The following is a 1153433-nucleotide window of genomic DNA, read 5'->3' as shown; positions in this document are numbered from 1 at the left end:
GTTTTCCATCTTCTCTTACCATGTGTGGTTGAGAGCTCCTAAAGCCTTGTCTCCTGATTCAGTTTCCCCCAAAGCCTGTTGCCATGGTGAGCCCTGCCTTGATGTGCTGCTTTGCCCTCCAAATCTGCTCTGGTGCAATAGATATTCTGTGCTGGACAAAAAGTTATTTTGTACTGAAAAATACTTTTCTATGTTCTATTCTCAGAATTCATTTGGGGGTAGTTTTTATAGGGTAATTATGAAGGTACAGGGGAGATCTGTGTCCCTTTTCCACCATCTCTACTCTTGTTAAAAGCAAAGATTAAGTAAAAGAAACTAATCTCTAATTCTGGCAATTTGGGGTTAATGAACATTATAGAACCCTACAAACAAATCACAAGTAAGTAATGAAATAATCTATGTGGAATAAGGTCAACTGCCTCATTATGTATGCAAAGTGCTTTACAACCCTTAAAATCTATATACGTGTGAGTCATAATTACTCTAACTAGAGACCTGTTCTTATCCTATCTCATTAGAAGCATTTTGGTTTCTGTGTTCATTTTAGTTATGAACAATCAGGAAACATTCTCATAGATGACATATCTGGAGTCTAGAGTGTTCTAGGGGCAGCTTAGAGCTTGCTTTGCCCCAAAGTTCAGACTCTGCTATCGATGGACTGCAATAACTAGGATCAGCCCTTGCTCCTTGGATACTAAATAAATTAGGGGGATAAAAAAGAGCTGTTACACATCCAACACAAACTTCGAAATCTTTACTCAATGGTACCAACTGTGTTTAGTAAACCTTTGCCAAAACAATCTGTGTCTCTGTGTCCCTGGGCAGAAGGAAGGAATTTGAGTTCAGTGGTGATTTTGAAGCAGACGATGGAGATACAGCTGTGGCTTTGGCAAAAGCAAACATTTAGCCAAAGGGTCTAGATGGTGAGGATGATGACTGGATAAGGAACATTTAACTTCTGAAACCCCTTGGTCCATGAAGATCTCAGTAGAAAGGAAATGAAAAGTCATTTGGTATGAAAGGACTGATTGTTCTCACAAAGCTCAGAGGGTACCAGTGTTCAAACCTCCTACCTGCCTCCAGTGGCCAGGATTATTATACGCACTAAAACTGTGGCTGGTTTGTCAGATTTTGGCATCATTGGTATAGTATAAGAGAAAGAACTCTAGACATTGAAACAGAAGACAGGCTCTGCTATAAACCTCTGCTGTCTATGTGACCGTGGACAAATCAATTAACCTTTCTGAGACCCTATTTCCTCATTAGCAAAATAGAAATAATAATACTTGATTGTTGGACTCTGTAATAGTAGAATTATAGAGATAAGAGTAAGTGTTAAGAGAAGTTGAAGGTTGTCTTTAAGGTGCTAGCATGGACACATGCTAGGAACTTTGGAAAGAGGATTCTGGAATGCAGGGGGCAGAGGAGGAAGAGTTTGTAAGGTACAACTGGCATTTCCTGTACAAGCTAGAAGAGGACGAGTTGCTTCTGTAAGCTTTCCTACCTCAAGCTTTTGGTGGACAAAGGGAAACTTTCAAACCATTTTCCTGAGGTTCCTGTTAAGTTTATGAACATCCTGGAGAAGAATTAGTTATCCCTGCTTTGTGTGTCAGCTTGACTACCAATTTTACATTGAAATCCTGACTCGTGGGCTCTGAGGATTTTCTTCAGGGTTCACAAAGCAGCTGGGTGGATTCAGCCATCTTGGGTACACTCTTAGCACAATTTGGAGACAACTGTGGGAGAAACAACTGAAGCAGAATCTGAGGATTATAGTCAGGTATATAGTCAGATTGGGGGAACATTTAGCCAAAAATAGGGAGCTTATAGGGATCCTGAAGACCAGAAGTGTTCTTCTTGTTATGAACTTAGTTTTGATGGGTGTAAGTTTAGAATATTAGATCTAGAGAAAGCATTTTTGCTATCCTCACTTCCTAACCTTGATCTATAATAAAATAGATAATGTTTCTCCCTATGACATCGTCTTTAGAGGTTTTATGTGCTACTGACCTCATGAAGGAAATCTGCTTTCCTCTCACAGATAGGGAGCGACGATACCCAGAGACAACAACTGGGTATCTAGGCAGCTCTCTAAGGTGGATTACACCATCTATCCACCTTGGTCTCTCAATTAGGGACCTGTTTTTTCACCTCCCAGAGTGTTTGTGAATAAACCTGAAATACCCATAAACTATGAGCTATGGAGTCTTTTTCTATAGCAAGAGTCCAAGTATCATGAGAGGGTTGGTATATAAATCTTGTTATCAAATTGAAGGAAATGCAGTAATGTCTCTTTGAGATAAGTATCACAATGAGGATGTCCTTCAGTGATGATGAACACTTTTTTCTAAAAATTTGTTTCTAGAAGTAGAAATTATATCATGTGATAGAACTAGAGCCAGAACAAACTTTCAATGTCACCTAGTAGTTCAACACTCTCATTTTAGAGTTGAAATTGAAGCACATAGAGGTCACATAGATAACAAGCATCAGACCTAGAACTATGAATCATTCAGACTACAAATTCAAATATGATTTCTCCTGTACCAAACTGCCTTAGAATAATGATATTTGTTTCTGAAAATAAGGTGGAAAATGTAGTAGATACTGATACTAGGGAAATTATGGTAATGGGGAAATATTAGAAAGATAATACCAGGAAGCAAGCCAGGGAAAAGACTGGATCTTGAGCCTCTCCCCCTGCATTACTTCCTGTTCCCTTTCAACTGTCTTAGAAATATTCTCCTCACTGATGATAAGCTTGAAGATTTCCCCTAATCACCAAATCCCACAATCAAAACTTTCAATTAAAGGTCCTTTATTCTTTGGGTAGAGGAGGGAAAGGAGAGGGGAGAAGTGAGAAGAAATTAGCTCTCCCTAAATTTTCTACATTATCCTGTTGATTAAAGATTTCAAGATATATTCAATTTCAGGAAACACTGAAATGCTAACAGGTGTCTTCTGGGCTAAAACCCAAATGTCTTTTCAGCTCATAGTCTTATGGATAAGACAATGACTAGAGAGTATCTATCTTCCACCTTCTGGTCCAACAGCCAGAGAAGGAATTCCTCTCAGCCATCTCAAGCTGCTTAACTGCTTATTCCCAAGGTTCCATGGGAACTGTCTCTCCATCTCAGTTTATTGGCATTTCACAAAGTTCTGAGCTCCTTTTATTTTTGCAGATGCATTTTGTCACTTCTCAAAATCTTCATTTACAAAAGTTAGTGACGAGAGATATGAAAATATAATTAATTATAACTTGAAATAGCATTATAGTTTTATAAAAAATATTCAAAGGTATTAGAGGCAGAAAATTTAGATTGACCTGTCTGGTATTTTAAATCATTCAATCCCTTTGGTCTCCAAGTTTCTACTCTGGGGGAAAAAAAGAGACAAAGGTCTTGCAATGAACTCTATTTGGAGGGGTTGTTGATTTAAAAGACCAACTTGTAAAAGATGGGCTTGTGATTCTCAGTTCTAACTCCCACTGGGGGCAAAGAAATGGTTAGGACTCTAGAGAAACACAGCTCAGAGAGGGTTCAACAAAAAATGTGGATTCAAACAACTTTGAATAGAGTGGTATGACATCATAAGAGATAGACAATGAACAAAAAGACAAAAAACAAATCATCCACCTTCCCGCATTATAATTAGAGGGTATTTTCCACTCTACCTCTCTGCTACTGTTGAGAATTGATAACACTGAGAAGTGATGTTAGATTACCCCATAATATATAAGGAGTAAGAAAAGGAATAGAATGAAAATATTTTTGGAAGCAGGTATTACAAATTAATGTTACTAAAGTAGAAGAGATGGGTAAGAAGTGTAAGGATAATTTTATAGTTATGACTTAATATTTAAATTAATTATTGGTTGCCATGGGATATCCCAAATAATAAAATACCCAAGACAGCTGGAAATTATGGTGATTTTAATTAATATAGAGAGAAGGAATTAAGGAGAAGAGAGACAGAGAGAGAGAGAGGAAAGAGCTAATTTAAACTGCTCCAACTAGACTTAACCAGGCAGGAGTTAAAGGCATTGGCCAAAGAGGCCTCCCCTGAGCCCAAGGAAAAAGGAAGTAAGTCTTATCACTCACCATGAGACTGTCTCAAGGAAGCTGTCTAAGGGAGTTCCTCCAGACCTGAGTTCCAAGATCAAACTGGTGTCCAGGCTGCTCACAGGAAGTGATCAGCCAGATCCACCTCTCCCGGGGAAAAGAGCAAAGAGAGGAAGTGAAGGGCCCTTTATTGATGCTTTTACATCACTTTCCTGCATCTTATCTGTACCAATGGTAGCTTAGCTTGACTTAGGACAGAACAGGGTTCTGTCAGATGTTTCTGCACATGTCTATCAAAGGCCATCCTCTTAGATACTTAATCCTTAAATATGGGTGCAGACATTCCTGACATTGTTAAACTAAGTAGGGTGGAGCAATTCAAAATTCCCAAGACATTCCTGATTCTGTTAGACCAAGTATCTCCATTGTTACAGTCAGGAAATAGCTAAATCAAATCTTCTAAAGTATGGTCTGAGTAGGGTGGAGTAGTTTTAAAGTTCGCAATCCTCCCCTGATGATCATTGGGAGGCTAGTCTCCCCATTGATCATTTAACATAATCATCTTGTAGTCCTAAAGCACTTCTAACTACAGATGTATACAATATTCATTTTCTAAGAGGAAATTACAATAGTTAAGGAGGAATAGAAAAGAGAGAAAGCAAAATCAATCTTTTGCTAGGCGCATTGACAGAAAGCCAAATTAGGGGCAGTCCCCTTTTGGCATAACAGTATACATTCAAATAAATGTTCAATCAAACTTCAGTTCAATCAACCACACCCAAAGTTCATTCTTGATCTTCTTGATGTAGTGTAGGTTTTCTGGCATCTTTCTGCAACAGTTCATTCTCTGGATTTAGGAGTTAGCAAGCTTCTTCCTTGAAGATCTTTTCTTGAACAAAAATTCACAATCTTGGACATTTATTAAAATACAATCCCCCCTGAAGTGGGTGTTAAGAAATATCCAGGGGGAAGCTGGGTAGCTCAGTGGATTGAGAGCTAACCCTAGAGACGGGAGGTCCTAGGTTCAAATCTGGCCTCAGACACTTCACAGCTGTATGACCCTGGGTAAGTCACTTGACCCCCATTGCCTAGCCCTTACCACTCTTCTGCCTTGGAACCAATATACAGTATTGACTCCAAGACAGAAGGTAAGGGTTTTTAATAAAAAAAAAGAAATATACAGTTCAACTCAGTATGCAATGTTGAGTTTTGGGGGTGTATGAGTCAATTATCAAAATAAGAGAAAAAAATATAAAGAAAAAATGGAAGAAAGTTAAACTTTTGGGAGAAAGAAAAAAATTCAAAATCAGAATAAAAATACTAAAATCTGTGTATATAAAATGTTGAGTAAGCAAGAATAATTTCATACTAGGCCCTTGTATTAGGGTTCAATAAATTTATATCCCAGAAGTCTGTGGACAGAGTGCAGTAATATTTCACTTACCCATTTGCAGCCAAGACTACAGGAAGTTGCCATACTATAAGAAGAAAAAGAACTAGAATTTTATTTTGATAGGGAACTGTCATTTCCTGGTCTGATTTTTTTTTTCATTCTCGGGGATTTAGGGAGCCAGGATGATAGTCAAACTTTGGTACTTGTCTGAGTACTTCACAAAAGGTGTAGATACAAGGAAGTTTAACAACTTAGCATATGTCAAGCATTGCAACCTCAAGTCTCACACTAGTTTTTTTCCTGTGCATTCTTTTTGGCACTACTCAGGTTAAGTCTGCACTCCTTGTTTTATCTCATTCCCTAGAATTAGACACAAACATTAATCATGGTCCCATAACATTTCATCAATAAATGGCAGATTCCCACAGTTTAAAGCTTTGGGATAGGCATTGATATTAGAATACATATATATATATATACACATATACATATATGTATGTGTGTTAAACATATTACTGAAGAAAAATAATATTAATTGTATGTACCATTAGTACAAGAAATGAAAAAAGTGACAAAATCAAATATTCTAATCAAAAGAAAAGAAGAGCAATAATAAAAATAAGGGGGGAAAATCGGGAATTCAATGTGTTCTTGAAAAACAGTATCCACTTGTCAATGGATTATTATCTCCAATGCATGTGATAGGATACAGTCAATCAGTCCCAACAGCAGATGCTCTCTTACATGTGAGCAATGAATCCAAGAGTCCTTCTCTCCAATCTTTATAGTTAACAATATTTGGAATGGACCTTTCCAGGAAGGTTGAGTTGCTCCAGTACACTGGAAATTCTTAATATACACCTTGTCTCCTGGGTTCAGGTCATGAAGTGAAAAGTCTAGTGGTCCAGCTTGTACTACAGCTCTGAATTCATGGAATTCGTGTAGTTCATGCTGTAATTCCTGTATATAAGAAGCAATAGTTGTCTCTCCCCCTAATAGTGATGTATATGCAGGGGAGAAAGGTTTAGCCTGTATAGGTGGATGTCAAAAAAGCATCTCAAATGGTGAGATGTATAGGTCCTCTCTAGGCCTGCTTCTAAGATAAAATAGGGCCAGAGGGAGAACTTCAGGCCATTTTAAATGTGTCTCAGTGCATAATTTGCCAATCATAGTTTTAAGTTCTTTGTTCATTCTTTCAACTTGGCCTGAGCTCTGGGGACAATATGGAACATGGAATTTGGGAATTATCCCCAAGCAAGAATATATCTGATTTAGGACAGAATCAGTAAAATGATTTCCTTTATCTGAATCAATACATGCTGGCAGGCCAAAGTGAGGAATAATTTCTTTTAAAAGCACCTTAGCAACAAAAGCCACTGTGGCTTGGGTCACAGCTCAAAAGATGTGTAAGCCAGAGGATGGCCACCAAAGGCTTTGCCACAAAGGGCATGTTGGTTATATGCTTGGCAGGTAGAACAGGCTGTACATACTTTAGAGGCTATGGTAGTTATACCAGGAGCTATCCATACTCTCTTAACAGAATTCACGATACCTTGGGTGCCAAAGTGGCTATTTTTATGAATATATTGGCAAATTTGGTGATAGAAACTTCTAGGGAACAGGGGTTTTCCTTCAGATGACACCCATACTCCATTAATCTGTTTTGCTTTGAATTTTTGCTTCCATTTTCCCACTTCCTTTTCATTATAGGAAACTGATCAATTTAAGTCATCAGTGGTTAATGTTAAATGTTAAAATGAATTCAGGCTGCTAGGTATGTAGCGGCATCTGCTCAATCATTTCCCCTAGAGACAAGATCAGTGCTACCTGTATGGGCAGAGCAATGAACTACAGCTAGGGCTTCAGGCAGCTGGAGAGCAGAAAAACTTCATTAATAATTTCTGCATTAGTTATAGATTTTCCATCTGAGGTTAAAAATCCTCTCTGAAGACATAGCATCCTGACTGAGTGACAAATTCCAAAAGCATATGTAGAATCTGTATAAATTGTTGCCTTTTTATTCAGAGCTATGAGTTCTGCCCCTTGAGAGCTAATATTAGAGGGCAATGAACCTGACCACTCAGTGGCAAATTCTGTGACTTCAGCAGCTCCAGTGTAGCATATGCCATCCCTCATAAAAGAGGAACCATCAGTAAATAAGACCAGATCTGGATTGTCTAAAGGAGTGTCCAAGAGATTATCTCAAGGCTTTTCTGCCATGGACACTAGTGTTTCACAATTATGTAATGGTTCTCCTGAAGTTGGTAAATCTGGAAGCAAGGTGGCAGGGTTAAGGGTTGAACAGCATTTCAAGGTAATGTTTTTGCTATTTAACAAAGTTATTTCATACCTTGTAATTCACTGATCCAAGAAGGCCTGTGTTCTATGCCTTAGCAACAATGCTTCTACCTCATGTGGGCACATAATTGTTAATGGGCATCCCAATACTAGATCAAAAGTTTTTGTCACTGGTATGACTGTAGCAGCTACTCCTCTAAGACATGGTGCTGTTCCTGATGCTACTGGGTCCAGTTGGGAAGAATAATAAGTAATTGGATGCTGAGAAGGCCCCAAAGTCTGAGTTAAAATACCTGAAGCTACCCCTCTTAGCTCATGTACATACAGAGTAAATGACTTGTTGTAATCTGGGATTCCTAGGGCAGGGGCAGACAGGATAGCCTATTTTACATCTGATAGAGCTGACAGGTGTTCTGGCTTTAATTTTAGGGGTTTGGGGACTGAATGCCTTGTTAGTGTTATAAGGGGTTTACTAATTTCCCAATAGCAAGGAATCCATTGTCTGCAAAACACTGTTGCTCCTAATATTTCTCTCAACTGTTTCATAGTGGTAGGAGCACTTAAATTATGAATATTTTCAATCCAATTAGGAGAAATAGAGTGGGCACCCGCAGTCAGGATGAACCCCAAATATTCTACTTTAAGGAGACACCACTAAACTTTATCCTTCGAGATTTTATGCCCTCTTTTGTGCAATTCCAAAAGAAGGTGTTTACTATATTCCTGACATGCTTCTGCATCTGTTGAAGCCAAGAGTAGATCATCTACGTATTTGATTATTTTCGTATTTTAAATGTTATATTATTTGTGTCTTGGCTCAACATTTGATCAAATAAACTTGGTCTTTCCATGTAACCCTGGGGCAGATGACTCCATGTATCTTTGAGCCCTACCAGGTGAAAGCAAAGATATGCCTGGAGTTCTCATGTATGGGTATGGAAAAAAATGCAGAGCACAAGTCCACTACTGTAAAGTATGTAGCTGTGCTAGGAATAGAAGAAATAATCATATGTGTGTTGGAAACTACAGAATGTCTCTTTATAATGTGGTTGTTCACAGCCCTCAGATCCTGTATGAATCTATAGAGATGCTTGCCATTGGGCCCCCTTTTTGGTTTTTTATTGGTCTGGATGGGCATGTTATATTCAGATTTACAAGGGATTATTATTCCCTGGTCAATTAATGAGCTTATTACTGGGGTAATTCCCTCTATAGCCTCTTTTGAGAGGGGATTCTGAGTAATTGAACGAGGTGCCCTAGATTTAGTTTTTATCTGCACAGGAACAAATGATTTAAGTAAGCCTACATTGGAAGAAAATGTGGCACAAAGAGACTCCGGTATATCTGCAGGTATTACAAAGGAGGGATGTTCTTTCTCCTCCTGACTCTCTGAGAGAATTACAGGGAGTAAATTTAAAGATTCCTCAGGTATTTCCAATGATAAGGAACCATACGGGGAGTAAGTTATTTGGGCTCTGAGTTTGCATAGAAGGTCCATCCCCAGCAAAATTAAAGGAGAGTCAGGCATCAAAAGGAAGGATTGTTGTACCTCTAGTGGTCCTACAGACACCATTCTAGGGGAAAGTTTTTTAACTCTTTGAGGTATTCCTTACACTCTCTGAGCCAACGGAATAACAATGTAAATCAGGTGTACTCTTCAATACAGACCTGGAAGCTCCAGTGTCTAAAAGATAATCATAATAGGTGTTACCCACCTTTAAGGTAACATGGGGTTCATTAGTATATAGGGGGGCAGTGGATAGGGACAATAGGTAGTAGGACATCAGGGTCCAGAAAATCAAAGGTTGTATCCTCTGATTCCTGTGCCCCAATCCCCCCCTCCCCCTGGACACCTTCATTGTATTTGGGAAGTTCCTTGGGCACCCCCCTGAAGGGCACCCCCCTGAGAGGCATTAGCACCTTGAGTATTTTTTGGGCGATCACCACTTAAGTTATATTCTTGAGGAGTCATTTGGTTTGAGTAATTTTCCCAATATCTATTCCTATAGTTATCATTCCTAAAGTTTCCATTATCATTATTATAGTTATTCCTATAATTATCACTTCTGTAGTTGTTATTAAACTGCAGATTCCTTCTGAGTGCCTTGAGTAAAGTTCTACACTCTACCATTCTGTGGCCCTTCTTCTCACATTACTGTTAAGATGGCCTCTCTACAACGGTATAGTTGTAGATAATCCTCTGAGTTGTTATAAATCCCATTCAGGATCCTGAAATGGCCAGTGTGCTACATTGCACCCCCAGGTTTTGTTGACATGAGCAATTATGTTATTTTTCTCAAGTTCAGTTAAAAAACCATGTAGCAAATTCTCAACGTCTTTGTAAGATGGATTATATTGAAAAAAATATATGTCATCTTTTTTTTTGTTACCAGAAAGGGATCTTGTTCATATGTGGGAATATTTCGTGTAAATTCATTTATTTCTTGGGGAGTAAAGAGTATATTGTGCCTTAAAGTCACCACATCCCCGTTCTGTCCTATTCAGGTACTCCTCTTAGAGGAAATAGGCCTCTAATTGAATTTGGTACCTGTTGGTCAGTTTGACTAAGACGATTTTCTTTTCTTTTTTTGTGTGGTTTAGATATGTGTATACACACACACACACACACACACACACACACACACACATATATATATATATATATATATATATATATTCCATTTGAATAAGTTTATTTAGTCAATTTAGAACATTATTCTTTGGTTACAATAATCACATTATTTCCCTCCCTCCCCTCCACGACTCTTCCCGCAGCCAATGTGCAACTTCATTGGGTATTACTTGAGAACCTATTTCCATGTTGATGTTTACACTAGGATTTTCATTTAGAGTCTACATCCCCAACCATATCCCTTTGACCCATGTATTCAAGCAATTGTTTTTCTTTGGTGTTTTTACTCCCACAGTGTTTCCTCTGGATGTGGATAGTGATTTTTCTTGTAGGTTCCTCCAAGTTGTTCAGGGTCATTGCATTGCCACTAATGGAGAAGTCCATTACATTAGATTGTACCACAGTGTATCAGTCTCTGTGTACAATGTTCTCCTGGTTCTGCTCCTCTCACTCTACATCAATTCCTGGAGGTTGTTCCAGTCTCCATGGAATTCCTCCACTTTATTATTCCTTTGAGCACAATAGTATTCCATCACCAACATATATCACAATTTGTTCAGCCATTCCCCAATTGAAAGGCATCCCCTCATTTTCCAGTTTTTGGCCATCACAGAGAGCGCAGCTATGAATATTCTTGTACATGTCTTTTTCCTTATTATCTCTTTGGGGTACAAACCCAGCAGTGCTATGGCTGGATCAAAGGGCAGACAGTCTTTTAGCTCCTTTTGGGCATAGTTCCAAATTGCTCTCCAGAATGGTTGGATCAATTCACAACTCCACCAGCAATGAATTAATGTCCCGACTGTGCCACATCCCCTCCAGCATTCATTACTTCCCTTTACTGTCATGTTACCCAATCTGCTAGGTGTGAAGTGATACCTCAGAGTTGTTTTGATTTGTATCTCTCTGATTATAAGAGATTTAGAGCACTTTTTTATGTGTTTATTAATAGTTTTGATTTCTTTAACTGAAAATTGCCTATTCATGTCTCTTGCCCATTTATCAATTGGAGAATGGCTTGATTTTTTGTACAATTGATTTAGCTTGTCGACTGGGAAAAACACAGAACTATTAAATAATCAAAAATCACTCTTTAATCGAGGGCAAAAAGGGGTTTAGCTCTAGTAGGCCTCAACAACAGAGCTGCGTGCTACACATGACTGAACAGAGTCTGAGGATTGAACTCTGGCTGCTCTGGTTACTGACCCCTGGGAGTGCCACCATGCTAGATGACAACTTCAGGGAACAAAAGAATTTGGGGAACCTATATACTATTTGGGGGATCCAGGGACAAGGAAAGATGATTGGCATCACTATAACTACAAAGAAAATGGGAGTGTTCAAACTATATTGACAGGATACATTGAAGCTTGGGAAAGGAATCATAGCTAAAGGCTAGGCTGTAAGAGAAGGGGCTACTTACAATGAGTATTAAAGCCTGTTACCTGCCCAGGTTATATTCTTGAGAAAGGGTCTGATACAATAAGGGAGACTACCTAAAACAAAGATGGTCCTTAGCATATGCTTAGTCTCACCCAACTACAATTGTCATTCCCCTGAGGGTCTCCCATTCAGTCTGAAACTTAGTCATCATGAGATTCCCTTCAGGGTAGATTCTCCTGTGAAAAGTGTAACAAGAACAACTTTGGGGTCTGCAACCTATAAGCTAGTCTTAAAACTTGGGGTTCACCAAATCCCATTAGGCCACAAGTTTGGGGTTCCTAGATTCCATGTTGACAAGCTCTTTATAAATTTGAGTAATTAGAACTTTGTCAGAGGTTTTTGTTATGAAGATTGTTTCCCAATTTGCTGCTTCCCTTCTAATTTTGGTTGCATTGTTTTTATTTGTACAGAAATTTTTTAATTTAATGTAATCAAAATTATTTATTTTACATTTTGTGATTTTTTTCAAGCTCTTGTTTGGTTTTAAAATCTTTCCTTTCCCAAAGATCTGACATGTATACTATTCTGTGTTCACCTAATTTACTTATAGTTTCCTTCTTGATATTCAAGTCATTCACCCATTCTGAGTTTATCTTGGTGTAGGGTGTGAGATGTTGATTGAAACCCATACTGTCTTCCAATTTTCCCAGTAGTTTTTTTTTTTTATCAAATAGTGGATTTTGCTCCCCGAAGCTGGGATCTTTGGGCTTATCATAGACTCTCTTGCTGAGGTCACTTACCCCATGTCTATTCCACTGATCCTCCTTTCTGTCTCTTAGCCAGTACCAAATTGTTTTGATGATCACTGCTTTCTAGTGTAGTTTGAGATCTGGGACTGCAAGGCCACCTTCTTCACATTTTCTGCTCCTTTCGCTCTGCATCACTTCCTGGAGGTTGTTCCAGTCTCCATGGAATTCCTCCACTTTATTATTCTTTTGAGCACAATAGTATTCCATCACCAACATATACCACAATTTGTTCAGCCATTCCCCAATTGAAAGGCATCCCCTCATTTTCCAGTTTTTGGCCATCACAAAGAGAGCAGCTATGAATATTCTTGTACAGGTCTTTTTCCTTATTATCTCTTTGGGGTATAAACCCAGCAGTGCTATGGCTGGATCAAAGGGCAGACAGTCTTTTAGCTCCCTTTGGGCATAGATCCAAATTGCCCTCCAGAATGGTTGGATCAATTCACAGCTCCATCAGCAATGAATTAGTGTCCCTACTTTGCCACATCCCCTCCAACATTCATTACTTTCTTTTGCTTTCATGTTAGCTAATCTGCTAGGTATGAGGTGATACCTCAGAGTTGTTTTGATTTGTATCTCTCTGATTATAAGAGATTTAGAGCACTTTTTTATGTGTGTATTAATGGTTTTGATTTCTTTAACTGAAAATTGCCTATTCATGTCTCTTGCCCATTTATCAATTGGAGAATGGCTTGATTTTTTTGTATAACTGGTTTAGCTCTTTGTAAAGTTGAGTAATTAGACCTTTGTCAGAGGTTTTTGTAATGAAGATTGTTTCCCAATTTGTTGCTTCCCTTCTAATATTGGATGCATTAGTTTTGTTTGTACAAAAACTTTTTAATTTGATGTAATCAAAATTATTGATTTCACATTTTGTGATTTTTTTCTAGCTTTTGCTTAGTCTTAAAGTCTTTCCTTTCCCAAAGATCCAACAAGTATACTATTCTGTGTTCGTCTAATTTGCTTATAGTTTCCTTCTTTATATTCGGGTCATTCACCCATTCTGAGTTTATCTTGGTGTAGGGTGTGAGATGTTGATCAAAACCTAATCTCTCCCATACTATCTTCTAATTTTCCCAGGTGTTTTTTTTTATCAAAAAGTGGGTTTGGGTCCCCAAAACTGGGATCTTTGGGTTTATCATAGACTGTCCTGCTAAAGTCATTTACCCCAAGTCTATTCCACTGATCCTCCTTTCTATATCTTAGCCAGTACCAAATTGTTTTGATAACCACTGTTTCACTCCTCCTTCCTTTGCATTTTTTTTCATGATTTCCCTGGATATCCTAAGACGAGTTTCTTTAGAAGGATGAAATTTCCCTGGGGCTGGAATTGGTTTTTGGGGTAGGAGAAGAAACAGGAGAAACTGGGATTTCAGGAAAAGGTTCTTGGGGATTAAGTTCAGCCAAGATTTGTAGACCATGAGAGAACAATTATGTTAGCTGAACTATAGGAAAAGTATTTTCCATCTCCATTTCGGGGAAGGGAAGTTCCTCATTCAGAGGTTCAGAAACATGACTGTCAGGTTCAGACCTAATTTTGGTGGGGTGGATGTTTGCCAATTGATCCTGTAAGAAACATTTAAAATTTTCCAATTGGGCTTGCACATTCTTCTGTATTTTAGCCTCAATTTTTTCCTACATTTTCCTGTGTTTTATCTTCAGAATTTTGCATAAATTCTTGTATTTTAGCTTCAATAATTTTTTATGTTAGCATCTCTTAACACAGTACTGAGGAGTACAAAAATGACATTACCTAATTACATAAAAAATTGGAGGTATCCTGAATTCCTCAATGTTTCTAATTCTTTAACCACCATATAAATGTCAAAGAATGTAGTATTCATTTTTATATATAGTTTTTGTAAGTATTTTCTTAGCTGGCTTCACAAAACATGTGGGGAGCAGGACAAGGCCAAAACTCTATAGATTTCCCTCACTCATAATTTAGGCAGTTGTTCCCAAATGAAAGGAGATTTAGAAAAAGCTCTCCCAGCCAGGACCTTAGGGCCCTGTTGCTAAGATTTAAACTAGCTGTGTTCTATCTAATTTAAGGAGAGAGGGGGGAAAATCCAAAATTACTTCCATAGCTGAGCAAAATAAGCTATTAAAAGCTGTACTTAGGGATAGTTACAGTAAAGGAAAAGTTTAGGAGAGTTAAGAAGATTGAGGGTATTTCATCACAACTGACATGGTCAGCCAAAACTGTAAGGATAATTTTATAGTTGTGACTTAATATCTAAATTAATTATTGGTCATCATGGGATATCCCCAATAATAAAATATTCAAGTCAGCTAGTAATTATGGTGATTTTAATTAATATAGAAAGAAGGAATTAAGGAGAAGAGAGAAATAGGGGAAAGAGTTAATTTAAACTGCTCCAGCTCCGACTGAGCCAGGCAGGAGTTAAAGGTGTTGGCCAAAGGGACCTCCCCTGAGCCCAAGGTAAAAGGAAGTCAGAAGAGAGGAGGATTAGATACCTTATGATTCAATGAGCTGAAAGAAAGAGAGACAAAGAGACAGGGAAAGGTAGACAGAGACAGACAGACAAAGACAGAGACAGAGACAGATAGAGACAGGCAGAGAGACAGAGACAGACAGAGACAGAATGATAATTAAAAGTAACTTCAGGGGGACAGTTAGGCAGATCAGTGTATCGAGCCTTGACAGGAGGTCCTGGATTCAAATCAGACATCAGATACTTCCTAGATGTGTGCTTATGAACAAGTCACTTAATCCCATTGTCTAGTCCTTACCTTTCTTTTTCTTTGGAACACAGTATTTATTTTAAGATTGAAGATAAGGTGTTATTTTTTAATTTAAAAAACTTGGGATTCAGCATGGTAAAAGAAGAGAGAAAAAAAACTTTGAGAAGGATATGATCATGTTGATATTAGTATAAGCAAAACAAACAGCAAAAATTGAGTATTTATTTAAAATAAAAGAAAAATGTTAAGATGTAAAGATACAAATTATACATGTGTACATTTAATGATAGAAAGAAAAGACCTATAAATAGAAAACTAAATTTGAATGGATTAAATTATCCAATAAAAAATAAGGAAAATATAATGATAAAAGTTAAACAATCAACAAAATATGCCCAACAATAACTAAGAAAAAGAAATGCACTTAAAACGTAGAAGACACATATGTAATAAAAATAAAGAAGCACAATGAACAAAACAACTGACAAGCATTCATTTACCATTTTTATATGTAACATAACAATAATATACTATGTAGGATTTGTTATAAATATTACATGAATCAGAAAAATGTGTTTATCCACTTCTCCAAGAGAAACAAATTCTCACATTAACTCTGTTCAAAAATGTCTTATTCCTTTTTTTCTCTCCTTCCTATTGCCCCAAGAAGAGAAGTAATATGGCAAAGGTTGTACATGTATTATCATATAATACATATTTCCCTATTGGTCATGTTGTGAAACAAGACACATATTGGTTACAGTATGACACTAAGAGAAGCAATTTTAAAAAGAATTCACTATGTGCAAGGTACTGTACTAAACATCTAATATATGAGGCACAAGAAAGAAGTCCTTTCTTTAAGGATCAAGGAAAGCAGCATATTATATATATATATATATATATATATATATATATATATATATATATATATATATATATATAGTGAAGAAAGAAATTTGAAGTAAAAAAAAAATGACTGTCTTCACAGCAACAGTAGGCAGACAAATACTGAAAGGCTTCATGTAGAATGTTCCATTGAGACTGACTCTTGAAGTAATCTGGGACTTCCAGGAGGCAAAGGTCAGGAGATAGCATGCATGGGGGACAGCCTATGCAAAAATTCCTAAAAGAAAAGGTGTCACTTTTAAAAATATATTGATCATATTACAATAACAGAAGGATTTTTATATATCTCTTTTCACCTATGGATAAATATAGTAGAAAGATAAATAAATGAGATGAAAATTATAGAAGTAAGTACATGAATTTCTTGGAGGAGGTCTTGTTTCACTTCTGAATGAGGATAATAATGGGGAAATTACACTATTTTATCACTGGCACAATATCAATTTTTAATCATGTGCCAGAGTCTAAAGAAATTATTAAATTAAAAAAAATACAAATGCTTCCTTTGTGGGCTGTAAAAATAAAAATATTAATGAATAAAAAAATGTGAGCCAAAATGCAAACCTAAATGATAATTGAATAATGAAATTTGGAATAATCAGTAGGTCAAAGAATAAATCAGATAAAAAATATCTAGTTATGCTAAGGATAAGGATAATAGTGAGAAAACATATCAAAATTTAAAATATACCTAAAAGAGTGATTAGAAGAATATTTAGGACCATAAAGTATATTAAATAAAGAGAAAAAAATAGAGAATCAAACTATGTATAGAGTGAAAAATATATTTTAAAAAGCAAATTAGCCAGCGCAATAGAGTATATATTTTAAAATTAGAGAAATATACACTAAATTTTTAATTGTTAACATTACAAATAAATCCAAACATTTTCTTTCAAATGTTAACAAAATTAATAAGCCTTCAAATGGTTAGATCAATAAAAGTACAGAGGAAAGACTATTAAAACAAGGTGAATTCACATCATAAAGAATAGAATTATCAAAACAATTATACCAAAATATAAACCAAAAAAGTCACAATTTGAAATAAGCTGATGAACATATACAAAATATAAAATCCATAAATTAATAAAAACAATAAATAAAAACCTTAAGTAGTTCTATTTGAGAAAAATAAATCATGTTATTCATAAGAACTTATAAATGATTCCTATACAATACTTAAAAGAAATTAGTAGAAATACTACGAAATGTCTCAAATTAAAGAGAGAAAGTGTTTCACATAACTTGTTTAATGAGACAAATATGGTACTAACTCAAATTAGAGTGAAGCAAAATAGTGAAACCATTTTAATGGATATTAATTTAAAATAAATGAATGAAATCATTGTAAGAAGATAATATATATTTATCCAGAATATAATTGACTCTTGTTGTTTTGGATTCTAACCAGGAATATAGTAGGGAAATATTTAACAAAATTAGTCACAACAACAAAAAAAATAAATTTTTAAATGTACTGAATTCTTCAATAGATTCAGACTTTTGTTGGGGGAAAAGCATTTTTATTTTAAAAACATTAAAAAACTCAAAATGAAAGTGTCTTTCTGTGATACCATGAAAATGTATATTTAAAATCAAGATCTAGTATCACTTTTAGTGAAGTAGCAATAGAAGCTTTCCCAATACAACCTGAGTAAAGCAAGGATACCAAATATTTTGCACTATTTTTTGAATTCATTCAAAAATGCTCACTACCAAAATAAAAAGATCAAAATTAAAGCTAAGGAAGTCAATAAAAAGAAGACAAAATTATCTCTATTTTAGATTATGTAATGATAAGCTTTTAAAAAACATAGAGAGTAGTCCAAAACAAATTGAGATAATTGATGTTGGATTAAGTTAGCAGAATATAAAATAAATTCATAAAACCCATCAGAAATATAAAAAAATGTAGCCTATAATGCTAACAAAAAGGAAGAATCAATAATGATTCCATTCAAAATAATAAAATGAATCCAATATCTGGGCAATAATATATCAAATTATTAAGATTTTTTATAAATATGACTCAAAAGATTCTATATTCATGATTGAAAGGTTGGAGGGGTTACCACTACTTATAAAATGGTGATACTACATAATTTAAATTGCAGATAGGGCTATTCTAATAAATAACAAAATTCCTCTGGCAGAAAAAAAGAAAATATAGAACCTCCAGGAAATAAGGATAAAATATTAATGAAGTGGACATGCTATTATTAAACTTGAAATTGTATTATAAGGCCAAAGTAATTGAAAATGTTTGCTTGTGGTTAAAAAAAATTAGAAATCTAGACCAGATTAATTAAGTAAAAATTTAGAAGCAATAAAAGACAATAGCCCAATTTTTTAAAACTCAAGAATATAAATGATTACATGAAAAACATCTTTTTATAAGAAGTGATAGAAAAGTAGAAATTCGTTAAATAGAAATTCATACCAAATATTACAAAATTTTTAAAAATGTGACAATATATATGTATAATAAAATATTTTTAAGGTTAAGATTAGGTGCCTTTTTCTACTATCACTAAGGGGGATATTTCTTAACTAAGTAGATAATAGAAAGGAACATTAATGATAACAGACAATTTTTATTGTATAAAAATTTAAAAACTTTGTCTCAACCTAAATTAATTAAGATAGACTAAGAAGAAAAATTGCAGCATGGGAAATGTGTCTAATTATGCGTGTATGAGGGGTGTGTGTGTATATGTGTGAGAGTGTATACACAGAGAGAGACAAAGAAAGTGACAGAGACAGAGAAACAGAGAGAGAGAGACAGAGAGAGGGGGGAGAGACAGAAAGACAGAGACAGAGAAGAGGGAGAGGCAGAGTTAGAGACAGAGACAGTCAGACAGAGGTAGAGAGGAGACAGAGACAAAGAGAGACAGAAAGGAGGCAGAGACAGAGACAGAGAAAGACAGAAAAAGAGGAGACAGAGACAGAGATTGTGAGGAGACAGAGATAGAACAGAGGAGACAAAGACAGAGACAGAGAGGGGACAGAGATGGAGACAGAGGAGACAAAGACGGGGGGGGGAAACAGAGAGAGAAAAGAGAGAGAGAGACAGAAAGAGAGACAGAGACAGAGAGAGACAGAGAGACAGAGACAGAGAGAGCGGAGACAGAGAGAGAGAAGAGAGAGAGGGAGAGAGACAGACAGACAGACAGACAGACAGACAGACAGACAGACAGACAGATAGACAGACAAACAAAGGCACAGACAGAGTCTTGATAGAAAAGCATGACACCAAGAGCTATTCCCCAAAAGATATAAAGTCAAATGTATTGAACAGTTATCAACAGAACTCCAAAATATAAATGACAGAATGAAAACAAAGTAAGAGAAATGCAAATGAAAACAACTCAGATTCTTCCTCATTCTCTATGAACTGGAAAAGATGACAGAACACAGAAAGAGAACTTCTGGGCTAAGATGGCAGCAGAGAAGAAGGAAGGGGCTCCCTCTCCTTACAACCAACAAATACAAAACATCTCAAAGGGACAAAAACCAAAATCAGACGAGTGAAGGGGCTCTTCTGTAGGGTGCATCCTTGAACGTAGGCAAGGTTTAGGCATTTCTACACTCTAAGGGGGAAAATGACACCTACCAAAGTGTGAGATGATCACCCCTTCCCCACTTTACCTACAGCGCCCGAGTCAGTGAGGGCTGGGGCAATCTCTAAATTCTTGGGGGCTGGCTGAGGGCACCACAGACTTTCCTTGAGGGCAGTGCAAGGCCTTAGTAAGACTTGGGACCCAAGGATAAGGAGCCAAGAGAGGACCAAGATGGGCTTCCCACAGCAGAGATAGGAAAGCTAGCCTCAGGTCTGTTAAGAGAGTGTGTATTAATTTCTCCCTTTTTCTACTTAAGAGGCAAAGGAGTAATAAGATTTCTTAGTAAGAGACCACCTGTTGTGCTGCTTGTCAGTTGGTGAACCCCTGATTTTTGATGACAGAAGAGTGTGGCTGAGGGTGGTTTGTAAATTGCAGTGTTGGAATGGGTTTGTTTTTGTTTTTGTTTTTTTGTCTCTGAGTCTCCTGGGGGAGGAGTGTGTGACTACTCTCTCTAGTTGGAGACAGAGAAATGGAATTTAAGGCCTTAGGCTTATTGATCATTAATAACTTGGCTAGATATGTAGATAAACAGTGGTTATATTATTAGATAGAAAGAGTAATGAGAGTAGGTGAGGGCTTCAGCCTAGCAGAAGATACTACTGTCTAAGACAGATGTAGGGTTTTCTAGAAAAATTTAGTTAGCATTGGGATCTTGAGTATAGTTATAATCTATTATAAGATTACTTTCACTTTCCTCCTTCCTATTTCCTATCAATATTTCCTAATAAGAAACTAAGTATTTTGCTTTAATAAACAGTGCACTGGCTTTTGATCAACCCCCCCCCCCCCCAAAAAAAATTTAACCCTTCACAGGGCAAAACACTTTGTAGCTCCCTATAGGAAGAGCTTCCTGCCTTCCTCACTCAGACTTCTTCCTAGGAAGGGAAGATAATAACAGAGAGAAAAAACTAACATGAATGGTTACTAACATGTAGAAACTACAATCCACAAGTACCAAAAGAAATAAGATGCAACAGAAAAAGCCTTTGACACTGGATAACTTCTATGGAGAAAAAGATCAGAATACAGAAGTGATAGCAGAGAGTGACAAACAAGCAAAAAAAAAAACAAAACATCCAAACTTTCCAAAAAAAATGGAAGTTGCTCACAAGCTCTCCAGGGACTCAAAAAGGAGTTCAAGAACCAAGTAAGAAAGATAGAAGAAAAGTGAAAAGAAAAGTAGGGAATAGAAATGAAAAGCAATTTAAAAAGAAAATAATAATGTAAAAGACAGAATCTCACACTTGGAAAAAAAAACACAGGAATCACATGAAGTAATAAACAAATTAGAGACCAGATCTGACCTGTTGGAAGCCATGAAAAGCAAGATATACCAAACCAAAACAGGAAAATCAAAAGATAATAGCTGAAAACCAATCTTTAAATACTAGAATTGGGCAATTAGAAGCTAATGATCTCCCAACAGAGTAAAAATTAATAAAGCAAAGCCAAAAGAATGACATGAAATATCTCCATTGAAAAGAAAACTGACCTAGAAAACAGATATAGGAGAAACAATTTGAGAATTCCTGGTCCTTGAGAAAAAATATATATAAATATATATGTGCATATATATATAAAATGCCAAAAGTTAAGGTTACTAAGACAGAATATCATTGTCAGATAAGATCAGTGTTGTGTGTGCTTTTGTTTACTCCCCTTTCTGTTTACTCAAGGTAGTGTATAATCTGAAGGGGGAGAAAGAAAGGAGATCATTTTGTTTTCCAGAACAAATTATGGTAATCTATAAATAAAGGGCACCAACAAGATGGACTTCATGATACTGAGGTCCTATTTAGTGCTCAATACTCTGAGTAGTATAACCTTAAAAGTTTTTTTTTTTACTTGAGGATGTTAGGTGGCCCAGTGGATAGAATACTGGATATGGGGCCAGGAATACCCAATACTAAATCCAGCCTGAATCACTTACTATCTGCACAGCTCTGGATAAGCCCCTTGAGCTCTATCTGCCTTGATTTTCTCATCTTAAAATAGGGATACTAATAGAACATAGATGCTGTGAGGCTCAGATGAAATAATATTTGCTAAAAAACTTAAAACTTTTTGGGAATGTACAAATTAACAGCTTTTACAGACTCAACTCCACATGAAAAAGTAGCTACCATTTAGTGGGAAAAGCATTGACTTTGGAGTCATAAAATCTAAATTCAGATTGTTATTTAACTAAGGCGAATCTTGTGGGCAGGTGGGTGGCTCAGTGAAATGAGATCCAGGACTAGAAAAAGGAGGTCCTGGGTTCAAATCTGGACCAAGACACATCTTAGCTGTGTGATCCCGAGCAAGTCACTTAATCCCCATTGCCAAGTCCTTACCACTCTTCTGCCTTGGAAAAAATACACAGTATTGATTCTAAGACAGAAGGTAAGGATTTTTCAAATTACATTTTTTAAAATAGTGGCTCTAAGAAAGTCTTTGAATCAAAAAATCTCAGTGCTAATCTCAGAGACCACAGTGTATATTTCTGATCAAAATCTCCTCTATAACATAATAAGCCTTTGTTGAAGGTTTCTAGTGTGAAACATCCTGTTGCCTATTGTAATAGCTCATTCTACCTCACCTGAGTACCAATTGTTGGAAAGCTTCTCCATCTGTCAACCATAAATGTGTTTCTTTGAAACAGCCACCCTTTGCTCCTGATTCTATTCTCTGTTGACATAAAACACAAGCCTAGTTCTTGTTACATGGGATATTACTTCATATATCTGAGAGCATCTACAGTGATGCCCCTGCCTAGTCAGCTCTTCTCTAGGCAAAATGCTCAGTTTCTTCAGATGACCTTAATACTTTGCATGACTTTGAGGTCTTTCATCATTCTGTTGACCATCCCTTGGATATTCCATGGGTCATCAATGATTTCCCTTAAAAGAGGTCCCTGTACTAAGCATCATAACTTATTTATTTATTTTTAATTTTTAAAAAGCCTTACTTTCTATCTTAAAATCAATTCTAAGTTTTGGTACCAAGGCAGAAGGGAATCAGAAATAGGTAATTTCCATTGTGACTTGTCCAGGGTCACATAAGTAGGAAGTGTCTAAGACCAGAATTGAACCCAGAACCTCTTATCCCCAGGACTAGCTTTCTGTCCCCCGAGGCACCTACTTGTCCCAAGCATCATGTTTTGGATGTGGTTTGACTAGGGAAGAATATATTAATAATGAATCCCATGCCTTTTTTTCTGAAATTTAAGATTATACAATTTTTGAGCTATTGTATCACACTGTTGACCTAGCAATTGACTATAACTTCCCTCAATTCTATCAGAATTGTCACAACCTCTTGTTTCCTCAGTGTTTTCATCTAGAAAATAGTAATAAATTATGTTGGTACAACCAACTTCATAAGACTCCTGTGAATATATATATATATATATATATATATATATATATATATACAAGGTGCTTTTTAAAGCTCTTCAGAAGTAGCATATATTAAAAGCATATCTAGGTAATCAACCCTCACTTGTAGCAAATTCATTTTGGAGGAGTGGTGGACATGAAGACTGAGACAGTAGTTATGATGCAGAAGACTTTGGGGCTATAGGAGTACTGTTTCCTGGAAGCATCTAGCCTATAATTTCAAGGAGGCTGATGGGAGGAGGCAAGTGGGAACATTGGCCATAGAAGAGAAACCCTAATCCAGTTCCTTGGAAATGACTTCCCAGGGGCAGTTATAAATCATAGCACTGGAGGACCATGAAATATAAAGTGAAGTTCAAGTGAGAAACAAATGCCCCAATACCCTGGGACAAAACTATTTTGCCCTTTTCTAGACAGGGCTTTGTCAACTATTGGGTTATTGTACTATTTTTTATACTAACTTCTCTTTTATTCTTTGAGTACCAGTATTTGAAATTCTAATTGAACTTAGGCTTTTCTCATGTGGAATTTCACATATATACATATATATATATACATATATATATACATATATTTCTCTACATATAATTTCATTAAACATTCTCCAATTAAATGTAAAATATTCTCTTTCAAAAAATTTTTTTATTTCCACATTCTCTCTCCCTCCCCTACTTTTTACCTGCTTAACAAAGGAAAAAAATTATATTGGTTATGTACATAAAATCATGCAAAACATTCACATATTATCCATCTTGCAAAAAAAAAAGTACCAACATAACCCCAACATAAAAGGAGGAACTAAAGAGAGTAATAGAAGTATGCTTCAATCTAAATTCTGAGATCATCAGTTCTTTCTTTGGAGTCTACATTTTTCTTCATGAATCTTTTGTTTGTTTTGGATCTTCATCTTGATCAAAATAGCGATGTCTTTCACAGTTGATCACTTGATCAATATTGCTGTTACTGTATATAGTGTTTTCCTAGTCTGCTTAATTCATGAGTTCATATAGTCTGCCCAGGTTTTTCTGAAACCATACTGATTTTCACTTCTTTTAGTACAATGATATTTCATCACAATCATAAACTCTAACTGTTTAGCCAATCCCTAATCAATGGACATGCCCTTGATTTCCATTTCTTTGTTTTCACAAAAAAGAGCTGCTATAATATTTTCAAACAAATAGGTCCTTTCCCCTTTTCTTTTATCTCTTTGGAATGCAGCCCTAGTAGTATTGTTGGGTCAAAGGATATGCATAATTTTAAAGCCCTTTCATTATAATTCCAAATTTATCTACAGAAGAGTTGGACTAGTTCACAGCTCCCCAAACAGTGCATTTGGTGTCCCAATTTTTCCACATCTCCTCCACCATTGGTCATTTTCCTTTGCTGTCATGTTAGCCAACTTGATGGGCATAACTCAGGGGTTTAAGTAACTCAGCTACTAGAGCTCTGGCCATGTAGTTCAGCAAGACCTGAATATTTAGTAGCTATTGAGTCTGTAAAAATCAGTTTCCTCATATATAAAGAAAGTAAGGATAATAATAGCACCTAACTCCTAGGACCATGAGGGTAGAAGGAGATAATATTTGTAAAGTGTGTTTTAAATATGAATGGTAGCTATTATTAATAGTATACTCTGGACTGAGCTGGAAATTGCCAGATGGAAGGGTACTAAAATTAAAGGAGACATCTCCAAAGAACTATTACAAAAATCCTCCTAACTTAACCTGCTTTGGTCTGAAGTCATTATACCTGAGGTCTCAGAGATATTCCTTCCTTCCTTTGTCCTGCCTTTCATTCCCTTGTTTGCTCTACTCCTCCAAATTCTTATCCCCAAAGAGTTTTATTTTTTTAAACCCTTACCTTCCTTCTTGGAGTCAGTACTGTGTATTGGCTCCAAGGCAGAAGAGTGGTAAGGGCTAGGCAAAGGGGTCAAGTGACTTGCCCAGGGTCACACAGCTGGGAAGTGTCTGAGGCCAGATTTGAACCTAGGACCTCCCATCTCTAGGCCTGACTCTCAATCCACTGAGCCACCCAGCTGCCCCCCAAAGAGTTTTATTTTTAGTCCTGAGTCTTCCCTTGTTCCAGATAAAACCTATATATAATAAATGTTGCTATTGCTTGATGTAGTACCAGTCTCTCTAATTCTTTTTGTGAAACCCTTTCTAAGTCTCTTAACTACTGGCAAGGATTTGGGAATAAAGATTTTTCCCCAAACACTTTGTTTTGAAGCAGTTGATTGGATAATTGCAAATCCTATTTATCTGTTCCTTATAACAGGTACCCAAACACTTCTATAGCATTTGGAAAAACTTTCTTGGACCACTTTGAGTTTGATGTGTATTTAAAAGTGCTCTGATTTCATTTGTGTTGGGGGTCAGATGGTGCTAAGTTTATTGGAAGTGAGACATGTAAAAAAAAGAGTTAGAGAAAGAAAATTGCAACTCTAAAATATTTTTTAAAAATTCTCCAAAAGAAACAAAAAAGTTCAGACATGAATACAAATAGGGCAATTTTTAACACCTTGGTAAATATAAGAAATTAACTTTATATAAGATATGTTCATAGTTTCTTATTCAATCACCTTGTCTTCTTAGAATAAAATGTATTTGTAGATTGTTTTCATAATAAAATAAATTAAACTGCTTTTCTTTTTTTAATCTGTAATTTAGATTTTTTTCTCAGAGTGTTTCCTCTGAAATCAAATGTGTAAAGTATCTTTGCTTTTTTGTTTGTTTGTTTTCTTTTGTTTGTTTTTATTTAACTATAAATGTAGTCTACACAGGGTGTACAGGTTTGAGAAACTTGAGAAGTCAGGCCCAAGAAGTTTCTCTTTATCAGTCTCAAGAAACAGTCCTGAGAATAAGTTGACATTTAGAGTTTCAGAAACTATAGCAAATTCTGGATAAACTGAGGACATTTGAACTTGAAGGAATACTACAGGCTACTTGAGAATAACTGGGCTACTAGAATATGAAGGCTGCTTCCAATTCTTTGAGTGTCCATCCAAAAAATGAATCCCAGCTTAAAAAAGAAATGTAGAGTTCCAAGTTTAGTCTTTTCATCTCCTTTATTCTTGGATTCAAAGATGCCAACAAACATTTATTTCAAACATCTGGTCCATTCTGTCAAATGCAAAATGATTCCTAATAGTTTATATTCCATCCTATTATTTTTTCCATAGAAGTGCATCACTAACCATTAGCCAGGCTGCTGTCTGTAATGGTATAAATTAAGCTTGGTAGCTATTGCCTTAAATTCTGAAAAGTTGCTGACGAGTACTCAGAAAGCCAAAAAATCATCTCACATCAGGATTTACTAAACTCAAGCCAGATTTTTCATGGTTCACATGTCAGGCAGGTATGTGAGAGGGCCAAGGATCAAACGTCCTACCAACTCCTGCAGATGACTCCAAAAACAGTTATAATGTTTGATGCAACTTGGGGCACTGTGATGAAAAGATGAAAAGCACAAGGTTGTTTTTTTCTTTTTTCTTTTAAAATGATGGACAGGGTTTTAAAATGAGCCCAATAGGCTGAAAGATGGTACCTGGATTTCAAGACATAGACAGACTATAGAATAAAATCACAGTCTAAATCCTAACCAAATATACAAATTTTTGTATATTTGAAACTCTTCAAGAATCCAAAAGTTCAGCCTTGAGAATACCCCCCCTTGGTGTTCATCCCTCCTTTTTACATTAGTAAAAGGTCTTCATGATTAAATGAAAAAAAATTCACTATATGACCACCTTTCTAGATTGAACTTAAATGGGCTTCTCCTTGGATGACAGTCCAGAATCCACAGCAGGACCAACATTTGAAGTTTTTTCAGACTGCTAGAACTTGTAAAAACTTGTATGCCACTACCATGATCTTCAGTTACCCAAGATCACTTCTCCATAGTGGGAAGTAATACTGAAACTTAGGGGAGGATACAAGCAAATCATAAAATATCAGGTAGGCAGTGACTTTGAGTCAGATATAGCCTGACAGAGAAATTGTTCAGTGCACCATTTTTTTTAAATTTTTACCAAGCACCAAAATAAGAATAAGCAGAATTCCAACTTTTTAAATTTTTGGTTTTTTATTAACAACTTTTGTTTTTATGCCACCTTCATTTCTGAAAAAAAAAAGGAGTTTAGCAAAGCAAAACAACATATAACCCATAACTAAAAATATAGGCAGTACCCATACCCATACACCTTTTTCAAGAGAGAGAGATCTGATCTTCTAGGTAAACATGTAGCCTGTCTAGACACAGGACTCTTCCTCTCCTCAGCACTTACTGATATAGACTACCTCAAATGGCCAAAGAAAACCAAATTCATATAAACGAAGGGACTCTACAGTAGGGTACCACATTGAAGGTAGGTGGGATTTGGGCATTTCCACACCATAAGAGTGTAAAAAAGCTTCCACTTAAACAAGAGCTGGTCTACCCTCATTCTACCCTCCCCCACCCTACCTACAGAGCCAGAGTCAGAGCCAGCGCATGCTAGAATCAGTGAATGCGTGATGGGCACCTCTAGAGCTAGTGAGGGGCACCTCTAGGTCCTTGGCAACTGACTAAGACAACCAAAGACCTACCCCTGAGAGCAGCTAAACCTGAAACCCCATCAGGCTGAAGAACTCAGCTTGTGGGCACCCAAAGGGAGATAGCACAGAGAAGTGCAGCAGCAGTAGAAGCTGCAGAGAATCAAGAGGTAGCCTCAGGCAAAATCCTTGCTCCTTAGCTCCATACACAGAGAGCCTGCCCTCCTCACTCAGATTTCTGACTGACATCACTATAGTGATGGCAAACAGAACCCAGGAACAACTTCCAAACACCAAGAAAAACAAGAAGGGGTTGACCCTGGTTAATTTTTACTGAGGAAAAATCCAGACTACAGAGAAAATAGCAGAAGAGGAAATAAAAATAAATGCACCAAAACCTCCCCCCCCCCCAAAATGGAAATTGGCTACAAGCTCTTGAAGAATTTAAATTGGAGCTTATCAAAAAGATGGAAGCCTTCTGGCAAGAAAAGTGGGAAATAGTTCAAAAAGAAAATAACAGTTTAAAGGACAAGAACTCCCAATTGGAGAAACAGCTAGAAGTCATAAAAAACCAGGATAGACCGAACCAAAAAGAAAAATCAAAAGATTATTGCAGAAAATCAAAAGAATATAGCAGAAAACCAGGCCTTAAAGAACAGAATTGGGCAACTGGAAGCTAATGATCTTGCAAAACAGCAAGAATTAATAAAGCAAAGTCAAAAGACTGACAAAATACAAGAAAACATAAAATATCACATTGACATGATGATAGATAAGGAAAACTGATCACAAAGATACAATTTGAGAATTATTGGTCTACCTGAAAATCCAGAAATAAACAGAAATCTTAACATGATACTACAAGAATTTATCCAAGAAAACTTCCCTGATGTTCTTGAACAAGGGGGCAAAATAGACATTGAAAGAGTTAATAGAACACCCTCTATACTAAATCCTCAAAAGACAACTCCCAGGAATGTAATTGCCAAATTCCAGAGCTTCCAAATTAAGGAGAAAATTTTACCAGAAGCTAAAAATAGATAATTCAGATATCAAGAGCACCAATAAGGATTACACAAGATCTGGCAGCTTCCACACTAAAAGACTGCAAGGCTTGGAATATGATATTCAGAAAGGCAAGAGAATTGGATCTTCAACCAAGGATCACCTACCCATCAAAACTGACTATATACGTCCAGAGGAAAGTAGGGACATTCAACAAAATAAAAGATTTCCAGGTATATGTAAAGAAAAGCCCAGAACTAAGTAGAAAGTTTGATATCCAAACACAAAAATCAAGAGAAACATAAAAAGGTAAATATGAAGGAGAGGGGAAAGGGAAAAATGTTTTTTATTTAAACTTTCTTCTTTATGGTCTTCAATAATATCACATTGTTAATATTAATATGTGGGGAAATATTATTTGTAACTCTCAAAAATTATATTCACTGTCATAGAAATTAGAAGAATCATTCACAGGAAGAAATTGGGATAATAAGTTGTATAAGATGATGTGCAAAAAAATAAAAAGGGAGAGGGGAATCAGATATGGTACCAAGAGAAACTTGAAGAAATAAGATAAATAGGATAATCTATATCACACAAGGAGGCATATGGGAAGGGGGGGAAGAATATTATAAGAAGGAGATAAAGAGAGTGCTAATAGGTAATACTTAAACCTTACTCTCAGTGAAATCAATTCTGAGAGGGAAGAGCACCTAGATCCATTGGGATAATGAATTCTATTTTACCCTATAATGAAAGTGAGAAGGGAAAACTAAGGGGATAAGGGGAGAGAGGAGTACAAAAAGGGAGGGAAAGAGAGGGGGGAAGTAACTTAACAGACCTAAAAAATAAGAAGAAGGGAACAAAAAGGGAGAGGGCAGAAAGGGAAGCATATAAAGGGTGGGGGTTAGGGTTACTGATTAAAAGCAAACCACTGATTTAAAAGGATATAGCAAAAGAAGAAAGGATAGAACTAGGTGAGGATATCAAAATGCTGGGGAATACACAACTGGCAAGCTTAACTTTGAACATGAATGAGACGAACTCACCCATAAAATGAAAACAAATAGCAGAGTTGATTAGAAACCAAAATCCTACCATATGTTGTCTACAGGAAACACACATAAGTCTGGTAGACACTCAAAAGGTTAGAATTATAGGTTGGAGCAAAATCTGTTGGGCCTCAACTGACAGAAAGAAGGCAGGAGTTATAATCATGATATTTGACAAAGCCAAAGTAAAAATAGATCTGATTAAAAGGGATAGGGAAGGTAACTACATCCTGATAAAAGGCAATATAGACAATGAGGAAATATCAGTTATCAACGTGTATAAACCAAATGGTATAGAATCCAAATTTCTAAAGGAGAAACTAGTGGAGTTAAAGGAAGAAATAGATAGTAAAGCTATACTAGTGGGAGATTTGAACTTACCACTATAAAATCTAGATAAATCAAATAAAAAATAAATAAGAAAGAGGTAAGAGATGTGAATGTAATCTTAGAAAAATCAGAGTTAATAGATATATGGAGAAACATAAATAGGGTCAAAAAGGTATACACTTTATTTGCAGCAGCACATGGTACATTCACAAAGATTGACCATGTACTAGGGCATAAAAACATGGCAAACAAGTGCAGAAAAGCAGACATAATAAATGCAACCTTTTCAGTTCGTGATGCAATAAAATAATAATGGTATAGATAATAATCAATAAGGTTGCATGGAAAGCCAATTCAAAATTGGAAATTAAATAATATGATTCTATAAAATCAGTTAAAGAATAAATCATAGAAACAATTTCATTGAAGAAAATGACAATGATGAGATATCCCTTTCAAAATCTATGGGATTCAGCCAAAGCAGTATTCAGAGGGAAATTTATATCCTTGAATTCATATATTTACAAATTGGGGAGAGCAGAGGTCAATGAATTGGACATGCAAATCAAAAAACTTGAAAGAGAACAAATAAAAAAAAACCCAGATGAAAACTAAATTAGAGATCCTAAAAATTAAAATAGAAATTAATAAAATCAAAAGTGAAAGAACCATTGAATTAAGAATAAGACTAGAAGCTGGTATTTTGAAAAAAAAACAAAATAGACAAAGTACTGGTCATACTAATAAAAAAAGGAAAGAAGAAAATCAAATTAACAGTATCATAGATGAAAAGGGAGATCTCACCTCTAATTAAGAGGAAATCAAGGCAATTATTAAAAACTATTTTGCCCAATTATATGGCAACAAATATGGCAATATAGGTGATATGGATGAATATTTACAAAAATATAAATTGCCTAGATTAACAGAAGAAGAAATGGAATTCTTAAATAATCCCATGTCAGAAAAAGAAATTGAATAAGCCATCAAAGAACTCCCTAAGAAAAAATCCCCAGGGCCTAATGGATTCACAAGTAAATTCAAACAAACATTCAAAGAATAACTAATCCAAATATTATACAAACTATTTGACAAAATAAGCAAAGAAGGAGTTCTACCAAGTTCCTTTTATGACACAAACATGGCACTGATTCCAAAGTCAGGAAAGTCAAAAACAGAGAATGAAAACTATAGACCAATTTCCTTAATGAACATAGATGCAGAAATCTTAAATAGGATACTAGCAAAAAAGACTCCAGCAAGTGATCAGGAGGATCATTCACTATGATCAAGTAGGATTTATACCAGGGATGCAAGGATGGTTCAATATTAGGGGAACCATCCACATAATTAACCATGTCAACAAGCAAACCAACAAAAATCACACGATTATCTCAATAGATGCAGAAAAAAAGCCTTTGATAAAATACAACAACCATTCCTATTGAAAACACTAGAGAGTATAGGAATCAAAGGTCCTTTCCGAAAAATAAACAGTATATATCTAAAACCATCAGCAAACATCATCTGCAATGGGGATAAACTAGATGCCTTCCCAATAAGATCAGGAGTGTAACAAGGATGCCCATTATCACCTCTATTATTTAACATTGTACTAGAAACATTAGCAGTAGCAATTAGAGAAAAAAAAAGAAATTGAAAGTATTAAAATTGGCAATGAGGAGCCCAAGCTATCACTCGTTGTGAATGATATGATGATCTACTTAAAAGAATTCTAGAGAATAAACTAAAAAGCTATTGGAAATAATCAACAACTTTAACAAAGTTGCGGGATACACAAAAAACCCACATAAGTCATCAGCATTTCTACATATCTCCAACACATCTCAGCAGCAAGAATTAGAAAGAGAAATTCCATTTAAAATCACCCTAGACAATATAAAATACTTAGGTATCTCTCTGCCAAGACAAACACAGGACCTTTATGAACACAACTACAAAACACTTTCCACACAATTAAAACTAGCTCTAAATAATTGGAAAAACATTAACTGCTCACAGGTACGATGAGCTAACATAATAAAAATGAACATCCTACCCAAAGTTATTTATTTATTTAGTGAGTATTTACTCCATGATCAGCTTCAAACTTCAACTCAGAATCCTTGTATGATCTTTCTACTTCATTTACTTTGCATAAGAAACAGCATCTTTGCATCCCTCTGCCAACCATCATCATGGTGCTGATCTTCAATTTTATCTTGGAAAGAACTTTAAAAAAATTCAATCATTTGGAAAAAATGGTTCATACACTTTGGTACAATCAAATGTAATGGACTTCTCCATTAGTGGCAATGCAGTGATCCTGAACAACTCAGAGGGATTTACAAGAAAGGATTTTGAGTTGAAATTTGAGACATTGAGAATGAATAGAGCCTAGAACTATGTAATCTGGGACACTTGAGAAAGGACAAGAGGGAAGGGAATAAGCATTTATATGGCAGCTACTATGTGCCACACATGTTACAAATATATCATATGATCATCTGTCAAATGTTTGCCCTAATTCCTCCCTTATCATTATGTCTCTATCTTTCTTCTTCTCTGCTCCCTTCCTTAAGCCTATAATAGATATTGCAGCTGATCATGGAGTAGATACTCACTGTGAAGGTCACATATGTCAGGAAAAAGCATGATGGGGATTTGAACACCTTTGAAAAATCCTATACATTACTTTGGTACCAAATGAATGTCACTCAAACTAGATATACTATGATTTAGTAGGCTCTTAGAAACATTGTCAGAGAACTCTTCATTTTCAAAGGGAAACATTCTCAAACTGGAAATTGAAATAAAATTTTATCCATTTAAAGAGGCTATTATCAAGTTGGTCTATTATGATGATCTAATTTATCTCCTAAATCAACCAGTCCCTAAAATGCCAGCTAGAAGCTTGCACATCTTAATTTTAAATGTCTTAATCAAAAAAGTTCATTTTTTGGGATCTGGTAGGTATAAATCTATCCTTGTATAAATGTAAATGACTTTGCCAAAGACCTATTTTTTTTGTATACCCTTGGTTGTGTGTATGTGTGTTGTTTTTTTTTAATTCTGGCCTAGTATTTATCCCAAGTCTAAAATACATTATTTTATGTGCATCTAAATTCCTGTACAAAAATCAAAATAAACACATTGAATTAATCAAATTAACAAATTCAGTTATAAGATTTTTAATGTTGGGTTCAGAACAATGAAAACAATATCTCTGCTACTTTTTTGTCTGAAACCATGGAGTAAATTATATTTTGGCCAAAACAAAGTGGATGGAACAAAAGAAGACAGATGAGATGTCTGGATAGGATGTGAAAAGAGTAGTTATATGAGTCTGGAATAGGATTAGAAGTTGGTTTGGTGTAGCTCAGCTTGCTTTTGGTAAATAAAATTTATGGGAGGGACTTGTGGAACACTTTAGAACAAATTTATGCAAAGCAAGTGAAATAAAATTATCCCATTCTCTAATATATTACTCAATTAGGTCATTTACTATCAGAAGCTAATATTTGAAATGGAATAAAGTCCTACTTAAAGTTTCTTAAAAATCAAACTTTTCTAGAGTTATGAGTACCATGCAAGTCCTACATCAACTGAGATTTGTATCTAAGCCTAAAAGCTATTTAAATCATTTTGACTGAAAGTTATTTTTAAGTTAAAGAAATAATCTCATGACCACAATGTCTAAAAAAGAGAAACTAATTGTGCTTTTCTTAAAACTCTCAAATTAATGATTATGTAACCCCAAGTCATTTTAGTTAATTTTTTCAGTGGTCAGAATCTTAAGTATCTCATATTAGGAAATTCTCTCATTGAACTCTAAAGGAAAAATACACAAAAACTCCACCACTATCCAGGCAGGAAGTGTGGCATAGAGTGTAAGTGCTATTTTTTAAGGCAAGAAAACATGTGTTTAAGTCCTACCTTTTATGCATGCATGTTCTATGCCAATCATTTCAGTTTTCAATGTTCTGGATGTTTCTATAAGACTGAAATGATAGAGGGGGTCTCCTCACCTTGTATTGTTATTCAGTTGTTTTGAGTCATGTCCAACTCTTTATGATTCCATTTGAGATTTTCCTGGCAAAGATGTTGGAGAGGTTTGTTATTTCCATCTCCAGCTTAATTTACAGATGAGGAAACTGAGGAAAACAGGGTTAAGTGATTTTGTCCAGGGTCACATAGCTAGCAAGTGTCTGAGGCCAGATTTGAACTCAGGAAAATGAGTCATCTGGACTCCAGACCTGGCACTCTAATCACCTCATCACCTATTTGCTCCAGGAAATGAAATTATTCTCCTCTGAATACCTAATGACAAGAAAAATGGAAACTATTCACAGGTTGATGAAATAACAAAAATTGGCTATACTTGATCAACCTTATCATCTGAAGCAATAGTCATCCTATCCCTAATGGTCTTCTTCCTCAGTGATCTCTCCTTCCTATGTCTTCAGAAATTCCTCCTCCAAAACCATTTAAGACTCTACTTTAGCAGTACTCATGCTATCTTTACTAAGGCAAAGGTAAAATCATTCATAGATTTACTCAGTCAACCTGTAAGTCTTACATTACTAAGTAGAGAATGAAAATAACTAGTTCAGGGCAGGTAGGAGGCTCAGTGTATAGAGAGTCTGGTCTAGAAATGAGAGGTCCTGGGATCAAGTTTGACCTCAGACACTCCCTAGCTATGTGACTGGACAAGTCACTTAACTCCCATTGCCTAACTCTTACTGCTCTTCTGCCTTGGAATCAATAATCAGTATTGATTCTAAGGTGATAGGAAATTTTTTTTAAAGGAAATGACTAGTTCTCTTAAAATGCAATACTAATTTATGAACTGGATATAAAGATAGTTGATCTGCCTTTTTTCATTGTTAAAGATGGCATAAAGATATCATTATCTTAGCTTTGAAGAAAGTTTGTTTTCCTTCTTCACTATTTTATAATCACCCAGATTTCATTCATTCAACAAAATTCAATCAAATGGAGTTTCCCCTATATTGCATATTAGTTTTTATTCATCCTATGCTCCTAAGGAGTCAGGTAGTAAAGTGCATGGAACACTGATCCTAGAACTAGGAAGTCCTAAATTCAAATCCAAACTCGGACATTCACTGAGCTATGCAACTATAAGAAAGTCACCTAATCTGTCTTCCTCAGTTTCCCACCCATAAAATGGTGATAATAACAGTATTTGTCTTAGAGAGTTCTTGTGAAAATCAAATGAGATATTAGTTTTAAAAAATAGCACTAGACCTGGCACATAGCTGGTACCAGAAATTTTTTCTTTTTTCCTTTAATTTCTTCTATATAAAATATAATAAGCTTGTGGCTTCATAAGAAATGTTCATTTCTTTTTCTAGGATCAATTAAATCTATTTTTTAAACCATCTGCATCAATATTATCACTAAGTTCCATCTATTTTGTACTTTTCTCCAAAGGTCTTATAGCACTTGGTAAATACAAAATCAATACTGGTATCTCTCCTTTGAGGAATGAGTAAGATTTTCAATGTAACAGAAAGAGGAGGAAATGGAGAAATCTGAGTGAACTAGATCATGGTAAGGCCACACTTATTTCTTGAGGGGAAAAAAAAAGTCCTGTCACTTTTGCAATACTGATTTCAACCACTGGGAAAGTCTAATGGGTGTATTTTTCCTGATGCACTTCAGTGATCTCCTACATAAGGTGAAGATTGGGTTGGAAGATGAACCTGTTTTGTATTACCAATGTAGTGCAGGAGAAATGGGGATGCATTTCTAATGAGGAGATTTGTTCAGTTTGTCTCTGTATACTCCATGCCTTTTACTTAAAAAATCTTTTTGTCTTTGTCTTAAAGCAGCTGGAAAAGAAATTGTCGATCTCCCACTCTGCCTGGAACTGATCCTATACAAAACATATGTAAAGTACTTTGGAAATCGATCATTCGGTTAAACAATGTACTCATTTTAAAAGAAAAAAATAAGAAAATATAATTGGAGATTATGAAATGAGGCATTTTGATGAAAGCACAAAAGGAAAAATGATAGAAGAGTTTAGTGATAAGTATGGTCCTCTGCACCAGAGTGTATTTGGGTGTCCTCCTTCCTAAGGAAGCTAGCAAAGAACAGAGAAAAGGCAGCATTACTGGTTTTAAAGGTTTGAGACCAACTTGGAGGATGTCAGTCCTCAATGTGCAGAAAGAACAGAATAACTTGTAAATATAACCAAATATGACATTATGATATGTACCAAGTTTATTATGCTTTTTTCCTATGTTTGTTCTTAAAGGTATGCCTATGGGATTTCATTCAATATTCTAAGTTTTAGTTGTAATAATGAGATTTTTTAGGAAGCCTGAGTTAAGTACCTATTTTATATACCCAATTTAGGGACTACTTATAGAATGGAAAGAATATTGGATTGAGAATTTCTTTGATCACTAACCAGTTACACTTTTCTTGACTTGGACAAGTCACTCAAACTGTCTTAAGCCACAGTTTACTTATCTGTAAAATGAGGACAAGAAGCATCGTGGATAGGGTAGAAAGAGAGTTATCCTAGGAGTTCTGAAGATCTACCTAGTTTTGCAACCTGCCTCTGCCCCCTTTCTGGCTAATTGACCCAGGAAAGTCACTTAATCTATCAGCGTTCTAGGTCACTGGCACCAAACTCAAATATTAACTGGGACCCTAAACCATACATACGTGGCCAGATATAGATAGATGTCAGATAGAGAATTGGGCCTGTAGTGAAGAAAACTCATCTTCCTGAGTTCAAATCTGGTCTCAGACACTTAGTAGCTATATGACCTGGGGCAAGTCACTTAACCCTGTTTGCCTCAGTTTCCTCATCAATACCTTTACTAAGAAAATCCCAGATGGGGTCATGAAGAGTCAGACATGATTGAAACAACTGGATGACAACAACACACCAAATATAAAAGTCTCTGTGGGACAATGAATTAGAAAATCATATGTTAATATTATATTTGTATATAATATTATATTAAATTTTTAAAATTTTGCTAACTATTTCCCAGTTACATTTTCATCTGTCAGCCAGGACTAGGGAGTACCTGCAGACCTTATGTTTGATACCTTTATTCTAGGCAACTTTTTAAAGCTAACAAGTAGGAGACAAGATATTGATCTAGTTTAATACATACATACACTAATGAAGTTAAAAATAAAGAAGGTAAACTTTAAAAAAAAATAAGAACACTCATATTGTCCCTCTCCCTGGGTTTTTTGCGATGGCTTATAAGCTGAAGAGAATTATAAACATGTGTAAACATTTCTTTCTTATTCTTCTTTCTAGAAATAGAGTGACAGAACAGAGGACCAGTCATAGAAGTCCAAAAGAACTGGCTAAAAATGTTTGCTTCTGACATGTGTGCTCTGCAAATAAGGAAAACAATCCTGTATAGTAAATAGGACAGACCTTAAAATTAGGAAGACCTGGATTTGTATTATGCTGCAGACACTTATTTATTGTGTGACCCTGAGTAAATCATTTAACCTCTTTGAGTCTCAGTTTCCTCATCTGTAAAATAAGAGGGTTATTGTGATGACCTTTAAGTTCTCTTCTAGCTCTAAATGTATGTTACTATAGTATTATGACATGGAGAAATAACTTAATCTTATAGCAATCTATGACAACTCTTTAAAGTGGTTCACTACAAAGAAATTGCAGATATTTGTCAAGATTGATTCAAGATCTCCAAAGTGATGATAGAGCAAATTAGGACCAAAAAAATCAGAATCACTATGACCATTATAACCACCATGACCAGCAGCACCACCACCACCATCATCAGAAATGGTTATAGAAGTACTATTAGAATCAGACAGATAGCCAGAGCTTTTGACTTCTAAGCTCAGAACCAGCATGAACTCTCTTTTACCTTCAAAGATGAATGTGCATTGTTGAAACAGTTATAGAAATGAACAAATTAGTTTCGGAGGTGGTGAAAGTGTGGTAGAATGCCACAGTGAAAGCTTGCCAGAATAGCTCATTAAATTTAAGATATTTTTTCCACACTGAAGGAATCAGTTAATGTTATGAACAGAAGACAGGCATTCATTTGTAGATAACCAGAACTGTCTCTTCATTCTCTGCACTTGTTCATTTCTTGGCAACATGTCTGAAGACAGGGATGAAAATATTTTACTTACAAATGATCGCAATTGTAGAAATCAAGGTACCTCTAGATCAGCTTGCTATCTTTCTTCTTCCTACTTGGGCCAGCCTTCTGCCCACTTGACTCCCAGAATCCATACTCAAAATTCCTACTATAATTACTCTACTGAGCTTTGAAAGTCCTGCCCCAAGGCTGAAATGATCTCAGATCAGAACCAGCATTCCATTCTGCCAGCTATCCAATCAATCAATAAATCAGCATTTATCAAATGTCTCCTTCATGCCAAGCAATGTGCTAAAGATTAGGGAAACAGGGAAAAATACAAAACAAAGCAAAATATACCTTTATCATTACTTTATTCCTTATTATTAACTTATAAGATAGTTTGTCAGTTTGGTATAACAGATTCCATTTTATTCTAAGCTTTCATTTGGTGATTGAACTGTTTTGTGCATGTAGATCCTGTTTGAGGGGCTATTGTATTCATATGTTAATAAAATTTGGTTGCATGAATTGAGAAATATAAGTAATTGGTGTTTCTGTTTGATAGCACATATACTGTTAAACTGGCTCTGCATACACTAATCATTAAATTCAGTTCTTGTGGTAAAATGGAAAAGAAGGATGGCTTTGAGTTCCAATGAGCTAGGCTCAAGTACTGCCTCTATCACCAACTCTGTACACAAGTCATTTAACCCCCCTTCATCTCAGTTTCCCTATTTGAAAAATGAAAGTTTGACTTAAATGGCCTTTAATTCTGGGGTGTTCAGGAGTCAGATTATACCAGATCATGAGACAGAATTGTTACATTTTCACTGTGAGCCTTGATATCTCAGAATTTGGCAAATGCTACGAATCAAGGCTTGATTTAATGTTTCCTTGACTGTCTAGACTTAATGAAGTGAAGAACATAACATTAATACAGATTAAATGTAAAGGTGTGTCTTGTCACTTTTTTTTATCAAGATTCCATCAGTAAAGATTTACCAGAATACCCCTACTAAAAGTCCTTTCTAGCTCTTGATTTTTAAAACATATAATCTCAAATTTACAATCCAAAAATACACTTCTTGTTGGATTTCTCATACTCTCACCATCCCGCTTTCTCACCGGGCAATGACTAGAAAGAGGGCTAAAACTGTTCAACAAATTCAACTCGACAAATATTTATTAGTTACTGCTATGTGTAAATCACATACTGTTTTAAAATGGTGGTTATTCCTGCTTGTGGACATTAGACTCAAGTGCTCTCATCTAATAAAATAGACATGTAGATCTTAACCCTATCTATACAAATTAATCTCAAATGTTAGACATTATTTTTAAGCCTAAAGATTTCATCCTTTCATTTGTGTTTTAGCATATACTTTTTTCATGTAAAAAGACATATATAAAAGGACAGTTATTTGTATTTTAGTGCAAAATTGAATTTTAAAAAGGAAGGCCACAAAACTTGGAAAAATATACAATCAACTTAAAAACTGAGTAAGCCTTGTGCACCCAGTCCATGTTACCTAGCCGTTTAAAAATCCTGAATAACCATCATCAGCACACAGAAACCTTAACGGCTTAGCTATGCTGCATAAGGGAAGCATAACTAAATAACCTCTCTGTTACATGTTTTCAACTAAGAAGTCTTTGTATTTTCTTAAGTAATTAAAATTTTTGTGGCTCTGGATACTTGATAGCACCAAGCCAACAATCTCTTTACCCTTATTTTCCTAATTCTCTTTCAGATATTCATTTTTTGTCACTAAGGGCTTAAAGTTTCATTTTATTGGAGCACGTACTTCCATAAATGTTTAACATAAAACACATGTTAACCTCTGGACCCTAAAAATTCAGAATGTATTCCATTCACTGGGCAGGGAAGGTAAGAGAAACATGAAAATGCCACACCCTTATAAAAGAATTTTTGAATGAGTACGTTTTCTCAAAGACATTTTATTATGAACATTTGCCCTGTAACAGGTTTCTTAAGGTATCAGGTTAGTATAAATAAAATGAGGTAACAATGGGATATGTGGCTATAATATTCCTGGGATTTACAGATATTCCTCCTATTAGCTCTGGCAGGCTACTAGGAGAACTTAATGCATTGCTGCTATGGCCTTTCCAAAGGAAGGAATGCTGCTGGGTCTTCAATAGCCCTAATAATACACCAAATTCAAAAATCCCCAGGTTGAAGGAGCCATCTGGTCCAAATCATACTTGAATAGATATGCACTCTACAACATCTGGCAGATGGTCAGCTAGTTTTGCTTTAAGATATCTAGTGAGAGAGAAATCTGTATCCTCCAAAGCTTCACTTTTGATTTTTGAAGAATTCTCCTTGGAAAGTAATGCAGAGTAGACCTTTACTTATAATAGGTTCAACTCTACCTAGTGTTCCCAGTTCTGAGCTCTGGTTGCCAAGCAAATGAAGTCTTTCCATTCATCATGATTTTTTTAGGATCATAAATAATTAATTCCAAAATCACATTCACCAGTTCTTTCGGTATCCTGAGATGAAACTGGTTCAGTTCAGGTGACTGGAACACAGGAAGTGGGTCACCCCTAGGCAAATTTCTTAACATGTATTTGCATTAGTTTCTTCATATGTAAAATGGAGATAATAATAGCACCCCCACGCAGGGTTGTTGTGAGAGTCAAATGACATAATAGTAATCAAGTGTTTAGCATAGTGCCTGGCGCTTCAAAAAGCACTGCACAAATTTTAGCTCTAAAAATGGAGGTTTGAACCCCAGACTTCAATCCCCAGAAGTGCTTGGCAGTTCCCAGAACTCCTTATAATCTCACCTGAATCCCCACCTGGCCCGAGAACAAAATTTGTATTTAAACTGACTGTACTGCCTACTTAGTCTCTCTGCTTCTGCTTCTAAGCACAGGAGTCTCTCAAGATGTAGTAAGTGAAATTAAATGGGCTATGTGCCCTAGGCATGGGCTTTCTTATTTTGTATTTCTTTATCCTTGATTTCTAATATTCTTTAATAAACCTCTAAAAATATAATATTTTTAGTAGAGAAACTAATTTAACTGTTACATAGCTATTAACACTGTTAAGCAAGAAACACTGGGTTTTGCTGCTCCAGGTGCCTGATGCTACATTTTTTATGTACTCTCTGTCACCTGCCTTTGTTTTCTCCTAATATTTTTGTACAGCCAGCCTTTAGCATAGGGTTGAGCACATAGTAGGTGTTTTAACAAATGCATGTTGATTCATTAATTATATGAGGTTTTAATTTGTTGCTTTGTTTTATCTGTTACTTGATGAGTCCTTTGTACATTCAAGTATCACTTTCAACTCTCTTGTTTCTTTTCACCCTGCACTTGTATTTTCACAATTTAATTCTCAAAGGCTTCCTGTGCTAGCCTTTCTTTTACTTCCCTTCACAGGCTCAAATTTGATCTTAAATTAGGCAAGGGAGTTTTTAATGCTAGAATTTTAATGACTTCAGGACTCAGGTTTTATCTAGAGCAATTAACTATAGGGACCCGGGTCCCTTATGGTCAACCAAGTCCATAACCGGACATGAAAAGATGTGTATTTCCAAATCCCATGCTAATGGCACTTCTTGTTTGCAACACAATTAATCTACCCTTGTCTTCCATTTCTGTAGCCTCTCTACCTGTCCAGTTCCTGCACAAGCTCACAAGCTCCTCCTTTCTGATCCCAGGTGCAGCCACTCAGGACAATTAAAACCTAAACTACCCACTACCCACAGCAAATAAACAAGTGGCACTGGAAAAATATATTCTCATCTCCTGGCCTATAGATTACTTCATGACTCTGGTTCCTTTACTCTCTGGGGATCAACTGCTAAGTAAAAGCCCTTTCCCACCTTTTTATTATTAGTGGCACAGAGTTACACAGGATAAATAAGCCTGGATTTATCGTGATCTGAATCTCAAACATTATCATGTTAGATTTATCCAAAGCACCCACAAAACCTTTCTTCTGAATGTCCCTATTAATCACCTTTTGACATAGAGTTTTGTTATATGGCATTTTCCTCAAATTTTCATTCTCTCTCACCTCACATGTCCAACTAGTTTTCAGATATGGTCATTTCCACCTCAGGATTCTTCTTCTTTTCATTCACAAAACCATCACCTTAAATCAGGCCCTTATTTGCTCTCATCTGGACTACTACTCATCTCTCCACCACTCCCATCCATTTCCCCCCAGCTGACAAAGCTATTTTCCTAAAGGGTAGGTCTAACATTTAACTCTCTAACTCAATAAAATTTAAACTCCAATGGCTTCCTATTATTTTTAGGGTCAAATATTATTTCATCTTTTTCTTATTCTATTTCAATTTCAATTTTCATATGTTTTATATTATACATAATAATACAGTAATACAAGAATCTAATATATATAAGTAAATATACATAAGTCAGGGATGAGTTTTCAAAAAAATTTGAGTGATTAAAAAGATTGGAGATCATGGCTCTAGAAGATGATAAAGTTAGGTATTCAATCTTGACTTCCAGAAGAGAACTTTAAGTTATGACAAAGCTACAGGAATGGAGAGCTACCATGAAAAGCCTTTCCAATAACTCATTGGCCTCATCCCACACTCAGTTTTCCACAGCAACACTGCAATGCCTAACAGACATTACTGTCAAATCAGTTCCATAAACCACAATCTTCCCAATGAAACAGGCTATGAAATGGCTAACTTTCACAACAAAGGGCATGGGAAAACCCACACGACCTCTATCTTCTTACAATAAAAGGAACCAAAGTCGGATCAGCCCTCAAAGAAATATGGTAATCTCTTCAAAAAACGAGTACCCCCACTTAGAGGAGAGGTATAAATTCTAGTTGCTTAGTAGATGTATTCTCAGGACATTAGAGGATATAACAATAAGCTAAAATTTCCCTAAAGGCAGTTAGTAACTACTGAGTCAGGTCTCCTGTTATGGTGCAATCTTACATCCAAGATTTATGGAAGAAACCTCAAGGTCACTCCTCCAAAAATGTGGTAGACCTATAAAGCAAGAGTTCACTACTGTAAACTCTCTAAATACTACTCCATTTATAGTGCTTTTCCTCCTCACTTTTAGCAAGCCTGCAGACTTTCAGAAGCATTGTGACTAAATGGCTTAGCTTAGCTGGGATATCCTGTCAAAGGTCTTAGATAAACAAATAACGGGATGAATTAATAAATGTAAGACAACTTTAATCCTCCCTCAATACCATATTAACTCAGGAAGAGGAAAAACAGCTGAAGCCAAAGAAAAGAGATCGCTGCAAAGTCAGCTTGTGTTTATTGGCTTTATAAGAACCGATTATGGGGTAATGAATGCAGCCTTGAATACAGGTCACCAATAGGTCTTACTTGCAAGAGCCATTCACTCTAGTCTCCCACCCTCTCAATGCAGTCACATATTAAAATCTTGGAGTCTCCTGATGCTTAATAGCACCACTAAAGAGAGCACCACAAAATTAACTTCTCTGGATGTAAGCATAAACCATAACTCTCCCCCCTAAGTCTTATAGAACCTATATAGGTGTGACTGCTGCTCTGGAGGTAGAGAATATGGGTCACCAGGTAATGATTTTTTTTTTCCTTTTAACCATTAAATCCCAGAATCTCAAAATCAGAGAAAACTTTTGTAGGCATCTGATCCAATATATACCTATCTCAGAATATCCTCTAAAATATAGCTGAAAAATCATCATTTATTTGAAGTTCTCCAGGGAAGGGAAATGCAACATCTTCCAAAGTAGCCTGTTCTTCTTTGGGAAGGCTCCATTTTAAGGATTTTCTTCCTTACTCCTATATGGTGAAAGAAACATTTAGGGTTAGGAAAGTCTTAAGTTCAAGTCCTGCCTCTGACATATAATAAATCTATGACCAAAGACAAGTCATTTAACTCCTCAATATGATCAGATAACTCTATAAAATTACATATGGAAATAGGCTTTGAACAATGATACATGCAAAAACCAGTGGAATTTCTCATTGGCTATGGGAAAGGAGAGGGGGGAGAGGAGGGCAAGAACATGAATCATGGAATCCTGGAAAAATATTCTAAATTAAATAAATAAATAAAAAATTTTAAAAAGAATATTAAATATATGTGAATTGCTGATATGTATCACTAGAGAGAGTTTCCTATACTAGTATATTAGGGTATCATGACCTACTTCTACCAGCACCAAGATTCTTTTAAATCATGACTAAATTAGCTTCTTTGTTGTTTCCATATATAATTTGTAGCTCTGTTCACAAGACCAAGCAGGACATATATAGCACCTCTTAAAAGCTAATATCTCTCAGAGATCATCTAGATAGAGGGGACTTGATATAATCTGGGACAGTAGATGGAGTTCCTCCCTTCATAATATTACCCATTTTTGAAATATCAAGTTATGTATGGGGCAAACATTGCCAATCAACTTTTCTCTTCTACTCTGGTAACCAGAGCTATGAAATGCTACCTCGGTCCTAGGCATGTGAGGGCACAAGATCTGAGGGCCTGGTAAATGCAGAGAAGGAAGAAAGGATCTCTTTATAGATTGCATTAAAGGAATGACTCTACTACATTGCAGTGATGAAGACATAGGAAACCTATCTCCATGATCCTTATTATTACTGTTTTTATTATTATTATGGCATGATCAATGAAGGAACAAGTCTCTGCTTTTAATCATTTGCTCTAATTCTGGACAAGAGCATCATTTTATAAAACAATGTTAAAGTCAAAGTGATTTCTACTAATTTATTCTATAAATATCCCCATGATTCTTTAAAAAAGTGGCAATCACTAAATTTTTAACTAAGAAAGACAAGTTTACATGGAAGTGAATTAAGTTGACTTGTTTAAAGTGATTGAGAGAGGTCACCTAATATTAAACTCCTAGGTTTAATCAACATAAATTAGGTCCAATATTCCCCTGTTATGCTATTATTCCATTATATTTTGTGATTCTAACAGTAGGAGAGCTGACCAGTTAGCCATTGCTATAAGACCATCAAAAAAGAGCAGCCAAGACTTATCAGTGCTATCTCTTACCCCTTTAGCAAAGTGGAAAAGTCAATCAATAAATATTTACTAAGGACCTAATATGTGCTAGATACTGGACTGTGCACTGAATGGAAAGAGAAGTTGCCCTGGGATTAGAAGTTCAAAACTTGTCTCTGACCCTTACTGCCTGAATTATCTTGGGCAAGTCACTTTCCTTTTCTGGGACTCAATTTCCCAATTTGTCAAATTAATGGATTGGACTAGATATCCTCAGAAATCCCTTCCAGGTTTGAAACTATGATCTCATGTTTTCATGCTGTTCTTTCTAACCACACCACAAAAATCCTAATCAAGACCTTTGTCAGATCTCACCTGGATGTCTACAACTGCCCCCAATTGTTTTTCCTGAAGTCAGTCTATTTCCTCTACAATCAGTTCTCCAGAAAGCGTCCAAATTGATATCTGCAAAGCATAAGTCTGATCTTTTCGCTCCTCTGCTCAAGAAGCTTCCATGGCTCCTAATGAGTACTAGGCTAAAATGCAAACTCCTCTGGTATTTAAAGACCATCACAAGCTGGTTTAACGGCTGTAGGTTCATTTCACATTACAGCTCTTGTTCCAGCCAAGCTGTCCAATTTGTTCCTTCCCAAACATGACCTTCTATTTCCCTCTCATACGTCTTTATACAAATTGTCTCCCCCACAACCCCTCCTTGACCCAAATGCTCTCCCTTCCATATCTCTATCTCTTAGAAACCCTGGGTCCTTTCAAGATATTTTACCTCTTTCAACAGAACTTTCTTGATCATCTAAATTGTTTATCCTACCAAAAAAAAAACATTTTTAAGAACGATTCACTACATGTTCATTTTGTTTGTATTATCTTTTTACTTTTCTTTTAACCTGTGATCTTCTGTCTGCCACCATGAAAGTGGAAGTTCCTGGAGAGCAGAACTTTCTTCCTTTTATCCTGTGTCTTATTGCCAAGCCTCACACACTAAGAAATGTTTAATTATTGATTACTTTTTAATAATTAATTATTGATAACAATATTAATATTGGGATGTGATAAGTTTTAGGATATCTGCAGTCCTGAATGTGGCTTCAGAGAACCTTGAGCTTGAGTCCCATCTCTGCTAATTTCTATCTGTGAGAATAGCACTTTGGGAAAATGACTTGACATCTCTTAGCTTCAGTTTCTTCACCAGTTGAATGAAAGTTAGACTAGAAGGCTTCAGAGTTTGCTAAGTTAGGTTCTAATATTCCCATTATTATAACACAGTTTAACATTAAAATCTCCACCCAGTTCCCCTTTCTTTTTTCTACACCTTTATCTACTATCTTAGAATCAATGCTGGGTATAAGATCCAAGGAAGAAGAGTGATACAGGCTAGGCAATGAGAGTAAAGGCATTGGCCCAAGGTCACATAGCTAGGTCAGTGTCTGAGGCCAGATTTGAACCCAAGACCTCCCATATTTAGGGCTGACTCTCAATCCACTGAGCTACCCAGCTTCCCCCATCAATTCCCCTTTCAATTCAACAGCCAGAATCTTCCAGAAACAATCCTCTTACATGCTACAGATATTCCACATGCACTGTAGACTGTTGCTTGCTAATTTTGGAAGTCCTGTTGCCCAGGTAATACACATGTTAAGACTGAGAAGAATTGATAGAGTTTACATTGTATAGCCCAGATTTGTAGGCATTTCCTAAAAGGTTGGGAGTGGAGCCTTTAAGGCCGTACATTATGAACCTGAATTGAAGGAGTGTGTTTTTTGTTGGTTTTTTTAAAAATAATCTTCCTAATAATGGGACTGTGGAATTTGGGAGTTTGACAAGTACAAGGAGAGGGGTCAGAAATCTGGTGATTAGTTAGCTTATTAATGGATAAAAAGAAAGAGTTTCTATCCATTATTCATGGAGAAAATATGAACTGGGATTTTTGATATCAGATCCAGGCAGAATCTGGCCTGGCACAGGGGTTTCATCTGCCCGCCAAGCCATAAACAGATGTCCTGAGCGCTAGCGTGGGGGCTTTGAAGATGGGTGAACCTGCCAATTTTCACTTCTTTTTCAAAGATAAAACAAACCTCGTAAGCTGATTATACAAAAGAAAAAGTGCTCAGCCTTCCCTGACTGAAACTTAACAAGAATAGAAAGTCCAGCATTTCTAGCCCAGGATCAAATGGAATGAGCTTTGTATTGTTAAAACTTTAGCCTGGAAGGTGCCTCATTATGACTCTTTCAACCAAGAAGATTTATATCTTGCTCTAGACAGAAGCACTTGTGAGGTGGAGCTTGATTCTGAAGAAGAGGTCAGGTCAATACTTGCCTTAAAATATGAATTTTATTGACTTTTTTAGTTTTTACCTCATGATCATTTCCCAATATGTACCATATCTTAAAGCAATGAGCATCCTGTTAGAAAAAAAGAAAAAACTATTAAGTAAAGCCAACTGGCAGAATAACTTCTTTTTTAAGTGTTTTATTTTTTCCAATTACATGTAAAAAAATTTTAACATTCGTTTTAAAATTTTGAGTTCCATATTCTCTCCTTCTCTCCCCTTTCATTGAGGAAGGCAATCCCTTTTATATAGACATATCTATATGTATATATATTTTATATATTCAGTCATGCAAAACATACTTCCATATGAGTCACGCTGTGAAAGAAAAGAGAAAAAGAAAGTTTGAAAAAGCATCCTTCTGTGACAACTAGGTGGCTAACAGTATACAGAGACAGGAGGTCCTGGGTTCAAATGTGGCCTCTGCCATTTGTCCCTAGACAAGTCACTTAACCCACATTGCCTAGCACTTACCACTCTTCTGCCTTTGAACCAATATATAGTAATTAAGATGGAAAGTACGATTTTTTTTATTGTATGTGTCTATTTGCAATTAGACTATCGATTCTTTTTTTTGGTGATGGTTAGCATTTTTCATAAGACCTTTGGAATTGTCTTGGATCATTGTATTGCTGAGAATAGTTGTCAGTCACAATTTGATCATTGTACAATATTGCTATTGCTATGTACACTGTTCTCCTCATTCTGCTACTTCCGTGTACATTAATTCATGTAAACTTTCTAGGCTTCTCTGAAATCATCCTGCTTGTCATTTCGTATAGTGCAATCATGTTTCATTACAATTACAGGCCACGACTTGTTCAGCCATTGTGCAGTTGAAGGGCATCCCCTCAAATTCCAATTCTTTGTCACCACAAAAAGAGCTGCTGCAGATATTTTGAACATAGAGGTTCTTTTTCTTTTATATCTCTTTGGACCTGTGCTGGATCAAAGGGTGTGCACAGTTTGATGGCCCGTTGAATATAGTTCCAAATTGCTCTCCAGAATGGTGGCATCAGTTCAAAACTCCAGAGTGATTTTGTGTCCCAATTTTCCTATATCCCTTTCAGCAGTTATCATTTTCCTTTTTTGTCATATCAGCCAAGTAGTATTTTATAGTTGTTTTCATTTGTATTTCTTTAATCAATAGCAATTTAGAGAATTCTGATAGGACTACAGATAGCTATGGTTTCTTCATCTGAAAACATTCATATCTTTTGAGTTTTGACCACTGCACGATTGAAAGCAACAGATTTTTGTACTAGAAGCACTGCAATGATCCAAGATAACACTGAGGAACTTACAAGAAAGAGTGCTAACCACATCAAGATAAAGAGCTGTGGGAACAGAAATGCAGAAGCGAAACATATGATTGACCATGTGGTTCAATGGAGAAATGATTAGGGTTTTGGTTAAAAGATCATTCTATTGCAATTATCCATAATACCGAAATAAGTTTTGAGCAATGATACATGTATAACCCAGTGGAATTGCTCATCAGCTCAGGGAGGGTGGAGGGAAGAGTGGTGGGGAAAATCATGAATCATGTAATCAGGGAAAAAAATTCTAAATAAATAAATATTTTTTACAAGGAAAGTAGCTGACGTCTTTGGGTTTATCTTTTTTTTCTTTGATACTGCAATAGATCCATAATCTGTGGGTACTTCTTCCAATAATAGTAATCAAAATCACCCCATATCTTCTTACTTTGTTTCATTTTTGCCTGTCTTCTTACCTCCTGGTTGTTCTATGAATAAGACTATCTCTCAGCTTTAGGCATTTTTTTTTTCCTGGCTGTTCCCCATGCCTGCAATTTTCTCTCTCTTTTGCTCTGACAACTGACCACCTTGACTTCCTTTATGTCATCACTAGAATCCCAGCAATCTTGGTCTGCATTAACAGAAGCTAAATTTCCATGGGTATGGGGTGATAATTCAACTGTACCTTGTCCTAATCAGATCTCATCTGTAGTTGTGGGTTACATTTTTGGTGCCATGGTTAAAGAAAGATATGGATAAACTGGAAAATCCCAGAAGACAGAAACCAGAGAGATTAAGTGTCTTATTAATATGGCATAAAGTATAAGTTGCAGAAACTTTCTTGTTCAGTTCAGAGAGGATTCAGGAGCAAAGATAGGAGGAGGGGAGTGGATAACATGGCTTATGTTTGGAACCAGATAGCAAAATCAGAAGAAATAATTTGAAAGTTGAAAAGAGGCAGTTTTCAACTTGATATTGTAAACCTCAAATTTCCTTAGACTTATAAATGTTGGAAATTTCACCATTGGGATATTTCATACTTGGAAAATTTCTTACTGATAGTCTATTGGAATGGGAACCCCATTGGCATGGGAGGTTCCTTCTCTTCCCTTCTTAAGATTACTTTAGGACAGAAACCCTTTGCTGAACAATGGAAAGGACTTTGACCTATGCTTAAGCATAGAACAGGAATTTCTTTGAGTCTTGATTGATTTTAGAATTGATACAATGGAGATACTTGGAATAAATCTCCACCCTATTCAGTCCTAATAGGATTGAGTAAGGGCTGCAGCCTAGATCAAAATTTAATTATTCCAATCTCTACCATACTCAAGTTAACAGGATTTAGAAAGGGCTGTAGCAAAGGAGTAAAGATTTAATCATTTGAAAATATGACCTTCAACAGACATGTGCAAAAGCCAGAAACCTCTGGGCGGTCCTGGGTTAAGCTAGAGCCTCCATTGGCACAGGGAAATTGATGAACAGTGATTGGTAGATGGGAGAACTGAGGAAAGGAACTTGGATGGTTTCCTAAAAGATAGGGGGTCTGGAGACTCCAGGGAGGTTGAGGTTTTGGTCGGTGTGGTTCCTGGGGTCTGAGAAGGTTTGCTCTGAAGGAAGCTGAAGGTGGGGGCCTCTGAGACTGTTTCTCCATTTTGGACACGTGAGTAATAGGGACTGATCTCTTTTCTTTGCCCCAGCTATCTAAGGGCTTGGGCCTTTTGGCCCAACCTAAACAGAAGGGGTATTTAAGCCCTATTCCCTTCTCTCCCTTTTTTTTCTCTCTCTATCTCTAATTCCTTTCTTACTCCTATTGTAATTAAACTCCAAAAAAGGCTGACGGCTGACTTGAGTTTTTCATTTAGGAATTACATAGCTGATTCCTTGGCGACCTTAAATTAATATATATCAGTCTTTTAAAGTGATTCCCTTGTAACAATATCAGTAAAACCTTCCCAGAAATGAGAACTATCCCAAACTGGCATTGGCTGCTTCAAAAGGTGATAGAGTCCTCATCCTCAGAGGACTTCAAACAAAAGTTAAATGACTACTGGTTGAGCATGTTGTAGCAGGGATCCTTTCATGTATGAATTGGCCTGGATGATCTCTGAGAGGTGAGGTGGGCCTAAACTTAGGTTGTGGCTGGATGAAAGGAGACCTATATGGAAAATATTATGAAAGTAGAAATAACAAGAGTTAACAATTTGGGGGGTATATGGGATGGGCAAAAGTAAAGAGTTAATTATCACCCCAACTACTTCCTTATCAGCTACCCTGACTGTACTCCCTCCACAATCCTGTTTCTGGTTCTGTCATTGGTCCTATAAATGGTATATAAATTTACTACTCTTTGGTGCTCTACTCTTCATCCTGTCAACTTTTCAAACCAAAATAGCTCTCCCTAACCACTACTCTCATGTATGTGTTGTTACCCCATATTAAAATGTGGGATCCTCAAGGATAGAGACTAGATTCACTTTTGTATTATTTGTATCCATAGAGTTTATTTACCATAGTGCTTGGCCCATAATGAGAAAGCATAAAAAGGCTTTTTTTTCTTCCTTCCTTTTTATCTTTCCTTCCTCCTTCCTTTCTCTTTCTATCTTTCTCTCTTTCTTATGCCCTCCTTCCTTTCTCTATTTCTTTCTTTTTTCTTTCTTTCCTTCTTTCCTTCCTTCTATCTTCCTTCCTTCCTTCCTTCCTTCCTTCCTTCCTTCCTTCCTTCCTTCCTTCCTTCCTTCCTTCCTTCCTTCCTTCCTTCCTTCCTTCCTTCCTTCCTTCCTTCCTTTCTTTCTTTCTTTCTTTCTTTCTTTCTTTCTTTCTTTCTTTCTTTCTTTCTTTCTTTCTTTCTTTCTTTCTTTCTCAACCAAAATGCTGGTCTATTTAAAGGCCTTTGGAATCTTTAAATGGTTTCTTCAAAGGTATAGCATACAGGAGATCATATTTCTTTAGCATTACTATTCACTATATCTATAAATACTTGGGTGACTATTCTACCATTTGGTAAAAAGACAAGTGTGGAAGTAAGACCTTCTCCAAAAAGGAATGAGAACTTTGGAAAAAACAAGTTATAAATTTTATGCTCTGAGAATAGGAGACCATTCCCATTTGTCTTTATGCTATATGCATTTGGGCAAGTCATCTTTTCACTGAGCAAGGTCAGACCTGGGAACCCCAACCAATTAACCCATAGGTTGGAATTTCCTTTTAATATCTGGAATTTTTTAAAAATCTCTTGCTGTCATAAGATTGATAAGGGTTAATCTGAGTTGGAGAACAAAGGCAGATATTCATTTGATCCAAGACACCATGAGTCAGTGGTATGTTCCCTTTTCTGGTTTGCTGGCCAGTTTTCATTTGAGTGATATACAGGATGCCTTTCCTCCAAGTAGCTATGAGTCACTCTCACTGGCTGTAGAAGGCCTTGTGAGGCCTGATCCTCCAAATCTGCAATGTTTTCAATCCCTTAAATAGCTCTTATATCCAACTGGCTCTCTCACAGATAACTCCCCAAAGAGGGTCTGAGCTACTCTCCTTGTGGTCTCAGTTTTAAACAAAAATGATGGTGATGTTCATTCACTGAGCAGTGTTTTATTTTTAAAAGCACTCTGCTCTTCTCTGAAAAATCGCCCACACAACATCCTCAAGAGACATGAAAGAAGCTACAATTCATATTTTGACTGAATTAGAGCAAAATGGTCGGTCAAGTTAGATGTTTGGCAAATGAGCCCTGTTGAAGAAGGGATATTAATGATGATACATTTCTGATTGGAAAATCAGAATAACATCATAGATTTAGAATTTGATTACTGCTGATCATTGATTCCATTCCTCTCATTTTAGAAATGGGAAACTAAATCCCAGAGCAGAAAAGTTATAGTTAGCTTGGACTGAGCTCATCCTGGGGCAGAGAAAGAGAGAATGGGAATTACAAATTGTATTGACCAGGAGTTTTCTGATTCCCATTTTGTAATGAAATGACTTTCCTTTCCTTTATTATACTATACATTGTCTCACAATTTGCTCTCTCTCTCTCTCTCTCTCTCTCTCTCTCTCTCTCTCTCTCTCTCTCTCTCTCAGAGGACTGTTTATTACCTTCTAGAATGAATATATTTTAATCTCACAATTCCTCAATATTAGTATTGTTAAGTCAATCAGTCCTCAAAACATAGATCAATGTCTTCTTATCTTAAAATTTCATCTTTTTTTTCTTTCCTTCTCCTCACAGTCCCTTGAATAGAACTTTAAAAGAACTGTCCCTGTTTCACTCTTCCCTCTCCTTCCTTTCAATATATGGATTGTTTTATTTGTTTTATCCTTTTGAAGGTTTCGCATATTGTACAGTCTCCCTTGATGTAATCAGACACATTTCATTTTCAGGATCTTCTTTCTTGATGTTTTACTCCAAAGAATTCCACAAATATTATAGAGTTCTGCATTTTTGCATCTATTCCAAAGTCCCTTTGGAATATTTCTTTTTCTACAAGAATAAAACTCTCTTTTGTAAATTTGATGAATCAAAGTCTATGAGGTGCAGGATGTTTGCCGTTGACTTTTTCTCCATCTTGCTTTGTAAAATCCTTTTCCTATAGGTGCTCATTCACCTGAGAAATTACCTGGCATCCCATTCCAAAGATCTTTTGGCTCACAAGCCTTCAAAAAATAATGGATTAGATTTAATGAATAAAAATACTATGCAAGCCTGCCCCTATAAAAAGTATGTATATTCTAATAAATATATGACCAAGAAGTTGTTTTCTATGTTATTTTAATTAATTCATCCATTTATTTATAGTTTTTGTATGCTTGTATATAATACAATTCTTTGAATGTAAACTTAATAAATACATGTTGCCTAGTATTCCAATTCTAACATTATATAATTCCATAACTCTTTTTTTCTTTTAAATTTATTTATTTTTGTTTATTACATTTAAATACACTGTTAACTCTCTCTCCCTATCCCCTCTCACCATTAGATAAGGCATCATTTGACAAAAAGATAATGTATATATCAAACTGTCGTGCTTATTTCTACTCATCAGTTTATTTTTTCCTCTAGAGGTGGACATACAAAAGTCATTCTTCAAACAATATTTCTTCTGCTTTATATAATAATGTTCCCTTGGTTTTCCTCATTTCACACTTCGTAGTTTCATGTATGTTCCTGTGTTTTTGTTTCCAAAAATTAACCTGTTTATCATTTCTTATGCAGCAGTAGTATTCCATCACAATCAGATATCACAACTTTTTCAGTCATTCCTCAACTGATGGGAATCCCTTCAACTTCCAGTTCTTTGCCACCACAAAAGGAGCTGCTATAAATATTTTAGGACATATATTTTCTTTAGCTTTTCAGTTGATCACCTTAGGAAATAAACCTAATAGTGGTATTTCTGTGTCAAAAGGTATATACAGATTTATTTTTCTTTGAGTTCTCGATTGGTTTCCAAAATGGTTGAATCAGTTCACAGTTCCACCAACAGAGTATTAGTGTTCCCATTTTCCATATCCCCTCCAACATTTGTCACCTTGCTCTTTTATCATGTTAGCCAATCTGATAGGTAGGAAATGATATCTCAGAGTTTCTTCAATTTGCATTTCTCTAATCAGTAATGACATAGAGCATTTACAAAGTTATATATAACTTTGGTTTCTTCATCCAAAAACTGTGTATTCATATCTTTCAAATATTTAACTCAGAATGGTCATCTCCTAATGATGAACCCATTTACCATATATCATTTATATGAAAACACTTTCACATTTTACCTTCTATTGTAGGTATTTTTCATGTGGCACTTTTCCACTATTATACTTCATTATGTTATAGAAGTAACTCACAGTTCTATAAAATTTATTATTTTATTTTCTAACCCAGGGAAGATCCCATTTTTTTTAAGGAATATAGAGGGGTTATAATTCTATGATAACTGACCCGTTAATTCCATTAAGTTTAAAGAATTATTAAGAAAACATAAAAAATAGTTGGTATAAACCCCTCCCCCCCCAGATCCTGGGGCACACTCCTCATACATACACATAAGTCCATCAGAAAAGTAGATTCAAACTCAGGAGACAATGGTAGGTACCCTATAGCATATGCATGTAGCAAAGACATTACTTGTAAATCCTCTTGTTTTATGCAATAGAAATCCCTTTATGAATCCTTACCTGCAATTCTTCACTAAGGGATCATACTTCTTAAAACTTCATTTAGTTGACTATCTTTTTGCATCTGTTTTCTATATTTTGTGTGACCATGTTCCCAATTCGCATCTATTTCTGCTTCCCTATCATCTTTGCCTCTTGATTTCCCTGCTTTCCTTCAAAACTCAGATTGAAACCCACCTTCTTCAAAAGGCCAACCCCAAACTAGTTCCTACCCTATAGCATCAACTGTCATTTGTACTGTAAATATCTTGTAAATACATTTTTTTTTTGCATTTTGTTGTCCTTCGTAGCATGCGAGGTCCCTGAAATCAAGTGCAAAATTTTAGCCTTTTTGAGTTACTAGCACTATGAGTGGCATATACCAAGCAGTTAATGAATAGGTGTTAACCTTGGGCTGTTTGCATTTGTTTGTATTGATCCATACTTTCTAATATCATGATTAATGAGGGAAGGATAAAAGGAAAGATGAAAGTGGCAGAGAGGGACACACAGAGAGTAACCCAGATTGAGAGACTCTCTTTTCAGAAGGACTCCACCTCAGAGATAGTTCTAGAATCCTCTGAAAAGCAGCTCTTTCACCATTAGGCTGTTGGCATACATAAATCAAGAAGTGGCTAGGAACAGTATTTGGGGGGAATGGAAGGATGATAGCTTACAGTAGAAAGAAGGTAGAGGAGCTCACTTCTTATTTTGCTTCTATTTTCTACCTCTGGGAAATGACCTTTGAAATGAAAAGAATATGGCTAACATAAAGTTAATACCGAAGATAACTAAGTAGATCATAAAAGAACATTTAGTTACACTTAATGAAATAGAATCATCTTACCCAACTGAACTATAGCTTCATGTCCTAAATGGAAAATATTCTTTCGTTACTGTTAATAAAATTTGAAAAAAGACATATGTTCTAATTTTCAATAAAGAGAAGGAAATAGGGACTCAAAACTAGCAGTCAAATTAATATAAATTCCTTGGAAATTTCTAGAATAGATCATTAGATAAATAATGACCATATGAGGTGGAAATTGATGGCTGAAATGGCTAGTATAGTTTCATCAAGAATTAATGCAAAACTAAATGTTTTATTTTTTAAAGAAGTCTTTAAATTGGTGGGCCAGGGTAATGTTAGAAATGTAATTTTTTAGAATATATTAAGGTACTTTATAAAGTATCTTATACTACTTTTGTGGAAGAGATGGGACAATATGGGCTAGACCACAATGGGTTTAGAACTCTACTGGGCATCTGGACTCAAAGACTAGCCACTAATAGTTTAATGACAATTTGTTAGGAATTCTCCAGTGGTTTGCCCATGGATCTGTTCTTGGCTGATGCTCTTTACATTTTTTTCTTGTCAATCATTGTGATAAAGAAATAGATGAAAAGGTAATCACCTTAACCAATAACACAAAACTGGGAGAAATACTTAACATATTGGATGACAGAATCCGTATAAAAAAATATTTGGCTGGAGCACTAGTTTAAATCTCATAAAATGAAATTCAATAAGGATAAATGTAGAGAGTTATTCAAGATCTCAAAAAATCAACTCTCCAATTATATGATAAGGGGAAAAAACAGTCTATCTAAAAATTAAATAGCTACTTTTTGGATTTCAAACTAAATTCACATCAGAAATATATAATGAAGCACACACAGAAGTTAATGAAATATTAATCTGCATTCAGAGAGACATACTTTGTATGAATAGGGAAGTGATAATCCCACTGTGTTCTACCTGGTCAGTACTCCAGTTTAGAAAGGATATTGACAAGTGATCAAAGATGGTAAAGGGCCTTTAATTCATGTTATATCAGTTGAAGGACATACGGATTTTTATCCTGAAGAAGAGTCAGAGGGCACATGATACCTGCCCTCAAACACCTGAAGGGTTGACATGGCATATGAAAGACAGAATAAGATTGTTTTGTTTGCCACCAGGGGGAAATTCAGGAGAATTAGGTGGAAATTGTCCAAAGGAAAAATTTAGGCTTGGTATCTGGAAAAAAATCCTCCCAAAATTAAGATTTATTAAAAAAGTAGAACAGGTTGCTTCAAGAGATTATGGAGTCTCCATCATTAGCAGTTCTCAAAGAATGCCTGGATAAGTGCATTTGGGGTTCATTCATTATAATGAGAATTTCTTGGTCCAAGTGGCTTCTCGAGTCTTTTCCAAAAATGAGATACTATAATTTTGCAATTTAGATATGGAAGAAAAGTGTGAAGATTTATTTTCAACTGCCTTGTTTCATTTCATTGACTACAATATCATCAGGATAGTCCCTATGAGGGGGGAAATTCCTTATTTAATGGCCACGTGGTACACTATTTGTTTAGATTTAGGCTCTGTGGTCTCAATACAGGTCTTTTTAATTTCAATTTGTTATTCAAGTTATAAGGTATCAGAATCACCCAAAATAAAAACAAAGTCAAGACTTCTTGGAATACTTCAAAGTTAAACAGTTATACAAAGGTAAAATGTGAAAAATTATCTTGCTCAAACCAAAAGTAAACACCTTTTCCTTAATGCTCACCAAATACTCATTTATTTTCTTGAAGATATTTTTGGTATAACACAGAGATGTCTTTATCCTCTTTAGTGTTGTGACAGGAAGAAAAACTTGGGCAACTTTTTGACTCTCCCTAGATGGAATAACATTGATAAAAAAGAAAAAAAGACAAGCAGGATAATTAAAAAAAAACAGTACCATGGAGCTGTTCAATAACATCTTTTGAAGGGGAGACCACTATCATCAACATGGTAGAATTAATCCAGGTCCAGCAAATTTGTCTCAAAGGAAAGAGTTGGCCACAGAAATTAACTTTTCACTAGAAACAATAGAATAAAATTGTTTACCCAGTAAATATTAACAGTAACATTGTAGCCAGCCCCAGCTTTCAGGCTGTCTAAAGAATTCTAGTCATCAAATGTGCTGTTCTGTGCTAGGAACTACGGAGATTAAATAAATCAACAATAATTTACTAAGGACTTACTTTGTGTAAGGTATTATGCTAAGTTAGTACAAGAGAAACAAACACAAAAGTTTCCATACTCTCAAGGAGCTCACATTCTAATTAGATATAGTTCCTATCTCCAAGGAGATTACAATCTAGTAGGAGAAATAAAACATCAACATAAGTACCTTTAACACAAATAATGGAATGATTCCAAAGGAGAGCTCCACAAAATGTGACATGAAAAATTCCAGGTTGAAAAGATCCCTTCCAGTTAGGAAGTTCAGGGAGGACTTAGAGAAGGAGGTTTGAAATGGGTCTTGAAGGAAATAAAATATTTTAAATATTGATGAGGTACATACAGTTCATTTCACACATGAGAACAATGGTCAAAGAGGTAGGAGAGAGAACCATGAGCACTGAAGATGATAATTGGTCCATTTGGAATGGACTAGAGGTTGCATGCAGGGAGGAATTGAAAGAAGACGGAGAAAGAAGAGTAAGTTAACTTGTAGGGATCAGTGAATGCCAGAATAAGTTCAGCTTTTATTCAGCAGGCAGAGATAATCATGAGATGTTGTTAAACAGTCCTTTTGGCTGCTAGGTAAATGATGAAACAGCATGAGAGTTGATCTGATCGAGGGAAAAAGACAAGTTAGGAAGCTATTACAAGAGGACAGAAAAGTAGAGTTTCAGGCGTCCTATAACATCTATGGCAGTGGGAAAAAAGAGGATTATTTAAGAGTGATTTCGGATTTGAAACTGGCAAGTCTTAACAAATGATTGGCTATGGAGAGTGAGAGAGAAAAAATTGCCAAAGATCACTCTAGTTTCAAGTATGGGTGATTCAGAGTAGTATCAAATATCTATCAACAATTGGACTTATTAGCAGAAAGAGCATAATTTTGTAGGTAGAAAATAATGAATTATCTTTTAAAAATACTGAGTTTAATTGTCAGCATGATATGCAAGTAGAGTTGTTTAGCACATAGTTGGAGATAGGAAAGGGGAAGGGAATATGAGCTACTAATACTATCCTAAGAAATTTTATAAATATTATCTCACTTGATTGTCATAACAACCCTACAAGATGCTATTATTGACCATATTTTATAATTGAGGAAACTGAGGTAAATAGTGATTATGATGAAGTTAAGTGACTTGCCCAGGGTCACACAATTAGTAAGTATCTATGGCTGGATCTGAATTTGGACTTCCAATTCCAGACCCAGGATTCTATCTACTATGTAATCAGTTACCTGAAAGCTAAAGGTCTTAGGTGAAATTATGGCTAGAGACATAGTTTGGATAGTCATTCTCATAGAAAGAATACTTAGAAATGTAGAGTTGGCAGGAAGAAAACATTTCAAACCTTAAAGAACTATATAAATATGAAGAAATATAATGTATTAGAATGACATTTCAATGTACTGTTTAATTCATAAAGAGTAGTTTATTTAGTCCTGGGAGGACCCAAAAGGAAGCACTTTTATGTAAAGAAATTTTTATCAATCATAAAAGTATAAAAGATGTTGCTACTATGGTAGAAGATTTTGATGACCCCAAAAAGTATATAGAACTTTGTGTTAATAAAAGTTAAAATGTATATGAAGGAAATGAACTGCAAGGTAAATCTAAAGATTCAACTCACCTTGTAAAATATGTGGGATAATGCTTTGCTTATATTTGAACAGTTTGGTGATCTAAAAGGTGGAAAGAATGAACATTTATTTCTTAAAAAGAAACAGAGCTTAAGGACAAAAATATAGGTTGGGGGACAGCACCAAAGAATTGAAAATCATAGGCAATATGTTCTCAACCCAAGTTGTACACGAAAATTTTGTGATGAAAGAAAATATAAGTAAAACAATGAGAAACATAAAATTTGGAAACTGAGATTTGATTTGAAAGGTATTATTGATTTCATAGGGCGAATTTTGAGAAGCTTTTACCTCATAAATCATTAAGAACTTGGATATTCTGATTTATTTCAGTGAAAGACATTGAGACATAGAGGTATAAGGGATATAAATAAAAAAGAAAAAGAGTCTGAGACAGAAGAATTATAGAAATTGAAAAAATTCCACAACATTTGGCACCATTGCTTCCTATTAGACTAAATTACTACACTAGACTGATAGTGGCTACATAGATATAAAGAATGAAATATTCAAACAAGATATGAAAAAGAATAAAGGAGACCAATAAATTTGTCAGTAATGTGGGGCTATAAAAACCTCTTGATTTTAGAACTAGAAAGGTTCCTCAGGTCACAAAGTCTAACTCTTCATTGTACAAATGAGAAAACTGAGTTCAGTGATAGTGAGCCTATGGCATATGTGCCAAAGATGCTACACAGAACTCTCTCTGTGGGCATGTGTGCCGCCACCACCGCCCAAGTTCATTACTAGTGTTAAATTTTTTTGTTGGTTGGGACTCTTAATATATTAATTAGGTGGTCTCCAGGGATTTAATTTCCAAATCCCAAAAGGAATTACTAAAGTAAATGGAATTTATGGTAGTTTATTTACAATATTTACAGTAGAAGTAAGATGTTAAGGAATGAGAGAGAAAGAGAAAACTCTGGCTTCTTCATATATCAATTAGAATATCTAAGCCTCAGTCAGGGGAAGAGAGTCTCAAAAAGATGGGGCTTACTCTGAGGCTTCACACCTCCAGAAAGGCGGGGTCACTAAGTCAGCTTTTCACTCACCAATGGTAACAGTCTAAAAGAAGTCTGAGTGTTGGTCTTCCAGTCACTCCTCCATACTTCACTCCAAGCCCAAGTGACTGATTATCCTCTTCGGTTTTTTTTCCCTCTATTTAAAGACCTCTTGTGTCACCTCCTCTAAATTTCCACATCTACCAATCACACCAGATGCTTTTCTCCAGGACTGTCCTTAATTTAGTTCTCACCTTCTTTGGTTAGATTTTATCTTTTTTGATTACTTAAATCCTCTTTTGTTAAGTTCACCTTTTGTAGTTACTTAACACCTTTTTGTAGTTAAAATCTAAAAATCAATTGTAGTTTACAATTCTAGCTTCACTATAAAGGAAGAGCTAAGTATCTTCATTGCTACAATTAGGAGATAGCTAAATCCAATCTTCATGCTATAAAGGCAGAGGGACTCAGCTGAAGTTGCTACCTTCCCTGCTGCCACCATGCTTCCCTGCCCATCTGCCCAGCAGCTCAACTGGAGCATTGCACTAGGACACTAAGGAACCCAAGCTGTGATCAATTCAGTGAGACAATTTTGGACTGCACCAGGAATATCCTCATATGCCATAAGAGTCTGTCAAAAATGTAAAATTTGTCTGGAGTTCAATCAGGGAGTTTATAATAACAAAGGGTTAGGAGGTTGTCTCTTAGCATATACTCCATCTGAATGTATATAAGTAGATTTTATCAACATGATGAAAGATAAAGGGTTTAAGTATTGCCTTATCATCATAGACAGATTGACAAGATGACCAGAAATTTTTCCTGCCAAAAAGAACAACGCAGTGTTTGTGGTCAAAATCTTATTAAAAGAAATCATACCTAAATTTTGAATTCCCACAAAATTGGACTCAGATCATGGGAGTCACTTTACTCAGTCAATATTAAATGAAACTTATAAAAATCTAGGAATACAAGCAACATGCCACACACTGTATCATCCCCAAAGTTCTGGGTAAGTGGAGAGATTAACTAAAGACATCAAAACATTGGTAGGAAAATTTTGTGCAGAAACATACCAAAAATGGAAAGACATTCTACCATTAGTTCTGTTCCATCATAGAACAAGACCCAGTGGAGATCTGCACATCTCTCCATTTGAAATGCTATATGGACACACAATTTGGCAAAGAAGGACTTGTCAACCAACTTACATTGCAATGATAGGTGGAGATTGTCAATTAACAAAATATATACAAGCTTTACAAATAAGAATAGCAGAGTTGCATGAAATGGGCTTGATACAACAAACAGTACTTCTGGATTCTAATTTGCACAACATCAAACCAGGAGACAAAGTATACTTTAAAATTTTCAATAGAAAATTGGCTACAGACATAAAATGGACTGGACCACATGGAATATTGCTTACTACCCCAACAGCTATAAAAATTGCAGGGAAAAACTCATGGTTCCATAGAAAAATTGAACATCACTGTAACAAACACAAGAAGAAGAGAGTTACAAACAAGATAGTGCTGAGAAATGAAAACAAAAACTGATTAACATCAAAAAGTACACCATAAAAAACAATAGTGACACATCATGTTTGAGACAACAACATCCCAGCAGTCAAGCATGCAACAGTGAGAAGACAACTTTCCAGTCCAGGGGAAAAGCATCCCAGAGGAAAAGCATCAAGAAAAGTTGCTAGAGAGAAGAAACACAGAGGAAAGCTGAAATGAATAGCTAAGACTTTAAACTTTGTAAATTTGTTTATATAAGAAGAGGACAATCAGAAAACAGGACTTATATGTGAGCCTGAGTGCAGCAAAATCATAAAACAAAGTTAATTTCACATAATAGGGAAATAGCATGCAACACTACATAACTTGGAAGAAAAAAGAGATCCATCAGTCAACATGAGAAGTGGAAATCTGAAGAAAACTTGAAAAGTATTAATTCAACACAACACTATTAGACACAAAACACAAAATCACAAACTGACATATATTGGGAGACTTTGTTTAAATAAACAAGTGTATGAAATTGTATTTATGCAAAATGTAAATACATATATAGTTAGTTCCATAAGGTCTTAAGCAAATAGAAAAATCAATAATAGATATTTCTATTAGACTGACATAAAGATTAGGGAACTGTATATATTATTGTATTATATTTAAATAATCTCTATAAATAATGTATATACTATAATTATGTTAGTAACATAGTGATAGAGTCTGTAAATATGTTGCAGAGCATGTATATATATTGTACATGTTACAAGGGAATCACTTTAAAAGACTGATATATATTAATTTAAGGTCGCCAAGGAATTCAGCTATGTAATTCCTAAATGAAAACTCAAGTCAGCAGTAAATCTTTTATGGAGTTTAATTACAATAGGAGGAAGTAATTAGAGAGAGAGAGAGAGAAAGGGGAGAGAAGGAAATAGGGCTTAAATACCCCTTCTGTTTAGGCTGGGCCAAAAGGCCCAAGCCATTAGATAGCTGGGGCAAAGAAAAAAGATCAGTCCCTATTACTCATGTGACCAAAATGGAGAAACAGTCTCAGAGGCCCCCACCTTCAGCTTCCCTCAGAGCAAGCTTCTCAGAGCCCACACGAACCACACCGACCAACTTCTCCACCACCCCCGAGTCTTCAGACCCCCCTGATCTTTAAGGAAACCATCCAAGTTGCCTCCCCTCAGTTCTCACATCTACCAATCACTGTCCATCAATTTCCCTGTGCCAATGGAGGCTCTAGCTTAACCCAGGACCGCCCAGAGGCTTTGCACATGTCTGTTGAAGGTCATATTTTCAAATGATTAAATCTTTGCTCCTTTGCTACAGCCCTTTCTAAATCCTGTTAACCTGAGTAGGGTAGAGATTGGAATAATTAAATTTTGATCTAGGCTGCAGCCCTTACTCAATCCTATTAGGATTGAATAGGGTGGAGATTGATTCCAAGTATCTCCATTGTATCAATTCTAAAACCAATCATGACTCAAAGAAATTCCTGTTCTATGCTTAAGCATAGGTCAAAGTCCTTTCCATTGTTCAGCAAAAGGTTTCTGTCCTAAAGTAATCTTAAGAAGGTAGGAGAAGGAACCTCCCATGCCAATGGGGTTCACATTCCAATAGTCAAGACCCACTATCAATAGGAAATTTTTCAAGTATGAAATTTCCCAATGGTGAAATTTCCAACATTTATAAGTCTAAGAAATGTTGAGGTTTACATACATAAGATTAGGTTATAAATTAGACTAGGGATTTAGATAATAATTATATTAAGTAGGGAATAGATTAGGAGTAAATTAAGTTAAGCATAGCATAGACAGTTCATTATACTTAGGAAGAGGCTTAAGCTGTATTTGCAGTTTGTTGTAAATCTGATGCTGAAATTGTGTTTAATGGAAATATACACAGATAAAATAGTTTGCAAATAATTATAGATATATAAAATAGGAAAATGTTTGTATTAGTTTAACTTAGCAAGAGTAAGTAGTATTAGCACTAAGATTCAAATTTATTTGTAATGGCTTTATTCAAACATTTATTGTACTGAGTTTATTGTAAAACCCTACAACTACCCTTACCCAAACTTTCCTGCATAGAATTCCTTAGAGTAGATAAAGTTAGTGATAGAGTGATTGAGTAATTGAGGGAAGTTTATTATATTGGGGGAGTAGTTAGTAATTAGATTTAGTAGTTTAAATATAATAAAAAATAAGTGACCTTGGGGAGGACACAACAAAAAAAGGGGAAGATTGTGAAAAGGAAAACTGAATCAAGTTTTGGACTTTCTGCCACTCAGGTGGAACAAACAGCAATTGGAATGTTAGAGAGAAGATAATGACAAGAATGACAGTTGGTGGGGGGAGGGGAACTTGGAGAGGGACAGTTGCTCTGGAAGGACTTTCTTTCCTGGTCCTCAGACTAGAAGGAGTGTTCTATCCCTGTCTCAGGATAGAAGTACCTCTATTCCTGATTTTCCCAACTGTGTGCTCTACCTGGATTCCTGTGATCATGTCATCAAACAAAAGGATTTAAGGGGAGTGGTTTGAACTGTAAGGCCAGTCTTTAGGGGCATCAGCCCAAAGAGACAGGCCCAACCAGTTCTGAAAGTAAAAACTTTTTCTTCCTCTTGCTGTCTACTGCTAAAGACTTTGAACTTAAGAAAGCTGGCATAGATTAGCATAGACAGGAATAAAGAAATGCTCCATCAGCCTGCAAGGCCTGGTCTCAGCTCACAAGCTGAAAGAGACTCAAACCCAATCTAAGGAAATCCCAATTCCCTCTTCCCTGATACCTCCCCAATCTAAACTTGCTATTAAAATTTATCTTTATTTAAATAACCACAGTCAGATAAGAGGACTATCATTTCAGGGGACATAGAGAGAGCTGAACCTAAGGACAGCCATTGAACCATAAACAGTCCTTATTGGACCCATGCCAGGTGACCTTGGTCCAGGGAGAGGTTTGTTCCTCGGGGGTGGGGTGGGGGGGGGTCCGTGCTTACCTGCTCTGAGGTATCTTCAACATCCATCAATAAAGAAGACATTCCCTCAGGTTATAATAGGTGGCCCATTTCTCAGGAACCCCAAATTTCAAAGATAGCCTCTCAAAAAGTGTATCTCTCTCCTTGTACCTCACCAGCAGCCATATTTCCTCTCTCTCTTCAACTCCTCCATTGCCTGTTGCAAACCTTCCTTATCCCCTCTTCAATATCTCTATAATCCCTTTTAACTATTACAAGCATACAGGAGGTAAGGTGGGTAGTTCACAGGCAGAAGAGGTGGAGGGGAGTGGAGCACTAAGATCACACCCCTCCCCCTCTCTATATTCACTGGGGACATTCCTCACTTCACCTGCCCCTTTACCTTGCAGCCTAAGAGGAGGGGTTTCTCCCTCTGTATGAGGTAGTGAGGAAAGGGCCGGGGAATGCCTGGCACTCAGGGACAGGGCAGTACACAACATATGGTCTCTAAAAGGTTCACCATCACTGACATAGGCTATACGTCATGTTAGTTGCAGAGGTGAAAAAGAGATTTGTGATCCCCTCCCCTTCAGTCCAACACTATTTTCTCTATAGCATATGTTTTAATGTTTCTAAAAATTACTTCATTTTGGTTTTTATATTCCCAGTACCCAGCAAAAACATGATTAACAGTAGACATTTAATAATTTTTGTAACTTAATTCTAAGCAAATTTTCAATATTAAATGTCAAGAAGGAGTTTTCAGAATTTTTGAAGTGTTTTAATGAGTTGAAAATGGTAGATAGATAAAAGAAAACCATGAAAAATATACACTCAACATCCTGAAATACAATAAAATGTTTCTTTTAAATAGAGAAATATAAAGCTTTGTTTGTTCAATCACTTTCAGAATTATCACAATGCTGGCAGAGATTGGGTATGGACCAAGATCTCACATTATACACTAAGATAAATTCAAAATGGATATTTTATCTAGAAATAAAGGACAGTGTCATAAAGAAATTAAAGGAACATGAAAAGTTTACCTGTCAGACTTATGGAAAAGGGAAGAATTTATCACTAAATAAGACATAGAGAACATTACAAAAAATGAAATAGATAATTTTTATTACATCAAATAAAAAAGTTTTGAAGAAATAAAAGGAATTCAACCAAGAATAGAAAGGAAACAATAAATTTTGGGGAAATTTTATAGTAAATATCCCTGATAAAAGCCTCATTCCTCAAATATATAGAGAACTGAGTCAGATTTATAAAAATGGAAAACATACACTATTCAAGAAATGGTCAAAGGATATGAATAGTCATTTCTCAGAGGAATAGAATTAAACTATGCATATTCATATGAAAAAATACTCCAGATTAACCATAGACTAGAGAAATGCAAATTAAAACTCTGAAATACCATCTCACACCTATCAGATTGGATAATATGACCAGAAATGGGAATGCTCAGTATTGGAGAGGATAACAGGAAATTGGGACACTAATACATTATTGCTGGAACTATGAACTTATTCAACCATTCTGGAGAGGAATGTGGAATCAGCCTCAAAGGACCACAAAACTATGCATACCCTTTGACCCAAAAATAACACTATTGGGTGTGTTTCCCAAAGAGCTCAGAGATAAGGGGAAGGACCCTTACCCATGCCAAAATATGGTTAACAGCAATTTTTGTAGTGGCAAAGTACTAGAAATTGAGGGTTTTCCATCACTTGGGGAATGGATGGACATGATGTAGTGTATTATTGCAATGAAATACTACTATACCATAAGGAACAATGAAAAGGATGAGTTCAGAAAAACATGGGAAGATTTATATGAAATGATGCAAACTGAAGTGAGAAGAAGCAGGAGAATAATGTATACAATAACAGAAATATCCAGTGCCCAATTGTGAAGGACTAAACCCATGTTGGTGAACCTATGGCATGTGTGTTGGAGAAGGCTGCTCCCCTCCCCCTTTCTACCACACCTGAGAACACTTCTTACATGACCTAACCCCTCTGCCCAGCAGTCCAATGGGAGTACTTCTTCCTTCCCCTGTCTGGGGTAAAGCAGGGGCTCATATGTGGTGTGAAGGTTGCAGTTTGGGCCCTCGGTCTCCAAAAGTTTCACCATCACTGAGCTAAACCATTATCAGAAAAGCAAGTCTCAAGGGAAGTGAAGTTAAGATGGTGGCTTAGAGGCAGCGAAAGTTCAGACCTCTGAAAACCCTTCCTTACCAATTACTAAGTAAATGCTCCTTGGGGCCTGAAAATCAAACCTAACAACAGGACAGTGCTAAGGAGCCCTCCTGCTGGACTCAACTTAAAAGGTACCCCCCCCAAAAGCCTGATTTTGAGAACACTCGGGTTTAAGGGGAAGGAAGAAAGAATGTCCTAGGACCCCTCACCCACCTAGAGTGCTGAGTCTCCAACAGTAGCTGGAACCACTGGGCAGGCAAGGGTGCTAGTCTGGAGGGAGTACCTTACAGGCAAATCTGTGCCAGGTTCAGAGCATCATACACAGGCAGTGGGGAAGCAGTTGGAGATGAAGCTCAGAGTGGGCAGCCTAGTTGCAGCAGTGGAGACACTCCATATTGCCTCCCCCCTACCCCCACCATCACCCCCCCCCCGAGGTTTTAGTCTCAGGTAACATCCAGCTCCTCAACTCAGCTAGGCTTAATCTCATCAAAGCCTTCAGAGGGCAGGGAAGATCAAGCTCGAATACCCCTCTCCCACAGACTGAGCTGAGAGATGTGCTGATTAAGGTCCAAGGGTGAAGGCTGACAGAAAAGCCCAAAACCACAGATTCAATACAAAATGAGAAGAGCAAAAGGCCAGGCAAGTACAGGGAGTAAAGAAGAGGTAAATATGAGTGAACAACAGAAATAGAAAAAAGAAATTACAATTGAAAGCTTCTATCCAAGCAATGAACAAAGAGCAAATGGAACAGAGAAGGATCAACAAACACCAAGCCAAAAAAAAAAAAAGAAAGTCCAGCAAATTGGATACAGGCTTTGGAAGAACTCAAAATACAATTAAAAACACAATTAAGAGAGGCTGAAGACAACTGGGAAAAAAACTTAAAATGCAAGATAAGTCATGTGGAAATAGAAAACAGTGTCTTGAAAACCAAAACTAATCAGTTTGAAAATGAGGCAAAGGAGATGAAAGATCAGAAGGAGGATGACCAAAAAACCAGGGATGAAATTCAGTTTAAAAACCAGTATACAACAATTAGAAGCAAGTGACTTCACAAAGCAGCAGGACAGTAAAATAAAGTCAAAAGAATGAAAAAATTGAGGAAAATATGAAGCACCTCATTAGCAAAACAGAAGATTTAGAAACTCATTCCAGGAGAGACAACTTGAGAATCATTGTTCTACTGGAAGACCATGACAAAAGAATACACCTTAACATTATACTACAAGAAATTATCCAAGAAAACTGTCCCGATGTTCTAGAACAATAGGGAAAAGTGGAGATTGAAAGAATCCACAGATCACCTCCTGTACTTAATCCCCAACTGACAACACCCAGGATAGCCAAAGTCAAGAACTATCAGACCCAAAGTCAAGAACTATCAGACCAAGGAAAAAATATTACAAGCTGCTAAGAAGAAGTCATTCAGATACCATGGAACTACAGTGAGGATAACACAAGATCTGGCTCTGTCTACACTGAAGGACCAGAAGGCAAGGAATATGATATTCTGGAAAGCAGGGGAACTAGGTCTACAACCAAGAATCAACTACCCAGCAAAACTGACTATATTCTTACAAGGGAAAGTATGGACATTTAACAAAATAGAAGAATTCCAAGCATTTGTAAAGAAAAGACCGGACCTGAACAGAAAATTTGATGCCGAAACACAGAACTCAAGAAAATCATCAAAAGATAATTAAGAAAGAGGGGGGAAAAGAAAAAAAATTAAGAGACTCAAATAGTTAAAATGATATGTATCCCTATAAGAAAAGGAGTCATTGGTACGTCTTAAAAACTGTTATTATCACCTGGGTAGCTAGAAGAATTACACTTAGAGGGAACAGTGATGAACTGTATAGGATGAAATGCCAAGACATAAATATGTATGTAGATATATGTATCCAGAAATACATATATGTATATATGTGTTTGTGTGTGTATATATATATATATATATATATATATATTATACAACTAGAGCTAAAACAAGAGGATAATACTAAAAGAAATGGGAAAAGAAACACAATGGGGTAAATTTATATGTCACAAAGAAGCACATGGTGGGAGGAGGGGAGAACATCAATATACTGGAAGGATAAAGAGGTTGGAGATAGGAAATACACAATTCTTGTGTGCATTGAAATTGACTCAAAGAGGTAAGAACAATCAAATGCATTGGGGCAGAGAATTGATTTGCACCCTAAAGGGAAGTAGAAGGGTAAAAAATGGACTGGTGGGGAGGGAAGCAGTTCAAGGGAGGTAGAGGGTGGGGGGGTAGTTTAAAAAGACTGTAAAGAACATAAGAGGGGAATAAGAAGGGAGGGGGTAGAAAGGGAAGTAAAATGAGAGTGGGAATTAGGGGTACTTATTAAAAACAAAACATTGGTATAGAAGGAAATAGTGAAAGAAGAAAAGGCAGGAACAGGAGTAGAAATCAAAATGCTGGGTAATACACAGCTAGTAATCATAACTCTGAATGCGAATGGCATGAACTCACCCATAAAACACAAGTGAATAGCAGAGTGTATTAGACTCCAAAACTCTGCCATATGCTGTCTACAAGAAACGCAGATGAGGAAGGTAGATATGGATAGGGTGAAAGTAAGAGGTTGGAGCCAAATCTATTGGGCATCAACTAATAAAAAGAAGGCAGGAGTTGCAATCATGATATCCGACAAAGCCAAAGTAAAAATAAATCTAGTTAAAATAGATAGGGAAGGTAATTAAATCCTGATAAAAGGCAGTATAGACAATGAGGAAATATCAGTACTCAACATGTATGCACCAAATGGCATAGCATCCAAATTTCTAAAGGAAAAACTGGTGGAACTCAAGGGTGGAATAGATAGTAAAACTATACTAATGGGAGACCTGAACCTACCATTATCAAATTTTGAAAATCAAATCAAAAAATAAATAAGAAACAGGTAAAAGATGTGAATGAAATCTTAGAAAAAATAGAGTCAATAATATGGTGAAAAAACAAATAGGGACAAAAAAGATTACACCTTTTTAGCAGCACATTGTATATTCACAAAGATTGACCATGTACTCAGTCATAAAATCATGGCAAACAAATGCAGAAAATCAGAAATAATAAATACAACCTTTTCAGATCATAATGCAATAAAAATAATGATCAGTAAGGGCACATGGAGCAGCAAATCTAAAATTAATTGGAAATTAAAAAATAAGATTCTCCAAAATCAATTAGTTAAAGAACAAATCATAGAAACAATCAATAATTTCATTGGAGAAAATGACAATGATGAGACATCTTTCAAAATTCATGAGATGCATCAAAAACAGTACTCAAGGAGAAATTTACATCCTTGATTTCATATATTAACAAATTAGGAAGGGCAGGGGTCAATGAATTGGGTATACAAATTAAAAAAACTAGAAAGTGAATGAATTAAAAATCCTCAGATGAAGACTAAATTAGAGATCCTAAAAATCAAAGAAGAAATTAATAAAATTGAAAGTCAAAGAACTATTGATTTAATAAATAAGAGTATAAGCTGGTACTTTGAAAAAACAAATAAAATAGACAAAGTACTGATCAATCTAATTTAAAAAAAGGAAAGAAGAAAACCAAATCAATAGTATCCAAGATGAAAAGGGAGACCTCACCTCTAATGAAGAGGAAATTAATGCAATCATTAAAAATGATTATCCCAATTATATAGCAATACATATGTCAATCTAGGTGATATGGATGAATATTTACAAAAACATAAATTGCCTAGACTAACAGAGGAAGAAATAGAATACCTAAACAACCCCATATTAAAAAAAGAAATTGAGCAAGCCATCAAAAGACTCCCTAAGAAAAAAACCCAAGGACCAGATGGATTCAAAAAATGAATTCTATCAAACATTCAAAGAACAACTAATTCCATTATTATACAAACTATTTGACTGAATAAGCAAAGAAGTTCTAGCAAATTCCTTTTACAACACAAACATGGTACTGATTCCAAAGCCAGGCAGGTCAAAAACAGAAAAAGAAAACTATAGACCAATCTCCTTAATGAACATAGATGCAAAAATGTTAAATAGGATACTAGTAAAAAGACTCCAGAAAGTGATCACAAGGGTTATTCATTATGACTAGGTAGGATTTATACCATGAATGCAAGGATGGTTCAATATTAGGAAAATCATCCACATAATTGACCATATTAACAAGCATATGATTATATCAATACATGTAGAAAAGGCCTTTGACAAAATACAACACTCATTCCTACTGAAAACACTAGAAAACAAAGGACTAGAAGGGCCTTTCCCCAAAATAATAAACAGTACATATCTAAAACCATCAGCAAACATTATCTGCAATGGGGACAAATTAGAAGCCTTCCCAATAAGATCAGGAGTGAAACAGGATGCCCATTATCACCTCTATTATTTAACATTGTACTAGAAATACTAGCAGTCGTAATTAGAGAAGAAAAAAGAAATTGAAGGCATTAAAATAGGCAATGAGGAGACTAAGTTATCACTCTTTGCAGATGACATGATGGTTTTCTTAAAGAATCCTAAAGAAACAACTAAAAAGCTAGTAGAAATAATCAACAACTTTAGCAAAATAGCAGGATACAAAATAAACCCACCTAAGTCATCAACATTTCTATATATTTCCAACACATTTCAGCAGCAAGAATTAGAAAGAGAAATTCCATTTAAAATCACCCTAGACAATATAAAATACTATCTACCGGGACAAAAACAGGAACTATATGAACACAACTACAAAACACTCTCCACACAATTAAAACTAGATCCAAACAATTGGAAAAACATTGACTGCTCATGGGTAGGATGACATAACATAATAAAAATGACAATCCTACCCATATTAATTTACTTATTTAGCGCCATACCCATTGAACTACCAAAAAACTTTTTTACTGAATTAGAAAAAACATAACAAAGTTCATTTGGTAGAACAAAAGATCAAGGATATCAAGGGAAATCATGAAAAAAAAATGTGAAGGAAGGTGGGCTTGCAGTCCCAGATCTCAAACTACACTATAAAGCAGTGGTCATCAAAACAATTTGGTACTGGCTAAGAGACAGAAAGGAGGATCACAGTGGAATAGACATGGGGTAAGTGACCTCAGCAAGAGAGTCTATGATAAGCCCAAAGATCCCAGCTTCGGGGTGCAAAATCCACTATTTGATAAAAACTACTGGGAAAATTGGAAGACTGTATGGGTTTAGATCAACATCTCACACCCTACACCAAGATAAACTCAGAATGGGTGAATGACTTGAATATCAAGAAGGAAACTATAAGTAAATTAGGTGAACACAGAATAGTATACATGTCAGATCTTTGGGAAAGGAAAGATTTTAAAACCAAACAAGAGCTTGAAAAAAATCACAAAATGTAAAATAAATAATTTTGATTACATTAAATTAAAAAATTTCTGTACAAATAAAAACAATGCAACCAAAATTAGAAGGGAAGCAGCAAATTGGGAAACAATCTTCATAACAAAAACCTCTGACAAAGTTCTAATTACTCAGATTTATAAAGAGATTGTCAACATGGAATCTAGGAATCCCAAACTTGTGGCCTAATGGGATTTGGTGAACCCCAAGTTTTATGACTAGCTTATAGGTTGGAAACCCCAAAGTTGTTCTTGTTACCCTTTTCACAGGAGAATCTACCCTGAAGGGAATCTCATGATGACTCAGTTTCAGACTGAATGGGAGACCCTCAGGGGAATGACAATTGTAGTTGGGTGAGACTAAGCATATGCTAAGGACCATCTTTGTTTTAGGTAGTCTCTCTTATTGTATCAGACCCTTTCCCAAGAATCATACCTGGGCAGGTACCATGCTTTAATACCCATTGTAAGTAGCCCCTTCTCTTACAGCCTAGCCTTTAGCTATGATTCCTTTCCCAAGCTTCAATGTATCCTGTCAATGTAGCTTGAACACTCCCATTTTCTTTGTAGTTATAGTGATGCCAAACATCTTTCCTTGTCCCTGGATCCCCCAAATAGTATATAGGTTCCCCAAATTCTTTTGTTCCCTGAAGTTGTCATTTAGCATGGTGGCACTCCCAGGGGTCAGTAACCAGAGCAGCCAGAGTTCAATCCTCAGATTCTGTTCAGTCATGTGTAGCACGCAGCTCTGTTGTTGAGGCCTACTAGAGCTAAACCCCTTTTTGCCCTTGATTAAAGAGTGATTTTGCCTATTTAATAGTTCTGTGTTTTTTCCAGTCGACAAGCTAAATCAATTGTACATAAAATCAAGCCATTCTCCAACTGATAAATGGGCAAGAGACATGAATAGGCAATTTTCAGTTAAAGAAATCAAAACTATTAATAAACACATAAAAGTGCTCTAAATCTCTTATAATCAGAGAGATACAAATCAAAACAAATCTGAGGTATCACCTCACACCTAGCAGATTGGCTAACATGACAGCAAAGGAAAGTAATGAATGCTGGAGGGGATGTGGCAAAGTTGGGACATTAATTCATTGCTGGTGGAGCTGTGAATTGATGCAGCCATGCTGGAGGGCAATTTGGAACTATGCCCAAAGGGCAATAAAAGACTGTCTGCCCTTTGATCCAGCCATAGCACTGCTGGGTTTGTACCCCTAAAGAGAAAATAAGGAAAAAGACATGTACAAGAATATTCATAGCCACTCTCTTTGTGATGGCAAAAAGTGGGAAAATGAGGGGATGCCCTTCAATTGGGGAATGGCTGAACAAATTGTGGTATTTGTTGGTGATGGAATACTATTGTGCTCAAAGGAATAATAAAGTGGAGGAATCCCATGGAGACTGGAACAACCTCCAGGAATTGATGCAGAGTGAGAGGAGCAGAACAAGGAGAACATTGTACACAGAGACTGATACATTGTGGTACAATCGAATGTAATGGACTTCTCCATTAGTGTCAATGAGTGATCCTGAACAATTTGGAGGAACCTATGAGAAAGAACAATATCCACATTCAAAGGAAAAACTGTGGGAGTAGAAACACAGAAGATAAACAACTGCTTTATCACATGAGTTGAGGGGATATGATTAGGGATGTAGACTCTAAATGAACATCCTAATGCAAACATCAACAACATGGAAATAAGTTTTGATCAAGGACACATTACCCAGTGGAATTGTGCGTCAGCTAAGGGAAGAGTGGAGTGAGAGAAGGGAGGGAAAGAATATGATTCTTGTAACCAAGGAATAATGTTCTAAACTGACTAAGTAAATTAATTAATTGGTTAACTTTAAAAAAAGAAAAGCAAGTCTCTAAGAAAACCACAAAACACTTCTTATTAAAATACTATCCACAGCTAATGAACAATTGGAAGCTGAATGAAAATCAAAGCATACCATCTTCCACTACATGTCCTTCAAGAGGTTTCTATTGTATGGGTGATGTGTATCCTCTATCATGACATGAGGGAGGTGGAAGGGAGTATATAAAGAAAAACAATCTGGATTTTACAATGTCAAAAACAATTGTCAAAAATTGTTTCTACGTGTAACTGAAAAATAAAAACAAAAAATAATGATCACAATTCTATATTGCACTATGTTGAAGAACAAGAAACAACTTTCTCAGAAATAGATTTTTTTTTCTTCAGGGAATACTCTTTTTCCATTAAAACACACTGAGGTCACATGGCCTACAAGATGAGGATGAACAATGTAAACCACTTCAGCTTTCTAACAATATATTCCCTGTTTGTTACCCCCAAAGGTATTATATTGCATATGTAGAAAAGTTATAGCTAAATATACAGAAAAAGAATTTTGGAAAAAGTAATGATTCTTTATTAATTAATATGATAGTAACTCTAATACTTAAGAAAGTACACTCAGTGACCCTCTCCAACCAGTATCCACATGTCCTATAAAGAGAGTCAACAAGAAAGAGGATTACACTGAAATCCTCCATATTTCTATAATTCTGTCCTGAAATCTCCTGCCATTTCTCACTCATTCTATAAGAAATAGAAGGTATTAATTATACCCAACAACATAAAATAAAGGACTTTGAGGGTTTTAGGGGTGTGGGAGACTTGGAATCAAGGAAGTTGTTGATTATGGGTGCTAAGCCAAATATGATGAGAAGGCAACTAAAATTCACTAAAGAATCCCTAAACATTACTCAGAGTAGAGTCCTGAGTTAGTGGGCCCTAAACAAAGGGGCCTAAGTGTGATATTTATTGGGAAAGGAAATGGGGAGGATATGAAGAACAGGGGTAATAGGGAGGTCTGTAGTAGGGTATGGAGGAGTTGAGGGGAGAGAGGGAATATTGCTTGGTGAGGCGAAGGAGAGAGATGCCCCTTGCCGAGAGGAAGCAGCAGGGGTCCGATAAGGACTGTTTGTCGTTGAATGACTGAACTGATGTTCAGCTCCCTCTATGCACAGAAAAGATAGTCCACTTTTCTGACTGTGAGTTCAAATAATATAAAGTTTAATAAACAGTTGGGATTGAAGTTTTTTTTTTTTTACTCAGCTACAGAGCTGAGGCCAGGTCTCATAGGCTGGTGGCGGGTTTCTCCCACTCCCATCTACTCTATATCAGTCCTTGATTTGTCTAATTCAGAATCTTAGCAGTAGACAGAAAGCAAACAAGAACAGTTCTAACCTTCAGAAGCCTGTGTCTTCGGGCTGAACAGAGTAAAGGTACTCCATTCCAGACTGGGCTGAATGAGCTCCTCCTTCCTCCAACACCAGGAAGGAAGAAAAACCCAGCAGGAAAGAAGTGCTAGTCCCAAGACCCAATTGCCACTCCCAGCAGGAAGGAAGTGCTAGTCACAAGACCCAATTGCCACTCCTAGTTGCCCCTTCCCCCACCAACTGTCAGTCTTGTTTCCTTTCCACATAAGGAAGTCTTGTAAGTTAACTAAAGACTAGAGTATCTGCCTAGAAGCAGCAAAGTAAATGAAAAGGTACCAAAAATAAAGATGAGACACCAAAATTATTAATAGAAATTTTGATATTCAGTTGTTTTTTCAGTTGTGTCAAATACTTTGGGATTTCATTTGGGCTTTTTTGGGGCAAAGATACTGAAATGATTAGTCATTTCCATGCCCAGTTCATTTTAGAGATGATAAAACTGAGGCAAACAGGGTTAAATGACTTCCCCAGGGATCACTTAGCTAGTTAGTGATTGCGGTCAGATTTGACCTCAAAAATATGTCTTCCCAGTTCCAGACTTGGCGTTTAATCATCTATGCCACCTAACAGCCCTCATATGACCTTACTAAAAACCTAGCATACAAGCAGCTGAATAAATAAGGAGTATCCTAAAATGAGAAGAATGAATAAAAAGAAAAAAATAAAATTCAGAAAGAATACTATGATCATTTATGAAAGAATATGAATGAAAATAAACTAGTAATACATATGAATGACAGTCCTGTGAACTTCCCAAAGCATAGAATAACAAGACAATCCAGAATGTTTCAAGAGAGAAATAAATCCATTAGAATGAATTTTGGAAAAGATATATGTTAGGGAAAAAAAGAACTTTTTGAGAAAAATTGTTAAAAAATTATCACAGTTGAAAAAATTAAATTGAGGACATAAAATTTCACTAAAGAAGTTAGAGATTATTACATTTATAAAACAAAAATACAGAAGTAGAGGAAATTTTGCCAGAAGAGAAGCCAAAGACAACAATGTTATACCAAGTTTTGAATTCTTTAACAGCCAAAGTGATAGACCTAGGAGAAAGGGCGAGTAAGCATAAATAACTTGGGTATCCTAGGTCTGACAGTGAATTATAGGAAACCCCACATTTACCCCTGTTCCATGTGAACTTGCCTTCGAGAAACTTTCAGACTGACCTTTGTCCCAGACTGAACAATAGGTCATCAGGTACCCATTGAGCACCCTGAATAAGAATGCTGAATGTAGTCAATCCTTAAGAACTATTTTGTCTTAAAAGTTTCTCTTATTTTATCTAGGCTTCTCCCAGGTATCAACCTCTTTCCCCAAACTCCACATAAGCAAGTCAGTTGTCCTTTCTTTCCTATGTACTCCTTAAAGTATATATTAGAACCAATGTTCTTCAGCTGGATGGAAAATTCCCATCCCTGATATTTTTCCCCAGAGACATTGTTCCCAGAGTCTCAGATCTTGGCTCTGTGTGGTAGTGGTGGTAGTGGTGTGAAATAGAGAATTAAACTGAGGGAAACTGTTTCTTCTTGCAATGACTGCTATCCTCTGGCTTTGACTAGAGAGGGCTGCTAGAGGGAACCCAAAACTGCTTGGTTGTAATGGAGGTAGGAATGAGAAATGCTGAAGGATGCTAGTACAGGGATGCTGCCATCCAGGGCAACTGCTCTGAGGAATTGCTTTAGGGTTTGCCTATTGATTCCTATTGATGGTTGATGGATCAGTCTCTTTCCTAATCTCCTCCCCTCTTCACTCCCTCCCTACTCCAACCCTCTCCTTCCTGCCTCCCTCACCTCCCAGTTCTTCTTGAAGCCTTTGGCTTCTTCCCTCCCCCCCTTGAGTAAACTATAAAGATACTCTTTTCTTTTCCTTTTTCAAGTCAAGGGGTTTATCAGGATAACAGGGTGGGAAACTGAGGTTAGAGGGATGAGGGTGTCCCTAAACTACAAGGAAAATTTGAGGGATTGTGAAAATAGTCCAGTCATAAACTGTGACTGGATGACTGTTTAAAATTTTCTTTCTTCTTCTTCACAAAATCAGCTAGGTCTCTCAGCTTAATTTCTGAAGCCCCGCCCCCAAGGGTCATTCAATCTGAGACAACTCCCCAAGAGAGAAAACAAAGTCCACAAGTCTCTCAGTTGGTCGTGGTGGTGGTGGTGGTGGTGGTGGTGGGTGTGTGTGTGTTTGTTGGCCATAAGAGCATGGCCTCCCATGTCCTAATTAAAGATATATTCTTTTATAACTTCTTTGGTGATTCTGTGTTTTTCTAGGTTGATAGCTCTTGAGGAAGAAAGTGACAGCATTTTTAAGTACTCAAAACAATAATATGATTCTAAATCATCTAATTAAATAAAATTTTAAAGGATAAAAACCAATAATATAGGAAACAAAACAAGCAAATTGCTCAGAAATATTGAAATCAAATAAATAAATGTTATTCAAAGTGATCTGTTCATAATATTGAGGATTTTTTATAAAAGATACCCATATTTCAAAAAGCATTTAACTAAATCTATAAGATGAATATAAGCTACATAGGGAAGGTGATGTCTGCCTTGTAAACAAAAATTTGGTGCTTGTCTTTGTAAAGGATTTGGGAAGTAATTGGGAAGATGAGATGCGTATGAACAAAAGAGTTAAAGAAGAATTCATTCTGGGGGTTGACACCATCTGTTGGGGCAATAGGAACGAGTAAGATTTCTCTTCTCCTCACCATGACCACAAATGAGGGAATTGTCTGAACAATACATCTGGGGGAAGAAAGGAAAACCATAATTAGAACTTTGAGCAAACCTTGTGACCCAAATGGCCCTGGTTAAGTACTTGATCTGGAACTTCTTCTACTTAAAAAAATAAAGTGTGAGCGGCAAGGGGGCAGGGGGAGTGCTATGTGAATAAATGGGCAATTAGTCAAAAAATGATTTAGTAGGAGGGGGACTATTTTCCCAAGAAGTATAACTGAGTCGCTAATATTTTCTTGAATTTTTTTTTTAGAAACATGTTCCAAAAATCACAACTTTCTTTTTAAGTTCAACTCCAGCCAAGCATTGAAGACAGCCACTGATAGGTTTTTTTTTTCTTGGTTAGTAAAGAGGGAGAGAGAGGTGGTTAGTAACACTCAAGTATCACTGTCTCATAAAAATATATATACTGAGTGAAGAGGGATGTACTTCAATGAGTTTGGTTCCTGCTCAAGTTTTGATTTAAGCCATTACTCTGTATCCAATGGAAACAAAAACAGAGATGTGTTGTTTTAGCTGATTTTCATTACTAGATTTAGTCAGCCCACTGCTTCACATCACTACAAATATCCAACACTCAAAGCAAGGGACCAGAAGGACAGGAAGCAATATATCTTAGCATCATCACTGATGCCAATACTATTTACCCAAACAATCTTCTAGCCAAATTTACTTAATGTTTGCTTTGAGAAAGCTGAAGCCTAGAACTTCCAGAAAGTAAAGGGAACCAGCAGTTATAAAGAAAAAAATGTCTAGCAAGCCTTCCCCAAATCCTCTTAATATAAGTACCTTCCCTTTGTTAACTATTTCCTACTTATCCTTTATATAACTTGTTTTATATGTATTTGTTTGCACTTTATCTCCTTCATTACACTGCAAGATTCTTGAGGGCAGGGAGTGTCTTTTGCCTCTTTTTCTATCCTCAACACTTAGCCCAGGACCTGGCATATAGTAGGTGCTTGTTGATTGACAAATAGAGTGAAAGGTGATAGGATTTAAGTTATTTATTTTTTGATTGGGTTTTGATACCCAACCTAACTCCAAAAGAAAGTTGAATTACAAATTTAAACATATTGTAATTAAGAATAAAAAGGAAATAGACTATTTAAAGATAACAGGAAAGGGAGCAGCTAAGTGACTCAATGGACAGCTAGGTCTAGAGATGGGAGGCATTCTGGTTCAAATCTGGCTTCAGACACTTCCTAGCTGTGGTACCTTGAGCAAGTCACTTAACCCTCATTGTAATACACAGTTTTGATTCTAAGACAGAAGTTAAATGTTTTAGAAAAAAAGTAAATATAAAAGGAGCAAATTCTAACAAATCCACAAGGTGACCAAATTATTATAATAGGCACTGAATTTAGTTCTCTATTCCTTAGAATTTAACGAACAAAATGCTTTTTGCATTTTCCTTCATAAAAGATTATGAAAATCACATTAATAAAAAAAATCACAAAAAAGCACATTAATTCAACCCCAAAATATTTTTCCTTGCAATAAAGCTAAAAAATACATTGTATGTGTGTCTGTCCATCTCTGAATAGATGATCCAAGAAATTTATGCTGGGGATATTTATAAAAGAAACATGAAGAAGCGTACTGGAATATCTTCAACTATAGTTTTGCAAAAGATACAGAAACATGATTGAAATGGACAATTCTTGTATTGATCCTCAATAAAAGCTGAGAATATAACATCAAATTGCAAGTTAGCAAAGGCATTGCTTCTGCTGGGGGCCAAGAGGATATGGTTCCAGGAATTTGTTTTCTGATAGCCCATTGGTATAGAGAATGTAGAGAAACAAATTGCAAATATCAATCAGTTTATGGCCACAGTTCAACTCAGTTTTACAAACATTTATTGCATTCTTATTATATAAGAAGTATTGTCAATCTGATATCTCAGTATGCTGTTCTACATAATGAAAGTATTTCTCAATAAATTCTATTTCCTGTTGCAAAGGTAGGATAAACAGAAGAGGAGAAAAATGCCCTGCACACAATATCAGAACCCTCCCAGGTAGATCATGTGATCCAGGCCATGTATCATTTCTCATTATAGCTAATGGAGGCCACAGTTGGTCAGCTGCATTTACTTGGGTCATCTATACATAGTCAATCAGACACAGACAGACAGACAGACAGACAGACAGACAGACAGACACACACACACACACACACACACACACACACACACATAACCCATTCTCATAACATCCAGGATGGATATTTTCTTTTCTCATCCACACAAAGCAGGGAATGATCACACAGTGGCAGTACCTCAGACACACATTCCACAAAATAACACCCTCTGAGAAGCATGGCAATATAGAACTCACTGATTCCCATGGATCTTTTCCCAATGTGGAATTAAAGAACTGGCCCTGTTGTTATTAGTACAACATACATAGCTCACTCAGAGAATGCTTTCTTCCCTACAGGATCTCATAGTTCTCTCTAAACTTGACATCATTCTGAAGTCTCCTATAACCACTTTTTAATATCCCTTCCCAGCTCTGTTACTATGTAGTTAAATCCCTATTTGATTTATGGGATATTCAAAAGTGCAGCAATTCTAGTCCAAACTGTAAATCCCTGGGAAAGGCACTTGAATAAAGTGGTGTTGGAGGGATGCTTTTTCCTAGTTCTGGAACTTCTATCTCAAATACTCAAACAGAATATGATGATCTCATCAATTTGGGAGGTCCCCTTAACTCTATAAGTTGCAATCTATTCCTGCTGGTACATTTCTGATTATTATCCATGTTCTCTGACTAATTTGCCATAAGAGGCCCACCCAAACTGATAGATGCTTTACACTCTTTCCCTTGGCATCACTAGATTACAGTGGCACTTAGTAGCTTTCCACCTGTCATTCTTTGTCATTGTTGTGTGGTCAATACTTTTCTTCCTATCCTATAATGTCTTTTATTCCTATTCTTCAGAGTTTCTCTTTGGTTCTATGGTGAGGCTTACATCATGAGACTCTACATCACCCTCTGTATGATTCTTCAATTTTCAATTTTTAATTTTTCAGAAGCAGATGTAGTCTTGATACCATATTCCTATAGAATGTTAGTTTTTAAACTGTGTGCTTTTGCTTTCTTTAGTGTGTGGGGTCAGTAAAGGAGTTTTGCAATTTCATGAAAGCAATCTAGACCACTCTCCTCTTCCTGTTGAACTCTGAGCCAATGGGGTATCCTTATTTACTAACAAGTAGATTTTTTTGATTCATGAACAATGTCAAGGAAGGTTCTAAGTCTATTGAGGCCATAGCATTACTTTTCAAAGCATTTAAACACAAAACTACTGGAGGAATTGGGATGGGAAGGAATGAGGTTGGTGAGGAAAATAGTTTAAGTTGTGAAAACATAGATTTTGTGCTTATAATCTCACGCTTGTAATCAACATGATGACAGAATACTTTGTAGTCAGACTAGACTCCCATTCCCTTCAGGGGGTCCATTAATAAAGTGTTCCCCCCAGGGAACTAAATAGCATTCTGGTGACATGAAGGTTTAAATGTCACTTTGAAACAAAAACATTTCTGCCTTCCCAATAATAAAGAAGGTAGATATAAAAAAATGAAAAGAATGAGAATATTCAGGGACCACCTTTGGGCTTTATCATTCTATTAACTAAATGCAAGAGATCTGAATGCTTGTTACCAGATCCATTTGGTGAACTTCATATAGGGAATTTATGGAAGGTCTCACAGGATAGTCAGACATGAATGGATTATAATCTGCTGAAAAGAGTATTCACATCAATTAAATTACAATGTCATCAAAGTTTAGAAGCATGACTTAGTAGAGATAAATTCTACTGAAGAGATTTATATAATGTAAGAGTGAAAATTATGAGACTGGCCTTAAATTAATCATTTTGTTAAATCAAATGCAGTAGGTGGAAAAGATGGAAAAATAGGAAAGAGATACATAGTTTACCTTCCTTATTGCTTCATTTAACCTGCTTCATTTAAGTTGCCATTAGGGCCTCCTAACCACATCACAAGGCAGAGAGGAGAGGAGAGGACAGGACAGGACAGGACAGGACAGGACAGGACAGGACAGGACAGGACAGGGCAGGACAGGACAAGAGAGGATAGGACAGGAGAGGACAGGACAGGAGAGGACAGGAGAGGAGAGGAGAGGACAGGAGGAGATAAGGAGAAGGAGAGGAGGAGAGAAGGAGAAGGAGAGGAAAAGAGGAGAGGAGAGGAGAGAAAAGAAGAGAAGAGAAAAAAGAGAAGAGAAGAGAAGAGAAGAGAAGAGAAGAGAAGAGAAGAGAAGAGAAGAGAAGAGAAGAGAAGAGAAGAGAAGAGAAGAGAAGAGAAGAGAAGAGAAGAGAAGAGAAGAGAAGAGAAGAGAAGAGAAGAGAAGAGAAGGGAAGGGAAGGGAAGAGAAGGGAAGAGAAGGGAAGAGAAGAGCAAAATCTGCCCTTGCCTCAGTTTATCAAACCTGTTTTCCTCCCACTAACTCTCCCATGTGATATCTTGGAAGCCAACTATGGTTTTCTATTTTTCCTGTGCTACCTAGGGGGGCAGACCTGGGGCATTGCAGGAGATATCACCCTGCCCCTTGTCTAGTGATCTCTTGACCCCACTGCTATATTTTTCAGGCTGTCATTCTACCTCCTGAATCAGTTCACCCAATGATTTCCTTCATGTAGTTTCTGATTTAAATCTTCAGTAGCAGATGAGATCAAGGGTGCAAACCCAGGAAAGTAATTTCCTTCACACAATAAGAATGGGATTGGTTTCTCAGAAAGATGAACAAAACTGAATAATCATAACACAAGTTTATATCTGGAAGAGTCTTTAGAGGCCATCAACTCAAACTCTCTCACTTTATACATAAGGAAGCTAAAACCCAAAGGTTTAAGAAGCTTGCCCAAGGACACACAGCCAACAAATGTCTAGGACAGGATTCACGCAGATTTTCTTGACTCCATACCCAACAGACTTTATCACCTAAGTATCTCATCTGAGGAGAGCATATAAGATAATAAAAGGGAAGATTTTACACAGAGTTGAAATGGAATGCTAGAGGAGCAGGTGTGACAGAGAGGGCAGTTGGAATGTTTGGGGGAGGGACTTCTGGGACCAACAAACTCTCAGGAGTTCAGTTCTGAACCCTGGAGCAAAGAAGCTCCTATTCCCACCTTAGGATTGTAAACTCACCATTTCCTGAGGATTTATCAATCCTATCTGATGCCCACAGTGACTGAACGGATCCTGCTGCTCTGTTAATTCAAGACCTGTGTGGACTGACTGGACATTTAGCTGCCTGAGAGGGTTATACCCTGAAGGGCAGGCTGAGTCAGTCCTGAAGCCTGAAAGGTCTCCCTCCGTGCCTGCTATATCTAAAGATATTTGCTATTCTTTAATATTAGATTAGGGTAGCCAGCAAAGGAGCACAAGAAGATAGAGAAAGCTTCCAGGCCTGACCTGGTGGTTGGCCAAAGTCGAAGGACCCACCTTCAGTCTGTGCTTTTAGCTTAGGGAACCCCCTGTTTGACCTCTTCCTCAACCTCACCCTTGCTATTTTATCTCAAATAAATAGCTCTTGTTCACAATTAGCAGTCAGATCTTTAAAGGCAGAAGAAGGAAGGTTGGTAGCTTTGGATCCGGGAGGAAGATCTCCATCAGAACCAGGTTAAGCCAAGTCTTGGTGAGGAAGTCATTGATCTTCCTCCAGCAAGAGGTTTGACCAGAAGGGCATCCAGGGGGGCTACGTTTTGTAAAATTTCCTAACCAGAGGTCATTTTCCCCTCCTGTGGTGTTCCCTAGTCTGGAATAGACCTCTGCATTTACCTGTGCCTTCGCCTTACAGAATCAGGGAAAGAGGGCAGCCATCAGCTCTCTGTCCTGGCAGGGAGGTAATACTCTCCTGGGGTTAGCTCACTAGACACTCTGACTAACCATTTTACCATCATCCCAGGGGTTCTCCTCCTTTCCTTTCAACAATAAGAATACTATGAACTGAAACTACTTAAGTACAAGGCCAAAAAAGCATGAGTTCATTTAAAGCAGTGTAATAGTCTTTATCCATTATTGGAATGCTGTTAGTTGGGAGGGAGGAAGATTTTGGAAGAAAGAGGCAGGGAGAGGAGAAAAAGCTTTTAACCAAAACACCTTTTTTGAGGAAACTATCTTATCCTAGCCATTTAGATTTTAATATGATTTTAAAACAAATTTCTTTCAGAACAGTGCAACTCTGAGACAGGAGAGAGCCATTTGTGATTTGCTGTGGTTTTCAGCATTGATCACCCCTCTGAGACCAGCAGCTCTCTGAGCCATTAACTTGTTTCTCTGACTGCACAGTTAATTGAAACAAAGAACTGATAGAGTAGGATAATAAAAGTTTATCTGCAATGAGGAAACAAGATTTCATTTTATTACTATTATTATTATTAAAGCTCATTTTGAAATTTACTATAATAAGTCTGGGAGCCTATTGTCTTCTCTCCAAGCATGTAAGAAGTATTCAGCACACAAGAAGACCCTCGGCAATCCGAAAGATGGTTACTCCAACTTTCTTCTCCCTCAAAGAAATTTCACATTTTCTCTTCTGTGGGTGGGCAAACACACACTCTATTCCTTTACAGTTGCAAAGTGTTTTGCTAGCAACTTTTCTATCTATAATCTATTTAATGGTCCAATTATTTCTAGTAATACTTTGTTTCATTAGGACTTCTTAAATACCTAGCCACAGTTACTAACAGGTATTATGAGGGAAAAGTAAATAGTAGTGGTAGTCTCTCGGTGACAGAGAATGACTATTGTCTTTGTGCATTATCATCTATTGATGTACCCTCATGTGGCTTTGGAGTCCAAAGGCTGAGGCGCAAATTTTGTGGCACATGGGGCATGGGACGCCAGTTGTTACGGGAGGGGCAGTTGTGGCCTGGTGTCAGCGTTCACGCGCAGTGGCAAGACATCGATGTCGTTCATCTTCAAAGGTGGTGATGGCATGGTTAATGTGGGTTCGCCAGCTGCTTCTGTCAGAGGCAGCGAGTTCTAGTTGCTTTGGTGTAATGCCGGCCCACTTCAAGTTTGACTTTAGCTGATCCTTGAATCTTTTCTTTGGTCGGCCTTGTTTCCTGAGTCCAGCTGACAGTTCATCATAGAATACCTGTCTTGGTATTCACTGTGGGTCCATGCGGATGACGTGTCCAGACCATCGTAGTTGGGTTTGGAGAACCATGACTTCGATGCTGGTGGAGTTGGCTCTGTCGAGGACTTCCTGATTGGTGATTCGGTCCTGCCATCGGATCCTCATGATTGACTGGAGGGAGCATTGGTGGAATAGCTCCAACTGCTTCATGTGCTTCCGGTACAGTGTCCATGTCTCGCAACCGTACAGGAGCGAGCTGAGGACCACTGTGTTGTACACTTTGAGCTTCGTCGCAGTGCTTACACCTCTGTGTTGGAGGACTTTGGAGCGCAGCCGCCCAAGTGCCTGGCTGGCCTTTTGGATCCTGGCATTAATCTCATGGTCTAGGGACCCGTCGTTGGCAATGGTGCTGCCCAGGTACTTGAAAGTGTTGACATTAGAAAGCTGCGTGCCATCAATTGTAATGCATGGCTGGTTAGTTGGCCTCCCTGGTGCAGGTTGGAACAGCACCTCTGTTTTGCTGAGGCTGATAGTCAGGCCAAACAGTTTTGTTGCAGTAGAGAATCTGTCCACAATGGTTTGGAGATGATTTTCTTGGTGGGCCATGAGAGCACAGTCATCTGCAAAGAGAGCTTCCAGGATGAGTCTCTCTGTTGTCTTTGTTTTTGCAGTCAGGTGGCTAAGGTTGAATAGTGAGCCATCCAGTTGGTATTTGATGTAGATGCCCAGGTCTAGATCCATCACAGCATGTCGTAATACTTGGGTGAAGTATAGGTTGAATAGTACCAGAGAGAGGACACAGCCTTGTTTCACATGAGTGGAAAATATAAAACTGATCTTCTTTTAAATGTGCATTATTAATATTTTTCCATTTCTTTCTTAAGTCTAGACAATCATTAGAACAATAAACTAAGCCCCAATTTATAGCTTGCAGATTTTCAAGGAATAGATGCTCACAGTGAAAGTTTAATAATCAGCTCTCTTATAAGAGAGATGAGTTAGCTGAAACACACTCCTGTTTTCATTCTGACTCTAATGCTTTTTACCTGGGTGACCTTAGTTGAAGAAAATCTTTAATTTTCCTGGATTTCAGTTTCTTCATCTATAAAATGAGAGATTTGGACCAGACAACCTCTAAAGTCCATACAGGATTGAGATAGGGAATCTCCAAAGACAGGCACTGATAAATAGTAACATTCATAGGTTCTTATAGATAAAAGAAAATTATTGGAAATATTGAGTGGGCTGAAGATGAAAGACTAACCAGAGTATCTCATTCAAATGGCAAGAATATAATTTGTTCTGTCTGCTAACTATTTTTGATGGCTTTCCTGGAATATGAAAGTCACAAAATTTAGCTTCAGGTTTTTAAAAGATCTTTTACTATAAATAATAATAACATAAAACTGACATTTATGTAGTACTTTTAAGGTTTGCACAATACATCTAGTTTAACCAAGATGATTATCCAATGATACTTAAAAGACCTACTTCTATTCAGCTATAACTTAACCTTAAAATTGTTACCACCTAGATGCCATCCTGACAATTGCTTATGCTTACTCCGTTATGTAATGGCTGAAGCAAGTAATATTATAACTAGTCTTTTGTTCAATTAAACACTGGCAAAAGTGATTCACTATAGAAGAAAAAAATTTCTAAAGGTGGGGGTGGGTAGGAATAAATGGCTCCAGATGTAGCTTTTAAAAAAATCTGCACAGCAAATAAATTAATGATACTTGAAACATGGAGAACAAGAAAACTGAGATGAGCACAAGGTTTCTCATAAAAAGGAAATGTCCCAACTTTTTCTTTGGAAATAGGGGCTACTTTGTCCATAAGGTCCAAGGCAATGGAAAATGTTACATTTTCAATGGAAAAATGACTTTTCAAGAACTCACATGTTGTATCCCTCAGGGGATACTGGAGATGAAAGTCAAGGATTAAAAGAAATCATAAAGTTTAAGAAAATCCTGGCAATCTCCCTCTTTTCCGCCCCCAACCTTGTTCCCTAACTACTCTAGGAAGCTGAGCCATGAACTGAAAAGAACTTGGAATTGGAATTAGAATGCCACCTTTGCCATTATTTTCTAGATGAGCCCAATCAAATCTGTCTTCCTGATTCTCTGTTCCTCAGGTCTAAGAAGAAACAACTTAGTATTTCTTTAAAAGAAATATTCATCATGTTGCTAACAAAAATTAAAACCTATATAAAAATTAATTCCTGATGAAAATAACAGTGGAAGAAGAGAAAATTTATCCAAAACTGAGACTATATATGAGAAAATTCCTGTGATGTGTGGATTATAGGAAAATATTTTCAATTTTTTAGTGGAAAATAAGGAGAATATATAGGGGCTTTGAAGGATAGCAATTGCAACATAAATAATCAGTGCAATATGGTCATGTCAAAAAGAAATTTTGATATTAAACTACAGTGAAAGCCATGACATCCATAATATGGAATGTTTCATAGCCCTACCCTACCCTTGTCAGACTACATATAGATTATTGTGCTCCATTCTGAACCTCAGTATTTTAGGAGGCAATGGAAAGATGGAAAGTACTCAGAGGAAAGTGATCAGAATGGTAAACAGTCTAGAGATCATGCCATCGGAGGACTAATAGAAGGGAACGGATTTTCACACTCTCTTCCACTATAAGGATGTTTTGTCTCCAATTAATTTAGCATTATATATTTAAGATAGTTTTATTACCACTAGTTCTTTTTTTCCTCACCCTCAAGCCTCTGCCTACATTTTCTTTCCTTAGTTTTAGAGTTCTATTTAACTTATTAAATCTTTAGTTATTACTTTTATTCATCTAATTCTCATTTTTCTCTCAGTAATTGAATAAATTTCCCACTGCTCTCTTCATCAATTTGTTTTGTTTGTTATTTCATTTTATTCAATTGTAAAAATTCTCTTCATTATTTATTTTCTCATTCCACTCTCTGCTTTTATTCTTTGATTCATGGCCTTCATACTTATTCTTTATTTAGTATTTCTGTACCTCACAGAATTAAAACTTCAAAGGCATATATTTTGAATTCCCTCTTCTTAATAATTTTGTCATTTTCAGTTTTGGGAGTCTAGCTCTATCATCTGTTTTTGCTGTCACATCTCATGCTTAGAAATACTTATTCTTGAAGGTGATAGAAAGGATATACATATTACCTCAAAGAAAGAACTTTCCTGTGTAATTATAGAGTTCATTATTATGTTTTGTCCACCACAAGATATTTATATTTCCATTTGCCATGAAATCTCTTCTCTAGGATCATAACTTCCCACTCTTGTGGGTGTCATTTCCCCAAGTAATTCTGATTCCCTTTCTTCTAAGACAGCATGAATGATTTTCTATGCACTTTGAAGATTTTACCCATTGTAAGAACCGCATCTTCCTTTAGAGAATATCTCTCTTACTCAATGGAGTAATCTTACTCTTCCCCACCACTAAAATAAGACTTCAGCTTTCTTTTTCTCTACATTAAACTTTTTCTTCATCCTCTCATCTGTCCCTCTTATCTTTTTAGAGATTAGAAGTGATCATTGTTAACCTCAACTTGATTATAGTAAATCACATATTTTCACATTTCTTCTACTCTCCCCTATTATGCATGCAAGCAATCTGCAGTTTAATTCCATAGAAAGCATTGATTCATCTACAGATAAAGGCAAGGATAAACAGGAGAGGAGTTGTGAAGTTTTATCCATGATACTTCAGAACTAATTTCTCCACTATCACTTTTTGTTATCTTTTTCTTTACTTTTGTTTCCCGATGTATTTTTAAAAATAAATCTCTTAATGGTCTCTTTCCTTTTTATATGCTGTTGTTAACTTCATAATATATTTCTCTTTTTTTTCATTATTAGGTAAATGGAATTTTAGTTAAGTTAAACATGGAGCATACTGAATGGGAATAGAAAGAAGTATGCCTTTTTCTCAGTTGGACATGTATATGTACAATGCAAAAAAAAAAAGAGAGAGAGAGAGAGAGAGAGAGAAAGAGAGACCAGGAATTAGGGCATAAAAAACATCCCAAACACAGGGAAAAAAATTAAATGAACTGTTTTCAGACCATATTACATCCAAAATCGTATTTAGTAAATGGTTGTGGAAGCATAGATTAAAATTAATTTTATACTAAAGAATCTAACCCAAAAGAATGAGTAGGTCAAAGAACATATCAAAAAACAATCAATAATTTAACTAAAAATGTCAAAAATGAAATAACATATGAAGCTTTGTGAAATACAGCCAAAGTAGTACTGAGGTAAAAATTTATATCTATAGAATATTTAAATCAATGAAACAGGAAAAGAACAGATCAATCATTTGCACATACAACCAAAAATTGAGAGAAAAAGAACTTATTAAAAATCTTCAGGACTTCCGGGTAAATATGGCTGCAATCTAGACGTGACTCTCTTCCTCTCCCTGGCACATAACGAAATAGATTACCTCACAAGGGCATAAAAATCACCTTTGGAAGAATGGAGGGACTCTCTAGTACCCCACAGAAATGAAGGTACGTGGGGTTTGAACATTTCCACACTATAAGGAGGAAGAAAAGCTTGCACAAAAATGTGAACTGAGCTGCACCTCCCCCCAACACTCCCATCAAACCAGAGTAAGCTATCAGAGCACTCACTGGGACAGTGAGTGGGTGAGGAGCATCTCTGTCTAGGGGGGCACACCAGGGTCCTTGGGATCTAAAGACTGCAAGGAAATGACCTCTCAGGGCAGTTTCACGGGAGAATCCTGCGCTGAGCACATGAGTGGAGTGGAACACCTGGGCAAGCCACGCTGAATACCTGGGTGGTTGGGCTGAACAAAGGGGCCTGTGCTCTAAGAAACCTCAGAGGCTGAGAAGAACTAGTCTGAGGCAACCTAAATTCACAGAAAACCTGCCCATATCACCCAGACCCCAGACAAAAAAGGAAAGTGGAATAAAACCACCAAAGGGATGGCTCACACGGACCAAAATCAAGCCTCCAAGAAGAAAGGGGGAGGGGGGAAATGACTATTGAAAACTTTTATGGTGGGAGTACCCAAGGAAAAGAAGAGAATAAGGATGAAATCCAAACAAAATCAGAACATGCCTCCCAAAATGGAAACTATCCACAAGCTCTGGAAGATCTCAAACTGGAGCTTACCCAAAAGATGGAAACCTTTTGGAAAAAAAAATGGGAGAAAGAGATCAGCAGTCTGATAGAAAAGACTTCACAATTGGAGAAAGAGCAGGAAGCATCTAATAGAAGGGCAGACAAAGCTGAAAAGCAAAACCAGTCCCTAATGACCAGAATTAAGCAACTGGAAGACAGTGAGCTTGCCCAAAAGATGGAAACCTTTTGGAAAGAAAAATGGGAGAAAGAGATCAGCAGTTTGATAGACAAGACTTCACAATTGGAGAAAGAGCTGGGAGCATCTAATAGAAGGGCAGACAAAGCTGAAAAGCAAAACCAGTCCCTAACGAACAGAATTAAGCAAATGGAAGACAGTGAGATTACAAAACAGCAAGAATCAATAAAGCAAAGGCAAAAAATTAATGAATTAGAAGAAAACATAAAATATCTCACTGAAAAGGCCACAGACTTGGAAAACATAGGAAGAAGAGACAACCTCAGAATTATTGGTCTCCCCGAAAAACCAGAGATAAACAAAAAACTCGATGCTATTCTACAGGAGATTATAGAAGAAAATTGCCCACATGGTCTGGAGCAAGGGGGCAAAATAAAAATAGAAAGGGTTCATAGAACACCCTCTATACTAAATCCCCAAAAGACTATCCCCAGGAATATAATCGCCAAATTCAAGAGCTTCCAAGAAAAAGAGAAAATCCTACAAGAAGCCAAGAAGAGGAGCTTCAGATATAGGGGGACTCCCATAAGGATCACACAGGATTTAGCGGCTAACACACTAAAAGACCGCAAAGCATGGAACACGATATTTAGAAAAGCAGGAGAGCTTGGTCTCCAACCAAGAATCAACTACCCAGCAAAACTGACTATATACTTCCAGGGGAAAGTATGGGCATTCAACAAAATAGAAGCTTTCCAAGAATTTGCTAAGAAAAGACCAGAACTTAGTGGAAAATTTGATATCCAATCACAGAAAGCAAGAGAAACATGAAAAGGTAAATATGAAATAAAGGGAAAAGGAGATAAATCTTATCTTTTTCTTTAATTCAAACGCTCTTCTATAAGGACTACATTTATATCAAATTATATATATATATATATATATTAATATGTGGGGAAAATGTATTGTGTAACTCTCAAAAATTGTATGCATCATAGGAGTAGTTAGAAGAATCATGCATATGGAAAGATTGGGGCATCAAGAAGATTTGGTGAAAGGGGGGCACAGAAAGAAAAAGGGAGGGGGGAATCATCGATAATACTGACATTTACTTCAAGAAATGGGGGAGGGGAATAAATAGAATAATCTTTCCCATACAAAGATACACATGGGAAGGGGAGGGGGAAAACTCTCATATGAGAAGGAGAGGAAGAGAGCGTGAAGTGGAATTACTTAAAACTTACTCTCAGTGAAATCAGATCTGAGAGAGACGAACATCTAGATCCAGTGGGATCCTGAATTCTATCTTATCCAACAGGGTAAGAAAGAAAGGAAAATCAAGGAGGTGGAGGGGGGAGGGAGTATAAAAAAGGAGGGAAGGAGAGTGGGGAGGGGAAGGGAGCAAAAAAGGGAGGGGCTAGAAAGGGAAGCATATCAACGGAGGGGACTAGGGGGACTGACCTATAGTAAATCACTGGTTCAAAAGGATATAGCTAAAGAAGAAAGGTCAGAACTAGGGGAAGATATCAAAATGCCAGGGAATCCACAAGTGACATAACTTTGAACGTGAATGAGATGAACTCACCCATAAAACATAGACAAATAGCAGATTGGATGAGAACCCAAAACCCTACCATTTGTTGTCTTCAAGAAATACATATGAGGCGGGTTGATACTCACAAGGTTAGAATTAAAGGATGGAGTAAGACCTTTTGGGCCTCAACTGATAGAAAGAAAGCAGGAGTTGCAATCATGATATCTGACAAAGCCAATACAAAAATAGACCTGATCAAAAGGGATAGGGAAAGTAAATATATTCTGTTAAAAGGGAGTATAGACAATGAGGAAATATCACTAATCAACATGTATGCACCAAATGGTATAGCATCCAAATTTTTAATGGAGAAACTAGGAGAATTGAAGGAGGAAATACACAGTAAAACCATATTAGTAGGAGACTTGAACCAACCACTATCAAATTTAGATAAATCAAACCAAAAAATAAATAAGAAAGAGGTAAAAGAGGTGAATGAAGTCTTAGAAAAATTAGAGTTAATAGACATATGGAGAAAAATAAATAGGGACAAAAAGGAATACACCTTCTTCTCAGCACCACATGGCACATTCACAAAAATAGATCATACACTAGGTCACAGAAACATGGCAATCAAATGCAGAAAATCAGAAATAATAAATGCAACCTTTTCAGATCATAAAGCAATAAAAATCCCAAGCGGAAAGGGTACATGGAGAGCCAAATCAATAATTAATTGGAAATTAAATAATATGATACTCCAAAATCAGTTAGTTAGAGAAGAAATCAGAGAAACAATTAATAATTTCATTGAGGAAAATGACAATGGTGAGACATCCTTTCAAACCTTATGGGATGCAGCTAAAGCAGTACTTAGAGGAAAATTCATATCCCTGAGTGCATATATTAACAAATTAGGGAGTGCAGAGATCAATGAATTGGAAATGCAAATCAAAAAACTTGAGAACAAACAGATTAAAAGCCCCCAGAAGAAAACCAAACTAGAGATTCTAAAAATTAAGGGAGAAATTAATAAAATTGAAAGTGATAGAACTATTGAGCTAATAAACAAAAGTAGAAGCTGGTACTTTGAAAAAACAGATAAAATAGACAAAGTACTGGTCAATCTAATTTTAAAAAGGAAAGAAAAAAGGCAAATTAACAGCATCAAAATGAAAAGGGGGACCTCACCTCCAACGAAGAGGAAATTAAGGCAATCATTAAAAACTACTTTGCCCAACTATATGGCAATAAATATACCAACCTAGGTGATATGGATGAATATTTACAAAAATATAAATTGCCTAGACTAACAGAAGAAGAAATAGATTTCTTAAATAATCCCATATCAGAAAAAGAAATCCAACAGGCCATCAAAGAACTTCCTAAGAAAAAATCCCCAGGGCCTGATGGATTCACAAGTGAATTCTATCAAACATTCAAAGAACAACTAACCGTAATACTATACAAACTATTTGACATAATGAGCAAAGAGGGAGTTCTACCAAATTCCTTTTATGACACAAACATTGTACTAATTCCAAAGCCAGGCAGGCCAAAAACAGAGAAAGAAAATTATAAACCAATCTCCCTAATGAATATAGATGCAAAAATCTTAAATAGGATACTAGCAAAAAGACTCCAGCAAGTGATCAGAAGAGTCATTCACCATGATCAAGTAGGATTTATACCAGGGATGCAGGGCTGGTTCAATATTAGGAAAACCATCCACATAATTGACCATATCAATAAGCAAACCGACAAAAATCACATGATTATTTCAATAGACACAGAAAAAGCCTTTGATAAAATACAACACCCATTCCTATTAAAAACACTAGAAAACATAGGAATAGAAGGGTAATTCCTAAAAATAATAAACAGTATATATCTAAAACCATCAACTAATATCATCTGCAATGGGGATAAACTAGATGCATTCCCAATAAGACCAGGAGTGAAAAAAGGATGCCCTTTATCACCTCTATTATTTGACATTGTACTAGAAACACTAGTAGTAGCAATTAGAGAAGAAAAAGAAATTGAAGGCATTAAAATAGGCAAGGAGGAGACCAAGTTATTGCTCTTTGTGGATGACATGATGGTCTACTTAAAGAATCCTAGAGATTCAACCAAAAAGCTAATCGAAATAACCAACACCTTTAGCAAAGTTGCAGGATACAAAATAAACCCACATAAGTCATCAGCATTTCTATATAATTCCAACACAGCTCAGCAGCAAAAACTAGAAAGAGAAATCCCATTCAAAATCACCTTTGACAAAATAAAATACCTAGGAACCTATCTCCCGAGACAAACATAGGAACTATATGAACACAACTACAAAACATTCTCCACACAACTAAAACTAGACTTTAACAATTAGAAAAACATTAACTGCTCATGGGTAGGACAAACCAATATAATAAAAATGACCATCCTATCCAAGCTCATCTATCTATTTAGTGCCATACTCATGGAACTTCCAAATTTTTTTTTTTTACTGATCTAGAAAAAACCATAACAAAGTTCATTTGGAAGAACAAAGGATCAAGAATATCCAGGGAAATAATGAAAAAAAAAATACAAAGGAAGGGGGCTTTGCAGTCCCAGATCTCAGACTATATTATAAAGCAGTGGTCATGAAAACAATTTGGTACTGGCTAAGAGACAGAAAGAAAGATCAGTGGAATAGACTCGGGGTAAGTGACCTCATTAAGACAGTATATGACAAACCCAAATATTCCAGCTTTTGGGACAAAAAGCCACTATTTCATAAAAACTGCTGGGAAAATTGGAGGAAAGTGTGGGAAAGATTAGGTTTAGATCAACACCTCACACCCTACACCAAGATAAATTCAAAATGGGTGAATGACTTGAACATAAAGAAGGAAACTATAAGAAAATTAGGTGAACACAGAATAGTATACATGTCAGACCTTTGGGAAGGGAAACGCTTTAAAACCAAGCAAGACTTAGAAAGAGTCACAAAATGCAAAATAAATAATCTGGAATACATCAAATTAAAAAGTTTTTGTATAAACAAAACCAATGTAACTAAAATCAGAAGGGAAGCAACAAATTGGAGAAAAATCTTCATAGAAACCTCTGACAAAGGTTTAATTACTCAAATTTACAAAGAGCTAAATCAACTGTACAAAAAATCAAGCCATTCTCCAATTGATAAATGGGCAAGGGACATGAACAGGCAGTTCTCAGCCAAAGAAATGAAAACTATTAATAAGCACATGAAAAAGTGTTCTACATTTCTTATAATCAGAGAGATACAAATCAAAACAACTCTGAGGTATCACCTCACACCTAGCAGATTGGCTAACATGACAGCAAAGGAAAGTAATGAATGCTGGAGGGAATGTGGCAAAGTCGGGACATTAATACATTGCTGGTGGAGTTGTGAATTGATCCAACCATTCTGGAGGGCAATTTGGAACTATGCCCAAAGGGTGATAAAAGACAGTCTGCCCTTTGATCCAGCTATAGCACTACTGGGTTTGTACCCCAAAGAGACAATAAGTAAAAAGACTTGTACAAGAATATTTAAAGCTGCACTCTTTGTGGTGGCCCAAAATTGGAAAATGAGGGGATATGCTTCAATTGGGGAATGGCTGAACAAATTGTGCTATATGTTGGTAATGGAATACTATTGTGCTAAAAGGAATAATAAAGTAGAGGAATTCCTTGGAGACTGGAACAACCTCCAAGAAGTGATGCAGAGCAAAAGGAGCAGAACCAGGAAAACATTATACACAGAGACTGATACACTGTGGTACAATCGAATGTAATGGACTTCTCCATTAGTGTCAACGCAATGTCTCTGAACAATCTGCAGGGATCTAAAAAACACTATCCACAACCAGAAGATAAACTATTGGAGTAAAAACGCCGAGGAAAAGCAACTGCTTGACTACAGGGGGGAAGGGGATACGACTTGAGGAGAGACTCTAAACGAACACTATTGCAAACACCAACAACATGGGTTCAAACCAAGAACACATGTGATACCCAGTGCAATCGTGCGTCGGCTATGGGAGAGGTGGTGGGAAGAGGGGGGGAGGAAAAGAAAATGATCTTTCTTTCCAATGAATAATGTTTAGAGATGACCAAATAAAATAATGTTTAAAGTGAGAAAAAAATCTCCAATTAAATACCAAAATAACAATCCTAAAAGTAAGGAGAGATTAATTAAATTGAGAGCTAGAAAATTAACTAAGCTAAAACTAAGATTAGGCTTTATAAAAATCAAAATAAATGAAAAAATAGCTAATATTATTTTTAAAAAGGAATAATAAAACCAAATTACAATATCAAAAGTGAAAAAATTGAATGCACCAGCAATGAAGAGGACATTAAAACAATTATTATGAGATATTTTGGCCAATTTGTGCCAATAAAACTGCCAATCTAAGTGAAATTGGTAGATATTCACGAAAATATAAATTGTCTAGATTAACAGAAGAGGAAATAAAATACTTAAATAACTCTACCAGAAAAAGTAATTGAAAAATACAATATGGCTTTGATACCTAAATCAAGGAAAGTAATAAAGAAGCAAAAAAACTATAAACCAGTTCCCTTAATTAATTACTGATGCAAAAATAAATAAATAAAATACTAGGAAGGAGGCTACAGTAAAATACCACAAAGATTATACACTATAGCTTAGTTGCATTTATACTAGGAATATAGTGTTATTTTAATAAAAGGAAAACTCTAAATATAATTGACCATATCTAATAACAAAACCAAAGATAACAATTTTATTATGGACATAGAAAAAGCTTTTAACAGTATAATTATTATCATTATCATCATCATTACTATTAACCAGTGCTATTATTAATCATTCTAATTAAAGGTACTAGTAAACAAAGGAATAAATAGGGCTTTTCTTAAAATAACAAGTAATATCTATATAAAGCAAAGAGTAAGAGTTATCTGTAACAGGAATCAACTATAAGGCTTTCCAATAAGATCAGGGATGAAGCAAGGATGTTCATTACTCCACATATAATAGGTAGAGATATAGAAATGAGACAAGAAAAATAAATTGAAGGAATAAGATTAGGCAATGAGCCAATGAAATCACAGCCCCAAGCCTCCTAAAAGAAAGAAGTAATTTAAAAAATAGAACTAACCAAAAACATAACTGGTTGTCTTATTGGATCAAAGACTTTTCAAAGGAGGTGGCACAGTGGATAGAGTTCCAGATCTAGACTCAGGAAGACTAAAGTTTAAATTTGGCCTCAAACTCTTACTAGCCATGTGATCCTCAGCAAGTCACTTAACCCTGTTTCTTCATCCAAGATGAGTTAAAGAAGGAAATGTTAATCCATTCCAGTATCTTTGTAAGAAAAACCGTAAATGTGGTCATGAAGAGTTGAACACAATTGAAAAATGACTGAAAAAAAATTTTCCCAATGAACAAACATTTATTTTTTCTTTTTCCCACCTATCTCCTTCTAGATCACTGAAAAAATAAAAAATAAAATATATATAATAATCATAGCTAAGCAAAATAAATTCCCATGTTATCCAAAAATATTGCCCTTATTAAATGTAATTAGACCATCATTACTCTATTAGAAAGTAACATTCTGCTTCAGCTAGTCATGATTGGTGATTGCATTGATCACTTCTTATATCTTTGAAATTATTTATTTAACCATATTGTTCTTAAACAAACTGTTCTCCTGGTCCTGCTAACTTCACTCTACCTTGGTTTATCCAAAGCTTTCCAGGTTTCTCAGGAACTATCTTCTTGTACTTATATTTATACTTCTTATATACTTATATTTGTTATAACACAAGAGTATTATATCATATATTGATTTGTTTCAAGCATAAGTAAGATGACTACTCATCAAGAATGGTATAAAAGGGACTTCTATTCACATTTGGGTTGGAAATGACCTTTCCTACCTGAAATTCTCTTCATCTATCTATTCATCAAAAACTTTTATGAGTGCCTAATATGATCCAGCATTCTGAGGATACAGAGAAAAAACAATGAAACTCTGCCCTCAAAGAACTTATGGAAGAAAATTAATGAAAATAGAGATAAGTACAAAACATATACAGAGTATAGAAAAAAGCAAGTTTCATTGAGATAGGGGGATAGAGAAGAGGATGAAGAGAACTATCCCCTGAGGGGGAATCAGAAAGGCTCTTTTAGAATAGGGGGTAGCATTTGACATTAACCTTGAAATAATTATAGGATTTTATAGCTTGTTTATTCTGGGGCAGCTGGGTATTGAGGTAGATAGAGTGCTGGGTCTGTAGTGAAGTGGACTCATCTTTCTGAATTCAAATCTAGTCTCGGACACTTACTAGCTATGTGACCTTGGGCAAGTCACTTAGTCCTGTAGGCCTCAGTTTCCTCACCTATAAAATGAGGTGGAAAGGAAATGGCAAACCACTTCAGTATCTTTGCCAAGAAAACCCCAAATGGGGTCAAGAAGAGTTAGACATGACTGAACAAAAACAAATTCTGAGATAAGAAAAGGTGTTGTTCATTTTCATGATTAAGAGTTCAGAGGAAAAATTTCTTTTTAATTTCCTGGATGAAAATAAGAGGTATAAAGAGAGAAATCACCAGGTTTTTTCCCTAGATCCGTGTTCTTACTCTAAATAATGTGACTCTGAGATTTTTAAAAATATGTTAGTAACTTTTTTCAATATAATTTGTTTCCTTTGTAATCCTTTGTCTTTTTACCACCAAAGGGACCATGACACCAAAAAGGTTAAGAAACTGTTGTTAAACTTTTCTTTCACAAAAGAAAGAAAAATTTGGAGAAATAAGCAGAATAAAAGAATTAATTTTCTTTCACATGAAAGAGAAAAAGTAAAAGCCATAGCATATTCTTTTCCCCCTCCTTCCTTTTGGCCCCTTCTTACTACTTGCTATGACCTTTTCCTGACCAAATAAGCAGGATCATTACATTATACCACTGACCTATCTCTTCCCATGGGGACATCATGAGTAGAGAATGAAACTTTTGGGTGGAAAGAATGAATAATGATTCTATTGGAATAAGCAAGAAATAAATGAAAATCCAAAACTAAGCCTGGAATTGCATTTAGTTCTGATGGATTTCCCAATTGCCACATAGAGGATAACAAGATCCTCTGTTAAATAAAGGTTACTTAGTTGCTCAGGCTCCTCTGAGCATGAAAAAAATTCTCTTCTTAATGACTAGAATTTGCAAACTGTGAAAATGCCCCCAAAATATGATAAAAACATGACAAACTTTCTTCTAGATCAGAGGTTTTTAACCTTGGGCCAATAGACCCTCGGAGTAACATCCATGAATTTGGATGGGGGAAGGTCATGCCTTTATTTTCACTAACCTTTAACTAACATTTTAGTATTTATTTCAATCATTAAAAAGGCAACAAATATTCTGAAAAAAAAAAGATTCACAGGTTTTCATGAGATTGTCAAAAGGGTCTATGCCACAAAAAAGGTTAAGAACATCTACTCTAGGTAAGTGTAGATAACTGGATGAAAGGAGTAGAAAGTCTCCAGAGTTTAAGATTAAAATATAAGTAAAAAGTCAGTAATGCTTTTTTTTAATTATATGGAAGAAAAATGTGAACAATACAATTGATGAACTATTGCATTTCACTTCTTTTTTTTTTAGTTCCAACTGGGCCTCTGATAAAAGATTCAAAATGGATCTAATTAACTCTACCTGAATAAAGCCAGGAACCCATCCTCAAAGAGGGTTAAGGGAAAAGGTTAAAATCTTTCTTGTGAACTATTGTTATTAATTGATTTATAAAATTCCATTTGCATGATCCAAAAGTTATACGGAAAATTCTATTTTTATCTCAAGGGAAGTCCCTATTAATATTCATGGTGATCATGATGGCAAAAGAAAGACCTACTACTCCTACTTTGGTCAGAGATCTCCAAAACGAACATTTTTTTTGGTTCTTCTCAAAAAACATTGGAAAGATTGGAGAAAAAACCTGTAAAGACTTATATGAATTTTATTCAGAGTAACATCAATAGTATACAATGACCAACTGTGAATGACAACTATTATCCTCAATGCAAGGATTCAAGACAATTCCAAGAGACTTGTGGCCAAAAAAAAAAAAAAGGTAATCCAGCACCATCCAAGGCACTGATGAAGACTGAAGCATAACATTCTTTACTTTATTTTTCCTTCATGCATTTTTCTCTAGTATAAACATTATTAAGCATTATGTCTTCTTTTACAACATGATGATAAAGGAATTATGTGTTACATGATAATTATATGATAAGGATAATACAAATTACATAATATTACTTGCCTTCTTAGGGATGAGAGAGATGAAGGGAGAGAACATAGATCACTGATTATTAAAACTGTATCTACATGTAATCTGGAAAAAAAACAAAAAAGATAAATAGATGAGGGGAAGGGAAGATGTCATGGAGTTTCCACTCTTTTTATGATATTTAATTTCTCTAGGTTTGCCTGATGCTTAGAGAACCAAGAAAGCAACATTCTTTATGGACACCAATGATGTCTCTAGCCAAAGTCTTGTCAGATAATGAAATTTTTCATAATAATGACAATAGCAGTAACAATAATTATTGATGGTGACAATATACACTAGCATTTATATAGTACTTCAAAGCTTTCAAAGTGCTTTCCAAATAATATCTCATTTTATCCTCATAACAGTTATGAGACATAGATCCTATCATCATCCCCCATTTTTTAAATCAGGAAACTGAGGCAAAGATTAAGTGACTTATCTGAGGCTACACAGCTAAAAATTGTTGGAGGCCAGATCTCTTTCTTATTCATAACAAGTGTGATCAGGATAACTCCATGATCTCCTGGACATGGGCATTAGTCATTTAACTGGGCATTCAATCAAATATCACAATAATATAAGGAAACAATGCAGCAAATACTCAGTACTTAGTAAATAAAATAATTAAGTGAGAATGTAAATTAGTAATAACTGTACTTGGCAAGACCTATTCTATGGTATATGCCCAAAGCTAGTAGATCAGGGAATTTTAAAATGGAATTCTTTATTCTCTCTGAGTTTACATTTGCAAAAGGGAATCCTTTATTTCCTTTGTATATTTTGAGTTAACACTTTGGTTAACAATAACTTTAGTACCTCTCCAAATTGTGAAGACAGGATTAACTCTCCTTTGTCTATTTTTGAATTAAATCAACAAAAGCTCAAATACCCTAATTTGCATTAGGTAGAGGAGCTTTCTACCTTTTCAATTCAATCAGCCAGGAAATGAGAATTCACACCTCAATTAGTCAGGAATCTGTGAACTCTTTTGATGAGTATTCACCTCTAAAGAAGGTAAAAAGTGGTTCCCACAAACACTGCCCCCTGGGTAGTTCTGGGCTATTTGGAGGCTGTGATTGGCCCATGGGGAAAGGGAAAGGGGAAAGAAACCAATGTAAAAAGGCCTGAATTTCTGGGGCTAGGGAAGTTGACTCCAAGAAGGAAGTAAGCTTTAAGAAGGAGTTGGACTTCCAGAAGGAAGTCAGATTCAAGAAGAAGGTCAGGTCAAAGAAGAAAGTTGGCCTCAGGAATCACCTTCAGCTTGAGTCATTGTCTTTACCTGCCTCTTGGAGGAAACTTGGGTGAGTGGATAGCTGGCTTTCCCTTCCTGTCTTCTGGAGAGAGTTTAATTCCATTTGAGGGTCAGAGTCCTGACTGAAATGATCACCAGAGCAATATTTAGTTAAATAGGCTAGAATATCTTCTCATTCTTTTGTAATTTTCTACTTTCACTCTTTCCACCTCTTTTGTAAATAAAAGCAATTAAAAGTCATTTTGACTTTGAGAAATTAGTGACCCACCATACTATTTCTAACCTTATATATTTTAGTCAAACCATTAAAATTTAATTCTTGATTCGTTGGGAGACTAGTCTCCCCAATGAATCACAGAATCAGCTTTATTACTGTCAATATAAGTTTAAGGCATTTGAGAATACACTAAGTTATGAAATTATCCTTCCCAGAAAGCTGGGCACTGAAAAAAAGTAAGATACAGGACAGTTAAATTTTGATGGAATAGGAGAAATAAAAGATAAAGGCACAAAATGCAGCATTGCCCAGGAGAGTTATTACCATAAAAAGCTCCAAGAAACCAGAGAATAACATCAGGAAATAGATCACCTTGGAAAGACAGGTTAAAAAAATAGTAAGGAAAAACAGTCTGAAAGGTGCTGAAAACAACTTCTCCTTATATCATCAGTTGGCTGAGGAAACCTGTAGAGGACAATACCATATACTAAATGGAACAGTATCAATATATTTAGAGACTGAGGCATAGTATCCTAAATCTAAAAAAAAAAATTAGAAATGAAATAGCATCACTCCCTTATAGATCAGTAAACTGAAGTCCCAAAATAACATAACCTAGACCAAATTAAGTTGATTCTGGGATCTAGTTCTCTTTCTCCTGATCCATATTTGATCATATGGAAGCTCATTGGACCCATTGAAAAGCAACATCATATCATTGAAATAATTTTGGGTTTGTGTTCAAAAGATCTGGGATCAATTACTTTCTTTAATGTTTACTATCTTTGTAACTAAGAGTAAGTGACTTCCCCTACCTGGGACTCAGTTTGCTCATCTGTAAAATGAGGGAATTGTGGTAGATAATCTCTAAGGTTTCTCAGGATTAGGTGATGCAGTAGAGAGTGCTATGTCTGGCATTAGGAAAACCTAAATTCAAATCTGGTCTCATATGCCTACTAGCTATGTGAGCATGGGCTAGTCATTTAACCTCCATTTGTCTCAGTTTTTCCATTTGTAAAATGAGAATAATAGTATCAATTACCTCCTAGGGTGTGAGGCTTAAATGAAAATTTAATTATAAAATACTTGACAATGTTACTCACAAAGGCTATCTGAATTTCTACTTGAAGGAAAGTAGGTTTATTCAAGTTGATTCAGGATAAACTGTGGCTAAGGGACCAAACCCAGGGTGAATCAACTTGACTTTCTCTCAAGAGGCTCAGGCTGCCCAGGCCTGAGTTCCCCCCAATCTCGAGGAGGGAGGGAACAGGGTATTAGATAGAGACCGGGACCCCCTTTCCCCCACTTTGCTCTCTTTTTCTTTCCCTGCTAGATTTTCCTTTGTATTACCTTGATTGAGTTTACATTAAAAGTTCTGTTCCCCAAGCTGTGATCAAGTGTGAATGAACAGATCAAAGGTCAAGATCAAAGACTCTTTGGTCTTGAGTAGCAGAGGGGGGACAAGAGGGACAAGAGCAAATCTGGGAGAACAGCCTTAGCTAAGGAGGGAAGGCAGAAAGGGGAAAATCATCAAAACCCCCTCTCCTCCCTCTGAGCCAACCCTAAACATCAGCTGTCTCCCATGAACCCTGCTTTGAGAAGGGGGGGGGGGCTTCTCCATTCTTTTCCTCTCTCTCTATTTTGAAGACCTTAACCCCTTGACTACAACTTCTGAATAATAGTTTTTGCTCCAGAAGCTATTACTGCTTCCATGGATTTCAGGTCTGGGGTCTCCTGTTCTCTCAGTCACCAGTGAGAGCAACACTGCTTGAGTAATATTTATTGGGAAAGATGGGGGGATTAGAAAAACAGGGGATAAGGAAGGTTTGTATCAGGGAATGGAGGAGTTTAAGGGAGAGAGGGGATATTGCTGCTGGTGAGGCAAAGGTAAGAGATGCCCCCTGCCGAGAGGCAGCAGCAGTGGGGGTCCTATAAGGACCATTTGTCATTGAATGACTGAGCTGATGGTCAGCTCCCTCTATGCCCAGAAAAAATAATCCACTTATCTGACTACAATATTCTAATAAGATAAATTTACTATCTGGTTTGGATTAGAGATATATCAGGGGAAAAGGGAGGTCCCTAAATAAGATTGGAGTCTTTCTCAGCTTTGGGAGCTGAGGCTAGGCCTCACAGGCTGGTGGAGGGTTTCTCCCACTCCTGTCTATGCTATATCTGTGCCAATTTTGTCAATTTAAGAATCTTAGCAGTAGACAGAAAGCAACAAGAACAGTTCTAATCTTCAGAGCTGGTTGGGCCTGTGTCTTTGTGGTGAACCGAGTAGAGGCACTCGTAATCCAGAGTGCAAAGCCAATGCTGCCCTCACCTCCAACACCAGGAATGAAGGAAGCCCAGCAGGAAGGAAATGCTAGTCACAAGACCCAACTGCCACTCCCAGTTGCCCCTTCCCCCATCATCAGTCTTGTTTCCTTTCCACACTTGCTATTAGAGTCCTGTAGCCCATAATTTTTGTTATTATATACTTTTCCTTGATAATATGCATTTTGACCTTTCCCATCTCTCTTATTTTGGTCCTGTTCATAGCGATGTTTCATCGGGCAGTTTCTTACTATGTGTCCTTGATGAGAACATAAAAAGCAAGTTCTGGTGTCTCTTTGCACCTTCTGTTGACTTTGGGGTTTTTCAGTTATATGTCTTAAATGAAGCCAGGTTCTTAACCCCCTGTAATTCTTTTTGCCTTAATATTTCAGAGGTTTCTTGGAGCTTTTTCTTTAGAGCGTCCTTTTCTTTCTCCTGATCTACTTCGTTATCATGGAGATAGGTGACAGTGTCTCCAAGTTCATTAAGTGAGATGGTGTCAAACTAAGGGCATATAGTTCCTGATGAAATCCCTCAAGTGCTTATCACAGCCTTTGAGAAATTGTCTCCTCATGTGTGCCTCTGATTCTTTTGAATCAGGGTTAAAGCCCAACAGCTCTGTGTTTTTTTCAATATGGCTATCGATAAATGAACTTGGCTGTTCATTTTTTCTTCAGATAATCTGTCAAAATTTCCCCATGCATTTGGTCTTTCTGACAATTGCTTCATTCTCTGCAATAGATCCTCACGGCATTTTCTTAGATAAGTCATTGATCTTAGATTAGAAAAATCCAGATCCTCAAAAACTTCTGGCCAGCTCATGGGTGAGGAATCTTTTCTAGTTTGCTCAACAAAGTTTTTATGTTCCTGGGGCATAAAAAGTTCAGATAAAAGAATTTCTACATCCTCAAAATCTGGTTTATAGAAACGAAATGTTCTCTTTAGTTCTTTAATTGAGAGATGAGGCTCTAATAAAAACTTAGGCATTCATTTATGTAAAGACTCTAAGTCATGGGTGGTGAATAACTTATGAACTTTTGCATGTAGAACACCAGAGTTATCAGTGACTTTAGCTACATCACGCAAAGGCATAATCTTTTGAACCCCTAATGCATTTGCAAGATTGTTAGCAGATGCATTAGTTTCTGCCTTGTTGTTTTGTGCCTGTATGTTATTGGTAATATCATTTCCCCCTATTGCCCCTAATGGTGTCCCAGTATTAGTATTAGTAACTACATTCTCCTTATTAGTCTGTCCTGTCACGTTCCCAGTCTCCACGTCAGTTCCCTTCCCCATGCCTTGTTTTCTCTGTGTAATCCTGACATATCTCAGTTATAATAGGGATCTGACCAAGCAATTCCTCTAATCTATTATCAATGACTGAAGCATGTACAGTTTTCTTTTGGAAGATCAGGTTGGCACTAGCTTTGATGTACTTTAAGATGTTAGTCACTGTCACGAAAACAACATAGACTTGGAGTATGATTTACCAGAAGTAATTTACATCTAGATAATTCATTGGTAACTGTGTCCATCCCATAATCATAATGGTTAATGTCCCCAGAACATTGTCTATCATCCCTGCCACTGTATTATAAATGATACCATAGTTCCAATAAATTGTAATTATTCCTACCACAGCTGACCATAGTATTAGTTGTAACAAGTTCTCCATTAGATCTTTTCTATGTTCTAACTGACAGGAGCTAGCAGTTAGAAAAAGGTTGTTATCCCCACAAGCTTTGCTTCTAACCAGGATCTAAGATAGCTAGATCCTATAAACTTACAGCCCTAATACAGCCTTCCTTTTACAATAGACTCTCTTCCTCAGTTTTCCAACTGACCCAGATGGCAGTTAGTGAAAAGCTTCTACTCCCCATACTAGGAATCAAGATATCTTGATTGATCAAGATGTCTAAGCAGAGCCAGTGATAATGACTGCTAGCCTCAGGACTTACAACTGACAGTTAGTGACAGTTGGTGATAATTGGTCACTAAAGTTTTTTTATGGGGGTTCTTTTAAATCTGGGGTGCCAGTTGTAGTAGAGAGGTTAAGGTCTTCAAAATAGAGAGAGAGGAAAAGAGTGGAGACCTCCCCTTCTAAAAGTGGGGTTCATGGAAGACAGCTGATGTTTAGGGTTGGCTCAGAGAGAGGAGAGGGGGTTTTGATGACTTTCCCCTTTCTGCCTTCCCTCCTTAGCTAAGGTTACTCTCCCAGATTTGCTCTTGCCCCTCTTGTCCCCCCCCCCCGTCCACTACTCAAGACCAGTGTCTCCCTTTGATCTGTTCACTCACACCTGTTCACAGCTTGGGGAACAGATAACTTTTAATGTCAACTTAATCAAGGTAATATAAAGGAATAACTAGCAAGGAAAGAATGGGAGAGCAAAGTGGGGAAAAGGGGGTCCCTGTCTTAACCCTTCAACTACACCATCTAGGTCACTTGGGAAAATCATTTGACTTCCTGGGCCTCAGGAAAATGAAAAAAATTAAGGTGTCAGACTATGTGGCTTCTGGAGTTGCTCTCATTCTTAGATACCATAATTGTTATTATCTGAGACACTGTTCAAGAAATAGAGATAAGATGTATTAGTGACTCTATTAGCCTTGATTCACAGCTGAGGTCTGTGAAGGTTATAGAATTATGGGAATTTTGAGAACCAAACTGATTCCATTTTTGTAAGACTGACTCCATTTTGAGTCTTGCTCTTCTCCTCCAAACTGTGGGAACTGAGTGACATCCTGTTTCACATCTGGGAAAGTTCAATGGCTTGCTCTCTCCCAACTCAGAAAGCCCCTAATCTCTACTACAGCAAGAAATTAGATTGTCTAATCCTATATTTTAGTTTATATCCTGTTTATTATTTTCACATAATGTATAAATATTTGCACAAAATCTCTTCTGTGGCCTACTTCCTTTCAATGGGAGCCTAGTTCCAATTTGTTATACAACTACACACCTTACCAATAAATCAATATGTTTGAATATCTTGACATTTTATTTGTTCAGTGATTGCAGGATTCGTTCTATGAAGGGGAAAGATGAGAACTGTCCAGTGTCAATGTTCCATAAGAATTTAGCAGAGTCAAGATGAGAAATAGCATTGTTATACTACTGAGCCACTATTCAAAAGTACATTTTCATTCCAATCAATCTCTCTGAAGAGATAAGGTCATTGCAGTTTTTCTCAAAGAGGAAAATAAATTCTCTGTAGTACCTGAACTCATTATCTTAGGAAATAGTGTCTCTTACAAGCACATCATAGTAAGAAAAGAAAGAAAGCTAATGACTGAGTGTTGTAACAACCAGATCCTCAAAGACCAAGAAGTTAAGACATTTCATAACCAAAGTACAAATTATTTGAAGACATTTTACCCAATTATTTTCTTTTTATCTCTCACCTGCCATCCCTGTCTGTCTCTGTCTCTCTCTATCTCTGTCTCTTTCACTCAGTCAATGTAGTATTATGTGCCAAGCACTGTGCTAAGTGCTCAGAATCCAAATATCAAAACAGAAAGACAACATCTTTTTAAGTTTAAAATCTAATGGGGAAAGACATCTCTCTCTCTCTCTCTCTCTCTCTCTCTCTCTCTCTCTCTCTCTCTCTCTCTCTCTCTCTCTCTCTCTCTTTCTCTCTCCCCCCTCTCTCCCTCTCCCTCCCTCTCTCTCTCTGTCTCTCTGTCTCTCTCTCTGTCTCTGTCTCTCTGTCTCTGTCTCTCTGTCTCTCTGTCTCTGTCTGTCTGTCTGTCTGTCTCTCTCTTTCTCTCTCCCCCCTCTCTCCCTCTCCCTCCCTCACTCTCTCTGTCTCTCTGTCTCTCTCTGTCTCTGTCTCTCTGTCTCTGTCTGTCTGTCTGTCTGTCTCTCTCTCTCTCTCTCTCTCTCTCTGTACTTATTTTACAAATAGAGAAATTGAAAAACCAAAAGAAACTAAGTTGTCTAGTTGTCAGCCCCAAATCACACAGTAGTATGAATTAGAGAGGAATTTAAACATAACACCACTGACACCAGAACAGTGAGGCTCATATTTTCATGCATGTAGATACAGGAAAAGAGTCTTCTTACTATTGGGGGTTGCATTGTGGTCCTCTGTTAATTGCCTAGCTTTTAAGCAGAGAGGCTGAAAATGCAAGGAAACCATCATTGGTGAGAAAAGGCCCGCAGATCAACCAGGAAGCTCTAAGGCACACACTAGCCTTCTTGACATTTGTTTTCAGGTGCATTAGCACAAACCATCAATACTGTATGGTCACTGGGAACACAAAAGAAACTCCCATTAAATGTCTTCTGTAAACGCATTGAAGCATGCCTAATGTTTTCAGTTAACAACAGGAGTTGATTCTACATTTTCATGAGTCCTCTTTAGTGTCTCATAGAATGATGTACTTGAGAGAGCTAGTGATTTCCGCTAGCATAATAAAAACATAAATAATTTAGATTATTTACTTTGCTCCTTCCTTTAACAGTTCCTATCCAAGAGGATTATAAATCGTTTGAATAATGATGCCTTTTTGTTTGTTTTTGGTAAAATCAGAAGCACATTATTTAAATCTAAATACCCTGCTAATAATAAATAGGAACCTGCCTGGCCTCTAACCTCCCAACACCATGAACCACTCTTTGCACTATTCAATAATACTTAAGAAAGAGCACAGTTTTCTCACTTTTTTTAAGTGGTAAGGAATTGTGAAGTCTAGCCTCAAAGCCACAAGGACCTAATTCGAGTTCTACTTGAGACACATATAGATTATGTGATCCTGGGCAAGTAATTAGAATGAAAGTAGCTGGAAAACAGAAACTATACAGACTCCATTCATATCAGATCACTTTTTTCTTAGGTTCTGTGGTTGACTTACCAAATACAAAGACAAATAGTAGCACGGTCAAAGTCATTCACTCTTTAGAATGATATAAGTCCTAATGTAATATCTACCTTCTATCACTTTCTCCAGGGACAACTTGGTATGTTGAAAAATGTCCTGAAATTGGAGGCAGAGGACTTGTGTTTGATTCTTAATTCTATCACTTTCTATGAATGTGACTTTTGAGCAAGTCACTTACCATCCATGAGCATCAGTTTCTTAATCTGACAATAAAGTAATTAAAATAGGAATGTCTAACTTCCACTTCCAAATTTATGATTCGATGATGGAATGTTTCCCTAGCCTTCTGTGCGTTAATTTCTCCATCTGGGAGCATTACTACAGATTCCTAATTCCTCTCTAATCCTTTGGACTTAATTACCCCTATGATCTTTCACTTGACCCCACTCAGCACTCTATTTACTAATCCAGTTACAGTTCGAGTCATTTCTATTTTCCTCCTAAAAATTCTCTTCCTCAGGCCTTGTTAATTGATTTTAATCATCAATATGCATTGACATTATGGGAAAAAAGACAATGTTCAAATGTTTCAGCAGGGGTTTGTGGGGGGAAATGGCAAGATGTAGCAAATGATTGGATACATGGAGTGAAGAAAGGAATGAGAAGTCTAGCTTAATGCTACATCTATAAATCTGGGGAACTGGAAGGAGAATGGTGTATTGGACAGAAGTAGAAAAGTTTGGAATAGAAAAGATTTCAAGGAAAAGATACTGAGCTCAGTTTGGGACATGTTAACTTTATGATGTCTCTAGCATATCCAATTTAAAATTTATAACAGACAATTAGTGATATTGGGATTCAAGTTCAGGTGAGATATAAAGCTGAATTTTTAAACCCATAATTCACGATTCGACTATTAAAAGAGAGTATAAAAGATAGTGAATATCCATAGTTAGGGAATATAATGTGGATCGTAAGGAGAGAGAGAGAGACAGAGAGAATAATCGGATAGAAAGAAAATCAATAAAAAGTAGTAATATATGAGTTCAAAGAAGAAAAGGCATCCAGGAGTAGAAGATGGTCAACCCAATCAAATATAGTACAAGACATTGTTGGTAACTTTAGAAAAAGCAAGTTGTAAAGGGTTGAAGATTGAAAGGATAGGAAGTAGATACAAGAAACAGTCTTCAAGAGTGTGAAAAAGTGGAGAAATATAGTGGCACTTCAATAAAACACAGAGTATGTCATCCACTAATAGATGACAAGGAAGAGGTTTTTTTAATGGTTTTGGTATACTTGAATGAGTTTGAAGGTATCAAGAAAGGAATTCATAGGTAAAAAAAGTTAAATATTCAAGCAACAGGGTGAATATTGAGGCTGAAATCTGTTGGAGAGATAGGAGGGATGGTATCAAACACAAATATCTAAGTTAGCTTTGTCAAGATAACAGCCATTTCAGTGTCAGAGAACATGAGGAAAGAAATAATAGGAAATTAAGTCAAGGGGCTCTAAGATAGAAAATGAGAGAATAAGGCACTTGGATAAAGCATTTTCATTTTTTTCAGTAATTTAAAAGTCAAGATCCTCTGATGATAATGAAAGATACTGGAAGATGTGGGAGTTATGAGGGAGAAAATTTGGGAAAGCTTCTGGGAAAGAATGAATAAAGGAATCAATTGTAAAATAATATTTGTAAAGTACTTAGCTTTATAAATGCTAGTAGTTAAAGAGGGAAGAAAAGATTGCATTATTTCTTTGAGGGCCTGTTTGAAAATGGATAACATTTATAGTAAAAGTACTTAGGCAGCAGAGTTGTATGACATCCTCCAACATATGCTTCAGTCCCATTAGTAGGAACAGAGTAGGTCTGAAAGGGAGAAAATTTAAGTTGCAGCACAGCTAATGATCTGAGAAAACATTGAGGAATTGATGGCAAAATATAGGTTAGAGAGTCCTGAAGTATAGGAAGATATGGAATGAAGGGAGATTATAGTCAGATAAAGGAAATTCAGTTTCTGAATGGGGAAGTGGAACACTTCTGGGTAATGAATCAATATAATATGTGACCATCCCTTTGTGTGGCTGAAATGAAGAAGCAGATTGTGAAATTTAAAGATATAAAACAACATAAGTTCAAAGGACCATAGATATCCTCTAAACCAATTCCTTCATTTAATAGGTAAAGAAAATGAATCTTATAACAGCTAAGATAAAATCTAAAATTCTGTTTGCTTCTTTTAGAGCTTTTCATAACCTAGTATCCTCCTATGTTTCCCATTTTCTTATATCTTATGCCATCAGACCCAGAGCTCCTGAAGAAGAAAAGAAAAAGAAGGAGGAGGAGGAGGAGGAGGAGGACAAAAGGAAGAGGAAGAGGAACATTTATATAGAACTTTAAGTTTTGTAAGTGCTTTACAAATATTATGTCATTTTATTGTCACAACAAACTTGTGGGGTGTATGTTACAGTTGTCCCCACTTTACAGATGAGAAAATTGAGACTAAGAGATCAACTGACTTGCTCAGGATCCTATAGCTATGTATGTGAGTCAGGATTTGAAACTAGACCTTCTGACATAAATCTACCATTTTTTCCCTCTATATCAGAATCTCCCTCTCATTCACATTTCAATTTCATTTTATATTCATGAGATTCTACATTTGTAGGTGAACTATTTAGTAAATTCCCTATAAGTCGAGATGTATGCTTGCCTTGTGCTTGCTAGTTGAATGGATATAAGTGTCATATTGATTATTTATTATAAGATAGGAGATGCTACTGGGATTAGAAACGGATTACATAAGTAAAATCATGTGACTAGTGATACAGTGGATAAAACACTTGGCCTTGAGTCAGAAGATCTGAATTGAAAGCTATCTTCAGACATTTAATAGCTCCTGGATAAATCTCAACCTTTGTCTGCCTCAGTTTTCTCAAATGTAAAATAAGAGTAATAATAGACCATACTCACAGAGTTGTTGTGAGGCTCATATGAGATACTTATAAAAAGTTGCTAGCACAGTACCTGGCCCATGGGAGGCACTATATAAACGTTCACTCCTCCCTCTCAGTGAAAATGTTTTTTAAGCAAGGTGGATTTGTCAGCCCTGATGGCTTTGCAAATTATTTTCAAACCCTACTTCATGATGAGATCCTCATGGAGAAGGTTCACGACGGTCAATCAATTCAGGGTGTTCCTCCCCATCCCTCACATTAATTCAATATGCCATCCTAGAAAGAGAGACAAAATCAGGGTTTCTTGATGATGCCCAATGCTGTGAAAACCAGAAGGAATTGGCAATATAAATGACAAGCGAGCCACACTTACAACAGGTCTGAAGAACCTTCATTTCCATCAGATTTTTCAACAATTTGGAAATGTGTAATGTAGCAGTACTGAAGAGTTGGTTAACAATCTTCCCTCGACCCCAAGGTTGCAGCTCCCAAGTGCCAGCCATTTACCAGGATTTAGAGCAGTGCAATAATACTGAGGGACAGAATAATTTTGAAATCATTAAAGAGACCAAAACCTAGAGGGAGAGGAAATTGTAGAAAGATTGCATTATTTATAGAGTTAAACCATTTCCTGGAATGCCTCCAAGATAGCCGTTATTGAGCAGTGAGACCTTGACTGCTATGAACAAGTCTCTCTGTTCTATCTCAAGTAAATAACAGCTGGTTCTAGTCAATGCTTATGATAATGAATTACAAAAAAATGTGCAGTTATGTACTTGTTGGAATTTGTTATTCTGTAATCACTGTCCTTTAAAATATATACAAACTGTTATTTACAACAACCAAAAAAAAAAAGTCAGCAGTGTTTTTAACAGGATTTTTGCCCAAGTTTAATTAGACTTTTGTGTAAAGAGGTAACTCTTCCAGCCCATAAGTTATATAGTGCTGATCTTCACTGGCCGATGGAGTTTCCTCATTGGGGAGTTCCCTATACCAGTTAAGTTACAGGACCAGTACCTACTCCTGTATCTTTGTTTCAAAGTTCAATGTCTAAATAAATAAAGGAAGTTCAATGTCCACAACTGCTCAGCAATAGGAAGAGAAAGAGAATAAACATTTATGAAATACCTACTATGTGCCAAGCACTGTTTATTAGAAATGTTATTTCATCCAATCCTCACACAATAACCTTATTAGATAAGTACTATTATTAACCCTATTTTACAGGTGAAGATGTCAAGACAGAGGTTAACTGATTTGCCCATAGTCACACAGTGTTTAAGGCTAGATTTGAACTTGTGACTTCTTGACTGCAGGACTAGAACTCGATACACTGTGCCACCAGCTGCCTAAAAAATAACTCTATGTGTCTCAACTGTCACTGCTTCCTCTCATCTTTGTCTCTCCTAGACCACCTGGTGGTGGATTAATATCTGTATTTCCCCAAAGAACTCAGACTAGGATGAAATTGATGATGATAATGATTTGGCTCATACTCAAGATGAAGATGTTAAAAATAATACCTAGCATTTGTGTTGTGGTTGAAGGCTTACAATGTGCTTTACAAGTATTAGCTTATTTTATACTCATGGCAAGCCTAAGATGTAAACTCTTTTATTATTTCCATTTTACAGATAAAGAAACTGAGGAAGACTGAGGTCCCAGGATCACATAGATACTAATTACACAGGACTTAATTTAAACTTAAAGTTCAATAAATGGTCTTAATGATTCAAGGTCCAGAACTCTATCCCACCTAATTACTCTGTTACTTCTACTATTTCTGCTACTGCTGCTGCTACCACTACTACTACTCTACTAACTACGACTACTATTACTATTGCTACTACTACTAGTGTGGTGGGATGAGGGAGCCCCAGGAAATCTGCGAGACCTCAAAAACAGCCTATTCCCTGACCTCAGAAATTTGGTTTGGTCAGAGGACCAGCCCTGCTGCAATGTAAACACTGAGGTCTACAAAAGAACAAAAGATGACTTACATGTATATGAGCTTTTTGCTCAACCCCAGACATGATGATCCTTCATAGGAATATATGACAACTTACCCCCACGTGGATTCCCACACCTACATGCGTCAGGACTCCTCAAGCCCCCTCTGCTTCCCCTTCCTCATTCCTCTGTATACCCCTCCCTTGTCATGTAATCCCCTATATTTATAAACTATATAAGCTCTCTTCTTTCCCTCTTTGAGGAGGCAATCTCCATCTTGCCTCTCAGCAATTTAACCTTTTTCTTAATAAATTTCTCTATTTTCTAAGATTTGTTTCAAGCCTTATAATTCTTTAGTGAGTCAGCCCAACTGAACCAGGTTGAACTTCCTCCCCCAATGCTACTATTACTACTACTACTAATAAGAAGAAGAATACCACTACTACCATTACTATTACTAGTACCATTGCTACTACTACCACTACCACTATTACTACTACTACTATCACTACTACTGTTACTACTACCACTACTTCTTCTACTACTACTACTACTATTACTATCATACTATTAAATAATAAATAATATTACACTACTACCATTACTACTACTACTTCTACTACTTCTATTACCACCACTACTACTAATACCAATACTTCTTCTACTACTTCTATTACCATCACTATTTCTATATAATAATAGCACAACATTAAATAATAATATCACACTACTAAATAACAAAAATATGCCCTCCTAACAAACCAAACAAGGAATCAATTGTAAGTTTTATTTTCCTTAAACATTTCTTGAAAGTAATTTGGTCAATTTCTTCCCCTCAGGATCCTTGCCAACTTAAGATTCTGAGGCAAATGTCTTTGATAGATTCCCTTTTTCTCTCTATTCAAAACCAGAAGACTACATATCATCGATAGAACAACTTCCTGAGTATTGCACAAGTACATCCAGAAACAGACTTTCTCCACCTGGATCATGCATGTACAATTCTTGCAATTTGAAGTCTTCCCCTCAGGCCACCACAGCTCAGCTATTTGTCCAGTTTCTTCTAAAACTCCTATGAACCTGTTCTACCCTACAATTTAAAAAGCCTACAGGCTAACTAAGGCATCTGATTCTTCTTTTCTCCTCCAAATTGGCTACACCTTCAAAGAGGAGAAAATATATAGCTATAGGGAATAGGAAAATAAGATCAGATTGATGAAAACAATGAAGAGAAACAGCAAATATGCCAAAATCACCCCTTGAAATAATGAGTTTCAACCATCATCTGCCTTTTTTAATTGGCAAACATTCAACTGAAATGACTCATTCACATAATGGGACCAAAAGAGCCCCAACAATGATTGTTTGACATAAATCCTGTGCAAAAGGAAGCTTGGGGCAAAAGAAAACTGATTCCTTTCAAACCAAAGGAAGATGCCAAACAAAATTCAGAGAATATTCTTCGATTTGAGCTGGTTGGGCTCCCAAGTTAAATCAGAGGGGGGTGATTTTAAAGTGATTTACTTACCATCTTTAAAAAATTACAGATTTGCCTTTAAGAGAAAGCTTCATTTCATCCTAAGGAGGAGATATACCTCCTTGGCTTAGTTGTCCTCCACCCTAGCTAGCTTTTTTAATGGATTGTTTGCTTAGCATATAGTAAAAAGACATTTCAGCAAATTTATTTTAAGCAGGAAAGACTGGAAGCATACAGACATACAGTTAAAGGCATGAAAAATTCAACCCTGACTTCCAGGGAATTAAGTATCATAAAATAAAAGCTTTCAAAACTGATCTAACTTTCATCACATAAATAAGGCTGTCTTGTTTTTTTATTAAAATTTCTTAAATGCTAACCTTTGGTAAAAGTTGTGCTGAGATTCTTGTTTTGGTTTGTTTGTTTAGGGTTTTTTTTGCCATTTAGAATTATATTTTAAGTCACAGGATGCCTGCTGGGTTCTCAGGCACAGTATTCTAAATAGTTTGTTAATGTACTTCCCAAATAAAAGCCAAGGGTATGTGAAATGATATGAAAGCAAATTCAGAAATGCTAGAGAAAAGGAGGCTTGTAATAAACAAACAAAAACCCTCTGACTACTCTTATTGGGACACAGGAACAGAAACATAATACTGAATACACTAGAATTGGTTTGAAAAATACCATTTATCAAGAACTTAATATATTCCAATCAGGAAGTCAGGAAGACCCCAGTTCAAATCAAGCCTCAAATATTCCAATAGCTTTGTAATGTTGGGCAAGTCACTTGACCTCTGTATGCCTAGGAGGCATCTAGGTAGCTCAATGGGCCTGGAGTCAGAAAGAATTGAATCCAGATCAGCCTCAGATACTTCCTAGATGTATGACTCCAAGTAAATCACTTAATCTCTGCCTAATTAAAAAAAATCCACTGGAGAAGGAAATGGCAACCATTTCATTATCCTTTCCAAGAAAACCTCATGGATAGCTATGGTCTATGGGGTCAAGAAGAGTTGGGCACAACTGAACCACTGAACAACAACAAATTCCAATCAGGCAGCTAGGTGGCTCAATGAGTAGAGAACTGAGCCTGGAATCAAGAAGATCTGAGTTCAAATGCATCCCCAAACACTTAATAGCTGTGTGACTCTGGACAAATCACTCAATTTCTGTTTACCTTAGTCCACTGAAGTAGGAAATGGCAAACCACTCCCTTTTCTTTGAAAAGAAAACCCCATATGGAATCACCCCATTTGAATGAATTTAGAAGGAACAGGAAGAATGAATGCCTGGCTGTAGAATATGTAGAGGGCATTAAGTATGAGAAGACTGGAAAAGAATAAAGGGGCCAGGTTGTGAACGGATTTAAGTCAGTTGATTTTATAGTTGATCCTGGGGATGAGAAGGAGACTCTAGAATTTATTGAGTAGGAACTGAAGTGGTCTGACCTAAGCTTTTAGAAAATCACTTTGGCAGCTGTGTAGAAGATAGATTTTAGGGGGTGGGGGAGAGGCTGGAAGCAGACTACTGCCTCTGTGTGAACAGAGAGAGAATGGAGAATGTATAAGAAATGCCCGGCATTTAGAAATGTCAATCCTGGGCAATAGATTTTATATGTAGGGTGAACAAAGGTAAGTAGCTGAGAATAACACTTCCCTTGTAGTTTTGGGTGACTGGAAGATGGTGGCCACCTCTAAGGTAACAGGGATGTTGAAACCTAAAGTCAAAAAAGATAATGAGTCCTGGGGTAGAATTGTTGAGTTAGTGATACCTACAAGATATCCATTTCAAAATGTCATTAGGCTATTGTTATGCGAGATAAGATAGGGCTGGGTAAATAGATCTGAGAATTATTTGCACAGAGATGAAAACTGAATCCAGGAGAGGTGATGAGAGATTACCAAAGTTTGTGTAAGACTGAGGACCAGGGTGGAACAAGCAGGTCTTTGCCTCAAGATGTCAAATTTAGTGATTATTGGATTTAAGGGTCGCTGGCAACATTTGCCTGTTTGTTTTTCAGAAATGTGGAAATAAGAGGGCTTAGCCCCTAGTTAGCAAAAATAATTAAAGTAGGAGGTTAGGAGATGGCACGCTAAGGCGAGTTAGTTTCTTCCTCTAATGTTGCCTTTCTAAGAGCATTCTCACCAGTGCCATGGAGTATCTCTCTCTCTCTTACATAGGTCAGTGTCCTTCAACTCCCCCCACACCAACTACCAACCCAATCTAAGCAACCTTTACTGTACTTTCTTTAGATGCTAAAATTCCTTATTATGATTCTACTATGACATAAAAGAATTTGAACTTTACTTGGTAGGCAATAGTAAGCCATTAAAGATGTTTGGTCAGAGAAGTGATCTGACCAGATCTATAGAAGAACAATTATTCTGACAGAGGAACGAGATATAGTTTGAGGTGAATGGTGGAGGTGAAAGAGTACAGATAGAGGCAGTGACTGTTAAAAGACTTTTGCAAGATGTCAGGGAATAAAGCAGCTAGGTGGCACAATGGATAGAGCCCTGTACCTCACCATGTTGTTATAAGGATCAAGGGCTATGAAAATTTGTAATATATGGCCTCTTGTTCACAGGATTCTAATGTACAAGATGGTTGCCCTCCCCCCCCCCTCCCCTGGTCACTCTCAACTGCCAGTTGTAACTGTTATGGTGGATTCTTTGTCCTCTCACCAGGGTGCCAAATGTAATTCATGGCCAGAAAGAGAACATACACATGGGAAAATGGAGGGAGAGAGAGAAAGAGTTGAGAGAATGGAGAGGGGGAAGATTGACTTTCCTCTCACTTCCCTTTGGGGGAAGGTAATCTAGTCTTATCTCCCTGAGGGAAAGAGTGTGTCTCCTCAGAGAATGGTTCTGGAAGATGGAGGTTAAGAACTAGAAGGAAAAGCTTTGGTAAGATGACACACTGCCTCCCTCTTTGGTCTCTGCTATTGTTGAGAGGCAGGATGGACTCTGACTCTGTACCTTAAGGTACACAAACAGTCACTTCCCCTTCCCCCCAAGACCTTGGGTTACTCCATGGCCCAGAAGAGATGGTTCCTTGAGTCTGGTTGTTTGAAGCCCTGGGATCCTGAGCTAACCCTTCTTGTTGGAGAGAAGTATGGTTCTCCCCAAAACTTCAGCCCCCTTTCCTAGTCTCAGAAACTAGTCAGATTCTAAGTAGTAGACATTTTATTTAGGTTCACACAGGGAAGGGAGAGGTAAGGGTATCAGGTAAGGAAAGTGGGTGAGCAGGAAGCCCTATTGACTGGCAGACTGACCCCCAAGATCTCAGGCTCTCAGCTTTGACCCCTCTTCTGGCCAGCTGCTGGTTTGGTTCCTACTACTGAGCTTGAGTACTGGAGTTCAGGAACAAGTTGGTGAGAGAGATGGAAAAATAGAGATCCTTGAAAAGGGGGGTCTCAGAGGATGGCTTTTCCAAATCCCAGTCCCCAATATTCATTCATGACCCTGAGCTGTTGTTGAGAGCTGATTGAGAGATATTCAGGGGTTCACAGGGAAACAATGATCTCCAGAGAGACCCAAGGTTCTTCCTAGTCAGAGAGAGCTGCTTCTACCCCCTGGCTCCTAGCTAGAAGAAGTGAAGTGATCAGTTGGAGTTCCCAAGATTCAGATTCTCTGATTGGAATCTTGAGTTTTTTCTTCTCCAACCTCTCCCTCTCTCTCTGCATCTGATTTCTGTCTTGTACATATTGGATTTGATTCCTCTTTTACAAATTGTAAAACTTTTTGCTAGCTTCATAGTGCTATATACGTACTAGCTATTATTTTTAAGGATGCTTCATAAGGTGGTACCAGTGGAAATTAAAATGAGACCTCTAATAGAGGGTATTTTTCAGTTGATAAATTAGAAGGTAAATTAGAATTAGAGGGAGAATAGATTTCTCTCCCCCTCAATGCAAGGCAAAGGAGGTATCTCTGTTGTTAAAGGTGACCCAGAAGGAGGAGGGTGAGTCGGTTTGGTTTCCCCTTCAAACTTCCCTAATTATGGCCCCTCACCTAGCCTACCAGATTATTACTCTCTATCACTTTGTTGCTGTTCAGCAAGTCCCTCTTCCTAGGTGAAGAGAGGTCACTTCATTCCCAACTCGTTTTGAGATGGCCCTCACTCAGTCTTCAGGCCAGTTAATAATAAAATCATAAGCTTATTCTACTGAGGTAATAAACAAGGTAGAGTGAGAAAAAGGGAGTGAATTGAGGTAAAGGAAAGTGGGGGAAAAGGGATCCCTAAATGTTTAAACCCCTTTCTCCCAAAGTTCAGATGGCTTGAGCTCAAAAGCCTCAAGCCCCTGAGGGGTTCAAGGTGGTGAACCCTGACTTTTAGCTCTGCCCAGCAGAAACCTCAGTTCAGGAGAGGAGACTGATTTCATCTTGTAAATTTTCCTTCTTTCTCAATCTCTGTCTACTTCTTGAAGGGTTTGGGGCTGGGGGAGGGTAATAGGTATCAGGAGTCAGTGAAAAGAGAGGTTTCTTCTGTACCTTCTCCCTAGCTGTCTCAAAGCCCAATGACACAGGTTCCAACTGTCTTTCTGAATTCCTTTCTCAGAATTCCAAGATCATTTTGCCATCCCCCCTGCTGCAGCTGTGATCTTTTCATCCATTCCAGGTTCTTTACATGACCACAAAAAAGTCTCTAGATTCCTCCTCTTCCACAGACCAAAGAAAGAATTGTTGAGGAAGTACATCAGTAGGACCTGATCATTCTTTAGCTAATGTTGATGATAATAATAATGTTATCATAGAATTAACATTGGCTTAATGCTTTCCTTACCAAAATCCTAATATCATTATGTTTATTGTACAGTTGTGTAAGCTGAGGCCATGACTTATTAAAATGTTGTCTTCAATGGGCTTTGAATATGGATTGACTGGCCAGGATGCCTTCTATTCTCCCACAGCTTCTTCAGAGAAGGAAGTATGATAAATAATCCTTAGTTTATTGAACTCAACTTTAGGGAGAAAGTACCCCCATGCTAAACTATGACTTCCAAGTGACTGGGTCTGTAACAAGGTGTGTACTTATGGCAAATGAAGTAGTAATAGTCTCTCAAATGATGGAAAGAGCTACCATCTCCTGTGCCATCTTTGGGACACACACTCTCACATGTCCATTAATCCTAACCACTTGAAACAACCAGTCACAAGCATCATTATAACTTAATACTAGTTTTCTCTACTTCAACTTTCTTTTGGTGATCGCCTGAATTTCCAGTGATGCAACATATCATCTCCATGAAAATGGATGAGTCTTTCTTGACTCTACTCCTTTAATCACTTCACATGTCCAATTAATCTTGTCATTTCTACTTCTAAGATATCTCTGGTCTCCATTGTCTTCTCACGACTAACATGGTGGCCACACTAGTCTTTTCCAGACTGTTGCAAAAGCTTCATAGCTGGCCTTCTGTCATCTATCCAGTTCAGTCCCCATGCTCATGAAGCTTTCATGGTTCCATTTACTACTAACTCATTAATTTGGTATTTAAAGGTCTTCCCAATCTGGCTCTAAACAAGCATTAGTTTCAAGTCTAGCACTCATGTATTCTGTCACAATGTCTCCAGAGAGGAAAGTATCAGAGATAATGAGGTTAATGAACTCACAAACATTTTAAAAATTTGAAAATTCTTTTGGCTTCTGCAGGCAAATTATCTTTTTACTACCTAATGCTGTTTCATTCACTCTCTGCTCCAGCCAAATCTTTCTGCTTGCTGTTCCTCGTACACAACATTCCATTTCCTGGCCTGAGCTTTTGCACAGCCCAACCCCTAAACCTGGAATGCCCCCCCCTTCTCTTGTCTCCTCTCCCATTCTCCTAAGATTGATCTCTACCTTCTACTACAAGCATCTCAAAAGGTCTGCTGGACCTGTGGTGCTGCCTTTCCCTAGACCAGCACCTCAAACTCTATGGACCCCAAACCAAACTCAGCACCTTCTCTCCTAAATTGACCATTGCTCCTAATTACCAATCCAACTATCCTTCCAGTGGCCCACGCTCAGAGCTTCAGAGTCATCTCTGCCTTTTAGCTCTCTATTTTGAATTCCTCTCAGGACACAAACCTGAGTCTTCCTGACATCAAAGTCATCTTCTTCATTCATTATGCCAAAGCCTAGCTCTAGGGACCTCTCCTCTCCTTTGCACCCCCCCCCAAGCTCCAAGCAGTTACAAAATCTGTCAATTCTAACTTAAGGAAATACAGGAAAAGAATAAGCATCTATTAAGCACTTACTATGATACCAAACACTATAAATATATTTCACTTCCATCTCCTCTTCTCCATTCCCACTGTGACTTCTCTAAAGATTTCATTGCCAAAACTCCTTACTGGCTTCCCCATCCTGTGTCTCTTCTGGGTTCAGAATGCTATCAGAATCATCATTCTAATGCAGAGGTGTGGCCATGTCACTGTTCCTGCTCAAAAACATTTAGGGTCTCCCTATAGTTTACAGTCAAACACAAATGTCTAGGTCTGATATTCAGAACACTGACAATGTCTCCAATTGGCCTTTCTAGCTTATTCAATGCACTATCCTTCAAGTGTTTTGTACTGAAATAAAACTAGACAACAGTTGCTCCCCAGTTTCATTGTCCTGTCTTCTCCTATATCCACACAATAAGAAAAGCTAAGAATCAAATTCCTTCACATCCCTCCCTGTGGAATTTATCCTTTCTGTTCCTTGAAATAGGCAGTATGGCATGAGGCAAGAATACTGGCATTAGGATCAGAGAACCTGAGTTCAAATCCTGATTTTGATACTTGTCCCCTGTGTGACCCTAGGAAAATGTCTCTAGATCTTAAGTATGCTTATTTTTAAAAGAGGTGGTTGAATGGGAAAACTTTACATTTCTCAGTCAAAGATCTAGGGCCCTCCTAGTTCTGAATCTAGGTTGCTATAATTCGAGATTTGGTGATATCAGATTCATGAGTCTTCCCATTATTCTTTGAGCTAAATATGATGCAGCCTTCCCCAAATTTCTTCTAACTTTGCTGGATTTCTCCTATGCAAATATCATTCTAAATATTATCACATGTTTGTATACATATATTGTCTCAAATTATACCCCTTCCTCGAGTGGATGTGTTGTCATCTCTGCATGGCCATTACCAAAGATAATTTTCTGCAAGATAAATTTATTTTTTTAGAAAAGAAGGAAGCAAGCAAGGAAGGAAGGAACAAAAGAAAGAAGGAAGGGAAGAAGGGAGGGAGGGAACAGCAAGAGAGGGAGGAAGGGAGAAAGGAAGGAAGGAGGAAGAAAGGGAGGCAGAGAAGAAGGAAGAGAAGGAGGGAGGAAATAAGAAAGTTTTAAATGACTATGATATGCACAAATATTATCTCATTTAATCATCCAACAACCCCAATAAGTAATATCTAAGCAAAGTACTTTGTTGATGCTCAATGAATGTTTATGAACTAAATATATATGTAAAAAAAAGCCTTAAATACTACCAGTGATGAGATGAAATTTTAATAAATTTTTTCCACTTTGGATAAAAGGTAATCCCAAAATACACAAGAAAGAGAAGAAGAGGGGGCAGGTAATCCAATTAACAATTTTTACAAAACATTTAAGAGTGAATCATTTCTCTGAGAAGCTGTTAAGGTAGAAATTAGATGAATCATTTTCTCTGTACTTTTAAGTCTCATGTCACTGACCTACATGCCTTTCGACAAAAAAAAAGTAGTAACAATTAGGTATTCTTTTTTTTAGACCTTTACCTTCTATCTTAGAATGAATACTATATATTGGTTCTAAGGCAGAAGAGTGGTAAAGGCTAGGTAATGGGGGTTAAGTGATTTACCCAGCTAGGAAGTGTCTGCAAACAGATTTGAACCCAGGACTTTCCATCTCTGGGTCTGACTCTCAATCCACTGAACCACCTAACTACCCCTACCAATCAGGTATTCAAGAGCTTGATCATTTATTTGTTCACAAAACAAACATTTTGAACCAAACAGTAAAGAAGTAGTGGTTTGCACATCTTTTCTTTAGGCTTCATATTCTCCACTGAACACCAAGTCAACTGAAAGACACTAAAATTAATTGGAAAACTTTAAGATAAAGAAAAAGATAGGCATCAGAATGATGAGGATGGGTTATTGAATTTTATGTTACATATATCTAACCAAGAAAGGAGGCTAGGCATGAGTAGAATCATTCCAAAAAATCTAAATGACCACAGAACAAGACATTTTCTGACAAATACAAATAGCAAGTGAATAAATCCAGAAAATTTTATTTTAAAATCCCAGAAAAGAAAGATATAATAAACTCTGGAGTAAAGATGGAAGGAGAAAAGTAAAGAGTTAATAAATATGCTATTTTCAGTATGACCCAAACTGAAGCCAGGAACACTTACCAAAAGGGAGTTACAGGTATTGAGTTAATTAATGGCCAACATCAGAGTTTTCATTACATTGGAGAGAATTATTCCTTTAGTTAGGAACTTGACCCAGAAAAACTCCTTCCTTTAAAGTCCTAAGATCAAAATAATACCTCAGGGTTCAAAAGCTGTTTTCTAAACCAGGATTGAGAGCCATTAAAAAAAGTCATCTTACTATTTGCTTATTCTAACATTAGGTGATAACTATGGAGAAACCTTTAGATTCTAGAACTGTATTGGCAAAGCCATGACATAGGTGTTGTGGCCACACCTAATCTGTTCCACCTCTCCACAGCACCCAAGGACATTTTTGTATGTTCCACCACTCTGTCCAGCTGCCCAATGCAAGCACTTCCTCATTCCACTGTCTGGGATAATGCAGGGACCTCACAGGCTGCTTGAAGTTACACTTTGGGCACACAATCTTGAAAATGTTCACAAACCTGGTTCTAGGAGAACCTCCTCCTTACTTACACTTACTTACACTAGTTACACACAGTAGAAACCTTCAAAAGGAGCATGTATTTAATCAAGGAAAACTAAACTACCATTGGGTAGTAGCAACCATTTTATCACCATTATCTCTCCTTTGTCTCCTCCCTTCTTCCTCTCTTGGCACAAGTACCATGTCAACACTGAAAATATGGTGGATGACATGGCTGAAATCCTCTATATCAACCCAAGGTTATTAGGCTATAGTCTCTTCTCTCCTCTCCTCTCCTCTCCTCTCCTGCTCCCTCCCTCCCTCCCTCCCTCCTTCCCTCTCTCTCTCTCTCTCTCTCTCTCTCTCTCTCTCTCTCTCTCTCTCTCTCTCTCTTTCTTCTTGTGGAGGCAGAATATCTTTGCTGTTCACCCAAAAGGGAAAGTGCAACCTGGAAATGGAGATACATTCCTCTGGCATAGGCTCAGAGGAAAACTGAGAGAATTATTGATCATGATTCTGGCATGCAGAGCATGTCTTCTGGCTCTTTTCCAAAGGTGTATAGTGATGTGCATTTAAAGAGAGATTAACATCATGAAAATGGCTTTGATGGTATAGAATGCTGCTATCTTTGGAATTTAGATGACCTGAGTTCAAGTTCAACCTCAGATGTGACTTTAGACAAGACTTTTCTTCATCTGTTTCCTCATCTACTAAATGAGAATATTATTGCCACCTAACTATAAGTTTGTGGTGGTAATCAAATTAGGTAATGTATATTAAGTGCTTCACAATCCCTAAAGTTAAATATAATCTATTATTATTAATGCCACCTTCTTGCTTCTTGGTAACCACCAGAGGGAGCCCAGAAATTCATGCCTTAAGGCTACACCCAACAAATTCCAAAATAACCAATTTTTAAATCCACTTAAATCAGTATAGTCAGGAGGGGAGAGGAAGCTTACATTACTGAATACAGCCTTTTCTTTTGCTAAAAATCAAGCTGGTCTTATATACTAATTCTTATTTATGTTGCACTTTAGAGGGTATTTCCCCAAATTTTTCCTTGCAACAACTCATGAGGTAGGTAATACAAGGGTTATATTTTTTTCATTTTACAAATTAAAAAATTGAGACTAAGAGAAATGACTTGTCACTTGACTGTGGCCACTTCACTGATAGGGTCACACAATTTGTTAGTGTCGGAAAGTGGATCTGAAGCTAGTCTCTCCTGACCCCAAATCTAGCACCATTGTTATAACATCATGCTGCCTCCTTAAATGGGCATCACTACACTATTCTGAGAAGGGGCCAGAAGGCATGTTATGCATACCAGAATCATGACCAGTAGTCCCTCCAATTTTCCCCTATGCCTGGATCAGGACCATACCTCATTTCCCACATTTTTAAAAATGCAGAATGTATTTAGTCTCCAACAGAGTCTCAAAAGAGAAAAGAAGAGTGGCAAATAATTCACTTGCCCTGTGCAATTGTAGAGCTTTGAACATCATTCTATAAGGATTTTCCTTTAGAACACAGCATCAAGAAGAGAGCAAACAGGACAGAAATTCAAGAATAAAGTACTTTATGCCTCTCCTCTCCCTCTCAGCTTATGAGTATCTTAGTCTCTTTTCATTCATGACAACCATAATATTAGGGGCAAATATACATAAAATGAACATATCTTAGAACATCTGGAACATTAGTACTGCACATCCAGAAGTTCCATACTTTCCTAACAAGCTGAAACCATGTGCTATGCATTTCTCTCTGTAATTTTTGATTTGTTTGGCATTCACATCTGGGTTTAATCCTAAAGCATGTAATCATTAGGTGATACAATGAATTTTAAGTCAAAGTAAAATCTGTAAAATCACAGTCTATCTTGACTCGGTGCATTTTTCACAAATTCTTTGCATTTATATTCCCCAGCTGCTAGCACAGTGCCTGGCATGTGGTAGGCATTTATAAATACTTATTAATCAAATGATAATTAAGCTACTGAGTCTAACTACTCGTTTTTGTTTACTGCCTTTGAAAAGATAGATAAATAACTAAATGCTTTGATTTTCTAAATGGATACGAAAGGGCAAAGCTGTCACAAATATTTACATTTGGTGAGGAAGGTCTTCAAAGATCACCATAAATGATTTTGAAAAGAAGCAAAAACAGAAGCATCATAAGAGTAAGGAGGGGCATGAGGGAGACAGAGAGGAGACAAAGAGATAAAGAGGAGAGACAGAGAGGCAGAGAGACAGAGACAGAGAGGGACAAAGAGAAGAGAGAGGCAGAGAGGGAGAGAGTCAAAGAAAAAGACATCCAAGATAATTTTGCATTTTTCCTAGAACAAGTTTTCCTGAAAGGAGGGGTAGAATGGCAAGTAGAAAAAGTATTTATCCTTTAGATTCTAGATAGAATTCCTGAGTTCAAATCTTGGTCTTGTTACATCAGTACCTGTGTGAATTAGTCAAGTCACTTAATTTCCAGGGGCTTTAGTTTCTTCACCTGTAAAATGAGGGAAGATGGCTAGATAACCTCTATAATTCTGTTCAGTTCTAAATCTATACTCTCTGGGATATTCATAAAGAACCTACATGAAATATCTGAAACTACTTATGGGGAAATTCAAACCAAAAAATTGTTTAGTTCCTCAAAGACCCTTTTGCACACTATTTTACCTTTATTAAGAAGGTGGAAAAATATAAAATAATTTTGCTTTCCTACATCCAATATATCCAATATCCAAAATCATATATCCAAACATATGATTTCTTGAGCCACATGACATTTTCTTTTTATAACCCTTACCCTTATTATTGTCTTCATTTCAATTCTAAGACAGAATTGCCACAAAAGCTAGGCGATCCAGGTTAAGTGACTTTCCCAGGGTCCACACTCAAACTTACAGGGGAAAAATAAACAACCAGCTACATTTCTTTTTCTAGGTATCACCAACTCTTCATTTCCAAAGGAGTTAGTTCATATATTTTATGATTCAGAACAAAGCTGGGATTTTGTTCTTGAGTGTGGTTATTCTTCCTCAAAAAGGCTTATAGAAACAGAAAAGGCAATAGATCTTTCTGGAGTCAACTGAGCCTGAGATTAAACTTGTAAAGACTCAATACTTTGGAGTAAACAGTCTCTTACATTCAAACTACTGCAAATTTTATATAGCAAACAAAAAAGCAAGGAATCTTTGCTGCTCTTTCCAAACTTCACTATACTTATATATTATTTATAGAGCATCAATAAGAAAATATAAATCTGCTCTCTGAGAGACAGTGATACCTTTCCTACCTACTTGACTGAGTTTAGTGAGGATCAAATTAGATAATATATGTAGGGGGCTAAATTAGTTCTAAAGCAAAGTTGCAATGGAAGGTGTTATTTCTATTATTGTTTTCATTTTATTGGTAGTAGTAGTAGTAGTAGTAGTAGTAGTAGTAGTATAGTAGTAGTTTTCAAGTTTACAAGTCACTTAGCCCCATTTGCCTAGCCCTTGATCTTCTGTCTTAGAGTCGTTATTAAAATAGAAAATTAGTTTAAAAAATATGAAAGAAAAAACTTGCATGTCCTGAGCCCTGGTCCTCTGTGGGTTCTGAATCTCTTTGAAATTCTTAATCTAACAGTTCTTGATTCTCAAAATTCAACTGAGCCTAGAGGGTCATGGAACATGGAAAAATAGAGAAACAATAAAAACTGAAAGTACTAGGCACTTCTGGCAAGGATTTAAAGATCCTCATCTCTAGTTGGCTCTAAAGGTCCACAATGTATCATAAATTAAGAGCTGGAACCAACTTCAGAGGCCATTTAATCTAACCCTTCCCCACTCTTTATTTTTCACAGGTAAGGAAACTGAGGCCCAGGAAAGCTAACACATGTACCCAAGGTCACTAAGACAGTGGATCAGAGGCAGGATTTGAACTTAGGTCTTCTGAATCAAGAGTCAGTGTTGGAACAGCTAGCTAGTTAGGGAAGTCCTGGGTTCAAATTTGACCTCAGACACTTTCTAGCTGTGTGACACTAGGCAAGTCTTTTAAACCTGACTGCCTAGCCCTTACTGTTCTTCTGCTTTAGAACTAGCATTAAGACAAAAGGTAAGGGTTTAAAAAATAGAGTAGGTGCTCTTTCCACTGCATTAGGCTCAAAGGTTATGCCATGGATATGGTAGAATGTTATCACTTTTCTTGGGAATAGTAAAGAAGGTCTGCAGGATGATAGGATCTTCATAAATCATGCATCTTTAATTCAGTTATTAATACAGAAGACAACTCCCATTTACAAATCTTTTTTCAGTATTTTCAAAGTCCCAAAGCTGTTTACTAGGATTGACACTTAAATAGAGCACATCTAAAATGCTGAGAAAATGATATTTTAAGAGATTATGTAATTTTAAACTCTGTCACACTTCCATGTTAGAAACATATGGCCTTCTTTAGAAACACTTGAGGCTGGCACTTAGTTAGCAAGAATAATTTATTAAAATAAGAAGCTGCCAGATGGCTTGAATCATTATTAACACCCATCTATGAACCAGTATTGTGGTAACTAATCCCCCTTCCCACTCAACTAAATTTGTTTTAGTTATTTCTTGCATCTTTTCCACATTATGAATTACAAAGTTGATTTGAGAAAATGTTTCTTTCTTGTAGCTGACCCTAGGAGCCAAAGTTTAGTTTTGGTTCTGCAAAGTATTTTCCAAGATACTCAAAAGACAATAAAGGAATTGGAGTTCCATATCCTCATCTTCCAGAAAAGGAAACTGAGGATTAAAGAGGATATGCAAATTGCCTCCTCTCACAGAGCTGGTTTTGATAGGGCAAAATCTGTATGCATATCCTGAGTATCTAACATTCCAATAGCCATTGATGTCTGCTCTGATGAACCCGAATCTCAGAGTTGACCAGCACCATGTTTTGCTATCCTCAACATGCTTTGGTAGCCTGAGTTAATCACACATGCCAGAGCTCCTGAAGATCTTCTTAGAAACTCATGTCATTCATTGTACCTCCTCTTAATTTCAAGTTCTGGTTCTGACAAGTTTAAAATGTGTTAGTCAATGCTTTGAGCAGGAAGCTGTTGAAGAATATTATCATTATCAGATGCCATCATCCTAACCAGTTGTCCACTTTCCAAAACTGGCTCTGTCTCCAGTGTCCTTACCTTCAGTTGGTAGCAATAAGGAAAACACCACCTGTGTCTTCACTCTTAAAGTCTTCCACTTTCTTGTCCCAAACTTTATAGTGGGAGACTCCTCATAAGTCATCCCGAATAAGGAATATTTGAAGGAATCAGGGTTCTTTATCCTCAAGAAAAGTGTTAGCAAGTATTTCTTATTCTGACTATACTGTACACTATGCTAAATGAAGAGCAAAACAAGAAAGGCAAAAATATTACCTGCCCTCTAGGGTCTTAGAGTCTAGTGAGGAAGGAAAAAAGAACCAAAAAAAGGCATGGTCTTCAAATATATGAAAGACTGGCCTGTTGTAGAAGAATTATATTTGTTATGGATGGACCCAGAGGGAAGAACTAGAAAAAAAGGCTGGAAATTACCAAAAGGCAAATTGGGAATTTATGAAAGGAATTCTTTCTAAAAATTAGGGATATCGAAAAGTGGAAGAGGTTGTCTCTGTCTCTGTCTCTCTGTCTCTCTCTCTGTCTCTCTCTATCTCTGTCTCTGTCTCTGTCTCTCTCTCTCTCTCTCTCTTGCAAGTGGATCATAGTGTCTAGCAGCTACTACTAATATGGAATAATTTCTAGTATAGACCTAGTGTTAGAATAGATATTTTCTATCCAATGACCAAATTACCTAAGTTTGTAGAAATCTACCATGAGTTTAGACACAGGGTAATGATTGATGTTTGTTTGTTTTTTTAACCATAAATATTCTTGAGTGCCATTTCTTAAGTCATCGAAAGATTTACACAGCAAGGGAATCACAGACTATTGAAGTAGGGAAGTAAGAACATTTTTTTTTGCCCTTGGTGGCTCAATGGAACCCCAATCACCTCTATAGCAATCAAGCTTGTTGCAGTTTTTTGTGAAAATTTTCAAATGGCTAGGATATACACATTTTAAAAGGAAACACTTACCATCATACAGCCCATAGGTTGGCATCAACCCCTTTTTGTCAGTATGCCTGTGCTGTGGTTTCATGATTACTATTACCTGTATCATCAATTTGTATTTACTACATTCCACTCAAGTGAAAACACAGTTTACTGAATAAACCACAAAAGCCTCTTGATATTCTTTTCAGCTGGGTATTAATAATGCATCATTCTGATGCCTTGCTCATAATTGCAAGTGCATTTACAAATGGCACATTAACCGTTTATGATTCCATAGCATTTGCTTCTGTCTTGTCAGAACTAAGAGAGATGGAACATGTCTCCAAGGACTTTAGGCCCAACAGCTGCTGCAGCACCCAACTATTCTCACCAGAGTGTTCTGGAGTTGACCGAAGAGCATTTCTTGCCCTACTTATCTTCTCTATGCCTCTTCAATTTTCCTTCTTTAGCCACTATTCTACATTAGGCATTATGTCCTTAATTCTAATCAATTTTCCTCTTTTCATTGAAAAATATAAGTACTTGAGAAATGTGACTGATTAGTTACCCTTCATATGAAAAACAAATCCAGCATCTATAGGACCAGAAATATAGAGCCAAAATAATAATAGTAATAAAAACTAATATTTATATATCACTGATTAAAAGTGCTATGCACTTTTAAAATATTGTCTCATCTTATTCTCACAATAATTCTTGGAGTTAGATGCTATTATTATTACTCTCTTTTTACAGATTAGGAAAATGAGGGAGATAGGGGTTAAGTGACTCACCCAGTATTGTACAATTTGTAAGTGTCTGAGATTGGATTTGAACCCTCATTGATTCTAGACCCAGTGGTCCTCACAACCTAACTGTTTCTAGACATTATGAAGTCTAATGTCAATAAAGACACAGAGTTTTAGAAAGGTTAAATGACTTCCCATGATAACGTAGCTAGGAAGTGTCTGAGGTAGGATATGAATCCAAGTATTTCTGTTTCTAAGTCTAGTATTACTATAATAACTTACCTGAGTTTGAATTTCAGTTTTTTTCTAATTACTATCTGTGTTACTTGCCACGTTACTTTACCTCTAAGCTTCCTTATTTGCCAAAATAACCTTTTGAGTGTGTTGACTTCATAGGAAACCCAACCCTGATTTCTCTGCTTTTTTGGTTTCTTTAAATGATTTATCCAGTTTTCTCAATCAAATGTGTTCTTGGCCATTTTTTTAATGTAGATATTTCCATCAATCTTCATTTGACCACTTGAACTCCAATGAATAAACAAAGCTTTGTTAAAGAGAGAGGAAGAGATAAAGACATCAAACATACATTCTCCCAGAAATTTCTTCCTTAACACAAACATACAAATCATCAAAATCCCTCATTTCTCTACTCCAGGTAAAGTCCAAGGTGATCTGAGAGAGCATTTCTGCCTGTCTCTGGACTACCAAAGAAGGCTTACAGAGAAAAAGAAGAGCAATATTAATTCATGATCATCTACCTTCTAGGAGAAGAAGGGGGAAAAAAAAACAACAAAGGGACACTATTCAGAAAATCTGTGACTTTAATTATCTCCTGCTTCCAGGCTAAACATATTATAAGGTCCTGGTAATTTTCTTCCCTGCTAATCCTGCTTATACTCAGTTTCCAAAACAGTCTGGGGAAATGTCATGACTTTATTTTCCAAAATTTATGTCAGATCCAAGTATTGGTGGAGGTGCCCTCCCCAAAATATTTGCATGTCATAATTTAGTTTGTCAATGTAGTACTTCCTTATTAACAAAAAGTTCTCTTCCCCCATCTTGTACTTAACAAAATTGAATTTTAATCAAATTCCAAAATATTAAGGTCAGCCTAATGTTCTAGCCTGTCCAAATCTTGTTAGATCTTAAATATCATCCAGTGCTTTGGCTATCCCTAGTAACTTTGTGTTATCTACAAATTTCATGAGCATCCATCTATGCCTTCATGCTCACAGCATACAGACAAGGATGGATCCCTGATGTATTTTGTTAGAGACCACCTGCCACCCTGACTGAGATACTGATGATAAACACTACATAGGTCTGGTCATTCAATCATATCCAAATCTAGATTATTGTACTATTGTCTACAACACCTATCTCTATCTTTTCCACAAAAAGAAAATGAGATGGATAAAAATTTATCATATATATATATATATATATATGTGTGTGTGTGTGTGTGTGTGTGTGTGTGTGTATGAAAAAAATATATATATATATATACACATATATATATGGAGAGAGAGAGAGAGAGAGAGAGAGAGAGAGAGAGAGAGAGAAAGTATTCCTCTGTAAAACATACCAATTCAGCAGTCCTGTCAACAAAAGAAATAAGATCAGTCTGGCATGATTTATTGAGGAAGAAGAGCCTTTTCCTTTTCTACCTGACCAATAAACATTCCTTTAATAATACACTCTAGAATTTAGCCAGGAATTTGCTTCTTTGTGTAAAACAAACTAAAACTCTAAATGTTTCAGATATTATTATTATTACTATCATTACTATTATGTTCCTAAAACATTTCCCCAAATATTTTATACTTCTGGTCAAAAGTTTTCAATAGTTTTCCACAAACTTCCAAATTAAGTGCATATTTTTGGCATGAAAGTCCCTCCATATTTTGGTCCCAGTCAACCTATTCAGTCTTTTTTTTTCAAATATGCTAATTCTATTTTATTTTCAGGTTCATAATCTATCCTTCCCATTCCCCATTGAGGAAACAAGAAAAACTAAAATCATTTTTGCAAATATATATAGTTAAATAGCAGAAATTTTCCTTTATCCATGTCTGATGAGTAGATAGATAATATATTGCTAAACATGATATTCCTAGAACTAGAATCAGGATATCAGGATGTGGGCACCATGTTTCATTGTGAATCATCTGGAACTCCCAAAGTATTATTCAATATTAATATTTTGTTTCTGCCCTAAATGAACACCACACGCCATCCAAAATGTACTCCTCCTTCCCTGAACATACTCTGTGCTTTCCCACCTCTATGCTTCTGCATTGTCCTTTTCCTCTACCAAGAATATTTGGTTGCAGATTTTTGTCTCTTGAACTCTTTAAACATCCTTTCAAGGTTGAGCTCAAATATTGATTACTTCATGAAAATTACCCTTCTCTCCCAATCCAAATGTGATCATTCCCTCCTTTAACTTCATGGCAACTTTTTTGCCTCACTCCTGTGTCATTTATTATATTTTACTTGGCATTAAAATTACCTGTATAGTGTTATAAGATTAACAAAGACAAGAGTCATAGCTTATTCTTCTTTGTTTCCCATCACTTCCTAAAAATACTCTAACAGTCCCTAATACTTGGGAGATGCGAAATAAGCTGCTGAATTGCTATGTTGAATGTTTTTGAAGTACCATTCATCTTCTGGGAACAACTCTAAGTTAGAAAGCATTTTTGAAGTCACCTGGCCCAACCTATGGTCCATAAAAGATGCTATATAAGGATTGCTTCATAGGACAGCATCTACTAAACAAATAGATCTTGTAATAGTTAGCTTGTTTTCTCTTGTGGGAGAACAGTGAAAGGTTTCACAACTTTATTAAGTAGTTTCTCCTTGTTCAGCAGAAATTTGATTCCTCCTATTGCTCTGGTAGCAAATACAAAATATTATTAGCATTTAGTTATTCTCTAATTGCTTCAGACATACAACTACTCTCACAACTCCTTATATCTAATAGCATCTACCTCACAACATTGCTTTCAGAGGGAGAAGTGAAATGGGGCCTTCCATCTATGAGTCTTCTATCTCCTGCTGTATTTAACTCCTGTCTTACTTCCAGCTGCATCTGGGGATAAGAGTGGCAACTTCTACTCAATGATTAACCAGCTTAAACCTAGAAATACCTTAGGCATCCCAGTAATTCTGATTATCTTGTGAAGTATAATAAAACTGCATTCCCCATCCCTCTCTTCCCAATTCCTTATTTCCTTCTCCATCAATTTTTCCAACCCAAAGTCTCAACTAAAAACTATCTACTCCTTCCACAATGCCCTCTGGAATCTCTATCTCATAGACAAAAATAATAAGAGTCACATTTATCTTAACTAGTTCCATCCTCTACTCCAGTTTTCTAGTAATCACCAAGATATGCTTTCAATGATTCACCAAGACTTGGCTTCACCCTGATAACACAACCACCCTCGTGAGCCTTTATACCACTGGCTACACCTTTACTTATTCCTCACAGCTCACTGGTTGAGGTGAGGGAAATGAAATATTCTTTGCTCTCCACTGCCATTTCCAGGTTCTTTGCCTCCTTTTCTCAGAATCTCTCTTCCTTTGAGGTCCATACAATCCATGTTTCCCTCATAATCAAAATCCTTCTAGCTTGTTTACTGACTTCTAGGACACTCCCCTTCCTTCTTTAATGAATACATCCTTGCTGGCAATCATTGTCTTCTTCCCAACTCTTGCCTTCATATTAAGGGACACACAAACTGACCTTCCCTCAAATATATTAATGGCCCAGTTCCTCATCCTATTCACTTTTTGCTACCTATTCCTACTCATTACTCCCATTTAGCTAAACACAAAGATGGCCATGCCCTTGATCTTGCTGTCACCCACAATGTACTACCTCCATGTTTAAGAATCTTGAAATCTCTGGCTAGTCCATTGGATTTTCACTTCTCCCTTTGCCTTCTCATACAAACCCTATTCTCCATCCACACAGTAAGCTCAAATTCTTAAACCTCTCAGCTGAGGGCCTCTCTGAAGCCATTACCCTTATGCTAGACATGCTTTTTTTTTCTCCACCTTGACCTACTAGTGAATCAGTAAAACTCACTGTCCTCTTTTTCTTGATTCCCCACTCCCCTTATCATATCACTGATTACACCCTACCAAGTCCCAGCCTTAGATTTCTCCTCACCAAAACCCACCTTAACTCCTACACATGAGGCTGACCAAAAGTGGAGAAAAACACACAACAATTTTTACTAGGTTTACTACAAATTTAGATTGTGCAACCTTAACTGGACCCTAACTGCTACTAGACAATTCTATATATCTATTTTTCAACTCACTAACTCATTCTCCACAATGGCTCTTCTAAAACCCTTCCAACCCTCCTCAAATTTCCCACAACTCCCTCTCTTCTCACTCTCTTAGCTGAGAATATTGCTTCCTGTTTTACCGAGAAAACTGAGGTCATTCCCCATAAGTTCTCTCTTCTCTCCCTCTTCCTAGTATCATATCACCCAGGTGCTCTCACTATCTTCTTCAGTCCTATCTCACATAAAGAAAAGGCTCTACTCCTTATCAAGGCAAAACTCTCTGACTACCCAAACAATCCTATTCTATACTCTTTCCTTCAACAGACTCACCCCCACCACCACCCCATCATCCCTATTTTCTCATCTATCTTCATTCTCTCCCCATTTACTGGTTCCTTTCCTACTGCTGACAAACATGCCTAATTTCCTCCATCCTGACTTGATCTTTCCATTCTAGGTAACTTATAATCATATATTTCTTCTTACTTTTGTAACTAAACTCCATGAAAGGGGCATCTACAACAGATGGCTCCAATTTCTCTCCTCTCACTGTCTTCTTAACCCCTCACAATCTGGTTTCTGACTTTATCATTCCACCATGTATTATTTCTACAAAGTTATTAATGATCATGTGCTTGCCTAATCCAATAGCCTTTTCAGACCTCAATTTTGTTGACCCATCTATAGCCTTTGAAACTGTTGCACACTCTCTCCTTGATATCATCCTCTCTAGACTTCAAAGACACTATTCTCTCCTGGTTCTCCTGCTACCTATCTAATAACTCCTGAGTCCTATACTAGATCTTCATTCAGATTATGCCTTCTAGCTGTTAGTGTCCCTCAAGATTCTGTCCTGGGACTTTTCTTCTCCCTCTATACCACTTCACTTGCTGATCTTATCAACTCCCAGGGATTTAATTACCTATGCTAATTATTCTCACATCTATTTATCCAGTCTCTCTGCTGACCTCCAATCTCACATTTCCATATGACTTTCAGACACCTCAAAATGGATTGCCAGTAGATATCTTAAAGTCAAATGTCCTAAACAAAATTCATCATTTTCTCCCCAAACCTTGCCCCCTCCTAAATTCTCTTTATATTGTTGAGGGCAAGGACCTCCTCCAGGTTCATACTAAGGAATGTTATCTTTGATTCCTCACCAACCTTCCCTTGCAAATCTAATCTGTTGCCAAAGCCTGTTAATCTTAGCTCTGCAATATCTGTGGAATACTCTCCCTTCTCTTCTCCTTTACTGTAACCACTGATTCAAACCTTCATTAGCTCATTCTCAGACTACTGCAGCAACTGACCCATGGATTTTTCTGCCATGTCTTTCTCCTCTCTGACCTATCCTCCATTCAGTTGCTAAAATAATTTTCCTAAAGTGAAACTCCAACCATGCCATTCCCATGCTTAATAAAATCCAATGGGTCCTGTCAGTTTCCAGTATAAAATCATCTTTTTGGTGTCCAAGACCTTTTATAATATAGCCTTGCTCCCCCAAATTTTTCTGGTCTTATTATACCTTACTTGGCTTGTTTTGTCAATACCTCATGGAAAATGTAGTACTTGGAATTGGAGATGGTGTTCCAAACAAAATCTGAACAACACAGGATTTGTTATTTCACCCTCATACAGACACTGCATTTCTACTCAGGTGGCCTCTCATTGCCTCATCTGCTGCCCATGGATCTTTTTAATACAAATTTTGATATAAATAAAACAAATCCAGATGCTCCTAATCAGATACCTGTATGTGTCTGTGTGTCTTGGTGTTTTTTACTTCAGATGGGGCATCTACATTCATCTTAGACCTTTACAATTGCTTCTTCACAGTCTTGTCTCCTTCTTGGTGTTCCAGTCTTCTTACACTTTACGTCCCCCTCTATGCCCTTTGCTAGTCACTTATAGCAGCCAGTTCACAGGTCCACTCCTTTGCTTTTGTTTCCTCCCATGTCTGGAGTTGCCCCTCTCTCCTTACCTCTGCCTCCTAGCTTCTATGACTTCCTTTAAGACTCACCTCAAATCCCATATTCTGCTAGCAGCCTTTCTGAGTCCCTCCCTACACATTCCCATTCTTTATGAGGTTACTCTCTACTTAAATTATGTATATCTCGCATGTGTCTAGTTATTTTGAATTTGAGCCTCGGGAGGGAAGCGACTAGGCACTTTCCTTTCTCCATAACCTCAACATTTAGCACTGTTCCTAGCACATAATTTGTGCTCATTGACTAGATGACTGACAGCTAATCGCTTTAGTAAAGAAGAATTTCTAGTGAATCACCCTCAGCATTGATCTCTGGGGGAGGGGAGAGGGTATCTCTGTAGTGATCATTGTGGATGAATGAGTGTAAATATTAGAGTCCCTGAGAGAGAAGGCTTCTCTGAAATGTTCATAAATGCTGGAGAACAGGGAGTGGGTGTGAAATCTCTAAGTTTGTAGATGATAGAAGACTTTTGTGGGAAACAGAATGCTGAGCTGATGGAGAGAAACCACAAGAAGAGCTCATTAAACTCAGTGAGGGGATAGAAGAATGGCAAATGAATTTCAACTGGAGCAAATGTGTGGGAGAGAGGAGGGAGGAGGAAATCCCCATTGGTATGTTCATAATGTGATCTGCTCTGAGGTATCTAGCCTTTATGGCCCAAGAAAAGAATCTTAGAGTCAATGTAGAATCTTCCAGATATATGTGTTGGCATTTGTACATATGTGCATGCATATGTATAAATACATATTTATAGAATTATATTAGTCGATATAGTAATCATATCAATATTACATTATATAAGCACATTATAAATCATAAAATATATGTAATTTTATACCTACATGTGTATGTACACATGTATGTATATACGTGTGTGTATATGGGGTGGAGGTTCAAGAGAACTCCCCCATCAGTTTGATGAGTTAACCACTTCCCTGTAGAGTATGGGCAGGCCAGATGTTCATAATGGAATTTGGAAATCCCTGGAGAGATCTCAGTAGTTGGTATAGCAGCACGATGAACTGGTTTTTAGCCACTCTTTGGCCTGTCCTAGAGGATGAGTTTCAGTGTCTGACACTTTTTTCCACCATAGTTTGCTTGGCTAGGGTATCCAGGAAGTTGAACTCTCATTGAAAAAGCCTTCCTTCTGTGACAACCTACAAAAATAACTTGTCTGTTTGACAAACTGTTATTTCCAACTAATTCTCTCCCTTTTTATCCTTTTTACATGAATTTTCTGTTATGCTTTTCTGCTGAAATACATTTGGAATGGGATTAGGGATTTTTTTTCTTTTGCCTTTGAAAGGAGCAGCTATGGGTGCCCCTGGAGCACAGCCATGTCTAGATACAAGTGCTTAAGTCCACATGGCATAAGAAAAGAGTTCCTTCTCCCTATGGACATACCAGTTGACCATGCCTGCCATAGCAACTGAGGTGGTGGTGTCTTCATAGAAGAGATGGTGTAATAGTAAAAATCCCTAAGGAAGCATATGGCAAAAACAAACAAACATGTATAGTGTTCACTAGGACCCAAGAGGGTAGTTCCTAAACTTCATCCTCCTGTGAATAATAATAATAATAATAATAATATTTACATGGTGCTTACTATGTGTCACACACTGTATTAAATGCTTTGCAAATATTATCTGATTTGAACCTCACAACAATTTTAAAACATAGGTGCTAGCATTATTCCCATTTTATGGTTGAGTAGATTGAAACAAATAGCATTTAAGTGACTTGCCCAAGGTCACACAACTGGTAAGTTCCTGAGAGAAGAGTTGACACCAGGTCTTACTGATTCCAGACCCAATATCCTATCTGGTGCATCATCTAGTTGCCTATAAGAGAGGGTATTTTAGATAGTGTGATATCAAATGGAATCTTTGGAAGAAGGAAGACTTTGGAAACTTGCCTCAAAAGTTTAATAATTTAAGTGCTCTGACCTTTTGAGAAATAAAGTCTTCTGGAACAGCATAAATCTTGGGAAAGACTGCTGCCATGGCCCCTTAACTTGATAAAGTCATGGTTCAAGTCACATTATGGTGGAAATGAGGGATCTGAACTTTGATATTCCCCATGATTAAGAGGAATTATTCAGTCAATGATGGTTTAATTGGAATGGACTTACTGGTCTAGTAGCTCTGAAGGATATTTAATGTGTGGGATCTAAATCATGGAATGTCATTACAAGTCTGAGACATATTGTGTAGAACTCTGCAGGAGAAATGGACCTCAGTGGAATTTCAAGGGATTACCTTAACAGCAACCACAAGATCAATTTACTTTAGAAGGAAGCTATCAGGCTATGATGTATGGTTTATGTTTTTTCTGCATCTGTTTATGGGTCCCTATGAACTCTTTGCAATTTCTGCGTTGTCCAAGACAAGAAATAAAATTATCTTCTACCTGATATCTATTATTTTGAGAGCTTATCTAGAAAGTGAAGTAGCTATTGTCCTGATGATGTTTCTGGATTGCAACATATTTGGAGATTTCCCAGAATAACTTCTGGCTAAAGGTAGATTTTTGACTTATTAGCCAAAGTGTATTTTTAAATGACCCTCTTGGACAAAAACTTTTTTTTATTTTAGTGTATTCAAAATTACCTGTTTTTAATTTCACAATACTCTAAATGTCTTGTTAACTCATAAATTCCTCTCCCATCCACAGTTATGACAAGTAGTATGTTCCTTGTTCTTCTAATTTACTTATGGTATCTCCTTTTATGTCTAGATTGTGTTTCCATTTTGATCGTAACCTAGTGAATGGAGTAAGATAGAGGTCTGTATCTAGCTTCTGCTAATCTAGTTTCCTGTTATCCTAACAATTATCCAATGGTTTATTATCCGCAGATCCTGGATCCATGGATTTGTCAACTATAAGGCTATCATAACATTTTATTACTATTTGTTATGCATCTTCTCTGTTCCATTTGTCTCACTTTCTATTCCTTTTATAAAATAAGTGCTGTCAAGATTAGAAGGAAAACAGAAATTTTGGGAAAACATTTATGGACAGACCTTCAGATAGAGGTCTCATGTCTAAAATATATAGTGAACTTTGTCAAATTTGTGAAAATAAGAGTCATTTCCCCAATTGATAAATGGGCAAGAACCATGAACAATTTTCTGATGAAGAAATTAAAGCCATATGTAGGTATAAGAAAATATTATAAATCAATACTGATTAGAGAAATGCAAACCAAAACAACCCTGTTATGTTACCTCATACCCACCACACTGGCTGAAGTGAAAAAAGGGTAAACTGATAAATCTTGGAGGGGATATGAAAAATGGGGATACTAATGCATTGTTGGTGGAGCTCTGACCTAATTCAACCATTTTGGAGAACAATTCTGAATTACACCTAAAGAGTTATATACCCTTAGTCTAAGCAATACTATTCCTGGATCTATTTCCCAAGGAGATTAGGAAAAAACAGAAAGGAACCCTATGTTCCAAAATATTTATTTATAGCAGCTCTTTTTGTGATGGCAAAGAAAGGAAAGCTGAGGAGATCCCCATCAATTGGGGAAAGGCTAAACAAATTGTGATATATTATTGTGTTGGAATATTACTGCACCATAAGAAACAATGAAAAAACTAATTTTTATGATGAACAATGAAATGAATAGAACCAGGAGAATATTATTTACAGCCATAGAACTAATACTGGAAGAATAAATTCAGAATATTACCTTCAGAAAGTGATCAGAAAGATAAAACATGAAAGTTTTAACTTATATGAACCTGTTGGCCTCCCTGACGGTATATGTGATATAGGGAGGACATGGAGAGGTTGGGACACTTCTTGGTGGGGTCTACTACATATATATGAAGAAAAGTAATTTAAACATTTAGCTTTGTTATTCCATTTGTGTAATATATTCTCTCTATTTAAATGTGCAAATGCTTATTTTGTTTGGATTTGTAAACATGTAGAAAAATAATATTAATAAAATAAAATAAAATGACTCTCTTGGCAAAAGGCCCAATGGTCAGATTCAATTCTCATGAGCATGACTCCAGAGTATGGGTGTTCCTGAGTAACTGGTTAGACACAACTACATACATATATACACATGCCCACACAGAGGCATACACCATTTAAACACATGTTGGGTGTTACCGGAAAGGATGTTATACAAAAGATTAACATTACCCTTCTATTATGGCAAGTCCTGGTTCATGTTCCATTATAATATTCTGTACTATGCAGATCTCAAGAAGAACATTTCCAAACTGGAAAAGAAGAGTACTAGGGAAAAGTAATTAAAACCATCTGGAAAAGAAAGGTAATTTATATGCACATAGACCCCAAAAAAATCAGTATTCTAATCTAGCAAGTCTTTTTTCCTTTTCCAACAGCTCTAACCACTGGATTTAACATGTCCATGATTATCCCTCCAGGAAAAGTACATCATCAAGAAACTTGTCATGCTCAAAATTGCATCAGCTCTGAGACTTACACCTTGTTCCTACCTTCAGTTGTCTCTGCCCCTCTGCTTGAAGGTCTACAAGGCAAAATTTTAAAAATTCCTCAAAAAGGTTCCATTTAAAAGGGATTAATTAGCACCACCAATTTTTCATTTCCTACCATTGCATTCTTTGGATTTGACTCTACCATCATCATTCTCAAGAACCTTCTCTCCTCCTTTTCCAGCTTCCTTGTGTGTTTTTTCTTCTTTCCTTAGGATGTAAGCTCCTTGTGGACAGGAAACCTTGTCTCACTTTTTCTTATTTGAATCCCCAGCTCTTCACTCTGTGCCTGATACATGCTGCTTAATAAATTTTTTAATTATGTTTATTAAATTTCTTATTTAATAATCAATAAATTTTCTGAATTGGATGTGAGACAATGTTCAAGTAGAAAACCAATGATCATTTGTCAGGTGTTATAGCTAATTGATACAATCGATAGAATGTGGGACTTTAAAAAAGTGAGTTTGAAACCTACTACAGATACTTAAAGCTCTGTGACTCTGAACAACTCACTAAATCTCTATCTGTCTCAGTTTCCTTATCTGTAAAATGAAGATAATAAGAGCACCTACCTCCCAAAGTTGCTATCAGGATCAACTGAGATAATAGATTTAAAATCATTTGCAAATTATAAGCACTATATAAATGCTGGTTATTTTTTGTAGAAGGACTTTAGGGGGGAAAGTTGGACTAAATTGTTTTTAAGAATCTATTATATCATAAAAGTTTATTACCTTATAAAAGACATAGAAGAAGTGAAAATGAATTTGTTCACCAAGTCATAGGATATTTGTACCAAGATATACTATTCAGAGCTTAAAGGAGGTAGTTTTCATAAAAGTCTCATAATAAACCAGGGATGGTTAATATGAAAAAGTTGCAGTCCTTTGATCCTATCAATTTTCTTCCCCAAAGCCTTCATTAGCCCTCTATTGCCTTTTAAGGAAAGGCATTTTACATCATGGTTTCCAGCCTTCGTAATTCTAGTGCTACTCCTCTTTTAATTATTTCCTATTTATCCTAGATAGCTTTCTTGTTATATGTTTGTTTGTATGTTTTCTCCACCATTCATTTCTAAACTCTTTGAGGACTAGGATTATGTTTTGCCTCTTTTTTGTATCCCCAGCATTTAGCACAGTGTCTGGCACATAGTAAGTGCTTAATAAATGGTTATTGATTGATTGATCATGGTAAAGTCCCTTTTAAAGACAATTTCAGCTCTGGCACTAATTATGCATTAAGCAAGGGCCCCTCAGCCGAAGTAGATGTTTGAGAGTTCATAGACAATGCTCTAAACTTCAGTTTCCTCATCTGGTAGTGCCTTTCTCTCTAAGGTTCTTTTCTATTTCCTCTGTCATTAATTATTATTATTTATTCCTTTTAACTTATTTATTTTATCATTATATTATTTTCTTTCTATTTCCTCTGTATGTATCTTCAATGTATTGAGTTTGTTGAGTTTTTCATATTTTATTTCCCCCTTCAAAATGCCAGTTGATCCTTCATTCAACATTTTTTAAGCAGTTGGGATGCATCAGACTCTGTGCTAAGTACTATAGATACAAAGGAAGACCAAAATATGTTCCATCATTCCTCAAGAAACTCACATTTTAATGAACTCAACAATTAGCAGTTGAGGAAATCAAGAAAGAGCCTCCATAGAGAAAGAAAAATTTGAGCCACATCTCAAAAACAAAAATACTAAGAGTTAAAAGTGGACGTAAAAATATAGGATATTCCAAGCATTGGGGACAGACAAAGAAAAATTATGGGAGATGGAGCATCCTAATCAAGGAACAGCCTATAACTTCTTATATAACTTATATAACTTATAATGTTCCTCTTTAGGGAAAAAAAACTATTTTCTTCTGTCATTTTTATCCTCAGCATTTAGAACAATATGTGGCATATAATAAGTACTGAAATGACTATAGACGAGCTGATTGATAGTTACAAAGAATATTATACATAAACTCATTAAAGAAAGAAATCTGTTTTAGGCAGCTCCTCAAATGCCCAAAAGAACAACAATGGGAGAAGACTGCTCTAGAAGATTTATAGCAATCCAATAGACAGAGAACTAAACAAAATTAAAGTGAAGAAACAAACAAATGGAAAAGGGTTTGAGCCAAAATAGCTAAAAATACTGCTAACATGCTTGGTAAATGGCTCTGAGATACATTCATATTCCTGAAAACTGTATGGTTTTCATTTAATTCTGCAAATATTTAAAGAAAAAAAAACTTCCCTGTTATGAACAGCCTCTGAAAGACAGTAATGCACACAGCCCCTTTGGATCACTCCTTTATTAAATCTCTAATTCATGACAAATACTGCTGTCAAGTTAGCATGTACTTTACTGTAAGCAATCAGCAGAAAATGAGCACTCCCTTCACATAAATTATACCTGTGGAAATCCTTATCATCACTGGAATTTACTTTCTTCTCTTGTGTGAAAATAATAAAGTCTGTACCCAGGAGATCAAGAATTTCCATGTGGATTTGAGATTTCTGAAGCACATTTGACTCATAGCGCTGTCCTTCTAGTTAATCTGGCAGAACTCCTCTGGACAACCAACCTCTTATCAAGAATGCTCTCAAGCAGATCTGTGAATTATGTGGCATATTAGATTAGATTTTAAAGGTCTTTTTTCAGCTCTAAAGTTTTTAATCTATACTAATAACTCCTATTTGACCATGACCAGAGGAATCTCAAAGCTTTCGTCAATGAAATGTCAGCTCTACAATAATCTACTGAGCTGTAACACTTCCAGTGTTATCCCAGCTGGGGTCTGAAAGCAGTCTAGGTATGTCTGGATATGTTCATTTTCAGTAGGTGATGAATTATTTAGCCGTGAACTAAAACAGGAGGCTCCTTCACTGTGAATTCCTCATATACAAGGATCATCTCCATCTAGTTCTCTATCTAGGTACAGTGCCTACAAAGTAGCAGCAGCTGTTACTGTGATTCATTCTTTATTTTTGAAGAGGTCCGTTGACATCATGGTGGGATGGCATTTTGAATTACCCATAAATTGGATTAAGTGAGACAGTTGCACAGTCATCAACCTCATTCTCTTTTCCAGAGTCATCAAAGTCCAGTGGCAAGACTGGCATGACCTTGAAGTCTTCAGTGTCTTACACCAAGCTACAGGTGCTCTATGGTGCCTGTTTGTAGTTGCTTTTGTGGATATTGGGACAAATTGGTCTCATCTGCCCATTTCCTGAGATAAGTCTTCACATGCTTGAGGCAGACATATCCCTAACTCACTGAAGAGTTTGAGGCCTGTCAGTTACCTACAAACTTGTTTAAGCATATTGGCCAAAAGGGTTTTATTGGGCTGTGGCCTCTGATCATCTAAATCTTCTTGGACCACGTAAACTACTGTCTTGGTGAAGCTCATTGGTTCATTAAACTAAAATGAGTGCTTTGTACACCAAAAATGTTTTGAATTCATCCTTGTGATATTTTTCTCTTTTCCTGAGTTTCAGGACCTATGATATCCATGCCTCTGTGATAAACATAGTTCAATCATGTTCTGTCTCATTTTAGATCATTCTGTCCTACTTCAGTCAGTAAAGTTTGTCTATGAGTAAAATGACTCAGCTTGAAACACATTCTGAAATTTTCACATTTTCTTTTTCAGTAATGAGAAGATTATAGGATGATGGTATGACCTTTTTCTTCAATACTGAGGAAGATGTATCGTGACGTTAGTCTTCTTGAGACACTGCCTCAGAAATAAGAAATGCTACATCTGTGTGCCATGTGTCTGACCCACTGCCACTGCTAGCCATCTCAACACATTTTTCGAAATGGAATGTATCAACAAATTCCATTAACAAGGTTTTCCTTCATTCCCTAATGAATGAGAGGTTGATGTAGGAAGACATCCATTTTTTCTCAATGGTAAATATGCTCTGCCATGTTTGTATTAGGAGGCAAAACTAGGATTGTGTCTTTTGTGCTTATGAATAGATTTCAAATAAATATGTACGGAACTTGCTTGGATATGATCTCCTAAACTGGAGACTCCCTATGTCACCTTTCACATGGCTGGGTTTAACTTTCTTTATTTGGCCATCTAGATGGAAAGGTTGTGTCTTTAAAACTGACCAGACTGAGTCCTTGTCTTTCCTGTACCCTTTCCTGCTGTGCCCAGAGGGCGAAAATCACAGTAGGCCAATACCATGGATGCCATGAACTGAAAGTATAAGAGGGGAAGGAGATTAGCTAAATAACTTAACTTGGTTTGTATATAGCACAACGCCAAGTTCCAAATCGAAAGGCTCCTTTGGGTTTGAGTCACAGGCACTCTAGCTTCCTCAGGCTTCTCTTCTAGGCAAGCTGGGTGGCTTCAACATCCTGCCTGCCTGGAATCTTGGCTCCAAGGTCTAACTTCTGGGTAGTGGGTCAAGTGAGTATTATCACCTATACCTAAAATTGAGAAGGAAAAATGACTCAGAACAGTAACTGAAACCCCAGGATGAAAGAAACCTCAGAGACAAGGAGAAGGAAGGAAAAAAGAGATAGGAAGCCTTCATCTTCTCTCAATTTTAGTCCATGGCATCCATGATGTAGATGAACTGTCATTTTTACCCTTTGAACATAGCAAGGAAGAATAAAAAAAAAAGTCTTGTTTTGTTTTCTAAAAGAGTGGCTGTCCTTATCTGGCTGGTGCTTACTAGGTGTGACAGAGGCTGGCACTAGAGGAAAGTGCCAGGCTGAAGAGTATGTGAAATTGATCACCTCGATGGGGGAGGGTCCCCAGGAGTAGATTCCAGAAGAGGAAGAGACTGGCTTGGAGAACAGTGAGGGTCTCTTGGTCTGGAGAAGCTGAAGAGAGAAGTTGAAAAAATACTTTCTCCTGAGGGTTACCCACTTTTCCTGCTGGTGACAGAAAATCTTTCCCCCCAACACTTCCCAATTGAAGGGACTTCTGAAGAGAAACCTGAGCAGACTTTACCTCAACTTCTGTTGCCCAGGGGTGAGTCAACCTGACTTTCTCTCAGGGGGCTTAGGCTGCTAAGACTTGAGTTCCCCCCATACTCGAGGAGGGAGGGGAAAAGGGTTTAGATAGAGACAGGGACCCCCTTTCCTACTTTCCTTTTCCCATTCTTCCCTGCCTATTATTCTTTTTGTATTACCCGATTGAGTTAACATTAAAAGTTATCTGTTCCCCAAGCTGAGTGTGAGTGAACAGATCAAGGGGAGACCTTTGTGGTCTTGAGCATCCCCCCTTGAGGAGGGGGGATAAGAGGGACAAGAGCAAATTCGGGAGAACAGCTTTAGCTAAGCAGGGAAGGCAGAAGGGGGGAAATCTTCAAACTCCCTCTCCTCTCTCTGTGCCAACCCTTTACATTTGCTGTCTCCCCTGAACTCTGCTTTGAGAAGGAGGTTCTCCTCTCTTTCCCCCTCTCCATATCAAAAGTCCAAGCTTTCCTCAGGGCACAAAACTTCCCCTCTTTTATCTTTTTTAATACAGTTGGCACCCTGGATTTAAAAGAACCCCATTTATTTAAAAAAAACTTTAGTGACTGTCACCAACTGTCATCAACTGTCTGTTGTGAAGTTGTTGTCAATTACAACTTCTGAGGCTAGCAGCCTTTGTCACTGATTCTGCCTAGCAGTTTCCACACAGAATCAAAAACATCTTGATTCCTTGTAGGGGGGAGAACAAGTCAGTTACCAACTGCTTCTCTGGTCAGTTACAAAACTGAGTGAGAGTGTCTATTGTAAAATGGAAGCTATACTAGGGCTGTCAGCTTATAGGATCTAGCCATCTTGGATCCTATCTAGCTAGAAGCAAAGCTTGTGGGGACAACCACCATTTTCTAACTGCTAACTCTTGACAGTTAGAACCTAGAAAAGATATCATGGGAAACATGTTACAACTAATATTTTGGTCTTCTGTGCTAGGAATAATTGCCATTTACTGGGGCTACTGTATCATTTTTAATACAGTGGCAGGGATGATAGACAGTGTTCTGGGGACATTAACCAATATGATTATGGGATGGATACAGTTGCCAATGAATTATCTAGATGTAAATTACCTCTGGCAAATCATACTCCAATTCTATGTTGTGTTCTTGGAAGTGACTAACATCTTAAAGAATATCAAGGCTGGTGCCAACCTGATCTTCCAAAAGAAAACTACATGCGTTAGTCATTGAAAATAGATTAGAGACATTGTTTGGTCAGATCCCTATTATAACTGTAATATGCCAGGATTACATGCAGAGAAAACAAGGCATGGGGAAGGAAACCAACGAAGAGACTGGGGACAGACTAATAAGGATGATGTAGTTACTAAATACTAATACTGGGACACCATTAGGGGTAATAGGGGGAAATGACCTTGCCAGTAACATACAGGCACCAAATTAGTGCATCTGCTAACAATTTTGCAAATGCATCAAAGGCTCAAAAGATTATACCTTTGCTTGATATAGCTAAGGTCACTGATAACTCTGGTTACTAGGGTTGGAGTCATGTCTACTTAAGGCAGATCCACTTCCAAAAAAGACAACAACTTTTCTGGCTAAGTAGCTAATTAAAAGAAGCTAAAGCCACCAGTGTGGTAGTGTATAGGGAAATTCTGTGTTAGTCATTCTGGGCATGTCTAGGCATGCCCACTACAAATATATTATCGTTCATGACAACATACACTGAAGCTGAATTAGTGGTTCATCCTAACTGGTTAATGGTGACTAGTTACAGAGATTTAATAAAGTACCTAAATAACCTTTAAATGATTCTTTGAGGAATCAGTAGATAATAAAGTATAACACAAAGCTTCAAAGGATTTCATACATGGAAGGGACTTGAGCGATTCTATACATTACCTAAAAAGAGAAATTGAGAGTTAGACAAATTAAATGGCTTCTCCAACGTAACCCAACCAGTGACAGAAATAGATCTAGAAACAAAGTCTTCTCTCTCCCCCCAGGAGATAGCTATTATTATTATTTCCATCTTACAAATGAAGAAATTCTAGTTCTATCACTAGTTATGCTATGAGTGTGCAAGTATAACTCCCTATGTATTCTGAAGAAATCATTTTGAGTACCTTAAAATGCTAAATAAATATGAATTTTATTTTCATTATCATTGTCATTAGTGTAAAGGTCTAGCTCTAACATGGTTTGGGGTGGGAGAAGGTCATAAAAACATACAGAAGTATTTCAATGCAGTGAATATTGCATAAGTTATAGCCTGCAAGTATGTGTATTCCATATAGGATCAAATATGGCTTACAAAGAAGCACAAGTAAATATCTCTGGAATCTTCTGCCCCTCACTCTTAGGGAAACAGATTGCAACTTTGAGGAGAGCAGAAAAAGAGGTCATGTAGCTGGTCATTCTGTCCTCCTCTGAGAAAAGGAGAACCCAACAAGCAGTAAAGCTTGGTCAGGATTATTGTAGCTTTAAATAATGCAAATTGGATTTAGGGTGAGTTTAAAAAAAAGGATACTAGGTCACACAAAATATAAGCCAAAATTCCATTAATACTGTGAATTTTAGATTACTCCACCCTACTTAGTCTAACAAAAACAGGAATGTCTACACCCATACTTAGGGATTAAGTATTTAGGAGGATGGCCTATGACAGACATGTACTAGCAAATTGGCAAATCAGAAACAACTGACAGACCCCTGAGCTGTCCTAAGTCAAGCCTAAGATATCATTGGTACATGTGAGATGCAGGAAAGTGATGTAAAACCGTATGTATATTTCACATCACTTCCTCTCTTGGGCCTCTTTGACGGCAAAGAGGTGGCTGGGGACAGCTTGCTGAGTGTGTCAGCATCTTGGATGACGACTGCTATTGTCTGGGTTTAGTGGTGAGTTTTCCTTGATACCATACTGGAAAAAGTCTAGTAACCTAGTTCTGTGAGGCTCTTCTCTGAGATCTCTCAGAGTTTAGGCTGATTTTCTCTCCTTTACCTTCCAAACACTATCCTCTTAGAGAAGCCTCTAATCTTCAAGGGTCTCATGGCTAGCCTGGCACAGGCTGGACAAGAGAAATCCTATACCTTTTCCCTCTCTCTTCTCCTTGATTTCTTCCCTATATATTGATTTAACCACCATATATTTCCACCTGACTTGGGTATTTTGTTTGGGATATCACCTGGCTAACAAAAATCAAATTTAGATTAGGTCACAACCCTAAAGTATCCTTAAAATACAACAAGCTAATCTAGAGTTTGAAAACACTGCTACATCAGTCTCCACATACCTATCACATACCTATCATCAGAATTGGATATAATATGTTGTGTATAATTCTAACAATAGTTGTGTTAATTACTAATATTGATAATTAGAATAAGAATAATGATAAGAATAACATTTATATAACATTTACTATGTTCTAGTCACAGTGCTAAATACTTTTATGATAATGAAGACAATGATAGTAATGTTAATCGCTAACATTTGATTCTTACAACACTAGAGATAGGTATTATTATTATTATTCCCATTTTACAAATTAAGAAATTGAGACAAATGGGTTAAATGACTTCCCTCAGAAATTTTAGTAATTATCTGAGACTGAAATTAAACTGTTCTTGCTAACTACAATTCCAATGCTTAACCAGGTCTGAAGTCAGTACTGTTTAAAACAGTTAAAGTTTAAAGTAAAGTTTAAAGGAGATGGGAAAGCTGCCAGTGGAAAAAAAGAAAAGGGCTTTGTTATTAATTATAAAATGATAAAATTATATGAGATGACATTGCCTGAATGAATTATATGAAATATTATAAAATACACATGGAAATTGTTTTTAATAGGCAAAGTTACATCAGATTTTTGTGATTTGCAAATAATTATAAACAATAGGAGTGTTACTGTGTTAGAAATGTAGTCTTTTTTGGTTGTATGGATAGAAGACTGAAATCAACTTTAAGTCAATGAAAGAAAATGAAAATGAACTGGACAGTGAAGAAACGGACTGCAAGTGTTGATTTCTTCTATTGCTTTAAAAAAATCAATTTATATTGCATAACATTGAAATGACTGCAAAGGCAGCTAGTACAGATACAGATGTAGCACAGTAACTAAATATCCTAAGATTGGAAGAAAATAATCAAAGGTGGATGCATTGATTCACAAAATTGTAATGTAGGTGAAGCAGGTTAATTCTAAAAGAGGATGATTCCAGAACTTACATTTCAAAGAAAGAAAACTTAATCAGAATTTAAAGTGGCTGTGTGCCTAACAATTTATTGAGAAGTAAAGCAAAAAGAGATTTTAAATTAAAACAAATGCTTGTTTACTGATCTCCAAATCCTCACACTCTGAGAGGCTACAGCCATTAATTGCTTCTATTTCTTTGGCTGTCAAATAAGAAAGAATGGATTACTAAATGTGTTTATGAAGATTGTTTTTCAAATTATTCTAGCCTATTTGTTAAATAGTATTGCAGAAGCTCCAGGGATAGAGCCAAGGTGTTGGAGTGAATCAGAACAGCTCCATATAGCCATGAGAATCCTCTCTGACCAAGATTAAAATATTGCAACAAAACAAATACAGGAGTAAAAGAACCAGCAAGGAGATAGACTGAGGCAACTTGCAAGAAAAGAAAAACCAAAAAAGTAGGCAGAGGACATCTGGGGCACTGGGATTAGAAGAGAACAGAGCCGGAAAGAGGCTCTAGCAAGGAGTGAAGAGCAAGCCAAAATAAGACACATACCTTCACCCCACATCTGCTGTCTTAAGTTCAGAACCTAAGCCCAAGGTAAAATTCAGATGCTAAGATCCTGTCTGGGGAAATAGTGGTACAAGCCAACCCACAGCTCTTGAAATTTTAAACCTGTGGAGAAGTCCAAAGTCTCAGCCCAGGGCAGTCTGGCCTTAAGTGGGCTGATCTATGCGAGCCCATTTGTGCAAAACTAAGGGCAGAGCTCCAGCATAAGGCAGTAAAGGCTGTAACTGATTGGATTAAGTACCTAGTGAGACCAAAAAATCGAGCCTAAGCATGGGGCTAGAATTTGATCAGCCCCTGATCTGATCAAATTCAGAGTGAGATCAAAAGGTTATGCCCAAGTCTGAGGCAAGTCTTTAAACTATCAGTATCTCAAGGGTCTATTGAATCATCAGGGAGAGAGAGCTCTTAGGGCTCTTAGCAGTCTCAGCCCTTAGACCATCACATCATCCTAGAAGCACTAAAACTGGTAAAAACCCAGAAAATAAGCTAAACATAACATCAAGCAAGGACTGAACTTTAAGAGGGTAACCTAAGATTCCAGAAAACAGATCCTACCTATAATTATTCAGGAAAAAAGAGCAACAATAACAACAACAACAAAAACCACACCTAACTCTAAAGAATATTTATGGAGACAAAAAGCAAGGTGCAGACACAGAAGGGGAGATAATTTGAGAGTTATTACACTACTTTAAAGCCATGATAAAAAACAACCTTGGACATCATATTACAAGAAATTATCAAGGAAAACTACCAAGAAATCCTCAAACAAGAAAATAAAATTGAAATTAAAAGAATTCACAGGTAACCTCCAAAAGGAAATTTTCAAATGACAGCTTCCAGGAATGTGATAGTTGAATTCAGCAGCCACAAAGCCAAGGAAAAAATACATCAAGCAGCCAAAAAGAAACCATTGAAATACCATGGAGCTACAAACAGGATCACATAGGACCTAGAACCTTCTACATTAAAGGATTGAGAGGCATGGAATATGATATTCAGGGAAGGCTAAAGATTGAATTTACAACCCTGAATCACCTATTCAGCAAAACTGAGTATATTCTTTCGGGGGGGGGGGGGGATTGACATTCAATACAATAGAAGATTACAAAGCATTTCTGAATAATAAGTCAGACATAAACAAAAATTTAAAGTCTAAACACGAGACATAAAAGGAGGCCCAAAAGGTAAATAAGAAAGAGGAAATTTAAGGAACTCATTAAGGTAAAAATATTTATATGTCTACACAGATAGAGGATATCTGTAATTCTGAAAAATTACTCTTAGTAGTAGAAAAGATAGAAGGAATTTGTGCAGAAAGAGGGTATGGAAGTAAGCTGATTATAATGTTATGATGTATATGATAATATGAAATGATATGATACATATGGAAATGTGATGATATGAAATGATATGTATGTAAAATATGTAAGTATATGAATGATATGTAAAAACATCAAAGGGTAAAATAAAGGGTTGCTCTGAAAGATATGGGAAGGAAGAGATAGAATAGGGTAAATTATATAACATAAGGAGATGTGAAAAATCATTATAGAGAGGGGAGGATAAGGGTAGTGACATGCAATGCTTAAAGTTTACTCTCACTGTAACTGTCTCAGAGAGGGGAAAACAAGTATACTCAATGGGGTAAAGAAGTCTATCTTACCCTACAGAGAAGTAGAAGGGGAATAAGACAAGAGAAGGGAGAGGTAATTGAAGGAAGGAAGAAGTGGGGGAGGCGGGGCGGGTGACCAAAAGCAAAATACTGATTAGGCAGAACAGAGTGAAAGGGAATAGAACAGCATCTAAAGGGGATAATATGATGGTGGTTAATACACAATTAATAATCATTACTCTGAATGTCACTGATTAAAAGGTAGCAGATAGCAGAGTGGATTAAAAAGCAGAATCCCACTACATATTGTTTACAAGAAACACATTTGAGGCAGGGTGACACACACAGATGCAAGGTAAAAGGTTAGAGCAGAATTTATTATGTATCATCTAAAGTAAAAATACTAGGAGTAGCAATCATGATACCAAACAAAGCTAAAGTAGAAATTAATCTGATTAGAAGAAATAAGGAAGGAAATTACATTTTGCTAAAGAATACTATAAACAATGAATTAATATAATTACTAAACTTTTATGCATCAAATGGTAAAAAGGAAAAGGAAAGGAAGGAAAGGAAAAATTAAAGGAGCTCAAGGAGGAAACAGATAATAAGACTATACTAGTGGGGAATCTCAACATTCCCATTTTAGAACTAGATAAATCAAACAAAAAAAAATAAATGAGATAGAAGAAAGTGAAGTGAATGGAATACTAGAGGAAAATAAATGAACAGGAATAAAAGAGGAGTATATCTTCTTCTCAGCAGTATATGGTATATATACCAAAATCAACCATGCACTAGAACATAGAAATATTGCAAACAAATGCAGAAAAGCAGAAATAATAAATGCAATTTTTTCAGATCATAAAGTAATAAAATTATAATTAACAAGGGTTTGTGGAAAGGCAAATTTAAAAATAATTGGAAACTAAATAATCTAATTATTCAGAACTGGTGGGTCAAAAACAGAAATCATAGAACTAATTATGGACTTACTTAAAGGGAATGACAATGAGGAAACAACATATCAAAATCTATAGGATATAGCCAAAGCAGTACTCAGCAGAAAATTTATATTGCTGAGTGCCTATATCAACAAAATAAAGAAGAAAGAGTTCAATGAATTGGGCTTGCAACTTAAAAAATTAGAAAAAGAAAAATTAAACATTCCCAGATGAAAACTAAATTAGAAATTCTAAAAATCAAAGGAGAAATTAACAAAATTAAAGTAAAAGAATTATTGAACTAATAAATAAGACAAGGAGCTGGTACTATGAAGAAACAAATAAAATAAAATACTTGTTAATCTAATAAAAAGGAAGAAGAGAATCAAATTAGAAGTATCAAAGATGAAAAGGGTGACCTCACCTCTAATGAAGAGGAAACTAAGGTAATTATTAAGAATTATTTTGCCCATTTATATGGCAATAAATATAACAATCTATGTGAAAAGGGTGATTATTTACAAAAATATAAATTGCCAAAATTATCAAAACAGAAAATTAGAATACTTAATTAATCCCATCTCAGAAAAAGAAATTGAATAAGCAATCAAGGAACTTCCTAAGAAAAAATCCCCAGGGCAAGATGGATTCACAAGTGCATTCTTAAGCATTTAAAGAACAACAAATCCCAATACTATGCAAACTATTTGACATAATAAGCAAAGAAGGAGTTCCTTTTATGACACAAATATGGTACTGATTCCAAAGCCAAGTAGGTTAAAAACATAGAAAGAAAACTAGAGACCAATCTCCTTAATGAAAATAGATGCAAAAATTTTAAAAAAGAATACTAGCAAAAAGACTCCAGCAATTGATCACAAGAGTCATTCATTATGATCAGGTGGGATTCATATCAGGAATGTAAGGATGGTTTAATATTAGGAAAGCCATCAATATAACTGACCATATCAACAAGCAAACCAACAAAATTACATGATTATCTTAATAGAAGCAGGAAAAATCCTTTGTCAAAATACAACACTCATTCTTATTAAAAACACTAGAAAGTATAGGAATAAAAGGGTCTTTACTAAGAATAATGAGCAATACATATCTAAAATCATCAGCAAACATCATCTGCAAAGGGGATAAATTACAAGCCTTCCAAATAAGATCAGGAGTGAAACAAGGATACCCATTATCACCTCTATTTTTTAACATTGTACTAGAAACACTAGCTGTAGCAATTAGAGAAGAAAAAGAAATTGAAGGTATTAAAATTGGCAATGAGGAGACCAAGCTATTACTCTTTGGAGATGATATGATTGTCTACTTAAAGAATCCTAGAGTATCAACTAAAAAGCTAGTGGAGATAAGCAACAACTTTAGCAAAGTTGCAGGATATAAAATAAACCCACATAAATCATCAGCATTTCTATATATTTCCAACACATCCAGGCAGCATGAGTTAGAAAGCAAAATCCCATTTAAAACCACCCTACATAATATAAAATACTTGGGAATCCATCTGCCAATACAAACATAGGAATTATACGAATACAACTACAAAACCCTTTCCACACAAATAAAAGTAGATCTAAACAATCAGAAAAATAATTAATTAATCATAGATAGGATGAGCTAAGAGCTAGCTTTTTATGGTTTGACTTAATTGATTTAATTGGTGGTCACCAGGGATTAATTTCTAAATCCAAAAATGAATTACTAAGGTAGAATGAATTTATGGTGGTATATTTTTACAATAGAGGGGAGAGAGAGAGAGAGAGAGAGAGAGAGAGAGAGAGAGAGAGAGAGAGAGAGAGAGAGAGAGAGAGAGAGAGAGAGAGAGAGAGAGAGCAATCTATGGCTTCCTCAGAGCCATGTAGAAATTCTAAGCCCCAGGCATGGTAAAGGAGTCTCAAGATGATGGGCCTTTCTCAGAGTTTCACATCTCCAGAAAGGCAAGGAACTAAATCCGCCTTTTAACTCACCAGGGTGACCTTTCAAAAGGAAAGCAGTCTGAGGTCTCCTGAACAAGCTCCTCCAGGGGTCCAGTTCCACAGCCAAGTGTCTTCACTCCAAGTCTGAGTGTCTGTCTTCCAGTCTCTCCTAAAGTGTCTCTCTTCACTCCAATTCTGAGTGACTCTCTTCACTCCAACTCTGAGTGACTGAATGATCTGATATGGGTTGAAACGTGTGTGCCTCTGTTTCTTCCATTTAAAGACATTTTCCTCTATTGCCACCTCCCCTAAATTTTATGTCTACCAATCACAGCAGACGCTCCTCTCCAGGACTGCCCACTCAATGTATGAAATGAGTGTTCACACCTTTTGTAGTTAGTTAACACCTTTTTGAGATTAGTTAACACCTTTTTTTGGTTAGTTAATACCTTTTCGTAGGTAGTTAATGCCTTTTTTGTTAGTTAACATCTTTTTGTAGTTAAATGGGTAGATCTACTTTAAATACTGAGTTAACACTTTGGTGATTAAAATCTAAAAGTAGACAGAGGATTACAATTCAATCTTCACAATAAAGGAAGAGCTAAGTACCTCCACTGTTACAATCAGGGGAGAACTAAATTCAATCTTTTTTTTTTTAAAAATATATTTTATTTGATCATTTCCAAGCATTATTCGTTAAAGATCATTTTCTTTTCCTCCCCCCATCCCCCATAGCCGACGCGTAAGTCCACTGGGCATTAGATGTTTTCTTGATTTGAACCCATTGCTTTGTTGATAGTATTTGCACTAGAGTGTTCATTTAGAGTCTGTCCTCTGTCATGTCCCATCAACCTCTGTATTCAGGCAGTTGCTTTTCCTCGGTGTTTCCACTCCCATAGTTTATCCTTTGCTTATGAATGGTGTTTTTTTTCTCCTGGATCCCTGCAAGTTGTTCAGGGACATTACACCGCCACTAATGGAGAAGTCCATTATATTCGATTATACCACAGTGTATTAGTCTCTGTGTACAATATTCTCCTGGTTCTGCTCCTCTCGCTCTGCATCACTTCCTGGAGGTTGTTCCAGTCTCCATGGAACTTCTCCACTTTATTATTCCTTTTAGCACAATAGTACTCCATCACCAACATATACCACAGTTTGTTCAGCCATTCCCCAATTGATGGGCATCCCCTCGTTTTCCAGTTTTGGGCCACCACAAAGAGCGCAGCTATGAATATTTTTGTACAAGTCTTTTTGTCCATTATCTCTTTGGAGTACAGACCCAGCAGTGCTATGGCTGGGTCAAAGGGTAGATATTCTTTTGTCGCCCTTTGGGCATAGTTCCAAATTGCCCTCCAGAATGGTTGGATCAATTCACAACTCCACCAGCAATGAATCAATGTCCCTACTTTGCCACATCCCCTCCAGCATTCATTACTTTCCTTTGCTGTAATGTTAGCCAATCTGCTAGGTGTGAGGTGATACCTCAGAGTTGTTTTGATTTGCATCTCTCTGATTATAAGAGATGTAGAGCACTTCTTCATGTGCTTGTTAATAGTTTTGATTTCTTTATCTGAGAACTGCCTATCCATGTCCCTTGCCCATTTATCAATTGGAGAATGGCTTGATTTTTTGAACAATTGATTTAGCTCATTATAAATATGAGTAATTAAACCTTTGTCAGAGGTTTCTATGAAGATTTTTTTCCCAATTTGTTGTTTCCCTTCTGATTTTAGTTATATTGGTTTTGTTTGTACAAAAGCTTTTTAGTTTGATGTAGTCAAAATTATTTATTTTACATTTTGTGATTCTTTCTATATCTTGCTTGGTTTTAAAGCCTTTCCCCTCCCAAAGGTCTGACATGTACACTATTCTGTGTTTACCCAATTTACTTATGGTTTCCTTCTTTATGTTTAAGTCACTCACCCATTTTGAATTTATCTTGGTGTAGGGTGTGAGGTGTTGATCTATTCCTAGTCTCTCCCACACTGTCTTCCAATTTTCCCAGCAGTTTTTATCGAATAGTGGATTTTTGTCCCAAAAGCTGGGATCTTTGGGTTTATCGTATACTGTCTTGCTGAGGTCGCTTTCCCCCAGTCTATTCCACTGATCTTCCTTTCTGTTTCTTAGCCAGTACCAAATTGTTTTGATGACTGCTGCTTTGTAATATAGTTTTAGGTCAGGGACTGCAAGGCCCCCATCGTATGTGTTTTTTTTCATTATTTCCCTGGATATCCTTGATCTTTTGTTCTTCCAAGTGAACTTTGTTATGGTTTTTTCTAAATCAGTGAAGAAGTATTTTGGTAGTTCAATGGGTATGGCACTAAATAGATAAATAAGTTTGGGTAGGATGGTCATTTTTATTATATTGGCTCGTCCTATCCATGAGCAGTTAATGTTTTTCCATTTGTTCAGGTCTAGTTTTAGTTGTGTGGCGAGTGTTTTGTAGTTGTGTTCATATAGTTCCTGTGTTTGTCTTGGGAGATAGATTCCTAGGTATTTTATTTTGTCTAAGGTGATTTTGAATGGGATTTCTCTTTCTAGTTCTTGCTGCTGAGCTGTGTTGGAGATATATAGAAAAGCTGATGATTTATGTGGGTTTATTTTGTATCCTGCAACTTTGCTAAAGTTGTTGATTATTTCAATTAGCTTTTTGGTTGAATCTCTAGGATTCTTTAAGTAGACCATCATGTCATCCGCAAAGAGTGATAACTTGGTCTCCTCCTTGCCTATTTTGATGCCTTCAATTTCTTTATCTTCTCTAATTGCTACTGCTAGTGTTTCTAGTACAATGTCAAATAGTAGGGGTGATAATGGGCATCCTTGTTTCACTCCTGATCTTATTGGGAATGCATCTAGTTTATCCCCATTGCAGATGATATTAGCTGTTGGTTTTAGATATATACTGTTTATTATTTTTAGGAATGACCCTTCTATTCCTATGCTTTCTAGTGTTTTTAATAGGAATGGGTGTTGTATTTTATCAAAGGCTTTTTCTGCATCTATTGAGATAATCATGTGGTTCTTGCTAGTTTGCTTGTTGATGTGGTCAATTATGTGGATGGTTTTCCTAATGTTGAACCAGCCCTGCATCCCTGGTATGAATCCTACTTGATCATGGTGAATGATCCTTCTGATCACTTGCTGGAGTCTTTTTTGCTAGTATCCTATTTAAGATTTTTGCATCTATATTCATTAGGGAGATTGGCCTATAGTTTTCTTTCTCTGTTTTTAACCTGCCTGGTTTTGGAATCAGTACCATGTTTGTGTCGTAAAAGGAGTTTGGTAGAACTCCCTCTTTGCTTATTATGTCAAATAGTTTGTATAGTATTGGGGTTAACTGTTCTCTGAATGTTTGATAGAATTCACAGGTGAATCCATCAGGCCCTGGGGATTTTTTCTTAGGAAGTTCTTTGATGGCTTGATGGATTTCAATTTCTGATATGGGATTATTTAAGAATTCTATTTCCTCTTCTGTTAGTCTAGGCAGTTTGTATTTTTGTATATATTCATCCATTTCTCCTAAATTGGTGTATTTGTTGCCATATAATTGGGCAAAGTAATTTCTAATGATTGCCTTAATTTCCTCCTCATTGGAGGTGCTGTCCCCCTTTTCATCTTTAATGCTGTGAATTTGCTTTTCTTCCTTCCTTTTTTTAATTAGATTGACCAGTACTTTGTCTATTTTGTTTGTTTTTTCAAAGTACCAGCTTCTTGTCTTATTTATTAAATCAATAGTTCTATCACTTTCGATTTTATTAATTTCTCCCTTAATTTTTAGGATTTCTAATTTGGTTTTCTGCTGGGGGGTTTTAATTTGATCGCTTTCGAGTTTTTTCAATTGCATTTCCAATTGATTGATCTCTGCTCTCCCTTGTTTGTTAATATAAGCTTTCAGGGATATGAATTTGCCTCTGATTACAGCTTTGGCTGCATCCCAAAAGGTTTGAAAGGATGTTTCGCCATTGTCATTTTCCTTGATGAAATTATTAATTGTTTCTATGATTTCTTCTTTAACTAAACGGTTTTGGAGTATCATATTGTTTAATTTCCAATTGGTTTTAGATTTGGTTTTCCATGTACCATTACTAATCATTATTTTTATTGCCTTGTGATCTGAGAAGGCTGCATTCATTATTTCTGCTTTTTTGCATTTGTGTGCTATGTTTCTGTGACCTAATGTATGGTCAATTTTTGTGAATGTGCCATGTGGTGCTGAGAAGAAGGTGTATTCCTTTTTATCCCTATTTATTTTTCTCCATATGTCTATTAATTCTAATTTTTCTAAGATTTCATTCACTTCTTTTACCTCTTTCTTATTTATTTTTTGATTTGATTTATCTAAATTTGATAATGGTTGGTTTAAGTCTCCCACTAGTATGGTTTTATTGTCTATTTCTTCCTTCAATTCTCCTAGTTTCTCCATTAGAAATTTGGGTGCTATATTATTTGGTGCATACATGTTGATTAATGATATTTCCTCGTTGTCTAGAGTCCCTTTTAACAAAATATAATTACCTTCCCTAGCCCTTTTGATCAGGTCTATTTTTGCATTGGCTTTATCAGATATCATGATTACCACTCCTGCCTTCTTTCTATCAGTTGAGGCCCAGAAGGTCTTACTCCATCCTTTAATTCTGACCTTGTGGGTGTCAACCCGCCTCATGTGTGTTTCTTGAAGACAACATATGGTAGGGTTTTGGATTCTAATCCATTCTGCTATTCGTCTACGTTTTATGGGTGAGTTCATCCCATTCACATTCAAAGTTATGATTGTCATTTGTGGACTCCCTGGCATTTTGATTGCCTTCCCTAATTCTAACCTTTTCTTCTTCGGCTCTACCTTTTAGTCCAGTGATTTACTTTGAATCAGTGCCCCTTGTCCCCTCCCTTGATGTTTCCCTTTTTAGTCCCTCCCTTTTTCTTCCCTCCCCCTCCCCCCTCTCTTTCCCTCCCTTTTTGTTCTCCCTCTCCCCCTCCCCCCCTTGGTTTTCCCTTCTCCTTACCCTTGTTGGGTAAGATAGAATTCAAGATCCCAATGGATCTGGATGTTTTTCCCTCTCAGAGTTGATTTCCCTGAGATTGAGGTTTAAGTAAACCCCCCCCCCTCTCTTCCTCTCCTTCTTATAGGAGTTTTCTTCCCCTCCCCTTCCCATGTGAATATTTGTGTGAGAACGATTATTCTATTTGGTCTTTCTTTACCCCCTATTTATACATTACATTTTCCCCATATATTAGCATACATAGATTGATATAAATGTGGTCCTTATAGAAGAGAGTTTGAGTAAAAGAAGAAGATAACATTTTTCCCCTTTCCTTAATATTTACCTTTTCAGGTATTCCTTGCTCTTTGATTTTCGGTATCAAACTTTCCACAGAGCTCTGGTCTTTTCTTTGCAAAAAGTTGGAAGTCTTCTATTTTGTTGAATGCCCATACTTTCCCCTGGAAGTATATAGTCAGTTTTGCTGGGTAGCTGATTCTTGGTTGGAGACCCAGCTCTCTTGCCTTTCTGAAGATCATGTTCCATGCCTTATGATCATTCAGAGTAGAACTTGCAAGGTCTTGTGTGACCCTGATTGGCATTCCTTTATATCTAAATTGTCTTTTTCTGGCTTCCTGTAGGATTTTTCTTTTGTTTGATAGCTTTGGAATTTGGCAATTACATTCCTGGGAGTTGTCTTTTGGGGGTTTAGTGTAGAAGGTGTTCTGTGAGCTCTGTCAGTGGCTGTATTGCCCCCTTGTTCTAGAATCTCTGGGCAATTTTCTTTGATTATATCTTGTATCACCATGTCCAGTTTGGTGTTTATTTCTGGCTTTTCTGGGAGTCCAATTATTCTTAAATTTTCTCTTCTCCCTCTATTTTCCAGATCTATCACCTTGTCGGTGAGATATTTTATGTTCTCTTCTAATTTCTTGGTGTTTTGGCTTTGCTTTATTAGTTCTTGCTTTAAAGCCTGGTTTTCTTTTACAGTTTGGTCAGACTGGTTTTGTGGATGCATGAATTTGTTTTGCATTATTTCCCACTTTTCCTCCCAGAGGGCTTCCATCTTTTTGGTCATTTCTGATTTAAATTCTTCATGGGTTTGTGGAGAGTTTCCATTTCCTTTGGAAGATTTTGGAGAATTTTCTTGTATATCTTCTTCTATCTGCTCTGTATTTTGTATTTTGGCTCCATAGAATGTGTCCAAAGTCGCCCCTTTCTTCTTATTTTTCTTGGTATTTTGGGGCTTCTGTGCTTCTGTGGAGTTTGTCATCTCTGAATGTGGAGGATTAGCTTTTCTTATCTCTGTCTGGTGATCAGAGGCTTTAGTCCTGGGCAGATGTTGGTTCTATGAGCTTTCCCTGGGTTAAACTGAATATGCCTCACTGGAACTGGAATGGAAGGGTCGGACCATGAGGCCACACTCTCCTCCCGGCTCGCTTTCCGGAAGTTGCCTTCAGAATCGCTGGTGGTTAGGCTGTTTCGTTGGCCTGCGGGGGGATGGGCTACAGCTTCCCCAAGCTCCAAGGGCAAGGACTTTCACTGAGACTTGGATAGCAGGATCCAGCCCGTGAGGCTGTCTTGCCTGCCCTGAGGGTTGCTGTTGTTTCGACCAGCTCTCTGCAGCGGAAGCCCCAGGCAGTAACTTTCACCGGGACTCGGGTAGAAGGCCCTGAGGGTTGTTGTTCCGAGGACCCTGCTCTCTGAGCCCGGCCAGGCTGCGGCTTCCGGGAGCCTTGGACTCTGCGCTCCTACCCCTGAGGTCCGAGTGATCTCGGGTTCTGGCTTTTGAGGGGAGCCGTACCTTTTGAACCGGGTCCAGGTCCAGGAGGAGGGTTCCCCGGGTCTGTGCTGTTGATCGTTTTGAATTTCGGCGCCTTAGGAGCTTATATTTTGAGATCGGTTGGGAAGGGTTTTCCGGAGATCTGAGCTTTAGCTTTCTCTAAGCCGCCATCTTAACCGGAAGTCCTAAATTCAATCTTCACAATCCCCCCTGATGATTATTGGGAGACTAGTCTCCCCATTGATCATTTAACAGAATCATCTTGTAGTCCTAAAACCTTCTAATTACAGATGTATACAATATTTCGAATTCTAAGAGGAAATTACGATAGTTAGAGAGAAATAGAAAATAGATAAAGCAAAACCATTGTTTTGCAAGGCACATTGACAAAAAGTCAAATTAGTCCCCTTTGGAATAAAAGTGTACATTTACAATAAATGTTTAATCCCCTTTTGTTCAATTGATTTCACCCAAAAGTTCATTCTGGATCTTCTTGATGCAGTGTAGGTTTCTGCAAGCATGTTTTTTCAAAGAGTTCATTCTCTGGGTTCAAGGAGTTAGCAAACTTCTTTTCCTGAAATTCTTCTCAAATAAAATTTTAAATCTTTGATTTTATTTTTAAAAAATATAATGCAATGTCCCCTGAATATGGTATTTATCAACACCCAGATCAACTCAAAGTCGTTGAGTTATGGGATATATGAATCAATTATCAAAAGAAAAAATCAAAACCAAAGAAAAATAGAGGAAAACATTAAACTTTTGAGAGAAATAAAAAGCCAAAATTAGAATCAAAATATCTATCCATCTATCTATCTATCTATCTATCTATGTATCTATCTATATCTATATATCTATATATACATATATATATATAATTTCTGAATTAAAAAATAATAAATTCATAACAGGTCCTTGTATTAGGATCCAATTAAAGTAATTTTTATCCCACAAGTAGGGGAAAAATCAATAATGTTTTATTTACCCATTATAAGTCAGAACTACAGGAAGTTGCCATATCTTAAGAGAGAAAAAAGAGAAACTAGATTTTTGTGTGTGGTAGGGAAGTGTCATTCCCTAGTCTGATATTTCATCATTTCTCAGGGATAGGGGAGCCAGACTAGCCAATTGTTAGGTACTTTCATAGAAAGTATTTTACAAGGAGTATAGTTCAATGAGTCCTGTGTCTTAACATATGTCAAGTGCCACAACCTCAAATCTCACACTAGTTTCAAGTTCTTTCATATTGGCATAGATGTTCATCAGTCCCACATGGATTGGTTTCCTTTTTACCTGTGTGATCTTTTGGCACTTTTCAGGTTAAATCTGTGCTTCTATGGCACTACGAAGATAAAAATCTGTGCTCCTTTTTTTTATCCCATTTCCTAGAATATGACACAATCATTAATCATAGTACCATAACATTTATGAATAAGTGGCAGATTTCCATAGTCTAAAGCTTTTGGGGTATGTATTTTTATGCTAAGCAAATGGATATCTTAGCTTATTGCAAAAATCAAAAATAGTTAAAAGAAAATATTTTCAATACAATTACATGTGCTTCAAATTCAAAAATGAGAGAAAGAAAAAAATAAAATACTGTATGGCACAAATAAAGTGCAATAAAATAGTACAGATCCATCAATAGGGAAGTCTTATAATCACTAGTTAAATACAATCAATATAGTCAATTATTCATTATCAACAGAAGGTATAATCAGTCACAGAGGTACTGTATTTTAAAAATCCATTTCTTCTTCTTTGCTCCTATTTGGAGGGGAGACAAAACTGAAAAGGGTTAATATCAACAAAAACATAAGTTTAAGGGGTACCACCTTCTGCCCCATGTGGAGGGTTAGTAGGACCCTGAGTATTTTTTGGATGACTCCACTTAAATTATACTATTGTGGAGTTAGTTGGTTTGAGTTATTGTTTTCCCAATTTCTATTTCTATAATTTTGATTTCTAAAATTTTAATTCCTATAGCCATTATAGTTATTTCTATCAGTTCTAAAGGTGTGATTTCTATGTTCATTATTATAGTCATTTCTATAGTTGTGATTTCAAAAGTTGTTATTATTTCATTTTTCCCATATCCAGTTCTTACAGACCATCATTACATGGATTCTTTTTTCCATAGTAAAGGCATGTTATTGATTTATTTGTGGATTCCTGCAAAGGGGTTATGGTCTCTCCCTGATTTTTCAGTTTTCCCTTTAAAATTTAAGTTTCTTTCTGTAAGTCTTCCACTGATTTACTGTTTTCCTCACATCTTTTTGTATGGCCTTCATAAATGTAGACTGCTACTCTCCTCAATTCCTCAAGGTCCATAGAGTCCCAATTCAGGCAGCTAGTTTTAAAGTATTCTTTTACCACTGAACAAGAATTCTTAACAAATTGTCTACGTATTTGTCTAATGTCTCTTTCTCTGTATAGATCAAAGTCCACATATATGTTCCCCACATCAACAAGTCTGTCCATAATCTGGAATGGAGTCTCATCTATTTCTTGTTTGGTGCTTTCAAATTTAGACCATGAATCTGGTCTATCAGCGAATGCTCTCATGGCTGTCAATAATGTTTCTCTGGCCTGGTTTAGTTTTGTATAATCTGGTTCAATATTGGGGTTCCAATGTAGATTTTCAGTTGGCCAATAATTTGCTCCCTCTGATTAGCTCCTTCTGATTAGCCAAAGAGATGACTTTATTTTTCTCTCTGTCAGAAATTTTTCTAATAAATTTTTGACATCTATCCAAATGGAATCAAAAGTATTGAATATGTTCTCCAATCTTTTTATAATTAATATTGGCTTTTCCTCAAATGAGGGAAGGTCTTCCTTGAATTTATTTCAATTCTCAGGACTGAAAGTGTATGTTGTCTATTAGATACTAAGTTCCCATTTTTATTGAAAGTTGGAATTTCCCTTAAAGAGGATAAACTTCTATCTGAATTTTATCATGTTTCTGTCTCTAGGCTTCTTGTTCTGTTTTCATTGGGGTAGGTAAGAGGAGGGGAAGGGTGGGCAAGCTGAAGGGGACTGGTTGTGGGCTCATAGTGACAGAAGGATGAGAGGTAGGAGCAGTATGGGAAATGAATTGGGTAGGGTGGGAAGGAGGGGTAAAGGAAGAAGGGGCAGGGGCTGGGGGGGGAGGATACAAAGGGGGCAGGGCAGGAGGAATGGGAAAGGTGGGGGTTAGGGTGGAGGGGGTGGGACAGTTATCATGCCTGTGGGGGGAATGGGTCAGGTAGTAGGGGAAGGAGTAATTTGGGTTTGGGAGGGGATGGTTTGTGGACTAGTATTCATATTGTCTAGAGCAGGGTGAGTCAGAGATTCTAATAATGAGGAAAGATGGAGAGATAAGTCACTCATACTATCCAATAATTTGCTCATTATCAGAATCTCTGTCCCACCCTGCTCTAGACAATATGAATCCTAGTTAACACCTTTTTTGGTTAGTTAACACCTTTTTGTAGTTAAAATGGGTAGATCTACTTTAAATCCTGAGTTAACACTTTGGGGATTAAAATCTAAAAATAGACAGGGAATTACAATTCAATCTTCACCATAAAGGAAGAGCTAAGTGCCTTCATTGTTACAACCAGGGGCAAGCCAAATCCAATCTTCACATAACATAATAAAAATGACCATCCTACACAAATTAATTAACTTATTTTATTACTTATTATTTTATTATTATCTATCAAACTACCAAGAAACTTTTTTTTTTTACCGAATTAGGAAAAACTATAACAAAGTTCATCTGGAAGAACAAAAGATCAAGAATTTCAAGAGAAATAATGAAAAAAAAATCAAGGAAGGGGGCCTAGCAGTACCAGATCTTAAACTGTACAATAAATCAGTGGTCATCAAAACAATATGGCACTGACTAAGAGACAGAAGGGTGGATCAATGGGATAGTTTAGTGACCTCAGCAAGACAGTCTATGATAAACCCAAAGATTCCAGCTTTTGGAACAAAAATCCACTATTGACAAAAGCTACTGAGAAAATTGGAAAACAGTATGGGAGAGATTAGTTTTAGATCAACATCTCACACCCTACACCAAGATAAATTCAGAATGGATGAATGGCTTGAATATAAAGAAGGAAACTATAAGTAAATTAGGTGAACACAGAATAGTATACTTGTCAGATCTTTGGGAAAGGAAAGAAATTAAGGTAATTATTAAAATCTATTTTGCCCATTTATATGACAATAAATATGACAATCTAAGTGAAATGGGTGAATAATTACAAAACTCTAAAATTGAACAAGCCATCAAGGAACTTCCTAAGAAAAAATCCCTACGGTCAGATAGATTCAAAAGTGAATTCTATCAAACATTGGAAGAACAAATCCCAGTATTATACAAAGTATTTGACAAAATGTTGTTTGGGGAGAATTCTAATGGTGACACAGAGCTACTGAGGATTATTCCACCACCTTGGCTCCACCCAAAAAAAATTAAACTGTAGACTTATCTTTCTATATCTATTCAGTAATTTTTAATTTTTGATTTATTTAACTACTCTATCCATTTGTAATAAACCTGAATGATAAAATTTTCTTCTTCTATTATATTATTATTGTTTTAAATATATATTAAAGTATATTACATATTTGTTAATTTTGTATTAATATTGTTTCTGTTTTACTGCATATTTCTATTGAGCTGAAACCACCATATTTTACATATAATTATAACCTCCAATAGTGTAAATTCAAATAAGACAAATATTTCACAAAATTCATTTTTATACACATCAGGAACTAGTCATGTATCATTTTTAGTATGTTCTAGGACCACAATTGGTTTGGAATAAAGCTCCTTCTACACTTGCTATCCATTAAAGGAATAGAATAGCCCTTAATGGTTTGATTTCTTTCCATCAAATGCTATAAACAATCACAAATGGTGAATCATGAATAAACAACAGAAATCAGAGAAGTTGTGTAATTTATAAAATAAAGCAAATTAGCTCTCCAGTTAAGAATAATATATCAAAATCTCAAACCAAAAGAAAAAAGGTTTTCATCACACCCAAGGAAAATTTCTCCAAAATCTTGGAGGCAAGATGGAAGTCAGAGATATGTTGAGAAGCTAGTTTACTCTACATATCTGTAGTTTATAAATTCTTTTCCTCTCTCCTTCTATGTAGCTAAAGACAGCTTCAGAGAGAGTCAGGATCTCTATCTTCTCTCAATTAAAAAAGAAAAATCTTTCTTAATTAAAGTTCTTACAGCAAATCCTAGTAAAATCTGGAATTTATATATTACTTTATATTTGTCATCATAGTTGATCCATTTGGCTCCATTGTGAAATAGACAGAATTATCCTCATTTTATAGGTGAAGAAGCCAAGGCTGATAAAGAAATAAAAGGATTTGCTTGTGGCCCTGCATTTGGTGAATGATAGTCCCAGGATATAAACTCAACAATAAATGTACCTTAACATCTTTATTAAAGGTAATTAATGAATCATCAACACTAGGCTCCATTTATCTTCCCAATGTTCATTGAAAATTCACAAAAATATGATGAACTCACAGTAGATAATTAGTGAAGATCTTAATGTATCAAGGAATGCTAAAATTTATCTTCATCTATAACTATAGGGAGCTTCAATTTCCACATTTGTGGATTGAGGTGGCTAGACTAGATGGACTTTAAGTCCATCTTTCTTATAAATATATGATCCTAGGATTTATGTCCTGTTATTTGGATGGATATCAGAAATATTAAATAAAATGCTTCAAAAAAGGAAATATGATATTATCCACAAAAAACAAACAACCCAAAGGGTACTAGTTTGGATGAACATGATGATATTTGCTAACACAGGAACAATAACACTAAGACCATCCCTGAATCTTTTGTAAGCATTTTAAAAATATGGGTAATGGTAAGTGACCAAGTTGGAAACTTGACAATTCAGTTTTGCTTCTATGACACAAAAGGCACAGGGCTTTCAGCAACCATTACTATTTTCATTCTTCATTTGAGATCCTTCAAGACTTGATTTGGAATGGGTTCAAAACAACAATTAGAGGAAAATGCATCAGTTCTTCTTCCTATTTTAAGCAAAGAAATAATCTGTGATTCTCTCAAAGGCAAACTAGAACCTTAACTCAAAATGTCCATAGAAATTAGAGTGGGAAGAAACACCAAATTTGTCACCAGACCCACCACAACTAAGGGCATTCTTCCCTATTTGCTTTACCTCCCAAGCTACCCCTAACATGAGCCATCCAGAACTCATCTAGGGAAGAAGACTTGAGCTTACCCTGGTAATTCCTCCCCTCTTTCCTTCCTTTCCCCCATCTTTACTAAAGGTAGATTGTGAATAGAGCTCTGGACTTAGAATCATGAATTCAAATATGACCTTGCTATTATGTGACATTGGGCAAGTCATTTCACCTCTGTCTGCCTTAGTTTCCTCAACTGTAAAATGGGAACAATAATAGCATCTACCTCACAGGCTTGTAATGACAAAATGAAATATTTGCACTTAACACAGTGCCTGGCACACAATAGGTACTTAATAAATGTATGTTTCCTTCCTTCTTCCCCTAGTCCCAGGCTTCCTACAATCCATGTAAACTGTATGATTTATTACATTTTATGGACAAAATGGAAGCCACTAATTCTATTACTACAAATGAGATGGAAATCCAACCACTGGGCCACCCAAAGTGCCCTTGCCTCCATTCCTCCCTTGCCCTTTACCCTTTCAGACCATAACATTGTTATCTCATAGTTTGTGTAACCTCATGACCTCTCAACTTTGCCCGTTGACCACTGTTGAATCCTTAAAACCTCTAGCCCTTTCTAGCCAAGAATCTAAATTTTCTTTCATGTTCTATGTCTCCCAATTAGAATGTGAGGACTTTGAGAATAAGAAACGCATCACTTTTGTTATTGGTATTTCCAATGCTTAGAACATTTCCTGGCACATAAGGATTTAAATGCTTTTTCATTTATAGTTTCATTCATATTAGTCTGTCAAATACAGGCTATTCTCCAAATTGGCAGGGCACCTAAAATAAAATCTCTTTGAAATGGAAAAATATAAAGACATATGCTTTAAAAAAAAAACACCCACTGATAAAGAAAACTTCCAGTTTTTATAGGACAGATTGGGGAAGAAAATGTTGGAAATATGCTATAAAAAGTCAAAAAACTATGCACACCCTTCGACTCAGTGATACCACTATTTCTAAGAGGCTCTCCAAATCAGTCAAAGACAGAGAGAGATAAAACACAAAATGACTTTTCTTTTGAGTGTCCAGAATTTTGCATAAAAGAAAAGAAAATAGATACTGTGGTGAGTCAAAGATGAAATAACTAAGGATACAAAGATTCAGGCTTTAAGTATATGGTTTATTACATAATAAATGGCAATTGTATAATAAATTGAGACCAGGCCTCATCAGCTTTAGCACTGGTCCCCAAATACAGGGGGAGGCAGATTTTTTTATTCACTAAAAATTACCAAGACCAATTAATTAAAAGACACAATTAACCAAGATACAAAATTGGGTAATCTGATCTATAATGTAGGAAAGATTAGGGGATTTCCAAGTTGGGAGGGGGAGAACAAACAGGTACGATTCCCAAAATCAGAAAAAAAAAACAACTATCCCACTCCCACCACATATCTGCATGTACCTCTTCTAAAAGAAGAATTACATTCTTAAAGGACATCCTCTAAGTTCTTTAATGTTGTTCGAAAATAAGTGTAAAATTTGCACTGCCTAGTTGTTATCCCTCATTCTCACTACATACATCTCATTGATAATATTTTGTGTGCTGTCATTGTCCCTTAGATGTAATATTTGCAGCTATTTCATACTCATTATGTACATTGACCTTTCTCTAGCCCTCAATATTAATTTTTTTGTGAATTTTTTCCTCTTTCTTGGGCTGAAGATGGTACTAATGGGAAATAAGCTTAATCAGCTCTTCACATAAGACAAGGATTCTGCTTTCCTCCTTCCAGTTTCCAACAGTTACAATGTTTGTCGCTAATCAAATTTCCTCAAATCAGCTGTAAGGCCTGACCATTCATTAGCTGTGTTTGGTTATTGTCCACTTCATGTATTTTTCTTCTGTAAATAAGCTTCTCTCTTCGCTTTATTTTCTTTTCTATCCCTGATTTTTACTCTAGATTCTTCTATATTTTACTAGTCTTCTTTCTGGATTCTAATACCCTAAATCATGACCTCATCATGATTTGAGTAAGACCCATGTCTTACTCAAACTGAAAATCCACAATCCTATCAGGTAAAGTGAAGACAAGATGCACATTTTCCCACAGTCTACAAAAAGCTCTTTGATTTATATGTCCTCAGTTAGATTCTTCAAAACTATAAAAATAGTCATATATAACTATTAGGCAACAGTGATTTACAGTCATATCCACCCCCAGTAAGAATTTTTGCAGTTAAGACTGTTTTCTCTCCAGTCCTCTCAAAATGATCTTTGTCTTCTCACAAACATTTTTATTTGATGTATTTTTTTCTTTTCAAAATTATTTTTATAAGCATTCCACACACAAATGTTTTTTTCTGCTCCTTTCAACAACCAAAATATCCTATAAGAGAGGGCAGTACCTTATTATTAACAAACAGAAAAGCACTGAATAAAGGCTTTATTATTATTTAAAGGTAAGAACTATTTTACCTAGCATAGTCCCTGGAATATAGTAAATATTTTTTAAATGCTTGTTGAATGAATGAGAAACCACTTACTGAAGAGGAATCTTTAAAATGGCATTTTGCTCTAAAAATAAAATTTTTGTAGTCAATAAAGAAGCACAAAAGGATCTTATATTTTCTGTGTTTTTCAGTCAACTGCAGATCCTAAAGATATATTCTATCATGGAATCCCAATTTTGAATGCTTACATAGATCCTTCCCCTGCTTTCCTCAAGGATGTCTTGAAGGAATGAGCAGTTTATTCTCATAAAGAGTCTATATAGTTAGGAAAGTAGGCGTATATACCAATATACACTAATGCATACCAATATCTATTTTGTATTTTCTTGTCACAAAAAGGCCAGTGATTTTTCTACATGCTTTTCTATTCCAGATACTGTATTAATAATCTCTTAATGCCCTCCAAATTGTGCTACTTCTAGAAGACTTCTTCCGTGTATATTAAAGCTAGGAGAGGGGATCTTCCCATCATCTTTTTAAAATAGCAATTGTACTTCTTTTATTGCTCCACTATCATTAATGGGAAGATTAATTTGTTATAAAAATCATTATAAAGATTTTTTCATTTTTTCATCTTTTTGCTATTCTCCTCCTATTATAATACCTAAATATTATTGTGATAATCTGACATAATTGTATTTCTCCACATATTTTTAGAATCATTTACTTCCATCATTTTATGAAATCATATTACCCATAATCTTCCACTATTTTCCTTCATCTGTTTTTGAAATGAGTTCTTCATATTCTAAACCAACATAGTAGCTGGCTTTCTGTTTTGGTAAGGAGATAAGTCTGTGTTGGCTAAGGCAGTTTCTAAGCTCTTTTGTTCTCCTTATTGTGGTAATTAATTTATAGTAGTTAACTTTTCTTTGGAAATTGTGAAAGCCCTTGCTGATATCTTTTATCCATTTCCCATTTTCAGCAACAACATCTTTTTAAAAGATCAGAACCAAGTTGCTTCATATATGCGTTGTCTTCTCATTTCTCCACTTTTCTTATTTGATATTGATTTTTATCTTTGCCCTAACTGTTGGTGATCTGACTGTACATGGTAGCTGATTCACATTTGACTGGCTTCATTGGTATTTAATTAATGTTCTTTTTGACAGAATGAGTACTATCTCCAATACTTTCTAACATTTCTCTTTAGGAAGGCATTTTTTATATAGATTTGAGAATTTTACATGGTCGACAGAGCTTTTGTCTATCTCATTTCTTACTCTTGAACCATCTTTTCTAATATAGTTTTCTCATCCTTTCCAATCCCCACCTTTGTATCAAAGAAAACAAATATCAAATTATTTATTTTTAAAGTATTACTAAATTTGTGGGGGGGAAGAGTTATAGAATTTCTAAAGAAGGAGGGAAAGCTTTACCTCTTAATCCAAAAAGAAATGTTGTAACTATTCATGCAGATATTTTAGAAAATACTTTTCATAAGTATTAAAGTATAAGATAACTGAACTTATTATTAAATGATGTTTCCTTGTCACCCTTGGATAAATAATAAAACCAACTCTGCCAAAACTTTTTATTTAGCGTGGGCCATCATATCTTTAAGTTGTTTCCTTTTACTCAGTTTTATTTGTAGCAAGAATATAAAGAGTGATTATATTTAGCTTCTCCTTCAAAAGGATGTCCTTTCTGTCCTTGAACAAGGTTCTCTCCTATTTAAAGTATGCATAGCCAAGTTAATATTTGCATAAGATATAAGATTTATGTGTTTCTTAGCAACCTTTATCACCTTTTCCTTCCATATTGCAGAAATGAAAAGGGTTTCTGAAGGACCAAAAGGCATTTGGCATTTGACACTTTACTTCAGTGGGTTGCCACAAACAAAATGTCTTCACCAAGTGGACCAATAAGTGGCAAGCCTTTTTGTTTTTAGCTGGATAGGCCCCTACAAATTGAATATAATTCAGTACCAGGACCATACACAACAGCTTTTCCAACTGGATAGAATCTATCAGAGCATGTACTTCCCCGACATAGTCTTTGAGAACTCAAGCTCATCTCCAGGCCTTGATAAAACATCAGAAAAATATTCTATGATGATCTATGAGGGAGGAAAGCAGACTATATCAATGACAGTGAGAAATATAGAACCATAATTGTTATAATTTTGACCATTACTGGGATGGCATCGTTGCCTTTGGTATAGGGACAAGTTAAGAGTAACAAGATTTAAAGTGCTAAAAAACTGATGGTGGCTTGTTATCAGTTTCCCTACAGATATCTTGGCCTGAATGCAAACCTCACATGTGTCTGATATTGTGTTTGAAACATCACCACTAATACTTATGAGTAGTCAAACACAGAATTATGCTAGACCATCATGAAAAAATTAACTTCTCAGCTTGCTTTTGTGGGAGATATGTATTAAGTGGAAATATGCATGAAGGAGTTCCTTAAATATGGATTCCCCTCAAGGAGTAGATGAGACCATTTCTGCAAGACCTTTACCTTATTGGATCTAAAAATCTCAATTTTGCTGGACTATGTTCAAGGTAAAGAGATTCAGGCAAGACTGGGTTATTATAAAGTTCTCTACATATTAGAATGTATTGGTGGTGGCATATGGCTGGCTACTCATACTATAGTTTTCAAAATAAAATTTGGGCTCACTGATTCCAGAAAATGGGTATGTAATGCATTTCAGTATCAAGCTGGATAAGAAAATATGATATATTGAATTTGACTGTGGTTCTTCTTGAAGGTTATGGCATTTGATCAAGATTCTGATGATCAGATTAAACACTAAGAGGTGGTGTGACCAGCCCTTGAACACCATTTTGAAAGCTTATTTCCCTGGAAAAGGGTTACCTTGCAGAAATCCTAAATGACACATGGGGGTATATCAAAGTTCAGACTCAAATAAATGTTTTTATAACACCATTGGAGGCAAATGATTCCAATGAAACAGCTTTGGGAGCATATATAACACCAAATCTCATGAAAATGCTTTCTAGCAGAAAGTGTCTGTTTTCTCTAAGTCAGCAAGGAATGTCTTTTGGGAGAACCATTTAAATAGTAACACGAGCTACCAAAACCCCAACCCTGCTGTAGGTCTTTTGGCTTTTCTAGGGACTCCCTATGGCAGCTCAAGGGCCACCTAGCATGAGTTGATTGATACCCCCTGCTAGCTTATGACATGTCTCAAGAATTCTATCTCCAGGGAAAATTGGAATTTCTGCTCTAGTGAAGAATGGGTGTTCTCAACAGAAAGGTAGTACAGTCAGGTATAGTCAAGACGAATTAATGTTCTCAGAAGTATTATTCTTATAGGTCACATACACCTGGCCCCACAGTTCATAAGAGATAATGTTCTTAAGAATCTAGAAAGTAGCAGGAATCTTATACACATTAAATAAATTGTGACTTATTTAAATAGGTTTTTTTTAAACTCTTACCTTCTGTCTTAGTATCAGTTCTAACAGAGAAGATTGATAAGTACTAGGTAATAGGGGTTAAGTGACTTGCCCAGAGCCAGATGGCAAGAAAGTGTGTGAGGCCAGATCTGAACCTAGGTCTTCCCAACTCCAGTACTGACACATTATTCACTGTACTTCCTTTATGCCCCTTAAATAGGTCTTAGTAGGTCTGAAATGTGGTTTTCCCCCCCTTTGCTTTTATGTTTGTGTATCAGTCTCTCTGGCCTTACAAAGAATGTCACCAGCAAAATTCAGTAGTCTGTGGGTCAGAGAACTGATAGTGGTCAGTTAAGGTCTTGAGAGTTGACAGTGACTAGCATGGCTCACATCCAAAAAAGCCCCCATTTTATATGTCTCCAAAATATTTCAAGAAATTTAGAGTCTTTCATGTGATTAAGAAGTAAAAGGGCTAGTTGAGTGTAAAGATCACTTGAAGTCTTCTTGCTTATCTTTGTCTAAACATTGTTTTTTATATCTTCCATTTTGAATTCTTTGGTAACAATCCTGGAATTTTCCTTGATTTGGTAACATTTTCCTGGCTTCTCCTATTTCTCCTGCAAAAACTCTCATTGTCATAAGTTGACTTTGAATAGGACTTATTTCTATCACAATTTAAAATTCCAAGCTTAAAGACCAACGTGCAAAAAAGCCCACCTAAAGAATTTCCAGGAGTACTAACAAAGCAAAGAGAGTATCAAATGGTTTATAACATTGGCTTGGAAAGTCACTAGACTTCATACATTAAAATGCTCTCTAGGTCAACAGAATAATGTTTTCTTTTGCCACCTTAATCATCTCATTGCTCAAAATATTAAAATCTCACAACCACATTACTACTGGAGAATCATATTGTTTGGAATCCTATGGGTCCTCTATATAGGACTATAACAATGTAATGTTGAGTTTCTAGAAATGATCATTCAAGAATTGGAAGACAAGAGTCATCTTTGGAGTTCATTGATCATTATTAACAAGGTGCAGAAACCAAAAGGAAGTTTCCAAATTTACATTTCATAGTTAAATTAGGAGCAAGAAGAAGCTTTAGACTGAAGTTCCAGCCAAAGTATGCATCTTGGAATCTACTATTCAGGAGCATACTTTGGAATGAACAAACAATGATTAGCTTAGAAAGAACACAAAGAATAAAGAACAACCTGGAACTAAAAATGTTAGAAAAATTGGTTTGGGAGTATACATTTAGACCAATCAAAAACGGCAGGTTTCTGTGCTCAACTCATGTCACAGTATGGCATCTTTTAAAACAATTTCCGGAAGGCAGCTGAGTGGCTCAGTGGGTTGAGATTCAAGCCAAGAGGCAGGAAGTCCTAGGTTCAAAATTAGCCTAAGACATTTCCTAGCTGTGTGACCCTGGGCAAGTCACTTAACCTCCATTGCCTAGCCCTTACTGCTCTTCTACCTTGGAAACAATACACAGTATCAATTCTAAGATGGAAGGTAAGTGTTTAAAAATGTTTTAAACAATTTCCACCCTTCCTTTAGTCTCATGAAGCAATAAGCATGTGAGAAGCCATGATATGGACATTTCTATTTTTGTTGGGCACATCAATAAAATGTTGTATAGAGTAGTTTCTAGAAAATGTATTGTGTACATATAAGTTCCTTGGTATCATACCCATACCATACCCATTCTCAGATGAGTAAAGAATACTGTACTAGGAGTTAGAATTCCTAGCTTTAAATTTTAGCTCTGGTAGATTATTAGTTATGCATCCTTGGACAGGTCATTTAGCTTTAATGGGACTCATGCAGTTTTCTGATGCATAAAAAATGAAAGGGTTGTATTAGTCTCTAATATTTAATGATAATGAATCATAGAGGTAGGAGGGATAACATCTTATCCAATCGGATCATTTCACAAATGAGAAAAGCCCTGGGATTTTTAAGTGACTTGCCCAAGGTACCACAGATAGGAAAAAGTAGATCCAAAAAAGGACGCCAACATCCTTTTTAGTATGCCATTCTGTAAGTAAAATGATTTTAGACCAGCATATAACATGCAGTCATTTCACAAGTTACTCCTGATTTTAGGTCATTCTTCTAATATGGTTTTTCTTTAAGATTCTTCCTAAAAATGACCTTACTTCTCTCTTCCATTTGAGCAGCCATCCACTAAATCCTTTTCTATGTCCAGAATCCAAATATACAATTCCCCTAAAGGTCTTGTTCTTCATTCTACTTTAACCTCACTCACCTCTTTCTATTTTCTTGGTGCGAAAGGTATCAAACAGGAATCAAGGAGCCTAATTGTCCTACCTCCCTGGCTGGTATCCAGATATTAATAAATTTTTCTTTACCAAGATTTCTACAGAACTTTTAAGGTAATAATATAAGCCTATAAATATGGGAGGCCGTAGGCATTAAGCCCCTGAATTTACATTAAGGCTTGTAAAATAGATAGAAAGCTGGCCTATGATCTAGCAAGAGGAACTTGGGCTCAAGTCCCACCTTTGACACATAATGACTGCATAATTTAACCTCTCAGTTCTCTGGGCAACTCTCTAACACTACCAGTTTCACAAAATGTCTCAAACTGCACTGGGAGTTCATTGTATCAACAACAACAACAACAACAGCAACAACAAATCACAGGTCTATTCTCTATCCCAATTTAAATTACATTTCACAATTTAAAGCAGCACATCACACAAATATAGCACCCCAGTCATTTCATGTGAAGTATAGCTAGAGAATGTGAAGAGCAACCTGGGAACCTTTCCCCAAAAATCTATTCCTCTCCCAAAACTCTCTATTTCTCTCCAAGACACGATTGTTCTTCTAATCTCCCATAATGGTAACTTGGCATTATACTAGAAATGTGACAATCCTTGAATATCTCATTATAATCAGTTGCTAATTTTATCATTTCTCAATCTATAACATTTCTCTCATCTGACTCCTTTACCATATGCACAAAGCCAGCAACTCGGTCCAGATATTCTTATTACATTATTGCAACAGCCATTATGAATTGATTAATCTCTTTGGTTCAAGTCTCTTATCATTTTAGTCTATTATAAATATTTCTGCCAACAATTTTCCCTAATCATATATATAACCATGACATTCCACACACAAAAAAAATTCATTGACTCTCCACTGTCTTGAAGATCAAACATTCAGTCTTCTCAGCTTTCAAAGAAGTTCATAATTTATCACCACTAACTTTCCATGCTTATTACATATTATTTTCCCTCCCAAATGCTATAATTCATGCAAATTGGTCTTCACTCCATAACTTTGCACTGGCTATCCCCTGTGACTGAAATACATGTCTTCCTCATCTCTTTCTCATAAAATCTTTCTTCCTTCAAGACAGGTTAAATATCACCTTCCATATGAAGCTTTTCCTGATCCCTTCCTCACCCCCAGCTGCTGGTACCCTTTTTTCCTAAATCTCTTTTATTTAACTAATTTGTGGGCAGTTAACGCTCTGGACTTGGAGTCAAGAAATCCTGAGCTCAAATCCCACCTATGACTCTTCCTGTTTGTGAGACCCTAGATAAGACACTTAACTTCCCTCGACTTTAGTTTCCTCATTTGTAAAATAGAGATAATAGAGTTGTAAGCAGAGTTGTGAGGGTAAAATTAGGTATCTATAAAGCACTTTAACATCTTAAAGTACTATGTAAATGCTAGTTATCATTATTTGTATTTTTGTCCTTACCTTTTACTATGTATACACTGTAAAAAATTAAAAAATAATGGCAAGCTAAACAAAATTTAGTTATAAAAACTGTTCAATATAGGTTCAAAACTGTTCAAAACTATTTAACTTGCCAATCAGGTTCAAACTGTTTGGATACTTTTGATAGATGTAATCTAAAGTTGTTGATTATTTCAATTAGCTTTTTGGTTGGATCTCTAGGATTCTTTAAGTAGACCATCATGCCATCTGCAAAGAGTGATAGCTTAGTCTCCTCCTTGCCTATTTTGATGCCTTTAATTTCTTTTTCTTCTCTAACTGCTACTGCTAGTGTTTCTAGTACAATGTCAAATAGTAGAGGTGATAATGGGCATCCTTGTTTCACTCCTGATCTTATTGGGAATGCATTTAGTTTATCCCCATTGCAGATGATATTGGCTGATGGTTTTAGATATATACTGTTTATTATTTTTAGGAACGACCCTCCTATTCCTCTGCTTTCTAGTGTTTTCAATAGGAATGGGTGTTATATTTTATCAAAGGCTTTTACTGCATCTATTGAAATAATCATGTGATTTTTGTTAGTTTGCTTGTTGAAATGGTCTATTATGTGGATGGTTTTCCTAATATTGAACCATCCCTGCTTCCCTGGTATAAATCCTACTTCATCATGGTGGATGACCCTTCTAATCACTTGCTGGAGTCTTTTTGCTAGTATCCTATTTAAGATTTTTGCATCTATATTCATTAGGGAGATTGGTCTATAATTTTCTTTCTCTGTTTTTGATCTGCCTGGTTTTGGAATCAGTACAATGTTTAGTGTCATAAAAGGAGCTTGGTAAAATTCCCTCTTTGCTTATTATGTCAAATAGTTTGTATAGTATTGGGATTACCTGTTCTCTGAATGTTTGATAGAATTCACTTGTGAATCCGTCAGGCCCTGGGGATTTTTTCTTAGGGAGTTCTTTGATGGCCTGTTGGATTTCATTTTCTGATACGGGATTATTTAAGAATTCTATTTCTTCTTCTTTTAGCCTAGGCAGTTTGTATTTTTGTATATATTCATCCATATCGCCTAGATTGCTGTATTTATTGCCATATAATTGGGCAACGTAATTTTTAATGATTGCCTTGATTTCCTCTTCATTGGAGATGATGTCCCCCTTTTCATCTTTGATGCTGTTAATTTGCTTTTCTTCTTTCCTTTTTTAAATTAGATTGACCAGTACTTTGTCTATTTTGTTTGTTTTTTTTCAAAGTACCAGTTTCTAGTCTTATTTATTAAGTCAATAGTTCTATCACTTTCTATTTTATTAATTTCTCCCTTAATTTTTAGGATTTCTAGTTTGGTTTTCTTCTGGGGGGTTTTAATTTGATCGCCTTTGAGTTTTTTAATTTGCATTTCCAATTGATTGATTTCTGCTCTCCCTAGTTTGTTAATATATACACTCAGGGATATGAATTTACCTCTGATTACTGCTTTGGCTGCATCCCAAAAGGTTTGAAAGGATGTTTCGCCATTGTCATTTTCCTTGATGAAATTATTAATTGTTTCTATGATTTCTTCTCTAACTAAACTAAACAATTTTGGAATATAATATTATTTAATTTCCAATTAATTTTTGATTTCTCTAACTAAACGATTTTGGAGTATCATATTGTTTAATTTCCAATTAGTTTTTGATTTGGTTTTCCATGTACCGTTACTGATCATTATTTTTATTGCCTTGTGATCTGAAAAGGCTGCATTTATTATTTCTGCTTTTCTGCATTTGCATGCCATGTTTCTGTGACCTAGTGTATGGTCAATCTTTGTGAATGTGCCATGTGGTGCTGAGAAGAAGGTGTATTCCTTTTTGTCCCTATTTATTTTTCTTCATATGTCTATTAACTCTAATTTTTCTAAGATTTCATTCACTTCTTTTACCTTTTTCTTATTTATTTTTTTATTTGATTCATCTAAATTTGATAATGGTTGGTTCAAGTCTCCTACTAATATGGTTTTACTGTCTATTTCTTCCTTCAATTCTCCTAGTTTCTCCATTAGAAATTTGGGTGCTATATTATTTGGTGCATACATGTTGATTAGTGATATTTCCTCATTATCTAAAGTCCCTTTTAACAAAATATAATTACCTTCCCTATCCCTTTTGATCAGGTCTATTTTTGCTTTGGCTTTATCAGATATCATGATTGCCACTCCTGCCTTCTTTCTATCAGTTGAGGCCCAGAACGTCTTACTCCATCCTTTAATTCTGACCGTGTGGGTGTCTACCCACCTCATGTGTGTTTCTTGAAGACAACATATGGTAGGGTTTTGGATTCTAACCCATTCTGCAATTCGTCTACTTTTTATGGGTGAGTTCACCCCATTCATGTTCAAAGTTATGATTGCCACTTGTGGACTCCCTGGCATTTTGATATCCTTCCCTAATTCTAACCTTTCTTCTTCAGCTCTACCTGTAAATCCAGTGATTTACTTTCAATCAGTCCCCCTTGTCCCCTCCCTTGATATGTTTCCCTTTCTAGCCCCTCCCTTTTTATTCCCTCCTCCTCCCCCCTCTCCTTCCCTCCCCTTTTGTTTTCCCTCCCCTCCTCCCCCCCTTGGTTTTCCCCTCTCCTTACCCTTGGTGGGTAAGATAGAATTCAATATCCCAATGGATCTGGATGTTTTTCCCTCTCAGAGTTGATTTTCCTGAGAGTAAGGTTTAAGTAAAAACTCTCTTCCTCTCCTTCTTATAGGAGTTTTCTTCCCCTCCCCTTCCCATGTGAATCTTTGTGTGAGAAAGATTATTCTATTTGATTTTTCTTTTCCACATTACATTTCCATATATTAATATATATAGGTTGATATGAATGTAGTCCTTATAGAAGAGAGTTTGAATAAATGAAAAGGTAACAATTTTCTCCTTTTCCCTTTCCATCATATTTACCTTTTCAGGTTTTCCATGATCTTTGTTTTTCGATATCGAACTTTCCATAGAGCTCTGGTCTTTTCTTTGCAAAAACTTTGATCAATCAGTGCCCCTTGTCCCCTCCCTTGATGTTTCCCTTTTTAGTCCCTCCCTTTTTCTTCCCTCCTCCTCCCCCCTCTCTTTCCCTCCCTTTTTGTTCTCCCTCTCCCCCTCCCCCCCTTGGTTTTCCCTTCTCCTTACCCTTGTTGGGTAAGATAGAATTCAAGATCCCAATGGATCTGGATGTTTTTCCCTCTCGGAGTTGATTTCCCTGAGATTGAGGTTTAAGTAACCCCCCTCCCCTTCCTCTTCTTCTTATAGGAGTTTTCTTCCCCTCCCCTTCCCATGTGAATCTTTGTGTGAGAACCATTATTCTATTTGGTCTTTCTTTACCCCCTATTTATACATTACATTTTCCCCACATGTTAGTATACATAGATTGATATAAATGTAGTCCTTATAGAAGAGAGTTTGAGTAAAAGAAGAAGATAACATTTTTCCCCTTTCCTTAATATTTACCTTTTCAGGTATTCCTTGCTCTTTGATTTTCGGTATCAAACTTTCCACAGAGCTCTGGTCTTTTCTTTGCAAAAAGTTGGAAGTCTTCTATTTTGTTGAATGCCCATACTTTCCCTTGGAAGTATATAGTCAGTTTTGCTGGGTAGCTGATTCTTGGTTGGAGACCCAGCTCTCTTGCCTTTCTGAAGATCATGTTCCATGCCTTACGATCATTCAGAGTAGAACTTGCAAGGTCTTGTGTGACCCTGATTGGTATTCCTTTATATCTAAATTGTCTTTTTCTGGCTTCCTGTAGGATTTTTTCTTTTGTTTGATAGCTTTGGAATTTGGCAATTACATTCCTGGGAGTTGTCTTTTGGGGGTTTAGTGTAGAAGGTGTTCTGTGAACTCTGTCAGTGGCTGTATTGCCCCCTTGTTCTAGAATCTCTGGGCAATTTTCTTTGATTATATCTTGTATCACCATGTCCAGTTTGGTGTTTATTTCTGGCTTTTCTGGGAGTCCAATTATTCTTAAATTTTCTCTTCTCCCTCTATTTTCCAGATCTATCACCTTGTCGGTGAGATATTTTATGTTCTCTTCTAATTTCTTGGTGTTTTGGCTTTGCTTTATTAGTTCTTGCTTTAAAGCCTGTTTTCTTTTACAGTTTGGTCAGACTGGTTTTGTAGATGCATGAATTTCTTTTGCATTATTTCCCACTTTTCCTCCCAGAGGGCTTCCATCTTTTTGGTCATTTCTGATTCAAATTCTTCATGGGTTTGTGGAGAGTTTCTATTTCCTTTGGAAGATTTTGGAGAATTTTCTTGTATATCTTCTTCTATCTGCTCTGTATTTTGTATTTTGGCTCCATAGAATGTGTCCAAAGTCGCCCCTTTCTTCTTATTTTTCTTGGTATTTTGGGGCTTCTGTGCTTCTGTGGAGTTTGTCATCTCTGAATGTGGAGGATTAGCTTTTCTTATCTCTGTCTGGTGATCAGAGGCTTTAGTCCTGGGCAGATATTGGTTCTATGAGCTTTCCCTGGGTTAAACTGAATATGCCTCACTGGAACTGGAATGGAAGGGTCGGACCATGAGGCCACACTCTCCTCCCGGCTCGCTTTCCGGAAGTTGCCTTCAGAATCGCTGGTGGTTAGGCTGTTTCGTTGGCCTGCGGGGGGATGGGCTACAGCTTCCCCAAGCTCCAAGGGCAAGGACTTTCACTGAGACTTGGATAGCAGGATCCAGCCCGTGAGGCTGTCTTGCCTGCCCTGAGGGTTGCTGTTGTTTCGACCAGCTCTCTGCAGCGGAAGCCCCAGGCAGTAACTTTCACCGGGACTCGGGTAGAAGGCCCTGAGGGTTGTTGTTCCGAGGACCCTGCTCTCTGAGCCCGGCCAGGCTGCGGCTTCCGGGAGCCTTGGACTCTGCGCTCCTACCCCTGAGGTCCGAGTGATCTCGGGTTCTGGCTTTTGAGGGGAGCCGTACCTTTTGAACCGGGTCCAGGTCCAGGTCCAGGAGGAGGGTTCCCAGGGTCTGTGCTGTTGATCGTTTTGAATTTCGGAGTCTTAAGAGCTTATAGTTTGAGATCGGTCGGGAAGGGTTTTCCGGAGATCTGAACTTTAGCTTTCTCTAAGCCGCCATCTTAACCAGAAGTCGGCATAGTTTTCAAGCCATACAATTCTAAGAGAAATAGTTATTGGAAGTAAGTATTATTCAAAGTTTTGAGGCAGCAGTTACTCATTTTAATATGACAAGCAATAGACTATGAGAAAAACAGTATATATTTCAATGATTTGTAAATGAATGATTTAATAATTAGAGTTCTTTTAATACCTAGGGATATATGGAAGAGAGAATTATTCTATGATCATGAGAAAAAAATAACTTACCTAATTAGAGAAGATTTATATTTGATTATTAAACAGAAGAAAAGGTGGGTTCATTGTCAGAGAAAACCCAGAATCTGAGCCCAGAGAAATGAGAGGTGAAATGACATATTTCAGAAATATGTCATTAAGTTTGGAACTATGAGTAAAGGGCACAACTCTTGTTGAAGAATAATTTCAGCTGAGCAAAGGTGCAGCTTGCAAGCAGAAAATCAAAGTCAAACAGCAGTTCAACTACTTTGGCTGAAGCTTAGTTACTAATAAAGTTAGAGAAAGGAAAGGCTTTCGGGGAAAAGATGCATAGTTTGATTTTGGACCTGAGTTAAAGATGTTTGCAGGATATGCAGTTTAATTAATACATCTAAAGAGCAGTTAGAGATATGAGAGGTTAGGGCTGGGTAAGTAATCTTAACTTCATCAGCATACAGATAATTGACTTCAGTTGAGCTGATAAAGTCATCAAGAGAAATTTTATAAAGGGAAAAGAAAAGGCTCAGGTCTGATCCCTATTGGATATCTACTGTTGCAAGTGGGACCTGAACAAACATCCACTAAAGAATGAGAAGGAGAAGTCAGATAGAAAGAGAATTAGAAGAGAATAAGTGTCACTATGACCTATAAGGAAAAAAGGCATAGAGGAGTGTGATTAATGATGCCATAGGCTGCAATAAGGTCAAGAAGAACAAGGATTGAAAAAAAAAGTTATTCAACTTGGCACTTAAGAAATCATTGGCAGCTTTGGAAACTAGATTGTAGAGAATTAAAAAGTAAGAGGAAAGAAAATGGAATCATATTGAAGAAGACCTTCTCAAGGAGATTAGCTACAAAAAGGAGGAGAAATGTGGGGAGATAGCTAACAGGGATGATATGGATCAAGTGAGAATTTTTTTGAAGATGAGGAAGTCATGAGAATGGAGGTAGTAGGGAAGCAGCTAGTAGAAGGGGAGAAGAAATCAATGATAACTGAGAAAGTGCAGATGCCATTAAATTACTCTTCATAGATGGAAAAACATAGATATAAAAGACTTAAATAACTTTCCCTGGTTTAACCAAGAAATCAATAGCTCCAAGAGCAGAGCTCAGGTTGCTTTCTACTCCATCCAGTTTCAACAAGTATTCATAGATTGACTGCAGGGTGCAAGGTTCACTTGGCCTATTACTACCCATCCGCCACTTGAGGTCAGTCCCTGCACCCCTCTTTGTCTTTTGTCTTGGTGACATAATGCTAAAGTATTTAAAAAAAACATATATGAAAACATCTGAGTTTAAAAAATTTCAGACTTCTGCTTTGCTAGTTAAACAGAGAATGTTTATGATGGCACCAACTAAGGCTTATAACTCACTACATACATCAGACATGGGAATCAAACAACATGAAAGGAAAGGGGCAAAATTTTCACACAAAAAAAAACTATCTCCAAATCTCTCATCACTCTTAAATGACCATTTTGTTGAAAGCAATTGCAAACTGTGGTGAGACTTGGAGATTTCGGCTACATGCCCAGTAGGTTTGAGGTGAGTCCATTAATCAATCAGCCAAATACTGAATGCAGGCTTTTATTTGATTCTTTTTTTCAGATGAAGCCTATGAGAAAGAAACTGCGCAGTGGAGCACAGAGGACTTTCGCCTTATCATGTTTTTCTTTCTTATTCACTCTTTCATAAATTCATGTGGTCACATGGTCTCTGTGGTGCCAAGCAGAGAACACTGGGGCATATTTGTTCCACCCTGTAATAATTCAGTATTTGGGCTGCTAGAAGTTTGTATGTCTGCTCTTTCAGTCCTCTGTGTGGTTTGCTACATCACCAGAATATCTCAAATGCTGCATTTAATTGACCAGACAATTTATTTCTTCATTTTTTATGTGAATCCCAACAGGCAAAACCACCTTGGAAAGAAGAAATGACATTTTTTCTGCAAGTCACTAGTTTGTTATTTTATCCCCACAGAATTATACCAAGAATCTTACTTTGGCTGTTTTGGGAGCATTAAAGAAAAGCATTTATGTTTGCTTTGTTTTTCAGAAGTCATCAGATGACTCTTAACTATGTTTGAATGAGTACAGGAAGCAAAATATAGAATATCATATCCCTCGATTCCCCCACCCTCCCCACATCATGAGTTGACTTGAAATAACAAGAACTTACATCCATAGAGCACATCTACATACCATGCTCTTTCACTCCAACCATCCATCAAGTTCAACTTAAAACTAAAGCTCCTGCCCTGGGCTTCTAATTGGTGAGACTTTAGAATTTCTAGCCTGACCCAAATCACCATTGTCACCTAGTCACCTTCAGGCCATGTACCTCATCTCCTAGCTTTCCACCTCTTAGCTCTGGGCACAGTAATCAAATAACTGAATAATTGACTCATACTAATGTTACAGGAAAAGTCGTGGCAATCAATTTCTCTATGCAGCCATTCATCATCCCTGTGACTTTCCTGACCAATACCCATCCTCCAGACCATCACTCTCCTATAGCTCTTATCTACCCCATTAGAACAGAAGCTCCTTGAAGGCAGGATTGACTTGTTCTACTCACATAGCTACTACCCTAGAATATACTCTAATCACCTTTTTCCTGGACTATCACAATAGCTTTCTAATAAGTTCCCCACTCTCAAGTCTAACCCCACTCTAATGTGTCCTCCATTCAGCTGCCAATGGGATTTTTCCAAGGTCTAATTCTGACCATGTCTCTCTCTAATTTACTAAAATTCCAGAGGACATCTAGTGGACTCAGTGGATAAAGATCCAGGCAGGAAGATGGGAGGCTCCTGGTTCAAATCTGGCCTCAGACATCTAGATGTATGATCTTGGGCAAGTCACTTAACCCCCATTGTCTAGCCCTTACTACTCTTCTGCCTTAGAATCAATATATATAATAATGATTCTAAGAAGGAAGGTAAGGATTTTTTTTAATTCCATTGGCTTATTATCACCTCTCCCATGTCAAACTTAAAAAAAAATCTTCCATTTTTCATCAAAACCCGTTCACAACCTAACTTCTTCCTAATTTCTAGTCTTTTTGTATTTTGTTCCCCCCTAAGCATTCTATGATATAGCCATACATTTCTACTTGTTATTCTTTATACATGAATATAGTGTGGTTGTCCTGGCTATTCCTACATGCTCTCCTTCCCCACCTCTGTCTCCTGGCTTCCTTCAAGACAGCTCAAATCCCATCTTATATAAGTGGTCTTTGCTGATATACCTCCCACTCTGAAATTGCTCTTCAATTACTATATATACCCTGCATATGCATAGTTATATGAACGTAATCTCTCTATTAGAATGTGAGCTTGACTGTAAAAGGAACTGACAGAGTCTGAATACAGATTGAAGCATTCCATTTTTCACTTAAGTTCTTCGATGAATTTTTCACTAGTGTCACTTTCACAACATGATGAACATGGAAATATGCATTATATAATAATGCTTTTATCACCTGTAACATTTTATTGTCCTCTTAGGAAGGGAGGAAGGGAAGGAGGAAAGGAAGGCGCGAACATGGATTGTAAAATGTCAAAAAACAATTATGGAAAATTAAGTAGATGTAATCAGGAGAAAAACAAAAGAACTAATTTTTTTTTAAAAAAGAATGTGAGCTTGAGACCATGAACCATGTTTTTCTCTTTCTTTGTAATGCCAACAGTTAACAGAGTGCCTGGTACACAGTAAGCATTTAATAAATATGTGTTGATTTACTGAAGGAAGGTATGTTTATTTATTTAGAAATATTTATACTCTTGGTCCTTACCCCAATGCCTGCTACATAGTAATCCTTTATTGCTTTTAAATGTATCTATTCTCCACTTACAAACCCCAATTGCAATAGGTATAAATATTATTAGCCTCATTTTAAAGATAAGGAAACAGCCTCTGTAAAAAATAGACTCGAATACAGGACTACAATCCCCATGAGCCTAATTTCTACCTGCCTCAGTCTCCCCATCTCCCCTAAATTTTAATCTTTACACCTCAGAAAGGTAAGAGTTGCCCGTGGTCATATAGCTGTCATGAAAGGGTATATTACTAGGAGTAACCTGCAACTGTATATAATTTGATTTAATGATAGCATCAGTCACTTATGCATATTTCTTTAGGCACTGAAGGTGACTTCAGACACTAGGATGATTGCTATGAATAAATGACTTTTACTTGTTAAAACTGAATTAAAATTCTTTCATTACCTTTGAGGGAAAGGCTTGATGAAGAGGCTTATTTCTCTGTCAGTTGACTTCTGAATTTCATGCCATATATATTTGATTTCTCTCTTTGGTTGTGTTTTTTTTTTAATTTTGTGGTTGTAGAGAATAGATATTACTTAAGGAAAATATGTAAAGGTTACAATTCTTAAAGCTCCTTGAGCAAATGAATTGTTTTTTTGCTTTTTTATCATTAGCGCTTAATACAGTATCTCACATATAATAAGGGCTTAATAAATGATTGTCAAATGATTTACTAAAAAGAACATATTAATGACAGTTAGAGATATAGCAGTTGTTGGTCTTGGGAAGTCTGTAATTTCAAGGGTCACTTGTCTAATAATGAAAAAGAATCAACTGTATCCAAAGACAAAATAAAACGTGGTCAAAAATTTCTAAACTTTTGCCTGAAAACACTATGAAATCCTCAGATAATAAACAAAGCCCTTCAGAGGAATTTGGAAGCTGGCTAGGTTGGTTTTGATTCCTTTGTAATTTATATTAATATCTTCTTGAAGCTGGCACAATACAAAGATCAGAGGAGAAATATAGCTGAAAATCATTTCATGAAAAAATCATCACACATCAGATAAAACAAGAATTAATGTGCAAAGTGTTAAAAAAGATATTTTTATGGATGAAACTCATATTTTTATGCAGGACTATAAAAAAAACAATTATCAGAAAAAGTCCAAGTGACCCCTCAAAATCTTGACATCTGTAAAATTTAAAATTATATTTCAAATAATAAAAATTTTATATTTTATAGGAGTTTATTAAAGATCATTAGAAATCAAGGAATAAAGAGGATACAAAATAAAAAGCACGTGCCCATGGCTGATCAGCCAGTTCAAAAGCTTGCCTTACCACCACCAAGCTTGGGACCAGAAGTAAAAAGGTGGGACCTTCCACATCCCTGTCTAATATCCCCTATCTACAGGAAGTACATAATGACAGGAAGTCAATGCACTCCTGGGAAATGTAGTTCTTTTTTAGGGTAACAGATTTTCAATTATACATTCCCCTGTAGGATCCGTGCAAGACTGGTCTCTCCAATGGATCTTATAAACGTAACCAACTTTGAAATTTCAATAATTTGAGGATAAAAGGAAAAGAGAACAAAAGCAATGATTGCTAGGCACATTGACAAAAAGTCAGTTAAGGGCATAAGAGTATACATGCAAAACAAATGCATTCAACCCCACACAGTTCAAATCACCACATCCCAAATTTCACTCTGGATCTTCTGGTACAGCATGTGGTCTGTGCAAGTATCTTAATGGTGCCTTCTCCAAACAGTTCACTTTCTGGATTTGGAGAGGTAGCATGTTTCTTATCCTAAAATTACTCTCAAAAAGAATTTAAACTTTGCAATTTAGAATAATAATAATAATACTTCCTCCCCCTAAAGAGGGTGTTGAAAAACCCAGGAATCACTTAGGAATGCATGGCTGAGTTATGAGATATATGAATCAATTGACAAGAGAAATCAAAAACATCAAAAAAATCCAAATAAAAAATGTGGATGAAATATAGACTATCAAAATCTTATGTGTAAAAATTCTAAGTAAAAGAAAATAAACCTATAACAGATTATTGAATCAGGGCCCAATTAAAGTAATTTCTATCCCACAAGTCTGTAGGATAAATGCAGTAATATTTATTTACTCATGTGTAGCTAAGACTGCAGGAAGTTGCCATACAACTAGATTTTTTCATATGATAGGAAAGTGTCATTCCTTAGTCAGATTGTACCTTCTCTCTCAGAGACAGGGAGGGCTGGGATGACAGCCAAACTTTGGTACTTGTCTGTGAATATTTCACAAAGAGTGTAGAACAAGGTGTCCTACATCTTAACATATGTTAACCATCTCAACCTCGAGTCTCACACTAGGTTCAAGTAACACCACTCGCCCATATGTAGTTGCAGGGCTTCCTGTTAATCTCTGGGGCAGAGACATCCTAGCCCAGATGTGACTTCTCATGGTTAGCCCTAGCGATCCTGTCACCACCATGATGTTAGAATCTGGGTACCTCCCAGGGAAGGGCCTTGGAAAAAGGGAACAAGGCCTCCCCCACCCCATATCCTTTCGACCTCATAAGGACAGGGAAGGTCTGGGGTTGCAAAGTTTTTCGCAAAATTTTTCGTAAGGGCCACTGATCCCCCTGCACTCCAGGCTGATAAAATCATGTGGAAATCTGACTCCCCTGTCTGGATTGATCAGTGGCCTTTAACATCTGAAAAGGTTCAGGCTGCCATAACACTGGTGCAGGAGCAACTTTCCTTGGGTCACCTCGAACCTTCTACCTCCCCTTGGAACACACCCATTTTCGTCATCAAAAAGAAATCTGGGGGATGGAGGCTTTTGCAGGACCTAAGAGAGGTCAATAAGACCATGCTTCCCATGGGGGCTTTACAACCAGGCCTTCCATCTCCAACTGCTATCCCAAGAGGTTTTAGTAAAATAGTCATCGATATCAAGGATTGTTTCTTCACCATTCCCCTTGACCCAGCCGACAGTCCCCACTTCGCATTTTCCATCCCCATAGTTAATCACATAGGGCCCAACCCTCGGTTCCAATGGCGTGTTCTCCCCCAAAGAATGGATAATTCCCCCACCTTATGTCAAAAGTTTGTAGCCCAGTCCATTGACCCTGTAAGGACACGATACCCTTCAGCTTACATCATCCATTATATGGATGACCTCCTGATAGCAGCTCCATCCTCCCCCTTAGCGCAAACTATAGCTCAGACCATCATATGTGCACTTCAAGCCCGCGGCTTCAGAATAGCCCCTGACAAGGTCCAGACCCAGTACCCCTTCACCTTCCTGGGATTCCGCCTTGAGCTTGACTTCTTATTTTCACATAAGGTTTCACTCACACGCTCCACTCTCAGAACCCTTAATGATTTCCAGAAACTTCTAGGGGATATTAATTGGCTACGCCCCTATTTACAACTTGCTAAGGCAGATCTTCGCCCTCTGGAAGACATCCTTCGAGGGGATGCTGACCCCTCCTCTCCTCACTCCCTAACCCCAGCAGGCGAAGCTTCCCTTAAGAAAGTAGAACAAGCTATAGCTACACAGAACATTGGATACTTTTCTCCCCAACTTCCCCTCTACCTCCTCATCTTTCCCACTGAGTTCTCCCCCACGGGACTTCTATGGCAAGATCCTTCTCCCCTCATTTGGGTCCACCTCCCTATGTATAACCGGAAGATCCTTGCCCCTTATCCTGACCTGATCGCCCAATTAGCAATGATGGGCATCCGTCTCTCCACCTGGCATTTTGGCCGCTCCCCTGACCATGTGGTTTCCCCCTATAACAGGGAGCAACTTGACTGGCTCAAATCTCAAAATGATAATTGGGCTATACTCATATCTACCTACCAAGGCATCTTGGACAACCACATGCCCAGTAATAAATTGTTGCAGTTTTTCTCTCTTACCCCCTTCATACTTACACGCCAAACCCGATCCTCACCTATCCCGGGGGCACCCACGGTCTTTGTGGACGGCTTTAAAACTGGCCTTGCCGCCATCGTTATGAATAACCACCCCCGCTCTATCAAAACCCCTTATGAGTCCGCACAGCTGGTAGAGCTTTATGCTGCTCTAACTGTCTTCCATTCCCTGCCTGATACCCCATTTAACCTCTACTCAGATAGCAGATACGTTGTTCAGTCCCTGCTCCGACTCGAGATTGTTCCCGCTGTTCAGCCAACAACCGCCACCTTTTCCCTTTTTTCCCAGCTTCAACAAGCCATTAGACGGCGGTCCTGTCCCTTTTTCGCGGGTCACATACGTGCCCACTCCGGCCTCCCAGGCCCTTTGTCTTTCGGGAACGATCTTGCGGATCAACACACTCGCTTAGCTACCTTGGTTACCGCGACTACCCCCTCTCTCCATCCCTCAACCGACCCTGTCACCCTTGCAACAGAGGCACATAGACTTCACCACCTCAACTCTCAAACCCTTCGCCTGGCCTACAAAATCACCAGGGAACAGGCCAGGTCAATTGTTAAAGGTTGCAAGAATTGTCTTACTCTCTTGCCTGAGCCCCACCTAGGAATCAACCCCCGAGGTCTTCTCCCCGGCCACCTATGGCAGATGGACATTACCCACGTCCCCTCTTTCACTAGACTCAAATATGTTCATGTCTCCATTGATACGTTTAGCGGCTTTCTTTTTGCATCTGCGCAATCCGGCGAAGCCACAAAGCACGTTATCAAACATATGTTCCTTGCTATGTCCATGATGGGGAAACCCCTCTCCATCAAAACAGATAATGGCCCTGGCTACACCAGCCAGGCCTTTAAACAATTCTGTTCCCAGTTAGGCATAAAACATGTCACAGGTATCCCTTACAACCCACAAGGACAAGGTATTGTTGAATGGGCAAACCAAACCCTCAAGAACACCCTTTTCAAACTTAGGTCCCAAGAGACCCTTTACCCACTGTGTGGCAATCAGACCCTGCTTCTTGCACATGCCCTTTCTGTTCTTAACTTCCTCACACTGGACGAGGAGGGGCGCTCCACCGCTGACCGCCACTGGCATCCACATACCACATCTGATCTGGCAAAAGTCCTTTGGCGCAACCCCCTCACTGGCCATTGGCAAGGCCCTGACCCTGTCCTCACTTGGGGAAAAGGCTCAGCTTGTATCTTTGATGCCAAGGCGAACAACACCCGTTGGGTCCCCTCCCGTCTGATAAAGACCTTTGATTCCCCTGCCCCTTCCCTTAACACACACCCTCCAGGGGTCTGCCCCTGAGATTTCTTTTGTTTATTTTCAGGAAAGTACAAAATGATCCCGATTTGCTTGATCCTGTTCCTGAGCATCTGCCTCTCGTCAACGAGCCCTGAGAGCCCTCATCTTCTCGTACACCAAACATGGGAACTCATTAACCCTACTAATCAACTCACCATCACCTCCATCTCTTCCTCACATTGGCCGCGTGGACTCTGGTTCCCCGATATCACAGTTGATCTTTGTACCCTTGGCATTCCCTACATCTCGTCAGTTCATTATTGCTCTCCCCTCGTGCCTGGCACCCAGATTCAGGATCAATGGGCCCAGTATACCCAATTCCCACTATACGGGTGCCCCGGCTTTGGACAGCCCGCTCACTGTGGGGGTCACTCAGACGGATTCTGTGCCACTTGGGGATGCGAAACGATTGGCACAGCCTATTGGATTCCCCAAGATAAGGACCTTATCACACTCACTCGCTATGGCCCCAAGCCCACCCACTGCTCTTTCAACCTGCCCAATTGCAACCCTCTTATTATTAAATTCACCAACAAAGGAAAAACGGATCCCCGTTGGACAGATGGACTCACTTGGGGATTGCGCCTTTACAAAACTGGCATTGATGATGTCCTCCTCTTTACTCTCCGACTGCATGTAATCCCTATTACCACTCCCATGGGCCCTAATTTTGTTCTTACCGACCAACGCCGCCCCTCATATCGGTACCCTCAGCCCCCCCGACCCCTCTTCCCTACCCGATTCCCCTCCTCTACTCTCTCACTTGCCTCTACTCCCAGAGTACCTCCTGGGACCACTGATAGACTCCTTAACCTTATTGATAGCTCCTATTTAGCCCTGAATACTACCACCCCAAACCTTACGATCAGCTGTTGGCTATGTCTCCACCCGCAGCCCCCATACTATGAAGGAATCGCTTTCACTGATCACCCTCACAACACCTCCGCCCCTTCCTCTCGCTGCGCCCTGTCCCCCCACCGCCTCACCCTTGCCGAAGTTTCCGGCAGAGGCCTCTGCCTAGGTCACCCCCCTTCCTCTCACTCCCATCTTTGCAATGTTACCTTTCCCATCTCCCACTCCCCTCATTATTTAGAAGCCCCCAATAACACCTTTTGGGCCTGCAACACCGGCCTCACCCCCAGCATCTCCCTTCAGGTTTTTAATACCCCCTCCGAATTCTGTGTTCTTATACAATTGTGGCCCAGAATTACCTATCACTCGGATGCCACCTTGGGTAATCTTTTGTCTCCATTCCCTCGGGTTGTGCGGGAACCCTTCTCTACCCTTGCTATCATTCTAGGCATTGGGGGTCTTGCTGCCGGCATTGGTACTGGCACCACCGCTCTCCTACAGACTCAACACCTCGCAGATCTACATTCTGCTATGACATCTGACCTTGTAGCCCTAGAAAAATCTGTCTCTGCTTTAGAGAAATCCCTATCCTCCCTCTCGGAAGTTGTACTAAAGAACAGACGTGGCCTCGACCTGCTTTTTTAAAAGAAGGGGGATTATGTGCAGCCCTTAAAGAAGAATGCTGCTTTTATGCTGACCACACGGGCATAGTCAGAGTCAATGGCAAAATTGAGAGAACGCCTAGCCCTTAGAAAAAAGGAGGCCGAGGCCCAAGAAGGATGGTACAACAACCTTTTGAGAGGTTCCCCTTGGCTTTCTACCCTAATTCCTACGATACTAGTTCCCTTTATTATCCTCCTCATAATCCTTACCTTTGGCCCTTGGGCTTTCCAACGCCTGACTGGATTTATCAAAGGATTTATCAAATCAAATATTGACTCAGCCCTTGTCAAGTTCCCTATGGTCCAATACCATCATATTGAAATAGCAGATGTTGACCAACCACACACCCCATTTGATACTGATTGTCTCCAATTTACTAGCAGGGCGGTAACCCAATGACGGGAATAGCACAGGTCCTCGACCCCTGATGATTGAGTAACTCCCCCTGTGTAGCCTAAGACAGGGGCCGTCGCTGAGGTCCTGATTTAAAAACCTTCCCTCTAATAAAAAAGAAAGGGGGAATTGTCAGAGACCATATACAGGGAAAACTTATGACCAGGAACAAGATAAGGGTTTCTGAGAAACCGAACAAACAGGTTACTACCTGGAAATAGACGCGGTTAGACCAACGGCCACAAACCATAATAATTCTTTACATTCCTTCCTCATTCTTTCCCCAACTGCCTCCCCCCACCTCATGTGTATATATTCTTACCCTGCGCCTGCAATAAACGAGCCTTGACACCATTAGACTGACTCTGTCTTTCTTGCGTGCTTGGTCTCCCCTCTCTCCCCCTACGGTCTTTTAGGTGGCTGCTTCATGGACCCCACAGTTGTATCCGGCTGGACCCGGATATCCTTTCATATTGGCTTAGAAGTTTATCAATCCTACCTGGATTGGTTTGGTCTTTTTTGACCTTGTGTTCAATTGGCATTATACAGTTTAGCTTTGTGCCTCTTTGGCACGGTGCAATGGCTCTTTTTGTATTCCCTTCTTTTTGTATTCCCTTCTCCTGGAATCAGACAAAATCATTAAGCAAAGTCCTATAATTAATTTTTTAAAACAATCAATGGCATCATTTTTATAGACTAAGGCTTTGGGGTATGCTTTGACATTAGGGCAAATGCATTTTAAACTTACATTACTGCAAAATAAAAAAGTTAAAGAAAATCTTAGTACTGGGAGCATATACTTCAAATACAAAAAGAAATAAAAAATAAAACTGAAATTGCATATTAAAAAAGTTTAAAAATTAAAAATATATAGCTTAAAATCAATGACACTCTGTGTTAGCTAAGGAAAGATAGAATACAAAGGTTTCTCACCAAAAAAAAATTAGATCCATTTCTTTTTTAACTTAATCACTGTGTGAATACAAATGATTTTCAGAATAAAACAGTAATACAGTAGATAATACACATTCAAAGAAGTACCAAAGTCCCCAAAATTCATAATAACCCAGTTAATTACAATAGCAAACAAACTCATTATCATATTTCATTTAAGTTTGTCACAATTTTTATAGATGTAGCAAATCTTTCAACTTTGGCAAATATTTTTTAAACAAAGTAAAACTTATTTGGGTCTAGAACATCACCAAGAAATCTAGATTGTTCTGGTGGAAGTGAATTAAACTGAAGAGTTTTGCAGGAGCTGCTGCATTTTTCTTTTCCTACTTTTTGCAGGTTGCTTGCTCTCCCTACTGGCTGGGTTATTTTTATCTGGAGACTCTTGGCAAAAAAGAGATAAGCTGCTTCTCTTGCCCAACTGCTTGAGTTCATGTTCCTCAGTTCCTCACTGTTGACTCTGGTGTTGTTGATACTACTTCCTATTGACCTTCTTGATCCAGATCACTCACCTAGCCCTAGCCCCAAATCCCAGGCTGCTGGTAGGTGTCTCTGTGTCTTCAGAATCACAAACCAACTGGTAAAAACTGAGCTGTTCTTTCCTTCAGCCTCCATGTAGCTGGGGACTTCAAGGGCAGAAGGGAAGGAGGAAGTTAGTCTTTCAAACAGGAATTTGATTACAAAAATTGTCCATTCTATGAAAAAGCAATGCATTACTTATTTCAAACAGCTTCCAGCTTTAGGATTTTTTTTTTATGAGTGCACTGATCCTTTCACTTATGTTGCCCAGGATTCAGGAGAGAATGCAACTCTTTGCCATTTGGGCCTGCCCAGTTTGAGATTCCTAAAACCCACATATTGGAGATCCCACAGTGCTGACAATGGGGATCCGAATTTTAGAAAAAGGAAATTTAAAGGGTCTGGAGGTGAAATATTAAGCCTTTTCAGACTCCTTTTTAATGAAAGTCTCTGAATCTTATTGTATTTGGCTGATTGATTTGTTTAAGATTTGTTGTTTTAAGTTCATATATTAGTGTATTCAATACTATTCTGTTACATTGAATCAGTTTAATCTACTGTGTTTTAACTACTGTTATATTCTGTTACCTTTCCCCTATAACTATACTGAACAAACATTATTGAATAAGCCCATATTAAAAACATTCTTTTTTTTTTTCTATTTTGACTTTGTAAACTGTCACATAGATGATGATGGATGGATTTCAACAAAACTGGCTAAATTGTGTGCAACCTTTGGAGAACTTAATGAGCTAAGAATTTAAATGGTAATTCTAAGGGGTCTAGTTTGATAGAGTGGGTGGGAGGGGTGGGCAAAAACCCTTGGCAGGAGGAATGTGGCTTTAAAAAATTATCTAGGCTATCTTAAAAAAATTGAGAGAGTTTCTCATCCCTTTGTGGTTGCCAAATGTAAAATTTAAAATTATATCTGAAATAATAAAAATATTATATTTTACAGAGGTTTATTAAAGATCTCTAGAAATCAAGGAATAAAGAGGATAAAAAATAAAAAAGTACATACCCATAGCTGATCAGGCAGTTCAAATGCTCACCTTACCACCACCAAACTCAAGACAGTAAGTAAAGAGGTAGGACCTTCCATGTCCTCACCTAATATCCCCTATAGGAAGTACATAATGACAGGAAGTCAGTGGGCTCCTGGGATTTGTAGTTGTTGTTTTCTTAAAGTAACAGATTTTCAATTATACACACCTAAAAAAGATGTCTACCCTGGGAATTTTTAATTTCATTGCACCTAGAAGTCTAATCCTCAATAAGGAAATGATAAGTTCATAGGTCATGTTACAGTATTCCCTCTCAATTTGTAAATGTTTGTACTTTCATAACAATTTTGCTTCTAATTATATTAATCCATAGATGAAGAAGAGGAAAGGAAAAGAGACAGAGAAAAGGAAATAAGAGAGAGAGAGAGAGAGAGAGAGAGAGAGAGTGAGAGAGAGAGAGAGAGAGAGAGAGAGAGAGAGAGAGAGAGAGAGAGAGAGAAAGAGAGAGAGAGAATAAATTAATATATTTGGGACTAAGGCAGATAACAGATAGCATCTGACTTGGGATTGTCTTAGATCACTGTATTGGTAAGAAGATTAAAGTCATTACAGTTGTTCTTCAAAATATATTGCTCTCACTGTGTACAATGTTCTACTGGTTCTGCTCATTTCCCTTTGCATCAGTTCATCTAAGTTTTTCTGAAATTTCATTTCAAACCCAAAATAACAAAGGCGAAAAAAGCCAGCCTAGAAGCCCATTGCCTTTTGTCTTCTCGTGAAAAAGATCTGGATATATGCCATTAATTATTATATATACTATTGGAAAAATTTAGAATATAACTTTGTGTTTAAACTGCCTTCTTCCCAGATATACAGGAGGAAGAGAATTCAATACTCATTGAATGGTATAGGAGAGCAATATCTCTGACACAATGGCAACTCTAGAGAAAGTGCCTAATTGACCCCAGAAGAAATTAAGCATACCTGCAAATCACAAAGCTGATTCTGTTAGCCTCAGACATTTCCCACAACTATGATATATCTGAGATTTAGACTTTTTGAACCATCTGAAATATCTGTTATTCAAATCAAGCCACATCTGTAATGGTTTCCCATTCATCCTTCCTTGACTTGTTCTTCTCACAACCTCTCTTTCTTATAAGATCACATAATTAGTGACTAAGAGCTGTCTTTCTTTGAGTAGCTGAGACTAGGTTCCACATCCACGTTTGTATTTACAGAAAAAAAAGCACCATTGCTATTGCACCAGTGGAACTTTATTTACTTCTCTTGATTCTTTAGGGTTATTCAGAACCAGATCCATTAATACTGTGCAGATTTCTGAGTGCTGTGGAAAATTCTAGCAATTATCACATCAGCCACACATGCAAGTGAGACAATAGGATAGTGGCAGCAAAGTCCACTCCTCGTTTTGAAATCTTGCTATGTTTTGGTTTTTCCCGAAGTATCCAATCATGAAATGAGACACAATTCAAATAATTCTAGAGAATGGCATTCACACAGTATCTCTTATCACTAATATTATGACAAATGTGCCTAAGGGACAGACCTTTCCCTTGGTACAATTGTGTTCTCCCCAGATGCCTCTTTTTCTCATTCAGAGAATAGTCACAGTTCTGTATATGATCTTATCAACCTCTGTTGGCTATTTGCATCAGCTGGGGAGAACAAGTGGGTGAATTTATCTACTCTATAATATCAGTGTGTTAGAATGGGAATAGACTCTTTCCCTGCATTAACTTTAAATGGCCTCATATTCTTCATTTAGCTCAAAAGGAATACTAAAAAATTATATTAGTCCAGTGACAGCTCTATTGAGAATCACCCAGGGATCTAAGAATCAAGGACATAATTTTTTAAAAAAATTAATATCAGATCTGTTAATATAAGGGTCTCTTGCCTCTCCCTCCCAAAGACTTTTCCAAGGTCTTAAAAGCAGTAGTTGCTATGAACAATGGTAATTATGCCAGGTCAGAACAATTCTCCCTCCCTGTAATTTTTTTTTTAATTTTCAAATACTAGATGCCACATAAGTCTAATGGTCACATAGGCAATTGAAAAATAAGATTCGATATGATTTGAGACTACTTGTCTCTAGATTCATATCCTCCTCTCTTTTACTGCATTAAGTTTTTAGACCTCTTCCCATCTCTTGTTAATTGTTCTCCTCATCTCACCAGGTTAAAGTATTACTATGAGAACTACCCTTGGATGTTTTTTCTCATTCTAGAATTTTATGCAGCAATTATGATTAACAGGGTAAAGGAGAAGATACCAGGGTTATAGCCTGAACCAATCCCTCCATATCTTCTTACAGAAAAATTAACAGTCCCAAACAAAGTAAAAAAATACATTTTGGAAAATGAGAAGAGAAAGAAAGAAAGAAATAAAATTGAAAACTAAATCTATAGAGCCAATTTTTCAAAATCAAGAAATGGAGATAGAGACAGCAAGTACTAAGAGAACTACTAAGTACTAAGAGAAAGGCACAGAAAGAACCCTTCTACCCACATCAGCACAAAATATAAAAAATAAAAAAACCCTAACATATTTAGATAATACACCAGAATCCTGATCAGGAAATTTAAAAAAATCAGAAAGAGTCATTTTTCTAGCCCAGGTCAACACAGGGAGGTATACAAAGAGGTGATTAAAACCTGGCAACAGGATTTGTCCAAGAATCCACTGTGTAGAGCATTCTAGCAGAGGGAGAAGTTGGGCACCATGACAAAAATGATCTGAAATTTAGCAATGATGAGCCTATTCTTGTGTATGATACAGGAATAGATGCCAAATAAAAACTCTGTTTATCACTACCCCCCTTTTCCAAGCCATCAATGCAGGGTAGAGTCAAGAGGGGAACTTTGCCTCTGGATGATAATCCAGACTAAAGGAGCTGGATTTGCACTAAAATATGAATTTCACAAGCAATGTAATATTTAAAATTGGTTTTGACTCAATATGAGAGTTAAAAAATAATATTGTGGTCCCCATATATAAAATATTAGCCCCTAAGTCAAAACTGCTGTTAGTAGCTTTTATTAACAAAAAGGTAGAGACAGTGAAAGTGGGAAATAAAGAAGGAGACAAAGCCTGGTTTAACCTATCAGGCCTAAGTGGTGCTCTTGTAATGTCAGGCTCATCCCCACCCCACCCCCAGGGGTTTCCCCAAATTCTGATCTCCACATGGATTTAGTCCTCATCCCAGTGGTGTCTTCAGCCAGAGTTCTACCAACAAAGAATGACTCCAAGGAAAAACATGTCTCTTCAGCTCTACTCACCAATGCAGAATCCAAGGGAAGAGTCTCTCCAAAAGCCAAGGAAGAAATGGTCTAGGAGGCATGTGAAGTGAGAAGAAAGAGAATAATTTATACGACTATAATTTTGTAAAGACAAACAATGTTAAAAGACTTATTTGACCTCATGATTACAGAGCACAAGTAATGTGCTCCTCCTATTAGTGAGGTTGAAGATTCAGAATTCAGAATAAGACTTGTTTCTTCATTTAGATCAGTTTGGTTTTAAACATTAAAATACATACAATTTTTGTTGATTGTGTATATTTGTAAAAGCTTTGTTTTTCCTTCTTTATCAATAGGAGAGATTATAGAAAGCATAAAATGCAAATTTTCTATGACTAAAAAGATTGAATGTTAAGAATTGTTCTTAAAGAAACAAAAATAAATTTTAAGCATTGACTAATTTTATTTTAAGAGAGAAAAAAACTAGTAAAATTCTAAAACTGATCACAATGATTTGACAATAAATCAGATGGAAATAATGAAAATCATCAAAAATTATTTGCAATTATTTATCAGTAAAGCTGAGAACTTAAAGTAAATGGATGAATAAGTACAAAAATATAAAGCATGGAAGTTTTAAATATAGGGTTTTAAATATAGGATATAGAAACCTTGAACAAATCAATCTCAGAAAGAATAATTGAGCAGTCCATTAATGAACCCCCAAAATGGGGCAAGAAAACTTTGGAACCAGTTAAATTTGCAACCATTTCATCAAAATATTCTCATAAATATGAAAAGAGTTAATTTCAAAAAAAAAAAGGCTATTATAGGATAAAATACTTTTGCACACATAAGTAAGGAGATCCAGCAAAGAGAACTGGGCTTTTAATTTTTGTTTTTATATACAATATCTAGCCCCTTGATTGCATATGGTAGGCATTTAAATATTGATTGAAGCAAATTGAAAAGTTAATTGAAATGAAAAATTGTTCAAAGAAAGGATTGAGAATGAAAGGGAATTTAATGTAGTAAGGCATCTAGGAGACAGTAGAAGGGATGGGGTGTTGAGGAAAAAAGATAGGTCCAGGATGAATAGAAATGAAAATAGAAGGAATGTTATCCCTGGGATAAGGCTCAGACTTATTGTTGAATGACAGCAGTTAGAGGAGGAGGAAATGAAATAGCTCCAGTGTTCCATTTATAATGTTGGTGCAATGGCACTTCAATCCTGTAGGCCTATGAGTATAGAGCACCATTTATGTCCCCTCACTTAACAAGTGAAGTTTTTTTCTTCAAAGTCATGAAAATAACTATTATGTATACAACTAGATGCTGGTAAGGAAAGTTGTCTTCTGACTTGGATAGGAAGAGCTGTTTGGGTTTAATTTTTAAGTCCAGGACAAAAAGATGATAATGAAAGTCATCTTCCAAAATGCTAGCGCTTATGAAAATGAAAACAATCAAATAGTCTGAGTAGTCAAACCATACTTGTAAAGATGTGAGGGATTTGAAAGCCTGTGTTTTTTGTTGTTTATTGAAATACTCAGATGGTTTCATGGATTGTTAATATTCCTGTCCCATATATTTTTAGATTCTAAGACACCAAGTGAGACAGGTTTCCCCATATCATCTACAACACCCAGTTCTTCATTACAATATTTATCTAGCGCTTCCATTATGTCATGGGACCAGAATGGCTTGTCTAAGGATTCTGTGTTTCTTTGTGGTTCTGAGGTAAAAGGGAATATTTATTTCATTGCCGGGAATCTTTGCTGCTATCAGGATAGGCAGGCAATGGCAAACTTCCAATGATGCTCTAGCCACAGCACAAACTCAAACCAAAACTTCAACCTTGAATGTATGCTAACAAATCATCCAAAGTTGTCTCAACTCACTTCTGGCCATGTTTAATCTTAGTTTGTTCTCTGCCTTCTATTTCATGCATCCCCCCTTATCCAGATAGGCAAGAATACTGCTTTCAAACCATCAACAAATATAGTGAATCTAGGAATGGGGCAAGGAAAGATCTCCTTAAAGTTATATACTATAAGAAAGTCAGGATGGCTCCCTCTGCCATTTACCTTTATGTACCAAAGACCTAGATCTGGCAACAATAGTTGCAAGGATATTTGTCCTTTCTTGATACCACAAGACTTTTATCTTCATCTTTGGTTTTCTTTCTTATTCTCCATAATAAATATCTTGGCCATTATTGATCATGGCCAAATAAACATGGACAGGAGAAGATATATTATCAAACTTACTGCTCCCAGTGGTATCACTGTTCTAGCTCCCATGATACGTAAGCCTATACCTCAATAAGCCCCAAGGATGACCTATTCCTACTTTCCATGAAAACAAAATAAATTGAAATTTAGAAAGGCAGAAATGCCTACATGACCATGCATCAGGGAGAGTAAGGGTTAATATTTAGCTCCACAACATTGCATTTCCTTTAGGCATCTAAAAAGTGTGCAGTTCAGGAATATTGATCACTCCAAAGTATACTGCTGGCCTTTAGTAAGCAATAAAAGAAAAGCATAAACAATCTCCTCTCTGCCAAAGAATTTTGTTTTATTATCTAAGCATCCCATGACTTTGTGAAAGCCTGTACACTATGCCATTCAGCAGGCCCTCCAGAAAGAATAGTGAATTATTTAAGAAAATAAAGGGGAGATCAAAGGTACCTTACTAATGAAGCAGCAAACATTTTTTTTCAGTTTCTGCTTCCTAGGAAGAGTAATGATTCCACTGCCTGTGGTTACAGTAAATTGGAAGCCTGCATGATTCAGTGACCTTTTCAAGTAGGATGAATGATGAAAATGTCATAACCAGTTCACACTATTCAATACTCTCCCCAACCTAGTCCATTTTTTAGACATTATTTGTCTGATAAGGATGTGTCTCTATTTTTTAAACAAAAAGGGCTATAGTTAAATATCTTTTTTGGCACTGCTGGTCACATCAAAAGAATATTTGCTAGTCAGTTAGTGTATTAAATGCCAGCCCACACTGCCCATACATGGTGTAGGAGAACATTAGCAACACATCCCAACATTTTGAAAAATGTTGACCTTTAACGAGATGAAACCACTTGATAGTTATTTTCACAAGATGTAGCAGCATGTCAAAGAATTATAAGATTATCAGTCCATTTTCAGTATTGATTGATGCTGGGGTAGTCAGTCCTATGACCTCATGTGTAGACTACCTCACTCTATTAAATAAAAGAATTTTAAAAACTGATAAAATAGAATTTCTGGGGGTGGAGTCAAAATGTCGGCTTAGAGTCAGTGAAAGTCGAAGATCTCTGTGAAAACTCTTCCACACCAATCAAAAACAAAGAGCTTCAAGGGAGGGGGGTATAAAACTAAATAGAACAACAGGACAGAGCTGGGAGACCCTCCTGCACAATTCAATTTAAAAGGTATACAGAGAAGGTTGAATTCTCCGGTTTAAGGAAAAGAAAGAAGAAAAGTCCCAGGAAGCTTCCCCCACCTACTGTGCTGAGATACTGAGGTAAGAGCTCCAGCCTGGAGGGAGTGCCTTGCTATCACAGCTACCCAAGGTTCAGGGCTCTGACCACAGATGGCAGGGAGGCAGCTAGAGGAGAAGGGCATAGAGGAAGACAGCCTGGCTACAGCCTTCAGCCAGCACTTAACCATCTTGGACCTCTATCTCTGGAAGATTTAGCCTCAGGGCATATCCAGCTCTGCAGATCAACTTGACCTACTTAATTCCATCTACCAATAGTGTGGATAAGAAGACTTCAAAGGGCAGGGAAATTCAATCTCCAACACTCCTCCCCCACCTACTGTGCTGATACCTGAGGAAAGAATCCAGCTGACCGGGAACCCAGGGTGAAGACTGCACCTAAGACATGGTACCTTGATACAACATGGGAACCTCAGGGCTCTGACATGGCAGGGAGGTTGCTGGCAGAAAGGACTAGAGAGGAGGACAAGGATAACTACCTTCAGCCTTCACACCCTCACTTTCACCTTCAGCTTCTGCTGGCAGCTGGGGAAGATCTAGCCTCAGGTAGGTCTCATTAATACAACACTCAGGACAGAATAGCCCAAACCCACAGATCCAGAAAATAAACAGAGGAGCAAGAATACAGTCAATGATAGGGGAAAGAAGGGAAAAAAATATGAGTAACAACCAAAAAAGAAAATTGACAGCTTCTATCCAGGTAATGAACAAAGAACAAAAAGAACAGTAAAGGACCAAGGAACACCACTCAAAAAATGAGGAACTCCAGCCAATTAGACACAGGGCTTTGGAAGAACAAAAAACATAATTCAAAAAATAACTAAGAGAGGCTGAAGACAATTGGAAAAAGAACTTAAGAAGCAAAATAGGTTATCTGGAAACAGAGGTACATAAAGAAAATAGGGTTTTTAAAGCCAGAACTGACCAGCTTGAAAACAAGACAAAAAAAAAATGAAAGGTGATCTACAAAGAAAAACAGACCAAAAAGAAAAGGATAACCAAAAATCTAGGGATTAAATTCAGTCTTTAAAAATTGGAATCCAACCATTATAAGCAAATGATTTCACAAGGCAGCAAGAGTCAATAAAACAAAATCATAACAATGAAAAATTTGAGGAAAATATGAGACACCTCATTGATAAAACAACAGACCTGGAAAATAAATCCAGGAGAGACAACTTAAGAATTATTGGACTACTGGAAAATCATGACAAAAGAAAAAGCCTGGACATTATTCTATTGGAAATCATCCAAAAAATTACCCTGACACCCTTGAGCAAGAGGGTAAAGTAGAGATTGAAAGAATCCACAGATCACCTCCTGCATTAAATCCCCCAATTGGCAATGCCTAGGAATGTTATAGCCAAGGTCAAGAACTTCCAAAACCAAGGAAAAAATACTACAAACTGCTAAAAAGAAAACATGCAGATATCATTGAGTCAAAGTTAGGGTAACACAAGGTCTGCCTGTATCCACACTGATGGCCTGGAAGACACCGAATGTGGTATTTCTGAAAGCAAGGGAACTGGATCTACAACCAAGAATCAACTAAAAAGCAATGAAGAAAAGAGGGAAAAATTTTAAGGGACCCAATAAGTTAAAATGATTTGTACTCCTATAAGAAAAGATGATATTGGTAACTCTTAAAGACTGTTATTATTATCAGGGTAGCTAGAAAAAGTATACTTAGAGGGTATAGTGACAAACTGCATAGGATGATGTGTCAAAAATATATAAAAAACTAGGGGCAAAATGGAATAATACTAAAAGAAATGGGATAAAAGATAAAATGGGGTACACACACACACACACACATATATATATATTTCACAAAGAAGCTCATAGGGGGAAGGGGAAGAAAACCAATACAAAAGGTTGGAAGAGGTTGGTGACAGGTAATACTTTAATCTTATGCTCATTGGAATTGACTCAGAGAGGGAAAAACAATCATATCCATTGGGGCAGAGAACTGTATTGTACTCTATAGAGAATTAGAATAAATGGTCTGGTGGGGAGGAAAGCAAAACAAGGGAAGAAGAGGCTGGGGTTGGATAAAGGGCACTATAGTAAGAGGGGAATAAATAAGAGGGGAGGGGTAGGAAGGGGATTAACATTAGGAAGAGGAAAGGGGGGAGACTGACTAAAAGTGAAAAGTTAGAGGTGAGGGTAAGAAGTATAAGAGAAAATGAGAATCAAAGAAGGAAATCAAAATGGAGTGGAATACATAGACAAAAATCATAACTGTGAATATGAATGAAAGGAACTTACCAATAAAAAGGAAGCAGATAGCAGAATGGATTAAAAATAAGAATCTTACCATATGTCATCTATAAGAAACACCCCTGAGGAAGGTAGACATACACAAGGTGAGAGGGTACAGCAGAATTTACTGGGCTGCAACTGAGTCAAAGAAGGCAGAAGTAGCAATTATGATCTCAGACAAAACTAAAGCAAAAATAGATCTCATTAAAAGAGATAAGGAAGGTAATTACATCTTGATAAAAGGCATTATAAATAATGAAGAAATATCAGTACTCAATATATATGCATCAAATGGTACAGCATTCAGATTTCTAAAGGAGAAACTAAAGGAGTTTAAAGAGGAAATCGATAGTAAAACCCTACTAACGAGGGACATCAGCCTTGCCCTATCAGAACTACATAAATTGAACCAAAAACCAAATAAGAAAGAAGTGAGGAAAGTGAATGAAATATTAGAAAAATTAGAGCTAATAGATATCTGGAGAAAAATAGGGATAAAAAGAAATATATCTTCTTTTCAGTAGCACATAGCAAATATACAAAAATTGGCCATCTACTAGGGAATAGAAACATTACAAACAAATGTAGAAAATCAGAAATAATAAATATATTTTTTCAGACAATTATTCAATAAAAATAATGATGAATAAGGATTTTTGGAAAGATAGATTTAAAACTAATTGAAAACTAAATAATCTAATTCTTCAAAACTGGTGGGTCAAAGAACAAATCAAAGAAACAATTATTGATTTCATTGAAGAGAATGACAATGAGGAAATAACTTATCAAAATCTATGGGATGCAATCAAAGGAGTAATTAGGGGAAAGTTTATATCCCTGAGTGCATATATCAACAAATCAGAGAAGGAAGAGTTCAATGAATTGGGCTTGTAACTTAAAAATTTAGGATAAAACAAATTAAAAATCCCTACAAGAAAAACTAAATTGAAAACCCTAAAACTTAAAGAAAAAAATTAATAAAACTGAAAGCAAAAGAACTATTGAATTAATTATTAAGACTAGGAGATGGTACTTTAAAAAAACAAATATAAAGTACTGGTTAATCTAATCAAAAGAAAGAAAGAAGAAAGTCAAATTAACAGCATCAAAGATGAAAAGGGTGACCATACCTCTAATGAAGAGGAAATTAAACTAATCATTAAGAACTATTTTGCCCAACTATTTTGCAATAAATATGACAATCTAGTTGAAATGGGTGAATATTTACAAAAATATAAATTGCCTAGATTAACAAAATAGGAAATAGAATACTTAAACAATCCCATCTCAGAAAAAGAAATTGAAGAAATCATCAAGGAACTCCCTAAGAAAAAATCCCCAGGGTCAGTTGGTTTCACAAGTGAATTCTATCAAACATTTAAAGAACAACTAATCCCAATATTATAAAAACGATTTGACAAAATAAGCAAAGGAGGAGTTCTACCAAATTCCTTTTATGACACAAACATGATACTGATTCCAAAGCCAGGATGATCAAAAACAGAGAAAAAATGTACAGACTAATCTCCTTAACAAATATAATTGCAAAAATCTTAAGTAGAATACTAGCAAAAAGACTCAAGCAAGTGATCATTAGGGTTATTCAATATGATCAACAACAAAAACAACAGAAATCATATGATCACCTCAATAGATGCAGAAAAAGCCTTTGACAAAATTAACACTCATTTCTATTGAAAACACTAAAAAGCATAGGAATAAATGGGCCTTGTCTAAAAATAATAAAAAGTATATATTTAAAACCAACAGCAAGTATCATCTGCAACGGAAATAAGTTAGAAGCCTTCCCAATAAGATCAGGAGTGAAGCAAGAATGCTCATTATTACCTCTATTATTTAACATTGTACTAGAAACAGTAGTGGTAGCATTTAGAGAAGAACAAGAAATTGAAGGGATTAAAGTAGGCAAGGAGGAGACTAAACTATCACTCTTGACAGATTATCTGATGGTCTACTTAAAGAATCCCAGAGAATCAAGTAAAAAGCTACAGGAAATAATCAACAATATTAGCAAAGTTGCAGGATACAAAATAAACCCACATAAGTCATCAGCATTTCTATATATTTTCAACACATCTCAGCAGCAAGAATTAGAGAAATTCCATTTAAAATCACCTTATACAATAAAAAATATTTAGGAATCCATCTGCCAAGACAAACATAGAAATTACAGGAACACAAATATAAAACTACATTCCAAACAATTAAAACTAGATCTAAATAATTGGAAAAACATTAATTGCTCATGGGTAGGATGAGCTAACATAATAAAAATGACCAACCTACACAAATTAATTTACTTATTCAGTGTCATGCCTATCAAACTACCAAGAAACTTTTTTTTATTGAATTAGAAAAAAATAACAAAGTTCTTTTGGCAGAACAAAAGATCAAGAATTTCAAGGGAAATAATGGAAAAAATGTGAAGGATGGGGGCCTAGCAGTACCAGATCTTAAATTTTACTAGAAAGCAGTGGTCTTCAAAACAATATGGTACTGACTAAGAGACAGAAGGGAGCATCAATGAGATAGACTTGGGGTAAATGATATCAGCGATTTAGTGTACTATAAACCCAAAGATCCCAGCTTTGGGGACAAGAACCCACCATTTGACAAAAACTGCTGGGAAAATTGGAAAACAGTATGGGAGAGATTAGGTTTAGATTAGCATCTCACACCTTACACCAAAATAAACTCAAAATGGGTGAATGACTTAGAATATAAAGAAGGAAACTATTAAGTAAATTAGGCTAGTATAGGATAGCATACCTGTCAGATCTATGGAAAAGGAAAAAAAATTAAGACCAAACAAGAGATAAGAATATTAAAGATGTAAAATGAATAATTTTTATTACATTGAACTAAAAGGGATTTTTTGTACAAACAAAACCAATACAACCAAAATTAGAATGAAATCAACAAATTGGGGAGATTTTTAAAACAAAAAACCCTGACAAAGGTCCATTTCTCAAATTTATAAGGAACTAAATCAATTGTACAAAAAAATTAAGCCATTTCCCAGTTGATAAATGGGCAAGGGACATGAATAGGCAGTTTTCAGATAAAGAAATCAAAACTATCAATAAAGACATAAAAGTGCTCTAAATCTCTCATAATTAGAGAAATGTAAATCAAAACAACTTTGAGTCACCACCTCACACCTAGCAGATTAGCCAATATAATGGCAAAGGAAAATAATAAATTTTTTTTGGGAATGTGGCACAATTGGCATTGCTGGTGGAGTTGTGAATTAATCCAACTATTCTGGAAGGCAATTTGGTTCTATGCCCAAAGGGCTTTAAAAGAATGCCTGCCCTTGGACACAGCCATTCTACTGCTGGGTTTGTATCCCAAAGAGATAGTAAGGAAAAATACATGCACAAAAATATTTATAGCTGTGCTCTTTGTAGTGGCAAAAAACTGGAAAATGAGGGAATATCTATCAAATGGAGAATGACTTTCTGATAGTGATGGAAAAATATTGTCCTGTAAAATAATGATGAAGTGGAGGAACTCCATATGAACTGGAATGACCTCCAGGAATTGATGCAGAGCAAAAGAAGCAGAACCAGAAGAACACTGTACACAGAGACTGATACACTGTGGTACAATGGAATGTAATAGAGTTCTTTACTAGTGACAATGAAATAATCCAGGATAATTCTGAGGGACTTATTAAAAAGAATGCTACCCATATCCAGAGAAAAAAATATGGGAGTAGAAACACAGAAGAAAATCTTATGATCAATTACATAGTTCAATGGGGATTAAGTGATCTTTCTATTGCAAATATATAATAATGAAATTTGTTCTGAACAATGATACATGTAAAAACCAATGGAATTGCTCATCAGCTCCAGGAGTGGAGAGGGAAGCAGGGAGGGAAAGAACATGAATCATGTAACCATGGAAAAATATTCTTCATTAAGTAATTAATTTAAAAAACAATACCTCAGAGACAACTCCAAAAGCTGCAGAAAGAGATATGATTGGGAGTGAAACAGAGAAACCAAGAACAACTTGGGAGAAAGGTCTCTGATCTCCTGGTCATAGTCTCATCTGATTGAAGATTAAAGTGTGGATACTCCCAAATAATATCACAGAATTAACAAGCAGAAAACCTTGGAGGCAGGTATTCAGGAGGGCAGACTGAATTAGTTTTGTTGGTTTTAGGTAGGAGCCAAACCCTGGTGGCAGATACCAATAGAGTCAACAAATAAGTCTAAGAGCAGCTGTGTGTGGATTGTACCCTCAGTTCCAGAAATTTGTACCATAAAATTTTGCACCTTGGTTTTTGAAATATTTTTGAAGCTCTTCCAAAAACTATTGTTGCTTATATTATTTTCTCCTACCCTAGATGATAGAGAAATTAGAAATGATATTTGGGAATTAGCAGCTGACCAGGGAAAGACTTTAGAGGCCCAGACATTCTGACCAAATACTACTCTTCCTAGGCTATCACTTCAGGAGAAGAAGAGTGAGGAAAGACTGTACACAAATGAGTGTGGTAGTTGAGGGCAAAGGCCTTGGTGTCTGTGGCCACTTCCAGGAGAGTAAAGTCCCTGTTTGTGGTTCCAGGAGAAAGGTGAACTGGTACTTACAGACAGCTGGGGATTTCAAGGAGTAAAGCCATTTGCTTGAAATGGCAGAATTAATGAGAAATCCTGGTTGGTGCACCTGGGGTGTGAGCCAGGGATAACAGGGAACCACACCTGGCTCTGGATTATAGAAACTGGAAGAAATAAGTAGGATTCAGAAAATAACAGAATTTTAAAAATTGAAACCTGAGCTCTCATTCCCACACACACACTCTGAGAACAGAGTCTACCTCTAGTATAAAATTATTAAGCCCATTGAACACTATTTTTTAATGAGTAATAAAAAGAGAAAGAACTCAACCTTAGGTAGCTACTATAGAGATAGAGAAGATCAGGGATAATATTCAGAGAGCAGTGAAATTAAAATGCCTTCTTCTAAAACATAAGGGGAAAATGTTAAGTGGTAAAAGCCCAAAAAGAGTTTTTGGAAGAGCTTTAAAAAGACTTCAAAATTTAAAAAAAAATTAAAATACTCAGATAACTCTCTCCATTCCTTCCCTACTCCTATTAGAAAAGATATCATTTGACAAAATATCTAGATATATATAGAACTCTGTCCTACTTATTGTTCTTAATCTTTTTTATGCCAATGGACCTCTTTGATAAGCTAATAAAGCCAAAAGGTCATGCCCTCTAAAAAAAAAAGTTCAAAAACCATATGAGAGAGAATGAGGGAAAATAAGAGCAATGCAAGAAAATAAAAAAAATTATGAAAGAAAAGTGACTCAATTATAAAAGAGATATAAAAATTCACTGAAGAAAATAATTAAAATTGTATTTTGACAAGGAAACTAATGATTTCTTAAAGCAACAAGAAATAATAAAACAAAATCAAAAATTAAGAAATAGCAGAGAATATGAAATATCTTATTACAAAAACAACTGACCTGAAAAATAGATTGAAGAGAGAGATAATACAATAATTGTTAGACTACTAGAAAGTTATGAAAAAAGCTTGACATATTCTACAAAATTATTAAGGAAAATTGTCTGAGGTTCTAGAAAAGCAGAAAATTAAATGTATCCTATTCAGACCATAATGCAATAAAAATTATACATAATAAGGAACCTTCGTGTTCTAAAATACATATAGCAACTCTCTTGGGAATGGCAAAGAACTGTACATTGAAGGAATGCCATTAAATAAGTCGTGGCATATGATTGTGATGGAATACTGCTGTTTTATAAGATATGAAGAACAGGTTAATTTGAGGAAAACATGGAAAGACCTATAGGAAATTATGACGAGTAGAGCCAAAAGAACATCATATGCAGCCACATAAATATTGCTTGATAAATCACTGATGTATGTTTACTTCCACAGAAAAGACTGTTAAATACAAATAAGTAAGATATAATTTTACATATACCTGTATCATTTGGGCAAACAATGCCTTCTCTAATGGGGGAATGAGAGGGAGGAAAAAAGTTATGTGGGAATTTTAATGCAATGAACAATAAAATAAGCAAATACATTTTAAAAATAAAAATCATAGGGACTTCCGGGTAAGCATGGCTGCAGAGTAGACGTGGCTTGCTTCCTCTCCTCAGACCCAACAACACAGACGACCTCAAAAGACACTCCCAAAATAAAAAACAAGCATCCTCATAAGATCAGAAAGACCCCACAACAAGGCGAAGCTCTGACCGTAGGTGGGATTCCGGCATCTCCACAATATAAGGGAATGAAAAGCTGACCAACCCTCCCCTCTCTCACCAAACAGCTGGAGCCAGAGTTAAAGTCAGCACTGGGCAGAATCAACAAGTGAGGGAGGGCACCCCAGGACTGAACAACAGGCATCCACAGGTCTGGGGACCTGAATAAGATAAGGCCCTTCTCCTAAGGGTACTAACACCTGAAACCCTGGCAGGAAGGTTAGGGGAGCACAGATCTCGGGCACCCAGAACTAGTGCACTATAATTACCGATTGTAAGAAGGGATCCCCTGACATGAGCAAGGGGCACCTACAGCCCTTAGGAGTTAGCTAAGAATACTAAAGACTTCACCTGAGAGAACTAACTCCCAAAACGCAGGCAGGCAGGAGAGGGCAATCCGTGGGCCTCCCCAGGAAGACAGTGCAGCTGCAGAGAACCTAAAATTAGCCTGAGACTAAAGCCTTGACCATTAGACCCTTATACTGAGAGCAAGTACTACTGATTCAGATTTCTGACTGGAAAGGGGAGGAAGAAAAAAACAAACAAAACACAGAGATGGCAAGCTGTACCCAAGAACCCCAACACCCCAACACGAAGAAAAGCAAGAAGAAGGGGGTGACTTTGGATACATTTTATGGAGAGAAAACACACAAAAAAACAGAGGAAATAGCAGAAGAAGAAGCACAAACAAATGCTCCAAAACCTTGCAAAAGAAATGTAAATTGTCCACAAGTTCTTGAAGAATTTAAATTGGAAGTTATCAAAAAGATGGAAGCCTTCTGGCAGGAAAAATGGGAAATAATTCAAAAGGAACTCAGCAATTTGAAGCACAGAAAAACACAACTAGAGAAACATCTTGAAGCCTCAAATAGCAGGATAGACCAAACTGGAAAGGAAAACCAGGCTTTAAAGGTCAGAATCAGGCAACTGGAAGACAATGATCTTGCAAAAGAGCAATAATTAATAAAGCAAAGACAAAAGACAAAGCAATTAGAAGGTAACATTAAATATCACACTGACAAGGTGAAAGACCTGTAAAATAGAGGAAGGAGAGACAATATGAGAATAATTGGCCTACCAGAAAAGCCAGAAATAAATAGTAATCTTGACATCATAATACAAGATATCAACGAACACTGCCCAGAGATTCTAGAACAAGGGGGCAATACAGGCATTGAAAGAGTTCACAGAACACCCTTTACACTAAATCCCCAAAAGACAACTCCCAGGAATGTAATTGCCAAATTCCAAAACTTTCAAGCAAAAGAAAAAATCTTACAAGAAGCCAGAAAAAGACAATTTAGATATAAAGGAATGCAAATCAGTGTCACACAAGACCTTGCAATTTCCACTCTGAATGACCGTAAGGCATGGAACATGATTTTCAGAAAGGCAAGAGAGCTGGGTCTTCAACCAAGAGTCAGCTATCCATCAAAACTGACTATATACTTCTAGGGGAAAGTATGGGCAACAAAATAGAAGATTTCCAAGTTTTTGTAAAGAAAAGACTAGAGCTCTGTGAAAAGTTTGATATCCAAACACAAAGAGAAAGGAAAACTTGAAAAGGTAAATATGAAGGAAAGGGAAAAGGAGAAAAATATTATCTTTTTTCTTTTATTCAAACTCTCTTCTATTAGGACTACATTTATATAGAATTATATACATTAATATGTGGGGGGAATGTAATGTGTAACTCTCAAAAATTGTATGCATCATTAGAGTAGTTAGAAGAATCACACATAGGGAATTATTAGAGCATTAAGAAAATATGGAGAAAGGGGGGGTGAAAGAAAGAAAAAGGGAGGGGGAAAATCATTGATGGTACTAAGATATACTTCAAGAAATAGAAGAAAAAACTAAATAGAATAATCTTTCTCACACAAAGATACACATGAGAAGGGGAGGGGAAGGAATTTCCTATAGGGAGGAAAGGAAGAAAGTGCTAATTGGTATTACTTAAACCTTACTATCAGTGGAATCAACTCTGAGAGCTTAGAACAACTAGATCCATTGGGATCTTGAACTTTATCTTATCCAACAGGGTAAGAGAAAAGGGGAAATTAAGAAGGGGTGGGGGGAGGGAGTATAAAAAGAGAGGGAAGAAGAGGGGGGAGGGGAAGGGAACAAAAAGGGAGGGGCTAGAAAGGGAAGCATATCAAGGGAGGGGACTACGGGGACTAATCTAAAGTAAATCACTGGTTTAAAAGTTTATAGCTAAAGAAGAAAGGTCAGAATTAGGGGAGGATATCAAAATGCCAGGGAATCCACAAGTGACAATTGTAACTTTGAACGTGAATGGGATAATCTCTCCCATAAAACATAGATGAATAGCAGAATGGATTAGAATCCAAAACCCTACCATATGTTGTCTTCAAGAAACACACATGAGACGGGTAGACACTCACAAGGTTAGAATTAAAGGATGGAGTAAGACCTTCTGGGCCTCTACTGATAGAAAGAAGGCAGGAGTTGCAATCATGATATCTGACAAAGCCAAAGCAAAAATAGATCAGATCAATAGGGATAAGGAAGGTAAATATATTCTGTTAAAAGGGAGTATAGACAATGAGGAATTATCACTAATCACCATATATGCACCAAATGGCAAAGCACCCAAATTTCTAATGGAAAAACTAGAAGAATTGAAGGAAATAGACAGTAAAACCATTGAAATTCATTAACTATCAAATTTAAATAAATCAAACCAAAAAATAAATAAGAAAGAGGTAAAAGATGTGAATGAAATCTTAGAAAAATTAGAGTTAATAGACATATGGAGAAAAATAAATAGGGACAAAAAGGAATACACCTTCTTTTCAGCACCACATGGCACATTCACAAAGATAGATCATTCACTAGATCACAGAAACATGGCAAAAGAATGCAGAAAAGCAGAAATAATAAATGCAAACTTTTCAGATCATAAGGCAATAAAAGTAATGATCAGTAAGGGTAGTGGAGAGCCAAATCAAAAATTAATTGGAAATTAAATAATATGATACTCCAAAATCGGTTAGTTAGAGAAGAAATCATAGAAACAATTAATAATTTCATTGAGGAAAATGACAATGGTGAGACATCCTTTCAAACCTTATGGGATGCAGCCAAAAAAGTATTCAGAGGAAAATTCATATCCTTGAGTGCATATATTAACAAATTAGGAAGGGCAGATATCAATGAATTGGAAATGCAAATCAAAAAACTTGAAAGCAAACAAATTTTAAAAACCCAGAAGCAAACCAAACTAGAGATCCTAAAAATTAAGGGAGAAATTAATAAAATCGAAAGTGATCAATCTATTAAACTAATAAACAAGACTAGAAGCTGGTACTTTGAAAAAACAGACAAAATAGACAAAGTACTGGTCAAACTAATTAAAAAAAGGAAAGATGAAAGGCAAATTAATAGCATCAAAGATGAAAAGGGGGGCCTTACCTTCAATGAAGAGGAAATTAAGGCAATAATTAATAACTACTTTGTCCAACTATATGGCAATAAATATACCAATTTAAGTGATATGGATGAATATATATAAAAATACAAACTGCCTAGACTAACAGAAGGAGAAATAGAATTCTTAAATAATCCCAAATCAGAAAAAGAAATCCAATAGGCCATCAAAGAACTCCCTAAGAAAAAATCCCCAGGGTCTGATGGATTCATAAGTGAATTCTATCAAACATTCAAAGAACAGCTAATCCCAATACTATACAAACTATTTGACATAATAAGCAAAGAGAGAGTTCTACCAAATTCCTTTTATGACACAAACATGGTACTGATTCCAAAGCCAGGCACATCAAAAATGGAGAAAGAAAACTATAGACCAATCTCCCTAATGAATATAGATGCAAAAATCTTAAATAGGATACTAGCAAAAAGACTCCAGCAAGTGATCAGGAGGATCATTCACTATGATCAAGTAGGACTTTAAAAAGGGCTGGTTCAATATTAGGAAAACCATCCACCCAATTGACCATATCAACAAACAAACAGACAAAAATCACATGATTATCTCAATAGATGCAGAAAAAGCCTTTGATAAAATATAACACCCATTCCTATTAAAAACACTAGAAAGCATAGGAATAGAAGGGTCGTTCCTAAAAATAATAAACAGTATATATCTAAAACCATAAACTAGCATCATCTGCAATGGGGATAAACTAGATGCATTCCCAATAAGATCAGGAGTGAAACAAGGATGCCCATTATCACCTCTACTGTTTAACATTGTACTAGAAACACTAGCAGTAGCAATTAGAGAAGAAAAAGAAATTGAAGGCATCAAAATAGACAAAGAGACCAAGATATTGCTCTTATCAGATGATATGATGGTCTACTTAAAGAATCCTAGAGAATCAACCAAAAAGCAAGTTGAAATAATCAACAAATTTAGCAAAGTTGCAGGTTACAAAATAAACCCTCATAAGTCATCAGCATTTCTATATATTTCCAACACAAATCAGTGGCAAGAATTAGAAAGAGAAATCCCATTCAAAATCACCTTAGACAAAATAAAATACTTAGGAATCTATCTCCGGAGACAAAACAGGAACTATATGAACACAACTACAAAACATTCTCCACACAACTAAAACTAGACTTGAGCAATTGGAAAAACTGCTTTTTTTTAACTGCTCATGGGTAGGACAAGCCAATATAGTAAAAATGACTGTCCTACCCAAACTTATCTATCTATTTAGTGCCATACCCATTGAACTTCCAAAAAACTATTTTACTGATTTAGAAAAAACCATAACAATGTTTTTTTGGAAGAACAAAAGATCAAGGATATCCAGGGAAATAATGAAAAAAAAATACAAAGGAAGGGGGCCTTGCAGTCCCAGATCTCAAACTGTATTACAAAGCAGCAGTCATCAAAACAATTTGGTACTGGCTAAGAGACAGAAAGGACGATCAGTGGAATAGACTTGGGGCAAGTGACATCAGCAAGACAGTATATGATAAACTCAAAGATCCCAGCTTTTGGATCAAAAATCTAATATTCGATAAAAACTGTTGGGAAAATTGGAAGATAGTGTGGGAGAGATTAGATTTGGATCAACACCTCACACCCTACACCAAGATAAATTCAAAATGGGTGAATGACTTGAACACAAAGAAGGAAACTATAAGTAAATTAGGCAAACACAGAATAGTATACATGTCAGACCTTTGGGAAGGGAAAGACTTTAAAACCAAACAAGACATAGAAAGAGTCACAAAATGTAAAATAAATAATTTTGACTACATCAAATTAAAAAGCTTTTGTTTAAACAAAACCATTATAACTAAAAGCAGAAGGAAAGCAACAAATTGGGAAGCAATCTTCATAAAAACCTCTGACAAAGGTTTAATTACTCAAATTTACAAAGAGCTAAATCAATTGTACAAAAAATCAAGCCATTCTCCAATTGATAAATGGGCAAGGGACATGAACAGGCAGTTCTCAGCCAAAGAAATCAAAATTATTAATAAGCACTTGAAAAAAATGTACTACATCTCTTATAATCAGAGAGATGCAAATCAAAACAACTCTGAGGTATCACCTCACACCTAGCAGATTGGCTAACATGACAGCTATGGAAAATAATGAATGCTGGAAGGGATGTGGCAAAGTAGGGACACTAATCCATTGCTGATGGAGTTGTGAATTGATCCAACCATTCTGGAGGGCAATTTGGAACTATGCCCAAAGGGCAATAAAAGACTGTCTGCCCTTTGATCCAGCCATAGCACTGCTGGGTTTGTACCCCAAAGAGATAATAAGGGAAAAGACTTGTACAAGAATGTTCATAGCTGCACTCTTTGTGGTGACCAAAAATTGGAAAATGAGGGGATGCTCTTCATTTGGGGAATGGCTGAACAAATTGTGGTATATGTTGGTGATGGAATATTATTGTTCTAAAAGGAATAATAGGGGGCAGCTGGGTAGCTCAGTGGATTAAGAGCTAGTCCTAGAGACGGGAGGTCCTAGGTTCAAATCTGGCCTCAGCCACTTCCTAGCTGTGTGACCCTGGGCAAGTCACTTGACCCCCATTGCCTAGCCCTTACCACTCTTCTGCCTTGGAGCCAATACACAGTATTGACTCCAAGACGGAAGGTAAGGGTTTTTAAAAATAAAAAAAAATAAAAATAAAAGGAATAATAAAGTAGAGGAATTCCATGGAGACTGGAACAATCTCCAGGAAGTGATGCAGAGCGAGAGGAGCAGAACCAGGAAAACATTGTACACAGAGACTCATATACTGTGGTACAATCGACAGTAATGGACTTCTCCATTAGGGTCAATGCAATGTCCCAGCACAACTTGCAGGTATCTAAAAAACACTATTCATGAGCAGAGGAGAAACTGTGGAAGTAGAAACACTGAGGAAAAGCAACTGCTTGACTACAGGGGTTGAGGGGACATGTCTGAGGAGAGACTCTAAATGAGCACTCTAATGCAAATACCAACAACATGGAAATGGGTTCGAATCAAGAACACATGTGATATCCAGTGGAATTGTGCGTCGGCTATGGGAGAGGTGGTGGGTGAGGAAAGGGGGGAGGAAAAGAAAATGATCGTTGTTTCCAATGAATAATGTTTGTAAATGACCAAATAAAATAATGTTTAAAAAAAAGAACTTCCAGGAGTCCCCCACAGCCTTTCAGAGGGTCCCTAGTGTTAAAACTATTTTTATAATAATACTAAAATATTATTTGCCTACTAAAATACATCTTCATTTTTTAACTACATATCTGTGTGAGGCCAGAGTTTCTTCATAAACAAAAATACATATAGCAAAAGATTAAATGCAGGGACAGACAGAATCCAGCTATCTTCTATTAAGTCAGATATTAAAGAGGCTTGCAAAATATATCAAAGAATGCCACTCAATAATTTTTTTGGTTTGGGAAAATATAGCTATTTTTTAATTTAAAATGTTGTTTATAAAAACATGTATGGACTTGTGAATTAAATAAATTTTTAAATTTTGTTTAAATGTCCAAGTAAAATAATGTTTAAATTGGAAAAAATTTAAAAAATAAAAAATAAAAATCATATATGACTATGGACATATAGGACTATGGAGAAACAAAGTAAAAATTAATTGGAGACTAAATAGTTTAAGCTTAAAGAATGAGTGGGTTAAAGAACAAGTCATATAAACAATAAATAATTTTATTAAAGAACATGGTAATAATGGGACATCATACCCAAACCTATGAGAAATAGCAAATAGAGGAGAATTTCTATTTCTATATACTTAAATCAATAAAATAGAAAAAGAATCTATCAACGAATTGGGAATGCATTTTTTAACATCCTCAACAAAACATCAAATTGGAGATCCAAAAAATCAAAGGCAATATCAATATAATTGAATGTAATAAAATCATAGAATTAATAAATAAAACTAGGAACTGGTTTTATGAAAAATCAGAAAAAAGTTAACCCACTGGTTCATATGACTTTTAAATGAAAGAAAAAGCATATCACATTAAAAATGAAATATATATACCTTAATGAAAATGAAATTAAAGTAATTATTAAGAGTTGGTTTGCTAATTATGTTCCCCAAAATTTAAGAATTGGAGAATACTAAATTTTAAAGAATTATAAAAATTTAAACTGCATAGACTATCAGAGGAGGACATGGAATATCAATATAAACCTATTTTAGTAAAGAAAATTGAACATGTCATGAATGAACTTCCAAAAATAAAACACATTAAGACCATATGGAATTCTACTAAACATTTAAGGACTAACTAATTCCAGTATTAAACAAATTATCTGAAATAATAAGTAAAGAGTCTTACCAAATTCCTTTTATTAGACAAATATGGTGCTGATATCAAAACCAGGAAAAGCAAAACCAGAAAAAGAAAATTACAGACCAATTTTATTAATGAATATGTGTTCAAAAATCCTAAATAAAACACTATCTTTATCACAATAATTTATCACAAAGATTATACATTGTGACCAAACAGGATTAATGACAGTAATACAGGGATGGTTTAATAGAAGGAAAACTGTCAACATAATTGATTATGTTAATAACAAATATAACAAAAATCATAGATTGTATCAATAGATACAGAAAAAGATTTTTATAAAATTCAACAATCTTTCCTACTAAAAAAGCTGCAATACATAGCTGTAATTGGCTTTTCTCTTAAAATTATACAAAATAAATCTAGCCTCAGACACTTCCTAGCTGTGAGACACTGAGTAAGTCACTTAACGCTAATTGCCTAGCCTTTATAGCTCTCCTGCCTTGGAACTGATACTTAATATCAATTCTAAGACCAGAGATAAGGGTTTAAAAAATTAATATTAAATGTCTACTTAAAAACCATCAGCAAATATTATTTGTAATGGTGAAAAGCTAGAAGCTTTCCCAATAAGATCAGGAGTTAAACAAGGATGCCTATTACCATCAATATTATTTATAATAATATTAGCAATGTTAGTAATAGCAGTAAGAGAATAAAAAGAAAACGAAGGAATCAGAATAGTCAAAGAGGTAATAAAAGTATATCTTTTATTATGATATGATGGTATGTGTGGAAAATACTAGAGATTCAATGAAAAAAGATAATTAAACTATTGAAAATTTTAGCAAAGTAGCAGGATTTTAAATAAACCCACATAAATCATTAGCATTTTATAAATCAGTAACAAAAATCTTCAAGAAGAGATGAAAAGATATAGATACTTCATTTAAAATAACTACAGATGAAATAAAATCCATTGAGTATAAAGACAAAACAAACCCCAAAACTACAAAAGCATAATTATAAAAGTTTACATAAAAATTAGATTTAAATAATTAAATAAATATTAATTGTTCATACGTGGCCAGAGCCAATATAATTAAAACAGCAATCCTTAGTACACTAAACTATTTATTCAGCACCACCCAAATTAAATTGGAAGAAACTATTTTATTGAGGTAGACAATATAATAACAAAATTCATTTGGAACAACAAAAGATCAAGAATATCTAGTGAATTAATGAACAAATGTAAAGGAAGAAGGTCTAGCAGTACCAGATTATAAACTGTATTATAAAATAATCATAATAAAAATTATCTGGTACTACCTAATAAATAGAAAGATCAGTGAACCATGAAAGACAAACAACAAACAATTGTGAAAGATTAGACTATTATTATATTTTACAAAATTATAGATAAAAGTTTTGGAGATAAGAACTCACAATTTGGTAAAAATTGCGGAGACAATTGGAAAGTTGTTGGGCAGAAACTAGGTATAGATGAATATCTTATACCCTTCACTAAGACAGGATCAAAATGGATACTTGATCTAGACCTAAAAGGAGATAGCTTAAGGAAATTGGAAGAATAGGAAAAGACAGATTTAAGCATAGGAAAGACATTTGTGAGTGAACAAGAGATAAAGAGCCTTGTGAGATTTAAAATGGATGATTTTTTAAATTAAATTCTATTTAAAAGTTTTGTACATATAAAACTAATGTTATCAGGATAAGAAGGAAAGCAGAAAATATGGGGGCAGGGAGAGAGTTTTTAGAAAGTTTTCTTGGAAAAGGGTTTCAAATCTAAATTATATAGAGAATTTTGTTAAATTTGTAAGAATAAGAGTCAGCCCCTAATTGATAAATGGTAAAAAATATAAATATATAGTTTTTGGCTTAAGAAATTAAAGTCAGATATAGGTATATAAAAATGTTCTAAATCATTACTGATTAACCAAATATGAAGTAAAACATTTTGAAATATCTCACATCTATCAGATTGGCTAAAAAAAAGGCAAAAATGACAAATGTTGGAGGGGATGTGGGGAAATGGGGCCCTAATACACTGTTAGTGGAACTGTGAACTGATTCAAGTATTTTGAAGAAAAATTTTGAATTATACCCAGAAAGTTCTAAAACTAGGTATAGCCTATTGTTTCCCAAGGAGATCAAGGGAAAAAGGAAAGAACCTATATGATGTGTGTGTGGATAGATAGATAGATAGATAGATAGATAGATAGATAGATAGATAGATAGATAGATAGATAGATAGATAGATAGATAGATAGATATGTCAGTTCTATTTATGGTGGCAGAGAACTGGAAACAGAGGGGATGTCGATTCTTTGGGGAATGACTGAATAAATTGTAGTATATGGGGGGCAGCTGGGTAACTCAGTGGATTGAGAGCTAGCCCTAGAGATGGGAGGTCCTAGGTTCAAATCTGGCCTCAGATACTTCCCAGCTGTGTGACCCTGGGCAAGTCACTTGACCCCCATTGCCTAGCCCTTACCACTCTTCGGCCTTGGAGCCAATACACAGTATTAATTCCAAGACAGAAGGTAAGGGTTTAAAAAATCTCTTGGCGCTAAAATTATTATGAGGTTAATATTTTAAAAGTGTCAAAGCAATGAATTGAAAATGAAAGCTTCTCTCACTCAAATAGTCCCTTGATTTCATAATGGGAATCAGCAGAACAGAAATAAGAGAGTCCTGGTTTTGAATTCAAAAGTTAGTGTTGAATCCCAGGTCTGATATTTAATTTCATGAACTTGCCTCCTCTGAGCTCATTTTTCCTGTCTATTGAAACAAATACAGTAGGAAGAAAACTGAATTTATCTACTTTATTAGATGTAGGTAAATATAATAGGAAGAAAAGTGACTTCAGCCACTTTCAGGATGTAAATATTAAATAAGATATAATTACTTGAAAAATTCTAAAATGCTATATAAATGGTGTCTATTATAATTTTATAATGCCAGGAAATGGACCTGGGCAAGTTCTATTCAATTGACTAATTGACTGAATTGCTTCATATTTGTTGTTCTTTTGGAAATAATATTTCACATCATTTAGTATTAAATAAAATAAGTGCCTGACACAGGATTTTATCTATAACTTCAAAGAAATTTGCCCTGATAACCAAAACAACAATGAAGAAAAATAACTTTTTATACTCAATAAATTGATTAATTTTTAATAATTAAAATAAACTCTCAGGTAGAAAGTCTAGCTTCTTCAGGAATCTTTGGAGTCATTAGGAGAGTAGTTGTATCAGAGTGAGTGAATCCCAATTGTACAAAGAAATTTGTGAGAAAACCACTGCCTTACTCATAACAATTAACTTTTCATAAACTTACTGGCCATTTATTTTTCTAAAATACTTAAAGACCTTTTCGGTTTTCCAATTCCCTTTAATTGAAATAAATGTCACAGTTATATAGGCATTAAAGAAGAGAAAATATCAGTCCAATTTAAATCCAGCAGATGCAAATAAGGCCAAAAGTGAACAACCAAACAATAACAAAAATCCAAATAACTTCAAAGAATAACTTAAAAATTACAGAAAAGGAAAATGGATTCCAACCAGCCAAAAGCAATACAGAAATAATAGAAAATAGAAACCAAAAGATGCCATTCTTCTGTTTTGAAATATAAACCTAGTTATGTGACCTAACATTTCCAAAAAGAGGTACTTAACATAATGGATAGAGAGAGACACCTGCAGTCAAGAAGATCCAGATTCATGTCTTTCCTTTGACATGTACTGACTGTATGGACCTAGGCTAGACCCTCCCATTGACCTAGATAACTTTCATCTAAGACTGTAATCTGCAAATCAGTTGTGGAAATAGAGCATTGTTGAACTAATCCTATGTGACAGGAAACCACCTGTACTTGCTGTACAGAGACCCCCCCAACCAAGCGCCTGGGTTAGGTCTCTAGATAGAGGTGAGGAGTTTTCTTATAATTGTAAATCTAAGCTACTCTTATGTCTTATATGAAAGGTAACCCCATTCTTATCAACTAGTTATTGTTTCTGTGTTCCTTTGATTGTGTACAGTTACGACGTGGCATTTCAAACCACATCAGTTTAGGCTAAGTTACATTGTTTTAAGACTGCCTTGAAGAAAGAGGCAAGGTCTCTCTGAATTACTTTACTTTGCAAATACCTTGAAAAAACTCAGACAGCTAAAGAGGGCTGTTCTTGTTATTTCTAAACCATCATCGCAGAAGTCGAGACTAGCCCACAGAACTATAAAGGAAAACTACACTCATCAATTCCCATCCTCCTCTTAATGGTACAGGTTCTTAACCTGAGATCCAGGGAGTCACTGAATAAATTTGAGGGAGTTTCTGAACTTGATTGGGAAAAAAAAAACTCCACACTTTTACTTTCATTAACTTCTAACTACAATTTAATATTTCCTTCAATTATGAATATAGGCAAAAAAAATCCTTTAAAAGAGCCCCCAGTAGACTTCACTAGATTGCTATAGTAGTCTTATCACACACACATATAGGGAGAATCTTTGCTTTATGCTATCTTCACCCTCTATTCATACAGGTTTCTCATACTGGCTCAGATATCCAAATACTCCATCCAAAATTATTTGTTATACTGAGTCCTAATCATCCCTCTTTCAACCCCAGTTCTTGTCAAAATTTACCCAACTGATTTCCTGGTGTCTTAGGGTTCTATTCTCTCCTCATCTGACAACTGGTGCTAAAGGATTCACCGTAGTGTAAGTGTATGAATAGATTATTGTAGTAACCTTAGTCCTGCAGAGAAAGTTGAAATCACCTTGCTCTTAATTACTTCAAGATTCTTCCCCTGCCAGCATCACTCAGATTCCTCTTCTCCTTTGAGGTTCATTTTATTCAAATTTATCATCTAATATTTATTCTTACAGCTGCCAAGCCTCCAGGTCATTCTCTTACTTTTTTCAAGGAACCTAATCCTTGGCTAATGGTGTTCCTCTCTTCCCCAAATCCCATCTTTTTCTAGATAATTCCTATACACCTGTTAAAGCTCCCTCCAACCAGGGCTTCTGTCAGTCTCAAATGAAATAGTGGAAGTAGTGCATTTTGTGAACCCTACAGTTCTATATAAATATCAGTTGTTAGATGACCTCTGCTCTGGTGATGGCCATCCACAGAGCATTTTACAGCACTCCTACTGAGCTTGAACAATGTTTATAGAGCAATACAGTGCTGTATTGATAAATGGTTTTTTAAAAATGGGGAAATTGGCTGTGTGACTCTGGGCAAGTCACTTGACCCCCATTACCTAGACCTTACCACTCTTCTGCCTTAGAACCAATACACAATATTGATTCTAAGATGGGAGGTAAGGTTTTTTTTTTTAATGGGAAAATGCATCCACCACTAAAGTTTAAGTTGAATTATTAAATCTTTTTATGGTCCGGACAAACAACCAAAAATAAATCAGGTCATTGTTTGTATAAATTTCCTATTTCTGAGGAGTAAATACACTGAAAATTTAACAAACAGCCCTCAAAAGTCTCTTAGAGCTGACTCCAGCATACCCCTGCCTCAAATACACCAGTCTCCATTTACTAAATTCCAAAGACTTACTCCTCCTCCTTAGTAACACACAGCAATGACCATTCCCTTGATTTTGTTACCATCTAAAAGAGTTTCCATTCTGTGATCAAGAACTTAGAAATTCCTTTATCTATTCATAGCCTCCTATCATTCTCTCCTAAACTGATTCTTGGTTCCTCACTCTGACCACCACTTCTTAATGCTTTTTCAGTTCAATATCTCTGCCTTGAGTTCACTTTCTTCCCTTTCTAATCTTGACCCTTTAGTTAACTAATTTAATTCTACTCAGTCCCCTAATTCTCCAAACTTTTGATCTTTTGTCTTATTGATGTTCATATTGAGCCAATCCCTAATATTGTATTATTCACATCATCTGCTTCCACCATGTTTATTTTCATTCCACTGAACAGAGCTGGAAGAGATCATACCCATCTAATCTCAGCTGGGCTACTTACTAGCTGCAACAAAGTAGTCCTTTAATAAATCCTTTCTAATTCATTGTTCCATTCCCAGTAGTGGTTGTTCTAAACCTTCTCTTCTCTCTTCAAGCCTCCTGTACCACCTCTTTTCCCTACTCAGCTGAGGATCTTGTCTCATGCTTTACTGAGAAAATAAAGATAATTTGCTGTAAAGTTCCTTTCCTCTTTCTCCATGTCACCTAACACTTTTATATCATTCCTCATTCTTTATTTTACTCAAGCCTCTAATGATGTAATGCTATTCTTCTCAGTATGGCCAATCAGAATGTATGCACCCACCCCATTCCATCTTCTTCAATGGGTTTTCTTTCCAACAGTGATCCTTTCCCTTTATCTACAGTCTACTAGCACTTTCCTTACTGCCTTAAAATATGTTCAGTTATCCTTCACTCTTAAAAATACATGTTTTTTAGCTGGTACACTATATCTCTCCTCCCTTTTGCATCCAAACTCTTGGGAAAAAAGTTATCTAAAATCACTGATTCAACTTCCTCTCCTTTAAAACACTACTCAATCTTTTACAATCTGGCTTTATTACTTAACTGGAATAGTTTCCTTCAAAATTAACAAATGATTTTTAACTTGCCAGATCTAATAGTCTTTTCTCAATTTTCCCTTTTTTTCACATTTGACATTGTTTACCAACCTCTTCTCTTAGTTAATCTTTCTTCTTTGGGTTTTCTTAATGCTACTCTCTCTTATTTCTACTTATTCCTCTCAGGCTAATCATTCTAAATTCTCTTTTGCTCTCTTATCATTCATATCATAGCCAAATGGAGATATACCCTCCAAGATTCTATATACTACTCCTTTTTATCTCTGCTATCCTTTTGCTTGGTGATTTCACCAGTTCTCATAGGTTCAGTTAGTACTATTAGGCAGATGACTTGCAATCTTTAGTCCCTCTCTCCCTCACTTTTCTGAGTTCCTTTCTCATCTCACTAATTGCTTATTGAACATTTTCAGTTGGATATATGCAAGGAACTCAAATTTGGCATGTCAAAAATAGAACTCATTTTTCTCCCAAAACTCATCACTTTTCTGAACTTAGTTTTCAATTGAAGGTAACATTAACTTGTTAACTAGGCTTGTAGTCTTGAGGTCATCAACTCTTCATTAACACATCTCACATGTCCAATCAGTTGCAATTTGTTTCATTGCTTACTCATTCATATTTCCTACAACATTTTTTTTCTTCATCCTTGTACCCATGTACCATGTACCATAACTAAGGTCTCATTCTCACTTGAACTACTACAGTGGTCTTTATCTTGGTCTTCCTATTTCAGAAGTCTATCCCTAATCAATACATATTCCATATACTTCTTTTGTCTCATTTTATTTTTCTTAATTACAAGTAAAAATATTACTAAAATCCATTTAAAAATATTGAATTCCAAGTTTACTCTCTTACTGCCTCACCTCCCCCTCCTTCAGAAGACAAGTAATTTGATATAGGCTACATATGCGCAGTCATGCAAAATATATTTCTATTTTAGCCATGTTGCAAAGCAAAACATAAACCAAAAAAAAAAATAAAGAAAAAATTTAAGTATCCTCTGATTCAGACTCCATCACTTCTTCGTCTGGAGATGGGCAGAATTTTTCATCTTACATTATTTTAGAATTGTCTTGGATGATGGCATCGCTGAAAATCATTAAGACATTTACAAATTATGATATAATATTGCTTTTACTATGGACAATGTTCTCTTAATTATATTCACTTGATTTTGCATCAATTCATATAAGTCTTTCCAGGTTTTTCTGGAACCATTTTGCTCATATTTCTTATAGCAAAATTGCATTCTATCACAGTCATATACCACTCAGCAATTTCCCAATTGATGGGCATACCTTCCATTTCCAATTCTTTGCCACCATATTTTGGTACATATAGGTCCCTTTCCTTTTGATTTGATCTTTTGGGATATAGACATAGTAGTGCTATTGCTGATTTAAACGATATTCACAGTTTTATAGGCCTTTGGAAATAGTATCAAATTGTTCTCTAGAATGATTGAATCAATTCACAAATTCATTAACAATGCATTAATGTTTTGATTTTTCTATATCCCTTCATTTTGTAATTTTCCTTTTCTGTCATATTAGTCAATCTAATACTTCAAAGTTCTTTTCATTTCTATTTTTCTAATCACTAGTGATTTAGAGCATTTTTCACATGCCTATAAACAGCCTTTGTTTCACCTTTTATTCAGTGGGAAATGATTCATATTCTTATAAATTTGACTCAGTTCTCTTTATGCTTGAGAAATGAAGCTTTTATCAAAATAACTTGCTATAATTTTTTCCAGTCTCCTGCTTTCCTTCTAATCTTGGCAGAATTATTTTCTTTATGTAAAAAAACTTTCATTAAGTAATCAACATTATTCATTCTAAATCCTATAATCCCCTATGTCTTCTTTTTGGTATTAAATTATTCGCTTATCTATGGACATAATATAAAATTCCTCATTTTCCAATTTTTGCCACTTTTTAATTTGCATGCCCAATTCTTTGGCTGCAACCCATAAGTTTTGAAAGAATGTCTCATCATTGTCATTTTCTTCAATGAAATTATTAATTTTTTCTATGATTTTTTTCTTTGACTAGCTGGTTTTGGAGAATTATATTGTTTAAATTCCAATTAATTTTTGATTTACCTCTCCATGTACCGTTACTAATTATTATTTTCATTGCATTGTGATCTGAGAAGGTTGCATTTATTATTTCTGCTCTTTTGCACTTCTTTGCAATGTTTTTATGCCCTAAGACATGGTCAATTTTTGTGAATGTACCATGTGCTGCTGAAAAGAAGGTGTATTCCTTTTTGTCCCTATTTATTTTTCTCCACATATATATTAACTCAAATTTTTCTAAGATTTCTAAGATTTCATTCACTTCTCTTACCTCTTTCTTATTTATTTTTTGGTTTGGTTTATCTAGATCAGATAGAGGAAAGTTCAGGTCTCCAACTAGTATAGTTTTTCTATCTATTTCATCTTTGAGCTCTAGTAGTTTCCCCTTTAGAAATTTGGATGCTATGCCATTTGATGCATACATGTTGAGTACTGATATTTCCTCATTGTCTATAACCTTTTATCGGGATGTAATTAACTTCCCTCCCTTTTAACTAGATTTATCTTTACTTTGGCTTTGTCAGATATCATGATTTTGACTCCTGCCTTCTTTTTATAAGTTGATGCCCAATAGATTTGGCTCCAACCCCTTACTTTCACCCTATGCGTATCTACATTCCTCATGTGTATTTCATGTAGACTGCATATGGTAGGGTTTGGGATTCTAATCCACTCTGCTATTTGCTTCCTTTTTATGAGTGAGTTCATTCCATCCACATTCAGAGTTATGATTACCAGCTGTGTATTTCCCAGCATTTTGATTTCTACTCCTAGTTCTGCCTTTTCTTCTTTCACTATTTCCTTCTACACCAATATTTGTTTTTAATAAGTCCCCCTAATTCCCACCCTTATTTTACTTCCCTTTCTATCCTCCTCCCTTCTTATTCCTCCCCTTATTTTCCCTGCAGTCTTTCTAAAATTACCTCCCACCCTCTACCTCCCTTATACTGCTTCCCTCCCCACCAGTCCATTTGTTACTCTTCTACTCCCCTATAGGGTGCAAATCTATTCTCTGCCCCAATGGATTGGATTGTTCTTCTCTCTCTGGGTCAATTTCAATGCACGTAAGAGTTGAGTGTTTCCTAACTCCAACTTCTTTACCCTTCCAGTGTATTGATGTTCTCCCCCCTCCTGCCATGAGCTTCTTTGTGACATATACATTTACCCCCTTTTTTCTTTTCCCATTTCTTTTAGTATTAACCTCTTTTTTAGCTCTAGTTGTATATATATGTAGACACATATGTATATGTATTTATGCAAACATATATCTATATACCTATTTATGTCTTGTTATTTCATCCTATACATCCTATACATTGTTATACATCCTATACAGTTTGTCACTGTTACCTCTAAGTGTAATTTTCCTAGCTGCCCAGGTGTTAACAACAGTTTTTAAGAGTTATGTAAAGATTAAAATTTAGGGGAGACTGAGGCAGGTAGAGATTAGTTTCTCTCTGCAAGGAGTATTAAATTTTTTAGAGGTTTATTAAGGATTAAGGATTAAAGAAAATACAGGATAAAGAAAACGTGCCTAGGCCAGAGGCCTAGACAAGACCTCACCTACATTATGGAAAAGCCACATCTGCTCCAAAACGGAAGTCCAAAAAGAGAGCCAAAAACCTTTGCCACCAGGTTAAATGCCTTCTCGATCTCGGTCCACCTGAGAATTTCCGTGAGATTACAAAGCATTTTGGGGAAGTGGAGCAAAGGCTTGTGGGGATTGTAGTCCTGTATTTGAGTCTATTTTTTACATTTACCAGTGACCTCTTTTCTTATAGGGGTACATATCATTTTATTTTATTGTCTCTTAAAATTTTTTTGTTGTTGTTTTGTTTTGTTTTTCTTTTTTAATTACCTTTTGATGATTCTCTTGAGTTCTGTGCTTGGACATCAGATTTTCTGTTCAGGTCTGGTCTTTTCTTTACAAATTCTTGGAATTCTCCTATTTTCTTGAATGACCATACTTTCCCCTGTTTATAGATTTAGTTCCCTTGCTTTCCAGAATATCATATTCCATGCCTTTTGGTCCTTCAGTGAAGAGGTAGCCAGGTCCTCTGTTATCCTCAGTGTGGTTCCATGGTATCTAAATGACTTCTTCTTGGCAGCTTATAATATTTTTTCTTTGGTCTGATAGTTCTTGAATTTGGCTATAACATTCCTGGGTGTTGTCAATTGGGGATTAAGTACAGGTGAAAGAATCTGTGGATTCTTTCAATCTCCACTTTTCCTCTTGTTCTAGAATATTGGGGCATTTTTATTGAATAATTTCCTCTAGTATTATGTCCAGGCTTTTTCTTTTGTCATGGTCTTCTGGTAGACCAATAATTCTTCAGTTGTCTCTCCTCGAACAATTTTCTAAATCTTCTGTTTTGTGAATGAGATGTTTCATATTTTCATCAATTTTTTCATTCTTTTGATTTTGTTTTATAGTGTCCTGCTGCCTTGTGAGGTCACTTAATTCTAGTTGTTGATTCTGGTTCTTAAAGACTGGATTTCATCCCTGGATTTTTTTTCATCCTTCTCCTTCTGGTCTGACTTTCTTTGGAGGTCATCTTTCATCCTCTTTGACTCATCTCTCATCTCCTTTGCCTCATCCTTCATCTGCTTTGACTCATTTTCAAACTGGTTGATTTTGTCTTTCAAGACACTATTTTCTGTTTCCAGATGACTTATATTAGTTTTTAAGTTCTTTTCCCAATTGTCTTCAGCCTCTCTTAATTGTGTTTTGAATTTCATTTTGAGTTCTTCCAAAGCTTGTATCCAATTCACTGGGATTTCTGATTTATCCTTTGCTGATCCCTCCCCCTTTGTTCCATTTGCTCTTTGCTAATTGCCTGTACAGAAGCTATCTATTGTAATTTCTTTCTTATTTTTCTGTTGTTTTCTCACATTTATGCCTTCATTGCTCCCCGTATTTGTCTGTGCTCTTGCTCCTGTCATTTTTTTTTTGGTTTTGGGGGTTTCTGTCAGTCTCCCCTCTTGGAGCTTTGACAGAAGATCTCTCCCTGCAGTTTTTGGGGGAGGGGTGTTAGAGTTTGAGTTTCCCTGTCCTCTTGAGGCTTTTGATTAGATTAAATTAAAGTCAAGCAGTCTGTGAGGGAAGGGTGTTGGAGTTTGGGCTTCCCTGACCTCTGAAGACTTTTGATGGGATTAAGTTCAGCTGGGTTGGGCTGGATTTGTACTGAGGCCAAAACCTCCTGGAAGGCTGGAGCAATATGGAGGGTCTCAGCTGCTGTGACCAGGCTATCTGCTCTATGTTCCCTCTCCACCTCCTTCCCTGTCACTAGTGTTAGACACTCTGAGCCTGGCATAGCCCTTGCCATAAGGTACTCCCTCCATACCAGTGCCTTTGACAGCCCAGAGGTTCCCACTACTTCTGGAGGCTTAGCGCTCTAGGTGGGGGCAAAGGGGTCCTGGGACCTTCATTTTGCCTTCCCCTTAAACCTGAGTGTTCTTGGATTCTGGCTTTTGGGGGGCATACCTTTTGGATTGAGTCCAGCAGGAGGGTTCCTTGGCCCTGTCCTGTTGTTACATTTGATTTTCAGTCCCCTAGGAGCATTCAGTTTGTGATCGGTAATGAAGGGTTTTCAAATGTCTGGACTTCTGCTGCTTCTTAGCCACCATTTTTACTCCACCTCTGCTTTTTCCATCTTTTATTGATGTATGCATTAAGTGGAATACATTTTCCCCAAGTTCTGCTTTGAATGCAGTAATAAAACCTCATTGTTTCCAGTTCTGTCCTGTAGCATGACATACAGAAAATGCATAATGAGAATGTATAAATATTTACAATTTTACTATCAGGTAGAAGATATGCTTGCTTTAAAGCAACTAACTCTGCCCTGTAAGCACTAAGGTTACTAGGTAATGACCTATACCACAGTGTTTCAAATTCTGTGACAATGGTAGCCCATCAACATCTAATTCCATTACACAAATATGAACCATCAGTGAATAACACTAAATCTGGATTTTTGATTGGAGTGTCTTTTAAATCCATCCTAGGCATATCCACTAGTTCTACTACTTCTACACACTCATGTAATGATTCACAATTCTTTGGCAAATCAGGAAGAAGTGTAGCTGGATTTAATACACTACACCTTCTCAACTGAATGTTTTCACTACCTAGGTGTATAAGTCCATACATAAATTTCATAGATATTCATTGGTCTGAATATGCTTGAGTACAAAATTCCCTCATGAGTGCTTCTATTTGATGTGAAAAATATACAGTCAGTGGACATCCAAAAACTAAATCTGCTGACTTCTGGACTAACACAGCTGCAGCTGCTACACCCCTTAGACAAGGAACTGTACCAGCAGCTATTGGATCAAGGTGACAACTATAATATCCAATTGGACAATAACTATGTCCTAAAGTCTGTGTCAGTACACCAGAAGCAATATCTTTTGTTTCACTGACATATAGTTGAAATGGTTTTGTATAGTCCAGGATACCTAAAACTGGTGCAGATAAAATGGCTTCTTAAAGCTTACTTAAGGATTGCAAATGTTCAGGTTTTAGTTTCAGAGGTTCTGGTTCTGTTTTCCTGATTAAGTCTGTTAAACACTTTGTTAAGTCATTCTATCCAGGTATCCATTGCCTACAGAAACCAGTTGTTTGAAGAACAGCTCAGAGTTGCTTTTTGGTTGTAGGAGCACTCAGTTTCTGGATGTCTGCTATTCTTTTCTGTGATACTTCTGGAACCCTCTGAAAACACAAATCAAAGATATTGTAGTCAAGGCAAAACCCACTTTTATTTTGCCTTGGAGATTATATGCCCATGCTTTTATAATTCTATCAAAAGTATCTTCCTATCTCTGAGACACATTTTAGCACTTGGGGATGCAAGGAGGATATCATCAACAAAATGAACTATTTTACTTTCCTTGAATGTTATGGTTCTTAGATCTCTATTTAAAATTTGTGAGAATTGGCTCAGTGAATCATTATGCCCCTGGGGAAGACAAGTCCAGGTCTACTTGGTTTTTTCCCATGTAAAAGCAAAGATCTTTTGAGAATTCTCGTGAATTGGTATCGAGAAAAATGCTGAGCATAAATCTACCATGGTGAAATATCTTGCCTGATGTGGAATGGAAGAAATTATAGTAGCTGGACTTGGCACAATAGGATGTGTTTTTATCATATGATCATTTACAATTCTTAAATCCTATATGAATCTATATACTACTTTGCTATTTTGATCTAGCTTTGGATTTTTGATTGGAAGTATAGGTATATTATATTCTGAGAAGCAGAGTATTATGATCACAATGATTAGTCTTATACCCACTATGTCTTCTTTACTTAAGGGTTATTGAGGTACATAAGGAACTGGTCCTTCCTTAATCCTCATCCTTACAGGAGTAGCTGATTTCAATAGACCTACATCTGTGGAAGACATTGACCATAAATCTTCAGGGATATCCTCAGGTATAGTATAGATTGAATCCATGTCATCCTCTGTATTGACTGAATCTAAGAACAGCAATGGAAAAGCTTTCAGAGATTCTTCTGGTAGATGTAATGAGATATCACCAGTATCAGTAAATTAGATTGTTGCCTATAATTTACATAATAAATTCCTACCTAGAAGATTAATGGGACAATCTGGCATACAAAGAAATGCATGCTCCACTGATAAAGGACCTAAAGTATCATTTTAGGTTGTAATTTTGCTACTCTCTCTGGTTTTCCAGTAACTCCCATTACTTCCATTGTACCCACAGCTCTACAATTCTTAAGAATATTTTGCTGATTTACTGGTTTACTGTCTCCAGTATCAACCAAACAATCATATATCTGATCTCCTATAGTCACAGATACATATGGTTCTGTGCTGTTTGGAGGTTGAAATGTTTCTAATACTGGTGCTAGCACAGTAACATCAGTACAAAACTCAGTCATTTCCTGTCCATTCAAGTTTACATCTGCTTGAACTACATGATATTCCCAGGATTTTGTATCTTTAACTCCATCATCATCTTTTTCACTGCTTCCTTTTGTCCTTATACTCTCCATCTTGGTATCATTGTTCTCATTTATAATTTTGTTATCATTATCCAGTTTACATTCTTCACTATTTTCCCTTATTTTACATTCATTAAAATTTTCTACTAAATTTATATTACAATTTTCTTTTTCTCTAAAATTATTAATAATTATTATATTATCATTTGATTCAATCAATTCATCTATATCTTCAATGATCTTATTACATTACACTCACTTTCATTTACTCTCAATTCATTATTCCTTGATTTAATTACAGAAGTACATTGGGGAAACCTTCATGAGGAACATGCTCCCTTGCTCTGATTACCCTTAACCACCTGACTATATTTAGACCTTGCTCCAGTCTTAACCCAGTCCTGCATAATGTTGAGGTCTGGTGCTTGTGATCCTTGACAACAGGCATTTTGACACACATTTCCATTAATTTTTCTTGAGTAGTTATTATTCCATCCATTATTGTTATTATTATTATTATAGTTACTAGAGAGTTACTATATCAAATACCGGCTGGATAGCTCACTATTCGACCTTGGCCGCCTGACTGCAAAAACAAAGACAACAGAGAGACTCATCCTGGAAGCTCTCTTTGCAGATGACTGTGCTCTCATGGCCCACCAAGAAAATCATCTTCAAACCATTTTGGCCAGGTTCTCTACAGCAACAAAACTGTTTGGTCTGACTATCAGCCTCAGCAAAACAGAGGTGCTGTTCCAACCTGGACCAGGGAGGCCAACTAACCAGCTGTGCATTATAATCAATGGCACACAGCTTTCTAATGTCAACACTTTCAAGTACCTGGGCAGCACCATCGCCAACAACAGGTCCCTAGATCATGAGATCAATGCCAGGATCAAAAAGGCCAGCCAGGCACTCGGGCGGCTGCGCTCCAAAGTCCTCCAACACAGCGGTGTAAGCACTGCAACGAAGCTCAAAGTGTATAACACAGTGGTCCTCAGCTCGCTCCTGTACAGTTGTGAGACATGGACACTGTACCGGAAGTACATGAAGCAGTTGGAGCAATTCCACCAACGCTCTCTCCGATCAATCATGAGGATCCAATGGCAGGACTGAATCACCAATCAGGAAGTCCTCGACAGAGCCAACTCCACCAACATCAAAGTCATGGTCCTCAAAACCCAGCTACGATGGTCTGGACACGTCATCCACATGGATTCACAGCAAATGCCAAGACAGGTATTCTATGGTGAACTGTCAGCTGGACTCAGGAAACAAGGCCAACCAAAGAAAAGATTCAAGGATCAGCTAAAGTCCAACTTGAAGTGGGCTGGCATTACACCAAAGCAACCAAAACTCGCTGCCTCTGTCAGAAACAGCTGGCGAACCCACCTTAACCATACCGCCTCCACCTTTGAAGATGAATGATGTTGACGTCTTGCCACTGCGCGTGAACGCCGACACCAGGCCAAAACCACACCTCCCGTAACAACTGGCGTCCAATGCCCCATGTGCCACAAACTTTGCGCCTCAGCCTTTGGACTTCAAAGCCACATGAGGGTACATCAATAGATGATAATGCACAAAGACAATAGTCATTCTTGGTCACCGAGAGACTACCACTATTATAGTTACTATTCCAGTTATTATTCCAATTATTATTCATATTAAATCCCCCTTATCTGTTCAATTGCCTTGAAAATTGGCCTCTATATCTTCATTCTTTTACAAAATGGCCAACCCTGTTACAGAGGAAACAACATTGTGGACCTGATCATCTATCTCTTGGCTTATAATAATTATTATTATTAGGCTTCATTAATCTTATTGCAGCCACTGTCTTAACCTCTTTTATTTCACTTTCTTTAGCTTTAAGTTCTGCTTCCTTAAGCTTTCTTTTAAGATCTTCCATTGCTGTATCTCTATCTTCATATCTATCATCATTATCCATGGTCAAATATGTTGCCTTTTGCCTAATGTCTTCCAACTCCATTTCCTCCCAATAAGGATAGTTATTTTTAAAGAATAGTTAAATTTTTGGTATGGAATTTTTTACAAAGACCCTTGTTATATGGAAAATTGTCCCCTCTTCAAGTACATCCACATTAAGATATGCCTTGGCAGCCTCAGTAATATAATATGATCTAAAAATGACACTGGTGTTTCTATGGGCTTTTGCCTTATTCCGTCTTTTGGTATACCGATCCATGACCGCCAAAATCGCTTGCCTACATTCTTTCATTACATCATATTGAGATCTATCATTCATGTCCATGTCATATCTTTCTGGCCAGGATACTAATAGAGGGTCTGATCTGGTCTCCTCTATAAATGTATTATGTTCCCATTTTGTTAATAGTTCCTTCATTAGTAGTGCTTCATTATAATTGGGGTCAAATAGGTCTATAACCCTCTTCATCTCTTTTATTACACAATTGGATTCATCCACAAAGGCTGGGATTCTTTTCTTTATGGACTCCAAGTCCTTTGGGCTGAATCTTTTGTGTGTCTTGACCTGGAATATTTCATTCTATGAGACTATAGAAGATCTCTTAGAGGAAATAGAATAACCATCCCTCTAGCCTCTTCTTGTTGTAGCCTGTTTAGATTTTCCTTTGCACTGGTGTTTACATTTTCCCCATACCCATATTCTGTGTTTATAAACTTATTATCTTTCACATATAGTTCCATTTGATCCAGTTGTTTTTTCATATGTATCATCATTAGTTTGAGCTCTGAATCCTTTGTTAACCAAATCATAATTGCTTTAAACCATTTGCCAACAAGAAAGAATGCAAGCCTAAGCTTATACAGGACACAAAGACAGATACAAACTATGGGGACATGAGACAGAACAGTTTGCATTATGATATCCATAAAAGGTTTCATCCATCTATAATTCAATCCTACATAATAAATATTAGGGAACAAAACAAACACAATGTATGGGATATACAAAATGCATTCCTGCAATACTATCAAAACATCCAATACCATATCCCCAGACATGTTTACATTTAAAGACAATAAAGTATATCCAAGTGAATTTGAGTTGTAATAATCCAGTATGAATAACTTTTACAAATTACTAAATTACTAAAAAACAATTACTTAAAGGGAAAACTTGAAAGGAAATAAAATTTCCAATATGACCACCTAAAGCATGTGGCAAAAGGTATTTAATTATTAAATACCTCTACCTGCTTAGCTGGAGTCTTAGAATTCCACTGGCCCCCACCCTTGAAATGTATCACTCTCAGAGTGATGATGAACTATTACAACCTTAACTTAACTGACTTCCCTTTAAAAACTGTTTTTTTTAAATAAATAAAAGTTAATTTCCTTAGATTTCTTAAACCTACTTAGCTCTACCAACTGTTAAAAGTATATATAATTTGGATAGGGGGAAGGAAAGTAATACAGAGAGAAAAACATATAAATATTGAATTTATTTAACATAAAAGGGATAAAGGTAAGGGAAATGGGAAAGGGTGAAATCTGAATTCTTTAACCCACAAATTAAACAATATCTGACTTATACTAAACTAAAACTTAAGTTATCTAAAGGGAAGTTCAACAGGGGATCAGTCTCTCACAAAGAGTCTTTGGTGAAACAGGAATCCCAGGTGTAATGTCCACAGATGGTCTTTTCCAAGTAGATATTCCACTCTTCAATCACTATCTGCAGAAGACTGAAGAATGACTCTACACTGCAGCCAATATCTTGATGGATGGGTTTCAAAATGATTCATAAATATACCTGTCTCCTTCTTCTCTCAGGTCCAGAGCATGAGTTGATCAACTGTCCCTAGGAATTCTGACCTAATCAGGCTCAGGAAGATTCAGATCTAATGGCCTGTTAATCATTCTCTTGCACCCTGTAATTTCCCTCGCTACACTAAGTACTGTTTTGAACACATCTCACATAACAACATTGTTCAAATGCCAAATACACATTTGCCTAAAAGGCTAATTTACAGAGAACTCACACAAAGCTAGTGCTTACCCAGAGGTCAGAAGGAAAGTAATATAAGGACATTCACAATGTCTCTCTGAAGAACTACTATATCAATTGTGAGATGTGGGAGACATTGGCACAGGACAGTCAGCATGGCATGCCCACACCAAAGAAGGCACTATGTTTTATGATCTAAGTAGAATTTCAGTAGCTTAAAAGAAACTTGAGATGCAAAAGTTTAGACATATCTTCATCATAAATTTGTAGACAATTTGTGCCTAACCTGTGATAGAACCTTCCAACCTCATATTGGTCTGATTAACCATGGCAAGACACATTGTACATAGACCTAAACATAGTGATGTCATTTTCATCCTCTTTGGGTTTGAAAGGTCAACCAACCAACTTCTTTTAATAGCTCTAATAATGACAAGCATTTTAGGAGTTACAAAATGTTATCTCCTCATATAGAAATCCAAACAGTTTTATTTTACTGAATTCCTTATGGTTTCTCTTTCATGTTTACCTTTAATTCTTCTCTTGACTCTTGTAGTTGGAAGTCAAGTTTTTTAGTTAGCTCTGGTCTTTTTATTAGGAATGCTTTTCCTTACATTCATTGAATATCCATTTTCTCCTCATTATACTCAGTTTCAGTAGGTAGATTGTTCTTGTTTGTATGCCTAGTTTCTTTGCCATCTGGAATATCATATTCTAAGAACTCTGATCTTTTAATGTGTTATATACTAAATTTTGTGTGATCCTGACTGTGACTCCCTAATAGTTGAATTATTTCTTTCTGGCTACTTCCAATATTTTCTTTTAGACCTTGGAGTTCTAAAATTTGGCTGTCATATTCCCAGTAATTTTTATTTTGGGATCTATTTTAGGAGATAATTAGTGGAGTTTTTTTATTTCTATTTTGTTCTCTGGTTCTAGGTTATCAGAACAGTTTTCCTTTAAAATTTCTTGAAAACAGGAATTCTATGAACACAACTACAAAAAAATTTTACACAATTAAAACTAGATTTAATCAACTGGAAAAACATTAATTGATCATGGGTAAGATTAGCTAATATAATAAAAATGACAATCCTACCCAAATTAATCTACTTATTCAGTGCCATACCTATCAAACTAAAAAAAAAACTCTTTTATAGAATGAGAAAAAATTACAATAAAGTTCATTGGGAAGAACAAGAGATCAAGAATCTCAAGGGAAATAATGAAAAACATGTGAAGGATGGGGGCCTACCAGTACCAGATCTTAAACTGTACTGTAAGGCAGTGGTCATCAAAACAGTATGGTACTGGCTAAGAGACAGAAAGGTGGAACAATGGAATAGACTAGAGAAAAATGACCTCAGTAAGATAGTGTTCAGTAAACCCCAAAGATCCCAGATTTGGGATAAGAATTCACTATTTGACAAAAACTGATGGGAATACTGGAAAACAGTATGGGAAAAATAGGTTTAGGTCAACATCTTACAACCAATGCCAAGATAAATTCAAAATAGGTAAATGACTTAAATATAGACTGAAATCATAAACAAATTATGTGAACGTAGAATAGTATACCTATCAAATCAGTGGAAAAGGAAAGAATTTAAGACCAAGCAAGAGGTAGAGAACATTGCAAAATATAAAATGAATGACTGATCATATCAAATTAAAAAGCGTTTGTAAGAATAAAACCAAAGCAACCAAAATTAGAAGTAAAGCAACAAAGTGGGACAACAATTTTATAACAAAACTCTGACAAAGACTTAATTTTCCAAATAGAGAAGGAACTAAGTCAAATTTACAAAAAATCAAGCCATTCCCAATCAACAAATTGTTAAGGGATACCAATAGGCAGTTTTCAGATGAAGAAATCAAAACTATCAATAATCACATGAAAAGTATTCTAAATCCCTCTTGATTAGAGAAATGCAAATCAAAACAACTCTGAGGCATCACCTTACATCTAGCAGATTGGCCAATATGGCAGCAAATGAAAGTGATAAATTGTTTGAGGGGTTGTGGCAAAATTGGGACACTAATACACTGCTATTAGAGTTGTGAATTAATGCAACCATTCTGGAGAGCAATTTGGAATTATACACAAAGGGCTTTAAAAGAATGCCTGCCCTTTGATGAAGCCATACCAATGCTTGGTTTGTATCCCAAAGAGATAATAAGGAAAATATATGTACAAAAATATTTATAGCTGTATTCTTTGGGGTGGAAAAAATTAGAAAATGAAGGGGTATCCATTGTTTGGCTATTGACTGAACAAATTGTGGTATCTGATGGTAATGGAATATTATTGTGCTGAAAAGAATGATGAACTACAGAAATTCCATGTGAAGTGGAATGACTTCTAGGAATTGTTGCAAAGCAAAAGGAGCAGAACCAAGAGAACATCGTACATAGAGACTGATACATTATGGCACAATCTAATGTGATGAACTTCTTTACTAGTAGCAATGAAATGATCCAGAGCAATCCTGAGGGACTTATGAGAAAGAATGCTAACCACGTCCAGAGAAAGAACTGTGGGAATAGAAACTCAGAAGAAAAACATATGATTGATCATGTGATTCAATGGGTATATGATGGTAGTGTTGACTTTAAATAATCACTCTATTGTAAATATTAATAATGTGGAAATAGATTATGAACAAAGATACATGTATAACCCAGTAGAATTGCTCTATAAGGGGGGAAAGTAAGAGGGGAGAATCATAAATCATGTAAGTATGGAAAAATATTCTAAATAAAAGTTTCTTGAAATATGATGTCTTTTTTTCATGATTTTTAAGCAATCCAATAATTCTTAATTTATCTCTCCTGGATATATTTTATAAGTTATTTGTCTTTGCAATGAGATATTCCACATTTCTTCTATTTTTTATTCTTTTGACTTTGTTTCATTGCTTCTTGATACTTCATGGAGTCCTCAACTACTACTTGGTTTATTAGTGGGGAAATTGAGAAGGAATCAAAGTTGCCAGATACTTGGGAAATAAATATAAAGTAATACCACTTCCTTCCTCCCCTTCCCCCTAAGTTGTGCTGTTAACAAATGGAGTCAGTTCTGACTGGACTGAAAGGATAAGTAAAAATTCCCCTCAGCCCTCCTTCTTTAAATGGTGTTCTTTGAATCTGATTGAAGTCTCTACTAAAAATCAAGACATTTATTTATTTAGGTATAAAGGACTGAGGAGTAATGAGGACTGAGGGAAAAGGACATCCCTAGTTAATTCCCTATACAAATCTTGAGGGTTCTTTAGAATAAGCTCTGAAGTTCCCCTAAGGGAAAAAGTCTTTATCATAAAGGTGTCACCAGTTGAAAGATAATATCTTCTGTTGCTCAGGCAAAAGGATGGAGAAAATGTGTATCTTCACAGCAAAGGGTAGTTCTCTCTCCTCTCAGCTCATGGAGCAAAGAACCCTTGGTTTCTCAACTGCTGCCTTTTTGAGCTTTGCTGGAAAGTTCCATACCATCCCCCAATGTCAGCTGAGGTTCCATCTCCTCTTCTCCTGAGACAGTCTTTCAAATTCAATATTCCCATTGCTTCTGATCTTTCCCTCTTATACATTGCCTAATTCTAATTTTTAAAGAATTGGCTTATTGCATGATTTTTTGTGATTCTTTTTCCATTTGGCCAATTTTGCTTTTAAAGTTCTTTTCAATGAATTTTTATACCTCTTTTATAATTTGGCAATTCTGTTTATTAAAATGTTATTTCCTTCAATATCTTTGTGACTCAACATATTTTTGATTCTCTTTACTCAACTTTCTTGCATCATTCTCATTTCTTCCCCCAATTTTCTTCTATTCTTATGTAAATTTTTACAATAATTTTTTAGCTCTTCCAAAAAATTTTAGGAGATGCAACTTGTTTCTAATTCACATTTTTGAGACTTTTTGGTAGTTGTTTTGATATCGTTTTTTTCTCCTGAGTTTGTATTGATCTCCCCTGTCATGATAGTAGCTTTTAATGGTCATGTTCATTTTTTACTATTGGTTATTCGGTTTTATAGCCTATTTTTAAATTTTTTTATCTTTATGTTAAATATGGGCTCAGTTCTCAAGGTGGAGGAAGCATTCTACCAAGCTTCAGGTTATCTGTGCTGATATTTTCAGAGCTAGTTCTTGATGTTTGTAAGTTTTCATTTCTTCCAAGGTATTGTGATCTAAGTAGAGGTGTGGCCACTGTTCTTTTGTTATGTTCTCTGGTCTTTACCCATAAAAGAACCCTGTTCACCTTAGCCATAAGTCTAAGTAGTCCTCTTGGCCCTGGAACTATGGCCAGGTCCCTTTCTTTCCTGTTGTCAAAAGCTCTAGTTTCTTTCTGCCTTAGAGCTGAGACAAGGGTATCTACTCCATTGTGAGGGACCCGAAGCACTTTTCTCCACCCTGAAACTGTGATTAGAGTCCAAGCTCCTCTTTGTCCAGAAGCTCTATCAATTCTTTTTTTCAGTCCTAAAATTGTGATTAGAGACCTTGCTCCCTGTGGCCACAAGTACTACTGTTCTTCTCCATTCTGGGACTGCCACCCAGAACTATAGATAGGCAATGCAATAGGGTCTTGAACCCAGCACTAGCAAGAGATTCTCTTTCTTTAAAAAAAAAAGTTTATTTTCTTTCTTAGAATTGATACAAAGTAATGTTTCCAAAGCAAAAGAATGGTAAAAGCTAGGCAATGGTGGTTAAAAGACTTGCCCAGGATCATATACCTCAGAAATGTGTGAGGCCATATTTGCACCCAAGACTTCCCATCTCTAGACTTGCCTCCCTGAACTCTAAGCCACCTTGTGCCCCTGTAATCTCTTTCCTTTTTTTAAACCCTTACTTTCCATCTTGGAATCAATACTATTTATTGGTTTCAAGGCAGAAGAGTGATAAGGCTAGGCAATGGGGGTTAAGGGATTTGCCCAGGGTCACCCAGCTAGGAAGTATCTGAATCCAAATTTGAACCCAGGACCGCCCATCTCTAAGCTAAGCCTGGCTTTCAATCCACTGAGTTACTTGTCTGTCCTCTCTGTAATCTCTTTCTAACCAGTTGTCCAATCTCCTTACCATCTTTTGGCTGAGATCTCCCAAGGCTACTGCTGTTGCCGATATAATTGCCTATATGCATATGTGCATACTTTTTTTTCCCTAAAAGACTAAGTCACCTGAGAGCAGTAAGAATTTCACTTATGACTTTGTTTATGTAGAGCCTAACAGTGCCTGGCATAAAGTGAGCATTTAACAAATGCTTGTTGATTAGTAAGTTATTGTGCTTGTTGTTGCTGCTTTAATAATTACTTTCTGAAGACAAAGGCTTTACCCAAAGATAGAAATCTAGAGACGGGAGCAGCATCAGGAAGGAGCACTAGTGCATCAGAAATATCTGAATTCATATCTAGACAAGCCTCTATTTCCTCTTCTTGGCCTTCCTTTCTGGCTTGAATGCTATGAATTTATATTAATCTGAAAAATAGAGATAGAATTTTTACCTATCAACTTACAGGACCCTTGTGAGGTCCAAAGGTGACCATGTATATAAACTTCTATGCCCTATATAAATGTCGGTCCTCATTACTGGAGGGCATTGCAGACCCCATGAAAATAAAACCATAGGATCATAGGTCCCAATTTGGAAGGAGTCCAATATATAATCCATTGGCAACTTGCTACAATGTCCCTAAATGAAACCAAACCCAAATCAAAATGTAACTGGGAAATATTTAACATAATAAATAAAAGTACATAACATATAAGTGTAACGAAGTCAATATGAGGTCTTTATGGATGACTCAGTGACCTCATTTTTATTTTTGCTTTGATACCAGTGGTCTAATCCAAATCTCATTTTACAGATGACAAAAAGGAAGTCTGGAGAGATCAAGTGACTTGGCCATAATCATAGCAATTAAGCTGCCTTTGGGCCAAATAATAGGAAGAGAGTGGCCATCCTTTCCACCCAATCAAAGGACCCTCACTAAAGTAAAATACTTTCAGGAAGAGCTATAGACTTTTGCTAACACTCAGTCCCTTTACTCAGGCAGAATACATAACCTGCACATGGAACTGTCGCCAAAACATGACAGAGAGATACCAAGAGGAATCTGTAATTAATTATTAGTAGAAAAGGAGAGACTGAGGAAAAGTGCTACACTGAGAAAAATAATTCACAGATAACATAATGCTCAATATTCACCATGGTCTTTTCTTTTCTTCTAGACTATCTTTTCAGATTAACCAAACAGCCTTGGACACATAAGCCAGAGATTTCAATTTGCTGGATGTGTAGGCAGAAGAAGCCAAGACAGACATTATTTGGCTGAAATTCTGTGGGAGGAATTCTTTAAACTATTACCTTAAGAGGAAGGAAAGTCCAACAAAATAGGGATCATCTCCAAATTGCAATTCTATTCATGTTCTCAAGGCCAAAATCCAATGGCAGGGAAATGCAATTGTTTTGTTTTACAATTTCACCTGCATTTTAAGCTTCTCCAAACTGTCTGAAAGAGTATTCCAAAAGACTTTGGGTCAAAGGTCCACAGAGAAAAAACTCGAAAGCATTCAATGCTGTCTCAGTTTTTAAGTGCATAATGGAACTGTGGCTACAAGAAATGTTGGCTTTTTTCATCTCTGTACAAATATGGCAGATGATTCATTTAAATCAAGTCATAAATCATACCCTGCCAGCCAGATTTGTCAAGCCAAAAAAGCTTCAATTCAAGATAACCACCTCTTCTTTTTGAGCTTAAATCCACTGAGGATATGTCACCCAGGACCTTGATTTCTGAAACAGAAGTGTATTTGGGCACATTAGGAAATAAGGAGTCCCACACAATTGTGAACTAGTGAATGTGAAGGCAACCCCAAAGACAGGAAGACTTGACTTCAGGTCTTCTCCTCTGACACACAATGACTGCATGACCCTGAGTGAATAACTTAATATTTCAGTCCTCTACACAATGCTTTAAAATTATAAACTGCAGGACAGCTAAGTAACTCAGTAGATTGAGAGTTATGCCTAGAGATGGGAAGTCCTAGGTTCAAATCTGGTCTCAGACACTTCCCAGCTGTGTGACCCTGGGCAAGTCACTTAATCCCCACTGCCTACCTCTTAACACTCTTCTGCCTTGGAACCAATATGCAGGATTGATTCCAATATGGAAAGTAAGGTTGTTTGTTTTTTTAAAGGCCATAAATCCTTGGGGAAGCTGTGGATTGAAAGGCAGGCCTGAAGTCAGGAGGACCTAAGTTCAAATCTGGTCTCAGAGCAGTTGAGTGGACTTGAGCAAGTCACCTAACCTTGTTTGTCTCCATTTTCTTAGCTGTAAAATGAGCTGGAGGAGGAATTGGCAAACCACTGAGTACCTGTGTCATAAAAACCCCAAATGGGGTCCTGAAGAGTTGGATATGACAGATAAACAACTGAACAAATAGTGCTTTATTAAAAACTGACTGAGTTAATTTAGTACAAGAATGCACTATTAAATGTTTTACAATCAAATCTCCAAAAATACAGGACATACTTTGAAATTTAATCTACAGTACTTTTAAGTCTAGAAAATAAACAAAATAATAAACTAGTCTCTGATTTGTAAACATTTGCTTTCCATGGTATAAATTTCCATGGTATAAATCTTTCTCAAAACAAAAATGGACTCTCAAGAATCATTGATTGAGTGTCTCCAGTTACATTGGAGACAATTCACCCCTCCTCTCTCATTTTTATTTAAGTGGTAAAGATACACTTCCTTGGCAATCCAGAGCTGCATATAACGGAAAGTTTATTCCAGTTCTTATTACCTGCAGACTATTGCATCTAGCCTTTAGAAAGTATAGAAAGAGGGTAGCTACCTCTCTTGGTATATTGAAAACCAGGAATAGAGACAGAAAGATTTGAGTTCAAATTTGGTCTTAAACACTACCTAGAAGTGTGACCCTTGGTAAGTCACTTATCCCCACTGCCCAGACTTTACTGCTCTTCTGCCTTAGATGCAATGCACAGTATTTATTCTAGGACAGAAGATAAAAAGTTTAAAGAAGAAAATTTAGATAAGGAGATCCTTATCTTTATAGAGCTCACTCTTTGGTAGTCTGTTCTCTTTGTAAAAATAACAATATAATATTTTTTTTACAATAACAAAATAGTATCAAAAAAATGCATGGGGAATGCAACACAGAGATGCAATCAAAATTCTATAGGAGCTCCAAAGGGAAGCCACTTGGCTTTAAGGTTTTTTGGGAAAGGAGAAAGGAAGGAAATAATGATTTATGTAGCACTTACTATATATTGGCATCATACTAGGTGCCTTACAAATATTAACTCATTTGATCCTCACAACAAACTCATGAGATAGGTGCTGTTATCTCCATTTTACCATTAAGGAAACTAAGGCAAGTAATCTCTCTAGATTAAGTGATTTGCCCAGGGTCACACACCTATTAAGTATCTGAGACTGAATATCATCTCATCTCCTTGACCCCCAGGTCTATATATATGTGTGTGTGTGTGTGTGTGTGTGTGTGTATGTGTGTTTGTGTGTGTGTGTGTTTATATATATATACATATAATATAAATTTATATTTGTTAGACTTTTAAAGAAAATCTTTATTCTATCCATTTGTGCATGGTAATTTTTTTTTGCAAAGATATTCAAGAGGTTTGCCATCTCTTTCTCCATTTAACAGGTGAAAAACTGAGGCAAATAGGAGTTGTCTTGCCCAGTAAGTATTTGAGAGTTGGATTTGAACTCAGATCTTCCTGGCTCCAAGTCCTCTCTCAATTGTACTACCTAGCTGCCCCTGCTATTTGCTATTTTTGGTCAACTCATCTCAACAGGACCATTGTCATCTACAAAATTATAAGATTAGGCTAAATGACTTCAAATGTTCCTTCCATTTCAAAGCCTGAGATCCCATTAAAACTTGAACAACCTCTTAGAATCATAGAAGTACCTCAGAGCAGTGATGCTCAAAAGGTGTGCCTTGAATTTTGACCAGATGAGCCATGAATTTCATAGAACTTAAAAACATAAGACACATATTCATGCCAAGTCTCCCATCTCTCCCAAAGTATGTCAAGATTACTAGCAAAGGAATACACTGTCATGAGCAAAATAAAGTGAGACAAAGTCCTTACTATAGATCATCTCTAACTCTTAATTTAATAGATGAAAAATTAAGTCCCAGAGAATGAATGAAGGGAAAATGTACACATTAAAACTTGCCAAGCACTTTGCTATATGCCAAGGATACAAATAGAAAAAGAAAAAAATCTGGATTTTCTAGCAGCTCACACACTTATTGGAGAAGACAACATCTGTAGGAAAATCCAGATGTAGGGCAGAGGCAAAAGCATAAAAATCCTAAAGGTAGAACAAAAGAATGTATGGTAAAACCCAGGAATCTTTATGACATATCTGCAGAATAGATAGCAGGCACTGCCTTCATATCTGAGGAAGTGACTGGGTGGTACTTGAATCAAATAAAACCAATTAAGTTAATTTTCTTATCATTTCAAATCCATAGCCATTCAGACCTATTTTCCTCATCCTACACATCAATACTTATTTTATCTAAATGATGAGTGCATTTGTATTTTTTAAATGTTCAGTAGACTGTGTAGATCTCTTCCTGCAAATGGCCTTATTTTTGAAATATATTAAAAATATTCTCTTCATATTATTCTACAAGAGAAATTAATTTCTAAAGAATGGAAAACGTTTCTCTTTTTTTGAGGGGGGTAGAAAACAGTAAATGATTGTTGTAGCCTTATTTGGTTTGTATGTAATCTAACCTGTTGCTTAGATTTGGCAGACATTAGGATTGAAATATTTATACTGAATACATCATATTAAGCTTTCTTTCAGATCACTTACAGAATATTACTTCAGTAATGAGTACCTTCATCACTGACTGATAACTAACAACAAAAAAAGAAAGACAAGCACAAAAGCTGAGGCAAAATCTAGAAAAGCATAAAAGACTTTGAATTGGAATCCAATTCTTTCTAAAATCTAAAAGTTTCCCCAATATTTTCTTCTTAAAAAGAAAAAAAATTGAATCCCATATTCAGACTCTATATATTTAAGTGGTTTCATCCAAATTATTTCACAATAAAACATATTTGCATCATGGATTCTTCCATGGAAAAATATATTTGATACTTAAATCCATTAACATCATGTAATGGTACCAGAACTAGAGTCAGGAGGACCTGGATTCAAATCTAGCCTCATAGACTTCCAACAATATTACTCTGGGCAAGTCACGACTCCATTGTCTAGACCTTACCACTCTTCTGCCTTAAAAATCAATATTTAGTATCAATTATAAGACATAGTGTAAGAGGTTTTTTTTTTTTAAATCAAGTGATGGAAGAACCATAAAAAGTTATATTGATATATGTAATTGATAGATTATATAATATATGCATTTATAAATTATATATATATTGATATATAGATATAAAAGTTGTTTTCTGGGGAAAATATTACACATACATATATACAAGTATATATGTGTATGTTTGTGTGTATATTATATATATATATATATTTTTTTTTTTTTTTAGAAAGCTATTCCTTTTGTTCCCAGAGTCACTTAAAAGAAGTTCCCTCTCCAAGGAGATTTAAAATCTACTGAATCTTGGGCTCCTATCCTATATGATGTAGATCCAAGATTTTGAATTGTAACTGTCCCTTTGTTCTCCATCTTTGATGGAGTAAAGCTTACCTTCCCTCTTTCTGTTCTCCTTTGTGATCTGTATCATCCAAGAAAGTAGAACTAAGGTCTTGGGTAGATATTAAAGAGGCAAATTTAGTTTCTATTCAAGAAAAAGCAGGTTACCAAATAAAACTATTCAAAAGTAGAATGGGCTGCCTAGAAAGACAGGGAGCTCCACTTCACTCTTCCAAGCAAAGACTCGATGACCACTTGTTGGGTATGCTCTAGAGGGAAGTCTAGTTGTAATACAGGTTAGATTACATATCCTTTGAGATACCCTCCAGTTCTGAAATTTTGTGATTCTGTGCAAAGAACCAAGATAGTAAATGAGAATTAGAAGTTCATGCACCAGTCTGACTTACAGCATATAAGAGACTCCCAAGTAGACCCAGAAACCAATTAGATGCCAAGTAAGTGCAGACAATGCCCACCTCCTCAATGAATTTGAATAGGAACTTGAATAGTTCAAACAATAACATTTACCAGGTGCCAAATAATTATCTTCAGCCACTGATAGCGTTTGGTTCTTGGCAAAGGTGCCAGTATATTTCCAACCAGTCAAATGAAAAATAATTTCAGTAAGCTAGAATATAAAGGATAAAAGAATTTGCAACTGCATTGCCTTACACTTTGCTTTGCTTGTGGGCACGTGGTGTCAGCTCAGATGAGTTGGCACTTGCCTATTCAATTGGACTATTTTTTTTCCTGAATTGGAGCCTCCATTGTGTTGCTCTATGTCCCACTGGTGTAATATAATAGATTGAACTCCTTCACATTTAATAACAAGTATATCACAACACAACAGTGAGTTATAAAGAGTTCCTTGGTGCTGGCACAGGTTCTATCTACCTTTTACCTGCCCTTTGCCACTCTAGTCATCCAGTAAAACAATTAGGAAGTATATTCTAGAGTACACTAAACTGTGCATAGCATACTCTGACCCATTGATACAACTACTAGACCTACACCCTAAAGAGATGAAAGGAAGAGAAGGACCCATAGGCACAAAAATATTTATAGCACTTCTTTGTATGGTGGCAAACTTCTATGAACATCAGTTGGGAAATGGATGAGCAAATTATAGTATATGAATGTAATGAAATATTGTGCCATAAAAATACCAAAAGGGTGATTTCAGAGAAACCTAGGAAGACATGTATGTACTGATACAAAGTAAATTGGGCAAAACATGGAGAACAATTTCTATTAACATTATAAAAATGTAAAACTTTGAAAAATTTAGAAACTCCAAAAGATTTAATGATCAACCACAATTCCAAGGGAACGATGATGATACATGCTATCCATTTCCTGACACAGAGATGATGGATTCAGATGGAAGAACAAGATATATATTTTCAGACTCAGACAACATGGGAATTATTTTGCTTGATAATCTATATTTGTTACAAATATTTTTTCTTCTTTTCTCTCTTCTAGGGAAGAAGGGAAATAGGGAGACAGAGAGGAAGTAGAGATAGGATTGCTTACCTCCTCCCTCCCCATTGGGACCATTCCCCATTTTAAACAGTGAAGCTACTTAGATATAAAATGTGAGAACTCTACTTAGATCAGAAATGTGAAGACCTCTACTCCACCAATACTTAAGACTGCTTTAGGGGAGAAAACTCCTTGCTGAATAATGAAAAGTACTTAAACCCATACTTAAGCCATGCCTATTTTTAGAATTAATACAAAGGGGTGCTAAGTATCTATAAAGGTCAGGCAACTTGTGAATTTACAAGGAACAAAGAACTGGGAAACTTACTCAGAGCTTTCCTGGTGTGAATTACTCAAAAATCCACACCTTCTTAGGTGTGGACTAAGAATGGTCTGTCCTTTGAAAAATGTCTATTGTGATTGGTAGATGTAAGGACTTAGGGGAGGTGACATAGGAGAAATTGCCCTTTAAATAGAAACTCAGATAAGAGCTCAAGGAACTCATTCTGAAATATTCAGATTGAGGATTGAGCTGGTGAAAGTAGCTGAAATGATGCTGGCCTGGTGTCACCTGAATCCTCACTTGAACAGATCTTATAGGCCTGGGTTGGCCAGGGCTGCCTGGGCCGGCCTATTCTTTTCTCATTTATTTCCTTCTTCTCTCTCTCTCTTTTTCTTTGATTCCTCATTGTATTATTAATTACATTCTCTATAAAACCCAGTTGACTTGGGTATATTCATAATTGGGAATATTTCCCTGGTGACCACCTTATATTTGATTTGAAACAAGACACTGTAGTGAAAACATATTTTCTGTGGTCAAATTTACTCACCCGCTCTTATATCTACTATGATTTATATCTTCCACCACTTTAACTCTTACAGTTTATGGCTCCCACTCTTTTAAATGCCACAGTTCCACTCTTTTAAATATCACAGGAGGTAACATTTTCAGATCTGTGCCTTCGAATTTTGACATCTAAGGAGAGGATGGACTGTAGTGGAAAGGCATTTGAGTGTGGAAAACCAACAGAATATTGCAGAAAATCAGTTATGAGGTAATGAGGAGCTATATTAAAGAGTTTTTGCTTTGTTTTTGGCAATGCCTATATTTAACTACCTGCTTAAGAAATTGGCTTCCATAAGCCGCTTTCTTTATATTTAGCATAGAGTTCTATTTTGAACAAATAGTGAGTTAATATTTTTAAATCAAAGTAGATCTGATGTTTCATATAAGGAAGAATGACTTGAAAAGAAATAAAATGGAAATATGTTCTAATATTCAGAATTTCTCATATTATCTTGCTGCCCAAAATCCACAAAAAGAAAGGGTGCCAAAAAGAAAGCTCAATGTTCTGTCTTTGCATCAAAAATATGAGTCATTGGCTCTCCTGTTAATACAGCTCTTCCTCTAGACCTTTCTTGGGAAATGAGTCTCTAACAATCTCTGTGGTTTTAATGTTGACAGTGATACCACAAATGATTGGAAAGTGATTTCCATTTTCCTCTTGATCATTTAATTCTGTCACACAGAAAATCACTAAGGGAATGTCACCTTCTGTCTGCCAAATTTAATGAAAAAAAAACTGAGGAGTAAATTTGGACGATAATTTGCAGTTATCATTGAAACCTCCAACTATAAGCTTCTACTCTGGGTGTGATTAGGAAGGGTTTTATGAAATTCATAACCTAGGAGCCTTCAGTTTGGTGCTAAAAAATCACAACATATCATCTAGGTAGTTCTATTGCCAGTGTATGTTTTAGGAGTACATTGTAATGTGGGTTTTAAAATATTGTAGGGGAGAAGGGAAGGGGTACTGCATCCCCCAGCGTGCTCCAGGGGTCCCTCTCACCTACCTCCTGATGTGGGACGGTCCTGAATGAACCAATCCTGTGCTAGGGAGGGACCATGCCCCCTACTTCTGGGCACGAGATTGGTCTATATAAGGACCAATCCCTTGCCAAGGAGGGGATTTTGAATCTGAGAAGATTTGGGATTTAGTGGGGTTAGTTAATTTCAGCCTAGGTGAACTGCCGGACTTTTTCTCAGAAATAAAATTTTTGAAAGATCAAAGGCAGATAGTTTTCTTTCAACTCTTCAGTAATAAGTAACTACATTACCAGAACCAGAATGGAGATGGAGCCTCCAAGGATGGGAGTGAACAAACAATGCTGCCCATAGACATGGAACATGTTGCCATGATGTAAAAGGAGCATTGATACTGAAGCTGAAAGGGAAGGCATTTCTTGACTTGACCATAAAGGCCCCCCTTGGTCTCTGGCTATAGATCTACCCCCCCCCCCACAAAATGGTGAGGCAGGGGAGGCATTAAACCAGTATCTCAGATTTATAAATAAAATAGTACTGTCCAACAAAGTCATCATCTAAATAAGAAATAACACTTGTTCTAGTGACACTAGCCTTTTTCAAGACAGTGTGGGGATTGCTTATTGGAGATTTTCTTAATATTCACTTTAGAATCCATGTGAGAAAACCAATCTTGACACTAAATAGTCACACCTTGTTTTGAACCCCAGTTTTTATTTCTGCTTAATCAACAGACTAGTCTCCTCAGGCTGTTTCCAAAAACCAAACACCCAGAAAAGAAAAACATTCATCACTATTAAGAACATTCAAGAATGTGACCCAGGTGGTGACATTAGTAATGCACGCTCATGTCACATTGACACCCACCTCTTGGCCAAACATGTCTCAAGACCACCTGGAGTTACAGAATAATCAAGAATCCTCAAATGAGATTTAAATATTGGCCTTTTCAGCTGCTTCACTGAGCTAGATTAAACTAAGAACTAATATAATCCTTAAAAATGAACAATTAGCTTTCTAATTATAGATATTTATACACATGTCATGTGCATATATGTATATATGTGTGTATGCACACATATCTTGAAAATATAGAATTTACATATCCACTTTAGAGGGATACCACGTTATAATGGCATATCCTGTCTGTGAAGTCAGAACTGAATTCAAGTCCCTGCTCTTCCATTTACTAGCACTGGGATTGTGATCAAGTAATCATTTAATAACCCAGAGCCTCAGTTTCTTCATCTTTAAAAAGAGATGCTCATACCTGTCAAAATAACTTCACAGGGAGCCAGCTAGGTAGCAGAGCAGATTGCACACCAGCCTTGAAGTCAGGAGGACCTTGGCTCAAATCTGACCTCAGATCCTTGCTCATGGTGTGATCCTTGGCAAGTCACTTAACCCCAATTGTCTACATTCTTGCCAGTTTTCTGTCTTAGAACTGATAATAAGACAAAAGTAAGGTTTGTTTGTTTTTTTTAATCTCATGGGATTTTTCTAGGGTTTTAGAGAACTAATCACTGCATCCCTCAATATAACCATTATCCATAAATGCAATAACAGAATGAGCATTTTTGAGCTAGAAGAGACCTTTATATCATTTGGGAAGAATATGTGTACACAACTGAGTATTTTTAAAATATAAATATGAGGCATATCATAGAATGAAAGCATATGTAATTTATACATACACATATATGCAATGAAATTATCTATGCTTTATGGTATGGCATCATCTTGAGGTGCTAATAATAAATTAATTAAACCATTGTTTCTAATATTGCATGTGGGGTTTTTGTTTACAAATAAACTCTTGAAAAGAAAATTTTTGTTTACAAGTATAATGCATTGTGTAGATGTTTGGAGGTATATTTTTGTAGTATGTTATATTATTTGTCAGACAAGTAAATTGAATATCTCTAAGGTTTTCTGTGTCAAAATAAGGTACATAGTACAGCATCTTATTTTTCAAGATGTTCTCAAAGGTTACCCTTAAAAAGTGATTTAATACTCTTGCAATATTTAAAATCAGGCAGATGTCTAGCAAGGAAAAAAATGAGACTTCTTCTGAAAGCATGAAGCTTTTCTGAACCAAATTGGTTGAAGTGCTTCTCAGCTCCCACAGGAAAGGATAGAAACTGCTGACAGCCTGGAAGTGAGACAGACTAAGTACACATTACTAAAGGGAATCAAGTTGTCTTGCTCCTCTGGGCTGTGTGGCTCCTTTTTTTTTTTTTTTTTTACAAAATCTTAGTAATATATTAAGCACAGCCAACTTCTTTGCCCAAATTTCACTCAGCTTACTATGAGACATAGCAGAATCCAAGGGGGACTGGCTTACCCAGGTAACCACATGCACATAAACACATAGGAACATTCACCTGCACTCAGAGCCTATTAAACTTTTCAAAAACCAAGAAAATAGTTACGGTTAAAATAAGACTCCTTTCTTCAATGCTTATCTCTTTTCCTGGTTCCAGACCTATATTTCCAACTTCCTGCTACAGTTTCTGAAATCTGGGTTGAAAGCAAAACATGACACCTTCCCTTTTCCCCAAACTGTTATGCCTTCTCTTCTTTGTCTCTATGAATCATATCATTGTCATCTCAGTTCCCAAGATAGAGGAGTAATGATGCAGTATGGTGCAATGTCAAGAGCAATGGACTGTGAATCAGGCAGAGGTTTGCTGGGAAAATACTCAACCAGCTTTCAGGGATGGGGGGGTGGGAGTGTAATCATAGACCACTTTTAAATTTAATCTGCTTTGTTAACATTTTTTTTCATTGCTTTCTTAAATCTAGACAATCAACAAGACAACATATTAAACCCTGATTTTTGCAACTGGCAATTTCTGAGTTATAAATGTTCATATTGAATATTTTTCTCCAATAATTCTATCATTTTTCCCAATTACATATTGAAACCATTTTTTGATTCTATTTTCTGATATTTTGCAATCCAAATTCTCTCTCTTTCTTCTTCATTTGTCCCCTCCCAGAGATAGCAAATAATCTGATATGGATTATATTTGTGCTGCCATATTATATATATATATATATATATTTCCATAGTCATCATGTTGTGAAAGAAGATATATGTTACACATTCAAAGACTCTTGAAGGAGATAAAGTGAAAAATTGTATCAATCTGCTTTCAACTCCATCATTTCTTTCTATGGTGGTGAACAACCTTTTTTGTCTTGAGTTCCTTGGAGTTGTCTTGGATCCTTGCACTGCTGATAATAATTAAGTCATTCAGATTTGATTATTGTACAATATTGCTGTTACTTTGTACATTTTCCCCTGGTTCTGCTCACTTCACTCAGGTTATATTTACTTAACAATGAGTTCTTATCAGGTGATCAGAGTTGGTTCAATACACCCCTACACGAGGTCTAGTTTCTAGCAAGGACCATACTCTCTCCGTCTTTGTGTGGCCTCCTGCAAATTATTATTCCTTTCTGCTTCAATTACCCACATATAAAATGACCAGATTTGACTAGATATTTTATGATAACTTCTGTCTCTGAAATCCTGTAATCCAAGCAAAACAAGTCAATAAATCAGCTATGTCTGAAAATGAAATTGATATGTTTGATTGAAAATATTTTCTAGTTATAAAAAAGGGCATCTGTCCCAGTTGGGCTTGGAATGGAGAATTGGTGGAACTTATAGAGATCCAAAGATAAAGAAGAAAGAAAATAACAAACATATTTGTTAATATACAGAAGGGAACAGAAAGAAGGATAAAAGGAAGCAAACCCAAATAAATTGATTCTATTACTATCATATTAAATTTAATAGACTTTTTAAAAAACAGACAAAAGAGAAAAATTAATAGAAATTCACAGTTCCATATACAATCCTCTTTTACTCTTCTTTATATGTTGAAATATTCATAGTTGTTATTAAGTTCACAATTTAAAATAAAATAAAACAAAGAAATCATGATGGTTTTCATCTCTTTCCATTCCCTCATCCCCATAGCTAATCACTTATAAAGTCCTTTAAATAATATCTTCATAATATCCACTTTGACTTCTCTTTCAATTTCTACTGCCAAAAGAGGGAGAGAACATGAATTGCAAAATGTCAGAAAATGATTATTTAAAATCATATCAACATGTAATCTGTAAAAAATAAGAGTATTTGTAAATGAAAAAAAAAATTTTCCATTGCCACTATTGGAGTTGAATCAACCCTCCTCTGTCTCTCTCCTGGTTTATTATTATAGCCTTATACCTGGACTTCCTGCCTCTAGTCCATAACTCCCAGCTTATCCCAACTCTAATTTTTAATTATTGTTTTTATTTTTCTAGATTACATGTTGATACAATTTTTAACATACATTTTCTGACATTTAGCAATCCATATCCTCTCCAATCCTCTCATCCTGCCACCTTTCCCAAGAAGGCAAATAATATGATATAGATTGTACATATATTATCACATAATATATATTTCCATGTTTGTCATTATGGTGTGGAACAAGATATGTTGTTTATGCTAGAGAAAAACTCATGAAAAAATAAAATGAAGAGTCATATTATTGAATCTGCATTCAGACTCCATCTGTTCCTTCTATAGTGGTATCCCAATTCCCATTTAAACTACATAATTCTGCTAATATAACCTTCTTAAACACACCTATGATCTTGTAACTTCTCTCTTCAAAAACGTTCAGAGGATCCCAAATGCAGACAGAATAAGAAAGACCACATAAAAAGGGAGTTATTTATTTTTTGCAAAACACTTTAGGCCTTTTCAGCTTTATTTTTCAGCATATCTCTAGCATCATTCATTCATTCAACATTTATTACATTCCAGCTATATACAGAGTTTTGTGATTGGTGTTGTGGTGATGCAAAAATAAATGATATGGAAAATTTAGCCTCAAAGCACTCAGAGTCTAAAGGAGATGATTCTTGAACACAAATAAAGGATATCTCATAGAATTGTTTTCAAAAACTATTGTTTTCTTCCTAACAAATAACCTGGTACCAGCATTACAATTCTCATTGCACAATAGAAGGATCAGAAGATTAGAAAGGTGAGCTGACCCACTGAATGCCACACAGTGTGTCCAAGACAAAATTCAAACTCAATCAATGCCAAGAGAGAGTATAAAGTTATACCAGCTCAGAGGAGGAAAAAATCACTTTCGGGGGGGGGAAGGAGGAAATTAGGGAAGACAACATGGATGAAATGGCATTTTAATTGAATTTAGAAATTTAGGTACTATGTCATCAGACAGAGAGAGGAGAGAGAGTTTCTGGTCTTAAAGTGCACCAAAGCATAGAATCAAGAAAGAACAAATGTGTAGAATGAAACATGGAGATGTGAAGGGTTGTAAAGTGAAATGAAAGCATAAAGAAAGGAAAGCTATAGGCACAGATGAAGGTCTTTGAAATGGAACTTTTCCTTAGTTTGGTAGGCAATGGGGAGCTGTGGAAGGTTTTAGAATAGTGAAGTGGCATTACTATCTTTGTTTACAATTAAATGTATTATTAAGCACTCATTTTGTGAAACTATACGGTTCTAGGAACTAGATCAAAAAATAATCTGGCATAAATATGTAGTATAAATTGGAGAAGGGCAAAACTGAGGCAGGAATTAGGGTTGTTATTGATAGTCTAAATGAGAAGCAATGAGGACCTGAGCAAGGTAGTAATAGTAGGGAATGTAAGAGAGGGACAAATATGAGGAGCAAAACTGATATAGAATTGATGAGACTTGGAAATTGATTACATATATGAGGAAAATGGATTTTTGATTTAAAAAAAAAACTTTAAAATCACAAAACACTAGAAGTAATAAGATATAATGTATTAGTCATTTTGCCTTGGTCTAAGAAAGGGTTTCCAGGTGTAACATTTAAAATAGTGTATGGCATAAACTGTTACAGATAAAAGAGTGGTGGCCTTAAACTGTGACCACAAAGATGTGTTTTTTATATTAAAAATAAAGTGGTCGCCAGGGAAAAATTCCCAAATGTGAAATATACCCAAGTCAGCTGGGGTTTATGGAGATTTTAATTAATACAAATTAAGGAATTAATGAAAGTGAGAGAGTAAGAGGAATCAATGAGAAAAGAGATAGGCCGGCCTGGGCCAGCCTAGGCTTTTAAGCCTTAAGAGAGAGATCAGTCAGTCTTTTATCCACTCACCACAAGATTTGTCCCAAGCAAGATTCTAGTGTTCAGAGAGACACCAGATCAGCTTTGGCCAGCTCCATCTCAGCTGAATCTACCAGCTGAATGATTCCAGAGCCCTTTCTGAACTCCTTTTTAAAGTGAATTTTCTCCTGTGTCACCTCCTCTAAGTTCTCCCATCTACCAATCACAGTAGACGTTTTCCAAAGGACAGACCATTCTTAATTCACACCTGAGTAGACTAAACTTTTGAGTAATTCACACCTGAGTAGACTAAAACCTCTGAGTAAGTTCTCACCTCTTTGCCACTTGCAAGTTTACAAGTTGCCTGACCTTTATAGGTACTTAGCACCCTTTTGTATTAGATCTAAAAATAGGCACAGCTTAAGAGCTTTTGCCTTACTATAAGTATGGGTTAAGTATTTTTCATTGTTCAACAAGGAGTTTACAACTTTATCTTCCCCTAAGGCATGCTTAAGTATGGGTGAAGTAGAGGTCTCACTTTCCTGATCAAGTACCTTCATTGTTTAACCAAGTCTTAACCAAGTGTTCTGAAGTAGGGTCTGAGAATTTTTAAGTTTCACACAGGAGATAGCTGGAAAGTTTACATCTCTTGTGCCTATTAATAGCATTTGACTGAAGCAGTTATATGGGTCAATGAATGGAGTGCTGAGTCTGAAAGCAGAAGGACTGGATTCCAACTCTAGCATAACTAATTGTATGACCCTAAATCACTTAAACTCTTTGCCTTGATTCCCCCAACTATAAAATTCAAATAATAATGGCACCTATGCCACAGGGTTGTTGTGAAGAGTAAGATAATATTTGCAAAACTTTTAGCATGTTGCCTGGCACTTGGTAGGTGCTATAAAATGCATATCCCCTTCTTCATGATCTGTTTCCTAAATCAATACCCAATTTTCTCATCCAGGCTAGGAAATATAACTCTTAGAATATGAGCATTGATGACTGCAAAAAGGGTGGAGCAATGAATAGAGATCAGAAAGTTGCGTAAACTCCATTAATGATTTTAGAGAAATATTTTTATAATTATATTTCAATATAATTGGTTTCCTTTGTATTCCTATGTATTTTATTATATACATTAAAAATACAGGTTTAAACTAACTGTCAAAAGTGTTTGTGACAGAAAAAAAGATAAAAAAGTTGAGACGCCCTGCTATAAAGTCTTCCTAGAAGTTATTGGACATGTTCATTTCAGACTGAGAACTAAGCTGATCTGTAAACACTGACTTAGAATTATCCTCAAATCATAAAATTTTGTCAGAAAATGGCTTCTCTTTTGTTTATTTTTTATAATCCAAAAGGATGATTCCTTATCAAGCAAGAATTTTAAAGTAACTTTCCACTCATTTTGCTTCTCTGAAGTAGGAAGAACAGAGACTTTTTTCGCTGAGTTCCACAATTTATGATTCTTGCCCTTTCCCTGGGCATTCATGAAAAGAAAAAAAAGGAACAGGGATTGAACTTTCATAGATTGGTGTCTCTGGCTTGAAAAGAAAGTGCCTCAAATACAGTCTTTGGAAGCCTTAAAAAAATCCACCTAGGTGATTCAAATGAGATAACACTGAGAGCTTCATTGGTACCCTGGCTTCAGGAACCTCAAAGCACCCATCACATATTATTTCCATTCCATTCAATAAGATTCCTATGCCAGAAAAGATAGAGAAGCAGGAGCTAAAATCTTTGGGAGTACAAGCTGTGTAGTGGAAAGCCGCAGAGGGCCAAAAGCTTGACTGTGCCAAGAAAGACCCTCGCTCTCTTCTAAGGGAAAATAGCCCAACTGAAATGAAGGGTTTCAGTTGTCAAAAGTGTTGCCAACACTAATACATGGTATAACACATACTCCTTTTGAAGTCTTTTATTTTTTTTTTGAGAAAAAGAAGATCTAATAAGTCAACAGTAATCTGAAGACTTTTAAAAGAAGAGTTCAGAAGTTAATCATAATAAAAATTATAGTTAATGTTTTGCAAACTTTCTTGCTGTTACTGGATCTGAGAATTACCATAACCTGCTGGGATTTTCCATGTATTTAATATTCTTCCTCTTGATTTAATTCCCTACTTAGGTTCAACATTTATGATATAATTCACTCACAACTTAATCACCATGAAAGAAAAAAGCAAGAGGCCTAAGAATTGAATATAAAATTTAAACGAAGTCAGAAAAAGAGACTCCTCTCACCCCCAAATCAATTTAATTTCCATATCCTTTTCATATGTTTGATTTCTGGTTTTGGTTGAATGTATGTTTGCCTTTTTATCTTGGCTGCATTGATTTTGTTTGTACAAAAGCATTTTAATTTAATGTAGTCAAAGTTATCTATTTTACATTTCAAAATGTTCTCTATGTCTTGTTTTATTCTAAATTCTTCCCTTATCCATAGGTGTTTCAAGTAAAGTGGTAAACAGGTGAAATATTTTTAAATCTTGTATCCATTTTGACTTTACCTTGGTATATGGTATGAAGTGTCAGTCTGTGCCTAATTTCTGCCTTATATTCCAGTTTTTTCAGAAGTTTATGTCAAATAATGAGTTCTTCTTCCAAAAGCTTGGATCTTTGGCTTTATCAAACATTAGTTCACTATGGTCATTTACCGTTTCACGTTGAGTGCCTAGTTTACTCCATTTGTCCTCCACTTTATTTCTTACCAGTATTGTTTTGTACCAGTTGTTATATACCAGATTATTCATTTCTTAGTATCCAAAAGAATCATTCTTTATCAAGCAAGAATTTTAAAGTAACTTCCCACTCGTTTTGCTTCTCTGAAGTAGGGAGAAGAGAGACTTTTTGCTGAGTTCCACAATTTATGATTAGTGTCCTTTCCTTGGACATTCATGAAAAGAAAAGGAAAAAAGGAGGGAGATTGAATTTCTGTACCAGACTATTTTGATGGTTGTCATTTTATAATATGGCTGAAATTCAGTACAGCCAAGCCACCTTTCTTGACTTTTTAAAAATTATAGTTTAATCTATGAATGCTCAAGAAAGTGAAATATGCTATCTATTTGCAAGCTTAATAATTTCCATATCACTGAGAATGGGTCCTCATGGTTCCATTAGGATGGGATTTCCTTGAAAGAAATTTCTTAATCTCAATATCCTTCTCACTAACACTAAGTGGCATTATCTAACATTGTGAGGACAATGAGCAACCTTAATACATTTATGCCATATTGGTAGTTTTGGTCACACCTTCAGGGCAAACTTATAACTATGAAAAGCAAGCTATCTCTTCATAAAAGGAAGACAGCCTTAGAAAAAGAGTGAGAGAAAGGCAGACACAGATATAAACAAGGTAGAGACAGAGATGGAAAGAAAAGGATAGAAAATTGGAGAGAAAATCCTATTTAAACTTGATCTTTGTTCATAATTTTCCACAATCCATAGCTGAAGTAATATTTATTTTTTAGAAACTAGTCTATAAGTGTAAATAGGAAATTTGTGTATTTATACACACCATATACCCTAAACCTCTTAGTGTGTAGATTTAGCTCAAACTTCACTAAGGCATTTGGGATACCATGTATATATTATGGAAAGATAGATAGATAGACAGACAGACAGATAGATAGATAGAGAGAGAGAGAGAGAGAGAGAGAGAGAGAGAGAGAAAGTTAGAGAGAGAGATGATAAATAGGTGTGTATGCATAAATATATATGTATGCCCTAAAATTTTATGTGCATATATGTGCATATAGATACATACATACATATATACTATTACATAAATGTATGTATATATGTGTATGTATAGGTGTATGTTCAAACTGGCCTCAGATACTAATTGTGACCCTGGAAAAATTACCTGACCTTGTTTGCCTCTGTTTCTTCATCTGTAAAATGAGACAAAAAAGGAAATGGCAAGCTATTCTAATGTCATTGCCAAAAAAAAAATGCCAAATGGGATCACAAAGAGACAGTCAGGCCTGAAAAATCATGTATATGACCTAAAACAATGTTAATGGAAACAACAGTAAAACAAAAAAAACATTCTAATTATAATGACCAAGTTTTGCTCCAGGAAAGAGTTAAGAAAATCTATCTCCCGGCTTTCATTGAAGAGGTGGATGATTTTTAAAGTATATTTTTTTACAAATGAACCTCTTTTTACTTTTGTAGTCTTCTTACATTTTATTCTGTTCTGAATAATCAATCTGCACTGCTCTACTTGCTATTCCTCATACACTACATTCCTCTCTCATCCCCATGCCTTTGTACTAACTGCCTCATACCATGGTCTCTTTCTTACCCCTGTCTCTGAGAACCCTTGGTTTTTATTAAAAGCTTAATAAATATTAGATGGATAGATGAATGGAGAGCTGATAGATAGATAGAATAGTATATGTTGTGTTAGACAGACAGTTTTGTTACAAGAGAATACATCCAAGGCAGAGCCAGGGTGAAAGATATAGTCAGAAAAGAATGTGATGTAAAAATAAAAATGGCATCAGTGAAATAAACAAAAGAGGAAAGATTTAGTTCAATACTTTTATTGTTTAAGCCCTTACCTTCTGTCTTAAGCGACTTGCCCAAAGTCACACAGCTAGGAAGTGTCTGAGGCCAGATTTTCCTGTCTGTAAATCTGACTCTCAATCCACTGAGCCACCTAGATACCACCCAGTACTTAGATTTTACAAGTGAGGAAACAAATCCAGTGTCCTTACTGATTTTTTTTACCCCAGGGACAACATCCACAATACTGCTAATGCTACTTGAACTAGATTAAAATGTAATTCAGAAATATTTAACAAAATAAACAAAAATGCAATAAAACATAGATAACATTTGATGTTAAAACTAAGAATATATGACTAATAAGTGTCCTCGTGTATGAATTAGTGCTCCCCCTTTCTATTTGACTTTGACACCACTAATGTCATTCCTGTGAAGCATTTTGAAAAATGCTATATAAATATCTTGCTATTTTTTGACATGTTCAAAACCATATGTACTCCTTCTTTTTGGCCCATGGGCAACATCCACAACAATCTAATTGGGAAATATTTTTAAATAAATAAAATACAATTAAACATAGATTCCATTTTGTTTTTAAATTAGGAAGATATGACTTATAAACTCTGCCCAAAAATATAGAAAAACAATTTTAGGAAAGGAAATAAGAAATTCTTTTCTCAGACAGGTTTGACAAAAAGGTGATTCTTCTGAATTTTCACATCTGTGATGTCTGAAAAAAAATGGGAATTAAATGGCAGCACCAAATAATTCAGACCTCAATTTTACTGATACATAATAATGAAGCATTTTCCCAAGCTAGCAAAAGAGAGCATCAAATTGACTTTCCAACATTTGAAATAAAACAAATATAACCTACTATTCAAAAAGACAGATTTTGAGTTGGATCAAGGAGACAACAAAAGAAAGACTGTAAAAAATGTAAGAAAAAAAGATGTACTAAGGAGTTTGTTACTTGTTCTTGTTTATTCCTCTCCTTTCCCAGACTAACATGCTCTTTCCTCAAGCTTACATCAGCAACTGAACATAACCTTTTAGTGTACTCTTCATAATCCATTATTTAAAGCTCCTGTGCATAATCCATCACTAGTTACATTGCTCCTCTACTATTCTGCTTGCACGTGCCATATTACTGAATAATGAATTGCAGTAGGGATGGACATGAAGAAAATATCTATATTTCATAACCAATGAAGGTAACTTTGACGTTCTTTCTGATACCTATCTGAACTTGAGTTTATATGACTAATGAGGAATTAATACCTAAGATAAGCAAATAGTAGATAAGAAAGCACCTAGCTGCCCTTGATGACTTCAAATCTTCAAGCTAAAATACATGATATAATAAGTTACTATATTAACTGTCAGGGGGGCAGCTGGGTGGCAGCTGGGTGGCTCAGTGGATTGAGAGCTAGGCTTAGAGATGGGAGGTCCTAGGTTAAAACTTGGCCTCAGACACTTCCCAGCTATGTGACCCTGGGCAAGTCACATAACCTCCATTGCCTAGCCCTTACCACTCTTATGCCTTGGAGCCAATACACAGTATTGACTCTAAGACAGAAGGTAAGGGTTTAAAAAAATTAATTAACTGCCAGACATGATTAATGAGGCATTTTCAGTGAGCTTCCAAAGACTAAGGAAAAAAGGAGAGAGGCAAAAAGATTAGAGAAAGATAAATGTTGAACTGATTTTCCAAAAAAAATGGTAAGATAATATAAACTGCAAATTACAAGACTACAAGATTATCTTTGGTTCTTGCCAATATTTTAGAATGTTATAAAATAATGATCAATTAATATCTAGAAAAGATAGCATTCACAAAATCTGGATGGATTTCATGAGATCAGGTCAGGCCAAAGACAACCCATTTCCCTTTTTGCTGGATTATTGGACTAGTAGCTCCAGGAATACTGGTTTATTTAGATTCTAGCAATGCATTTGACCAAGGCTCTTAAACCAAAATGAAGAGAGGTGGGTCAGGCAAGTGCTGGAACCCTGATAACCAATCATTAAATTTTCAGGGTGAATATGCCCTGGAAATTGGCAAACACTGTAAATTAGAATTTAATTTTTATTTTGTTGATTTTCTATACTTTAAAAAGTAATAGTGAAAATATCAATAATATATTTTACACTTAAAAGAGTTTTGTATATACTTCTGCCCCACCTCCAATCCCAAGAGCCAGTTGTTAAATTCTTGGAAGTGGCCTAGAAGATAATATATATCAGGTGAAACTAAAATTGGTCTAATGGCAGAACCAAAATATATACTGGTTTCCAGTATAATATATTCTATTTAGTATAGTTACTTTAAATATGATGAAAGATCCTCTAAAAGATTTATATTCAATGTATGTTGAAAGAGTAATGTGAGCACAAGAAAAATTAATAGAACCCTGGGCTAGGATGGAAACACAGGGCCAAAACAAGAGGAAATTTTTCCTAGTTGTACACATTTTACAAAACTGAGATATCCACTGATATTTTCCTTGATCTATGACTCACACCATTCTTAAATTTCAGTTCAAATAGTCCTTGCTAGTAATCATCACCTTTCCCCAGCAAAAAGCTATGATAAGTGAAAGAACATTGTACCTGAAAGTAGAAAACTTGAAATTCATATCCTGATTTCATTGCTTATTAGCTGAGTATCCTTGATCAAGTCAGTTCACATACATGAGCCTCAATTCCCTCAACTTTAACCTTCATTTTCTGTCTTAGTAACAACTCTAATTCATTCAGAAGATTGTGGCAAATTCAGAATTTTCAGAAGAATGGTAAATGCTAGGCAGGTGAAGTTAAGTGGTTTTCCCAGGAACACACACCTAGGAAAAGGCTGAGACAAGATTTGAAGCCAAGTCCTGCTAATTCCAGGTGCTCTATCCACTGAGTCACCTAGTGGTGCCTTTCTCCTCATCTTTAAAAGAGACCAAATACACTATGACAGCAATGGAAAGTGATAAATGCTGGAGGGGATGTGGCAAAATTGGGACACTAATACACTGCTGGTGGAGTTGTTAATTGGTCCAAACATTCTGCAGGGCAATTTGGAACTATGCCCAAAGGGTACTAAACAATTGCCTGCCCTTTGATCCAGCTATAGCACTTCTGGGTTTGTACCCGAAAGAGATAATAAGGAAAAAGACTTGTACAAAAATATTTATAGCCCCAATGTTTGTGGTGGCAAAAAAACTGGGAAACGAGGGGATGTCCCTCAATTGGGGAATGGCTGAACAAATTGTGGTATCTGATGGTGATGGAAAACTATTGTGCTGAAAGGAATAATGAAACAGAGAAATTCCATGTGAACTGTAACAACCTCCAGGAATTCACCAGGAGAACAGTGTACACAGGGACTGATACATTATGGCACAATCAATTGCAATGAACTCCTCTACTAGGGGCAATGCAATGATACAAGACAATTCTGAGGGACTTATGAAAAAGAATGCTATCCGCACCCAGAGAAAGAACCATGGGAATAGAAACAGAATAAAAACATGTGATTGATCCCATGGTTCAGTGGGGATATGATTGGAGATGTAGATTCTAAATGATCACTCTGTTGCAAATATTAATAATATGAAAATAGGTCTTGATAAATGACACATGTAAAACCCAGTGGAATTGTTCATTGGCTATGGGAGAGGGAGTGGGAAGAGGGGAGGGAAAGAACATGAATCATGTAACCATGGAAAAATATTCTAAATTAATTAAATAAAAAATGAAAAAAATAAATAAAAGAGACCAGTTAATAACTATCTTATTTACCACATAGGGTTACTATGAGAATGAGATGGCATAATATGCACAAAATACTTTGAAAACCTTAAGGTATTGTAACAACATCAGCCATTAGTGTCATGTCTCTGAGCTTGTTACATCTTCTATAAAATGAAAATAATGATTATGCTGGGCTTTAACCAGGTCTTGAAGCAACCTCTCACTAAGACTTGACTGCTATATGAAGAAATCCCAATTGGACTCATTGCCAAGTATTTTGGAATAAAAGCAATTTTAGGGAGGGACTTAAACACTCCTCAGTCCAGGTGAGATCCTCCCATATCACACATAGATATTGTTCCTTATCATCACATTTGCATGTACATCATATCATCATATATATCATAGCATCATAATCAGCTTATTTCTCTACCCTCTTTCTGAGTAAATTCCTTTTCTCTTCTTTACTACTAAGAGTAATTTTTGAAAATTATAGAAATTCTCTTTTCATGTAGACATATAAACATTTTGACTTTAATGAGTCCCTTAAATTTTCTCTTCTTATTTACCTTTTGGGGCTTCTCTTGTATTTCATGTTTGGACTTCAGATATTTTTGTTTTGGTCTGGCTTATTCCTCAGGTATGCTTGGAAATCTCTCTTATTGGATTTTTTTCATTTTTTTCTTGAAAGAATAAAATCAGTATTGCTGGATAGGTGACTCTGGGTCATAAACCCAAATCTTTTACCTTCTTGAATATCATATGCCATACCTTTCAGTCTGTTAACATAGAAGCTTCTAGGTCTTGTTTGATCCTCGTTATAGCCCTTTGGTATTTGAATGGTTTCTTCCTGGCTGTTTGAAGTATTTTCCCCTTGGCTTGGTGGCTCTTGTATTTAACTATTTCATTCCTAGAAGTTGTCATTTGGGGATTTCTTTCTATAGGTGATCTGTGAATTCATTCAGTTTCAATTTTATTTTCTTGTTCAAGGATCTCTGGGCAGTTACCTTTAAAAAATTTCTTATAATATGATGTACAAGTTTTTTTTTTTCTTGATCATGACTTTCAGGTAGTCCAATAATTTTCAAATTACCTCTCCTAGATCTATTTTCTAAGTCAATTGTTTTTTCAATAAGATATTTCATGTTTTCCTCTTTTTTCATTCCTTTGATTCTGCTTTATTGTTTCTTGATTTCTCATGAAATCATTAGTTTCTATATGGTCAATTCTGATTTTTAAAGGCTTGATTTTCCACTGTCAATTTTTGGTTCTCCTTTTCAAATTGCCCATTTCTTCTTGCATCGCATTAATTTCTCTTCCCTAATTTTTCTCTGCCTCTTTTAATTGCTTTTTGAAGTCCTTTTTGAGTTCTTCCAGAATCTGTGTATACAATCCATATTTTTCTTTTGGCCTTTGCATGTTTCCTTTGCTTTCACTGCCCCCCTTCTGTGTCTGTACTCTGCTATTTGTCTCCATAAAAATTCTTTAGTTAGGTGCTTTTTTGGTTGTTGTTTACTCATTTTTCCTTTCTAATTATAGGTAGACTGGGGGGTTATATGATGGTCTGAGGGCTGAGAACTCTGAGATCCCCCCCTGCTAATTCATTTGATGCTTGAGATCTTTACAGCTTAAAGAATTTCCTCAGGCTTAGGTTTAAGCTTTTGATTTCACTCTGATCTTGATCAGGTCAGGGGCTAGATACTTGATCCAATCAGGCACACCCTTGATTGTCCTGTTTTGCAGCTCCACCCTGAGCTTTAGGCAAAAAGATCAGGATGCAGTACTATCAACCATCACAAAGTGTAATCTAAGACCTTACCTCAAGCCCAGACTAGAATTTCCTGGTCTGGGACTTCGGACTTCTATATAAGTTTGAAATTCAGGGTGTATGGGTTGGCTTGGACCACTATTTGCCCAGGCAGGATCTCAAGATATGGATGTTGGCTTGGGGATAGGTTCCAAACCTTGCACAGCAGATGTGGGGTGGGGGTGGGGAGTTGCTTGCTCTTGACTTCTTCTTCCCTCCTTGCTACAGCTTCTCACTTTACTCTTTGCTCTCCTCTCACCCCAATGCCCCAGAAGTTCTTTGTCTACCTTTTTGGTTTTTCTTTTCTTGAAAGTTGTTTCACTCTGTCTTTTTGTTGGTTTTTCACTCCTACATTCATTTTGGGGTGATATTTTAATTTTGGTCAGAGAGGATTCTCATGGTGGCATAGAGCTGCTCTGGATTACTCTACCATCTTGGCTCCACTGCCCAGATATTCCTGATCAAGAGAATAAAATAGAAACTGAAGGAATACACAGAACAGTTCCAGAAATAAATCATCAAATGACAACTCCCAGAAGTATAATAGCCAAATTCAAGAGCCCCAAAGTCAAAGAGAAAATGCTATAAGTAGCCAAAAAGACACAATTTAAATACCATGGAGCTATAATCAGGATCTCACAGGACTTAGCAACTTCCACATTAAAGTGTCAGAAGTAGTAGTGGTAGTAGAGCAAATAGAAGGAGTATACTTAGACAAAGGGTAGAGAAGTAAGCTGATTAGGATATTATAATATGCAAAAAGGGGGGTGAAAGAAAGGATTGCACAGACAGAAAAGGAAGAGATAAAATGGAATAAATTATCTCACCTAAAGAGGAGTTTAAAATTATTACAGTGGAGGAGAGGATGAGGGTAGTGACAGGCAATGCTTAAACTGTACTCTCATCATAACTGACTCAGAGAGGGAATAACAACCATATTCATTGAGGTATAGAACCCAATCTTACCCTATAGAGAAGTAGGAAGGGTAATAAGATAAAATAAGTGGCATAGTAATAGAAGGTAGGGGGAGATAGGGGAATGATAAAGAGTAAAACACTGGTGAGGTGGGACAGAGTGAAAGGAAAAAGAACAGGAGAAAAAGGAGAAAATAAAATGAAGGGGACTACACAGATGGTAATCATAACAGTGAATATGAATGGGATGAACTCACCCATAGGATGGAAGCAAATAGCAAATAAAATTAAAAACCAAAATCCAACTGTATGTTGTTTACAAAAAACACATTTGAGACAGGGTAACACACATAGTAAAGGTAAGGAGCTGGTGCAGGATTCATCATACATCATCTAAAGTAAAGAAAAAAAGCAAGATGGGAATCATGATCTCAGACAAAACTAAAGTAAAAATAGATCTTATTAAAAGAGATGAGGAAAGAAATTACATCTTGCTAAAAAGGTACTATAAACAATGACATAATAGCAATACAAAACATAGATGTACCAAATGATATAGCCTCTAAATTTTTTAAGGGGAAACTAAATTAACTTCAGGAAGAAATATACATTAAATTATACTAGGGGACTTCAACTTCCCCCTTTCAGATCTATACAAATCACACCAAAAAATAAAAAAAGGAAGAAGTGAATGAAATCTTAGAAAAGTTAGAATGAATAGACTGGAGAATGAATAGCAAGAGAAAGGAATATACCTTCTTTTCAGCAGTATATGGCTCCCACACAAAAATTGATCATGTATTGGGACATAAAAGCTTCCCAAAAATGCAGAAAAACAGAAATAATAAATGGATACTTTTCAGATCATAATACGATAAAAAATTATAATCAGTAAAGCTTCATGGAAAGAGAAGTCAAAAATTAATTAGAGAATAAATAATCTAATGCTAAAAAGGTGAGTCAAATAACAAATTATAGAAATAATCAATTTTATTAAAAATGACAATGAGGAGACAATCTTTCAGAACTTATGGCATATAGCCAAAGTAGCATTTAGGCATATCCAATCTGTTGTCAATTAGTATTGATTTTACTGTTACAACATCTCATAAATATGCCCTCATTCTCTCCTCTGACACTAAGGCTGACTTAGGACTGACCTTCCTCATTTCACATCTAGACTACTACCTGCTGGTGGGTCTAGTTATGTCTTGTCTCTCCCCATTCCCGGCCATCTTTCATTCAGACTCAAGTGATTTTCTTAAAGTGTAGGTCCAATCATGTCATCAACCCCACCTAGTCAATAAAATCCAGGGGCTCCTTATTGCTTTCAGAATTAAATACAAAATGTTCTGTTTGGCATTCAGAGTACTTCATAACCTATATATTTCCTACCTTTCCAATTTTATTACACCTTAGTACCTGCCATGGATCCTTTCCTCCAGAGACATTGGCCTTCTTTGTTCTTCCATGAACAAGCCACTCCATCTTGCCATTCTCTCTGGCTATCCCCAACACCTGGAGTTCTCCCTCCTCTGCTCTTACTACTAATCTTTCTATCTTCTTTGAAGTCCCAACTAAAATCCTACCTTCTACAGGAAGCTTTTCCTAATCTCTCTTATTTCTAGCATCTTTCCTATATTAATCATTTCCTAGTTATTCTCTATATCACTTGTTTGAATATATTTGTTTGCATTTTGATACCCCTCCCTAGATTGTAAACTCCTAGAGAGCAGGGGGCTGGCTTTTCTCTTTATATACCCTCAGTGCTTAGTACAGTACCTAGCATATAATAGGCACCTAGTAAATGCTTATTGGTTGATTAATTGGAACTAGGGTACAAAATAAGCAATAAATGTATTGCTTCAGAAACCATGGTCAACTAGGTACCTTTAACTGTCCAACCTTAATGTTTTGTCTTCACTTCCTAGTGATTATAAAAATTCTCTGAATATTCTTATTTTACTCTCACCACCCAGATTCATGTGGCTTTCCCCATGGCCTTTTCTTTTCAGGTTGTATTGCAGAAGTACATAGAAAATGCTCAAACTCTAAGAAAATATAATGGGATGAATGTTTACACCAATCATCTTTTCCCTTTGATGTATTTTATTGTTTTTAAGACATATTCCAGTCATTCAGCAAATCCTTATAGAAAACTGGGATGATTTCCAAAATTGGGTCTGAAATGTAAATCTATAAACCACAGTTCACCTCTCAGCCCATAGTCAAAGGCTTTTCCAGACTCCCCACCCAAGCTCCAGATAAACAGGGGAGGAAAGGAGGCACCACCATCTCATAACACTTATCTCTTCCCACTCTGGGGGAGAGGGAGAGAACAAAACATTCTCTCAAATGGCCTAGAGTAAGACTGAAAAGAAAGAAGGGCCATGTTACAAGTCATTCCTCCTTCTTCATCTAAGTGCATTGTTGAAAGATTGATGCTTTTAGTACTTTGATGTGACATCACCAAGCTGATTCTGTGGCCATGGCAGGGATAGGGAGGACACAAATTATTTTATTCTGTAACACATTTTGTTGTTGTTATTAATATAATGAGTACTCGGGAAAGTAGAAGGAAGTCATACAGAAGTTATTGCATCTGATGAACCTGTGTATTTTAGCTCTCTAACTAAAGCAGCATAAGAGGGTGGTTAGAACACTAGCCTTGGGAGATTTAGGATGAAATCCTGCTTTAGACATTTTTTTGTTTTTTTTTAAAGGAATACTGTAAAATTTGTTTCTTTATTTATTTGTATTTACATAAAAATATTAGAACATATGTCCTTGCTCCTTAATGGGGAAGAGAAAAAAGAAGAGGTAATAATCACTTCTAACAAGGGAAGTAGGGAAGGAAGAGAAAGAGACCATATGTCTTTAACATGTTAGCTATTAAGAATTCTAGAGAGATCTTTGTTTCCACTGAATAATGTTTGGAAATGACCAAATAAAAATTAAAAAATTAAAAATAAGAATTCTAGAGAAACAATGAATAAAGGAAGGCAAGAAAACCTTATAGAGGTTATCCAGTTCTTTTTTATTTTTATTTGGTCAATTTCAAACATTATTCCTTGGTTACAAAAATCATTTTCTATTCCTCCCTCCCCCAACCCCTCTGATAGCCAACACGTAATTTCACTGGGTATCACATGTGTCCTTGATCAGAATCCATTTCCATGTTGTTGGTGTTTGCACTAGGATGTTCATTAAGAGCCTACCCAGCCATATCCCCTCGACCCATGTAATCAAGCAGTTGTTTTACTTCTGTGTTTCTACTCCCACAGTTTTTCCTCTGAATGTGGATAATGTTCTTTCTCATAGAATCCTCCCGGTTGTTCAGCATCACTGCATTGCCACTAATGGAGGAGTCCATTACATTCGATTGTGCCACAGTGTATCAGTCTCTGTATACAATGTTCTCCTGGCTCTGCTCCTCTCACTCTGCATCACTTCCTGGAGGTTGTTCCAGTCTCCATGGAATTCCTCCACTTTATTATTCCTTTGAGCACAATAGTATTACATCACCAACATATACCACAATTTGTTCAGCCATTCCCCAATTGAAGGGCATCCCTTCATTTTCCAATTTTTTGCCATCACAAAGAACTCAGCTATGAATATTCTTGTACAAGTCTTTTTCCTTATTATCACTTTGGGATACAAACTCAGCAGTGCTATGGCTAGATAAAAGGGCAGATAGTCTTTAATTGCCCTTTGGGCATATTGGGCCTACTGGGTCCCAAATTGCCCTCCAGAGTGGTTGGATCAGTTCACAACTCCATCAGCAATGAATTAATGTCTGGACTTTGCCACACCACCTCCAGCATTCATTACTTTCCTTTGCTGTCATATTAGCCAATCTGCTAGATGTGAAGTGGTACCTGAGAGTTGTTTTGACTTGCATCTCTCTGATTATAAGAGATCTAGAACACTTTTTCATGTGCTTATTAATGGTGTTGATTTCTTTGCTGAAAATTGCCTATTCATGTCCCTTGCCCATTTATCAATTGGAGAATGGCTTGATTTTTTCTACAATGGATTTAGCGCTTTGTAAATTGAGTAATTAGACCTTTGTCAGAGGTTTTTGTTATGAAGGTTGTTTCCCAATTTGTTGCTTCCCTTATAATTTTTGTTACATTGGTTTTGTTTGTACAAAAACTTTTTAATTTAATGTAATCAAAATTATTTATTTTACTTTTTGTGACTCTTTCTAAGTTTTGCTTGGTTTTAAAATCTTTCCTTTCCCAAAGATCTGACATGTATACTATTCTGTGTTCACATAATTTACTTATAGTTTCCTTCTTTATGTTCAAGTCATTCACCCATTCTGAGTTTATCTTAGTGTAGGGTATGAGATGTTGATCCAAAGCTAATCTCTCCCAAACTGTCTTCCAATTTTCCCAACAGTTTTTATCAAATACTGGATTTTCATCCCAAAAGCTGGGATCTTTGGGCTTGTCATAGACTGTCTTGTTGTGGTCACTTACCCCAAGTCTATTCCACTGATCTTCCTTTCTGTCTCTTAGCCAGTACCAAATTGTTTTGATGACCACTGCTCTATAGTATAGTTTGAGATCTGGGACTGCAAGGCCACCTTCCTTTGAATTTTTTTTCATTATTTCCTTGGATATCCTTGATCTTTAATTCTTCCAAATTAACTTTTTTCTAATTCAGCAAAAAAAAGTTTTTTGGAAATTCAATTGGTATGGCACTAAATAAATAAATAAGTTTGGGTATAATGGTCATTTTTTTTTTGTTAGCTAGTCCTACCCATGAGCACTTAATGTTTTTCCAATTGCTCAGATCTAGTTTTAGTTGTGTGGAAAGTGTTTTATAGTTGTGTTCATATAGTTCCTTTGTTTGTTGCTTTAGATATTTGTATAGTTTGTGTCCCCCAGGTAAATCACTGATGTTTACTCTGTTTGAACTTCTTCATCTGTAAAATGATCAACTTGTGCTACTCATTCTCACATTTAATATCATCATTCCAAACTCTAGTCTAGAATAATCCAAAGAATATATTTGGATATTTCCTCATTAATGAGTAAAATAGCAATATCTCTCCCAAACAATGAAACTCAGGGATACTACCCTAGTATGTTATTATTTATTGTGCATATAGAAATTTACTATAAAATTTAATATATTATAATACATATTGAGATAGTATACATAATAATAAATATTCAATAATATATAATGAATATATTATTTATTATTTAACAGACTGGATGAATTTCTTTTCCTCAAATTAGTTACTGTGTTCACTCATATACATATACTTATATGTGTTTATATGTATAAGTATATTATTATGAACACATATATACACATAGATATGTGTGCATATATAAAATCCCATCATCTCCTAGAATTCAATTTTCTGAATTCAGCAATTATTAACAATAAAATCAATAATAAAATAGATGAGTATTTATAATATTTTACTATTAGATTATTCCTAGTTATGTCAAATCTCATAGTTCCTGCAGATGACTTCTATTTATTTCTCAGAACATGGTTCTACACCATTTAGTTCATTCAAGGCACTAAGAAAAGTCTCTTCCAAGAAATTTCTTCTTCATCATGAATGTTTTTTTAAGACTCTTCATAAAAAGCCCTCTCATTGGGGGCAGCTGGGTGGCTCAGTGGATTGAGAGCCAGGCCTAGAGATGGGAGGTCCTAGGTTCAAATCTGGCCTCAGACATTTCTCAGCTGTGTGATCCTGGGCAAGTCACTTCACCCCCATTGCCTAGTCCTTACCACTCTTCTGCCTTGGAGCCAATACACAGTATTGTTTCCAAGATGGAAGGTACGGGTTTAAAAAAAAAAAACGCCCTCTCAGTCCTCTTCCTTTCTGTATTCTCCAACTTCTTTCCAAACATAGGAAAAAAACAAAAAATCAAAACCCATGTACAAATAGAGTCAAGCAAAACAAATTTCCATTTTATACATATTCAAAAAAATACACGTCTATTTCTGCACCCTGAATCCATCACCTCTCTGTCAGAATGTAGGCAACAAACTTCATCTTCTAGAATTATTGATGGTCATTGCATGCAACAGAATTCTTGGACTTTCCAAGTTGTTTGTTTTTTACAGCATAGTTGTTATGGTAAAAAAATGTTCTCCTGCTTACTTCACTCTCAAGTTCATACAAGTCTGCCCACTTTTCAGTAAAGTTGGGCATTTCATCATTTTAAGGTATAATCATATTCCATTTATTTTACATATTGAAATGTATTAGATAAGGCATTAGTCAATTGCCAGGAACTTCCTTATTTTTCAATTCTTTGTTACTATTTTAATTAAGAGTTTAAGTTGCTTTTTTGTAAAGAATCTTTCCTCCTGTACTATTTATACATCAGTCTCTCTCTCAATTAACATTCTCTCCACTGACCCCAGTCATGTGCCAAACACTATGCTAAATACTGGGGGTACCAAAAATAGGTAAAGAATAGGAGTCCCGGTGAGTTTTCAGGATTTCTCTGATTAAAGGAGGAGGCCACATGAAAGCAACTCTGCCTAGGCAAGATATATATACAAGATAAATTGAGAGTAGTCTCAGAGGGAAGACACTGAGATTAAGGAGGCTAACTTGCAAAATAACTTAACCTGAAACATGAAAAAAATATAGAGGTAGAGATGAAGAAGGCCAGTGCTTCAGGGATGGGGGCACCCAGTGAAAATTTTCAGTCAGGACATAGAGTGTCCTTTATGAGGAATAGCAAGAAGGCCAATGTCACAGTCACACAGAGTATGTATTTAGGAGGAAGGTGTAAGAAAACTAGGAAGGTCTTTCCCATCTCTTCCCCTAAAGACTATATTTTATTTCTTTCATCTCTATTTTGTTTATGCTTATGTTATCTACCCCAAGAATGTAAGCCCCCTGGAGCCAAGTACTACTTCATTTTTGTCTTTTGATACCTGGCCCATCACCTGTCACTTTCAAATATTTGTTGACTGATTAATTAAGTAAGCTTCATAACAGTAGGGATTTTATATAATTGTACTCTTCTCAAGGGACTAACACAATAAATGCAATAGATATTTAATGTCTTACTGTGTTGAATTGAATTAATAAAATAGAACTTAAGCAGAAAAAAAGAAAGAAAGAAAACTGGGAAGGAAGGATAGAGGGTTATTGAAATATGCACTTGTTTTCCACACAGAAAAAAATCAATTTGGGAATGGGAGAGACAGCTGGGGAAGTGAGTAGAGAAACAGTCTCAGGGTCAATATTGGTGAACAAGATTTCTCATCAAGAACTTCTTATGCCAATGAAATTAGAGGCCCTGATGCTCCTGCCCCCTCAAAAAATTGGGACCTTGACTTCCGGGTAATCATGGCTGCAATCTAGACGCCACACACTTCCTCTCCCCAGCACCAAACGAAATAGACTACATCAAAGGAGCATAAAAATCACCTTTGGAGGAACAGAAGGACTCCCCAGTACCCCACAGAGGCGAAGGTACGTGGGGTTTGAACATTTCCACACTATAATAAGAAGGAGGAAAGCTTGCACAGAAACGTGAACTGAGCCGCCCTTCCTCCACCCCACCTCCCCCACCAAACCAGAATGAGCTACCAGAGCACTCACTGGGACAGTGAGTGAGTGGGGAATGTCTCTGTCTGGGGGGGGGGGCACTCCAGGGTCCTTGGGATCTAGGGACTGCCAGGAAAAAACATCTCAGGGTGGTTTCATGGGAGAATCCTGTGCTGAGCACATGGGGCCCAGGGAGCCATACTTGGGGTGGTTGAGCTGAGCATCTGGGCAGAGCTAAACACCAGGGGTGGACCATGTGCTGATTATCTGGGCTGAGCTGAACACCTGGGCGGTTTGGCAGTGATCAGGGGTCCAGCACTCTAAGAAACCTCAGAGGCTAGGAAGAACTAGTCTGAGGCAACCTAAATTTACAGAAAACCCACCCATATCACCCACACCCCAAACCAAAAAGGAAAGGAGAATAAAACAAGCAAAGGTATGGCTCACATGGCCCAAAATCAAGCCTCCAGGAAGAAAGGGAAAAAGGTGACTATTGAAAACTTTTATGGTGGAAGTACCCAAGGAAAAGAAGAGAATAAGGATGCAATCCAAAAAAAAAAAAATCAGAACATGCCTCCCAAAATGGAAACTATCAACAAGCTCTGGAAGATCTCAAACTGGAACTTACCCAAAAGATGGAAACCTGGAAAGAAAAATGGGAGAAAGAGATCAGCAGTCTGACAGATAAGACTGCTCAATTGGAAAAAGAGCTGGAAACATTCAGTAGAAGGGCAGACAAAGCTGAAAAGCAAAACCAGTCCATAACGACCAGAATTAAGCAACTCAAAGAAAGTGAGATCATAAAACAGCAAGAATCAATAAAGCAAAGCCAAAAAATTAATGAATTAGAAGAAAACATAAAATATCTCACTGAAAAGGTCACAGACTTGGAAAACAGAGGAAGAAGAGACAACCTCCGAATTATCGGTCTCCCAGAAAAACCAGAGATAAACAATAAACTCGATGTTATTCTACAGTAGATTATAAAAGAAAATTGCCCACATGTTCTGGAGCAAGGGGGCAAAATAGAAATAGATAGGATTCATAGATCACCCTCTATACTAAATCCCCAAAAGACAGCTCCTAGGAATGTAATTGCCAAATTCAATAGCTTCCAAGAAAAGGGGAAAATCCTACAAGAAGCCAAGAAGAGGAGCTTCAGATATAGGGGGGCTCCCATAAGGATCACACATGACTTAGAGGCTAACACACTAAGAGACCGCAAAGCATGGAACACGATATTTAGAAAGGCAAGAGAGCTGGGTCTCCAACCAAGAATCAACTACCCAGCAAAACTGACTATATACTTCCAGGGGAAAGTATGGGCATTCAACAAAATAGAAGATTTCCAAGCATTTGCTAAGAAAAGACCAGAACTTAGTGGAAAATTTGATATCCAATCACAGAAAGCAAGAGAAACATGAAAAGGTAAATATGAAAGAAAGGGAAAAGGAGATAAATCTTATTTTCTTCTTTAAGTCAAACTCTCTTCTATAAGGACTACATTTACATCAAATTATATATTAATATGTGGGGAAAATGTTTTGTGTAACTCTCAAAAATTGTATGCATCATAAGAGTAGTTAGAAGAAACATGCATAGGGAAAGATTGCGGCATTAAGAAGATTTGGGGAAAGTGGGGGCAAAGAAAGGAAAAGGGAGGGGGGGAACCTTTGATAACACTAAGATTTACTTCAAGAAATAGCGGGAGGGGACTTAATAGAATAATCTTTCCCATATAAAGATACACATGGGAAGGGGAGGGGAAGAACTCTCATATGAGAAGGAGAGGAAGAGAGCGTGAAGTGGAATTACTTAAACCTTACTTTCAGTGAAATCAAATCTGAGAGGGAAGAACATCTAGATCCAGTGGGATCCTGAATTCTATCTTATCCATTAGGGCAAGAAAGAAAGGAAAATTAAGGAAGGGGAGAGGGGAGGGAGTATAAAAAGGAAGGGAAGGAGAGTGGGGAGGGGAAGGGAGCATAAAAAGGGAGGGGCTAGAAAGGGAAGCATATCAAGGGAGGGGACTAGGGGGACTGACCTAAAGTAAATCACTGGTTCAAAAGGAGATAGCTAAAGAAGAAAGGTCAGAACTAGGAGATGATATCAAAATGCCAGCAAATCCACAAATGACAATCATAACTTTGAACGTGAATGAGATGAACTCACCCATAAAATGTAGACAAATAGAAGATTGGATTAGAACCCAAAACCCTACCATTTGTTGTCTTCAAGAAACACATATGAGGCGGGTTGACACTCATAAGGTTAGAATTAAAGGTTGGAGTAAGACCTTTTGGGCCTCAACTGATAGAAAGAAGGCAGGAGTTACAATCATGATATCTGACAAAGCCAAAGCAAAAATAGACCTGATCAAAAGGGATAGGGAAGGTAAATATATTCTGTTAAAAGGGAATATAAACAATGAGGAAATATCACTAATCAACATGTATGCACCAAATGGTATAGCATCCAAATTTTTAATAGAGAAACTAGGAGAATTAAAGGAGGAAATAGACAGTAAAACCATATTAGTGGGAGACTTGAACCAACCACTATCAAATTTAGATAAATCAAACCAAAAAATACACAAGAAAGAGGTAAAAGAGGTGAATGAAATCTTAGAAAAATTAGAGTTAATAGACATATGGAGAAAAATAAATAGGGACAAAAAGGAATACACCTTATTCTCAGCACCACATGGCACATTCACAAAAATAGATCATACACTAGGTCACAGAAACATGGCATTCAAATGCAGAAAAGCAGAAATAATAAATATAGCCTTTTCAGATCACAGGGCAATAAAAATATTGATCGGTAAGGGTACATGGAGAGCCAAATCAAAAATTAATTGGAAATTAAATAATATGATACTCCAAAATGAGTTAGTTAGAGAAGAAATCAGAGAAACAATTAATAATTTTGTTGAGGAAAATGACAACAGTGAGACATCCTTTCAAACTTTATGGGATGCAGCCAAGGCAGTACTTAGAGGAAAATTCATATCCCTGAGTGCATATATTAACAAATTAGGGAGGACAGAGATCAAGGAATTGGAAATGCAAATCAAAAAACTTGAGAATGAACAAATTAAAACCCCCCAGAAGAAAACCAAATTAGAGATCCTAAAAATTAAGGGAGAAATTAATAAAATCAAAAGTGACAGAACTATTGAGCTAATAAACAAGACTAGAAGCTGGTACTTTGAAAAAACAGACAAAATAGACAAAGTACTGGTCAATCTAATTTAAAAAAGGAAAGAAGAAAGGCAAATTAACAGCATCAAGGATGAAAAGGGGGATCTCACCTCCAACGAAGAGGAAATTAAGGCAATCATTAAAAACTACTTTGCCCAACTATATGGCAATAAATATACCAACCTAGGTGATATGGATGAATATTTACAAAAATATAAATTGCCTAGACTAACAGAAGAAGAAATAGATTTCTTAAATAATCCCATATCAGAAAAAGAAATCCAAAAGGCCATCAAAGAACTTCCTAAGAAAAAATCCCCAGGGCCTGACAGATTCACCAGTGAATTCTATCAAACGTTCAAAGAACAGCTAACTCCAATACTATACAAACTATTTGACATAATAAGCAAAGAGGGAGTTCTATCAACCTCTTTTTATGACACAAACATGGTACTGATTCCAAAGCCAGGCACATCAAAAATGGAGAAAGAAAATTATAGACCAATCTCCCTAATGAATATAGATGCAAAAATCTTAAATAGGATACTAGCAAAAAGACTCCAGCAAGTGATCAGAAGGATCATCCACCATGATCAAGTAGGATTTATACCAGGGATGCAGGGATGGTTCAATATTAGGAAAACTATCCACATAATTGACCACATCAACAAGCAAACCAACAAGAACCACATGATTATCTCAATAGATGCAGAAAAAGCCTTTGATAAAATACAACACCCATTCCTACTAAAAACACTAGAAAGCATAGGAATAGAAGGGTCGTTCCTAAAAATAATAAACAGTATATATCTAAAACCATCAACTAATATCATCTGCAATGGGGATAAATTAAATCCATTCCCATTAAGATCAGTAGTGAAACAAGGATGCCCATTATCACCTCTATTATTTGAAAATGTATTAGAAACATTAGCAGTAGCAATTAGAGAAGAAAAAGAAATTGAAGGCATTAAAATAGGCAAGGAGGAGACCAAATTATTGCTCTTTGCAGATGACATGATGTTCTACTTAAAGAATCCTAGAGATTCAACCAAAAAGCTAATTGAAATAATCAACAACTTTAGCAAAGTTGCAGGATACAAAATAAACCCACATAAGTCATCAGCATTTCTATATAATTCCAACACAGCTCAGCAGCAGGAACTAGAAAGAGAAATCCCATTTAAAATTACCATAGACAAAATAAAATACTTAGGAATCTATCTCCCGAGACAAACACAGGAACTATATGAACACAACTGCAAAACACTCTACACACAACTAAAACTAAACTTGAACAATTGGAAGAACATTAACTGCTCATGGGTAGGATGAGCCAATATAATAAAAATGATCTACCCAAACTCATCTATCTATTTAGTGCCATACCCATGGAACTTCCAAAAAAATTTTTTACTGATTTAGAAAAAACCATAACAAAGTTCATTTGGAGGAACAAAAGATCAAGGATATACAGGGAAATAATGAAAAAAATACAAAGGAAGGGGGCCTTGCAGTCCCAGATCTCAGACTATATTATAAAGCAGAGGTCACCAAAACAATCTGGTAATGGCTAAGAGACAGAAAGGAGGATCAGTGGAATAGACTGGGGGCAAGCAACCTCAGCAAGATAGTATATGACAAACACAAAGATCCCAGCTTTTGGGACAAAAATCCACTATTTCATAAAAAACTGCTGGGAAAATTGGAGGACAGTATGGAAAATATTAGGTTTAGATCAACACCTCACACCCTACACCAAGATAAATTCAAAATGGGTGAATGACTTGAACATAAAGAAGGAAACTATAAGAAAATTAGGTGAACACAGAATAACATACATGTCAGACCTTTAGGAAGGGAAAGACTTCAAAACCAAGCAAGACTTAGAAAGAGTTACAAAATGCAAAATAAATAATCTGGAATACATCAAATTAAAAAGGTTTTGTACAAACAAAACCAATGTAACCAAAATCAGAAGGGTAGCAACAAATTGGGAAACAATCTTCATAAAAACCTCTGACAAAGGTTTAATTACTCAAATTTACAAAGAACTAAATCAATTGTACAAAAAATCAAGCCATTCTCCAATTGAGGCAAGGGACAAGTACAGGCAGTTCTCAGCCAAAGAAATCAAAACTATTAATAAGCACATGAAAAAGTGCTCCACATCTCTTATAATCAGAGAGATGCAAATCAAAACAACTCTGAGGTATCACCTCACACCTAGCAGATTGGCTAACATGACAGATATGGAAAGTAATGAATGCTGGAGGGGATGTGGCAAAGTGGGGACACTAATTCATTGCTGGTGGAGTTGTGAATTGATCCAGCCATTGTGGAGGGCAATTTGGAACTAAGCCCAAAGGGTGATAAAAGACTGTCTGCCCTTTGATCCAGCTATAGCACTGCTGGGTTTGTACCCCAAAGAGATAATAAGGAAAAAGACTTGTACAAGAATATTCATAGTTGCACTCTTTGTGGTGGCCAAAAAATGGAAAACAAGGGGATGCCCATCAATTGGGGAATGGCTGAACAAATTGTGGTATATGTTGGTGATGGAATACTATTGTGTTCAAAGGAATAATAAAGTGGAGGAATTCCATGGAGACTGGAACAACCTCCAGGAAGTGATGCAGAGTGAAAGGAGCAGAACCAGGAAAATGTTGTACACAGAGACTGATACATTGTGGTACAATCGAAGGTGATGGGCTTCTCCATTAGTGGCAATGCAATATCCCTGAACAATCTGTAGGGATCTAAAAAACACTATCCACAAGCAGAAGATAAACTGTGGGAGTAAAAACACCAAAGAAAAGTAACTGCTTGACTACAGGGGTTGAGGGGATATGACTGAGGAGAGACTCTAAATGAACACTCTAATGCAAATACCAACAACAGGGAAATGGGTTCAAGTCAAGAACACATGTGATAACCACTGGAATCATGCGTCGGCTATGGGAGAGGGAAAGGTGGTGGGAGGGGGGGGGGCGGGGAGGAAAAGAAAATGATCTTTGTTTCCAGTGAATAATGTTTGGAAATGACCAAATAAAATAATGTTTATAATTTTAAAAAATTGGGACCTCACAAACTTTCAGGGTGAAAGCAGAGGGGTTGGTTTAGAGAATATATATCTTTATATCTCTATTTTCATAAATTGCCTTTGAATTGCCTTGTCAAGGAAATTCTTTACCATATCCATTCAGTTTTCAAATATAGAAATCAAAGTGCTGATCTTACAACTTTCTTCCAATCCTAACATTCTATGATTTGCTATGTTTCAAGTTGATTGTAGCTAGTCAGTGGCCTTCTGACTCCTAATCTAATATTGTAAAAATTTTTTTTTTTAAATTTCCATCTAAAATCCAAGTGTGATATTTTCCTTGGATCAACTAGATGCTAGAGATAATAATGGGCATCAAGATGTTAGGTAGAGGCATTTTAAATTATTTAATCATTATCCAAAATAAAAAAATGTTTAAAATGTTTCCTGAAAATCATGATTTATTAACTGCCAAATATATATCTTATGAGTAATATGATCATTAGAGAGGGCATAATGGACAGGAAGCTCAACTGAGATTCCAGAACATCTGCATATGAGTCCCACATTCAACATGAGTTATATGTAATTAGAAATAAGTCACTTAATCTCTCGATGCCCTAGTGGACTTTCTAAAATCATTCCATAAATGATGAAATCAGAAGTAAGTCTCACCTCTCCAAAAACAAGAAGACCCTGTTTGTATTTTATACATCCAAAAAATAAAATTAAATAAGATCATCTAGCATTTCCTAGAGTTCTAAATAATCAAACAAATCAGGAGACAACTTCAATCTTTCCATTCATGTTCATTTCGATATTTATTTTCCACATTTCCGCCCCCTTCTTGTTCTCACCACAGATAGAATGTAAGCTCTTTGAGAACAGAATTGTTCACTTTTGTCTTTGTATTCCCAGGACTTATCTCACTTCATGGAACATAGTGAATATTTATTAAATGTTTTCTGTGGTTGGTTCTGTGATTAAAAATACAAAGTCACTAAAAGTCCACCCTCAAACAATACATCTTTACAAGTATCTAGTTCTTTCCAGGCTCAGCCACCCTAAATATTCAATAGTTTCTAAAGTTTTACAACAGTGAACTATTCCACTCCCAGTTCCTTTAAAGAATAATCTGAATCCCAAATGCAGCAATGTTGGTGCTAAGTGGTTCTGACAGTCCCTTCAGAGGACATAAACAAACATTTAATGTTTTCAGTTGAAGACAATGCTGTCAATGTATTGTTTCCAAACAACTTGGAATACACAAAGATCCCTCAAGTAGAATCTCTTATGAGACATAAAACCACTGGCACAAAGGATAATTGAGTTTTACTCCTATCACTGAACATTATCTAATATTCCTTAGGGTTTTTATGAAGCCAAGGAATCATCTATCCCAATCATGTTTATTCCTGAAAGCACGAATACTGGTGTTACAGAAAGCAAGATCGTTATTATGGCAGAGAAATACTCAAGGGAGTAAACAAGATTGTTCATTCCTAGGAAAGAGCAACAGCTCACACGCACACCTCGTAAAGAATTATACTTTTGGTTGCCTTAATTAAAGAGGCAACACAGAGGACCAGATAATGTGACTTTAGAAAGACCATCTATGTCATGATCATTTATAGTAAAGAGTTTATTAATCACAGTTTGAAACAGAAAACATTGAACCTGGAAAGAACCTTAGCAATCCTTTCATTTCATCTCTGCATTGTACAGAAAAGAAAACTGAGGCCAAAGAAGTCAACTTGGAATAAGGACAAATAGCAAATCAGCAGTGGAACCAAGATAGGAGCTTGGGTCTCCTAGCTTTCAACCAAGTGCTCTTTCACCACATCTGTTTTCTTATAATCCAGAAGTCTCCCCATCCTCACACAAAGACCAAAAATTTTTCTAATTTTTTTGCATTACTATTCAAGGGCCACTGCTTGAATCTGTCTTCAGATTTAAGTTTATGTTGAGAATCTTCACAAAAACAAACGAACAAACAAAAAAACTTCAATGTATATTTTCTCACATCATATTGGATTAAAGCCTTCACACTACTGAAGTTTGCTTTAATGTTTTGTAAAAGTTAAAGTTAAATCTCAATAATAAAAATATTATATTTTAGAGGTGTATTAAATGATCATTAGAAATCAAGGAATAAAAAGGATACAAAATAAAGACCATGTGCCCATGGCTGACCAGCCAGCTCAAATGCTCACCTTACTACCACCAAGTTTGGGACAGGAAGTAAAGAGGTGGGACCTTCCATGTCCCCACCTAATTTCCCCTATCTTCAGCAAGTATGTAACAACAGGAAGTCAGTGGGCTCCTGGGAAATGTAGTTCTTTTACTGTTTTTTTTTTTTGTGTGTGTGTGTGTATGTGTTACAATTTGCATCCCATCTTAATCCTTACCACTGTTTTTTTACTTTTGAGTTGGTTATTTATTGTTCAGTATTTTGGCCATTTTCATTTCCATTTTCTTTTAACACACCAGAGGAAGGATCAATCATTATTGCTGCAAAATTGGAAGAGATATTAGAAGGCATCTAGCAACACTACCTCATTTCACAAATGAGGAAGCTGAGAACCAAGAAGATTAAGTGACCTGCCCAAGGTCTCAGAGGAAATGAACAAAGGAGGCACTATTCAAATACAAGACCTCAAACTCAACTTTCTACTGTATCATGCTGACTCATGCTGGAACAAGGCCTTCATAAACCTTTGGAAAGATTTGGAAAGTTTCATTTATACACGCCCCCTTCTTGCATCTGAAAAATTTATATAACTTTGATACAATTTGATATAACTTTTATGTACTGTGTTTTATATGCTACTATCCAATCCATTTTGAATCTTTAACTCATTCAAGTTGACTTACTTTAGTATTTCAGAGGGCTTGTAAATTTCAAAACTACTCAACCTTATTCAGACCATTCTTTAGAATATGGGATTTAGCTATTTCCTGATCAATAACAATAGAGATACTTGGAATAACAGAATCAGGTCTTGAAAACTACAATCTCCACCCTACTCAGGGTAACAGGATTTAGGAAGGGCTGCAGCAAAGCTCAAGATTTAATTATTTGAGAATATGACCTTCAACAGACATGTGCAAAGGGGACAGACCTCTGGGTGGTCCTGGGTTAAGCTAGAGCCACCATTGGCACAGGTGAGACACAGGAAGTGAGGTAGAGGATAGCTCAGGAGTTCTAGGGACTTCCTGTGTTGAGGGAGAGTGGTGGTTGGAGCCTGGTGCTTGGAGTGGAGGAGCCCTCAGACTGTTTCTCCATTTTGGTCACGTGAGTGATAGGGACTGAGCTCTTTTCTTTGCCTCGGCTATCCAGGGCCTTGGGCCTTTGGCTCAACTTAAGCAGAGTGGGTATTTAAGCCCTATTTCCTTCTCTCCCTTTCCCCCCTCTCTCTCTTTCCGTCTAATACTTTTCTTCCTCCTGTTTGTAATTAAAACACCATAAAAAGGTTGACAGCTGACTTGAGTTTTCATTTAGGAATTACATAGCTGAATTCCTTGGCGACCTTAAATTAATATATATCAGTCTTTTAAAGTGATTTCCATATCACAGGCTGATTTCACCATTGTGAATACCCCATGCACCAATCATTCCACATCTCCCCGGATATTCTTCATGAGTTGAAGTGACTGCAAAGTTGAATCATTCAGGAGGCAACCATCTGGTGAAGATTGTCTCCCAATCTGGTCAATCTGGTCCTTGGCAAGTCACAGAGAGTCCACCACCAGGCACACATACTGGCAGGCTTTCATAACTTTTTAGGACCTTGCCAAATTCTACATTCTAGTTGCATAGCCTTTCAAAAACAAGAGTCACCTCCTTCGTATCATGATAAAGAGTTAGTATAGGACTTTAATGGAAAGTGACTTGGTCGGAGAAATTTCTGACATTAACAATATATGTATTTATAAAAAGTAACACTAAAATATATAACTTATTGTAGGTCTTCCCCTACACATTCTAATCTACATGAATATCTCTCCTGATTTCTTCTGTTTGAGCGCCGATTTCAAGAGGGAAAGGAGTAAAGAGAACTTCCATTAATAGAATAATCACTATGTAAACTGTGCCACATAGATATAATGGGATATTATTGCCCTATAACAAATGAGAAATCTGAAGAATTCAGAAAAACATGAGAAGATCTTTTTGAACTGACATGGAATAAAATGAGTAGAACCCAGAAATAATTATAAGCAATGACAACCAAAAAAATAGCAATTTAAAAAACCTGACAGCTGTGTAATTAATGGCCCCAAAGAAAATATGAGGAAATGAATTTACACTCTTCTTTTCAGAAGTAGGGTACTTGGGCAGGGAGAGACAGTGAGAAATAGAGACAGAGAGGTGATATTTGAGTTTATTATCCTCAGCTATTTGATATCTCTTATATAGGTTTTATTCAGAAAGTAATGGAAATAATTAGAGGTTAGGACCTCTGCCTATGGATTTCCCCCATTCATGCTACCTTTGTTTTCCATTCACCTAGGTGAATAAAGGTTAATTATAAGTTTCTTCAGCATTATTGTCAATTATTGTCATTATTGCAACTGGGCAGGTGCCAATCATGTCCCAGGACACATAAATTTAGTGACATTAAAATGTTTTAATAACCATCTGATCTAAGAGAGAGCTATATATACTTATAAATGTGCTTAGACCTTCATCTAACTTACTAATAATTGTTCATATTGAGCCCCACCAACAAAATGAATTATCTCTCTTAGCACTAGTAACTAGCATTTATATAGCTACTTAAAGTTTGCAAAATGCTTTACTAATGTGGAAACTGAGGCAGAGAGAGGTTAGTTGAATTCCACAGAGTGACACTGCTGGTAAATATCTCAGGCTCAACTTAATTTTTGATCTTCCAGTTTCTTGGACCAGGGCTCTAAAAACTGAACACCTAGACGCCTCTCTTGAATTTAAGAATTTATAATTTTTCAAAAAATACCCATCCTTGGGGGCATCTGGGTAGCTCAGTGGATTGAGAGCCAGTCCTAGAGACAGGAGGTCCTAGGTTCAAATCTGGCCTCAGACACTTCCCAGCTGTGTGACCCTGGGCAAGTCACTTGACCCCCATTGCCTAGCCTTTACCACTCTTCTGCCTTGGAGCCAATACACAGTATTGACTCAAAGATGGAAGGTAAGGGTTTAAAAAAAAATACCCATCCTTATTCTCTTGGTAAGTGTTTCAGGACACCAATCTTCTTCTTGCTATCATGAATTATCTTTTCCCAGAATAAAAAGAGTGGAAATACAATTTGTCTAACTACAAATATATATATATATATATATATATATATATATATATATATATATATATATATATATATACTAGATATACTATACAAATACACACACACACACACACACATGTTCCTTGCTTTCTCAAGGAAGGGGCGAGGAAGAGAAAGGGAAAGAATATGGAGCTCAAAATTTTTTAAAGTGTATGCTAAAATTTGTTTTGCATATATTTGGAAAAAATTAAATATAAAAACTGAAAAAAAGAAAGTGAGTTCCTCTTTAGAAAGACTTTATTTAATTATGAGGTCTGGTTGAACAAATGAGTATGTATGAACTGTAGTGCTTCAACTTATATTTATAAATGTCAAATATTATTGTTATTATTTTGGCATGATGCTAAACTGAGAATCCAGCCCCCTTCAGCAGATTGTTTCTTTCTTTCTTCAGTCACGAAAGGTTCAGAAAAAGAAAAACAATAGACAGATAGATTGGCCTTGGAAGATCTCTGGCAACTACAGCTCTGCTAAGCTTTCAGATCAGATTAATTAGTCAATCAATCAATCAATAAGCATTTGTTAAGCATCTGCTTTGTGGCAGGCTCTGTAGGAAGTGTGGGATTAAACATCTAAAGTCATGACTTCTAGCACCTGCTATTCACATTTTACTAGAGAAGGTAATATGCAAATAACTATGCTTATTAAAAACATATATTTTAAGTGGAAGTTAACCAATCTGGTATGTGGATAAAAGAGATACTATCATTTATTTCACCTGGCCTATATTAGAAACCTTCCCAGCTTGGAAGGATCTGCCAATGCTTAGGCTTCATTGATATAACCTTTGAGAACCCCATTGCCTCCATGCAATGTCAAGGTTCACTTATCGTGGCTTCACTGTTTTATGTATATATACATACATATATATATATATATATGTATATATATATATATGTAAATTCTGTAACGTGGAGTTACGCTTATCCTGACATACTATTGGCTAATGGAATGAAAGGCAACCAACCAACCACAGCACTGTGTTCTGTATCCTGGGCTCTGATTGGCTTGGTGACTGTAGGTTAATAAGAGTGTGGAAAAGGTTTATAGGAGAGTGGGAAGGGTTTATAAAGCCTTAAAATGTATATAAATAATAAAATAAATCTAATGCTGCTACTTCTCAGATTTTCACCTATAATAATGAAATGGAAGAGGGAAATAGAGAGAGAATGAATGTAGGATTTCTCTCCTCTCTTACTGATGGAGAGAGGTAAGCCAGGTACTGTCTCAGCTGGAAGAATGTAACTCCAGAGAGATGTTGAAAAGATGGAGTGGGGACAGGAGATAGGGTTTGAACAGGTTGATTCAGTTGGGGTAGCAATATGCCTCCCTCAGGGGAGTTCAGGACCCCTGAGACTGAACCAGCTTCAGTGAGGCAAAATGACCCCCTCAGATCCCACTTTTCCAAAGACACTTTAGCTGCCAGCCCCTTGGTGTTGTTATATGGCTTTAACTGTAAAGGAAAAATGACAGTGATCCTTTGCTGGCAGCACTGTGCCAATGGAGTTCAGAATCAAACCCCTTCTCTGTGGAGCACTCATTAGTGAAAGTTAAGATGCTAGATTATAAAACAGAGGTGCCAAATACTGGGCATTGAGTGTGGCTCAAACCAGATATAAATATAATTGGAAATTATTTAACATTTAAAAACATTAAAAAGATAATACATTTTAAATGAAGTCAACCTGCAGGGATACTTATGTATGAATTAATGGCACCTATTTCTATTTGAGTTTGACATAGCTGATGTAAGAGATTCATAGGGACAGCTAAGTGGTTCAGAGGGTGGAGGTCCTGGTTTCAAATCTAGCCTAAGACCCTTCGTAGCTGTGTTGATCCTGGACAAAACAATTAACCCCAGTTATCTAGTCTTTACACATTTCTCCCTTGAGACTGATATTTAGTGCCAATTCTAAGATAGGAAATAAGATTATCTTTTTAAAAAAAGATGAAATTCTAAATAAAAATTCAAAATAATGTTATAATATATTTCACTTTACCTTGGTAACTACAGTGCTTCAGAAGTACTTCAGAAATAAATGACAATAATAATATTTTCAGTTTAATAGTGCTTTCAGATATGTCTGATCTTCACAGTAGCGTTATGCAGCAGGCAGGACAGGGGTCATTCGACTGATGAAGCAAGTGAGACTGAAAAAGTAAAGTAGACTGTTGTAGGTCACATGGCTAATAAGCAGTCTTAACTTTATTTTTATTTCTCTCTTTTAATTTATTTTAATTTCAATGTAATTATTTCATTAAAATTTTATAAACTTAAATTTTAATTAATTAATTATATGAATCATTAATTTTAATTAATTTGTTTTATATTAAAATTCTCAGGAATCTCCCTCTCTCCCTCCCCTCCCTACACTAGAAAAGATATAATTTCTCTCTCTCTCTCTATATATATATATATATATACATATATATATAACTCTGTCGTGCATGTTTCCATTCATCATTTTTTTCCTCTGGAGTTGGGCATTCACAGTTATTCTTCAAACAAAATTTGCTTTATAATATTGTATTGGTTCTGTTCATTTTGCTCTTCATAATTTCATGTAAGTTTTTCCATTTTAAAAAAATTAACCAGTTTGTCATTTCTTACAGTGCAATGGTATTCCATCACAATCGTGTGCCACAACTTGCCACAGTCATATGCCCATTCCCCAACTGATGGGCACCCCTTCAATTTCCAAGTCTTTCCACCACATAGTGAATTGTAATGAATATTTCAGAATACATAGGTTCTTTTCCTTTTTTCCTTAATCACCTTGGGAAATAGGCATAATCATGGTATTTCTGCATCCTATTTTCATTTCTCTTGTGTAAAAAAACAGAGAATATTACTTGTATACAGCTGTCTAGCAATATGGCACAATGGTGAGGGCTGTGGGTTTGGAGCAAGATGACCTGTTTGCATACCCTGTCTGTCACTACCAAACAAGTCCCTCTCTGAACTTCAGCTTCCTCGTCTATGATATTTGGAAGTTCACCTTCCTCTTAGGGGCCCCATTGACCTCCAAGATCCTTTCTTATTCTAAATTTATAATCCTGAAATAGAAAAAGAATCATGGTTTAATCCATACCCACTGATCCAGATGTCCCTTTATTCCTTCTACAGCAGTAAGCAATTGCTTATTCCCATGTATATCTGCTTAAGTCCTATAAATGCAAGCAATGGAGACAGACATGGGCATTGCCTGCCAGCTCTGTAAGAGACCTTAGAGATTATCTGGTCCATGCTCCTGATTTTACAGATGAGAAAAACTAGAGCCCAAAGGGGAAAGGTAACTTTCACATGGTTCACAAATAATGCCAACACTGGACCCCTGGTCTGTAACTCCCAATCCAGGTCTCTAAATTGCTCTGGCTCTTTTTATAAAAGAGCGTGATGTGAATGAGTCATGAGGGAAAGTTCCCCAGATGTCAAAAAGGGCAGGGGCAGGGGCCAGAAAGCAGTTTCAATAATATTTCTTGTAACATACAGATGCCAAAAAATGCAAGGAAAAAACAATTATCTTAACTTTTATCACCAAGCTTATTACCTCATCCCCATGAAACTTGCTCTCAGTTTTCTGCTACTCTGCCACAAATGTTCACAAAAATTTCAATTAAGTAAGTCCTGATGGATATGTGAATAGAGTAAAATCACATCATTATAGCTGGAAGGCTCCTTTAGAAATGCTCTACTACAGACCCCTCCGGACCTTCTACAATGACCCTGAGATAGTATAAGGCAGAGCTGGAATTCAATACCAATCACCTGTCTCCAAATTCAGTGATATTTATTAGGAATACATCTTAATAATCCTTATGAGTACATTTTCATACTAAAAGTCCTCTCTGGCATCAAAGCATCTCAGAATATTAGCTTTGATTTCCTTACTAAGTTCAACTACATCAAGCCATAATTTTTTTGTTAGTTTAATTTGATAGATAAAATATAAGAACCTGGCTCTCTCAGACTCGTTTTAGTTTATGTCAGCCTTAAAAATAATTTCTGCCAACTTTTTTTTCAGCTTACAAAAAATCTGTCTACAAAAAAGTACTTTATTACTGGTCCTAATTTCCCAGTGCCACGTGTGTTACTCCTGCCTTCTTTGACTGCATGGCAGCAAAATTCTCTGGGTTTAGTGTTTGTTTCCTATGAATATAATAACCATATTTTTGAAACCTAAAATCAAGACATGTGATCTAACAAAGGATATCTGTTTTACAAAACCCCGTTGGAGTATATTTTCTGCTTTTGAAATCATGGGCATCTGCATATGGTTCTGAATCCAAAAGAAAAAGACCCTTGAGCAGGATACTCTCCTGCCAAAGAAAGGGCTCCTGGAACTCCAGAGGGACAGCTATGTTGTAGAGCACACTATAATTTGCATTTTGTGTGACTACACCCACAAACCAGCAAAACAAGACCCCATATATCTAAGGAATGGTTTATGAAGCCAGGGTGTGTTATTACATTAAGAAAATTGATCTGTCTCATGACACACAGTACTTTTGGATGAAAGGGTCGTGATTTATTTAATATGCACCCACAACAAAATGCCTTATGGATAATAGGGAGCAGACTTTATGGCCACGTTGTAGTCACAAGTGGGACATCATAAAACAATAAAGGCAAACACAGGACACTCTTCTGTACCATCTCTAATAATTATACCTTAGAAATGACAGTGTATTGACCCTCCCTTCTCCAACTCCACCATGCTAAGATATTCTCTGCCTTCTTCCAGCGGAGTATGATGTGTCTCTTTGTTGAACGTCCCCTGATTGGTTACTGAGCTAATGACACAAAATATCACATCTGGTAAAAGAGTGGGTGAGTTTCAACTGGGACCTTTTGTATCTAGCCAACTAAGAAGGAAGATCTGATTTCAAGAAGTGATTGAGAAGGATGTCCTTTACCTATTTCCAGACCCCTGGTTACCATTTCTTCCCTTGAGACATTCTTCCTTTTAGCTTCAACCCAACAAATATGAAAAGATCTGTATGGATTGCGATGTCAGTCACTTCCCTGGTACCTGAGAGAGGTCAAGATGCCTAGGTATTGGTAGGATTGGGCTCATGGCAAAAGTTTATTCAGTATCAGAAAGAGGTAAAACTGTGGTTTCAGCCAAGAAAATTACACACTCTGTTCTTCACCTATCCATTACAGTTTTCCAAGTTTTTTCCCTTGGAATTACCTGATCAAACAGCTAAACATGACCTTTCCAATGACCTCTCTCAGGCTTTCTGATTCTTTAATTTTAGCCCCTTCCAAGAAGTCTTAAAAATCCCAAGTTACACAAATAAATTCAAGCTCCTTTTAGGAGGGAGAGAACTCTAAGGACTGGGTAGATTAGGAAAGGTTTTCTGTAAAAAAAAAAATGACATTAGGCCAAACCTTGAAGGAAATTAGAAATCCTAAGGGGCAGAGATGAGGATGGATTATATACTTGGCATAGAGGACATTCTGAATAAAATCACAGGAGTGAGAGATAAAATGTTAAGTTTGAGGAATAAAATGTAAGCCAATTTGGCTAGAACATAGAGTGCATGAAGAGAAGTAATAAAAAAGTAAGTCTACAGTGTGGTAGGCTGGAGTCCAATTGTAGGGGTTTAACTACAAGACTGAAAAGTTTGTACTTTATCCTAGAGGTGATAAAGAATCATGAGGTAAAGGAGTCTGTCCACCTGAGGCAACAAGTGGGAGTGACCTCACCTCACACCCTAGTCCCTTGAGCCCAAAAGTCTCAAAAATAACAGTACTCCCATCCCACTAGTCCTGTTTCTAAGCCTTCCCTTATGGCCACAGTTGAAGAAATCAACACTTATGAAGTAGAAGCCTACTATTCCTGCCACTACTAACACCAACTACTTGCCATAGATTTTAAAGCTCAAGAATCCCAAGAATAGTAGTTCGCCTACACAATCAGCCCTGATTCTTTTTTTTAATAGTTGGAAATTTTTATTGGAAAATTAGAAAATTAATTAATTAGAATATTTTGCCATAGTTACAAGATTCATGTTCTTTCCCCCCCCCTCCCCAATCCCCTCCTACAGCCAATGAGCAATTCCTTTGGGTTTTACTTGTGTTATTGATCAAGACCTATTTCCCTATTACTGATATTTCACTAGGGTGATCATTTAGAGTCTACATCCCCAGTCATATCCCCATCAATCCATGTGATCAAGCAGTTATTTTTCTTCTGTATTTCTGCTCCCACAGTTCTTTCTCTGAATGTGGATAGCGCTCTTTCTCATAAGTCCCTCTGAATTGTTCTGGATCATTGCATTGCTGCTAGTAGAGAAGTCCATTATATTTGATTGTACCACAGTGTATCCATCTCTGTGTATAATGCTCTCCTGGTTCTGCTCCTCTCACTCTAAATCAATTCCTGGAGGTCGTTCCAGTTCAAATGGAACCTCTACTTTATTATTCCTTTGAGCACAGTAGTACTCCATCACCAACATATACCACAATTTGTTCAGCCATTCCCCAATCAGAGGGCATCCCCTCATTTTCCAATTTTTTGCCACTACAAAGTGTACATCAGCCCTGATTCTTATTCAGCCTTTAAGAGGTGTATTCCTTCTAGAGAAAGCATCTCCTTTCTTTGCCAGCATCCACTGTTTTCCATATGCCACCACCAAGTAACTAAGTCTGAGAACCTTGGCAATAGCAGTATTCCCTCCCCCTCCCCCCCATCATTGATCCTGCCTCCAGCCTGATCCTGGAAGACATAATTCAGTGAAACAACCCTTTTAGAGGTATAATATAGCAATTCTCTCAGTCCTTTCCCAAACCACAAATAGTAAAGCACTGAAAAAGAAAGTTCTTACCATTAAAGTCTTTGTCACTACCAAATATATGCACATCTGAAAGTTATAGAATTTTATTGATAGAAATGACACTAGAAAACATGCATTACTGTCTGCTTTTCTACTATACCTTAAAGATCATAGAACTTTTCTATCTGACTTACAGCTGAAATTTGCTTTGTCTTGTCTCTCCATATTAGAATTTAGGCTCCTTAAGAGCAGGGACTACCTTGCTTTCCTATTTGTATCCACAGCACTTAACATGGAACTAAATGAATTCTTTTTCATTTATTCATTTAATTTGGGGTATGATCATACTTGTATCTTAGAGAAATTAATTTTGCTATTGTGTGGAAGGTGTATTGGACAGAGACTTGAGATAAAGCTGAAAGAAAGAAGAAGTTTAAAAAGTCTTTATGAATGGTGATATGGAGTTGAACTCTATTAGAGGTTCCTTTGAATATTTGCTGTTAATGTAGAATTGACAAGATTTGCCATACTATTGGATATAAGAGGTAAAAGAAATAAATGATAATGGAATGTATAATGCAGGTTTATGAATTTGTGTTCCTAGGGTTGTACTGCACTCAAAAGAATTAGAAAAGTCTGGAGGAAGAATAGAGTTTTTGGGTAGGAGAAGTCAATAGAACAAGCTCCATTTTAGGCATGTCAAGTTTGATGGGTGGATGGGCTATCCAGGTGGAAATACCCAGCAAGCAGGTGGTTGATGACATGATACTGAAGTTCAAGAGAGGGATCAGGACTGAATCAACATAGATCCACATAGAGATAAAAATTAAGCCCATGAATTATAACTGATGAATTAGTTATCACAATAAGATGAAGACCATTTGGATAGAACAATAAACTTTCAATGCAATATAATAAACATTTATTAAACATCTATTATATACCAAGTGCTAGGGCAACAAAATAGATGAGGTGTTTAGGAAAAGTATCATAAACTTAGCATTGTGGCATGATATAAGGGGATGAAATATTTCAATTATGTAGACAGCTACTGGTACTTTCTCTCAAAAGCAGAGTAACTAGGATATTGGTGGGCATATTATTGTTTTCTTCCTTCAAAAGGCAGAGGAACCAACAATGAGAATTTCAGTTCTTGATCTGATTCTTATGAATAGAAAGTTGTTGCTAGATGATAACTAATGTCAGCCTTGGAGGGAAGTAACTATTTTATCTTAGAAATTGTGAAAAAGGAGAAGAGAGTAACCAGAAATAGTGTGACTTGTAATATAGATTTTGAAAGAAGAGAGTTCAAAGGGTTTAAAAGGATAACTAAAATCTTGTGGACTAAAACCCTACAGTGGAAATCCATCAAGAAAAAATGAGAAACGTAAGAATGAAATAATGAAAGCACTAAAGAAAACAATTCTGGTGAGGAGGAAAAATAGGAGCTGCATAAATGAAAGAGAATGTTGTGACTACATCAGGAGCTAACCAAGCAACTTGGACTTTTCCTTTAAATACCTGTATAGAAGATGGAAGCAAGATGATGTAAAAAAAGTGATGTGGTTCTATAATAACTGTCTGGAAAGTGAGAACTCTGAATGACATTAGACTGGCAAGTAAGTTCAACAGAAAGGGTTGTGTTTGTTTTTTTAATTATAATGGAGGAAAAAAAAAGAGAACCAAAGAAAAGATAGAATTGCTGCTCAAGGCAGATGGATAAGTGATGACTGAGAGAAGACGTAATGGCTCAGTTTTTATTTTGCTTCTGTTTTCTCTGCCAAGAGGAATAATCTACATTAGAAAAAGAAAACAAAAATAGCTATCAGAAAATTGATAATTAAGTTAAATAGGGAGATAGTGTGATCCAATCTTCTTCTCTTCATGAGGTCAAGACATGTTTCTGATAAACTATACCCTAAAGCATGGAAAGAACTGGAGAATAAGATTGCTGAGTCATTTTCAGTGTTTTTGAAAAGAATGTGGAGCATTAAAGAAGCCTTACTGGATTGGAGAGAAGCACATTTTGTTCAGATCTCCAAAAAAGAGATACTTGGAAAAATTCTAAGACAAATTATTAAAAGAATACACAGTAAACACCTAAAAAAGGAAGCACTCATCACAAAGTCATCCTAGCTTCATCAAGAAAAGATTATGTCACTCACCTTATTTCACTTAACAGGATTACTAAACTGATTGATCAAGAGAATGCTGTAGATATAATTTACTTAGACATTAGAAAAGTTATTGTTATATTTGTGCTATTATTATGGAAGAAGTTTAAAAGATGTTCTCTGAATTAGATAATATAAGTAGTTGGACTTAGAACTGGCTAACTAGCCCAACACAGAAAGTAGTTATTAATGGGTCAAATTCAACTAAGATGGAGGTGTCTGGTAGAACCCAGAAACAACCTGTGCTCAGATCCTGGAAAGTTTAACTCCAATCCTGACCTTAAACATTTACTAGTTATGTGACCCTGAGTAAATTACATAACCTTTCTTTGCCTTAGTTTCCTCATTTATGAAATGAAGAGTTTGGAACTGATGACACTTAAAGTCCCTATGAGCTCTCAACTCTTATATACCTGAAGACAAATGAGTATATCATTCACAAAGCTCATGCTTTAAATGATGCTTTATACTTTACAATGCACTTTCTTCACAACTACCCTGATTAGCAAATAGTACAAGAATGTTTGGCCCCAGGGCTTTTTTTCCTCTAAATTGACTAAATAAAATTAAAAAAAGAAATAAGTAAATACATACATAGAATTTTATAAAAAGATAAAGCAGTGGGGCCAGGATATGTATAAGAGCTTTCTGACTTTATTATATTGTGTTACAGATATGATGGCCATTAATTGAATGATTCATTCATTCACCAACTATCTATTAAGCATCCCCAATAGTCAAAGCATTATGCCAAGTTTTGGCAGTACAAAAATATTTAAGATAGTGTCTGAATTGCCACCAAAGAACCTGGGCTTTAATTAGGTTAGGTGAAGAAGGGGAGAATTTGCTTGACTTCTTCCTACCCCACAGATTGGAAGGTCTCAACTCAACAACATCAATCTCCAGTTTGTGGCAGGTCAATTAATGTTTATTGGTGGATACATTCCAACCTTCCCACCATACACAGTAGCCCTTTCAACATGAAGGGAAATTCACATAAATTTTGACTATTGAGTTGATTTTTCTTAATACCTTCCCATTAAGGGAAATTTTCTATATCCTTAAAGTAATGCTAAGCTGCTCGTTTTTAGAGGTCCCTTAAACTTCCACATTAACTATAAAATGAGGATAATAATATGAGCCTCAAATAAGATAATGTTTATAAACACTGACACAATGCCTGACATATATACTAAATAGATATATAATAAAATTTTGCTTCCCTCCTTCATGAATGAATAGGTATTTATTTTATTACTAATTCCTTACTATTAAAAGAATTGAATATATATATATATATATATATATGGTGTAGATAGTACCTTTGTTTTTCCATTTATGTCCTCAAAGTGTTTGCTCCTAACTGTCCATATCATTTATCTCTAATATGATAATCTTTGGTTATAGATAAAACTTCTCCCAAAATCCTCCATTCCCTTTTGGTAAGTCAATTTTAAGAGTCTTTGTTGCTGCCACCTAGAAGGCATGGAAGCATCTCCAGTTAGGGACAATCTTTTACACTTCTCCCAGAAATCTTAAGGGCATATCTGTGAATAAAACAGTACAATTTTATTCATGAATCAAGAAAAATCATTAATCTGTTTCCTTCTTAAAGTCAATTTAAAACTATTGTCTTCTTTTGCCAGAGACCATACTGACAAAAGCAGCACAATGTGTTGGAAAGAGACTGCATTAGAAGAACTAGAGTGTGAATCCTGATGTTCTGTCACTCTCCAACTATATAACCCTGGGCTAGTCACTTATCCCTGTGGGCCTGATACCTCTACTCTTCATCTCTAAAAAGGAAGCATTAAAATAAATTATCTCTAAGGTCCCTTCCTTTTCCATTCTAAATCTTATGGTTCCCAATGCCTATAGCTATCACTATCTTCATTCAGAAAAGCCTTAACAAGAAAAGAAAAACTATAACCAGAAAATGGAGTTGTTTAGCATCTTCTGAGAAGCTAAATTCCTCTATTGAGAATCAACAGAGGAATGATGATTAAAGAGCCTTAAAATTAATTCCTACTATTACTCTTCCCATAGCTTTCTCTTCTTTTCAGAGTCCCAGTTTTCTCTTTCTATGAGGTCTTCTCCTTTCACAAGGTTGGTGACTTCTTGAAAGTCCCTAACTACTCCTTTTCTTCCTCTCATAATAACAAGATTTCTAAGTAGGAAGGGACCTAAGAAGTCATCAAATCCAATCCTTTCATAAAGTATGAACACTATCCATGACTTTCCCAACATGCAGTCATCTAATTTTTGCTTAAAGACTTCTAGTGAGAAATATCTCATTGATCCCTTGGGCAACATAAGCCATTGTAGGACAGCTCTCATTGTTAAGAAGGCTGTGGAAAGTGTAGTGTAGTGGATAGAGTGGTGGAGTTGTAGTCAGGAAGACCAGAATTCTGATCCTCTCTCAGACACTTGCCAACTATGTGACCCAGGACAAATTATTTTCTCAGGACAAGTTAACCTTTCTCAATCTATTTCTTATTCTGTAAAATGGGGAAAATAATGGCAACTACATCCCAGGATACTTGTAAGGGTCAGCTGAGACAATATACAAAATTTTTGGTAAAGCTTAATGTGCTATGTAAAGTTTAGCTATTATTTACTAGTTATGAAATAGTTATTAAATCTTTACTTTAAATGAGTTGAAATTTGTCTCCCTAAACCTTTGCAAGTTATTAGATCTCTCCCTCCTGAGACCAAGAACAAATCATAAAATCATATCTTTGGAGCAAGAATAGACCTTAGGTATTGATTCCAATTTCACCCCTTATTTTATAAATGTGGAAATAGGCTTCTGGAAATTAAGTAACTTGCCTAAGACCTCAGATAAATTTCAAATGTTAAATTTGAACCAAAGTCTTCCTCAAAGTCCAGTCCTTTATCAACTAAATATTGCTACCCCTGATCCTTTTATTATATAAAAAGGCTTTAATACTAGAAGAAAGCGATCATGTCCCCCCTAAATATTCTCCATGCCTAACTGCTTTATAACTTCCCATTTTCTCTCTTTACACTAATTTCTGAGGAAGAGCTAGTCCTTCCCTTTGCCAAAGTCAAGCCCTCTCTGCTCATGAATTTGTCTAAATTCATCTCCTCTGAAACTGTCATCTGTAATCATTTTCTCTCATCTTCAATTCCCAGTTTCCTTAACCAAAATCTAGTATTAATGTTTTAAAGTTTTCTCACTATCCCATATACTTCTCCTCTTCCTCCTTTCCTATTCCCTAAATTCAGAATGCCATACTCTGCATGCAAAGGATAGGCTTTTAGGAAGATTGGAGTTTCAATTAAATTTCCATAAAAGTTTAGAAATCATTAAAAATAAATCAAGGGGAAATTAATAATTAACTTAAATTCAAATTATGTAATATTTCCAGCCCCCCCTTTTTATTTCATTTTTTTAAACACTTGGCTTCTGTCTTAGAATCAATACTCTGTATTGCCTCCAAGACAGAAGAGTGGTAAGGGCTAGGCAATGGGGTTCAAGTGACTTGCCCAGGTTCACACAGCTAGGAAGTATCTAAGGTCAAATTTGAACTTAGGACCTCTCATATCTAGGTCTGGCTCTCAATCCACTGCGCTATCCAGCTAGCCCTTTGTCCCTTGTTTTTTAAAGAAAGGATTCCCCCTACCCAACGGGTCTGTCTACACTAAGCAGACACTTAGTAGCTGGGTGACCCTGTGCAAGTCACTTAGCCTTCTTTTCCCTAGTTTTCTCATCTATAAAATGAACTGGGGAAAAAAATGGCAAACCACTCTGCCAAGAAAACCCCAAAAGGAGTCATGAAAAGTCAGAAATAACTGAAAAGACTAAATAAATGCAACAACAAAGCCTTTTAGGATCCAGACTGATATTATACCAAGGACTGACAACTTGATCTTAATCAGCGCCAAACTTTTCACCTGCTCAAAGCTTCTGACCAGAGCCAGTTCAGCCCTCCTTTGGAAGGCCAGTTGCCCTCTCTGGTCCCAAAGCGTCGCCATAGAGATGCTAGACTGAATGTGAAAGCCCAATCAGTTTCAGCACTACCACTCAGAACTCCCAAGCTCAAGTGATCCATCCCAAACTAAGTGGTCTATCAATCCACATGTAGTCATCTGTCTATATATACTGTTATCTATTAATGTGCATATTGTCATCTATCTAGACATACTTTTATCTCCTTATCTATATAAACTGGGATCTGTCTATATGTATACACACCAAGTTATCTATCTATAAATGTCATTTATCTATACGCACTATTATCTATCTGTATACACTGCAATCTATCTATATACTGTTATCTATATATATATATACACATTAAGTTATCTATCTATATACACTATTATCTAGCTCTACACACTAAGTTATCTATCATTACACAGTTATCTATCTGTTATCTATCTATACAAACTGTCATCTATGATCTCTATATATAAACTGTGGTATATATCTATCTATATATATATCTATATATATGCACTGTTATCTATTTATTCCTATATATACACTATTTATTTATATATACACTGCTGTCTATATGTCTATTTCTTTATACTGTGTGTGTGTACACTGTTATCTAGCTCTACCCCCTCAGTTATCTATCTGCAGCTTCCTCTGCATCTATACACACTGCGTTGGTAATCTCTGTGTCTACATGCTTCTCCCGTAGCAAGGATTAGAGGTATATACCCCTCCTCTCAGACTCTGCTGTTTTCCCCAAGAAGCAGAAAGCGTGTTCTTGAGAAATCTATCACTTAAATAGCTTTAGCTAAGAACGTGGCTCAGTGGCCAGATCCGCATTGGCTGAGAAAGGGAAACATTCCCTTAGGTTCAGTAAGAAATTGGAATCTTGAGGTTTACTCTACTCCTACTTTGTCATTGTGGTAGTAAAGTAAACCTCAAGATGCCTTCGCCTTCCCAGTCCGAAGCTCATTTTGGGTATTGTATTCTATTTCACTTCCTCCTCTGCTGGGCTTCAAATACATGGTGCCTTAGAGTGACAGATTAGGATAAAAGTGTCAATTAAATCCCAATACTGTCACTGACCACAGACAAACTGCACAGAAGCCATAGCTGTGTGGGCATAAACTGATGAGCAAAGTCCTGACTAAGGGCTCTTCCTCCTGTAATTTGAGTCACGTGGAGGTTCACCAGCTACCCACAGACAGCCTGAACTCAGATCTCCTTTCTGCAGATGGGCCTTTTTAAGGTTTTACTGGCATTGAAGCTTTTTTACTTCTGGTAATTGCTTTAAAAGAACAAAGCTCTTTGTTTAAGGGGAGCCCAGGGAGCTCATAATTGCCATAAGGTACAGGGCAAGTTCCAAGTATTTTGAATTGCTTCTCTTTTGACATTAAATATTAAATTCCTAATGTTTAGCCAAAATGTCTTTATTCCCTAGGGAAGATGAATGAGGACATCAGGAAGCACATATAGACCCAGTAAACTCCATCTCCTGGGTGCTTTGCACAAGACATGCCTAAAACCACAATGAAAAATGCACACCTTGCATGGGTTGCCTGGAAAAAAGTAGCTAATGTACTGAAGGCAGCCCCGCCATGTCAGGAACTACCTTGGAATACTATGTAAATACTGAGCTTGCCTCTCTCTGCGGTGTCTGAGGTTTCAAGGTTGACCATTACTATGATACATCAAAACAGAATGGATAGATAGATCCATTTGAATGGACACTGACAGAACGTCAAATCAATTCTCAAAAAGCTTCATACGCACAACTTATCCAATGCTGGCGATCATTTCTGCAAGTTCTCCTAAGGTCCATAGTGGATTCTTTTCATTAGAAGGAAATGTATGCCCCTGTAGACAGATTTTTTTTTCTGGAATACATTCAGAGGAAGCTTTGAAGACTTTCACTATGATGTCAGAATCCCAGAAGGAAGAGCTATGTATGTGGATGGACATTTTCCTCTGTAAGCTGAGTATCACTCCCTTATCTATCAAAAACCATATCTATCCCATGTTGATTCACATTCTGGTGGTAGATTCAGAGAATCTAGGTGGTACCATGGCTAGAGTGCCATGTATGAAGTCAGAAAGACTCATCTGCCTGAAATCAAATCTGTTGGCCTTGGACACTTACTCACTGTGTGACCTTGAATAAGTCACAATCTCATTGGGCTTCATTTTTCTCCTCTATAAAATGAGGTAATTGCACCTTATGACTTCACAGATCTACCACTCTAAATCTATGATATCATGTCTACAGTCTGGTATCCATATGATATATGTTTGTGGAAGGAAAAAGAACAAATTCTCCCTTTTATTGAAGTCTTGAAATTAATATTTTTAAAAGCTAATTCCCTACTTCTTAATCTTTACATTATTTGACAAAAGGGCATGCCTTCTTGCCTGAATGTTATGCAAATTATTTACTTGTCTTAAATATATAAATATCAATTTCTCACTCCTAGATTAATATGATAATCCTATTTTTCAAGGAACAAAGGATGCTTTCAAGGAATATATTCCATAATCCTGAGAGCATCCCCTTGAGCATTCATGAGACCTTTCCTTACTTCTTATTGGAGATAGTGGAAGGTAGACATTGAAGATCTCAGTCTCATATCCCCCACTACTTACAGAGGGCTCTCAAGGAATCACCTCATCATTTCCCCACCTAACTTCTTTCATGGACTTCATGATCCCCAAAACTCATCATTCTGTAAAATGAAATCCGTTCTGAATCTCTCATTTTCTCAGATCCTTTCCCTCCCAGATCGCAGGACTTCATCACACCATCTCGCCTAGCTTCTTATCTTCTGATTACATAGTGTGTTCCCCCACTAGATTATAAGCTTCTTGAAGACAGAGACTATCTCATACATTTTTTTAATATCTCTACCACTGGCACAGTGCCTGACACAGAGTAGGTGCTTAAAAATATTTATTGTCACTGACTCAGAGATTTATATTGGTTTTTCTGTGACTCAATTCATAGTTAAGTTTTTATAATTAACCTTGGGACCAGTAACATAATCTCTCTGGATCACAGTTTATTGATATGTAAAATATAGCACTGATACTAGATGATCTTTAAAAATAAGTGGGCCCAAATGTTTTATGATTCTATTAATATTTAGTCAATTGTAACATGTCATGTTGTCTAGAGAGTGGCCTTCAGAGTCATGAATAGGGGTTCAAATCCCATCTCTGACCCAGATAGGCTATGTGACCCTGGGACTTATCAATATCCCTAGGCAACTCTCCAAGTTTATAAATTACAGGGAAGATACTACTTTGCATTGGCAAAGGAAGCTTCTTCACTGATATTTCCTACACCAATGAAATTACAAGCATAGTATTAAAAAAGGCACAGTTGTTTACATGGTCATCTACATATTGTCTCCCTCATTAGAATTTGAGCTTCTTGAAGGCAAATTCTGCATTTGTAACTTTCTTGTATCTTCAGTTCTTGGCACAATACTTAATATATTTGTTGTTCAGTCATTTTCAGGTGTATTTGACTCTTCATGATCCCATTTGTGATTTTCTTGGCAAAGACACTGGAGTGGTTTGTCATTTCTTTCTTCAGCTCATTTCACAGAGGAGAAAACTGAGACAAACAGTGTTAAGTGACTTGCCCAGAGTCACAGAACTACTAAGTATCTGAGGAAACTGAGACAAATAGGGTTAAGTGACTTGACCAGAGTCACAGAACTACTAAGTATCTGAGGCTGGATTTGTACTCAGGAAGATGAATTTTCTTGATTTTCAGGCCTCCTTAAACTACCTACTGCATCAACTAACTGCTCCTTCACATATAGTAGTTGTTTAATGTTTGTTGTTAAGAAAGAAGAATATGTAAAAATCTTTATTTCATTTGATAATTTGTCATATAAACTCTAAGACTATCTAATGGGCATTTTTGTGTTAAAAAGAACCTCAGATGTGTGTATATTATATATGTGTTTATTATGTATATTATATTATATATTATATATGTATATAATATCTAGTAGGCATCTTCATGTTAAAAGAACCTCAAAATGGGAAGGAAACTATCATCCCCTCAAACCCACTCATTAGTATTGGGGCACTAACCAATGTGGAGAAACATGGAGATTAAATCAATCCCAGATCTTAGCTTTGGAGAGCCAGGAACCTCACCTCTACCTAAAAACCAAGATTCCTCCTCCTGGAGCATGCCAGCTGCAGCTGCCAAGCCACAAACTAGACCCAAAACAAATATTTTAAGGATGCTGAATTAAATCAGCAACTTCTATATTTAGATATTAAAGTCCCCACTGTTGAATTATTCCTTGGTTCATTCAGTTAATACTGAGATCTAGCCAGATAACAAAACTGACAGCCCTTAAAGACATGACTGAATGACATTTGGGCAATGAGCAGTCTATGATCTCCTATCTCAGGAGGAAAGCCCTTTCCATCATCTGTGACCCACTTCTAGAGCTACAGAAGGAGGAAGTCATTAATGTACCAGGAATAGCTAAAATGTCTCCAATGTTTCTTCAAACTGCATAGCACAACAACAAATTTGGATATTAATGGAAGGTTTACAGGGCATTTCCAATAGTGTTCACCCTTTCCCTTTTCAAGTCAACTGAGTATTTTGCTAAATCTGGTGTTTGCAAACATATCCCCAGCCAATGAACAAGCATTTGATAAAAAGTATGTGTAGAGAGTACTATGCTAAATACTGCAATACAGATATAAGCAAAAGAAAGATAATCTCTGCCCTTAAGGGAAGATAGCTCAAGAAGGAAAATTAAAAGTTGGGGAAGAGAAAAGAAAAGGAGAAGGTATTATGGAGGAAAAAGTCTGAAGAGTCAGGACCAGGGGTCATAACGGGGTGAAGGAATGAACATGGCTGAGCTGGAAAACTCAAAATAGAGGCTCCAGAATGCTAAGAAATCAATTGGAGGAGGGTGCTCTAAGGGCAGAGAAGGGGGAAAAGTGAGGAGAAAGCCTTGGGGATGAAAGCATCTTCCAGGAAAGCTAGAGGGAGGTAATTCAGATCATTTTGTTAGTCTCTTAGCCTTAGACATTTGCTAGCAACATGACCCTGGGCAAATCATCTATACTTTGTCTCAGATTCACTATTTAAAAAATGAAAATAGTAATAGTATGCCTTTTGTACATTTTGAATTATCTGAAAATGTTGTTATAAGGATAAAAATATTTACAAAGTGATTTGCAAACATTATAAAATTATGACTATTATTGTTGTTGTTATTGCTATGCAATCTATGCTGTCTCTGAATTCTCTCATGTCACCACAGACTCACCCTTCCAAATGGTTGATCTCCTTATCCATTAGCTATCATACTATATGATTTCTGTCAAAGGAAGGAAGGAAGGAAGGAAGGAAGGAAGGAAGGAAGGAAGGAAGGAAGGAAGGAAGGAAGGAAGGAAGGAAGGAAGGAAGGAAGGAAGGAAGGAAGGAAGGAAGGAAGGAAGGAAGGACTTATTAAGCACCTTCTATGTTAGGCACTGTACTAAGCACTTTATAAACTATTAATTTGATCTTCACAACAACTTTTAAGGTAGGTATTATCATTATCCCCATTTTAGAGTTGAGATATCTGAAGGACATAGAAGTTAAGTGACTTGTCCAGAGTCACATAGCTAGTAAGTATCTGAGGCCAGATTGAAATTCAGTTCTGACTCCAGGCTCATTGCTCTATTCCCTCCACCACCATCCACAGAGATAAAATAACATCAGTACTTATCTACAATGGAGCAACCTTACCAAAACATAAGCAAGATGGTATAGTAGTAGTCTCTCGTCTTTGTGCGTTTTCATCTATGATAGATGAGTGTGCACAAAGACACTTGTGGGTGAGGGAGATTTAAGTGGAAAAGCCGATGCACAGAGACAGTCCCACTCTCTCGGCGTTGGAAGCCTGGGTCCAGTGGCACGAAAAGTCGTTACACCTGGAGACTACCTCAGCTGCATTGCATGGCCCTGTTGTCCTTTGTGCTCCAACACACCCTAAGCACTCCACAGTGCTTTGCTGCGTCGCCATCTCAGCCATTGAACATTCTTATTGGTTTCTTCTGCTGTGAGCAGTCTTCACATGCTGGGTGAGCAAAGCCCTGGTTCACCAGGGGTCTACCACCCGATGGCTACCCTCACAAGGTTTAGCCAGCCTATCAAAGCCGTTGCCCAGGGTGTGGCCGCTGCCGCATGCTAGCAGCTATTAGGAGCCACAAGTGAGAGCTGGGTGTCAGGTGAGGGTCAGAGGCTGGAGAGCTGCCCTAGGAGGGCACGACAAGCCCTCCATACCAGAGATACTACTCCTCCCTGAACAGGCTTTATGTAACTCACAAGTATAAAGTCAAGCCCTTTCCACTTGCCAAAGATTTCCCTGAATTTATGCTTTTCTCTTGCTATTCCAAATTTTCCAGAAGCAAATGAGCTGTGGTCAATCTTCCAGCCACCAACAGTAGTAATAATCGCTTTCATTTCCCTTTCAATGGCTGAGCTACATGTTGATGCCATATATTGGAATGGTAGTATAGCCAGGCCCCATATATAGTAAGGGCTGTCCCTCTGAATGTAGTATGGGGATTATTGTGTGACTTGAACAAAGGTAAAATAGATATTACTGGCCTCTTCTCCTCTTCCTGTTCCCCAAAAGAAACTTCAATTCCTTCCAAGAGAGGACACCAGTCTATTCCCTTTAGAAAAATGGGGCTTTAATTATGTTTCTTTACTCTCTTAAATACTATCAATCTAGGGGATATAATCAGATCCAAACTAATTTCTGGTCACTATTATTCTTGAAGGAGGACAACCTCAAATATAATATCTAAGTCTCAACCTCTTTCCCACCAAATACCAGTTCCTCAGTGAACATTCATATTTTTGCTATCTGTTGATGACCAAGAAATCAATTAATCCAAATCTCTAGTAGAGAAAGTGTTCATAGGAAAATATATCAGAAAATACAGAATGAAGGAGCTTCCTTGTGAGGAGTGAGATACCTTAGCTCAACCAAGAGAAAGAGTTCTGGATTGCATCTAAGAAAAAACTACATAAAATCTGTAGTGTAACAAGCTGAATATAAAGATATGATAGAGGCTTCTGGCTCTTTTCATAACCTCCCAATCTTTTACCTCATCAAATTGAAGTGAAGTCGGTTTTTTCCATCTTCCTTATCAAGCTGGAAGCCAACACCCAAAGCACGTAGTACCCAAAGCAGATAAAAATCAAAAGAAATTGAAGGTTAGTGCCTTCCTACTGTCACCATCTCCATTATGCCCTTCACTCAGGGAAGGGCCTTTATCTCGACCAATGAAAAAATGGGATTTGGAATTCAGGCTACTTTTACTACATTTTCACATGCCTCCTCCACACACTTCTATGTTCTTCTGGTTGCCGGGCTAACAAATCCACTGTGATATGTAGAGACTATAGTACTCGTTTCCCAAACACTTTAAAACAGAAATGGGAACCATATGGCCTATGGTCAAGGAGTTGAAGCCCACTCCCAGCTTTCCCCAGTATTCTACTGTCTTTCCAACCCTTCTGTTTCTTATTAGCCCTCTCAAGATCTACTTGGTAACATCTTCTAGTAAATTTTTTTCATCACTTCCCTTAGCTTACCTGAGTTCTTTTACCCACACGGAATATTGTTCACCCTGGAGAGAGTCAGGATTTCTCAAATGAAGCAATTAATTAGAGTTCATGGTGTTGACCGAACCTTTCCCAGTTGGAGGAATTGTTGGGGGGAGCAATTGAGAGAAGAAATTCCTTTGCAGTTAGTGATCAGAGTTGCAAGGTGAACAAGCCAGAATTAGAGACAGAGTGAGCAAATTTAAAAGCTGAAAAGGGAAGAGCCAAAATGTGGTATCTCTTTGAAGAGGAATAAGGATCAAAATAAGAAAATTATAACAAATAGAAAGAGGGACTTAATGAGGCATGTCATCCTAGAATTTAGACTGCAACCAATCTATGCAAAAATGACAAAAGGATCTTTAAAACTAGCATGAGTTATTTAAATTTATTATTTGTGGGTCTTTTATTTTATGAATGGTTAGATACTATATATAATTACTTTTAAATTTCTTTCCACTGGAGAGCTGCTGTCACTACTTGCCCTTGTTGCTCCCCATGGCAATGACCAAGGTCATGTGAATCAATGAAATCTCAAAAATACAAGACCTCTGAGGTGGAAGAAACCTCATAAGCATTCTAGACTGGCCAGATCATGAAAAAAAAATTCTTACTACAAAATACACAACAAGCAATCATCTAGTATTTGATTGAAAACTTTGAAGAAGAAGGATAAATCTGACTTCTGAAGCAGGTCATTACTTTTCAAGTAGCTTTTTTCATTTTCATTTCCATTTTAAAGAGCAAATTTTTTTTTCATATTAAGCCTAAATCTGTTTCTCCAAAACTCCAGTCCATTGCTATTGGTTCTTTTCTTTGGAGCCAAGAAAAAGAAGTTTCAACTCTCTCCTTTTTTCCACATGACAACCCTATTCATTACTTGAAGATGTTGATCATGTCCACAGGGCTCTTTGGTCACCCCCTCAAAAAAAAAAAAAGCCTTCCCATGAGGTTTTCCATGAAGCAAAAATCCCACAAAATTAACACATCAAGGAGAAAAGTAGATCAGATTCAAATACCATCAAAGCCATGGCAAATAAACTTATTCCTCAGATTCATTCTATTCCATATCCCACATAGTACACCTCAATGATGCCATCAGAGCTCTTACATATAATAGTGTCCTAGTTTGGAAAACTATCAGTAAGGGCTAGCTTCTAACCATGGCCCTGGGCATCAATGTACTTATTCCCTGCTCCCTTTCCCTCTCCCCTAGAATAATAACCTTCATATTATTCATATCCATATTATTCTAGGATAATGTTTCATTCAAACACAAAAATGATCCCCTACTATTGTAGAAGACACTTCTAGCTTTCATCACTAAAGTGCTCTGTTAATTACTGTAAAGAGCCTAGGACTGTAGGTCTAGACCTTAAAAGCTATCCATTTTATAGATTTTTAGGAAATTCAAGGCCAGGGATGTTAAGTGACTCATCCCAAGTCACACAGCTAGTAAGTGGAAAAAACTGAGAAACATGACAGTCCAAAACTAGCACAATTTTCACTATACAATGCTGCTTTGCAGAGGAGTTGAAATCTGAAAAGTTCTTAGACTTTGGACTGTCACATACACTCAGGAAAGTTTGGAATGTGTAAAGAAATAAAAGTAAAGATTAAAAGCCTTTCCTCCTGAGTTTGACTTTGTCTCTCTGTATTCCTTGCCTTTGTTTAGGAGAGTGAAAAGGGTTTTGAAATTAAGAAGCTGAATGACTCTAGACTCAAAGAATTCTGGCAGTTTTGTTGGAAAGGCAATACAGAAACTTATTGGGTGTTTCCTAATCATCAAAGTCAAATTGGGAGAATTGGGAAATACCAACATGAAACTAGAGTGAGGTCTCTGGTGGGGAAGCACATGAGTATAAGGGCTGCAATTCTGAAAGGATTGTGGTTACCTACAAAACCTGAAAACTAAAAGAATATGGATGTGCTCACTCTTCTCATGAGCTGTCAGTATAGGAAAAACTATAAACTGTAGTCTCAAACTAGAAAGACAGAAAAGTTCCACATGCTTGTAACCAGAGGAGTTATGCCTAATGGCATTCAAGAGACAATGTAGCTAACAGGGCACTATCTGACATAAACTATATGTTTAGTAAAGCAGCATCTTGTGATAACATTTCCTACAAAAAATGACTTCTCAATATAGTTCGGAAGAGAACAGACTGGAATGACCAGAGTATATCAATGATCTTTCAACATCTGATAGTTGAGCTCCCCCTCCATATATGTGCTCTGATCACACAAACCCCCTATATTCCATGCATGCTTCATGTATGTCTATTCTTCCCAGGGATGATGATGATGATGTGCATATTGTGGGAAAATGTGTCCCAGATCTATGGAGGGATATTTTATTGCTACTTTTCTTGCAGTGCTGTCCATCAAATCCATTTTCATTGAACTATTTCTTTCCTCTGGTTCATTTAAAAAGGCAATCACTCCAGTAGGGGCTTCTAAGTTATGGCATTGATTGGATATAGAACCATAGAATAGTCTTCTGATAACCTTTTCTGGGAGACCCACTCAGTTGAAAGGATGCAAGTAATTGGTACACTACTCTTTTTTTTAATTCTCCAATTTTGATGTTGTTGATATATCTCTTTAGCATGATGTAACTCAATTTAAGTTAATATTCAACATGTATCCAATAGCCTCTAGTTGTGGTTCACAAGCATAAATGCACTTATTGTACTTCTATCCTTCCTATCTCTCTTCATCTCTTTTCATGAGATTATTTGCATCTACTTTGCTTTTAACCATATATTGTCTTGCTCTGTGTTAAGACCTGGAGATAGAAAAACAAAATTGCTTTGTCCAATAAGTCAACCAAAAATAAAATGAGGTCATGTATCTGCCATATTTTGATTGGTCAGTCTTAACTAATTACAGAAATCTATTAAGATGGAGAGAAATCATGAGAAATAAATGTAGACCATCATCAGAGTATTTGTCAGTCTTGAACATTAACACATCAGTCATTGTAAAGACTCAAAGGCATGATATCAGTCTTGGAACAAAGCACCAAGTTTAATGTGCTTCTCTTTGCTTGTATGGTCCCATATGCATTCTCCATCAGTCTTCATTGACTCTTGAGACATATTATCACAATCTTTTGTTCATTTAGTTGACTCCTATGCAAAGCATGAAAATTTAGTAAGTTACTATTAATAATATCCTGAATTACATCTTTATGTAATAATATATAATTGTTAGATGCTTTTAAAAACTCTTACCTTATATATACATATATATTTATTATTTATAATATATAATTTTATTCACACAAACCTGTGAGGTATGTTTCTATTAGGTATTGTCTAACTCTATGTGGCCCCATTTGAGGTTTTCTTGGAAAAAATAGAATGATTTGTCATTTCTTCCTCCAATTCATTTTATAGATAAGGAAACTGAGGCAAATAAAGTTAAGTGATTTTTCCACAGTTGCATAGCTAGTTCGTGTCTGACCCAAAATTTGAACTCAGGAAGATGTCTTCCTAACTTCAGGCTGGGCATTCTATCCACTGCACCACCTAGTATTTTTATGTTGTTTCAGTCATTTTCATGTCTGACTCGTTGTGATCTGGTGGACCATACTTTCCATGGGGGTTTCTTGACAAAGACACTGGAATGATTTGTCATTTCCTTCTCCAGTAGAGACACCAAATAGGCAGATTTTTTTAGTAGTTTTGATCTTCCTATTTTGTTCTCCCATACTGTAGTTCACCAGAGAATAGGCTAGTAAGGTAAGTCAAACTGTTGAGGAAAGCCTATAGAAAGGAAAGCCTTCTTCTGTCTATAAGTGCCTCTGGAATGGTCCTCCTACAGTTGACATTGAACTGGCCCCAAGGCAACTAGGTGTAGTAATGAATAGAGTGCTTGAGTAGGAAGCAGGAAAACCTAACTTAGAATATTGTCTCCTGATGTATCTATGGGATTTGGGGGAGCCAATTCTCTCTCACCTATACTTAAATGTAAAATATCAGTGCTAGTACCTTCCTTGTGAGATCACCTCCCATTTACATAATATATAGTTTGGATCTACATAGTTATTTGTTATTGTCTTCATTAAAATATCTGCTTCTTGAGGGCAAAGAACTCTGGTTTTGTCTAAGTATCTCCAGATCTTAGTACAGACCACAAAATATAGTGAAAAGACTAACAATTGCAGCTACTTTATAGCGTGTGGTGATTATCAAATGAATCTTGTATGTAAAGCTCTCTAGAAAAGTTATTTATTATTTTTATTCCCTCATGAGGGGACCAAGCAGTATAGAGGTAAAAGAGACAATATGAGCTCTCATTCTATCTAGGTCTTTCTCAGGCATCTAGACTAAAAACATCCTAACTTGATAAAGGAAGACTTACCTTTAGGATAGGTCTTATGAACAAGCTGCATAGTCTGATTTTAGAAAAGTTTTCCCTGTGCAAAAAGGAAAAAAATTCCCCTTCTCTTTGCTAATGTACAAAATTACTTTAAGAGGGGATAAAGAAAGACTGGATTCTACTTGCACCCATCCTTTGAGAGTTAATGCATTCACTGCCACTCATTTATACTATCTGTAAAACTCTGGGAAATTCACTTTATTGCTATTAGCCTCAGTTTCCCCAAAGTAAAATTGAGATAACAACAGAGCTTACTTTGACATATTGTTGTAAGGATCAAATGAGATAATGTTTGGAAAAAGCACTTAGCACAGTGTTTTAAAAAATGTAAATTCTCTTCTCTCCCCTTTCATTCATATTAATGTATGTATAATATATCTAATTCTTTCCTACCATAGGACATAATGCCATTCAATGACTGAATGATTAAGAGTATATGAAGGAAATTATTGAGGAGATTTTGATCACAAGGATAGAATCTAAATTCTGGTGCCCCCTCGGGTCAACAGGAAAGTCAAAAATCAGGGCAGGAGATGATGAGGCAGGAGGCAGGCTGAAGATCTCCTGGGCAGCCCAGATAAAGTAGAAAGAGCAACTGTTGGCTCAAGAGGTATGGTGTGTGAGAGTCAATGGATGGAGAGAAAATTAGATAAACTGAGGCTCAACCGGATTTCACTCTCTGGCTTCCAGAACAAAGATAAGAGGAGATGTACTTGGAGATAGATACAGTAAAATGCGTAGGCTTTAGTCAGTTAAATAGAGGCTATAGATTAATCTCTTGTTTAGGAATGATCTGTTTCCTCATTCTTCTCTTATCCTTTCCTTTCTGATTAATAAAAACATTGAAAATCTACAACCAGACTCCATATTTTAATCTTAATAAGGATCAGGTGTTCGGGAGGAAGTAAAAGGGAAAAGAAAGAAAAAACAGGATCTCTGAGGATAAACATTGCCTACTTCTCTACTACAACTTTAATTACTTTCATTAATCTAAATTGTAGGTGGACAATCCTCAGAGCCATGAATCATCTCTGCATGCAAATTTGCAGCCCAGTCTTCTTGACCACAGGTCAAGTACTCACCTACCATACTATGCTTTGGAAACATATTTACCTTTGCCCCACACACATCCTTCATAGAGCAGAGTTTCTTAACCTCAGGATGACAGATCCCAGTGGATACATTTCTAGGGTCCAAACATCTTGGATAGGGGGATAAAAACATTTATTTTAGCTACCTCAAAATGAAATTTAGCATTTCCTTAAGTTATTTAAAAATATTACTCTTAGAATGAGTCCATATCCTTCTCCAGGCCTGCAGCTGTTAGCATGGATAAATGTACCAAGAATGTCAGAATGGTTGACAAATATGGAATATGTTATGGTGCAACCTTCAGAAAAATTGTGAAGAAAATTGAAATTAAGCAGCAACCAAGTATAGCTGCACTTTCTGTGGAAGACCAAAATGAAGAGGCATGTCATAAGTAGCTGGCATCATGGATCCTATATGGAAACAGTAGTTGGTGGTGAATAGAACTACAATCCCCTTGCAGGTACAGTCAAATCTGCCATCAGAAGACTGAAACAACTTAAAGACAAGTAAAATCTTCTCCTTATGAAATATCTGTAGCCCACACTCCTCCAACAGATGGATTAATTTATGAATAAAAATCACTTTTGTTCCTTAAAAAATGAGCCCAGATGCTTCATTAGACTGAGAAAGGGGGTGTACAACACACACACACACACACACACACACACACACACACACACACACACACAAGAAACATAAGAATCCTTGGTTGGAAGAGAAAAGTATTGTCTAATCAACTTGCATTAGTTGGTAGAAACAACTAAGCTAAAGTTTTCTTTTTTTTATACCTTTACTTTCCATCTTAGCATTAATACTGTGTATAGAATTAATACTATGTATTGGTTATAAGGCAAAAGAGAGGTAAGGGCTAGGCAATAGGAGTTGAGGGACTTGCCCAGGGTCACACAGCTAGGAAGTATCTGAGGTCAGATTTAAATCCGGGCCCTCTTGTCTCCAGGCCTGGCTCTCAATGAGCTTTACTTTTCAATAGGGATGCTGGAGCAAACAAAGGAATAGAGAGGACTTGTTGAGAAAGAAATCCTTAAAATGCAAAGAGTTATCAAAAAGGCAGGAGACCAGGGTCTTTGAGATTCCTGAACATTAGCTAGAGATTGTTGAGGGGAACCATAGGCATACCCACTGATGACAGAGTAAATTAGCCTTCACCTTCCAAAGTGCTACAGCTGGCACAAAGTGACTAAAGCACACTAGGATAAATCAAGCCTTGTCCAAATTAGACACAGCCCATGAGACTGGCTAATTACATCCTCATATTATGCTATAATTTGTAATTGTTGTAGCAATCAGTAAGAAAGGAAAGCAGAGAACTAGGAGTAATCCTTTGCAAAACTTATGCAGCCTACCAATGATACCTTTCACTGTCTCAACAAGGCTGAGGAACCTGCCTGGTAAAAGGTAATTGAGGGCAGACAATCTCTGTACTCCGAATGAAAGAGTCATTTCACTCAATGATGGGGAAATTCAAGCATGTTGTAATTGAACTAAAGGCTACAAAATCTTCCTCCGAGTGAACGGTTTTCCAGGCCATTCAGATGAATATTTGTCAGTGTGAGGAGAGAGAAGTGGGGAAACATATAGCAAGGTATAGATCACTTGAGATGAAGCCAGTCATAGACAACTGCCTGGGACTTAATCCCTCTCAAAGCCAACACAGAAACAAGTACATTCGGGGATTAGCTAGAACCATGCTATTCTATATACAAAAGAAAGCAAAAATTCCAAGAGGGTATTTCATCATAGAAAACCTATGGCTCCTAGGACATAGCCAGCTTCTGGCCTCAGGACAAGAGATCAAGAGCCAGAAAGCAGCCTGGAGCTCTATTAGCCCAATCCTCCCCATCTTAAAGATGAGGATCAGAAAAGTTAACTGACTTGAAAACAAACTTCATCTAGATCAGTTTATCTAAATATGAGGTAGCCATGTACAATTAAAATCACATTGGCATAAGGAGACTAGAGGTCTAGTTTAGAGTCTAGGTTCGGCCATTTATTTGTTGTGTGACCTGGAACAAATAGCTTCTGGTGTTTCTGGCCTTATTTGGGGAATTGGGGAATTTGGGATCTAGATCTGATATTTCACCGGCATTAAGAAATCCTAATGCAGAACTCCTTTCACTGAAGCATATCTGCACTTGTATGAGATTATTAGTCTTAAAAAGTAGCCTGAGGCACTGATAGGTTAATTGATATGTCCAAGATCACATGACTTACAAATGTAAAAAGCAAGATTTGAATCTAGGTCTTCCTGGGCTCCTCTATCCACTGTACCACACAGACTCTCTAAAAGCCTAGGTTCTAAATGCATACCTCCCCACTGACCTTAACTTTCCCTATCCCTTGCCAAATAATAATAATAATAAATAATAAACTATAAATTTCCATAGTAGTGGCATACTAGTCTCCAGTTTAAACCCACAGAAGTAGAGACATGAATAATGGTATCAATCAGGAAGCATGGTGTGGTGAGCTTTCTGGCTCGAGATGTCAACAACTTGGGTTTAAAATTTGCCTGTTGTTTATTACCTTGTAAACTTGGGGAAGCCATAGCTTTCTTTGGCCTCAGTTTCCTTATTTGTAAAATTATGGAATGGGACTGGATAGCCACTGAGGTCTCCATCAGCTTCAGTTCTATGAATAAATGAATGAATGAATAAGTGAATGTATATCAGAATGAATGGATATATAGGTAGCTGAGTGAATGAATATGTAATAAAGCTCATCAAAATTCATCAAAAATGGTCAAAATTCTGTCCTCCTCCAGGATGCTGGGAAAGAGACACCTCCACCCAGCATATAAGGGCTATCCCCATGGCTAAAGACCTTTCCTCTAAAAGTGCTGGCTTACCAGGAAAGGAACAAGGCAGTCAGGACACAGTATCTCATGTATGCTCACAAGTGCTGGCTCTGAACCATTTTCTCCTAACACATTGTTAAAAGTAGTACATCCTGCCCAGGTCTCACTCTCTTCTAGACAGAAGGTTGGGCTGGTTTCATCCCACTGAGGAAGAGCAGATTTTGAGAGAAATCAAGTCCAAGTGTTTTTCCTCAACAGTGTTTGGTTTCACTTAGATAATTCTTGGCTAAAGGAACCTCCCTTCCCAACTGACCATGTGGCCTAAAGGAAATTTGAGGGCAATACATGTATAGTCTCTTTGGATTTGAGGCTAGAAAGGATCTTGAAGAACCATTCGGGCTAACTCTCCATGGGACTCCCCACCACCATAGAAGGAACTGATGGATTGAACTGATTGATGCAGATTGAAGCAAACAATTTTTTACTATATCTCCACCATGACTTTATTTCTTGTATAGTCAATGTGTATCTTCTTTCACAACATGACAAACACTGAAATATGTATTGCATGATAACAAAAGTATAGTTTATACCATATTACCTGATGTCTCAAGGAGGGGGGAAAGAAGAGATAGAACATGGATTGCAAAATGTCGGAAGATTATTATTTAAAATTGTATCAACATGTAAAAATAATTAATACTAAAAAATTCTTCATGGGGTATAGTGGATAAGGAACTGGTCTTAGAGTGAGAAGGAAGAAAAGAGGAAGAAAGAAAGAAAGAAAGAAAGAAAGAAAGAAAGAAAGAAAGAAAGAAAGAAAGAAAGAAAGAAAGAAAGAAAGAAAGAAAGAAAGAAAGAAAGAAAGAAAGAAAGAAAGAAAGAAAGAAAGAAAGAAAGAAAGAAAGAAAGAAAGAAAGAAAGAAAGAAAGAAAGAAAGAAAGAAAGAAAGAAAGAAAGAAGGAAGGAAGGAAGGAAGGAAGGAAGGAAGGAAGGAAGGAAGGAAGGAAGGAAGGAAGGAAGGAAGGAAGGAAGGAAGGAAGGAAGGAAGGAAGGAAGGAAGGAAGGAAGGAAGGAAGGAAGGAAGGAAGGAAGGAAAGAAGAGGAAATCCCTGCTCTCAAAGAACTCACTTTCTAGTTGGGAAGATAAATAAATGAAAACCGGAAAGAGAGGAAGGTAAATATTAATGCCCAAAATAGGAGCAAAATAAAACTCTGAAGTACATCCTAGAGAAGAATGAATACTAGGTTGAAAAAAAAAAACTAGAGAAAATAATTGAAGGAAGAGAAAAGGAATGAAGATGCTTCCAACCATAACTAGCACTTCCCACAAGTTTAGGAGCTTGATGGATTTCTCTTCAACTATCTCTCAAGACTCTAGGGTCTCTCTAAGTGGCAATCTGATTGGGTTACTAAAAATCTCCAGAACTGCTTCCCATACTTCTGGGATGTGACTAGGTAGCCTTATACTCCCAAACATTACCAAATGTTGTCAAAGTAGGGGGGGGGGGAATTCCAGTTTGTGCAGGTTTTGTTTTTTTCTTATAAGTTTTCTAGAAAACAAAATAATATCAGTTGATTCTTTACTTACTTTTTTAAAATTCATTTTCTACCATCAAATCCCTTCTTATCATGTGGTTACCACCTGATTAGGTCCTCCAATCAGCTAATTTACAGTCTTAGTTCAAGCACTCAGATTTCATTCCCAGTAGATTTTTTTTTCTAAAAAAGAAAAACATATAATAACCCTGTAGTCTCCAAATGACTTTTATCCTCACAAATACTGAGAGTCAAAATTAATGTGGAAAAATTCTCTCTCTTCACATAAAGACCATGAGAAAAATCAAAGTATGAACAATCATAAATCCTTCAACACACCCTGAAGTGAGTTGTGGAAGTGACAAACAAAAACTAGTCCTCAGTAGAGATAACAAATTCATTCATTTATAATATGACAGTCTTTTATCACTTTACTAAGCTGCTGTCACTGAGGAGCTATCTCTCATATGTCTCTCTAACAAAAAAAATCACACCAGGAAAAATCATCAGACTCTGGCCCTTGGGTAACCTTCATCTTTAGCCACAGAGAAAACTTTCAGATGATAACTGACTAACTGGCTTCCTTATGATTGTCACAGACCTTTCTCCTCCAAGAAGGTTACTCAGCAACTGCTTCCCTGAAAATTGGGAAATCCATCAGATCCTAACAGAAGAATTTAGTCAAATCATTATAAAATCAGTGGTTGATTCATTCATTTTAAATACCTTTAAAATTTTGCTGCCTAATGAAGCAGTGGGTAGGGGTTTTTTTGTTGTTTGTTTGGGTTTGTTTTTGGTTTTAGTACAAAATCATTCAGTAAAAATTAAAGAAGTCAGGATCTCAAGGTTGATAATGAGCACAGGGTAGGAAAGAGGCAGGGGAAATGGTGTGGAAATGGAAATTGACAAATTAGAATCTAGAGTTTGCACTTAACCTTGGGCAAGACTCATGGACACTCTCTATATCATAATCTCTTCAGCCATAAAAAAAAGAATGGTCTCCAACAATCTTTTCCAGCTCTAAGATTCCATGGCAAAATATTTTAGACTCTGAAATAGCAACGTAGCAACAAGCATTCTAATAGCATTTTACAGAGCTTTAAAGTTTCCAAAATGCTTTCTCTATATTTCATATATCAAAGGCAGTTCTTCCCTCAGGTCTTCCTCATTGCAAACCCCACACTTTATCTATATAACCACCTACCCTGAATTTGTCACATCCTCTTCTGACCCTAAAAATAATAGTATTTGGTCTACTATCTCTTGATATTTACATGTTATGTCAGTTATATCAGGAAACATAGGAGAAAAAAGGAAATTCATTCATTTGCTCATTTATTTATTCATTCATACATTCAACTAATATCTACTACATATATGGCATAGGTGGGTCCTGTGGAACCTTACTTATACAAAGATAAGTAAGACATGGACCCCTACCTTCAAAAAGCTTACAAAATGGATTTTTCAGTCACATCACCAGTACAATGGAGGTCAAGCTGCTTTCTTCTATCCTTAGACTTATCAAGCCTCTCCAAAATATGAGTTATTCAAAACATTATGCAATTTTATGTACAAAAGATAAAGCAATTTTAACTGTCTTCAAGGTTTAGCATGCCAAGAACTCAAATGGGGTAAAAAATTAATGAACTAACAAGAGAGAAGTCTGATAACCCAAAATCCCCTCTGCAGTCATGTACCCACTCCCTGTGACTGGGGCTTGCAACAAAATACAGCTTTCTCTCTCTCCCTCCCTCTACCAAAAACCAGGAAACTTGTTCTGACTGGAACAGCAGTAGTTTGGCAAAGCATTAGGTACTTTATTTCTTAAAGGCAATGATTCTCTCACTTTTTGTGTTTGTGTCCCCAGAAAGCACTTAACAATATTTTTTTTTTCATTCATTCATGTGTAGAATTCTGCTCTTGAGTCAAGAAAGATCTGGGCTCAAACTCAGCTGTATAAATACGAACAAATCATTTAGTGTCTCTGAGCCTTAGGTACCTCACCCATAAAATGGAGATAATAATTGCAGTTACTACTTCACAACTTTACCCTAAGGTTCAAATGAGATAACATAACATATAATTATTTTCAAACGTTTAAGTGCTCTGTTATTAATATTATTGTGGTTTTATGGATTTTTCGTTGGTGTGGCCATTTCCTTTACCAATTCAGTTTGCAGGTGTGGAAAGAAAACTAGAAATAAGTTCTGAACTTTCTGCCACTATGTTGGAACAAGCAACAGTGGGAATATCTAGAGAGACGAAATTGTCAAGACTGACAGTTGATGGGGGGAGGGGCAACTGGGAGTGGCAGTTGGGTCTTGTGACTAGCACTTCCTTCCTGCCAGGCTGGTACTTCCTTCCTGGTGTGGGAGGTGGGAGGGGCATTGGCTTCCCAGTCTGGATTAGAAGTACTTCTACTCATTTCAGCCTGAAGACACAGGCCCAACCAGCTCTGAACGTTAGACTGTTCTTGTTTGCTTTCTATCTACTGCTAAGATTCTGAAATTGACAAAACTAGCACAGAGGATGGAAGTGGCAGAAATCCTCCACCAGCCTATAAGGCCTGGCCTCAGCTCTGAAGCTAAGGAAAACCCCAACTTTATTGAGGGAAATCCCTCGCCCCTCTTTCCTGATACCTCACCAATCCAAACTGGTTATTAAACTTGTTCTTATTTGAATTCTTAGTCAGATAAGGGGACTATCTTTTCTGGACACAGAGGGAGCTGAACCTCAGTTCAGTCACTCAATGACAAACAGTCCTTATCGGACCCCTGCTGCTTCCTCTTGCCAGGGGGCATCTCTCTCCTTTGCCTCACCGAGCAATTTTCCCTCTCTCCCCTCAACTCCTCCATACCCTGATACAGACCTCCCAATATCCCCTGTTCTTCATATCCTCCCCATCTTTTCCCAATTAAATATTACAGTTTTTAGCCGAGCCAGCTAGGTTTTCCAACCTATTTTGTCAAGAATTTGGGAAAAAGAAGTTAGTTGGAAGTGTCAGAGAAGTTGGGCCTATATACATTTCAAAAGCCTGTGTGACTGTGAAAAGTAGCCATTTTGATAGCAGTGTGGAGTGCAAGTAATCTGCCTAGTGATACCACACCCAAAATAAACCACTTGATCCTGAAGGGAGGAGGCGACTCTTAAAGGGCCAGACTTAAAAACATTTTTCTGTTACAAAAGGCTTTTCAAGATACAAGATGGTAAAGAAACTATTACTTTCCATGGGTTATCTAGCCTGGATTGAATATTTCTTTTATATGTTTTACACCTTATTTTTTGTCAAGATTTCAGATTATATTTATTTTCTGCTTAGGATCTATGAAAGTTTGCAAAGGCTGAATATAAGTATATAACGCTTGATTTCATTCATTCCCACTTATGCTGGAGCATTATTCTTCTTAATCCAATTATACTATGCCCTAAAAAAGATATGCATTTAATTTATGGGAAAAAAGCAAAAGACAATGAAATGACTGTGATGATTTTAGCCATAAGGGAGGAGATTATGCAACTAAAGCAAATGATTAAGCAACTGACTGAAGAGAAACAATGTGGCAAAGGTATTAACACACAACATGACATACCTAAAAATAACAATGTAGTTCATCAAGAAAATACAGATGGAAAATACAAGTGGAATATAAATTCCAATATAATACAGTGGAATATAAATATTGCCACTAAGAGATCAAACAAACCTACAACCAGATAGTGGCATAATTCATATTAAAACACATAAACCATTTACAACAGCGGACCTTGAAAGTCTGAAAAAATGGATGCCTTCCTGGTTTTCAGAACCAATGAGATGTTTGAAAGAACTTAAAAAAGCAATTAGACTTTATGATCCAGATTTCCAGGACACTGAAATTCTTCACTCAGAATTATTTTCATAAAGGGAAAAACAACAATTCATTGATGAAACTAGAAACAATCTAAATTTAACATCATGGCCAGAGGAAGGAACAGACTTAGAGTTATCTAATAATGAAAATCTACATTATCTAAGAAAGGCCAGAGAAGATCTATTAGACGCAATGAAAAGTTTTTCAAAAAGACCAGATACTTGGGGACAATTTGAGAAATTGAGACAGGAAAATGGGGAACATCCATCAAAGTTCCTTGATAGAGTGATTGAATTAGCAGGGGATGTGCTTGAATTTGAAAAGTTAACTGAACAAAATCTCCAACACATAAGGAAATAATTTTTGAAAAGCAGTAGCACACCTATAAGATCATATTTTAAACTTCAATGCTCAGACTGGGAAACTCTGTCTGGAAGATTTAAGAAAAACTTCAACTTACATATTTTCAGGACATAAAGAAATCCTAGAAGAAAAGGATAAAATAATAAAAGAGCTTAAAGCCAAGTTCAAGGAGGCAAATAGTTCATTTAAACATAAAGTGTAGCAGTCCACAGCTGTGTTTACTCAAGACAGATAATTAAGTCATAAAGTTAGGCCTGAGAAGAGCGTATTCTCTGCCCTGCACATGGCCAGTAAGGCAATGAACTTTGATCCCAACTAGTTTGGGTGCGAAAGTAGGTTTCTTTGTTCTCCCCAGGCTGAAGAAGGATCCGCCCTTATCTTATGACAATTTACCTTTCTACCAATGATAATCCCCTATGTCATTAATTACTATGCATTATGTATCTTTGCATATGATAATCAATAAATATACGAGCCCACAGGCCCAGCCCAAGCTTTTACCACTCATCTTTCTTCCTGACTACTATCTCTCTCTCTCTCTCTCAGGGAGCAGGCCTCTGGCCATGCTCCATCTTTCACCTCTATTGCTCTTATCCCTATCATTAAGCCATAACAGTCAGTGCTAATAGCATGGGTCTAAGGACTGTGGCTTGTCTCTAATGATCACTAAGCTTATTTCTGATGCCCATGATGTTATGTTGTGGTCTTCTCACTGTCTCATGTATCTATAAAGTGGAAGGCCAGAGCTTAAGTCTGTGGAGCTCAATTTATATATGATTCGATGTCTGGTTCTCTCTCTTGCCATCCCTCCAGCTTCAGATCCTTGTTTCCCCCAGAGATAAACTTCTATCTATCTTTCCTCTTGTGTGTGAGGGCTGCTGGCCAGTATCTCGCCTCGTAAAGAAATTGAAGAAATAAAAAATCTAGGCACTCTGCAATCATACAAACCCACAAGAAATTACACACAAAGCAATCAAAGGAGAAATGTACCCAAATGTTTCCCATGTGGAAAAATGGGTCACATGATTTGAGACTGTTATTTAAAGGCATAATTAGTCTAAGCTAATAACAAACAGAAGTCCTGTAAAAGCAGCATAAAGTATAGCAGCAGTAATACACAATTAAATACAAAATGCTATGATTGTAATTGCAAGAATTCATTGCAAGCACCAAATTTAGAAACCATGGAGAGATATATCCAACAAGGAGCATAACCACATTATTCCCAAGTAGTCTCAGGTGCTGCCAGACAAAGTCAGTTATGAAGCCAGGTGCATGGGGTAACATCAAAAGGGAAAAATGGGAAAGGAAATGGGGAAAAGGAAAAGGAAAGAGACTGCATGCAAATAGAACTTGGGGTTCCAAAAGCACAAAATAAAACTAAATAACAGATAGAAGAAGAAATCCAATTAGACAATGATGTTACAGAGATTAAAGAGAAATTTTTTGGAACACTGGAATAAGCTACAAAGAAAAAGGAAGGAACAGAACTGGCAACAGTATGTAATACACAAACTGCAAATGAATTAATTGAAATACATGAGCAAACAACAGAAAGATCCAATGGGCAGGAAAATGCAATAACAGAGAACATTCAGATTAGCAGACCTCCTGGAGACAATTACATAGAAAGCAGGGATGATATGACAAAAGAAAATACCAATGGCATAATGGAAAAGTCAACTTTAAATCCTTATGCTGAAGAATTCCAACAAATAGTAACTGCACAAGAAAAAGCAAACACAAACATTATTATGCCATTCTTAAGTTTCCATGATAATGCAATTCTATTTAAAACTGATGATGTATTGCAAAATGAATGTTCAAAGCAACAAGAAAAGTTTGTAGATGAAGAACAAAACTGGGATTTGAACAAAATGGAAATACAGGCACCTATGGTCCAAATATGCCAACAAAATGAGAACACGGAACCAAGGGTCATAATAAAAGTGGGTAATGAGATCTACCCAGCTCTTATAGATAGAGGGGCAACAAAATCTGTTTTCAAAACATCTCCTGAAGACAGCCAAATCACAAGTTACATACAAATAATGGGGGCTACAGGGGAAAAAAATGGAGAATACCAAAACTAAAATAAAAAATGGTAACTCTAGGATCCCTAATAACAGAACACATTCTTGTTAACCCCAGAATGCCCAATCAACCTTCTTGGGAGAGACTTTTTGTGTAAAATTGGAGCAACTATTCAATGTGATAAATCGGGGGAAATCTTTCTACATCTACCCAAAGACTCTTTAAAACATTACCCATTGCTGTTCATAGGGCAAGTGGATGATGAACAAGTTCAGAATGAAGGCACAATATTTGAAATACCATGTGATATACCTGAAGGACTTTGGGCTACACATTCTTCAGATGTAGGGATTCTAAAGTCATCAACACTAGTAAAAGTAGAAGTTAAAGAAGGGACACCACCAAGGATACCACAATACAAACTAAGTAAAGAAGCCATAGATGGAATCAACCCAATTATCCAAAGCTTGTTGGATCAGAAAATTTTAATCCCAATAATTTCAGAATATAAGACACAAATAATACCCATAAAGAAAACAAAATGTGATTCTGAAGGAAAAGTTCAATGGAGACTGGTCCAAGATTTAAGAACAGTAAATAACTTTGTGAAAAATTCCCATGGAGTCATTCCAAGCCCATCTGAAATAATTTCAGAAATTTCAAGTAACTCTAGATATTATACTGTCATTGATATGTGTAGTGTTTATTTTAGCATTCCAATTTCAAAGGAAAGCCAAAAAATCTTTGCTTTCACTTGGAATGGGACTCAGATGAGATGGGGAAGATTACCAATGGGATTCTGTGATAGCCCAACAGCATTTTGCCAAATCTTGCAACAAGATTTAAAGCACATCCGATTCAAGGAAAGCAAAATCGTGCATTTTTCTTGCATCCCCATCTGCTAAAGTTTGTTACCAGGAGAGTAAAAATCTCCTAGAGCTATATAAGAAAGGCCACAAAGTTTCCAAATCAAAGCTACAATGGGTCATGCCTAAAGTGGAATACCTAGGATTTATCTTGGGAAAGGGGACAAGGAAGATTTCGAAGAAAAGAGTAGAGGACATACAGAAGCTCAGTGTGACAAAAACTAAGAAACAACTGAGAGCCTTTTTAGGAGTGACAGGTTTCTGTAGACAATGGATCCCAGGCTATAAACAAATAACAAAATGCCTTATGGGTCTAACCAAAAACACAGTCACAGAACCTTTGAAACTAATGAAAGAGCATCTCCAAGCCTTGGCACAGTTCAAAGAAGCAATCATAACAGCTCCAGCCTTAGGTATTCCAGACTACAACAAAGAATTCCATTTCTTTGTACATGAAGCAAGAGGCATAGATTCTGGAGTGTTAGTCCAAACTTTAGGACCCAATTTGAGGCTTTTTTTATTTATGATTTTTCATTGGTGTGGCCATTTCCTTCACCAATTTAGTTTTCATGTCATGAGATTATTGTCTGTTTCTATATCAGCTCTCCCTAGAGGATTCACCCAGCATGCTGGAGGTACTGATGGACCAATCAGCCAGTTTTTCATTATCACTACATGATTGCCTGGAGCAGCTAGGGGGCATAGAGTACAGAGTGACAGGCCTAGAATCAGGAAGACTTGTCTTCCTGAGTTCAAATCTGGCTTCAGACCCTTTCCAACTGTGTGACTCTGGACAAATCACTTAACCCTGTTTATCTCAGCTCTTCATCTGTAAAATGAGCTGGAGAAAGAAATGGAAACCACTCCAGTGTGTTTTTGTTGAGAAAACTTCAAGTGGTCAGGAACAGTCAGATATGAATGACAAAGTGAACAACAATAACAATAACATGATTGGTTCATCTCATTTCTTAGTCACACATGTCCATACTAACACTTCATATAACATTCCTCATACATAGATCCTCATTGTATGTAATGTATGCCCGTGTCACATTGTTTTTCCTAATAACCTTCATTTTCTTTGTGATTTGGGGGTCATCTGAGATTGTGGTATAAGTGGCATTTGCTATTTATCATTTATTAATATGTTTTGTACCTAGTTTGATGAAGGTAGAAATTATCTAACCCCAAAGAGGCAAGGCAGACCTCAGAAACCTCACAGGAAAGCCAGATGGACACAAGGATTGCTTAGATCCCACCCAGATCTTGAGTCCACCCAATGGTTGTTTTGGGTTCCCCAAATTTGAATGTTTATGCTTACTGTTATCCATCTCTCTGGACCTTTTCTGGCAATGGCCCTCTTTACAAAGTAGCTTACTTGGTTCATGTGGTCCCTGTCCTGGTGCTCCTCTCTGAAGCCCTAGGTTATGTATATCTCATTGAGACTAAGAAAGGAGCCTTCTTCTGACTTTCATTCTCTACCAAATGACAAAATAAATTTCTTCCTAAAATTATTTTAGATTTTTGGGATTCACTCTCATCTAAACATACCTTGATTTTGAGTCTTGTGGCATCTTCCGGAAAATATTCGTGATATTTTATAAATTAGATGCTATAGCTATGGATAGTATGACATTATTGAGACTGCTGAACAATTTTCTAAATTAAAAAAGCCCAATTTCTTCTGCCTTAATCCAGAGCCCATCTCCTCTATATTGATTGGTGAATTTTATGGTCTCCTCGTCCAATTGCCTGCCATGTTCTTGGCAAAATGCAGTTTCATAAATTTTTTATTTTGCCAGTCTTGATACTTATACCAATCTCTATCATATTTCTTTGCATTTAGCTGAGTATGTTTTATATCATTCTGAGTCTTAATGTAATTAGAACAATCTCATCTATATGTTAGAGAACCTTGCTGTCACTGGAGACTATTTCTTTGAACTTTGTGCAGGATATTTTGTAAGACTTTGATGAATGTTTGAATGAACATAACATTTTAATCTTCCCAATGGGTTTATGCTCAGATGACTGATGAACAAAATTACTTCCCCAGTGGCATCTAGCAAATACTTTTTTAAACCCTTACCTTCCATCTTAGAATTAAAACTAAGTATTAATTCAAAGGCAGAAGATCAGGAAGGGTTAGGCATTTGGGATTAAGTGACTTGCCCAGGGTCACACAGCAAGAAAGTATCTGAAACCACATTTGTACCCAAGACCTCCTATATCCAGGTCTGGCTTACTATCCACTGAGCCACCTAGCTGTTCTTCCATCAAAACTGACATTAATTGGTTAATGTCTACTCCTTCTGTCGAACCATTCAGTCATTTCAGAATCTACCTATTACTGTGGCCCTCATCACTCTGTCTTATCTCCTAGGATAGTATGAAAAATTTTATTAAATGGTTTTCAGCTGTCTAGGAATATACCACTCACTGTACTCATGAAGATAGTGCCCATTATATATAACAATAACTTCCATATAGTATTTTGTAATTTGCAAAGCACTTTGTATACATTATTTCATTTGAAAGATAACAACCATATAAATTAAGTTCCATCAATTATGTTAATCAAATACAATGAAGTATTATTATCATCATTTTATTGATTTAAGAAAATATCAGAGACTAGATTCAAACCTATGTATTCCTGACTCTGATCCAACATTCTATCCACCATGCCACCCTGTCTGTCAACCAGAAGTATTGATATACTGAAAAACTAAGATTAGTTGGGAGAGGAAAATCCCCAAGGAGGGCTTTAAAGCCTAGGGGGAAAAAGTATAATGCAGCATGTCTTTCTTGATACAATATACTTTTCTTAACTATAAAGGAAAGAATGACAAAGACTGTCAAAATAATAGTAAGGTGAGGTAAGAAGGATTCCCAAATGGACTGAGAAAGGCAACAGTTAATGAAAAGAGCAACAGAAAGCAAATGTTGGATTAGAAACAAGCCACAAGAGACAAGTTCTGTTGTTTTCAATAGAGAGTCTGTTGAGGTCCTTTGTTGTTCATGGGCCTTAGTGAGATAACATCTGTGAGACACATTGAACGCCTTGGAAGAAAAACATTACACACACACAAGACATATTGTTCAGCATTTTAAGTATCACTGATATTTTTAAAAGGCAACCCTCAATTCATGTGAGCTGTCTTGGAAACTTTCATTTAAAAACATGTAGAGTGATTCAACAGATCAACAAGAACAAGTCTTTCTTCTTAGTTCTGCAGCTAGTCAAGTTCCAATCTCTCTCTTTCGCATTTAATATGCCCTCCATCCCAGCCAAGACTGACTTCCCAAGGCACTACTGCCATCACCTAAGTCCACTGAACAATAATCTGACAAAAAAATGTAAATGCAACTATTCATTGAATAAATCCATTTTATTTTCCCAGCTTTACATCTGACATCATCTTATTTGTTATAGTGACCAAATAAAAATCATAAGGTACTTACTAGGGTTACATTGGGAAATTTAGTCACCAGATACACCAAAGGCCTTACAAGTTGAAGTTGAGTAATTGCAGAAGGGGTGAGGGCTTAACCGTGGTACTTAAGTCTGTAATTCATTCTCTCTGAGCCAGGGATTGTCTTCAAAGAGGAGATAATCTAAGAAAAGTGGTCTGCTGGGGTTTTTTGATGAAGTGTAAAATGGAACATATTCTACCGAACAGACATTTAGCAATATAGTATTAAGAAAGAAAAAAAAAACCCAATTACCCAGATGCCTTGTAAATATTCCATACTACATGTAGCATTGTGAGAGATGATCACAGTTAACTCACAGACTGCAGCTGTACAATGCAACAGACAAATTTGTTTAGTTGGCAAGTATTCGGGAGATGTCTCCTAACCCATTCCAGATGATAGTTTTTATCCTCTTTGATTTGAGGATTTCTATCATGCATTAGAACTCCTAAACTGTTGGGTTTAGATAGTATTTATAGGGGTCTCAACAAAAATTCCCTTAATGGGGACTGGTAATTGCATGCCACATTTTTTTTTCCAGTCACAACTTTTTGTGAAGATCAGCTTACACCAGAAGGTGATTGAACCTTTGCCCTTTAAATTGAGAAAAAAGAAAACTTAGTTTTTGAGTTATAAGGAGAGAATAGTCATGATGACTACTCTCTGGAAACTCTGGCTAGTGATCTTACCTCCTTGGAATTTACATTTATCTTTTGTAGAAGTCATTCTACCCCAGGCATTCAATTGTTCTAAGACTTGGGTTTGAAGACTAGAATTGCTGGGTTCTAAACAAGTTTTTCTCTTTTTATTCCATAGCCCTTTCAGCCAATAAAATAAAGATGGTTTATAAATTTATCTGTCTATGGGAGTTTCATTGTCACTTTACTCCTCTCAAAAAACTTGAAAATGTAAATATTTCTGTGATCTAAACAATGAGGATATTCTCTTCGATTTCGAGACTATTACCTGTCCATGTTTGTTCGTTCTGTGCAGCACTTGTCCCTATCCTCCAATACTTTCAATACATATGTCTTGAGGACCATCCCTAATTTCTCTTAACATTACTTGAATTCCAGTGTGGGCTTTTTATTCAGTTGTGTCCAACTCTTTGTGACCCCATTTGGGTTTTTCTTGGCAAAGATAAATGAATAGTTTGCCAGTTCCTTCTCTGGCTCATTTTACAGATGAGGAAAATTAAATAGAAAGGATAAAGCAATTTGCCTAAGATCTCATAGCTAGAAAGAGTCTGAGGACCAATTTAAATTTAGGAAAATGAGTCTTCCTGCCCTCAACTAGCCCTCTTTACTGTACCACATTCCTACCTTTACAGACTTCCTATATACTTTACTCCCCTGGTATGCCACTCAATCTAGCTACAATGATGATGTTTAAAGTTCTTTTCACAGGACACTGTATCTATCTCCTTACTCCATGTCTTTCCAATAACTGACACCCATGTCTAGATTTCTCTGTTTCTCTCTCCTCATCTCGAACTCCTGGCTTCCTTGACCTCCAGAAGATTCAGCTTAAATATTGCCTTGATTTTTCACAGATGTTCCTTCCCTTCCTATATATCTAATATGTACACAATTTTTCTATCTCCCTCATTTAAATGTGAGCTCCTTGAGGGTAAAGAGTGTGGTTTTGTCTTTCTTTTGATCCCTAGGGCTTAGCAGAGTGCCTATCTCTCTTAGTAAGTACTCAGTTAATGCTTATTGATTGAACATAGACAGCGTGACAAACTGGAACATTCAAGGAAGAGATTTCCCCAAATTTGATAGCTCAAGTTTAGAGATAGATTATTAGAGATTAGATAGCTCTTCATGTCACATGTACCTCTCAGAGGCAGTCTGATGTAATAGAATGAGAAGCCAGAAGATCACATTTTGAATCCAGGCACTGATATGTAATATCTGAATGAAAGAGGGTATGTCACTTCTCCTCCCCAAGTTTATTCTTTTATTTTATCATTATTTATTAATTATATTATTATTCATTATTATTATTTTGTTATTATTCATTTATTAAATGGAGGTAATCATATTTGCATTTCTTTTTGCACAATGTTATGAGAAAATGTGCTTTATAAATCTAAAGTCTGATGCTTAAAATATCATAGAAATGTGAGTTATTGATCCAACAGTCATGTCACATCATGAGATTTTTAATCTGCCAAACACGGCTTATTTTCCAGTTCAACATTCCCAGGATTTTCAGTGTACAAATGGGCATAGGGTCTGTACCGAGATGTGTCCATAAAATTCTCACTCCTATGATAAGAGCTCCAGTTTCCAGATCTAAGCCAGGTCCCTTGTATAGATACTCCACTGAAAAGAAGTAAAATGATTCATAGCCTATCTAAGTTATAATTCTTCTTGGTTCAGGTTTACAGTTTCAAACATGATCATGTATTTAGCATTTGATATTATCCCAGCTGGGCATAATTTGATTTCAGATGCTGGTTGAGCACAGCATTGTTACATAGATGATCTTATTTATTTGTTTTTAATGGCCAGACCTTAAGAATTAGGTCTTCTATATGAAAAAGGTCTTTCATTCTTTCATTTTGATCAAGGCTTGCCAATGAAGATATCAAAGAGATTTAAAACAGCCTTAGATTGCAGGCAGCTAGGTGTTATAGTGAATAGAGAACCCAAGACCTTAATTCAGGAAAATCTGAATAATACAATCTCAGATACTAACTGGAAGACCTGGGACAAATCATTTCATTTCTGTGATGAGGATGAAGGAATAATATAAAACATTTAGCACAGTTCCTAGCACAAAGTAAGTAAATATATATCTTAGTTATTATTATTATTCCTGTGTAACATCTTTTTCTGACTGATATTTAATCACACTAACAACAAAAGACTGAGGCAGGCTCCTTGATTGTTAATAAGCAGTGAAGACTGGGCTGAGTCTGAAGAGAGGGAGATGGATTTTGCTCACTCATAGGTCCAATAGCCTCCAGTGCCCAGTGAAAACTGGATGATCACGAGATGAGATAAGAAGCCAACCAAAGCCCTGCTGAAAAATATTTGGTTCATGAAATGCTTAAGTATCTTTCAACTGATCAACATGAGAGAGACCATAACAATAAAGTATTTATTTTTTGCCACTCTGCTGAGCTGGAGATGGAACAATACAAGTAAGTAAGAAGAACTTCTGTTTAAATGGGGAAAACAACACATAAAGAGAGCTGAAGAAGGACAAGGGAAGACAATCAACAAGGCAGAATCATTTAGAAATGGTCAGGAAGTGATATGGAGACCTAATACTGGGCAAATTGTTACCTAGCGATACCCAGGGATACAGGGAAAGAGTCCAGGTGGTTCCAATGGGAGGAGATTAAAGAAGATGGTCATGGTGAAGGCAGAAGTGTTTGGAATTGACCTAGATGTTACAAGGAAGCCTGGACCTGAGAAAGAAAATGTAATCCTCACCTAGGGTGAGCCCAGGGAATGAAGGTCAGAGAACAAGTGGTTCTGGTGGGAGAAAGTCTATAGTAGATTAAATTTAAAAGTGTGGTTGCAAGACATTTTTCCCAGTTGTTAAACATTTTTGGCATTCCTTGTATGTCTATAAATGCTGCTTGAGCTTAGCAGGAGTATAGTAGATGGATCAGGGAATAAAGCCATTCCTAGATTTGGGGCCTGGCCTAGATTTGGGGGAGGCTAATAATAATAATGGGGGTAGCTAGGGTCACAATGAATAAAATGGTGGGTCTGAAGTCAGGAAGGCTCTATTTCCTGAGTTTGAATTTTTCTTCAGACACTACTAGCTATGGGACTCTTGGCAAGTCACTTAACCCTGTTTGATTCAGTTTCCTTTTCTATAGAATGAGCTAGAGAAGAAAACGGCAAACCACTCCATTTGTTTTTCCAAGAAAATTCCAAATGAGGTCACAAGAAGTAGGATACTACAGAACAACAACAACAATGATAAGTAATAATAATGATAATTATCACTGGCATTTATATATCCCTTTAAGGTTTGTAAAGTGTTCTATTATATCTATTATCTCATTAAATTCTCACAATATGCACCTATTATGTGTTTAGTATTGCAAGAGGTAATGTTTCATAGTAGATAGGGCTCTGAGCTCACCTCAGGAAGACTTTGGTTCAAATTCTTCCCCCGCACATAAAGTCTATGTGGCTTTGACCAAGTTACTGAATCTGTCAGTGCCCCTAGGAAATCCTTTAAAGTAACAAATTACTGTACAAATGATCATCTGTTAGAAAGTTTCTTCACTAGCAATCACAAGTTCAGGCAAAAAAGGGCTCAATCCTTGGGCTAGGCACTAGGATACAAGGGCAAAAATGAAGCAGGATTCTTCCTCAAGAAGCTTACATTCTGTTAGGAGAAGACAACATATAGATATAATTTTATATAAGGGTAGGGAGTACAGTATTAGGAGCTTGGGGTTGGGGGTGGGGGGTGAATCTAAAAATAGGTAAGCTATGATAAGATTTGAAATCAGAGGGAAAACAATTGTTTTAGATTCCCTTAAGCGACTTAATTTGTCCAATGAGATCTATATATGAGAGACAAGCACAATACAGGCACCTCAAAGACTGGATAGTAAAGCCAAGATCAGCTTGATATATGGATTTCTTAGGAGTTTTCCTTCCTCACTTAAAAATAATAGTTCCCTAATTGGTTTTTTCTTCCTTCCTTCCTTTCTTTTTTCTTTCTTTCTTTCTTTTTTTGCTAAGGTCATCATCATTGATTTTCACATACTAATTAAATATAAAGTGACCCTTTTATTATCTATAATTTCCTTTGTTATAAATTTACTCCACTTGTTACTTGCAATAGATTCCATTAAAAGAAGAGAGAAAAATCAAAAGTTCTTAAGGTTCATTCATCCAAGCTTATTCAGTCTCCATTTATACATTACTTTGCACAAAGTGGGCTTGTTGACTATCTTCCTTTTGTTTGTTTGTTTGATACACCACCATTTAACCAGAACATGTTTACTCCTTTAAGAACAGGAACTGTATTTCTTTTTCATATTTGATTTCCTCACACTTAGCACAGTGCCTGGAACATAGTAGGCAATAAATAAAGATGTATTGACTGAAGAGTTGTATGGTGTATTGCATGTTCTGGGAGCACTAGAACCTCTGGTATGAGAGCTTACAGAGCCCTTTTCAGGGCTACACTCCACCTATGGTATCCACCTGTCACCCACTTTCACCTGTGGTTTCAATAAGCAGCAACATGGGCAGCAGTCATATTCCAGTAAAACTGCCTCAGCAGATGGGCTTAGCCAAGTTGAGGATAACCAATAGACCTCAAATCCATAGATAAGTTAAGGACAATGTCTACCCCAAGCAAATGAAGATTTCCATCTTTGGAATGAGCAAATGAAAACAATTCTATCCAATAGCTATGAAGGCAGATGAAGCAGGTACTTATTATATCTTGGTCAGACATCAGACACCAAGATCATCCACTTCATCTCTGAGCATTGCCAGTTGTCTTCACTTTTGTCCTGCCATTGGACTTTGATGACTTTTGTAGAGAGAGTGAGGTCAATGACTTTATACAACTCTTCCTACTTTGAATCCATCCCACAACTTAGCATAGTGCCTCATGATATCATTGGTCTCCTTTGAAAATCAAGAACTAACAACATTAACTGAATGACTGACCAAGTGTGTTAATTCTCAATGGTGGAATTAATTGTGTCCAATTAATTTTTTAATTTATTTAGTCAATTTAGAACATTATTCCTTGATTATAAGAATCATATTCTTTTCCTCCCTTCCCTCTCCCCACCCCTCCTGTAGCTGACGTGCAATTCCACTGGGTTTTACATGTGTCTTTGATCAGAACCTATTTCCATGTTGTTGATGTTTGCACTAGGTTGTTTATTTAATCTACATCCCCAACCATATCCGCTTGACCCATGTAATCAAGCAGTTGTTTTTCTTCTGTGTTTCTACTCCCACAGTTTTTCCTTTGAATGTGGATAGTGTTCTTTCTCATAGATCCCTCTGAGTTGTTCAGGATCACTTCATTGCCTCTAACGGAGAAGTCCATTACATTCAATTGTGCCACAGTGGATCGCTCTTTGTGTACAATGTTCTCCTGATCCTGCTCCTTTCGCTCTGTATCACTTCCTGGAGGTTGTTCCAGTTCCCACAGAATTCCTCCACTTTATTATTCCTTTTAGCACAAGAGTATTCCATCACCAACATATACCACAATTTGTTCAGACATTCCCCAATTGAAGGCCATCCCCTCATTTTCCAATTTTTGCCACCACAAAGAATCCAATTAATTTTTTAAATCACTGAAAAGAAGGATTGATAACTCTTGGGAAAAATAAACTGAGTCAGTCTAATCCCAAATGAAATATTTAGCTATCCCTAGTCACTAAGCTGAGACACTTCAGGGTCCTCTTAGGAAAAGGTACAAAGGCCTTATCATTCAGGAAAATACAGACTTTTATTAGACTCCAGAAGGAATGGACTCATTTTAAATTTTCTTGGGAGAAATGGGGCAAAGTTTCAGAAGTTTTTTTTTAAAGGATATTTGGTATTAGCAAACATCCAGATGCTCTTCTACCAGATTTGAAATATTTTTACTATCAAAAATTGTCCCCTAATATACCTTGTATTTATCACAAAAGAGAATTTGAAGAACCCAAGTCTTTTGACATGAGACCAATTTTAGAACTCCCTTGTAGACAATGGTATTCATAGGAGATCCCATATTAGAATCTAAAACAATATTTAGTACTTTGTCATTTTTTCTGGGGCAAATCTAATTTTCTCCTCCAAAAAGTATTCAGCAGCAGTCTGTGCATATGTGTGGTATTATAAAAAAAAATCTAATTGTCCGTAACCAATGATAGACTCTCTCAGGGCATATAGTTAATCTTCTGTGGAGTCTAAGTCAACATGGAATGAAAAGTCATTCTTTTAAAAATAAAGCAAAAGACAAAAAGAGGTGAACTAAATCAAGAAGTTTCAACCAAATAGCAACATTTCTAAGAACTAGACAAGAGAGACAGTGTGAGAACTGCGAGAAACCTGAAACATTTTCTTCCCTCCATATATGTCAGAAGTAACTTTTATTCCACCACCGAGGCCCTGCATAATTTGTTTTCCTCATGTGCTCTCTTAGTAAACACAAATGCCACAAAATTAAGCCAAGTTGGTACAAGACACAGAAACAGAAAATAACTCATTGGTCTCTCAGTATGCATCTACTACTGACAAGATATATTTGTTTTTGCCATAATTATATCTCACATGGGGGGGGGCAAGGAGGGATGGGATTTAGAGACAGCATTATATAGTGGGAAAAGTACTGATTTTAAAGTCAGATCAAGTGGGTTCAAATCCTTGTTTTTCTACTTATGTAACCATAGGTAAGGCTGGGCCTCAGTTTCTTCATATGAAAAGTAAAGGATTCAACTTCATGATTTCTGAAAGAGTACTTGGCTTAAAAGTTGGGGAATTATCAGGAAGTACTACTGATTTAGCCCTATATAAAGCTGAAATAGGTTGACCTTTTGCCTATTATTATTATTATTATTATTTCTCCTCTGGTTTCTTTCTGTGAAGTGACGATAAATCTCATTACTGTAAGATTAGATTCTTACTTTTTTTAGGGGTTTGGGAGATAATAGACTCAGAGCTATGATCTCAGTCATCATTAGCATCCTCAAGAACTCCCAGTATGTTAACTCCATCCACTTGCAAATCTACAACTTCTTTGTAACTTCTAGTTAGAGAGATGCCTGGGCTGCTAAAGGATTGAATCATCTGCCTGTGATCACAAACTCTCTCACACATAAAGGATTTCAACTTAGGTCTTCCTGACCCCGAGATCTGCTCCATCTATTATCTTATATTGCCTTCATAGGTAAGTGAAAATGATGTCCTGAGAGAAGTTCCTATAGAAGCAATCTCCCTCTGTTAACACAGCTAATAAATCTGTGTAGCATTTTCTCCAGATGTTTCATTGGTCCAGCTCCAAATATTTATTTAAAATGTTACTGTCCACACTCTATAAGCCTCTGAGCACTTTTCAGAATCGACTTCCATCAACATTCATCAATCACTAGGGCCATCAAGACCATTCTGCTATGGAGAGAGGGAGAGAAAGAGACAGAGACAGAGAAGCAGCCACAGAAAAAGACAGTGACAGAGACAAAGAAAAGAGAATGACCTCATTCAAATAAGTTGTTGTTGTTGTTGTTGTTTTCAAAACTAATCCCTCCAAGAATCCATTAAGATAGGACCTCACTCTTGGTGACCAGTACACAGCCCTAGAGTGACTCAGAGCAGAAGGAGCAAAGCAAAACCACCCAATGACTTATTCAGGGGAGGTTACCTTGCAGGTGAAACATACTTTATTCCTCTAACCAATGCCTTCAGCCATTAAGAATAATACAGGGTTTTTTTTTTTTTAAGAATTGGAAGAAAGCTTTGGGATTGTGTAGGTCAAACTCCTTATTTCACATAGGAGGTTGAAACCCAAAGGTTTTAAATGAATTTCCAATATCACCCTGTGACTTAATGGCGGACATAGGCTTAAGAGACAAGCCTGCGAAATCCTTAGCTAGTGTACCTTATCCTATACTATACTGGTTTCATGTACAAATAAAAGCTGTGTCTTTTCTTTTTTTATTTTTTAAACCCTTACCTTCTGTCTTAGAACTAATATTGTGTATTGGTTCCAAGGCAGAAGAATATTTATCAAGCCTATTCAAAAAAGTACATTTTTTTTTATTTTTTTAAGCCCTTACCTTCCATCTTAAAATCAACATCATGTATTGGTTCCAAGTCTAGGCAACAAGGGTTAAGTGACTTGCCCAGGGTTACATTGCTACAAAATTTCTGAGGCCAAGTTTGAACCCAAGACCTCCCATCTCTCAGTATAGCATTCAATCCACTAGAACATTTAATTGCCCCCCAAAGATGTGTATTTTTAAGATTTCACAGACTCATAAATTTTAAATAAAAATGTATAATTACATTTCTAAAACTATCTCTAAGATAGATGTCCCTAATCTTTTCATAAAAGGCGGTCCTTTTCACTTCCCTGTATTTTTCACATTTAGGAAGTTGAGGCACATAGAAGAAACAATTCTAACTATAAATTTCCTGAGCTGGGGTATTGGAGAAGAAGTATGTGGACACTGAATGGAGAGTGGGAATGAGCATCACTATTTTACACATCCCTTTGGCAAAGTTGCAATCTCATCTATCCCAGGCAAGCCATGGAAAGGGATGGATGGCTAGAGTAGCATGGTGGTAAAACCACACTAAGGAAGTCAAGACAGCTGAACTGTAGGGGTGGCAAGCAGCAGCTGCAAGCAGTAATCCTGTGGGTTGTCTTGGCCCTTTTCCCCCTTTAAGGCAGGAGGAAGAAACAGTATCTCTGGGCTGGTGTTTGTGAGAATAGCACTTTCTACTCTAGTTGTAGATCTATTTGTCTTGGAAAGAAAGCAAAACCTCTGCTTGGGGGAAGAGTACAGCTCTGGTGGTCTGTTGTTCTTGAGTGGATTTCCCTGTGGGTCTGTATTTGTGAGCTCCTGTGTTATGGGCATCTCTAGGGGAGTATTGCTGCTTGAGGACACCAAAGGTCAGAGGCAGCTGCATCCTCCATAATAGCTCTTGAGCTTGTATTTGTTTCCTTAGGTGAGCCTGTGTCAACAGGCATGGGACCCTGGCAAAAAAATTCACAATCTAAACACCCCAATCTAAAATATTTTATCATGTATTTTATTTTAATTATATAACAATAAAATATGTTTTTAAAGCTAACAAGGACCTTTCTCAGTCTTAATTTTATTGTCAGCTAGGTGGCACGATGGCTTGATCATGAGATTTGGAATCAGGTAGACATGAGTTCAAATCTTGCCTCTGATGCTTCTAGCTGTGTGATCCTGAGCAAGTCTTCTGAAAAAAAGGGAGATAATAATATATTCCCTCTCCAAAGGTTGTTGTGAGGAACAAATGAGTTAACATATGTTACTTTAAAGTGCTATATTTGCGCTACTTTAGAAGGTCCAGGGGAGCACAGTGCCTAGCACATATTAGGTGCCTAATGTAAAAAAATTAATTAGTCTCTAGTAATAGAAATATTACATTTTATGAGGTTTATTAAAGATTGTTAGAAATCAAGGAGTAAGAAAATACAAAATAAGAAAACCGCATGCCTAGGGCTGATTAGCCCATTCAAAACCCCCCACATTTAGCTTACCCACTACGTCTTGCAATGGCGAGAGATCATGTGTGAGGCAGAGAGCCAGTTAAATACTCATTGTGATCTAGCCCAGGTGGAGACTCAGGTGAGATTATAGGGAATTCTGGGAAAAAACAAGGACTTCTGGGGACTGAAGTCTAGGATTCAAATCTCCATTTTTACACTAATAAATATTGATTGGTTGACCAGTTGTCAACTCAATTCTCTCTAACTCTTTTTCTCCATATCTATCTTCAGAGAGATTTAAAAGCTGAACTAAATGAGGCTGAGGGAGGAACTTTACTATTGCGGTTCTAAGACAGCTTTGTGTCTTTACAACCTAGGAAGAATCACAGCTCCCAGGGCCTTTAGGAACTTGGCCACCTTCACAAGGCAGCTATTTCCAGCCTTGCCAGAAAGACTATTGTAAGTAAAATGAGGGGATTTACTAGATGACTGCTAAGGTGACTTCTGTTTTGAAGTATGGTATTATGTGATATTAAACTAAATATTTCGTTACAGAATTGAAACACAGTGGCGAAATAGTTCTGGGATAGTTTGCTTGTGTCTTAGGGAAGACCATCCATGATACAATGGGGTTCTTATTATAACATTACATGACTCAAGAGGCAGCACAGTCTAGTGGATAATGCACTGGACCTGGAGACCTGAAGTTATTGTTGTTGTCCTGTCCTTTCTGTTGTATCTTACACATGAGTGATCTCATTTGTAATTTTCTTGGCTGAGATATTGGAATGGTTTGTCCTTTTCTTCTCCAGCTCATTTTAAAATAAGGAACTGTGGCAAACAGGGTTAAATGAGCACCCAGGGTCACACAGCTAGTAAGTATCTGAGGTTAGACTTGAACTCAGGTTTTCCTGACTCTTAGCCCAATGTTTTTAAAGACCTGGATTCAAATCCCATTTCAGATACTAAATATATAGGTGATCCTGAGCAAGGGAATTACTATATCAGGGATTCAATTTCTTCATCTATAAAATGAGGTAGATAATTTTGAAGGTCTCAAAAGCCCAATCCAGCTCTAAAAGTATGATTCTAATACCTATATAAACTTAGCCACATAAATTAATGCATAAATATCCTAGAGTTCCCACCTTTTCCCCTTCTAAAGAATGGAATACTAAAAGTGTCTTATATTTCTTTGAAGATATTCTAATGACAAACACATTTTAAAATTAAATCATATTCATTCTTTTTTTTCCTCAGGGGAATTATTTTTTTAATTCAAAAATATTTTATTTTCCCAAATACGTATAATAGAATTTTCAACAAACACTTTCCAACAAAAGATCCAAATTTTCTCCCTCCCTTTCTTCCCTCCCCATTCTTGGAGAGGGTAAGCAATTTGATTTGGATTAAAAATGTATTATCATGCAAAACATACTTACATCATACAAAACATACTCAGAATAATGACCATGTTGGTCATTATTCTGAGAGAATACTCATGTAAAATCAAAACCACAAAACAAAAACATAAATAAGCTAATGTGAAAAACAGAATGCTTTGATCTGTATCCTGACTCCAACAGTTCTTTCTCTGGAGGTGGATAGCATTCACCAGCATAAGTTCTTCAGAATTGTCCTAATTCACTGTATTACTGAGAGTAGTTAAGTCTTTAACTGTTGATATTTATAAAATATTGCTCTTACTGTATACAATGTTCTCCAGGCTCTGCTCATTTCCCTTTGCATCAGTTCAAGTAGGTCTTTTCAACTCTTTCTGAAATCACCCTGCCCATCATTTCTTATAGCACTATAGCATTCCATCTCTATACCACAATTAGTTCAGCCATTCCCCAAATGATGGATCTCCACAATTTCCAAATCTTTGTCACCACAAAAAAGATCTGCTAGAAAAAGGTTTTGTACAAGTAGGTTCTCTCTCCTTCTTTATGAGCTTTTTGGGATACAGATCTAGTAGTGGTATTACAGGATCAAGGATATAAACAATGTTAATGTTCTCCATCTCCTATTTGGTCATACATTTTCCCCTTCTCCATAGATCTTATAGGCAAATTATTCTACATTCCCCTAATTGACTGATAATACCACTCTTTTTGTTTAAATCATATTCCCGTTTTGATCTTATCTTAGCATGGGGTATGAGATATTGATCTAAACCTAATTTTTGCCATACTGTTTTCCTATTTTCCCAGCAGTTTTTGTCAAATAATGAGCTCTTATCCCCCAAACTAGGATCTTTCTGTTTATCAAACACTAGCTTGTGGCAGTCATTTACTCCTAGTCTATTCCATTGATCCACCTTTCAATTTCTTATCCAGTACCATATTTTTTGATGATTACTGCTTTATATTACAGTTTTAGATCTGCCTCACTAGGTCACCATTCTTCACTTTTTTTCATTAGTTTGCTTGATATTCTTGACCTTCTGTTATTCCGGATGAATTTTGTTATTATTGTTTTTAGTTCTATAAATAGTTTTTGGGAGTTTGATTAGCATGGCATTGAATAAGTAAACTAATTTATGTAGGATAGTCTTTTATTATATTAGCTACCACCCCCTCTGTCTATGTACACCTCTAACTACTATCAAAATTATAAGAATTTTTAAGAGTTACAGATAACATCTTTCCATATAGGAATATAAACAATTTGACCTTATTGAAGCCTTGTTTCCCTTTCCTTCTTATTTACCTTTTTATGCTTCTCTTGAATTTTTTATTTGGATATGGTATTTTCTGTTTAAGTCTGATCTTTTCTTCAGGAGTGCTTAGAAATCTTCTATTTTACTAAGTGTCCATACTTTGCCCTTCATGACTTTCAGGTAGTCCAATAATTCTTCAATGGTCTCTCCTGGATCTGTTTTCCAGGTCAGTTGTTTTTTTCAATGAGGTATTTCATATTTTCTTCTATTTTTTTCATTCTTTTGTTTTTTATTGTTTCTTGATGTCTTGTGAAGTCATTAGCTTCTATTTGCTCATTTCTATTTTTATTTTCTTATTTAAGTATTTTTCCATGGTTACATGATTCATGTTCTTTCCCTCCCCTTTTACTCTCCCCTCCAGAGCTGACAAGCTATTCCATAGAGTTATACACATATTATCACGCAATACCTATTTCCATATTATTCATTCTTTGTATTATAGTAATCTTTTAAAAGCCAAAACCCCACATCCTATACCCATATGAACAAGTGATGAATCAAATGTTTTACTTCTGAGTTTCTACTCCAATAGTTCTTTCTCTAGATGTAGATAGCTTTCTTTCTCATAAGTCCTTTGGGATTTGAAAGTCAATTACATATGACCATTCCACAATGTTTCAGTTTCTGTGTACAATGTTCTCCTGGTTTTGCTCATTTCACTCCACATCAGTTTGTGTAAGTCTTTTTTAGCTCATATGGAAATCAAGAAGTTTATCATTTCTTATTACACAATAGTATTCCATCATCATCATATGCCACAATTTGTTCAGCTATTACCCAATCAAGAGACACCCCCTTATATTGCAATTTTTTGCCACCACGAAGAGCACAGCTATGAGTAATTTTGTACAAACATTTTTATCATTATCTCTTTGAGATGCAACCCTAGTAGATCAAAGGGTATGTATTGCTTTAAAGCTCTTTGCGCATAATTCCAAATTGCCTTCCAGAATGGCTGCACCAATTCACAACTCCACCAGCAATGTATGTGTCCCAATTTTGCCACATCCCCTCCAATATTAATTTTTTTTTACTGTCAGACTGGCCAATATAATAGGTGTGAGGTGGTACCTCAGAGTGGGATTTCTGATAGTCAATGATTTTTTTCCCCTCTGCTGCTGGCTTGCAGGGCTCAGCATGGTGAGTTATTTTTTTATTTGCATTTCTCTAATCAGGAGGGATTTAGAAGACTTTTGCATATGATTATTGATAGTTTTGATTTCTTCATCTGAATATCTGAATATGGTCTATTCATATCCTTTGACCATTTGTCAATTGAGGAATGGCTTGAATTCTTACACATTTGACTTAGTTCCTTATATATTTGGGGAATTAGACGTTTGTCAGAAAAATTTTTTATAAAAATTTTCCCCAGTTTGCTGTCCATTTCTAATTTTTAAACAATGAATTTCTCCCATGACCTCTGGATCCCTTTTTTCCATTTGGCCTATTTTCCTTTTCATGGAATTCGTTACATCATTGGATTTTTTGTCTCTTTTTCCAGGATGTAAGTACTTTTTTTAGATATTCTTTTCTTCATTGTATTTTTACCTCATTTTCCAGTTAACTAATTTTGTTTTATAAGTCATTATTTTCTTTTTGCATTATTTTAATTTATTTTTCCCATTTTTCTTCAACTTGTCTCATCTGATTTTTTTAATTCCTTTTTGAGTTCATCCAGTGCTTATGACCAATTTCCATTTTTCTTTGAAGTTTCATATTGTAAAAATAGACTCAAATTCAGGACTCCAGGCCCCAGAATCCTTTGCTCCACTTCCCCAGAGTGCTTTGTAATCACACTGAATTCTCGCCTGGGTGAGAACACAAATGATTATTTAAAGGAGTTCTCCGCCTACTGAGGGGTTTTTTGGACTTCCGTTTTGGAGCCGAGGTGGCTCTTTTCAAAATATAGGTGAGGTGTCTAGACCAGAGGCCTAGACACATGTTTTCTTATCCTGTATATTTCTTTAATCCTTAATCTTTAATAAACCTCATAAAAATATAATACTCCTTGCAGAGAGAAACTAATTTCTACCTGCCTCAGTCTCCCCCTAAATTTTAATCTTTACAATATGTGGTTGCTTAGATCTCACCATCTTCTATTGTATTGACTGTGAATTTTGTTTTGTCGCTTTAGAAATTTTCTAGGGTTATGTGTTTCTTTTTCTGTTTGATCATTTTCTCAGCATTTTTTTTTTGCCTGTGGACTGGGATCTCTGAAAGCCAATGATTTTTTCCCCTCTGTTGCTGGCTTGCAGGGCTCAGCATGGTGAGTTATTTTGTCCTGGGACAAATTCTTCACTGCAAGCAGCTTGTTGTGGAGCACTATGTACTTCCAGGCTTCATTGCAACCTGGTTCTGGGGCCTGAAACTTCAAAGGGTGAGGCTGATGTGTTCTATTGATGGGGTATCCTGAATCCCAGGATCCCAAAGTTGGTCTATGCTCAGTCTCAGAAGCTGGCACAGTAGGTGGAAGTGGGCAACATTTTCTTAGATTCAGTTTTACTTCTGGTTCCCCCTTATCTCATGAAAATAAACTCTATGCCAACTTTCAAGTTGTGTTCATTAGGACAGCCACTCACTCCATCTTGCTACTTGTTTTTGACTCATCATTTTGAAGTACTTTTTAAAGATTGGTTAGGAGGGATTGTCAGAGTGGTTTCAGCTTTTGCGTCTACTAAACCACCATTTTGGGTCCCCATATCCTTTGATTTTTAAGATTTACAATTTAGTCTTTAATCGGGGATTTTCAATTTATCCTTTTCCCATGCCCAATTAATTGACCTGTTTTTTCTCTATTTTAATAACAGTGAGTGTTTACAGATATAAATTTTCCTCTATGTACTGCTTTGGCTATAACATAAATATTGCTATGTCATCTCCTCATTATCATTCTCCTTAATGAAATTTTTTATTGCTTTTGTATTTTGTTCTTTGTCCCTCTCCTTTTTTCTAACAATTAGATTATTAAGTTTCCAATAATTTTTTTTTATTTTTCTTTCTTTGGACTCTTATTAATTATAATTTTTATTCCATATGATAGGAAAAGGATGCATTTATTATTTCCATTTTTCTAAATTTAGTTATGAAGTTTTATACCCTGATACATGGTCACATTTTGTGTAGGTATATATATCTTTTTTATCCCCAATCAATTTTCTCCACAGTGCTATTAATTCTAACTTTTCTAAAATTTCATTCACTTCCTTTACTTCATTCTTGTTTGTTTTTTATGTGATTTATGTAGATCTTAAAAGGGGAGATTGAGGTACACAACCAGTATATTTTTACTGTAGTTCCTTCCTGAAGGTCATTTTAATTTCTCCTTTAAAAATTTGGAGGCTATACCATTTGGTGCATATATGTCTAATATTGATTTTACTTTGTTGTCTATTGTACCTTTTATCAAGAAGTAATTTCCTTCCTTTTATCTTTTAATTAGATCTATTTTTGCTTTAGTTTTATCTGAGATCATGATTGCTACCACTGCTCATTTTTACTTCAGATGATGTACCATTAGTTCTTCAGTAGAAAGCCTAGGTATTTTATTAAATACATCTCTCTTATACTTAATTATATAATATTTTAAACTACCTATAACCCTACTTCAGAATTGCAGTGGAGCTGAGAGACCCTTCCCCACAATCCAGAAGCATATACACCTGAACTAGCAATAGCAGAATGTTTGTGGGAAATTCTATGAGGAGGGCACCTGAAAAGAGGAAAAACAGGAGGGAGAGGCTGAGCTACAGCATTCATAATCCACCTAGGAATACAATGGATACAAGACCCAGAGAGATGCTGACTAGTTGGTTCAGTGTTGGTTGTACCTGTTTTGAACATTCAATATCCTTAGGTATGTAACCCAGTCTTCTAAGAATGTCCAGTTCTAAAATGGAACTGGCTTTGAGGGAACTTTGAGCATGCACAGTTTGTTTAACATGGAGTTTGCTGTGTCCATTTTACAAAAACTGGGCATGCTCAATGACCCTTCAAGGCTGGCTCTGTGTTAGATTTGGCAATACCTTGAAGTCCAGGCTACAGAGACAATTATACAGAAACATAAAATATGTTTCTCTTGTCACCCTAAATTAGAGAAGGAAGAAGATATGCTGACTCAACTCTTCAAGACAATAAAAAATTTAGAGCAAATAGTTCTCAGCTACAGTTGCAACATTCCACACTACTGGCTTCCTTATCAAATATTCCTCTTTCTCTACTGTACTGTTCTTTCCTTTGATGCTCAAGTTTTGTACTGTTATAGAAAGAAAACAGAAAACACTTTGTTCTTATGATATATTTGATGCTTGTCATACTCATAGAGATTTAAGAATAAAAACAAGGCTGAAGGAAAAACTGAAAATAAATCCAACCACAGAACAGAATATATTGATGATTGCCCCTACATGAAATTATAAACCTTTTTTCATCACTGCCCTCTTCTTCATTAGCCAGCTCAAAGTTTATTCACAGGAGACATAAACAGAGTTTTATGGCCTAAAGTGAATCAAAAATCTTCTAGACTAGAGCAAAGAACTCCACAGGCAAACAGGTCTAGTTGGAGTGAAATGGGGGAAGGGGATATTTTAACATGGATACTATACTGATCTCTTGAATTCTCCACTGCAGCTCACCTGAGATTCACTCCACTTCTTCCAAGAGCTTGGAGAAGGTGAATTTTTTATAAATTGAAGCAGCAGCAGCACTTTTAGGGTCTTTATAAGGAAGAACAGAGATGAGCACTAGTTTTGGATCTCTGACTTCAATTCTGAGAAGTCCACCTGGCATCAAGATGGACAATGGATGCCAACCCTTTTACCCTCTGCACAACTTTTCTCTTCTATAGAATCTTTCTACCAGAATCCTCTTTAAAATTATTCTACTCCTCAAAATATACTATAAAGCAGTGGTCATCAAAACAGTATGGTACTAGCTAAAAGACAGAAAGGCGGATCAGTGGAATAGACTTGGGGTACGTGATTTCAGCAAGACAGTCTATGAAAAGCCCATTGGGGACCAAAATCCACTATTTTATTAAAAAAAAACTACTGGGAAAATTGGAAGACAGTATGGGAGAGATTAGGTTTGGATCAATATCCTACACCCTAAACCAAGATAAACTCAGAATGGGTAAATGGCTTGAACAGAAAGAAGGAAACTATAAGTAAATTAGGTGAACACAGAATAGTATACATGTCAGATATTTGGGAAAGGAAAGATTTTAAAACCAAGCAAGACTTAGAAAAATTCACAAAATGTAAAATAAATAATTTTGATTACATCAAATTAAAAAGGTTTTGTACAAACAAAACCAATGCAACCAAAATTAGAAAGGAAGCAACAAATTGGTAAACAATCTTTATAACAAAAACCTCTGACAAAGGTCTAATTACTCAAATTTATAAAGAGCTAAATCAATTGTACAAAAAATCAAGCCATTCTCCAATTGATAAATGGGCAAAGGACATAAATAGGTAATTTTCAGTTAAAGAAATCAAAACTATTAATAAGCACATGAAAAAGTGTTCTAAATCTCATAATCAGAGAGATGCAAATCAAAACAACTCTGAGGATCACCTTACACCTAGGAGATTGGCTAACATGACAGCAATGGAAAGTAATTAATGCTGGAGGGGATGTGGAAAAGTTGGGACATTAATGCATTGCTGGTGGAGTTGTGAATTGATCCAACCATTCTGGAGGGCAATTTGGAACTATGCCCAAAGGGCGCTAAAAGACTGTCTGCCCTTTGATCCAGTCATAGCCCTGCTGGGTTTATACCCCAAAGTGATAAGAAGGAAAAAGATATGTACAAGAATATTCATAGCTGTGCTCTTTGTAGTGGAAAAAAATTGGAAAATGAGGGGATACCCTTCAATTGGGGAATGGCTGAATAAATTGTGGTATCTGTTGGTAATGGAATACTATTGTGCTCAAAGGAATAATAAACTGGAGGAATTCCATGGGAACTATAACGACCTGATGCAGTGAGAGGAGCAGAACCAGGAGAACAATATACACAGAGACTGATACACTGATACAATCAAATATAATGGACTTATCCATTAGTGGAAATGCAGTGATCATGAACAACCTGGAGGGATCTATGAGAAAGAACACTATCCACATTCAAAGGAAAAACTATGGGAGTAGAAAACCGAAGAAAAACAACTGCTTGATTACATAGGTCAAGGGGGATATGATTGGGGATATAGACCCTAAATGATCATCCTAGTGCAAACAACAACTTGGATATAGGTTCTGATCAAGGACACATGTAATACCCAGTGGAATTGCACATTGGCTACAGGAAGGGGGGGGGAGAGATGGGAGAGAGGGAAAGAATATGATTCTTGTAACCAAGGAATAATGTTCTAAATTGTCTAAATAAAATTTTAAAAATAAATAAATAAAATAAAATTATCCTACTCTACACCAGTCTGATACCATCAATGCTACAGAGGCAGCTAAATGGTACATTAGGTAGAACACTGTGCCTGAAGTCAGGAAGATCTGGGTTTAGATTCACTTTCATATGTTTAATAGCTATATGACCCTGCACAAGTAACTTAACATCACTTTCCTCATCTGTAAAATGAGGATAATAGCAACTACCTATCTCCCAAGATTGTTGTGAAGATCAAATGAGATAATAATTCTAAAGCATCTAGTGCAGTACCTATAAATGTTATTATTAGTTATTGTTATTCTATTATCCTTCTTCCAGATCTCTCGAAAAAACATTTCTACTATCCTCTGTTCAACCACATCAATGTTATGGGAGTAGTTAGGTGATACAATAAATATAGAATGAGACTTGGTGTCAGGAAGACCTAAATTCCAATCCAGCCTCATATATTTAATTGCCCTGGCCAAGTCACTTAACCTCTTCCTATCCAAGTTTCCTCAGGATCACCCTAATTAATAATAAAATAAGGATTGCAATGGTACTTTTATTACAGAGTTGTTATGAGGATCAAATGGGAAAGATTCATAAAACACTTAGCACAGACCCTGGCATATAATAGGCACATAATAAATATTTATTCCTTTCCCTTATTTCCCTTCCTGGGAGGATTGAGAGGAGCTCTCTCTTATCTCTATGGTAATTCTGATACAAGGTTGCACATCCTTTTCCTTTTCTGCTATTTACAACTTACAAATTATCATCTTCCACTTTTCAAATCAATTTTATCTTCACTAATTTCTCATCTTTTGCTAGATCCTACAATCAGCTCACCATTTACTACTACATCGATTCAAAAACATTTATGGTCCAAAGTCTAGAAATGATTGGACTTTAAAGTGATCTACTCACCATCCAAGAGATAGTCTTACTAATGTTTGTTGAAGTAATTTGGCTTCAGTTGAATAATTGCATAGCTTTCAAAAAATAGAGGCAGAGGGATTGCCTCGTGTAATATAATTTCGAATCCTGCTTCCTGCTTCTTCCTTCTCTACTGCCCAGAGTCTTATAGTTGTTTTATTTTTCTAACCATAATGCTTTATTTCCTGTTTGATTTTGATCCATAGTATTTTTGAGTTGCTAGCACTTCCAGCAATCACTATATGCATGGATGAACAATCGCTGGCTCTGGGGAAAGACTCTTTGTTCTTTTTAAAACAAATTAAGTAAGAGGACTAAGGCAAAAACAGCTATTTCTCCAGGCCTGGAGTCCTTCATAGAAAGACTTCAAAATTCTGAAAATATGAATATCTTTCCATAAAAAGCAGATTGTAGTTCTATTGAGTTGCACTGCTTTGAACACTAGCTATAAAGAATGGGCTTGCTGAGTACATTCTTTTATGCATCTTTTTTTTCTCAGCCAAACCAATATTGTTGCCATTTTCTATACATACATACACTGCACTTTTCCATGTCTTTTCCTTTGTTTTGATTGTCTCTCATGCCTGGAAAATCTCCAGCCCCCAATATTGACCTCTGTTGGTAAGCAAAACATCCAGATGAATTCAGATTTGCCATGGGAACAGGAAAATTGCATACCCCAATAGTGCTGTCATTGTAGAAGGAGAAGAAAGGGTGGTTACGATTATTAGTAAACTTTAAAACTGACCACAACACTACCATCATTAGGCAGGTTTGACTATCAGAAGAGGAAGTATCAGCAGGAGAAATATAACTGCATTTTCTGTACCTTCAAGGAGTTTCCCTATAGAAGGACATTTCCCATGTGCCCTGCTGCTTCACTGACCCAAAGAAGGCCGCTGAGAGGAAGGGAGATGATATCGTGTCTATGTCTCTGTCCCTCAGTCATCTGTGCTGTCACTATTCCATTCCCTCTTATAACCAAGGCATCAGTTTATCAGAAGGCAAGTTTGTGATAGCAAAGCAATTAAAATATGAACTAGCTTTGGGGGATATGCCTGAAATAGTGATTATTTTGAGTCTCTAACACCATCATTCTAGCCCAAAATGAAGTCCTACCCATCCTTCACAGGCTAACTCAAATGCCATGTTCTCGTGTATTGGACTTTAACTAGCCTCTTCCATTTTAACCTTTAACAATAAAGCAGACTTCCTATAAAATATTAAGAGTCTATTTGTCAAGATATTAATCCCACATCTCTAATTATTTAATACTCTCAGATTTTTTAAATAAATTTCTACCATAAAGAGAAGCAAGATTGTGTCATTAGAAACTCCATGTAACTGTTAACTTCCTTTGGACTACATAAAAAATCTGAAGTTTCATGTAGTTCTCCTTATTGTTAATCATTATAGAAATTGTTTGCACCCAATCTGTGCTCCAATCCTCAGGAACATTAGAAATCTCTAAGAAAATTCTCTCCTGGTCTCTTATAGAAGCTGATTCTTTTTAAATCCATGCTCCATAATATTATTTGTCAATCCATTGCATTTACTTTCTTGGACTACTTACAAAGAAACCAATTCAAAGTACATTTATTCAAGTCCTAATCTAAAACATCTTTGGTAAAGTTCTAATGTTCATTATTTTTGGCATGTCTTACCTGAGCAAGACTCATAAGTCTGATTTGAAATGATCCATTTTTGGATGGCTGAACAAAACGTGGTGTATCATGGTGATGGAATACTATTATGCTATAAGAAATGATGAAATGGTTGATTTCTGTAAGAACTGGAAGGGCCTCCATGAACTGATGTGGAGTGAAATAAGTAGAACCAGGAGAACTTTATTCATAGAGACTGTAGCATTGTGGGACAATCAAATGTAATTGACTTTGTTACTAACAGCAACACAGCAATTCTGAGGGACTTATGAAAAGAATGCTATCCGCAGTTAGAGAAAGAACTGTTGGCGTAGAAATGCAGGAGAAACCATATGATTTATAATTTGTTTATTTGGGTATGTGATTTAGGGTTTTGGTTTTAAAAGATTAATCTATTATAACAATGAATAATATGGAAATAGTTATTGAATGATAACACATGGGAGACAACATGAATCAACTTTGTGTAGATTTGTTATTGGAATGAAATAAAGAGAATTGTTTTTTAAAGATCCATTTTAAATCACGTAATTAGAAATGTAGAATTGCTGGAAAATGCCATTAACATCTCAGAAATGTCCTACTTATTTCATAGGCTCATATCAGTTTAAAGATAAAAGAGACCACAATCCAACCCCCTCTTCTTATTGAGGAAATCCAACTCCCATTTTTTATTTAGGAAATGAAGGCCCAGGGATATTAAATGATTCATCCAGGGTTGCAATTAGTACAAATCAGAGGCAGGATCTAAACCCATATCCTCAACTCCAGGTCTAGTATAGTCTTTCCACTGCAATGACCCTTTTTTTTAAAATAATTTGAAATCTGTTATGGGATATGAAAGTTGAGAACAGAAGAAAGAACTCCACCAGAGTTTGAGAAATTCCTTAATTCTCTGGCTGCAAAGTATAAAGAGTTGATTAATTGCTTATTACTTGTTATCCTTCCTCAATTTGAAGCACATTGAACTCTCATCTTTCAACATATTCCAAAATCTCAGACACTGACTTTGTTCATGAAAAGTATAGGCAGGACAGCTAGATGGCTCAATGGATTGAAACTCAAGACTAGAGAGAGAAGGTCCTTGGTTCAAATTTCTAACAGTATGACCCTAGATAAGTCACTTAATTCCCATCTACTAAGCCCTTCCACTCTTCTACCTTAGAACTAATACACAGTTTTGATTTTAAGATGGAAAGTAGAAGAATTTTTTTCCAAATCTCATAGTCTTCCTCACCCCTCTTAATTCCAGTGCCTTCCCTTTGTTAACTATTTCCTCTGTATATAGTTTTTTTGTATATAATTGTTTGCATATTGTCTCCCTTTAGATTGTAAACTCCTACTATGCAAGAAATATATTTTGCATCATTTTGAATCCCTGTTGCTTACTACAGTGTCTAGAACAGAATGAACACAATAAGTGTTTATTAATTGATTGATATAGACCCGGGTTAATATATCATAAGACTGTGGTGCTAATCCTGTGTTTTTATAGATGGTCACAGCAAAGCAGATGTCCTTGTGGCTCTCCAACCTAAAAAGTCTATAAGAGTGGTGTCAATGTAACAGTCATTTCTGGATTTGCTGTCTGGTTTTGGAGAGTCAGCCCTTCAATCAGATAGAGAGGTCAACTGTAACACCAAATGGAAAAGGTCAAATAAGAAGTCACTTCCCATAATTATAACAATTTCTGGAAAATCTATTCAAAGAAACTATGGATTATAAAACCTAGAATATGGATAAGCAAAAAGACATCAATATGATTTCCAACAGAGGTTTAACTAACATAAAGTAGTAATAAAAACTTTTCATTTTTAGCTGTGAGTTGCCCACCTTACTTACTGTGTGCTCCTGTTGGGCTGCTGGACAGAGGGGCGGGGATATGAAAAAATATCATATGGAGTGGGGGAAGGGATTAGCTCTACTCAAGTCCCTCTGCCTTTTTAGTAACAAATTCGGCTGGGGAGTGGGAGGGCAGCTGTGTACCCATAGAGAGGGCTCTGCACACCATCTTTAGCACCTGTGCCCTAGGTTCGTCATCACTGCACTAAATGGGGCCATTTCAATGGCATTTACTGATAAAGCTATAAGAAAGATAGCAAGTCAAAAAAATGAACAAATCTGCCAGTGGGCAGAGCCAATATAGCAAAAATGGCAATCCTACCTGAACTAATCTGTTTATTCAATACCATCCCAATTAGATTACCAAACAAATTATTTTATTAAGCTAGAAAAAAAATCACAACAAAATAATTAGGAAATGCAAAAGGTCAAGAATAACAAAAGAATTTTAAAATGTACAGTAAGTAGGTTTAGTAATACCAAGTTTAAAACTGTATTGTAAAGCAATAATTACTCAAATTATCTGGTATTGGCTAAAAAATAGAAAGGTAGATCATACAACAGACACAACAAACAGTAGCAAAAGATTATAACAACATCATATTTGGCAAAAGAATAGATCCAAACTTTGGTATAAGAATTCACTATTTGGTAAAAATTGTTGAGAAAATTGGAAAGCAGTGTGGCAGAAACTAGATATAGACCAACATATTACAGTATTCACTAAGATAATATCAAAATGGATATATAACTGAGGCAGAAAGGGAGATCTGAAACAAATTAGAACAGTTAACATATTACCTATAAGATTTGTTGATAGGAGAGAAATTTATGAATAAGCAAAAGAGAGAGCATTGTGAAATGTAAAATGGATACATTTGATCATGTTAAGTAGAAAAATTTTTTGTACAAATGAAACAAAAGTAGCCAAGATTAGAAGCAAAGTAGAAAATTAGGGGGAGGGATTAATTTATAGATATTATCTTGGTTAGAAGTCTCATATCTAAAATATATAGAAAACTTTGTAAAATTCATAAGCATATGAACAATTATCCAGTTGACAAATGGTCAGAAAATATGAATAGAAGTTTCTTGGATGAAGAAGTCAAAATCATAGGTAATCATATGAAAAAAATACTTTAAAGCACTACTGATTAGACAAATGCAAATCAAAACAACTCAGATGTCATTTCACACCTATTAGGTTGGCTAAAACAACAGATGTTAGAGTGGATATGAGAAATGAGGATGTATAATTGAAAATGTTACCCTAAAAAAAAAAAACTACATTTCCCGAGAGCCTACTGACTTCCTGTCATTACGTACTTCCTGTAGACAGAGGATATAATGCGAAGAGGGGGAGTGTCCTGCCTCTTCTTGGGCTTGCAATCAGTGGTAATGGTGGTGAGTGGGGATTTAAAAAATGGCTAGACGGACTTCCGGTTAAGATGGCGGCTTAGAGAAAGCTGAAGTTCAGATCTCCGGAAAACCCTTCCCGACCGATCTCAAACTAGAAGCTCCTAAGGCGCCGAAATTCAAAACGATCAACAGCACAGACCCTGGGAACCCTCCTCCTGGACCTGGACCCGGTTCAAAAGGTACGGCTCCCCTTAAAAGCCAGAACCCGAGATCCCTCGGACCTCAGGGGTAGGAGCGCAGAGTCCAAGGCTCCCGGAAGCGGCAGCCGCGCCGGGCTCAGAGAGCAGGGTCTGAGGAACAACAACCCGCAGGGTCTTCTACCCAAGTCCCAGTCCGGGTGAAAGTTACTGCCTGGGGCTTCCGCTGCAGAGAGCCGGTAGGTCCGGGTGAAAGTTACTGCCTGGGGCCTCCGCTGCAGAGAGCTGGTCAAAACAACAGCAACCCTCAGGGCGGGCAAGACAGCCTCACGGGCTGGATCCTGCTATCCAAGTCTCAGTGAAAGTCTGTGCTCTCGGAGCTTGGGGAAGCGGCAGCCCATCCCCCCGCAGGCCGACGAAACAGCCTCACGGCCAGGGATTCTGAAGGCAACTTCCGGAAATCGAGCCAGGGGGAGAGTGTGGCCTCGTGGTCCGACCCTTCCATTCCAGTTCCAGTGAGGCATATTCAGTTTAACCCAGGGAACGCTCATAGAACCAACATCTGCCCAGGACTAAAGCCACTGATCACCAGACAAAGACAAGAAAAGCCAATCCTCCACGTTCAGAGATGACAAATTCCACAGAAGCACAGAAGCCCCCAAATACCAAGAAAAATAAGAAGAAAGGGGCGACTCTGGACACATTCTATGGAGCCAAAATACAAAATACAGAGCAGATAGAAGAAGATATACAAGAAAATTCTCCAAAATCTTCCAAAGGAAATAGAAACTCTCCACAAACCCATGAAGAATTTGAATCAGAAAGGACCAAAAAGATGGAAGCCCTCTGGGAGGAAAAGTGGGAAATGATGCAAAAGAAATTCACGCATCTACAAAACCAGTTTGACCAAACTGTAAAAGAAAACCAGGCTTTAAAGCAAGAACTAATAAAGCAAAGCCAAAACACCAAGAAATTAGAAGAGAACATAAAATATCTCACCGACAAGGTGATAGATCTGGAAAACAGGGGGAGAAGAGAAAATTTAAGAATAATTGGACTCCCAGAAAAGCCAGAAATAAACACCAAACTGGACATGGTGATACAAGATATAATCAAAGAAAATTGCCCAGAGATTCTAGAACAAGGGGGCAATACATCCACTGACAGAGCTCACAGAACACCTTCTACACTAAACCCCCAAAAGACAACTCCCAGGAATGTAATTGCCAAATTCCAAAGCTCTCAAACAAAAGAAAAAATCCTACAGGAAGCCAGAAAAAGACAATTTAGATATAAAGGAATGCCAATCAGGATCACACAAGACCTTGCAAGTTCTACGCTGAATGATCGTAAGGCATGGAACATGATCTTCAGAAAGGCAAGAGAGCTGGGTCTCCAACCAAGAATCAGCTACCCAGCAAAACTGACTATATACTTCCAAGGGAAAGTATGGGCATTCAACAAAATAGAAGACTTCCAACTTTTTGCAAAGAAAAGACCAGAGCTCTGTGGAAAGTTTGATACCGAAAATCAAAGAGCAAGGAATACCTGAAAAGGTAAATATTAAGGAAAGGGGAAAAATGTTATCTTCTTTTACTCAAACTCTCTTCTATAAGGACTACATTTATATCAACCTATGTATACTAATATGTGGGGAAAATGTAATGTATAAATAGGGGGTAAAGAAAGACCAAATAGAATAATGGTTCTCACACAAAGATTCACAGGGGAAGGGGAGGGGAAGAAAACTCCTATAAGAAGGAGAGGAAGAGAGGGGGGGGGGTTACTTAAACCTCAATCTCAGGGAAATCAACTCTGAGAGGGAAAAACATCCAGATCCATTGGGATCTTGAATTCTATCTTACCCAACAAGGGTAAGGAGAAGGGAAAACCAAGGGGGGGAGGGGGAGAGGGAGAACAAAAAGGGAGGGAAAGAGAGGGGGGAGGGGGAGGGAACAAAAAGGGAGGGACTAAAAAGGGAAACATCAAGGGAGGGGACAAGGGGGACTGATTCAAAGTAAATCACTGGACTAAAAGGTAGAGCCGAAGAAGAAAAGGTTAGAATTAGGGAAGGCAATCAAAATGCCAGGGAGTCCACAAATGACAATCATAACTTTGAACGTGAATGGGATGAACTCACCCATAAAACGTAGACGAATAGCTGAATGGATTAGAATCCAAAACCCTACCATATGTTGTCTTCAAGAAACACACATGAGGCGGGTTGACACCCACAAGGTCAGAATTAAAGGATGGAGTAAGACCTTCTGGGCCTCAACTGATAGAAAGAAGGCAGGAGTGGTAATCATGATATCTGATAAAGCCAATGCAAAAATAGACCTGATCAAAAGGGATAGGGAAGGTAATTATATTTTGTTAAAAGGGACTCTAGACAATGAGGAAATATCATTAATCAACATGTATGCACCAAATAATATAGCACCCAAATTTCTAATGGAGAAACTAGGAGAATTGAAGGAAGAAATAGACAATAAAACCATACTAGTGGGAGACTTAAACCAACCATTATCAAATTTAGATAAATCAAATCAAAAAATAAATAAGAAAGAGGTAAAAGAAGTGAATGAAATCTTAGAAAAATTAGAATTAATAGACATATGGAGAAAAATAAATAGGGATAAAAAGGAATACACCTTCTTCTCAGCACCACATGGCACATTCACAAAAATTGACCATACATTAGGTCACAGAAACATAGCACACAAATGCAAAAAAGCAGAAATAATGAATGCAGCCTTCTCAGATCACAAGGCAATAAAAATAATGATTAGTAATGGTACATGGAAAAACAAATCTAAAACCAATTGGAAATTAAACAATATGATACTCCAAAACCGTTTAGCTAAAGAAGAAATCATAGAAACAATTAATAATTTCATCAAGGAAAATGACAATGGCGAAACATCCTTTCAAACCTTTTGGGATGCAGCCAAAGCGGTAATCAGAGGCAAATTCATATCCCTGAAAGCTCATATTAACAAACAAGGGAGAGCAGAGATCAATCAATTGGAAATGCAATTGAAAAAACTCGAAAGCGATCAAATTAAAAACCCCCAGCAGAAAACCAAATTAGAAATCCTAAAAATTAAGGGAGAAATTAATAAAATCGAAAGTGATAGAACTATTGATTTAATAAATAAGACAAGAAGCTGGTACTTTGAAAAAACAAACAAAATAGACAAAGTACTGGTCAATCTAATTAAAAAAAGGAAGGAAGAAAAGCAAATTCACAGCATTAAAGATGAAAAGGGGGACAGCACCTCCAATGAGGAGGAAATTAAGGCAATCATTAGAAATTACTTTGCCCAATTATATGGCAATAAATACACCAATTTAGGAGAAATGGATGAATATATACAAAAATACAAACTGCCTAGACTAACAGAAGAGGAAATAGAATTCTTAAATAATCCCATATCAGAAATTGAAATCCATCAAGCCATCAAAGAACTTCCTAAGAAAAAATCCCCAGGGCCTGATGGATTCACCTGTGAATTCTATCAAACATTCAGAGAACAGTTAACCCCAATACTATACAAACTATTTGACATAATAAGCAAAGAGGGAGTTCTACCAAACTCCTTTTACGACACAAACATGGTACTGATTCCAAAACCAGGCAGGTCAAAAACAGAGAAAGAAAACTATAGACCAATCTCCCTAATGAATATAGATGCAAAAATTTTAAATAGGATACTAGCAAAAAGACTCCAGCAAGTGATCAGAAGGATCATTCACCATGATCAAGTAGGATTCATACCAGGGATGCAGGGCTGGTTCAACATTAGGAAAACCATCCACATAATTGACCACATCAACAAGCAAACTAGCAAGAACCACATGATTATCTCAATAGATGCAGAAAAAGCCTTTGATAAAATACAACACCCATTCCTATTAAAAACACTAGAAAGCATAGGAATAGAAGGGTCATTCCTAAAAATAATAAACAGTATATATCTAAAACCAACAGCTAATATCATCTGCAATGGGGATAAACTAGATGCATTCCCAATAAGATCAGGAGTGAAACAAGGATGCCCATTATCACCTCTACTATTTGACATTGTACTAGAAACACTAGCAGTAGCAATTAGAGAAGATAAAGAAATTGAAGGCATCAGAATAGGCAAGGAGGAGACCAAGTTATCACTCTTTGCGGATGACATGATGGTCTACTTAAAGAATCCTAGAGATTCAACCAAAAAGCTAATTGAAATAATCAACAACTTTAGCAAAGTTGCAGGATACAAAATAAACCCACATAAATCATCAGCTTTTCTATATATCTCCAACACAGCTCAGCAGCAAGAACTAGAAAGAGAAATCCCATTCAAAATCACCTTAGACAAAATAAAATACCTAGGAATCTATCTCCCAAGACAAACACAGGAACTATATGAACACAACTACAAAACACTCGCCACACAACTAAAACTAGACTTGAACAATTGGAAAAACATTAACTGCTCATGGATAGGACGAGCCAATATAATAAAAATGACCATCCTACCCAAACTTATTTATCTATTTAGTGCCATACCCATTGAACTACCAAAATACTTCTTCACTGATTTAGAAAAATCCATAACAAAGTTCATTTGGAAGAACAAAAGATCAAGGATATCCAGGGAAATAATGAAAAAAAACACATATGATGGGGGCCTTGCAGTCCCAGACCTCAAACTATATTACAAAGCAGCAGTCATCAAAACAATTTGGTACTGGCTAAGAAACAGAAAGGAAGATCAGTGGAATAGACTGGGGGAAAACGACCTCAGCAAGACAGTATACGATAAACCCAAAGATCCCAGCTTTTGGGACAAAAATCCACTATTCGATAAAAACTGCTGGGAAAATTGGAAGACAGTGTGGGAGAGACTAGGAATAGATCAACACCTCACACCCTACACCAAGATAAATTCAAAATGGGTGAGTGACTTAAACATAAAGAAGGAAACCATAAGTAAATTGGGTAAACACAGAATAGTATACATGTCAGACCTTTGGGAGGGGAAAGGCTTTAAAACCAAGCAAGATATAGAAAGAATCACAAAATGTAAAATAAATAATTTTGACTACATCAAACTAAAAAGCTTTTGTACAAACAAAACCAATATAACTAAAATCAGAAGGGAAACAACAAATTGGGAAAAAATCTTCATAGAAACCTCTGACAAAGGTTTAATTACTCATATTTATAATGAGCTAAATCAATTGTACAAAAAATCAAGCCATTCTCCAATTGATAAATGGGCAAGGGAAATGGATAGGCAGTTCTCAGATAAAGAAATCAAAACTATTAACAAGCACATGAAGAAGTGTTCCACATCTCTTATAATCAGAGAGATGCAAATCAAAACAACTCTGAGGTATCACCTCACACCTAGCAGATTGGCCAACATAACAGCAGAGGAAAGTAATGAATGCTGGAGGGGATGTGGCAAAGTAGGGACATTAATTCATTGCTGGTGGAGTTGTGAACTGATCCAACCATTCTGGAGGGCAATTTGGAACTATGCCCAAAGGGCGACAAAAGAATATCTACCCTTTGACCCAGCCATAGCACTGCTGGGTTTGTACCCCAAAGAGATAATGGACACAAAGACTTGTACAAAAATATTCATAGCTGCGCTCTTTGTGGTGGCCCAAAACTGGAAAACGAGGGGATGCCCATCAATTGGGGAATGGCTGAACAAACTGTGGTATATGTTGGTGATGGAATACTATTGTGCTCAAAGGAATAATAAAGTGGAGAAGTTCCATGGAGACTGGAACAACCTCCAGGAAGTGATGCAGAGCGAGAGGAGCAGAACCAGGAGAACATTGTACACAGAGACTAATACACTGTGGTATAATCGAACGTAATGGACTTCTCCATTAGGGGCGGTGTAATGTCCCTGAACAACTTTCAGGGATCCAGGAGAAAAAATACACCATTCATAAGCAAAGGATAAACTATGGGAGTGGAAACACCGAGAAAAAGCAACTGCCTGAATACAGAGGTTGAGGGGACATGACAGAGGATAGACTTTAAATGAACACTCTAATGCAAATACTATCAACAAAGCAATGGGTTCAAATCAAGAAAACATCTAATGCCCAGTGGACTTACGCGTCGGCTATGGGGGGTGGGGGGGAGGAAAAGAAAATGATCTATGTCTTTAACGAATAATGCTTGGAAATGATCAAATAAAATATATTTAAAAAAAAAAAAAAAAAAAAAAAAAAAAAAAAATAAAAAATGGCTAACCAGCCATGGGCACATGGTCTTTATTTTGTATCTTCTTTATTCCTTGATTTCTAATTATCTTTAATAAACCTCTAAAATATAATATTTCTATTGTTAGAGATTTAATTTTTACAGGGACACTAACACATTATTGTTGAAACTATGAACTGATCCAACATTTTGGAGAACAATTTTGAATTATGCACAAAAAGTTATAAAACTGTGTATACCTTTATTCCCAGAAATACCACTTTTGGATATGTTTATTCAAGGAGATCTGAGGGGGAAAAAAGAAAAACTATTTGTTCTAAAATATTTAGAGCAGCTCTCTTTGTGGTGGTAAAGAATTCAAAATTGAGAAGACACCCATCTATTGGAGAACAGCTAAACAAGTTGTGCCATGTGAATTGTAATGGAATACTATTGTACCATGAGAAATGTTTAACAGATTAATTTTAAAACTCTATGGCAAGGCCTAAATAAAATTATAAAAAGCAAAACCAATAGAAACAAGAGAACATTACATATAGTCACACAACTAATGTTTGAAGGATAACTTGTGAATATCTACCTCCAGAGAAAGAACTAATAAATACAAACACAAAAGACATAACTTATGTATACATACTTTTATATCAGGTGGTGCCTTCTCTAGCATGGGGAGGAGAGGGAGGGAAGAAGATACTTGGGAATTTTAGTGTAACCAACAAAGAAATAAATTAGTAAAATTTTAAAAATTAAAAATTTTATTACACATAAAAAAGAATTTAAAATATCTGAGCTGATCTACAGATACAGAATTAGAGACTATTTCTAGTTGAAGAAATCAAGGCTCTTATAAGGTGTTTTGTACAATCCCTGGACTGCCAGTTCCTTTTAAAGCTGATCATATTGATCTGGAATATACTTTGTTTCAGTCAATAAAATGTACCTCATTTTGTAGCACGTAAGGAAGTGAAAGAAAAATGGGTTTGGATTGTAATGACATGTAACAGTGAATTAATAATGTATACTTGGTCAATCCCTGATACTCCAAAGGCCATCTGTCTAACTTTAATGTTTTCAGATAACCATCTATATGTTTCAGACATAACTCTAATCCTAATGCACCTGCCAAACACATAAATATTTAAATATTCAAAACTAGAGCATCAACAGAAAATGTGACAGATTTACAGTTAGAGGTTTTCCTTTGGTTACTCACTGATTTAAACGTGCTGGAGAGTTAAGGGTAACCACATACATTTCACTTTGAGAAGGAGAAAGATGAAGGAACCAGTTATATCAATTAAGCCATATAATAGTGAGAAAAGTACTAGTTGTGGAGTAAGAAAGATCTGAGTTCAAATCCTATCTCTGATACTAACTTGCTATATGACCCTGGAAAAGTCACTTATCTTCTTCTGTAAAATATAGCTAATAGTAATTACCCAGGGTTGTTGTGAAGGTCAAATATGATAACATAGGTAAAGTGCTTGGAAAACATTAAATGTATACCATGTAAATGCCAGTTGCTATATTATTATATTCATTGGTTGTCTAAATCAAATTTTAAAATGTAAATGAGATCTTTTACTGTTTTTATTCAAGAGGAAAAATGATTCTTCTTTTGTCCTTTCCAAAAATTTCCTATGATTTTTCCTATCTCTCCTTAAGATAGAAAATAGATTATTATGCATTTGGTATTTTCATGAAATATTTTACAGTAAGTTTAGAAAAGAGATATCCATTTAATGTATGAATAAGCCAATAATATAATGACAGGTCAATCACCCTAGAAAGGCTTTATAGATGGTCCTGGATATTATTTTTTATTGTACAATGACTAGCCCTAAGAAAGTTCAGACAGGTTTGCTATCAGAAGTTTCACAATCAAGCGATTCTTTTTTTTTTCAGCTATAACATAGCATGAACACCATTTACTAAGTTGTGAAAAAGATTCTCAAAGTGGAGAAAAACCCATAAATCATGAATTATTGAAATATTATTGTTGTTTTTAATCATGTCCAACTCTTCATGACCCCATTTGGGGTATTCTTGGCAAAGATATTGAAGTGATTTACCATTTCCTTCTCCAGCTCATTTTACAAATGAAGAACTGAGGCAAAGAGAGTTAAGTGACTTGCCCAGGGTCACACAGCTAGTTCATATCTGAGGCCAGATTTAAACTCAAGAAGATGAGGCCATGACTAACCTATCCACAGGATAGTTAACCATAGAAAATCACTAAACCAATTACCTTGAGTCTTCCCAATGAAGGGGATTTGGGTGGATCTAAATCAGAAAAATAGATGTTATATTCCTGTTTCTGATCAATTCACACAAAATAGATGTTTATGATTTTATGTGTTTATTTGTTTTGGGGTTGTTTCTGTTGTTGTTTGATGTTGGGGGAGGGTGTTTGGTTTTTGTTGTTGTTTACACCAAGAAGTACAGCACAAACTCCTTAACTCTCCAAATCTAATTTCCCTTTGTCTCTAAAGGATATGACTGAGACATGGAATGGAATTTGGCAAAAGATGTTTGTCCACATGGTTTGCATGGCTTGAAGCATGTATTAAGTCTTCAGACCCCTTGGGGAGAGGGAACAGGGAGCCAGGGAGCAAGGATAACATTCTGAACTAAGGAAAAAAACAACAACAAAGTAGGTGCTTTAGAAATGCTGAATGAATGAATCAAGTGCCAAGAATAAACAAGGTCTCTGTGCCACTGACTACTTGTGTTCCTCCGGCCCAGGAAAATGTGTACACTAACTGTGTCAGGCGCCTGTATTCTATGAGATTGAGTTAACATACTTGTCTGTTCAGCTTCCCCGGAGGTCTTGTGAAAGGACCAGGGCAACCCACACAAAGCAGATGCTGTTTTACTGCAACCAGGGGATCACAACCCCAAGCAATTTACAAATTCCCTTGGAATTTCTTAGATGCGTGTGTATGTGCATTTGATTTCTCCAAAAAACCATCTATTATGCCTTACACAGCAGCTCGTAATCAGAGCATATTTCAGGCTACAATCCATCCTCATACAGAGGGAAGCTTTTAAAAACTGTTTTTATGAACATAAAAAGCTCCCATACCAGAACATTTCTAATTCTGAAATGTGATCCACCCAATGGCATAATCTTCATTATTTCAAGTTCACCAGTCTCAGAAGGAGAGATCAAACAAGCCACTAAAGAGCTTCCTGCAAAAAAGATCAGTTCCCAAATGGATTCATAAACTTATGCTATACTTTTATAAAACAAGAAATGCCTATATGATGTAGATGGTTTCAAGACATAGTAAAAGATGGTAGACTACCCAACTCCTTCTCCAAGGGAGCTAGCTAGATGATGGCAAACTACAAGGTAAGGACAAAGCTGAGAAAGGAAACTAGAGACACAAAAATACTAGATAAAAAGCCCATAGATAAATATGTTGGTACATCCAAAACTTTTGCATAATGACAAGTAGGATAAATGTAATATCAAGTTATTTTAATGTCAGGAAAACAAATGACTAAATCTTATTAACAATACAAAAAAGTTGCATGATCATTTCATTAAAAGCAGAGAAAGTTTTTGGTAAACTATAGCATTTATTTATGCTCAAATATTTTTAAATATGTCAATAAAAGAATCAACAATATAGATGATACCTACATACTACAATGATGATACATACATACATACATACTTATTAAACTCTATCTACCAGTAACTGTGCTTGATGCTGAAGATACAAATGGAAGCAAACAAGATATTTCTTGCCTTCAAGGTGTTTACACTGGGGAGAAAGGGGGGCCAGGAATCTAAAGGGTTTGATAACTGAAGAAGGAAATGAGGAATGTTATTGATGAGATGAAGACACTTGGAGAGGAAGCTGAATCAAAGGGAACATAGCAAAGGCATTTTGTGAAATAAAGGTCCTCCTAGAGATTCACCAAGAAGAATGGGATGGCAGAGGTGGTATCCTGGAACTTAAGAGGTTGTACCCTCTGACTTAACAATCAAAAGGTTTCAGAAAGGACAGTGCCTAACACATGGAAATTTAATGAAATTGTTTTTCTGCTCTAGGAAGTAGGGAGGTATAGAGAGTAAGTCAAAGTAGGAGTGAAGTGAGCATGGCTGGAGCCCCTCCTGAAAAGGCATGTTATATATAATGAGCTTATAATTATATAAAATTAAATATGATAGCCAAACACAATAGGCAGTTGGAATTGCAGATCTGGAACTCAGAGAAGAGGTAAGCTAAATAATAACAACTATTGTTCTCAGTATTGTTTTTACTAATCATATTTATAAAGTATTTTGTTTGTAAAGTTCTTTCCTTTTAATAATCATAGGATATAATTAATTCAAGTATTATTATTTTTATTTTTAAATAAGGAAATTTAGAGTCGGAGAGGTAGGGTGACTTGCCTATCATCATACACTTGTTATGTCAGGAAATATTTGAACCTAACTTCATGATTCCAAGGGCAGAGCTCTTTCTACTTTAATGCTGCATGTTAAGAGTAAAGAAGATGACAGGGCAATTTCTCCAGCAGAATACATCTAGAATGCTGTGCTGAGTTCTCAGTGCTACATTTCAGGAAGGATATTTGGTCAAATGAACAATTCAAGTCAGCAAACATTTATTGAGTACTTCTGGAGACTGCACTAAATGGTTGAGATAGGGAACAACTGGACAGTACAGTAGATTGAGAGCTAAACCTAGAGTTGGGAAGTCCCAGATTCAAATCTAGTCTCAGACACTGCCTAGCTGGGTGACCCTGGGCAAGTTACTTAAACCCCATTGCCCAGTCCTTACCACTCTTCTAGCTTGGAACCAACACATAGTATTGATTCTAAGGTGGAAGATAAGAATTTTCATCAATTAGTTAATTAATTAATGGTTGGGATACAAATAAATCCAAAAAAGAAAGACAGTCCATGACTTCTAGGCTCTTATATTCTAGATGGGGAAGAAAACACATAATGGAAGATGAGAAGAGGAGGGAAGTACTTGTGTTGGGGCAGAGTAAGAAAAGAAATCCAGAATCAGGAGCAGGTCAAAGAGAAAAGGAGTGAACATGAATGGTCTGTGGGTCCTTCCTTAAATAGATGTTTCTGATATGAAGCATCCAATCCCAAGAAGGTACCACAGAAGCAGAGGAATCTCCCAGGATTAGAAGGCTGATGGAGCATGGTAGTGTAGGCTTTTTCTAGGGTCAAAAGCCAGTAGAGCACAATGGAGAAAGAAGTTAGGAAAATTAGGGAGAGGGCAAGAGGGAGTGAACTTTTAAAAAATATATAGCAATTCATTTTAATATTCTATTATAACAAATAAAATTTAATTTTAAAATAAATAAAAATAAAGTATAGCCATTCCATTAGATGAAAATAAGGAGTTTGGAATTACTTGAAGGCAAGTCATGAGAGAATTAAGGGTCTGAGCAAATTAAGGTTTGATTGGTGGTGGGGAAAAAAATAAAGTAGAGGAGATATAAAAGCTATCCAGTTATTCAGAGGACCAGTAAGAAGAAAGAAATTGCTCTTGTTTAGCCCACAGAAAAGAATTAGGAATAATGGATAGGAGATGAGGAAAAGCAAATTTGGGTACAATATAAATAGAACCTTCCTTACAATTAAAGATCTTTTGGTATGTGGTAAAGAATGGAGAGAGAGAGAGAGCTTGTAAACCACGATGCAAGAAACTGGGGACCTAACCTGAAGAATGTAAAAATGGATTGGAATCCAGGACTTCGATCCCCACAAGCCTTTGCTCCACTTCCCCAGAATGCCTTGTAATCTCACCTCAGCCGAGATCGAGAAGGGATTTAACCTGATTGCAAAGGCTTTTGAGCTCTTTTTGGACTTCCATTTTGGAGCAGAGGTGTCTCTTCTATGATGTGAGGTTATCTTGTCTAGGCCTCTCCAGCCTAGGCACGTTTTTCTTATCCTGTATTTTCTTTAATCCTTAACTTTTAATAAACCTCTAAAAAATATAATACTCCTTGCAGAGAGAAACTAATTTCTACCTGCCTCAATCTCTCCTAAATTTTAATTGTTACAAGACCTATCTGTCAATCAAAAAAAGGAGTTTCCAAAACGGAATGTTCCCAGGAGTTGGCAGTTGAACTGACCAAGGGGAGGGGACTGGACTTGGAGTCACTCTCCCTGGAGGTTGGAAATCTGGCTGAAAGACCCTGGTGGGGTTGACTTGGTTTGGGGGGTTTTCTGGCTTTGGACAGTTGAAATTGACAAGAAGAAGAAACTTGGCTTTTGAGTTGGTGATCTATTTGAGAGTTGACCTGGCCAGGAGAAACTGAGAGACTTTGAACTTTGTTTTCTCTCTTGAGGGAGTTGTCTCAGACTGAAGGACCCTTGGGGGGGGGGGGGGTTGGGAGGGCTTCAGAAATTAAGCTGAGAGACCTTACTGATTTTGTGAAGAAGAAAGAAAATTTAAAAGCTGTTGTTGTCCATCTCCCTGTCTTATAGTCACAGTTTGTGACTGGACTACTTTCTCAGACCCTCATTTTAGATTAGGGACATCCTCATCCCTCTCACCACAGTTTCCCATCCAGTTATCCCAATAAACCCCGTGACTTGAAAAGGAAAAGAAAAGAGTATCTTTATAGTTCACCTGGGGGGGGGGGGGTGGGGAGAGGAAAGAAGCCAAAAGTTTCAAGAAGAATTGGGAGGTAAGGTAGGCAAGGGAGGAGAGGGTTGGAGAGAGAGGGAGTGAAGGGGGAAGGAGATTAGAAAGATATACTAATCCATCGGCCATCAGTAGGGATTAGTAGGCAAACCCTAGAGAATTCCCCTGAGCAGTCCCCTGTATACCAGCATCCCTGTGTGGCAGCATTCCTCAGCATTTCTCATTCCTACCTCCATTACAAATAAGCAGTTTCAGGTTCCTGTGGCAGCTCTCTCTAGTCACAAGCCAGAGGACATCAGCCATTGCAGAGGAAATAGTTCCCCTCAGTTTACCTTCTCTACTTCAACAAATAATAGTTTCTTCAGTTTACTTATTCTATTTCAGGTAAAAACTGAATGATCACTTGCTGAGAATGCTATACAAGAGATTTCTGTTCAGATACAAGTTAAATTTCAGTGACATCTAGTGTTGCCTATACTTCTGGGATGTTAAAAATTTCTATCTACCATCCCTTCTTCATCTGCAAAAAAAAAGAGAGAGAGAATAAATATCCATCTGTTAATCTTGTGAAAACTATCTGCATAACTTACCATATCAATCACAAAAGCAGTGGAAACTATATGATCATCTCAATAGGAAGAAGTAAAAGCTTTTGACAAAATACAACACCCATTCCTTATAAAAAAATTAGAGAACATCAGAATAAATGGAATATTCCTAAAATGATGAACAGCATTTCTCTTAAACCATCAGCAAGCAATATCTGTAATGGAGATAAGTTGGAAGCCTTCCCATTGAGATCAGGGGTGAAGTAAGGATGGCCATTATCAGCACTGCTATTCAACGCTATACTGGAAATGCTAGCTTTAGCGATAATAAAATAAAAAGAAATTGAGAGAATTAGAATAGGCAATGAGGAAATAAAGTTATCCTTTTTGCATATGATTGATGATCTGCATAGAAAATACCAGAGAATCAACTAAAAAACTAGTAGGAATAATTAACAACTTTAGCAAGTTTCAGTATATGAAATAAACCCACATAAATCATCAGCATTTCTATATAATATCAACAAAGTCCAACATCAGAGACAGAAAGAAAAATTCCATTCAAAATAATGAAAGGCGATATAAAATACCTACAAGCATACCTACCAAAACAAACCCAGCAGCTATATGAACACAATTACAAAACACTTTACACACAGATAAATTCAGTCCTAAATAATTGGAAAAAAAACATTAATTGCTCATAGGTAGGCCCAGTCAATATAATAAAAATGGCAATTTTGTCTAAATTTACTTATTCAATGTGTTACCGATCAAACTTCACAAAGGCTATCTCATTGAACTAGAAAAAAATAAGACAATTCAACAGTAAGAACAAAAGGTCAAGAATAGCAAGGGATTTAATGGGGGGCAGGGGAGAACAAACTGAAGGGAGGAGGCCTAGCTATTACAGATTTCAAACTGTATCATAAAGCAGTAATCATCAAAATAATCTGAAAATGATTAAAAAATAGAGTAGTGGACCAACTAAATTACGCAGTTAACACAATATAAAATGACCATAGTAAACTAGTATTCAATAAACTCAAAGATCTAAGCTTTGGGGAGAAAAACACACTATTTGACCAAAACTTCTGGGAAAACTAGAAAACTATGGAGAAACTAGGCATAGACCAACATCTCACACCATGATGCAAAAAAAAAAATCAAAATGGATATACAACCTTGAAAAAAGGCTAATAACATGAACAAGTTATGGGACACAGAATAGTTTACGTATCAGACCTCTGGGTAAGTGAAAATTTATAACAAAATAAGGCATGGTGAATACTATGAGCAGTAAAATAAATAATTTTGATTACATTAACTTTAAAAGGTTTTGTACAAACAAAACCAATACAACCAAGAGTAGACGAGATACAAATAACTAGGAGGAAAACTTTATAGCAAGTATCTCTAAAAAAGGCTTCATTTTTCAAATATATAGAGAACTAAGACAAAATTTTAAGAATACAAGCCATTCCCTAATTGATAGATGTTCAAAAGATATGAACAGATAATTTTCAGATAAAATCAAAAATATCTATAGTCATATGAAAAAATGCACCAAATCACTATTGTTTAGAAAATTAAAACAACTCTGAGAAAAGAACCCATATGTTCCAAAAAAATGTATAGCAGCTTCCTTTGTGGTAGCAAAGAATTAGAAATTGAAGAGATGCCCATCAATAACTAAGCAATTTGTGGCACATGATTGTGATGGAATACCATTTTGCTATGAGAAGCAATGCCCAGGCCGATTAAAAAAAAAAAACTTGGAAAAAACTATGTGAGATAACAAACAGTGAACTGAAACCAGAACACTATATCCTACAAGAGAATTAATGCTGGAAGAATAAATTTTGACTGTTACCTTCAGAAAGTGAACTGAAAGGTGAAACACGACAAATTAATATATAAATATGTTTGTCTCCCAAACAATGCCTTCTGTAATGTGGGGAGGATGAGGAGGATCTGGGACACTTATAGATGGGATTATGAAGAAAAGTAAGCTAAATCTATAAGAGATTTGTGATTTTGTTTATATAATCTTTTTCTTTGTATATAGAAATGCTTGTTTTATTTGATTTTATAAATTTTGAAAGAAAAATTCTGATTAGGAATTGAAAGTTTTTAACTATCCAGCTAGTAATATGATCTGTTATTGAGAATCATCAATGTTAATCTATGACAGATTTTGAAAAAAAAAATTGCCAATTACATAGAATAAAATCTTTGTTATTCAAAATATTTGGGGAATAGGTTCCTATTTGCCCCCATCAGCAATCCTTTTATTTTGGAGATCTGTAAGAAAGATAGCTTGGGTTATTTTTAGAAAACCATTTAGGTAAATTAATTATTCTTATACAATGGCTTACTGGATAGAGAGCTAGCATCAGAATCATGAAGACTTGAGTTCAAATATTGCCTCTATGATCTTGGCCAAGTCACTCTCAGTAGATTATAAATTATAAGACTTTTACCTGATTCAAATTAATAAAAGGAGTTTTCTCACAGGGGACCTTCCTGCACTGTTGGAATAACAGGTTTGGATTAAGAAATAGACATTGAACATCACAGGTTCAAGGAGATTAAGTAAATTGTTCCAGATTAAGAAATTCATCAGTGGCTAAATTAAGGTAGATTTTGAGTCTCTTGACTCTGTTAAATGTTTTTTTCAGAATGAAAATTCTGAATTTGAGGTCAGAGGACCTAGGTTTAAATCCCAGACTTCTTACTATCCATTTGACTTTGGTCAAGTCCTTTAAACTTTATGTGTCAGTCAGTCAATAAACATTTATTAAAAAGCATCTATTATATGTCAGGCACTTGGTGAAGTATTGGGTATACAATGGAAGGTAAAAGAAGTCCTTGCCCAGCAGAAGCTCATAATATATTAGGCATGACAACATGCAAATGCAAAAATTCTATATAAAGGATAAATGGAAAGCAATAAACAGAGGAAGGGCACTAGAATTAATATATTATTTTTTATTTTAATTTTTAAATTTTTTTTCTATGTTTATATAATTAATTTTCTTTTCCTCCACTCTTCACTCTCCCCAGAGCTGACAAGCAATTCCATTGGATTGTACAAATGTGGTCACTTGATACCTATTTCCATATTATTCATTTTTGCAATAAAGCAATCTTAAGACCTAAATCTCAAATCAAATACCCATATATACATGTGATGAGTGATGTCATATGTTCTTTTTCATTTCTACTCCCATAGTTCTTTCTCACAATGTGGTTAGCATTCTTTCCCATAAGTCCTTCAAGAGTGTCCTGGCTTTTTACATTGCTACTAGTAGTAAAGTCCATTACATTGAATTGTTCCACTATGATTTACTTTCTTTGTACAATGTTCTCTGGTTCTGCTCAGTTCATTGAGATTCTCCCACTTCATATAGAAATCCTCAAAATCATCAGTCCTTATAACACAATAGTATTCCATCACCATCAGATACCACAAGTTGTTCAGCCATTCTCCAACTGAAGGACATCCCCTCATTTTCCAATTTTTTTTGCCACCTCAAAGAGCGCAGCTATGAATGTTTCTGTACAAGTCTTTTTCCTTATTATCTCTTTGGGGTATAAGCCCAGTAGTAGAATTGCTGTATTAAAGGCTATACATTCTTTTAAAGGAGGATACTAGAATTAAAAGGGATTAGTAAAGTCTCCTGTAGAAGACAGGATTTTAGCTGAGACTTGAAGTTAGCCAGGGAATCTAGGAAGCAGAGAAGAACAGAGAAAACATTTCAGGTATGAGTGCAAGAGAAAACTCTCAGAGGAACACCAAGGAGACTGCCTTCACTTAATCAGATACTACATGGTGGGGTATGACATGTAAGAAAACTGGGAAGGTAAATTATAAAGGACTTTGAATGACAAAAAAAAAAAGGATTTTATATTTGATCCTAAAGGTGATGGGGATTCACTGGAGTGTATTGAGTAGGGAGGTGATACAGTTGTAAATGGAAATTAGGAAAATCATTTTGGCAGCTGAAAGAAGGATAGAATGGAGTAAGGAGAGATATAGCAGGCAGACAATAAATAGCAGACTTTTGCAGTAGTACAGGAGTGAGGTGATAAGAGCTTGCACCAGCTTGGTGGCTGTGTTGGAGGAAAGAAGGGGGCATGTATAAAAGATGATACAAAGATAAAATTGATAGGTCCTGGCAATAGGTTGGTTATTCATAGAGGGAAGTAAGGAAGAATGAGGAATCAAAGATGACACTCAAGTGTCTAGCCTGAATGACTGGGAAGTTAATATCCTTGAAATAATAGGGAAATAAAAAGAGGAAACTGTTGGGAAGAAAGATTATGAGTTCAGTTTTGGACATGTTAAGTTTAAAATACCTATGGGACATCCTAGCTGAGATGTTCAGGAGGCAGCTGGAGATCAAGGAATTTAAAGACTCTATTAGTAGATATGAGAACCATTAAAATAGTGATGATAATTGAACCCAGGAGAGTTGATGAGATGATTAAGCAAAATAGTTTAGGTAGAAAGGGATAGAATAGGGAAAGGTCCAGAAGGCTGTGGGATGCCCAAAGTGAGCAGATCTGACCTAGATGATGAAGGAGACTGAGGAACATATAGTTAGAAGAATTAGAAAAGAGCAATGTTACAAAATCTTAGAAATAAGAAAATCTAGAAGAAAAGGGGAATAATTTGTGACACAGACTAAAGAACTTCAGTTTCCTTAACTAGGAAAGAGTTAGATATAGGAGTTAGACTATATTAGCTAAAGTTCCTTTCGACTTTTAAATCCTCTAATCCTCTCTATACTAACTATATTATAGCAACAATAGCCCTCTGGAATGAGTAGTATAAATCTTATCTTCTCCATGTTATAGATTGAGCTTCTTCTTTCTGCCTTTTTGGCTCTTCCTGTTGAATCCAGAGGACAAAGATCATAGGCCATCTCTATTAGTGGCAAAGCATTGTAAACTGAGATGTCCATCAATTGCGGAATGGTGGAACAAATTTGGTATATGATGGTAATGGAATACTATAGCTGTATAAGAAATGATGAACAGGTGGTTTAAGAAAGCTGAAAAGACCTATGTGAACTGCTGCAGAGGGAAATAAGCAGAACCAGGAGAATACTGTACAGAGCAACTGCAATATTTGGAATGATCAACTGTGAAAGACTTGACTACTCTCAGCAATATGATGATCCAGGATAATTCTGAGGGACTTATGACAAAGAATGTTATCCACCTACAAAGAAAGAACTGTCTGAGTAAAAATGAAAATGAAAGTACCTATCTTTCATATTAGTTTATGTTTTCATTCATGGGTTTGGTTTTATATGATTATTCTCTTACAAAAATTAACAATATAGAAATATATTTTGCATGATAATACAGATATAATCCAAATAAAATTGTTTACCAGTTCCTGGAAGTGGGAGGAAAGAGAGGGAGACAATTTGGATCATAACACTTATGTGGAAAATTGTTATTTGGTAAAATAAAATATCTTTACTAAATTTTTTAAAAGTTTCAAACCTAAAAATAAAAAACAATATGCCTTAGAACCTATTATAACTAAGGCACTGTATTAGGCAGAGGGAGATAGAAATGTAAAAATCATTTAGTCTTTGACTTCAAGAAACTTTCATTCAATTGAGAAATAGGAGGAGTGTCAAGAGGATAAACGTTTTTTGACAAGGACAGTGCCAGAATTTGTTTTGCTAGACTATGCATATGTATTTCAAGGGATTTTATTGTTTTTTTAATTAAGGGAGGTGAAGAAATGGAGGCATGTTAATTAGGATGAATAAATATTTTAAAAATTAAATTAGAACAATTGTTTTCTTAAAAATTATTTAAAGATAAAACTGTCTTTTTTAAATATCAGAAAAATAAAAGGCAAAATGAAGTCACTGGCTAACCCTACATCTGGCCAGTTCATTCTAAGCAGGCTATTGGTCATTCTTTTCCTAGCCTCAGTCTATACCCTGAATCATAGGATAACCTGAAAAGTGTCTGTTCCCAGAAGAATTGGTACAGTGTGAAATTCCCACCAGGAACTCCTCTTCATGAATGCATTATTCTCTGCATTTGAGACTCTCAGAAGACTGGTTTGATCTTTTTCATTATGGAAGACACAATACCCATCCTTCTGTAGTCAAAGAAGACTCCAAGGAGCAGAAATAATTTGTCATTTCAGGAATCCTCCAGGAACAAAGACCTCTAGGTGTGGCTATGGGCTCTCTCCCACCTTTCTTAAGCAATCTTATGCAATCTCACATACTGGAGAGTCAAAGAATTTGCCTTTAAATCCCTTATAAAGTACCAGGGGTAAGCTGTTGAGAACAGTTGAAACCTCCCTTGCCTCCCACTAGAATTGACATCTGGGTCCAAAATTGGGCATTTCTCATGCAGTGCTGACACTGTGGTTTGATTCTTTTCCTGGGAAGAATCACATAAGGGTCTGGGTGAAGAGAAGAGGATGTAACTAGGGAAACTATTTAATATTACTTTTACCAAACATGAATGCTTTAAAAAAAATAATTTTATTCTTATCTTGTTTTTTTACATCAAATAAAACATAGCTATCTAAATAAAACATTAGCTTTATATCCATCAAATCAAATGGGATCATTGATCAAGGTATAGAAATGACTTCAGAAGAAATCTAGTCCAACTTGTTTCTCTTAAAATGAAGAAATTAATGACTTTCTGATTTCAGCAGTAAGTGTATGTTGGAGGTAATAGTATATATATTAGGCAAAATCAGAGTTCAAATCTTACTTACCTAAAATACTTTCAGGCTGTGGAACCCTTGGCAAGTCATTCTTCCTCCCTTAGGCTCAGTTTACTCATCTGTAAAATGGGAAGTCAAACAATAAAAGCATTTTACCATCCAGGACTGTTGTAAAAATCAACTGAGTGAGGCTCTTTGCAAATCTTAAAGTGCAACATAAATTTTAATATTATTCTTATAAAAACAGAAATCTATTCATTGCATTACATAGCTCCAGCTACTTCTCTTTCCTGATCTCCACTCAGCCACAATCTCTGCCAACATATTAAGGCCAGAAACTCAATCATCACCCAGATCCTACCATAAAACTCTCCATTCCTGCAATGAGATAATTTCATACATAAAAGTTTAGTCCTCTCAGTTTTAACTTTATAGTCTCTTTTAAGTCTCAGAGGTGACAAAATCTGAGTATGTAGCATTCAAATGCCAGCATCTGTGGAGGACAAACAGTGTTTACAACTTTCTGGAACCAGCCAAATCTATGATGACATTTTACAATAACAAAGGCATTTTTTCTGCATATCAACAAGTTCAATTAAAAATAAAGGATCAATTTGTTTTATGGGGTGTGAGCAAAGAGTAACTGCTGTTCTGGAACAGGCCAGTCATAAATGGATCCACTTGGGAAGACAATTGAGTTCATCTGAGGCACCAAAGACCAAAGTAACATATAAATATATTTGCAAGGAATAAAAGCTATAAATAAGGAAAGAAGGATAATGTTGAAGAGTATCAGTTGGCATGACTATGAGGATAGTTTTGAGAATTTGAAGAACTATATTGAAAAGCAGGGAATCCAGAATAAGGGAGATGGTGGTGCCTTCTCAAACCTCATCTGTACCGGTTCTCAATATCATCCTTTAGGTAACAATCAACAACCATTTTTTAAATTTTCTTCTATGTAATAGGTAAAAAACATGTATTTTAAAGTACATACTATATGTCAGCCACTGTGCTAAGCAGAGTCATATCCAAATTTGACAATTTCAAGCAAAAAGAAATGCAATACCTGCCCTAAATGGGGTTTATATTCAAATGGAGGAAGATAACACACAGCTAGGTGGTACAGTGAATGGAGCACCTGGCTTGGAGTCAAGAAGACATCAGTTCAAATCCTGACTCAGATACTTACTAGCTAAGTGACACTAGACAAGTGACAAGTCTATTTGCCTCAGTTTCCTCATCTATAAAATGAGCTGGAGAAGGAAATGATAAACCACTCTAGTACTTTTGCCAAAAAAACCTGGAGAGTCAGATATGACTGAAATGACTGAACAACAAACACCCAAAATGGAACTGAAAGAAAAGGGTTGCTATTGCTTAAATTATCCATGCTAGGGAATGGTGATAATATGCAGAGTCAGAAGAATGGCAGCCAGGAATAGAATGAAAGTGGACTAGCTTAGGCCTTTCTCCAAAATGGAAACCCCAGGAAGAACTCCCCTGTGTGAGAAGGGTACTGACATGGCAGAGGAATGTTCCACTGTGAGAAGGTGGCAGGGGTGAGTGAACGTTTAGGGTAGGAAGGTCTGCATTGAGGAAGATCACAAAAAGGACTGCACCTGAGAGTGGTGTTGAGATCCGTAAAACACGAAGCACAGGTGGTAGGGGAATGAAGACCAGCTGGCTTGTATACTGTCCCAAAACAAGGAACTCACTCTATTACATGTTAAAAATACAAATAAAAAAGATAAAATAGTTCCTGCCCTCAAGGAGCATATATTCTACCAGGAAACATGCACATGATGTACACATGCATATAAGATAGATTCAAAATAAATACATAGTCATTATTGGGTGGTGTACCTCAGTGGACCAGGAAAATCCCCATGTAAAAAGTACTGTTTGAAATTAGCTTCAAAAGGAAATTAGAGGTGGAGAAGACAAAAGAAACAGTTTCAAACATGAGACTTTCCCCTTGGAAAGGTGCAAAGACAGAAGATGGAGTGTTTTGTGTAACCAGATCAGTTTGTCTAGAAAGTATAATGTGATAAAAGAAATAATGCATAATAAAGGAAGGACAGACTGGAACATGTATGGAGAAAAACATTAAGGATGGTGGGAGGCCTAGAGGGCACTCCATATGAACATCCACATTCATTGAGAAAACCAAAAAGGTTTGGTCTGGAGAGAGCTTGAAGGAAACACAAAAGCTGCCTTATAAGGGATTAGCTTTGTTCTGCTACCTCCTGAAGAGGGAAAAACAGGAGCAAGGAGAGAAAGCTTCAAAGTGTCAGCTGTAAGTTGAATCTAATGGAAAAATTGATAACAATTAGAGCTGTATAGAATCAGACTAACTCAGGAGAGAGTGGATTACTTCAAATGAAGGCTGGATGAGCATGAGGGCTTCTGAAAGATTCTATGGAAGAATTTCTATTCAGGTATAAAGGAAGGAAGGGGTGAGGGGGAAAGACATAGTAGAAATGGACTATGGAGAAGACATAGTAGAGAAAGATAAGAGAAATATGAGTAGAACTTACAGAGGAATAAAAGCATGTTGCTTTCCTTGAAATGGATGTTCTGGGAAGAACCAGTTAATCAGAGAGAAGGAACTGGTGGTGGAGGGTGGGAGAAACAGTTATATAGTACCAGGGAAAGCCTCTTATTGAAGGTAGAATTTAATCTGAGTTTTGAAGGAAACAAAGGAAGTCAGGAAGCATAAGTGAAGAGGGAGCACATTCTGAGCATGGGGGCAGCCTGTGCAAAAGCAACGGATTGGAAGTGCAGTGCCATGTCTGAGAACAGTAAAGGTAGCTGGATTGTTTTATTGTCCAATACCTCTAATTTTCAGGAGTTCTTTGATCTTTAACTTCCAAAAGTTGGTTCAAATTGTGATTTCTAAAATTTCATTAAATCTGTTTGATTTTCCTTCTACATGTTTTTGAAAATAACTAATTACGTCTTCCTTAAATCCTCTTACCCATGCAAAAGAGCATGGAACATAGGAACACAGGTGATTAAAAACCATCTAATCCACCCTCTGTATTTTATAGAGAAGGAAACTAAGGTGATGCAGAGAAGCTAGTCTACCCAAGATCACACAGATAGTCTTCAGTCCCTTTACTATTCTTTATATGACATGGTTTCGATGCCTCCTCACCATCTTGATGAGATAAAATTTTTCAGTGACAGTAATGTTTTCTAATAGATATAATTCTAGATCTAGACCCTATAGAGATTGTCTTATTACCAGGCGCTAGGTGACATAAGTGAATCCTTGTTGATCACTAACTGATTAGCTTATATACTGGCTAGTTCCTATGTACTCAATAACTGGCTTGGTCAGCTACCTTTAGGCAAAGATTGCAAGGTTCCCAATTATAATCACTTTAGCAAACTTCATCTAATCTATATACGCACAGTTAGCAAACTTTTCGATTTGTAATCCTTGTAGTTTGATAAGGGAGGGAAAGAGGAGGAACTCTAGTCCAGATTGCCCATTGATTAACTACATTTAAGACTTCCCCCTCCCCCCACCACCAATTCAATTCCTATAAATACATCCAGCCCAAAAAAAAAAAAAGTCAGATGTAAGGGCAGAGCCTCAGAGATCTTGACTGTTAATTGGGATTTGTATCTCACTCTCTACATGCCCACTGCCTGTGCTTGTCCTAGGACTGTAAGGCTGAGGAGCTGCATGTTTGCCAACCTGTAAATAAATAAATGCTTGACTTATGTTCCTCTGAATATTTATGTTCCTTCATAGTACCTTACCCATGATTTCCTCCCAGAACCTAAACTTATAGCCCCTACTTCTGCCTGCTTTTCTGCCTAACCAGTTTTTGGTTTCCATTTCTACTACAAGATTGGGACATTATATAAGTTATCCAATAGTTCTATTCTTATTATGTGATAAAGAGTTCTGTATGAATATGACTGTACAAAGATCCATGGATTCAAGTCTTGAAGGAATCAAGTCCCTTGGCTGTCAGCAAGACAGCAGACTGACTGATCCAATTGACCTGAAGCAAATGATTAAATTAGTACTATTGATCTGAAGGGGTCAAATGAATTGAAATACTAAAGAGGGGCCCAAGAGGAGAGATTTGGTATTTCTAAATTATAGGGAACTCTTCAGAATTCCAGGAAATTACTCATAACTACTAGTTACTTGGTGGCTGCACAATGAGCGAGTTCAAATAATGTTTTCTTGAGACTCAAACTTCTTTGAATACAAAAGAGTAAACTAGGTAAGATAGGAGGTTCTCAGGTCTATCACAACTCAGATTTCCAGTAGCAGTGAAAGGAATAACCACAGCATGGAATCTAAAAACAATAAGTTTTATACAAATGAAGGGAACCATTCAAGTGCTGGATATCTGTCTGCTTTGCCTTCAATAGTGTGATTGATGGTACATAAACATATTTATCCCATTAAGTTCAACAAATACTTAAGATCAACATAAATTTAGAGCTGGAAGGGGCCCTTAAGGCTACTGAGTCAAACCCCCTCATTTTATAGAGGTAATTGAAGGCCACAGAAATTTAATGACCATGCAAAGTAATCTAGAGATGAAGTGACAGATCCAGGAATCAAATTCAGGTCTTTTTATTCCAGATGCAGTGTTCTTTTCATTGTATCATGCCTCCCCTTTTACTCAACTATTTGCCCCAAACCTTTTAATTTAAATTAATTTTATTCTAAATAATTTAAAATTTTTAAATAACATTTACACCATGTCTGCATAACCTTTGGAAATAACAAGAACAATATTTCATTTCTACTCTGTCCGTTCATTGGAATGTAAATAATCTTCTTAGTGTCCCTTGTTACTATCCCCAACATCCAAGAGCTAGTCATATATAGACATATATACATGCATGTATATTAGCTTGATTTTGATAAAGAGACAGATGGATCTTTTGAAAAATCAATCTCACTTTTTTCAACTAAATATTTTGACTTTGTCATTCCCCAAGAGTAATACCTTCATGGAAACCAAATGCTAATAATGTTGATTTTTTTTAATTTAGAATATTTTCCATGGTTACATGATTCATGATTCCTGCCCCCCACCTCACCCTTTCCTACACTCTCCTGGAGCTGAAAAGCAGTTCCACTGGGTTATAGATGTATCATTGATCAAAACTTATTTTCATGTTATCCATATTTGCAATAAAGTGATCTTTTAATGCCAAAACCCCAATCATAGCCCCATCTAACCACATGCTCAATCATATGTTTTCTTCTGTGTTTCTACTCCCACAGTTATTTCTCTGATTGCGGATAGCGTTATTTCTCATAAGTCCCTCAAAATTGTCCTAGATCATTGCATTGCTGCTAGTAGAGAAGTTCCATTACATTTGATTGTGCCACAGTGTATCCATCTCTATATACAATGTTCTCCTGCATCAATTCCTTGGAGGTCTTTCCATTTCATGTAGAGATCCTCCAGTTCATCACTCCTTACAGCACAATAGTATTCCATCACTATCAGATACCACAATTTGTTCAGCCATTCCCCAATTGATGGACATCCTCTCATTTTCCAATTTTTACACCACAAAGAGTATGGCTATGAATATTTTTGTACATGCATTTTTCCTTATTATCTCTTTGGGGTACAAACCTAGCAGCGGTATGGCTGGGTCAAAGAGCATGCATTCTTTTAGAGCCCTTTGCCCATAATTCTGTCAACATGGAAATCTAGAGATCCCCAGTTTATTTAGTTTGAGTATAGAAATCCCAGGTTTTGACTTTCTCACAGGAGAGTTTCCCCCTGAGGGAAGGTCCCTCTTCACCAGACAGTGAACTTCCTGGTAGTTTGGGTGGGAACAGCTAATCCCATCCAATATTGAACATCCCTTTTGTCCCAATGGTTTCTTCCCCCTAGGCTAAAGTCCATGACCAAGGTGACCCAGCCCTAGGCTGAGTCTTTCCCTTTTGTGTCCATTGTGGGGCCCCAGCCCCTCACTATTATTCCTGTCTGGAACTCTTCATTTTCCTTTCTCACCATTGTAAAGTCAATCAACTGTCCCTCTAATCCTAAAGCCCCCAGGTCATCTAGAGTGGTACATAGGTTCCCTAAATTCTTTTGTTCCTCAGAGTCCATCCTGAGTCGGTGGCACTCCCAGGGGCTGGTGACCAGAGCATCTTGACTCCAGTGCAGTCTTGGAAATCAGCTCTGTTGTCGTAGTAGCAGAGCTAACCCCTTTTCCCTTGATTAAAGAGTGATTTTGACTATTTAATAGTTCTGTGTTTTTCCTAGTTGACAATTCCAAATTGCCTTCCAGAATGTTTGGATGAATTCACAACTCCACTAGCAGTGTATTAGTGTCCCAATTTTGCCACATCCCCTCCAACAATGTAACATTTGTTTTTTAGAGAATTGCTGGCAATGCTGTCTGAAGCCTTCCCAAACATGGTCTAAAGCCTATGTGAACTGGAAGCTCTGAACTTAATTAAATTAATGGTCAGCTGATACAAAGAGTATTTAGCATCTGAGATAATAGAATACACAATAATGCTATTTAAGCAATGGCAAAATCCCTCTACCTAACATTGTTAGGGTCCAAGTTGCAGACCACCCAAGGAGCACACGAAGACAATGCAATTCAAGCAAGGGAAAGCCTTTATTACTAGCACACTAGCACTAGCATGCTAGGGGAAAGCTCAGCAAAGCAGTTCCCTTTTCCCAGAGTTGGGACCCTACATATATACCTCACAATATTACTTAACCTGGATGATTGTTTAAACCCTAGAGCACTTTATGGCTAGTTATTTCACTGAAATGTTGCAATACTCCTGAAATACCCTACCGTCAGCTATCTGCTGAAATGTTTGACTGGGCAGCCTAGCTGGAGGATGTGTTTATCAGATGGGTTGGAGGTCCTGTTCCCTTTTTCCTGTACTTCAACATCACTGAGCTATTGAGAGAAGAGGAGATGTGTGCTTTATTTAATGTCTGTCATACTTCTCTATAATTATGAGGCATGCCTTAAAGCCACGTTATGTAATACACATATACATAAAAAGTAGAAATTTATAGCAAATATTGAGGGAGAAAGCCAAAAGGGGTATTTATCCCTGTGTCTTTACCTCTTAAATTCATTTATATGGGATATAAACATAAAGAATGTTGGGTTCAAGAAGCCTGGGAGACCTCAGCTCCAGATGGGCCTTTTTTTTTTTTAGAAAGGTAGCCTTAGAGTAGCAAAGCAGCACAGTGGATAGAGTCCCAAGACTGGAGGACCTGGGTTCAAATATGTTATCTGATACTTCCTAGATGTGTGATCCTAGGCAAGACACTTAACTCCATTTGCCTAGTCATTGCCCTTCTGTGTCAGAGTTGTTACTAGGAAGTAATAGGTTGTTGTTGTTGTTTTTTAAAGAAAGCCTCTAAAATAATGTTAAATGGATTCAGTTTGGTAATGGAACATTAAATGCGAATCACAAGGACCTTCTGGCCTTAAGTCGTTTTAGAGGCTAGAGAAAGAAACATTGAACCTGTTGAAAAGAGTTGAGATTTTAAAATAGATATGTATGGTCACTATTTAGTTGGATGACATATCTCTATTACATGAACTTAGCCCTTCAAGAGAACACTTTCTTTTTATTTTTTTTTATTTTTTAACCCCTTACCTTCCATCTTGGAATTAAGTCTGTGTATTAGTTCTAAGGCAGAAGAAAGGTAAGGGCTAGGCAAGGGAGTTAAGTGACTTGCCCAGGGTCCCACAACTAGGAAGTGTCTGAGCCCAGAATTTGGAACCTAGGACCTCCCATCTCTACACCTGGTTCTCAATCCACTAAGCCACCCAGCTGCCCCCGAAATCTTTCCTTCTAGAAAGCCAAGTTTTATGGCAACCTTTCATATAGCTAACAGATTTCTCTTATGAGAAAATAAGAACAGCTGTAGGCTTGAGACTGTGAGATAGCCCTTCCTTTCTACAAGAACTATTGCTTAAGCCACTCTACTTTATGCAGAAAAAAAAAGATGCTCAAACCTACTCTTTTTCTTATTAAAAAGAGATAGTGTTTCCACCAGCCATGAAATGGACCTGGTAATCCACTGTCAAATAGCAATCACCCTCATAAATGTAGCTGTGATACTTAGAAGAGGCTCCATGCTCTGCCCACATGCCAGGTGGTGAGGACTCAGCTGTACAATACACAGCACATGAAGCCACTGGAATGGCATGAAGACATTGCCAGAAAATCAAAATGGCCCTACTGTGTCAGAGATGTGAGTTGCACGTCAATGCATGTTCCCGAGCTTTATTTGTTTTTACCACTTTTGGCATGCATATTTGTGGGAAAATATTCCACGTTTGTGGAAGAAATATTTTATTTTTCACGGTAGGTTACTTTATTAAATGTATGTGTGTCAAGTCATGTCAGTTGTGTACAGCTCTATATGACCACATTATGGCATTTTCTTGGCACAGACACCAGAAGAGTTTGGCATTTCCATCTCCAACTCATTTTACAGAGGAGAAAATGAGGCAGACAGCATTTAGTGACTGGCCTAAGGTCACACAGATACTAAGTAAATGAAACCATATTTTAACCTACCTCTTATTGAGAATCAAATGAAATAATAATTGTGCCAATGTCTGGCACATAGTTAGCACTATAAAAATGTTAGCTATTAACTACTATGCCTGTGCTTTGAATTAATTGTGTATTTTTACTAGGAAGTAAAAGCAAACTTCTGAAAAAAAAAAGGTTGTGAACTATAACTTTTAAGCACACATGAACCCATAGAAGGCCTTAAGCCTAGTGTGGAGCCTGTGTGGAGTTATCAAACTGCAGGCTGGTGAAAAGCCTTCAAATACTACACAAAGAAAAAAATCTTCACTAGGCACCATTTAGTTTACAGGTGGTATGAATTGATAACCAAACTAAATTGAGTTTAGTGAGCTTTCTATATATTTTTGGCTAAAAACGAGGGAATTGCTTTTTAGCAACCCTAACTTCAACCCATCTTAAGCATCTGATCTACTTAAATAAAAACCACTCTAACTCCCAACTACTATCCAAAACAAAGTCATTCAAATGTATGAAGAAAGAATGTATTGGAAATGAATGTCTGTCCTCTGAAAACCAGGCTGCTAAATTCAGAGAGGCCAATTGCCACAGAACTGGCCATCAGCTGACTCAACACCAATTCATGACTACCATCTTGGTAAGGTTGCAACTTTCTGAGGTAGAGAGAATATCCTTGTATTGAATGACCATATTAATGAACTTCAAAGAAATCACCCAACTTAAGTAGTTAATAATTGTCAGAAAACCACCTTTCTAATAAAGGCACCCAACTTGCCCAGACTCCTCATAAATTCATTAGTCTTGATTTATTTTTCAGACAACAATATAAATTTTCTATGAACCCATGACAGTAATACAAGCAACTTAGTATGGGATGAATTTAGACCCCAGGAAAGAGGAGGTTTCTACCTATTAGGTGATTATTTAGAACTGTTTAACTGTCAGCTCAGACCATATATGTTGCAATATGGGAAATTTAATGTGACTATAAACAGGTCATTTGTATGTTATGTGTCTGAATGCCAGTTCCTTTAGACACACAGCTGCATTATTAAATTAGCCAAAAGGGCTCACATGGACCCTGTGAGGTTAAGGAAAAAAATGTCACACCCTAGCACACTTCTCTTTTCTCTTAGAATGTTCAAATGAGATGGTAAGCTGCCATAAAAGTCTGCTCCTTTCTAAACCGCATTATTTTGAAGCCAAGTCTTGAGGACCCCTGAGAGAATTGTTGGATTCCAAGGCTGCCTTGAGTGAGGGCCCTGAGATTTTCAAGCTAATTTGTGATTCCCAGGTGCCTTCCCCATGGTGAGTCACAGACAAGGGGCTTTTGAAACCCCTCCTCATCCCATGATTCTCTTTAATGGGTCTGACAAGAAATCACAGTGAAATGGCAATGATTCTTCAGGGATTCCTGAACCAGGTCTGCTTCCAAGGTTACAAATCAGAGAATATACCAAAATTCTTTAGTCTGTCTTTCCTAAGTTTGTGAGTCCCAACCTGTCCTTTCTTTCTCTGCTCTTCTACCCCCTTGTCTCTTCTAGTTCATTCAAATGCACTAGCTAAACTTTACTATATGATAATACCAACTATATAAAGTTAGAGTAAAATGTAAATACAGTTCCATGCTTCTTACTTAGCTTAGTATAACTCTAAAACATTGAAAAGACCCATCCAAAATGCGTTCAGCTGTGCCCAAATGTTTGTGACCCCCATGGACCACCATATTGTCCCTGGGGTTTTCTTGGCAGAGATAATGGAATGCCTTGTTGTTTCCTTCTCTAATGTATTAAGGTAAACACCAGTTATGTCTTGGCCAAGGTCACATAGTTAGTGAGAGAATAAGGTCAATTTTGAAATCAGATCTTCCTGACTCCAACTCTATCCAATGCACCCCCTAGCTGCCTGACAATGGTATCCATGAATATATTTCCATTTTAGCAAATCAGCATGGGAGGAAAGAAGCTCATGGGGGCTGGATGTAAGCAATAAACATCAAGACTCCATTTCAACCTAGTATTTGAGTCGGTTTTACCCTAGGATAGTATATACTGGTCAGACCTGTCTAATCATTGGAATTGAAAAAGAAGAGAAATATATACTATGTAAGACTTTGAGAAATATGAAGCATCTCATCCATGGAAGGGAGGTAAGATTTCTCCCCCTCTCTTCTCTGGAAGTGTTGTCTATGGCCCTGGCTCTTTGTGCCTTCAGGGAGGGCAATCAGCCCAGAGAAGGTATGATATGTCCATTTTTCTGGAGACTCATAAGGTTCACAGTTGGGCCTTATCGGAGATCCTTAATTTTTTCAGTTCTGAATATGTTTGACTGTCTGGTAAAGCCTATGGACCTTATCTCAGAACATTGTTTTTAAATGCATGAAATAGATTGCAAAGGAGACCAAACATACTGAAATAGAATCTGTGGATAGGAAGATCACGATCAAAGGTGCTCTAGTAATGAATCTAGTAACTACAATAATTCTGAAGTTATGGGAGCAACTGGGTGGTGCAGTGGATTGAGAGCCAGACCTAGAGATGGGAGGTCCTAGGTTCAAATCTGACCTCAGGCACCTCCTAACTGGGTGATCCTGGGCAAGTCATTTAAGCCCCATTGCCTAGCCCTTACTGCTCTTCTGCCTTGGATTGTATTCTAAGTATTGATTCTAAGAAAGAAGGTAAGGAAAAGTTTAAAAAAATATATGAAGGATGAGGGCTGAGCAGTACCAGATCCTAAACTGTGCTATAAAGCAAGGGTCATCAAAACAATATGGTACTGGTTAAGAGACAGAAGGGTGGATGATTGGAATAGACTTGAAGTAAATTACCTCAGTCAGTTAGTGTTTGATAAACCCAAAGATCCCAGCTTTGAGGACAAGAACTCACTTTTTAACATAAACTGCTGGTAAAACAATATAGGAAAAATCAGGTTTAGATCAATATTTCACACTCTATACCAAGATAAATTCAAAATGGGTGAGCGACTTAAATATAAAGAATGAAGCATAAATAAATTAGGTGAACATAAAATAGTATACCTGTCAGATCTGTTGGGAAAGGAAGGAACTTAAGACCAAGCAAGAGATACAGAACATTACAAAAAGTAAAATGAATGACTTTGAATTTATGAAATATTTTTGTACAAACAAAACAAGTCAACCCAAATTAGAAAATTAGAAGGAAAGCAACAAACTGGGGAAAAATCTTTATAAAAAACTCTCTGACAAAGGTTTAGTTTTCCAAAATATAAGGAACTAAGTCAAATTTACAAAAAATTAAGCCATTCCCCAATGGACAAATGGTGAAGGGATATGAATAGGCAGTTCTTAGTTGAAGAAATCAAAATGATCAATAATCAAATAAAAAATATTCTAAATCCCTTCTGATTAGAGAAATGCTCATTAAAAAAACACTGAGGTACCACCTCACACCTAGAAGATTGGCTAACATAATAGCAAAGGAAAGTAATAAATCTTGGAGGGGTTGTGGCAAAATTAGGACACTAATACACTACTGGTGGAATTGTGAATTGATCCAATCATTCTGGAGGGCAATTTGGAAATATACACTAAGGGCTTTAAAAGACTGCCTGTCCTTTGATCCAGCCATACCACTGCTGGGTTTGTACCGCCAAAGAGATAATAAGGCAAAAGACGTACACAAATATTTATAGCCTCACTTTTTGTGTTGACAAAAAACTGGACAATGAGGGGCTGTCCATCGATTGGGGAATGGCTGAACAAATTGTGGCATCTGATGGTGATGGAATACTATTGTGCTAAAAGGATTAATGAATTGGAAGAATTCCATGTGAACTGGAACAACCTCCAGGAATTGATGCAGAAAAAAAACAGAGAACATTATACGCAGAAATTGGTACATTATGGCACAATTGAATGTAATTCACTTCTCTACTAGCAGCAATGCAATGACCCAGGACAATTCTGAAGTATTTATGAGAAATAACATTATCCACATCCAGAGAAAGAACTGTGGGAGTAGAAACACAGAAGAAAAATATATTGATCACATGGTTAGATGGAGCTATGATAGGAGTTTGGGCATTAAAAGATCATTCTATTGCAAATATAAATGGAAATAGATTTTGACCAAGGATACATGTATAAATAACCCAGTGGAATTGCTTGTCAGCTCCAGGAGAGGGGAGGAAAGAAAGGTGGGAAAAATCATGAATCATGTTACCATGGAAAAAATATTCTAAATAAATAAATTTTAAACAAAAAGAAGGTAAAGGGTTTTTTAAATAATAATAATAAATTAAAATATAAATTACACTTCTGAATATCTGCAACAACCATGAAGTGATATGAAAATACCTGTTATTTCTATCAGTGATAAATGCTTTGGTATATTGCTCACATACATAACTGATGAAAACAGCAAATTTTAGTTACAGGTTTATCAAAATAAAGATAGAATTTTTCTTTCCTCTACACATTCACAACCCCTTTAAAATCCATCTATAGATCCGTTGCTGGTCTAGAGTCCCCAGGTTATGAAGCTCTGAGCCTTTTGATGTTTGGAGTGAAGATACAACATTTCAAAAGTGGTCACCTTTATGTCAGTGCCAATACAGTTAATCCACAAAATTCTAGTCTTTTGTACTGTGCATTCTTGCTTTCTATTTATTAGTCTAAGATGGAACTGTTTCTTTTAACTTGCTTTTGGGCTATATTTTATTTCATTTTATCCCCAGGCTTACTTAACTCTTTTGCACTTTGCTTTCCTTGGCTTCTCTTCCCTCACCAAATTCACTGGCAATTTCTAACTCTACCACTTAGCAGTCCTTGAAGGAACTAGGGACTAATGAAGGGAAGACATAATGCCCAAGTTCAAGAATATGAAGGGCTGTAATACAGAGGAGGGGTTAGACTTCTTCTTTTTGGCCCTAAAGTACAGAGTAGGGACATTGGACTATAATCACAAAGAGACAAATTTAGATTTAGTAGGACAAAATCTTTTTAACAATTAGAGCTTTCCCAAACTGGAATGGGCTGCCTTGGGAAATAATAGGATCCTCCTTATTTGGAAGTCTTCAAAGTGCTAGAACTAGGTTGCCATTTGCCAAAATTGTTTTTATAAGAATCTCTAAGTGGGAAGCTAGTGGGTCAGTGGATAGAGAGCCAGGCTTGGAAACTAATGGTCCTGGATCCTTGGAACTGGCATTAAGTATCAATTCTAAGACAGAAGATAGGGGGGTTTTAAAAATAGGAATCTCTATGGCATATAGGTTGGAACCAATAGCCACCAAAATTCCTTCCCCCTTGAAAATTCTACAATTCTCTAAGAAACCAAGGCAGAACAGGGAAATGCATCTATCTCTACACCCTCCAGGTCAGCACTCTGGGGACAAGCCTGCTGGTCCCATGCTAATAACAACTTTGGATATAAAAAGAACTTGAACCAGAGAGCTGTGATCCTTAATGGTTCTGAGAAAACCTCAGAGGCTCCTCAGTTGTTTTTTGTTTTGTGTTGTTTTCATTTTAGAGCGTCCTCAGTTTTACCACCACCTAGTGGCAACAATATAGACCACAGGGGCAGATACCAGAATGGAAAATTATAAAATGAGGATGCCAGAAACAAATATAGTAGTCTGTTAGCCAGTAATTAATGTCAGTAAGTCTGGAGCAAATAGACATGTTGTGACAGAGTGGATGGAAAACTATTTTCTGGCTCAGGAAGACTTGAGTTCAAGCCCTGCCCCAGACACATACTGACCATATGACCCCAAGCAAATTATTTAACTTTTCAGTGCCTCAGGCAATTCTCTAAGAAAATAACTTGCAGAAAAGTTGCTAATCTTCTTTGGTAAATGGATTTTTCTCATTGAGAAGTCTGTTTGAACAAAAACTATGTCTAGAGTAATACAAGAAACTAAGTGAGGGTAAGGACCCACCTTCCACACAGTCTAAGTATATGTGTCATATGATGTCATTTGAGAGGTATTAAAAGCCCCCAACAATGTCTGTACAGTCAGCCTGTTATTAATAATGAATAAAATTCCCACCATTAGTCTTTCTCCTCGTGGACCTCTTAATGAGACATGTACATTTTAACTGGGCTATGGCATTATGGGAAGGACAATACATTAACTATCCAACACATTAGGAAGGGATGAGGATATTGGATTAGCCCATTACAATATTGTCTTCTAGTAGATGAAGATCCTGTGGGAATGGGATATAAAACAATTTCCAAACTTTTTTGCAGCTCTGAAATATTCCAGGTCTATGATTTGGAAGGTAGGTTTCAGTGAGGAAGGATTGTGAGGAAAGTTGGGGGAAAAATGCTAAACTAGAATACCTGGATTCAAGTTATAACTGCCACTTCATGACCTTTGCCAACTATTCTGCTCTCTAGGTCCATTTCCTCACCTGTATATGAAAAGAGAGGACTAGATTTTCCCCGTCATCTCCTTCAGTTCTAAAAGTCTGTGATGCTATGGTTTATATCAAATATGGGGAACTGGAGGACTGCAATGGGTGGGAGGATTTCCTAGACAACCCCAAAGGAACATAAGAACTTCAAGCACAGACCAGGGTTCTCTATACACAGAATTGGAGATTAAAAGGTAGAAAGGTCTTTCAAAATCAGCTTTCCAATTCACTCTTTGTTCAAAAGAGGAAGCTCAATGCCACAGGGGTAAACTATTTTCCCGAATAATAAGTTGGCAGGGCCAGAATTCAAATCAAATCCTCTGACTCAAAATCAAGTGTTTTTAATACTTTTGTGAAACCATGACCTCACTAATGTGGGTGATGCCTTCATCAGTGTAGATAACAACCTATTCACACCTGTCTATCTTGCATCATTTTTGTCCATGTCTTTCTTTTTTCATTAATTATTTATTTATTTAGAAGATTTTCCCATGGTTACATGATTCATGATTTTCCCCCCACTCTTCCCTCACCCCTCTAAGAGCTGACAAGCAACTGCACTGGGTTATACATGTATCATTGCTCAAAACCTATTTCCATTCATATTTGCAATAGAGTGATCTTTTAATGCCAAAACCCCTATCATAGCTCCATCTAACTATGTGAACAATGTATTTTATTATGCATTTCTACTTCCACAGTTCTTTCTCTGGATGTGGATAGCATTCTTTCTCATAAATCCCTCAGAATTGTCCCAGACCATTGTATTGCCACTAGTAGAGAAATGTATTACATTCAACTGTGCCATAATGTATCAGTCTCTGTGTATAATGTCCTCCTGATTCTGCTCCTTTCACTCTGCATCAATTCCTAGAGATCTTTCCAGTTCACATAGAATTCCTCCAGTTCACCATTCCTTTCAGCACAATAGTATTCCAACACCATCACATACCACAATTGTTTAGCCATTCCCCAATTGATGGACAATCCTTCATTTTCCAGTTTCTTGCCAACACAAAGAGTGTGGCTATAAATATTTTTGTACGTCTTTTTCACTATTATCTCTTTGGAGGTACAAACCCAGCAGTGGTATGACTGGATCAAAGAGCAGGCATTCTTTTAAAGGCCTTTACACATAATTCCAAATTGCCCTCCAGAATGGTTGGATTAATTTACAACTCCACCAACATTTTATTAGTGTCCCAATTTTGCCATGTCCCCTACAACATTTATCACTTTCTTTTGCTGCCATATTGGCCACTCTGCTAGATGTGAGGTGGTACCTCAGAGTTATTTTGATTTGCATTTCTCTGATCAGGAGGGTTTGTTGATTATTGATTGTTTTTATTTCTTCAACTGAGAACTGCCTATTCATATCCCTTTACCATTTGTCAGTTGGGGAATGGCTTGATTTTTTGTAAATTTGACTTAGTTCCTTATATATTTGGGAAACCAAACTTTTGTCAAAGAGTTTTTTATAAAGATTTTTCACAGTTTGTTACTTTTCTTCTAATTTTCTAATTTTGGTTGACTTATTTTGTTTGTATAAAAGCATTTCATATAATCAAAAGTCATTCATTTTACATTTTGTAATGTTCTGTATGTCTTGCTTGGTCTTAAATTATTTCCTTTCCCACAGATCTGACAGGTAAACTATTCTATGTTCACCTAATTTATTTATGACTTCACACTTTATATTTAAGTCATTTACCCATTTTGAATTTACCTTGGTATAGAGTATGAGATGTTGATCTAAACCTGATTTTTCCCATATTGTTTTCCAATGATCCCAGCAGTTTTTGTCAATAGTGAGTTTTTGTCGCAAAAGCTGGGATTGTTGGGCTTATCGAATACAAACTTGCTGAGGCCATTTACCCCTATTCTAGTCCATTGATCCACCCTTCTGCTTAGCCAGTGCTGTATTGTTTTAATGATCACTACTTTATAGTACAGTTTAGGATCTGGTACTGCTAAGCCTCTTTCTTCACTTTTTTTTCATTATTTCCCTTGATATTCTTGATCTTTTTTTCTTCTAGATGAGCTTTTTTATATTTTTTTCTAATTCTCTAAAAAAGTTTTTTGGTAGTGTGAAAGGTATGGCACTGAAAAAATACATTAATTTGGGTAGGATTATTATTTTTATAATATTAGCTTGTACTACCCATGAGCAATTGTTTTTCAAATTATTAATATCCAGTTCTAATTGAATAAATAATTCAAATCCAGTTCTAAAAGTGTCTTATAGTTGTGATCATATAATTCCTGTGTTTTTCTTGGTAGATAGATTCTTAAATGTTTTATATTGTCTAGAGTGATTTTAAATGGAGTTTCTTTTTTTAACTCCTGCTGCTGAGTTTTGTTGGAAATATATAGAAATGCTAATGGTTTATATGGGTTTATCGTATACCCCACAATTTTGCTAAAGTTAATTATTTCCACTAACCTTTTAGTTGATTTTCTGGGATTCTTTAAGTATACCATCATATCATCTGCAAAGATTGAGAGTTTAGTCTCCTCATTATTTACCTTAATCCCTTGAAATCCTTTTTCTTCTCTAATTGTTACTACTAGCATGTCTAGTAAAATATTAAATAGCAGTAGTAGTCTCTCGGTGTCTGAGAATGACTACTGTCTTTGTGCTTTTTCATCTACGGTGTACCCTCATGTGGCTTTGGAGTCCAAAGACTGAGGTGCACAGTTTGTGGCACATGGGACATGGGACGCCAGTTGTTACGGGAGGTGCGGTTGTGGCCTGGTGTTGGTGTTCACGCTCAGCGGCTAGACGTCGACGTCGCTCATCTTCAAAGGTGGTGGCGGCATGGTTAATGTGGGTTCGCCAGCTGCTTCTGACAGAGGCAGCGAGTTCTAGTTGCTTTGGTGTCATGCCAGCCCACTTCAAGTTGGACTTTCGCTGATCCTTGAATCTTTTCTTTGGTCGGCCTTGTTTCCTGAGTCCAGCTGACAGTTCACCATAGAATACCTGTCTTGGTATTCGCTGTGGGTCCATGCGGATGGCGTGTCCAGACCATCGTAGCTGGGCTTTGAGGACCAGGACTTCGATGCTGGTGGAGTTGGCTCTGTCGAGGACTTCCTGATTGGTGATTCGGTCCTGCCATCGGGTCCTCATGATTGACAGGAGGGAGTGTTGGTGGAATTGCTCCAGCTGTTTCATGTGCTTCCGGTACAGTGTCCATGTCTCACAGCCGTACAGGAGCGAGCTGAGGACCCTGCGTTGTACACTTTGAGCTTCGTCGCAGTGCTTACACCGCTGTGTTGGAGGACTTTGCAGCGCAGCCACCCAAGTGCCTGGCTGGCCTTTTGGATCCTGGCATATTATTTTGAGAAAGGGTCCTTCTATGCCTACACTTTCTAATGTGTTCAATAGGAATCAGTGTTGAATTTTGTCAAAGGCTTTTTCTGTGTCTATTGAGATAATCTTGTGGTTTATGTTGGTTTGATTATTGATAAGGTCAATTATGTGGATAGTTTAAACCACCCTTGCATTCCTGGTATGAATCCCATCTGGTCATAATGAATAATCCTTGTGATAACATGCTGAAGTCTTTTTGCCTGTATTTTATTTTAGTTTTTTTTTTTAATATATTTTATTTGATCATTCCCAAGCATTATTCGTTAAAGACATAGATCATTTTCTTTTCCTCCCCCCCACCCCCCATAGCCGACGCGTAAGTCCACTGGGCATTAGATGTTTTCTTGATTTGAACCCATTGCTTTGTTGATAGTATTTGCATTAGAGTGTTCATTTAGAGTCTATCCTCTGTCATGTCCCCTCAACCTCTGTATTCAGGCAGTTGCTTTTTCTCGGTGTTTCCACTCCCATAGTTTATCCTTTGCTTATGAATGGTGTTTTTTTCTCCTGGATCCCTGCAAGTTGTTCAGGGACATTACACCGCCACTAATGGAGAAGTCCATTACGTTCGATTATACCACAGTGTATTAGTCTCTGTGTACAATGTTCTCCTGGTTCTGCTCCTCTCGCTCTGCATCACTTCCTGGAGGTTGTTTCAGTCTCCATGGAACTTCTCCACTTTATTATTCCTTTTAGCACAATAGTACTCCATCACCAACATATACCACAGTTTGTTCAGCCATTCCCCAATTGATGGGCATCCCCTTGTTTTCCAGTTTTGGCCACCACAAAGAGCGCAGCTATGAATATTTTTGTACAAGTCTTTGTGTCCATTATCTCTTTGGGGTACAGACCCAGCAGTGCTATGGCTGGGTCAAAGGGTAGATATTCTTTTGTCGCCCTTTGGGCATAGTTCCAAATTGCCCTCCAGAATGGTTGGATCAATTCACAACTCCACCAGCAATGAATTAATGTCCCTACTTTGCCACATCCCCTCCAGCATTCATTACTTTCCTTTGCTGTAATGTTAGCCAATCTGCTAGGTGTGAGGTGATACCTCAGAGTTGTTTTGATTTGCATCTCTCTGATTATAAGAGATGTAGAGCACTTCTTCATGTGCTTATTAATAGTTTTGATTTCTTTATCTGAGAACTGCCTATCCATTTCCCTTGCCCATTTATCAATTGGAGAATGGCTTGATTTTTTGTACAATTGATTTAGCTCATTATAAATATGAGTAATTAAACCTTTGTCAGAGGTTTCTATGAAGATTTTTTCCCAATTTGTTGTTTCCCTTCTGATTTTAGTCATATTGGTTTTGTTTGTACAAAAGCTTTTTAGTTTGATGTAGTCAAAATTATTTATTTTATATTTTGTGATTCTTTCTATATCTTGCTTGGTTTTAAAGCCTTTCTCCTCCCAAAGGTCTGGCATGTATACTATTCTGTGTTTACCCAATTTACTTATGGTTTCCTTCTTTATGTTTAATTCACTCACCCATTTTGAATTTATCTTGGTGTAGGGTGTGAGGTGTTGATTTATTCCTAGTCTCTCCCACACTGTCTTCCAATTTTCCCAGCAGTTTTTATCGAATAGTGGATTTTTGTCCCAAAAGCTGGGATCTTTGGGTTTATCGTATACTGTCTTGCTGAGGTCGCTTTCCCCCAGTCTATTCCACTGATCTTCCTTTCTGTTTCTTAGCCAGTACCAAATTGTTTTGATGACTGCTGTTTTGTAATATAGTTTTAGGTCAGGGACTGCAAAGCCCCCATCGTATGTGTTTTTTTTCATTATTTCCCTGGATATCCTTGATCTTTTGTTCTTCCAAATGAACTTTGTTATGGTTTTTTCTAAATCAGTGAAGAAGTATTTTGGTAGTTCAATGGGTATGGCACTAAATAGATAAATAAGTTTGGGTAGGATGGTCATTTTTATTATATTGGCTCGTCCTATCCATGAGCAGTTAATGTTTTTCCATTTGTTCAGGTCTAGTTTTAGTTGTGTGGCGAGTGTTTTGTAGTTGTGTTCATATAGTTCCTGTGTTTGTCTTGGGAGATAGATTCCTAGGTATTTTATTTTGTCTAAGGTGATTTTGAATGGGATTTCTCTTTCTAGTTCTTGCTGCTGAGCTGTGTTGGAGATATATAGAAAAGCTGATGATTTATGTGGGTTTATTTTGTATCCTGCAACTTTGCTAAAGTTGTTGATTATTTCAATTAGCTTTTTGGTTGAATCTCTAGGATTCTTTAAGTAGACCATCATGTCATCCACAAAGAGTGATAACTTGGTCTCCTCCTTGCCTATTTTGATGGCTTCAATTCCTTTATCTTCTCTAATTGCTACTGCTAGTGTTTCTAGTACAATGTCAAATAGTAGAGGTGATAATGGGCATCCTTGTTTCACTCCTGATCTTATTGGGAATGCATCTAGTTTATCCCCATTGCAGATGATATTAGCTGTTGGTTTAAGATATATACTGTTTATTATTTTTAGGAATGACCCTTCTATTCCTATGCTTTCTAGTGTTTTTAATAGGAATGGGTGTTGTATTTTATCAAAGGATTTTTCTGCATCTATTGAGATAATCATGTGGTTCTTGCTAGTTTGCTTGTTGATGTGGTCAATTATGTGGATGGTTTTCCTAATGTTGAACCAGCCCTGCATCCCTGGTATGAATCCTACTTGATCATGGTGAATGATCCTTCTGATCACTTGCTGTAGTCTTTTTGCTAGTATCCTATTTAAGATTTTTGCATCTATATTCATTAGGGAGATTGGCCTATAGTTTTCTTTCTGTTTTTGACCTGCCTGGTTTTGGAATCAGTACCATGTTTGTGTCGTAAAAGGAGTTTGGTAGAACTCCCTCTTTGCTTATTATGTCAAATAGTTTGTATAGTTTTGGGATTAACTGTTCTCTGAATGTTTGATAGAATTCATAGGTGAATCCATCAGGCCCTGGGGATTTTTTCTTAGGAAGTTCTTTGATGGCTTGATGGATTTCAATTTCTGATATGGGATTATTTAAGAATTCTATTTCCTCTTCTGTTAGTCTAGGCAGTTTGTATTTTTGTATATATTCATCCATTTCTCCTAAATTGGTGTATTTATTGCCATATAATTGGGCAAAGTAATTTCTAATGATTGCCTTAATTTCCTCCTCATTGGAGGTGCTGTCCCCCTTTTCATCTTTAATGCTGTGAATTTGCTTTTCTTCCTTCCTTTTTTTAATTAGATTGACCAGTACTTTGTCTATTTTGTTTGTTTTTTCAAAGTACCAGCTTCTTGTCTTATTTATTAAATCAATAGTTCTATCACTTTCTATTTTATTAATTTCTCCCTTAATTTTTAGGATTTCTAATTTGGTTTTCTGCTGGGGGTTTTTAATTTGATCGCTTTCGAGTTTTTTCAATTGCATTTCCAATTGATTGATCTCTGCTCTCCCTTGTTTGTTAATATAAGCTTTCAGGGATATGAATTTGCCTCTGATTACCGCTTTGGCTGCATCCCAAAAGGTTTGAAAGGATGTTTCGCCATTGTCATTTTCCTCGATGAAATTATTAATTGTTTCTATGATTTCTTCTTTAACTAAACGGTTTTGGAGTATCATATTGTTTAATTTCCAATTGGTTTTAGATTTGGTTTTCCATGTACCATTACTAATCATTATTTTTATCGCCTTGTGATCTGAGAAGGCTGCATTCATTATTTCTGCTTTTTTGCATTTGTGTGCTATGTTTCTGTGACCTAATGTATGGTCAATTTTTGTGAATGTGCCATGTGGTGCTGAGAAGAAGGTGTATTCCTTTTTATCCCTATTTATTTTTCTCCATATGTCTATTAATTCTAATTTTTCTAAGATTTCATTCACTTCTTTTACCTCTTTCTTATTTATTTTTTGATTTGATTTATCTAAATTTGATAATGGTTGGTTTAAGTCTCCCACTAGTATGGTTTTATTGTCTATTTCTTCCTTCAATTCTCCTAGTTTCTCCATTAGAAATTTGGGTGCTATATTATTTGGTGCATACATGTTGATTAATGATATTTCCTCGTTGTCTAGAGTCCCTTTTAACAAAATATAATTACCTTCCCTATCCCTTTTGATCAGGTCTATTTTTGCATTGGCTTTATCAGATATCATGATTACCACTCCTGCCTTCTTTCTATCAGTTGAGGCCCAGAAGGTCTTACTCCATCCTTTAATTCTGACCTTGTGGGTGTCAACCCACCTCATGTGTGTTTCTTGAAGACAACATATGGTAGGGTTTTGGATTCTAATCCATTCTGCTATTCGTCTACGTTTTATGGGTGAGTTCATCCCATTCACGTTCAAAGTTATGATTGTCATTTGTGGACTCCCTGGCATTTTGATTGCCTTCCCTAATTCTAACCTTTTCTTCTTTGGCTCTACCTTTTAGTCCAGTGATTTACTTTTAATCAGTGCCCCTTGTCCCCTCCCTTGATGTTTCCCTTTTTAGTCCCTCCCTTTTTCTTCCCTCTCCCTCCCCCCTCTCTTTCCCTCCCTTTTTGTTCTCCCTCTCCCCCTCCCCCCCTTGGTTTTCCCTTCTCCTTACCCTTGTTGGGTAAGATAGAATTCAAGATCCCAATGGATCTGGATGTTTTTCCCTCTCAGAGTTGATTTCCCTGAGATTGAGGTTTAAGTAAACCCCCCCCCTCTCTTCCTCTCCTTCTTATAGGAGTTTTCTTCCCCTCCCCTTCCATGTGAATCTTTGTGTGAGAACCATTATTCTATTTGGTCTTTCTTTACCCCCTATTTATACGTTACATTTTCCCTACATGTTAGTATACATAGATTGATATAAATGTAGTCCTTATAGAAGAGAGTTTGAGTAAAAGAAGAAGATAACATTTTTCCCCTTTCCTTAATATTTACCTTTTCAGGTATTCCTTGCTCTTTGATTTTCGGTATCAAACTTTCCACAGAGCTCTGGTCTTTTCTTTGCAAAAAGTTGGAAGTCTTCTATTTTGTTGAATGCCCATACTTTCCCTTGGAAGTATATAGTCAGTTTTGCTGGGTAGCTGATTCTTGGTTGGAGACCCAGCTCTCTTGCCTTTCTGAAGATCATGTTCCATGCCTTACGATCATTCAGCATAGAACTTGCAAGGTCTTGTGTGACCCTGATTGGCATTCCTTTATATCTAAATTGTCTTTTTCTGGCTTCCTGTAGGATTTTTTCTTTTGTTTGATAGCTTTGGAATTTGGCAATTACATTCCTGGGAGTTGTCTTTTGGGGGTTTAGTGTAGAAGGTGTTCTGTGAGCTCTGTCAGTGGATGTATTGCCCCCTTGTTCTAGAATCTCTGGGCAATTTTCTTTGATTATATCTTGTATCACCATGTCCAGTTTGGTGTTTATTTCTGGCTTTTCTGGGAGTCCAATTATTCTTAAATTTTCTCTTCTCCCCCTGTTTTCCAGATCTATCACCTTGTCGGTGAGATATTTTATGTTCTCTTCTAATTTCTTGGTGTTTTGGCTTTGCTTTATTAGTTCTTGCTTTAAAGCCTGGTTTTCTTTTACAGTTTGGTCAAACTGGTTTTGTAGATGCGTGAATTTCTTTTGCATCATTTCCCACTTTTCCTCCCAGAGGGCTTCCATCTTTTTGGTCCTTTCTGATTCAAATTCTTCATGGGTTTGTGGAGAGTTTCTATTTCCTTTGGAAGATTTTGGAGAATTTTCTTGTATATCTTCTTCTATCTGCTCTGTATTTTGTATTTTGGCTCCATAGAATGTGTCCAAAGTCGCCCCTTTCTTCTTATTTTTCTTGGTATTTTGGGGCTTCTGTGCTTCTGTGGAGTTTGTCATCTCTGAATGTGGAGGATTAGCTTTTCTTATCTCTGTCTGGTGATCAGAGGCTTTAGTCCTGGGCAGATGTTGGTTCTATGAGCTTTCCCTGGGTTAAACTGAATATGCCTCACTGGAACTGGAATGGAAGGGTCGGACCACGAGGCCACACTCTTCCCCCGGCTCGCTTTCCGGAAGTTGCCTTCAGAATCGCTGGCCGTGAGGCTGTTTCGTCGGCCTGCGGGGGGATGGGCTGCAGCTTCCCCAAGCTCCGAGGGCAAGGACTTTCACTGAGACTTGGATAGCAGGATCCAGCCCGTGAGGCTGTCTTGCCCTCCCTGAGGGTTGCTGTTGTTTCGACTAGCTCTCTGCAGCGGAAGCCCCAGGCAGTAACTTTCACCGGGACTCGGGTAGAAGGCCCTGAGGGTTGTTGTTCCGAGGACCCAGCGGGGCTGCGGCTTCCGGGAGCCTTGGACTCTGCGCTCCTACCCCTGAGGTCCGAGTGATCTCGGGTTCTGGCTTTTGAGGGGGGCCGTACCTTTTGATCCAGGTCCAGGTCCAGGAGGAGCGTTCCCAGAGTCTGTGCTGTTGATCGTTTTGAATTTCGGCGCCTTAGGAGCTTATATTTTGAGATCGGTCGGGAAGGGTTTTCCGGAGATCTGAACTTTAGCTTTCTCTAAGCCGCCATCTTAACCGGAAGTCTATTTTAGTTTTTTGATTCCATGTTCAATTGGTCTGTAGTTTTCTTTCTCTGTTTTTGGTCTGCCTGGCTCTGGGATCAATACTAGATTTGTGTCATACAAAGAATTTGGTAAGATTCCTTCTTTGCTTATTTCACCAAATAATTTGTATAGTATTAGGGTTAATTGTTCTTTAAATGTTTGGTAGAATTCACTTGAGAATCCATCTGCCCTGGGAATTTTTTCTTAGTAAGTTCCTTGATGGCTTGTTCAATTTCTTTTTCTCAGATGTTAAAGAAATTAAATTTAGGGGTTTGACTAAATATGAGACTTCTAAAGTAATATTGTGGTCTCTGATTAAAATATTATAGCTCAAGTCAAAATGACTTTAATGACTTTTAGTAGCTTTATTTACAAAGAGGTAGAAAGAGTGAAAGTAGAGAAATGTAAGAAAAGGGTAGAGAAAATGTCTAACCTATCACACTAAATGTTGCTCTGGTGTATAGCTCAGCCCTGGCAGGGCTTGTTAACCCTCAGCCTGAGGACCCAGTGAGGTCTTTTACAAAGGTTCTACCAATGCAGCCTTCTCCAGGAGAAGAAAACCTCTCTAGAATTAATCATTTCAGAAGCCAGGAAGGGAAGGCCAGCTATTCACTCACCCAAGACAAAGCCAAAAGGAGAAGATCCAGAAGCAGTCCTTCAAGAAGCAGTCCAAGAGCCAAGGTCCCAAGTTGAAGCCAAGGTCAAATCCAAAACCACTTCTAAGAGGCAAGTAACCAGCCAAAGCTCCAAGTCAAAGATTCAATCCAAAGACACAAGCTGAGACCTCTTGGACAGGAAGTTCAGGACTTTTTTCCATGTCATTTTCTGTCCCTTTCTCTGCTTTACTGCTTGTAGTTCCTTTTAGCAAAATGTAATTTCCCTCCTTATCTCTTTTAACCAGTTCAATTTCTACTTTGGCTTTGTTTGGCATCGTGATTGCTACTCTTACTTTTTTATTTTAGATAATGCATAAAAATTATGCTCTTATCTTTTACCTTGAGTCTGTGTATGTCACCCTGCCTCAAATGTGTGTTTCATGTAAACAGCATATAGTAGGATTCTGATTTTTAATCCACTCTGCTATCTGCTTCATCCCATTCACATTCAGTGTCATGATTACTACCTGCATATTGCCCTTCATCCTAATATCCCATTTAGATCCTCCTCTATTCCCTTTCTCTCTTTTCCTCCTCACTAGTATTTTGCTTTCCACCACCCCCAATTCCTCCTCCCTCCAATTACTTCCCTCTTCCCTTGTTTTATTCCCCTTCTACTTCTCTGTAAGGTAAGATAGAATTCTACACTCCACTAAGTAGGGTGAGATAGAATTCAATACCACATTGAGTATACTTGTTTTTCCCTCTCTGAACTAGTTAATATGAGAGTAAAGTTTAAGCATTGCCTGTCACCACTCTTATTCCCCCTGTCTATAATGATTTTCTCACCTCTTTATATTATATAATTTAACTCATTCTCTGTCTCCCTTCCCCTTTCTCTCAGTGCAAACTTCTCTTTCACCCCTTGATTAATTTTTCAATATCATCCATATTCATACATATCATATCATATATACATATCATTCCATATCATGACATATATATATATACACACCATATCATCATATATATCATATGATCATAATTAGCTTACATCTCCACCCTCTTTCTGAGTAAACCCCTTCTATCTCCCCTATGATTAATAGTAATTTTTGAAAATTACAGAAATAGTCTTTCCATGTAAACATATAAACATTTTGTCTTTTGTGAGTCTCTTAAATTTTCTCTTTCTTATTTACCTTTTTGGGCTTCTCTTGTGTCTCATGTTTGGACTTCAAATTTTCTGTTTAGGTCTGACTTATTCCTCAGGAATGCTTGGAAATCTTCTATCTTATTGAATGACCATTTTTTCCCTGAAAGAATATATTCAGTTTTGCTGGATAGGTGACTCTGGTTTGTAAACCCAATTTGCCTTTTTGAATATCATATTTCATGCCTTTTAATCTTTTAATGTAGAAGCTGCTAGGTCTTGTGTGATCCTGATTGTAACTCCATTGTATTTGAATGGATTATTTTTGGCTATTTGAAGAATTTTTTCCTTAGTTTGGTGGCTCTTGAATTTAGCTATTATATTCCTGGAAGTTGTCATTTGAGGATTTCTTTCTGGATGTGATCTGTGAGTTCTTTCAAAGTTAATTTTTATTCTCTTGTTTGAGGATCTCTGGACAGTTATCTTTGATAATTTCTTGTAATATGATGTTCAAAGATTTTCTTGATCATGGCTTTCAGGCAGTCCAATAATTCTCAAATTGTCTCTCCTAGATCTATTTTCTACGTCAATTGTTTTTTCAATATTTCATGGTTTCCTGTGGTTTTTTTTTTCCATTCCTTTGATTCTGCTTTATTATTTCTTGCTTTCTCATGAAATCATTAGTTTCTAGATGGTCAATTCTTATTTTTAAGACCTGATTTTCCTCTATTTGTTTTTGGTTCTTCTTTTTCATTTGGCCCATTTCTTCTTGCATTACTTTTATTTCTCCTTGAATCACTTTCCTTTCTTCTTCTCTTTCTTCTTTTTCTCTTTCTCACTTTTCTTCTGCCTTTCTTAATTGGTTTTTTAAGTCCTTTTTGAGTGCTTCCTGAATCTGTGTCAAATCCATATTTTTCTTTTGTACTTTTCTTCTGTTTCCTTTGCTTTAATTGTCCCTTTCTATGTCTGTAGCTAGCTCTTTTTCTCCATGAAAATTCTTTAGTTATGTGATTTTTTGTTATTTGCTAATTTTTCCTATCTAATTATGGGTAGGTTCTGTTTTCCAGAAAGTTGGAATCCCCCCTTCAACTTTAGTCTTTGCTTGATGTTATTCTCAGTTATTTTCTGGGTCTGAGGGCTGAGATCCCTGGAAGCCCCCTCTCCCTTTTGATTCAATTGACACTTGAGATGCTGATAGCTTAAGGACTTGCTTCAAGCTTGAGCATAAGCTTTTGATTTTTCTCTGACCTTGATCAGATCATGAGCTCATCAAATTCTAGCCCTAGGCTTAGGCTCAAATTTTTGGTCTTCCTATGTACTTGATCCAATCAGGCACACCCTTGATTGCCCTATCTTGGAGCTCTGCCCTAAGCAGAAAGATCAGTACTTAGTACTTAGTACTACCAAGCCCAGACTGGAAATCCTGGCTTTGCTCTGGGCACACACGAATCAGCCCACTTTAGCTCAGTTTGCCCTGGGTTGGGACTCTGGAACTCTCCACAGATTTGAAATTGCAAGGGATATATGTTGACTTTGGCCACTATTTGCCCAGGCAGGATCTCATTGTCTGAATGTTAGCTGAGGCTTAGGTTTGTATTAGGGGATTATTTAGGTGAGAGATGAAGATTTTAAGATCAGATCTGCCAATCTCCTCCCTCCTCCCTCCCCCCCCTTTTCCTCCCTCTTTGTCTCCCCTCCCTTCTTCTTTCACCTCCCTATTTGATTCTTCTGTTGGTCTTACTGAAATCAGCTCAGGGTGAGTCTTTTTGTAGATCAGATAAATTACTCTTTCTCTTCTCTAAGATTTAAGTAAGGGGTTTATTTAAAAGAAGGGGAAAGGAAAAGAAGTTGAGGAATTGAGTTCGGGATTTCCCTAATACTAAATAATTCCTAAGTTGGAGGATGGTGGAATGTAGTTCAGATATGGGAAAATGGTCAACAGCTTTGTAGATTCAGTCACTGTGGTATAGCAGAGAGAAACCAGAGAGTAAGACTTTTGTCTTTCCTCTTTTCTGTACCAAGGCAAAGAGACCAAGATTTTCAGTTTCCCTCCTTCTTCTTAACTGTCTTTCCCTAGTCCCCATTCCAAATAAAATGTTCATCTTGATTGACAGTTCTGGAATTCTTGCTTTTCCAGCCTTTGCTACAGACTTTTCCATTTTCTCTCCTCCACAACATTACAGGTTCAGAACCTGGGTAGGCTGATATGGGGTTGAGACAGGGAGTGGCTTGCTCTTGGCTTACTCTTCTCTCCTTGCTACAGTCTTTTGTTGGCTCTGGTCTCCTCCCACCCCAGTTTCCCAGATGATATCTACTTACCTTTTGGGTTTTTCCATTCTTGAAAGTTGTTTCATTCTGTCTCCTTGTTGATTCTTTCACTCCTATATTCATTTGGTGGCTATTTTTTTTTAATATTGGTCAGAGAGGATTCTCATGGTGACACAGAGAAGTTCTGGTTCACTCCTTCATCTTGGCTCTGCCCCTGGAAAACCCCATATCTTTCTATAAATAACGCATAAGAATTTTATTTTATTTTATTTTATTAAATGATTTAGAATATTTTTCCATGGTTAAAGGATTTATGTTCTTTCCCTCCCCTCCTGTAGCTGAAACACAATTCCACTGGATCAAGACCTATTTCCATATTATTGATATTTGAATTTGGGTGATCATTTAAAGTCTACATCCCCAATCATATCCCCATCAACCCATGTAATCAAGCAGTTGTTTTTCTTCTGTGTTTCTATTCCTTCTGTTCTTCCTGTGAATGTGGATAGCATTCTTTCTTCTTTCTCATAAGTCCCTCTGAACACTTCTGGATCATTGCATTGCTATTAGTAGAGAAGTCCATTACATTCTACTGTACCACAGTGTATCCATCTCTTTGTACAATATTCTTCTGGTTCTGCTCCTTTCACTCTGCATCAATTCTTTGAGGTCATTCCAATTCACATGGAATTCCTCCAGTTCATTATTCCTTTGAGCACAATAGTATTCCATCACCAACATATACCACAATTTGTTCAGCCATTCCCTAACTGAAGGGAATCCCCTTATTTTCCAATTTTTTGCCACCATAAACCATACAACTATGAATATTCTTGTACAAGTCTTTTTCCTTATTATCTCTCATAAGAATTTCTTGCAACATGTTTGGGACCTCCCTCTATCACTTTGCATTGCACAGATAAAAACAAAACCTCATCTCAGCATTTGAATTTCCTCCCAATATGCCCCTTTATTATCTTTCCAATCTTTTCACCTTTTATTCACACACACACACACACACACACACACACACACACACTGATCCACTTTTCATAAAATATGGCACTCTATCTCCACCTCTTTGTTAAACACCATCTCTCATGCATTGAATGCTGTCCCATCAACTCTGTAGTTGTTTTTGTTCAATTGTTTCAGTCTAACTCTTTGTGATCCTCCTTGGGGTTTTGTTGGCAAAGATACTTGAGTGCTTTGCCATTTATTTGTCCAGCTCATTTTACAGTTGAGGAAACTAAGGCAAATAAATTTAAGTGTCTTGCTCAGGGTCATACAAGTGTCTGATGCCAGATTTAAGCTCAAGTCTTCCCAACTCCAAGCCTGGCACTCTATCTACTATACTGCCTCACTACTCTCCTCTCTACCTTTTACATTTCCCTGACATCCTTCAAGACTCAGTTTAAAACCTACTTTCTGCAGAAGGCCTTTCCTGGTCTCTCCAGTTGCTAATGCCTTCTCCTGAGACTACAATCTATCTAGTCTGTATGTACCTTGACTGGCACAAAGTAGATGTTTAATATTAGAGATTGGGTATGCAGGTAGTCCATCAATTATCCCTTTACAATCAGGTCATCTTTTATTACCATCTTACATCTCTCTGGGCTACCCCCTACCATACAAGACCTGAGACGTGGCCCTGTACACTTGAGTCATCCAGAATCCATACCTCAGTCCCTGGGAAAATTAATTCATTCATCTTTGGAATTTCTCCCTAGCACCCAACCCAATTGATTAGCAAATTAATTTGTGTAAAGCAAATTCTGAATTTCCATATCCCATCACATGTAACTAAGGCATCTGCCTGCTCTAATAGAGGATCATTCCTTCTATACTCTCCCACTTCTATCTCCCCAGATCTAAACATCCTTCCTTGGGTACCACTTCCTCATGATTTAATCTTCTATTAGAATGTAAGTTCTTTAAAATCAATCACACTCTATCCTTCTGAATCACTCACTTTGTCTCTATGTTTTTCTCTCTGTTTCTGTCTCTATGTCTCTGCCTCTCTCTCTGTCTCTGTCTCTGTCTCTCTCTGTTTATCTCTGTATCCCTCTTGGTCTCTGTCTTTCTCTGTGTCTCTCTGTCCCTCTGTTTCTCTCTCTTTATCTTTTGATATTTTTCTTTCTCATATTTAGCATAGTGACACATAGTTAGTGATTTAAAAAACACTTTTTTACTCTATCAGATGACAACCTTCTCCTACATAATTCCTCATTCATTAAGCTCCGTAACCTTCTCACATCCAATTCTATTGTCTATTGCTTCTCTATGGCCCTTTGGGGGACACTCAACTTGACTTCTTCAGAGATTATACAGTTCTATGATTCATGGTTATCCATTACCAGAAGAATTTTTGGTTTACTTTTTTTTAGCCCTGTGCTTTCATCTCTAAAGGGGACTCCCAATGAGGAACACTCTCTGCCATGTAGATTAGCATCATGTCTATCACTTAAAGGTTTAGAAAGTGTTCTGTGTCCAAGTGACTTTTCCAGTATGTGGAAAAGTCAGCATGTATCAGAGGGAGGATTTGAACTCAAGTCATCCTGACTTCAGAGTCATTTTCTAAACAACATATAAGGCTACTTTTTCTCTAGATAAATATTAGTGATTGAAAAGAAAAGATGAGTCTTTATTTCAAAAAGTGAGCATAGACAATTTTTTTTTCCAAATTTGGTTTGACCAAGGGTGTTCAGGGTGTAATCAAAGGATGCAATAATAATAATAAATCTATTAGATTGTTCTCTTTTGCCATTTCTTACTGGTTGGCATTTATATAGTGCTTTAAGGTTTACAATTAATTACTTTATACTTTATCCCATTTTATCCTCATAACAACACTCGAAACTAGGTGCTATTGTTATTCCATTTTGCTTAGGAAGAAACTGAGACAAATCGGGGTTAAACAACTTGCCCAGAGTCATATACCTTTTAAGTTTCTGAGGCTAGATTTGAACTTGTGTCTTCCTACCTCAATGTCTATTGGTCTACTCTCTACTGCAGCCACCTGAGCCTGGGGGTAAGGGAGGGAGGGAGTCAGGGAATCACTAATCTATAACTGTTCAGCAACTCTCCCCCCATCAGGGAAAGAAAGGGAGGGTTAAAAAGGATGTAGTCAAATGCCCTGGCCCTCAAATATAAAAGAAGAGTCAGAAGGCAAGAAGGCACTACATAGGCCAGGACTCGGAACTCCATGCTACTTATAGCTCCATGTTCCACCTCCTCCACCCAAAACTCAGGTCCTTCTCCCTGTGACCCCAGGATCTTATTGGTAAGTTTTTTTTTTGGTTTTGGTTCTTGGTCTAAAGCCCAGAACATCACTTTCCTCTCTTTTTCATATGAATTGTCTTCTGGCCCAGTAAATAGAGTACCCTGCTTAGAATCAGGAAAAATCATCTTCCTGAGTTCAAATATGGCCTCAGACACTGTGTGACCCTGGGCAAGTCTCTTAGCCCTGTTTCCCTCAGTTTCATCATGCCTAAAAATGAGCTGGGAAAGAAAATGACAAACCACTCTAGTATCTTTGCCAAGGAAACCCCAAATGGGGTCATGAAGAGTCAAAAACAACTGAAATGACTAAACTAAATATAAGCTCTTTCAGAACAGGACTAGATTGCTTGTAGAATCTGTGTCTCAAGGCTCAGAATGGTGCCCAGTACAATGTAAATTCTAAATCAATATTTTTTCATCATTCATTTTTAAGCCCTTACCTTCCCTCTTAGATTCAATACTGTGTATTGGTTCCAAGGCAGAAGAGCAATAAGGGCTAGGCAATGGGGGTTAAGTGACTTGCCCAGGGTCACAAAGCCAGGAACTGTCTGAGGTCAAATTTGAACCTAGAACCTCCCATCTCTCAGCCTGGCTTTCATTTCACAGAGTTCTCCAGCTATCCAGCTAGGCCTTGTTTCCCAGTTTATAAACACTTTGACCACTGTACCATTTCAGAGCTTTGTAAGCTGGGCTATCACTAACCCACAGCTCCAAAAATATAACTAGCTAGATAAAAAATATGAAGTTCAAAGTTGGTAGAAAGATGGAAAAAAAGACCCTGCTTATCTCTAACTTTGAAAACATTTTAATCTTTACAAACATAGGGAAATCACTATTGACTAAAATGTACTTCTGGTGCCCTCTTGGGACTAAAAAGGAAACATCAACCCAGTGTGTAGAAATAACAATAAACCAATGAGAAGCTATATTCTCAATTTATTTTTCACATTTCTGCTTTCTGGATCTGACTGAGATTTTGACAAGGACCTAATTTTTCTCCTTTTTCTTCACATTTCCGGGGAAAAAGTTCATCAGTACAGGCCATCTGTGGATATTTTGACCAAACACAAAGTAGCACATTTCTTTTCTAATATATAGCAAGGTGTCTAGTTACTGAGGCATCTCTGATGGCTTCATTTGCCAGGAAGAGCGGGAGCTTTAGAATAAACTCTCACAGAACATCCAGAGTTTGTATCACATTCAAATAATGATCTCATAAAAGAGACTGAGAAGGTGAATGAGAAGAGAGTGCAGCATCACAAAATCCCAAAGAGGAAATAATATATTAGGAGGGTGGACAATAGTGTTAAATGAAACAGATAGGTTGAGAAGGTTGAAAAATGAGCATCGGATTTGTCATTTAAGAGCTCAATAGTAACTATAAAGAGTATAAAGTAACTTAGTAAATTTAGTAAAGTAATGAAATTCATAGTAAGATTGCTAAAGGTTGAGATTTGAGAGGCTGAAAGGGGGGAGATTCAGTGAATACAGGCAATTTTTCTAGGAGTTTGAGAAAGGGAAGAAAAATATAATAGCTTGAGAAGATGGGAGGATCTAGTAAAGTTTTTAAGTATGAGAGAGACTTGGACATGTTTGAAGGCTCAATGAGGAAAGTTTAAGATTCTTGAAAAGAGCTGTGGTGGTGAATAAGGTTGCCATCTGATGAAGAAGATGGGAAGGGATGGGATCAAGGTCATATGCTGAGGAGCTCCCTTGGCAAGGAAAAGAGCCATCTCATTGTGAGGGACTGAAGGAAAGAAAGAATGGAAAATGGTATCAAGGGGTTTTGTGATGAAGAAAAAGGGAGAAGAGGGAAATTTTCATCAAATGTCCTCCGTTTTCTGAGTTAAGTGAGGTTAGTTCTATGGATGAAGAAAAGTAGAAAAGAGGAAATATAGGGAACTTGAAAAAGGAAAATAGGTTTTGGAAAAGCTTTTGAAGGGAGTAAAATAGAGGTAAATTAAAGAAGAATAAAAGAACTGCCTGTCTGCAGTGAGGACCCAACTGAAGTTGGATATTGTAAAGATTCAAATTAATGTATAATAATTAAATATTATATTTTAAAAAGTTTTATTAATAATAACTAAAGAACTGCCTGAACTCATCCCCATTGAAGATCAAAGATAGCGTGGGAAGAGTCACTGCAAACTTAAATACAATTATGTAATCACACAAACGTGAATACCCAGCAGAGATTATAGGGAATTTTGGGAAATGTAGGGTTTTTTCATATTTTAGGGGTTCAAGAATGTATAATGTACCCAACCAGCAGAGTTTTATAGCATACCCTAGCTTCATTCAGCAGCACATGACTGCAGGAGAGACAGATGAGAGGAGTAATCTGGGGATGAGGTCTGGCAAGTAATGAGTAATAACAGGAGAGGTAGCAAGGAATTTCAAAGAAGAGAATAGTATATAATCAAACTGGCTAAAAAAAGGATCTAGCCCAGAGAAGAAGGGAATTATAGTTAGCCAGGAAATGGCCATGGAAAGTTCTGAGAGCAATGAATAGGAAATGAGCCTTAAGGAGATACTGAATAATAGTAGGTTATAGTCTGACAGAAAAAGATCATAGTTTTAATTAAAGAAATGGAGTGTTTGTGGGTAATTATGAACTCTTTTGTGTAACTATCCTTATGTGTAGTGAATGTGGAATTAAGGATTCAGTCATTCAGGTAATAAACACTTGTTAATTGCCTAGTATGTGCCAAGAACTGTGCTAAGAACTGGGTATATAAAAACAGGCAAAAGATAGTACTTCTCCTGAAGAAGCTCACTATGTGATGGGGGTACGAGGGAACAACTAAAAAGATGCTGAAAAAGGAGGAGTGGAGGGAGGAATGATGAAGCCCAGAGGAGTGCAGCTGGTTGGGAAATTGTGAGTTAGCTGTGCTGGACACCCCTCTTGAATGGAAGATCTAGAAGTACTTCAGGGTCCACCTTCTACCTTCTCCAGTTAGGAGGAAGGGCACCAGTTGGGAGAAAAGGGCATTCCTGCAGGATTATGAGATTCTGGAGACCATGTTGAAATCTAGTAAATAATGGGAATTAAGGACACCAAGGAATTAGGAGAGTAGACTTTTTGAGGAAGCCTCCTGCTGAAATCCTCTAATATAAACCCAGGACCTAGAGAGGAAAGAAAGACAATGAGCCAGATACTGAACTCCTTGAGGAAAAAAAGGGAAAATAACTTGGGTGGGGACTGACAAATAATAACCTCTACAATCAAGATTGGATGGAAATTTTCTATACTATGAACTTCAGAGGGAAAGAGGCTGCTAACCAATGTAAATTAATTGTCATAGCAAGATCAAAAATAGTCCAGAAAGCATTTTAGTCAGCAAGCACATAACTAACTTGACAAATAAAGAAAAATGGTTGTCAGAGATGATAATAATTCATTTGTAAAATTCTTAGGAAGGATGATGGAAAATTATAAGCAATATCATCTCATAAAGCACACAGGAGTTGTATCAGGTAAAATAATTTAAAGAAAGCTTGACAAATTATCTAAGTGATTAAAGTCATCACAAAGGTAATAAATTATTAAAATGGAAAGACTAAAAGCAAAATTAAAATGGAGTCCTGAAAAACATTTTAACAATTTTTTTTTCTATCAAGGATGTTGAAACCACCATACAAACCCTAACAGTGCTATCCCAGATATGTTTAAAGAGTGGTTCAAAATAATAATAAAGAGATCAATGTCAGGAAAGGCAGCCAGATCAGCGTATGAGTATATAAAAGATATCCATACTTGTGGTAACAAAAAATAAATTGATTAGCATTGATTACCATGTCAATTAGAAATTTTTCAATTTATATCCATGGAATATGAAATAAGGTAAGATACCCAAGGGATGAAAAAAAATGTGGACCTATATAATACCCCCCCAAAAAAAGGTGACCAAGAAATACTAATAACTACCAACCAATAACCTTGCTCCTCGATCTATCTTAAATCTATGATAAACTTTTGAAGCATATGCACAAGTTCATTTCAAATCAATAAGATTATAGATCCATTGGAGTACTGAATATAGTGTCTGGCAAAAGATCTCTTTCTTGTGTGGCTAATACTACAACTATTCATTCTGAAATAAAGGGCTTAAATGCCTAGAAGATCCAAAAGACTCAGATCAGGTTAATATTTCTTTCCAACTTCACCATCTTGAATGCACTATGTCAACACAATGCTAAATGAGAATGCTGAGTACTTAGCACAGTTTCAACCCCTACAAACTCAGATCAAGGTCTTGAATAGGTTCAAGGAAGAGGCAGCCTGTTTTCCATTTGCAAAGACAACTCTCTCCCAAGGTTTGGGATACAGATAAGCCAAAAAATGAGGTTGAAGGGATGAACCCTGAATAGAGCAAGACAAATTTGTTTCCTATTATGACTACTTTAGGAAGATGGCTAGAAGGTTTGGATCATGTATGCGAATGTTTAAGATCAAGGTAGAGGTGTCCACTTTAGCCAAATATGGCATCAAGGAGACAAAAGAAAAATTAATGAGACAAAATGTCCAAATTAAACAACTAAGTGTTGCATGGGATAGAGCAGTGGACCTTGAGTCAGGAAGATTTGGGTTCAAATTTGGTCCCAGATACTTAGTAGATAGGTGACCCTGGACAAATAACTTAATGTCTGTTCGCCTCAATTTCTTATCTGAAAGATGTGGACATAGTGGAGAAGAAAATGCCAAACCATTCCAGTGACTCGGCCAGGAAAAAATACTTGGGGTCACATAGTGTCAAACATGACTGAATGACTGAACAACAACAAATTCCCCAACACTATAAAATGGAGTGAATTAAGCCAAATATGTATCATGTGATATTGAAGGGCTGTTTTCCTACTTGTGATTCAACTGTCAAAACAGTATAAATCAGAACTAAAAACCACCTTATAAGAGAGCACCATTTATTCATTTGTTCTTTCACTCATCGAGTAACTGAGTTCAAATCTGGGTATTGTTGTTTACTGTGTGTGTGATGCTGAATAAGTCACTTTAATCTCTCTAAGCCTCCGTTTCCCCATCTGTAAATGACGATATTATTTGTACTAACCACCCATGGGGTCATGGTTAGAAAAGTGCTTTGTAAGCTTTAAAGCATGATATAAATGTGGTTTTCATTTTTAGTATAAATTTACTATTAGTAAATAATTTTAGTATTATGTTCAAGATATTGTACTAAAAACTGACCTTGGACCAAGCTATGAGAGACCTTAGAAATTGTCTAGTCTAAACTCTTCATTTTACAGATAAAGAAATTGAGGCCCTGATAGATTGAGCAACTTGCTTAAGGTTGTACAAATTGCGAATGGAGGGATTAGATTATGTACTTCTGCAGGAGGTACATAATTATGATGTACTTTTGCAGTCCCCTGACTGCAGATCCTATGTGCTTTTCAGTGTTATATAAAACCTAAAAACATGAGGACAATGATTACTCCTTGTTCCTATATCAGTGCCTCCAATACAGTAGACATTTCATGTTTGCTGCCCAAAATAGCATTGTTATATTGCAGGAACGTGATTTGCCCTGCAGTAAATCCAGGTTTAAAGGTGAGCTGTGTTTAGTTGTGTTGTCCTATATATTATTTTTAATTGGGTAGTAGAACAAATGTCCAAACTATAAAATTAATTAAACTAAACTGTCCCCCAGAGATAGTACTGAGGATTTAGCTTTTATAATATTGAAATTTTCCATTCCTTGAAATACCATTTTCAACAAAACACCAAATGCACCGAAGTAGACTCTGACCCAATTCACTCATCCTGGGAAACCAATTAGTCATAACTCAGCCCAAGGGGTTAGGTCTGCCTTAGGAAAGGTCAGGATCCAAGCTCCGCTACAAAGAATGCAACAGAGGATTTAAGCCAGCAATGGGACTGACCCATCCCACCTGGTTCACATTTTACCCAGAAGGTTAAAAAATTCTGAAGATCAAATGGAGTTAATAGAATCACTGAATCATAAATTTAGAACTCTAGGGGAACTGAGAAGTCATCAAATTCAATGCTCTCATTATATGAGATTGTATGATAAAAGAGAGGCACCAAGAGATTAAGTGATTTGCCCAGGGTCACACATACTAGTAAATGAAGCAGCTAGGTGGTTCAGTGGAAAGGGTACTAGAGCCAGAGTCAGGAAGACCTGAATTCAAATGTCACCTCAGATATTCACTAGCCATGTGACCCTGGAGCAAGTCATTTAAGCTCTGTTGCCCTCAATTTCCTCGTCTGTAAAATGAGGATAAAAATATTTACTTTGCGGTGTTTTGTGATGATCAAGTGATATATTTGTAAAATCCTATTATTGCTTGGCACATGGAAGGGGCTGTAGAAATGCTTAATCATCTGCCTCCCAGCTACCCCTCTCCAAATGTCTAATTGTATTTGAAGCTATTGAATATTAAATCTATTTGAACCTTGGTACTTCAGGTACAGCAAAGTAGAAGACTGTGATGGCTTTCAGGGGTACTGAACAGGTCTGATGCTCCCCCAAATTCCACCCTCTCTAGTGAATGAGGCCTGACTGCCCAACAGTAAAAGAAATTTATTCCTTTATTTTAATATTTCATCTTTATAGGCACATGAGAATTATAATCGACTGGGAAAGCAGTATAGGAAGGTAAAACAAAATAAATAATTTTTTAAAACCTATAAGGGTGGTTGATTGGGGAGATTATTCAATTTATCAGAAACTCTCCTGACTGAACCCCCAAAAAAGCTTAGTTAGTGACATTTTCAATGTATCCATAAAAGTTATTTAAACAGTAGTTACTATTCAATCAAGTAATTCAGTTTATTCACTTAACTTCTGTTTGCCAGAGTTTCCTTGTCTATAAAATGGAAATGAAAATAGTACCTACTTTCTCAGGGTGGCTATGAGGAACAAATGAGATAATTATAAGGCATTTAGCACAATGCCTGGCACAGAGTGCAAGCAATATAAAGGTTATCTAGTATATTATTTATACTTCTGAAGTATTTTAGCCACTCTGTAGCTAAAATGCTAAAGAAGTTCACAGTGAAAATCACTTCTGGCTTGAGTAATAAGGGAAGCCTTCATGGCATAAATTAGATTTGAGTGTGGCCTTGAAGAATGGAAAAGATTCTGAGAGGTGGAAATGCATTATACCACAATGAAAGGCATGAACAATAACAAATAGATGAGAAAGATTAAGTCGTGTCCAGATAATGATGTAAAATGACCAAATTTGACTAGATCAGAAGTCATGGGTGTGGAAGTGGTGCTAGATGATTTTTAGATTATTTAACTCAAACCCACCCTCTTCCCAAAGACTCGGGGCTTACCCAGACTCAGTTCTAGGCTCAGAAACTTGACTCTAAGAAGGTAAGTTTCCTTCTTTGGCTTCTGCCTCCACCCTGAAGCAAAACTCTGGGAAAATCTGAATAAAGCTCTGGCATAATGTGTGTCCACGTTTCTTCACATATGATTTTCCTCAATGGTGTCCACACCATTACTCAATGTGCAATATGGATATGATATAGGCATGGGACAGACTTAAGTTCACCCACTATAAAAAAAAATGTAAGATCCAAAAGATTCACGCAGTCTGAGTCAATACAGAAAAATTAAGTACTCATATCCTATTAGACTTATTAGATTCCCACTGAAAAACAAAAGCCCTCTGTGGAACTGCTGAACAAATCCTTCTTCGTTCATCTCAGACCTACATTATCTAAACAATGTACAGCAAAAGCATGGTGGTTGGCAAGGTCCAGACCTCCCAGCCCCTTTTGGTTTGTCTTTAGTCCTTCAGCTACAGGGGGCTCCTCTATCAAGGATGTTTTTTCTCTGGTTCTAAGATGCAAATTATTAAGGAAATCTTCTCCCTCTGGAAGGCTGGTGTCCAACCTCAGAAACATTCAAAATAGGATATTCCTGAATTCAGGATTATTCACAAGGGTAACTCCCAAGACAAGAAATGGTCATCCTTGGTTCTCTGGGCTCTGGATTGCATCTAAGAGAGAAAAAGGAAAGGAAGAAGAAGGCATCCAAGAACTAGAGTTATGGACTCTCTCTTCTAGATTCCTAAAAGCACAGGGCACACACCACATGTTTCTTCAGTTCACCATATTCTTCTCTTTTAGATTTCTCTTCTCCACCATGACTGCTCACCTTTTTGAAGTAAGGTCTAGACGTCCAAGAAAAAATAAAGTGAAGGGGGAAAGGGGAAGAGAATAAGCTATCTCATAGGCAACTCTTATAACCTACATAAATAGGATGACCCTTCTGACTTTAAGTCCATTTTCTCTTAGCACTAAAACAATAACCATTCTGAAAGCAGCTACAATGACTAGGGATCAAAAATAATTCTCTTTGTCTTGTCAATAAGGGACTAGAGTAAACATCTACTTCCATAGGAGATGCCTTTCTAAGTTGGTTGAGGTACTCATTAAATTAATCACCCCTGCAAAGGTAGGTTGGAACAAGATTGTGGAGAATTTTGAATCACCAGAAGTATTATTTGATAGATAGTAGGGAATCATTGAAATATTTTAGGAAGTATTCAATTATGAAAAATAATTTTAAAGAGTCATCTAACAATGATGCACAGGATAAACTAGAAAGAAAAGTCAGAAGGAGGGAGGATAGCTATTAGCAGTCTATTTCAATAGACCATACAGATAGGACAGAGCATCTAAATTGGAATAATGATACTAGTTAGGAAAAGGAAAGGATGGGGGCCAGAGAAATTGCCAATGATGAATCAGCAGGTTTTAGTGTTTGGATAAAAGGTGCAAGAATTCCAGTAAAGTTTGAGAATACAAAGTATTGTATTTCTATTGGCTCTAAGTCACTAATGATTCTCAAAGTAGCTATGGTGACCTCTATGATGCCTTAAGCATCTACTAGGCACAAGGCACTGAGCCAGGTGTTAGTAAACCTTTGAAAGAAGTAAAACAATTCTTGCCCTCTTGGAATTTATGTTCTACTGGGTAATTTTGAAAAAAAATTTCAAGTCAAAGTTTCTTAGAGGATAATCCTACCATTAACAGATATAGGGAAGTCAGGTGGAGGAGTTGGATCAAAAAAAAAAAGAAAAAGAGTATACTTTATTTTAGACATGCTGAGTTTGAGATTACTAATGGGACATACATAAAATGATAAAAGAGCAAAATTACAATGTGGAAAAATGAGTACAATGATACATTGTTGGTGGAACTGTGAATTGATCCATTCCTTTAAGAGAATATTCTGGAATTATGCCCAGTAACAAAAATATGTATCTCTTTTGACCCATGAATGTCACAATTAAGTTTATTTCCTAAAATGATCAGGGAAAAAGGATAATAATCTATACATTCTAAAATATTTATAGCAGCTCCATGGCAAAGAACTGGAAATTGAAGGGATACCTTCAATTGGAGAATTGCTAAGCAAGTTGTGACATATATGAATGTAATGGAATGCTACTACTCTCTATGGAATGACAAAAAGTTTATTTTTAAAAAACATGGAAAGACCCACTTGAAATTATGAAGAGTTAAATGAGCAGAACCAAGACAAAATTATATACAACAGAAATATTGTTTTAAAAATATGTATGTCCATTGCCAGAAAAAACTGAAAAACAAAAACAAGCTAGACATAGTTCCATCCATACATATATCTGTTCATCAAATGATTCCTTCTCTAATGGAGAAAAGGGAAGGATACAGGGAGTTACCTCAGTATTTTAATGCAACAAATAAATTAACTAAAATTAAACTCCCCCTTCAAAAGAAACATTAAAAGTATAAATGACTGTGTTGGGTGAACTCCTCATCCTCAGCACAGAGGCTTCTCTCATCAACTGTTTATGTGAACCAGGATGGTTTTATTTAAGCTTGCTCATTATGATTTAACTTTAAGGATCAGTTTCCCAACCCTGTGTTTTTCAGTTCAATAGATCCCCAATAAGGGATGCTGCTATTCTGTATCATATCATAGGCCCCTAGAAGAAAGTTGGTGTCAGTTGAAAGTAGGAGGAATCACCTTCCAATTAGGATTGGCCCTACAGTAAGATAGTCTTCATGTCTTGCAGTGTTGCCCTGAGGTGCTGTAAAATTTGCATCAATAATACTATTAAGGAAAAAGCAAGCTCTCACAGGAAGAGAAGGAAATTGAGGTTTGATCAGATACATAAGAAGAGAATCAATATAGTGCCTTGTCGGGGAGTTTGAGAGGAGTTTGAAGAAGGTGGAGAGCAGCAACCAAGAGTTCAAGGATAAAGGAGAAAATGAAGAAAACAAAGAAATAATTAGATTTTGGCAATGAGGAGATCACCAAAGTTCTTCAAAAAATATGGTTTTAAATGGAATAGTAAGGAATAGGAGGTAAACTACAAAGACCAGTGGTAAAGAGAGAGCAAAGATTTAAAGTAGAGCAATTACTAGTCACCTGAAAAATGAGGTTATATAAGAAATGATATAAGCAATATAATGGGCCAAAACATTACAACTATTTCTATTTTTATTTTAATATTTCTGGAGTATTACCTGTATGAAATGAACTCAGATAAAAATAAAAGTTGAAAATGAAAATCAAAAGATTCCTTTTGTTAAGAACTCTCAAAGTAATCCCTTATCCAACTCCAACAAAATTCATTGACACAAGATTATGAATTGTCTTTTGTAGAGAATGCAGGGTTTAAGAAGCTCCTATTGGTTGCTTATAGATGCTTAAATTAATTGAATTTAATTCCCACTAGGTATGGGGCACCTAGAGTTTGTTTTTTTAAGTCATGAAGTTGTGTGCAAACATATAGCCTTTTATGATAGGCCATTCTTTTAGCCCTGAGATATAGCTCAAACAATAAACAAGCTGAATTAATGGGAAATCACCCTCTTTTTAACCAACAGCGCCCCCTCATGCCATAAAAAGAATAGGATATTTTTTATTAAACTATTCATATTTTCACAGGGCAAATAATGAAGCTGGAAGTAAACTAGGCTAAATCCTAATTTAGCAAGTGAGAAAACTGACACCTAGGGAGATGATGTGAGTAATTCGTTATCCATAAAAGGTAGACTAAAACCATCTTCTTACACACTATTTTGAGCATCCTGAACTTTCCAAGAAAGGATGAACATATTTTATTATTTTCTAATTAGACTTTCTTCTCCTTATAATCTGTATTGCCTTTGTAGAAGATTGCAAAGAATATCAATCAATGGGCAAGAATTTATTTAGTGGTTACTGTGTGCCCAGGACTATGTTAAGCATAATGAAGAAATGAAATAAATATAAGGAACATTTATATGTCCCTGTGAAGTTTATGCATCACTGGACATGCATTATCTCATTTGGTCCCCACAGCTAGCCTATGAGGTAGAACCTACAAGTATTATTCCCCTCATTTCATAGATGAGAGAACTGAGGTCTGTTGAGGTAAGTGACACATTCACATACTGAATCCAGAGATGGGATTCAAATCAAGACTTCTCTTAAACCGCAAGACACTGAGCTTTTAATTTTACTGTGCTTCTAGGTGTGAGCTTGTATACTCTCTGAGGAGTCCAAAGACATCGAATGATTAAGAACTAACATTATATAGTGGAAATCCCATTGGAATTTGTAGTCAAGGCCCTGAGTTTGAATCTTGATTGACCCTGCCACTTACTACCTGCATGATCTTGGACAAGTCACTTATCTATTTGGGCCTCAATTTACTCATCTGTGAGATGGGAGTTGGATTAGATAATCTTCCAGCTCTAAATATAAGATCTTAAGTGATACTGAAGTAGCCAGAAAAAGCTTCACTGAGAGAGATAGAAATTTAACTGGCCTTTGAATGATAGAAAGAAATTGAATAAGTAAAGAGAAAAACGAAAAGCATTTCAGGCTGGACAGGCAAGGGCACTCTTGTTCCAAGGGTAAAAAGATAGACTTCTCTGACCAGAAGGGCAGATTTGAATTAGGGCAATTTGAAAGTTGGGAAGCTACTTATGCAATGAATAGAGTGCCAGGCATGGAGTTAGGAAGATTCATCTCCATGAAAATCCAGCCTCAGACTTACTAACTAGGACCCTGGACAAGTCACTTAATCCTATTTGCCTCAGTTTCCTCTTCTGTGAAATGAGCTAGACAGGGAAATGGCAAACCACTCCAATATCTTCACCAAGAAAACCCCAAAAGGAATCACAGAGACTGAAAAACAGTTGACCAACAACAACTAATAGAAAATAGAACTAGATAAGCAGAGTGAAGGATGTGTCAAATTATGGTGGATTAGATTATTTCAGAGTTTAGAAAACAATAAGGTTCATGGTAAAACTGAGATCAGATCTATGCTCTCTCCCCCTAATTTTGCCAGTCACCTGGGGAAACTTCCTTCTGCTGAGTCTGAACCACCTGAAACAACATGGTGGTTTGAATCATAGATTCATCAAACATTAGAGCTGGCAGGTTTCTCATTTCATCTAGTCTACCCCCTTTCATTTGCTGGCGAGGAGCTGTTTCAGAAAAATGAAGGGCTTGACAAAGATCATAGAGTTAGTGGAAGTGCCAAGCCTAGAAACATATGTCTCCTGGAATCAGATTCCAGTGTGCTTTCCACTATACTGTGTTTATTATCTGTCAAATTTGATTAGTGATGAAAACAAACAAGGTAATCCAGGTCAATTCTTCTGCATTTATTGAATTATCTGGTTTCACTAACTAAATTGAGTAAACTAAGTGATTTCTCATCAAATATAGCAGGATAACTAATCAAACACTCGAGTTTAGGGTTTCTTCTAAACACTTGACTGTGGTAAAGGATTGCATGACTACTTTTTAGGGGGAGAAGGAGAGAGGGAGCAAGGAAAGAAGGAAATAAAGAAGGAAAAGCAGATTGGAAGGAAAGGGAAAGAAGACAAAGGAAAGTTAATCCTGTCCCTGACATAGAAAAGGTTACATTCCAAAAGTCTATAAATCATTTATACAAAACTGAAAATGTTTTCCTGTAGAAGAAGAAATGTTATCAATTTTTTAAGTCAGCACATAGTTCTGTTATGTGGCTTCCACAATATCATAGAACCCAACTTTAATAAAATCATTAAAATTGGTTCTATGGGGGGGGCTTATTTTAAACTTCTTCTTAGGATGCCAAGAATACAAAGATCCCCATTATGAAAGCCTCCTCCCTCCCACTACTTGGTTTCAGCAGAAGCAGTAGATTTAGGTTATATCAAAAGTAAAGAGGAAAGGGGAAGCTAGGTAGCACAGTAGATAGACCAGCAGACCTGGAGTTAGGAAGACCTGGGTTTGAATCTGATCCCAGACAATTCCTACATGTGTGACCTTTGACAAGTCACTTAATCACAATTGCCTAAACCTTAACACACTTTTGCCTTAGAATCCATATGAATTCTAAGATAGAAGGTAAGAATTTTTAAACAATTTAAATAATTTTAAATGATAATAATATATAGAGGAAGAAGTAAAAAGTTAAAAGTTAAAAGGAAAAAAGATCCTGGGAGCCTCTGGTAGTGGCATGGTAGGCAGAGAAGGTCTGGTGACTCTGAAGGATGTGCGCCACCAGTCAGGGCAGATTTTGATATATAAGCTACATTTATCTATAAATCAGAAATTCCTTCTTCAAGAACTGATGGTTAAAGTTAAAGTGATTGTTTTAATTAGTAAGAAATCTATAAAATTTCAAACAACTCAAGTCAATCAAGGGCAATCCTTTCCAACAATTAATAATGTTTGGTGTTGTTTATTTATCCACATTAACCTCATACACCTATTCTATCTGTCATCATTTCATTTTGCACCAAATAAGCATGACTGTCTATACTTAAGACCCTCCTCATGAAAGACAAGTTGAACTTTCAGACCAGCACCAATTATTTCAGTTGAATAAATGGTATGTTCAGGTGGATCCATCATTAAATCTGTTTAAAATTAACAAATTGGGCATGCTGTGATCAGTTCATTTTATACATATTTCATGCTGTGAACAATTTCATAATATTTCCTTTTGCCTTCACTAAGCATTACTCTAATAGAAAGTCATGGTGAGAGATAGCCTGCAGGTAACCAAGGATGTTTAAAGTCCAGGCCAATGGAGAACAAAGTTTCCCAACCCTTTACCATTTGGAAAGGCTTTAAATATGGAACCAGAGAGAATGTCAGTACATCAGACTACATATGGAGAAGCCCTTCTCCAGAAGGCTGACTAGGCTTTGATACAATTTTTGGCTGCTTTGACTTTTGTAAACCATTTACACAGGTGTGGGGATTGCCCCCCTGCAGAGGTTAGATGATTTCCCCCATTGAATCTGTAAACCTTAAAATTTCTCAGATGTATGAATGTTGGAAATTTACCCATTGGGGAATCTTCTACTTAAAAAAATTCCCTAGCAGATGGTGAGAACTCTACTTGAGTGTGGGGGCTCCTAGCTATGGGAGTGTCCCTGCTCCACCCTACTTAAGACTGCTTTAGGACAGAAAATGGCTTGCTAAACAATGAAAGTACTTTGATCCATGCTTATGGAAGGGACAGGAAGTTCTTTGAGTCATGACTGTTTTAGAATTGATACAATGGGATACTAAGTACCTATAAAGGTGGGGCAACTTGTAAACTATTTAAAACTAAAAGGGTGATAACTTATTCAGAGGTTTTTTCTAATGAAATTTGTACACACAGCAGCATTTTTTTCTGACTTACTAAAGAGATTAAAACTACTCAGCTGTGAATTCAAAATGGGTGGTCCTTTAAAAACATCTACAGTGATTGATAGATGTAAGGACTTAGGGGAGGTGACAGAGGAGATTTTGCCCTTAAAAATAAGAGCTTGGATCTCATTCAGGGAAGAATCTCGATTTCTGACTCTCATTCTGAAGGAGAGCTCCTTGAGGAGCTCCTCTGAGGGGCTCTGTCCCTCTGGGGTAGGAGCTCTGGAGGCTCTTGAGAGAGGCCCTTTGAAACAATCTCTGGCTGGAAAACTCTTTGAGGAAGGACCCTGTCCTGATGTTACTAGAATCCTTGTTTAGTCAGACCTTGTGGTGAGTGTTAAAAAACTGACTGGTTTCTCTTTTAAGACTCAGGTCTAGGCCATATTGGCTTGAGGCCCTTCATACTTATTCCTTTCTTACTCTCTCTCTCTTTCTTTGATTACTCATTGTATTGTTAATTAAAATCTCTATAAAACCCAATTGACTTGGGTATTTGAATAATTGGGAATATTTCCCTGACAACCACCTTATATTTGATTTTAAACCCAAGACACTGTAGTGAAACATATTTCTGCGGTCAAATTTACTCACCCTCTCTTATATCTATCACAATTTATATCTTCCACTATTTTAATCACTACAGTTTAAGACCTCAACCATTTTAAATCTCACAAATCATAGGTACTAGAAACACTGAAAGAAGCATATTTGATTTCCCTTTTCCATTCTCTTAACTTCTTCTGCTTCTCCTCTTCCTCCTCCTTCTTTCTGGTTCTCCAAATGCAGCCAGTCTACTCATCTGGGAGTTTTGACATTATCCATTTTCATTCTGGGCCAGTTCACCCCTCTGTGGACAGTTGAGTGCCCCCTACATTCATTCCCCAAAATTCACCCTATTAATGCCAAACAGAATTAGACACCTTCTGAGCTCAGAAGACCTGATCTCAAGAGATCAGGCAATTTCAACCTCCCTAGTAGCAGGAAGCTACTGTCATAAACTCTAGGCTTCTGTCATTCGTTTTTCAATAATCCTGGGGGTCTAGTCTCTAATGCAAGATACTGAGCCTCCTGGCTCTTCCTGGTCCCTTAAATCTGATTTGACCTTTAATTTCAGACATGTCAAAAATTATCCTTAGTTATTTGTCTCCCCCTACTGATGCCTGAACTGTAACTAGACTTCAGAATTAAGCACTCATTCCCACTTTGTATGCCTTATCTTCTGTCATTCCAAATTATAAAAATGTATTTACAAGACTATTAAAAGTTTATTTACTTAATTTCCCTTACAAAGGTATAGGGAATGTATCAAAAAGCATTAATACAATGGGCACCTGGGTAGCTCAGTGGATAGAGGGCCAGAACCTGGGGATGGGAGGTCCTGGATTCCAATGTGACCATGGACCTGTTCTAGCTATATGGCCCTGGGCAAGTCACTTAACCCCAGTTGCCTAGCCCATACCACCCTTCTGCCTTGGAAATGACACGTATTATCAATTCTGAAACAGAAGGTAAAGGTTTAAAAAATAATTAATGCAATAGGGTAAGATGATTATAAGTGTGTAAAATCTGAAATGAATGAAACAGTAAATTTAGCCATAGTCTCACAGGATTAGATGGTTAATGATATGCTCTATCCAAGGATCAAATAGCTTTCTTAGTGGCCCTCAAAGGAATTAATATCTTCTGACCCAAACTCTCCCAACATCTACTTTAAGGAGTTCTTCATCTAGACATAGTAGGCAGAATTTGTTTACATATCCTTTAATTCCTAGCATACTCTCAAACAATCATGAATTTTTTTGATTGCCTGATGACTTTTCTTGGAGGATTATCTGAATTCTTATCATTTAATTTTGCTTCTTTCCTCCAATCATCCTTCCCTAAAAATGGAACGAAGAGGACAGAACAGACAAGAATAGAACAGAACACTCTGAAACAGAACACAAAATCACTCTGAAAATACACAAAGAGGGCAGTAAGGTGACTTAGTGAATAGAGAGCCAGGCCAAGAGACTAGGGGTTCTGGGTTCAAATCTGGCCTCAGAAACTTCCTAGCTATGAGACCCTGGACAAGTCATTTAACCTCCATTGCCTAGCCCCTACACTCTTCAGAAACAATACATGGTTTTGATCCTAAGACAGAATGTAAGAAGAGAGACCAAGAGACACAGACACAGACACAGACACAGAGACATAGAGACAGAGAGGGAGGGAGAGATGGAGGGAGAAAGGAGAAAGAGAGAGACAGAGAGAGATTCACATAAACAAGCCCACACACACACAGAAAGTTTTTGAAAATTAGCAAATCTCCTTATGTAATTTAAATAATATGTAAATATCAATTTTATTGTAATTAATGTATATATTTATATGTCAATAGTGCAAAGTCCTAATCTGATGCCTCATCATGGCATAGATATAACTCTGAGTTCTCAAAGGCTGTCTTCACCACATCTGTCTGACCACTTTTCAATGACCTTTGCTGACTTGATTCAGATCATACCTATCAACGATGGATATTCCCCCACTGTTCTGTCCTGGTTCCTCTTCCTTTCCCTCTAAACTCTCATTTGGAGATCTTATCAACTCCCCTGGATTCAATTCTCATCTCTGTGTTGATGATTCTCAGAGCTAGGTATTCAGCTCAGCCCTTACATCTCTGCTAACCTCCAGAATCATATCCCCTATTGGAATCCTGAATGGATATCCCATACGTATTTTGAATTCAACAAATCCAAAACTGAACTTATTATTTTTCTGTCAAGCCCTCCCCTCCTTTTCCTAAATTCCTTACTACTATGAAGGGCACCATCATCCTCCTAGTCACCCAGACTCATAAGCTAGGGTCATGCTCAACTCCTTAGTCTCTCAGACTTAACTTAATACCATCTGGTCTCGGGTCCTTTGTAATATCTCTCATATACTCCATTTTCTCCTCCAACACTGCCACCATACTGGTGCAGGCCATCTTCTTCTTGTTATTGGAATATACCCTTCTGGTTGACCACTATAATTTAAGTCTATTCCTACTCCAGTCTCTACTCCACTCAGCTGTCAAACTGATCTTCTGGAAGTACATCTGACAATATCATCTACCTATTCAATAAATTCCTATAGTTCTCTATTGTTTCTAAGATCACATATATAAAAAAAAACCTTTTTAAAAATCAAAACTATCCATACCCTGGTCCTCTCCTATCAACTAGTCTTCATACATCTTATTCTTCTATTCTCCCCTCTCACATACTCAGCTAACTAGAAACTCTAGACTCCTTGATGTTCTTTAGTATAAGAAACTCCATCTCCTAAATCTGGGCATTTTCATATAATGCCTCTTGGAATTCTCTCCTTTCTTATTTCTGCTTCCAGGCTTCCCTATACTCCTTCCAATCCAAGTTAATATTCTAGCTCCTATAAGAAGTCTTTCTTGATCTCCCTTTATAATATTTTCTCTTTTTATTATTTCTAATTTATCCTGTATATATCTTGATTGCATGCATTTTTTTGAATGTTGTCTTCCCTACTAGACTGTAAGGTCTTTGAGTGCAAGAACTATCTTTTGCTTTTCTTTTTAATACCAAAGCTTAGTTCATCGTAAGAATTTCAGAAATGTTTGTTGATTGATGTGTTGATGATAATAAAGAATGAAATAGATTATATTTTAACAGAAAAATTGCTATTTTTCTGGGAATTATTACTAATGTGGCTGCATGAAGTTAGTCATTAACTCTACAGAGCTAAAATGAGAATTAGTAGACACCAGAAAGAAAAAGAATGAATAAAATTATATTGTACAATTAAAACCTATAATTATTAAAATATCTCATTGAAAACCAAGCTGAGAAATGGACAATAGAAATGACATCAACACAGACTCTATTAATTTCACCCAGAAGTTTAACTAACATAAATTAATTACTATAACAAAGAGACAAAAAGACCCCACAAAGACTCTCAGAGAGCACATATGTGAATTACTTGTGCCAACACTGCATTAGAACAGAAACTAATTTATTAATCTTAAAAAGAAGAATGATGAAAAATTATGGAGTATACATAGAGCAAAAAAAAATTTAAGGTCAAAAATAATTTCAAGAAAGCTTAATAAGATATTCACTTGAGAAAAGTTGCCCCAAAGATATTCAAAGATTAAAATGAAATGTAAAGGAAAATGAAAAAGATTTGGAAAAAGCATTTCAGGGAAATAGAGTCAAGTTGGCAGAATGAGAGGAAATTTTGCTGTCTAGCTCAACAACCAGACCTCTTCAACAAAGATCTAGACATTATACTAAACCAAATTTTGACTAGGAAAGGAAAGGAACAAAAATCACAGTGAGTCATTTTTCCAGCCAAGATGCTTTAAGGAAATAGAAGGAGTAGTCACAGGGCACTGGAAATAGGGTCTGTACAAGATTACCACAATACAGAGCACTTCAGTGTCCATAGACTGAAAGAGGGCAAAGACAGGGCACAAGACAGGAAGCACCAGAATAGAAGGAGATCCCAGGGTATCCCTGGACAAGTGTTGGGTAGAGGAATGAATGCCCTATAGAAGTTCTCACTACCTAGTTTCATGTCACAGAGAGAAGGTGAAGATAAATGGTCATGGTCATTAGTGCTCTCTGTGTACTGAACCAAGAAACAAGTTCTGGAAGCAAAGACTCAGATCATAGCAGCAGAACTCCATATCCCACACTAAAGGGGAGATGGGAGTTTAATTGTTCCAAAACAGAAAAGCTTTGGATTGACCTAAGTCTACCAGCAGACTACTGAAACTTCCAACCAAGGACAAATGTACAGTCTCAAACCTGAGTCAAGAGCTAGCAGAACTAAGACCAGAAAGGTGGTAAATAGTCAACCTGACTATATCATACAACTCTGGAATCACTAAAAGTTTACAGTTTACCTATGAAAGAACTGGACAGAATAGAAGTGCAGCTAGATATTGTGAATTTTAGATTTACTCCACCCTGTTTAGTCTAACAAAACAGGAATGTCTACACCCCTACTTAAGGATTAAGTATTGAGAAGGATGGCCTATGACAGACATGTGTTAGCAAATGACAAATCAGAAACAACTGACAGCTTAAGCTACCATTGGCACATGTGAGATGCAGGCAAGTGATGTAAAAACAGTCTATATATTTGGCGTCACTTCCTCTCTCTGGTCTCTTTTTGCACAGAGAGGTGGCTGGCAGCAGCTTGCTGAACTTCTTGGCATCTTGGTGTGGTGGAAGCTATTGTCCGGGTTTGGCAATGAGTGTCCTTGATACACTACTGGGGGAAGCTTAGTAACCTAGTTCAGGTGAGGCATCTTCTCTGAGCTCTCTCGGTGTTTAGGCTGATTCCTTTCTCCTTTACCTTCCAAAACACTATCCTCTTAAGAAGCCTTTAATCTTCCAAAAAGACCTCATGGTGGAAGTGTTTGAAACTCCCCCTAGCACAGGCTAGACTGGAGAAATACTATACCCTTTCCCTCTCTCTTCTTCTTAATTCCTTCCCTCTATATTAATTAAACCACCATAAAATTTCCAAACTGACTTGGATATTTTATTTGGGATTTTCCCTCACGACCAATTAAATTTAGATTAAGTCCAACCCTGAAATTTACACTTACAATATCCCCTTCCCTCCCTCTCAGAAGTGTGCAGAATTCAATGCTAACATAAATTTTAAGGTCAAGAAGTAGGCTGGAAGAATAGACAAAAAAAAAAACAAAAAACAATGTGGAAATAAGGAAGCTCAAGATACAAATTCAGAAGAAAAGAATGATCCCTCAAAAAAAATCTATAAATAAAACCTCAGGGGAAAAAAAGCAGCTTGGATATCACCAATAACCACTATGATGCAGTTGCTGATCTTAGAGCTATACATCCTAGAAAATGAAGTCAAGTGTGTCTTATTGCCAACAATAAGGCTAGGGGTGTCAAAATTCAAGTTGAGCTAATTAAAATCATAAAAGATGATGCTGTTAAAGTAACTGCACTCAATATGCAGAAAATTTTAAAAATTCAACAGTGGCCACTGGATTAGAAAAGATCAGTTCACATCCCAATTCTAAAGCAGGGCAATGCCAGAGAATGTTCAAATTACCACATAATTGCACTCATTTCACACACCAGCAAGGTTTGACTTAAGATTCTGCAAATGAGGTTTCAGCAATATATGAACTGAGAATTACCAGAAATACAGACTGATTTTCAAAGAAGCAAATGAACTAGCAACAAAATTGCCAGACTTCAATGGATTTTGCAAGGGAGTTCCAGAAAAAAAAAATCAAAATCTACTTCCTTAACTACAATAAAGCCTTTGTGTGGATAACAACAAAATGTGGCAAGTCTTTAAAAAGATGGGAGTACAGTAATCCCTCACCTATCACAGGAGTTAACATTCCAGAGACTCCCACAATAGGTGAAAATCTGAGAAGTATCAGGATTATGTTTATTTTATTATTTAAAGGCCTTATAAACTCTTCTCACTTTCCTATAAACCTTTTCCACATTCTTATTAACCTACAGTCACTGACTTTAATCAGCACCCGAGATACAGAAAGCTATGGAAAATCTGGACAGCGTACCAAAAACCAGAGATGTCACCTTGCCAATAAAGGTTTTATAGTCAAATTTATGGTTTTTGCAGTAGGAATGTATGATTGTGAGATTTAGATTTTAAGGAAAGTTGAGCACTGCCAAATTAATGCTTTCCAATTGTGGTGCTGGAGAAGACCTTTGCGAGTCCATTGGACAGCAAATCAATTAATACTGAAAGAAATTCATTCAGACCACTCATTGGAAGGAAAAATATTGAAATTGAAGCTTAAATGCTATGGCCACATAATGAGTAGATAGAACTCATAAGAAAAGGCTCTGATATTGGGAAAGATTGAAGGCAAAAAGAGAAGAGGACAGTAGAGTTTGAGATGGATAGAAAGTGTCATGGAAATAATGAATGTGATCCTGGACAGTGATGGAGATAAAAAGGTCTTACATGCTTTGGTCCCTAGGATCACAAAGAGTTAGACAGGACTGAACAAATGGACAACAGGGAAACTCAAGACACAAAGTTAGAAGATGAAAATGGCCCTTCAAAAAGATATCTATGAACAAAACCTCAGAGAAAAATGAGGCTTAGTTAGACATAAATATAACAAGAATGCCTAGAATAGATAAACAGAGCAATAGAGGGGGGAAATGGGAGGGAGGGAAGCAAGAACAACAGAAGATAGACATGAAAAAATAATAGCTTACTGAAGAAGATAATTCATTGAAAATTAGAATTGGCCAAATTAAATTAATGAATCAATGAGATATTACAAATAATTAAAATCAAAATAAAGAAAAAATAAAAGAAAATGTTCTTATCTCACAGGAAAAACAACTGGCCTAGGAAACAGATTTAAATGAGATAAGAATCACTGGACTACCTGAAAGCCATGAATCAAAAAAAATTTTTTTCGTATTTCAGATTTCATATTTTAAGAAATTATAAAAGAAGCCTACCCAGATATCTAAGAAACAGAAAGAAAAGCAGAAATTGAAAAAAAAAACCTACCAGTCCCTCCTGAAAAATTCCAAAAATGAAAATTTCTAGGAATATTATAGCCATATTCAAGAGCCCCCACATCAGGAACAGAATCTGTTATGCTTCAACTGACCTAAAAAAGGCAGGGATAACAGTCATAATATCAGATAAAGCAAAGGCAAAAAATAGACCTTATTAAAAGAGATTAAGCAGGGAAAATGTATTTAACTAAAAACCATAATAGATACTGAACTAATATCTATACTAAAACATGCGTTCCAAATGGTCAAGCATCTAAATTCTTAAAGGAAAAACTAAAATAGTTTCAGGAAGAAAAAGTCTATAAAGCTATAATAGTGGTAGGGGGAGCTCCTTTTGACCTTTGGACCTAGATAAAAATAAATGAAAATAAACAAAAATAAGTTAGGAATGTGAATAAAATTTTAAAAATTTAGATATGATAATGATAAATTTCTAGATGATATTAAGTGGAAATAACAGAACAGAGTATGTTAATTTGCATAGCCTTGTCACAAAAATTAACAATGTATTAGGACATAAAGATCTCAGAAACAAATGCAGAAAATCAGAAATATTAAATTCATTTCTTACCAACCATAATGCAATAAAATTTTCACTAGATAAAAGATATTTTAAAAGATTAAAAACTAATTGGAAATTAAATAATTTTATCCTAAATAATGAGTGAGTCAACAAACAAATCACCTCTTCACACAAATAAAGTCAGACCTAAAAAACTGGGAAAACATTAATTGCTCACAGATGGATAGGCAGAGATAATATAATGAAAATGACAGTCCTCCCTAAATTAATTTGCCTATTCAGTGCCCTACCAATCATACTACCTATTCAGTGCCATACCAATCAAACTAACCCTAACCCTAAATTCGTGCCCAAATTTTTTTTTCATAGAACTAGAAAAAAGAACAACAAAATTCATCTGGGAGAACAAAAGGTCAAGAATATCAAGGGAATTTTAAAAATATGAAAGAAAAAGACCTGTCTCTATCAGATATCAAACTATACCAGACAGCCACAATCATCAAAACAATCTTGTGCTGATTAAGAAATAGAGTGATGGATCAGTGGGATAGATTAGGCAATCAACACATGGCAGTTAACAATAAGAGCTGCTCAGTGTTTGATAAATCCAAAGTTCAAGCCTTTGGGGAAAGAACTCATTATTTGACAAAACTGCTAGGAAAACAGGGAAACAGCATGGCAAAGATTAGACATGGACCAATATCTCACATCATACACCACAATAAATTCAAAATGTATACTTGAGCTAGAAATAAAGGTGACACCATAAAAATTTAGAGGAAGATGGAAAAGTTTACCTATCAGACTTATAGACAAAGAAAGAATTTATGACCAAACAAGACAGAGAAAACATTACAAAAAAAATTAAATAGATAACTTTGATTACATTAAATTTAAAAGGTTTTGCACAAATAAAATCAATGAAACCAAAATGAGAAGAGAAACAACAAATTGGGGTGGGGGGATTATGGCAAATATTTCTTTTTTTTTTAAAACCCTTACATTCTGTCTTGGAATCAATACTTGATTTCAAGGCAGAAGAGTGGTAAGGCCTAGGCAATGGGGGTTAAGTGACTTTCTCAGAGTCACACAGCTGGGAAGTGTCTGAGGCCAGATTTGAACCTCAGACCATCTCTAGGCCTGGCTCTCAATCTACTGAGCTACCCAGCAGCCCCCTATAGCAAATATTTCTGACAAAAGTCTTATTCTTCAAATATATAGAGAACTGAGTCAAATTTATAAGAATATAAAATCTTTCCCAGCCAAGGAATGATCAAAGAAGATAAATAGGCAGTTCTCAGAGGAAGAGATTAAAATTACCCATATTCATAGCATTTAAAACTGCTCCAAATCACTATTGATTAGAGAAATGCAAATTAAAATGACTCTGAGATACCAACTTACATTTTTTGAAATTTTTATTTAATTAGTTAATTTAGAATATTTTTCCATGGTTATATGATTCATTACATCTTTTATATTGACTAACATGACCAAAAAAGGAAATGATAAGTGTTGGAGAAGATATGAGAAAATTGGAGCAGTAATTGGAGCACTGTTGATGGAACTATGAACTGATACAACCATTCTGGAGGGTATTATGGAACCAGGCTCAAAGGGCTACAAAACTACTGCATGTCCTTTGACCCAACAATACCACTATAGGGTCGGCATTCCAAAGAGATCAGAGATAAAGGAAAAGGACCTACCTATACCAAAATATTTTTAGGAGGTCTTTTTGTAGAGGCAAAATATTGGAAACTGAAGCATTGTTCATCACTTGGGGATTGGATGAAGAAGTTGTGGTGTAAAATTATAATGGAATACTATTGTGCCTTAAGGAACAATGAACAGAATGAGTTCAGAAAAGCCTGGAAAGACTTATATGAGCAGATACAAAGTGAAAAGAGAAGAGCCAAGAGAACAATGTAAACAATAACCAAAATATGATACGATCAACTATGAAGGTCTAAACCATTATCAGCAAAGCAAGATCCCAAAATAATAACAAAAGTTCCTGAAGAAAATGCTATTCATAACCAAATAAGGTACTATTGGAATCTGAGTGTAGATCAAAATATGCCACCTTCCACTATATATCTTTCATGAAATTTCTATTGCATGTGTGATATGTGTCATATATTTTGTATGCACATATATTTTGGTATTATCTTTCCTGATAGAATTTCCTTGAAGGTAAGATCTGTCACTTTTATGTCTTTAATGAATTCCTAGAACCTAGAACAGTACCTAGCATAGAATAAGCACATAAAAGGTATTTTATGATTTATTGACTGTGACCCATCCAAGCTATTAAAGATCCTTCTCTAATACTTTATTAGCAATTGTATCTTAGTAGGCTATTAGACATATGATTTTTGCAAATCATGGAACCTATTTGGATCCACTGAACTCAATAGAGAAGTAGACAGCAAAGCCTCCAGGATCCTTGCAAAGAAAACCCAATGAATAGTTATAGTTCATGAGGTCACAGAGTCAGACACAATGAAAGATTAAAAACCAAAAACATAACCTCTTTAAGCCTCAGTTTCCTTCTCTGTTAAATGGGCTTAAATATTACTCACTGTTTCCTCCACAGATTTTTTGAGAAAAAATATTTTGTAAGCCAAAAATAGTATATTTCAGTGATAATGATGATAATGATGATTTTTAGAAAATATTCAAGCTAAAAAGTATCTCGGAGATCACCTAGTCCAAATCTCTCATTTTTCAGATAAGGAAATTGAGGCTTATACAGGTTAAGTAATTTCCTAAAACTAATAATGGGCAGATTACAAACTAGAGCTCAGATCACACTTTCCAGTTTGAGGTCTTTCTACTATGCCACAAGGTGCTGAGCTCCAAGGGGAAGGCAATGAGCCATTAGAAATCTATATAACTTCTTAATGGTACCTAGAACAAAGCAAGAGAATAAAATCTTACCTTGTTTATACCCCACTCCACATTCAGATCAGCTCACTACAGTATCTGGATTTCCAGCTCCCACCACTGTCTCACCCCCTGGTAATAGAGGCCTAATTACTTAAAGTGGCAGTCCTTGTTTCCATATTTCTTTCCTAATTCACGATCTTAAGATAGCTTTAAAATCATCAAACTATAAAAAGGACACAAATAAGGGTAAGAGAATATCCAACTTCCACCAACAAAGAACCAAAAAAATATACTATGTTCATTCACCTCCCCCAGAAACATGGCAAATATGTTGGATGTTGATGGCCTTGTATCAAAAAGGAAATATCTATTTGGAAATAGTTGTTATTATTTTGAGAGGACAATTTTCAGCTCATGAGTCATGGTGACTCACCTTCCCTGCCTGCTTCAGTTATCCAAGGTTTAATAATAGCAACACCAGTTAAAGGTTAAGAAGGAAATGTATAAAGGAGAAGGAGGCATATGGAGAAGAGAGCTGCCAAGGGGCTGGAGAACCAAATGGAAATTTTGTGATTGTTGATTTGTTTCTTTTTTGTCCCCTTTCCCTCCTATTTTCAGAATAATTTTACATCCCGCTGTGTCTGGCAGGAGTTAATTTCCAAAGGCCAGTTTCTGATTTTAGGACTTCAAGAAAAGATAAATGATGGAGTTTTTGCTTTATAGGATATCAGTTAGCCTTAGGGATTGTGGTGACAAATCCTGTGAAAATAGACTAACACAAATTCACAATGTCAAGTTTAGGTCTAGTCAGTCTTTGAGTAAACAAAACTTGACAAAAAAAAAAAACTTCAAGAGATGATTCCTTTGGAAAATCACCTTAAAGAATGCTTGAGTCATAGATATTGGGAGCTACAAGAAACTCATGAGACTTGAATAGCAAACAATTCATCAAACACTTATTTAGCATCTTCTATGTACAAGGCATGGGCTAAGTCCTGAGAATACAAAGAAAAAAATATTTTTAAAAAATCTCTGTCCTCAAAGAGTTAACATTCTAATGGATTTTATCTAGGAAGGATCACCAAGGACCTCATCCAGTCTCCAAGAACCATTTTTCCCTAAACCCTGACAAAACAGTAGTGATGATCTGCTTTTATAAATGTCCAGATATGGTAACTTCACATTGGTGCAAAATGTCAGTGTCTCACCATATTCATATGGAACCATGACATCATAGACCAGCAGGACTAGAAGAAATTTCAAAAGCAAATAGTCTCTAAAATCCTTTTATCTTTGATTCTGTTCTCCATTCCACCTCAGTGAGCAGTCAATAGAGTTCAGAATTTGCTTTTAGTAGAGTTCAAATTCTGCCTCACACACTTAATAGCTATGTGACCCTGGGCAAATCATTTAACCCTTATGTGCCTTGATTTCCTCAACAGTAAAATAGGGATAATAATAGCACCAATCTCAAGGGATTCTTTTGTATTATAGTTAAGATTGGTAAAGTACCTTATAAATCTTAAAGCACTATATAAATGGAGTTTTATTATATAATGTGAAGTACTTTGTAAACCTTAAAGCTCTAAGTAAATACTAGTTATTATTATTTATTGCTGGAGGAAATTTTTTAATTGACATGATCACAGATAGATTGGATCACAGATAGATAGTAGTTCTTGGCTGACATCCTTTATTCTACTTTTCCTTTATAAAGTCCTGTTTATAACATATGGCAGCCTGCTTATACCCACAATCTACATCACTATTGTCCTTAAAGTGATATTCAATTCTAATTTTTTCTTCCATGTTCCTAGAAATACCAGAAGAATATTGGGGTTTTTTATGTGTTTTGCTTTTAGAGAGAAATTTAAGGTTGATGAAAGTACTGGGAAATACTCTTAAGGCAATTCAATTCACTCTTTTCTTTTTTGTTTTCTGTATAATTCTCTAAGACTTATTTTTAATTTGTTTTTCAATACTTTTCCATGTTTACATAATTCATTTTCTTTCCCTCCCCTCTTCCCTCCTGTAAATCCTAAAAACTACTCAGACTGTACCTTAGAAGATTTGGTTTAGCTATTCCCTTATTGTAACAATGGAGATACTTGGTCTAACAAGAAGCAGGAATGTATTGGGAACTTTTAAAATTACTCCACCCTAATTAGACATACTTTAGGGGAAGATAAAAGTTGTAAACTCCTGATTGAACAATGAAGGTACTTAACTCATACCTTATAGTGAAGCTAGAACCTTAAGATAAGTCTATTTTTAGATCTAATACAAAAAGGGGTTAAGTACCTGTAAAGGTTAAATTAATTACAAAAAGGTCAAGTAACTTACAAAAGGCAAGCTTAATTAAAGAAGTGTGACGTATTTAGAAGATATAATCTAACCAGAGAAGATGAGAACCAAAGAAGGTGAGAACTAAGAATGGGCAGGCCTGGGAAAAAAGTGTCTACTGTGATTGGTAGACATGAAAATTTAGGGGAGGTGACATAAGAGAAAATTCTCTTTAAAAGGAGGCTAAGGAACAATTCAGTGTGGAGTTTGGAGTTGAATTGAGTTTGGAGTGGAGTTAGATACCGAACTGAGTTCAGGAAATTGAGTTGAGTGGAGGACTGGAACCCAGCTTGGAGACAGTCTTGTGGTGAGTAATAAGACTGACTCCTCTTTCCCTTAGGCAGGGAGGCCACTTTGGCCAAGGCCTTTAACTACTTCTTGGCTCAGCCTGAGCCAGAGAAATTTAAATTAATCTCTCTCTCTCTCTCTCTCTCTCTCTCTCTCTCTCTCTCTCTCTCTCTCTCTCTCTCTCCTTCCCTTAATTCCTTCATTTATATTAATTAAAATCTCCATAAATCCCCAGCTGACTTGGGTATTTTCATATTTGGGAATTTCCCATGGTGACCACTTATTTTAGATTTTAAGTCAAAACACGAAGATTATACTTACACTCTCCACTCCCAAAGCAGACAAGCAATTCCACTGGGTTGTACAAATGTTATCAAACTGATATCTATTTCCATGTTAATCATTTTTAATATAGAGAGATCTTTTGAAGCCTAAACCCTACCCATATATACATGTGATAAGTGATATCATATGTTTAACTTTTGCATTTCTAGTCCCATAATTCTTTCTCTCCATATGGATAGCATTCTTTTACATGAGTCCTTTAGGAGTGTCTTGGCTTGTTGCATTACTGCTAGTAACAAAGTCCATTACATTGAATTATTCCACAATGTTTTACTTTCTCTGTACAATGTTCTCCAGGTTCTGCTCATTTCACTCTGCATCAGTTCCTTAAGGTTCTCCCAGTTCATATAGAAATCCTTCAGATAATCTATCCTTACAACACAATAATATTCCATCACCATTATATGCCAAAATTTGTTCAGCCATTCTCCAATTGAAGAAAAACCTTTTATTTACTAATTTTTTGCCACTACAAACAGTGTGACTATGAATATTTTTATAAAACTGTTTTTCTAATAAATTCTTTGGAGTACAAACTTAGTATTAGTGTTATTGGATCAAAGGGCAGGCAGTCTTTAAAGCCCTTTGGCCATAGTTCCAAATTACCTTCCAGAATGGTTGGATTAATTTGTTATTTTCCTTTACTATCATATTGACCAGTCTGCTAGGGGTGAGGTGGTACCTCAGAGTTGTTTTGATTTGCATTTCTCTGATTAGGAAGGATTTAGAACACTTTTTCAAGTGATTATTGATAATTTTTATTTCTTCATCTGAAAACTATTCACATTCATATACCTTGACCATTTGTCGATTGGTGAATGGCTTGATTTCTTGTACAATTGACTTAGTTCTTTATAAATCTGAGAAATTAGATCTTTGTCAGAGGTCTTTGTTATAAATTTTTTCCCAATTTGTTGCTTCCCTTCTAATCGTGGTTACATTGGTTTTGTTTGTACAAAACCTTTTTAATTTAATATAATAAAAATTATTATTTTTTTATATTTTGTAATACTCTCTATCTCTTACTTGGTCTTAAATTCTTTCCTTTCACATAGATCTTAAAGGTATACTATTCTGTTTGTGATAATGAGCATCCCTGCTTCATTCATCTTATTGGGAATGTTTCTTACTTATCCCCATTACAAATTATATTTACTGATGATTTTAAATAAATACTGCTTATTATTTTGAGAAAAGGCCCTTTTATTCCTATGCTTTCTAATGTTTTCAATAGGAATGGGTGTTGTATTTTGTCAAAGGCTTTTATCCATATATCTATTAACTCTAATTTAAGATAATGAAGTGATTTCTATTAGTTGGGTTGTTAATATGGTCAATTATGCAAATGGTTTTCCTAATATTAAACCATACTTGCATCCCTAGCATAAATCCCACCTGGTCATAGTAAATAATCCTTGTGATAACGTGATACAGTTTTTTACCTACTATTTTATTTAATATTTTTGCATTTTATGTTCATTAAGTATATTGGTCTATAGTTTTCTTTCTCTGTTTTTGGTTTTCCTGGCTTGGGAATCAGTTCCATATTTGTATCATAAAAAATTAGGTAAACTCCCTCTTTGCCTATTTTGTCAAATAGTTTGTAGAGTATTAGAATTAATTCAACTTTAAATATTTGATAGAATTCACCTGTTAATCCATCTGGCCCTGGGGAATTTTTGTTAGGGAGTTCCTTGATGGCTCATTCAATTTCTTTTCATGAGATAGGATTATTTAAGTATTCTATTTCCTCTTTTGTCAATCAAGTAAATTTATATTTATTAAGTATTCACCCACTTCACCTAGATTGTCATATTTATCATAATTATCATATAATCAGGCAAAATAGTTCTTGATGATTACCTTAATTTACTCTTCATTAGAGATGATACTATTAATTTGAGTCTCTTCTTTCTTTTTTATTAGAATAACCAGTACTTCATCTATTTTATTTGTTGTTGTTTTTTTCAAAATATCCACTCCTAGACTTATTTTATTAGTTCAATAGTTCTTTTACTTTCAATTACATTAATTTCTTCTTTGATTTCTAGGATTTCCAATTTGGTCTTTATCTGAAGGGTTTTAATTTGTTCTTTTTCTAGGTTTTTTAGTTGCCTGAACAATTCATTAATCTCCTTTTTCTCTTTTTTCTTAATAAACACACTAAGAGTTATAAATTTTCCCTAAAGTACCACTTATGCTATATCACATAAATTCTGATATGTTGTTTCCTCATTATCATTCTCTTCAATGGAATTAGCAATTATTTCTATGATTTGTTCTTTAACCCACCCATTTTAGAGAATAAGATTACTTAATTTCTATTTAATTTTTAATTTGCCTCTCCATGTACCCTTACTAATTATAATTTTTATCACACAAGCTAAGAAAAGTTGCATTTATCATTTCTGTTTTTCTGCATTTGTTTGCAATGCTTTTATGCCTTAGTATGTGGTCAGTCTTTGTAAATGTACCATGTGCTGCTAAAAAGGTATATTCCTTTTTATCCCTATTTGCTTTTATCCATATATCTATTAACTCTAAAATTTCATTCACATCTCTTACTTCTATCTTATTTATTTTTGGTTTGGCTTATCTATATCTGATAGTGGAAGATTTAGGTCTCCCACTAGTATAGTTTTACTATCTATTTCCTCCTTTATTTCCAATAGTTTCTCCTTTAAAAATCTGGATGTTATATCAGTTGGTGCATATATGTTGAATATTGATATTTCTTCATTGTCTATACTGCCTTTTATCCAGATGTAATTACCTTCTGTATCTCTTTTAATCACATCAATGTTTACTTTGGCTTTGTCAGATATCATGATTACAACTCCTGCCTACTTTTTCTCAGTTGATGCCCAATAAATTTTGTTCTAGCCTTTTACCTTTATCCTGTGTGTATCTACCTGCCTCGTTTGTGTTTCTTGTAGACAACATATGGTAGGTTTTTGGTTTTTAATCCAATCTACTATCTGCTTCAGTTTTATGCGAGTTCATCCCATTAACATTCAGAGTTATGATTAACACCTATGTATTCCCCATCATTTTGATTTCCTCTGTTAACCCTGCTCTGTCTTCTTTCACTATTTCCCTCTACACCAGTGTTTTGCTTTTAATCAGTTCCCCTTTTTCCCACCCTTATTTTACTTTCCTATCTACCCCCTCCCTTATTATTCCCCTTCTATTTCTCCTTAAGGTATATGAATTGCCTCCTCCCAACATTTCCCTCCATTTTAATACTCCCTGACTCACTCCACCCCCTCTATTCCCAGGGGCCTATATTATTCTTCCCCCAACTGTATTCCTTTCCCAAACATAATATCCATACATGAGAGGGAACCTTCAAGTAAAAACATCAAGTCTCTCTAAACACAGAAGGTAACTCTTCACCTATTTTGGATATAATTTGCCTCTTGGAGGCCATGAGTTGACATCTCTATCTCTTTCTCTTGGTTGGATATGTCCAAATAAACCAAGATATTCAATCCCCCCAAAAAATTGTCTCTCCTGGATCTGTTTTTCAGGTCAATCTTCTTTCAATGAGATATTTCCTATTTCCTTCTATTTATTCATTCTTTTGATTTTGCTTTATTCATTCTTGCTGTCTCATGAGATCATTAACTTCTACTTGCCCAATTTTAGTCTTTAAAGACTGATTTTCAGCTATAATCTTTTGATTTTCCTTTTTGGTTTGTTCTATCTTGCTCTTCATGACTTTCAGCAGATCTCCAATTTGCTTATTATTTCATTAGATTTCTGTGCTTCTTTTTCCATATGGGCAATTTTGTCTTTTAAGCTATTATTTTTTTTATTACTTTCATGTCTTTTTCCACTTTTCTTCCCATTTTTCCTCTATCTTTCTTACTTGGTTCTTGAACTCTTTTTTTAATTCCTCCAGAGCTTGTGACCAATTTCTTTTTTTTTTAATTTGGATGTGTTTTCTTTTTTCTCACACTCTGCAGTTGCTTCTGTATTTCACTCTTTTTCTCCATAGAAATTTTCCAGGTAAAGAGCTTTTTCTGCTGTTGCTTATTCCTTTTGCTGCTAGAGGATTGGTATTCCTGCATGTTGGTGGTCATTGGTCTCTTAGCTTCTGACTCACAGGGCTTTGCCTTGGTACTATCTTCCCTTCCCTTTCAGAAACCTGAGTGAGAGCAGTGATATCCTTTGTGTAGCACTGACTTCAAAGTATTTTGCTCTAAGGCTATGTTCCTCAGCTGCTCCAGCACATGTTATCTTCCCTGCCCCTGCTGACTTGGCTGTGGCCAGTCATGTTGCTGCCCCTATGCCTCGAGTCTCACTCCTAAGCCTGGCATAGCCCTCAGGGGTAAGTCTGAGGTGCTTTCAGTCAGCCCCTGAAAATTTGGAGATTGCCCTGGTCTATGCTTTAATTGGTGCAGTATGTAGTGTGGGGGAGGGGTGGTCAGCTTAGACTTTGATTAGTGCAGTTTTGACCCCTTACAGTGTGGAAATCTCCACTAATTTCCTACCTTTCACACTGTGTGCAATGGGAGAGACCCTTTACTTATCCAGTTTTTATTTATGTCCTGTTGAGATGCTTTGTAATGACCAGTTAGAAGGAGATTCATAATGCTCATAATACTATGCCACCATCCTTGCTCCACCTCCCCTGTTCAATTTTGTATCACTTGCTTTACTATTTTTGTGAAAGATCTCTCTCTTTCTCTCTTTCTCTTTCACTCTCTCTCTTTCCCTTTTTCCCCATTCTCTCCCCTCTCCTTCCATCCCTCACTCATTCACTTCCTCCCTCTCATATATATATATATATATATATATATATATATATATATGCATGTATAAAGATATAGAGCTATCTAGATATCTAGATATCTAGATATAGAGCTATGTATTTAGATAATTATACAGCTAGGTGGGGCAGTGGATAGAGCACTTAGCTTAGAGTCAGGAAGACTCATCTTCTAAAGTTCAAATCTGGCATCAGATACTACTTATAGATCCACAGATACTGTGTGACCCGAGTAAGAATTTTAACCTTATTTGCTTCTGATTTCTCATCTGCAAAATGAACTGGAGAAGGAAATAGTAAACCACTTCAGTACCTTTGCCAAGAAAACCTCAAATGGGATCATGAAGATTTGGACACAAAAGAAAAATGAGTGAATGATAAATCTATCTCTGTAAATATTTTTTTAATCTATACACAAATATTCACTTAGAGAAATATATAGGTCTATCTGTATATTTTTCTAAATATACCAATCTATATATAAATCTATGCTGGTCATGTGGGCATTCTGAAACCTATGGTATAAGAACTGACCACCCTTGAAAGGTGGTTCAGACATTGCTTCTACTCTTCATCTGTCTTCCCTACCACCCTTCTGATGGATACTGACATGTACACTCTAAAAAAAGACAGATGATAGATAGATAAAGATCAAACTATAGATGTTTCCATATACTTAAATATATGTCTAGATATATTTAAGTATATGGAAGATATATAGGAGAGAAAATTGAATATTATATTTAGATTATAGAATGCAAATACACACACACATATTACTTCTCTCTGTTGCTATTCAGTCATTTAGTCATATTGGATCCTTTGGAGACTATACTGACCTTGAGGTTTTCTGGGCAAAGTACTAGAATAGTTTGCTGTTTCCTTCTCTAGTGGATTAAGGCAAACAAAATTTAAACGACTTGCTCAGGGTCATGCAAACCATATGTATCTGATACTGGATTTTAGCTTAGGTATTCCTGACTCCAGAGAGTACTCTATCTGCTGAACCACCTAACTAACTACCTCCTTCTCTCTAGACTTCTACAAATTTCATCACCAAATACTTAGCTCCCATGCAAGCAATCAAGGTGCCTAATTGTTCCCTACTAATATCATCATAATGATTTTGTCAAGATTTGAGAATATATATATATGTGTGTGTGTGTGTGTGTGTGTGTGTGTGTGCATATATATATGTTAGTAATTAATGATGTTCTCTTGGTGTTCATAAGGTCACAATTTTTCCATATCTATGGAATCTTCTTTCCCCCCAGAAATCTTATACATTAGTCTCCCAATGCTTTCATAATTGTATTTCACAATTGTATTGTCACCAGCATAGTTCTCCCCTATAAATGATTTTCTTTACATATCTACATATATATGTAATAAGTTTTCTTTTTCTTGTCTTCTCAATGGATGGGGAGAGAAGAAGAAAGAAAACTTGTAACTGAAAATTAATTTTAAATAACAATAAAAATGCCCCTTTCTTCCAAACTTCTTTATTACTGTCAAAGGCCTAAGTTATCTCAACTTTAAAATAGGGATACTAATTGCACCTACATTGCCCAGCTATTGTGAGCATCAAATGAGATAAAACATTTGATGAAAACAGTTGGGCATTTCCTGTCACATAGTAGGTACCATATAAATGTTTATTCCCTTCCCTTCCACATTCAAGAGAATAAAAGATCAGCTCACAAAAACTGGTCCTTGATGGATCTCCAAGATGATGAATAATAAATAATGATATTAATAATGATAGCTAAAGTTCATCAAGTGCTTACTATTTGTCAGACATTGTGCTAAGTGCATTACAATTATTATTACATTTGATCCTCATGACAACCCTGAAAAGTAGGTACTATTATTAGCCCCATTGTACAGTTGTGGAAATTGTGGCAAACAAAGGTTAAGTGATTTGATCAGGATATCACAGAAAGTAAGTGTATGAGACTGATCTGAACTCAAGTCTTCATGACTCTAAGCCCAATACTTTATTCACTGCACCATCAAATGTAAATCTCTTTCTGTTAACTATTAAATAATGTTCAACAAATATTTCATTTCATCCCAACTCCAAACCTAAACTATCAGGGGACCAGTCTGATTTAGGCTCACCACTTTTACAAGTTATTAATAAAAATCATAACCATGAAGTTCTTGAGCACCCAAGTCAAATGAAACAACCAGATGATTAAGCTGAAGTATATCTGTCCATTCTAGCTAATTTCTGTGTCCTCATATTGCAAATTGCTACTTCCCTCTCCATCCATATTGTCTAAATGAAGATGCATTCTAAAAACCACTGAAATTATCTTATCTTTCTCTAAAGCAGAAATTCTTTAATTTGTGTGTATATGTTACCAACTCTTTTATTAATCTCAGACTAATTTTTAAATGCATAAAATTTAAAAAGCATGTGATTACAAAGGAAACTAAGTTGGTATTCATTTATCAAAGTACTTTTTAAAACAAGTTCACTAGGGACAACTAGGTGGTTCAGTGAATAGAGAGGCCTGGAGAAAGAATGTCCTAGGTTCACATCTGGCATCAGATATTTCCTAGCTATATGACCCTGAGCAAGTCACTTAAACCCAATTGCTTATCTGTTATTGCTCTTCTGCCTTCAAATCAATACTTAGTATGGATTCTAAGGGAGAAGGTCAGAGGGTAAAGGTTTAAAAAAAGTTCACTAACTTTAGTTAGATTAAGAACCTCTAATCTAAAGAAAGCTCCTGTTAAAATCTATGTAAATGTCAAATAAGAATTTTGAAAGATTACGAAAACATTTAAGAATAAACAATTCTGACCATTTGCCAGATAGCAACAAGAAATTCACCAAGTTTCAGTGGCATATCAGGGTGGGAGCAGTCAGTCAGAAATATTTCCAAGCAAATAATTTCTTAAACAGAGTAGCAAGCAAGAAAAAGCCACTGCTCAAAATTTTTGGTAAGTCTTCATAAGTCTTCTGCATGGCAACTCAAGTTACCCTGTTCTTGTAGCCACTTTTTGCTCTTCTTATCCCAACTGCAGACTTATTACAACTTCCCTGGCTAATATAACTGCCACATCCAGTCCAAACCACAAGCTATATACCAGTTCCTTTGAGATACAAATCCCAAGAACTTTAGATAGAATTTCAAGAATATTTCTTGAGTTCATTATTCCATCCTGCCCAAGAGGAAATCTGAATATCCAGTTAAAGATTCATAAGAGATGACGACTGCTGGAGGAGACAGGAGAGAATTCAATTTAAGATACATTTGGAGAAATTAGTCTTGAGAAGGATCATCTCTTCTGTAACCAGACAAGAAAGAGTAGATGATGAGAAATTTTGAGAAATGGGAGAGCTCATGTTGCATGGTCTCAGTCTTCTCGATGAAGTCAGTGTCTCAGAGTTACTTATCATTAGGATGTAAAAATGGATTGGGAATAATGAAATAGAAGAGAAGGTTTAGAACATATATTCTGAGGCATAATATAATCAAAGATCTAAAGGAAAGATTTTCCAATACCATCCTAGTCCCATCTGAGATTGTGAAACGTAAATTTATAGTGAATAAAGTCAACTTCATTTCACTGTTTTCTTTATCAATACACCACAAGAGGAGGAAGGAAGGAAATCTAGTTTGGGGTCTGCCTTTGAGTATTACTCCTCCCTACTAATTGGGTAACCTTCAACAAACCATTTAACCACTTTTAAGTCTCAGTTTTTTTGTCATCTATAAATGGATTTTCAGTAGCACATGAAACAATATACATGGAAGCACTTGGAAAAGCAAAACACAAGACAGAAATGTCAAGGGTTTTTTTAAGAATATGCAGCAGTTTTGAACTCTTTGGGTTTGTACCCCCAAAGAGCTAATAGGGGAAAATAGGTATACAAAAATATTTATAGCCACAGTCTTTGTAGTAGCAAAAAACTGGAAAATGAGGGGGTGTCCCTTGATTGGGGAATGACTGAACAAATTGTGGCATCTGATAGTGATAGAATATTATTGTGTTGAAAGGAATAATGATCCAGAGGAATCCCATGTGAACTTTAACGACCTCCAGGAATTGATGCAGAGTGAAAGGAGCAGAACCAGGAGAACTTTGTGCACAGAGACAGATACACTGTGGCACAATTGAATGTAATGGATTTCTTTACTAGCATGCAATGGGACAATTCTGAAGGACTCATGAGAAAGAATGCTATCCACATCCAGAGAAAGGAGTGTGGGAGTAGAAATGCAGAAAAAAAGTATATGATCAATTACATAGTTCAGTGGAGATATGACTGGGGATGTTGACTTTAAATGATGACTCTATTGAAAATATTAAAAATGTGGAAATGGGTTCTGAACAATGACACATGTAAAACCCAGTGGAATTGCTCATTGGCTCTGGGAGGAGGGGGATGTAGGAGGGGAAGGAAAGAACATGAATCATGTAACCATGGAAAAATATTCTAAATTAATTAAATAAATATGTAAATATTTTAAAGACTCTTACTAAGACCAACAAGACTATTAACACCTATCTGTCTGTTGCAAAAAAAAAAAATACCAACAGGCAAAAGCTTCAAGTGAATGAAAATGTAACCAATTCACAACTAAATCAAAATGCTATGGGCCCAGAGCCAGAGGATATTTTTGGCCTGGGCTTTTTTCAGCACCCTAAATTTCATCAGCTGGAGTTCTTTTTTTTTCTGTTTTAAGTTCTATCCTATTCAATCTCTCAAGGCAACTATGCTCTGTTCCTTTCCAGAGAGCTGAATATATAATCTCCCCTTCAGCTGAAAAAGAGGCAGAGTAAAGACCTCAGTGGAAGGCATCTTTATTTTCCCAAAGAAACAGGACATTTTTTTCTCTGTTCTGTAAGATTCAGGATGTGCATGTCCTTGGGTTGTCGACTTAACCTCTTTGGCCCTCATTTTCTTCAGTTTCAGTTCAAATGACAGCTAAGGGGTTTGGATGAAATGATTTCTAAAGTGCTTTCTAGTTCTAAAGCATAAAAAAGCTACAGTACATTAACAACAATGACTTTTCACATCATCAAGGACTGATGCAAAAGGGGCAGATAGGTAGTTCACTGGATAAAGAGCTAGACTTGAAGATAGGAGGTCTGGGGTTCAAATGTGACCTTAGATACTCCCTACCTGTGTGACCCAGGCCAAGTCACTTAACCCTAGTTGCTTAGTTCTCATCCCTCTTCTGCCCTGCAACAATACTTAGTATCAATTCTAAAACAGATTGTAAGGGAAGAAAGGAAGAAACAAACTAACAAAGAAGGAAAGAAACAAAGAAAGGAAAAAACAAAGAGAAATGACCCCAAAAATGCCATCAAGGGAATGAATGATGAGAAAGGAGGGGGAAAAGATGTATCTTACATGTGAAGAATGAGGCATAAAAAGCTTGTCTTGAGTGCTGAAATGGCACCTATGGAGTATTAAAATGCCTCGAAGAATGTCCCCTTTGGACTTTAGGAAAATGTTTTGTGATGGATTCATGGGAAGACATATACAAGAATTATGCAGGATAAGAAGACATCAAAAGAAAACAATTTGCCCCTTTGAAGGAAGTCATCACATTAATGAAATGAAAGAACTGATGAAATATCAAAGAGTGTGAAATTATATCCCCCATACTATGAGGAAGCAGTATGGTATATTGGGAAAATAGCTGTTTCTAGAATCACAAGACCTATGATGAAATCTGAAGCTCTGACTTTTTCTACCTGTGTGATCTTGGGCAATTTCTTTGACCTTCCTGGGGTTTTTGCCTCTATAAAATGAGAAAGATGAACCATGAAGCTTCTGAGGGCCTCCAGGTCTATAATTCTGTGATTCTATGACTAAAATCCCTCCTGCCCTCACTTAATAAACTAAATATTAATTCCACCCCCCTCAAAAGCCAACCGAGAATATTACTACTATAATTAGCAGAGGAAGGAAAGGCAGCATGGAAGACTAGGGGCTGGGTGAGAAAAGGCCAAGAGAGACACCAGCCCCAGGACTCCAGTGGATATGCATATAAATAATGCAGACTGATCTTTAATTAGCAGCAAGATGGGAACATAGAGAAGTCTCAGCCTGGGTCTTAACTGCTTTATGAGGGGTCCAGAAAAATTTGTGGTTCTGAAACCAGGGAAACCTCATCTGAGCTTATTGCCAAAAGAAGCCAGTTTTCTCACCTGCCTTCTCTCAATTCCTAAAAATAATTAGATTTTGATAGATAGAACATAAAATGTATATTTCACTTTTCCCCTGAAGACTGGTAATTTTGTCTAATCCTAAAGTGACACATATTCCCCAGGGCTAACTGCAGGAAGTAATATGGGGCAGCACTTGGGGCATTGGATTGAGTTAAAGAAGACACCACACTTGGACTCTGCCACTTATTAGATACAAATCCTGATGCAAATCCCTTTATCTTAGCTTCTGGCCCACCCTCAGCTTCCTCCTCTGTAAAATGAGTGGTTCCACTCTATGACATCTGAGATCCCTTCCAGCATTTACATTCTACTATTCTAGACAACTGTGTTAAAGCTTCAACATCCCTATAAGGCAAATTAACATCTTTATTCTAAGATAAGCAGTTTTTTCACATTAATCAGGATAGTCCTAGATTTTTATTTCCTATTCTTTGTTATTACATGTATTCTCAAAATCTCATCTCTCTCTCCCTCCCCCTCCCTTCCTCTCTCTCTCTCTCTCTCTGTCTCTCTCTCTCTCTCTCTCTCTCTCTCTCTCTCTCTCTCTCTCTCTCTATCTATCTATCTATCTCTATCTCTATCTCTATCTATCCCTCTGTTTGTCTGTCTGTCTGTCTCTCTTCTCCCATGCATGCTCACACAAAGATACAATTCACACAAACTCAGATCTCAGATACACATGGACACACACTGACACTGACATACACACCAAGATTTGATTTCAGATTTATTTACTAAACTACCATTCCTACATTACTAATTTGCATTTTTCAAGTGGCCCTGCCTACTTTCCAAAATAAACTCAGCTTCTCTGGTTATATATGCTTCTCTTTCAGATTCAATCTCCCTATACTAGCCTGAATTCTCTTAACCTACCAATAACAATGGAAGGCTGAGGGAAGTGTAGACTGAAAACTACAGTTCCTTTTCTCTTTGAGAGAAAGAGCTACATTCACTATGTTGGCTTTCTATGTTCTGCAATGACTCCGAATAAGAATTTTAGCACTGGAAGAAAATTTAGAAGTTAAGCCAAATCTCTTAGTTATTGACCCAAAGAAGCTAAGTAACTATACCAAAGCCACACAATTACTCAGTGGAAAACACAAGATGAAATTCTAGTTCTGACTTTCTAGTATTGTACACTTTCCATTGTAGTACAAGGAGTTCAGTTAGCTGAGAGATACCCTATCCTGACTTCCCAAAAAAAGAAACAATGGAAAATTAGATTGATTAATATGCCCCAATAGACTATAATAGTCTTCAAACTCTAAAGATTGTTATTAGAAGTACTACCAATATAACCCTGATTCTGACCAATAAGGAAGAAATGGTTGTCAAAGATTAAATAAAAGTAGCATGACTTACTTTTGTAGGAAGTAAGCACATTATCTTACAAGTAGGAATAGATGAGAAGAGACTATGATTGCTAAACCATTGTGAAAGATCTTCAAAAGATCATGGCAAAAGTTATATTGCTACAGAACTGAAAAAGGCTTTGTGACACTTTTAAGTCCTGGCAAAATTTGAAAACATATGTTAATAGGGAAAGTTGCTAAACACTTCACAATTGCTAAGAATCAGAACAGGACTATACAGAACAAGCCATGCCAGAGTAACCTTACCTCAACTAGACTGTAAATCAAAGGAATGCCATAAACCTAATTAATATACTGAGATTCTAGCAATGCACTTGGCCAGCTTCTGATGAGATCTTTATTGACAAGAAGGAAAGATCATATAAAGATCACTAGATTATAATAAATTATAAAGATTTAGAACTAATTTGATTAAGAGAAACAAATAGTAAAGATTAAGGGATTGATGTCAACATGGAGACATCAGGTTTTGGTCTCATTTTGTCTAAATTCAGGTACAGGCATGATATAGTATAGGCAAAGGCATGGACATAAGTGAGGAGAAGAGAGGACCAAAGAATGGTAAGAACTTCCATTTGATTGAAACACATTTACACAGAAAAGAATAGTGTAAGAAAGGTAAGTTAGATCTTCAGTGATTAGCAGGAAGTTTATTTTCTATTCATAATTCAAGGGTTTTGAGCAGAAGAGAAACATAATCAGAGCCAAGAATATTGGGGAGATACTTCTGTTATTTATGTGAAGGATAGACTAGGATAAAAAAAAATTAAGGCAGGAAAAATTTATATGACTACCAAAGTTATTCCAACAAGAAATAATGAGAAACTGGGAACATATATGAATGGAAAGAAGAGGATGATATAAGAAAAAGTGAAGAAATCTAATTTGAGAAAATGATTGAATAAATGAAAAAAATTATTATGCAATTACCATGTTCCAAGTACTATGCTGAGGGCTGAAAATATGAATACAAAAATTCCTTCAAGAAACTGTGTTCTGTAATACATTAATTAGAATCTTAAATCAGGAAGGAAATTTAGAGATTAAGACAAACCTCTTAATTATTTGATTCAAAAATTAACTATTCCAAAGTTAAACAATTAGTCAGTGGTAAATGCAATAGGGAAACCCAGTACATATAAAGAAGTAATGACTGGTTTGGGTTGCAAAATTTGATTTGGAAAGTTGAAGATGATTGGAACCATGGGGAAGTAGATTGATATCCATTTCCAGAAGTAGTATAAGTATTATTTTGGTTCTAGACTCAGAACTGAAAAGAGGGGGTACAAAGTGTAGGAAAGGATTTCTAGAAGGGCATAGCAAAGCAGGCTGACAACTGGGGATGTTGCAAAACCAAGATTCCACAGAGCTGGCTGGGTCAGCATTCTAAGACAGTTGGGGAACTCTCTCAAGCTGGGTGGCAGACTGGGAGGCTGTGTCCCAAAAGGTCTCCCTGAAGAAACCATTTTAGGAGCTGCCAAAGACTTGGATTATCTTTTAAAGGTTGAGTGCATGTTCCCCTTCACTCTGGTGGACAGTTGTGAATGGGTGTGAACTTCCTCCCTTTCTGGACCTTGTGAGGACCCTACATCTTGATCCTGCTGTTTTGACCAACTAAGGACTCTGGAGTTTGTAATAATCTGGCCCAGTGGACATTACTAACCCCTTGTGTCTTCTACTAGTTCAATTAGTTAAGGTTTATTTAGAAAGTCTAAGAATTAATACCTGGGTGGGTTAATAGTAGTAAGTAATCTCCTAATCCCCTTCCAATTCCCTTATCCCTGTTTAGTTAAATAAACCTATTTTTATATATTTTGTTAGTGTGATCCCATCTGTTAACCTTCCCAAATCCTTCCCTATTACAAAAGAGATGTTTGAAGGAGGATGGTAGATGGTGAAGGCAATGAATACCCCCAAGACATTTAACTAAAATACAAGGAGCCTCATGAGAAAATACAGAATTAATGTAAAGAACTTCTATAAGAATTAAAAAGAAGAAGCTGAGGAGCACTATGTGTGCCAATGTGAAGGGAACAAAAGGTCAGGTACCACCATGGAAAAGGAAGATGTAATAGAGATTAAAATATTCTAGGCTGAGATTGTCACTATGCTCATTGAAACCTTGTATTCTATGATCTAAGTCACTTCTTCATATAACTATTAGATACTTTAGAAGACATTCATTCTTTTATACTTCTGGGTTGCCATTTAGGACACAGAATCAGGTAGTACCTTAAAGACCCTATTAGAGTAAGAACAAGAAGTTATTGCTGAAAAAAAAGCAATGGTCCCAGAGAACTGATAATAAAATGTATTTCCCTCCTTTCTGCAGAGAATTGGATGACTATTATGGATAATATTATAAGTGTATTGACTCAGTTATTTCCCTTTATTTCAAGAGAGAGAGTTCACTTTCAAGTAGAGATTGAGAGGATAGTATTTCTAGAAATTATGGTGTTATAAATATAAAAGGTGTTGATATTTTAAAAAAATAATGCGGCAACAGTTAGGTGGCTCTCAGTGGATTGAGAGTCAGGCTTAGAAATGGAGGATTCTAGGTTCAAATCTGGCCTCAGATTCTTCCTAGCTATATTACACTGGGCAAGTTATTTAACCCTCCATGGAACAAATATACAGTATTGATTTTAAGACAGAAGGTAAGAGTTATAAAAAAAAAGTAATGGACTAAATAGTGGTCTGAAAGATGACTTTACCTCCCTGCACATATAATGAAATGAGAGACTAACTGAGGAATAAGGTGTAGAAAAAGAGCTTCAGAAAATTTTGTATGCCTCAGAGTTGGCCTGTGATGCCAAGCAGTTGTTCTTTAGGTTGAACTGTGTAAGTTTTCAAAACTACTTTTAATAAGACAGTGAAAGGAAAAGACATAAATTAGTATTGCCATTTAAATGAAAAATAACAATAAATTTTATTGTTATTCAGTCATTTTTAGTTGTGTCTGACACTGTGACCCCATTTGGGATTTTCTTGGCAAATAAATTACAAGAGAGGTTTGCCATTTCCTTCTCCAACTCATTTTATAGATAAGGAACTGAGGTAAATGGGGTTAAGTGACTTGCTCAGAGTCACACAGCTAATACGTGTCTGAAGTCAGATTTGAAATCAGGAAGATGAATCTTCCTGATTCCAAATCCAATCTCTTTTCACTTTACTACCTAGCTGCCCAATAAAAATAATAGCTAGCATTTATTTAAGTTCATCTAACCTTTAACATTTTACAAAGCCCTTTATGTATAATGTGCCATTTATTCCTCAGATCAACCCTGTGACACAGGTACTGTTATTATCTCCATTTTCATCCCCAGGAAAGAAACTAAGACCTAAAAATTTGAAATGACAGGCTCAAAGTCATCAAGTTAGTGTCTCGGGCAGAAAGCACACTAAGGTGTCTCTGACTTCAAACTCCAAACTATGCACTGGGACACCTAACCATCTAAAACAGAAAGAAGAACAAAATTGTCAGTGTAAACAAGAAGAAACCTAGACTCTGAGCCATACTTAGGTCACCCAAGACTAAGTTCCTGAGGGCTCTGCTAACCCAACAGAAGGATGGAGGCATGAGTCAGAAAGGTCAACAGGGAGGATGGGTAGGGAATCCTCCTAGCAATCTGTTCTACAGGGTCGCTGGAAGGGTGAGATCATCAGGGAAATCACAATGTGAGAAGATCACAGTTCCTCTTCTTTCATACAGCATTGAGAGTCCCCTCCCAGGACTACAGGTCTTAATAGACCCAGAGATGGTGGGCCACTTTTTGCTCTTAGATTTGGAAAAAGAAGTCACACTCAGCCTCTAGGTTCTCCTGCTGGTGCTTGAGGCATGGGCCCAGTTGTTTCCCAACTCAATTCACAAAACCTAGTTTCAGATTGTTAACAAAATTCAATATTAATATATATATATATACATATATATATATATCAGAGATGTAGGACCAAGTGGTCAAAAGCAACATATGGATGGTGCCCACATGATATTAGGATGCCTAAAATAGACTACCTGGGACAAATCTAAAAGAGGATGTGGATGAATCCTACATGATAAAAAAGTATGACTAGGTTGAATCCCTGGAGCAAATACCCTCTTAGATGAGATTGCAAATCCAATGATGAAGTCAAACAGAAAAGAGATCAGGTCAGGGAGAGGCAACTGTTTGAAAGGGATGAAAATGGAGATAATAGTACCTGTGTCACAGGACTGTTCTGAGGAATATATGGCACATTATATATAAAGGGCTTTTTTCCCCTTTGTAGCTGGAAATGTTTGTGTTGCCTTTAAGTTCATAATTTTTTAAAAAATAAAATCTTTTATTTTAAGTCTTTTTTTTCTCCCTCTATACCACTTCATTTGATGACCTAATTAGTTCCCATGAATTTATTCCATCTTTATTCTGATTCTCATAATTAATTAACTAACCTGCACCAGCCTGGCTAGCTGACCTTCAATTTCACATCTCTAACTGCCTTTCAGCCATTTTGAACTGGGTCCAGTAGACCTCTTAATCTCAATATATCCAAAACCAAACTCATTATCTTTCCCCCTAAACCCTCTCACACTCTTAGATTCCTAATTACTATAGAAGTATCACTCTATCCTCCTAGTCCCTCAGGTTTCACAATAAGGAATCATGCAGGACTTCTCACTATTTTTCTTATCCCCCATACCCAATCTTTTGGAAGATTATCTAAATTTCACCTTTGCAACATCTCTTGGATAATTCTTCTTCCCTTTTCCAGCAGTGCAATCACTCCTTGGCAAACCCTTAACACTTCATACCAAGACTATTACAATAGTCTACTGGTGGATGTACCTGTTTCAAGACTCTCCACTCCAAGCCAATGGCCATTCAGCCTCCAAAGTAATTTTCCTAGACTGAAAATCTGATTATGTCACTCCCTACTCAGTAAACTACAGATGGTCCCTATCCCTTCCAGGATCAAACCCCAAATCCTCTGGCCTTTCGTAACCCAGCAAGCACACACACACACACACACACACACACACACACACACACACACACACACCCCTTTCTAGTCTTCTCACACCTTACTCTCTCCATATAATCTTTAATCCAGTGATTCTTGCCCCCTTGCTGACCCACAAACAGGACTCTTGGCTCTGGGTATTTTCTTTGATTTTATCCTATGCCTCCAATGCTTTATCTCCTCATCTCTGCCTACTCTCTTCCCTGGTTTCCTTTAAGTTCCAACTAAAATCTCATCTTCTGCAGAAAACCCTCCCAGCTCCTCTTAATTCCAATACCTTTCCTCTGTTAAATATCTCCTATTTATCCTGCATATAGCCTCTGTATATGGGGGGGGGGGTGGGAAGGATAGTTTGTTGTCTCCTGCATTAGATTATGAACTCTTTGAAGGCAGGGACTATCTTTTGTCTCTTTTTATCCCCAGCACTTAGTACAGTGCCTGGCACATAGTAGGTGCTTAATAAATATTTATTGATGGACTGATTTTTAAAATGTATTGAATATCCTAATTTTATTAGAATTAGACTATCAGCAAGGGTCTATTTACTCAATCCCCACCCTACTAAGTGCTTTGTCTTGCCATTGTGGATAGGTTATTCAATCAATCCAAAACTTAATAAGACAAAGTTTCCACTTCCCTTTCCCTTTTCTAGAAGGTAATGTCCATAGGGTAACCTATACTAAGGTTTTGGTTTGGTAATTCTTTCAAATTATTTTATCATTCGGGCAAAAATCTCTCTCAACTTCACTTAGGGCATTCTTTAAAACAAAGAAATATGTATCATATGACATGAGGAGTTTTCTCTTTGAGCATCAATTCTGCCTTTTCTAAGCAGTCCCATGAAGATTTGATCCCTTTGCCTACCTTTCTCCTTGGGGGATGCCACCAGGAAGAGACCAGAACCTTATAAAGAATTACCTCACCTGGGCATTTCAGCTCTCATCTACCTCAGGCTCCCACATTTCAAAGATAATATAGTGGTTTCACTGAACTGTGGTTGTCAGCAGCTTACAAAACAAGTTGTGCTCCAACAGTTGATTTGTAACTGTGTTTGAAAGTTCCAGCACATTTTCTTCTAGATATATTACAAATTGCAGTAGTTTCCCATACCAAATCATAAAGAACTAACCTATAAGAGAACTGAATTGTAATCCCCACAGGAACTTCATTCCTCAGCTGTGTGCTCTGAGGGCAGCCCTATAGCATAGGAGACTAGAAAGAGTACTAGATTGAAGTCCCCTTCTTTACACCTTGTAGTTGGGACTATGAGCAAGTTACTTAACCAGATCATTTCTATTTCTTTATCTGCTTACCTGGACTATTGTATCAAAAAGACTTGATGAACTTTAATGAGCTATATAATGAACTACTACTATCTTTGAATATTTGAATATATTTGAATATATTCGACCTTCGCCACCTGACTGCAAAAACAAAGACAACAGAGAGACTCATCCTGGAAGCTCTCTTCACAGGTGACTGTGCTCTCATGGCCCACCAAGAAAATCATCTCCAAACCATTGTGAACAGGTTCTCTATCGCAACAAAACTGTTTGGCCTGACTATCAGCCTCATCAAAACAGAGGTGCTGTTCCAACATGCACCAGGGAGGCCAACGAGCCAGCCATGGACTTTGCCCATGGGGTTTTCTTGAAAAAGATACAGCATGGTTTTACATCTCCTTCTCTAGAGTGTCTCCATTTTATAGATGAGGGTCACACAGCTAGTGTCCAAGGCTGAATTTTAATTCAGATCTGACTCCTGGCACAGCACTCTATCCACTAAACCACTTAGCTTCCCATCAATGCACCATGATGACTATTTGTTTATGATATTTTATCAATAAATATTAATATGTAATATAAATTATGCAATATATATTCATATTTCTATGAGGAAAATGCTTGAGGTTCCAATGTAGGATACCAGGAATATATTAATCCCTACTGCATCTAGGAGATGGCTAGATGATGGAGTGGTTAGAATGTTATGCCTAGAATCAAGAGTTCAAAATTAGTCTCAGAAACTTACTAACTTTTTTCCCAGCTGGGTGACCCTGGGCAAATCACTTAACACCAATTGCCTAGCCCTTACTACTCTTCTGCCTTGGAAGCAATAGACAGAAGGTAAGGGTTAAAAAAAAGAAACTTACTAACTTTGTGAACTTAACAAGTCATTTACTTTCTGTCTGCCTCGGTTTCCTTAACTGTAAAATGAGGATAACAGCACTTCCCTCTCAAAGTCATTGTAAATATTCAATATTTGTAGAGTGGCATATAGCAGGTGCTTAATAAATGTTTGTTTCCTTTCTTTCTTCCCAAAATGTCAGAATAGGAAGTCTACTTTTTACCATCACAGTCTTCCGATACTAAAAGCCAAGATCTGCCTTACTACAAGCTACCAGATTTGGATGTTGTGACATGGAGTGGGTGGGACTATCAGATGGGAGCACTAGAATCAATTTGACAGGAGTTGGAGGTAAAATATAATGCTTAGGAGGAGAAAATTCTATTGAGGGATTGGGACTAATGAATCTGGGTAGCAAGCCAGGGTTAGATCCCATAGAGTGGAGGAGAAGTTTAAAGATGGGGTCAGTTCTGGTGACATGGGATGAAGGCAGTGAGAGGCGATAGGAAATATTAATTTTATAGTGGGTAACCTCAGAACTAAGGGGCAGAGGGAGGGAAAGAGAACAGAAGGAGGTTCAATGACAAATTAGCAAAATGAAAAGTGGTAGAATGATTCAGATCCAGCATTAAGAAGTAGTGAAATAGGTGGATAGAATAATAGGCACTTAAATAAATAACATAACTAATTAACTATTTATTAAGCTAAGGGAAGAGAAGGAAGGGAGTTGGGGAGATCTAAACTTAAACCCCAAAAGTTAGTATTCTAACCCACTAACAACTTTCTATACTAATCTAATTAATTCCTTAATTGCCACTTAAGACTAAGGAGGGCTTGTATGAACAGGAACAAAATCAAAGGAGTCACAGCTGATGTCCTCTTGCTGATGGATTTGGAGAAGTCCCAGTAGAAAATCACCAGCAGCAGCTCTGTTGAAAATCACTCTTCAGCAGCAGCAGCAGCAGCAGCAGCAAGGATAGGTAGAATCTCAAGAAAAGCCACAGGAGAGGAAATATCTGGCTCTATAGGTCCACCAAAGAATAACCAGACAGAAAAACCCCCCTGGCTCTTCTGACTGTTAGGGAAAGCAACAGCCTGTCAGCCAGGAACTGCCTTCTCAGAGCTCCAGAATGTTGGCCTATAGCATCTCCTGCTTTGAAGCAAAGCTAATCTTATATTTCCTACAACAGTAGGAAAGGCCAGAACCCATGGAATGAAGATTCTGGCTGCAGGGGGACAGAAGGACAAGGGATAATATTTTATTGAATTTTCCTAGAACCACCAAACTGGAAAGGGTCAACCTGTTCATCTAACAAAGGAGGAAAAGGATGCCCAGATGAGGCAAAGTGAATCAGCCAAAGTTCCATCGCTCTTTAGTGTGGCTATGGGTACAGAACCCAAATTTATTTATTCACTTCTCATCAAGCTAAAAGCAGTCTGCACTTGATCCTTATTGAAGAAATCTATTTTGATAGATGTCAGACCCACCAATAAAAAAAACAGTGACTAAAAAGAACATTTTAGATTATCTGTGAGTTTCAATTATCCATGCTATTCTGGTACTCGGTTTCTATGGTTAACTGGCTAGGTGCTCCTGCCCTTTTGAAAATGAGATACTGTTGTTTTGTTCTTTTTTCAAAGAGAAGCATAGTGATAGGAACATTGTGATTACTCAAGAGGTGTTTCTTCACTGTCTTGTTGATTAATTCCTGTATTTTTTTATGGAGCTTTCATTTCAGAAAGTTCCCAAAAGACAAGGATTTCTAAAAGCCTCTAATTACTATCCCTAACTTACAAAATCTCATCCTCAAAAGTGACCTCAGAGGCCATCTCCTCCAATTGATGTGTGAATAAGAATTCTCTCTACTACACATGGGGAAACTGGTCATCCAGCCTTGGCTTTAAGGTTCCATACTGCAACCCATTCCACTTTTGGGTAGATTGCTTGGAAGATGTTCTTTACGTTACTACTTAAATTATCCATTCTGCAAGTTCTAGCCATTGTTACTAGTTTCATCCTTTTGGGGTCAAGGAACAAAAGTCTCTTCCTTTTTTTCATGTGAAAATCTTTCAAATACTTCAAGATAGTTAGTGTAACTTTTTTAAGTCTTCTCTCAAAAATAACCCATCACCAGTTCCTTCAACACTTCCTCATATAGTATAGCCTTAAGGGCCCCCCACCACCCTAAGTTCCCTTACCCTGGACAATTTGCAGCTCATCAATATCTTCCCTGGCATAGGGTAACTCCAGGGGCAGCTAGGTGGTTCGGGGGATAGAGATCCAGGACTGGGGATGGAAGTTCCTGGGTTTGAATCTAATCTCAGACATTTAATAGCTGTGTGACCCTGGATGAGTCACTTAACTCCAGTTGACTAGACCTTGCCACTTTTGCAAATGCCTAGAAATATAGTAATAAGCCTCCAGATAAATTTTTATTTATAACAGCTATTTAGTATCCATTCTAAGACAGAAGATAAAGGGTTTTATTTTTATTATTTCGTAACCCCAAACTTAAGACAAAAATACAGATGTACAGATGAACATTTATAGCCTAAAAATCCGATTTTTGTTTGGTTGAGTTTTTAGTTGCTTTATCACACTATTGAATAACACTGAGTCAATAACCAGGCAACTAGGATGGTAAAGGGCATTTAAGTCATAGAATACTTCTTTTACCCTCCAATCTTCTGATAAATCAGGATTCCTGTCGATTCTCTTCAGCAAATTTTTGTTTCCAACTGAAGTCATTCTAATCTTTAAGGAACACTTCATTTTTCTCTAATTACATGGAAAATGTCTGGGCATTCTTTAAGCCTCTTCACCTTCTCTTCAATGAGAGAACTTTGAACATGGGAAACATTTAGAGTTCACTAAGTGATTCAGTGGATACAACACTGAACCTGAGTCAAAGAAGCATTGAGTTTAAATCCAGCCTCACTAGCTATGTGACCTTGGGCAATTCACTTAACCTCTATTTGCCCCAATCTGCTGGAGAAAGAAATGGCAAACCAAGTATCTTTGCCAGAAAAACCCGGTACAGGGTCATGTTGAGTCAGCTATAACAATGACTAAACAACAAAAGTATTTGGACAGGGAAGAAATAAAAATATTATTAATATTATGCAGATCTTTATAAAATTATCCCTACTTTCCATTCTTCTGGAAGTAATATCCTCTATCCTTTATTATTCTTTCTAGAAGTTCTTGGAAGCAGTTCCTCAGGATAACTCCCTTCTGGTTAGTTTCTTCACATTTTTTTATAATCTAGAAGTAACTTCCATGTCTATCCAACTTCTTCACAAGTATTTGTGGTGTTTCTCCTTGCCTTTCTCCTCCATCTCCTTCGGCTCAATCCTTTTTTTTCTTTGATATCTTTCTTCTCCTCAAGCTCTTTCTCTTCCTCCTTGAATCTTTCTCATCCTCTATAAATTTAAATTCTTTTTTTCTTTCAGCTTGAATCTTTCTCCTTATACTTCTTCCAAATTCAATTCTCACCTTCTACTCAATTACCAGATCTATATTGCAATCCTTTTTTTTCTTTTTCCTTCACAGAAACAAAGCCAGAGGCCATTAAGTTCAACACTTAATGAACAAGATCCTCTCTTCAATATGCCTATAGTTATTCATCTACCTTCAGTTTGTATCTTATTCCTACTCAGCTTTCTCCCACTGAAATCAGAAGTTTATCCCACCTAAGACATTTTCCACTCACAATATTGGGTTTCTTTCAGTTGTAGTCTCCACTTCCTTGCAGAGGAGACCTCACATAGTGTATTGAGTACAAGATTAAGAGGCAAGAAAATTTGAATTCAAATTTAACCTCAGCCACTTGCTAGCCAGGGAAATCATTTAACTTCTGTGTCTCAATTTCCTCAATTTCCAAATAAAATGAGAATAAAAATGCTTCTAATTCACAGGGGTTTGGTAAGAATTAAGTGAGATAATAAAGTTTTCACAATAATCCTTTAAGGTAGATGCTATTATTCTTTCCATTTTACATATAAACTAAGAACAGTGAAATGATTTGTACCAAGTCATTTAATAAAAATCTGAGGGAGATGGGAGGTCCTGATTCAAATGTAACCTCAGACACATCCTAGGTGGGTGGGTGACCCTGGGCAAGTCACTTAACCCCCATTGCCTAGCCCTTACCACTCTTCTGCCTTGGAACCAATACTCAGGATTAATTCTAAGACAGAAGGTAGGGTTTAAAAATAATAATAATCATCTGAGGGAGGATTTGAATCCTGGTCATTCTGATTCTAACCCCAACTCTCTGAATACTACTCCATGCTCTACATTGGGAAATGTGCAGAGTACTACATAAACATGAATGATTATTGTTCTAACTGGTCCAGTCCAGATAGTCTTCCCAATTTTTTTTTTATTTTGACTGCCCTTTCTACTTCCGTATGTAGCACATTGGGAATTAGGATATTGGCATCTAAATGTGGTGACTCCATTGTCATTTATGGAAAAGGAGGTTTGAGAGGGAAATCCTTATAGATAATTGCTCTTTTTCATTTCAGCCATGTTATCTTTCAAGTTTCATTATTAAATGCTCTGGAATGACCTAGCTAAATTGGGGCTCTTGCTAAAATGTCTATAAATTTGTTTTTCCCTCCATTATTTCCATTGTTATATATAGTGATACAGTTCCTAATCACCATCCTCATCTATAACATTTTTAAAAAATTTATATTATGAATTTGGGTGGCCTTTAGCTGTTCTAATTAGCAAGGAGATCAAATATTTGCTGATTGATGTCAGCAATTTTGCTCTCCATAAAGGCAGCTAAGTAGCTCAGTGGACTTGTGACCTGTAATCAGAAAGACCTGAGTTCAGATTTGGCCTCAGACACACACTGTGTGACCCTAGACAAGTCACTTACTCTGTCTCCCTCAGTTTCCCCAATTGAAAAATGTGATCAAATAGCACCTTTTCCACAGCAATGTTATAAGTATTAAATAAGATTTTTTTCAAAGTGCTTAGCACAGTGCCTGATAAATAGTAAGTGATTACATGCTTCTTCCCCTTACCCTGACAAAAAATTTTAAATACACAATCTTATGTATATTTCCATATATGTAATTCACAGATGTTTTTAAAAAAACTATAATTTTAAATGAGTAAATGAAAATATATGTATATGTTTTATGTGTCTGTATATACATATACTTGTGTGTACATATATATTTATAATATATATTATATTTGTGACAGAGGCTGGCAATAAAGAAAAAGTGCCAGGCTGAAGAATATGTGAAATTGATCACCTCAGTGGGGGAGGGGCCCCAAAGGATTGGAATATGGATGAGGAGAAGATTTTGGCTGATAGAGGAGTTCGTCTCTTGGTCTGGAGAAACCGAAAACAGAGGTGGGAAAAAAGATTTTCTCCTGAGAGTTACCAAGTTTTTCCTGCTTGTAACTGGAAATCCTTCCCCCCAACATTTCCCAATTGAAGGGACTCTCTGAAGAGAAACCCAAGAAAACTTTACCTCAGCTCCTGTTGCCCAGGGGTGAGTCAACCTGACTTTCTCTCAGAGGGCTTAGGATGCCAAGGCCTGAGTTCCCCCAAAAATTGATGAGGGAGGGGAAAGGGTTTAGATCAGTAGTTCTCAACCTTTCTAATGCTGTGACCCCGCAATGCAGTTCCTCATGTTGGGTGACCCCAATCAAAAAATTATTTTGGTGGCTACTTCAAAACTGTAATTTTGCTACAGTTATGATTCAGAATGTAAATACCTGATATGCATTATGTATTCTCATTGCTACAAATCAAACATAATTTAAACATAGTGATTAATCACAAAAACAATATTTAATTATATGTTGAGAAATATTAATCCAGCGGGAGGCAGCCTGAGCGCTGGGGCGGGGGTTAAGTCCTGCCTGGGGAGGGGGTCCACAGATGCTGCCTTCTTCTTCCTGTCATCTCCCTCCAGCTCGAGCTGAGGCTTCACTTTGCTGGGGTTACCCGGCTCCATTATCCGCTCCAGGAGTTATCAGCTCCAGGACTCGTTATTAACCCCTCCTGTGCCAGCTCCCGGGTGCTCTCTCTGGGTCTCTGTTTGAGTCCAGTCTCCAGGCAACAGGGTAAATTCATCGCCCCTCATAGGGGGAGGGCTGCTGATAGGTAACTAATATTAGTACAATGTGTGGGCAGCAGGGTCCCCTTCTTTCCGAGATCTTGCTGAAAAGTAGCATGATTTCTCAGCGGCTAAAGCCATTGGAAATATGTATTTTCCGATGACTTTAGGCAACCCCTGTGTTTTGGTTGTTCGACCCCCACCGGGGCCGCGACCCACAGGTTGAGAACCACTGGTTTAGATAGAGACAGGGACTCCCTTACCCCACTGTCCTTTTCCCATTCTTTACTGCCAGTTATTCCTTTGTATTATCCTGATTGAATGGACAAAAAAAAACAGTTATCTGTTCCCCAAGCTGTGAACAAGTGTGAGTGAACAGATCAAGGGGAGACCCTTTAGTCTTGATTAGTGGAGGAGGAACAAGAGGGGCAAGAGCGAATTGGGGAGAGCAGCTTTAGCTAAGGAGGGAAGGTAGAAGGGGGAAAATCTTCAAACCTCATCTCCTCTCTCTGAGCCAACCCTAAAAATCAGCTGTCTCCCCTGTTCCCCACTTTAAGAAGGGAGGTTTTCCTCTCTTTCCACCTCTCTATACTAAAAGACTGAACCCCTCGGATACAAATTAACAATCCCCTTATAATACAGAAGGCACCCTGGCTTTAAAAGAACCTCATTTATTAAAAAAAAAAAAAGCTTTAGTGGTTGTCACCAACTGTCATCAACTGTCAGTTGTGAATTTATTGTCAATTACAACTCCTGAGGCTAGCAGCCTTTGTCACTGACTCTGCCTAGGGGTTTCCACATCAGATCAAAAACATCTCGATTCCCAGGGAGAGGAGTACAAGTCAGTTGCCAACGGCCACTCTGGTCAGTTGAAAAACTGAGGAAGAGAGGCTATTGTAAAAGGGAGACTGTACTAGGGCTGTCAGCTTATAGGATCTAGCCATCTTAGATCCTGGTTAAAAACAAACTTGTGGGAACAACAACCATTTTCTAACTGTTAATTCCTGGCAGTTAGAGCCTAGAAAAGATCTAATGGGGAAACATGTTACAACTAATACTGTGGTCTGCTGTAGTAGGAATAATTGCCATTTTTTGGAGCTACTGTATCAACAGTGGCAGGGATGATATACAATGTTTTAGGGACATTAACCAATATAACTATGGGATGGACACAGTTACCAATGAATTATCTAGATGTAAATTACCTCTGGCAAATCACACCCCAAATCTATGTTGTGTTTGTGGCAGTGACTAACATCTTAAAATACATAAAGACTGGTGCCAACCTGATCTTCCAAAAGAAAACTGTACATACTTTAGTCATTGATAATAGGTTAAAGACACTGTTTGGTCAGATCCCAATTATAACTGAGATATACATGCAGAGATTACATGCAGAGAAAACAAGGCATGGGGAAGGGAGCCAATGTGGAGTCTGGGGATGTGACGGGACAGACTAATAAGGACACTATAGTTACTAATACTGGGACACTATTAGGGGTAATAAGGGGAAATGACCTTGCCACTAACATGGGGGCACAAAAAAGCAAGGCACCAACTAATGCATCTGCTAACAATCTTGCAAATGCATTAGGGGTTCAAAAGATTATGCCTTTGCATGATGTAGCTAAGGTCACTGATAACTCTGGCATCTTACATGCAAAGGTTCATAAGTCAATCACCACCCATGATTTAGAGTCTTTACATAACCACATGCCTAAATTTTTATTAGAGCCTCATCTCACAATTAAAGAACTAAAAAGACCATTCTGCCTCTATGAAATTCTTTTATCTGAACTCTTTACACCCCAGGAACATAAAAACTTTATTGAACAGATTCCTCACTCACAAGCTGGCCAGAAGTTTTTGAGGATCTGGATTTTTCTAATCCAAGATCAATGACTTATCTAAGAAACTGCCATGAGGATATGTTTCAGGGAATTAAGAAATTGTCAGAAAGACCCAATGCATGGGGGATATTTGACAGATTATCCCAAGAAAAAAATGAACACCCAAGTGCATTTATCAATTGCCTTATTGACAAAAATGGAGGGACTGTTAGGTTTTAACCCTGATTCAAAAGAATCAGAGGCACATGGGAGGAGACAATTTCTCAAGGGCTGTGATAAGCACTTGAGGGATTTCTTCAGGAACTATTGCCCTAAGTTTGACATCATCTCACTTAACAAACTTGGGGACACTTCCACCTATCTCCATGATAATGAGGTAAGTCAGGAAAGAGAAAAGAACAATCTAAAGAAAAAGCTCCAAGAGACCTCTGAAATATTAAGGCAGAAAGAATTATAGGAGGTTAAGAACCTGGCTACAATTAAGACATTTAACAGATAAACCACACAGTATAGACAGACACCCAAAAGTCAACAGAGGGTACAAAGAGATACTAGGACTTGTTTTTATGTTCTCATCAAGGACACATAGTAAGAAACTGCCCAATGAAACATTGCTATGAACAGGACCAAAATAAGAGAAATGGGGAAGGTCAAAATGCATATTATCAAGGAAAAGTATATAATAACAAAAACTATGGGAGACAGGACTCTAATAGCAACTGGTGTTGCTCTCACTGCAGACTTAAAGAACAGGAGACCCCAAACCTGAAATCCATGGAAACAGCAATAGCTTCTGGAGCAAAACCCCATTATTCAGAAGTTGTAGCAAGAAATAATAATTATACCACATGATGCCAAACTCTGGCATTATCTAGTACAAAAGAGAAGAATTTGGGAGATACCCCAGAGAGGAAACATGAGGGCAAAAGCATAAAGGGAAAAAAGGGAGATGATAGAAAGGAAAAAGGAAACTTTAAAATTTTAGTGGTAGAGAAACAAATAGTTGGGCAACTTAAGAGAAGAAACTTAAGTACAAAACAAAAATCTAGAATTGAGGTAGAAAATGAAATTCCACAGAAAGTAGCAGACATGAAACATGACATTTATGGTTTACAATACATGGCCACACAAAACTGCATGGAGAAAAGCAAAGAACAGATTAAAATCTTCTTGGAAAATTTCTTAGCTTGAAGAATGGGTCTTTTTCTTTAATGCCAACCTCTGTCACATATTTGATATGATGTGTATTTAAAGCCTGGATTGAATTTGTGAGTAGGGGATACACACACACCAACACACACACTCACTCCTCTCTTTATCTGCTGCTCTGCCTAGTCTCAACTCCAAGGAACAAGACACCTCTCCCTGGTTGAGCCCATTACCTCTGTTCTCATCACCCTGCTGTTAATTTAAGCCTTAAATGGCACCACCTCCCTCAGTCTCTTCTCTCTTCTAATTGGATGGCTGGAGAGGTGAGCACCAAATTCCTCTTAATGCCTTTTTTGCCTCCACTCTGCATCTCCTGCTCTGCCTGATCTCATTGCCACAGAGCACAATATCCCCAGGTTCCCTCACTCTCCACTTCTTTTCTGCCTCCCCTTGTGTGTGTCTCCCCCATTAAATTGTACATTCCTTGAGAGCTGGTCCAATCTTTCTTTTTATTAATTATGTCCCCAGCACTTAGCTATGTCTGGCACAGAGTAGATGATTAATAAATATTGACTGAATTGGATCCACACATAGCAGTATGTGCTCAAACAATTTGGTCTGAAATGATATGTGGATCAAAAAATTTTGGAAATCATTGCCTTGGTCTAACAGACAATGTTATGACCCACAAAATGGATGACTAAAGGAAATCAAATGAAATAACATCTATAAAACTCTTGGCACAGTGCCTGACACATAGGAGGCACTTAAGAAATATTCCCTTCTTTATTAAACTAATAATTACATGCATTATAAACCTTTAAAAATAAATGAGATAAAAGAAGTTATATTTTATCTTAATAGCAATGGGGAGCCATTGGAGTTTAGTGAATAGGAGAGTAGCATGACCAAACCTGTACTTTAGAGATCATTTTCACATCTGTATGAATGAGATATCTGAAGCAAAGAAACCAACTCAGAGACTGACATAAGTTCAGGAAAAATGTGTGAAGGAGTAAGAAATGTTATAATGCTAAAAAAATTGGCAACTAACTTAATATGGAGGGAAAGTGTGCAGTCAAGAATACTGGCAAAATTATGAACTTGTGAACTAAGAGAATATTGGAACCCTCAACAAAAATAGGGAAGTTTTTAATAAGAGTAGGTTTCAGATGAAAGATGATGCAGTGTGTCCATGCTTGTTCATTTTGTACTATTTATTTTTTCCCTCTAAAAAATGAAAAGTGGGAATGGAGGTGTAAGGAATAAGTTTGTTATACTTCAACACTACCATAGAGTGAGACCATAGTGAGAATATGAAGGGGCCCTGCTGAAGTTAGGAGATGATGATTATTTGGAGATGGGGGGAGAAGGGAGAAGTGGACTTTTACTAGAGGTTCTTAAATTTTATGTTAGGTTACAAATCCCCAGAAGAATCCATACAACATTGAAAAGAGGTAGGAGAAAAGAAATAGAAATAGAAGAAATAGAAGCATCTTTAACGGTGCAACATTAAGACAAATCCATGAAAGCCTCTGGGTAGGGAGGCAGGAAAATAACCCATTTACTACCCTTTCATTGGTTGATCACACATCCCATGGAAGTCATAATATTTTTGACATCACTTCTCAAGATTTGATGTGGATTTACCCAATCAGAACTCAAAACTCCTTAAGGTCTCATTCATTGAATCATCTCTTTCATTATAGCCCTGAATCTATTCTTTGTTGATTTAATTATGAAGCACATTATGTAAGACTTGAGTCAGAATGTTATGTATGAAAAAAGGAAACAGTATACGGCACAGAGCATGGCGTTCTCTTGACAGCTCCCAATCCCTTGGGCTAGGTCTATTCCTATCTAAGTCATTCTGGATTTTGATGTCCTCAATGACTTCTTTTTCTAGATATTCACCCTTCACTCTTCACTATTCTAATAAATATATTTAAAATGTTATGATAACTGAAGTTAAATTCACTTTCCAATACTTTTCTGACTCCAGTGTCAAGATATTTGACTTTCTCCCAATACTCTAATACCTTTCTTGATGACTTGATGATATAAACAAAATTCTCTGGAGACTGTATATTAGTTTCTAATTATTTATTAGTTAAGGAGAGAGAAAATCACATGATAACTTTAACTTGACCATGCTTAATTATTCTGTTTTCTACACTACCTACCACTGTCAGAAAGAAGTTGCTCCATTCATAAGAGTCTCCAGCCCAAAAAAAGACCAAATGTCTCCTCCATCCTCTTTCTTATTGGCCAGTGGTGTCATTTCTTCTGTGTCTCTCTGGTTGGACAGACTTGACCTCAGTCTGGGTTAGAGCCCAGTGTTCCAGACTTCAGGAGTCACAGACTAGGGGCCAGACTCTTCCAAGAGCCAGGGAGCTCTGAGAGGTCCAGAGTCTTCCCACCGCATCAAGTTACTTAACAGTAGTAGTAGTAGTAGTAGTAGTAGTAGTCTCTCGGTCACCGAGAATGACAATTGTCTTTGTGCATTATCATCTATTGATGTACCCTCATGTGGCTTTGAAGTCCAAAGACAGGTGCAAAGTTTGTGGCACATGGAGCATGGGGCTCCAGTTGTTAAGGGAGGTGCGGTTGTAGCCTGGTGTCTTAACTTAACTTAACAGTAACACAGTAACATACACACCTAGTGAAAGGGTAAGGCTGATACTGATCAAAATGGGTTTTCAAATGGAATAAGAGGGTACCATTTACCTTGAATTTAGACACTTTATTTTCTAGATGCACACTGCCCATCCCACTAACAAATATGTTTTTTGTTTTTTTAAACCCTTACTTTCTGTCTTAGAATCAATGCTGTGTATTGGTTCCAAGGCAGAAGAGTGATAAGGACTTAGCAATGGGGGTCAAAGTGACTTGCCCAGGGTCACACAGCTAGGAAGTGTCTGAGGTCAAATTTGAACCCAGGACCATCTCTGGGCCTTACTCTCAAATCACTGAGAAAATATGTGTTTTTAGTGTGGTGATAAACTGAAGTCGAATTCAGTGATCTATGCTTTGCAGACTCTCAGGATATTTTCCTTTCCCCAAAACTCTGATATGCCTCCTGTTCTTCATAATCTTTCCAAAGTCACTAACAATGACTGTATATCTGTCATTCATCTCAAAAACCTGGGATCGTGTTCATTTTTGTTGTCTTAAAGTCATCAAGGACAATTAGATGCAAAAGGCTTTCTCTCTGCTTCTTTGGGATTTCAACTCTGTTAGTTGTTTCTGTTATGTCCTTTCTGTTCTGAATGTTATTCTCTTTGGGAGAGAAAACAGAAGCAAAACATGAGTTGAATAGATCTGTCTTATTTCTGTCTACCATGAACATAGCCCCATCTTCCTCAAACAACAGCTCTTTGTTTTCTTTAAAATTCTTCTTTTCCTATATTTTGCATGATAATACTCATATAACCCAGATCAAATTGCTTACCATCTTCAGGAAAGGCAAGGGGAAAGAGGAAGACAATTTAGATCATATAATATCAGAAAACTCATGTGGAAGATTGTAATTACATGTAATTGGTAAAATAAAATATCTTAACAAAAAAAAAAAAACTCTTTTCCTCAAAATAGCTTTAAAAACCTTCATTGATGACAGGCTCAAGTTTAAAGTCCTTACCCAGACTTCTGCATTCCTGTCAAGTCCCATTTTCTCTATTAAGCTTTCCCATGCAATTTTAGTCCTCGGTTTTTACAAATGTAAATTATCTCTCACCACCTACATCACTAATTGGATACCGATCATAGACCATCCTGTCATTATATAGGTGAGGGTTTAGGAGGAGGTTAGGAAATTTCTTCTTTTTCAAGATGGTTGTCAAGGGAGATAAGGCCTTCCAAAAAGCTCTACTTCACAAAAGTCCTGCTCCAAGACCTTATTTAGCATGGAGGTGACCTTGGCTTCTCAAGTAGCATGCCAGCAGAGTACAAGCTTTGGCAGACTTCACCAACCTGGAAAGGCAGTGACAGACTGTGTCTGCTGTGACAGACTGTGTCTGTTGTCTCAGCATCAGTCCAAGTATGGAGAGTCTAGCTGCAGCAAATCACCAGCAGTTTACCTACCAGGGGATTTTTCTTTCTGGCCATCGTATTAAGTCATAAAATAGATAAAAATGTAAAATGGCTTTTGATCCTGTTTGGCACTATTTTGCTTCTGTAATGGCAAGGATAGGAAGGCATAAAAGGGAGTAGAATAGACAAGAATTACAATTCTTACACTCTCATATAGATCAATTTAACTGTATGATATTCTTAATGTATATCCATTGTCCCATAACCAAGTTGTGGTATAGGATTGTAATGGAATATGATTGTGCTGTAAGCAATGACAAAGAGGATCTCAAAAAAAAAAAACCTGGAAAGGCTTATATAAAGTGAGGCAAAGTGAAGTGAGCAGAACCAGGAGAACATGGGACATGGTGATGATCAACTGTGAATGGCTTAACTATTTTCAACAAGGCAAAAATTCAGGACAATTCCAGTGGATTTATGACCAAAAAAGGATATCCACTGCAACAGAAGGAAACATACCATTCTTCACTTAGTTTCTCCCTTACTTTCATTCTAAAATAAGCAGTATGTCTCTTGTTTTACAAAATGACAGACAGGGAAATATGTATTATATAATATATGTAAAACCTATATAATATTCCTTGCCTTCTTGGGAAAAGGGTAGGGATGTGAGGAAGGGTAAAAAAAAAGAATAAGACAGATTTTTAAACATAGCTAATGTGAGAATTTCTCTCTCTTGTGTATTTAAAAAAAAGATAAAAGGAGAGAAGTTTGTACTCCGAGGGAAGTTTTGACTTTCAGTATGGAGGGGGGAAAGAGAGGAGAACCCCCTTCTCAAAGCGGCATTCAGGGGAGACAGCAGATGTAAGGAGTTGGCTCAGAGAGAGGAGAGGGGGTTTGAATATTTTCCCCCTTCTGTCTTCCCTCCTTAACTAAAGCTGCTCTCCCCAATTCATTCTTGTCGCTCTTGTCCCCCCTCCACTACTGAAGACCAAAGGATCTCCCCCTTGATCTGTTCACTCACACTCAGATTGGGGAACAGATAACTTTTAATGTCAACTCAATCAGGTAATACAAAAGGAAATAATGGGCAGGGAAGAATGGGAAAAGGAAAGTGGGAAAAGGGGGTCCCTGTCTCTATCTAAACCCTTTCCCCTCTCTCCTCGAGTTTGGGGGGGGGGGGGGGACTTGGGCCTTGGCAGGCTGAGCCCCCTGAGAGAAAGTCAGGTTGACTCACCCCTGGGCAACAGGAGCTGAGGTAAAGTTTGTTCGGGTTTCTCTTCAGAAGTCCCTTCAATTGGGAAATGCTGGGGGGGAAAGATTTCCAGTCACCAGCAGGAAAAGTGTATAACCCTCAAGAGAAAGTCTTTTTCCCAACTTCTCTCTTTGGCTTCTCAAGACTGAGAGAGCCTCTGTGCTCTCCCTGCCAGAAACTACTCCTTCTCTGGATTTCACTCCTGGGACCCCTCCCCTGTCCAGGTGATCAATTTCACATACTCTTCAGCCTGGCATTTTTCTCTAGTGCTAGACTCTGTCACAATTGAATAAGCATATTTATTAAAATGTATTACATGTAAGTCATATTATTGTATTATTGTTGTTATATATCATATATTGTGCATTGTTTATTATATTACACATAAGAATTAAATATATATGCTTAAAAAAAGAGTACTGGGGAAATATTGAGGAAATAAAAGTGGTAATGGCCAAATAAACTAAATAATTAAAATAATAAATGAATGAATACTCTATCATAAAAACTGAATTATATCCCTATCACTTTCTTGGGATACATAAAATCAAAAAGCATAAATACATTTATATATAAGGATAATCCTGAATTTATTGTGATCTGGAGCTGAGCCAAAAGCATCTTTTCCTTCTCCGTTATTCTCCCTTTCTCTATTTTTGTCAAGAGTTGAGAAGCCCATGTATTCATAGCCATAAGGACCTATGTGGATTTTAATAATCCAAGTATAATTTGTTAATTATAATGATATTCATAATTAACATTAATATTAATTATAATGATATTCATAATACTAATTTTATTATTTAAATGTTTTGTCTAAGGTCAAATTTGAATCCAGAACTTCCCATCTCCAGACTTGGCTCTCTATCCATGGAGGTACCTAACTACCCCAGAAAGAAGGCTTTTGTAAATGATTTTTTAGAGCAAATTATACCTTCACAGCCACATAAATGACTAAAGGGAACATGAGGTGACATTTTGTCTACAATTCTTCTTGCTTTTGTTTAAAGTACATGACTCAGTAAAACAAAATGTAGTTCAAAGGCTACTACTAATTTTAATGTTCATGCCTACTCTACATTAAAATTAAACCAGATCCTGTGACAGATTTTGAGGAATAGGTTTTTGTTTGTTAAAAGAGAAGATTCAGTTCCAAAGGGAAAAAGATATATCCAGAAATGACTATGATGCTTTTTTTTAAGTCAGTATTCTTGCTTTTTTTAAAAATCTGTGACATATGAACAAATATATAAAACTTTGTTCAATAATCATTAGCAACATTAAGCAAAACATAAAACAGATATATACCCACCAAAGAGTATATATAAATCATCAATTTCATAGAAGATATAATCAAGCCCTAAAAGCCTAAAAAAAATTTTCTTTCTTTTCATAAAAATAATTTTCATTTGGATCTTTCTTTAATCACCTACATTTCCTACTGTTTCTTTCTCCTCAATTTTTCCCAGAGAGTTATCCCGTAAAATGAAGAATTTTAAAAGATAGGGGAAAAAATTCAGCAAAACTAAGTAAAGTATCAAAAAATCCCTATTCTATGTGGTGTTACACAGCTATGGTCTTATTTCTGGAAGAAAAGGAGGATAAGTTTTCTTTTATCTCTTCTTTATGGCCGAACTCGTTCATTATAATTAATGGGTCTTCCTTTTTGGTAATCATCTCCTTTGGATATTGGAAGCTCTGGATCAAAAAGTAAACACATTTTAGACCCTCTCTTTACATAATTCAACATAGTTTTCTAAAATGGCTAAAATAATTCATAAATTCACCAATAATACATTAGTGTAGTTATCTCTTCATCCCCCTCCCCCAACAGTGAATTTTACAACTTATGTCATTTTTGTCAATTTGCAGTATGAGCTGAAACTTCAAGGTTGGTTTGATTTGCAATTCTCTAATTATGAATGTTAATGGATATTTGCTGTAAAGAGTTTGCAATCTTTCAAGAAATAGTTATTCAAAGATGATCAGTTATCTATTGCAGAATGATTTGGGATTTTGTAGTGTTAGTAATGTTGTTCAATATAACTTGGATATAGGACATTTATTAGAAGATTTGGATACAAGTTTGTTTTCTAGGTTAGTGCTTCCCTTTTTAGTCATGTTAGTTTTGTTTATGAAAATGCTTTACAGTTGCATTTAACTTAAATTATATGTGTTTCTGGAATAATCTCTATCTTTTTATTATAATTTCACTCCCTTGATTTTGGCTGTGAAAGATATGATTGGGATTTTTTCTGATTTTATAATACCTTTAATATTTAGTTAATATGTACATTTTAACTTTGCTACCCACATGGTAAAAGATGTTAGCTTAAATCTATTTTTTTTGCCAGACCATTTTAGAGTTTCACCAGCAATTATTGTCTAAAAAAAGTTCTTTTCTAGGTAATCTGTCTGGAAATTTATAAGACATTAAGGTATACAATTTGAATTTCTGACTCTATTTATATGGTCTGGTTCATTGATATGCTTTTTTTATTTCTTAACTAATACCAAATGGTTTTAAAGATTACTACTTTATCATATAGTCTGAAATATGCAGGTACTACTCCATGTTTATTCCTAGCTTTTTCCCCATTATTTTCCTGGAATTTCTAGATTTTTTTGTATCACTTAAAAGTGAATTTTGTTATTTTACCTACCACTATAAAGTAGACATTTGATTTCAATATCATATTCCATAAATTAATTTGAGTACTATTCATTTTGATTATATTGACAGTCCAGCCATGAATAGTAAACTTATCCTTTATTTCTTTAAAAATCATTTTGTAATTGCATCCATTTAAGTAATACACTGATTCCAATGATGTTATGTATTTTGCAGTTATTTTAAATGAGTCTTCCTTTTATATTATTTTCTCCAGAATTTATTGTTACAACATAGAAATATGGTTGATTTTTATGTTTAGTAATAGCAGCAATGGGAGCAGCTGGATAGCTTAGTGGATTAAGAGCCAGGCCTAGAAACAGGGATATGCTGGGTTCAAATTTGACCTTAGACACTTCCTAGCTGTGTGACCTTGGACAAGTCACTTAATCCCCATTGCCTAAGCCTTAACCACTCTTCTGCCTTGGAACCAGTACACAGTATTGATTCTAAGACAGAAGAGTTTAAATTTTAAATTTTTTAAAATAGTAATAACAATAATACCTAGCATTTATATAGTGCTTTAAGATTTACAAAGCAAATATTATTTCATTTTATCCTCAAGCAACTCTGGGAAATAAGTGCAATTTTTCATCTCCTTTTCATAGATGAAGAAACTGAGGCAGATATAAGTTGTGACTATTATTATTACTATTAAGTTTTCTGAAGCCACATTTGAAATGAGGACTTTCTGATTATATATCTAGCAATCTATTCACTAGGCCACCTAATAGGTGATCATATTATATCCTACAGCTTTATTGAAGCTATTGTGTCCATTAGTTTCTTCTAGAGGGTCTTTTCCATGAGATTAATAATCATTCCAATAAGATTCAGACTGGAAAAAAAGTTGATAAAAATTAATATTGATCAGAATATAACGTGTTTACACAGACAAATCATTATGTAGGTCAAGTAGTTCTTGGTCCACAAATTACCCTCCATTTTCTTTGCAGTCATTAATCCAGGATCTTCTAGACAAAAACCACTGGGAACTTAATTAACTGAATCCTACCCCCACCCCCCCCTTTAAAAAAAGGCAATTTTGCTTGAGAGAAGAGATCTCTAACAAAGGATAACAAATATAGACTTAGGGGAATTAGTAATTCACTGAAAAAGGCAAATCTATCAAAAGAAATTATAACGGTTGATAAAAATTTTAACAGTAACTTTAAGGACCTACACCATGCAAGCATTCCTGAAGATAGTTTGGAATTAGATTGAGTCAACTGAGTCCTGTTGGACCTACCTTGATAAGACTTTCAGACTACTCAGGTCTTAAACTAGAAAAAGGAACACTGCTATTCATTCCTTCAGCCAGTAGGAAGGGCTCAAAGATAAACTAAAAACCAGAATAGCTTCTTGGTGCACTGCCCATCAGGAAAAGTGCCAAGAGATTAAAGAGTTCTTCAACTCTATTCCTTTTTAAGACTTGATCGCTACTCTTGACCCAGTCAAGCCAAGTATAATTATCTCTCTTTTTGCCTGCTCCTTAGCTCCCCTGAAAATCAGAGGCAAATTTAAGCCTTCTACATTCCCAGATCCATGTCAGATCTGAGGGTCAGTGGAAGTACCCCGCCCCCTTTTCAAGGAACAAATGAGTCCTGAATCAAGGGAATTAAGTCCGCTTGAATGTAGAAAGTTTATTCCTCATGCATGTGACTTATTTCTGCCTATTTTCCTGAGAGCTGTCCTGATTACAGGCCATGAGAGAAGGAGTGAAAGGAAAGGCAGATTACCATGCCCTCCATTCCAAGGTGCTAGAAAGCAAGAGGTGTTAGTTTGTAGTTATGCTTTGACATGGAGAGCTAAGTAAGTGGTTCTATAAGAGCATCTAAGAAGTTGCCCAATTCTATCAATGTTTCTACAATGCTTCTCTCAACAATTCTCTCCTTTCTTATTTTTTTCTGGTTAAGAAATTCTTCCTTGTGAACTTATACAAATATTTCAATATTAAAAGAATATGGGGAAAATTAAACTTGTTTCTATATTATATATATTTTATATATTCAGTATTATATATTGAGTATATATTAATAATATATAATAATATATAAATATATTATATGTATTAGGTATTACACAAATATGTGTATACAGAGCATAGGGTATACAGAGTGCAGTGTATATATGATTAAACAGGGTAATAGTAACATTACTATTTGTTTCATCTTCGTCTTTTCTTTATGCATTAAAACATCTTTTTGATGCTTTTTGTTTTATCTATTGTTACTCACTAACCTACCGCCTCCTCAGAAGTCAACCCCCAAAAGAAATATGTATGGTCCGGCAAAGCAAATCAGCAAATTGATCATGTCTAAGAAAGTATTTTGTTCTGCATTTTTAGTCCATAGGCTTTCTGCTGAGAGGAGAAAAGCATGTTTCAATATCAGTCTTTTAAAATTACTACATTGTCCTTAGCATCTTCAAGGCACTTGAGAAGGACACCTAGTGAACAGAGTCTCTTTCCCTAGGTCTGGGGTGTGATGGCTGTAGGTTTGGGAGATGACATCAAAGTTGTCCAGAATGGAAGGAGAGACCTTAGCAAATGTGTAGCTATCACCAATTTGTATCATAGCTTCTTAAGCACTAGCTGAGACAATAAGAGATCAGGAACTCAGTAACCTTTCAAGATGGTCTGTGGGACTTGACTCTATTGTTCCCTGAAGCCATACCTAACATGGATGATGGACAACTCAATCAAGATACTAGCTCCATGGATAGCTGGATACTTGACACTCAGGCCAACATGGTTGTTGTAGTCACCAGTGACCACAGAAGCCATAAGCTTGTATACTAACCAACTCTAATCTGTTCCTGAACAGGCATGATCTTCAGAACTTCATCCTTCAGTGAGGTCTCCAGAAAGATGTTTATGATCTCTGAATATTTGATGGGAAGGGAGAAAAGAGAGGTCTCTTCCAAGGGCTTAATCTTCAAGGATTTGACTAAATGGCCCAGCTCAGGGACCAGAATCCATTTTTTTTTTGTCTTTATTCTTTCCCTCCCCACCCTCATGACCACAGTCTCTCCCACATCTTTGACAAAACCACAATGGAAATCACTGCAGTCTCCTTCTCCTATTTTGTTATTCCATCAAATAGTTTTAATCTTAGTTCGACCACCTATAGCCTTAATAACCGTGGTTAATAACTTAACATAGCCTTGGTTTTTTAATCAGCAAAATGTAGATATGGGATTCAATAACTTCTAAGGTCCCTGTAAGCTCTGAATATACTCTGATCCTCTGAAGTCAGTTTTTTAAGCCTTTCAGTCTCTGTTCTTTTCACCTTATCAATCCATGCCATACACTGGATGCCAGAGAACCTTACTAAAGCACAACTTTGTATCACTGCGAGGCGCCAAGCATCCAGTGGTATTTCATTGCCACTGGTTTAGCAGATACTCAGTGAGTAAATATTATGTGGAAAATATAAATTTAATATGAATAGAAATAATATAAATTTGTTCATATAAATTTAATATTTTATTATAAACTCATATAATAAATATAAAGTAGTATAACATCTTATCCTTGTCCTGAAGAATCCTATAGACTATTTGCAGATAAGACATACATATGCAACATTTTATTAATACGGACAAGGGAATAAGATAATAAGTAATAAGATCAATAAGTGCTTCAGGTTCATAACATTATGTGGCCCTCATGCCTCTCTTCCCAAAATCCTTTCTTTACAAAAGTTAGCGGGGGGAAAGATTTCTGTGGGCTAAAAAATAAATATCTCATCTGAGAGAGGAATGAGTTGAGGCTTACTAAAGTGATAATTAATGAAGACCATTCAGAGCTATGAGGATAAACAAAGGCATGGATGCAGGAAAACACAAGAGACACAGAAAGCAAACTGGTCAAACTAAATTTAATTCAATTCAACAAATGTTTATTAAGTTCTTTTTCAAGCCATTCAAGGGGTTCAAAGACAAATAAAAACTCTTCTTGCCTTCAAAAGATCTTATATTTTATTTAATAGCAAGAAAGAGATAACAAATATTACAAAATATAAAATGAATATTTTTATTAATTTCATTAGATTAAAAAGGTTTTGTACAAACAAAACCAATGCAAACAAAATTAGAGGGGAAGCAACAAATTGGGAAAAAATCTTTATAACAAAAACCTCTGACAAAGGTCTAATTTCTCAAATTCATAAGGAGTTGTTAATTGTACCAAAAAATCAAACCATTCCCCAATTGATAAATGGACAAGGGAGATGAATAGGCAGTTTTCAGATGAAGAAATCAAAACTACTGATAAACATAGGAAAAAATGTTCTAAACCTTTCATAATTAGAGAAATGCAAATCAAAACAACACTGAGGTACCACCTTACATATAGCAGACTGGCCAATATGACAGTAAAGGAAGGTAATAAGTGTTGAAGGGGTGTGGCAAGATTGGGACACTAATACCCTGCTGGTGAAGTTGTGAATTGGTCCAACCATTCTGGAGGGCAATTTGGAATTCTGCACAAAGGGCTTTAAAACACTGCCTGCCCTTTGATCAAGCAATACCACTGTTGAGTTTAATGTCCCAAAGAGATAATAGGGAAAAATGACTGTACAAAAATTTTTATAGTCACACTCTTTGTAGTGGCAAAAAATTGAAAAATGATGGGGTGTCCATCAATTGGAGAATGGCTAAACAAATTGTGGTATCTGATGGTGATGGAATATTATTATGCTGAAAGGAATAATGAACTAGAGGAATTCCATGTGAACTGGGAAGACCTCCAGGAATTGATGTTGAGCAAAAGGAGCAGAACCAGGAGAACATTGTACACAGATAGTGATACACTATGGCACAATTGAATATAATGGACTTCTCTACTAGCAGCAATGCAATGACCCAGTACAATCCCAAGGAACTAATGGGAAAGAACGCTATCCATATTCAGAGAAAGATCTGTGGGAGCAGAAACACAGAAGAAAAATATATGATTGATCACGTGGTTCGATGGATTTATGATTGGGGATTTAGACTTTCAATGAGCACTCTATTGCAAATATTAATAATAGAAATAAGTTTTGAACAATGATACAAGCATAACCCAGTGGAACTGCTTATCAGCTCAGGGAGGGGGTTGGGAAGAGGGCAGAGAAAGAACATGAATCATGTAACCATGGAAAAATATTCTAAATTAATCAACTGATTTTTAAAACATATATTTTATTGAAGATTAGAGCTATATCTGTATGTGTATATATGTATAAATATGTTACACACATACACATATGTACATGTATATAAGTGCATTATGTATCCTTGAATTTTATTTTACATATAACCTTCATTTAACATAAGGTTATATCTTATATAATGTGTAAATCAGTAATTAAATGCAATAAACCAAATACCATATATAAGTATCTTCAATGTGCAGGTACCATGCTAGAGGTTGGGGTAAAATAAGAAATGAAATAGACCCTACCCTAAAGGAAATTGCAGCAGGTTTGGTGGTACAGTGGATAGAACATTGAAGTTGGGACTAGGAAGACCTAAATTCATATCCTGCTTTTCATTAGCTCTTTGACCCCTGGGCAAGTCACCTTAAGTCTCAGTTTCTCATTTATAAAATGGACATAACAATAGCATACAGCCCTTATGAGATTCAATTGAGATAATATATATAAAACAGTTTGCAAACTTTAAAGCATTATGCTATGTAAATAAATAAGTTTATGCAATATAAATACAAGATAATGTTGGCTTGCATTGCTTTTGTTTGGGGGCAAAGTTTAGGGGTTTTAAGCAAGAAAAAAGGTTCAAGGTATTGGGAGTATGGGGTGGGGGTGGAGTTGGGACATAAAGGAATAAGGAAAGATAGTGCCTGATCAGAGTTTTTTAGGGAAAATATTCTTAGAGGCAGAAATAGAGAGGGAATGCATTCCAGAAACGATAGAAAGTTAGTACAAAGACTCAGATATGAGAGATGCATCATTTGAGGAAGGAGAGAAGACAGATTTTGTGTATAGGAATTATGGGAATTAGAGCCAAAAAAGATATACTAGAGCAAAATTATAGAGAGCCCTGAATGACTCATATTCTAACCCTTTTATACCTTTCTGCATTCCTCTGAAAGTTCACATTGTTCTCTAAGTCTAAAACACTGATGGTGAACCTATGGCAGAGGTGCCAAAGATGGCATGCAGAGTACTCTCTGTGGTCATTCAGCTGCCCTCCCTCTCATTATTAGAAAGGCAGAGGGACTCAAGGGGGGGGGATGTTCCCCCCTCTCCATCATGCCCGATGACATTTTTTCACATCCCCCGCCCCACTGCCCAGCAGCCAAGGGAACCTCACAGGAGATGAGAGGGGAGGGGCAACTCAAAGGAGGCAGAGCTGGAGGGGAGCAAAATATGTGGGCCACTCCCCTCCCCCTCTCTAGACTTGCTGAGGACATTTCTCACTTCACCTATCCCTCCAACCAGCAGCCCAATGGGAGGGTTTCCTTCCCTCCCCTGCATAGGGTAAAAGGGGGGGTGCAGTACTTGGTGGGGTAAAGGAGCATGGTGAAAGGTCTATTGGAAGGACAGACATGGCCTATGGCCCAGGGGGAGGGGAGGGCATGGCCTGGCACTTCATCTCTAAAAGATTCTCCATCACTGACCTAGAATCACCTCCACTTACCAAGAGTTTATTAATTGAAATAGAATCTTTGATTCTATTTCTAGGTATCTAGGTTGATCACCTAATGCCTTTATTGTCATCTACTAAAAGTCAGCACCTGTCCCCAAAACTTCAATGACTTCTGCTACCCACTGAATAAAATGAAAACTTCTCATTCTTTCTTTCAAATCCCTTCACACTCTGACCTCAGTTCATCTGGTCTTCCTTACATTCAACTACTCTCCTTTCAAGAGCCCAAAGAAATCCAACCAAACTGCATAACTCATGGTTTCTAAATTTACCTTGCCATTTCCTATCTCTATGCTTCTGTTGCTGCCTTTTCCTTCCCTTAGAATTTTCTTCTCTGTCTCAGTGAGAATCTTATGAAACCTAAAAAATGCTGGATATGAAGATTACAGAAAAGAATGAGATATGTGAAGTAAGCAGAATCAAAAAGATATTGTATTCAGTGATTATAGCAATATACATAGAAAAATCAAAACAAAAACAAAGCCAAATACTATATAATTATAATGACAAAGGAAAAATGAAATTGTGACCCCTCCTTAGCAGAATTGGAGGACTATGAGGATAAAAAACCATGGATATCCTCAGGCTCCACTGGTTTGGTTAATTACTTTTTACTGAATTGTTTTCTTTTTCTTTTACATATTAGGTAATCATTTTGCAGGTGAAAGAGTGGGAAAATCAAACTTAAACTTGTGTACTCAACTTCTTCCCCCTCTTTTCAATTTTAAATACATGAGGTCAATGATTGCATCATAATCAACTTTGTTCAGCTTGGCTAAAGGAATTGTAACTGTTTAGACTAAAGAAAACCAAGATTTAAAGGGGATGTGAGATCTATCTTCAAATATCTGAAGGCTGTCATTAAGGGAGGAATGAGACTTGCTTTTCTTGACTTGGAAAAGTGGAATTATAAAATTACAGGCAGACTTCCAGGCTAAGATGGTGGCAGAGTAGAAGGAAGGGACATACTCTCCTCACAATCAACCAATACACAACCTCACAAAATCAAAATCAGATAAGTGAAGGGGCTCTGCCAAGGGGCACAGCTTTGAAGGTAGGCAGTTTGGGGGCATTTCCACACTATAAGGGGGTAAAATTAGACCTACCAAAGTGCAAGATGATCACCTCTCCCCCATACAACCTGCCATGCCAGAGTCAGAGCAAGGGCTGGAGCAATCTCTAAATTCTTGAGGGCTGGCTGAGGGCACCACAGGCTTTTCCCTGAGGGCAGTACAGGGCCTTGGCAGTGAGACTTGAGACCTGAGACTGGGAGCAGAGAGTGTGGAGTGAGGACTCAGAGATAGGGCAGACCCAAGCTGGCCCCAGGCAGACACAATGGAAAAATAGCCTCAGGGCAATACTCTTTAAAGCCCACTACACCAAGAACTGCCTGCTGCCCCACTCAGACTTCTGGAAGAGAATCCAAGATAAAACAGAGAAAAAAATGAGCACAGCAATGGCTGCCCATGCAAAGGAACTGCAATCCTCAAGTACCAAAAGAAATAAACTCTAACAGAGAAAGCCTCTGACACTGGATAACTTCTATGGAGAAAAGGAACATAGTTCAGAGGTAACAGCAGAGAGTGACAAACAAGCAAACACATTCAAACTTTCCCAAAAAAATGGAAATTGGTCACAAGCTTTCAAGGAACTCAAAATGGAGTTTGAGAACTAAATAAGAAAGATAAATGGGCAGAAAAGTGGGAAATATAAATGCAAGTAATCCAAAAAGAAAATAACAGTTTAAAAGACAGAATCTCCCACTTCAAAAAAGAAGCATAGAAATCACATGAAGTAATAAAGAAATTGGAGAGCAGAATTGACCTGCTAGAAGCCATGAATGGCAGGATAAACCAAAATTAAATGGGAAATCAAAAGATCATAGCTGAAAACCAGTCTCTCGAGACTAGAATTGGGCCATTAGAAGCTAATGATCTCACCAGAGATCAAGAATTAATAAAGCAAAATCAAAAGAAGAAAAAATACAAGGAAACATGAAATATCTTATTGAAAAGACAACTGACCTGGAAAACATGTCTAGGAGACACGATTTGAGAATCATTGATCTACCTAAAAACTTAGAAAAAAACAGAAGGCTTGACATCATACTACAAAAAATTATCCAAAAAACTGCCCTGATATTCTTGAACAAGAGGGCAAAATCGACATTGAAAGAGTCTATAGATCACCCTCTGTATTAAATCCTCAAAAGACAACTCCCAGGAATGTAATTGCCAAATTCAAAACCCACCAAGCCAAGGAGAAAACATTTCAAGAATCCAGAAAGAGACAATTCAGATATCAAGGAGCCCCAGTCAGGATTACATAGGACCTGGTGGCCTCCACACTAAAGTACCACACAAGGCTTGTAATATGATATTCAGAAAGGCAAGAGAACTGGGTCTACAAACAAGAATCACCTACCATAAAAACTGACTATATATTTCCAGGTGAAAGTATGGGCATTTAAGAAAATAGAAAATTTCCAAGTATTCCTAAAGAAAAGACCAGAACCAAACAGAAAATCTGATGTCCATCCCTTGCCCCTTTTTCCTGATACCTCTAAAATCCAAACTAGCTATTAAACTTTATCTTATTTGAATTCACAGCCAGATAAGTGGACTATCTTTTCTGGGGCACAGAGGGAGCAGAACATCAGCTCAGTCATTCAGTGACCACAGCCCTTATCAGACCCCTGCTGCTGCCTCTTGGCAGGGGCATCTCCCTCCTTTGACTCACCAAGCAATATTCCCTCTCTCCTCTCAATTCCTCTATACCCTTCTACAAACCTTTCTTATCCCCCATTTTTCTAATTCCCCATCTTCTTCCTCAATAAATATTATAGTACTCAGCATGTATGCACCAAATGCATACAAATTTCTAAAGGATAAACTAGTGGAGCATGGATCTCAAGGACAAAATAGATAGTAAAACTATACTAGTGGGAGACCTGAATCTTCCTCATCAGACCTAGATAAATCAAACTAAAAAATAAATAAGAAAGAAGTAAGAGATATGAATGAAATCTAAGAAAAACTAGAATTAATAGATATGTGGAGAAAAATAAATGGGGAAAAAAAGTAATATGCCTTCTTTTCAGCAGTACATGGTACATTCACAAAGTTTGACCATGTACTAGGTTATAAAAACATGGCAAACAAGTGCAAAAGAGAAGAAATAACAAATGCAACCTTTTCAGATCATAATGCAGCAAATAATAACTAGTAATGGTACATGTAGAGGCAAATCAAAAATTACTTGGTCATTAAATAACATGATTCTCCAAAATTGGTTAAAGAACAAATCATAGAAACAATTAATAATTTCATTGAAGAAAATGACAATGATGAGACAGCTTATCAAAATCTATGAGATGCAGCCAAAGTAGAACTCAGGGGGAAATTTATATCTTTGAGTGCATATATTAAAAATTAGGGAGGGCAAAGGTCAATGAATTGGAATGCAAATTTAAAAACTAGAAAATGAACAAATTAAAAATCCCCAGATAAAAACTAAATTGGAAATCCTAAAAATTAAAGGAGAAATTAATAAAATTCAAAGTAAAAGAACTATTGAATTAATAAATAAACTAGGAGCTGGCACTTTGATAAAACAAACAAAATAGATAAAATACTGGTTAATCTAATAAAAAAAGGAAAGAAGAAACCAAATTAACTGTATCAAAGATGAAAAGGGTGACCTCACCTCTAATGAAGAGGAAATTAAGATAATTATTGAGAACTATTTTGCCCAATTATATGGCAATAAATATGGCAATCTGTGTGATATGGATGAATATTTACAAAAATATAAATTGACTAGATTAACAGAAGAGGAAATAGAATACTTAAATAATCCCATATCAGAAAAAGAAATCGAATAAGTCATCAAAGAACTCCCTAAGAAAAAAATTCCCAGAGCCAGATGGATTCACAAGTGAATTTTTTCAAACATTTAAAAAAAAAACTAATCCCAATATTATACAAGCTATTTGACAGAATAAGCAAAGAAGGAGTTCTACCAAATTCTTTTTATGACACAAATATGCTACTGATTCCAAAGCCAGGCAGACCAAAAACAGAGAAAGAAAACTACAGATCAATCTCCTTAATGAACATAGATGCAAAAATCTTAAATAGAATACTAGCAAAAAGATTCCAGCAAGTGATCACAAGGATTATTCACTATGATCAGGTGGAATTCATACCAGGAATGCAATAATGGTTTAATATTAAGAAAACCATCTACATAATTGACCATACCAACAACCAAACCAACAAAAATCACATGATTATCTCTATAGATGCAGAAAAAGCCTTTGACAAAATACAACACTCATTCCTATTGAAAACACTAGAAAGTATAGAAATAGAAGGGCCTTTCCTAAAAATAATAAACAGTATATATTTAAAACCATCAGCAAGCATCATCTGCAATGGGAATAAATTAGAAGCCTTCCCATTAAGATGAGTGAAGCAAGGATGCCCATTATCACCTTTATTATTTAACATTGTTCTAGAAACACTAGGAGTAGCAATTAGAGAAGAAAAAGAAATTGAAGGGCGTAGAGTAAGCAATGAAGAGACTAAATTGTCACTCTTTGCAGATGATATGTAGGTCTACTTAAAGAAAAAGATTCAACTAAAAAGCTAGTGGAAATAATCAACAACTTTAGTAAAGTTGCAGGATACAAAATAAACCCACATAAATATCAGCATTTCCACATATTCCCAACACAACTCAGCAGCAAGAGTTAAAAAGAGAAATTCCATTTAAAATAACCCTAAATAATATAAGATATTTAGGAATCTATCTACTAAGACAAAAACAAGAATTATAGGAACAGAATTACAAAACACTTTCCACACAATTAAAACTAGATCTAAATAATAGGGAAAACATTATTTGCTCATGGGTAGGATGAGCTAATATAATAAAAATGACAATCCTATCCAAATTAATATACCTATTTAGTACCATGCTTATTAAATTACCAAGAAACTTTTTTTACTGAATTAGAAAAAATTATAATAAAGTTAATTTGGAAGAACAAAAGATCAAGAATATCAAGGGAACTAATGAAAAATAATGTGACAGATGGAGGTCTAGCAGTACCAGATCACAAACTAGTATAAAGCAGTAGTCATCAAAACAATATGATACTAACTAAGAGATAGAAGGGTAGATCAGTGGAATAGACTTAGCATAAATACCCTCAGCAAGATTGTATATGATTAACTCAAATATCCCAGCTTTAGGGACAAAAACCCTCTATTTGACAAAAACTGCTGGGAAAATTGGAAAACAGTATGGGAGAGATTAAGTTTAGGTCAGTACCTCACACGTTACACCAAGATAAATTTAGAATGGGTAAATAACTTAAATATAAAGAAAGAAACTATAAGTAAAGTAGGTGAACATAGAATAGTATACCTGTCAGATCTATGGGAAAGGAAAGAATTCAAGACCAAGCAAGAGATAGAGAATATCCAAAAAAATGTAAAATGAATAATAAAGTCTCTCATGTTTCATCTTTCAATTCACTTTCTGCAGGTAACATTCATGGTTTATTCTTCCAGTATGAATTCTGGAGAAGTGTATAATTTCTTCTGGTTCTACTCATTTCACTGATTATTATCTTGTGTAGTTCTTTCCAGGTATTTTTAAATTAACCTACTCATTATTTCATAGGTCACAGCAGTATTCCATCACAACAAAATACCACAATTTGTTTGCCCATTCCCCAATTGATGGACAACCCCTCAATTTCCAATTCTTTGCCACCAGCAAAAATGCTGCTCTATATATTTTGGAACATATTTTTCCCTCATTTCCTTGGGAAACAGATTCAGCAGTGGTATTACTGGGTCTAAGAATATACATAGTTCTATAACTCTCTGAGTGTAATTCCAAATTGCTCTCCACAATGGTTGGAATGATTCACAGCTCTGCCAACAGTGTCTTCATGCCCCCATTTTTCCACATTCCCTCCAACATTTTTTCACTTTGCCCTTTTTATCATTTTAGCCAGTTTGATGGGTATGGGGTGATATTTCAGAGTTGGTTTGATTTGCCTTTCTCTAATCAGTTAGTAACTTAGATCATTTTTTCATATATATATGTATATATATATATATACATATATATTTGATTTCTTCATGTAAAAATTGTCTTCATATCTTTTGTCTTTTTATCAACTGGGGGATAATCTTATTCTTATAAATCTGACAAAGTTTTCTATATATTTTAGTGAGACCCCTGTCTGAGTGACTGTCTATAAGTTTTTTCCCAATTTTCTGCTTTCCTTCTAATCTGGGCAGCATTTGTTTTATCTGTACAAAACATTTTCAATTTAATGTATTCAATTATTCATTTTACTCTGCACAGTACCTTCTATCTCTTGTTTACTCATAAATTCCTCTCCTATCCATAAATCTGACAGGTAATATGTTCCCTGTTCTTATAATTTACTTATGATATATCCTTTTATGTCTAGATCACATATCTATTCTGATCTTCTCTTAGTAAATGGTATAAGATATTGTTCTATGCCTGCTTTCTGCTAAACCAGCTTCCAGTTGTCCTAGCAATGTTTTATCAAGTAGTGATTTCTTATCCCAAAAACCTGGATCTATGCTTTTGTCAAATACAAGATTACTATAATCTTTTACTGCTTTTTGATGTATGTATATTCTGTTCGACTCATCTACCTTTCTACTTCTTAGCCAGTACCAGATAGTTTTGATAATTACTGCTTTATAAAAACAATTTAAAATCTGGTACTGCTAGACTTCCTTTTTCTTGGTTTTCTTGCATTACTTTTATTTTTTTTCTAATTTTTCCTCAGCTTCTAGCCTTTGCTTTTTTAATAATATTTTTTTTCCAGATTACATATCAATAGAATTCACTTTCTGACATTTTGACATTCTGACCCTGAGCAGGTCACTTTACTTTTGTCTGACTCAGACTCTTCAACTGTAAAATGTGGATAATAATGACATCTACCTTTCTGAACTATTATAAGAATCAAATGAGATTAAGTGTTTTCCAAAACTCAAGGCACTATATAAATGTTAGCTAATAAATATTATTTTGTGCTTTCCAGTGTCCCTCAGATAACTTTCTAAGGATATAGGTCCAAAAGAGTTGTCCGTGTCCATTAGCTGAAGTAATGTCTAGACCACAATTTCCATATATTAACAACATTACAAGGATAGACCTCCTCCCCATACACTACATATACACAGACCTCTTTTAATGTATCACATTTATTAGAGAAATGCTGTATCCAAAAAATTCAGTAAAAGATACAAAAATAGGGGAGAAACAAAAAGTAAAAAAGAGAAACAGACCAGAAGAATTTAAATCATTACTCTCACAACTGCAGGCCAGTAAGATATGGAATATTCTTGATATTGGAAGAGAGAAAAAATTAACTTTAACCTTTTAATGGTTAAGGGCATTACTGTATTTTTTTTTGACCACTTAGCCATGTTTTAAAAAGGTGATTAGAGACTCTTCAAGCCATATAACAATGAATGTGATTTTAATTCCTAGAGAAAGCCTAGTACAAATCATTAAAGAAATGGTTAATGAGCATCTAGAAATAGAAGCAATGGTTTCAAAAAGCCATGGTTTTATCAAGAACAAGTTAGCTTAAACTAACTTGCTTACACTTTTGACAGGGTTACTGAACTGTAGACCAAGGGAATAAAGTAAATTCAATTTCTTGAGGTTTTAGCAAAGCATTTGATAATGTAACTCATTCTGTTCATGTAGAGAAGATTAGAAGATGTGGCCTGGATGATAATACATTTAAATGGATATGCAACTGTTTGAATGACTGTACTCCAAGAGTAGTTGTTAATGCATCAACTGTCATGTTGGCAGGAAGCCTTAACTGAAGTTCCTCAGAGCCCTAGGAATTAATTTATTATCAATTTTGATTCTTAGAAGCTCTATGGGAACATTTTTCAACCCAATAACTCTTTGCTTAGCTCAGTTCAAAGTCACTTCATGCTGAAGTGGTGTGCACCAAATGTGCTTAGCTGGTATTAGTTTCTCTGTAGCATTAATTGACATGACTGTCAACCTTCGGAGTTGCCTATTTCTCTAGGGCTACCCATATCTTTTCTGTCTTCTCTTTAATGGCTTACTCACCATGTCTTTGAAGATCTAGACCATCTGTATTCATAACTTCTTTGGGAAGAAGGTCAGTGTACATTCTGTAGGTTGCCCTGATCCTGGGCAATAATCTCTCTCATAATCTCTCTCTGCTCCAGTTTCTTCATCTGTAAAATGAGGATAATAATACTATCTATCACATGACTGTTGTGAGAATCAACTGAAATAGCATTTGGAAAGCATTTTGTGAATTTTAAATCACTAATATTTTTATTGATGACTTCAATAAAGGTACAGGCAGCATGTTTATTGAATTGACAGACGACATAGAACTAGGAGGACTGACTAACTCTGATTGGCTTAGCATACAAAAAGACCACAGTAAATGTCAGCATTGGGCTGTGTTGCTTAAGATAACACTCATTAAGGTTAAACTAAATAAAGTCATAGACTAAAAATTAAACTATATGCATATGAATTGGAGAGACATGGTTAGTTAGACTACTTTATCTGGGAAAGAGTGGAAAGTGGAAGTTATTGAGCAACACTGTCGATTTGAATCATCAAATTTGGGTATAGCAGCCAAAAACAGTGCATGTGACATTGGGCTTCATAAAGAAAGTCATAGCTTTCAGCAAGAGAGAAGTGATAATCCTTCAGACCCCACTTGGAGGATTGTTTTCTGTTCTGAGCATGACAGTTTAAAAAGGATCATTGATAAAACAGAGAACATCCAGAAGAGAGCAACAAGAATGGAAAAGGTCCTTGAGGTCATGTTTCATGAGGACTGTTTGAAAGAATTTGAGATGTTTAACCTACGGAAATGAATACCCTCATAACTCTGACACACTAGAATGGGATAGCTAGGGCACTGAGAGAAATCAGAAAGATTATGGAGAACAAGAGAAGGTACCAAAGGACTGGAAATGAGCAAATCTTATTCTAATTTTTAAAAAAGAGATTTGAGAAATAAAATTATCTTCAAGTATTTGAAGGGCTAGCCTGTGAAAGAGGTATGAAACAAATGTCCTGCCGGGCCTCAGAGAGCAGAACCAGAAACAATTGGTAGAAGTTTCAAGAAGTCAAATCCACAGTTGATGTCAGGAAAATTACTTCTTAACAGAGCTGTCCAAAAGAAAAATGGGCTGCCTGGGGAAATAGTAGGCTCCCCTCTTCAAGCAGGGGCCAATACCCAAATGGCAGATAGGTTATTGAGTAATTCCTTCTAGGTACAGATTTTTCAACTCTGAGATTCTATGGAGTGCACATCAGAAGGATAAATAAAATAAGAAAACTACTAGCACAAAGAGATCCCTTCTAACAGAAGAAATTGCAGAAAATTTCAAGAAGTTGGCCTCAAAGTCAAATGACAAAAACCACAAAATAAGTTTGGGCAATAAGGAAGAAAACTTCCAGCCCTGGAATTTCTAGTTATTTCTTAACTGCATGGTAATTAAATCCTAATCCCCAAAGAATAGAGAAGCAGAAAAAAAGAGGGCTTTGAAAATTAGAGTCAGACTAGGCCAGAGGACAAATGAAAGCTTGCTCTTTCCCTAAGGGCCAGTGAGCCTGGGCACTCTTTGTGGGAAAGTCAAGCAAGGAGAAGAAAATAAAAACAGTCATATTTTTCCAGTTTTATATGGTTTGGATAGTTCACTCTCCCCAAACAGATATTAATAAGAATGAAAATAACTGACCTTTATATTAGTGCTCTATGACTTGAGAAGAGCTGCTTATATATTATTTCACTTGTGTCTCACAATCACCCTGTGATATTGATATTATAAGTATTATTTCCATTTATTACATGAAAACATGAGCTCAGAAATGAAAGGCAAGAAGAAACTTGCCTAGAATGAGAGTAATGAAAATCATTGGATTCTGATTTGAAAGGTTTGTATTCAAACCCTGCCTAAGTTCCACACAAATAACATGTCCTTGAACAGACCACTTTGCCTCATGAGTCTCACTTACTTTATTTGCAAAATAAAGATATTAAGATTTATACTATCTATCTGTCTCTGTGTGGTAAAAAAAAATCAAAGAAAATAACAAACTCAAAATTCTTCACAAGCTCTAAAACACTGTACAAATGTTAACTGATGCTGGAAAGAGTAGATCTGGCACTCAGAGATCTTCCTATTCAGAGTCCAAGATCCTTCCCAATATATTAAGCTATTGCAGTGGATCACCTGAACCTAGCATGACAAGACCACAGGATTCTACTCATTCAAAAGATTCCCTTGCCTTGTCCCCTCCTATTGGTCTTGTCTCTTCCTTACCTACCTACAGAAAGTCAGTTTCTTCCTGCTCTGCAATGCCATGACAAGTAGGTTTTTTTGAAGTTAAAAACAGTCTTTCTTCTCCAGCAGCTCTCACCAGATTTCTCAAAACTATTTCATTTTTGCCATTGAAGTCTCTCTTTGCAATTTTCAATTTTCTGTAGTGTTACACAGTCAAAGGTGGCTAAATACCAACCCATAAATACTCCCTTTTCTCTGTCTTCTGAAAAAGAGTCTTTAGTTTCAAGGAATATAGGGCATGTTTCTCATGCTATTACTTGAATCATGAGATGTAACATAACTATTAGTGCCTTGGTTTCCAACTTTAGCCTCAGCCCCTAATTGGGGAAAACTAATTTCCATCTCCTCACCTGAGAGTTTTCAAATAATGAGTTAAATTCTTCCAAAAGAGAAACAATTGTGTGTCTTATATGCCCTCCTAGGATGTAGGTTAATCTTTTGGGAAGAGTGCATAAACTTTGGCCAAAAGGGTAGAGAATTAGAATCATGGTTTTTTTGAAAAGGACATCATCTATATAATTTTGTATTTCCCATATAGCTCTGCAGAATCTAGTGTTTTTATCTCTGAAATATTAATCATGATATGTATCTATAAAAAATAATATCTTGAAATTGTTTTGGTATGAAAGTGAGATTGATTTCCTCTAATTAGTCCACAATGTTCCCAATTCCCCTTTGTCCCAAAAATAATTGGGAACAGTTTCAAGTAGCCTCAAAATTAAGTATCTTGCCCAAATCATAAAATAAGGTAATGAGTCAGGCAGAAAGCGTCCATCCCTAGAACTTATGACCATTTTAAGCTGAATTGTGATTAAACTTCTATCCCTAAAGGATCATCAAACAGAAGGGGAAAGATAAGAACAGGGTTAAACTGAGTAGAAAGTAAATGAAGATTTGCTGTCTCTGCCAAGAGAGGCAGTCATTTGAGGAGAGTGGCAAAGGCAAGAAGAAAGTAATAAGGATACAAATAGTTCATATTTTTCTAATGCTTGAAGAGTTCATGAAGGGTTCTCTTCGTAACAACACCATGAGGTAGATAATGATAATAATGGTGATAATTGACATTTATGGAGTGTTCTAAAATGTGCAAAATATATCTATGTCCCCAGATGTCCCCCACTGGCATTTATGGCTTGTATCAGTGAATTTCAAAGTCAAAAACTTACCATGGCCAAATTAGTCTGGGAAACTCAAACTCAATTCCTCTCCAAGGCAACAAGGTGGCACTGCAGATGAACTGCTGAATCTGAAGTCAGAAAGACCTGAGTTTAAATCCAGCCTGTGACACTTATAAGCTGGGAAACCATGGGTTTAACCTCTCAGCCTCAGTTTTCTCATCTGTAAAATAGGGATAAAAACAGCATCTCTCTTCCAAGGTCATTGTGAAGATAAAATGGATAAATCTTTATAAAGTGCTTTGTAAATCTTAAAGTTCTATATAAATGCTATCTATTTTTATTAGCTCTTACTAAACTAAACTGAGACCCAAATAAGAGTAGGGTCTTAAGCTACTTAGAAAAGAATCCCAACAAGAATCCAAGAATGCTAACTCCCAGTTCATTGTTCCCTCTGCTGCATTATGACTGTCACTTACTGGATGGTACTCTAAGAACTAAAATAGCCCATGAAGCTGCCCCAAGCCACCAGCTTTATCCCAAGAGAGAATTTACACAACAGAAAAATGTCTCCTTGTTGATCTTCCACAGACCAATTTTCTCAACCCCTGGATAGTTGCCAAATCTTCAAAACAAACAAAGCTATATGACAGGCTATTTATTCTCTTCTCTTTTAAAAGAAAAATTTCATCCCCTTCCTTACTGGTTTTTATTTAAGTAACAGAGTATAGACAAATACAATTAACATTTTTTTAATCTAGTGAGATTTCTGAATCTAGACCTCTTGTTGACTACTTCATGGGCTGTGTATCTGTGTCTTCATGTATATCTTGCTGCCTTCTTTTTGAACCCATAGATCTTCACTGCCTTTCTTCTTCTATTTTTTACAATCCTCAAATGTTGAATAAGGACTTACTGGGTGTTCTTTATGTACCAAGTACTGTGTCAGGCTCTGTTCAAATGGGTACTCTAAAGAAATTAAGTCATCACATAACATCACACATTGAAATACAATGAAAATAACTCTTGAGTTAGAGAATCAAGCTTCATATCCCATTCTGAGGCTTACTATTTGTGTAACCTTGAATAAGTCATTAACTTTCATAAGCATGACCAAAGTTGTAGAGGATGTGGAAAAATTAAGATACTAAAGTACTGCTGAGGGAATTGTGAACTGATCCAACCATTCTGGAGAACAATTAGGAACTATGCCCAAAGGGTACTAAAACTATGCATACCCTTTAACCCATCAATACCATTTCTAGGTTTGCATCCAAAAGAAATAAAAAAAGAAAAAGGACGTGTAGGTACAAAAATATTCATAGCAACTCTTGTGGTGGCAAAGAATTGGAAAGCAAGGAGATACTAATTGACTGGGGAATGATTGAGTAAATTTTGGCATATGAGTGTAATGGAATACTAATAAAAAATTAAAATTAAAAAACCTTCATGAGTCTCAGTTTCTTCTTCATTTAAAAAAGGGGGCAGGCGGTTGATAGCTTTTAGGATGCTTTCCAACTCTATTTGTATAATCCTATCATCTATATGAAATGTGCTTTCTTGAGTTCTTCCTTAGTGTAAGGGGTACTCACACTGATAAACAAGAGATACATACATACATGCATACATACATACATACATACATACAATGGCTAGCTAGCTAGTTGAAATACATACATATACTCATGATAGAATAGGCATTTATTTGTTTAGTTAAGTTTTATTATTAGTTAAATTTAGTTAAAGTTTTTAGTTAAGACTTTATTTTTTTAGTCAAAGATATTTTATTTTCCCAATTACATGAAATAATAATTTAAATGTAGGTTTTCCAAAATTATAAGATCCAAATTATTTCACTCTCTCCCTTTCCCTCCCCCTTCTTGGAGATGATAAACAATTTTACCTGGATTATATATGTATTATCAGGCAAAACATACTTCCATATTGGTCATTGTTGAAGGAGAATACTCAAATAAAACCAAAACCACAAAATAAAACTATAAATAGGCTAATGTGAAAGTTAGTATGCTTTGATTTCCATCTGATCCCAACAGTTCTTTCTCTGGAAGTGGATAGAATTCTGTATCATCTAGAAAGTATTATTGATGTGTTGATATTGTAACCTATATGCTCATGTACCAGTCTCATGGTCATGTTACTTCTTGATTATTGTACTTCTAAATCTTCAGTCCAAAGGACAAAACAATTCCTGAGCAAGATATTAGTTGTCACAGGGCCCCAGCTCCCACCTTCTCAGACCACATTCTGTACCAGGTCACATGTTTGACTAACCTCCTCTATCATCATGTGGTTGTCAGTTGAGCCATCCATTGTTAAATCCTATGCCATGTCACATGTTCATTAGCTACCTCCTACTCCACATTCCTAGATTCTTCAATAAAAGTTTGGGAACACATGCAGATGTGACAAGGAAATCACTTCAAAAGACTGATATATATTAATTTAAGGTCGCCAAGGAATTCATCTATGTAATTCCTTAATGAAAACTCAAGTCAGCAGTCAACCTTTTATGGAGTTTAATTACAAACAGGAGGAAGAAAAGTATTAGAGAGAGAGAGAGAGAGAGGACGGAATAGGGCTTAAATACCCCCTCTGTTTAGGCTGGGCCAAAAGGCCCAAGCCCTTAGATAACTGAGGCAAAGAAAAGAGATCAGTCCCTATCACTCACGTGACCAAAATGGAGAAACAGTCTCAGGGGCCTCGACCTCCAGCTTCCTTCGGAGCAACCTTCTCAGAGCACAACCTCTCAGAGCAAAAACTCTCCAACCTCCTTCAGTCCTCAGACCCCGCTATCTTTAAGGAAACCATCCACGTTCCCTCCCCTCAGTTCTCACATCTACCAATCACTGTCCATGTCTTCCCTGTGCCAATGGTGGCTCTAGCTTAACCCAGGACCACCCAGAGGTCTGTGGCTTTGCACATGTCTGTTGAAGGTCATATTCTCAAATAATTAAATCTTGATCCTTTGCTGCAGCCCTTCCTAAATCCTGTTACCCTGAGCAGGGTGGAGATTGGAAGTTCCAAGACCTGGTTCTGTCATTCCAAGTATCTCTATTGTATCAATTCTAAAATCAATCATGACTCAAAGAACTTCCTGTTCTATGCTTAAGCATAGGTCAAAGCCCTTTCCATTGTTCAGCAAAAGGTTTCTGTCCTAAAGTAATCTTAAAAAGGGAGGAGGAGGAACCTCCCATGCCAATGGGGTTCACATTCCAATAGACTATCAGTAGGAAATTTTTCAAGTATGAAATTTCCCAATGGTGAAATTTCCAACATTTATAAGTCTAAGAAATTTTAAGGTTTACACAGACCTCTCTCTATATATATAACACCATCAAGAGGAGCACACATGATGGAGCCCAAGTTGTTCAACTCTTTGTCTGAGTTTTTCTTCCTTTATTATGTTCCCTCTCTCTCTCTCTCTCTCTCTCTCTCTCTCTCTCCCCCCTTTACCCATTTTCCCTCAGTTTCCTATTCTCCTTCTCAGGTGTCTGCTCACAGATATGTTAATTTGTGGCTGCAGTTGACCACAAATGGCGCCCAACTTTCAAGATGATAATATACCTGGGATGTTACAAATTCTTTGAAATAAGTTTGAGAATTGTCCCAGGCATTATATTGTTGAGAGCAGCTAAGTCTTTCAAAGTTGTTCATTGTACAATATTGTTCTTACCATGTATGACATTATTCTGGTTCTGCTTATTTCACTCTGCATCAGATCATATAGATCTTTCCAGCTTTTCCTGAAATCATCCTATTCATCATCCCTCACAGCACAATAGTATTCCATTACCAACATATATGACTGTTCAGCAATAGAGTAGCTAGTTATTAAGCCCTCACTATGTGTCAATCACTGATCTTCCTATTGATAAGTTGTCCTTTGCCCCAAGAGATATTCCAGGAAAATCCATTCTATGGTAAGTTCTATCCACTATGCTTGAAAGACTTTTAATGATGACCCTATGCTTTCTGTGAACCAAGCTTCCTAAATGCAGGGGCTTCTCAGCAATAATCTGATCACTATTTGAAAATTTCTATAACAAGTCACGAAAGAAAAACTTAAAATGTCCTCAGTCTTGTGGTGCCCTCTTCTGCTGGTTTCATGATTGTTGCAGAAAAAGTTGTGGTAAATATATCTTCAACCACCAGTGGGCACCGTTGGTCTCACATCATTCTATATATTGAGTGGTTGTGTTCTCTAGCCAACAGCAAAAAGGGGATGGAGCAAAGGGTAGTTCTGGGTACTTCTGTCCTATAGCTCCACCCCTTTTGCTGGAGGCAATTCTTGTAGCTTAGGCAGGTGAGCTAATTAATCTATTGGCTCAGTCCCCACCCATCAAGAAAATTTTATCCTCTTCCCTTTTTGCCACCTTTATAGTAGTAGTAGTCTCTCAGTAACCGAGGATGACAATTTTCTTTGTGCATTTTCATCTATGGTGTATAGATGAGTGTGCACAAAGACACTTGTGTGTGAAGGAGATTTAAGTGGAAAAGTTGTTGCACAGAGACAATCCCACTCTCTCGGAGTAGGAAACCTGGATCCAGTGGCACGAAAAATCATTACACCTGGAGACTTCCTCAGCTGCATTGGATGGCCGTGCTGTCCTTTGTGCTCCAACACATATATAGGGATAATTGGCATTAAAATATCAGCATCTGAAAAATCAAAGGTTTTGTTCTTTGATTCCAAGGCACCCCCCCCCCAGGTGCTTGGGTAATTTTCTGAATTATCCACACTAATGGGGATTTTCACCCTGGGTCTAGTGTGGACAAGCTCCATTTTTATATATTGTTGTTGAGTATTTTGTTGTGTATATTCATTTGTCTCAGTTTGAGAATTGTCATTATTCTGATTAGTATTACAATTCCTGTGGTTATTATAGTATTTCTATCAGTCCTAAAGTTGTAATTTCTGTGATCATTTATATTGTCATACTAACAGAGCATAATGGGGTTTAAATAAAGAATCACAAAAAAAAGGAATAAAATTAAATGCATTCAAAATGCTTTTTTCAAACCTCAACAACCCTTAACCAATCTATCTATAGGCATGCTACAAATCCAGAGATTTCAAGAACACAGTTCAGGAGCTTAGTCTCAGACATCCCAATCAGCCAATCTCATTCAGATGTCTGATGTTCGGTAGCAGGTAGAACACAGTACCCACCATCAATGAGGAAGTCATTGAGTTCTCCTCTATCAGTTTTTCTTTCTTCACCGCTATTGCTATTTGGGACTTTCTGTTCCTGCCATCTCACTGCTTCCTTGTACATCTGGTTTATGGACTAGATTGTATTCTGCCCTAATCACTCCTCACTATCCCTTCAATACTATCAAAGTAATAAAATAAACTGAAAGGTAGATCCCAAAGAGAGATCCCTGAACTTGACATTCCTCTCCCTGGTCTTTCAACTTCCAATACCAAGAAAATCCTGTGGTACTTCCTCTTTATATCCTTTTTGTATTTTCTCTCAACAACTTGGTAACTCCACCCTCCTCCCTGTTCCTCTTCTTCTTTCTCTTCCTTCAGTATGCTGGCCTCAGGCATGTTCTTGCCCAAGTTAAGCACAAGGTAGAGGTACACAGATAATAAAAATCTGACATGAACACTCTGGAGGGAAATGATACAAATATAAAGGAGTGATACCATTTTCTGGGGAATGAATGGTCAAATCTATCAGGAACATCTCAAAGAAATAATTACAAGCATGAAGCACCTGAAAAAAATTGTTCAGACTCTAATAATTAGGGAAGTACAAATTAAAGAAACTCACAGATACCACCTTATCCCCAAAAAGTTGACAAATTCTTGTGTTGAGAAACAAGTACCATGTTACATTCCTGGCAGCCTCATGAATTAGAATAGTCTATCTGGAGAGCTAGCTGGCAACACAGAGTAGGAGTTACAAAACCAATCATTCTCTTTGACCCACTGAACCCACTACTAGAACTATCCTTAGAATATTGTTTAAAAAGACATTCATACAAAAATATTCACAAAAACTTTATTTGTATTAATGAAAAATTGAAAATGCATAGATCCAATAAATGGATGATGGAGGAAACTAGGATATATCAATGTAATTAGAGATTTTTGATCCTTAAGAAATTATAAATATTATGAACATATAAAAATAAATAAAGTCATAAAAGGCAAACAAATATGCAAATATATAACAATATCTGACAGTGTACATATAAGGAAAGTCAGATCAGAAGTACATGAGATGTTATTGTTACTTTTTCAATTATATCACGTGGCCCAAAAAAAACTGGGTTTTCTGGAATGGCAATTATTTATCAGAAAAGCAGTCTGATCCCTAGATATGTTCTCTCTTCTCATGTGGTATCCCCTAACACATTTTTGGGGCCTCTCCCCTAGCTAGATCTTCCATGTCTAGAAGTTTCCAGGCTAACAGCTTCCAATTTTCCTAGGCAATTGTTACCTCCTAGAATGGAAAATCAGACTTCCTTGAGCAAAATCCCTCTTTTACTTATAAAATGCCTGAATGTCTTTGAATTCAGAGATTCTTTGACTCCCAGAATTCATTATCTTGACCCCCAAGCCTGTCCTTCTGACTTCTCGCTCTCTCTCACCCCACATTCCCAACTGCTGTGTGAATTTAACATAAACTTGTATACCTCTTTCCTTTTTAAAAGAAAAGTTTTGAAAACTTCATTTCCATCTCATATCTACCTTTTGATTGGTTTAAGAACAAGGCCTGAGACTTATCTGTACAAAAAGAATGTCTAGTGGTTTTCTGGTGTCCAGGAAGAGGCATACTTCTTGTCCCACATGATTCCTGTCCTCCAGAAGACTGACCTCTGACCCTGACTGAGGTCAAGTCTGTCCATCTAAGTCAGTGGAGACAGGGTTAGCCAGGTGTCCAGCCATGTGATTATGTGCCTTTCCTCTCTCCAAACTGCTTTCACTATTTAATAAATAATTCTAAATTAACATACAATTTCCAGAGAATTTTAATCTTAATGCTGCCAAATTTTGTCCATTTTACAGCCACCATACCTTTTTAACTTACTCCTTTCCACTCATAGTCACAACCATAGTTCTAGCAATCATTAATCCTTACTTAGATTGATGTAATTACTTCCTAATTGGCTTCCCTGACTCCATTCTTTACCCCCTCCAATTTATCACTATACAGCTGCCAATGTGATATCCTACATTACAAATTAGACCATGTCAACACCCTTCCTCGACAAACTCTGGAGTCATATAATATAGTTCATAATCTGGCAACACTAAACCTCTTTTCTTTACATTTTAAAAATTCATTCCTTTGATATTCTTGATATTTTGTTTTTCTAAATGAACTTTTAAATTATTTTTTCTAGTTCAATAAAATTTTTTTGGTAATTTAATTGAGATGGCATTGAATAAGTTGATTAGTTTAGGTAGGGTTGTCATTTTAGTTATATTGACTCTGCATATTATTGTAATAGAATACTCCTGCACCATAAGAAATTACAAACAAGTTAATTTTGGAAAAGCATGAAACACATGAAATTATGAAGAGGGAAATGAGCAGAACCAAGCAAACATTATATATATTAGAAAATCATTTGAAGAATGATCTGTGTATGCCTACTTCCAGAGAAAGAATGCATAGAACTAACAGAACTCATAGAACTAAATAGGAAAAAGATATAGTTTTATATATAATGTATCTTTTTGTCAATTGATGCTTTCTCCAATAGGGAGAGGGGTGGGAGAGGAATTAACTGGATATTTTGATGTAACAAAACAAATAAATAAGTTTAAAATTTTTTAATGCCAAAAAAAATTGTGGAGCCTCCCTTGTCTAGGATCAAATGCAGACTCTTCTGTTTGGCATTTAAAAATCCTTCATAAATTGATGCCAACTTTAGTTACTAACTTCATTATACAATACTATCATTCAAATACTCTCACTACAATCTAACTGGTCATCTTGTTGTCCTTCAAACTTGATATTCCATCCCCTTGCCTTTTCCATTCCTCAAAAAGGATACCCTACTCAATTCTGCCTAATAGAATCAATGGTTTTCTTCAAAATTCAGCTAAAATATCATCTTCCAAATGAGATCTTTGCTTATTCTTCCCAGATGCTAACACTAGCTCTATTCTGAAATTACATCATCTTTTGAACTTTTATTTCTAAATGCTCTCCCCCAATATTGTGTAGTCTCCTTGAGAGCAAGGATTGTTTAATTTTACTCTTCGAATTCTTATTGTGTAGCATAGTGCCTGACACATAGTAGATTATTAATATATCTTTGATTCTTAAACCAATCAAACTGTCCTGAGATGCAGAAACAAGATTCTTAAACTATCGAGGATTCTCTCTTTCTGTTATGACCTTAAAACCAGCATCTCCTGGAGTGCCCTGGGAATTTTGGTGGCATCCCTGATTGCATTTCTTCCTAGATCTTTCCCAGTCCCAGTGTAACTTGGAGGGTAGGGAGTATGACCTATTTGGAGATATCAGTAAAAAGGCACAGGCTAAGATAGGATAATAATAACACATTCTTTCTTTGTCATCCCTTGACTTTTTTCCCCTTAGGCACCTCCAGTTAAGACAAATGGATTTCCCTTTTTCAGCGCACACATAAAAGAGTCTATTGCATTCAGAACTGACTGGCTCCTCTAGTTCTTTGACAAAGCCTTTTAAGTTCCTGCAAGGAATGAACTCATTAACTTTTGTTAAACCAGATAATGAATCAATCAATAAACATTTATTAAGCACCTACTATCTTCCTGGCACTCTATGCTAATTATTGGATACAAAAAGAAACCAGAGACAGTCCCTGCCCTCAAAAAACTTATTATCTAATGAGGAGACAACATGAAAATAAATATATACAAAGCAAGCTATATACAAGATAAACAGGAAATAACTAAAAGAGGGAAGGCACCAAAATTAAGAAGGGTTGGGGAAGGCTTCTTCTAAAACAGTGATAGCAAACCTTTTAGAAACAGTATGCTATGCCCTGCCCCCACCAAATGACAGGCACACCTCACCCCCACCCCCTTGCACCACACATGGGAGGGGGAAAGCTCTCCCATTGGGCTGCTGGGTGAAAGGGTCAGTGAAATGAGCAATGTCCTCACAAGTGTAAAGAGGGAGAGTAACCCAACCCCTTCACCTCACTCCAGCTCTGCCTTTTTGGAGCAGCCCACCTTACCCCAGACAGAGAAGGGAGAAAGAGCTCCCATTGGGCTTCTGGGCAGAGGGAAAGGTAACGAGAAAAAGTGTCCTCAGCATAGGTGAAGAGGGGGAAGGGAGTGACCAGAGCACTCTGCTCCCCTCCAGCTTTGCCACCTGTGAGATGCCCACCTTACCAGTACCCTGAGTGCTCCCATTGGACTGCTGGGCATAGGGGTGGGTGATGTGAAAAAATGTCATCAGCTGGAATTACTTGTCAATTCCAGGAAGGGAATGGAAAGAGGGGAAGGAGAGAAGGACATGAGTCATGAAACCATGGAAAATATATATTTTTTTAAATCAATAAATAAAATAAAATAAATTTTAAAGGCAGGGTAAGGGAGCAGTTCCACCCAAGTCGCTCTGCCTCTCTAGTAACAAACTGGGGGGAGGGGGTTATGACCACAGAAAGGCCCTTCTATAAAAGGTGGGATTTGAGTTGGGACTTAAAGTTAGAGAGTTCAATATTCTGATCAGAGGAAGGAAAGCATCCTAGACTTAGAGAACAACCAGAGAGAATACCTAATTGGGATATGGAGAGTCTTACTTAGGGAAGAGCCAGGAAATCAGTGTCACTGAATGAAATAGTTTGGATCTTATGATTTAAGGCTTGATTTCATATTTTAATTTTGTTACTCTTAATGTTTAGCCTTTTTTTGAGAGTAATCAAAAATATAGAATGTTTTAAAGGCAATTTGGTACTACTCTATAGAGTCTTAAAATCTGAGCTTAAGAGTTCAGATTGTATTCTGTAGTCAAAAGAGAACCACCATAAAGCTTTCAAGGCAGGGAACAGGGTGATGAAAAGTAATATTTCAAGGAGATTGAATTGGTTATGGAATAGAGTATGAACTGATTAGAAAAAAATGGGAATCTTGGAGGAAAGAAGTCAGTTATGAAGCACTTGCAATAGTCTAACAAAAAGGCTGATCCTCACGATACGACAAAAAATTCTAATATTAGGCTCATACTCTCCAGCTTTGAAAATTGCCCAGACTTTAAGATCTGAAAGCATTACTCTGATAATACAGATCTCTTCTATATCATGATGCATCTGAGAAGGACTAGCAGAGAAAGTTCTTTGCTTTTTGTTTAAATGAGATTGTCCATTCATCATTTCAAAATACTCTTTTGCTTTTTTCATCTACAACCTTTTCTAATTTTATGACTGATTCTTAGTTCTTTACACAACCTCCATTTTCATTTTACTTTTTCAATGTTTTATTTTTCCCAATTATAATTTTTATATGATTATTCTAATATTTTGAGCTTGATACTCTCTGTCCTTCCTCTGCCCCCAGTTCTTGAGATGGTAAGTAATTTGGTATAGATTATACATGTGATATCATGAAAAATATTTTTCTACATAGGTCATGTTGTGTAAGAAGAAATATATTTTCTTAAAATATGAAGAAAATATAGTGAAAAATTGTATGCTTCAATACATGTTCAGACTCCATCAGTTCTTTCTACAAAGGAAGATACTATTTTCTACCTTAAGTCTTTCAGAATTGTCTTGGATCATTGTAATGCTGAGAATAGCTAAGTCTTTCATAATTGATCATCATATAATATTGCTATTATTATTTACAGTGTTCTCCTTTTTTTCCTCATTTTGCTTTGTATTAATGTTCATGTCTTTCCAGGGTTTTTAATATCATCCTGCTTGTCATTTCTTATAGCACAGTAATATTCCATTATATATTACAATTTGTTCAGCCATTCTCCTATCAACATATGCCCTCAATTTCCAATTCTTTATCAACCCAAAAAGAGCTGCTATAGATGTTTTTGTTTCTTATATCTTTGGTATACAGATCTAGTAGTGATGTTACTGGGTCAAAGAGTATATATTTAAAGCTCTTTGGGTATGTTCCAAACTGTTCTCCAGAATGACTTTTATGAGTTCACAATTCTACCAACAATTCATTAATGTCCCAATTTTCCCACCTCTATCATTTTCCTTTTCTGTCATATTAGCCATATTATCTTATAGATGTGAGGTGCTTCCTGTGAACCTTAAAATTTCACAGACTTATGAATGTTAAAAAGTTTACTCTACATTGAGGAATACTCAAATTCCCTACTGAGAAACATTCCCCATTTTGATGTGAGAACTTGCCAGGATCAGAAATTGGAGGACCTCGATTCCACCCGTACTTAAGAATGCTTTAGGACAGAAAACTCCTTGCTAAACAAAGAAAGTACTTGGATCCATGCTTATGGTGGGGCAAGGAGTTCTTTGAGCCAGGCCTGTTTTTAGAATTGATACAATGGGATGCTAGGTACCTAAAAGGGTCGGGCAAGTTTTCTCTTGATGAGATTAGTTGACTTAGCTGTGTTTTCACTGGTTCAGACTTACTGAGGAGATTAGTCGACTTAGCAGGAATTCAGATGGGCAGTCCTTTGGAAAGCTTCTACAGTGATTGGTAGATGTAAGGACTTAGGGGAGGTGACATGGGAGAAAAACCCCTATATAAGAAAAAGCAGAATCTCTTGAGGATATATTCCTTTTGGAGAATTCCTTTTGGAGGATCTATGATGAGGACTGCTTGGGAAGAATCTCTTGAGAGAGGCTCTGGAGAAGGGAAGCTCTTGGAGGACAATCTCTAAGGCGGTCTCGCTGGAGCTCCTCTAAGGGGACTCTGTCCCTCTGGAGGCTCTGGAGAGAGGCCCTTTGGAACAGTCTCTGGCTGGAAGGCTCTCTGGTGAAGTCAGCTGAGATGGAACTGGCCTGGTGTTACTAGAATCCTTGTTTAGTCAGACCTTGTGGTGAGTGTTAAAAAACTGACTGACTGATTCTCTCTCTTAAGACTCAGGTCTAGGCCATATTGGCTTGAGGCCCTTCATACTTATTCCTTTCTTACTCTCTCTCTCTTTCTTTGATTACTCAGTGTATTGTTAATTAAAATCTCTATAAAACCCAATTGACTTGGGTATTTGAATAATTGGGAATATTTCCCTGGCAACCACCTTATATTTGATTTAAAACCCAAGACACTGTAGTGAAACATATTTCTGCGGTCAAATTTACTCACTCTCTCTTATATCTATCACAATTTATATCTTCCACCATTTTAACTCACTACAGTTTAAGACCTCAACCATTTTAAATCTAACATTTCTCAAAGTTGTTTTAATTTGCCTTGTTCTAATCAATAGTGATTTAGAACATTTTATATGACTATAGATATCTTCAATTCTTCATCTTCATCTGAGAACCACCTTTTCATATCCTTTGACCATTTATCAATTGGGGAATGACTTGTACTCTTACAAATTTGACTCAATTCTCTATATATTTGAAAAATGAGGCCTTTATCAGAAAGATTTGCAATAAAAATGTCCCTACCTTTCTATTTTTCTTCTAACCTTGGTTGCATTTGTTTTGTATGTGCAAAATCTTTTTAATTTAATAAAAAATAAAATTATCTATTTTACATCTCATAATGCTCTCTCATTTGGTAAAAAAAAATTTTCTCTTGCCAATAGATCTGACAGATAAACTATTTCATGCTCCCTAATTTGCTTATGATATCATTTTTTATGTCTAAATCATGTACCTATTTTGGCTAAGATCTTGGTATATACTGTATGAAATGTTGACCTATACTTAGTCTCTCATATACTGTTTTCTTGTTGTCCCAGCAGTTTTTGTCAAATAGTGAGTTCTTGTCCCCAAAGCTTCAATCTTTGGACTTATCAAACAATGGATTGCTATGATAATTTACTACTGGGTATTGTATACTAAATTTCTTCTCCTGACTTATCACTAAAATGATGGCTTATGGTCCTGAAATTAAAATGAGAAAATGAATATGACATTTGAAACCAAAACTACATTAAGTCGGGTCCACATAGATCAGAATAAAGTACAAGTTTCTTTTTTCTATCTAAGAATAACCTTATTAATAAGAAGAAATTTCACTGTTATATAAACTCTAGATTTATTTACTTTCACCTTGGGGTTTGATTAGTATCTACCTGGAGCTTGTCTTATTTTTTTTCTACTGATTAATTTGTATACAAATATAGACACCCACTTCTCTGCTCCAGCACCTAAGGGAATAACAAAATGTGCCCTCTAGAACAGATCAGGCCCCAAGTAAAATTGTAAAGTTGGCAAAATTTATCTCCATGCCTATTCCCTTCCTACTTTTCTATGTTCTTTCTTCCCCTAGAAGTCTTCTTGGGGGCTCCTCCATTGCTAAGGAATTTATCAAGAAATAAATCAATTTGTTAAAAGATCATTCTACTGCAAATATGAATAAAATGGAAATAGGTTTTGAACAATGATACATGTATAACCCCCCCCCAAAGCAAATAAATCAATTAATCAACAAGGAACTTTAACCAAGGCCAATATGCACCCCCTTTCTTTGTAATGCTAGGCTCTGTAAGAAGAAATAAAATGTAATAGATATAGTTTATTTGAATGAAAAAGATTAACTTAGATGAAATAATTATATAATAATGCAAATTATTGTTATTTTGCAAGGAGCATATCCTAAGCACAGTAAGAGTGCAGAGAGTAGGATGACTAGTAAGGAATGGAGTAGCCAAAGGAATCTATCCTTTTGAGGTGAAGTTTGAGCCAAACCTTAATTGATGGATAAGATTTAGACAGGCATTAGAGAGGAAATAAGTCAACATAGGAATAGCATCCTAACTCATTCACTTTGGTAGTTTGGAACCTAGGGGATGACTACTCCCCATAATTTCATATGTTCAAAAATATTCTGTGATTCTACACACCCAAAACCATAATTTACAAGCACTTAGAAGTGATTAACTCCAGGGGTCAGGTATTGTCATAATTAGCTCAAAGTAAAGGCATTTATTAATATAGTATAGTAGGAATAATAACTACAACACATTCTCCAAAAAACAAATACAACATCAGTAGGAAGAGTTCACACAAAGAGTACATTGCTAATGAAGCACACACAGAGGAAACATCTTAAGCTCCTAGTATTTAAGGACCTAACATCTTTTCTCTTTGCAGGAGATCCTCACACTTCTCTTCCAAACTCCCTCCCCCACCCCCACCCCAGTCATCCTCTATATAAGGTGCAAAATCTCTGTAGGGTAGATAGCTCAACTAGACTTCTTGGATCTGATCTTCTTTACAGCTCAAGTCTCCACCATCAGGGTTAACTCTCTCTTAATTCTATATTTGAAGGGCAACTAGATGACTCAACAGATAGAGCCAAGCCTGGAAGAAGAGATGTCCCAGGTTCAAATCTAGTCTCAGACACTTCTGAGCTGTCACTTAACCCCAATTAGCCAGCCCTTAACACTTCTACCTTGTAACCAATACTTACTATTGATTCTAAAACAGAAAGTAAGGATTTAAAAATAAATAAAAATTTTAAAAACCTACATTTGGATCTGTTTCCTACTGCCAGGAGTAGGAAACTCTGAATGCTTCCTTCTCTCAACTCCTAGTGTCGAACGCTTTCTGTCCTTCTAAATGCAGTTTCCCCTCTGTTGAATGACAAGATTCTATGGTTGATGCGAGGCAGTGAGATTCAAGAAAGATTACACCCCAACACCACAACCCTCTCTTTGGGGAATAGGTGTCACACAATCCACAATGCTGCTTTCTACCTGAATTATCAAACACATTTGTAAAGGTTATCAGAGATGTGACAACTTTGGTCAGCTAATTCCATCAGAGAAACTTTAAACTTCATAGAGAGGGGCATATTTTTGCACATAATTGAACATAGAAACTTAACATAGAAGCTTATCACTTCCTTTACTTTTCTCTTTCTGTGATTACATCTACTGGGCTGGGAATGGGGGAAACAATTCCTCCCAAATACACAGGTAACAGCAAAGAGGAGATTAGAAAGAATAGCATGACATGTTTTTGAGTCAGTAAGGGGAATGAACTTCCTGATTTGGGAATAGAGTATTTTTAGAATGGTGAGAGAGATTTGGAATATGTAGATAGTGACAGTTATGGACATTCTGAGAAATATCCAGAAGTTCCTAGCCTAACCAGGGTTCAGGCAAGATGTTAAGTATAAGGGCACAGATTTAAGAGATCTAAACAAAACTATTATAGTTGAAGGAATAAGAATTGATAAACTCTTTAAGGAAGAGAGAAAGTTAAAAGTTAAAGAAATGAGCCTTGGGAAATGGTTATAGTTAGGGGAAAGTAAGAAAAAAGAGATGAAAATTAAAAATAGGAAAGGTAGAAAACCAAGATTCTGCTGCCTTGTTTGCAGGAACTGAGAAGATAGTGCTTTAGGAGAGGTTGGTAAGCAAACTGGCAGCAGTATTTATTTGGACCAGATGATCTCTAAGGTCCCTTCAGTTCTACATCTATGCTTCTATGATCCTATGAGGAGAACAATACTGAACTAAGAAGAGAGAGCAGATTCCACCAGAGGCTTTTCCCTATTAGAGAAATTCTATATGTAATTAAAGGCAAAGTGGACAAGTCATCAGACCAAGAAAGACTGAATATGGAAATGGAAACCTAAAATGTAATATGGCTTCTTCAAAAGTTGAGAAAGGATGGTATCCAGGACACTAGTATATGCACTAAATTCAGAGAAAAAGGATTCCTCATCCTCTGAGATTAGCTGGAAAGATAAGAAGACAGAGGCAGAAATTGATACTTTCAAGAAAAAACAAGGATATTTGGGAGAGTTCAAATGAGTCAGTAAAATAAGAGATAAAAAAGTTTAGGAGGGAGGAAATTTAAGTCTCTTGTAAAAAAGAAAGGTATAAAAGCAGTCCCTGTAAGAACAAAATGTACTAGAGGATTCATTCACACAAAGATACCATCTTGTATCCCTTCTCCCTTTCACAGGCAAGATTTGAGGAAGTAAAAGAAATGTCTTCACTCATGACCTCCATTTCTTTTCCTTTAGCTCAATTCTCAAAATCATATGTGGTATCTGACCTCATACTTAAATAAAACTGTTCCCTTCACAGTCATCAGTGACCTAAGAATTGCTAAATTTGATGAGTTTTTCCTCATTTCTTATCCTACTTAACTTGTCTGCAGCTTTTGAAATTTTTTACCACTATCTTCTTATTACCATTGCCTCTCTGGGTTTTTATGACACTCATCTTCATTGGTTCTCTTTCCACCTGTCTGACCTCTTAGTCTCCTTTGCTTAATCACATTCATCCCATGCCTTTATAAATTAGTATATCCTTCCATCATGGTCTCTTATCTTTTTTCTCTATACTATTTCTTTGGGTAATCTCATCTGCTCCAATGCATTCAAGTATCAACTTTGTGAAGACACCTCCCAATCACAGGATTTTTCTTGGCTCTAGTCCTACATCACAATTACCTATTAGACTCTCCAAAGGAATATCCCATAGGCATCTCAAATCCAATATGTCCAAAACAGAAGCCATCATCTTTTCTCAAAAAACCTTCCCCATTCAAAAATTCCCTACTTTTTTTGAAAACAGTTCTATTGTCCCAGGCACCTTGGTTTATGATGTCAGGATCATTTTCAGCTCTTCACTTCCCTTCACTCCAACCACCCCAATCCATTCATTTGCCAAAACTCATTAAATATGCCTTCCTAATAACTTTCTTTTCTTTCCCTTCTTTAACCACCGCTTTGGTGCAGGGCTTCACCATATCCACACTAATTTGACAATCTATCAAAGCTATCCCATCTAGATTAGAATTATAGAATATGATTTCTAGAAAAACTGAAAATATAGCAATCAACGAATGGTTCTCCTTTACTCCATAGTTTAATAATAACTTTAATCTCAAATAGAATCTCAAAGAATCTAAGATGAAAGAGCTCCCAGATGCTGGCTAGCCAATATGCCAATCAAATGGGTTGTCCTGCTTCTTCTTGAAGATTTCAGGTAAATTGTGTCCCAGTATCTTCTGAGGCAGCCCTATTCATTTTTAATCATTCTTATTACCAAGAAGCTTTTCCCTAAATCTGCTTCTCTGAATTTTTTTTTCCTATTTCACCTTTGGCCAGACGAGAATGAATCTAATCCCTTTTCTATACAGCTGTCTTTCAAATACTTGAATATAGCATTCCTGAAACATGATGGCCAGAATCAGATAAAATGTTACCATGTGAACTTCAACATATGTATTCAAAGAAAAAGTAACACCAGAAGTAACACCATGTTTTTCTCTAGCAGATTTACATTATCCTTAAAGTAGGAACCTTACATCATTCATAATTCTTTGCTGTAGCTCTATAAGCACTGATCTGAGAATTGTTAAAAATGCTGCCCTTTTGACACTATTACTGCATTACCATTTAGCACTCTATTTAAGATATCTCTAAGTAAACCAAAAACAAAACATAAATCTTGCCAAGTTACCTGTCAGGCTCCTTTTAAAATTTTATTACATTCATTTATGAATTTTCATTTAATTCATATTTATTTATTATATTAATCTTGAAAATAATACCTGGGTAGATTCCCAAGTCTACATAAAAGCAAAAACAAATAAAAATACAACAAAAATGGATATCTGAAAGCCAAATAACCAAACACATCAGGTTTTCCTTTTCTCTGCTATGATTGTAAAGGAACAAAAGTATTAGCCACCTCCTGTGCCATGCTGGTAGAATTCTTAAAAATGCTGAAAGCAGGGGACAGCTGGATGGCTCAGTGGATTGAGAGCCAAACCTAGAGAAGGGAGGTCCTAGGTTCAAATGTGATTTCAGATACTTCCTAGTGTGAGATTTAAAATGGTTGAGGTCTTAAACTGTAGTAATTAAAATAGTGGAAGATATAAATTGTGATAGATATAAGAGAGGGTGAGCAAATTTGACCGCAGAAATATGTTTCACTACAGTGTCTTGGGTTTTAAAATCAAATATAAGGTGGTCGCCAGGGAAATATTCCCAATTATTCAAATACCCAAGTCAATTGGGTTTTATAGAGATTTTTAATTAACAATACAATGAGTAATCAAAGAAGGAGAGAGAGAGTAAGAAAAGAATAAGTATGAAGAGCCTCAAGCCAATATGGCCTAGACCTGAGTCTTAAAAGAGAAATCAGTCAGTTTTTTATAACTCACCATAAGATCTGTCTAAGTAAGGATTTCTAATGACACCAGGCCACCAGCATCTCAACTGCTTTCACCAGCTCCCTCCTCCATCTGAATGTTTCAGAATGACTTTCCAGCTCTTCCCTGAGCTCTTGTTTTTAAGGGCAAAATCTTCTCTGTCATCTCCCCTAAGTCCTTACATCTACCAGTCACTGTAGATGTTTCTAAAGGACCACCCATTTTGAATTCACAGCTGAGTAGTTTTAATCTCTTTAGTAAGTCAGGAAAAAATGCTGCTGTGTCGACAAATTTCATTAGAAAAAACCTCTGAATAAGTTATCACCCTTTTAGGTTTAAGTAGTTTACAAGTTGCCCCACCTTTATAGGTACTTAGTATCCCATTTTATCAATTCTAAAACAGTCATGACTCAAAGAACTTCCTGTCCTTTCCATAAGCATGGATCAAAGTACTTTTCATTGTTCTCAAGGAGCTCTCTGTCCTAAAGCAGTCCTAAGTAGGGTGGAGTAGGAATATTCCCAAGGCAAGGAGCCCCCACACTCAAGTAGAGTTCTCACCATCTGCTAGGGAATTTTTTTTAAGTAGAAGATTCCCCAATGGGGGAAACTCCTAACATTCATAAGTCTGAGAAATTTTGAGGTTTACACTAGCAGTGTGACCCTGGGCAAGTCACTTAACCCCCATTGCCTAGCCCTTACCACTCTTCTTCCTTGGAACCAATAGACAGTGTTAATTCTGAGGTGGAAGGTAAGGGTTATAAAAATGTAGAAAGCAAGATGGGTTGCAGAAGACCTGCTGGATTTTGAATTCTAGAAACATGTCTATTCTTTATTTCTGTTCTATGGCATAACTCAATCAATATTTATTAGTGCCAACTATGTGCCAGGAGCTATGTTAAACACTGGGTATAGAAAAGGAGGTAAAAGACAATCCCTACCCTGAAGGAAATTACAATCCAGGGTCAGGGAGACAACATGCAAACAAATATATACAAAGTAGGATAAATAGGAAATAATTAACAGACAGAAGACATGGGGAATTAAGAGGGGGTGCAAAAGGCTTCATGTAGAAGATGAGCTTTGAATTGAGACTTAAAGGCAGTCAGAGAAACCAGGAATCAGAATGGAGGAAGGAGACAACCAGAGAAAATACTTGAAGCCAAATGATGGAATGTGTTGTCCTTGAAGGGATCTGAAGGCCAGTGCCACTGGATCATGGAGTTAGACATAAGAAGAAAAAAAAAAGGTATAAAGGGTCTAGTTTATGAAAGGCTTTCAATGGCACCAAGAGTATTTTTTGAATTTGCTCCTACAAGCAATAAAAAGCCACAAGAGTACTGAGCAGGAGGTGACATGACCAGACTTGAGCTTTAGGAATCATTTAATGAATAAATGGGGGCAGACACAAATAAGGAGAGAACTGAATTAGGAGAGACTTATGCTATAATTAAGATGTGAGGTGATGAGGACTTGCAATAGAGTGGAGAGTGGAAGAGAGAAGAAGGAGTATTTGAGAAATGTTGCAAAAGTGAAATCAACCATCCTTGGCAACAGCTTGAACATGAGAGGTGAGAGACAGAGAGGGGTCCAGGATAAATCTTGGTCATGAACCAGAGGGACTGGGAGAGAGAGTGTTACCCTCAACAGTAATAGGGAAAGTAGGAGGGGCTGGGGGCTTTAGGGAGAAAGATAATGAGTTCTGTTACTAACATATTTAGTTTAAGATGCTTAATGACTATGCAGTTCAAGATATCGGAAAGGAAGTTGGAGATGTGAGATTAAAGATCAGCAGAGAAATTGAAGCAGGGTTGATAGATTTGAGAGTCCTCAGCAAGGACAGTCATCAGATCCATGGCAGCTGATGAAATCACCAAGTGAATGAGTAGAGAGGGAGAAGAGAAGAGAGCCCAGGACAGATTCTGAAGGGCAGCTATTTCTAGAGGGCATTATCTGGAAAAGGATTCAGCAACAGAGTCAGAGAAGGAGCAAATAGGTAAAAGGAAACCAGAAAAAAGTGGTGTCCCAAAAACCTGGAGAAAAGAGAATTTCAAGGAGAAGAGAGTGATCAACAGTCCGAGGCTACAGAGAATGAGGATTAAGAAAAGGTCATTGGATTTGGCAACTAAGAAATTATTAGCAACTTGAGAGAGCAGTCACTGGAATGACAAGATTGGAAACCAGATTGTAAAGGGTTAAGATGAGAATAAGCAAAGAGAAAATGGAGGCATCTATTATAGATGGCTGAAGAGATATGACAATAGTTAGCAGGGATGGAAAGATCACCTGAGAGGTATTTTCCAGAATAGGGAAGACATGGTCATGTTTGTAGGCCATAGAATATGAGTCAGTATAGGGAGAGAGATTGAAAAGAAGTAAAAGGAGGGAAGAAAGAGGGAACAAATTGTTGGAGGAGACAAGATGGAATGAGATCATTTGAACAAGTGGAGGGGTTATCCTTGCTAAAGAATAAAGCTGACATTTCAATTTTAGAATATCAGAATGAAATTTAAAGACCATCTTATTCATAGTATTATTGATGTAGCATTGGCAAAGATCTTAATGGTCATCAAATTCAATCCCTTTGTTAAACAGATTGGAGAACTGAGGGCCAGAGAAGTTAACTGACTTTCCCAAGGTCACACAAATAATAATATAATGCAGCAGTTCTCAGCCTCTCGATTTGTAGCAATGAGAATACATAATGCATATCAGGTATTTACATTCTGAATCATAACTGTAGCAAAATTACAGTTTTGAAGTAGCCACCAAAATAATTTTTTGGTTTGGGATCACTGCAACATGAGGAACTGTATTGCGGGGTCACAGCATTAGAAAGGTTGAGAACCACTGATATAGTGGAATTAGAACCCAGATTCATTGGATTCAAATCCAGCACTCTTTTCAATGCACCTTGCTGCCAATCCCCTTATTTTACAGAGAGGGAAATTGAGACAGAGAGATAGGAACTAACTTTCCCAAGATCTTAAGTGACAAAGATGGAATTTGAATTCAGTTCTTCTAATTCTAAAATTAATTTTCTTTGTACTACCCTCCTTTTCTTTAGATGGAAAAAGTTCCTTGAGAATAGAGACCCAGTCTTATTTTTATCTCCTCCTTCACACACACACATATACCTTAACACATAATGAGGACTTCATGAATATTTGTTGAATGAATGTATAAACCTTCTCACTTGCCAAAAAGGTGTGACCAGACGACTAGATGACCTGGGGCAGCTGGTTGCTGTAGTAGATAGCTTTTCAGGTAAGGAATCAGAAAGAATTCTCTTCCTCTCTTCAAATCCAGCTTCAAATATTTACTAGTTCTGGTGATCCTGGGCAAGTCACTTAACCCTGTTTGCCTCAGTTTCCTTGTGGGTAAAATGAACTGGAGAATGAAATAGTAAACCACTCACTATCTTTGCCAAGAAAACCCCAAATGGGGTCATGAATATAGTCAGATACAACTGAAAAAAACAACTGAACAACAACAAAAGTCAGATCACCTATAATCTTTCAGTCCTAACTCTTGGTGATTGGATGAAATTAAAATCCTAAACTATAAAACTCTGGACTTTAAGTTCTGATCAATCACCAAAGAGCAATATCTTAGTTGTTGTTATTTTTAATCTCCTTCAAAATGTAGCATGTTAGTGGGGCAGCTGGGTAGCTCAGTGAATTGAGAGCCATGCCTAGAGACAGGAGGTCCTAGGTTCAAATCTGGCCTCAGACACTTCCCAGCTGTGTGACCCTGGGCAAGTCACTTGACCCCCATTGCCTAGCCCTTACCACTCTTCTGCCTTGGAGCCAATACACAGTATTGACTCCAAGACGGAAGGTAAGAGTTTAAAAAAAAAAATGTAGCATGTTCTTTGGGTTCTGCCTCCTGCCAAAACACTGGCAGGATTTTCTAAAAGCTAGAGCAGTCGTTAATTAATTAGACCCTTGATGTACCCTGAGGTTAGCAGATTAAGAAAATGAAGCTTGAGAGACTCTAAGTAACCTGACCAAGGTCATTTCCATTTCCCTCACCCCAGGAATCTTTGCCCAGCCGGGCCTCCTTCCAATACTCAGTCCATTGAGTCAGTCAGCAAGATTGCAGCTGACAAGTAATTCCTGAGGGCTCACAGGGCACACAGCCTCAAAGGAACCAACAACACACCTGCTTCCACTAGCTTCCTGGTCTTAGTGAAAAATGAATTTCCAGAGCCAGGGAGTCAGTCAATAACTTCTTCTTAAATATGGTTTTGGTAGAAGCTTCCTCTTGCCCCAGCAAACACTGAGCTGAGGGCACTTTTTTTTTCAAATACTATTTTGTGTATTGAAGCAAAAGAACCCCCTTAAGTTCCTTTTGTCCTTTAGGAGAATGGAATAACCTATGCTTATGGGTCACACAAATACACCACACCACACCCTCAGTAGCTGTCAAAAGTTGGACTATAGAGATTGGGGGAAATGTGCATATCTTGCTGAGAAACAGTTCTTTTCTTTAAATATAATTCTCAGGATATCTAGGGAAACTTTTTAAAGAATGGAGGGATATTCCGAAGAGAAACAATGTCCATCAGAAATAGAGTAGATAGAGACTGACTGAAGGCTCAGTGGCTAGAGAACCAGGTCTAAAGGTCCTAGGTGCAAATCTGACCTCAGACACATCCTCCCTTCGTGACCTGGGCAAGTCGCAACTCTAATTGCCTAAACTTTACAGCTCTTCTGCCTTGGAACCAATACACAGTATGAATTTTAAGATAGAATGTTAAGGTTTCTTAAAAATAAAAAAAAAATTATATGGTAAAAATTTCTCTTCCATTATCAAGTAAAAGAAATGGGAGAAATTGGATCTATTTTGTGGAAGTTTGTTTTCCAATTAAATAGATCATGAATACTTTGGTTCCGCACATGAGGTATAGCTCTGGGTTGCTTACAAATATTCTTTCAGAAAGTTAAGTTCCTTGGGATTAGAGGTTGATTAAGAAACCTCTTTTTATTTCCACAGTAACTGGCAAGGTTCTACAAGGACACCAGGTATTTGATAACTAGCTGTTGAATGTATGACTAAATGTGACTAAATGAACAATTGGCCAGGGAAAGTGCAGACAGCTTCCAAAGTTACCTGGGATTCCCAGAAAGGCATTTATATATTGAGAGATGCTGTCAGAAAATAATTGAGTTCAGTTTACTTTGTTATACTTATGTAGCATTATCCTATATTTTAACTGTACAGATTTGCTAATGTAACTTTCTTATAATCTTGTGAGAAAGAGTAAGAATGAATAATTATCATATAATGCATTGTCTGTTTAGAAATGCAATGCAGCTCATTGCTTCAGGCAACCAGGTATAACATCCTGTTGCTTTTGGCTTAGCATTTCTCCAACAAGTTTCACAAACCGGTTTTTTCCATTGGTGATCCTGTAGTGTTAATTTCTGAAATGTGTTTGTTTAGATATTCCTTGACACCATACCCTGTTTTGACAAAGAAGACTTTGGTGCTAAAATCCTGTTTCCCATTATTTGTATTTTCCATGAACATAGTGGCAATTAGGTTTTTTGTTAAGTATTAAGAACCTGCTTTATGATGGATCCTTAAAGGCTACATTTATTTAAAAGTTCATAATTTGTGTACCTACTGAAACATACAATTTGATTTTTGTACCAGGCCAAGTTAAAAGAATTATTTCACTGAGTAGAATAGGGAGAATAAACGGGGAGCTGACTCCCCTATATTGAGAATTGGAATAAGCATCACGGGAAATGGGAACTGAGAGGGGATGGAGGAAGGCTTGTTACTGGATTAGAATTAAGTATCTTTGCCCTTTGAGTCTCACCCAGTTTTAGCAAGCTGTTCTGGAGGCCTCTATTCATCCACTCTATTTCATTAAAAAAACAAACAAAACAACTCTATCTTCCATCTTAGAATTCATACTAAGTATTGGTTCTAAGGCAGAAGAGCTGTAAAATTTAGGCAATTGGGGGTCAAGTGACTTTTCCAGGGTCATATAACTAGGAAGTGTGTAAAGTCAGATTTGAACCTAGGACCTTCATTTCTAGACCTGGTTCTCAATCCACTGAGCAACCCAGCTGCCCCATTTACCATATAATCTTTAAAAGATTTTTTAATTAATAGAATGACCAAAGATAGAATTGGATGAGAAATAGTAGAATGTGAAAAATTTCTACACCAAATTTCATTGAAGAAAGTCATTAAAGCACACATAGAATTGACACAAATATATAAATTTTACTCAAAAAGCCAGTCCTCAACAGATAAAAGGTTAGAGGATGCAAACAAATATTTCTCAAAGTTGCAAATTATAATAGACTACATAAAAATATATTCCAAATCACTAATGATAGGAGAAATGCAATCAGAATAACACTGATGTTTCACCTTACCATGCAAATTAGCAAAAATGACACAATATGGGAATATTGACTCTTCAGGGCTTGTGAGAAAACAGGCAAATTAAATATTGATGCAGCTATAAATTGATCCAATCTTTTTGGCTTTGAATTTCAGATTATGCAAGGAGTATGATTTGACCCTCCAAGCCCTTTGACCCAGAGATCAGAGTACTATGCCATTCCCCAAAGATGTAAAAAAGATACTAAACAGAGGACAAATATCTAACAAAATATTCATAGCAGCAATTCTTATGGTACAAGAACTGGAAATAGTGGGATATCTTTCTAAATGGTGTTATATGAATGTAATGAAATTTCAACCTACACAGGTCAGTGACAAATATGAGAAATTCAGAAAAAAGACATAAAAAGATTTTTAAAAACTAGTGCAGAGCAAAATAGACAGAACCAACGTAATAACACAAAATAAGTACAATAAAATCAACATAAAGATTGCAAAATGGAAGTTGAATTCTGAGTAATTTTTTAAATGAATGAATGAATGAAGAGAAAATGAAATGTTTCCTTCTTGGCAAAGAGGTAGGGAACTCCTTGTTTGTTGTTTAGTCATTTTAATTGTGTCTGACTCTTCATGATACCACGTGTGGTTTTCTTAGGGAAGATACTGGAATAGTTTGCCCTTTTGTTTTTCTCCAGATCATTTTACAGATAAGGCAACTCAGGCAAACAGGTTTAGGTGACTTGCTCAGTTGCACAACCAGTAAGCACCTAAGGTCAGATTTGAACTTAGGGAAGATGAATTTTCCTGACTCCATTCTTGACACTCTATCTACTGTGCCACTTAACTGCCCATGGGTCTACTAAGTAGAATATTGTATACATTGTCAGATTCTCAAATGTTCAAATGCTATCACATCAATTCGGACATTTCTTCTAACAGTGTAGATTACAACCTATTCATATTAGTCTATCCTGTATGACTTTTGCCAATGTCCTCCCATAAATTCATCACACAAGGTACACCCAATATACTAGAGGTCTTCCTCAATTTTTCCTTATATACAGAGCATACCAGAGGAGTGTTTTGACTGCCCCATTTCCATCCCTTGCCCTCTCCACAGGATCATCACAGTTGTCTTCTGATCATCTATGTCCTTAATGGCATCTTTTACTCATATTCTTATGTCAAGTTCCGTTTTGATTATATGCTACAGTCTGCTCACACCCACCATGTACTTTTTCATTACCTTCTTTTGACCTTCATTTTCAGTCCTTCAGGGAACTAATCTATTGTGTCCCATGTCTCTTGGCCACACAACAACATTGGCAAAATATTGCTATTAAATAATGCTATTTAAAGGATGATTCTTTGTTTCCAGAAGAAACTTTTGAGTCACTGAAGGAGCTCTGCAAAGTGTTGGAATCAGTACAATGCCTCTTTGCAACCCTGTTTAGCTCTAGGTCCAATTCATTGTTTATTTGTACTCTGTCCCAGATACATCTACTGATGGATAAACTATAAGTTGCCCATTCAGATGCATGGCTGAATCTGGATGTGGGATAATGCCAATTCTGAGAGCTCCTTTCTTTGACTCTCCTGTGAGCACCTATGTGTCATCCTTTAATTTTGTTGTCACCTTCCTTCTTTCTTTTAGTTTCATTTATACTGAGATCATCTTATTTGATATGATCCATCTGCTTCAGCAGTGTGATTGTTGGACAAGAGTTACAAATTTAGAATACCAACAGCCAAATTAAGGTTTATGGATGGTCTATTTCTAGGATAAAATATAAACTCTTCTGTTTAGCTTTTAAAGCCCTACTCAATCTGGTCCATTTATAGCCTCATTGGACATTAATTTCCTTCCTGCACTCTGTGTTCCAGCCAAACTGACTATTTTTTTCATGAAGTAAAATCCATCTCCTATATCTGTACCTTTGCATTGGCCATATCTAGGCTGCATTCCTTCCTTACCTTCTTCTCATAAAGTCCTTCTCTTCCTTTGAGATGTACCTCAAGTATTATCTTCTACTTGAAGCTATTTCTAACCTTTCTAAATGCTAATGCCTCCCCCACAAAAAACCCCAACAACTTTATAATAAACTACTTTGTATATATTTGTATTTATTTACTTCATGAAATGTATAACTATATAAAACAATATATTATGTGTATATATCTATATAGATATAGATATGATATAATGGGGCAGACACCCCATTAGCATGTAATCCACTTGGGAGCAAGAATTATTTCATTCTGTGGGCACACATCCACAGCAACTAGTATTGTTCCTTGAACATACTAGGTACTTAATAAATAATTACTAATTAATTGATTGATGACCTGAAAAATATGAGGTGTCACCTGCTTCCCTTTTCGCCACTGCCATGATCACTTCAGAAACAGAAGAAGGCCCTACAAGACTGGGGGAGGACCATTTTATGTTTTTCTGCCTCATTGGTTGCCATGAACAAAAAATTCAACATCAAGTCATATTTAGCTAGACTGGTCCTGAAAGAGCTTACTTGGTCTGTTATCAGAGCCCTATTTTAATCTTTCCCAGAATTTTCAAACATGCCAGAGTTTATATTCAATTGCCTTATCTTTTTAGGACTAGGGTTCTGTGCCTTAACAAAACATCAGAGTAGAAGTGTCAAAAATGTTCAGTTATAATCACTGTATCAGATATTTTCACTTAAAAACAAAACCATATGGGAAAGTTTAGTCTGAAGTAGGGTTAGAAATGGCTGTGACATCTCCAGAGAAAGAACTGTTGGAGTCAGAATGCACATCAAAACATACTATTTTTCACTTTAGTTTGTTTTTTTTTTTATTTTGAGGTTTGGGTTTTATATGAGTATTCTCTTATAAAAATGGCCAATAAAGGATATGTTTTGCTTAGATCAAATTGCTTACTGTCCTTGGAAGGAGGGAGAGAGGGGAAGAAGGAAGACAATTTCAATCTTATAAATTAAGAAAACATGTTAAAATTGTTATTACATGTAAATGTGAAAATAAAATATTTTAAATGCCTTTGACAAGCACAAAAGGTCTTGATGAAATATTTTAAAATATAATCTAACCACAGGAAAAGTATATGTTCCCTCTATGTATGTCATGAGATAACAGGACATGCATTATAAGTAAAAGTTTTATTAGGACCTTCTCTTTGGCCTCATAGGTTTGAGATTCTTGTCTGGGCTACCAAGAAGTTAAGTTACTTGTCCAGAGTTACATAGCCAATATATATCAGAGGTAGAACTTGGCTCTAAGGCCAGCTCTGTATTTTTACCACATCTCTTTAGATTGTTGATATTCATTTAAAATTTCTGCAAAGAGTGATAGTTCCTCATTACCTTTCAATTTCTTCTTCTCTTATTGCTTAGTTAGCATTTCTAGTACAATATTGAATAGTAGTGGTGATAATGGGCATCCTTGCTTCACTCCTGATTTTATTGGGAAGGCTTCTAGTTTATCCCCATTATAGTTAATGGTTGTTGATGGTTTTAGATAGATACTGTTTATCATTTTGAGGAATGCTCCATTTATTTCAATGTTCTCTAGCATTTTAAACAGAAATGGCTATTCTGTTTTGTCAAAAAGATTTTTCTGTATCTACTGAGATAGAGTTCTGCTAGTTTTGTTATTGATATTATTAATTTTGCTGATAGTTTTCCTGATATTGAACCATTCCTGCATTCCTGGTATAAAATCCATCTGGTTATTGTGTGTGATCTTTGTGATATATTTCTGTAATCACCTTGCTAGTATTTTATTTAAAAATTTTACATATTTCATTCAAAATTTAAAGCTCCAAAAGCTCAGTCAGGCTCAGGTGAGCTCAGATCTGAGATTCTGATTCACAAATTAATTTTAAATGAGTATATAGTCCTCAATTCTGTTTATAATGAATTACATATGTTTCTTCTAGCCTTTCTACATGTGTGTGTGCATATGTGAGCATTAGCAGCTACAGCAGTGCCTTGAACACAAGGTACTTCCTGATCTACCCTTTGACATTAATTCTCCTGGCTACCGACATTACTATTGTAATAAAAACATTTCCAATCGTTTAGGTGTCCTTATGGTAATCAGGATGAAGGGAGAAGGCTCTCGATGGGAATGAGCTGTTACTATTACTATTTATAGACAGTATCTCTTCTTGATCTTTTTAAGAATTGTCTTAATTCTCAAAAAAAAATTTCTTCTCACTTAGGAGTTACATATGCTTCCCTTTATACCTGATACTCAACTTGACGATGCCAGATGAATCAAAAAGTGCCAGCTATTGTCAGTGATCTATTTCAGACCCTGGTCAAAATCCCAAAGCTGCATGCCAACAGGAACATTTACTTCAAGATTTATAAAATCTCTTTTAGCATACTATAGATTATGATGGGGGGTTGGGAAGGGAGAGGTGTGAGATTGCTTATGTTATTTTAAAATATAAATTTATTTACAAAAGTAATTTCAGTGGAAAATTGTGCCTAATACTTTCTTTTTCTGGTTTCAATAATGTGTTCATAAACAATCATTCAGTGGCCATGAAAGTTCATTTTGCTGAATACAATCTCTTAGAGCTTTACTTTCTTTGTCTATAAAAAAGGGGGTAATAATACTTGTACTACCTGTGTCATTTCATGTGGCTGTTGTGAGAAAAGAATTGTCTATGAACTATTTTTTCCAGTCACTACCACTAAAATTGCTATATTCTCTGGAATGGGGAACAAAAATATCCAGCTCCTGGACCACTCCTGACAATTGGATCTTTCAGTCTGTCTTTAAAAAGAAGGAAGTAGGGCCAGTCACTATTTTTTATTTTGTCTTGTTTTAATAATCACCCAACCCTATTCCTCTTCAGGAATGCAAACTAAAACCCAGCTGGATTTATGCACAAAGAGCATCTCACTTTAGCTCCATGAGCCAAATCAGGCTCTCTTTACACATTCTCCGTCTCTTTTCTATTTGGCCAAGACACATAACATTGTTAGTACAGTATAGGCAACAACCAGTGGGGAAAGTCCATCTCCCACTGATCATCAATTTATCTCTAACTTATACTGTTAGATTGCTGGCAGAGGCACTTAGAAATTAGGTGACTCCTTTATAGTCAAATAGCTGGTATGTGTCAGAAACAGGATTTAAACCAAGGTCTTTCTGACCCTAGGATCAGTTTTCTGTCCACTCCATCATGCTACCTGTCTCACACTCTCATGTTCTTATTATATAGGGTCTATCATTCAGTGCTAACCTGTTGTATTGTGTTATAGTATAATTATATCATATAATGTTGTATTATGTTGTGTTGTTAAATTATATGTACGGTTATATTACATATGGTCTCTTATTATATGTGGTCTGTTGTCCAGTGATTATGTATTTTTTAAATAGCATTTTATAATTGCTTATGATATCTTATCCCTTCTAATTATAAGTTCCTCAAGGACAGGGATCATGTCTTAATTGTTCTTCAATTAAATTAAACAACCATTTACCAAATGCCTCCTACATACAAGGCACTGTGGCAAGAGTTAGATACAAAGATAAAAATGAGATATTGCCTCATCCCAAGGTACTTACATTCTACTGGATAGCAGACAACATGGACCATACTTAGGAAATGTGATTTGCACATAGTAGGCATTTATTGGCTATTCCAAATTGTACTTAAAGTTTGTTGAATGAATGAATCAATATATTTGTCAAATGCTAATTATCAGGACCATGGGTCCTTTTGAATATGCCTTCATTGCCTCCTAAATTTTGGAAAGAAGGTTATTTAGGACCTGAATAAAGACTGAGGAGAGTATATAAGGGGAGTCTGGGTGATAAAATCTGGATCTGGAAGAATGAGGAAACAGTCAAATGGGGTTTTAATGGTGATGTAGTAGAAAGGGGATAAAGTTAGTTGTTCCTTACCTGATTTTGACATTGAGATCTAAATCTAAAAGACATTTACTGACTATATGTTTAGATCTAGGAAAACAGACTCCCCAAGCCTTTCCCTAAAATAATCCCTTGGAGTTATGAAGATAGGTACCATGCATGACCAGTCTAAAATCTTTTTCCTTAGAGCACTGTATTAAAAGCACCAAGAGGATCAGATCACTGCAGCCCTCACACATTACAGTAAATATATTTGGGAACAATTATCTATCCACTTTGGAGGAAACAATCCACATTCCAAAGATACATGGAAAAATTAATGTCCACTGCTTGAGGGAGCACACTAAGTCATTTAACCCACTTGGGGACCATTGAGTGCCTCATAGGACCATTTATAGACTAGGGGCCCAAAAGAGTTTAGTCTGCCTTCCTTAAGGGTTAAGCCACTTCTAAAAGAGTTGCATACCATGGGAGAAAACATAATCAGGAATTTTCATATGAATTTCATTTTATTTCTGGTTAATTTTTATTATCAGGTCAGCTCTGAGAAGTCACATTTTTTCAAACATATTATATATGACATCTAATACATGATTAAACTACATTAAGAAAGCATTAAGCTCATATCTGAATGTTTCTTAATATATGCAATCCATTTTATAACATTTCTTCCTGTATTACCAAGGGAAAGGAGCAGGGAAGTCCTGCCAAGAACTAAGACTAGCAGATCCTCAAAACACAAGCCAAAATTCCAAAAGTAAAGTCAAGTCCTCAGCTGAGACATTGGGAGGTGAAGGAGCAAGAAGGTATAGAGTGCAGAAATGCAGCCTTGGTCAAGTTGACTAAGGATTCAAATACTAGAGCAAGAAGATACCAAGCAGGAGGAGAGTCTGGGTCAGAGTATCAAGAGTACAAGGAGATCAAAAGAGCTTGAGGAACAGCCAAAAAAAATACTATTTGGGACCCAGAAGAAGTTTTAAACACCAAGAGAACAAGAAAAATCCGAGCTTAACAAGAGGAGGATAAAAACAAACATACAATGTTTTTCCACATTCAAAGAACAATGGATTTGAAGTTAAAGGAACTATACTTCAATACTGATTCTGCTATTCAGTAACCGCATGACCTTGCACAAGTTCACTTTCTAGGTTTCATTTTCTTCATCTGAAAATTAGGATATCAAACTATAGATTTCGAACCTCCCTTCTTGTCTGTGAGTGGAGAATAATTTTTTTATGATTGAGAGGGAAGGCCAGAGCTGCCTGCCCATTTTCCCAGAATGTAATGTTGGGCAAATAGTTCCCTGCCAGTGTTAGAATTACCCTGGAGAGAAGGAGTTCTCTCTAAATAGCTGTAGACACCTTTATTTAGTAATAAATAAGTGATCATTCCAAAATCAAGTTAATTTTGGTTTATTTTTATCCTTTTGCAGTGCAGCTACCATGGGGGATGAGGATGGCACCTGTGATTTCAGTGGTATGGGGGAATTTCCAGGTAAGGAGCTTCCTCTTATCAATCTACTGTAATTTATAGTCTTAGAGAGTTGCTTATAGCAATAGTATCAAACTCAAACAGAAACAGGAACCACTAAATCTTCCAGAAGGATTCCTGCAGGTCACATATTGACTTAGAAAACCTCACACCAACATTATCTATGTTCCATTGTATTGTTATTGATTCTGTAAAATACTTCCCAATTGCATTTTCATCTGATTCTTTAACATTCCCAACTATCCCTGAATATTTAACACTACCAGTTTAGAGCCCTGAGATTAAGTAACTTTCCCAGGGTGGAATGGCTATTATGTGTCAGAGGTGGGACTGAGTATTGAGGCTGACTTTTTATTCACTGTTATATAGCCTCTGCTGTAACAACCATAGCAAAAAGATTCATCAGGATCAGTTAATGTCTGTCCTCTTATCTTTGTGAATCATATCTTCAGCTTTTTCCAAACTAGTAGAACAAGATATATAGATATATACACGTAGAGGGGACGAGAAAGACAGAGAGAGAGAGAAAGAAGTGAAGAAGGAGGGAGCGAGGAATAGAGAGATATTGGGGGGGGCAGTAGATAGAGTGCTAGGCACCTGGAATCAGAAAGTCTCATCTTCCTGAGTTCACCTCAAAAACTTACTAGCTGTGTGACCCTGAGAAAGTCACTTAACTCTATTTGAAAATGAGCAGAAGAAGGAAATTATGAACTACTTCAGTATCTTTGCCAAGAAAACTCCAAATGGAGTCACAAAGTGTCAAATACGACTAAAAGGACATAACAATGACAAAAATAATAACATTATGAACACACACATATACAGGGCATTTCAAAAATTTTAATTGTTTTAAATATTAAAGCTTAAACTATATATGTATATATGTGTGTGTACTTATCCATATATTCATTCATATGTACATACACATATATGTACATTCATACACAAATATATTTTTGGAGAGATATAAATTGGTTTGGTGCTGAGCCTAGAACCATTTGATAAATGCATTAGCTAGAGCACTTTTCTCAGAGACTAGCTTGAACTCTGACCACTTCTAGTGAAAACACACATCCCAGCTAAGAGAATATGTTACCAAATCCTCTTGATTGCCCCTTTTTTCTCTGGGATTTGGGAAAGGGAATGGACTAGGCAAAAGAAGAGTATTTGCTGAGCAATAGCCACTGAGTAGAAAAATTATTTCCACTATCATTCTCTTGTTCATCCATATGTTCAGTTTGTTAAGATTTCAGGCTATCTCTTCTGTCAAGGGCACATGGGGGTTTTCTTTTCTCTAGCAACTTCTGAAAATCCTAGTGGCTACTCCCATATAGTTAAGATCATATATTTGATTATATAAGCTTGATCCTGGATCTCAAGGCCCAAACCACCAATTCTGCTTAGTGTTTTCTTCCCTAAGTATAAGTGATTTGAACAGTAATCCCCAAATGGATGTTCCTAGTTTTGGCAGCAACCTGGTAAATTTGGAGTTTGGGAGCCCCTGAAACCAGATTTGCCCAGCATGAGTCTCTCCAAAATAATTCAGAGGCAATTCTTAGTTATTGATCTGACCACTTAGTAGTTTGATTCCTATTTGTATGACATTAAAGAAGAAAGGTCTAAGAAAGCCCAAAGCCTGGCCAAAAGATATGCACCATGAATAGGTTGCTAGGAACAGGCAAAAATGAATTACCTGTTTAGATTTCTTCACAGTTTTCTTATTTTAAATATCAGTCTCCTGACAGAATATAATAGAGATGATGGGTAATTATATCATACTTTCAGTATTTGTCCATGTGTGCCTAAGAATCGTTTGTGTTGTAAGCATTTCTTTAGTAGGTAGAAGAAATAAATATCTTTCCTATACTTGATTTACTTTGTATATTAAATACCTTTTTGAAAAGGTTTTTGGAGAAGATCCTACATATGAGCCAAAACCTGAAGTTTCTTTAAAAAAGAATATCCCAGTAGAAAGAAAGCAACAAACTGGGGGAAAATTTTATAACAAAAATCTCACAAAGGTCTAATTTCTCAAATTCACAAGGAACTAAATCATATGTATAAGAAATCAAGCCATTCCCCAATTGGCAAGTGGTCAAGGGATAGGAATAGACAGTTTTCAGATGCAGAAATCAAAACTATCAGTAATTGCATGAAAATCCCTCCTGATTAAAGAAATGCAAATCAAAACAGCTCTGAGAAACCACCTCACACTTAGCAGATTGGCCAATATGACAGTAAAGGAAAATAATAAATTTTGGCAAAATTAGGATGTTAATGCAATGTTGGTGGAGTTGTGAATTGATCCAACCATTCTCAAAGGCCATTTTGAATTATACCCAAAGGGCTTCAAAAAATGCATGCCCTTTGATCCAGCAATGCCACTACTGGATTTGTATTCCAAAGAGATAATAATGAAAAATATTTGTACAAAAATATTCATAGCTGCCCTCTTTGGGGTGGCAAAAAAATTGGAAAATGAGGTAATGTCCCTCAATTGTGGAATGGCTGAACAAAATATGGTATATGATGGTGATGGAATATTATCGTGCTGTAAGAAATGATGAATTGCTTGATTTCTATACAAGCTGGAAAGATCTCCATGAACTGATGCAGAGTGAAATGAGTAGAACCAGGATAATATTGTATACAGAAAGTGAAGCATTGTGGGACAATCAAATGTTATCAATTTTGCTACTAATAACAATGCATTGATACAGGAAAATACTTAGGGACTTAGGAGAAAGAACGCTATCCACATCAAGAGAAAGATCTGTGGGAGTAGAAACACAGAAGAAAAATATAATTTATCACTTGCTTATGTGGGTATATAATTTGGGGTTTTGATTTTTAAAAGATTGTTCTGATACAAAAATGAATAATATGGAAATAGGTATTGAATGATAATACATGTGTAACCCAGTGAAGTTGCTTGTTGGCTCTGGGATAGGGGAGGGAAAATCATGAATCATATAACCATGGAAAAATACTTTAAAATAAATAATTTTTTAAAAAAAATAGTATCCCAGGAGGTTCTTTATTTCAAGGAAAATAGTTTCTGTCACCACAATAATTCCTTTGGTAGAATATAACCTTCAGAAGGGAAGTGTCTGTTTTATTTATTTGGTTGGTTTTTATATTGTTTTGTTTTTATTTTTGTATCCAAAGAGGTTAAGACAATGTCTGGCATATAGTAACACTTAATAAATGTTTGCTAATTAATTGATCAATCTCTATCAATTCAGTTGCTGTTTGACCTTTCTAACTAGTACCTCTACTGAATTACAAGAGGTATATGTAAAAGATTTCTATATTTGGAATAGAGAAATGGCTGTGCCATTGTTCGGGTGTAGCATGCCTCTCTTTAAAGAAATAAATGAGAACTTACTAATGGTTTCTGTTGCAGAGCTGGGGTTTCCACCCTGATATGGTCCACCGAGCATAAAGGAAGAACCTTGCCAAACCTGTGACTTTGAATTCACCTTTTCTTCTTTCTCTTCTCAGCCAGGCAAATGGGGAAATAAAAAGAATGTTTATTTGTTTGTTTTCTCACATTCTATACCACTGGCAAATCCCATGGCACATCAGGAAAATAGTCTGTCATTACTAATCAACTCAATTCTCCCCCTCTGCTCCAAGGAATCTGTGTGGGGAAATCATAGCCTAGCTGCTTCAGTTTCTGGCTGTGTGGTAGCTGGGGAGAGAAGCCATTCTCTGCCCAGTGTCATTGAGAATGTCCCCTAGCTCCTATTTTCCCTCAGAGAGAGGGGAGAATAGGCAATCTACAAACCCTACCAAGTTACAGAAAGGCTAAGTAGTCTTGCTATATCTCTCAAGTACTCTTAAGAATGGGGAATGGTTTATCATTCCTCTGGAATATCCTGGAACAAAGAAACTCTCCCAGAGTATGCCTTTCTTCAACTTCTTGCCCCCTCAATTTCCATGGCAAAACAAGAGCAAAGTATTAAAACTCCCTGCTTGCTTTAAGTGGGGCAGCTGGGTGGCACAGTCAATAGAGTGCCAGAACTAAGTCAGGAAGATCTGAATTCAAATCCAGCCTCAGATGCTTGCTAGTTGTATGCCTTAACCCCTTTCATCTATGTTTCCTCATCTGTAAAATAATATGGAGAAGTAAATGGTAAACCAATCCAGTATCTTTGCCAAGAGAACCCCAAAAGGGTTCATGAAGAGTCAGACAAGACTAAAAATTACTAAACAATAAAAACAAAATCCCCTTTAAGAACACTACTTTAGGCAATGTATACAATGTATGGGGTGCCCAGGGAGGAGGAGTATCTCTGGTATGGAGGGCTTGTCGTGCCTTCCTAGGGCAGCTCTCCAGCCTCTGACCCCCACCAGACACCCAGCTCTCACTTGTGACTCCTAGTAGCTGCTAGCATGCGGCAGCGGCCACACCCCGGGCAACGGCTTTGACAGGCTGGCTAAACCTTGTGAGGGTAGCCATCGGGTGGTAGACCCCTGGTGAACCAGGGCTTTGCTCACCCAGCATGTGAAGCCTGCTTTGGCCGAACAGATGGAAGAAACCAATAAGAAGGTTCAACGGCTGAGAGGGCGACGCAGCAAAGCACTGTGGAGTGCTTAGGGCATGTTGGAGCACAAAAGACAACACGGTCATCCAATGCAGCTGAGGAAGTCTCCAGGTGTAACGATTTTTCGTGCCACTGGACCCAGGCTTCCAACACCGAGAGAGTGGGACTGTCTCTGTGCATCGACTTTTCCACTTAAATCTCCTTCACACACAAGTGTTTTTGTGCACACTCATCTATACACCATAGATGAAAGCGCACAAAGACAATTGTCATCCTCGGTTACCGAGAGACTACTACTACTACTACTACCAACTGTCTTTGGACTGTGGAAGCAGAGTTTATACTTAGATCAGTGGTTCCTGAACATTTTTATTCTGTGAGCCCCCTGAACTACTACTGACAACCCCAAGGCACTGTTGCCTTGTTACTGAGGCCATAGGAGTTAGTCCTTTAAAAATAACATATGTTGGAAAGTTCTGTGTCAAAAGAAGCATGCAAATGGATTTTTTTATCAGAATGCACAGTGAGTCCTACAGAACACTTATGTGGTCTGATCTTTTTGAATACCAGCTGGCTTATTTTAAATAAAGACAGACTTATGTGTGCCTTCTCCTCTCACCCTAACCCCTAGGGGTGTTATCTCAGCCAAGCCTTATGACCTTTACCATTTCACACCATGTAGAATTTCAAGCTGAAGGCAGCAGGAATAGCTCCCTACAGAGCAACACAGTATAACATGATCTGTGGGACCACTAAAACGGGATCCCCTTCCATTGACCCTTCTGCTTTAAATGGCTCCATTAGCAACAAGTTGATTCCAAAAACATTTATTAAGAATCGAGTATATGCAGAGAGTTGTGCTAGGTATTTGGTAGGCACAAATATTGAGGTAATAACTCTCATTTGTGTAGCACTTTATTTAGTCATTCCTTGCAACAACCAGTTAAGATAGGGAACACAACTATTATTGTCTCTACTCTGCAGAAGAGGAAGTTAAATGAATTATCCAAGGACACATGGCTAGTGTCAAGTGCTTTTCCACTAAGTTTTATCAATGCTTCTGCCCTAGAGAAGCTCAAAGTCTAGTAGACTCTAGAAGGGCACAGATCGTGCCAATGAGTGGGAGAGAGAAGTTGATAATGATAGTGAGTAGCATACTATTTTCCTTGGCATTGTTAAATTTGAATAGCAATATGGTACTATTAATGCTACCAGCATAGACACTCAACAGGGTGCAGAAGAAAGCATATAAACTAATGACAATGTGCACAAACACAGTCAGAGAAGGTAAGTTCATTGAGAAAAAGGTTTGCTTCATTCGTTGTATTTTTGCCTGATTTAGGTGCTTAATACATATTTGTTCATTGATAGGACCATGGGTGACACTGCCACACCTACACAGGCAAAGAAGTTACATGGACTTAGGATATCCAAACGCACCCAATAACCATGAGCCCCAAACACAGAATGGCATGAAATGTAGGTATTGACAGTTTAGAAAAGGAAGCTATAGATAGATTTCTGGAGTTCCATGAACTTGGTTGGCGAAAAAAAATACTTCTTTCATTCAAGATGATTGATTTTCTTTATAATCCTTTGTATTTTATTTTATACATTTAAAAATGTTATTCTAGAAATGGTTCTATTGGCTTCTCTGAATGAAAACCACTATTCTAGGGGGATAGAAAAAGCAAGAGATTTTACAGGGGTAGAATTAATGGGGCATGGCAACTGAATGCAGTTATTCTCTTCTGAACACACTCTAGCTTCTCTGTTTTGTTTTACATTGTGGCACCTAAAACTACTCAACACTCCAAATAAGTTCTAATTGGGATGTAGGGATAGTGGGACCATCACCTCCTGTGTTCTGCTCATCAGACTTCTTTTCTTTTCTTTACCAAATTTCCTTTAATATGATATATTCATATAAGTGTCATATTCAATTTTTTGGTTGGATAGATAGCACACTAGGCTCTTATTTTTGAGGGAAAATGTCAGGAAAAATGATCCAAAGATCTTTAATTCTCCTTCCAATTCTAAGAATTTCGTAAAACATTTAATTTATTTTCTCAATAGTAATAAGGCCTCATCATCCTATTGCAGGAGATGAAATAGTCAAATCACTGAGTTTTAAACAAATGATGTATTTATTCAATGTTCTGCAATGTGTTTCCACAATACAGTTGCACATACACTTACATTATATACATAAATATACATGCACATACACACACTTCCAAAATAAGATATGAACATCTCTTCCACGGTTTCCATAATTGTTATTCCTGGAGCTGGTACGGTGCTGATACCAAACTCTACGACAGGAAGCCAAGTCTGAAACACAGGAAGAATAGCTCAGCTTACAAGGGTCAGGAGACTCTCAAAGTTGTTGTAATGTCTCCAACTTTATCAGCTTGTCAAAGTGACAGCTTCCTGCTTCATTGTTAATTATTCATTTTCATTGTGCCCAAGGCATTTAAAATATATCTATAATTTACTCATTATAATTAGATTAGAAATAATTTTACATTTATTTCTTAAGTATTATGCTGCTGTGATTTCCTCATAAGCCAGTCAAACTGCTCATCTCAATTGGGGTGCCTGAAAATATAAATAAAATCTAATTTTAGATTTCCCAACAGAAATTCATTAACAACCCTTATAGGCAACCAAATGGCAATTATTTTCCTGTCACCTTATGAATAATTCCCTCTTATTAAATGTTTTTAGATTTAAAGAATGTTATCTTAGTCCTTATAACTACTGTTCATTATTTTTCATAGTATATTCTACAGAGAAAATGAACAGGATTTAAGATTAGTAATTCTGAGTCTTGATTTCAACTCCACCAATAACAGATTTCAACGCAACAGAATTTTAGGAGACTTTGGATACTAACTATTCTAATATCTCATCTTATACAGGGAGAAACTGAGGCTTAGAAAAGTGAAATAATTTGTTTGATGACAGTTAGTGGAGGAGCGAAGCCCAGAATCTATAATTCATAACTTCTAGTCATATTCTTGCCACAATGGTATATTCATTGACCCTGAGGTATGTATTGTGCTATTTATTTCATTTTTACTTTTTTGATCCTCATTTTCTTTATTCTACACAAATCTCACAAGTTCATTGAAAGATCTTTGGGGAAGATGTTATAAATGCCCCAAAGACATTCCCATCAATTGGGGAATTGCTTAAGAAATTATGGTACTGAAATGAAATATTATTTTGCAGGAGAAAAAATGATAAATGTAGTGAATACAGAGAAACACTGAAAGATCTCCATGACCCAATGCAGAATGAAGTATGTAAAGTCAAGAAAATAATATGCACTGTAATTGCAATGTGAATGGAATGAACAACCACACACACACACACACACACACACACACACACACACAAAATCAAAAGTGAATATAATGAAATTATAAAGACGGAGTAGGATGGCAATGAAGAGATATGACAGGACACCCCTAACCCCCTACTTCATAGAGGTCAGAGGTCTATAAGTGTTACGCATTGCACATGTTCTCAAGCTTTCCCATGTATTGATCAATTGCAATTTTTTTCTCTCTAGAGAAATATTATTTGTTACATGGGATGATTCTCTAGAAGGGGGTTAGGGAAGGGATACATAAAAGTTAACTATATGATATAAGAAACAGAAGACATCAATAAAATTTTATTTTCAATAAAAAATGTACCAAGCCAAGTAATTTTTTTCACTTAATCAATGCGGATTAGCCCTTGCTCTGTAATTAACAGTCTCTGTGAGTTGCCAAAGGCCCCTGAGATGTTAAATGACTTACTCAGGGCCATATAGTAGGTGGCAGGGGTCAAACTGGAATTTACATTTTCATGATTCTGGGGCCAGTTCTCTTATCCACTCTGCCACTGATTATTAATGACTCATTTCTACAGCACATATTAAGGTGTGTTCTCCACAACAATCTGATGAGAGAGCTAGTGGAAATATTATTATCTCCATTTTTCAATGGAAAAAACCCACTCAGAAAGATTGTGACTTACATAAAGAAATCCTGATATCATAGAAAGAGAGCTAGTTTGGGATTCATAAGACATGGGTTCAATTCTAACCCTGTTGCTTACTATGAGCCTAGTTCAGTCTGAACCTTTTAGCCCTTTTCTTCTTCTGAAAAATTGGCAAAAAATACTTGAAATGATCTAGTTGATGGAGTCATTATGGGAAAATACTCAAAGCATAAAAGTGACCTAAAGTCATAGAAATACCATTTAAACCCAAGACTCTTGATTTCAAGTGCAGCATTTTTAGCACTATATCATACAGATGAATCCAAAAAGAAGATTTAAGATAAAGACAGGGAAGAAGGTCAACTCTGCCAAGCCATCATTTTCCTCCAGATTGGGAAAATCCTAGAAAATGGGCTCATTCTTTTTTACAAATAGCCTAGGACTATTCAAAGAATGGAATGGAGCTGATTGTTAAAATTTTCAGTGTGAGAATTTATACCTCAAAAATTAGCAAATGCTACAAAACAGGGCTGGATATATTGTTTTGTTGATGATTTAAACTTCATAAAATTATGAAAATAATGTTAATAATGCAAATTAAACATTAAATTCTATCATGCTTAGATATTTTTGGGAAGGCAGAAAGCTAGCTCTCAAACATTTATCAACATGCGTCTTGTATACATTGTGGTTTCAAGATTAACCTTTTTTTAGAAGCCATCCAGACAAACCAAGTTCATATTTAGCTTTATCTAGATGACCTGCATTGTATAATAGTCCCACTAGGCTCATATCTCCAGGGTTTAAGGTAAATTCAAAGTGAAGAGTTATAGTAAAAGAAAAAGCAGTTAGCTTGAATTCCTCTCTTTCTCAGTTGAGAGTTTTCCCTTTTGCTGCTCCAGACATCTGGAAGCAACATAGCAATGCCTTCTTCTGTCTCAGTTCTGTCACCCAGTATGTAAACTTTCCCTCCCAGTTTGGTAATAACTGAAAATCTGATAAGCATGCCATGTATGCCTTAATTTAAGTCTTTGACAAAAATATGAGATAGCACAGAGCTAAACGTAGATCCCTAGAATACTACAATGAAGAATTTTCTTTTTATTTTTTAATTTTATTATATTTTATTTGATCATTTCCATGCATTATTCATTAAAGACAAAGATCATTTTCTTTTCCTCCCCCCTAGCCCCCATAGCCCACGCGTGATTCCACTGGGAATCTTGATTCGAACCCAACATGTTGTTAATATTTGCATTAGTGTTCGTTTAGAGTCTCTCCTCTGTCATGTCCCCTCAACCGCTGTAGTCAGGCAGTTGCTTTTCCTCAGTGTTTCTACTCCCACAGTTTGTCCTCTGCTTATGAATAGTGTTTTTTCTCCTAGATCTCTGCAGATTATTCAGGGACATTGCTTTGTTGGTTGTCTCTCGAACCGAGGATGACGATTTAAGTGGAAAAGTCAATGCACAGAGACAGTCCCACTCTCTCGGCATTGGAAGCCTGGGTCCAGTGGCACAAAAAGTCATTACACCTGGAGACTTCCTCAGCTGCATTGGATGGCCCTGTTGTCTTTTGTGCTCCATCACGCCCTAAGGACTCCACAGTACCTTGCTGCATCACCATCTCGGCCATGGAACCTTCTTGTTGGTTTCTTCCACCTGTTCCGCCGAAGCAGGCTTCACATGCTGTGTGAGCAAAGCCCTGGTTCACCAGGGGTTGACGTCGACCAAATGGCTACCCTCACAAGGTTTAGCCGGCCTGTCGAAGCCGTTGCCCGGGGTGTGGCCGCTGCCGCATGCTAGCAGCTACTAGGAGCCACAAGTGAGAGCTGGGTGTCAGGTGAGGGTCAGTGGCTGGAGAGCTGCCCTAGAAGGGCACGACAAGCCCTCCATACCAGAGATACTACCCTTCCCTGAGCACCCCATACACCCCTCAGGGACATTACAACGCCACTAATGGAGAAGTCCATTATGTTCGATTATACCACAGTGTATTAGTCTCTGCGTACAATGTTCTCCTGGTTCTGCTCCTCTTGCTCTGCACCAATTCCTGGAGGTCGTTCCAGTCTCCATGGAATTCCTCCACTTTATTATTCCTTTTTGCACAATAGTATTCCATCACCAACATATAACACAATTCGTTCAGCCATTCCCCAATTGATGGGCATCCCCTCGTTTTCCAATTTTTGGCCACCACAAAGACTGCAGCTATGAATATTCTTGTACAAATCTTTTTCTCCATTATCTCTTTGGGGTACAGACCCAGCAGTGCTATGGCTGGATCAAAGGGTAGACATTCTTTTATCGCCCTTTGGGCATAGTTCCAAATTGCCCTCCAGAATGGTTGGATCAGTTCACAACTCCACCAGCAATGAATTAATGTCCCTACTTTGCCACATCCCCTCCAGCATTCATTACTTTCCTTTGCTATCATGTTAGCCAATCTGCTAGGTGTGAAGTGATACCTCAGAGTTGTTTTGATTTGCATCTCTCTGATTATAAGAGATGTAGAGCACTTTTTCATGTGCTTATTAATAGTTTTGATTTCTTTATCTGAAAACTGCCTATCCATGTCCCTTGCCCATGTATCAATTGGAGAATGGCTTGGTTTTTTGTACAATTGATTTAGCTCTTTATAAATTTGAGTAATTAAACCTTTGTCAGAGGTTTTTATGAAGATCGTTTTCCCAATTTGTTGTTTTCTTTCTGATTTTAGTTACATTGGTTTTGTTTGTACAAAAGCTTTTTAATTTGATGTAGTCAAAATTATTTATTTTACATTTTGTGATTCTTTCTATGTCTTGCTTGGTTTTAAAGTCTTTCCCCTCCCAAAGTTCTGACATGTATACTATTCTGTGTTTACCCAATTTACTTATGGTTTCCTTCTTTATGTTTAAGTCATTCACCCATTTTGAATTTATCTTGGTGTAGGGTGTGAGGTGTTGATCAATTCCTAATCTCTCCCACACTGTCTTCCAATTTTCACAGCAGTTTTTATCGAATAGTGGATTTTTGTCCCAAAAGCTGGGATCTTTGGGTTTATCGTATACTGTTTTGCTGAGGTCGCTTGACCCCAGTCTATTCCACTGATCCTCCTTTCTGTTGCTTAGCCAGTACCAAATTGTTTTGATGACTGCTGCTTTGTAATATAGTTTGAGGTCTGGGACTGCAAGGCCCCCCTCCTTTGTGTTTTTTTTTTTCATTATTTCCCTGGATATCTTTGATCTTTGGTTCTTCCAAATGAACTTTGTTATGTTTTTTTCTAAATCAGTAAAGAAATTTTTTGGGAGTTCCATGGGTATGGCATTAAATAGATAAATAAGTTTGGGTAGGATGGTCATTTTTATTATATTGGCTCATCCTATCCATGAGCAGTTAATGTTTTTCCAATTGTTTAGATCTAGTTTTAGTTGTGTGGTGAGTGTTTTGTAGTTGTGTTCATATAGTTCCTGTGTTTGTCTTGGGAGATAGATTCCTAGGTATTTTATTTTGTCTAAGGTGATTTTGAATGGGATTTCTCTTTCTAGTTTTTGCTGCTGAGCTGTGTTGGAGATATATAGAAATGCTGATGACTTATGTGGGTTTATTTTGTATCCTGCAACTTTGCTAGAGTTGTTGATTATTTCAATTAACTTTTTGATTGAATCTCTAGGATTGTTTAATTAGATATTCATGTCATCTGCAAAGAGTGATAACTTGGTCTCCTCCTTGCCTATTTTGATGCCTTCAATTTCTTTTTCTCCTCTAATTGCTACTGCTAGTGTTTCTAGTACAATGTCAAATAGTAGAGGTGATAATGGGCATCCTTGTTTCACTCCTGATCTTATTGGGAATGCATTTAGTTTATCCCCATTGCAGATGATATTAGCTGATGGTTTCAGATATATACTGTTTATTATTTTTAGGAATTACCCTTCTATTCCTATGCTTTCTAGTGTTTTTAATAGGAATGGATGTTGTATTTTATCAAAGGCTTTTTCTGCGTCTATTGAGATAATCATGTGATTCTTGTTGGTTTGTGCTGATGTGGTCAATTATGTGGATGGTTTTCCTAATATTGAACCAGCCCTGCATCCCTGGAATAAATCCTACTTGATCATGGTGGATGATCCTTCTGATCACTTGCTGGAGTCTTTTTTGCTAGTATCCTATTTAAGATTTTTGCATCTATATTCATTAGGGAGATTGGTCTATAGTTTTCTTTCTCTGTTTTTGACCTGCCTGGTTTTGGAATCAGTACCATGTTTGTGTCGTAAAAGGAGTTTGGTAGAACTCCCTCTTTGCTTATTATGTCAAATAGTTTGTATAGTATTGGGATTAACTGTTCTCTGAATGTTTGATAGAATTCACTGGTGAATCCATCAGGCCCTGGGGATTTTTTCTTAGGTAGTTCTTTGATGGCCTGTTGGATTTCATTTTCTGATATGGGATTAATTAAGAATTCTATTTCTTCTTCTGTTAGTCTAGGCAGTTTGTATTTTTATATATATTCATCCATTTCTCCTAAATTGGTGTATTTATTGCCATATAATTGGGCAAAGTAATTTTTAATGATTGCCTTAATTTCCTCTTCATCAGAGGTGATGTCCCCCTTTTCATCTTTGATGCTGCTAATTTGCTTTTCTTCCTTCCTTTTTTTAATTAGATTGACCAGTACTTTGTCTATTTTGTTTGTTTTTTCAAAGTACCAAATTCTTGTCTTATTTATTAAATCAATAGTTCTATCACTTTTGATTTTATTAATTTCTCCCTTAATTTTTAGGATTTCTAGTTTGGTTTTCTGCTGGGGGGTTTTAATTTGGTCGCTTTTGAGTTTTTTTATTTGCATTTCCAATTGATTGATCTCTGCTCTCCCTAGTTTGTTGATATATGCACTCAGGGATATGAATTTACCTCTGATTACCGCTTTGGCTGCATCCCAAAAGGTTTGAAAGGATGTCTCGCCATTGTCATTTTCCTCAATGAAATCATTAATTGTTTCTATGATTTCTTCTCTAAACGATTTTGGAGTATCATATTGTTCAATTTCCAATTAGTTTTTGATTTGGTTTTCCATGTACCATTACTGATCATTATTTTTATTACCTTGTGGTCTGAAAAGGCTGTATTTATTATTTCTGCTTTTCTGCATTTGTGTGCCATGTTTCTGTGACCTAATGTATGGTCAATCTTTGTGAATGTGCCATGTGGTGCTGAGAAGAAGGTGTATTCCTTTTTATCCCTATTTATTTTTCTCCATATGTCTGTTAATTCTAATTTTTCTAAGATTTCATTCACGTCTTTTACCTCTTTCTTATTTATTTTTTGATTTGATTTATCTAAATTTGATAATAGTTGGTTCAAGTATCCCACTAATATGGTTTTACTGTCTATTTCTTCCTTCAATTCTCCTAGTTTCTACATTAGAACTTTGGGTGCTATATTATTTGGTGCATGCATGTTGATTAGTGATATTTCCTCATTATCTAAAGTCCCTTTTAACAAAATATAATTACCTTCCCTATCCCTGTTGATCAGGTCTATTTTTGCTTTGGCTTTATCAGATATCATGATTGCCACTCCTGCCTTCTTTCTGTCAGTTGAGGCCCAAAAGGTCTTACTCCATCCTTTAATTCTGACCGTGTGGGTGTCTACCCACCTCATGTGTGTTTCTTGAAGACAACATATGGTAGGGTTTTGGATTCTAATCCATTCTTCTATTCATCTACGTTTTATGGGTGAGTTCATCCCATTCACGTTCAAAGTTATGACTGTCACTTGTGGACTCCCTGGCATTTTTATATCCTTCCCTAATTCTAACCTTTCTTCTTCAGCTCTACCTTTTATTTAGTCCAGTGATTTACTTTAAATCAGTCCCCCTTGTACTTCCCTTTCTACCCCCCTCCCTTGTTATTCCCTCCCTTATTTTCCCCTGTAGCCTTTTTAAAATTCCCCCCCACCCTCTCCCTCCCTTGTACTGCTTCCCTCCCCACCAGTCTGTTTTTTACCCTTCTACTCCCCTATAGGGCTCAAATCTATTCTCTTCCCCAATGGATTGGATTGTTCTTCCCTCTTTGGGTCAGTTTCAAAGTACGTAAGAGTTGAGTATTTCCTATCTCCAACCTCTTTACCCTTCCAGTGTATCGATGTTCTCCACCCTCCCACCATGAGCTTCTTTGTGACATATAAATTTACCCCCATTTGTTTCTTTTCCCATTTCTTTTGATCATAACCTCTTTTCTTTTTTAGCTTTAGTCATGTATGTATATATATATATATGTGCATACACATGTATATGTATTTATGCATGCATATATCTATATACCTATTTGTGTCTTGTCCTTTCATCCTATACAGTTTGTCACTGTTCCCTCTGAGTGTAGTTCTTCTAGCTGCTCAGGTGATAGCAACAGTTTTTAAGAATTGCCAATGACCTCTTTTCTTATAGGGATACATATCATTTTAACTTATTGAGTCTCTTAAAAATTTGTTGTTGTTGTTGTCGTTGTTGTTTTTTCCCCTCTTTTTAAATTACCCTTTGATGATTCTCTTGAGTTCTTCAAATTTTCTTCAAATTTTCTGTTCAGGTCTGGTCTTTTATTTATGAATGCTTGGAACTCTTCTGTTATGTTAAATGACCATACTTTCCCTTTAAGAATATAGTCGGTTTTGATAGGTATTTTATTCTTGTCTGTAGACCTAGTTCCCTTGCTTTCTGGAATATCGTATTCCATGCCTTTCGGTCCTTCGGTGTGGATGCAGACAGATCCTGTGTTATCCTCACAGTGTTTCCATGGTATCTGAATGGCTTCTTCTTGGCAGCTTGTAATATCTGTTCTTTCATCTGATTGTTTTTGAATTTGGCTATAACATTTCTTGGTGTTGTCAGTTGGGGATTAAATACAGGGGGTAATCTGTGGATTCTCTCAATCTCCACTTTCCCCTCTTGTTCTAGGATCTCGGGACAGTTTTCCTGGATAATTTCCTCTAGTATTATACCCAGGCTTTTTCTTTTGTTGTGGTCTTCTGGTAGTCCAATTATTCTTAAATTGTCTCTTCTTGAACGATTTTCTAAATCGTCTGTTTTGTGAATGAGATGCTTCACATTTTCCTCAATTTTTTCATTCTTTTTGTTTTGTTTTATAGTATCCTGCTGCTTTGTGAGGTTACTTGATTCTAGTTGTTTTACTCTGGTTCTTAAAGATTGGATTTCATCTCTGGCTTTTTGGTCATCTTTTTCCTTCTGCTCTTATTTTCTTTGAAGATCGTCTTTCATCCTCTTTACCTCGTCTTTCATCTCCTTTGCCTCATCTTTCATCTCCTTTGCCTCATTTTCCAGCTGGATGATTTTGGCTTTCAGGACACTATTTTCTTGTTTTAGTTCCAGTGCCTCTGTTTGCAGATCACTTATCTTAATTTTTAAGTTCTTTTCCCAATTGTCTTCAGACTCTCTTAGTTGTGTTTTGAGTTCTTCCACAGCCTGTATCCAATTCGCTGGGATTTCTGGTTTATCGTTTGCTGATATCTCCCCCTCTGTTCCATTTGGTGAGTAGTAGCTGTCTATTGTAGTTTCTTTCTTCTGTTTCTGTTGTTTGTTCAAATTCACCCCTTCTTTACTCCCCATATTTGTCTGTGCTCTTGTTCCTCTCATTTTTTTGTTTTTTGGGGACTTCTATCGGTCTCCCCTCTTGGAGCTTTAACAGAAGATCTCTTGGTGTAATCTCTGGGGGAGGGTTGTTGGGAGTTTGAGCTTTCCTGTCCTCTGAAGGCTTTTGATTGGCTTAAAGTCCAGCAGTCAATGAGGATGGATGGGGAGCCTAGGCTTCCCTGCATTCTGGAGACTTTTGATGGGATTGAGTTCAGCTTAGTTGGGTTGCGTTTACTCTGAGTTTTAAACTTCCTGGATGGCTGGAGCAAATATGGAGGATCTCCAAAGCTCTGGCCAGGCTGCCAGGTTTATGCTCCTTCTATGCTGCCATCTAGACTTCGCCTCTAGGTTTCTGTTTTTTCAGAAGACCCTGCTCTCTAAGGGGGGAGGGGTAGTGGCTTGCCTGGGCTCTGAGGGCTCCTGATGGGATTAGGTTCACCTGGTTTGGGCCGAATGAGCCCTGAAGCAAAAAGCCTCCTCCTCCACAATCTGTGTTGAATGCCTGGAGACTGGCCCAAGTTGTTTTCAAGGTAAGCCCTTCCCAGGCACTGAGGTTTTTGTTCTTTCAGAAGCTCTGAGGGCTTCTGATGGGATTAGGTTCAGGTGGTGTGGCCAAATGATCCCTGAGCCAAAAAAAGGAAAAAAAAAAACCTCCTCCTCCACAGTCTGTGTTGAATGCCCGGAGACTGGCCTGGGTTACTTTCAAGGTAAGCTCTTTGGAGCAACCCCTTTGCCAGCCCTGAGTTTTCTGTCCTTTCGGGAGCTCTGAGGGCTCCTGATGGGATTGGTTTCAGCTGGTGCCCTAAAGTTGGGACCTTCCTTGAGACTCAGATGGAAGGACCCAGCCAGGGGGCTACAAGCTTCCCTCTTCTCTCTATGTTTCCCTGCTGTCTGTGTTGGGGGCCCTGGAGACTGGCTCAGGTTGCTTTCAAGGTGAGTCCTCAGAGCCCTGAGGTTCCCGCTGCTGCCGTGGGCTCAGCACTCTGGGTTGGGGGGGATGAGTCCTGGGACCTTCCTTCTGCCTACTCCTTAGATCCGAGTGATCTAGGGTTCTGGCTTTTGGGGTACGGTACCTTTTGATCCAGGTCCAGGAGGAGGGTTCCCCAGGTCTATCCTGTTGTTCAGCTTGAATTTCGGTGTCCTAGGAGCACTCTGTTTGCGATCGGTAAGGAAGGATTTCCGAGGTCTGAACTTTCGCTGCTTCTATGCCGCCATCTTGACCTGAAGAATTTTCTAAAATTACCTATCAGTGATTTAGTCAGACCATTCAGCTTCCTCTGAATCCATTTCATTGGATTGTTTTCTAGCTTACAGCTTTTCAACTTCTCCATAAAAATATCATGAGACACTTTGTCAAAAAGTTTCCCAAAATCAAAGCAAACTTTATTTATAGCATTCCTGAATATACCAGTCTAATAAATCTGTCAGAGAAAAAAATATGAGCTTAGTTTGGCATGAGTTTTTCTTGATAAAGCCAAGCTTGCTTTTTGTAATCACTGCTTCTTTTTTTATATATATCAATCAATAAACATTTATTAAGTGCCTACTATATTCTGGCACTGTGGTAAGACCTAGTCAGTATCTAAAGCAGGATTTGAACTCGAATCTTTATGACTCCAAGTCTAGCATTCTATCCATTACCAGATGCCTAAATATGATCAAAACTTTCTTTAATAAAAGAGTTGAGAGGCAAAGGATATGGTAAGTACCAAATAGTATGACAAAAACAAATATAATAAAATTGATAATATTTTGATAGGGGACAAAATATTATATCAGAGTCTGCTGTCTAAATAGTAAGAAAAATAAGAGAGACAGAGAAAGACAGAGGCAGAGACAGAGACAGAGACAGAGACAGAGACAGAGAGATCCTGAATAAGCACTACAAATGGTAAGTTAGCTGGGACCAGAGTTAGAAAGAGGCAAGAGAGCTGACAAATTTGCCTTTTGGAAACTGCCAAATTATTTGGATGAGCCCAGGGTTATTTCTGAATAGGCAATCTTTGTCAGACCATTGATGCTGAATATTTGAGTCAGGAAATTAAGAGTTTAAAAAAATTAAGTTGAGAATTATCTAAAGGGTACTGGAAGGACATGTGAGAGGCATGAGCCAACTACAACATATTATAAAAATGAATTATATGGGAGATGGAATTTAATGAATGTCATCAAAGAAATATAGGAATAAATAATAAGAATGGCAAGTGAGCCCACAGAGATAAAAAAGGGTTAGGGTGATACTTGTATGAAAATATTTATAGCAGCTCTTTTTGTGTTGGCAAAGCATTGAAAATTATGGGGACATCCATCATTTGTGGGATGGCTGAACAAACTGGTATATGAAGGTGATAGGATACTATTGTGCTAATAAGAAGTGATGAACAGGCTGATTTCAGAAAGAGCTGGAAAAATCTGCATGAACTGAAGTAAAGTGAAATAAGCAGAACCAGGAGAACATTGTACACAATAACAGCAATTCTGTGGAATGACCAACTGTGATCGACTTAGCTATTATAGGCAATACAATGACCCAGGACAATCAATTCTGAGTGATTTATGATAAAGATTGCAAGTTGGAATGGAGATCAAAGCATAAGCATATGATTTTTCATTTTAGTTTATTTGGGTTTTATTTGGGGATTTCGGTTTCATGTGAGTATTTTATTACAAAAATGAACAATATTTTTGGCATGATAATTCACAATCAAATTGCTTACCATCTCTAGGAAGAAGGTGGAAAGAAGATAGACAATTTGGATCGTAGAACTTCAGAAAACTTATGTGGAAAATTATTACATGTAATTGATAAGATAAAATATCTTTATAAATTATGAAATATTTAATTAAAAGTAAAAAAAGAATGGCAAGTGAGATATAGCTAACAGACAGTACATAAATAGCACTGAGATGTCAACAGAGTATGAGAAAGACCCCTGTCAGGATGATCCCCTATAGTGAACCCATAGAAGAACATGGACAAGACTCATTATAGATAGTTAGGCATGCATTGGTGAAAAAGGTAATACCCATGGCAATGAGATTACGAATATATTGCAGTATTGGTATCTTACCTTTACTTTCTATGATCCCTTTGAAATTTTCTCTCTTCCTATGTAGAATACATGTCAATATATCCCTGCCTTTCTTCTTTTATTATAAAATCTAAAATGTATCAATTATTTGTTTCCAAAGTTATCATCCTTTCTACTATAGTAACTAGTTTAATACATCGTAAAAGTTCCCTTTGTCTCTTCTTCCAACTTTAGAATGATGAAATTAACAATAAAATAATACAAGAATTTATTAGCAATACTGCTGTTGGCAAAGTGCTCCAGAACATGTCCAGAACATCCTCATTGCTATTATATGCTATATACATGCCTCCCTACCAGGCTTATGATCCATTTTGTTAACATCTCCTCTAATACTCTTTCTGTCCAGGTGATTTGTAGTAAGTATACTCTCATAACAATGCTGCTTATATTTCTCCCTCCATCCTTCATTCAAATGTTTTCCACCACACTAACCTCTTTGTTCCTTAATTTCCCTGCAAGAATAGATCTTTTTAAAACATTTTATTTATTTATTCAATGAAGTCTTCTCTTCCCTTTCCATAGTAAAGAAGGCAACAGCCAGCAAAATATATAGATTATGTCCTTCATGTTTCCATTTCTCAGTTCATTCTTTGGAGGTGAACATTCACCAGTTATTCTTCAAATATTAAATCTATAGCTGTATATAATGTTCTCTTGGTTCTGCTCATTTCACTCTTCATTATCTCAGGTAGGTCTTTACAAGTTTTTTGTAATTTATCTGTTCATTTTTTCATTCAGCACAGTATTCTGTCACAATTGAATATGAGAGAGAGAGAGAAAGAGAGAGAGAGAGAGAGAAAGAGAGAGAGAGAGAGAGAAAGAGAGAGAGAGAGAGAGAGAGAGAGAGAGAGAGAGAGAGAGAGAGAGAGAGAGAGAGAGAGAGTTTATATGTAAATATAAAGACAGTTCCTGGTCATTAGACACCTTTTCATCTCTTTGAGTCCTCATGAAGTTCCCTTTAAGAATAGCTTTGCCCTTGTAGAAATCTGAATTTGCCTTTCTTTGATTTGACTAGTTTGTCCTTATTGTATCTCTCTGCTCTGGTCTGGCTACATTGTTTGTTCTTCAGAACCAGTACAAGATCTGTTTTCTCAAGGTGCTTCTGAGCTTGGAAACTCCTAAGGATTGATTGCTTCACTGCTGGACTTTAAGCAGCCAGACTGGCTTGCTGTTTTATATATGGACTTACAGGGCATGAATTATTCTCTTCAACCAATCACAAATACTTCCTGGGTGGCCATATGTTTCATCCAGTAATCAAAGCACTTCCCTTTTAAAATGATTAAGGACTTGTTTGCACCTCATTTATACACTTTGATTTGATCCACCAGTCTGGACTTTCCATTAATTAGAGTAGGATCTGTAACCTCCTGCAGTTACATATTAATATTTTCATGGATGGACACCTGAGGAGATTGGAAACTGAGGGATATGGATAGAGAAGAGAGAGAGAGAGACAGATATATATATATATATATATATATATATATATAGAGAGAGAGAGAGAGAGAGAGAGAGAGAGAGAGAGAGAGAGAGAAAGGAATAAAGACTCAGAGACAAGGAGTTAAAAAATATGGGCTCCATTGTGTGTGCTCCTCTAATGGCATTGAGAGAGAGAGAATTTGCACATGTCCCCAAACTTTTATTGGGGAATTTAGGAATGTGGAGTGGGAGGTAGCTAATGAACATATGACATGGCATAGGTTTTAACATTGGCTCAATTGACAGTCATGTAATCAAAGAGCAGGAGGTTAATCAAACAGGTGACTTGGTAAGGAATGTGGTCTAACAAGGAGGGAGTTAGGACCCTGTGGCAAATAATGTTCTGATCAGGAATTCTTTTGTCCTTTGGAGTGAAGATTTGGATAATCAAAAAGTAACCTGACCATGAATCTGGTATATGAACACAAAAGATACAATATCAATATACCAATAATACTTTCAAGATGCTAATATACCTGGTATGCCACAGGATCAAAACCTCTACCTTTAAAATAGATTCACAGAATATATGGGCATCAGTGTCCATGTAGTCCAATTCAGACTCCCAAATGAGTCTACATTACAATTCACCTGACAAATGAGATCATCCAGCCTCTTCTTGACCACTACCAAGTATTCTTTAAATTTAGTCATTGAATCAGTTCTGAAAGCATTTAACTAAATCATTACTTAAGCCAAATCTCTATATATTTTCCATTACAATAATGTGAGATTCTTTATTAAAAGCTTTGCTAAAAATACAGATATGCAATATCTACAACATCTTCTTTTCTACTAGTTTAATAATCCTATCAAAAAGGGAAACCATATTAATCTGTCATGTCTTGCTCTTGAAAGGCACCGCTACCTTTTCCAGATCACCACTAACTATTGCTTTAGTGGTCCCTTTTAAACATTTCTCAGAAATTAAAGTAAATTTCATTGGCCTATAATTTGTGGACTATTCTCTTCCAAATACCATCCTATGAAGTCTTTGAGCTATTATGGAGCAAATTTCCTCCTTGTATTAGGACTTCTAGTTCACCTTGTGAGTTATCTATATTCTTGTGCAAAAGTTTGTCAACTTTTTAGAAGACCACTCATCTCACTTGTCTTCAGGGATTAATTTAATAAAGAATAGGGGTGGGAGGAGAGAAGAAGGAATACCAGGATCTTGATTACTAAAACCTCATGAAGTATTAATCAGTCTTTGACACCAGGGGCAGCATGTCCTCTTCTCCCCTTTCCAGGTCTACCCCAAAGTGGATTGGTCCTTGGTCTTCCTTCCCCAGTGAGGAGGAAATGAAACCTACATATTAAACATCACTCAAGTAGATTTTCATCCTTTCATTAATTCATTATTCCAGTAAGCATTTAGTGAGCCCTGTAAAAAAGACAAGCCCCAAATGAGATAGAAAATGAGTAAGAGTTAGTCTCTCTCTTCAAGGATTTTACAATCCTAAATAGAAAGATAAGACCAATATCCTAACTACAATGGAAAATAAAGGGCAAGATAAAATGCTATAAGGACAAAGTGTTATGTGTTTGAATTGTGTCCTACTCTTCATTACCCCATTTGAGGTTTGCCATTTCCTTTTCAAGTTTGTTTTACAGTAGAGAAAACTGAGGCTAGAGGCTTAAGTGACCCGCCCAGGGTCATGCAGTTAGTAAGTATCTGAGGCCAAATTTGAACTCAGTTCTTTCTGACTCCAAGTCCAGTGCTCCATCCACTGTCCCACTTAGCTGCCTAGAGTGCAATGAGGTAAAGTTTTATAAAAGCATTTTTGAGAGCAAGTTAAATCAAAAAGAACAACAGACCCTTAACAAACTGGATACAAATCTCTAAAGCCCACCTGATGACCATATTTTTCAATCTTCTAGTACCACTCTCATCTCACTATTCTTTATATACTAGAAGATTCAAATGTGTATTCATCTTAAATGGGAAGAAGACTGTTAACACAGCTACACAAAGTCATTTCAAAGGTGGAGTTGGGGTGATGAGAAAAAGGCAATATAAGGTTGAAAAAAGGAAAATGAATTCTTTCTAAATTATATAAATATTTTTCTTCCAACCATTTACAGGTTTCCATTTTGTAAACAAATTTAGTTAAATACTACTTAACTCTTCTGTATAGTCCTACATAATGTTCCAATTGAACAAGCTAAAAATGTACAAAATGTACCAAATAACTAAATACCACTTCCCAAAATGAACAGGGTGTACATACACAAGATTCAATCATCTTCTATTGCATCACATGCCACTTACTCTTGGAAAGCAAGTTCAAAAGAAGAAAGTGAAATGTACTCAAGTCCAAGTGATTGTATTGTCAGAGAGGTATAGATTAAACCATTGTAAAATTTAAATTCTCTGTTAACATATCATTAATTTATGTTTACATCAACATCCCTTTATAACTTTCCTTAATAGATCCATAATTACATTTTGCTTCTGGGTCTCAAATTAGGAGGTAAAAAATAATAAAGGCGCTAAATTCCATTAGAAATTAAATGCAATAAATGGAAAAAATTAAATGTATTCTACATGCTTAATTTTTTGTTTAAATTACTTAAACTGCTTGTAGACTTTTCCCACTATTATCTGATCTTTAAAATACATCTTAAAAAGGAATTAAACAATAATAATATTTCACATATATTGTACTTTAAAATTTGCAAAACCTTAAATACATTATCTCATTGATTTATTACAGAAGCTGAAATTATAATGGAAAGTCTCTCAAAGTAACTCCATGCTTACCCATTTTGCCTAACTTTTCTTTGTCCTCCCAATTCTAGGTTGTTATTATGAAAGCATCAACAGTACATGTGCCCATATAATCCAAAATTATAGCCACCTATCTCTTCTCAAACCAGGAAGTCCTGACCTCTAAAATAAAATTTCCTTCAGGTAAGGAATGCCTGAATAAAAGTTCTGTAGGGTGTAGGGACTAGGAGTTCTTCATTCTTCCTCAATGAAACTGTGTGATCTGGAACTGTAGCTTTGGTCTTGGTAGCCCTAGACCTATAAGGAATCCATTTTTGTAGCCTCAGTGTTCCTTTTTTGTCCTGATACTCTACCTCTATCTTCCCAGATTGACTAAATCAGCCACAAATAGACAGGGGCCTCTTTTCATTTCTCATAGTGTCTCAACAATATGCTGTTGCTTGATAGTCTCTTTAGATTACTTAGGTCAGGTTATCTTGGCTTTCTCTATACAGCCAGCTAAGAGAGGCCCTTTTCAAAACCATGTAGGAACAGCTGGGGGAAATGGGTGAAAAAAAAAAAGACAGACTAAAGATATTGATAAATAACTCTTCCATACAAAGCCCAAGAGAACTGACTCCAAAAGAGTCATGACATTTTCCTGGGGCCAGACACTCAGGCAGTTTGAATTTTTATAAAGCTTTAGAAGCCTTAAGTAGTGGTGGCATTTCCAGGATGAAGCCCCAGCTAGTCAAGCAAAATTATCCAAATCTCTTTGATAGAGGGAGAAATAAAGTACTGGCATTAGCTGATCCATCTGGAGATTTTTTGTTCAGTCATTTCAGTCATGTGTCTGATGCTTAGTGACTTCATTTGGGGCTCTCTTGGAAGAGATACTAGAATGATTTGCTATTTCCTTCTCCAAATCATTTTACAACTGAAGAAATTGAGGCAAACAGTTAAAAACTTGCCCAGTGTCACATAGCTAGTAAGTGTCAAAGGTCAAATTTGAACGCAGATCTTCCTGTCTCCAGGTCCAGTACTCTTTTTGCTGTCCACTTAGCTGCTTGGGCATAGTATTGTATATATTGTCCAATAGTCTATCCAGCTGCCTGATCATATGGAGATAACTGTGATCAAAAGTATTAGAAAAAACACCACAAATGGTGACCGAAGAGACAAAGAGATGTCCAGAGAACCACTCCAACAATTACTGTCCTCCCTGCATTTTCCTACAGGTATAGATTAGGAGGTAAGTATTTGCCCAGAGAGATGTTCTAACAGCATCACAAGTCATCACTGCCTCTGGTATCCTTAGAGCCTGAGTTCCCCTTTCCCTCAGGGAATGTCTTACCTTTTCCCAGATAATATAAATTTGGTTGAGGAAGGGAGTAAAGATATAAGATGATAGCTAGTGGAGATAGTAAAATCTAATGAGGGTTTTTTTGTTTTGTTTTAGAATAGGGAGAAAAGTGTTTTCTCATCTGTTCTCTAGGTTCAAAATAAGTCATTTTCTTTCTTTTTTTTTAAATATGTTTTTGTTTATTTCACTAAACATTTCCTAATTACACGTATTTAAAATTTTGAGTTCCAATTCTCTCCCCCCTTCCTACCCTTCCCCATCCTTGAAAAGGTTAGCAATTTGATATCAATTATAAATGTGAATTTATGCAAAACATATTTCCATATTAGTCTTGTTATGAAAGAAAACAGACAAAAAAGTCAAAAGTAAACAAATTATGCTTCAGTCTGCATTCAGAATTAATCAGTTCTCTCTCTGAAGGTGGATAGTATTTCTCATCATGGGTACATTGGAATTATATTGGATCATGGGATCATGGGATTAATTAGAACAGCTAAATCTCTCACAGTTGATCACCCTTATGATGTTGTTACAATGTTCTCTTGGTTCTTTACACTTTACTTTCATTGAAGTTTTTCCAGATTTTCTAATGCCATCCTGCTCATCACTTCTTAGCACAATTGAATTCTACCAAACAGACAATTTTCAATTTATATAAGTTCACCTCTCTTTTTGTGCTATGTTGATTTAAATTTTAATCACCATGTATATTGTTCTCCTGATTCTACTTTCTTTACTCTCACTTCAAATAAGTCTAATTTTCTCTGAATTCCTCATATTTGCCCTTTCTTATGGTATAATAATAATCTCCATGTAAGGAAACATCTCAATCCCCAAATAATTTTAATTTTTCATTTTGTAACTGCCTGGATATGTGAAACTATATTTTTTTGATTCATAGACTTTCTCTAGGGTTATTGGAATCTAGGTGTTGGCCAAAGCTTAGAGCATATCAATCTCAAGCTATCTATACTTTAGTCAATCTTTTTATAGCTATAATAGATCTTAGCTTGATTAGTAAGTACTACCAAGAAGTAGGGAGATTTAATAACTAACTTTCATGAAATTATATACCATCATTTGCTTAGCCATTCCTCAGTTAATGTACATATATAGTAACTTGTTTTGTTCTAAAAAAGAATTGAAAACTGCAGAGATGTCCATCAATTGAAAAATAACTGAACAAATTGTGGTATATGATTGTAATGGAATACTATTGTGCCATAAGAAATGACAAACATTGGAAAGGTCTTACATGAAGTGATGCAAATGAATTAAACAAAACCAGAATGTCATACATGGTAATAGCAATAATTTCTTTCCATTTCTTTGCCAGCATATTTTTGTACTTATGGGTCCTTTCCCTCTTTCTATGATGTCTTTAAGGGATATGCCTAGTAGTGTTATCACTGGGTCAAAAAGTATGCACAATTTAGTGACTCTGGGGACACACTTCCAAATTATTTCTAGGACCAGTCAGACCAGTTGTTCTCATTTCCCAGATATATAAGGAATTATATAATTATAAGAATTATAAGAATATTATTTATAAGAACAAGAAGTATAAGAATTTTATTATAAGAATTTATATATGTTATAAGAATTATAAGAATAAGAATTATATTTATATTACAAGAATAAGAGGCATTCCCATTTTTTGACATAACTTTATTTTTTTACATATTGATATAATTTTAAATAATTATTTTCTGATACTTTGTGATCCATACTCTCTCCCTCCCTTTCTCTCCTCCCCCTCCACAAGATAGCAGGTAATATGGTATAGGGAAAGAATTTGGAACTCAAAATTTTAAAGATATGTAATTAGGAAATATACATGTGCTAGCATGTGATACATATTTCTATGTTCTGCATACTAAGAAAGAAGATGTGTCACTTAATCAAGAAAAATTTCAGGAAGGAGATAAATTGAAGAATGGTATGCTTCAATCTGCCTTCAGACTCCATCAGTTCCTTCTGTGATAGTGGATAGCCTTTTTTTGTCATGAGCCTCTTAGAACTGCCTTGGATCCTTTTATTACTGATAATAATTAAGTCATTTACAGATGATCATCATACATTGCTGTTACTGTGTATAATGTTCTCCTGGTTTGGCTCACTTCACTTTGTATCATTTCATATAGGCCTTTCCAGGTTTGTTTGTTTGGTTGTTGTTGTTTTTAGTGATCATCCTATTCATCATTTATTATGGTACAATAGTGTTCCATTACAATCATATACCACAATTTATTTAACCATTCTGTAGCTCTCCCCTGATTATAACAATGAAGATACTTAGCTCTTCCTTTATTGTGAAGCTAGAATTGTAATCCACAATCTATTTTTAGATTTTAATTTACAAAAAGTACATCTACTCATTTTAACCACAAAAAGGTGTTAAGTAACCCAAGAAGATATAATCTAACCAAAGAAGGTGAGAAGTAGAGTGGGCAGTCCTGGAGAAAAGCATCTGCTGTGATTGGTAGCCATGAAATTTAAGGGAAGTGACACAAGAGAAAAAGATCTTTAAGAAAATCAGAGGGGGGCAGCTGGGTAGCTCAGTGGATTGAGAGCCAGGCCTAGAGACGGGAGGTCCTAGGTTCAAATCCAGCCTCAGCCACTTCCTAGCTGTGTGACCCTGGGCAAGTCACTTGACCCCCATTGCCTACCCTTACCACTCTTCTGCCTTGGAGCCAATACACAGTATTGACACAGTATTGACACAGTATTGACACAGTATTGACTCCAAGACGGAAGGTAAGGGTTTTTTAAAAAAAAAGAAAAGAAAAGAAAATCAGAGGCCAGAATAAGATATATTTGATTCAAGTTTCAAGTTGGAGAAGGAACTCTGACTCAGAGTTGCACTTGGAGGAGAGGCTGGAAGACAGACACTTGAGGAGTGACTGGAAGACAGACACCCAGACTTCTTTCCATTTAGACTGTCATCTTTGGTGAGTGAAAGGCTGACTTACTGACCCTGCTTTTCTCTTCCCCTGGCTGTGGCTTAGAAATTCTAACTGATATAAGAAGAAGCCAGAATTCTCTCTCTCTCTCTCTCTCTCTCTCTCTCTCTCTCTCTCTCTCTCTCTCTCTCTCTCTCTCATTCCTTAATATCTTCTGTCTACTGCAAATAATGTAAATAAACTACCACAAATTCCATTTACTTTAGTAATTCATTTTGGGATTTTAGAAATTAAATCCCTTTCGAACACCTATTTAAATATTCAGAGTCCAACCACAATTAAATTTAACAATTCCCTGATTGATGGATATTCTCTCATTTTTCCAATTCTTTGCCTCCACAAAAAGAGCTGCTACAAATATCTCCATATAAGTAAGGTTCATTCGCCTATCTTTTACCTCTTTGGGCTACAGACCCAGTAGTGGTATTGCTAAGTCAAAGAGAATGTACATTTTTATGCCACTTTGGACATGGTTCTAAATTGCTCTCCAGAATGTTTGGATAAGTTCACAGCTTCTTTGAATTTTTCATCCCCTCCAACACTTATCATTTTCCTTTTTTGGTCATTTTAGGCAATCTGATAGGCGTAAGGTGGTACCTCAGAGTTGCTTTAATTTGCATTTCTCTAATTAATAGTGATTTTAAGCATAAAAACTTGACTTAATCTCTATATATTTGAGAAATGTGGTCTTTTTCAAAGGCATTTACCAACTGATATAATCAAAGGATATAAATGGGCATTTTCCAAAGGAAGAAATCTAAGCTAGCACCAACCCAACACAAAATGTTCAAAGGTCGATTAGCTCACACCTCCTGGTGCTTTTAAATATCTCTAACTACTACAACACCAGTGCTAAGCCCTGAGGCTTAAATAAATAGCCCTTAAATAAAAACAAAGAGGTCCTGCCCTAGAGGAACTTATATTCTAATGAGGGATGACTGATCCTAATCAGGCATTAACACAAAACAACATACAAATAACATGCAAACAGAGCACATAAAAAGAAGCTGAAAAGAAGGAAGGAAAGGTACTTGCTTTGGGCCTGGTGAGAAAGAAGTTGGGGAGAATCAAGAGTATGACCCAGAAAAGAATGAAGGAGTGAACATGGCTCCTCTCTGGGACTTTCTTTAAAATGGAGTTTCTGTGAAGGAACAATGAATAAGAGGAAGCAGCTGAGGAGGTTGAATTATCTTGCTGCTACAGGATGGTGGAGAAAGAAGTTTGGAGAGTCAGGAGCAGGGCTTTGAGGGGGGCTTTCCTTTTAGATTGAAGCAGGAGTCATAAATACAACTGAATTTTGCTGATTAAATACACAAAGAAAAAGGGAAAATGAGGATTTTGTGTGAAAATATAAATTGCTATTACATATAGCTTATTCTTAGATTTAATATTATAGAACCTAGGCTGCCTTGCTTCTCTGTGTCCCCTTCTGAATTTCTTTTTGCTATCTTCAGTGTATTTTTAAATGTTCTATTAATACTCTTTTTTCTCTCTTTTTGCACATCTATCACTACCATCCACTCCCACTCACAACTCTGCCCACCAGAAAACAAAGCTCTCCCTTATAACATATAAGCATAGTTAAGTCAAACAAATTCATTCTTTGGATACATCTGAAAATGTATGTCTCATTCTGTACCTCTAATCCTCTCTGCCAATAGGTAGGAGGCTTTTGAATCATCAGTCTATTGGAATCATAATTGGTCATTGCCATTTCTCATCCTCCTCTCCCAAGAAGGTTTTAGACTAAGTTGGCATAAAAGATTCATGACAACAAAAGGGAAAAATCTTCGTAGCTTAAATATACTAATTGTTAAGTCCTGTGGCTAAAGATTCTGTACCATCTGACATTAACCTCTTTTTCTCCATGCTTAGATATTTCTCTTCCAGTTTGTTCTTATCTGTGGTCCTATAACTAATAATATTCCATTCCTATGGTGACCCCATCTATCTGAAGTTGTGTTTTTTTCTGTGGCTGTAGAAGCTCAACATTTTTTGCCTTTTTCATTCCTATCAATTTATATACTCTGCCTCCTTCCCTCCATTATTCTTTATAGCAGTGAAGAGGGAAAGAAAAAGGAAGATTGAGTCAACTGCCATGATATTTATATGCTGCCATAATAACAACTGCAATAATAAGAAAAATAATAATTCCAGGGTGAGATGATGTCTTTGGGAGAGGGGATTTCAAGTGTTTGGTTCAAAAATCTTCCACTAAAGAACTGTTCAGACGAGTTCTTATGGATTTTTGAAGGCTAGACAGTCATTCACAAGGTCTTCTATCAAATCTTAGAGGCTTTGAGTATTGACCCAGCAACAGATGTGATGTTTGTTGTATTGTCTAAGGGACAGCATCTCTCAATTTGGAGAGGCTCCTCACCAGAAGCGTGGCCACCAAATGAAGATTATTTTTTTCCCTCAATAACTCATCATGTATTAATACTATTTGGCATTGCTATCTTCCCTTAAGCATTTTACATGTTAACTCATTTGATACTCATTACAACACTGTGAAGTAGATGCTTTTATTATCCTCGTTTTACAGATGAGGACACTGAGGGACCAAGATGTTAACAGACTAAAAGGAAAATAGAGATCATCTATTCTCATTTAAGAATGAGTAGATGGAACAAAGAGGGACTATTATTTGCACAAGTGCAAGGTATATCCACACCAGTGAAAATTGCAGAACTGTATAAATTCCTAACAGTCAGCATTACTGTACTGCAGTGAATATTTGACACTGCCTTGTGAATCAATTTCCTTTTTTATACACTAAGTTCACATTGATTATCATGCTAAGAAGTTTTATTTCATAGGTTTTGTTTAGAGTTCTTTTTCTTTTGATCCACTTTCTCTTTTGGTTTTGGGATACTCTATTTCTTTTAGTCATTGTCATCTGAGTGAAACAAGAAGAACTCAGATATAAATTTATTTGGTCATGAAACCTATAAGGATTTCTGAGCATTTGCAAACCTTGTTCATCTAGCTATGCTTAATGAAGAGAAAATCCACATCTAAGTCCTTCAGTTCTCCATTATTCTTTGCATTTTTTAAGTATCCACCGCAAGAACTCAACACTCTTTGAGGGCCAATGTCTCACTCCTCTACTTAGACTGAGCATACTTGCCAACTCTATTTCTGTATTAACCAAAAGAAAAACATTTTAAGACAGTATCTTAATTTTTTGCACATGTGTATTCTTGACAGCTGAAGAAATTTTGATAAGTGTTCTTCAAATGGACATATATATTTGAACTCTTACTTATATGATTTTGTTGGGTTCTCCAGATCAAGCAAATAACCCAGAGTGGTTCATGGGGAGAGACAGAGTAGGTAATCTTCTTGAATTTAGTTTCCTACTATTTTCTTTTATCAGAGATATATGAAGTAAAATCATAAGTACTCCTTATGTATGTGTTGTTATGGATTGTATACTAAATTAATTAGAAAGGTCAGAAAATGTTCTTTTGTAAACAATCTTCTCAAGCAACATCGACCATTATCAGTTTGTCTCTATTCTGTTTTGTCCCTAAAAGGCTTAATTTCCTTCACTTTCTAGAGAAAAGATTATAAACACATTGATAAAAATCATTACAAAAGTACAGATACTAGAATTGGAAGAAAATTCACATTTCCTCTAGACCAAGAAGAAACTGAAGTTGATAAAGATTAAATCACTAGTAAAAAAAAAAAGTGATGACACTCTTTAATAAGATTATGCCAGGATCAAAAGTAATAACTAGTAAGAAATGTCATTCTTCTCAGCTGTGTAGCATTGAATAACATAATTTGCCACACCCAAATAATTTAATTAAAAGTATGAGTGATTGTTAGGTGGCAGAATAGATAAGAGCACTAGGCTTGGAATCAGGAAGACTCATCTTCTTGAGATAAAATCTAGCCTCAGACACTAGCATTGTGACCCTGGGCAAGTCACTTAACCCTGTTTGCCTTAGTTCTTCATGTGTAAAATGAGCCGGAGAAGGAAATGGCAAAGCACTCCAGTATTTTTGCCAAGAAAACTCCAAATGGGGTCCTGGAGAGTCAGACATGACTGAACAACTGTTAAGTATGGAGAGTATTTTTCTTTTGTACTATTTTTCCTTGAATTTAGGAACTTACAAGACTAGAGGTCATCTTTAGTTCAGAGAGGAGCCACCCCAGGGGTTCTGGTTCTGAGTTCAAGCAGACTCAGATTCATCCCTGTAGATTCTGACCCCAATAATAAGGGGTTCTCACCCTTTTTAATTCATTATGCTCTTCCTCTAAAAGGTTTGGATATATCTCATGAGTAGCCTCTCCCCTAAAAGAGATGAACAGAGTCCTTTCTTTAATGTATATACTGTACAAAGTTATAGATAAAATATAGGGCCATTAAAAAAAATTCTTCCACCACAAAAGATAAGCCTAAAACACAAAAGAATCACAAGTGCTCAATAATTAATTCTTACTTCATGGAATAACCCATTAACTCTATAATAAATACCCTCTTAAAAAATAAAAGTTCCAAGGGGATTTTTTTAGGACTGTCAAACTGATACTTCACATTCATTTCAGATCTGTTCTAAGAAATTTAAAAACTCCTGCTTTTCTGTTCCTTTCAACCATAGCAACCTCTTGCTTTGGTCATTTTCTTTTTTGAGAAAGCTGTAAATTTAGGAAGAAACCAGCCCGGAGTCAAGAAGATTTGAGTTCATACCTGACCTCATACATTAACATTTGGTTCACCCTGGATAAGTTACTTAACTTGTTCTGCCATTCTTCAAATGGGAAATGGAGAGATTATTAATTCCTACTTTACAGGGTTGTTGTGAAAATCAAATGAAACAATATTCATAAAATGCTTACCACAATGTCCAGCACATAATAGATGCTTAATAAATGTTATTTCCCTATCTCCTCCTCTCTGGGTCTTAGAGTCTTGGACTAGATGACCTCCAAAACCCCTCCAATTCTAAACTATGTCACTTTTTAATCTTTTATTCTCCATTCTATATAATCCTCAGTTTTTTTCAGATGATCTTGTTATATGGTATGTTCTTCAGTCTCTTCATCTGACACGTGTCTCTGTCTCTTTTTAAATGTCTTTTCTAACACAAGGCTTCCAGAATTAATAACAATCCTCCAAATGTGTACTAAATGTGTACAGGTCAGAGTACTTAAGGGTCATCATTTCTCTTCTTTTGAATATCATGGCTTCTATTAAAGTACTCTAAGATTAAATTCACGCTTTGGCTACCATGTTGAACTTGCAATCCACTCAAATTGTATCTTTTTTCATACAAAATTCTGTCTTGTGCTATCTACCCTAACTTATAGCCAATTGTAGGACTTTGTGTTTCTCCTTAAATTTAATTTTCTAGTTTTGCCTCTGTTTAGTCATCCTGATAAGTTTTAGCTAGCTTCCAACCATAAATATGCCATCTTTGACTTCATCTAAGTAAAAGAGCGTGCTGAAAATCCATAATGAAACAAAACTAGTATAAGAGGATATATATTATTAGACTAGTTTCAACTACTGTATCATAATTAAGAAAAATAAAAATTCAATGTAATTTTATAATTGTATTTTGGCCATTAACCTTGCCTAAATATGTCATTAATGCTGAAAAGATATGTGATGTAGTCTGAAGGTTATTTGAAGGGTATATAAAGAGATATATTGACATTTGATTTTCATCAAATCATAGATTTAGAGCTGGTCTAGTCCAATCCTTTCATTTTACTAACAAGGAACCTGAGGTTCAGAGAGGCTGGTCACTTATCTAAAAGGTGACATGTGTAGTAAATTGAGGTTCAGAGAAATTCAATATCTTGTCCAAGGTCACATAGAATACTCGGCAGAATCCATTTTCAGAATCAGTGGGGTACAGTAGAATGAGTGCTGAATTTGGATCAGAAAACCTATACTTGTTTGACCTAGAACAAGTCACATAACCATTTGGGGTTTGTTTCCTCTTCTATCGAATGAGATGTTTGGACCAGATTTTCATTAAAGTACCCTACAGTTCTACATCTGTGCTTGTCTCTACCATATGTAGAGATTGCAAGTAGGTTCTTTGTACATTATATACTGTGTACACCTGAAGGCATCGACGTCAGAGTGTGTCTATTTCTTTATAGGGGCAAGGAAGGTATAGGTGGATGAGCAGAAAAGCAGGCAGGAGACTGTTTATATGACGAATATGAGAAAATCTGTGTATCTTAGCCTTCAGCATACAGCTTTGCATCCTTGATTCTCTTTACTAATCACTGTCCATTCTCATAAGCAGTACGTCTTTTTTAAGTGAGACCACAGTTCAGGGACGATGTTCAGGTGGCAGTCTAGGTTGGGAGAGGGAGGAGGGGTGAGAGAACCTCAGTAGCTGCCAATCGCTACCGTCCACTGCTGCGCTCTCATCTTGGGCAGCGGTATTTACGGTAAAGGAGGGGGCGGGCTGGGGAATGAGTGGGAGAATAAGGGGGGGGGGGGGGGGACCGACGGCGCTGTCCTCTCTCCCTTGGTGTCAGGTGATCTGGAGCTAGGAGCCGAGCCCAGCCGAGCGGTATAGCTGCCGCTGCTGCCGCTGCGGGAGGAAAATGCAAAATGGCATATTGGGGATGTAAGGGATTCTGCCACTCGCTTGCTCGGCCCAGACCTACTGCATCCTCTCTCCGCAGTTCGCGGGCAGCCATGCGGCTGTAGGTCCCTGCCGGGCTGCCCCCTGGATACCTCAGCTAAAGGGGTCGTGATTCGGCAGCACTTGCTGCCAGAGCAGGGGGGTGGGGGTGGGGGGAGCGGCGAGGGAAGGTGTTTCCTCTCGGCTCCCCCCCACCCCGACCCCCCCTCCCCTGCCTCTTCTTCTTCCTCCTCCTCCTCCTCTTCCCCCTCCCCCTCTCCTGCCTCCTCTCCCTCCCCTTCCTTCTCCTCCTCTACCTCCTCCTCCTCCTCTGGTTCCCCACACCCCGTTCCTCAGTGAAACATGGGACTGTGCTACAGTCTGCGGCCACGGCTCTTCGGGGATCCCAGCGGCTCCACTTCCAACGCTACGACCTCGGAATCGGAGCCGCCGCCACCACAGCAGCAGCAGCAGCAGCAACAGCTGCCCCAACAGCAGCCGGACCGCACCGCCCTCCCGACGCTGAGCTCGGGAGATCTTCGCCGCTCCGGGGACCTGCGGGCAGCGGCTGCAACCAGGGCTGGGGGTGGAGAAGGCGGCAGTGGTAGCAGCGGCTGTGGAGGCTGCGTGGGGGAGGCGGCGGTGTCAACAACTACCGCGGGGTCTCTCCGCAGCAGGGACGTCTCCGGCAAGCAGCTGTGCGCCGGAGACGGAGACGGAGCGCTAGTCCTGCAGAACGGTGGCGGTGGAGGCAGCAGCCCTGGGAATGGAGCGGCGGAGCGACAGCAGAAGCCGCAGCAGCAGCCCAAGCAGCAGCAGCAGCAGCAAACGAAGCAACAGCAAACGAAGCAGCAGCAAACGAAGCAGCAGCAAACGAAGCAGCAGCAAACGAAGCAGCAGCAGCAGCAGCAACAACAGCAGAAACAGCAGAAACAGCAACAGCAGAAGCATGGCAAGCAAAAGCAGCAGCCGCTCAAGCAGCACTGGGACAAGCTGCGCGTGGAGGAACGCGAGGCCGAGAGGGAGGCGAAGAAAGTGAGCAAAAGCATCGACCGGGCGCTCAAGGAGCAGAAGAGGGAGTATAAACAGACTCACCGACTTCTCCTTCTGGGTAGGTACCTGAGAGACTACATCCTGGCGGGAGCAGGGAGCTCTGCTCTCCCTGCTCCCAGTTATCATTCCTTCTCCCTCCCCAGCCTGTGCATGCCCTTTCCCCTCCCTCTCTTTAACGATTTCTTTCTAGGATGGTAGCGTCGCCTAGACCTTGCCTCTTTCGCTTCCGTTTTTTTTTTTTTCCCTGGACTTTCGGGAGCGAGGAGTGGGTTTTGCGCCAGTGGTTGACAGGAGAGCGGGAATTTCTGTGTGTACCCGGGTCACAGCTGCTCCACCCAGGCGCGCGAAGGAGAAGGACTAGTGAGACTAGACTACAGTGCTTCAGGTTTATTTCAGGTGTTAGGGGACCTAGTTATGGGACCTGTGTGAGAAAGTTATCCAGTATCTTAAGAAATCAGTTGACTCTTTTAGGAGAGCCAGGTACAAGGTGATTTAAGAATCCTCCGCCTCTCCTGTTTTCTAGTTGTTCTGTGGCTGACAGCATAACAGTCAGTCTATTGAAGGATGCCCTTGGAGGATATATGACAGAGGGCGAACCTAGACAGATGGATATGGGTCCATGAATCCTCATTAACATTATTTTTGAAAACAGTTTTGGACCGTTGACTCCTTTTGGGAGATACTGTGTAATTGTTGCTAGTGCCTGTTGTTATTTAATTACTGAACCTCTCCAGAGAATACCCCCCCCCCAGTTGATTCATTTGCTGCTACGTGAAATCCATTGGGATACCTAATTCAAGCTTCTCATTTCCTGTAAGAAGGGCAATAGTCCTACTGCAGTTTGTTTTAAGTGGACAAAGAAAAGAGTTTTTTGAAGCCTTTTAGATTAACCACAAAGCTTTCATTTCAATCACAATGCTAAAGCAAAGAATCCAATAGGTGTGCCTTGTAATGTTTGTTTTGTTGGGGGGGTGTTTTGTTTTGTTTTGGTTTTGTTTTGTCATTTTATTTTTCACTTGGAGTCTGGCTTGCATTCCTTCCTATGTAGACTATATTGAAAGATTATCCATGCTGCTGTCACTGTTCCCATGAATCTTAATATTTAAAATGTGTGTGTGTGTGTGTGTGTGTGTGTGTGTGTGTGTGTGTGTGTGTGTAAGGGTTCAGAGAGAGAGAGAGAGAGAGAGAGAGAGAGAGAGAAAGAGATTGAGATTTGTGATTGTGACAGTCTTCCAAGCTTTTTCAATGAGATAAGTACATGTGCTGGTTGTCAGTACAGTATCATTAAAACACCTAAAAATAAGTCACAGAGTTTATTATTGTTGTTGGAAGTCTGAAATACAGCTTACAGAGCAGTGTTTCTAATACCTTGTAATTGGCAAACATTCCTTCTTAGTTGTTTAGAACAAAGTATTCTCCTGTACAAACAAAGCAATAGGCATAGGTTCCCAATACCTGTTGCACTTCAAAATTAGACATTTTCAAGAGCAAACTTTTAATATATTATGTGTAGTTCAGTAGGGTGTATGGAAGATGTCCTTTTTCAGTGCTCTCTACTTTGCTGTGAAAAGGCCTTAGAATGAATGCATTAGCTCCAGTAAGTTCACAAGTAGATGTGAGCTATAAATGTGTTCATTATGTAACATAAAGAATAGAAATTGTGTTCATCTACTTGAAGTGTCTATTGATTTACTTCTCTGTAATTCTTAGTGAGAAAACTGTTATTTTGTTATTGCTATTGTTGTTTCAGTATTAAGTATGTTGTAAATATGTCAAAGGTCTCTTGGAGATATGCTTATAATTATGCTATATTTAACTGTAAGATGAATAGTTTTGTTAAAGGTTTTTTATTTTCTTAGCTCAAATCATATATATAAACATTTTTCTGTAACTAAAAATACTCTGCAAAGACACATGTACAATATGTGCATTTATACAGTTATAAACTTAATTTATGACTAATTCACTAAAATAATATAATTGATACTTGATATTTTGTCAAGCCCCATTTAACATGTACAAAGTGTTTAACTATTGTAGGCTTATACTTAATGGAACTTATTAGTGCCTTCTAGAGTCATATTTGAAGTTCAGGGACATTTGGGATTATGACTAACACACACACACACACACACATACACACACACACACTCACACACTGCTTCAAAGGGTAGGCTTTGAGGTTTCTCCTAAACTTGATTAACTCTTCATTCAGTTTTAGATGGCTTAGCTGGAGTTCCTAAAAAAATGGCTTATATTTATAAAATTGGTTCAAATTTATGAAGTTTTCCCCCTTCTCTCCACAACCTCCCTATAAGTTGTTTTTTTACATCTTAAATCTGTTTTTTTCCTGAATATTATTTATTTAATTAATTAGTTTAGAATATTTTTCCATAATTACATGATTTATGTTCTTTCTCTCCCCTCCTTGCCAAGGTGCAATCCACTAGTTAAACCTGTTTTTTTAGCTGCTTGCTATATAGCTTCTAAATGTCATTGCTGAGGCTTGAATCCAGGCCTTTGGACACCGGATTTTTTGCTCTCAGTCTTCACTGTGTCTTGAGTGTCTATGAGCATCACTGTTAGTTCTCAATCCCCTTTGTCTTAGAATATAGTACAGGACAAGTGACAAGACAAAAGTGGTGCATTAGAGAGCCAACCAAATCACCTTTGATGAATTGTTATTACTGTTAAGGTGGGGAGATCCACCAAAGTTCTTGGTGTCTTGTTAACAAAATTTTGCTTATTGCCCTGGAATTTAAACCTCTATCTCTTTGGGAAGGGAGGAAAACAAGAGAAGTTTGAAAAGTGAATAATTAATGGACAAAATTTAGCATAATTCATTTTGAATTGAATTTTCAGTAAAAAAATTGTTTCACAACCTTTAGCCTTTATAACAGTGCAGTAAGCAAAAAGCTTGTAATTTAGGGGTAATATTTTTGTTTGGGAATTTTTTGTTCTTGTTATTAAAGTGTATACATGTTATAATGTTTGGGTCACATATGATTTTTATGACTCAAAAATGACCACCATATCTGACGGTCATTTTTTTTTTTGTCACAGTGTCTGTATGTATTGAAAAAGAAACAGACAGTTTTGGTGGGACTAGAACTGCTTGAATTTGGCTGAAAGTTATAAGGATTTTCTGAATCTTTTAAATCCATCTTAAACTCATCTCTAATGCAAATGTGGTTTTATAAATTTTCCGTTGTTCTCATAGAAATGACTTTAATTAGAGTGATTATTTCAGTTGTTGTATTCATATCCCCAGTGCCTACCTTAGTGCTTGCAACATACTTGCTGGTTAATTGATTGAAGGAACCCAGTATTTTATTGTTTGAATTAGTAGTTATTTCAAGTGCAACTACTGGTTGGAAGGACACTAGGTGATTGGGAGTTCTTTTCTCCCCCTTCCTTAGTCTCCTGTTCTGGAAACACCAGGACCACTCCAGTGGAATATGAATTTGAATCAACTCTGAACCTGGCAGGGAATATGGCAAGTATAGACTGCCATCCTTTAGATCCTCTACTAGTTTACTTTTGAAGTAACTTTTTGTGGTAATTTTGGTTTAAGTTTATATGGGTTACCACTGACTCAAAGAAAACAATCCCAACTCTGGGCTCTAGATATACAAGGAACCCAAGAGAAACAGTAGTCATTAGAATTCTCCTCCAATTGATTGCTTAAAGTTGACCAGACCAATCTGACTCCTGCAATTATAGTTTTAGATTCAACTTTTCAGTCTTGAGACCCTAAGAACAAGGTCAACTGAGGAATTGATTTTGCAGGGTATTATTGTATTATCTGGGCTTTTAAGCCTAGTTCTTTGAACCAGCTGACTAGAATTTACCAGGTTTCAAGGGAGCCAAAGGGATGTATGAAGACCAGATACACATATTGGATCTTATCTGATATTTGCATGGCTTTCTATCAGTCTATCTTACCTGCCTTGGGATTTCTAGATCATCTAGTACAATAACTGTGCACAATAGAGGGGGAAGTATATGGAAATGGAATGTCATAACTTTAATTTTTTAGAAGGATAATGTACTGTCAGATGACTAACAATGAAATACTAGAGTTATATTCTGTATAAATGTGCATAAAGTAGAAACAATGGTATTGTTCTTTTCTCAGAATATTGAAGAGGCTGACTCTTATTAGAATTTGCATAATTGTATTATAGGAAAAGAGTAGAAGACTAGGAATCAGAAGAACTGAATTTAAGTGTTGGATCAACCATTTATTAGCCCTGTGACCTGGGACAAGTCATTTAAGTTCTTATGGTAGGTGTAATACGGTGAATGAAGTGCTTTGCTTGGTATCAGAAGATTTATATTCAGATCCAGCATCAATTGTGTGACCTTGGGCGAGTTATTTCATCTGTTTGCCTCAATTTTATCAGCTGTAAAATTGGGTTAATAATAATAATACCTAACTGAAAGGATTGTTGTGAGGATTAAATGAAATTAATGGGATTAAAATAAATTTTAGCATTCTGGAAACCAAAGTTAAGTTATGAAATGGCATAATAGTGCATTTGTCACTTAAAAGCACAAAGAACATATCTAGGGACCCAGTGTATTATGTGAATTTTTTATTACTTTATATTTTATTAAGATAGCCAAGGCATTTATGAATCAAATTCTGCCTTTACTGTGTTTATTTCATAAAATAAGGGATATGTTTATATTCTTCAGGGTAGTTTATAGCCATGAGTTATCTGAAAAACCAAAAAAAAATTATAATAGTTACAACTTAATCATCTAAGATTATTGTCATGGTTCTTACAATATATAATGTTTGACTAGAAAAGGAAATATAACAGCATTAAAATTCATACTTTTTGTAATGGATTTAAGTACTTAAGGAATTTACAGTAAGACTCTACTTGTACAGAGTTTAGCTACTCATTCCTCTAAGTATTTGAACAATTTGGCATATGTAAACTCACTAAAGAAAATTAAGACTTAACATTGAGTCCAATCTTCTGTGAATTATTGAAGCTACTAGCTTTCAGATCTGGCATCACTGATAAAAAACCTCCACTAGAAACTGTGGAGGTTTGTGAATGCTTTTGTGGGTTGATAGATTGCCTTTTAATTCACCTGAGAATTTGTGCAACAGCATGGCTAACATAATTGTTATCAATTCATTTGATCATTTCCCATAATTGAAAACAAGGGCGTCATACTACGTGATGATAGTAGTACTAGTAGTAAGAAATACATGTTCTGAAACTACTAGATTCATACTATTGACTAAGCATTTGGGATGTGATACTGAGTAAGAACTTTGAAGTTGAGATCCATGCCCAATGCTTGGTATCATGGGAAGTTAGGAAAAGTAGCTATTCAGCAGATATTGGGTATTGATGGTAGTGATGGTTAGCCTATTAAAAGTGGTATGTTCCAGTGAAACAATGTTCCCTAGACCCTGGGTATTTCCATTTAAGTAGATAGAATCTTGTATTAAAATCCATAAAGGGGCAAACGTGTGTGTGTGTGTATGTGTGTTTAGTTTTATATGTGGATGTTCTTTAAAAGGGGTCATTTTCTTTTAATTTTAAATTAATAATTCAGTCAGTCAACAAGGATATATTAAGTGCCTGCTAGGTGACAGACACTGTGCTAAGCTTTGAGGAGTCAAAGAAAGGCAAAAAAAAAATCTATTTAAGCTCTATTGGAATTGGGGAGGTAGTCTGTCAAGGAACTAACAAGCTAATGTGGATTAATGTACCCTATAGGAATTAAATAGGGGAGAGGACATATTGTTAAATGGAAGAAGACAAGGGAAAAATGACTTTCTTTTTCATATCCTGTTACTCAAGTGTATCAGCTATATTAGAGAGAAGAGAAAATAGGAAGTAAATCTAGTATTAATCATCCCTTATGTTGCCCTAATAGAGCTTTTCTTAGCTACAATTTCACCTTCTCCTCCACCCTCCACAGCTTCCCTCCTAGAAAAAAAAAGAGAGCATTAAGAAAATAAAATTAAGGGACTAAGAATCTTTGTATAGTTGAATATTTGGCTACAGCATGCTGTTGTTCTACTTCATTTCTCATCTGATATCACCAGTAAAATAGATATGGCAGTGGTTTTAGATTTAGAAAAATCAGGGTTCACATCCTACCTCACACTCTTATTTGTGGCATGACCCTGGACAAGTAATTTATCTTCACTGTGCCTTCATTTCCTCCTCTATAAAATGAGGAAGTTGGACTTGATGGTTTCAGAAGTGCCTTTCCAGTCTAAATTTATGATCCTGTATCCTAAACCTCTCAGCTTTCTGAATACCATCCTTCTCAATATCTTAGAAGAGATATTAAAGATATTTAGAGTAGTACTATATACTGGAAAGTATTATATTTTGAAAGAAAACATGTGAGCCCAGTCAGATTGCATTGTAGGATCAAGATATAAACAATGCCATGAAAATACTGAAGCCAAATACAGAGAGTTGCAACTAGGATCTCCGCTGTCTTGGAATTCTTCTTTGGTACATCATCTCAGAGCTTTCATTAATGATAACATTTTATCAAATAGAATATTAAAAGCATAAGTATGCTAGATTGTCAGATTGGCCAATATGACAGTAAAGGAAAATGATCAATGTTGGAGGGGTCGTGGTAAAATTGAGACATTAATGTCTTGCTTGTGGAGCTGTGAACTGGTCCAACCATTCTGGAAGGCAATTTGGAATTATGGCCCAAAGGCTATAAAACAATGCATATTGTTGGATTCAGTAATACCACTATTAAGTCTGTGTTCCAAAGAGATTTAAAAAATGGGAAAGGACCTGCTTACGCAAAAATATTTATAGTTGCTCTTTTTGTGGTAGAAAGAATTGGAAACTAAAGGGATGTCCATCAATTGGTGAATGGATTAACACATTTTGTTATTTGATGGCAATGGAATTCTATTGTGCTGTGAGGAATGATCAACAGAATGATTTCAGAAAGAATTGGAAAGACTTTCATTGACTGATGCAGAGTGAAATAAGCAGAACCAGGAGAACATTATATATAGTAACTGTAATATGGTGGAATGATCACCTGTGAAAGATTTAGCTGCTTTCAGCAATATAATGATCTGGGACAATTTTGAGGGATTTATGACAAATAATGCCATCCACTTCCAGAGAGAGAACTGTAGGAGTCAGAATGAAGATCAAATAATACACTTTTGTGCTTTAATTTAACTTATTTGGGTTTTTATATAGGAGTTTTGGTTTTATATGATTATTCTCTTACAAAAATAAAAATATGGAAATATGTTTTGCATGAATGTAAAAACCAGACTAAATTGCTTGCCAGCTCTGGGGGGGGGAGGGAAATGAGTAAGAGAAAATTTGAACATATAACTTTGCAAAAATTATATGGAAATTTGTTATTACATGTAATTGGTAAAAATAAATCAATAAAAGGTATGTTCAAACCTGTTAATGGAGTTCAGTTCAACAGACTTCTTTCCAAAACAACGTCATTTCTGCTTGGCTTCTCAGTGGTATAAATGAAAGACTATCAATTGTGGCTCAGAGGGATTTACACAGAGTTGGTTTGAACTCAAATGTATTGAGTAATATTTCATTCTCTTCTTAATAGTGATGAAATCCTTTTCTTGTGGTAGGAGACACAGATCCAGAGTCATATCGCTTTTAAAATTGTCACTGAAAGACCAGAGGTGCCTGGATTTGCCTAGTCATATATATATATGTTATAGTGTTATAGTGAATGTTATAGTGTTATAGTGAATCCTGTGGCTTCTCTCCCCAGTTTAATTTCTGGTGGCAGAATGAAAGATTACATTGTAGTGCTGAATGGGATATGTGAAACATGGAAAGGAATTGTAAGGATTAGGTTCATTCTATGAACAACAATAGTATAATGGAAAGAGTACTAGATTTAGAGCTGGAAAATCTGGGTTCAGATTCTGAATCTACCCCTTATTGACTATGTGATCTTCAGCAAATCATTGAAACTCTCTGAACTAAAGTATTCTCATCTGTAAAAATAGGATAGTTGGCTAAGGTCCCTTCTGGCATTAACTTAATAAGATAATGTGATGTTTCTCTTCCATCTTGTTCCATACCCCAACTCTCCAGCCCTCATTCTGACACAAAAAATAGTTTCATAGAACCACCACCCTTACATTAGTAGTAAGGAGTACAGATGGTTGAAAGATTTAAGGTCATATGCCCCAAGAGAACAGGGACTTGGAATAGGTCAGTAGATGTTAAATTCTTACCTTCATAGAAGTCTTTGGCCTTTGTAATTTGCAATTGGGATGTTAAAGGGCTTTGATATCAAAGCATATGAGGATTGACACAAGAATATTTAGTCTGGAGAAAACAAGTCTCAAGAGTGACATGGGAGATTTAACCTTCATGAAATTTGGACTAGATAACCTTTAATGTCCTTTTCACCTGAAAATCCAGGAATCTGTGATCCTAAATATTTTTAAGGCTGTCATGTTGAAAAGGGTTTGGAGTTGTCCTTTTTGGCTCCAAAGATCTGAAATAAGAGTAAGAGGGAGAAGTTGTAGAAGGGTAGATTTTAGCTTAATTTAAGGAATATCTTTCTAAAAAGTAGAGCTGTCCTACAAGGAATGGGCTACTTCAGCACCATTGAATTAAAATTGGAAGAGATATTAGAAATCAATTGTTCTAAACCATTCCTATTTCAGATGAAGAAACAACAGGTCCAGAGAAGTAACCTACTCAAGGTCAAACAAATAGGGTGTCAGAGTAATGGAGAATTTTTCTTTCTTAGGAGTGTCAAAGTAGGCAATGATAGCATAGAAGGCATTTTCCCCATAGCTGAAGTGCATGGCCTCTGAAATCTCTTTTAATTCTGATCTGTGATTCTCAGAATGTTACTAAACAACCAGTTCTCGTCTTTCTATGTTCTGAACTTAAAATCAGATGGTAAGGTCAGGGCCTCAAACTTAAGTTACTGTTTTCAAATAGATAATCTGCACTGCCTGGTTGGGTTTGAAAAAAAATTCTAAATTAACTTTTATTTTGTAAATCAAAGAAAAGCAAATCTATGGAAGCATTTGCCATACAGCCTCAACATGAGAGGTAGCAGTATTGTAAGTTCTACTGGAGAAAGAACTAGATTGAATCGTAATTTGGTCACTTGCTTGTGATCCTCCATTCCATCTGTAAAATGGTGATAATAGTACATACTCAGCCCACCCCATAGGACCATTATGAGAATAGTAGACCATATATGAAAATACTCTGGAGCCACTGGTTCCTAGGAAGTTATCACTTTAAGTTCATAGAAATGGAGATAGGGTAGAGTAGTCATTTTTGAAGCCAAGTAGCCAGTAGACTTAGAAGCAAGGCTCTGTGAATAATAGCAATAGATTTTACAAATTATGTTCAGAGATACTAAACAGAGGATGTTATGCATCTATTCAAGATTCATTTGGGGGACAGGTAGGTAGCAGTTAGATAAATTGCAAATGTTTCTTCAGACACTTCCTAGCCGTTTATCTGAGACAAGTCACTTAACCCTATTTGCCTAGCTCTTACTCCTCTTCTACTTTAGAATCACTAGAGAGTAACCTAAAATCAAACCATGGTGTCAGGGTAAAAAGTTTTGACTAGGAGCCAGGAGAGAGACCTGGTTCAAATCCTTCCTCAGGTACTTAGTGGTGGGAGGATGGGCAAGTGGCTTAACTTGTCAGAGGATCAATTTCATTATGTGCAAAATGAAGATAGTACTTTCACTTCCTGGGTCACCAGGTTGCAAAGAATGTTCTTTGTAAGCTCTGGAGTGCTACATAAATGTGACTCATTACTATTATTATTGTAATGATTATCACCAAGAAGGAATAAGAGAGCAGGGTGAGTCCAGCATCAGGAATCAATACATAAAATGTTTCTTTTTTTAAAATTTTCTGATGGTGAATTCAGTACAAAATTTTAATTTCAGAGCTTAACAATTATAAGTGCTTGTGTACATTTAGTCAATCCAGAATCAAACCTCAGTCTAAGCCACTGCATATACACATTGAAACAAAAAAGTACAAATCATGAAAAAAAATGCTCTGAGGCTTCTTTACCATAAGGAAATAATTAACAATGTTAAACTATTTTGCACACTGAACATCATAAATTGCAAAGTCAGCATTTTATATTACTGATTTTAACTTTTAAAAACACAACTATAGTTGAATATTACAAGAAAAATAATAGCTAGTAGTGAGTGTGTTGAGATGATTTTAGTCCTTCACTCATTCACTATTGCGTACAAAAGCCAGTATTACAATGAAGAGTATTCACTGGACTCCCATTAAGAGGTTTGACACTGAACACCTCCTCTGGGACGATGTTCATCATCCTCAAAAGCTTCCCCACTGTACTGGCACCTTCTTTCTTGAGATGGGTCAAAGTCCACCAGTTCTAGTTGATCCATTTCTTCAGTCTTCTTCACTTTCTTTCTTTCAGGCAGTAACTTTCCCAATGAAGGTGATCTGACCAGGATGAGAAGTTATAACTATAGTTCTACTATCAAGAGTTGATACTGGTTTCTGAAAACCACACAATGCTTCAACCAACTGGATATCCATACACATGAAAAGGTCCTCACCTCAATGTGTGAATATAGGGTTGTCCTTCTGATCCAAAACAATGATAATATCTCCTGGCTCAAATCCTGGCTCCTCCTGGTCACCTTCACCATGGAATGTTATCTTCTGACCATCTTTCATGCCCTTGTCAATATGGACTTCTAGAATTTTTTTTCTCTCTAACAATTTTCCTTCCATTACAGCTTTTATATCTATCTTTAGGGCTTCCCCATGCTCTCTCTAGGCATTCTATGCAAACTGATTGAATTTGCTGAACCATTCCTGGTCCTGGATGAATTCTTATTTGCATTCCAGTACCTCTACAATTGGGACAGCATTCTACAGCTCCTTTCTTATCACCCACATTCATCACAAATTACATTCTTTTGCAAAGCCAGTTTTCTTGTTGCACCATTATATAGATCTTCTAAGGTCACCGACAACTGATGAACAACATTTTTACCTCAATGTTCCCTTTGCTTTCTTCCACCTCCTCCAAAAACACATCAAAGATATCAAAAACATATCAAAGCCACCACCAGAACCTGCCCCCCCTTTTTATGACTTGTTCTCTTCTTTTGTCAGAAAGCATTTGGTAAGCTTGAGAAATCTGTTTTAACTTTTTGCCTTCATTTGGATTCTTAGCTGGGTGATATTTCAAGGCTAGTTTTCTACAAGCCTTTTTTTAGTTCTTCCTGGGAGGCATTGGATTTTACTCCCAAAACATAACAAGTTGTTTCCTTTGCCATTTTCTATAGCTGTGGAGCAACCGGATCGGTGTCAGCAGAAATTCAGGGAAGTAGGCAACCTGGAAGGATCGAGAGGGAGAGTAGCTGAGGAAAAGATATAAAAAGAACCAGGAGGTAAAAAAGGGAAACTTAACACCCACTAACATTTTTCTGCCTTTGGGTAGGATAGTTGAACTTTTATCAGATCAAAAGCTCATGCCTCCAGGTGAGTCCTGTAATAAGTAGTAATAATGTCCCTAGAGTAATCCAAGCTCAGAACTTCAGCCCAGGGCCAGTCTGGCCCATTCAGTTCCTTCTTCATGAACTTAAAAGGTTACTCTCAAACTTTATGGAGCGGATTCAAAAATACTTTTATGAATACTGTCCTCCTTTTCTGAGGATATGGACTTGCTCATCTAGTCTCTCTCTTTTTTCTCTACCACTTTTAGCCCACAAAGGTGCTTGGTTTTCAACATGAAAGTGAAAAGGGTTACTAATAAAATTACAGGAATGCCTAAGGTTGAGAAAGTTAAATGCACTAATGTTAAGGATTGACTGTATATTAAATAGCATATGGGAGGACTCATAATTCTGATTTTGTTAGCCACCTGTATGGAGATAAGAATCCAGTTGGTTTTGAAGTTGGCATATCTCTAGGCTATTGGTTTCATCCTTCTGAAAACTGAAGGATTTGGAGTAGCCTCAGGCCATCTGAACCAAAGACTCATAGCTGGGTAGGTCAGTTGGCTAAGTGTAAAGTCAAGTGACCATCTGATTACTGATAAATCTATATGCATTTATAAGAGGTAATGACTCTTGGATACAGAACTACAACAGTTGTGCAATTTATAGCCTTAGACAGTTACTTGCAACAATGAGGGGTGACCAACTTGCCAATATGTCCAAGGCAGGACTGACTAAGGCCAATTCTCTTTCTGGGAGGTCATACTGCTTCAGGGAAAAAAAGCAAACCACAAAACAAAAAAGGGCCCAAATTTGTGCTTGCTTTTCCCAAAACTATTAGGGAATATATAATGATGATGATCCAGCTAAAGGAGTGTGAAAACAGTACTTAAATGGGAGTGAGTTCAAGTTCTGCCTCTGCAAGATCTCACAACTAGTTATATGACCCCTGGCAAATAATGTCCCCTTGGACTTTTTTTACATTTGTAAAATCAGAGTGTTAAATCCAATTATTGCTAAGCTCTCATCGAGTTGTGAAGTTCTGTGGTTGTGTAAATATAGCATTAATGCCCTCGGTTGTATCTTTTTTCATAAACATTTGGCCACAGTTTTGTTTCTTTTGAATAAATAGCTATGCTACTATTAGTTCAGACTATTTGACTGATTTTTATTGGTATTCTTATTTATAGCTACAATGATTTACGTGAAGATGTGTGGTTTTTTAAATGACAAACAACAAACATTTACCTACAGGAGGATTCATTATCCACCTATTCAGGGCTAATAGCATTTATCTATGTGCCAGGTTCTGTGCTATATCCTGGGATATAAAAACCAAAGTTAAATAAATTGTATTTGACTCCAAGGAGCTTACAATCATTTGAGGGAACATGTATATGGGTATATCTATATCTATATATCTATAGATATGTATCTATAGATATATAGATATATATTTGTTGTTAAATAATTTTCAGTCTTGTCTGGCTTTTAATGATCCTTTTTCTTGGCAAAGATAATGAAGTAGTTTGCCATTTCCTTCTTTAGTTCATTTTACAGATGAGGAAAGTGAGGCAAACAGTGTCAAGTGATCATCCAAGATCACACAGCTAGTAAATGGCTGAGGCCAGATTTGAACTCAGAAAGATCACTCTTTCTGACTACAGGCTTGATGGCATTCTATCTACTATGCCACTTAGCTGCCCTTATCTAAATATATACATAGATGCACATATGTATAAACAAGACATATACAAAGCAAATAAAAGGTAACTTTGGATTGGAAAGCCCTAGCAACTGAGGGTGAAAAAGCAGATTTCACAAAAGTTAAATGATGGTCAAAAGATAACTAGAAGTGACCTGAGAGGACATCTTTGTCAAAACCCTCTTTCTACAGATGTACCATCTGGGCTCCAAAGAGATTAAGTGATATGACCTATTTAAGGCATAGGGGATGGCCAAGGTGGGATTTGAATCAAGGTCCTCTGATTCTAATGGTCTTTCCACTAAGTCACACTGCCACATTTTTAAGTAACCTTTTAACAAAACAATGTGATATTACATCAAACTGAAAGACCACCTTGGAGAGCATCTCAGCCAATTCTCACCTCTTTTGTTTTATTAAAGAATTATTCAGTAAGATTCATTAAAATTATCTCTCCATTGTACATTTACACTGAATCATGTATTTATTTTCACTTTTATTCATTGAACAAATCCATCATGTGCAAAACACTTGACTGGGCATTGAGGAGATAAAAAGATAATTGAAAAATGGTTCCTACCATCATGCATTTTATAATCTATTAAGAGGATAAAGTGCTTACCCACAAAGAATATAACTATAAAACAGTAGTGTAGAATAGAGTGTGGTAACCTAAAAAAATTACCAAGTTCTATGCATGGATGTAAGGGGAAAAGACCATCATTTGTTTGGGGATGAAATAGTGTCCATGAATAGTAATGCTGCTAATGTATCTTCACAGCACTTTAGAGTTTATGAAGCACTTTATATTGGTGATCTCATTTGTTCCTCTTGGAAATCCTATAAGGAAATGCTATAAACAGCCTAGTATTGTTATTACTTTTTTTTGCCAGATAAGGAAATTAAAATTTAGATAGATTAGATGACTTACTGGTCCAAGCCAAAAAACTTGAAGTACCAAACTATCATTTAAAAAAATAGCCTTTTTAAAGTTCTCCTTTCTCATCTTGATTTCTGTTCAGTATTTAAAGCTGTTGGTCACCCCCTCTTCCTGGATAGCCTCACCTTCCTGGGCTTTTCAAACTCCCATCTTTCTTGGTTGAACTATCCTCTTTCTACTGAGAGGGAAGTTTAATCTTCTGAGGAATTCAGTGCCTTGATTAAGGTCACTTTGAAACTTAGATTCAAGTCCAATTCTCCTGACTCCAAGACCTTTGCTCTTTCTGCTGCCACCCACTTAAATAAAACCATTTAACGTTTAATAATGAAAAACTTGTATGTTGAGACATCAGACCAAAGTTATAATCTTGAATTTTTCTTCCAACAAATGATGTTAAAAGGAGTATTCATTCAGTCTGGGAAACCAAGAGATATATCATGCATATAACTTTACCTACGATATTTCCATTTTCCAAAATTACTGAATCTTGATTGGCTAGATTAAGTAAATATATTTTTGTTTGTTACTGAAAGATGATTAAAATTTTAGAGGTCAGGTAAAGGAGAATTGGGCATCACTGAAGAGACTGATAATAACAGAGAAGAGTTAAAAGATGATTTTACTTGCAGGGGAAATAGATCTATGAATGTTAAGACTTTCAATTCTCTTTTCTCTTCAGAAGAAAAAGTACTTTTATATATGCTTTTCTCTGGGACCAGGAAAGGACTTTATTTATATAGAGTTGTTCATTATATAGAAATGCTTATGAATCAGAAAAACAAAGTGTTCTTATGGTCCATATTGTTGAGGTATAATAAGAGTGCCATATAGAACCCTTTGTAATGCTTTCTCTAATACTGTTTTTATTTTTAGTTAATTTGTACATATTGAAGAAAAACTTTAAAAGGTTGAGTGATCTTTTCTTTAAAGTTGCAGGAAAATGTCACAATTTCATATCTGTTGTTAACATTTTAGAAAAATATTAATTTTAGAACAACTTAATTAGTTTCTCTTTGTATCTCAAAGGAATTATCTTTTAATTATAGTTCTTCAAAATTTGGAAAAATAGGTCAGATTTGCCTATTAAATGAGAGCTCAGAATTTTTGAGAAGTAATCAAAGAGCTATAAATGGATCACTTAACTACATTCCCTGATTACAATCTGTTGTGGCCACATGATTTAGTGGATGGAGTGCTAGATTTGGAGTCAGGAAAACCTGTGTTCTAATCTGGTTCAGATGCTTCCTAACTGCTTGATTCTGAATAGTATAAATATCTTTGAGTCTTAATTTCCTCACCTCAGTTGTTGTTCAGTCATGTCCAACCTTTCCTGACACTATGAACCATACTGTCCTTGGGATTTTCTTGGTAAAGACACTGGGGTAGTTTGCCATTTTCTTCTCTAGTGGATTAAGGCAAATAGATGTTAAGTGACTTGTGCAGAGTCCTACTGGATTTGAACTCGGGTCTTCCTGACTTCAGGCCCAGTGCTCAATTCACTGAATCACCTCACTGCTCATCTTTGGAATGGGGAGAATAATACCTATAAATCAGTGTTATTGTGAGGAAATGAAATCACTTATGTAAAGAATTTTAAATTTCTTAAAGCTTTATATTATTTTTTTACTTCTAATTTTAGATTATTTAAAATAAAACTATTGTTATTACTAGTCTCATCTTTTCAATAGATTTCCTATTAACAGTTCTGGAATGAGTTACTATCCTGCTATTATTTGATGTGATATTCTTCAGGCCATTGCACAGGTGGATTTAAAAGCAAAAACAAACAAACAAACAAAAAACTTTCACTGTAATTGAATTAATATATTGGTGCATAAGCCTGTATTTTGTAGATAGGATCATAGGAATGATCTGTGCCTCATCATTACACAATTTTAATTTCTTTGGCAAGGTGTCTACATTGTGAAAGCTTTTCATTCCATGAAGTTTAGTGACTATGATTATTCAGTACATTGATAACTACTAAAAATGCTGTTCTTAAAATTTTATGGATGGGGACTTCTGGGTAAACATGGTGGCAGTCTAGAAGCAGGACACTTCCTCTCCTCAACACCTACCGATATAGACTACCTCAAAAGGCAAAAACCAAATTCATATGAATGAAGGGACTCTACAGTAGGGCTCAGCATTGAAGGTACATGGTGTTTGGGCATTTCTACCTGATCTAAGATCTAAGCTGATCTACCCTCCCCCATCCCACCTATGGAGGCAGAGTCAGAGCCAGCGAGTGCTAGAATCGGCGAGTGAGTGAGGGGCACCTCTAGGTCCTTGGCAGATGACTAAGACCACCAAAGACATACCCCTGAGAGCAACCCTGAAACCCCAGCAGACTGAAGAGTGCAGACCATGGGCTCCGGCAGTGAGATAGCACAGAGAAGGGCAGCAATCAGCAGAAGCTGCAGAGACTCAAGAGCTGGCCTCAGGCAAAATTCTTGCTCCTTAGCTTCATACACAGAGGGCCTGCCCTCCTCACTCAGATTTCTGATTGGAAAGGGAAGGAAAAAACCACCATAGTGATGACAAATAGTGCCCAGGAACAACTTCCCAACACCAAGAAAAACTAGAAGAAGGGTTTGACCCTGGATAATTTTTATGGAGGAAAAATACAGAAAAATTACAAAGAAAATAGGAGAAAAGGAAATACAAAATGCACCAAAACCTTCTCCCCCAAAATGGAAATTGGCTACAACCTCTTGAAAAGTTTAAATTGGAGCTTATCAAAAAGATGGAAGCCTTCTGGCAAGAAAAATGGGAAATGGTTCAAAAAAAAATAACAGTTTAAAGGACAAGATTTTCCAATTGGAGAAACAGTTGGAAACTACAAAAAAACAGGATAGACCAAACCAAAAAGGAAAACCAGTCCTTAAATACCAGAATTAGGCAATTAGAAGCCAATGATCATGCAAAACAGCAAGAATTAATAAAGCAAAATCAAAAGACTGACAAAATAGAAGAAAAAATAAAATATCTCACTGACAAAATGACAGATCAGGAAAACTGATCACAAAGAAACAATTTGAGAATCATTGGTCTACCTGAAAACCCAGAAATAAACAGAAATCTTGATATCATGCTACAAGAAATTATCCAAGAAAATTGCCCTGATGTTCTTGAACAAGGGAGCAAAATAGACATTGAAAGAGTTCATAGAACACTCTCTACACCAAACCCTCAAAAGACAACTCCCAGGAATGTAATTGCCAAATTCAAGAGCTTCCAAGCTAAGGAGAAAATTTTACAAGAAGCCAAAAAAGAGACAATTCAGATATCAAGGAGCACCAATCAGGATTACACAAAATCTGGCAACTTTCACACTAAAGGACCCCAAGATTTGGAATATGATATTCAGAAAGGCAAGAGAATTGGTTCTTCAATCAAGGATCACCTACCCATCAAAACTGACTATATATTTCCAGGGGAAAGTATGGGCATTCAACAAAATACAAGATTTCCAAGTATATGTAAAGAAAAGACTAGAACTAAGGGGAAAGTTTGATATCCAAACACAACAATCAAGAGAAACACGAAAAGGTAAATGAAAAAGAAAGGGAAACGGGGGGAAATTTTTTATTGAAACTTTCTTCTTTAAGGGCTTCAATAAGATCAAATTTTTTATATTAATATATGAAGAAATATTACTTGTAACTCTCAAAAATTATATTCACTATTATGGCAATTAGAATAATCATTTGTAGGAAGAGATTAGGGTAATAAGTGGTATATGATGATATGCAAAAAAAGAAAAAGGGAGGGGGACATTGAAGATGGCACCAAGAGAAACTTGAAGAAATAATATAAATAGGATAATCTTTATCACACAAAGAGACACATGGGAAGGGGAGGGGAAGAGTACTATTATAAGAAGGAGAGGAAGAGAGTGCTAATAGGTAATACTTAAATCTTACTCATGGTGAAGTCAATTCTGAGAGGGAAGAGCATCTAGATCCATTGGGGTATTGAATTCTATCTTACCCTACAGGGAAACTGAGAAGGGAAAACTAAGGGGGGAAGGGAGGTGGGGAGTACAAAAAGGGAGGGAAAGAGGAGGAGGGAACTTAGCAGACCCCCCCCAAAATAAGAAGGGAACAAAAATGGAGGGGGCAGAAAGGGAAGCATATTAAGGGTGGGAATTAGGGGGACAGATTAAAAGCAAACCACTGGTTTAAAAAGATATAAATTGAAAATGACCAAATAAAATAATGTTTAAAATGAAAAAAAAATAAAAGGATATAAAAAAGAAGAAAGGACAAAACTAGGAGAGGATATCAAAATGCTGGGGAATACACAAGTGGCAATCCTAACTTTGAATGTAAATGGAATGAACTCACCCATAAAATGAAAACAAATAGCAGAGTGGATTAGAAAGCAAAATCCTACCAAATGTTGTCTACAAGAAACACACATGAGGTGGGTAGACACTCAAAAGGTTAGAATGAAAGGATAGAGCAAAATCTATTGGGCCTCAACTGAGAGAAAAAAGGCAAGAGTTGCAATCATGATATCTGACAAAGCCAAAGTAAAAATATATCCGATTAAAAGGGATAGGGGAGGTAACTACATCCTGATAAAAGGCAGTATAGACAATGAGGAAATATCAGTAATCAACATGTATGCACCAAATTGTATAGCATCCAAATTTCTAAAGGAGAAACTAGTGGAGTTGAAGGAGGAAATAGATAGTAAAACTATACTAGTGAGAGATCTGAACTTATAACTATCAAATCTAGAGAAATCAAATTAAAAAATAAATAAGAAAGAAAAAGGAGATATGAATGAAGTCTTAGAAAAATTAGAGTTAGTAGATATATGGAGAAAAATAAATAGGGACAAAAAGGAATACACCTTTTCAGCAGCACATGGTACATTCACAAAGATTGACTGTGTACTAGAGCATAAAAACATGGCAAACAAATGCAGAAAAGCAGAAATAATAAATGCAACCTTTTCAGATCATAATGCAATAAAAATAATAATCAGTAATGATACATGGAGAGCCAAATCAAAAATTAGTTAGAAATTAAATAATATGATTCTACAAAATCAGGTAGTTAAAGAACAAATGACAGGAGCAATTAATAATTTCATTGAAGAAAATGATGATGGTGAGACATCCTTTCAAAATCTATGGGATGCATCCAAAGCAGTACTCAGGGGGAAATTTATATCCTTGAGTTCTTATATTAACAAATTAGGGCAGAAGTCAATGAATTGGACATGCAAATCAAAAAACTTGAAAACAAACAAATTAAAAACCCCCAGATGAAAACCAAATTAGAGATCCTAAAAATTAAGGGAGCAATTAATAAAATTGAAAGTGAAAGAACTATTGAATTAATTAATAAGACTAGAAGCTGGTACTTTGAAAAAAAACAAATAAAATAGACAAAGTGCTGGTCAATCCAATTAATAAAAGAAACGAAGAAAACCAAATTGACAGTATCCAAGATGAAAAGGGAGACCTCACCTCTAATGAATAGGAAATTATGGCAATCATGAAAAACTATTTTGCTGAATTATATGGCAACAAATATAGCAATCTAATGATATGGATGAATATTTACAAAAATATGAATTGCCTAAATTAACCAAAGAAGAAATAGAATTCTTAAATAATCCCATATCAGAAAAAGAAATCCAACAGGCCATCAAAGAACTCCCTAAGAAAAAATCCCCAGGGCCTGATGGATTCACCAGTGAATTCTATCAAACATTCAGAGAACAGTTAATCCCAATACTATACAAACTATTTGACATAATAAGCAAAGAGGGAATTCTACCAAACTCCTTTTATGACACAAACATGGTACTGATTCCAAAACCAGGCAGGTCAAAAACAGAGAAAGAAAACTATAGACCAATCTCCCTAATGAATATAGATGCAAAAATCCTAAATAGGATACTAGCAAAAAGACTACAGCAAGTCATCACAAGAGTTATCCACTATGACCAGGTAGGATTCATACCAGGAATGCAAGTATGGTTCAATATTAGGGAAATCATCCACATAATTGACCATATCAGCAGGCAAACCAACAAAAATCACATGATTATCTCAGTAGAGGCAGAAAAATCCTTTGACAAAACACAACACTCATTCCTATTGAAAATACTTGAAAGCAGAGGAATGGAAGGGCCTTTCCTAAAAATAATAAACAGTATTTATCTAAAACCATCAGCAAACATAATCTGCAATGGGAATAAACTAGATGCATTCCCAATAAGATTAGGAGTGAAACAAGGATGTCCATTATCACCTCTATTATTTAATATTGTACTAGAAACACTAGCATTATAGCAATTAGGGAAGAAAAGGAAATTGAAGTTATTAAAATTGGCAATGAGGAGACCAAGCTATCACTATCACTCTTTGTGGATGATATGATGGTCTACTTAAAAAATCCTAAAGAATCAACTAAAAAGCTAGTGGAAATAATTAACAACCTTAGCAAAGTTGCAGGATACAAAATAAGCCCACTTAAGTCATCAGCATTTCTATATATCTCCAACACATCTCAGCAGCAAGAATTAGAATGAGAAATTCCATTTAAAAATCACCCTAGACAACATAAAATACTTAGGAATCTATCTCCCAAGATAAACACAGGAACTATATGAACACAATTACAAAACACTTTCCACACAATTAAAACTAGATCTAAACAATTGGAAAGACATTAACTGCTCATGGGTAGGACAAGCTAACATAATAAAAATGAAAATGCTACCCAAACTTATTTACTTTATTTAGTGTCATACCTATCAAACTACCAAAAAACTTTTTTACTGAATTAGAAAAAAAACCCGTAACAAAATTCATTTGGAAGTACAAAAGATCAAGGATATTTGGGGAAATAATGAAAAAATGCAAAGGAAGGTGGTCTTGCGGTCCTAGTTCTCAAACTATACTACAAAGCAGTGGTCATCAAAACAATATGGTACTAGCTAAGAGATAGAAAGAAGGATCAGTGGAATAGACTTGGGGTAAGTGACCTCAGCAAGACAGTCTATGATAAACACAAAGATCCCAGCTTTGGGGACAAAAATTCACTATTTGATAAAAAAAAAACTACTGGGAAAATTAGAAGACACAGTGGGAGAGTTTAGGCTTGGATCAACATCTTACACCCTACACCAAGATAAACTCAGAATGAGCGAATGACATGAATATAACAAAAGAAACTATAAGTAAATTAGGTGAACACAGAATAGTATACATGTCAGATCTTTGGGAAAGGAAAGACTTTAAGACTAAGCAAAAGTTAGAAAAAAATCACAAAATGTGAAATAAATAATTTTGATTACATTAAATTAAAACGTTTTTATACAAACAAAATCAATGTAACTAAAATTAGAAAGGAAGCAACAAATTGGGAAACAATCTTCATAACAAAAACCTCTGACAAAGGTCTAATTATTCAAATTTATAAAGAGCTAAATCAATTGTACGCAAAATCAAGCCATTCACCAATTGATAAATAGGCAAGGGACATGAATAGGCAATGTTCAATTAAAGAAATCAAAACTATTAATAAGCACATGAAAAAGTGTTATAAATCTCTTATAATCACGGAAATGCAAATCAGAACAACTCTGAGGTATCACCTCACACCTAGCAGATTGGCTAACATGACAGCAAAGGAAAGTGATGAATCCTGGAGGGGATGTGGCAAAGTTGGGACATTAATGCATTGCTGGTGGAGTTGTGAATTGATCCAACCATTTTGGAGGGCAATTTGAACTATGCCCAAAGGGTGCTAAAAGACTGCCCTTTGATCCAGCCATAGCACTGCTGGGTTTATACACCAAAGAGATAAGGCCACCTTCCTTCACATTTTTTTCATTATTTCCCTGAATATCCTTTTTTACTGAATTAGAAAAAACCATAGCAAAGTTCATTTGGAAGAACAAAAGACCTGTATAAAATATTGATATACTCTTCTCTTTAGGTTTTTAGGAAACCACACTCTCTTCTGGCTCTTTTTCTACCTATCTGACCTCTCATTTTCTACCTCCTTTGCTGCCCCCCCATCCAGACAGGTATCTTACAGGCTTCTGTCCTGGGACATTTCTCTCTATACTACTTTCCTTGGCAATGCCATCTGCTCCCATGGACTTAATTACCATCTTTGTGCTGATGAGTCTTATTCTACCCTAACCTCTCCTGTGAATTTAAATCTTGCACCACTAACATTCCCTAGAAATGATGAACTCCTTGAGGGCAGGGAGTGACTGTTTTGGTTTTTTTATATCTTCCATACTTATTACAGTGCCTAGGTGCTTTGAAATTGTTTATTGATACACTGAGTGAATATTATATTGTTAATATTAGTTGTGATGGTACCTTTCTCTTACTATACAGTTAATCTTTTTGAATATGAAATAAGAGAGTCTAGAACTGAAGGAGGCCTAGAAGTCGCCTAGTCTAGCCCCTTTACTATAAAGATGAGGAAATTGAGCCTCAGAGCGTTTAAGTGACTTTCCCAAGGTTGTATAGAAAGTGACAAAGCTGGAATTTGTACTCAGGTCCCTTGAATCCAATCCCAGTATTCAAGATTATCTTTCCTTAACTTTCTGTCTCCCCCAGCACCTAGCCCAATACTCTGTTTACGACAACTTAAAACATGTTTGTATGTGTATATAAAATATATAATATTCATATAAATATGTGTGCATAAAGCATGTGCACATATTTATATATATGTATATATAAAATGAATAAAATGATATGCTTCTTTAGCATGTATCCTCACAACAACCTTATGGGGTTATCTGATAGTGTTATATCTTATAGTATATTTTTAATATGAAATAGCAAAATTCTGCAAAATCTAGAATTCCTAATAGAATTTAAGGTTTATATCTTTATATATTATATATATATTATGTTATGTATATATTATATATATATTATATCTTTATATAAATTCTCTGAGAAATGCTAAATAATTACATATGTATACATAGTTTATTAAGGTTTAAGATCACTTTCATTACTGGCATAGTGCTTGACATATATAAGTATTTGTTGATTCAGTAATAATGTAAGGATTTTTCTGTTTTACAGATAATAAATAAGATAGCAAGTAGGTAGCTAGGTTAGTGATTAGAATGATGGATCTGGAATGAGAAATAACTGAGTTCTAATCCAGGATCATATACTTACCAGCTGGATTTCCAATATTTCCAATATTGCTTTTCAGTCATCTTCTAATTCTTTGAATTCCCTGTTATCATAATAGCTCTTCATAGTGCTATTATTTTTTTTTATCTCATTCTTCTAGACTACTTTCTGACTTAGGATTTTATGTGAGTGCTGGACTCTGCAGACTTCATAAGGGAATACTTGGGCTATATTTTTGTCCTTTTAGGTACTTCTGATGCTTTCACAACTGTACAAATCACTTAACTTCTGTTTGCTTTAATCTACTGGAGAAGGAAAAGGCAAACCATCTCAGTATTTTTGTCAAGAAAACATCATGAATAACATGGTGTATGGGGACATGAGGATTAGAATACAACTGAATGAATGAACAAAAACAACAACAAATATAATAAATATCAGATGTGGTTTTTAAATACAGCTGTCCTGGTCCCCAGTCTTTAAAGGACTTGTAGTCCTAAATGTGGCACAGAAATGTCCATTTTTGTTAATACTTTGACCTCTTAAGAGTCAAAAGAATAAGATACTTCATCTGGTAAGATTATTATTTGGAAGGGATAAAGAAAATTTCTACATTATAGAGTATTCATTTTCTTATTTAAAAATAAGATTTTATACCCTTTGGTTTTATATCATAATGATTTCTAAACCACTTCTCTTTTCCAGCACAAATGAACCAGTTTTCAGAACAAAGAAAAGCAAGTGAGGTAAACCAACCTACAAGATGACTACAGCCAATGTCATGTATAACTTTTTGTACTTTTAGTTCTTCTACTGGAAAGAAGAACATATATTTCATCTTTCTATTCTTCAAGGCAACAATTTGATATTACAGTTACTCAACATTTAGCTTTCTACTTTTGTGTTGTTTTCTTATAGTCTTTGTGGATATTAGTGACATTATTATCTGAGTTGGCTTAATCATTTTATATCAGTTCAAACAAGTCTTCCTATGGTTCCCTAAATTTCTCATTATTTTTGTTGTTGTTGACACCACAAAATCAGGCAGTGAGTATTTGCTTTCTTGTTCTTTATCACAGTATATGCTTATATATACTGATTTGTTTTCAAAGTTTAATATCTAGACTATTAATCATGGTTTTCAGGGGTCCAGTGATTCTTAAATTTTTTCTCCTTAATCTGTTTTCCAGGTCAATTGTTTTTGCTCTGAGACACCTCACATTTAATTTTATTTTTTGGTCTTTTAAAGTTCAGTTAATTTAATTTATTTTAAATTGTTCAATATCTTCTAATTGGTCAATTCTAATTTAGGGGGAATTATTTCCTTAGGTAAAGTTTTTGCCTCTTCCAATTTATTAATTCTCTTTCCTCATTTCTTTTCCTACTTTTTCTTACATCATATTCACTTTCTTTTAGAACTCACGTTTAGCTCTTTTTCACTCTTGCTCTAGGAATCCTAGTTTGATTGTGTCCAAATTTAATTTTTCTTTGAGATTTTGGTTGTTGAGTCTTCTAATTCTGGGAATTTTTCTGTATCTTAATAGCTTTTAATGGTATTATTCTTTGTTTTCCTTCTCATTCTGCTAGTCTACTTCCTAACTTTGGATTTTATGTTAGTTCTGGACTTTGCAGACTTCATAGGGGAATACCTGGTCTATATTTCTGTCCTTTCGAGTCCTTCTTATGTCTTCACAACTCAGACTAAGAGTGTGCAAGCTTTCAGTTTTGTCAAAGTGCTATGACCCAGGATGATCTGCTCCCTGCCTCCATTGTCTGAGCTCTGTATTTCCTGATCTTTATTTGTATCTGTTGGCTTGTCCTTGGAGTTTCAATACTGGGTTCTGTCTCTATTAGCCCTTTGGGAGGTTCTGGGTTCAAAGTGACTGAACTGTAAGGGTCTAGGATTCCTGATCTCGTTCTTCTATTGCAAGTTTCCACCAAGGACTGGAGGTTATAACTGAGTCACTATTTTGTACTTGGGATCTGAGTTACAGAACTACTATTTGCTTCCAGAACTTTTCCTTGCTCACTATTTCCTGCTCTGGCACCCAGTCTCAGCTCTTCTTTAGCCCCTGAGAACTAGAACATTCCAAGCCACTTCTGGCCAGATCCCATCTCCAGTGACCAAAGGCTTCTCTGATTGATACCTTACACTGCCCTGGAATAGAAAACTATCTCACCATGCCCTTTCCCCCCTTGGATTTCACTATCAGAATTCATTTCAGTGAATTTTCTAGATCTTAATGTAAGAAGTTTGATGGAAGAACAAGATTCTGTTTCTTCCTACTTCACACTATACCTTTATCTTGACTCCATCTCAACATATTTATTAAACACCAACTATATGCAACGTCCTATGTAACCTTTTTGTATTCTGATAGTAATAAGAAATAATATTTATAGCTAACATAGTGTTTATTTTTTACCAAGTTCAGTGCTAAGCATCTTACAATTCTTATTGCATTTGATCCTTCCAACTCTGGGAGGTAGGTTCTATTATTTTCCCTACTTCACAAATAAGAAAACTGAGGCAAAGAGATTCTAAATGACTTTCTCAGGCTCAAATAGCTAGTAAGTGTCTAAAGACAGATTAAACTAAGATCTTCTGGACTCTAGGCTCTGTACTATAGCCTCTCTGACATCTTAGTTGCCCATAAATAACAATTCTACATAAGTTAGTGAAAAAACCCTAACAATTACTATGAACATTCATTCACAAAATATTTTTTGGACAAATGCTATATTAAAGACAAGATGTTAACATGGGATACACATAAAACAGTATGTGTTCCTTGTCTTCCTGTATCTCAGTTTAGTAGAACATAGGATAATCTATTGAACCCAATGGAGCAACGAACTTCATAATGGTCTCTTTCTGTACTAAGGCTTAAAATATATACTTTCACATTATAAAATGATAGCATATATTGCCTTGTAAAACAGAAGAGACTGTTTAAAGTGATACTCTGCACTTGAATAGTCAACTTTACTTTCAAAAAGGAACTTTATTGAAAAGAATAGAGTCCCTTAAAAACCAATCAGAGTTTTATCCTGCCTCCCTTAAATCTTATCTCTTTAAGAAGGGGGGAAAGACCTGATTCCTTTGAAATATAGGGTGAAGATAACCGTATTGTACCTCTGCAAAGCAAAATTGCCATAAGATAAAATGGGTATCCAGTGATCAGAAAGGAAAGATAACAACAAAAGTTAGTTGGAGGAGAGAGTTTAAAGGATTCTATTTCTCTCTCTTCTCTAAATTGATAATTTAGTCACCCATAGTAATCACAGGTTGATAGGAAAGTGAGTTTATTGGGGAAACATCATATTATTGATATTCATGATATTTGAGAACATGCAAGTTTTTACTAGAAAGCAAAAAAGAAAATTTTCTTTAGTGAGATTAGACAGATCAAACAAAATCCTCAAAACTCAAAGATCTCTTTTTTATTAGCATTCAATACATACTTCCATAATGGTCATTGTTGTAAGAGCACACCCATACAAAACCAAGGCCCCAAAATATGATAATATATGCTGATGTATATCAGGAAGTATACTTTGATCTGCATCCATTTGACTCCAACAGTTCTTTCTATGTAGGTAGATAGCATTTCCCTTCAAGATTGTCCCAGATCATTACATAGCTGAAAGTAGCCACGTTTCCCCAGTTGATCATCATACAATATTGCTGCTGTGTATGATATTCTCCCAGTTCTGCTTATTTTTCTCTTCATCAGTTCATGCTGATCTTTTCAGCTTTTTCTGAAATTATCTTCCTTATCATTCCTTATAGCATAGTAGTATTCCATCACCAAAGTGTACCATAGTTTGTTTAGTCATTACCCAATTGATGGACATTCCCTCAATTTCCAATTTTTTGCCACCACAAACAAAGCTGCTATAAATATTTTTGTACAAGTAGGCCCTTTCCTTTTTTTACTACCTCTTTGGGATACATACCCAGTAGTGATATTACCAGATCAAAAGACATGCACAGTTTTATAGCCCTTTGGGCTATAAATTTGGGCACAATTCCAAATTGCCCTACATAATGGCTGAAACTCAAGAAATCTGTTAACTCTTTTTGTTAAGTTGTGCAGAAAAGTATTAGAATCACATCACAATAATTTAAGCTCCTGCATGCTCTGATATGCTAGAAGGAATGCTCTTATAGAAATCATAAATGAGTTCTAGACCTGACTGAAATTAATGAATTGTGTGACTTTTGGTAAATCAACTTCTCTCTCTAGCACTTGATGCCTCATTGGACTAGATTATTGCTAACAGCTTTCAATTATTAAATACAGATTTCTTCAATTTAATTTTGAATGATCAAAACAACTGACCTCTAAAATTAAAGCTAGCAGAGAGCTTCCAAGGGTCTTGTACAAACTTGAAACTGGGTGAATTGAGTAAGACAGCTTAATTTAAGAAGCTTTTTAAAAAAATTTAAGCTGAGTTAAAAAGATATTCAAACTGGTACGTAGTTGTTTTATTAAACCCTTTTCCTATTACCAACCACTTTCTATAGTTAACTAGCCAGTGGTGTTATTTGAGTAAAAATTTTATGTTATTGACAGTGTTGCAGGATGGAGGGCTATTATATCTTACCAAGTGTGTACTGGAACATTATTTTTGCTAGGCTTGTTCTCTAACAAATCACTTGGTGACAGCTACTGGAAATATAAGCATACTACATGGGACAAACTGATTAAAAATTCTAATCTATTATGCTTCATAATAGCTACTAATAAGTATAAAGGAATGAATGAATATATGTGTACACATATATGTGTTTGTATTTATGTGTATGTAGACACATATATATATTTACATACATATACATATGTAGAGTGAGAGAAAGAGAAAAATAATCCGAAAATATTGTATTCTGTAAGTGAAAGGTATATATATTAGAAATTCTCATTTAGTTTAATTGGAAGGAAGGGACAGAAAAAGAAAGAAAGGGGGAAGAAGAGAAAGAAAGAAGAAAGGAAGGAGGAGGGGAGGGAGAGAGGGGAGTAAAGAAATGAGGAAGGAGAAGTATGAAAGAAATAAAGGAAGAAAGAGAAAGCCTGAAGTGAAAATTTTGAAGATATCCAAACTTCTACAAGATGGGGAAGAGGACTAAGAATGAGAGAGATATAGATTTTTAGGATCATAAATTCTTAGGACCTTCCTGTGATGTATAAAATTTTAAACATTTATCTATCTTATGATTTTAAGACTAATGTTTATTTGGTGGTGTTTTGTATATTTTTTGAAAACACTGCTTTTATGAAGTCAGCTTGCTTGTAGAAAATGAGTGAATTTTTCCATAACAATATTCCTAGATATCATTTCCCTCCTTTGACATGGGAACATGAAAGAATACACAATCTATGTAATTGGCATTAATAAGAAATTAAAGAAAAGGGTATGAATTATAGTCTCATTGTGCTTAATATTATAGTCATAGAAGCCAAAGTAAAGGCTTCATTTGTTAATATTTCTAGGCTTGATTCACTATTCTGATATTGTAAAATAGACCAGAGACCTTGTTTGTTTGTTTTTTTAACACAAGAAGAATGCTTGTCAGTTAATAACTTTCTTAGAAAAGAAACTAAAGACATTTGGGTGGGACTCAAAATAGTTTAAAATATAAATATAAGACATTTTCATTGTATAATAAACACTATTGTTTGGATCTGATGATCTAGTTGATAAATGAAGACCCATTGCTTTTTCTTCTTTTTCCTATTGACTTTATCAATCAATCCATAAACATCTAAGGATGTAAAACAAGGAAAAGAAAAACAGTCCCTGCCCTCAAGAAGCTCATAATATATTGTATGTACAACATGAAAAGAGACATATAAAAAGCAAGAAAAATGTATACAAGATAAATAGGAAACCATTAACATAGAAAAGTGACTAGAATTAAGAAGGGTTGAGAAAGGCTTCCAGTAAAAGATGAAATTTTAATTGGACTTAAAAGAAGTCAGGAGGTCAGTAGATGGGGAGGAAGAGCAAGAGCATTCTTGGCATAGAGGAAATCCAGAGAAATTGCCTGAAGTTGACAAATGTAGAATCTTGTTTGTGGAAGAGCCAGGAGACTGATGTCATTGGATTGAAAAGTGGCTGGTGGGAAGAAAGGTGTAAGAAGACTTGAAAGTTTAGGTTTTAAATGGTTTTAAATGCCAAAGAGAGCTTTTTGTATTTAATCCTGGAGGTGATAAGGAGCCACTGTAGGTTACTGAGTAAAGTAGTGATGTGGCTGGGCCTTACCTTTAGGGAAATCACCTTAATGGTTAAATGGGGGATTGGTTGGAATAGGGAGAGACTTGAAGCAAGCAGAGCCACCAGCAGACTGTTATAGTAGAAAGGGCATGAGCTGATGAGGAACTGTGGGGATAGAGTGGTGGCAGTGTCAGAGGAGAGAAGGGGACATATGTGAAAGATCTTGGATGCAAAAGCTTGGTTATAGAGGGTAATAGAAAGTGTGGAATCCAGATTGACTTCTTGGTTGTGAACCCAAAGGATGAGGAAGAAGATGCTACTGTCCACTTTAATAAGAAAACAAAGTTGGTAGAAGGTAAATTAGAAGGAAAGATAATGAACTTGATTTTGGACATACTGAGTTTAAATGTCTACTGGACATCCAGTTCAAGATATCTGAAAGGTAGTTGAAGATGTGAGATTGTAGATCAGCAGAGAGTTTAGGGCAGGAAAAAGATATTTGGGAATTATCAATGAAGAGATGGTAATTAAATCCAGGGGAGTTGATGACATCACCAAGTAAAGAAGAATAGAGGGAGAAGAGAAGAGGGCCTAGGACAGAACCCTGAAAGGCATATTTGGCTGTTATGATCTGGAAGAAGATCCAGCAAAAGAGACTGAAAAGGAGAGGTCAAATAGGACAAGAACCAAAAGAGAGTGGCATCCTGAAAAACTAAAGAAATGAGAATATCAAGAAAATGAGAATGGTCAGTATAATGTTAAAGGCTGCAGAGAGGTCAAGGAGAATGAGGATTAAGAAAAAGTCATGTATTTGGCAATTTAAAAAGTTATTGGAAACTTTGGAGAGAAAGTTTTCAGTGGAATGGTAATGTTTTAGTCAGATTTTAGGGAGTTCAGCTATTGGAAAATGAGAAAGTAGAAGCTTCTATTATAGGTCACCTTTTGGGAGAATTTAGGTAAAAAAGCAGAAGAGATAAAATGATAGTGGGGATAGAAGGATAAAGTGAGGGATTTTCTATATTAGCAACTCAGATATGTATGTAAGCAACAGGAAATGATCCAGTAGAAAGGGAGAGATTGAAAATGAGTGAAAGAGTAGCAATGACAGAGGCAGCAACCTGTTGGAGTAGACAGGATGGAATGTGACTACTTGAACAAGTCTGAGGGTTAGCCTTAGTAAAAGTAAGGTCGCTCATCACACAGGAATAAAAGGAGAAAAAAGTGACAGATGGCATCTTAGTAATAGGAGATGAAGAAGGAAGAAGGAAGAGGAAACTCATAGCTAATGGCCTCATTTATTTACCTGTAAAATGTGACAATGTTCTCAGCTGACAGAGTGGGAAGAAGGGGAGCCATGGGAGATTTGTGGAGGGATTAAAAAATTCAGAAGAGCCACTATTGAGATAGTGAGTTGATGAGGAAGATATAGTGGAATTGCCTAGTCAAAATGAGAGCTAATAAATGTGTAGTGGACCCTGTAACAAATGTTGCATTATTTTCTTTAGTAATATATGTGTAGGAGAAAAGGCAGTAAATGGTGGTAATGATAAGAGGTTGAGGCTGACTGAGTATTATCAGTGTTTTGATAAGGGAGTTAAGAATTCAAAGGATCAGGATTATTTTAATTTAATTGGTTTACCAAGGGGTCAAGATAGGGAAAAGAGAAAATGGGGATATGGTCTAGGAGAAAATTGAATGGTCAGTGGGGTTGGAGGTCATGGTATGGGCAAAATGTAAGGTTTTGTAAGAGAAGAGGCAGAAAGCCAATAGATTGTGGTTAGATAAGTTTGGGAATTCTTAAATATAGAGGTGATACATTTGTGGATGATGGCAAGATCAAGGATATGACAATCTTTGTGTGTGACTGAGTTGGAGTGTAGGAGTAGTTCATGGGAAATGAGTAGGTTGAAGAATGGATAGTAATTAGAGAAATTCACTATATATGTTGAAATCCTCTAGTACGAGGGCAGGAGTTGGGGAGAAGAAAAAACTTGTGAGACTGGTGCTAAACTCATTGAGGAAGGAAGGGAGCTTTTGTTTGTGAAGTAAAAAGTATTGCAAAGTAAGGAAGGGTTATTTTTTTTTTTGCCTTAGAAATGTAAGAAAAAAAAGAAAGAAAGAAAATGGCAAAACATATTGGATAGCAAACCAATTTTGGAGTCAGGAGGATCTGGTTCAAGACCCACTTCTGCTACATATTCAGTTGTGTGATCCTGGGAAAAATCACTGAACCTCACAGAGCATAAGGCAATTTAACAAAGATTCCAAGTTACAAAGCATGTGCCAAGTTGCATCAGTGATGAAATCACAAATCCAAAAAAAAAAGACAAAAGAAAAAATATTGCTTTAAATCAGTGTCAAACAGCAAGTTTTTACTGAACTCTTAAGAATTATAAAGGAAATTACTTTCCATAAGAAATGTATTATTTAATTGCGTTGTAAGTTTACAACCCAATAGGATCTTTATGTTATTTAGTCATTTCAGTCATGTCCTATTCTTCGTGACCCCATAGGGAGTTTTCAAGGCAATGATACTGGAATGATTTGCCATTTCCTTCTCCAGGATATTTCACAGATGAGGAAACTACCCAGACAAATGAGTAAATTACCCAAGGTCATACAGCTAGTGTATGAGACCAGATTTGAACTTATGAAGACGAAAATTCCTCATTCTAAGCCCAATTCTCTATCCATTATATACCTAACTACTCTAATAGAGTTTACAGTGCATTATCAAGAACTGATTCTTTTTTTTTACATTTTTATCTTCCATCTTAGAATCTATACTAAGTATCTGTTCCAAAGTAGAAGAGTGCTAAGGACTAGGCAATAGGGGTTAAGTGACTTGCCCAGAGTTGCACAGATCAGAAGTGTCAGGTCAAATTTGAACCCAAGACCTTCTGTCTCCAGACCTGGCTCTTTATCCCCTGAACCACCTAGCTGCCCTTCAAGAACTGATTCTTATACCTTCAGTAGTGCTACATCATTACCAGGAAGCCTTTCCATACCTCTCAAGTTTGTATATCCCTTCCAGTATAGCAAATTACCTTTGAAGAAGCAGCCTCTTCTCACATATTGGTCTCAGAGTACAGATCCACATTTCTTGAACCTCTAATCTCTCTAAACTGCTGTTTCATAGTTTCTAGATATATTCTATATGAATGCATTACTACCGATGCTGTGTTCTGATCCATAGGGATAGACTTGCTATCCAGGTGAAATTGTTGGTGATAAGTTGGAGTATTTTGTCTTACCTAATGTAATGACTGTTTTCCTCCATGTTTTCATTCCCAGAATGGGGTGTTATACTTAGGAGCAAAAGTCTTGGGTTCAAATTATAGCTTGGCCACTTAGTATTTGTATAATTGTAACCAAATCAGTCTTAGTTCCCGCCTCTGTTTAGTAAAAATGATGTTACCCTAGACTATTTGGTGAAAAATATCTTGTAAATAATAAAGTTGTATGTCAATTTGATATTATGTTACTACTTAACATCAATAATGAACATTGTTAATATTAAAAGAATATTTTGTATTTAAAAAGCTCTTAAAGAAAACATGTAGAAACACCAATGTTACTGAAATGCAGATTATAAACTCATAGAATATAGAAGTGACATAGAAGTTAGATCTTATAACTGGAAGGAACTTCAAGAAATCACATACTTTTAAGTTCTCAACAGTATTCCATGAAAGATTATTATGCCTAATTAGGACAGCTTGCCAACTTAAATGAAAGAATTTAACAGATCTAATATTTTTGTCTTTTTAAAAACATGGCTCAGTTTCAAAGATTTTGTTGTTGTGTATAATGTTCATGTTAAAATTAATTTAAAAAACACTAAAAATCATTGCCCAGTCTTTAATATTTGCCTAGCCACATTTGTTTAGAGAGAACATGGCAGTATAACAGGACTAAAGAAAGAATCACCTTCACTTAGCAGGGTGAGTATCAGAAGCAATTGAAGGAAAAATGGTAAGGTGGCTCCTAATTACATGTATTATTGAAGGAGAATCATAAATGTCACAGAAACCAAGAAAGGATAGAGTTTCAGAATTGTTAATAGTATCACATCATGTAGAATAGTTCATAAAGACCAAAGCTGAGAAAGGACTATTGGATCTGAGGCTTCAATTATTTTGGTAGCATAATGAAAAAGAAGAATTGCAGATGGGGAAGAGAGTAGGAGAAGGAACACTTGTGAGGAGGTTATTACATTAGTTCAGTTGGGTGATAAATGAGGGCCTATATTAGGATGAAGATAGAGGGAATATAAAGGAGAGAATAGATTGAGAGATACTATGAAGGTGGAAATTTGATCATCCCATGAGAAGTGAAGAAGAAATGAGAAACAGGGAATTTTGGAGAGACAGAAGCAGCAATTTTAAAGGAGTAGGCTTAGGGAGAAAAAATAATGAATTTTATTTTAGTTATGTTGAGTTTGAGGTACTTGATCCTGTTTTTACTTGAGTTCCAAGAATGGTCATGAAATGGGTTTCCCATGCCTTTCTGGCTCTGCCATGCCTTTTCTGGCTCTGTCAGACTCCAGTGACAAGTGATAACCAGAAGAACAGCTATCATATGATGTAAATAATCCAAGGTAAAATTCATAAGATGGGCAATTAATGAACTTTTGGGGAGAGACAAGGGATACCAAGATTTCTAGCTTGTGAAACATTAACATGTATGGAAGACCAAATGGTTATGGAGGCCAATGAAATCAGATTGAGGAAATAAATTGGGCCAATAGAGATTGATCAAGGAACCGATGGAAAGTGGCAAGTGTTTTTAGTTTGGAGATTTGGGTGTTGTTTAAGAAAGTACAATTTTAGTGTTCCTGCCAAAAGCAAGATGTGAATAGAGATGATTGGTCACTTTTTATGATGGGAAACCTATTATCTTTTAAAGCAGTTTATTCCAGTTTTAGATTGCCTTGATTGTTAGAAAGTTTTCTTGGCTTATATTGAGACTTATAAATCTAGCTGCAGAATCTACTCATTGTTCTTAGTTCTGACTTTCAGAGTTAAATTAAATTAACAAATTTAATTTCTTTTCTACACAAATAATAAGTATACATTTCTTTAGCACTTTAAGCTGGACAAAGCCCTTTCCTCACAGTAACCCTGAAAGAGAAAGTAAGAAAATCCCCATTTTAATTATGAGAAAACATAATGTCATAAATGAAGGGAATACAAAAATACATTACTTGTAGTATGTCTTGATTTTAGCAAGTCACATAGCCAAATCTTTCATATAAATGTAGACAAAATTGAGAAATATAAATGAATTATAGGATAGTTGGATTGTGCCTCTGGAAGAAATATTAGGGATTATGAAGTCTTGTCCTATTTTATAGGTAAAGGTGATAGTAGAATTAGTTATAATCCCAACTGGTTAAAAACTTGATTAGTGGTTTGATAGCACCTTAGGAGAAGATCTCTGGGGGTACGTTGTAGGGATTGTCTCTTGGCCCTGTCTCATTCGAAATTTCTAGAAATATCTTGGATGAAGTTATATAAAGCATGCTTATCAAAGCTGTAGAAGAAACAAAGATGAGGAAGAGAGTTAAAACATTGTTTTATAGAACCAAAATTTTGAAAATACCAGTAGTTCAGGTATCATGTGAATGTCAATATTTAAGTTCAAAGAATCAATTGCATATTATGGCATAGAGAAACTAAGCTTACAAGCAGTGTATCTGAAAAAGATCTCAGATCTAATAAGTAGATCAGAAGTTAAGTGTAAGCAAATAGTGTGACGTGGCTTCCAAAAGCAGTTAATTTGGAATGGTGTTAACCGATGTATTTCTTCATAATTAAGGGAGGTAATAGACCTACTATCATTTGCATTCATCAAACTCGATCTGGAGTATTGTGTTTCACTCTGGGTGTAATGTTTTAAGGATGACAAACTAAAATGCTGCCTAAAAAAGGGAAGATTAGCATGGTGAAAGGTCTGGAAAGTGTCATGTGAAGAACAGTTGAGGTGATCCAAAATTCCCTAGAAAAGAGTGGGTTTGGGAGAAGCAGGCCAGCTCTGTTGAAATGTCTGAAATTTTGTCATGTAGAATAAAGTGGAGATATTCTCTATAGCATGACAAGACAAAATGAAGGAGTGGCAATTATAGGGCTGTCACTTTCTTCGAATTATTTATCCAAACACAGAACAAGCTGACTTAGAAAGTATTCAATACTCTATTACTAGAAGGGTTGAGCATTAATGTACAGGCTTCTCAGGAAGGAAAGTCCCTGAAAGATTTATATCCTTTTATGTATCAGTGTTAATGAGCATATCAGATCTTTCACAGGAGCAAGCAAGTTTTGACAGGAAGGAAGAAAGAAAGAATAGAAATAGATTGGTGCTTGTTAGGTAACATGGAGAGGAGAAAAGCCAAAAACTGGGGGAAGTGGGAGGATGTTGGTTCCCCAAAGACAGATTTGCTTTACTTCTCAGTTGTACCTAAGGGTAGATTTGTTTTGGGGTGTCCCTATGTCATTTAAATTTAAATAAGTAATACAACTGCTCTATCCTTAGTATCCTAGTAAATGAGACGTTTGAAAAGGTACCTATTAATGTTTATTGGAAGTGTAACCATCATAGCTTCCTTTTCACTTAGTGCCTAGCTACCAAACCCTAGCCCTCAGAGCATGCAATTACACTTTTTACCCTGATGTCAGTCTTGGTTTCCATCTGTGAATCTCCATTTAATACTGCTTGCTATAATAGCTAAGATTTATACAGTGTGTATTATGCTCCAGGCACTATGCTAAACACTTTATAATTATTATCTAAATGACCTAGCTGTTCTGTGTGAAAATATACACATACCCCATATAACATACATATACATATAGTTACACACATATGTACACATGTATATACACATACATACAGGGATATAGGATGCCCCAAAAGTTTTAGTGTAATTTTAAGCTATTATAATTTTAGTAGCTTAAAATCATATTAAAATATTCAGAATATCCTCTATAATAAATTCTACATGTTACTTTGAAAGTTGTCCTAGTCTGTTCTTCCTTCTGAGCTTCCTATTCTTCTTTTCTATGTATTAAAAAAGTATTAATGGCTCACTCTTTTGCATCAGTATGTAATCCCCCATATTGCAAATAAAAACCAAGAGCGGAAAAGAACAAACTTTTAAAATTTTTACAAAACCTTAAAACTTTTAAACAAATAATTAGTCATGCAAAATAAATTATAGCACCTCTGGAGACATTAGTTATTGTATGCATCACGGTTCTTTAGTCTTTCAAAATTGTTTTTATTTAGTGTGTTACTCTCTGGGTATTAATTATTCTAATTCTTCTCATTTTACTCTAAATGGGTTCATTCTAATTAATATTTTCTGAAATTGTCTCTTTCATAATTTCTTATGCAGCTCTCGGCCTGCGAGAGGCTGCAAGGGGAGAAAGAGAGGATAGAGATAGAGTAGAAGTTTTTATCCCGCGAAGGGCGTGAACGAGCCGACTTTAGAGATGTGAATAACCGAGTCAGTAGACAAATATTATTTGTATGAGCCACAGCTAAGCTCCGACCACTGAGTGTAATTATTCAGGCTGAAACCACCCAATGATCTCAATTTAACACCATACTGGTCAGAGGATAAAACTAGCTCAGATGGAAAGGAGATCAGAAACTACAGGAGGTAGATAATGCTAGGTAGCATTAGGAGAAAGAGAGGAAGTAAGGCAGGCCTGGCCTAAAGACCAGGCCTTAGTGAGAAAGATAGAGAAGAGAGAGAGAGACAGGGGAGAAGATGCTACTTGCCAAACCTGGGGATGCTGATCAAGTGGGTGGAGCTTACTGGAGCTTGTTTATTTATAGTCTTGCCAGCTCAATACATATTGAACAGTTATATGATACCTCAATACATATGGATGAGTTACCTGGGGTATCCCTATTGGATAATACAACCTATGACAAGGTGAAGGTGGGGTTATACTCCTCAGGTGAGTGGGACAAAGGAAAGCAAGGTTTCGCGCCTAAACTTCAGCCATGCTGGCAATAAAATTCATTGCCATGCACAGGATGGCCATGTGCTCACTCACATTCCTTGTTTCCCCATAATGTCTATGGGCTGGGCTGCTACATCTTATGTAATAATATTCTATTATTTTTATGTTTTATAATTTATTTATCTTCTCTCCCAACAGATGTCTCCCTTTATTCTAGTTCTTTTATTTTAATTTTCCTTTTAATTCCTACTTTTGGATAAGAAAGTTTATTTTGCCTTTGATTGTTCTCTCCCTGATGTTATTCTCCCCTTTTAACATAACACACCCCTGTCACACATACCTATTTGTTTCCTGGTTGAGTGTGATATATTTCTTCATCATGGTGTGTGTGTGTGTGTGTGTGTGTGTGTGTGTGTGTGTGTGTTCAACCTTAATTTATTTAAGATAAGAGTAGTGCTCATCTGATTTTCATTTCCTTATCTCCCTATTTGTATATTATTCTTCTCATGCATTCCATTTATGAGGAACAGTAAGTTCTACCCCTTTCTTCTTACTTCACTAATGTATTTATAATTTTGTCCTCCCATTTCTTTATACTTTTCAAAACCTCAGAACAGTATCAATCCACACCTACTCAAACTTTGGGGTTTTACTATTGCCAGCACTTACATATCACTTTAGAGTTGATTAAGCACACAAATATATATATATATATATATATATATATATATATATTTGTATTGTCTCACTTGATCCTCACAACAATTATGTACTATTATTATCCCCATTTTATGAAGAGGAAGCTGAGGCCAGGAAAGATTTAAATGTTTGCGTAGATTGTCTAGACATATAAGATAATAATGGAGGAAATGTTAATAATGCAGAATAAATTTTAAAATGTTATGTGTTTGTGTTTTTTATGAGAGCTTGTAGTTAGGCATTTACCAGCAAATTCCTCAGTTGTAAGTCTATATCTTTTGTCTTATACTATATGATATTCCAGGATCTTTCTTCTCATTTATAGTAGAAGTTGTCAGTCCTTGTGTTCACTCTGATTGTGTTCCTAGGGGATCAAACTTCATTTGACTTGGAAACTATGAATTTTAGCTATGCTTGTTCTAGGATTTTCTCTTTAGGGTTTCTTTCCAATTGATATGGGTAGTTTTCATTTATGATTTTTAAAATTTTAATTTAATTGAATTTTAAGTTCTAAATTCTCTTCCTCTCCTTTACTCATTGAGAAAATAAGAAAAAATAAAACCCACTACAAAGAAACAAATACATATGTAATCAAGAAAAATAAATTTTCTCATTTGTGAATGCTTAAAATATAGTATTCTTTCCTATTATTTTACCATGGTTCTTAAGGAGTCCAATGAATTTTTTAAAAAATACCTTTCCTTGACCTATTTTCTAGGCCACTTTAATATGAATTTTATATTTCATTCTTTTTCATCTTTTTATTTTGTTTTAATATTTATTGCTGCCTCATAAAGTCTTTGGTTTTTATTTGATCAGTTCTGGTTTTCCAGGATTCCGTTTTACCCAGGCTTCATTACTTTCTAGTCTATATTATTCAATCTGGTGAAATTTTAAGGCTTCTATTGGAGTAGGTATATGAGGTGCAGTATTCTTCTTCTGTTTACAGAGCCATCTTGGCTAAAAGATTATTGTTGTAAAATTTTGGTGAAAATCGTCTCTTTATTCATTCATCATATCCTTGATGAAAATATGATGAGAACAGTTGACTTTAACAAGGGAAAAACATAAATAACTGGCTATTTAGGAGGTAGCACTGAAGTTGAGCTTTGTAGAGGCTAGTGCCTCCTGTAGGTAGAGGTGAGGAGAGAAAACATTCTAGGCATCAAAAATAGTGACAGCACTGTGGCAGAAATGGAATGTTGTATATGAAAAACCACAAGTAGGCTAATTTGGCTTAATCATAGTCTGTGTGTGATATAATCAGATTGAAAGAGATAATTCAGACAGATTGTGAAGTTCTTTAATGCCAAACAGAGAAGTCTGTATTGGCTTAGAAGCAACTGAAAGCCATTGAAGTATTTTTGATAATGGGAGTGATTTGGTCAGGTTTCCTTTAAAAATAACAATTTGCCAGCCATTCAGAGGATGGTCTGAAAAGGAAACAGAGCGAAGGCAAGGATATCAATTATTGGGTTATTTCTATAGTTAAGGGATTAGCTAATGAGGACCTAACTGGGTCAGTTGTCATGATGTGAGAGGAACTGAAGTAGAATTTCTAACACCAAGTAACTGATACAATATGCAAACTAAAGGAGAGGGGAAACTGCAAGTCAAGGACTTGTGGGTTGTAAACCTGAATCATTAGAGGTATAGTAGTGCCCACAACAGGGATAGGAAAGTTAAAATGAGAAATTAGCTTAGGAAGAAGAAGAATAAATTTGGTTTTGAATTTATTGAGTTTGAGATGTCTGCAGGACATCCAAATTTGCCAGAAAATGTTCAGCAAGAAGTTGAACATGTGGGACATAGCAGATACAATATAGATGAGTCTGTAAGGGGCACTGAAAAGGGTACGTCAGATTGGTAGGAAGAGAATCACAACAAAGCAGTGTCACAAAAATGAAGGGAAAAAGAAAGTATCCAGGAGGGAGTGTTAAAGGTTATGGAGAGGTGAAGTCGTTTATTGAGTAGGGAAATGACATGATTAGATCTGAGTTGTATATAAATATCATTTTTGTTGTTAATGGAGGATGGATTCATATAGGAGGAGACTTGAGGCAGTCAGACCAAGCAATAAACTGTCAAATCAGCATAATGTAAGGAGGACTGCACAAGAGAGGTGGCAATAGCAGAGGTGAGAAGATAATATGTTTGAGATGTTTTATGTATGAAATTGTTTGATGGTTAAGTCAGATAGTTACTAGCTGTGTGACCTTGGGCAAGTCTCTAATTTCTCACACCCTCAGTTTCCTCATCTGTAAAGTGGAAGTAATCATAGCACTTGCTTCCTGGGTTTGTGGTGAGAATAAAAAGAACTAATGTTTGTAAAAATACATAGTCTGCCATATAGTAAATGTTATATAAATGTCAGCAATTGTTCTCATTGCAGGAATCAGTATTTCTAATAGTGGTGTACAATAGAAAAAAAGATGGGGCAGGACCAGAATCTACAAGGAAATAATTTGGAAATTATTTAGAGGATGGAACCCTAAATAGACACCATAGAAGACACTTCGATTAGGACAATGGAGATTAGAGAAGTACTAAATAATTATGACAACCATGAATCAAAATTTAAAAGCTAGAATAATCAAAGAGGGAAGACAAATAGTGAAGAGAATGATGAAAAGAAATCATTTTTTAGAAAAAGATACTGAACATGAGAATTTAAAAATAATGAAAAAAAACAAGTGAAGGGGTTGAAAGGAAGGAAGGATTTTACTTAATTAACTAAGAAGGGAAAGAGAAAATGATTAAATACGTTTTATAATGGCAAAAAATTAAAAAGAACTAATATATACAAACACAAAACTGAAGAAAAGGTTACAAAAAAGGAATGTTTGAAGATAAGGGGAAGAAAACCAGTGGGAATAGAGTTGTCCTAAAATGAACTAAGATAAATGAAGTTTATTATGGAAGGAGAGAAAGGTCCTAAATTGGAAAAAAATTAAGATATAACCAGAAGAAAATAGAAACTCAATCAACTCTTAAAATTGTAAATGTGTATGGATTAAACAATCTAAAAAAGAGAAACAAAAAATATTCATCAAATACATTTAAAAAGTAGGTAGGAGTTGCTGGCATTCTGTCAGACAAAGCAGAAATAAACATTCAAACATAAAACAGAATAAACAAGGAAACTATATTTTACTAAAAGGAACCATAGGCAACAAATCAATATTGATATTAAATTTATATGCCAATACCATCTAAATTCATTAAGGAAAAATCAACAGAACTATAAGAAAGCACATAGAGTAACACAATTATGACAGATTTTAATGTCTCTTAATTTGGGATAAACCTAAAAGAAAGATAAACAAAACAGAACAGAACTAAAGAAATTCTTAGAAAGACTAGTGCTATATGACTTACATAGTGTCTTCTAAATTTAACTACAAAAGAATATATGTATCTCAAGACCACATGTAAGTTTTACAAAAATTGACTTTATATTAAAGCACAGATATATTGTAAATAAATGTAAAAAGGGCAACAAATTTTTTGGACCATAACTATTTTTTATTCCTCAAAGACAATTGAAAGACCCTTAGTAGATGTAAAATTGTAGAGAGATGTAACCAAATATTAGTTGCACCTAAAGAATGGCATAAGAAACAAAGGATGTAGGTGAGTCATGTAGCAAGAATAAGAGACAAAGGGGAATGCAATTTTTGTTGTCTTTGACATATGAAAGAATATTCGAAAGGCTGGCATTACATTAGGTAGACAGCTCATCTATGGAACATTTATGTAATTACATGGATAAGAATCACGACAGATGTGAAGATGTGGAAGGTTTGAAATGTAATTTTGTGGGTAAAATATCTATGGCAATGGAATATTGAATCTGTTAAATCAGGCTGACCTTACCAAATGCCTGTCTAATAGTGGCCTCTCTTTCTTCTTTTTAGTATGCTTCAGAGTAAGTGCCTCAAAAGATGATAATGCTAATTGATTTTGCCTGGCATAGCCAGGATAATCTTAAGGCAGAATTGTCAAAGAAGAAATTTGCTTTTGGTTGCCCTCCCATTTCCCATGGTGGTATCTCTTTTTTCTTCAGCATCTCCCACTTTCTTCTTCCTCTTCTAGTTCCTTTCCATCTATAGGTACATCTCCTCTTTCTTGCTTCAAACTAAAAATTAATCTAATCCTTGTTGATGTAGCCTTTTAAAATTAAATTGGATTCAGGTTTATAAGACTATAAAGCATTTCCCAATTGACAAATGGTCAAATATGAACAGGGAATAATTCTCAGATAAAGAGATTAAAACTTTTTAGTCACATGAAAAAATGTTCCAAATCACTATTGATTAGAGAAGTTCAAATTAAAACAACTCTGAGGTATGACCCCCTACCCATCAGACTGGCTAACATGACAATAAAAAATGAAAAATGATAAATGTTGGAGGGGATGTAGAACATTTGGGACACTAATACACCACTGGTGGAGCCGTGAACTGATAAAACTATTCTGGAGATCAATCTGGATCTCTGCCCAAAGGGTCATAAAATTATGCATACAATTACAATGTCTGTATCCCAAAGGAACATACCTATACAAAAATATGTATAGCAGCTTTTTTTGTAGTGCCATAGAACTCGAACCTGAAGGGATGTCCTACAATTGGGGAATGGCTGAACAAGTTGTGGTTTAAGCTTGTAATGGAATACTTTTGTGCTATAAGAATGACAAACAAGATGATCACATAAATAAACATGGAAAGACATAAAGTGATGTGAAGTAAAGTGAGCAGAACTAGGAAAACTGTGTACACAATAACAATAACTTAAAATGATCAACTGTGAATGAATGAACTATTATCAATAAGGAAAGGATCCAGTAAAACATCAAGTAATTCATGACAAAAACGAATATCTGTTGCCGTAGGAGAAAAGATGGAATCTGAATGCAGGTTGAAACATATCATTCTTTACTTTATTTCTTCCATGAATTTTTCTGTAGTGTAAGCAATATGTGTCTTGTTTCATAACATGATGAATATGGAAATATGTATTATATAATATATATGCAACTGATATCATATTACCTGCCTTGTTGGGGATTAGGAAGAGGTATGAGGGAGAGAGAGAACATGGATTGCAAAATGTCAGAAAACAAATATTAAAAATTAGATTCATGTGCAATTTACGCAAAAACAATAATAATAAATTAAATTGATAGTTAATATTTCCTAACTGGATTAAAGAGGATCCCTACTTAAGATATTTATATCTTAAAAGAGAATGCTTTTAAATATAGGAACACTCTATCCTCTCTCATTCAGTCTGTGGAGTTAAATTTAATGAGGATTTTATTATCTCTAACTCAAGGGCACTTAGCTACCAGTGTTTGTACTGTCTGTGGGATTGATTTTGTCCCTGGATGTGATCCCTTATCAGTCTTCTTGTAGTTATAAGATCAACATTGGTTCCTTCCAAAAAAAGTGGAACAAAAAGAACAAGAGATTATTTTAAGTCAAATAAATGTTCTCAACACAACTTCCTCACCCCTTTAACCTCCTAAAATACAATAACTTTATGGAATAAGTAAAAATATTTACTTTCTGTCACAAAACCTGGAAGTTTAAGTGGCTAAGATTTGAGGAATGAGTATATTTATTTTGGGAATTTACATTTTATTTTCCTTAAACAATCATTAAAAGATTGGAGTGTCAATGATGTGTTTGGAAATCTGGGGCTTACTGAAAGTATTGTCATGTATTGCAATAAGTTGACTAGGATAGTATTTTATTTTCTCTGCTTGTCTCCTAACCCAGATGAGATGGGAAGCCACCCAGGATTGTGCTAGCTTCTCCCTCCAGCTGTCTACCTGGATGATACACAGGCTGCATTGGTTTTTAAGGAAGAAATAGGAGCAAAAAAAGGGGGGGTGCATTTGGTAATTGTTTATCCTCACATGTGGCTAGAGTTATAACAACTGTTAGCACGCAAGAGAAAGTCAGAGCCAAGATCTTTTGATACAGTACTAAATCTGGAGGTATTTGAAACCCCGAACAGAAGAGAGGGGCTTTGGGGGTATTCTTCATAACTGAGGGAAAGTATCACTTGAGGTTCAGGCTGCCTGGGACACTCACTGCTGACAAGGTGCAAAAAAGACAATGGAAATTTCTATATGGAGTGATGTGAAAACGGCATCCCTGCACAAAGCAGCAACCTAACGACTCTATCAGCTGGCAAACAATAATGTCCTGTCTGATGCCAGCAGCACAGGAGGAGAGATCACAAGAGATCATTTTGCAGTAGAGATCAATCCTCCACTCAGCTCTAAATGGTTGAGGAACGTTTCTTTGCTGATGGGTCTTGTCATTTCTGTGGCCTCTACTTCAAATGACCTGTAAATGTACCTGTTTTTTTGTTTTGTTTTTTTTCTTGAGGACTTTGAATCACGTGATTGCCAGGGGAATTTGTGCTAGGGCAATGAATTGTCATAAAATTCCCAGGTTATTGGGGAAAGAGTGGGGGGTAGGCTGTAACAAATCAAAAGAGCGAAGCACCCAAAGTACACATGGGTCTTTCATTTCAGTTGAGAATAATTTTCTTTCTCCCTTTTCACTTTGAGATCTTATATAATAAAAAGGAATTAAGAATTCTCCATGGAGTTATGAGGACCTAAAGCCAAATACCCACACATCCTATTAGTCACTAAGCATTTATTCCCTCCACAATTTGGGGAGGGGGGGAGTGGGACTGTGTATTGTGAAATGAAAATTAAGATACTCTAATTCTTTGAACCAGTTTTCTGGAATTTGAATGCAATACAACAACATAACTTTATAAGGAAAAGATGGAATCCTCTTTTAGTGGCTATAAACCTGTTCTGTAGAAGGGTCACACTGCTTGTGCTGCTACAAAAATAAATGCAGAGCTCCTCCTTCTTCATTCTCACACATTGTCACCATGATGGGAGAGTCAGAGAGGCTGCTGCTCCCTTTGCTGTCAGGGAAAGAAAGCACAGAACCATTTCCAGGGTAGTCCTGCCATTCTCCATTGAATTACAGTAGCTCTACTATCAATTCTGCTGCAGTGTGTGACACACATTCATTGAACCAGCTTTTTCTGAGTGTCTGTTCAGTGCTGAACAACACCACTAGGAATGGGGCATTGTACTATATTGTCGCAGCCAGCTGCCAGTGGGTGGGAGGGAAGGAAGAGGGAGGTCTGAGATAGCCATATTTGTACAACTTACAGTGCTGGGGATACAGCACAGGGGATACAGAGGAATGGCATGAATAGTTTCAGACTTTCTAGAGCCACAGGATTATGACAGGAAGCTCAGCAGAGGGAGAGCCATCTGCCTGGCTGCTGTGACCTCATTTAAAAGGACCACCTACCAGCATAGTGTAAAGAGCTGGGGAGCCCACCAGGCACATCCCTCTTTGCCGTGGGCTCAGTCTCAAGGGAAGTCCAAATGGTACAGCAACCTAAAGGCAGGAGGATTTAAAAAAAATGATTACTGGAGTCTAAATGTGATTTTTAGTCTATCCTAGGGCCAATATTATTTCTGTGGGAACATATTTCTCACTTTTATAATGGAAGTCAGCAGGGGAAAGTGATATGATTTATGATAATTTGTTTTGCAGTCAGCTTTTCAGGGCTGCATTTATTCCATAAAGAAACCCTGTACATCATCTTCCTAGCCTGTGCCTTGGTTACTCCAGCATCAGAATTTTATAGTAATTGTGCTCAGGAAAGGATGAGAGATATGAATAGAACATGAACTGAAATTCATGGCCTGAATTTCAGCAAGTTTCATAAATTCTTAGAATATTAGAGCTTGAAGGGAACTTTGATTTCTAGGCAAGTGTCTTCTTATAGACGAGACTCCGCAAATTAAATAATCTATTCAAGATCATAGTTAGTGGCAAAGCCTGAGCATAGGCTTCCTACTTTGCAATTTAGAACACTTTTCACTAGAGCAACTTTGAGATACTCCCCATGCAAAAGAAATAATCCTTCTCCCAGCATTTACAGACTCACTTCCTCATATTTATCATTTTGCTCCTTATCAATAATGGCCTGTGGACACTATGTGCTCATGCTTTTGGGGGCTTTGAAAATAAATCATTGTTGCTATTAATCTACTACATCACCTTGCATGTGGTAAGGCCTGATGAAAAATGAGAAATTACATTGCATTGGTGATTGATATTTGATATGAGATGAAGTGGAATTGTGGAACTCAGGGTCACTATATGATCAACTTCACTGTAGTGAAAAAAAGCAGTGGATTTGGAATTGGAGAATTTGGGATTGTATTCTGACTCAGTCCTACCTCTGTGACCTTCAATAAATGAGGTAATCTCTTTAGGTTTTTATTTCTTATCTGCAAAATGAGCTTGTTAGACTATATGGTCACTAAGGTTCCCTTCTATCTCCAAATTTCTGATACCTTGATCTGACACAATCTTTGTTAAAATAAATACTCTTGAGTCTTGCTTGCAGCTTTCCTCTTTCTCTGTTGCTGCCTATAACTAAATAGATAAAACATATACATATAAGTTTTGATGGCATTAACTGGTGATGGATTCCAGTCTTCAATTTAATTTGAGGATTTTGTGATATGCAAATTCCTGAGTTCAAAGCCCAGCCTTCTCATACCATCTCCATGATCTTGGGCAAAAAAAAATTATCCTCTCTAAGCCTCAGTTTCCTCACATGCAAAATGATGAATTATGTCAGATGTTCTCTAAAACCCATTGCAGATCTAAGTCCTCTAAATATCTTTGAGCTTCAGCAGTAAAAGTTGAAAGCATTTTAAGGAGACTTTATTCTTATGGTCAGTGCTCAAAAAAAAACAAAACAAAGCAAACCCAAGGCTATTATTAAAAGTATTAGGGCTCTGGAATGTGTTTTATGCCTAGAATGATTGAATCAACCCCCTGGGAAGAAAAGGTTTGTCTCCAACATAAATAAAATGAACATGTGTACTTTTAGAAGGTAAATGCACTTGGATAACTTCAAGGTGAAATTTAATGTATATTTAGACTAAAATGTTTCTTTTTCAGATTCAAGGTCTTTTATGTAATAAAACAGTATTTTGAACAAAGATAATTTTGTAATAGTGAAGCTAGGGGAAGTCATGAAGACATCTTCCTAAATTGAAAGATAATTAATAGCCATGTGACCCTGGGCAAGACTATTTGCCCCAATTTCCTCATCTGTAAAGTGAGCTGGAAAAGGCAGTGGTCAACCACTTCAGTATCTTTGCCAAAGACACCTTCCAGATAGGGGCATGAGGTTTCTGACATGACTGAAATAACTGAACAACGGTTTTGTAATTATCAGGTTTTAAAGTTCAGAGTAAATAAGCAATATTAATGTACCTATCCTTTGATTTGATTGGCTTTGCTCGTTTTGGGCTTTATGGCAGCACAATTATGTGAATTAATTCACATTCAACTGGTCTGGTTATTGCCCTTCCTACCTGAAGAGAACCAAAATAACATTGCTGGGATGATGTCTTTAGGCTTGTGCATGAATTGGATTTGAGGGAGGCACAATTGCACAAAGTCATCAACCACATTCTCTCTTCCAGAGTCATGAAAGTCCAAAGGCAATAGAAAGTCAGGATGACTAGTGATGGTTCAGGATGTAGTGGATGATCTAGTTTAGGATGAGGATATTAAGATTTAGAGAGGTTAAGGACCTGGTTACAAATAAGTGTGAGAGGTGGGATTTCAACCCAAGTCTTCATGATTCCATATCTAACATTCAGTCTATTTCACTATTCTACTTCTCTTTGAATGAGAAATGAGAATCCAAAAATGTTAAGAGGCTGGAATGATAGAATCCAACTCATAATTAAAGTTTAACAGAGATAGAATCCTATTCAAGTACAGGGTGACAAAGGAGTGGCTTAATAATAGCCACTGTGGCAAAGGATTTATAGGAGTGGTACAGAAGGATTCTGTTGATGAGAAAGCTCAATAAGGCTGATGATTATATGATCGTAAGATTTAAACTGGGAAGCAACTGTTAAGGTAATTTTGTTCTAGCCTCTTAATTTTACAAATAGGGAAACTGAGGCCCATATTGTTAAGTACTTTGCCTGAATACAAAAACTATTTTGTCTTGGTATCTCTATCAGAAAGCACAATGCCTAACATATACAGTAAGTGCTTAATAAATATTTCTTGGATGATTGAAACAAGTAGAAAGTCACAAAATCATGCTTTGAACCTAGGAGCTCTGTATCTATTTTTCCCCCACTGCCTCATACTCTATCCAATGTCAGATAAGACTATCCATAGAATATTTTATTGAATTCTGGATTCCACATTTTAGAAGAGACATTAACAAATCAGAGTATATCCAAAGTAAGGTGATCAAAATGGTAAGAGGATTTGGACATTTTATCACTTGAACCTGATTTTCTTCTTCTGTAAAATGGGAATGATAAAATCTATATCACAATGTTATGGGGGTGTAATAATAAGATAAGGTATGGAAACTGCTTTACAAACCTTAAAATTCTATATGTGTTGGCTATTATTACTGATATCTTTATTTGTGGAATATGTGATGGGATTTAGGGTGGCTAGTCTAAAGAAGAGAAGATTTATAGGGATCATGATAGCCATTTTCAGTTATTTAAAGGACTGTTGTTTGGAAGAAGGATTAGATTTTATGTAGCTCCAGAATGAATGAATAAATTTATAAGGAGGCAGGATTTGACTTAATTTTAGAAGTACATTTCTAAAAACAGACTGTCTCATAAGAGTAAGTTCCTTTTTCAGTAATACTGTTCAAGTAGAAAATGAATCATCATTTTAGGGAGAAGTTGTATTAGGAATTCATAGTAAAGGAAGGGAGCAAATGGTTCCTTTTAACTCTGAGATTCTATTTATATATATTTGGTTTTTGATTTATGAAGTTTAATTTCTCCAAATTTGAATTTTCAAGTCTTGTTGAAATTCACCAAGATGAGGTATTTGACTTTGTGTAAATCATTTCAGCTCTATGAGCGTTAGTTTCCTCAATCAACCAATAACCATTTATTAAGTACTTACTATGTACTGGCACTGTGCTAAATGAAGAGAATGCAAACAAAAAGTGAAAACAGTCCTTGGCCTTGAGTTTATATTCTAATATATTTTAATGTTTAATAATATGTATATGTTTATATATGTGTGTAAACTTGATATATTTTTACATATGCAAATACACATATGAATGTATAAGATACTTTGTATAAGCAATCCATAATAATCTTAGAATGGAAGGCATTGAAAGTTAGAGTAACTGGGGAAGACCTCTTGTAGAGGAGACATTTAAATTGAGCCTTGGAAGGAGTAGAAGTGAGGAAGGAGAGCTTCTGGCCATGGAGGGCAGTCAGGAAAAGAACAAAGCAAGAACATAAAGTGCCATATGTGTAATGAACAGCAAGTAGGCAAGCATGGCTGGATCATAGAATGTATGAGTAAGACTGGAAAGATAAGAAGGGACCAGATTGTGATGAAATTTACATGTCATGCAGAACTTTGCATTTTGTCCTAGATATAATAGGTTATATATATAACCTATATATATATATATATAATAGCCTATATATATATAACCTATATATATATATATATAATAGCCACTGAAGATGGTTTAGTGCACAGGTGTCAGATCTACACTTTATAGGAGACCTCTTTGGTAGCTGTATGAAAAATGCATTGGAGTGGAGAGAAAGCTGAGTCAGAGATAACAGAGGCTATGGCAAAATTCTAGCAAGAGGTGATAAGGATGTGAACTAGGGTATTAGGAGAGAGAAGAGACTGTATACAGGAGATATTGTTTTGTTTTGTTTTTTAAAACATTATTTTATTTGGTCATTTTCAAACATTATTCATTGGAAACAAAGATCATTTTCTTTTCCCCCCACCCTTCCACCACCCCTCCCATAGTCGACACGCGATTCCATGGGTATCACATGTGTCCTTGATTCGAACCCATTTCCATGTTGTTGGTGTTTGCATTAGAGTGTTCATTTAGAGTCTCTCCCCAATCATATCTCCTCAACCCCTGTAGTCAAGCAGTTGCTTTTCATCAGTGTTTTTACTCCCACAGTTTGTTCTCTGCTTGTGGATAGTGTTTTTTCTCCTAGATCCCTGCAGATTGTTCAGGGACACTGCATTGAGTCTAATGGAGAAGTCCATTATATTCGATTGTACCACAGAGTATCAGTCTCTGTGTAAAATGTTTTCCTGGTTCTGCTCCTTTCACTCTGCATCACTTCATGGAGGTTGTACCAGTCTCCATGGAATTCCTCCACTTTATTATTCCTTTTAGCACAGTAGTATTCCATCACCAACATATACCACAATTTGTTCAGCCATTCCCCAATTGAAGGGCATCCCCTCATTTTCTAATTTTTTGCCACCACAAAGACTGCAGCTATGAATATTCTTGTACAAGTCTTTTTCCTTATTATCTCTTTGGGGTACAAACCCAGCAGTGCTCTGGCTGGATCAAAGGGCAGACAGTCTTTTATTTGGACATAGTTCCAAATTGCCCTCCAGAATGGTTGGATCAATTCATAACTCTACCAGCAATGAATTAATGTCCCTACTTTGCCACATCCCCTCCAGCATTCATTACTTTCCTTTGTTGTCATGTTAGCCAATCTGCTAGGTGTGAAGTGATACCTCAGAGTTGTTTTGATTTGCATCTCTCTGATTATAAGAGATTTAGAACACCTTTTCATGTGCTTATTAACAATTTTGATTTCTTTATCTGAAAACTGCCTATCTATGTCCCTTGCCCATTTATCAATTGGAGAATGGCTTGATTTTTTGTACAGTTGATTTAGCTCTTTGTAAATTTGAGTAATTAAACCTTTGTCAGAGGTTTTTATGAAGATTGCTTCCCAATTTGTTGCTTCCCTTCTGATTTTAGTTACATTAGTTTTGCTTGTACAAAAACTTTTTAATTTGACGTAGGCAAAATTATTTATTATACATTTTGTGACTCTTTCTAAGTCTTGCTTGGTTTTAAAATCTTTCCTGTCCCAAAGGTCTAACACGTATACTATTCTGTGTTCTTCTAATTTACTTATACTTTCCTTCTTTATGTTCAAGTCATTCACCCATTCTGAATTTATTTTGGTGTACGGTGTGAGGTGTTGATCCATACTTAATCTCTCCCACACTGTCTTCCAATTTTCCCAGCAGTTTTTATCAAATAGTGGATTTTTGTCCCAAAATCTGGGGTCTTTGGGTTTGTCATAGACTGTCTTGCTAAGGTCATTTACCCCAAGTCTATTCCACTGATCCTCCTTTCTGTCTCTTAGCCAATACCAAATTGTTTTGATGACCACTGATTTAGAGTATAGTTTGAGATCTGGGACTGCAAGTCCTCCTTCCTTTGCATTTTTTTTTCATGATTTCCCTGGATATCCTTGATCTTTTGTTCTTCCAAATGAACTTAGTTATGGTTTTTTTCTAATTTAGTAAAGAAGTTTTTGTAGTTCAATGGGTATGGCACTAAATAAGTAAATTAATTTGGGTAAGATTGTCATTTTTATTATTTTAGCTTGTCCCACCCATGAGCAATCAATGTTTTTCCAATTGTTTAGATCTAGTTTTAACTGTGTAGAGAGTGTTTTGTAGTTGTGTTCATATAGTTCCTGTGTTTGTCTCGGCAGATAGATCCCTAAGTATTTTATATTGTCTAGGGTGATTTTAATTGGTATTTCTCTTTCTAATTCTTGCTGCTGAAATGGGTTAGAGATATATAGAAATGCTGATGACTTATGCAGGTTTATTTTGTATCCTGCAACATTGCTAAAGTTGATTATTTCGAGTAACTTTTTGGTTGATTCTCTAGGATTCTTTAAGTAAACCATCGTATCATCCGCAAAGAGTGATAGCTTGGTCTCCTCATTGCTAATTTTAATACCTTCAATTTCTTTTTCTTCTCTAATTGCTACTGCTAGTGTTTCTAGTACAATGTTAAATAATAGAGGTGATAATGGACAACCTTGTTTTACTCCTGATCTTATTGGGAAGGCTTCTAGTTTATCCCCATTGTAGATGATGTTTGCTGATGGTTTTAGATAAATACTGTTTATTATTTTTAGGAAAGGCCCTTCTTTTCCTATACTTTTTAGTGTTTTCAATAGGAATGGGTGTTGTATTTTATCAAAAGCTTTTTCTGCATGTATTGAGATAATCATGTGATTTTTGTCAGTTTGCTTGTTAATATTGTCAATTATGTGGATGGTTTTCCTAATATTGAACCATCCTTGCATTCCTGGTATGAATCCTGCCTGGTCATAGTGGATAACCCTTGTGATGACTTGCTGTAGTCTTTTTGCTAGTATCCTATTTAAGATTTTTGCATCTATATTCATTAGGGAGATTGGTCTATAGTTTTCTTTTTCTGTTTTTTGACCTGCCTTTTCTTCTTTCACTATTTCCTTCTATACCAATGTTTGTTTTTAATCTTCCCTATCTACTCCCTCCTTCTTATCCCCCCCCCTTATTTTCCCTGTAGTCTTTCTAAAATTAACCCCCCACCCTCTCCCTCCCTTGTACTGTTTTCTTCCCCACCATTCAGTTTGTTATCCTTCTACTCCCCTATAGGGCACAAATCTATTCTCTGCCCCAATGGATTGGATTGTTTTTCCCTCTTTGGGTCAATTTCAAAGCATGTAAGAGTTGAGTATTTCCTATCTCTGACCTCTTTACCCTTCCAGTGTATTGATGTTCTACCCCCTCCCACCATGAGCTTCTTTGTGACATATAAATTTATCCTCATTTGTTTCTTTTCCCATTTTTTAATATTAACCCATTTTAAGCTCTAGTTATATATATGTGTATATATATGCATAAACGTGTGTATGCATTTATGCATGCATATATCTATATGCCTATTTATGTCTTGTCCTTTCATCCTATACAATTTGTCACTGTTCCCTCTAAAGTGTACTTCTTTTTGCTTCCCAGGTAATAACAACAGTTTTTAAGGGTTACCAATGACTTCTTTTCTTATATGATTTTAACTTATTGAGTCTCTTTAAAAAAAGGTTTTTTTTTGTTTTGTTTTTCTTTGTTCCCTCTTTTTTAATTACCTTTTGACGATTCTCTTGAGTTCTGTGCTTGGACATCAAATTTTCTGTTCAGGTCTGGTCTTTTCTTTACGAATTCTTGAAATTCTTCTATTTTGTTGAATGACCATACTTTCCCCTGCAAGAATACAGTCAGTTTTGCTGGGTAGTTGATTCTGGCTTGTAGACCTAGTTCCCTTGCTTTCCGGAATATCATATTCCATTCCTTTTGTTTTTTCAGTGTGGATACAGCCAGATCCTGCGTTATCCTCTCTGTGGTTAAGTGGTATCTGAATGACTTCTTCTTGGCAGCTTGTAATATCTTTTCTTTGGTCTGATAGTTCTTGAATTTGGCTACAACATTCCTGGGTGTTGTCAGTTGGGGATTAAGTACAGGAGGTGATCTGTGGATTCTTTCATACAGGAGATATTGTGAACATAAAAATTATGAGATGGCAATCAGTTGGATATGTGGGATGAGACATGGTTTTAACCCTTGGTGACTAGAAAGATGATAATGTCCATGCAATAATTGCAAAGAATGTTAGAAGGCAAATGGATCTGGGGAGAAAAGATAATGAATGAATTCTCTTTTGGATATGTTGAGTTGGAGGTAACTATAGCATATATAGGTAGAAATGGCCAAAAGTTAATCCTTGAATTACTTTGCAAGTTTGTGAATTGAGTTTGAGTTAGTTACTAGTACACTGGACAACTGTGGGACTTTTTAGTTACTTTTGAATGAAAACATGACCCAGGAATGATAGACTATGCAAAAATCACATTTCATAGTATTTTTCTTCAGAAATGCCCAGTTTTCACACAGTTCTCATGAAAAATAGATATAATGCCTTAGAGAAAGAAAAGAACTCATTTAACCTCAATGAATAGCAGGCAACAAGATATTTATTCTTCATGGCAAGAAAGTAAAGGTGCTGTGACTTAGACATAGGCAAATACAAATGGTTGTTGAATTGATGATAACTGTAACTATTTGGTAATTTGTGTGATATTTCCATTAGAACCTTTAAAAACATATTTAGTCATAATATTCTGTAAATATAATTATCAGCACATTGGACAAGTAATTGGTTTCTCTTCTGCCTACAAAAATATTCAGGTACTCCTAAAAGTAAAAACAAACGAACAAACAAAAACCCTAGCTACCACCCCAACTATCTTGCCCTCCTCTCTGATAAATTCATGAAAAAAAAATTTTAAAACAAGATGCTATTCGTTTCTCACCAATGATTCTCTCTCCTCAGTTCTTTGTAATCTATTTTCTATCCCCACCTTTATCTTGTGTTTGCTCTCCAAGGTCACCAGTTACCTACTAGTTGCAAAGTACAATATGCTTTTTTCAGTGTTTGCCCTCCTTTACCTCCATAAATTTTCACACTGTTGATCATACTATCCCCACCTCCTTTTGTCCTTTAGTATCTGAAATGCTAATTCTATTTAGTTCTCAACTTAAGCCTTTTGCTTCTCATTCTCATTCTCCTTTGCCGAGTTTGTCTATTTCAAAATACCTTAAAATAGATACCCTCCCAGGTTCCAAGTTTTGCCCCTCTTTTCTTTCTACTTTCCCTCTTGAGAATCTTATTCTATCTTCAGACAAAAGTTTCATATCTCAGCAAATGATTATTTTATATATTAAGTCCTGACTTCACTCCAGAGCTCCAGATCTACATTAGGAAATGCCTATAAAACATGTGATTCCAGGGGCATTTCAGTTCCCAAGTCCTGATATTTACTTATTATCATATATGTTGTATTCCCAAGAAGAATGGTTTCTCAAGGTCAGGGACAATTGTTATTCTTGTCTGTGTATTCCTAGTACCTTCCATATAAATGTTTGATGAAATGAAATAATAATCACTCATTTACATAGCATATTAATTCATCTAGAATACTTTTGATTTTGCTTTGGAAGGAAGCAATTGGCTCCCTGGAGAATATAATCTTTTTCTGAGTTAGGCAAAAACAAGGCAGTATTAATTTTAAAAGTTTAAAAAGTGTGTGTGTGTGTCTGTGTGTCTGTGTGTGTGTGTGTAGAAAGAGAGAAACTTTGTTGTCAATAAGCAATTTGTGCCATAGGTAGAATACAAAGTAACAGATAAATTTAGAAACCAGAATGGTGTAATAATTTTTAAATGAAAAATTTTGCGTGTCATAACTCTGTGGGTTGAAGCAAAACTCTCTGTAAGATGTTTGAAATGCCAAAGATCTATTATTTATTGTTTATTTTGAAGTCCTGTCAAAAAAAAAGTCTTTATAGCATCAAAATTTAAGGAAATAGACATTTTATTACATGAAGCTGAATTTCAAACCTTATCATGATGCTAAAATTGATTAACACCTGAATTGTCATTAGTCATTATATTATAGTTTATAAAATGTATGGAACTGAATATGGAGTCCAAAGACCTAAATTTGAATCTGGACATTACTAGTTTTTAATTCTATTACTTTAGGCAAGTAAGTTTGCATTTCTGCATCCTAGTTTCCCTATCCTTTCTTTCCCTCCCAAATCCATTCATCCTATTTGGGATAATTTGGGAATCAAATGTCTTAAAGCAATAATAATATAACATTTGTATTCTGCTAACCAGATGTGATGATACGCAAGTTGTTCTGATTTGTGAATGTAAAAACATTATTTCAAAATGTACCTCTTATATTATGCATTTGGGGAAATTTCATTGAGTTGTTGAGGCAGTTAATGAAATGAGGAACTGATATCAGTTGTAGTTGGCTATTAAATAGTATTTTTGCATTGTTTTACTGAGTCTTAAAATTGTAGAGATTTACAGATATAGATAAAAACTTTTTACTTTTATTTCTGCTTTTAAAGTATAGTAAATCTGGACAGGTAGCTAAACAAATCATGATCTGGACAAGACATTTTTAAAAAAGCTAGGAAAAGTCTTTTGCATCAAATTACTGGGTCTTAAAAGTTATGGTACTCTGATGGCATGTTAATGTCTTATCTTTTGTTTCTACATAAGCTAGATTTGTCTTTTTAAATTATTTTTAAATTTTATTTTAGTTTTCATTTCCAAATATCCTCTCACTCCACTTCCTCTCTGAACCATTGGACATAAGAATTACAGTGCCCATTATACATGTAAAGTAATGCAAAATATATTTCTGCATTAGTCATGATTCCCCTACTCTACCCCCTCAAAAGTCAAGGAAAATAATAAAGGAAAAAATATATATATATTCATCATTCTGTACTCTAAGATCATTAGTTCTCTATCTGGAGGTAGAAAGGATTTTATGTCATGAGTCATCTGGAATTGTGGTGAATCACTGTATTCATTAGAGTTACTAAGTTTTTCATAGTTGATTATCTTTATAATTTTGTAGTTACTGTGTAAATTGTTCCCCTGATTCTGGTCATTTCACTTTGCATCAGTTTATCAAAGACTTAAAACATTTTTCTTAAACCATGCCCTTTATTATTTCTTATAGCACAATAACATTCCATCACATTCACATAGAATAACTTTTTTCAGCCATTACCAAATTAATTGGCTACTTCTCAGTTTCCAGTTCTTTGCCACTGTAAAAGAACTGCTACAAATATTTTTGTACATATGGGTCTTTTTCCTTTTTCTCTTTGGTATAGAGATGTAGTAACAGTATTTCTTGGTCAAAGGGATGCATTGTTTTATAGCTCTTTGGGCATAGTTCCAAATTGATCTATAAAATGTTTGGACTAGTTCATACAAAGAATATTAGTGTACCTATTTTCCTCATAATCTCCAGCATGTCATTTGCTGTTTCTGTCATTTTATCCAATCTGATGGGTGTGAGCTGATACCCTCATTTATTTTAATTTGCATTTCTTTAATTATTAGTGATTTTGAGCACTTTTATATGCCTATTTATAACATTGATTTCTTCCTCTGAAAACTTCCTGTTCATATCCTTTGGCAATTTATCAGTTGGGGAATGACTCTTATTTTTATAAATTTGGTTCTATTTTCTATATATTTGAGAAATTTGATCTTTATCAGAGAAACTTGCTGCAGATTTCTCCTCAGTTTTCCTTCTGATTTTGGCTGCATTGGTTTTGTTTGTGTAAAACCCTTTTTAATTTTATGTAATTACCCATCTTATTTCCTGTGAAGTATTTCCTGTTTGATCATGAATTCTCCCATATCTATAGACCTAATAGATAATTTCTTCCATGTTCTCCTAATTCATTTATTTTTTTCACTCTTTATGTCTAAATCACTTAGCCATTTCAAGCTTATGTTAGTATACAATTACATAAACTAGATTTATGAAATATTAAGAAAGACATTTTGCTAAGTTTATCATAGTAATTCTTTGGGTACTATGTATTTTTGCTTGTAAGGCTGCTATTAAATTTTTATTGAAGTGTTTTAACATTCTGACTATTCAATAAATAAAATGAACATGACATCTTTAGTTTTTAGATTTTAAAATCCACTTTATTTAGATATTTCTTTGCATTTTTTCCTTATTATACTTTATGTAGCATCATTTCAGACTAAAAAAAAAGTGAAGAAATTTTGAATGTATTTGTAAAACTCTCTAACTTATCTCTGTGACCAACATCTCTTCCCAATCTAATACATTCCACATACAACTGCCAAAATATTTTTCCTCATCCTACGAAGTCATTCTTCTCCTCAATAAACTTCAGTAAATGGTTTCCTTTTGTATCTGGGATCAAATATAAATTTTTCTACTTAGCTTTTAAAGAACTTTGCAACCAGGCCCAAATCTCCTTTCCAAGTTCATTATGCCTCACTCCTTTTCCTGCACCTTATGGGCTAGCCTCACTAGTCTACTTTCTCTTCTCTACAAATAACATTTCATTTCCCATCCACATGCCTTTGCATTGTTTATTTCCCATGTCTATGAATACTTTTGCCAACCTTGACATTATTAAATATTTTATTTCTTTAAGATTTAACCCAAGTATGTAGACTCTAAATGATCACCCTAGTTTAAATATCAATAATATGGAACTAAGTCTTGATCAGTGACACATGTAAAACCCAGTGGAATTGAGCATTGGCTATGGGAGTGAGAAGAGGGGAGGGAAAGAACATGAATCATGTAACCATGAAAATTTTTTCTTAATTAATCAATTAAATAAAATTGAAAAAAATTTTAACCCAAATAATACCTCCTACATAAAAACTTTCATGACCATTGCTTCCTAGTTGCTGTTTCTTTCCCTCCCAAAGCTTTTTTGGTATTTATTTTGTATTTATAATTAATATACCTATTCAGGAGAATTCTTAGTTGACTACCTTTTGTGTTATATATGTAAGGTGTTATCTATCTGCTTCTCTCTACCTGTTACTTGCTCCTTTTCATTATTCATTTTCATATCCAACTCTAATAGCTGTGGACTCTAAGGGATATATTCTAGTATTTTTACATTAATTAATCAGTTATCTCTGAGGCCCAATTTCAGCTTATTAGGTATTATATAATAAATAAAATGTAGAACCCTCTTTTCCTCTAAGCATTCTCTCATTTCTCTATCAAATCCCCAATCTCCTTAGATTAACCACCAAGATTACTGTGTAGGTAGTTTATTAACAATGTAACAAATAATAAGACAATAGAAAAATAATTATTTCAAATATTTCAACATTAAGAAAGTTTGCAACTAGAGCCACCTTTTTTTACCATCATTGCTACTTCTTGATTTCTTTTTATTTCTGAAAACAGTCCCACCATTCAGTTCTCAAGATGCCAATTTTTTTTCTCTCTCTCCCTGATACTTCTGCTTGCCCTTTCCCTTCTCACCCTACTGTCTGTCCTCCTCTATCTCTATTTCTATCTCTGTCTCTGTCTGTCCTTCTGTCTCTCAAATGCACACACATAAATACATTTGTTGTCTCCTCTAGCCAAATTTAAGCTTCTTAAAAGTAGGGACTATTTCAATTTGTCTTTGAATACATAGTACCTGAACATAGATGATAAATAAATGTTTGGATTTTTTTTATTGTTTGGAAATGTTGATAAAATATATTTACACAACCAATATTAATGTTTGTGTATGCATATGTATATGCACACATAATATAAATATGCACCTATGTGTATATATACATGTATATGTTTGTGTGTACATGCACATGTACATATTAAAAGTACTGTGGCATAGCAGAGGCCAACCTACAATGTAGGAAAGTCTAATTTTAATCCAGTGTTCTAGATATAATGACTGTGTGACCTTGGAGAAGTCAATTAATGTTTAAATGTTCCAGCAACTCTTCAAAATTCTAAATTGCAGAGAGTTGCTGGTCTGCACTGATAGAAAGAAGTAATTTATTCATGGAAAAGTCTGACACAAGTGAAATCACGGGTGTGAACCAAAAGAGTACATATGTGTATATGTGTTTGAGAGAGAGATGGGGGGGGGGCAATGAAAGAGATAGGTAAAATATCAATCAATTAATAAGCATTTATTTCATAAATCAGTCGATAGACATCAAATGCTTATTGTGTGCTAGGAATATATTAAGCACTGGAAATAACAGAGAGGCAGAAGATAGTTCTTGCACTCAAGGAGCTAACAATCTAATGGAAGGGACAACTTGAAAATAAATGTATACAAAGCAAGATATAGATATATATATAGGATAACTAGGAAATAATTAATAAAAGGAAGTCCCTGAAATTAAGAGAAGTTGGGAAAGGCTTCCTGACAAAGGTTGGATTTTGTTTGAGACTTAAAGGAAGCCAGGAAAGTCAGTAGCCAGAGAGGAGGGAAAGCATTCCAGGTATGTGGGACAGCAAGAGATAGAGTATATTCTTAGTGCAACAGTCGGGAGGCCAGTGTCATTAGATTAAAAGAGTACATCTTGGAGAGGAAGTTATAAGAAGACTGGAAAGATAAGAAGTGGCTAGATTATGAAGGTCTTTGACTGCATAATAGAGCATTTTGTATTTCATCCTGGAGGCAATAGGAAGCTATTATAGATGATTGCATATGACATATGATATAGATTTTGTTATGTGATTGAATTATAATAAGTATTTTTGAATTATAATAAAGGGTGAATTTGAGTGGGGAGAGATTTGAGAAAGACAGATTTGCTAGCAAGCTGTTACAGTAATCCAGGCATGAGGTGATGTGGGTTTGCACTAGAGTGGTGATAGTGGCAGAGGAAAGAGGTTATATTGGGAAAATGTTGCAAAGATAATCTGTATATCTATTATGCTCCAGGCACTGAGAGAGGGATTCAACTTGTGATTTCATTGATATGAGCAATTTATATATGTTACATTCTCCAATAAGAATGCAAACTCCTATAGGAAGTGGAACCACAGGAAAGTATATCGTCATGACCTTTTCAGGAACACTGAGAGAATTGATTTGATTTGTTCTCTGGGGAGACCTATTTCTGAGTTGTTGATCCTAGTAGGATGCTAGGACTTACACAAAATTTAAACTAGGAGAGATCAGACCACTAGAGAGTGAAAAAGGTGGCAGTACTCCCAAAGAAGCAGAGTGAAGGTATGGCATATAACATGCAAACGTAAACTGACATTGTTTCAGTACCTAAGAAGCATGGGAAAGCCAGTCCCTAAACTGACTAGGACAGAGTCTCATCTTCCTAGATAAAAAGTAATATTCCATATCGCCCTGCATTCCTAACTTTGAGGATAAGAGAAGATATGTTATACTGGCTACATTTCTATATGATATTATTTTGTTGTAATTGAGAAAGAAAAGAAAAAAGAAAGCTAGTCCTATTAAAATATGAAGCCATTTTAATAAAATTCCACTTGTTTGGATCCCTCAGGTTTTCATTTCCTAATGGCTTAGTATCAAGCAAAGGTAATGAATAATAAGATGTAGGAAAAGGTGAAGAAGTTTATTTCTGCTTAGTATTTGTAAGAGATTTCGGTACAGACAACCAGTGATGAGGAAGAAAATAACAGAAGAGAGAGCTCTTGTAGGGTAGGGGTGATGGGAGGTCCAACCCCAAGGCATTTATTATTTTCATTGGCTCCCTCCAGCTCTCCCTTGAGGAACTTCCAGAAAACTTGCCCAAATGTTTTTGATAAATAAAGCACTTAGGGCATTTTCCACCCATTCTGATTGGAGAGTAGTTAGGTCTTTGTTTCTTCAAATATTTTAAAAATAAGCCTTTAATTGTCCAATAGGGATTCAAAGAATCATAAACTAAAGATTTTCCCATATTGTTTACAACAAAAGAGGACTTAAGGGATATTTCTGCTGTGTTTATTCCCTATGCCAGGAATTTCCTCCCTTTCCCTCTTTGACTTCTGAATTCCTGCTCATCCTTTAATGCTTAACTCGAGTTGCCTTATCTAAGAAGCCTACCCTGATCCTGTCCCTCCCACTCCCAAACAACCTTTTCTTCACAGTCTCACATGTAGCAGCATTCTGTATACATAGAACTATGTATTATAACTCCTTGATGAATTTTTTATGTAATATTTGCAGACAGAGCTGACTCTATTCTAAACCCCATGTACTTCCCTGCACCCAATAAGAACACTACTTCTTAATACAAGATCATAAGATATAGAGATCAATGATTAGAAGTTATCTAGTCCATCCCTGGGATTTTACTTATGATGAAATTGAGACTGACCAAAAAGTGACTCGCTGAAATTCACCCAGAGAGTTACTAACAGGGTCAGGATTCACCTAATAAATTTTGTAGTTGTTATTTGATTTTCTCTACACATAATATATCTTATCACCCTAATTTGACACTGGGTCAAAAGTTGCTTGAACCTGAAGACCACAATTTTCTTACTATGCAAAAATGTCTTTGCCAGTAATCAAACATTTAATTCTAAATCTTTTTTCTGCCCTTCTGGTAAAGTATTCTTACAGTTTTCATTTGGTCTCACTTTAATTTTGTTCTCTACTTTGTCTCCTTACTACCAAATCCTGCCCATAGACCTTAGTGATCTCTTTATTACTATGTGATTACATCTCTATACTTTATACTTCTGTCTTCTTTCTTTCCTAGAAATTATTAAATGGCTCTCCTGACATTTTTTTCTTCTTTCAGTGCTAAGACATTATGCCTATTGTTTCGAATTATTCACTGAAATTTGGAAAGCAAAACAATAGTATTATACTACTAAGTTTCTAAGAGTTTCTTAAGTACTATGCTAACAGCAGAGATGTAACTACAGAGTAGTTTTCCTAAAAATGACCTCAAACTAAGAATGGAGGAATTTAAGAGGAGTGAAGCATAATGGGTTACAGATTGACTAGTTTCTACCAAATTCTACCTACAGTTTCCTATAGTAGGTAAGCTATAGGTAAGGTTTAGGCAGAAATAGCAAGTGATAACATCCTGAACCATCCCACCCCAGACAAAGAAACACATTTACACATAAGAAGGAAAAAAGAGGTGTGAGACACTGGGAAAGAGAAAGTGTTTTAGAAAACACTTTTTTAAAATTTGAAAGAATTTATCTAAAATTACCTTAGAAACTAAGAAAGATAAGAAAAATGCTATTTTATAACTGTGATCTTGGGAAAACTTGAGTCCAAATTAGGCATCACATACTTATCTACATGGTGAGTATCAGCTATCATGTTGAAATTGAACCAACTAATGATTTGCATCAGGTCATCACTGAAATGACTTGTGGGAAATAGAAAGTGAAGGAGAAATAGGAGAGAAATAATTGGCAAAATAGGGAAAAAAATTCAAAGGAAGATAAATGCATGTCCAAACTTGTTGTGCCTCTGATTCCTCTCTACCTTCCCCTGCATTTGAGTGTCAAAACTAAAAGATATAATGCACTACAAACAATAGATATAATGCACTGATACATAGACATATTTCCCAAAGATATTCGTTATTTGCCAGAAGAGTGAAAATTTACATGGAGTATTCTTATATCTTATGCATCCATATACATCCCTATCTCATTCATACTCTGCAGAACATCATTAGCAAATATACTTGGGTTATAAGCACTATTCAAAATTAATGTTGTCAGTTTTTAGAGGGACTTAATACCTGAGAGAATGGCAGGAAAGTATAAACTCAAATTTAGTTTTTAAATTCTTAGAAAATATTTATAAACATTTCTGAGTTGTGAGAAGAGAGGGAAGGGAAATTGTGGTTGGCAGCTCAGAGTAGGCAAGTAGCATGGGGGTGTCCCTCCATACACATACCTCAAAAATATTTCCTTTATATTCTAATAGTTATTCATTAAAGCCTAAAATCTTTTAAAATACAAATAGGGCCTTGGGGGATAGTTAAATCTTTCTCTTAGTCATAGTTTAGTACAAATTACTTTTCAGTAGATAACATTGCTTTCTTCTATCACTTTGCCAAATCACAGAAGATGTGGGGAAAAGAGTCATTTTTAAGCCACTGTCACTTTTACAGTGGACTTGGATGGGATGCCTCTGCAAGAAGCATTAGACACTAAAAAGATAATATGAAGGGCCCTGGGTTCTTAAGTGACTAGAAAAGGGTATGGAAAGACAGATGAGATGGTAAGAGCAGATTTAATTTACTTTTAAGTTTTTATGCGTGTATTTGAGGATACAATTGGGAGAGGATAAAGGATTAGAGTTTGGACAACTGACCTGTATGTCACTGAAAGTGATACTGAAGCCTAACAAAAGAATTCTCTCCATTGAAGACTCAATTATTATGAGGGTTTCATGTTTTTAATTAAGGATTAAAATATCAGAGCTCATTGTTCCAGAGAAATAAAATTGAATATGACTCCATATTGGCTCAAAACCCCTAATCCTTCTAACTTCTTTCCCTCTGTTCCTAAAGTGCTTCCCCTAAAGTGATCCCAAAGGGAAAAGAGTAACAATTTCATCTTTTTCACCAACAGAGCTTAAGTTTTATTATTACATTGCTTTTATGTAAATTAAAGTAACTCATCAAGGGCATTTATGAATAAGGTAGTAAATTGGTGAAATATCAATGTTCTTTTGAAGTATTTTTAATAGTTTCTTCAAACAGGGAAGCTCTTGTGCTCAAAGGAATGAGGGATGTTTTCTATGAGGAAGACAAGCCAACAAATAAAAGATTTGTAAGCAATTATTAGCATATCTAATGTCAGTTGCTGAAATAGGGTATTGAAAATCTAGCATAATCATCCATGTTAAAGAATTTTACATATATATGTAATGTATGCATATAGAGATATGTGTGTAAATATGCATGTGTAATCTATATATTTGGTATATATACGTATATATGATTTAAAGTGGTTAATTGTTTATGTATCCCTTACAAACAAGATCAGTCCATATACATTTATTAAGTACCTACTATGTGCTGGGCCCTGTTCCAAGTGCTGAGGATTTTTCAGAAAAGTAAAAATTCAGTCCCTAACCTCAAGGACTTAATAAACAAATATGGGAGACAACATGCAAATAACTATATACAAACAAGCAATATACAATTCGAACTTAAAATAATCAGCAGAAGGGAAGCACTAGAATTAGGAGGGATGAGATAGACTATTTGAGTTTCATTCCCTTCCTCCTTTCCTTCTCTGTGACTCTTCCTCTATTCTTCCCCCCTCCTTAGGTCCTGGCCTATTCTTTGAGAAACTTTTACTGCTGTTTCTGATACTCTCACAAGCTCGACTGTATCTGATATCACATATATGGGTAGTCTAATGATGCAGATCATAGCCCATCCATGCAATCCTGTTTTGTATGACTCTTGTCCATGGCTTAGTGTAAGTTAATAATAGAGAGACATTAACAGGGCAACATAGTGATGGTCTTCCTCAATTTCTCTTAACTCCAAAAACAATGGTGCATATAAGCCTGTTCTTTTTCTCTCTTGCTGCCTTTTTTACTCATATACATCTTTGAAGACATACTTTGTGTCACTTCTTCATTATTCTGTTTTGTAATATGTTGCAACCTATTTACATCCATCATTCAACTTTCTATTGCCCTTTGGGTGATAATGCACACACACATATGCATGCACACACACACATACACACACTCACTCAATAAATAACTCCAATACGTCTTGTATCTTCAGGATCAAATGCAAAATCTGCTTGACATGGCGCGTTAAGTCCTTAATAACTTAGCCATTTACCCCCAACCTTTCCAGTCTTCTTCAATCTCACATCTGTACCCTCCCCCCATTACTCTTTGATCTAGTAACACAGGACTTCTTGTTCTACAATCAAGACCCAAGGCACGTCTTGGCTCCAGGCATTTTCTCAGACTGTCTTCCATTCCTGGAATGCTCTTCCTCCTCATCTCTGCCTCTTGACTTCTCTGGCTTTCTTCAAACCAAAATCCCACCTTCTAAAAGAAGCCTTTCTGAATCCTTTTTAATTCTAGTAACTTTCCCTCTGTTTATTATTATTATTATTTCCTATTTATCCAACACATAGCTTGCTTGTACATTTTTATTTGCATGTTTTCTTTTCCAGTAGATTGTGAGCTCCACAAGGGCAGAAATTGTCTCTTGACAAATAGAAATATCCTCAGCACTTAGCACATGGAAGATGCTTAATAAATGCTTATTGACTGAATTGCAGCAAATCATGACTTCTTATATAAAAATGTCAGAAGAGAGATATTGGTAACAAAAACATGGGCCACTTTTGTATTAAGAAACTGGGGTCTTTAAAAGAACTTTACAATTTCCCAGTTGGTCTAGCCAAGTTTCTTCCTCTTATTCAACTCAGTATCCAACACTATGTAGGTTTGCAGTGTCTATAGAGGTTGTAATATTTAATATACATACATTCAACTCCATCATACACTATGTGACTGTATGGATTGTTAGCTCAAACTCTTTTGAATGATTATGGATGTCATCCATGAGACTTTCTCTGCCTTCAGGACTTGATATAATCATGAAAATGTGATCTGTAAGCAGTAATATCTGGAGGCAATACTATCTATAGTAACTCCATCCTTGCTTTGGACTAAGTACTGGAACTCCTCCATGGTTGATAGAGCATCTGTTAAGTGCTTACTATGTGCTAAGTTCTGGGAGTACAAATAAAAGCTATCAAGACAGTCTCTGCTTTTGAAGTATTTAAAGGAGAAGGTGGGAAAAGAAGACTGTGAGGGCACTGAGAGAGCTGCAAACTGGTGTGGAGGAATAGGCTCAGGAAAGATTATGTGGGAGGTCACTTAGCAGAGCTGCAGGTTAAGGACTGGAGTCTAATTTTCTGGTGAAATGGGGATGGTCAGAAAGTGGGGCTGTGATGACTAGACAGCTAGGAAAAAAGAGCAGATAAATCATTTATTTTATTAAGTATTTACTATCTGCCAGGCACTATGCTAAGCTCTGGGAGAATGGATATAAGCTTTCGATGCAGTCCCTAGCTTTTAGGCGTTTATATACTAATTGGTGATCACAAGATATAAAGGGAACTGGAAGGGGCAGAAGGGTATCCACATGAGGTGAGCTGGAGTAGTCCAGAGAAACCAGGTGTGATTGAAATGAAGCATGCCTGAGTCCCTTTTTTGAATTAGTGGCCCTAGCAAGCAGTTATCCAAACAAAATTTGGAAAGTACTTCTTTGAATGTATTTAAATTATAAGGTGTTTTAATGAATAGACCAAGGCATTTATTCTATTCACCATTCTATTTAAAAATATAAATAAAATGACCCACATTAGTTAAGTCTCTTGCCAGGCTTTCTTCCAGTTGGTTTTTGCCACATTGAAGTAATATGGCTCATAATCTTCTATCATCTTTCTCAGTAATATTTTCCAAATCTTTTTATTTTCAAAACAAGTATTACCCTTAGCTGCCAAATCTCAGTTCTTTGGCAAATAACTATGTGATTAGATCTATAGATATAGACTTGGTCTCATTACAATTGGTCTACATAAATTATTTTTCCATATGAAACTACTATATTCAGTGCTGATGTCCTTATATTCACTTTCCATTTTTCAGTATGAAAAATGTCTTAAAATAATTCTGGTTGAAGTTGTTTTAAACATAGGCCTCCCCCCCCCCCATTTTTATTCTTCTAGGTTTGCATTAATTTTTATCTGTTACCAAATCAATATGTATAAAATTATATGTTAAGAAATGATTTCCATAGCAGCAATAAATGATTTCTTGTCTGATGATTTAAATGTAATCAATTTTATTTTTGTGATGTTATTTTGCATTGCTCAAGGACCTTCTGATTCTTTATTTCAAAGAAAAAATTCATGAGATTTGGGGGACACTTTTCATTATTCCATAAGTCTTTGACCTCTCTCATTTACGTACTCCTGAACCTTGCCTCCTATAGACTTTTTTGTTGTTATTATCTATTTTCATATTTTCATTAGTCTCTAAATATCAATGTTTGGAGGGGATTAAGGGTTGGTGGGGTTTGGCCTAGATCTGTGATTTTATTTGTGTAAGGAAGACCAGGTAAAGAAGTTCCCTTTATAAATTCAGACCAGCAACTGTGCATCATGAAGTTCTTTAAAGAACTTCCCTATATCTGTTCCTCTCTAGTAAATGTCAATTCATAAGAAATTATTATTATAACTCCTGTTTTGTAAAATACAGCAATACCAGAATGTGCAGCACCAGATTTTTTAAAAAATGCTTACCTTCTGTATTAGAATCAATACTAGGTATTGGTTCCAAGGCAGAAGAGTAGTGAAGACTAGGCAATGGGGCTTAAGTGACTTGCCTAGGGTCACACAGTTAGGAAGTATCTGTATGTGAGGACCTCGTGATTCCTGGCTTATCTTTCTATCCATTGAGCCACTTAGCTACCTCCAGATGTTTTAAAAGTAAACTCTGGGAGAGGAAACTATTGGGATTGATTCTTGGAGGTTTGGGGGAAAAAGAAGGAAGAACACAAGAAAGAAATTTAAAGTTCAGTAGGAGAAGATGCATTTATCATCTTAAGGGAGAGAAACAGGGAAACTGTGTGTGTGTGTGTGTGTGTGTTTAACGCATATCTTTTTCTTATCTTTTCAACACTTAAGTATTGGTTCTAAAGCAGAAGAGCAGTTGGCAATTGGGGTTAAGTGACTTGCTTAGGGTCACACTGCTAGGAAGTGTTTGAGGTAAGGTTTAAACCCAGAACCTTCCATCTCCAAGGGCAACTGGATTTTCCCCCAGGGCTTATATCTAGAAAGATTTGCGGATTGCAAAGATGCTGCTTCTTCAGACTAAATTTGATTTAGGTGTGACAGCCCCCTTCAGGACTTTGATTGGAAAGGCATTAATTAACTAGCTCCTTCCATTTTTGGAGCTGGTGATACCTTTCTACTCTGTAGTCAGAATGTTTCACTGGCTGCTGTGGTTGCCTTATTGTGCCAATCAGGTCACCTTACCCATTAAGTGTTTTGTTCCCTCCTTCACCTATTTTATATTCTTATTCCTTCTCCCTGATAATATTTTAAAAGTACTGTTTTAGTTCATAAGCCTTGTGTATATGATTATATGGCAAGTGCTACAAATGGGTGGGCAGAGGTAGGGCTTATTTAGACTAATCACAAAAGACGTAACTACTGCTATTTGTACAAATTTGACCCAGTTAACAGTGAGCTGTCAGATACAATGTTTTAAACTGGTCCAAGATGGAAGTGAGAGAATTATATAATTAAAGATCAGCGACAGTAATTTAGCATATACCCATAGTCAGAATTTTAGCCTAAGAGCAAGAATGAAAAAAAAAAAAGAATATAGGAGAAGGATTGTGTAGCATTGATTTTTCACTGGGTTATTCTATCCCTAGCAATTAACCCTATTTGCTACAGGCAAGACATTTAAGTCTCATTACATAGGGAACATTTAAGCCCGTCAATTATTTTCTTGGTTGTCTTTTTTATAAATATTTATCATTATTTACTATCATGTCAAATGACCAAATGACCCAAGAAATGATGTTCACTGTTTCATTTAGATACATGATGAAATGGAACTCCCCAATTCCTTCATTTGCCCCTCTGAGGAGAACTTGTGAGACAGCCTTCTACCTAGCTCAAACTTTGTTCTTTATTCTAGTTTCATTTATAATGAGAATATTCAAAGTAGTACAATTAATTTCCTCCAGTAGTGTGCTCAATAGTTAGTTACTAGACACGATCTCACATTTGTAGTACATATCTAGGTCAACAATAATAATTAATAATAATAATTAATATTTATATAATGTCCGCTATGTGCCAGGCTAAGTGTTAAGTGCTTTTTTAATATCTCATTTAAAAAATCTTGCAACAACTCTGGGAGTTTGGTGCAATTTAAAGTTGGCAGAAGATAGATAGTAAATAAATGCTCTCTACTATGTGCCAGACATTGGGCTAAATGCTAGGAAGATAGATGTGAGCAAACAAGATAGTCCCTACCCTCAATGAGTTTATATTCTAATGGAGGAAGCTGAAACAAAAATGGAATGCTAGAAAGCAGGAGAGGGAGGGAAGAGTACCCTATTGAGGACAATGCAATAAGAGAGTGGAAGGAAATGGAGTCTCAAGAGAGTTTTGTTAAGAATGAGGTGAAGCAAGCCTGCTGTTCCTCCTAAAAAGTGATTCCACAAAAGAAAATGCCAATAAGGAAAGGCCTCTAGAGAGGCCATTTCCCAGGGTGGCAATGCAGCAGGAAAGGAGAACATGGAATGTAGATTAAAAAATTATTCTTATTATCTTCTACCCACCTTTCCAATCTACTATAACTGAAAAAAAGCAGGAGACTAAACAGGACCAAGAGCTATTTTGTATTTTTCTGTTTCATGGTTTGCCTTGGCCAAGAATTTATTCTCTAAATAGACAAAGATGAACCTTTCTCTAGATAGCTGGACTGATCCTCAGAAAACATTCCATCTTTTTTCTAGAACCATACTCAAAGTCTTTGTAGCATATAGAAGCAAAGAGATTCATCTAAGAAAAAGAGAATTGTAACTAAAGAAGTTCTAGCCTTGGCTCCATACTATATACTTGTGATCTTGGCCAATTCACTTAATGCCTCTGGGCATGGTTTTTTGAGGGCACCCCTTCAAAATTACTCTAGCTGATTGTCAAAGCCTTTCTAATCCCAACAGAATACATCTCCATGCTAGTATGCTTGAATCCCTGGATGTTAACCTATTCCTAGGACAGTGATGGCAAAACTATGGCACCTGTGCCAAAAAGGCACAAGGAGTCTGTTAGATTTAAAATAGTTTTGAGTGTTAAATAGTTGTAAATAAGAGAGTGGGAGTCATAAACTGTGATAATTAAAATGTTTTGGGAGCAAGGGAAATATATAACAATTATGACCACTGAAATATGTTTTCTACTGTGTCTTGGTTTTATATAAATATAAGATGGTCACCAGGGAATATATTCCCAATTTATGAATATGCCCAAGCCAACTGGGTTTTATAGAGAAATTTAATTTATAATACACTGATTAATCAATAGAAAAAGAGAGAAAGTAAGAAAGGAATAAGAATGAATAAATCAGTCAGTTGGTTTTATCGCTCACCCAAGATCTCTCTAGGTAAGGCTTCTCATGCCAACCTCAGGCTCCACCTTCAAGAAAGCCTCCTTTCAAGAAATGTTCCAGAGAATTCTCATCCTGACTCCTCCTGAGTTCTCCTTCCACAGCCTCCTTCAAGACCTCTCCAGGATCTCTCCCTCTAGGACCTCTCTCCTCTCAGATTCCTTCAGAGCAAAACCTCTCAGAGCAAAACCTCCTTGAGCAAAACCTCCTCAGAGCAAAAAACTCTCAGAGCCAAAAAACTCTGCTCCTCTGTCCTCAGACCCCGCTATCTTTAAGGAAACCATCTAAGTTCCCTCCCCTCAGTTCTCACATCTACCAATCACTGTCGATGTCTCCCCTGTGCCAATGGTGGCTCTAGTTTAACCCAGGACCACCCAGAGGTCTGTGGCTTTGCATATTCTCAAATAATTAAATCTTGATCTTTGCTGCAGCCCTTCCTAAATCCTGTTACTCTAAGTAGGGTGGAGATTGTATTTTCCGAGACCTGGTTCTGTCATTCCAAGTATCTCTATTGTATCAATTCTAAAATCAATCATGACTCAAAGAACTTCCTGTTCTATGCTTAAGCATAGGTCAAAACCCTTTCCATTGTTTAGCAAAAGGTTTCTGTCCTAAAGTAGTCTTAAGTAGGGAGGAGAAGGATCCTCCCATGCCAAGGGGTTTCACATTCCAATAGAGTTCTTACTATCAGTAGGAAATCTTTTCCAGTATGAAATTTCTCAATGGGGAAATTTCCAACATTCATAAGTCTAAGAAATTTTAAGGTTTACAAGTCCTCTTTGTGGACATGCCGACAGTCTCCCACCAGAGTTTGTTACTAGAAAGCCAGAGGTATTCGTGGCAGAGGTGGTCCCCTCTTCATCTCCACATGTGCCTGAGGACATTCCTCACTTCACCAACCCACTGCTCAGCAACCCAATGGAAGCGCTTCCTCCCTCCTGTGGGGTGGATGTGGGGGTATGACATGCTGCTTGAGGGCGCAGTGCAGACAGCAGCCTGTTGAGTCTGTGGCAAAGGTGATTTCTGTGGTAGGGTTGGAGAGTAGCTAGGTTTGAAGGGAGCAGAGCTCATGGCATATGGCCCAGAGCTGGAGGGCAGCAGAGTGCTGGGGCCACTCTCCTCCCCCTCTCTACATGTGCCTCATCACCCACTCCTCTGCTCAGCAGCCCAATGGGAGTGCTTCCTCCCTCTCTTGTGTGTGGTAATGGGGAGGACGAGGCGGAGTGGGGCATGGCATTCCATCTCTGGGGGACAGGCACAGCATTTAATCTGGGGGTGGGGATGGGGCCAGTACGCTCTCTCTAAACGATTTGTCATTACTGTCCTAGGACCTCTTTGGACCTAGGCTGAGGCTAGATCAAACAGTCAACAGATACTTACTAATCACTTAATGTATGTGAGATACTATGCTAAATATTGAGGATACAAGGGAGGGCAAAAACATTATCCCTGCTTTCAAGAAGCTCACATTCCAACCAGGGAGATAAGATGCAAACAAATGTACATACAAGATACATAAATTATAAGTGGGAGATAATCTCAGAGTGAAAGCATGGGGCTGGGAGTTGGGGGAAGGTCCTGGGAATGGCTTCCTGCAGAAGGTGGGATTTGAGCTGTATCTCTTTCTCTCTTTTTTTTTATAAACAACTTAGTTTTTTGGGATAAACTTCAAAAGTAACCAATTTCTCCCAGCCAGAACTTCCATGAGAACATTTTATTTTCTTGTTAATTAATTAGTTTTTTTACATTATAATACCCAATTAACTCCTCTTCTCCATTAGAGAAAGCATTAGTTTACAAAAAGAGATATGTGTGTATATTATATATATGTATATATATATATATATATATACTACATATACTACTTCTTACTGATTTCTATTCATCAGTTCTTTCTCTAAAGGAGGACATACACACACAAGTCTTTCAAACAATATTTCTGTTGCCCTATATAATGGCCTCTTAGTTTTGCTCATTTTAGTCTTCATAATTTCATGTGGGTCTTTCCATTTTTTTCTAAAACTAACTTTTCCCTCATTTCTTACAGCATAGTATTATTCTATCAAAAGAAATATTTCATCAGGAAGAGCTAAGGCAGAGAAAGAGAATTAGAAACTAATTTCATTAATGAGCTGTATCTTAAGGAAGTCAGGAGTTAGAGGTGAGAAAGAAAAACATTTTAGTGAGAGGGCATATCCAGTGAAAAATGCCTGGAATTGGGAGATGGAGTATTTTGTGCCAGAAAAAGCAAGAAGATCAGGGTCACTGGATAATATGGTACATAAAAGAGAGTAAAGTGTGAGAACACTGGAAAGGTAGGGAAGGGTCAGGTTATGAAGAGCTTTCAAAGCCAAACAGAATTGTATATTTGATCTTAGAAGTGACTGAGAGCCACTAGAGTTGATTGATTGTGGGTTTATGGAGGAGGGGGAAGATTTGTGTATGGATGGTATGGGCAGATCTATACTTTAAGATTAATTTGACAGTTGAATGAAGGATAAACAGGAATGAAGAGAGACTTGAAATGAAGTTACTTAAAGGCTATTAAAGTAGTCCAGATGTGAGGTGATAAAGGTCTGTGCCAAAGAGAGATGTCAGAAGGAAAAAAAAGCATGTTTGAGAGATGTTTCAAAGATAGAAACAGCAAGACTTGTTAACAGACGGCTTGTAGGATGAGTAAGAGTGAGGAGTCAAGGCATATGGAGCCCATTCCCCATCTTTATAGATCACTGACCACGTAGGAGTTCTGTGAGTTTCTGGTCTACTAAGTAAAGGTCCAGAAGCAGTTTTGATTTTATCACCACACATTTAAAGAAGCTACTGCTGTACCTACCAAATTGTCTCTGGATATATATGCTAGCAGAGAGGGGTTTTTATTATAAGAAATTATAAGGAATTTTATTATAAAGAATCTGTTTTTGAAATTTTCCTACACATCCCCAGAAGCATCGAGAAGGGAGGTTTACATAAGAAGTGATCCTTCCAGTAAAAACCAATTAGCCTGGCAGGAATCAAAAAAGCCTGGAGCCACAGTATTTGGGTTTTTTTTTTTTTTAAGTTTCTCATAAAGTTGACAGAAAGGAGAGCTTGCACTGCATATTTGATCCTGGGGGTGGCAGCAAATACTAATTGGAAACACACACACACACACACACACACACACACACACACACACACACACACACACACACACACACACACACACACAGATACTCACAATTCCTATGAAGAACTTACTGACAACCATACACTATTTTCCATGAGTGAACAGTCGTTTTAATAAAAGTTACTTTGAAAAACATTTTATCTTTAAAATGTCCACAGCTTATTAGCCCATTGTTGAAGCAGCCTGGTTTAAAGAATTAAAAGAAAGTTAGTGTTGTTGTCAAGAAGACATGGACCTCTTAGAAAATCTCTTCATTTTTCTGAGGTCCAGGTAACTTGTTGAGGTTTTCCCCAAGTCAAAATGATTGTCTCTGGAGTTACATTTAGATAGTGCCTTCACTTTTACCAAGTGCTTTGATTATGTGAAAGAAATAGTGTCCTTATTTTATAGGTGACCAAATGGTTGTTCAGAGATGTGAGTGGAATTTACCAGGCAGGTTTCAAACCTCAGAGTCAGTTCCATGATCCTTAGTGTCCTTGTGTTCAAAGATGATGTTGTTGGTGATTATCAATCAGTAACATTAATTGAATATTTATTCTATGCAGAGTACTACATTCTGGGATGATAGGTACAAGTGTGGTTGAATACACGATGGTCTAATCTTCTATAAAAGTAATGGCTTACAACTGTAATTTTTTCCAAAGCTCTGGGTGGCAATAAATATTCTGTCCCTTTTCCTCAGTTTCCCAAATACCCACTTCTGGGAAAAGTCATGCTATGTCTGATTACACTGTATGGCATTTAGCTCTACAAACATTTATAAAGCATCTATGTTGGATAAACTAATTTAGATTGGCCTTCCTGCTATTTTATGGTAAAACAGTAGAAGTACTAGTCTTGGAGAAGATGTGTACTGGAATCCAGCTTGGCCAGTGACTGGCATTGTCTGAACCTCACTGGGCCTTAAATTTCTTCATTTGTTAGCATTAGACGCTAATACATGCAAGACCAACTTTACAGAGTTGTTTTAAGGATTACATGAGCGATGTGAAAGTACTTTGTCAATGTGTATCTTTCCTCTTTTTTTTAAAGTCTTTCATTTTAAATTTTAATTAAATTTAATTTTAATTAAAAGTCTTTAATTCTATCTTGGAATCAATATAAGTATTGGCTCCAAGGCAGAAGAGTTGTAAGGGATAAGCAATTGGGGTTAAGTGATTTGTCCAGGTCACACAGCTAGGAAGTGTCTGAGGTCATATTTGAACCCAGGGCCTCATGTCTCTAGACCCTTCCCCTCTATCCACTGAGCCATCTAGCTGACCCCAATGTATTTCTTAATTGAACCATGAATTCCTGTATTTACATTAAGAAGCTCATGTGTCCATTCTGATCAGTTTTCCTTCCCCTTTCATCTCACCCTTCTATTGTCTGTCTTTATTCAATGTAGGGAGTTTGATAGCACACATCTGATGAAGGCATGACCTTGGTAATTCTTTGTCACTTTATGTTTCATAGATGTCAATGAAGAAACTATTCAAGAAATTCTATTGAACATGAGAGACCTTGCAGCTTTAAAGAACACTTGGTAATGTGAGGCCTAAAAGGAAACACAGGGATGATGGAGGGAGAGAGGGAAAGAGTTGAGAGGGTGAGAGGGTGAAGAGATTGTTCTTCCCTTCTCTTTCTTTTGGGGGGAGGTAACCAAGTCTTGTCTCCTTGAAAGAGTGAGTGTGTCTCCTCAGAGAATGGTTCTGGGAGATGGAGGACAAGAACTAGAGGGGAAAGCCTTGGTAAGATGACACACTGCCCCCCTTTTAGGTCCCAGCTATTCTTGAGAGGCAGGATGCTCTCTTCTGCCTTTGCATCTCTCAGGGACACCAACTGCCAGTTCCCCTCAGGAACTTGGGCTACTCCACAGCCCAGGATAGATCGTTGCTCCTTGGGACTGGTAGTTTGGATCACTGGGATCCTGGGCTAACCCCCTTTTTGGGGAGAGGTGTGACTCTTCCTAAATCTTTAGTTCCCTTTCCTGTATTAGAAATTAGTCCAACCTAACTCTAAAGTAGTAGATAATTTATTTAAGTTCAAACAGGGAAGGAGAGGTAAAAGTATCAGGCAGGGAAAATGGGTGAACAGGAAGCCCTATTGACTTGCCTCCTCTGGCAGACTGCCCCCCCCAAAGTCTCAGGGTTCAATGCTTTTCAGTCTTGATCCCTCTTCTGGCCAGCTACTGATTTGCCCTCACTCCTAAGTTGACTAGCTTGAATACTGGAGTCCAGGAACAGGTTAGGGAGAGAGATGGAGAATGAGATCTTTGGAAAAGGTATCTCTGTGAACGGCTTTCTTCAAGTCCCAGTCCATAATATTCACTGATAGCTCTGACTGTTGTTATTGAGAGCTGAGTGAGAGGTATCCAAGGCTTCACAGGGAAACAACTGATCTCCAGACAAGCTTCTTCCTAGCCTGAGAGACCTGCCTCTTCTCCCTGGCTCCCAGCTGTAAGTGAGGTGAAGTCTCCAGTTGGAGTTCTCCAAGCTTCAGGTTCCCTCCTGGAACTTTCAGGTTTTGGTTTTTTTCTTGCACCTTCCCAATTTGTCAGATCTGTGCCCTTGCACAAATTGGGTTAACTCCTCTCTTACAACTTGATATTTCCACTGCTCTCTGAATGTTCTTTTTCTTTAGAATGCAATTGGTACTATATTCTTCTCAAAATATATGTTAGTCTTCTTTTTTTTTTTTTAAACCCTTACCTTCCGTCTTGGAGTCAATACTGTGTATTGTCTCCAAGGCAGAAGAGTGGTAAGGGCTAGGCAATGGGGGTCAAGTGACTTGCCCAGGGTCACACAGCTGGGAAGTGTCTGAGGCCAGATTTGAACCCAGGACCTCCCTCTCTAGGACTGGCTCTCAAGCCACTGAGCTACCCAGCTGCCCCCTATGTTAGTCTTCTTGATTCAGTTTTGTGTTTCCTTGCTTTTTGTGGGACCACTGGGAGAAGGATCAAGGGATGGTTTCTAGCTTTACTTCAGAGGATCACAGAATTTTAAGGGCTTGGAGAGTTCAGTCATTAGTCCGTATCGCATCAAATAGCCTCTCCATGTTATACTCTGCAAGTCATCATTCAGCCTCCACTGGAGAATTTCCAGCGAGGAAGAACTCACCTGAGGCATCTGTCCCATCTTACCATAATACAGCACAACTTGTTAAATCAAGTTGAAATCTGCCTCTCTTCAGCTTTTGCCCATTATTCGCACTTCTGCCATCCAGAGCCAGGAAGAACAAGTGTAATCCCTTTAACAAACTACAGATCTTCCAGTACTCACTTGTATTCCCTAAGTCTTTTCTTTCTTGGTCTGAATATCCTCCGCTTCCTTCTGTTACTATCTTTGACAGGATCTTCAGTCCTGGATACACTCAAGCTATCAATACTCTTCCTAAAATGGAGTACCCAAAACTCAGTAAAATATTCTAGATGCATATGACAAGGGTGAACTACATTGGAAATATTTCCTTTCTTGTTCTGGAAACTTTGCTTTCTGAATTCAGCCTTAAGATTACATCAACTGTTTTGGCTGCCCTCTTACACTGTGGACCAATATTGAGTTCAGAACACAAAAATGCCAAGATTCTTTTCACTTTCTCCACTTAGTTGGCCACAGTTCACCAAGCTGAGACTGGTACAATTGATTATGATTTCATTTAATCCCCTAGTAGTCCATGTGGAATAAAGCCTTAAGAAAGGAAACACTTTTTAAACAGTTGAGTTATTTAATTAGCCAGTAACATTCAGACTACTCTTAAAATTATCAACAGTACAGACTCTTCCTTGCTGTATGACCCTGGGCAAGTCACTTATCCTTAGCCCTTACTGCTCTTCTGCCTTGGAACCAATATATAGACTAATTCTAAAATGGAAAGTAAGGGTTTAAAAAAAAAAGCATCAATAGCAAAATTTCTGGGGAGTAACAGTTAGTTATTTCAGAGTAGTTACAGATCATATTTATTATACAACTGAGAACATAACTTTAAAATGTCATTAGCTATTGCATATTGCCTAAAGTCATTTTAAACTTGCCTCATGGGGGAAAATGTGTTGTAACATTTAGGCTTTTGAAGAAGATTTGGTCATTGTTGACAAATGGTTCTTGAAAAAAATGAAGATACTAATTTCAATTTATAGTGTTTTGAGTGTCTCCTCTCATTTTTTCCTTTTAAAAAGGGTATGAACTCTGTAGGTATCTGAACTTGAAGGATGTTGATTAAATATTAATTTTGTAGAAATGCAAGCAGAATAGATGCTTTCTTGTCTTTTTGACAAAATAGCACAGTTTAATGTACCCAGAGCCTATATCACATATAATTTGACAGGGACAATCTCTACTGGTTGACATAATAATGCTGGGAGGACATAATAATAACTAGCTTTGTGGTTTGTGATGCAGTTTAAAAATATTATTTTATCTTACCCTCATAACAACCCTGTGATATACAATTATTATCCTTTTTTTTTTCCAGTTGGAGAAACTGAAGCAGATAGAGGTTAAGTGATTTGCCCATATAGTTAGCTTGGATCTTCCTGAATCCAGGGCCAGCACTCCCCTTCTATTTGTCTGTCCTTGGCTACCAAGGTCCATAATCTTGAGTTTTTCTTAGATCCATCTTTTTCCTTACATCTGTGGTAATAATCATGGCTAGCAAAAATTATAGATAATTATATTTTAGAGAATTTGCTATTTCACTTAGACGTGGCCTTTGACACCATCATTAATGTGACCTTCAATGCAGAATGTCATGACTTAATTATGGAAGACTGTGACACTCAGGGAATATGCTAAGTCAGTTCTGTCTTCAATGCCTTTTTAAATGGTAATGACAATTTTGGGCATTACTGTGATCTTTAAAACTTTTAAGTGATTTAGCCCAAAGCATTTCTGCTCATCTGTCTTCTTTTGTTTCTTCTTGGTAACTAATACCAGGACATTTTTGGCTCCACACTTTTTTTGCATTTCTACAAAATTTATAGAATTACTTACCTGACCTAGTTTGCAGAACCTTAAGCACAGGCACAATTTCTAAATTTATTTGCTAGTGATATAGTGGGAGGAATTTGGGACTGGAATTTAGAAGCTCTAGGTTCTAGAGTCTACGTAATTGTATGAACTTGTATAGATAATTTTAAATCATAGAATTTCAGAGCTAGAATCCTCTTTCCCCTGCCTCTCCATTTTACTGATGAAGAAATTAACATTAAAGAGAGGAAAACTCAAAGCCAGATTTACTTATCAAGATTATAAAGGGGTTGTGTTACATCCTCAGAACAATTAAAAGTGAAAGAACTTATCACTGACAGGAGAAAGCAGGTATACTGATTCAATAATAATGAAATTATCATTTTATAGAATCTTTTTAACAATAGCAATCTGACAGTACCCAGAAAAAATATTTTAACCATTTAACCTAATAATACTATTGTTAGAAATGCACTTTGAAGTTTTTATCAAAAATGATAAAAGCAATATATTTAAAGGTTTTCATACATAATAACAAAAAAATTAATGGAAACAACCTAAGTGAACACTAGAAAAAAGTTTAATGATTGTGTTACATCAATATAATATAAAATAGAGAAACAGCTGGATGTTGTGGAAAAGAGAAACATCCTTGCTCCGAAAGACCTGAGTTCAAGTTATCCTTTTGGCACATAGTAGCTTTGTGACTGGGGAAGTCGCTTTACCTCTTAGTGTACCTAGACAACTTTCTAAGGCTCTGAGATGCAGAAAAATTGCTTATCTACCTTGCTAATGTGAGTTTCCTCACTGAGAGTTCCTCCTTAGATAAAATCAGAATTAAACCTCCCAAGAAATAGAAGTTATAATGCAATTAAGACTGACAAGATGAAAAATTAAAACAAATCTGGCATGATTTTTCTGAAATAATGAAAATGAGGGGGGACTGATGCAAAACTTTGAATAACACATTTTTTCAAGATCCATAACAAAAGGAAAGAAAATGAGGAGTTGTATTCAGTAATTTTAAGAGCACTTTAAACTCTAGAAATGTGTGGATCCATTGCTGACTTTTAAAATGTAGTTTTATACATTTTAACTATTGGTAGGTGGGGAAATTATACCTTTACCTTGAAGAGATTTTTTTTATTATACAGTACTTTTTTAATATCAAAAACAAATAATCAGCTATTAGATCAAATTAGAATGATATAAGATTTAAGCTTTCAAAGGGTCAAACTGAATTCAAAGCCTGATACTGGTTGTGTGATCTTAGGCAACTCACTTAACTTCTCTCTGCCTTATTTTTCTCGACTGTAACATAGGAATAACAGTAGTACCTATCTCTCAGGATCAGCATCCTTATTAAAAGTAACAAAAGAGTTAACACATATAAAGCACTGTGTAAACATTAGAGCTATATAAATGCTATTATTACTGTTGTCAGTAGTCGCTATTATTATTGATTCAAAGCCCAGACACTAGTTTGTGGGACTGAAGGAGAGATTGTTTTCATTCAAGCTTATTAGTGTCTTTATCTAAGTAATTCTGATCATATATTTAACAGTGGAATGAATATTAATGGTTTGATATTTCTTGGATAAGTGCATGTAACCAGTCTGGACCTTAGTTTCTTCATCTTTAAAATAGGTATAATTTGTCTAGATGACCTCTTGTATCTCTTTCAGCTCTAAATCAGTGATTTTATGAACCCACTAGCATATTATCCTTATTGGATTCTTTATTCTTAGCTTATTCCTTTGCAGATAGCATTCTGCCAGAGATCATCATTTCCTTTTGTCCTCATATCCCAGGAGAATCCCATGTGGATTCTGTCTTGCTGATTTAGAAATTGTGGCTTTGTAGATGCTTGAAATATTCCTCTGATCCCACAGTTGTTTTTTTTCCTTAATTTTAAACTGTATCAGATAACCCTTTAGTCTTCCTCATTAGAAGAACATATCATTATTCCAGTGAAGATGAATACTGTCATTTATTTAAATAGGAAAGCTGGATAGTCAAAGAATCTATATATCTTGAGCTTTTCTCTATATATAAGCCAAATATGTCTAAATGGTTTTCATATCAGCTCAAAAAGGTTTGCTGGTTCTAGAATCACAGCAGCTGGAGTCAGATTCCCTCCTCTGATTAACTGTGTAACTATGTTTGCTACCTGTGTAACTGGACAAATCACTTAACTCCAGAGATTCCAGTTTCTTCATCTGTAAATATATAATCCTATTAGGTTGTGACCATTTATTGAAATTGATAGGGGGCAGCTGAGTATCTCAGTGGATTGAGAACCAGACCTAGAGATGGGAGGTCCAGGGTTCAAATCTGGCCTCAGACACTTCCTTGCTGTGTGACCCTGGGCAAGTCACTTCACCCCCATTACCTAGCCCTTACCACTCTTCTGCCTTGGAACTAATACACAGTATTGATTGCAAGATGGAAGGTAATGGTTTTTAATTGAGAGAGAGACAGACAGAGAGAGAGAGAGAGAGAGAGAGAGAGAGAGAGAGAGAGAGAGAGAAAGAAAGAAAGAAAGAAAGAAAGAAAGAAAGAAAGAAAGAAAGAAAGAGAAAGAAAGAAAGAAAGAAAGAAAGAAAGAAAGAAAGAAAGAAAGAAAGAAAGAAAGAAAGAAAGAAAGAAAGAAAGAAAGAAAGAAAGAAAGAAAGAAAGAAAGAAAGAAAGAAAAAGAAAAAATTCTAGAACACAGACAATCTCAAAAGTGCAAACAATTATGCACAAAGAAGTTAGAGCTAGGAAAAGTTGGGCTTAATCTCAGAGGGAAGGCACCGACATTAATGAAGAATGGAAAAGGCTTCTAGCAGGATATCAGCTGAGACTTGAAGTCGGGAAAGGTGGGAGGTGGAGGTGAGGAGGGAGAGAGTTCTGGCGGGGGGGGGGGGGGGGGAGAAGCCTGAGGAACAGTTAGCAAAAACTCCTAGAGCTGGGAGATGGGACATAGTGTTTGAGGAATAGCAGAAGTCCAGTGTCACTAGATCAAAGAGTATGTGGAAGGGAAGAAGATGTAAGGAACTTTTTTCCTTGAAAGCCCCCCCTAAATTTCTCAGTGCTTTATTATTTCCATATTTTGAGCAGGAATTCATGAACAATAACAACAAAGAACATAGGATTATAGAATAGGAGGACTAGACAGTAAGCTTCGTGAGATATAGGGTTCATATTTCATATTCATATTTTTAAAATGTTATATAGGACCTAGCATCGCCCTACACCAGTGATTCTTGACCTTTTGGGTAGCATAGTCCCTTTTGGCAATCTGGTGAAGCTTATGGACCCTTTTCCATAATATTATTTTAAAATACACAAAATAAAATACATAGGCTTGCAAAGAAAACCACTGATATTGAAATACTTATGAAAGTATTTTTGGATTCATGGACCCCTGCTTTATACTTTAAAAACCATTTTTTAGCTTTTTCAATTTTTTGTAATATTTATGATTTCATTGCTGTCAAACCACCCTCCACCAAAGATCTTACTCTATTGAAACTTTAGCTACTGTTCTTTGAAAAATTTACCAGTTTGTAGTTAAGCTACTTCCATATTTGCTAAGCTTGTTTTTGAATACTCAATAATCTGCCACCAGGTCATTACTTGAGATTTTTCTAGTAGGACTTGACAGAACTGGCATTGCTTTGGCATTATCTTTAAGAACCTGGAATAAATAACCTACAGAGAACAATACTCATGTCTCAAAGTAAAACATTCATCTTAGATTTTTTCATATTAGTTTAACAAAAATAACAATAAAAAAGAAAATTGAAATTTTCTTTGTCCAAATCATAACAAAGTTTTTTCCAGTTTCTATATGTGTGTATATATATATATATATACACATATATATACTGAAAATAATTTTTAAAAAACCCAACCCAGGATATGTATATGCTTAATAGGATCTCATTGCATTATCATAATACTATTTTGTGTATTTAGAGGATATAAATCATTTTTAATGCTCAGATCCTCTTGTGTGTTTTCTTATCCACAAGTGTCCAGCATTCTTTAAAAATGACAGTTATATTTGGGGTACCATATTTAATCCATGCTGACATATCATTGCCTCTCAATAGTCATACGATCATATATACTTATTCCTGGTAGGGCCCTTAAAACTTATTTTATCCAATTCACTTCCTTCAATTTTCAGGTTAAGAAACTAGCTTAGATTAACTGATTTTTTTTAAAGTTTTCTCAGAATAGTGGCAAATTTGAGATTCAAACTCAGTTCCTTTGATTAGAAATCTTTTACTCTTTCCACTATGCTACTTGTGAGGAATGGGACCAGACCTGGACTCTGAGCTCTTTATCTTTTATTTCCCAGGGCTAGAGCTCTGGGTACCCTTCCTTCAATAAATATTAGCTACTGTGTCCTAGTGGCAGGGCAGGGAGGGGGCATTGTTGGAGGGAGAACCCTCAGGTGCTTGCCAATAAACTATTGATCCTGACATTCAAGACTAACTTTATTCCGTCTTTAAAGCCTTATCTTTTGCTATTTCCCTTTACTGACTTTGTTGTTCAAACTAAATCTATAGCCTAGCCTTGGTGCACACAATTCTCGACTTGAAATGCATGCCTCTCCATCTTCCATAGGCCACTCTTCCGCCACCTCTCTTGTGTATTGGATTTCAACCTTGACAGTGATTTCTCTCTGTGCACTTATCTCTGTTTCTCTGTCTCAGTCTCCTTTTATCTATCATGCTCTGTCTCTTTCTTTAATAAAAATGTTATTTTTTTAAAATTAGGAATAATAGAACTGGTAGAAGAACTAACTCTGCCTTCTCCACTGCCCTTCTAACTGCAGATTTCTTCTTGTGCTGGTATTGAGAACTGAGGGCTCCAACTTACCTTTCCACCCTTGTTATACAGTTTCCGTTCATGTACTTTGTGCTTCTACTAGACTGGCCTAATGGCTGTTCCTCAACTACACCTGACATTCTATCTACTATGTGGCACCATCTCTTTGCACAGGGGCTGTCTCTCACCTGGAATGTGTTTTCTTCCTACTCTCATTGCATAGAATTCCCAGTTTTCTTTAAAACTCAAGTCAAGCAGTCCCAGACCTTAAACTATATTACAAAGCAGCAGTCATCAAAACAATGTGGTACTGGCTAAGAGACAGAAAGGAGGATCAGTGGAATAGACTGGGGGCAAGAGACCTCAGCAAGACAATATATGATAAACCCAAAGATCCCAGCTTTTGGGACAAAAATCCACTATTCGATAAAAACTGCTGGGAAAATTGGAAGACAGTGTGGGAGAGATTAGGAATAGATCAACACCTCACACCCTACACCAAGATAAATTCAAAATGGGTGAGTGACTTAAACATAACGAAGGAAACCATAAGTAAATTGGGTAAACACAGAATAGTATACATGTCAGACCTTTGGGAGGGGAAAGACTTTAAAACCAAGCAAGACATAGAAAGAGTCACAAAATGTAAAATAAATAATTTCGACTACATCAAATTAAAAAGCTTTTGTACAAACAAAACTAATGTAACTAAAATCAGAAGGGAAATAACCAATTGGGAAAAAATCTTCATAAAAACCTCTGACAAAGGTTTAATCACTCAATTTTACAAAGAGCTAAATCAATTGTACAACAAATCAAGCCATTCTCCAATTAATAAATGGGCAAGAGACATGGATAGGCAGTTTTCAGATAAAGAAATCAAAACTATTAATAAGCACATGAAGAAGTGTTCTAAATCTCTCATAATCAGAGAGATGCAAATCAAAATAACTCTGAGGTACCACCTCACACCTAGCAGACTGGCTAACATGATAGCAAAGGAAAGTAATGAATGCTGGAGGGGATGTGGAAAAGTAGGGACATTAATTCATTGCTGGTGGAGTTGTGAACTGATCCAACCATTCTGGAGGGCAATTTGGAACTATGCCCAAAGGGTGACAAAAGAATATCTACCCTTTGACCCAGCCATAGCACTGCTGGGTCTGTACCCCAAAGAGATAATGGACAAAAAGACTTGTACAAAAATATTCATAGCTGCGCTCTTTGTGGTGGCCAAAAATTGGACAACAAGGGGATGCCCATCAATTGGGAAATGGCTGAACAAATTGTGGTATATATTGGTGATGGAATACTATTGTGCTAAAAGGAATAATAAAGTGGAAGAATTCCATGGAGACTGGAACAACCTCCAGGAAGTGATGCAGAGCGAGAGGAGCAGAACCAGGAGAACATTGTGCACAGAGACTAATACACTGTGGTACAATCGAACGTAATGGACTTCTCCATTAGTGGCGGTGTAATGTCCCGGAACAATTTGCAGGGATCTAGGAGAAAAAACACTATTCATAAGCAGAGGACAAACTGTGGGAGTAGAAACACCGAGGAAAAGCAACTGCCTGACTACAGCGGTTGAGGGGACATGACAGAGGAGAGACTCTAAACGAAACTCTAATGCAAATACTGACAACATGGAAATGGGTTCGAATCAAGAACACATGTGACACCCAGTGGAATCACTCATCGGCTATGGGGGGTGGGGGGGAGGAAAAGAAAATGATCTTTGTCTTTAATGAATAATGCTTGGAAATGATCAAATAAAATATTATTTGAAAAAAAAGAAAAAGAGACAAAAAAAGTAAAAAAAAAACTCAAGTCAAACACCACCTATTTGAGATATTTCTTTTTTTTTTCCCTAACCCTTCACTTCTGTCTTTTAAAAAAGTCAGATTTGAACCCAGAACCTCCCATCTCCAGGGCGGACTCTATCCACTGAGCCACCTAGCTTCCCTTCTTGATCCCCTGTCTGTTTATTTTTCCCCCATCACTCAAAATTTTTGATTTTTTTGTTATTAATTCATTTCAATTATATTCATTTCAAAACTCTATATTTTATGCAAATATATGTATTCATTTATATATTAAAACATTGGCTTTTTTGAGCTTATAAGCTCCTGGAGGGCAGATACTATTTCTTAAGCATATCCTAATGCCATAAACTTCAGGCCCTGTATCATCCTTGCTCTAGATGTTCACCAAAGATAGTCCTCTAAGATTTGTAGAGTATTTTGCACATATTCTTATTTGAGGTTTATTGGATATCATAAGTATTTATTATATCTATTAAAGATGAGAAAACTAAGGCTCAAAGGCAGGGTGACTTACTTATAAGTATGAGAAACAGAACACAAATTTCTTCCTGAGTTCATAGATCATAGATTTAAATGTGGAAGAGATTTCAAAGGTCATTTAAGGTCCATTGAAGTTAGATGACTTCCTCAAGGTTTCAAAGGTAATAAATATTAGAAGAACTAGAACCCAGATTTTGTCCGGCTCCAGAGCCAGTGCTCTTTCCACTCTGCCAAGATCTTCTTTTCTTTGTACTCCTTAGGTTGGGGATCTTTGCAGTCTACCATGCTCCTTCTCTTTGATTTTGTGTCTCATTAATAATCAATAATAATTAATTCACTTAAATTTATAACATCTTGCCACTTATTTTTTTAAAAATAATAGTGGAAAGAAACATACTTAGAATTTTCATTCAATATTTTGAAAAAATATAATGAAAATATTCAAGTGATTTTCACTTTTGAAATTAGAATATAATTATTTCATAAAGCATTTTAGCAATATCTTACATGAAGGGTTTTCTCATAAAAGGAATTATTTCATTACCTGAAATATTTTCACTGAAACCTTTTTTTTAATTAATCAACTAAAGCACCATAGAAAATATTTGAAAAAGCATTTTAATGTTGATGGTCTGTATTATTGTCTCATGACTCATAATCTGTACAAGAAAAATAAAGTTATTAAATATAATAACATATCATGAAGAAACTAATTGCATTAAAAACTCGAAATCTTGAGATGCAGAAGAACATATTTTTTCCTTAAAGTATTTTGGGTTTAAAGCCACATGACCAGTTACATAAATGGAATGCTGCTTAATAAGAACTTTGGCTAGACTGTTGTTTAGACTATTTTTAAGAGTAATGAGAAACTTCCAAACAAGCCTTGAGACATAATGCTAATTCTTTATGGATGAGCCTGAAGAGGAGTCATCCTATAATTACTGTATAGACCACAAATGGTCTTTTTTTGTTTCCTTTCCCATTTCATTTTCTAAAGTTTTTGTGATTTCTGTTCTCTTAGTAGCCTCCTTGTCTTATCACTTTTCTGTTTTTTCTTATACAGTACATTTACTTTTCCCACTTCCCTTGAAAGAGAGAAGTAATCTCAATTCTGCCATGGTTGAAGAAAATGAGTTTTGTTGTTGTCAAGAAAAGAATTCACATGCTGTCCCTTTACTTATCTGTCTATGACCAAAAGACAAGTCCCTGCTATTTTTCTACTATCTTTGACCATGGTTTGATATGGTACTGAAAAGATTTTGTGAGAAGGCAGACCTGAGCTTTGTCTTCCCATGCCACTTCTGGCTATGATTTATTGTAACATGGAATTCTGTTATTGTCCAATAATGGAAAGATGGTAGGAAGGCATATAGAAATTGCTTTTACTCTGCCTTCTTTAGCTTTTAGGAGCCTTAATCATCTGGGTGACCTTTTACAATATAAAAATCATTTCACTGCCAATTACTGATGTGTTGCTATATTGGTATAGTGGGAAAAGTACTAGACAAGTTTGAAGACCTGGGATCAAAACTCACCCTTGATATTTGCTAGCTATGTTACTGTAGACAAGAATCAACCTTTCTGAGTCTTTGTTTTCTCATTTGTAAAATAGGGATCATATTATCTGCATTATTAAATGCCTTCTATATCCTCAGACAAATTAGAAAGATATGTAAGATTTCACCTAGAAGAAGGGATAATTAATGGTCAGACCATTTTTCACTAGGGAAAGGAATGATGTATATGATAACTGTAAAAGAAAAAAACAAGATAAATTGGGAAGGTGCTATGCTAACTGAAAAACTGACCTAAGGTCATTTAGAGGTAATGTTGAGTAAGCTCATTCTAAATCTCCTCTCTCTTCTAACCTGATTCAATACATTGGTATTGTTCGCAGAACTGTGAATTTATCCAATCATTCCAAAAAAAGTAATTTGGAATTATACCCAGAATGGTACCAAACTGCATATACCTTCTGATCCAGTTATCCACTATGCCTATCCCCCCAAAGAAATTGAAGAAAGAGGAAAAGGATCAATACATACAAACATATTTAAAGCAGACCTTTTCTTAATGAGGGCAGCTAGGTAGTATGTACAATGGATAGAGTGCTAGGCCAGAAATCAGGAAGATCTGAGTTCAAATGTGTTCATAGACTCTTACTAGCTTCCATCCTAGACCCTAGGCAAGTCACTTAACCCTGTTTGCCTCATCTGTAAAATGAACTGGAAAAGGAAATGGCAAACCACTCCAGCATCTTTGCAAAAACAAAAACAAAACAAAAACAAAAACAAAAACAAAAACAAAAAAATCCAAAAGGGGTCACAAAGAATCATACTGAAATTCACTCAACAATAGTATTTCTTGATAGACCAAGAAAAGAGGCTATTATCCTATTGGCGAATGGTGAAATAAATTGTGGTATATGAATGTAATGGAATATTATAGTGCAGTAAGAAATGATAAAGTGGACCACTTCATTCTCCGAGGAAACTGGGAAGACTTCTATGAATCAATGAAGAGTAAAGTAGGGGAATTAGTAGAACAATTTATACAATAATGTCAATAGTATAGAGGAAAACTATTGGAATGATGATAAAATTCTAATCAAGACAGTGGTAAACTATGAATCCAAAAAGAATAATACATATTGTGCCATTTTCCTCCCACCAAAGAAGTGATGAAATTAAAATGAAGAAAGAGACATACATTTTCTGACATAGCTAATGTTAGAATTTGTTTTGCTAGTTTATGTAACTATCTTTTCAGAACTACAAAAAAATTTGCTAGGTGGGAGTGAAGGGGTAGTGAGAGAGACAAGTTATTTCTTAAACATTTGTTAATTGAAAAAGTAAAATAAAACTATTGTTTTAAAAAACAAAATTACCTTTAGTCACCCATACTCTGAAAGACTTTTCCCTTGCTTTCCTATATGGATGATGACAGCATTTATATAATATGAACTCCCTGGTCCTTGAGTGAAATATCTTCTTGGACTTTGTTAGATGTGGTTACAGTTGTATTTGTAAAAATGCTTTATATCTTAAACAAGTTAGAAAAATAAGGAAAAACTGCCTATCAGATCTAATCGTAGAGGTAAAAATCATTACCAAAAAAAGGAGACAGAGGGTAACAGAAGATGAAGTGGATAATTTTTATTAATGGCATACCTCAGAGATACTAAGGGTTTGATTCCAGATCATCACAATAAAGCTAATATCAGTATAAAATAAGTCACATGAATTTTTTGTTTTCCTAGTACATATGAAAGTTGTTTGTACTATGCTAGAGTCTTAAGTATGCAATAGTTATATGTCTAAAAAACTATATATATGTGTATATATATATATACTTCAAGTTGGGAAGTTGTATGGTGCTTTTAATTATCCCAATATTCTTCCTGTCCTCCAAAAATTTCTTTTTTTATTTTTTTACATCATTATTTTTCTGTCTGTATGGTTTAATATAATGGAATATCATTATCTTAGAAGAATCAGAATTTTATGTGACCCAGAGAACAATGAGATCACACAAGATGGATCACACAAGCCTAAAATATTACCAATAATTTGTGTTTCATAATGATGTGAATTTTTTTAAATGTCGCTAAAGGCATACATAACTGGGAAAGGAGATAGCCTAGCAATGTAAAACAATCATCTGAATGTTATATTGTTTAGCTGTAAAATTTTAGAAGATTGAGAGAAAGGTTGCTAGCTAGCATATTGGGCAGATCCTCTAAAGAGAATATTTCAAGGCACCCAGAAAAGAACTATACATGATGAGAAAGCATAGATGAACTGAATTTTAGAGTTTAGGATCTCTGAGAATCTTTACTCTTTACCTTATTCTTTTCTTTTCATTCTCATATCCTTAGCCCTACCTATCATTATTTCATGAGATAGAGTTCAGGCAAATAGATATAAATATATATACACATATGTATACACACAGAGATACATATGTATATATATTGAGACAATGACATTTATCTGATATATATGTATAATTAGATATATACATGTATATTTGAATTAATGAGATAACCTATTTCCCTAAGATTTTCATGCATCATCAATTTGAAATGAATCTAATCATATTTTTCTGAGACAATGTGTATGTGTAGAATTCTTACTTAAAGTACAATGATGACTCTGTTAATAGAAATATGTTTCCTGACACAGCTTCCCTTCCTTCTTTCCCCTCCCCCATTCAGACCAGCATTCTTCTCTGCTGCCTTCTTTTCTCTTCAAAAAAAGTAGGATGTTATAGTTCCTAATTTTTTTTAGGTGAAATTTGGTGATATTCCCATCATTCTCTGAATACTCTTTAGCCCTTTGTTAGCAGAGTTACCAAACAGTTTCAGCCTATATCATTTTTTCCATCTCCAGATAAAAAGGTCATATGAGACCTAGAAATTAGGTTTTCCTTAGCCATTTCAGCCACAGTCACCACATACTAAGGAGATTGAAACTTTCCTGTCCATCCTTCTTCTGTTATTATGAACAACAACAACAAAATTCTAGCAGAAACTTAAATGAATAGAATAGAGAATATATTCAGCCAGCTGAATCAAATTAGAGTAGGTTCCCCAAAGGTTTTTCTTTGACTCAACTCTAAACATTTAACCTCCAAATGGAATTTTTCTACAATTAAATATGAAGAAAAGCAACCATAAGCATGTCTTTTTACCACAGGAGATAATTATAAAAATATAATTCTGCAGTACAGTATTTGCTTTGTAAATTCATGTTAGAGTTTTTAGAGGGATCAGAAACTTATTAGCTCCAAAGCCAGTAATTCACCTTGATTATGGGAATGATGACACCCAGAATTTAATCATGACCCCTAATAATTGGGGATACCTTTTTAGTCTAAACTACAGATGTAAATTTTGTTCTTTCTGCTTATTTGCATATCATGTTTTACTACCTTGATAATTTGGGGGAGGTAAAGCATTTTACACTGCTCACACTCTTCTTCAAACAGTAATGGCAACTCACTTGGGGCATTTCAAATGCCCAACTACTGCTGAATCTGCTGCTTTTTTGGTCTCAATGGAGGTAGGAAAGAGTAGAAGATGAATGATTTTTTTTAGCTTGGCATTTAACACCTAATTCATTCTGGCTCCAGTCCATTTTTCCAACTTTATTTCATTTGAAACCTTTGAATATTTTCTAAATTCTAAGCAAATTGAAGTGCTAGTATTGCTTAAATCTCATCCCATCTTCTTTTGTCTTTCTACATTTGTCTGAAATTCCATCTCTTCCTTATCTCTTCTTCAATGCTCTCCTTCCTTGAAGCCTCTTTTGAAAGTATTATATGAAAAGGATTACACTCCTCAAATTTCTTATAATATTTTTTCTTACCTTCCCATCTGTCCTCATTGTATTCCAGTTTGTGTTGTGTTTATTTGTGTATAATAATAAAGTTCTAAATAGACTAAATACCTGGAGAGGAGTCACTACTTATCTCTATATTTCTGTGCTCAGCACATAAAGGTCTGAATTGAATTGGATCTCACATTGCAGAGCTATTTGGGAAGTAAGAAATATGTGAATTTGTCAAACTTATTCCAAAATAAAATTAAAAATTAATTACTTTTGGAAAATGTCAGATTATTGCCATTAAGCAGATTTAAAATAATACATTTCATAGATGAGGACACCTAGTGGTATGATGAAGCCCTAAAGACTCAGGCATTCATCTATTCTTCCAGACAGGATGGATTTGGATTATATACTTCACCAGAACAAAAATCTTAATATTCCAATGCCAGATTTCAAAACATAAAAGCCCTAGGCTGCAAGGTTTGGGGGGGGGTCTCCATATCCCAATATGATATATATGTTTCCCAGGGAAAGGAAGAGACTAAATCTTCAACTTCTATAAAAAAAGCCCATTATTTGGAGAGGGAGGGAGCCAAGAGCTATTAATTTATGTTTTAAATACTCTCATGTGTGTCAAATAGCAGTCAAGATGTATTATTGTATTATTATGTATTATTGGTCAGAAAAAGAATAAGTATTCGAGGACTTTCAAGGAGGTCCCTTTAAACTCTGAGATTCTGTGATTATGATTCTAGATATTGATGTTATTCATATTCTTTAAATTTTTCTTCTTTTTCTTTGATTGAAAGAAAAATTAGGTGGCAAAGTGAGTGCCAGGCCTGAAGTCAGGAAGATTTTTGTTACTGGTCATTCCTACTATCAATATAGTCTGCTAATAAATATGCCCAGGCCAAAAGAAGAGTAAGTAGAATTAATTAACATGATTTTTTGGTGAATAGATAAAGATATACTCTAGATATAGAAGAGATTGATGCAGGTAGATTAAAAATATAGAATAAAAATAAAGAATAGAAGAAAAAAGGCTAAATAAATGCTTTGTAGTTTATAGTTCTGTGATGTCCTTCAAGTGTCCCAAGCCAAGGTGTTATGGCAAACTTGATCTTCTAGAAGCAGATAGCTGTAGACCTTGCCATGTTCGAAGGGTTTACACTTCAGTAGCATATACAGTGATTTCAATAAAACCATATTGGCAGGCTAAACCAAGTTGAGAGTAACCTACAGGTCTCACATCCATCAGACAGATAAGAACAATTTGTTCCAATTGGCATGAAAGTAGCAGAAGCAAGCTGTTAGAGCTTGGTTAGACATGAAAGATGTCAAGGTCACCTACTACATCCCAGGCCATTGCCAGTCATTCTGATTTTTGTCTTGCCACAGGACTTGAATAACTGGGAGAGAGAGCAAGGTTTATGACTTTGTACCTCACTTAAATCACATGCATAAGACAAGATCACCTATGATGTCATTGAGCCGATTCTAAAACAAAGGACAAACAACAACACTTCTGGGAAACTGAGATGTCTAGGGTGAAAGAAAAGAAAATAGTCATTAGGGAACATAGAGCTAAGGGTAGGTGGATGGTTGGGGAGATTGAGAGCACTGTGGGGAGAAGGGAAGGGAAAGAGTAAGTAAAAGGAAGTTAATGTTCAAACAAAAAAAGTCAAACAGTAATTTAAGGGGATCATTTGGAAGTGGCTTTGTCTTTTTGATGCCCTGAAGAGAGAAGTTAATGATGTAGAATAGGTGACAGCATTAATCTTGCCTAAGAAGACAGGTTGGTTCTAGAGTTCTGAAATCAAGTTCTGAAACAATAGTTCCTGGCCCAGCCTATAATTCTTCTCTTCTTCATTTCAGTGCCCTCACCATGCTATGCCAAGAATGAAGTGGCTAACAGTGGCAGGGACTTTTTAACAGCAGTTTCTTATGCATTTTTAGCATTACTGGAAAGCTCTGTACAACCAAGTGATGATTTCACTAAATGGATTATGTTCTTAAGAACCTTTTTGTAAATCAAAATTTTGTAATCCAAATTATTGTAAATGCATGGAGTATGTGTGTGTGGGAGAGCTTTGCCACATTTTAAAATATGACAATAAAGAGTAAACTTTTGCTGCCTTTTAGAAACTAGAGAATCTTTTTTTTTATTAAAAAAGGAGAATCACCAAAATTTTTTTGAGGTTTTTGTTTGCTTTGTTTAACAGGCATACTCAAACATGCCTGTATATCATTGGCAGAATCAAGTTTCAAATTCCCTCTTCTAAATGAAAATGGAATCATTTTGTAGCCATTTTATAGCCATTTTCCAAATTAAATTAGGGGTTTTAAGTTTCATTTGCAATGGCTTCGACAGGCCAGCTAAACTTTGTGAGGGTAGCCATTGGGTCGTAGACCCCTGGTGAACCTGGGCTTTGCTCACCTAGCATGTGAAGACAGCTTCGGCCAAACAGAAGGAAGAAACCAATAAGAAGGTTCAATGGCTGAGAGGGTGACCGCAGCAAAGCACTGTGGAGTGCTTAGGGCATGTTGGAGCACAAAAGACAACACAGCCATCCAATGCAGCTGAGGAAGTCTCCAGGTGTAAGGACTTTTTGTGCCATTGGACCCAGGCTTCCAAAGCTGAGAGAGTGAGGCTGTCTCTGTGCATCCACTTTTCCACTTAAATCTCCTTCACGCACAAGTGTCTTTGTGCACACTCATCTATACCATAGATGAAAATGCACAAAGACAATTGTCATCCTCGGTTACAAGAGACTACTACTAGGTAATAATAAAATTCCAAATGAGAGCTTGATATTAATTCATATTGTTTTAGTTCTCTTCAATATATTACTCTAGGGTTTTTCTGTTTTTGTTTTGTTTTGTTTTTTTAATCTGCAGTCTCAAACCAGTTGGTCAAGATCTACCAGTGACTCTTGAAACCTTACCTGGTAGGTCCCTTACTTTGCACATTTTCCCTCATTTCTTTCATTTAGCAAGAGACACAGAGTTTTATGTCAGTATCCCTCTCACAGTGTATTTATAGGTCTTATTTCCATTGATACTCTACTGCATTCTAGGACTTTGTTCCTACCCCTAACCCTATCCTGATCCTTTTGAGATTTCAAGAACAGGACAAGAAAAAAAGTATCCTGATTAAATAAAAAAAATAATAAGATCAAGACTTTTAAAAAATCTATCTGAGAATTACTAGTTGGCTCTTTATGTGTGTGTGTATCTACATATGTATATGTTGGATATATGTATTTAACCTGTCATTTCTGTTGAATATTTCTTGGAGGTAGCCTAAAGTGTTTAAAAAATTATTTTATGCCCCTCCCCAATTATATGTAATAACAATTTCCAGCATTTCCCAAAGAATATTGAGTCTAAAATTGTCTCCTTCCTTTATCCAGCCCAACCCCTTCATCACCTTGAGGATGGTAGGAGATCTCATCTAGATTCTACACATGCATTCCTTATTAATCCATATTAGTCCTCTTGTGAAAGGAAACTCAAATAGGAAAAAAAAAATTAAGAAAGTGAAAAAGGTTGCTTTGGTCTGGATTCAGATTCAGTTCTTTTTCTCTAGAAGTAGATGGCATTTTTTTTTTATCTTTAGTCCTGTGGGATAGTTTTGATTCATTGTATTGCTCAGAATAGCTATTATTCACTTATTTGTTATGAAGTATTCCTATCGCTATACAATATTATCCTGGTTCTTATTTCATTCTACTTCAGTTTGTGTAAGGTTTTTTTCTGAGCTTCTCCTTGTCATTTCCTACAGCACAATAATATTCCATTACAATCATATGCTATAATTTACTGAGCCATACCCCTGTTGATGGGTATCCTGCTCACCTTCTAAATCTTTATCCCCCTAAAAAGAGTTGCCTTAAATATTTTTATATACTCCTTACCCTTTTGTTTTTTTATCTCTTTCAAATACAAACCTAGTAATGGTATTGCTGAATCAAAGAGTATATTCTGTTTTATAGACCTTTGGCTATATCTAAATTGCTCTCCTGATTGATTGAATCTATTCACAACTCATTCAGCAATGCATTCATATCCCAAGTTTTATCCCATTTGTTCTTCTCCTTTTCTGTCATAATAGCCAGTCAGATAGGTGTGGGATGGTACTTCAGAATTGCTTTAATTTGCATTTCTCTAATTAATAGTGATTTGGAACATGCTTTGCATGACTATAGAGAGCTTTAATTGCTTTGATTAAGAATTGCTTGATCATGTCATTTGATCATTTATCAATTAGGGAATGACTTGTATTCTTATGTATTCAACTCATTTTTCATTGTATGTGAGAAATGAAACTATTATTGGACATACTTTTTTTTAATTGCATTATGATTCCAGTGCATTACTTTCCATTCTATTTACCCTGGTTTAATTCCAAACTTCCACCTCCCCCAATTTGCCCTCTTTACTATCAGTCCCACTCCCCTTTTTCGTATCTTCTTCCCCTCCTATTTTCTTGTAAGATAAGATTGCTTTCTCTACTCAATTGATTGTTTATATTCTTCCCTCCTGGAGCCAATTCTGAGGAGAGTAAGGTTCATCTATTCTCCTTCCCACCTCCCCATCTTCCCCTCCTCTGTGAACTATTTCATGCCTCTTCTATGTGTAGTAATTTCCATTCTATTTTCCCCTCCCCCTCATCCCAATGCATTCTTCTTTCTCATACCTTAATTTTATTATTTTTTCTCATCCCATCATATTTAATTCACACATTTGCCCTCTATCTATGTATACTTCTTCTCACTGCCCTAATAATAACAAAGTTCTTTGGCATTATAAGAATCATCTCCTCATGTAGGGAAGTACTACCCAATTTAAATTTATTGGATGTCTTTCAATTTTCTTTCCTGTTTATCTTTTTATGATTCTCTTGAGTCTTTTATTTGAGAGTCAAATTTTCCATTCAGCTCTAGTCTTTTCATCAGGAATGTTTTCTATTTCATTGAATGCCCATTTTCCCCCTTGTGGACTATGCTTAGTTTTGCTAAGTGATTCATGATTGAAATCCTTGCTCCTTTGCTCTCTGGAAAATCCTATTCCAGCCCCTCTGATGTTTTAATGCTAAGTTTTGTGTTAATCTGATTGTGGCTCCACAACATTTGAATTGTTTCTTTGTGGATGTTTGCAATATTTTCTCCTTGACCTGGGAGTTTTGAAATTTGACTAGGATATTATTGGGAGTTATTTTTTTTTGGAGGTGATCAGTGGATATTTTTTCAATTTCTATTATGTCCTCTTGTTCTAGAATATCAGTGTAGTTTTCCTTGATGATTTCTTGAAAGATGACCTATAAGTTCTTTTTTCTTTTTTTTATCATGGCTTTCAGGTAGTCCAATAATTCTTAAATTCTCTCTCCTGGACTTATTTTCCAATATCTTCCCATGAGACAGTACAAATTTTCTTCCATTTTTTCATTCTTTTAACTTTGTTTGATTTTTTTCTTAACCTTACCTTCCATCTTCGAATCAATACTGTGTATTGGTTCCAAGGCAGAAGAGCAGTAAGGGTTAGGCAATGGGGGTTAAGTGACTTGCCCAGGGTCATACAACTGGGAAGTGTCTGAGGCCAGATTTGAGCCTAGGACCTCCTATCTCTAGGCCTGGCTCTCAATCCACTGAGCCACCCAGCACCTTCTGATTGATTGTTTCTTAATGTCACATGGTATAATTAGTTTCCCACTTACCCAATTCTAATTTTTATGGCATGCTTTTCTTGAGTGAGCTTTTGGACTTCCTTTTCTACTTGACCAGTTCTACTTTGTAAAGACTTATTTTTCTCAGTGAAATTTTGTATGTTTTTCCAAAGGGCCAATTCTGTCTTTCAATAAGTTTTTCTCTAGTGCATTTTTGCATTTTTATATATCTCTTTCCCTTTGGCCAATTCTGCTTTTCAAGGAGTTCTCCTATTTGGATTTATGTGCCTCTTTTACAAGTTGACTTAGTCTAGTTTTTAAGATATTAATTTCTTCAGTATTTTTTATGCCCCTTCTACCAACCTGTTGACTTTTTTTTCAGGACTTTCCTATATCATCCCTATATCATTCTCGTTTCTTTTCCCAATTTTTCTTATACTTCTCTTATTTTATTTTTAAAATCCTCTTTAAAATCTTCCATTAATTCTTTTTTGGGCTTGAGAGCAATTAATAAATTTTTTTTCCTGGAGGCTCTGGATGTAGCAATATTGACTTTGTCCTTTTCTTCTGAACTTGAATTTACACTGTCATCAAAGTAACTTTCTATGTTGAATTTCTTTTGTTGTTGTTGTTGCTGCTTGCTTAATTTTCCTCCTTTTTTTCCTTTTAGTTTAAAAAATTGTTAAGGTTGGACTCTGTAACTGGGGTAAAGGGACCACAGTTCAAAGGTTCAGGCTCTTTGGGTAGCAGCCTTGAGAGCTGGCACTGGGGACCTTTCTGCCTTCATTTCTTCTAAGATGATATGATATATAACGAGAAGTGTGTTTAATACTCTCCTGGTTCATCATCTGGTCTATGAGTAACCTCAAGCACTCTTTTCCACCTTGGGTCTGTGATCACCTTGGGACCATCAGGGTCCCCTGTTTCCCAGTGGCTATAAGTGCTGGTGTATGCTGGTGTTCTTCCTCACCCTACAAATATATGCCAAGGCTACAGCCTGGGCAATACAAGAGTTTTACACCTAGACCCAATAAAGGAATCCACTTATCATAATATGGCTGAGAATTCCAGAAACCTTGGCTACTGCTTCAGCTGTACCCAAGACCTCTTGTTTTAGTGGGTCCTGCCCTGGCAAACTATGCTCCACTTCTATTCCGGTACACCAGATCCCTCATACTGGCCTTCTAAGTTGTTTTTGGCTGAAAAATTACTTCACTTTGTCTTTTTGTGGATTATATTCTTCCAGAATTCATTTTGAATTATTATATCATTGCATTTTAGAGGGCAATTTAATACAAATCACATGGATCCCTATGCCTTCTCTGCCATTTTATCCTAACATGATTTAGGAAGATGCTATTTAATTTAATGGGTCTATTATTTTAAAAAGTGAAGTTTTATAATTTGTGTACTTATCTTTAATTCCATTGAGTTGCTCCTCAATCAGTAAAAGCAAATTAGAATAAACATATAGACAGACATATGGGTAGACAGATGGATAGGTAAGTAGATGGGTGAGTACATGGATGTATGTATGGATGGATGGATGGAGAGATAGATGGATGGATGGATGGATGGATGGATGGATAGATGAATATATAGATAGACAGACTGATAGATAGATAGATAGATAGATAGATAGATAGATAGATAGATAGATAGATAGATAGATGTGAATATATAAGTGAATAGTTTCACAATAAATCAAAATAGGCTCAGCTTTTGATCTCTCCTCATGTGTTTAATTGCCTCGCCTGCTCTTTCAGGAAACTGGAACAGAATAAGTAATTGTGTGTAATACTAACAACACCTCACATTTACATAACACTTTAAAGTTTACACATAATGACCCTGTGAGGTAAGAAGGGAGTGTTATTCTCTCTCTTTTATAGAAGAGGAAACTGAGATTGACAGAGGTAAAATGGCTTATTCATGATTTTATGTCTTATAAATGTATTAAAACAAGGGTTCAAACCCAGGTCTCTTTTCTTCCTAATAAAAATGGGAGAAAAGTGGAATGATATGATCTTAAAAACATATACTCTCTCATCTTAATCTTTGTTTCCCTAGTATCTAGTACCAGGCCTTGAACATAGTTGTTCAGTCATTTCAGTCATGTCCAATTCTTTGTGACCCTGTTATCAGTTTTCTTGGCAAACATACTGGAGTGGAGGCAGTTAGATGACTTAGTGGATAGAGAGCAGGCCTGGAGTTGGGAAGTCCTGGGTTCAAATAAAACCTCAGATGCTTCCTACCTGTGACCCTGAGCAAGTCACTTAACCCCAGTTGCCTAGCCCTCACCACTCTTCTGCTTTGGAACCAATCTTTAGTATCCATTCTAAGATAGCAGGTAAGTGTTTAAAAAAAATTCTGGAGTGGTGCTCTTTCCTTCTCCAGCTTGTTTGACAGATGAAGAAACTGAGGCAAACAGGGTAAAGTGATTTACCTAGGATCACACAGTTAGTAAGTATCTGAAGCCAGATTTGAATCTTAAGATCAGTTGTCCTGACTCTAGGCTCAGAATTTTATCCACAGCACCACCTAGCTTCCCTTGTACATAGTAGGTGCTTAATAAATATTTATTGAAGATTTGTTTGTATCAGACTTATTTCCCTCAAACCAAGACCCAAATTAGTTCTCATTTTCAATATACTAATCTTGAGACAATCCCTTTCATCAAACTGATCAAAGGAGAGGAAGCATAAACCTGTGTTAAAGGGGAAAGGATAATTTTCCCATTTAAAAAATAATAGCCTGGAGCATGAGAATTAAATAATATCATAAAGTGAACATTTACTTAAAATTTTTTCAGGTATATTTAAGCTTAGGATGTTAGGATGGAAGAGACCTTAGAAATCATATAGTATCACTCTTTTACTTGTACAGATGAAGACATTCAGGCCCCCCCAGAATGATTAAATGACAATTAAGTGAGTAATATCATTACACAAGTACCATAAAGAACTATGTGAGTTTGAACTCTCAGATCTGTTGAGTCTAAATCCAGTGTTTTCCTCACAATATAGATAGATGTTTGGAGGATCAAAGGCATGAACACTGTATTACACTTTCTGATTCAATAGATCATCTTCAAGAACTGCAATGACCAAAAATTTCATCACTGTGTATGCAACGTGGTGATGAGCTTCTCCAATTCAGTCAGAATGGTGATCAGACCCAAGAGTCCATCACAGGGTCCAAATGTGAAGCCATCCCAGCTTGGTGTTCTTGGTTAGAGCTATCTGTAGTCCTTCAGGTACTGTGACAGACAATTTAACCAAAAATTGAACAAGCATGGTTTGTTTTTGTTTTTGTTTTGCTGGTTTTTTTTTAGCAAGTCTAGTGGACAGAAAGTAATTATTTAACATGAAGGGAGCAGTTCATGAAAATCATTTCCTATTGTTTAGTATCAGATCATTTGAGAACATATCACAGCCTTAGCCTGAGAATAGCAGATCAGAAATATAGGGCTGGAAGGGACCTCACAGGCCACCTGAAGGGCCTTATTTTACAGATCAGAAGATGGAAAGTCCAGTCTGAGGTTACATAGGAAGGAAATGTCAGAGACAGGATACAAACTCCAGAGCTCAAATTCTTTCCAGTTTACCACACTGTCTCAAAGATGGAGATCAAGTTACAGCAGAGATTCATCATTCCCTCGCCTACCCCCTTTTTACCAAGGATACTGAGTAAATGCTGACATACCTACTATGTACAAGACCAAGAAACAATATGGCATAGTAGAGTGAGGGGGCAACTCACTGAGACTCTACGTTCCAGAACAGGTGCTCATCTAAATTGGTAAAGAGTTTCCTCCTTGTAAATTCCTTAGCTAATGAAATCACAAGTCCAGACCAAAAATAAAATGTGCAAAGCACTCTGTTAAGCCCTAAGAATACAAAGATAAAAATGAAACACTATTCTTGAAAAGCTACATTGTATTGAAAGGTTATAACACCTACACAAGTAAATACAAAATAGACACATAGTAAGAATTCATTTCAAGAAGGAGCAGTGCCTAAAGCTAGACAGGGGGAGAGGAGATCAAGCCCAGAAAAGGTAGAAATGGAGCTAGACTTTCAGTAGCAGTATATGTGGCCATGTGTGTGTTTTTTTTTTTACTTTTTAAAAATTATATATTTTTCCCTGATTGCATACAAAAACAATTTTTAACATTAATTTTTTGAAATTTTGCTATCCAAATTCTCTCCTCCACTTTCTCCTCTCCCCACTCCCTGAGGCAGTAAGCAATATGATATAGTACATATGTGCTTTAATGAAATACATATTTCCTTATTTGTCATATTGTGAAAGAAGACATCACACATTCAAGTAAAAACTCATGAAAAATAAATGAAAAGTGAAAAATGGAATGCTTTGATCTGCATTCAAAATCTCATCAATTCCTTCTATGGCAGTGGATAACTTTTCTCATCATTAGTCTTTTGGGGTTGTCATAGATCCTTTCATTGTTGATAACATTGATCATCATACAATATTGATTTTAATTTGTATGATGTTCTATTGCTTCTGCTCACTTCATTTTTCATCAGTTCATCTAAGTCTTTCCAGGTTTTTCTGAAATAGTCCTGTTCATCATTTCTTATGGCACTATAATCCATCATAATCATATACCACAATTTGTACAGCCATTCCCCAATATTTAGACATTCTCTCAGTTTCCAGTACTTTGCCACCTCAAAACGAACTGCTTTCAACATTTTTTGTACAAGGTGGTCCTTTACCTCTTTCTTTGATCTCTTTGGGATATAGATTGCTAGGTCAAGGAGTATTTACCATTTTATGACCCTTTGGGAGTGGTTCCAGATTGCTCTCCAGAACAGTGTATTAGTGTCCCAATTACCTCACATGCCTTCCAATATTATCATTGTCCTTTTTTTTTGTCATATTAGCCAGTCCCATAGATATGAGGTGATATCTCAAAGTTGTTTTAATTTGAATTTCTCTAATCAATAATGATTTTGATCATTTTCACATAAATATAGTATAATTTCTATATCTGAGAACTGCCTATTCATATTCTTTGACATTTTTAAAACACATTTATGACTTCATAAGAATAGAGAGCACTCAGTTAGGAAGTTTCTTTAGCAGTACAGATCAACCCTTGCTCTTAAATTTATATAGTTTTATATTGCATGGGCACTAAAACAATAGATGTTATCCTGGGGTCTCACAACTAATATGTGTCAGAAGCCAACTTGCCTACAGCTCTTTCTTATTGAGGCTATCTCTCTCTCAGCAGGATGTCACCACATGGAGGTGGGAAAAGCAAAAGTATCTTCCTTCTCATCATGGAAAACTACTTACAAAATACACTTGGAAAAGACTGGAAAGCATTTTCTCTTATTTTCTATCTCATACAAAGCCTTAACCAAAGCCTTATTGAAACATACTAATGGAGCAGAAAAATCCATTTAAAGTAATTTAGGACTGATGCATGGCTTCATAACTTACCTAATGGCTCTTTTTTAGATTTTATTATTGTTTCAGAGAATGTTTATTTTGTATAGATCAATAAATGCTATCTGTATTTTTTAAAAACCCTTATCTTATGTCTTAGAATCAAAACTGTATGTTGGTTCTAAGGTAGAAGAGCAGTAAGGGCTAGGCAATAGGGATTAAGTGACTTGCCTAGGGTCACACAGCTAGGAAGTGTCTGAGGTCACATTTGAACCCTGGACCTCCCATTTCTAGGCCTGGTTTTCAATCTACTGAGCCACCTTGCTGCCTCCAAGATATTGTATTTCTAAGGAAATTGGAAAGGAGTGTGTGATCTAATTCTATGGTTGTGGAAAGGCGAACATTATCCTTAGGAACTAACTCTTTTTTAACTATCCCAAAAAAGAATTTTAAGTCATTTAACATAAAATATAGAGCATTTACCTAATATTGGGAATCCTGTTTAATTTTTTCAAATCAATTGTTTGTGATCTAGTTAAATCTTTAAAAGAATTCTTACCCTCCATTTTAGAATCAATACTCTGTTTTGGTTCCAAAGCAGAAGAACTGCAAGGGCTAAACAATGGGGATGAAATGATTTGTCCAGGCTCACACAGCCAGGAAGTGTTTGAGACCAAATTTGATCATAAGACCTCCTGTCTCTAGGCTAATTAAGTCTTAATTGTATCATTTGCAAAGTTTGCACTAGGTTAGCATTCTGGGTTTTAAGAAATGCCTTTCCTTCTAACAAAAATCATTTAATAGATATTTTGACTCTTCCAGTGACCATTCCAAATACTGATCAGTCTTCCTACTGCTGATATCACTGTGGCATAATTATTACAGATACACTGTAATATACAAAGTAATTTGTTCCTTATAATGTAGACAATATTCATTCAATCTGTGGTATATTTTGATGTGGTCAGGTGGATGGCTCAGTTACAAACTTAATGACACTTTAGTAGGCCAATATATAGAAAACCAACTGGTCAGATTTCTTGTAAAAGTATGAACTGAAGACAAGATTAAGCAAGCAAAGTAAGGAAAGATGTATGGATTCAAATGTTGTCATTTTCAGATTTCAAGAAAACTTTTAAAGAAAACTTGAATCTAGTATGAAAGTGTAGATGCTTTTTGTGCTTGACCTTAGATTTTTTTTCCCATGTGTCATTAATGTAATTTTTTTAACAGATTGTAAGACCAACTAACCCCAAGCAAGTTCTGGCTTTTGATTTTTAAAAAAGAAATTGTAACATAAATTTTTGCTTTTGAATCTGGCTAAAGAAATTATTTAAAAATCATCTTGCTTGTCAACTCCAGGAGAGGGGAGAAAAAAGGGGAGGGAGACAATAAGAATCATGTAACCTTAGAAAACGTATGGGTAAATTTAATACTGAAATAAAATAAAGAAAAAAATGTTAATCACCATTAGACACTGAATCATGGAACTTCAGAGTTGGAGGAGAGCGGAAGCCATCTCATATTACCTATAATTAATTGTAAATTCTTCTCTACAATACCACTGACCAGCGGTCATCTATGTTCTATGTTAGGGTCTCTAGAAATGAACAACTCACTTTCTCCCAAAGGAATTCTATTCCCCTTTTAAACAAGCCATTCAAAGGAATTTTTTTCCTTATCTTCAACTGCTTTCAATGCTTCTCTACAACTTTCACCAATTAACTTTAATAATTTCAACAAATATCTTTTAAAATATTCCCTAGCCCCAAAGAATTTACCTTTTGGGGGAAGTTCAACATATATAGCCACTATACCACAAATTAATTTAAGAAAGGAGGCAGTATGAGTGAAATAAACAAGACTTATTAAATCTCTTCTAGGGGCCAGGCATTATGCTAAGTCCTGGAGATCCAAAAAGAATGGGGCAAAAATAGTTTCTGATCTCAAGGAGCTAACAATCAAATGGGGAAGACAACATGCAAATTATGTACAAAAGATGTATGAAAGATAAATGAGAAATAATCTCAGGAAAGATCCCACTAACATTAAAATGGACTGAGAAAGAATTCTTGTAGAAAGTGGCATTTTAGCTGAGACTTGAAGTATACTGGGGATACTAGGAAGTAAAATGAAGAGAGAGAATTTCAGGCATCTCAGAGAACAGCCAGTGAAATTTCCCAATGTCAAGAAATGAACGGTCTTGTTTGAGGAATAACATGAAGGTTAGAGTCACTATCTCATAAAGTGTTTAAAGGTGAGTAAAATATAAGAAAACCAGACATGTAGGAAAGATTTAGATTTTGAAGAACTTTGAAAGACAAACTAAGGATTTTATGTTCAGTTCTTGAAATAGTAGGGAGTAGTCAGCCTGTTGAATTCCCATTGGTCAAACTTGCACTTTAGGAAGAACTGGAATGGGGAAAGACAGAGTGAGGAGCCCAACCAGAAGGATATTTCCATATTGCAGTAGTGAAGTGATAAGTACCTGCTCTGGGGTGATGGTAGTGATAGAGAAGAGAAAGGGGTATAGAAAAGCTTTTGTGAATTACTGTGTTTTAGCAAATGAACCTCAGAATAGGAGATTTCATATTTTTAGATATTTTGAATAATTAATATTCTGTCATTTCAACATAATGTTGCAGGAAGATAGTATGTGAGATAAATATTAGGGAGTCTGCTATTCTTCTAAAAGATATTGTTAGGAAACATGGACTTCACCAAATGAAAAACAGATTATATATTTAGATTTGGTTGTCTCCTGGGACTACTCAAAGATCTTGACATTTTACATATCCTGTTTATCCCAGAAATTTCATTCACTGTGGTTTTGGACAGTATAGTACTTGATTTCCTGCCTGGTGTGGAATTTGGATCTGTCAGACAGTATATATTTGTCACCATTAGAATGTATACCCAAATTTGTTTTAAAGTAACAGTAAGGGAAAGAATGATAAGATGAAACATTCATTAGAAATGACCAAGCTTGACCCCAAAGGATGTGAATTTTAAAAATCTCCAACCTCGACCCCTGACACTGTGGGTGTCAGACTGTTAATATGTGGTTTGGTCCTGCTGAACTGCTTTTTGTCCTCTTTCTTTTTTCTTTAGAAGAAACTCTAATGGATCCACTGACCTGATCAAAGCAGAAAATTCAGTTTTTAAAATTGTCCTTTCCACTTGAACAGAGAATATTTTCTCTCACTGTTGTTAATATGACAATGCCTCAATGTAATATATTAGATTTCTGAAATTTCGTAGATAAGAAATCATGAGATGACTGATCTGACAAGTTAAAATACTTCTTTCTATGAAATATGACTATATCATTGGTATTTTTATGAACATTCCTGCATTTTGGAGGGCTGTTACCTCAAACAAGAGCTAGACCAGATGTTAAGATGCAGCAAAACTGAGAATTCTTCTCTTTATTTTCAAAGCTATCCAATAGACAACTAATATTTAGAGATTTTACATATCACCCTTTCAGCTGTTTCTGATTTGCTAATATATAATCTGTCTTTTAAGAAGTGAGACCCTTGTTCATGATAATTTTTTCAACATTATGTTGGATATTTAGATTATCTAAGGAGTTGCTTCCATTTGGAAGATATATAGACATATGAATAATTCAGCTAATTCTTGTTTTAGAAATCTATTTTCGAAACCTACCTGAAAAGACTGTCCTTGTACTTTTATATTCAGCATCACTCTGAATATTTATCATTATAATAGCTCTTTGTTTCTCTGATGCTTATTTTAGAGATTCATTTGTAAATCTTGAAATTTCTCAGACTTGTGAATGTTAAAAATTTCCACATTTGAGGAATCCTCCATTGGAACAAATTCCCTACTGGATACATTCCCCATTTTGATGTGAGAACTTGCCAGGATCGGAAATGGGAGGACCTCTACTCCACCCATACTGAAGACTGCTTTAGGGGAGAAAACTCCTTGCTAAACAATGAAAGTACTTGGACCCATGCTTATGATGAGGCAGGGAGTTCTTTGAGCCATGCCTGTTTTTAGAATTGATACAATGGGATGCTAGGTACCTAAAAAAGGTTGGGCAGGTTTTCTATTAATGAGCAACTCAGCTGTGTTTTCTCTGGTTCAGACTTACTGAGGGGATTAGTCGATACAGCAGCATTTTCTCTGGTTCAGACTTACTGAGGAGATTAGTCGACTTAGCTGGAATTCAGATGGGCTGTCTTTTAGAAAACATCTATGGTGATTGGTAGATGGAAGAACTTAGGGGAGGTGACATAGGAAAAAAACCCCTATATAAGAAAAAGAAATCCTTTGAGGCTTGGAGATCCTTGATTCCTTAGAGACAGATCCTTTTGGAGGAGGCCCTTTGAAGATCTCTTGAGAAGAAGTCCCTTGGGAGGCTGACTCTGGCTGGAACTCTCTCTGGGGAGACTCTGTTCCCCAGACGCCCTTGCTTAAGACAAATCTTGTGGTGAGTGATGAAAAACTGACTGATTCTCTCTCTCTCTTAAGACTCAGGTCTAGGCCATGTTGGCTTAAGGCCCTTCATACTTATACTTTTCTCTCTCTCTCTTTCTTTGATTACTCATTGTATTATTAATTAAATTCTCTATAAAACCCAGTTGACTTGGGTGTATTCATAATTCGGGAATATATCCCCTGGTGACCACCTTATATTTGATTTAAAATCCAAGACACTGTAGTGAAACATATTTTCAGTGGTCAAATTTACTCACCCTCTCTTATATCTATCATAATTTATATCTTCAACCATTTTAACTGCCACAGTTTATTGCAGACAACTATTTTAAATCTTACACATTGATGTAATTGAAATTTTTTCTTCCTTATCTAGTGTGACAATGAGAGAACACAGCTTATAATCAAAAGACTTGGTTTCAAGTTTTGACTCATTCACATATAAGCCATGTGACTTCAATTAGACAAGTCATCAATCTTCCCATAAGGGAACTTTCAGCATTCTTATCTGTGATATAGTACCAGGAAAGTGGAATTTGAATCAGAAGACCTGATATTGAATTTGAGCTCCCCAATTTACTGCTAGTATGATCTTGAACAGGTTAGGTAAATTATCTGGGCTGGTTTGCTTATCTGTTTAAAAAAAAGAAGCAGACTACATGATTTTTAAGATAACAGGATCATAGAAACATAGATTTAGAACATGAAATATGTGATATGGAAATCACTTTAAAAGACTGATATATATTAATTTAAGGTCACCAAGGAATTCAGCTATGTAATTCCTAAATGAAAACTCAAGTCAGCAGTCAACCTTTTATGGAGTTTTTAATTACAGACAGGAGGAAGAAAGGTATGAGAGAGAGAGAGAGAGAGAGAGAGAGAGAGAGAGAGAGAGAGAGAGAGAGAGAGAGAGAGAGAGAGAGAAGGGGAGAGAAGGGAATAGGGCTTAAATACCCCCTCTGCTTAGGCTGAGCCAAAGGCCCAAGCCCTTAGATAGCTGAGGCAAAAAAAAGAGATCAGTCCCTATCACTCACATGACCAAAATGGAGAAACAGTCTCAGGGGCCTCCACCTCCATCCTCCTTCAGTGCAAGCTCTCCTTTCAGACCTCTCCAGGAGCTCTCCCTCCAGGACCTCTCTCCTCTCAGACTCCTTCAGAGCAAAACCTCTCAGAGCAAAACTTCCTCCTCCTCCTGTTACTCTGAGTAGGGTGGATATTGTAAGTTCCAAGACCTGGTTCTGTCATTCCAAGTATCTCTATTGTATCAATTCTAAAATCAATCATGACTCAAAGAACTTCCTGTTCTATGCTTAAGCATAGGTCAAAGTCCTTTCCATTGTTTAGCAAAAGGTTTCTGTCCTAATAGTCTTAAGTAGGGAGGAGAAGGATCCTCCCATGCCAAGGAGTTTCACATTTCAATAGAGTTCTTACTATCAGTAGGACATTTTTCAAGTATGAAATTTCCCAATGAGGAAATTTCCAACATTCATAAGTCTAAGAAATTTTAAGGTTTACAAATAATCTTAAAGGCCATCAACTATAACAACCTTCATTTTTAAATGAGAAAATTGATGTCCAGAGATGTTAAATGTCTACCAAAAATCATATAGGTAATAAATAACAGAGGTGGGATGTAAAACCGCCCAGATCTTCTGAGCTTAGTGTTACTTCTATTGTATCATGATGTCTCCTCTGAGCTCTAAATATTTACATCATATGATCTTAATACAGTCTACATACAGTAATACAGTTAATACAGTGAGCCTCTGTGCTCACATTCCAAATCCTAATTCCACTGGAAGTTGAGATCCTTAGAGGCAAGCAATTCATATCTCCCTCTCAAGGCTCTAGGAGTACTCTGAGGCCTAATGGGGTTATTTGAGTGCTATTAACTCAAGTCTCCATTCTGGTTTCCCACCAGTATCAATCACCAGTAGTTACTGCCCCAATATCATTTGCCAGTACCAGTTAGTATCTCCCTTATCATCTCACCAGTCAGTATCTCCTTGACAGGTAGTTAACATCACTTAGCTTTTATAAATGGATATTTCCTAAAAAATATATAGAACCAAAGGACAAAAACATCCCTGGCATCAGAGCACATTCTCTTTTCTACACATTTGCTCCTGAGGAGAGGGTACAAACTTAAATTGATAGTTACAAACATTCTTCCCACCAGCCAGTTCATTTCTGAGTGTTACTTAGCTGATGGATCAGTCATTCCCTTGAATGAAGAAATTGGAATCTCAGTTGCTGGAGCAATCTAGAGTTAATTTATATCTTTTCTAGTAAATACTGCCACTATGTTTCAAATCAGGAAAAAACACAGAAAAATAATGATTTCTATATCTCCTTCAGCATTCATGGTTTTGGGACATGGAAGACACTTAATTGAGGTATAAAATTCCTGATTTCATGGAATTTTCAATCTGGAAGAAGTGAAAGAGTTGGAAAAATAACATCCATGCAGTAAATATACATTGTCAAGTGGATTGTTAGGAATATGAGAACAATTAAAAGGGCATATTTTGTACCTCAAAGGATTTTTAGAAATCATCTATTCAACTTTCTCATTTTGGTGGTAAGGACAATGAGCCTTAGGGAGAAGAAGCAACTTGCCTAAGGTTTCAGTGCTAATTGCTGATAGAATCAAGACTAGACTCTAGGTCTACTGCCTTGTGGGTCCAATGTTCTTTACATCCAACTGGATTGACTCTATACAAAGTTCAAGGAAAGTGAAACCATTTTAGATATGATAAGGGAAACTATGTGAGTGTATATTAAACTTTTTTGAAAACTGTTCAGCATAATGCAGAATATGAGGTGTTGTTATTACTCCAATGATGTCTGTAACCTTTTTTGCACCAAAATACCATGTACCTCATAATAAAGTATTTATTATTGGTTATTTTTCTATTTCTCCCAGTACAGAATTTGGGTATTTATGAATTTGGGTACTGAAACAGAATGTGCCCATACTGTACTGTGACCACGAAAATATGGGTTTCAAGACTGTGAATTGCCCAAACTGTAAAGATAATTTTTAGCATCTTGATTTTATATAAAAAATAAGTGGTCGCCATGGGAAAAATTCCCAAATATGAAACACCCAAGTCAGCTGGGTTTTATGGAGATTTTAATTAATATAAGTAAAGGAATTAAGGAAAGGGAAAGAGACAGAGTAAGAGGAAATAGGAGGAAAAGGCTAGGGCCTAGGCCAATGGCCTAGGCCTTTCTCTTTAAGGGAGAAACTAAGTCAGTCTTTAATCACTCACCACAAGATCTTTCCCAATAAAACTCTAGTGTTCAGAGACCCAGCAGCCTCCTCTGACTTCTGACCTTTCAATTTATCTACCAAAGCTGAACTAATTCCAGAGCCCTCCAGCTCCTTCCTTTTAAAGAAAATTTTCTCTTGTGTCACCTCCCCTAAATTTTTACGTCTACCAATCACAGAAGATGCTTTTCCTAGGACAACCCATTCTTAGTTTTTAGCTTTGTGAATCTTAAAATTTCTCAGACTTGTGAATGTTAAAAATTCTCACTCTACCTTAGAACATTTGGTTAAGACCATTCCCCATTTTAAACAATGAAGGTACTTGATCATGAATGTGAAAACTCTAACATTATTCCACCCATACTTAAGCATACTTTAGGGGAAGATAAAGTTGTAAACTCCTTACTGAAGAAGGAAAAGTACTTAACTCATACTTATAGTGAGGCAAAAGCCCTTAAGCTAAGTCTATTTTTAGATCTAATACAAAAAGGTGCTAAGTACCTATAAAAGGTCAAATTAATCACTAAAAGGTCAGGCAATTTGCGAACTTGCAAGGGACAAGCTTAACGAAAGAGGTGTGAAGTTTTAGTCTACCCAGAGAAGTTGAGAATTAAAGAAGGTGTGAATTAATAATGGTCACTCCTGTGAAAACATCTTCTGTTTTTGGCAGATGTGTGTGTGGTTGGTAGATGTGAAAACTTAGGGGAGGTGACATAGGAGAAAATTCTCTTTAAAAGGAGACCAGAAGGCCTCTGAAGGGGGAGAATGCAGCCTTGGAAGCTGAAGTGGAGCTTCCTGAGCTAAACTAGAGGGTGTCTCTGAACACTAGAATCTTGCTTGGGACAAATCTTGTGGTGAGTGGATTAAAGACTGACTGATCTCTCTCTTAAGGCTTAAGCCTAGGCTGGCCTAGCCCTTTTCTCATTATTTCCTCTTACTCTCTCTCTCCCTTTCATTAATTCCTTAATTTGTATTAATTAAAATTTCTATAAAACCCAGCTGACTTGGGTATATTTAATATTTGGGAATTTTCCCATGGCGACCACTATATTTTTTATTTGAAACCATATTTTCAAGGTCATAGTTTAAGGAAACCACTCTTTTAACTGTTACAGTTCTCACTTTCTCTGGGTAGATTATATCTTTTGAGTACTTCACACGTCTTTGCTAAGCTTGCCCTTTTTGTGATTAATTTGACCTTCATAGGTACTTAGCACCCTTTTGTAGTAGATCTAAAAAGAGACCTATCTTAAGGGCTTTTGCCTCACTATAAGTATGAGATAAGTCCTTTTCATTGTTCAGTAAGGAGTTTTACAACTTTATCTTCCCCTAAAGTATGCCTAAATATGGGTGGAGTAATGTTAGAGTTCTCAATACATTCCTGACCAAGTACATTCATTGTTTAAAATGGGGAATAGCCTTAACCAAATGTTCCAAGGTAGAGTCTGAGAAATTTTAAGATTCACAGTACCCATTCCTGTATGTATCCTAGGCTATAACTTGGAGCCTCCGAAGTTTGTGTGTAGATCAAGTCAATGGAACATCACCCATATAGGGAACAGGACTGGAGGTAGAAAGTAAAATATTGTCTTCTCTACACTGAAAAATCTTTGAGGGATCTTTGTCTTTCTGATAAATCACTTCTCAATCATAATGGAATAACAGACTCTTACAATTTTATTCTTAATGAAGTGTTTTTTGTTTTTTTAATTTTTGTTTTTTTTCCAGATTACATATTGATATTCATTTTCTGACATCTTGCAATCCTGTTCTCTCCATTCTATCCCTCCTTTGTCTCTAAGAAAGCAGATAATATGACATAGATTATATAAACATTATGATATAATCATTTCTTCATTCATCATGTGAAACAAGACACATATTGTGTGCACTAGAGAAAATTCATAGAGGAAGTAAAGTAAAGAATAATGTGTATCAGTCTGTATTCAAACTGTCTCTGCTCCTTCTATGGCAATGGGTGTAATGGTCTTAGACAGTAATCAAATTCAAAACTGTAAGCAAGTGTGTATAAGTTATGAGTATAGCTTAGAACCTGCTCTTTTACATGGAAAGCTTAGGGGGATTTTGTAGGACAAAGAAAGGAGAAAAAAGCACATGTGTGTGTCTTTGCAAAGAAAACCCCAAGTCACAGCCAGACATGACTGATCCACACTCACACACACACACACACACACACACACACACACACACACACACACACACATGCATCACAATAAAATCAACTGTAAAATTCAGGGTTAATTGTTCAAAGCCAGTAGGGTCCTGGGACTGACTCTAATATGATTAGGCAAGCCCTGTAAAGAAATTATACATTACTGTGGGGAAATGAGAGAGAAAGAAAATATGAAGAAATGTTTAATTCTCTGGTTTCCCAAGCTCAATGTTCATTGGAATCAGATTTCCTGTTAAATGATTAATAATGGAATTTTACATAAATTAAGCTTAAGTTCATATGTATTTAATTTGAGAGACTATTATAGGATATCTCTTTTGAATGCAAAATTTAGTCTAGGGATTTGGAAATGAAGACAAATAGTAGTTAGTGACAATATGGAATAGAAATCGATGAGGAAAAATCTCTCACTCTTGGATATTCCAATTCAGAATTATAAATGATATTAAAATTTAAGAAAAAATGAGTAGTGTTTCAGTTTAAAGACACATGCTATTTGAATTTTAGCTTATTTCTCAAGAATGTAGCTAGTTGAATGATTCTTTTATCCTTTAGGAGAAGTTATGAAGCTTCAATAAGTGCTTAATACAAATTTGTTCTGGCAGAAATCATATTCTCAAGTAATCATTCCTGTACAACATGTCAGAATCATTTTTTATTTTTTTGTTTTTCAACCACAGCACTGGCATTAGTATTTTATTGGTTTGCTGGATTGCCTTTTGTTTAGTGGTTTGGTCTTTGGCAATGAATATGGTATCTAAGAGTCATCTGGCTAAGATCCTGGAAGGTGACTGTTAGGCCAAGCAATTTGTGGGATCATACATGCAAAGAGATATTGAGCAAAGCATGTCTTTCATAGGGACATAAATTTTCTTATTTATGAAAGAAAAGAAAGAAAACTCACCACTGAGATTGTAGAAACACTGTTTTCTAAATTTTAAGTGCAAGGAATTGGTTATGTGCTCTTGACAATGTGAGAAGCTAGTCATATGCTCTTAGTGACATGAAATTGTATTTTATCCAAGTGCTGATCATGCAGGTTCATATATGTTCAGAGGAAATTGAATTCTGACCTTGAACTAGACACAACTTTTATGAGTCCAATCTTTGCATTTGGATTAAATGAACTCTTTAGACCCTGAAATTCTATAAGAAGCCATCAATATCAAATTCTTCCCACATTTTGAATGTTTCTATAAAATCTTTAGCAAAATTGAGGTTTTAGGTCAAGAAGGATACATAGAGTGTATATCTTTTTTTCTGCCTCTAGGAATGGCAAGTTTTAGGAAAGATTTTTTTTTTCAGATGTGGAGAAATTAAAAAAAAAAATTGGAGTGGATAATGAAGCTGCTAAATGAGGGAGTAGGTACATAAATGGTAAAAGATTGCAAAAGAAATAAAAGGTGATGGAATTAAGACAAGGGTTATCCCTGGAGTGGAAGATGCAAATTCCTCTTCTAAGTAATAGCAATAATAATAACACCAATGAGATAATGAGTAAGAGTAGAGAAAATTGGAAATCGTGCAGAAGGGAATGGGAAAGACTACAGATAGGTGAAGACATAAAGGATGATCGTTTCCTTTAAAGCTAGAAGGCACCTTAGAGATATTCTAATTCACCTCTTTTTATGAATGAAGTAAATTAAAACCCAGAGAAGTTCGGCGACTTGTCATAGATCACACAGGTAACAAACTTCAAAATTGGTACTTGTAAGATTTAAAATGGTTGAGGTCTTAAACTGTAGTGAGTTAAAATGGTGGAAGATATAAATTGTGATAGGTATAAGGGAGGGTGAGTAAATTTGACCGCAGAAAATATGTTTCACTACAGTGTCTTGGTTTTTAAATCAAATATAAGGTGATTGCCAGGGAAATATTCCCAATTATTCAAATACCCAAGTCAACTGGGTTTTATAGAGATTTTAATTAATACTATAATGAGGAATTAGAGAAAGAGTAGGAAAGGAATAATTATGAAGGGCCTCAAGCCAATATGGCCTAGACCTGAGTCTTAAGAGAGAGAATCAGTCAGTCAGTCTTTTAACACTCACCACAAGGTCTGCCTAAACAAGGATTCTAGTGACACCAGGCCAGCTCCATCTCAGTTGAATTTACCAGAGAGCCTTCCAGCTAGAGACTGTTCCAAAAGGCCTCTCTCCAGAGGGACAGAGTCCCCTTAGAGGAGCTCCAGCGAGACCTCCTTAGAGATTGTCCTCCAAGAGCTTCCCTTCTCCAGAGCCTCTCTCAAGAGATTCTTCCCAAGCGATCCTCATCAGAGATCCTCCAAAAGGATTTCTCCAAAAGGATATATATCTCCAAGATATTCTGATTTTTCTTATATAGGGGTTTTTCTCCTATGTCACCTCCCCTAAGTCCCTACATCTACCAATCACTGTAGAAGCTTTCCAAAGGACTGCCCATCTAAATTCCTGCTAAGTTGACCAATCTCCTCAGTAAGTCTGAATCAGAAAAAATGCTGCTGTGTCGACCAATCTCCTCAGTATGTCTGAATGAGAGAAAACACAGCTGAGTCAACTAATCTCATCAAGAGAAAACTTGCCCGACCCTTTTAGGTACCTAGCATCCCATTGTATCAATTCTAAAAACAGACCTGGCTCAAAGAACTCCTTGCCCCACCATAAGCATGGATCCAAGTACTTTCTTTGTTTAGCATGGAGTTTTCTCTCCTAAAGCAGTCTTAAGTATGGGTAGAGTAGGGGTCCTCCCATAGCAAGGAGTTTTCTCCCCTAAATCAGTCTTAAGTACGGGTGGAGTAGAGGTCCTCCCATTTCTGATCCTGGTGAGTTATCACATCAAAATGGGGAATGTTTCTCAGTAGGGAATTTGTTCCAATTAAGAATTCCCCAATGGGTAAATTTTTAACATTCACAAGTCTGAGAGATTTCAAGATTTACAACTCAAAGTCACTCTGTGACTCTAAACCAAGCACTCTTATCATTATGCTACACCAAAGAAGTTGGAACTGGATGGTTTCATCCATATTAGGCAGGTGGTACCGAAAGCACTAGATTTCAAGTCTGAAGAACCTAGGTTCCAATTCTCATTCAACCACTTCAAAGCTCAGGAAGTCACTTGAACTGTCTTTGGAGTTTTAGTTTCCTCATCTATAAAATGGGGATAAAATGTTTTGTCTTGACATATGGTTAGACTCTTCTAATTACCTTCTTTTTAAACTTTGAAATTTATTTCAATTAATTTTTTTGTCGGTCCAGGGACTAAATCATTGCTTGTTATTTTTTTTTCTTCTGGGTTATACATATATTATCACTCAAAACCTTCTAATTACCTTCCATGACACTCTTGTGTAATCAGTCATTTTCAGTCATGTCCAACTTTCTGTAACTCTATTTGGGGTGTTCTTGGCAAAGATACTGGAATGGTTTGCCATGTCCTACTCTAGCTCATTCTACAGATGAGGGAACTGAGGCAAACAGGGTTAAGTGACTTACCAGGGTCACACAGCTAGTATCTGGGGTCTTATATGAATTCAGAAAGATAAATCTTCTTGACTTCACTCTCAGTGCTATTTACTGTGTTACCGCACTGCCCTCTATGTGATAAAAGGGACGGAAACCCTGGGTTGTTGGTACAGACCAGTAATCAGTATTTTGAGCAACCTGCCCAGTCAGGGTATTTCCTCCCAGAGACAGAGAGCAAAAATGTCTGCTCTCTGTCTTAGATCTGAGCACTTTGGTGGGCAAACTGTTGCAGCAATCTTTGTCAGGATAGAGAACACCTCAGGAAAAGGGAATAATCTATTGGCTAGGAAGTTTTGCTAACCCCAGCCTCTCCCACAATGTCTTCTTCTGAACAGAAAGCTGCCTGAGAGAGAGCAATAACAGTCGACTCAGGAGTTTAAGGTAACCTGGTCTGAGAAGGCTCTTTCTCCAGGATAAAACACCTCCACCCACCAACCATCATGATTCTTCTTGATATTGATCTGAGTGCTTCTATATAAAAGATAGTTATTTAAGGATCTACAATAAGGGTGAGGTTAGGGAACAGGGTCAACAAGGTTTCCCTAGCTAAAAACATAGGTCGATGGCAGGTCCTCTCAGCCCTCGGCTAACCTCCAGGACTGACCCGGAAGCCCTCTCTGTCTGATGGATTCTTCTTTGCTAGCTAACCCAGGCTAAACTAAGATGCAGCAATATCTCTAGGTGTAGCTGGCATGGATGAAGAGATTTAGGCTTCAGGACTGACCCAGCCTACCCTTCAGGGTGAACCCTCTCAGGCAAGCTGAATGTCTGATCAGTCCACACAGGTCTTGAATTTACAGAAAGACAATATCAGTAAAGAATCACAGTGGGTTTCCGAAATGACTAGGGAAATCCTTAGGAATGGGGTTTGTTCCGTCCGGTCTTGGAATGGGTCTAAGAGCTGTTTCCTCTCCAAGGTTCAGAACTAACCTCTCCCCAGAGTTCATTGCTCTCCCAGAAACCTTTGCTTCTTGAACATTCCAACTGCTTCTGCCTATCATCTCTGATTCTCCTGCATTCCATCTCATATCTGTGTAAAATCTTTTCCTTCCTATGATACTCTACTTTGTATATATAAATTTCCTATAGTAAACTTATTTATGTCTTATAATTTACTTTGTAGCTCTATTACAGAAGAGCATCTAATTCTCATGTTTCTTCACTTCTAGAAGAGTCTTCTAGAATAGGCTTCTCTCGAAAAATAGGTTCAGAGGGGGATATACTAGGTAACCCTTAAATCTGAATTTATGTGTATATACACACACACACACACACACACACAGACACACACACACACACACAGCTAGGTGGCCCAGTGGTCAAGAAGATCCAAATTTAAATCTGGCCTCAATCACTTTGAACTCTGTTTGTCTTAATCCACTGGAGAAGGAAATGACAAAACACTCCAGCATCTTTGTCAAGAAAATTCCCATGGGCAGTAATGGCATGATATGGCCCATAGGTTCATGAAGATTTGGACATGACTGAACAGCTAGCAAGATCTGTCTATCCATAAACCCATTATACATACATATATATATATATATATATATATATATCTGTATGTGTATTATATGTATACATTTATATATGTGTATGCATAAGCATATGAATATGTATATATGCTTGCCTATTTATATGTGTGTGCTTACATTAATCTATGTATATGTGGCTTCCTTTCCCATGAGATATAATGGCTTTTTTGCCTGTTAATCCATCACAATGCATAGAAGATATCTAATAAATATTTATTGAAATCATGAATTAATTGGTTCTCACTTCAATGGCTTTCTACATTTCCATATCAATCCCAAATCTCTGAGTAACCTCTCCAGCCCCAACCACCCACCATCTTCCCTCCCCTACTACTGTCTTGATGAAAAAAGTCACAAAGGCAATTTCAAAATACTGTAGAACTCTGATAAATTCAATGATAAACCATGAGTTAAATGTGTTACCCATCTATTGTGAAAGAGATGACCTTAAAATATAGAAAGTACATACATTTTTGGACATGGCTGATGTGAATTTGTTTTGCAGGACCATTCATATTCATTATGAATTTAATTTTCCTATTATCCAATGAAGGCCCACAAAAAAAAGAGATGAATCCTTGTAAAATTAGTTAATTGGCTAGTTAAATAATTTTTAAAAGGAGGTAGTTGGGTAGCTCAGGGGATTGAGAGCCAGGCCCAGAGATGAGAGGTCCTGGATTCAAATGTGACCTCAGACACTTCCTTGCTGTGTGACCCTGGGCAAGTCACTTAACTCCCATTGCCTAGCCTTTATTACATTTCTGCCTTAGAAATAATGGTTCTAAGACCATTAAGGGTAAGGGTTTAAAATAATAATAATAATAACAACAGAAAATAATAATAACAATAACAGAAAAAGAAAACATCTTAAAACTAGGTCTTGATACACAAATTAAACATATGTAGATCTCATAATATCCTCTTAGTTTTTCTAAAGTCTTCAGAGGCTCTAAGCAAGAGCAGATCAGAGATATAAATAGTGTTAGTCCAGGAGGAGAAAAACAGGTATCAAGAAGAGATGTTGACTCAGAGTTCTGGATCCAGCCACTGTAAAGTCTGGTTGATATTCAGAGCAACATTGATGAGGATAAACATTTTTTTTTTCAAGAGGCTTAGTATCATAGTATATAAAAATCCATTTACATATGTGGACCGATTTTTTTGTACCAACTTCTACTGGTAGTACTTGGATAAATTAGCACCATAGCTTATATTTTGCTGTCCTTCTGGTATATGTATGTTAAAAATTTTGCATTGTTTAGAAATTGTAACTGCCAGTTATATTAGAGATAGGTACTAGACTTATGACTTAATTGGTATGGGGAACTCTTAGATGAGGAAACTTTCTCTGCTAATAATGTAGATTTCTTCTTCACAATGAATAGTCTTAGAGAGTTGCTTGGCATAGTGGTGTCAAATTCAGGTAGCAAAAGGGGCCCTAAACTTTACCTAAGAATCCCTGCAGTAAGCATGTTGACTTGGACAATCACATATTAACATCATCTATATTCTATTGTATTTTGGGGGTAGCTAGGTGGCACATTGGATAGAGTGTCAGGACAGGAATCAGAAAGATTCATCTTCCTGAGCTCAAATCTGGCCTCAGATACTCACTAGCTATGTGACCCTGGGCAAGACACTTAACCTTGTTTGCCTCAGTTTCCTCATCTGTAAAATGATCTGGAGAAGGAAATGGACAAAACCCAAGTAGGTCATGAAGAATTGTGTATTTCTGAAAAAGACTTAGCAATAAATCATATTTTTACTTATTGTGTTAAATATTTCCCATTTACATCTTAATCTGTTTGAGTCAGCACTGTCTATTTAATGCCTGTGGCGTAGAGCACTAAGAGTTTAAATGAATTGTTGGGAGTCAGAGAGCCAGGATGTCTCAGAGGCCTTCCACTTGCACCTGATTGGCTTTGAAAACAACTTTTTCCACGACACCACACTGCCAGTTACAGTGTTTTGTTTTTTTGTTTTTGTTTTTTAATTTAGGTCTAGACAGAACTTGGTACTGATGTCATCTGAGCACACATGAACTTAGGTCGTGGATAAAATGCCTAGTTTCATGAGGTCAAGAACACATGGCAAGTTTCCTGGGTTTGGAGTTGAAATGGACAGTAGTTTCCATCCTCTCATTTTGTGTGTTTTCTCTCTCATTTCCAGGAATAAGAAAATTCTATTTTTTTATGTGAAAAGAAATTTCTTGTCTAGCATTTTTATGTATATCTAGTCCCACAAACTGGCTGGCCTGAGCATCACCTTCCAGGATCTTAGCCAGGCATCTGGTTAAGAAGGAGAAAGAAAGAGATAAGAAATCCAAGATTATAAAAACATTAACAAAGGAGTCATTAGGGAGGACAGAAACCTGATTAAAGACATATATATTCACTTTCTGTGTTTTGGGCAGACCAAAATGTTTCTCTTGATTTGTTAGAATAGGAAACCTGCCCAAATGGGAAGGTATTTGTTTAAAAAAACAACAACAAAAAAAGATTTCTTGTTCCCATGAATTCCAAAGCCATCATTAACAACTATTTATTGACCCTATATGATAGTCATGTATGACTCTGTGCTAGAGGATTTAGAAAAGTTGCCATAACTACCTTCAAAGAATATAAGAATCTAGCTGGGAATATAAGACATATGCCGATGAAAAATAAAATACACTGTAGCTCCAGCGTAGTGGCATAACTGGATGGTTACTTTGGCATCTTTCAGCTCCCCCACCCCACCCCAATCTATTATGAAATTCTTCTTTTCAAATGAATACATAATCAGATAAAGTCCTTGTAAAGAGAAACAAAGATTAGTGATAGTAGATCATTGATATAATCTTAAACATTAAATTAGAGTTTGAAATCTTTGGTATAGGCAGTAAGTTTTACAGGAATTCAGAGGAAGAGGTAAAATCACTGAGTGATAAGGAAGAAAATCCTAAAATAAATAAATAAATCACAATGAAAATAAAAGCCATGTGTTATATATAAAAATTTGCCCTCAGGAAGATAAACTATATTTTGAATTATTTCCCCAGAAATGGCAGTATATTTGAGCTGAAATGTCCATACCACCTTGCCCATTCAGTCTCCTGTGTGACTAACATCAAGTCATTAGCATTCTTTATTCCAGCCAGCTATCATTTTCTTCCCATGATAAGCTAATCTCTCATTATAAATCCATACAGGATCAGATTTGTAGCAGTGGTAGCAATAAAAATCAGTCAGTCAGCAAGCATTCCCTATATTCCATGCACTGTGCTTAGTTGTGGGGAGGTGAAGAAAGGGGAAAACACTGTGCCTGCCTTCAAAATGTTCATAGTCTAATGGAGGTAAATGACACATTTACCCTATCATGGTCCAGCCTTCCTGAAGCAGCTGTCCTCCAAATTAACCTTTTTAGGAAATGGTCAAGGGTTGAAGTCAGGTTTTAAGCTGAATGCAGGGCTGATTGGAAGATCCTCCCTCTGACAAGCCACTTTTGTGTTTTCCAGAGCTTCTAGCCCACCTGGTTTCTTGGGCTCCTTTGAATGTAAATTGGAACAGGCTGTGTTAGTTAGAGGTAAGAAGATTAAGAATGCAAATTAAGTGAAAGAAACTGGAGAAGGGAGCTGTAGTACAGCGAAGAGGCTATTAGCCTAGCCTCCAGTTCATAAAACTTATTCCTAAATCACTAGACTACAGTTTTGAACACTTTTAAAGTACAAACTCAAAAGACATCCCAAATCCTAAAAATACTTTGTGTAGTAAAAACTTCTGATAGTAAAGGCATAAGTTGTTTCTGTCTCACTCTGGCCAAAGGTAATTAAGAGGCAATTGTATTCTGAATGGGGTGGGGCAGTCTTGATCCTCAAGGGATGCCATCTTGAAGAGACCTGCCTACTAATTCCTACTGGGGAGAAGTGGAGGGGAGTAGGCTGTGCCTCGTTCAGGCTTTCTAATTAGGAACTCTGGTGAACTCTGTGCTTCAGGGAAGGGTGCACTGGGTCATGTATGCCCACAAAAAGATCTAGGTGTGTCATCTCTGGCATGTGCACCATAGGTTCACCATCAAGGTTTTATATATATATATATATATAATTCATGCCCTAGATTGAAGCATTCCAATATCTAGAGTTACTATGGCCACATTAATTCCATTCAATGATATCACATTTTGTTCTAGTATAATAACAACAAAAATGTTCTTCTTAGCAACCTATTGCCTTATTGGCAACTGGGTGGCTCAATGGATAGATAACATGCCAGACTAGAGATGGGAGGCTCTGGGTTCAAATATGGCCTCAGATACTTCCTAGCTTTGTGACTCTGGGCAAATCATTTAACCTCATTTGCTTACCCTGGCCACTCTTTTGCTTTGGAACTGATACTTAGGAAGTATTGGTGCTAAGAGTAAGGAGTTGTGTTTTTTTTTGGGGGGGGGGGGAACCATATTGCCTTTTCACTTTTTAGTGATATCTTAAATTGTTGCTCATTTGGAGAAATATTTTTAGCCTTGAATCACTATTTATGTAGCAACTGTAAACCTCAAAATTCCTTAGACTTATAAATGTTGGAAATTTCACCATTGGGATATTTCATACTTGGAAAATTTCTTACTGATAGTCTATTGGAATGGGAACTCCATTGGCATGGGAGGTTCCTTCTCTTCCCTTCTTAAGATTACTTTAGGACAGAAACCCTTTGCTGAACAATGGAAAGGACTTTGACCTATGCTTAAGCATAGAACAGGAATTTCTTTGAGTCTTGATTGATTTAGAATTGATACAATGGAGATACTTGGAATAAATCTCCACCCTATTCAGTCCTAATAGGATTGAGTAAGGGCTGCAGCCTAAATCAAAATTTAATTATTCCAATCTCTACCATACTCAAGTTAACAGGATTTAGAAAGGGCTGTAGCAAAGGAGTATAGATTTAATCATTGGAAAATATGACCTTCAACAGACATGTGCAAAAAGCCAGAAACCTCTGGGCGGTCCTGGGTTAAGCGAGAGCCTCCATTGACAGGGAAATTGATGAAGAGTGATTGGTAGATGTGAGGACTGAGGGGAGGCAACTTGGATGGTGTCCTTAAAGATAGGAGGGTCTGGAGACTGAAGGAGGTGGATTTTTTGGTCGGTGGTTCCTGGGCTCTGAGGAAGCTTGCTCTGAAGGAAGCTGAAAGTGGGGGCCTCTGAGACTGTTTCTCCATTTTGGACACGTGAGTGAAAGGGACTAATCTCTTTTCTTTGCCCCAGCTATCTAAGGGCTTGGGCCTTTTGGCCCAGCCTAAACAGAGGGGGTATTTAAGCCCTATTCCCTTCTCTCCCCTTTCTCTCTCTATATATATCTCTAATTCCTTTCTTGCTCCTATTGTAATTAAACTCCAAAAAGGCTAACGGCTGACTTGAGTTTTTCATTTAGGAATTACATAGCTGATTCCTTGGCGACCTTAAATTAATATATATCAGTCTTTTAAAGTGATTCCCTTGTAACACAACATGGTACAGTGGAAAAAACACTGAATCTGGAACCAACAGAATTGAGTTCAAACTATAGTCTTGCTCCTTATTCTCTATTTAGTCTTAGGCAAGTCAATTAACTTTACAAGGCCTCAGTTTTCTAATCAGTAAAATTGGAGTTTTAGAGAAAATATATAACTCATGTAACCCTAATGTCCATTCAGTCTCTAAATCTCTGATCCTATGAACTATTGTTATGACAATACTGAATTTTAGGTTCTGGATACAAATCAAATGGATTTGTGATCTAATGGATGTGTATATTTGGGGTGGGAGGGAGCAGTTAGGTGATGCAGCAGATGGAGTGCTGTGCTTTAAGTCAGGAAGACCTGAGTTCAATTTTGGTCCCAGACACTTATTAACTGTGTGAATCTGGGCTGGTCATTTAACCCCGTTTGCTTCAGTTTCTCCTCTGTAAAATGAGCCAGAGAAGTGACAAACCACTCCTGTATCTTTGCTAAGAAAATGCCAGATGGGGGCATAAAGAGTCAAACATGACTGAACAACAACATATTCCTTTTAATGGCAGAATGTAGTATGTCCATGCCTGACTCTTTTTTGTGACCTTTTTCTTGATGAATTTGTCATCGAGGCACCACTGAACGAGCTCAGCATTCACTTGATTTCCCTGGCTTTTGCCACATAACCAACTCATCTTTTTTTAATGCTTTATTTCATTGTTGACGTGTTTTACTCCAGTTCTAATCCTTGGGTGACTAGGTGGTACAGTGAATAGAATACTGAATTTGGAATCAGGAAGACTCATCTTTATAAGTTCAAACCCAGCCTCAGACATTTATTAGTCTCGTGACCTTGGGCAAGTCACTTAACCTGCTTTGCCTCAGTTCCTCATCTGTAAAATGAGTTGAAGAAGGAAATAGCAAACCACTCTAGTAACTGCCAAGAAAACCCCAAATGAGGTGATGAAGAATCAAACATGACTGAAAAGATTTAACAACAAAATCTAATTCCTATTATCTATTTGTTGTAGCCTATTTGTACCTACCATGTACATTTTTATTGCTTTTTGTGTTTTATGATTTTAATGCTTTAGAGTCTGTAGTGCTCCATAACTCAAAATCTTATTAATAATGTTAGAGTGTTAATATTAAAAAGATGGAAATTTTTTCTAGGAAAAGTTTAGAGAGCTTTTACATCTCCTCAAAAGAGTTAGCTTTATTCACCCACTGATGAAAAACCAAGGAGATAAAGGATATTTATTGTTCAAACTGTGACATGGAATTAGATGAATCTAGAGAGCCCATCTGTTAGTGTATATATTTTGGATAAGATGATACAAATGGTTGATCTGAGCCCAACATTAAAGTGGAGGAAAAGAGAGGACTGAATTACCCATGGAAAATTGCAAAACTTCTTTAATGACTCCCAGTGCTTGAGAGATGTGCTGTGGTTAAAAGAGCACTGAATTTGGAACCATAGGATTTTTTCTTTTTAAAAGAAAACCTGTTTGTGGAATTTTAAAAAGAAACAAATTCTTTTTACATCCCAAATTTTCCAGTTGTACGGGAATTGGATTGAACTGCTTCCAAAGTTATGTTCTCTTTTTAAAAATCCTAGCTGTCTGATGACTCTTCTTGAATTTCTCAGCAAATTATATTATCTTTTTACTTTACTTGAGTAATCTGAACTTTGACAGATGTGGTTTTATTACCTTCATGCAATTCTAGCCATAGGATCATTGGACCATTGTTTTGTTGATTTTTTGGATTATATGTATAGATCTGATAATCACTTGCAGGTTATCAAAGTCAACCCCTTCATATTTTTTAATTAAAATTTTTTTATTTAAGTATTTTTCATGGTTACATGATTCATGTTCTTTCCCTCCCCTCCTTCTTTTCCCCCTCTCAGAGCCAATGTACATTTCCACTGGGTTATACATATATTATCACTCAATACCTATCTCCATATTAATAATTTTCATAATAATCTTTTAAAAACCAAAACCCACATCCAATACCCATGTAAACAAGTGAAAAACCAAATGTTTTCTTTCTACATTTCTATTCCCACAGTTCTTTCATTCAATTGCATTGCTATCAGTAGCAAAGTCAGTTGCATTTGATCATCCCACAGTGTTTCAGTCTCTGTGTACAATGTTCTCATGGTTCTGTTCATTTCACTCTGCATCAATTTATAAAGGTCTTTCCAGCTCGTGTGGAAATCAAGCAGTTTATCATTCCTTAGAGCAGAATAGTATTTCGTCACCATCATATACCACAATTTGTCCAGCCATTCCCCAATCTAGGGACACTGTCTCATTTTCCAATTTTATGCCAACAGGAAAAGTGCGACTGAATATTTTTGTAGAAACATTTTTCCTTATCTCTTTGGGGTAAAAATCTAGTAATAGTATTGCTAGATCAAAGAGTATATGTTCTTTTTTTTTTAAAGCCCTTATCATTCATCTTGGAATCAATACTATGTATTGGCTCCAAGGCAGAAGAGTGGTAAGGGCTAGGCAATGGGGTTTAAGAGACTTGCCCAGGGTCACACAGCTGGGAAGTGTCTCAGGCCAGATTTGAACCTAGGACCTCCCATCTCTAGGCCTGGCTCTCAATCCACTGAGCTACCCAGCTGCCCACGTGTACATTCTTTTAAAGCCCTTTGGGCATGATTCTAAATTGCCTTCCAGAATGTCAACCCCTTCATATTACAAATAAGGAAATTAAGGCTCCAGGAGGTAAAATAACTTGTTCAATATCATATGGAGCTGAAAGTCAAATCCAAATGCTAAGACTCTGAATACAATGTGTTGTCCATACTGAATCACATTTTAAAAACTATGTGTCAAAAATGAAAAGAAACTGTGAACTGGACAAATTAAGTAACTCATCTATGGTTCCATAGATAGAAAACAACAGTACTAAAGTCTGAACCTATATCTTCAGGTCTTTTTATTGCTTCATTGATAGTCATATGCTTTATGTAAGATGACATTCACTGTTGACTTTCACTACAAACCTGAAAATGCCAATTATGTGGACAAAAATGTCTTCTAGCAATTCTGTTTCAGTGTGTTCAGATACTTTGCCAACAGGAAAGATTATCAGTAGACAAATGGATTGCTAAGGAAAAGCAAATTTTTGAGATACAGAGTATGCCAAGATAGGGAAATCTCTTTTTGACATTTCCTCTAATTACTTAGTTAAATATAGATAGTCCATTTTATAAGAAAGCAGAAAGTTTCTTAGTGCTTAGTTGCTCTGCACAAATGGTAATGGAAGTCTGATGATATTTTCTTTTTTTTTTTAAATAAATTTAAGTCAGATAATTCTTGTGAATTTTCTAGTGGTCATATAGACCTAGAGTTAAACTTCCAAAAGTCTTATCTTGACTAAAAGTAATTTAATGTAGAAACACACTATCAATTTTTGGTTAAGAACTCTTAGTGGAAGAGGTTCAACTTCCCCTGAATGTCACACTGTAAATAATTCAATCTATGCATTTAATATTTTTTAAAACAGGAATTGAACAAATAGTTATTCATTATCTACTAGCCTAAGTTATTGTTATGGAAGCTGTGGTACATACAAAGATTTTGACACCATGTATGCATACTTGAAGAATTTATAATCAAGTAGGAAAAATGAAAAAATATTCCCAAATAACTAAAATGCAGTGCAATATAAGCTAAATACTTTGAATAATATACAATTAATCCTAATGGTGTTTACACAAGACTGACCTTGGTGACTATCTATTCCAGTTTCCTCATCTTGCAGATGAAGAAACAGAAGCCCAGAGTAAATTACCCAAGTCACACATATAATAAATAGGAAGCAGAGACTTGATTTGAAATCAGATATTCTGATCCCCAATCCAGTGTTATTTCTACCAGACCAACAAATATATAAATAAAATGTTAGAATAATAAAATATATCACAATCAAAAATTAAACCTGGGTCACACTCTCTCTCTCACCAGTACACTCAGAACCTATGGAGAAGAGTGAATACACACAGTGATCTAGTGAAGATGAACATGTGTGAGGAAAACTCAGGATTCCAATTGTAAAATAGGAATAAAACACACCTACCTCATAGTGTTGTTGCAAAAGATTAAATGAGATAATTATTAGCTATCATTATGATGATAGTGATGATGATTATGATGTGTTTGGAATCCTCCATCAATCTAGAAATGTATGATATTTTGTGTCTCAGAAACTGTCCCTAGTTCACAAGATGTGATATCTTTGCTAAACTATTCTATCCACCAAATAACTTCTGATTCTGTGTCTCTAACAGCAACTATAAAATCCGGTGCTTCTTGTTTGAAGTTTATTGTGATGCATTTAGCTCAAATACTGTTATACTTCTTGGATGTCAACATTTATTCTAAAGTTGACTAATGTATCTCCAACTCTGCTCTTGTGCAGGATTCTTCTCCTCTCTGCAACAATAGGTGATAATACGGGGAAATATCTTGTGTCTTTTTAACAGAGAATCAAAATAGAGAAATAATAGATTCTCTCCATTCCTTTTTTTCCCCTCCAACAGCAGATGACAATAGAGCACAACATTGGTCAACCAATCTGCCTGGCAACAAATGACAGTACAAAGAGAGAAATGGAGACGGAGGGGCAGAGTTAACTGTCTATAGCATAGGTCTAACCTCTGAACTTTCACTTCTCTCTCTTATCTTTTGAGATTCTGGCTCTGGGACCTGAATATGATCATACCTCAAAACATTATCCAATTTTTTTCCTATATAAATCATTGTGCTCTCCACTTGCTCCAGTATTGTACAAGTCACATTGATGTGACAGTAACTGTTATCTCAGAACCCTGAATCTGACAATTTAAATAGCTTTATACATTAAAAATCTACATGTCTTTCTTAATGTCCTGAATTCCAGACCCATATTGCCAGTTGTTACTTAAATATCTTAAAATGGATGTTCCATGGAAATCTCAAACACGTTAACCAAATCAAAAATTCATTATTTTCTACCCAAAATCTTCCCTATATCCTTATTACTGTTGTGGGTGGGGGGTGATGCAGGGTGCAATACTATCTTCCAAGTCACTTAACTTTCAACTGTTTTATGTCATCCACTACTCTGCTCTTGTACTTATCCCACATATCCAATTTATTGCCAAGTCCTTTTGTTTCTAACTTGTTTATAGCTCAATATCAATGTGGCAGGAGGTCTTTTCTTTTGTGTAATCTGTTCTTGATCCTGTGCTATTTAATACTTTTATCATTGACTTGGATAAAGGAATAGATGTCATACTTATGAAATAAACAAATGACACAAAATTGAGAGGGACAGTGAAACAGTAGATAACAGAATTGGGATCCAAAAGAATCTTGAAAGACTATAGAATTGGGCTAAACTGAAAAATATGGCATTCTCTTAAGATACAAATAGTCTTAAATTTATGAATTTGAAAAATCAAATTTACAAATACAAGGTGGGGAATACATTGTTAGAATGGTTATCTGAAAAAGGTCTGGAGCTTTAAGTGGCTTGCAAACTCAGTATCAGAGATCAAGGATATGTGACACCCTTACATGCTAATATACTATTAGGCTACATTAAGAGAGGTGTAGTTCCAGTGATAAGTTCTGTCTTCACTTCATATTCAGGGTGATGTTCAGTTCTGGGCGCCATGGTTTATAGAAAATGTCCTAGAGGAGGGCCTATAGATTGGTGAAGTGATAAAAACCAGGATCAAATGAAAGTACTGGGCCTGTGTAGGTGGAGAAGAGAAGGTTAAAGGTGGGGAAATGATAATTGCATTAAAGTATTTGAAAGGATCTAATATGGCAGATCAGTTAAGCCTTTTATATTTAGCTCCAGAGAACAAAACTAGAAGTAATGGGGAGAAGTTGCAAAGAAGCCAATTTTGGCTTGGTGTCAGGAAAAACTTCCTAATAATTAGAGTTGTTCCTAAATAGAATGGCCTATCTAGAGTGGTGGTGAGGAGGGTTCTTCTCCTCACAGGTAGCTTTTAAATAGAAACTGGATAATCACTTGTTGGGCATTTTATAGTTAGTGGGTGAATGGTAGTGGGAGTAAATAGATTAGACTAGCTGGCTGCTGAGGTTCCTTCCAATTCTTCCAAACTCTACAATTCTACATCATTCCTTCTTCCCATTCTTTGACCTGATTACTAAATGCAACCCAAATCTTGCCCATATTTTCTTCCTCCTTCCCTTCTCCTGTTCTTTTTCTTCCTTCTCCCTCTTCCCCTTTTCCTTGTTCTCATCTGCCTCATCCATTTGCCAGCTCAGACAACTGTAACTGATCAAAATCAGGACTTCAATTTTGCTCGCGCTTCAAGCATTTTCTTCTTTTTTTTCCTGAATTCCCTTCTTTCCATCATTTTAAGAGCTCCCAAATGATTGGTTTTGCATGAATCTTAAGGAGTAAACATTTTCTTTCCTTTCAACACTTCCTATTTCCCATATGTAACATAAAAATTCAAATTTTACTTAATGTCATACTTGGAGGCAACCTCAGAGGCCATCTAGTTCAAGCTTTAACTGAACATTAATCCTTACTATAACCTCCCCAGCAAATGATCATCTTAATTTCACTCAAAGACCTCTAGTGATAGAGAAACCATGACCTTCTGAGAAAATTCATTACACTTTGGGGCAACTCTAATCATTAGGAAGTTTTCACTTATATCAAGTCACAAATTTTTCTCTCTACTTGATATATACTCATTGTTCCTAATTCTGCCATAAGGGCCATTGAAAATAAATGTAAATTTCCTTTTATATAACAGCCTAATATAGCTAGAAATTACTTTACAGGCTATCTGGGCCAAACTCCTTATTTTGTAGATGAGGAAACTGAGGCCAAGAGGGATTGACTTGCTTGAGATCACAAAGAAGATTACTGCCAATTTGAGGGATTTCCAGTTCAGTCTTCTTTCCACTATCCCTGGCAATATTGCTGTCAAAATATCTTAGAGCTATACAGCTGTGCAGGTGTTCATATATATATTTATACTGTATTGTTTGTTTCCATTTCTACAGTGTGTTGATAGAATACCTCCAGTCAGAAAGACTTGCTTTCAAGTCTCTCCTCTGACAAATACTGGCTCTTGATTCTCCAGCAACTTAGTTGCAGAGTAAGTACCAATCTGTATTGGTAGAGGGAGTTAAAAAAAAATTATTTCCTATCTCAATGAAATCGCAGGTCCAGTTCCCTTACTTCCCCCGTACAAAATAATCTGCTTTAGATCATCATGAGTTGTACTTTTAAGTTGTACTTTTATTTGTGCAGGGCTCAGGTTGGTATCATGTGTTTACATAGTCTCTAAAGCTGTAGTATTTGTTAATAATGGCTCTCTGGTATGGTCATATGACTATTATCTCAAGTGGCTATAATAAATTCATAATTCATATCTTTCTGAGCAAATTAACAATCAAGAAAGGAGAATATATTTATCCATATTACCTTTTGCATGAGAAATTAAGATGTAATGGACCAATGCAGAACAATAGAGCTTTCTAAGTATACTTATTAAGAAAAAATAAATAATTTTATATGATTTATAAAGTATCAACCTGCCCAGTTTTGCATCAAAATCAGAAAGCAATTTTATTCTGCTGTATAGGTTGAATTTATCACATTAACTTTTAATTTAATTAAATGTTCAGTTTAGAATTCTAGGGATTTGTACAGTATGCCCTTTTAGGATTATTAGCAATAGAAATTCTTAATTTCAAATTAAATGAGCCTTCTCTTTTACAGAAAGAGAGAAAAAGACACATCTTGTTTTATTTTCCTTAAGGTCCTAAGGATGATGCATGTAGGTGCTTAGAAGGTATCTTGTATTTAGTGGTATTTGTAGCACTAACAGGAACATAGACCTTTAAAAGTCAACTATTTACCTCTTTTTCCAAAAAAGAATAGGCCAGAGCTCCTTGACAGTTCACCTGCAATAGAACCAAATCAAGCAAAGTTTTAAGAATAAGAGCAGCAAAATATCCAAACATATCAAATTTTAGATTTTAATGTGTTGTGCAAGCTGATTTCCCCCTTATTTTGTATAGACTTAGAGTTAGGAATGAAAGAAAATCTTCAAGTATCATTACAATATAACTTGATTCAGCTTTCCCTACTCCTACTCTTGCCTTGCTCATCAGGGGTATTTTGATTTATTGATTAATTCATCTAGAGACTTGCCATATTGACACCCGACAGTGCAAATACGGACTTAACTTTTGTGTTACTTCTGTTCAGAACCCTCCCCAAGCTCAAATGATCTATCAGTTCCAAACTGCCTAGAAGCCGGTATTACAGAAATTTGCCAACACATCCAGTTGGCCACACTCCAATTATTAATTAATATTAAATGAGGAATATAGCAGGAAGAGTCATGTTCACTAAAGTTATTTGCCTTTGTCATGAAGAATGCCCAACACAAAGTCCAAATTGAAAAAAGGATTCCTTAATGGATGGTATGTGTATAGAGATAAGAGAATGGATCAAAGAGATATTTGAGAGGTAGAAATGATCAGATTTGGGAGCCAAAAGGATATGTAGCTTGAGTTGGAGAGAGGAGCTAGAGATGACAATAATATTACAAACCTAATAATGGTTGTAACCTTTACAGAATTAGGGAAGTTTGGAAGAGGAGTAATTTGGGAGGGGAAAGAATTCTGAGAGTTATTTGCATGGAGATGATCATTAAACCCATGGGAACTTATGTAGTCACTGAGAGAAAAGGAAGCAGGAGAGAATCCTGGGGTATGCCCACTAGCTGGGAAGTGTGGGTTTTTAAATTAATAATTAATAACTAAATATTATATTTATACAGTTTTATTATTAATAACTAAAGCAAAAGAACTGCCTGCCTAAATTCAGTCTGGTTGCAGGTCAAAAAGAGGAAGAGGGAGGAGTTACAGCCACATAAATACAATCACACAAAACGAGGGGACTCAGGAAATGGTAATTTTGGGAAATACTAAGGGACTTCTGGGGAATGAAGTCCAAAGGCTCAAAATCTCCATTTATACAGAAGTATGATCTGAAGTATGACTTAGCAAAGGGAACAGAGGAATAATTGGACAGGAGAAGAACCAAGAGTAGAATAGACCATGAAAAACAAGAAATAATAATCCAGAAATGATAACCAACCATTTCAGGTGTTGCAGAGAGCTTGAGAAATACAAAGATTAAAAAGAGGCTATCAGATCTGATGATTAAAATATCACTAGTAACTTTTTGAAAATTATTTTTATTAATTGCTGAGTTTAGAAGCTAGATTGGAAAAGAACAATGGGGGATTGAAGGAAGAAAAGAAGTGTATATGAGTTAATGCGTGTAGACAACTTATCGAAATTTGGTTTTAAAAGGAATGAACAGATATAAATTGATAGTTCCAAGAAGTTAGCAGAGTTGAGCAAGAGATTTTAAAGATGGAGAGACTTAGGTATGTTTGTAGATATAACACTTTGTCACATATAATTTCCTTCTCTTAAGCCCTGGGACAATATAATTTCTACTAAGGTTCGTGGCATGCCATCTTCTTGACCTTAAGGAGTTGATTTTAAATGAAAAGTTATAAATTCCATTATAATCTCTGCACTCCTCAGTTAGGAAGATATTGAACATTTAATGCAGGAGTTGTACTTTCTGCTTGTTAAAGTGACATGTTTTTATCTGTCTTTTTATTTCCTGTTCCTCTTTTGTGTTTGAGGAAACATCAGTTTATCAGAAAGCTTTTGGTAATGAAATAGTAGATTCTTGTATTGTCTACATATAGACAGGAACTAGGAGAGGTAGTTGGAGAAAGGAAATCTTCTCTCTGAATTGTCCTCAATCCAGATCTTCTATTTCAATATGCCAGTTGAGCCAATGAACCTCCTTGAAGTCTTGCATCTCTATCGCAGTTAAATCCAACCATTCGTCCTCAGAGATGTGATAGAATACACTCTCCTGCTTGTCACTGCTAGTACTTCCCAATTTCTGCTAATTTGGTGCTTTTATGTAGGACTTGGGGTTTGGCAAAATCCCTCTATTAGTTGGAACAGACTTTGTTTCTAGTGTCATTTCACTTCAGCAAATGGCTTTCAAAGACTTCAGAATTCACAGTCTACGACCTACAAATGAAATTGATGGAAATCTTATCCTTTACTTTAAGAAGAGTTTGATGTTCAGCAAGTTGATCACTTCAAACTAATATAGGACAAAAGGAAGGAACCATAAGGAAAGATTGAAAATGAAAGGAAAAAGAGACAAACAAATAGTCAAATATAGAATCAGAGAGACAGAAACAGAATGATTTGGGGCATAATCTGCTGGAAAATGTGGAAAGATGAGCTGAGATGGGATCAAGATACATTTAGAGTGGTTAGCCTTGTAAAGGAGAAGAGTTTTTATGTCTTCAGTAGATATTGGTGGTGGGAAATTGAGATGATGTTAATGGGTTTTGAAATGTTAAGAAAAGTAAAAAAGAGAACTTGCAGCAAATATAGTCTGTGTTCTCAGTAAAATATGAGTGTAGTTGCTTAAATGAGAGATTATGGGGAGAAATGGTTTGGAAGGCTTGAAGGAGAGAAGAGAAACCTCGGAATATCTTCTTTGGAGTATAGGATAGAAAGCCAATTAAGGAGGAGTAAAAGGATTTCATTGCTTCAGGAAGGAACATGTTGATATATAAAACGTGCATATGTACACATACACATGTATATTGTGTGTTTACATACAGGTATATGCATGTATATAAAAATTTCCTAGATCTATATGTATATATCTACATATTCAAGCATTTACATATCTACCTATATGTATGTGAATATGTAAAAATGAGAGAGAGAGAGAGAGAGAGAGAGAGAGAGAGAGAGAGTATAGTGAATCTAGTCAGCAAGTTTTCAGATTGTTCCTCTGTTTCTGTGCAGCAGCACCAGTAGGAGCAGATGAAGTGGATTTTGGAAGTCATCCAGGGTTCAGGTTAACAAAGCTTTAAGAAACAATAGGATAAGAGGCAAAGGATTTGAGAGGAGAAGACAGAATAGCATTGAGAAAAATCACAGTAAGGATAAAGCTCTTCAAATGAAGCTTTATAATATTTTTAGTTTCCAATAGTTTTTCAAAGAGTACAAATTGGGTGCTTTTGTTTTTTGTGGCAATCATATGTTACAAACGGAGCACTTCCCAGTGTCTCAAGTCTTTGATCAAAGGAAGGAAAACTTCTACCCCTTGAGGCCACCCATTCCACTCTTGGACAGCTCTAATTGTTAGGAAATTTTTCCTTACATCTAGCCAAAATTGGGTTTTTGGCAATTGTCACCCTTTATTGATGGCATTTTGGTACCAAAAAGAACCATTCTAATTTCTCTTTCGTATAATTCTTCAAATGCTTAAATACAGCACTCATATCCCATCCTTAGTCTTTTCTTTTCTAGGCTAAACATACTCATTTCCTACTGTTTAGCCACAGAAGGCATAAACTCAAAGCCCTTCACTAATACAGTTTTATTTCCCTGGACACTCTTCAGGTTGTCAATATCAATCTTAAAATGTGGAATAGAACTGAACAGCTCTCCAGAAAATCTGATGGGACAGAATACAGACTGGAACTTACCTCCCTAGGCCTTTCCTAATTCACCCTAAAATGTTTCTCTTGACTGTCATAATACAGTATTGATTTATACACACAATTTATAAACATAATACACTATTGATTCACATTTAGCTTGTGGTACATTAAAACTCTCAAACTTTTTCCAGATATGACATGTAAGAAGTGTAGTGGATAGGGCCTTGGAGTTAGAGTCAGGAAAATTGAGTAGAAACTGGCCTCAGATACATAATAACTTCATGACCTCTATTCACTTGAGTTTTCTTATTTGTAAAAATAGACATCATCATAACATTTACCTTCCAGAACTGACATGAAATAATATTTGTAAAGTGCTTAGCACTATGTACTTGGAACATATCAGGTTTTAAAAAAAACCTGCTGTCTATCCATACTTTCTACATTTTGTACTTCTGAAGATGATTTTTTTAAGTCAGGTATGAACTTCATATTTGTTTTTAGTCTCATTTTTTTTAGTTCATCTCAATGTTGTGACTTGCCAGTGTATTTTTATTACGTCATCCAGTATATTATTTCTCCCAGCTTCGTGTCATCTTCAAATTTTAGGATTCTGGCATCTATGTCTTTTATATAAATTACTGGGAAAAATGTTAAATAGCATATGGTCAAACATAGATTCCCAAGGCACTCCACTGGAGACCCCCTTCTAAAGTTGACAAAGCAACAACAAGTAATAGAATGCCTTAATATTTGCAGAGTACCTCACATAGAGTATCTCTTTATATCTGAGTCTCAAAAACCCACAGAAGCAAATGCTGTAGATGTTATTATCTCCATTTTACAAATGAGGAACCTGAGGCTTGTAGAAATTGTCCACAATTATACAACTAGTATTTAAAAAAAATAAATCAGTAAATAATAAAGATCAGATTTGAACATTGTCTCCCCAAGTCTAGCATTTTATCCATTAAGACACAGTAATCCAATAACTATCCTTTGAGTCCAGCCATCAAACCAGTTCTGAGACCTTTTAATTGAAGGTCTAGCTTACATCTCTTCATCTTTTTCAAAGAAATATATAAATCAATATTAATAAAATGTTTTGTTAAATTCTAAGCAAACTATATCTGCAGCACTTTTCTGACCTACCGATTTAAATATTAAAATATACTTTTAAAATAATCTCAGCTTTATACCTACCCACCTGAACCAGTAGCATCTGTTTTAAAAACACAGTTTTGTATATATTACTCATTCCGTAGTTTTGTTGTAACATAACTGAGCATCTACCATGTAAACAGTGCTAAATACAAATTCACTATCATAGTATTTATTTTTCTACATTTTAATTCTGAACTTAATAAGTTCTGAATGCTTAGTAGAATCCCCCCCAGAAAGGAGAGATAGAATTATATGTATAATAGATTGAATGAAGGTCTTAAATCTCTTATGTTTTAAAATGAATAATCCTTAAATGTACAAAAATTTTATGTAAATTAAAAATGTTGAAAAACAAGAATTTGTTTTGAAAACAAAAATTTAGGTCAAAATTTGTAAAGATGCACATTGGTAGAAATAGTGGATAAAGTTCAGGGATTGCTTTTTTGTATTTGTTTAGTTTTTTAATATATTAAATCTCATCTTATGAGTTCATCTCAATGGTGTAGCTTCCCCCAATTTATTTTTCTGTTGCAAATAAATAAATCAGTTATAATTGTTGGATAAATCACTTATTTGCCAACAAACATGTTACAGTTTTTTTAATAGTAAGAATATTTTTTAAAAAGTCATTTTCAGTGGAACAAAAGGCTGTGTTTTTTTATGTACTGGGAGTTTAATAAGCAGGAGTTAACATAAGCAATGATTTAAATAGACCAGTCAATTTAGTTATCTGACATCTTGCTTTCAGGTTTTTATTTGGCATAATTAGATTGTGTTTAAGTTCTTTGTTGATTTCTGTTTAGTCTTCCTCCCACTTGCCGCCTGTAAGACTGTTTTTGTTTAGTCATTTTTCAGTCATGTCCAACTTTGTTACCCCTTTTGGGGGTGTTTCTTGATGTTGGAATGGTTTGCCTTTTTTTTTTTTTCAACTCATTTTACAGAAAAGAAAATTGAAGCAAACAGAGCCAATTGATTTGCCCAGGGTCACAGCTAGTAGGCGTCTGAGATCAAATTTGAACACAGGTCTTCCTGACTCTATCTGCTGAGCCACCTATAGATAAATAACCTCAATAGAAAGTTTTCTCAGTCTAAAAATTCAATTCCCTCCTTTTCCCTAAGGAAAGTATGAACCAGAATGATAGCTAGTTTAAAGGTGTAGGGGTCCTTGACTAGGTGGCATCAGTGGATAATGAATAAGAAGACAGCTGAAAGTTTCAACCTGTAGCACAGGCATCACAAGGAGCTGCTCCACCTTTGTTCAGGCTTGGCATTATTTTATACCCTCAGTGGTTACACAGATACATGCTTTGATTCCATGGATTCTAACAACAAACGCAAAGCCTAAAGAGATAGCAAAACTCTGCTGCTAAGTGCAGGGTCAGAGGGTAGAATCAATACGGCCCAGTTTTAGGTCAGAGAGCTTGTTCTTGTCTTGTACTTCAAGGTGGGGAATTCTGAGCACAGATTTGCCAGAAGTTTTTATGCCTAGAAAAGAGGGTCCTATCTAAGTGGGTACATAAGAATCCTTAGGTTTAATTTTGTAAGTGAGATCTCCTGGTGATATTCTGGGGTGACAGAGTGGGGCATCTGTATTAACCCTGCAAGCTTGTTGCTCTCATCTATTTTTTTCTGGGGCTAAGTAAGAGTGATCCAATAATAAGGGGATGTTAATGAATAAAGTAAGTAAAGGGCTTGAAGTGGGAGAGGTTCAGTGGATGTTTCCATCCTTCCTGGGGGCTGCTTTGCAATCTCCGGTTTCCATGTGTAACTGTGTCAAACAGTGTGGTCTTTGAAGGCTCTGGGCATGAAAGGATAAGCTCAGGCTTAGACTAATGCTTTGCTTCAATGTAAGAAATGCTGCCATTCATCCTAAACATCCTTCCACACCCAGCATCAATTCATCTCATAGAGAGTAAGTAGCAAACATCTTTGTTTTTATGAAGAAAATTCAAATTATAAACTTGATTTAATTTGGTTCTTGGAAAAATTCTAGAACATTAAGGTTTGGTTTGTGAGCATTTCGAAAGGGAAATGATGATGACTAAGGGTGAGGCATCAAGAACAAGTCATGCCAAATGAACCTCACTTGCTTTTTTTTTCATGGAGTTACTAGAACATAGATCAAAATAAATCTGTAGATATAGGGATACCTGGAGGCTGTCAAAACATTTCACTGAGCCTCTATTGTATAATTGTGAAGGAAAGGGGGGAAATGTTTGAATTTGGAGCTACTTAAATGGCCATGCTCAAAAGATAGTAAACAAATTTATGATTGTTACTCCAAGTTTCCCTAGAACAGGAATTATTAACCTGGAGTTCACAGAGCTCAAAGGGTTCAGCAAACTTCATTGGGGGTTGGGGGTGGAAATGAACCTTTTATTTCCATATAATTGGTTTCCTTTTTAATCCTATGCAATTTATTTTATGGGACAATTAGGTGGCACTGTGGATAACCCTCGGGCTCATTTTCCTGAGTTCTAATTTGGCCTCACACACTTCTAGCTATGTGACCCTGGGCAAATCACCTTACCCTGTTTACCTTAGTTTCCTCATCTGCAAAATGAGCTGGAAAAGAAAGTGTCAAATGACTGTAGTGTCTTTACCAAGAAAACTCCAAATAGGGTTGTGAAGAATGGGACACAACTGAAACAACCAAAGGGTTTATTTTATACATTTATAACCTTGATTCTGAGAAGAAATTCATAGGCTTTATCAGATGGCCAAAGGAATTCATGGCACAAAAAAGGCTGAGAGCTCCTGTACATAGAAGATGTCAAATAGAGTATTGTTGGGAATTTATCATTGACCCCATCTGTTCAACATTTTTATCAATGACTTAGATGAAGATTAGATAATGAAGTTATCCAATTTTCAGAGGACTTGAACTGGTCCAAATAATTAGCACATTTAATGATTATCAAGATTTAAAAACTTAACTGAAGAGAATGACAAAGAGTAAACTAAATTTTGTAAGGATAAATGTAAAATTCTATGTAAAAAAACCCTTTTTTTCAGGTACAAGATTAGGGGTGAGGTAGAGTAACTTTTCATGAGGAAAAAAATTTCTGAAGATTTTTGTGGCCAATTCCCTCAATATGAGTGAATATTGTAATTTGGCAGCCAAGTAAGCTTGTGCACATAGAGGGAGAATGAGTAGGAATGGAGAATGTGAGATCATGAATGATAAAAGTGACACTTTTGCTGCTCTTTGCCCTGGTCATATTATGTGGGTATAATGGGGTTCAGTTCCATGGCATACTGAAGCCCATATGATGCCTAGGGTAGTGAAAGGGCTTGAAATCTTGCCATATGAGGATCAAGTAAAAAAAAGTGGAGTAAGTTAGCCTGGAAAAGTTATCACTTAGCAATGGAATAGCTCTCTTCAAATAACTAAAAGACTTCTATGTGAGAAAGGTTAGAGAAAGTTACTTATTTTGCTTTTGCCTAATGGGGCAATGGAGACAAGTGACAAACATGAATTTTGGTTTGATACTAGGCAGGAGATCTAACAAAGAGCTTGAAGGAAAATGTATAGTTTGGTGAAGTAATGAGATTGTGGACCTGACTAAATACTTCAAGGGCATAAACAGACACAATTCCTTTTCTGGGAGTAGTTGGGCAGTATGACCTCTAAGGATCCTTCCAATTCTCTAAAATTTCTTTAAGGTGATAGAAAAATGATCAGAATGCACAGGGTAGCTTTGTGGCAAAAGGGCACCATATGAGCCTGAGGACCTAAATTATAATTCTGGCTTGACTAATGACGACCTCTCTCAAAAATTTCCCACATATAAAAATTATCTTTCATTTCCTGAATACTTGGACCCAATTTCATTATTTATTTGGCATATTATTATCTATTTGGTTTCTTTTATTTATATCTCTATATATTTATTATATTTTATTATTATATTTGATGTAACATGTAGACGAACATGGGGACAGCTAGATGGCACAGTGAATAGAAAGCCAGAGCCAGACCTAAAATCTGGTAGCAGACACTTCCTAACTACATGGCCCTGGGCAAGTCACTTAACCCCATTTGCCTAGCCTTTGCCCTTCCATCTTAAAGACAGAAATTAAAGGTTAAAAAAAAACTATATATAAACGAACTTAAAATTTTTTATCTATTTATTATTTGGGATATACTTAATGTTACCAGTAGTTGAACTTTTTAAAACAAGTTATTTTTGGACCAAGCCTATGATTTCATTGGTTTAGGGAACCCCTAGTGAAAGAGCACCAACCCAAAAGCCAAGAGGCTATTCCTTCATAACTTATATTCATAGTGAGATAACTGAGATACCAAGAGGTTAAGTAACTTACTTTGAATCAAGTCAGTATTAGCCAAAGATGCAGCTTGGACTAAGGTCTTCTAGGTTCCCAGGAGAGCTCTTTATCTATTGGGCCACATCATCACTTAAATACGCCCATTAAAATAACTTTGTTTGTTGATAATAAGTGTATAATCCAGATCAAATCACTTACCATCTATGAAAGGGAGGAAGGAAGAGAGGGAGACTATGGATCTTACAATTTCAGAAAATCTATGTAGAAAACTTATTGTATGTAATTGGGAAAATAAAATATCTTTGAATAAAAAATCTGTGTTTGTATATAGATAAATTATCATTGTGATAAATTGGGAAGAGCTCTATAGATAACATTCATTTTGTGGACACTAACTAAATACATAATTTATAAATCTATTCAGCTAGACAGGAAAAGGAATAAAAGAGAACGGAAAAGTAGGAAATAAGGAAGAAATGGTCATGCGTGGCATGTGGGGGCATAGTAGAAGAATTGAGTAAAAGTCAATGTCCTGAATGGTCAGTACATCCTAGCTCAAGTTCATGCTAGTCAAAGTTAATGACATTAGTTCAGAAATCAGAATGATAGCAATCAAGTATAGTTTAACCTTCCCTCATAAACTACTGAGTCATAGATAGCAAACTTCTCAAATTTTTACTATTCAATGTATCAATTTCATTAAATATCTACTCTATGCAAGTCATAGTGTCAAGCAGTGCTAAGGTACCACTGCGTCACACATGATTTCTATCTTGTCTCCCTTTAATTTGTACTATATTTTACTCTTTAAAAAAAAAACTTACCTTCCATCTTAGAATCATTACTGTGTATTGGTTTCAAGGCAAAAGAGAATTAAGAGCTAAGCAATGGGTATTAAATGACTTGTCCAGGATCACACAGCTAGGAAGGGTCTGAACCATATTTTAAACCAAGCGTGTCCTATCTCTAGGCTTGGGTTTCAATCTACTGAACCACTCAGCTTCTCCCCATGTTACTCTTAAAAAAAATATGTATGTGTATTGTTGATAATGACTATTTTCTTTTTTTTATATTTTTCTGATTGTGAAAAGAAGTACAGTTATTTCATCAGAAATTCAGAAAATATCTAGCATTTTTCATAAAGTGATTGGCTTCATTAGCACATCAGAAACTAAGTTTTCTTGTATCTCTAGTAGTAGGAGTAAATGTGTCTCTTATAGCATTGGACAAGTTAGACCTTAAATAGGCAGAGAGGCTGAGGCTGCTTTTGTTTGTTTGTGTGTGTGTGTGGCCAAACCTTGAACTCTGCTATTGCACTAAGCACTGATGATGCTAATTTCATCAATTCTGCATAGGTTATATGATGTAGTTAGGATCCATTCAGGTCCAAAGCTATTCAATTAGTCAATATTCATACTGGTATTGCTATATATTACGTTCAGTGTTAGTAAGCATTGTCCCTTCATCAATGAAAACTGTATGATAATATGTGTTGTGATAGAGGCTGGCACTAGAGAAAAAGTGCAAGACTGAAGAGTATATGAAATATATGTATATGCCCCTCCCACATCGAGGTGATCAATTTCATATACATATTTATTTACAATTTGAATTTCTGGTCTAGAGAGCTGAGGAAAAGCAAATGTGTACTCTAAGACATTCTGCTTATTCATTTTTAATGTGAAATGTTCATGCTATATTCGTAATAACAAAAAGGTAGATGGATAGAAAGGAGAAAGGAATGGCACTTTTCTGTCCCTTGTAGACAGGAAGAGTTATCTGCAAGAGAAAGAAGCCAGTCCAAGGGACCAGCAATCAATGGAATGGTAGCACCTCTACAGTCCTCTGATGCAATGTGAAACTTACTCGTTTAGAGCTGTTTGGCCTTATAAAGTGAAATGCTTTTGGAAACAGAAACTTAAAAAGAGAAAGAAAATTTTATTGCCTTGAACATTGTTTTAAACAGTGGTTGAAATGGTGTGGGCTAAGAGACCCACTTGGGCATGGAATCCTCTCAAGGCTGTGTAGATACCACCAACTGATTTATCTGCCAGAAACAAAATTTCTATACTTATACATGCACACACACACGTACATACACATACACACGGTTTGCTTTTATTTTCACATTTTGAGAAGAAAAATCAAGAACTATGATTTCTTAGTATAAGTTCCCTGCCTTTTCTCATCAGTTTTTTATCCTCTTCTGAAATGGTAGTCATATACCCAACAGAATCTTCTTTAAGTGATATATGATTTATTTTGATGAGTGAACCAGAACTCAAACTAGAAGTTTTCCCACAAGAGGGAAACCAATTTAGCAAAGGAAGGAAGTACATCTGTTGAGGTATGACCCTTCTTGTGTGTGTTCGAGGTAGACTGGAGTCAGGGATTATCAGATTGAGAAGGCTGAGGAACTGGAAGGTTGAGATGTTTGAATGGGATGCCTCATTTATAGACTGAGATTAACAGCTTACCTACCTACCTGCAGGCTGTGCTCAGTGTCATCTCTACAGTAAAAGAAAATGCTTTTCCAACTGCCTTTTTTTTCTCTTCTGTTTTCCCTGGGCTGGTTCCATAGCTACCACTAGTAAGCTGTGCCATTAGCCACTTGCCTTGAAAGAATGTTAAGCTTCAAACCTGAAAAGCGAAGAAATTGTAAATGAAAAATCATCTTCCGTGATCTCTCAATCTTTCTTTAGTTCTGGTACCATATCAAGTGTTTTTTAACCTCTATTTACCTTAATTTCCTCATCTGTAAAATGGAACTAAGACTATGTTTTAGTGTAGGGAACACAGGTCTTGGGATCTAAGTATTTGGTACTTTTTAGCTATCTGACTTTCAGCAAATCACTCGATGTGTCTGATGCTCAGTTTTCTCATTATTAAAATGGAGTTAATTATTATCATTATTAAAACGATAGCATCTTCTTCAATGTGACTGTTGGAAGGATCAAAGAGATTAAGGTTGAAGCACTTTATAAATGCTACCTGATTATTTCCAACACCTTGAACTGCCTATAGCACATAAGAGGTTCTTAAAGATGCTTCCTGATTGATCGATTGATTATTACCTGGGAGCTGGAGTCAAGTTCAAATTCAATCTCTGACACATACTGATGATATGACCCTAGGAAAATGACTTAACCTTTCAGATCGCAGATAACTTCTAAGAATATAAGTGCAGAGAAGAGAGGCAAAGAAGCATAGTATTTTGATCTGCTCTAAAGAGGCAGTTTAACATTGTGTAATTATTGGATTTTTTAAAATAACTGATGCTCTCAATAAATTTTATTATGTGTAAAAGTATCATATCTTTTTATCATTAACAGCACATCAAAGGAAAAACAGTAGAGGGCGTTCGAATACTTTCCTGAGAAGCAAAAATTCTTCCTAATAAACAGTGTTTGAACATTGTAATAATTCACATTTATGTATTGCTTTAGTTAATTCACTGTATTCATTTTTCTTTTTTCAATTAACCAGATGTTACAAAAATAGTTTATCGTACCCTCTACCCGCTCCTTACATACACACTATTGAGAAAATTAAAAAAAATTTTTTTAAATAAAAATGTAAGCCCTCTATCCTGAGGAAGGAAAATAGGGGGAATAAGGATTTACATAATACCTTCTATGTGCCTCACACTATGCTAAGAGGTTTTTTTTTTTTTGCAAATATCATTTCATTTGATCTTCATAACAACCCTGGGAGAAATATATTTTAATAATCCATTTTACATTTGAGGAAACTGAGGCAAAAGATTTTTAACTTACTTGTCTGGGATCACATTAATTAATAAGTATCTGAGGCTAACTTTGAACTCAGGTCTTTCTGACTCCAAGCCCAACCCTGCATCCATTGTACCACCAAATGCCATAGCAGTATAGTCTGTCAAAATAAATTCCCATGTTAACCATGTCCAAAAAAAGGTAACAGCTCTCTTTCTACATTTGAAGTTCATTATCTACTTGTGAGGAAGTAAGTGTGTGCTTGGATCATTCTTTTGGAGTCATTGTTGATCAGTGTTTGTCACTGTATAGATCCTTCTGCTTACTTTATTCTACATGCATTTATGCTGTTGTTGAATTTTGTCTGGTTCTTCCTGACCCAATGGACCATAGTTATTCGTGGGTTTTCTTGGCAAGGATGCCAGAGTGATTTGCCATTTCTTTCTTCAGTGGATCTTTTGGTCAGACAATCAGAGGTTAAGTGAACTTGCCCAAAGTCACACAACTAGGAAATACCTGAGGCCAGATTTGAACTTGTCTTCCTTACTCCAAGCCCGGCACTTTGTCTACTTGTCCACCTAACTGCCTCCTAGACATACTCGGGTTAGGTGACTTGCTCAAGGTCACACAGCTAAGTGTCCAAGGCTGGATTTGAATTTGGGACTTCCTCTCTCAAGGCCCAGTACTCTTAACCATTAAACCACAGCTGCATATATTTATAGAAGTCTTCTAAATTCCCTCTGAAATTGTCCAGTTCATAATTTCTTATGGCACTGTAAAATTCTATTTATATCCACATACCACAATTTCTTTAGTTATTTCCCAATGAGGGATAACCCCTCAGTTTCTAGTTTGGGGCTACCAAGAAAAGAGCTACTATAAATATTTTATACATGTAAATCTCTTTCTTCTTTCTTTATATTCTTTGAGGCATAACTCTAGTAGTTTTATAGTTGAGTGAAAGAGGTTACCAATTTTCTGCACTTAGTCCCAAATTGCTTTCCAGAGTGTTTGGACCAATTCGTGGCTCCACCCATGGTGCACTAGTACTTGTTTTTCCATAGCCTCTCCAGCATTTATTACTTTCTTCTTTTGTCACATGCTGCTGAGAGCAGTTAGGTGATACAGTGGATAGAGAGCACTCAGCCTGGAATCAGAAAGACTCATCTCCCTGATTTCAAATCTAGTCTCCGACACTTGCTAGCTGAGTGACCCTGTGCAACTCACTTTATCCTGTTTGCCTCTGGTTCCTCATCTGTAAAATGAGCTGGAGTAGGAAATGGAAAACCACTCCAGGATCTTTGTCAAGAAAACCCAATCTGGGGCTGCAAAGAGCCAGATACAACTAAACAACAAGCCAGTCTGAGAGATATGAGCTAGAACCTCAAAGTTATATTAGTGTTTCTCTTACTACTTGTGATTTAGAGCATTTTTCTATTTGATTGTTGATAGGGTATTTTCTTTGAAAATTATTTTTTACATCCTTTGATCATTTGACAAATGACTTAGGCATAAATATGAATCAGTTTCTTACTCATTTTGGATGTAGGATCTTTAGCAGAGAAACCCGATACAAAGATTTTTCTCCCCAGTTACCTGTACCCTTCCATCTTTTACTGTATTTAGACATATTTACATGAAAACTTTTAAATTGTATATAATCAAAGTTTTCAAAGCATTCTCTATCAATGAATATGGTCATGTCAGAAATTGATATAACCACTTAAATTGGTATGGTGCCTCTTCTGTAGCTAAAGTCACAGATTTCATGTACTATTCCTGTGATACTTTCATTCAGCCATGTCTGAAATAAACATGATGAAATCAAGTATCATCAAAGCATATTCCATAGTTTAGTAGGACACGTTAAACAATTTAATCAATGAGACAAAGTTTTGATTAGATAAAAATAAATATGATGGAAGAAGGGATTTATAAACTGAATGTATCAGATTCTTAAGGTTTTTTCTATTCATTCCAGTTTGAATGCTGCCTAAAGTTGTGCAAAGATATTAATTCAGTGCTAAGTGGCAAAGATTGTCATGAGGCATTGGTCCTTCACCACATTTAGCAAGCACAGAATAATAGAAGACAGGAATAATGACATACTTAATTTGGCAATTTAATGTATCCTTGGGTACTCCCTCTACCAATTTAGATTGTAACTTATTTTACACCTCCTCATTCTCTGTGAATCTTATTCAGGTCTTTCCATAAATTCTCTCTAGAGGTTTTAATCTATGTGCTGGAAGACTTCCTCTATTTGTTTTGTTTTTCTTTCATTTCAGAGGTGTCAGTATTCAATTTAGGTATCCATCTGCCATGTCTCATTCTCAATACATGATTTAACCATCTCCTGTTCCAATTACATATGGGATGACGATGAATATTCAATATGTAGCAATGAGAATTTTTATCATCATTCCTACAGGTAGGCAGAGAAAATACAAAATTTGTTTCATCTGTCTGATAGAATAGTTAGAAATAGTCTTTGATGCAGCAAACATTTACAACCTACCCCATCCTACCCACTCCTTACTTTGGTCCAGATTTCTATAGGCTCACTCATGGTATATGAAAGCAATGGAATATTGTTGGGTTACTTAAATTTTTAACTCCATTTTAGTGAATGGAGGAGTATTCTAATTCACAGCCATACAGTTTTATATAGTTAAAAATATAGTTTTCCCAGCACTGAACTGAACCCAGCAATTTGGGTTCAATAAAAGCACAGCACAATTTATTTTATATAATTTAATCTTTTCTATGTGTTATTCAGTTATTAGTTCAACTTTTTTCATCATAACACTATTCTAAGGTATATGCATATATAAAAATATGATGATGTACATGCACACACACACACTTGATGCATTGAATTTCCAATCCGAAAGCCTTTGCATAAATTGCCCCAATTCCTGGTACACTCCTTCCTCACCTCTACTTCTAAGAATCTCTAGTTTCCTTCAGGACTCCATTCAAAAGAGCAGCTCTTCAATGTCTTTCTTTCCTGATTTTTCCAGTTGCTAATTACTTCCCCCAATTTCCTTTATTCATTTTATATATCATTAGTTGTATATGTGTTGTCTTCTACCCACCCCCTGATTAGAATGCAAGCTCTTTGAAGTCAAGGTAATGTTTGTTTTTGTCTTTGTGTCCCCAGCATCAGGCACATAATAGCATTTAATAAATGCTTTCAAATTAATCACATATTATCTTTAATCCATTTTGTGTTCCTGGTATGGATCATAAGACTTCTATTTTATGTTTCTGTAAACTTACACTGATGAGGCTTCTGGCAGTCAATGCAATTCATACAATGTTAACTGTAAATAAGAATCTTTAGAGAACTTAGGGACTTCTTTTGTTTAGATTCCCTCCCATGACATTCCACATGACACTGGTTAACAACTTAGGAAAACCCTGCTTTATGAAACTAGGTGATGAATTAGATAGAATGATATATTTGGAATTAAGAAAACCTGCATTCATATCCTGCCTCAAACACTGTGTCAGTTTACCCCATTCAACCTTAGTTTCCTCATATGTAAAACAGAGATGATAACAGCACCTTTCTCTCAGATTGTTGTCAGGATTAAATAAGATATCAGCAAAATGTATAGCAAATTTAAAGCCCTATATAAATGCTGACTATTTCATTTATGCCTTATCTGATAGCAATATCTTCAGTTGGTCATTAACAATTTTTTTCTTCATAATTTCCTGTAATATACTTCTTATCTTTAAAATCCTTACTTCTGCCTTAGAATGGATACAAGGATTGGTTCCAAAGTAGAAGAGCAGAAAGAGCTAGGTGACTTGATCAGGGTCTTAGAGTTAGAAAGTGTCTGAGGCCAGATTTGTACCTATGCCCTCCCAACTCCAGATCTGGTGCTCTAGCCACTGTGCTACCTAGCTACCATATTGTATTCTTGATTTTTTTTTCCATATGAGATTTGTAATTGTTTATCTAATTCTGTTCATTAGATAGATAGAAAAAGACATTTATAATCATCTTTCTCCAATTATTCTATCTTCTATTTCTATATAAATTGTTTTATGTGTCTTCCTCAAGATCTTATATAGGCTAATTTCTAAATATTTAATATATTTTGTTATTATCATAAATGCATTTTTCTATCAACTTTCTAAGAGTACCCAGATTTGAAAGTAAAGCACTGCAGGGGAATGAACCTGACTAAGGAAAATATGACCCTTTTCCACCTTGGTAGGAGCAGTATCCTAACCTCTCTGTACATGGCAGTTAGGCTAGTTTTCCCTTACCAAGCATCAAGACATTCTTGAGGTTCTGTTGGCTCAGAGAAATAAGGTCTTAGACTATTTGTGTCACTTCCTTATCACTTGGACACAAAGCAGTTATGCGAAAGTAGAGGGACCAAAAATATGTGGTCAATATATTGCTGTAATAGCTCTGCTCAGATGAAATCAACTCTATGAATTCTCAATGCCTTTCCTTGTTGAATAGAATATCCTTTTCCTGGAATGTCTAAGTAAATTTCCTTTTGTTAACTGTCAAATGACCTATGAGTGATTCACTTTTTTCTGATATTGAATGTAAACTATGAGGAGACTGCCTTTAGCCCAGAATAGGGTCAATAGACTAGAATAAACAGAAAAATAGACAACAACCTCAGGAGATAGAGTCTTCAAGCAAAGAACTGAAATATTAATATACCACTTGGGTATGTTTTAGAGAGGATACTTCTCCATGTCCAAAATAGACTAGTTGATTTTGAGTTCCCTTCTAACCTCAAGATTCTTTGTGATTCTATGTTCTTCTAGATTTTGTTAGTGCTATATAAACAAACTGATTTTCTTGGTAGATATATATATATATATATATATATCTTACAGTTCTTCTATCTTATTGAAGTGATTCATTTCTTGACCTTTTAAAACCTTTTTATATAAATGATGTCATTTGTAAATAGAGATGTTTTAACCTTTCCTTTGCTGGAATTTATTCTCTTGATTTCCTTTCCTTAATAGGTTTTGCTGGCACTAACATTTCTAAAATTTTATTAATAGTAATGATGATGACAGATATTAAATATGTCTGAAAGTCATATCTGCAAGTTATTTTAGTATCTGCGATGCATTTTCAATACCTGGTCATAGGTACCATGGTATAGTGCTGATGAGGTTCTCTGAACCTTAGCTTCCCCTTCTATAAAACAACTATCATCTGAAACAACTTACCTAGTTACATTAGATTAAGGAAATGATAAAAAATATAACTTCAAACCCTAATCGAGTTTCAAATGAGCACATTTTAAGGGTAGTATCCCATACTTTGAAAGGGTAATAGCTGCCTCAAGATAACATTAAAAAACAAAATAGAAAGAACATGAATCATGTAACAATGGGAAAGTAGTCTAAACTAATTAATTAAATAAATAACTTTTTTTAAAAAAGACAAAATAATTTTCTCACTTTTATTTAATATATTTTGGGAATTTCAAGATTTAGTTGACTACATCATGGATGGCAAGAAGCATGCAAAACAAGGCTAAGTTAATAATACACCATACCACATACAAGGAGGTGATGGGTCATTTTGGAGGCAAACTATCTCAAGAAAAGATGCTAGATAGATCATGTAGACAAGAAGACAAAAAATAGTTAAAGTGCTTAACTAGTAAATTGGTCCCAGGGGACTACAACCAACCAACCAGTATATAAAAAATTTAATGGAACAAGAGCCTGGATATTTGAACAAAGGTTGTATTAGGTCCTGAGTGAATCATGGCATGCAGTAGTAGATAGATAGAGAGAGAGATAGAGAGATACCCAGCCTATGTAGTTTTCTGGTTGTAAACTATAACTTTGTAAACTTCATCAACTCTTTGAGGTCTTTAGAATTTTAAATTCTAAAAGTTTCTATTTTGAATTCTAAAATAATAATTTGTAGCCTTTTATATGTAACTGTATTGAACTTTTGCCCATTGGACCAAATAAATATATCTATCTGTGTTAAAAAACTTGGACATAATAGTAGTACTTAGCACTGCTATTTATTGCCTAATCTCTCTTCTTATCAGATGGCCTACTAGTATTTTTCAAACCTGTAGTAAGGTTAGTGGTACCGTTTGACTTTAGATGAGAATAAATGGAGAAATGAAGTATCCCTTATAGTAAACCCATTTTTAAATAAATTACAATTATCCACATATTCAGTTAGCCAGATTCTTTGGAAACCAAAAAACAAGCTTAGTAATAATAGTAACCTTTAAAAGATATATTTATTTCCTTTTTTTCTAAGAATTGACAGCTCTACCGTAACTAATTCTGTGCTTAGAGCTAATAAGCATTTTCTCTCACCCAAATAAAAGTAGAACCATGAAATATTGCCCGAGGGACCAGTTCTTGTGCAGCGCCATGGAATATGTCACCTATGTTAAAACAGCATTGTTAATTACAACACTTTGTTATGATCTTTTGGTTCATTGTTCCCTGGTCTAGCCATGGGATTTAAATACTTTTTTCTAAGCTTTCTGATAAGATGTTAATTTTATATACCTGGGAGACAGTAGGATGGAAAGACCTTGATAATGTACCCTCATAGGTTAGGGAAAACAAAATGGTTATCCGGGACCCCTCCCCTTTCAGGCCAGAAATCATCCCTTTTATTGCTTGGGAACCTTTTGTGCAAAAGTCTGAGATTCAGAACAGCAACTGCTTCTTTCACTCTGATAATACAAACTTAGGAAACTTGGAATACCAAAATGTTATTTTTTTAAACCCTTACCTTCTGTCTTGGAGTCAATACTGTGCATTGATTCCCAGGCAAAATAGTGGTAAGGGCTAGGCAATGGGGGTTAAGTGACTTGCCCAGGGTCACACAGCTGGGAAGTGTCTGAGGTCAGATTTGAACCTGGTACCTCCTGTCTCTAGGCCTGGCTCTCAATCTACTGAGCTACCCAGCTACCCCCAAAAATAATTTTTTAGAATACCAGGAAACATGGAACTCAAAACAAGACAGTAAATCATCAGATTTATTGAGAGGAGGTAATTACAAAATGAAGGGATGATCTGGGAGGATAAATGCAGGGTGGTCTGCTATGGTCCTGTATGAAATTATATGCCTCATTGGAGATCTGGGCACCTTGTTCCCAACCAATAACTCCTGCTAAGTACTTACAGGATTCTTATGTTGTTCTAATAGAACCAGATATTATAGAGAGGGAGACCTGGGTTGTGTTGCTGATTCATTCTAGTAGAGGAATGCAAGGCTCTTGGTGAATTGGTGGCTAGTAGAAATTCAAATTCCCTGAGAATGGGGCCCATTTTGGACCATTATTGCTGATCTTATGGACAGATGACTCAGGTTTTTGTTTATTTAAGCTTCCCTGGAGTTTTATTTTTTATTTATTTAGAGGAATAGAGAGGTTACTGTGATCATTATATACCTCAACCTTTTTGTAGAGCTCAGATGTATCAATTAAGAGCAGAGGAGGAGAGATGGCTGACTGTTCAAAACTTGTGGGATGAAATAAGGTTAGGAAAGGGACTTGAATCCCCTGAAATACTCTCAAGGTCCAGAACTAAAAAGAAAATGGATATTCAGGGTCATTCTCATTCCTTGTCTCCCATGAGATATCACTGGAAACTTTTATGTCTTAAAATATAAATTAAAATGTCAAAATATCTTGTAAATAAAATAATTTTGTTTCCCATTCCCAAAAAGTATTATAGTATTTCAAGATGTTTTAAGATGCCATGGTTATGTTTATTTTTAAGACATTACATACTACAAGTAAAGGTCTCTGGTGCCTAGAGATACCAGAAGGTGTTCATTTCTGAAAATGATTCAAAGAAACTAATGGTAAACCTGATATACCTACAGAAAACACTTTGCCAGAACCAGTGAAATTACTTTTACAAGAAGTATGCTTTCAAAAGGAATAAGTTACTGAAGCAAAGCTTCACAATATAATTATAAGGAACAAACAAGGGATAAAGTAAACATTTGTCAAACAACTACTATTTCAGGCATTGTGCTAAGCATTGTGGATACAAAAAAGAAGCAAACGATAGCTCCTGTTATCCAGGAGCCTATATAATCTAATGGGAGAAGGCTACATACAAAAGGACTCTGAAAGATGTTAGTACCAGGTGGATTCAATCTTACAAAATAATGAGATTTCCCAATGATGAATTTCTTGGGGAAAGAATGCATGATGGAGAAGTCCAAAGCAGTCTAAAAGCAGTGCAATTAGAAGTTTCAGTTTCACACCATATAGAATGATTGGGGGGAGGGGTGCATCTTATAGGTCATTCTATGCACCTCACATTTTACAGATAAGGAAACTAAGCCTCAGAAGTGAAGTGATTTGATGAATGGTGGAGCTGGAATTTGAACTTAGATCCTCTACCTTTAAATCATATATTCTTTTCATGGTCAATCTCTGTGTCCAAGGCTCAAAAAAGGATATCTGCAGATCTGTCTCTGTCTCTGTCTCTCTCTGTCTCTCTCTGTCTCTCTCTGTCTCTCTCTGTCTCTCTGTCTCTCTCTCTCTCTCTCTCTGGCTCTCTCTCTCTCTCTCTCTCTCTCCCCCCACACACATACACACATATGGAGTTGTAAGATGCTGCTGATTGCATAGCAACTGTGGATACCAAATGTGGTGTATAATCAACTATGATTGACATCTCTAATCCCCCTCTCATCTTGGGAACACTGGACTTATTTCAGCAGTTTAGTATTCCTAAAGACTTCATGCTAACAAATCATCATCCTCTGGCTGGAGGGTAGTCCAGATGTAATCCCTACCAGAATCAACTAACAAGATGCAAATGATCTTGATTTGCAAATAGCTCATGAATATTAAGAAAAAGCAAGTCTATAATTGAAAGCTACCATTTATTTCAAAAATGTAGGGAATGTTTTCCTTAAAGAGTTGCTTTCTGTTATGGAAATAGTTAGAAAGTCTGGAGGCCAAAATATTTAGTCATTTCTATAGCATTTTAGGGAGGCAGTTGTGTTGTAGGAAGAAAAGTGACTTTCAACTCAGGTGGACCCAGGACTCAAGGTCTGCCTCTGACTGTAAGGACTGTGTGACCCTATGAAACCTCCCAGAGCCCCAACCAACTCTTTAAGAAAGTAAAATACACTGTGTGTGTGTGTGTGTGTGTGTGTGTGTGTGTGTGTTCACATGTCCATCTATTGGTAGAGAATTCCTCACCAGGAGCTCTCTACATAGAATAAATCTCAGATCTGATTTTTAAAAAACGAGGAAATAAATTAAGCATTTATTAAGTGCTTCTGTGTGCAATGTACGGTCCTAGATGACAAGAGAGGCCTTTTATCTTCTGAATATCCCTTTTTCACTAGACCTTCTTCATCTCTTCCCCCAAAAGATGCAGGACAGCACCATAGTTGAGGAGACAATGCAGTTGGGCTTTGGGGATAGAAAGGTAATAATGAGGAGTCAAGCTTCTTTGTTACTCTGAGGTTGCCAATAGGCATCAGATAAAAGCTAGTTGAGGTAAACCCTGGTTATTTGATAGGTTGACCCCTTCTGTTACTACCTACAGAGCTGTTAGTCTTAGTAGGAGGGAGAACTACAGAGATAGGTGGCAGTACAGCACAGCTATTTGTTATTCCTGCCCAGCATTCCCTATCCTTGGAGAAACTTAATATGTCAAGCCATGCTGTAATCTCTGCTTAGGCACAGAAAACACAGAAAGATTTGCTCAGTGATTAATTTGAGTAAAAAGTTTGGCACCAGTTTTAACCTTGATAACAGCTCCCAAGTCATTTATTATAGTCTTAGGCATTCCTGTGTCCCACAGAGAGCCAGAGGCACCACCTCTGCTATCACCTCCATCATCAGTAATACCTCAAGTTACCTTTAGACATATTACTTCTCTTGTCACTTTTATTTAAAGTAGACAAATAGCTCGTTGATGGATGGCATTTTGATGGCAAAAAGCAAATTTCTAACCATCTTTTTAAAAAATTCCCTTCATGCGCTTATGGATTGTGTTCTTACAGTCCATGACCAGAAAGTTGTTTGTGAGCAGTTTGCCAATGCCTCCCCCTGCTTTAGTCTGTTATTGCCAAGAAATCAGGTGGCCTCCTCCAGCACTGCTCATATAATGCCTGTACAGTTTCTTTAACCTGATAAATAGTTTGCTTCTAAAAGTTGTGGGCAATTTTTGTCATTTTGGGGTAGTCATATCTCAGTGATTTGTTTCCAAGAGTAAGGTTTTCTGACTCATTCAATTTCCCATTTAACTACATTTCCACTTATATAGTAAAACTATTCATGACCAAGAGTACATCTGTATAGGAGGGTACATCCAGACCCCAGATTCTGTTTCACATTTGCACAAATTTAGGAGTTAACATATAATTAATTACAAGTATCCCCTAAGAAACATTGCTCTGATACATATTTGAAACAGTTTTTTTTTTTGTTTTTATTGCCTTCTTAATGAGTGGAGTGGGGAAGGTACTTGGTGAGAGAGAATCTGGGAATTAAATATAAAATAGATTTTAAATTTAAAAACAAAACAGTGCTCTAGGCAACATAATTTTGCTATGGATTTGTAAACATGTTTCCAAATATGCTATTATAAGTCAAGACACCCCATTGTAATATGATTCTATCAATCCCTCAGACAGCCCAGTTCAACCTTGGTTTTCAGATATTTGCTTCTAAGCTAACACACACAAACTCTCTCTCTCTCTCTCTCTCTCTCTCTCTCTCTCTCTCTCTCTCTCTCTCTCTCTCTCTCTCTCTCTCTCTCTCTCTCTCTCTCTCTCTGTATTCCCCATGCCTTCTCACTAAAGAAAAGCTGTTCTGACTGAAGTTCTATAGATAACTAAAGAAAGTAACTATTGTAGGATTCTCACAAATAATAAAAATGGAAATGATCCTGGACCTGATATAAAGAGACCTGAGTTTTGATTCCACCATTTGACATTTTACCAGCTCTGTTATTTAGAACAAACTAGCTTATCTCTCCAAGTTTCAAGTTACACATAAAACAAGAATAAAATTATTTCAATTGTCTATCTTACAGGGGCTAATGAGAAAAGCCTCTGTTCACCTTTAGGTGCTATAGAAATTTAAGTTAATGCTATAACATACAAATAAATGGTTGTCTAATTAATACTGTCCTTATCAGGAGCAGTTCTATTTGCAACAGTCAAGTTAATGTTACACTTAGTTGCTAGAGCAGGAAGGAAAAGAAAGAGGAAATTATAGACATTTGAATATAAGCAAAATCCACATTTTCTGCTTTAGACATTCCAAGATTAAACCTTGCTTCTGAAAGTTCAATTATAGTTTCATTGGTTATTCTGTACCTCCAGATTCTGGAAGGAGTAGGGAGAAGATTGTTTGGGAAACTTCTGGCTTCTCTAAAGATCGGCTTTGTGGTGGATACTTAATAACAACTGGGGAAACAATCTGACCTATTCAATTTATTAGCAAAATAGGCATAACAAATAAATTTTTGGACTGACTTGGGCATCCAATTATTTCCTCACAAGAACGTATCTTCCATTTATTAACATTATTGCTATGGAGCTACCTTTCTTCCACCCCTTCCCAACATTATATTGCTTAAAATTTTTCCTAAACCACAATTAGCAAAGTAAAGGTGGGATGCATCTTTATAAGTTTTCAGAAGGACTCAGGGGTTATCTTGTCAACCTCCCATCCAAAGTAGGGATCCCTTCTAAAATGTCTCATCAACCCTTTGCTTCAACACTTCAAATGTCAAAGAACCCATTGTTCCACAAGGCAGTTGATTCAATTTTCATATTCCTGTAGCTTCTGCTCCTAGCTCTACTACGTAAATCACACGAAAGATGTCTAACTTCCCTTCTACATGACAGTCTTTTCAGTTATACAGCTGAATATGTCCCAGATGTGACACAACCCCAAGCTGGCTCTCCCATGTCTTTTTCTTCTCTTTTTCCTTTCTTACACCTGATATTACAAGGAATACTCCTTTCTTAGAGTCGTCCTTTTGCTCGTCCCTGTCACCTTTCATTCTTTCATATGTTTTTTTTTTTAATTTTAGGAGAAGGGGCACAAATTTTGCTATTTTTCCCTATCCTGCATTGGATTATAAGCCTTTAACTTTTCCTTTATATTTTCTAAAAATCTTGTCTGTTCATACCCAGAGAAAAAATATTGCTTTGAGATAACACAAGGAATTAAAAAAATAAAATAAAAGGAAACCCCACAGTGACTTTTCTTACAAATATAAGGGCTTTCCTGGGTTCTCTGTATAAACTGACTGGCCCACTTTTCTGTAACTCTCTAAGGCAGCCTTAGGGCAGCTAGGTGGTGTATTGGCTAGAGCACTTGGACCTAGAGTCAGAAAGATTCATCTTAGTGAATTCAGATCTGACCTTAGACACTTACTGGGCAAGTCACTTAACCCTATTTGCCAGTTTCCTCAGCTGCAAATGACCCAGGCAAGGCATTTGTCCCTGTTTGCCTCAGTTATCTCATCTGTAAAATATGATGGAGAAGGAAATGGCAAACTGCTCTAGTATCTTTACCAAGAATACTCCAAATGAGGTCAGAAAGAGTCTGACACAACTGAAAATAACTAAACAATAACAAAGGCAGCCTTTCCCAAGGTTTTTAGTGTCCATAATAGTGGAGGGAGCAAAGGAGTAAGATCTTCTCAGAAGTTTCACCCCTTTGTTATGTTTCAGATATTAATTGGCCCATTTATCTCAGGCAGAATTAGTTGGCATCTCAGAAGAAAATAAGTTTCCATTCTAAGCATCTCCCACTTCCACACCAGAAAATCATTTTAGGTCATTTCCTTACAGTTCCCCTCTCCAAATTAAAACTAAAATCAAACCACTATTTAATTATTAACATTATTTCCTCCACTATAGTTAATGGAATCATAGCATTTAAAAGCCTAAAGACATTAAAAATAATTTTGTCTAATCCTTTCATTTTACAGATGAGGAAACAGATTTTGAGAACCTAAGTGATATATACAAAGACATGTGTTAATCAGAATGAGAGAGATTGGACTTGAACCCATTTCTCTTATTCTTATTGAGTGCTTTTTCCCATTACAACAGGCATGTTGAGAATATATACAATATTAAAAATTGAATTTTTATTAAAAATAAAACCTTAGTTCACTTTTCCAGCTTGGAATTGGAGCTTTTTCTAGAATTTTTCTGCCTTTGGGCTTTATCTTTTTGGACAGAGAAATAATGTTCACATAATCATGTTAATATTTATGAAGCATCATTCAGTAATGAGATATTCTGTTTTTATTCTTGGTTTCAACCCTTGGTACCAACAGGTACTCTGGGTATCAATTTCCTACTAAGAAAAAGTAAGGAGTATTTTTCTACCCTGTTTTCTTTCATCAAAACCAAGGACTCTGAAAAGTCAATGGCAACCAAAAATGCTTTAAATATATATATATTCTAGGCATTCAGAATGTTGCCTCCTGTTGATCTGTCATGGTAGAACCTGCTAAACCTTCTCTTAAGGCTAAGTGATCTTGGATTTTCCTCCTAATCATTATATTACATCAAAGTAAGATTTTGTGGAGGAGTCCAAAGGTTAGTACTTTAAATTTAGATAAGCTTCTGGGGTGGCACAGGTCAATTTTACTCCTACTTCTGAGGCTATTTCTGGTTATTAATACTCCTGAAACTACAGGATCATTGTCACAGATTAAGGTTGGATGGGACCATCAAATCTCTTCCTCTTATTTTACAGTGAGGATACCAGAGTCCCAGAAGTGAAATAAATTGTCCAGTGTTACTCAGATAATAAGTTGTTGGAGTAACAAGTAATAGTTATAGTGTTCAAGATCACTTTAGCATTACCCCACACCCAAATTCTATCAGAAAATATTTCTTGACCTGGAGTAAACATTGAATTTTACAAAAGCATGAATTTTCATTCTTTCCTACTTTCATTAGACTGTTTAGAGCCTAGACACAGACTTCTAGTATGTTCAGACAGCTTGATCTGACTCCAGTGATGCTAAGTTGTAGTAGGAAGAAGGAGATGCTGTTGGATATTTAAAGGGATGGAGATGTTTCATTCAAGGCTGATTTGGCATTTCCTTTCTCCCAAAATCTACTCATAGGCTTCCTTTTCATTATCAGTGTTACCAAGCATCCATTCTTTTATTCAACAACCATCTAAATTAAAAAGTCCTGATTTGTCTTTGAAACGGTGCAGATTTTTCTTATAATTTTAGCACCTTTATTAACAGTCTGTTTTACTTCTTTGATTCTAAAAGTCTAAACTCTCTTTTCTAACTTTGTGTCACAAACCTAAGAAATTAATAACTGAACTAAAGTCTCTGATGAAATGTTAAATGGACTACGATCAAGTAAAGATCCCTGAAACCTACAATTGACATCTTCCTCAAGTTTGGTATTGATGAATCAATCAATAATCTGTAAATATGTTAGAATCCATTTTCCTAAAAATGCACGAACCACCCCAACCTGATTCTTCCGTCCTATCTGAAAGGATGTTATGATAGTCTTTACTAATACCTTACCAACCACAATCCTTCAGTCTCATAATCCAATAGTCACAATACCATACACTTTGAAAGAGACGCAAAAAAGGAATGCATATCTCTTCCAAGTTTCACAAGTAGAAAGCAAAAAGTTTCAGAACTCCCTGTCTAATAAATAACAAGTGTTTCCAAAGCAAAGCATGATTAGAAATGTAAAAAGCTAGAAATTTGAAAATACTCCCACAAGTAGAAAGTAACTTTTTACTATACTATACTATATATGAACCTATACTAAGGTAGAAAACAGATTTTAAAATATCTGGAGAAATGGCAGCAAGCAGTTTAAGTGTAACACTTAGAACAAAAATCATACTATTATTTTCCTCACTCTAACTAACACAACTTGGACCTTCTTTCTGCTAATAACTATCTTGAGTAAATAGCTTAACCTCTCTTAACCTCAATGTCTTTTCTGAGGAAACCCTGTGAAATGAGGACGTTTTATTTGATGATGTCTAAATTCTCTTTCATCTCTTTTTTTCCCACATTGTGTTTTGTGGGGGCCGCATACATTTACTTATTTTTACCACCAGGTGGTGCTTTTGTATTTTAGAGTCGGAAATTACTAGCTTTGAAGAGAATTTTTGGTATAATCTCCTTTCACCTATGAGAAAACCAAGGCTCAGAAAGACCAAAGAGCACCTCAGTAAAGTTAATTGGATATTTGTTATTCTAGGCTATGTTTGGTAATAAAGCAAAACATTAATGTTTGTTTTTGTGATTTTAGGTAAAGTGGAATGGGAAGATTAAAGAAAATGAGAAATGGTTTGGGGAAAATGTAATGGTAAATAGCAAAGACTAGACTATTTTGGAAAAACATTTACAAAAGATCCTGGAGTCAAACAAAAACTTCAGTTCTTCATTCTTCTACTTTTTTTTAAGTGTACTGAGTACCTATTATGTACAGGTCATGAGAAATATGGAAAGATGTACTTTGTGCCTGTAAAGATTAAAATTTAGGGGAGAGGGGGAGACTGAGGCAGGTAGAAATTAGTTTCTCTCTGCAAGGAATATATATTTTTTAGAGGTTTATTAAAGGTTAAAGATTAAGAATATACAAGTAAGAAACATGTGCCTAGGCCAGAGGCCTAGACAAAATAACCTCACATCATGGAAGAGACACCTCTGCTCCAAAAACGCAAGTCCAAAAAGGGCCGAGCCCTTCAAAAGCCTTTGCTTAAATATCTTCTCGATCTCGGCCCAGGTGAGATTACAAGGCATTCTGGGGAAGTGGAGCAAAGGCTCATGGGGATTGTAGTCCTGTATTCGAGTCTATTTTTTACATCCCCCCGTGTGATCATTTGTGGAAAAATTAATTTTTTCCCCAAAAGGATCATAAAAACATAATAAACTTAAAAGATTACAATAGTGTGAGGATAAGAGAAAAAAGAATAAAACCAATAATTTCTGAACACATTGACAAAAAGCCGTTAGGGGGCAGTCCCCTTTGGCATAAAAGTATACATACAAATAAATGTTCAATCAACCACACCCAAAGTTCAATTTTGTGCAACTTGTGGTCTGGAGGCTTCTTCATGGTGGCTTCTCCAACAGTTCAGTTCTGGATTCAGAGAGGTAGCATCTTCTTCACCTAAAATTCTTCTCAAAAGGAATTTAAACTTGCAATTTAAATAATGATATTTTTTACATTCCCCCGTGTTGTGGGTGATTGAAAGATTCAGAATCAGTTAGGGATGCATGGCTGAGGTATGAGGTATATGAATCAATTGGCAAGAAATTAAAAAGACACCAGAAAATCCAAAAGAAAAGAAAAATTTCTGGATGAAAATATAGACTATCAAAGTCTTATGTGTAAAAATTCCAAGTAGAAGAAAAATAAATCTATAACAGGTCCTTCAATCAGGGCCCAATTAAAATGATCTAAGCAATGATGCATTTACCCAGTCAGTAGCCAGGACTACAGAAAGTTACCACACTATGAGAGGCAGAAAAGGGGACCAGAGTATATAAGCCAAGGTTCCGGGAGCCAAGTTTGAGGTACTTGGTAGAATGTGGAACAAGGAAGACCTGCTTTTAACACATGTTAAACAGCCGCAACCTCGAACCCCAAACACGTTCAAGTCCTCTTTGTCTAGGCTCAAAGTGACGTCAATTTCTCCAGGATTGGTTGGTCTCTTTGACCTTATGCTCTATTGGCACTATGCAGTGGCTCTTTTGTGTATATCTTGTCCTAGAATCAGACAGAATCATTAAGCAAAGTCCCATAATTTATTTAAATAATTAGTGGCATCATTTTTATAGTCACAAGCTTTTTTTTTGGGGCATGCATTAGAAAATGTATCTTAAACTTGTAGCACTGAAAATCAAAAGGTTAAAGAAAATCTTAATACTGGTGACATGTGCTTCAAATATAAAAAGGAAAGGAAAAAATAATAAAAAAAACTGAAAAAGTATATTGCACATGCAAGAAAAATATAATAATAAAAGAGCTTTAAAAAAATTCAAAAATATAGCTTATAACCATTGACACTCTGTGTCAGTTAAGAAAATATAAAATACAAGGCTTTCTCACCAAAAAATGAGATCCATTTCCTCTTTGTATCTGGCCATGATCACTGTGAGGTAGAAGGCAAATGAATTGAACAAGGTTAACAATTTTTCATTTTTAAAAATACAGTAGTACAAATATGTAGATATCAAAATCCCCAAAATTCTCAATAGCCCAATTAATTACAATAGCAAACAAACACACTTTCATATTTCACATAAGTTGCTGTATGACATTTTTAAAACCTATGAATTTGATGGACATTTGTCACAATTTTTACAAACAGAGCAATCCTTCAACCTTGGTATTTAAACATATTTTAAAACAAAGTAAAACTCATCTTGGGTTTAGAACATAATCAAGAAATCTATATATCATCCTGGTAGAAGTAAAGTAGTGAGCTGAAGAGCATAAATAAAGGGGTGCTCCTTGTTCTTGGAGGCTTTTCCCAAGGGTACAAATGCCCTGAAATTAACTGCCCAACTTCCATTCACATGTGGGAAGGTTGGGGGTTATAAAATACATTTCACTTCAGCTACTAGAATGGGCCTTACCTCATGGTAGGGGCAGGCAAAAATAACCAGACTGTTAAAAAAAAATTCCAACATCATATTTAAAAAACCCTTAAAATCAAATCATTTGAGGTATTTAGCACATTACATTTTTCCAAGGTTGTTAATACAATTATAACCAGTTCTGAAGTCCATCTATCCTCAGCAAAATAGAAAAAAGCTGTTTTTTCATATATGGGCTTATTCACAACAATATTTGTTCAACACAGTTATAGGGGAAAAACAACAGAATTTTAAAACTCAGTACATTCAAAATAAATTCGATCAACCTTCAGTTCAAGCAGAATAATATTCAATCCAGTAATATATGAACTTAAAATCACAAAGTTAAACCTTAAACAAAACAATGCAATATAATACAGAGATTTTTATAAACCATTGGAGTCTGAAATGCCTTAGAATGTAGCCTTTAGTCTCTTCAAAGTTCCTTGGGTTGTTTTTTTGTTTTGTTTGTTTGTTTTTAATTATCCATTTAAATGTCTATTGTCCGAAAGTAGAGTAGTAAAGGCTAGGCTATGGGGTTCAAGGGATCCGTCCAGGGCCCCATACCAGATTTTAGCTAGAGACCTCCCGTCTTTGGGCCTGGCTTCCAGTTCGCTGGGCCACCCATTTTCAAATTCAAAGTTAAAGTTGAATCTTTGGGCTGAGTCTGCTCCCAGACAGGCAGGTAAAATCAATGAAACTGCCAGAAGAGTCAAAAATCCTTTTAAATAGCCCATTGCTATTAAGTTTCTGTTTGAAAAGATCTGTTTCTTCTCTCTAGTCTTTTCTGTCTTTCCCCTCTCTGATCCCGCAGTGGCCAATACCCCCAGCCACGTGGAGGCTTAGCCTAAGGGAAAATTACCCGATCTCCTTTCCCTCTGGTCTCTCCCCTCCGCCCACGTGGCCAATACTGTTACCAGCTGGTCGCAATGAGTCCTGAGCGATCTGCTCCAAGGATCTGGGTGATGAGCCGGCTGGGTCGGGCTCCTGGGTCTGGGGCGCAGAAATAGGCAGGCAGCGGGCCGGTGAGAGGCCAGGAGCAGGAGCTGGAGCGGCTGCGGGGGTGGGCAAGGCCGGGACCAGGTACCAGGTGAGGATGATCAGGGCTGCAGGCTGCAGGCAGGAAGCGGCGGGGCGCTTTCTAGGTACTAGCTATTAAAACTGAATTTAAGATCAGAAAAGAAATCAGAAGACTGAAAGTTCTTTTTCCCGTAGTGGTTAGCCAAACTGTAAAGATTAAAATTTAGGGGAGAGGGGGAGACTGAGGCAGGTAGAAATTAGTTTCTCTCTGCAAGGAATATATATATTTTTAGAGGTTTATTAAAGGTTAAAGATTAAGAATATATAAGTAAGAAACATGTGAAGAGACACCTCTGCTCCAAAAACGCAAGTCCAAAAAGGGCCGAGCCCTTCAAAAGCCTTTGCTTAAATATCTTCTCGATCTCGGCCCAGGTGAGATTACAAGGCATTCTGGGGAAGTGGAGCAAAGGCTCATGGGGATTGTAGTCCTGTATTCGAGTCTATTTTTTACATGCCCTCAAAAAAGGCTTACATTATCACTCTATTACATTGTTCTATAAATAGTACTTTATATTGATATCATCTGAAGAAACAACAGAGAATTTGCTGCCTACCAAAGCAATTCATTTCATTTGTGTACAGCTCTGATTATTGAGAAATTCTTCCTGAACTTAAATTAAAATTGCCATTCCCCTTCCATCTCCTTAAACCCCTTTTAATTTCATCTTATTAGCAATTCTGGTTCTGACCTCTAAATAATATAGTGCCTCTACTGTATAAGAGTCCTTCATTTATTGTATTCTACCTTAGTCTTCTTTTCCCCAGGCCATTCCCTCCAATTGTAGAAAGGTTTCAAGTCCCACTACCACCCAAGCTGTCCATCTTTGCATAAACCTCCAGTTTATTAACATCCAAAGTGGTGCTAAAAATCCAAACAGCTCTCTGATTTCACCCAGTAAATTCAAGGATGAACAAAGAGGAACATTATAAATTCTGAAAGGACTTCAGAAAGACAGATACACTAATACACTGATGGTACTGTGAACTGGTTCAAACATTCTGGAAAGCAATTCTTAATTTTATTTACATATCTTTATATTTATACACACATATATACATTTTTAAGGTGACAATATGTCCCTTAACTATTGCTACAGAACAAGTAAAAGGAAAGGCAGAAGAAAAAATCAGAAAAGAGTTCTGAGAATACATTACACATATAAACCCCTCCTTCTAGCTTATTGGACACATATATGTGCTCACATACATGTGTATACTTTTTAACCCAGAGATTCCAGCGTTAGGCATAAATGCCAAGGAGGTTAAGGACAGAAAGTTCCAAATATACCAAAGTGTTCATAGCAACATTTTTATGGGGTAGCAAAGGGCTAGAAACAAAGTAATTGCTCATCGAATGTGGGGCAACCCAAACTTCCTCATTCCTGATCTTTTTATTATAACATGCACACTATTCTTCCCAACTAGAATTTCTTCCCTTTTCCTTTTCATCTTTATAAATTCTATGCATCTTCAAAGCCCAGGACAAGTACCACCTTCTCTATGAACTCTACCTCAGTTGCTTTGATACTAACTCAATCTTTCTTGCCTGAACTCCTGTCCACCCACATAGCACTTAATTACATATTGTCACTTATTCAACTCTACTAGTTTCATGTGCATAGTTTTACCTTCCCAATTAAACTGAGGAAGTCAGAACTCTTATCTTATGTCTCTTTTATAGCCTATCTAGTGCTAAATATAGAATAGTTCAATACTTCCAGGATCTGTAATTTTGTAACACCATTGTAACTTAGTAGGTGGTTTTCCAAGGTTGTCATTAAAAAAAAAAAACACCTCCTCATCCCCCACAGCTAAGCTGGAGATGAGCTTCTCTGAATTTGGCAAGGCTAGTCATCAAGACACCAGAAACTCAGTCCATCACTGAGGTTGCATTTGAAGCCTTTCCACCACAGGAATACCAGCCAGGGCTTACACTCTGGCTTCACCAACCCAAGTCTACCTCTGAGCTGCACAGAGATGTGTTCATTTCCCTGAGACCTCCAGGAATGATCATATATTTGGAGAATTGGTCTAGGGATAGGCACTAGATTTATACTTCTCTAATTCATTGCCGTCCTCACTACAGTTTACATAATTTAAAAATAATTATTACTTCTTTTGGAGAGAGAAATCCTACACTGAATGAGGATATTAAAGAAACAAGATGCATGCCATTATATCCGCCATCCCAAATTTCCCCAAGTAGCACAGTGCCTGGCATGTAATGTTTAATTGATTGGTTGGCTGGTTGTTGTCCTTTTTACTCAAGGAGGGTCAAAATGGCATACTCATATTGAAGTTATTGTTCAGTGTATCTGACTGTGACTGATCAGACCAGTACAAGCTTAGAAGGCTTTACCATAGCTCAAGCACCAATGGCTTATATGAATATTTAGGATGGAGCTGTCTCAAAATTTGCAGATTAACATTTCTTTAGAGTGACTGCAATTCTGCTTTGCTCATAGAACACAGAGCTTTCTCTGATGTGAGCATGTCCTCCTGGATAATCTTGTACCAATGTCTCTCATGTCTTACATTCAATATCAAAGTTCTTTCAAGACACCATTAGAATGTCCTTGAATGAGTGAAATTTTCAGTGAATATAAGAAAAAATATAGAGCATTTCAACTTTGAGTCCTTAGATCTGTTTAAAGTACTAAAGTTGGGACTTATGAGAAAGAACACAATCCACATTCAGAGGAAGAACTGTGGGAGTAGAAATACAGAAGAAAAGCAAAGGCTTGATCACATGGGTTGATGGGGATATAGACTCTAAACTATTACTCTAGTGCAAATAGCAGTAATATAGAAATAAGTCTTGATCAATGACACCTGTAAATGCTGGAGGCCATCATACCCTCACTGGCTGACAAGGTTACATTCTGGGGAAATGAGATGTACAAGACAGTCCCCAGAAAATGAGGTCCCCACTGATTCCCCCTATGTGACTTCTCTCTCTCCAACTTCCCTTACTAATGGACTTGTTATGATTATTATTCTCTATGTGAGAGCAAATACTTATAGGATCAATATACATATATCCCACCTTAATCTGGGACTATTACCCTAAAAGATTATATTCACAGAATTAAAACCCAGAGATCACTACCCATTGCCCCCCCCCCCTTTCCTTCTTCACAGAACCACATTCACTCCCATTACAAGCCAGGCAAGCCAAGAACATCAGTCACCTTTAAGACACACTCCACTGAATTCTGTTTATGGACAGAATTCAGGCAACATTGCCAAGTGCTTTAAAGTAACACAAGAAAAAGAGAACTTCTAAATTGAGAAAAACCCCAAATCTCATATGTCATTAAATTGCCCTCTAACCTTTTAACTAGCTACGAAATGTTTTGTTACCCATCTCCTAAGTAATTGTGATTGATTGAGAAAGCTGACCAAAAGTAACAATGATTCTCCTAGGTCAGGGAGAACTAACCCCTAGAGCACCCTGTCTATGTCATTCATCTATAGCAATAATATTTCATTGACTCTCTCCTTAAGCTACGCGTCTTGTTGTTGAGTTCCATGGAAACACATGTAGGAAATTGATTGTATGCCAAAGAAGTAGGTAATCACCAACCTATATAATAAACAAACCTCCACGCTATGGCAAAACCCTCTGCGACACCTATGCATGCGGGCCTGAGCACACAGTGCTTTTCTTCTCCATTACTCGACCAGATCATCACATCTAGACAGAGCAAGCCCTCACTCTCAGGGAGACCGCCCACTGGACGGCTCCAAAAGTTAAAACCCAGTGAAATTGCTTGTTGGCTTCGAGAGGGGGGTGGGATAAGGGGAGGGAAGAACACAAATCATGTAACAATGGAAAAAATTCTAAATTAATTAATTAAATAAAATTTTTCCTAATTAAAAAAATAAAGTACTAAAATTGAGAAATTGGGAGATTGGGAAATTTTCTGGGGCCTTATAGAATGCTATCAGTGTTCTTTCCAGGACTCCATTAAACATGCAGCTAATGTGTGGGTTATAATAGTCACCAAAGTCCTTATGGGAAAGTTGTGACTAATGCTTGGTTTTAATGATGGATAACATTTGAACAAGAAGAGTAAAGAGAATGAGTGGCATGAATAAAATCCTGGAAGTATAAATGAAGGAGATTGGAGACTACCTTTCAATCAAAGATGAATATGTTTCTTGATTTGGAGACTCTAAGCAATTGGGTTCTTTGGAAACATTTTCATTACTTTTGGCTTGCTCATTCCCATTCAGAAAGCTTGTAGAAATTTCTACATTACATTATCTAGGATGTTGACAGTAGTTTCCACCTTGCAGGAACACATTCAATAGCATTACAAAAGTAATCTTTACTGATAGAATAAAGGAAATAAAACAGAAACTTTTAAATTACTTCATTCAATAAGAATTTATTAAGTGCCCAATGTGTGCAGAGTATTGTGATAATAGAAGAACTATACCTAGTTTAGGAGCAACACTGCCTAATCCTGCCTAAGGTTCATAGTTAAAGGAATAGCCAACCCCCATGAGAATTTCAGTATATACATGTCCTATTTCTCTCTCATATCTGTATCTGTGCCTGTGTCTTTGTCACTTTGCTTCTCTATGTCTACCTTTCTGTCTTTCTCAGGGATATTTTGTGATTTGCAAAGAGGAGATATTGCTGGCAAATGTTTGCCACAAACTTGTCAAGCCTCCAGAAAAAGTCATTTTTCATTTTCAGGCTTTCCATAACAGCTTTCATCATCAAGTCAGTGTTGTGAACTATGGATGCTGTACCTATAGTCATTGATATGCCCCTCAGGACATTTTCAACAAATTCATAACCAGCCTGAGGCTTTTCTGAACGTTTCTTTTTGACCCCTCTCCCAAGATTTCCTTTGATTTCTTTTTTTTACTTTGTCAGAATCTGTTCTGACTAAACCCCTATTCACAATTATGTGTCCAGTTGCTGCAATGAACTGCATGATCCAAAAACTCCCCATGAACCCTCTCCAATGGTAGTCACATGCTTAATGATAATCTTTTTGGCTGTAGTTCCATTGTCTAGGGAAGAAGAAATGCAAGCCATGAGGTACAGCAGTTACCTTGCACACCCTGTGAGCACAAGTCTGGCTAACTGCTGCTATTTCTTTAGTGTAGTCGAAAAGGGGGAGAAAAAAACATCCCAGCAGAGCAATAAATAAAAGGAATGTAACAGGGATATAAAATGGGTCAGTTAATGGGTAGAGAAGGAGTTGAGAGGCTAAGGCAGGGGAAAATAATGGAAAGAACACTATCCTAGAAGACAATTGACCTTAGTCCTTGTCCCAGTTTGATCATTATCTCTGAGCCACCTATAAAATAAGGGGTTAGAATTAATCATTTCTAAGGTATTTTAAAGCTCTTTAAAAACATAAAAGTAGTTACTCAGGATTGATGGACTAGAGGCTACTACTAAGACACAGTGCAAGACTACCATTAGGAGAGAAGCCTTATTATATAGTTGTGCTGTTGTTTAGTGGATTGTGATAGAGATATGACGAGATTTATAGGGCAAGGTACTGTGATGTCAGGGACTCTAAAAGATCACTGATGTGTATATTACATTCCCAGCAGCTGATTACATGGTAGAAAGAGAGAATGTGATCTTCCTTTAGGAAAGATAAAATGGTTGTTTGGTTGGTTTTTATCCTCATATTCAAAGAGAACCAAAATGACATCACTATGTCACAGTCTATGTACAGTGTGTACAGTTGTGGTTGACCAGACCAATATAAGCTCAGAAGGAAAGATGAAATAAGTCCTATGGGAATTACATTGCAACAACAGTTTGAAAAGGATTCCAAGCGATGGTATATGGATATCAAATGATAAGAAGAGGAAAGAGGATAGTAATTGTGGATAGAGTCTGAAAATGGTACTGAGGAATTAGAATAATCACAGAATTTTAAAGTTAGAACCGACCTTAATATAGCTATATAATCCAAACAAAACTCAAAAGAAATCTTTTATGTAACATACCTGACCATTTGTTACCTAACTCTGCCTAAAGACCTCTAATGAAGGAGATTCCATCAACCCCTGAAATCGCACATCCCATTTGGTGAAGACTGTTTGATTTTTTCCCAAAATCCAGCCTAATTTTAACTCTTTGCAGATTCTATTTGGACCTTTTAGTTTTGAACCCTGGGGTGCCAAGAAGAACCAATTTAATCCTTCTTCCATAGTATCACCCTTTAGATACTTAAGCAGAGCTGTCACGTTGTTTCTGAGTCTTTTCTTCTCCAAACTAAATGTCCCCACAACTCTGTTTGAGGACTGGATTGCCTTCCTAGGAAAAAGTAAGGGAGAATCAGAATAAGGTATCTTCAGGGAAGAGGTAGTTTTTTTTCTTGTTTGTTTTGTTTTGTTTTTCAGGATGAGGAGGTTGGGGGAAAGAAGAAAAAAAAGAAATTTAAGATTAATAAGACCTAAAGAAACCTTACTTTATTTTAAAGACCAAAAAAAAAAAACCAACTTCATAAATGGGGATGTTAGCTTTGTTGCTGTTAGCATTACCCACCTCCCACATCTTTCTGATCCTTACACAATTTTAGACTTGAAAAATGTTGAACGCTTTCTCCTTAAATAATGTCCTTTCTGGTTTAGCAAAATAACTGAAAAAAAAAAACAGCATTTGTTCACTCTTTCTATCCTGTACGCAGAACCATTTAATGAAGCTTTCATACGTATTAATCAAATGAAGCTGTCAACATATGTGTATGTCTGTGTGTGTGTGTATGCATACATATCAATGGAAAGAGACAGAGAAAGAGATTTTTTGGCAAATTGTTCAAGTTTTATAGGGTTTTATCAGTTTTAGAAGTTATTCCATCACCTGTTCTAAATCACATTTTTTAAACAATTAATATCAAATACAGCACGTTAGGTAACCTAATGAGGGCAGCTAATTTCAGAGGTAGGGATGAGAATCACCAAATTTAAAAGTTGGAAGGAATCTCAGTGATATTTTATGTCCAACCCATGCTCAAAAGGAATCCCTGCAGTAGCACATCCAATATAAAGTCATCCAAGGAATCAGAGAAAATTATTAAAATTATTTTTTCTACAAAATCAGAGTTATTTTGTGAGTGTTTCACAGGCACTGAGACAGAACTGTATGAGGCTATCCTTATAGGCAGGCACTCCATTAAGCTATTTTTGTCTTCTTTTGGTAGAGGGAGTGGGAAGCTCATAAAGTTATTACAGCAGCTGGAAATTTTTCCAATGCCATTTGAATGTTAGAAATTATTTGTATGCTTTTTCAAGAAAAGAGAACTTGAATAAGACTCCCCTGATCTACTATAAAATTTTAAGTGATTACAATATACTTTTAATAAGCATGTTTTGCTTAGGTCACATTGTGCTGTCTGTACTGCTGAAAGCTATACTTAGGGAATTCCCTCTAAGATGTTTTTAAAGAAAGGGAGGGAGAAAGACAGAGACAGAGACAGAGTGGGGGAAGTGAAGAAGGGAGGGAGAAAGCCAGAGAAAGACAGATAGGCAGAGACAGAAAGAGTGATAAAGAAAGAGTTCAGGGAGATAGTGAGGGACAGAGAGAGGCAGGAACAGAGAGAACACATACTTGATGAAACTATGTGACTTGAACAGCTCTCTCAAGCAGAGGAGATGGGTGCACATGGCAAACACATGGCAGCAATCCTGCCACCAGTGGTGCTGACAGCATTCACTGATTCTGATTGTGGCATTTTGACTAAAGTTTTAGTGACTTCATGTGCCTTTCGAAAGTCTTTGTGTTCTTTTTCTTTCCCCCAAACATTTTAGAAACATGTATTTTTATGTCTTAAATATCACCAAAAGTTTGGAGACACCCCCCTCAGAGCTCCAGCTGTTGCACTTTGTGTCCTCAGAAATCATCCCCACCCATTACCCCTAAAATACAGCCTCTGTGCAATGCCCCTAAAAGCAGTCACTAAGCAGTGTTGGGGCCTCACCCTCCTCTGAGGGAGGCTATCATTTTCCTAACACCTTTCTGAAACCACCTTTTCTCTCTGCTCTCCTCTCTGCTTTACAGGGCTTGCTCTTCATCTCTGGAGGTGGGCGAGCATTCATTCTCCTGTGTGCCACATTGTACTGCTCACTGCTCTGTTGCCTGGTAACAGATGATTGTATAGCAAATGACTGTCATCCTTTCTTCAGGGCTCTACCTACTCTTATTGCTTGAGTTGCTTCATTTCAGCCAGCCACTGATCTGAGGTCCCAATCAGATTTTTCAAAACAAGATTGAGAATTTATTTTTTAGACTATGTTATGAAAAGCATCCAGGATATGGGTGAATCGTTTAGCATGGTGTGATGAAGAGTTCTGGATTCTGATTAGTTTGAATATCACTTATCCTTGAACAACCTTTTCCACCTCTTTGGGCCTCAGGCTCTCTAGAAATCAAATGAGGGCAATGAGCTAGTATTTTTTTTTTTGAGAATTTATCTAAAAATTTTTTAAATGTTATTTAATTAGTTAGTTTAGAACATTATTCCTCGGTTGTAAGAATCATATTCTTTCCCTCCCTTTCCCCCACCCCTTCCCATAGCCGATGCGCAATTCCATTGGGTTTTACATGGGTCCTTGATCAAAACCAATTTCCATGTTGTTGATGTTTGCACTAGGATGTTCATTTAGAGTCTATATCCCCAATCATATTCCCCTCGACCCATGTAATAAAGCAGTTGTTTTTCTTCTGTGCTTCTACTCCCACAGTGTTTCCTCTGGATGTGGATAGTGTTCTTTCTCATAGATCCCTCTGAGTTGTTCAGGATCACTGCATTGCCACTAGTGAAGTCCATTACATTTGATTGTACCACAGCATATCAGTATCTGTGTACAATGTTCTCCTGGTTCTGCTCCTTTCACTCTGCAACAGTTCCTGGAGGTCATTCCAGTTCCCATGGAATTCTTCCAGTTCATTATTCCTTTGAGCACAATAGTATTCCATCACCAACAGATACCACAATTTGTTCAGTCATTCCCCAATTGAAGGGCATCCCCTCATTTTCCAATTTTTTGCCATCACAAATAGCACAGCTATGAATATTCTTGTACAAGTCTTTTTCCTTATTATCTCTTTGGGGTACAAACCCAGCAGTGCTATGGCTGGATCAAAGGGCAGACAGTCTTTTAGAGCCCTTTGGGCATAGTTCCAAATTGCCCTCCAGAATGGTTGGATCAATTCACAACTCCATCAGCAATGCATTAATGTCTGACTTTGCCACATCCCCTCCAGCATTCATAACTTTCCTTTAATGTCATGTTAGGCAATCTGCTAGGTGTGAGGTGGTAGCTCAGAGTTGTTTTGATTTGCATCTCTCTGATTATAAGAGATTTAGAACACTTTTTCATGTGCTTATTAATAGTTTTGATTTCTTTAACTGAAAATTGCCTATTCATGTCCCTTGCCCATTTATCAACTGGGGAATGGCTTGATTTTTTGTACAATTGATTTAGCTCTTTATAAATCTGAGTAATTAGACCTTTGTCAGAGGTTTTTGTTATGAAGATTTTTTCCCCAATTTGTTGCTTTCCTTCTAATTTTGATTGCATTGGTTTTGTTTGTACAAAAACCTTTTAATTTAATGTAATCAAATTATTTATTTTACATTTTGTCATTTTTTTCTAATTCTTGCTTGGTCTTAAAATATTTCCTTTCCCAAAGATCTGACAAGTGTACTATTCTGTGTTCACCTAATTTACTTATAGTTTCCTTCATTATATTCAAGTCATTCACCCATTCTGAGTTTATCTTGGTGTAGGGTGTGAGATGTTGATCCAAACCTAATCTCTCTCATACTGCCTTCCAATTTTCCCAGCAGTTTTTATAAAACAGTAGATTTTTGTCCCTAAAGCTGTGGTCTTTGGGCTTATCATAGACTGTCTGGATTAGTATTTTTGAATATCCTTTCCAGCTTAAAATCTTATGATTCCAAGACCTCTCTTTTGTCTTACTTATAAAACGAAAGGATTGAATGAGATAAACTTGAAGATCCCTTCCAGTTCCAAGGTGGAATGTTTCTTGTAACTGGCTGGGTAAATTTCTGCTCTTCAGAAAATAGTGGATTTACAAGTGTGGAAAGATAAGAAATTTTACTGTTTAAAGTCAGCTAACAGCACTAACTCACAGGTCCTTCTATGGTTAGAGCATACTTGTGTCTTTGGACTAGCTAATCCTACTTGGATCCTGAACATAGAAGGAAACATTTAATTTTAATTGTAGGTCCTGGAATACTGACAACCCCAGAATGTTGCACATACTAAATAACTGTTTATAGGCTACCATAGGTAGATTTTGTTGTTGTTTTTGTTTTATTCTTTTATATGTATTTTATGGTGCTGGTGGGAGGCAGCAGAATTAATGGATAGTGCCTGAAGTAAAAGAACATATAATCAGAGAGATTTCTAGAATCCCAGAATTAAAAACTAAAAGAAACCTTAGAATTTGACATCTTTCTTCTTTCCATGAGGAAACAGCCCCAGAGATTTTTAAAGACTTGCTCAATTATCATATAGGTTATAAGTGGCAGCAGTGTAATTCAGACCCCTAAAATACTTGCTACCCATATGATCCTAGGTAAGTCTAGCCCATGCAAACCAATGTCATTCAGCCGAGGAGTGACTTTGGCCAAGTCTTTTTTTTTCTTTCATTTTCTTCACCTATTTATTTGAGATATTTCACAAGAAGTAATATGAGTGAAATGAGTAAAACCAAAAGAACATTATATATAGCTATAGAATTAATATTAGAAGAATAATTTGTGAATGGCCACCTCCAGAGAATGAGCCAAAAAAGAGAAACACAGAAGACTATATATAAATATTTTTGTCCCCATGATACTTTCTATGATGCAAGAAGGAGAGGGAGGGACTGAGATATCTGGGAATAAATTCTATTAAAATTTAAAAAAAAAAGGAATCTGTTTTGAATTAGAAACGATCTTGCCCACTTAATCACAAAAGTCCATCCTTGAAAAAATGAGGTAGTATGTATGACTTACTTGAATCTTTTTGCAAAGGGAATCTTTGTAAATTCAGAAAATTTCTACTTTTATTACATACATTACAGTCTGTAATCTATCATAGTCATTTTATGCAAGAATATTGTTGTCTGGTCTGGTGCTCTCAGTTTTAGGATGGGTTTAACCTTTGTCTTTCAGGTTGTATAAAAAAGCAAACAGGCTTTAATAAATAAATTATGTTAGGTAAAACTATAGTATTGTGTTTCATCTCAAAGAAAAATTTTTCTTACCAGTAATAAAGCCCTCACATTAATAAAACCTTGGCAATGTATGAGTCCAAATTCGACCAAGGCTTTACTGTTTATGCAATGTTGTTGTTGTTGTTGTTGTTGTTGTTGTTGTTGTTGTTGTTGTTGTTGTTGTTGTTTCTAAACTGTTCAACATGTTGACTCAGAGAGAAAGTCTTCAGACAATTTGTTTGTTGTACTCGATCATCACAGGGCCTATTAGATCATCTAATTGAAGGGGGAAAAAAAGAGTTTGTTGTTTTGGAATTTCTCCAAAAGTTGTTTGTGTCTTAGCCAAGCCTTTACTTAAACTGTACTCTCTTAACTCTAAGATCTGTTTCTTCATTAGCATTAATTTAGCTGGGCTTTTCTTCCTCTTGGGTTGAAAAATAAATTTGTCATTTGTTTAAAATGAAGCCTATATGCGAAGGTCCATTTTAAATTATGTTGTATTCAGTTGGCACATGTATTCTTTGCTAATTTAGATTCTGCCTTTAAAAAAATGAATTTATTTACCTCCCCATCCCAACTCTACTCCTATTCCCCCTTTTCAATTTGAATTCATCTAGCCTGATTTTTCATTTGTAGTCTCATGGTTGTTAACATTGCATTTGTATTAGTATCATTGATAAAACATCATGAACCAGCATTACATATGTAGCAAGTTGTTGGGGAGTATTTACCTTTTCTAGACAGGTGACACCACTGGTGTGAGGAATTCTTAAAGTGGAAACTCACACCATTGATGCTGCCATAGGAAAACCGGCAGTTCTCACTCTATGTAAGTGGATCATTGAGCATACCTCTACATAAAGAGAGTCTTACTGAATGTGAATTAGCCAGAATTAGCCAGATGTGGTGAAAGGAGGTACACAGGAAGGGGGCCACCTGTAGAGCAGGATGGGCAGACACTTGGTACCTGCAGACAAAGGGAAGAAAGTCACTCCTGGGGTCAGAGACAAGAGCAGTTGTCTGGAACTGGGCAAAGGTCTCCTCTCTCCATGCTGGAGGTCTCAAGCTAAGTCCTTGATCCTGCTGGCAGTGGTGGTCTCTCCATGTAGCAGTTCTGCTTTTACTTGAAGGGTTTTTCTTTTCAAAGTTTTTTGGGGAAATGAGAGAATTGGGTGGGGAAAAGCCACAGAGTGCTCAGCCCAGGAGCAAGAGCTGAGAGAGTATATTTTGAAAGTAAAGATTTTAACATAGGGGATTTTGGGGGGAATGTAGAGTTCTTTAAGAATTCTTTGCTTAAAGTCAAATTTGTATTATGCAAATTTGCATAAAAGGAGAATGGTCCATAGAGAATCTGTAGTTTTTATAATCTTTTAGAGGTGTCTGAGGGTTGAAGTGATTTGCCCAGTAGAGCACATTAACATATGCCACTTGTAGGAATAGAACCCAAGATGAGCTGATTCCATGAAGCCCAGTTACCATGTGGTTCATTTGTACATCTATGAAGAGAGACAGTGTAGTGAAGTAGATGAAGTATAAAGCTTCTGGCCATTTGAACCTGGGGAAGTCCCTTAATTCCTCAGTGTCCACTCCTAAACTTTAAATTGCAAAACAATTTGCCATCTGTGATACAAAGAGTTTTCTCATTGGAAAGCTCCTTATACTACACAGGTCTGGACAAAATATTTATGCTGTGTGTGTACATACATAGATACTATTTATTTATTTTATACACACATATTTCTTAAATTATAGCTCTACTAATCATCTATGTGACCTCGAACAACTCATTTCATCCTGATTTTTTAAAGTATAAAATACAGGATTTTGATTAGATAATCTCTAGAGTTCCTTCCAGCTCTTACATTCCTTCTAGCTCTAAATCCCACAAACTTACAATCATAAAATGTTTTTCCATGTTATAAATAAGTGAAATGCAATAAATATTGAAGTAATGAACTTGAAGCCAAGAAGACTTGAGTTCAAATCCTGCCTCCTCGCAAATCACTTATCTCCTCCATGACTCAGATTTGTCATCTGCAAAATAAGGAAGTTGGAATCATTGACTTCTCAAATCCCTTCCAGCTCTAAACCTCTGTTCCTATAAAATCTCTATATCTTTATGTATGAATGTGCTTATAAATGTTAAGCTAAGGTCTTAGTGAATAGACCCTCAAATACTATGGGGATTCAGTCCAAATGAAGACCTGGGCTTTCTCCTCTCTCTATATATTCTTTCTTGGGTTCTGTTACCACCTAAATGTAGATGATTACAAAACTTAAATATTCAGCCCTAATTTTTCCCTTTACTTCAACTTGGCATTCACATATTCCTATTGGTTATCTTCAGACACCTCAAACTCATATGCAAAAGTGATCTCATTGTCCACTCACCCGTATTATTCTCCAAACCTCCAAAACCATTTTCTATTTCTGCTTAGGACATTTGGTCATCCAAGTTCAATCATTGGAGTTACCTTTCACTGTTTCCACCCTTTTATCCTTCTTTCCCCCATCTAGTGAGTGGCTAAATCCTGTCAATTATTCCTCCACAAAAATCTCCTGTATCTATTCTCTTATATTTGTTACTACCTCTCTAGTTTGGACTTTAATCATCACTCACAGCCAACATAATAAAAATGACAATCCTACCTAAATTAATTTAACTATTTGGTGCCATACCAATCAAACAACCCAAAAATTATTTCATAAATCAACTATGACAGACTTAGCTACTCTCAGCAAAATAAAGTTCCAGGACAGTTCTGAGGGACTTATGACAAAGAATGCTATCTACCTCCAGAGAGAGAACTGTTGGAGTCAGAATGCAGACGAAAGCATATGATTTTCCAATTGTTTATTTGGGTTTATGTTTCAGGGTTTTGATTTTATAAGATTACTCACTTACAAAAATGAACAATATGGAAAAAATAATAAAATTAATTTTTTAAAATCCTAAATAAAATACTAGCTGAGATTACAAAAAAATTATTTCCTAGAACTAGAAAAAAATAACAATCAAAAACAACCACTCACTAGGACTATCTTAACAAACTCTTAGTTGATTCTCTTGAATCCATCTCTTCCTTCTATAAATCATCCTTCGTATAGCTGCTATAATCATATTCGTAAGGTAGAATTCTAACGCTATCACTCCTGCTCAAGAAGCTTCATTCCTTATTACCTTTAAGATAAAATCCAAAGGACTCTTATTGCTTTTTAAAGCCCTCCACAATCTGTACCCAACCTCTTTCCAGGCTAGTTAACCACCCCCCTCCCCCACCTTATGCACTCTACCCTACAACTAGGCCAGCCACTTATAATGTTCCCCATGGAGAATATTCTATCTGTCACTGTGCACCTTACACAGGCTTCCCCTCTGGAATGCTCTCTCTTGGACCTTGAATGCTCGTCTTCACTTTCACCTGGAGGCTAAACTCAAATGAGCCATCTTCACTAGTTGTTAGTTCCCCTTGCCCCATCACTATCTTCTTTTAGAGTTCTGTATTATCTGTGAACATGTTATATTCCCCTATAAAATGTCAGTTTTTTGAGCATGAGGACTTATGTCCTCATCAGCACATAACATAAAGCCTGGCATATAATAGATGCTTAATAAATGCTTTTTGGTTAATTAAGGTGTGACCTGATCAGAACTTTCAGTCTTTTTTCTATTGCTTCTAGAAGAAAACAAAAGAGTATCAGATTGACATTTAAAACCCTTCATATTCTTTTAGCAGTAAAATGGCACACTGGATAGAGCACTAGACCCGGAGTCAGGAAAATCTGAGTTCAATTCCAGACTTTTACTAGTTCTGTGTCCCTGGGCAAGTCACTTAAATCCCATTTGCCTCAGTTTCCTCAAACTGTTTAGTTTCCTATAAAATGGAAATAATAACAGCCCCTTTATCACCGAATTATTATGAGGATTAAATGAGAAAACATATGTAAATCATTTATTTAGCACAGTGCCTGGCACATAGCACTAGACAAATGTTTGTACTCTCTCCCTCTTTGGTGAGACATCACCTATGAGGAATTTTGTACCACCATCATCAGAGCACATCATCAAGTGATCTCTGTTTTGAGCATTATCACTGTTATGCACCTGTGCTACAAGGAATCTCTAGTCTCCTTTTATCATGAAGACAGCTGCTCCAATGTCTCCAAAAGCAATAAAGATGACACTGTAATTATCTAATGACACTTCTTAAACCTTTTTCTGCTTGAAATATTATGATTTTAGGAGCCAGCCTTTCAAAAAAAGTATTTATTGAACACTTACATGAGTACTGCATCCTGGGAGAAACCCAAAGAAATTTAGGAGTTATTCTTGCTTTCAGATGGCTTCCATTCTAGTAGGAAGTCATAAAAATTAAAGTACAAAGGATTAGAGAGCAATTGAATTTTAAACTGTGAAATGCAGGTGGGCTGTTAGTTGGGACTAGATGACTTAAAAAATATTTCATGGAGGAAGAAGATAGGTTGTGAGCTAAGTTCTGAAGAATGGACAGAATTTAAAGAAATATAATAGAAGCATGCTTCTATTCCATATTTTAGTTTGGAGAACATAATCAGTCATAGAGTTAGGACTTGCGAGGGTAGGACCACCTGAATGCCAGGTGAAAGAATATATTTGGTCCAGTGGACAGTATGAAACCATTATAATTTATTATGAAGGAGAGTAATATAATGAAAGGAATGAATAATGCCATTCTTATACTAAAAGCTTTAATAGTAAAATAATAAAACATTTTTATCTTATGGTTTATGAAGGATAGAGAGTGGATTTGTGATTTATATTATCAAAGAATATTCTCTGAGGAGGAAACTCATTCTACCAATGCATTTCTCTGTAACTTATAGTCTTAAGAGAAGTACCAAGGGTACTTCATATTTAAATGACTTGTCTAGAATCAAACAGACATTATCTGTTAGAAGCAGGACTCGAAACCTAGACCTGAATTTTCTTGCCTGATGTTAGCTCTCTATCTAATATACCATGTTGCCTCTAATGATTACAATCTAGTTTATAAATAAACTATATAAGAGAACTGGTTTTTTAAATGATAAACTATACAAATGTAAGCTACAGATTTATTAATATTTCACAACAGGAGAATTCAGAATCATCTAACCATAAAGACTAGGATAATATTTTTGGTAGTGCAGAGATACAGTCTGTTAACAGGGTTATCCTTGAAGCCTTTCTGTCCTGATAGAACCTTATAGAGCTTGTATTCCAGTGGAACAGCCTTTTAAAAAATAACATTAAAATTTTATAATTGAGAGATGAAGTGATTTGCTAAAAGTCACATAGATACCATTTACAGCTTATCATTTGGCCTCAAGTCCAGAAGTCAAGGTCAATTCATCATTCGTTCCTTAGGTCTTCCACCTACAAATAAGACAAATATAATCCCCTTTCTCCCCCAATCATCCAAATGACATTCCTCATATTTTTCAAAACTCCTTTTTCTCAGGAGTTCCCAATTTCTTTCTAATATCTGTACCATAATCTCTTGTCCATATCATTTTGAGATTAGCCACTTTTGTAAGGTGACCTGTGAGAGAGAATAATAAAAGCCCAGGTTTTTTGGCAAGGACGAATGTCAAAAGATGAATTCTGTTTGCATTTGCCCAGTGACAAGAAAAAATACAGCACATCCTGTGTACTTACAGATGGAGGACAGCCAGTACCACTGCCAAAATTTAATAAATGCATTCTTAGACTATAGGAGGGCATATAAGGGCAATTATAATTTCCATGCATAGTTTTGAGGAAACTTATAACCAATGGAGAGTTTTAGGTTGCCCTTCGAAAAAATATGCAAACTAAATTATACTAAACTATTAATCTTTAAAAGAAACTTTGAACTCTTCAGTACGTAGTCTACAAAAACATTAAATACCTCCAAGTTCCATTTAGTCTTTTTTTTCAGATACACTGCCTTTAGCACAAGTGTCCTGTCTCCATCCTGCCCCCATTTGACTCTTCTAGACTGCTGACTTTGCAATTGAAACAAATGGCCCACTTTTGCCTAAGCTTTCTCTGCAGTCATCTGTGATACTACTACATTAGTGATTGGAGAGCTTCAGAATAATCAACAAATGCAGTGTGTTCAAATGGGAAAGAGGTCAAAATTGGTGAGAAAAGAACTTTTAAAATTAAGATCCATGAATTATGGAGGCAAGAAACTCTTATTGATTGTTTAAAATATTTGAAAATAAAATGTTGCTACTTTGCTCATTATCTCACTTGACTTCTTAACTACTGCTATTTCAACAAGGCTATAAAATTTTTTTGACATTTGCTATTTTATTTATGATATTGTATCCTTTATGATTAAATTGCTTTGGGGAACAAATGCAAAATTTTAAAATTTCAATTTAAAACATTGAAAAGAACATGACAACTAAGTAACATTAATTTAATGTGCAGTTTGGACAAGAAAGGCAATGTAGCTAATGGATAGAGAAAAGGCTTGAAAGTCAGGAAGACTGGGGATCTTGCTCTGCCTCTGATACATATCAAGTATATGACTTGGGAGAGGCACTTAACCTCTCAGTAATATACACAACTCTAATGTAAAAATTAAATTTATATTTCAATAAAAATATTATAATTTAGGAGATTTATTAACAATCATTAGAAATCAAGGAACAAAGAGGATACAAAATAAAACCACGTGTCCTTGGCTGGTTAGCCATTTTCAAAATTTCTCCACCTTACCACCATCACTGCTGATGCTGCATCATGCATAAAAAAAGAGGACATGGGAGGCGTTACTGCCAATTAAATACCAATAATGTGATCTTGCCAATGTGGAGACATAGGAGAGATTATAGGGAATTCTGGGAAATACCAACGACTTCTGGGGAATGAAGTCAAAGGTTCAAAATCTCCATTTATACATTCCCTCCTGAGACCCACAGAAGACTAGTCTCTCCAGTGGGTCTTGTAAACATACCAGCAATGAAATTACAATAATTTGAGGAAAAGAGAACAAAACCAAAGCAGGGAATGACACTTCCCTATCACACACAAAAATCTGAACCTTTTTTCTCTCTTAAATTGTAGGAACTTCCTGTAGTCTTGGCTGCAAATGGATATTTTACTGCATTCTGTCCTACAGACTTATGAGATAGAAATTACTTTAATTGAACCCTAATACAAGGGCCTGTTAGAAATTTATTAAACCCTAATACAAGGGCCTATTATGAATTTATTCTTGTCTACTTAAAATTTTGTATACATAGATTTTTGATATTTTCATTCTGATTTTGAATTTTTCTTTCTCCAAAAAGTTTAATTTTTATTTCAATTTTTCTTTTATGTTTTTATTTTTGTTTTTCTTTTGATAAATGACACACACCCCATAACTCAATTTTGCATCCTGAGCTGAAATGGATGTTTCTCAACACCCACTTCAGGGGGGATTGTATTTTCATAAAATCCAAGATTTAAAATTTTTGTTTGAGATAAATCTTCAAGGAAAGGAGCTTGCTAACTCCTAAAATCCAGAGAATGAACTATTTGCAGAAAGATGTCTGAAAAACCTATACTACATCAGGAAGATCCAGAAAGAACTTTGGGATGTAGTTGATTGAACTGAAGGTTGATTGAACATTTATTTTGAATGTACACTCTTATGCCAAAAAGGGGACTGCCCCGTAATTGGTTTTTGTCAATGTGCCCAGCAAAACATTGGTTTTGCTGTTTATCTCTCTTCTATTTCCCTCTTATCTCTAACTATTGTAGTTTTCTATTAGAAGTTGAAATTGTTAGTTGAAGTTGAAATGTAGTTTGAAGATTTTAGAGGTATAAGATGATTATGTTTAGTGATCAAATGGAGAGACTATTCTCCCAATCATCATCAGGGGGAATTGTGAATTTTAGTTTTATTCCACTCTGCTTAGTCTTTAGAATTCTAGCAACCAGGAATGTATACACCCCCACTTAAGAATTAAGTGTGAGGGAGGAAGGTCTATGACCCACGTGTGCTAACAAGTGACAAATCAGGAACAACTGACTGACTCCTTGGCTGTCCAAAGCCAAGTTTAAGCCACCATTGGTACATGTAAGACACAGGAAGTGACATAAAGAACTTCCTTTATATTTCTCATCACTTCCTATGAGAGGGACTTTAGTGGTGGAACTTGACTTGGAGGAGCTCGAGTGTGAGGCCTCAGACTGCTTCCCTGAGATGATCACATGGTGAGTTCTAAGGCTGACTCCCCTTGGCTTTTTCTGGAGGCAACAACCTCTGGGAAGGTCCCTTGGCTGAGGCCTTTGAACTAGCTCAGACCAGGCTGGTGCAGATCTTTCTTTCCTTTTCCCTCTCTCTCCCTCATTCTTAATTTCTTCCTCCAAATAAACCACTATAAAATTCCATTCTGATTTGAGTATTTCATTGGGATTTAGAATTTAAATCCCTGGTGACCAAATAAAAATATATTTAGTCTCAACACTAAATTTACCCCTTACACTAAAACTTATGAGTTACCAATCTAAACTGGTTAGAGATTTTCCGCAGAGAGAGGTAATCGTTACATTAATGAAACCACAGATCTAGACCTCTCCACCACCAGATTGGCTAAATATCAGATAGAGCCATAGACTAAGAGCTGAAAGATTGTAGAAGTCATCTAGGCCAACCCCTTTATTTTACAGATGGAGAAACTGGATATAGGCAGATTAAGTGACACATGAGTGGCACAGCCAGGTTTTAAATTTAGATCCTTTTCACTCCAAAACTTGCATCCTTTCCACTATACCACACTGCCTTCTTCATCCATAAAGATAAAGGAATTAGATCAAATAGTCTCAAAGGTTTCTTCTAGCTCTGACCTGACATTTTCTTTATTATGTTAGCTTTGAAATAAATGCTGTAAACTTTGACCAACAGGAACGGTCAATTTAAAAGTCCATCTTTCCTCTCACTTTAAAGATCTTTGTCAGGCAAGGATTCTAGGGAACTAGGACATGCAAAATTAGTTAGGCCCTTCTTTCCTTGATAATAAAAGGCATAATCACCCACCCCCTCACATACCCACTTTCCATAGTGATATCCCCATATCACTGTGCTCTCTCCCTCTAGCCTTAGTTAGCTCTAGTCTTAACTCTTACAGTGGCCTCTTACTTCATTGTTCCAATGTCTTTGATCTAATCCATTTTGTATAGTGTAGCCATAGTAATCTTTGTTTAATATTTCAACTCCTTGTTTAAAAATCTTACACCCAATGAATCAAGTTCACATTTCTTTGCTTGGCATTTGAAACTGCATACACTCTTGCTCTAACCTACTTTTCCATTTTCTTTCTCATGAAGATATTTCATATACCCCATCCTACAACCACACAAGCTTGTTCTTCCTCAGACGTGCCTAACTTGTTCTGATCTCTGTGCCATTGCCCACACTCTTCCCGCCTTTCCACCTGTTGGATCCTTGTTCATTCTTAAACTCCAGTTAAAATGGTATGCCTTCTATGAACACTTAGCCAGAAATAGCATCCTAAGCTCCTTAACCCTCTGTGTCTCTTTTACTGAACTTTAACATTAGATGTTATATTTAAGGGGAGGCAGTTTATCAATGAATACTTATTAAACACCTGCCAAGCATTATTCCTCTAATGAAAATGATTTGTAAAGCTTATATTATGAGTGTATATGTAATGATCCACTTTCTCAGAGAATTTATCTAAAATATCTATGCTTTGAATTTTGATAAGCATTCTAGACATTGCAGAATGCTACAGAAGTTTCATATTTCATATTAGAAGTGCTAAAGAAAAGTTCTTTATCTTATTTTCCCCTCATAAAAACCAACCCTATAAAATAATAACAATATTGGATGATTATCTGTGAAAACTTGGCTACTCTCAGCAATACAATAATCTGGGACAATCCTGAAAGACTTATGACAAGGAATGCTCTCCACCTACAGAGAAAGAATTGTTGGAGTCATCTTTCACATCAGTGTATTTTTGGTTTTATTTTGGGGTTTTGGTTGTGTATGAGAGTGCTCTTACAACAATTACCAATATGGAAGTGCATTTTGTGTGACAATAAAAATAAAATTTTAAATGAAAAAAAAACTTTGTAAAGGATAAAGATTAAAAAGAAGAAACAAGCATGTTTTAAGCAGCTGTTAGTAGAAAACATGGAGGGAGATAGTGGGGGGGGGGGCCAAGAATAAGGTGTAAGACTGGGAAGGGAAGGAGCTAGATTATAAAGGTCTTGGTACACCAAGCAGAGGATTTTGTATTTGATCCCAGAGGCAACAGGGATCCACTGGAGTTTATTGAGTAGCAAGGTGAAATGATCTATGTTTTGGGTAAATTACTTTGGTAGACAAATGGAGGATAGATTGGAGTAGGGAGACATTTGAGTCAGGCAGACCGAGCGGTAAGCAATTGCAGTCATCTAAGTTTTAGATAATGAAGCCTGCATTGGGAAGGTGAGAGATAATGAGGTAGAGAAGATAACACCTAGCTTATGAGTCTCAGTAACTAGGAAGATGGTACTACCTTCTGTGGTAATAATAATAAAGAAGGTAGAAAGTAGGGGTATATAGAAGAAAAGATAATGAGTACTTGAAGATATCTACTGATCATCTAGTCTGAAGTATCTGAGAAATAGTTGCAGGTAGGAGACTGGCTGTCAGCAGAGAGGTTAAGGCAAGAGACTTGGATTTTAAGTCATCAGCATAGAGTTAAGTAAATCCAGGGGACTTGAGGAGATCACCAGTTGAATAAATACAGGAGGATTAAAAAAAAGATTGCTCAAGTCAGAATCCTGTAGGATACCTCAGGCTAGAGGTCATGATTTCGATGAGGATCCAGCAAAGAAAACCAAGAAAGATAAGTTCAGTAGGTAGGACAACCAAGAGAAAATGGTGTCCCTGAAAACTGGTCTCATCCATCTGCTAAGATGATTTTACTGGAGTGTGACTGTTGTCCATGCTTCAGTTTCTTGGAGCCACAGGTGAGAGTTAGGTAAGAAGTGGACACTAAAGGTGAATAAGCAACCCTGAAAATGGGCTGGCAGACTCTCATGCCAGAATTGCTAATCTTCTCTGACCACCCCCATACTTTGCTCAGGCTTGGTAAAGAGCAAGGCCACCTCATCATGTGAAATGAGTAAAGAAGGGAAGTGACAGAAAGCATATGAGTGTTATGAGTAAGGAAAAGGGGAGAAGGAGTCCTTCAGAATGGCCTCATTTTTTTTTAATGCAAACCATGAGGCAAGGGTTCTCAGATAAGAGAATGAGTGGCAGAATGGGAAAACCTTGGGAGGGATGAAAACATTTGGAAAAGCTACTTTGGTGGGTGGGATAAGTGAGGTGATATGGCAGGTATAGAAGGATTGCCTAGTAGCAATGAGGGCTCAGTTGAGGTTGTGCGGTATAAATGTGTAGAAAACTTAATCAGAACAGTAAGAGTATGTAAGAGTAAAAGCAGTGGATATGGATATAATCCAAGTCTGAGACTTGGCAGGGTAAAGCCAATACTTTGACAAGGGAATTAGAGATTCAAGAGAAAAGGATGATGTAGAATTAAGCTGGTCCTCCAGGGGGTCCATAGGGAAAAGAAGAGAGAGTGACTAGTTCAAGAGAGGTGGCTTGGGAGGAAATTGAGGGGTCAAGGCAACATAGAATAGAGAGCTGACCTCAAAATCAGAAAGACCTGGTTTCAAGTCCCACCTGTGACAAATAATGGCTGAATGACCCTGGGCAAGTCCCTTAATCTTTCAGTATCTTGGCAACTAAGAATGTAATTTGTAGAGTAGTTGTCAGTATAGGTTAGGACAGTGTGCTCACTTAGAATTCCCTTTACCCATAAAATCAGAGGTCTAGCTCCAAAAATATTATGTTTGTTTTATTTATGTTGAAGTCATACTAGACTATAAGGACCATGAAAGCAGGGTCTGGGGAACCCTCAATTTCTTCTAATTCTTGTGTTTAATTCTTACTTAATTACTTACTGAGCTTGCTGTTGGGAAGCAAAGGACTCCTGAGTTCTTTTGGTTTTGGTCTTAGTAAACCTTCAAAGCTGAATTCCAAAAATGCAATTGTACAATTTTGCACTGGAGAAAAATATTTTAAAAGAATCATCAGAATATAGACTACAGGGGAAGTCAGTTCCAAAATGAATATATAATCTCATATAAATGCGACCAAGTGCATGGACCATTGGGGCATCACTGGGTAAATAGCACATAAATCTTTCTTTCTGCATAATAAAATTAGAATATTTTAATATTAATTGAAGAGGGATAAAAAGTTACAAAGCCATGCCTCTGTCACTAAGTTCAGAGGAAGCACAAGATAGCAAAGAAGGAATAAACCCAGAGATCTCTTTTCTACCTGTCTTAAGGAGGGGGAAAGCTCCTATGCATAGACGAGAGTCTATTTTCTTGTTACCAGGCACTGGGAAAAAGGAGAGTAGGAAGCAAGATCAAGAAATCAGCCCCCAGAAATCCTACTAACTACTTAGATCAAATGAGATCCTATGGTTTTTAAATATTTTTTCCACTTTACTTAGCTTAAACTCTAAATTTGAGTTAGTATCCATCTACATTGGAATCTCTCCCAGCAAAGAGTTGGTTTAGAAGGGGAATTTGTCCCTCAATAAGTGAAAAAAGTTTTGCTTCCTTCATTCCAAATGACTTTATAGAAAGATTGTCTTCCTCTGTCTCATGGCCCAATGGAGAAAAGATCTGTTCTAGAACTTTTTCTTTTCCATGCTAGATGGAAGAGAAGCCAATTACTGCCCTCATCTTCAACCAAATAACCAGAAGGCTTTAACTGCTAACCACATTTAAAAGTCTGGGAGGTGCTAAAGACATAGCTATAAGATTTTAATTATTAAATAGGATATTTCCCAAGAAATAAGAATAGTCGACATTGTGACATTGTTTAATAATATCTTGCACATAGTAGACATTTGAAAATATTTAGTAAACAAACAAATTAGAAGAAACATATAGTTTAGTCATAAAAAACCATCAATAACCAGCCCCTTCTAACTTCCTAAGATTTACCCATGAAAGATAGTATAGTGTATAAGTAGATAAGAGTATTGGATATAAGTACCTCAGATGCTTACTAGCTATATGAACTTGGTCCAGTCATCTAATTTTTCTTAACTTTGGTTTGCTCATCATAAAATGGAGAGAATAGTAGCTACCTCATAAGTGACTATATAGATCAAGTAAGATAATTTATATTGAAGTGTTTTATACTTTTAAAAGTACAATCTGATTATCAAGTATATTGAGATCCAGTAATTCCTATCTCATTAAAAGTAAAGTAGACCAATATTATAGTTTCTAAAGAATGAATTGTCATGTAGTTGTGATTTTAAGAAATTCAATTTCCTGATTATTTGGAATTCATTGATTTGATTTTCTAAATGTTAAGTTAAAGTTTAATCTTTTTCAATTAACATTTTCTTCCTCCTCCCCACTGAAACTGAGGTTAATTTATATTTGTTTACAAATCTATAGGTAACAAAAACCTTTTATAACTAGAATGCTTAGGAAATGTTGGTTCTGGTTAAGTGAAAAGTTCATTTACTAATGGTTAACAAGAAACATGTATGGTTTCCAACTTACTTATTAAAAAAGCCCCCAAAATTTATGAGTCCACTTTCTTGTCTGGGTAAGAACAAATAAATATAATGAAGAGTTTTCAGATCATCAAGGATCAGACAGTGCCTGAGACAAGTTCATTCTTTTAAATGTCATATTACTATACAGTGTTATAGCTGTAGATATGGCACATAGAAGACTCAGGAAAAACAATTAATACAATACTAGGACAATACCCTAAGAAAGGATTTCTTTCTCCAAAACGCAGTTATTACCTAGTTTGTTTTTTTTTATGTGCTTTCTAATAAAAGTAAATTTTAAAAAAATAAAAAATTAATTTATTTGGATTCCATTGATTTTACAATGTTAATTAACTGAATGTATTTGTATATATATATATATATACACATATATACATATATGCACACACAAATATACAAAGAAAATGGCTGAGTATATATGCATAAGAATATATACAGGTATGTCACCATGTTATGATCATATATGCATATGTATTTATGTTCATATAATTATGTTTGTATATGTAATCAAACCATCATGTTTATATAGTAAATTTATACATTCCATATATGTACAACTAATTAACATTCAGTCAGTGACATCACAGTGTGATGCTTGACTTGTGACTGAATTGGATTTAAGAGAATCTTAGTTGTACAAAGTACTCAACTTCACTAGCTCTTTTAATCATTGAAGTCCAGTGACAAGACAAAAATCAGGACAACTGACAATGGGCTAGGATACATTACTAATCAATTAAATCAATTATTAATATGATTATACAACTATGATTATATAGTTTGTGTGTATATAGCTGTGTTGTATATGTATGTGTGCACGTATATGATTTTGTTTGTATTCTCCAGCTCAATCTTACTTTCTTGGTAAACTACCTGGTCTTTATGATCAAAATCTATTTTTCTTTTGCCTACTTAAAAAAAATCATCTGTCCTATCTATTGTTGGGGCTTTGAGTTTTTTTGGGGGGGTGTTATTAATTTAACCATTTAAATAATTCACACAAAGCTGTAAATAGCTAGATAGAGTAGCTTCAAACTCAAATAGTTTATTTTATTTAACTTGATATCATGAATCTAAATCCTTATTTCTCCTAGAATTATAATTGCCTGGAGAAAGGGATGGACAATGTGACTATGGATGCATGGGAGAGGGAATTGTAAGCAGCTTAAAACTGGTAAGGTGGGGTGGGAGGTGGGTATAATTATCTCCTGGGGAAAACTGAATTTTCATAAATGGCTCCTAGAGATAAAATAGCTGCATCTATTAATTTATTACAATTAAAAAGACATTTGTTGTTTAAAAGGTTATTTGTTACAAATATAAATTAATCTATATATTCATTGATTGGCTTGCTCTTATTATATATAATATGTCATATATATAAAGGCTTTGTATTATTAAAAATCTATTTGGGTGCTTCTGCTGGGGGGATACAAATATAAAAGACAGGCCATACCATCAATGGACTTACATTCTTTGAGGCATTGGGGTAGGAATGGATGTTCTCAGATAAAATAAATATTGAAGAGACTGATGGGGAGGGAGGAGAAGAGAGAAAGGAACAGATAGGCAGGAAGATTGGGGAAGGCTTGATAATAATGAAGGAATCAGGAAATCTTGGAGAAGGCTATACTTGATCTGAGGATTAAAGTGAAAAGGGTGTCCCAAGAGGCATCTCAAATACAGGCAACAATTTGTAGGTGAACCTCACTCTAGGGTGGAGCACTTAAGGGTTAGGGTGGGGGACAGTGGGAATTTAGGATGCAGCCAGACTGTGAAGGAATTAAATGCCAAGCCTAGGATTTTGCATTTTATCCTTCAGGCAATAAAGGAGGCCATCACAGAATCTTCTACAGTGGAGAAGAGACATGGTTAGACAGGTATTTTAGGACCATCAGTTATCTGTTGTGGTTTTATGGGGTGGCGGCTCTGTTGTTTTGAAGTTTTTGAGGGGAGAAATAATGCAATCTGATCATGGACCCTATCCAGATGGTATCTTTTAGGTAATATCTCAATACTACAACATGTAATAGGCTTGGGTTTTGTTTTGTTTTTTAATATGCTTTCAATCTTGATGTGTTGAAATAAGTGTTTTTTAGGAATTGTTTAATTTGGAAATACTGACATAAAGTTTTATTCTGCAGTATCATTTGAAAAAGATTTTGGAAGTCTTTCAGAATGAACACTAAATTGAAAAGATAGATGACCTGCTTACAAATCACTCTTTTTATTAGTGTTGGCAGACCTGGAACACATTTTAAAATAGCACATTTGCAAAAAAAAAATGTTTACTTTTGAAGGCAATAAATGTTTTGTACTCTGACAACTGAAGTTGATTGAGTGGCAGAATTATGGGAAGACTTTTTTTAATCCCCACTGAAAAATGATAGTAAAAAAGTATTTGGTTTATATCTTGCAGAAAGCATTTTAGGGAAGAATGAAGTCACACTTCATCCAGATATATGTACTGACACTAGCAAAACTCACATCTAGAATTCTGATGCCATAGTGTGGAAATCACCTTTGTTTCTCAATTGCTCTCTCAGGGGAATGTAAGACCTGGCAAAGCCTACTAGAAAGCACCTAGCAATGGACTAGTGATCTTTTATACAAGTCTTAGACTTGTCAAGTTTGTAAGGATTAATTACCAGGTCAGGTTCAGGGTGATAGCATTTTTGCCCATGGTAACTCATAAATACCCTCTACTAAGGTGTAGTTTGTGCTTGTGAAAGGGCAGGTCACATCAATGAAACCATGAATCCTCAAAGTATTAAAATTTTATTTTGCTCTTGCATTTTCCTTTGTAGCCATAGCAGAATACCTCATTTATTAAAAAATAATAATTTTTGTACAGTGTCCAGATGTGAGGGCTTACTGAGTCCTTTTCAGGGCTGCTTTCTTCTTTTGGTGTCCACCTGCCACCTGGCTCTTATCTGTGGCTCCAAGAAATTGTAATATTCCCCAGCAGCTACAACCTGGAAAACAGCTTTGGTAGGCAGGCTAACCCAGGTTGAGGGTAACCAACAGACCTCAAACCCATTGGTGAGTTAGGGGAGTTTCCACCCCAGGCATGTGAAAACTTCCCTGGCAGAATAGATGGAACAGTTTGTTCCAGTGACCATGAACACAGCAGAAGCAAGAGTGCTTGGTTAGAGATCAAAGAAGCCAAGGGCATCCATTGCATCCCAAGCTATCAGATTCTTGACTTCTGTCTTGCCACTGGGCTTTGATGACTTTGGAAGAGAGAGGGAGGCTAATGACTTTGTACAACTCTTCCTCACAAATCTAATTTATGTATTAGTCAAAAGGTATCACCCAGTGATATCATTTTGGTCCTTTCAAGTACAAAAATTAGCAACCAATGTTTGGTAAATTATTCTCAGTTATTGAATATCAGATACTTTCAAAACAATGAGTATAAAAAAAATAAAAGATTTCTGCTTTCTAAGAGCTGACACACCAAATGGGTACATTGAACATATTAAAAAATAAAAAAATAAACAGTGGTATATTTGCTGTTTCAAACAAGTCACGTGAAAAGCTTCTCATGAGCTAATATAACCCTACAACAAAAACTGTATCCCCAAGTGGTTGTTGAGTGGTTTGTTTAAAGTCACCCAGTGAGCAACTGGCAGAGAGAACATTAGAACTGGATCTCCCTGTGGAAAATTGTTATTACATGTAGTTGGAAAAATAAAATATCTGAAAAAAAAGGACATTGAAACTTAGATCTCCTGATTCCCAGGCCACTGTGCTTTCCATGTTGTTGTTGTTCAGTCATTTCAGTCATGTACAAGTATTTATGACCCCCTTTTCAGTTTTCTTGGCAAAGATATTGGAGTGATTTGCCATTTCCTTCTCCAGATTATTTTATAGGTGGAGAAACTGAAGTGGCCATTTGGACTCAGGTTTTCCTGACTCCATAGCTAGCCCTCTATCCACTGTGCCACCTTGATACTTTCCATGATGCTATCTGTGCTAATGAAAAGACCAAGATGGATGATCTCCAATGAACTTTTAAATTAATCTTTCAATCAACAATTAATTAATTCAATTAAGCAACTACTAAGTGTCAGTCTCTTTACTAAGCATTCAAGATAGGAGTACATAATTCTATGATTACATAAAAAATACTAATGTAGTGGAAAGAACACCAGAATGGGAATGAGGAAACCTAAGTTTTCTCTTTCCTACTCTGTCCATTAACTTGTCAAATGATGTTGGATAAGTGACCTCTCTGAATGACTTGTTTGGGCTTTTGGGTTTCTGGGACTTTAATTGTGAAATAAGATCTATTAGATTATGTCATCCCTGGGGTCCTTTATGGTTCTAATGTTAAAAGAGTCTTAGAGAGTAGGACTAAGAAAGAAGCAGCATAGAACTTGAAGATAGAGCTTAGGGTAATATAGAGAGCTCTAAAAAAAGCTAGGTAAAGAGTTTGTACTTTATTCTGTAGGTTATGAGAATATCTTGAATATTTTTCAAAGGGAATAGAAGTATTATATACAAATTAGTATCTTAGATTTATTAACTTTGCAATATCATGAAGATATGAAAAGAGCAAAAGGAAAGCTTCCAACATGCTACATAGATTCTCTGTGAAAGATTTTTGGTAAAATGTGAGCAAGAATCACTTGTGGATAAGAATGAAAAAGGTAGCAATGCATACTGATGAACAGAATACTAGCATGGATGAAATCATAGATGAATCTGGTCACTGATTTGTAGGAATAATTGGTGAGCAGTGGAAGTCCTAATGACTAGAAGTTGTAGAGAACCAGATTTCAGTTTGGGGGCGGGGGAGAACCTTCTTAATAATTCAATATTCGATTTCCAAATGTGAAATAGACTGATGTGGCTATTTGAGGACTACTCTTCAATGAAATGTTGGCTAGCCTTTTGTTGGTTATGTTTTAAAGCAGTAATATCAAACTCAAATAGATATGGAAGTCAGTAATTCATGTATAAAGATCATTTGGACCACATATTAGTTTAGTTTTAAAATGTTGTTTTGTTAAATATTTTCCAACTCCATTTTAACCTTATTCAAATGGCACTCAGAAGTATTGTGGGCCACACACATTTGGAAATTATTTGTGTGATGCTGATGACTTTTAAAGGATGGCCTCCTCAGGTGCTTGTGCAGGCCCTTGCACACCTCTGTGATTCTTGGGAGAAACTGGATGTTAGGAGTGATCAACAGAGAAACTACTGCAGCAGTATCAGGAAATGATAAGTTGCAGCAGTAAGAATTAAAAGGAAGAAGTGAATGTTAGAAAAATTGAATTGATAGGATTTGATGTGGAAGAATATAGAAGGATTCAAATGTGATTCAGAGTTTCAGGTTAGTAACTGAAATAATTATATTACTGATAAAGATAAGGAAGACCAGAAAGGGGAAATTTGGTCAAAGTATAGGATGAAGGAGGAATGAGGAAAGAGACAGATGAATTCATATTTTTTCATGTATCTTATAAAAGATCGAATTATCTACTTCTAAAATGTTCCTTCATATCAACACAAATGTATGTATTATCTTTCAATAATGCCTCTTTAAAAAATTCAACCTTTATCCACCATAAATTTTAAATCTAATAACCAAATTGAATCCTTAGGGATGTATTTTCTGAGGACTTTGAAACGACAAGGTTAAAGTTGTCTCCAATGACTTTAATCAGATTAAACTCAGAAAGAAAAATGGAATGTTTTTCCTAAATTTCACATTGAAAACTTTAGAAACTTTGATATATGATAGGTATATGAAAAAATAAAATGTGATTAGAAATTTGATAAGCTATATAGATAGTATTTTTGTAGTGAGGACAAATAACTTTTTAAAGTCATTAACAATAAAAAATCTGTCAAGATGTCTCAGGATCGATTCTTGGATAGCAGTTAAACCTATATTTGCTAATTAAGTCTCCAAGACAGAAAATTGGATGAAGAGTATATTTTGACTGCATTGGCCTCAGGTAGTAGTTTCCTCTTCTTTCCCTTCAAACACACACACACACACACACACACACACACACACACACACACACACACACACACACACATAATTGAAAGTGATTTTTAAAGTTTTCTGTGGTTTGGTTTGGAATTTCTACATAAGACCACCCTTGAGTACAAATCTTCCTAGATTTGTAGGGTATATGGATGCTCAAGAAAGACTAGAAATTTTGGTGTTAAGTCCTTGACAATACTTTTCAGGACTGCTCATCCACATTTGGAGTCCATCTGGCACTCAATCTCACCTGTTGCTCCAAGTAACAATAGCATGTGCAGCAGTTCTATACCCTGATAAAATCATCTTAGCAGACAGGTTAACCCAGGTTGAGGGTAACCAATGGGCCAAAAGCCCATTGGTGAGTTAAGAGGTTCAAATCTCCCTTTTTACAACCCTAAGCATTTGAAGACTTCTCCCCTTAGAATGGGTGGATGAGAACAATTTGTTCCATGTGACCATGAAGGCGGCTGTAGCAGGCACTATAGTACCTAGAGCTTGGTCAGATCTTGAAGATACCAATGTCATTAAGTACATCTGGGGTTATCACAGTAATCCTGACTTTTGTTTCACCATTGGACTTCAATGACTTTGGAGGAGAGTAAGGCTGATGACTGTGCAACTCTGTTTCACTTTAAATCCAATTTAAGCACAAGGTAAGACATTAACCCCTTGATGTCATTGGCTCTCTTCACAAAGTACAAACAACATCTTAGACTTGCAGTATGAATTTCTAGCTTCATTAAGTTAATTCTGCACCAGTGGACCATGAGGCAACAATAGATGGATAGAATGTTCTTCCTCCTCAGCTTGGCCTCTTGAAAGTCCTAACTCCATTCAGAGCTCAGCTCATGTGCCACTTCCTAACCAAGATATTTCCTCATCCACCCAGCTGTTCATACTTCTCACTTCATATTTATTTTCTATATATTTTGTATTTCCATCCTTATACACATAGTGTATGTGTATCCACAAGTGTATGTGTAAGTATATATTCACACCTGGAGAGAAGAACAATTTTCATTTTGTATTTTTATTTCCCAAGATTTAGGATAGTGCCTGGTAGATAATAGGTAATATAAAAGGATTTATTGAATTAAATCATGTTCAGGTTATTCAAATATTATATAGCAAGTAGTACTACCATGTGAGTGGTAGTTAATTCTGGTATTTCTTTGCCATCTTAATAAAGGTCTGGCTAGAGTTTGCTTTTATGCAATACAGTTTGATTTTTAGTATCAGGTTTAATTTGCAACATAGTATACTTGATATTTTCATCAGGAAATTGTTTTATCTCTTTGGTCTGCATTATGTAATTATCTGAATTTCATGGATGATAATATGAAAAAAGGTGCTATATATACAAACTGTGTTATATAAATACATGAACAGTATCATGATGGAGTAGCATATTAGAAAGAACACTACACTAGATACCAGGAGATGGAGTTTTGATACCAGGCTTGCTGCTAGATAACTGCATGACCTTGGGCAGATCAGTCCTGTTCACAGCATGGTTGTGGAAAGGGATTCCCTTCTCAGTTAGCACCTCCTGGGATCTTGAGCATGTGGCCAGCCAAGTGTTGTGGTGAGATGAATCAATAAATCACACACAGCTTTCCTTGAAAGAGAGAGGGGAAAAAGGGCGGGAGGGTGAGAAATAGCACGCCCTTGGACTTTAGAGGAAAATTCAACTTCAATACAAACTTATAAATAAATGTGAGTTCTTTAAATTGATAATATAATATTTTAGTAACATGCCTAAGGTTGAAATACATACATATATATCATATCCTTCAAGTCTATGTGTTTACCACTCTATGTAGTCTTTTTTTCTTCCCACCAAACTTTCTTATTTATTTTTAAATAGATTTTATTTTTTTCCAATTACACATAAAATTTTTTAATATTGATTTTTTTTAAACTTTGAGTTCTAAATTCTCTCCCTTTACCACTGAAGAGAGTGAGAAATTTGATACATGACATGTACAGTCATGAAAAACATATTTCAATATCAGTAATGTTGTGAAGCAAACACAGAACAATAAATTGAAAAAAAAAACAACAAGAAAAATAAAGTAAGTTTTTAAAAAGTATACCTTCATTTGTATTCAGACTCCATCAGTTCTTTCTCTGGAAGTGGATAGCATTCTTCATCACAAGTGTTTTAGAATTATCTTAGATTATTTTATTGCTGGGAATAGCTAAATCATCCATAGTTGATCATTATACAGTATAGCTGTTATTGTGTACAACATTTACCTGGTTCCGCTCACTTGACTTTGCATCAGTTCATGTAAGTCTTTCCAGATTTTTCTGAAATTATCATGTTCATCATTTGTATTCTATCACAATCATGCCACAACTTGTTCAACCTGTTCCCATAACTTCCAATTCTTTGCTACCATAAAAGGAGCTGCTATATAGGTCCTTTTCCTTTTTTTAAAAAAACTCTTTGGGATACAGACCTAGTAGTAGTAAATCTGGGTCAAAGAGTATGCACAAACACATTTCCAAATTGCTCTCCAGAATGGTTGGATCAATTCCGAACTCCAATAATGAAATAGTGTCCCAATTTTCCCACATCCTCTCCAACATGTTAATCTTAAAAACTACTCAGACTGTACTTTAGAAGATTTGATTCAGCTATTTCCTTATTGTAACAATGGAGATAGTTGGTCTAACAAGAATCAGGAATGTCTTTGGAACTTTTCATTACTCCACCCATACTTAGACATACTTTAGGGGAAGATAAAGTTGTAAACTCCTGATTGAACAATGAGGGTACTTAACTCATACCTTATAGTGAAGCTAGAACTTTAAGCTAAGTGTAGTTTTAGATCTAATACAAAAGGGTGTTAAGTACCTATAAAGGTTAAATTAATCACAAAAAGGTCAAGTAACTCACCAAAGATAAGCTTAACAAGGAAGTGTGAAGTACTCAGAAGATATAATGTAACCAGAGAAGGTGAGAACTAAGAAAGGGCAGTCCTGGAAAAAAGCATCTACTGTGATTGGTAGGTGTGAAAATTTAGGGGAGGTGACATAAGAGAAAATTTCTTTAAAAGGAAGGGTAAAAAGTCAGTTCAGGCAATTCAGTTCAGAGTGGAATTCATTCTGAAGTCAGTTCAGGAGATTGAGTTCAGTGAAGGACTGGAGTTTCCTTGGAGATAGTCTCGTGGTGAGTTATAAGACTGACTCCCTTTCCTTTAGACTCAGGAAGGCCACTTTGGCCAAGGCCTTGAACTACTGCCTGGCTCAGCCTGAGCCAGAGCAATTTAAATTAATTCTCTCTCTCTCTCTTCTCTCTCTCTCTCTCTCTCTCTCTCTCTCTCTCTCTCTCTCTCTCTCTCTCTCTCTCTCTCTCCCTAAATTCCTTCTCTTTCTATTAATTAAAATCTCCATAATTCCCAGCTGACTTGGGTATTTTATTATTTGGGAATCATCCCTGGTGGCCAATTATTTAGATTTAAGTCAAAACACTAAAATTATCCTTATACACATTTGCCATTTTCCTTTTCTGTCATATAAGTCAATCTGATAGGTATAAGGTGGATTCTCAGAGCTATTTTCATTGGCATTTCTCCAATTAAAAATGACTTAGAGCATTTGTAATATACTATCAATAACTTTTATTTCTTTATCTGAAAACTGCCTGTAGTTACACATTTAACTCAGTTCTTTATGTTACTTGAGCTTCCAAACAGTCTAAAAACAACCTGGGAACATTTTGGAAAATGCTGTATTCAGATAAGTGATGTGAAATCAGATTTGGTTATCTTTTATTTTTTGACTACTGATTTTATATGCTGGTATATGTGATTCAAGGAAGGCACTAAGTTCCACACCAGTGGACAAATCAGAGTGCTCTACACATAGCTTTTTTACACTCAGCCATTTATTCCCTCCTTTGCTCCCTGTGCTACCATTTTTAACTGCTTTGACTCAGGAATTCTAAACAAAGGTCAGCTCTTCATCCAAACTCCTTTTTTCACCACACCCAGCCCAATTTCCAACCATTCTATGATCAGCACCAGCCCCAAGGCTACTTCCTGACCTCCTTAAATAGGCCTAGTGAATAACTGGAATGTTCTTCCTTCTTCAGCATTCTCAACCTCTGACACATTTGTATAAAGAGAACAGAATTAGATTACAAATCAGTACTTCTATGACTTAGCTGGGCTTATTCAACATATGTTCCTGGAGCCTACTCTTTTTTAAACCCAAATATAAGCATGTGATGAAAAGGAAAAGGAAATATGTTAGCCAGGTTATTGGCCTAGAACATAGTAAGAGAAGGATGTCTGTTTTGGCTGATAACCTGGCAAAGAGGTAGAGACTGACATCTATATGGCCTGGCTGGGAGCCACTCAAAGGAAACGATGTAGCACCTGCAAAAGCCTTATATGCAATAAAAACCTTTTTTTTGGCCTAGAATGAGAAAATTGTACATTCTCACAAAGTCTTTGAATAGCTGGAGAATAAGATTTCCATTTCCAATTGTCATATTAAGAGTCTTAAAAATCCCCTTCTCTCGATTTCAGTTTTTTTGTCTAAAGATGAAGGACTTACTCACATAAATCATTAGCATTTATTTATATTACTGACAAAACCCAGCAGCAAAAGATAAAAAAGAAATTCCATTTAAATTAATGATGGATAAAATAAAATACTTGGAAGACTACCTTCCAAGACAAACTTAGGAACTGTATGAGCTTAATTACAAAACATTTCCCACACAAGTAAAATCAGATTGAAACAATTGGAAAAATATTAATTGTTCATGGGTAGGCCCAACAAATAGAATAATTATAAATATAATTAAAATGACAATTTTATCTAAACTAATTTACTTATTCAGTGCTATACCAAACTAACAAAAAATAATTTTATAAAGCTAGAAAAGAATTAAATTAATCTGGAAGAACAAAAGCTCAAAAATATCAAGGAAATTAGTTTTTTAAAATGTCAGTAAAAGGTGGTCCAGGAGTACCAGATTACAAATCAATAACCACCAAAATATCTGGTACTGGCTAAAGAGAAGTGATGGATCAACAGAAAAGATTATGTACAAAAAATTACTAATAAGTGACCATTAATAATTTAGTGTTTGATAAATCAAAAGATCGAAGCTTTTGGGAAAAGGACTTACTATTTGACCAAAACTGGTGGGAAAATTAAAAAATGGTATAGTAGAGACTGAGAACAGACCAGATTCTCACACTATGTACCAAGATGAAGTCAACATGGGTATACTATCTAAACATAAAATGCGATACCATAAGAAAATTAGGGGAGCATAGAATATGCTCAGATCTATGAATAAGCAAAGAATTTAGGACCAAATAAGAGATCACTTTGAAATATAAAATGACTAATTTTAATATAAAATTTAAAAGGTTTTGGACAAACAAAACAAATGCAACTGAGTTTAAGGAAAGTAGAAAACTGGGGAAAATATTTATAGCAAGTTATCTCTGATAAAATTCTAATTTCTCCAATATATAGAGAACTAAGTCAAATTTATAAAAATAATTCTCCATTTGATAAATGGTCAAAGGATATGAACAGTAAGTTTTTCAGGTAAAGAAATCAAAGTCATCTATAATCATATGAAAAAATTCTCTAAAGCACTATTGATTAGAGAAATACAAATTAAAATAACTCTGAGGTATACCTATTAGATTGGCTAATATGATAAAAGGAAAATGTTAAATGTTCGAGTGGATGAAAGAAACTTGAGACACTAATATACACTTTTGGTAGAGTTATGATCTACTCCAACATTCTAGAGAGCAATTTAGAACTATGTCCAAAAGATTCTAAAACTGTGCATGCCATTTGATCCATCAATACCTTTACTCAGATTTTTTTTAAAAGGAAAAAGGTCTATTTGTACAAAAATATTTATTGCAACTCTTTTTGTGGAATGAAAGAATTAAAAATTGATCAGTTGTTCATCAATTGGGGAATGGCTGAACAAGTCATGTTCAATATATAGTTGTTTTGTACTATAAGAAATGACAAATTGAATGATTTCAGAAAAATCTTGAAAGACAGATGAATAGATTGAAAGTGAAGTGAACGTAACCATAAGAACAGTGTACACAGTGATGGAAATATTTTTTTATCAATAATTTTTAATGACCTAGTTTTTCTCAGCAATGCAGTGATCCAAGACAATCTAAGACTTATGATGAAAAATGCTCTCTGCCCTCTGAGAAAGAACTGGTGGAGTCTGAATGCAAACTGAAACAGATTTTCCTAACTGCCTAACTAATATGCCATCCAATTCAATAAGATAATTGAGGTATAGAGAACCAGAATGATTTATCCAAGGTCACATGGCTAGTGAGTAGCCAGCTCTGATTTGAAACCATTCTTTTAGCAGAATGCATACTATATTTTGCTTTCTTTTGGTTTCTTTTTTTTTTTAAGATCCTTTCCACAAAATGACTAGTATAGAAAAGTGTTTTACATGATTGCACATGTAAAATGTGTTTTGGATGGTTTACTGTCTCATGGAGAGGGGAGGAATGGGAGGGAGGGAGGGAAGGAAGGTGGGAAGAAGGGAAAGAATTTAGAACTCACAACTTTAAAAAAATAAATGTTAAAATTGTTTTCACATGTAAATGGTTAAAAATGATTAAAAATTAAAATAAAAGACTTGAACCTAACTATCTCTAAGATTTCTGCCAGTTTGAAGAAGCTATTGTATAAAAGGCCTGAGGCCATTGTGCAGTTAAGTAATCTATATAGAATTATACAGCTAATATATAACATAGGTAGAACTTGAAAGAAGATCTTCCTGACTAACATGCTATTCACCACAATAAGATAATTGAGGTTAGAGAACTACAATGATTTATCCAACATCGCACAGCTAGTGAATGACAAAGCTCTGATTTGAACCCAATCTTTTAGTGCTGTTTTAGTATTTTTGTTTATGCAACAAAGATGTCATCAAAATGAGTATCCCTAGATTTTAGTTGAACAAATTACTTCCTTAGTCATGGGGTTGATTATTTATATTTCTCTTAGAAATTCACTCATGAAGGTAAAAAAGTACAAAATGGATTTTTTCCTCTGTGAGTATGAAGTGTGTGACTTTTGTGCCAAATAAAGAAGTCTCACACCCTTCACACAGTGTCCATGAAGTCAAACTACAGTATAGCTGTGTTGTTTGAAGTCATCAGTTAGTGAAGACAAACTCATCAAATAGAAAGTAATTTTGGAAAGTATCCACTTGTAATATACAATAAAGACAAAGTTAATTTGCACAGAAAATCTTTGTTGACCAGGAGGAAAATAAATCCCTAAAGTGGACTGAAACTAATTCCAGAGAACATTTTTTCCAAAATTCAAATAGGATGATATAGGTCAAATTAATAAAATTAATTAATTAGTTAATAATTAATTATTATAAACATAATATAAATATAATGATATATTATAAATATAATAATATGAATTTAATAAATAATTAATAGACTGGAGTTGGTTGGTTCTTGTTGTATTTGTACTTTCTTTGAAAAGGTAAAGTTATTTGAACCTTCATAAATTTTTTTGAAGTATAATTTTCATAAACCAACTTCCTTGTCTACAATAATGTGGGAAGTTATTTATAAAAATTAATTTTAAACAATTTTCTATTAGCTTTGACATTAGATCACTGTTATATTCTGAGCAGAGGTATTGAGTGCCCTACTATATTCCCCTGTTTTTGTGCTAAAAATAAATTTTTATGCAGTAGAGTTTTAACACCAAATATTCTTCTTAATTTCTTTGAATTTAATAATTGCAAAGCTTCATAAGATTAGAGAAATTTGGCTCACTATTAGTGTTTGTTTATAGTGTAATACAATCTCCAGCAGGGTTTTATTGCTTTTCTGATTCTGCTATTCAAATGACTTCATAATTATTTCTTAGTATGAACAAGAGCCATTGTCAAAACAGCACTGTATATGAGCAATGTAAGGGCACCGCTTACTTGTGCACATGAATAAGGAAACGAATATATGCCAGGAAGCTTATGACACTAAGATGGATAGCATACTTTCAGGAGATGAGAGTAATCTTTAGAAGTACAAAAAAACTTTCCTCAGTCCTTTGACTAGTACTGTGGGAAGGAAAGAGGGAAGGATGGTTGGTTGGTTGGTTGGTTGGTTGGCATCAACCCTGGGGAAAAGGTGCTATTTTAAGTTAGTAAAGTGAAGAAGATAGATGCAAGTGATTTGCCCAGGGTCACATAAGTAGTAAGTGTCTGAGGCTGGATTTCACTCAGACAGTCCTGATATCAAGCTTATTATTCTGCTGCACTATAGCCAAACTGAAATGATCTAATATGGCATAGTGGCAAAAAAAAATCTAGCTTCTGAATCAATCTTTGGGTTTACATTCCTATGTACACTACCAGCTTAAGATTTGACCATGGGCAAATAATTTCAACTCCTCTGCAGCTCAGCTTTCTCATCTGCCAGATGTGAAGGTTATACATATTGATTTCTGAGGTCCCTTCCAGTGCCCAAATTCTATGATGTTATGAGCCAGGACGAGGGGCAGTGCTCTATTTTTGCTTGGTGAGCAGAAAGAATTCCCTTAGCTTTAATTCCATTTCACAGTTGTTATGGCAAAGATATTGCAAACATCTCGCCCCCACTCCCCAGCCCCAGACTGCTTTACCATAAAACTTAACAAATAGCTATTTTAATTTTCTCTTTCTTGAGTATTTCTTAGAAGTATTACATTGCTGATGTGGTGGAGTTTTAAAAGCAAACTATAGAATTTTCATTTAATTTAGAATATTTGTATTGTGTTTTCAAAATGGAATCTAAGCTTTAAATTATTTCACAATGTTGACTTAAAATTGAGATATTTCTAATGAGCTTCTTGTGTATTCTTTTTCCTCCTGTTCCTCCTTATTTATTTCTACAGTGTAGATCTGTTGCCTTATTTTTTTTTAAGCTATTAACTGCCCATCCAGGAGTGTGCTCTGCCATCAGAAAAGCAAGGAATCATGTAGTATGAACTATTAATCCCAACGTCTAGGAATTTTTGAGAAATTAACCCCTACAATGTCATTAAAATGCAGTGAGGAAAACACTAGTTTGTAAAATGACAAAATGTCAAGGCCATGTTTCAAATGACAACTTAGCCATATGTGAGACAGGGTTTGAACTCAATCTTTTGACTCCAGGTCAAACACTCTTTCTCTCTTCTTCTACCTCCCAAGATTTTGTCTGTCTCCTTTTAAATAATTTCCATTTTGCAACTCTTGTACAAATTTTTCCAAAGGCTCTGTTCTCAGATATTAATTTTCTGCTTGTATTCTTTCCCTCAGAGAATTCTTCAGTCCCTACAACTTCAATTCCAACCTCTTGGAGGAAAGCTCCCAAATCCCTACTTTAATTAATAAATCTCCAAAAGGGAAAGCTTAAAGCTAGTTGGCTCTTTAAAAACACACAAACATCCCCCCAAAACTGCATAAGTCATGCAAAGTAGATTGCTGTATGCTATTTTTTGTTGCCATGCCCATGCCAAGACAAAAATACCATAGCACACAGCTTCTAATTGTCTAATCACAGTTGAAGGCAAGTGTGGTCTAACATAGTTAAAATTTTCAAAGAGGCATAATTTGTCTTCAGTGCCCCTTACCTAGCCTCTTTTGTGTTTTTCCTTCCAACTCCTTCAGTGACTAACTATCCCCTTGCTTCAGGAATTCATTGCCTTCCTCCTGTTCACGTAGGATTTTATCAACATGGTATCTTCAGTAGGCATTTTAATATTAAAATGTTTAACCTAATTGTAAAAGATAGTTTTACCTTCACAGTGAATACAATATCTACGGATATGAGTATCCCTCTAATGATGCAGATGGCAACTCAGACATACCTGGCTGTAAATGTGGCTTATCAATGCCATGCCATGTCAGATTGAACACCCAAGGAGCACAATGCTATCTTTGGTATCTTATGATTCAGTGAAACTACTACTAGGCTGACATCCCAAAGAGATCAAAGAAAGAAGAAATAGACTTGTTTGGGGGGAAAAACTTATAGCAGCTTTTTTTTTTTAATAGCAGAAACCTAGAAATAGAAAGGATTGTCAATCAGGTGGGAAATTGCTGAACAAATTATGGTTGCTAGATAGACAGACAGACAGACAGATAGATAGATAGATAGATAGATAGATAGATAGATAGATAGATAGATAGATAGATAGATGGATAGATGGATGGATGGATAGATAGATAGATAGATAGATAGATAGATAGATAGATAGATAGATAGATAGATAGATGGATGGATGGATAGATGGATAGATAGATAGATAGATAGATAGATAGATAGATAGATAGATAGATAGATAGATAGATAGATAGATAGATAGATGGATAGATGGATGGATGGATGGATGGATGGATGGATAGATAGATAGATAGATAGATAGATAGATAGATAGATAGATAGATAGACAGACAGACAGTTGTTTAGTTGTTTTCAGTCACATCCAACTCTTCATGACTCCATTTGGGGCTTTCTTGGTAAAGATATAAGAATGATTTGCCATTTCTTTCTCCAACTTATTTTTACAGATGAAGAAGCTAGCTAGGCATAGCAGATTAAATGACTTGCCTAGGGTCACACAGGATGGATTTGAATTCATGAAAATGAGTCTTCTTGACTTTAATCCCAGTATTCTATCCACTACACAGCCTAGTTGCCTTTTAGTCATTGCTTAATTTTGTCTGACTTTTCATTACCCCATTTGGGGTTTTCTTGGCAAGGCAGAACAGAAATAGAGCATTATAGGTAATGACATGAATCTCTTCTATGCACATCTTGCTTTATTAAAGTTTCAAAGACTTCCAAACTCTGATCAATGTAGTTACCAATCATGACTCCAGAAAAACTAATTACTAGACATACAACCCAACTCCTTACAGAATATAGATGAACCCAAGGTGCAGAATTAGACATTCGTTCTTGGACATGACACATGTATGGATTTGTTTTCCTTGACTATGCTAGATTTGAGAATTGTGTTTTCTTTTTTATATGTGGAGAGAACATGAGGAACTAATGATATTATTTTAAAAAAGGAAAATTAAAGAGCTTCATTGAAGCATCTTGTAAAAATACATAGAAAGGAGCAGAAGGAAGTTCAGAAGGAAACAGAAAAGCAGGGCAGCTTTGAAAGTTGCATCTTAAATTTTTTATATACTTTTAATAAGGCAACCCATGAATAAAAGATATTTGTGATTTCACACATAATGTTCTATTTCTCTTCTACTTTGTATATGGGAATATTGTCCTTTTTGGTATTTATTTAATTCATAATTTTTTAAAAGAAAGAAATAGCCCTTAAGTCTCTGTCTCTTCATTCTCACTGTACTACCTTAACTCAGGCCCTTATCACTTTATACTTATATGAATAGTGTAGCTTTGGGACTGGTCTTTTAGCCTTCAATAGCTTACCTTCCCATCTTTGCTTTAAAAAAATCTTTAGATTAATTTTCTAAAAAATATTGTTACCATTAGGTCACTCCCCTTTTCAAAATACCCCAAAATTCCATTGCCTCCAGGATAAAATGTTAGGCTTTCCAAAGTCTGGCTCTTATCTACCTTTTCAAATATCCCCATTATTTTCCATATGAGCCTCTCTAACCCAGAGCCTTTTTTATTCCATTATCCCTACCACTTCTTGTGTATTTCTGTGAAGCATCTGGGGCACTCCTATCTTACTGCAGGTTCAACACATTCTGCAAGTCCTCAATACCTCAGAACTATATCTCAAGAGTCCCCACCAATGGTTTTACTCTTTTGTTTTCCTCTAGTAAGACAGAGGATTATTCTTAATTCAAAGCCTAGACATTAATGAAATAGCATAGTAAGAACTGTGGAATAACTCCCATGTCATGAACCTATGGACACACTAGCCCATTGTTAGTAAGGAAAGTGAGTATTCACAGTATGGCAAATGAGGGATACAAATGTAGGGAACATGTGTAGCTAAGGCATACTCTTGGAAGTGTAACTCACTAAAAAAAATTACATCTTCTGGTGACGTCATCATACTTTTTTCACCTTTGAGTGGGGATTTTTACTCAACACATGACACTATTAATCCCTGTTTATCTTTTATGATCTAAAGATGGTTGCTGAGAATTACCCTGCAGGTCTTTACTCTGCTGATTCTTTTTCCTTTTTGGAGCATACATATATTAAAAATTTTTAAATATATGACAATAAAATATGTTAGCATGATAACACAACACATATGATTTGTTATAAATATATATAACTAGTAGAAATAAATATAAAAAATTAAGAGTTGTTATCAATGTTATAAATAAATGTTTTTAAAAGATTATAATGAATTATGCTTATCCAGGAGAATCAAATTCTCATATTATCTGTGTTCAAAAATCTGTCTTCTTTTTTCTTCCTCCCACTTCTTCCTCTCACAAAAAGGTTCTCTGCTGGTTCTGCTTCAGCCAGTTCTACTGGGCATTGCTCTCTGGTGTTCATCTCTTCAGAGCCACCTGCAGGCCATTTTAGCTGTTCTGTGTAGGGTGTGATAGCTTAAATTCTTCTCTGATAAAGGCCTGGCAATTTTTTTTTTTTGCATCTCTCCCACAACCTAGCTGAAAGAAGTCAGGCAGAACCCTCAGGCTTAGGTTGTATTTGACCTTTATTGTGGATGTAAAGGGGCCAAAATAACAACTTTCTGTTACCTATAACTATCAAACTTAGGGTAATACACAACCAAAGCTTTTCTAGCTTTGCATACAAGTGAATTTGATCAGTTACCCAAAAAAGTAAGCTTCATGGGCAAAGTCATTGCTTTGTATGCACCTTGCCTAAATTCCTGCTTTTATTATTTGACAGTTTGATTTTGTGTTTTGATCAGGAGAAAACCTGTCTATATTTTTAAATGTGCTAATATGACTTTAAAAAAAAAATTCTTACCTTTGGTCTTAATATCAGTTCTAAAACAGAAGCACTGCAAGGGCTAGGCAATCCAGGTTAAGTGGCTTGCCCAGGGTCACACAGATAGGAAATGACTGAGGTCAGATTTGATCCCAGTTCCTCCTAACTCCAGACCTGGTGCTTTATCCACTGTATTACCTAGTTGGCCCCTTCCATGATTTTGTAATTCAACAAACCTTTTAATCCTACTCAATAAACATTTATTTAGTACCTATTATATAATGAGTACAAAAGATACAAAGACAATAATGAAACAACACTGGTCCTCAAGGAGCATATTCTACTTAAGGACTATAGACTGTATGTAATTGAATCCAAAGTCCATATAAACTAATACAAAGGTTTTTAAATTTTTATTTATTTTATTTTTATTGTCACACAAAACAAACTTCCATGTTGGCCATTGTTGTAAGAGCAAAGTTATACATAACCAAAACCCCAAAATAAAACCATAAATACACAGATGTGAAAATCGACTTTAATAGTTCTTTCTCTGGAGGTGGATGGCATTCCTTGTCAGAAATCTTTTAGGATTATCCCAGATCACTGCATTGTTGAGAGAAGCCAAGTTTTCACAGATACTCATCATCCAATATTGCTGTCATTATGTACAATGTATTTCCAGTTCTGCTTATTTCACTTTGCATCAGTTCTCGCAGATCTTTCCAGCTTTTCCTGAAATCACCTTGCTTATTATTTCTTGTAACACAATAGTATTCTATCACCAACATGTACTATAATTTGTTTAGTCATTCCCGAAGTGTTGGACATCCCCTCAATTTCCAATTCTTTGCCACTATAAAAAGAACTGCTATAACTGTTTTTGTATAAATAGGTCCTTTCCTCTTTTTTATTATCACTTTGGTATTGGTATTAGTATTACTGGCAGTGGTATTTAGTAGTGGTATTACTGGATCAAACAGTTTCATAGTCCTTTGGATATAGTTCCAAACTGCCCTCCAGAATGGCTGATGAGTTCACAACTCCACCAACAAAACATTAATGTCTCAATTTTGCCACATCCTCTCCAATATTTACCACTTTCCTTTACTGACATATTGGATACCAATTTGATAGGTGTGGGGTGGTACCTTAACATTGTTATAATCTGCATTTCTCAAGTCAAGAGTGACTTAAAACATTTTTCCTGTGATTATTGATGGCTTTGATTTCTTAATCTATAAATTGCTTGATCATATCCTTTGACCATCTGTCAATTAGGGAATTGATTGTATTCTTATAAATTTAACTTAGTTTCTCTATAAATTTGAGAAATTAGACATTTATCAGAGACATTTGTTACAAATTTTCCCAGTTTGTTGTTTCTCTTCTAATTTTGGTTATATTCATTTTGTTTGTACAAAAGCTTTTAAATCTAACATAATCAAAATTATTCATTTTACATCTTATAATACTCTCTATCTCTTGTTTTCTCATAAATTCTTCTCTTCTCCAAAGATGTGCCAGGTAAACTATTCTGTGTTCCTCTAATTTAGTTATAGTATCACTTTTTATATCTGAATCATATATCCATTTGGACATTATTTTGGTATAGAGTTTGAGATTTTGGTCTACATCTAACTTTGGCCATACCGTTGTCCAATTTTCATAGCAGTTTTTGTTAAATGCTGAGTTCTTATTCCAAAAGCTGGTATATATGGGTTTATCAAACACTAGTTAAGGTCACTTACCCCTGACTATTATGTATCCAATCTACTCCATTGATCTACCATTCTGTTTCTTAGCCAGGACCAGATTGTTTTTATGATTGCTGCTTACAAAGCAGTTTTAAAAAGGACTAAGTGCTAACAGCTAGGAGTCTTGTACAGAAAGTGGTACCTGAGTTGTAGTTTGAAAGAAATTGAGGACTCTACAGAGTGAAAATAAAGGCAAGAGGACATTCCACAGTTGGAGTTTGGGACCACTTGCACATGGGCATAGAGGTAGAAGACCGAATGTCATATATAGTGAATGGAAGGAAGTGTACTTCAATGTTAAAAAAGATTGGAGTCAGAGGACCTGGGTGTGAATCTTGGCTTTGGAATGTATTACCTCTATGACATTGATTAAGTCATTTAACCTCTCTGGACCTAAGTTTCCTTATCTATAAAATAAAGAAGTTGGATTAAATTATTTCTAAGTTTCCTTTCAATTCTATTATCCCATGAGAAGCTTAAAAGTCAGTTTGTCTAGAATGGAATACCAAGGAAGGGAAGTAATAAGAAATAAATCTGCAAAGAGAGGTGGAGCCATATTATCAAAGACTTTTATATCAGGCGAAAGATTTGGGTTGGTTTTTTTTTCTTCCTAGAGTCAATAGAAAAATTTTTGAGGTGTTCAGATCTATATTTTAGGACCATCAATTTGGCAGCTCTGTAGAAAGATAATTATCAATGGGAAAGACCAAAGACAGGGAAGCCAAATAGGAGATTGTTTCAATGTATTTCTGGAATAAGTGAAAAGGACTAAAAGAAAGTAAGAAATGATATAGGTGGAAATGGTGAGACATATAGGAAAAATGTTGCAGAAGTAATATTGACAAGAAGTAGCAACTTACTTGTTTTGGAAGGAAGGGCAGGTTTGGAGGGAGAACGAAATATCAAAATTGACTCCACATTTAAGAATCTAGATGGTTAGAAGATTAGTAGTACTCTCAATTCCCTCCTTTCACAAATCCGAGATGGGAGAGGTATGACTACAAAATGCTTATTGAGGAAAAAATATGAGAGTTCTATTAGGCAACAAGCCTATATATAAAATGTTTAAGAACATATAATTTCTTCAGGTCTGATTTTCTTTCTAGGAATTTTTCAAACATCTTTTTTATTGAATGTCCATCTTTTTTTCATTAATGTTTAGGCTCATTTATGCAGACAAGGTCTCATGAGATTTATTCAAGGTCCATCTTGAGCTTTTTTTCTTCATGACACATTATTACTTTCATAGTCCCTGCTGGGTTCAAAATGATCTTCCATTATTAAAATTACTTTCTTTTCATATTCAAAAGTTTTTCTCTTGGTAACTTGTAGAATGTCTTGTTAGAGGAATTGTTAGATTTACAACTATGTGTCTTGGAATTTTCAACATCCCTTACCACCCCCCTGGAGATGATCTACCAGTTCTTTTAGTGTTTGCTGTTCTTGTTCTTGTTCAGAACTTGTAGGCAGTTTTCTCATATTACTTCTTGCATTGTGGTGTTCAGGTTGTGTTCTTCTGGAAACCCTCTCTTCTTTAAGTCAAGATCACTATGTTTTTCTTGTATAGAGATGATACTTTCTGTTTGATTTATTCTATTTTGCCTTTCTTTTCCATATTCCTAGTCAATTATTCTGCTTTTTTTTTTTTGGTCAGACTTGCCCCCTTGGATTCAGAGAGGTTTTGGGGGTTTTTTTCCTATTCTGCCAATTATTTCTTCTGTGCTGGCAATAAATTCTGTTTTTATAATTTGTATTTATCCTTTAAACCATTCAGGAACATCCAGCCATGGTTTCATGCTCTGCTATAAATCCACAGAGTCCTCTTGCTCATCAGGTGTTGATTCATTTTCCTTTGTCTTGAAGTATTTATTCACAGATGTCTGGGCTCTTTTATTTGATCTAGAATCCACATTCCCTTCTATTATTAAAAATCATCCCTGTTGGTTTACCTGTTTATGCCTGAAGTCATTTAACTGTACTTTCTTTTTTCCTGATACCTATAGTAAGCTCATGGGTCAGACTGTTTTACTTAGGCCCTATAGTATGTGGTGGGATATGAGGGAGGGATGATGAGTGAGTATGTTAGAAACTGGCAAATAGCCATCTTTGCTTTTAGTTAATTGAATTTTTACCTAGCTAAGGTTCTTGATGTCCTAGACCATAGAGATAGCAAAAATTTTTTTATATTTTATCTTTAGCAATTTCCATTTTGGAGAAATTTGAGAGAATATGAAGATCAGAAAAAATATGTAGTCTTCCATATTGTTGTTAATTGACCTGAAAATCCACAAAACTTAACGTTTGAAAAACCCAAATATGAGATGTCAAACATATTTTGAGCTAAATCATTACTTAAAGAAGCACATTGATAGATTAAAATGTCAAAAATACCTTTTGTGGGAGAGGGAAACATATTTTTAGCCCCATATTTATAACTTTGCACTTTTTCATCTTCCTTTATATGTCATATCTCCTGTTTCAAATTGAGCAATATATTAATTAAATTGGATAGAAGATTCATAGGGAAAAGGAACTTAAAAATCATTTAGTCCTACCTTCTAATTTATTAGGTGAGAGGACTGAGGTCCAGATGGGTTAAATAAGTTGTTCAGTGTCACATAGAGTAGGAAAGCTTACCTTTTAACCAAGACCTACTAACTACCACTCTATTACTCTTACTATTTTACCACAACTGTGTTCCTAACTTCCCACTAGTATTAGTTTAAATATATTGCTTTGTCTTTGAACATATGAATAATATCAGTTATATAATTTTTTAACCCTTACCTTCTCTCTCTCTGTCTCTGTCTCTCTCACTCGTTAAAACCCTTAACTTCCATCTTGGAGTCAATAGTGTGTAAGTGACTTGCCCAGGGTGTCACACAGCTGTGAAGTGTCTGGGGCCAGATTTGAACCTAGGACCTCCCATCTCTAGGCCTGGCTCTTAATCCACTGAGCCACCCAGCTGGCCCCCATCTTCTCTCTTAGTATTAGTTCTAAGGACGGCAAGGGCTAGGCAAATGGATTTAGATGACTTGCTCAGGGTCCCAAACAGCTAGGTTCAATTATACTATTTTTGCATGTCTTATTTTAGCTAAAAGAATGTTGACCTTTTCTTTTTTATGGAGTGGCATGCAGCATTTATTAAATAATTAATAATATGAACTCTTGATAGTCCAGGATCAAACCATCAGCATCATGGTTAAGTCTTATGCACAGAATATCCTGTTTCTTGCCATTTATTTTCATCTACTTCTTTGCTTACTTTAATTTATTAATCAGTTGAGTTACTACTCTTCCTATATGATGATATTAATATTTACTACTCTGTAGAGTACTCCAAATGTCATCGTTCCCATTTTGTAGATGAGAAATATTATATATTAAATATTATCTTCTCTGCTTGATTTAGTGCTTTGTATCGCTCTAAGAGGTAGCACTGAGATTAGGAATGAATGGTGAGCAGATAACATATATACCAAGAAAATAAGAAAACTCCTACCTTGCTTTCTAATGTTTCTCATGTTTGAACTGTTCTGATTTCCCAGAATATCAGAGAATATCCAACTCTCAGTGGGAGTGATGGAAAGTGGTTTACTGATCATCTAGTCCAAAGTGCTTATTTTGCAGATGAGCAAAGTTAGGATGCTGGGTGCCATAAAAGACCACACTTTGACATGGTCACATGTGGAAACTGGGGACTGGAAGGATGGAAACATCCACTGAAACCCCCCTAAGTGACTTTCCTTATTAACATCCCCTTATTATTGGAATTGTTATGATTATTATTCTTACTTAGCCCCAAGAAAAATAGATGAGAGTAACATGCTTGCAGGGTTAATACAGATGTCCCACTCTGTACCCCCAAAATATTACCCGGAGATCCCACTTTAAAAATTAAACCTAAGGATTCTTATAAACCCACTTAGATAGGACCCTCTTTTTTAGGCATAAAAACTTCTGACAAATCTGTGCTCTGAATTCCCCAACCTATATCTTGGTCATGTTGATTCTACCTTCTGACCCTGCACATAACAACAATGTTTTGTTGACTATTTCCTTAGGCTCTGCGTCTGTTGTTAGGTTCTATGGAAACATGTGTGTTGAGAATGAAACTGTGTGCCAAGTAGATGTGTGATCATGAGGGTATAAAATAAAGCCAATCCTCAGCCAAAGTGGAGCAGTTTCTCTCTGAAACCCTATGCTGCAGGTTGAATATGAAAGCTGTCTCCCATTCATCATTATTTTGCCTAAGTCACCACACCCAGTTAGAAGGAACCCTTGGCTTCCAGTCTGCAGGTTGGCTTGCAAAATTAGACTAAATGCATCCACCTTCAGAAATGTCAAGTACAAGAAGAGGACATAAAACTATATAGTAATGTTATGTTGAATTATTCATTATCTTGAATTATTCTTTCCAGTTCTTCCTTTTATTAACATGGATCTCCAAAGAGTAGCATTTTCTAAATAACTAGATATAAGCAGCATTTTTTTAGACAAGAAATTATCTCCAGAATGACTATGTGAGGGTGTAAAGTAAGTGGATTATTCATATATGTATGCATACATATATATATATATATATATATATATACACATGAGTACATATAATATATGCATATATAGACCTATGTGTGTATACATGCAAATATATTTAATTTTTCTTTTCTCTTTTGTTTAAGGATTCAGTTAAATTTTAAAGATTAAATTGGCATGAAAAGATTTCAACATGCCAGAGATATTTAAAGTGATGCATACAAGAAAATGTGTTTAATTTCAGTGAAGGGAATATGGACTATTGAAATAAAACCATCCTTATAGAAAATAATAGAGGCAACATTTGTTTCCAAGTTTGCTCTTTCCCAAGTGAGCAAATGAAGTTCATGTCTAGTCACTGGCCACGGTAGCAATGAAAATTTCAAGTAATTTATTTTGCTTTAAAGTATTTACTAATGTTTGTTATGTGCCTACTTAGCCAGGTACTGTGCTAAGGATTCTACAAAATTCATCTCATTTTATCTTAATGACAACTATAGGAGATTGTTGCTATTTTTATCCCCAATTTACAGATGTGGAAACTGATGCAGGCAACAGTTAATTAGCTTGCCCAGGGTCACCTTGACATATGTGTCTGAGGTTAGATTTGAATTCAGTTCTTCCTGATTTCAAGTCCAGAGCTCTATTCACTGTACCACCTACCTACCTTTGATCATGAAATGTTAGTCATAATTCACTGCAGGGAAATACATAATTAAAAGGAGGCAGCAGAAACAGCCAGGTTTCAGTTGTGTATTTTCTTGTTACTCAACAGTGTTGACTGGTTGCAAAATTACATTTTATCAAGTGTGTATTATAAAAATGGTGATGATAGCTCACATTTATTTAGCCTTTAGAGTTTGCAAATCACTCAGTATCATCTCCTTTAATCTTGACAATATAAACACTATGCCAATAAAACTTTTCACCTTTAAATTATGTTAACTTAAAAATTGCAATAATTCAACCTGAATTGAAAGTTTACTTTTGTATTGAGCCAAAAGAAAGTATTAGCTAAATGAATTAAGATTAAGCCAAATTATATATCACATGGATAAACCATTAAAAAAACCCTATATTTATTCTTAACAACCATGGCTTGCCTCAAGTTATGTTGATATTTAATTAAAACAATTATGAAAATTAAATTTTTATGAAAACAAATCAATTCTAACTTGTCTCAGCAAAGAGATAGTTACTTTTTAAGTGAATAAAATTCAACATTCAAAATTCCATAATTCACAGTCCTTGCTAATTTATGCTGAACTTCACAGTTTCAAGGGATAAAAGAGTGCTTGGGGTTACTCATAGACCAAAGCACAAGTCAGGAAAGTACTAAGCACACCTTTCCTTACATCATACCACCTTGGAAGAACTGAAAGCATATAGATCCCCAGTGTTAGCACTGAAGGAAGCTGTACAAAGAACCTGAAGGTTAGACAGTGCTCCCTTCAGCACAGTTATAGAACCCAACTTTAATATTTTTTAAACTAAAAGAAGAGAAAGAATCAGGAAAACGAGAAAACAAAAAAATCTATGTAGATAGTTATTTTGATGACAGGGTAGATTGAAACTCAAAAGAAGACAACAAAGTCAATACTGCTGCATCCAAGCCTCCAAGAAAAATAAAAAATTGTTCTCAAGCCCAAAAAGAATTAATGGAAGAACTCAAAACGGGTTTAAAAAAATCATATAAGAGAAGTAGAAGAAAAATTGGGGAAAGCAATGAGACTGATACAAGAAAATCATGAAAAAGGAGTCAATTGCTTGGTAAAGAAGGCATAAAAAATACTGAAAAAAATAATATCTTTAAAAACAGAATAGGCCAATTGGTAAAAGAGGCACAAAAATCCCAAAAGAAGAACTTCTTAAAAAGCAGAATTGGCTAAATGGGAAATTTATGCTGTTGCCATCAAGAAGTAATCCCCAGTCAATGCATTTCATTCTTCTTCACCCTTGTCACTCACCAGAAAAGCTGAAATAACACAAGAAAATAAAACAAGAAAAAATTTGGAGAGAGAAGATGGGAATTATTTCTGAATGATTCTTCCTCCCTGTCTCTATTCCCTAGCTGAGGTAGGAATACTTGTCCAGACCATTTCTTTTCCCTTCTTAATAGACTCTGTCAGAACTCTTTTGCTACTAATTCCTACAGACTAGAATATATGGTTTTAGAAATACCATTATTACATTAAAATTCCATAGCAACAAACTTAAAAGGTCCACTTGAGTTTTTTGTTTTGGACCTCTCCTGTATTCTATTTACTGTTCCTTTTTGAGGTTGTTGTTTGTTTTTTTTTTTCATTTCCATTTTGTAGGTCTTTTTCTTTGGGGATATAAGTTGGCCTGTTCCATGTATTTCAAGGAAGAGGTGGGGATGTTGTCAATTTTTTTCTGTAGTCCAGAGCAAAAGGAAAGAATGACAACACACTTTCCCACCTTAAAAAGGTAGATAAAGTCCAGTTCTCATCTTTAAAGTTATCACACAGCCTTAAATTGCTACATGAATTGTGAGCATAAATAATTTCTGGCATCCTGGAAGAAAACTAAATTTCCCCAGGAAATTGTCAGACCACCTTTGAGACTGTAGAGGAATCTTCTGATATGTCAAGGGGGGAAAAGTCTGAACTGAGTAGAAGCCACAAATGCAGAGCTGAAACTAGGAAAGGGTTGCCAAGGTGTCCTCATAGTGCTAAAATTGCTAGTGATACCTCTGCTCATGTGAATTTAGTCTACATACATGCATTTTGCATAGGACTCATATTTCCTTTACCTAATGTAACAGCTAAGCTCTTTGGCAGAAGATATGCTGTCTTATTCCACAAAACTTAAGTAAGATACCTTACATATTTTTTCCCCTCAATTGTGGTTCTCAATTCATTGGTCAATTTGATCACTAGTAGGGCTGATTAGGAAATTTCCTGCTGATGTTGGCCATGTTCCACCACTTAGAAAACAAGGCCCCATAGAAATATTATTGAGGAATACTGAACCCCAAAGGTCTAGCACATCCATTCATATGTCTCTTCTCAGGAAATAAAATGTCACCATCTGAAACAAAAGGTAAGAAAACTAATTCTGGAAAAAGTGAATTAATAAACAATGAAAATGCTATAATTCTCCAATTGTATAGCTACAATCTGTAAACACAGACTATATAATTAATATTTGTTGTAGGGAAGGTTACAAAAAAACCCCAAGAGAACAGTCACATCAGTAGCTCTGTGGGTTGTAAATTCTTTCTGTTTCTTTTTTTTTCTTCTCCACCACTACCCACAGAGGCTTTGAAATATAATCAGTGTTCAATAATTTTGTTAAAATAATGACAACTACAAAGAGTAAAAAGAAACTATACAATTTTCTACAACTTATGTAGGGAAGGAGAATTGAATATTAATATAACATAACTAATAATAAATAAATAATATTATAACATCCTGTTCTTTATTTAAAAATTTGCAAATTCTTTTCATAGTAGACACTAATTCTTTGCTAATATGGATAAAACATAATGAAAAAAGAGAAATGCTGTCTAACAAGTGTTCTCATGTCTTTTCACTCAATAACTAATCTTTATTTAGAAAAAAAAATTTTCCTTTCGATTGGTATTATAAAATACATATTTGAATACTATAATACTGTTTAACAGTCTTACTAAAACCAAATGTATTTAGGATGTTTTATCAATGTCTAGTTTTTATTGAGACAATCTTTGGTGATCTGTTGTCCAGAATGGAATTGTTATCTTTCTAGTTGGGAGTAAGTATAATATTATCAGAGGAATATTAGATTGAAAAAGGTCAGCAAGGATTGAGAATGATAAATAGAAATGGAACTTCAGACCGCTTAGTCATCTTAAAGGGCACTGGATGAAGTAGCCACCAGGGAATTGGGAGGGGCCCTAAAGGTAAAGGAAGTACTATAAAATGATTGAGTGAGGAAAACATAAACACACTAGAGAAACTGTGGGTAATAAAGATCCCAAGTCTGATCAGAAAGTTGGACTTTTGGATATGAGGCATTTTGTTAAATTAACATCAGTTTTATGAAACAGGGAAGAGGAAGTTTGAAAATGAGTTCATAGATATTACACCTCAAAGGATAGAAAATGGAGAAGAAACTAAAAGGAAAGCTATAGAGTTAAGTTAGTGGTTAGAGAGAAACTACATAGCATAATGGATAGAGAGGGACTGACTTTAAAACCAGGAAAACCAGTGTTATCTCTTGCCAGAGAGAGAGATATCAGTTGAAGATGTTTAGAAAGTCAAGGATATGGTTAATGCATACCTTAGAGGTGTCATTTTAAGGAAAGAAGCACAAATATTTTTATAGTAATACTTGTGTAATGTTTTATATTTTCTAAAGTATGCTTATATGCTTTAGCTCATAATTCTTCTGAGGATTCCTCAGAAGAACTCTGTGAGGAATACTTTGGTATCTTCTTTTTACAGATAAGGAAATAGACTCAAAAAGATAGATTGAATTAACCAAGGTCTCCCATCTGGTAAATGGAACATCCAGAGCAAGCATTCAGGTCTTCTCAGCCCAAGATCAGTGTTATTAATACTCTAAAGGAAAGAGATGGTGAGAGAAAGTCTAGAAGGTCTCCTTGTAGATTCCTTAGCTTCCTTCAAAGCACACTTACAAAGCCTTTTTTAAACTCTTACCTTCTGTCTTAGTATCTATTCCATGACAGAAAAGGGGCAAGGGCTAAGCTTTTGGGGTTAAGTGACTTGCCCAAGGTTGCACAGCTAGAAAGTGATTGAAGCTAGATTTGAACCCAAGTCCTCCTGACTTCAGGCCTGGCACTTTATTTGCTGTGTTACTTAGCTATTCCCATGAAGCTTATTCTATTCCCTACAGTTATTAGTAATCTCTTTATTTTGAAATTACTTTGTTTTACTTCATATAATATAATATACACTTCTGGGTATATGTTGTTAAATCTTCAGTATAATCTGAGCTTCTCAAGGGCAAAAAAACGTTCCCCTTCATTCCATTTTTTCTTGCCTCAGTGTTCTCCAACTAATGACCCCATTCCCTGTTCATTTTCTTTGCCTTGAATCCTTAATGCTTCCACACTTACTTCATAACTACTTTCACATGTTCCAGTCAAACTGGCCTGCTAGCTATTTTTTTTACCTTGATAGCCCATTTCCTGCTTCTGCCCATCTATAGGATCTTTCTCTCGCTGCCTGTAATTTACCCCCTTCCTCACTATATTATTTCAGAATCCTTGTTTTCCTTCAAGATTTAGCTCAGGTGCCCTCTTTTCCATAAAGCCTTCTCCAACCCCTCATTCCCCAGTTGTTAGTTCTCCTCTTCTCTGCCTTGTATTATACTTATCTGTCAAAATATTTTATTCCCCCAGCAGAATGTAAACTCCTTGAGGCAGGAATTATTTCGTTTTATTTTTGTGGTTATAACCTTTGTGGTCACATAGCTGTATACATAGTAGACACTTAATAAACTCTTATTGAACTGAATAGATTTGACCTGGAATTCCAGGAAGTCCTGTCTACAAAACCAGAATACACTCCTCTCTTCTCTTACTCTGTCTCTCCCATATGTATACATATCACTAACACAACATTTTAGGGAAAACAGTGCATTTTATTAAAGTCATCTGTTATACTCTGCTATAGAAGAGACAAATTCCAGCGCATCAGTATTTATGTTCTCTCCTGCTTTGGTTATCTCATGAAACAGTGACATATTTCACAGATATCTTTGTTTTCATCAGTTTGGTCAGTGAGGTCAATAAACTATTCTTAATATTAAATGGCAAAATAAAGCCCCCTAACAGAACAGTCTTATAGCATAACTGGTTAATTATTACTGAAGCTCTTCTTCTGACAAGTTGGCTCCCTTCATCTGAACCTATGTGGAAAGGTAAATACATAAGTGGGAGAAATTTTCAGGATATCATAGAGCACAGCTTATTGAAGCTTAGTACAAGTGATGATAGGAGGAAAAAACCATTGCTTTTACTATTACTTTGTCTTCCATATAATAGAGGAAATGGTACATTCTAAAAAATAGTACTGTTTGTTCTTCAAGTGAAAAGAAAAGAAGCATGGTAAATTGTAAGGATGTAATGATTCTGATTTTAATCATATTCACAGCAGCAAAGAAAGTTACCAAGGCATTGAGTTTATCCTCTAGGGTTGATTTATACATGTTCAAGAATGACACAGGATAAAAACAAGACGAATGGGTTGTTGACTATACCTATGGAGGTAGTAATCTTAGTGATGAGTTCACAGAGCCATGAAATTATTGAAGAAAAGTTCTGAAGTAGTAGTGGTTTAAATAATGCTAAAAATACCAGAGAGTAGGTGAAATTCCAGATTTGAATTTTTTTGTTTCATTTTGCCTCTTTCATCATTTCTATGGGAAAGCAAAAGTTGCCACAAATCATGAAATAGAAAAGTCTATACATTACTCTGTTCTCAACATTCACATTTTTAAACAAGGCTAAACAAAGCAACATAGTCTCAACTGTCATCATTAGATACATGAGGGTAAGATTCCATCTTCTTAATCATGGACTAGAGTTGGATAGTTAGGTACAGGGTAGGCAGAAATTTAAATTAAATTATAAATTTCAATGGGCTTTTATGTACTAACTCATTCCTATGTGTTTTAATTGGCTTTGATGATGTTTAAAGCTGAGTTCATAATAAATCATTAAAAATTCATAAAACTTTTAAAAAAGATGCTAGTACACATGAGACTTCCAAATCATATAAACATTGGACAAAATATGAGGATTAAGTAAATTATTTACAGCTATACTCAATTGAACAACAAAGTATATTTATTGGGATGGCAAATGATACCAAAAAGCTAGGATTACTTCATATTATGAAAAATCGTATATTCCATCTCCTTGCTTTTGAACAGCTTTCCCTTTCCCCTGTTCCTGGAATGTTCTCTCTCCTTACTTCTGCCTTTTAGAACTCTAAAATTTCTTCAGACCTCAGCTCAAGTATCACCTCCTTTGGGAGGCCTTTTCTGATGGCCCTTTAAACACAATGCTATGTCTTCTTCTATAAACACTGTATCATATCTCTTTAGCCTTTAGCTTAATCTATTTTAAAACAATCCTTTTCCCACTAGTTCTATTCATCTCACCCTCGAGCTGCAATCTCCCATCATACTTTACTTAGTTTTGCTTACTTCATGTTATTAGGTTTCCTTTTCTTTCTTGCTTTTATCTAGCTATATAAAAAAACAATAATAATAATAAAATCCTTGAAATTATTTTGTATATATCTCATATACATATCATATTTGCATATTGATTAAACCAATCCATCATTCTAAACAAGATATTACTAAACATGTACTATATATCAGGCACTATACTGAATCCCTATTTGTAAGGAGCATACTTATATTCTTTTTGGAAGTGATGTGTAAAGTTATACAATATCCCAAAAGTCTTAGTGAGTTTTAATTTACTGAAGTTTATTTATTTATATATATACACATACATGTGTTTTATTATATGTGCATATAAATATATGTGTATTATGAATATAATAATAAATATATGAATATACATATGTGTATGGGTGTGCATACAGAGTATAATCTTTCCTAACTTTTTTCTTTTTTTTTTAGTTAGAATATTTTTCCATGGTTACATGATTCATGATTTCCCCCCACACCCTTCCCTCTCCTCTCCCAAAGCTGACAAGCAATTCCACTTGGGTTATATACATGTATCATTGTTCAAAACCTATTTCCATCTTATTCATATTTGCAGTAGAGTGATCCTTTAACATCAAACCCTAATCATATCCCTATCAAACTATGTGATCGAACATAGGTTTTCCTTCTTAAGCTTTTACTAACTTAAAATTATACCAAGACTTTTAGGACACCTTGGATATGTATATACATAACAAATACCACAGAAATGCAAGGCAGTTAAATATAAGGGAGGAAGGCACCAGCAGTTGAAGCATCCGGAAATGTTTCATGTAGGAGGTGGTTTTTAAGGTAAGTCTTGAAGGAAGTCTTGAAGGAATTCCTTGATTCTGAGAGATGGCAGGTAGGAGGGAGTAAATTTCAGGCATAGCCTCCTGAGACCACATCTAGTGTTCATTCCATTGTGTTAGTCTCTCTCTTTTCCAATTAATTGGATAGGATTTCATAATGGAGATGAAAATTCAAGACTTGTGAAGATATAGTTTTTTCTATATATAATAAAAATACAAGTTACTCCATATAAAAAAAAATGTGTGTGTGTTTGTGTGTGTGTGTATTCAGGCTCCAGAAAGATTCCAACTGCATCATCAAAGTAATACTTATGTTGAATTACTTAAAGATTTAACTCTTAATGAAACATCTGTTTTTATTGTTCAGAGATTTTTTTCTCCACAAGGAAAATGCTTAATGTAAGTAATATTTCTTTGAGGACTTCCCAAAGGTTCTTTGTCAAGCCCTGTTGGATATTGTTTTAGATTGCTTCAGGAAGTTAAAGATAGGCACAGTTTAATTGGCCTCTATCATCCACTTTAAATCAAGTGCTTTATACCAGTCACACAGCAGCTTACCCTATGTTTGTTAGTTCTTTGTACTCTACGTTATAAACCACAGAAGTGTCATTTTCCAGCATTCATTACCTTACACTGTCTGCAACATAGAAGGTTGTATCTTATGTCAGTAATAGAGAGGCCCCTCATCTAAAGGTCCCACTTTCAGACTAGCTCACCATTTAAAGTCTTTTTCTTTTAAGTAGACAATATTTTGATTCAACATTTCTGGACACCAAGAATAGGTAAGTTTTTAGGTTTTTTTTTTTTCAAATTTGTTCAGATTTCTCAGTCATGAATAAAGATATTTGGGAATTCTCTTTACTCCTTTCCTCCTTTCCACTAGCTCTGATTCGTTGATTCTACACATTCAAAAATAGCAAGGCACAAAAAAAGTAAACCCAGCTGCCAAATTCATTGTTAGATATGAATGTCCTTATCAGCACTGGATGTGTTTCTGACCAAATAAGCCATGGAAAATGACAGTAGAGGGGAAAATACATGAAGGACAAATCTATGCTGTATATAGCCAGAAAAATCCATGGCAACAAAATGCTGCCCACAGATAGCATGAATAAGAAAGAGAATCCTACAAATTGCAAAAGCACCAAAAATACAGACTCTGGAGAAAAAACAAAAAGAGGAGAAAGGCAATAAGCATCTGTTACACATGGCCAGGAGAAAGGCCAAAAACACTGGTGGTATCGTGACCTACAAGAATGAACAAAACAGGCTGTATTATACTTAGTATAAAGCTACTATAGTAGAACTATTCAGACTTTAAACATATATCGCAATTTTGAATAAATGAAATACCTTTCTCAGGGACTAGCCAGCTATCATTTTTATCATAACTTGATAGTGAAGCTCAGATGAAAGCATTTTTCAACCTTTAAAAAATCCAATGATTTCACTGGTCTGGGTACTCCCTCCATTGCCATATATTGTAATCCTTTTCCTTCTTCATAGGATTATAGATTTAGAGATCAATTAGCCCAACCTCCTTGTTTTATAGATGAAGAAACTAAGGCCTAGAGAAATTCAGCAGTTTTCCCAAGACTACACAAGAGTAAATAACAAATTCAAACTCACGTCTTTAGATACCAAGCTCAGACTTTTCATTTTTTCCAATTATTTTTCCATTCTGTTTTCATGCATTATTCTGGATTTTGTCACCTGCTGTCCAAATAAACATTTGAAATGATCCTTTCTGAATTTTGACTGATTGATTCTCAGATGATAGCCATTCATAGACCATCTCTAAATTCTGTACTCAAAGCCTTTCCAGGTTGGGAGAACCTGGCAGAATTAGTGCTCCAATAACAAAGCCTTTGAAAACTCAGGGTCTTCCTCATGTCATGTTAAGGCACAAGGACAGGACACCAGTGAAAACTATGATTGTTTTAAAATAATTTTGACATTAACAAAAGAGATAATTATGTATAATTTTCTGATAAAGAGTATTAGGTGAGGCATTAAACAAGGATATTTGCCAGTGGAGTTCTCTACTGTCCATAGATAGAGACCCATCATAAGATCCAAAGTAAAGAAGAATTTGCTATGGATAGTGAGGCCTGTTTGATGCTCCTGCTTTGACTGATATATTGATTGTATCAAGCCCCAAAACACTGGATTTTCTTAAAAAGATCTGTAAACACTAATAATCTCTCACACAGGGAAAAGCAAGTAAATGAAGAATACCTCTTCAGATTATGACATACTTCAGGAGCTCATCCATTAGTAGATATATATTATTTATATTTATACAACACATATGTATCTTGAAGAGACAGTGCAAATGAATAACAGATTTGGCTCAGTATTATGCAGATTGAGAATGGGATAAATAGCCTTTGGGGATTTGAAAAGTTCTAATAATGACCCATTACATTTCCCAGAAACAAAGGGCCATATTTTTGCTATCAGTATTCTAACAGAGATGTTGTATGGCTGGGAATTAGGGAACACCATAGTTTCTAAAGAATTAAAAAATTATTATCACAGTATGGACAATAGAGAATCAGATGGTTGTTTTTAAGAAGGTCACATAATAAGTAAGGACCTACAAACAACTCTTGAAGTAAAAGATGTCACTGATTGATTGGAAAAGAAAATAGATTGATTATTAGGTGAGTGAAGGATAACTGGAGGATTATCCCTATGCTGAGGTGGTATCCTTACAGTCAAGGAAGACCTTGAACATGCTGGGGGAAACAGTGATGAATTTGGATGATGTAGGAGACAGAGCATTTCTTGAAACCTTGAAATGAAAATAACATAAAGACTCTCATTTTCAGGTACACTAGTGACAACCTTGAGTCACAGCAGAAGGTTCCACTGCTATTTAGCAGTGTCTATAATCAGGTCATTCCCATTCTATCTATCCCTTCACCCTCATTCCTTATTAGGAATGTGAGCTCATCTCCATTTCAATAAATGTTATTTTTGCTACCACATTGTGGTTTTCACTGTCTTGATGTTCCTACAATTTGAATCCAGGCCTTCCGTGGGCTACAAAAGAATGATCAGGAGCCCCACAGAATGAGCAGGCATAATAGTTACTATCTGTCTTTGTAGACAACAACTAAATAAATGAGATCACAATACATTTCAGTATTTGAATATTTACCCTCACCTCACTGAAACTAAGGGAACTCATGTTCAGTTAGTGTCAATAGGAAACCTATTTGGAAACAATAAAACAAAGCTTAATGATGAATCTGTAATGAAATCCTTACCCCCTTCTTTTTCCTGAAGGACTCTATCTTAGCAAGTATGAAGGATTTTCATGGAAGACACCCTTCTTTATAAGGGTCTTCCTTCCCTTAACTCTAACAAAGATTTAGGGGGAATATAAATATCCTAGACTTCCCCCATAGCTTCTTCAGTCCTATATGCCCCTTATTAACATAGAGCCATAGTTATAATTGAATCTACTCAATCTGGATAGTTAACAACACTTTTAATATAATAAAACATCTTCATTTTTGCTTTTTCCCATGGAAAGATATCTTCCTATCTAAGCTTTTTCAGACAGTTTTTAGGTTTTTACTTTTTTGCAACTTCCTAAACCTTTATTTCCCTGCTAATCTAGTCCTACCTAATCTAGACTACCACTCCCTTTACATGAACTACACCCAGTAGATAAGAAATTCAAGGGGAAAAAGTCACATTCACTTTTTATTACCTTTCTTATTATAACCATCCATTCTAACATTCACTCAACAATTATTTATGGTAACCAGTTTTTCCTCCTCATCAATAGTGACACTCATATTATGTGGGCTAAAATTTCATCAGGAAAAATGGAAAATAGGCATAAGGAAGAACTTCCTAATAGTAATGACTGTTAAACAAGGAGTAATGAATTGCCTAGAAAGTTGTTTTCCAATGCCCAAGTTCCTAAGAACCAAAGGATATCCATCCTTTTTCCTACCTACTTAACCAAAATAAAAGGCCAGATAACATTGTTGACCTCACAGGTATTCTATCACTAATTTTCATCTGTCAGATAAGGGAATTGGATTAGAGAGTTGGATTTTACAGTCCCTTCCAGCCCAAATCTGTGGTTTTTTGATCAAAAAGGGGTTTCCATTCTATTAAACAAATGTTTATCAAACAACTACTATGAATGAGATTCTGGGCAAAAATGGAATCCCAAACTCCCCAAACATAGGGCTTTGTCTGTAGTAGGAAGTTAATAAATGGTAGTTGAAATCAATTGAAAGGAGGGGGGGGGGGTTGGAAAGGAAGGAAGGAAGGAAAGAAAGAAGGAAGGAAAGGAGAAAGAGGGAAAAGAAAGGAAGAGAAAAAGAAACAGAAACAGACAAACTATGGGGCATCTAGGTAGCATGTTGGATAGAGCCCCATGCCTGGAATCAGGAGGACCTAGAATCAAATGTGGGCTTAGATACTTCCTAGGTAAGTCACTTAATCCCAATTAACAAATAAATAGATTGAATGAACTAAGAAAAGAAACTGGAAATAAAGGCTCTTTAACCACCAAAATGTTAAGATTAAAATTAATACCCATTGTTCTAAGTATTATATTTAATAATATATATTAAATATTTATCTTGAAGTATAAGGAAGTAAGGCTAGCAAAAAAAAAAAAAAACAAGAGTCACTCCTCCCTCCTCCACATGGATCAAGAGAGAGAGAGAGCCTGTGGATGGAAACAGAAACTCAAAACTCCTTCCATGTAAGGAGATGCACAAACAGGGAAAGGAAACAGGATTGTGGGAAATGTAGTCTCTAGGGTTCAAGAATCTAAATCAATACATTATCCCCTGTGATCCTTTGGGAAACTAGTCTCCCCAATGGATCATGAAAACATAACTAACTTATAACTTGAACTAGAGGTATATATAAATATTACAGTTTTTAAAGTAAAATTACAATAATTTGGGGATAAGAGTAAAATAAAAGGGAAAAGGAACAAAACCAATAATAGGTACATTGACAAAAAGCCAATTAGGGGGCAGTCCCCTTTGGCATAAGAGTGTACATTAAGAAACAAAAGCATTCAACCCCTACAAAATTCAAATTCATATTTCAAATTTATATCTCAAAGTTCACTCTGGATCTTCTGGTACACTGTGTGGTCTCTGCAGGCATCTTCATAGCACCTTCTAGATTCTGGGACGTAGTGTCTTGTTCTAAATTTGGCTCAAATTCAAGTTAAAGTTCACAACAATAACATAGTCCCCCATGAGGAAAATAATAATACATTCCCCCCTTGAGGAGGATACAGGAATGCATGTAGGAATTACACAGGGATACATGATTGGATCATAAGGAATATGAATCAAGTATCAAGAAACATCAAAGAATCAAAGAAATTGAAGTAAAAAAACTACTGAGTCAAATAAAAAATATAAAAATAAAACTTGAAGAAAAAGAAAAAATTCGGGGAAGAAGGGGAAAAAATGAAAAAAAGGGGAAAAAATCACAACTCACAACAGGTTCTTATATTGATCCATGTCCCATGAGCATACAATAACAATTAGTCACTAACCCAATTTAGCGGTCTAGACTATGGTAAGTTGTCACATCATGAGAGAAAATAGAAAAAGAGAAGACTAGATCTCAAGACAAATGGGAAATAGAATTTCCTGGTTCAACCCTTTTCTTAATTTTTTTGGAGTAATGGAACCAAAACAAACAATGTTATATACTTGATATAGAGTGTAGTACAAGGAAGTCCTGCATTTAATACATGCTAAACAGTTGCAACCTTGAGTCTCACACATGATCAAGTCATTGTGCCTTTTGTGCAGAATGTCATCAATCCCCGTAGGATTGGATTAGTTTCTTTTATCTTTTTGAGCTTGTTTGGCAGTTTGCAATTCAAGTTCTGTGCTCCTTTGTGATCCATTTGTCCTTGGATTAGGCATAGTCATTGAGCAAAAGTCTCATAATAGTTAAATAACTAGTGGCAGGTTGCCATAGGCCAAAACTTTTTGGGTATGTGTTTTATATGCTAGATAAACAGATATCTTGGGTTATGTTATTGCAAAAATTAAAAATAGTTAAATAAAATTATTTTCACTACTAGTGTTTCAAAGGCAAAAAATGAGAAAAGAAGTTAAAAACCAAACTGTATGAAATGTAGGAGTAAAACAAGATGTTAAAATTGTGTATATTTCACAATTACAAAGGTAAAGTATAAGGACTAGTTTTCAAGAAATAAGATTCATTTCCTCTTTGACTTACTATGATCCGCAGTGTGAGTGCAAATAAGGCAGATAAAACAATGTGAGTGCAAATGAGGTAGACAAAGCAATAATACATTCACAAAAATACAAAAAAAGTTAGTAAAGGCACAAAATGTTACAAAAGGCACATCAGGTCAATGTAAGTCACTAATACAGATTTTCTTCTATGAGGTAATACATGTATTGCCCTATAAGGCAATTTGTGCAAATACAAGGATCAAACAAAGTGCAATAAAATAGTACAAATGCAGCAATAAAGAAGTCCAATCACGGTCAATAGTCAAATACAATCAGTGCAAGCAATTATTCACCATCAACAGAAAGTACTTTTTTTACATGGCTACTGTGAATTTTTAAATCTCCATCTTGCCTGATCTTGCACCCAAAATTGTGCACACCCACACTACACAGGCATGTGCTAGTCAATGACAAATCAGAAATAACTAACTGCCCACCTGGGCTGTCCTAAGCCAAGCTTGAGCCACCATTGGCACTTGTGAGGCACAGGAAGTGACGGAGAAAGCAACCTCTGGAATTCGCTCACTTCCTGTGGACAGGGCTAGATGCCAGTTGGTGTGAGGAGCTTGAACAGGGAGGAGGCCCTCAGACAACTTCCCTTCAGATCGGTCACGTGAGTCAAGGACTGACTCCTTCCACCTTGGCCCTTTGGGCCTAAACTCCCTCTGCCTTGGTCAGAGGTTGAGTAACCCCTTTCCTTTTATTCCTCTCTCCTCTCCCTCTCCTTTTCCCTACTCCCATTGTGATTAAACCTCATAAACTCCATTCTGACTCGAGTGTTTCATTTTAGGAATTTCATAAGTAAATTCCTTAGCGGCCATAGTTTTAATATTATAACAATCTTTAAAGGTAATATTTTAACCTTAACACTACAATGAATCCATGAGTCCCTCTCTCCAATTTTTATGACTGTTGGTGTAGTTAATAGGATCTAGAATGGTCCGTTATAAGCAGCTTCAGTCAACCCAGTACATTTGAAATTCTTTATGTACACACTACCACATGGGTTTAAATCATGAAGCAAGAAATCAAAGGGGCCTGCTTGAACAACAGCTCCAGAGTTGTGGAGTTCTTTCAATTTTTGTTTGTAATTGTCCAATGTATATAGCAATGGTTGTATCCCCTTCTAACAGTGAGGTATAGGCAGGGGCAAATGGTTGTGCCTGAATAGGTGGATGTCCAAATAGCATCTCAAATGGTGAGATGTGTAAAGCACCTCTGGGTCTGCTTCTGAGACAATATAGGGCCAGAGGTAGAATTTCAGACCACTTTAAATGAGTCTCCATGCATAATTTGCCAATCATGGTTTTAAGTTCTTTATTCATTCTTTCAACTTGGCCAGAGCTCTGGGAATAATATGGTGTATGAAATTTAGGAGCTATCCCCAGACATGAATAAATTTGAGATAACACCAAATGAGTAAAACGAGTTCCTTTATCCGAATCAATATGTGCAGGCAGGCCAAAACAAAAAATTATTTCTTTCAAAGAATTTTAGCAACAAAAGTTGCTATGGCATGAGCAGTAGGAAATCCCTCAGGCCACCTGGTCAGTTGATCAACTATGACCAGACAAAATTAATATTTTCCAACTTTTGGCATAGAGATTAAGTCAATTTATAGTTGCTCAAATGGTGTGTAAGCAAGAGCATGTCCACCAAAGGCTTCTCCTTGAAAAGCATGTTGATTAAAGGCCTGGCAGGTAAGACTTAGCTGTACATACTTTGGAGGCAATTGTAGTTATTCCAGGTGCTATCCATACTCTTTTAACATAATCTACAATGCCTTGGGTGCCCAAATGTCCATGTTTATGAATAGAGCGACAAATCTGGTTATAGAAACCTCTAGGGAATAATGGTTTGCCATCTGATAATATCCATACTCCATTTATATGTTTTGCTTTAAATTTCTGCTTCCATTTTTTTCCACTTCCTTGTCATTATAAAGAAGGGATAGATCCAAATCATCAGTAATTGTTAGGGCCTTCTAGGGCTGATAATTCTGCTGCAATATCTGCTTGGTTATTTCCCCTGGAGACAGCATCAGTGCCACCTGTATGTGCAGAGCAATGAACGACAGCTATATCTTTAGGGAGCTGGATGGCAGAAAGAAGTTCAGTAATAAGGTTTGCATTAGCAATTTTCCATCTGATATTAAGGATCCCCTCTGAAGCCATAGCATGCCAATAGCGTGATGTTATGTAGCGGGATTCAGTGTAAATTGTGTCTTTTTTATCCTTTGCAATGATACAGGCCTGTTTCAGATTGAAACACTTGGTATAGTCCACTTGGTATGCTTCAGTGTTTGGTGAGGCCAAGAGTAAATCATCCATATACTGAATTAAATGACTGTATTAAAATTTTATGGCATCTGTATCAGCAGTTAAGAAATGTGTGAACAGAGTACAGCTGTCCACAAAACCTTGGGGCAGATGAGCCCAGGTCTATGGTAACCCTTCCAGGTAAAAGCAAAGATGTGCCTGGAGTTCTCATGTATGGGTATAGAGAAGAAAACTGAGCACAAGTCTGCTACTGTAAAGTATGTAGCTGTGCTAGGAATAGAAGAAATAACAGTATTTCTGTTGGAAACTATAGGGTGATTGTTCACAGCTTTCAAATCCTGGACAAAGAGATAGAGATGCTTGCCATCAGGCCCCAGTTTGGGCTTTTTATCAGGCAAGATGGGGATATTGTATTCAGGTTTACAGGGAATCATGATGCCGTGGTCAATCAGGGAATTTATTACTGGTTTAATGCCATCGATTGCCTCCTTCAAAAGAGGGTACTGAGGAATGGAAGGGAGTGGGCTAGATTTTGTTTGAATTTGGACAGGGACAGCTGATTTGAGTAGGCCAACATTAGAAGATGATGTGGCCCAGAGAGACTCAGGTATATCAGTTGGGATCTAAAAAACAGGAGTCTCCTTCATTTCATGAGTATCTGAAAGAAGTATTGGGAGTAAAGTTAAAGATTCCTCAGGCAGTTCCAGTGTCATAGAGCCATCTGGAGAGCAAGTTATTGTGGCCCTAAGCTTGCACAAAAGGTCTCTCCAGCAAATTTAAAGAGGAGCCAGGCATTAAAAGGAAAGAGTGTTCCACACTAAGGGGTCCTATGGACACTATTCTAGGAGAAAGCTTGGGAACCTTTAGGGGTGTCCCTGATACCCCCTGACATTAACTGAGCCAATGGAACTGTAATCTAAATCAAGTGTACTAAATCAATATAATAAAAAGCCTATTAAGGAAACTTCAATACCATGTAAAACAAAACTGTTTCAATGGAAAATATATTCAGAGGTTTGACTTAGGATTTCAGAAGTACATCTTCCAGTGTACCCTTGTGGAAATATTTCTAGAGACTTTGCTTTTCTTTCTTGCCTTTCAACCTTTCTGGGTCTGAGTGACAGAATAATCCCTTTCTAGAAATAAACTAGCAAAAAGAGAAAGGCCCTGAGAGCCCCAATGTCTTGACTCTCACAGCTTGGGGCTATTAGGAAAATTCTTCAAGATGGAGAGGAGAGAGGGAGGTATTGAGGAGAGATCATGGACTGAGTAAGTGGGATGTTGAGAACCTCCTACTTGAAAATCCATAAGCTTTAAGCTTTGACTGACTATTACTACCTATTCTATCTCTTGTTTCTCTCTTCAATTATCCTGTCTCTGAAGCAACTGTTATTTTCAGGTATAATCCTAATGATCACAGGATTCAAAGGCTTATATTCTTATGAGGAATATTTAAAGACTCAAGTCAATACTAATTCTGCCCTTGAAATAGAGTTATGAATGGCTTGTGATTATGACCCCAATTAGAGAGTTTTCACAAAAATTGATATAAATAATTATTTCATTTTAATGAAAATTCTCCAACAATAGGCTTAAGGGTTGAGATCCAAGCCCTATATTAGAAAGTGTTACCCTTTCCTCTTTGATTACTAGAGCTAACTCATGTCCCCATGAACAAAGGGGCACAAGGAAATGCATAGGACAGAGTTAATCACTACAAGTGTTTATAAGAACTAAGATTAGGTCAGTAAGACATGGCCTTTAGCAGAACAAAAGAACACATTTAGAACAGGTGCCATCTGAAGTAATGCTAGGGAAGAGCATTAAGACCATGAGAACTTCCATGTTGTTTTTTTACTCAGAACAATAGAGGCTTGCAACTTATTGTTTTTAAGTCCTTACCGTCTGTATTCGAATCATTGCTATGTATTAGTTCTAAGGCAGAAGCAGTAAGGCCTGAGCAATGGGGGTTAAGTGATTCATCCAGGGTCACACAGCTAGGAAATGTCTGGGCCATATTTGAACCCAGGATCTCTTGTCTCTGGACCTGGCTGTCAATCCTCTGAGCCATCCAACTGCCCCTTGAGATCACTGTTAAGAACAAATGAATTGCTATTACGGTATGGCTAAACAAGTTGTGGTATATGACTGTAATGGAATACTATTGTACCATAAAAGAGGATGAATAAGACAATCACCAAAAATCCTTGAAAGACTTAAATGAAATGATGCAAATTAAAGTAAGCAAAATCAGGAGAAGACTCTACATAGTAACAGCAATGAAGTACAATGATCAACTGCAAACAACTTAAATATTATTAGCAATGCAGGATAATCCCAAGAGACTCATGATGAAAAGAGCTATTTACCACCATAGAAGGAACTGATAGAGTCTGAATGCCAATTGAAGCATACCATTCTTCATTTAATTCTTCTATGAATTTTTTCTCTAGTGTAAGTGATATGTCTTCTTTCACATAATGAAAGTGGAAATATGTATTGTATGATAACATATGTATAACATAAATTATCTGCTCTCTGGGAGTAGGGGAAATAGTATGAGGGAGGGGGAGAATATGAATCACAAAATGTCAGAAAATGATTATTGAAAATTGCATGATGTAAAAAAATCAAATTTTTTTCTTAAAATATACAAAGATTCTTCTTCATTTCAGGGGACCATCCAGGCTTAGTGAGTCTTCTGGTTCTTTCAGCACAGCAATATAGAAACATAATATTGTGAGTAGGAAAGATTAGAGATTGTCTGTATCACTACCCTTATTTCATAGGAACTGGAAGCCCAGACCAATTAAGCAACTCATCTAAGATCACAGAGACTGTAAACAGCCTGGGCCACCTTTGTTGTTCAATTTTGTCTGATTTTTGGTAAATCCATTTGGGGTTTTTTTTGGGGGGGGGAGGTTGGGGTTTTTTTTTGGCAGAGATACTGGAGGGGTTGGCCATTTCTTTTGCATATTTTACCAATGAGGAAATAGGCAAACAGAGTTCTGTGACTTGTCTGGATTCACACAGCCAGGAAATGTCTGAGATTAAGTTTGAACTCAGGAAGATCAGTTTTCCTGACTCTAAACCTGGAATTTTATCCACTGTGCCACCTAGCTAGGATATATAGGGTGATCATATAGAGGACTGATACCTCTGGTGTGAGGACTTATTAAGCCCTTCTCCAAGCTGTTTTCTCCTTTGGTATATACCTTTCACCCAACTCTCTCCTATGGCTCCAAGAAGCTGTTTGAAACACAATCACAACACTCTGGTAAAGCTGTCTTTGCAGATTATCTAAATTTGATTGAGGTCTCAAAACCATGGTGAATTAGGATATCTATCCCAAGAATGTGAAGACTTCGCCTGGTGCAATATGAGGATGAGAACAATTCCTTAAAATAGTGATGAAGGTGGTTGAAGCAGAAACTGGAACACTTAGAGCCTGATCAAGCATCAAAGGCACCAAGGTCATCATCCACTGTATCCTGGGACATCAACAGTTGTCCTAGCTTTTGTCTTGCCAATGGACTTCAGTGACTGGAAAAAGTGAGGCTGATAATTTTGTGCAACTCCGCCTCACTTATATCCAATTCATATTTCACATGAGTCAAGACATCCCTCCACAATGTCATAAGACCTCTTTGAAACAAAGGTCAAACAACAATAAAAAAGCAGCAGAGCAAGAATTAGGTCTGAGATTTTTTGATGTTGAATTGAAAGCAGCTTGGGTTGAGGAAAGAGAAAATAATGGAACAAGATGGTACAGGAGACTGGGATATTATCTAGAAACTATGGTAAATAAGGGGAGAAGGGCAAGGATGTTCTGAGTAGAAAGAGTTCCTGTGTCCACTTAGGAGAAAAGTCAGCTGATCAAAATAAGTGGTTATTCTTAAGTAAAGAAACTAAAGGCAGAGTGTCTTGCCTTTTTCCTCTAGGATTAAATACAGACAACTTGCATTTAAAATCTCTCTCAAGCTGGCTCAGGCCTAATTTACCCTTCATTATTCCCTTTCTTCCCACACCCTTCCCATACAAACAAAAATTAGCCTTCTTGCTTTTCCTCTAATGGCATTCTGCTTGTGTACATTAATGGAGTGTTCTCTTCTTACTTTTGCCTTTTAGAATCCCAAGCATCCTTATAAGTTCAGCTCAAGTTCTTCCTTTTATGTAAGGTTTTTCCTGGTACTAGTCTTTCCCTTCCCTTGACCAGCCACATTCATTTCATATTGACTTTTTATGTACTTACTTATGTGTAAAAGTTCCTTCCACCCATAGAATGTAAGTTCTTTAAGGGCAAGGATTATAACATTTGTCTTTATATTCCTGATACCTGCTATATAGTAAGCACTTGATAAATTTTTGTGATTGATTACTTTACTGACACATGATTGACATCTAGTGGTAAAAAAAAACAAAACTAGTTCATTTCAGTTATACATACCAAATAAGTTCAGCACAAGAATGTCTGCCCAGCATCTTTTGACACCTCAGCTAATGTCAAAATTATGATCAATGAATACTGAGAGGTGTTGTATTTATAAAATTCAGATAGTTTGTCAGGCAACCTTAGATTTCAGAATTATTTTTTAAAAATCAATATAGTATTTATTTATAGTAAAGAAGACACTGGATTTTAAGGACTCAGGTTCAAATTTTAACTAAACTCCCTAATACTTTTGTGCCTTTGAACTAATCACTTAATTTCTCTAACCTTTATAAGGTTATAGACTAAAATCTATATTCTATTTATTTATGAGAAAGGAAGTCTATGACTTTTTTAATTTAATGAATATTATTTGTGAAGTAGCATATATTTGCAACCGTTGTTTAGATAAATTCAATGAAGAAAAATAGCTATTTGAAATGAATACAAAAGTTCAGCAAAATTTACACATCGGTTAAGTCTGATAATGTAGAGTCCAAAAAAGTCTTGGTGAAGTTTGTTTTGGTTCCAAGGTAGAAAAGCAGTAAGAACTAGGCAAATTGAGTGGTTTGCCCAGGATCACCCAACTAGGAAGTGTCTGGTGCCACATTTGAACTCAGAACCTCTTATCTCCAGACCTGACTATTCACTGAGCTATCTAGCTGCCCTTCTTTGTGTAGTTTTTAAACTCTAATTGCTTAAATTAAATTAAAACTCTAATAACTTCAAACTGCACTAACACTTTTAAGATACGCTATAGCCATAATATTCCCCTTCCACAGTTACTCATCTCTGCAAAGGATGCTTTTTTCTCATCTCTTCTTCAATGCCACAATCCCTCAGCCTTCTGTTTATTGTTTTGACATTGTATATATTTTCTTGGTTCTGCTTACTTACAGGAAACTGATGCAAAGTCTTCCTTGTCTTCTTATGCTTCTTTGAATTTTTCACATTTATTTCTCATAGCACAATAATGTTTCACTGCATTTATATAGCACAACTCATTTAGTCATTCCCCAATCAATGGGCACCTTCTTTGTTTTAGCATAAAAAGTGTGCTATGAATATGAGGTTTCCTACCTCTTGTGCCAAGCTACTAATTTTGTTTCCAATTCTTTCTACTACATTTTCATTTTTCCCATTTTTTTCCTCAAGCATTCTTATTTCATTGATTTTTTTTAATTAAACTCTTTTTTTAAACTCTTGCTTTATTTCTTCCAGGAATTCTAGTTAAATTTTTGCCCAGGCTGTGTTTTTCTCTGAGTCTTTGCTTGTAGATGTTTTGGAGTCTTTACCTTCTGCATTTGCTTTATCTATCTTCCCTTCCACCATAATAGTTCTTTGTGGTGGGCTTCTTTTTTGTTTGCTCATTCCTCCAATGTGACAGATGATAGGATCAAGTATTACACACATCTCACTTCTTCCCTTGCTATAACTGCTATCTACAAGGTCCATACAGTTTATAGACCTGGCTCTTTTATTCTGTACCTTCTGAATACCTTTGTTTACAAAGGAATTAGGAAGAATAGGAAGAGGCACATGTATCTGCTTATGGAGAATCAATTTCTTTGGCACCTCTCTCTTTCCAATAGGTCATACCTAGGTTTATAATTGCCCTCCTCCTGGGCCCTTTGCATGCTATAAAGCATCTGTTCTCTCCATATATCCATCCCAATGGAACTATGGTATAGCAAGTATCTCTAACATGCAGTCTAATGACTCTTCCAGGACTTCATTATTGATCATCCTGCCTTTATGGTTAATGTCAAATATGACTCACAGTTGACAATGATAAGAGTGCTTTAGAAGCCCCAGGTGATATCTGTGATATAGCTGGTATACATCTATATAAAATGCTATACGATGACAGCACCTTTAGACTTTGCTTTGGTCAGATATACCCTGTAATCATACATGGATTCAGAGCTGGAATGAATCTATAAAATAGTGACGACAACTGCAGTATTCATGGGGATCAAGTAAGACAATGTAATGGAAGTGCTGTGGAAACCTTAAAGTGATGCTTTGTAACTCTCAGTGATTTTTATTACTTAATCTACCTCCTCTGTCTCCCTATTCCATTTTGCAGATGAAGTCAGATAGTCCAGAGAAGTGGCATATCTTTTTAGGATCACATAGGTGGAAACTCTAACCCAGGACTTCTAACTTTGAACCCTTTGCCCTTTCCATTATTCTATAATGACCACCATCTTGATTCAATAGTACATGTTTCAAACTTCCAAGGGACATACTGACTTTTTTTTCCTTTGTTGTAAAAAAATGCATTTTAGAATAGTATTCTAGGCAAGTTTCTCGGTATGTGATTATAAATGAGTGAAAAATTAGCCCCCCAAAACTCTGCAGATTAATGGAACCATCTTTGACAATCTTTTTCAAATGGGTATGTAAAACCAAGAAGAAAAGAATATGCCCTTTAATTATTATCTTGTTCATATGTGGCTCAGGATTGCCTTAGTTGGGAGAATTTACATAGATAATGTAACTTATTCCATATTTTTAAGGATATTAGTTTAAAGCATAAATTTTTTTCCAAGTTTAAAATGTAATAATAAAGAATAATCCAATAAAAAGAATAGTGATGCTACTGTTTCTTGAGAGTGACATGCAGTGCTATCTAAAAATTGGACAAAACCCCATTTGCTTATATGTTTTAGTTGATTTTTTTTTGTGTTCCCATATTTTATAATCTTTCAAAAATTTTGCTAACCCTTTACTTCTGAACTTTTATCAATTAAATGTAAATATCACCTTAGAGCAAGTTTAGCTTGTGAAGTTGGCCTGATAATTCCCAGTGTTTTCTAAGTTCTATTCAACAAATATTTATTAACTACCTACAGTGTGCAGAATACTGTGCCAGTCACTGAGGGTGAAACAGAGTTCATATAATAAAGTGTCTTATCTGAACTTTGCCTGGGATCCTCCCCAACTTATTATACTTCCCTTGCTAGTACCAAGGCTAGAGCTACTGACCCTATTTACCTTTTAAGCAAAAAGAGGGAGAAAAGAAAACATTGCAAGTAGCCCATGTGCTAGGAGAAAGTGGCCACAAAAGACAAGCTTTCAGGGCTTAAGGGTTTGATTCCTATAAAAACTTAATAAAAATTACACACTCCAGAAGCTTGTTGATTTCTATTTTGGGGAAAAAATGGTGCAGACATTTGAAAAATAGTTAACTTCTTTGTTTAAATTCTTCTAACTTTCAGTTTAAAAAAAAAAGACCAGATAAGCAGTAAATTTCACCTAGATTATAAAATATTGTTATCCCAAACTTCCTAAGTTAAATCTCCTAAAGTTGTTGAATAACTAAAAAGGTATCCTTCAGCCAGCTTCCACTTTTAGAGAGAAACTCAGATCCTCCACCTAGCCAGTTCAACTCTCAAAGAGAAACCAAAGTCCCAAGGTTTCTCCCTTGATCAGCTTCAACTGCTCAGAGCCAGAGACAAAGTCCAAAGCCTTTTTTCTCTTCTCAGTGTGACCAGCAAACCCCAACTGCCACTCCTGGGAACATTCCGTTGGAACCTTCTCTTGATTGACAGCTAGGTCTCCAGCCTTGGTCCTTGCATCCTCAGTACAATGGCTAGAGCACCAGGCATGGAGTCAGGAGGATCAGCCTGAAATATTTTTTAGCTGTGACCCTGGGCAAATCACTAAATCCTAGTTCCCTCAGTTCCTCATCTGTATAATGGGCACACACTTGAGAAGGAAATAATACTCTAGTATCTTTGCAAGAAAACTCCATAAATAAAACTGAGCAAATGAATAACAAGTATAATAGAAAGATTTCAAGGTTTGTACTCCTAGACCCTGGGTTCAAATTCTTTTCTGGTTATTACTTTTATGAATAATAAGGTTACTTCTCAGTCTCAGGTCCTTCTCTCAAATAGTTTCTAAGGTCCATGCCAGCTCTATAAAGTTAATGAATTAGTCAGTAACAACATACATACACATACAATCTAATATGACCAAATTAAAGTTTAACAGAGGAGGAATGATATAAATCACCCATATTCATTGCTAAGGTTTCTTTAGAGCAGGGGTTCTTAGCTCTTCTTGTGCCATGGATTTCTTTGAAGTCTGGTGAAACCTATGAACTTCTTCTCAGTTTAGTTTTTAAATGAATGGATCAAAATATATAAGCTTACAAAGGACACCCATTATATTGAAATATTTGAAATATGAATATGAAATATATGTGAAAAATATAAAAAAATCACAAATTATAGGATCCCTTGAAAACCAATAACTGACTCAATTACCACTACTTTCAAGATTTAGAATACCAAGAAGCATTGAAATTCTAAAGTAGAGAATGAATAGGTAATAATGTGTCTTACTGATACAAAGAAAGCCACAGAATATGTTTCTCTCACAATTATATTTTCAAATGTTGCTTAAGCTAATGAACTCTTTTTAAAAGATACTTAAATTTGTTGAATAACAATTTTTTGCCCTTTCATTTTGCATTTTATTAATCCCCATATATTAAAGTAAGGTTCAGACCCTATTCCACACCACACCCCATACAAACATAAGAAAATATAAGTTTCTTGAAAACTGGGACTATTTTTTTTCTGTCAGTTTTTTCCCCAGTACCAAATATAGTACCTGGTACATATTGGTACTTAATAAATGTCTTTTGGACTCAATTTAATTTTAAAAAGGAGTTAAATAGAGTATTATTGTTCTTATCAGGAGTGAGGTAGGGCCCAGTTCTATGGTTAAAGTTTTTTCTGATGTTAAAAGAACTGAGCTCAGAGACAAATGGGTACCTTGATCCTCTTATGTATATGCCTTGTAGAAAACAGTCATTTTGTGAGGGCTCTAACTCTTGACATTGTTAGAATAATTAAGGGAATCGAATTAGAATAATTAAAGATTTGAGATAACTGCAGTGAGTTGGGGTTTTTTTCTTTCTTCTTCCAGTTATTGCTTATCTGAGCATTCTCTAAACAAACCTATCCCTCTCCCCGCTCCAAGAAGGGGACAAAGGGAACCTTGGGAGATAATTTGGAGCCCAACATCCCAAGAGGGTAAAGGTCACCACTTTGAGAGTGTTGTGGTAGGGGAATAGCAGAACAAAAGTTTGAACTTTCTATTTTCACCAACTATTCTGGCTAGGCAGACATTAAATTCAGCCATTTCTACCTGCTGAAAATTGCAGTGTTGTCAGCCTCTCTAAATTCCAGATGATTAAAAGGAAAAATTAAGCTTCATTTCTTTCATATTAGCCCTCATATTTTAGTGCTAAAGTTTTGCCATTTTTTCCCTGAATTGGAATTCTCAGATGATCAGTAGAGTTTTCAGTGCCTTGAGTATCTGATATGGTATCCCAAGCTCATCTTACTTTACTCTGATGATGAAGAAAGTTACATAATTCCAGAAAGAGAAAGGATTTGCCTAAAAAAGACAGATGTCAAAAAGAACTCTTCTCTTACCTCCTACTTGTATCTCACTCACAAAAGCCTATGAGGTGAGATTGGGGTTATTTGTCCTGCTTTATGAATAGTAAAAATAACAAAAATACAAAAACTGGCCCTTTTGCCCAGAAACTCTGGAACAGTAAGGTTAGAATTGTTTTTAATGAGGGAAGCACCTTAGCTTAGGTGGCAAAAGAAGGACACTTACTTTCTGTGTGGTTGTAGGTAAATCTGCATCTCTGGATTTCACTTTCTCACCTTGAAAAAGGGCATGATAATATTATCTTATGTAATATAATGTAATATAATATATTATGGCATAATACTACCTTCCTTGAGGGCTTATTGTAAAAAAAAAAACACCTTTTTTAACTTTTAGAGAACTGTTTAAATGTGATATACAATTAGTATCCTTGCTCTAGTCAGTGAAGATGCAGAATGAGTATTCCCATTCTCCCAGTTGCTTGTTGGCTTGCTTACATAGGGTTAGATATCTTACTAACCACAGTATTTCAGTTTAGTGAATGATGCAAAGTAGCAATTTGCCACAGATACTAGAGCTTTTATGCATAAGTAGCTAGTTCAAATTGCCCCCAATAAATACATGGGAATATGCTAGGAAATTTTATACTACTAGTAATTAATCTGGGTGTAGACCAATCAGTGACAGAAATGATTCTGATTTGCCAAGATAAGGTGTATTCTTAGAAGCAGGGTTGAGTTTTTCATTTTAATCAGCTATGCTTGTTTTGTTTTTTCCATTTTGGATTTGGGTTATATTATTTGTGGATAAATCAGGCAAACAGACTACTGTTATTGCTATATCAAACTGAGGAACATCTGTTTCAATTTTTAAAGAAAAGTATACCCATGTGAGTGGTAAGATAGTCTTAATTCTAAAATGTTTTGCATTTGCACATCGATTTTAGTCTTTTAAAAACTGACATTCTGACAAGTGCTATTCTATAATCAAATAGCTTTTTTAATACTGGAAAAAATATAAACCACATAATTTCTTACTACAAACTTCCTTGGACTATGCTGTGTTAAAAACATCATAGGATACCTATAAATTTTGACATACCATCTTTGCATAAATCACTATGTTATTTTTTAGGGAAAATTATAGATGATGATTTTCATCTGAGAAGGGAGAAGGCAAGAAGACTAGGAAAATACTTTTGCTCTAAAGTTGCATTAGGGCTTTGATACACATATATATGTGTGTTTGTATGTGTGGGTGGGTGTGTATTTATATATGTATATATCCCTTCTTTGTCATCTATCCCTTACACCCATAAGGATTGTCCTCATGCGCTCACACTGTGCTCTAGTTCAATCATTCCTGTTAGCAAACTTTTTTAACTCATGTTCTGCTGTTATATGTTTATTTACTTTTATTTAAATTTCACATATACCCTATTATACTGATAATTTGGTACATTATAAAACTGACATCAAGTGATGAGTTATAGATGAAATAGTATTTGCTACTAGAGTCTAGGAACCACTATAGATTACTAAGAAGGAAGAAGGAAGAGTTAGATTTGTGCTTTAGGAAAACCACTTTGGCAGCCATGTAATAGTATAGACTGAATTGGGGAGAAATTTAAGAGTGGAGAATAATTACAAGCCTGTTGCAGTAGTCCAAATAAAGAGGTGATGAGGAGATAAACTATGATGGTGTCTGTGAGAGTGCAGCTCTTGACAATTAGATTGAATATACTGAGTAAGGGAAAATAAGGAATCCAGGGTGATGCCAAGTAGAAAGTCTGGGTGATGGGAAAGATAACAGCATCCTCCAAAGAAATAGGGAAGTTGAAAAGAGGGATGGGTTTTGGTGGACAGCCGTGTGAGTGAAAAAAAACAATGAATTCTGTCTTGCACATAATGATTTTGGGATGAGCATGGGATATCTAGAATTCAAAATGTTCAATAGATAGTAGTAGTTCATGATGTGGAACTCAAGCTCAGGAAAGAGATTCAGATTGAATATACAGACCTGAACTTCACCTGCCTAGCAGTGATAATTATAGTCACCACATGAAAGAATCCAAAAAAAGAAGAGAAATGGCCCCAGGACAGAATATTGGGAGAGGGTATAATTTTGTTGCTGTTCAGTTATTTCAGGTCTGCCCTCTACTTGGGGTTTTGTTGGCAAAGATCCTGAAGAGGTTTGCCATTTCCTTCTCCGGTTCATTTTATAGATGAGGAATAGAGGCAAATGGAATTAAGTGACTTGCCCAGGGTCACATAGCTGGTATCTGGGGCCAAATTTGAACATAGGTAGATGAGTCTTCCTGACTTCAGATCAGGCATTCTATTCACTGTGCAATCTAGCTGCCCATGCACTTAATTCAGAAACAGACTTTCAATTGCCTTTTGGACATCTTATATTGCAATGGTCCTATAGTATATGAAAGGAAAGAAAATTCAGCAAAGAAGGCTAAGAAGTGCTCAAACAAATAGGAAGAGTATAAAGAGAAAACAGTGTTAGGTCACCTCAAAAAGGAAAAAGAAAATTTCCAGAACAAGAGGGGAGTCAGCAGTAACAAGTTCTTTAGGAGGCAGAAATCAGAAAGGGTGAAAATTGAGAAGCAGTGATAAAATTTTTCATTTTGATGATTACTGGTAACTTTAATTGAGTGAAGCATCAAGAATATTGACAATGTTGAAAAACAAAAACTGCAAGGATGCTGGTGTTTAAAAAGGGTTTTTGTTTTATTTTGTTCTAAGGAGAGAGGAATAATGTAATCATGAATCATTCTTACCTGCTTATCCTGAACTATTTGCTCCAATTGAAAGATAGAGTATATATGTGAGTAGGGGTTTACTCCCTGGTCTTGGTCTAAGGGCAAACAGTCTGCCACTATAGGCAAAACCTTTCTACAGGGGAAAGAAATAGGTGGAGGGCTGGAAATTTGCCTGAGCATCTTTAGTGCAGCCTGTCTCTGTTTTTGTTATTTATTTTCTGCCTGAGGGAAATGTGCCCAATGTAGCCAGGAAATGCAAACTATGGGAGATGGTTGGGTGGGAGTGTGTAAGTGAGTGATGATGATGATGGTACTGTAGTTGTATTAGAGACACAAGTCATAATTAGCAAAGAGAGGTTGGGGGAGTATAGACTGCTACTCAGCTACCCACCATGATTGGTTAATCACACACCCCACTTTAAAGACAACTACACTGGCCTCCTAACTTCCTAGCTTTCCTAAGCAGTCTAAAATTACTTACTTCTTACTTTCCTCCAATAAAAATTCCAATTCTTTTCCTAATAGGATCTTAGTAGAGAGGATGGAAATAAACTCTAGCAATCAGATTATCTGATTAAAGTAATTCACACTAATGCTTTGGAGGTGGAGTGAGCAGTTGCATTTTAAAAGAAGAGCTTATTAACCCTAATTAACCTTTAATTGGTGAAGTATGTTAAGGAATTTTTTTTTGAGCAAAAAGTCATGGGAATCACCCTTGTATATTGTGTATACCACCTGACCCCTCACTAGGGGTTAGTAGCTTGACCTTTGACTTCTAAAAGGTTGCTGACCCCCCAAGACTGAGACAGAAAGAACTCCTTTTTTTGCTTCTAGTCTCTTGATACCATGCCAAATGAAGAGAAGAAAGAAAAGGAGTCACTTAATTTATAGAATTAAAAGTTTCTTGATCCTTTGAATGATTGCTTCTCTAGTACAAAGAGGGATTCTCACCTGATAAAGGTGTGGGGCAGGGGTAAAGAACATCTAACTAATTGAAAAGAAGGGATTTGGAACTAGTTTCTTAGACCACCAATGCCAATTCAATTTTATCATTTATTGCCCAGGAATTTAGTTAGAAACATGGGCTTATAGAGCAAGAGTTCCTTATGAAACTTCCCTAATAAGAAGTCATTCAGTTTTGCTATATAAACCCTTTCAGGGACAGGGTGTTCACGATACCTTAAGAAGCAACCTATGTCCTTTTTGGATAGGATTTTTTTCAATTATTATTTTTAGTTTTTTCCCCATGGTTACATGATTCCTGTGTTTTCCTTCCCCTCATCTCTCCCTCCTCCTGGAGTTAACAAGCAATTCTACTGTGTTTATGTTTATATATATATATATATATGTGTATATATTTATATATATAAACATATATACTAAAATATATATATATATATATAATCACATGAACCCATTTCCATCTTATTCATTTTTGTAAAAGAGTGATCTTTTAGAACCAAAACCCCAAATCACATGCCCATATAAACAAGTGATAAATTACATTTTTTCTTCTAGTTTTCTACTCCCATCTTTTTGGATAGTTTTAATGATTAGGAAAGTTCAAAGGTTCAATATGTAGAACTAGAAGGGATCTCAAAGCCCATACTCTAGTGATTGATTAGGAAGGAAACAAACCTAAAGCATGGAAGTGATCTGTCTAAAATCAGGCTGATAGTTTGGTTGAGCTGAAATCTGATTCCCTCTAACTCCTGCTTATTTTTTCCCCTAGTTCTGACCTCCTGGAACCAAGATGAATAGAACTAATGCTTTCTATAGAACAATTTTTCAGTTATGTGAAGACAATTGTCCTAAGTCTTTCCTCCAGTCTAAATATCTTCAATGCCTTCAATTTATTGTCCTGGTTAATTGGAAAACTGTGAATACTACCTCCTTCATTTAGGAATCTTCAGTGGCTCCCTATTACCATAGGATCAAATATAAACTCTTGGTATTTATAAATCCTCATAGCCTAGCCCAATCTTACCTTTCCGGACTTATCATACATAGGCCCTCAAAACTGGCCTTTTTAAAATTAAAATTCATGTATTTTTAAATTAAAAATCTATTTTGCTCTTTCCCTTCTCTCAATCTATGGTGGAGGACAGAGTAAAGGGAAAGAAAACAATTCCTTGTAAAAAAATATGTATAATAAAGCAAAAAAAAATAATTCCCTCATTAGCCACATTAAAAAAAAAAAATTTTTTTAAGTCTTCTTCTCTGTCCTGGATCTGTCACCTCTCTGTCAGGAGGTGGATAGCATTCTTCATCATGGGTCCACTGGTATCATGAATGGTCATTATATTGATGAGTCATTTGTTATAACAACTTTGTTGTTTTATAACTTACTCTCTTGTTTTTGTTCATTTCATTCCTCATCAGTTTATGTAACTCTTTCAGATTCAAGTAGTTTGCCATTTCCTTCCCTACTGGATTATTACAAACAGAGATTAAATGACTTGCCCAGGATCACATTGCTAGTAAGTGTCTGAGGTCAGATTTGAATTCAGGTCTTATGGACTCTTGGCTGGAATGCTCTATTTGCTAAACCACCTAGCTGTCCCTGGTTGACATATATACATAGTAAGTGCTTAAGAAAGGCCCCTTAATTTTACTTGACTTGAATGTAAGAGACCTTCCAACAAGGATTGGGCTGTCAGTGTGACCACAGCTGTGATAGTAACCTCACATCAGCAGTTCTCTCCTTAAACGTTAGTCTTCAAGGGAAACTCCAAGAAGTGAAAGCTAAAGGGGGAAGTGTCAAGATTGAAGGCTGTGTTTCTATTTAGGGAGTTTGCTCATTTGGCTGGAGTGTTGACTAATGAGAAGGAACTGAGTCCTTTCACACCCTTCCTCATTTACTTCAACTGAGGAGAGCCAAAATAATTTATATAATTTATATAAATTTATGTAAATAATTTATATAATCCTTTATTCTGTTAAAGGTCAGATCTAGGAGATTGAAACTTAATTCTCAGAAACACCTTCAGTTGCCCCAACCCTTCGCATTTCTTTGTGTCCCTTTGTTCACACTTGGGATTGTGGGGCTGCACTCTGAGCCAAACAGAAAGCTGTGACCTCTCCTAGTGTAGGGCTAGGAATCGAATCCTCCAGCCCATTGTTGGAAAGTAGTCTCTATCTCTATCTCTCTCTGTCTCTGTCTCTCTGTCTCCGTCTCTGTTTCTGTCTCTCTCACTTACATGGAGCATATTCAGAAGCCATTCCTATGTTTCATAATTATATTTCCAACGGCAGATTTTCTCTGAATTTGGGACCTTTAAATCTGCCCATTAGACCACAAGTTTAAACCTATTGCAGCCCCTATGTAGTCATTTTATGGATATATTTCTCCATGAGAGTGCAAACTTTTGTCTTTGTTCCCATTGCCTAAAATAATGATTGACACATTGTACAATAAATGCTTAATAAATGCTAGTGGATTCTGCTTTCTATCCAAACTCTATCCTAGTCACCTATATTTTCTCTAAGTCATCAGGAGAGGTAGGGCCTGTGACTTCACTGGTACAGAGGCTCCCAAGTGAGGAAACTCTTCCTCCTGATGCAGGATGGCATCTTCTCCATAATGCAGAACAGGGAGATGTTAAGTGATTTTGCCCAGGGTCCCAATACCAGTGTGTCTTTGAGGCAGTACTTGCATTCGTATTTTCCAAGTTTCAAGGCTACCTCTACAGCCAGTACTACTTGCTGCCTTATATTCTTATCAATATCATTTCCAAAATGTAAAAGAAAGTATTAGATGCTGTACTTCAGATGTGGTTGGACCAATGCAGGCAATGGGACTGTTTCCTCCTTCCTTTCAGATCTCATGCTTCTCCCCCTCCATCATGAGATTCCACTAATACTTTCAGTTTCCATGCCACAGAGCTGGCTGACTCACCCTGAGCTTTTAGCTCACTAAAACCTCTAGGTCTTTTTTTTTTTAACATACTTTGCTTTCTAGCCATGTCTCCCCCATCCTGTGCTAATGCAGGTGATTTTTTTTAACCAAAGTGCAGGAGTTTACAATTCATCCTTATTTCAGTTCATCTTGATAGCCTAAGCCCACTGTTACATCCTTTCAAGGGCTTTTGGGATCCAGTACATTAGCTATCCTTTGCAGTCTTGTCAGGCCCAATTTTGAGATAAGCATAGCATCTATGCTGCCACTCAAGGTCATAAAATGTTCAAAAGAATACAGCCAAGAACAAAATGATGCAGATGTCCAAGAGAGCTCTTCCCCCAGGCTGATGTCCATCCATTAATTTCTCTTTGGGGCTAGTCAATCAATCAACAAGCAATTATTAAGTGCTTACTATGTGTAATGCATAGCAATATTGATCAGTATCAGGTTCAGAATAACAGTACTTTCGATGATACCTACACCTTCTGTAACATATAATTATCAGCATGACAAGTCAAGAATGTTCTATATACTAACTCAGGTTCTAATTTATATTCGTACCAGAAGCCCTTTCCTCTGAGGAGCTCTCATTTCAGCAAAGGTTATTTGAGGCTCAAAAGATAGTTATGTTTTTGGTTGCTTTAAAAAAAAACTCACTCATATGCTTAAGTGTAAGGACAAATTTCTGGAGTTCAATCCAATCATTTAATTGCTAATCATTTTTAAGAACTGGATAAGGGTGGATGCTATGCACCAAGGCTGGATGCTGCATTCATTATCAGCTGCCAGTTTCATCTAACATGCTGTACCACTGCAAAGCAGGATGTATTATTGCTGCAGTTTAGGCAGAACATCTGATGAGTAAATAAATACACATCATGGAAATACTGTATCCTAAGGGAAAATTATCATCTGACAATACTGAGTGAAGAGAGCATAATGTTGTGGGATTCTGTGGGAAATATACTATTGATAGTTAATTTATTAAGCATTTACTCTCTGCTTATATAGATTTTTTTAGCATTTATCCATCTAAATTCAGAATTCTTGGACACCTGATTAAAATCCAGACATTTACTCTAACTTTCACCTGTTGAGAGATAGTAGATATAATGAATTGAGTGCTAGACTTGAAATCAAGAAGACCTAGGCTTAAATCCCATTTGCCACATTTATTATCTGTGCATTGCGCAAGTTTCTTAATAATAAATAGAATGTATATAGCACTTTAAAATTTGCAGAGAAATTTAGAATATTGTCTCATTTTATCCTTATAACAAGCTGCTTTAAATTGAGGCAGACAGAAGATAAGTGACTTGCCTAGGGTCACACAACTAATAAGTTATAAAGCTGGATTTTAGCTCAGTCATTCCTGATTCCATAGCCACAGTCTGTACATTGTGTTATGTAAAAGAATTAATACTTCTTAATCACAATTTTATCTTAAGTAAAGAGGGGATGATAATGCCTGTGGTGCCTACCTCACAAGGTCGTTGTGAGACACGTGTACTTCAAAAACCTTATAAGCCTGATTGAAAGTCATTTGATGTTATTATTACTAGTTAAATCAGTTAGGTATAATCTGATCTTTATTTAAATCTCATATGTGATCTGATTTTTTGTAAGAAGGAAATTTTGAATCCCAAACAAAATGAAGAGTTGATGTCACCTTTGTTAAATGAGTGTTTTATATATATAATCAGAAGATTTAAAAAATTATTCTATTTATATCCAGTGTATTTTCCATACATTTTATATGGTAATGTTAAAGCGAATAGTGTTCCATTCACAATAGTAACAGCAAGTATATAATCATGATGAAAAGTTTTAAATTCATATTGCACATGAATAGTAGCAAAATGTTGGATTTCAAGTCTGTCTTTTTACTTCTTGACCCAGTTATTGACTGATTGGCCTTCCTTCATTGTTGTTCAGTCATTTCAGGTTTTTTTGGCAAAGATACTGGAGTGATTTGCTATTTCCTTCTCCAGCTTATTTTACAGATGAGGAATTGAGGCAAACAGAATTAAATGACTTGGCCAGGATCACATAACTAGTCAATGTCTGAGGTCATAGTTGAACTCAGGAAGATGAGTCTTGCTGATTTCAGTCCCTGCATTCTATCCTCTGTGCCAGCGAGCTGCCCTGATTGGTTTTCATACTGAGGCAAATCTCAGATCATTAAAACTTGGAAAATGTGTGTCTAAATAGAGCCCAAAGCTGTATGCTCTCTAAATGTAGCTATGTCAGTGACAACACTAAAAAGAAGCCCTGGGTAATAACACCTTTGATATGAAGGCAAGACAGCCTAGAGACACCTGCCAACTCCAGTAGAATTGGCCTCCTTTGACATCTTATGCTCAATCCTGTTCAAACTGTTATTAGAATGCTGTATCCTGTTCAGGGTACCAGTATTACACTAAACTAATACCAATATTTAGAGACTCAGAGATAAGTTATAAAGAAAATTAAAAGACTAGAAAATTAGACAAAGAAAAGAGTTTAAGCAATATGGGAAGCATAGAGGATGATCAAATCTAAAGAAGAGAAGAGCTGGTGGAGATTTAGTTAGGGTAATAATCATCATTTCCACCAAGAACTGGACAATATAATAGCCTAGATAATAAAGCATAATGTAGTTGTTTTCTTTTTTTGGTTGGGGTAGAGGGGAACTTTGAGAGGTATTTCTTCACTGGAATGTCTTTATTTATTTAAAACCCTTACCTTTCATCTTAGAATCAATACTGTGTATTGGTTCCAAGGCAGAAGAATGGTAAGGGCTGGGCAATGGGGTTAAGTGACTTGCCCAGGTCACACAGCTAGGAAGTATCTGAGGTCGCATTTGAACCCAGAACCTCCCATCTCTAGGCCTGGCTCTCAATCCACTTGAGCCACCCAGCTGCCCTTCATGGGAATATCTTTAAAAAGAGAAGGGATTATTATACCTTTCAGGTATATTTCAGCTGGAAGACAAAGAAAGTTATTTGTTGCTTTTTTAAAGTTCAATTTCAAATCCATGATTCTCTAAATCTTGAGCTAATTTGAGTAAATATGCCATTTCATTATTATTCTTTTTTTTAAACTTCATTTTAACAACTCAAAAAATTTCTAGAGAAATTTATCCCAAATATATTTTTTAAATGCCCTCCATTTGGACAGTCTTATAATCAAAGTTGACTTTAAATTAGTTCACACAAACATCCAAAAAAGTAGCCCAACATCATTGTCACTTTAATGCACTCTGTATTGCTAAGACACATTATTCTTTCAGGATTCACTTTTTGTGTTATCTTGTTATTAGCTTTTGATGAACAGCTATGAGGCAGTAGTTACCTGCTCTGACAAGTTCACCATGTTTCTGAATGTATGCATTCTTTCACCACCCCATGAAGCTTCTTTGTTGAGTGCATTGAATTGGAGACACACCCAGTCTCATCCACAGTACTTTATATGAAGGTAGATTCCAACTGAATGCTCCAATAAAAAAGTAATATTGCTTTAAATCAGAGCTTAAAATGGGAAGGTTATTGCTTAGATACCCTAAGAAAATGATTGCTGTGGGACAGCTGTTGGGGTTTTTTACAGCCATAATATGGACAGGAAATATATATTTTTAAATTTGGTCAGCTCTCTAATTATATATGTACTGTTTTGTAGCATTAATGCTTAGAAGCTAATTTGATAAATGTTTCTAAGGAAAGAGATTAGCTTTCTTGGCAAACCACCCACATTTGGAGTACTTCCCCCTCCTCAAATCCAGCACAAATTAAGATTATGGGTTTTAGTAAATTCAGAACAGCATGTTCTGGATAAACTTAATTTGAATGCGCCTGTGCTAAATAGGTTCGCATGGGCTACTTAATGGATAGATAAGTTGTTTTATCAGAGCATGCACTGTCACCATTTGTCAGTTATTATCAGCAATGGCAATGCTTAACTCAGCAATCAGAGGTGGGTGTGGGGAAGGCTGATGTAGATGCCTGTGTTTTGACAAAAGAAAAGTCTAGCTAATGTCTGAGTAGAAGAGGGGAAAAAGAGGACTAGATACAGTCTGAGGACCTAGGTTCACTTCCCATCTCAGATACATACTAGCTGTGTGATCCTCCACAAAAGATGTAGCCTCTCAATGCCCCTGAGCAATCAAGATTATTATTTTGAGGAGAAAAATTTTGATCTGCATTGGTAGAGATAATTTCCTTATTATACACAAATGTACACACATTTATTTTTATATTTACATTTATGTTTGCATGTGAATATGCATATATAGACGGTACAGATATACATGGTATATACATATATAACAAATGTAAAGAGATGTAGAGAGGGAAGAAAAAGTATATGTATTATATATCTATATACACACATATTACTATATATGTTGTGCTTTTGTTTAACTTTCTGTTCAAAAAGTTAATTGTTGTTGAGGACTTTATTCTTCTTCTTTTTTTTTTTTAATAAAAATCCTTAACTTCTGTCTTAGAATCAATACTTAGAATACAATCCAAGGCAGAAGAGTAGTAAGGGCTAGGCAATGGGGGTTAAGTGACTTGCCCAGGATCACACAACCAGGAAGTGTCTAAAGCCAGATTTGAATTTAGGACCTCTTATCTCTAGGTCTGGCTCTCAATCCACTTAAGCCACCCAGCTGCCCCCAATAATTTTATTCTTTTGGGGGGGGGGGAATGTTTTATTTAATTAATTAATTTAGACTATTTTTCCATGGTTACAGGATTCATATTCTTTCCCTGCCCTCCCCCAACCCCTCTCCCATAGCCAACATGCAGTTCCTCTGAGTTTTACATGTGTCATTGATCAAGCCCCATTTCCATACCAAGAATTTTATTCTTAATATCTTGATAATCTCAGTACCAAAAATGTGTTTTCATTTCTTAAGTATTTTATTTCACCCAGATAGCAGCCTTAGAAAACATCTTTTTAGAGTGGTAATGTTTCTATTCAAGACATAATCCCTTCAAATAAACAATCAGATTTAGGAATATAAAGATAAGAAAAAGCACAATATCTTAATTTATTGATCATTCATTCCTCTTGACATAGCAATGGCCCATTAAACAAACCCTTTAGGGCCTCTGACTTCAAAATCATGTTTAAGAACTTAAATATTGTTTAAATTCTAAGGATATAATCCTTAATTATAGTTGAAGAGATAACTAAATTATATCTTTATCATAAAATGGTTTTTGCCTCTTACATTTAACTCTGTTTTAGGTGTTGGGCAAAAAAACCTAGGACAAAATGATCTCACAAATCCCCTATAGCTCTAAATCCCATGAATCTGCCCTTGAGGTGTCTTCAATCTTTTGTTAAGTGCTTAAGCCGCATTAGATCATCTTCAATACTCTGGATGTAATACTCTGAATGGAATATTGAACTGTTAACAGTGGATAGAGGACTAGATTTGGAAGGGAGAAGACTTGACTTTAAATTCCACTTCTGATATTAGTTATGAATATAGGTACATAATTTCATGTCTCAGCCTCAGGCTCCTTATCTGTTAAATGTGAATAAATAATACCTTTAGTACCAACTTCACAAGATTCTAATGAAATAATGCAAATAAACACTTTGCAAACTTTAAAGCTATATCTAGATGTCAATTTTTATTTATTAATAATATTATCCATAATCCCCTCCAACAATGCCTATCCTAACCCATTCTTACCTGCTTATCCTAGGCAAATCTTCTGAATATTCTCCTATGAAAAAATAGACTACTTTGAGTACAACTTTCCCATTTTACAGGTAGGCAGGCAACAAGTATTTAAGCACTTCCTATGTGCCAGATGCTGTGCTAAGATTAGAAACCAGAATGATAGAGAGAAGTAAAGTGATTTCTGCCAGGTCATCCAGCTAGTAATTGGTAGAACCTGGACTCAATATTACCATAGTCTTCTGACTTAAGGTTCAGTGATCCTCCATTAGTGGTGTAATGAGGAAATCAAGTATAGTCCAGATAATGTCTAAAGCTTATCAAACTCACAATCACACTGGTGAACCCAGCCCCCAAAGGGAGGTTCCATCTCCTCAGTGTTCTAAGGGTTCCCCTGAGCAGATTTCATTTTCTAATGCCCTCATCCTTAGCCCCTATTCCAGTGTGTTCTCTCACATCTTAATGGTCAGTAATTAGACCCTAATTTCATCTAAGCAAAAGAAATGTTTACTTTGAAGATATAAAAAGAATTAACACAAAGCATTACATAGGCATCAGCTAATTGAATGATTAGGTTCATTAGGTTTCTTCCCATTTTTTTTTTAAACCTGTGCCTTCTGTCTTAGAATCAATGCTAAGTTTTGGTTCCAAGACAGAAGAGTGGTAAGGGCTAGGCAATTGAGGTTGGGGTCAAGTGGCTTGCCCAGGGTCTCACAGTTAGGGAGTGGCCCAAGCAAGACCTTCCATCTCCAGACCTGGCTCTCTATCCACTGAGATATCCATTAGCTGCCCTTTGTTCATTAGATTTCTAAGAAAAAAAGTGTCAATAAAGGGAAAATGTACTTATTGATAGTTACTGATTGCTATCAATCAACTTTATACAGGATTTATAGATAGTAGATAATTTTCAATATTTAAACATTATAAATAGAAACTCATTAATATACTGATAAATTAACACAAAATATGTTTCACTCAATACCAAAAAAATTATTGACTTTCTTTGAAATAAAAATGCTCATCCTAAAAAAAATAAAATAAAAAAATAAATGCTCATCCTATCTGTCACCTTTGCTATGGATTTTTTTTAAATTGCCCTACATCAACACAGCTTGATTCTTTGAAGTATTCTTAAATTCTCATAATTTTATTGTGAAATTTCTTCTGCTTCTTACTACTTTTTCCCATCATAAAATCAAAAATTTAGAAGCATCCCTTTAGAAAGCATCATCTTCATTACTCTAATATTTAAATGCTGGGCCCATTTAAGTGCTTTACAGGTATTTTCTCATTTTATCTTCACAAGAGTTGTTGTGGTGTCCCCATTTCATAGATGAGGAAACTGAACCAAAGAGAAGTGATGTGATTTGCCCAAGGTCAACACAGCTAGAAGTGTCTGATATATTTGAACTCAGGTCTTCCTACTCTAGGTCTAGGGCTTTTATCCCCTGAACCACCCAGCCATCTTCAGCATAAAGTCTGCCTGCCTTTATTCAAGCAGAACTGCCCCTAAATATTTTTTTTAAATACAATGATTTATTCCTTTAAGAAATAATAGATAAAATATTTCAACTATTGTTATTGTAATTGTTGGTAGTATCTGGCAGCAGCATCAAAAATTGTTTGTCAGTTACTTGTGATCCTGTTCTCAATATTATAGTGACAGTTAGGACCAGATGATTTCTCAAGTTCTATATGGCTTTAAATTCTGATTCTTATTCTCTTGCTCCCAAAGAGTCTCTATTTTTTGCTATAATCAATAATTGTTTAAATAGTATTTCAATGGGTCTGTGATTTTGTCATTGTGGATACTCATATCCTGTACATGTACTCACATCCTGTCCATATCTGTCAAACTTGTGTGATTCATCTATTTCATTCTATAAGACCCCCACAGAAGGTCCTCCCCTATATTCTGACAGTTCTCATATTCTCTTAACATTGCATGATGGTTGTTTATCAGTTATTCCTGACTTTCACTTTGACTCGTTCATCTGTTTTTCCAGGAATATATTTTTCCTACATAATTCTTCATTTGTAATATGTTACAGCTTCTCAGATCATCTCTCTCTGGCACTTTGGATAGTCTTTCATTTCAGCTCTAAAGGACTATAATATTTCATTACTTGAAGCCATGAAGAATATTGGTGTTAAAATTATGTGCCTTTATTTTGGGGAACTTGGGGTCATTAAAAAAAACTGTACAGTTTCCCAAGACAATACAACCTAATTCCTTCCTCCCATTTAAATTCCAGATAAGAAAAATAGAAGCCATTAAATAAAATATGTTTTGAAAGATCATTGGAAAAAATCAGAAAACATAGAATGAGTTGGAATAGTAGAAAGTCATATTCAAACCCACACCTCTTGCCCTTCAAAATGGAATTGGGCAGGGGAAGTATTTTCCTCCCCCTTTTTGCAATTCTCTTAAGGAGGGACATATCTCTCTAACCAGAGGCAAATATCAAAGAGCTATAGCTCTCATGTTAAAATTAAGATGTCTACCACATCCAGCCTTTGAAGGAAACAACACATTTATCCTTTTCCAGTCTGATGTTCTCAACAACATGATATGTGAAAGGAATAGTGTGTTTTGTATACTAGAAATTTGAAATGGATAACTCTATCTACAATGGGGATTAGAGAAAGTTAGTTTGGAGACTGAGACACAGAAATCTTTACTCCCCTTGAATGGTGTAGGAATAGACTTGAAGCAAAAAGGGAAATGGAAATGTCTTAGTGTAATCTAAAGATGGAATTGGTTGCCCTAAGAGATAGTGATGTCCCCCTCTCTCAAAGTCTTCATGGAAAGGTTTACTACTTGTTGAGGATGCTGCAAAGAAGAGTTCTGAATAGGCATAGGTTAGAATAGATGGCATTTGAAGCCCTTCAAATCTAAGAGATTCAGTGATTCTAGGAGTAAGTCATCTGGAGAAGATGAAGTATGAACAAGACCCTGAAGAAATGAAAAGATGTTGGAAGTTGAAAAGGAATTGAGGAGGGAAGTGGGAATAAACAAACATATTTGAATAGAACATAATGAATTATTTAATAGGATAGTGGGACATAGGGCTATTGGACTGAGGCTATCTTGTAGAATAGCTTTGGTGCCAGGGGGTAAGGGAGAAACAATATTGGATGTTTTTGAGCAAGAGGTGATTCGAATAAAAATGTGTGTTGTTTTCACATTAATCCAGGCACAGGATAAACTGTAGATTTGGAGGGAAAGAAATAGAAAGAGATTTGGAGCAGGAGAGCTATTAGCAGATCTTTATAGTAGCCCAAATTTCAAGTGATGAGACAGAGGAGACAAAAGTAGTAGCAGAGGAAACAGAAAAAGCGAAGAACCAGAAAAGTAAATTAAGAGTGTTGTGAGTAATCTGTATAGTAAACTCATTGTTATGAAACCTGTGTATGGCAATATAGCATTTGGGTTAAAAGGTTACCATATGTACCACATGTGGCTAACCAGTTTTCAAAGAATTAGAATATAATAAAACATAAAACACTAGAACTCTACTAAACATAATTTAATAATTAATGATTCAGAAGGCACTTCAGGATCTTGCCTCAGGTCCATTATTATGAACAGCAGTTATTCTTACAGAGTATATGTGCTTAGAAAGGCTGTATTTATTAGAATGTTTTGGTTAATAAGATACTGGCTAAGTAATCTTTTTGTGTGTTAAACAATCGGGACACATTTTTATAGAAGAAATATTTAATAGATTCTCCTGATCAGTGATTTAGATATTTGGTTTATTTCGACAAGTTTCTTTTGTGCTCCTGCTATGAGCCAGACACTTTGCTAGGGCCTAGACTTACAGAGGCAAAAATGAAACTGTCCCTGTATCAGGTGAAACCAACATCTACACAAATAAATTTAGTATGAGGAAAACTGAGTAAAGGGAGAGACATCATTACAACCTGCAGGAACAGGGATCCTTTCAAAGATCAGGTACCACCTCTGAGCCACTTAATATAACATTTTAAGATAATTTTGATTGACATTAAGGTTTTTGTCAGTGTTAAAGCAAGATATTCCAAGAATTCTTGGTCAGTTATCTGGGTAATGTTACTAAATCATTTACAGGTAGAATTAGGCTTTTAGCATTTTTTATCACATAAATTATGTTTAAATTGACATTCACAGTTTTTATAAGATTATTTCTGAATATAATCTCTTTGTATTCTTCTAGCTGCAAATTATAATTTCATCTGCATCTTACAGTGGATCATTTATTTCTAAGAAAGATCAAAGACTATGCCAAAAAATGAACAATACAAACATTATCACTTACATTGAAAATTTATACATTGATATATACATATTTATTGCTTTTGTTTTACTCTGAATCCAAGTAGTAGAATTATGAGAAGAGAAAATAAAATTTTATTATTAACCTTATAACTTTCTAGAGGCATATATGGCTTTGTAAGCACAGATGTAACTTTGGAGCAATAAAGACCTGGATTCTAGTCTTAATTCTCCCACAAATAGGTTTAATTGCATAACAGTGTTCTTGGCAATTCCTCAAAGACTCATAAGTTGAAGCAAAGGAGCCAGCCTCTATTGGTAGAGAGAATTTCCTCATTTTGGATTTCCTTATACTAATGAAATCATCACAGGACTAGTCCCTGTCCTAATAATAGCCATCCCAAACTTTACTACACCCATGTTTTTTTAATGATAATAAAAGCAATTTTTACTATTTCTTTGTTTACAAAGTAGTACCAATTTTATCTGTTTGCTTTTAAAATTTAATTGAATTTGTAGACTTATATTACTTATTTTTATTACCATTTGCTTCATATACATGAGTACAAATATATTTGACTATGAATATACATGTATGTATATATGTATGTACATACATACATTTGGAAACAATGTGGCATAGTACCAGATTTGAAGTCAGAAAGACTTGGTGATTTAAATGCTGTCTCTAACACTTAGCAGTGAGATGTGTGACTTAAGGAAAAACACTTAATCCCTCTAAACTTCAGATAGCTCTCCAAGGATATGGGTAGATGAATATAGATGGGTAGTTGTAGTCTGGGTAGGTAGAGGAGGTTAGCTACTCAATATTCTTGACTTATAAACAGGAGGGATTCTACATAGTCATATGTGTACAGAAAATGTCATTGTTAGATCAAGATTCTACTTGTTTGTTTTTTAAAGAAGTCCTGGGGACAGCTAGGTATCTCTGGATTGTGAGCCAATAAATATGGGAGGATCTGAGTTCAAATTTGGCCCCAGAAACTTATATTGTGACCCTGAGCAAGTCATTTAACCCCTATTGCCAAGTCCTTCTCTGCCTTCAAACCAATATACAGCATTAATTCTAAGACAGAAGGGAAGGGTTTTTTAAAGGGGGCTTTATTAGAGAAAGGAAGCCACTTTCATTACACATGCTCCTCTCCTACACATTAATTGCATATATAATATCTAACTTCCTTACTGCTCTATCCTTCATCAAACTTATGCTAGGCTAATGTTGTAAACTTGCAAACATGTGTGAACATATTCTCACTTGGTCTCTTCCCACAAGATTACATCATTTAACTCAACTCATAAGTTGTACTGTATGTCTGCCTACGTCAACAGGACTACTTTAAAGCAGGAGTTTTTAACTTGAGGTTTGAGAACTTGTTAAAAAATATTTTTTTTCATAACAATTTTTTTAAAAAATATTGAATGTATTTAATTTTGTGCTTTAAACATTTTTCTGAGAAGGGGTTTATAGTAAGTATAGCCAGACTGCTAAAGGGGTCCATGACCCAGAAAATATTAAGAACTTCTGGTTTGCATTCTGCCATGCTTTTTTTTTTAGTCTTTTTTATCATAAGATCCTAGATTTAAAACAAAAGGTACCTTAAAGACCATCTAGTCCAACTTCCTCATTTTATAAATAGAAGCAGGTGGTAGCTGAGCTGGGATTTCAACCCAGGACTTCTGTCTCCAAATCTAGTATTCTTTCCAGTGTTTCTGGATGCTTCCCATTTAACAAAGGTATAGATTTAGTTAAAATTTTTGACATGTGAAACCTAAATGAGCTATTCCTTATACTGGAATCCATGTTGTCAGTAAGGCTTGTCCTTTTCTTTATATTGGTGATAATGTCTTCTGATATCATTCTTTTTCTTTATTAGACTAGGACTTGACAACAAGAAGGCAAAATGACAAGCAGCTTTTGTTGCTGCTAAGGTTTATTGTATCAGTCATCTGATGGTATTTGCCTGGTATGCTATTAGAATGATAAAAATAACAACATATACTTCTATAGCTTTAAGGTTTACAGATCTCAGTCAAGCCTGTGACTGGACTGATAGAACACAAGCTCTAGCTAGTCTTGCCAGGCTGGAAATATCTAGGAAGGGACTATATGGTTGATTCTTTGTCTGCCCTCTAAACACCAGCTTACCTGACTGGACAGGGCCATCATCAGATTGGCCATAGACTGATAAGATTCTGAGTCCTAGATCAAGAAAATTATCTACTAAGGCACAAAAAGGGATGTAATCTTTATCAGGAGAACAATCTTCCATATTCATAAAATCCTATACCATTAGAAGTATAAGGAAAGTCATATATTTTGGTGTGAGGTATATAGTGGTAATATAATATTCTCATTTAGTAGATGAGGAAGAATGAAGTAACTTGCCATGTATAACAGCTAGTTAAGTATTAGGGCCAGGTGTCCTGACTCCACTCCAGGAGGCAATTTGTTATAATGCTTATATCCAATAACTTAATGCCATAAATAACCTAGATATGTTTTATTAATGTTTTAATGCTTAAATAATAACTATATAAAATGCAAAGGATCTACAACATTGTCATTTTAAAAACTGCTGAACCCTAATGTTCACATTTCCTCTTCTTTTTGGTTGAGACAAAGAGCATCCCCTTGTGTAAGGATGTAGAGTAATCCAGTAGTAAAAGAGCAGGCTTCAGAGTTAGATATGGTTCTAATACTGCTTCTAGGGGTTTCTAGTTATATGGATTTGGGCAAGTTATTTATCCTTCCTCTCAGTATCCTCATCTGTAATATAAAGAGGTTAGAACAGATCTCCTCTCGGGACCTTTCCAGTTCTGTGTCTATGATCTAGTGATCCTTATGAGGCAAGGAGTTAATTGACTGACCAGTCTCACATCCTGATTAACAGAGTTGAAAATCTAATTCAAGTGTTCTGATTTTATCCATTCCACAGTATGTTGGCTATGGGAGCCTATTCCATAAAGCATTGGAAAAAACTATTAAAAATTCATAAGGGGAAGGCTCTGCACAAGAAAGATGGGGAATTTAATCAGGGAAGAGAAGGTAGAAAGGGAGAGGTGGAGGAATGGGTGAGCAAAAAGTGTTGGAAATTAAGAGAACAAAAGGGGGTCATGTGACCAAAGAAAACTCTTTAAATCCTGTTCCTCTGATACAGTATGTATTACTCTACTGTAGTCATCGTTATTTTTAAAGGTACACGGATTTCTAGGAGGCTCCAGACACAAGAGAAAGATGTGGAGGACGCTAAAGCCCACTTTTTTTCTTATTCTTCAGAGAAAATACTTCAATCTCTGGCGTCAGGGGGCATCCTGATAGTCGCAAAATCGGGGTGGGGGTGGGGATCTTGCACTATATCTGGTGACCCCGCATTCTCTTCCCTTCATTACTTATCCCGGAATTGCGGAGAACTTCCCCTGACCTCTTCAACATCAGTTTGGGGAGCTGGTTTGTGGTTGGGTTGGGTTTTTTGTTTGGGGTTTTTGTTGTTTTGTTTGCTTTTGCTTTTGTTTCTCCTCAAAATTACCCAGACGCCAGGGGAGAATGACACCGCATATCTGGATTCCTCTGTGCATCGTCAGCAGGAGGAGCCCTTTAACTCTGTGTGTATGTGTGTGTGTGTATGTGCGCGCGCGCGCTTGTGTGTGTGAGTGTGTGTCTGCGGTCCCGATTTGTGTGTTTGTATCGGTATACCTCACACCCGCACTGAATACTGCATGTGGAAAGCAAGCAGCTCCGCCTTTGGTTCTCTGCTTCCTGCTGCTTCAGGGCCACGTGAAGTTTGCAGAGGAGCGGAGTCGAGGGGGCGGCAGCCCAGTGGTGGCCGGGGTGCAGGCGGCGCCCACCTAGTGGGAAAGAGGCGGGGCCAGGGTTGCGGGCCAGTACCGATTCTCCACCCTGTCCGCCTCTCCATCACTGTCTGGGAGGGGGTGCTAAGGGGATTCATCAGGTCTGACACCCTCCTTCTCCCCCCCCTTCCCACTCTCCTCCCCCACCCCCACCCCCAGTTTAAAAAATGTACTTGGAATTAGAGTGAAGTCCTAGGGGAGGAGAAGCTAGCGAAAGGGGGAGGGGAGAGAGCAAGAGAATGCAATATTCGCTGTTCACCTCTCTGGCAGCGAGAGGCAGTGCTGAGCTTGGGCAGGGAGAGCGAGCTAGCGCTGCTGGTAGGGAGGCTGCGTTTTAATTGTGCTCTCATTCACTCACACCGAGAGGGTGCTACTGGGTACGTGTGTGCGCCTGTGTACAAGCGGTGGATATTGCCTCTCTGGAGGTGCAGCGGACCATTAGGGAAAGAGAGGAGAGCGGGGGAAGAGACAGACAAGAACGGACTTTCAGTACGGGAGAGAGGCGGAATTCTCTGCACTTCGGGGGTCTGTCTTTGGGCTATTTCCTGGTCTCACAGAAAGAGGCAGTGCTGAGTTAGGAGGAAGACAGAAATAGACCTTTACAGGGAAATATAGGGAGTGTGTCTGGGTGTATGTGTGTGTGCAGTGGAGAGAGAAGAGAGAGGGAAAGAGCGCAGCATTAGGCTTTTTTCCAGGAGGGCCGCCCCCCCCACCCCCCTCACTCTCCCTCTCTCTTTTCATTGTATGCTATTTATAGGCCTGCTGCAGATTTTTTTTCTTCCTTAAAAACATCCCTCTTCGTGGATCTTCTTTGCATCTCTTTTTTCTTTTGGGGGGGTTGGGTGGGGGGGTGGGTAAGGGAAAAACCTGCTTTGGATTGGGAAGCTCCGAGAAACCATCTTAGCGGCAGGGAAGAGAGAAGCCGTCGCAGGGAATCTATAAATACCTATAAATCACTATTGCTTTTTATAAAAATACATAACTGTATCTGACTGACATCCAACCCAGCGGGCAGACATGGGGTGTTTGGGCAACAGCAAGACGGAAGATCAGCGCCTCGACGAAAAAGAGCGACGAGAGGCCAACAAAAAAATAGAGAAGCAGTTGCAGAAAGAGAGACTTGCTTATAAGGCGACTCACCGTTTGCTTTTACTGGGTAAGGCAGGAGGGGGATGCAACTGCCTGAGCTTCCCACGGCTGGAAATGTAGAAGAGAAAGCAATAAGCTAACAGGGAAATTGGATGAGAATGGGGGAGGGCAGTTACGGTGGGGGACCGTTTCATGTAAAATTGGACTGATTTCTTGTTTGGTTAATTAAAGCATCAGTGAGCTCAAAAGATAGTAGGGCACCTCTGGAATGAACTGTAATCCTACAGCAATTATAGATGTAATGTATGAGTGTATATATACATTATGTACATATGCCTGTTATACATGTGTTGGTGTAGAATGCTTTGTTTTGTTTGGAGTTGAGAATTGTCAGTGGTATAAAGACGCATATTGCAATATTATTATTTTTTTTTTGGCAGGGGCCGGTGAGTCAGGAAAAAGCACTATTGTCAAACAGATGAGGATCCTGCATGTCAATGGATTTAATCCAGAGTAAGAAGTGATGATAGTTTTATTTATTTATTTTACTTCAAAACTGCATACCCATTGTGACATTCTTGCATCTTGCTCAGAACTGTTTTTCCCAGCTAGATAAGTTTATGGTATGATCCAGGCATTTTTTTAAGTAAAAAAGAAAATTTGTGCTTGTACATTTTTTCCCTTACATCCTCCCTACTGTATTTTATATTGTTGCTACTGCAGTGCTTTCACAGGCCCCTATGTAGCAACAACATGGCGACTACTTTTTAACATAGCAAATTACTCAATAGTCACTGTTTATGTTTTTTGATAGAAAAATGCAAATAAGTATCAAGGAACATATGATTGAACAGAATGAATTTTTTTCCTCTCCTGTTCAAAAGGAAACATTGAACAGAATGTAATTAATTATTATGTAGCTTTGGGATATAGAATGTCAGTCTTGAGGATCTTTCCCCAAATTTCTATTATTCATTATATAGTTTGATAACCAAATCATCTTTAAGCTACCACCTGAATTTCAACTTATTTACACAGTTACAAACATATATGCAGGGTGCATATAGATTTATGATAGTAAACAAGCTATGTATACACACAGGTTGCTATATATATGGAGAGAACACATGTTTTAGACAGGTGTTTATGCATGTATATGTATAAGGCTGTACTTAATATAGCTATAATTACACTGATAAATTTAGATATATGTTCAGGATGACTAAACATATATACACATATATGCTAAAAATAATAATCACCATACACAGGGAATAATGGGATGTTTATCCATTCCCAAAGAAAAGCTTTTCATTTAATTGCCTTGGTAGACTTATCTGATATAATTAAAAGCAGCTGTTACTGCACTTGATACCTGCTGCAGAGACAAGGCAGTGAGTGAATGTTGAAGGTTTTAAATGCCAAAGAAATAGCTGAAGATTTTTAAATCCTAATCAGTTGATGGGGTTGATGAAAGCGATGAATTAAGTTATTAATAATTCTGTTTTAATACAGAGAAAAGAAACAGAAAATACTGGACATCCGGAAAAATGTTAAAGATGCGATTGTGGTAAGAAAACCTTTTAATTTTATTTTGTTTAATATCTGCTTATTGGAAAGCATTCATATTTTTTCTTTAAAAATAATAAAAATCAGTCTCATTGTCATATTGAATGAATATATTTTGACTATTGTTAAATTTATTTAGATTAATATCTTTTTTTTTTTACCTTTTTCCCAATTAGACAATAGTTTCAGCAATGAGCACTTTAATACCCCCAGTTCCACTGGCCAACCCAGACAACCAATTTCGATCAGACTATATCAAGAGCATAGCCCCTCTTTCCGACTTTGACTATTCACAGGTAAGTCAGGCTAATTACCTCATGGAATTGTATTTTTGACTACTTAGACAACGTTTATTTTAATGAGATAAGTCAAATAAAGGTTGTTGATATAGTCTATTGAGAAACCTTACTGCAGATAGTTTGTACCTATTTCAAAGTTGGTTATACTTTTAAAATTAGTAAACCTTCAATATTCTTTGAGTGTATGTAATCATTTCAGCTAGAGTTTTGGTTTTTTCTTAAATCAATGTCAAATTTATTTATTTATTTAGAATTTAGTTGTGAAAGAGTGCTTTTGTAAAACTTTAGCACTGTTTATAAGGATATAGTATGTAATTAATAAATAATGGCTAAAGGCTTATCTTAAAATTTTGAGAAATTGAAATGTCAGATATTTATTTTGAAAATAAAAAGATAAATTAACTATTTTCCTTACTGCCTTGCATAAACAGCAGTGAAAATAACAATCTAGTTTATTTTTAATACTCATATCCATCATTTCAAATGAGGAAATGTGAGGTATACTTTGGCTAGAGTGGCAGTTGATTTTTTGACAGTGGAGTAGAGCGATATTCTAGCTTGTTTCATAGCCTGTATTATTTAGGGGAACTTTCATACTTGTTTGCCATTTTGGTGGCAGTTATTGCTTTTAGGGAAAAGTTTCTTTTCTTATGATTAACATTAACTTCTTAATGATGTTGATGTTTGTGGGACTGGGAATCTATTCTTAAAGGAAATCTGTATTGAAATTGTTTTAGCTACAGTTCAGTCTAAAAATCTTTTTACAACATCTTTATGACATTGACTAAATAGTTCTGGATTTTTTTTTACAATTATAGGAACATTTATTTACTGTGTAGTATATTCTGAGGTCTTCCAACTAGTGAAATGCAGTTAGAGATAGAAGTTGCCTTGATTTTTATTTCATGACTCAGGTTTCTTAATGTGGTTTGGCTTCTGATAAATCTACTTTGAATGTTCAAGATAAAATAATTCAAGCATCTTGTGGATCTGAAATTTAACATAGAACTAAGTTGTACAAAAAGCTGTGACTGCAGGATACACCCACATATACTTTCTAATTGCTCACTTGGTGGGTAAGTTATCAAAAATGACAGAGTCCTTTGAGAAAACATTTTAAATAGTCTTGGTTTTGAGATGAAATATAACAGATGAACTTAGTAACTTTGCTTCTATTTGAGCAGATGAGATTGTCATGTGAGTTGGTATAAGATCAACAAAGAATATTTTATGGGAGATTCTTAAGTGTAAAGATAATTATGTGTTTTGAGCAAGAAAATTAAAGTGACATATGGCTTTTCCTGGGTACTCTAACATATCTTGTTATCATGAGTTCAGAAATAGATGAAGATAGCCTTGTATTCATAGATACATAGATCCAAAATTGAGTGACAAAGAATTCTGAAGTTTTGTATCCTAATGAATCTAGAGTGTACCTATCTTATAGCCTGAAATGACAAATCTTTTTTAAAGAAAAGACAGACTCAATAAACTGTGATTTTCTAATGAATCAAAATATATTTTCATAGAAAAAGTCAAGATTACCTTAATAGGATGTTTAGAAGTAATAGATAATAGCAAAAGAAAGGAAAATTAGAAGTTATGTAGCTGATTTGAAAATTTTTATTTCCTTTTGGAAGTGTGGTCAGCCTCCCCATTATCTTATCATTATGTAACCAAGTCAGGTGAGAATATATAACCATGTTTAATTAATAACATTAGTTTTGTTATGTAATGTAGGAAATATGTTAAAATACATACTATGCCCATTGAAAATGTATTTTCACCATTTAATCTGTGTGGTAAAATTTTAGAGTGAATTTGTCACTGATTCTCTCAAACATTGATATTGGTAATATTAAGTTTGGATAGCTCCAGAATTTGTTTGATAAGCTTCTTTGAAAGATATAAAAGCCAGGGGTTTGTTTTCTAATAATATCTGGTAAATTTGGAGAACTTGAATTTTAAAATACTAATTTGTTGTTAGCAGCAGGGAAATTTGCAAGTGCCTAAATCCAGTGTTTGAATCCCATTTAGAAATATTGGTTGTTCAGCAGTTTACAATGGTTTAAGTAGTATATAGTTTATGAAATAGTAATTTGAGACCAAAGGATATTTCATCATTACTACAAAACTCTATGAAGATTTTTTTTATGTCTACTCCATGGTAGGGTTTAATGATTTTTTTAAACTGAAGAAATGGCATTAAGATTTTTATACCTTTATACCTTATATTTGTATAGCTTTATAATTTTCGATGCATTTTCACATGTAAGGATCAAGTGTGCTGTTATAACAACTCTCTGAGGTTGGCCTGATGGTAATTATCTCATTTTATAGATGAGGAAATAAATTTTATGTCAAGAGACATATTCAAGGTAAATACAACTAAAATCCAAGTCTTCTGAGTCTGAATAGAGTAGGAACTTTTTTCCCCATTATTGGTCTAAATTTAAAATTGTATTCTATAAAATCCTATTTTTTTTGCCAAGTATTTACAGACCAAGTTTAGTTTTTTTTTAAATGAGTATCAAATGTGTATAAGAAATTATGTGGGAGTGAACGGCTTGTTCTTAAAGTCTACTATGGTTTTTCATTTTGACTTAAATTTCATTTAGTAAACGTAATCTTTAAAAATAAAGTGACTTTTTATTTTTTTATGGATTAGCTTAGTGTTGGACCTCACAATTTTAGTTGAATCTTACTATTTGGGCTTATATAACCTTTATAAATGTTGAATGTATTGTTGGGCATCATACGTATACATGTATGTGTGTATATGTGCATGTGTGTGTATGTATATATATATAAATGCATACACACATGATTCTTATAAAAGATCTGTCAAAAACACATCATTAATGTTTATAGCCATGTATTGCAGAAATAATTTTTAAAATAAAGAAGCATTATATTGCCATCAATTATTTTTAATTATGTAAACAGAAAGTTACTTGATTTTTTTGTCCTTGAATTCTTTTCTGCCATTTTGACAAAGGAGATATTGTTGATTATTAATGCAGAAAACCAGTTGTTTTTGGAGAAGAGTCAAAGAAGAATTGGCACATGTATAGCCAGCCTCTACTTCCTTTTGCCCTCACTTCACACAGATGAAAGTTGTTATTTTTTCCTTTAATCTCTAGCACTTAGTATAGTGCACATAGGTGCTAAGTACATTTTTTGCTTAATTGAATTTCCTGTTTAAAAAAAGAAAGTTGACATTTTATTTATTATGTAGAGATATAGATCCTTGCATTAGCTTTCCTAACATGTGTAGCAAAAGAGGGGGAAAAATAATAAAGCTATTAGTGTGGCAGATTGAAATAGCAAGTATATAACATAATAAACACTTTTTCCCAAAACATTTATTTTGAAGCCACAATTGATATTTGAATAAAATTGCCAGGTATTCCTGCCATTTAGTACTAAATACATTAATCTATATAGATTTTGCACAGTAACTCTTCTCTTACAAAGTACAAAGTGATTGAGTTCCAATTGCTCTAATTAGCTAACCAAAAGGACAGAAAAAGGATGTAGGCTGGTACAAATAACTGGGTTTTTTTTTTTAATTCTTAAAGTCTAGCATGGCACCCTCTGAATGTTTAGACCTGCAAGGGACCTTAAAACTATCTGTTCCATTGACTGTGCAGGTGAAGAAACTAAAGCTAAAATGGTTATGAGTCTTGCCCAAGAATTTATAAGTAGTAAATGAAAGAACTAGGATTTAAACTCAAGTCTTCTGATTCCAAATCTATCCCTATTTCTACTATACCATGTACTACCCCTTGTTTTGTTATTTGTATTTGGTTTGATGGGGGGAGGGGCAGGCAAAATAAAATGAGTTGCATGGCATTGAGTTAACAAATTAAAAAATTTCTTTGTCATAACCTAAAGCAAATATATTGAAATATGCATTCAATCATAATGATGACTTGGGAACAATGGCTTTTGCTTCTTTGTTTTTCGTTCAACATTTCCTCCCTTTAGTTGGAATAATGAAACTTTTCCTTTTTATCCTAGTTGATCCAAAACTTGTCTGCTTTATTCTCTTTTTAAAATCCATCTTTTCTTCTTTTCATAATGGTGAGAATACCATATTGAAATTACTTTAATTAAAATTAATGCTTACATAAGTTTAGTGGTCACACAAAATAGGGACTAAAAGAATATAACTTTAACAAACAGCTTGGAGAAAAACTTTCCCAGGAGTTTGTGCTTGAGCTTACTTTGACCGAAAATATGCTACTCTTGTGAAGGAAATAGTTGTGGGATACCAAATATAACCACCACTCTATTGGTAGGACAATCAAACCAATAGTCATTATAGTTAAAGGAAATACAGACAGTATATTATTTAGTGCCAACCATAATTCTTAAAGTAATTATCAATGAAGTTAGAGAAACAGAAGGAATTAAGAAGTAAAAGCCTTATTGGAAATCTTGAGGCAGGATGGAAACAATTCCTTACACAATTATAAGAAAATTCGTAGACACTATGTTTATATATAGAAAAATTTTTATAAAGCCTGTAGGTGAAATGTGGGGCCATAATTTTTCTCTATTAGTACCCTTAGTGATCCCATAGATGGGGCTTTTTAGTGTAAGGATCCTAAGGGGCTTTATGTGAGGGACTAAATATAGACACAATCATTATTTCAAGTCAGGCAAGGAAAATAGACACCCAGATTTAACAGGAATTCGAATGTCAAATTACTTGCAGAAAGTTTTTGAAAATAAAAGCCAATTGGTTATATTTTAAATATGATAGGTACTTTTTTCTCTCCTACATTTTTTTCCAAGCCTTTGACCTGCTCAGTTCTTAAAAAAATAATTCCATAGTACACATATAGGAAATTTTGGAAGGCAGTTTTATCTTTGTGCTTTAGAGGGCTACTCTCAAAAAAGAAAAGAAAATTTAAAATGTTTATCCTAGTTATAGTATTTTTCATCAGGATACCACTAAACATTTATTTTGTACTCTGTACTGTACTAGTTAATAAGTATATCTGCCATTATTGTAGTGATAAAAAGAATTTCTTAAAGAAGCTTAGTGGAGAATTTTGGTACTTGTTGGTAGAATATTATTTCATCTTCACTAATGAATTTCACCAAACTTCACTTAAGAAAAAATTAAAATGAATGCAAAGGTTTTAAAATTTCAATGGAACAAGATACTCTATAGAGCATATAATATTCCTAAAATCTTCAGTATTTATCTTTTTTTCTTTTACACCCTGACCTTCCGTTTTGGAATCAATACTATGTGTTGGTTCCAAGGCAGAATAGTGGTAAGGGCTAGGCAATGAGGGGCAAGTGACTTGCCCAGGGTCACATAGCTGGGAAGTGTCTGAGGCCAGATTTGAACCCAGGACATCCTGTCTCTGGACCTGGCTCTCAATCCACTGAGCTACCCAGTATTTATCTTATATATATTTCTTTTTTTTTTATTTTTTTTTAAACCCTTACCTTCCGTCTTGGAGTCAATACTGTGTATTGGCTCCAAGGCAGAAGAGTGGTAAGGGTAGGCAATGGGGGTCAAGTGACTTGCCCAGGGTCACACAGCTGGGAAGTGTCTGAGGCCAGATTTGAACCTAGGACCTCCCGTCTCTAGGGCTAGCTCTCAATTTACTGAGCTACCCAGCTGCCCCCTCTTATATATATTTCTAAATATCCAGGTCCTAATACTAACTTTGTCACCATGAAGAAGTATTCAACGCTCTAAACCTCTGTTTGCTTATTTATGAAATTAAGACCTCACCAAATATTGTGAGAAAAGTACTTTGTAAACCTTAAAGCACTATATAAATAAGATTATTTATTGCTGTTATTGCCGAATGATAGAAAAGAAATAAAAACCTCTTGAAAGGTGTGAAGTTCTAACCAAGTACAAGATATTAGTAGAACTGCCATATATCATCACTGAGAGCCTTCACTATGTACTTTTGATCTTTTTCATATACATTACTGATAGTAGGGGGGAAACAAATTAAAGTGATTTACTTTTGTATTTATGATCAAAATTATATCTGTCCTTTTAAAGTCAAATAAATCCCCTACTTCCTAAATCATGGTTTCTACTTAGCATAAATTAGAGTTTGTCCTTAATTAAGTAACATAGAATTCCTGACACAAATGATACCTTATATTTGTTCAATAAGTGACTATGTTAACTAATGTCAGAAGACAGGTTAATGCCAATATTTACCAATTAATGTTACCTTTCATCAAAATGAATAAGGATCCAAAAATAGTAAAATGAGAAGACTTGTAATTAATGATTGCCAAAATTCTAACTCACATGTTAAGTTTTTGTACACATATTAAATATTATCTTAATTATTAATATTTTTAAGGGACCACTTACTTAAACAAATGATTTACCTAGACAATAGAAATGTAACCAGAATCCTAATAAAGGAAATAACTAGACCTTCCTGTTAGGATTTAGCAGGTATTTGGTCTTTAGTTAAAACTACGCACGTGACAGTTCCTGACATGAACTCTGTTTAGTAAAAAAATATACAAAAAGGTGACAGTCAGGTTTTAGATGCTTTTTATTTGAATTACCTCTTTTGTCCTAGAATTTTAATGGTGTTTTATGTCACTTGAAACAGAAGCTTAAAATAAGTAGAAATTCCTTTCACTGGTATTCTCTTTGAATTTGACTTTATCCTAAAAATGCAACTTCCTCAGCTTTTTTGAAATATGTTCATTCATGTTTCATTATATTATGTCATTATACCTTTATTTCTTTTCAGTCTAAGAGAGATGTTGCAATGAAACATTATAGAAATGCTGATTAAAATCTTTGAAAAATGTTACCTTTTTAACATTGAAATGATGGTTCCAATTAACTTTTAAACGGGAAAATCACCCACAATAATTTACATGCCAAAAATTTTGCAACAGTATTACTTTTTGAGTAATTTCAAGTTCGAAATACACAGATACATCAGTTACCTATCTTGTTTGGAGAAGAGGCTAATACTATTTTCCAGTTAAATGAGAATTGGGCCATTTATGCAGTAAAATTTGCCAGAGCAAGTATTCCGTAGCATAGAAGGAGGGGACTTACTTGCCTTTTGGAGCTCTTTCACTGGTTCACAATTGTATTGGTTGATTTCCCAATTATGTATTTTTAGAAGTACTATACTTTGCCAACCACAAATCTTGAGTCTAGTAACCAAACCAACAACCCACAAAGTCAACACACTTTGAAAGAGGCCTCATAAAAGTACAAAGTTAAGGTTGTTTCTGATGACTTTAGCTAAAACAGAATAAATTCAGAGGGAAAAATAAAGTATCTTCCCCAAACTTTACACAAATAGTATGAAACTTAAGCACTCCATGAGAAACATAAAGTATTTAAGGTACAAATTTTAGTTATAACTATTAAAAACCAGATATGATTCAGAAAAAAAAATTGGAAAATAAGATAAATTTGCAATGAAAATGTAAATCTTTCTTTGTCCCGGATTCTCCTATCTGAGTAAATCTTAATTTTACTCCATGCTAAAGTAGAACTGAAGAAAGGTTTCAGAAATTTTGGGGAACTTGACAGGAACATAGACTGAATATAAAGCTTATTTGTTAATCTAACCTGTACCTGATAGCAAATTACACAATATTGTATGGTTTCTCCATTTGTCAGGCATAGGTTTTAGGGATGATTGTCTACTCAGATTTATAAATTCATTTTTTTTGCCAAGGCTTTTCTTTGCTCTTTAAATTTGCTTTTTATGTTTCAAAGAATGTCTCAAATTTTTAAGCTATAAATTTTCCCCTTTTTAAATTTTTGAGATGGAGTCGTTCTTTCTCTCCCAGTATGGAAATGCAGTAGCCACTCTTTTGGGATTGATCCCAATACTGACATGATAATTTTAGCCAACTTAGTTTTTACGATCTAGCCCTAAAGCATATCATCCTGCTTTAGGCAGCTTGATGGCCATTGGTTCACAAGAGCCTCATTGTATTTGTGTCATACTTAATATGGACACCACATCAGCTTCAGCTCTGAGCTCCCAAACTCAAGGGATCCATCAGCCTCATCCTTCTTAGCAACAGAAAATACATAATATAGCAGCACTTGGAAAATTCTTCCTCTTCACAAAGAATATGTGCCCTGACACTTTGTTCTATAGAAGCTGAAATAACAGTTAGGAAATAATATCAGGAATCAAGAGGCAAATGAACATATGTTAAATTGCACAATAATTTAAATCTCCAAATCCTAAAGATGTCTTCTTAAAATAATAAAATTTCAGAGTTTAAATGTACCTAGGAGGTCAAGTCCAGTCCCTACTCAGAGCCCTCTCTACAACATATTTTACAAATGGTCATCTGGACTTTCTTGAGAGAGTGATGGAAATTCTTTTCCCTACTGCCTTGCTCCAACAGTGCTCATTCCATTTTTGGTTAGATTTAGTTTTTAGGCAGTCTTTTTTAATATATTAAGTCCAAATCTTCCTCCCTGTAACTTCCATTTATTAGTTCTAGATTTGCCTTCTGGATCCAGCAAACTAAGCTTTCATTGCCTTCTACATGGATTTATGTCCATAATTATGAATCCATGAATCATCAGAGTTGTTACTCCCTGCATTAGTGAAGATCACAACTTTCTATGCCTTCTCATCCTATGTGAATCTTGTTCATGTCTTTATATAAATTTAATACAAAGAACCTGTTGGAGTCATTGGAAAACTTCCTCCATGTCTTCTAATATTCCATCAATACCAGTACAATGCTTGACTGTCTACTTATAGGTCTTCTTTTTGCCTTATCTCCTCCATGCCCTAAGTCCCATTTCTTCAAAAAAAAATCTGGTCATTCCTCTTTAGCTTACCTCTCTATATGCATTCAGGCTTCATTTCAATATGTCATATTGTGCAAGGTCTAGAGATGATATAAATCTTGTATAATCCTTATGGAGTTAATAGTTTGATAACGAAATATGAGATTATACAATGCCCTCCTTCATTCTCCTTCAGCATTAAGAATTGAAAACAAACACAAATACTGTGATCCAGATATTGGTTTTTAGACCAGATCTGTGTTTTCCATTTGTTTAGGAAACTCCACTGGGGAAACTGTCTATGTTGTTGGTCAGACACTTCAGTTGTATCTAACTCCTCCTTGTGACCCCTTTTGGAGTTTTCTTGAGAAAGATACTGTAATGATTTGCCATTTCCTTCTCCAACTCATTTTACAGATGAGAAAAACTGAGGTAAACAAGTTTAAGTGACTTGCTGATGGTTACATAGCTAATAAATGTCTGAGGCCAAATTTGAATGTAGGATTTACCAACTCTAGACCTAGCAGTCTACGTCCTGTACCACCACCTCGCTTTCCTATCTATAGAAATCTGCTTAACAACTCAAAGTCAGAGAATAGCTTCAGTTACCAAGAGTTTTAAATGACTTGGCTGGAACTGGGCAGAACTAGAATCCAGATATTTCTAATTCTGGGATTAGTTCTCTACTATTCCAAGCCACTTTGTGTGTTGTGTGATTCTCTCTCTCTCTCTCTCTCTCTCTCTGTATACATATTAATATAGTATAAGCCATTTTTTGCATGATTATCATTACTTGCTCACATATATTGTATACAAATAAACTATATGGGGAGTCTTTATTGAAGCAAACGGTCATTATACACTATGATAATAATAAAATAGAAGAGGATCTAAACACAGTGCTGTAATTGCTATATCTTGAAACTTCTTCTGATACTCAATTATCTAATACCAAATAATTCAAAGCTCCTTCAATTGTACCCCATTACTTTACAAGCCAAGTTCATTCAGTCATTTCTCTCAACTAAACACTAGCAATTTGTGTTCATCCTGATGCCACTAAATATCCCTACAGAATAGCAATCAACTATCCCTTTCCTAGCTAATCCTGGGTCAGATAGTAATGATTCTGATGATAATAATATTAATAACAATAGCTAACATTTATGTGATACTTTAATGGTTACAAAGTGCTTTACTTATATAATTTTATCCTTAGGAATAGCCTTAGGAATCTTTCCTACATCTCAAAGAGTAGCACCTACATACCCGTTGGCATCGAGATCTGTATGGCATACACAAATAACAACAAAAAGCATTCATAAGATAAGTGGGAGTGGCAAATGTGGTAAAGGGAAATTGTTAGCCAAGGAGATTTGAGAAGTCTTTTTCCAAGAGATGGTATTTGAGTCAAAGGCTAAGTCAGTCTTGATGAGGCACAGAAGTGGGAGGGAAGAGATTCTAGCATAGGGAATAGCATGAGAAAAGACTTGGAAGCAGGAAAGAATAGGCATATCTTAAGAGATAGGAAATGGGCCAGTTAGGTTGGGTTACTGACCATGTAGAGGTAGAGGTGTATAATATTAAATAATTTAGGAAAGAATAATACTAGATTGTATCATTCCTAAAATGTGGCACCTAAAATTTAATGCATTTTTCCAAATGTGACCTGAAAAGAGTAGAATACTACAAGGGAATCACCTATCTTGCCCTTGTATTGAATACTACACTTCAATGATTATAGCTTATAATATAGTTGAGTTTTTTTTTTGTCTGCCTCATTAAGTACATGATTTAACAAGTTTATAAGCCACTTAAACTCTTAGTTCTTTTCCCCATTAACTTGTTTTCTTAGCCTATACTAATTGTACAGTTATTTTTTTAATTTAAATAGTAGAATTTACATTTATCCCTGTCAAGCAATTAACTTCAAATGTATCAGTTTCTCATTTATCTGGGATCTTTTGGGCATTATAGAAAAATTAATTCTGTGGACAATTTAAAGTTGCTATATTTAGATGAAAGAGTTTTGCACTTTTAATCATTAACGGAAACCTTTTCTAATAACCTTATTTCTTGTCTTAATGGCTATTTATCCCTTTAAATTAATTCATCAATCCATTAAAATTCAACCAGACACTGTGCTAAGCACTGGGGATAGAATGAGGCAAAAAACAGTCCCTGTCCTCAAGGAGTCACAAACTAATGGGAGATAGAACCAATAAAAATATATAAACAAATTATATACTGGATAAATAGGAAATAATTAGCAGAGGAAAAGTAGAAGATTTAAGAAGAGTTAGGAAAGCTTCCTGTAGAAAATAAGGCAGATGGGAAAAGGAAAGCATTCCAGGCACAGAAGAGAGCCAGAAAAAATGACAGGAGCTAAGAGATGGAATGAGGTGTTCATGGAACAAGAAGACCTGTGTTACTGGGTTGAAAAGTATGATGAAGAGTATGGCATAAGATGATTGGAACAACGGATTTTGTATTTGATCCTGAAAGTGATAGGAAGGCCTTAGAGTTGATTAGTTATTTATTTAAGCCACAGGTAACTTTTTCACCATTTTTTTCTTTTCTTTTTTTTAAAGATCATGTTCTCAAAAAGAAAACTTAAGTTTCTTTATTATTTGTACTTTAGAGAGTTGACCATAGGACTGAGATGTTACATGACTTGTCAGGGTCAAAAAACTAGTTTCTGTCATTTGTGAGACTTTAACCTAACTCTTCTTGGCTCTAAGGTTACCTCTCTATCTACTGTATTACAGTATATATTAATAATTGGGGTTTTTTCTTCAGTTTGTTAAAAAAGACTGGGGAAATGACATAAACAAGTTTGCCAGAATTGTGTGCAAAGTAAAAATTGTAAAGGCCTCAGGAACTCTCCTGTTAATATAGCATGTGACCTTTAAACCAATGGACTTTGTACCATCTTCTCAGAGACAGCTTTAAAAAACTAAGCTATTAGCTAATTTTTGGATGTTTATCAGATGCCTAAGGCTATTGGCTAAGTGACTTCTAGATAGATGGCTTTTTAGTGCAAAAGAGTCTTTGCTTTCATTTTTTGTGACTTGGTGAAAGTTTCAAACAGGCAGGTTTTAAATATAGATCCTAGGGCTTACGATTCTGTTTCTCAGTTAACAACTTGAATTTATATCAGTTACTGGGCAGCTAGAAGATAAACTGGATCTGAAGTAAGGAAAACTTATCTTCTTCAGTTCAAATCTGGCTTCAGACACCAATTAGCAGTGGGGCTGGTCATTTAACCCTATTTGCCTTAGTTTCCTCATCTGTAAAGAGACCTGGAGAAGGATATGGCAAACTTCTCCAGTTTCTTTGACAAGAAAAACCCCAGAAGGGATCATGAAGAGTCAAACATGACTGAAACAACTCAATGGCAACAAATGACAGTTATTAGAATGCTTTCAGCTTGATAGTATGGGTTATATGAATGTAGCTTAGTTAGGTTCTCATATCTGAATTTTGACTGATAAATATTATTTCATTTTCAGCTAATTTTTAAAAAAGATACTGACTCATTTATGTTTTTCAATGAAGATTTACTTAGAGTTGTTATGAGAAAATTAAAAGTTACCTCTTTTTTCACAGCTCAAGTGACAGAAATGTTTCACTTAAAAACAATCATTTCAAGTATTACTGTTGCAATATTTATTTACATATTTGAATGAATACATACACATTTACAATATTGTACATATTACATACGGTACCATACATGTTGCTCTGACTATTTACAACAAGCTCTTAATCATTCTCATTTTAAAGGGATTGTAGTTTTGGTCAATTCAAATCTTCTATCTAGCTGATGCTTCTCTTATACAATTTATCAAAGTAAAGAAACTTGATTTTTTGGTAATATAAAAGTAAATATAAATGTGTGTATGTGAATGATCAGATTTCTACTTTTGTCAGTCATTTGACTGACATTTGACTTTTGTCAGTCAGCTTAAAGCACTGAATAGTTGTTTCAGTATAAAATTTGAGCACAATAAGATAGCTGATCTGATATGTCTTAATTCAAACCTTATTTGTTGTAAGTTCCTGAGAGAATTATTTAATGGAAGCCTCATTGCTGAGTCATTTAAATGTACATTGGACAAAATAGAGATTATATACTTTACAGGATAGTCTTGCTCTTCTCCCTGGAGAATGGAGAGAAATGATCTAATAAATCTTTCCAATGAAGTTTCTTTCTTAACATTATGATACTCCATTAATTATTATAGATGGGATATTCAAGAAAGTCTAGTCCTTATTTGGCCATGGAAGAAAGTTATAAATAAAAACTTAAGTATTTTAATACTTTATTGTAAAATTATTTTTGAAGGAATACCAGTTAAAGAACACATTCATATTTGTGAAAATTATAAGGAATCTTTACTGATTAGACATGTACATATTTATATTTTAAAGTTAAGAGAGAGGTAGAGGGAAAAGGTTTTAAAAATTTAAACTGTGGTCTATCCACTTTCAAATTTAAGAGGCACTATCCTAGCAAAGTCTGAATTTCTCTGCAAATATTCTGCTCAAGTTTGATGTCATCCCATTCCTTTTCCATCCCTGCACAAAAAATGCCTCAAGTCCAAGGTCTCAGATTTCTCATCTATAGCTTGAGAGGTTGATCTAGGAGATTTCTAAGATCTAAACCATTAACCCACAGGCCAGCAATGATTATTATTCTCCTTGGAGAAAAACTGACTAAATAAGGTAGGAAAAATTGAGGGGGGGGTTAAAATTTAGAAAGAATATTATAAAATTACTTAGTTCCTGGCATTATTTGTACTAGACTATAAGCAGGATGAGGGCAGCAAACTGACAAAGGGGATACAGTACCAGGCTTGGAGTCAAGAAGGCTCATTTTATGAGTTCAGATGTGGTCTCAGACACTGTATGATTCTGGGCAAATCACTTAACCCTGTTTGCCTCCTTTTCCTTGTCTTTAACTTGAGTTGGAGGAGAGAGTGTTATCTTTGCCAAGAAACCCCCAAATTGCATTGAATTGGATGTGACTGAAACAACTGAACAATAGCACCAATAAAAAGACAAGATGAAGTCTGAAGATTTACTCCTTAGGAAAGGCCTATAGATTTTCTCTAACTCTATTAGTTTGCAAAAATAGGAAATGAAGGGCTGCATTCTTTCTGTGACACAGATATAGTCTTGATATACAAACCATGGAGAATCAAAACAAAGAAAATCAAAGTCCAGCATCCCTAATGAGTAAGATGACAATTTATTTCTAAAACCAATTACTGTACTACCATTATTTTTAACAGAGAGAAACTAGAATCCTTTCCAGTAAAGTCAAGGAATAATCAAAGATGTCCATTGTCACCACTTGACCTAAAAGTAAAAGACCACATAATAAGTAAATTAGAGAAACATGGGAAAAATTAACTATCACATTCTAGAATCAGAGAAAAATTCATGACTAATAAGCAATAAATAGTACCAGAAAAGATAAAATGAACAATACCTATTTCATAAAATAAAAAGACTTTGCATACCCAGATCTAATAGAACTAAACTTAAGCAGGAAATGGTTAAGTGGGGGTAGGGGGGGTCTTTGCAGTGATTTTTTTTTCTGGTAAAGGCCTCATTTCCAAGATATATAGAGAATTGATTCAGACACAAGAAAAAGAGCCATTCCCCAATTGATAAGTGGGCTAAAGATATGAAGAGATAGTTTGCAAGATAAGAATCCCACACTATCTATAGCCATACCAAAAATGCTCCAAAATCAGTACTGATTAGAGAAATACAAATTAAGGCATTTTTAATATTCTACCTAATACACATTTGAGTGACAAAATTCACAAAACTGGAAAATTACAAATGTTGGAATGCTGTAGGGAAGCAAGTATATTGATATACTGTTGATGGTCCTATAAATAAGTACAACCATTCTGGGAATCAATTTGGAATTTAAAGAAATAATGACTAAACTTTTGCTCCAGCTATTCTAATATAAGGCTTTTATAGGTTACTCAAAAGAGCTCAAAGAAAGTCATAAAGTTTCTTTATGTATAAAAATGTTTATAATAGATCTTTTTGTGGTCAGAAAAAAAAAACTGAAGTCTAAGGAGATGTCCATCAATTGAGATTGGTTGAGTAAATGATAGTATTTATGATGGAGTAAATGTGATTACTAATATGCTGTATGAAATGAGGAAACAGATAATTTCAGAAATATCAAAAGATTTATATGAACTGATGCAGAGTAAAGTAGTACCAGAAGACTGAGTTATACTATGGCATCCATATTACAAAAATGTACAGGACTTTTATAAACTGATGAAGGATGAATTGATCAGAACCAAGAGAACAATCTCTACAATAATAATACCATTTTAAAAACTTCTTTGAAATATGTAGATTTATGATCAATATATTAACTATTCATGAGTCCAGGAGACTAATGATGAAACATGATATTGATTAGAGAGGTAATGATGAATGTAATATGCAGAAAGAGATATATAGTGTGTTTGTGTGTGCATGCATGCATTATACATATTGTAGATAGTTTTCCTTTTTTTAATTAAGGTGGAGATTAGAGGGAGAAAATAGATTCTTGTTAATTCTTTTTAAAAAGAGATATGGAAAGATGCTACAGATGTGAATTTGTACTTTCAAATGAAATTATTATTATTAGCTCTATCTATTTTACATCCTTACAAGAAATTTTTCATGAAGTAGGATTAATCTGTATTTATTTGTAATAGAAAAACAAATCATCAATAAGGCTTTTTTTAAAAAACACATTTGTTAAAAGAAACCAATGGTTCATGCCCATTCACTGTGACTGTACCTCAAAGCACTAGCCCAGCCTTTTCTTGTTTACTCTGTATTCTCTCATTTGATGGCCTCATAAATTCCTTTGTGGTCCATTGTCATGTCTCTGTAGACAACTTCCAGAACTTTGTATCCAGCAATTCTTTCTCTTTAATGCTAATCCTGTATTACAAACTGTCAATTAGACATTTGGAACTATCTCATAAGCATTTCAGATTTAACATATCTAAAATACAGCTTGTTATCTGTTTCCCAAATCCAAACCAGAAATGGTTTACAAAAACTTCTCTATTTCTGTTGAGTACCATCATCCTTCTAGTCAAACAGTTTCTCAACCTTAGGGTTATTCAACTCAACTCCCTTTTTCTTATCTCCAATATCCAATCAATTGCTAGATTTTCACCTTTTTTTCTGACTTCATTACATGTCTCATGTCTCCTTTCCATATAACATGAAAATCCTTCTTCAGACCTCCAACAAATTTCACTTCACTGAGATGTTACAATAGCCAATTTTTTTTGTCTCCCTACCTTAAGTTACTTTCTTTTCTAATCCAGCAGCTGAAGTAATTTTCTTATCATACAAACCCAAAACCCCACCCCAGAACACATAGTAAATTCCAATAGTCATTTCTACTTCTAGAATAAAATATGAACTCCTGTGTTGATTATTTAAATAAAGCTCTTTACAACCTGGCCCCATTCTTCCTTTCCAGTCTTTTCATAAATTATTCCTCCATGTACTCTGTGGTCAGTCATTCTAACTTGTTGAATGTTCTGCTCACAGGACTTAATATCTCCCATTTCTGTATCTTTGCCCTGGTTTTTCCCGGTGCATGGAAGGCACTCTTTCCTTAACCCCATTTCTTGAAATCCCTAGTTTCTTTCAAATGTCAGCTCAAGTTCCACCTTAAGAAGGGGATCATTCTGATTCTCTCACACATATACACACTGCAGCTGCTAGTGTCCTTTGTACCAAAACTTTCCTTGTATTTAGAAACTTGTGTGTGTGTGTGTGTGTGTGTCCTAAGGCAGCTAAGTGGCTTCATGGAAAGAGAGCCAGACCTAATCTGGCCTTAGATGCTTCCTAACTTTAACAATTACCTAGCCCTTACCACTCTTGTGCCTTGGAATAAAGATTCTTTTTTTAAATCTTTAACTTCTATCTTAGAATCAATACTATGAATTAGTTCCAAGATAGAAAGTAGCAAGGGCTAGGCAAGGAGGTTAATGTCTTGCCCAGGGTCACACAACTAGGAAGTGACCCCCAGGATCTCCCATCCCTGAACCTAGCTCTCAATCCACTGTGCCACTTAGCTGTTCCCCTTAGTATAGATTCTAAGAAGGTAAGGGTTTATATATATATATATATATATAGATAAACATAGATTCTACATATGTATATATTGGATCCTCATTATAATGTAAGATTTTTCAGAATAGGAACAACTTCATTTTTATTTTTGTAATGCTGGTGCTTCAAGGAGGTACTTAATAAATGCTTGTTGATTGAAGTTTTTTGTCTACATCAATAGAAAAATATTTTCAGTGGTGGTAGCTTTGAAGTACCAGAGTGACATATGTTAAAATGAGTTTTATGGAAATAGATTGAACAAATTACTGTTCATACAAATAATATCTAATTTTAAATATCTTTAGCATCATTCTTATTGCTTTTTCAAAATAATCTGAACTTAGCTATTTCTCTGTCACTTTTCCTTTCATACAGTTTTGAGTTATGAAAAGATTTAGCATGCATTGCAAAAAACAGAACAATGTAAAAAATGGCAGTTATCCATTCCCAGAGGGCAACAGAAACTCTAAGAATTTTTAAACAGGGCATTAGAGAAGAGAGTGACTTTTGATATATATTTTTAGAGGCGGATGACTTTTAGGCAGTTTTACATCATCATTTTTTCCAAGGTTCTATGACCACCATTTACTTTGTGTCTATTACTAGGCATCTAGGTGGTAAAGTGGGTGAGGTATAGAACCTGCAGTCAGAAAAGAAGTAAGTTTGAATCTGGCCTCAAAAAACTTTCACTTAACCTCAGTTTGCCTCATTTTTCTTCAAATGTAAAATATGAATAATAAAAGCAGCTGCCCCACAGAATTGTTGTGAGGATTAAATGAAATAAGATTTGTAATGTGTCTGACACATGGTAGATACTATATAAATGCCAGCCAGTTGCTATTATCATCAGTATTTTTCCTAAAAGTGAGTGAACACTGAAACCAGCTTAAGAAAATTGGAGATGCAACCCTAAATAGAATTAGAAGAAATTCTGAGAAAACTGAGGGTTTGGTCAGGCTATTTGCTTCACTTTATTTATCTGTAGGGCCGAGCATAGGGAGAGAGAAGAAGAGGGAATTTCTTTTATTATTGGTCATATCTCTTTTCTTTTGAAGATCTGCTATTAGCAAGATGATAAAGTGAGTGAAGAGGTGTGGTAGAAATGAAGAACAGTTTTTTTCCTTTCTTCCCCCTACCTTCCCTTCTTATCCCATAGAGAATGAGGAAATGTTCACTTTTCCCTTTTAAAAGATAGAGAACCTGTATATAAAGCAAAATATCTAGGTCTAATGAGGACTGTGGGATTCCCCCCCCCCCCAAATCCCATGTGGAATCCCATTTGAAACAAACTAAGTGGAAGCTGTTTTTAACTCTGAATGAAAACCCTACTTGTCTGTTATGTATAATATACATGTTATATACATACATACTCTGTGAAATAACATAGGCACATACCCTTTTGCTTAGGCTGTATTTTGAATCTACATTTTTATCATCTTCTTTCATTCAGATGGCAGATTATGCATACTACCTACACAAAATTATGTTAGCATTAGCCATAGAAGTGTTGTGGATTGGGATGCTTTAAAAAGCAGATTTACTTTTCCTCTTATTTTTAATGTCTCCAGGCTTGGCTTCTTACTCTCTCACCCACAGATGTAATCTATTGGAAAGACTTATTGATTATACCTTTGTATAAAATACACACTGTCACCATGTTGTATGTTGTCATCTCTTAAAAATCACCTCACCCAGACTAAGACTGACTGGTCTCCCTGCCTTAAATATTCCCCCATTCCAACCCTTTCTCCACTCAACTGTCAGACTGGTCTTCCTAAAATATAAGTCTGGCCATGTTACTCCCTAATCAGTGAATTCTAGTAACTCCCTGTCACCTTCAGGATCAAACATAAAATCCTCTCTTTGGTGATTAGAGCTTTTCATAGCCAGACTCCATCCTAACTTTCTAGCCTTTTCATACTGTTCTCATTTCCATATATTCTTTGTTTTTTTGTTATCCTCACATCAGACACCATCTCTCAACTCAAGGAATTTTCATTGGTGATCCCCCCTGCCTGAAATTCTCTCCCTCCTTATCTCTGCTTCCTTGGTTCTGGGGTATTCTTCAAGCTCCAGCTGAAATCTCACCTTCTTCAAGAAGCCTTTTCTAGTATTTCTTAATGCTACTACCTGCCCTCTATTGATTATCTCTAATACTCATCCTATACATACTCTGTATGTACATGAATGCGTGCCTACTGACTTCCCCCAACTTCACCATTAGACTGTGAGCTCCTTGAGAAGAGTGACTGGTTTTATCCTTTTTTTTTTTTGTATCTACAGGCTTTACTTAGCACAGCATCTAGCACATTGTAACTGTTTAATAAGTGCTTCCTGACTTGACTGAATTTCCACATTTTTTTCTTTTACCTCCCTAAAGCTAACAAGACTTAAATCAGGCATTGTCATTTTGTTTACTGCATAACTGTGCAGCATTGGACTTCTTTTTGAATCCTTTTTTCTCATAATTGCCTATTTCTACCCTTCCCTTTTAAATTAATTTTATCTTTTATTAGAGGCTCTTGATAAACATATAATTAAAATAAAGGCAACTGGTACTATTATTTGTAGCAAAATTTGATAAATTCTCAAAATTGCATGTACTCTACAGATTTCACTAGAAGTTTGGCAAATTCCAAACAATAAATATGGAAGGAAATGAATGGTTTTGCATGCATGTATGCATATACATATCTCATATATGTGTGTATGTAGCCATTATTTGTCTTTAGTGTTTTTTTCTTTTACATATTGTCACTATTATCATTGGAATAAGCAAAATTATAATTGGAATAAGCATTCTTGATTCCTGTTCACAGATTGTACATTTCTTAAACTTTTTACAGTTTAAAATCAACACAGGTATATATTACCTAATTCAACAGGTATCATTTTCAAAAGATGTATTTTTATTGAATTGTCAATCATATTTCAAACTCACTCACTAAATGCACTCTTTATTTGAAATAATCCTAAGGTGAATTCTTTTGTAAAGTGAATAATAACAACAACAACACCTAATTTTCTGTGATATTTTTAACACAGGAAGCATTTAAATGTTGGTGTCCAGAATATTGCTTTTATATGATCAGATGTATGTCTGTTGTTTATAAAAACTAATTTTGAAACAGATAATCAGAATTTGGAGGAAACTTAGTACAATTTTTTTGTCCTAACAATAAAGAACCAGCAGTCTTGAGAGGTTAAGTGACTTCCTGGAGGTGAACAGAATGTAACATGGAGAGATGATTGACAAGTATATGGGAAGAAAAGAAAATTACAATTTTATTGATAGTTCCAGACATATAAATTACTGCACTTGACCCCGAAAAAAATGAAAGTGACTTTTTCAATCTAAAAATGTTTAATTTCTTTTAGGTTAAGTATTTTGGTAGTATATGTGACTATATAGAGAAGATAACTAAGTATTTTTGGTGTTGTAGGTCTCTTTTACTGACTGACAACAGTCTCAGTTGGAGACTAGAGGCAGAGAAGTGACATCACAGGGAGAATGATGTTCAGGATTCACCTTAGTATTACTTTAAACAAAGAGTAGCTCTAGTAAATTAGAAATATGTTCAGCAACCACCCTGTATCCTCTTGCCTCCACTTAGAGCTCTTACCACATTTACTGTTGGAAGAAGGACTGAGGATCCCTTTCCTCTTCCAGGCTATAGTGGAAAGTACTATGCCAAGTAATAAGGAGACAAGGACAAAAACCAAAAGCAGTCTGTACCCTCAAAGACCTTTACATGACATTAATAAGAGTATGTTGGTTTTTTTCAAATGTTATGTTTTCCCCACTTTCACCTGCAAACCAGATCACTTGCTGCTTACATTCTATGATATAAAGACGGTCATTAAATTCAGAGTCATTGATAGTTCATTCCTTCAATATATTTTAAAAACATAATCATTTGTATATGCTTTTTAAATATAATATAATATACTAATTGTATATGTTTCATAATAAAATATGAAGATTACTTTCGTTTTTTGTCACAACTAAGAAAATATTTCCTTTTCTGTCATTAAAAAAAAATCTTTATCACCTAGAATTAATACTGCATACTGATTACAAAGCAAAAAAATGGTAAAGGCTAAGAAATGGGAGTTTAGTGACTTGCCAAATTTGAACTCAGGACCTCCCATCTCAATCCACTGATCCATCTAGCCACCTTATATGCAATTTCTGTTCAATACAAGTGTAAGACAGAAACACAAGCAAGGGAATGAAGTGAATTTTAAATTTTGTTTTGATGAAGTAACTTTATGTTTTATATACCAATTCCTCTTTGTGTGTTTTTATTTGATTAAGATTTTTTTCAAAAACTGGTTTCTAAGGTTTATCTTTGGAATATTGATACAAAATGAGTTTTTATAAACTTCTTTGCCATAGAGAGAAAAGCATCACCCAAATACATTGTTGACTATTGCTGACACAATGAAGCTAAAACTGCCTAGATTAAACATTTGACACAAATTATAACTATAAAATACATGTGAAAAAATACAAGTAGCAGTATACCTCAATTTAAAGAATATACACTTGAACTTTAGAATTTCTTTTCCATTAAAGAGATGTTTTTCCTGTGTTTTTCTTAGAAAATTGAACCAATTTTAAGGGGCTGAAAGTAGAAAAGCAACAGGCTTTTTCAGTTCTGAGAATGGAATGCCAATGAATCTTCAGAATGCTTTGAAATATAGTTTGCCAAGAAAGACATTTTTGTTTTTTAAACTACTCATCGGACTTGAGAGTATTGGAAAGGCTTTGCTTGATTTACCAACACAGAAGGCCATTGCTAAGGACCCTCATTCTTTTTAGAGAAATATGAGGTTAAAAATATCATTGTGTCAGAACCTTTTTCTTTACCATTCCTAGTTTTATGTATCACTGAGAGAAAACATTTTGAACTTTTTAGTTCTCTCTTGGGGAAATGGTACAAGTTGCAGTGTGTGTATGTTATTTTTATGCCAAATTAAGTCTTAAATGATTCAACACATGTGGTTTGTGGGAAACAGTACAGTAGATTATGACAAGGGGTTAAAAGGGACAGAATGATAGAATTTCTACAAAGCTGATTCTTCTAAAAAATGCTTTTTTTTTTAAATTTGTATGGGAATACCATCTATGCTAGAAGTATATTTTCACTTTTCCTTCCTTGAAAAAAAAATCATTTAGTTTATAGACTGGTTTAAGTCAGCTTTTTTCAAAACATTCTTACTACACAAAAGTTTTCTTCATAGCAAATAGAATAGCTTTAAAGAGATTCAGAATCTCTGTAAGGCAACCTTTCATTTATTTTAATTTTATGATAGATCTCTCTCTATCTCACCCATGCTGACTGAAAGTAGAGAGCCCACTTATGGGCCCAGTCCCACTACTGATTTACATGGAGACTTTTGACCTGTTCTATTTTCTATTTGGGCTAGCAGTATTGATCCCTGGTATAGTGCCGACAACTAATTGGCTAAGCCCACTGCAGTGCAGAACTCCCATACTCAAGAACTCAGCCAGCCTCAGCCACCTCAGGAACTGAGAATGTGCCACCACAGCTGGTGAACATATATACCTTTTAGCCGAAAGATAGACTGTGTCCATTATTGTTTTATTTTCTAAGAAATGTTATTACTAGATCAATTTAGACCTGGAAGTTGGCTAGACTGAATTATAAATTAAAACATGTGACCAATTACAATTACAATTGGACAATTAAATCAGGTAATTTCCTCAGAAGAATTATTAAGAATGGAAAACATTCAGTGTTAGTGACAATGCAAACTGTCATAATTATAAACATATCAACAATTTTGCTTTATTATTTTGACATATCCCTTTGGCTATATTAGAAACTAGGGAGTTATTTTCCAAAAAAGACAAAGATCTGCATAATCATAAATAAGCCAGGCTTAATTGAGGTATCAAATTTTATAATGGGAATTTTTATTTATACTGTTCTGAGAGAACAGTTCTAGTGTGGACCTGCAGTGACCAAGTAGAAAGGTATCTTCTTCATAACACTTTACCCGCAATGCACTGTGCATGGCTGATTTAATAAACTAAATAGAGAGAAGGATACTCAACACTAAAATGAAAGCAATGAAAAATGATGGAGCCCAAAACTTCTGCTGTTTAGGGGATAGTTGGATTCCAATAATGGCCAAAGGTTTGCTATTATTTAGCTACATTATTAAAATTCCTTTGTAAAGAAAAGAAATGAAAGGAAAAAGCTAAGTACAAATGATTCAATGCTAATATTTTTTTTCCTGAGCAGGGCTTGTCATAATTTTAAGTAAATCCTAAGTTTTTATGAAAACCTTAGTTTAGTCTAACATATATACTGTTTATGCTTCAGAATGTACATATCCAACATCTAATTATACTTTGCATTCATATTTCTTATTGCTGTTTGTAGAATAAATGAATTTAAACTAAAATTTATTTATAATCATCTTCTAGATTTATTAAGTAGCCACCAGGAAAAAATTATAGATTAAATAATCATTTATTATAGTAGTTAAATTCTAGCATAAAATATGATTTCTCTTACCTAACAATTGCTCTAATTCACTGAGATTTAACTTGCTTCTCCTGTGTATTAGAAATTATTCATTTTTTTAAAGATATACAGATTTAAAAATCTTACTTTCAGATATAATAATTTGTCTTCCTCTTCAAATTATTTTGTTCAGGTTTAGTTTTTATTTCCATTTTGTGCATTGAGCATTTTTATTATTGTCCAAATATACAATTGTAGTTCAAAGAAGTGGGCCTATGTCTACTATTCTAATGCAGGAAATACAAATCAGTTTCATTGTTTTAATACAGGACACAGATTATGGATGTGGCTGTACTTTTGCTTGATTTTTTTTTTTTAGCAATGAAATGAAATGTTTGTTTTTGTCTCTCTATTATATAATGCCTTAAGGTTTTTTTCCAGCTCCATTTAAAGTCTTATTGGAGTAGAGAAGTACTTTATTTTTTCATAATCATTTGGAAACTGTTCATATTTTAAATACTCTTGAGGTAAATATTTTCAATAATAAATCCTGAATTGCGTAACTAATGTTTGACCTTGACCTGCTTCATCACCCACTAAGATTTGCCCAGTCACTTTGTTTCCCATGCCTTCAACTGTTTTTCAGTAGGACGTCATCATATGATTTTAGAAAGCAGCAACCATGGTCCAATAAGTTTCTTTTGCTCTCAGACTCTTATTTGGAGGAGGGAGGAGGGAGGGATTCACTTTTTTTGTGACTAAAAGTATTCACTTTTTTCCAATCATTAAAGGTATTAATTTTCTGATGTGACAGTTATCAACTCCTACATCAAATGGCCCTTGCCTTTTGAAAAAAGTAGGTATGCTAACAATATTACATACAGAATGATGTGGACTTTGTACTTAGTGGTTTCCCATGAAATGCTGTTTGAGGTCTACTACTGAAAATATCTGCTAGTTGAAATATCTTCCTTCCAGAAAATTACTCTTTAAGGTTAATGGGGTTGCAATATTAAAAGTCATTTCTTTAACAGAGAGAGGTGTTGGCTCTGTGCAAATGTTGTCTGTCAGTTTTTATTATCCAAGTTTAGTAGAGGAAACACAATTAAGAATCATTGAGGACTTTTCCCCTGACAGCTTCAGAATAATGAAATAACTATGGATGTGTGGAACTAGAAAAGTAGAGAGTTTCCAGTGATGGGTTCAGATATTTTTATCCATTACCTGGAATGCCTTCTCTCATTTTACTAGATTAGAAGCTACTTTCCTGATTAGTAAACAAACAATAACAATGGTAACAAGGTATCAACTCTGGCTATAGTCTCTGCCTCTGAGGCTCAAACCTGGAAGAAAAATGGTTTAGGGTGTTCCCAAAGCCTTAAATGGATTCTTTAAAAATAGTAATGAAAGCTGTAGGGAATGTCACCATGGTGAGAATGGTGAGGCTGACTTTTCTCTCTGCCAGTGACTGATCTTTATATACTTCAGAATCTCAGTGCATTTGTGAAATCATTTGAATGAATACTTCCCTTCTGCCAATTTGCAATCCATCAATGCCTGTTCATACTTTGTGATTCTTGTCATTTCCTTCTATAAATTCTTCAACTGTATCCACCCAATACACTGCTGTTGGTCTTCATCTAGGTCTTTTTACATTTTGTGAGTATTTATCTAGCAATCTGGTTAACCATCTAATATCCCTTGTTCTTGTTGCATTCCTGACCCATCCCATTTTTCAATCTTATTATACTTAGATTCTCAAATGGGTTTACTATACATTTGGATATGACACAAGTCATAGCCTACCCACTCCTATGCAACTCTTACTTATATCCTCCCAGAAGTTTATCAGTGGGGTAAGAGAGGTATAACTTTATCCTGACATCCAGAGAATACCATTGGAGCACCTGACTTTCCTAACATCTGTCTTTGGCTACATGACCAACCCATCTTCCTTTCTGATCATATAATTAAGTTACCTAAACTTCTGTTCCTTGAAGTCCCATATCTATTAAAGATCACAGCCAACTTACCCTGCCTTCTGCTCCTTGCCATTGTTTTCTATGTAATATTCTTTCTCAGTTCTTCAGAAACTATTGTGTTTCCTGTTACATATGTTTATATATTTTATTCTATATTTTTTGAGATGGAATGTGACATAGTTGATTAAGAGTGTGCTTTGAGCCAGAAACATGGGGCTTCAGGTCCAGCTTTTGACTCATATTGCTATTCAACTCTGAAGTTATTAAACCTCTCAGAGCTCTGAGCAATTCTATAAAATTATATATATATTCATTTGAGACTTCCCTATACCAATGAAATCAGAGTTCCAATTCCAACAACAACACTATAACTCCTAAGTGCCACTATGTCCACTGTTATTTAAGTCATTCACAATTTTTATTCTAAGGTTACTGTGATGTCCCATAATTAAGAACCATACAGAATTATAAGAATATTGATGTTAAAAAAGAGAGGGGTATGTTCGTGTGTGTGTGTGTGTGTGTGTGTGTGTGTGTGTGTGTGTGTAAGTAAAATAATAGTTTGGGATAATTGAAAACACTATGCAATTCCCAGGCGCAATACAAGTCCATTCTTCATTCCTTTCCTTTTTTTTCTTGATGTTTTCTTCAGAATACTACTAAAAATTTAGGAAGTTTCCCTTAATTTACTCTCTTAGCCTTATTCATTGTTTTGTAAAGATTAAAATTTAGGGAATATGGGGAGACTGAGGCAAGGTAGAAATTAGTTTCTCTCTGCAAGGAGTATTATATTTTTTAGAGGTTTATTGAAGATTAAGGATTAAAGAAAATACAGGATAAGAGACACGTGTCCAGGCCATAGAGAGGCCTAGACACAACCTCACCTACATTATGAAAAAAGCCAGGCCTGCCCCAAAACCGAAGTCCAAGAGTGAGAGCCTTCAAAAGCCTTTGAATCAGCTTAAATACCTTCTCGCTTTCGGCCCAGGTGAGATTATAAGGCATTTTGGGGAAGTGGAGCAAAGGCTCGTGGGGATTGTAGTCCTGTATTTGAGTCTATTTTTTACAGTTTGGAAATCTTTTTGTAACTTAATAACATAATTTGCATTGTGTTTATAGTTGCTTATTTCTTAGTTTGCAAATCCTGTTGCTTTTTTCAGACACAGGTTTTATCCCTGCAACTAGATTATAAGGTTCCAGATAGTTAAGGCCCATAGTACTGAATGCTGATAGAACTTTTTACCCCTTAAAAATCTTTGCAGATTAGTGGCAATAACTTCTAGCAGTTAGGGATGTTTATTTTTTATGTCCTTGCCTAAGGTTGCTGTTTCATTTTCAGCGATCAAATATTACTCATCAGTTCTTTCTGATATTCCTGCCAACATGTTCCTCTCATTTTTCTATTTTAATATATTTTAATCAGATATTTTTATACTAGTTTCTGTAAAATTTCAGTTTGTATTTCAGAAAGATTCATTGCTTTCTCTAATATGTTAAGTATTTGTCTTCAAAAAATATGTATATTCCTATATATTTATGTACCCCTACAATGTGCTTGATACAGTACTCAGGTTTTGGGAAACATAGAACTAACTATAAGGCAATAGGGCATGGCACAGAAGGAGTACACCATGTATAGGGATGGAGCTGGTACAAATAAAATTTATAGTGACTGGCACTATAATATAGTTCAGAACTGGATTATGTTATCTACCATCAGGCAAGAACTATATAAGTATGATCACTGTTGATGTGGAATCTAGAAGCACCCAAACTTGTAGCCTAATGAGATCTGATGACCCCCCCAGTTTACTTAGCTTGTAGGTGAAGATCTCAAGTTTGACCTTGTCAAACGAATTTCCCCCTAAGGAAAAAACCCAACTTCTGGAGTCTCAGACTAACAATAGACCTTAAAGTAGTTTAAGTACTCCCATCAGGTGTTAAGTATCTCTTTTTGTCCCAATGGTTTCTCCCCTTAGGCCAAGGTCCTTCACCCTGGTAGCCCAGGCCTTGGCTGGATCTTTCCCTTTTGTGTCCATTGTAAAGCATCAGCTTTCACTGTTATTCTATACTCTCCCTTCCAGGATTCCCCAAGGATATTTGTTTCCCAATTTTCATGGCTCTTCCTCTTCTCTTGGGGTGGCCCTCCCATGCATTCTGTGGATTGGTAGGGCACAGCTTTTCCAAGAGGCCTAATTTAGTGCTGAACTCCTCTCCATAATTAAAGAGTGGTTTTTCTGACTATTTCATAGTTCTGTTTTTTTTTTCCAGTTTAACATTACAACCATTTACAGAAATAAAAACAGACCTATTTAATTGAAAAATATTAATTGGTCATGTTTAGGATGAGCCAGTATGATAAAAATGGCAATACCACTTAAATTAATTTAATTACCTACTCTGAGAGTTAAAAGGAGAAGAGAATGTTTGGGATAGAATAGATGAGAAAAAGTTATAGTTATAGTTAAGCACATGGAACTTCAACTGAGACCTGAGCAAAATTTTGTAAGAGGGGAAGGCATTATAATTAAGAGAAAAAACTGTCTGTTTATGGCACAGTAAAGTATTTCCTTGAGTGAAGTATGCATATTTGAGAGTGACATCAAATGAAATCATCTGGGTAGAGAGTGTAACCAAATTACTAAGAGGCTTATATTAGTTATAGAGTAGGGAGCCATTGAAAGTTTTTTAGTAGGCATGACTCAGTGGACTGAGTGCCAGGCCTAGAGATGGTATGATAAAAATATTTTAAGGAAGATTGATCTGTAAGTAGTATTCAAGATAAACTGGATTGACTAGACAGCACTAGAGTCAGGACATTGTTTGACTAACCCACTTGTAAAGGAGATGTTAAACCAGTTTTTCTGTAATGCCACAAGAAGGTATGTCTCTGCTCTCCAAAATTCTCTTAAACTGACTACCCAAGTGTTAGATGGCATGTTGCTGGTAGATGATGAAAAAGTTTCAGTCTACCTATGTTCTGAGCCTTAATTGTTTCTCTTCTTCATATTGCTGCTTTGCTTGCTTTTTTAATTTCCTTATATAGGTTTAAGAGGGGTATGGTGATTCTTCCTGTGCAATATCAGTTGCCCTCATTCAGTTGTCAAGGCCATATAATCCTAGTCCTAATCCTAATCCTAATTTCTAGTCCATTAAAGGAAATACTTCCTATCTTGTTCAGGAGTTCTAGGATCACTGAATCCCCAAATTTTGAGAGATGGAAAGAACTTTAAAGACTGCCTTATCCAACCCCTACACCAAAGGAATTCCCACTATTATGTGCCCAACAAACAAATATCTCCAATGATGGGTAATTAGCACCTCTTGAGTATCCCATTCCAATTTTGCATAGGTTAAATTGTTAGGGAGTGTTAACTGAAGTCAAGTCTAAATTGACTTCTTTGTATTTAATAATCTTTGTTCTTAGGTCTTCCCTCTTGGGCCAAATAGGACAAGTATGATAATCTCTCCATTTGTCAATCCCTCAGATACTTGAAATCCATCAGTCTAAACATATATAATGCTTCCTTTTCATTCACTAGCATAAGGTAATGAAGGCTTGGAATAGAGTTAGGGTTGAAACAGTAAGAAGGAGGGAAGGGTCAAATATGAAATATATTTTGAAGAAAACAATATGCAATAGCTACACTCTTTGTGGTGGAAAATGAGGGAGTGTCTCTCAATTGGGGAATGGTTTAACAAATTGTGGTATCTGATAGTGATGGAATACTATTGTGCTGTAAGAAGTGATGAACTAGAGGATCTCTGCATGAAATGGAAAGACCTCCAAAAACTGATGCAGGGTGAAATGAGCAGAACCAAGAGAATACTATACACTGAAAGTGAAACACTATGGAACTATCCAAGGTAATGAACTTTACTAATAGTAGCAACACAATAATCCAGGGCATTCCTGAGGAATTTATGAGAAAGAATGCTATCCACATTGCGAGAAAGAATAATGGGAGTAGGAACACCAAGGAAAAACTTATGACTTAACTTAACACTGGTTTATATGGGTATATGATTTGAAGTTTTGGCTTTAAAAGATTGCTCTATGGTAAAAATGAATAATGAAGAAATAGGTATCAAATGATAACATTTTTACAACCCAGTGGAATTGTTTGTTGGTTCTGGGAGGGGAGATGGAAGAGGGAAGGGAAAGAAAATGAATTATATAAATATGGAAAAATATTTTTTTAAATAAAATAAAAATTTTAAATAAAGAAGGAAAAGGGAAGGAAAGAAGGGAAGGAGGGAGAGAGATTTGAAATTAATTTGTGCCTAGATGCTAAGAACATACAATCAGTATAACTGAACCAGGAAGGGGAAAGGCAGAAAGTTCCCTTAAAGTTACTGCCTCCCAGGCCTTCTTAATCCATCCCATGATTCACACACTCCTTTATCTTTGTGTATTATTTTTGTTGTTTAATGATGTTTTCAGAACAGTTGTTTATCATTGCATTTATCATTAGCAAAAAAATCATCTTCCATTTCCTTAGTTTGATAGAAAATGTTGGTGGTATAATAGATTAACTAGTTTTGTGACCCCAGATAAGTCATTAAAACAGTCCTCTAAACTGGATATTTCAGACTCATGGCCTACCGAACTGCAAACCAGACTAAAATGTTCTTGGGAAAAGTTTAACAAAATAAATAAAAATACAACACAATGTAAATAATATTAATTTGTGGTTTTCAAAGTCAATAGAAATCCTCCAGGGATGTACTTCTATTTGAGTTTTGACACCATTGCCATAAACAACTCTTTAAGACAAGTTGAAGAAGATGCTGACATAGACTGGTAGAAGTTGTTTCCTCAACTAGGAGTTTCCTATACCTATGATATCGCAGGTCCAGTCCTATCTCTCATATGTTTAAAATCTAATGATAAGTGGCTTAAAGCGTAACAAGATTCCTTAGATTATATTTAGTCAGTTGTAATTTTGGCTAATGCTCCTGTCTGTAGCTCTCTATGGATCTAGCATTATGTCTCACTCAGCCCCAAATAAATGACCTACTACTGCCTGTATGCCTAGGGGTTCCCTCTGTTCTATAACTAATACCATACACCAAGTTTTTCCTCCTCATTGCATTAACATCATAACAGCCAGCCTTTAGATAGTTGTTTGTGAGGTTAGTAGCCTGGCATAGGAGGGTATGCAAGAGATCAGCCTTAGGCTATGCTGAAGCAAACATAAAATGGCCATGGCACTTCAGCGAGTTTCTGGGAATGTCATGCTAGTTTGTGTAACTTGCTGAATTCCTAGAAACTATCTGCATTGGTTCTTTTACTTTGGAGTCCCTAACTGCATGCTTTTTGAAAAGTATTCTGGCTAAGTTGGAATATATGAAACTGCCTAGTCATCTTGGGAACTTTCTCAGGGCAGCTGATTTTAGTAAATAGACCCACACTGTAGTACAGTAGTAAAAAAAAACCACAGTATTAGAAATAAGAAGATGAGGTTTCAATCCTGCCTCTGTATCTTCCTGTCTAGATAACCTTGAGCAAGTCACTGTACCTTACTATGCCTCAGTTTCCTCAAGTATAAAAGTGTTGGACTAGATTCTTTCTAAGAGCCATTTCAGTTTTAAATACTAGGAATATAATTTGTATATTTCAAACTTGTAGAATGATGTACTGTCATATCACAGAAGTTTCCCTTAATAGTAAATTGCACTTCCACCTATTAAATACATGAAAACTTCATTTACATGACTGAGAGAACATATTCATCCTTTCCTTGAATAGTTTAAGTATGTTTCTTTTTCCCCTAGCCTTAACTTGAATATAATTTTCTTTCTTCTGTCTTTATTAAAGTAACTTATTGTTTATTTTAACTCTACCTCTTTCTCTGTCAAGACATGCAAAGTTGCTTTATTCCAGAATCTGTGTTCACTTTCCACTTAATGTATATTCTTAGAGAACTGACTAAAAATTTGAAAATGTATTTAAAAGGTTTTTCTTGTTATTGTGACAAATTTGGGAAACAAATATACTTTTTTAAAGAAGGCTTCTCAGTAAAGTGTGTTATAAGAGCAGGCGACATTGTTGTCCAAAGCTAGTCAGTCTAGCTTTAGAGAAAGCAATCCACAGAACCATAGTTGTTTCACCAGGATGATGAACAGGAAGATTGGATGGCTGATTAAGAAGGTAACTTACTGGATGATATGAAGGCTTTGATTAAGAAATATAAATATTCCATTAAAGCAATATCATTTAGGAGGAGTAACTGTAGATTATAGCTTCCAATTTTCTTTAGTTTTTTTCCTCTTTTTTTAGCCCTGCTTAAGGCTAGGCAGAAACAAAATATATTAGTTTAAGGCATCTGATATATATATATTTTTTTCTGATGAAACAGAAAGCTACCTTTGTCATCAAGAATAAAGATATTTTTGATTGAAATACTACATTGGAAATAATTCTTCTTGATAGTTTTGCTTATGCATTTCCCATAGTTTTAAACTTTTATACATAAATTCCCCTGTGGAAACATACAGAAAAGTTTTAATGCCTCATTTTGAAGAAAGCATATTTTTAATGCTCTTTTAATTGAAAGGGGGAAGAAACCTAAAAATCCCTGATCCATATCCTTAGGTAAAGTATTCTATGCCCATCTCAGTTTTCTAGAGTACTTTGACTTGATATCTCTTTTGCTGCTTTTAAATTTTACCTTCTGAGCAGCTGTCAAAAGCCAAGTAAAATGTTCCTTGAGATCAAGGAAACTTGCCTTTTTCTTTTTAATCCTTGTTATTTATTGATGCCCACAACACAGTGCATATTTTTTGTTGTTTGTTGTTTAGTTGCTTCGGTTGTGTCTGCTTCTTCATGACCCCGTTTAAGCCTTTCTTGGCAAAGATGCTGGAGTAGTTTATCATTTCCTTCTCCAGCTCATTTTACAGAAGAGGAAACTGAGGCAAACAGGGTTTTGTGACTTTACCAGAGTCACATAGCTAGTAAGTGCAGTGCAGGGTCACATTTGAACTCATGAAGATGAGTTTTCTTGACTGCAGACCTGTCACTGTATCCACTGTGCTACTTAGCTGCCTTATTATCTGCCATGCCCTTGCATATATTGTATGTGCTGAATGTTAAGATTGAACCAACCATTGAATATCCAGGATTAATTCAAAAAGGCAAGTCCCAAGGTATATCAAATCAACCCAGTCTCCCATGCCACCTTCATCTACAGTGATAGCTTTTGCTGCTCATACTATTATTTAATAAATTCTTTGGTATTAAGACTGTCCTAGAAACCATTTTGAATTAACAAAACATAATTAACCTAAAATAAATATTTCTAAGTTAATTCTTTTTAATGTTTGGTAATTAGGTTTTTTCCCTGTGTGTGTGTGTGTGTGTGTTTAAGTATGATTATGGATATGTGTGTATCAGAACATGTTAGAAATCATTCTTCTTAAATGACCTTTTTAGGACCTCTACTTTGGTAGGCTCCATTGTTCTCCATAAAACTGACTTTGTACATATCTGCTCAAGAACTGACTTATCTTCTAAAGGCATACTACCTTAAGCTCAGTTTATTACAGAAAGCACTTGAACTCACCAAGTGACACTATTTAACACAGGCTTTCCTTATTCCCAAATTCTACTCCACCCCAGTGTTATTGTGTAGTTGATATTATGTTTGGTGGCATTGCATTTTCCTTTTGTTACTTCAAGCTGAAAATCATAGCATCTCAGCATCAAATGAAACCCTCAAGTCTGGTCGAACAAGAAATCCTTTCAATAACATCTGAAAGTAGTCCTCCATGCTTTGTCTGAAAACCTCCCAGGAGAGGGAATCCATGACCTTCCAAGTAAATTCATTCTATTTTTGGAAAACTTGGATTGTTAGGAAGATTTTTCTCATGCCAAACCTAAATTTGTATTTTATTGTCTTTACAGTTTCAAACTAGTTCTACCCCTCTTTAACTAACAGAACAAATATAACTCATCTTTCAGGTGACAGCCTTTTAAATACTTGAATTTAGCTGTTGTGCCCTCCTACATCTTCTACACTACTAACTATAGTGAATTCCTTCAACTACTCTTCCCATGGTTTTAGAGATGAAGCCTTTCACCATTTTAATTGTCTATTTCTAGATACTCTCCCACTCATTAATGATTTATTCACCAGGTATTTATTAACCACCTACTATGTGCTAAACTAAAAAAAAAGGAAAAAGGGAAATAGTCTCTGCTTTTAAAGTGAGTGCATTTGAATATGTATGTATACATTTATTTATACATACACACATTTTCTCTCTCTCTATCTCTGCTTCTCTGTCTCTGTCTCTCTCTGTCTCTGTCTCTGTCTCTCTCTCTCTCTCTCTCTCTCTCTCTCTCTCTCTCTGTATCTCTCTCTCACACACACACACACACACACACACACACACACACACACAAATAATATATCCAAATTGAATACAAAGTTGTTTAGGGACGGTAGTACAGTAGCAACTGAGGGGATCAGGAAAGGTTTCTTATAGAAAGTATCATTTAAATTGTCTCAATATAAATCAGAAATCCCAAGAAAACTGAGGAATAAATGCCAGGAAAAGGATTCAGCCAGTACAGAGATACTGGAGGTGAAAGATAGAATGTCATCTGTAAGCCAGAATGGCTATATCAGCACAGACTGATTGAGAGAGAAAACATTTATTAAACATTTATTTATGTCCAACACTGTACTAAACACTAAGAATACAAATATAAGCAAACAAGAAAACCCCTTCCCCCAAGGACCTTATGTTTGAATGGGAGAGAAAAACAAATAAAGGAACACTAGAAAGAAGGAAGGGAATAGGGAAATGTGGACAGTATAGTGTGAAGATGGCCACAGGAAATGTAGAGACCTGACTGAGCAAGATAAAGTGAAAGCCCGTCTATTAGAGCTGGGGAATGCAAGGTCAGAGTCCAAGGAGAATACTATATAAGAAAACAAGAAAATCAGGCAGGATGTTGGTTGTAAAAATATGTATATCTAAAATTTCTAGAGGACATTTTATTTGATCCTAGAGCTAACAAGGAACCACTAAAACAAAGCTCCAGTGACGATGTGAACTAAATTTGTTCTTACACTTTGGTAGCTATGTGGAGAATAGATTAGAATAGAGAAGAGACAAGGTAAAGAGACCCAATAGTCCAAGTGAGATGGAGGGCAGTAGCTGTAGGAGTGGAGAGGAGGTGATACATGCGAGAGATATAGAGACAAAAATAACAAGATATTACCTAAGTGTGAAGCCCAGAAATGAAGAGTGTTCCTGATGTGTTCTGACCAAGGTATACTGGAACTACCATCGCCCTGGCCCTAGACACTGTGGCTGATAGACTGCTATCACAAAAGATGCCTAGTCTACTTTTCCTTAAAATAACCTAATATTGGTTAGCTTTATTTTGACCCCCATATGGTGGCCAACAAGTGATATCACTTGTTGACTCAAATTGTAGTATTACAATGCCTTATATGTAGTAGGTGTTAAATCATTTTTATCAAATTGTAAGTGGACACTGGTGGTATGGAAACTTATTAAGAAGCCTTTAATACTTGATGTGAAAGATGAATAAAGTCTTGAAGTAGAGTTCTGTTAGTGAGAGGAAAAAAGAGGAGGGAATGGATATTAGAATACTTGTAGAAGAATAGTTGGAAGGACTAGGTGACTGATTTTTATGTTGGAAATGAGGGAAGGGGAAAGAGATATATGTCCCACATCTGGGAAAATAGGTTAGAGAACTCTGGAAAGCAATTAGAATTAATTAATAGAGAAGAGGGAGTTCTTTTATCATTCCTAGGCCTTAAGTTTTATATCTAGATTTTCTACTTTGAATTGAAACTAGAAGTGCAAAGAACAAATAAGAAAGGAATTTACTGATTATCAAATTTCCATATAATAAGCATAGTTTGAAGGTTGGTTCAGACACTGGTACACAAACATTCAGTGCCATTTGATAGAAACTAGATTGGTAATGATCCTAACAAAAATTTTTCTCTTGAAATGATCTATTCTTTTAAAAATTCTTTAAAATTAGTTTTTCTTCTAGGTTAAAAATGTTAACCCACTAAAGTAACAATGTTAAGTGATGCTGGCATCATGGGTTTGCATCTCTACAGTCATGCAAACTTCCTTCAACAACTATTTATTCAATATCTACTGGGTTCAAAGATGTGCTATCTCAACATGAGTTAATAGTATGATTATGGTAGTCCCCATGCACCCTCCCCCCCCCATAAAAAAAACTAAAGAAGTTTTAGGTTGCATTAAGAAGTATGGTATTTATAAGTACTTAAATTTTTTTGTTTAAAATCGATTAGCAGCAAATTTGTCTGGTGTTTTAAAAATCTCATCTTTTTATGCCAGTTTATCCCTTAAATAATTTGTCACATTGAATCAGTAAGTAATCATTCATATCAAAAAAATTAATGTCATTTTGGATATTTTTCTCAAACATTGAAAATAATAGTTAAATTTGTTTATTTTTTTTTGTTTTGTTCAGTAAAACTGAATTCACATAAAAACTGTAGAATTTACTGATTTGCCAAGAGCTTCAAAAAAAATTTTAAATCCTTGTCATTAGTCAATTCTGATGTTGAATGTGAATTATTTAGTCCTTAAAAACAAAGTCAAATATTGGAGTTTTCATAATATTACTCCATATGGACTTGTTATTTCTGCCAATTATGGTCCTGTGTGTTATGAGGAGAATAGCCAGCATTTCCCTTCATTTTTTGCCAACAAATATTTCCAAAAAAATCTGATATGTTGCTATTTTTTACTTCACATATGTGCATTTAATTTTTTATTAAATGTATTTGAAGTTGATCACCAGGAAGAAATTTAACCAATATATACCTCCAGCTGTCAGGGATTTTGGAGTGGGATGATATCCACTTAAATGATAATAAACTATAAAATCTGATAGTTTCTCCTAAAATTGTGTACATCTCACATTCACAGCAGCTTAACTATCACCTATGTAAAAGCAATGCTGACAGTGGAGAAAATGTTTATATCAAAAGCAGAGCAATTTTGTTTTAAAATACAAGTGAGTTTAGAAAAATGAGGAACAGAAGAGGCAAAATAGCTGATATTTGCTTCTGGTTGCACTTAAAATTTTTTCACTACCAATTTGAGATGAACTGAAAAATATCAAATCTATTTACATATGTATAGAGCACTGCACATACTTAAATACTGATCAACATTGAACGCAGGGCTAAAGAAATAGATCTCTCTACATCAGTGATTTTAAAATCATTTTTTCCTCAAAAAATTCCATAAGGAACAAAAGATCCAGAATCTTTTCTTGGCAAAGCCATCTTTGGCATACTTTCTCCAGAAAAGAGGTTTGAATGACTGAGTATGAGTTTGTTCTAACTGCCCCCTTCTGATGTGGGTGATAATATTAATTCACAATCTATTTACACAATCTCCTTGCCCTTGATAGGTTGTTAGATAATTGCATTCTTAGTCACATGAGTGATTTTTAACCCATATGATTTCTAGGAAACTTCTCATGCATTATTAAGTTTTTGGCATTGTGTTAAGCTTAACAATCAAAGCTGTTATTGAGAGGAAAAGAGCCACTTGTCACTCTGAAGAATATAATGAAATAAAATTCTAGTCTCAGTTCACTGGGATCACTCAATGAAGAGAGAATGAATGTGCTTTTTCAATACAATGAACTTTCCATTATCTCTGCTAATGGAGGGATGTTTAGTTCAGATAAACTTGAGGGAGAATCATATAATCTTAGCCTGGAGGAATTTACACAATTTTGAAAGAATTTTTTAAAAGGCGGATACATATCTTCTTGATTGATATTTTGTTAGTCTAATATTAAATTTAGGCAGTAATCGCTAAATATTAGCATGCAAGAGGTTTGGAGTGAGTTCTTCTTAAGAACTATAATTCTCAAGTAGAAAATCATCTACCTTTGATCAACCTCATATTTTAAAACTCTATTGAGAAACAAGTGTAATGCTTATGAAGTAGGCCTTTATTAAAGAAGCTGCTTGGGGGGAGAGAGGGATTGAGAGCCAGGCATAGAGATGAGAGGTCCTGGGTTCAAAGATGGACTCAGATACTTCCTTGCTGTGTGACCCTGGGCAAGTCACTTAACCCCCATTGCCTAGCCCTTACCACTCTTCTGCCTTGGAACTAATACACAGTATTGATTCCAAGATGAAAGGTAAGCATTAAAAAAAAGAAGAAGCTGCATAAAAATTAGTTACCTAAAGCAGCCTGGGTTATCTTTAGACCAGTAGTCATTGGGGTTTATTCTTATCTGTATGATGATTATGGAATTAATCATTATGACTTATTATAAATGATTAATTTGAAAAATTAAAATTAAATTCAAGTCATAAAATTGTTACCTGTATCTTTTTTCTCCATTAGCTAACTGCCCCTCTCTTGTTTTGTGTTACATTTTAATTTGGCACCATTAGTAACACAGTTTCTATAACATAGCATGATCTGATAATGGATGAAGCCTTACTTCAACATTTTACCAGACAAGATAATGAATATTCTTTTCCGTGTAGTAGTATGGTATTCAAAATATATACTTTTAGAGAATAATTAACATCAGCTCATTGTAATTTTCTGGTGATCAGGAGAAAGTAGCAAATTTTGCTTGAAATTATCTTGGAAATGCAAATGACAGATACATATATATATATGCATATATATACACACACATATATATATACATTAAAAGTATTCAAAATGAAAATATGCAATTTTGCCAGTGTTTGCCAATCATACAAAATTCCATTCCCTTCTAAAATAGTATTACCTTTCTTCTTATTTTAAACCAGGATGCTATGGACTTTCATTTGACCATAATCTATACATGTAGATTAAATCTGGTTATAACAAACACCATATAATTATTTGAAAACATTTCAAAGAAAGAAAAATGGAAAACAAGTGAAAAAGAGGAGACATGAGGCAAGGCATGTGCCAACCATCTATAAATTTAAGTCACTGCTAAAGTTAGGATATGGCTTCACTGATTACTATCATCTTCAATATTATTATTCCTCTTCAATGGTGCAGCTTTAGGGAAAGAAGCCAAGAACCTTCTTATAGCCCTATCTCTATTCTTACTTTTATATGGTACTCAAATCCATGAATCCCTAAATAAGATTGTTTTGCAGTATATACTGTCCTTTCTGCCAAAAATTTAAAAAAGGTTGATAAATTCTGGGTTTGACGAATTCCTTGTTTGTTGACTTATGTTTCTTTTGAGAAGCAGTCTTTTAACACAGTAGATAAAGAAACAGCAAGAGTAAAAAAAAACCACCTTGGTTCAAGTACTAGCTATGTGACCCTGGGCAAGCCACATTAAGCCAATGAGATGTAATGCTTAGCCTGGATTCAAGAAAGACCCATGTTCAAATTTGGCCTTAGACACTTAACTAGCTGTTTGGTGCTGGGCGAATCAGTTGACCTCTATCTTCCTACATTTCCTCATTATAAGATGGGGATAACAATAGCACTTACCTTGTAGGGTTATTTTGTAAAGAACATTTTATATATAGTGTCTGGCACATAATAAGCAATTAATAAATACTTGTTTCCTTTCTTCCTTCTTTCTTTCCTTCCTCCCTTCAGCAACTATTTTAGACTTCACTATAAATTGCAGAGCAGGTGCTAATCTATGTTGATAAAAGAGAGCCCCCATATCTGGAGTTCCCCAGACCAATAAAATGACAGAGCCAGTCTTAAATTGCCACATTTTGGTTTGTATACACACCTTCTTTATTTCTCATACCTCTTAGGGCATAATTTTTTTCCAGTTGATTTTGTTTTAGGGATTATTACATCCTACATTAAGAATCTGTGATTTTGTTGGATATTTATACTCCTTCTACCAATGAAAAGAAGTTGCTCTGACCAAAAAATGAATCATCTATCTTGATGAGCCTCAGAACACACTTGAAGGTTTTTCAGGAAGGCCTACCAGAGCATATATTTTCAATTTGTCTTAGCTACAGTGAAGGAACAAGTTAGCTAAGTTGAAGGATTCTTTAAGTGAACTTCCTAATTCAGTAGGATCTCCTTGAGTTCTTGTTCCATTAGTATTGCCTTATTTAGTTGTAAATCAGCTCCCTCCATACCCCAAAGTGACTCTCCACTCAAGGACTACCTGTTGTCACATTGAGGTGTTCATGGCACTAACTTTAGGTTCTTGAAGGTTTTAGCAATGAAGCAAGAGTTCTAGGAGATCCTTCTGAATTAGGCTTCATTTTAAGTCTGTACTTGGTAACTAAACATAGTCAACGAGATTCATCTCTTGAAGGATACCTCAGTTTGCTCAACTACATTTATATTTGTAAAAGATTATTTTGTTTGCCAAGTTTGCTTCTTTTCTTCCACTTCCCATGAGTTAATTCCACTTTAATGTCAACAGAATTTTGAAAAACCAATAGGATGAACATTTTAAAATAGCATTGTCATCGTCATCTAAATAGGGTATCAGCATGGGCTCTAAAGTTTAATCCTAAATACAACTCTGAGTAAGATACAGGAGAAGCTTTTTATGGATACCTTTGGCAGTCTGATGAATCTTATAAACTCAGGATAATGTTTTTAAAGCATAAAATAAAATATGTAATGTTTTGAAGGATATTGAAATACAGTTTTTAAAATTGTGGGTTTTTAAAGGCAACAAACAAATAATTTCATGGTCCAGGTTAGGAAGAACACCTTCTATAAGGCATGACACAAAACCCAGGTCTTTCTGACTCCAAATTCAGGACCATGTGAATGTTGTCTTCTAATTCAGACTTAATGCTTTCTTAACTGTGACCTTAAGAAAGTCTCTTATCTTTTTAAGCCTCTGTTTGTTCATTTTTAACATGAGAATAAATCATTATATTACCTGCCTCAAAAGTGCGTTGTGAGCAAAATATAATATCAATATGAGATTTTTAACTCATCTAAGCCATTATTTTCTCATTTGTAAAAAATGAGGAAATTGAGGCTCATTGAACTATTTTCCTATGAAACATGATGAATAATTAGATCTTGGAATACCAAAAATTTATTTTTATACAAAGCTAATAATACTGATTTATGCCAAGAAGATTTGTGGTTTAATTTGGTTTGTACATTTTCCACCCTAATAATTCTGGTGATAGGTTTTGCCCAACCAACTATACTTTTTTTCTTGTTTCTCCATGTGACCAGTTTCTTGGTGAGGTGGTTGACTTGGATTAGTGACTAGAGTAGAGAAAAGCCAACCAGGAATTCCAAGTAAGAATTAAACACACATCTACACTGTATTAACTGGCCCAAATTGGTCTAGACAAGATACATATACAGAAAATAAAGTAATTGTCTTAGTGAATTATTACAACAATGATTCAAATAAGCAAAAAATGCGTGTTTTTGATGGTGTTGTTTTTGTTTCTTTGAATCACTGTTGTAAATAATTCACAAAGACAATGACATTTATTAAATGCCTACCATGTAGCAGGCATGATGTTAGGCCCAGGAGATAAAAGGACAAAGTAAGTCCTGGCCTGAAAGAGCATACTGTTATTATGATTTGGGGGAAAAGGGGAAAGGAAAGGTATACATAAGGGAAGATTCACATATTAAATAAAATTGAATTCATTAATAGGTAAGGGAAAGGTTTTGGGAATGGAATAGGGAAAGGGTTTAGCATCTGACTTTTACCCACTATATTTACTTATCTAATTAAGCTTACTTTGACTAACTATCTAACTAAACACTATCAAGACTAAATTCTCCAGCAAACCCAGAATCTCACTCACCCAGAGTCAATGGTTGGTCAGATATCAGGAATCCAAGTTGTAGTGTTCTCAGATGGTCTCAGCAAAGTAGAGGTCTGTTCTCCAGTCCACCAGAAGACTGAGGATTTTCTCTCACCCACAGCCAGTTGATCAACTTGGTTGATGGATGGATGGATTATCAGGATGTCTCAGCTACACACCTTTCTCCTTCTCCTTCCAGCACCAGTGTCAGTTGGCAAACTGCCCCTTGGAACTCTTGACTCAACCAGCTCAGGAAAGATTCTGTCTCAAGACCTGTCAATCATTCTCTTGCTACTTTTACCTTGCTACAATACCAAGGAGGACATAATATGTACACAGACATAATTAAATACAAAATATATACAAAGTAATTTCTGATAGAAGGTTAATACAGACTTTGTGGAGGGTACAATGGAAAAGTAAAGAGTAGAACAAAAATGTCAGAAGAATCAAACAGTGGTGGCTAGAGAAGGGAGCTTTCTACCACAGACACAAAGATTCTTAGTAGAGCCAAAGAGAAATAGATTGCTCCCTCCCTTACCAAAGCAAAAGTAACATTGTTTTTCACTCCCTAAGAGAAGTGGACTATGGAGGGAAACAGTAGATATATAGTTCCCTGGTCTTGCCTGATGATCAATGTACAAGTAAGTGGAGTCCTATAATGTCCAACTGAAATCAGTCAGCAAGAATTCATTAATGACTGAATGTAAAAAGCATTTGTAAGAAATGATAAACAGGATGATTTCAGAAAAATTGGAAAGATCTACATGAACTGATGCATATTGAAATCAGAAGAACCAGAAGAAAATCATACACAGTAATAGCAATATTGTGGAGTGATCAACTGTGACAGACTCAGCTACTCTCAGCAATTCAATGACTTGGGACAATTTAGAAGGACTTATAACAGGGATTATCCACCTCTAGTGAAAGAAGTGTTGGAGTCAGATGGATGGGGATCAAAGCATACTCTCTTTTACATAAGTGTATTTGGAGTTTTGGTTCTGTATAAGTATGCTCTTATAGCAGTGACCAGTATGGAAGTGTACTTTGCATGATAATACATGTATGTCTCAGATTAAATTGCTTACCATATCTCAGTCAGGGGAAGGGTGACAATTTGGATCTTATAATTTTGGGAAATATATGTTGGAAATTATTATTACATGTAATTGGAAAAAGAAAATATCTGAATTTTTAAAAATATAAAAAGCATTTATTAAGTGCCTAATATTTGCAACACACTGTGATTTTGTGTGAGGATACAAAGGCAAAAACTAAACAGTCTTTGTGCTCAGGGGTGCTTTACTGTGGCAAGGGATGAGTTTTGAGGGTGAAGAGGAATATGTGTTTTTTTTTTTGTGTGTGTGTGTGTGTGTGTGTGTGTGTGTGTGTGTGTGTGTGTGTGTACACAGATAATGTATATATGTATATACAAAACAGGTACAAAGTAACTTGTAAGTGGGAGGCATAGACAAGTGGGCAGGGCAGGAAAGACTTTATTTTAAAAGTAGAGTTTAACTGAGTTTAACTGAAAGACAGTCCGAAGGGGCAGCTAAGTAGTCAGATAAGAGTGTCAAGCCTAGAGACAAGAGGACTGGGTTCAAATGTAGCCTTGGCAAGTCAACCTCAGTTATCTAAACCTTACTACTCCTCTGCCTTGGAACTAATACTTAGTATCAATGTTAAGACACAAGGTAATGAAAAAGTAAATGTAAAATAAATAAAAGAAAGAGTGTAGATTATGAAAGGTGGGAGAAGGAAGTCTATTCCATATATGGAAAACAGCAAGGGGGAGGGGGAAAATAAACTAAAGATAGAGTTTGGGCCATAAAGTGAATGAAAGGCATTGTGTGGAAGGCTGAAAAGGTAGGTAGGAACCTGGTTGTAAAGGACTTTAAATACCAGAAAAAAGTTTTATTTGACCCTAGAAGTGACAAGGAATCACTGGAATTTGTTGAGTAGAATATAATGTGATGAAATGCTTGCTTGAGGATAGCAGTGTGGATGATCATAAAGGAGAGAGAATTGAGTCAAGGAAACAATTAGGAGGCTTTTATAGAAGACAAAAAAGGTGATAAGGGTCTGAACCAGGTTGGCAGCTCTGTGAGTAGAGCTGTAAGGAACCTTGAAAGCATCTAGTCCTATGTCCTTGTGTTAGAGTTGAAGAAATCAAGTAACAGGAATGTTTGAACAAGTTATTACTTCTTAATGGGAACTTGTTCAAACATTCCTGTTAATCTGTTTTCCTCAACTCCAACAGGAAAACATAGGACTGGATGATCATTTGAGGTCACTACGAGCTCTAAAATTCTATAATTCTATAAAAAGTCATCCCTAAGATTCTATGGAAGGAGGTGACCTTCTAGTCTCCTTTTTAGATTTGAATTCAAGTGGCCTTGGTTCAAGTCTGGCATCTTTCCTTTATTAATTGTGAGACACTACAACTTCAAGGCATCTCTCTTTGCTTATGAAGGGTTTGGAAGAAATATCTCTGAAAGCCCTTGAGACCTAAATGTCAATTTCGTTTGGGGATTATTGATAAAGCTTTGAAGCTTTCTAATTTAGGGGTAATAGCATCTATTAAATGTGACAGAGGTATATAATGAGGCTGATTGTTTACATGGGGTGTAGTGAGAATAACAGTCCCTTGGAACCCAAGAAGCTGCTCTTCACATAAACCTCTGTTCTCCTGGGACATTAAAAGATACAAAAGGGACAGAATTGTCACTTGGGTATTCTAGACCTGGAACAGTGGCCCACAGCTCCTGGCTTACAGATGTTTTTAGGAGTATGGTTACCAGGAGCTATGCATAGACCCAGTATGATTCAGCTATTTTCTTTTTCAGGCTTAGACTTGAAAAAATACATATCTGAGACTAACATCATGGAATCCTATTTAGAGCTGGAACAAGAATTCATCTACTCTAACCACTTCTTTTCACAGATTAAGAAACTGAGGTCCAGGAAAGATGAATTACTTGTCCAAAAGCACTCAAGCAGCAGACCCAGAATTTTAGCTCACTCTCTCTACTCCAAATCATATTATTAAAAAAAAAAATTTTCACCTCACCATCCTGCAGTTCCTCTTTAGTCTTCTATAGGTTATGTGCAACAAGGAGCTAGACTGGTGAGAATTAAGAAAAATATATTTTTCACAAAATATTCTAGTAAATTAATATATTTTATTTTGATTTTTAAAAATTGAACTGAATTTCAACTTGTACAATAATAAGGACACCATATAAAGAAAAAACATTTGTGTTTAATTTTTATCTTTTTTTTTGGTGGGAGGGTGGTGGCTTATGAGCCAAATGATTGTGTACCAAGTGGTTAGGTACAATACTCTACCTAATTTCAGTAAGCAAACCTAATAAACACTTATCTGGCTGGTGATCATTGGAAAGTCAAGAAAACATAATTCATTTCTCTTCTGTAACCTTGGTTTAGTAACTTTTCTATTCCTTTATTTAGTTTTTGTGTGTGTGTCTGGATTCATGCCAATAACAATGACTGATTGACCTTGTGTGACTGAGGATTGGCTTGCACAACTATGTATGCAAACAGGATATGATAACAGTTCTTAGAGCTAGAAGGAATCAACTATTCAACCCCATGGTTCTATAGATAAGGATACTAAGGCCTTATGAGGTGGAAATGACATACCTAAATACACACAAATAGTAACTAACAAGTGTCAAAAATAGATCCTTTTACTTTTAAATCAGTATGTTCTCCATAAAAATGTACTATTATTTACTCCATATACCTATATGTTTCTTGAATATAAATATACTTAATGGAAAAATTTTAAACTTGCCACCAAATAGCATCAAATTGAACATGAATGGAATTTGGTAAAGATGCTCCTGCAAATTGATATCTAATGGCCAGCATATTTTATCCCATATCCAAAATCAGGACTATATCTGTTACAATTTTAAGGAAAAGATAACAAATAAAAAAGAAAAGATACTTCTCTTTTTAATTCTATTGGCAGATTTTTCTTTGAGTGCTTGAAATGCTGAAGGAAGATGTGCTGCAAACATTAATATCTAATACATGAATTAATGGAATGGAATTAATGTATTGCTCTTAAAGCATAGTACTAATAATTTAGAATCATAATAATGCTGAATCATTAGAAAAAATCTTAATAATAATTATTAAACTCTTTAACAAGGCAGGGAAACATAACACGTTCTTGAAAGGTTTCCATCCAAAACATTTAGATTTTCAAGTGATTTGTTATGTAAAGGACTAAACCTCAGCTATCTAGAAAATTCTGGCCATGCAGAATGACCCACACACTGAAGAGTCTGGCTGTGGCTATACTTTATTAGTTTCAATTGGTAAAAGAAGATTATACTTAGGAGTTCCTGTTGTAAATACTCCTTTGTAAAAATGTTGAAGTCATATGTATCTCTTGTTCTTCCACTGTAATAATAGAATCTCAGTAATTGGCAACAGTAATTGGCAGCTTTAGGTTGTATGTGTGTCAGTTCCTAAACTAGAATCTAAAAGGTTTTCAAAGGCAAAATTAGAGCACTAATATTTCTCTTCTAAATAAGTCATTATTCTAATTTTTTGTATCCAACTCCCTCTGTCTTAGTTTTTTCTCTTTAGCCATTTATATTTTCATGATAAAAATTATTTCTTTTAGATATTGTCCTTTTTCAATTTAGCACATCAGAAAGATTGCCCTTACTTAATTGAGTGACCCTGGGTAAATCCCTTAGTGTCTCAGGCCTCACTTTGCCCATCTGTAAAAGGAAAGACTTGTATTTACTTTCTTATTCCCTTCTGAATTATAATATTCTGTAATTCTCTGACTTGTATTCTCCCAGATAAATCTGGAAGCCTTTTATTTTGGTAATGGAAAAAGGAAAGTTAGTGTTTGGAAACAAAGTTGCAGTGTTTCTTTTCCTCCTTTTGGCTGTGTTAACGAAGACTTAAAAATCCATTTGTTGTAATTGTGTCCTATATTCATTAATAAAAGTTTTTATTGTATTGTGTGCTGTAGATCCACTTTAAAAATATGGCAAACATCTCCAGCCATCACACAAATAGCCTTTTGTATAAAACAGGAAGTCATAGAAGAAAAGTAATAAAAGGGGTGATGAAAACATAATCCTAATATAATATTGGTGTCAAGTAAAAGGCAGCATATTATATGATTATGACAGGTCATCTACTAAACACAGATAAAAGCCACTTTAGTTTTACTTAACTATAGAAAACAATAACCGGAAATGAAACTTGTCAACGCCCTCCTTTTCAATCATTTCCTAGCCTGTCTTTTTTTTTTTTAATTCTCTTTTTGTGTCCATGTTTATATATAAATGTAGTCATACTCGTGAAACACCTCAAAGTTCTTTAAGGCAAGAAATAAAATTACTCATTCAGTAGATTGCAGAACCTTTTTGTTCTAAGTCTATAACATTTTTTTCAAAGTGACTTTTGGAAGAATCAGATGCTATTTGAATTTGAAAGGAACTTCTTTAGACCAACTTCTGTATAAAGCAAGTTTTTTCTTTTATAATCTGCGTAGATTTTTCAAAAATACAAATTTAGGCTTGACATAAGAAAAAACTTCCAAACTATTAGAGATATGTAAAAATTGAATGGGCTGGCTCTGTCTGGACTATTGCAGTAGACTCCTAATTAGTCTTTCTGCTTCTAATCTCAATTCTGTATAATCCAGAGACTTTTGATCTGTGGTTTTCATGAGCTTTTTAGAAAAAAAATTTGATAACTATTTCAATATGATTAATTTCCTTTGGAATCCTATGTGTTTTATTTTATGCAATGGAGAACATTGTTCCAAGATGAATTTCATAGACTTCACCAGAATGTTGACCATGACACAAAAACAGTTAAGAAATAGCCCCCTTCCCCACAATCCATGCTCTAATCTGTCTACCACACAGTTGTCAAAGTGATTTTCCTAAAGCACAAACATAACTATATCATTAACCTGCTTAATGATCTCCAGGAACTCCCTCTGGGATCAAATACAAACTCTTGTTTGGCATTTAAAGCCCTTTAGAATTCAACTTTATTATGAATTATTCTCTTTTTGCAGACTCAGTAAAACTAACCTTGTTTCTCTTCACATACTACCTACCCTTTCCCCCCAAACTCTTCAAGATTATTATAGTGAGGGAAAAGTTTCAAGTAACTTAAAGTGTTAGAAAATGGTCAAGTATTATAATTACTTACCAATCAACCCATTTTATTTGGGGACTGCTGAAATTGTTAGGAAATTCTTCCTTATGTTGAACTGAAATCTGCCTCTTAATATACACACAAGTTAATAACACTTTATGATTTGCCTAGCTTGTTTCCAGTGTAAGTTCAGACATGAAAATAAAACCTAAAGTTACCTAACCTGCAATCAAGTTCAGAGATCAAAGATGAAATGGGTTATTGAACCTTTGACTAGCTAAGTTTCAGCCCTAAAGTTCAGCTTTCTAATGTCAGATGAATATACTTCATCCAATAAAAACAAAAAATAAAGTACTTACTGTGCACCTAATATTACTTGAATTGTGAGGTGATTCCAAACAATTATAAAGCATGGTCCTTGTATTAAAAGGTCTTAAAGGTTAATTTAGTTAATTTAAGAAGACTCCTTAGTATATCACAATTTCCTAAGTTTATTCATTCTCCTTTTCCAGTTTTTAGTCAAGGAGTTCTAAAGATGAGAGTTACTGTAAACATGGAGGAGGTGGATAGCTGCTGGTTATTTGTAGATTATATTATGTGATGGTAGGTAGAGAGTGATTATGTGGATAAGAACAGAAATTTTTACAGATGGATATACAAAGAAATGATTCTTTCCTTCCTCCATGGCTAGGTTGCCTAGATGTGTCCCCTATGGTTGATAAGTGTGCTGAATTTGGAGTTGGGAAGACTTAAGTTCAAATCCTGTCTCAGGCACTTAGGCTTTATGTGACCTAGGCAAGTTGTTTAATTTCTCTAAGCTTCAGTTACCCTATTTGTAAAATGAAGAAATTACACTAAACTTCTAAGGTCTTTTCCAGCTCTAAAGCTATGATTTTGTAAACTACTTACTACCCTTGCAAGTTTTCATTAGCATTTTTAGTATTTTGCTGCCATTTACAAAAGCAGGTTGTTTTAGTCTTTTTTACTTAGTAACACCTGTGAAATTATTGTAGTAGTGTAGGAAAAGGAATATATTCTTACCTTTTTCTCATTGTTTCTACTAGTAAATCCAATCAACTCTCTATGCAGTTTATGTACTTGGAAACCTCTGCCAAATAACAGTGTCTTCATACATCAGCAGCCATCTTTTTCCTTTTCTCCATTTCTAGTTACCAGTACTTCCACTCCCAGCTCCCAACTCTTCAGGAACAAATATGGCAGTTGAATGTAGTCAAACCCATAGTATCAGCAGTACATCAAGGCCTTCTTTAAAGCTACCTGAATTATTGGGGTACAATAGTTTGGAAACTTTAAAGAACAGTCCTTGGCCAAAGAGGCAGTGTGACTTAGTGGATAGTGAGCTAACCTCAGACTCAGGAAGACCTAGATTCAAGGCCCACCTCTGCTCTATAATAGATGTGTGACCAGGGGCAAGCCACTGAACTTCTAGATTAGAGGTTGCATTGGTAGAGGGAATTTCTTTATTCAGAATTTCCCTAAGTCAATTACATCATAGTTCTGGGAGTAGGTAGCTGGCTCAGTGGATTGAGAGCCAGGCCCAGTGAAGGGGAGGTCCTGGATTTAAATTTAACATCAGACACTTCCTAGCTAGCTGACCTTGGGCAAGTCACTTAACCCCCATTGCGTAGCCCTTACTTCTCTTCTGCCTTAGGACCAGTTCTAAGATGGAAGATAAGAGTTGTTTTAAAATAAAAAAGAAATAGTTCCAATCACTGTCTGTAGCCTATTAACACAAAATTACCCAATAACCATTTATATGGCATTTTAAAGTTTACAAAACACTTTTCTCATAATAGCCCTGTGAAATAATGAATGTATATGGTCCCAAATTTAGAGATGAGGAATTTGAAATTAAAAGATTAAGTGTGATTTGTTTAATTAAATTTAAGATAAATTAACTGAACTTCAAATCTAGCTTCCTATAATACTGCTTTCCTTTTAATATATCAACCTATTTCTACTATGGATGCTTAAAGTAAACCAATAAAGTTATTTTAAACTCATTTCAAGGAAGATAGGTATCATGGGAAATATTTCATCTTCCTATGTTCTGAACCTTTCAATTTCTCATTTTTCTATTCTGTTAGTTGAGGGGATAAATATTTATTAAATTTCTCCCAAGTTTTAGGCATTGTGCTAAGTGCCTTGCGGATATTGTAATTTCATCATAAAAACAACCTATCATGAATCTTTTATAGCTGAGGAAATTGAGGCTGTGTGGGATTGAGTGACCTGTCACAGGTCACCCAGCTCTAATGCCTGAGGTCACATTTCAACTCAGATATTTCTGACTCTAAGAACTTTATCCACTTACTACCTGGCTGGCTTCTGACTCTATCCACTTACCACCTAGCTGGCTCTATATTTTATAATCTGACAAATTTTTGCAAAATCATCCATTTAATCTAAATTGTTTCATAAGGACATCACTTTTCCGTCTTAATTTCCTAAACTTGTAAGAAAGAAACAAACATTAATAAGAATATATGGAAAAAGGAATGCCTAGAATCAAAGAAAATATTCGTTAACCCATCTCCTAAGGATATTTTGGCTTCCTTTAGTCACCATTTCTCTACTTCTAAAAAATGGAATGTGGTAGGTAATATAAATTAGGTGACATCAAAGCAAGAAACTTATAAGCTGAGATGACTCCAAATCCAGAAACTGAAAGTACAGTAACTCTTTGTAGGTGAATGCATGGTTTCTTCCCTCCATAATTATTTGGTGTTGGTGTTATAAGCCTATTGGCAACAAGAATATAGACTTCTTATAACCACTAATGCCATAGTACAAAGTCCTTACATAGCTTAAACTTGAGCCTATTTCCAAACCTACATGGAAACAGATAAATGGTGTATTATGTATGTTTGTGCTTTCGTCATATCCACGTAAATGTCCACTAACCAAATTGCTTAATCTTTACTTGACCTAAAATGTTGTCCCATTAAATTGGCCCTGCATTAAGACAGTCTTGGCATATGATTTATATTTCTAACACTTAATAGATATTGAAGTTTCTTTTTATAGTGCAAAAACTATCACACCTATTAAATCTTAGTAAGGTTGCTATGGCCTTCATATTTCCAATTTTTTTTATAATCTCATTTCTGTTTTTAAAAATATTTAAACAAATCCAGCTACTTTCTTAATCTATAGTTCTTATTCAAGGGAAGCAGAATTAATTTGTCTTAAATCTTTCTGTTTATTTAATTTTAAATTTGATTATAACAATTGAATGCTATATATAACCAGCCTTCATTATCAATCTGTGTGCCTTCCTGCCATTAATGTATTTTTTGTACTTCATTTTCTTTAGACTGTTAGACTAGATTGTACTTTTAAGTTCCAAAATTTAATGATAATGTACATCTGTTTTGACTTGACATACATATTATTCACACACACACACACAACACACACACACACACACACATATATATGTATATATATATATATGGAATACAGTTTTTATTTTGTTACAAAATTATTAATCCTCCTATGACTTAATATGTTTTTCCTTTAAAACCTAAAAATCATGTTCATGCATGTTAAAGTTTTAGTTTCTTATTTGAGTAAGAGCTAGACTGCAACTTGTTTTGTCTTAAAATTTTGAAGGATAAATTATAATCACTTTATATCTTGAAAATAAAATTCATTGACAAAATAGATTTTTTTTCTCCCTTGTGCCACATGCTATCTATTATAGCATTTGTAAAATTGCTACAAGTAAAGAGGTTCAGAAGGCTAAGTGGAAATAAAGAAAAGGAAATTCTGCTATTTTAACCACTTATAGAATCCAGTTTTTAATGCTTATAATTTCTCAAAACTTGCAAGAAAACTTTGAGAGCTTAGCTTTCAGAAGAAAGAAGCCATAATAAATAAAAGTTGCAATCATGTTATAGTTATTACCATAATTGCATTTACTTTCTTAACTGACTTTAAAAAAAAATCCTAATATAATTTGACAAATTTAACTAATCACAAATTCTTTTTAATCTTCCTCTTAAGTGATGCCCAGGTTATTTCTTCAGAGCATTTGTAAACAATAGAAATGTTAAGGATATGAAACATTTCCCATTCTTCTCATTAAAATAATTACAGATTATTTCTTTGAGAATGACTGATTTCTTTTCTCTAATAATTAGACTGAATTTTAGTCAATGAATTGTTTTCTTATACTATAACACTATCATAGCTGCACCATAAGTACTGGCTTTTCATGTAACTAGCTACCCATTTGGGGAAAGGGAAGTATTTTAAATAATTGGTCAATTTTTCTACTTCTTTTATTTCAAGTCATTTCTCAGTAGTTGTCTTATTCCGAATTGTGACTTTATTTTAATTGTGATATACATATTGAAGGAACACATAATTAGAGATATCCATTCTCAAGAAAGCTCCTTAAGGGCAGGTACTGTCTAGGACTCAGCACTGGTGAAGTATTGGCATACATGCCCACCTTGAGGGGGAGGGCTGCTCCATTGCCTCTCTTCGCAGCACCCAAGGACATTTTTTGCATGCCCTACTCCTCTGTCCAGTTACCCAAAGGGAGCACTTCTTCCTTCTTCTCTCTGGGGTATTGAGAGGAGGGCCTCGTAAGCAGCATAAAGTTGCAGTTTGGGCACACAAGTTAAAACTTGACAACCTTCACTAACTCTGGTCTAGGTTGTTTGTTTTTTGGTTTTAGTATCTCCTTAGCTCAGTGATTAGCACAAAATAAATGTATATCATTAAAAAATGGAAAAGATTGAGAATGAGGGGTTAAGTGGAAACAGAATAAGTGAATTTCCTCTCATTGGAAGTCTTCAAACAAAAGCTGGATAATGTGTTATGTAGGGGGCTTGTTTTCAGATATGAGTTATAGCAGATGATATCTGAGGTCCTTTTGAATTCCGATATTGTTTGATTCTGTAGAAGACCGAGGGCTATATTATTTGTTTTTGTTTCAAAGATTTTTGGTATACTTTATTTTTGTAATACTGAGCATATAACACCAGCCTAGGAAAGAAAACATCAATTTGAAACCAGGCTCTGCAACTTTATTAGCTGTTTTTTTTTTTTGCATTTTCTTTTTTAATTTAGAATGTTTTTCCATGGTTACATGATTCATGATTCCCTCTCTTACCTCCCCATTCCTGGAGCTGACAAGCAATTCCAATGTGTTATACATGTATCATTGTTCAAAACCATGTTATTCATATTTTCAGTAGAGTGATCTTTTAACATCAAAACCCTAATCATATCCCCATCAAACTATGTGATTGATCATATGTTTTTCTACTCCCACAGTTCTTTCTCTGGATGTGGATAGTGTTCTTTCTCATAAATTCCCCTGGATTGTCCTGGGTCACTGAATTGCTGCTAATAGAAAAGTCCCTTACATTCGATTGTGCCATAATATATCAGTTTCTGTGTACAATGTTCTCCTGGTTCTGCTCCTTTTCACTCTCCATCAATTCCTGAAGATCTTTCCAGTTCACATGGAATTCCTCTAGTTCATTATTCCTTTCCCACAATAATATTCCATCACCATCAGATACCACAATTTGTTCAGCCCTTCCCCACTCAATGGACACCCCATCATTTTTCAATTTTTTGCCATCACAAAGCACAGCTACAAATATTTTTGTACAAGTATTTTCCCTTAGTATAGCAGTTTCAACTTAGATAAGTCACCTATCTCCTCTAAACTCCAATTTTATAATTTGTAAAATGGATATATTTCTACTGTTTATACCATAATGTTGTTATGAGTAAAGTACTTTGTAAATTTTAAACTGCTATATAAATGTGAAGATGAAGAATGATTATCATATTTAAGCATTACAAGAAGTTGAAATTTTGGTTGTCTAATTTGAAGACAGCAAAAGAACTTGGATACATAGGTTATGATATGTGCAATATAGTGATAAGAGCCAGAAGACCATGGTTTAAGTCCTGTCTCTGGCTCTAAATAACTTCTTAGCTTTCATTTCCTGGGGATAATAATGTTTATACTATTAACCTTTCAGGGTTGTTGTGAGAAACAGATGAGATTTGTGTGAAATTGCAATAAAATATTATCTATTGTCATGAAAGAGACTATTATAAATATTAAATATTGACATTAGTATTAAGTACTCAATAGGGCTTTTCATTATTTTTCCCCTCAAACAATGATTGTTCAATTGGAAAGCAAAAAGTCTACTACTATCTTTTTAGATGGGGAATTCTAGGGCTTAAATAGAAAAAGGATAGGAGTAAGTCTCCATTTATTGCCTTTTTTATGAAATCTTCACTTTGGGTGACTTCCTCACATATAGTGGAAACTTTTAGTGGAAAAGTCTTAGCTTTTATATCATGTACAAAAGTTAGGGCCTTTTCCCCAGAGCTTTGGAATGAACTCTCCATTATATTTAGTATTTATATATTCAGAGCTATTCTGTCTATGTTACATTTTTTTAAACCCTTACCTTCCATCTTAGAATCAATACTATGTTTTGGTTCTAAGGCAGAAGAGTGGTAAGTGGCTTGCCCAGGAGGGGGAAGTGTCTGAGACCAGATTTGAACCTAAGACCTCCCATCTCTAGGTCTGGCTCTCAATCCACTGAGCCACCCAACTGCCCAACACCCAATACCCAACATTTCTTTTTGATTCCTGTGTAATATTTACTTTTATTGGTAGAAGGTCCAAGGTTTGAAGACCAAGTTGCAAGTAAACTCTTTTCATACTCCTTCACTTTATTTGTGTTGTTTCTATTACTTTTAGAATTTTGAACATGTAATAAATTTATGTTTATTGGTGGAAGATTAAAAGGTTCTTTCTGAATAGATGACAAGTCTGCAGAACAGATGTTGGCTCTATGTCTATGCAGAATGGGTGTGGTATGATTAAGAGGAGTATGGGAAAAGCTCTCTCATGCCAAAATATCTATCTCTCTTCTCTCCCTCTATGTTCTTTCCCTGACTGATCTCATTCACTCCTACATTTGAACTACAACTGCTATGCAGATGACTCACAAGTCAATATCTCTAGTCCTGAATTTCTACTTAGCTGCATACCTAAAACTATGAATAGTGAAAACTACCATTCCCAGTAGCACTTCAGACCTATTATCTCTCCTTAAACCCATTTCCCTTTTAAATTTTTCTGTAGCATCGTTAATTATCCTATCTCTCACATTCATAACTTTGAAAGTTATCTTTAGCTCATCAGTTTCCCTCCTAGTTAGTAGCCCATCAGTTTTCAGGTACTATTAGTTTTGTGTGCAGAACATCTTTAAATAACCTCTTCCTTATTCCTACTAGAGGTCCTTATTGCCAATTTCTTAGACTGTTATGTTAATGCCCTTTCAGGTCTTCTCACCATTATTCTCTCCTCTCTCTAGCCCTTCACCCAAAATATCATCATGATAGTCTTTCTTAGGCATAAATCTGGTCATATCACTCATCAACTCAAAAGTCTTCAGGGCTTCCATATTTCCTCCCACGTTAAGTTCTATTATAATTTTCATAAAAAGTCCTTCCACCTTTCTAACCTTATTCCACAGAATATTATATTATTCAGCCACACTGAATGAAATGAACCTCTGACAATCCTGTTTCATCATGCATCGTATGCATTATACTCTGATACCTTTGTCCAGACTATTCCCTGTTCATGGAGTTCCCTTCTTTCTTTTATTTGCTTATTGACTTTCTATCGTTTAAAGACCAACTTCAATCAGCTTCTTCCATGAATCTTCCCTTGATTCTTCAAAGTTGTCATAGACCTTTCCCCTCACACCTAACAACAAACTACTTTGTAACTCCCTGGTAGCCTTGCCATAAAATACTGTTATAGCTCTATTTTGGTGTCTTGGATATTTCTTATAGAGCAAGGACTTCAGTTTATTTAGGTTTTGTATTTTACCATCACTACCTAGGATAATATCTTATATAATAGTCAGTTAACAAGCTTTTATTAAGCACTTATATGCTAGGTACTGTGCTAAGTGCTGAAAATATAAATAGAAAGACGGACTGCTCTCAAAGAGCTTACATTCTAGAGAAGATCACACATAAAAAGAAAATGAAACAGAGGCAAGGGCGAGAAAGTGTAGAGTGCAATAGCCTTAAGAGGAATGAGAATTGGATGTCCTGGGTGCCTTGCTTAAATGGAGATTTAGAAGGAGCCATCTAATTACAGGAAGAAGCCTCCAGTTTTTCCACCATATTCTACGAACAGTTTCAAAATGTAGAGCATAGTAGAGGAAGACTAGAATGCAGCCTTAATAATGTTTATTGTCCTATATTTTATTGTATAACACTGATTCCTGAAATGCCTCTATTAGCAATTCCTTCTTTGTTAAACTTTGCCTCTGCTTCAATCTTCAAATAAAGATAATTCATTAAGTCTCAGCCTTCAAAACAGCAAATAGAAATAGCTGATAAAGGCTGATGGCACTGATAGTAACTGATCATTTGAAATATAAAAAGCAAACTATGACTTTTTTATAATTTTGTCAAGGGGACAGCCTTCTGTAGTTGATAATATTGTTAAAATGCATAGTGGGTGTGGAGCACATTGATTCAGCAAAAAGCCTTTAGCTATTGAGGTAAATATAAAGCTCAATTAAGATTCAGTCTCTCCTCTCACAAAGCTTACAGTTTAATAAAGTGATGAGGCATAAATGCACATATTTCTGTTATACAATATTTGAGAAGTAATTAGAGGAAAAAAGTGCTATGTGAGATTTGGTGATATGACTCTCACAAGACCCAGTGATACCAGAAAAAAAAGGCTGTGTTTCATTCTAGCCTCTATAACCAAGCTAAAAGCTATTATTTATATCCTAAAGATTGCAAAGTTGAGTTAACAATAAAATGTTCTGGAAGTCATTATGCCTAACATAGAAAAATTGTTATGTAGCTTATATCATGATCTTTCTGGGGTTGATACATAAAAATTAGGAATTTTTAATTGATATGTAAAAATTGAGAATTTTTATATGGTACATCTGGACTGCATGAACACTTGTTAGCTATGTAGTAAGAACTGGAATAATGTCAATAACTCAAACAGGTGCATGAACTATTTTCCTTGAACCAATTGAAAGGCAGCCTATTTCTATATTAAATATCCAGTAAAGGTATATGATGCATGAATTATCCACAGGTAGAACACTCTTTTAATTGATTTAGATTTTTCATCATTATTTCTCTGTGCAGATGTAGAACCTCCTTTAAAGAGCTTATAACCCCAATAGTCACCATATTGTGTTTATTCTACAAATGTTGAGACTAAACTTTCTTTCCACTGTCCTGCTAGAAAGTGCTGACCCCATTCAATATTAAACAAAAGAACAATGTGAACTATTGCTCAAAAATATTGAAAAAGAATAGAAAATTCTATGCCTCCACATCCACAGTCAATAGGAATAACCCTTTCTTTATAATAACCCTCACATTTATCAAATATAGGCAAATGATATAGAGTAATGTTAGAATTTGTTAGGTATGGTAAAAACTTAAAGAATATTCATGCTCCTTCAAGGAACCCTCTACTTCCCATCATCTCAGAATCCTTCCATTTGCCCTCCCACATATTTGAGGTACCTAAAGCATCCAGGTAGTGATAAGGAAGGCTGTGTGCATATATATCTGGACTCTTAACTCAACCTCTAAATATAAAACCAGAAATTTGAAGAAGAATAACACAGGCTCCCTGTCCTTGGCTCATTCATCTACTGGTCTTCTACCATAAATTGTTGATCACCTCCAGCCTTTTGGACCTTCTCCTCAATCTGCATTATCCCTACCACATCAGTCTGTCTCACTTCAGATCATTATTACCTCAGCCAGAGTCATAGGCCTAACCCATGTGTTACCTGTCAGTTTCACTCTCACCTGAATTTAATAAATAATAAAAACCAAGTAAAACAATTCCTTTCACATGGCATCCCTGTAGTCAGACTTCCAAAGTTTGGTAGATGTGATAGGAAAGGAATTTCAGTCCATCAGTTTCCATGTCTCTGTATACTCCATTTATCACAAATAGCAGATGCTGTATCTCTCTCAGGGGTGAAGGAAAAGGAAATAGAGACCCCCCCAAACCCTGAAATTATCCTGGGCATAGCATTTAAATATCTGCTGGTTCTGTTTTGATCTGTGCTGATTTCCTGGATTCCTTAATTATCATATATATCCCACAGAAATGAAATGCATTACAGAAATACCTATTGTATTAAGAACCTTGATTCAAAGTTAACTTTTAGATCTGACTAACAGGTTAATTAAATTTCTCTAAATAGTATGATTTTATGTTATATGCCAAATATAACAAAAATACTATAATACATAAATATAATTATAATATTTAATTCTGTAATAACATCATATAATTATAAGAAATACTATTATAAGACAATATAATGTAATAAATAGTAAAGAAAATTACTTGGGAAGTATTAATAGAGATATTCTATAATAAAATTTTAACATAATGGGGCAAAATTATGAAACTGGGAATATAAAAACTGAGAAGTTATGGTGTTAGATGTATTTATCATAAATTACTTGTCAGAATGGTGTGATGGGTTTTAAATAATTCATTCATAACACAAGTTGTTTTGTCCAAACTTCAACTTCATCATCTCTTCTAAGTGCCAGGGGAAAAAAATGAAAGATAGAAAATTTGTGATTGTAGGAAAGGACACATAGACTAGAAATCTCCCAGCAAGTTTAATATAATATCCATAATGATATAAAGACATACATTGCCTCTCTTTAGCGTAGACTAGCAGTGTGTTTCTGTATTAATTATACAGTAAAGGACTGTGATGTATGAGTTATTCACAGGTGAAGAATGAAGACATGGAGGAGATTCATACTTGAAGTAATATAGTTGTGAAGATGTTGGTATAGATAGAAGATATCTGAAGACAGTAATATAATAAAGGCATAGAAAAAAATCTCAAACTTTACTAATACATAAAAATACTCAAGAAAAAAATTAATAACTGCTGATTTATGTCTACTTCCCCATTCATGAAAAAATTTTATAAGGATAGTTTGTGAATTAAATACATCCTTGATATGAGTATTAATAGGAAGTAATTTAACTTACACAACTTATACTCATTCAATGGTGGATTATGTCTTTTTACCATTTTGCTGTTGACTAAAAGATGTAGAGTATGATTCAGTATAGCAAAAAGTTGCCTCTTACAAAGTATATCCTACCTAGTCATCAAAATCATTCAAGGTTCCTTAAAAGATACAAATAATCCTGCTCAACAATATTATAAGCATTCTGTGAGGCATAAAACCTTGAGATATATGTTTACAAAGGTTTTTGCCACTATTCAAATTGAAGAGGTAATGGATGATGCAGACCTCCAAGAGACCTACTTCTCTTGCCAATTATATATGCTACTGTGTCTAGCCACAGAACATTTCATAGCTTCCTAGAAGAACCACTCAGAAGAGTTTAGAGTGATCCAAAGACTGGTCTTCAAGATAATAAATATTCCATGACCAGGCCCATGTTCTTCAAGGTTTTTCTAACTTGATGACAGACTTCCCAGAGTTTACATTCTACCAACCTATCCAACTAGAACCCAGAGTCACTTCCTTGCCTAATTGAGGAATCAGATAGAGTTCTAGTTGGGGTGGGAGGAAGAAATAAATTGTATAGAATTCTAAGTCAAATGAGGGACATGTATAAACTTTGTCTTAAATATGGAATGTTACCATTTTAATGCCTTATATTTCTTTCCTGAATCTTAGTAAAAACATCTGTTAGAGAATGCATTTTTCTTCTATTCACATTTATTCATTGTTTTAACATTTCTGAAAACCATTGCTTAGAACAATGTTTTAAAGTATGCATAAGTACTCCAGGTAGGTAGTATAGTTATCATTCCCATTTTTCCCAATGAAAAAGCTGAAACTTTAATCTGTTATTACTATTTTGTGGAGAATGATACATGTAAGTTCCAGTCTCTTGAATATATACCAAGAGATCTTTCCCCTAGACTTTTCATAGTGTTTTATAAGACTTATGTGGAATTAAGTAGAACAAAATACACAGACATCATCTGCATTTCTATATATTACCAACCAAATCCAGCAAGAGATATAAAGAGAAATTCTATTAAAAATAAATACAGAATATATAAGATACTAAGATAAAGATACAAATAGGAATTCTATTAATATAACTATAAAACAATGTTTAAGGAAATAAATTCAGACCTAAAGAATTGGAGAAATGTCACTTGGTCATGAGATTAACAAAGGATTAATTTACAGAATTAGAAAAAAATGATGAAATTTTATCTGGAGGAATAAAAAGTAGAAAAAATGATGAAATTTTATCTGAAGGAATAAAAAGCCAAGAAGACCAAGAATCTGAAGAAAAATAATTAGAGGGAGGAGGTAGACAGGAAGGCAACCTAGTATGATACCACATATCAAAATACAATAAAGCAGTAATCATCCAAACAACTTGTTGCCATATAAGAAACAAAGAGGTCAGTCAGTACAGATTAGATACACAGTATACTAAAGCAGATTAATTTAGTAGCCTACTATTAGACAAACCCCAAGACCTCCAGCTACTGTAGTAGAGTCAAAACAAAACAAAACAAAAGTCCTGGGGAAAGTAGACAGCAGTCTGACTGAAAATAGGTTTAGACCAACATCTTATACCATATACCAAGATAAAGTAAAATGATATGCAAATTAAAGGAACAAGAAAAAAATTATCTTTCACTTACAAAGATAGGGAAAGTTTACCAAGCCAAATAGAGAGGATCATAAAAAATAAAGTGGTTTTTTAATAATATAAATAAAATTATATTAATAAGTTTTTATATAAACAAAAACAATACACCTAAGATTAAAATGGAATTAACTGGGGGAAATATCTTTGCAGTAAACTTCTCTGTTAAAGGTCTTATTTCTAAGAGCAGATTCATTTTATACAAAAAAGAGCCATTCATCAATTGATAAATGACTCAAGGATATTTTAAAGTTAATTTATAAGAAGAATAAATCATTTCTAATAGGGAAATGTGTTTTTTTACAACTTCACACATATAATCAATATCATAATTCTTGCCTTCTCAAAAAGTAGAGGAGAGGCAGGAATGAGGGAAAGAATATTTTTCAAAAATGAATGTTTAAAAAGGTTTATGTAATTTGGAAATATTTAGTGAAATGAAAATATATTTAAAATAACAAAAACCATTGGCCAGTTGATAATTTGTGAAGGAATATGAATAGACAGTTTTTGTGAAAAAGAAATTAAAGCTATTGACTTCTATGAAAAAATGCTCAATACCATTAAGTACAGGAATCAAATTAAAGAAGGTTTCAACTTCTGTTTTATACCCATTAGATTGGCAAAGTTGACCAAAGAAAAGGAAAGTGACTAATGTTGGAAAGGTTATGTAAAACAAGTGCACTAATATAAAGCTCATTTTGGTTTAATCATTCTAAAAAGTAATCTGGAACTGTCCCAAAAGCTACTAAATTGTGAATACTCTTTGACCCAATGAGACCACCATTAGACCTATACCTCAAGGAGATCAAAGAATGAGGAAAAGACCTTATATATACAAAATTATTTATAGCAGCTCTTTTTGTAGAGACAAAAGTCTTGAAAATTAGGGAGTACTTATCAGTTAGGGAATGGCTGAGCAAATTATGTCATATTAATTTAATGGAAAACTATTATGCTGTTAAAAAATGAATTGTTTCAGATAAACCTTAGAAAAGAAGTAAGTTGAAAATATTTCTGACATTCTTTGTTCTCCATCAAAGAGAAGTTCTGTTATATAACAACAATAAATTATATCTTTCTAACTTGTGAATTTAAAGGAGTTTTTAACACTTCTGATAGGAAAAATAGCTCTTGGGAAATGTAAATTTTCCTGAAATATTCTGGTGTTTTAGTCCATTTTTTTCTAGAATGCAGGAAAAATATTGGGAATAAAGCTATATGAGTGCTAGACCTGGAGTCAGGAAGATCTGACTTCAAATTGAGCCTCAGAAACAAACTATGTAACAACTTCCAGCCATATTTTCCTTATGTGTAAAAGTATAATAATAATATCTATTCCCATGATTGTTGTGAGGATTAAATGAAATATTTGTAAAGTGATTTGCAAACATTAAAGGATTAAAAGTTGCTAGTTTTTATTACTATTAGGCATGACTTTTTATGATAGCTTCAAAAGAAATTTTAGCTCTGAGAATGGGGAGTTAAGCACTAAATAAGTCTCATTGTACAATAGAAAAACTGGGTTTGAGGGAGTAAATTAGGGACTACAGAGCTTGGTTTTTTTGCATCCACTGCTTTAGCATCACGTGGTTTGTGGACATGTTACCTGGTCACCTGAATATCACCTTCCTAAATGTTTAGTTTCATTTAGCAGTAGCCTACAAGGGCTACTGGAGGAAGTTCAGCAAGGAAGCTTGTTACACTCCTTGAATATAAAGTATAAGTTTACCCCTACTTAGGGCACATAGGATAGAGAACTAGAAACATCCTTAAAGAAGTTCCATAGAAAGGGTTATAAATCTTCAGAACTATCAAGAGAATGCTGTTAGTGAAATTCTGTGACTAGATGGCTGAGATTTCGTTATATTGTATTAAGCAGAATTGAAGCCCAGTTCAAATGGAGATTCCAATACTGAGCTGCCTGTATGACTCATGGGTGAACTTTTTTTTTAAAACCCTTACCTTCTGTCTAGGAGTCAATACTGTGTATTGGCTCCAAGGCAGAAGAGTGGTAAGGGCTAGGCAATGGGGGTCAAGTGACTTGTCCAGGGTCACACAGCTGGGAAGTGTCTGAGGCCAGATTTTAACCTAGGACCTCCCCTCTCTCTAGGCCTGGCTCTCAATCCACTGAGCTACCCAGCAGCCTGGGTGAACTTCTTACACTGTCTGACCTTCAATTTCTTCATCTTTAAATGGGTATAATACTGCCAACCATATATAAGGTAGTTGTGAGAAGTTTTTTTTAATTATTTTTTTGTTTTTGCATTATCTACATTTCTAAATGATTCTCTCTCCCCTAACTAGTGAGCCATCCCTTATACTTTTAAAGTGTATTGATGTGTTTTGTTTTTACATTAAAGATGTTTGCAACTTGTTTTCATTTAATGAGAGATATTTTGTAACAAAGTGAAACAGTTAAAATGATGAAATAATCTGAAAGTGCATGCAATATTTCATTTTTAATTGATACCTACCTCTCTGTTAAAAAAAATTAACAGAAAGCTAATTTCTCTTCCCACTTCCATCCCATTAGAAAAAGAAGAAAAAGTCTTGTAACAAATTTTAGTTCTGTGAGAATGGGGAGTTAAACACTAAATGAGTCTCAGAGTACAATAGAAAAAAATGGGTTTGAGGGAATAGGTTAGGGACAACAAATGTGCATAGTAAAATAAAAAAACAAATTCTCTCAAAGGATGTACACCAAAATATAGGTGTCTACATCTGTCACCTCTTTAATGGAGATAACGTTTCATCGTCAGTCCTCTAATATGATGAATTGTCCTTTCATTGATCATAGTTCTTATAGCATTCATAGTAGTTTCATTTTACAGTAATGTTACTGAATAAACTATTCTGGTTCTCATTTCATTCTTTGCATGATTCCTCAAAATTGTTCATTTCTATAATGTTGATGTTATAAATTGTTTTTCTGGTTCTGTTTACCACACTCTGGATTAATTCATATATCTTTCCCATGTCTTTTTAAAGTCATCTATTTCCTTATTTTTTTTACAGATATTAGTGATCACATTCACTACATCCCATATACAGTAATGTATTCAGTCATTCCTCAGTTGATGGGGATCACATTAGCTCTTTGTGTTTTTTTGCCACTACAGAAAGATTTGCTATAAATATTTTTTAATTTAAATTATACCCCAAAAGTCATAATTATTTTAAAAGAACAATTTGGTTTTAAAATAGAAAGGTTTTTAGTTAAAAACTAGAAAACTAGGGGGCAGCTGGGTGGCTCAATAGATTGAGAGCCAGGTCTAGAGACAAGAAGTCCTAGGTTTAAATATGACCTCAGACACCTCCCAGCTGTGTGACCCTGGACAAGTCACTTGACCCCCATTGCCTAGCCCTTACCACTCTTCTGCTTTGGAGCCAATACACAGTATTGACTCCTAGACAGAAGGTAAGGGTTTAAAAAAAAAGACAAAAAAAACCTAGAAAACTTGATCACTGGAATGGATTAGCCACACAAAATATAGAAGCAATTGTATCTAATACTGTACAGAGTTTGATAAACACAGAGAACTCACATACCAGAAGGACTTACTATTTGATGGAAACTGCAGGGAAATTTAGACAATAATATGGAAGAAATTATATTTAGACCAACACAACATTTCTATAAAGATAAGTTCCACAAAGCATGTTACCTAAATCTAAAAGTTCATTCTAAATTAAATAAGTGTGGAAAAATTACCTATCAGATCTTAAAATAGGAGAAAAATTCATGACCAAACAAAAAAAGAGAGGATCACAGACTATAAAGTAGATGATTTTGACTACATAAAATTAAAAAGATTTTACACACACACAAATTGAATAAAGCTAATTTTAAAAGGGAACTAATTAACTGGGGAAAGAGTTTTACCTCAAATTTCTTTGATGAATGTCTCATTCTAAGATATATAAAGAAGTGATTTTAGATTTACAAGAAAAAGTCATTCTCCAATTGATAAATGATAAATTGATGAATATATATATATATGCATATATATGAATTGTTCAACATGGATAGCTTATCAACCCTAATCCTACACCTCCTCAGAAAAAGAGAGAGAAATTAATTACCTCATCTTTCCTTCAGGGGCATTCATGGTCATTATGATTCAGATTCGCAGCTTAGATTGTTGAGGTGTTTTGGAGGGGAGGAGTTTCCATTTAAATCATTATGTGGTTATGTTTACCTAATCTGTTTACTTTCCTCTATATCAGTTCATATAAGTCTTCTCATACTTGAATTCTTTACACTTGTCATTGCATATACCACTGTACTATCCCATTACGTTCATGTTTAACAATTTGTGTAGCTCTTCCGAACTGATGGACATTTAATTTGTTTCTAGTTTTTGCAACCACTAAGTTAGTATTATAAGTATTTTTGGTATATATGGAGCTTTTCTATCTTTGACCTGCTTAGAGCACATGACTAGCAGGAAATACCCTCAATCAAAGACTTAATGAACATTTTGATCACTTTCTTAACATAATCTCTTTCTGGAATAATTGGAAGCAATTCATTGTTTCACCAATAAGAATATTTCTGTATTTGCCTATGCAGAATTTGTCTAATGTCAGCCATTCTCCTTTTTGTCAATTTCATCAATTTACTAGATATAAAGTGAAAGTCTAAAGTTGTTTTAATTTGCATGTTATTAATGATTTAGAGAAAGCTTTCACATGGCTGCTTATAGTTTATAATTCTTTTTAGAACTGTTTGTTCATAACTTTTTATTACCTCTATTGGTAAATGCATCATAACATAACAAGTTTGTGGTTTTTACCTTTATCTCAGATCTAAGTCTCTTATCAGAAATATTGGCTGAAACACTTTTTCCACACCGTATCTTCCCTGTTTATCCTAGTTACACTGTCTTGTTTTGTTTTGTTTTTGCTATAACAGCTTTTCAATTTCACATATTCAAAAGAAGGAAACACTTTAATGAAGAACTTTAGAAAGAACTTTAGTGAGCTATTGTTAAGTGGGTACTGGGGGATAATAATTGGATCAGGTTCTTTTATTTTTCCTTTACATGTCAGGCTTTCACTTGTATAAGAACTATAATAATGATATTCATCTCCCAAAGTGACTTTAGGTAGTGATTCCATCATAACATGACAAATCAATCTAGTTGTTCACAAAATTAAGATAGGAAATGCCAATATTAAGATTTTTGCAGCAATATGAAAAATATTAAAAACCATTGGTATATTGTTTGATGAACAGTTGTCTGCTCTCTCACTAAACCCCCTTCTACTTAATTCCCCCTCCCTTCTTTCTAGCCATCTTTGATGACTAGGTTTTTTTTTCTTTTTTCAGAAATAATATATTAAAAATATCTCCATGACAAAGTTCTATTCATAATTTTTCCAATTTTCTTTTAATTCACTGTTGTTTATAATTAGCCCACAGGAACTTGGAACAGAGGTCTGTTCCCTGATGTGAAATGTAATCATGTACATGTGGACTTGTTTAGGGATTTGATGATGTACACTGATTTGATGTTATTGATCTGTGAAAATATTGGACCTTCTTTCAGAGAAAGTATCTAATTTTTAAAAATTATATCTATCACAAGTAACAAAAATGTTTTGCCAAATATAAGAATTAGGTTCCTTTCAATTTCAAGTATTTGCATAAATACTAATAGAAATTTAACTAATTTAATAGAAATTTATCAAATTAAATTTAATAGGAATTCATAATGTGGAGAAGAAACTAGAATTAGTTCTGGACTTTCTGCCACTATGTTTGAACACGCAGCAGTGGGAATATTAGAGAGATAAGAAAGTGACAAGACTGACAGTTGGTGGGGGTAGGGGCAACTGGGAGTGGCAGATTTGTGCACTTCCTTCCTGGCATGGGTAGTGGGAGGAGCTTTGGCTTCCCTGTCTGGAGGGAGTGCTTCTATTTTCTTCAGCCCCAAAATGGGCCCAACCAGTTCTGAAGGTCAGAACTGTTCTTGTTGCTTGCTGTCTACTTCTATAATTTGAAATTAAGAAAACTAGCACAGAGATAGTGTAGACAGGAACAAGAGAAACCCTACACCAGCCTGTGAGGCCTGGCCTCAGCTTCAAAGCTGAGAAAGACTCCAATCTTATTTAGGGACATCCCTCTTCCCTTTTCCCTGATAACCTCTCCAATCCGAACTGGTTATTAAAATTTATCTTATTTGAATATTGCAGTCAGATAAGTGGACTATCTTTTCTGGGGCATAGAGGTAGCTGAACCTCAGTTCAGTCATCCTATTATAAACTTTCCTTATCGGACCCCTGCTGGGTGACCAAATTCTGGGGAAAGGCTTGTCCCTCAGGAGGGTCTGTGTTTAGCTGCTCTGGGGCAACTTTGGCAGCAATCCAGCGAGAAGACATCCCCGCAGGCTATCATAAGTGGCTCATTTCTTGGACACTCCATTTTGTTCAAAATATAGCCTCTCAGCAGGGGGCATCTCTCTCCTTTGCCTCACTGGCAGCCATATTCCCTCTCACCCTTCAACTCCTCCATTCCCTGCTACAAACCTTTAATTATCCCCTGTTCTTCATATCCACCCACATCCTTCCCAATAAATATTACAATAAAAATATCTTGATGACTTTTGTAAAAAAGTAAATATTGGGAGTAGCTGGGTATCTCAGTGGATTAAGAGCCAGGCCTAGAGATGGGAGGTCCTAGGTTCAAATCTGGCCTCAGACACTTCCCAGCAGTGTGACCCTGGGAAAGTCACTTGACCCCATTGCCTTAGCACTCTTCTGCCTTGGAGCCAATACACAGTATTGATTCCAAGAGGAAAGGGAAGGATTTTTAAAAATTAAAAAGTAAATATTTAGATTTAGAGTTAGGGTTATGAAGGAAGATGCTCTCCACCTCCAGAAAAAGAACTGATATGTAGAAGTATGTGTTTGATGATTTCACATATTTATATACATATACATATATATGTATATGTGTGTGTGTGTGTGTGTGTGTGAAATGTTGGCCTTCTCATATGTGAAGTTGGGAGGAAGAGAACCTTTCATTAGACCCTTCCTTCCCTAGTTCTCTCCCCTTATTCTGAGCCTTTTCACTGAGGCTTAATTGATAATAACTTGAAATGTTGTCAATTCTGGGGATAGCTACATTTTAGTGGAGTTTATATTCTTGACCTAAAGAAATAAAATCTCGTGAATGAAATTTTAGTTATTATCCCTTCGCTGAGTAAAAAAGAAAGGAAGTAAGGGGGGGGATAGGGAAATTTTATTACTCTGAAATCATTATGCATAATGATTGCCCTTAGAATCAAATTTGTTCATGGTAATGGATTTTTTGGTGGGTATATCTTGGATCTGTTCTGCCATAAACCAACCTGGAATATATGCCTAATAATGAGATCTCTATGTTATGGTGCCTTTCTGGCAAAATTCTGGGGTTTTTTTTCTGCAATGGTTGGACCATTTCATGACTACACCAAATAATTAGGATACCTGCTTAATTTTTAAATGAGTGCTACAACCTGAGATATTAGAAGTTTATTCAGATATGTGTAAGGGACTTTAGGTCATTTAGCCTAAAAACAGAAGACTAATAAGGATTTAGTAATAATTGTCTTAAGTAAAAAGATTTATTAAAAGACATTTATCAATTTCAATTTATCTATATCCTGATAGAGGACTCAGTAATTTAATGTAAAAAAAGGCTTGGGTCAAACAAAAGTAAGATTTAGAACTAATAATGCAAGACTTACCAAGAACATTTGTATATGATTTTTGCCAAAGAAAATTTTTCAGTCTAGTGAATAAAAAAGAAATGCCTCTTTGATTGAGAAGCCTTCTTCTCAATAACTTTAAAGCCTCTATACTGGTAGCTTATAAATCTTATGTCTTCTGGACTTCAGTCTTATAGGATGCAGTGGCTCTACTCATTTCCTTAGAAATCTGTACTTCTGGGTTCACTGAGCCTACCCAGAACCTAAGGCTTCCAGGAGTACCTTACAGAAGTGTTAGTATGTGTGTAGTTAAATAGAATGTCTGAAATGCAAAAACTGTAATGTACATAGCTGCAAACAGAAAAAATCAATTTAATATTACTGGAAATGAAAACTTTTAACTTCAAAATACAATACCACATAGATTATTTTTGTTAGGTACTAAGTGACACTTGTAAGTGATCAGTGTCCTTATGAAAGAAAACTAATATGAGAGGATCAGCACTTATATAGCATATAAATCAGATGTTTATTCACAATATCCAAAAAATAGTTTGCTTTACAAAAAAAAAACAAATAAAGTCTCAATTTATATAATGGAAGGAATAAAATAAGCATTTCTTAATTACCTACTGTGTGCTAAGCATTTTAAAAAATATCTCCCTTAATAAATCATAATCTACTAAATAGGAATGCTAGAATAAAAGAAACTTTAAAGGTACAAAATTAGAAATTGCCATCAATTAATTTTAATAAGAAAAGAAAACAAAGCATTTTCCATATAAAAAGTCAGCACATAGGAATCTAGTAGCAAATTTTTATTTATATGACTTTTCAAGAACATGAATATAAGAAATACCCCCAAATACCATAATTTCAAAAATCTCAATGAATATTTCTAGACTTCCTCTATATTAAAAATTAAAATGTTCACAGATATATTTCATTTGTGTCATATTGGGGAGGTAGCATCATTTAGTGATAAGAGTCATGGATTCCGAATCAGAGAATTTTAGTTTAATTCAGGTTTTGCCACTTATTACCTGTCTAAACTTGTGCAAATCACTTAACTTTTCTGTCTCAATTTCTTCACCTGATAAATGGGAATAATAGCTCTTTTCTCATAGAGTAGTTGTGAAAAAACAATAATAAACACACTCAAAGCATTTTATAAATTTTAAGGCTCTACATAAATGAGAGCCATCATCATAAATAGTAGTATCAGTAGTAGAATGTAAGCCAGTAGACTATAATATGCTTCTGAGAAGGGATTATTTTTTTTGTCACTGTATCCCTAATTCTTAGGACAATGCCTTACACTTAATGGATACTTATGAAATGTTTGTTGAATTGAATTAAGGTTTTGTTGAGCTTTAATTCCTTGCAGCAATTAAAGTTTAAGTTTTAGGAGAACTAACTTATGTATATGCTACTAAAATGCTAAGAAATTACATTATTTTATAGGAGCCCAACTTTTATTCATTTTTTTCACCATCATTACAGTAAGAGATAGATTTGGAGTCAGAAGACTTGGATCCCAATCCTAACTCTAATTTATTATGAAATGTGACTGACCTTAAACAAATTACAACTTCTCTGGGCCTTAGTTACCTCATGTTTAAAATGAAGGATTTGTACTGAAACATCTCTTCACTTGTTTCTTGCTCTAAATACATCCTTCTAGATAAATAAGAGGCAATGAATTAGCACAATGAGTGAAGCACCAGGCCTGGAGTTAGGAAGACTGATCTTCCTGAGTTCAAATCCAGCCTCAGACATATACCAGCTATGTGACCCCGAGAAAATCAATTAACCATATTAGCCTTAGTTTCCTCTTCTGTCAAATGAGCTGGAAATGGAAATGGCAAACCACTCTAGTATCTTTGCCAAGAAGACCCCAAATGAGATCACAGAGCGTTGGTCATGACTGAAATGACTGAACAACAGCAACAATAAAAAATCAAGGAAGATTTACTAGAATTTTCTTTCTGTAACTATACGAACTCTGGAACTGGATTAATCAGCTGCCATGTGGAAGTTTCAAGATATGCTTTAAACCTTTTCTCCAATAAGGAAATAGCTAATAGATGCATTTGCAGGTTCATTTCTGCTAATAATTGCTTGTTTCCTTCCACCCATTATATAAACCAACACTAAATTTGCCTTTCTGTAAAGCAAGCTATTTTTGATAACATGAATAAGCAACCATTAATTTATATAATATATAATACTTGACCTTCCTATATAAATTTTCTTTCATAAGGACACAGATCTTTAACAAGAACCACTTAGTATCTACCAAAAATAATCTATAAGGTACCATATTCTTAATTTAATTTAATATAAAAATAAGTTTTCATTTCAAATAATTTTAACTTGATTGTTTTACAATTTTTTAATTCTTGTAAGATTCAATATCATTGTCTCAACATCAATGATGCAAATGTGCCAACGTAGCAAAAACTTTTTATATTGTGTCTTTTGTTAGATTCTCATGGAAATTATTAGTTTATATGAACTTGAATAATGGTGGCTATCAGTACAGACCTCTGTACTCTTTATTAGGAGGAGATGAGATAAATGTCTCTAGGAGAGTAAGAACTGGCAAAAATTGAAATGTTTGTGTTGATAATTTTTTATAGTATCATAGATTTTTCTAAATCTTTGCATCAGGCTACATTAGGAGGTAGGTACATGGTATGTACTGGTGTAGGGAAGGTCGCTAGTTTGACAATCGCTATTCAGGCTAGCAGTTTTTTCTCCAAAGAGAAAAGAAGTTATAAAACTATTTCTAAAATTAAGCATTTTAAGAGATGACAAGAGAATACAAAAATGGTAGAGTAAAATTATTCAGCTGCTCCTTCTGTCTTCCACTTAAATATTAATATAAGCATTCTTTTCTATCCCTAAGATCAAGAACTTCAATGACTGTTGCCATTTCTTTACAGTAGCCCAATATAATGGTTCATCTCTGAAAGGATAATCCACAGCTCAGTGCTCAGCGAAGACCAAGACCTCACACATATTTCTCTGAGTGAATCTTTTTTTCCTCTCCACTAAAGAATCATTGTCTAAAAATGAATACTTCCTGGACAGGCTTAAGACAGACACTTGAAATACTGTATATAAATAACACCCCAATGTGATTTTGATTTTTAGATATTTCCAGGAAGTGTAGATGCAATCAAATGGATATTTCAGCTACTAAGCCCTACCATGGAAAGTCATAGCGTGACAAAAAACAATTATTATAAAGGTTTAGTGGATTTGTTGCTTCCTTTAAGAAAAAAAAAAAGCATAGTTGTTATCCAAAATAGGTTGTTGTATGGAAATTTACTCAATACTATTGCTTCCAAAAGAAGAAAAAAATTGATGTCTTAAATCCTTTATTGGCAACATATACTTCTTAAAAGGAATGTATTGTGTCATTCAGTGAACGTTTAGATGTCAGACTGTAGTCTGCTTTGTGCATTTACTTACCACACAAATATAATACAATAAATTAAAGGAGACACCCTAGTTAAGTATAAAAGAGACTATAGGCGGATAAGATAAATTGACATATAATTTAATTGAATCACTTAGCTAAAATAGCCTGGATAGATCGCCTGTTTGATCCATTACATTTAGGTAAAATCCAAGATAGGTTACCATGGTTTTTTTTTTTTAATTATGCTTTAATAATAAAATTAGAATGTATTTCCTTTAATAGCTGTTTTTTTAAGTATTCCAGCAAAGTTAACTTTTTGTAGATTTACATTATAAATTGATTCCTGAAGTTTCACAAGTTTTTTTTGTTTGTTTTTAAACTCCTACCTTCCATCTTAAAATCAATATTAAGTATTGGTTCTAAGGCAGAAGAGCAGTAAGGGCTAGGAAATTTGGGTTAAGTGACTTACTCAGGGTCACACAGCTAAGAAGTGTCTGAGGCCACAGTTGACCCCAGGATGTCCCATCTCCACACCTGGCTCTCTATCCACTGAGCTTACTTAGCTGCCCCATAAAATTTCACAAGCTTTTAAAGCTTATGTGTTTAAGGAGGAAATTAAAAATTTCCAGTCATTCCTAGAATAACATAAATTTTCAATTTTTTTATCCATTGAAAATATGTAACTCCTGATAGTATGTATGTTACCTTTTTTTGTTGTTCTTAAGGCAATGGGGGTCAAGTGACTTGCCAAAGGTCACAGCTGGGAAGTGTCTGAGGCCAAATTTGAACCTAGAACTTCCCTTCTCTAGGCCTGGCTCTCAATCCACTGAACCACCCAGCTTCCTCCTGTATATTATCTTTTATAGTTTTAAACTTTCAAAAGTGTTTATCTTGTGGATATCTCTTCTTTGTTTATTTAACAAACCTGGTGAAGGTTTTTCCTTACCATCAATTATGTGTTGAAAATTCTTTATAGGGCAAGAAGCAATTTATGATTTCTCTTAGAAAATTACCTGGATGAATTGAGAATTCACTGCTTAGCATCACATGAGTATGTATCTGAGTCAGGGCCTTAAACTCTGTTTTCCTGACTCCAAGACTGGCTCTCTTTGCACTAGACTAGACTTCCTCTCTTCAGACTATGTAGTAAAACTGAAAATATTGTTTCCAAATCAGTCTTCCATTAATGCTAGATCACAAGAAAAGTGTGTCCCTCTTCTCACTTGACCCTGAGCTTTTTTCTCTAGGTAAATATTATCTTTTATAATTTTAAACTTTCAAAAGTGTTTATCTTGAGGGATATCTCTTTGTTGTTTATTTAACAACCCTGGTGAAGGCTTTTACTGGGTATAAGTTATGTGTTAAAAATGCTTTAAAGGACAGGAGGCAGTTTATCTTTCTTCAAAAAGAGTAGAAATATATAAGTAGGATATTAATTATATTTATTTTTCTCTTAGACAAATCTAGCTCTGTAAGATGAACATTAAGGTCTCCTGAAAATGATGAGTTTTTAGGCTATGCAATTTGGTTATTTAAATTATTACTTAAAATAATATTGTTTATTTATAACATCTATAAATGTAATAGTTCCTTTGCTCATCTCTTTTGGCCTTGAAAGGTTTTTATTATTGCCTTTTATGAAGTCAAGATTGTACCTCCATTTTTAAAGATCACCTTGTTTAGACTAAATGCTAAATTTTATTCCTTCTCTAATTTTCTCTTTTTTAATGAATTTCATACAAATAACAAAGTGATGGTCTTTGTTTTCCATTCTTTAACTTTTTTGTTTTCTTAGAAAATTTAATCCATTGCCACCTCTTATTTCCTACCTTTTATTTTTTTTTATTTATTCCAGCCTTTGTTTTTGTCTTTTAAGCCAGTTTGGTCTCTAATATTAATTTTTCTAAAAATAATTTGATCCCAAATTCTTCTCTATTCTTATTCTGACCTATTCTAAGTTTTTTAAGTTTACTTAAATTATTCTTTCATTTTGCTTCTGTTTTTAGTATTTTATTATCCCAGCTCAGAAATATGGTTGAGAATCTTCCTTGCTTCCTTCCACATCTCCCATCCACTTTTTAATCTTGGATAGTTTTCATTTATGTCACCTAATAGTTTATTTGGTTTGGGTTGAGAATTAAAACCCTTTGAAAGTACAGATCGAGAAATTAACTATTTTAAGGTGGACTCTAGTGATTAGAAAGGTACAGTCTTTAAAGTTCTGCATGAACATATGCTGAAATTGTTTATTCTGAGGTTAAAATATATTGTGTTTCATTTAAGAATTTCAAGGTATAAATATGGTTTGAGTAACATAAAAGAAAACTGCAGGGACAGCTACTACATGGCTCAGTGAATTGAGAGCAGGCCTAGATATAGGAAGCCCTGGGTTCAAATGTTACCTCAGATACTGACTAGTTGTATGACCCTGGGCAAGTCACTTAACTCCCATTGCCTAGTGCTTACCACTCTTCTGCCTTGGAACCAATACCCAGTATTGATTCTAAGACAGAAGGTGCAGGTTTTAAAAAATAAACACAAGAAAGCTGAAAGTTAGCTATTATATATTCTTTTAGAAAAGTTTATTGTCATTATTAATGAAGATTCCTAAAAAATAGTTACTAATGTTTTCTACAACTCTGATTAGTAAATGCTATATATCGAGTCAGCCTTTATGTAAGGACAATTGCAAAAGACTATGGATTGTATATTTGCCATTAGTTTAGACTATCTAAATGCAATGAAAATCTGACCTTTATTATAATTTGTATAGTTTTGCTCCTTCCTTCTTGAGAGCCATAAGCCATAAGAAACTTGGAAATAGTCCAGAGGAAGCAATAAAAATGATTAAAGGGTTAGGAAATAAGAAAGGCTAAAGGAATTGTGGTTATTTAGCTGGAAGAAGAGCTGACCAAGGAGGGATATAATTGTCGAAAAAATATATGAGAATATTGATGATGGTGAACAGCTGTTCTCCATTTACTATAAAGGTGGGAGAAACAAACACTAAGCATGAGGCAAAAGACATTTAGGTTAACTATCCAAAGAACTGAAAAAACTAAAAAGACTATGAAATGCTAAGATATGTTACTAACAAAGGTTTTCGAAAAAGGCTCCTTCCTCAAACATTTTTGAGTATTAGGAAGCCAGTCATCTTTCTGAGTTGATTCAAGAATTGCTTCTTGGAAACAGGGGTCTGAGCTAAATGACCTCTTCAACAATTCCCAGGGCCTATTTATATTTATGGCTTTAAGAGTTGATAGAAAGAGCTCAGAAAATAAAGTTTTTTGATTTGTTAAACTCAAGTTTAAATTTACATTGACTATATGAAAGTAAGCTTAAATGAAATCATTCTAAACTTTTTAGAGCATTTCAATTATTTAAAAAAACTAATGCTATAACACAAAATGTGGTACGTGTTATTTTCCTTATGAGTAAGAAAAAATATAATAAAACAGTGTCTAAGTGTGGTAAAATTTAAACGAAAAAGAATTCTAGCTTAGATACTAATTTGTTTCCCTTTGTGAACTGTTATAGTGGAAATAATTCTACTCCAGTAGCTGTTAAAGACCATCTACTAAGTTACATAGGAATCACAACCTATTTTGATGGAGGAAATATCTATACCTATGAAGTCAGTCAGTCATTAAGTTTTTATTAAATAGCTACTATGTTTCAGGCACTGGGTGAGGCTCCAGGGACCCCAAGAAAGATCCGTCTCTTAAGAATCTCAGTGTCTAATGAAGAAGGCAACATGCAAGCAACAATGTACAAACAAAATATCTATATACAGCATTAAAGGGGATCAGGAAAGATTCTTTTATAGAAAATTGCATTTTAACTGGATCTTCAAAGAAACTAGGGAAAGCAAGAAGTAGTGATGAAGATGAAGAGTCTTTCAAACTATTGGGAACAACCAGTGAAAAATGCCTGGAATGGGGAGATTGAGTGTCTTGTGTCATTGATTCACAGAATACACTGAGATAGTAAAGTTCAAGCAAACTAGATAGTAGTATGGGGCCAGACTGTGAAGATCTTTGAATGCCAGAGAATTTTATATTTGATCCTCTAAGTGACAGGGAGCGACTAGAGTTTATTAAATAAAGAGGGTAACATGGTTTGCATTTTAGGAAGATCAATTCGACAACTGGGTGAAAGATACACTGTAGTGGAAAGAGACATGAGATAGGGAAAGCAGTCAGCAGTCTATTGTCATATTCTAAGCATGAGATCAGAGAACCTTGAAATATAGAGGAAATGTCTGACCTCAAGAAGCTTCTAGGCTAGTTGGGGAGACTAAACTAGCATATGAGACAAATAAATACAAGCCTAAATAATGTTGACCTTTTACTGTGCAGTGTAATGAAATAGGGCATTGTTGGATAAGGAAGTTAAAGAATCATTTGTGGAAGAAGTTGAATTTGAGTAGCACCTCTAAGGAAGGTAATGTTTGTATGAGCAAAGAAGGTGATGGAGAAAATTCCAGATACAGAGGGGAAAAAATTGATATGAGGTACAGTGAAGAGTACCTTAAATGCCCAGAAAGGAAGTTTGGAACCACTATAGGCTTTTTAGCACTGATAAGTATATCATAAATATGTCAACAAAAATAAATAAATAAATAATCCTATGATAAATATATCATAAACATATAACAAAAATAAATTTTAAAAATAGCACTGGTTGGAACATAAAGAATAAAATTACAACAGAAAAAATGTGTTCTGAGATTTTAATGACTTAGAATCTTAACTCTTCAGAAGAGTCAAGAATATTCACATTCCTTCTTTTTTTGGTAGTATAGATAACTTATGTGGTGCAGTAGATAGAGTGACAGGCCTAAAATCAGAAAGACCCAAGTTCAAAATCAGCCTCAGACATTTCTAAGCTGTGTGGTCCTGGGCAAGTCATTAACTTGTTTGCCTCCATTTAATCTATAAAAGGGGAAACATAATAATACCTATCTCATAGAGTTGTTGTGAGGATCAAATGAGATAATAATTATAAAATATTTAGCACTGTGCTTGGTACACAGTAAGCACTATAAAAATATTAGCTATTATTATTATATCTTATCCATAGTATCTCACTTCTGCACACCTTGTTCATATGTTGCTTGGTTTTGCTGAACTCAGCCACACCTACCATTTTTGTATTGTTATTAAAAGTATGGTTCTTTGGTTAAAGGAAGGAAAGGACATATATTTAGAAATGAAATTGATAAACACAAAAATCTATAAAAATTGAAAAGGTATTTATAGGAAGCATAATTTGTTAGGATAGATTGAGGAGTATAAAAATTGGAATCAGGAGACCTTAGTGTTCTCTGGAAAGGCCATTAGTGACTTTCTACATTAACAAGAAAACTGTTCTGCTAGCTGTGTGACCCTGGGCAAGTCACTTAACCCCCATTGCCTAGCCCTTACCACTCTTATTGATTCCAAGATGGGAAGGTAAGGATTAAAAAAAAAAAAGCTGTTCTGGTAATATGGGTGAGGCAGTAAGGGGTTAGATCTTGGGTGGTAACAATGGAAATAGAAAAGTTGAGTTTTGAAATATACATCCAATGCCCCATACACTATACTATACTTACTGCTTAGTAACAAGGCAATATAAGCTACTTTATTATCGAATAGCACACTTTTTAAACTTATTCTCTTTGTAGCTTCTTAAGTATTGAAATACAATATTAATTATAGGATTTAATTTCTTTTAGAGAATATGATCATTCTATTCTATGATATTACAGCCATCTAGAAAAAACACACCAATTTCTGTAATGTTATGTTATTTAATACTGAGTAAACATGGAACATTCATTTCCTACAAGGCAAAAAGATCCACCCTTGAACTAGTACATTCAGTCTTGTTCTTTTTAGTCCTATACTCAAACTAGAGTTGATATAGTACTTTACACAAATTCTTCTACAAAGCATTGTTCCCATCTAAAGTATATTGCAATTTAATACTTAAACAAGAGGCATAGAAATAGGTGTCTGTATTATTTTTCTTATTTTTTTCATAATCATGTAAAAAAAAAAAGTATATGTGACCTGGACTTTGTGACTCTTAAAGTTAGAAGAGAACTGACATTTGGACAAATTCCTATGCCTTTGCTTAACTATATCTAAGTAGGATCTCAATATCTCACATTTTTGGACCAATCTAATTGTTAGGTAGATCTTCCTTAAGAGTTAACCTAAATCTGCCTTCCTGCAACCTTCTTTGGAATGAAGCATAGGAAATACAGACTTCTTCATTTTTATGATAACCCTTCACATATTTGCACAGTGACCATATTTCCCTAAATCTTCTCTAAAGAAACTTGTTTATCCTTTATACAAGACAAACATCTCCAATTCCTTTGGTCATTTCATATTCAATTTAGTTTTGAATTCCTCCACAATGCTAGTCTGACCTGGATGGAGAACTGTGGAACAATCAGATTCTTTGTTTTGAACACAGTATAAGGTTGTCTTAGAACTTAGATTTTTGGTGTCAGTACCATTCTGATTCCTACAGAGTCTTTCTGTTAGTTAAAACTCCTAAGTCATATTCACATGAACAACTGTTAAGCCTTGTTTTCTCTCTTGTATTCCTGCCACTGACTTTATTTTTAATCAACAATAAAACCTTTCATTTATCCCCATCATATTTTTTTTAGATTTAGTTCATCTTTCTATCTTTTCCAGAACTTTTTTACATACTGTTTCTATCACCTATAGTTTTTTCATCTTTCTATCATCTACAAATTTGTTAAGAGGTGCTTTACATGGCCTCATGTAGTTTTATTAGTGTCACTAATATAAATGCTGAAAAAGGACAACCTTTATAGACAAGACCATAGCCCAGTGGTACACCATTTTAAGTACCTTTTTTTTGTTGGCAGGGATATATTTATTCCTCTTTATGCTTTGGGCTTGATTATCCATCCAGTTATTGATCATTGTCCTTGAAATACTGTTAGGATTTCAGTGATCACCTCTGCAACATTTAAAAAAATATCCTAGATTGTAATTAATATGGCAAGAAGATTTACACTCATTTACATCAGTTAAATGTCCCCTTACTGTTTCTTCTTGGGAGTTTATTTAATTCTATGACTTAATGGAATTTATATTCAACTAGGGAAATGCAACACAAAAAGAGAGACTGTGATTAAACAACATTATATGAGAAGCGCATATTACAAAATTGCAAAGTAATAAAAATTCATTGAATAATGAAATAAAATAAGTTTGGAGTATTCTTTCTCTGCAGTCTGTTAATATGATCCATATCTACTACAAGCAGTGGGTCTATGAATTTTCTTCTTGTTTGAAATCTCTAAAAGACAAGGGTTTTTTATCTTTAGCATTTTTAGACAAACTTCATTTTCCTTCTTGGTTTTATCCTTCTCAATATATTTTATTGGTTCTTGTTATCTTTGCTATCTACCCTTGTTCCTAAATTATATTACCTCTTACATGTTGTTACATGTCATTTAAAAAGAACTCACCAGAGATATCTTGCACAGCTACATCCATTTCTTCAAATATTCCCATCTTCTTCAAGATCATCATAATTATATTACCAAATTTTGCTTTTTAAAGTCTCTTGTCCCTTCTTAATTTTAGTCCTAAAGCTTATTTTTGCCCTGGACATCTTTAAATCTCTTTAAGTAAAAATACATAATGTGTCTAACTATGCTTTCTAAGATGACAGTTCATATTTGTACAAGTTTCTTATGATTCCTACTTCACTAGCTTGTTTTTCCTTACCAACTTCACTAGTTTGTTTTTCCTTACCTATCAGAATTAAACGCAATGCAAATAGTTTTTGCTGTTTTTCTCTATCTTCTTCAAGAGTTAAACTGTCTGCAAGGCAAGAATTTTTCACTTGCCCTGTTAAATATATTTTTAGCCAATATGTAATATCTTAGAGATGTCCATTGAGTCCAAAAAGAATCTTTCAGGGAACCTGTCTAGTAAGTGAGTGATAAAATCTGGCATAGAGGAAGGAACACTAGATCAAGGTCCTTAATTCAAGTGTGAACTCTTTTACTATGTTTATGACTTGATGAGCTATTTAACCTTTCTCAGCCTCAGTTTCTTCATCTACAAAATGAGAGAGGTAGACAAGATAATATCTACCCTTCTATCTAGCTCTAGATAGCCACATACCTAGCTGTAACTAATATAATAATATAATATAAGAAAATTAGAGATAAGGCTGGCCTCATGTGCCTAAAAATAAAAACATGTACTCAGCAGCAAAAAGTAAATGTCATAAATTGTATTGAATTCTTTGAAGAAGACAAACCTTCTTCCTTTCTATCAAACCCTTTCTCCTTTTCCCAAGAAAGCCTTGGGGCTTAGGCTATACTCAATAACAACTAGCATTGCCCAGCTAAACATTCATCTATTTTTGCCACACTGTCTTTATTCTCTTGTGATAATAGCAAAATACAGAAAGAAATAGATATGGGTGGGGCAAACTGTGCCCTGTTAGATACATATAGGCTACCCTAACAGTCATATCTCAAATTGGACCTATTATTCTTTAAAGCAATGACTTAACAAAAAAGGATGACCTTGAGATGGCATATCACTGGCGTACTTTTCCCATATCTATCCATTCAAGCCCGTGTAGCAAGTGAGTTACTCCAGTTTATTTTCATGGCAAAATTAGTAAGGTTTAATTTATGTATTCTGAGGACCCTTAGCAAAAACAAAATCTCTACCAAGAATATGATTTTGGCTTGGAATGAAGCCAGAATCTGAGTTAGGTATCATAAAATTTTAAATCTAGTATTAAATATTTTTAAATATTATAAGGCATATCAGTGCTGGGATGCCCTAAGGCAAGATTGTAGTAGTATTTAACATGTTAATGTATAATTGAGGTATGTAATTTCCTAAGAAATGTATTGTACTATGACTCTCTTGAATATAAAAATCAGTCATTTAATTGAACTAGCTCTGAGTTTCTAGAAAAGGAAATGATCCTGTGGTTAAAGTGTGAGTGTGGCTAAGTTCTGCCAAGTGGACTAATGTTGCTAGGTTTGTAAAGGTTAAGGAGACAATAGAAGTTTTTTAATTTTTATTCATAAGTTTTGGTTTTGGGTTTTCCTAATACACTCTGATAATTTGTTCTTTAGAAATTCATAAAAAATATGATCATATTGTCATAATGGATTGTAGCCCAATGGATAAATTGATATAACAAATTTTCTTTACCTTCTTTCCTGCTGTGGATTTCTTTTCCCCAGAAGGTTTCTTTGCTGCTAAAAGCTTCTTTTCTCCGAGTTTATTTGCTGCTGGAGATTTATTCTGCCCTGTAGCCTTCTTCACCTCTATTATCTTCCTTTTAACAACAGGCTTCTCATCTTCCCCTTCTCTTCTACACCTTTCTTTGCCTCAAGAGTCTCTCTAGTGCCACCGGCTTTTTTATTTTCTGATTCTCATACTGGTATAGAATCATATTTCAGCCCATTGTCTTGGCATTCAGGTTCACTTTCACTATGACTCAGATTCTTCAGTGAGTTTTTCTTAAATACTCATGCAGGAAACTTTTTATATGGTACCTAGAAGGCCTTTTGTATCTTCAAGCTTTTCAGTCTCCTTCTAGGGTCTGTGTTAGTCATCTTATGCATGGAAAGATTGTAGTTACATACAGGCAATCCAATTTGTAGAGGGCATTTTCAGGCCAAGTACAGTAATACCCCTCAAATGTGTCAGGACCAAATCTCAAAAGGCTTTATTTTGCTTAAATAAATAAGGGAAAGTCTATGCCAGAGTATTTATTAAGGCCTTGTTAATCCATTCTCTCTGTTATAGACAATGCAATGTAACATATGCTGGACCCAACAATAGTTCCTCAATTACTTTTACTAGCTCACATATACAATGAGAAACAAAAATGTTTTTATGTCATTCCACACTTCCAGCTTCTTAAACAGCAAAATAGCTTCCTTAGGTTTTCTTTTCCTCCCCAACTTCATCTTCAACCAAGAGTAAAGGTTATGAGCTTGTTAAATTAAATGACGTTTTTACATGACCAGTGCAATAGGGCAGCATTTGTCAAAAGAGCAGTTGGCATAATGCTTTTCTATTAACTCCACATACCAATGTCATCAAGTCTTAGTGAGAACAAACATAGGATCCCTTTAGTGTGTGTTTCCAAAAGAATCTGAGATAGAGCAGTGAGTCCCTCCCCCACAAATGCTGCAATAGCTCTATTGGTTCTCCAAGACTCATCTCTGGTCTGATAACCTTGTCATTCCCCAAAAGTTTCTTGCCTGTGGGTTTCTTCCTAAGCTGGTACATACACACAGTTCATAGTATCTGAGCAAATTGGAGTTTAAACATAGCAGACCTGGAAATATATTTGCCAAATGCTCTCTCTTTTCTAAGTACACTGAACTCATTGACATACAGAAGTCGTGCATTAGAGAGTATAGGTCATGTACTCTTTTCTAACTGATGACTCCCACCTGAAAAAGAGAGACAATAGAATTCTAAAGAGATTTTTAAACAAAATTATGGATGGAGCAAAGATTCAGAAAAAAAATGCATGATTAGAGTGATCCTAAATGAAAGAATCTGAGTAAAAAAAATCCACTAGAAAAGCCTCAAAAAAGAATAACTACAGGAGGGGGGGGGGGGGAGAAAGTAAAGGGAACCTGAAAAGGAAATCCAGAATTTGCTAAAAGAGTAATAGAGCTCAAAATAGAAAAACTGAAGAAGAGTCTAAAATACTCAAGATTTGGAAGAAAGATGAATCAGGTTTTCTATAAGAAGAACCTAGAACGATGTTGGCAAATAAGTGATTGCCATTATGGTAGTTTTCGCTGTTGAACTTGAGAGAGCACTGGCTTTAGAGTCAAATAGTCTAAGTTCAGTCCAACCTCTGTGTGACCTTGGACAAGTCCATTAGCTTCATAGAACTTCATTTTCCACATCCATAAAATATGAATATTGTAGAACTCTGTGGTTCTTTTCAGCTTTAAATGTATGATTTTAATCACCTTAAGGAAAGCTTAAGCCAACAAATACTTCCCTGCATATCTAGGAGACAGAGGGTGAGAAATGCCAGCCTCTTCCTTGGAATGATAGTAGAGTAGAAAAAGATAGTATCACCAAGTCTGAGGAGTCTAAAGAAAAGTCTTTTAGGTTTGAGAAGGATGTGATAGAGCAATGAATACCTAGAAAGTACTATTAGTTTATTGCATTGATCCTCTGCCAAGCTCACCTTGTAATATGAGATCATCAAGGGATTTAAAGCTAGAATTGACTTTAATTATCATCTAGCTCTATCTACCTCCTCATTTTACAGATGATAAAACTGAACTATGAACTTGTGATTGACCTCAGCTACATAGTTTATACAAGGAGATTCTCTCATACTTAATTAAAATTAGTTTTGCACTAGTCCTAATTAATATTTTATCTATTTTAATGATACTAAACTTGGAATCTTAACATCTATTGTGTAATTAAACCTTAGATGTATTTAAAGAAAAATATACAACATTGGATCATAGGGCCTAGAACTTGAAGAGACCTCAGAGATCATTTTACAAATAAAGAAACTGAGATATAGGCAGATTAAGTGGCTTGCCCACAGTCACACAAGTGACACATCACAAGCAGATTTTGAAACCAGTCTTCAAATCCAGAGCTAGTATTCTTGCTGCTATATAGTGCTAACTTGAATATATTTTTTAAACTGGAGCTATAAACTCATTTGTGCAAGAAACTTTTAGTGAGGAAACTTATATTAACAATGCAGACCTACTCTGCAGCTTGTAGTCACAGAAAATTGTCTGGATCACTGGGAAGTTGTGTTTTGCCTAGGGTCATTCATCCAGTATAAGCTTCCTAGACCAGCTCTTGATCCATTAAATCTCCATCTACATATCAGGAATAAAAATGTTAAGATTTTGAATTGGAACACAAAGTTCCTTTTTTTGATATTTTTAAGGATCTATCATTTAATCTGTATTGACAAACCTTCCCCAAATAATCTTTATTAGTTGCCATGGTTGGAGAAATTCGTCACCTAGTTGGTCAGTCTTCTAGTCATAATCCTCTTTAAAGGTACTTGGGTTATTCCCCAGGAATAAGACCCACAGTCCATTCCTAAGCCCATACTTGAAGCTTTTCAAGATTGCTAGGACCTATTAGACCTTCCAAACACCATGTATCTCATTTGATCCCTAGACTATCCCATTTAAGCTAAGGACAGCAGGTATTATTCCCAAAATGACATAGATGAAGAAACTGAGATTCAAAGTAATTACATACCTTGCTTACATTCACACAGTTACTAATCATCATGTTCTCTCCTGACTTGGGTTTAGTGCCTTGTCTACTCTGCCACTTTTCTCATGAATATTATCAACAGAGGCTTTCAATAATTGCTGTTACCAAGAATTTTCTTAAACATGCATCTTTACATATGAACTCGTCTCTTTTTGTTGACCCAGAAGCATTTTCTGCAGGATTTCCTAATTTGTTTCCTAACTGCTCTCTTTATAGCTAGAATGAATACTTCCCCCCCCCAAAAAAGTCTTTTGATTTATTAAAATATATAGATAACTTTTAAAATTTATTTTCCTGTATACTTCGCTGATCTCTTTCAATGGGGAAAAGTTTCACTTACTATATATTTACTATTTTCTGGATAATATATCTTTAGAAAAATCATTAGACTGCCCCTTTATAGATGTAGGTAATTAAACACCTAACAAGTATGTGAAAAGTGATGGCTAATAATGATATTTAAATAAGATGTGTGTGTCATAAAGAAAAATATAAGTCAAGTTATAGGAAGTTTTGCTGGTTTTGTGATAGGGTTCAAAGAAATTGTTCAGTGCTTCGAAATTTAAGACAGGATTATTAAATAATGTCATGAATTCTAGAAGGTGGGAACAATGTTCTGTGCTCTTTAGTATCCTCCATGTTGACTCCCACAGGGCTTCAAACATAGTGGGAGTTCAAAAAATAGATGTTTTATCAGCTATCTGATAATATTTGAATGCATCATCATGTTAAATTCAGGAACAGTTTCCTCACAACAGCTTTGAGATTGGGAGTAAAATCTTTATCTCCATTTTACATATGAGCATATTTTGTTTCGGAAAGGTTATGGGATTTAACCGACCACAACTAGAAAATACTAGAGATGTGGTTTTGTATGTGTGTGTACATATACATGTGTATACATATGTGCATTCTTATGTATATGTTTGTATCTTGATACCAGAATATCTGTTCCTATAGATTATTTACAATATGTAACTCAAAAGAACAGGGGAGTGATTAATCTTATTTTACACTGATTATCTCAATGGTTTTTCTGCAGGAACTGTGATTTAATCTGGGTTCACAAACCTACCAGATTGTGTTAGTTTACTCCTTTGATATTATTTTCCAGCACTTTTGAGGTTTTTCATTTATGCATGAATTTGGCACCAGTGCAGAGATGTACCTTGCTTCAGGATTCCATTGTTGGAATACCCCTTATTTCCCAGTTGTGGGTTCAGTCTGGGTTGATGGTGATTACAGTACTTTGGGACCACCTATAGTTTAGCACAAACAGGAGAAGAATGTTAGTCCACTCAGAAGGAGTGTTTTGAAATCATCATGTGTTTTCAGTATAAACATGTTTGGTACTTTCTGTATCCTGTGTGTAGGAGACTTCAGTGGCTATCTGCTAGAGTGGCTGATAATTCAACATAGGTAATTGTTAGTAACCCTTTTTTGTAATGTGAATGTATATATACCGTGAGAGAAAATTATTATTTGCTTTTTAGCAACTTTTCAAGTATTCATATTAGTGAAAGTTTCAGGAAACTTGGAGAGATGCATGTTTATTTATGGATTTTTTCTAGACTCTCAAAAGTCAATGAATAATTTACTGATCATTACCAGGCTGCCTTATTTCCTCACTGCCCAGCAGTAGGACTAGCAGATCTTATACTCTGAAACCCATTGGTGCAGTAATATCACAACTACAGGCAATATGAAAGGGTAATGGAAGGACATCAAGTGAATAAAAATCCATCCATCTGCAAGAGGCAGAGCCCCACAGAACCTCAGAAGAGGCAAAATGGAATGAAGATAAGAATTCCCTCCTAACCATAGCCAGAACTAAAGGTAGGAAAAGTACACAGCAATTTAGGATGAAGGAAGACTTAATAAGAGAAACTTCCTGACACCATTTTTATTTTGTTTAACAATTTTTGATAAATTAGGTCTTATATCTTACAATGTGACTTCAGTGGACTGTCACAAAGGGAGTATAATTCTCAAACTTTCCAAAAGTACAGTAATGCTCCTAGGATAAAGTACAATTATAATGACCTTTCCTGCTCATATGTCTCCCTGTCAACTGCGCCCAGTGTCTTCTCTGTATCACTTTTCTATCTTCTAAATCTAAAATATAGCCAAATTTAGGGGTTTAATAATATTCTAAGTAATTTTTATATATTTTGCTGTAAATGTGAATTATAAGCAACTTAGTAGCACAGTGGATAGAGCATTAGACCCAAAGTCAGGAAGACCTGAGTTAAAATACAATCTCAGATCTATCTCAGTTTCCTCTTCTGTAACTAAGGATAATAATATCACCTACCTCCCAGAATTATTATGAGGATTAAAGGAGATAATATTTGTGAAGAGCTTTTCAGACTTTACAAGTGCCATGCAAATTATCATCATTATTATCATTAATTGGACACAAATATAACTCACATATTACTTTGTTTCATATTCACATACATTGCAGCAAATGATTATTGTTCTTCTTGTGTGACATGAGACCAAAAATATTGTTAGACTACCTCCAGTACTTTCTCTAGTATAGTGTTGGAGAAATATTGGCATGTGTACAGAATCCACACTTGGGTAGTTGCTTCTTTCCACCTCTTCTGAACCCACGAGGACATTTTTCGCATGCCCCACCTCTCTGTCCAGCTGACAAAAATGAGTACTTCCTCCCTCTGCAGTTTGTGGTAATTTGGGGGCTCATAGGCAGTTTGAAATTGCAGTCAGGGCACCCGAACTTGAAACCCTTCACCAGCACTGCTCCAGTTTATATTCATATTGTATGGCAGTGCCCTTCAGTATATAACCATCTCTAACCTTACCTTAAAACATCCTCATTATTATGAATTTCTTTAGTTGCCAATTGATTACATTTGTTTCTTTCATTTAAATTTCATATGCTTTAAGTCAGGTCTTATAACTAGTTTATTAAAAGTAGATGGGTATTTTTTACTCTTCGTCCAAAATGCTGGAATTCTTTGTGTGTCTCAAAGTGCATACACACATATGCTCATGTGACTAATACTACACATTACTGATACTAAATAGTATGCACTAAGATCAACATTCTGCCTCACTGAAAAAAAAATAAGCTATAATTTTTCTACTTGAGACTTTGAAATAAAAAGCATAGGGGTAAAGAGAGACATCAAAAAGTAAACATGAACAAGCAATCAAAAGGGACTAAGCATGGTCACACTGTTTGTATTCTACCATAGGGAAATGATACATTTGTCTACTCAGACTATTATCATCAGGGGTCATAGAAAGAGTCTAATAAGAAATAAGATTAGTTCATTTTTGATCATCTTAAAAAAGAATAGAGAAGTGAGAAGAAAAGGGACTTGAAGGTGTAAAATTATCTCATATAATCAGTATGTATAAGTAGAAGACTTTAAAAACAGTGAGGAAGGGGAAAAGGTAGTAGTCAGCACTCATCTCACTTTCATTTGAACTGGTTAAAGAAAGGAAAAATAGTCATACTCATATGTTTCACTAGACAGAAACTGAAGGAAAAGAGGAAAGGTAAGGTGGAGAATAAGAAAGTTGGTACATCAGGGAGGAATTAGTGCTAAGCAAAATACTTGGGATAGTAGATTTCATAAAGGCATTTAAAATAAAAGACATAAAGCATAAGGACCACTGATTGAGTTCTGAATGAGAGAAACACAAGAGGAGTGCACACACACACACACACACAAATAGACTGTACCACATCTAGAGCACACTCTCTCTCACCACCCTCTTCTTAATGAAAAAAAAAAAATAGGAAACAATAAGAAATAGAAGAAAAGGATAGAGTAAAATACACTCTAAACTATCATAACTGTGAATATGGATGGTCTGAACTCACTCGTTAAGTGGAAGATGGTAGTATGCTGGGTTAGAAAGCAGAATCAAACCTTTTTCTGGGCTGGGAGGTGCCTAAGAATATTTTGTCCTACCTCTTCATTTTACAGATGAGGAAATCAGGACCCAGAGAACTTAGGTGAACAATAAAAAAATCACACTTTTATATGTGATAGAGCTAGAATTTGAATTCTCTAACTCCAAATCAGGTGTTGGTTTTTTTTTTAACTGAAGCATGCTACCTCTCTTCATAGTTATGCAATTTGTTTAAAACTACAGAAAGTTTTAAAAATCTATAATGTGATTGATTTACAGTGAATACTGAAGGAATAACTTTTAAAGATACATATTTCTTAAATACAAATATGGAGGTAGGACTGGATGATCTTTAAGATTCCTTCCAAGTATAATATATAATCCTATATTAATAAACTAAAGACAATATTTAGGATTAAACAATAACCAAAGAGTTTTTGAGCCATTGTCTGGGGATGTGGGTAATAGATGAGAAGGCTGAATATAAAAAGCATAACTGCAAAATAATTAAGTACTCAAGGAAGAATAGAGTGGAAGGCCAGAGTATAATAGAATTTCCTTTTTCTCAATTTGTTTTTTCACTTAAACTACAAAATAGGATTATTATTTTTGATGATGCTAAATTTTTGCAGAAAAAAAGAATTTGTTCTAGTTCCTTAGAGCTGTAGGTAAGGAAATTTAAAGGGCAAAAATGAGAAAATATTTGGAAGACCGAGATTTACTGTCACCTCTGCTTCTAAAATTGAAGCAAGAACCCATAAATTGGGCTGTTATTGTTTCTTAAAGCACACAGGATACTTTCCTCATGCTAGACTGGATAATATTTCTGGATCTAAAATTCCATAATTCTGTGATAATTTTCCATTTTTATTATTTATCCACTAATCACATCTAGAGATTTTAGAGATATGGCCTTTGAATATAGAGGACAAATAGATAAATTATTAAAATTGGCAAAGTTAAAACTAGTAAAATACAAGATGATTTTTCAGATTGAAACTAAAAGAAATCAAGCTAAGGAACATAAAAGCTTGGTATTTTGAATAACAGCTTGAAGGAACTTAAGTTTTAAGAATTCTTAGATAGGTTTGGTTTTTCTTCAACCTTTATTGACTACCTACTATGCTCAATTCACTGTTACTTTCCCTGAATCTTTTGTTTATGGACCTTAGGCAGCCCCATGTTAAAAATCTTCTGGCATAGTTTTAGGATATAGTTGTTTTAACCCAAGGAAACTCAAGAGTTAGCACTGAATAAAGTTGATAAATTAGAGAACTTAGAGATACCTCTAAGACTGCCTGCTGTATAGTAAAGTTCACAATAATGCAAAAGTTTATATATATTTACATATACGCACATATATGCTACAGGCAATATGTTTAACTTATCACAAGCAAAATCACTTTCATTCATTAAATATTCATTCATTCAATAAAGATTTATTAAACATATACTATCAAGTAATATCTCCTTCAGGATCCTGATGCTAATATGTTAGGAATGTACAATATACAAATGCACAATCCAAGGATTTCCCAGAGCCAATATGTTAGGAATATACAAATGGAGTTAAGATATTGTCTAACCTACTATGGAACTCTTGTCATATTAAGAATGTTTTGACTCCGGCCACATACAGTGGTCTACATACAACCTTCAAATTAGAGAAACTAAATTCTGACAAAGTCTCTTGCTACTTGGGTACCTTTTATAAATGAGATTCTACAGAATAGAAAACAGTGTTTATGACATTGGATTTGATTGCTTTTATTTGGATCCTGTTTGTTGTTAGTCCTATAAAACTCAAATGCTGCTTCAGCTATTTACAGGTTAAAAGTCATTTAATGCATGACTATTCTAAATTGCTTTTGCCAGCCTGTAAGGATTCCCAGTAACTTTCCTCCCTCTTTTCAGGCAAGGCCAAGACATACAGATTCTTCTCTCAAGGGAGAAGGTGATGAAAGGGAAAGCAAATGATGACTCCCCAATACCAGGAAAATAAAAGTTGGGCTATATCCCACCTTTTGTTATTATTTGCTTTTGATGGAAAATTATGGAAAAATAAAATTTAACATTCTAGTTTCAGGAAGCTCATAGAGTATTTGGAGAGGGGAAGGGGAGAGTTGTCTATATTTTTGTTCGTCTTTCTTTTTATCTATTATGTAGTCTGCTATTTCTTATCTAAACATTCAATGCCTCTCAGTAATGCCCCTAAAAACATACCTTTTCTAGACTATTTTATATTCTTTCTCTGCATACATTCTTCTTTGTAGCCAGATTGGACCTACTCTTCAGTTTTCACACATATCCTGAGCTTTCCCAGCCTGTGTCTTTGTTTATACTGTTACTGGTGCTGGGATTATTCTCTTTACCTACCCTAGTTTTCACTTGTGGAAATTCTACTCACTTTCCAGGTGCCAGTTCAGATAATGCCCCTATGAATCCTTTCCCAGTTCCTTCTTACTCCTTTTGCCCATACTGGAAATGATTTTTCCATCCTCTGAACTCTCTAGGCATTTTCTTCTCTTATCTTTTGTATACTTGTCAAATTCTGCTTTGCTTTGAAATTATTTGTATACTGACCCTATCTCCACTACTACATGAGAAGCTCTTTCAGAATACCTTATTTTAAAAACCTTTGTATCTTTTCTTGCACATGGGATAGTACATTACAAATAATTGTTTAATAGCTGGTTGTACATAACTCTTTTTGTCAAACAATGCCTTCTTTAATGGCAGGAAAAGAGGGAGGGATTTAAATGGGTATTTAAATGTAACTAACTGATTTTAAAATGTTGAGATAGCTAATTATGTGAGAGAAGCATTGCTATCATTATATGTTGAAAGGACTCAATATAGCTTTTCTTTGTGCATCTTTGGATATTTCACCTTCAAAGACACAATTAATTTTTGCAAACTAGAATCAGGGAAGCAACTTGTACAATAGAAAGAGCAAAAGAGCAACAAAAGTCAAAGGGCCTGATAGCTATTCCCCATTTAAAACATTCCATCTCAAGTCCCCCTCCCATCTCCTGTATCTGGAATGTACCCCCTTCTCACCTTTTCACATCATCTTCAGCTTTAAGTACTCATGTACTACCTCTTAACCAAGTGTTGTGGGGCATTGCGACCTACACTCACTGTAACCGAAGCTAAACAACCCCACCTGCTATTGAATCAGCCGAAACCACTAACCACAGAAATTCCGTTCCAGCCAAATGGACTGGACCCCCTAAGCAGGTCCTGAGCAACACCCTGTTCCTAACCCGGGCCCTTGAACATATATAATCTCTACCTCTACCATAAGAGGGTGGAATGCTTTTGCTGAGCTTCCCCTAGCACTAGCAATAAAGGACTTCCCTTTGCCTGAATTGCATTGTCTCCATGTGCTCCTTTGGGGTGGTCTTCCACTTGGACCCTAATATATGGGGGCTCGTCCGGGATGGTAGAGACCCCCTGAGGACCACCAGGACAAGGGAAGTGTTCTCCCAACTTTCATGGCGACTCTCGTAACGTGAGTGGTGTGTGTGGTGTGGCTGGTTGTGTGATTGTGTATGGGAGGATCTCAGGCACTGGCTGGGCATATGACTTAGTGGATGGATTAATAAGCGTGCCTCCTGGGCGAGATAGGAAGAAATCCTAAGTCAAGTCCCCAGGTGACCACCGACCCGATTGGTTGGTTCTTCTTGACCTCTCCTTTGCTTGATTACGCTCACCCTCTTGAAAATACTTGGTGGTATTCTATATATTTTTGGCATTTATTTTTAAATATATAATGTTCTCATCCTTTGTAGAACTGAAGCACCTTTGGAATAAAGACTGGGTGTTCTGTGGGGTTTTTTGCATTTTTGTTTCAGTCACAATTGGCCTTTTTATTTTTCTATCCAGTCATCTATCTTTACACTTAAGAAAGCTGAGAATTGTGTAGATGAGAAGTGACTTGCCCAAGATCAAATAGCTAATATAACTAAATGGGCTCTTTATAAGTAATTTTTGCCTTAGTTCATTTAAAATAAAATTTTAAGTATTTACTGTCTGAAGGATGCAATGCTGTATCACAGGAGCATTACAGAATTATTTTTTTTTAATCCTAGGTAAAGTTTGAGGAGAAAAACTGTTAACAGAGGGATCAAAATGGCTTCTTAGAAGAGATAGCAGTTGAGTTGGACTTAAAAGATATATAGAAAATGGGCAGCTAGGTGGCTCAGTAGATAAGAGAACTAGGCCTGAAAATGGAAGGTCCTGGATTCAAATGTGACCTCAGATACTTTCTAGCTAGGTAACCCTGGGTAAGTCACTTATCCTCCATTGCCTAATCTTTACTGCTCTTCTGCCTTGGAATTCATTCTAAGACAAAAAATAGGGCTTTTTTTAAAAAATATAATATTTAGGAGAGATTCAGGAGGCAAAGTGCAGTGTGCAGGACATTCTGACCATTAAGAACACCTTTGGAAACAAATATGGGAATGTGCAGTGACTTTTCAGGACTCAGAGGGGTTCAATTCAGGCAGAGAATAAATCGCATAAGGGAAACAGTAGGTAAGACTGAGAAGATATACATGTTCCGTATTGGAAAGGCTTAAATTCCAGACAATAAAGATTGACTTTTACTCAGTTAAATGACAACTGAAATTATTTTGCATAAAGGTGAAATGATCAGATATATGCATAAAAGAAGTTAGTCTGATAGCAGTCTGAAGGATGGGTTAGAGTATTCCAAGGAATGAAATGGGACATCCTTTAGTATATTTTGGATTGATGCCACAGAGGTCACTTCCAAGTATCAATTCTATGACTTGGAAAAGATTGGAGATAGGAAAACTTAAAAGGAGACTATTACAGAAGTCCACATCTGTGGTATGAACCCCTTTACTAGAGCAGTGGCAATGGGAATAAAGAGGTATATAGATGCATGTGTTGGCTGTAACTAAGGTGAAATAGACTTAACTTAGTAACTAACTGACCATTGGGCAGACATTTAAGAGCTTATCTATGTGCAAGGACTAAGTTCTAAGTACTAGGATAGAAAGAAAGGCCAAAATAGTCCCTTCCCTCAAGGAGATCACAAACAACCGTATACAAATACAAATAGAAATTTTGAAGTAATTCATCTTAGAAAGAAGACACAACCTGGTAAAGAGAAAGATGAAAGACTTCCAGCAATAAATGTGATTTTAGTTGCAACTTAATGAAGGATAGGGAAGCCAAAAATAGGCTGAGGGTAGGGGAAATATCACCTACATGGGGACAGCCTGTGAAAAAGTAGCCAGGAGAAGTGTGTCTTGTACAAGAAATAGCAGGTAGGACAGATTCAGGGCAGAAGAGATTCTAGGTTCCAGTCTGGCTTCAGTCGCTTCCTAGCTGTGTGACCCTGGGGAAGTCTCTTAAACCCAATTGCTTTTGCCACTCTTCTACCTTGGAACTGATACCTATTATTGATTCTAAGACAGAAGATAAAGGTTTTAATACATATACACAGAAGGAGAACAGTCACTGAGTATATGGTGGGGAGTAAAGTATAAGAATTGAAATGTAGAGGGGGGTGTCAGGTTTCGAAGGACTTTAAAAGCTGAGCCAAAGTTTTATATTTGATCCTTGTTGTAATATAGAGCTGATGGAGTTTATTGAACAGTGGAGTGACGGGGACCGAACCGTGCTTTAGGAACATTACTTTTGTAATGGAACAAAAGATGGTATTGAAGTGGGGAAGAGATGAGTAAGGTAAACCAATCAGCAGGCTATTGCTGGGAGTACAAGTCCAATAGTGAGATGCTAAGGGCTTGTATCAGAGTGTGGCAGTGTCAAAGAGAACTATTGTAAAGAAAAAATGAAGAGGCCTTGACAACAGATTAAATATCTGTCAATTAATAAACATTTATTAAATGCCTATGGAGGGCAAAAGAGACTGAAGTGTTTAAGATGATACCTAAGTTGTAAAATAAATGGAAATGTGGTAAAACCTTCAATATCAATAGGGAAATTAGGAAGAGATGTGTGTTGAGGATGGGAGGAGCAGATAATGGGTTTAATTTTGGACATTTTGAGTTAAAAATGCCTTGTAGGTCATCCATTTTTAGATATTCAGTAGGAAATGCAAGACTGAGGATCAGGAGAAAGGTTAAATCTGGATGAGTAGATCTGAGAGTCATGTGTTTAGTGATGATCCTTGAAAGCATGGGGCAAAATAATATAGAGGTAGAAAGGAAGAGGGCCTAGGACAGAGCCATGGAGGACACCCACTGTTAGTGGGCATGACATAAATGAGGATCCAGCAAATGAGACCCAGAAAGAATACACAAACTGCTCAGAGGAGAACCAGGAAAGGAGTAGTAATAGAGAAACTTGAAGAGAAGAAGGTTTTTAAGGAGTGGAAGGTAATCAAGTGTCAGATGCTACAGTGAGATCCAGAAGGATGAGAGTTGAATAAAAGACCATCAGATTTGACAATTAAGAGATCACAAGTAACTTTGGGAAATATTTGGAGAGAATATTCTCAGTTGTTATGAAGATGGAATCAAGAAGAGAGCAAGGAAGGATTTGGAGGCATTGGTTGTAGATGGTTTTATTAAAGATTTTAGCCATGAAAGGGATGAAAGATATGAAATGATAGCCAGAAGAGATGAGCAAATCAAAGGAGGAATTTTTTGAGGGTGAGGGGAATATGAACATTCTGTATGCAACAGGGAAGCATCCAAATAGACAAAGGGAGATTGAATATTAATGAAAGAATGGGAATGATAGGGAGAAATCTGTTAGAGAAGACAGGATAAGATTATATAATACAAGAGCCGCCTTTTCATATGAGATGGAGCAAGAAGAAGGAGATAGTAGGAGAAGGCATCTGAGAGATTTGAGTAAAGGAAGAGAGAAGAGAGAGCTCTGTAGCTGGATTAAAAAATAAAATAAGAATAATAAAAACAAGCATAGTCATAGTACTTTTTAAAGGATTACCAAGGGCTTCTCATGTAACTACTTTATGAAATATAAGGATATGTAACTACACTTGAGATTTAACTGATCATACATAGGAAACTCCCAGATGAGAAACTTCCTCAACCAAGACAGGTTGAGCAGCTTTTACCTGTGTAAAAGACAGCATTGGAATTTAAATCTTTGAGCTTAGGCTAGTTCTCTCCAGAATGTCATGCTCCTTAGGAAGAATAGTCCCCAAGAATAGCCCTTATTAAAAATAAAGTAAACAAGTCATTTACCTATAATCACACACCAAGTCATCTTTTTAAAAGTATATATATATATAATTTTTCCTCAACTACCTACAAAAATTTTTTAACATTCATTTAATTTAATTTTTGAGTTCCAAATTCTCTCCTTCACTCTTTCCCAACTTTCCCTTCTCTCTGAGACTACAAGCAATTTGATATAGATTTTATATTAGTCATTTTGTAGAAGAGAAGAAGAAAGAAAAATATTTATTTTGGTCTTCCTCAAGTCATTCTTTAGATACTCTGCATTATGCTTGAGGTGGGCTGGAATGGAATAATACACATTTTGATTACTTTTCAGAAGACTTAAAATCTTTCATAGAAACTAGGCCAGGTTGCTCACTACTGTTGCTGATACAACAGCCAGAATTCTGTGTCTAGCCCTAAAAAACTAAATACATCTTTCCTCCTAAACTTTGTCTTCTATCACCAGAAGAAGCTATAAGAATTAAAACACTGAACCTGTGAGAAGCAGTAGTAGTATTAAGTCCATTATGAGAGTGAGATTAACTCTGACCAGACTTGGGATACTGAAAGAATGGGATGGGAGTGGGTTGGGATGTTATTACTGAATTTTCTTCAGAAAGCCTGAAATAATTCCACTCTTTTTTAGCACATTTATATCAAATAATTTCATAGCATAATGAGAGGAGGGGCCTGAAGTTAAGATCAGGAGACTGAAATTCTAGGCTCAGCATTATGACTTACTTGCTGCATGATATAGGCACATCATCTAACATTTTTTATTGTTGGCTGACTCACTTTTTTCAAATAAATACGATCATGTCTTCCTTACTTCCTAAAATTGTTATGACAGTCTTTGAAAGCATGTAGAAAAGTGCTATTCAGAAGTAACATTATGAGCTTACCTCTGTCCAGTGCTTTGCACATAGTAGGTGTTTAATATTTTGAACTACTAAAATGTTCACTAACTCATTTCTTTCCCCAGCCAAAATGATGTATATACACCATTACTATTTCTTCCTCTCACTTAAGGTACTAACATCTGAGCCAAAACTATGCCAACTTCATCTGTAGTAGACCACATGATGAGCCTAGATTTATTTCAGTTTCCAGGAAAATGAGTTCTTTATAGGATTATTGCCAAATATGCAGGGAATGAGTAGTTCCATAAGAGAGGGAGAGAAAGCAGGCAACATAATGTCATCTCACAACCTCAAGTTTCACTGTGGCATTTTCTAGAATAATAAATCACCTTTACAGAGTAATTAAAGATTTCAAAAGTGCTTTAGGCAGGTAGCACAAATGTTATTACACCCATTTTTTCAAATGAAACTGAGGTCCAGCAAGTTGAAGTGTAGTGTTCCTGGTCACACTGGTAGATAGTAAATAACAAATAGAATTCAACATGGTTCTTGTGAATCAGAATCACATAGCTAGAGACTCAGCAATTGTCTGTTCCAACCCATGCCTGACAGTCTAAAGTACAGCATAGCAGATAAGTGGTCATCCTCCCTTTTGCTTAGAGCAGGAAACCTGAGGCTGAATTCCATTGTTGGAAAGCTCTCATTTTTCCTATTAAAATTTTTTGTGAGTATGTATATATTTACATTGTGTGTGTATATATATAAGCATATATATGATTCTACATACATTTTACATATATGTGTGTGTGCATACCTATAACCATTGCTTTGTTCGTGCCACTTCAGACACTAATATGAAAATGATGCAGCACTCTATCCCACAACACAATGCGATCAAGTTTAAGGCTAGCATGATACTTTTGTCTTTATAGTGTTGTATCTCCTCGTAATAGAATTAATTCAAAAGTATATCTGAATAGCTACTATGTACAAGGCACTCTACTAGTTTTTGTAGAGATGAAGAAGACTTGATAATACCAATCAACAAGTTCATAACAAGGGGGCAGCTGGATAGCTCAGTGGATTGAGAGCCAGGCCTAGAGAGGGGAGTCCTAGGTTCAAATCTGGCCTCAGCCACTTCCTAGCTGTGTGACCTTGGGCAAGTCACTTGACCCCCATTGCCTAGCCCTTACCACTCTTCTGCCTTGGAGCCAATACACAGTATTGACTCCAAGACAGAAGGTGAGGGTTTAAAAAAAAAGTGATGTTAATAACACAAGAATGAATCCTGGATTTGGATTCAGTGGGTATTAGACATCATTTACTAATTGAATATGAAAATCACAAATAAAATAAAGCCTACACAGGCAGTTAATCATTTACTTTGTATTCTCAGACAACTTTCCTCTTCATGGTCTAATTTTTTTAACATGAGCTTTATTTCCTGTAGATGAAATCTATTTGTATTTTGTGCTTAGAGACTTACAAAATCTTCATGTGGACATGGGAAAAATTCAATAAATTCAGTGTTAAGAAATCCTTAAGAAGCATTATGAAAATGTTTTTCAGCAACCAATTTCATGAAGGTTGTCATCATTTCTATCTACTTCCTTCACACTGCCTTTTCTCAGTTTTCACTTCTCACTTAAACTGTTTGAAGGAAAAGTATCTTTTTAAAAACTGCTATCTGAATTAGGGTAGTAAACTAATAGTGCTTCAAAAGTCTCAGAGTTATACATAGGAACCTGACCCTAAACTTGAAGTGGTAGCTGAAACACCTATCATTGACTCTACAGAATCTCAGCACCAATATTTAGAAAAAGAAAAACTGAATTTCATAAAAACATAATTCCAAAACACCTTTGAAAATAACTCAGAGGGGGCAGCTAGGTAACTGAGAGTAATTGAGAGTCAGGCCTAGAGACTAGAGGTCCTGAATTCAAATGTAGCCTCAGACACTTATTAGCTGTATGACCCTGGCTAAATCACTTAATTCCCATTGCCTAGCCCTTACCATTCTTCTGCCTTCAAGCCAATACACAGTATAGATGCTAAAACAGAAGGTAAGAGGTTTTAAAAAGATAGATAGATAATTCAGAATTCTTCCTATGTACAATATGCAATTTTAGGTTAGCATCCAAGACTCTAATATAGATTCAGTACTTGGAATCCATAATGAATGCCCTGGTTGGGATGTGGGGGGTGGGGGTTGTTTCTGTTGACACCTCTATGATTTACTTTTCACATCATAGTATAAGATTGTGGAGGAGAAGAAACACTTTTGAATCAGGAGAGATCTGGACTTGGATCCCTCTGGTATTTTTACCCTTGTGACCATAGTGGAATTCCTCCACCTTGCTGAGCTTCTGTTTCCTCATCTTATTAGAACTGTCCAGATATTAGCACAGATGAGTTATAAAAATGTATGTTAATACAGTTTTGTACAAATTTGAATGTTCATCCCAGCTCAGTTTGGTTAGTCAAACTGATGTTATAAACATAAACAATAATATTCCTTAATGTAAAGATTATTGCTGGGCAGAATTACTTAGACAAAGAATGTTTAGGATCACACATTCCAAACATTCTCAGTATTCTTTCTGCCAACTTGATAATGAAGAAAATGAACAAAATTTTTCAATATAGTTTTTGTCCATTTTATAGTGTTAATTAAACATTAGAATTTACTTAGTTATGAAGGAAAGCAATTGTAAGTGATTATTAGCCAGGTACTGTATGATCAGTAGTTCACACGTTTTGATTTCTGTAAAGGCTAATAATGTTAGTTCAGTACTGAATGTATAATAGGATGATAGCTTATTTGAAAATATGGAGAAACCATATTAATTAGGAATTCTATTTGGATCAGACTGAAGTTTATATTTATACTCTGGAGAAAAGCTTTGCTAATCAATTTAATGGTTTAATAAATTAGGTTTAATAAAATTGTAGAGAATTTGTTAAATCTATTTAAAAGAAGTTTAAGAAACATTGACATTGTTTATATGTGACTAAAGTCCTGATTCACAGTAACCCTGAACTAAAGAAAACAAATTTCTCTGGAATTCTATTTTTAGGAAAAAAATAGTAAATTAAAAAGAGGAAGGGGGAATCAGTATATTTGTCTTAAGTGCCCATATCCATAGCACAGTACAAAGTTCAAAGGTTTCAATCTGAAAAGTTCCTAAGAGAGGTTATTGAGCCCTAACCATTTCACTGAGAATGTCAGTGAAATTGAGGAAATCCAGAAAGATTAAGTAACTTACCTGGAGTAATGCATCTGAGAATCTGAAACGAATTTAATTCAAATATAGCACTCTATCCAATGCCAATTATTTATGAAGGCTAAAGAACACTACAATTGCAATCTTAAGTTTTTCCTTCTTTGGCAGAGGCTGTAGCAAAGCATTTTATAGTTACCATAGAATTTATACAATACTATTTAAGTTTTATTGGACAATCTATTCATTCCAAGTGAAGCATACTTAGGAAGTCAGAAGTAATAGAACTATCTGAAAATACTATTTAAAGTTACCTTAAATATTATAATTATATGTCACATGAGAGACCAAAATATAAAAAATATTCATAAAAATGTATTTCCCTCTTTAATTCATACATTTCCATAATTCAAATGATTTTATTCTAATTAGACTAATTAACATCAATTTCTTTTGTTTTATTTTTAATTCCAAACTCTTTCCCTTCTTCCACCCATCCCCTACCTATTATCTATTACAGTATCTATTATACATGTGAAGATATACAAAATATATATATATATATTTTTTTTAACCCTTACCTTCCATCTTGGAATCAATACTAAGTATTGGTTCCAAGGCAGAAGAGTGGTAAGGACTATGCAATGGGGGTTAAGTGACTTGCCCGGGGTCACATAGCTAGGAAAAGTATCTGAGGTCATATATGAACCTAGGACCTCCCGTCTCTAGGCCAGGCTCTCAATCCACTGAGACACCCACTTGCCCCCTCAAAATATATTTCCACATAACCCATGATCTGAAAAAAGAGAATAGAAAAAATTTTAACCATCTATTGCTAATAAAATTAAATTACATTTTGGGTTGATCACCTTTGAAACTTATAATTGTTAAATATAGACAATTTAAACTTTTTTTAAAACCTCAGGATATAGAATTTTAGTTGCCCTATGAAGACATTTACTTATAACCATTATTGATGATGGGGAGAAGATAGTTTTATTTAAAGAATAATTATGTTGTCTTGCATATTTCTAATATTAAATCAAAAATTGCATTTAGAAAATAACATCATAGAATCAGAGAACTTTAGAACTCAAAGTGATCTTTTATTTTATTTTGAACTTAAATAGCACATAAGATAATATCTCAATATTATACATTATGGTGGTGGTGGTAGTAGTCTCTCCGTAGCGGAGAATGACAAATTATACATTATTAGAGTAGATTATACATAAAACCCAGAAGCTTCTTTATATGAAGCTTGTTTTTCTTTCCAATTATACAAGTTCTTCTTGAGCCTATCCCCTCTCTATCAGTAGATATGGTTAGCGTCCTTCCTCACTGGTCTTCTGGATTCAGTTAGTCATTGCATTGATTTTATTAGAGTTGCTTGCCATTATACTGTTGTTGATATTGTGTAAATGGTAAAAAGTTAGCAGAACTTCAGCATGCATCAGTTCACATAAGTCTTTATGAATTTCTCTGAAAACAGTCCTTTCTGTGTTTCTTATAATAAAATAAGTAATCCATTCACTATAGTTTATTGATTCATTCTCCAATTGATGGACACTTCCTTAGTTTCTAGTTCATTACCACCACAGAATAAATAGCTATAAATATTTTTAACATATATTTTTAACATAATTTGGTAATTTGGAGGCATTTGCCTACTAGTAGTACATCCATTTGAAAGAGTCATGCACCATTTCGTGTCTTCAGAGGAATGGTTCCACATTGTAGCTAGAAGTAGTCTTTACAATAACTGTTATTAGGGTTAGCACTTAGCCATGGAGCCTTGCAGATTATAGACAATGAATATTGAATTAATTGATGGACTTAAGGCTTCATTAATATAATAGTGGCAGAGCTGAGACTTGAATTCAAGTCTGTTGCAGTCCCATTGCATTTTTTAAAGTTTCTTCAAAGATGTTAAAGGATTTTGTGATCTACTAACTCTAGTGCAAAGTAACAGAGTTTACTGTTCACTCCACAAAATAGTTGGAACAACTTGTTCATTAAGAGGAATGAAATCTGGTTAGGTAACTTATTGGATTAAAAGCCAAAACTAGAGATGGGAGGTCCTGATTTTAAATCTAGCCTCAGACTCTTTAAAGCTATGTGACCTTAAGCAAGTTCCTTAACCTCCATTGCCTAGACCTACTGTTCTTCTGCACTGGAACAAATAAAAGTGTTGGTTCGAAGATGAAAGGTAAGAGTTTTGAAGGGAAAAAAAGAAGGAATGAAGTTTGAAACAGGAGATGTGTTATACTTCAGACTCATTAACCTACATTAATAAATTTGTGAGCCCAGTTTTTGTTTAACACCTTAACTTTCATAAAGCCCCTGATGCTGGGCAAAGGCATTTAAAATATATGTGAATATTAAAACAAATCAACTATTTATAATTCCCTAAAATGTACACTTCTATTTTAAATTGCCCTAATATTGAGTAACTTCAATATATCTTGACCAAAAATATATGCATAGTTATTACCTATAGATCCACGAAAGGTTAATGACCCAGAAGCCAAAGAGATTCCTAGTGAACCACTTTAAAAACTGAAGAAGTGAGATTTCTACAAAAAGTTTTCTTCTTTTAGGTTCTGCAGCTTCAAGAAGGAAAGTTTATGGAAAGTCATCAGAAACTTCTCAAGTCTCCATAAAATACTAACTTTACTATCTGTATCTTCTAGAGCAACTTGTGGAATTTACCATCCCCCTTGCCAAAGATCTTGACTGAATTTCTTTTTTTTTTTTAATTTGGTCAATTTCAAACATTATTCCCTGGTTACAGAAATCATTTTCTATTCCTACCTCCCCTCCCCCTTCTGTAGCCAACACACAGTTCCACTGGGTATTACATGTGTCTTTCATCAGAATTCATTTCCATATTGTTGGTATTTGCTCTAGGATGTTCATTCAGAGTCTACGTCCCCATTCATATCCCCCTTGACCCATGCAATCAAGCAGTTATTTTTTCTTTGGTGTTTCTACTCCCACAGTTTTTCCTCTGAATGTGGATAGTGTTCTTTCTCATAGATCCCTCTGGGTTGTTCAGGATCACTGTATTGCCACTAATGGAGAAGTCCATTACATTCAATTGTACCACAGTGTATCAGTCTCTGTGTACAATGTTCTCCTGGCTCTGTTCCTTTAGCTCTGTATCACTCCCTGAAGGTTGTTCCAGTCTCCGTGGAATTCCTCCACTTTATTATTCCTTTGAGCACAATAGTATTCCATCACCAACATATACCACAATTTGTTCAGCCATTCCCCAATTGAAGGGCATCCCCCCATTTTCCAATTTTTGGCCAACACAAAGAGTGCAGCTATGAATATTCTTGTACAAGTCTTTTTCCTTATTATCTCTTTGGGGTACAAACCCAGCAGTGTTATGGCTGGATCAAAGGGCAGACAGTCTTTTATTGCCCTTTGGGCATAGTTCCAAATTGCCCTCCAGAATGGTTGGATCAATTCACAACTCTACCAGCAATGAATTAATGTCCCAACTTTGCCACATCCCCTCCAGCATTCATTACTTTCCTTTGTTGTCATGTTAGCCAATCTGCTAGGTGTGAGGTGATACCTCAGAGTTGTTTTTATCTCTTGACTGAATTTCTGACAGCTCATGTGACTCAAGCCTATATAAGGAAATCATAGAACTCAATAAAAAGCCACAAAGAATAAGCAACAGTCATACCAGGGGAGACAGTCCATGACCAACAGCACCCAGTACCTTTTTGTTGATTATTCTTTGATTGGTAATTTGTACAAAGCTAAACTCATCATTCCCATTAAACTTTCCTTTTTTCTAAAAACCATCACCATCCCTCTAGTCCTCCAGGTTCATCACTACAGCTTGGTCTTGGATTCCTCATTGTCTCTCACTGTATATATCTAATCAGTTTGCTAGACCTTACTGTTTCTGCCTTCTCAGCATCTTCTTCCTCTATCCACATGCAGCTACCCCCTTACTTCTGATGCTTACTACTTCTCACCTAGATTATTTAAACAGCATCCTGACTGGCCTCATACTTCAAGTCTTTTCCCACTCTAGTCCCTTATACACATTGCTGCCTAAGTAATTTCCCTTAAAAATAGATCTAATCATATGGCATTTCCCATTCAGCTAACTCCAGAGGCTTCCCATTGCCTCTAGGATAAATATACATTCCTCTGTTTAGTTTTTAGAGGCCTTCACAACCTGGCCCCAACCTACCTTTTGAGACTTATTGGACAATACCTTCCTCCCCCTTCCCCCCCCCCCAACTCCTTCACTTAGTGATCTAGTTAAGAAGGTTTTTCTTTGTTTTTCATACTCCCATACTGACCATGCCCCATGCCTGGAATTTACTTCCTCCTTACCTATCTACTTCATAGAGTCCCTCTCCATTTAAGTCATAGTTTAAGAAATGTTGTGGAGGCTGTTAGATAGCACAGTGGATAGAGCACTGGACCTGGAGTGAAGAAGACCTGAGTTCAAATGTGGCTCCAGATGCTTACTAACTACATGAAGTCTTTCCTGCTCCCTCTCATATCTCCTAGTTCTCTCCTTCCCCGACTGTCTTGTATTAAACTACTTCATGTATAATTTTATTCACTTTATATTTATGTCGCATGTATTTTTGTATGTACTTGTAGTCTCCCCATTATAATGTAAGCTCTGTGAGCACAGAACATTTAGTTCTTTGTATTTGTATTCTCAGCACCTAGGACAGCACCTGGCACATGGTAGATGCTTAATAAACAATAGTTGATTGGTTATTTGGTGGATTTGCAGCTGAAAAAGTAAAGAGGTCTTTCTGAATTTTAAATTTTTTTCCTTATTGTTTGCACCCAACAAAATTCATAAATTCAAGTTTAATTTCTAAAATTTAATGTTTGTAAATTATATTTAATTTTCATATAGATACCATATGATTAAATAATTATTATAGCATTTCACTTTTTGCCTTTTCAACGAACTCTAGTGTATTACCTCTTAAACTTTCATCCATATGAAGGCAGGGACTTACAAACTTTGTCTTCCTTAGAGCATAGCTCAATGCTACTTACACTGGAGTAACTAAACAAAAGTTTGTTGGTTTGAATTGAAAACCTTTTTTTAACGTGATATTGCTGATTGGGAGAATTAATCTTGGAAGTAGAGAACTATGGTATGCCACCTGGACATGAAGGGAGAAAAGGAAGAATTTCCTTCTCCTTTACTGAAAACAAAGTCAACCCTCTTCAAAATTTTGAAATTAAGCTTGTCTTTCCCCACCCTTCTACCACCTTGTGTGTGTGTGTGTGTGTGTGTGTGTGTGTGTGTGTATAGATATAGATATAGATATACATGTTTTTATCAGTTTCCCAGAGCCTGTTTTCCTAAGCAACAATTGTTCCAAGCCTCTACTTTCAGTGCCTTACCTATGTCATCTCTACTTTCTGGGGTTCTCAATGTAGCTCTACCTGAAAGTTCTTTCTAGGACTCAACTCTCCAATATAATATTTTTTCACAGCATCTCCCCTTTTTTTACTTCTGAACTCACAGATACTTTAAAATGTCAAAGTTAAGTTTAAGAGTTTGTATTGTGAAAATGAGATTAACTCTCCCCTGCCCATTTTTTTAGATTTTTTTAGATTTAATCAGCAGAAGCATTTATATACCCCCCTGGGCAGTCCTAGCAAAGCTTTAACTGTAATTGGATTACGTAAAATGGAAGGAAGGCACATGAAGTGATAAAAAAGAATGATTTGTTTTGTAGCAACCTCCAGAGCAGAGAACATTTGTCTTCTTCTGGGAAAAAAGTTATCATACATGTCACATTCATTCATAGACATAGAGGTATTAAGAATAAGTAATAGTAATAATTTCTTATGTGTAGTACACTAAGGCAGGTAGGTGTCATAATGGAAGGTAGCCATAGAGTCAGCAACACTTGAATTCAAACCCTGCCTCAGACATATCTTGACTATATGATCTTGGGCAAGTCCCTTAGCCTGCCTCAGTTGCCTTATCTGTGAAATGGGGATAATAATAGCCCCTATTTCCCAGGGTCATCGTGAGAATCAAAGATAATAATTATAAAGTGCATTGTACAATGCCTGGCATATTGCTCTTAATTCTTATTGTCTTCCTTCCTACAAGTATACAATATATGCCTTTTTTTTTATAAGGTACTAGAAAAATACTAAATATGAAAAGGTTTTGTTAAATTCAGCTTCCTTCAAATATGAGATAGGTAATAAACACTCACACTCACACACACACACACACACACACACACACACACACACACACACACATATATATACCCCTAAAAATACAATAGGCTAGGACTTATATTGCATAGGACCATCTGTTGTAATTGTTAGAGTTCTGTCTTAGAGTAGAATTCCAATGAAAGATTTCTACCTTATCATAGTTTATTTGGAACTAACTTTTTTAAATTAAACTTGGACATTTTACTATCATTTCCTAATGTGATTTGAGTATTATTTAGCACCAACTTTATCATAGAAGACATAAAATAAGACATATAGGCTCATAATTTAAATTCTCCATATATTATTTAATATGCTAGCACTTTAAAAAATGATGTAGCATTTATTTTTCATCTTCAAATGTATGCCTTCTAAACATTAACTTTTTGTCTTAAATTGTATTTTGCTGATTCTTCTATTTGTTTTTAAAGAACAAACAATATTCTATTTTCCCTACTTTTCTACTCTAGACTTTATCCTGGTAATTGCTCCTAGAGTTTGGAAAACATATTAGAATGACATGGAATCCTATATCCTATTGGCACAGCTATAGCTTCCTGCTCTTTCCAAAGGAGTAACATGAACAGCTTTGATGAGGTAGATAAATAGCTCCACTTGTTTTGGCTCTGTATCAGTCACATGCTTTCTGCCTTCTACTCTCCCTTGTTTGAATATTACTTAGGTGAACTTATTAATACTGGAATAACAAGGTGTTGTTTATAATCCATTGATTATATGTGGACAAAATTTCAAGAAAGGCTCATTTTTACTTTGTGAAATGTATGTTATGGATTTGTGTGTACCCTTGTGAAAATTTGAAGACAGAAGGGTCTTGGTATATTTATGATGAATTCAATCAGTGACTATGCACAGAATTAGATACCAGGTTCAAGCCTGAGACTTCCCTGATCCTACTTGCAAAGCCTGGAAGGAAAGCTCTATTTGAACAATAGTAAGGTTTCAAATTAAGAAGTAAATGCCCTATAGAGGATTAGTTCTTGTTCTTTGTGATAAGGGACTTTGAAACTCTTGGTTTCATTGGAAGCTTTTATCATTTGTGTGTCTCTGTGTATGTTTAATATGCCATGTTTTTCATCAGGGTCTTACCACATGATTCCAGATCTGAAGTGATTCTCCTGGGGGTTGATTAGCTCATACTTCTCCCAGAGCTTTGACGCACTATGACATCAATATATCCAAAGGGAGATGCTGTTTACCAAGCTCTTCTTACTTGGGCTTAACAAGTGGATTTCATTTTACTGCACATTTATCAGCTTTTTGGGAAATTAGAATTGTGAAGTGAAATATAAAACCTCATCATGAGGATGAAGTTACATGTTTAAAGTGAGGACACACTTGTTTATGTGCTTATTTTTATCTTTCTCTTATTCTCCGTTGACTGGCATTTAGTCAGGTGTAAGGTGACAGCTCAGAGCTTTGCAACCTAGCTGTTGATTGCTTATCAAAATGTTTAGGTGCTTAGTAAGATAATTGCATGATCATTGCATTCCCAGAAGTTACAAGGGAAAGCTATCCTCGTTAGATGGAGGGAGAACAATGGAAGGTAACAGTTCCCAAGAGCTAGTGCCTAATTAGACTGGCACCAAACAGGTGTAAAAGAAGACTTTGAGCATCATCCTTAAGCTGGTCCTCTGGGCATTAGGGTGGCCGGTGCTAAATAGCTTTTAATGATTTTTAAGCCATTGCTTGGGTGCTAATGAAGGTTTAAATGAAAGCATTGTTGAAAATTTAAAGAGATCTAATGGCCATAATTTATTTTTAAATTGTCTGTCTGTTTGTATCTTTGTTGCCAACTAAAGGAGTTAGAACAGCTGGGTGTTTTTTCTGTAGCCATGGCAGAATAGGCTCCCTTGTTGAGTGAGAGATACATACAGGAGTGAAGGATGGGATTGGTATAAGCCATAAGGGATACCCCTTGCCTTCCAAACAAAAGGTTGATTATCAAGAGATCATGCTTGTTTATTTGAGAGTGATGAGGTAGTTTCTCTCTAGGGTGTTTTACTTGGCAAAGCCAATTTTTAAATCTTACCACAAACTACATACTACCTAAACAATATACACAATTAATGCAGTGGCAGAAAACCAGCTTGCTAATTTGCTACCTTTAAGAAAATGTGATTGTTTTAAAATATACTTAGTTTAAAATTAAAATTGAATAACTTATATAATCATTCACAGATATTTATGTAGGGCATTCTATGGGAGAGACAAAGATATTTGACAAAGGACCTGGTGCCCTCAAGAAATCTACAATCTTGTCAAAAAGACAATACATATACATCTAAAAGGATTTCAGATGGCATGTGATTGTGGACATTCCCAAATAGCCTACACTGATTCTGCCTATCACACCAAATCTAAACTACTTGATTTTCAAGTTCTTCCATTATCTAGTCCCTTTCTTCCTTGTTTATCTTTATCAACTATTCAATCTATTAAATTCAAATCATATTATTAAGAGCCTCCTATTTGCAACAGGAAGCAAAAAATAAATGCACATTCACAAAGAACTTAAAGGTTCTAAGAGGCAAAAACAAGTTAAACACAAATATAGTAAACATGTGGTATTTTCCTGGATACATGATAGAGGACATGGTCAAACCCTCTGAAATAGGATAGCAAAGTATGTTTGGAGAATTGTGTCCAGTTCTGAGTGCCACATTTTATAAAGGACATTGAGAACCTAAAGAGTCTAAAGAAGGGAAACCAGGACCTCAAGATCAACCATAAGAGAATTATTGAAGAAACAATATATTTAGCCTGGGGGGGGGGGGATTAAAGAAAAAAAGAAAAAAAAAGAAAGACTTGGGAAACAACAACAATGATGATATATGACCTAAAGCATTTGAAGAGCTATAAGAAGAAAGAGAGATTAGACTTGTTATATGAGGTTACAAATGATAGGACCAAGTTAGGGTTGCAAAGAGTCAGAATTGGGTTTTTGACATAAGATAAAACTATCCTATTTGGGGGTGGTTTATTCATTTCAGTTGTGTTTGACTCTTTGTGATCCGTTTTAGAGTTTTCTTAGCAAGGATACTGGAGTGGTTTGCCAGTTCCTTCTCCATTTAATTTTACAGATCAGGAAACTGAGTCAAATAGGATTAAGCAACTTGCCCAATCACATAGCTAGTAAGTATCTGAGACTAGATTTGATCTCAGGTCCTCCTGCCTCCAGCTAGCTGCCCCAAACTATCAATTAGAATTATCCAAATGGAATGGACTGGATTAGGATGTGTTATATTATTTCTCATTGGAAGTTTTCATAAAAAAGACTAGGCTTCTGAGGAATGTTGTAAGTGGATTCTTATTCATGTGTAGGTTGGACATGGCCTCTGAGGTCCTTTTCATAACTAAGATTGTATAATTCTCTTGAGGTAATTTGTGGAGATAAAGTACTAATACAAGAATCAAGGAAGTCTTCCCAGCGTAGACCGCACCTTACTTGTGCCTTGCAGAGAAATAAGGGTTCTGAAAGGAGAGAATGAGGAAGATACTGACAACTAAAATGTTGATGATCTGGGAGGCTTCACAGGGTAGCTTTTAAATTTTGCTTGGAAAGAGATGAGAATTCTAAAAGTAGAGGTTGAAGAGAGAAAGCATTCCAAATAAGAATGTCAACTCTCAAAATGAGCTAATAGCTAAGCTTGACCAAAAAGAAAGTAATATGAAATAAAGCTAGAAAGGATGGATTAAAACAAAATTATAAGAAAACCTTAAGTGCCAGGCTAAGAAATGTATGTCTTTTTCCTAAATGCAGTGGGGAGCCACTAAGAGTTTTTGGCATAATTAGATCTTTGTCATAGGAAGATTACTTACTCCTTGGCATACATATTGTGTTTTTGGTCAGTCCACTCTTAAGGATCCCATTCACATTTTACTATTGTGTGCCTCTTTTCCTTTGTTCATGATCTGCCCCTAATTAGAATGCCCTTGCTTTTTCTCCTGTTTATCCTTAAAGTCAAAACTCAAGTCCAATCTCCCAATACTTTCACTTACTTTTTCTGAAATTCACACTACTTGGCATTTAGTTATACTATCTTTGGGGTTTTTTTCAGGGCATTAGTTAAATGATTCCATAATTAGAATCATAAAATCATGTAAGATCTTAAAGATTACCATGGTATAATGAATAGGACAGTGGACTTCAAGTTGGGACGGTCTGGGTTTAGATCCCATCTCAGACATTTATCTTCCCTGTGCTTCAGAGGAAATTGGATTCAGTTACTTCTAATGTCCCTTCTACTTCTAAATCTTATAATCCTATGATTGTGTTTTAAGCAAAGTGACTATGGCTTCTAATTATTTCCCCTTTTGGTGCCTGTAATTGTTTTTCTTGTCCAGAAAAAGTTTTTAAAGAATTGTACACACCCTATTTAAAAACCATTATATTTTGGTCTTTGGCAAACTACCATTTTAATAACAGATGGCATAATAGATAAACTACTGGATCTAGAGTCAGGAAGAGTTGAGTTCAAATTTAACCTCAGATATTTGCTAAGTGTATGACCCCAGGAAAGTCATTTCACCTTTACTGGCCTCAGTTTTCCTCTTGTCTAAAGTTGAGGTAATATTACCTCCCTCCCTATAATTATGAGGATAAAAAAGATATTTGTCAAATGCTTTGCAAACCTTAAAGCACTATGTAAATGATAGTTACTGTTGTTTAACTTTGTTAATAAAAAATAAGAAAATTCAAAAGATTTGCCAATTAGTGGTATATCTCAACATACAGTTTTGTAGATTTTATTCATCAGAAACAGGACATTATTACTGTTTAAGTGATATGTTGTTTCATAGTTTTCTAAATTGAATCTGTCAATCTGAGTAAAGCTCTAAATTCAAAGATGTTTCTAAACAATTTAGCAGAATAGAAGTTCTCTATGCCAGGTACAACCACCAAAAAGAAAGCCTAAAATTCCATTCTATTTTGTGGGAAAATATTTTATGATTAACTTAATTACTGTTAGCAAAAATAATCGAATAAACATAAACTAACAGTAAAATCTTATATAATTCTTGAGCATTTAAAAGGATAGATACATGCATAGATAGACAGATGACACCCTTATTAGGCACTTATTATATCCTTAGCACTGTCCTAAGCACTGGGGATATAAATAAAAGTAAGCAAGGGAAAGTTTCTTACATTTTAGTAAGGAAAGTTAATAAATAAAGGTTAGCTGGAAAGCAGGGCAAGGAGGCCCTGGTTCCGGGCAAGATGTGGCTCGCCTCTAAGGACCTGGAATCTCAAGGGAAGAGCCCTCATTTCTGTGTGTGTGAAATAAAAGCGATGGTCAGTATGAGGCTAGATAAAATGGATGTAGCCTGGAAGCTAAATCCAAGCAAGATAAAATGAATGATCACTTATAAGAGCCCCAAATGAATTAACATAAAAGGGAAAAAATACTTTTATTCCATCTTCCTTTCTATGACTATATGAAGTTTTATTAACTCTAACTTTCTTTTCTTTCATTTTTTTCTTTCATTTTTTATAGTATTTTAGTTCATATTATTTAATTCTGGATCTTCAGATGTTTGCATCATTTTGTGAAGGTTTTTCTATATTTACTTGTATGCTTTTTATTTATCATTTTGTGGTAGCATAACCTTGATTTAAATAAATATTTATGCCATATTTTATTTAGACATTCTCCAGTTGTGGAACATGAAGTTTTTGTCATTTTTGGCATCACAAATAGAATAGCTATAAATATTTTTGTATATATAGATCTTTGTCCCTTTTTCTGTTTTATTTGGGGGGTGGGGAGAGTAGGGATAAAGTTCTTGCAATTAAATCATTAGGTCAAAGATATAATCAGTTCTGTGACTCTCCATATTACCATATTGCTCTCCAAAACAGTCACACCAATATACCAACAACAGGGGTACATTTTTCCCATAGTCTTGTCAATTTATAATTTCATCTTATTTTAATATTCCTTGCTATTTTGGTATGAGTTTATTTTGGTTTACAATTCTGTTAGTATTGGGTAATATGGCTATTTTTTCATATTTAACTATATTTCTTCAAAAAGTATCCACTGATACCCTTTTCTTTCAGACTTTGTAAGATCTTTCATTTATATATTAACTGCAATTTTCAAAAAGCTATAACTTTTATATCAAGCACAATGAATTTGCCTTCAATAATTTCATACTTTTGACTAAGACCAGTATGTTCCTATTTCTCCAGGTTTTTAATGGTTTGTTTTTTAAATAGATCACTGATCCAATTTGACTTTATTGTGTAAGATGTGAAGTCTATATCCAAACACTTTTTTGCCACATTGCTCTCCAGTATTCCCAGCAGTTTTTACTGAATTCCATAGAGTTTGTGGGGGTTTATCAAACTATTCTTTTCTATACTTTATGTTCTATTTCTGGCATATCTTTTTTCCCCATTGATCTTGTTCTCTAGTTATTTCCCAGTGCTAGATAGTTTTCTGTAATTATTGATGTGGAGTACATTTGAAATCTAATAGTGGTATTCTCCTTTCACTACTTTTCTTTTTTATTGTTCCTGATATTCTTGCCCAGTTATTTTACATATGAATGTTGTTAAGGATTTTATCCATCTCTCTGAAAAACAAACCAGAGTGTCTTAAAGCTGATTACCCTGACTTGTGCATGGTACAATACATTAGTTAAGGAAAAACATGCTGTGCGTGAATGGCTCATATTACTGCAGCCCACCCAAAGACCATATGTGAATTTGATGAAATCAATAACACACGTCAGAGGGTGCAAATAAACAAGATCATCAAATGACCAGATCCAGGAAAAGGAACATTTTAAAATAGAAGTTCTTAGCATTGCTAGTATATACAGCTAAACAACAAAATAGAGAGTAGTAAAATGATTTTTGGTTATCATCTGGGTGTGTGCATAATAGGAATTTAATGATGTTCTAACAGATTTGATAGTATTTGTATGAAAAAGCTTTCATGCTGCCAAAGCTAGAATTTATAATGAATGAATAAAAGTCAACACAAATAAAAGAAAATGGTAAACTACTACTAAGATACAAGTGCTGAGAAATATATATATATGAAACTTTTTTGGAAAGTATGTCTCCTGAAATTATTGGGTGGAGGTATTAGCATTTTATTGTAGTTTTATTCATTTAGGTTACTCAAAAAATAGTATATGTTTATGGTAGTCTTTCTACTTTAAAATTCTTCACAAATTTAGTATTTAAAGGATAAGAAAAAAGTAAACTTTTTTAAATTGCTAAAATGAAATCAACCAAAATAGTGGTAATTTCATTGTGAATGCTAAATATTTAACTTGGAGAAAATATTTGTACCATGCATCTGACAAACTGAAGTACAACTATTGTTTTGCTACATTCCATATGAGATGTTTCTAAAATCTATGTAGGTTTATGATATTAGATGAAAAGTGGCAATAGATCATTTTTCTGAAAAGATTGCATTTTATTTTTATTTTGTGTAATGTCTTCTTTTAAAAACAAAAATCAAATAAGATATTATTATTTAGATTTTTAATCACACTAATTTTATTTCTTTGTAAAAAAAATCTTGTATTTTATAAAGCGACATGATATGGCAGATAGAGGAGTGAACAATTATAGATTTGTGTCCTGACACATATTGATTTAAGTGACTCTGAATGAAGTCCTTCAATAAATTACAGAACAGTTGCATATCTGCTTTGATAAATAAACTGTGTCCTTATAATAGAGCTCCCTACACCAAAGAAATCACAGGTGAGAATTAAAAACAAATAACCTAGTATTAATTTGATGTGTTTGGAATAAAAATTAAACATCTTGTGAAACTTTGACATTTCTCTCATGAATCATGGTTAAATTTCTGCATAAGGAGAAACTAATCCTCCCAATTTCACTGTTTCTACATGTGAAACTAGCTGCATGATCTTGGGCAAGTCACTTAACCTGTCTCTGTTTCCTCAAGTGAAAATGGGGATAAAAATAGTATATAATTGCCTCCCAGGATTATTTGAGAACCAAGTGAAATAATATTCGTAAAGCATTTAACATAGTACCTGCAACATAATAGGTGCTATATAAATGCTAGCTATAATAAAAAAGATTATGATTTATTATTCTCATCATCATATTTCCTATTCCATATTAGGTGTGGTAGCATTGAAAGTTCATGGATAAGTCAATGTTTTATAAGCAAAACTTAAAATTATATCATTCATTCATGATAGATTTTAAATTCTTGCTTATATTTGAAAAATAATCTTTTCCTCAAATAGTAGTGTTTGCCTATCTTCCTCATCTGTGAAAAAGATTAGACTCTAATCTCCAAGGATCTACTCAGCTCTAATATTTTATGTAAAAATCTAAACTTTGCTGCTTTTCAGGTTTAACTTTTGTAACTTAATATATATTCTGTGTATTTATGGCTAAAAGATAACTCTAACCCTTACGAGTGATAATATTAGAAAATCAATTTCAACCATCAAAGCATACCCATTGGCTATTTTTTTTTCAGCCAAAATGGAGACAGTTTAAGTGAGTTTCACAGGTCAAGTCCTATGCAATGTGTTCATGGCAGGGGTGGAATTAATTGAGATTCTGACTATAAGTTGGGTCAGCTACACTGTTGTATTCTTCTCCTGGCCCCTTTCAAGTCAGAAGCCATGTACTCTGTTGTTTTTTATTTTTACTTTTTTAAGGAAAATTGACTTCTACAACTAAAAAGATTCCTTTCACAGGAACAATTACTCTTCTCCTTAACTGTCTTTTGTTTCAGATTAACCTTTGACTTAGAAGCAAAAATGAATATGGTCCTTAAATTGTTATTCTTAAAATAATGAAATGTTCCCTTTTATTGGGATCATTGTGCCAATTATTGTGGAAGTATATTTTTAAAATATTAAGTAATTCATCTTCTACCCTGTGTAATTTTATTTATCTATGAATTAGCCTTTGCCTCTAGTCTCCCCCCTTTTCCATCCTACTGAAAAAAGTGACATCCAACTAATATTCCTAGTACACCAGTATTTCACTCCTTTACCCAAAAAATGTCCACATAGATGACCAATTATAGTTCTAAACATTTTTCATTCTAACTTCAATATCTGTCTTGCCAGTTTTATCTCACTACTCCCTTTACATATTCTGTGTTCTAGTCAAAATGGACTACTCCAAATCCCCTGTTTTTGCCTTCCCCTTTTCCATCTGCATGCCTTAGACCTGGAATGACCTCCTTTGGTTTCTGTTGAAAAGCCCCTACCAAGAAACTATTTCTTCCATGAAGCTTTCTCTGACCCTCTGCCTTCAAATTTTTCATAGCACTTTGCCTGCATCCCTCCTTTGCACTTAACTCATTCTCCCTTATGGTGTAGTTATTTGTGTAACTTGTCCTTCACACTATTAAATTGTAAGTTCCTCTCAGGGCCATTTTCTATTTTCACTTCCCTGGCACTTAATATGGTACTTTGCACATAGAAAATTCCCAATAAAAGTTTATTGAATTGAATTAAATTGAGTAAATCATATATTGCTTTTCTTTAAGGAATAAATTCCTTCCTCATAGTGTCCTGTGATCAGAGAATTATTGAGGCCCATATAGAACCAATGACAAATGGATAGAAAAGTCATCCTTTGGTATTCTCATACTTTGTCAAAAAAAAGCATTCTCAGATCACTATGCCATGTACTTAGGCTTATAAGAATAACAGCAGTATATCAGGCTCTTTTTAAAAGGGCTCTTTTTAAAAGTGTTTTCAGATCATAAATTCAATTGGCTATTCCAGTAGGAAATATGACTGGAGCAGTGTGGACCCAGAAGTTAGAAAAGGTAGTATTTTCGATCCTAGTAATTTACCATATGAATCAGTGCATATTTTCCAAAAGCCTGTTCCAAATATTCTGGATTTTTGGAAAAGGCACTGATAAGATTCTTTTTTGAAAGAAGTCTTAAAAGGAAGTTAGTTAAATGGAGTTTATATCCTTTGATCTCAGTCTTCTCAGAGGAAACCTATTGGCTGTGAATATTGCCTTTTTATTCTTAAGAAATTTAAGATGGTGTGAACTACTCAAAAGAAATGCTAACTTTTAACAACCATATGAAATACTATTCCAAATCATTAACAATAAGAGAAACACAAATCCAAACAATTGTAAGGTTTCACCTAATATTCAGAAAGTTAGCAAATATAACAAAAGATGAAAATATTGGAGTTGTTATGGAAAAACAGACACACAAATGTTTTCTCTTTGAAGATGTGAATTAGTATAAATATTTTGTAATTAAACCAATTTGCAAATAAAGTGGTTAAAATGACCATATGACCTAGGACTTCTGTTGCTGGGCATCTATCTCTAAGCAAGTCAGGGCTATACAAACAAATAGCAATATAATGAAATATTATTGTGACATATGAAATGACAAATAAGATATATGAAAAAAATAATGGAAAGTCTTACATGAATTGATTAAAGATAAAGTAATCAAAGCCAATAAAACAATGTGTATGCAGACTATAATGTAAATAAAAAGAATATAATCACAAAATAATAAATCAATACTGCTAAATAACCAATAGTTTTAACACAAAAAAAGAACCATAAGAAGAACTCTCCCTTCATTTGCAAAGAAGGTGTGATGGTAATCTACAAAGTTGGAACATTTTATTTATTATTTAATTTATTAACAGATTATTTCTATCAATTGATCCATTTCATCAATTTTTTTTAATCCTTGAGGGATAGCTCTCCGAATGGAGAAAGGAAAGGATATAGGGAAATTGAGGTAATATAAAAACAAAAAACATCAATAAATTTTATTTTTTAAAAAGGTAATCAAAACTAATATATTTGAGGAGGCCTTAAATATTATCCCTAGCTAATCTTCCTTTAAATTTCTACATTTAATAAAATAGGTCTTCAAGTCATTGGTTGACATTATTTACTGTTTTGTTCAGCCCAAATGAAGGAGATCAAAAATATTTTAATTATTGAGTCTAGGGAAGATTTGAAAAACAAGCAACAATAAAACATTTCTATTTGTTTTAAAAAGCATTTTCTTTACAAAAATCCTAAAAGGTAGGAGGGGGAAATGTTGTGCTTCTTTTACAGATAAAGAAACTGAGATACAGAAAAGTTGTTACTTGCCCACAGTAAAACTAGCTAGTAAACATTGGAGCTGGAACTGGAGCCCAGATCTTATGACTTTGATACCAGCTCTCTTCTCACCATGAAGTCTCAGAAATAAGCTTCTAGCAATTCATTTTAGTGAGTTATCTCTACCACATCAACAGTAACATGTTCTAATTCTTGTTCTTTAATCAACTCTTTACAATGAGCCTTTAATTGGTCTTTCCAGCCACATTAAATTAATTTAGCAACTCTTTAGTTTAGTCACTTGGTATCTACAGTTATAGATTTATGATCTCTTTAGTGGACTGCAGGTGCTTGAAATCTTGACTTTGATTTAGGTGAGGCAGATCTAAACAGGCATCTTGATAGTTAAACAAGATGGATTTCTGTGCACTTCCACGATCAAATTTGATGCTTTTGAACCAATGGAAATCTTTAAATTGGTAGTTATCGCCATCGTCTCTGAAATAATTATCAGTTATCTTTCTCCTTTCTCCTTAGTGTATGAGGCCACTTTCCTCATTTGGTTAAGACTCAGTGCTGATGAGGCCAGATTCTTGGTTTTGCGCTCCTTATGAGTCAGCTTCACTCTGTGCCACAGTCACAGATTGTACCCCTAATCTCAGCCATCTGTCCTGCAAATGTGTATAGTTTGTAAGAGGGGAATTGGGTGATAGACTGGTTGAATCAGTATAAATCTATCAACAATGCTTAAAAATTACTCAAAACTTGCAATGCCCTTCCTGTAGTGGGGTTACTAGCTTCATCTTTTGGGGAATTAATATGTACCCATGAAAACAGAGTTACTGTTATGGGTGATTTTCAGCTTTTGGTAAATTGTGACCACAAATATTTGTTCGGGGTTACAAAATTTCAAACTTAAGAAAATTTATAAAGGAATGAACTGGTTCTGTAATGATCAATTGGACTCCTATTTACTCAACTTCGGAGACTGAACATACAATTTGACACATAAGCAGAAAATATATAAAAACTTTTTTTTTCCTACAGCCTAGACTATTAATTGTAACTCAGCCTTACTTAAAGATATTTCAGTTCTCTCAGTTTCTAGTAACTGGGCTCTTGATTAATTTATTTTATTCAAGCGCCCCAAGTCTATCAAATTGAAAAAAAAGAAAAAATTGAAGCATTTGCCAAGAGCTCTCTCTTCAGCTCTCCTCCTCATCTCACATGTCCCAGATATAATCCCCTTCTATCTCTTCCTTCACCCCTGCCTCATGTGAAGAATCGCCCTTTCTCCCTATGGAGGCAAACCTTTTCCCCACATGTACAAGTGATCTCATTCCGTCCTGTCTTCTCTAGCAGACTGCCCCTCCATCATCCCCACTCTTACTTATTTTAAATCTCTCCTTATCTACTGGATACTTCCCTGAAGTCTACAAAAATGCCTATCTTTCCAGCCTTAAAAAAACAAAAATCCATCTTCATCCATCTATTCCCACAAGCTAAAATTTCTATCTCTTCTCCCTTTCATGCTAAACTCTTTAAGAAAACCATTTACAATCAGTGCTTTCAAATCCTTTCCTATTACTCTCATTATTATTCTCTATAGTTTGGCTTCCATATACATTATTCAATCAAAACTACTTACCCCAAAGTTATAATAGTCTCTAAATTGCCAAATCTAACAGTCTTTTTTTCAGTCCTTATCTTCTTGACCACTATAGCAGCTGATAGTCAATCACCCTTTTTTTCTTTATCCTATTTTCTTTCTAGGTATCTGTGACATTAGTCTACTCTGATTCTCCTCTTAATTATCTGAACACTTCTCAGCTTCCTTTGCTGAATCTTCATTCCAATCACGTTCCACTAATTGTGGATATCCCAAAGGGTTCTTTCTTGGGCCCTCCTCTCAATCTATACTATTTCACCTATTGATCTCAACAATTCAAGTTTCAGTGATCATTTTTAAGCCAATACTTCTCAAATACAGCCATACTCTTTCTCCTAATAATTCTTACATCTCCAACTGACTATGTCTTAAACTACATGTCCCATGGACACAACATGTCCCATGGACACAACATGTTCAACACAGCATGTCCAAAACTGAACTCATTTTCTTTTCTCCAAAATCCTTTGTTCCAACTTTCCTAATTAGTCACTCAGTCAATAAATGTTTATTAAATGCTTATTCAATGCCAATCACTATGCTAAAAGCATTGGTCCCACTCAGGCTTACAGCTTAGTCATTCTTGACTATATACTCTCTCTCATATCCCATATCCAATCTGATGCCAGGGCTTGTTGATTTTACCTTTGTTAACATCTCTTCTATACGTTTTTTCCATCAACCACTGTCATATAGGCCCCCATCATCTCACACCTGGAGTCACAATAGCTTGCTAGCAGGTCTACCTGCTACCCAACTACTAGTAGAGATCTCTCCTACCTCTAGTCTATCTTTCACTTAGTTAGAAAATTAAGTAAGTGTCTTGAAGCACAGATTTGATTTTCTTTCTCTTTCTCTCTCTGTCTCTCACACTCTCCCTCCCTCCCTCCCTCTCTTTCTCCCTCTTCCTCTCACCCTCTACCTTTCCCTCTCTGTCTCTCTCTTTCCTTCTTTCCTTCTTTCCTTCTCTCTCTCTCCCTTTCCCTCTCTGTCTCTTTCACATAAACTCCAATGACCTTATTTAACTCCAGCATCTAATATAAAACCTTCTGTTTGGCATTCAAAGCTGTTCATTACCAACTACTCTCACCTTCCAGTCTTCTCACATCTCACCCCACTTCACGTCCTCAGCAATCTAGCGACACTGGCCTACTTGCTGTTTCTAGAACAAGATATATATCTTCAGACTAATGACATTTTCACTGACTGTTCTCCATGCCTGGCATACTCTCCCTCTCTATCTCTATCTCCTGGCTTCCCAGGTTTCTTTCAAGCCCCAGCTAAAGTCCCATCTATGAGAAGCCTTTCTCTCCCTTAATGCCAGTACTCTTCGCCTTGGAAGCTCACTTTGCTAGACTTATTACATTGGAAATATCCTCACCCCTACATCTTCTCCCTCTAAAAAGAACCTCCATTTAAAGGAGGAAGCTCAAGCCAACCATGTCTACATTCCTCTCCAGGCTTCACTCCACCCCCACCCCACTCATCTTCTTGAGGACTTTCTCTTCCAAATCCCACAAGTGCTTTCATCTTCTGCTCTCTTTATCTCCCACATTTCAACTCCTTTTTTTGTGTTATCTTCTCCTATTAGAGTGTAAGCTCCTTGAGGGCAGTGATTTTCTATTAGCATTTGTATCCCTAGGATTTAGTACTGACAATAGTCAATGCTTAATGATTGACTGAAAGGAATGGGATACTTCTCCTATTTTTTAATTTCTTCCTAGCACTTCCCAGATTACCCATGCCACCTGGCACGTCTGTCCATCTCCAAGTCCCGGCCATCTTCAGTATGGTTCATTTTGCCACCCACTGAGTCCTGGCATTGAATGAATAAACAAATGTGGAAAAGCATTATTAAAAGCTTTGTTCAGGCATATTTCAGACTCTTCATGACTCCATTTACAGTTTTCTTGGCAAAGGTACTGGAGTGGTTTGCTGTTTCCTTCTCCAACTCCTTTGATAAATGAGAAAACTGTGGCAAACCAGGTTTTGTGATTTGTCAAGGGTCAGAAAGCTATTTAGTTTCTGAGTTTGAATTTGAATTTAGACCTGCTTTACTCTAAGCCTAGTACTCTATCCACTTCATCACATGGTGCCTTATTAAAAGTTTACTATGAGCCAATTTACGAAATAGAGAGATATAAATTTTAGAGAAAGAAACATCCTTATGTTCAAGAAGCTAATATTCTAATAGAGACTGTGCAATAGGAAGTTTTAGCTTCAAGAAAGATAGATAGTGATGCCCAGTGATCCAGAGGGCATAGTAGCAAAGTGAATATCAAGGCTTTGGGCTCATCCCTTTGCTATTGCATTGCACATTGATCAGCATCTTGATAGTAAAAAGGAAAGGAAAGAAAAGAAGGGGCAGCTAGGTAGCAAAATGGATAGAGAGCTACATCTGGAGTCAGGAGGTCCTGAGTTCAAAACTGGCCTGAGACACTTTCTGGCTGTGTGACCCCCATTGCTTGGCCCATGGGAAAAAAATAAAAGTGCATCTTTACTGTAGGATTGGGCTTCTGCCAGTTGTACACAGACTCGGGTATAGTGCCAGCCCTGAAGCCACTATTACCTGCTGGGATCTTGGTTGTTTCTGCCTTATCTGAGCCTCCCCTGCTAGTGGCTGAGGAGGAGAAGAAGGGAGTGAAGGGGCTGGGATTGCATTCCTCATGGAGGGGTTGTAACCCAAGCCCACCCAGGGCTCACAACCACCCATGGCAGGGCAGAGAAATTCTGCTTTTCCCAGATGCCATCTTCTTATCTGACTCTACAGAATTCCCAGATTTAGAGATGGAAGGGACCTTAGAAGCCATCTTATCTAAGTTAGGTGGTAGAGTGGATACGATACCTAATCTGGAGTCAGAAAGACCTGAGTTCAAATCCAGCCTCAGATACTTGCTGGCTGGGTGATCCTGGGCAAGTCATTTAACCCTGTTTTTCTCAGTTTCCTCTTCTATAAAATGAGCTGTGGAAGGACATGGAAAGCTATACTAGTATCTTTGACAAGAAAACTCCAAATGGGCTCATAAAGAGTCTGATACAGTTGAAAAAGAATGAACAACAAAAATCCTGTCTTTAAATTTTGCAGTTGAGGAAAACTGAGACTGTGTCTTAAGTGACTCAACCAATGTAGGGAAGACTAAAGCTGAGGTGTGAACCAGCTCCTTTACTTCCAAATCAAGTCCTTTTCCCACTATTTCTTTCTATAATCCTTTTCTATACTGGATAAGCAACACTTTGGTACATAATTTGCTTTTTTCTAATATTGTATTCTACTTATCTGTATATAATGCTGTTATTATACTGTCTTATTTACTATTTCACATGAATATATCTTATCTTCTCAATTAGATTGAAGGACCCTTGTGGACAGGACAATATGTCATTTTAACTTGATTCAAGCCTCAATTATTTTATTAAATGTTTGTTATAGAAAAACATTCTTATAAGCTACAAGCCATACATTAATCTTAGGCACCATCTTTAGCTTTGCATATCAAAAATTTTCAGTTCAGCACATTGAGATTTCCCACCCCTCCTCCAAGAGGATTTATCTCTGATTGCATAATAGAAATAAATGATAAAAATAGTATTCATTCATGGAAATTTATTTTATAATCTGTTTTGTTCACATGTGCTATTCTGTCAAGTGAAGTAAATTTGTGTTCTCCTTGCCTACTGTTATGTGGAGCAGCAGAAATAGGGATTACCAAGAAATGATTGACATTTCATATTGGGTAGTGCCAGTTAAAACTGTATACAGCAAGCAGAATCTTTGTGAAGTGATTTAAAGGCTACCTCTTCTGGAAGAAAGGAATAAAATAGTGACCTGTGCAATCTTTCTTTTTATTTGAAAATGGATCATATTTTCACTTCTATTCCCACTTAAATATGCTTCTTTTATGGAATCTCTGTGGCATTCCCTATGTGTGTAATTGTTCAGAGAAACAGAATTTGACAGGGTGTCTTGGGTACAGGAGTGGGAGTACTGTGAAGTAAAAAGGAAGGAGCTGAAATGGTATTAAGGCAAAAGTAATGTGTTCATATTAGGGGGTGGGGAAACTCGTTGTGTAGTATAAGAAGTGAGGTGAGTTGTTCCTATGCTTTGTCCTAGATATTACTTTGTCCTCAGTTATCTTAAATATGAACACTAAAAATACTATTTTTCTAATAGGTAATAAGACTTTGACCAATTCAACAAACATGACTTAAGCGTCTACTATGTGTTAGTAACTCTGTGAAGCACCAGGGAAATAGAAAATATAGATGAGACACAGTCCCTGCACACACTGCAGTTACAGTCATCTAATGTTATTATTAAGATTATTGTTAACAATTATTATTAAGATCCCTACACTGATGGGTGTAATACTCAAAATTAAATAAGTGCACCAAAAAGTCACAATATAATTATTTGAAGTCCACAGGAGGTCATTATGGGATGGGCAAATCAAAGAAGCTTCCACAGACAATAGAATTCATTAAGCAAAGAAGGGAGAGATGAGCATAGAGAATAACTTAAGCAGTACCACAGATATGGGGGAACATAGGGCATGTTTAGAAATCAGAAAGCCATTGCTAATTCATAGAATATATTTCAGAAAATAGAATCAGAATTGTTGAACATAGGTGCTTTAGAAATGTATACTGAATTAAATATGAGAAAAGGTTGAGTATGTTATAAAAATGCAAGTTTAAAGCCCTTTGGTAGTTGTGAAGAACCTGAGTGCCAAGCAGTACAAAGACACAAAACTGAATCCATGAGAGGGAACTATGAATTGCTCTTTCCCTACTCAGGTACTTTGGAACTTTAGCCCACCTTTAGAGCTCTCACTTCTGCATGGACAAATCATATATGTCATCCATCGTGGCTTTGTGGGCCAGGAAGCATAGTGAAGCTTCCTTGTCCAGCTGAGGTAACTGAGGTACATGAGAGTGGCAGAAGGAAAAGGAGTTAATGGGGGGAATAGTGGTTCTATGATGCTGAGAGTCTCACTTGACTCAAATTTTAAAATTATACTGACTTTGAACAAAGTCGTGTCTTGTTACCAGGGTGCTCCAATTAAACTACCATGTTCTAGGATGGAACCAAAACCTCTTGTCAGCTCCTTGACTGAAATACTTTAAAATTCTGAGAGGAAATATTAAGTGAGATTGGAAAACTGTAAATTTTTCATTGATGTAGTTAATCAGAAGAAACAAATTTGCAACTGTAGAAAGCAGCAAAGGACTTAGTAGATTTTTGATTTTGATAATTTTTTTTTGCCTTGTCATTAACATAGATTCTGAAAAACAGTTCTGAGCAGTTTTACAAAGGAGGTAGTTGATGAAATCAGAGGGAAAAATTTTAAAATAATAAAATCAGACAGTGGCAAGACATGATGCTTCCTGAGTAGCCTTTTAGTTTGATGTTTGCCACAGATATAGAAAGAAATAGTAGGGGCTAAAAATTATTCTAATAAAGCTTATTAGCTAGTTCTAGAATCAATAGGGAACTGAATATTCAGTTTAAATATAGACTAATCAGCCTTTCTAAACCTGAGCTTTAAAAATTATTTAAAAATAGACACTGCCTCAGAGTTGTACTTTATCTGAAGAATTTGATGTTATATATGCACACATATACATGTGTATGTGAATGTAAATAAAACTCTGAAACTGAAAAAGTTGGCAGTAACATTTATTTTAAAAAGTTAATATATAAGACCTTTAGTTTGGGTAAAAACAGAAGGTATGCATTCTGAAGATATTTGATAACTGTCAACTCTGAGCAAATGAATATTAGAGAGTAAAGAAGTATTGCCATCATTAACAATAATCATTTCCCTATGGCTTATTTTTTGGTTGACTTTAATTATTTCTTATTATGAAACAAGTAAAAAATATTAATAAGTTAATATCAAAGTTTCATTCCCCTTAATAATTCTAATTTGGCATCAATTGTGATTTGAATGGAAAGATGATCATAAATATGGCAAAACTGTAAGCCAGACTACTAGAAGTGATTAGTAAAGAAAAGATTAAAGGTCAAGTTTGATTTTTTTTTCTTAATTAACCTTTGAGATTTTTATCTTAATTATTTACCCATTAAAGGTTAAAAATTTAAAGTAAGCTTTTGTTTGGAAAATCAAAATGCAATTTATCATATGTAAAGAGTTTTATGATTACATTTGTAGTTATATCTTTTGATGGTCAAGAAAAGAAACTGAATATTGTTTAAAGGGGGGAAATACTCCAGTACCAGTTTAATATTATATCTATTATTGAGTTAACATACTTGTTAAACCTAAACCTACAGCTCCTTCTTTTAAAGATCTAGATCTTGATAGGATTTTATGAAGTCTTACTATGTTTAAATCACTAATTAGTCACCATTCAATACCTGCTAATAGTTTTTGTTTAACATATTGCCTAAAAGGATCACTCCTAACTCAAGCTTTCTGAGGCTCCATTCTGGTAAGAAAATGACCATATAGTTTTGAAGCTTATTTGAGTAAAGCATAATTGTGGATAGGCTCTATAGAGGAGGGACCATCATTTTAACAGTAGAACAAGGGAAGAAGAGCCTAAGTAGAAGAAAGCGCATCACCTGCATGTTGACATATAAATTCTATTCAATGTACTTTTTTCTGAATAAGCACTAAACACAGATTCTAGCTTTTTAACAATAATGACTATGGGGAATGGGCAACAAACACTGTACCTCATAAATAATCCCTTTTGTATAACTTCTAGTTTTAGTGAGCTGCTGAGAATACTGAGGGGTTTACAAAGCCAAGATATGTCTGAGTTGGGACCTAAACTTCCTGGATTTAAAGTCACAACTCTAGCCACTATGGCACACCACCCTTTTTAGTAATAAGAATTAGAATAACTGGCATTTAGGCAATACTTTATGGTGATCATAACACTTCTTAAATACATCCTCTCATATGAGCTTCACAACATCCAGAGAGGTAAGAACTAGATATTATTATCTCCATTTTTTGGTTAGGGAAAAATCATAAAAATAATAACTAATATTTATATTGTGTCCTAACATTAAAATTCTTCACTTAAGTTTGATTTCTACAGCCAATTATGATTTCAAGATAAGTATGATTTGATTATGGTCAAATCTCCTTTGACCTGCAACTACAGCCGTGTAAGATATGTTGTTGATATGCCAATTTTACAGATAAGAAAATTGATGCTGATAGAAATTACATAATTTGTCCATGATCACGGCTAGCAAGTGTCAGGGCCAGAATTTGTAACCCAGGTGTCAACTGACTGAAAACACAGTTCTTTCACTATATTGCATTTTATCTTGTATGAACCTATCACTAGAATACAATCTGCTTATTAAAATGGCTATTCATAAGCTCAAATATTTAAAGCTAAAGTGAGCATTAGAGGCCATTGAATTCCATCTCTTTTTTTTTTAGCTAAGGAAACTGAGACTCAAATAGATTAAAGTATTTAGGATGTTTCTAACTAAAGAGGACATTAAAATACCATCAAAGTTAATGCCCTTCCCTTATATTTAAAAAAACTATCAAACTTCTCCAGCTCCAAAATCAACTATCTTTCCATTGCTTTTTCAAAAATATAAATGCAATATTATGTGATAAGTACACTCTGCATATTAACAATAATTGTCCTAACTATTATTTTGCTTGGGAAGAAGGAAGGAAGGCTCAAACTTACACAGAAGATTACATAGAGTTATTATGTTTTAAATTGTTTTAAAATTGCTCATTTTTTCTGAACTTATTTTCTATACTTGATAAAAGTATTTTATCAAGGAATATGAGGAATATATTGCATATTATCCGCCAATTTGAGTTGAACTGTTTCAAAGCAGAGTACTCTATCAGCATGATAAGTAACCATGCTTTTCTTCCAAAATAAGCTTGTCATGCTGGTTAAAAAGTAACTAGAAAGTAAATGCCTTCAGATTTACCCAAACTACATAATATATTGCACATATTATCAACAATTTTTCTTAAATATTTTAAGCATACTATTTATAAATTAACAAGATATTGGATGTGAAAACACTTCCAAAAAGTGCCATTGGCTGTTAAAACAATGCTTGTGCTATCAATGTGTAACACTTTTTCAGTAACACTAGTAACTACATCAAGTCTCCTTCCCACCCCAGCTCCCCATGCCTAAGGATTCTGCCAGTGTCATAGCTCATGTGCTCAGCCATTTAAAGGGTACATCATGTAAAAAAAAAAAATATATATATATATATATATATATATATATATATATATATATATAATTTGTTATCTTCACTAGTTTAAAGTTATATGAAGAGGAACATTAAGTCATTTTTTTAAATCATTAACAATTTTTAATTGAATTTTTTTTCTCTCTACTCCCAAATGTGTGAAAATAAGGTCTGATCTTACTAGAGATCATCCTTTCCATCTCATATAGGCAATGAGATTTGTTTTGGTTTGTTTTTGTTCACATTTGTTGCTAAACTAAATTAAAATGCCTTTTCTGGTCTATTTCCTGAATGTTGACCAAGTTCATTTAGGATGTTAATCCAGCAGTGCAAATAGGATTTAATTATATCTCTAGCACTGGATTTTTTAAATGTAGTTTTCAGAATGTCTTTCTTTTCCAGAGTGAATAAAGGTGGTATAGCAGGGTCTCTCATACCCTTGTCTCCAATGTAAACTCATAACCTTTTTGATGTTTTCTTGGGGGTGGGGGTTACTACTAACAACAAAGCCAAGAGTCAAGGAGTAAAAAGTTTCCCTTCTAGATTTTCATCCTTTTCTCTCTTTTTTCATTTAGCTTTTTCAGGAAAGAAAATTGTACCTAAGTCCTAATGCAAACTAAGAATTAACGTAAGCTTTTTAGGTCTTTGCCATCTAAGAAATGAAGTAAGCTTTATGGACATTTCAGAGTATTAATTCTGAATCAGGCTGATCTTTATTAATTTTTTTTTTGCAAGAACCAGATCAGGTGCAGGAACATTAGGTTAAATGACAGCTGAAAGTTCCTGAGTAAGGAGAGACTAAAGGAGAGGAAATGAGAGCAGATGGACAGGGGAGACAACAGTGGAGACTTGGAAAGTACTGGAGAAAGCAGCAACCAAAAAAACTACTAAAATTTTAGGATCTGACCCTCTTTCTCTTCTTCTCCCTTATGTTTGCCTGGGGCAAACTGATTCATAAGGATGGCATGACTGTGAAGTGGGAATAGGTGGGAGAATAAAACAATGGAATAGGGATCTCTTATTTTAAGTAATCATTGAATGGTATAGACAACAAACAATTTAGGATATAATAACCTAAAATTTAACCTTCAATTTTCCATCTTGTACTTGAGGAAAGGTATTCTGTGTCAAGCTCTTTTCCATTTGCAAACCAGGATCCTGGAAAACTGTTCTATTGGGGAGTGGAATATCTCATTGACTCCCTAACAAGAAGAATTAAGTTCAAATCCTACTTTGGCCTTGAACTACCTATGAAACTTTGGGTAATTTTCATCTCTCTGGGACTCCATTTCTCCATCTGTAAAATAAGGAGATTGATGATGAAAAGCCCTAGGGACCTTCCTTCTCTAAATCTGTGATCCTAGAAGAATCAACTTGGGTACAAAGAGATAGATACAATAGATGACCAGTTCAGGGAAATACCATTTGCTCTTTGTCCCCAGAGTTTTTCTCTTATTCTAAGTCTGGCTATGAGTGAATATCCTCCATGAGATATTGGTTCAAAAAGAAGTCTCAGGAATCTAGTAATAGCTATACTAGGAGAAATATATGACTTCACAGCTTAAGAGAGAGGATCAAGGAGAATTGGCTAAAGTGAGATGGCCTCTAGAGGGAACAGGAGTATCCCAATGTCAATTTAAAGCAAGAATTAGAGAAGCCAAATTTTCACCAAAAGGGCAGAGTGGCTATTACATGTGTCTAGTACATTTGTTTCTGATCCAAAAGCAAAGTTGTCAAAGTAGTTCCACAAGGACTGAGACCTCAACATTATAGGAATGTTCCCAGATATCATCACTCTCTACCAGAAACTTTGAGTTTAATCCATCATCCAAACTAAATTGAATTGGAAGAGCCAAACCTAAGACAACACCTGAAAGAAGGCATTCACCTGGCAAAAGAAGGAGAACCAGAAAAGATAAAATCCATATACATACATGTGAATAGGAGACCACACTTTCAAGGCTAAGATTTGTTGTGAATCTAAAAACCTTCCCCTACCCTAAGCCTTTCCCTCCTGTGTCAGCTTCCCTTTGGCTTATTAGTGGAACTTTAAGGGAAACAGATGAGGACCTTGATTTTTGTTTATATTTCCCATTCCAAAATTCCTTTTGCCATATTAAAAAAAAAGTCACTTAGAAACATCATTATCATTAGATAATGCTAGGCCAAATTTTTATTCAAAGTAATATGTATAATGATTCCAACCAAATTATATTTTCCTCATAAGCCCTGGAATTGATTATCCTGCCACAATATATATATAGCATTACTATACATTTTGTCACCATAATATATAGCTTAGAATATAGATGTTACTCCTATTTCCCAACTACAACTTTGTAACCAGAATATCATAAGCTGACTATATCATTTATAAAAAATCTTCAGAGGCTCCCTGTTGCCCTTGGAATAAAATATAAATGCATCTTGCCTTTATCATTGAGTTTCAGCCCAGGTTTCTAGACTTCTTTCCTATTCCTTTTCTTTTATCAACTGCACCAGATCTTCCTGTTAACTATTTTTTAACTTCACATTTCATTTCCCATCTCTCTGTCTTTTCACAAACTACCCTTGCTGCTGACCTACACAATCTTCTTTTTGGCCTCTCAGAATCTTTACCTGTTCAGGGATCACTGCCTATGTGAAGCTTTTCCTGATTCCTTTATATGTTAGTACTCTTGTTCTCCTCAGGTTAGCTTGTATTTACTTATTTGGGTACTTTTCCTGTCCTCAAATAGAATTTACATTTATCTAACACAAGGATTGCTTCATTTTTTGTTTTATATCTCCATTTTCTAGTGTGGAAGGGTGTCAGTATGCTTCCTCATTAATATCCTACCTTACAGAAAAGATGCTTATTGTTGTTGCTGTTGGTGAACAGATTCATAATCCCCATGGTGGATTCTGTATATTTTGGATGTATCATTTATAGCTTTGAATAATGTTCACAATTCTATGGTTCTAATCTCATTTTTCTCTTAAGTACCTCTACTAGTCTAGATTCATTTTGTTGAGTAAAATATAATATGAAAAATATTTATAAATTATTTTTCTGCTTTAATTGCCTAATTTTCTGTAATTGCAGAAAGAGAAATCTATAGATCCACCTTTCCTCTAAAATTAAGAAAATAATCATTTTAGAGAATTCTTTAGTATAATTGCTAATATATAATGCAGGTACTGAGAAGCCATCTGGTATGACAGAAAAAGGGATGACTTTGAAGTTTGGAAGGCCCAGATGCAGGGCTCATCTCTGATTCATGCTGGCAGTATAACCATGGACAAATCCCTTGACCTCTGAGAGAATTGCCTGGGTCAACACTAGAGTATAGCATAAGGAAAAGGCCATTTGCTGATCAGCATGGCAATATGGAGAGAATTTCCTTACTCTTATGTTTTCTAAAACTGGCCCCTGTCCTCCCCTCTCAAATGCCATTGGTATTCATGCTGTGACCACTCATTTAGAGTGAGTAGATAAATACTGGTTTGGTTCACTTTTGCTACTTTTAAATGAATTAAATAATTCAATATTCTAAGAAGTAATATTTTGAATGTGTTTTTCTTGGGTTTATTTCTTTGCAATCACTGTAATCCATTTTCTCTACCTTGTCTGTGACATGACTATGACTAATATAAAATCTAAATGACAAGAACTAAGGCAGCACCTGTAATTATAGTATATTTTTTGAACTGCTGAGGTTGAAATGTTAAGTTACTGATTATTGAGAGTCTAAAAGTTGTACTGGCAACTGTATTTACAGTAAATGAATGCCACTAACTTTCCTTTTTTAATATTGCTTTAAAATTCATATTTGATCCTTGCAAACTTTTGGAAACATATTTTATTCTTAACTTTTTAAAGGATGGAAATCACATGCTCTCTAATTTGTAACTTTTAATTTTCAGGAATTCTTTGATCATGTAAAAAAGCTTTGGGATGACGAAGGAGTAAAGGCATGCTTCGAGAGGTCGAATGAATACCAACTGATTGACTGTGCACAGTAGTAAGTGTTGTTTTTGTGAAATTTACATCCAGGAATTTAATCATGCAAAATAGATATGAAGAATAATCATGATATTCATTATCTATGCTGTCTATTTAACCCTGCTCATGTTTCTTGCATGTAATGCATAGGAAAAGGTGACTTTTTTGTTATGGGGAATCAATAAAAATTTCTTTTTTTTTTTTAATTGCTGGTTCAAATCCATTAAGATCAGTATCTGCATTGAGTTTTCAAACAACATCCTTTCATCATAATTTTCATTATCTTTTAGTAAAGAATAATGCATTTGATTTTTATAGCAGGAACCCAGACTCGGTAATTGATTTCAGTGACACTTATATCTATAATTAAGGCATAAGGCCTTTCTAAAAGAAAGAATGATTATTCTTCACAACAGAAATATGAAGAGAATTCTGAATCATGAGATGTTTTTTATCCCTGATGGAGGCATTATTTCATTCTTTTCTGCTATTAAAATTATAAGTACATTTGTTTAATAACTACTAGAAAACAATGTGCTTCAGGAAGTTCTTTAATATTCAAAATGTTTTAAGTATCTTTTCTACTTTTATGCCAAAAATTTTCTTAACTGGTTCTTTTATATAACAGTTTCAATAGCTACAAATGTAACTTAATTTTCAAGTGCAACAAAAGCTAAATTTGGCATAAAAATAAAGAGGAACAAGGGACAGATAATCCAGAAGTAACTTACAACTGGCTTTATAATCTATGTATATATTTGAATATTAATTTAATAATCAGGGAATTCACAATACTAAATAATCAAACCACTTTTTGAAAGCCTAATTATGAAGAACTTGGGAGAAACTTCACCATCCTGCTTCCTTATTAAATTCTCCTCCTATTCCCTATTCTGTTATAAGAATGAATAATATCACCCCTCATACTGAACCGAACAACCAAGTATAACCAAACAGCAAGCATTTTTAAAGAGCACTCTATGGGTCAGTCAGGGAATGCATAGATAAAAAATGAAACTGCCCCTGCTCTCAAGGATCTTTTATTGTCATATAAAATTAAAATGATTATTCTGTGATGGATGGAAAGAAGAATCAAGTTTGTTAACCAAACTTTTTTTCCTTATTATACTAAGTTTGAAAGACCCTTGTTGTAGTGTTAAGAGAAACTTTATAAGTAATAATGTAGCATAAACTTGAAACCAGGTTATAGGATAAAAAAATCAAATCGGTGCAAAAGAAATGCAAAAATTTTCACTATCATAAAATTTAATTTATCCAGGTACATTTGATTTGAAGCCCAGATAAATTAGTTATAAAATAGTGCCTCTGGGAAACAGGGATGTCTTTCACTGCACATAATTATAAAATATTACATGTCGTATTTCCTTTTCACAGAAAGATTTCCATGAATTTCTTTTTGCTTCATAAAATGTAATCTTTACACTATTGTGACACTGTACTTTAGTTTTAATACAATTTTGTGCAAGATATTTTTGAGATAATTTGTAAATCTAGAACACATTACTATCCATAAAACAATGTCTATACAAACATAAAATACAAAATCAGTATTGTGTAGTTTTAAATGGTTGGCAAGGACTTCTTCCCAGCCAGATATTTGTCTGAAAAAAAAATAAAGTGAATAATTAATACACTACCTTCAACAAATATTACTTGCAAATAATTTCTTAGCAAAATAACATTGTTTTGGTGAGGAAGGTGAAACAATACAGTATCAACAGGTTATAATTATATGTTTAATCCTATTACTACTACCTCTATCATTAACGCAACTATTGCAAACTAGTGTACTGAAAATGCTACATCTTGGCAACTAAGATTTAGATGACCTTGAAAATGAAAACATTTCAATCCACAGAATGTTTTAATTTATTCTCATTTCTCATCTAAAGAATACAAATAGTAAAACAAATAAAACCAACATGATTTTATAGTTGTTTTGTAAATTATGACTGAGTTTGGACAAGTGGGTTTCATGAGAGTCTTTTTTTGTAATCACTTTATAGATATTAACCTGGGCTCAGAGCTCTTTTCAGAGTCATATCAGGTTAATAATTTCTACTAGAGTGCAAAGTAGATCAGAACCAAGAAGTTAGGTGACTTACCTACTGCCAGACAGTTAGAAGAAAGCTGAAATTGAAACTGGTTTTGGCAACCCATCTTTTACATGTACTTCATAACTATGCTTCTAGGTTAAAAATTTGCAAAGTGATTATTCCAAATAAAACTTGAACTCTGCTCTCCTTTCGCTAGTGTACTTTATTTTGCCCTGCCTGTTGCTAAAAGGTTATTCCTTGGAGTTGTTTCCTTGGTACACCCCCAGAGAAAGCAGAACTCCTTGAAGTAGCTACAGTTCTAGTGGGCCTAGAGCCATGAGGTTGGATTTCTGGCACAAGAATACAATCCTGAGCCAGGACCTACCTTGAAAATAAATATTGAATTACCCATATGAAATGCTAAAAGGGAAAAATATCAAAGCAAAAATAGTAGTGAAAAAGTTCTCAAACATACTTAAATATGCTGTTTGTCTTCAGTTTTTGAAAATTCCTTCTTCTTCCCGGCTCCTTATCTCACATCACTCAGACATCCATCCCAAACTGTAATGAATAGGTGGCCCATCTCCTTGTCAAGGCAATCCCTTCTGTATATACCTTTCATCCCATTCTCTCACATCTTTAGCACATTGCCACCACTGTCATCACCATTCCTTCCCTAACCTTTACTCTCTACTTATCTATTGGTTCCTTCTCTTCTCTCTACAGATTCATGTTTCCCCAATCTTTAAAAACCTTTGCATATTCCAACCATCCCCGCTAGCTGTTGGCTATTAACACTCTTCTCCTTTTCAGCTAAACTTGTTGAAGTCATTTACACTTGGGTTTCTACTTTCTCTTCTCTCATTTTTTCTAAACCTTCTGCAGTCTAACTACTGAATTCACCATTTAACTGAAACTGCTTTCCCCAAATGGCCCCTTATCAATCCCTTATTAATTATCCCTTTATTGCCAAATCTAATCACCTTTTCTCAATCTTTGTCCTTCTTGATTTCTCTGCCTCATTGTTTTCCAAGCATGGATGTCCTATAGGCATCTCAGACTCAGTAGATCCAAACCAAAACTCATCAGTCTCCTCATACAAATCTTCACCTTTTCCCAACATCCATATTACTACCTGGGGCACTACTCACAACTTCAGTGCCATTTTTTAACCCAATCTATTCAAACTAATGTCAAGTCTTATCACTGCTACTTTTACTTATCTCTTATCTATATCCCCTTCTCTCCACTCTGCCTCCACCATGTTTCAGAGCCTCATTATCTTATGTCTAGGCTCTAGAGACTATCTATCACAGTAGCCATCTGGTTGATCTCCCTTCATCATCTTAGCTGCCAAAGTGATCATCCTCAAGTAGGAAGGTCTGATTATATGATGCCCTGTATAATAAATTACAGCAATTCTGTATTACCTCTGGGATTAAATGTAAAATCATATTTATCATTTAAAGCCCTTTATAATTTGGACCCGTCTTCTATATAACATTCTATCTCCTCCACTGGTTGTCCCCCATGCCTGATATTCTCTCCCTCTTCCAACACTTATCTTTCCAAGACACACACACACACACACACACACACACACACACACACTCACTCACTCACTCACTCACTCACTCACTATTAAATGCTTGCTGTGTGCCAGGAACTATGCTAGGCACTGAAGATACAAATTAAAAACACAGAGAAGGGGGCAGCTGGGTAGCTCAGTGGATTGAGAGCCAGGCCTAGAGACAGGAGGTTCTAGGTTCAAATCTGGCCTCAGACACTTCCCAGCTGTGTGACCCTGGGCAAGTCACCTGACCCCCATTCCCTAGCCCTTACCACTCTTCTGCCTTGGAGCCAATACAGAGTATTGGCTCCAAGACAGAAGGTAAGGGTTTAAAAAAACAAAACACAGAGACAGTCTTTGCCTTCAAGGAGCTTATATTCTAATTGAGAAGATAACACACAAAAAGTAATTGAAAACGGGGTGGACAGAGGGAAAAGGTAACCATAGAAGGGCCATGGTATCCAAGTCCAAAAATTTAGGTTGGCTTTCCTGGACCTCTCTCCAAGATGGAATTCCTAAGAGAAATTCATCAGTGGAAAAAAGAGTGCCAGCATATCAGAGGGATATTCCAGGGTGAGCTAGCCACAGAAGTGTGATGGCACAGTCTGGAAAAAGAGAAATAAATCTGGGAAAACAAATGCCAGGTCTGAAGTCAAAAGTGGGAGAGTAGTATAGTTAGACTCTAGCCATTCAAAAAGACTTTTACATAGATCATTTTTCCTAATCCCAACTTCATTATCAATATTATAATTTTATTTATGATGGTATTGATAAAAAGGAACACTAATACTGAATTGGCAATGTGGAAAGGAAAACTGAATCAAGTTCTGGACTTTCTGCCGCTCAGGTGGAACAAATAACAGTTGGAGTGTTAGAGAGAAGATATTGACAAGAATGACAGTTGGTGGGGGGAGGGGCTTCTGGGAGTGACAGGTGGTCTCGTAAGACTCTCTCTCCTGGCCCTCAGACTGTCTTGGGATAGAAGTTCCTCTATTCCTAGATATTTCCCAACTATTTGCTCTACCTGGATTCCTGTGATTGTGTTAGCAGACAAAAGGATTTAAGGGGAGCAGTTTTAACTGTAAGGCTGGTCCTTAGGGGCATCAGCCCAAAGAGACAGGCGCAACCAGCTCTGAAGGTCAGAAACTTTTCTTCCTCTTGCTATCTGCTGCTAAGACATTGAACTTAAGAAAGCTAGCACAGATATAGCATAGACAGGAATAAGAGAAACCCTCCACCAGCCTGCGAGGCTTGGCCTCAGCTCAAAAGCTGAGAGAGACTCAAACCCAATCTAGGAAAATCCCAATTCCCTCTTCCCTTATACCTCCCAACCCAAACTTGTTATTAAATTCATCTTTATTGAAATAACCACAGTGAGATAAGAGGACTATCATTTCAGGTGGACATAGAGGGAGCATAAACAGTCCAAGACCCCTGCTGGGTGACCTTGGTCTGGGGGGAGGCTTATTCCTCAGGGGGGTCTGTGCTTACCTTCTCTGGGGTGTCTTCAACATCAATCACTAGAGAAGACATCCCCTCAGGGGATAGGTGGTCCATTTCTTGGGAACCCCAATTTTCAAAGATAGCCTCTCAGCAGAGGGTATCTCTCTCCTTTTACCTCACCAGCAGCCATATTCCCTCTCTCCCTTCAACCCCTCCGTTCCCTGTTCCAAACCTTCCTTATCCCCAGTACCTCTTCTCTATAGCTCTATAATCCCTTTAAATATTACAGTTTATAGAACTAGAAATACATCTTAAGGATCAATTATACCATTGCTCACATAGTATTGAGGGGTATGAGGAGGGAGAAGGAGAAGTCCCTTGGATTTTTTTTTTGAATGATTGGTTAGAAAAGGGCTTCTTTGATAAATTCATTATTAAGCTCTCAAATAACAAATTTATGCCAGTGATCCTATAGGTAATGATTCCCCTTCATGGTCCCAATCAATTTAGGATACAAGGAATTGGAGGAGAGGAAGAAGGGGGAAGGAGTGGTAATCATCAGCCTTTTAAAAGTGATGTAAGAAAGGTAATAGGGCTTGGGCATGCTCCTCCATAAATCCTTTTCTTATTCCCACAGCTCCAAGGTATCCTTTATCTTTGGAATTCTCTTAGCACTTTATATTGTACACACATTCAAATTGAGAACATATCTTCTCTTTCGTACTAAATTATTAGATTCTCTAGGACTTCTTCTTTGCATCTTGTTTCAACATCTGATATAATTTCTTGCACATCATAAGCCCCTCAGTAATAATCTCTTGACTTGTGTGAAATGGAATGAGATTAGATTACTCTAGCTTTTACAAACACCAAAAAAAAAAAACACTAGAATTTGTGACCTCTTGTTTCCCAACAATAGCTCCAACATTAATTTTTTTGTGAAAAATGATCTCTTGATATAGCAAAACAAATATAAATTATAATATGCATGTATATTTGCATTTTTGCAGCTATACATTCAGAAACACCAGAAAGGCACTTCAAACTTCTTTTTCTCATTCTTCTCTTTTTATTCTCTTTGCTTCTTCTTGATTCATTCTTCCTTTCAGTTATTCCTCTATGTTCGATGCATGTTCCATTTATTGTGGCCAAACCTCTTCTATGCTTTCTAATTTCCCTTTATAAAGGATTAAACAAAGTATTAAAATTAATTAAAATCTCTCTTAGAATTCTCAGTTTTTTCTTCTTGCTCCTCCCCCACTCTCTCTTCAGCTAGTCTCTGTCAGAGACTGTTCTCTCCTCGAGGTGGACTATCTCTTCTCTTACCTTACAGTATCACTCATAAAGAGTTGTGCAAGCCTTAAAGTGCTGCATAAATGCTAACTTGTTAATAATAATATTAACGTGAGTTGTCATTTCTCATTAGACCATAAGCTCCTTGAGGGTAGGTACTGCCTTAGTTATATTTATGTTTCCATCACTTAGCATAATGCCTGGCACATAATAAGCAAACAATCAATGTATTATCATCATCATCATCATCATATTTCCTTCACCAAAGCACAGGCCATGGATCTTCTCCATAGACCAAAGCTATTTTTCTGTAGCAACATGGTGTTCTTTCATTGGGCGGCTGCTGTAGGAATAACGAAGCATGTAAGGCATGAGCTGGCAAAGGAAACAAAAGAGGAATGAGGTTTAGGTGGACTGGAAGGGAGTGGGAGATGATGGATGTTACGTTGTGTGGGCTGTGCAAAGAGCAGAATATTGAACTTTTTGTAACTAGGAGAAAGCCAAGAAAGTTTTTAACTAACAGATTTGTGGACAGAAAAGTAGAAGATGTTAGTGTAAATGGGTAATTTTTAGTTGGAATGGAGAAGAGGAAATGTGAGTAATGAAGGCAAAGTACTATGCCAGTATAAATTTATATAGTGGCGGTGGAGAGGCAAAGGACATATTTTAAAACTGTCTCCAATTTAGAGAAAAAAGCAGCAAAATATAGCAAAATGAAAGAAGATAAGTATTGGATTAATGCCTTTAGATGAATGTTGTTAGACCCAAATAGATCCCTGAAGGCTACATATTAACTTAGAAAACTACAAATTAGCATTACCTGTGTTATATTATATTTTTACTTATTTTGTTAAATATTTCTCAAATATACTTTAATTGGGCTCAAGTTGCATTTAGAAGTTTTGAATGGTAATGATGGGAAATAAGTGAGAAAAATGAGGGAAACTTTTTGGACCTGGCAAACAGTAAGCTACTGTTAACCTAAACATTAGTTTAATGGAATAAAACAAACAGATTTCAGCATTCCTGCTGTCAGAAAGTTGGGATAGAAATACCTGATAACAAAGAAAGAGCAATTGTCCAGACAATAAGCTACATTCTTCCCAATTGTTTTAAGAGATAATATATAAAAGACAGCTAGGTGGTACAATGAATAGAAGGCCAGATCTGAAGTGGTGAGGACCTGGGTTCAAATCTAGACTCAATACTTCCTATCTGTGTGATGCTGGACAAGTCACAAATCCTTTTGCCTAATCCTTCCCCTTTTTTGTCATGAAATTGTTACTAAGACAGAAGATGTGTGTGTGTGTGTGTGTGTGTGTGTGTGTGTGTGTGTGTGTGTGTGTGTGTGTGTGTTTTAAAGAGGTAATATACAAAAGGATGATAAATGTTGGGATTGCTTTCACTTGATTTGCTTGATTCCCCTTTCTTCCAAAAAAAATTAAATGGAAAATTAGAAGCCAGAAAAATTTTACTTTTCAAACTTATTTAAGGTCATTTCATCCCAGCCAGAGGAAATGCGTAAGAGGCCAGCCTTTCAGCTTTATCATGAACTCATTGCTGATCTGGGAAATATTTTTGGGTAAAAAGATAACTAGTGTTTCACTAGCACTGTTTGCACATCCATGCTGATACCCCCCACCCAAAAGGAATTGTTCCAGGAGGGGTGATCGCTTGCTAAGTTGACTTCTGAAGGAACAGGGAACCAAGCCAGCAGCTATAAGAAACCAAAAAGGCTAGACCTCATTCATATGTCCCTATTTTGCAGACAAAGAAATTGAAACCCAGAGACACTGAAGTGACTAGCACAAGGGTGGCAGGGTTGGTTAGAGAAATGGAACCCTGGCTTCTTGACTTACAGTCAAATGTTTCTAGGCACCTCTGCTAAATCCATTTATGTATGTACCTCACTATTACCTAACCTTTCTAATTCTAGACCCTCCCAGTTTCTAAAATATTTGGATGAAAATAAGGAGTGAGCCAGTATAAGTGTACAGATACAGATGGTTTTGATAAGAGCTGTCGCAAGTGTTTGTTTTTTCCTTAGACTTGTTCCATATATTTCAGAGTACCTCAAGATTAATGCTTGAGATTCAAACAGTTTTGGTGGAAGCTGGATGAAATTTTTCTGTTATTTATTTACAGTCTTATTCAGAACACTGCAGGAGTTGTTTGAGTTATTAAAGGGGAAAAGAAAAGAGCAAAGATGCAAAAGTCCAACAGTGTCATAGATTAGATGATTCAGTTCAGTAAACCAAAAAAAAAAAGTAAAGTAAAAGAAACACTTGGTTCCAATTCCATTCCTTCTAATTCCTTCAGCTTGCTTTCATTTTTACCTCTAAAACAATCCTTGTCACTTTCAGATAACAAATATTTTTTTTATTAGAGAAAGAAAAAGAAGAGTATTTTTGGTTCAGTCTGAAAGATGAAAAACAAGTAGGTACTTCTTTTGCATTTTGCCAGCCTTATCAACAATGAAATTGGTTGTATTTTAAGATTCATTACTCCCAAATTGATCTGTGCTAACAAGGCCAGAGGTAAAATTGTATTAACAAAAGGTAAAATTGTAAGCTAGATAGTTTATATTGACCATCTCTTCTTCCTGTCTTCCTTTGTCCCCTTTTTGCAGATCCTTCTCATAGCAACATCATTAGGGCCTGTGCCTCCCCCATCCACAAATTATTGTTGCAATATCTCCTAATTTCTTCAGAGTTAGTCCTAGATCTCAACATGTTAGGGTATCTGGGACTTCCAAAGTAGTCCCATAAGTAATTTAATAAACTAATGGCCACAGACTCCCTCTCCCCTTTCCCTGTTAGGTAACAGTGATCTAGAGACGAGTTCCCTAATTCTATACCCCAACATGGAAATCTGAAGCTAATAGTCTAATATTCAGACTTAATGACTGGAGAAGTCTTATATTGAGACAAAGCAGGGAAAAATTAGAGCCTGAAAGCACAAGTCATGTCACAGCACAGGCTTAATCACAATAGAACAGCACTGGTTAAATAATTTGTATGATATTGGCATCCATGGAGAACAAAGAATGTTAGAAATAAAATTAGATTGTCTTTTTCTTCCCTTCTACTCATTTCTCTCCTTGACCTGAGCTGTAAAGGGGAAGAGAAGGAAAGGGAATCAGCAATAATTAACTACCCACCATATGCCAGGCACTGTGCTAAGTGCTTTATAAATATTTCATTTAATCCTCATGGGAACCTAGGGAGTTAGGTCCTATTTTTGTCTCCATTTTGCAGTTGAGGAAATTGAGGCAGAAAGGAATTAAGTGACTGGCCCAAAGTCACACAGCTAGTCTATGTCACAGTCTAGATTTCAACTTGGGTTTTCCTAATTAAAAGCCTAAAACTCAATCCACTGCACTGCCTCACAATAAATCATCCATTTATATTGTCACCTAATTGAATAGCTCCTACCAGTGTTTTCAGTAAAGGGACTGTGATTATCTAAAACATGTAGCCCAGCCTATACCAGCCCCTTGTCATCGATGCCAGTCCTAGTTTATTTATTTGTCATGTGATTACCTAGATTACACAAAATTCCAAATTGGTAGGGTCCAAATTGATAACAGTTCTTTGATTTTTAAATATTCCCTTCAGTAGGTATAGTTAAGAAAAGTTCAGTGCCAAGTATCAAATGAATTATAAAACAAATATTGTCCTAGAAACACGTTTAATTAGTTTTCAACACTATTACTCAAAAATGATTCAGTAATTTGTGTAGCTGAAGGATAAAAAAGGAGAGGCTCATAAAGGCAGAGATCCTTGCTAATGATCTGTGAATTAAAGCTGTAGTTTCTAATGGGGAAAGCCTGTTGTATTAGCTTTGTCTCCTCTCTCATGTTTTGAATGTGATTGAAATAATTATCATATTTGCACATTAAAGAAAACTTAGGAGAAATGAAAAGCCATGACCAAGCTAGATGTTCCCCTTGAGGTTTGACAGTTAGACTTGAAACAGGAAAAAAAAAGATTTTAACTATTTCTTCTTACAACTAAAATCATGCAACAAGTCTCTGCTTCACACTGAGAAGAGTATTTCACAGCTACAAACTATTTTTAAAAAACACAGTAAATTCTTGAACATCTGTGAATTCTTCTCTTCCAAAACCAATAGATGACTCTTTACTCTTTAATTCTCAGGTTGTTAGATTTTTACTCAATTTTTCTATTCCTGTTTAATAATACTTTTTTTTTGTCTCTGAGCAAATATTTCAGGAGACAACATCTGATGTCAGATGTATACTATACATAGATGGACATCTCAAATGCACTGTATAGTTATATTGCAAAAGCCTTTTATTCCACATAATTAATTGTAAACATAAATATAGACTATGCCAAAATTAGGAAGAATTGGATGTAGCTTTTCTCTCATTCTCCACATCATGAAATTTTGATTTTACTCATGGTAATATGGCTCTTCCTATATAAATGTTTACTATAATTCAATCTTTCAATTCTAGAGTATGGCAATTTTATATATTTGGATCATTCATATTTGGGTTTCTGTCTTTTGTAAGTTATTCTTGTTATTTCCCTTATTAACTGGAGGTATTGCTCTCTCAAAGATTTGCCCCTCTGATTAACCTTCAGAGCAATAAAAATGAATAGTACATAGAAGAAGCAGTGGAGGTAGAGACAACACTGGATTTTAAGTCAGACATACTATCATTGTGACCCTGGGAAGTTAATTAAACTCTTTGAGACTTAGCTTCTACTCTATAAAATGAAGGGATTAGACTAAATGACCTTTAGTATCCATTTCAGTTCTAAATTCACCATTCTCTGTATAGTTTATATGCATTGATATGTGTATGTTCAAACACAACCAAAGAAAAATTTGCACACACATGAACAATTAAAAAAAAAAAACTATGTACCTGGAATTTTTTTGATCCCCTGAATAATTCAGTTGGCTTTAAAGATGTCTTCAATGTTTTAAATTTTAACATTAATAATAAAATTACTCTACGGCAGTGATGACAAACCTTTTAGAGATGGGGTGCTGTGCCCTGCCCCCACCCCCAAGACTGAGTGCCATGCTGCCCCCCAGAGACCACATGCTATGCCCCCACCCAGTGCCAGGTGTACCCTGCCCTCCCCTTACTCCACAGAGGGGAGGGAGTAAGCACTTCCATTGGGCTGCTGGGCAGAGGGGCAGGGGATGTGAAAAAATATTATCAGGAATGGTGAGGAGGTCGAGCAGCTCTGCCTGAATCCCTCTACCTTTCTAGTAATAAACTGGGGGGGGGGGCGGGTGGGAACCAGCCACATGCCTACAGAGAGTGCTCTACATCCCATCTTTGGCACCCATGCCATAGGTTCACCATCACTGCCCCATGGCATAAGTTGGAGACTATTACATTTAATTAAAATATGTCAAAAAGAAACAACAATGGTCAACCTATGTGAAAAATCAATTTATTAACCATTTTAAGGTGCTATTTCATAGACTATAACTTGAAGGGTAGCAGAGTCAGACTTTGCCAAATCATAGCACATAGTAGATTTCATAAATAAGGATTTAGTATGAAAAATACCATCATCCCTTAATCACTAGAAAATTGAATTCAAGACTATTGTATCTAAATATTCCACAGTATATAAGGGAGATGTTCTCCATAGTATATTGGATTCAGAAATTTAGGGTTTTATAGACCCATATAAGAATCTTGATTTTACATTGTAAACAAATAAGTGGCAAATCGGACCCAAGAACACTTGTATGACTAATATTCCAAAAATTAATCCATTCTTTCATCAGTAAAGCTGCCATCTATAGCCTTGTATTATCCAAAATCTCTGGATGGTCTTATAGGATAGCTTTCTTACTTTGGTAAATGCTGAAGTACAGTTAACTGTGATACTATCTTTTTGATTTTTTAAGTATGGATCAAGTTCATTTAACATAGATAAAAATTGAGTCCAGAGAATAGGTGGAATTAGCCAGATATCTTAATGGTTGGCCTTTGGTCATCTGTTGATGGATTTTTCTAAACTATCTCCATTTTAAGATTAAATGAGGAACATAGATTATACACATGTAAAAATACTTGTCCATGTATAAAACTGACTTTACATAATGCATTAAGAGCAACCCTGAAAGGTATTATATAGATCAGGCTTTGAGTGCTCACCTCCATAGCATGATTTTAAGGATTAGAAAAGAACCTTCTTTCCCCCAAAAAAATACTACCTTTCATACTGGAAATTTCCTAGCAAGAGAAAATTCCTCTAGATTTAATCTCTGTTAAGATGTTTTTAAAAAGAGAGAAAATACTTTGAGCTGTTATTTGTTTTAAGTTCGGTGTAAATTTGTTTTTCTTTATTTCCTAAGAGCAGATTTTGATAGAAAGGAACTTAAGAATACACATGGCTTATAGGTAAGGTGCCCTGAAAGTTATTTCACAATTTTGCCTAGGATTTGAGTTGAGTAGGATCCATTGGTACCTATAGGTTATCTGAACTTTTATAAGTTGGTGGTGGTTATCACAATGTTCCATATTACTTAAGGAAAATTTTTACACACTGACTTAAAGTTACTTTTGACAGCATTAGGGGCTGAAATTAGATATTTTTCAGCTGGACAGGTATAGCCCAGTATGTGCTAACCCCACAGTGCACCAGCAGTTCTCATAATCCTTGACCTAAAGAGACCACCTTGGAGAGAAATGGAGTAATCCAGTCTCCTGGTCCCTCGTCTTAGGTGTTTCTGATGAGGCTGCCAAGAAGAGTGCAGGTTGTGTTTGTGATTTATAACAGGACAAAAAAGTCCTGTATATCCATGTGAAAGCACTGTGGAATACTTATTACCATCTCAGTTTAGCTGCCCCTTAAAAATAAATTAATGGTTTGAGAGGAAAGTGAACTGGTTCTGTAACCCTTCACTTACATCAAGGATTCATTCCGTAATTTAAGAATTTTACATGAAGTCCAGATTCATAATATACATTAAATATTTCCAACATTTTGATTCTTAGCTATTGAAATTCATGTATACTACCAAAATATGAGACATCAGGTTGAGATGAAGAACGTCTTAATTCTTCAAGCTGTTAATTCTCCACTCCCAATCTCCTTGAATGTAATCTATGCCTGTGTATTTATCTGTACATCTGCATGTGTGTACATGTATGACCATACATATGACAATATAAATCTGCATATCTGTATGTATTCCTATAATCAATGTAAAGGCAAACCTCAGCCTACATTCCATTCAAAATAAACTCCATCTGATGAAAAGTATCTAATTAATAATGTAAATAATTTTTGTGATATAGAGTACAGACCATATATAAGTACCAAAGAGAATTAAGATAAGTACATATTGAAGGAAATGGCAAACCATTGTGCACAGTGAAATAGACATAGACTGGAGAAGAATTGAAAGAATATGTAAGGATATTGAGAAGAGGATTCTTTGAAAAAATCTCTGTCTAAAGTTTCACTAGTCTAAACTGCTTTTTGTTTTTGTTATCTAATTATTACAGTTGAATCTGACTCTTCATGGCTACATTTGGGGTTTTCTTAGCAAAGATCCTAGAATGGTTTGCTATTTCCTTCTCCAGTGCATTTTACATATGAGGAAACTGAGGCAAAGTTAAGTGACTTGCCCAGAATCACATAGCTAGTGATTATCTGGGGCTGAATTTGAACTCAGGTCTTCCTGACTCCAGATCCAGCACTCTTATATATACAGCCTCTCTACCCCAAACTGCTTTTAGTTCTGAACAATTTCAACAATTTCTTTAACTTCCTAAATTAGTTTTTTTAAGAAATTATAGATAGGACACTGAAAGGTATCTTGACAAACTAGATAGAAAGATTGATGTAGAATCAAGATAACTTGATGTTATTTTCCACCCTTGATATACTATCTGTGTGACCCTGGGCAAGGTACCCCATCCTTCAGTGTTCAAGGCATTCCCCCAAGACTCTAAGAGACACTGCAGAGAAAGCAATGATTTTTTACACTGGTAGGAGTCCCACCATGGTTAACTCTTTTCACTCATGAAATTACTGTCCATTCAAATGACAATAACTCCCATTTATGTGGCACATTAAATTATATAAAATTTCCCCACACCCACCCTGCAAGATAGATAGTACCACATGAATTGTTTTGCCTGAAAACAATTATATAAATATATATATATATATACATATATATATCAGAAACTCAGAAGGCACAAGGCCTGTTTACTGTTCTAGTTAAAATGGGAATTTTAACACCCATGTCTTCTAATTCCAACTCCAACACTCCCACTCCACCATGTTTCCTCCAACTGACAAATACCTGTGATGTGTAAAAAATCTTGCACAAGAGTACAGATAAATTGTGGGCTGCTAGGTGGTGCAGTGAATAAGAATGTTGGGTCTGGAGTAAGATTCATCTTCCTGAGTTCAAGTCTGGCCTCAGACACTTATTGGCTGTGTGACCCTGTTTGCCTCAGTTTCATCGTTTGTAAAATGAGCTGGAGAAAGAACAGGCAAGCCACTCCAGTTTCTTTGCCAAGAAAACCCCAAAGTCACAGAAGATTGAACATGACTAAAATGACTGAACAATAAATATATCACATAGGTTCTACTCACCATTTGATCCTTCAGTAAGTGACTTACTTGCTTTGTACCTCAGTTAGTTCAGCTTTCCTAGCAATAAAATCAAGGATTCTAATGATCTGTGTCAAGACTTCTGAAAATTTTAAAGTGTTAAAATAGTATTTTGGTTTAAATATTAACTTTGGGATAAACTTAATATGACTTTGAATATCTAAATGCCCAGTGAAAAAGACAGTGGCATTAGAAATAAAATAAGTAGCTCAAAGAGAAAATGCAAATGGAAATATTCCATTCCAAGAGACAGACTCAATAGGACTAAGGTTAGTTTAAAAGGAGACCTTTTTACATTTTATTTATATTATATTATTATGTTATTATATATTATATTATCTATGTTATCTATTATATTATATAAGTATATTATATATAAATATTAATATATTATATATTATATTTTATTTATAAATAGAGCTGTGAAAGCATAGAATGAACCCCAGGGATAGAAATTTACCATCACTAGAAATGTTCAAACAGAAACTGTACTTGTTAGAGATTTTGTAGGGATGGAGTCATGCTTCAAGAATGGAGTTGGACTACTCAGCATTTAAGATTCCTTGCAAATATAAGGATTTAGGATTCTGTGACTTTTAAAATACATTTTATGTATAGATACGCATATATGTATGTGTAATTAAATATGAAATGAGTTACTATCACTAACTGAAAAACAGTGGTGCAGACTTCACTAGAAGGATGAGCTTTCTTAAGGTGATCAATTTTTTCCAAGTTGTGTTTTAATCATCATTGTCAGTAAATGTCAAGTAAGCACACTTATAAGCACAGAAAAGATTAATTCAACCCTTAGTTTTAAAGATCTTTTATTTCTTGATGATTACTCTCAATGTTAACTTAAAAAATTCAGGCAGCACTGCTGTGATCATTCTTTTTCTCAAGGTTCTTTGTCCCCTTTCCACACCAGCCATGTACTGTGAAGAAAATGAAACACTTTTCTTTCAGGTTTGAGGATTTGAAAATGTTGTCTAAATGTAATATTTTATTATATATTTTATTTTATTTTTATTTGTTTATTTATATTATTTTATTATATACTATATTAAAAAGCAAATTGTCCTTTCTGAGTTTAAGACCAAACTCTCTCTTTAAAATATGGTTGCAAAATAATGGCTCTGTCAGTGGAATACAAGCTCTGATATACTCTACCAATCTGGAACAGCTTCAAGTATTGAGCCCTTGGCAGTAGTTATTATCTGGAATTCAGCCTAACTCAGTTCATAGAAATTCATCTCCAAATTGGTTATGGGGTGATAAATTTTTAAGCCTCAGCAACTCTCAAAGATCATTTTATGAAGGTGCAGAAAGGATGTAATATGTCCATGGAAAGAATATTCACACCAACAAAATACATCCCTGAGTCATAGAAGCATAGAATTAATAGTATAAAATATAGGATATGCTTAGTGGTAGTGAAGGGAGATGGGGAAAGGATTAAGCATTAAAGGGTGGTGTTAACAAAGAACTATCAAGGATAATTTGAACATTCTAACCTTGGATGCAAAAGGCAGGGGAAAATATTTATCAATGAATGATCAGCTCATTGAAATTATTTTAAAATAAAATGACATTTGTAAATATCAAATATAACTCATAGCTGAGTCCTGAAGGAAGTCAGGAAAATTAAATAGAGATGAGAGGACACAGAGTTACAGGCTTTGAGACAACTTTGGTAGAAGTGTAGAACCAGGAATTGGAATGTCATGTTTAAGGAACTACAAATACTCTACTGTTGGTGGAATGGAAAGTATGGGATGGAGAATAAACTGTAAAAAACCTGGAAAGGTAGGAAAGGGCCAGTGTAAAAAGAGCTTCAAATGCTTAAGAAGTCTATATTTGATCCTGGAAGTAATAGGAAGTGACAGGAACTCATCGTGCAGTGGGGTGTTATGATCAAGCCTATGCTTTTGAAAAATTCCCTTTGCAGCAGGTGGAAAATGTTGTAGACAGAAGATTGAGGTGAGGAGACAGAATAATTAGGAGGGTGCAGAACTCCAGGCCTGGAGTCAGGAGGACCTAGGTTCAAGTTTGGCCTCAGACACTCCTGAGTTGTGTTACCCTGGGAAATCGACCCCAATTGCCTAGCCCTTAACTCTTTTTCTGCCACATTTTTTAAATTTATGGTTTTTTATTCCAATTTTATAAAACCAAATAAAACAAGAACTTCCATATTTCAACAAAATGAAGATTGTACATAAATGATACATAAATCTCTTATGTTTGGATTACTTTTCTTTATATCTAAATAACAAATCTCATCCACAAGTGTCCCAGCCCCCTCCCCACCTTCCCCACATCACAAAAGGTATCAATCCATGGGACTAACACATTCATACAAAATTAAGACTTTCACGTTTTCACCTTTCAGTTGTAACACTCACAATTTATTATTACAGTATTAATTCTGTAGCTGTGTATAATCTCTTGGTTCTACTCATTTCACTGTCTGTTTTCCCATGTAGTTCTTTCCTAATTTTTAAACAATTAGCCTACTTATTACTTCTGATGGTACAGTAGTATTCCTTATCACTCTTCTTCCTTACTATCAATTCTAAGATAGATCAGGGTTTTAAAAAAAAGTTATTGTTTTTGTTGTTCACTCAGAAAATTATGAAGGCCTTACTAGGGTTCTGGTGTATGAGTGGAAAAAAGCGGGGTACATAGAGGAAAGTTGTTGTGAAAGGACATATAACTTATGATAACTTTTCAAAGTTTATTAAGAAACAAAAAAGTATTATATCTAAAAATTTTGGCACCTTTTAAAAATATAAAGGGTCTGGCTTGTATTAAAAGTTTAAAAAGTTTTAAATAATGGGAAATGGAAAGTGGAGGTTATTTGGAGTTTAGATGGCTGTTTATCCATTTCTAAAGTGGAGAGGAAATGAGTAGATGCTGCTGTCACTTCATCTAAAATGTATCCACTTGTCACTTCTTGATATTGAACACACGCAGAGAAAGGGGTTAAAAAACATTAAAAATATCTGAACTATATATGGCTGTAATATTTTTCCCTTGTGTAATTTGAATGCATAATACCTCTACTTCCATCTGTGTTCATTGCTCCAGCATCCTCTTGGATATAAATACTTTGGTTTATGTGCAATAGGCACAATATGTCGTATTTATCATGAAAAATACAACAGCTATTATTGTGTATATCCTTCCATTTGTATTCAATATTAAAAAATAAGAAATGTATGTCTTTTAGATGAAATAACAAAACCTATTAGCTGTCTATTTAATGATTTAAGAAACATAGATCTTTAAATTCTGACCAAACTATATTTCATTGTTCATTATTTTAAATAATTGTAGAATCCTGATATGAAACAGGATACATGTCTCTACATATATGTTTGATATGTACAGGTGATTCTGTGTGAAATTTCCTCCAAGTCTACAGATTGGCAATTCCTCTAAAAAGTATAGTTTTAAAGTGTTTCTCTGGACACTGACAAATTAATTTCAGTTCAGTAAGAACACCATGTATGGACATATCTTTCATTTGAGTTCTCAGTTTGTCCGTTTCTTAGACTCAGGAATAAATAGAGTAAGTATGAATGCCATCAAGTCAACAAAGCATTTATTAAACTCATATTCCGTCCCCTTTAAAAGCCAGTGTGGGAAATATGCTAACCTATAGGAACTAAACTTATTCTTGAGTTTAGAAATGTGCATCAGGAGCGGGGGTGGGTGATTTCTAAATCATAAAGAATGTTTTCAAATTTGACTTGGGCAATTTTGTAAATACTTGGGGTTTTTCATATCAGTACAAATACTATGTATGGGCATACCTTTCATTAGAGTTCTCAGTTTTCTATTAAAACCATTAAATTTGCCCTTACCATTAAAAAACAGAACGTGCATGTGTGTGTGTGTGTGTGTGTGTGTGTGTGTGTGTGTGTGTGTGTGTGTGTGTGTGTGTGTGTGTGTAAATGTAAATATAATGTAGTGGGGGGGGAAGCATTGACAATGAGTTATCCAGAAAGGTCTCTTCTGGGGGTATATGGATAGAGACTTAAAGAGAGCTAATGATTCCAAGAGAAGAGAAGGCATTTTGAGGCATTAGGGACAGCATGTCCAAAAGCATGGAGATAGAGAACAGGATGTCATGTTCACCAAAAACCAAATAACCCAGTTTGAATGTCATATAATAGAGTACACAACAGGGAAAAATATGTAATCAGCTGGGAAATGAAGGCTGACACCAGATTGGGGAGGGCTTTAATGGCCAAACATATACATTTGCATTTTAGCCTAAAGAATTTAGGAACCAGAGCTGAAAGGGAACAGGGTACCCCAGGGGCCTTTGATCAGAGGAGTGACAATATCTGACCTGTACTTTGAAAATACTAATTTGGCAACTGAACAGAGGCTAGAATGGAAAGGGGGGTTGGGGGGGAATGAAGACTAGAAAGCAAATTAGGAAACTATTTAACTTGTAGAAGCCTATTGTACATATGAGAAGTGATGAGAATGTAAAACTTGACAGTTGACTGGTTGGGTGACCATGAGTGAAGACTCTGGGACCATGCCCAGTTTGGAAGTCTAGGTGACTCAAAAAACAACAGTGCACTTTAAAAAATAGAGAATTTAAGAAGTTAGAGGGAAAGATCAGCATTTCTTTTTTGTTGAATTTCAAATATCAGTAAAACTTGCCCGTAGTTACTCAGCTAATAATGCATCATGTACATAATCACATATATAATATGTATAAGAACTAAGACTTCCTGACTAAGAGGTTAGTCTTCTAATCCAATCAGTTACACTGCTTGCTCTCTTGATCATGCTATTATTTTATCTATATCTCTCTCTTTTCTTCTCTCCTCTCCCTCTCCCTCTTCTTTTCCTTTTCTATTTAGGTTTCTGTAAATAAATATGTATTATATTTAGAAATATAAACTTACATTCATTTTTATTTTTATAAATATATCTTTAAATCTATAAGTTTATAGATTTATGTATGGCTAGATAAATGTACTAATGTCTTTATACTATAGTCATGCAGTTATTTCGTATATAGTTCTAAAAGCTTTTTATAATTTTTATAATTTTTGCAATAATTCATAACATTGTTTTGAGGGCAAAATGTGCCAACTTCCAAATGATTTATAAATGAACTCATAAAAAGTAATCCACTCATTTATATAACTATATATAATTTCCTTGATTGAAGAAGGAAAAATTTTTATCATTTTAATCCTACATCCATAGATTTATAAACTAGGAATTTTAGAAAGAGACCATGGAGGTTACTAATCTGACACTTAACCTGAAAAGTTGTTTTTTTAATAGAAAATCAAAGTATTAAAAAGTAAATCTTTTTCAATCTTTTTCAAAAAGGATCTCCTTAATGTACTACTAGATAATTTATGATCAACATTTTATGTCATGTATATTTCAGTCAATAGAGGTATGGTCCCTTCAAGGTAAGACTTCCCATCAAAGGTACAGATCACAACCTCTCCTCATTATCCCATCTTACATGACTATTGTAGATCTGCCCAAAAGTCTCTGATTGGAGTTGATTTATCTAGCATGCTTAGGAATCTTTCTTAGGTCTTTTAAATTGAAACACTAGATGGCTATCTATCTGTTTTCACTAACCTTCACTTCATGACCTGTCAGGCTGCTTTACTCATTGCAGAGCTTCTGTAGCTTTTCCACTGAGGTGCATTTAATTGTTGGTAGTGTCCTGTAGCCTATTGACACTCTACCCTTTGTGTCAACCACTCTTCTGATTCTTTAGAGATTTTTCTGTGCTATGATTTACTTCTTAAAATCCATTAACTGTATCTTTCGATTTCTGGAATTGTTTGCATATTGATTTTTTCAGCAAAGAATAATTGAGCAACAAAAATGCCCAGTTTTCATTTGAAATTCAGAATCTAAACAAAACTTTGCTGAGAGTCTGTGTCATATATTCCAATGTTGTGTCAAGCCTCTATTTATACTACTAGCTGTTAATTTTGTGTTGTTTTGTTTTAAAATTAATTCACTTCAATTAAAATTACTTCACTTAGAATGGAGAGACTTGATTTTTTAAAAATATTTTGGATAGTAGGATTTAGAAATTAATGTATAATGAAAATAAAATCTTAACCTTTTTCAATTGATAATCTGAACCCAAGACAAGATCTGGATTCCACTACTTCTGAATTCTAAACTTTGACCTAAAGGTAATTCATGCTTTGAGCCAGTAGTACATTTTGAGACTGACTATTTTTCTAAATCCTTTAAAATCAAATTTTATAATTTTGACACCAAACATTAATAATGTTGCCCATAAGAAAATGTTATTTAATTTTTGTCTAAAACAGATCAGATCTACTGTTTTACTTACTTTTTAATTTTGCCAAACTATATTTTCTTAAAATATTCATTTATAATAAGTGGTTTATTTCTGGTTTATTTTGTTATCACTTAAAAGTGGACAATAAGAAAAAATGTTGAGATATTAATTTATTTAGGAATTTTTCTTATTCACTTGGCTCAGAAAAAGGTTTTGCCAGGCAATGGAATATTACATAAGACTATAAGAGTCCAAAAAATTTTGGTTCAGAATGCTCAGAGAAGCCTTATCTTATTTACTTTCCCTTGAAAATGTTTCCCATTTATGTAGACTTAATATTGCTGCTGTTGTTACCATAAGTGTCAAGTATGTGAGATACCATCTTCCTAGCTAATCAATGTTAGATTTTAAAATTGCATATTAATAGGCATTTAACATAATTTATACCATTTTATTCCATTATCACTATTGTATTTCTTCCTTTGATAGAGAAGAAAGGTGACTAATATTCTTTTTTCTCAATCATGTAGAAAACTTTAGATGATTAGTACAGCATAATAATAGTTTAATCAGTATCCATTATTTACCAATAATTAATGAATATGGTAGCTATTGGACAATTTTATATGCAAAACTACTACTTTACCATTTATCCTATAAAGTTTAACAAACAAACCAATTTCTGTTATTAATGTTAATTTTAGCAGAATGAAAAATAACATTTTTTCACTATTAGGAGGTTTTAGTTCTTATACAGATTATATATGTCACTATGTGACCCTGGGCAACTCACTTAACCTCTGCCTCCTTTTTTGTATAATTAGGATAACAGTACTTGCATTACAGAATTGTTGTAAGGATGAAATGAGATAATACTTGCAAAATCTGTAGCACAATGCCAGGTACATAATTGTTACTGTCTAATTGCTTATTCTCTTCCCCCCTAAAAGAAGTAGTAAAGGAATAAACTGAATACATGACAACCAGTTAAGACACTTTTACAACAAGGAAAAGTGGCGTTAAGAACCTGAATTGGGGTAATTGCAGTAGGTCTAAAAAGGAAGTTTTTTTTTAAGGATGGATACAAAAAATTGCAAAGGAAGACTTCACAGTTTTCTTACTGACTGAATATAAGTTACAAGGGATGAACTTTGAGCTCTTGTGGTATGGTTCTTGGTACATCATCATGAGAAATAAAAAAGCTGTAGGGACTGGGGCAAATTTTTAAGGCAAGAGATCAGTTCTATTTTAGACATGCAAAATTTAAGAACTCCATTGAAAATCCAGGCAGAAGATCCAGGAGAGCCAAGCCAGCAATTAGACCAGACCAGAGCACAGGGAAGAGGGTATGGCTGAAAAAAGGAATTCAGGAAGTATATCCATGGAAGTGATAACTAAAGTTATTGGAGAATATAATGAGAAAAAAGGGGGGAAAGTCCAAAGAATGAATCATTGGTGGAGCACTGATATGGAAGAGATGGTTGGAATGTGAAGAAAGAGAAGGAAAAATAGGAGCAATGAGAAAGATAAGGAAGAAATTATAAGATTATATTATGTCAGTGAAGTGACAACAGTTTATCAAAAAGGAAGGGATGCTCCATATTGTTAAATATTTTAGAGAGAAATGAGCAAAGAAAACTGTGAAAGACATTAGGTTTAGTAGTAAGAAGCTCCTAAGGAACTTGGAGAGAGCAATTTCAGTCAAGTGCTAGAGGTCCTTATTACCTCTCATTTAGACTAGTGTAACAACCTCTTTACCAGTCCATCCTTCATACTAATGACTAATAATCATCCTAATTCATAGACCTCAGAGAGTGGGGATACAGCCTAGTGGTGGTGGTGGGGAAGAGTACTGGCAATATAGTCAAAGCATCTGGATACAAATCCCACTCTTGATATGTATTACCTAAAAGTGAGCAAATCACTTAACTATTTCCTCACATATAAAATGAGAGGCTTGAACCAGAAGACTTCTGAGATCCATTCCATCTCTAGTTCTATGATCCATACTCAATTGTTATATATTAATCATATACATATATATCATATATTAATTATTACTCTCTGTTCAAAGAACTGAATGGTTTCTAATTGCCTTCAACGTAGGTTACTTTTATATTAACTTTTATATATCATGCACTCCACAGTGTGTGACTCTGTTGTTCTTCAGTCATTTTCAGTTGTGTCCAATTTTTTGGGACCTCATTGGAGTTTTCTTGGCATAGATTTTGGAGTGGTTTGTCATTTTCTTCTACAAATCTGATTCTAATTCATTTTTTCTCCCTTTTTTCAGAGACCTACACACACTTCAGCAACTGCCATTTCAGTAAAATCAACTGGTCCAATGACTTTATTTTATAGATTAGGTTGAAGATAAAGCATTTATTAGCCAGTTGCTATGTGTTGTAAGCTATGTGCTAAGCTCTAGGGATCTAAATAAAGGAATAATAGCTCCTCCCCTCAAGAGCTTAGTCTCTTTGAGGAAAACATGGTTTAAGATGGGAGGATTAGCCATCAAAGAAATGAACTGAATTATCCAGGTGAGTTCAAGAGAGTGATAATGCTGGGATTAGAATCTAGCTCTTCTTTCTCCCACTCCTAGGACCTTTTCTAGTAAATGAGAGGAAGAAGATGCAGGGCTAGAACAAGAAACATTTCTTAGTTACTGCCAGCGCCAACATTTTTCCTCTCTTCTACCAAACCTTTATTTTCTCCTGCAGTTTGTTTAGGGTCATTTCCCTCCATCATGAGAATGAGTTGTCAGAGTAAAATATGGAAAAATACCTTTTTATGTCATATACTGGGACCTGTGCCTGATTTTTTTTACTTTCAGATGCAGCAGAATTAAATCTGTTTATTGTAACAGCAAGGACAGGGGCCCAGAGACAGTTATTGCTATGGGCTAAATGACATTAAGCTGAGGTCTGGAACTAGAAAAGAGATATAGTTTAGATAACATGTGGTCTCTGCTTTCATGGAGTTCACATTAACAATTAAAAAAAGCAGCTCACATTTATATAGTGGTTTAATGTTTACAAAGTATTTTACCATATATACACAATAGTACCTAAGTGCAAAAGTGCTTTAAGGTTTACAGAGTGCTGTGTTATATACACAATAGTACCTAAATGCAGAAAAAAGGGGTGAGCAAAGTACAGATTGAAATTCAAGAAGATTAGTGGCAAAGAATTAGACACTGAGGGGATGCCCATCAATTGGAAAATGGCTAAAAATTTGTAGCATAATAGTATGTTGGAATACAACTGCAACATAAGAAACAACAAACTGATTTTTTTTAAACCTGGAAAGAACTATATGAGATAATGAAGAGAGAAATGAGTAGAACCAGGAGAATGTTATACACAGCCTCAGAACTAATATTGGATGAATAAACTGAGAAGTTACCTCCAGAAAATGAACAAAAAAAGATAGAGCATGAAAGACTTACTTTATATGAACATGTTGACCTCCATGACAACATCCTCTGTGATGCAGGGAGGGATGGGATCTGTTATGTAGATATGAAGAAAAATAAGTTAACCATTATAGGAAGTTTGTGATCTTTTTTCTAAATATGTGGAAATGCTTATTTTGTTTAGAGAGCATTCTATTTTTAAAAAGGGAGAAAGGGGGAATCTTTTGGAGTATTAGTGAAGATTTCCTTGAAGAAAAAACACTGAAGACATTTCATTTGAGGAGTTTTAAAAAATTAAAAGGTGTTCAACAGGTAGAAAAGAAAGAACATTCCTGGTATAGGAAACAATGTAAACAAAGACCTGGTGGTGGGAAAGTACATAGCACTTGCATTGGGGTCAGTGAACATGCTAAGCTAGAAGGTCCCAGGGAGAAGAGTGATATGAATCCAAATAAAAGAACTCAGGACATCTAGGTAGCTCAATGGATAAAGAGAAAGACCTGGAGACCAGAGGTTGTGAGTTTAAATTTGACCTCAGACACTTAGCTATGTGACCGTGGGCAAGTCACTTAACCTCAGTTGCCTTACTGCTCTTTTGTTTTGGAACTGATTAGTATCCATTCAAAGACAGAAGGTAATAGTTAAAAAGAAAAAAAAAAAGCAAAGTCAAGGGGTGGTATAAATAGGGAATTGATGCTAGGAGAAAGTGAAACCAAGAAAATCTTTTAGGAGGTGCTTACAATAATCTAGCCAACTAGTTAGTAATATGGTCATATACAAACATGATGGCAGTAGGAATAAAGAGAAGAGGAGTGGGTAAGAATAAGAACTGGTAACTGATTAAGTGAGAGATCAGTGAGAATGTCCTATAAGATATGATTAGAACTTCAGATATTAAAATGGAATACTTTTTCCCTATTATTTCTGTAACTTACTAGATTACTATAAGATCATTCCTTAGACATTTTAAGAATTCATCTCCAATTGCTAAAACTTTTTCATAGAATCTTTGTTTTTCCTTTAATGGTCCAAGAATCTACCATGTCAATTACCTTCATTCTTTCTTGTTCTTCTTGCTCTTCCTACCATCTGCTCTTTCTTCTTGATTATGTAAGAACTACATTTTTTGAAAACAGCCTGCTTTCTCTTAATTTTTTGCTCCTGCAAATGGATGAAAAAGGAGAAAACATAACAAAGCAATGCAATTCTAAATATGGTTAAGTACCAAGAATGTAAACATGACCCAAAATTAAGTGCAGAAGATTTTTTTTCTGTCCCTTGGACTCCTCATTCTCTGATTCTTTCTCTTTTGTATTCTATCTGTTGAGTCCAACCTCTGACTTACACTGACTTTGGTAACCCTGGAAAACTCATTTAACTCTAGGCACCTTTCTGAGACTAAATTGAAGAACCATGGTTAATTTTCATTGGTAGAGGCAATATTCACACCAGGAGTTCATTACAACTATAAAATCACAAATTTGGATCAAAAAATAAGTAAAATTTAATACTTAAGAGTTCCTTGAACCTCTTATAGTTTGCCTTCATAAAAAAAAAGTAAATGTCAAAGTTAGAATTTCAGAAATGGAAAGGTTCAGAGGACTTTAAAGTTGATTTTTCTCCATCTTTCAATGAGATAATTGAAAATAAGTCGACTAGAATTTTTTTTTAAAAAGCCAAGGTTCTAGTTTTTTTCCTGGCTTTAATACATGTATGGCCTCAGGGAGTTATTTAAGTTTTGGTGTCTTTAGTTTCCTCATCAGCAAAATTAGAGGGAGTGATATAAGGTCACTTACAATTCTGAAAGACTATGATTCTTAATTCCTCTATTACTATTATCTTGAATTTTGAAATTAATTGTTTTGGAGTACTATTTTCATTATATATTTTAACCTCTGTACTAAATTTATAAATTCCTTTAAATTGAAAATGGCATCTTATTCTTTTTCCCCCAGGGCCTTAAATAATACTTTACAAATAAAGTAGGTTCTTAAAAAAACAACAACAAAAAACCCTTACCTTCATCTTAGAATCAATCCTGTGTGGTTCGAAGACTAAAGAACAATAAGGGCTAAACAGTGAGGATTAAGTGACTTGCCCAGGATCGCAAAGCTGGGAAGTATCTAAGGTCAGATTTTAGCCCAGGACCAGCCGTCTCTAGGCCTGACCATCAATCCACTGAATTACCTAACTGCCCCCCAGATAAAGTAATTTTTTAAACTTAATTCTTAATTTTTATTAAATTAAATGTAGTCATTAGCTTATGTGATAATTAAATGTAGAATAGTAAAACATTGGTCAAAAAGCTAAATACATAATAAAAATTTATAGTCAATAGCTTTGTGCTTATTTCCTTAGTTATTTAGATTTTTAAGAGTTTACCTCCTTACACATAGTTGAACATTGCATTTGGAATCTAATTTTTAAGGCCAGTTTAGACATTACCTATCATTGCTTCTTAATATGATACCATTGTAAAAAAATAGTCATTTAAATGAAAATGCATCTTCATTTTGAAGGTATTTGTAGATTTTAAACAAATGCCTTTTAAATGATTCCAAAAGACATTTATTTTTCCTCTATTCCACTGTATTTTCTTACATCCATCTTGCATTTTTAACACCAGATCCTACTAAGAATTTCAACGCTTTGTTATGTTTTCACTTTTTTCATCCCTCCCAAAGGAAGAGAATTTAAATTCAGCATTTACTCTTTTCCAGAATTATTCTTATGACAATTACATCTTAAAAATTACACACATTAAAATCATTGCATCTTTTTATAGAGGAAGAGGATGTCTTTCGTATAACTACTAAATATAGCCACAACATGATAGAAGGAGATCTGTTTTTAAAATTAACAATGTAAAAATAAGTGGATCTTTTCTACTGTTATCCTCTTCAAGAGAAAATATGATCATTAACCGTAGTGTGAAATAAATATTATTTGCAGACCATCACTGTTATAATTTCAAAACAGAAAAGTAGAGCCTTCTTTAGAGGTGCTGTTGAGGGTTTTTTTTTTCCTTGTCATCACATAGTGTAGTGGAAAAAGTTGGATTTGGAATGTCTGGAAATTTGAGCAAGATGCTAAGGAAGCAAGAATGTATAATAGGGTTTTATTCCCCAATATAATACTTTTTTTCAGGTAAGACTTTGTTTCTTTGATATTGTAAGCAAAGAATGGCATGTTTCAGTCTGCATTTAGCCTCCTTCTGTTCCTTCTATGGCTATAATTGTGGATATCCTTTTTTGGCATGAGACCCTTGGAGTTGTCCTGGAACCTTGCCAACATGATAATAGTTCAATCATTTACAGCTGATTATCATACATTATTGTTGTTACTGTATACAACATGCTTCTGGCCAGCTTATTTCACTTTTTATCACTTCATATAAGACCAGGTGTTTTTATGATCCCATTTCTTATGGCACAATGGTATTCCATTATAATCATATACCACATCTGGTTTAGCCATTCCCCAATTGATGTCCATCTCATCAGTTTCCAGTTCTTTGCAACCACAAAAAGAGCTGCTATAAATATTTTAGAACATAGTTTCTTTTCTTTTTTTTCCCTTGATTGCCATAGGAAATAAACCAACTTGTGGTATTACTGGGTTAAAAGGTATACAGAGTTTTATAACTTTTTTGAGTATCCAGATTGCTTAAGAGGATTGGATCAATTCGGTTGCAGAAAATTAGAATCCAGGATCTCGTACTCTCTAGGCCTGGCTCTCACTGATCCACCTAGATGCCCTCCCCATATAATTTTAATGATGTCTTTGGGTGGGGGGGAAGGGGGATGGGGAAACAACTTCTTCATTCAAGAACTAAGGGTCACTTCTCACCTTTCTTGTCCTCCTTTTTTTCTGTTAAAAGAAGTTTTGAAAAGGAAGTTATTTCTGCTCTTTACATAAAAATCTTGGTTTCATTTTTTCCCTTATTATATTGTACTATCCCTAAAGAAAATATACTTTGAAATCATTAAAGCCAGTCTAGTTGTGTGAACTGCAGCTGATATGGATTCTGAGCAACAGGGTTTGTTAGGAATTTTTCAGTTTTGTATAATAGCAAGCATTAATACAGCATATGTTATTTGATCTTCACTGCTACCCTGTGAGGTAGATGCTCTTCCTATCCCCATTGAAGGTGAGAAAACTGAGGCTGAGAGAAGTTAAATGACTTGGACAAGGTTACACAGAAAATAAATTTCTACAGCAAGAGTTGAATTCAGATCTTTCTGGGAACAATTTTCCTTGTCTAGCACTGGGCTACTAGTTATAATCACTCTCTTCTGTCAAATCTTTCCTTTTTCTAAAATCATATCATAAAGGGCAGTGTGGCATGTTGCTTAATGGACAGTTTCATAATCAGAAGATCTTGATTCAAGGCCCTCTGACATATTCTGGTTTTGTGACCCTGGGTGAATTATTAGATCTCCAGGCAACTCTCTAAGACTGTATGTTGTGTAAGAATTTCAACTCAGTGTTGATTGGCAGATTTTTATCACCAGAAGTTAGCTACAACCAATGAAATAAAAAAGTAATATTATTGGATAAAAACAAGAGCATTACAACTAAGTTATTCAGCACATTACAAGAAAAAGTCTGAGGTAATTTTGTTTTTCTGAAAGATTACAGACTGACCAAGTATATGAGAAAATGATTAGATGTAGACAACATGGTTTTTCTAATCAGGGTAAATAGAGTGATGAATTAAGTAATACTGATGAATTAAGTAATGCTGAAGTTGCCCCCTGGTGGCATGGAAATTGGAAATCTTATAGATAAATGCAGACAGCAATTATTAAGAGATGTCTAAAAAGCAAAACTATTTTTTAACTAGCTAGATTTTGATAAAATTTGTCATCACAGAAAGCTTTTTTACAAAGTCTTTTTTCTGATGGCAAATAAAACGAGAGAGTAGCATGCTGACTGCATTCTTGTTTTTGCTCGCCCCTTATTTAGCCAATAAGTCTTTATTATGCTCTTATTATGTGCCAGACACCGTGCTAAGCACTGGAGATATAAAGGTAAAAACTTGGTCCCTTCCCTTAAGGAATTAATATTCCATGAGAGGACACAACATTTATTTTCATTTATTTATTTGTTCATTTGTTTATTCATTTTTTGGGGGGGATTTTTCCATGGTTGCATGATTCATGTTCTCTCTCTCCTTTCTTCCCTCCCTGCTTCTGGAGTTGACAAGCAATTACACTGGGTTATACATGTGTTATCACTTGAGACCCATTTTCATATTATTCTTTTTTGCAATAGATCAGTCTTTTAAAAGCAAAACCTCAAATCATATACCCATATCAATAAGTGATAATTCATGTTTTTCTTTGCGTTTCTACTCCCACAGTTTTCTCTTGATGTGGATAGCATTCTTTCTCATAAATCCCTTAGGATTGGAGGACACAACATTTAAATAACTGTGTACATACATAATATATACAGGTCTTCTTAGAGGGGAGGCATTAGTAATGGAAGTGGGGGAGAAGACCTGTTGTAGAAAGTGAGATTTGAGCTAAGTCTTGAAGAAGGCCAGGAGGCACGGGGAGGGAGGGAGGGAGGGAGGGAGGGAGAGAGAGAGAGAGAGAGAGAGAGAGAGAGAGAGAGAGAGAGAGAGAGAGAGAGAGAGAGAGAGAGAGAGAGAGAAACCTGGAGGAGAGCCAGTGAAAAGATTTGGATGAGAGCATGGTATTCAGAGAACAGCATGCAAGCCAATATTGTCTGATCATAGAGTACATAAATGTGGTAAAGTTTGATAAGACTAGAATGGTAGGTAGGGACCAGTTTATGAAGGGTTTTAAACACCATACAAAAAAGTTTATATTTGATGCTGGAGGTAATAAGAAATCACTGGTGATTGTGAGTCAGGGTTGGGGTGATGGGATTAAAGGTATGCATTGATGGATTTGCCTTAAAGAAGGATAAAAGGGCCACCTCTTCATGTGAAATGGGTGAAAAAAGATAGTAGGAGATGCAAGTAGATAAGATGAGAAGAGAGAGATCTCAACAAATGGCCCTTAGGTTTCCCTTATCTATGTGCCAAACTTTTTGCTTTTAAACCAAAGTATAAGGTGCAGTAAAACTGCTAGTCTATCAGATGTCATCCAACAAAAATATTTAGAAGCAGCCGACTTTTGTCATTTCTTATAAATTTGTGCTCTGTTATCTAATGCATTTTATAAAATTATGTGTTTATTTTAACAGAACCACATCTCAAATCACTGGCAAGCTGATCCGCTGTAAAGTATAAAATCTCTATCTACTTACATGGAATCAATCTAGTATAGTGGTGATTAATCTAGGATCCATCGGGCAACTGGGTGACTCAGTAGATAGAAAGCGGAGCCTCGAGACTGGGAGGTCCCAGTTTCAAATCTGGCCTCTGATACTTTCTAGATATGTGGCTCTGGATAAGTCACTTAACATTGCCTAGCTCTTACCTTTCTTCTCCCTTGGAACCAATTCTCAATATCAATTCTAAGACAGAAGGTAAGGGTTTTAAAAGAAAAAAAAGAATCCCGAAGTCAAAGTGAGGGGTTTTATATTCTTCTAGATTATAAATTTCAAGAAATATATATCATAATACAGTTGTAATAAGTAACAGATTCTTAAATAGAAACTGTCTCACAATTCTGAAATATCCTGAGCTCTTCAAGGACCTTGAACTCCCATTTATCGAGAAACCCTATTAAGTTTTCCTATCTTATGAATTTTGTGAAGAAAACATAGAGCCTGGAGCTATGAATTCACTGATACAAAAAAACTACTGGCCAAGAAAATGCCCTCTACCAATATAGGCTCACATCTTCTCTTATAATTAAAATCTTCTTCCCCTCTGTGCCCTATCTGTAGGTAGCTGACTTCAACTATAGATTTTTACTCTTAGTGTGACAGAAAGGTAAAAGATGATTCCCCCTTTGCCAGTTCTCCCTCTTTAGCTCTTGTCTGATTCCACTGAGACTTTCCTTGACACAAAGGGGAGTAATAATAAGAAGATCTAACATCATCCTAGTACTTTAAGATTTGCAAGATTTACATATGCTACCTTGTTTGATCCTTATAACAACCCTATAAGGAAGGTGCTATTATTACCCCCATTTTAAATATAAGGACTTAGACTAAGAGATTTAATTCTTTATCCAGGGCCATACAGATAAGGTAGGTCTTCCTAATTCCAAGTCCTGCATTCTATCCATTGTACTACCCAGTTGGTATGGGCATGCACATAAGTCCTCAAGCTGATTCTTTGGATACATACAAAAAATTTTGAAACAAAATTCATCTCCATATCAGAAGAGCTCCATGACTCTTATAGTCTCCCATGCAGTATGTCAGCATTCACTTAGATGTGAGGATCTCTGGTGAGGACAAGTTAAAGAATATTACCTATAAAACAAAAACTGGCATTGATGGGGAGCAGAAATAGAGGAAGATAGAGAACAATAGCTAGAAGTGTTTTTAAAACTTCCTAACTCCCTCTCCCTGCCACCACAAACCCTATTAGACTCAGTGGGGAGTTAGAGGAAGAAGGCAAGGTCACTGATCTTAGGGAGGGAAGATTACTATTAATGGATAGAAGATAAACACAAATAAACACAAATTCAGGAACATTTTTCAAAATGAAGATCATTTAGTTATACATAGTAAACTACAGCTGGCCAGGGATTTTGCTGGTATACCATAGTTTAGAGAAACTCCCTCCAATGTAAGATGAATTAGAGGAGTTATATTTGCTTTTTTAAGTATTTATATTAATATTTTTCTAAATAGCAAAGTTTTCTAGTACAAAGGTTCTTAACATGATATCCATGCCTTTTTAATTTTTTTTTCCTTTTAAAAAGCTTACCTTCTGTCTTAGAATCAATGCTGAGTATTCATTCCAAAACAGAAGAGTGATAAGGGCTAGGCATTTGGGGTTAAATGACTTACCCAGAGTCACACAGCTAGTAAGTAACTAAAACCAGATTTGAACCCAGGAAGTCACATCCCCAGACCTGGTGCACTACCCACTTAGCTACCTACCTGCTGTTTCTATTTTAATAACTCTTTCAATACAATTGGTTTCCTATATATTTTGTTTTATTCATTTAAAAATATTATTTAGAGAAGTCTATAGGCTTCACCAGATTGCCAAAGAGCAATCCAGGGGCAATAATAGAAGCACAGTGTTCAGACTGAGAAAATGACACAAAACAAGTTGAAAATCTAGTACATTTAAAACTTGATTCAACTTTAAACATTTTCATTAATAAATAACTTTTTCAGGAACATATCTACTCTTGTTAAATCCTAGTGATTTGCTATATTGACAAATTGGCTTATGTGGCAACTAGGCAACTATGTGGCATAGAGCCAGACCTGGAGTCACGATTACCTCTATTCAAATCTGGTCTCAGACACAAACTAGCTTTGTGACCCCAGGCATGTCATTTAACCTCTGTCTGCTTCAATTTCCTAAATCTAAAATGGGGATTGGAGAATAATAGAGCCCACATCCCAGGATTGTCATGAGAATCAAAGGAGATATTATTTGTAAATTTTAAATATCTGAAATAAGAGATTTATTAGAGGACATGTCTTCTGAGCAAAATTTTAACAAAGGAAGATAGTGGTAAATAAGCAAAGAAAGAATAGTGTGTGTGAGGTCCGCTAAGTATTAGAAACACTTGCCTCAATATTACTGTGAATAATGAATACAATGAAACAAAGCATCCACATGTATTTGAATTCTTACTATTTGAAGATACAGTTCTGTCAAATATAATCATTGGTCCTATCCCACTGTGTTCAAATTCAAATGATGTAACTAATTCATGGGATCACAGCCTAGCTAGATAAAATATAAGATATATATTAAGCAGTGATAAGAGGTAGTATGAGAAAATCTTTTACATTTTCATCTCTTCAAGAATTATCTGAAACCACTGAAAGAATAGTTCTAGTATTCTTCATATTAAAGGTTAGGATGATGAATATAGCAAATCCCTGTGGATATTTAGAACTCTCATCAGTAGAAAGGTAGGGGAAAATCTTTTTTTAATTTAATCTTTTGGTTTTAAAATGGATTTAATAATGTTAAGCCTAAGCCCAGCTGTAGATTTATTTAAATTTTGTATTGCTAATGACAACAGTTGAATTTCTACTCACATAAAATTTAGTAGAATTTACTTGATCATGTTAATCTCCTTCCCATTAGTAGTAAGGTTCTAGTCTTAGATCAGGGACCTTATATTTTTTTCTTTCTAACTCCCCACAAAGCCTAGACATAATAGATATTCTATAAATTGATTTCTTTATCTCTTACAGTTAGCCTTAATTCTTCATTTCTCTTTTGATCTTCCCCCTGACTTCATAGATATAAATAACTAGTTCAAGATACAAATCCTAAATAAAATGTTAATTAGAATATATTTGATAAATTAAAAAATCTCTGAATGGAGATAAAATTTTCAATCAATCAACCAATAAACATTTACTAAGCTTCTCTTATATGCTAGGCACATAGTACTGGGGATACAAAAAAAAGGCAAAAGATAGTCCCTGCCCTCAAGGAACTTAGGGTCTAATGTAGGAGACAGAATACAAACAAATATAACCAAGTTCTATACAGAATTAATAAGAAATAACTAATAGAGGAAGCAAAAGCTTCCTCTAAAGAAGGGATTTTAGTTGAGACCTACAGGAAATGAGGGAAGTCATCAACCAACAGAGTTGAAGAAGGGAGAGCAAACCAGGCATGAAGAACAGCCAGTAAAAAATACCTGGAGCCTAGAGAGAGTATCTTATTTGTGGAACAGGCAGGATGCCAGTGTCTTTGTATCAAAAAGTTTGTGTTGGGAAGTAACATATAAAAATACTGGAAAGGGAGGACAAGGCTACATTTGATCTTGGAGGTGATTATATGGAGGAGTGATGTGAATGAACTATACTTTAGAAAAATAACTTTAATGACTAAATGGAGAATGCATTGGAGAAGGGAAAGACTTGAGGCAGGCAGACTCACTATCTGGCTGTTGCAGTAGTCCAGGTTAGGGTGATTAGGGCTTGTATTAGAATGGTGGCCATGTCAGAGGAGAGAAGAGAGCATATTCAAGCAATGTTGCAAAAGTTAAATCAACAAGCTTTGGCAACATATTACATATGGGAATAAGAAATAGTAATGACTCATTATTCCTCTTTCCTTGTATACAAAAATAACAAACAAAAATAGGCCATTTTATCTATTACAGATCTTAAAATAGAAGCAAATTTAAATGTTTGTCCAATAAAAGAACAAAATGTTATATCCAAGGTCATAAGATTTTACTAGAAAGTTTGGGAAAATGAAAGGTAGGAGAGTGATTCCTAGTATTTTCTTTTCTCAATTGCTTCATTCCTATATATTCTGGTACTTGAGGTCTATTCATCAGAAATATATATATTAAATATCCATTATGCTCTCAGGAGAGTGATCAACACAATGTCTAGTGTTTTGGCTAGCAGGATTTCTTAGGAAATTTCTTGAAATATAAAAAGAAATTCTTATTTATTATAAAATATGCTGTAATCTTGCTAATGGGGATATTTTTCTATTTTACATAGGAGTATATTCTTATGGTCCTAAATTCATTCTATAAGATTCAAATTTAACTCAGATATTCAGCAAATATTTTTTAAATCTAAAAATATGCATAGTCCTATGATAGAGATAATCTAATATGATCATGAATTTGTATTGATGTTTTACTATTATATAAACTTTCATTTTAACTCTATTACAACACTGGGAAAAGCAAAACAAATATTATCAACCCCCTTTGACAGAGACATAGAACAATATTTCATAGTTACAGAAGATATAGTATCAATTTTTAAAAACTATAAGAAAGAGAGCAGGGGAAAAAACTACATCATCTGTCACAACTTGTGGGGTGAGAGTTGTGACACTAAATAATGTTTATTTACCATAGCCTTATAGATTTAATTTACTTGGAGAGCATCAATAATCAAGTTTTGCCCTATATCCATCCTACATTTCAAGATACAGAGGAACAATTTCAGTATATTAATTAAGATGAAAGCTGTAAATCATTTAACTGCATTATATTGTGGGGAATGTGAAAAAATGGTATTTTGTAATAAGTTATATGCCAGGCCTAAGTATAAATTCTTTTCAACAAAATAAACTCCACTACCTAACCTTACCTATATGTAACATCATTAAAATTAGGATCAGTATGAGAACCAGCTATTTTTTATACCAAATCAATATTAGAGATAGTTTAAACTTTAGTATATGAAAAAGCTTCTGAAAGCCTTCTGAACAGAATTCCAGGTTCTTTCACTTTATTCTTATTCTCCTTTGTATCTCCCCTTTAGGACTTTCTTGCCTATATATGCAACTTTAAAGACCCTCACCCTGGTGATCTTCCATTTTAGTGTTTTACTAGTCACTACCCTGAGGTTCCTTCAAAATTTTCTACTGTTACCCACCTGGTAATTCCCCTTTCTGGAAACCTCCACCATCATTTCCCATTTCTGCTTCTAGGCTAAACATTAATAGTGATTCATAAAGTCAAGCCAATTTTACCTGCTACAGTTTTGTTTGTACATAACAGCAATTAGATCTTCACTTCTGCGCGAAATGTCTTTTATTCTACTCATAGATATTCCCTGTCTCATTCTCTATAGTAACTATTTCAAACCTTTTGTTCTCCCTTCAAGTCCCCAGCATCATGCCCCTACCCCTCACAGACTCATGTTTATATCAGGTAACTTAGTACTTGAAAGAGAAGATTGAGACCATGAAAAGTATATTTCCTTCTCTATCCCTTAAAACTTTCTGGTATCATCACCTACTATCTTCCTTTACTGTAGTTATGAAAGAAAAGGGATCTGTATTCTCCTCCAAGGACAAAATCTGGAACTTTGATCCAGTTTCCTAGTGAGGAAAAGAAGGTTAAAGACTAAGAAAAAGATCATGAATGTTGCAAGTGAGAGCTCATTTTAAAGAGCATTTTTAATCAACTTAAGAAGCATAAGATAAAAAGATAGAAGCAGTAATCAATCCAACTCTCTTACTTTAAAGATTTGAAAACTGAGATTCAAAGATGCTAAATATCTTGTCCAAGTCACATAAATAGTGAGTAGCATAGCCAGGTCAATCACCTTGCCCAAAATTTGACAGTTGTAAAGTGGCAAATCAGAGTCACACATCCAGGTTTTTCATCTTTTGATCCAGTGTTCTTTCCATTATGCTACACCCCCCCCCAAAAAAAAAGTCAAAATAGTTGTTACTTCCAAAGGTAAACTTAATGGATCAACTAATCTAGGCAAAGCAGTCAATTTGGTGGCTTTTTAAAGAAATATTATTTCAGTTACATCTTGGAATCCAATGATAACACAACTTATGATACTTTTATCAGTAGTGCCACCATCCTCCTAATTACCAAGGCTCAGAAGCCTTGGAATACTTTGACGCTTTTGACTCATCTTTCTCTATCACTATTCTTTCTTTTTTAGTTTTATTTTCAATTACAAGTTCTGTCTATTCCATCTCTCCCTCGCTCATCCATCGAGAAAGCAGGACGAACAAAACTCATTACAAACATATATAGACAAGTAAAACAAATTCCCACATTAGCCAATGTCTAAAATAACAAAACATGCTTCATTCTGCACCGTAAGTCCATCACCTTTTTATTTGGAGGTTACTAGCATATTTCATCCTGAGTCCTCAGGAATTGTTGGTCAATGTGTTAGTATGAGATCTCAAACTTTCAAAATTGTTTGTCTTCAGCCTGTTGTTATTTTATCAGTTGTTCTGGTTCTAGTCACTTTACCACCAGGTCTCTCTGAAAAGATCCTCATCATTTCTTACAGCAAAATGATATCATCACATTCATGTACTATAACTTGTTCACTGATTTCCCAAGTGAGGGACATCTCACCAGTTTCTGATTCTTTGCCTTGAATATTTTTGTCCATAGGGGTCCCCTCTTTCTTTGATGTCTTTGGGATATAGACCTAGTAGTAATATTACCTAGTAGTAATATTACTATGCCATATGGTATGCCCACCTTGACAGTTTTTTGTATATTTTCCAAATTGCTGTCCAGAATGGATTGGACCAGTTCACAACCCCACCAGCAGTGCATTAATATACTTAGAGTTATCATTATATATTATTGGCAACTTTGCAAATCTGATAGGTATGAGGCTGTTTTAATTTGCATTCCTCAAATTATTGGTAATTTGGAACAACTTTTCATATTTCTGTTGATAATTTCAATGTCTTCCTATGAAAACTGCCTATTCAAATCTTTGTAAAAATTGGGTAATAGTTCTTATTCTTATAAAATTTATTCATTTCCTTACATATTTTATATATATAACCTTTTTCAGAGAAACTTGCTGCAAAGATTATTTCTAATTTTTTTTTACTTTTTTTTTAACTCTTACCTTCCATCTTGGAATTAATACTGTGTATTGGTTCCAAGGCAGAAGAGTGGTAAGGGCTAGGCAATGGGGATTAAGTGACTTGCCCAGGGTCCCACAGCTGGGAAGTGTCTCTGGCCAGATTTTAACCTAAGACTTCCCATCTCTAGGCCTGGATCTCAATCTACTGAACTACCTAGCTGCCCTTAACTTTTCATGATTAAAATTGTCTATTTTGCCTCCATTAATCTTCCTTAGCTCTTACTTCACCATGAACTTTTCCCCTATCCATAGACCTGACAAGTAATTCCTTCTATACTCCTCTGATTTGTTTATGATGTCACTCTTTATCTAAATTAAGTACCTATTTGGAGCTAGTATTCCTATACAGGGTAAAATGTTAATTCAGACCTAATTTCTTCCTGACTACTTTTCATTTTTCCCAATAGTTTTTTTTTTTTAATTAAAAGTGAGTCCTTGTTGCAATAGCTAGGATCTTTGGGTCTATCAGACAACATGCTGCTGTGCTTATTTGCTTCTATATATTGCACACTTAATCTATTTTACTAATCAACTGCTCTATTTCTTACCCAGTACCAGAATGTTTTGAGGATTACAATTTTGTAATACAATTTGAAATATCATACTGCTAGGTCACCCTCCTACAAACCTTTTTTCATTAAGTCTAATAACATTCTTATTTTTTTCTTCCTCCAGATGAATTTTATTATTTTTATAGCTCTAAAAAGTAATTCCTTGGTAGTTTGATTTGTCTGGAAATTGTATAAATAAAGTAATATTGTCATCTTCTATTGACTAGTCTTTCACATGAGCAATTAATATTTCTCCACTTATCTGGGAGATGTTTATTCATGTAAAGAATGTTTTGTAATTGTGTTCACTTAGTTTCTTTGTGTATCTTGATAGGGAAACTCCCAATATTTTAATCTTTGCTTCAAAGACCCTTTATTGAATGTAATTTTACTTCATTATATTCAGTAAAAGATGCATTTAATATTTCTGCTTTTGTGTACCCCACAATACCCCAGATACATGTTTAATTTGGGGGAAGGTACCATGCTTAGCTGAGAAAAAGATATGCTCCTTTCTATGCCCTTCAAGATTCTCCAGAAATCTGTCATATCTAACTTTTATAAAACTTGATTCAGGTTCTTCATTTCTTTTTATCTATTTTCATTAGAGTCATCAAGATCTGAAAGGAGTAAGTTGAAGTCTCCCACTATTATAGTTTTACTTTCTATTTTCCCTGAAACACATTTAATTTTTCCTTTAATAATGTAGATATTGTGCCTTTTGGTATTATATGTTTAATACTCATATGTAATTAGAGATCATGCCATTTAAGGATTATTTAAGGATGTAAGAAAAATTTAGCTGTGAAAGAGACATAAAAATCATGCTAGATACCTTCACTTTTCTGAAGGACTATGATGTTAGAAGAGAGATTACATTTTCTTTTGCTTGTTCTCAAAGTAAAGTAAGGGGCAGAAATTGCAGCCCTATATAGAAGTTGAACAGATTCAGATTTAGGTTTAACATAAGAAAAAAAAACTTCCTTACAATTATGACTTCAAATAAGTAATAAGTAATCTTGGGAGGATGTAGGTCCTGTTCACTAGAAGTCTTCTAACAAAGGCTAAATGACCATTGTTCATTATCTTATACCTGAACTGTTACAGTAGCTTTAAGTGGCAAGTCTCTGCCGACTCTAGTCCATCCTCCACTTAGCTATAAAAATGAACTTCCTAAAACACAGATTTGACCATATAACGGCCCTATTCAGTAAACTCCAGTGACCTTTTATTGCCTCCTGTATGAAATATGAAATAGTTTGACTTTTACAGCCCTTCATGACCTACTCCTCTCCTACTTTTCCACTCTTATGCCTTAATCCCTTACTCTAGTCTGTAATTCAGTGACTGGTTTCCTTGCTTGTCCTAGCACAAAGCATTCTATCTCCTCACTTGATGCATTTTCACTGGCTGTCTCCCTTACCTGCAAATCTCACCCTCCTTATTCTTCCCTCCTGGTTTCCCTCCCTTCCTTCAAGTCTTAGCTAGAATCCTACCTGCAAGAGCCTTCCTTCTGAGATTATCTTCAATTTTTCCTTTATATGCATATATATATATATATTGATTATACAGAATTGTTTGCATTTGTCTCCCCTATTAGACTATGAGCTCCTTGAGATCAGGGACTATTTTTGCCTGTCTGTCCTTCAGTGGTTGAGACAGTTAAGTACCTCATTCTTGTTCAGTCATTTAGTACTGTCCAACTCTTTGAGATCCTGTGGACCACAGCATGCCAATGCTGTCTTGGGGTTTTACTGGCAAAAATACTAGAGTAGTTTGTAATTTCTTTTTCTAGTAAACAGAGGGCAACAGAAGTTAGATGATTTAACCAGGGTTGCACAGTAAGTGTCAGAGACTGTATTTGAACTCAGGTTTTTCTGACTCCAGGCCCAGCACTTTATCCCCTGTGCTGCCTAACTACCTTCTGTACCATGTAGCAGGTGCTAAATGAATGTTTGTTTACTTGACTTTTTCTCTTTATTTTGAATAGATTCTTGTTCTGTATCAGTTGAATTCTTTCAGCTCTTAGACTCTTCCAGCCCTGAAATTCTGTGATTCTGTGTATGACAAATGTGTATAGACATCTGTTAGTGTATAGTAACTTTATTCTTAGAATGGTTGATTAATATATACCATGATGAAATAAAAAGAAAAAAATCTTAAGTCATTTGTATATGAGATACACAGCCCAGAGACCAAGATCCTCTTGCCACCAGGGGCATCCAACTCTGGACTCACAAGGACTGGGTTACATCCTGGATGATCCTAACCTCCACAGAAAGAGGATCCAGATTCTTTCAAATGTTTGGATCATTATACCTTCACCTTCCAAGGAAATGGGGGAGGGGGGGGAATTATTTCTCTTTTTTTGAAAGCCTATGGAGTGGGTGGTATTTCATGCTCAGTTAACTGTCATCTTTGACACAGAATCTCAGCAATATCCCTGGAGATCAAACTGTAGCTTTAGGTCATATATGTATTTTAGAAAGGGACCTTATAAGGGGCTAGAATACAAGATTCATGACCATACATACTCTCAACCCAGTAAATCAAAGATGCTCTTCCAATTACCTTGATTACAGATGCACAGTCTGAAAATCATAGAAGTCAATAGCTTCCATGCACTATTATTTCAATGATATTTGGCAGAAAAAGATTTGAAATCAGATGTTCAGGAGTCAATTTGGAGTTGTTTTTAGGGCTTTACTTTAGAAATACTTGGCTAATTTATCTTTTTTGAAGCAGTTCAATCCCACATAAAATTCAATGGATGTTTACTATTTATCACACATATCAATTATACTATCACACATGCTTCTATAATGCCAATGATGATTTAGGCAATGAGTATTGTCTTCAGTCTTGCAATGTCAGATAATTTTTAATGTCATCTGAATCATTTTTCCCAAAAAAGCATTTCCCGCATAGTAAACTCTATACAAATATAATAATGATTGTTATTATTATTATTATGACCCTAGTTTATCTAATAAATCATGTTTTTCTCAGTTTTGCAAAAGAACATTCCTTTGTAGCTATTGTAATACATTGATCAAAGTTATATATTCTTTGAAGAAGCAATAGAATTTTAATTACTCCTCTGATACCTTTATGGTCTCTTGTGTTATGATTAGCCTGAATGGTGCCAGACATGCTCCTGGTAGAATTTCTATCAGGGGATGAAAAAAGTTTCCATAATACATAGGGAGCAAAACAGCATCAGGTAGTGGAAAGAGCTCTCAATAGGAATCATAAGACTTGAATTCTTCTTTCAAACTTGCCACTTGCTTAAATAGGTTGGGCCAAGGTCAACCTTGAACAAACTACTTAGCTCTTTCAGCCTCAGTTTCTTCATTTGTAAAAGTGAATACCTGCTTCATCTACTTCACACGCTTCTAATGATCAAGTGAAACAATGCATGTGAAAACACTTCTAAAACTCTACAACACTATTCAGATATAAACTATTGTTGCATCATATGTCAGGAAATGGAAATATATTCTCTTTATGACCATTTTCTAGAAATTATATTTTATTTTTGAGATTCTTAGATGGGTTTTTTTCCCAATTTTTATGTTATCTTTCTTTCCCAGCCTGTCTCACCCATCAGAATGTTGCAGTAGCTTACATTACAAAATGAAAACTTCTAGATTACTTGTAGATTGGATCTGAGTATTAAATTGTATAAGTTCCTATAAACAGTATTTCATAAGGGAAGTGCTAATGAGGTGGAATGATATTTTTGAAATAAAGAAACATGAACAAGGAAATGTGGTTCACAAGGGTCATTGTAAAAGTGTGTGCTGTTTCTGTCAGTAAAACAAAAAGTAAAGGAAATTGGCAGGAACTTCTGCTTTGCAAAAAGGGATATTATGATCCTTATTCAATTCCTTCCTTGATCCACAAAATGAGAATACAATTTAAGCTGTCGTTCAGAATCACCATGCAAAATAAAACTTTGAGAAGGGAAAAGGGCTGTTGTTTTTTTATGAGACATGCCAGAAAATTAATGGTAAAAGCAGAGGCAGGTCCTCCATGACTTGTTGTACATCGTACACCCACTTGGGAGAAGGAGGGGAAGGGGTTCTTCTCTTTGTGCTTCTGTAAACTAAAAGAGGAGCCAAAGCAAGCTGTCACTATTTATAGTGCAAAAGCAATGGTGCAGAACTGAAATGGGTGGAGGGTCACAGGGGTTAGGCCAAATCAAAGGGAGGATCCCAGCAACACACTACCCGGGGAAAAAAGGCTATAATAGAAATAGTTTTAGGTAGCAGAGAAATAAAACAAGCAATGTAGACTAGAAATAATTTTATAGTAGCCTAGATTAAATTTTATACCACTACAACCAAAAGGATTGGTTAAAGTTCTCTGAAAAAAATATTGGTTTCTTTTTAAAATTTCATCAATATTATTTATTTTTATATTAACTTCATTTCCAAAACCTCCCCGGCCTACAGAACTATCCCTTGAAGAATTTTAAAAGGGATAAAAGGTATTTCCATATAACTAACATATCAACCTAATCTAAATTTATATGCAATATTCCAAAAGCATAATCCCTCACCTTCACACAGAAGGAAGACAGGGGGGCAGCTGGGTAGCTCAGTGGATTGAGAGCCAGTCCTAGAGACAGGAGGTCCTAGGTTCAAATCTGGCCTCAGACTCTTCCTAGCTGTATGACCCTAGGCATGTCACTTAACTTCCATTGCCTAGGTGGAAGGTAAGGGTTTAAAAAAAAAAGGAAGACATACATTTTCTCTTCTTCAAAACAAAAACTTTTATGTATGTATGTAGTACTTATTTTTAGGTTTTTGTTATAGTTATTTCTGTTGTAGATACATGCAGTTCTTTACATCAGTTCATCTTATAATGTTTCACTATAGTCTTCATACTCATTTCTTACAACCCAGTAATATTTCATCACATTCATGCAAGATTCCCTAATTGGAATGGCTAATAACTAATTCCCTACTTAACATGAACATTCACTTGGTTTCCATTTCTTTCCTCCACAAATGATGCTAAAATATAGGTTTCTTTTTTTGAAAAAAAAATGTTCATTGGTACTCTTTATTTTTACATTATTTACATTTCCCATCTGCCTCTCCTTCCCAGAGAGCTAGCTCTATACCCTCAACAACAACAACGAAAAACTTTTAAAAACAGGTCAACAAAACCAACTAACATGTCCAAAAAGTCTGACATTTTCCTTAATGTTCTAAGCCCATAGTTCCTTCCCTTGCCACCTGCATAGAAAAAAAGGGAAAAAAAGGAAATGCTTTTTTTACAGTTCCCTTTTGGGAAACCAAGCAAGGTTATTATACTTTTAAATTACTCAACTTGTTATTGTTGGTTTTAGTTACATTGTTGTAGTTTTATGCATTTGTTTTCTGATTTTCCTTAGTTTACTTGGGATAGTTTAATGTTTTCCCATGCTTTTCTATATTCTTCGTATTCATTATTTTTTACAGCATAAAATTATCCCATTTGACACATGTATTATAGTTTGTTTAGCCATACTTCAAATAAAGGGCATCCACCCTGGTTTCCAGTTTTTTGCTACTATAAAAAAATGCTAAAACTTTGGCTTCTTAGTGGCATCTTGATATTTTTTTGTTACTCCTCACGTTGAACATAAAAAGTGGTATAAATTATCTCTGACTAAAAAAATAGCTTTCCCAAATTAATTGGGAATAAATTATTGCACTTAAGGATATAGGCATACCTTATTTTTATTCCAGACCACTGCAATAAAGCAAGTCACAAGATTTTTTTGGCTTTTCAATGCATATATAAAAGTTATGTTTATACTATATTGTAGTCTTTAAGTATGAAATAGTATTGTATCTTCAAAAATGTACATACTTTTTAAAATATCTTATTGCTAAAAGTTGCTAACCTTCATCAGAGCCATCAGCAAGTCAATCTTTTTGCTAGTGGAGGGTCTTGCCTTGCTATTGATAGCTGCTGACTTGATCACGGTGGTGATTGCTGAATATTGGGATGTCTTAAAATAAGACAATGAGGTTTATCATATCTATTAACTCTTCATTTCCACTGAACACCAAGAGGCAATTATAGGGTTACTAACTGACCTAATTTCAATATTATTGTGTCTGTTAGAATATGGAGGCCAGAGGGAAAAGGAGAGAGATTAGAGGCAAAGGTTGGTGGAACAGTCAGAACACACACACAACACTTATTGGTTAAGTTTACTATGTTATATTGGCATGGTTTGTGGTATCCCCAAAACAATTACAACATTAATATCAGAAGTTATTGATTATAGATCATAGTAACAGATATAATTATAATGAAAAAGTTTGAAATATTGTGAGAATTCCTAATGTGACCTAGAGATACGTGTTTTTTCAATAAACAATGCAACTCTTCTCTGGTTCTTAAATGTTTCCGGACATCCTAGACTTTCAGTGTGAGCAATCCCTCTGCTAACACAAGTTACAATTATCTACAGATCAATAGATGGTCCAGGAGAATTGCTACAGCCAAAAATTTCATTACCATATGACTTAACTTGTGATGAGCATCTCTGAACTTAGCTATATTGGTCTTCAATTGATAGTCAAAAATTTCAGATTTTAGTCTTGACCACTCTAGCCTCCAAATCACCTCCACATACCCATGAAGGATTATAGGACATTAGGGAAAGATTATTTGTAAATATAGAGACAAGACCTATGATTTAATTGGTACACAAAACTCCTTGAGTTAGGAAACTCCTTCTACCACTGCAATTCAGTAACTTCTCTGTAATTTATAGTTTTAGAGAATTACCTAGAACACTGGGAAGATCAATGACTTTGCTAAGGTCAAACAGCCAGTATGTGTCAGAGGCAGGACTTGAACTGGAGTCTATCCACTAGAATAGTGGTATCAAATGCAAATAGTAACAAGCATCACTATGCCATACATTAGGATCCCTGTGGGCAAAAATAACTGAGAGAGAGAGAGAGACAGAGAGAGAGAGAGAGAGAGAGAAGGTATTTTTATCAATTTCATTAAATATTTACAAATTATATTTTAACCTGGTTCAGGCTGTACTTCAGAGTGTTGTGACCAATGTTTCACACTTCTGCATTAGACTATGCTACTTCCATGCATTTTGTATATACATGTATGTATTTTCTTCCCTGTTAAAATATAAATTACTAGATGGCAGAGATTCTCCTTTGCCTAATGCAATGCCTGACACACAGTAATTAATCTAACAAATCCTTATGATTCTTTTGCAAATATGTTTTGTTTATAAATGTAATAGAAGTAGTAGTAAAAATAATAGCAAACATTTATATAGTGCTTTACAAATATTGCCTCATATGGTCCACACAATTACCATAGGAGGTAGGTACTATCATTATTCCCATTTTGGATGATATGGATGAAAAAACTAAGGCAGACAATTTAAAGGACTTGCATATTGAACCAGTGTCTGAAGCAAGATTTGAAGCCTGATCTTTTTGACTCTTAAGTCCATACCCCTATCCACTGAACCAACTAGCTGCTGCAAGCATTTGTATAGCACAGGATATAAACATTTATAAGTGCAGCTACCTCATACAATTATATGTCAGCAAATCTGAAGAAAAAAAATCCTAATTACAAGATATTCTAGAGGTTTTATACATTTCTGAATATTTCTTGTTCAATCCTATTGTTCACTAACACTTTGGGTAGCATAGTAAATTTTTGCCCTTTTTCATTATCCTTCATAATACACATATGGTTTGATTGTTTCCACTTTCCATTCCTTTCAACATCAGGAAATTTAGGTTTATTTTATGTGGTGGTAGATCAGGATGGGTGTTAAGATCGGGCTTGTGATTACCCTGGTATAGGGAACTCTCGATAAGAAAATATACTTTCTCCAATAGAGTTCAGTAACTCATCAACAAAATATAATTATGTTGAGTGCTGAGGTAAATTGAATTGTGCAGGATCACAAAGCTAGAGTGCATCAAAGCCAGGACTTGGAAGAATCCCAGTCTTCTGGGCTTTAAGTCCAGCTTTTTATTCACTGCACCACAATGAATCTCACCAAGAAATGGAAGAATAATATAAATGTGATATGTCTATATTTAAAAATATCTTTATTTTTTTTAAATGGGTTTTAGACATTTTACTGCTTTTTATTTGAGACAGTTATTTCAAGATACTACTTCAGAATACTTTGAGAAATAGAAATATTTATTGTTCACAATTAGGTTGTACAAATAAAATTAAAGTAACAACTATTTAAATTAATTTTATAGATTTAGTACTGTACCAGTCATACTGTTGGAAGGGAGAATCTTTAGTCTGAGAAAAATTATAAAATCCATTTGGAAGGACTTGAGTTTTGAGGAGAAAAAGTCAGAATGAAGTGGGCATTGACTTATCAGAATTAATCAACATCAAATCAAATAGACATTATATAAAGTAGTCAACATCAAAATTATTTGGTGATTAGAAAGGAGAAAAAAAAAACACTGGAACATGGTAGCCCCGGGTTCATTCAGTAAACTCAAGAACTGGAACTTCCAAAATATTAAGGGAAGGACTCTGTATTTGAAAAGAACTGTTTGAAAAACTGAAAAGTAGTTTGGCAGAAAACATTTAGGTAAACATCTCGTACCACATCAGTGTTAAGTTTCAAATGGGTAGATGACCTAAATACAGGATAATCTAAAATTCTTAATCGGCCTCTGAAACTAGAGTATATTTTCTTTTACAAAACCCAAAATTCTTCTCTTAGCATTAAATTCTTTATTAAATGACTCAGTTGGAATAAATGGTCCCAAGCATGCTTTTCATCTCTGAAGTTTATAATATTTCTATATTGTATAATATTTTATTTTTTCTAAAAGATACATATGTTAAAGAACTCTTGATGCTATTTTTTAGTGAGTAGCATAAAAAAACCTATTCTAATGAAATTGTTTTTTTTAGTTTCAGATTGTTTTAGAATATATAATTTGGGAATACCATACATTTGCATCTTAAAGTACTATAATAATTCAAAATTTCATTTTCTGAAAATTTCAGTGAGAAAATTCATTGTGTATAGCCCACCTAGGAATGCAGCTCACAAAGCCAATATAGGTTAGGGGCAGGATATGAACCCAAGTCTTTTGAATTCCAGACCAGCCCTATGTCCTTTGCACCAGGATGTCTCTTATTTTATGTATTAAGAAGGATTGTTATTAACACAGAAGAAGCATGCCATAGTAGATAGAGAATGATCAAGAGTCAAGGAGATATGATTCAAGTCATGCCTGTTGACAAAAACTAACTGCCTAACCCTAGACGTTTAAGCTATTAATTCCCCCCAGATGACTACCATAAATTGTAAAACAATTTGCTGCTCCATTTTGGTAGCTAGTATTTCTCCACCAGGAGGTCTCAACACCTGTAAGTCACAGGTTGAAAACATATATATACAAATAACAATAGTGAATGTTCCAGGGACTGGAGACACGTAGTGAAAAGACATAAAGATGGAGAAGATAGAGTATATTGTGTGTCAGAGTAAAGTGTAAGAAGATCAAAAAGGAATAGAGCAGGTATAAAAAGTTTTTTTAATTGTCAAATGACTTTATATTTAGTCTTGTATGTAATAGGGATTTATTGGAATTTATCAAGGTGGAGGTGGGGGGGTGACATTATTAGATCTGTACTTTAAGAAAATCATTTTAGCATCTGAATTTGAGTTGCAAGAGATTTGAGATGGAAAGAACTTATTGCAACAATCCAAGAGAGGTGGTGAAAACCTGAACTATGGTGGTTGGCTATGTGGATGAGAAAGTGGTTATACACTAGAAATGTAGTGAAAGTAGAAATGGCAGGATTTGCCAATGCACTGGATATGGCAGGTGAATGAGAAGGAGGATTTGAGGATGACACTAAGTAAGGGCTATAAGCCTGGTTAACATAACCCACATTCAGGTGTAGCTACCCTAGGTTTGAGGGCAGTTTAACCTACCTTCAAATTAATTTCCTTTATAAAATACTTTTCTTCTTGTTTCCTTTAGTAACTATGTTTTCTTTATTCTGGATTTTCCTCTTCTGCATTTTTCTCTGGGCAGATTCCAAGTTCCTTCATGGTTCCCATCTGAGCCTGTCTTCTTCCTTATCCAAACTACTTTTTTCAATTACAGTTATCTCAGATCAGACCTTTCCCATACTTTATGTTTGCATATGTCTCCTGCATTGTTAATCATTTGATTTAATGTTACAAAAATACTGAATACTTCTCAAGATGTTTTCCTTAAAATATTGGAAAAGCTGAGTATCTTTTCCTAATTTTACTTTCTAAGTCACATATAGTTTCATATAATTAAAAATGCCATACCTTGTATAAATTTGCAAGTAGGCCTGACTTTACCTTCTTTCCAAAATTCTGTTTCCTGTGTGGCAAATATGTCCACTGGAAAGGAAAATGTTTCAACTAGGGAGATGGTGGAAAGAGCATTGAACTGAGAGGCAGGAGGGCTTGATTCTAAAAATCCTAGTTTTGACATTAATAATTCATACAAGTTTGGGATAGCCATTTAATCTCTCTATGCCCTCATTTCTTTGTTATTAAAAATGAGAGAATTGTACTAAAACATCTCTAAAGACTCTTTTCAGCTTTAAAATTATATGATTCTTTCATTTTTCTAATATGATTCCTATTGACATAAACACATAACACTTTAAAACCATTCATTCTTTCCTTCCATGAAAATCAAACCCTAGAGTTCAAGCATAAATTGCTCAGGCTTTCAACACAAAGTTTGAATGCAGTTTGCATGTGTGCATATGTTTACATGCTCATCATTATCTGTTTTTCTGGTGATTTCTACAGTTATCTGTTTAGCATAAATCTTCCTTGTAAACCACTGTGATGGCCAAACATTTAATGCTTGGTTCAGGAAGTTCCCAAACTGGCAAAGGTCCATAGGAGATTATTCTCCACCTTGGAAATGCACCAGCACTGCCCTTAATTACTATCATTCTGGTGGAGAATTCATTTAAAAAGAAAGAGAGAATGAGTTTGTGTATCTCCAGTTTTTTAGTCCTACCATTTATTTCAGTTACTTTTGGACTGAAAATTGCTCTCCCCCCCCCCTTATTTTGCTGTGGAATTCACCATAAAATGTACTCTTTCTGTTATATGTGCTTCAGAGAACTGGCTTTCTCCTTTTTTGGCACTCAACCAAAATTATACCTGAAAATGAAAGCATAACATGGTAAGAGGACTAAAACGGCTTATAAAAAGTGTGTGGATTTTTATAAGCACACTTAGGAATCCTGACAGTGTTTTAAATTTTTAAGATATAAAATTTTTAAATATTTTCATAAAATAATGTCAATCAATATGTTAGAATTTAGTGGTAAAAACTTCAGGATCCAGGAAACATGGAAGTTCAAGTTTTCAGTTTAATGTCACTACTTTTATATTAGATTCATCCATTCATATGTAAATATATATGTGCACCTCTATATATATGCACATATATGTGTATGTATATGTGTGTATATCTTCAACTACCTCTGAAGCAGTTTGCAGAGGATAAAAAAACTAGCCGAGGATAATTACCATGTTAATTTTAAAAATCCAAGCTCTTAAATTGGTATTATTGGCTAAACCTTATACATGAATTTTAATAGAGGTAAATGTAAAAATGACCATTGGTTTCAAATAATCAGTCTCAAGTATAGGATGGTGGAGGCATGGTTTTAAAATTTATATCCAAGGGGGCAGTTGGGTGGCTCAGTGGATTGAGAGCCAGGCCTAGAGATGGGAGGTCCTAGGTTCAAATCTGACCTGAGACACTTCCCAGCTGTGTGACCCTGGGCAAGTCACTTGACCCCCATTGCCTAGCCCTTACCACTCTTCTGCCTTGGAGTCAATACACAGTAAGGTAAAGGTTTAAAAAAATTATATCCAACTCTTCATGACCCTATTTTGGTTTATTTTTGGCAAAGATACTGGAATGGTTTGCCATTTCTTTCCCCAGCTCATTTTACAGATGAGGAACTGAAGCAAAGTTTGAGTGACTTATCCAGAATCATACAGCTAGTAAGTAACTGAGACCAGATGTGAACTCAACATGAGGCTTTGTGACTTTGGGTCCAGTGCTCTACTGTGTTGCCTAGTTGCCCAGTTATGAAATAGTACTCATGAAGATGATGTTGGAATTTTAGTGGACTACAAACTAGTTAAATCAGCCATATGACATGGAGGCCAATGCGGAATTATGCTAAATTGAGTAATACTGTATCTAGAAAGAGAGGAAGTAAAAACCCACTGTTTCCTGAGGAACTATGTAGATAAATCAAAGCATGATTAGAGAAAGGTGACAGGACTAGAATATATACTAAACAATGATCAGTTGGAAGAAATGAGGATATTTAGCCTAGAAAAGAAAAAATTGGGGGGAGACAGAGTTGGGATGGGGATGAGTAACCTGATTGTCTTCAAATGGAAATGGGATTAGATATCTACTTAACCTCAAAGTTCAGAACTAACGGTAATGAGAGGATGTTACAGAGAGACAGATTTTAGCTAATATAAGAAAAAACTTCCCACTAAATTACATCTGTTCAAAAGTGGCACAGAGTTCAGAATGGTGACCATAAGGAAGTTCAGAAAGAAGCACAAGCAAACAGCTCAGAAAGTTGTACCATTACTAAAGGTATTGAATATATTCTAGTAGATATGCCTTATGAATATTTATTTAAAATATTAATATATTTGTATATTGAATGTGACAACATTTTTAAGCTAGATGGAACCTCTGAAGTGATTTTTTCTAACTTTCTCGTTTTGCAGATGAAGAATTTGAGTCTCAGAGAGATAAAGTCATTTGTTCAATGTTAGTAGCAAAACCAAAACAACAGTATATAGCTTCTGCTTAGTAAAGAAGTAATGATACTTTTTCTGGTAACTGGGATACATTCAACATAGAAAATAAAATACATTCAAAGTTCTTTACTTTCCATTTACAAAAATGAAATTAATTAGTTTGGTCTGTTCATTATTAAGATTCAAAACTACTTAAACTTCAAATTGTCATTCATTTTTCTGAATTAATCTTTTCTGACATCTTTCTGTGTCTGCATAATATTTGAGTTATTACTGTAATCATGAAGTGTGAGCCGCAAGTCAATTCAATAACTATTTTAGTATGCTTTCATTAAAATAGCATTCCCTATCACAGCTCTAATTTTAAAGGAAGTACAGGTATCTCCAAGAGACAGATCTATGTACAAGCTTTCAGTAAGGCAAAATTCTGTTTCAAATATGATAAATTCTCACTGATTTGCATTTTAAATTGGGAGTTACATGCATACAACACAGTTTGAAGGCACTTTCCATTTTAAAATGGGACCTGATATGGAATGTTTGTTTTGTTCCATTAAACAAGAAGGTGATAGAAAATGAATCCTATAGTAAGCTTGGGACTCTTTAAAAGCTGGGAAGATAGAAAACCTAATACTATTCCCATGTTTGTCATCTTGAAGACGGCCTTGAAAGCAGACACTAGGATCATGGTGTATAGAATAAAAGCTTCACATTCAATTATGTATTGATGAAACTTATCAAAACTAACCCTAAGCTTTCTTTTCTCCCTTTTTATTATACCATTATTCCTCCCTTCCAGGTATCTAATGTCTTTCTCTTTAGCAAAATTTGCACTCTAGACAAATCCCCCAGTCACATATACTTTAGTGTAAATTTGTTAATAGATATATCACAAAGGTTTTCTATTTTATATATTACTTATATAGAAACCAAATCATTTAGTAGATAGAAAGCCAGCCTTGGAATAAGAAACACCTGTATTCAAGTCCTATTGCCCATTATAATATACCAGTCTTGGATTACCACTACCATCCACTGCCTTCACTTCTGTTCACAAGCTGCTGAATGAAGCTTGAGGAAATACTGAAACTGTGGCTGTGTCTACTACAAATTTTTAATACGTAACCTTAACTGGACCCATACTGTTGCAAAGCAGTCCTTTTATATCTCCTAGATCAGTGATGGTGAACCTATGGTATGGATGCCAAAAATGGCACACATCACTCTGTGGACACATGGCCACCCTTCCCCCACCCCAACCACTAGAGTTCATTACTAGAAAGGCAGAGGGACCTAGATGGAGCTGTTCCCCTCCCTCTCTCCACGGCTCCTAATGACATTTTTTCACATCCCCTGCCCCTCTGCCCAGCAGCCCAGTGGGAATGCACAGGGGGTGAGGTAGGCAGCTCACAGGTGGCAGAACTGGAGGGGAGCACAGTACTTGGACCACTCCCTTCCCCCTCTCTACTTGCTGAGGAGGATATTCCTCACTTCACCGACCCATCAGCCCAATGGTAGTACTTCCTCCCTCCTCTGTGTGAAGTAAGGGAGAGGGACAAGGTACACCCAGCATTCAGTGGTGGGGAGGGACACAGCACTTGGTTGGGGGTGGGGGTGGGGGGGACGAGGCATGGTGGCACTCCATCTCTAAAAGATTTACCATCACTGTCCTAGATCAATTCATTCTCCCACTCACCACAGTGGCTATTCCAGACCTTTGCATTCTTCCTCAGACCTCCAATTATATACTCCATTAACTCCACCCTCTCAGCCGAGGACTTCACTTTATATTTCACGGGAAAAATTGAAGTCATTCAATTAGCACTCCTGCTTCTCCATCCTCCTTATCTCATGTCCACTGGTATATTCTCCCATTGTCTCCTCCTTTTCCAATGTCTCACATAAAAAAGGTTTGCTAAAGCAAAATAAATCCTATAACAGTTATATTTGATCCTAGGCCCATCTCATCTTATCCAGCAGTTGTCCTATCATCTTCCCTCTCTAGTTTTTAGTCTCTTCCTATGTACTAATGCCTTCCCTGCTGTTTACAAAACCCTGTGTCTCTTCTATTCTTTAAAAATCTTTTAAAATCCTCCCATCCCTGCTAGCTACTATCATCCTATTCCTCTAGTTTTCTCCCTCTCCAATTCCTCTAGTTCTTTCTTTCTACCTCAATTCTAAACACTCTACATTTTGTGTTCTGACCTCATCATTCAGCTGAAACTTCTTTCCCAAAGTCAGTAATCATTTCTTAATTGCCTTTCATAATCCTTATCCTTCTTGACTTCTCTGAAGACTATGACTCTTCTTTACATTCTTTCCTCCTTAGATTTTCATAACACTGCTTTTTCTCAGTTCTTATTCTACCTATCCAAAGCCATTCCTTTGCAGTCACCTTTGCTGTATCTCATGCCCAAGAAAAATTAGGTGTTCCCCAAAGCTCTGTCCTGGGCCCTTGTCCCTCTTTATAATCGCTCGTGTAGTGATTTTATCAGCTCTCATGGGTTCAGTTACCTCTAGACAGAGGATTCCTGAATCGTATAACCAACCCTTAACTCTCTAAACCTGTTCCTCATCACAAACTGTCTTTTGGACATCTAAAATGGTTTGTCCTGTAAGCATCTCAAACTAAGCATGTCCAAAACAGAAATCATTGTTTTTCCTTCCAACCCCCACCCCCATAAAGATCCCCTTTACTGTCAAGAGCATCACCATTCTCCACCTTACCCAGGCTTACAGCATCGGCCTCATTATTGACTTTTGACTTCTACTCATAGTCCATTGCCAAATCTTATCCTTTCAACATTCCCTTTCTCTATTCACACAGCCAGTAGCTGTAGTTCAGGCACTCACTCCCCCCCATCCACCCCCATCTTGCCTAGACTATTGCAATAGACATCTAATTGATCTCTAACCCCTTCTTTCTCATCCATCTTCCACTCAGCTGTCATAGTAATTTTCCTAAAGCACAGGTCTGATCATGTCATTTCTTCCCCATTCATTAAACTCCAATGGTTCCCTATTACCTCTAAGGTCAAGTATAAAATCCTTTATTTGATATTAAAACCTTTCACAGGAGCAAGTACTTAGCTCTTCCACTTATACCATGATCCAGCTACACTGGCCTACTATCTTTGCATCAGATTTCCTCATGCCTGGATTGCTCTTCCTCCTTACCTGTACCTTCTGCCTTTTGGTGGCTTCCTTTAAAACTCAGCTTAAATTCCTTTCTGGAGGAAGCCTTTCTCAATTCCCTTGCTGCTAGCTTCCCTCTGAACTTACCTTCCATATAGTTTGTATGTATTTTATATGTAGAGAATTGTTTGCATATTGTCATTCCCTTTAGAATGGGAGCTCCTTGAAAGCAAAGACTGTGTATTTGCCTTTCTTTGCTTCCAGCCCCACAATTTAGCACAGTATCTGATATATAATAATCATTTAATGTCAATTTGTGGACTCATTGGTTCAAAAGGGAAGAAATGTTGCTATGAAATTAAATACTTTGTACTTTTCAAGCACTTAGGAACAAGTGTTAGAGGTATTACAGAAAAGAGTAAGAATAACTTTTTTATTGATCCTTTAATCAAACCATAGCCTCAGGAGGCTAAACTCTGTATTAGCAATCTGAATTGGAAAAGAACAAGGAAACTTGTTGTTAGGGGAATAACTAGTGGAAAGAGAATTGCTACATTTGTAATCTCTACCTCCCACTTATTGAAATAGCCCATTGCCAGGCTTTCCTAGTAAGAACAAACTCTGCAGGCTCAGGATGACATCAGAAATGTTAATCTACTTTTGATATTATGGCTACATCCTGGGTCCTCTCTTCACAGAAGTATAAATGGATATCTTGTATATTACAACACTGACAACCCTTCAGTTCCGGAGTATACTAACCAAAAGTATATTCTCTCTACTATATTGGCCAGGTTTAAGGAAATAGAACCTCTCACTTAGGTGTCACTGTGGAAACAATATAATTTATTTGGACTAAAAAACATTTTAGAAAAAACATAAATAATCTATATACATTTACTCTGCTTCATTTGCACTCTGGGTCATACAGGTATTCTATGTAATGAGAGAGCATGTGTGCATTTTCCAGGCTTTTCTACTTAACAAAGGTATCTGATTTTTGCTGTGAAAATTAAAAAGCAGAATCTCCACCAAATCCTCCCCAAAATACATTTTCTACAAGCCCTAATAATAAGTGGTTATGTAACCATGGAAAAAGCTTTTTTTGGAAAAAGAAAGTCAGAGAAGGCTTGAACTTTAGAACAATAGCATTTTAAAATCAGACTCTGCTTAATGTAACTTTGAACTATTTATACTGTGCAGCGAGATAGTGCAGGTACTTGTGTTTTGTGCAATTATGTTTATGTAATCAGCTTTTTAAGGAGGATATCCATTTGAATAGTTATTTTTAGAACACCTCAGCTGAGAGCAAAAGAACAGGAGTGTATGTGTCTGTGTATACATTGTGCGTGCCTCTGTGTGTGTGTGTGTGTGTGTGAGAGAGAGAGAGAGAGAGAGAGAGAGAGAGAGAGAGAGAGAGAGAGAGAGAGAGAGAGAGAGAGAGAGAGAGAGAGAGAGAGAGAGAGAAGAAAGGGGGTGGAGAAAGAGAATAAAATTTTCAGCTGCAATTCTAAATCTACTTTTTATATCTATCAGGAGCTTTCTCTGGCCCTATAAACTCTTCAGTACTAATTTATGGTCTGTGACTGTCAAGTTGATGAATGTTAAATTCCCAGAACAGCCTAGCAGCTATTGGATTAAGGGGGGTAGGGAGGTGGGAGAAAGGAGTTTTCATTTCCCATTTGAATTTTAGCAGGTAATAGTAATAGGAAAAACTTTATCTAAACAATTGGGAATTGCTAGGTATTGTAAGTATATAAAAATAACTTCAATGATTTTTTTTCTTCTTTGACCTATAACTCTTGATTTTAAATTTACTTTTCATAGCCAAACTCATTTCCTTGTCTTTTATGAAGACTAAAGTTTTTCTTTTTGAAAGGTATCTGTGTGTGTGTGTGTGTGTGTGTGTGTGTGTGTGTGTGTGTGTGTGTGTGAGATAGGGAGCAGAGAGGCTTAGGGTAAATATTATCAGCTTCAGTACAGTGATAATAAGCAGCAAAAAAAAAAAATCAGAAGGAAATTTGATTATTAAGAGTGTCAGAGGTAGGAGAGAAGAGTGACCACAAAGTTACAGGACTGATTCCACAGACTCACATGAAAATCAGTCTCTTCTCAGGCACTCTATAAAGATTCCAGAGGAGGATATGAAGAAAAGATTAAAGCAATTCCTACTAGTTACTGTATAACTTATGATGCAGAGCTACCAAGGGGAAAATACTCAAGAAATGAGACTAAACAAGAGCTATATATTATTTTATATAGTCATTTAATATATAGAGTTCTATATAGTCATATAGAGAGTCATTTAATAACCCAAACTCACTTTCCCTCTCCCTGCTTCTCATCTCTTTCTTCAAAGAATTTAAAATTATTAATCTCATCTGATTCTCACAATACTCTACAAGGAATACTTGCTTTTGTACTTTAATGACTATGATCTCACTAACATGAGTACTCCCTCCATAAGTGCAGATCATAACCCATCAACACCTACTGCTCTTTCTCCATGTATTCCATAGGGTTATGATAACCAAAAATAGCATGCAGATGCCCACTCTTTGTGGGCATGCACACTGTCATCTGCCAGAATTAGATACTTGAAAGGCAGAGGGACTTCGGTGGAACTGCTCCTTTACTCCTCTCCATCACACCTCTTTGACCCATGGAAGCACTTACTCCCTCCCCTGAGTGGAGCACCTGGGCCACTCCCTCCCTTTCTCCCCCTTGTCTGGGGTAAGGTGGGGGTGTAGCACTCAGTCTCTTAGGGAGAAACAGGGGACAGCACCCAATCTGGGGGGTGGGCATGGCATGGCACACAAGGTCTAAAAGGTTTGCCATCCCTATCATAGGATATCCACCCAACATGCTGAGAGCAACCTTCTGAATCTTTTTATCTTGTTATATGCAACACATGAGCTAACTATTGGTTATACATTGGTCTCAAAACACAACCAGTCCATCTTCTTTTCTGGTCATATATCTCTCTTATGTTATCCATTTTGTCACTCTTCTGTGTAGTTCTTCAATGAAAGTAGTTTACCTACTCACATTTACCATGATCTTTTCTATTGCCCTTTAGGGCAACATTCAACCATAATTTTTTGGAGACAGTTGTATTATATGACTCATAGCTATATGCATCATCACCAGATGACTATTGATGCTAAAAAGAAAAGCAGTTGTCAATTGGGGAATGATACCAATTTGAGCTAAACAAATTATGATACACAAATATAGTGTAATGTTATTTAGCCATAAAAATGATGAAAAGTCAATTTTAGGCAAACCTAGGAAGACTTGTATGAAACTGATACAGTTGCAGAATTTGGAGAACAATTTATACAGGAACAACACTGTAAAGAAAAACTTATTTGAAAGTGTTAAGAGCTCTGATCACTACAATGTCCAATAATTATCATTTGTTCAGGAAGAATCTTGGGTCATTAAAAGAATTGCAGTTTCCCAAATGTAATCCAATCTGTTTTTCTTTTCTAATTCATTTCTGTGGTAAACTTATCCATTAGTGTATCTGTCCAAGGCAAAACACTCTGGTTCTACAGTTGTCTATCCAAATTAATATCACAGTCCTATAAAGAGACATTCTTCATTGCCTTAGCTTTTCTTAGAATGGAATAGAAAAAGCATGTATTAAATGTGTATTATATGCTAAGCAAGCCTAGAAATATAAGTAGAAAACTGACTGTCGATGGTATCAGAGAGCAAACATTTTAATTGGGAGAGAGTATATTTGTAAGAAACTTTAACTATAGGGCATAATGGCAAGGCCAGAGTATCCACAGTAACTGGGAAAATGGCAATACCCAAGAGTCTTAAGGGAATAGCAACAGAGTAGTTGCTCCTTGGCACCCAGTAGTAGGACAAATGATAAGACCTAATGGTCCTCCATTTTACTTGAAGAATTTTAGGTGGTGATTGAAGCAGTGTGAATGTTACATCAACTACCTGTAACAAGGATCTGGTAACCCCTGAAAAAAAATTAAATCTTCTTATAATCTGAGTAGAAGGCAGAGGAAGAGAACTCTTATATTAAGAGTTAAGCCCAGCTCTTTTTAGTAATTTAGTCACATTTTGTCTTTAAGACTTCATTCAGTTGACATAATTTTATGTGCAAAGAGTAACATCTGGAGAACTGCATCTATAAAGAATTTCTCTTTTATCTGGAAATTGTTTTAAACATTTGAGATCACAGTAGGAAATACATTTTGTAAAAATATATATTCACACATATATAGATGGATCTATGTGCATATAGATAAGTCTATATGTATATGTCCATATATATTTTTATAGCTTATTTTATATTTAAAAGTTAGGGCACAAGACTTGGAGACCAGAGGTCCTGGGTTCAAATATCTCAGATACTTCTAGCTATGTGACCCAGGACAAGTTACTTAAGCCCAGTTGCCTAGCTCTTATCACTCTTCTGCCTTGGAACCAATATTTGGTATCAATTCTAAGAAGGCAAGGTTAAAAAAAAAAGGCAGTAGCAAAAATTATCTCTGTTCTTCCATAGAATCATGTGTTATAAAAGAATTTTTAAGCTTTACAGATAAAAAAATTTTTATACTCAACAACTAATAAGCACAAAAGAATGTTTTACTCTGTTCTTCCCTGTCAGTTATATGCCTATAAAGATTCTATTCCACTGCTGAATATCATTTTTGAAAGCCTGATCATTCCATTTTCAAACCTTGATCAAATAGTTCCTGAACTTGAACATGTGTATATTACTAACATAAGGACTTTATAGAGAAAGGAAAGTAAATATAACGGATGATTTTTATAGATATTTTTCTATCACTTTTTCAGTAATAATAAATTCTATGATTCTTTCCAAGCATTTGGTATCCTCTCTTTTGAATAAATGAAAGCATTTGTTATGTTTTTGTTCTCTGCTTACTCTATTTCTGAATAACCTTTCTCATTTATTTTGAGATTTGATCTCATTGCCTTCAAAATTGTGTCACCTCAAATACAAATCAACTTGGAATCAGAAAGACCTGGTTTCAAATGCTGCCTCTAAATGTGTGTGATCTCAGGCAAATAACATTTTAGTTGTTCATTTGTTTCTGTCATGTCTGCCTCTTTGTGACCCCATTTGGGCTTTTCTTGGCAAAGTTACTAGAGTGGTTTGCCATTTACTTCTCCAACTCATTTTACAGATTAGGAGACTGGGGCAAACAAAGTTAACAGTCAGCCACCTAATGTCCAAGACAGAATTTGACCTCAGGCAAGATGAGTCTTTCTGACTTCAGGCCCAGCACTCCTATCCACTGTGCCACTTAGCTGCTCATTAACTTAATTCAGTACAATTCAACAGATTTTCAACTGCCTACTGAACATTATATATTGCAGTAATCCCATCAAGAAATGATGAGAGCCTGCACCAGAGTGATGGCTATGGTGAGTGGAGAGGGGACATAAAGCTGAGAAGCTATAAAGATAAGGCTTGGAAAGGGATTAGGGATTTGGGATGAGTTCAAGAAAGAAGTTTAGGATGACATCAAAATGGTGAGCAAGGATGGCTGGTGGTGCCCTTAAAAGTAACAGGGAAGTTTGGAAGAGCACTATGTTTTCGCCAAGAGTAGAAATAGTGAGTTTGGCAGAAATTGAAGAGACAGATAGTGAATTCTATTTTAGACATGGTTAGCTTGAGAGAGGTTAGGTCTGGATAAATAGATCTGAGAAGCATTTACATATGACCACTTAAGCAGTAGAAGTTGATGAGATCAGCAGCAAGACAGTATAGAGCAGGGGTCCCCAAACTTTTTTACACAGGGGTCTAGTTCACTGTCCCTCAGACCATTGGAGGGCCGGACTATAAAACCCTAACCCTAACCCTAGCCAGGCAGCAGCGTACACAGTGCGGAATCCCCTCCCCCAGATCGCCGCTCACCATGCTGACATCTTCCATTGTGCAGCCACATAATCCTTTGCATGGCGCCTCATTCTAAGGTGCCACACAAAGGATTACGTCACTGGAAGTAGTACTGTATCTACTGACCACCAATGAAAGAGGTGCCCCTTCTGGAATTGTGGCCCACGGGCCATTGTTTGGGGACCTCCGAAAGGGGGAGAAGAGAACCAAGACACAGACTCCAGAGAAACACATTGTCAGTATAGATGAGCTGGAGAAAGATTTAGCAAAGGAGACTGAAAATAATAATAATAGCCTGATTTTATGTAATGATTTAAGATTTGTGAAGTTCTGTACCAAAGGGAAGAGAAAGAAGAGAACCAGTATCTGTAAAGTACCTGCTCTGTACCTGCCACTATGCTGTGCATGTTACAAATATTACCTCTTTTCATCCTTACAACAACCCTGAAAGGTAGGTGCTATTATAATCACCATTTTACCAATGAGGAAATTGAGAATGAGAGGGGTTAGATGGCTTTTCCAAGGCTACATAGTATATAGGTATCTGAAGCCAAATTTTAACTCATATCTTTCTGATTCCAAGTCCTATGTGTTAACCATTATGCAACAAAGTTGCAGTCAGACAGAAATAAGGAAAATCAAAAGAGCAATGTCACTATAACCTAGAGAGGAGTTTCCTCTCAGACTTCATAGCAATTTTTTGCACCTCTTATACAATTATCATGTAATATCTTATAATTATCCAAATTTGTGTGATTGTCATATGACCCTACTAAACAATTAACTCTATAAACATAGACTGTCTTATTGAAACTTTTTTCCACCTAATGCAAATCATAGTGTTTTGTATTTCAGTAGACACTTAATATTTGTTGAATTGCACAGAATTTCAGAGTTGTAAGAAACATATAGGACAGAGGTGTCAAAATTCAGACACAAAACTCAAGAGGGCAACTTAAGGATTAAAATGTAATTGGGAAATGTTTAACAAAATAAATAAAAATACAACATAGATAATGATAATTGGGGGGGGGGGTTAAGTCAATATGTGCAGCCAGCAATAAACTGTTTCTTTTTGAGATCACTAATCTAGACCATCTATTCTAAGCTTTATTTGGGGGAGAGTCTGCTCAGCCACTAACTCCAGTAAGTGGTTATCAAAACTTCTAAGAAAAAGGCATTTATCAGGTTCTGAAGCCTTTCCCCTTTTAGTAGTAAAACTTCAACTACCCTAAACTGTATTGATGATTCTTTATCTCTGTTCCAAAAAATGAGGATAATAGTATTGAATTCATAGGGTTGTTGAGAAGATCAAATGACAGAGGTAAATAGTTTTATAAATCTTAAAGCAATTAATAAATGCTAGCAGTAAAAAATGTAGTATTCTCAGATACTTCCTAGCTGTGTGACCTTTGGCAAGTCACTTAACACCCATTGCCTAGCCCTTACTGCTCTTCTGCCTTGCAACCAATACTCAATGTCAAGACAAAAGGTATGGGTTTGAAAAATAAAAAAATAAAGAAATTTAATGTTGTGTCCATTGTTTCAATTGTGCATAATTGATTTGTATGTGAATTAGAAAAGAATGGTGCTTTCACATTATTATTTTTTACTTGAAAACTTTCACTTTATATAGAAAGGCTTCTTTGCTCCAAGCTTTTAGAATGTGATCTGTGAAATTTCAGAATTTGCCCTCAAAATCTGTTATGACTGTTGTTATTGTTTCCTGGACACTTTAATGGATGTTATTAAAGAGGAAACATTAATGAGAGAAGCAAAAAAATAAAAAATTCCTTTTGAAAATGTAGTTTCAGGGAGCAACTAGGTAGTTCAGTGGACTGAGAACCAGATAGACATAGAAAGTCTTGGGTTCAAATTTGGCCTCAATCACTTCCTAGCTGTGTGACTCTGGACATGCCACTTAACTCCCATTGCCTAGCCCTTACCATTCTTCTGCCTTGCAACCAATACACAGTACTGATTCTAAGAGGTAAAGGAATTTTTTTAAAGAAACTAAGAAAAGAAAATGTTTCCTTTTTGTAAATGAGTAACCCATAGAAAGGTTCTAAATATCTAGACATCTGCAAAGTAGAATAAGCAACTAATTCCTTCACGAAATATTCATGTAATTGTATTATAAAATATCCAAAAGGATTTTATGAGATTTTTCTCCTCTTAAGATTTTTCATCATAGAATTATTTTTACTATGCCATTCATATCTAGAACAATGATCTTTGATGTCTGTTCTCTAACTTACTATGTGTAGTCCAGCAATTTTTAAGCATAAATTTTGTGGGGGGAAATCTGATATACTTGAAATAGTAGTTCTGCATTATTTCCCCCTTTTACTCTCTTTCCTATTTATCAGTGAATCGTTGATAATAGTATTCAGTAAATCAGACAACTGGCTAAAAATCTTTGGTACTGATCACAGGAGCATAAATTTAGAGGTGGAAGAGATCTTAAAAGCCATCTTCCTCCTCTCATTTTAAACATGAAGTCCAGGGAAGTTGTGATCAGCCTAAAGTCTCACAAGAAGTGAAAGTCAAGGCAGTATATAAACTCAGGTCTCTTAACTATAACCTAGGGCTTTTTCCACTGTATAAAAGAAACATTAGCAAAAGTCATTTATTGAATATATTTGTCATTAGTTTATATTTAATTTGTGCAGCATTCACAAATGATCAGATAGTTTCTAGTATGTTCTCTGCTGTTATAGGCCTTTGAAATTTTTTTAATCGTGTTCAATGATTTACAGAGCTACAAACATAGAGTTTCTCCATTTAATAATTTATTGGGTAATGTCAGTAATTAAGTGCAGTGTATGCCTTTGTTTGCATTCTATTTGTAATTTCCATTTTGTAGCAAAATAACAACTCAAGGCACTTTAGATCTCTGGTGTTACTGTAGCCTTCCTATGGTGAAAGTAACTGAAATCACCAATTTCCTTTCTTACATGAGCTACCTGAGGTTTGAAATAATTGCTCAGAAACTGCTCATCATGACTTATTGCTTAATACACACAGGGGCTAAAAATAACCTGTTCTAACAAGGGACAAAACTTAACAGATTGTTTTGGCAAAAAACACTTAGGGGGTGGGGGAAATCTTGAAACATATTTATTTGGTATGTTAGAGGACATTTCCAAAACTCGTTTGTATAGGAAATGAAGGATAGTGCAAAGTGAGAATTTGTAAACCTATTTTTCAACTCTCCTCCTCCTCTGACATGTTTTATGATCCTGACAAGTTTTTCATCCAGAAAAGACTATAGCATTCATCTACTTTCCTAGATTTAATGGTGTCACCCTTTTCTTGATACTCTCTTCTACGTTGTCCAAGAAGTCTATCCTAGGTCTCCTTAATCTTAATGTCTTCTCTCTGAGATAATTTATTCTGTATATGCCTTATTTGCACATACTTGTTTTCATCTTGTCTCCCCTATTATTAGAATGTGAGCTCTTTGAGAGCAGGAACTGTTTTTTGTCCTTCTGTGTACCTCCAGCACTTAGCATAGTTAGTTAGTTACTGGCACATAATAGGCACTCAATAAGAAGTGCTTGTTAACTTGACAATAAATGCTTATTAGCTTTATTTTTCTAGCTGGCCCAAAGGATGCCTCTACCCACCTCAGATTGATCACATGCTTCTTTCTCTATTATTTCTGGTAACATTCCATGTTGGAGAGGGGATGGGAGAGCCATGGTTGTGGATAGATGACTGTGACCAATAAGATTTGAAGGGATATAGGAGGGTGTGACAAAGGAGAAAGAGGAAAATGGCAAAATTCCTCCAGTCTGAAACTGACACACAACACTTTCACACTATCCATGAGGAACATCTGCCTCAGCCACTGGCCAAATTCTAATTTGGCAAATTATGTTGATTGATATTATTGCGTGATTCCTAAACATAAACAACTTTAGTCTATTTTATCCCAAAGGTGAATTCCTTTACTGGCATCAAGAAGCTTAGAGATGATGATAATAATAAGCAGTCCATAGCACTTAAAAAAAAAAACTCTTAAGGACTCCAAATATCACCCTGAGGAAGTTAGAAGGTAATTATCATTATCCCCAATAATGCTTGATGGCACTGATTCCATCTAAGTCTTTCCAGCTACACAAGTACTTCCTGACTACACAAGCAATGATTAAACCTAGAATACCACCTTTATAGAATTCTAAATCTGTCAACTAAAATGTATAATCCACAAGAGGGCCTCTTACTAATACAATAAGGATCCTCTTGATTAAAAGATTTTTACCATGAAATTTCTGGGTTTGTATTTTTGAGCATCAGTCTGTCAAGAAGCACTTATTAAGCACCTACTATATGCCTATGATTTTATTGTCGTAGGAAGTTTCTGATGACAAATTTCCCCTAGCATACTAGATCAACTCTTATTCTACAATTTAAAATCTCATTCCTAGGACACTTGAGAAGTCACTGGCCAAGGGTTCCATAGTTAGTATGTGCCAGAAGCAGGACTCTTTCTGCTCTAGCATGTTTTCATTTATTATGAAATGGTAAGGTAATAATTATAATGTTTCTTTATTATGAAATGTCTCAAGAAATAAGTAAAATATCTTTTATTTTTACTGTTGAGAACTTTTTGTTCAGTAAAGACACTAATAGGAATTTATTATTATTTAAGAATATTTCTCTATTATGAAAAATAGTGATCTGAGAAAACTCATCCAGAGTAGAATCAAGTAGTTTTAACAAGCCTATAAAGAATATACTTGGGAAATAATAAGTCATCTGAAACTGAGATGAACTTCTCCAACAGTCTGGATGGTTATCTGCTATTTCTTTCAAATATTAATAAAAATACTGATTTTAGCAGTGTTGGGAGCCTGTCCTCTAAAAATAAAATTAGAATCTTTGAAGATATTATTCAGGCATTGCTGTGATAGTCACAATTCTGGTGAATATCACAATGTGGCCCAATTGGAGGCAAAGCCAAAGGCAAAGAGTTCAAAAGTGAGTTACTGTTCCAGTGTAGAAAATAACAGAAGCCACTTCCTGCCCTCAGTCTACAGTGCAGTTTCTAAAACAAACAAACAAAAAAAAGGCCAGGCCCCCATGTTCAGATTTTGGGAGATAAGTAAGACATACCCTAAAAACTCCCTGATAATACAGTAAAGTTGACAAATAGTTTTGCTCATCCAAAAAAATACTAAGATAAGATCTCTCATAGAAAAGCAAAAGAAGACTTTGTAACCTTTTAAAAGAAGATTTTTTAAAGCCTTTTCCCTAGATTTGACATCCTTCCAGCAATCTTTTACAACCCCAAATAAGAGGGAATGTAATTGGTGCTCATAAATCTGAAACATTTGACAACTCCAAATATTAACAAGAGCTTTTTTCATGTTTTAGCTTTCAAAAACAACAGAGTCAAAATCCTTTCTATAATAAGAAAGTAAAAAGGGTGGGTAAAATTGGGAAAGAGTAGAGATTTCTCCATACTCATCTAAATCACCTTCTGAAAATTTTGAAATCAATGTCAGTTTGTATTATTACTTTTTGAAAGACACCTGTTAAAATAGCATTTTGTTCCCCTCTAGTCCTAAGTTATCATTATAACCTTACTATTGAATACCCATTATTATATATAAGATCAGTTAGATTTTATTTCATTGATAGATGGAATACTTCTTTATATCTTCTGTATGTCAGGTTAATTTAAAGACATATGCTCTGTAAATGAAAGATTCATTCACCCCTACTAAAAACTTTAACAAAAGTAAAAAAAAAAAGGAATGTTCTGATCACAGATTTATAAAAAAGACACTTCCATATATGCAAACAGTGAGACTTATGTTAAATGTAGTTTGTCTCCTTATTTTAACCTTTTAAAATCAATTTGGTTATATTTTGTCTAGTGAAAATATTTCAAGTTACTATTCAGGAAATATATCTCCTTCCTTCTGATATTTACCTATTTGTTCTTTGTTCATTCATTTCTCTTATTTTTTAGTATACTTGATTATTTTTCCCATTTAATACTTCTTTTTCATCCTTCTTTTTATTCAGGACAGGGTTAACACCAGCTACTACAGACATCCCAGTGGTTTAGAAAAAAGAAAGATTTGATGGATTAAAAAGTGGTTGGTTTACTAAATTTAGATTCCAGAAAGATTTTCATTGCTCAGCAGTGCTGTTCCCAAAAATTCATATTGCCATCAATGGGAATTGCTGAATAAAACCTCTAGAGAGGAAGAGGATTTTTTGGTTACAGTTATGATATCACTTGTTCATTACTTGTGTTAACTCTTTAAAATATAAAAATGGATAAATCCTAACCTATTATAATGATGAACATTTAAGTTTCTACATTTCCCACTTGAATAAAATAACTCTTTGTTTAGGTTAATGGTTTGGCTGTGTCACATAGACCATACACAGTTTTTAAAAATAGATGTTTTGCAAGAAAGTCAGTCTAGCAAATAGAAAAGCACACAAAAATAAAAACTCTGGTAATGTTTTTTAAACCTCAAAATATTTGAAATCAATGTTTATTTATGAACACACTTTTTCTCACAGCTCCATAGTTTGTAAACATGTTTGTACTGTTTTATTTTAAGTAGGGAATTCCATCCTATACCATTATTCCATCAATAAATATAATGAAAGTCTCTGGATCAGTTTTGTGGGAGGAAAAGTGAAGAGAACAACCTGACCTCTGGGGTCTGCTTTCACAGAAGCAGCATGGAGAACTAGAAAGTTGTGGGGACTAGGTGTCCTACTCAGCTGGGTTCTTATTCCATTTCTGCTACTAACTGGCTCTGGATACCTCAGCAAAGCAATTTACCTCCTCCATCTTCAATTTCATTTGTTGTCAAGAGACTTAAAGCAGATCAGTGACTCCTTAACATTTTCTCTCATCGACCCTAAAAAATTAGACTGCCTATTAAATTACAGAGTAATGAATTTTATATCCTCTAAGACTACATCCTGCTAAGTTGTAGAAGGAACATGATCTGCATTTGCTGAAGAGAATGCTGATATCAGTAAAATCACAGGTCCTTGCGATAGATCAAAAAATGGTGAAATTCAAATGGGAAAGTGATTTTTGCAGTGCAAAAAGCATTTAACATTTAGGCTGCTTTTGCATCTCATTCAGGGCTGTGCATTCTCTCCTGCCTGAATCCCTGGCAGGAAGTAAAGATGGTGACAGTGATTAGCTAACACTGTTTCGGTTTCACTCACCTCTTCTTCATCATTATTGTTACAACATCCGCAACACTGCCTCTGTTCTTTTACTTAAAGGATGGGCTAGCCAGGATCCAGTGAGGCATCCTGCCACAGTGGCAGGAGGGCTAGTATTTTTCATGGTAGCAAAAGGTAGCCCATTATTGAAGGAATGGTTTAATAAAGCTTTAACTTATAAATTTAGTGAGACATTATCAGGTTGGTTTTAATGAATATGAAAATTTCATAGAAATATGAAAAGTCTCATGTGACCTAATTAATACAGGTTGAAGTAAATGGAACCAGGAAAACAGTATACAAAAAACCAACAGCAATGCAGACTTTTAAAAAAACTGATCCCTGTGGAAGTGTAAAGACAAATCTTGGCCCAGGAGATAAGGAAATCTACATATTGGCTTTAGTTACAGTAAAAACGCATGCACTGTCAGACCATATCAATTGGCCTGTTCTACTTTGTTGAGAGAGAAAGTTCTGTGGGGAAAGAAGGGGAGGATATCCCAAAATGACTATGGTATAAAAATGAAAGTAAATTTAAAAGTTTTAATTTTTTTTTTAAGAAAAGAATGTTGTATTAAAAGTCAAAAAACCTAGATTCAAATCCTGATCCTGCTACTTACTACTTGTTTTTTGTGGGTTTTTTTTATTTCAAATAATCTTTTTTTTTTATTCTATTTAGTCGATTTAGAACATTATTCCTTGGTTACAAGAATCATATTCTATCCCTTCCTCCCCTACCCCAACCCTTCCCAGAGCCCACATGCAATTCCACTGGGTATTACATGTGTCCTTGATCAGAACCCATTTCCATGCTGTTGCTGTTTGCACTACAATGTTCCTTTAGAGTCTATATCCCCAATCATATCCCCTCGGCCCCTGTTGTCAAGCAGTTGTTTTTCTTTGGTGTTTTTACTCCCACAGTTCTTCCTCTGAATGTGGATAGTGATTTTTCTCATACATCCCTCCAGGTTGTTCAGGATCACTGCATTGCCACTAATGGAGAAGTCTATTATTGTGCCACAATGTATCCCTCTCTGTGTACAATGCTCTCCTGGTTCTGCTCCTTTCGCTCTGCATCACTTCCTGGAGGTTGTTCCAGTCCCCATGGAATTCCTCCACTTTATTATTCCTCTGAGCACAATCTACCTACTACTTGTGTAATCTTTGTTAAGCCACTTAACTTGAATTTTTTAATCTGGAAAAGTAAGGAATTTAGGGGACAGCTAGGTAACTCAGTAGATTGAGAGCCAGGCCTAGAGAGAGGAGGTCCTGGGTTCAAATGTGACCTCAGACACTTCCTAACTGTGTGACCCTGGAGATTGGAAAGTACAGTGGTGCTTATGGACAGAGAATAGTCAAATCTGACCATCATAGGAATATTTTAAAAAGCTAGAAATGTGCAGAGGTCTCAGATTGTGGTGTTCTGGATGCTAATCAAAGATGTTTTAATTTTTCAAGGCAATTGACATTTCTTAACAGAATGGCATGGATAAAGATTCTATAAGCATATAGGAGGTACTGTAGGCATCCTGACATAGAAGAATATAATCTTTCAGAAATGCTGGGTCTCTGGAGTTTGTACTGAGCATTTTTCATGATCATCTAAGTCATAACTTTTTAATAAAATCAACTTATATGTTACTGGAGAGCTTATCAAAAGATTTGTGAATAATAGGCAATGGTTTTACTCTTATACCATAAAATCATAGCACTTTATAGGAGGTTTGAGAGTCATCTAATCCATATCTCTAATTTTAAGGATATAAGAAACCATATGAAATAAAAACTTCAAATATATATTATCTAAAGATAGATGTGATTTTTTTAAAGGTAACACAAAGCTTAATTCTTTCTTTAAGAAAAATATTTGGAAGCAACTAGGTGGCTCAATGAATTGAGAGTCAGGCCCAGAAACAGGAGGGTCCTGGGTTCAAATTTTACCTCAGACACTTCCTAGCTGTGTGACCCTGGGCAAGTCACCTAACCCCCATTGCCTAGCCCTTACCACTCTTTTGCCTTGGAACCAAAACACAGTATTGATTCCAAGATGGAAGTTAAGGGTAAAAAAAATAAATTGAAAAATAATTTCTTTTTTGAACCATGCGATAGAAGTATTATTTTTTAGAATAATCTTTAAAGTACTATGTCAACATTATTATCATTTTTATTATTAATATTATTCAGGACCAATTACTATATTATGGTTCAGTGGAAAGAATGCAGGATTTAGTGTTCACTTTTAATTCAAGGGCTTACGTTCAAATGCCAGTTCTGAGATTCTAAATTCCCAGGTTCTTGTCTAAATTATTTTCCTCTCTGATCTCAATTTGTTCATCTTTAAAAGGAGGATAAGAAATGAGGAGTAGACTAAAAAAATTCTTAAGGTTCTTGCTAGTCCTAGATCTATGATCCTGTCATCTTCATGTTATGCAAGTGATAAACAATTCAATACCAACTGAATGGAAAGATGTCCTGAATTATCTTTCATGCCTAGCAGACCAAGAAAGCCTTAACCTTAGAGTTGTCCAATGCTAAACTGGTCCAACAAATTGCTTAGTGATCCTGATAATCTAAAGATATCTTCCATCTCCACCAGTTATGTTTTGTACTTGATGTGATCAGAGAGGCTGGAGGGCATAGTAGATAGAGATCTGGCTTGAGAGTCAGGCAGATTTCTTTTTCTTGTCTCTGTTCTGTGACTCTGCAAAATCACATAAACTCAGTGTCTCAGACAACTCTTTAAGACTATCAATTTTAGAGAAAGTGTCTATATGCATTGGTATAAGGAGCTTTCTGACTAGGAGTTCCCCAACCCATGTCAAACATAAGTATGGATTCCTTCCCCTCCCTGACTTCCCCCTCACACACACACACAACCCAAAAAAGTTTTTGTGGATAAAAACAAGAATTGAAAAAAGTGACCTGGGCAAAATACCTGACCCCTTGATCTTCCCCTTAACATAGCCACTGTGTTAAATACTGGCAGCCTGCAACAGCAAACAGTGTACTATTCCACACCTGCTGCATAACCAACCATGAGTTGCGCAAACATTCACAGGCACATAATAAGCAAATGGCACAAATAGTTAGAATTTGCCAGGCTAGCCATGTGGCAGTCTACCCACGTTCCACATTAGCCTGAGGGAAGGATTCAAGGTTTCCTCAAGTCTTTGTTTCAGTTTTAAACAGCTTGCCTAGCAAAAGTGGCAAACCCAGGTTTCTACTTGAAACAAGAGTGAGGAGCCAATTGGTTTCATTTTTTATTTTAGCTCATTTTCATATTGTAGATAATCCCCTTCCTCACCACCAGAGCCAGACACATTTATCTCCTGGTAGCTTTAACCCTTGTTTATTTATCTATAATAGAATTAAACATCCTCTAAAATTACATCCGTTTAAAATGAGTCATAGTGTGTATTCTAGAATGCCATACAGGAAACTATCATTTCTAATTTCAATATGGTTAAAACCAAGTTTGGTACTATCAACACTCACCAGGACACCACCATAAGCCGGTATTAGTGACTGAGAACAGAATAAGCTAGCAAATGCTGCCCTCTTCAGCCTACTCAGAATTTGTTTTTAATTGAAGTCATAAAATCCTATTCCTTTATATTAGAAATCTGCATTTCATGATTCTGGCACTATACTACTAAATGGCTATAGTTTTAGAATATTTCTTAGGAAGCAAATATGGAACATAATAAAGAACAAACATCAAGATTATAGATAAGGAATGGGATATAGGTGAAGTTATTGAACATACTCTCTAGTTCATAAATTATGTATTAGACATTTTCTATATGGTTATCACCATGCTGGCTCTGACAAAACAAAAAAGTCCCTGCTCTTGGGAAACTTATGTTTTTCTTTGGAGATACATCATAGACATTATTCCTTTAAAAAAATGTTTCAACTCATCCTTTGCCTCCCACCAATCCTTTACCTCTTTTTTATTTCTCCCTTTTCTTCCACCCAGAAAGAGTATATTTTATATTCAACCTCTTATTCTGACATTAAGAAGACTCTAAGCTACTTATTCATTCTGCTTCCTTATTTTTTGTCTTTCACTATCAAGTCTAACAACTATTTTAGTTGTTTCTCCCAATTTCATTTTAAACCTCACTAAACTAGGGGTTTCACAAGGATCTATGCAAAAAATATTTTGAATTCCTTTTAATAGTCTTGAGTAGGTCCTTCCTGATACATGTGATGACAAAAAGCATTCTCCATTTTTCTGATATTCTTTCCACTGTGAAAACTTTAGACAGCTTTGAAATGAAATCTAATTAAGAAAAATCTATAATACTATACTTCAAGAAGAAAGGATGTATAGAGAAAATGCATATTTAAATAATAAAAAGAAATTATAATTCTTTAAGCTAAGCAATTCTTCTAATGCATCAAAACTTTTTATTCCATATGAAATTAGTATTATATAATATGAATCCAAGCAACTACTAGTTTTTAAACTTTTATTTTTATCTTCTTTCCAATTAAGAACCATTTGTTTTCTCTTTCTCTAACCTCTTTTCCCCATTTCAGAAGAAACAGACCCTTGCTTTGTTGTCAGTGTCCAAAAAAGTATGCCTCATTCTGCATCTTATGTCCACCATTTTTCTGTCAGGAAATAGAGTAGCGTGATTCGTCACTTGCCTTCCAGAATCATAGTTCGTCACTACATTGATCAGATGATGTTATTATATAGTCATCCTGTTTCTGTTCCCTTTATTCTATATCAGTTCACACAGGTCATTCCAAGTTTCTCTGACATCATCCCTATTATGATCTCTTAAAGTGCAGTATTAATTCATTGTCCTCATAGGTCACAGTTTGTTCAGCCAGTCCACAAATGATGGGCACTCCTTTCATTTCCAAGGTTTTTTAATGCTACAAAATAAGCTAAGAAATTACAAAAAATCCAGGCAACTAGGCAAGGTTTCCTCTTTTAAACTGTTAATATGGCTAATGGACAATTCAAATAGTCAAATTTAGGTCAATAAAATAGTAGTGCTGTTCTCTCAACAATCCTGATTATAACAGAATGAAAATGGATTGATTACAAAGAAAACTAACCTTTTAATAACCCATGTCTATCCATAAGTAATCATCATAATTCATGAATTCTTAAATCAGTTTAGATACTGTTTTCCCTTGTCTAATCCATTTCCCCCTCCCCAAAACTAAAGTATCCAGAATTGACAAAGAAATTAACTAAACTTTGTTGTCTCCCCCATTATCTAGTGAGTTCCTCATTGCTTAAGATACTGTCTGACACACAGTAGGTACTTAGTAAATGTTTACTGCTTGATAATGATTGCCCTTTAATACCAATCATCAAATATTTACAGAGCACTTAACATTGGAAATTAAGTGTATTGGGTGCCTCGGAGGTTAGTGATAGAGAAGTATAAAAGTCTTACCCTCAAAGAACTTAAGCTGGTTAAGCAGACAGGTCCTATACTTAAAAAGATAAATAATAATGCAAGGCACTGAAGAGTAAGTGTTAAATGTCTGATGTAGATAGTTTGAGTTCAGAGGCAAGAGTGAATATTGAGAAATGAGGTGGGCAGGAATTAGTTTTGTTTTGTGGAGGAAGTGAGACTTCAACTGAACTTGGAACTGGGAATTGAAGATAGAGAAGCAGATAGAATCATAAACCCAGACCTAGAGCTCATAGGTCATCTCATCCAATCTCATTTTAGAATGAAAGAAACAGTCCCAGAGAGATTTTGACTTGCCCACATTCTAAATGGCAGTAAATGTTAGAATCAGGATTTAAACTCAGATTCCCCCAATTCTAAAGCCTGCACATTTCCCATCTGTACCATGCAATCTCCCAAGTAATAGAAGCAACACAAGCAAAGGAGTTGCACATTATATTCAGAGATTACAACAAAATTTACTTTCATGGGCTTCTGAAGTTTTTTTCAGAAATGTTAGCAGCACTCTGTGGAAGAAAACACATCTTCAACACTTCAGTAAAAAACTACCCACACTCCATTACAGCCCCACCAAATGCCATGCCACCTCCAATTATTTGGTATCCATAACAGTTCCATATGGTCATTTTACCTATTGTTTCAGACCAGCTTAATAGCACAATAACGCTAACATTTTGGCCAATAATTGCTAATTTAGGTACAGTTTTCATGAACACATATTTTTCATATGTTGTAGGATGTTTTATACATATTTATGTGTCATAGACATAAAGGACATCTGAAATCTAGTCCTGATTTTTCTTTGTACATTTTGAGACATTACTTTTAAGCCTCTGGACCTCGGGTTTCTCACAGTTGCCCCAGTTCCTAGACACTCAGAACTCAAAATTCTCTTGAAATCCTCTCTCATGCCACTTAACCATTAATGAGCAAGTAGAATTTTTACCCTTAGAGCATCACTAACCTCTGTTCCCTTGTCTATTCATTCCTGCCATCTCAGTCTAAGTCGCTAGCCCAGAATTGTAGCAATAACTACCTAACTTGGCTACTTGATCTCTAGTCACTCATCTTTTTTATCCTTCCTACTCCCAACTCTCACCTGCAGCTCCAAGAATCATATACATCAGCCGCACCCCCTCCCTGTATTGGTGTTCAGAGGGGAACAGCCCTCTTCTATGAAGGCTTGCTGAGCCCTTTTCAGGGCTGCTCCTCCACCTTAGGTGTCCTTCTGTCACCCAACTCTCACCTGTGGCTCCAGGAAGCTGTTTCATGTACAACCCCCACATCTTGGTAGAATTGTTTCAGCAGACAGGACAAGCAACAATCCCTATTCATGACAGATCATTATTTCTCAAAGCCCAATAATAATCATATTATTCCTCTCCTAAACAGTTTTCATTACCGAATTAAGTCTAAAATCCTGAGCCTGGTGATTCAAGTGTACCATGCTCTAGCCCCAACATCGCTTTCTAGCATTATCTCACTGTGCTGGTTTTGTTCAGACATTTCAGTTATGTCTGACTCTTCATGACCCCATTATACTCATTTTTTTAAAGTTCCAATAAGTTGCTACCTCCTTCATGATGCTTTCACTGAATCCCTAGTTAAATGTGCTTTCCTTTATCAGAATGCCCTATAAGAGGTTTATGCCCTTTTACTGAACTCTGAGTTCACTTTACCTCATATTATAGTTATTTATGTCCTGTTTCCCCTACCACTATTATCACTCAATTAAAGCTCCCTAAATGCAGGACTTAGTCATAGACAGCTTCTTGTCTCCTGGGTCACTTAGCTCAATTTGTGTTAAACGTATTATTTGTCTCATTGAATTGATGTAACACACGTGTCTTGGTCGACTAGAACATCACCTTATTACAAATATTTTTGACTTATATAATAAATTAATTTCTGAAGTTGCATGAAAATGATTTTTTTAATCTATTTAAATCCATTAAGAGCTGTAAATCTTAAGGAAGTCTATGGGTAACTACTTTCACACAGTGATTAATAGTTAAGATCGAGTGATCATGAGTGGATAGCTGAAAGGGAATCAGAAGCTCTCTACTCCAGGATCCTCTCTTTAAAAAATTTTTATTTTAAACTTATTTAAAACCATCTCCTGTATTTTACTGTTGGAGCACAGCTGTCTCTAGAAGAGAAGGAAATGAAGGACTAGATCTTTTTGATGGCTATTTCTTAGGGGGAAGGTTTGATTTTCTGAAGTGAACCAATCAGTACTGATGTCTGTGATTATTGGAGAAAGTATATTAAATCAATAGGACTTTTAATATTTAAACTTATCTCTGGCAATGTTATAGAAATTGGTAACTTTGACACTGATCAGTGCAGTTACATTGGTAGCATCAGTGCAAAAGAGAAATGTTATGTTAATGCAATATTAGGTGTCAAATTAAAAAGTCAGGAAATGCAAAAGTTATGGTTCTCATAACAACGTTAACTCGCCCACATTGCACATGCTGAATAATAAAGTATATATTTAACTACATAACTAGTAATCCAAAATTCTGCATATGTACGGTGTGGGCGAGTTAATGTTGCTACTTTTATATTTCCTGACTCTCCCTTATTTTAATTTTCAAGTCTTACCATTACATGAACATAATTGGAAGGGCAGTAAATTTTCAGACAGTTTTGCAAGGTTTTGAAGTGCTTAGAAGATTAAAGATTTCATCTTTATTTCTTAAGAAAAGGTGATAAAGAGTTTCATAGTTATGTTTTCATGGGATTTTTTTTCCTGAAAAAGATATATATGTCATTGAATTGTCACTAAGTGATTGTGTATACTAGAGGAACATGACCTTTTGATTCAAGCAGTATCCCTGCAAAATAGATACATAACTAAAAATCCTTTTAACATTTAAGTGCACACCAATAAAACTATGTTACTTCTTAGATCTCTATACCTTGTTTGAACATCTGTTCATCCATTTTTATCTGTTCACAAAAATGCTTTATGGGCAAAAATCAGAGACATATTATTTTTCCTTTTCATAATGATAAAATAATTAACGGTTGGCATGAAAACCCTTCCTAGAAACTTCTGCCACATGAACAGAATTTCACAGAGAAACCTTTAGCTCAAAAGATGAATTTTTTTTAATTTGGAAATTAACAGGGAAATAGTGATTTGAGGCAGAAATGCTACTGGATATTTTAACCATTTCATAGAATATATAAAATGTATATTGTTTTCTGACACCATCTTCCCCCCAACCCCCCAGGGCATGCCTTTCAGGGAGGTTTCACAAGTTCCTGGGGCAGTCGAGTACCTTAGTGGATTTCAAGCCAGGCCTAGAGACAGGAGGTCCTAGGTTCAAATCTGGCCTCAGACACTTCCCAGCTGTGTGACCCTGGACAAGTCACTTGACCCCCATTGCCTAGCCCTTACCACTCTTCTGCCTTGGAACCAATACACAGTATTGATTCCAAGAAGGAAGGTAGGGGGTTTAAAATTTAAAAAAAAAAAAGTTCCTCAAAATTATCTCCATGATTAAGAAGTAACCTTTTATAATTTCCATAAACCTTCACAGAATCACAGAAATTTCAATTTGGAAGAAAACTCAGTGACCATCTTGTCCAGTACATACCCCCAAAAGAAATCCCCACTATAAAATACCCAATAAATAGTCATCTGGTTTCAGATTGAACACTTCCAGCAATGAGAAACACATTTTCCAAGGAAGCCCTTACTATTTGGGGGCAGCTGTAATTGTTAGGAAGTTATTCCTTATTCTCAAGCCTGAATTTGCCTTTTTTACATTTTCCACCCACTTCTCCTCATTTTGCTTTCAGAAGTCAAACAGAACATTTCTAATCCCTCTTCCTCTTCCACAAGATAACCTTTCGAATACTTAAACAAAAGTAGCTAGTCCTCCTGCTTATGTTCTTCTCCTCTTCAGAGTCTTCTCTTATCCTGACTTAACATGCTCAGTTTTTCCAAAGATTCTGTTATAAGATAAACTCAACACCATTCTCTATCCAGGTTTTCTTCCTTTTGATTCCTTCCAGTTTTTCAAAATCTTTCCTAAAATGTGGTACACAAAATTGAACATGTACAGTAGATGTGGCCTGACCAAAACAAAGTAGAAAAACACAAAGACCTCATTCCTAGAAGCTGTTGCCTTCTCTTAATGAACAGCCAAAGATATATTAGCTTTTTTAGGAGCCTCTTCTCACTGCTGACTCAAATTGCAGTCTACTAAAGCCCCCAGTTTTTCAGAAAAACTTCACATTTATTTAATTTATCACTACTGAATTTCAACTTGTTAGATTTGACTCAGTGTCACCAACCTTTTTATCCCATGGTAGCCATCCTCTCCTATCCAACCTAGCTTTTTGATGTAATCTACAAACTTGATATGCATACCATCTATCCCTTTATGGATAAAGGTATAGTTAAACAGTTTGAGCCAAATCCAAATTCCTTAATATTCTGCTTTCTGTTTCACTTCAATATTTTTTTCAGACATGTCCAACTTTTGTGACCACATTTAGGGTTTTCTTAGCAAGGAGACTAGAGTGGTTTGCATTTTTCTTCTTCAGCTCATTTTACAGATGAGGAAAATGAGAAACCGTGTTGAGTGACTTGTTCATGGTTACACAACTAGTAAGTGTCAGAGGACCAAACTCAGAAAGATGAGTCTTCCTGACTCCTGGCCCAGCATTCTATCCACTTTGCCACCTAGCTGCTCCCTGCTTTCTGATAATTCACACAAAAAACTTCTAATACTCTTAAAGAAGAAATGTGAATTGCAACTCTCAATTGAATTTGCCTAAGACCATGGTGGTGAACCTATGGCACATGTGCCAGGGGAAGGGGGGGTGGTAAGCCACTCAGAGCCCTCTCTGTGGGCATTTGCCCCATCACCCCAATGCAGAGTTTGCCAGAGTTCATTATTAGAAAGCCAAAGGGACTCAGAGATGGGCTGCTCCCCTTCCCTTCTCCACAGGTGGCTGAGGATATTTCTCAAATCACCCACCCCTCTAAAAGGTTCGCCACCACTGGTCTAAGATGAATCCAAGCATACTGACAAGGATCAGAGCATATAACTTAATAGGAACAAATCCTACTGCCTACATCTTCCTATTCATGTATTGTGTTTTGGACAAATTTTTAATCAGATGCTGAAAAGTTTTCCAAAAGACTATTTTGCCTATAGTTTGACTCATGAAAAATGGCTTTCCCATAGCTCACATTATTAAATAGATCTTGGAGACGGATATTAACATGTGTCCCAACATTTCCTTTATGTGAATTATTATCTGATGGGGTTTAATAATGCTAACCACATGACAAAGAATTGGAAATTGAGGGGGATGCTCATAATTTGGGGAATGGCCAAACAAATTGTGCTATATGACTGTGATAGAATACTAATGTGCCATAAGAAAAGACAAACAGGATGCTTTCCATAAAACATGGGAAGACTTATATGAACTGAAGCAAAGTTAAGTCAACACCAGAATATTGCACACATTAATAGCAATCTTATACAGTGATTAGCTGCAAATAACTTAGCTATTCTCAGCAAAATAATGATCCTAAGGCAATCCCAAAAGACTTATGAATACTATTCACCACCAGAGAAAGATCTTATAAAATCTGAATGTAAAATAAAGCATACTCTTGTATGCTTTATTTTTTCTTGGAGTTTTTTGTCTGTATTTTCTTTTACATGGCTAAATTGGTTATATTTTTGTATTATTGCATTGTATAATCTATTGTAAATTGCTTGCTTTCTTGGACAGAGGGGGGAGAAAAAGGGAGGAAATTTGGAACTCATATTGTTTTAAAGATTTTTTTAAATGTTTACATATAATTGAGAAAAAAATAAACATGCTTTAGATCCCAAGTGTAGGAAGAAAGGAGAATAATAATGCTAGCAACAGCAACATAGCAGTCAATAAAATCAAATGAGCTCCTCTTGTTTGGGGGTTCACTGATCTAAAAATTAATTCATTGATTTTATTCATGTTTAAAGGAGAAATGGTCAATAAATACAGTAATTAGCAAAAAAAAAATGAACATAATCCAGTTCAATGACTTCCAAAGTTTGAGTTGTCTCCCAAGGGGCTATAAATAGCATGCATGACCCCAATGGATATGTTTATCAAACAGCCAGAGGGTTGGAAGACGGGTCACATTCCATCCTCCTTATGATAGACAACCACCCATAGAATTGTCTCCAACACAACTATACCACCTCTTTTTACCTAGCATTCTTCTATGCCATCCCATCCTAGCTTTGGCCTCCTGTGGCTATCTTTACTTTAGCTCCTATGGACAGTTCTAATTCTAGAAGGCACCCAGAGCAGCTGGTGACTTTATAGAATTTAGAATCAAAGGCTATACTTTAGTTTGACTCCTCTTACCTCTCCTACTTAATACCAGTGTTACCTTAGGCAAGTTAGCCTCTCTTGACCTCAGTTTCCTCATCTGCAAAATCAGGGAGTTGATCTAGACAACCTTTAAGACCCTTTCAGCTCTCAATCTAAGATCCTATAGTCCAAAGGCTGAGTTCTGCCATTAGCTAGCTGGATGACCTCAGCCTCTCAATTTTTTCATCTTCCAGATGGAAAAAATAATGTATTACTTCCCCTGCTTCACAAGATTGTTATTAGAATAAAATGAAGCAACAGATATGAAAGTGCTTGGAGAAGAACGTAAATGCTAGACAGATAGATCAATATTAGCTATATATATATATAAAAAAAAGATAAAATGAATATGAGTTTTATAAATCTTTATTCTAGTTTTTTTTTTAAGGTGGAAGGTCAGCAATATTAGCATTGAATTTGCTGGACAAATCCTTGTTGCTAGTCTCTACTACTTACTGTATAGTAGGATATAAATCATCTGTCTTTAATGTGATAACATAACCATATCAAGCTTTGTTAAGTTGTAGTATAGCCAAGTGAAACTAATCAAATTAATAGAAGTTGAAATAGTACCAAAGCTGTCTAGTAATACTCATGAAAATTCAAAATTAATTCAAAAATTAATCAAGGGCAAAATCCAAACCAATTTGGCTGACTATGGACTGGAGATAAACTTAGTATATAGTATAAGTAGCTTTAGGCTTTGAAATATCCTTGAGAGTGGTGACTCGATATTCATAATTTGATTATCCATAGTGTTTTACATATTAATGCTGCTTTAGAAATAGTTGACATTCAATAATGATGAAAGGAATGAATGGTCTTCTAAGATATAATGAATAAAAGAGCAGTTGGGTGGCTCAGGGGACTGAGAGCCAAACCTAGAGATGGGAGGTCCTAGGTTTAAAAACTGGCCTCAGATACTTTCTAGCTGTGTGACCCTGGGCAAGTCACTTGACCCCCATTGCCTAGCCCTTACCACTCTTCTGCCTTGAATCCAATATTCAGTATTGAGCCTAAGATGGAAATAAGGGTTTAAAAAAAAGTTGTTGTTTTTTTAAAGATATAATGAATAATCATTTGCTGAACTTAAGAAAACTCTGAAGCCATAGTAATAGAGACATTAACCAAGAAGTATAGGACCATCTTAGTACTTTTGGAACTTTTAGGTACCTAGTTGTTTTAGTAAAGGGAAGGGTGGAAGTGAGGAAGACAGCAGAGTTTTCATTTCCTTCATTTCACTCTCTAGTACTTTCATTGTACTATTTGTGTTTTGTAGAAAGTCTCAAGTTCTATTTTATTCTCACTTTGTAATTCAACAGGTCAGATTTGGGACTTTTTTCCTATTTTGTTATCTCTGTATTTGAGGCACCTTCCTGAAAAAGTCAAAGTTATGAAGCTCACTAATGTTCCTTGAATTCCAATTTTTCAAGGGTATAATACACAGTGACAGTTTTGATGTGTGCTAGTGGGTGTGGGTCTGATACCTGCACCTCAATGTTCCCTGCTTGCATAATGTAAAATTCAAATCCAGCTTGTCAAATTGAAGTGCCTCTGAGTTTCCTTGGAAACTCACTGAAGATATTTATAAAACTTCTCATGGAGATAATATCATCAAGTGATGGTTCTTTTTTATACAGCTAATCCATACTCTGGATTTGGTGATGGTAACTGGGAGAACTCACCAGTGAGCCAACCACATGGTCTGACCTTATTGTCTGAGGGGATTCTAAAGGAAATCTCTCTCACCTCTCAATGTTACAGAAAGGATCACAGAAAGAATATTCTGGGTCATGCTATGGAGAAACTCTAAAACAAAATGGTAAAGGAAAGAAAATACTAAAATAGTAACCATTCGTGTTCTTACTAATAAGGAATATAATGAGTAGTTCTTATTTCTATCACATTTTAATGTTTATAAAGGCATTTTCTTCAAGGTGATCTTGTGAGATTAATAATAAAAGCAGTAGATAAGGAAACCAAGACTTAGAGAAGGCTAGAGGCTTAGAGAAAGTTACTGTGACTCAGTCCTTGGTGCTTCATCAGCTTTAAGTTCTATGTTGCTAATACATTATGGATGAAAAAATTTAGTGTCATGCTACATTTCTGTTTAAAATATCATGTTTAAAATATTATGCCTTGGAATTGACTTTCATCTCACAAAAGCATAGATTTCTGTGTCATACACAAACAAGTATTCAGATAGATCATGGATTTAGAGCTGAGAAGGAACCTCAGAAGTCATGGAATCCAACAACCCTTTTCATTCTTCAAAGGGGGAAACAAAAACCTAGCTACAAAATGAAGTGATTTACTCAATGTAGCAAAAGCAGCAGATAGCGGAGCTGGGATTTGAACTCAAACCTCCTGACTTCAAATCCAGCATTATTTCCTTGGCATTATTACAAGGTATAACTTGCTTTATCTAGGTTTCCTCAAAAGTTATATATGCCCGTCTCTTTTTTGCAAACTTCAAGTACATCAGAGAAATTTTCTATTAAAACAGTGGTTAATTATTTTGTTAAAATATGCAAATGACCATAAATTTATCTGTTTTGTAAATTAATATTTTTATTCATTGAGTTCTCTTTTTTAATGCTGTGGTGTTGTATTAAATCATCAGAATTTTTCATGGAATTTTAGAGATACATGAGACATTGCAGATTACCTAGTTAAACCATCTACTTTTTAAAGATAAGGAAACCAAGGCCTATGGAGACTAAGTGATTTTTGCCTAAGGTTCTAACCCTGCAAAAACATATCATTATTTCCTCACTTTTGCAGATACGTAAATGTTGCAGTGTTCATTAAATATATATCTTTCTTTTGGAAAGCCCACAAATTTATAAAAACATTGATTTTTGCTTATGCATTCCTCTACTTGAATATAATTCCTAAATCTCTTAGCAAAAGTACTTAAAGAAAAAGTGCAGTGTGACGTTTTGTACAGAAGGTACTGCATTTTTTCACACCCACACTGTAATCTTTCTACCTGATCTTTTGTTTAGTCAGTGGAACATAAAGAAAACATATTTTCATGCATGCTGTTCTCCTTGCTATTATTTCTATAGTGTTTCTTCTTCATGGCAACAGGATTCATCTCTACCCTGACTTACTTGGACTGACACTTCCCAAAATTAAATAATGATATTTAACAGGGTCATCTAGATCACCAGTGTTAAGGATGATAACATCATTGTTTCAGACCAGCACTGATATTTCTCTAGCCTTTATTCCCTTCCCGTTTTCTTTCTAAAAAATGTATATCCTCAAGAATGGAATTAAATGGAGTGAACATGCAACAAAGCTATGTAAAATATAAGACTAATTTTCCTCCTCTTCAACATTTTTCTTTTATTTCAGTAGCATCCTGATGGTGTTATTCAAATTATAAAACTTCTTTAATCTCTAAAACTGTATCTGGTGGTAATGTAATACACTATTTTTGAAATAAAATAGAATATTAGAGAAGGAAGAAACCTTAGAGATCATCGAGTCCAACCCACGCATTTTACAAATGAGAAAATGGAAGCCCAAAAAGGTGACATTACATATCCAGGTTGCATGGCTAATTACAGTACTAGTAGAGTCAGGACTTAGCACCCAGCTCTTCTGATTCCTTACCAGGACCCTATCTTATTACCTCCTTCCCACTGTATTTAAGGATTTCTACTATATTCAGAGATAGCATGAAACTTAAATCTAGTGCCTAATAAAGACGTATATGGTGAAAACTATTCTGATGCCCTTATTGGTAAGTCAAGTTCTCAGCCATCCAAACTCTCATATTTTTAGTTGTGAGTAGGAAACTTATCAAAAAGAGAATTCATCACTGCAATATACACTTTACTTGGAGGAATTTTCTTTTAACCAAAGGGTACATGCAGGCAGCAAGGTGGTCCAGAATATAGCATGTAGACATCTTCCTCAGATAAAATCTGATCCCAGACAGTTAGCAGCTGTGTGACCCTGGGTAAGTCACTTGACCCTATTGCCCTCAGTTTTTGCATCTATAAAATGAAACGGAGAAGTGAAGCAGACCAGCCACCTCACAATCTTCTTGTATGGGTCTAAGCACCTAGAAGGGAAGCCAGGAGCTGGGAGAATATGGGTGGAAGAGTTAAAGATTAAGGGAGAAAGGACATAGGTAGAAAGAACACACAAAGAGGCACAGAGACCATGTCAGCATCATGTCAGATGGTCAGAGAGAGAGAGCGTGAGTGAACTGAACTGATTTTATTAAAGAGTATAGCAATGGGGGGCTGTGGGATGTCAATCAAACACTCGGTGCATCAGAAGTTTTAACATAGTAGTGACAATCACCACCAGCTGCCCAGGTAAGAGTCATGTGAAATCTTCTCCTTTCCAGCACACGGGCACCAACTTATACAAATGCAAGGTTCAGTCTTTGACATTACAAAGGACCTTTAGAACCTATCTGCTAGCTTTCAGACTGCAGATAACAGTAGAGGTTTGATTTTTAAGTTCCACAAAATTCAAGACCCAACCAACTTAAGGACTGTAAAAACTAAAATTAATGTACAATAATTTCAATATTATATTTTAATTTTTAAAGGATTCAGAAGTCAATCATGTGAAATATTAGAAAAATAGCCATAAGTCTGGTCCATGAGCACTTTGCTTATTAGAGTCAGCTTTTGAATACATCTCCAATATCTTCATGATTCGTTATAACTGAAATCCTTCGTTAAGGAAATGGCAAACCTCTCTGGTGTCTTTGCCAAGAAAATTCCAAAATGGTGTCACAAGGAGTTGGGCATGACTGAAACAACTCAACATGCATGCTAAACTTAGTAATTGGTCCAATTTCAAATGCACCATAGACCACTTACAAAAAGATCAACCTCGCTCCCAATTTACCATTTCTTTATGCTATAATTAGGATTCTGCTTATTGGAGTTAAATGACTGATATTCACAAGATGCTTACATGTCTTATCCTGTGAGTGCTGTGGGATAGTAATTGTGGTACAGTGAACTTAGTCAAATGTAGAGGTCTCTGCACTTAGTCTCCCAACTCTCCTTCATACTTACTGGCAAGCCTGGTCCACAAACCAAATTATTATATCTTCCCTTGGGGAACTAGAAGCATTCCTGAGATGTTGGAGAGTGGACTTCTAATATTACAGTTCAAATGTCTTGGTGGCTGTGCTTCTCCCCCATTCATCATCATCATCAGAGCATTTATATAGCATTTTATTGTTTGCAAAGCTCTTTTATAAAAGCTGTCTTATTTGATCCTCACAAAAATCCTGTGAGGTGAGTTTCATTATCATCTCTATTTTACAGATAAACTGAGGCAGAGTCAAATGACTTACCCTGAGTGACACAGCTAGAAAAATGTCTACAGCAATATTTGAACTAGATCCTCCTGACTCCAAGTCTGACATTCTGTTCATTTTTGTTCTTAATCTACCTTGTTGACATCAATTTTTATCAATTAATCACCCAGACTTAATTAGCTTCTAGAAAAAGGTGTTTACTGTAGTATATGATTGGTACAGTAGGACAAAATTTCCCTCCCAAATAAAATAATGTGATATAGTATCCTACATGTACATACAGAGTCCAAGAGAGAGTGAGCTCAAGGTTAGGGCATATGTGGCAAAAAAACAAAAACACTTCCTAGGAATCTTTCTGCTGGAGTCCTTAAGACTTTTCCCTTAGGCATGTATAACTTTTCTTCTGGGTTCTTTATAGAGCCCAGACGCTATCTTTCTCAGCTTCTAGTTTCAAGTCTCTGTCCTCAGGCTTCATATTCATATACAGTATCATCTACTCTAGGGATGCCGAAAAAGTCCAAATCCTCCAGACCTCTAAAGTTCAAAGGTCTTTCCCTCAGCAAGGGCAGGAGGAAAAGACAAAGACTAAGTCTAGAGTCTTTCTCCCTCCCACTCCCAAATAGTTCTTTGGAGTCAGTTCTGTGGTTGTCTTTACTTCCTCCTAAGATTATTAACCTATTATCTTAGATCTTTAGTCATTTTCAGAGCCAAACTCCTAGAAAAGTCTATCTACTCTCACTGCCTCAAATAACTTCTCATCTCACTCATTTCTCAGTTTTTCTCAAACTTTCACAACCTGGCTTTTGACCTTGTTATTCAGTTAAAATGGATTTCTCTAGTTATAAATTATCTTTTAGTAGTCAAATCTGATGGGCTTTTCTCAATCCTCATCCTTCTTTGACAGTATTCGATACTTTTGCCTCTCTTCCTGGGCAGGGTCTATTTTTCATACTCTGGCAGTTTTCACGACTCCTGTCTTGGTTCTCCTACTCATCTTATTGTTTGTAATCAGTCTCTTCTTCTGAATCATCATCCACATTTGGCCCTTATCGGTTGATACGCCTGACCTAAAGATCTGTCCTCAGCATTCTCTCTGTCATTCATTTCATGTGCTCCCATGAGTTTTATTATCATCCTGATATATCTCCTGAGTTCCTATTGAGGGTCACCAAATGTTTATTGGATATTTTAAACTGATTCTCCTATAAGCATCTCAAATTCAACTTGTCTAAAAGAGAACTCCTCCCCACACATGCCCACATACACCAACGTTCTTCTAAAATTCTCTGCTTTTATTAAGGGTACCATGTATATGGTGCATCCCTCAATAGAATGTAAGCTGCTTGGGGGCAGCGACTATTTGGTTTTTATATCAGTATCCCTAATTCCTAGCCCAATGTGTCTGTCATAAAGTAGTAAGTGATGAATAAATGTTTGTTGTTTGGTTCATTTTCTAATTATTTTTGCTTACCTGTGTACCTGTTGTGTTTCCTCTGAAGAGAATGTAAGCTCCTTGAGAGGAGGGATTAGGTTTCATTTTTGTCTTTGATTTCCATTGTTGACACAAGGCTCACTACCAACTAATTGGTTTAATATATAATATCTGACCCTACTTTGCTTTGACTGATTCAAGGTTGTGTTTCATCTGTGTCCTAAAGAGTGATGGGGCAAAATGTTATGCCCTGATTCTTCAGAAATTAGTACATATGTTGAAGACATATAGGTAATCATAATCAACTATAATTTATCAAATATTTCCCAATGGTAGAACAATATGCTAGATGTCATATATAGTATGTGAATTAAATATCTGGGGGACCTCCATCCCAGGCTAATCCCAGAAGATTCACCCCAGGGAAAGGACAGAGAGGTTGAAGAAGATAGTATACAGATTATGGAGGGCTTTGAATGCCAACTAGAAGTTTTATTACTTTGGACAGTAGGTCTCAAACTTTTTATAATAACCAAAACTTTAAGAATCTTAATTAACCTCCTATAGTATGATCTTTTCAAATATTCATAAAATGTCTAGAGATACAAATGATGTAAGCCTGATTTTAAAAGAGACCATTGAGTATCCAAAAAATAAAAATATTCCAGAAGAATCTCTTTACTTCCAAGCTTGTCATTTTACTTCCAACCCATTTAGTAGAACTTTTTTTAAACAACTTTTTAAGAACCTTATTTGTTTCCAACCACAGCCAAACTCTTTTATTGACACCAGTGGGAGAAGATTCAGATGTATAGCTAGATATGGCAGTTCACTCTAAGTCAATATGGAATTGAAGAGAAAAGAGACCAATTTTATGCCCTGCAGAGTTCGTAGCAAGAGGATAGTGAAAGTAGCTAAAAAATGAAAGTCTAAAATAACTCCTTCCCTCTGGATCCCCCCTTCCAACTCTCTTAAAAGGGCCATACTAATCTAGTATGAATATGGTTACCAGATTTTCCAAGCCGAAAATAGAAACATATTGTCTGACAAATGTTTAGGTTTTTCCCCCTTGTGTATAAATGAGATATATAAAAATTGTGGCAATCTCAGGAATTATGAGAGATAAGCTCACCATACCCATGGAATAACTAATAGACAAGATTTATGGAATGCTAGAGAATGTGATGAAAGATAATGGAGATTGGTATAAATATTGGGCTTATGGGAATGAATAGGAACTGGTAGAACAGGCAAGCAAAGTATAGCAGAAGTACAACTGAGGCAAAAGAAGAAAGCAAATTCTTAAGAGCAAAGAACTAGAAGTAGGAGCCAGAAATATTAGACTTCAGATAGTTTGCTCAGAAACTCTCCAACTTAACTAAGCAACAAATAGCCCCAAAGAAAAGAGGACAGTGGCAGCTCCTATTCTTGTGCCCATTTTGTACTTTAATCTCTTAGGTTCTATTGGTGATTTGTTCAAAAGTGGGACTTCTGGTTGAGAGGGACTTGACTCAGCTCAGCCCTACATCTTTGACAAGGCTCCTGTGCCACGCAAGAACTTTAGCTGAAACAGGCAGTGAAGATCTAGGGTGCTGACAGACTCTCCACCCCTGGCTGCCATGGCATGCATGTTTCTCAGAGGTGATTATACCTGCATCTCCCCTAGCACCTGAGTGATGGAGTCTAATCTAGACAATAATGTGAACAACTTTGCTGAATGTAACTGTTGCCCCACTATGCTTTTTTTCCCCTCCATGGAACCCCTGGAACATTTTATAGAAATTTAGAGGTTTACAGTGAAATACTACTTTAAGAATATTGATCTGGATGGGATTTAAAAGAGAAGGGAAATTGTTAAGAGTTTATTTTACTAGACCAAGAATGAAGTAATTTTTGTTGTTATTCGGCCATTTCCATCCTGTCCAACTCTTTATAACCCCAATTTGTGGATTTTCTTGGCAAAAATACTGAAATGGTTTGCCATTTCCTTCTCTAGCTCATTTTATAGATGAGGAACTAAGGCAAACAGGATTAAATGACTTGTCCAGAGTCACCCAGCTAGTAAGCATCTGAGGCCAGATCAGGAATATGAGTCTACCTAACTCCAGGTTCAGCACTTTATCCACATAACCACCAATTAACCATAATAAAGTAATGAGGTAGTAACAAATTGAAACAATATGCTGTAGGAGATAGAGTACTGTACATGGAGTCAGGAAGACAGGTTAAAACTAAAGACAGCATTACAAAATGGAAAGAGTCCTGGGTTTAAAATCAAAGGAACCCTGGTTCAAATCTTTGCTCTGTCCTTTAATACTTATGACCTTTGACAAGTCACCTCATAGGATCATAGGTCTAGAGTTAGCATGGACCTCAACAGTCACCTCATCCAACCTATACTTGGGGGTGGAAAATCCCCTCTACAACCTACTTGACAAGCAGTCATTCAACCTCTTGCTAGACAAAGTGATAGGACTGTTATGTTTAATTCAATATTAAGGGTTAGTCCAGGTTTCCAGCTGATGGTATTTTAAGTTGATACTTTATTGAACTTCTGTATAAGTGACATTTTCCTCTACTACTAACTAATGCACTCTTGTCTGGTAGGTTATATTACAATCTCTTGTTAGTATTCACTAACTTAACTTCAATAAAAATTAAACTTTTTCAGGTTTACTCCATGTAGAAAATATGTGCTTTTCCAGGGGGAATTCTGACTTGTCATATCTTTGCAAAAGAGAATTCTTTGACATATTCTTTCAAAGCCCAATATGTTTTCCAGATCCCTCTAATAGTTACAAAAACATTTATGCAAGCAATTATTCTTCTTTCCATGCCTATCCCTTTTCTTTCTAAATCAGCCTCACACTGGCCATGAAGAGTCTGGTATGTTTTGGATTTTGAATATGGCAGCAGATTTTGATGTGATATAAATAGTGAATTATTACTTTACACCAATATCAAACAGAAGGGGAAACTAGATGGTGTGAATGAAAACTCTTATGCAAATACAAATATCTTCAACTACAGCAGGGAGAATCAAATTTATTGGCAAAGTAAATTGCATTTCTAGCTTCCTTATTACAGTTTTGGCATGCAGGGAATGATTTCTTTTAAGATTTCTGCCAGGTTTTGTTTTGGAATGCTGCATTTGGTGTACGGGGAGAGTCTTGCATAGTATTCCTACATGTATTTGTTTTAGCATTTCAATTTATGGAATGAAGTTTTATATAGAACAAAGGACAGTCCTGGTCCCCAAATAAGCTGGTCTTTGCCAACCCGTGTAAAATATGATTTTAAAACATATTATTGTGAATTGTCACCCTTTACTCTCATTACACATCTGCACGTGATTCCAACAGCAGCAGCAAACAAAAATAAACCTGTCCAGTGTAGAGAGCAGTTGTTTCATTGTGGTACACAACAGCATTTACTAACATGCTGAAACTCAGCTACCATGGAGATTAGAGATAAAAATGTCTCAAGGAAGGTGTTTACTTACCATATCCTTTCAAGACTTATTGAATTGATAAAGGATTTTATCTATATTTTTTCATTTTTCTAGATTAAACCTATCATAACCATCTGAATAATTCCTCTATTCTTCTGTAATCTTTGTACCTTTTTCTTACTGGATGATTCTTGTACTTGCACAACCAAAGCATATAGATGTTTAGTTAAGATTTCAGTTTCTGAAATGTATTTAACCAGCAATTATTAAATACAGAAATATTGAGTCTTTGAGGATAGATCTACCTTAAATCCTATAAACCTTATTATACTTATTGTAGTGCACTTTATCTTAAGATGAAAAGCATTCAAATATAGTCCTTTTCAGACTGTGTACTCCCTTACCAAAGGAAATTTCCCCAGATGAGGGCCACTGATAAGTATCTTGATTATTGATATAACAGATTAGCATATAACAAAGTCACATTGACTTTTTAAGTGTCATTATCTATTATATATACTTATTTGATTATTCATCATCATCCTGGATGTTTTGACATTTAAAAATTATTTGAGATATAAAGGAAATTGAACCAGGAGGGGAAATAAATATTAGCCATGGCTATGTCAATAATTTAGCTGTGTGATTTTAAAATGAATTAATAGGTCTGGGTCATAGTGTCTTTACCTATTTTTTAAAAAGAGATTAGAATATGGAGCTCCTTCTATAAAAATTAAATTATATCGCTAATAATAAAAATATTATATTTTGTGAGGTTTATTAAGGATCATTAGAAATCAAGGAATAAAGAGGATACAAAATAAAAACCATGTGTCCATGGCTGATTAGCCCATTTAAAATCCCCGCACTTAGCTTACCACTATACTTGCTGCATCATTGCAAAGGAAGAGAACGTGGGAGGTGTTACTGCCAGTTAAATACCAATCCTGATCTCAACCATGTGGAGACTCAGGAGAGATTATAGGGAATTCTGGGAAATACCAAGGACTTCTGGAGAATGAAGTCTAGGGTTCAAAATCTCCATTTATACACTTCCATCATTAAAATTTGCTAATATCAGTATTAGTAGGAGTAGGAGTAATAAATATCATTATATGACACTTCAAGAATATTTCATTTTCTCTTAACAACAACCTAGCAGGTAGGTATTATTCTTACTCCCATTTTACAAATTAGAAAATGGAAACAAACAGGGATATTAAGTGACTTGTTAGAGGTTACACAGCTAGTAAATATATAAGGCAGGATTGAACTCAGACCTTCCTAATTCCAGGTCTAGTTCTCAAATTTGGAGAGTGTTTAAACACACCAAAAGAAAAGTAATTGAATTTAGTGGTAGAGAAAAATAGACAGACAATGTGCCATAATGTATGGATAGAGCATTGAACACAGATTCGGGAAGACCCATTTCAGACACTTACCCTCTTTCTCTGATCCCCTTCATCCAATCAGTAGATTCTACTTTTGTAACAGCTCTTGAATGTGTCCCCTTCTCTCCTCTGATGCTACCACCACCCTAATGCAGGTGCTCATCACCTTATGGCTGGATTCTTGCAGTAGGCAGCAGGTTAGGCTGCCTGCCTCAATTCTTTCCCTATTTCAAATCCATCCTCTACTCAGCTGTCAACTCTAGACATTTTCACTGGCTGTACACCATGCCTGGAATACTCTCTCTCCTGCCTCATTACCACCTTCTGACATCTCTAGTTTCAAGTGTTATCTAAAATTTCACTTTCTATAGGAAGCCTTTCCTGAGTCCTTTTCATTTTAAGTAGCATCCCTCTGTTGGTTTTTTCCAATTAATCCTGTAAGAAGCTCATTTGTACAGACTTGTTTGCCTAATATTAGAATGTAAACTCCTTGAGAATGTAGACTATCTTTGGCCTTTCTTTGTAGATTCTAGTACTTAGCATAGTGCCTGCCTAACATATAGTAGGTACTTAATAAATGTCTATTGACTGACTAGTTGTGTGATCCTAGAAAATTATTCTACCTCTCTTTTTTTTTCCTTTTCTGTAAAGATGACTCTAAAAGCACCTGCCACACAAGGTTCTTGTATCAAATAATATATGCAAAGTACTTTGGTAGACTTTAATTTTGTTAGTAATTATTTATATTAATGAGTATATTAGTTTGTTTGGGTTAAGTATTTTATTATATATTAATTATATTAATTATTAATATTGTATTAAAAGTGTGTATAATATTATTTCTAAATAAATTGCTGAACTGCCCCTGACTTTTTTACCTAACCTCCAGATAGCAATTATGATTCTTAAATTGTTTCCATCTTGCCTTTTTAAAATAAATAGGTTGATCTATGCAACTTAAAGAAAAAATAACAAAATATTCCTTTTTCTCAATGTGTGTTGATTTTTGTTTCAGCTTTCTAGAAAGAATTGACAGCGTCAGTTTGATTGACTACACACCCACAGACCAGGTAAGTGAGGGTGAGAGCATGTGACTACCTGTTTTCAAAACTGTTAACTTCTAATTTTATATAGAAAACATTAGAAAGACTAAGGATAATGACAATAAAATAGTTATGGTGTTTCTTGAAAATCTACCATACTCACCCACCTAACCAAGTCATTTGGATATTTACAAATGAAGTTTTTTTTTCCTTTAAAATTCTATTTGAAGTTTTTAGAAGTGAAATGTGGACTTGTGGGTAGAACTCTGGGCTACCAATCAGGAAACCTACACTTCTAATATACTATGTGACTTAAGCAAGTAGCATCATTTGACTGTACCTTATTTTTCTCACCTGTAAAATGGGAATAAGAATAACTGACCTATCTATGTTACAAGAGTATTATAAAATAAGAAAATGTCAATGAACCTATCTTAGAAAAAGTTAAAGCAGTTCACAAATGGTAAATATCCTTTTATTGTATTTGTCACAAGTATTTTCAAGGCAGAAACTTGAGAATTGTTCCTGTTCTAAAAACAAGTTATTTTTTGAAAACTGCCATTTTTGTTAGCTTAGCTTTCATGCCTGCCAATCTTATGAGCTATTAAGTGGAGGGGGGTTAATTTCCAAAACAGGATCATAGAATCATAGATTGAGAGCTAGAAGAGCCATCAGAGGTCATCTAGTCTAACTTCCACCTTTGTTAAAAATAAGGAAACTCAGAAAAGCACACCTTTTAAAGCCTAACATCTTTTAAATTCTGTTATAGATGTTGACTTTCACAAAAATAATTTTAATAAAAGTAAAGAACATTATTTTTATCAAATATTCCAAGTAGAAGTACAATGACTTGGCATTATTGCCAATTATTATAATTTATTAATATTGCCTGGATGCTCTTCTCTCAACAATCCCAAATGTCAATTAATGATTCAAGCCTTGAATTGTCTTATGTTACCAAGCACTTTGATGCTCCCAAGCAAGAGGTTTAAAATCCCTAATCTAACTTCCAACTAAATTATTCTTCTTTAGTCAAAGATGCTCTTGGCTTTCCTTAGAAATTACACAAGGAAGCATAAAAAATCTCATATAGGAGAGAATTTAATCTCTATATGTGGGAATTTTCTTTTGCAAATCTCTCGGGTATGACTTGAGTTTCTGAGAAATAAATTTACTCATTTATTTCATACGATACAAAACAAAGCAGTTTCAAATATTTTTATAAAGTAGTACTCTATTATTTATCTTAAACCACTTCCAAATAATAATGCTTTCATTTAAGCATTCATGCAGAATTTTCTCTTTCTCCTAATAATATGGTATGAATATTAAATTCTTGTTTCTGTTTTTATTTTCATTTTTAGGACAAATTAGAGTGTGTATTTGTGTGTGTGTATGTGTGTGTGTGTGTTTTAAATAGTATAAACAGCATGTATTCATAGAGAAATATCCAAAATGGTTAACCATGTCTGTCAACAGAAAGGCAAAGAAAATGTTCTTTTTTTCCCTCCTTCTGGAATAAAAGGAAACAGCTTTTAAAACAGATGAATATTGGCGATTTTCTAAGTGTAACTACCGATTATGTCATCCCTAAGAGAGGAGCCAAATGGTGCTGCAGTAAGGAACATAAACACATAGTAACCTCTTCTCAGTTTAATAAAATTGCCAGAATCAAAATAATTTTCATCAGCAAAAATAGAGCCACCGGTAATTCATTCCTATTATAGCAATGAACAGAAAAGACAGACCTTTATTTTACCAAACATATAAAGTTCATTCTTTCTTCATTTGGCATCCTGTCTTTTGCCAGAATTCTTAGTGTATTTTTAAAAACCACTTCTTTATGAGATTTCCATAAAGAAGATCTTCTGGTCTTAATTCAGTGTTTCCCCCTTGGTCCTGAATAGTGCCTGAACCACTTCTATTTTGTAAAGGGGCAGAGAGGTGTCTCCTGGACCCTGGCATGTATCCTTAAACCATAAGGCATCTTCATAGAGGCAAATCCTACATTATATTCAGTGTCCACAGTCATGTAGTTCAGAGCCACCTCAGGGGGATCCTCTCTTCAACCAACCAATTATTGTTCCAGTTGTCACTCAAAAAGTACTTACAGTCCATCTGTCCCCATCTCTTTTCCAGGAAAGTCAATCTGTGCTCCAATATCTCTCTAGAGTGAATTGAAGCATTTGGAAATCATCCAAATGCCTTCTGATATTCTTAAGCTAACCCCAAAGACCTAGGGGATACTTTATGAGGTAGCTGAATCAAATGAGCAGTGTATATAAAACATTGTGAAAATCTTAAATTTCTGTGCAAATATGGGCTGTTGTTATTTTTATTATTATTCCTAGTGATGAAACCTGTGCTCCAGAGTTACGTTAGTGTGCACATATATCCACATAAATAAAAAATAAATGAATGAAATGATGCTCTTAAAATATTGAGTGCTTCAATAGCACTATAATAGACTAGTTCATTAGATTAGATATGATAATATATGTTGAATAGGTCAACTATGTAAAATGATATGGTTTTCTCACTAACAAGTGATTCTTTAAAGTGACTGGTAATTTGACCGTAGTATTCTTTCATTAAAATTGAAGTGTGAAGAAAACCAGACCACAAAGCTATAATCAATCACCATCTGCTCCAGGATTCTATATCATCTACAAATGAAAAATTGAGCTTCTTATAGTCTATGATCTCATTTTTCCTGATGCTTGAGGTAGAGACCCTCTCCATTTGTGCTAACAGAATAAGAACTTCTATGAGGGGCAAGGAGCTTTTTTCTGCAAAGAAAACTTCTAATTAATTTAGGCATCCACTAGGTGCATAATACTGTGTTCTCAAAGAAGACCAAACTTTCAGAATTTTTTGATTAAAAGAAATTGACATAAAGGCACCATTATTGTTACACTGGTGGTTTTAATTTTGGCAGTAAAAATCACATCATTTGCTATACATCTGTTTTCACATTTCTAGGACCTACTAAGATGCAGAGTTTTGACATCAGGAATTTTCGAAACACGATTTCAAGTAGATAAAGTAAATTTTCAGTAAGTATCTTGTTTCTAATTATATTATCATATACTTTCAACTTCTTTTTCTTATGGTGTGATTAACTTTAAAAGCCAATAACCATTATAGTGATACAGAGACACCATAGTTGGAGAAAATAAAGACTTTCTGGCTTGAGCATTAAAGAACTTAATGATTAGCTCTTATCAAAAGACATGAAAACAAATGATTAGGCTGATTTTTGTCTTGATACTACTAAAAGTATTTGGGTATTTGTAGTGTTTTTTTTAAGATCTAGAATAATGTAGGGTTTTTTAATCATTTAATTGAAAGCAGAAATAGAAATATCAAAATGCTAACAGTATTTTAATACTAAAAATATATTGGACTTTTACTGATACTACTATGGAGAGAAATTTTTTGTAAAGTAATATTAAACTTCCTCTAACATTCCTACTTGTGGAGCCTTTGGTGGCCCCCCTGTTGAATCAAGGCCAGATTCCCTATATTCAGGTTCCTCAACCAAGTGGCTTCATCTTGCTTCTTCAATTTGTCCTCTACTAACCCTCTGCTCCAGTTAGGTCCCACACTGTCTTTTCTCACTCCTGCAAGCATAACTTTTTATTTATACTATCTTCTCATCTCAAATAACCTCCATTAATATAAATACTATGCCTCCTTTGAAGATTACCTAACATCCTACCCCATCCAGGAAACCTTCCCTAAATAACTAACCCAAACTTAGATTCTTGGAGTCATTTGAGAACTTTGAGTTTCCTTAAGAATATAGCACTCAGTCAGATGTCTACCTCATATTATTCTCTAGGTATTCTGTTTGTGTATGTTCCATGGGTATCCATCCACCAAGACTCTCTCCTAGGGCCCTTTTCTACTTTTCCTTTATACTAACACACTTAGTGATGTCATTAGGTCTTATAAGTTTAATTAGCACCTCTATGCAGATGAGTCTCAGCTATAAAATGCTTTGATCTCTCTCCTAAGCTATAGTCCTACATTTCTACCTAGTTCTTAGACATCTTCCTCTTCTTTGAATTTTCCCTATTATTATCAAGACTCTACCATTCTTAGTTAGCCAGGTCTTAAGCCTCAGTGACATCTTTGAATCCTTACTCTCATTCAACCAGTCCATTGACACATCTTGTCACTTCTGCTTCTAGATCTTTCATATGTGTCCTTTTCCTCCATTACATAGCCACTGCCTTGGTTCAGACCTTTATCACCTCTCATCTGAACTACATATAGTTCTTGTTTTACCAAGTCACTCAAATTTAACTTTATATAGAAAATTCTGAAAAAAAATCCACATTCCCCAAAAAAACACCTGTTCACTTTACTATACAGTACTGTGCTCTCTCTCTCCCTACACCTGCCTCTTGGCTAAATGTTCCATGGCTTCCCCATCAAAAAAAAAAATCACTACCAAAAAAAAAACTTTAAAAAAGTATTCCAAGCTAAATCAGGACAGCAACCCCAAGAGATTGCCTCTGCCACTGCTGGATCTGGGACTTGACTTGAGACCTCTGGAACCAAGAGAAGAGGACTTTGCCTAGCTCTACCTACCTGTCTCCATGGCCATCACATGGTGGCCCTCCCCCTTCTTCCTCCTGGTTCCGGTGGGACTCCCACAACTGCTCCCACCTTTCATGTTCCTCCTCCTGCTCTCACTACTCTGTTCCAAAGCCCACATGTCTTTGAACCACGGCATATTCACATTACATAAAAATTGCTTTAGTAGAGACCAGTCCACTTTTGTAAAGCAAGAATTAAATGTATTTCAATAGCCTACTAACTGGTTCCCCTGTCTCAGGGGTCTCCTTACTCCAATTCATACTCCATTAGATTACCAAAATGATTGTCCTAATATGCAAGTCTGCCTATGTTATTTTCCCTGCCCCTACTCAAAAAATTCAAGTGACACTCTACTGCCTTCAGGATAAAAGATAATAAAATCCTTGGGCATTTTAATCTCTTAATAATCTGGTCCATTCAAAGCTTCTTATACTTTACTATTTCCACATTTTCTGCTTACTTATTGTTGCCACAACATGACATTCTGTCTTCTATCTCCAGTCCATACCTCGAATCTCTCTTGTCACCCATCTGCCTTTTAGTGTCTCTGGCTTCTTCAAGACTCAGCCTAAATTCTACAGAAAGCCTTCTCTGGTGCCCCTTTGTGCCTCCTCCTCTGAAATTACTTTCCATCTACTCTATAAATAATTTGTGTTTTCCTAGTCATTTCCATGATGTCTACATCATTTAAATGTAAGTTTCTTAAGGGCAGGGAACGTCTTTGTCTTTCTTTGTATCCCCAAGCACTTAGCACAATGTCTGGCACAAAGAAAAAGCTTAATAAACAAGCTTCTTCATTGATTGTCTTCCTGATAGCTTCTCTAGGGACCTTCTCTTTGATAAGTATCTATGTGACAACATGACACTTAGGAAAAGAAATGCTTAAGTCTGCTACAAATTCTTTTTTCTCTGTGTCCCCTCCTTCTGAATATAAGTGTAATACAGATTCATCAAAGAAGGGAAGATCACTATGAATGGAGTAGTCAAAGAAAGCTTAATGGAGAAGGAAGAGACTTGAACTAGACCTTGAAAATATGAGTAGGATTTCAAAAAAGAAAATAGTATCCCAAAAGAGAGGAATGGAAATACTAATGTTTTGGTATAAAAAAATGATTATACCATGAGTATGGGGAATCCAAGATAAGTCCTAATGAATATAAAATTACAACCAGAGAATGGGTAAGAAATAAGGAGAAATTATAAAGAACTTAAAAAGCCAAATAGAAGAGTTTGGAGTTGATGTAATGTCGCCTCCCACTCTCTTTTTCTGGGAAATACTAAGGACTTCTGGGGAATGAAGTCAAAAGTTCAAAATCTCCATTTATACAGTAGTTAGGCAATGGGAGCTTATGCTATTACTTGAAAAGATAAGCAACATGGTACAATGGAATGAACACTGGATTTAGAAGACTTGGGTTCAAGTTTTTGTTTTGCTGCTTACCACCTTTGTGACCTTTGAAAAGTCTCATAATCTCTCTGTGCCTCTGTTTTCTTATTTATAAAAATAGGAAGTTGGACTAGAGATGGGCTCAAAGGCCATTTCTAATTTTAATATTTGTTATGTCATGAAATTAGGTGGGTTGTTTTTTTTGGACAGAGGTAATATGGGAATTTGTATGGCTTGACTCTATATTTGTTTTAAGATAGTAATCGTACTTTTGGTAAACCTAGCTAGAAAAATGATATAACCATGGGTTTTTTTTTCCCTTGGATTTCCCAGTCAAGACTTGATCTAGGGGGCAACTAGGTGGCTCAATGGATTGAGAACTAGACCTAGAGATGAGAATCTCTGGGTTCAAATCCAGTCTCAGACACTTCTAGCTGTGTGACCCTGAGCAAATCACTTAACCTTTATTGCCTATCTCTTACCACCCTTAGAACCAATACACAGTATTCAGTCTAAGATGAAAGGTAAAGGAGAAAAAAGAATTTTTTAAAATATTGGTTGGTTAGATAGGAAAGGAGAAAGAGAGACTAGAGGCAAACAGGTTTGCTAAGTCATTAGCAGTGATGTAGGTATGAAGTAATGAGGCCATATTCCAGAATACTGACAATGGGAATTAAGGAAAGGGGCTAGTAAATGTAAAAGATGTTTTGAAGGAAGAAATAGGACTTGGTAACAAATAAGTTATATATAGGCAGTGGAGAAGAAAAAAAGAGTCAAATGGACTCAGAGACTTCCATTTTCAGGGTGGTAGCAGAATGGTAGCATCATGAATAGAAATGGGGAAGCTGAAAAAAAGTAACATTCTATGAACACTATATCCTTGTCATGCTTCTGACAAAAAAATTAAAATGTTTTAGAATTGGAATTTTAGTTTCCTTTTCACTTTTTTGTTTTTCCAATGGTTACTTTTTTCTTTCTTTTAAAAACATTTTTCCCATTTTAAAAGCATTTATTCTTCCTTCCTACCCCACCTCCATTAAAGAAAAAAAAAGAAAGCAAAACCTTTATAAGAAATATGCATAATCAAGCAAAACTAACTTCTGTGTTGGCCATATAACATTTATATTACATATCATTCTGCATTTTGGACATATCACTTTTCTGTCAGGATGGACATTAACATTTACCATCATCAGTCTTTTTGAATTAGTCATCAGTCTTAAGTCTTTCAAAGATTTTGGCCTCTATGGTGTTTTCACTATTACATAATTTGCTTTCCTTATTCTGCTAATTTCATTCTGCCTTGGTTCCTTTAAGTCTTCCATGGTGACTCCAAAACCATCCCTTTCATCAGTTCTTATGACATATTATGTTCCATTATATTCATATTACATAATTTGCTCAGCTGTTCTCTAACTGATCGTCTCTCCTTAGTTTCTAGTTCTTTGTCACTACAAAAAGAACTTCAATAAATATTTTTGTACATATAGGTCCTTTTTCTCTTTCTTTGATCTCAGGTAGGCCTAGTAATGATTGCTATGTCATAGGGATATGCACAGTTTAATAATTTTTTAGGCAATGTTCTAACATGCTTTCCAGCATAGAGAGTCTAATTTACAGTTCTACCAAGAGTACTGTTGATGTCTTGAAACAAATGTGCATAGTTAAGAAAAACAAATTCCCAAAAATAATCTATCCTATTTTACATAGTGAGTCTATCATTCCTCTGACAGGAAGCGAGTAGCATGTTACTTCAAAAGTCAAATAATTCTTATAGTCTCTCCTTGATTTCTTTTCCAGGTCAGCTTTTTTATATGAGGTACTTAATTCTTTATTTTGTTTATTTTTTTAGTCTTTTGACTTTGCCTCAATATTTCATGTTGTTTCATAGTCATTAATTTCTCTTCATTTTCAGTCTTCTACTGGAATAAAGTTTTGAACTTCTTGTGGCAAACTTTTTTTTTTAATATATTTTATTTGATCATTTCCAAGCATTATTCGTTAAAGACTGTGGCAAACTCTTAATTCTCTTTCCAATTCTTTCTTTCCATAGTTCTCATTTCTGTTCCAAGTTTTATGCTACTGCTCTCATTTTAAAAAAATTTTCTACTTCTCTCATTTCTTTTATAAAATCATTTTTTGCTAGTTTTTAAACATTTCACCTCTTCCAGGAATTTTAATTTAACTTGTGTTGTAGCTGTGTTTTATCCTTGAGGCTTTATTTGTAATATATTTTTGAATTATTCTCTTCACTTGAATTTGTGTTTTAAGCTTCTCTATCACCTTAAATAACTCTTTATGGTAAAATTCTATTTTTTTTTTTGGTCATTCTTTCAGCCTGACTTTGGACTTTATGTTGGGTTAGGGACAAAAGTCAAGAGTCAAACAGCTATTGCTTACTTTTCTACTTGCTTTGCAATTAGTACATACCTAAGGTCTGAGACCTCTACTTCTAGGCACAGATCCTCTACTCTGTCCACACTAGTATGATCTAGCACTAGAATAATAAGTAACAGAACTGACCTGTTCCTACTCCATGCACAAAGTTAAGCTTTTCTGTTCCAGATCTTGATCTCTTCTTGTGCTGGTATATAATCATGGCTAAGGCCACATTCATTACCTGTGCTGGAATGCTCTTCCTGGTATCTATAGGCATCTCTGTCTGTCTCCATATGCCAACCCCAGCTAGAAAAATGACATAGCATGGAGGTTTTTCCCCCTTGGATTTCCCAATCAAGACTTGATCTAGGTGGCTCCATGTATTGACAGCCAGACCTTGAGATGAGAAGTTTGGGGTTCAAATATGGCCTTATATTTCCTAGCTATGTGACCCTGGGCAAGTCACTTAACTTCCATTGCCTAGCTCATCCCACTCTAATACTAATACACAATATCGATTCTAAGACAGAAGGCAAAGGTTTAAAAAAAAAACTTGATGTAGTACTTTTCTAGGTCTTTGTGAAATAATTGTCGGAGAGATCTCTACTGTGGTTCTTGCTGTTCCACCATCTTGCCTGATCACCCTCTTCATTCTTAATGAAATAAAATGACAGTATAGCACCTGCAGTAGTAGAAAGCTGGAAACACATTGTAGGTTGTGTTAGCATCTTCACAGAGGACAGTGATATCACAGAGAGACAGGACCTGATTAAGGATGCAGAGATGACATGAGGTTTATGATAAATAAACCATTGGCCCCATAAGATAACAAGTGTGAAGCAAAAGCATTAGGGGAATACAAGTACAAAGTAAATAAAGAATTAAAGGTACTGAAACAGTGAATGGCACATGATAACAAGGATGAAAGAGTGCTTTTACAAATGGTGGAGAACTGGGATACTTCAGAAACAAAGATACATGGTGGAATGAGCAATCATTCCAATCATATTGTGAAATGTGTCACCAACATGGCAATCTTTGGTATTGCACTGAAGTGGTTTAAGATGGGTAAAGATTTTGTTGCTATTTAAACAAAAAACATAAGCTTCAGTTTTTTACAATATTGAATCAAATTGGCCATTGTAAGTTAACTTCTTTTTGCTTGTCAACAGTATGTTTGATGTAGGTGGTCAGAGAGATGAAAGAAGAAAATGGATCCAATGCTTTAATGGTAATTTTTTAATATTTGCTTTTAAACATGACAGCTATTTGATATTATTTCTTACTGCTTTCATACATTTTTGTATTCCATGTTCTCATTTTTTAATACGTGCATTATTACTTGGTTTCTATGTACCTCATAGTTTTCTGGTATATAAGTGAATTAGTAGCCCTAAATTCTTATTTCCATTGCTAACATGGGCAAATTTTTTACCAGTTACATTAAAGAAGCAACCTCATCATACTATTGTCATTGACAGAAGTTGTATAATAGGAGATACACTGGACTTGGAGTCAAGAAAAGTGATGTAAAATCCCAGCTTTGCTATTTAACTAGCTCTCTCATATTAAACAAGCTACAACCCTCCAGAGCCTTAGTTTCCACATATATAAAATGGGGAAAATTATATTTACACCACATCTCTCCCATTTGATAAAATGATGAAGTGTACATAAAATGTTTTTGTAACTGTGGAACACAGTTATACTTGCTATTGTTGTTACTTACCTTGTTGAGTGCAAAATTCATTTGAAGTTGTGTGCCTTGAATACCACAACAAAGACCCATCCTGTCACTGATGTGCTTTTCCTTTTCTCTTTTTCTCTCTCAAAGATGTCACTGCTATAATCTATGTCGCAGCCTGCAGTAGCTACAACATGGTGATCAGGGAAGACAATAACACTAACAGGCTACGAGAATCCCTGGACCTTTTTAAAAGTATCTGGAATAATAGGTAAAAAATAAAATCAGCTTTACTATAGTGCTGATGAATAAAGCTTATTAGAAGTGCTGCTTCACACCTTGAAAGTCAGTATTAATTTAATTTGGGAGTGACAGAGGAGCATAATCTTCATGAAAAGTTAGTTTTAGTCTAACAAAATGTCTATGCATGCCTAAACTGGAGACGTTACTGTTAGAAATACCAGGAATAAATCTATAAAGAAAATTTCCATTTTTGCCTTGAAAATGCACCAATTTTTCATGGTTCAAACCCATTTTCTCTAGTACTTAATATTCACAAAGCATCAATCTGAATCTGATATATAAATAAATTCTCTTTTCTTCTGTTCCCATTGATTTTTCCACCTATCTTTCCTATAGCATTTATCACCTTCTGCTGTGTGTCCTCATCTGAGGATCATTTGGTTCTTTTCAATCTTTTTTCTTTGCCATAAGTTTAGAAAGTAGAAAGAGAAAGCCACATGAAAATATCAGACCCTTAAAAAGAATGAAAGTAATTAGCAACCTCTTTATTTTTTATTCAAAAAAAAATTCAAGTACATATGTTGAAAATGATCTTATATAAAATGTTACCTTATTTATAGTTTTATTGTCAATATAAAATTCAAGACATTTTTGTTAATGCCCATCATATTCTTGGATGCAAAACCAAAACCAAAACAGTCCTACCCATGAATCCTAAAGAGCTTACATTCTTCTGGGGAATACAACATGTACACAAATGTAATAAAAGGTGATTTAAGAAGGGAACAAACAATAACATTTAGGAAAATTACAGGGTGGGGATTAAGAAAGACTTCATGGAGAACATGAGATCTGGGCTAAATCTTGAAGGAGAATTTGGTATTTTGAAAGGTGAAATTGAGTAGGCAATACATTCCAAACATGGGGAATAGAGTACATGAATGTAGATAGGCAGGAAGGAGCTGGAATGTCAAATTAAGGGAAAAGTAGTCAGCATTCTTTGGGTAGACCTTAGAACATGTGTGAAGAGATACGGTGTGACAAGATAATAGCCACAGCATTCTGTTTGCTTCTATCCTTCACTTTTTTCTGTCTGTTTTTTAGATAGTATTGCTATATTATTTATTACTGTTGTTTTGTAACAGTTATAATATGATGATGGTGATAATTATTCTGATTATGCTTCTTTATCACTTCATGAGTGTTTGCCTTTTTCTCTATATTTTCATACTTGTCATTTCTTTAGGGGAGTGGAAAGGGTGATTTTATTACTGTGTAAAACTCCTAGGTGAGGAAACATCCCACCAATGGAGTGAAACAAATGTTATGCCACTTAGGATCTCTGAGAATGCATGGGCACTGAGAGAATAATTGACTTGCTTAAGGGTCACACAATCTGTATCTTAAAAATAGAACTCCAAACTACTTCTCCCTTCTCTAAGATTGACTCTCCAGGACAAGCTGTCTCACTTGGTCTCTTTTAGCCTGGAGTCAGAAAGACTTAAAAGTTCAAATGCAGCCTCAGATATTTACTAACAATGTGACTCTAGGCAAATCATTTAACCTGTTTGCCTCAGTTTCCTTATCTATAAAATAAGCTGGGAGAAAAAATGGCAATCCACTCTAGGATCTTTATCAAGAAAACCCCAAGAAGGGGTCCCATGACTGAAAAACAACTGACCAACATATGTGTGTATAAATATATATATATATATATAGTGTGTGTGTGTGTGTGTGTGTGTACAAAGAGAGGTATATAGACATAGATATATCTATATCACAAACTTGTTCATCATTAGACATATGGTTTGTTTATAGGCCTTTGTTATTCTAAGAAATCCTACAATAAATACATTTTTTTTACAGTTAAGGGTTTTTTTTTCCCTTCTCTATCAATAACGTTCTTTAGGCTTAGTCCTAGTAGTGGGATAACTAGGTTAAAAGGTATGGTCAATTTTGTAGTTCTTACTAAATGCTGCCAAAAATTCAAAAAAATTATACCACTTCACATCATCAGTGATAGAAACAGAAAGTGCTTTTGTCTCTCTTCAACTCTACCAAAAATGGATTTGGTCATTTTTTACTATATTGTACTAAATTAGTGGACGTAAGGATTATCTCAGCATTGTGCTCATTTGAAATTCTCTAATTATAAATACTAATAATTCCTATTTGAGAACTGAATTCTCTGACTACTTCACAATTTCTTATTGTCAGAAAATCTTTTTCAGATTTATAGTTACATTTGATACGTGTATCTTATCTCCATTAGTGAGCTTCTTTAGAGATTGTGACTTTTTCACCCCTATGCCTTCTCCTTTGCCCAGCACAGTACCCTGCAGGTACTAGGGACTAAGCTAATATTTTTTTAAGGTGAATTTTAAATACCAATTTATGTGGTGTGTTTATTGACTCTAGAAAGAAAATCCTGCCTTGTCCTCTTCCCCTTTTCTATAATTTAAAACAAAAAGTAGAAGCTCTTTTCCAAGATGTTTAATGAAGAATCTGCCATGGAGAAGAAGACACCAAATGAGAAGGATTTAGTTGTCCTTACAAATATGTAGATTCCACTAATTTGCAGGCAGTTCTACCACCACCACCACTACCACCACCACCCTAGGCTTGACCTACTATTATGACCTACTAATATTATTCCTACTATTATGGAAATTAAGACACCTAATAGAAAAAATATAGAACAGGGAAAAAATACAGATGTGCTCTACAGGTCATTGTTTTGTGTTATTCCATTCCTTTGAGGTTTTATACTATCTATAGGCCTGTGTTGATTTATATAGCTCATCCTGTGATACACCAATTTTCATTTCCCATCCTTTGGAAAATGGAGGAAAAGAATACTTTTCCGTAGTTCCCCTTTCTTATATCAGAACTGATCCGTTTTTTGCACATTAAATAGATTGATTTGAATTAGCCCTGTTTAATGACAGGCTCTAAGCTTAAGAAGGGAGCGCTGTGGGGGTGCAGAAGAGGTATATGGGGGAGGAAGAGGAGGAGCTGAGCAAGTCATGAATTAAGCTAGGTGACTAGCTAATGAGTCATGCATTTGGTTAACTCTTTGAATTTGGGACTTTGGCTTTTCTGATTCTTCTGAATCTTAATTGAGCCACAAAAACAGTCTACATGTTTTCATTTCTTAAGTAAATGTTAAGTTTTAGCTTTAGCACAAATCAACTTATATCACATCTTCTTCCTTCCCATACCCCATCAGTGTGGGCAAAAATTAGATAATAATATGGAAATATGCTGACAAGATATATCATCACTTCAATTATTATTAAGTAGGTAAGCTTGGTGGCTCAGGATAGAGTCAGGCCTGGAGATGGAAAGTCCCAGGTTCAGATCTTACCTAGACACTTCCTAGCTGTGTGACCCTAGGCAAGTCCCTTAATCCATATTGCCCAGCCCTTATCACTCTTCTGACTTGCAACTGCTCCTTAGTAGCAATTCTAAGGCAGAAGGTAAAGATTTAAAAAAATTTTTTTTTTAATTAATGTCTTGCTGGCTGAATAAGTGATTGGGTTGAAGTGGGGATAGATGAGCTTTAGGAATTGCACATTAAAATTCATTTAATGAAATGTGCTTTTAGCACTTACAAGTTCATCAGACATTCAAGAAGATGGCAAATGATTTTTTCTTATTTTTCTTTTCCAGGTGGTTGAGGACCATTTCTATCATTTTGTTCTTGAACAAACAGGATATGCTGGCAGAAAAAGTCTTGGCAGGGAAATCCAAAATCGAAGATTATTTCCCTGAGTATGCAAACTACACCGTTCCTGAAGATGGTAAGATTTCATTATGAGTCTTTCTAGGTTTTAGGAATAGACACACGTCTGATGAGCATAAATAACTCCCCTCTTCCTACGATATCTCTCTACAAATAAAAAATAACTTGGAGCTACCAATTGGAGTATAATTATATTATGCTCTTTAAGCTATATATTGGAAACCTACCTCCTTCCAATTATTTCGGGTTTGTGTTTCATAATTATTTCCTGCCACATTTGCATTTTTTATTTTGGGAATAGTTAAGAGATTGTATCACAAAATGAAAATGACATTTCATAATAGGAAAATATGAGATGTTATTTGCTGTTATTTCTGCTTTGGAGTAACTTGGAGCCCTTTGTACCTTCAGTTTTACCATCTGAATATCATAAATGTTATTTCCAAATTGAAGAATTCATCACTGAAAATTTATGATAGTATGGGTTTAATTTTGATCTACACAACATTTCTTGGGTCCATTCAAAGTAATGTGATGAAAAATTATTAGAACGATATTGAAAGTATTAGAACAATACCATTTGTATAGGAAATGTGGGGCCCAAGAAGACTAACAACTCACCTTTATACTGCTCTCTGTAGTTTACATCTTTTCCTCACAGCATCTCTATGACAGTACAGTTATCATTAACTCCATTTTACAGTACAAGAAACTTTGGCTCAGAGACTTTAAATAACTTTCTCATAATCACACAGCAAATAACCAGCTAATGTGGGGCTCATTCTAATGCCACATTCATTGGTGTTTCTGTTTTTTCCAATTCCACTAAAGATTTATGAAGGAACTCCTGGAGAAGTTGCCATTGAGTTTTCTTTGATTTTCTTTGATTTTCTTTTTATTTCTCAAAGAAAGTAAAAACAGATTGAGTGCATAGATCTAGAGTTAGAAGAGATGCTCACTACTGGCTCTGTGACCTTGGCAGGCAGGGTTGTAAAAATAAAATAAAACCTGGAGTTGGTTGAAGAACCAGGACTTACTCTGGTCTTCACTGCCCATGTGGCCTTGAGTAAATCTCTCAGTTTCACACCTCTCAATTTCAGTTTCTTCTCCTATAAAATGAAGAGGTTGAACTCAATGGCACCCTCCTCCATGGCTGCTTCTGGCTGGCCACCTATGGCTCAGCACTGAAAGACATGGGTGATTAGGGATGACAAATTGATCCCCCTCTTTGTCCTATGATGGAGATAAGGGTTGTCTGCATCAAGAAGATTGGTTGGAGGTAAAGCCAATGTACTAGAGAAGGAAGCAGCAGCACCATCAGCTCCCTCCCACCCCCAAAAGAAAAACTCCACCAAACATAGCTAGAAAATATCCCAGAATGAGTCCTGATGAAGATATCTAAGCAAAAATCCTAGTGAGTCTTTTTTCAGCCCAGGAGACAGAGAGGTCTATGGACACTGGAGGCAGGATCTAGCCAGGAGAGGGCTGCACCAAGCCCTCCAGGATAGGGAAAGACTATGTACCCAGAGCCTGGGTTGTGTCCTAGAGAGGAAAAAGTTCAGAAAGAAGCAGCAACGATGGTGTTCTGTCATTTCAGGAGCAGAGCAAGGTTTTACCTCCACTTTGGTCAAATCTGAAACCTGGAAAGGAATAATCAAGAAGGGAATCCCAGACCAAAGGGAAACTTACAGTTCTGTCCCTCTGAACCAGCAGTTTCCCCACTGGTTGGTAATGATTATGTCCAGTAGCAATCTACTATGGCTCAGATCCCAATCCAGGTCAATAATGTGCAGAGCTCTGAACAGGGAGGCAGTAATCAAACTTGATAAGACCACTTTGGGAACACTAACAGCTTGAACTGTTCCTAAAAGCCTAGAATAACCCAACACTAAGTGCTCCAGTAAAGCAGTAACCAAACCAGCTCAGATCTGCCCTCCACAAATGCACTGATATTGCAGCAAGAAAAAGATAGACGCTTACAACCAAAAATAGCTTGCCCAACAAAACTGAGTGTGATCCTACAGGGAGGAAATAGATCAATGAAGCTGTGATATCCAAACATAGAAGTTAAGAGAACTATAAAAAAGTAAACATCCTATAACACATATATTCTAATATGGGAAGATGACAGGTATCCATCTTCTGAACACTATCATCATCAAGGGGGAAGGAAGGAAGGAACAAGAATTTATTAAGCACCTACTATGTGCAAGATACAGTACTAAGTATTTTACAGATATCTCATTTGATCCTTATAACATTGCTGGAAAGTAGGTATTATTATTATTCAGATTAAGGGCTGGGTCAAATAGCTGGTAAATGTTTGAGGTTGGATTTGAATGCAGGTCTCCAGGCTCAACTCTATCGAGGCACGGGACCTAGGAGTATTTCTTTTATGTCTTGAATAAGATTTTGAAAGAATGGAAATTGAATGGGAGAATACACTGGGAGGAAGAGGGGAGAGGAAGGTTGAGAAAATCATTTTACATAATCAGGGCTGCCAAGTAAATCTATAAAAACAAGGAGAAAGGAGAGAAGCAACTGACCCTTGAACTGGTCATTCTCATCTGAACTGGTCAAAGAAGGGAAGAACACACACACACACACACACACACACACACACACACACACACACACACACACAGAATTAAGTACAGAAATAATTTCACTTACCTGGGAAATAGAAAAGAAAGAGAAAAGGGGGAATTAGAGGGAGAATAGATAAAGGGAGAGATTCATTTTAAGCAAAACAAACTCTAAAGAAGTACAAAATTTTTATAGCTCTTTTGAGGTATCAAAGCATTGAAATCCAAAGGGGTGCCTATCAACTGAAGAATGATTAAATGATTTATGGCTAATATAAATGTGATAGAATCATATAATTGTTCTGCGAGAAATTATAAAGAAGGTAAATTCAGCAAAATCTGGGAAGACTTGTATGAAGTGATGCACAATAAAGTGAATGATTTCATACAATCACAGCAATATTATAAAGACAAATGACTTTGAAAGACTTAGGAACTCTAATCAGCATAATTGCTAACCTCAATTTCAGAAGACTAACATACTACCTGCCTTCTTAAAGAAAAGTGAAAGACTCTGACCATGGAATTTTATTTTTTTGCCATGTTCAATCAGAAATTCTTTTTTTTTACTTTTTAACAAGAGTTTTTTGTTTTTCTTTCTCGATGTGAGAGATAGATGAGAAGGTAAGAAGACAGATAGTTGCCAAAAATTAGCAGCTATATGATCTTGGACAAGTAATGTAACCTCCCTGAGCCTCAGTTTCCTCATCTGTGAAATGAAGAGCATAATATTATATACTTACCCTACATATATTGCTGTGAGGAAGATGCTTTGTACCTTAAAGCATGAAGCATATGTGAGTTATTTTGTCTTTTACTAATGCTTTTTATACTGCATGGTACCATCTAATGGGGTTAGTTGACCTTTTATATAAAAATGGCACTTTATATTTTTACTTTACCTGAGTACAATTGTATGTTTAATTCCACAGCAACACCTGATGCAGGTGAAGATCCCAAAGTTACAAGGGCCAAGTTCTTTATCCGGGATGAATTTTTAGTGAGTAATTTTGAAAACTTCAGTGTTTTGCCTTCCATGGTACTATCATTGAGTGATTTCAATGACATTTTTCTCAGGCTACATTCTCAAGTGTCCTCCTCTATATCTTAACTCACTAGACTATCATTGGGCTAAGTTTTAGATCCACAAAGTGCTATTATGTCCATATTCAAAAGCAATGATAAACCGAAAGTAACCGTACAAGTTATTCAACCTCAAAAGTGTTCCTTAAAAAAAAATGAACTACATCGTATTGTAGTGTATAGGTAACTGGCTAGGAATGAATTGAGGCCAACTTGAGACTGATCAGCAAATACCCAAAACATTGCCCCTGACAGCACAACCCAAACTGACTTTCCAAGGATCTGTAGAAATGGGAAATTCTAACTAGAACAGGATGGGTGACATTGTGGTTAGAGTCTGTGCAGTCATAACCTATTTCTATTCTCTCCCCTTCTTTGTCTCCCCCACGAAAACCGTGTGTAACTTCCCAGGCCCTTACCTTTCAGAGCCTTTATCTTTGGCCCTTTGTTGAGTTAAAAGGAAGTATACTTCAGTATTTCAAGGTTCCTTCATTTTCTGCATTTATACCACAGTATAAATACTCTGTTTTAAGTTGACATGGACCACAAACGCATAATTTGTCCCTAAACCATCTTGATAGGCTATGTCAGAACTTATGTTCTACTGCCAAAGCCTTTAAGAATCCAGGGTCCTCTTCTGGAGTGATACAAGAGGAAAATATTTACAGATAATTGAGGTATTTCTTTCACCTTATTTTCTGGATTTATGAATTAGGAAACTGACTTGATAAAATGTTAACTTTTCATTTCTACAGGGGGACAAACATGGTGATCTGAGGTCAGATGATATGAAAATTTGTAGCTTCCAACCTAGACAACTGCCAGGATGTGCTATAAAACCTGATAGCCTGGGTAGAAACAAAGCTATGGTCTGAAAAGGGAAGAGAGAGTAAAGGGACAGTGGAAATGGAAGAGGTTGGGAGTCCTTCCTCATCACCAAAGAATCAATTAATTAGGGAAGAGCAAGAATGGGTCCTTTTCTAGAGACTTCCCTTAACCCTGAGACCATGTGGCAGGGGACCTGCTGAAGCTGAAAAAACTGTATTAAATCAGAAGAGCAGGGTGATGGCTGACCCTAGGTAAATCGCCTCTAGTTTCTGTCATTGGGACAGTATTATTTTACCCATAGAAACCTATCTTCCAAAATTTATGGGAGTGTCAAGTGATGATCATTATAATTTTCATTATTTAGTGATGCTTGTAAGTCACTGTTGGAAGGCTTTCAAGATTTTGTGCTTCCCAAGAAGAATCAAATTGGAAACCAACAACAACAACAAAAAAAAAACATTGCCTAGCCCTTGCCACTCTTCTGTCTAAGAATCACTACTAAGGCAGAAAGTAAGGATTTGAAAAAAATGTTTTAAACATAGCTTCATCCAGCAGATCGTTAATGAATACCTCTGGGCTCTGGGAACAATAGGGTTAGGATAAGATACAGGGCCTGATGAAAAAAAAATGAAAAAAATACGATTATGCATATAAAATTTGAGTAGATTGTTTTACTTCTTTGGGCCTCATGTTCCTCATCTGTAAAATAAGGAAGTTGAACTAAATGGCCTCAAAGATCATCTTTGTAGAGCTTTTTGACTCTGCATGTGTGATCCTGAGAATTATGGGAGAATTTCAAAGCAGCAAGTTAACAAGGAGAAGTATGGAATACAGGAGCCCTCACAATGACAGCTGGTTCCTCTGAGCCAGGTTTTTAAGTAGCATTAAGTGATGGCTATGTAAAGGGAAAGCATTACAGGTGGAGATTATCTCTGTAATTATGTACAAATTATTTCACCACCACCACCATGATGGGGCCAAATTTTCTTACCTGTAAAATGAAAGAATTGAACTAGATGGTTTCTGAGGGTTCTTTTCAGTTCAAAATCTATGAACCTATTTTAATTTTGACCTTTTTTCCTTTTTAAATAACACCAGTCACCTCTTTGGGCCCCTGGATAGATAGCATTGATTCTAACAAAATCCCATTGCTGAGATGAATGCATATTGAGAAGAAAGGATAGGAAATTAATTTGGCAGAAAGGGAAATAATAAAGGATAAGAAATGAAGGATAAATAAAGAAAAGGAAAAAACCTACTTTTTAAATGTAGTTAGTAAAACTAAGTTGCTTTTTAAAATTCTCTTTCTAGTCAGTTGAGTGGATGTGCTTTTTGTTTTGAAAAGTATATATTTCCCATTTTGCTAATGAGAGTCTATAATTTACTGTAGAAATATCTTGCCCATTTGAAGGAAGCCAAAGATTTAGAGATGAAGGGAAGGGAAGATTATATTAGGATACAACCCTTCGCAAATCATGGCACTTCTTGAAGCTTCAGTTTCCAGTACTCTCTGATGAGAGCTAAGACCCTTTTCTGTTTTGTATTTTCCCCAAAATTCTCAGGAATTTGATAGAAGGGATTAATAAATTAAGGAGCCATTGAACCCACTACTGTGCCTTCTTGGCAACACTTCTTCAAAGATTAGGATATTGAAACTTAAGCTCTTAATCATATTAGCTTATGGGTGAGAGGGCATGTGAAGCAGAAAAGCAGAGGGGAAAATTATTTAGCAAAGTAATCACAAAGAATGTGCTTTTCTGACTGTCATGTTATACTTTATAAAGACTCTAGGTACACACCTACCTACTGTGATATATTCAAAACTACAGCTATGTAAAGATTAACAATTTGAAGGGAGATGATAATGAACAAAGGGTCATGACCAGACACCAGGCTTAGACTGGAATTTGTGGAAAATCTTAAGAACAAATAATGCATACAGAGTTGGAGGTGCCAAGTGCCTGATGAAGCAACATAAAGGCGATTTGGATGGATCCTGCTACATGACTCCTAGGGTGGTTGTGATAAACTTGGCAGATTTTAAGGCATCCTATAACCAGAAGCTATTATGATTATAAGCATTAGTGTTAATATCATAGCCTATGGAGAAATGATGCCAAGGAGAAGACAGTGGTGAGTTCAGTGACTCATTGATTCAATCTCTTCTAAGAAGTTCCTGAGAAATTTGCAGGAACTATAAGATGGTAGGGTCTTAGCTCTCAAGAAATATATTGGAATATATATATATATATATATATATATATATATATATATATATATATATTTGGAATATATACATATTGGAAATATATATTGGAAACGGATGTCCCAAGAGCTAATGTGATTTACCAAGTGTCATAAATAGCTACCAAGTTATCAGCCAGAATCCAAATCCAGACAGCTTAACTTTATATTGGGTGCTCTTCCCATCACACTTCATTGCCTCTATAAAAAAGAAGGAATTAAATCATCAAGATTCTTCCTACTAATATAGATTAATGCCAAGTGATATTTTCAGTAACATACTTCTGAGAAACAAAGGAAATGTTTTACTTTTTTTTTTCCTTCGGTTTGCTCCCAAGTTGGAAATAGGGTTATCCTTTATATCTCTGCTTAAATAATAGTATGAGGCAGTGCCAGTCAAAAACTGTTCCCAGAGCATTAGCACTCTGGAGCTGTTTATTTTTCCCCAAAAGTTTGATTTTCACATATTTTACCAGAGTTAGGAAACAATTGCAGTCCTATTCTGATGATATTGGTGATACTCAGGGAACAGACAGTGATTTCAGTCAACCAGCAGCTTACATTTTGCTCTCTAATCTGCCTAGATATGAAAAGGATGACCCCATCTTTCACATTTGGAGAACTAGTCATCCACAACTTGACCCTTAGTTGGAGATTGCATGCTTTTTTGGCATTTCTTTACCCTTATAGATACTACCACGTTATGTGTACTTTTTAAAAAATCAAACCATTAGCCAAAAAGGGCAACCTGAGAAAAGCACTGATGCTTCAGTGCCACACAAAGGTTTTTGGAGGCTTTTGCATTTTGTATTGGAGGTTAAAAAATTAAAGATAAAAACAATTTGTGTACTTATCCATTCTCCAAAGCTCTCCATCATTATAGCTTTCTATACTATGTTATTTTCCACCAATATAGATTTTTCTACTGAATATATGACTTCTCCAAATTTAAATATAGAAAAATTATCATATAACAGTATTCCATTTAAGAGAATTTCTTTGAGAGATGTTGCATTGGTGAGATTGGCTGGCATTGACAACTGCTTGGGATATGAAGGGTGAGAGATAGGAAGGAGTCCAGGATGCTATTGTCCACCACAGTAACAGGGAAGGTAAGAATGGTGAAGTGTTTAGCAGAAAAGGAAACAGATTGTTTTGCATATGTTGAGTTTAAGATGTCTATTGGACATCCAGTTCAAAATGTCTGAAAGGGTTTTAAAGATGCAAGATAGGAAGTCATCAGAGAGATTAGATGAGGAAAGGTAGAAATGAGAATCATCAGCACAGAGATAGCAATTAAATCCTTGGGAGCTAATGAGATCCCCAAATTTGTAGTACAGAGAAAGAAAAAGGTCCAAGGTGGACCTGACGGGACACTTGTAATGAGAGGATGTGATCTGGAGGAGGACCTGACAAGGAAGATGGAGAACAAGCAGTCAGTCAGATAGGAGAAAACTAGGACAGAGTGTTGCCCCAAAAACCTAGAGAGAAGAGAGTATAAAGGAGGCATGATAAACATTGTCAAAAGCTACAAGGAGAATGAGGATTGAGAAAAGACCATTGGATTTGACAACTAAGAGATTACTAATCATTTTGAAGAGAGCAGTTTTGATTGAATGTTGAAGTTGGAAGCCAGATTGTAAGGGGTTAAGAAGAGAGGGAAAGGAAAGTAGAGGCACTTACTACCCTTTTTTAGTTTAGCTATAAAGGACAGAAAAAAATATAGGATGATAGGGATGGAAGGATCAAATGAGGGTTTGTTTGGGTTTTTTTTTTTTCAGGATAGGGGAGCCATGGGCATGTGTATAGTCAGTAGAGAATGAGCCAGTAGAAATGGAAAGACTGAAAATAAGTGAAAAAGTGGGAATAATGAGGTTACCCAGTTGTTACACAAGAAATAGTTTACACAGATTACCCAATTCTAATACAGAGACAAGATGGAGTAGAATTGCTTGAACAAGTAAAGGAGTTATCCTTGGTAAAAAGAAAAACCTCTTCATCATGTGAAATAGGGACAAAGGAGGAAAAGATAGCAGAAGGCACCTGATAGAAGATGAGGAAGATGAGAGAAAAGGGAATTCATGGCAAATGGCCTCAATGTTTTCTGTAAAATATTAGTAAAGGTTCTCAACTGAAAGAGTTGGGGGAGGAGCCATAGGAGATTTGAAGAGGGATGAAAAGGTTTGAAAGAACCACTGTAGAAAGTGAGAGGATGAGTTGATAAGCATAATAGGATTGCCTTGCAATTGTGAAAGCCCAGGTGAGGCTATGTAATATAAATCTGTAGTGGGTCCATTAAGAAAAGTGTGATTTTCTCCACCTTCATTCAGCAGTTCATGGGTAGGCATGAAGGTAACAAATGGTGGAAGTGGTCTGAGGCTGAAGTTTGACGGGGCACAATTGGCAATATAAGGGGATGAGAGAGTCAAATGAGAACAATTTAGAGTTGAAATGGTTCACCAAGGAGTCAAAATGAGAAGGAGAGAATGGCTAGTTCAGGGGAAATGATCTGGGAGTGAATTGAGTGGTCAAGGGATTGAAGACCACAGTACCAATGAAGATCAGGGTTTTGTAAGAGAAGGCAGAGGGAAAAGGGGAAAGTCATAGATTATGGTCAGAGAAGGAGATTTCTGAATTCCTGGACATGTAGGTAGTACATTTGTAGGTGATGGTGAGATCAAGAGTATGAACCATCTTTGTGTGTGGCTTAAGTGATGTGGAGACATAGCTCATGGGAGGTGAGCAGGTTGAGGAAATGAATGGTTAGGATATCTGAGGGAAAACCAGTATGAATATTGAAGTCCTATAGTATGAGGGCAGGAGTTGCCTAGAAGAGAAAATTTGTAAGTATCAAATTCATTGAGGAAAGAAGGAAAGTGACCTGGGTTCTGTAGACAAAAGCTACCAGAATTTTGATCAGTGGTAGGTATGCATGAAATCTAAAAGGAGGAGAGGTTACTGAGTGATGAAGAGGGGGAAGAACCTGTAAGTCGTAATGGAGAACTCTGGCCTGACCAGCCTAAAAGAATTCATGAAAAGTGTAACCAGTACTGGAAAAGATAGCCAGGGAAAGTGTGTCATCAGTAGAGAAACAGGTTTTGGTAAGGGCCAATAGTTGGAAGGAGTGGAAGAGGAATAAAGATGTTACCTATGGATCAGGGACCTTAGGCAGTTAATATTTATTGAATCTTTTTGCCCAACCCATTATTATGATCAAAAACTATATTTTATCATAATAAATAGTACATGTCCACAGTGATGCCCATAGCCTAGGGAGGTTCTCTCTTGCAGTTCCTCTACTTCTGGATCCTCAGTCTTTTACTTACGTTGCTTCTAGTTTCTGATATGTATGTCTATTTCCCAGACAGATTGTAAGTGCTTTAAGGGAAAACTATATGTTCTTCTATATCTCTCATGGTACCTAGGCCAATGCTGAGTACATGGAAGGTTCTTAATGAATTCTTGAGTGAATGAAACTCCTTACATTATTGCTGTGTGTTCATTAATAATATTTGACACTTGCTTACATAAGCAGAATATTGTCATGAAAAGAGCATCAAATTCAACCAGAAAGTTGAATTTCATTTATGGTTCCAGTATTTATTAGCTCTCTGACTATGGGTAAGTCCCTCAGTTTTCTCAGACATCAGTTTCTTAATCCATCAAAGGGAGATGTTAATACAGCATAGGGTCATTAGGGGAAAAAACACTTTGTTGCCCAATGGAAAATTTGCTGTGACTTAATTGGGGGAAAGGGAATCAAAGATATAATAATATATCAAATACTAAGAGGCTTCTTCCCTATGCTCAGTTGAATAGCCTTTGCATTGACTGTGAGTCTTGACCAGGTGTGACCATAGCCACAGTGCCCTCTCCTTTTACTGAGTCTTCTGGGATGCCAGGGCTCTTAAGAAACCAAAAATCTATCTAAATTGGGTTCCTCCAAAAATAGATTCAATACACTAATCTGTTTTTGAAAGACCAAACGCATTGGGGAAAGCAAGAGTTAGGGATATAGCTCTGACATTCATTTCCAAAGCCTAAAGAAAACAGTCTTACATGACAGTTCTTATGTTTTGCAGAGGATAAGCACGGCAACCGGCGATGGCAAGCATTACTGCTACCCTCACTTTACATGTGCAGTGGACACTGAGAACATCCGCAGAGTGTTCAATGACTGTCGAGATATCATTCAGAGGATGCATCTTAAACAGTATGAACTCTTGTGATGAGAGTCACCATGGAGCCTGTGGTTTTAAATTATCTGCGCCTCTCTCTTTCGCTCTCCCTCTGTGTCTCTCATTTCTCTGTCCTACCCAACACAGGATGGAAGAATATACTCTAGAGTACTTGTTAGCCTCTGGGTCTGTTTTCTTTGGTTATTTAGCCCTCCCTAACCCATTTATAGCAAGTTTTTCTTTTATTCCGCCTGCTTCTTTGGGACTAGGTCCAGGCTTCCCCTTTGGTATGCCACTCCTTTGTCATTCCATTAAGCCTTTGGCTACCTCCATTTTCCCTAGGATTTTTTTTTTAATTTTCAAACATAGCCTACTAAATTTTTCCAGTAGGTTATATCAACATAAACTGGTGACTCTTATCAGGTGGCACTACAGTCAAACCTCTGCATGTTAGGGGTCCTTTTTTTTTTTTAAACATGACACTGAAGAGTACTTGATAGGTGAAAAGAATAATGCACTTTGTATCAGGTTATTAAATACTGTTGAGAAAGCATACACACAATGTAGCAGCACTATGATATTTATTATTCTATCACAGTTTTTAGCATTGAGTTGCAGGTTAACTATTAAAGTGGCCTCCTCTTTTAAGCCGTGACCGGCATAGGACAGAGTAGAGAGCCCAAGAGGCATGGGGAAGATAAGCGGTTCTGGGGTTTCATAGCAGTGTCCCATTAAAGCTACTTCTAGCCTACTGCATCAAGGCAGAGAATCTACTCCTCCCTACCTTAACCGTTCTTTGTTTTGTCCACAAATGATCCTTTTAGATTAGGTCATTCTTGGACCCCAGTCCTCCCTCTCTCTATTTTTTTGTTTTGTTTTACTGCTGGTTTATTATATTGTACAGACTGTAAAATGTAATATTATTTTGTACAACTTTATTGAAGAAAATACTTGTAGAAGATCTTTGTGCCTTGATTATGGCTGTACCTGTAAACTGAGCTAAGATGTAAGTATGTTTTTGATTGCGCTGTACAGCTTGATGTCAGCCTTACCTGCAGCCATGACTGAAGGTAGGAACTTTATCTGTAGAATTTAGGGGTTTTCTGGTTTATATAAAAAAGTGGAATACACTTTAGTAAAAAGAATTCTATAAATTATGCAAATTAACCACTTACACCTTTACAAACAAGGTCTTACCCGGTGAGAAGCTTTTCCTTTTGGGAGACTCAGCTTTGAAATACTGAATTCATTCGGGTCCAAATTGCAACCAGGTGTTGACCCTCAGAGGGAGGAACCAAGGATTCTTTTTTTTCCTCTCTAAGACTATGTTCCATAATTCTTTGGTTATCGATACTTTCACAATCTCACAGGCAGATTGTGAACCTGTAGAGCACCCTCAGATAAAGCTCGTAAATCTTTGTAACAACAGCAGATTTTATTGTGCAAGTAAATACAAGAATAGAATATTTAAAAAGGTGTAAAACCCATGTCTGACCCAAGAGAATTGCAAGATGACATTTTTATTTCTCTTTTAATAAAGAGACACATTAGAAAATTGTTTTATTTTAAATATTGTAGGATCAAAATGTGTGAATATTTCTCAAACTTGAATAATTTATGCAAATGACATTCTCAAAACAAGTTATGGTACAGTACATTATATAAAAAGCAAGAATTGTTGTAGCAATAAGGCATGTCCTTTTTAGTAACTATAACACTGCTTTATATTTTATACACGGGTGTTTTGTCTGTGTGAGTATATACTTTTCCTGTGTCTGAAATAACCTGTACAAATGTCTAAAATTACAGTTGCAATAACAGAAACCTAGACAAGTGTTAGCCTACATTACTTCATCAATTTTCTTTATCGATACTTGGACTGTCTTCATTTTTTGTTTAGAATTTTAAGACTCACCCCATAAATCAGGTTTTTATAATATATTTTTTAAAACCAATGCTCTCTTTTACCCTAAATTAAATGTCCATAAATGCTCATATTTCTTTATTTAAGCTAATTTTATGACATTATATCAGCCTCTCTTGCATCCTCCTGAGTTTGTCCCATCAGCATATCATCAACCCTACTGTTTCATAAGATCATTCGGTCAGGTGGACAGGTGAAAAAGCAAAACCTAAGTCCAAATCCCCTCACACTTCCAAGAAAGGGAGAGGACATGCAGCTATATTCCAGATGTCTTTGGAGAAACCGAAAATATGGTAAAATTGGAGAAGGGAAATAACTTCCCAAATAAAATGAACATCTATACTGTGATATATAGATATATATATATATATATACACACAATATTTGCCTCTCTTACAGATCCCTTGGACGCTATCGTGCAAGGTTGCCGGTTTATAATGATAATAAAAGAAAAATCCAGGCTGCTTAAAAAAGGGGGGGGGGGAATTATTTCTGGCTCAAAACAAAAATTGACACATCGGTTCACCTTTTTGGAAGCCATCTTTTTCCAATTTTTCAGAAGTGTCTTTTTTTTGACCACTACAAGGGAATAAAGATTGTCTGGTAGAGAATTAATTATATCTACTTAAATAATCCTAATAATCATCATAATACTAATCCTGTTTCAGCAGAGAAAAGTAGAATTCTACCAAGCAAATGATATTTTGCTGCTCTCCTAGTATCTAAAGGAGAATCTGCTTCCCCTCCTAGATGTACAGCTTTCTACCACTTAGGAATCTGCGGGAAATGTCACACTAGAACAAGCCACACCCACTGATATATGTACATACACTAGGACGAGTGTGTTTCTGGGTTGCAAGTTCCATCCTGTGGAAGGTAGGAGTTTGTAGTGCATGCAAGTTACAAGGCTAATAGGACTTACATGTTGTACAGATACAATCTGAGTATACATATATTTGATAAAAATTATATAGCAAGAAAACAGTTCAATTTGTTGTAGGATACTTGTTACTTTTTTTTACAGCATGAAAACATTTCAATCAACTATTTATCCTGTAGTAATTCATATCAACTGTTTAGAATTTCTCTGATGTGCATAAAAATGGATGGCCTGCATTTGGACTCGTCCAGGGAGGTCATTCTCTGACATGAATACAGCCTGAAGTTCAGTTGTTTTTCCGCTTTGGTATTTGTTACTAAATGCAGAAATGTCCTGCTCTTCACATTGCCTTATGCTTTCTGATTAAGTATCAACTGAATGAAGTGAGGTGAAAAGAAGTGGTGGTGTTAGGAAGGCTGACAGTGGGTGAACAGTAACAAAGCCACCAGGATGCCTGCTGTGCAGTATATAGTCAGCACGGTATGCTCGAGGGGAAGGAAACATTTGGAGAGGGAATAATCCTCTGATGTTATGCTGCCCTAAAACACACACACACAGAGAAACAGAGTCAGGCTGGTGTTAGAGCACCGTTCAAGCAGTCTTAGTGCAGCTGTTGTGTTTGGGAAGAACAGCCGAGCTGGCGGACCACTTGGGCTATTTCTTGAACACTCCCGTCCTGGGCAAAGAACCTCACCAAAGTGAGTGAACCAAAGGCATTTCCCTCCCCAGACACCAGATTAGCCTGAAGTGGTGTGTGCTGGCTTTTGTCTCACACACCAGATCCCTCCCGCCACCCCCACTCCCCCATCTCAGGCACTAGCTGGAAAGGGAAATTAAGGACAGAGGAGCACCCAAGTGGATACTGGGAAACTGGCTTTGTTATTAAACCAATTTCCCAAAATGCTAGGCTTCAATAAAAAATGAATTAAAGAGGGCGCATCAGGAGTTCAGAGAGGCACCATGAAAAGACCGGGACTAGAAAGCTGAGACCAAAGAGCATCACTGAGAGAGTGAATAAGAAGGTTTTGTTTTTTCATGCCACAAGACACTAAAATAAATCTGTTTACTTAGAAATACATGTTCTAGGGTAATCAAAGGAATTTTCCTCATAGGCATTTTTGCTAAACAAACACCTTTTTTTTTTAAAGTTTGTGTACTTTGAACTTGGAAACAGGGCATTCCCCATCTCACTATTAAGTAAGTGCAAATATTATAAACTCTGTATTTTATGCATTGGAACTGGCTCCTGGAACACAAGCTTAGGCCCAATCTTAGGCGGCCATTAACCCCTGCAGGGGACGTGGCATACATGTCAACATGGAAAAGTGACAGCCCTTCACATCCTCAGCTTTGACAAATGCGCCCACCTGGAAAGCAAGTGGACGAGATGGCCAGGAGTAAGTGATGAAGAAATTATCCTTTTTACCAGTGGATGAAATCACCGGGCAAAATAGTCTTTCTGCTGTTCTCAATGCATCCAAAAACAAAATTACACTGCACCCTCTTCAAAAGATAATCATGCCACTTTGCTAAAGACTCCCTCCACTTGCTCCCCACATAAAAACAAATTCAACCTAACTGAAGTTACCCTCTGAATGATGTCAACTGGTTTGGCTCCCAGAGATAAGCTTATAAAGTGGGTGCAGTGTACTAAATTAAGTGTGCTGGGGGAATTCATGGTTTTTGTATATTTTTTACAGGTAGCAACAGTTAAATAGTTGATTACCCATGTTGATTTAAATATTTATGAAAGCTATCAGACAAAAAATAAACTTTAACTTTACCATAATGAAACTAGGGTTGTTTCTGTTTCTCCAACTGAAAGACGGAACACTGATTTCTGGGATGTTTCCAGCATGCAGCACTTCACAGGCACTGTGTGTGTGGCCACTCAGGATCAGGCGAGGTTGAAACCACCACAGTAGCTATATTGAAGCAGAAAACAAGAATCGACCCAGAGTCCAGAATAGTGGCACGGCCACCTCAGGCTGGGAGAGCTTCTGCTTTCACTAGCACTACAGAATTTTGCTGATAAATGTCATTAAATGAAATAAGCCCTTATTTCTCAAGAAAAGATTTCATACCGTCCCAAATTCTTTAGTGTCCCTTAGAGGAAATCTAGGCCACTGGCCCTGGTCACATATTTCTGGGCATGAAAATGAATTCATTCTCGGAAAATGCTTTTCACATCTGCCATGAGGGGCTTAAGAATTGCAAAGTCTTTATGAGAGGAAGATTGAGAAATATCTAGGATTTACTATTAATACTGTATCAATTTAATCAGTTCCATTATAGAAAATATGGGTTCTTGTGATGAACTAGAATTTTGACAAATTTCCAGAATTCTGCCCTTCAGGCCTCTAAAATCTTCCTAATACTAGAAGATACAGGCTTGTTCAAAGACGACAAAGTTCATGTGACACCAAATACCACTGTAGTAAATGATCAAACCTTTTGCGAAGCCTCTTTAGAAAGCACATCATATCTCTCTTTAAATAAGATGTTCTTTTTCTCTGGAGGAGCAGAATCTTCTCCAGTGCAATCAGCATCACTTCTCCGGTACAGAGGATAATGCTGTCCAAAAATTAAAGAGAGCCAGATAGACCTCAAGGAACCTTGGCACAGGGAATACACACACAAAGAAATACCAGGTTGTTCCATTCTTCTTACCTGGAGAAGGATAGGAGCGGATGCGGAAAGCTCCTGATTACTGCTACACTTTGGGCTAGAATGGTACTTCTCCTAATGGTTTAAAAAAAAAAATCCCAAATAATCACCCTAGCAGCCAAGCAGTGTTCAAGAAAAACAAGTCTAATGTGTTTAGTACGGAGAAAAAGCCACGTCAATGAGGAGGGACACCTAGGATTACTATGATGATGTCATGAAGCCTTACCTGTCTGGAACAATTCAGCAGGTGAGATATTTTAATGAGTTGGGCTTCTGCCGAAGAGCAAATAGTACAGCCATCTCCCTCCATTGCTACGCTGTTCACCATCACGAAGCTGAAATGGTTAGGAAGGAAACAATACTTTTGTTTCCATCCAAATCCCTAGTGCTTTTTGATAAATCCACCACTTGCAGAATTACCACAATGAAACATCAAACACAGTGCTGAATAAAAATTAACATACTCCCTTCTTCTTCCCCATCCACTGAGCCAATGTTGAGTTGCTGTGCATCACAGCTACTCTGGGTGTGTTTTTGTGAATCAGTGTGTGAGGTTTCCACCTCCTTGTAATGTACACAGGCAAAACTATACCCTCCTGGAGGTGTGTTGAGTAAACTGTGGGGTAGGTTTTTTGGGCAATAAAACACTTTGCAGCAAAAGAAAAAAAAATTACATTGTACCTTCTTTAAAAGATAATTATAGGGAGGCAGCTGGGTAGCTCAATGGATTGAGAACCAGGCCTAGAGATGGGAGGTCCTAGGTTCAAATCTGGCCTCAGACAATTCCTAGCTGTGTGACCCTGGGCAAGTCACTTGAACCCATTGCCTAGTCCTTACCATTCTGGAGCCAATACACAGTATTGATTCAAAGACAGAAGGTTAAAAAAAAAAGTTAATCACATCACTTTGCTAGACTCCCTCTACTTAATCACTACATAAATAATAAAGTTATAAAAAATAAAGTTATTGAAGTTTCAACTTCATTTAATTCCACTTAACTGAAGTTTGCTCAAGTTTTATTAAGTTAGAAAAAAGGATTCTCTCTGCTAGCAAAGCCATGTAATAATCCTTCACTGAGAAAAAGGTTAATTAGGAATGCTATTGATTCCTGTCAGAGCAAATCTGTTTCTTTTTTTCTTCTATTAGCATCACATATGCTTTGTTCTAAACTCCCAGATCATAGATTAAGAGCTAGAAGGGACCTCAGAGGCTCTAGGTCAAACCTTTATTTCACAACTGAAGAAACTGAGGCCCAAGCAAGTAAATTTTCTTGCCCAAAGTCACACAGGTAGGAAGCATCAGAGACCAGATTTGAACCCTGGTCCTCTGGCTCTTGATCCAGTATTATTTCTATTATATACAGCCTTTTGAAAAGGGTTTGTTGTGGGGGTTTTTTAACACTTGCCAGTTTGAAAAAGAATTCCTTCAGGGAAACATTAGAAACTCAAAAAACACAAGAAATGATAGATTAAACTCCAGCTAGCTAACTCTAATAGTTTAGAAAATTCAGTTCCTATTTTAGTCACTGCTCAACAAAGGAACTATCTGCCCCAAATCTATCCATGGCCCTGCTATAGGCTAGGCATTCTGCTAGCCTCTGAGAATTCACATATAAAAAAGAACCAGTCCCTGACTCGAGGGGCTCACATTTTATTGGGAACACAACACATCGCCACGTTACACGTTAAGCACTATTAAGGATATCATCAGGAATCCAGATCTCCCCGTTGCAAAAGAGGTGGAAGCCCCTGCTAGTGATGTATCATCTCGATTATAAATCTAATGTTTCGATAGAAAAGACTATTAATAGTTCCTGAAAGCTCACTATAATGGAGTTTGATCTGCTTCACTGTCTGAAAACTACATGTCAAATGAAAGCAAAGGATAATTATAAAATACATTATTCATAGTCACGGAATTCTTGTTTGGCCTAAGCAATAAAGGAAAGACACAGTCTTTTGTCCATCACAGGCACGCAGATGGTCAGTACTAAAATAAAATTAATTTCTTTTAAAAAAATTTTTTAAGAATTAATTTCTTTCATGTGCTTCTTGATCATTGCTAGAATTCCAACACTAGGAATTAATTTTATTAACTAAAGTAAAATACAGTCAATGTTCAAGTTATGCCCTCTAAGGGAAGATTAGTAAAACAATCGATAACTTTGAAACGAATTAGACTTCTGTAATTTTGTCAAAGATTGACCTTCCTAATTAGGCTTTTTCTTAGGCAAATATTAAAATTAGCTTGAGTTCCCCAAGCACACCCACTGGGCAATGGGAGAAAGCCTCGCCACATGCGGGACAGTGAGGGAGGAAAGCCCAAAAAGGAAAATTTCTCTGCACAGCTCCTAATCAGTTAAAGAGCTGGCTTGTTCTATCATAATATTTGAGAACTGATGACTATTAACAAGTTTCACAAAGTGAGTTATGAGGAAAAAATAGCTCAAATCATATTTAATAGATGACAGATTGTAAACTAGTCATTTCAACTAAGAAAAAGGCCTTGGGATTCAATTGTCGGCTGTTCCCTAGTTCCAGGCCCGAATGTACTGCTGTAGCAAAAATACGATAAAAGAAGAAGCTAACAAATTTCTGGGGCTGGAAGAAGCTTAGTTGACTCAGTGGATAGAGCCCTGGGCCTGGAGTCAGAAAGACCTGAGTTCAAATCAAGCATCACTCATTAGCTGTGTGACCCCAGACAGGTAATTTAACTTGTTTGCCTCAATCTACTAGGGAAGGAAATGGCAAGCCACTCCAGTATCCTTGCCAAGAAAACCCCAAGGACAGAATGGTCCAAGGGGGTCACAAAGAGTCAGACATGACTAAGCAACAAATTTCTGGGCATAATGAGGTGACTTATTAGAAGAGAAAACTTCTAATTACAATTGTAGAAAACTATGATGTTTTATCTACATCTATGTCAGAAAATGTAATGAAGCTGAGAAATGTCTTCAATAAGAATGATAAAACTATCAAGGAAGAGGGTAATCTTACATACAAATATAAAATGTTATTAACGATAATAAGAACCATGATACTCCTTTAAAGCCCTTCATGTTATCTCATTTAAATCTCACAAAAACCCTGTGAGGTAGATGTTATTACAATGCCCACTTTACAGATGAGGAAACTGAGACTTGCAGAGCTCAAGTCACTTGCCCAGGACCACACAACCAGAAAGTGTCTGAGATGGGTTTTGAATTCAGATCTGACTGAATCCAAGCTCTCTTCCCTAGCTAGTGGCTTCTAAAAGGGGGAAATGATCCAAGAGTCTAAAGTCATCAAAGACTTTTTATGTAAAACATGATCACAAACTTGGCCACTAAGTCCCAGAGTAAAACGTCTTTGGATACATGAAGGAGATAAATTAAAACCAAATAAAGATTATGTTCATCTCCATATTGGATGGATGTTCTAGCCTCATATCCCTTCCTGCCACTACCAGAAACAAAACTGGGCTGGATTAATCCATAGAGCTGACCCAATATCAGCCAACGGGATTTATTTAGCACTTATCCAGTGCTATGCTGTGCTAGGCACTAAGTAAACCAAGTCTTACACAGAAAACTGAGTTTACATAAAATAAAGAACTTGGTAATTATTTGTAGCATAATACTTACTTAATCCCTTTTATCGAAAAAAGTTCTCCAAAGTCGAAAACCTTCTTAAATCGTCGTAGTTTATAAGTGTTCATCCTGTATTCAGTTTTTTAAAAAGGTACATTTTATCAGCTAGCCATAGATAAAAAACATTAGGAAAGCTCAAAGCTATAAGAAACTAGGATAGATTACATTTCTGTAGGATTCTGGAGTCAGAAAGTACCTCGGAAGCTCCTCAGGTCCAACCCTCCTCCCCATAACTTAGAAGAAATCTCCAATGCAGTATCTCTAACAAGCAGCCATCCAGCCTCCCTCTGAAGACCTCCAAATGGAAGGAAGACCTTCCATTGCAGAACAGCTGTACTTACTTGGAAAAAAATTACATGGGGCAGAAGAAATATGCCTGCACCAGCTTCCAATGCTGCCTTTTGTGGCCAATCAAAAACAAGTCTAAAATCCATCCTCTACATGAAAATCCTTCACGTATACGAGGACTGTTATTTGGTCCTCTCTACATCCTCTCTCCTCCAGAGTAAACCTCCTTTCCTTCATTCCTTCCTCATGTGGCACAGTCTTCAGTTCTTTAATAGAATTAAGGTCATCCTCCTCTCAACACAATACTACAGATATGGTCTGACCAGGCAGAGGATAAGGAGAATTGCAGAATCAAAAATGCTTGGATTTAGTACATTTCAAAGTATTTTCATCTCAATGATTTTATTTCCTTCAAAGGAAAATTGCATTGCCATTAAATGTATATTTAAAGGGCAGCCAGGTGGATCAGTGGATAGAGAGCCAGACCTAGAAACAGAAAGTCCTGGATTCAAATTTGGCCTCACTTCTTAGCTGTGTGACCCTGGAAAAGTCACTTATCCCCCACGCCTCGCCCTTGCTGCTCTTCTGCCTTGGAACCAATACTTGAAGGTAAAGATTTTTAAAAGTATATTTGAAATAATGTTAACCAGAAATACATAAATTCCTTATTTATTCCTTTGGAAAAAATGAATGTGTGTAGCACAAATGAGGTGCCCTCTGGTTCCCTGCCCATCCTGTCACCCTACTAGAATGCATACTCACGAGTAATGAAAGCCAATGTCATGGTTACCGGCAACCACCAGGAGTTGAGTGTCAGGTGGATGTCGGAACACTCTCCGGAACCTTTCCACATCGGCAGCCCAGGCCTGACAGGGGGGAAAAAAAGACCCATTGATTTGCCTTCTGGCCAAGAAGTATGATCCTGGTAGAACAAAAAGCCAAATCTGTTTGAAAGCTTATTTCCTTTGAAACTCAAAGTTAAAAGTCTAGAGCTTGACTTTTCTAAGGTACTTCTTTCTAAAATTCCTGATTTATAGCTTCGCCAATCACTAATTTTTTTTTTAATCTTTACCTTCCATCTTAGGATCAATATTGTGTATTGATTTTAAGGCTGGACAATGGGGGTGAAGTGACTTGCCTGGCATCCTGGCTGGGAAATATCTGAGCCCAGATTTGAACCCAGGATATCCCGTCTCCAGATCTGACACTCTATCCACTGGGCCCTCCCATGAAAAAATGTCCCTTTGTAGCATTTTTCTAAATGTTAACTAGCAGTTCCCCCTACCCTACAAAAAAAAAAAAGGTTTTATTTGGAAAGTTATCTCACAAAACATCAAGATGCAAACACCTTGTTAAGAACAGTCTCTCAAACAGTGAGTTCTCCCTCCATGACTGGGCCAGAATAAGCAGAACACTTTTCCATGAAGCATCAGCATTGTTTTGTGTGTAGTTGTGGGATCGAGAACCAAAAGAAAAGTCAGAAGTGAACTACAGGTTGAAGACGGAGAAGTAAATGAAAATAATTTCAAGCCCATTCGAACGCTATCTGGATCCTGAATCATGCAGGAGTGTTGAGAAATGTGTAAAGACGTCCCTTTTTTTTTCTGAGTCTAAGCAAAAAACTGAATTTGAACAAACTTCCTGGCGTAGGTGATTGATTTTCCAAGCTCACCAGCAGCTTTATCTTAAGGTACTGTAGGAAAATATGGTTGATTATTGTGATGAATTTCAAATAAGGTGATTCTAAACTGGTTATTTTTTTAAAAACCCACTTTGTCAAAGTACATTTGAAAGAACTCTGAAGCCAGGAAAGCAGCGGCTTGACAGGAATAGCGTATATCCCTTATGGGGGCGGGAGGGTGGACAGAATACCAGGCTTCGAGTTGGGAGGACCTGGGTTCAAAGGTGGCCTGAGACATTTCCCAGCTGTGCTGGGCGCGTCATTAAACCCCGGCGGAATGGATCCATATAGGATTCTGAGACATAAGAGAAGCTTATCCCAGACCTCCTGTGACCACTCAGCCTTTTAGAATGTAGTACAGTGGCTAAGGGGGCCGCAGTGAGCACGAGGCTGCCAGGCAGCCACTTAGAAGATGACTTGAAGTGTGAGGCGAGGTCAAAGTGGAGCTCTTGGTGCATGAGGCTTCTCTTTAGCCGAACACCAGGAGTCATTTTCACACTTACTACAAAAAGGGAGTTAGCAAAATATTCTCCGGCTCAGTGGGAGAGAGGTCCGACTCGGTACGGGGGAAGCTCTGGGCCACCCTGGTCCTCCTCCTGTGGGGCTTTTTGGGGGGTCCTATGAAGTGATGAAAAGGACCCCCAAATCTTCATTATATTTTCCTGGTGATGAGGGAAAGGGAAAGCTGGCCAACAGATAAAATTGAGACGTTATCTTTATAATTGCAATTTATTTAATTAATTTGTTAAGTGTCTACCATAGGAAGTCTGTTTCAACACATGAGCTCACAGCCTCCTCCTGGTGGCGGCGGCACCTATCTTGACAAGCTTTCTCTCCTGAGGTTTTTATGTATATATTACATAGAAACTGTGTAAAGTTCAGGTAAGTCACGCACCACAAATTTAAAAACCAGCAGGAGGGCAGCTAAATAGCACAATGGATAGAACACCAGGCCTGGTGTCAAAAAGACCTGGGTTCAAATCTGCCTCAGATAGCCTTTGTGACCCTGGGTGAGTCACTTAACCCCAATGGCTTTGCTGCTCTTCTGTCTTGGATCTGATACTAAGACAGAAGGCACGGGTTTAAAAAGAAAAAAATGAAAACCCAGTAGGGTTAGGACAGAACTAACCAACCCCATCCAAGTACATTAGCATTAAATCCAAGTCCTAAGAACATTCAAGATACCCTTTCCTAGCTCATGTTATTTAACAACAAAAAGTAGAGTTGACTGTCTTACCTCAGGGGAGCTCCACTTGCCTTCATCAAAGACATCCCCCAGAATAAAGGCGACCTCTGGCTGGAGGAGCCACAGGGCTGTTTGAAAAGCCCGTTCCATTTGCCACTCCCTTAGAAAAGAGAAAAATCATGAGCCCACTGACTAAACCCCAAGTTAGAGAAAGAACTTGGAACAATCTAATCCTTCCTCTGCCCTCCCCATCAGTTCCTTTTGAGTTCAGAAAGATGAAGAGAGCATTCGATGTGTCCTATCAGAAATAGGGAGAGAGGGGGCAGCTGGGTAGTTCAGTGGATTGAGAGTCAGGCCTAGAGATGGGAGGTCCTGGGTTCAAATCTAATCTCAGACACTTCCCAGCTGTGTGACCTTGGGCAAGTCACTTGACCCCCATTGCCCAGCCCTTACCATCCTTCTGCTTTGGAACCAATACACATTTATTGATTCTAAGATGGAAGGTAAGGGTGTAAAAAAGAAAAGAAATGGGGAGAGAATGAAAACTCCCCAAAAAAAGTGCTTCACTGCCATATCTTCTTCACCTGAAGTCCTGCCTCCCAGGTGACATTCACATACCCCATTGCCACACTGTCTGCTGAAGCAAAACCTCTAACTAGTGCCCTGGTCAGCGGATGAGCATTAATTCCACTTCAGAGAATGCCTATTTTTGATAGTCATCGCTAAGAATCCTTCCTGTGATCTAATTGGCCAAAAATGGGGATGAGATGATATCAAGAAATTAAATCTTCAGATTCCAGATTCAAAAAGGACTCAAGCTAGGAAGCTTCTCCATCTCTGAAAAGACTTGGCCGGGGTTCCTTTTCACATGTCTGGAGCTCCTCTGCATCTCCCTAAGGTCCTCTGATGCTAAGGAGGGCTCCTATTGGCCTGACCTTTTCTGCAACTGGAAGGTGCAAATTCAGTGAGATAAAGGATTTGGGGCAGGGCACTTTGTCCCTTCAAACAAGCTGACTCCTCTTCCCAGCTACCACACAACCAACAGCCGTGCCCTGTTTTGTCCATCATGGGTCCTCTCAAAGCTAGTGGGTTTTTAGCATTTCTTGGTTTTGGGTCTTCCATGCCAAATTTAAAAATAACTGAGAAGCAGCATCCACAAAAGGAAGACTTCCAAAAAATATTTGGGGGAGCTGGAAATCAATAAAGCAGATAGTAGGGCAGCTGGTGATAGAGTGAATAGAGTACCACAGACTTGGAATCAGGACAGCTCATCTTCCTGAGTTCAAATCTGTCCTCAGACACTTAACTAGCTGTGTGACCCTGGGCATGTCACTTAATTTGGTTCCTTCAGTTACTCATCTGGAAAATGAGGTAGAGAAGAAAATGGCAACCCTTTTAAATATCTTTGCCAAGAAAACCCCCACGGAGTCAGAGTCCAACTGGAATAACTGAACAAAAGCAGAAATTAAAATTGTCCGAGAAAAATATCACTTTGGGTACTGGTCAGTTCCATGCACTAATTAATCTCATCTTTCTTTCTGCCTTTTCTCTCCCCAAATATACTCTCCACCCAACAAGAGCCACCAGCCACACAGTACACTCACCATGAGGGAGTAAATAACAGAAAGAGAGATGTAGGATAAAACAGAAGAAAAATGAAGTCATCTCCATGTGATGTGGGACTAATAGCTATGGTTCTGGCAAAGAGCACAGATAACTAAAAGGAAGGAAGCCATCTCTGCTGACTGGAAAGCTGAGGCCCATCCTAGCCCCCATGTCTCCCACCCCAACCAGAAAAAGCATTAATAAAGAGATGTGTCCGCAGAGCTTCCTTCAATCCTGTCTTCAGTGAGAATTTTGAATACTTCCAGAAGCAGCTCCTTTCTCTTACCCAACTGAGCACAAAACGTTAGCTCACTCAGGTTACCATGAAATGGGTAATGAGAGAGGACCCTCAGGAATGGTTCTGCTTGTTTCTCTGCCAATCTCTGCCACCCTGAAATTTGAACCCACAGGATGATTAGTGTATTTGTGAGTCAGTGTATCTTTACTTCTTAATGTTTGGCTTTTGGAAGGAAGTTCATGGAGCTGCCTAAAGCCAGAGGTGTTTGGCCAGATTCTTGAGAGGGGTGAAAGCACTTAAATGTGTGACATCCTTAAAACTATGGAATTTCAGAAGGGTTTCCAAATTGTTGTTCTTACCGTCGTAGTTTGTCCAACCAGTGTCCATTTACTTCCCCTAGCAAATGGGTATCCGCTAAAAATATAACCTTTAGCACATCAGGAGTCTGTGGTTTTCCTCCAGAAGCTACAGTTTTCACTTCTGGCCAATGACACTGAAAGATCACTAAATAATAAATTAGGAGTTCACAGAACACAATCAGAGCAAAGACAAGAAATCCAAATTTCAAAAAGAACCAGCTCTTCCTCTTAAAGCGAAGAAAATTCAAAGTCCCAGGTAGTAATCTCTGCTTAGTCATTTCTTCTATTCAAAGGAATATACTTCAGTGGCCAAGGGCCAAATCCATTTAGAATTTTCCTTAGGAAAACATGGGTATCCTCGTTGAGATAATGACAGTATCCAGATCTGAATAGAACACCTAAAAGAAATCAGAAGAAAGGATTTCTGATACTCTAGCTAAATATATGTTTCCTTAAAAAGTGCAATGAATTTTTTAAAGAACAGAAAAATAAAATGAAGCCTCCTTATCCTGTTTTTTTTTTCTTTAGTGTAGGGCTAAATTATTACTAAGGAAAACTGATTTCCTGCTTATATCTATGCAACTCTTTTTTGTATATCTTCAAGTTCCCTAGAGATAGCTCTCATAGGAGGACTACAAACTGTTACTATATAAATTTGAAAATGTGGCCCATCACTACAAATGGCATACTAAACCATTCATGACAGATCAAAGAATGCACCTGTACCACAAAATATGCCCAAAATTCAAGCCATTTCCACCAATTTCTAGGATCTTTAAAAAACAAATTGCAGATTTTCTTAATGTATAGAAAAACAGGAGGGAAGGGAAATGTGATAAGGAATAAACTGGAGAGGAAAAACATATTAAGAGGAGGTGGGTAGGGCAAGGGGATAGGGAGGGACTCGTATCAAGAAATAGGAGAGGTGGGGCAGCTAGGTGGCTCAGTGGATTGAGAGCCAGGCCTAGATGCAGGAGGCCCTAAGTTCAAATCTGACCTCAGACACATCCTAGCTGTCGTCGCTTGACCCCTCCTTTGTCTAGCCCTCACTGCTCTCCAGCCTTATTGATTCTAAGGTGGAAGGTAAAAGTTAAAAAAAAAATAGAAGTAGGGAAAGGTAAGGGTTGAGGGTAAAAGGAAGGGATTTTTGGAAAATTGAATAGAATAAGAATTCAAAGGGAAGAGGGAAGGGACAAGGGAGGAACCTTTGGAAAGGTAGGCCAGTATGGAACTAGGAAGGCTAAGGGAGAAGATAAGGGAGGATTTGGGGGAAGAAGTGTGAATTGGTGAGATATTATTGGTCAAAGGAAATTGGATATCTGAGGAGGGATAATTCATTGAGAAAGGAAGAATATACTCATGGGAAGAAAAGGGAAAGCAGAAAGGATCAAAAACTAGGACCCAAAAATGTGTCGTTTACAATAAATCCAATGAACATCAGAGACATGTATAGAGTGAAGTGAAGGGCTGGAGTAGATATACTATGCCTCAGCTGATCCAGAGAAGGCAGAGGCAGCAGTCATGATCTCTGACAGTTGGGGGCTAAAATGGATATAACTGGAAGTGATAAACAGGGTAACTCTATTATGTGTGTGTTGGGGGGAGAAGTTTACTATGGATGATGAAGCATTCTCAATATTGGACCTGAATGCACCATGTGTTATAACATCCAGATTTTTAAAGGAAAAACTAAATGAGTTACAGATGGAAATAGATAATAGAATAATAATAGCAGCAGACTTAATTCCCCCCCCCCCCCAGAACTAGATAAATCTAACCAAAAACTAAAGAAAACGTTAAGGAGATGACTAGAACCTTAGAGAAGTTAAACAGCAGGTATCTGGAGGGCCCACACACACCTTCATGGGGCTAGTAATAGAGCTAAGCCTGAGCATACACAAACATGGTTTCTGGTAGGACAACAATGGTTCGGAGAACTTACTTAACATTCATCATATAATGGAGGTAATCCTACATTCCTGAGGGGTTGTGACATTAGAACAAAAGTTCACTGGGTGGAATTGCGTGTCAGCTCCAGGAGGGGGAGGGAAAGAACATGAATCTTGTAACCAAAGAAAAATACTCTAAATAAATTTTTTAAATAAATAAATGAAAGTTCAGAAAATTCATGTTAAAAAAAAAGCTCACTGGGTATGACCAAGATGGAAAGGCTTGGTTTTAGAAAGAGTGTGGTCCTGGCAACAGAATGTGTCTGTTGCCTAAGGTCAAATTTAGCTAAATATGATTCTGGTAATGTATGTATACCAAGAACTGGATGGATTCAAGTGATCATATTAAAATCTGATAAGAACATGGAAAAATAGGCTTAATATTACATTGGTAGAGCAGCTGTATTTTTTAAAAAACAATTTGGAAATACACCTTAACAACTATAAAGCTGTTTATGCTCATTGAACTGGAGAACTCATTACTATGGCTGTGCCCTTAAGGGCATTATTGAGTGGCATACATACACAGCATGTATGAAAATATTCATGGAAGCCTTGTATGTTATGATGAAATAACTGGAAATAACAAAATGTCAATGAATGGGGAAAATGACTGAACAGATCATGAAATTTTAATGAAATGGATTATATTATGTTATTAGAAATGACACATATTGTAAACAAAGAAAATAAGGAAAACATCTTGTAAGGATGGGGGCAGGGAGATTTGGAATTCTGAAGATGAGGACTGAAAGAGGTTGAGTGACAGTTGAGGAGCAAAGACTTCTGAGAGGACAAAAGGTTCTGAGGGAATTGTGAGGAACCTGTGAGTCTTCTGACTTGGAACCAGAAGCTGTGAAGTCCAGTTTTAGGGGGCTGAAGGATCACTGGAGCCACCCGAGAAGACCATGCTTCTTTCTCCAAGCTTGTTGCTGATCTCCCACCAAATATACAACTATTACTTCCCTCAACCTGAAGAAAGACATCTCAGACCCTTAAAGGGGGGCTGTTTGGACTCTCAAAGGAAGACACAGCTTCCTTCACCCTCCCTGCCTCCCTGAACTATTTCCTACATATTTCTCTTAAGACAAACTAGTGATTAATTTATAGAAAGGGGATATTTAGCTGGGAAGGGTCTTGGGCACTGTTACAGGCTCATCAGATTAGGGACCTCATAGGATCTTGATAGGGCTACCTATTCCCTCTCCCCTCATCCAGTTCACCTAAACTCCAATAATAAATCTCTCTGTAGCAGTCAGATATTTGTGAGAGCCTTTCAATAATATTAGGAAGAGTTACCTCAAAAACTAGGGAGTGGTCTCACAAAGGGCCCCTGAGATCATTCCCTCTGTGGTAAGGCCCCAACCAAGGCCTACCACTAAATCCTCTTTGAGGAAGAGGCATTGAAACGATCCACAGGTGGAGCTGATGGGGGAAGAGAATCCCCTCAGCCATTTCCTCAAGGGGCATTGAGTGATAACTGCCAGCCTATTATCACTTGAGTGAGAAAGAGCTGCCATTCCTTCTCTAACAGCCTATAGGCTCTCCTCACACCCTGTTCCTGCTCCCACAATCCACCCAATACCTCTCTGGTATACCACTTTATCCAGGGAAATAAACACTTTTATTATAACAATCCTTGGGTCCATTTTTACAATCTGAAGAGATGAAAAGAGGATAAGAATATTACATACTTTGATTACATTTTAAAAAACAGCAAGAGAAAAAAAGTAGCAAAGTAAAAAAAAATCCTAAGGGAATTAAAAAGCAGAGGATGTTTATATTAACATACATATGTAATTTATATATATTAAACAAATTTTAAACTGTGGGTTTTGTGGTTTTGCACATAATTTTTTATGCATTTGTTTAGTTAAATATTTGGTGGTGGTGGTGGTGGTGGTAGTTACTACACATATAACTTTTAAAAATAAATAAGTTTTTAAGAAATTAAAACTTATAAAAGGTTGAAGGCATTAATGTTGTCAGACAAGGTCACAGTTTTAGGTGGTTGTGCTTAAATATTTTCCTGTTTTTCTTTGACATAAGGAAGTGTCTTAGTCAAAGGGGCAGAGGAAGCACCATGCCAGGTTAAGGGAAACAACTATGAAATAGAAAACAAAAAGCAACAATAAAAAATTTAAAGGGGGATAAGAATAGTATTCCTAGAGAATCTGGATAAAGCAGCCTTGGCAGGATTTTTAAATGGCATTCTCCACAGATGCCCCCGAAGGCTTTAAAAACTTCAACTGTAATATATACAACTACACTTGTCACAAAACAAAAACCAAGAACAGAATCTGCTGACATCAAAATATGTGCATCTTTTTAAAGATACTGCAAAGAAGTGCCACTGGTTAAGCAGTGAAATTTACCAAAAAAGTTTTTCACATACCTGATTGGCAAAAATGATCCTCAGAAAAACTGGTTATTCTCTGAAATCGTTTACTGGGATTAACATGATCCTTTACAAAATTAATCCAACTCCGCTCAATCTCAGTTTCAGCATCTTTAAAACAGAGATGATAATACCAACCAATTCCATTTCCTTAAACAGCTCCTGAGAACCAATCTAACACATTTTCCTGAAAGACTGAACACAATTTGCTGTTGATAGCATTTCTCTGGCTCCTTGACGCCTTCTTCTATCATATTCACTCCATGTGCAAACCACGTAAATGCCTATCACCTCAGCAACTTCTACATTTTCTTCAGTATCGTGGCCCATAGGATGCTTGACATTCCCTCTGTAAAAAGAGGAGAAAGTGAAATCTAGTTTTTCTTGGGGAACTTCAGATAAGAATAGGGAAGAGGATATTTTTCAGAGGAGTGAAAGTCTTGGTAGCATGGTGTGTTTCTACCCTGTAACACTATTCAGCGTTAGTAAAGGAAATTATAATTATAAAAATTTTTTAAAAGGAAATAATGTGGCTCCTACTTCATGATTAATGAATAGCTCAAAATGAACATGTAGGGGGCATCTGGGGAGCTCAATAGATGGAGAGCCAGAATTTAAGATCCTGGGTTCAAATATGACCTCAGACACTGGACAAGTCACTTAACCCCCATTGCCTAGCCCTTACAGCTCTTCTGTCTTGGAACCAATACACAGGATTGATTCTGAGATGAAAGGTAAAAAATAAATAAGAATTCATTGTAGTCCCTGTATCAGTCTGGTCACTCTTCTCTGAATACACACCAGCTTATCTGGGTCCTTCCTAAAATTAAAAACTCCCCTAACTTGTTCTACCACCTCCCTCATTCCAGCCATTATGTCTCCTACTCTAATTTAGCAGGAGCCTCTTTAAATGTGGCCCCTGCAACACTTTTTCCTGATTTTTCTGATTCAGGATAAATTGTATCTGAAGATTTAAAGGCCAAGGCTGATGATCCACAACTGCTTAGCTTGACTGAAGCTATCACCCCCTCCCACCATTAACTTTACATGTTAAAAGAAGGAAAGAGTGAAATGTCTTCCTTTTTACTATGCCAAATTCGAGTCTTACTTCTGGCATATAATTAGGGCACTGGACCTGGAGTTACAAAGAACTGAATTTTAATCTTGCTTCAAATACTTACTAGCTGTGTGACCCTGGACAAGTCAGTTAATTCCTCTCCGATTCAGTTTCCTCATCTGTAAAACAGAAATAATAATACTTGGAAAAATAGAGTTGATAATAATATAATAATACAACCCAGAATTGCTCTCAGGAGAAAATGAGATTTTTGTGCTTCAAAAATCTAAGTACTATAGATAGATTAGTTATTTTTTTTTAACTAGATCTGAGGCCAAATATACCCACTTTGCCCTATTTCATTCTCAAATAATCACTTTGTTTACAATAAGGAATAATAAATATTTTATCTCACCAAGAGAATATATTATTTCTCCATCCTAGATTACAAAATTAGTGGGTGAATTACAATATGGTATATGTGTATATATCCACTGCCTCCCTTAAATGAATGATAAATTTTAAAATCACTTGGTTTTTTTTAATTTCCGCTTTTTTTGGCTGAATTTGGGTAGTAATAATTAGTAAAACATAAGTTGTACCTGAAAGTTAATTTATTTAAGAAAATGACTGAAATAAACCTTAAAATTGAAGGGCCTCGGTGAATCTCAGTCACATTGGTCTTATTTTTAAAAATATTTTTGAACCTACTCAGTTCATTAGTGTTTAGGATGTGAGGTTAATATTCATAACTGAAAATGTCATCCATTTACCAACAATATTTCAAAATTTAAAAATAGAAAATCATCATTTTAGAGTCTATGTTCCTTTCTCTTCCCCACCCCCACCTCCATACACACATATACATATACACACACAAAAAAAGCTGGGGCAACCACAGTAAAATTTGATTCTTTTCCCTTCAATCAACCTATTTTCTGACATCTGTACAAGCCTGTCATTGTTGATTCATCAAGCTCTCAAAATATTTGCACACACACAAACTTTCGATCTAAACTATCAACTTATTTTATAATTTTATTAATTATTAATCATTTTAATTTATAATTACATTTCCATTTTGTTATATCACGTGGTTATAAACATTTTCTATTTCACTATCAGAATAAAACTAGCTCTGCCACAACTAGATCATGATGTATGAGGACTCCTGAATCAAGGCAATTGTAATACTGTTAACACAGAAGTATCTTAGCTTAGGCTGTTTTCTATTGTGTATCACAAGTTAGAGAACTTGATTTTCCCCTAAAACCTTTTTGGATTTTAAACATGTTTTTGAATGATTCAGTGTACTCTACCAAGCCTCTGACTTGATTTCTGCCAGTCTTTCGTAATATTCCGTGTTTGTTTTCTCCCAGTATACAAATGAGTAAATGAATCATAGGCAATAGTGTCTAGAAATACCGTGGCATAGACCATATCTATACTGCTGAGGATATACGGTCATTTGGTCATTTAAGAAAGGGCACAAATTATGGTCTGATCATTTAAAAGGCAAATTCTCTAATAATAATTCTCTGGAGAGGCAGCCTTAGCATTTAAAAGTCACCTGACTTTGGAGTGGGAAAAATCGGGATTCAAGTACCGGCTCAAATACGCGCTAGCTATTGGACCCAGGGCAAGTCTTACTTTGCCTCTCAGTGTAGAGAAGGTGCTGACCTGCATAAGGAAAGGAAATTCCCTCATCCCAGAGTTTCCGTGGCAATAAAATCACAGGTTCAAGCACCGCCCCGCCCCGCCCCTATTCTAACGCTATCACCTTTTTTTTCCCCCAAATTCGGCAAGACAACAAATTCTGATTAAAAAAAAAAAAAGACTGGTTTTGTTTCTTGGATTTTCGGGGAGGAGGGGGAAGGCTATTAGCACTAAAACATCTAGAAAGAACGAGATTCGTCTTGAAACTCGGGTAAGATTTAATTTTTTAAAAGTTGGCCTCAGGAACTTTTAGTAAGTCATTTAATCCCCACTGCCAAACCTTACCCACTCTTCAGCCTTGAAACCAATACAGAGCACTGATTCTAAGACGGAGGAGAAGTTAAGGCAGGAAGGAAGGAAGGAAGGGAGAGAATCTAACCTTTTTTATGTTTCTCTACTCTTTGAGCCCTTTTTCTACGTGCTTACGAAATTGTTTAGACTTTCCACCCTCTTCCTAACTCCTTTAGCAACCCCCACCCCCACCCCTTCCCCTCAAGAAACGAGATGCTGAGAAGGGAGACATTTTTAAGATTCCTTAATAACATAAAAGAAAGGTAACCGCAACCGAAAGTCAGAAGGAAAAAGGAAAAATTGCAAGGTCAACTTGAAGACGAGGAGAAACCCACTCCAAGCCACCAACGGAAGGGCGGCTTTCGGCGGCCGACCGTCTAATCGGAGCAGCTGTACCAGGAGCTGGGCGGCTCAGTCCTGGTGGGGGGGCAGTTCAGTGCAGACCACGTCGGGAATTTCCGGCTAACACGGAAGAAGAGTGAGCTCCCAAATAATCAGTTCCAAATCCATTTCTCTAGCCTGCTTGTCTCCCACTTCCGCGCAACTCTTCTTCCCATTGGTAGGGTCGGTCCGTGCTGAATGGTCGCTTTGTCTTCTGGGGCCGCGCGGTGCAAGGACTCCAGTTGGCTACTGGCCCAAGCCGCCCGCGCCGGGGGCTGAACCACTGAGCTGCACCTGTAGGTCTGGTGCTGAAACGAAGGAGCAAGCTTAGGGACTCATCATCACTTGGCACGCAAGCTTTTAATCACCACCTAGAAAAGTGGTAGTTGATCAACTGAACGAGTGCTCGATTTACTCCGCGGGCGCACGGGCGTCCGCTCTTTTAACAAGCATTTATCTTGGATCTAGTGCGAGCTATAGACTGGAGAACACAGAAAGATACAGAGAGGGCAAAGCTCGCTGTCCTTAAGTTTCCAAGCTACGGACTCAAGTTGCGTAGTAGGATTTTAGTTTGTAAACTAATTATTCGTCCTATTTTCCTTTTAAAAATTGAGCAATTAACAATGTAGGCTTCGTTGTGTTGGAAAGTCACACATAGGTAGCCTAGGGAGTTTCTTAAGAAACGTGGAGAATTTCGCCAAGTTATGAACTAGCTGATTGAGGTCATGTTTATTACACTAAATCCGTGTATTTCCCTGCTTTTGTCCAGGGAGATGTTCCCTCCCATGATGCAAGTTGCCATCCATCTATGGCTGCCAATTCTGGAAGATCCAAGTTCATGGCGGAAGAGGGAGCTGAGATTTCTACTCTCCACCAAAATAACCTTTGGAGTCAAGGGAAGAGAATTCAAAGCTGCCTCTTCATTTGTTACCCCTGTGGCTCTGAAGCAAGTCATTTAACCTCAGTGGGGCTCAGTTTCCTCCTCTGTAAAAGAGAGTATGGGGCTAGAAAGCCTCTAAATTCAGCTCTAAATCTGTGATCCAAAATTGCAATCCTCCCATAAATTTAGTGCAGGAAGACTACCAGACATAGTAAGGGCTTTCCTCATAGTCTCTTGCCAATGCAAGGAGTAAGAAGCTAGGATTCCAGGGGAGTATATGTGAGTCTACCAACAAAGGGAACAAAGGAATGCTCCAAAAAAATTATCTTCTAGCCACATGATGTCCCATCTTTTTTCTTTGATGATATCCTTTATGCCATTTTCAAAATGGCATCATTAAAATACAAAAATAAATTATGTACAAGCAAGAAGTGAAAAGTAATCTTCCTTTAAAAACTGATTGTTTACGTAAGGTAAGTCGTGAAAGAATGCATAACAGCCAAAAAATTCAACGTAAAACCCATATCCAACACTTTTTTCACACACATCTGAGTGTGAGTGACACATCTGAGACAAGAGAATAAGGGACTTCCCAAAATTACCACAGTCCCTTCTGGATGAAAAGCAGAAGCATTCTCCACACTTCCATGTTTCCTTCGTACCACTGGTCACAGAACATTCTCTTCCCACAGAAAGAATATTTGTCAGTTGTTTGTAATTCAGGACACATTTTCCCAAAGAAATGGTGTGTAAGACTGGAAGTCCAAATCCTGCTTCTGATTCTTATTAGCAATGAAACCAAAGACAAGTCATTTAAATTTCTCTGAGCTTCAACTCTTCCATAAAATATGGTTAATCATTCTCATAGGCATCAAGGTTATTGTGAGGCTCAAATAATATCATGTATGTAAAACATGTTTATGATGCTTTTAAAGAACTATAAAACTGGCAACTGTTATCATCTATATTATGGTTGAGATATGTTTTTATAAGCTAGCCTGGAAAACTAACCCCTACTAAAAACTTTGTTCCCATGGAAAAATGACTAATACGTTATTATTGTTTTTTAAACCTTTATCTTCTGTCTTAGAACCAATTGATTTTTAAGGCAAAAGAGTAGTAAGGCCTAGGCATAGAGTATTCCCAATTTAGGAGCATCCACAGGGCATTAAGCAGCCTCTCTGTCTTCTTGATTGTCACCAAGGAGAGGACTGCTGTGAGCCTCCAGGTAAGGAGAAGGGGGAACAGAAGTGGCCTCTCCCTCCCAATGGGGTTGGCATGTTCCAATGAGTGTGCAGTTGCTGTTTTCCTGGCACTGTTGTATCTCCTCCATCTGTAAACAAGTTCTGGAGATGGCTATCACCTTCTGAGCTTTAAAGGTTGGAAGAAAAAGTCCAGGAACAATAGAGCACACCAGAGTCTGTCAAGAGCAAAGTCCTTTAAGGAGTGTAGCCCCTGAGGAAGAGCCTGGGAGCCTCAGCACTGTGACAAGCATCCAAGACAAGATGCCCTGGAACCAGGGAGCAGCCACTTCAAATGTAAACCTAGTATCCCCAGTGTCTGTGGTGGTCATGGGGAAAGTGTGTCCCAGGCATGGGGTCAGGGGGAGAATACTTTACAACTTCTGACTTTACAATCTTCTCAACACATATCTTTGGAAAAACTCATTAATGGGGAGGGTGGCTCAGTAACTAGAGTCAGGCCTAGAGATGGGAGTTTCTGGGTTCAAATCTGGCCTCAGACACTTCCTAGCTGGGTGACCCCATTGCCTAGCCCTCATCATTCTTCTGCCTTGGAACCAATACACCATATTGAGTTAAGAACAGAAGGTAAGAGGTTTTTTGTTTTTTTTTTTAATTAATTGACTAAGAGCAACTGGGTGGCTCAATGGATTGAGAGCCAGGACTAGAGATAGAAGGTCCTGGGTTCAAATCTAATCTAAGACACTTTCCAGCTGTGTGACATGGACAAGTCACTTAACCCCCATTGCCTAGCCCTTACAGCTCTTCTGCCTTAGAACCAATACATAGTATTCCAAGAGGGAAGGAAAGGGTTTTAACATTAAAAAAAATTAAAATTAAAAAAAACACTAACTGATGTTATTGTGTGTATGTGTGTGTATGCCCAAGGTCATATAACAGGTTAGAATCTGTTTATGAGAATCCTTTTAGTGTTTATTTCTTCTTTCCCATTTTATTAATCTGCTTCTCTGAAAAGAATAACTGGCATGAGGAAGGGGGTTGGGGGAATGTGGAGGCTGGGGCTCCACAGTATTATTTGCTAGGCCAATTAATGATATGTGATAATTCGTGAGTGATATTTGAAAAAACACATAGGAATTGAGTGTTCAGGTCAATGGCATTGGAAGAAAAACACCCTAACCCCTGAGAAATATCCTCAGCACCAAAAGAGGAAAATGTTGCCATCTGTATTCTGGGGACCCGATTTGATTGTGGGAATGGCGGTAGGATAAGGACCCCCCCAGACACATTATATAAAGACTACAGAATGCTTAACAGGGAAAATACATATTCAATTCTGAGAATTCACCCTTTTCCTAAGGAGGTAAAGAAGAGCTGCCTAGAGTATAGAAGAGAAATTATCAGTATTTTCTGATCCAAAGACCATTAGAGCCTTGGACTGTGCCTCAGAAAGACAATCACCTTCATCCCAGAGACCTGAAGGAGAGACAGAGCAGTAGAGTGAAGTCCCATGTGGAAGGATCGAGAGAAGAGCACAGAGTAGGAGAGAAGGTGCTGCTGCTGCTGCTGCTGCGTCCTCAACTGAGTGAGACCAAACTTGGAGGCACCAGCAGTAAAAACACCATAGCTAGACAAAGTCAAGAATGACAATGGTAAAGAAAAGGTTGGTCTCCCGGGCCTCTTCATCTGGCACTCTAGCTGAGTGTTCTTCGTCCTTTTATTTTTTTCCAAGTATGTTCATATGTTTTTATTGGTCATTTCCTCTCAAAAAAATCCAAGTTCTCTAAGATAGTCAATGTATAATAGAGCTCCCTTATGAGGGATTTCACTGATTTGTGGTCAACCAGAAGCCCTGGAAGTCTGCCCTCAAAGCTCTGGAAGTCTGCCTAGGAAGGACCAAAAGTTCTCCATGAAGCACCAGAAGTCTCCCTGTGGTAGCACTCATCTGCCCTACCTGTGGTCTCCTCTGCTTCCATTTTCAATTTTTTATGGCTCTCTCCAAGCGCCACAGAGCACCTACTGGGGGAGTGCTGGGTGGCAGCAGGTGTTTGCACAGTTTCAGCCATCTTCATTAGGTCTTCAAATGCATCCCCCACAAATATGAGGCCCTTTTGTTTGTGTTTTTCTTTGGTGGGGAGAAGAGATGGGTGGTATTAAGAGCAGTAGAGCCCAAGCCTATCTTCAGCCTAGAATATAAGAGAAGAAAAGGAAATTCTCTTTCCAGTCATTAATATATTTTGCCTGCTGAGAGCTCACTAGATTTCTATCAATACATATTAACATAGCTCCTGAAAATGATGAGAAAAAAACTAATATGGATATGAGCCAAAAAGAAAGCTGGATACAACTTGAAGCAGCGATATTCTGATGGGAGGAGATTTGGTAACAGAGATTTGGAATCATTTTCAGCAGTGGTCTTAGGTGTTTCTTCCCATGATTCTCTTCTGAAGCAAATTAAAAAGACTAGAAAGGCTGGGAGTGGAGGGCAGTAACTGGGGGTGGGGGTGGGGAAGAGGAGTATGTGTGTGTGTAGGAAGAGGAGAGAGAAAGAGAGAGAGAGAGAGAGAGAGAGAGAGAGAGAGAGAGAGAGAGAGAGAGAGAGAGAGAGAGAGAGAGAGAGAGAGAGAGAGGCAGTGACAGAGAAAAGGAAGAAAGGAGGAAAGGAAGGATGAGGGAGAAAGTATCAGTATTCCTCTTTAATCAAACATTCCCAGACCATAATCCCTATTAAATATGCACAACTTTTGCAGCAACATTGTGCATGAATATGGTACACCATCATTTTAAAAAATCCTTACCTTCTGTCTTATAATCATTACTGTGTTTTGATTCCAAGTCATTAGAGTGGAAAGGGCTAAGCAAGGGGGTGACTTGCTCAGGGTCACACAGCTAGGAAGTATCTAAGGCCAGTTTTGAACCCTGAACCTCTTGTGTCTAGGACTGGCTTTCTATCCACTGAGTCACCTAACTGCTCCTCCAATGTCATTTTAAAGAAGAAGAGTATGAAGGAGACTGTGATAGCAAGAAATTTACTTTCAAAAACAGTCAATAATAATTTTTAAGTGCTTACTATATTTTGACACTGCACAAAGTTCTAGAGATACAAAGAAAAGCAAAAGACAGTCCCCGTTCTCAGGGAGCTTACAATCTAATAGGGGAGACAACATGCAAACAACTAAGCACAAACAAGGTATAGGCATGGTAAATTAGAAATAAGCAACTAGGGGAGGAGTGGGATTAAAGGGGATCAGGAAAGGCTTCTTGTAGAAAGTGGGGTTTTAATCAGGATTTAATGAAAGCCAGGAAGTAGAGATGAATGAGAAAGTTCCAGGCGTGGGGGACTAGTGAAAACTGCACATTAGGAGATGGTGTGTCTTGTATAAAGAATTGTAAGGACTCTAGTGTCACTGGAATTTATTTATTTAGGAAAAAACCTGGTAGTGTTTTCCTTCTAGGAGAAAACTAAAACAAGTTGGATCTGTAAAAGGCAAGAGTTTCTTAGGTTTGATTCAAAGCACTCTTACATGCCTGTGTGACCTGTTTACCTATATTTGGGGGTATATGAAGTGTTCAGAGAAGACTAGTACCTCTGGTGTGAAGACTTGCAGAGCTCTTTTCAGGGCTGCTCTCCCCTTTTAATATCCACCTGGCTCCCAGTTCTTACCTGTGGATCTAAGAAACTGTTGCATGCACAGTGACTTAAAGGGATGTCTACCCCAGGCATCGGAAGACTTTCCCTGGTAGAAGGAGCCAATGAGAATGATTTGTTTCACCATTCACGAAGGCACTTAGAGGTTGGTTAGTTAGTATCAAAGACACCAAGGTCACCACTATATCCCAAGCTGTCACCAGTCCTCTTGACTTTTGTTTTGCCACTAGACTTTCATGATTCTGGGAGAGTAAGAATGATGGCTTTTGCAACTCTGCCTCATTTAGTCATGATACCATTGGTCTAACCTAGATTTTAGGAGGAAGGGCACACCTTTCTTCCATCAATAGTGTAGGAAATTAATGTTGAATTGGGATTTTTTTTTTGAGAAATAGTTTCTCCATTGGTCACCAAGAACAGTTTGATTTTAAAGCTACAAAACTGTCTCTCCCCAGACTGTGAAATCAGATTAGGTCCTCCTTTCTTTGGTCTAGCTCTTCTGTCTTTGTTAAGGATGACAGAGTTAAGAGCATCTCAATGGGCGTTATTTATTTGTAAACAAGAACTCTCTTGGGTAATGAAGTCAGTCAGCTCTAGCTGCTGATGTTGGAAAGCATGATGGTCCAGCCATGCGGGCAGGAGGAAAGGGTATTTGGGTATCTTTCTGAGACCTACCTCTTCTTGTGACTAAGTACCAAGGGAGGGGTTGATATCTCTGAGCCTATCTTCTCAGTGACCGTTTCCCAGTCAAAGATGTCCTAAAGAGGTTCTAGACAATGATGTCACAAGGGGCTTATAAGACCTGTGCCAGAGGAAGTCCGGTTGTTTTTTGGTCTCTCTTTTCTGGCAGCACTCTCACTCTTTTCAGCTGCCTAGCTGCTTGAGCTCATGGCGCTCACTCTCGCTCACTCTCACACACTCTCTCTCTCTCTCTCTCTCTCTCTCTCTCTCTCTCTCTCTCTCTCTCTCTCTCTCTCTCTCTCTCTCTCTCTTTCTCTCTCTCTCCTAGGCCTCCCCTTTTGGCTCTCTCACATTATTTGGCATCTGTACAGACAGTGGAGAGAGTTTGCTGGCTAGTAAGAGTTCCCTAAGAGGTCTTTTAAGAAATTAATTTTAAAATTTAATATATATACAGCCTCCAGAGAATTTTATTCATTACAGCAACCTCCCCAGCAGTGATCTAGTGTCCTGGGATCTCCTTAGACTCTATCTTGCTTTCATGTGGCAGTTTCTTCCTGGGAGCTCTTCTTTTGTGGGGCACAATAGGGCAAAGCTCTGCACTTCACTCTGTCTATAGATTTGCAGGGAGTTCAGTCAGTATCAGTCAATATCAATTTGACTGACACTTCTGTGTCAACATTGCATCTCCCTAGCATTAAGAGAATTGAGATATCCTGGGTGCAGAGGAAGAGGCTTAGACAAGAGCATTGTTCCAAGGAAGGGCATGTATTCTTAGGGCAATTCAAACTTTGCTCCTTGAATGTGTAAAATGTGGGAAGGAGTCCAGAGGGCATTAGGCTCTTAGTAAATAAGGCTTACCAGCAAATAGGGGGCCAACTCTACTAGCAACTGACTAAAAAGTATAATAAATTTAGTATCCTATGATGTTTATTATAAATAAATATATTTATTATATATATATATATATTTTATAAATAAATATAAAAAAAATTATAAATAGGATATTTATCCTATGATGCCTACTTTTAAAAGAATTTTACTCAGGAAAGCAAAAAGTTTTCTTAAAGGCTCCTCTACTGACCTGGATTCAAATTTGGCTTCAGCCACTTCCTGCCTATATGACCTTGGGCAAAACACTTAACCCCCTTTTGCCTAGGCCTTGCTCTTCTCTCTTAGGACTGATACTAATATAGAAAGTAAGGATTTTTTAAAAATAAACAAATAAATAAAGATAAGGAAACTGAGGCAGATAGGCTAAATGACTTGCCCTTGGTCACCCAGTGTCAGAGACCAGATTTGAATTCAGGTCTCCCTGACTCCAGGTCCAGTAATCTATCCACTGAGCCACCTTGCTGCCAAATGGTTGTATATGTAAGAAAAAAAATCACACAATGTTTTAAGTATTTCACCAGGACTATCTTTGGAAGGAATTATGGTTCCTCTGGGTTTGAAAGAAGGTTGATTTTTTTTGTTCCGTTACCTAACACTGCCCTAGCAACAAAGTCTATTTTCTGAGAAACAATCCAGGTTCAACATTTGTAGGTTGGGCAGTTGGTGATGCACTCTTTCTTTGGCCATAGCAACCCAAGAGACAAAGAAAAATACTCATGGTCCTGATAGGTCCCTTCCACTGCAAGAAGAATGGCAAAGTGGGGGAAGATGAGTTGGGAAATACCACAGTTTTTAGACCATCTACAAACTTCAATAGCTCTTGTTTTTCTGTAAGACCTTCATCCAATGAACATAACACTAGAGGAGCTAAATCGAATCAGCCTTGACATTCTCAGCATAAACAAAAATAGAGAAAAGAAGTCACAGCTAAATGGAAACAATAGCTCACAGGTATCCCTTAGAAAGAGAAATAAAAGAGTTATTCAAAAGCAACAGGAAACATTTCATGGAAAATGTTCTAAATCCCTCTTGATTAGAAAAATGCAAATTGAAACAACTCTGTGGTACCACCTCATACCTATCAGATTGGCCAATATGACAGTAAAGGAAAGTGATAAGTGTTGGAGGGGATGTGGCAAAGTTGAGACACTAATACATTGCTGGTGGAGTTGTGAATTGATCCAACCATTCTGGAGGGCATTCCTGAAACTATGCCCAAAGGGTTATAAAACTAGCATCCCTTTTTGTGGTGGCAAAGAATTGGAAATTGAGGAGATATCTGTCAATTGGGGAATGACTGAACAAATTGTAGTACACGTTGATGATGGAATGGAATGCCGTTAAGAAAAGACAAACAGGATAATTTCTGAAAAACCTGGAAAGACTTACTTGAACTGAGACAGAGTAAAATAAGCAGAACCAGGAGAACACTGTAGATAGTAATAACAATATTGTGGAATGATCCACTGTGAAAGACTTGGCTATTCTCAGCAATGCAATGATCCAGGACAACTCTGAAGGCCTTATGACAAAGAATACTATCCACCTCCTGAGAAAAAAAACTGCTAGAGTTGGAATGCAGATCAAAGTTTATTTGCATTTTTATTTGAGGGTTTTGGTTTTATATGAGTTTTCTCTTACAACAATGAATGATATAGAAATGTGTTTTGCATGATAATGTATGACCGGATCAAATTGCTTACTATCTCCACAATGGAGGAGTAAAGGGAAAGAAGAAGATAAACTGGTTCTTATAACTTCAGAAAACATATATGAAAAATTGTTATTACATGTAATTGAGAAAATAAAATATCTTTTAAAAGAAAAAAAGCTGGGGGGCAGCTGGTAGCTCAGTGGATTGAGAGCCAGGCCTACAGATGGGAGGTCCTAGGTTCAAGTCTGGCCTCAGCCACTTCCTAGCTGTGTGACCCTGGACAAGTCACTTGACCCCCATTGCCTAGCCCTTACCATTCTTCTGCGTTGGAACCAATACACAGTATTGATTCCAAGACAGAAGATAAGGGTTTAAAAAAAAAAAAAGATCCTCTTCTAACATGTCCCCATGCACATTAAGATCATACAAGATTCTCTGACAGGTATAATAGCAATAGCTTTGTTCAATGATATACTGACAATTAAAAATTAAGGGTGGCATAAAAACAGGAGGCTTTACTCACTGAAGTTGTTTGCTTGGGTCATGGAGGATGTATAGCAAAGAGCAGAAACGGGGTATAGAGTCTGAGGTCCCCCAAGTGTCATTATTTGCAGGTGACATTGCTAGAATCTCCTTAAGTCCCAGGAAACCTTGAGTCTTCCTAAATAAGATCCATAATTAATCAAAAGAAGTCAGTCTAAGGATCCACAAAGCAAAAGTCAAAGTGAGAAAAAATGCTTAATATCTAGATTATGAAATGCAAATGATGGATTATGGACATTGAATCAAACCATGAGACACTATGGCTAGGCAATGAACTGAACCCAGACTTAAATATGTGGGTGAGATAAGAGTATATTTTATTAGAGAAAATGTAAAACCTAGCCAGTGGTCCCAAGCTTATCCCTGAACTAAAAAACCAATCTCTCTCTTTCTGTGTATGTGTGTGTGTGTGTGTGTGTGTCTCCCTCTCTGTCTCTGTCTCTGTCTCCCTCTCTGTCTCTGTCTGTCTGTCTCTGTCTCTGTCTCTGTCTCTGTCTGTCTGTCTGTCTGTCTGTCTCTCTCTCTCTCTTTCTCTCTCTCTCTCTCATACAGTAGTCCTAAATGGCTGCAAATCCCAGAATACCACAAACTTCAAGAAATCAAAATTGGAGGTCATCCAAAGGGCAATGGAGAGATATAAACAGTGGATATAAATAAGCTGAGCAGCTTATGTATATAAAACATCCAAACCAGATGTGAGAAGGAATAACAAATGGAAAACCTAAATGCTGCCCTGGCATCCACACAAAATCAAGAGAGCTAGAAGGCAGTCAGCTAGAGATGAGAGGTCCTGCATTCAAAGCTGGCCTCTGATATTTTCTAGTTGTGTCACCCTGGGTAAAACCAAAATTGCCTGGTCCTTACCATATGTTGCCTCTGCAGCAATATTTAGAATTGATTCTAGATGGAAGGTAAGAGTTTCGAGAGAGAATTAGATCTGCTCCTCTGCATTAAAAAAAAAAAAAACCCAAACCCAACAACAAACAACTTTGTAAGAGGACAAGCAAAGGAGTGGTACAGTTTGAGAAGGGGAAATATTCATATCACTGATATCCCAGATCCATTAATGTAATTTTTTTTTGTACCACTCCTAGTTGTTTGTGTCTGATTAGATACTGCTCCTTGGTCCCAAGACTCTCTAAGGAACCACCACCGATGAAGACTTCAGAAGTTCAAGGTAAACTTACCTTATACTACTCCAGCTACTTAAGAGAGGCCAAACCCACCCCAGGAAGGACATAAGCCTTCTCTCAGTACCTATGAACCAGTCGCCACATCCTGTCCACTTTCTTGCATCTTTTACCTTATCTCCACTTTCATGGTTATCACCACTTTCCTGTCTTGTGAATGGGTTGAGAAAGGGTCTGTCTCTCCTTTCTTTCCTCTCTGAAATGCATCCATCACACAGGTGCCAAAACAAACTTCCTCAGGCACAGACCACTCCACTAGTCAAAACCCCTCAGTGAGTCCTGCAATCTATTTAAGGCTTTCCAAAATGGAGATTGTTAACCTACTTCTCCAGTCTTATTTGTATTATCTTCTACAGCCTTTATTTCACATTGCTCTCCTACAGAGCCAGTGTCACTGTTAAACTACTAGCTGTTTTTCAACCACAATGTGACATCTTCTACCCCTCTGTAGCTGCACATGCCCCCCAATATATTCCTTATTCCTCTGTCTCTCAGACTCCTTTCTTATAGGCACTTCCTCTGAATATAACCTGATTCCCCTAACCAGATGAAAATTTATAGTATTTCGGAATCATAATTCTAGGATCATCACGTGGTTCAATGGGGATATGACTGGGGATGTTGACTTTAATCGATCACCCTGGTGCAAATATTAATAATGTGGAAATAGGTCTTTATCAATGACAAATGTAAAACCCAGTGGAATTACCTGGGGGGGGGGATGGAGGGGAGGGAAAGAACATGAATCATGTAACCATGAAAAAATAGTCTAAGTTAATTAAATAAACAAATTTAAATTAAAAAATAATTCTAGGATCATGTACCAGAAACACCATCTAATCCAACCCACTTCTTTTACAGGTGAGGAAGCTGAGGCAAAAAGTTATTAACTCTGGTTAAAAGACTTTCCCATTTCACTGTTAATAATAAGAATGATACAAACAATAATCACTAGCATTTATATACTGCTTTGAAGTTTGCAAAGAGCTTTGGAAATGTAATTCTATTTGATCTTCACAGCAATCTGGGATGCAGATATTATTATTATCCCCATTATACAGAGGAGGAAACTGAGGAACAGAGAGGATGAATAATTTGCCTAGGGTCACACAGCTAATCCATGTTTGATATAGGATTTTAACTCAGGACTTCTGCCTCTAAGTTCAATGCTCTATCCACTTACATACACAATCTAGTTAGTAACACAGTTACAATATAAATCCAGGTCCCCCCATGCCAAGCCTTTCCCCACTCTTCCACTCCATTCTCTGCTTCCTCAAACATTCCTAGAGCTTTATCTAATTTTTCCTTTGCCCCATCGCTCTCTACTCTGTGTTATACTTATCCGTGTGAGCTGTTCTAAACACAGGACAGATACTCCATCTCCTGAATCTATGCCTGTCCTCTAATGCCTCCTCATTGCCAACAACTAGCTTCCCAGCGTTTCTTCAAGACTTGGCTCAGATCTCATCTTCTACAACACGACTTTCCCAGCCCTCCTCCCTCCCCAAAAGCTAGTGCTTCCCCATTCCCCTATTGCCTTCCTTTTACAATGTATCTATCTTCTTAAATAGCTACTTAATAGATACTCATACAAATCTCCTTTCCATATAGGTCTATATCACGATAGACTTATCTATAGATCACTGTAGGGCAGATAACTAGTTAAGGACATCTATTTAACTGTTATCTCATATATCAGTGAAATAGACCTAGTTATTTACTTGGTCTGCTCCATAAGCCTAGAGAGCTCTGTAAGGACAGGGATTGTTTGTGTCTTTCTTGGTATGCCCAGAAAATAGCACATTGACTGATGTGTGGAAATCAATGAATTAATGCTTCTTGGTTGATTTCTCAATGCACACAGCCTTGGAGTCTACACCGAGTGGTCCTAGGCATAAGCTCTTCTTATGGGATATGCAGGGATATGCCATTTTTCATTTGTGTATCCCAGATCCGGCATAAAGTCTTACCCAAAGAAGGATCTATCTTTGGAGTCAGAGAACCTGGATTTAAATCCTGGATCAGCTTCTTACAACCTGTGAGACTCTGAGCAAGCCACCACTTTCCTGATCTGTAATATGAGGAGGTTGGATGCGATGACCTGGGATGCCGCTCAGAGCTCGAAATCGATGTTCCTATAAACGCATGTTTCTAGAGTAAACGACGTATGATCAGAAGCGCTCCTCCAGCTAGCCGAGAGAGGGCTGTAGCCCAAGAAAAAGAGACTGCGGGGCTGCTCCCTCACTGACTGCTGCAGTGGTTACAGCAAAGCAGCAGAATTGAGGGGAGGAAGGAAAGGGAGAGAAGGAGGGGGAAGGGAGGAGGCCGGAGGAAGCATGGAGAAGGGATGGGGAGACTGAGCTTTCGTGAGCCACCACTAAACGAAGAAGGGAGGGCCTTGAGCTTTACCAGCCCCTGTGAGGGAGGGAAGAAAACGGGGCAATCTGGCGCAGGGGTGGGGGGTGGGCAGGCGCGTGCTCTCCCCCTTCCGGGTTCCGAGGACTCAGTTCTAAGAGCTTAATGACGGAGACCCTCTGCCCCTCCAACAACCCCACCTCAGCGCGCCAGGCAAGGGCAGGGCGAATACTGGCGGTCCAAAATGCCGGACGTCAAGGGTTGTTCAGCCCATCCTCCACTTACCCAGGACTAGGGAGCGCGAAGGAGGAGCAGAGGGCCGCAGAGTCAGAACGTGAGCCTCTCCAGGTAGTAGGAGTTCCTTGGTCGCCACTTCGTTGCCATGGAGATGGAGAAGCCAGAGACTCTACCTGTCAGGGAAAGGAGGGTGGGATCATGGAGTGGAACTCAGCCTTCTCCCCTCCCCCTCCCGATCTCCTCTCTCTTCATCCCTGGCGTCCTAGGTTTTATCATCGAAAGAAACTTAGAGGTCGTGTAAAATAATACAACCCATTCATTTTACCGAACAGAAAATGGAGGCTCAAAGATAAGGAGGGACTTGCCCAAGGTCACACAGGTAATTAGAGTTTAGAACCGAGGACTCCAGCCCTCAAATCCAGTGTCCTACCACTGCTCTCATAGTGTAATTTGGCAACGAACTTTTCTTCCCCTTCTTTGTATCAATATGCCCATTACTTTACAGATTTCTAAAGATACAGTCTTTGATAATGTACCATAAGATGTTTCCCATATCCTAGATCTAGTTGCTTTCAATCTTGCTCTGCAGCATTTCAAGGGATCCCCCTTTTCTTTATTGTTTTTAAATTAAGCACTTAGAAAGCAATTAACTAGAATTTACCATCTCGCTTAATTTTCTAGATTTCCACTGATTCTGATCCACTCTTTTTTTAAAAAAAGTAATATTTTATTTGTTCCTCAATTACATGAAAAAACATCTTTAACCTTAAGTTTGAGCCAAATTCTCACCCTGTGTGTAAAACCTCTTTCCATGTTAGTCCTTTTGTAAAAAGAGAACTCAAACAAGCCAAAGAAAAGTGAAGAAATAAAATGAAATATAGTATGCCTGGGTCTTCACTCAGACTCCATTAGTTCTTTTTCTGGAGGTGGTTGGCATCTTTCGACATAAATCCTTGAGGATTTTCTTGGATTACTATATTTCTAGGAATAACTAAGCCATTCATAAATGTTCATCATATAATATTGCTGTTACTGTGTACAGTGTTCTCCTGGTTCTACTCACTTCAGATTGCATCATTTCATGTAGGTCTTTCCAGGCTTTTCTTAAATCATCCTTCTCATCATTTTTTACAGCACAGTAGCATTCCATGACAATCCTATACCACAAGTTGTTCAGCCATTCCCCAACTGATGGACATTCCTTAAAAGAGCCATCATAAATATTTTTGTAAACAGGTTCTCCCCTAAAAGTCTTTTTTTTTAAATATCTTTAAAATTTTTTTTAATCTTGAAGATTTTTTTTATCTCTTTGGGATACAGACCTAGTAGTGGTGTTGATAGATCAAAGGGTATGCGCAGATGTAAAGCTCTGGGCAAAATTTCAAATTGCCCTCCAGAATGACTGGATCAGTTCACAATTTCACTACATTCCTTCCAGCATTTATTATTTCCTTTTTCTGTCATATTGGCCAATAAGATAGGTTTGAGGTGGTACTGCAGGGTTGTTTTCATTTGTATTTCTCTAATCAAGAGTGACTTAGATTAGAGCATCTAATCCTCTCTTGGTAGGAATATTAAAGAAGGATTCATTAATCTTGACAAGTGAAGTTCCAAAGGGCAGAACTAAGGCAAAGAATAAAAGATGCAGCTTACTTCATTATGAGATAGAACTACCTAATGGTTAGAGCTATCCACTACTGGAATGGGAATCAACATGATTCAGTGGAATTAATATTATATCTGGGGTCAGAGGACTTGGGATCACATCCTGTCCCTGTTACTACTTGTGGGATTTTAAGCAAATCACATCAGAGCCCACTCTAGGCTCTAGGAAATGAAAGGGTTGACTTAGTTGACCTTTCTAAGGCCCCTTCCAATTCTAAATCTATAATCCTATAAATCATGTTATTGAATAAATTATCCATTACTTCAAGAAGAAGCAGGGTAACCCTTTGTCTGGAAACAAAGTGTAGTGGAAAAAAAGCATTGGCCTGAAGGCCAGAAAAATATGGATTCAATTCCTGAATAAACACTAGTATAGCTTCCCTCTAAGATTATCTTGAATTTATCTAGCACATATCTTGTTGTATGTACATGATTATTTGTATGTTATCTCTCTCATTAGACTGTGAGCTCCTTTTGAGTGGATTTTTCTTTCTTTGTTTTTCTTGGTATCCCCCAGTATTTAGCATAGTTCCTGGCACATAGCATGTCACTTGTAAATAAATACTTGTTTATTTCATGTGACTTGAAATGACTTAATTTTGGCATTCGCTAGGAGTGTGGTCTTAAATAGGCCTTTCTATCTGAGTCTCACTTCCCATCTCTAAAACAGAAACCATAATACTCATACTACTTAACTGAAAGAGCTATTGTGAGGATTAAATGATAAGATGAAAATATATTTCTGTATAAGGGTAAGCTATTATAATCAGGCAGTGGGATTAAATGGCCTCCAGTTCTTAGATTCTGTGAAATGCAATTAGTCTCCATATCCAGGACCAAACACTTGAATGTTCCACTCTGTATTTGAGATTGTTTTGAAAATTGCACTCATATATTCAGTGTTTGAAAATAAACAATAAAACTAAAAGCTATCAGAGTTATAACAGGGAAATGCTAGAAGTCTTTTTTAGTAAGACCTGGGGTAAAGCCAGGTTGTTCATTGTCAATTATATTATTATATATATTATAGTTGTAGAAGAGGTGCAGAAGCGGTAGGTTCCCATCACACTAAAATTTCTCAATCAGAAGGTGAATCATCTCTTATTAAGTTTATTACACAAGCAATTCTTGCTTTACCAGTCCTTAGAGTATGTGCAATAATCCAGCCTACTTCCGGAAAAATATGATGGAGAAGTCCTTTCCCTCATAGTGACAAGCACAAACAGGCACCAACTGACTGTTTCAACTTAATATACACATTCCTCAACTTTTTTTTTTAGTCTGAAAATTTTTTATGATGAAATAGAAAGTCATCATCAAACAGGAATATTTTCATGTACAAAAAGGCCAGAAAATGGGCAATGAAATCATGAGTCTATAACCTACAGCTTGTTTTTTTCAGTATATATTAAATTTAATAAAGTAGTATCAACATTTCCCTGCATTTTTTTGTCTTTGCCTGGTTCCTGACTTACTTTTATTCTCTTCTATGTGCTTTTAAAGGTTTCATGAATACTCTTTTCTTTTTTCTTTTGTCCTCATTACTGCTATCCTAACTCTACTCTCCCCCACAAAAAAAGTCCCGTTCTTGTGACAAAATTATAATTGAGGAAAACCATTTTTGTTGTATTGTTCATGCCTGAAAATGAGTCTCATAGTGTACCTACAGTCTTGTACTGCTCCACCAGCAGATGGGAAGCACATTTCATTCCCAGTCCTCTGGAGTTGTGATTGCTTGATTGCTTTGGCAAGTTGTTAGAAGTCAGAAAAACCTAGAAACTCAGATCAATGCAATGACTAGCCATTATTACAGAGAACTCACCACAAAACTGCCATCCATCTCGAAAAAAAGAAAGAGTGCAGACCATAACATCATTCCTTTAGACATATTCCTCAACTTTCACAGCTTTCTAGAAAATAACACAAAAGTCAAACACATGAATGCTGATACAGTGAACCTATGGGAAATAGGGGGTTAGGTCTCTATGACCACTAAAAACTGTAATAATTTCTTTTTGCTAATCTGTCAAATCATCGATTCTTTCTTACCAAACTCTTAGCCAACAGCAGCTACAGATATTCCAGCATAAAGTTTATCTAATACTGATTGTGCTTAAAATTGGGCTCAGAGGCAGCTGGGTGGCTCAGTGGATTGAGTCAGGCCTAGAGACAGGTCCTGGGTTTAAATCTGACCTCAGACACTTCCTAGCTGTGTGACCCTGGGCGAGTCACTTAACCTCCCTTCCCTAGTCCTTACCACTCGTCTGCCTTTGAACCAATACACAGTACTGATTCTAAGATGGAAGGTAAGGGTTTAAAAAATAATAAATTAAATAAAGTTGGGTTTAAAGTCCAAAAGACTTGCAATTGTGGAAATTTAACACTAGCCCATATCCTTTCTTTGGCACCCCAAGACAACCTCTGGACTTTAAAAGGGAGAAAGGTTTAAAAATCTTACAACTGAAATTATAATTTTGCTTCTTCTCCCACCCTCTGATTGAATAAGAATGAAGGCAAAACATTTTCTTTATCTGTAAACAAACCTCTTAAGATAATGGGATAGAGGAAAGATTGTGGGGTAGGAAAATATGGATGCAACCCTGCAACCATTCTAAAGTTCTCATGACTCCTGGCATGCTGAAGACCCTGGTCCCTTGCCCCCTTGCGACTCCCTAGCGTCCAGACAACCTGCCTCTTGCCCAGAGTGAGGTCAGAGTCCTCCATTGGATAGGGACATCATGAAGAGCATAAATTGGAGTACTTGGGAAAAGTGGAGGCCCTTTTCCTGGGAATCCAGAGTGAGTAGAAAAACTTTTAGGCTCTGCTCTTGGAAGAGGCTTCCCAGGGACTTGATGGCCACATGTAGCTGGTCTGACAGAGTCTGGCACTAAAGAAAAAGTGCCAGGCTGAAGAGTGTGTGGAACTGATTTCATTGGTGGAGGGGCCCCAGGAGATTGGAATCTGGAGGACCAGAGGATTCTGACTGGAAGAGCCCTTGGTCTTTCAGTCTGGAGAAGCTGAAGAGAGAAGGTTGAAAAAGACTTTCTCCTGAGGATTACTCACTTTTTCCTGCTTGTGACTGAAAATCCTTCCCCCCAACATTTCCCAGTTGAAGAGATTCACTGAAGAGAAAACCTGAGAAAAGGCACTTTGACTCTCTGTCAGACTTTATCTCAGCTCCTTTTGCCCTAGATCTTAACTGTGGCCAAGGGGCCAACCCCAGGGTCAGTCAACCTGACTATCTCTCAGGGGGCTCAGGCTGCCAAAACCTGAGTTCCCCCCAAACTTGAGGAGAGAGAGATAAGGGTTTTAGATAGAGGGACCCCCTTTTCCCACTTTCCTTTCCTATTCTTTTCCCTGCCAGTTATTACTTTGTATTACCCTGATTTAATTGACATTAAAGTAATTATCTTTTCCCCAAGCTTTGAATCAAGTGTGAGTGAACCAATCAAGGGAAGAAACATCTTCTTAAGTAGAAACCCTTTGGTCTCTGGTAGTGGGGGGGAGGAGGGGGAAGAGGGACAAGAGCAAATCTGGGAGAGCAGTCATAGCTAAGGAGGGAAGGCAAAGGGGGGGAAATTCTTCAAACCCCCTCTCCTCTCTGTGAGCCAACCCTAAACATCTGCTGTTCTCTCCTAGATCCTGTTCCCTTTACCATCTCCAAACCTTTTCTCCATTACATCTGCTGTCTCCCCTGAACCCCACTTTGAGAAGAGAGGTCTCCACTCTTTTTCTCTATATATATACTGAAAAACTTAACCTCTCAATTACACTGGTACCCTCTTTTTTTCTCCAGCCTGCTTTTTATTACTTAATAAATTAAAATATAGTTTCCAGAGAATTTTAAATCTTAACACACTAAACTTTGGGGGCATCATTACAACACAAAACTTGAATGTGAAGGGTAAGAAATGAAAACATGCATCATCCTCTGAGTGAGCCACCCATCCTTTCAGAAAAATGAGATCCTGGGAAAGGGAATCCCAGAGATCATGGTACATAGAGAATCTCAGAGATTGTATTTTTAAAAATCAAACAAAAACTTTAGTAAAGAAAATATGAAATGAATCCACAAAAACCTTCAGTTTATCTGTATATTACAAACAAAATCCATCAAGAAGGGGGGGGGGGAATTCTTCAAAATGACCCCAAACACATAAAATATCTGAGAGACAACCTACTAAGACAACTCTGGATTTGTATGACTGCAAATATAAAACATTTTCAGTAAAAAAAAAAGACAAATAATTGTTTGGTCCATGCTAGAGTAATAAATATGATAATACATAAATCCAGAGGTAGCACAATGTAGTAGATAGAAAGCTGGGGCCAAAAAGATCTGAGTTCAATTTCTGCTTGTGATAGATATTGGCTATCTAACCTTGGTCAAATCAATTACCTTCTCAGCACTATAGATGACTATAAATTGCAAAGAGGAAAGTGACCAACATTGTAAGGAAAAGTTTCTTAAACCAGAATTTCCCTATACTAATGAAGTCACAGGTCTAGACCATACTGTTTTATTTATTTTAAACCATTACCTTCCATCTTAGAATTGATTCTAAGTATTGGTTCCAAAGCAGAAGAGCCTAGTGGTAAGAGCTAGGCAATGGAATTAAGTAACTTATCAAAGGTCACACAGCTAGGGAGTATCTGAGACCACATGGAAACCAGGACCTCCCATCTCCAGGCCTGGCACTCTATTCACTGAATCACCTCACTGCCCTTTTTATTTATTATTTATACATAAATTGATTTTGATATTTGATGTTATATTCACCCTTATTTTCACTAATTCACTAGTGAAAATGATGACAATATGAATAAAAGGATCCGAATGAATAAAAGATCAATAATATCAAAGAAAAAAATAGGGGGTAACAATTATGAGGGATCTAGCATGACTAGACCTTTAATTATATTGTAAAGTATTATTCAGAAGTCATTTTTAGGTGGAATGGGGTATAGGACTTGGAGTAAAGAATTTTAATAAATTTTAATAAATTATTTTTAATATTTTTATATAAATATATAAACTGTAAATATTTTAAATTAATTCAAACCCTTTCCCAGGCATTTCCTAGCTGTGTGACCTGGGAAAATCATTTAACCTCTATATGTTCTAAAAATTATTATAGCAGCTCTCTTAGTGGTGGCAGAGAACTAGAAATTGAGGGGAAACCCATCAACTGGGGAATGACCAAACAAATTGTTGCATGATTGTGATAGAATACTACTGTACTATAAGAAATGATGAGCAGATTGTTTTTAGGGAACATGGAAAGAAAGACTTGCAGGAAATAACAAAGAGTGAAACAAGCAGAACCAAGAGAATGTTGGTTGGAGCAATGGCAAGATTGTTCAAAGAATAATATGTGTGTGTATGTGTGTGTGTATATGTTTGTTAAATGGTAGCCTTCTTTAGAACAGGATAGAGAGAGAGAGAGACAGGGAGGGAGGGAGACAGCTTAAAACTTAAAATGTAGAATGAAAAGACAAGATGATAGAGTAGAGGCAGGGAAAGTTTGAAATGCTCTGAGAATCCTCTCCAACCAACCTTAAAATGATGCTCCAAATGAATAGTGGAGTGACAGAACCAAAAAAGATAATGTGGTGAAGCAGTTTTCCTACAGAAAACAATTTAAAAGGTGGGCAGAGAGGTTCTGGTTCACTGGAGCCAAAAGGGTGTACAGCCCAAAGCAAGGGGTACTACCACAAGCCAACGACAAGTCCCCCACCCCACATCTAGTGTTCCAGGTTATGAATCTGGTGAGGCCCCAAGCTCTAGCCCAAGATGTTCAGCAGTATAGTGTTCCTAGTGATACAAGCCCAAGGGAAGGTCCAGAGCCTTTGCCCAAGCTTGCAGTGAAGATCTGCAGTACACCTGACCTGTACAAGCCCAGAGTAAGGCCAAGAGTCCCTACTCAAACCCAAGATGAGACCCTGAACCCCAGTACAAGGTAGCTCACAGTTCTCTTAGCCCTATAAGCCATCAGCAGTCTGTGGGTGTGGAAAGGAAAACTGAAGCAAGTTTTGGACTTTCTGCCAATAAGGTGGAACAAACAGCAATTGGAATGTTAGAGAGAAGATATTGACAAGAATGACAGTTGGTGGGGGGAAGGGCTACTGGGAGTGGCAGTTAGTCTCCTGTCACACTCTTACTTCCTGGCCCTCCAACTGGAAGGAGCCTCTCTTCCTGTCTCTGGATAGAAGTTCCTCTATTCCTGATTTTCCCAACTGTGTGCTCTACCTGGATTCCTGTGATTGTGTCATCAACCAGAAGGACTGAAGGAAAGCAGTTTGAACTGTCAGGCTGGCCTTTAGGGCATCGGTCCAAAGAGACAGGCCCAACCAGTTCTGAGAGTCAGAACCTTTTCTTCCTCTTGCTATCTACTGCTAAGACTTTGAACTTAAGAAAACCAGCACAGATTAGCATATACAAGAATAAAAGAAACCTTCCATCAGCCTGCAAGGCTTGACCTCAGCTCAAAAGCTAAGAGAGACTCAAACTTCATCTAGGGAAATCCTGATTCCTACTTCCCTGATACCTCCACAATCCAAACGTGTTATTAAAATTCATCTTTATTTAAATAATTTCAGTCAAATAAGAGGACTATCATTTCAGGGGACATAGAGGGAGCTGAACCTCAGGACAGCCATTCAACTATAAACGATCCTTATTGGACCCCTGCTGGGCGATCTTGGTCCAGGGGAGGCTTGTTCCTCAGGAGGGTCCGTACTTACCTGCTCTGGGGTATCTTCAACATCAATCAATAGAGAAGATGTCCCTCAGACTATCTTAGTTGGCTTATTTCTTGGGAACCCCATTTCTCAAAAATAGCCTCTCAGCAGGGGGCATCTCTCTCCTTTTACCTCATCGGCAGCCATATTCCCTCTCTCTCTCTTCAACTCCTCCATTCCCTGTTACAAAACCTTCCATATCCCCTGTTTCCCCCTTCAATCCTTGACAATTCCTATAAATATTACATGGGGTAGCTGAATCAGCAGTCATAGGTTGCTTTCACAGCTTCCAGCTCCTAAGCCATCATACCATCTTGGAAGGACTGAATCTTGCAGAAACCCAGAATTAGAGCTAAGGATAGTAGCAAGGAAAAACTGAAGTTTAAGAAAGTTCAAACTCTACCCTGAAAACATCACCTTTAAGATAAAAGTAAAAGTGGAAGAAAAAACGTTTGGAAAAATGAGCAAACAGCAAAAAATAAATAACCATAAATTTTTTTATAGAGACAAAAGGCAAAGCACAGACTCAGAAAGGGATAGTGAAATCAAAGCAGCTACATGCAAAACATAAAATAAAAATGGGAATTGCTTTCAGACTTGAGCTCAAAAAGGATTTTAAAAATCAAAAGATAGAGGAAAAACGAAAAAAGAGAAATGAGAGCAATGCTAAGCAGAATTGGCCAAATGGGAAAAGAGGTACAAAAATCCAATGAAGAAAAGAGTTGCCTATAAAGTAGAATTTTCCAAATGGAAAAGGAGGTACAAAAGCTCATAGAAGAAAATAATTTCTTAAAAATTAAAATTGGGCAAGTAGAAGCTAATGATTTCATGAGACATCAAGAAATTATAAAATAATCAAAAGAATGAAAAAATAGCAGAAAATATGAAATATCTTATTCCAACTGATGTGGAAAAGTACTATCCAGGAGAGGTAGTTTAAGAATTATTGGACTACCTAAAAGCCATGGCAAAAAAAAAAAAGCCTAGACATCATATTACAAGAAATTATCAAAGAAAAGTGCCCTAATATTCTTTAATAAGAGGGTAAAATAGAAATTGAAATAATCTACAAACCATAGCCTGAAATAAATCTCCAAAAAAGCTCCCAGAAATATTCTAGCCAAATTCAAGAACTCCCAGGCCAAGGAGAGCATCCAGACAAAAACAATTAAAATATAATGGAGCCACAGTCAGAATTACAAAAGACTTAGAAGCTTCCACAATTAAAGGATCAAAAGCCTTGAAGTATGATATTCCAGAAAGCAAAGGAACTAGGTTTGCAACCCAGAATCACCTACCCAACAAAACTGATTATATTCTTTCATTGGGAGAAAAATGGCCATTTAGTAAAATAGAGTTCCCAGCATTCCTGATGAAAAGACCAGACCAAAACAGAAAATCTGATCTTCAAATCCAAGACTTAAGAGAAGCATAAAAAGGAAAATAAGAGAAAATTTACAGGATTGAATAAGGTCAAAATTTATGTTTCTATATGGAAACATGATATTTGTAATTCTTAATTTTTTATCAGGAGTTGAACAGTTAGAAGAAACATACATATACAGAGGGTACAGGAGAATGCTGATTAGGATGACATGACATACAAAAAAAAATTGAGAAGCAAAAGAAAAATTCCCTGAGAAAAAAAGGGGAGGAAGAGGTAGAATGGGATAAATTATCTCACCTACTGTTATTAATAAAAATTAATCTTGTAGACTCATACTAAATTATAAGTTTATGGATATGATTGGAGATGCAGATTCTAAGTCACCCTTGTGCAATTATCAATAATGTGGAAATAGATCTTGATCAATGATACATGTAAAACCCAGTGGAATTGCATGTTGACTAAGGGAGAGGGGGGGGAAGAACTTGAATCATGTAACTGTGGGAAAATATTCTAAATTAATTAATTAAATAAAAATTTCAATTCAAAAAATTATAAGTTTATTAGTAAAGAATAATAAATAAAGGAGGAAATTATATCAGTCTAACTTCCCAAAGTCTCCTGCAACTCTGCTTCATTGGATCCTAGATTCTTTATGTGCCCAACTAACCACATGATTGGACTAGACAAATTAAGGCCAGCCAAGGAATGGCTTGAGTTTAGGAAGGGACTGGAGTTCCAAGAGACCAAGTTCCTAAATTCCCATCCTAACTGGCCAGAGATGGCTTTTATAGATAAGCACCAGATAGCTGCAAGAGAGTTCCTTTCCCAAGCCCAAAAAAATGGCATAGAGAGTGAGCCTGCTTCACCTACTGGATTTTCAAATTCAGTGAAAATCCTCCCCCATGATCCTCCAATTGGCCAGAGTTTCACCTCAGTCCCCACACTTCTTAACTGCCATGCTGGCAAATTCAGACACGTGACTCTGTAACCCCTGTTACATGAGACTTCTGGGATTTGGTGGTCTCCTAGAAGACACACAAAAAAACAATTACAATGGAAGGGAAGATGAAGGTGATGATAGGCAATGCTTAAACCTTACTCTTATCAGAATTGGCTCAGACAGGGTGTGACAACCATACTTATTTGGGTATAGAATCCTCTCTTACCCTATAGAGAAGTAGGAGGGGAATAAGACAAGGGGGAGTTAAAAGTAATTAAAAGCAAAACACTTGTAAGGAAGGAATGAAAGGAGAAAGAGTAGGATCAAAGGGAGAAATAAGATGGAGGGGAATACAAAGTTGGTAATCATAACTGTTAATGTGAACAAAAATAAACAAGAAGTGAAGGAAATGAATGAAGCACTAGAAACGTTAGATTTAATAGATCTCTGGAGAAAAGTGAATAGAACAGAAAGGAATATACCTTCTTTTCAGCAGTACATGGCACCTTCACAAAAATCGACAATGTATTATAGCATAAAAACTTCACAACCAAATTCAGAAAAACAGAAATCATAAATACATCTTTTCATATCCTAATGCATTAAAAATTATAATCAGTAAGGATCCATGGAGACACAAATAAAAAATTAATTGGAAGCTAAGTAATCTAATTTTAAAAAGAGATGAGTCAAAGAACTAATTATAGAAACAATAATTTCATTAAAAAGAATGACAATGAGGAAGCAACATTTCAAATTTATGGGATACAGTCAAGCAGTAGTTAAGGGGAAATTTGCATCTCTAAATGCTTATATCAATAAAATAGAGAAAAAGGTAAACAATGAATTGGGGTGAAACTAAAAAAAAAACCTAGAAAAAAGAACAAATTAAAAATCTCCAACTAGAGACTAAATTGGAAATCCTACAATGGAGAAATTAATACATTGAAAGTAAGAGAACCATAGATCTAATAAGATTAGGAGTTGGTTTTATGGAAAAAATAAATAATAGAGCATTGGTTAATTTAATTTTTAAAAGGAAAAAAGAAAATCAAATTGCCAGCATCAAAAATGAAAAGGGTGGATTCACTACCAATGAAGAGGAAATTAAAACAATAATTAGAAGCTATTTTGTCCAATTATGTGCCAATAAATCTGACATTCTAAGTGAATTGGATGAATATTTACAGAAATGTAAGTTGTCCAGATTAACAAAAGAGGAAATAGAATACTTGAAAAATTCCATCTCAGAAAAAAGAAATTGAACAAGCCATCAATGAACTCCCTAAGAAAAAATCCCCAGTTGAATTCACAAGTGAATTCTATCAAATATTTAAAGAACAATCCCAATATTATATAATCTATTTGGAAAAATAGGCAACGAAGGAGTCCTACCAAAGTCTTTTTTATGATACAAATACAGTGCTGATACCTAAGACAGGGAGAACAAAAACAGAGAAAATTATAGACTACTTTCATTAATGAATATGGATGCAAAATTTTTAAATAAAATACTAGCAAGGATGATACAGCAATATATCACAAGGATCATTCACTATGACCAGGTGGGATTTATACCAGGAGGGCAGGACTGGTTTAATATTAGGAAAACTATCAACACAACTGGCCATATCAATAACAAAACTAACAGAAATCACAACCTTTGACAAAACACAATTCCCATTCCTATAAAAAACACTAGAAAACATAGGAATAAACAGGCCATTCCTTAAAATGAAAAGTAATATTTCTCTAAAAGCTTCAATAAGTATCATCTTCAATAGGGATGTTAGAAGCCTTCTTAATAAGATCAGGAATGAAGCAAGAATACCCATTATCCTTGCTATTATTTAATATTGTACTAGAAATTATAGTTTTTACAATAAGAGAAGAAAAATAAATAGAAGGAATTAAAGTCAGCAGTGAGAAAACTAAACTTTCACTCTTTGTAGATGGTATAATGGTATATTTAGAGAACCCTAGAGCATCAACTAAAAAACTAGTTGAAAGTATCAGAATACAAAATAAACCCATATAAATCTTTAGCATTTCTATATATTACCAATGAAGTTCAGCAGCAAGAGATAAAAAGAAAAATTCATTTAAACTAACTCTAAATAATATAAAATACCTGGGAATAATCTTATCAAGACAAACACAAGCATTATATGACCACAATTACAAAACATTTTCACACAAATAAAGTCATGTCTAAACAACTAGAAAAATATTAATTGCTCATGGATAGACTGAGCTAATATAATAAAAATGACAATTCTATATAAATTATTTATTCCATGCCATACCAATCAAACTACCAAAAAATTATTTTATAGAACTAGAAAAAATCATAGCAAAGTTCATTTGAAAGAACAAAAAGTCAAGGGTATAAAAGAAATTAATGGAAAAAAAAATGTAAAGAAAGGTGACCTTGCAGTACTAGATGTCAAACTATACTGTAAGGCAGAAATCATCAAAATAGTCTTGTATGGGCTAGAAAATAGAAAGATAGATCAATAAAATAGATAAGATTTACAATATACAGGAGTAAATGACTTTAGTAATCTAGAGTTTGATAAACCCAAAGACCTCTGCTTTGGGTATATGAATTCACTTGATCTGACAAAAACTGGTGGGAAAAATGGAGTACAGTATGGCAGAAACTAGGTATAAACCAATATCTAACACTCTATACCAAGTTTAGGTCAAAATCAGCTTATGATTTAGACAAAGGGTCATACCATAAATAAATTGGGGGAAAACAGAATAGTTTACCAAGCAGATCTATGGAAAAGGGAGGAATTTATGAACAAACAAGAGAGAGAGAGAGATCATTAAAAGGCATAAAATAAATAATTTTGATTATGTTCAATTTAACATTTTTGTCTAAACAAAACCAATATAACCAAGATCAGAAGGGAAACATCAAACTGGAAGGAGGGGGGTGATTTTATAGCAAATTTCTCTGATACAGGTCTCATTTCTCAGATTTATAGAGAATTAAGTCAAATTCATAAGAATATCTGTCATTCCCCAATTGAAAAATAGTCAAAGGATATGATCAAACAGTTTTCAGATGAAGGGAAAAAAACTATCAATAATCATATGAAAAAATGTTCTAAATCCTTCTTGTTTAGAGAAATGCAAATTGAAACAACTCTGAGATAACACCTCACACCTCAGATTGGCCAATATGACAGTAAAGGAAAGTGATAAATGTTGGAGGGGATATGACAAAATTGGGACACTAATTAATACATTATTGATGGAGTTGTGAACTGATCCAACCATTCTAGAACTATGCCCAAAGGACTATAAAACTGTGCATACCCTTTGATCCAGTAATACCACTTCTGGATGGTATACAAAGAGATCATAAAAAAGAGGAAAGGACTTACTTGTACAAAAATATTTGTAGTAGCTCTTTTTGTGTTGGCAAAGAATTGGAAATTGAGGAGATGTTCATCAATTGGGGAATGACTGAATAAATTGTGGAATATGACGGTGATGGAATTCTATTGTGCTATAAAAAATGATGAGCAGAATGTTCATTTCAGAAAAAGCTGGAAAGACCTACAGAAACTGATGCATAACAAAATAAGCAGAACCAGGAGATCATTGTACACAGTAACATACATACAAAGTTGTAGGATAATCAACTGTGAAAGGCTTAGCTACTCTCAGCAACACAAATGATCTGGGACAATTCTGAAGGATTTATGACAAAGAATGCTCTTTACCTCCAGGGAGAGAACTGTTGGGATCAGAATGCAGATCAAGTCATACTATTTTTCACTCTAGCTTATTTGGGTTTTTATTTAGGGGTTTGGTTTTAGATGAGTATTCTATTACAACAATTACCAATATGGAAGTATGTTTTGCATGATAATGCATGTATAACCCAGATCAAATTGTTTACCATCTCTGAGAGTGGGGATAGAAGGAGATGATTTAGATCTTATAACTTCAGAAAACATATGTGGCAAATTGTTATTGCATGTAATTAGAAAAACAAAATCTCTAAAAAAACCTAAAATGTAATGGAAAAAGTTAATTTAATTTAATTTAAAAAAATAAAATATAATAATTCAGACATTTAAAAATATAGAAACTATTACTGAATTATTTTGTAAAGGAGAAAATTAACTACCAAGATATAAGCAGAATGATAAATAAAACTGAATCCTGTGTAATTAAAATGACCAAGCTTGACTTTGGAGAAGACTTGGGAAAAGGTCCTTCCTTCTATCTAGTACAGAGATCCCTAGGTTTCTGAGCTTATCTGAACCCAATTCAATTCTGGTGGCTCATGATAAATGGGTCATCTTTCTTTGATTATATGTCCACTACAAAGTAAAACACCTGAGATATCTCTAAAAACAGATGTTAGGTATGGTTCATGTCTAATGTTTCCTCATGTGTAGCTTAAAAAGTACACTTCTACAAAGATACTCAAGATACAATATGGACAGTGTTGTTGTTGAGTTGTTTTGGTCATGTCCAACTCTTTGTGACTCCATCTATCATTTCCTTCTCCAGCTCATTTCCTCCAGATGAGGAAACTGAGGTCAACAACTTTAAATGACTTGCCCAAGGTCACAAAGCTAGTAATATTGGACTTGTGAATTGTTTTGCCATTCATTATTATGAACTCTAGGAAATCAACTTCATTCTAGTCAACAAGGATCAGAAAGATTTCCTGCTTTCTTTCAACAAGGAGCTAGGAGGGCACATGCCTAGTTCTATGGGAGGTTCCCTTCTTCAAGCAAAGATCCATACCATGTAATCTCATCAACATGATTGAGGGGACCCATCAAATTAATCAGAAGTTCCCCTAATTAAAACTAATTATACATATCCTGATATCAATCATATCTTTGGTTGATTTCTCTCTTTTCTAATCTTTGTGGTAACAGAGCAGGAAAGTATATACTAAGAAATAAATCAAATGTAAAAACAAAAGATATCCAAAATGAAATTATACAGTTTTGAGAAGCAAAATGATAAATAAAACTTTAAAAAAGAAATGTATTCAACAGAGCGAAAGAGCCTTTCATTGCCTCCCCATCCCAAGTGTTGAGGTCTAGATAGATGCTGACTTTGCCTACTATATCTAACTCCATTTCAGAGGTTTAGTCTAAATACAGTTATTTATCTGATATAATTACTATTAATTTAGATTTGAAGAGGGGAAGCATATTCTTGATTTATGATATGATAGGGAATACATTTTCTGTCCTCTTATAAAAGGCATTTTTACAGAATGTATAGAGATCCAGAGGGATCTACATATGTTAAATTGTGGCTTTATTTTTAATACAGTAAGAAGAGAATCCAAGTAAATATTTCAAAGGTAGCATTTAATGTGGAACATGTAAATACCTTCAACAAAGTTATTTCCCATTGTCTTGTGGGATCCAGCACAGATATGATAGAGGCTACTTTCTAGATGGTGAAGTCCTGTTGATGCTCCTATTTACAGCTATGATTGTACTTTGTGCTTCAAGTCCTAGAACCCTCAGAGCTTCCTTCTAAATGTGCTTCTGAAACTGCCAAATCTCTCAGAGACTTCAGTCTGACAATCCACATGGGAAAAACCAAATATTTGGAGAATACTTATTTGATCCAAACTATAATATAGAGTTGGGTGGATAGCCTGTTAAACTGGTCTATAAATTAATAAATTTATGCATAAACATACAAAATTAGTTCTATATTACATGATATATTAATAAAATAAATTATATTTATGTGTATGCATGTAACCCATCCCTATACTGTGTACATATATGTACATATATGTACACATGTATTGTGTATGTGTATATTCATGTGCATTTATGTGTCTATTTACCTTAGCCAAAGTCTACACCTGGGTAATGAGCTAAGCTCCGAATTAAACATTAAGAAAGGAGTAGGCAAGATTGCATTTGAAATTGTGTAGTCTATTTAGCTTTTCTCTGAAACAGAAATCTGCCTTTTAATAGCAATATCCTTTCTATGGTACAATATTGCTATGAATCACAGTATGGCAAAATTTCTGGATAGTCTATGTTGTCGGTCACGGAAGAAGAGTGAAGAAATTGTGGTTATAAATGGGCATCATATATTTCCAATGATGAGTTCTGGCAATATGTCTCATGATAAAAATATCAAAGTTAGTAAACGGTAAAGAAGGTAAAGCAAAAGAGACAACTAGAAGGCTCAGTAGATTGAGAGCCAGGCCTAGAGACATGGATTCAAATCTAGCCTCAGACATTTCCTAATTGTGTGACCCTGGGCAAGTCACTTAACCCCCATTGCCTAGCCATTACTAGCATAGCAGTAACTCTTCTGCCTTGGAACCAATACACAAGATTGATTCTAAGACAGAAGGTAAAGAGAAGAAGGACTAAGAGGAAGAGGAGGAAAGGCAGTTACATAATGAGGTGAAGAGACAATGGGTGAGCAACCCACATATAAATATATAATTGTATCCTCATATTAAAAGACCTAAGAGAAAATCCTAACATATTGATTTCATCAGGAACAGATCATGTCAGACTCATAGGATTTTTTTAATGGGGTAACTAAACTGGTAAAGGGATGAGAATGATGGAGATGTAGTTTCACTTAGATTTTAGGAAAGCTTTTAATAAAGTATCTCAGATTATTCCTGTATAGAAGATGGAAAGAAATGGACTAAATGAAATTATAATTAGATAGATTCAAAACTGGTTCAATGACAGGATTTTCCAGTGGAACACCCTAGGAATCAGTGGCTTTAATGAAGGCAACTGTAATATACCTATCAGATTTGCAGAGGACACAGAGCCAGTTGGGATAACTAATACATTTGATCAAGATCCAAAAGGATCTCAGTGAATTAGAGAGAGAGAGAGAGAGAGAGAGAGAGAGAGAGAGAGAGAGAGAGAGAGAGAGAGAGAGAGAGAGAGAAGAAAGAAAGAAAGAAAGAAAGAAAGAAAGAAAGAAAGAAAGAAAGAAAGAAAGAAAGAAAGAAAGAAAGAAAGAAAGAAAGAAAGAAAGAAAGAAAGAAAGAAAGAAAGAAAGAAAGAAAGAAAGAAAGAAAGAAAGAAAGAAAGAAAGAAAGAGAGAGAGAGAGAGAGAGAGCCTTGGGCTAAATATATTAAGATGACATTTAATAGAGATGAATGCAAAGTTTTACTTTTTTACAATTATAAAATGAGAAAGATAGATTAAATGGTGGTGTAAAAATGGGGTAGAGAGCTTTAATGGAATATGAACTCGACATGAGTTAGAAGTGGTGGCTGGAAAACAGAATGGGAAAATATAGGTTTAGATCAACATCTCACACCCTATACCAAGATAAAGTCAAAATGGTTAAATGACTTAAATATAAAGAGGGAAATTATAAGTAAATTAGGGGAACACAGAATAGTATACCTATGGAAATCTATGGGAAAGGGAAGAATTTAAGACCAAGCAAGAAGTAGTGAACATAACAAGATATAAAATGAATAATTTTGATTATATTAAATTAAAATTTTCTGTACAAACAAAACAAATGCAAACAAAATTAGAAGGGAAGCAACAAACTGGGGGAAATTTTTATAACAAAATTTTCTGACAAAGGTCTAATTTCTCAAATATAAAAAGAACTAAGTTGTATAAGAAATCAAGTCATTCCCCAAATGACAAATGGTCAAGGGACATGAATAGACAGTTTTCAAATTAAGAAATCAAAGCTATCAATAATCACATGAAAAAATGTTCTAAATCCCTCCTGATTAGAGAAATGCATCAGAATAACTCTAAGGTATCACCTCATACCTAGCAGATTGGCCAATATGACAGTAAAGGAAAATAATAAATGTTGGAGGGGATGTGGCAAAATTGGGATATTAATGCATTGCTGGTGGAGTTGTGAATTGATCCAATCATTCTGGAAGGCAACTTAGAATCATGCCCAAAAGGCTTTAAAAGAATGCATACCCTTTGATCCAGCAATACCACTACTAGGTTTGTACCCCAAAGAGATAAAAAAATGTTTATACAAAAATATTTATAACCATGCTCTTTGTGGTAGCAAAAAATTGGAAAATGAGGAGGTGTCTCTCAATTGGGGAATGGCTGAACAAATTGTGGTATATGATGGTGATGGAATACTATTATACCATAAGGAATGACAGCCTCCTTGCTTTCTATAAAAACTGGGAAGATATCCATGAACTGATGCAGAGTGAAATGAGCAGAACCAGGAGAACATTGCACACAGAAAGTGAAGCATTATGGGATGATCAAATGTAATAGACTTTGTTACTAATAGCAATGCAATGATCCAGAACAACCCCAAGGTACTATGAGAAAGAAAGCTATCCACATGGAGAGAAAGAACTGTGAGAGTAGAAACACAGAAGAAAAACATATGATTACCTGTTTATATGGGTAAAGGATTTGGGGTTTTGGTTTTAAAAGATTACTCTATTACAAAAATGAATAATATGGAAATTATATAACCATTGGAATTGCTCGTCAGCTCTGGAAGAGGGGAGGGAGAGAACATGAATCATGTAACCATAGAAAAATACTTTAAAATAAAATAAAATAAATTTTAAGGTATGGTGGCTGCCAAAAAAAGCTAGCACCATCTTGGACTGCTTCAAGAGAGTCACCATTTCCAGGAATATAATGATAATATTCTGAATTCTGCTGTCAAAAGACCTTATCTAGAAGAATGCATTCAATTCTTGGTGCCACATGATATTGATGAGTTGGAGAATCTGCAGGGGAAAGTAATGAAGATGGTGAAGAGCTTTGAGACTAAGGCTGATCAGGATTAGTTGAAAGAACAGAAAGTAGCCTTGAGAAGACTTTGGAGTTTGGAGGCATGATAACTGTCTTTAATATCTGAAAAAAAGAATTATATTTGGACTGTTTTTCCCTAAGGAACAGATCCAGTTGTGATGAGTAGACACAACAGAGATACTTTGAGGCTTGATATCAGTAAGAACTTCCTAACAAGAGCCGTCCACAATGAAATGGGCTGACTGAAGAAGTGGTGGTCCTTCCTTGGAGGACTTTTAGTAGACTACTCATTTAGACTTTTCATCAGATTTGTTAATAGGATTCCTTTCCAGTATGAGTGGACTAGATTGCTACTAAGATCTTTTTCAACTTTTGAAATTCTATGGTTTCCAAAGAGAAATTGTGTAAGGATATAGGAAAAAAAACACAAGAAGTTAGGTATATGTGGTAATCTTCATTGTTGGGCGTGCCCATTCATAGGAGTGTATCTCTAAGATTGTGATCACTGGGAGGAGTTACTTTTCATATACTATATTAATTTCTATATGAGTTATTGAGAATTTCTGTGTACTCCTGTGTCTGGATTCTGAGTCAAGCATTCCATCTAGTCAACTACTTTTTGCATTTTCTTTGTCCTTAGGAATCCTGATGAATGTTTTCCCTTTTAAGAGAGTTTGCTTAATACAAAAAAGAGACAAGAATTTTCTTCCTGCTTATGTGAGATTCATCACCTAAAGTTTAGGGAGGGGGGCAGATAGTTTGGTGGACCACCTCCTAATTGGCTATTTACCAATTAGAAATGTCTGGAGATGTCCTAGGGAGGGGCTGAATAATGAACTCCCAAAGTGTATTTATAGATCTGCCTACCAGATTGGCAGGGTCTTTGGTCAGGGAGTGGGTTATTGATCTGTCACTTTGTTGATTATAATGTTAGACTAATCAATAAACTGATATTCTTACCCATAAACCAGTCTCTTAAAATAATTTTAAACATCACATGACAGATCTGATAAAGGATAATCATGCATCAAAACATCAAGATTCTGTGATTTTATCAGTGTGGACAAATCCTCTATTAATGTAGATTTGCAATGACTTTCAAATGAAAAGATTTTCTTTGGCCAAAAATTTAATCACCTCGCAGTCAACCTGTTGATGCCTCTCCAATTTTAAGATACATAGGGAGCAGCTAAGTGGCTCAGCAGAGTGAGAGCCAGGCCTAGAGACCAAAGGTCCTGGGGTCAATTTTGACTTCAGACACTTCCTAGCTGTGTGACCCTGGGCAAATAACCCCCACTGTCTAGACCCCTTACTGCTTTTCTGCCTTGGAACCCAAACACAGTATTGATTCTAAGATGGAAGGTAAGGATTTTTATGAGACAGACAGAGAAAGAGAGAATTTAATATAAAGTACCAAATTCAACTTATTCTATTGAAATTATGTAACAGAAAAGTGATGGTCAGCGTCCCTCTTAGGCATGTAGCACAATGTAAGGTACCCACCATCAACTACCTAGGACATGAGAATTTAGAACTAGGAGAACTGGGGCCAAATCTTGACTGACACCTGCTGCCCATATGACCTTGCATGAATCAAGTAACCTCATGAAGCTTCATTTTCTATCTTTGAAAAATGCCAAATAAAGAAGAATTGTTCACTATTTATTTAACAAAAACTTCTGGGAAAACTAGAAAACAGAATGGCCAAAATTAGGTAAAGACCAATACCTAACAGTCCTATACCAAGATAAGGTCAGAATGGGCATATGATTTAGATAGGAAGAGTGATACTATAAGTAAATTAGGGGGACATAGAAGAGTGTAGCTAGCAGATCTAGAGGAGAGAAGTTATGATTAAACAAGACAGAGAGCATTGCATGATATAAAATGAATGATTTGGATTATATTCAATTAAAAAGCTTTTGTACAAAGAAAAGCAAGTAACCAAGATTAGAAGGGAAACAACAAACTAGGAGAAATTTTTATAATGAGCCTTTATCAGAGAAATTTATTATAAAAATAATGAAAATGATTTTGGAAAAAGCTGGAAAGATCTACACTTTATTTTTTTGGAAAATTTTATTTAGTCATTTTAGAACATTATTCCTTGGTTACAAGAATCTTATTCTTTCCTTCCCTCCCCTCCCTCCACCCCTTCCCACAGCGGATGTGTGATTCCACTAGGCATTACATGTGTCCTTGATCAGAACCTATTTCCATGTTGTTGGTGTTTGCACTAGGATGTTCATTTAGAGTCTACATCCCCAATCATATCCCCTCAACCCATGTAATCAAGCAATTGTTTTTCTTCTTTTTCTACTCACACAGTTTTGCCTCTGAATGTGGATAGTGTTATTTCTCATAGAAGATTTACACTTTAAAAGAGTTCTTCAATTGTAAAAAGTTTCCCTTAAGATTTCTCTAAAATAACAGGCTCTTCTGGTGTGTGTGTGTGTGTTTACCCTTACTTTCTGTCTTAGTAACAACTCTAAGACAAAAGAGTAAGGACTAGGCAAATGAGGTTAAGTGACTTGCCCAGGATCACACAGCTAGGAAGTGTCTGAGACCAGATTTGAACCAGGTCTTCCCAACTCCAGGCTTGGCACTCTACCCACTGACCCCCAGTTCTGGTGTTTTGAAAATTAATTCAAACACAGTTTGCACAAAGTATTGAGTGTGGCATATGGTTGTAAATCTAATCATGGAAAGGACCTTAGAGTTCATCTAGTATAACATAGATGAATGTATTTACTTCTCAGAGAAATAAATTTAAGTCCATAATGATTAGTTCACTTGCACAAGATCAAAAAGGTATAACAGAGGTACATGGCAGAGCTAGACAGTGAGGTGGCACAATGGATAGAGCATCCAAGACTGGAATTAGGAAAACCCAAGTTCAACTCTGACTTAAGCACTAGCCATGTGACCCTAGGCAAGTCACTTAACCCAGTTTGCCTTGGTTTCCTCATCTGTAAAATGAGCCATAAATGAGAAGGAAATAGCAAACCATTCCAGAGTCTCTGCCAAGAAAACACCAGATGGGCTCACGGGGCACTAAAAGTCAGATACTACTGAAACAACTAAGCAATGACAACATGATTTGACTTCAAATTCTATAACCCCAAATCTAGAATCAAATTCTACTTGTATTATACTTATTCTCTTTTTTGGTGTACAAAATGAGCTATGCCTATATTTGTTACAGATGGTGATAGCATCCCCCAGAGGCCAAAATAAGAGAATAATCTTAAGGGGCTTTATTGAAGCAACAAAAGTAGGTTGACATAGATGCTCTTTAAGGTATCTTCTGATCAAAAAATGCAATTGTAACAGGAGAAAAGTGACTAAAATAAATCCTCTCTAGTGTAAGATTTAAAATAATTGGTTGTCATAAACTGTAATAATTAAAATTGGTGAGGCCATAAACTATAGTGATTAAAATAGTGGAAGACTTAAATTGTAGCAGATAAAAGAGTGGATGAGTAAATTGTGACTGCAGAAAATATGTTTTCACTACAGTGTCTTGTTTTTAAATCAATATATATAAGGTGGTCACCAGGGAAAAATTCCCAATTATTAATTATACCCAAGTCAGCTGGGTTTTATAGAGATTTGTAATTCATACAAATGAGGAATTAAAGAAAAGGAGAGAAAGAGAGAAAAGGGGAATAATGAGAAAAGGATAGGCCAGCCCAGGGCAGCCCTGGCCAACACAGGCCTAAGCCCTAAAAGAAAGATCAGTCAGTCCTTAATCACTCACCACAAGATCTGTCCAAGCAAGGATTCAGAGGGACAGTCTCCCCAGAGGGAGTTCCAGCCAGTCAGCCTCCCTCAGACTGTCTTCAACAGACTCTCTTCAACAGACTGTCTTGCTCTCAGATTCTCATCTCCTTATATAGGGAATTTTCTCCTATGTCACCTCCCCTAAGTTCTCACATCTACCAATCACAGTAGACGTTTTCCAAAGGACAGACCATTCTTAATTCACACCTGAGTAGACTAATCTTTTGAGTAATTCACACCTGAGTAGACTAGAATCTCTGAGTAAGTTCTCACCTCTTTGCTCCTTGTAAATTCACAAGTTGCCTGACCTTTATAGGTACTTAGCACCCTTTTGTATTATATCCAAAAATAGGCACAGCTTAAGAGCTTTTTGCCTCACTATAAGTGTGGGTTTAAGTACTTTTCATTGTTCAGCAAAGAGTTTACAACTTTATCTTCCCCTAAGGCATGCTTAAGTAGGTGAAGTAGAGTTCTCACATTCCTGATCTAAGTGTTACTTCATTGTTTAAAGTGGGGAGTGGTCTTAACCCAACCTTATGGAGTAGGGTCTGAGAATTTTTAAGGTTCACAATAGGCAAGTAAAAATTTCAGTGTTTTCCATAATTTTTGCTTATATATGTGAGTCAAATTCTTATTTATGTGTGGTAAGAATAGTAAAATACAGTGGGAAGTTGAATTACTAGTAAAAACAATCAATAAGCAATTTTACTTTTTTTAAACCCTCACCTTCCGTCTTGGAGTCAATCCTGTGTATTGGTTCCAAGGCAGAAGAGTGGTAAGGGCTAGGCAATGGGAGTTAAGTGACTTGCCCAGAGTTAAGCAGCTAAGAAGTTTGTGAGGTCACATTTGAATCCAGGACCTCCCATGTCCTGGGCCTGACTCTCAATTCACTGAGCCACTTAACTACCCCTAATGCAGATTAAGTTTTAAAGATTGTTGTGTATACAATTTTTTTTAGCTAGCTGGTTGTTAAACATTTATCAGCACACCCCTGGACTAAGTACTTATTTACTTGGTTTCCTCTCCCTACAGAGATCTGTTGATTAGATTATACTTTAAAATATTTTTTTTTCTCTCCAGAAATAAATGCATCAAAGACAAAATGTCTGACAACTGTTCTCAGATGAACTGATCAGTTCTTTCCACCTGTTGACATACTGTGTGAGCACCCAATGTTTAGTTCCTTGGATTTCTTCACTATCAAAGCCAGCCTCAAACCTAAATAATTAACCTACTTATTGTTAATCAGCAGTGGGATAGGTTCAGATCTGGCCTCGACACTTCCTAGCTATGTGACCCTGGGCAAGTCATTTCACTTCCATTGCCTAGCCACTGCTGCTCTTTTGCCTTAGAACCAGTGCACAGTATGGATTCTAAGACAGAAGGTAAGAGTTTAGTTTTTTAAAAAATCAGCAGTGAGGTTTATGGTCCCAGTATTGAAATTCCCTGAAAAAACCTGTATTTTCAGTAAATATTAGAAGAATACATTAAAAGAAATAGTAAATTATAGCTTTTGTTGTTCACAATTGATCTTCTAAAAATATCCCCATTATTGATCCCCAGGTCCCATGAATAAAAAAAATTAAATATCAATATCCAAATAATTCCCAAGTCTACTTCTCTTTTTATATTAACATGAGTCCAAACCATAACTCATTTCAAGGACAGACATGAAAGTATCTTCTTTCTGTCCCCATCCTAGCTTCTGTCCTGGCATAGGTCTACTGCACAGTCAAGAGCAAAGCAATATATTCCTCTTCCAGTATTTGTAACAAGTGTTTCCAGTGCCTCCTAGAAGTTGGCTGGAGAAAGATCAATGGGCCAGAGGGAAAAGTTGGACATATAATTGCCAACATCCTTGAGTTTCTTCTTTTCCTTACCCTGGAAAAACATCCAATCTGTCATTCAAGCACTTTCTTTCAAAGCTTCTGGAAGCATGGGTGGTCAATTGGCTGTCTTCTGCTGGCTTCTAGCTGTGCCCTGATGTGGGAACTGCAGCTGAAGCCATGGTTGGCCATGGTGAATGAACAGCTCAAACATATCCTTGAAAGCAGCATCTGAAAATTCAGAGATGTGGAATAGAAAAAAGAAAAGATGATTTTGGTGACTGGGATGAGTATGACTCCAACTGGACAGAGCCACAGGATGGCCTGGACTGCCATAATACCATAGCCACTTCTGAGGTCAGAGTGGAAGAACAGTCTACCCTAGTGTCCCTCCTCCTACCAATCCCAAACTTTCTCCAACTATTTGCAGAGCTGACTGATGAGTCCCAACCATGTAATTCTTTCCCTTTTTTCTTTTTCCCATCCTCTGGTTGGGCAGAAGTTTGGTAGGAGAGATAGTCAAATTAAATTGCTAAATGGCAATTCCCTTATAGTTATTTGTGATGTTGTGTTTTTTTTATTAAATCATGTTATTAGTGAACAGTAAATTGTCTAAATCTTATAAGTTTAGTTGACAGAATGAATTTCCCAAATATGAGATCTGAAGGCCTAGAGACACATTAGGATTTCTACAATTCTACTATTTCAGTAATTTTCTATTTTTTTGTTCCTATATACCTGGATCAGTGATGGCAAAACTTTTAGAGACCGTGCTGTGTAACCCCCAGAGACCCTGTGCTGTGTGCCCCTTGTATGCCTCCCCACCCCTTACCTCAGACAGGGGAGGAAACTCTCTTATTGGGCTGCTGGGCAGAGGGGTGGGTGATGGGAAAAAATGTCCTCAGTGTGGTGGGGAAGGGAAGGGGAGCAGCTCTGCCTGAGTTCCTCTGCTTTTCTAGTAATGAACTGTGGTGGGTAACACTTGGTGTGCCCACAGAGAGGGCCCTGCATGCCTTTTTTGGCACACTTTTCCATAGGTTCGCTATCATGGCCCTAGATCTTGTACATGCTAACTGATTACCCTGATCTTTGAGAGTAGAGGCCCCTTGTGGATACTACCTACACTACATTCTTTTGCTTTTTAAATTTTTTTCATCTGAAAATCTTTATTTTCCTCTTCTCGTTTAGGGGGAGATCTATGAGCTTGAGTTAATATGTTGTTTTTAAGTTTTTATTCTACTTCCTAATATATATAATTAGAATAATTTTTCTTCAACCATGGAACTATATTGTCATCTTTTTTCCCTTTCTCCATATGTAAATAAAGAAGTCTTTTCAATATTCCCATCTTGTCAAGCTCTCAACTCTGCCAAGTTTCACCTTCTCTATTCCTCAGCTACTGCTAATCAGGTCCCCTACAAATTTGTTTCTAATATCAATGAAGGAATCACTGATGTAATATAATTCATTTCCTTCCCTCTAAATGATTCTCTAACCCACTCAGATTCTCTTTTGGAACTCTTTTCTTCTCAAGCTTCAATCTTTTATCCTCTCAGTTGAGGACCTTGATTAATGCTCACAAAATGGAGACTAGGAGCTCTTGCTCTTTTTCCTTTTTCTATCTCAAAATCCCTTAACCTCAATTCATATTCTTTCATCCTCTATTCCACCCTCTGATGAGACTTCACCCAGGCCATCTCATCCACAAGTATATTTAATCCCATTCCTTCTCCCATAACCTTTTCCTCTGTATTTCCTCAATCTCTTCATACCTTTTGCTTTTTAATTAACTAATTCACCTAATTTTCTGTAGGTTGCAGAAAGGAATGAAATTATCCTGGTGTGATCAGTTATTGCAACAGCAACACCCACCAATAGGTATTTACATCCCATGCCATCTTGTTACATATGGTAAAGGGAAGTAACAAGAATAGGACCATAACTGCCTATAATGATGAGAACACTTGAACAAACACCCTGCTCTTTTTCTCTGAGTCACACCTCCTATATGAGTTGAGATGCCTAGAAAAACTTATTTACAGAATTCAGGTTGATATAGATTTATAAACTGCCTGATCTATCCAAGTCTCTTCCCTTAATGAATTTGGAATATGGGAAATAATTTGCACACAAATAAGAATGTTGGGGAGAAATCCAGACAAAGTGCTCTAGGAAAATAAAGGAAGGAAGGTGGGACAGAGAGGGGAGAAAAAGGGGACTTATTACTTTTAGCTGAGTTGAGGGTGCAAACCAGGAAAGGTTTCTTGGAGGAGGTGGTGCTTGTGTTGAGCCAAATAGTAGATGAGAGGAAAGTGCATTTGAGGTTTGAGAATAACAAAAACAAATGTAAGGAGGAGTAAAAGGACCAAACAAAATCAGTTACCAATGAAATAAAGTAGAACCATTTGTGTGGGGAGGGCTTAAATGTCAAGCTAACAAGTTTGCATTTTGTCTTGTTGGCAACAGGAATATACTAAAGTTGTTTGGTTTTTTTAAAACCCTTACCTGGCAGAAGAGTGGTAAAAGCTAGGCAATGGGGGTCAAATGATTTGCCCAGGGTCACATAGCTGGGAAGTATCTGAAGCCAGATTTGAACCTAGGACCTCCCCTCTCTAGGCCTGGCTCTCAATCCACTGAGCTACCCAGCTGCCCCCTAAAGTTTGTTTTTTAAAGCATAAGAGTAGACCTATGCACCGATATGATTATTTTGGCAGATGTGTGAAAATGGATTGGAGGGGTGAGAAAATGGACAGAGAAACCATGTAAGAGTCTATTACAATAGTCTAGGCAAGAATTGTTTTTTTTTTTTGTTTGTTTAATAAACCCTTACCTTCTGTCTTAGAATCAATACTGAGTTTTGGTTCCAAGGCAGAAAGTGGTAAGGGCTAGGCAATGGGGGTTAAGTGACTTGCCCAGGGTCACACAGGTGGGAAGTGTCTGAGGCCAGATTTGAACCTAGGACCTCTCACTCTAGGCCTGGCTCTCAATCCACTGAGTTACCCAGCTGCCCCCTCTAGGCAAGAATTGAAAAAATGTGAATAGAGCTTCTTCAGTCACATAGGAGTACAGGGAACATACCAAATGTTCTAGAAAAATAGCCCTAATAGCTTTTGTTTTTCTTTATGGAGGAAGCCTATGTGAATCTCTGCTGTCTGTATCATTTTCTGGCATTTAACATGCTACTTTGTATAGTTTACATATCTTATAAGAACCCCTTCTACAAATGCCCTGCCATAATGCCCATGGTAGTATAATATTGACCCTGGGCTCTCAATCTCTACCTCAGGAGATCACAGGCTGGTTCTACCAAGCTGGAAAGTAGAGCTCTAAACATCAATGGGGTCTGCTGTCTGAGGACAACCCTAACCAAACACAAAGGGCTTTATTTCTGGTAGGATAAAAGCAATTGTTTCTTTGGGGGTGGGGTGGGGTGGAGATAATGGGCCATTCTGGAGAACAATCTAGAGCCATGCCCAAAGGGCCATAAAACCATGCATAGCCTTTGACCAAGTATTGCTGGGTCTGTATCCCAAAGAGTTCAGAGAAAAAAAGAAAGGAAATATATGTTTGAAAATATTTATAGCAGCTCTTTTAGTGGTGGCAAAGAATTGGAAACTGAGGGGACGTCCATCAATTGGGGAATGGCTGAACAAGTTGTTGTATCCAGTTGTAATGGGATACAGTTGTATCATAAGAAATGACAAACAAGATGATTTCAGAAAAATCTGTGAAATTAGCAGATTCAGAGAACATTGTATACTGTAACAGAACTATTGTATGATTAGCAACTGTGAAGGATTTGACTATTATCAGCAAAAATGCAAGGATCCAAGAAAACCCAGAGAGACTCATGATAAAAAATTCTCTCCGTAGCTATAGAAGGAATTGTCAGAGACTTAATGCAAATCAAAGCATACTGTTTTCCACTCTATTTCCTTCATGAGATTTTTCTTGTATGTGCCATATTTGTCTTCTTACATAACATGCGGAATATAGAAATATGTATTGCTTGACAGCTCTGGTATAACCTGTCAGACTATGTACTATCTCAGAGAGAGGGAGAATATGGTTGGCAAAATAACAGAAAACAATTGATAAAAATTGTTTCTACATTGTAATTGAAAAAATAATAAAGTCATTAAAAAGGAAAAGAATAATAACTGACATTTAGTTAGCACAAAAAGTGCTTTATAAACATTATCTCTTCTGATCCTCATTATAGCCTTGTGAAATAAGTACAACAGATGTGATTCTAATTATCTCCATTTTAGTCTTCAGCAAACTTACCTTCAGAGTGATGATTTGCCATGTTCACAAGCTATAAAGTATTGGAGGTAGACTCTGACCTTGGGACTCATGACTCTCTGCCCTACATCATGCCATGTTCTACTTTGACCATGACAAACTACATGGGACAAACTTAGTACAAAGTGGCTATATACTTGGTGATGTCAAGAGTAACATGTAAAGGGGCAGCTGGGTGAGTCAGGTTAAGGGTTAAAAAAAAAAAGAGTGATACTTGAGCCATTGTACCAGTATAGGCAGCCAGCCTACACCAATTCCTGCCATGCCTTCTATAGTCTTAGAGTAAAATTTTATATCCCTTTACAAATATGAAAATGCATTCCGTAATTTTTCCCATACGAACAACTGGACAGTTCTTGACACTGGATGGACAGTTAATGGCATGGACCTTGAAAGAATCTAGGATCTGAAACAAAATTATTGTCTAGAGCCCCAGCCCAGCTTTGATGGGAAAGTTTCTGCTTTCTCCTGACCAAAAACCATATGTGTAATATTCAGGTGAATAGCATTTATTGTAGTATTTACTAAGCATTGTAAAATTGCATTAAATTTTAAGTGTTCACCTTTCCTCAATCACTTATACCAGTATTGCTCAAACTGAAACCTATTTCCCCTGAGCCCTCCCAGATTTATAAGCAAGGAGCTAGGGATAGGATTTGTGCACTTGGGACCTTGATGTTTACAACAGAAGGCAACAACCATGTGCTTCTCTACTCATTTCTGCTCTGCTACATTCTGCAGTAGCTGGTAGACCTTGGCACTTTGGAATTATTTTTGGTAGCAATTCTCCCCTCAGTCTCAGCGAACAGCTTATATCACTGCTTCAGGTTGGAATCTCAGTTACCTGTCATGTTCCCCATCACTGCAGATAGCAAATTGGACCATGACACCAACAATCTGGGAGATCCAATTGCCAAAGCCCATTGCTACTAAACTGTGCAGTGGACAGATAACCTAAATCTTTCCCTCTCTCTTCCTAACTATTGTAAGGGGTAAATTTAGGGGGTTTTGACTAATATATTATCCTTATGGTTGCCAGGGATTAATTCAGATCCCAATAAAAATACTCAAGTCAGTTTGGGAATTTTATGATGGTTTAATTAATATAGAGGGAAAGAATTAAGAAGAAGAGAGAGGAAAAAGGGTATAAGATTTCTCCAGCCTAGCCTGAGCCAAGGGGAGTTCAGAGACCTTCCAGCCATGAGGCCTCCTCTGAGATGAGGGGCCTCCTAGGAGAATGGCACTTTTAGGAAAGATAAAGAAAAAAAGGAATCAGTCTAAACTCCAAGAGAGCTCAGGGAAGATGCCTCACCTGAACCACGCTACTAACCTTCTCTCAGGACTGTATCAAGGACACTCACCACCAAACCCAGACAATAGCTCAGCCACACCAAAATGCCTCTAACTGCCCAAAGAGAGCCAGAGCCACCTCTCCGCAAAAAGAGAGCAGAGAGAGGAAGTGATGCAAAATATATAGACCATTTTTATATCACTTCCTGCATCTCACATGTACCAATGGTAGCTTAATCTTGACTTAAGACAGCCCAGGGGGTCTGTCAGTTGTTTCTGATTTGTCATTTGCTAGCACATGTCTGTCATAGGCCATCCTTCTGTAAAAAATATCATTATTTTAAATTGCAAAGTTTAAATTTCCTTTTGAGAAGAATTTTAGGTAAAGAAAGATGCTACTTCCCTGAATCCAGAAACTGAACTGTTGGAGAAGACATCATGAAGAAGCCTCCAGACCACAAGCTGCACAAGAATGAACTTTGGGTGTGGTTGATTAAACATTTATTTGTCTGTATACTTTCATGCCAAAGGGGACTACCCCCTAACTGGCTTTTTGTCAATGCGTCTAGCAATTATTGGTTTTGTTTTTTTTCCCCCTCTTATCCTCAAATTGTTGTAATCTTTAAATTGATTATGTTTTTATGATCCTTTGGGGAAGTCCTTCTTCCCAAGCGGATGAAACGGGGAAATTTAAAAATAGACTTGAATCCAGGACTTCAATCCCCAGAAGTCCTTGCTCCACTTCCCCAGAATGCTTTGTAATCTCACTGAATTCTCACCTGGGCCAAGAGCAAAATCATTATTTAAAGGGTCTCCGCCCACAGCAGGGCTTCTCTTCCTGGCTCCTCTGGCAAACAGATGCGTCTCATGATGTGAGTTAAATTTGGGTGGGCCTCATGGCCCACCTAGCACATGCTTCTCTTGCTTGTATTTTCTTTAACCCTTGACCTTTAATAAACCTCATAAAAATAATACTCCTTCCAGAGAGAAACTAATTTCTACCGGCCTCAGCTTCCCCAAAATTTTAATCTTTACACTTCTCAATACTTAATCCTTAAATAGGGGTGTAGACATTCCTGTTTTCTTAGGATTTTAAAGATTTAATCAGGGTGGAGAAAATCTAAAATTCACACAACCAAAGTGAAAAGACAGACCAATAGTTCTTCTCAGGGCAAAGGGAGGGAAAAAACATAAAGGCAAAAGGGAAGGAGCTAACTTGCTCTGTATTATCTTATATGTACACAATTATTTACATGGTGTCTTTTCCATTAGAAGGTGAAATCCTTGAGAGTACAGCTATTATTTTTGTCCTTAGTGTGCACATAGTAGTACTTTCTCATTTATCTTGGTAGTTTCATCTCTACCCCTCAGTCAAATGCCATGGGAACCCCAATTTCATTGTTTAGCTTACTCAGTTTCCCCAAAGATAACTCTCTTATTCCCTCTGATTACCATAGAGATTTAACAGATTCAAGAATCTACTGCACATAAAAGAAAGAAAAATTTTAAATGTCTCTCACTTCTGTGGCAATGGTGGCAGACCAACCCAAAGTGTGGTAGAGGAAATGAAGACTAACATAGGTTTGAAAACCCATTGCTGTATTTGGGTGTATCTGTGATCTCAAGGGAATTGATACTTTCTTTAATGACTCACATACTAAACTACCCAAGCAAAAGTACTCCAAAATGGCTGTTATGGGAATCCACTTAAGATGGTGGGGGGCTTTCCCTAAGTCCCGTGACATTTCATGGACACCAGTGGAAAAGAAGCTGTATTTGGTCATCCTTTACTATTGTCGTATGTTTGTCCCCTTCCTTTTTCCTGGGTAATAGAGTTCTTTGATAGCACCCCTTTTTTGTTTGAGCTGCATAATTTCTCATTTGCTGTAGACAATTGCAATTCATCCTATTTAGACTGTCTATAAACATCGGTTTAACTATTGGTACTATAAATGTGAGATCCCTGTCCAACAACAACAACTTGCCATCTTGGAGGAAATGAATCATATCAATATTGACATTCTCCTGAAAAATAAATCAAGAAGACATAAGAAATGCTGTTCAATGGAAGAATGGCTCACTGGTTCTCAGTTTTGCATCCACAGGCAATCAGAAGCCTTGTTTCATGGGTCCCTTGATTATCCTGAATTATAGCAGTTATGATGAACATAAACAAACAAACAAACAAACAAAAAGACCAGGTTGTGCTAGCATCTGTGGCAGAGGATGAGAAGAGAGAGAAATTCCATGAGGAATTCAAAAAAGATTCTCTAAGTTAAATAAACATTTACTATTTACATTCAGTTATTCCAATAGCAAAGTAAATAAAAAGATGGTAAAAAGATGTTAGAAAATATGGCTCAGGAAAAGATGGAAAGGTGTGACCAAGATCATCATATGGTTAAATGGATTCAGAACAGATTGAATGACAGGACTCAAAATGTAATGTCTCTAATGAGTCTTTATCAACTTGAAAGAAGTCTGTAGTGGTGTCCCTCAGATTGCTGTGTTTGGTCCTGTGCTATTTTACATTTGATCGGTGACTGGGAAGAAGGCAAAAATGATATGATTGTCCAATCTGCAAATTCAACAACTGTTATAATTAAAAATTAATATATCTCTACCCAGTTATTAATTTTTCATAAAGTTTATTAATAGGAAGGGTAGATCAGCATAGTTTCAAATCTCATCCTTTACTCTAAGTTCTCAGACCACATATAGCCTAATCTATCTGCATCTTTCTTTTCTTTGTTACCTGTCACTCCCTTCCAGATGCCCATGCCAAAAAACCCAGACAAGACCTGCCCCCTTTCTTATACAGCATGTTCACAGACATAACTCTAGTATATGAAACAAGTTGATGGTCCAGTTTAGCTACTCAGGAGGGGGAGGGGATAAGATCCCCTCTTTGATCCTTTGGGAGACCAGTTATCCCAATGGATCATTTAAACATAACTATTTTAAACCTCTAAATACCTTCTAGATAAAAGTACATACAATATTGCATTTTCTAAGAGGAAGTTATAATAGTTAGAGATGAGAGGGAAATATGAGAAGAAAAATACAAAAACTGATTGACGCATTGACAAAATGCCAATTGGAGGCATTTCCCTTTGGAATAAGAGTTTATGTTCAGAATAAGTATGTTCAACCCCATTCAGTTCAGTTCATTATACCCCAAAGTTCATTATGTATCTTTTGATGCAGTGTGTGGCTTCTTTAGGCATCTTTACAGCATCTTCTCCAAAAGGATCTGCTTTCTTGATTCTGGATGTTGGCATTTTTCTTTCCCTGAAATTTCTTCAAAAATTTTTAAATCTTGTATGTTAGGATATTTACACAATCCCCCCTGACTTCCTAATATAATGAAGATGATTCTTCTTAGATTGTATTGATTTTGTTGATATTAATTAACATTTTTCAGTTTTTTTTCCTCCTCTCCAAATAGTAGGAAAGAATGAATAAAGAATTTAAGACTATGATTGGCAAATTATGCACTGAGACCCATTTAAAATGGCCTGAAATTCTCCCTCTGGCCCTATTTTATCTTAGAAGCAGGCCTAGAGGAGACTTACATATTTCACCATTTGAGATGCTTTTTGGACATCCGCCTATACAGGCTAAGCCTTTCTCCCTGACTTATACATCGCTATTAGGGGGAGATATTACTATTGCTTCCTATATACAGGAGTTACAGCACAAACTACGTGAACTTCATGAATCCAGAGCTGCAGTACAAGCTGGACCATTAGACTTTTCTCTGCATGACCTGAACCCAGGAGATAAAGTTTATATCAAGAATTTCAAGCGAACTGGAGCAACTCAACCTTCATGGGAAGGACCATTCCAAATATTATTAACTACTCCAACATCTATAAAGATTGGAGAAAGAGACTCTTGGATTCACTGCTCACATGTGAAGAAAGCATCTTCTGCTGAGACTGATTGACTCTATCCTATCATATGAATTGTGACTCTATCTTATCATATGAATTGGAGATAATAATCCATAGACAAATGGATGCTGTTTTTTCAAGAATATATTGAATTACTGATTTTTTTCTTATTTTTCTTATTTCTTTTATTTTTTTATCAGAATATTTGATTCTTTTTCTCATTTTTTGTACTGAAGGTACACATAATTAATATTAATATTATTTTCCCTGCAGTAATACAAGTTAATATATATACTCTTGCTATAATATCAATATATGCCTAAAAGCTTTAAACTATGGGAACCTGCCATTTATTGATAAAATATTATAGGACTGTGATTAATGTTTGTGTCTGATTCCAGGAAAAGGGATAAAAACAAGGAGCACAGAATAAACCTGAATAGTGCCAATAGAGCACACAAGAAATATTAAAGTGAGACTCGAGGTTGCGACGCTTAACTTATGTTTAAGTCGTAGGACTTCCTTGTATCTACACTCTTTTCGAAGTACTCAAACAAGTACAAAGCTTGACTATCATGCTGGCTCCCTATATCCCTGAGGAAAAAATCAGACAAGGGAATGACATTTCCCCATCAAAATAGAATTCTAATTCTTTTCTTCTTATATTATGGCAACTTCCTGTAGTCTTGGCTACAAATGGCTAAGTGAAATATTACTGCATTCTGTCCTACATACTTGTGGGATAGAAATTACTTTAAACTGGACCTATACAAGGTCTATTTTGAATTTTTCTTATGTTTTTGATTATTTTTCTATTCTTCTGATAATTGACACATACACCCCCCATAACTGAACATTGCATTCTGAGCTAAACTTGATATTTTTTTTTAATACTTACTTCAGGGGGGATTGTATTTTAATTTAAAATCTAAGAATTTTTGAATTTTTTTTTGTTTGAGATTGTATTTTTATAAAAATCCAAGAATTTTGTTTAAGATTTTACTTTTATAAAAAAATTCAAAGATTTTGATTCTGTTTGAGAAAAGATCTTCAAGAAAGAAGCTTGAAACTTTTATATCCAGAGAATGAACGGTTGCAGAAAGATGCCGAAACCCTACACTTCATCAAGAAGATCAAGAATGAACTTTGGATGTGATTGATTGGATTGAACTTTTGATTGAACATTTATTGTAACTGTACACATTTATGCCAAAAGGGACTGCCCCTAATTTGGCTTTCTGTCAATGCGCCTAGCAAACATTGGTTTTGCTTTCTTTTCTTTTCTATTTCCTCTCTCACTATTCTAATTTCTCTTAGAAAATTGAATATTGTGTATATCTTTAGTTAGAAGTGAATTTAGAACTACAAAATGATTATGTTAAATGATCAATGGGGAGACTAGTCTCCCAATGATCATCAGGGGGGATTGTAAACCTTAAAATTTCTTAGACTTATAAATGTTGGAAATTTCACCATTGGGAAATTTCATACTTGGAAAATTTCTTACTGATAGTGTATTGGAATGTGAACCCCATTGGCATGGGAGGTTCCTTCTCCTCCCTTCTTAAGATTACTTTAGGACAGAAACCTTTTGCTGAACGATGGAAAGGGCTTTGACCTATGCTTAAGCACAGAACAGGAATTTCTTTGAGTCATGATTGATTTTAGAATTGATACAATAGAGATACTTGGAATGACAGAATCAGGTCTTGGAAAATACAATTTCCACCCCACTCAGTCCTAACAGGATTTAGGAAGGGCTACAGCATAGATCAAAATTTAATTATTTGAGAATATGACCTCCAACAGACATGTGCAAAGCCCAGACCTCTGGGCGGTCCTGGGTTAAGCTAGAGCCACCATTGGCACAGGGAAAATGATGGACAGTGATTGGTAGATGTGAGAACTGAGGGGAGGGAACTTGGATGGTTTCCTTAAAGAGAGAGGGGTCTGAGGACTGAGGGGTGGTTGGAGAGTTTTGGCTCTGAGTGGTTGGAGAGGTGCTCTGAGAAGCTTGCTCTGAAGGAAGCTGAAGGTGGGGGCCTCTGAGACTGTTTCTCCATTTTGGTCACGTGAGTAATAGGGACTGATCTCTTTTCTTTGCCCCAGCTATCTAAGGACGTGGGCCTTTTGGCCCAGACTAAACAGAAGGGGTATTTAAGCCCTATTCCCTTCTCTCCCCTTTCTCTCTCCCTCTCTCTCTCTATCTCTAATACCTTTCTTCCTCCTGTCTGTAATTAAACTCTATAAAAGGTTGACTGCTGACTTGAGTTTTCATTTAGGAATTACATAGCTGAATTTCTTGGCGACCTTAAATTAATATATATCTGTCTTTTAAAGTGAATTCCTTGTCACAATGTCTAATGTTTACTAAATCTCTGGGTCTGTTATAAGTAGAAACATCCCTTAGAGGGAAAATGCCTTTATGTGTATCATCTATGGTAACTGCTGCTTGACCTATTTTCTGGATTTCACTGGAATGGGTTGTAATGAGGCTAGTAGGGGAAGGGGGTGGGAAAATGGAGAGGGAGGGACTGATCAGGGGGTGGGGCTGGGGAGGAGGTATGATGGGTGAGTTCTAGAGGAGGAGTCATAGTACGGTGGGTGGGATTGGTCAGGAGAAGGAGAGTAGGGAAAAAGATTGCCAAGAGAATAAGATAATTAGGGATGGTATAGGTGGGGACAGGGGAGATGGGTGGGCACTGGGTAGTGAGAAGTAGGAAATTCTTGAGGGTATATGTATTGGGATGGTGAGAGTAGAGAGGTAGATTGGGAGAAAAGGGGATGGGAGGAGTAGGGGATGAGCAAGTTCTAACAGGGAGGAGAACTGAAGGGTTCAAGTCCTGGTTTTGGTCAGTATGAGGAAGACCTTCTCACAGGCCAGGTGGGATGATAGAGTGTGTTTTTTGCTAGATCTAATCAAGGGTTCAGGAGGAGGAACTGAAGGAGTTAAGCCAGAATGGTCTGGTTCCAAAGAAAGAATGGTTTCATCACTGGAGTGAATGGTTGATTTATCAACATGATATGCCCACAAGAACCAGTATTTATAATCTGGAATCTTTGTTTTTAATGATTAACTTCAAATCTTTTATGATCTTAAAGTCAAAAGAGCCATATTTTGGCTATGTATAAGATTTGTCCATCCAGGTTTCTAGCCTCACTTTTTGTCATCTAATTCTCCTTAGGAAAATTAGAATCACCCCAACAATTAAAAAGTGTATGCAGGGGTGAATCTGGAGGAATATTTCCTGATTTCCCTTGATTTGTTGCAGTATTTCCCATAGTGTCAAAGCTGTCCGTCTTAATCTGCCTATTTAAGCTAGTCTGAGTATTACTAAATGGTCAGCTTAAACAATGAAAAGTTCCTAAAACATAAAAAAATGGAGACAGAAATTTCTTCATTGTTATTGTGGAAGGCAATGAGAGTAGGTTTTTTAAAAAATAAGCTAATATAAGCAACTAATTGTTGTGCAGCAATAGTACTAATAATGAATGTGTATTTAGTATAATTATTGTTGGTATTAATATTATAATATGAATTTATTATAATTATTGTTTTAATAAACAATAGTAAATAACCATAAACAAGTATCAAATACCAATAACTATTAATAATTAGTAATAGTTGATATTGACTGATAATAGTTATTTAAATTAATAATTATTGTTATTTACAGTATTATTAATACTATTGTGTTCTAAAGTGTGAATATTGTATTTAATTAGGCTTTGTTCAATTTCATAAATTTGGTTTTTAAATTTAATTCAATAATATTAATATTTAACTATTAATAATCCTTTTATTTAAATGTATTAAATTTAATGTTATTATTCTAGATTAGTAGCAGCAGTAGCAAAGGAATTTTCTTTTAAATTTCCTGCACTTTTACTTCTGGCCTCAGGGTAGTGTTACAACTGCTGTAGACAGTGAGACACATGAGGGTAGACCTTATGGAAATATACATGAGAGAGTAAAGAAAGAGAGAAAAAAGTGGTGTGGCTTTTGATACACTTAGAGGAAGCAGACAGTATGAAGGAATGTGTGAGGGGGAAGGAAGAGAGAAAAATCAAAAGAAACTTCCGTAAAAGTATAATATTTTTTTCTCTTCCAGAGGTAAAAGCCACATGTTTTCAAAGTTGGAGGCTCTGGGTCACAGAGGCAAGGGGCTCCTAACTCTAATCCCCCCCAGCCTGGAAGGACTCCCAGGATCTGTTTAAGTGGTTCCACTGCCCTGTGCTGCACTGGGCTGAGCAAAGCTTCACTAGGAGCTGGTGTCAGCATTCTGGCCAGTGTGGCACATTGGGAAAGTACAGACTGTCCGGGAGTTCTTCAGATCCTGTCTGGGCCAAAGGCTTGGACTTCTTCCTCTACTGCCCCAACTGAATTCAAGCTAAAAGAAAGGGGGGAAAGGGGGTGAGACCAAGTGGGAGGGAGAGTCCTTAACAATTCAGGAAAAATAGCAGCCCTGTAAAAAAAAAAAAACAACAGCAGCCACTTCCCTGTCTGGGTCCTAAAATCCCCCTGGTTCTGTATGTGCAAAAAAAACCTCCTCCACCCCTATCCAAGTCAGAAGAAATGGAGGTGGGGGGACGTGGGAGGGAAATGCTTACAGATCAGATCCAATCCAGGTGGCAGGGGTGGCAGACTAGAAAAGAAAAACCTCAGATTCTGTGTCCCAGCCAAGGTGATCAAAGCAGATGAGCAGCTGAAGCCGCTTCTATTCTCCTACACTTACCTAAGCATGAAATAAACCTGTCCCTTTGTGGTTGCCATGCTGTTATAATTAAAAATTAATATATCTCTACCCAGTTATTAATTTTTCACAAATTTTATTAATAGGAAAGGTAGATCCGCATAGTTTTAAATCTCATCCTTTAAGTTCTCAGACCACATGTAGCCTACTCTATCTGCATCTTTCTTTTCTCCATTACCTGTCCCTCCCTGACAGCCATCTGAACCAAAAAGCCCAGACAAGACCTGCCCCCTTTCTTATATTGATGTACAGAACGTTCACAGATATAAATCAAGTATGTGAAAAAAGTTGACAGTCCAGTTCAAAAGAGCCCCTTGGTATAGAACCCTTTAAGGAATAACCAACTGTGAGTTTGGGTTAAAGAATCAGGATCCTAAAAAGAGGTTGATAGACTAGCACACTGGAATGAGTCCTAAGATGAGAAGATCATAGAAATAAATGTAAAGTCTTATTATACTCAGGTTCAAAAAATATAATTCCTAAGTGTGATAAAGGATACAATTTGCAAAACTGTGCAAGAACTGAAAAGTGCAAACCTAGGTATGATTGACAGTGGCATGTGACCAAGGGTCACATGGGAGCCTGAGATGGAGGATCTGGGAAGACTCCATCTTGCCCCAACGGACTTTTCTTCTGGAGTCCTGAAGAAGTCAAGAGGAAGGTCTGAAGAGGATTTTCCCTGTGTTGACCTGAGGAAGGGGTTCCTGTATCCAGCTGCTGGCAGCATTCCGTCTCACTTGGACATCAGGACTTGCTTGGACATCTAACAACAACAGATCCTGGCTCTAACTGTTTTTTGGACCCCTGCTGAGTAAGATTTGGGAACTTGGTTAAGTTTTAGTATAGTAACCTAGTTCACATAGTTAGTTAGTTTTTAAATAAGAATAGGGATAAGTAAATCCTTAAGCCCTTATTCCTTTCCCTTCCAAAACAATAAAGTAGATTTTTATATGATTTTTTCCTCTTGTGTTTCCCTTATCCAAAATCCTATCCTAACATAAGTATATGACGGGGTTAGCTTGGCTAGGTGACAGTCCTGTTTCAGTCAGTCAGTCAGCCAGTCACTAAACATTTAATAAACATCTACTAATGTCAAGCACAGTGCCAAACCCTGGGGATATAAATAGAAAAAGACTATCCTAGAGGAACTAACAATCTAATGGGTGAAGTAACACATAAAAGGGAAATGAAAAGTTTGGTGACAAGTTAAGGATTGGGGGATAATAAAGGAGGCCCTGAAGCCCTTGGTCTTGCCTTCTATTCCAATGAATGTCCAATCAAAGGCTCATAGAGTGCTGAGGAGATAAGGTTACAGAGGCACATGCAATCTTTCAGGATAATGAGATTTGAAGCAACTAGGTGTTGAAGTCAAGAAACCTCATCTACCTGAGTCCAAATCTGTCTTTAGACATTTTCTAGCTGTGTGACCTTGGGCAAGTCACTTACCTCTTTTTGTCTCAGTTCTCTTATCTATAAAATGAGCTGGAGCAGGAAATGGTGAACCACTCCAATATCTTTGCCAAGAAAACCCCAAATGGGGTCACAAAATATTGGACATCTGAAAAATGACTAAACAACAAAAACAATGTGATTGGCCAATGCGGAGTTTCCTGAGGAAGGAAGACATGATGGAAAGGTCCAAATAAGTGCAAACACAGTACAGCTGGTTAGAAATTGATTTTTCATTTGAAAAAGATTTGGTTCTTTTACTGCTCCAGTAGACTGCTACTACATTCAGTCACCATCTGTCAGTAGAAAGCCCTGCAAGTTCAAAGTGAAAGAACTAAAGGCTCCTTTAGTTAGGTGGTTCAATGGAGAGAGAGCACCTGGACATAGAGTCAGGAAGATCTGAGTTCAAATCCATTCTCAGACACTTTCTACCTGTGTGAATTGAATAAATCATTTAACTTTTGTCTGTTTCTATAACTCTAAAATGGCTATAATAATAACCACATACTAGAGTTGTAAGGATCAAATAAGAAAGCATTTATAAACTTCTTGGCACAGTGATTGCTTGCTACATATTATTCAATCATATCTGACTCTTCATGACCTCATGGACTCTACTTGTCCATGGGGTTTTCTTAGCAAAGACACTGAAGAGGCTTGCTATTTCCTTTTCCAATGGATTAAGGCAAACAGAAATTAAGTGAATAGGCCAAGGCTACACAGCTAGTAAGTGTCTGAAGTCAGATTTCAAATGAGATCTTCCTGATTCCAGACCCAGGGCTCTATCCTCTGAGCTACTTAGCTTCCTCCTTGCCTGGCACATAGTAGATTTTCAACAAATGCTTGATTCCTTCTTTCCTCCTTTCCTTTCTCCCTTCCTCCTTCTCTCCTACCTTTCCTTCCTCCCTCCCTTCCTCCCTTCCTATTGCATATCCTGGTTATTCTACCTCAGACTTCAATATGGACTAGAAGTTGGATCTGAGATCTTGCCTTGCTTCATCCCCAGAACCAGAGCCACAGAGGTGCTACTTACTTCTATACTTACTCTTTGGTCGGTACCCAGCCTCCCACTTCTCAGAGATTATACACCCTAGATCATTCTTTGCTCCTATCCCATCAATTATAATAAGTCCCTTCCTCAATTTATACTGGATCTGAGGTCAATCATTGGTTAGCTAGCAATGAGGCTGACAGTTGGTACCTATTCTTGCATCCTGCACATGGTCAGACCCTTTAGTTATTAGATCCAAGATCTATTCTTGCCTTGGAACCCAGCTACCTTCATTCAGTCCTATGGATAGACCTAATAATTACCAGAGTCTGCTAACTTGGAACTAAAAAAATGACTCAAAGAGATTTTATTTTCTTGCATTTCCTGATCCAGACACATTCTGTTATGTTTTCTAGATCTTTTTTGAAGCTGCTTTGGGAAAGTTCTTAGCTAGGTTATTTCCTGCCACTCCACCATCTTGGCTGGGCCTTGTGCCTTATTTTAGAAATAGCATTGGTCACATTGAGCATGTCCAGAGAAGGGAGATCAGGATACCGAATGGCCCCAAGACCATGCCATATGAGGATCAGTTGAAGAAAAGGCAATATTCAATGCCACAAAAGAAAAGGACATGATAATTCTAGCTTTAAAAGATCGTCCTGTAGAAGGAAAAATTAAACTTATTCTGTTTGGATCCAGAGGATGGAACTAGGAACAGTGGGTAGAAGCAGTAGGCAGACAAATTTAATCTTGAAACAAGGAAAAATTTTCTAACAATCAGGACCAACACAAAATTGAATAGGAATTGGTTATGTCCCTTGTCACTAGATGATGTTCAAGTAAAAACTGAATGACCACTTGTTGAGAATGTTGTATAGGGGAATGCTTATCCAAGTATATATGGGACTAGATGAGGTCACATCTGAGTTTCTGTCATCCTATAATTCTGCTAGTTTAGGGTCATCGAAATAGCCCAAAGTTCCAATTAAAATGCTGGCATGGAGATAGATGCCTCTGCTGATGGTTTCATTCAAAGCCTGCTCTTTGGTTTGGCTCTACAAGAGAATCCATGGTAATGATGGCCAAGATGGTTTATAGTGAAGGAAGCAGAGATGCATGAACTTAAATTTCTTGTTCTGATGTTACTAATTTTTACAGCATTAGACCAAATGAGGAAAGTATCATTAAAAAGAACAAATAAGCAAATGCCATATCCATTTTGGGAGGTAAACCACTGTGACTTTCCTAAAGTCATTAATCATGATCCTAACATTCCATTTTCTTCCTAGTTTGTTTCTCCTACAATTTACATTTGGAGTCAAAAGTAATATTTGGGCTAATTCTTTTATACTAGTCAAGAAGTAGTCAGTAGTTATGTTTGGTAGATGAATGAGGAAATATTATGAATTTTAAGTTATAGCTATATTTCCTAGATGGAATAGTGGAAATTATGAACTGTTCCTAGAAAGTATAACCACAAAATTACAAGACAGGAATCCATCACTGATAATCAATGCCAATGATAATTGAGGCATTTTCAAATTTCTGACAAATTGTGGAAGATCATCGAATTTTAAAACTGGAAAGGATTAGGAAGATCACAAGGCACAAGCCCACTCATTTTACACACAAGGACACAGATATAGAAAGATTAAGCAATTTAGAGATTGCAGTTAGTAGCTGAATTAGGATTAGAAGGCAAAACTGGACACTTAGTAACATTGCCTTTGAGGCTGAATTCAAAATACCACCATAAGAAGGCTTGGAGTTCATTTCTGAGACTTTCCTAATGACACTAAAAGGAAAACAATTCTCCTCCTTTCTTGCTCCCTCCCCAAGGCAGTAAATAATCTGATATAGTTTATATCAGTGCTGTCATGCAATATATATTTCCATATTCCTCATGCCATGAAAGAAGACAGATCTCACATGTACAGTTTAAAATAAGCTTCTGATGGAAGTTTAAAATGGCATGCTTTGATCAAGCGGATATATTCTTCAAGAATTAGATAAAGATGGAAGATAAATTTAGGTATTAAATGACATATCATTTGCAATTTTGAGAACACATCATGAACAGACCTCAGGTTGGGGCACAGAATTTTTGTTATGTCATTGTAACTACAGATCAAGCACAAATGGGAAAAAATTGAATGTTTTGAGTTAATAATTACTTATTTTCTCTCAAATATTTAGTTAAGTTGAGATTTTAAAAAACCTTAATTCTCTATTTCCCTTCCCCTCTTCCCTGAGTTGCTTTTGTTTGTTTTGCAAGTAAATAAGAATTTATACCCAAACAATAGTTTGGCAACTAGGAAAGAGGTAGACTTTGGGAATTTCTCTTCTCAAATGCAGGGGTCACTAAATACAGGTATCTTTTTCAATTTTGGGGGTGGGGGTTAAGGTCTCTATCCCTCCACAATCTGGAAAATTCCTAGTAAAAAATTTAGCCCTCATTTCATACCAAAGAAGTCTAATTTTTTTCTTTTTCTTTTATGAGGTATTTACAATACATTATTGTAAAATTTGGGTTAAGTATTTGGCCACAGGCTATATGAAGAGGTAAATATTAACATTTCTAGATTTAGAGTCCCCAGTTGCATGATATAAAACAATTGTACATCATACATTCTACGAATATAAAACTTTGGAGTCAATTTTTTAAATGGGACTTTGGTAGAAAATGAGAAAAAGGGGAAAGATTTTAAAAGAATGTGCATATTTGTCACCTTTCTGAAATACACTGTTCTAGAGTTTTTGTAATGGCCCAAGGTAGATTTTTCAATGTACTTCACTTTTTCCACAGTGAAGAGTAAGGAAAACTCTACCAATAAATGAAAAGAAATCAATGTTAAGAAGGAGGAAAAGTTCACCTCTTCAACAATGCATCCAGGCAAATATATTTTAAGAACATGAATCAAAGTTGCTAGTGAGGATACTTCAGGAAACTTATCTTGATGATTTTGGTCTTCATTGTCAAAAGAGAAAGCCATTTAAAATAAGATTTTTTCTTATTTTCTCAGATTACTAAATTAGGAAGGGGAGGAGAAGAACCCCACATAACTCTTGTAGTTTCAAAGTTGGGTATGGTTTCAATGGCTGCTTTCCCCACATCACCACAGATATATCCTTCTTGAGCAGCTTGGTAAGTTAAAGGTTTATTACTTCCTAACAAGCATATGCTCTTCAGTGTTATTTTTACCTGTGAGGTTTAGGGGTAGCTGAGGAACCATGTTAGTAAACCATCAGTAGCAGGTAGGTGGGTATATATGATTGATCCTCCCTATCTGTTTTTCCTCTCTTCAGCTCAAGAAGAGATTTAAGGGGTAACTAGGTGGCTATTAGTGGATAGAGAGAGCCAAGCCTAGAGAAGGAGATCATAGGGTCAAGTCTGGCCTCAGACATTTTCTAGCTGGGTGACCCTGGGCAAAAGCCACTTAACCTCACCCTTACCACTCTTCTACCTTGGAACCAATACTTAATATGGATGGAAGGAAGGAAGGAAGGAAGGAAGGAAGGAAGGAAGGAAGGAAGGAAGGAAGGAAGGAAGGAAGGAAGAAAGGAAAGGAATTGTTCTTAAAAAACACTTTTCATTCAAAACCCCAGAAGATATTTCTTTTTCATCATTATTTTGAGACATGATGTATCTTCTTCCTTGAGTCAGCATTTATCCAAGCACCTGCAACCGTTCTATAATGACAGGAGACAGGGTGTTGAGGAGGTTTTCTTCCACAAGCACACAGCTCCGCTTCAGGGATGGGCAAGCTTCCAGCTCATGGGGGAGGACGTCCAGGTAGTTTCCAATGAGCTCCAACTGCACCAGATTCGTCAATTCTCCTATGAGGGGCGACAGAGTATTCAGACTATTCCTCCCCAAGAGTAAGGTCTGAAGTTTTTTGCACCGGAACAATCCATCTGGCAATGTTTCAATAAAGTTCTTTGTCGCTGCAAAATATAGCAGGTTCGTCAGAAACTGGATCTCCTCTGGAATGAAGTTCAAGTTGTTATAGCTTACATCCAAGTGCGTCAGTTTGGTGCAGAGAAAGAGCTGCAGAGGCAGATTCTCAATCTTGTTGTGGTCCAGGTAGAGCTGCTCTAGGTTGGTGAGGCTGCCAATCTGTGTGGGAATGCTGACAATGTAGTTGTGCCACAACTTTAAGGTCAAAATTCTCTGGAAATATTGGAAGCAGACTTCTTCAATGGCTTTGATATTGTTTTCTTTTAAGTCTAATTCATGCAGATTGATGAGGCTGAAAAGAGTGTGAGGAATACGATCGAGATCACAATAGTTAAGTTCCAGGATTTTCAAATGAATCATCTTTTTCAAACAATGCAACACCGCAAGTTTGTAGCCCCCGTTATCAATGGCCAATCTTTGCAGGCCTGGAAGCATTTCAGTGATCACCAGTGGGATCCGGGTGAGAGTACTCTTTATGCAAAGTGTCTTCAGGTTCTTGAGGTCTTGAAAGCCCTCACTCTGGATAGAGCTTGTCAAGGTCTCAGAAACAATGTAGCCAGAAAAATAAAGTTCCCTAAGGCTTTTCAGGTGAAATATCCAACGGGGAACCTTCCACCTTTCTGAAAATTTCAGGCGTAATATTTTCAAATTCTCCCTCAAAAAGTTTAGAACCCTGCGGTCAACCACAAGGTTAGAAGAGTAAATATTCAGCTCTCTGAGATTCACTAGTTGAGAGATAGAGGTTGGCACTCTAACTTCCGGCATCAGCTCCAGGGTGAGCACCTCTATCTCCGTCAGGTCAAAGATGCCATCTGGGAGCCCGCTAAACATAAAGAGATGTAGCTCCACCTTGTCCTCGGAATTTCTCACCAGTTTATTCTTGAGCTTCTCCATCGTCCATTGATTATTGAGGTTGATCTGATTCAGCTTGTTCTCGCTCACTTCGGAGAGAAAGATGGAAAAGCGCTGGGAGTAGAGTGGATCGTGCTGGTCTGCCAGATGAAGGATGAACGCAAAATCGTTCTTGACATCTGGGATGTCACTGTAGTGGCTCATCTCTTTTGACTCAAAGGAGTACTCCTTAAGGGAAGACCTCAGTATCCACCACAGGCTGTAAGAACTGGTGAGACCGTAGATTAGAACCAAAATCACATAAAATGAAGCGATTACCTGAAATAACTCCGCTAAGGAATAGACGCAGTGGTAGCGATTATATCCGGTAAAGGCCCGCAGTTTAACAGGGCAGTCAATTTCTAGGGTGATATAAGTCAAAAAATATGGGACGTAAGTAATGATAATGGCAAATACAATCACTTGAATTATTATCTGCCTTATGTATACTCTATAGATGACATCGCTCTGTTCCACATGCAATCTGAATCTTTTTACTTTTTCAAAGATGGCTTTAGCTTGCTCCCCTTCTCTTTTGCCCAAGACACTAGACGAGCTTGCTATACCCGAGTCTACACCCGCCTGCTTATAGTAAAAAGAATGCTTGCTAGTGTTGACATTTCTATTTAACCCAAACCGAGAAAGAACATCATCGGTCTTGGAGAAGGGGAACCTCTGTTCAGCTGCAGCTTCCGAAAGGGCTCGAGTGGTCCAGGGAGAATCGAAGCATGTATAAAGAATAGAGACAAAATGCTCAAGTCTGGAACTTGTACTGGGGTACTGAAGCCAGAAGTTACCACACGCAGCAAAAATGAGGCTGTGCAAGAGGACCAGGTAAGGGAAATATTTGGGGAACCAATGGAGCTCATTCTCATAGCACACAGCGCTGATGTAGAGGTATTGCTGCCTATGAAGGTTGGTCCGGATTCCCTTTGGCGAGGTCATTGGCGACAGGGTGGTTGAAGGTGTGCTGTTGTGTTTAGTCGGGATCTCGGAGAGCACACAGATGTTGTCGAGTTCTACTTGACAAGGAAGACAGCACAAGAGATTATCAGCAGTGATCTGAAGAGTTCCGGTCACCACAGCAACCACCAACATAATCAGGCTAAGATAGTGCCAGAAGACTTCCCACCAGGGTTTCAGTATGTGATATGAGGACTGGACATCTGCGAGGTATCTGAGTTCTGTTAGGGAGAGCATCGCGTTCCCTTGGGAGATGACAACAATACACTGGGAAAAGGCAAGCCGGCTACTCTTCAGTCAGGAGCTATATATACCTCTGGAACTTTCTTGGGCACATTATCTCTGCTTTTGTCTTCATTCCTCTGAATGCCAGGGAACTAGAACCTCAGCGATTACAACGGCTGCTGGAAGAATCCCTTGGAGCCTCAGAAGGCTCCTGCCACCCAATCCCGGCTCCAGATCCGACAGGCAGGCAGGCAGGCAGGCAGGCAGGCAGGCAGGCCGGCCAGAGAGAGGGCAGACAGGAGGCGCCCAGCTATTTGCTGGCTCCCTGTGGCTTAATGGGAAGTCCCAGTGCAGTCCTGCTCACCATCTCCAGGCCAGCTCCATTGTGACGCCTGACATAATATTTTAAAGCACATTGTGAGAAAATTAAGGTGAGAGATCAAAGAAACACTAAGGAGGGACAGAGGGAGACTGAGACTGATAGACAGGACCGACAAGCAAAGCGAGACAAAAGACAGAAAAGAGATAGAGGCAGATGCAGAGACAAAGAAAATAGAAAGCATGAAAGAATTCTCAACTTTTGTTTCCTTTCCTGATTCTCTTCCAGTGACTGCCAAGCTATTTCCCCCTTAATTCAAAGCCTTACATTGATAAGAAACACTGTTTCTTTAAAGACAGCAAAAGGAAAATGACCCCATTGTTTACAATAATGAAGTGATCAGTTTGTATATTGAAAAGCTACTGCTGATATGCCTAACAGTCATTCCATCTTCTGGAAGTTTGTGCAACTTGTGGGTAATATTTTTTGTTTTTCACATGTTTTTGACAAAAATTATCCCACAATCCAAGAGACTTAAATACTGCTCACTGGCAAAATATGTCCCAGGACTAAATTGCTGGAGAACCTTACCTCTCCAGAGAATTTAGTTAGCTCATTATTCTCCTGGGCAGAATTGGAGCCACATCCTCTTACACCTGCTGGGTATTCCTCCTTAATGCCTATTAATGGCCCTTAATTCCCTAAACTCTCTTCAGGTGGTAGGATTCTGAAATTGTTAACCTCACACCCAAATAAAAATTTACTTCTCAAATCCACAGCTTTCAAACAATGGCTGGGCTGTTTGCTACCCAAGAGGGAACTTGGGGAGCATAGGGACTAGAACTAGGTGTTCTACCAACATCTGCTCCAGACTTCCAAAGAATAGGCAATTCTCTGGAAAGTTCTTGAAAAATGAAATAAGAATGACTTGGTTGTCTGTTGTGGGCAGCACAGTAAGCTTCTTAGAATTCATTAGTGAGCAGAAAACGAGCCTCCAAGGGTTTCCCAACCACTATTTATACACCTAAACTCCTAGAACCTCCTAACACCTCAGGCCAAGATTATATCTTGGTTATATGGCTATATGTGGGGACACCCACTACCTCAAAGGTAACAACTTTATATTGGCAATGTGGAAGGAGCTTAAAGGGAGAGTTTTTACACTCCCTTTTAATCAGAAATTGTCAG

General features: G+C 36.1%; 3 protein-coding genes and 2 pseudogenes across 8 annotated transcripts; 2 read left to right on the top strand and 3 right to left on the bottom strand.

Annotated features, from left to right (window-relative positions):
- The first annotated feature begins 316061 nt into the window (after positions 1 to 316061).
- On the top strand, positions 316062 to 316335 carry LOC100617749 (60S ribosomal protein L37a-like; annotated as a pseudogene).
- A 241601-nt stretch (positions 316336 to 557936) lies between these two features.
- On the top strand, positions 557937 to 1073158 carry GNAL (G protein subunit alpha L). 2 transcript variants are annotated; one of them, XM_056823633.1, is made up of 12 exons: positions 557937 to 559197; positions 819898 to 819970; positions 820973 to 821027; positions 821203 to 821322; positions 951212 to 951309; positions 1043569 to 1043623; positions 1046579 to 1046652; positions 1053143 to 1053201; positions 1053805 to 1053925; positions 1057570 to 1057700; positions 1061160 to 1061227; positions 1068465 to 1073158. In XM_056823633.1, exons 1-12 carry the CDS (start codon positions 558450 to 558452, stop codon positions 1068609 to 1068611), a joined length of 1749 nt encoding a protein of 582 aa, XP_056679611.1. In that variant the 5' UTR covers positions 557937 to 558449; the 3' UTR covers positions 1068612 to 1073158. The 2 variants fall into 2 exon arrangements, with proteins under 2 accessions (XP_056679611.1, XP_001365136.1); XM_001365099.4 differs by lacking the exon at positions 557937 to 559197 and adding an exon at positions 818215 to 819524.
- LOC130458381 (dnaJ homolog subfamily A member 1-like) lies at positions 569445 to 570819 on the bottom strand (annotated as a pseudogene).
- MPPE1 (metallophosphoesterase 1) lies at positions 1069977 to 1104322 on the bottom strand. 5 transcript variants are annotated; one of them, XM_056823634.1, is made up of 13 exons: positions 1104142 to 1104312; positions 1100289 to 1100426; positions 1088545 to 1088599; positions 1087361 to 1087712; positions 1083017 to 1083414; positions 1080866 to 1080974; positions 1078710 to 1078813; positions 1077654 to 1077728; positions 1074258 to 1074366; positions 1074035 to 1074106; positions 1073816 to 1073938; positions 1073149 to 1073289; positions 1069977 to 1071903 (listed from the first exon to the last, which is right to left on the bottom strand). In XM_056823634.1, the coding sequence occupies exons 5-13, from the start codon at positions 1083292 to 1083294 to the stop codon at positions 1071772 to 1071774; spliced, it is 1143 nt and encodes a 380-aa protein (XP_056679612.1). In that variant the 5' UTR covers positions 1083295 to 1083414; positions 1087361 to 1087712; positions 1088545 to 1088599; positions 1100289 to 1100426; positions 1104142 to 1104312; the 3' UTR covers positions 1069977 to 1071771. The 5 variants fall into 5 exon arrangements, with proteins under 5 accessions (XP_056679612.1, XP_056679613.1, XP_056679615.1 ...); XM_056823635.1 differs by lacking the exon at positions 1100289 to 1100426 and having other exon boundaries at positions 1104142 to 1104322; XM_056823637.1 differs by lacking the exons at positions 1100289 to 1100426; positions 1104142 to 1104312 and adding an exon at positions 1090702 to 1091141.
- Positions 1104323 to 1149476: 45154 nt separating this feature from the next.
- On the bottom strand, positions 1149477 to 1152276 carry LOC100013872 (volume-regulated anion channel subunit LRRC8B-like). Its single transcript, XM_056823632.1, has one exon. The coding sequence runs from the start codon at positions 1151936 to 1151938 to the stop codon at positions 1149557 to 1149559; it is 2382 nt and encodes a 793-aa protein (XP_056679610.1). The 5' UTR covers positions 1151939 to 1152276; the 3' UTR covers positions 1149477 to 1149556.
- Between the last annotated feature and the right edge of the window lie 1157 nt (positions 1152277 to 1153433).

The sequence above is a fragment of the Monodelphis domestica genome, chromosome 3 (assembly GCF_027887165.1).
Source record: "Monodelphis domestica isolate mMonDom1 chromosome 3, mMonDom1.pri, whole genome shotgun sequence".
Classification (NCBI taxonomy): Eukaryota; Metazoa; Chordata; class Mammalia; order Didelphimorphia; family Didelphidae; genus Monodelphis; species Monodelphis domestica.
The sequence above is the reverse complement of the archived record's forward strand: the minus strand, read 5'-3'. Positions and strand labels throughout refer to the sequence as shown.

What these genes read in the sequence shown, in the direction of transcription:
- GNAL (XM_056823633.1), top strand. Translation starts at nt 558,450, where the DNA reads ATGGGACTGTGCTACAGTCTGCGGCCACGGCTCTTCGGGGATCCCAGC. An exon ending in ATGTTAAAGATGCGATTGTG is followed by an intron (nt 821,028 to 821,202) that starts GTAAGAAAACCT and finishes TTTCCCAATTAG; the next exon opens with ACAATAGTTTCAGCAATGAG. An exon ending in CTACACCGTTCCTGAAGATG is followed by an intron (nt 1,057,701 to 1,061,159) that starts GTAAGATTTCAT and finishes TTAATTCCACAG; the next exon opens with CAACACCTGATGCAGGTGAA.
- MPPE1 (XM_056823635.1), bottom strand. Translation starts at nt 1,083,294, where the DNA reads ATGACTAAGCAGAGATTACTACCTGGGACTTTGAATTTTCTTCGCTTT. An exon ending in GCAAGTGGAGCTCCCCTGAG is followed by an intron (nt 1,078,814 to 1,080,865) that starts GTAAGACAGTCA and finishes CCCCCCTGTCAG; the next exon opens with GCCTGGGCTGCCGATGTGGA. An exon ending in CCGCTCCTATCCTTCTCCAG is followed by an intron (nt 1,073,939 to 1,074,034) that starts GTAAGAAGAATG and finishes ATTTTTGGACAG; the next exon opens with CATTATCCTCTGTACCGGAG.
- LOC100013872 (XM_056823632.1), bottom strand. Translation starts at nt 1,151,938, where the DNA reads ATGCTCTCCCTAACAGAACTCAGATACCTCGCAGATGTCCAGTCCTCA.